The sequence below is a fragment of the Orcinus orca genome, chromosome 10, assembly GCF_937001465.1.
Source record: "Orcinus orca chromosome 10, mOrcOrc1.1, whole genome shotgun sequence".
Classification (NCBI taxonomy): domain Eukaryota; kingdom Metazoa; phylum Chordata; class Mammalia; order Artiodactyla; family Delphinidae; genus Orcinus; species Orcinus orca.
Genome location: NC_064568.1, coordinates 101,687,918 through 102,689,815, shown reverse-complemented (window position 1 = coordinate 102,689,815; position 1,001,898 = coordinate 101,687,918). Strand labels below are relative to the sequence as shown.

General features: G+C 46.5%; 7 protein-coding genes, 9 long non-coding RNA genes, 1 other non-coding gene and 1 pseudogene across 24 annotated transcripts; 5 read left to right on the top strand and 13 right to left on the bottom strand.

Annotated features, from left to right (window-relative positions):
* The first annotated feature begins 23,281 nt into the window (after window positions 1–23,281).
* Window positions 23,282–23,343, top strand: LOC117197129 (U7 small nuclear RNA). Its single transcript, XR_004477656.1, has one exon. It is a non-coding gene; the product is annotated as a U7 small nuclear RNA (small nuclear RNA).
* A 7,266-nt stretch (window positions 23,344–30,609) lies between these two features.
* Window positions 30,610–35,607, bottom strand: LOC117197122 (uncharacterized). Its single transcript, XR_004477635.2, has 3 exons — window positions 34,773–35,607; window positions 34,477–34,534; window positions 30,610–31,786 (listed from the first exon to the last, which is right to left on the bottom strand). It is a non-coding gene; the product is annotated as an uncharacterized LOC117197122 (long non-coding RNA).
* A 4,913-nt stretch (window positions 35,608–40,520) lies between these two features.
* RPP40 (ribonuclease P/MRP subunit p40) lies at window positions 40,521–54,256 on the bottom strand. 3 transcript variants are annotated; one of them, XM_033407979.2, is made up of 9 exons: window positions 54,054–54,256; window positions 51,481–51,775; window positions 48,809–48,953; window positions 47,456–47,524; window positions 46,058–46,153; window positions 44,670–44,795; window positions 42,404–42,602; window positions 42,143–42,277; window positions 40,521–41,064 (listed from the first exon to the last, which is right to left on the bottom strand). In XM_033407979.2, the coding sequence occupies exons 2-9, from the start codon at window positions 51,661–51,663 to the stop codon at window positions 40,866–40,868; spliced, it is 1,152 nt and encodes a 383-aa protein (XP_033263870.1). In that variant the 5' UTR covers window positions 51,664–51,775; window positions 54,054–54,256; the 3' UTR covers window positions 40,521–40,865. The 3 variants fall into 3 exon arrangements, with proteins under 3 accessions (XP_033263870.1, XP_004281111.2, XP_049571539.1); XM_004281063.4 differs by lacking the exon at window positions 54,054–54,256 and having other exon boundaries at window positions 51,481–52,445; XM_049715582.1 differs by lacking the exons at window positions 46,058–46,153; window positions 54,054–54,256 and having other exon boundaries at window positions 51,481–52,445.
* A 9,034-nt stretch (window positions 54,257–63,290) lies between these two features.
* On the bottom strand, window positions 63,291–65,911 carry LOC125965546 (uncharacterized). Its single transcript, XR_007479558.1, has 2 exons — window positions 64,234–65,911; window positions 63,291–63,522 (listed from the first exon to the last, which is right to left on the bottom strand). It is a non-coding gene; the product is annotated as an uncharacterized LOC125965546 (long non-coding RNA).
* Window positions 65,912–72,475: 6,564 nt separating this feature from the next.
* Window positions 72,476–77,183, bottom strand: LOC125965545 (uncharacterized). The gene is made up of 2 exons (XR_007479557.1): window positions 74,468–77,183; window positions 72,476–74,363 (listed from the first exon to the last, which is right to left on the bottom strand). It is a non-coding gene; the product is annotated as an uncharacterized LOC125965545 (long non-coding RNA).
* Window positions 77,184–77,468: 285 nt separating this feature from the next.
* On the bottom strand, window positions 77,469–85,319 carry LOC125965541 (uncharacterized). Its single transcript, XR_007479553.1, has 2 exons — window positions 85,254–85,319; window positions 77,469–83,916 (listed from the first exon to the last, which is right to left on the bottom strand). It is a non-coding gene; the product is annotated as an uncharacterized LOC125965541 (long non-coding RNA).
* On the top strand, window positions 82,967–87,469 carry LOC117197070 (uncharacterized). Its single transcript, XR_007479552.1, has 4 exons — window positions 82,967–83,081; window positions 84,958–85,841; window positions 86,678–86,809; window positions 87,239–87,469. It is a non-coding gene; the product is annotated as an uncharacterized LOC117197070 (long non-coding RNA).
* A 12,573-nt stretch (window positions 87,470–100,042) lies between these two features.
* Window positions 100,043–103,377, top strand: PPP1R3G (protein phosphatase 1 regulatory subunit 3G). Its single transcript, XM_033408029.2, has one exon. The coding sequence runs from the start codon at window positions 100,055–100,057 to the stop codon at window positions 101,120–101,122; it is 1,068 nt and encodes a 355-aa protein (XP_033263920.2). The 5' UTR covers window positions 100,043–100,054; the 3' UTR covers window positions 101,123–103,377.
* An 11,587-nt stretch (window positions 103,378–114,964) lies between these two features.
* Window positions 114,965–120,616, bottom strand: LOC125965547 (uncharacterized). The gene is made up of 2 exons (XR_007479559.1): window positions 118,332–120,616; window positions 114,965–115,189 (listed from the first exon to the last, which is right to left on the bottom strand). It is a non-coding gene; the product is annotated as an uncharacterized LOC125965547 (long non-coding RNA).
* A 481-nt stretch (window positions 120,617–121,097) lies between these two features.
* On the bottom strand, window positions 121,098–240,325 carry LYRM4 (LYR motif containing 4). Of its 2 annotated transcripts, XM_033407986.2 has the most exons (4): window positions 239,896–240,325; window positions 209,089–209,209; window positions 166,750–166,822; window positions 121,098–121,529 (listed from the first exon to the last, which is right to left on the bottom strand). In XM_033407986.2, exons 1-4 carry the CDS (start codon window positions 239,979–239,981, stop codon window positions 121,501–121,503), a joined length of 309 nt encoding a protein of 102 aa, XP_033263877.1. In that variant the 5' UTR covers window positions 239,982–240,325; the 3' UTR covers window positions 121,098–121,500. The 2 variants fall into 2 exon arrangements, with proteins under 2 accessions (XP_033263877.1, XP_004281110.1); XM_004281062.4 differs by lacking the exon at window positions 166,750–166,822 and having other exon boundaries at window positions 239,896–240,123.
* LOC125965544 (uncharacterized) lies at window positions 170,486–205,588 on the bottom strand. Its single transcript, XR_007479556.1, has 2 exons — window positions 196,348–205,588; window positions 170,486–196,315 (listed from the first exon to the last, which is right to left on the bottom strand). It is a non-coding gene; the product is annotated as an uncharacterized LOC125965544 (long non-coding RNA).
* A 13-nt stretch (window positions 240,326–240,338) lies between the features above and the next one.
* Window positions 240,339–636,433, top strand: FARS2 (phenylalanyl-tRNA synthetase 2, mitochondrial). Of its 5 annotated transcripts, XM_049715578.1 has the most exons (8): window positions 240,686–240,731; window positions 257,184–257,269; window positions 321,891–322,534; window positions 350,373–350,532; window positions 363,076–363,207; window positions 458,989–459,149; window positions 497,995–498,146; window positions 631,813–636,433. In XM_049715578.1, exons 3-8 carry the CDS (start codon window positions 321,914–321,916, stop codon window positions 631,949–631,951), a joined length of 1,365 nt encoding a protein of 454 aa, XP_049571535.1. In that variant the 5' UTR covers window positions 240,686–240,731; window positions 257,184–257,269; window positions 321,891–321,913; the 3' UTR covers window positions 631,952–636,433. The 5 variants fall into 5 exon arrangements, with proteins under 5 accessions (XP_049571537.1, XP_049571536.1, XP_049571535.1 ...); XM_049715580.1 differs by lacking the exon at window positions 321,891–322,534 and having other exon boundaries at window positions 240,339–240,731; XM_049715576.1 differs by lacking the exons at window positions 240,686–240,731; window positions 257,184–257,269; window positions 631,813–636,433 and adding an exon at window positions 552,677–555,414.
* LOC125965543 (uncharacterized) lies at window positions 270,986–271,685 on the bottom strand. Its single transcript, XR_007479555.1, has 3 exons — window positions 271,395–271,685; window positions 271,170–271,244; window positions 270,986–271,094 (listed from the first exon to the last, which is right to left on the bottom strand). It is a non-coding gene; the product is annotated as an uncharacterized LOC125965543 (long non-coding RNA).
* Window positions 287,674–290,066, bottom strand: LOC125965540 (39S ribosomal protein L48, mitochondrial-like; annotated as a pseudogene).
* Window positions 325,726–341,525, top strand: LOC125965542 (uncharacterized). The gene is made up of 3 exons (XR_007479554.1): window positions 325,726–330,638; window positions 330,674–339,741; window positions 340,785–341,525. It is a non-coding gene; the product is annotated as an uncharacterized LOC125965542 (long non-coding RNA).
* Window positions 636,434–689,347: 52,914 nt separating the features above from the next.
* Window positions 689,348–747,503, bottom strand: LOC101273053 (peptidyl-prolyl cis-trans isomerase A-like). Its single transcript, XM_049716166.1, has 2 exons — window positions 747,423–747,503; window positions 689,348–689,881 (listed from the first exon to the last, which is right to left on the bottom strand). Exons 1-2 carry the CDS (start codon window positions 747,501–747,503, stop codon window positions 689,348–689,350), a joined length of 615 nt encoding a protein of 204 aa, XP_049572123.1.
* A 19,146-nt stretch (window positions 747,504–766,649) lies between these two features.
* NRN1 (neuritin 1) lies at window positions 766,650–775,347 on the bottom strand. Its single transcript, XM_004281058.2, has 3 exons — window positions 775,089–775,347; window positions 770,834–770,978; window positions 766,650–767,820 (listed from the first exon to the last, which is right to left on the bottom strand). Exons 1-3 carry the CDS (start codon window positions 775,141–775,143, stop codon window positions 767,592–767,594), a joined length of 429 nt encoding a protein of 142 aa, XP_004281106.1. The 5' UTR covers window positions 775,144–775,347; the 3' UTR covers window positions 766,650–767,591.
* Window positions 775,348–850,724: 75,377 nt separating this feature from the next.
* On the bottom strand, window positions 850,725–989,212 carry F13A1 (coagulation factor XIII A chain). Its single transcript, XM_004281057.4, has 15 exons — window positions 989,093–989,212; window positions 987,071–987,218; window positions 975,262–975,450; window positions 947,392–947,643; window positions 929,589–929,707; window positions 927,085–927,192; window positions 912,771–912,945; window positions 909,891–910,029; window positions 893,406–893,509; window positions 891,941–892,029; window positions 884,664–884,817; window positions 877,331–877,618; window positions 871,374–871,534; window positions 858,387–858,523; window positions 850,725–852,491 (listed from the first exon to the last, which is right to left on the bottom strand). Exons 2-15 carry the CDS (start codon window positions 987,198–987,200, stop codon window positions 852,338–852,340), a joined length of 2,199 nt encoding a protein of 732 aa, XP_004281105.1. The 5' UTR covers window positions 987,201–987,218; window positions 989,093–989,212; the 3' UTR covers window positions 850,725–852,337.
* Between the last annotated feature and the right edge of the window lie 12,686 nt (window positions 989,213–1,001,898).

The following is a 1,001,898-nucleotide window of genomic DNA, read 5'->3' as shown; positions in this document are numbered from 1 at the left end:
AAGTGCCTTTAGGCCCTGGAGCAAAGCCCAGAACTTGAGTGACATCGTGACTCTGCGACATTGCATGTACCTGTTTAGCTTTTTTTTTTTTTTTAATTTATCTTATTTATTTTGGGCTGCATTGGGTCTTCATTGCAGTGCGTGGGCCTCTCTCATTGCAGTGGCTTCCCTTGTTGCAGAGCATGGGCTCTAAGCACATGCGCTTCAGTAGTTGTGACACATGGGCTCAGTAGTTGTGGCACACGGGCTTAGTTGCTCCGCAGCCTGTGGGATCTTCCCGGACCAGGGCTTGAACCCGTGTCCCCTGCATTGGCAGGCGGACTCTCAACCACTGCACCACCAGGGAAGCCCACTTGTTCAGCTTTATACGTGAGGAAACAGGCTCAGAGGGGCCAAGGGCCTGCTCATCATCACAGAGCCTGTGAGTGTCTGGGCCCAGGAGCAGCTAATGCTCCCCAGATGCCACCACTCCTCCCCCAGCACCCTGACTCCCCAAAACCAAACTGAGATAGAAACTGGCCATGGGGAGTGCAAAGCGGTGGTTGCCGGACTTTGTTGCGTATTAGAATCATCTGGAGAGCCTGGAACACTCTGGATGCCCACAAAACCATTTAAATCAGCACCTCAGGGCTGAGATTCAAACATCTAGGGTATCTGGCCCAGGACAAGTAGGTTGGCTCTTCTACGCCTGCAGTGCGGATGGGCAGGCGGGTGGCCTGGAGAATCCAGTCCATTCTGCACCCTGTGAGCCCACAGTCCTGTGCATGGAAGTGGTGGGTGGAGGCGGGGGGTGGGGGTTGATTGAGGCTGCCTGGCAGCTCGGGATTTAGGGCTTTTTCAAGCAGAGGCTGGACCTACCACCCTAGAATCTTGATGGTCTACAAACTCTTCTACATCTGGAGGAGCTGGACCAGTCCACCAAGCGATCTCTATGCTAACACACAGAAGTAAACATCCTCAAGGAGGTTAGCCAGGACAGTGGAGTAGAGAGACCCTGAGCTCACCTCTCACAGGCAGGCCTAAAATCAAAACTATTTGCAGAACCACCGTCAATGAAGAAGCCCGGAATCTACCAGAAAATATCTTCTACAACTAAAGATACAAAGAACGAGCGACATGGGTAGGAAGGGCAGAGTCGCAACGTAGCCGAGTCCCATCACCCAGGTGGGCAGCCCACAGACGTGAGAATCACTACAATTGCAGAGATTCTCCCAAAGGATACAGGGTCTGAGCCCCACATCAGACTCCTCACTCTGCGAGTCTGTGGCAGGAACACAAGCCCCCAGGACATTTGGCTTTGAAGGGCAGCAGGGCTCTCAGGAGTCCCAGAGGGCGGGGGGAAATAGACTTCACTCTTTTAACGGACCACACAAAACCTCACGAGGACCCTGGTGACGGCAAGTGACATTTTGGATCTCCCTCCAGCTTACTGGCCTCAGGACCCAGCCCCTCCCCGCCCCCCCCACCAGCCTGTAGGCACCAGGACTGAGGTGTGTCAGGCCACGCGACTAACTGGGTGCACACACAAGCTGCCTTAAGACCCCCGAGCCCACAGCCATCCCTGGACATGGCCCTGCCCCTCCAGAGGGCCCAGGACCCAGCCCCACACACCAGCACACATGCACTACACCACGGACACCCAGGGCCCATCTCGGCCCATCTCTACCCATCAGTGGGTACCAGCCCCAGAATCCCCAGCCCCGCGCACCAGCAAGCCTCAGGACCACCCACCGGCAGGCAGACCCAGCCACAGGACATCCAAAGCCCCTCAACCAGCAGACTCAGCACCCTCACCAGCACCTGTCCTGGGACCAGCTGGGCCCCGGTTCTGCCCACTAGCAAATGAAAATAACAATGATCCAAAAATCTATGGGTCACAGTCTAAGAGGGAAGTTCATAGTAATACCACCTTACATCGGGAAACGAGAAATCTCAAACAACCTAACCTTACACCTAAAGGAACTAGAAAAAGAACAAAGAAAACCCAAAGTTAGCAGAAGGAAAGAAATCATAAAGATCAGAGCAAAAATAAATGAAGTACAGAAAAAAACAATAGAAAAGATCAGTGAAACTAAGAGCTAGTTCTTTGAAAATTCATAAACCTTTAGGCAGACTCATTAAAAAAAAGACAGGGCCCACATCAAGATCAGATATGAAAAAGGAGAAGTTACAACAGAAACCGTAAACCTACACCGTAAAGGGCAGCCCTGCTGCCCTTCAATACAAAGGATAAGAGACTACTACAAACTATAGTGTATACTAGACTATATAGTTATATCCCAATAAAATGGACAACCTTGAGGAAATTGACAAATTCCTAGAAACGTACAACCTCCCAAGACTGAACCAGGAAGAAATAGAAAATATGAACAGACCAATTACCAGTAATGAAACTGAATCAGTAACTTTTAAAAAGCCTCCCAAACAAAAGTCCAGGACCAAATGGCCTCACAGGTGAATTCTTCCACACATTGAAAAACACTTAACACCCATCCTCCTCACACTATTCCAAAACAACTGCAGAGGAACACTTTTGAACTCATTCTGTGAGTCCAGCATCACCTTGATACCAAAACCAGACAAAGATACCACAAAAAAAATTACATGCCAATATCACTGATTAACATACATGCAAAAATCCTAAACAAAATATTAGCAAACCAAATGCAACTACATTAAAAGGATCATACCGGGCTTCCCTGGTGGCGCAGTGGTTGAGAGTCTGCCTGCCGCTGCAGGGGACACGGGTTCGTGCCCCGGTCCGGGAAGATCCCACATGCCGCGGAGCCGCTGGGCCCGTGAGCCATGGCCGCTGGGCCTGCGCGTCCAGAGCCTGTGCTCCACGGCGAGAGGGGCCGCAGCAGTGAGAGGCCCGCGTACCGCACAAAAAAAAAAAAAAAAAAAAAAAAAAAAAAAAAAGGATCATACCATGATCAAGTGGGATTTAAGCCAGGGATGCGAGAATTTTTCGATATCCACAAATTAATCAGTTATGCACCACATTAAGCTAAAGAATAAAAACCATATGATCATCTCAATAGATGCAGAAAAAGCACTTGATACAATTCAACATCCATTTATGATAAAAACTCTCCAGAAAGTGGGTACAGAGGGAACATACCTCAACATAATAAAGGCCATATATGATAAGCCCACAGCTAACATTATATTCAGTGGTAAAATGTTGAAAGCATTTTCTCTAAGATCAGGAACAAGACAAGGATGCCCACTCTTGCCACTTTTATTCAACACAGTATTGGAAGTCCTAGCCACAGCACTCACACAAGAAAGAAAAAGTAAAAGGAATCCAAATTGGAAAGGAAGGAGTTAAATTGTCATTGTTTGCAGATGACATGATACTATACACAGAAAATCCTAAGGACACCACCAGAAAACTACTAGCACTCATCAATGAATTCAGTAAACTTGTAATACAAAATTAATATACAGAAATCTGTTGAATTTCTATACACACTCAGGAAGAGAAATTAAGGAAACAATTCCATGTACAATTGCATCAGGAAAGAATAAAATACCTAGTAATAAACCTACCTAAGGAAGCTAAAGACCTGTACTCAGAAAACTATAAGACACTGATGAAAAAAACTGCAGATGACACAAACGTATGGAAAGATACATCACATTCATGGATTTAAAGCATTAATATCGTTATAATGACCATATTACCCAAGGCAATCTACATATTCAACGCTATCCCTATCAAAATACCAATGGTATTTTTCACAGAACTAGAACAAATAATTTTAAAATTTGTATAGAAACACAAGAGACCCTGAATAGCCCAAACGATCTTGAGAAAGAACAGAATTGGAAGAATTGTATAGACTTAAGCCTATACAGTGCTGTAGTAATCAAAACAGTATGGTACTGGCACAGAAACAGACACCTAGATCAATGGAACAGAACAGAGAGCCCAGAAATAAACCCATGCACTTACAGTCAATTAACCTACGACAAAGGAGACAATATACAGTGGAGAAAAGACAGTCTCTTCGATAACTGGTGCAGGGAAAACTGGACAGCTACACGTAAAAGAATGAAATTAGTACATTTCCTGACACCATATACAAAAATAAACTCAAAATGGATTGAAGACCTAAATGTAAGATCACAAACCATAAAGCTCTTAGAAGAAAACACAGGCAGAACACTGACATAAATCATAGCAATATATTTTTGGATCTGTCTCCTAAGGCAAAGGAAACAAAAGCAAAAGTAAACAAATGGAACGTAAATAAACTTAAAAGCTTTTGCAGAGCAAAGGAAACCACTGACAAAATGAAAAGACAACCTAAAGGAATGAGAGAAATTATTTGTAAATGCTATGATCGATAAAGGGTTAATGTCCAAAATACATAAAAAGTTCATACAACTCAACATCAAAAATATAGACAACTTAGGGCTTCCCTGGTGGTGCAGTGGTTGAGAGTCCGCCTGCTGATGCAGGGGACACGGGTTCGTGCCCCGGTCCAGGAAGATCCCACGTGCCACGGAGTGGCTAGGACCGTGAGCCATGGCCGCTGAGCCTGCTCATCCGGAGCCTGGGCTCCGCAATGGGAGAGGCCACAACAGTGAGAGGCCCGTGTACCACACACACACTATATATATATATATATATATATATATATATATATATATATATGAACAACTTAAAACATAGACAGAAGACCTGAGTAAACATTTTTCCAAAGACATACAGATGACCAACAGGCACATAAGATGCTCAATATTGTTAATCAGAAAAATGCAAATCAAAACCATAATGAGCTATCTCACACCTGTCAGAATGGCTATCATCAAAAAGACCATTAAGGGATTTCCCTGGCAGTCCAGTGGTTAAGACTCCACACTTCCACTGCAGAGGGCACAATCCTTGGATGGGGAACTAAGATCTCACATGCCGCGTGGCACAACCAAAAATAAAAAAAGACTAATAACAAATGTTGGTGAAGATGGGGAGAAAAGGGAACCCTGGTACACTGCTGGTGGGAATGTAAATTGGTACAGCCACCACAGAAAAAAGCATGGAGGGTCCTCAAATAACTAAAAATAGAACCACCATATGATCTAGCAATTCCACTCCTGGGTATAGATCCAAAGAAAATGAAAACACTAACTGGAAAAGACACATGCACTCCAATGTCCACAGCAGTATTGTTTATAATAGCCAAGATATGAAAGCAACTTAAGTGTCCATCAACAGGTGAATGGATAAAGAAGATGTGGTAGCAGCATGTAGTGGAATACTACTCAGCCATAAAAAGAACGAAACTTTGCCATTTGCAACAACTTGGAGGTCATTATGCTTAGTGAAATAAGACAGAAAGACAGATGCTATAGGGCATCACTTATATGTGGAATCTAAAAACTAAAGCAATTAGTTAATATATCAAAAGAAGCAAACTCACACATGTAGAGAACTAGCGGTTACCAGTGGGGAGACGGGCAAGACAGGGGTAGGGGATTAAGAGGCACAAACTATGTATAAAATAAACTACAAGGATATATTGTACAGTGCAGGGAATATAGCCAATATTTTATAATAACTATAAGTGAAGTTATTTAAAGGTTTAAAATTTGTGAATAACTATGTCGTATACATGAAACTTATATAATACTGTAAATCAACTATACCTCAATTTAAAAAATGAAAATAAAATATCACCCCTCAGGGCTTCCCTGGTGGCACCGTGGTTAAGAATCCACCTGCCAATGCAGGGGACACGGGTTCGAGCCCTGGTCCGGCAAGATCCCACATGCCATGAAGCAACTAAGCCCATGCGCCACAACTACTGAGCCTGCGCTCTAGAGCCCATGAGCCACAACTACTGAGCCCACGTGCCTAGAGCCCGTGCTCCACAAGAGAAGCCACTGCTGCTGGGAAAACTGGACAGGTACATGTAAAAGTATGAGATTAGATCACTCCCTAACACCATACACAAAAATAAGCTCAAAATGGATTAAAGACCTAAATGTAAGGCCAGAAACTATCAAACTCTTAGAGGAAAACATAGGCAGAACACTCTATGACATAAATCACAGCAAGATCCTTTCTGACCCACCTCCTAGAGTAATGGAAATAAAAACAAAAATAAACAAATGGGACCTAATGAAACTTCAAAGCTTTTGCACAGCAAAGGAAACCATAAACAAGACCAAAAGACAACCCTCAGAATGGGAGAAAATATTTGCAAATGAAGCAACTGACAAAGGACTAATCTCCAAAATTTACAAGCAGCTCATGCAGCTCAATAACAAAAAAACAAACAACCCGATCCAAAAATGGGCAGAAGACCTAAATAGACATTTCTCCAAAGAAGATATACAGACTGCCAACAAACACATGAAAGAATGCTCAACATCATTAATCATTAGAGAAATGCAAATCAAAAGTACAATGAGATATCATCTCACACCAGTCAGAATGGCCATCATCAAAAAATCTAGAAACAATACATGCTGGAGAGGGTGTGGAGAAAAGGGAACACTCTTGCACTGCCAGTGGGAATGTGAATTGGTACAGCCACTATGGAGAACAGTATGGAGGTTCCTTAAGAAACTACAAATAGAACTACCATATAACCCAGCAATCCCACTACTGGGCATATACCCTGAGAAAACCAAAATTCAAAGAGTCATGTACCAAAATGTTCATTGCAGCTCTATTTACAATAGCCCAGAGATGGAAACAACCTAAGTGCCCATCATCGGATGAATGGATAAAGAAGTTGTGGCACATATATACAATGGAATATTACTCAGCCATAAAAAGAAACGAAATTGAGCTATTTGTAATGAGGTGGATAGACCTAGAGTCTGTCATATACAGAGTGAAGTAAGTCAGAAAGAAAAAGACAAATACCGTATGCTAACACATATATATGGAATTTAAGAAAAAAATGTCATGAAGTACCTAGGGGTAAGGCAGGAATAAAGACGCAGACCTCCTAGAGAACGGACTTGAGGTTATGGGGAGGGAGAAGGGTGAGCTGTGACAGGGCTAGAGAGAGTCATGGACATATACACACAAACAAACGTAGTAAGGTAGATAGCTAGTGGGAAGCAGCCTCATGGCACAGGGATATTGGCTCGGTGCTTTGTGACAGCCTGGAGGGGTGGGATAGGGAGGGTGGGAGACGCAAGAGGGAAGACATATGGGAACATATGTTTATGTATGACTGATTCACTTTGTTATAAAGCAGAAACTAACACACCACTGTAAAGCAATTATACCCCAATAAAGATGTTAAAAAAAAAAAAGAGAAGCCACTGCAATGAGAAGCCCACGCACCGTGACAAAGAGTAGCCCCCACTTGTCACAATTAGAGGAAGACCACATACAGAAACAAAGACCCAACATAGCCAAAAAAAAAAATTAATTTTTAAAAAAATCACCCCTCTATAAAAAAAATAAACAGCTTCACTGCTTGGCAACAGAGGAAGGGCTGACATTCCAGAAACTCCCTGTCCTGCAGGGAACATTATGATGGTGTCCCTGAAGATGCAGACAAATATTTGCTTGGTAAAAACGGCAGTGGATGATTTGAACATTGGTTTAAAAGTTACTTTTTGCTGTGATTGAACGACTAAACTGTTCTAAAAGTTGACTTTATGATCTTAGAGCCATATTATGTCCTTAGGTGACTTTTTTTTTTTTTTAACAAATGCCTGTACTAAACGAAGGCTAAGGTCTAATGAGTTTTAACATTATTTCCCTAAATTTTATGTCATATTCTAAAACTGAACTTAAAAGGATTGAAGTCATACAAACTATGTCCTTCAACCACAATGGAATGAAATTAGATATCAATAACAAATTTAGGAAAGTAAAATATATGAGGACATTAAAAGATTAAATTCCTAAACAAAGAATAAACTTTTACAAGAGAAATTAGAAAATATTCAGAGATAAATGAAAGTGAAAAACATATTCAATAAATTATATAACAAAACACCTGTTAAAAAGAAAAGTAAACAGATATTAAGTCAATAACATTACACCTTAAGAAACTAGAAAAAAGAGCATACGAAACCCATAGGAAGCAGAAGGAAGGAAATGAAAAAAAGATTAGAGCAGAAATAAGTAAAATGGAGAATATAAAAATAGTAAAATCAAGGAAACCAAATGTTAGTTCTTAGAAAAAATTAGACTCATTAAGGAAAAAATACTCAAATTACTAATAGCAGGAGAGAGAGAACAGTACTACCTAACTTACAGAAATAAAAAGAACATAAGGCAGCACTATGAGCAATTGTATGCCAACAAACTAGGTAAGTGACATGAGACGGGCTAATTCCTAGAAAGAAACAAACTACTGAAACTGACTCAAGCGATAAACAACTTGAATACACCCATAACAAGTAAAGAGACTGAGTCAGTAATCAAAAACTTCCCACAAAGAAAAGCCCTGGACCAAATGGCTGCACTCATGAATTCTATCAAACACTTAAGGAGGAATCAGTACCACATTCACAGAAAGACAGACAAAATGAAAAGGCAGAGACCTATGTACCAGAAGAAGGAACAAGATAAAAGCCCAGAAAACCTAATGAAGTGGAGATAGGCAACCTTCCAGAAAAAGAACTCAGAATAATGATAGTGAAGATGAGCCAGGACCTCGGAAAAAGAATGGAGGCAAAGATCAAGAAGTTGCAAGAAATGTTTAACAAAGACCTAGAAGAATTAAAGAACAAACAGACATGAACAATACAATAACTGAAATGGAAACTACACTAGAACGAATCAATAGCAGAATAACTGAGGCAGAAGAACAGATAAGTGACCTGGAAGACAGAATGGTGGAATTTACTGCTGCGGAACAGACTAAAGTAAAAAGAATGAAAAGAAATGAAGACAGACTAAGAGACCTCTAGGACAACATTAAATGCAACAACATTCACATTATAGGGGTCCCAGAAGGAGAAGAGAGAGAGAAAGGACCCGAGAAAATATTTGAAGAGATTATAGCCAAAAACTTCCCTAACATGGGAAAGGAAATAGCCACCCAGGTCCAAGAAGCGCAGAGTCCCATACAGGATAAACCCAAGGAGAAATACGCCGAGACACATAGTAATCAAATTGGCAAAAATTAAAGACAAAGTAAAATTATTGAAAGCAGCAAGGGAAAAACGACAAATAACATACAAGGGAACTCCCATAAGGTTAACAGCTGATTTCTCAGCAGAAACTCTACAAGCCAGAAGGGAGTGGCATGATAATACTTAAAGTGATGAAAGGGAAGAACCTACAACCAAGATTACTCTACCCAGCAAGGATCTCATTGAGATTCGATGGAGAAATCAAAAGCTTCACAGACAAGCAAAAGCTAAGAGAATTCAGCACCACCAAATTCAGCACCACCAAACCAGCTCTACAACAAATTTAAAGGAACTTCTCTAAGTGGGAAACACAAGAGAAGAAAAGGACCTACAAAAACAAACCCAAAACAATTAAGAAAATGGTCATAAGAACATACATATCAATAATTACCTTAAACGTAAATGCATTAAATGCTCCAACCAAAAGACACAGGCTTGCTGAATGGATACAGAAACAAGACCCATCTATATGCTGACTACAAAAGACCCACTTCAGACCTAGGGACACATACAGACTGAAAGTGAGGGGATGGAAAAAGATATTCCATGCAAATGGAAATCAAAAGAAAGCTGGAGTAGCTATACTCATATCAGATAAAAGACTTTCAAATAAAGAATGTTACAAGAGACAAGGAAAGACACTACATAATGATCAAGGGATCAATCCAAGAAGAAGATATAACAATTATAAATATATATGCACCCAACATAGGAGCACCTCAATACATAAAGCAACTGCTAACAGCTATAAAAGAGGAAATTGACAGTAACACAATAATAGTGGGGGACTTTAACACCTCACACCAATGGACAGATCATCCAAAATGAAAATAAATAAGGAAACAGAAGCTTTAAATGACACAATAGACCAGAGATTTAATTGATATTGATAGGACATTCCATCCAAAAACAGCAGATTACACTTTCTTCTCAAGTGCACACGGAACATTCTCCAGGATAGATCACGTCTTGGGTGACAAATCAAGCCTCAGTAACTTTAAGAAAATTGAAATCATATCAAGCATCTTTTCTGACCACAATGCTATGAGATTAGAAATGAATTACAGGGAAAAAAATGTAAAAACCACAAACACATGGAGGCTAAACAACATGTTACTAAATAACCAAGAGATCACTGAAGAAATCAAAGAGGAAATCAAAAAATACCTAGAGACAAATGACAATGAAAACACGATGATCCAAAACCTATGGGATGCAGCAAAAGCAATTCTAAGAAGGAAGTTTATAGCTATACAAGCCTACCTCAAGAAACAAGAAAAATCTCAAGTAAACAATCTAACCTTACACCTAAAGGAACTAGAGAAAGAACAAACAAAACCCAAGGTTAGCAGAAGCAAAGAAATCCTAAAGATCAGAGCAGAAATAAAAGAGAAACAAAGAAAACAATAGCAAAGATCAATAAAACTAAAAGCTGGTTCTTTGAGAAGATAAACAAAATTGATAAACCATTAGTCAGACTCATCAAGAAAAAGAGGGAGAGGACTCAAATCAATAAAATTAGAAATGAAAAAGGAGAAGTTACAACAGACACCACAGAATTTGTATTTGTAGAATTTGTATTTGTAGAATTTGTAGAATTTGTATTTGTAGAATTTGTATTTGTATTTTGTATTTGTAGAATTGCATCCTAAGAGACTACTACAAGCATTTCTATGCCAATAAAATGGACAACCTAAAAGAAATGGACAAATTCTTAAAAGGTATAACCTTCCCAGACTGAACCAGGAAGAAACAAAATATGAACAGACCAATCACAAGTAATGAAATTGAAACTGTGGTTAAAAATCTTCCAACAAACACAAGTCCAGGACCAGATGGCTTCACAGGTGAATTCTATCAAACATTTAGAGAAGAGCTAATACCCATCCTTCTCAAACTCTTCCAAAAAATTGCAGAGGGAGGAACACTCCCAAATTCGTTCTATAAGGCCACCATCACCCTGATACCAAAGCTAGACAAAGATAGTACAAAAAAAGAAAATTACAGACCAATATCACTGATGAATATAGATGCAAAAATCCTCAACAAAATACTAGCAGACAAAATCCAACAACACATTAAAAGGATCATACACCACGATCAAGTGGGATTTATCCCAGGGATGCAAGGATTCTTCAACATACGCAAATCAATGTGATACACCATCTTAACAAATTGAAGAATAAAAACCATATGATCATCTCAACAGATGCAGAAAAAGCTTTTGACAAAATTCAACACCCATTTATGATTAAAAAAACTCTCCAGAAAGTGGGCATAGAGGGAACCTACCTCAACATAATAAAGGCCATATACGACAAACCCACAGCAAACATCATTCTCAATGGTGAAAAACTGAATGCATTTCCTCTAAGATCAGGAACAAGACAAGGATGTCCACTCTCACCACTGTTATTCAACATAGTTTTGGAAGTCCTAGCCATGGCAATCAGAGAAAAAAAAGAAGTAAAAGGAATACAAATTGGAAAAGAAGAAGTAAAATTGTCACTGTCTGCAGATGACATGATACTACACATAGAGAATCCTAAGATGCTACCAGAAAACCACTAGAGCTAATCAATTTGGTAAAGTAGCAAGATACAAAATTAATGCACAGAGATCTCTTGCATTCCTATACACTAATGATGAAAAATCTGATAGAGAAATTATGGAAACACTCCCATTTACCATTGCAACAAAAAGAATAAAATACCTAGGAATAAACCTACCTAGGGAGACAAAAGACCTGTATGCAGAAAACTATAAGACACTGATGAAAGAAATTAAAGATGATACCAACAGATGGAGTGATATACCATGTTCTTGGAGTGGAAGAATCAATATTGTGAAAATGACTATACTACCCAAAGCAATCTACAGATTCAATGCAATTCCTATCAAATTACCAGTGGCATTTTTTACGGGACTAGAACAAATCATCTTAAAATTTGTATGGAGACACAAAAGAACCTGAAGAGCCAAAGCAGTCTTGAGGGACAAAAACAGAGCTGGAGGAATCAGACTCCCTGACTTCAGAGTATACTACAAAGCTACAGTAATCAAGACAATACGGTACTGGCACAAAAACAGAAACATAGATCAATGGAGCAAGATAGAAAGCCCAGAGATAAACCCATGCACCTATGGTCAACTAATCTATGACAAAGGGAGCAAAGATATACAATGGAGAAAAGACAGTCTCTTCAATAAGTGGTGCTGGGATGGGAAAACTGGAGAGCTACATGTAAAAGAATGAAATTAGAACACTCCCTAACACCATACACAAAAATAAACTCAAAATGGATTCGAGACCTAAATGTAAGACCGGACACTATAAAACTCTTAGAGGAAAACATAGGAAGAACACTGTGACATAAATCACAGCAAGATCTTTTTTGATCCACCTCCTAGAGAAATGGAAATAAAAACAAAAATAAACAAATGGGACCTAATGAAACTTCAAAGCTTTTGCACAGCAAAGGAAAACACAAACAAGACGAAAAGACAACCCTCAGAATGGGAGTAAATATTTGCAAACAAATCAACGGATGAAGGATTAATCTCCAAAATATACAAGGAAGCTCATGCAGCTCAATATTAAAGAAACAAACAACCCAATGCAAAAATGGGCAGAAGACCTAAATAGACATTTCTCCAAAGAAGACATACAGATGGCCCAGAGGCACATGAAAACCTACTCAACATCACTAATTATTAGAAAAATGCAAATCAAAACTACAGTGAGGTATCACCTCACACCAGTTAGAATGGGCATCATCAGAAAATCTACCAACAACAAATGCTGGAGAGGATGTGGAGGAAAGGGAACCCTCTTGCACTGTTGGTGGGAATGTAAATTGATACAGCCACAATGGAGCACAGTATGGAGGTTCCTTAAAAAACCGAAAATAGGGCTTCCCTGGTGGCGCAGTGGTTGAGCGTCCGCCTGCCGATGCAGGGGACACGGGTTCATGCCCCAGTCCGGGAAGATCCCACGTGCCACAGAGCGGCTGGGCCCGTGGGCCATGGCCGCTGAGCCTGCGCATCCAGAGCCTGTGCTCCGCAATGGGAGAGGCCACAACAGTGAGAGGCCCACATACTGGAAGAAAAAAAAGAAAAAAAAAAACTAAACTAAAAATAGAATTACCATATGACCCAGCAATCTCACTACTGGGTATATACCCAGAGAAAACCACAATTCAAAAAGACACGTGCACCCCAGTGTTCGTTGCAGCACTATGTACAATAGCCAGGTCATGGAAGCAGCCTAAATGCCCATCGACAGATGAATGGATAAAGAAGATGTGGTACATATAGACAATGGAATATTACTCAGCCATAAAAAGGAACGAAATTGAGTCATTTATTGAGACATGGACAGACCTAAAGACTGTCATACAGAGTGAAGTAAGTCAGAAAGAGAAAAACAAATATCGTACATTAACGTATATATGTGGCATCTAGAAAAATGGTACAGATGAACCGGTTTGCAAGGCAGAGATAGAGACACAGATGTAGAGAACAAACGTATTGACAGCAAGGAGGGAAAGTGGGGTGCGGGGTGGTGGTGGTGGGATGAATTGGGAGATTGGGATTGACATGTATTGTCTAATATGTATGAAATAGATTAAGTAATAAGAACCTGCTATATAAAAAATAAAATTAAAGAAAAAGGAGGAATCAGTTCCTTTGTAAATGCTTCCAAGAAATAGAACACTTTTTAACTTATTCTATGAGGCCAATATTACCCTAATACCAAAATCACACAAAGACATCACAAGAGAAGGAAACTACAAATCAACATTAATATAAGAGCAAAAATTCTCTACAAAATTATCTGGCACCATATAAAAATCACACACCATGACCAAGTGTGATTTATTTCATGAATGCAAGCTCAGTTCAACACACACACACACACACACAAATCAATATACAATACCGATAAAATGAAGGATAGAACTACATGATCATCTCAAATGCAGAAAAAGCACGTGAAAAATCTGACAGTCATCATAATAAAGAACACTCAACAAACAGGGATAGGGACTTCCCTGGTGGCTCAGTGGTTAAGAATCCTCCTTGCCAATGCAGGGGACATGGGTTCGAGCCCTGGTCTGGGAAGATCCCACATGCCGTGGAGCAACTAAGCCTGTGCGCCACAACTACCGAGCCTGCTGCGCTCTAGAGCCCGCGAGCCACAACTACTGAGCCCACGTACCACAACTACTGAAGCCCACTCACTAGAGCCTGTGCTCCAAAACAAGAGAAGCCACCACAATGAGAAGCCCATGCACCACAACAAAGAGTAGCCCCCTGCTCGCTGCAACTAGAGAAAGCCCGCACGCAGCAACGAAGACCCAACGCAGCCTAAAAATAAAATTAAAAAAAAATAACAGGGATAGAAGGGATAACCTTAACTTGATAAAGGGCATCTATGAACAACCCATAGCTAACATCATACTTCACAGTGTGGAAACTTTCACCCGAAAATCAGGAACAAGAGAAAGATGTTTGCTCTTGCCACTTCTATCCAACATTTTATTGAAGGTTCTAGCCAGGACAATTACACAAGAAAAATGGAATATTACTCAGCCAGAAAAAACAATGAGATCTTGCCATTTGTGACAATATGGATAAACCTTGAGAGCATTATGCTAAGTGAGATGAGTCAGAGAAAGACTAACACTGTATGATCTCACTTACATGAGAAGTTCAAAATAAAACAAACCCACCAAGCTCATAGATACAGAAAACAGATGGGTGGTTGCCAGAGATGGGGGTGGGAGGGGTGGGTGAAATGGATGAAGGGAATCAAGAGGTATGAATTTCAGTTATAAAATAAATAAGTCACGGGGATGTGATGTACAGCAACAACTTATAGTTAATGCTGTGTTGTACATCTGTAAGTTGCCAAGAGAGTAGATAAGGTTGCAGGATACAAGATCAATATACAAAAATCAATTGTATCGCTAGCTATTGTATACACCAGCAATAAACAATCTGAAAGTGAAATTAAGAAAACAATTCCATCTACAAAAGTATCAAAAATAATAAAATTATTAGGAATAAATTAACCAAAGAAGTGCAAGACCTGTGCACTGGAAACTACAAAACACTGCTGAAAGAATTAAAGGCGACCTAAATAGACATTCACGTGGAGTGGGAGACTTAACATTGTTAAACTGGCAAAACTAAATTGGTCTACAGATTCAGTGAAATCCCTATCAAAATTCCAACTGCCTTTTTTGCAGAAATGGATGCGCTAGTCCTAAAATTCATATGAAAATGCAAGGGATCCAGGAGAGCCAATTCAATCTTGAAAGTGAAGACAAAGTTGGAGGTCTCACACTTCCCAATTTCAAAACTTACTGCAGGGCTACAGCAATCAAGACAGTGTGGTACTAGCATAAGGAAAGACATATGGATCAATAGAATAAAACAGAGTCCAGAAGTAAACCCTTACATCTATAATCAATTGATTTTCAACAAGGATGCCAAGATCACTCAATGGGGATAGAATAGTCTTTTTCATAAATGATTCTGGGACAACTGGATATCCACATGCAAAAGCATCAATTGGACTCACCATGAACAAAACTCAAAATGGATTAAAAACAAAACTAAATCTAAGACCTACAAATATAAAACTTTCAGAAGACATAGGTATAACTTCTCATGATCTTGGATTAGGCAATAATTTTTTAGGTACGACACTAAAAGCAAAACCAAAGAAAAAGTTGGACTTCGTCAAAAAAAAATTTTTTAACTTTGTACTTCAAATAACACTACCAAGAAAGTGAAAAGGCAACTCACAGAGTAGAGAAAGTTTTTGCAAATTATAAATGTTATATAAGGGTCTAGTGTTCAGATTATATGAAGAACTCTTACAATTCAATGGAAAAGAGACAACACAATTTAAAAATGGGCAAAGGATCTGAATAGACATTTCTCCAAGGATATACAAATGGCCAGTAAGCACATAGAAAAGATATTCAATATATCATTAATCATTAGGGAAATGCGAACCAAAACTTAATGAGGGACTTCCCTGGTGGTCCAGCAGTTAAGACTCCATGCTCCCAGTGCAGGGGGCCCAAGTTTGATCCGTGGTCAGGAAACTAGATCCTGCATGTCGCAACTAAAGATCCTGCATGCTGCAACTAAAGACCCAGCACAGCCAAATAAATAAACATTTTTAAAAAAACCATAATCACATACCACTTCAATATACTAGGATGGCTATAATGGAAAAAATGGAAAATACCCAACATTGATGAAAATGTGGAAAAACTGGAAACCTATACTGCTCGCAGGAATATAAAATGGTGCAGCCACTGTGGAAAAACAGCTTGATAGTGCCACAAAAAAAGTTAAACACAGAGTTACTATATAATCCTGCAATTCCATTCCCAGTTATATAACCAAGAAAACTAAAAACAAATACTCAAATACTTGTACACAAATGTTCTTAGCACCATTATTCATTACAGTCAAAAAGTAGAAACAACTGAGATGTCCATTAACAGATGAACGGATAAACAGAGTACGGTATAGCCAAATAATGGAAAGCTAGTTGGCAATAAAAAGGAATGAAGTATTGATACGCCACAATGTAGCTGAGCCTCAAAAGCATCACGCTAAGTGGAAAAAGCAGACACAAGAGGCCACATACTGCATGACTCTACTTAGATGAGATGCCCGAACAGACAAGTCCATAGAAACAGAAAGGAGATTGGTAGTTGCCAGGGACCGAGGGGGGCGAGAGCAACAGGGGTGACTGCTGGCTAGCACAGGGTTTAACGGGAGTGAAAACGTTCTGAAATTAGTGATCTTTGCACAACCTTATGAATATACTAAAAACCATTGAATATTACACTTTAAAATAGTTAATGTTATGGTATTCGGATTCTCCGTTTTTTATTTTATTTTTATTTATTTTTTGCAGTACGCAGGCCTCTCACTGCTGTGGCCTCTCCCGTTGCGGAACACAGGCTCCGGACGCGCAGGCTCAGCGGCCATGGCTCACGGGCCCAGCCGCTCCGCGGCATGTGGGATCTTCCCGGACCGCGGCACGAACCCGTGTCCCCTGCAGCGGCAGGCGGACTCTCAACCACTGCGCCACCAGGGAAGCCCTCTCCTTTTTAAAATGTACACATCCTCTCAACATAGGGAAAAAGTGGGAAAATATTTAATTGATCCAAAATAATGAAAATGGACAAATAATAAACATAGTTGATGTGGCTTTTAGCTCAAAGTATTAATATGTTAAGTGAAGGGAGACTAAATGCTTGTGTGAAGTCTAGATACATGTACATGCTCTTTACAAACATCTACAACTGAAGAGTTGAAGGTAAAGTGGAAAATACATACTGTGTAAATACTAACCAAAAAACCCCAAAACAACTGGTGTAGCCGCATTAACACCAAAATATCTGTTAAAAAAGCATGTCAGAAAAAAAGCTTTACTTCGGAATGACAGCTGAGTTCTACTAAAAGACAAACCAATTCCAAGTGTGTACCTACTCATCTATCCTCAACATATAAAGCAAAAACTGACGTTGCTACTCCAGAAAACAGACAAGTGCAAGACCATCAAGGGAGATGCTGGCACGTCTCCGCAATGGATAGCATCTGACCTTCTTGCGTCTTCAACGGAGGTGGGATATTCAGTCATGTAACTGGTTTTGTGTTTTATTTTTTCGAGTTTCCAAGTGTGAATACGGAAACTTCTAAATTTCCCACCAATCGCGCCTCTGGGGACTCGCACCCTCCTCTTCCGTGGCAACTGGACCCAACGACTTTTTAAGACAAGTGGAAAACGGCAGAAATGACAGGTTGTCGCTCCTGAGATCAGACTGTGAGATACTGGGACTTGCTCTTTCTGCCTCTCCCTGCTCACTCTGGGGAAGCCTGCTGCCGAGCTGTGGCGGCCCTGAAGAGCCACCCACGAACCAGGGAACTGAGGGTCGTTTAGCACTGGAGCCAGTGAGGAGAGAGACCCTGTTTATTCTCTGCATTTTAACATCACTTTGGGGAATTCCCAGGCGGTCCAGTAGTTAGGACTCGGTGCTTCCACTGCACGGGGCACAGGTTTGATCCCTGATCAGGGAATTAAGATCCCACAAGCCATGCTGCATGGCCAAAAAAACCCCGAAAACAAACAAGAAAAAAAAAACCCAAAAAACCACACATCACTTTATAAGGGACTGGATACATAGATGGTTTTATGCCTGTACAACGGACATTGGTGCAACTCAATATGTTATCAGTGACAGTGATACAGTGTATATTCATAATGAGTGTTTACTACTTATAATAGGAATCATTCAGCCATCTCCAATTATATTAGAATCAACCTATTCCATTTTTCAGATGAGAAAACAGACTTAGGGAGGTTACGTGATTTCCCTAAGGTCACCCCCTAGTAAGGGTTGGAGCAGGTATTTGACAGCAACCAAATCACACCCAGGAGCGTAGCTCTGCCCTGCACTGTTCCCCTGGGCTCCAGACACCCCAGGGTCCTCTGCCCCCACACTGTCCCCTGGGCTCCGCACACCCCAGGGGCCAGGTGCATGTAGCTGGGGAAGGAGCCAGGAGCACCTGCACTTTCACGCCCTCTGCAAACAAGCAGCTGAGAACTAGACTTGATTTTACCTGGAAACAGATGTGAACGTGACGTTGCCTCTTGAATTTCAGAAGCGTTTGTACATGTGTTACTCATATGCCGTTACAGGTGTCCTTGCTCTCAAGAGCTCATGAGCCAGTCAGTTTTTAGATCTTTTGTTACATAAACTTCTGCTACTCACCGTCTTAAACTCAGGAACCAAGCTCATCTGGAATATGCACCCTCCCTCCTGACTCAAGCCTGGCATCTTACTCCCATTACCCAAACCAAGAACCAAGTCGATTTGGGGGGTGAGAGATAGTTACAAATGCACAAGGGAATTCCCCAGCACTCCAGTGGCTAGGACTCCGTGCTTTCACTACCAAGGGCTTTGGTTCAATCCCTGGGCAGGGAACTAAGATCCCACATGCCACGCGGTGCAGCCAAAAAAACCCACAACAAAAGCACAGAACATACAAACTTTTGGTTTTGCTATCACTTGTTATTTCTAGTAGGTGCCACTGAGAAACTTATTTCTCAAATGAATTAGCGTTAAGTGGTTTCAATTTTACAGGTGTGTTTATATGACCTGTTCTTATAAAATACACCTGCTGGTGGAATGCCCCTTTTGTCCCCATCTTGAGAAACGTCACCCAGATTCCCAAAGGGCACCTGCCTGAATATTTGGAAACCCATGCCCTCAGAAATACGAGTACCAGCCTCGTTCCTACTCACGGCTCCAGCGGGTCCTTCCTTAGAACGGCCTCCAGTTTGCTGGGCTAGACGTCCTCATGTTGGGGCATGAGCCACTAGCATACCACGTAACCTTTTCAGATTTCACTGTGAAGCAGACAGTTCACACCTCAGGCCCTTGGTCACCTGGAGTCCACCGCTGGGTGTATGGGGATGGGGGGACCTTTCTAGCATCTTCCTTGGGGGCTCAGCATTCTCCCTCCTTTTGCTCTGGGGGTGAAGCTCAGATGGTTGAGGGCTGCACTGATGAGGCTCTGATCCTGACATGGGGACCCGTCTGCCTACCTCTGAGCCTTTGCCAAAGGCCTGGGCCGGCTGCCTGGTAGCAACTGTTAATCAACAGAAACATGGAGAGCACAGCTCAAATAGACTGGGGCAAACCCCCCACGGCAGCAGGTCAGCCCATCAGGGACCCTCCCAAGCACTCTCCCAGACCCACACAATTTGGGTAAAATGAAAAAAAGTCCGTTGGTTTACACTTTGCTGTAAATTTTTGTTAGGAGCAGTCTGTTAGTTGCGACAGTTACCACTTACTTCCTTTGTCACTAGAAAGCTTTATTACTCTGGAGTTTACAGCACCCTGGAGTGAGAAACTATCATATAAACACAGTTTGGAGAAAAGAAACGACCTGTAATTCTTATTCAGTCGAAGTGTGTGGTTAGCACAGCAGCTCCAGCCCTCAGCTGCCCAGGAACTCAGGTGTGCTTCGTTCCATAGGGTTTTCACTCCCATCCCCCATCTCTCAATTTCCAATTTTCCCAGGAAGGAGGAAAGACCATCCCATTACTTGTGAGGAGGACGGAAATGCTGGTCGTGGGCCCTGCAGATTTTAAAGTTCAAGCCACAGGCTCCGGCAACTGCGTGCGTAGTAGCTGGAGGTGCGCGGGAGACGCGGGATTGTGTCTTTCCTACCATGTACGTCTGGCAAGGCCTCGCCTTAGCTCGGACCCTCCTGGAATCCTAACACATAAAAGCGGTGTCGGCAGGTGTCGGCAATCACACGGAAGCTCCTGAATCAGCCTCTAGGTGTTGGTCTCTTGTGACCAGGACACTTGCAAGAACCTACAGCTCCTGGAAGGGAGAAGGTTTGGGGAGAAAAGCGTGTACCCAAGTGACTGAAGTGTAACTGAACCACTTCAATGCAAACTACCCACACCTGTGTTAGGAGGTTTAACAGCTTCAAGGGGTAATTGACACGCAATAAACGGCACCTCTCAAGTGTACGACTTGATACGTTTTCACACCAGCTTCGGTTTGTTTTTTCTTTTAGATTCCACAAATAAGTGGGATCATACAGTATTCGTCTTTCTCTGACATATTTCCCTTAGCATGTACGCCGGGGACATCATCACCTTAATCAAGTGTGACCGTCCCATCACCGCAAAGTTTCCTCGAGCCTCCTTGTAACCCACCCTCCTGCCCCTCCCCACCCTACCTCTCCCCCAGAAGCCACCGATGCGCTTTTTATCACAAATAAGATTTGCAACCACGTCTCATACCAGTTCCGAGCCCAGCGGGCAAATACGTACTTTCTCTTTGTAGGTTGGGCCTTGCATGGCGTGTTTAAAATTCTCAATTCCCGGAGAGCGACAAAAACAAGAGACAGATGCAGGTGAAAGGCTGGTGCGGGGCCACCTCCCGGGAGTCTCCCCCAGAACAGCCCTACCTACAGGCCAGCCCGACCAGCCTCTGCCCACATGGCGGCAACCCTCCCCTCCTTTCCCGGCAGGCTCCCGGCCGGTTCTGGCACCCAAACAACCAACCGCAGCAAGAGGACGCCGGGAGCCGCCGCTGCAACCTGCCTCTCGCTCCTGCATCACTTAGCTGCTAACAGGACGTCCATTCCCTTCTCCCCTGGAGCTTCAATCCCGTCCGCTCTGCCCCTCCGCTTGCTGGACCTTTTCCTCCATCTGCCCCCGTTACTGCACCAAGTCCGTCTGCCCCGAGGCGCAGCAAGGCAAGACGCTGAGGCGCCCAGGCCTGCAGCAAAGCGAGGATTCACTCACACAGCAGCCGAGCGAGGAGACGGCAAGACAAACCTCAAACGCGCGTCCCGAAAGGCTGGCGGCTGGGGTATTTATGGGATGCGGAATAAAGAAGCCCGGGCGGTAGAGGGCGGGGAGCGTGGGGAAAGGTGATTGGAAAAAGCTGCGGAACCGAGGTTCTGCGCAGGCGTAACTAAGCTACAGGCCTCTGCACGTTCAAGAGGTCATCGAGCGGACACTCGCTCATGCCCACCTGGAGGGCCGGTGGTCCCATCCAGCCTTAACCAGCTGAGCTCAAACTAGACACAGGTGACTCCAAGATTCTGGAAAACTCGGGCCAACATTTTTTTTTTAGGCTACGTGCTGCGTAGAGAACACGCAAGTCTTCAAGCGACCTTTATTAGCAACGGCGGCAGGTGAAATGGGTTTGACTCGTCACCCGCCGTTTCACCCCTTTCCCAGTCCACGCGGCCCGTAGAGCTCCAGGTCAGTGTAAACAGATTCTTCTTCACCCTCAATCTGTTTGCACAAGGATGTCTCTGGCTTGGCTCTGTCCCGAGGACATCACGCCTGTTCCCACCAGCGCCCCACGCTTGCAGGATGCAGGTGGGGCCGGGCTCCCAGGAGTCTCCCCCAGAACAGCCCTACCTGCAGGCCAGCCCGACCAGCCTCTGCCCACATGGCGGCAACCCTCCCCTCCTTTCCCGGCAGGCTCCCGGCCGCGTGGGACTCCTGGCCGGTTCTGGCACCCAAACAACCAACCGCAGCAAGAGGACGCTGGGAACCGCCACTGCAACCTGCCTCTCGCTCCTGCATTACTTAGCTGCCAACAGGACGTCCATTCCCTTCTCCCCCGGAGCTTCAATCCTGTCCGCTCTGCCCCTCCGCTTGCCGGACTTTTCCTCCATCTGCCCCCGTTACTGCACCAAGTCCGTCTGGCCCGAGGCGCAGCAAGGCAAGACGCTGAGGCGCCCAGGCCTGCAGCAAAGCGAGGATTCACTCACACAGCAGCCGAGCGAGGAGACGGCAAGACAAACCTCAAACGCGCGTCCCGAAAGGCTGGCGGCTGGGGTATTTATGGGATGCGGAATAAAGAAGCCCGGGCGGTAGAGGGCGGGGAGCGTGGGGAAAGGTGATTGGAAAAAGCTGCGGAACCGAGGTTCTGCGCAGGCGTAACTAAGCTACAGGCCTCTGCACGTTCAAGAGGTCATCGAGCGGACACTCGCGCATGCCCACCTGGAGGGCCGGTGGTCCCATCCAGCCTTAACCAGCTGAGCTCAAACTAGACACAGGTGACTCCAAGATTCTGGAAAACAACTCAGGCCAACATCTTTTTTTTTAGGCTACGTGCTGCGTGGAGAACACGCAAGTCTTCAAGAGACCTTGATTAGCAACGGCGGCAGGTGAAATGGGTTTGACTCATCACCCGCGGTTTCACCCCTTTCCCAGTCCACGCGGCCCCTGGAGCTCCAGGTCAGCGTAAACAGATTCTTCTCCACCCTCAATCTGTTTGCACAAGGATGTCTCTGGCTTGGCTCTGTCCCAAGGACATCACGACTGTTCCCACCGGCGCCCCACGCTTGCAGGATAGAGGTGGGGCCGGGAACGGGTGCCGCCTGGCTCTCTCCCTGCTGTACCCAGGCCCATCCCCTCCAACGCAGGAAGGCTGTCCAGACGTGTGGTGGCCGTGGAAATGGTCCAGCATATGGTTCGTGCCCGGGTTTGGGCTAATGATGAGGAACATAGTGTTTTCCCGCAAAATAAGAAATTACACCTGTGAAAGGCCGAGTTCGCTTCTGACACAAATAAGCATCAGAGCGTTACAGCTCTTTTAGAAGATGTCAAGCAGGTTTCCTGGTCCACACTGGGAAACCCAAGGGGGAAAAAAAAAAGCATCAGAAAAGTAGGGTTTGACGGCTGTTACCTTCTTAGACGGACAACATTCTGCCTATGGAATGGGTATCTCTCTCAGTAAACCTGCTTTCACTTAGAAAAGAAAAGAAAGAAACAAAGTAGGGCTTAATAGGCATGTGCAGATTTTAAAAACTCCTTAGGAGACAGGTAAGGATTTCTTCAACAGGACACAGAAAAGACTAACCCAAAAGGAAAAGATCAATAAAATTTTTTTCCCCCCAGTTTGACTGAGATATGATTGAGATATAACATTATATAAGCTTATGGTACACAGCGTAATGATTTGATATATGCATGTGTTATGAAATGATCACCACGTTAACATCCGTCACCACAGTTACATTTTTTTTCTTGTGATGAGAATTTTAAAGATCTAGTCTCTTAGCAACTTTCATATATGCAATACAGTATTGTTAACTATAGTCACCATGCTACACATTACATCCCCAGGAGTTATTTATTTTATACTGGAAACATGCACCTTTTGAATCTCTTTACCCCTTTCTCCTCCGCACACACTACCCACCTCCCTCACCTCTAGCAACCACCAATCTGTTCCTTGTAGCTATGAACTTGGCTTTGCTGTTTTGGTTTTTTTTTAGATTCCACGTATAAGAGAGATCATGCAGTATTTGTCTTTCTCCGTCTGACATATTTCACTTAGCATGCCCGCAGGGTCCATCCATGTTGTTACAAATGGCAGGGTTTCCTTCTTTTTATGACTGAATGATATTCCATTGTATGTTTGTTTGTTTATGACATCTTTACACATTAATTCACTGATGACACTTAGGTTGTTTCCATGTCTTGGCTATTGTAAATAATGCTGCAATGAACATGGGGGTGCAGATATCTTTTTCAGTTAGTGTTTTTATTTCCTTAAGATAAATACTGAGAAGTAGAATTGCTAGATGATATGGTAGTTCTATTTAAATTTTTTGAGGAACCTCCATACTGTTCTCCATATTGGCTACACCAATTTACATTCCCACCAGCAGTGCGGGAGGGTTCCCTTTTCTCCACACCCTCTCCAGCACTTGTTATCTCTTGTCTTTTGATAATAGCCATTCTAACAGGTGTGAGGTGATAGTTCATTGTGGTTTTAATTTGCATTTCCTGACAATGAGTGATGTTGAGCACCCTTTCCCCTGTACCTGTTGGAATCTGTATGTTTTCTTTGAAAAAAAATGTCTATTCATATTCTCTGCCCATTTTTTAAATGAATTATTTGTTCTTCTGCTGTTGAGTTGTATGAGTTCCTTATATATATATTTTTTAATTAATTTATTTTTGGCTGTGTTGGGTCTTCATTGCTATTTGCAGGTTTTCTCTGGTTGTGGTGAGCGGGGGCTACTGTGTTGCGGTGTGTGGGCTTCTCTTTGCAGTGGCTTCTCTTGTTGCGGAGCACAGGCTCTAGGCGCACGGGCTTCAGTAGTTGTGGCACGCAGGCTCAGTAGTTGTGGCTCGTGGGGTCTAGAGCGCAGGTTCAGTAGTTGTGGCGCAAGGGCTTAGTTGCTCCCCAGCATGTGGGATCTTCCTGGACCAGGGCTCGAACCCGTGTCCCCTGCATTGGCAGGCAGATTCTTAACCACTGTGCCACCAGGGAAGTCCTCCTTATATATTTTGGATATTAGTCCCCTTATCAGATGTGTGTTTTGCAGATATTTTCTCCCATTCCATAGGTTGCCTTTTCATTGGTTGATCATTTCTTTTGCTGTGCAGAAGCTTTCCAATTGTAAAATTAGGAATTCTTTTCATCCATAAGAGAGTGAAAAGGTGATTCAGAGGAAGAAGCATATTCATAATATATATAAAACAAACAAAGGACTGGTATCCAGGATATGTAAAGGATTCCTACAAATTAATAAGAAAAAGGCTGATAACCCAATTGAAAAAAGGGCATAAGAGACAAACACCTGGAAACGGATGGTGGTGATGGTTACAGCGTAATATGAATATACTAATACCACTGAACTGTACACTTAGCAGTGACAAACTTGATGTTATGTATCTGTTACCACAGTAAAGTAACATAGTCAAGTTAATTAAAGAAAGAGAAGAGCAGGGAATTCACCAAAAAAGAAAGAAATGCAAATGGCCGAGAAACATACAAAAAATGCCCAACCTCACAAGTCATCAGACAAATTTAAACCACAGCCAGAAATCAATGCACACCTACCCGAATGGCTAAAATGAAAAAGACCGTTCATGCCAAGTGTTGGGGAGAATCTGGAGTAACTGAAACGCTCATCCACTGCTGGTGGGAATGTAAAATAGCACCACCACTTTGGAAAACTCTTTGGCAGCATCCAGTGAGGCCGGGCACACCCTCCTACCCAGAAACCCACTCCTGGGCACAGCCCCAACAGGAGTGTGTACGGACTGCCACCAATGATGTGTACTAGGACATCTACAGCAGCGCTCTTTCCAGTAGCCTCAACTGTCCATCGACAGAATGGTGGATGCATACATCATAATATATCTATGAAAGGGATTCTTACAGTAATGGAAACGGATTAACAACAGCTGTGCATAGCTGATGACTCTCACCAGCATAATGTTGAGCAAAAGAAGCCAGAGTCAGAGGAATGCATGTACTGCAGGATTCCATTTACAGGACGTTCAAACCAGGCAACACGAATCTATGGTGTTAGAAGTCAGCAGAGCGATTACCTTAGTGCTCGGAGGTGGGTGCCTGGGGGGAGGGGCTGTGGTAATACTCCATCTCCTGACCTGGGGGCCGGTGATCCAGATATGCTCACTTCGTACAAGACATCAGGCTGTACTCTATCTGGGGCTTTTCTGTATGTACATTACACTTCCACTTTTTTTAAGTTTAATGTAAAAACCTCCTGCTCCTATAGTGCTTCTTACTGATTAAGAAGCACTGTATGTAAAACAAACCCTCGTAATTAGCCTCACTGCTCTTCAGGCACCATATAAAATAATAAAATGCTTTCAGTACACTGGTTCCCAGGTAGTGTTTATACACACACCTTTCAAAGATATACGCTTTCTTCGTGGCTTTAAAACAAACCCAGAGCACTATGGATTCTGGAATACACGGGTAAAGGGAAGGGTCAGTCTCCAAATCCACAAATTCAACAGTGGGTAAAATTGGGAAATACCAAGCAGAGAAAGGGGGGACATGGTTATATTTTCTTTTAAATCTTTACTTTTACTCATGGAATGAAGGTGTTCATCCAGTTAAAGAGATAGCTGTAAAGCTTGCTAGAGACGATAGGAAAGATGCTTTGTACTGTGGGAGGGTTCCTTTAGTAGAGCCAGAACTGACCCCGTACGGACCCCAGTTCTGAGTTTACCCCTAAGGCCAGCCCTGGGCAGGACAAGGGCAGAATTCAGGCCCGGAGGCTGAGACATCTGCTTTTGCTGGGCCAGTTGGCCTGGTGAGATGTCCTGTTCTATTCTGCTCTGTTCTATGCAGCAACTACTTCTTGTCAGGGTCAATGCTAAGCCTTGGGGATCCGAAAATAAATTAGATACGGCTCCTATTCTCAAGGCAGGACGCTACAGCAACAGATTAGAATACAAGGTGATGATACGAACGCTCTGGACAATGCTTCAAATAGCCCTCCAGTTCCTCATCTGTGACCTGGGGGCAAAGACAGTACCCGCCTCCCAGGGTTGTAAGGATGAAATGAGACCAGTCAGTCAGCCAGGCACCCAGCACTGAGGAACTGCTCAGTACACGGCTCTGCTGCATGACTGTAACCAGAGCGCCCAGGATGCGATGGAGGCATCAAGACCCAGTCTGGGGGCTTCCCTGGTGGCACAGTGGTTGAGAGTCCGCCTGCCGATGCAGGGGACACGGGTTCGTGCCCCGGTCCGGGAGGATCCCACATGCCGCGGAGCAGCTGGGCCCGTGAGCCATGGCCGCTGAGCCTGCGCGTCCGGAGCCTGTGCTGCGCAACGGGAGAGGCCGCAACAGTGAGAGGCCTGCGTACCGCAAAAAAAAAAAAAAAAAAAGGATATGACAGAAAAGCAGAAGAGCAGTCGGGACAGACAAGAGAGTCCCAGGACTGTGAGACAGTGCAGGAGGAGCGGGCAGCCCCCAGGGTCCCAGGAGGGGCTGGAGTGTGGAGCTTGGAGCTGAGGCGAAGGGACCTGCAGTGGGGTCTTGGAGGCCCTTGGCACCAAGTTAATGAGCTAGAGTTCCATCCTGTGACAGGGAAACACGGATGGGATTTGTTTTGTTTTGTTTTTGCAGTACGCGGGCCGGAGGGAGGGAGGGAGGGAGGGAGCGAAAGGTCAGGGCCGCAGGGTCACCGTGTGTGGAGCAGGTGGACTGGGTGAGAGCACTCCAGCGGATAGACTCAGGCTCTGAGACAAGGGCCCAGAGGCCCCCAGAAACACAGACCCTGGTCACCCTCACTCCCGCCTCTCACGTGACCAAGAGAAAGGCTGGCGCCTGGGAGGCGCACCACAGGACTCCGTCACTGTGATTTAACAGAAATTTTGATTTTGTGCCTGAAAAGATTATCCTCTCCTTAGCCTCAAGATCTTTTCTAAATTAAAAAAAAAGTTTTCTTTCCGCGTATATGACATTGCCAGAGCCATTAGATTCACTGAGAAGGAAGTAGAAGGGTGGTGGCGGGGGGCTGGGGGAGGAGGGCGTGTGTGCTTTAACGGGGACAGAATTCCAGTTTTGCCAGAAGAAAAAAGTTCTGCACGTGGATGGTGGTGACGTGTGCACAGCAGTGTGAATGTCCCTAAGGCCACTGAACTGTGCACCTGAAATTGGTTAAGATGGAAAGTTTTATGTTGTGTATTTTACCACAATGAAAATAAATAAATATTTTAAAAAGACTTCTATAGAGTTTGTTTTCCTCCTTGACACGCATATTTGAATATCGGGGACAAAATGTCTCCAGCACTCTTGATTAGCAAAATGTTTCTTAAAATGCACGTGGCAGGGACTTGGTAGCACTCCGTCTAGGAGTCGAGAGTGACCTGGCCTTCCTGAACCCTGCAGGGAGGGTGAAGGAGTTTGCAGTCAGTGAAGCGGTTCTTTCCAACAAAAAATTCAGTTCAGCTGCCATTTACTGGGCACCTGTTATTGCCAGGCGTGGGAGGAGGGAGGAGGTTTGTATTATCTGCATTTCTCGTGCTTTGCATTTTCACAAATGGTACCTTGGCCCCTGGGGGGCAGCTGAGTGTCTGGGAGGCTCCACTTTGGGGTGCTGCCCTGATCTCTGATACAGTCAGGCCCTTCTCCCCCATATCCTCACCTCAGAGGTCCCAGTGCCCTTCAAGCCTGAGGACAAAAGGCACGAACCTACTGGTGGCAGCCGCTGGAATTCCAGAAAACTCTGAATGGAAACAGCAGTTGCAAAATGGAATGGCTTTGCACACTGCGGCTGATTCTTCACGGGTGGTCTTGGGTTTGGGCAGGAAAACTCAGAAATCTGCTGCTCGGGGATCCAAAGGGAGCATCAGAAAACAATGGGGAAGCTCTGTCCCACCCCCTGAAGCCTCAGGGCCCTACTTGGCTGTGACCGAGGAAGCTCCGGCCACAGAGCAGCGAAAGCGCCGGCTGGGGTAGCTCTGGCTTCGGCTGAACTTGGCTGACCGGATCCTGGGCCGGACGGATGCTTCTGGCTCTGGGGTCCCGAGGAGTCGAGGCTTCCTCTCAGGCACTCCAGAAACGCCTGCGTTATTTCTCAGGCAGGTCAGCAGACTGTGGTGAGTGCCAGGTCTCCGACGGAGTGGATTTTGGATGCAAACCAAATATTTAAATGGATGTTTTCCCTCTCTGGCTGGGCCCTCACAGCTGGGCCTGTGCCTTGTTTTTACATGAAATTCAGCCTCCTTTAAATATGCATTTCTTTCCTCCCGAAAGTGCCTGAGGCAGGAAGGTAGCTGCTTTGAAAGGCCCCAGAGAAGGGGGGGTGCAGCCCCCGACCCCGTGGCTGAAAGCGAGCTCGTGCAGGAACGATTCTTGTCCTGCCGGCTTCGCTTGGGTCTACGCTGTTGGTCACACAGGCCTTGGGTTCAGGCCAAGTGGCAACTTGCTGTCTCTAGGGAAGGAGGCGGCGGACAAATCAATCCCCTTCTGCCCCTTTGTCAGTTTCCTAGGCTAAAGGACAGCAAGGAGGTGACCACGACCTTCCCCAAGTGCTGGGAAGTCTCCATCGTGGTGAGAATAGAAACTGCTTCCTCTTCAAAAACTGCATCTTGTGAAAGAAACTTTTACCCATAAACCTACCTCAGATATTTCAGGTGTTTCAAGTGGCGCCCCTCCCGCCCTCTGCTTTACCTACAGAGGGTCGAGAAACGTGAAGCTGCTTTCCCCACAACCCGTCCTGGCATCTGGGCCTGCACCGCGAGTGTCTGTTCCAGCCAGTTGCTGCCAACACCATGGACAGGTGGCCGATGGAAGTGCATCCCCGGGCAGGTGTGGATTCGTCCACTTCCCTCCCATGAATCCCAGGAGCCCTATGGCCAAAGCCCAGCCCTGAAAGAGCAGGTGGGACTTCTGGGATGGCGTCCAAGAAGGGCCCAGCGGTCCCCTCGCTCCCGCCATCCCGGCTGCTCCCCTATTGCCCCGCTGAGGACTGGAGACCCCTCCCACGACGGGCCTGGCCAGACGACCCTTCGAGGGGCTCTGATCCAGGAGCTCTGATCCCCAACACGCTCCTTTCTCCCCCATCCTCCTGCCCATTGTGCTTCCCTCGGGAGTGGGAAGCAGAGACCTGCGGCCACTGGGTCTCTGCTTCATTTATTGCCAGGGAAGTGACCCCCATTTTGTTTTTTTTTACCCCATCACACGGGCGTGCGTGATTGCACCGTGAGCTAAGGACCAAGCCCCGCACTCGGCCACTGCCAGGTTCTGTCTCACTGACGCCGAGGCAGGTTCCTGGGAGTCAGGAAGGCAGCGCGATGTGCCTCCGGTCCCGGTGAGGGCGAGGGCCTGGCACCTGCGGCCTCGGATGACAGGTAAAGAGAAGCTCAGTCGATGCACAGACTTGCTGAACCAGGACCCCATTCCTGTCTCCACGCATGGGGTCGCTGGGAACCAAGTGAGCGACGCCTGCAGGTAAACCACTGTGATTTTAATCTCCCTCACTGCAGGCACTGGTCAGAACTCGGTCCTTAGATATCACACGTGGACCTGCACGACGTACAGAAGAAAAGTCCAGGACACTCAGCAGCCCCAAAGCCAGGTCTCTCCAGGCTGGCAGAATTCCACGCTCAACGGGTTCGCCCTTTAAAACCTGAGGGGCTGTGGGAGGGGAAGGACAGCTGTTGTTCAGTGGGTACAGAGTTTCCGTTTTGCAAGACGACGACTTCCTGGAGATGTGCTGCCCAGCAATGTGAACGTAGCTAACGTAACTGAACTGTACACTTGAAAATGGTTAAGAAGGTAGATTTTATGCTGTGTTTTTTTGCCACAATTTTAAATTATTTTTTAAAAATCCGAGGGGCTGCAGCCCAGCTGGTAGACTCGGGGCTGACAGTCACTGCTCCATCTTTCTGTCCTTGTCGGGGGAACCAGAGTTTGCCTCTCTCAGAAATCCATGGCCCGCCGGGTCTGCATCCAGGTTTTGGAATCACATCCTGGTCTTTTGACCGAGAGCAAGTGAACCACACAGTAGGAGCGTTTAAGAATGACCTCCACCGCGTTCCCTGAAACCACTGCTCACCAAGTGACCACCAGGTGCCTCCCCCTCGGCCCCTCTTAGGACTGAGGTCCACGGCTTTGCCGGCCCCCAAGCCTCAGGGTCCTTCCCCACTACGTTAGTCTGCGTGGACCAAAACAAAGCACCACCAGACGGCGTGGCTCAATCCACAGAATTTACGTGCTCACCGTTCTGGAGCCCAGACGTCCAAGATCAAGGTGTCACAGGGCTGGTTTCTCCGAGGCCTCTCTCCTGGGCTTGTAGACGGCTGTCTCCTGTGTCCTCACAGGGTCCTCCCTCTGTGTATGTCAGTCCTAATTTCCCTTTTTAACGAGGATGCCAGTTACACTGGCTTTAGGTCCCACCCACGTGACATCATTTTACCTTAATCACCTCTTTAAAGGCCTAATCTCCAAGCACATGCACCTTCTGAGGTGCAGGTGGTGGTAGTGGAGTTGGTGAGTTAGGACTTCAACATGTGAATTTTGGGAGACGCCGTTCGGCCCATAACGACCACCTCCCTCCAGCGACCTCCTGACACCCCCGACCGTGGCTTCCTTTTCACTGACCTTGAACCCCACGGGACACCTCTGAACTTTAGGAAGACTTCCAGAGGCAACCTGATGGGATTCTGAGGTGCCCATTCCTGACCAGCCCAGGACACCCAGATGAAGGGCACTTACCCAGCACTTCCCTCCCAAATAAAGTTTCAAAAGCCACCAATAACTCTTCTGCTCAGAAGTCTTGGAGGGCCAGGCGTTTCCATCTGGGATGATGAAAGAGTTCGCGGATCAGTGGTGGTGGTCACACAACAGTGCCCGTGTACGTAATGCCCTGAGCTGGATGCCTATCACTGATTAAGCTGGTACATTTTATGCTGCGTATATATATATATATTTTTTGCTGTACGCGGGCCTCTCACTGTTGTGGCCTCTCCCGTTGCAGAGCACAGGCTCCAGACGCGCAGGCTCAGCGGCCATGGCTCACGGGCCCAGCCGCTCCGCGGCATGTGGGATCTTCCCGGACCGGGGCACGAACCCGTGTCCCCAGCATCGGCAGGCGGACTCTCAACAACTGCGCCACCAGGGAAGCCCTATGCTGCGTATATTTTATATGTAGTTGTTCTTTTTTCAAATTTTTTTGGCCGCACTACATGGCATGTGGGATCTTAGTTCCCCGACCAGGGACCGCACCCTCGCCCCCTGCAGTGGAAGCGCAGAGTCTTAACCACTGGACTGCCAGGGAAGTCCCCTTTTATATGTTGTTTTTAAAAACAGTTAGAGATGCAGAAGGGTTAGGACCAGGCCCACGAGTCTAACACATCAGCAAGAAATTAGCCAAAGGCTACAGACATTTGCTGCCACGAGCTTCCTCCTCAACTGCGATTCACTTTTAAAAGATCTTTACTCCTCCCCGCAGCCTTCAGGCGGCCTGTGCTGTTGATTCCTCAGCTCCCCAGTGTGTGTTCAGCACGGGTTGGGGGGGCGGGGGGGGGGACACGACAAGGAGCGCGGCTCTGGGGCCCAGCAGACACTCTGACCAGATCTGCTGAGAACCAGGTGTGCGACCTGGGCCAGGTGACTGCACCTCCTCACCTGTAAAGCAGAGACAATAACACCTCTTGCTAGGGTTCTGTGATTATTACACAAGCTATCAAGTGTGTTAATAAGTTAACTCTCACTAGACTCTCACTAAATTAATAACTGAATTAGCCAACTACTGATCAGTTTAACAGCCTAAACATCACTGCTCAAAATTTCAGAACTTATATGCGAAGGGCTGTAAACGCAACATGAAATGCTAATTGGTGAGCTTTGCTATTAGCCTGAAGGGGAAAGAAGGATGCTTTTCAGGCAAAATAATAATAATAATAATATCCCATCATGCCTGTAGTCCAGCTGTTACTGATGACGCCCACCCCAGTGAACCCCAGCTCTCAGGATCCATGTCCTTGTAAAGATTCCCACATCGACCCAGGGCTTGGCCACGAGACCAACTTTGGCCCATGGGCCGTTAGCAAGTGAAGTTTTCCTAAGCACTTTCACAATGGGGCTTGTCTTCTTGGAACGTTCCTTCTTAAAGCCCAGTCACCTTGCTGTGAGGAAACCCAAGCAGCCACATGAGAGGTTCATGTAGGAGAGAACTGAGGTGTCCAGCTAACAGCGCCAGTTGGCCTCCAGGACCGACAGCCGGCCACGGGAGTGAGCCCATGTTGGACCTTCCAGCCAACTCACCATCAGGGGAGACAAGACCTCCTGGTCAACTGGCAGTGTCATGAGAAATAATAAATTACTGTTGTTATAAGCCACTAGGTTTGGGGGAGATTTGCGACCTCACGATGGATAACTGAAGCAGTTCCTTTGTGTCCTCCCAAATCTCAAACATGAATAAGGGAGTTTGTTTAAAATCTCCAGCTACACAAACGTAATTCGCAACTTTGATTTCCCTGCTTACGTAGCTACCTGGCCTAGGGAAGAGTTCTCTAGCCTTATCAGCAGAATGTGAGTAACACCTGCTATAAGAGTCTTTAGTGGGCCAGACATAGAAAACAAACTATGGTTACCAAAGGGGAAAGGGCGGAGGGATAACTTAGGAGTTTGGGATTAACATATACACACTACTGTATATAAAATAGGTAACCAGCAAGGACCTACGGTAGAGCACAGGGAACTATATTCAATTTTTTGTAATAACCGACAAGGGGAAAGAATCTGAAAAATAGATATATATGTATAACTGAATCACTGCTGTACACCTGAAACTAACACAACATTGTAAATCCACTATACTTCAATTTTTAAAAAAGCCTTTAGCGGGCATTTGCTGATGGAACGCATACAGAATGCTTAGCCTGCCTGAACACACAATTAGTGTTTAGTGAATGTCGGCTATTATTATGAAATCAAATATACCGGCTGGTACTTTTATTCTGAGAACTTCAGAATGGATTCAAAATGAAACAGGGGCAAAGTTTACCAGCTGAGACACAGAGACAAGTTGGGGAAGCTCAGTAGGCATTATATGCCCACAACTTTCCCTCAGGAACAAAGACACTGAGGCCCGTTAGAGGCTAAAAGAAACATGACAAATTCTGGCTGCTTGTGAAGCCGGAAGATTGCCCTACATTCTCTCCAGTCTTATCTGGGTCCCTCACCCGGAAGACTGTCAGGCAGTTTGGCCTAAAAGCCGAGAGACTCACTAAGATTTATAGAACGTGATACCTGGAGGCTGGCAATTGTGATCTGAAATAAGACCCAGATGTGAGCGCTTCATCAGTAAAAGGAAAGGGCTCCAACTTTCCTCATTAGTTGAGGGAAACAAAGAAAGTCTCCAGGAATAGTACCTTTCTCTGTGCCTGTTGTTTTCTCAGAAAGAGCTCACAGATGCTAAGACTGATAGCTCCAATTTCCAGACCCCGAATTTCTGACCATTTATACCTTCTCACTGAGGCCGTACCTGCTAACGGGGCTCAGGTGATGGTGACGGATTTCGACAGCTTCTCGCACTCAGCCAGCTGATACAGATAGTTAAAGAGAAAGAAGGAAATCCCCCAATCACCCCAAGTCCAACCACTTTTCCCCACGAGTCTTCCCCATCCTAAACTAAGGAGAGTAGTTTAGTTTACTACTAACTAACGTCCTAAACTAAGGAGAGTAGCCCCAAGCCCAGGAGGTCCCCTGCAGGCTTTCCTCCCTGGAAGGTCCCAGCTATCTTCAGGGTGCCCATCCAACTCCATCAGCTGTCATAGTCACCATGTCAGCTTGAGCGAAGAGCTGGTCCAGGCAGAGACCGTTGTCCTCCTGAAGTGTCTCTTCCTCAAAAGGAGAAATCTGTCATCAATCTGTTCTGCTCTCACAGCCCCCATTGTCGCCGAGTCCAAGATACGGAGAGACGAGCTGCTGAGGCGAGAAAGAGAGACTTCATCTGGAAAGCCAGCAGACTGAGAAGGTGGTGACCGTGTGCCCCAAAGACCCATCTTCCCTGAGTTAGAACACAGGCTTCTTTTATACTAAAAGGGGACGGAGCAAAGCCAAGCATTTCCTGGCTCCCATCAGCCTCCAGAGGGGGGGTGTTCATTTCTTCCTCCCTGCAGTCCTTCACAGGTGGGCCTGGTCAGGATGTTTCCTGTGAGCTAAACAAAGGTATGTTAGCTTAATGCTCGTGACCTGGGAGGCAGGGTTCCCAGAGATGGGCCATGATGCATAATCTAAGCTTATAGGCAGCAACCCCTTTGGTGATTAACTTGTAGCAAAAGCAACAGAATACGAAGGTTAAAGAAACAGACCCAATATGGAGTCAGATTTGTTCTTCCCTGTTCAGCACCAGTAACCACTGAGTGGAAACCAGGGGCTCCACAAACATGACAACAGATCAAAGTAACTCACGATGGAGTGTGACGTGCCAACTTGACTGCATCATGGGGTGTCCAGATATTATGGCTAAACGTGATTTCTGGGGGTGTCTGGGAAGGGGTTTCTGGATGAGATTAGCATTTGAATCAGCAGACCCAGCAAAGCAGATTAACCTCCTCAGTGTGGGTGGGCCTCCTCCGCTCCTTGAGGGCCTGAACAGAACAAAAAGGCCAAGAAAGGAACAATTCTACTCTCTCTGCCTGACTGCTGACCTAGGACATGTGTCTTCTGCCCTTGGATGGGACTCACACCATTGGCTCTCCTGGTCCCCAGGGCTTCCGACTTGGACGGAACGACACCAGCGGTTCTCCTGGGTCTACGGCTCACGGAGGGCAGCTGTAGCAGGACTTCTTCTCCTCCACCATTGCATGAGCCAATTCATCATGATAAATGCAGATGGTCCCCCCGGGGTTCCACTTAGCATTTTTCAACTTTACAATGGTGTGAAAGTGATACACATTCAGTAGAAACCTTGATCTTTTCCAGGGCTAGCGATGTGCACACGGTAAGATGTTCTCTTGTGATGCTGGGCTGCTCCCAGGCGGCCACGCCACCACCAGGATGAACAACTGATACACTGGCAACCATCCTCTGCCCAGACACTCTGTTTCACTTTCAGTACAGAATTTAATAAATTACATGAGATATTCAACACTGTATTATACAGTAGGCTTTGTGTTAGATAATTTTGCCTGACTGTAGGCTAATGTCAGTGTCCTGAGCATGTTTAAGGTAGGCTAGGCTAAGCTATGATGCTTGGCAGGTCAGGTGTATGAAATGCATCTTCGACTTAAAATAATTTCAAATTGTAATGGGTTTATCAGGATGTAACAGTATCATAAGTCAAGGAAGAGCTGTATTTACAATATCTATTAATATGTATATACACAATATATTATATATAATATACAACATAATTATCTTCATTATATATAATAAATATGCAAATATTTATATTATATAATAAATACTATATATGACTATGTATTCATATATTTAAGATTGATATAAATACTGTGTGTGTGTGTGTGTGTGTGTGTGTGTGTGTGTGTATATATATCTCCTATTAGTTCTGTCTCTGGAGAATCCAGGGAGCTTTGTGGCGAAAATGGCATATGGGTTTCGAGGCCACATACCAGAAGGAGGAAAAGAACTCTAACCTTGGGCAACAGGAAAACAAGACAAATATTTCTTCAATTATAAGAGATGAAAATAATCATCTTCGATCTCTGGTCATTTCTTTAGAAATGTGTGGGTCACACTTGGCTTCCTGCCAAGTCATTTAGTTTGATTTATTAAGATGAATATAGCAGTAACTTTGCACCCAAGGAATAGAACTTTTCCCCTAATCTGGATTCTGAAGAATATGCTTGCAGTGGTCTTTCTGGTCCCCAAGTCCCAGTAAATTACACAAACAGAATTTGAGCACAATCTTAGCTCCTTAAAAGGGAGGGTTCTGGCATAGCTTCTTTGGTCGGTTGCTGTGTTACCGTTTCCCCTGCTTCAAACTTAAGAAAACTGCCTTGGTAATTTGTAGGTCTTTCTTTTTTTCCAGAAACCTCTTGACACTTGTTCCCTAAAGATCTACAAGTCTGTTTTCCTATTCACATAAATTCCTCAACTCAGTCTTCTACAACCCCTCTTGTATACCAGATTTTTATTTTTTAATTTTATATGGAAAATAGTTGAACATGGTATTAACCGGAATATATAGTTTGAATAAAAACTAGTCAAGCCCGGATTACTCCAAAGGATTAACAGCAATAAATCTTATTTCCAACGTCAACTGGCACCTCCTCAATTAAGTCCCTTATTACGAAACTTCTTCGCAGTTGGCAGGCACCCTTACAGATCACAAGGGGGACACACTGAAAAACACCTCCTGACTTCCTACTTGGGCTGGGTTTACATCATGCTGAAGGACAAAGAATGGGGCGGCTGGAGGCTTTTGGTGCTGTGTTGTCAAGTTCCAAGACAGCCCTGGAGGTTACTCTAGGTTCTTTGCAGTTCTACAAAAATTTTAGAATCAGCTTGTCAACTTATGTACACACACAGAAAGTAGCCTGCTGGGACTATATTGAATCTGTATTTTGGAATGACATCTTTTTTTCTTTTTTTTATAAATTTATTTATTTTATTTTACTTTTACTTTTGGCTGTGTTGGGTCTTTGTTGCTGCGCGCAGGCTTTCTCTAGTTGTGGCGAGCGAGGGCTACTCTTCTTTGTGGTGTGCGGGCTTCTCATCGCGATGGCTTCTCTTGTTGCAGAGCATGGGCTCTAGGTGCGTGGGCTTCAGTTGTTGTGGCACACGGGCTCCTTAGTTGTGGCTCGTGAGCTCTAGAGCACAGGCTCAGTAGTTGCGGCACACAGGCTCAAGAGTGCAGGCTCAGTAGTTGTGGTGCATGGGCTTAGTTGCTCTGCGGCATGTGGTTATCTTCCTGGACCAGGGCTCGAACCTGTGTCCCCTGCATTGGCAGGCAGATTCTTAACCCCTGCACCACCAGGGAAGTCCTGAAATGACATCTTAACAATACTGAGTCTTCTGACCCATGAACAAAGTATATACCCCAAGTTATTTAGGTCTTCTTTAATTGATCATAGCAATATTTAACAGTTTTCAGTGTATGTCTTTCACATTTTTTGTCATTTATTCCTAACTACCTAGTATTTTTATGCTATTGTAAATGATTTTTAATTTCACTTTCTAATTGTTCATATAGAAATATAATTGATTTTTGTACACTGCTTTGTATCCTGCAACCTTGATAAACTCACTTATTAGTTCTAATATCTTGTTTATAGATTCCGCTGAATTTTCTACATAGATGATCATGTCATCTGTGAAAAAAGGACAATCTTATTTTTTTCTTTCCTATCTGGATGTTCTGTTTCTTGCCTGACTGCAGTCTAGAATCTCCAGTACAATGATGAACAGATATCCCTGATTTCTTCCTGATGTTAGGGGAAAAGTATTCAGCCCTTCACAATTAAGTCTGATGTTAGCTGTAGGGCTTTTGCAGATGTCTTTTAATCAGATTGGGGAAGTCCCCTTTATTCCCAGTTTGCCAGAGTTTTTAACAGGACTAGATGGTGGATTGTGTTAAATACGTTTCTAGTATTGATTGAAATGATTATGTGAATGTTAAATCAATCCTGCAATCCCAGGATAAATCCCATGGCCATATTACCTTTTTACTATATCGTAGGTTTCAATTTACTAAAACTTTTGCTTAGGTTTTGCACCTATGTTCATGAGGAATGTTTGTTTTGTAGTGTTTTCTTTCCTTGCAATGTGTTTGCCCAGCCAGGATGCCTCGGTAATTTTGCTACCAGGGTAATGCTGACCCCATAGAATGAGTGGCAGTATTTGTGTAGAATTGGTATTATTTCTTCAAATGTTTGGTAAAACTCACGACTGAAGCCATCCCATTGGGGTTATAGGAAGGTTTTACCTGTTTCTTCTTGAGTGAGCTCTGGTAATTTGTGTCTTTCAAGGAATTTGTCAATTTCACCTACATTCTTGAATTTATTGGTATAAAGGTGTTCCTATTATTGTAACATCTGTGGGATCTTCAGTCACGTTACCTCTCCCATTCCTTATATTGGTAATTGGTCTCTTTTTTTTCCCCTCACCAATCTGGCTGGAGATTTATCAATTTTATTGATTCTCCCAAAGAACAAGCTTTTGGATTAATTTTTCTGTTTTATTTCATTGGTTACCACTTTGATCTTTATTATTCCTTTTCTTCTGCTGACTTTGGATTTAATTTGCTCTTCTTTTACTGTTTCTTAAAGTGGAAACTGAGGTCACTGATTTGAGACCTGTTTTCCTTTCTTCCTTTCCTTGCAGCATTTAATGCTGCAAGTTTCCCTCTAAGTACTGCTTTAGCAAGAACCCACAAATTCTAGTTTTTTTTAAAGTCATTTCAAATTACTTTCTAATTTCTCTTTAGATTTGTTCTTTGACTTGTGAGTTATTTTGTTTCCAAATACTTGGGATTTTCAAGGATCTTTCTGTTATTGATTTCTAATTTAATTCCATGTGACCAAATAAATTATTTAGCTTTTGAGAATTCTTATTCTGCAGCTCATTGAAACATTTTTAAAAAATGGTTCTTGATAGGTATTCCAGAAATTTAAGTAGTTTTCAGTTGGTCCTTATCAGCCATATTGCTGGGAGAAAAAAAATTCTTTCAACTTTGTTTTTTACTTTTATTTTTTGGCCACGCTGTGTGGCATGTGGGATCTTAGTTCCCCAACCAGGGATCGAACCCACGTCCCCCTGCGGTGGAAGCACGAGTTCTAACCACTATACCGCCAGGTAAGTCACTTTTTTTTTAAGTATAGTTGATTTATGATGTCATGTCAGTTTCAGGTGTACAGCACAGTGATTCGGTTTTTTTTTTTAATTTATTTAATTTATTTATTTATTTTTGGCTGTGTTGGGTCTTTGTTGCTGTGCGCAGGCTTTCTCTAGTTGCGGTGAGCGGGGGCTACTCTTTGTTGCAGTGCGCGGGCCTCTCATTGCAGTGGCTTCTCTCATTGTGGAGCACGGGCTCTAGGCGCGTGGGCTTCAGTAGTTGCAGCACACGAGCTCAGTAGTTGTGGCTCATGGGCTCTAGAGCACAGGCTCAGTAGTTGTGGCACACGGGCTTAGTTGCTCCGTGGCATGTGGGATCTTCCCAGACCAGGGATCGAACCCGTGTCCTCTGCATTGGCAGGTGGATTCTCAACCACCTGTGCCACCGGGGAAGCCCCAGTGATTCGGTTTTACATATATATATACACACACACACACACACACACATATATATATGTTTTTCAGATTCTTTTCCCTTATAGGTTACTGCAAAATTCAACTTGTTCTTTATGAATATACAGTATCCAAATATCCCTCCTGACCCAGAAGCAGGAGAGTGAGCACACACTCAACACACACTCAGGAACCAGCTGATCTGAGATCAAGTCTTGAATCCACAAGCAGGTGACTTCAGTAGCTTATGTACACTCTGTTCCCTCACAGGACTGATGTGAGAATTAAATGAGGTAATAGATGAACAGCACTAATGCAGGAACTGGCTCTGGTAAGTATGATGTTAAGGATTTCTTGTTATTATGATGTGAGAAACTCACAATCACAGCACACATCTTACCCAGTGGTCCCATAACCCCCAGTCCCTGGCCATCGTGGCCCAAGTTACGACGCAGTAGCCCACGCCCTGGGCTCATAGTGACAGGGAGAAATCAACTATGAGCTTCCACCTGACGGCAAGCCTGTCACAGGATGGGCCCGAGTCCAGGGCAGATGCTAACAGATGCTGATCTGAGAAATGTCCTCATCACCCAAGTCTGAGTGAACACAGTCCTTATACTGCCGAGAAATACGGAAAACGAGCATAAACGTAAACAAACACGACTTTAAACTCTGTGCTTGTCATGGTGGACAGTCATCATTTGCCCCAACAGCCAACTGAAGCCAGTAGTCCCGATTACTAAAAACCACAAAGTTGTATAAATGTTCTCCTCCTTTTCGAAAACCGTGTTCGTTTTCTCTCCAGGAAACAGGGCTGTCTGCAAAGCCTTGAACCGACAACGTCACCCACGGGGCCAACTTTGGTTCATCAAAGTAGCGACTGAAAAAGACAGACACTTCTTAACAAACAGGAAGAGTTAGGAACGGTCCCATATATTTTTTTTTACTTATTCAGGATAAGCGGTATTTCTGATGCTCCCATGAAGCTTTGACCTTAGCTTTCATTTATAAAAATTAGGAGACAGAAATTAAATTCCTGGTGCTATACTGTGAATTCAGTAAAGGCTCACCAACATGCAGCGCACACAACAAACTTCAGCGGTTCCTACCCTTATCGTGGAAGAGCATATAAGATTTAAAGAACAAAAAATTCCCCACCAAGTGTGTAAGAATCGTTTCCCTCCCCTGAACAGTGTTGCTTACGGAGGCTCTGTAAACTGAAACACTGCAGAATAATTTATCGAATTTCTTTTTTAAAATCCATCCAATTTTTAAAACTTCGACCTTCTTACTGAGGAAAATAAAAGTACAAAGCTAATAAATGTGAAAGAGGATGTTGGATATAAAAAGGAAAACCCTCAACACTTACATCTTAGACATTTTTCAAGCGAAGACTCAGAAGGCGTGGTGCTCATTTTCAATACGGGATTTGAGCTTCCTAACATTTTATTTACAGAACACCTCCCACAGTGAAAATCCAGTACTACTCTATACAACCCGTGGCATGTTACCGGTGCCCAGCGATTCACGGATGTTAGAGCCAGGGCAGATTTTGGATATGATTTGGATTCAGAGGTGGTCAGCTCCTTTTCCCACCCATTTCAAAGTGAAGCATTTTGCAGAAATCCAGTATTTAAGACAGATCATAATGTGTTCCATAGAGTACTGCCGTTTTAAGTGATACTGTAACTTCAACTGCACCGAAATGGTCTGGGGGAGCGGAACAAGAACAATGAGCAGTTTGTTCCCAAGAAGCGCAGTAAAGCTCCGCTCTTTTCAAAGGACGAGGACCTGGCAATATCACCAGGGATGATTACGTCATGTGAGATGATAACGTTACTGCACGTGAGCCCAAGCAAGGGAAAAGGGGGACACGCTGTGAGAGGACCCTGGAACCTGGATCATTAGCGGAGACAAGCAAGGCATAAATGGCAAAAAAGGCTGTTCTTTTTTCTCACCACAGCTGTTCCAACAGAAGACGTATCTTCTCTGGAAGGATGAAACCAGTGATTGTACACAGGTAAGCTTTCGCCACCACTGTGCTTGGCTGGGGACAGCAGTAGGTTGATATGAAATTATCAGGCTCATTATTTCTGTAACCAAAAGAGAAAGAAAACGCATCTATATCCACTACACGATCAACTTTCAAAGTACTAAGTCCCTGCTGAAAACGAGAAGCCAGCCCAAGCCCTCCAGGACCCGGGAACCCTCATACGCACAGCTCGGCGTTACTGAAGACGGCGCCCAGCCACTCGAAGAGCTCCTGGGCGCTGCAGGCCGCCTCCGGCTCGCCCCTGAGCTCGCTGCTCCGCAGCACGGGGCACGGCAGATCTGTCACCGTGCTCAGCGCTATTTTTGGCTGCCGCTCCTGAATCCGGTAATTGGAAAAGTATGACATCATCGTTGATCCTTCCGCACCTTCAAACACACCAAATAAGGCCACTTGAATAGTGTAAACAAGTTCAGTGAATCCCTGAGTCCACCCCATTCCCACTGGAGGGTTTCAGGAAGCAGGCAGGATGAAGTAAGGCCAGAGGAGGTTGTACAAAGCTTTACTCAAATTAAAATCATTTAAGTTGCCTTCGCCTCCTTGTGCCAAAGTTCTGTCAACATTCATCTTCTGTCACACTTTTCCTGGAAAATCATAAGGCTTTCAGATTCAAGCCATACTAGTCTCAACATCTGCTCTACTAAGAAACTTCTGACTTAATCAAAGCATTACTTATGTTTAGATAAAATTAGTGAACTCTACAGAGAAAGCAGCATATTTGCACACTCTCGAAGAAGGAAACAGAAGAGGAGCTGAAGACAGAATCTCAGTCCAGCTTGTCTTTAAACCCCAGTAAGATCCAGTGTATCCTGAAGGATCTTCCCTGGAAGACGGAAATAGTGGCCCTCTTGGAGCAGAGGGCAGGCCTGCTTACTGCCCAGTGTATTAGAAATAATGTCTCCCTCCACCTCCTCCCTCCCTCCAGGGCAAAGGTCAGCAGGCTCACCGCCCAATATAAAAGATCGGAATTCCTTAGGCTCCAGGCTCCCCTCCTGTAATGCAACCCCCTGCTTGCACCAGCATCCCCTGCCCACCATGCATCACCCTGCAGGAACCAGGACTTGGTGAACTGGAGCAAACGCTGTGCTCTGCCCACTGCTACTGCTGGGAATCATTAGGTTTTCTGTCTCTGACCCAGGGGCCTCGTGTCTCCTGCCAGAGCGCACGAGAACGTGCTGGCTAACTTCTTAGCTTGCTAAGTGGGTGAAATCTCAGGTGCTTCACAGGTCTTGACAAGCCCTTAAAATACTTCGGAGTCTTAGGAACACAGTGGTCTCCAGAACCCACTGCATAGGAGGCCCTCAGTAAAGACTTCCTACAACTGAGATGTCAGCCCCTCTGCCCTCTGTGTCTGCACCACACACAGAAGAAGCACCCAAGTGTTACAGACCTAGGCCTCACCCAGGCAACCCTGTAGCACCCAGTGACCACGAACTTTCCAGGAGGAGCAGATGGACATATTTCCAAAATGGACCTAGGGGCTTCCCTCTTCTCCAAGAGAGAACTACACCATTGTAATTGTGATGATTTGATTCATTTAATCTTGTTTTGGGCCAAAGATACATACATTTCTAAAAGGAGCGAGGTACATGGTAGTTGTGAGCCGATTAAAATGTTTGGTGAACATGAAACTCTGAACTAAATGTATTATTCTAATCAATTAAAAGGTACAACAAATTTAATCTGACATTTAATGATATGCATGATTACTACCCTGCAATAACGAATAAACAGTTTGTGTCTAGCAGTACAACTGGTGTTATTTTAAAACACTCCAGCCAAGGCTGTTGGAGGGAAGCTGGAGGAGGGAAAGGGAGAAATGGACAAAGGTTAGTTGCCCGAGACCCCACCCTCAGGAGCTCCTGATCGACACACAACCCAAGGAGGTGGAGACAGACGGCTGCATGCCGAGATGATCCCGGACTACGGCTCTCAGGGATGCCAGAGGGGTCAAAGCAGTTTCCTTAACAACGTTTACAGGTTTCCCCCCATCCCAAAGTAGTGTTCCTACAAAACCTTTCATTAAGTCGAAATGGCATAAAGCGAAGAAGCAATTACCTTAGACACATCTTGCTAACAGATGCATGAAATAAACGCTCAAAGACACAGTTCAAAGCTCTGCTGGCTAGAGGCTAAGATGCTGAGTGCAGTTCTGGGGGAGGGAGCTGGGGGTGCCACTCTCGCTGCTGGGGTGCACACTGCCTCTATAGCAGCTCACTGCAAAACACACGCTGAACACTATTTTCACTTTTTGCTTTTGTAAAAAGTAAAGGAGCATAAAGTGAACTTTCAAAAAGCGGGGGACACCTGTATCCATCTACGTGCACAACATCCCTGACCACTGGGGTGAATCACCATTCTCTCCTCACTACTCCCCTTTAATTAACCATTAGATTTCAAAACCACTCCATCGTTACACATTTTATTTTTCATACCTGTTTGATGCCACGCCAAAAGAAAATCAAATTTCAATGGTTTCTTTTCTTTGAAAGCCCAAGATATTCTTTTATACTTCTTAGAGTCCAGTTTAGAGGATAAATCCATCAAATCAATGGAAACAACTTAAAAAAATGGAGAGGAATAAACAGTTCATTCATATACACACAGCTTGCACTGTGCAAAATATGCTAGATTAAAAACATCAGGAGTTTTAGAAGTTTTATGGATTAAAAAAAGTTATTTTGTATTTCTTGCCCTCCCTTTGGGTTCCCAAACCAAAACTCTGCCTCTGATGGACATTTCTGGCATTGACAGATAATTACAACAGGTGTTTTATTTTTTATTTATTTTTAAAATTTATTTATTTTTGGCTGCGTTGGGTCTTTGTTGCTGCACGTGGGCTTTCTCTAGTTGCAGTGAGCGGGGGCTACTCTTCGTTGTGGTGCACGGGCTTCTCACTGCGGTGGCTTCTCTTATTGCAGAGCATGGGCTCTAGGCACGTGGGCTCAGTAGTTGTGGCTCACGGGCTCCAGAGTGCAGGCTCAGTAGTCATGGCACACGGGCTTAGTTGCTCTGCGGCATGTGGGATCTTCCCGGACCAGGGCTCAAGCCTGTGTCCCCTGCACTGGCAGGCAGATTCTTAACCACTGGGCCACCAGGGAAGTCCCACAACAGGTGTTTTAAATTCACATTTTTCGTAGTCAAAGACCAAGGGCAGAGATCAACTCTAACCTAGCTGTGGACGTGGCAGCCGTAACTACTGATGTTCAAGCCAGACCATCAACAGAACTACATCTCTTCACTCATGGGTGAATTTCTACTAGTCATCATAAAACTTGGGAAAATTAAAGGAAATTCTTTACTAAGAGCAAGTTGGAACAGATGCAAACTGGTATATATAGGCTGGTTAAACAACAAGGTCCTACTGTATAGTACAAAGAACTATATTCAATACCCTGTGATAAACCATAATGGAAAAGAATATGGAAAAGAATGTACATATATGTATAACTGAATCATTTTGCTGTACAGCAGTAATTAACACACTGTAAATCAACTATACTTCAATTTAAAAAAAAAAGAACAAGTGGGTTCATCACTTTGAATTTGTGACCCAAAACGTATGTATCTAATGGAACATGTCCAAGTCTGTGATCTTTTCAAGATGCAGCCGACAGCTGAAGACAAACAGATGCACAGCAGTATCTATCTCATCCTATCTGATGCCCACCCGAGAGTCCCCGGAGTAAGGAGTTTTAAAGACAAGAAAAAGCCACACTTCTTCTGAACAAAGAGAACAGAGGCAATTCAAACATTTAAATTCAAATTGTTACAGGAAGACTACTACCTTGTTAGAAACTGACGGAGTGAGCGTAATACTTACTAAACTTCATGGTCTTCCTGCCAGAATACTGAGACGGACGACCTTGAAGTCCAGTTTCTTCATAAGTGTCTTTATCCAGTGATAAAATTAATTTCCCTACAAATCAAATAATTCCCATAAGAGATGTTAAAAATACAATGTGTTCTCTAAGAGAAAGCAAGACAAATTGGGCAGTTAAATACCAGTGCACACAAGGGTCTTATTTATTCATACATGTACCTTATTTATAATACATTATATGTACAAAGACATCATTTATTAGAGTGAAACTAGAAACTATCGAAGTTTTTATTAAAGAAAGAGTAAACAAATTATGGTATACTTCTTCTTTGGAATGTTTTCAAGACATTAAAAAGAGTAAATTAAAACTGTATGTACTAGGCTTCCCTGGTGGTGCAGTGGTTAAGAATCCGCTTGCCAAAGCCCTGGTTCAAGAAGATCCCACATGCTGCGGAGCAACTGGGCCTGCGTGCACCACAACTACTGAGCTTGCGCTCTAGAGCCCGCGAGCCACAACTACTGAAGCCCGCGCGCCTAGAGTCCATGCTCCACAACAAGAGAAGCCACTGCAATGAGAAGCCCGCGCACCGCAACAAAGAGTAGCCCCCGCTCGCCGCAACTAGAGAAAGCCCGCACACAGCAACCAGGACCCAACACAGCCAAAAATAAATAAAATAAAAAAACAACACAAACCCCCCAAAAACTGTATGTACTAATAGGGAAAGATGTCTAGGATATACAGCCTGGGAAAAAAGCAAACTGAGAAACAATGGACTATGACATAATATATATATATTTTTAAAAAAGAACCTGTATGTGTTTATAAATTCATAGAAAATGTCTAGAAGAATGAACACCTACCTGCTAACAAGAGTGCCTGCTGAGGGGCTTCCCCGGTGGCACAGGGGTTAAGAATCCGCCTGCCAATGCAGGGGACACGGGTTCGAGCCCTGGTCCAGGAAGACCCCACGTGCTGCAGAGCAACAAAGCCCATGCGCCACACCTACTGAGCCTGTGCTCTAGAGCCCGTTCACCACAACTACTGAGCCCGCAAGCCACAACTACTGAAGCCCGCATGCCTAGAGCCTGTGCTCCACAACAAGAGAAGCCACAGCAATGAGAAACCCGCGCACCGCAATGAAGAGTAGCCCCCGCTCGCCGCAACTAGAGAAAACCGGCGCGCAGCAACGAAGACCCATGCAGCCAAACATAAATAAATAAATAAAATCGACTCTTTAAAAAAAAAAGAATGCCTGCTGAGAACGGCAGTGAGTTTGGAGGGACGGGGATGAAAGGGGGGACTTTCACTTTACACACATCCGAATGACTTGACTCTTTCTTTTTTACCGTTTGTGTTTCCTCCATAATTAAGAAAGAATTAAAAATGAGTGTGGTTACCGTTTGGTAGCAGGGCCACAGTATTATCCTCGTCAATATTTGTGTTGTACGTTAGTGCATAGCACGCACCTGTAAGAGAAAACCCAGAGGAGAAATTAAGACAAGAAAAAAATCACACCTGCCAGAAGTTAGTGGATTATTTTCACAGGATAACAAACCTTCCGGGTCACTGCTCCAGCTCACTCAGCCAAGCTGGAGGACACGCAAGGCCAAGCACAGCTAGTTCACGCCCCTGCCTAGGGCCTAGCTGTGCACGCTGGCTACCAACGAGCAGAAAATGGACTCAGGATGGAGCACACACCTCCGGGGATGCTGGCAGAGGGGCACAAAGTGGAAAAGCGGGTGAGCGTACACACCTGAAAGGCAGAGCTCCAGATGAAGACTCAACATGTGCCACAAACTTGTGTGAAGTCAAGGAAGCTACTCAATCTCTCTGAGCCTCATTTTTCTCACCTGTAAAATGGGCGTTGCAGGCCTATTTCATAGTGTTGTTGCCAGGGTTAAGTTGGGTCAGCTATGTAGAAGTCCCTGCCATGGCCAGTGTCCACACTGTTACCAAAATAGCTCAGACTTCTTTTTTTTTTTTTTTGACCACACCACACAGCTTGTGGGATCCTAGCTGCCCGAGCAGGGATCGAACCCGGGTCCTCAGCAGTGAAAGCGAGGAATCCTAACCACTGGACCGCCAGGGAATCCCCCAGCATCAAGCTTCAGAACCGAAGAAAGGAATCATGTCTGTGTGACCAAAGACAAGATGTCAGTGGCCCTTGTGCAGTGATGTATATAGTGAGGGTGGATCCCTAAAGACACGCTGAAATCGTTTCAAAGAAGTGGCTCCTAGGATATAACTGGAACAAGCCAATCCAGCCAGCTGACACGGATGGGAATGAGGTGCGCAGGCGAGGCTGAGAGCCACAACGTCTAAGCGGAAGATGCTGAACCCCACTCAGCACCTGACTCTGGGGCCAGCAGCTGTGGCTGCACCAGGAGACCACCCTCTCCAGACAGCTGTCATGGGGGCTGCGGGGAGAACAGCGGTCTGTCTCTGCAGCCACACACCCAATGGCAGCGCATCTGAACACAGCGGTCGAAGATTTTCCTTTCCATTAACCCTCATACGACACACTCCCACACAACACCTGTGGACCAGCGCAATCAGAAACCAGCACCTAATGAGGGCACACACAGTCGGCTGAGCTACTGCGGGACGGAGGGAGGGATGCACACACCTGACCACACAGGCGATCTCCAGCAGTCCTATTCAGAACAAGAGAAGGACCCTGGTATTGCTATGCGATCTCCCTGGACTTCCTCACCTCACCGCGTTCATAGACACTACATGGCTTTCCTTACCTTTCTTGACAAAAGTATTGATGAATTCGTGTGCGATTAACTCATGAAGAGGTAAATCCTTCACAAAGTAATAGGGTCCAGAGTCCATGACCAGGTCCTTCAGCTCTTTTGATAGTATCCCACATTCAGGAATCAGAAAGGAAACCTATTGGAATGTGCAATATAAACAAGTCTTATTCATTGAAGCATTGCTGACTTACAATATGACATTAGTTTCACGTGTACAGCATAGTGATTCAGTATTTTTGCAGATTATACTCCATTATAAGTTTAAACAAGTCTTATTTTCATGTAGATCAACACCCAGGTTTTTAGGGATGATACATCATGAAGGCTGCTAACCATTCCTCCACAGCTTTCAAAAAAACTCTGAAATTAACTTACCAATCTCAGAGTGGGAGATGGGGATCGACATATATACACTATTGATACTATGTATAAAATAGATGACTAATGAGAACCTACTGCACAGCACAGGGAACTCTGCTCTGCTCTGTGGTGACCTAAATGGGAAGGAAATCCAAAAAAGAGGGGCTATATGTATACGTATAGCTGACTCACTTTGCTGTACAGTAGAAACGAACACGATATTGTAAAGCAACTATGCTCCAATAAAAATTTAAAAAATAACAAAACAAAAAAAACTTACTAATCTCAGGAAAAGAGAAATTTGACAACTCAAGTTTTCCATTTCTGTATTCGAGCTTACAGTACAGGAAAGGTGAATGAGCAAAACAATTTTTTCCCCCCCCCGGTACGCGGGCCTCTCACTGTTGTGGCCTCTCCCGCTGCGGAGCACAGGCTCCGGACGCGCAGGCTCAGCGGCCATGGCTCACGGGCCCAGCCGCTCTGCGGCATGTGGGATCCTCCCGGACCGGGGCACGAACCCGTGTCCCCCGCATCGGCAGGCGGACTCTCAACCACTGCGCCACCAAGGAAGCCTGAGCAAAACAATTTTAATGGGAAGCTCTTGCTTGTGGGTTTTTTTAAAATAATTTTTTAAAATTAATTTTATTTATTTTTGGCTGCGTTGGGTCTTCCTTGCTGCACGCGTGCTTTCTCTAGTTGCGGTGAGCGGGGGCTACTCTTTGTTGCCGTGTGTGGCTTCTCATGCGGTGGCTTCTCTTGTTGCAGAGCACGGGCTCTAGGCGTGCAGGCTTCAGTAGTTGTAGCACACGGGCTCAGTAGTTGTGGCTCGCGGGCTCTAGAGCGCAGGCTCAGTAGCTGTGGCGCACGGGCTTAGCTGCTCCGCGGCACGTGGGATCTTCCCGGACCAGGGCTTGAACCTGTGTCCTCTGCACTGGCAGGTGGATTCTTAACCACTGTGCCACCAGGGAAGCCCTTGCTTGTGTTTCATCTTTTACAAATGAGCAATATATTTTATGTCCCGTTCCTATCACTACATTAATTAATTTTTAGGGAAATATAGTACAATTGAATATCCCTAGATCTGTGTATCCTAGTACCAGGCTGGAATCAAAGGAACTGTTCCTTAGGGCATAAGAAATTTAGGGACACCAATTATTAAGAGGTTACATGGAAGCAGAAGTCTGCTGGATGTTTACACTTTACAGATAGAAAAATTCTACAGATGGGACGGGAGAGATAAGGTACACATCCCCGACTGCTGTCTGTGATGAGCTTTCCATCCAAAGCAGAGATAATCAACCTGACAGGTTTCAAACGTCGCCCAGGTGCTCCACACCTTGAAAAATCACTCTCCCGAAGCTGGGACACCAGTTTGTCCCTGAAGGACCAGGGTCACCAGTTGTATCTGAGAAACTAGCCAGTCAGGCCTGAATTGAGATTAGGCTGGTCTATTTAAAGTGGAAAAGGCTTAAAGCATTTTCATTGTAAGGTTTATTCTGAAGCCCTCTCCACTTAAATGGGTTGGTGAAGCCCGCCCAGCATACACTACCTGGGAATTAGGAATATTCTCTTCTACTCTCAGCAGATCCTGGATAAACTGATAATTAACCTCACCGATGCTTCAACCACCACATTCGCGAAAAAGGCGCCCGAGAGGGTGACATTTTCACGGAGCAACAGCGAAAACCGCTCTGAAGTTGCGCATGCGAGCAGGGAAGCCTCGGCGAATTTCTGCAAAAGCTGCCGAAATGGTGCACTCTGGCTGGACAACGCAGAAGGCAGCAGGCAAAGGGGGAGATTTCTCAGGTATCAAACTAGCGCCCATAAGCGGTTCAGAAGGGCAAGCAGCTTCCCGGACTCCGCACGAGGCACTGCAAAGACCCTCCGGCGCGCGGCGGGGGAAGGAAGCCGGGATGGGGAAGGGGCGGGTCCGTCCCGGGCTGCAGGGCACACCCGCCAGGGCCTGGTCCCGGCCTCGCCCCTCCCCGGGACGCACCCCACCCGCAGCGGGGCGGGGCAGGAGTAAGTGGCCAGAGGCGCGGCGAACTCTGTCAGGCGCACGCCAACCTGCTTCTCCCTCCGAAGGCGGAACACCGCCCCGCGCCGGTGCACCTTGGGACTTGTAGTCATGAGGCGGGGCAAACCACAGGCCCGGAGCGGCTAGAGACTACAGTTCCCAGCATGCCCGGCGAGGGCCCCGCCCCCTCCGCGCGCCGAGGGCGGGGGAGCAGAGCGCGGCTTTCCCCAAGCCTCCACCGCCGGCGGGATGGTGTGCGGTCCGCGGGCCCGGGATGTGGACTCACCCTGTAGTTGTGATAGTGCGTCTCCACGAGGTGCCGGTGGCGCGACTTCTCGTGGCCGAAGTTGGACTTTTCGCAGACCAACAAGTGCCGGGGCACCTCTCGCAGCCGACACAGCATGGCCATGATCTTCCCCACGCAGGTCCTGCCAGGGTTCGGCTCGCCCCGCCCCTTCCCCGCGGGCATGCGCAGTGCAGGCACGCCGCACGTGTTGAGGCGGTCCCGGGTAGGGGCGGGGCTAGTGCTGGGAGCGGGCCTAGGCTTCTGGGGGCCTAAGCAGAAGCTCGCTGATGGTTACCTGCAAGATACCCTACCTGAAATTAGTTCTCTTGCCAGAATCCTTCCTCTAGGCCCCAGGTTGCTCCTTCCCAAATTGTTAAGGAAGTTTGTGTCTAAAGGTAACACATAATACCTTTAACAGGGCTCCTTAAGACTCCTTCAGAACCACTTTCAAGATGCTTTTAAAAATATCCTTTTGGAACCGATTAATAATTTCTTGCTATTGGAGGTTATAGTGATAATGCGTTTTTCCATCTAAGTTTTCTGATCAACTCCAAGTGCCGTATACTACATGCTTCTCAAACTGGAGTATGCACAGCCCCAATTCTATGCAGAGAGGACACAAAACAGCAGAATATTTGTAGTACAACCTTATGGAGCATCAGTTTTACTATAAGATTTGGAAGAACAGAACTTAAGTAATTTGGAAGGTATTTACAAATCTAAAACTAAGACAGACTGGAAAGTCCTCTGCCATTAATGTCAGTATCCTGTACCTTAGATGTCATATTATCTCTGTGAATACTCTAAGGAAAACCTGTTTCCATTATTTTAAATAAGAAAAATGATAAGACCTAGTAAGTTAATGGAAAAACTACCGATTTCCTAAATCACAATATGGCACCTAGATATACCTTATAAATATTGTATTAGAATGTAGAATACTTAAAGCATTGCTTCTTTTTTTGTTTTTTTTTTGTTTTTTTTTTGCGGTGCGCGGGCCTCTCACTGTTGTGGCCTCTCCCGTTGCGGAGCACAGGCTCCGGACGCGCAGGTTCAGCGGCCATGGCTCACGGGCCCAGCCGCTCCGCGGCATGTGGGATCTTCCCGGACCGGGGCACAAACCCGTGTCCCCTGCATCAGCAGGCAGACTCTCAACCACTGCGCCACCAGGGAATCCCAAAATATTGTATTAAGTTTTGAAGGCTTGGTGTAAATTCTATACGTATGAACTTCAGCTGGAAAATGTATGGCGAGATAAGTAGCTGCTGTGCATTTTGGGTGTTGAGAACTCAGAGGTGTTCTTACAGGGAAGAGTGACGAGGATATGATCTGCGGGGTGTCCTGTGTTATGAAATAGAAGGCCAAAATCCTATTTATTTCAAAGATGAAAGCTGCAACTTCAAGTCAGTTTGGGGCTGAGGAGTCCTTTCTGCCTCCCTCCCCAGAGTTCTGCGTGTGTAATGTCCCTTGCCGATCACATTCCTCCCCCCCTCCCTCCCCACTGGGTGGTTTCTGTCAGCGGACAAACACGCCTTCGTGTTGTGCATTAAACAAGCAGACCTCCTTTGACCACAGGTCGCTCTGCGTTGCCGCTGTTTCTCTGCTCCATTAGGGCTGCTTCTCCTCACATTCTCTACTGAACCCGTTTCATTCCAGCTTTTCTCCACAATGCTTCACTGAAATGGCTCTGCAGCCCCTCCCCACTGTCTCCACCCTACAACCACTGCCGGTAACCTTCCTCTCTTTCTGGTCCACTGCCAGTCACAGCCTCCCAGCCATCTCGTCCTCCTACAGTCCATCCTCCACTCAGCATCCAGACTGATCTCTGGAAAATGTCAACAACATGATATATGCAAACCCCGCCCCCACTTAAACCCTGTCACTGGCTTCTCGTTGCAGTTGAATAAAAGTTTAGTTAACCTGGCCCCTGCCAACCTCTGCGGCCTCATCTGCCCTTGCTTGTTCATACCATTGTGTCAGCTTTTCTGGTTTCTAGAGCTGAAAGCACTACCAACATCTCTCCTCAGACCCAGGGTGGGGAGAGACGGTGTCAAGTCCAGGGAGGGAGCAGAGGGGTGCAAGCAGAAAGCTTCCAAAGCTCAACCACTGCGTCCCAGCTGCTGCTTGGTGTGGGCCCATTCCCCCTTTCCAGAGATCAGACAGCAAAGGAAGGAGTTGGGGCCCCCAGAGGGTGGAGCCCAATGTCTTCAAATCTGTCCACAACCTTGACCTCCAGAGTTTAGATTTGGAGGGAACAGATTAAAGACAAACTTCTTATTTTGCAATCTGGCCTTGGACCCTAGTGGTCAGACTCTGGTTGCCTCTTTCCTCCTGTCAGATGGGGCACTGAGTGCATTTAAGAACCAATCACAAGCATACCTGATGACAACAATTTCTGTATAACTCAAGAGATCCAACATTAAACAAGGGAAAAGGGAAACCAGTGCCTGTTGGGTGCCTACTGTTTGCCAAGTCACTTGTGACGAACATATCATTGAATCCTGGCATCCTGTCTGCAGTGGGCGTATGTATTAGTTAGCTACTGCTGCATAACAAGCCGCCCCAATACTCACCTAGCTCAGGCTGGGCTCAGCGAGACAATTCTTCTGGTCTCAGCTGGGCTCCTTCATGCATGTGTCGTCAGCTGCAGGTTGATTAGGGGGCTCTGCTTCTGGTGAGGAGCTGGCTGTTGACTGGGCACCTTGGTTCTACTCCCTGAAGTATCTCATCCTCCAGCAGGCTAACATGGGCTTGTTGTCATGGAGACGGCAGGGTTCTGAAAGAAAAAGCAGAAGCATCTAAGACCTTTTAGGCCGAGGTCCCAAGCTGGCCCACTGGCATGCCCACTGCATTCTACTGGCCAGCCCTGATGCAAGGTTTAGAGGGACAGATTCTACCTCTCAGTGGGAGCAGCTGTAAAGTCACATTTCAAAGGGCTTGGATACAGGGAGGGATGAAGAATCATTGCCGTTTGTGCACTCGGTGTAAGGATGCCTTTTCTTGAAAACGAGGTTTCTATAGCTGTTCCAAGCCCAGTAACTTGTCCAAAGCCTCACAGCTACTGAGTGGCTGGGCTGAGACTGGGAATCAAGTCCACCTGTCTTCAGAGCCCACCCACTGCCACTGGACCCACTGCTGATGCAGCCTTCCTAGTCATTCGAGGTTCTGGAGGTGGACACTTCTGCAGTAGGAACAGACTGTGCAGAGATTTCAGTGTCTAGTACTCCTCACCTTTGGGAATAATCCCCTTGAGAGAGTGGTGAAGTGTCTTGGAAAGACTTGGAATAACTTGGGGAAATGGCCAAGGGCTGAGTTGAGGAAATCAGGCCCCAGCAATACCGTTTTCATTACTAATCACAGGAGAAATTTGAAAAATACATAATGCACTCCACGTGTTGGCAAATTCTTCTCATCTTTTTTTGGTACTTGTAGGCTACTTATGATTTTCAACACAGACTAAATCAAACTACCGTGTCTAAAACCACCTCTGACTCTGACAGCAAGTGACACAGAAATAGATCTGCTAAGAAGACATTTCCTCCTGCTGCTGAGTAAGAAGTAGTCCTTTGCTTTTAACAGGGCAAAGCTGTTTTCGGAGATCCCGGAGCACACACGGAAATCACTTGCAGCTAATGCCTCGACAGCCCCGAGTCAGTGGTTCTCACCCCTGGCTGCACAGGACCATCACCTGGGGGGCTTTTAAAATTCCTTAAACCCGAGTGCAACAGACCAATTAAATCAGAATCCCTAGAGTGAGGCCCGGGCATCGGTATTTTTTATGGCTCTCCAGGTGATTACGGGGCCTGGTCAAGGCTGAAGACCATCGCTTTAAACATCTTTGGGTGAACTTGTTCCAAATGGTTCATCAAGTAAAAGCGTTCGCTGCTGGGTCGTGGTCTTCCAGCCTCACCTGCACAGCCTACTTACCACCCTCGGCATCCCTTCTACTAGTTTTATTCCTGATTCAACCCAGTTCTGCAGGTTCTGAGTGCCCACTGTGCACGGGGTGCTGTGCTAAGAGTCGTGGTCCTGATGAGCTGCTCTGGAAAAAGTATCGCATCATAAAAAATAAAAATCACGCCACCTACCAAATGGAGGCAAAAACTGGAAGACTCTAAGGGGTCACCTGAGGGTTAGGACGTGAATACTTTGGAATATTAAAATCCGTCTGATGAGACCATCAGTGAACGTGTCCCGCTTCAAAACAAGACAAAACCCTGCTGTTATTCTGAGACACTGAGTCAGGATTTTTGTGTAAATATGCAGCATTTAAATTTTATTGGCATGTAACATGCATACAGAGACGTATGCAGGAAGCATTCACAGGCACCTCGATGGGTCATTACAGAGTGGACACGCTTGTGTGGCCAAAAGCAACATCAGCTTCGCTCCGGCCTCCCCGACACACCCCGCCATCACTTCTCCCTCCCTCCTCCACGAAGAAACCAACACCTCACCGGCTAACACCGTAGACCAATTTCCGTTTTTGATAAAAGCAGTTTGTTACAGAAAATTTTAAGCATTTACAGAATAGCAAAATGCTATAAGAGACCTGTCACCCAGCTTCAGTGACTCCTAATTATCTGCTATTTCTCTTTCATCAATACCTCAAGCTACTACCCACCCTTCACTTTTTTTTCAATTGTTTTTCTTTTTCATGAGGTAAGAGGTCCATACATTGAAAGGCACAGACATTAACTGTGAGAAATAAATGCACCCATGTATACGTCACCCCTTTCAAGAACAGAATATTTTCATCACCTCCAGAAAATTCCCTCAAGTTCCTTCCCAGGCAATTTTTTTCTCCCCGCACAAGCAAACGCTCTTGTGATTTTTTTTCACCACGGGTTCATTTTGCCTGTCATCCTACAATCACCACGGGTTCATTTTGCCTGTCATCCTACAATAATGCGTCACGGCCAGCTTGTCTCACTCAGCAGTGTGTTTATAGATTCATCCGCAGTGTGTGCCCCTGTAGTTTGCTCCTTTAAGTTCTGAGTTGTATTCTCCTGTGTAAACATATCACCGTTTGTTGATACATTTTTCTATGTATAGATATTTGGGTTACTTGCTGGTTTGGGCGACTCTGGCCCAAGGGTCTATGAGCATGCTTGTACGAACACTTTTTGTATTCCATTTAATTCCTTTACTAGCATTTAAGCGACACCTCTTTGCATTGTTTTACTGGTCGTTCCAGGGGTTACAATATGCATCTTTCACATATTACAATCCACTTAGAACTAATAGTGTACTATTTTCAGACGTGGACATTATAAAAACCTCTCTGTATCCTTTGTGCTACTGTTGACATACATCTTACATCTGCAAGTCATAAACCCCACGATACAATGTTATAACTTTTGCTTTGAACACTCATAGGTCTTTTAAAGAAAATAAGATAAAAAGTTACTAATAAATATTTGGGGGAAATATCTGAGGCCAATATACTGTGTCTCCTTTAAGTTTCCCTCGGAATGTTTGCATTCAGGACCAAATCTCGCCTACGGTCATTATTGTTGGCGTATCTGGTGACGACTGCGCCCTCTGGGTAATAATCCAATGCTGGCTCACATTGTTCCAGTTTGAGCCATTGGGAGCTCTTCCAGGTCAGCTTTTTTTTTGACATTTCCATACTTTTTTTAAAAAAGCAGTTTCTTAGTTTCTGGCATTATTAAGATGCTCCAGGCTCATCTTGTATCTTCCACCTCAGTGCCAGAATTAGCCTTTTCTCCAAGAAACCCTGACTCTTTTTATTGGAAAATGGTACAGTAGTCCCCCGCCCTTAGCTGTGGTTTCGCTTTCAGCAGTTTCAGTTACCCATGGCCAAGCACGGTCCAAAAATATTAAGTGAAAAATTCCAGGAATAAAAAATTCATGTTTTAAACTGGGCACCATTCTGGGTAACGTGATGAAATCTCTCCTGTCCGGCTCCGTTCCGCCTGGGTTCCCCCGCCATGGACATCGTCTGCTCCCGGCACCCAACCATCCACATCATCACGGCTGAGAATCCAGGATCACTGGAAGCAGACGATCCTCCTTCTGACATATGGTCAGAAGGTCAGTAGTCGCCTAATGCTATGTCACAATGCCTACGCCATTCACCTCACTTCATCTCGTCACCCAGACACAAGAAGAAGGGTGAGTACAGTACGATAAGATACATTGAGAGAGAGACCACATCCACATAACATTTTTACAGTATACTGTTATAATTGTTCTATTTTATTATTGGTTATTGCTGTTAATCTCTTACCATGCCTAACTTATACATTAAACTTTGTCATAGGTGTGTAGGTATAGGAAAAAACTCATAACGTATATATAGGGTTCAGTAGTATCTGTGGTTTCAGGTCAGCGAAGAGCTGCACTGCAGTGGTGCAGACTGTGCACTGCAAGCCCTCCAGGCAGGCTTCACAATCCACGTGATCTTTCCTGTGTGTTCTCCTCTCCAACCAACTACACAAACTATGCAGATTTCACATTAAGTAATAGAAAGAAATGGGAAATAACTGCAGCACTAGGACAGTGCCTACCAGATGAAAGGCAGTAAAGAAATGGTAGTTTCTTTTCCTTCTTTGTTTTTCTGCGGTGGGTTAGAAAGGCAGTTTCCCTAGAGAATGTTGACTGAGATGTCGCTCCAGCACAAGGAACCAGGGCTAAGGAGCAGCTACTGGCAGCTGTATTTGTGAGCTGCCTGAGCTGATTTATTATTTTATTTAAAGTTATTTATTTATTTTTGGCTGTGTTGGGTCTTCATTGCTGTCTGCGGGCTTCTCATTGTGGTGGCTTCTCTTGTTGCAGAGCACGGGCTCCAGGCACGTGGGCTTCAGTAGTTGTGGCACTCGGGCTCGGTAGTTGTGGCTCGTGGGCTCTAGAGCGCAGGCTCAGTAGCTGTGGCGCACGGGTTTAGTTGCTCCGCGGCATGTGGGGTCTTCCCGGACCAGGGCTCGAACCCGTGTCCCCTGAGGCGGATTCTTAACCACAGCACCACCAGGGAAGCCCTAATTTATTATTATCACGATTACCTTTTGACAGATCTACTCAGTACTTCGTATGTGTGAAGCCCGTAATAGCAGATCTGGCTACAACGGTGGCTGGCTGCACCATATAGCTGAATTCGTAGACAAGTATTTGGAGTGATTGTCAGGGGCTGGTGTGTAAATCAGTGCCAAGTGTATGTAAGTAGGTCTCCAGGCCCAAATTCTGCCTCGTGAAAACACAGTCCACACCACAATAACCATGTGCTCCCCAGGAGTGACTTGTCAGGGGCTGGTATGTAAATCAGTGCAAGTGTATGTAAGTAGGTCTCCAGGCCCAAATTCTGCCTCGTGACAACACAGTCCACACCACAATAACCACACTCGCTACTCTGAGCATCTGAGGGCACTTGTGTATAGAGACACTCACATCAACAGAGCAAACAGCGTTCTTGGTGGGGCGGGACACACTCGGGGTGTCCATGTGGCCCAGGTTCCAAAACGGAGCGGGGTGACAAGGCTGCTGTCCCTGGAACTCAAAGCTTTAACAAAGGTGGTAAAGAAGGGAGAAAAGGAGGAACCTGCTGTTTCCTCACAGCCTCAGGCCCAGCCGATCTCTAGTCCAGACGGGGTGGAGAAACGGGATTTGCCCTAGATAAGGATCTGCAGGAAGATTTCAAAGCAGCCGTTTGAGCCCTGGAGAGGGAGCCACGGGCGTGAGCCTTCATCTGCTGAGTTGCCAGGACGGCCCTGCGCAGATGTTAGTGATCTGATGGAAGGAAGTGAGAAGTGTTCCTTCTGACAACATGTCAGGGCCCCTGCTCTAGAATCTGCGATCGTTCTGTCCAGAATAAATGTCCTTTCGGTCACCAGCACAGCAACTTGGGCTTCCCCTGGGGCTAAGTGTAAGCCCTGAATCCAGTGAGTTACAGCTCAGAGGGACCGGGCCCGGTAAGCTCCCCACTCATGGTCACGTGAAATAAATAGTGCCGTACTTAGCAATCCTGGACGAAGGTAACCGTCATGTCAAAAAAGCATGTGCATCTTCTAAGTTGTCATAATATTTTGGAAAGCAGCCTTACAGAAATGTATCTATGGGTATTCCCACTGATAGTAAGAAGTCACATTTCCAGTTCCTTCCTGATGCTGAGTATTGTGTGTTTTTTGATCTCTGCCAATCTGATCCTTTAATATGTATGCTTTTATATTTATTTCTTATTAATGATGTTTAAAATCTTTTCATATTTTAATTAGAGTTTTAAATTTCTTTTTTAAAACTGCCTATTCTTGATATTTTTGTATTAGAGTACTGATTGTTCCGTTACTAATGTGTCCATCACATACATTGCGTATATCGGAAATATTTGGTCATGGTGCTTGACAATTAATAATCATTAAACAATTTTTATCACAAAGCATAAATCGTGGCATTTTCTTAAACAAGTGAACATTTTTTTTTCATGGTTAACCTGAAAATGTGTGCAAAATTGTTCTACCTGATACTTGTTTTTTAGAACCTGTTCCTTGAGCTGTAGGAAGATCACTGCACCTTACAGTAAACCACCAGAAATGCTTGTGGTTCCTATTTTTCAGCAACAGAGTGAGCCTTGGGCTCCTGAAGCTTGGAGGGAGGACACAGCTGAACGCAGCCCCTTCCCAGGGAGGCAGGCAGAGCAGCTGGGGTCACGCGAGTCCCCGTGAGTCCCCGCCTGCCGCTGGATGGCAAAGGGGCAACACTCAGCAGACCTGTCACGTGCACTTAGCATCAAGGAGCAAAATTAAGAACGCATCACTCTGGTAATTTCATTAGCCGTAATATTCAAACTGGAAACATATTTGCTTTAAGTACTCTAGAAAGCAGTACGTCAACAATTCCTGTCCCCTTTGATGGAGGGGAAAAAACCCCCCAGATTTTGAGACACCCACCAGAGAGGGTGGCCCAGGTGGCTGAGTAGGAAGACCTTGAACTCACCTCCTCCCACAGACACATCAAAATTACAACTACTTACAGAGCAACTATCTATGAGAATGAGCTGAAGACCAGTAGAAAAGATTTCCCACAACTAAAGACATAAAGAAAGAACCATGGTGAGATGGATAGGAGGAGATGCAATATAGTCAGACACATGCCCCAGTTTTCAGAATTGCAGAGGTTCTCCCACAAGGGAGAATGGGAAGATTTTCAGAATTGAATGGGAAGATTTTCAGAATTGCAGAGGTTCTCCCCAAGGAGAAAGGGGTCCAAGCCTGGGGTTCCTGCTTGGGGAAGATGAGCCCCCAGAACATCTGATTTTGATAACCAGTGGCACTTATGTTCAGGAGAGCCAAAGGGCTGTAGCAAACAGAGACTCCCCTCTTCAAGGGCATGTGCAAAATCTCACACACTCCAAGTCCCAGTGCAGAGGCAGTAATCGGAAAGGAGCCTGGGTCAGACCCACTTACCGATCTTGGACAGCCTCCCCGAGAGGCAGGGGCCAACTGGGACTCCCCTGGGGAGTGAAATGTAGGGTGGTTAGAGTGTGTTTGAACTGCAAAAACACAAACGTGTGGAGTCTGAACATGCTACTAAACAACGAGTGGGTCATTGAAGAAATCAAGAAATACCTGGAGACAAATAAAAATGGAAATACAATGACCCAAAATGTATGGGATGCAGCAAAAGCAGTTCTAAGAAGGAAGTTTATATCACTACAAGCCTACCTCTAGAAACAAGAAAAATGTGCTATAACCAACTTTCCCGTGCAGAGGCAATCATGCATTTGTTTTTGTAAAATAGAGATTACACTCTATGCTTTTATACACCCCTTTTTAAATAACCAGTGTTACTGCAATCACTTCAGAATTCTTTGAAACAATTTCAATGGCTATATAATATTAAATCCAAAGAACATGTCGTATCATAGGAAACAAACTTATGGTTACCAAAGGGGAGAAGGAGAAGGGAGGGGCAAATTAGGAGCATGGGATTAACAGTAACACACTACTATGCATAAAATAAACAACAAGGATTTACTGTAGAGCACAGGGAACTATACCCAATATCTTGTAATAACCTATAATGGAATATAATCTGCAAAAAAAAATCACTCTGCTCTACTCCTGAAACTAACACAATATTGTAAATCAACTGTATTTCAAGAAAAAAATATAAAAACATGTTATACTTTACTTCCCCATATTCACTGGACATTTAGGTCACTTTCCAATTAAATCTATATTTATTTACGCAATTATTTGGTGAACATTTGTCTGACTCACCAGACTGCAAACTCTTGTGTTTGTTTCGTCACTATTACATTCTTATCCTGTAGCAGTACCTGAACTATACCAGGGAGACTATAGAATCTGGTGAACGAAGGTGCCTATGCTTCGATTCTTGGTTCAAATCACCCTCAACCACAAAACATTCCTGATCTACCTCAATTGTACATTGTGGTCTCTCTTCTGAAATTTCCTTGTGGTTCTTTTTCTGGAACTCCCTTGCAGGAAAAAGAGGGAAATGCTGTTTCATGAGCAGTGTTATGTGCTGGGCACCGTGCTGGCCATATTCAAGGAGAAAGTCCATGCCCCCAAAGGGTAGCACCTCAGCCTAGAGGGCATGCTGAAAAACCCTCCACGAGGGGCTTCCCTGGTGGCGCAGTGGTTAAGAATCTGCCTGCCAATGCAGGAGACAACGGGTTCGAGCCCCGGTCCGGGAAGATCCCACATGCTGCAGAGTAACTAAACCCATGCGCCACAACTACTGAGCCTGCGCTCTAGGGCCCGCAAGCCACAACTACTGAGCCCTCATGCCACAACTACTGAGCCCGTGTGCCACAATTACTGAAACCCGTGCACCTAGAGCCCGTGCTCTGCAATACTAGAAGCCACGACAATGAGAAGCCCGTGCACCGCAAAAAAGAATAGCCCCCGCTCGCTGCAACTAGAGAAAGCCCGCGCACAGCAACGAAGACCCAACATAGCCAAAAATAAAAACAAATAAATTAATTTAAAAAAACAAACAAAACCCACCACAAAATCTTCAATCAAGGGACCTTCCAGAACTCTCTGGTGGCCTCACCAAGCAGTCTGACTCTGGACAAAGCTCAGGTCCACCCCGCCTGAGATCTGTCCCCTGTGCCTGGGGACGGTCTGAGAGGACAGAGGCCAAGCACACGGGGCTCAGGGGATTGGCTGTGGTGGCTGAGCCCTGGGCAGGGAGATGTAAGCTGGCATCTCAGGAGTGGATGCCAACGGTCTGACTTTACCGAAGGGGGGGTTAGAAGAACTTTGTGACAGCATCTGCAAAGAGAGGGAAAATGTGAAGGAGGAATGCACTAATGATAAGTCATTAGCTCATTTGGAGAAAGGGAGAAGAAAGCGGGATTCTGAGACTTTCTTGCCTTGTTAACGTACTGTGCTTATTCTCAGAGAGACCTGCCCAGAATAAAAACATCACTCCCCAGCCCTCAAACTGCAAGCCAGAAAGAGAGGTGTGAATCATCACACACCCAGATCAACACAGGCCTTCATTTCCTTCCCCCTTAAATGACATTTTTTTTTTTTTTTGGCCGTGCCATGTGGCTTATGGGATCTTAGTTCCCCGACCAGGGATCCAACCTGGGCCCACAGCAGTGCAAGCACCGAGTCCTAACCACGGGACTGCCAGGGAATTCCCAAATGACACTTTTAAAACTAGTGAATTTCTCAGATTTTTCACCTCACACATGGGAGACACAAGGTTTCAACACTAAGAGTTAATCGAAAATAATGCAAGATTTTACTTCCCTTCACATCGTAAATTTTGAGTAGCTCTATTTTTTTGTGCAATATTGCACATCTTTAAGCAGCTGAGCAAGTATTTAATTACATTTTATTAATGATTTTAGGAAAATGATACAGAACTTCCTAAGGATGAGTGTGTGAAGACTTAGGCGGGAGAAGAAAGGTGGTGGCTGGAGGTTGCAACATCCAACCAGATTTGATTTTAGAGATAGGATAACTTTCAAAATTTAAGCAATTTACACGAAAGACTTCCATATGGATGAAGAATGATTCTGGAGTATACACGAAACGCAGAAGACATCTACCGAATGGAGATGAAGTAGATACAACAAAGGTTAGTACAAACTTTGCTCTCTATACATTTCTCTTTCTGAATGCTGTCACCCACCACCCCCGCACTGTCCTAACCTTGGCTCCTTCAAGGCACCGAGGGATCAATTGTGATAAGAGGGAACGATAAATAAACACAAGAACTCCACCCCAAACCCACCCCACACTCCCACCTCCATTTGCTCACACGGTTACCTCCCTTCTGCTCAAGTCCAAGTCCTCCCCATCCTGAGAGACGTCCCTTAAAGGCGACGTCTACAAACTCAGCAAGAACACATGAAGACTGACTCACAATCCTATGTGATCTGTAAGAACCTTTTTTCATACAGAATCTTAAAAAGACATGAGCATCATGAAAACTGCAAATCACATGACATTGAAATTAATACTGACGTCAGAAGAGTAATTGGGGCAACGATGATTTTGTACAGGTGACCCAAGAACAGATGCTCTATGAAATCAGGAGAAATCTGTTCCTTTTCCTCCCTTTGAAGCCCAAGCGTGGGTCAGATCCTCCAGGAAAGACCTACACTTGCTGATAACCCTGACATTTATAATATGGATGAGAAATGACCCTTAAGTAGCTTTCACTAAAAAATTTAGCTAGTTTTCCTCTGAAAACCACCATTCTTAGAAAGCACAAATTTCTCAAGTGTCGAGGGACCAAAAGATGTACAATTACTTGCCAGTCAGTGTTTCCTATTCCAATCAAGAAGTCCTTTCTCCCAACCAACGTTCCACCTATAAAAATAGTTGTTGACTTTAATAGCCATGCCAGTCTCTGCACTGCCTTAAGAGGTCAGAAGAATGCAAAGAAACGCGAGAAGAAAGGGCAGATGCTTTCCAGCCATCAGGTAGAGCTGGTACTTTGAGAGCTGAAGGGCTTTCAACACCCAGCACACAACAGAGGAGCTGTGGGTAACACTGAAGTTGTCAACCGGTCGCCTTCTTTCACTCTCCATTTGCGGGTCTTCTCATCATTAGTGCTTTGCAGCTACCTCCCTCCAGCCTGCCTCTAGCTGTGCAGATCTTGGGGAGCAGTGCATCTTCAGGGAGAATCAGAACCACGAGACCTGCCACGCAGCATCCCTGCCACTTGGGTGCCGACACGGCCATCCCCAGCGTGTACTCTGAGCGCTTGTTTCTCAAGAGGCTCAGGTGAAAATCTCCCCGGACCACCTGGAAAATTGAAGGCTTTACCCTCTCTAGAGATTCACAGTGGGTATTTGCATCTTCTGAACCAGTTTGACCCTAGGACCTATTTATCACGTGGCACTTATTAATATCCAAGCACCTTGTGTCCTACAGAACATCTATGGAAAGCACTGAGTTCATGCATCTGAAATCTCAGTTAATGTCTATGTTCCGGGCAACTCAGGAAGGCACGTGGAGCTGCTGTGTGCCTCTGCTGGACCCCAGCAGCGCAGAACTTACCTCCACCTACCTTTCCAGGTGAACAGAATACTGTTTTCACCACGCACACAGCTCACTGCTAAATGCACTCCTGACAGGTACATTCTGCTCTGTCAGGGCCGGGTCTCCGAAGGTCCCTGCTATCCCGTCCTTCCTCAGCCAGCTCACTTCCACCCACCCACGCACTCAATCCTCACTTCCTTTAGGAAGCCTCACCTTCCCTCCACTCCCCACAACCTCCCAAACCCCCAGGCCGTGTTCAGGGCCCAGCCTCTACACTCATCTGCACCATTCACCAACTAAAAGTAAAGAGACGCTTCTTTATTACTTGCTGGGTGCTGGGCACGTAACAAATACTTGTGAATGAATCTCCCACTAATTACTGCTCCTGGAGGACAAGCACTGTATCTTATCAGCTTTCTAGCTCTAGCACCATCCAAGCACACAGTAGCTGCCCAATAAATACATTTGTTTAACAAATATTTATCATCCGTATTTACGTACCCAGCTCCTAATATTCCCTCAGGAGTCAAAATATTAACGACTTGGATAAATTAACTTGTACAAAATAGGAAAGGACTGGCCAGGGGAAAGGGGCTCTTCCACTTTAACAAGTGACTTTTAAACAGACAGCTCAGGCCGAAGGCTTATCACTCCGTGTCTGCCCTCCAGCTCGTAAGGAGCAGAGAGGAGCAGGGAGGCTGCCCTGAGCCACCGCCCTCCTGTTAGATCTGGATCAGGCTCCTCCTAATGCTGTGACTCCTGGGGCGCTAGTGCACCCCAGGCCTGCAGGGCACTGTCCTCTGAGCTGAACAGGGCTCCGTCACGCGCAGCGATTCCAGCACTCTGGACAGCTCCATTTTTCTTCCAGGTAGAATTTGTGCTTGGGGCCCTGCCCTGCTTGTGCAGAGAAGGACTCAGGGGACTGCAGACAAGTTAATTCACAAGGAACTCTGAAAAGTGCTGCCCACCGTGGCTGCTTGTCTCATCTCTCCCACGACCGAACTGGCCACTCGAGAGACACAGTGTCACCAACCAGAGGCCACAACCCTGAGCCCGGGAGGCTGTGGAGCCCGAGGTTTAGGGCACAAGCTCACAGGCCGGGGAAGGACTGCGGCTGTGAGTGGGTCGGCTGAGGGCGGGGCTTCATGGGGACGGTGCAGCCCTCCAGCTGGGGTGTCCTGTAGCCCAGGAGCGGACAGGTGGTCGTCACTTCGTCATGCTCAAGCCCATCAGTGCGTCCTGGACCGATTCCCACGTGTAGCCCAGGCACAGCACTGACTCAGTCTGCCGGGTCCTCCAGTAGTCGGGGCGTGTCTCCCTCAATGTTGTGCGTCCGAGAATGTCTATTTCCCCTTTACTTTTTTTTTTTTTTTTTTGCCGTACGCGGGCCTCTCACTGTCGTGGCCTCTCCCGTTGCGGAGCACAGGCTCCGGACGCGCCGGCTCAGCGGCCATGGCTCAGGGGCCCAGCCGCTCGGCGGCATGTGGGATCTTCCCAGACCGGGGCACGAACCCGTGTCCCCTGCATCGGCAGGCGGACTCTCAACCACTGCGTCACCAGGGAAGCCCCTCCCCTTTACTTTTGAAGGACAATTTCACTGGATACAGAATTCTAAGTTGGTGAGTTTTTTCTATTTTGCTTGCATGATTCGTGAGACAGATGGAATTTTACCTTGTCCCACTAGAGGTAAGGTCTTTATTTCCTGTTTTCTTCAAGATTTTCTTTGTCCTTGATTGTTCTGCGGTTAGAATATGTCTTAGTGTAGATCTTTTTGGTATTTGCCTGCACAGTGTTCTCTTAGTTTCCTGAATCTGTGGTTTGGTGTTTATCACTAATTTGCAGAAATTCTCAGCCTTTATTACTTCAAATATTTCCTCTGTTCCTTTCTCTCTTCTCCTTCTGGTATTCCCATTATGTGTATGTTACACCTTTTGTAATTCTCCCACAGTTCGTGGATATTCTGTTCTGTCTCTTTCCTGCTTTTTGTAATAGGGAAGAACAACTCTGACTCCATATTAGACCTGTTTCTTTTACTTTATCCTTTGTGGTTCTATTGCTTTTGCTACAAGTTAATTACTAAAGGGATGTTGCCTATAACTTAAAGTATACAGAATGGCCCATTTCCTGGAACCTGGCCTCCCGTGCCTGACTGTTTAGCTCACAGGAAACATCCTGACCAGGCCCACCTGTGAATGCCTGCAGGAAAGAAGAAATTCCCCGTCTGCTGGCTTTCCAAACAAAGCCACTATTCGTGGTCCCAACACCTCGTCTCTCGATCGATTGGCCTTTCGTGCGGTGAGCAGTGCAAGCTTGGACGCGGTGACATTTTTTTCTCTTTGATTTTCAGTTTGGGACTTTTCTGTTGATGTATCTTCAGGCTGATTCTTTCCTCTGCCATGTCTAGGTGATAATGAACCCATCAAAGGCATTCTTCATTTCTGTTACATTGTTCTTGATTTCTAGCATTTTCTTTTGATTCTTTCTTAGAGTTTCCATCTCTCTGCTTACATTACCCACCTGTTCTCACAAGTGTCCACTATCTCCATTAGAACCCTTAGCTTATTAATCATAGTTATTTTAATTCCTGGTCCAATAATGCCAAATTTTCCACCATATCTGAGTCTGGTTCTGATGCTTGCTCTGTCTCTTCAAGCTGCGTTTTTTGCCATATAGTACACTTTGCAACTTTTTGTTGAAAGATAGACATGATGTCCTGGGTAAAAGTAAATACGCTTTTAGTGAGAAGCTCTGTTTGTACGGCTAGAAGTTAAGCTGTGTTTGCTCTTTGCTGTAGTTGTAGGTGTTAGGGGCTGAAATTTCCTGTGTCCTTGTTTTTGTCTCCCCATCATCTCTGGGGTTTCCTAGAGTCTTTTTCTTAAATGTGGTTTGCAGTTCTTCCTACTATAATCTCCTGTGATTCTACAGGAGCCCTTGGATGTGGTGGTGAGGTGTCCATCAGACCTCACCATGCAGTGAGCCTGTGCCTAGGGCTGTGACCTGCCAGAGTGCTTCTCAGCCGACCACTCCACTCCCCTGTCCCCACTCAGGGGACACAGGAGGGTAGAGGAGGCTGCAGTTGGGCATTTCCCATCCCCCAGGACTCTGAGGCTCTGGTAATTCCCAAGGTGGTTGGGCTCTGGTGAAAGTTTCCTTGAGGAAGGGCTTATGATATGGCTTATATTAAAAAAAAAAAGGTACAAGTGAACTTATTTACAAAACACGAGTCACAGATGTAGAAAACAAACTTTTGGTTACTGGGGGGGAAGTGGGGGTGGGGGAGGGATAAATTGGGAGACTGGGATTGACACATGCACACCACTGTATATAAAATAGATAACTAGGGGCTTCCCTGGTAGCGCAGTGGTTAAGAATCCGCCTGCCAATGCAGGGGACACAGGTTCGAGCCCTGGTCTGGGAAAATCCCACATGCTGCGGAGCAACTAAGCCTGTGTGCCACAACTACTGAGCCTGCGCTCTAGAGCCTGCGAGCCACAACTACTAAGCCCACATGCCACAACTACCGAAGCCCACGCACCTAGAGCCCGTGCTCCGCAACAAGAGAAGCCACCGCAATGAGAAGCCCGCACACTGCAACGAAGAGTAGCCCCTGCTCGCCACAAATAGAGAAAGCCCGTGCGCAGCAATGAAGACCCAACGCAGCCAAAAATAAATAAATAAATTTAAAAAATAAAATAAAAGATAACTAATAAGGACCTACTGTATAGCACAGGGAACTCTTCTCAATATTCTGTAATGATTTATATGGGAAAATAATCTAATAAAGAGTGGATAGGGACTTGCCTGGCGGTCCAGTGGTTAAAACTCCTTGCTTCCACTGCAGGGGGCACAGGTTCGATCCCTGGTCGGGGACCTAAGATCCCGCATGCCGCACGGCACAGCCAAGAAAATGAATAAATTAATTAATTAATTAAAAAAAGAGTGGATATATGTATATGTATAACTGATACACTTGGCGGTAGACCAGAAACTAATGCAACATTGTAAATCAACTATACTCCAATAAAAATTTTAAAAAAAGAACAGAATGCTCTGGACTTATTTCCAAAGGGCTACCCCTCCCCTCCCCTGTGGAAACGTGGAAAGCAGGAGAGAGTTTTTCTCTAACGCTCAGCCTGAACAGCCAGTGGGGCTCCTGGAGGTGGGCTCACAAAAGTGTGGGGCGCCTTACGTAAGGCTGGCCTCTCTTAATTTTTAATTTTCAAGCTTGTGCGCACTGAGCCTCCAGCAACTTGCCAATTAACATTTTCCTTCTCCAGTACTGGCTCTGGTGCTAGCTTCTGCGCTGAGCTACGATTCCTGGTAGTCCCCTGTCCCCAGTTTTGGAGGTAGCGGTTTGCCCTGGACTTCAGTTCTCTGAGGAATCCAAGAAAAGCTATTGATTTTCAGTTTGTTCCACTTTTTTCCTGTTGTGAGGACAAGAGGGACAGGTCAGGCTGGAAACCAGGAGTCTCATTTAGTTTTTTCCCAAGTTTTTTTTCTATGACAAATGCTGCTGCATCCTTACATATGTCTTTTGAGGCACATGGGCCTGCAGTTCTGTTACACCAGGAGTGAAATACCTGGTCCTAGGATATGCTGATTTTCAGATCTACCACACAGTGCCAAACACAGTAGACTCCCCCAGCTGCACTGAGATCCCACTGCTCCCCAACACTTGCTGCTGCCAGTCTTTCTAATCTCAGCTGTTCTAGAGGGTGTGTATAAAATCTCACTGTGATTTTAGTTTGACTTACATGATTTTAAAGGAAGTTGAAGACCATTTGGATAGCTTCTTTTGTAAATTACATGGTCAGGTCTTCTACCCATTTTTCTATTAAATTGTGCCTTCTACTTATTGATTTATAGGAGTTCATTACATATTGTGGACATGAGCCCTTTGTCAGTTTTGTGTTGCCTCTATCTACTCCCACTTGGTGATTGCCTCTTCACTCTCTTAATGATATCTTTTAATAAACAAATTCTTAATTTGAGCGTGATCCAAATTATCAGTCTAGGGGACTTCCCTGGTGGTCTAGTGGGTAAGACTCCATGCTCCCAATGCAGGGGGCCTGGGTTCCATCCCTGGTTGGGGAACTAGATCCTGCATGCATGCCACAATTAAGAATCCGCACGCTGCAACGAAGATCCCGCATGCCGCAACGAAGACCCAGTGCAGCCAAAATAAATAAATATTAAAAAAACAAAAGAAACAAATTATCAATCTCTTCCCATATAGCTGCTGGGTTTTTTTTGTGTGTGTGTGATCTGTTTAAGAATTCTTTCCCTACCTCTAGATCATAAAAAAAATTGATCTTAAGAAAGTTTATTTTCTAACATTCACATTTAAAGCTACATTCTTTCCAGGGACTTCCCTGGCAGTCCAGTGGTTAAGATGCCATACTTCCAATGCAGGGGACGCAGGTTAGATCCCTGGTTGGGGAACTAAGATCCCACAAACTGCATGTTGTGGCCAAAAACCCCCCAACAAACAGCTACATTTTCTGGAATTAATTTTTGTGGATGATATAAGATCGATTTCAAGACTTGCCTTTTTACATGTGGCTATCCAAATGACCCAGCACCTTTATTTTGTTTTAATGTATTTTTATCACTAATCTACAGTACTTCCTTTGTCATATATCATATAGGCACATGTCTGGGTTGGTTTGGGGGCTCTGGTCTTTTCCACAGGTCTATTTTTTATTATTTTTTATTCTTGTTTCATTATTACTGCCCTAATTGCTGTAGTTTTGTATTGCATTTTGCTTCTATGGAGTAGTTTCTCTTATTTAGTTGTTCTTCTTTAACAATGTCTTGGCTTTTTCTGGCCCTTTGCAGCTCATAGAGATTTTAGAATCAGACTGTCAACTTCTGTTTTTAAAACATTGCTGGGATTTTCATTTATTTCGTATAAATTTTTAACTGAATTTTATTTTCACAATGGTCCTTTCCTCTGTTTCTGATTTTTACTATTATAATTTTGACATTTAGTAGGTGATGACAGCAGGATTACAAGCTATCAGAAAGCAGGGACAGTATTTTGTATAATCTTTTAAGTGTTAAACATGTCCTACAAGAAGAAAGTCCTTTCAGATAACGTTTGTAACTGGTCATTACAATAGATTTGCTAGGCTAACCATCCAATCAAGGTTGGTGGGTCAATCTGACATTTTACGGGAATCTCCAAACCCTGGGAGGGAGAGATGGAGCTCCCAATTATTTCCACTGATACAAACGATTTCAGGATTCTCAAACTCCCAGAGGCCTGTAGACATGTTCTCAATGAGCCCAGGTTCCTCAAAAATACTTTTAAATGTCTTATTTTAGATGATAATCTAAACAAATGGAGATATATATACTCTGGATCTTTTAGGTGACCTTTATTTTCATAACCAAGTCATGTAATTTCTATGCCTAAAATTATAACAAGGAAATCCAGAAATCCATATGTAAAGGTTTTGATGTTTCCTTATCAAGAGTCACAGATTCACCAAAATCCTGTGAGCCTCACTTCACCTGGCTGACCTGAGATAACTACTGGATGGGGGCTTCAAGTCTCCCAGTGTTTTCTGTCTCAGTGAGCTGCAGAATCACCTACCAGACTTTAATAGTGGTTGACATTGTCATTATTTTAAATACGAGGGTAGATTACCGCAATATAAGAGTAAAATATGGCTTCCAGTCTCACAAATGTACAAGTATGACAAATATTTTAATTTCTTCATAATAAATGTGTTTCCTGAGACCGCCACAACCGTCTACCAGAGCAGGCGTGAAGCTGCCCACACACTGCACTCGGCCTGTGAGCCCATCAGGGTCCAAGGTTGAGCTGGACACAGGAGTGGCCTCCTGGAGACTCTGCCTGCTGGTTCACTTCCGTGGGGACAGGGGGTCAGATGCCTCTTCTCCCCATGGAGCTGCCCTGTGGCCCAATAGTCCGGGTGCCCACCCTCACTGTGGGGATCACGACCCGTCTACACTGGGAGCAGTTGGGGTGGGAGTGGGGAGGGGCTGTATCTCCTAATTACACGGAGAAGCGTCAGGGGCCAAGGATGGGGGAGACTGGATGAGGAAGCAGAGTAAACAAACTGGGTCACATACAGAAGCAGAGTCGGCGACAGCTCAGAGGTGTGAATCTGCCCACTTTAAACAAAGTGATACCAATGAGTGCAATGTCTGGGCACAGCCCGAGGTTTATAAGCTCTCTCTCTCTTTTAAAATTAATTAATTTATTTTTGGCTGCGTTGGGTCTTCGTTGCTGCGCGCGGGCTGTCTCTAGTTGCAGCGAGCGGGGGCTACTCTTCGTTTTGGTGCGCAGGCTTCTCATCGCGGTGGCTTCTCTTGTTGCAGAGCATGGGCTCTAGAGCGCAGGCTCAGTAGTTGTGGTGCACGGGCTTAGTTGCTCTGCGGCATGTGGGGTCTTCCCGGACCAGGGCTCAAACCTGTGTCCCCTGCACTGGCAGGCGGATTCTTAACCACTGCGCCACCAGGGAAGTCCCTCACATATATATTTTTAAAGCAGCAACTCATTTATTTAGATTAAGGAAAACAAATGAAAATAAGCAGAACGTTGCAGACCCTCTTATTCAGTGTTCAGTGATATCAGACGTCCTTAATGTTCATCCATAAGTAATTCTGATAAAGGACCCACTGGCGGTGCAGTTAGAGGTTGCATATATGAGATCTGTCTGTTAATCCCTGAAGGCTTCACCCAAACATTTAGAGCAGCTCAAAATAAACAAGCCAAGTAGGCAAGTCTTCTCAAAACTGGAGAGGTGATGTGCTCCAGAGACCTGGACCGCAGGGGCTTTGAAAGGACGCTCCTTGGAATGATCACCTAACCTTCCAGGTGTCAGTGCTGCCTCTGTGGCCTCAGAGAGGAGTGTCGCATGCCCACAGGCCTTCTGAGGAAGCAGCCGTGCCTTCCCACCACTCTGGCTCACAGGGGAGGTGCTGGGCCCACGGGCAGCTAACTTATAGGATGACCTCCGTATTAGGAGGTGGACTGGGGCGAGGTGTCTGCCCAGTAGGAAGGAGAGAAGCTATCTGAAGCAATCGCATCCCTTCTTTGTGGGGACCTGAATGTGAGACCTATAGGGACGCTCGGCACTTGCCAGTCTGCAGGAGCATGAAGGAGGCAAGGAGCAGAGGGGCAGCAGTGACAGGTCAGGACGGCCCACGACCAAGCAGAGGCTGCAGGAGCCAAGTCCCCACGACAGCAGCTCCTGGAGCAGCAGACGCCCGCTCACGGGGAGACAGCCAGTCGCTGAGTCCCGGAGGCGCTGTCCAAGGCCAGAGCTGGCTGTGCACAGACAGCCTTCCTTCCTGGCCCCGACAGCTTGGTGAGGCTGTTTCTGTTCCTCCCCTTCCAGCTTCCTTAGCTCACCTGGAAGAGCCTAATTAACACAGGTGTACGTTGAGCCCTCCCTGGCTTCAATATTCCAGAGTTACACTGAGCACAGTAAAAACTCGCTCAGACTGACTGCTCCAAACTTCTACTTATTCCATTTGGATTAAGCTGAAGTTTATTTTGCTCAGCAAAATTTTATTACACAGAGCTCAAACTGAAAAGAGAGGGCAGAGCAATTATTTTAAATATTTCAGAGAACAAGCCATTAATTTAATATGTTAATTTCAAACTATTTTATCTGTTTATTAAAAATTTATGACCCGGGAACTTCAATTAGGTAGAATGAATAGATATTGTTAACCTTTATGCTTTTCTTTTCAATGAATATGTACTGATCCTCTCTATGGGCCAGGCTCTGTGCTAAGAACCAGAGCACAGAAGCGTGGAATCAATCATGTACGGCATGGTAGCGTGTGTTACTTTTAAAAATAAAGTAAAAGTATACCATAAGAAATACCTTTGATTGTTGGTTTTGGCCACCCATCTCTCTCTCTCTCTCTCTCTCTCTCTCTCTCTCTCACACACACACACACACACACACACACACACACACACACACACACACACACACACACACAGAGGTATATAAAGGGCTTCGCCCTGCAGCAGCTTAGACACTGGTGGGGGAGACAAACACGGGCATGACCACCCTGCTGAGATGATGCTGAGACAGAGGTGGACGTGGTGTGTTAACAAGCCCGGGGGAGGAGCATCTCCAGGGTGGGATCCAGAGAGAGCCCCTGGGGATGACTGGAGCTGAGCCTCCAGGGTGAGTCTAGGTGGCCTGGCGGAGAGGAGAGGGCACCAGGCAACCATAAAGAGTTCAGCGGGCCTGGAGCCCACGTGGCAGGAACAGTGAGAAGCACGGTCGGCTCTCAGTACCGCAGTCGTGTTCCGTGAACTTGCTGCCAACCCTGGAGGGTGAAGGCTGGACCTGCTGCTCCTGGGAAGTGTGGAGTCTGGTTCCTGGAGGGTGAAGGCCGGACCTGCTGCTCCTGGGAAGTGTGGAGTCTGGTTCCTGGAGGGTGAAGGCTGGACCTGCTGCTCCTGGGAAGTGTGGAGTCTGGTTCCTGGAGGGTGAAGGCTGGACCTGCTGCTCCTGGGAAGTGTGGCGTCTGGCTCCTGGGAGCCTCTGGTCACATTCTGTCAACCAAGACCTGGGTTGTGTTCTCCAGGCTCGTGCGCCAGGTCTTCAAACAACAAGCCTGGGGCGGCGTGGACCGCCTGCTCCTTCGCCTGGATGACACTCAGCGGGTATTTCCATCCGCAGGTGGAACGTTTCTGCCAGGTCACCTGGAAACATGAGTCAGCCACCCAGCTCCGAAGGGTGTGGCACACAGACGCCCACAGCCGTGTCCCCGTGGCCGTGGACGTCTTCGGCTTTCCTCACGATGATGCTCACGATGATTTTTTTAATCAGTTGTCACCTCACGAATCCACAGATTTAGCCGCCTTTCCACCTTTTCCGTCACTTCATCACGCGCTGCCTTTAGTGCTTTCTGGAGGAGCGTCCTTACAGGAAGCCCCTCTTCCTCTCTGTGGGTGTGCTGTGCTGTTGCCTCACCAGCCCGACCTCACAGCCAACAGCACTGCAGCTCACGCTGATCGAAGCTCACCTCACACACCCATTTTCCCCATAAGGCAGGTCACAGCCTTCCTGCTCTCAGGGGCACTGGACAGGACTTCAGCCCTAGGCCTGGGGGCCATTTAAACAGCAAAATCACCCACAAAAAGCACAAAAATACAAAACACACGGCGCTGGCTAGACAGTAGAGAGGACAGCTGTTCACAGCATGAGCTGTGAGGTCTGAGGAGCCGCCCGAGGGCCATTCTGGTCCGCAGGCCCTGGCGTGGGGCTGGGCATGGGGGGCGAGGGAGGGATTGGGGGTTGAGGACCACCCCCAGGCTCCTGCGCTGGGCAAGAGAGCACGTAGGGCAGGGGGCGCGAGCTCTGGCCTTGGAGCAGAGACATTGAGCGCACGTCCAAGGCACCACTCACTGCCGTGTTGCCTTAGATCTCTCCCTAACTTCTCTGCGCGTCACTGCTTTCACTCTCGTGTATAGCTTCTGTGTGATGGGAGGATAGCACCGCTCGGAGCTGCTCTGAGGGTGAAATGACCGCAGGTGCTTTTCACTTAAATAAGGAAAACAGGCGAAGGGGCCGCATTTGGGGTGGGGGGGACTCCCGCTGGACACGGTAGCTGGACGTGCATGTGGGCATCTGTATGCCACACCCGGTTGGCCGGTGACATGACCCTGAAGCAGAGATGGCAGCGGGCAGTGGTTAGCAGGTAGGTAGCTGCTACCGCCATGAAGACTGGGTAGCTCCAGCATCACAGGTCCAAGCCGACATTTAAGAGGAGCGCCCGACAGAGCCGGAGAAAGAGCAGCAGAAGCAGAAGAGCCAGGGGACGCTGGGCAACGGGAGGCAGGAGGGAAGAGCTCCGGGAGGAAGGGTGCTGAGTCAGGGCTCCGCGCAGGACAGCGCTTTCGAGCCGGGAGGGACCCGCGAGCTCTTGCAGTTGAATCCCCTAATCTATCCTGATGAAGAAATCGAGATCCAGAGAAGTGAAGTGAGTTGCTTGAGGTCACACTGTGGTTTTGTAGCAGGAGACCCTAATTCCTAAGGAATAATAAAATACTTTTCTTTAACAAATATTCTGAATTCAAAATTGTTCCTGTTGGGCTTCCTTGGTGGCGCAGTGGTTAAGCATCCGTCTACCAATGCAGGGGACATGGGTTCGAGCCCTGGTCCAGGAAGATCCCACATGCTGTGGAGCAGCTAAGCCCGTGCGTCACAACTACTGAGCCTGCGCTCTAGACCCTGCGAGCCACAACTACTGAGCCTGCACTCTAGAGCTCATGAGCCACAACTACTGAGCCCGTGTGCCACAACTACTGAAGCCCATGCTCCTAGAGCCCGTGCTCTGCAACAAGAGAAGCCACCGCAATGAGAGGCCCGTGCACCACAATGAAGAGTAGCCCCCGCTCGCCGCAACTAGAGAAAGCACACGCGCAGCAACAAAGACCCAACACAGCCAAAAAAAAAAAAAATTGTTCCTGTTAAGTCACAGTGTACTTTTTCCCAATTTGACAAAATTAGTGAGATGTTATTGACATGAGAACAGCTATTGACCTCTCCATGTACTAAGGAGCCGTATAGTCAACCAAACTGTGCCTCTTAGATCTATTTACAGTGTACATTTAACAAATCACGCTCTAAAAAGTTTAAAAAAAAATTGGAGTCAGGGCTTCCCTGGTGCGCAGTGGTTGAGAGTCCGCCTGCCAATGCAGGGGACACGGGTTCGTGCCCCGGTCTGGGAAGATCCCACATGCCGTGAAGCGGCTGGGCCCATGAGCCATGGCCGCTGAGTCTGCGCGTCCGGAGCCTGTGCTCCGCAACGGGAGAGGCCACAGCAGTGAGAGGCCCGTGTATCACACACACACACACACAAAAAAAATTTAAAGTCATAACTCATGTTAAAAATCAGACAACAGATCCAAAATGGAGTTACTTATGCCAAGCCCCACATCACCAAACAGAGACTTAATCACAGTTGCCCCCTCTCCCAGAAATGGAATTTCGACCAATCAGAAATCACCTGGCCAGCACCACTTAGGTCATCTGCCTGATAGACCCCCGCCATTCCCTAAAGGAAAGTAACCTTACAATTAGCAACCGTACTTTTGGCCTGGTATACTTTCCTGGTTCCCGCTCCCTTCTGCCTTGAAAATCTCATTTTGTGCAGCTCCTCAGAGCTCCTTTCTGTCTGCTGGACTGGATGATGCCCAATCCATGAATCATGGAATAATTCTGTTGAATTGAATTGAATTCTGTTTAATTCTGTTTTTTAACACTCAAACTGTGTTTTTTTTTTTTTTTTTTTTTTTTTTTGTGGCGATACGCAGGCCTCTCACTGTTGTGGCCTCTCCCGTTGCCGAGCCCAGGCTCCGGACGCGCAGGCTCAGCGGCCGTGGCTCACGGGCCCAGCCGCTCCGCGGCATGTGGGATCTTCCCGGACCGGGGCACGAACCCGTGTCCCCTGCATCGGCAGGCGGACTCTCAACCACTGTACCACCAGGGAAGCCCTAAACTGTGTATTTTAATATATGTAAATTATACCTCAATAAAACACAGTTTTAAGACAGAGCAAATGAAAAGTTTAGCTGTTTAAACAAAAAAGTAATTATTTTCTAAGGTGTTTTGTATACAGAGACCCAAGGGATAGAAATACTGAATATCTGGAACTCGGTTCTTCTTGCAGCTTTCAGGAAACCACTTATGCCGCATTCTGGCGTTTGCTTTCCCTCACCGTGAAGCAGGAATCTCATCTTGCTCATGGTTTATAACACACATGAAATTCCTGAATAAAAGTATTAAATACTGATTATTGTCTGGTGAATATTATCTAACCACATTTATAAATAACAGGCAAGTTGGAATAACAAATTATAGCCCATTTGAAAGTATATACAAATTTATGCATGTATCAATATATACCAGTAGGGAGAAAAAGTCACAATTATCAATGAACAAAGAGAGAAAATCTCTTTCATAGAAAATGATTGCGATCGATCAAAATAATAAAAAAATTTTGCAACTGATCTTTTTTCACTTCATTGTTTAATGTCATCTGGGCTCTACCTAACTCATATAAAATTGAACGTGATGTAAATAGTAGGAAACTGTAACAACTGCTGGCTTTTGTCTACAGAATAAGGAGAACCAAATGATGAAATTGTCCTGAAGATATGCCACGTCATTTATTCAAAAGTCACTCTGCTTCAGGAATCCAGGAGTTGCCGTGACGGAGCTTTGCATTTCTAGAGTCCACACAGCTACGAGTCAGGGCTCCTCAGTCTCAGCACTACTGAGACTCAGGGCATCTGGATCATTCTTTGCTGTGGGGCCGTCCTGTGCATTGTATGATGTTTGCAGCACCCCTGGCCTCTACTCGCTAGAAGCCAGTGGCACTCCCTACCCCAACTGGTGACAACCAAAAGCATCTCCAGACATTGCCAAATGGCCCCTAGCGAGGACCGCTCCCACGACAGCGTTTCTGGGCTGGGGGGGCCACAGGTCCATAGACAGCAGTGAGTCTGTGCCCAAACTGGCATCTCCCAATAGGTGGGCAGATGCAGCAGCTCCTCAGTGCTTGGACCCCCTCCCCTTCCCCAGGCAGAAGCGGAGGCACAGGTGGGGCTGTTTGCATGGCACCTGTCAGGAGCTGGGGTCATGGGCAAGTCTGGTCTGTTCAAGGCACTGTCCCTCCTCCCAGGACCCTTGACTCACCTCCCTATGCCCTGCAGCTGGAACAGCCTTTTGTTTGTCCCTCAGCTCCTCAAACTAATTATATAAAAAGTTTTCTCTATGATTAGTTAATATTATAAACATGTTGACATTTTGCTGAACAAACAAAAACCTGATAAAAGATAGCCTATCTTTGAGTTTTCTATTTTCATATGTACAGAACTTGAAAATTAGACTGAATGCACAGAGCAACAAAGGAAGTGATATCACCAAGCCGGAAGGGGTCTCAGGGCTGAGCTTCCAACACAATCACACACATTTCAGTCTCAGTGGCTGCACTTGGGGCGATTGGTGTCACACTGGAAGCGCAGACATGGAGAATCTCTGTCATCACAGCAAGCTGTCAGATGCACTGTCTCAGAGAATACCTAGGTCACGGGCGTTATTTTATTTTATAGCTGAGCCACTAGGTCCTAGAGGATGTATAAAATAATCTACCTAAAGAGAAGCCGTGAGCTCAGGGCAGAACCAACACTGGCGACCAGACCAGTGAAATTCACTCCTGGGCCCTTTCCCGCGTGCCGCCTCACCGTAGGTCCAGACCTGGAATGCCTCATGAGGTTCTGGTCTTGTGGCTTAAAAACTGGGGTCGGTGGGGAAAACAATCCCAAATAGTTAAGAGGATGGACCAACGCTAAAGTTTTACTCCAGTTCAATAACCACATGCCTGTCTGCCTGCCATGTACTAGGAACCCTGTCCCAGTGGGGGACACAGACTGAAAACCACTCAGCATCAGTACCAAGTAGTCAGAACATAGGTAAATGTAAGCACAGGGCCCTGCCTGGGATGGGAGGGGAAGAGTGGTTAGGATGGAGGTGGCATCAGGGCAGAGAAGGTGGGAAGGTGCTCAGGATGGAGGGAGCTGCGTGCCTAAGACACGGAGGACCAGACAGCATGGTGGTCTGGGCTGTTTCCGTGACAGCGCCCACATCTACATCTTAGGACAGATTGCTGCCTCTGTCCGCTGGCCACACCCCCCCGTGGAAGTCCCACCTCAAGGCAGCCCTCCCTGCACAGACGCCCCCTCTCATCCCACGGCTCCCGCTCAATCTGCTTCTCATCTTCTGTACTCGCCCTGCTCAGTGGCACTCCCGTCCACGCAGGCTAACACTTCTGGAGCCTAAGAACCAGACTCCTCTCTCTCTCATGCCTGCGATCCAACCTGTCACTAAATTCTATTCCTTTTCTTTGAGAGCTCTAGAATCAAAAGGGTAGTGGCAGTAATGCCCCTCAGGCAACAGAGGGTATCCCCCCCCCACAGGGAAGTTGCTGGCTCTAATGCCCTATGGGTCAATGGTGGCCTCTGTGTTTTGGGATAAACACCCCAAGGGCATTCCCTTCCTTTTCATATACAATGTGATGCCCAAGGGCAGGTGGGTTCATCAAACTCTCTTTAAGGCCTTAGAGCCTATGTAGTCCTATTCTTCCCATAAAATTAGGTCAGGCTTGTTATTCTTTAGTAAAACATACAGAAGTTTGGCCATAAAAGAGAAATTTGGGATCCAATTAGAGCAATAACCAACTAGCCCAAGAAAACCTCACAGTTGGCACTTAGTTTTGGGAAACTTAGGACATGATGAAGTCTATCTGGACCTTGGTTTAGCCCTTGTTCTGATATCAGATGCCCCAAATATGGAATCTGGTTTTGAAACTGCAGTTTTCCTTGTCGACGTTATGTCCCTTTAAGGCTAAAAGCTTTAGCAAGTGGATGCAGTCTTCCTGTGAGGAGGCTTGAGGAAAGTGAAGCAGCAAATCGTTCCACGTGCTGCAACAAAGCAGAACCTCTGGGGAACTCTGTATCATTCAGATCAACCTTTAGGATTTGCAAAAAGTAAGAAGGGCTCTCAGTAAGATCCTGAGGGATTACTGTCCAGGTGAGTTGTTTTTCTTCCCAAGTGAAGGCAAAAAAGTGTTGGCTAGCTTCCTCAGCTGGGATACTGAAGAAGGCACTGCATAAGCCAGTTACAGTGAAGAATGCCTCCCGGTGGGAATGGACGTTAGTAAGTGTGAGGGTTAGGGACCACAGGGTGTCGAAGGATAACAACGTTGTTTATTGTTCTGAGGGCCTCGACTAGCCTCCACCCTCGGCCCTTAGGTTTTCTCACCAGTAAAATGGGAAAGTTACAGGGACTAATAGAGGGGACACTGAGCCTTGCAGTCTTCCATTATGGGCTGTATGACTTGAAGGGCTTCTTTACTTACAAGTATTGAGTAATTCCAGGAAGAAGTTCTGAGGAATCTATTTGAATCTTGATGGGAGGTGCGCTGTGAATTTTGCCAATATCAGTTTGAGATTTTGCCCACAAGGAGGGTGGTAGCTGATTCAAAGGGGACAAACGATCAGTGTTTCCAGAATCAGCTCTAGCACCAACAGAGATGGAGCAAATAAAAGATGCCAAAGGGTCATTTAATTCACCTGGTTGGCTGCTTGGATGACTGCCGTCAAGTTCTAGAGTTATTTCCCCCTTTTGGAGAAAGAAATTCTGCCATGATACTTCTCTAAGGAATCTGTCTCATAAGTGGGTAGGGGCAGAGGAACTAAGCAGAAGGCGTGTCTATCTCTCAAAGGGCCTAAACAAAAGGGAACAGGTTCAGAGACAGGAACCTTTTGAGGTGCATCACAGATCCCCGCTATTGGAACGGTTTCAGCACTCTGAGGCAGGGGCTGTTTTGTAGTAGTGGGGTTGAGCACTCTGGCTCCAGTGTCAGTTAGGACTGGAAGAGATTCAACCCCAATCTGGAGAACTGTTTCTCCAAGCCAATTAAGAGGGAAGATTGGGAAGAGCCCCTGTAGTTCCTTGGGTCATTCAGAATCAGGAGGATGTTGGAAAGGCACCTTAGAAGGCTGAAGGCGCCTGAAGCACTTACATTTGTAACAGTCTCTTTCCCAATGTCCTGCCTCTTTGCAATAAGAGCAGAAACTAGGAGGGTTTTGGTTTTGTTTAGGGGCCTTTGTTTGCTTCAGTTGAAGATTAAGACTTCTGGCGGCCTTTCTTTGAGGAGACGCATCCAGCATGAGAGAGCTGGTTGGCCAGATTTACTAAATCTGCAGTGGAGGGTTTCCCACTCCATCCTGGTGCTTTTTACTAGAAGGGAAAGGTCCTGTTTCAGCCCATTAAGAAACAGAGTTAAAAGCTACCCAGGTGGAATCAACATCTAAAGAAGACCAGAATTTTCCTTTAAAATAATCTGAAGTTGATTGTAATAGTCATGAACAGATTCATCAGATTTTTGTGTGCAAGCCTGAATTTTGTTCCAGTCAACAGTCTTTGGAAAAGTCCTAGGAATGGCCTGATAAAGTCACTGAGTGATTGTCTGAGTCTGATCATATAAGTAAATGGCCAGGTCTCCCAGTTGTAATTCTAGAGATCTTTCAGGACTCTGCCGATTAGCGGCAAACTGAATGCTGGGCCTGGCTTCCCTGACAAGCATATGAACTAGTTGAGATAAGCTGGAGAATCCAGGTTGCTAGGTTTGAATGACTGTGTGAAATCCCTCAGCAAATGTGTGAGGATCCTTGGTTACTTTAGGAATATCTTTGACTGTGGCTCACAGTTCAGCTTTAGTCCAGGGAGTATAAGAAATTAAGGGTTTCAAAGACATAAACACTTGTTGCACCAGGCAGTGACTCCCATTGAGTATCTCTCAAGATAGGAGACAGCTACAGAAACACCACCTGCATTCAATAAAAATTCAACCTATAACGTTTGTTGGGAATGCCCAGACACGGTAACTCTTTCTGTAATTCATTACAGTTTAGTGTACACGCATTCACACTCCTGCAGTAACTCCGAAGAGTTCCCGTTATTTGAGGATGGGCAAAAAAACCTTTAATATTCTCTGTGTCTAAGTTTCTTCACCAGTAAAATGAGTATTAAAAATCCTGCTTTATTGCGAGAAAAAAAAAGAAATTAAGGGTTTAGCCTCTGAATTCTCAAAAGGCTGAATTTTAAAGGGACAGGTTCTGACCAGTTTAGAGGAAAAGGGAGTGGAAAGAATTTCAGAGAAAAAGGGAAGTTGGGCAAGAGAATTAGTCTGGGGGGAGCTGCGGGTGTAGAGGAGGGGCAGGCGGCAGAGAAGGGCAGAAGGAAGACAGTGCTGGGGGGCCGCGCCTGAGGCAAAGACGCCGAGGAAGAGCCTGCGCTTCAGGAACCACTTTAGCTTTAATCGTCTGTTGGCCTCAGTTAATCTTAACATCTTATTTTGCAGAGAGGCAACTTTAGGCTCCTAACAACATGTGGAAGCCTCAAAATACCAACAGAAGTAGGTGTTCCAGTCAGTCCTGGAAATTTGAAAACTGTGGTTGTCCAATTCAGTTTTAAGAAAAGAAAGTTCGCGGATTTCAGAAGTTCCGCATAACGACTGCTGAGATTCTAAACTGCCTTTGGTCAGGTGAGTCCGTTTAGTTAGAAAAGTGAACGAGGAAGGACCACGATTTTAAAACATAACATCAGACAGATATCAGGAGGCTGTTAGTAGCGCAGAGGAGCACCCTCAAAATATTTGAATAACTGGGATCCCGTTTCTCAGAGGTGATTTTTTGTTTGTTTGGCAGGAGTAAGCGACTTTTCTTTTTTTGGCCGTGTGGCTCGCGGGATCTCAGTTCCCCGACCAGGGGTTGAACCCGGGCTCTCGGCAGTGAGAGCGCCAAATCCTAACCACTAGACCACCAGGGAACTCCCAAGACTAATTTTCAAACAGCCAAAACAGCTCAAACAGCCCACAGGCCTAACACCAGCCAGTTCTAAGCGGACAGTCTGGTCCCAGAGGAGCCTGGGCAAAGGCTCCTCAGCCTGGCTCCCTAGAACAGACCGCGTTCCACGGATCCACCCAAAAGGCAAGCCTATGCCAGTTGGAACAGGAAGTGCCGAATGAGTACGTGCACACAGAACAAGGCCTGGACCAGAAAGGACCAGACTTTAACATCCACCCTGAATAGAACCTGGACAGCTTCCAAACGCAAAGAAGCTGGACTCAGGAGAAAGACGTACCTTCAAATCCAGGGTCGGTGAGAAAAGCAGTGACCACGAGCTCAAGGTGGGCACCGCACCTGTCTGCTCAGCAGCCCGGGAGCTGTCAGGGGTCCCCTCTGGTTCCCGGATGGGTCGCCAAAATGTTGACCTAAAGTGAAAAGACCGCCAGCTATTCCCCAGCAAGGACGGGTTTACTCGGGATCAGCAGAGAATTGCAACTCGAGGTTTCAACTGTGGCGGCCACGTGCAAACCCCTGTGACGCGAGGGAAGGAGCCGCTTTTATAGAGGGTAGAGGATGGTGGGCGGGCTTAGTAAACAGAGCCCCTGTTTCTTATTGGCTGAGTCTTGGCCAGAAAGAAGGGGAATCTTTCTTCTTTCCCCCTTGGGCTCTGCTGTCCACGCAGGGGTGAGACCTCCCCCGGATGGTCTCCCGACTCTATTTAACTGAGGTTTCCATTCATTAATTTTTACCATATGGATACCCCATATTTTGTTTATCCACTGGGCAGCTGGTGGCCATTAGGGTTGTTTCCACTTTTGGGCTACTATGAATAGTGCTGCTTGAACATTGCTGTGCAGGCTTTTGTGTAGACATGAGGTTCCCTTCTCCTGGGTATCCTGTCATCTCTCAGTAAGACTAATGAATAAACTAATACGTTTGCAGTTTTTCCTGCTATCAGGCTTATCCTCGCAATCCACTTTCCAACCTAATACTAGAGTTTTTTAAGCGTGTAAATCTTTTAAGTGTGTAAATCAGATCTTGCTGAGCCTGTATTTAAAACCTTTCAACAACTTTCCACTGTACTGAAAAAAAAGTGCAAAAACCTCCACGTGGCCTACCTCTTCCACCGCCCAGGGTGGGCCAGGGTGCTTGCAAATGCCCATCCGTTTCCCCAACTGGATTTTAGGTAAAGTGAGGCTAGAGGCTGCGGGGCCACTAGCACGAGCAGTTGTCGTCGGGGCTTTCTTGTCCCCGAGCACTTAGATGGGAGGGGCCAGGCTGCCCCACTGCAGACCCCTCTCCTCTCCTGGGGTCCTGCCTGAAAACTCCAGCCCCAAGATCCCAGCCTGTTAGAGCTGAAAGGAGCCTTGGGGAGAGTCCAGTCTGGTGATCTCCAAGCTGTGCCCTGCGGAGCCCCAGGGGAGAGGGGTCAGCCGGGGACAGAGGGCGTGAAGCTCAGTGGACAGGGCTCTGCAGGATGTGTTTCCTGCTAGTTTTTGTTTGAATAAAACCGCTGAAAGAAAAAAGGAATTTGAGAACAAATTGATTGAACCCAACCCTCTTCATTGACAGATGAGGAAACCAAGGCAAAAGAAAACTCAGCTCTCCTCCCAGCCAGAGTGGGGAACCTGCTCTCACCCGTGGGGGGCCGGTGTGTTCCAGTGTCCCTGCTTCCCGAGAAGGACGCCTGGAGCCCTGCCGGACAGTCAGCACACTTCGGAACTCAGAGGCAGCAAAGGGAGCAGTTAAGGACAGACGGACAAATGCTCGAGAGAAAATAAGACGCAAGTTTTCCATCCGCGGTACGAGCAGACGAGGGCTGCCTAGGGCCAGAGGGACAGAAGAGGAACCTCTCACTAAGGACTTACCAGCCCGGCAGCACAGGCAGGAAGTGCTGCCTCCAGCAGCGTGAGCGCAGAGGATGAGCAGAGGCCTGGTCACGTGACCAGGCTCGGAAAGAGCGTTGGGGGAGGGGCGCCAGAAATGAACAACACGGAGAAGGAACGGAAAGGCGGTGCGTGAGGGTAAGCCGAGGCGGGGCTCTGCAGGCTGCAGCGGAGCTGGCGTCCTCCTCCCTCCCCCGCCGCAGCCAGAGAGCAGCAGCTGTTGCGATCCAGCTGCCATTTTTCAAACCAATTAAGGAGCCCTGTTACTGCCCCCGGGAGGGAGTGTGTCTGTGTCTTCTGAGTCAGCAGCTCGGACCGGGGCCTCTGGGGACAAGCTCGCAAGGCCCTAATCGTCCCCTCAGAGTTAAAAATAACAAGTAGCAAGCCACTACTCTTGACTTTACACTGCCGCAGGGGGCGGAGGTCGGGGGTGTCTCTTGCCACAGAGGTTTACCATCCGAGGCGCCAGAGAGCGGCAGCCCGCCGGCAGCACGTTTTTCTTCCCATTCGCGCTCTCCTGCTTCAGGTCCCCGTCCTGAAGTCATCCATCAGCTGTCCCACTTGCCAGAAGTAAGTGACACTGGGCGTGACATTACTGCTTTCCAAAACAAAGAAGCCCAGATCTCTCTGGCTGAGAAAAGTTGCAGAGCCCTGGTTCCCCTGCTTAAACCTGAAACAGTCACTCGGATAAGACCGTTGAGGGGAGGGAAAGCTGTGAAATAAACCATAGACCGTGAGCCGAACAACCCCTTCTGACCGGTCTGCAATCCGGAGACCAAACCGCTGTCTGTTAACTGTTTACTTTTTCTCCAGTTTGTTTGGCATTGCGTAGACGCTCCCTCAGAAAACAGACCCACTTTACCTCCGAGCCTGAGATCAGAATAGGGCGCTTGGGAAGGGAGATGAAATCAGAGCATCTGTGGGCCTTAGGGCCACACCCAGGCTTCTCTCTCTCCCAAAACATGAAAGCCAGGGATGCTTTTTCTGCTTTTCTATAAAAATCGGGCAGCAGCAAAATCATCCCTGGATGTAGCTGATGAAAACACACATCTCAATTCAAGGTAACCCACATAAACGTGGGACCTCAACGTGGCCCAGTCCCGGCATGGTGTCACCTTCCAGGAAATAACAGCCTGACATAAAAGTAGGACCAAAAGCCGTGCAAATCTGGAGAGAAATTTAAAGAGGAAACATTCTTTTTTCTTAAAACCCAGGAAGACATCTATAAAAGATTATATTTCTTCTTTTTTTTTTTCGGTCGTGCCTGCACGCGGGATCTTAGTTCCCGGACCAGGGATGGAACCCGTGCCCCCTGCCGTGGGAGCACGGAGTCCTAACCACTGGACCGCCGGGAAGTCCCAGGAAGTTATATTTCTTCATCTCCCTCTTGCCCCTCAACCCCACAGCCTTCATCACAGCCCCCGGAGACCTTACCTCTGCTTTGCTCGACCACCTGATAGCCAGTCCACAGGGTCCGCCCGCCCCACCTCCTCTCCTCTCTGTCTGCTTACTCCATCAACTCAGCCTTTCTGGATTCTGTAAGTTTCTAACGTTCTTGTCTTAGCACCTGGATTCTGCGCAGAGTTGACCCTAGGGACCAGGAACTGATCTAACCAGGAGGTGGGAGGTGGCAGGAGCCGGAGGAAAGGTCCAGAGGTGAACACAGACGACTGTGCTTTTCCCTTGCCTCATCTTTGTGGGCCTCTGCTGGGAAGGAAAGTGTCCTACCGTGCTTCCCAGAGGTGCTGCCTCAGCCCTCAGCCCCCCTCCGTCCTTCCCCCTCCCGTGGATCAGGATACACTCCTCCCCAACCAGCCTGCTGAAGACACTCCCTGGGGATTCCCAGCATTTCTCTTTGCAAACCAGGAGCAATGATGCTGGTTTAAGGACTTAATTCCTCCCTCCTCTGGGTCACTGTGTCCAGCAAGAGGAAGGAAAGTTCACTCATTTTGTTATCTCTTTCACAGGGGCCTTTGGCCACGAAACAACCCAGGTGGCTACAACCAGAGCCAACATGGGGGCAGCTCCAAACCCTGAAGGTCTGAGAAGGCGGGAAGTGTCCCTGGCTTGTTGTCATGGAAACCACAATAGAGGCTTGCCTCCTGACCAACCCTGGTGCTTCCCCGTGTGCCCCCCCCCATGGCATGGCACGCCCCCTCCTCTCAGGAGCTGTGATTATAAAATATCTTTTTAATAGCCATTGTCTCCTGATCTGTTGGCCTTAGTATAACCCAAATTTTCTATTAATACACTATTTATTTTTTTATTTTTGCGGTACGCGGGCCTCTCACTGCTGTGGCCTCTCCCGTTGCGGAGCACAGGCTCCGGACGCGCAGGCCCAGCGGCCATGGCTCACGGGCCCAGCCGCTCCGTGGCATGTGGGATCCTCCCGGACCGGGGCACGAACCCGCGTCCCCTGCATCGGCAGGCGGACTCTCAACCACTGCGCCACCAGGGAAGCCCTAATACACTATTTTTAAAAACAGCTGGGGAACCTCTCATTCCCCACTACCAACGTCAAGAGGGTGAGGCTCACCTCCTCAGAGCAGGATCCCCAGGTGCTCCCTGGTGCCTGGAGCTGACCTCCACTGGACTTGCTCCAGGAAGGTGGCCGTGGTTCCTTCCTTTCCTTTGTCAGCCTTGGTGAACTTCGACAGTGACAGTCCATCCCATCAGGCCTGTGATGAAATCCAAGGTTGAGGGAGTTCCCGGGTGGCCTAGCGGTTAGGATTCCAGGCTTTCACCGCCGTGGCCCAAGTTCAATCCTTGGTCCGGGAACTGAGATCCTGCAAGCCGTGCAGCGCAGCCCCCTGCCCCCGCCCCACACACACAGAAAAAGAAGAGAGAAAGCCAAGGTTGATTTAATTCTTGGTTCTCAACTCTCCAGCACTGGCCTGACCAAATCACCTCTGATTTTCCACACTTGGCTCTAGTATCGTCCTGGTGGAGGGGACATGTTAGCAGCCGGTCCAGCCTGAATACAGACAGAGTAGTCTCTCCTCCTTATTGACGACTGTCATGAATCCTTTTATAAACTGCTGCTGTTTGGTAACCTGCTTCATCCTCTCTACCGAACAGCCAGGGAAGTGAGAGCTTCCACCGCCTAAGCGGAGGACCTGGTGGCACCCAGTCAGCGACCAGTCTCTAAAGCTGGACCCCATGCTCTGACACAGACAATGCGCTTCTCTGCTTCAGCAACCATCATCCTCCCACCATTTCAGCCGGTGAGGTCTAATCACAGCTCAACGTGCTGGTTGTCTACTGCTATGTGATGAAGCACCTCAGAATTCTGTAGCTTGGATCAAAAGCAGGATCTCAGAGAGAGATCTGCACACCCATGTTCACAGCAGCGTTACTCACAGTAGCCAAAAGGTGGAAACAGCCCTAGTGTCCATCAGTGGATGAATGGATATACAAACTTTGGCATAAACACACGATGGAATATTATTCAGCCTTTAAAAGGAAGGAAATTCTTTTCTTTTAATTTATTTTATTTTTGGCTGCGTTGGGTCTTCATTGCTGCGTGCAGGCTTTTCTCTAGCTGCGGCGAGCGGGCGCTGCTCTTTGTTGCTGTGCGCGGGCTTCTCGTTGCAGTGGCTTCTCTTGCATGCAGAACACGGGCTCTAGGCGCGCGGGCTTCAGTTGTTGCAGCACGCAGGCTCAGTAGTTGTGGCTCGCGGGCTCTAGAGCGCAGGTTCAGTAGTTGTGGCGCACGGGCTTAGCTGCTGTACGGCATGTGGGATCTTCCCGGACCAGGGCTTCAACCCGTGTCCCCTGCATTAGCAGGCGAATTCTTAACCACTGCGCCACCAGGGAAGCCCAAGGAAGGAAATTCTGACATGAGCTACAGCAGGGATGAACCTTGGAGATGTTATGCTGAGTGAAATAAGCCAGTCATAGTATGAGTCACTCACAGGAAGTACATAGAGTCATCAGATTCATAGATGCAGAAAGGGGAGTGGTGGTTGTCAGCGGCTGGGTTGCAGGGGGAATGAGGAATTGTTGTTTAATGAGTGAAGAGTTTCAGTTCGGGAAGAAGAAAAGAGTTCTGGTGGTGATGGTTGCACAACAATGTGAATGTACTTAACGCCACTGAAGTGCACGCTTTAAAAAGGTTAGGATGGTAAATTTAATGTGTCTTATTTTATCACAATTTTTTTTAAACAAAAAAATTTTGACACATCTATATAATGTTATAAACCATTGCTACCTCAATAAAAAATTCTTAAACAAAAAAATAGTAATAAAATTAAAAAGGAAAAAACTGGTGGTTGAAAACCACACTCTGACCACTTCTCATAGTTGTGAAGTTTGGTCAATTTCAGCTCTTATCACGGTAGCACTCCGTATCCTCCAGCCCCCACCCCCCAACCCGGCAAGCAGCTGAGCACAATTTCTGAGAACAGGTTGCATGCAGCTTGCAGGAGCTGGGGTAGGCAAGAAGGACCCTGTGCTCCAATAACAGGGATCTGTGCTATGGTCACTGATTGCTGCTCTGATCACAGAGGTGCAGACACAGAGATGGGCAGCGTTGCTGCAGCCTTCACTGTTTTTGCTACAAACCCTGCAGCCTCCAGCTGAAACGACTTCTAGAGAATTTAAAAGAACTGGTGCTTGTTTTTACGTTCTGGTTTTTTTCCCCTTTGGGAGTCAGACATTAAAGGACTAAAACGTTCAAAAGAAACCACATATACAGAGAAATCTAGAAAATCCCAGCACATACCTTAGGAAGGGTGCAGGCTCAGAAAAGCCCTGGGAAGACCTTAAGTTTATTCCTCTCGTTGATCTCCAGCACAGAGATGCCCTATAACGATAATTAAAAATTTTTTTTTTCACCATTTTAAAAATTGAAGTATAGTTAATTTACAATGCTGTGTTAGTTTCAAGGTTACAGCAAGGTGACTCAGCTATATATATATCTCCTTTTTCAGATTCTTTTCCAGTATAGGTTATTACAAGATATTGAATATAGTTCCCTGTGCTCTACAGTAGATCCTTGTTGTTCATCTATTTTATATACAGTGGCCCACACGCCATTCTGTAACATCATACATTGGCTGTTTGGAAAATACTGATTTACTGAGAAATGCAGATCTTCCAAACATCACCACCTTTCATCAGCCACTATCAAAAATCACATTTGTGGGCTTCCCTGGTGGCGCAGTGGTTAAGAATCTGTCTGCCAATGCAGGGGACACGGGTTCGAGCCCTGGTCCAGGAAGATCCCACACGCTGTGGAGCAATTAAGCCCGTGTGCCACAACAACTGAGCCTGAGCCCTAGAGCCTATGAGCCACAACTACTGAGCCCACATGCCACAACTACTGAAGCCCACGTGCCTAGAGCCCATGCTCCACAAGAGAAGCTGCTGCTATGAGAAGCCCGCGCACCGCAATGAAGAGTAGCCCCCGCTCGCCGCAGCTAGAGAAAGCCTGCGTGCAGCAACGAAGACCCAATACAGCCAAAAATGAATAAATAAAATAAGTAAATTTAAAAAAATCACATTTGTTTCACTGCTGATCTCATCAGAGAAGCCTGCAAGTGCTGGGAAGCTGTCAATCCTGTGGTAGATGCAAGTATTTCAAATTACAATTTTTCCTTCAAAGTTCAGATTTCAGAATCGGCAACACATTCTTTCTGTTGTTTTCCTTGAAGTCAGAGACTCGCTTCAGCGATTTTTAAGAAAATGTCTTCTACGTGCCCAAATGTGAATGTCCGTGGCTTATGTCATTCTTTTAAGAAAAAATGGTGTTTCACGAAAAAAAGCAGCTGGTTCAACTCACAACAATTTCCCAAGCGCTCTTCCTCTGGGCAGTCATCACATGTCAGTAGTAGAAGTGCTCTGTGCGTATTTCCCATTTCGTCACATAGAATATTGAAAGTCAGGTACTAGTGTTGAGATTTAATAAAATTTATAATTTTCACTGGTTTAGCTAGGATATTCTTAAAGGAGGCTGGCACGGTTTTACCCACCACTGCTTTTGCGCAGCGCAGATGTCTGCAAAGTGGAAAAGGCAAGTAATGTCTTAATATTTTGCTACGAAAGTATTTTGACATCACACGTCCTGCTCCAGATGTGCAGTGACACTGCTGCCCAGCCCGGCAGCAACTGAGAGCCTGGCACATGCTTGAACCTAAAGCGGGGGCTCAAGGCCTCCCCAGTCTCCCCCCCACCTCCCCTGTCCATCCTCTGTCCCAACCTTGGGACCAAAGAGGTCCATGGGGGAGACCCAGGGGCTCTAGCTGTCGAGCTCCAAGTTCTCTCACTCTGGATGACACACCTACTCGTCTTCGTTCAGTGGTTTGGGGGACTCACCCCTCTACCTTAGGCTCCAGTGCGGTTACCTCTCCTTTATTATTGTTCCAATTCCCCAAGGTCCATTATGATGGCGGAGGAATTTCAACCATCATAATAATGGAATCATAATTATTAAATATTAATATATAGTATGAAGGCTTAACATTTATGTGAACTAATATGTTAATGCTTGGTTATGGGCATATGGCAGGAATAATCTAACTTTCACGCATTTAATCCAAGAACCCGACATTGTCACAGTGTAAGGGTACACCCTAGGTTTTATATTTCCCTTTGAAAAGGATCCCAGGCCTCCACACTCCCATCTGCTTTGGGCTTGGGCTCATACATTTTGACCCTGGGCCTTCGGTCTTCTGCTATTGACAAGCAGGTGTTTGCCCTACAGTGGTGTTGTCTGTTGGCCCTGACACAGTGGGAGGTCCAAGCTGGGCTCCTGGACGCCAGGGTCAGGAGGGAGCAGAGGAAAGGTAAACACGTGGCAGTTCCTGCAGCAGAAACACGAGGCCAGGCGACACCCCTGGAGACAGGCACACAGGGTCATACACACTGTGCAGCCAGCGCCTCCCGACCTCTCACCCTGCACGGTGCGCAGTCCGCTGTTTACTGTCCTGACTTCACAGAACAGTGACCATCGATCACCGAGGAGTGCAAACTTGGGAGTACAACAGTGTGATCACCCAGAGGAAAATGCACGTCAAGACACCTGCTGGCGTCTCCCGGTGTCACAGGTACGGACGTCGTGTGACCTCTGGGCTTCGTTCTTGGGTGCTGCAGCCCTTTCCAGGCATACGCCCAGGGCCATGTCTGCAACTGTCCGTCTCGAGAGTTTAGGCCTCACGTTATGTAACCACATTGGAAACGGGATCTCGGGACCGAGAGAAGATGTGGGACGGGAGGGTAGGGAAAAGAAATCAACTCAACCAACATGTCTAATGAGTAACTACTACATGCAAAGATTTATATTGCATAGCAGGTATCATTATCAGGGATGATGTATATTTCACATACTCGTGTGTTGTTTGTCTCCGATCCCAACATTAAAATGTGATGGGACTTGTCTGGTGGTGCAGTGGTTAAGAATTCGCCTGCCAATGCAGGGGACACGGGTTCGAGCCCTGGTCCGGGGAGATCCCACATGCCACGGAGCAACTAAGTCCATGCGCCACAACTACTGAGCCTGTGCTCTAGAGCCCGCGAGCCACAACTACCAAGCCCACGCGCCACAACTACTGAAGCCCGCGCACCTAGAGACCATGCTCCACAACAAGAGAAGCCACCGCAATGAGAAGCCCGCGCACCACAAGGAAGAGTAGTTCCAGCTCGCAGCAACTAGAGAAAAGCCCACGTGCACCAACAATGACCCAACGCAGCCAAAAATAAATAAATTTATAAAATGTGAGCTCACGGGAGGCAGAGCCTCGCATTTTGTTGACTGTTGCGTCCCCGGCACCGAGAAGTGTGTGGCACAGAGCAGGCATGCAATAAATACACGGTGAATTAATGAATGAAGACGTTGTGCTAGCAGGAAATAACGGAAAACAATTACTGTGCATCAGCACGGTGGGCTCTGTGCAAAGCATTCTGCAAGGGATTTCCCTCTTTCCTCTGCACGGGCAGTCACCTGGTCCCATTTTACAGATGAGGAGACTGCAGCTCAGAGAGGTCACATAACTTGCAGAAATGATGGTGCTGAGGTTTGAACTCAGCTATTCTGTCTCTTGGGTCTTTAGGTCCGACCAAGCCTCCCATTCTACACTCTGGAAAGTAACAAAGACCAGTTAGACACAGTCCCTGTTCTGCAAGCAAAGATGTGCTAATTGGAGATAAAATTTGGAAACAAGTCAGAACCAGCCAAAGCAGTAAGTGGTAAGAAGCATCCCAGCGAAGCAGGCAATGATGCTATGGGTTTGCAGAAGCGAACGGGGCAGATAGGAAAAGATATTAACTAACAGGATTCTTGTTGAGTGATGGGATTATGAATGGTGATGCTTTCTGTTTCCTACTTTATCTGTATTGCCTAATTTCCCCATAGTGAATAAGTACTGCTTTAGTAATAAGAAAAAAAATATTTATCTTAAGAAATTTTTCCCTTAAAAATTAAAAAATACACGTTCTAAGGCAAGTCTCCGAAGCAAGCTCCCTCCCTGTCATTTCCTTTGCCCTCCCACAAAGCACGCTGTATTACTGTTTTTAAAATAACTTTTCAGGGCTTCCCTGGTGGTGCAGTGGTTGAGAATCCGCCTACCGATGCAGGGGACACGGGTTCGAGCCCTGGTCTGGGAAGATCCCACATGCCACGGAGCAACTAAGCCCGTGCGCTGCAACTACTGAGCCTGTGCTCTAGAGCCCGTGCGCCACAATTACTGAGCCTGCACTCTAGAGCCCGCGAGCCGCAACTGCTGAAGCCCCTGTGCCTAGAGCCCGTGCTCCGCAACAAGAGAAGCCACCGCAATGAGAAGCCCGCGCAGAGCAACGAAGAGTAGCCCCCGCTCGCCGCAACTTGAGAAAGCCTGCGCGCAGCAACGAAGACACAACAGCCAAAAATAAATAAATTAATTAATTAAAATAACTTTTCAAATATACTCTGTGCATGTACAGGCATATGCTCTATATACTTAAAAATTTTTTTTTCAGGACCACATTAAATTAAACCTTAAGCCGGGAGTTCCCTGGTGGTCTAATGGTTAGGATTCAGTGCTATCACGGCTGTGGCCCAGGTTCAATCCCTCCTCGGGGAACTGAGATCCTGCAAGCCACGCAGTGTGGCCAACACAAAACTAAAACCTTAACCCAAGGAGCCAGGATGGGCTGCTGAGGAAGAAAACGTATCTCAGCTTTTGCTTCACCTACCTCCAAGAAACAGGGCCAGGACTCAGGTGAGGCAAGATGGGCACCTGCTTTGGGCACAAAATTTAAGGGGCACCAAAACCTCAGAAATCAAGATAAATAATATTTTAATTCAATATTTAAAAAATCCAAATTAGTGCAAAAAAATCCACGAGAAACAAAACATCTAAATTGTATTTTTGTTTTCTTGGCTGTGCCGTGTGTCTTGTGGAATCTTAGTTCCCTGCCCAGGGATTGAACCCCGGGCCCTCGGCAGTGAGAGTGTGGAGTTCTAACCACTGGACCGCCAGGGAAGTCCCTGAAATTTTAAATAAAAACAGAACTAGGAAAAAAAAAAAAAAAGGGGGCAGATCCCGGTTATATGGAGGCTGGAACATATAATTGTGGACAGGGGAGAAGGGAGGCTTCTTTAAGAAAAAGATTACAAAATCACAAGTAAAAATTAGGTAAGTATGAATATTTAGAATGAGGAAATAAGTAACAACGAAGTATAAATTATTAAAAACCTAACCTATACCACAAACATCACAAAATCCAGAAAACATAATTGTTTAACTGCCTAAAATGCTTCTATCATGTTTTCTCCCTATATTTTTGTAGGAACATTTTGGAAAATCCCCTTCAAGTTTCCTTCATATATCAGCTGTAAAAGTTGTATTATAGGTTTGTGCCCCCGAACACAGGACTCTGATCAACTTTTAAATTTTTTTTAGATTTTTTTTTGATGTGGACCATTTTTAAAGTTTTTATTGAATTTGTTACAATATTGCTTCTGTTTTTTCTTTTTTCTTTTGTTTTTTTTGCGGTACGCGGGCCTCTCACTGTTGTGGCCTCTCCCGTTGCGGAGCACAGGCTCCGGACGCACAGGCCCAGCGACCATGGCTCATGGGCCCAGCCGCTCTGCAGCATGTGGGATCTTCCCGGACCGGGGCACGAACCCGCGTCCCCTGCATCGGCAGGCGGACTCCCAACCACTGCACCACCAGGGAAGCCCCTATTGCTTCTGTTCTATGTTTTAGTTTTATGGCTGCGAGGCGTCTGGGATCTTAGCTCCCCGACCAGGGATTGAACCCGCACCCCCTGCATTGGAAGTCGAAGTCTCAACCACTGGACCGCCAGGGAAGTCCCCAGGGCTCTGATCAATTCTATTTCACATGATAACCATCAAAAAATGTTCCTTTCCCCACGAGCCTCCCCAGAGCATCTCACAACACGGCAGCTGGCTTCTTCAGTGCCAGCAAGAGACCTAATCACAGAAGCGACACCCCATCACTGTTGAGTAGGAAGGCATCTCTAGGCCCTGCCCATGCTAAAGGACAAGGCATCACACCGAACACTGGAGGGCATCAGAACAGGCCACCGCTTTGGCATAAGGATTATTTTGAGCTGAAGAAAATCAAGACACAACGTTGAGAAAATCAAGAAAAAAACCCCTCTCTGCCCTCCCCAAATCTGGCTAAAAGCTGGACGCAATTTCCATTTGCGAAGCTGTCTCCCTCCCTCATACCAGGAGGAAGAGAACTCATAGACTCATTGATTCCAGGCTCTTATCAGCCCAGAGACAGCACCAGACGAATCTACACAACAAACCTTACTAGACAACCCTTATCCTCCATGAGTTTCTCTCATATATTTATCTTCCTGGGTTTGCCACTCCTAAAACTATAAACCCCCTTTCCTTGTCTCTTCTCTACATATATATGGTTGTTTGTGAAGATGGTATTGTCGATGAAAAAAACTATGTTGAGGAAAAAAACGGTTAGTTGATCTAATAAAGAAATGGAAAATTTTATTCAAGCCAAGCTGACGATTTTAATTGGGGAGACAGTCTTTCAGAAAGCTCTGAGGACTGTCAAAGCACAGTCCTATAAGTTTTTGAGACAAAGGGTTATATGTCAAATGATGTATTATTTACAGTTTATACAATCCTGATCTGCATATACAAAGCAAGTAGTGGATTTGTAAGATTGAGAGGCATGGTATCTCCTACGGAGGTCTGGTTACCGCAGGAGCGAAATACACTCTAAGGGGTAGCGAGGAGGCCCACATGAGCAGAGAAAAAAATGGATGTTTAAATATTTCTTATCTTGCCATAAAATATGTATTTTATTTCATTGCATGACTACGTGAACACATCAGAAGGGGCCCGAGAACACTCAAGCTTCTGTAGTTTCATCATAAATCTGCCTCTGAGCGGAAGTCATCATTACTAACTGGGCTGCTCCCGAAAAACGTCCCAAAGGAGGCAAACATTTGGAAATTGCCTTAAAGACCAGGCAAGTTCAGTAAGTGGAGGTGGGGGGCAGGACACTCCAGGCAACGAGGAGAGCACCGGTGCTTTCAAGGGAAGAGCGTCCTCTAGAGTGCTGGTTTAATATGATGGTGAAGATGGTGATGGTGACATTGTGGTTCTGCTGTGGAATGCTTTGCCCAAACCAAAGCTTGGCGAAGCCCAGTGTGTAAACCAGGTAGGATTGCCCTGTCTCAGGCAGGCCTGGGGCCCTGCTGCCTCGGCTCACATCAGCCCAGGGGGTTCCTAGGGGAGCTGTGCAGAAAATGTCATCTGAAGGGGACTAGACAGGAGGATGTGAAAGCAGATGGAGTCACATGCTGTCGGGTGAGGGGTCTGGAGCATACGTAGCAGATGTGCACAGTGGTGTCACAGCAGGCTACGATTCCTCCATCAGGGCTGCGCACAAGACATCTGCACGAGACAAAGAATTCCACGAAAAGCGAGTTTCCCTCCCACCTCTCGCCCCCAGTCCCTTGGTACGGCTCCCCAGAGCCATTCCTCTGTCGACAAGATCTTTCCAGAGATACGCCAGGCATACACAGAGATGTGTTCTGTATATATCAGTTTTTGTCCACATAAAGATCCTTTGTTTTTTTGCTCGTTCATTCTTTTTCCCCCCACCCAAACAAATCAACCAGTTTTGTTCTTTTGGGGGAAGTTGGTGGGAAGGAGAAAACTCAGAACAGGAAAGTTCAAAGAAACTTCCACGTGGCTGGAGGGCAAGCAGACAGGGAGGAAACGGCCAAGCTCTGGCGTTACACCTGGAGCCAGGTCCCGCTCTATCCCCTATGAGTTGAGAGCACATCCTTTGACCTCTGTGAGGCTCCATTTACTCTTTCTTTCAAAATTCTGATAATAATGCCTTCCTGTTCGGACACTGGTCTGCAAGCAGCAGAAAGCCCAGTCACGCTGACTGAACCAGAAGGTTGTATTTATTTATTTATTTTTAAAACCTCACATGGTGGGAGGTCCAAAGACCAAGCTCCTTGGTTCTCAGTGACGGAGGGGCCGTGCCACCCCCCAAGCTGGCGTGTTTGCAAACAGGGGTATGGATTTCTCCGTTGTCGCGATTCCTGGGGCTGCTGGTGGCGCTCTGAGGGTAGGGCTCATGGATGTTTGGGCTCAGACTGTTTGCAGCGGGCGGTCACAACAAAGAACTGTCCTGCTCACAATGCCAGCCGCGCTCACACTGAGAAACCCTAGCGCCTCAAGGACCCTGTGTTTCCCACGCTCAGGAATCGCAACACCTCTGACGGTTGGCAAGGTGGCCTCGACTGTCGTGGGCGCTATAGCACCGTCGCACCCCCTCTTGGCAAAAGGATGGAAGCTTCCCCTTGGACGTCCCACCCTCCCCCCATCTTACTGGCTGGGTCACTTGCTCATTCCCGAACGCCTCCTAGGGTCGGATGAGACAGGAGCTCTTCTGGAGGAGGGGGCCGGCCGCGTGGGGGAGGGGTGGGACACCTGCGAGCAAGGTGGGTACCAGCCCCAGGCCGGCTACAATAGTCAGAGGCTGCCTTAAGGATCTTGGAAGGAGGTGCCGCCTGCGGCCACGCTTGCGCATTCCCCTCCCCTTCCCCCAGGGCCTCTGTAGGGCTGAAAGGTGCCCCCTGCAGCCTTGCTGCTGCCCCCAGTCTCCTCCCTCACAGAGGCTCCCTGGCCTCCCTGACCAGGTCGGATCCCACCTTCTCAGCATCTGCTGCAGGGGCTGACTCTCTCTGCACCCGTGTGGCTTTCTGGTTAACCTTGGTCTCCTCCGATAGATATATGGAGAGGGCCCCGAGGGTGGGACCTCCGACGTTCCCACCAAACAAGAGTGGGACAGGGCTGCGACCACGGCCCGAGGGCCCTGAGAGCCGGGCCTCCTTAAGTAAGTTCGGCTCCCTCCTGTCCCCGCCCTGGAGCAGCTCCAGCCGCAATGAGGTCGGAGCCCAAGAGGCTCACCACAACCTCACAGTCTCTGTGAAGTCCTATTTCATCCTTAAGATAGTTGGCAAATTTTGTACTTCACTCCATAATACGCCAATGTTTACGTTAATGTAAAAACAGTGATCTTCTTTCCCAAATCTTTTTTTTCCCCCCCACACCTCCCGGCTTACCTCCGCAGGGAGAGCGCGGAGTCCTAACCACTGGACCGCCAGGGAGTTGCCATCTTCTTCCCCAAATCTTGATGTTGTTCCAACAGGCAGACAAGCCAGGTGTATCTGGGGCCTCTTGTAAGTCCCCAAGTTGAGATGCCGTCACGGCATTCCACGCCGGGCACGGGCGGGCCCGAAAGATCCCAGCAAGGGGACGTTCTTGCTAGAAATACTTGGGGGCCCATCCCCGGCCTACTGACTCCGAAGCCCTAGGGTAGAGCCCAGCCGTGAGCTCGCACACCCCCGCCAGATGACGCTGACGCGCGCCAGAGTTTGAGAAGCCCCTACTTAGCGGCAGGTGGAATCAGCCCTAGAAACGAAGCAAAGCAAAACCAACAGTGAGAAAACACTTCGGGCAGTCTCCTCCCCCGCCCCCGGGTTCGCGTCCCTGGAAGGCCGGCGGCGAGCGGCGGGCCCCTCTGCTCGGGCACGAGCTCGGAGCGCGGCGGGCGGGACGAGGGGAGGAGCGGGGACGTGCCCCCGGGCCCCGCGCGAATGGCCTCCGGTCGCTCTCGGCTGGCGGCGGCCCCCCTCCCCCCCGGCCCCGCGCGTCCCCGCACCGCCTCCGCCCCACTACTGGTCGGAGTGCCCCCCGCGCCGGGCCGGGCCAGGCCCGCTTCCGAGAGCCCAGAACTTGGGGAGGAAGGAAGAGACCGTCCCCGCAGGCGATTTTCCGCAGTTGTGCGTCTGCCCCGGGGACCTCCTGGGCCGATGCGACCGCCGGGAGGAGACCCTCTGCGACCCTCCAGAGGGCAGGCCCGTCGGGACCCGCGGGGCCAACTTTGCGGACTGGAGGACGACGGAAGCTGAGCGCGAGTTCACCCCGGAGCTCCGGAGGCAGGGCGGGCGCGGGCCCGCTGGGCGGGAGGGGGTGAAAGGGAGGCCCGACTTCCGCGCCGTCCCCCGTCTCCGCGGAGCCCTCGGACCCCGCCCGCCCGGGCCCAGCGGCCGCGCCTCCGGGCGCCGGGCCCTCCCGCGCCGCGGGCAGGCGCATCACCGAGCGGCCGCGTCCGGCCCCGGCCCGGCCCGCATCCTCCTCCCGTTCCGGCCTGAGCACCCCGGCTGAAACCCGGAGCCTGCCGACTGGGACTGCCTTCTCCGCTCGGGCCGGGGCGGGCGCTGCGCGCTCTTTCCACCACCCCAGGCATCAAGTCTCCAGAGAACAAGTCCCGGGGTCAGACGGCGTCATGGAACCCCCGGGGCCGCAGCTGCTAAGTTTGGAGGCGCCGGGACCTGCGCCTTTTGAAGACCCCCCGCCTGCCGAGGAGCCGCCCGCCCCGGGAGTCCTCTGCACCGAGGGTGGCGGGGACGGCGGCGGCACGTCGGCGGCCCCGAGCTCCGACGCCGAGGGCCCGTCCCCGCAGGAAGAGACTGCCCCCTGGGAGCAGGAGGAGCTGCTGGAAAGCCGTCGCCGCCGCCGCTGCGGCGTGCGCTCCTTCTCTCTGCCCGCCGACCCGATCCTGCAGGCGGCCAAGTTCCTGCAGCGGCGGCGGCCGCCTGCCCCGGGGCTGGGCACGGAGGGCGGCGAGAGGGCCGAGGACGCGCCGCACAGCCCGGGCTGCTGCGCCAAGTGCCAGAAGCGGGTGCAGTTCGCGGACGCGCTGGGGCTGAGCCTGGCCAGCGTGAAGCACTTCAGCGTGGCCGAGGAGCCGCAGGTACCGCCCGCCGTGCTCTCTCGCCTGCGCAGCCTCCCGGCGCGCGCCGAGGACCTGGAGCAGCTCCCGGGCGTGCTGGCCGCGGCGGCGGCGGCCGCGCCCCTCCGCGAACAGCCTCCCCGACTGCAGCCTCTCTTCGAGCTCCCCGGGCCGAGCGCCGCAGACGAGCGCCTGCGGCGACAGCGCGTGTGCCTAGAGCGCGTGCAGTGCTCGGCACCCTGGGGCGCGGAGGTGACCGGCTCCGGCCGGGTGCTGGGCTGCCCGGGGCCGCGCGTCGTGGCCGTGCGCTACACCTTCACCGAGTGGCGCTCCTTCCTGGACGTGCCGGCTGAGCTGCGGCCCGAGCCAGGAAAGCCTCCGCCGCCAGAAGCGCCGTCGTGGGGGCCGGGGGAGGCCGAGGAGGAGCCGAGCGCCGAGCGCTTCCACTTCGCGCTGTGCCTGCCCCCGGGCCTGCAGCTCAAGGAGGGGGAGGACGCGGACGCTCCGGACGTCGCCGTCCACTTCGCCGTCTGCTACCGCTGCGCCCAGGGCGAGTACTGGGACAACAACTCGGGGGCCAACTACACGCTGCGCTACGTGCGCCCTGCCGACGCGCGCTGAGTCCGCAGTCCTCGGCACCGCAGCGCTCGCAGGGACGCGGGAAGGGGCCGACGGCGCGCGGAGCCCAGGCAGCCGCGACGCTTTGCGGAGCGTCATCCTCCTGGAGAGAAGAAGCCGCTCCCCGCAAGCTCGCGCCCCAGACAGAACCCGCCAGCAAGCACGGAGCCCTACCCGGCGAAGCGCCCTACCGTCCCGGCCTCTTCCCGTCTCTTTGGCTTCTGGAGTTCTCGCCGCGCGTCGAATGGGAAGAAATCCTCAAGATTCCGAGCAGTGGCTTTCTCCACGAAAAAGACTCCTGACTCCTGAGCGAGGCTGCAAACCCTTGGGATTTGTCTTTAACTGTGGACGTCCCCTCGGGTCTCAGGGAGCGGTCGAAGCATCCCGCCGCCTCGCGCCGAGGGACGGCGTGAACTGCGGGCCCGCGGGAGCCCGCGGCCTGTTTCTCGAGAAAACCAGGTGGGGCCTTGGCCGGGCAGTCCTTTTCTCTTACCTGGGATCTGGGAAATGTTTGCTGACTCGTGCGCTTGCGTACAAATGTCCTTTTGAAAAGTAAAGGTCACGTGCACGTCTGTTACTTGATATTTCAGCTCCCGGAAGTTTGGGAGACCTTGGCAGTCGGGCCGTCTTCTTCAGCGGATGATGCTACACTTTAAAGTGGTCAAACAACAATATTTTCAAATTTCCTTTCTTTCATCCCTCCTGTCTGCTGTGGAAAGGCCCAGATTTCCCATAATGGGCTAGAGTGTTCTTAAAAGTGTTTTGTAGAAGTCGTTCTTTCCCCGGGCAAATTAAGATGCTTGGTGAGTTTGAAATGCCGGCGTAATCGGCAGGCCTTGGCGGTGAGCCGTCAGAGCCGGTCTTTGGCCTCCAGCCGCGATGTGTAGGCAAAGCACATCGTAGCTGCTAGACTCCTGGGCCATTAGCAGTCAGAGACGCCGGACTCTCGGTGGCTGGACTCCAAGCCGGGGAGATGAGGGATGGAAAGGTGGCTTTCTGTCCCTCCTGGAGCCACAGCAGGGAGCAGTGGCTTGAATGATGAAGCATGCCCAGCAAGAAAATCCTGCCCCGAATCCGGTGGGCACCAGCCTGGCTGGCCTCCTTCATTCACTGCTGATGGCTGTGGATGCCAAGATCAGGGCTGGTGAGCCTCCTGAGGACTGGATTTCTTCATACCTTGGTCCTGCCTTGGTAACTTGTCTGTCTTCTGTTTTCATACGTTCGAGCACATGGCTAGTACAATCAGCCCATGGGCCACACCAGCCTTAATCCTGTGCTTGTAGGGCCTGAGAGCTAAGAATGTTTTTTACATTTTTTAAAGATTTGGAAAAATTCAAAAGAAGAATACTATTTTTGTGACACATGAGAATTGTATGAAATTCAAATTTCAGTGTCCATAAATAAAGTTTTATAGGAACACAGCCATGCACATTCATTCACATACTATCCATGATTGCTTTCCTGCTACAAGAGTAGAGTTGAGCAGACGCAACAGAGACCATATGGCAAAGTCTACAATATTTACTATCTGGCTCTTCATAGAAAGTCTGCCAACCCCTGCTCTAGAGAAGTAGTATTTTTTTAAAACTATATGTTGAGAGTCATACTTAATAAATCAGTTAAACTTTTAGTAAAATTTGTCACTTGAAGTAAACCTCCTTTCAGTAAAGGTAAAACTGGTTACATTACTCTCAGGAATCTTGGTTGGTTACAGTAAACACTAAGACACCAAATGTACAGTTATTACTGTACTGGGGAGGGGAATCTACCTGCTTCTTACTTCTAAGAAATAACAGAAAGTCAAGGTAGCTAAAATATAGCACCATCTGAATTCACATCAGGCTACAGAAAACTGCCAGGTATGTCGATGCTTCAAAATGGGATGTGTCTCAAGCTATAGGAATATGTAGATTGAATTCCGGTTTGTAGACATCCTTTTTGACTACAGCAGTGTTTGCCAGGGGTAACTGATCATGGGAAAAAAATTTAAGTACTAATTTCTTAGTGGAAAGCCATCAAGTTAATGAATTACAATTTACTCTTGGAGTAAAGCGGACTAAACAATGGTCACGTGGATGAAACAATACCTAATTCACATGTGCTTATAAAAATCAATAAGCATTTATTAGAATTACATAATTTTTCTGCTACTAAATACAAACGCAATCAAGCCTTTTCATTCTGTGTCTGGTATGGGGTCTGGTATATCACTTCCTTTTTAAAAGCACATTGTTGCATAATAAAAACACCTAAATACATTTTGTATTTTTCTTATGTACTTAGGAATACATTTTAGTTGAAAAGTACTGATAGTGTATATGGCCTATAACACAGTTTGAAATGCTAGTTTATATGGTAGTAATGCACTCTTTTGAATTGTTTTATATTATTTAAAATTAAATTAGGAACACAGTATAATGATCAAAATAGCCTCTTGTCTGGTATCTTTTAAAATGGTAACCCATTAAATCTAGAATAAAATACATAAGGAATGGATTTTTAAGAGGTATTTACAGCAAAAATTTTATTCTTATAAAAACCATTACTGATTTTCAAAAGTATATTTTGGAATTCAAACAATTTTAAGAGTCCTTATTTAATAATGTAAGAACTTCAAACGTGGCTGTTAGGAAAGGAAATCTAGTTTTGCTCTCCCATAAATCTTGGAGAAAAGCTCTTCTAAGGTTCAGAAATTTGTAAAATATTTCCAACAGCCCAGTCTTTCTGCATGTGGTTATAGCCTTTCAAAGTCCTAGAATCGGCAGTCTCCTAAGTGTCAGTTTCATTTTATGAAGAACCAACTTTTTATTGTAGACTTCACTTTGTGAAGAAATGTAGGGACGTTAAAATAGGTCTTTTTGTTTGTTTTTGAAAAGTTTCAAAGGAAGAAGCAATACTGAGGAAGTATTTACGACTGTATTTCCTGAATGGAATGAACACACACACACTTATCTCCAAAGCAAAATTCCCACAATGCAGCTTGGCTTTTTTGTGGTAATATTTATCAACTTGATAAGTGAGAGTCATCCTACTTGAAAATGTAATAGCTTCAACATCTCACCTGGCTCTAGTGATCAAAAACTAAGTTCTGCTTAGCTCAGCTAATGGTCCTGACCTCCACCAGGCAGACTCCAGTTTCTTCTCTATAAGCAAGGGGGTCCGTGGATCACTGGGTCAGGGGATGTTGAATTAAGTAAGTGTCCCAATCTAAACAGTGTCAGAAGAGAATCCCCTGCGGTCCAGTGGTTAGGACTCTGCGCTTTCACTGCTGAGGGCGCGGGTTCAATCCCTGGTGTGGGAACTAAGATCCTGCAAGCTGCGTGGTGTGGAAAAACAAAAAAAAACCCAAACACGTGTCAGAAGCAGTGGCTGGAAATGTGGCCTTCTGTACGGAACAAATGTCCCCCGATAAGCCCCAGGTTTATGAAGCAAGGTGACCAGTCGCTTCCAAGACCTAACTGGGGAGGATGGGACCCCGCTCCAGGGTGTGGGCAGTGGAGCCTGGGAGCTGATCGAGCTCTGGGGCCACCAAGTGTCTCTGTCCAGGCAGCAGGGCCACAGCTCAGGCAGCTCTCCTGAGGCACCAGGGAGTGGGCATTTGTCATCCAGAGCCTGGGCTGTAGGGATGGGAACCTTCTGACAGGTGCGCAGTGCATTTTCCACCTGGCCGCGCCCTCACCTCCCGGGCCCTCCTTCTGCCCTGAGTCGGGGAGGGCTTCCCCGGTGATGCTGTGGGTTTTGGGCCACGCAGAACCTGCTCATTTCGTTTTTGGAGATTTGTGTTGGACCCTTGCTATATCATTTTACGAGTTGTCCCTATTTCTGCTTTCTGGTCCAACGGGTTCTGCACATTTTAGTATGCTAAGTTTTCTCATTCCCCGACTCATTTGCTTGTTTCGTAGGAGCATGTGGCTTGGAGCACTTGGGGAATTGTGGTCTGTGTCATGTGTACTGTGTCAGGAGTGCAAGGAACAGCCTTCAGGAGGAAATGGCAGGCTTTGCCTTCGTGTGACATCATGGAACTGACAGACGTGCCTTTTCGGCTCATGCAATGGACACGGGTTTATAGGTTAAGAGAGGGCACCGTGGCATGTGGTAACTTAACAGGCAGCCCTGGCAAACGGTGAGCTGTTTACTGTCCAGCTTTGCCCGGTCAGTCCCCGTGATGCCAGGCCTGGACGGTCTTCAGGATGGGGGTTGTGTTTTGTACGGTCACAGCGGCAAGGGGCTGGGAGCAGGGCAGAAACTGACAACCTGGGCCCAGCCCCGTGACCCCACCTGTCCTCCTACAGGGCCATCCTGGCCTTACTGTCAATAAGCAGGCCGGTGCCTGGAAACCCCCGGAAGAGGCTGACCCTGGCTTCTCCTCGGGACTAGTGATGGACACTTTCCACTAGGTGACCTGCTGTGTTTCCTTGTTCCCCTCTGGACTCCCTCTGATCGGGGAGGCTGTCAGGATGCAGCCCTAAATGGTCCGTTAACCCTCCAAGGGCTGGTTGCTAGAGAGCTAACACTGTAACTTTCGGTTCATTAGGACCTAAACTCCTTTAAATCTTTTTGGGACACGTTGTATTTGCATCTTGTAGAGTTTAGTTCTTTGGCTTTGCCCTCTGTGAGCAGACACATTTTGGCAAGGAAAGAAGTGAGTGACATTTGGGCTGAATGGAGAGTTTTTGAGATGGCGAAGATCAAGGGCTTGCTTTTAAGACGCGCTAGTGAGATGTGCCTCGTGAATCTGATAGGAGAGCAGAAGTCTATTTAGGTCGTGAGTTCAGAGCCACTTCAACCCGGAAAATCTTCAGATACACAAACACCTCTGGTAAAGCAAAGGCATTTTAGAGACACTTACAGACACTTAAAAACATTAGAGCAGTGTGACTACTCATCCCGTTCATATCGTTGGCACAGCTCAGGTTCTCTGAAACTTGTTGGCTCAAGTCACTGCCCCAGGAGAACCGACAGCACCCTGAAGTATCCCAGAACGGGAAACTCATTCTGAAAATCTGAACTGAATAAAGATTGAAAGCAGGTGGGTTTTGTGAACTAAGCTTGGAACATTTAATCTCCAAGTTGAAAAATTCATGAGCACATCCCACAGAAGGCCTTTCTACAAATAGCTACATGTGTTATGTCAAGGAAGCATCCACTCCAAAAGACAAGAAGTTTATGGTTATGGGAAACTCATGGTCTTTATAGGGGCCCCTGGCAGGGCTCTCTAGTGTTTGTGGGTCCAGCGCCTCTCTGGACAGCTTTGGGTGAAGAACCCGTTATCAGGAGGCTGTTCTGGGGCAGCTGAAGCAGGACCTTGTATACCCCAAGTAGGCGGAAGAGGTTACTATTTCTCGGAGGTTCTGGGGCAGCTGAAGCAGGACCTTGTATACCCCAAGTAGGCGGAAGAGGTTACTCATTCTCGGAGGGAGTTAGGCTTTGCCTAATTTTTACATTATATAAGAGGAAATGTGTGTTTATATTCAGAACCACTTTAAATGGCCTAGAGGATTCCATTTGTATGTCCTTTTCAGTCTGGTTAAGAAGTTGTGTTTTTACGCACAGACTTAAGGCATGTTGTTTATAAAATTATATTTTTCGGCCAGAAAACCCCTAAGCCTGTGTGTTGCCCATGTCGCAGTGAAGTACCGACCCTGCAATCAGTGAGTCTGTTTGTTGTATTAGGATTGGAAATATAAATCGAATTCGGTTTGAAGGTCCCTGGGATATCTAAAAATCGATAGTGTGGATAAGTACAGATATAAATGGATACTAAATTGCAGGCAAGTCCTTAACAATGAAATACACAATATGTTCTTTTGGAAAAAAAAATAGTCCACATTTAGAAAAATCTGTGAGTCCCCTGCTTAGCTCCCAACCTCCCCACCCCCTGACCCCCAAATCTGAACTAGAGGTTGCTTTTGTTACCAGATCCTGAGTGATTTTGGACTTTGCTGTTGACCAGATAGTCATTAAAATGAATTTCTCTATTGGTGTGACTGCCCTGAAAGAGTAGACTTTCTGGCCAAGGAAACACCTTCAAAACGGCTGTAAGGTGTTGAGTTCTGAAGCTGGGGGCGGCCCTGCCCTGCACGGCCCACCAGAAGGGAGCCAGGAGAAGGTGCAGGGGAGGAGGCGCTGCTTTGGGCCTGGGCCTGCCTGCGGCAGCCTCCCCTGCCCCGAGGCCCTGACCTGGGCTGCCGTGAAGGCCAAGGCATAGTATCTTGGGCCTTTGCTTTCGACTCTGCCACATCCAGGTGGTTCAGGAGACCTCACCAGATGAATTTGTTAGAGCCAAGGGTTTCTGAAGCCATCGGCACGGCACCATCCTCTGCGGGTACAGGCACGAGGGGCCCTGGCAGACACCTGTGACATGTTACCTGTAGGTGACAGTGGAGGCTGAGCACCGTCTGGCAGCAAGTTTCAGCTTCTGTGAAGGCCCTCCCTTTGTGAGCGATGGTCTGACTTCTGCGGGTGAGCCCAGAGCCCGGCGTGGTTGAGGTCCACGGCCATTGCAATATCACCAAACACCCACGTCACTCCTCCAGGGTCTGAAAGTGCAATGTAGCTCACCCAGGTCTGTCTGGGATCCCCGAGCTCTCTCAGCGGACTGCCTGTGACAGCTCTGACTCGACAGAGGCTCCCAGCCCTGTGTGGGGTAGGGGCGGATCTCAGGGTCCAAGATGACCATGGCTGTTGGGGGCACAGAGTCTGCCCTCGCAAGCCGGAACCAGGGGGCCCAAGTGGTCCTTTATCAGCCGTGCAGCAGTGGCAAGAGTGGGCACTCTTCCAGACAGGATATTTTAATGCGATTATGTGGAATTTTGTACAGTTCCTTCTAACAACGTGAGAGAAAATAACCTCATTACCCTCCCTTTTGAGATCTGCCTGAGAAATGTGCCCCGTGGAATGTCTGGGGTGAGTAACAGATTTCTGTGAATGTGATTTTTGATACTGTTTATTTAAACTGAGAACTACTGTAGTCCAAACACAGCCCTTGTGTTTCTCCTTGGTTTTTAAAAGGATGATTATATTTTTGTGGTTTGAAAATGTCTTTTCAATTCTAAGGATTTTTTGGGAAATTTTGTTTGCTGCTCTGCTGTATGGTGATATTTCTGTATGTGCTGCACCTAAAAAAATGCTGAACCCAAAGTCCTGATTTGAATAAAGAATGTAAAGCAACTTGGGACTTTGAAAGCTGTCACTGAGTCTGCGGACGTATCTGGTGGTCACACTGGGATGGGGGCGGGGGGGTCGAGGTGGCCACCGGCACCTAGTGGGCAGAGGCTGGGGACGCTGCCAGCACCCTACAAGGCACAGGACGGCCCCCAGCAAAGGGGTCCTGAAATCTCAGCACTGAGCTGGAGAACCCCGAGCTGATAATATTGTCCCAGCTTTGATTTCCTGGTTTTGATAATGTACTAAGGTTACAGAAGACACTATCACTGTGGAAAGCTATGTGAAGTATATAGGGGAATTCTCTGCTTTTTCTGCAAATTCCTGTGAGCTTCAAACCATTTCAAATAAAAAGTTAACAACAACAACGTCCAATTAAACTTTTTTTTAAAAAAGAAAACCTGCCATTGCGAAGCGTGTACAGCGTCGTGAGGCGCTGTGCTAGTGGGGAAGCACGCTTAGCCACCGGGGAGGTGGCCTGACGTGGGACAGATGCACCTGCTCCAGGTGAGCCAGGTGGCAGCGGACACAGCTCGGCCCCGGCTGGCCGTGTGCTCTCAGATACGTCCCTTCCCTAGGGAGCAGGGGTTTTCACGTCTGCCAAATGGGGGCAGTAATTCTTGCCTTACCACATAGCTGTGAGCCTGAAGGGAAGTTATTTGTGGAGTGCCAAGCACACACCTTGTTCTCAGCATCTTCCTCTTTCTCTCTGGCCTCTGCCGGCTGGTTTCTACTGGCTCCGTTCTGAGGATGAAAACCGTCTGACTTCATCTGAACAGAGGAAGAGTGAATGAATCTTCTAACTTGGGGAACAAATTGTAGGGGCTCCCACTGTGCGAACCTGACAGACTGTTCTTGGTACCTGGGCAGACGGCCATTTGTTTCTGCTGTTCACAGGACGGGATGTATATTACATGTATATTACACATATATACATACAATGTACATATGTTCATCTGACTTCTATCTTTGCACTTCCTTGCGACAGCTTCTTCAGAGATTACCCGCCCTGTGTTAAGCAGCTACGTTTGGGGGCCTCCTGTTTGTCGACTGCTGTCTGACATTGTTGAACACCCATTCTCTGTGGCCTGTTTTGGTTCTGTGGCCGCCCACTCCTGCCTCGCCCCCTTCCCCTCAAGCTGCTCCTTTTCAGTCTCTGTTGGGGCTGATTCTCCTGTCACCCTGTCCTCCAAACATTTTTCAACATTCTGTTCTCTTATAAAGAGGCTACGAATTCCACGGGGTGTGTGTGTGTGGGAACTGTGTCTAATTCTTTTTGTGTCCCCGGCAGTGGCCAGCATGCCCTGAGTCAGCTTGTCAGAATCCATTCACTGTCTCTGCAAGTGTCGATGGGGCACTGCCCACGTGGCAGGCACAGCCGTGGCCCTGGGATATGTGGGGATTAAGACATGCGGGGCATGGCCGTCATGAAGCTCACATCCGGGATGGCTGGAGCTTTGTGTGGACAACTCCCAAGCTGCACCTATGCTCACACTTCCACCTTCCTTTCCTCTCCGAGCCCCAGCGAGCTAGCTCCACGCACGTTAAGGAAATGCCATTTCCCCCCGTAACTCTGGCACTCAGCATCCCCGGGGTGGGTGCTGTGAGAATCTCTGTTAGGGGAGGGCTGGGAGGCCACGTGGCCCTGCCTGCTTCCCTCAGGTGGGTCTTCCTCGTGGAGGGTGCGGGTCGTCTTTGGACAAAGGCTGCTGCCTTCTACCGCAGGGAGCTTCTTCTCAGCCTACGGCCTGGTCTGTCTATCCACCCTTTACATCAAACCTGTTTCACGAGCAAATATGTCCAGACATCCAGGGAGTGAGACTGTCACGGTGAAAACCTTTTTGGCGGCATCTACTGAAGCTGACCGTACACATAACCCCCTGATCAGAAACTCCACACTCGGACATCAGCGTGTACACGTGGGCACCAAGAGACACGTGCAGGAGGTTTACAGCAGTGTTGTCTGTAACAGTCAAAAGCAGGAAACATGTGCTACAGCCCTGACCGGCACCTGGAGATCTTCACACAGCGTCTGAGACGGCGTGGATGGCACAGAGGAGGGAGACCCAGGTCCACACACCCAGAGCCCGTTAGTGCAGTGGTGGGCAAACCCGCCGTGTCCTAGCTCCACAGTTATGTCTCCCTCTTGCTGCGGGGGAATGGCTGATTGAGATTTGGTTAGATCCCCCCAGCATGTGGTGCTGTTGGCTGGGAAGATTTCACCCAGTCCTAACAGCCATCAGTCAGGGATGGACGCTGAGGGATTCCTCCCGCCCGCCCCTCACTGCTGCCCACAGTGACCTGCTCGACGGATCCTGGTTGCGTGTGTGAGCTCATCTGTCACCCATCCGTCTGAGGATGGGAGGCCACAGCTAGGGCGTGTGTACTCTCCTGCTGGGAGGGTCTCCTTGGGAAAACGGATTTATTTAACCCATGCTGACTCTCACACTCGGCAGTATTGTTCCCTGTGGCCCACACCAGTAAGAAAGACGACATTCTGTCTCTACTGACCTTGTTTTCCTTGTTTCTTAGATGGCGCAAGACTTGGGTTGGGAGGCTGGGTGCCATTTACAGGGAACCTCAGAGACTCCAACACAACTCTAGGAGATGGGCATTACTCCTATGTTACAGCTGGAGAAGCTGAGCTCGGAGGGGTTGGATAATGTGCCCAGCGAGTAAGAGGCTGGGCTTCTACATCCAGACGACGGACTATTCCTCAGCCATAAAAAAGAATGAAATGGTGCCGTTTGCAGCAACATGGATGGACCTAGAGATGACCGTACTAAGTCAGAGAAAGACAAATGTATGACGTCACTTACATGTGGACTCTAAAAAAATGATACAAATGAACTTATTTACAAAATAGAAACAGACTCACAGAAAACAAACCAAAGGTTACCAAAGGGGAAAGGCGGGGGCGGGGGGGAGGGATAAATTAGGAGTTTGGGATTGACATGTACACACTACTGTATATAAAATAGATAATCAACAAGGACCTACTGTATACTACAGGGAACTCTACTCAATACTCTGTAATAACCTATATGGGAAAAGAATCTGGAAAAGAATTGATATATATATATGCATAACTGAATCACTTTGCTGCACACCTGAAACTAACACAACACTGTACATTAACTATACTCCAATATAAAACAAAAATTCAATAAAGAAAATAGAAAGAGGGGCTGAGTTTGGATTTGAACCCAGGAGACTGTCTGACCCAGACCCACTGTTGCTGCAACTGACACAGACACAGAAGAGACCGTGTCTCCGCAGCTCGGCCACAGCAGAGGGAGGAGGGTGCCCTTGCTCCTCCTTTCCTCCTTGGGCCTCTCAGTGGTGCGGCCCTACACAGCTAGACTTCGTATCTGGACAAGAGGGCAACCTCCCTCTGCCTCCTACCTCGGTCCTGTCATCAGAGTTCCTGTTCCCTGCTTCTTCTGGGGGACTGACACTGGGACCAAGTTCCCTTTTTACTGGGGAAATTACCTACTAAAAAATGTGAACTAACTTCTTGCAGGCCCCATATTTCAATAAAACACAGCATTAGTCAGTGTTCCCAACTGCAAGTTACAGAAACGTCAAGCCATCTTGAGCAAGTGGGGCATTGGTGTGCTGGATCCCGGGCTCTCCTGTGGAATCTAAAGGCGGCTGGGGGGCTTCCCTGGTGGTTGAGAATCCACCTGCTAATGCAGGGGACACAGGTTCGAGCCCTGGTCCGGGAAGATCCGGAAGGAATCTTCCTGGAAGGAAGGCTGCGGAGCAACTAGGCCCGTGCGCCACAACTACTGAGCCTGCGAACCATGACTACTGAGCCCGCGTGCCTAGAGCCTGTGCTCCGCAACAAGAGAAGCCACCGCAATGAGAAGCCCGCGCACCACAACGAAGAGTAGCCCCCGCTCGCTGCAACTAGAGAAAGCCCGTGCACAGCAACGAAGACCTAACGCAGCAAAAAATAAACCAACCAACCAACCAACCAACCAAAAGGCAGCTAGCTGGGCCTCTCCGGGCCTGGAGGCCCATGCGACGCTCCTGGAACCTGGAGGGTCTCTGCCTCACTGTCTCTGCTCTGTATGCTGCCGTCTTCTCTCACTGCAGACTGGATTTCTCCTTGCCTCTGTCTCCAGGAGAGATCGAAGTCTGCTCTGTCCCTCCCAAGTCTGTCACTTGAGTCCCAGCACACAGCTCAGGTAGAAACAGAACTCTCACTCCCAGTGCTGAGTTTCTAAGGGAAAAAATTTGGTCCACTGTGGGTCAGGGGTCCATCCCTGTTCCATGAGCTGTGGCTGGAAGTGGGGGAAGGATCACGATGCAGAATGGTTGCCGGGAGCCCCCGATTCCTGCTGTGAGGGGGCAGGCAGGGCTCTCGTGAGACAGCGGATACCCGTGTCCCCACTGCAAATAAAACACACACACGATGATGTGAAATGTCGACGTACAGCCGTGCAGTGTGTGCGTGTGGACGTGCGTTTGCCTTAAGGGGCTGCAATGCTGCCCTGAATCTCAGCATCGCAGCGAGGGGCAGCCACCCTGCTGGCGTCTCAGGATTGAAGCACTGGAGTTCCTTCACTCCCTTCTTTCTTCTGTCTCCAGTCTCTCATCAAGCCTGTCACTTGGATTCATTCTTTCCCCTGTATCCCGTCCACACCACCACTGTCCTCAGCCAGGCTGCAGCCCCCTCAGATCTACGTTATGGCATCAGTTTCCTGGCCAGCTCTTCACTCACGGGCGTTCTCTGCATTGCCGTCCAGTCAATCTGCTGCAGACACCATTCCCTGCTTAAATGCTCCCTCTCCCACTGAGTAAGGCTCAGACTGCTCAGCCAGAACCTGTGGCTCAGAAGGAAGCAATTTCTCCTTTTGTATCTCACCCCCTCCCCGCTTCCAGCACTACCTGATCTCTGACTCTCCCAGGTAACTTATCCCCTTAGCCATTTACACACATCTTCACTACGGTGCTAAATGTACTGTAATTAAGGGAAGGCTCCACATCTGGTCCATCTCTACATCCCCTAGGGCGTCTGACACAGTTTCTAAATGAACGATAAGGCGGCTACCAGTTACTGCTGGCTTACTCGGTAGCAAACACAGTAGGAGAACTTTACGTGCCTTATGTGTTTACAATCCTGACAGCAACCGTGTACGTCCAGGATGTGACCAGCTCCATTTCATAGATGAGGAAACAGAAGTTTAGAGATGCCATGAGGAAGAGGCAGAGCTGGAGGATGAAGGAAGGGACGACTTTCTGGGGTGTCTGTAGCTCGGGCGACCTTGAGGCCCTGTCCCTACTTTCTCCATAGGAAGTCCATGAGGAACCAGGATTTGCCCCGTCCCAGTGAACACTCACCGGCGTGCTGCCTCCCTTTTTCTTTCCTTTTTTTGGCCTCGCCATGCGGCTTGTGGGATCTCGGTTCCCTGGCCAGGGATTGAACCTGGGCCCTGCAGTGAAAGCACAGAGCCCTAACCACTGGACCGCCAGGGAAGTCCCCCTGCCCGCTAACTGATACGCTCTCCACCCTCCGGCACCGACTCTCCACTCTCCCCCGAGGCTTATTCCAGCCCCAGGATCTCTGTGAGTTCTGTCTGGCCCATATGCTTCTCTCTTGCTCTTGCGGCCTGGCCAGCACTTGGTCGTTTTCTGGTTGTTGTCCACGTGTTGGGCCCCCCAACAATGAAGTCAGATTCTCGGGGGCAGGGACCCCTGGCCCACATGTGCCTCCACCCCAAACTGCTTGCTCTGCCTTGAGTGCATTCAGAGCTTTCTTTTTAAGCCTGTGCCTGTTGGGAAGACATGTGAGGGAACAGTTGTTGCTGGGTGAGCAGGAGCTAGATGTCCCTTTCTTTTTCAGCTGGGTCCAAATTCTGCTTTAGGAATCGCAGAAGCCAGCAGAAGCCAGGGAGAAAAAGTTTTTAGTTCAGAAGAAGCTGGAAACACACTTGTTGGGTCAGACACTGGCCTGGTGGCTGGTGAGGATTCCGAGGGGCCAAGGGCCCCCCTCCCCCCGGCCCCCCAGCCCATCCATGAGTTCCCTGTGCCTTTGCAGAGGGCCAGCTGGCTTCACTGTCCAGTTAATCCCAAATTCATATTCTTATGGACCATGGGCTGGGCTGAATGTTCTGGCCAACCCCAGGCAGCACCAAAGTTCCACATGAAGCTGGGAACGGATCCTGAAGATTTCTTGCTGAATTGTGCCAAAAACTAGCACTCAGGGACTTCCCTGGCGGTCCAGTGGTGGGGACTCAGCGCGTTCACTGCCGGGGCCCGGGTTCGATCCCTGGTCAGGGAACTAAGATCCCGCAAGTCCGGCGGTGTGGCCAAAGGAAAAACAAAAACCAAACCAAACCAAACCCCTAGCTTTCAGATGGTCTCGAGGATGGTTTCTTTCCTTTTGATTAATTGCAAGCTTTTAGAGCTAGAAAGGTCATTAGGGGTCTGGCCAGTGCTGACCCCCTCGAACACAAACGCAACAGCATCCCCAGGTCTCGGGCTGTCCTGCCCAGTGGCTTTTTTTTTTTTCCTCCCACCACCTGCATTCCTCCCATCACACCATATTCCTGTCTTCCAATTTTTTTTTTAAAGAATTGTTTTATTTATTTTTGCAGTCTGAGTTACGGATATATCGTTTCACCTCTTTGAATCAGCTTCTGTTTGTAGAGTCCCATTAGGAAGTGTAAGGCTGTGGGTTTTTTTTTTTTTTTTTTTTTTGCGGTACGCAGGCCTCTCACTGTTGTGGCCTCTCCCGCTGCGGAGCACAGGCTCCAGACGCGCAGGCTCAGCGGCCATGGCTCATGGGCCCAGCCGCTCCGCGGCATGTGGGATCTTCCCGGACCGGGGCACGAACCCGCGTCCCCTGCATCGGCAGGCGGACTCTCAACCACTGCGCCACCAGGGAAGCCCTCAAGGCTGTGTTTTTAAAGTGAAAATACATGTTAAAATTTGGCAAATTAATAAGCCTAAATATGTTGCCTGTTTGAAGTGTGAGTGGAAGAGTCTATGTGGCAAATCTTGATAAGACTCTTAGCGTTAATACTGGAGTCCTTCACCATATAGCCTCTATGTGCCTCGTATACCACACATATGCACCTAAATGAAACACTCCTTTAAAAACTAAGAACCAGTTATACTGTTATTGAACTGTCTCTGTATTCAAGACAGATGAAGCCACGTGAATTCACTTAGTAACTGACGGGAAGTTCTACTGAAATACTTTAACAATGTTTAGCTGACATTTAGGTGATACCCTCTGTAACTTTCTGGCTGATGAGAGGGAAGCGTTTCTATTTTGTACCACTGAACTTCCTTTGAAAGCTCATCACTTTAGTAGGAAAAGGATGCAAGTCATTTGTTTTCCTGCCGAGACTAGACCCCTGCAAGTCCAGCTCCTCTGGAAGGGGCATCCAGCATGTCCAATGACTGACACGGCCCTTGGGTCAGCACCGGGATGTTGAGTCTGAGAACAAGCTCAATTCCAGCTCCACTGGTGTCACCGCTTGCTCATGGTCTAATTTCGAGACAATAAGGCACCGACTTTCTTTGCTGTCGCTCTTACGGTGCAGTGGTCCCTCCAGGTAGAGACACAGACAGATTCATCTCAGAGTTCTCCTCTGGGTTCTCTCTTGAGGGTCTCTGGACTTAAAGCTTTGCCCTTGAGCAAAGGCAAGAGCACCTATCTTACTCCCCAAACAGATTTCAGCACGAGAAGCCGTTTTCATGAACGGTTCCCTGAAGGACTAGTAAGGGCTGCAGACAGACTGGAAAGGGAAAATCCTATTTGTTCTCGGGGTGAGGTGAACCTTTGTCCATAGTGATCCTGGGCAAATGGTCAGAGGAAAAGCACGCTTTCTCCACCAAGTTCCAGCTTTCTTGTAACAAAGCAAACATGAGACGAGCTCCTGGGACGCACGGAGCACGAGTCCTTGTGGACTGTTCCCTTTGTTTGTAAGAATGAGCATCAGCACAGGGTTCCGCCTTTGTCTGCCGACCTCACTAGCTGTGTCCGTGCCTATGACCCAGATGGCGTGGCTGCTTCCCGTGGCTTCTGAGTCACGCAGTGACCACCGTCATGAGGCCACTGCACAATTTAAAAGGCAGAACTTTTAAAATGTTCTCCAAACCGCCCCCGTGGTTGTCTGCAGTCAAGATTTGGTCATCTGGGTTCTGACCATATTTATCAAGGCACTTTGTGTCCATATCGTGGTGGGTTCAGAAGACACCGTCCCAAGCTCAGAGGACATTATCCTCGGTGTAGGAAACGCTTTCTCCTTCTGCCTTCTGAGTGCTTGTCATTTCTTCAGCTGTTGCTACAAGTGTAGCCTGGCCTCAATACCTGAGCAATCCTTTCATCTAGAAAGTGGGCAACAGTTTGCAGGAAGTGCCTCATAAGAAAGCAGCCCCTTCTGTTCTAAAATGTACTTGTGCACTTTCTGTATGTACCTGCTGAGGTTTTACTGTGCCTTTTAGTTTCATTCTTGGAAGCACATTCTCAGAATATGTCGACCAACTTTCCTCAGCCCTTTGTTTTTTTAATCTCGTGTCACCTTTTGCTAAATATGGAAAAATTTCCCCTACTCGTCCTGTTCCCAATGATGATATACGTCTATAGGCTTTAACCTATAGAAGGAGAATATCTGTTCTTCAGAGAGCTAAGGGGAAGTCTCTTTATAACAGTCTTTCAAGCTGCTTTATTCCAGTGGATTTTTTTAAAAAAATAAAACGAATCTACAGAAATGATATTTTCAACATTTGGAGGTAAAAGACACATTTGTAGACGCTAGACTTTCTGTATGAACTTGAAGTTGATTGGACCTAGCAGGAGGAGAAAGCGCAGACAGTGTCCCCTCCTGTTCTGTCTCAGGTGGTGGCCTACGTCTGCTCAGCCACCGTGGCCCCAAACCTGGCGCTCCAGGTGCCCCTTACACCTCACATCCACCCAGTCGGTAGTCCTGTTGACTCTATTTTCTTTTCTTTTTTTCATCCTGTTTTGTTCCTAATGTTCCCCCCAGTGGGGTCCAGTAGTTAGCAAGCCCTTCTGTCTGTAAGACACGTGACGCCTGTGCCCTGAAGATACGCGTGGAAATGGCCCTGCCCAGGAGACCCCCAGTTTGGGCTGAGGTTGCCTGCCTACTCTTCAAAGTTTGCTCTGTGGCCCTGAGTAAGTAATAAATTAAGGTTTTCTACTAGTTCTCTGTATTAGTTTGTCACTGCTTCATAGCAAACCACCCCAAAGCTCAGTGCCTTAGACAGTAGTTGATTATTGACCACAGAGCTAAGGGGTGGCTAAAGCCAGCTCACCTAAGCTAGACTGGCCTGGGGGGCTCTGCAGGGCGTCTCTGCCCCACGTGTCTCCTGCCCGCTGGGAGGAGAGCCCTGGCCGAGGCAAGTTCTTCTCAGGGTGATGCTGACTGTTTCCAACATCACCGGCCTCGGTGAAGTCACCACCATCTCTTGCCTGGATTACAAGTGTTCAGTCTGACCCCCCCATTTCTCCCACCAAAAGCTGGTCGCCCTGCATCCTATTCCCGCTATAGCAATGTGACCTTTTAAAAATACAGACAAGATCCTGCTTAAAAACCCCACTAGCTTCTTGCAGTCCTCGGGTCCCCGCCTCCCGACCCAGCCTCGCCACCAGCCATCCTGGGCTTCCTTTAGTTCCTTGGGTTGCACTGTTTTTCCTGATTCAGGGCTTCGCATGTGCTGCCGCTCCTGCCTGGAGAGCTCCTCTCCCTGCCCTCTGCCCAGCCCACCCGCCTCTCATTTCATCTGAAAGCCCCCTTCCTGGGGAGGCCTCCCCTGACCCTCACTGTCCCCTCCTGCAGCACCTGTTTCCCCATCTGCCGCACTCGGCAGACCCACCGTTTTCTCACGTAACCCTCTTGCGAGGCTGCGGGCTCTGAAGGCAGGGCCGGGGCTTGGTCGCTGGTATGTCCCCGGCTCCTGGCTCCCAGCCAACACTGAACAGATGAGATGAGCGACGGGGGTGGGTGGGAGGGGGCTGGGCCTGCGCATGACCAACTGGAGACGCTGCTCAGGGTCTCAGTTTTCATACCTGTGGGCTTGGGGGTTGAGCTCGCTGAGCTCCAGTGTCTGCTGGTCCGAGGTTTGTCATCTTTGTGGCTCCTTCCAGCCTGTCGCCTTTGCTCCTGGATGTTGGGTGGCACATTTGCTGTGCCCAGGGACTTGAGATGTTGGGTGAGGCTGGGGATGGAGGGACGGAGGTGACAGCTGCTTGGTGGCAGCAGGCAGAGGTAAAGCGAGCTACGCCAGCTCCACCTGGAGAACGAAAGCCATGTGCTTGGTCTCCCAGCATTGAAGCGTTACAGCCAGACCAAGCACGTGTTACCTCTGAAGGTCTAGAAACCAGCACGCTTGGTTCCTGTCTCAGGACAAGTTGGCTTACACTGTGGTATTTCTTATTTTCTCAGCGCTGACGCTGGAAAGCATCCTTAGCTGGGATCCCGCCTCTAGGACAGCCTCACATTCCGGAGGCTGGAGGCGGCAGGGACGGAGGGAGCGTCCTCACCCCAAGGCCTCAGGTGGGGCCTCGTCGAGCAAATGGAGTGCTTTACACAAGCGGCCCTCCCCACAGGGACATCCCCTTGGGTACTCTGAACCGGGGGACACCCAGTGCAAGGTGCTGCCTGCCGTACCTGCACCGCCAAGTTGAGGGATCCGTTTGTGGCTTTTTTTTTTGTCTGGTGCGCGGGCCTCTCACTGTTGTGGCCTCTCCCGTTGCGGAGCACAGGCTCCGGACGCGCAGGCTCAGCGGCCATGGCTCACGGGCCCAGCCGCTCCGCGGCATGTGGGATCCTCCCGGACCGGGGCACGAACCTGTGTCCCCTGCATCGGCAGGCGGACTCTCAACCGCTGCGCCACCAGGGAAGCCCTGGCAGGTGGATTCTTAACCACTGCGCCACCAGGGAAGCCCCCGTTTGTGGCTTTTGTCACAGAATTCTCCTTCATGCCCTTCCAAATTCCAAATGCATAGTTAATTTTATCTGAGCTGCAAAAGTTAGCTCTGTTTATTAAGGCATGTTCAGACCCATCCGTGCGCTTTAATTAACATAAGAGCCACCTGCTGTTGAAGGCCTGCAGGACAGAGTTCCGTTTGCTTGCTCTACTTTCTCTGTGAGTAAAACCTGGGGGGAATCTCCTGTGGAGCTGCTATCCTGCTGGCAATTCCAGCAGAATTTCTGGGGAGAGGTTCAACTCTGGACTTAGGTTTCCAAGTAGCAGCTGCTTTAATTAAGTGTAAATCAGAGGTGACTTCCGCTGGCTGGCACAGTGGTCGGATGTAGTTGTTTCTGAGTGACCACACGCCTGCCTGGTGCAGAAGGGAACGTGCCCCAGAGCCACACCCCCGGCTGAGATGCTGCCCCGTGACAGTCAGCTGAGGGGGGCGCACACTCCCATTCCCTTCACTGTCTCCCTTCATTCTCACACCTCGGTCCTAAGATGTGCAAGGATCTGGGTTTATAGGGGTAACAGATCTGGGACCAACCAAGGGTTGGTCTCACAGGCACACAAGACTTTAACCACGGGTCAAAGCATCCTGAAATCACACGTTATATTGCCAAACAGAATGACTACATGTTTAACCTATTTGGAAGGCACCATCACAACAATATCTACGATCCATAGATAAGGTGGGCACTCACAGTCTTTAACACGGGAGGGAGGACATGGACCCAGGCCACTCGCGCTTGGCTCACATGACTGTGAGAATTAAGATGCAGGGAGCGGTTCAGTGGCAGGTCAGTGATAGTCAAAGCTATTTTAGGACCTGTAACTATTTATATGAGCCTGTTCCAAACCCAAACACGCGAGTAATGAATTCACTCAGTACTGTTTATGGAGGTAAGCCAAGAAATCTCCCAGTGTCCAGGTCCCTCACAAAATTCCCAGGAGTCAAGTAAGTTATTTACTACCTTATTTCCCTGTTTTTAACTGATGTGTTTCCAAGGATAAATGCATACAAATACTGTTTTCACCTGTAACATCCTCAAAGGGCAGTTTCCCAAACTGGCTCAACATTAGAAAGACCAGGAGAGCTTTAAAATGTATTTATAAATCATTGTGCCTCACCTCTCACTTATCAAGTCAGAGTATGAAGCACTGAGAAATTCCTTTTTAAAAACTCTCTGGGGCTTCCCTGGTGGCGCAGTGGTTGAGAGTCCGCCTGCCGATGCAGGGGACACGGGTTCGTGCCCCGGTCCGGGAGGATCCCACATGCCGCGGAGCGGCTGGGCCCGTGAGCCATGGCCGCTGAGCCTGCGCGTCCGGAGCCTGTGCTCCGCAACGGGAGAGGCCACAACAGTGAGAGCCCCGCGTACCTCAAAACAAAACAACTCTCTGTCTCTCCAGGTGATTCTGACTCAGTAAGTGAGCTTTGGGATGCATGTCTCAAACCTCGGTGTACACTGGAGTCTCCTGGGGTGTGTCAGACTGAAGATTCTGATTCAAAAGGTTTGGGGGTGGGGCTTGAGATTCTGCGCTTCCAGCAAGCTCCCCGGTGGGGATGACGTCGCCAATCCTGAGACCACAGTCTGAGCAGCAGGTTGTACGTACCTGTCCCCAGGTGTGCATCCACACACAGACCACCTCTGCTGTTGCACTGGGCCCAGGTCTGAATTGCAGGGCGCACCCTTTACCGTTTCAGCTCTGCCCTACTCCACGCTGCCCCCAAATCTCTACTTGTGCTTGGACTTGCCTTTGCAAAGGGGGGACTCAGCTCAGGGCTGGACCCTCCCTGTTGGTCTCCCCACTGACCGGCCAACCAGCAGGAAACAGAAGGGCATTAACCGTGATGGGCGCGTCCGGTATAGAGGCCTAGGGACCTTCTTTTTATTGTCAAGGACCAAGAAACAAACTCTGGGAATGCTGTATACAAGTGCTGAGGAGCTACAAGGAGGGCTGGGCTGGAGGAGACGCAGTAATACACGGCATTCTCCTGAGGAGCTCCAGCTCTTCACTCTAACACTTGAACCGAGGAGAGAAAGCCGCCCCTTGTCGCTAAGGCTGCAGGAGAACGGGAACCTTGCTCAGTTCATCAGGCAGAGTGAGAAGCTGTTTAAAGCTGATGTGGGAGGCCACTTGTGGTCTGCTGGGAGTGCCCTTGCCAAGCAGGATGGATGCTGAAAGTGGTCCACGGCTGCCGGTGGTGGCTGGTCCCGGCTCCCTAGGTCCTGGGCTTCTCTTGATTCTCAATGATGAGCTTGTCAGTCGAATACATTTGGCCAATGTGTACCTGGAGGCAAAGAGAAGACACAGATCAAGAACCACGGGCTCCGTTAGCCGTGAAACTCAGAAGTGCGTTTCTACATTTAGGTGCAGATGTGCACCGTCACAGGACGTCGTTCTGGAAACGGCACTGTGGGGCGGAGTGCAGTCACCAGCTTCGCTTCTGCTAATTCCCGGCACTGTCCCACCCCACTTCCCGCACTGTGGGAACAGTGGGAGATTCCCACTTGTTCCTGCTCGCCCATGGGATGGTCCCGACTGCGGGCTGTCCTGAGCCAGGTGAGACCCAGCCAGACCTGTGCACAGCAGCTCCTCACCCAACAGGATTTCTGGCCTTTAGGACTGTTTCTTCCGCAAGGATGGACTTTCACTGTAAGGCACTAGTGAGCTCTGTCCACGCTGGGGCAGAGGAAGCACAGCTGTACCCCTGCTCTGCCACTCACCTGTCACGCTGTCCACCTCCTCCCTCTGGTCTCAGCATCCTCACCTGTGGGATGAGGGCTACAGGGCTGCTCCCAGCTGATCTTCACGTCCTTTGCTGCTTCAACAGCCTTTGGACCCTCAACACAGTTGGCACCTACGTGGTACAAGAGCCCTGGGGGCAGCTGGGGAACCTGCCAGGGGACGTCACTGTGGACACAGAGGCGAGGATGCCTGTGCTGCAGCGGTGGAAGGTGTAACGGGCTTCCTGTCACCTCCTGAGGGGCCGGCTCTCTGCCTCCTAACGTGTCTTACAGCCGGCAGCAGCCGTGAGGGAGGCTGTGAAGCCCGCTGTCCCCACCTTGCAGCCTGCCTGGACCACCTGGGTGGTCTGTGCCCAGGGCCTGTGTGAGGTCATGTGCTCATTCAGGTCTGCCTGGGAGCCCCTCAAAGGCAGGGCAGGTGACCCAGGCATGCTGTGGCCCTGGGTCCTGCAGTCCTGCGACCACTGACAAAGGAATGAGAAAAGGAAGCGGAGAGCAGAGGGCTCTGCAGCAGAGACGATGTACGGGCATTTGTTGAATGAAAGCCCCGGCAAGCCCTGGAGGAGGTGTGAAGGGCAGCCCAGCCCCGGCTGGGCCACAGATGAATGGCAGGCACCTCCCGTACTGGGACTGTGCTTGGGTGAGGCTGGAGACCCATCCCTGCCCTCAGGAAGCTCAGAGTCCAGGAGGGAGACAGACAAGGAGGGAGGCAACTGTAACCTGATGGCTGGAACATCAGCAGCCGTCTAGCACTATGAGGTAAGTGGGATATGGGGCCACACGCGGAAGATGAGAGGCAGGAGGGAGGTGCCTGGGTTCTTGATGGCCATGGAGCCATCACACCAGCCAACTTACTGGCTTAATGCCAACTTTTCTTTTACACGAGAGAAAAATAAACCGCCACATTTTTAAAGCTACTGTTATTTGGGTTTCTTGTTATATACAACTAAACCAAACCGTAACTGATGTGAATGTATATTGTGAGTTTTAAGTGTAGACTATATGACTATTGATAAAAAGGTCACTGCAGACAAGAAGGTGTGCTATGCCCTAGGATAAGTGGAAACAATGTTCCTGTCACCTGGGAAGGCACCATTAACAGAGAGTCTGTGAATTTCTAAAGTTTAAAGAAAACCACACTGGGACTTATAAAGGTCTTCTTTTGTCCCACAATATTTGCTTTAGAGTATGTGGCTATTAATATTTTAGCATTTTTTCTGTCTGGTCTTTTAATTCACTTATACATTTAAACTGTATGTGTGTATATATATAAACAGAATATTTAAATTTGTAATCATAACTCGCTTTTCAAAACTTTATATCCTTATGTCATTAAATAGTCTTTGAAAGGCTATCTTTAGTAACTGATATAGTGCCTTGTAGAGATGCATGGTAATTTATGTGATCATTCTCATGTGATGAGCACTTGCAGAGTTTCTGCTTAGTCCTGGGATTACCATTCTCATGTATAAACCTTTCACAGCATCTCCGATTTTCTTTTCTTATAAAAGGTTTCTAGAAGTGGAATTAGTGGGTAAACAGGTACGAATACTTTTATGGTTCCTGATGGATCTTGCAAAACAACTTCCCAAAAGTGTGCATTTGCTCGGCAACTGACACTCCCTTTGTGGACTGTTTGAAGGTTCGGCAGTGTGTTGATCACGTCCCAGAACAAACACGTGTCTTCCCACCCAACTCACTGTGGACACCATGAGCGCCCACGGCCACCGTTTCGATGGCTCTCCTGTGCGGCCCCCCAACAGAGGCCCCACCAGCACAGTCAACGCAGCATTTGTTTCTCATGGTCGGCAATCTAAAGGGTGGAACCTTTGGCGGGTAGGTGCACTCGCAAGAAACACAGCTGTATGAGGTGACCTGGTCCCAGTCAGCTCCACGAAAAGCTCCAGAGAAAGCTGCACTGGGGCGATCCAAAGAGCTCAAGTTTTAGGAAACTTTTAGGTCAAAACAAACCTTCAAATGTAGAGTCCACTTTGACTGAAGTATGAGTTAGATTTTAAAAATTCCACTCAGAAACAACACTTTTATGGCCTTTGGGGGAAAAAACTGAATGAAAACAGATCTTAATGGTTTTAAGAGAGCACGAAGATGAACATGTTTCTATCTGTGCAGGCCCCCTGGTCTGCTATGCACACTCCTCGCATGGCCGGCACCCGCTCGTGATCATGAGCTTCTCACTGGCGCCAGGAGACCTTGGTCCCAATCTGTCTGTCCCTCAGGCTCATGTGGACCCACGCCCACCGTGCAGAAGCCCACCCACCCTTTGAGTCGACCGCTGAAGCTCCCCTGGGTCCCCTCTGCAGAAGGGGCTCTCTCTCTCTCCTGGGAACACTTATTGCAATGTCTGCGCCACCCGGGGGGCACTCACGCGGCCTTGTCCTATCACGACTTGTGTGCCTGTGTCAGCTCCTCGGCATGGAGACTGGCGGAGTGGGAGGAAGCAGGGGCTCGCGCTCCGCTTGGCTCGGCCACCTTCCCAGCAGAGTCCAGGGCAGCGCCAGGCCCGCCGGCCTGCTCAGTAAGGACGTGGTAACTAACAACACCGGGGTCTGGTACCCCTGGTTATAAGGCCCTACGTGTCCACTAGTTCTAAAATCTGGTAAGTGATTGTGACGTGCTTTGGTGGAAGAGCTACTAGTGGAAATACAGAATTGATACAGGCACGTCAATAAACATAGCGACGGGCCGTTTACTGTAACGAGAACGCTCACTCACCATTAACAAAACCACACGATTTAAACGTGGCTCAGCAGGGGTTTAAAGCTGTAATCCAGGGCTACAGGGATGAACCCAGAGCAATAGCAGGAGGGGTAAGGGAAAGACTCAGTCCACACAGGGCGTATTAAAGTCATCTCCACAAGGGCTGTCGAGATGAGGCAATAAACGTTGGTGTAACAGTTCTGTCACACTTATTTGGGCTGTAAACTGTGTCAGCTCACATTGGGGGCGGGTGGGCAGCCTGCAGTGCTAATGACGGAGCAAGTCGCCCCAGCAGCAGGTGAGGGGAAGTGGTCAGGAGGCGAGCAAGTGCGATCACAGCTGCAATCTACAGCCCCTCCAGGACCACGAGCTGACTTCCACCCCACGTCAGACTATCACCACGCACAAATGGGCCATTAGAGCCAATCACACTTTTGCTATAAACTCTGGGAGATGGCATTAGACTTCATTAGAGAAACAGACAGATGACTCAACCGCAAGTAGATGGGATGACTGGATGGCCCTGAAACACGGATGAGCTCTGGGACTCATCAGGCCATGCTGGGGAGGGAGGAGCACGATCCAGGGAATGAAACGTAGTCCAGGGTCTCAGGTCCTCACCGCTTTCTCCTCTGAAGCCAGGAGCGTCTCCCGTGCAACACATCTCAACCTGGCTTAGACTCGGAGCGGCGGGGCTCAGTGTGGGCGTCTGATGCTCACTGCCTATGTCACGGGGCTGTTGTGAGAATCACACGACTGGACTTGAAGAAAAGGTATCGACTGCCCCAGACACTTCCTAGGCCCAAATCTATCAGATGCCTTCATGCTGTTGGGAGGATTAAATAAGAACAGCATGCGGGGGGCTTCCCTGGTGGTCCAGTGGTTAAGAGTCCGCCTGCCAATGCAGGGGACACGGGTTCGAGCCCTGGTCCGGGAAGATCCCACATGCCACGGAGCAACTAAGCCATGATTACTGAGCCTGCGCTCTAGGGCCCGCGAGCCACAACTACTGAGCCCGTGTGCCACAACTACTGAAGCCCGCGCGCCTGGAGCCTGTGCTCCGCAACAAGAGAAGCCACCGCAGTGAGAAGCCCGCACACCGCAAGGAAGAGTAGCCCCCGCTCGACGCAACTAGAGAAAGCCCACGTGCAGCAACGAAGACCCGATACAGCCAAAAAAAAAAAAAAGTATTTGATTCTTTTGCTCTCACGACAAACTTACAAGGACAATATAACACTATCACCATCGATTTAAAGGCTTTTATAGGCAAACTCTACCTTTGGTGTTTAATTTCTGTACTTGGGAGGCCTGTAATTGCTCAAATGGACATGCCCTTCCATTTCGCAGTGGATCACACTGAAAATATAATGAGAAAAGGCAGCAGCAACCGTCACACAAAAAACCCAACACGCCTGGATGCAACCTTAATAGGAAATGTGTGTGGTTTACTACACACCTTAGAAATACAAAACCCAACACGCCTGGATGCAACCTTAATAGGAAATGTGTGTGGTTTTTAGAGAGAAGACTGCACACCTTAGAAATACAAAATAAGTTTGAATAAAATGACACACCATGTTCACGGAGAGACTGAGTCATACAAAAATGTCAGTCTTTTGCCAAATTATATTTAACACAATGATAATAAAAATCCCAACAGGATTTTTTTTGAATTACTTGAGAAAATGAAATGTTTATTTGACTGAATATGAAGTCAAGAATAAAAAAGAACATTTTGAAAAGGAAGACATTAAAGCATTTTGGGGATTCAGTTAAAAGAGAGAAATGAATAGAACAGGAGAGAGTTAGAAAACAGACCCTGTCATCCAGAAGTAGCATTTTGTTCACAAAATCGTACTCATGGGGGTTTGGGGCTTACTGAAGCGGCTGCAGCAACTGGAGCATTCCTTGGAAAGTCTCCTGGTGATTTTCACCTAACTGGTGTATTCTGCTCTACGCTGTGTTTATGCTCATTTTAATATAAAAATGTTTCCCACGTTGTCCAGCAGCTCAGGCTCTTCACGAAGATGCACTGTATCTGTGCTGTGCCTTTGAGTGCCTCCTGACACACCCAGATTGTGAGGCGTGTTTTAATGGTATCACACCTTCCTGGGGTAGCTGCACTTGACCGGGGCTTTGGAAGCCTCCCCCCGCAACCTTTAAGCCACCAAGATAATGAGTCTTTGTCAGCCTGCAGGTTCTGCCGACTGCCTGCCCGTGCCGTGAAGGTGAGCAGGTCGTCCGTCTGTGGCCCCTATACCCGCCTCTGTTTCATAACAACGTCAGACAGCTTTCCACGCTGCCTGCAATTCACACAGTAATTCTCTCCAGTGAGATCCCAGTGCGGAGAGTCACTGTCACAGCCTTAGTCAAGTCACTTGCCCTAACAAACATTTTTCAAATAAACCATTTTTATCATACTTCATGCTTCCTAATAATTTTTAAAGAGCAAAATGAAAGCGATTACTGAACCTTATATATAATTTTTCCCAGTCTTTTCTGTTTAGCAACAAGAGATATTATGAAACCAAAACTTAAGAATATAGGTTGCATGGTCTTCCTCTAAAAATGTGCACATATAGTAACATAACTTTGCTACTTGTAATTTTGCTATGGTCTCGTGCAATGGGAGAACACCTGAAGCACTCAAACTAGATGTGTGAAAATTCAGCCGACAACTAGAGAGGAGGTCCGTTCAAATAACCCAGGGAAGAGTCTCTGTGCTCCCCCCAACCCCCTTCCACTCCGCTCTGTGGGCCTTGAAATTCAGATACTGGCTATGCCTATTGTGGAGGGCGGTGGCGAGCAGCTGACCTCTTGTTTCCTCTGTGATGCTCCTGGCAGAGTGATGAACAAATTCATATCTCTTCCCTAAATCCCATGTTCCGTTTAATAGCTGCTGTGTTTCGCCGTTGCTTGTTGGGACAAGAGAGAACACAGGTGCAGGTGTGTGCACTCTCACTGGCGTGGCCACACGTCCAGTTCACACAGAGGATCCCAGCCTGATGGCTAACGGGGTCTCTTTCGCCTCAAGGGGCCCAGTCTGGATGATGAATTACATGGTTGCCCTCTTATCAACTGTTGTCAGATTTCTGGGCCATTCTGTTGCTTTTCTGCACGGCTGATGTTCAGTTACAAGAAAAAAGCAAGCTATAATGTGATGGCTTCTTTCGTTTTCCAGGCCACGAGAGTAAAGGAAATCAGACCATTTTAACGGGTCTCAGAGGACTGTGGCCGCAAAGGAGCCTGAAGGCAGGGCAGCCGGCAGGGGTCCCCTCTGCAGGAACAGACACGCACGTGAGGCAGCAGGTCCCAACAAGGACGAGGCCCCGAACCGCAGGGCCAGCTTTCCAGGACACACGCGGCCTGGGCCACTCTTGAGTTTCTCAGGAGGGACACGGGGTGATGGTGCAGTCACGTCTCTCTTGCTGCTGACTCGCTCCCCTGAGCGAGCAGGACTGCTGATCTAAGGGCTTCATCATTATTATTCTAAAATTACGGTCAGATTTTTTCCCCCAGTGAGTGAATACGACTCCCAAAACCAAACAAAACCCAGGGTTGGTATTTCCCCGCCAGGTGCACTTTGGGCCCAGCCCTTCCAGAAGGTGGAGCAGAGGCTGTGAGACCAGGTGGGAGAGGAAGCGTCCCCGCAGCCCACAGTGTCGCTCTAAACGCCACACTGTCAGCGAGGGCCGGGGCTGTGTCCTCCGTCCCCCTCCGCACCTGCTCTCTGCAGCTGCCGGGCACTGCTCGAGGTGAAGCAGGAGACGGGTGCTGGCCGTCCCCCTCCACACTCACACTCGCTGGCCACGAGGGGACACCAGAGAGTCTGCTGGCCAGTGGCCTGCAGTCCCCCGGCGTGGGTGGGGAAGCTCTGCAGGCGAAAGCCACTCAGTGGCAGGTCAGCACCAGCAACTCGGTCACCAAGCCCTTCTTGGAAGCGGGCAGAGCCCAGGGCCCGAGCGTCATGTCAGAGTGAAAGCGGCACTTCCCCGGGACGGCGACAACGAGAGCCCCGGCAAGCTGCCAGAGACAAGTCCGTCAGAGGTCGCGCTGCTGCCTGGCTCGGTGCCCCTCAGCCCTGCACGCGGGCCTCAGGCCACCACAGCCAGCGGCCAGGCCAGGACCCTCATGCGCGAAGTGGGGTGCAAACAACAAACAAATGAGGAATCGCAGTCCATGCGTTCTCCTGCAAGCTACTTTTCAAGCTCAGCATCCTTCCGTGTCAGGACGCACAGACCTCCTTCTTTCTTTCGAACAGCTGCCTTGTCTTCCTTTGCTCCCAGCCCCGCTGGGACCTGCTGGGTAATACGCAAGGACACTGGAACAGACGGTGAGCAACGCCCTCACTTTCCCAGGGCTTGGGAGCTTCCTTAAACAACACTGGGGCCGACATACCCCAGCACATCTGATTAACTGGGCTCCCTTCTGTCTTCCTCACTCCGAAGTTAGGTTGAAAGAGCAGCCCAGTGGACACCGAGACAAACACCATCACGAACCAAAGTGCCCGGCAGACTCGCAGAGGGAGCAGTGGGCCCAGATGCTAAGAAGCGATGCCAGGCCGGGCCCCAACCCAGCACACACGCCCCCGTCCATCCCCAGCCCTGAGAAGCCCACGAGCTCCTGGAAGCCCCTGAGGAGCTGGTCCTGGACGGTGGGGACAAGGGCCGCCAACACTGCCGGGCAGTGAAGTCGTGCCCCTGCTCGATGTGACTCAGCCCCGGAGAGCCGCCGTCTTCCACAGGCCCCAACTTGGCAGGGTCGAGGAGACACTTCAGTGTATGTGAAAGGACACTTGGGGATTCTCAGGGATGTCTGGAGGAAGGAGACCCCTCGAAGCACAGGGTCCCTGCTGGCTGGGAGACAGGGCAAGGCTGACTTTCAGCTGGTAAGGGCCACACTTGTGAAAACGCTGAACTACTTCCACACTCGGCACCTGACTGCTGCTCCGACCCCCCCTCTGCCACCCGGTCTCCCCCTTCCAGGAGGCCTGGGCCTCGCGCTGGGGTCCCCGTCTGGCCTGGTGGACTACTTTCCAGATCCAGCTTGGCCAGCTTTCATTCTGATGGGCCAATGCCTGTGCTGCCCTGGTGGGCAAACATCTGACCATCAGCTCTGGGGCCGGGACTCTGGGGTATAGGTTTGGGCTGTTACTGAAAAGGGATGCAGAGTTTTCAGCGACAGGCTACTGACCGTGAGGCCCACGTCTGCTTTCCTCCCAGTATTCCGCAGAGGGGATGTGAAGACAGCTGGACAGAACGGCCAGATTTCGGGCCATCAGGAAGTTATTCTGGATGAGAGAGAAAGGGAAGGCCAGAGCCAGAGCCTGAAATGATGCCACGGGTCTGACGGGACAGTAAGCTGGGCCTTCCCTTTCAGTGCCAGCCCAGGGAGGCGGCCCCTGGGTATCCTCAGTGCTCACAGGGTCAAGGAGAGGGCGGGGGGCTTTCTCTTAACAATCTCACCTCCCAGGCCCTTGTAGGACATGAGGACTCACCGTACACAGCCTTAGCTCTGTCCCTGGAGCCCGGCTACTGAACACACTCTCCAATTAGACACCCAGGAAGCAAAGAATTGATACCAGAGGGACCCTACTGATGCCCAAACGGAAGCATCAACTTCAACGTCAGGACCGTGGGCTGCTGTGCCCACTACTGGTCTCCACTACGTAACCGACAGTACAGACCTTGGAGACCTACTGCGAGGTGGATGCTGTCCCGGTGGATGAAATAACTGGTCCCCGAATAACCTGCTGTGGGCAGCGGCATCAAGAAGCCAACTGCCAGTTTGACTCCACAACAGGGGAAAGAACCAGGCCTCTGAATCACAAGCTGCAGACGCCCGGCCAGCACTCAGCAGTGGCCAGGCCATGCGGCTCTCCTCCCCTGGGCCGGCTTTCACTTGCCCCAGAGCAGGACAGGCTGCAGCAGCGGGCGACATGGTGCACAGGCCAGATTGCCCGGGCGAGCCTGCACAGGGCCACCTCCACCTACCTCCTTCCGTGCCCCCCTGGCTCCCCGGGGAGAAGGAAGCCCAGAGGAGCTTCTCGCCACTGCGGCAGCCTCCTCCCCCCACCTTGGGGAGATGGCCTCGGTGCACACGGCTTTTCTCTGAAGCACACAGACTGTCTCTTAAACGTGCTCACCTTGAACTGCGAAAGGGAAAGTGCGCGGAAATGAATCTTCCTGCCCCAACTTTTTGCCACGGCTGATTTTAAAAAGAGCCTGGGACCGTTCTGTTCTGTTAAGGCACCTGCAATCCAGCAGACGGGCCTTCTTCACTGCCACTGCTTTGGAGAACTTGGACTACGGTCATTTTACTAGGAATAGGACAGCTTCATACTTCTGTGTGTGACACAGTAATAGCTAAACTCTCTCTAGCACTTGATGGTTTACACAGTTGTACGCACTCTATCGGCTCACCTGATTCTTACAAGGTGTGTAGAGCAGGTGGGTGTCGTCCTCTTGTCTCTTTTAGTTAAAGGGATGAGGGTCTACGAGGTAAAGTTACTTTACCCAACATCACAGGGTTCATATGTAGTACTCTGACTTGAAGCAAGTCTCTAAATTCTAATCCTTTCAGTCTCAGTTAATTCTATGAACACATGGTGGTTTATAAACCCAGCATGAAAAGAAATAAAAAAAATCAACCGCAATCCCACCACCCCAAATCAACTTTACTTTTATTGCTGCGTACCAATTTCACCACGTTTACATCTGAAAAGCTGGAAGACACTGTTCACAAATGATCACGTGCACGTACAGTCTGTGTTCCTAACCTAGAACCCTCATGCCACACACGTGTCCCCACGTGTCCACGCAGCCTGCACAACTGTAAACGGCCAACAGCGTGTTTCCATAGCTCTAGGTTCGGTCTCATTTCCAGTAGCTCAGCTGAAAACACGATCAATTCCAGGGTAGGGTTCGTCTACCCGCCCACCCCTTTTCAAGATTTTGGAAAATAGTGTTTTTCCTGGAAGATATATTACTTTAATGAGTTCACATGTTTTTTGCCTTTTTTCTCTTTTCCACTTGTTCCTCCCCCCCTTTACTTACGCATCCAATTGGACTAAAAGTATGACCTCAGAAATGTCCATCTCTCACAGATGGGCTGAGATAACGACCCCACTGAGTAACCAGCACGACTGCAGGAAAGAGCAGCTGGCGGACTTTGTCCTGAGATCAGCGTCCTGGCCTAGGAAGCGCCCCCTGCCCCGTGTCCCAGCCCGGCTCTGACAGCAGGCTCACAGCCTGGCTCAGCAGGCGTTGCGCAAGCCCAGCGAGGTCCCGGCGGGGCTCTCCCACAGGCACAAAGGAGCAGACCTGGGATGTGGCCTCAGGGCTCTGGAGAACCCTGCGGGTGGGCGTGGCCTTCTGCAGGTCCCAGCCCTGGTCCCAGCCACACCCACACCGCGCTGCCTTTATTCCGGATGGGTTTACGCATCTGTCTCAACACAAGGCTGAGAGCTCCTGGAAAGCTGGGGCTGTGTCCTCTTCGTGCCCCTGGCACCTAGCACCTAGCAGTGTGGAGTCAGCTTCCTTACCACCCTCCAGTGAGAGGCTGGGGGCCGGTCCTCATAACGTGGCCCGGGGGATACCTTTTGCGACCCCACCGACGCGGCCCGCGGCGAGGAGGACACAGGGCCTTGCCCCGCCCAGACCCCACCCCCCACCCCGCTCAGCAGCTAGAATCATCCCTCTCTGGTCACATGTGGTTTTTCTGCTCGCTCACACCGAATCCTCACCCCCGCCTCGTGCCTAGGAGCGTGCCTCGGTCAATCCCTGCTGAACAACGAATGATGCCAAGAGGAGGTGCCTGCCCAAGGCGCGGGCCCTGCTGAAGGGAAGCGGGAGGCCAGCACTCTGGGAGGTGGTGCTGACTAGCTAGGTTCCCGGCTCCCACCACAAAACCAGCTGAGTCTGCATTCTCTCTACTGAGAGCACGGAGGGAGGGGCTCGGGGCACCTGGAGATCCAAGTACGCCACGCTCCCCTCCCCTCCCAGCTTCGCCTTCCCGCCCGAGACAGTCATGAGTCTTGGAGGCGAGTGGGGCAGCTGGGGTGTGGCAGGATGAGCTTGTGAGAACCTCCCCCCGAAAAGGACCTGCAGGGGACCATGCAGGGCCTGGAGGCCAGCCCTGGGAACTCTGGTAGGGGTGTGGCCGGACGAGGTCCACCTGGCTGACACTGGCCTCTTGTCAGTGAGCTCTGTCAGTCAAGGAGGGGCTGGAGAACGAGGCTGACGCTCTCTGCTCGCGAGTTGGGATTGCATTAGGGAACCTGGGACGTGAACACAGGCAGCTGCGGCCACCACTACGGCACCAGTCCCTGGGAGGGGGGAACACTTCCCTTCTGTCACGTATGGAACTGCAGCCATGCAGGGTAGGCTAACGACCAGACCTGAAGCCCAGTGAGAGGACACAGGAAAATAACAGAACACCTAAGGGAATCTAGGAGCCAGACGGACGAAACCTGACCCAAATGGCCGCCTATAACATAAAGCTGCTGGGAGAGGCGGAGGACCAGCAGTGCACAGTTCGCGCACTTGGACTCAGGAAGAAACAACTGGGAAGAATGGACTTGCTTATGAAATTTACACATGTAGGGAGACAGGATGTCTTGATGGAAAAACCAGGTATCCTTTTTCAAGTAACAGTAAAAAACGTATGCTTCTAATTATCAGCTTCAGGCTACAGAAGACAATCATTAACGACATGGAAAAGTAGGACAGAATTCCCAAACTAGTAAAAGAGGGGAAAACGGCATGAGTAGCTACTTGATAAAACCAACACAAATAAAGAAGCGAAGAAGAGAAAACCAGTCACGATAAATAACAGAACGAGATGAAAGGAACAAAATCAACTCCATCAGCTGTTACACGAAATGTGAAAGGACTAGCTGGGATTGGCAACAAAACAAGACAAAACTCCTAAAACACAAGCAATAAAGACTGAAAATCGAGGGATGAATAAAGATACACTAGGCATATTCTGGGGAAAAAAACTACCAGTTTATATTAACAGTAGACAAGGTAGAGATGAGTCTAAAAAGCACTAAATTGAATAATGAGCAACATTTACAAAAAAGATGTAGCAGCAGTTTACAAGATGTAAACTTGTATGCTCTAAATAGACAGTAGCTGAGCGTGTAAAGCCAAAACTATTAGAAATGAAAGGAGAAATTCATAAAAATAAGATTCTAGGGGGGAACTCTGATATTCTCCCTCCAAAACAGAGCAAAGCCAGTACATTCAAGCACTTGGCCAAAGAAAATCTTAAAAGAGTTTTCACTTCTCAGGTTAATTTACTTTTTATTAGATTTTTGATTTAGCTGCCAGAGAGGTGCCCATAACTTTCTCTTAAAGCATATCCTTAATATGTAGTCATTAAAAATGACATTGTACTTTGAGAAGATAAACAAAATTGATAAACTATTAGCCAGACTCATCAAGAAAAAAGGGAAAAGACTCAAATCAACAGAATTAGAAATGAAAAAGGAGAACAAATGACACTGCAGAAATACAAACGATCATGAGAGACTACTACAAGCAACTATATGCCAATAGAATGGACAACCTGGAAGAAATGGACAAATTCTTAGAAAAGCACAACCTTCCGAGACTGAACCAGGAAGAAATAGAAATCATAAACACACCAATCACAAGCACTGAAATTGAAACTGTGATTAAAAATCTTCAACAAACAAAAGCCCCGGACCAGAAGGCTTCACAGGCGAATTCTATCAAACATTTACAGAAGAGCCAACACCTATCCTTCTCAAACTCTTCCAAAATATAGCAGAGGGAGGAACACTCCCAAACTCATTCTACAAGGCCACCATCACCCTGATACCAAAACCAGACAAGGATGTCACAAAGAAAGAAAACTACAGGCCAATATCACTGATGAACATAGATGCAAAAATCCTCAACAAAATACTAGCAAACAGAATCCAACAGCACATTAAAAGGATCATACACCATGATCAAGTGGGGTTTATCCCAGGAATGCAAGGATTCTTCAGTATATGTAAATCAATCAACGTGATACACCATATTAACAAATGGAAGGAAAAAAAGACAAGGTTGCCCATTATCACCACTATTATTCAACATAGTTTTGGAATTTTTAGCCACAGCAATCAGAGAAGAAAACGAAATAGAAGGAATCCAAATCAGAAAAGAAGTAAAACTGTCACTGTTTGCAGATGACATGATACCATACATAGAGAATCCTAAAGATGCTACCAGAAAGGTACTAGAGCTAATCAATGAATCTGGTAAAGTAGCAGGATACAAAATCAATGCACAGAAATTTCTTGCATTCCTATACACTACTGATGAAAAACCTGAAAGAGAAATTAAGGAAACACTCCCATTTACCACTGCAACAAAAAGAATAAAATATCTAGGAATAAACCTACCCAAGGGGCTTCCCTGGTGGCACAGTGCTTAAGAATCCACCTGCCAATGCAGGGTACATGGGTTTGAGCCCTGGTCTGGGAAGATCCCACATGCTGCGGAGCAACTAAGCCCGTGCGCCACAACTACTGAGCCTGTGCTCTAGAGCCTACATGCCACAACTACTGAAGCCTGCACACCTAGAGCCCATGCTAGGCAACAAGAGACACCACTGCAATGAGAAGCCCGCATACCGCAACGAAGAGTAGCCCCTACTCACTGCAACTAGAGAAAGCCCGCGTGCAGCAATGAAGAACCAACGCAACCAGAAATAAATAAATAAAAAAATAAATTTATATATATATAAAAAAAACCTACCTAAGGACACAAAAGACCTGTATGCAGAAAACTATAAGACACTGATGAAAGAAATTAAAGATGATACTAATGGATGGAGAGATATACCATGTTCTTGGATTGGAAGAATCAACATTGTGAAAATGACTCTACTACCCAAAGCAATCTACAGATGCAATGCAATCCCTATTAAACTACCAATGGCATTTTTCACAGAACTAGAACAAAAAATTTCACAATTTGTATGGAAACACAAAAGACCCCGAACAGCCAAAGCAATCTTGAGAAAGAAAAAAGGAGCTGCAGCAATCAGGCTCCCTGACTTCAGACTATACTATAAAGCTACAGTAATCAAGACAGTACAGAACTGGCACAAAAACAGAAATATAGATCAATGGAACAGGATAGAAAAGCCCAGAGATAAGCCCACGCACATATGGTCACCTTATCTTTGATAAAGGAGGCAAGAGTATACAATGGAGAAAAGACAGCCTCTTCAATAAGTGGTGCTGGGAAAACTGGACAGCTACATGTAAAAGAATGAAATTAGAACACTCCCCAACACCATACACAAAAATAAACTCAAAATGGATTAAAGACCTAAATGTAAGACCAGACACTATAAAACTCTCAGAGGAAAACATAGGCAGAACGCTCTATGACCTAAGTCACAGCAAGATCCTTTTTGACCCACCTCCTAGAGAAAGGGAAATAAAAACAAAAATAAATAAATGGGACCTAATGAAACCTAAAAGCTTTTGCACAGCAAAGGAAACCATAAACAAGACGAAAAGACAACCCTCAGAATGGGAGAAAATATTTCCAAATGAAGCAACTGACAAAGGATTAATCTCCAAAATATACAAGCAGCTCATGCAGCTCAATATCAAGAAAACAAACAACCCAATCCACAAATGGGCAGAAGACCTAAATAGACATTTCTCCAAAGAAGATATACAGATGGGCAACAAACACATGAAACGATGCTCAACATCACTGATCATTAGAGAAATGCAAATCAAAACTACAATGAGATATCATCTCACACCAGTCAGAATGGCCATCATCAAAAACTCTACAAACAATAAATGCTGGAGAGGGTGTGGAGAAAAGGGAACCCTCTTGCACTGTTGGTGGGAATGTAAATTGATACAGCCACTATGGAGAGCAGTATGGAGGTTCCTTAAAAAACTAAAAATAGAACTACCATATGACACAGCAATCCCATTACTGGGCATATACCCTGAGAAAACCATAATTCAAAAAGCGACATGTACCACAATGTTCACTGCAGCTCTATTTACAATAGTCAGGACATGGAAGCAACCTAAGTGTTTATCGATAGATGAACTCAGCCATAAAAAGAAACGAAATCAAGTTATTTGTAGTGAGGTGGATGGACCTAGAGTCTGTCACACAGAGTGAAGTAAGTCAGAAAGAGAAAAACAAATACCATATGCTAATACATATATATGGAATCTAAAAAAAAAAAAAAGGTTCTAATGAACCTAGGGGCAGGATAGGAATAAAGATGCAGACGTAGAGAATGGACTTGAGGACACGGGGAGGGGGAAGGGTAAGCTGGGATGAAGTGAGAGAGTGGCATGGACATATATACACTACCAAACTGAAAACAGATAGCTAGTGGGAAGCAGCCGCATAGCACAGGGAGATCAGCTCCATGCTTTGTGACCATCTAGAGTGGTGGGGGAGGGAGGGTGGGAGGGAGAGGCAAGAGGGAGGGGATATGGGGATATATGTATACGTATAGGTGATTCATTTTCTTATACAGCAGAAACTAACAACATTGTAAAGCAATGATACTCCAATAAAGTTGTTAAAAAAATAAAAAATCAATAAATGAAAAAAAGCCTTAATTGTGCAGTGTAAGTTCACAACATCTCAGATGTATTTGTACTCTTAAAAAGTATATATCTTTTTCAGAATTCTGCAATGTCAACTTCTCATAACCAGTTCTTATTAAACTCTAAACTAGTAGTCCAGGTTTTCCAGGTTTTAATTGTTTTATTTATTTTCTTTGGTATGTATTAAACTTAAAAGACTTAAACATTCCCTGTAGTAATGTTCTAAGATGTTTTTGAGGGTAACTTAAAATTTTCCATAGTATTAAAAATAGAAAATTGAAAATGTGTTATTATGATAAGAGGTACTGTTAAACACCACGGAAGTGGTTTAATTGGCGTATACATTTCCACTTTAAAAATGACTGTTATAAAAAAATGACATTGTAGAAGAATATTTAATGACCTGGCAAATATAATTTGAGTGGAAAAGAAAAAGCAGGATGCAAATCATAATCGAGAGGCAATCATCACATGCCTTGGCTTCATAACTCTGTCCCGAACTTATACCTTTTTCTTCATGCAGTCCTGGATCCCCAGCTGACAGATCAGGATTCATCATCAGATCGGAAATTCTGACCTGGCTTAACCCCAGGCAAGTTTCTATGACTGTACCCAACTCTCGTGGCTTTGGGACACCCCCCAGAGTGAGGAGAGAAGGCATTTCTCATCCCATTCCTCAACATCCCGCCTCTCTGGGGTTAAGGCTGAGGATCGCCTGCTTTACCTGCTGAGCAATGCGTCTTTCGGAAAGTCACGTTTACTGGGCAGGTACCAGGCTGAGCGGCTTCATTACTTAGTTTCTCACTTAATTTTTACAAACATCCTAACACTACACGATACATACATGTTATGGATGAGTAAAGAGAATCAGAGAAGTTTAGTGACCTGCCTACATCTTCACAGCTGGTACATGAATTATGCAGCGGATTAATCCAATCCAGGTCTTCTGACTCCAAAACCTATGACCTTTTCAAAATATCTCTCTCTCTCTATATTCATAACCATACTTTGCTACTTTATCAGAGCTAAGTAAGCCTATCAAGAGTCAGGGAACGGGGCTTCCCTGGTGGCGCAGCGGTTGAGAGTCCGCCTGCCGATGCAGGGGACACGGGTTCGTGCCCTGGTCCGGTAGGATCCCACATGCCGCGGAGCGGCTGGGCCCGTGAGCCATGGCTGCTGGGCTTGTGCGTCCGGAGCCTGTGCTCCGCAATGCAAGAGGCCACAACAGTGAGAGGCCTGCGTACCGCAAAAAAAAAAAAAAAAAAGAGGGAACGGAAGGGAGGAGACAGCCAGCTCCTGGGCTGGAGATGAACCTAGAAAGGTCATTGGTGAGGGGAATCTGGGTGAGACCAAAATCGATCATCTTTTTACTATAACGCACCTCCTCTGAAAAAGTGTCTCTCTCCTTTCTACTGAATATTTTAAGTAGAAGCCCCATGTTATTCAAACAGAAGAGTCCTCCGGTCACTTAGGCCGGGCTGCAAGAGGCTCAGACAGATGGAGAGAGCTTAACCTGGGGATCTGCTGCACGAGCTCACCTCGGCCACAGTCGTTTCCAGAAAAGGGTGTTCAGGTGTTAACTGATCAACGCTGAGCAGGGAAAGCTACAGGCCATCCACCCCGGGTCCCATGGAGAGCCTCACTTCGTGAAGTTCCATGGGGAGCAACAAGCCACCGGCCAGTGTTTTTGAGGCTATTGAGATTTTGCCAGAAGAGGAAGCTGGCTGAGCAGGGGGACTGGAGCTTCCTGTCCACACAGAGCCCACCTGCACCTGTGCCAAGGCCACTGCCACACCAGCGTGGGGAGCAGTCTGCCAAAGGAAACAGCTTTCTCCCCGACAAGGGCAGGGAGGCAGCCCCTCCCCTCCCCGAGGGGTCGGCGGGGCCTCCTCCTGGGCCTCCTGCCCCAGGGTTCCCGGCGGGGCCATGCACGTGTGGAGGACCCACAGGCACCTGTCCCCAGGCTGTGCTGGCTCCACAGCCCTGGAGGGCCCGCAGGTGGAGACAGAGGCCCTCTTCTCTCCCGTTAAGAGGTGGTCTTTTTGTTCTCAGGTATTCCACAGTTTTATTCTCTGAAATAAGAGATAACACTGGTGTGACTCCACTGTGTGACAGGAGCTGAGGAGACACAGCTCTTCCCCAGAACAGAGAACAGACCAGCCCAAAGGCACACAGCTCTCAGCACTGCCGCCACCCAGGAAGGAGGCCTGAAACCCAGCCTCCGAGGAGGCTTCTGAATCCCGGCTGCCCTCTGGCTGGCATCCCGGGGGCAGCTTCAGAACATGCTGCTGCTTGGTCACACCTCAGAGACTATAGTTTACTTGGTCTGGGGTGTGGCCTTCAGGTCACACTTGGCACACAGTTGTGGTGAAAGACACAACACAAACTTTCCATTTCAACCACTTTAGAGCATCCAGTCCAGTGGCATTAGTGACAGTCATATGCTGCAACAACCATCAGTACCATCTAGTCCCAGGACCTTGTCATCACCCGGAAAGGAGACGTCGGACCATCAGCAAGCCACCCCCCATTCTCCCTCCCCCAGCCCCTGGCAAGCACGAATCTGCTTCATGTCTCTCTGGGTTTCCCTGTCTTGGATTATTTCCTAGAAATGGGACCATACAGCATGTGGCTTTGTGGCAGGCTTCTCTCACTTGGTACAATGTTTTCAAGGCTTAGCTAGGTTACAGCATGATCCGTACTTCACTGATTTTAAGGCTGAATTCCACTGCATGGATATATCGTACTTTGTCTATCCATTCTTCAGCTGAAGGACATTTGGGCTGTTTGTACCTCTGGTTATTGTGAATAGTGCTGCTATGAACATTTGTGTACAAGTTTTTGGAGTGGAATTGCTGGGGGATGAGGTAATTTTATGTTTAACTTACTTAGAAACCGCCGAACTGCTTCCACACATGTCAGAATTTTTTAAACGTCCCCAGGCGAGTCTAACACCCAGCCAGCGTAGTACCCAGTTGGCTAAGATCCAACCATCAATTTTTATACAAGATAAGTGACAAAATAAAGATCAACCAGCAAAATTCAGACATAAGTACTCAGTCCTTCAGCAAATGGATTACAAGGAAAAACAAGAGTGAGGTGGGAAAAAAAAGATATGGGCCAAACCACAGATTAGAAGAAATTTAAGAGACACACCATCCAGAATCTTATTTGGATCCCGAGCCAAACACACAGACACACAAAGTTAAAAAAATTATATTTGTGAGATAATTTGAAAATTTAAACACTGTATATTTGATGATATTGAGAAATTATTATTAATTTGTTCATTATAAAAATGGTATTGTAGTTACGTTTTAAAAAAGAATCTATCTTGGGCTTCCCTGGTGGCGCAGTGGTAGAGTCCGCCTGCCAATGCAGGGGACATGGGTTCGTGCCCCGGTCCGGGAGGATCCCACATGCCGCGGAGCGGCTGGGCCCGTGAGCCATGGCCGCTGAGCCTGCGCGTCCGGAGCCTGTGCTCCGCAACGGGAGAGGTCACAGCAGTGAGAGGCCAGCATACGGCAGGAAAAAAAAAAAAGAAAAAAAGAATCTATCTTTTCAAATAGGTACTAAAATAGTTTCATAAAAAAATATAAATTTTGGGCTTCCCTGGTGGCACAGTGGTTGAGAGTCCGCCTGCCGATGCAGGGGACACGGGTTCGTGCCCTGGTCCGGGAAGATCCCACATGCTGCAGAGCAGCTGGCCCGTGAGCCATGGCCGCTGAGCCTGCGTGTCCGGAGCCTGTGCTCCACAACGGGGGAGGCCACAACAGTGAGAGGCCCGCGTACAGCAAAAAAAAAAAAGAAAAAAAAATATGAATTTTCTCAGATAATGTGGGCGGGCATGGGTGGGCACATAGATAGAACGCCACTGGCCGTGAGTATGTAATCACAAAAGGATGAGACTCATTATACTGTTCTCTCGACTTTGCTATTTGTTCATATTTTTCCATAATAAAAAGTTAAGCAATAAATTGGTATAGGTATCATGAAAATCAGTATGGAGGTTCGAAGAGATTAAAAACAGAACTATCATATGATCTAGCATTCCCATTTCTGGGTATATATGCCCAAAGGAAATAAAACCAGTATCTTGAAGAGATCTCTGCACCCCCATGTTCAATGCAGCATTACTCTTGACAGCCAAGATACAGAAACAACTTACGTGTCTGTCAACAGACGAATGGATAAAGAAAACGTTATGTATATATACATGCATGCATGTGCACGCAAACAGAGACACACACACACACAGGAATATTATTCACCCATAAAAAGAAGAAAATCCCTCCAGTTGTGAAAACATGAATGAACCTGTAGGACATCGGGGTAAGTGAAATGAGACAGACACAAAAGACAAATATTGCATGATCTCACGTGTATGTAGAAATAAAAAGAAAAAAAGTCAGACTCACAGTAAAGAAGAGTACTAGAATGAATGGTGTTTACCAGATGGGGGAGGGGAGGTGGATATTTCTCAAAGGGTACAAACTTTGACGTATCAGATAAGAAAGTTCTGGAGACCCAGGGGTCCCCATCTAATGGTGACTACAGTTCATATCCATGTACTGTATACGTGAAATTTGCTAAGAAAGTAAATCTCAAGTATTCTCACCACACTTACAAAAGGTGACCGTAAGGGGATAGATGTTTTAATCAGCTCAACTGTGATAATCATTCCACAGTGTATATGTGTCATACACTTAAATATACGCAATTTTTATTGCAAATCATACCTCAATAAGGCTAGAAGGGAAAAAAGTTAAAAAACAAACAAGAAGTCCAGCCATTGCAAACTAACATTGACCGAAGACGGAAGCAAACGTTTATTTGTTTAAGAAACCTCATCTCTGCTCACTCCCCTCCGCTGCTGGCTAACTGCCCTCCCTGGGACTGTGACCACAGTGCACATTCCCGCCAGATGTGCTTTCATGGTAATGGAATTAGCTCCCTAGGCGGGGATGCCAAGGGCCTTGTCTCCTCCAAAGACAAGGGTTTTCTTTGAAGTTTTCCTGCTGAATCCATTCAACAAGTCTTCCCGGCTCTAGAATTTGAAACAAACCCAATATGGTTTTTTATGGTGGTAAAATATACACAACGTAAGATTTGCCATTTTAGCCATTTTAAAGCATACAGTTCTGCAGTATTAAGTACACTCACATTTTTGTGCAGCCATCACCACCATCCACCTTAGCGCTCTCATCCTCCCCGACTGAAACTGTCTCCATTAGCACTAGCTTCCCCCTCCCCCAGTCCCTGGTAACCACCATTCTACTTTCTGTCTCTATGAATCTGACACTCTGGACCTATTCATATAAGTGGAGTCATACTGTACTTGCCCCTTTGTGACGGGCTTACTTTACTGAGCATAATGCCTTCAAGGGTCATCCATGTTGTGACCTGTATCAGAATTTCCTTCCTTTTCAAGGGTGAGTAATATTCCATTGCATGTATATACTGCATTTTGTTTATCCAGTCATCTGTCAATGGACACTTGAGTTGCTTCTACCATTTGGCTATTGTGAATAATGCAATGAACACTGTATACAAATATCTGTTTGAGTCCCTGCTTTCAATTCTTTTGGGCATACACCCAGAAGTGGATCATACAGCAATTCTATTCAATACTTTTAAAACCAAGTCAATACTCTAAATAACCTGTCCAGTTTCCTGCTGTCTTTCAGAATGGGCTGGGCTGGGAGTGGAAAAGTGGGCAGGCAGGATAATCTACAGTTCAGATCCTGGGCTTTGTCCTCAGACAGACCTGGTATACAACCTCGCTCTGCCATTCATCAGCTCTGAAACCTTGGGTATACTACCTAAACTTGAATCTTGTTTCCTCACCTATAGCATGGGATAATGCCAATCTTATATAACTTAGATAGTGTTGATAATGTGTTAGTACAGTGCTTGGCACACAGCATTCCACGAACGGCTTCTCTTAACTAGAGCACTTCCGTCTCCATAGCCCCAGGTGGTGGTAGGGAAGGGCACCTGCACCAAGGCGAGGCCCACAGGTTCCAATCACAGCCTCTGCTCATGGCGCGCTGAGCTGCCCTAGGAGTTGACACCGCAGGAAGACTGTTAGACTTTCTTCATTTCTTACTGAGCAGAGCTGTGCATAGAAGAACTCTGCTCTCTTCCTGGCGCCTCCTCGTCTTCTTAACAGCCTTATGGAGATATAGTTTACATACTGTAAAACCTATCCACTTAAAGTGTACAATTGGGCTTCCCTGGTGGCGCAGTGGTTGAGAGTTCACCTGGCGATGCAGGGGACACGGGTTCGTGCCCCAGTCTGGGAAGATCCCACATGCCACGTGAGCCATGGCCACTGAGCCTGCGCGTCCGGAGCCTGTGCTCCGCAACGGGAGAGGCCACAACAGTGAGAGGCCTGCGTACCGCAAAAAAAAAAAAAAAAAAAAGTGTACAATTCAATGGTTTCATACTTGTGTGCCCATCATCACAATCAATTTTCATCACCCCCAAAGGAAGCTCTGTACCTATGAACTGTTACCCACCCCGAGCCGCCCATCCTTCCCAGCCTATGGCAACTCTCATCTACTTTCTGTCTCTGTGGCTTTGCCTACTCTGGTCATTTCATAAAAATGGAACCATACAAAATACATCCTTTTGTGTCTGGCTTCTTTTCCTTAATATAATGTTTTCAAGGGTCATCCACATTGGAGCAGGTATCAGTACTTCATTCCTTATTAGGGCTGAATAATCTTCCATCATGTGGATGGACCATGTTTGGTTTATCCATTCATTAATGGCCACTGCGTTGTTTCCACTTTTTGGCTAGAGTGAACAGGGCTTCTGCGAACATTCTTGTACACTGTTTTGTGTGGACATATGTCTTCATTTCTCTTGAGTCTGTACCTAGGGGTGGAATTCTTGGATTGTACAGCTTCTTCTTTTGAGGACCAGTATAGAACTGTTGCTTCCAGAATCTGTCAGGAGGGTATCAGACCAGCAGAAACCAAACTCCTGGGGTTGGCTCCACTCAGAGAGAGCCTTAAAAAGCTGTTGAAGTTTGTAATCTCACTGCGTTGATACCGAGCATCTTCTTTGAGTCCCTTCTTATAAGAACTCCAGTGTCCTTTAAATATTGACTTTGCTACCTGGCTGGCGAATATATTTCTCTGTATGTCCAACCTGTATTTAAAATCCCTTTCCCTGGATGATGGACATTTTAGTATTCCGCACTTAATGTCCTATTACTCTAATTAAAACTACTTACTATTTTGTTGACCCACTCTCCAAAAAGACAGAATTCCTGCTTTTTTCTAGATAGCTCCAGTCACAAAGCAGAGGCAGAGTTGATAGGCTCTTCCTTGCAAGTTACCTGGGAACCACCAATGAAGTTATCTTCATCAGAATATAGTTTGAGGGGGGATATGGCGCATGTCTCCTGCAGTTCTGCAAATCCCCATTTCTGGTCTGCTTCTCCTTCCAGCATCAACCAAAGAGGCTCTGAGCTCACATGAGCTGCAGAAAAAGTCACGCCTTCTGTCCAGTATCTGACCTCTCCCAACCGTGTTACATATAGTTGACGTGCTGCAAACTCACCTCTGCCCTTGGTCAAAATGTATTGGGCACTGTAGGGCTCTACAACTCACAAAGATAAAAACGACTGTGCTGTCTTCCAGGAGCTGAAAAAGGGTTCCAGACTAACGGTAGAGAGGGGCTCTGAGAGGCTATTATCAAATTAAGTTTCATGATGACAAAAGAAAAAATGTCTGCCAAAGTTTTATATACAGAAAAATGATACTAAGTAGTTTCCCTTAAAGAATTTTGAATAAGTAGCCAATAAGGACAATGAGTGTTCTTATGAGTGATTTCCAGAGTATGTCACAAAAAACCTTACATATTATGACTTTTGAGCATGACATAGGAACCCTAATACATCCCCTGCTCAAAACCCAAGAAAACACAAAGATGCAACAGAAAACAAACCTGGTGACAGAAATGACTTTGGACTTAAGACTGGGGGGTAAGAAAGAGAAAAAAGTAAAAGAAACTGAAGGGTTAGGGTTAATAGAAAGGAAAAGTTCTTTCGGATTTTAAATAGAAGCAAGTGCTAGAGATCTTTAAGAAAAGTTAAAAGGTAAAAATGAGCTTAATCCTTTAGACAGAGAAGTTTTGCTCTCCACAAACACGTTAATACTTTAAAGCCTTAAAAATAAATAGTCTTTCTTAAAATCAGAGGACTTCTAAGTGGTTGCTGCAGATAAATTTAATCCCCACAGAAGCGTCATATTAATGTTCACTGAACACCTACTAAGTTCCAGGCACTTATGCTGGGCACTTTATACACAGAACTGAATGTCACCCTTGTTAACACCCCTAGGAAACAGCTATTAAAGTCTCTGTTGTAGGGGCGAGAAGACAGAGGTCTGGAGAGGGCAGGCAGCCTATTCTAAATGACAGGAGCTGGTGAGTTGAGAGCTGTGACTCGTCCAGGCTCCTAGCCCAAGGCCCCTGGAGAAACAAAGTTCAAACCATCTCATCAGCGCGACTCTATCAACATGGCTAATGCATCACAACTCTGATCAACGATACACTTCAAAGTCAGGCAAGAGAATATCAAGTTCAATTCACAACACAGGCCACACTGTATTTACTGCAGCTGGGGTTAAGCAGATGAGGAGTATTATGTAAAAGTAAATGTTTTATTATAAAACAGTACCTCTTTACTGGTTTTTGAAACTTTTGATGTCATTGTGTTTAATATTATGCAAGATGTTTTTAAAAAATAAAGTTTAACTAAACTTTGACAAATTTTTTTTTTTTTTTTTTTTGCAGTACACGGGCCTCTCACTGTCGTGGCCTCTCCCGTTGCGGAGCACAGGCTCCGGACGCGCAGGCTCAGCAGCCATGGCTCACGGGCCCAGCCGCTCCGCGGCATGTGGGATCCTCCCGGGCCGGGGCACGAACCTGCGTCCCCGGCATCGGCAGGCGGACTCTCAACCACTGTGCCACCAGAGAAGCCCAAGTTTGACAAAATTTTAAAAATTTGTGGAAGAAGGGGAATTTATAAGCACATAATGAGTACATCCAAACTCACAGGGCTTTAGCCTTGAAGGAGACCCACATGCAGGTTTAGTCAAACTAAGCATTTTACTTAGAGCAGAAGTGTTCCAGGCTGTTACAGGTATTTATGGGTTTGTGGCTGACGCCCTTTTCTGCAGCTTGGATTTAGGCTTAGGAATGGCACCTGGTGCCTCAACTGGCTTTGCACCTGTAAGCATGTGAGGCCTGGCATTTCCTTGCTGGTCATTTCTTAGGTTCTTACTCAATAAGAGCCTGTTAAAAAAATCTAACAAGTGTACTTAAAAATAGTTAAAATGGTAAACTTTATTATGTGCATCTTACCAGAGTTCTATTTTGAACTTCCAGTTTTTTTTTTTTTTTGCGGTACGTGGGCCTCTCACTGTTGCGGCCTCTCCCGCTGCAGAGCACAGCCTCCAGACGCGCAGGCTCAGTGGCCATGGCTCACGGGCCCAGCCGCTCCATGGCATGTGGGATCTTCCTGGACCGGGGCACGAACCCGTGTCCCCTGCATTGGCAGGCGGACTCTCAACCACTGCGCCACCAGGGAAGCCCGAACTTTCAGTTTTTTAATCTAGAGTTTTCATGACTGAAAAATCTATACTTTTTTTTTGTTTAATTAATTTATTTTTGGCTGCTTTGGGTCTCCGTTGCTGCGCGCGGGCTTTCTCTAGTTGCAGAGAGAGGGGGCTACTCTTTGTTGCGGTGCGCAGGCTTCTCATTGCGGTGGCTTCTCTTGTTACAGAGCACGGGCTCTAGAGTGCAGGCTCAGTAGTTGTGGCACACGGGCTCAGTAGTTGTGGCTCATGGGCTCTAGAGCGCAGGCTCAGTAGTTGTGGCACGCGGGCCTAGCTGTTCCGCGGCACGTGGAATCTTCCCGGACCAGGGCTCGAACCCGTGTCCCCTGCATTGGCAGGTGGACTCTTAACCACTGCGCCACCAGGGAAGCCCCCAAATCTATACTTTATAAAAAGTAACTGAACATTTGTGGAATTGAAAAGAAGATGGCACTGTCTAGGGCACAGGCCCTTCATGGGAAGGGTGGAGATGGGGATATGGGTGGTGCTGTGACCCCGGGTTCACACAGCTCCGTATTTTCTATGAAAAGGACGATTCTCACTTCTGTTCTACCTACCACCCCATTCTTCTTTCTGCAGGTTATGTTAAAGTGAAAGACAACCTGCTTTTTAGTTTTTCCCTCTAACTTTGAAACATGATTTTTTTCATCCATGACCTAACTTTTCTTTAAGTAGATAATATCAGTAGACAGCATCTTTTTGGGGCTTACAGCCTTGCCCAGATGTGAAGAGCCCAGTATGCTTTAGCGACTCTGCCTCTTAATTTCGGTCTTTGGAACACCGTTGCCTAACAAGAGCACTGTCACCTGCAGTCGTAGCCCCTGAGCTTGCCCACATCACGCTGCGGCGTCCCCAGGCCCGTCGGCACCGCTGTGTCCCTGCCCCACACCCTGAGTCACCAAGTGGCTGCACTCTGGATATCCTCCATCCAGCCCTTTGTGAAACTTCAAGGAGCTGAGATGCTATATGCATTGTCTCAGAGCAGGTGCAACCTCAGTCATGCCACTGCAGGTCCCGAACGGCTCGCGGATGATGCTGAAGGCTCATCTGAGAAGGGCAAGTGACATGTGTCAGTGCTTCAAGACCCAGGGCTGCTCTGAAGATCTTCAGCCTGGTGCTTGGGTTGGCGCACCTCGGTCACTCAGGATACAACAGCTGTTTTGAACTGATGTCAAAAAGTTACCCAGTAATTTTCAGCCATGTCTTATGCAGGTGATGAACTGTCTCCTCTGGGGTAAGGTCTCTCAACCGGGAATCATGTGAGCTCTTGCTGACTTACGGGCCGGTTTCACTGGTGATACTAATAATTCCTATTTCTCTGATGTAATATGTTGGGGACTGTGACAGACAGTGAGAAGCAGACAGCCATGACAACAGGACCCTGTTATTCTGAGGACGACTGAGCACTGAGTCCTCGACCCGGAGATGCAGGCTGGCTTCTGGCCGCCTGGATATGCACAGAGACCCGGCTAAAAGCCAAGTGAAAAAACTGGCTTTATTATCTGTCTGCCCTGTTCTCTCTGTCCCGACAGGATTCTAAAGGTGCCGCTGTTCTCTTCTGCAGTCCTCAGACACACAAGGCATTTTGGTTTTGTGGAGGCAGATGTCACCCTCGGGAAACTCGAGTGCAAGAGGATTACGAAGAGGCTCGGGAGAACTAAAAACAGAGCAAGATTTAACAGCGTAATAAGCCGTTCCACCAGCAGATGGCAACAGAGGACTTTGTGAGCTATTCTGGCAGCCGGTCTGAAACGCGGGAAGGGAGCTTTTAGCGGCTATTGTATAAGTGATTTATGTGTTTGGATTCTGCTCAATGTTATACATGCATTACTGAATAAAACATTCACAGTGTATTTTCCACCAGCAGCTGAGCTCCAGTCCCCAAGGCTCTGAGTCCTAATTCCCAAGGCTCCAAAGAGCCCCTGACATCAAATTGCTTTCCTCCCAGAAAAGCCGTTTCATACCCCAGAAAAAGAAATGCTTGGGTGGGGGGTGAGAGAGGTCTGGGGTGACCACCCCACCGGGATGGCCGACTTCTGTCAGCTTTCCTGGGGGCAACCCGTCCAGGCCCCCCTGTGCTCCCACCGGGTGCCCACATCTCCTCCATCCCTGGCCGCCTGCTGGGCGGGGCGCGGGTGCAGCCTCGGCTCAGGCCGGGAGGAGCGGCTTATTCGTAAGGAATATGTCAAGTACATAAGAAAGAAGAAATCCTCCCACAGGGTATTAAGTGATGGGGTTTCCCTCCCTCTTTCCCAGAGACCCCGCACCCCCGAGGGCTGCCGGGACGTTTGGGGCCGAGCGGCTGCCCTCCCTGCTCTCGTGGTTTCTCGGCCCAGGCTGCCCGCTGCCTCCCGAGGCCCCCGGGGCCGAGGCGCCGTGGGGGGCGTTGCCGGACGGGCCGCGACAGGAGGGCGCGAGCCGCGGAGCTGCCGGCACGGCCGAGGGGTGGCCGGGCCTGGCGGGGCGGCCCGGGCCGGAAGCGCCCATCGTGGAGGGCGTGCGGCGGGGCGGAGGGCGGAGCCGAGGGACTGGCCGAGCCCGGCGGGCAGCACCGCCTGCCGTGTCAGGCGCGAGGCTGGGCCGTCCTGCGGCCTTGCCCGCCGCCCGGCATGCCAGCCGCCGTGCCAGGCAAGCCCTTCCCGCCCCTCCTCAGGCTGCCTCCCCTCTACCTAACGCGCTCAGTTCCCCACGGCTTAGGTGTGCGGCGCCAGGGCGAAGAGTCAGGCTGCCCGCGGCCCCCGAGCTGCGACGGTGAGGGCTTGGGTGACGCAAAGCCGCGCGACCCTCGTCGCTGCGGGGGGAGACGCACACGGGACGTGGCTGCCACGGAGCAGAAGAGTAACGCGTCACCCCTCATTCCTCGCGCACGCTGATGTGACACGGCATCAACGTCAGGAAGGCCCGCAGTGTGTCTGTAACAGACGCGTGCTCCCAGGCCCTCGGCACCGGTGCTGCGGTCCTACTGACTGCCCACCCCGCATCGCTAGCCCAGACTTCTCCCCCGGCCCCCCCCCCCCCCACGAGCAGCACGGTGGCTCCCTCCGTGACCTCCAGGCTCCTCCGTTCCTTCCCGTCCCTGCCGCCTCTCCCGCACCCTCCACGAGCTCGCGGCCTGGACACGATGCCTCCACCAGCAGCGCTCCACAACCGATTAAGCTTTTCATTTACTGCAGCCCCTCGGCACACACACGCCATGCTGTCCCTTGACTGCTTACATTCTCTAATACGCTCTCTGCGCATGCGGTGCTCGTCACCCACGTTCACACCTGCTTCCCGGTGAGACAGCAAGCTGCTGGGGCACCGAGCGTGCCTCGTCACCCGCCTGCCGCCGGCCCGGAAGCCCGAAGCATCCTTCCCTGCAAGGCCCCACTGAACAGTGTCTGGGAAGGACCTGAACCGTGTACGTTTACAAAGTACCTTTAAAATGTACTTCCAACTATAAAATAAAGTGTGAGTTTTGGATTTTTTTCAGAGCTTAAGTTTCATTTTTTTAATCATCTAGAACAGCTCCTTTAACAAAATTTTATTTTTTGACATGCTTGGTACAACAAAACTGTACTTTAAAATTGAAATTTTGTATTAATTATTACACTTTTTTAGGCTGGCAGGATGACACAATAAGATAGACAATCAGGTGAGTAATATTTAGCCAATTTAGCTTTCTGTTGGATGTACAGTCCTGAGTGCTCAGAAACAACTCAGTGAAACTTCATTAATATGCGTGATTTTTCAGGTTTTCAAAAATATAAGAGAAACAGGTACTCATGGGGTGATATTAAGCAATATTATAAGCATATATAAAACGAGGATAACAAAACGAGCACCTAAAGGAAACCATGCTCACAAAAAAAGCACTCGACCGTAAGCTTTCCTACGAGAGGCCCTGCAACCCAAGACTCTCATAAAGAGCATCTTACGGCCACCAGCTCATTAGTTCTCAGAGGTTCTGAGGACACAGGTAGCAGGGATGCTGTGTGGTTCATTATTTCAGACACTGAAATGGAGGTGAGGGAAACGTCAGATGCTTAACCGAGGCCACACAGCGTGTCACAACAGCTCTCTTACATGCTGGGTTTCAAAGTCACAGCTCAAACCACTGGTGGATCCTTATGGCTTTTCTGGACATCCTCCAAGTGTTCCTGGTGGGGGCAGGGAAGAAAGAACCAGAAACTGCACAGTAACCCTCAGCTGCCCGATTTACCTAATCTCTTTGGCTATTGAATACTCTAGGATTAGAAGATGATGCACTAAAGTCGGTGGGAAAAGTAATCTAAAAATCTTGGCATGTCTTACGGGAAACAAAACAGCCCCGAAGTCTTCCATTGCTGTGATCAGGATATCAAAGGGCTTCTTGTATCTTAAAATACGTCTGGGTGAGTGGTCAGAGCTTCAGATAAGCTCCCCCCTGAGCTATGAGTGGAATAGTGAAACTATGAGATAATCGCAAATTTGAAGCCAATGTTCCCCTAAAGTTAAATATGAATATTTGTAAATGTAAATATCAGATAAATCATACACGTGCATGTACATACGTACGTACACAAACGCGCACACACACACACGGTGTATGAGCCATTTCAAGGATATGCCATCCTACTAGCTCATCACAGTACTAAGTTGGTCACTCCAGTAAGTGATTTCCTACGAGTAAAACATCACTTAAAAATATGTCAACACCTCTAGGATGGGTATAAAAAAGCCATCCAACCTTCATGCACAGAAGCCTCCCTGAGCCCTTGCTGACTTTCAGACACTCTTCTCTCAGGCGGAGGAGTAGGACAGGGCACTGAGAGGCAGCTCTGTGCTGTGGCCTGTCTGTCCCAACATGAGTCTGGACAATCCCAGCACGTCAGCAAAAGAATCCAAGCACGCACGCTTTGCGGGTGATGCACACGCTTTGCGGGTGATGTCAGTGGGGGTGGACGTGCCACCACTCCATTCTCCACGTTACTCTCCAAGGCGCTAATGGCAAACGATACAGAGGAATCAACCTCATCTGCCCTCCTTGCAATTCTTTCTTTGAGCCTGATTTTCCCTGATGACAGCACTTCTTTCTCCTCTCTATTTAACCAAGTCTGGGGACCAGCTTTGCCATTTCCTAGTCAGTTGCTGCGTCACCTTGTCTCAGCGGGCTCCTGGGTGAGGTGGAGATAACGATGCTGCCCGCCTCGTACAGAGCGCAGAGGGATGTGAGACCCGGGCACAGTGCCTGGCCGCAGCCGGCACTTAGTAACAGCCAGAAGCAGAGGGATCCCTGCTCTGCGGCCTCTCCTTTGGCCACATGGCCAACAGCGTGGGAGACGCCAAATGCACGCGCGCTCTGTAAACTGGAGAGGACCAGACCCTCACTGGTCCACCTTGACTCCCACACCTCCGGGCTCCCCTCCTCCTTCAGGATCAGGCTCTGACGGCTTCCCGAGTCCCGGGACTTCAGCTGAAGGAATCACGTGCATCTCAGGTTCACCAAAATCCGCGTCCTCGTCCTCGTTGTGTCTCTCAGGATTGCTCCCGATCTTGGTTTGGTTTCCCAGTGACAGGACCCCTGTGAGCAGCCACAGCCATCTTTGCATATCCCCTCCTCTCATTTTGACCTTACATTTGAGCCCCTATCAGCTCCTTCCTGCATTCTTGCTCCCCAGCCAGACCAGAGGGCTCCCCTCCCATCCCCGTCCACAGGGGTGCCCTACAGACATGGCTCGAGGTGACCTCTGCTCACTTAACCTCCTACCCGAATCTGGAGCGGCTCCAAAATGCCTTTTCAATAACTCAGCCTGACCCACCCACCTTTCTAGCCTGGCTCCTTGCTGGAAACATCCTCCCCAGGTCACACGTGCCAATTCCACCCATTTTAAGTCCTTGAGCCAATGACTCCTCTACTAGAAAGTGCTTGCCTTGCCCCCAATAGCATACACGATCTCCTGTTATCAGTTCTAGCATTTTATCAGGAGGCAACATGATTTCATAGGAGAAGCACGGGCTTCGAAAACACAAAACATTGCTTCCAAATCCTGGCACAATATTCTAGCTGCACGACCGCTGATCTCTTATTTATAAAATGGGATAATAACACCTAGCTCACAGGATTATCATGATAATTAAAATAAAATGTACATAATGTACAAAGTGGAGTCCCTAAGGCACGCAGAGAGGCTAACTAAATGTAAGTTTAGTTTCCCTTGTCCTTCTCAACTGCTATTTTTCACTTTTACTTCCTTTCACTTGCGTGGCTGTTTCCCCTCCTTGGCTGGATGGGGGCCCAGGAGGGCAGGGCCTTTGGGTGACTCACTGCTGGAGTCACCACAGCAGCTAGCACAGCCCCTTGGACACAGAGGGTGATACACACGTGCTGAATGAATGAATGGAAGTATGACGATAATATTCTTGCTAACATGAATCACTGGAATCACTGAGTATGAGAACTGGAAAGGACCTTAGAAATAAACCACCAACTCAACTTCATATTATAGATAAGGGCACCATAAGCCAGAGAAGGCAAGTGACTTGCCTGAGGCTGGCACACAAGTCAACACGCACACACTCAGCTCCGAGCTCCATCACCCGCCATGCTGTTCCCTGATCAACGCGACAAGGCTGGGAGGTATGTGATGCCCAAAGTATTTCTTAGGAGAATGTTACCACCCATATAACTTATGCCACTCGGGGAAATATCCATAGGAAATAAACAACTTGTAATCTAGCAACACATCTGTAGTAAGTATCTCAGTGCCTGGCATGACAGACTAGATTAAACAAGGGACCAGAGCTGGCTTTTAATAATCTTTCATCCTTCTAATCTAAACAAAGTACATCCCACTGTGTCTTCTTTGGTAGAAAGAAATACAGAAAGATACAAAAGGAAGATCCTGATAATTCCAAAAGAGAAAACAGAGCTTGCCCCTTAGAAGTAGAACATCCCAGATAAAAATACTTAATTGCAGCAATTATGCCTGAGAACACCCTATACAGGGACACACAGAATGCTCTGACTCTAAATTACTGGCTCTCCTTTAAATTCAGCACAGAAAATTACCTGATATATGTTATCATAAATGATGGGCTACAATTTTTGCCTAAGTCATAGAATAACCTGTGAAAAAAATCCTGTAAATTAGATACTCTAAGTCTTTGAGCCACTAATTTTAATCAATATCAGTCTGGAAGTTTTCAATGGCTTTCTGCTGAACTTCCCCACCCCCATCAAGTAATTATCAGAAATACTCATCTCACTCCATACATTCAATCTTATAAGTTCATAAAATATTAGCCTATTAACATAAAAAATGCAACTGAGCGGAATTAGACGGCAGAGGGAATTTCCTGTAACACCTGCAAACTGGGTCTATGTAAGGAAGAGTTTTAATATATTCTGACACCCCACTCCCAGTCCCCAAGCCCTGGCCTGGATGGGAAAGGAGTTACAAAGTGGGTGACGTAGTAGAGAGAGTGGAGTGGAGGACCTAAGGTCATGCAGCATGTACATGAAACACTGGGAAACAAAACTCCGGTACCTCATTCTACAGATTTAAAAATCTGATTCACAAATTCACAGTAACTAAACCCAACTACATACTAAGTGCCGGTGGAGGGGCATCACAATTCAAGTCCCTTCACCCCAGGTCTGGGAATTTTTACAAATGATGTCACTCTAAGAGGATGGTTGGCAGGAAGAAGAGGGATACAGAAACCCTCTTCTGTTCAAAATCACGGAGCCCCCTGCACTGCCTATTGCTAGACTAATGGCTCAACAATACTAGAGAAACACAGGACAGGTTTTCAGACTCCATCTTCACTAGGCTAATAATTCTCAGCTACCATAACCACAAACAGAAGAAATGATTGATGCTGGTAAATTCTGTCATTTTCCAATAACTGAGTCTACACAGGTGTGTATGCGTGTGTGTGCGCGCGTGTGTGTCTGTGTTGGGGGAACCATGCACCCACATATTTAGTGATCAGACACATTTGTATCAGGATGTCTTGGAACCTACCAGAAAATGGGGATTCTAATACTGGTTCTGCCATTAAGCTTGTCGTGCAGTGTTAGGTCTGTTTTCCCAGCAGCAGCAGGTGAATACAGCCTTTCCCAGCCACTCTGAAGGTTAAAATGATAATGCATGGGGAGCACTTCAAAAAAAAGTAAAACATTAAGCAAAGATCTTTGGTTTGGTGCAGCTCTCAGGTTGTGTGTATTCCAGGCATCACACACGCTCCCCAAGAAACAACTACCAGCTGATTTCTATGGTTAAGAGGAAAGGGCAGAGAGGAAAGTCTTGAGATGTCTTTGGAAGCAGGCTGGGCAGACCGGACATCCTCCAGAGGCGCCCATATAGATTTATAACCTGGTCACTCAACATCAAATTCTTCTATAGGACTGTATCATCCATCTTGTACAGTGTTTGCCAAAACAGGTGGCAAAGGTAAACAATGAATAACCCCTTACCAAACCCCAGATAACAAGGCGCATTGCCACTAGCTCTGTAGAGGCAGGCTGTCCTAGAGGCGCAGCCTCATCTCAAGATGAAAGGCAGCCGTCCACAAGCCGAGGCCCCCAGCCGGTCTCTACAGTGGCCCAAGAGGCCCCGGCAGCAGCGGAGCACCTGGGGGACGTGTTGGGAGCCCAGGTGCCTGCTAAGGGCCAGGCCTGTAAGGGGCCAGGGGCAGGGACTCTGCCCGTAAGGGTGGGGCGTCCAATCTGAAAGGATCCAAGCAATTGTTTGAAACAGAGTCAGCCCACTGGTAGCAGAAAGTATAAGCAGGGAGACAGCAAGGAGATGGGAAAGGGGAATGGTGGGAGCTGCTGCCACATCCTTGCAGGGCTTCCAGTCTCGGTGAGGCAGGATGGGTGACCTGCGGGGGCTCGTGGCCGAGAGGCCTTGTTTCCCTAGGTGTCCTTAGAATAAATCCCATCCCAGATCTGTTCCATGCAACCAAACCTCTGAACCTCTTCCTATCTGTTTCATGCCAACAGAAAGGGCTCAACACAAGGAGACGTTCGGGTCCCCTCGGGGAGAGAAATCGTGACCACCGGAGCTGGCCCTGACTTCCCTGAAGCAGCCTGCAAACCCGTTAGGGTCTCCAATCACAGCAAACATCACAGTATTATTCCAAGACTTTCCCCTATCCTCCCATCCAGACTGATTCCATCTTTTCGAGAGAAAGAAAGAAAGAAAAAAGCACCTCTTCCAGCATTTTGAATTTTGCCTGATGAATAAGAGTAAAGCAATGCTAAGTCCACCTTCTAGAACTTTCCCCTTACACTCAGATAAACGGCACAGAACGGCAGGTTCAGAGGTTTGTGAGCCTTACAAAATAGAGAAAGCGTTCTTCCACCCCTTAAAATCATACGGATATTCGCTCACTTATAAATCGATATTGAATGAAAGCCTACAATACGGAAAAGTATTTTCTCATGAATCATCAAGAATAAACTAGTATGGCAAGAGTTTCCACTTAATGCCTACATTTTATTTTATGACTGATAATTTCACTTAAAAGCAAATGTTTATATGAATAAGGACTAGCTGCCTGCCGAGGACTAAGAGGCAGTACTCTGGTAACCGGTACCTTATTACCAGACTCAGGCTGCCGCTTCCTTCACTTGTGAAGGTAGACACACGGCAACTGTTTCTCGCACGATTAGACGTTCATGGCCAGTTAACACTGCAGAGTTCTTGGTATGAGGCAACTAAGTAGTGTCTGGTGTTTCAAAAAGAATGCTGAGACTGTACACTTACAACAGTCTGCTTTAGCTAAAGAAGGAATCCTGCAGGGTACTGTAAAACAGAAGCAACACAGCAAAATCCCCAGAGGTGGCATTTAGCAGTGAGTTCCGCTTTTCATTTCACCTGGCTCAATAATGAAAACATGAGGGAGGCTCCCGTTTTCTCTAAGATCAACATATTAATCCATTTAAAGACATGCCACAGAAGGCTGTTCCTCCTTTTCTTTAGAAGACAGATTTGGTTCGCTCGTTTAAAACTGAACGTATCTCTCCATCTTAACAGCGCCTGAGCCGGAGGAGGGTACCGGCTGGACTAAATCAAGCCCACGGGAAAGACAGCAGCGAGAGGCCCTGCTGCCGCCATGACTCCTGATTCGACGGAAAGAGGCTGCGGGTCTTTGAAAAGAGGAGCAGCTCTCAACTCCAAGTCAGCAGCAACACAAAGCATGTCCCACTCTGCTTATTACTGGGACAGACTCAGACAGAAGGAAAAAAAAGGAAGAAAAATGAGTCCTAATCCCCCCAAAGGTTTTATTCTTATCTGTTTATCTATCCATCCATCTGCATGTATGCCCACATATGTATTTATGTATGTACGTACTTATATTCATACGTATTTATGTAGATTTAAGATTAATCAATATTTCAAAGTATTTCAAGAAGCATAAGCAAATACGGGCAGAAAAACCTTTGGTAGGTGCTCACAGCCAGTATTAATAACAATATTCTTTTCCAAAGCACTTGCTACAGGTAAGGTGGCCGTATGGAAGGTTCTTTCCTCTGGTATGTGGCATTTGAGGTTACACCCGTCAAGCACAAGTCTATACAGTCACTGTCATTGCCTTTGCTAGGTTGGAAGAGGGTCAAGTCTAGAAGGAGGGAAGATTTCTAGAGGCAACGTGCCCATCAGGTGGGGTGGGAGTTTTTTACAGGTTCACAGTTTTAGTGAGATGTGGGTGGTAAGAAGGCCCCGGCACCTCACTGTGCAGGCAGGTGTAGAACAGGACATGCAGCAATGGGGAGCAGAGGGGTCATCGTGACCCCTGGCGTCGCAGCATGGGAGAGTCACGAAGACCCGGGTCTGGGCCAGGCTGACAGCAGGCGTTTGCACTCGCACTCACGGGTGGAAACCTGAGTAGGAAGGTGGGTCAGTGCGGGGCTGGAGAGGGTGAAGGAGGGGGGCGGGCGGAGGGCCAGGCTGTGGGAATGTGGACGAGGCGATGCGCGCGGAGAAGGGCGGCCACGGCGGGGACCGAGGGTGGTGAACGGGGGAGCCAGGGAAGTGGGGGCAACTCAGACACCAGGACAAGAGAGTTTTCAGGAGAAAGAGGTCAACACATGCTCAAAAGCCGAGAAAGACCATGAGAGATGCGGGACGGAAATTATTTATTATTTTATTATAATTTATTCAGTATTTATAACGAAGAGGTCGCTGGCGACCTTGGTGAGAGGAGCCTTTGAAACAGAACACTTTTAATGGTTCTGCACTGCCACCACCCAAAACCATCTCAAGGCCCCTCTAGGGGAAAGCTGTCATTCCGCCATCGGCAGGCCAACATGCATCAGGCCTTCTCACCTTGACATTCTGCTCAAGAATGTTCCTTAAAATCCATACCTCTCTTTACAGCCACCTCAGATCATACCTCTGCTGTGAAGCCTTACGGGACCCCCCTCAGTCCAAAGTTCTTAATACTCGACGTGGGGCATTTATCGACATGGCCCTGCTCGCCTGGCACGTGTGCCAGGTCTTGGAATCTACTTTTCCTGCCGCTCATCTGCTTCCCCATATCCTCATCTTCCCTGTGGCCTTCTCATTCTAAGCCATCAGCCTTTCCTGGAATCTTGTTTTCTGTTTTTCCTTCTGAAATCCCCTCTTTCCAGTTTAGGGCTGACCTTTCCGATGAAGGAGCCGTCTGCCGACCAGCCATCCAGAAGTGCTCTGTGCTTTCTCTGGTCTCCTTTAGTGCACGGCTATTTCTGGAACTCACAATAGTAAGTGGTACTTTAATTTCAGGTGTGTCCATGTGTGTGTGTAACTTTCCCCCCTTCCCAACCAGATTCTAAGCTCCTGGAGAAGTACAAACTGTAGGAACTGCAATGTCTGACAGAGCTGGGCTCCACTCTCTTGGACTGGGTACCAGACATTTCCTCAGATGAAGGACAAGGCCAGACGCTGGCTTGGTAGGGGCGTGGTTCTTGACCAGGCAGAGGTGTGAAGTGGCATCTGCTTGATGCCCATGAGATACTTTTCTTCCCTTTTCCCTTTCCCTCCTCTGCCTCCACGTCACCTGGGTCATACATTTATAGAGATGAAGATGCTCCCAAAACAAACAGAGCAAGTGATACAGATCAGAAATGGAATCCAGTAATGGTTACATCCTGTATTTACAATACGGAAAGTCACATCTCCCAGGAGACAAATGAAGATATAACGCGACTGGTCTTACCCAACATAGTGAAAATGCTGGGAATCTGCATGGGATAATACACACAGTATGTCTAAAACTAGAAGAAACTGCTCAATTATGGGGTAATCAAAACATTCTAAATTATTGTTTGTGGTATATAAATTTATATCTTTTATTAAAGAATGCCATTTTGATCTAGTGAGTGAAAAGCTATATTAAGAATAAGAATCAGATTAGGGGCTGTAGGTTAAAATTTTATTTCCCATTTTCTTTTGGTTGGCAAAAAAGACAGGTAAAGGAACAGAAGAAATATAAGATATGAAAAAAAACTGTTGGATAAACGATAAATTAGTATGATTTACCTTTAAAAGTTTTCCTTTATTTGCTTTTTCGGTACGCGGGCCTCTCACCGCTGTGGCCTCTCCCGTTACGGAGCACAGGCTCCGGACGCGCAGGCTCAGCGGCCATGGCTCACGGGCCCAGCCGTTCCGCGGCATGTGGGATCCTCCCGGACCGGGGTACGAACCCGCGTCCCCCACATCGGCAGGCGGACTCTCAACCACTGCGCCACCAGGGAAGCCCTCCTTTATTTGCTTTTATTTAGACTTTTCTATGGCATTGTCTTCAAACTGTTGTCTATAACCTTCTCAAAGTACCTTTATGGTCAGTGTTTGGAATAACTTATGGAATTAGTTAAAACAGTGTAATATAAAATATTAAAATACAGTACATCAATGATTTTTGGTTACTGAAGAGGAAAGCAAATAAGATATTAATTACTGAGAAAAGCAGTCACAAAAGGCTGTATGAATTATGTAAAATTTTAGTGATGTATTTTCATTAGAGGATAGTTGTATTCACAACGGGATTTTAAAAATAAAAATGAAAACAGCCACCACCGTCGTGCTTCTCACAGGAAGAAGCTGCAGCAGAGCTGCGTGCTTTCACAACACTGACGCGCTTGATTTACAGTCACGACTCCTTCATCCGCGTGGTGGGCGGCAGGGAAGCAAGGAGGGAGGCCTGCCGGATTCTCAGATGCAGCAGCAACCCAGGCCTTTCTCTTGGGCCAGAGCCTCGCTGCTGAGCTAGCGCAGCTCAGAGGATAATCAGGAAAGGAGGGAAATCCTTCTCTACAGAGTATCAGTTTTACCCCTTCCTGCTAGTCATTCCCAGGGCTCATCCTCCCTGGAGAGGAGCCGTAGAAAGAACAAGGCCCCCTCCCCCAGTAAAGCCAAAACACAGTCAAGGTGTCTCAGGTTAACTGTGCCCTGACTCCTGGCCAGGACAGATCCCAGCCTCGTCTGCACATCAGATCACCCAGGGAGCTTCTGGGCCTCCCGTGGTCCAGGCTGCACCGGACCCCCCTGGGTCAGCAAGTCTGTAGAGCTCTCCATATGATTCTACCTCATCAGTATGAATTAGAACAGAAGGTTTTAACTTGGTCTCCTATCAAGGTCACACCTACTTCATTTACCTAAAACACAAACCATTAAATCTTCAGCTTTAAAAAATGTTCACGCGGAGCACACAGCAGGCCTCCTAACTCCTCTATCCTGCCACTTACGTGTCCTTTCGTTATTTCCCTAAAGATGACATGAGTGACCGGCAGTGGGTCAGGGATAGCTTAGAGACTGGGGAGCAGGGGCGGGGGGAGACAGAGTTGGGGGAGGGAGAGGGAGGGAGAGAGACAGAGAGGGAGGGAGGGAGGGGGAGAGGGGGAGGGGGGAAGAGAGAGAGAGAGAGCGAGAGAGAGGGAGAGAGGGAGAGAGGGAGAGAAGCGGGGTGGGTGAGAGTTGGGGAGCAAGCGGCACGGGGGAACCGGTTTTTTTTTTGCGGTACGCGGGCCTCTCACTGTTGTGGTCTTTCCCGTTGTGGAGCACAGGCTCTGGACGCGCAGGCTCAGCGGCCATGGCTCACGGGCCCAGCCACTCCGTGGCATGTGGGATCCTCTCGGACCGGGGCACGAACCCGTGTCCCCTGCACTGATTGGCAGGCGGACTCTCAACCACTGCGCCACCAGGGAAGCCCAGGGGGGGATCTCTTTGCTCACGTTCATGCTAATGGAAAAGCTAATTTCTCTTTAGGGTTATAAGTAAGTGTGAAACCATCTGGTGTCTCCTGCTGTTGCATCCTTTAGATCCTGCATGTTTACATGTCCATAGCATCAAAACATCATGAGCCTAAAACAGTAATATTTAAAGGACATTGTATGTTAACGTAATCACACACATTATTGATGTTGCATAAGCATACTACTGTAGGCTGTCAGTAGTAGAGAAGTATTTGAATATGTGCATGACACACACATTCTCTTATTAAAAGTAGAACACCACACCCCCGCCCGTGGCGAAAGGGGAATCCTCCCAAGTTAATCGGCCATCTGGATATCACCTTTGTGAAGTGAATGGTCACATTTTTTACCCATTTTTAGGAGTTGGTTTCAGTCTTTTAAAAACTGATTTGTAGGAGTTCTTTATATATCCTGTATGCAAATCTCTTTCCAGATATTTCCTCCCATTTCTCTGCTTTTTTATTCCTTACTATTGCTCTTGACACCGTAATTTTAGTATAGCTCAATTTTTTTTTCTTTTATGGCTCACACTTTTTGTGTCCTAGTTAAGAAATCTTTGCCTATTCCAAAGTAATGCAGCTGTTTTCTTTTGTTTTCCTCTGTTAAAAACAACAGGTCCAAAATGGAGTCGGTTATGCTAAGCCACACACCACCAGACGGAGACTTAGCTATAGTTTCGGTCTCTCCCAGAAACGGAATCTTAAACCAGCCAATCAGGAATCACCCGATCAGCACTCATTAGGTCGCCTGCCCGACAGACCCGTCACCTCTAAAGGGAAGTGACCTTGCCACAACCGAACCACCCTGTGCTCCCTCTTCCCACTGCCTTCTGCCTATAAACGTCTTTCATTCTGCACAGCCCCTTGGAGCTCTTTTCTGTCTGCTACACTGAACGCTGTCTGATTCATGAGTCCTCCAATAAAGGCAATAAAACCTTTAAAATTTACTCAGTTGAATTTTGTTTTTTTAACACCTCTAAACTTGTCTTTCCTTTCCCACTTAAATCTACAATCCATTTCTTTTTCTACAATCCATTTTTACGTATGAATGGGGAAGAGGTCAGGATACTTTCACCCCCAAATGGTTATCCAACAGACCGAACACCACTGATTGAAAAGGCTATCCCTTTCCCAGTGCACTGCAGTTACCTCTTTGCCATAAACCAGGTGACTGTATGTAAGTGGGTCTCTTCCTGGACTCTGTTCTGTTCCACTGATCAGGTAGCCTAGCCACGTACCAATGCCACGCAATCTTAGTTAACAGAGCTTTAGAAGAGGTTTTACATGTGGTAGTGGAAATATGCCAGTTCTTTTTCTTTACGTATGTACTAGCTATCCCTGGTCTTCTGAATTTCCATGAGAATTTTTTAATGAACATCTCAGTTTCTACAAAAAAACCATTGCTAGTAATATGATTGGGACTGCATCACCTCTATACGTGAATTTGGAGAACACCAACACCTTTATAATTTTGGGTATTCCAATCTGTAAACACGAAATATCCCTCCATGTACAAATACATGAGAAGGTACTCATCTTCACGAGTTACTAGAGAAATTAAAATTAAAACTACCATATCCATTAGACTGGTTAAAATGAAAATACACAGAAATACCAAGTATTGCAGAGGATGTGGAACTACCACTGGAACATATATTGTTGAGTGATGGGAATGCAATTGGGTGCATCCACTGTGGAGGCTCGACAGTGCCTTCTAAGGCTGAACATATGCAAACTGATGACCTAGCAATTCCATTCCTAGAATGACATTCACCAACAGACAAGTGCCATAACATTCATAACAGCACTGTGCAAAATAGCCCCAAACTGGGAACTACCCAAATGTCCATCAGTAGGAGAAAGGATAAACAGGGACTTCCTGGGTGGTCCAGGGGTAAAGAATCCGCCTTCCGATGCAGGGGACGTGGGTTCGATCCCTGGTCGGGGAACTTAAGATCCCACATGCCGCAGGGCAACTAAGCCCACATGCCACAAGTACTGAGCCCGCACGCCTCAACTAGAGAGCCCATGTGCCGCAAACTTCAGAACCCACGTGCTCTGGAGCCCGTGCTCCACAACTACAGAGCCATATGCTCTGGAACCCGCGCACCACAACTACAGAGCCCACGCGCCCTGGAGCCCGCACTCCACAACTAGAGAGAGGAAACCCACATGCCATAACTGGAGAGAAGCCTGAGCGCCGCAACGAAGATCCCATGTGCCGCAACTAAGACCCGACGTGGCCAAAAATAAAAAAAATAAAAACTACTGTATTAAAAAAAAATTCTGTCAATGAGTCACTAATCTTTAAAAAAAGAGAAAAAGAAAGGATAAATACATTTGGTGGTGTCTTCACAAATGAAAAAATATACAGCCTGGAGGAGGAACCATCCATAACAGAATACAAGAATATGAAGAGATCTCAAACAATAATGAGCAAGAGTAGCTAGATTCCATTACAGAGTATAAAAGCAGGAAAACCAATCCATGTGAGGAGCCAGGATAGTGGTTATATCCTTGGTGGGATGTGGTGACTGCAAGGAAATATGAGGGGCTTCTGGAGTGCTGGTAATACGCCCGCATTGGTTGCGCTCTGAGCACAGGATGTCTTCAGTTGATAAAAACACACTGAGCTGCACTCTTATGACACTGGACTGTTTATATACATACATATGTTTTAACAAAAATTATTTTAAAAGGAATATATAATTGGAGTTTTTCACTTAAAAACGGATTCACTTTTGAATAATTCCCTCTCCCTTGTTCGCCCCTCCCCACTCCCATGGCATTTATATGACCAACAATCTAAAGGGAGTTCTTTTTTCTTTACACTGAAATATTGTTGACATACAGTATTATGTTAGTTTCAGGTATACTACACAGTGATTTGGCATTTGCATGTATTATGCAGTGATTACCACGGAAAATCTACTAACCATCTGTCACCATACAAAGTTCTTAAAAATTATTCACCATATTTCTTATGCTGTGTATCATATCCCCATGGCTTATTTATTCTATTACTGGAGGTTTGTACCTCTTAATCTCCTTCATCTTAAAAAAAAACTAGAACAAGAAAAGGGAAATGCTCTACAGAAGCTTTCAGATTTGGAAATCAGTTTAAATGCAGTACCTTTGGGCATTTTTATCTTTCTTTTTTACTTTTTTTTTTTTTGGTCGCACCGCACAGCTTGCGAGATCTCAGTTGCCTGACCAGGGATTGAACCCAGGCCACGGTAGTGAAAGCCCAGAATCCTAACCACTAGGCCACCAGGGAACTCCCCGGGCATTTTTATCTTTCGACCAAGCACGTTGAACTCTGTAAGCATCTAATTAGAAGCACTTTCTTTACCTGTATTTTAGATGTGAAAATGGAGAAATAAAAGATATGAGGCACTGGTTTCAATGAGTTTGTCTTAATTTCCCATTCAAATCACCACTTATTATTCCTACCTGTTACAGTGATTTAGCAGTAGCTTTACTATGGACACAAGCGTATGTCTGTGTTTATTTTTCAAAGAAATGTGATATCATGAAAAATGAACGGCATCTTTAAGTATCCCTTTAGCTATCATTTTGCAGATTAGTTATGTTAATATCTGACTGTACTAATTGGTTTTTCTCTACTTTTGTGTCAGTACTAAACTAATCAGTGGATGCAAGTACAGAATTCCAGGACATTCATTTTTACATATGACATCACAAAATTTCCCCAAAACTTAGAATGCTAGCTTGTTTCCTTTTAGTCTCTTATAACCAGAAAATATGCTACTGTGACTGAGGCTCACATTTCTATAATCCACTAAATGAAATTTTAAAATGAAACTGAGAGTTATGGAAAAAGCTGAAACTGCTAACAAAAGCAGTAAGCTGAAAGGCTAGATGGACAGTTTTAGTTTTTTTTCTTTTTAATTGTAAAATTATAATACAATTATAATTCAAGTTTCAATAAAAATAACAGCATTCCTTAGAGTGGAAGAAAATAAATTCTCATACGCTAGAATATCAAGTGCTATGAAAGAGCGACCTGAAGAATATTTCGTTCAGCTTTGGTAATACATTAAAAAAAAAAAGAATTTTAAAGGAATACAACACAACTACCATCACCACACAGAGATTCCTGATGGCGTTGAAAGCTGTCTGTGGAAAAACTTTTTAAACCACATTAAACATTTAAAGGTTTCATTTAAAAGCAAAGAAGTTACCCAAGCTAATCATATCATGATCTAAACAGCGTGGCACTGAGACAAATGATCGTTGTTTAAAGAAGCCATGTCGTGATTTCAAGCCGAACCTATCATGCAGTTACTCCTCATTTTCTTTCATTTCAAGCCGAACCTATCATGCAGTTACTCCTCATTTTCTTTCACAGTGTTCTATTATCTTTGTTGACTTGGGGTGGGGTAGCAAGTGGGGTTTCCTATTTGCCCTCTTTGTTCCAGGATATCTGCCACACAGAAGGGAGAAAAACAAGTTCTCTTACCCCAGAAGTAACCCCTATTAGGATACCCGCTAGAATCACAACCACCAGATGAGACTGGAGCACAGGTAAAGCAAAAGGCTGGTCTGAGTTTCATAGCTTCTTGAATTTCCTCCTCTCTAATCCCTCCGCCCACGCCTCCCCCCGCCCCGCCCCCTTCCCCACACCAAGACACAGAGACAATCAATTACTTAACAGCTGGACGTGTTGGAACTGTCTGGCCTGCAGTAACACACAGATAGCCATCCATGCAAAGTTCCCCTTCACTCTGCGCTCCTTCATAGACCAACCCCCCTGTATTCTGCTCTGCACTTCCTCTTCCCCTATTAATTCCTGTAACACCAATAAGCACACTGTCGTGTATTGGCTCATTTCTCCTTTTCAGCTGGTCTCATCTCCTCTGACCTCCGCAAGACCACCTGCACGGTGTCTGGCACACAGTGGACCTTATCAGAGCACCACTGGTGAATGTGTTACATGCCGAGTTATACATACAACTCATCTGCCTTTCTCTGCTGTCCTGGAAGAGCTTGTCGCACACCAACAAGGCCGAGTCAGATATTCCATAACGGTCTACTCTTCCCTGAGAGGCAGTGCCAGTTTATCTGGGTTATTAGTAGCTGGGCTTTGATCCAGAAATCCATTTCTGGAGAAATACATTGCATTTTATTTTTAGCTGTGAATGGGGCACACAGTTTTTGTTTGCTTTTTAAAAATAGTTGGCTCTCCTGACAAAACACAGCTATGGATAGAAAGTAACAGGTAATTGTATTGTGTTATTGGGAAGAAACAAACAAAAAAACCTCCTTGTGTCAGAGAGCAAGGCAGTGCTCAGAGACTAATGGGGTGACATCAGAGGGAGGAGGACTTGGCTGGAAAGGGCTCCCACTGGCAAGTGTGGGACTGTGTGAGCATCCAGAAGAACGATGACGGCAACAGATCACAACGTTTCCAATAAAAAAGAACCTGAGTCTACAGTGATACTCAAAAAATTAGGGGAGAAGAGGGAGGAGGAGGAGGAAAGAAAAAGTCCTTCTTTCTAGAAGGCCAGCTAGTCAGGAAATCACCTGTGCAACCACTGATGCAGTAATTAGTTCAGGTGGGGTCCTTACCTGTGAAGGCTAAGCCCGTATGGAAAGTTGCTGCAGAACAGGAAACCACTTCTTGGGTCTCAAGTATCACTTCCTAATTTTAAGGAGAAGGGCAGATCTCAGGCAAACGATCAATAGCGACCCTAACAGTGGGACAAACCCACAGCGCGCGTCCCCCGAGGTGGGGACGAGGGAAGCACGCAGCAGCATCGTGCCTGCACTCTTCCTGCTAGAAATGCTTCCCTTGAACCGGAGCAGGAGGGTGAAGTGACAAATCCAGATTGCAGGGCACCATCCAAGACAACTGGCTTGGCCTCTTCAAAACTGAAAGGTCACAAAAGACCAAAAAAAGGTGTGGAGGGGCAAGGGGTGATAGGGCCAGAGCCAGGGGTGGAGCCTGCATTGGATCCTGAGTGGGAGGGGAGGGAGGAGTACGACTGGGTAGTGTGGAGAAACCTGTGTCGGACTGTGTGTCACGTCAATGGGTACCATCATCACCGTATCCTTGGTAAACGTCGTGGGTGTGATGCCGGCACCGCGTGCGTGAAGGAGAACGTGCTTGTTCTTGGGAGGCACATGCTGAAAAATTTAGGGGCAAGGTGTCAAGTGTGCAACTGACGTTCAAATGGGTCAGGAAAAAATATACAAAGTGACAGTAATAGTGACAGAGAAAGAGAGGAGCAGGGCAAGAGGACGTGCAAGTGAGCGAGAGGGAGTGAACATGGCAAATGCTAACACCTGGTCGATCATGATGCAGGTATATGGGTTTCCATTACATTATTTTTTCAAAAATTTTCAGTATTTAAAAAAAATTCAACATAAATGACAAGAAAACCCAAGACCAATGTATTCCTGGCTCTCTGCATCTGTTGTGTGACTTCTGCGGGTTCAGAGGAGGAGGGATGACCGGTGAGAGAGAGGAAGCTCCAAGGCGAAGCAACTCCCGACATGGTGAGAGAAGCTCTGAAGGAGTGGCCAGCCAGGGGGCTGGGGGGGAAGGTACTCAGGGATGATGGACAAATGTGACCACCGTCCAGGGCCGGGGACGGGAGAAGCAGAAAACGACAGCTGGGCAGGCTGAAGGAGCTCCAGTTTAAGGGACTCAATAGCGGTTATGGAGCAGAATTTCAGGAGAGGATTCTCTAGGTCCATCCATGTTGTTGCCAACAGCATCATTTCCTTGTTTTTCATGGCTGAATTATATATATATATATATATATATATGTATATCCATCCACCCACCCCACATTTTCTCACCCGTTCATTTGTCAATGGACACTTACACTGTTTCCACGTCTTGGCTATTGTAAATAATGCTGCAATGAACATGGGGGTGCAGGTACCTTTTCGAGTTAGTGTTTTTGTTTTATTTGGATATATTCCCAGAAGTGGAATTGCTGGATCATATGGTAGTTCTATTTTAATTTTTTGAGGAACCTCCATACTGTTTTCCATAGTGGCTGCACCAATTCACATTCCCACCAACAGTGCACAAGGGTTCCCTTTTCTCCACGTCCTCTCCAGCACTCATCTTGTTTCTTTGATGATGGCCATTCTAATAGGCGTAAGATGATATCTCACTGTCGTTTTGATTTACATTTCCCTAATGATTAGTGATGTTGAGCATCTTTTCACGTACTTGTTGGCCATTTGTCTTCTTTGGAAAAATGTCTATTCAGGTCTTTTGACTATTTGTCTATTCACTTTTAAACTGAATTATTTGCTTTTCTGCTATTGAGCTATATGAGTTCTTTATATATTTTGGATATTAACCCCTTATCAGATGTATGGCTTGCAAATATATTCTCCCATTCTGTAGGCTGTCTTTTCACTTTGTTGATTGTTTCTTTTGCTGTGCAAAACCTTTTTAGTTTGATGTAGTCCCACTTATTTATTATTTTGTTGTTTGTGTTTTAGGTGTCATATCCAGAAGAAAAAAGAAAAAAGACCCACGTCAAGGAGCATTTTTCCTATGCTTATTTCTAAAAGTTTCATGGTTTCAGGTCTTACATTTTTTTTTTTTTTTTTTTGGCGGTACGTGGGCCTCTCACTGTTGTGGCCTCTCCCACTGCGGAGCACAGGCTCTGGACGCGCAGACCCAGTGGCCATGGCTCATGGGCCCAGCCGCTCCGCAGCATGTGGGACCCTCCCGGACTGGGGCACAAACCCATGTCCCCTGCATCGGCAGGTGGACTCTCAACCACTGCGCCACCAGGGAAGCCCAAGGTCTTACATTTTTGTCTAACCCATTTTGAATTAATTTTTGTGAGTGGTGTAAGATAGGGGTTTAGTTTCATTCTTTTACATGTGAATAGTCAATTCTCCCAGTACCATTTATTGAAGAGACTTTTCTCCATTGAGTATTCTTGGTTCCCTTGTCAAATATTAGTCGGCCATATATACCTGAGTTTATTTCTGGGCTCTGGATTCTATTCTGTTGATCTATTTGTTGGTTTTTACATCAGTACTGTACTGTTCTAATTTCTATAGCTTTACAGTATAGCTTGGAACCATAAAGTGTGATGCCTCTATCTTTGTTCTTCTTTCTCAAGATTGCTTTGACTATATAGGGTCTTCTGTGGCTCTATACACATTGCAGGATTATTTTTCCTACGTCTGTAAAAAAATGCCACTGGAATCTTGATAGGGATTGCACTGAATTCATAGATGGCTTTTGGTAGTACTGACACTTTAACAATATTAATTCTTCTAGTCCATGAACATGGGATACCTTTCCACTTATTTGTGTCTTCTCTGATTTCTTTCATCAGTGTCTTGTAGTTTTCAGAGTAGAGATCTTTCACCTTCTTGGTTAATATTATTCCTAAGTATTTTATTGTTTTTTGATGCTATTGTGAATGGGATCATTTCATTTCTTTTTCAGATAACCTGTTCTTAGTGTTTAGAAATGCTACTGATTTTTACATGCTAATTTTTTATCCTGCAACTTTATTTAATTCACTGACTAGATCTAACAGTTCTTTGGTGGAGTCTACAGTATTTTCTATATATAAAATCTGCAAATAGAGACAATTTTATTTCTTCCTTTCCAATTCTGATGCCTCTTTATTTCCTTTTCTTGCCTGAGTGCACTGGCAAGGATTTCTACTACTGTGCTGAAAAGGAGTGGTGAAAGTGGGCATCCTTGTCTTCCTCCTGATCTCAGAGGAAAAGCTTGCAAACCTTCACCATTGAGTATGATGTTAGCTGTGGGCTTATCATATATGGCCTTTATTATATTGAAGTATGTTCCTTCTATGCCTAATTTGTTAAATTTTTATCATGAACAGATGCTGAATTTTGTTAAATGCCTTCTCTGTGTCTCTTATCATGATCATATGATTTTTTCTTTCATTCTATTAATGTGATGTATCACACTGATTGATTTGCATATGGTGAACCATCCCTGCATCCTTGGATTAAATCCCACTTGATCATGGTGAATGATCCTTTTAATGTGCTGCTGAATTTGGTTTGCTAGTATTTTACTGAGAATTTTTGCATTTATATTCATCAGGGATATTAGTCTGTAGTTTTTTATTTTTAATATTTACTTATTTATTTGGCTGCGCCATGAAGTTGTGGCACGTGGATCTTTGTTGCAGCATGTGGGATCCTTTTCACTGACCAGGGATTGAACCTGGGCCCTCTGCATTGGAAGCGCAGAGTCTTAGCCACTGGACCACCAGGGAAGTCTCTGTAGTTTTATTGTCTTATAGTGTCCTCATCTGGCTTTGGTATCAGGGTAATACTGGTCTTATAAAATGAGTTTGGGAGTGTTCTGTCTTCTTCAAATTTTGGGAAGAGTTTGAGAAGGACTGGTGTTAATTCTTCTTTAAATGTTTGGTAAAATTCACCAGAGAAGCCACGTGGTCCTGGGCTTTACTTTGTTGGGAGATGATTTTTTTTTTTTATAACTAAATATTTATTTGACATCTGGATTCAATCTCACATATATTTGCATAAGTAATTAAAAATTATCTCAAGTGATTAAGTGGTCACAATTGCATGTGAGTTCAACTGATACCACTTCCATTCTTCATTTATAATTCTACCCTCATTCTGCTGCATCACCAAAAAGAAGAGAGCTGCGGGTCCTTTCCTTACAGTAACATGGGGGGAAACCTACTTAGAGGTTATCAGTTCCTAGTCCAGGACACAAAAATCGCCATGCCACTGGAACAAGTGCACAAATCTACCTGTGAGGCCCACGCAGCCATGTGGGGACATTGCCAGGACTGCTGCCAGCATCTGTAGCTCCAGGTCGAATGCTACAGGAGAGGCACTCCTGATCCACACAGCGTGAGCTTACGGGCTGCATGAAGGAACTCCTGCCCACTCCCCAAGGGGTTCTGGCGACCCACCAACTATGTGATTACAGGCCTACCTGGAAGCCACAGGTCGGCAGCTGATGTAAAAGGGAACAAGTGAAAACGTGCTACAAACCCAGGCTCTCCCATGTTCTGGGAAAGCAGGCTGAAACTCACGCTGCTCCTGTAGGGAAGAGCATAGTCTGAAGGGCAGCAAGTTCAGAACGCCCAGGAAAAGAAAGAGCGGAGGAGAGAGCATTTGCAGACAACTCTGAGTGGCAGGAGGCCCTGGACCCGTGAGAACAACGATCCCAGCTCTTTGAACTCCTCCAGTCCTTTTGTTTTGTTGCTGGATTCATTCACTGCCCCATCCTGTTTTGCAATGTGAGATGCCCTAAGGAAAGCCTCACTCCCCAAGCACTGAACAACCTGTGATTCTGACATATGGACCCACAGGGCTGCATGTTCTGCTCTGCAGAGTGGGGACCACATCACGTGGCTACACCTGGCCTAAAGGGCTCCCCAACATCTTACAGATATGCTGTTTGTCACTCAGCCATAAAACGGACACCAAAATCATTCTCACGCTCACAGAGTCAAAATGCTGATGTTTGTATTAATTCTAAAGGACATGTTAAAGCACTCGGGGGGTTCAAATTATTCATTCATAGTTCACAAATTGGTTAGTTATCTATGGGTTTTTAAAAAGGGGCTTTTGATGATTTTCAGAAATAATAATTGGACCTCTTCCCCATCTCCTCAGAATATATCAATAAAACAACATGGCATTGTTTCTGTGACCTCCAGGGCTGTAGCACTGTTACGCTTTCCTCCTTGGTGGTAGGAGATTAAAACAATAACCTCCCAGATGATGGAGAGCTGAGCTGCACAGCAGCTCCTTAACTGTCGATAAATCCATTTTCTAATTACACAGGAAGACATGTTTGTCTTTGGCCCTGATTACATTAAAAATACCACCAGAAGCATCATTGCTTTAATGTGCATTACAGAAACATGACTCCCCAAGTGAATCTGATCCATTAATAACATCTCTTTAACTACTGTCTAATGATTTTCAGACATGTAATAGAATATTTTATGGCTGTTTTCAACCATCTGTCCTTCCTTTCAATATGAATTTGCCAGAGACATAATGAAATTTCTTGTGCTCTGTGCCATCACACGCTTATAAATATGATACAGCAATTAGATGTAGCAACGCTGTCACACGCTCTACATGGAGCCATGCTCTGGGCATTGCTCAAGGAACTGGAACCTTCTGTCTCCAAGATCCTCTTAGGCTACTCCTCGAGCTGCCCTAAGTCCCAGCCTGCGTGGCAGCACATGCAGGTACGTACCCAAGATGTGCCGGGCTAATGTGTCACAAGTTTGAATCAGTCACAGAACAAGAACAACTAGCTGCATCACAGGCGCTGCACTTTAGAGAGTTAAATGTGATGTTTATAATTGCAATCCTTTCCTTCAATAATATATCATGCCATATTTTAAGCTTTTTTTAATTTATAAATTTACTCTTCACTGAGTGCTTATTATGGGCTAGTCACCTTCTATGGTTAGTTTTTCTGAGTGCGCGGCTCATGTTTAAATATGTACGCAAAAGAGAAATTCATCTGATGAAGAGGTATATCTTAAAGTAACGAACCAGCTTTCAAGACACAGCAGCCTGCTTCCCGAGTCTCTTTCAACAGGAAGTTGTCCTAGAGGTGGCGGGCAGATCCTGGCAGGCCTGGGTGCTGCAGAGTAGGGAGGCCTGTGAAGTGATATGCGAAGCTACAGACTGAAAGACCTATTCCAAGGTGGGGCCCACGGGGGAAGGCCGGGTGACCACTTCCAGGGTTCTGTAAGAAGAGAACCGTGACCCAGGACACCATCTGGACAAAGCCCCTCCCCCTCACTTCTCTACTGTCAGACCTGAGGTTTTCCAGAAGAGATTCTCTGGAAATATTCTTGATTTCTCTTTCTCTCTCTCTCTCTTTTGTTTTTTAAAGGTAGGACAAAGGAGAAATAAAGAGTGTCCCACAAGCAGCTGCCTGTGTTTAGATCTTACCATGCATCTTTACCGTGAAGAATGAAAGCTCTACCGCATATTGAAAAAAATCATTAAAATTTCACCACCACCAAGAGAAAAACAACTAATATCACCCCTTTCAGGGCATCTAAGGTACTAAGGATAGTGTCACCTTTAAAATCAATTACTGTGGTTAAAATGAGGCATATATCCATCTCTCCCCACTCCTGGCTTCCCCCAGAGGTGATAATGAATAGAACCCGAGAGACTTACACCGCACAGGAAAGTTTTCACGAAGACCTAAGTTACAAAAACGAAAATGAAGAGGATTCAGTGTGCTTCATCCTGTTTGGCCGGTGCCACTAGGACATTTCTTCTTGGTGGGAGGGGGTTAGTTATAAACTCAGCCAATGATTAGTTCAAGGAAGGCTGAAAGAAAAACAAAGCTTTAGCTTGAGATTCCTTAGATCTCTTCTTGGTCTTTCTATTTTCCTATACTTTTAATTTTGTCTTTATAGTAATAATTGGTAATTGTAAGGTCTCAAATACTAAACTGAAGTACATATACATAAATATGTATTTTTCCTGCCTCTATTTCAAACAGATATCATGCTTAGGACAAGTTTAAATTCTAACAAATACTGAGAAGAGCTGAGAATACAAACTACAAGCCAATCCTCCTCCTTAGTTTTATCCAGCTAAGCGTTAAAGGTCCGCTCCTTAGCCAACGGGGCTTACGTATATCACGCATATAATTAATGCACTAGGATGCGGCCATGTACCGCTGACTGCAGATAGAGAAGGATGCCTTCCACGTACTGAGAAAAACCTAGATTCTCAGCTAGAGGATCTGCAACTACTATGCAAAGTTCGTAGTATCTGAAGGAGGGGCATCCCAGAACCCAGTGTGGAGACTTCTGCGTGTCAACACAAATGTGCAATCTTCAATATTGCCTTGTTCCATGAGTCCTGGGCCTTCATGAGAGGGGTTCAGAGCCAGCACAGACAGGAGCACAAGCCTGGACCCTTGGAGGCTCCAGGTCAAAAATCTGATGCAGCCAGTAAATGTGCTTGGTGGGCCACAGCATGTGTTTAAAACAACGTGCACCAACATTTCAAAATCCAGTTTCACATTAAAATGGGAAGATCTGAAAATACAAAGACTTCATTCCTACCTTCAGCTGGAACTAACAGCTGTCCCTTAACACGTACAAGCTTCCCAGACAGCCCCGGGTCCCACCAGGTGAATGTTTTCCATATGCCCCAGCACCCTTCTCTTTCCTGACTGACCCGGTGATTTCAGAGGTAATGAGACGTAGGTGGAGCCCCAAGCCCTCGTCCTTGAACTGGATGGTGGGGAGCAAAGTCTGAGAACATAATTAGAATCCAATCATAATCGAATTATAACATAATTCTTCTGAGGATTCCAGGACGAAGGGCTGTTGCAATTCTAAGGAGAAGGGGCCTGGGGTTGTTTTAAAATACCGCCACCAATTTTGTGACACTCCTACCATTGAGAATTGGTGGTGGTGGGGGGCTATGTCCCCACCCCTTGAATCTGAACTTATGACTGCTTTGACCAGTGGAATCTGGCAGAAGTGAGGCTATGTGAATTTGGAGGCAAGGTTGTGTCCTGTCCTCTGGAGCACCGTCCTCTGCAGTTCTGAGCGCAATGTACGAAGTCTGAGGCTGCCATGATGTCAGGGAGCCTGGCCACGTGTAGCTGTTCTGTTTAAGGGCCATGGCTGGTCCCAGCCTAGGCACCAGACCTGTGAGAAGAAGCCGCCAGGTGACTCCAACTCCAGCCAACTGTGCCATCCCCAGCAGCTTTAGTCTCCCAGTTGAGGCCGACATCATGGATCAGACAAGCCACTTCCACTGCACAGCATCAGAATTCCTGACCCACAGGGGCTGTGAGCATAATCAGAATGGTGGTTGTTGTACATGGTTAAGTGCCGGTGGTAGTGATGGATTGGGAGGACAGGGCCTGTGGAATACTAAGAAAATCTCTGCAATGGCTTCTTTTGTGCTGCAAATGCTACTATCTGTTAGCCTCTGCTGGGTTCTAAGCCTCATCCAAGATTTTCAAATTGAACACTCAGCGGTCTGTCGTCCATTCCTCTCCTCCTCAGGAACCAGTGGGAAGGAGGTTAGCTGGGCAGTTTTCAGTCTCCACTCTAAGCAGTGCAGTTTGGAAATAATTCTTGGCTGCTCTGTGCCTGAGGGCTAAAGCACCAAAGGGCGTTTGCTTATGCTGTGATCTGACGGACTTCCTTTGAAAATGAGGCGTCCATCTTCATCTTGAAAACAAGGATGATGTCAGCTGATCACCTATTTCACAGTGGTTCAAAGGTTTGGTGAATATGAAGCTCAGATTTCTAAGAGTGGGAGAATACGATTTTATCTCCATTGGTACAGAGGCAGAGGGATTATGCCTGAAACCTCCTGTATATTTTCCCAAGCTTCCCATCACATAGTTACATATAAGCAGGGCTGTACAGAGGAATATGCTTCTTTAATGCGGTAAAGGACACATTTCAGTAGCACTCATTTTGTTTAGAGTTGTTGGCTCTTTGAAAATATCTTAAATATCCCCTACTGTGTAAATGCCATAAATGTGTGTAAAACTTGAGAATGGCAACATGAAGGAGAAATATGGAAAAGTGCTAATTTGATGACTGAAGGAGGACCACCGCGATCTCCATTTTTTTGCGCATTTAGAGAGCTGTGCGCTTGACTGGTGTGACCACTACTGAAATGTTAATTTGGGCAGAAAACAAAAATCACAGCTGAGTTTAGAAATTTTTCAACTTTACATTTCTCTGCTAGTGAATATACCTTCTTATGGCTTTCCTTAAATGGCACAGTTGATTATTAAGGAGCTCAGAAAGAAGTTTTCCTAGTAAAGCATGTCCTTGCTTGGAAAAAAATCACCCGACCAGAAAAGCCTTGTCCTGTTCTCCAAGATGATTTCTTTTTAAGTACCAACTGCCTCTTTAAGAGCATGATTCAGTGATACACAAGCGCTCTGGTGCCAACACAATTATCATCCGAGTGAGGGATGCTTGCTTAATTTACCTCTAGGCCCACACTCCTGTGTTGTCTTGCTACGGCATGCTGTTTCCGTCCTACTGTTCTGACTTGAGGAATAGTTTATTAAGTATTTTCTTCAATCATTTTAGCCACAGCTATCAAATATGTCCTTATGGCACCAGGTTATTTAAATGACTAACAAAAATATAAAATCTAACTAGAGCCATAAGATGCTATAACTTATCTTCTTTGATCAGTCTGTGGGGCTAAAGGACAGGTTATCACATGGTAGCAGTGTCTGTTTCCTATTATTGCAAATACGCCAGGTTAAGTGCGTTTGTAGAGAGATGAGAAGTGAAAATCAGGAAATGAAGACAGTTTTCCAGACACACAGTAGACCTCACACCTTCCTTACGACTGTCATTTTAGGAGATGATAAGGCATTCCTGGATGGTATCTTTGTTCGAAATTCTTCTGAGGCCCACTCCTCTCCCGGGGCTCCTGCTAGACCTACACACATCACCACTTTTCACTGTGTAGTTAATTGTTTTTGAGAGAGTCTGTCTTCCCCTAAGATGATCAGCAGCATGACAGCAAGGACTGAAAGTGTCTGTCCATCTTTTATCCCTGGTGTCTAGCAGAACACTTGGCAACAGAAGGTGCTCAATATTTATTGAATAACTCTACATTCTTTTGCATACTGTCTTTGTTGGCAAAGTTTTATCCTTTGAGGGTAGATTTACCTTTTGGAAACAATTAAAAGTGATTCAGAGTCAAGAATGAAGAAAGAGGCCAAGATACCACTCAATTTTCTTATGTGCCTTCAGAAAGTAAAACTGAAGGCGATTCTGAAAAGGAAGCTTACTGGAGTAAACAGGCCCTTCAAGGCAAATAATTTGAAGAGTAACACTTGGATGTAGAACTCTCCTATGGTTCTTAAAAATCATTGCTCGAGATTTCGAAACACAGCTTCTTTGAAAAACCAAGCTTCTAAAAGTAAATTCTTTTTTTTCTGCAGAAGAGTGTGTGTGGAATGAAAAACAAAAATCATTTGTACTGATGCTCCTTAAATGGACATTTAGGGACTGCCCTGGTGGCGCAGTGGTTAAGACTCTGTGCTCCCAATGCAGGGGGCCCGGGTTTGATCCCTGGTCAGGGAACTAGATCCCACATGCATGCCGCCACTAAGAGCTCACATGGCGCAACTAACTAACTATTAAAAAAAAGTGGATCTCTAACACTCTCCGTCTATCAAAACCACACCCCCGCAAAAAAAAAAAGGACATTTAAGTATGGACAGACTTCATAGTTTGGCAATCCATGGTGTTGTAAAGGGACCGGTAGACACTTTGCCTTCCATCCTGGCTTCCTGTCCCACATCCTTGCTGCTTCTCTACATCTCAGTCTGAAGCAAAGCACCAGTCTAGGCAGAGCCAGGAAGGCACAACCCTGTTCTTCTTCCGGCTTGCATCTTCCTGCGGCAGTAATAATGTGCTGGTGTAAGTCATCTTTTCCCTAACGCCCATGGAATGCAGGACTGAAGAAATGCAATGATGGGATGGCATTAACAGACAACCTGGATCAGCTAAGAAAGGAGCAATGCCGGCACACGGCTGGACGTCCCAGGTGCTGAGGGTAAGCGCCACTGGGAATGGGCCGGAAGCGGAGAGCTGGGGGCCCTGTGCAGTATCCTGAACCCGATCAGGGCTGAAGCCTGGCCTCCCTCTACATCCGGCATTCTTCACTGAGTGTGCTATATTTAATTTATTTAAATAATTTATATTTAATCCAAATGAATGAATTCCAAAGCTGATGTATCTAGAATTTCTTTTTTTAAACCTGATGTATAACATATAAAGTACACACATCCTTAGTGAATCAAATTATCTTCTTAACGGCTGAAATTAAGTAATTCCCTTCTCTGATGACTTCCAAAAGGGAAAAGTAAACGAATGAATTCACTTTCAGCATTACTATCGATCATTTCAGAATGAGAAGAAAAACCTAAAACAAATTTAATCCCAACATTAATTTCAGTAAAACCCAAAGAAGGTGAAAATCAGGGACTTCCCTGGTGGTGCCGTGGTTGAAGATCCATCTGCCAACACAGGCGACATGGGTTCAACCCCTGGTCCGGGAAGATCCCACACACCACAGAACAACTAAGCCCGTGCGCCACAACTACTGAGCCTACGCTCTAGAGCCCATGAGCCACAACTACTGAGCCCAAATGCCACAACTACTGAAGCCCGTGCGCCTAGAGACCATGCTCCGCAACAAGAGAAGCCACCGCAATGAGAAGCCCACACACTGCAATGAAGACCCAACGCAGCCAAAATAATGAAGTTGAAAATCAGAAAAAAGGGTTGTTTTTTTTAAAGATCATGTACAGAGGAGATTTTATGTAGTTCCTGTGATATGACAGGGACGGGCACCTCAAAGCAAGCTGCATTCTACATCGGGTAGAAGTGGTCCTGTCAGTGACCTTCAGAGCCTCTTAACTGCCATGGACACTATCTTAGTCCACTGGGCTGCTTTCAGAGAACACCACAGACTGGGTGGCTTCTAACAACAGATAGTTACTTCTCATACTTCTGGAGGCTGGAAGCCTGAGGTCAGGTGCCAGCAGAGTGGGGTTCTGGTGGGGGTCCTCTTCCAGGCTGCATAGTGCGGACCCCTCTCTGTGCCCTTACATGGCAGAGAGCAGAGAGAGGAAGCAAACTCTCTCGGAACCCTTATAAGGGCACTAATCACATTCACGAGGGCTCCACCCTCACAAACTCATCTAATCCTAATTGCCTCCCAAAGACCCCACCTAATATCACTGCATTGGGATTAGGGGTTTCCACATATGAATTTTGGTGGGGACACACACATTCAGTCCATAACAGACACAGGGTACCATTTTAAACTACGATAAAGACAGCCAGTGACCCACTCCAGTGTTGAACAGCACCAAAGGGGCCACAGACATTATCTGTGCTCAGCTAATTCTACTCAGACGTTCTGCTGCAGTCACCTTCTCACTGTTGTGCTCTCCAGGGCTCTGCCTGTCTAATGTGTCCTAAACACCTGTATTTCCACATCTTGCACCATAGCCTCTGCTGCTTATGCTTATGTAACCCCCTTGGAAAAAGAGGCACCAGCACATCCTGTTAGGACACATGTATATAGATAACACATGAAAACTTGACCCTGTCCACAGGGGTTCAGTTCTTCTGAGAGCAGGGCTGTGAGGAATTCTCCCCCTGCCTACAATGCACACACACTTCCCAAAACACACACACCCAAACATCCCCAAACAAGTGGTCAATTGAGAATGTATGAGATTTGCTAGCAATCCTTATGAAAGTCATGGCTTGCTGAGGGAAACCCTTCAACCAACTGAAGATTTAGCTGAAATTTAAATCAATATCTACTTCCCTTCATCCCTTGTCTTTCCTTGGAATGCTGAGTGCAACATAAAATAAAAACACGTGTTGCTGTCACCCAGGAAATGTGGTCAAGACTCTAACAGAGGAGCAGACAGGTTACAGAGGGGTGTGAGTGCATTCCAGGCTCGGGAAACAGGTAGTTTTGGTGATGGAAAGGAGCCCTGGGTCAGCTGGCCCATCATGCCTACTTTACAGCCCCCAAAGGACACTGGCTTTCCCCAAGCTGTGCGTGGGTGCAGCAAAGCTACAAGGAGCAGCTGGGGCCAGAAGCTACGTCTCTGCAGAGTTGTCGAGGATGATGTGACTGCACTGCTGCCTCATGTGCAGAGTTGGCCTGTTCTTAGGATGTAGTGGGATGTCACTCTGACCAGGGCTGTGCAGGGACATCTAAGATCCAGAGCAGGAAAAAGAGAAAAGACTACTAAAGTGATTAAAAGGTGTTAGTTTAAATGAAGGTTTCCTTTTCAAAGTGATTTTCCGAATAGAAGAAAGGATGAGGCTGCTGCCTCTGCCCCAGTCCTCTTTCGCCTGTCTTGGGGGGGCATCAGGCCTTGATCCCAGTGGGGAGGCTGGAAGACCAGCACCCATCGTTTGGTGCCTTTCACTTATATAGTGTCATGGCTTTAGGAGACTTCTTGCGTACGTTAGCTTTTCTGACCCAAAGAGAAAGAGGAGAAGAAATGAATAAAATGGGTGGCGTTAGAACAGTTTTCTCTGGTTATACCTCCCTGCTATAAAGAGTTAACATAAGGTGAGTTCCTTTTAAGGAAGGGAGTTTACTGGCAGCTCAAATTTGCTGTTTGGAAGCAGAATGAAGCATGTATTTGCATTTGTGGACACACACACATACACCCGTACACGGTTATATATTCTTGTAAAGATTTAAAAACGATACATAGATCCTGCTCTTCTTGATTTTTTTCTCACTGAGAATTCAACGCACAACTGAAAAAAAAAGGGGACAAAAACCCCTCAGTAACTCAAAGTCAGGGTCTAAGTTGGTTTTACCTTTACTGTGATAAAACATATGTAAAATTTATCATTTATACATTGAGAATAACTTACTACATTTTTATAAAATTGTGGTTATACATAAAATTTACCATTTAAACTTTATGTGTCCAGTTCAGGGACGTAAAGTGCACTCACACTGTTGTACAACCACCACCTCCATCCTCTCCAGAACTTTCCATCTTCCCAAACTGAAACTCTGCACCTGTTAAACACTAACTCCCCTTCTCCTGGCAACCATCCTTCTACTTCTGTGTCTACAAATTTGACTACTCTGGACACCTCATATAAGTGGAATCATATGAGAGCTGTCCTTTTGTGATTGGCTTATTTCATCTAGACAATGCCTTCAAGGTTCATCCATGTTACAGCACGTGTCAGAATGCCATTCCTTTCCGATGCCAAATAATTTTCCACTGTATAAACCATATTTTGTTTATCCATTTATCCATCAATTGACATGTGTGTTGTTTCCACCTTTTGACTATTGTGAATAATGCTGCTATGAACATGGGGATATATATCTCTTTAAGACTCTGCTTTCAATTCTTTTGGGCATATAACCAGAAACGGAAATGCTGGATCATATGGTAAAGCTATGGTTTTTTTTTTGCCAAGAACCTTGTCTTTTATTTATTTTTTAATTAATTAATTTATGGCTGCGTTGGGCTTTTGTTGTTGCACGTGGGCTTTCTCTAGTTGCGGCGAGCAGGGGGGCTACTCTTCATTGTGGTGTGCAGGCTTCTCATCGCGGTCGCTTCTCTTGCTGCGGAGCACGGGCTCTAGGCGCGCAGGCTTCAGTAGTTGTTACACGTGGGCTCAGTAGTTGTGGCCCACTGGCTTAGTTGTTCCGCGGCATGTGGGATCTTCCCGGACCAGGGCTCGAACCTGTGTCCCCTGCGTTGGCAGGCAGATTCCCAACCACTGCTCCACCAGGGAAGTCCTAGTAATGCTATGTTTAAATTTTTTGAAGAACAGCCATACAAGGTGAATTTTATAATAACTTGCCCCATCATGTGTACAGCCGGCTTTTGGCTATGGCTCTGTGTACCATTAACTTCTCACTGTGCTTAATCACAGGAGATGTGACCATGCCAGATGCAGTCTTATTATGCCAGCCACATAGGCTAATCAGTTTCCTTTACTACCAGCCACACATCACAGGTTTGTAGGTAGAAACAAACAAGCTAAGTCTCACCATAAACCCACAAACGATGATTGAGTAGCGTCTTCCAGGAGATGGTTACCGATGCCTCTGAAGAGTCCGTAGTCCCCGAGGCCCCTGTGGAACCTCTGGATCCTTCTGAAGTTTACAGCACGTGCTCGCTCCACTTCCTCTGTGGCACCGTGTACGGCTGAGCAGGTGTACGCAGTGACAGTGCGACTTCTTCCCAAACTTGAGGCTGCTGTGTACTGATTGCCTTCCATTGCTGCCTTTGGTACCCAGCTCAGTTCCCCAGTCCACTTGCTCCTCTGCCAGCGTTTGTAGGCTTTTCAGCATCTGTGATATCACCCTGGCTTTTCCACATCATCCTCAAATGTAATGACTCACTGTCTCCCTAACATTCCCCACTCTAGCATCTCACTGATGTCTCCAAGCCCCAGACCCTGATTCAGGCTCCATCCTTCTGCTCTTCTCCACCTGTCACCCCTGGGCTTGCTCTTCCTCTTCAACGCAGTCTCCCATTGATTGGTCCCTCCTATTCTCATGGCCCAGCTGCCCTTCCAACTTCAGGGCTGCTCTGCCCAGATGGAGCCTGGTGACCAGTCACCGCAGGGATGCCGGCATGGGTACCCTTGCTTCACCTGACATCCGCTGCTGCATTCTCCTTGCCAAGCCCAGCCTGGGGAAGACGGCACCAACCTCTCTTTCCCTTTCTGCTCCTGAAGTGTGTTATTCGATTTTAGATTTGTCCTCCCTGTTGCACAATTATCCTCATACCCATTCTTTACAAACCCCCTCACGTTCTCTACATCTACTGCAACAAAACCTTCTCAACTTTTCTGTTCTCAAGCAATACATCTTGATCCTATAATCTAAACTTAACACAAAGTTTTGCTCTTCAAATTTTTTGAAAGAATCAGGGCCATGTAAGATGAATGAATTTTCATGCTAAGAAAAACAAAAGTATAAAAGAAATTGTTGATATGTCATTACATAATTATTTTTTTATAGCCCCAAACACAAACCAGGTTGAAAGATGAATAGCAAAGTAGGAAAAAGAAAATACGAGCTTCTTTGACTCCTCCTTCTTTGCCTCAGAATTGTCCTGCACATCTTCTGATCTATTCTATTCTCCCTGCTTCTCCAGCAGTATCTGAGGCTCCTTCAGGAAAACACGCTTTTCCCTGGTTGCTCTAGGACCTTGCTCCATTCAGTTCTTTCTACTCTTTACTGTGTATTTGATGATTTCTTTTGCACTGGTTCCCTCTTCCTAGTCAACAAACATAATAAAATCTTTACATCCTCACAGAAAAACCCAGATGGACCTGTCTTCCTGTTCCCCAGATTCTCAAACAGTTGCTTGTTCCTTCCTGCCCTTTACTACCAATCTTCTCTTCTACATCTGGTGCCTCTGCCTCTGGACCACTAGCTCGCTCTGCCAATTCCGTTCTCTCCCATGAGGCTGACCTTGGAGTTACGAATGGCCTCCCGCCCGCCTCTTCCCAGAAGGCCTCCTGCTGAGCTCTGAGTACCGGACACAGGCGCACAGCACGCCCTGAAACTCCTCTGCATGCCCCTCCTGGTCTCTCGTCTCTGCTTGCTCCCTCTGGGCAACATGGCCCGGGATCAGGCTTTCACCTCTTAGCAGGTGCCTTCCAAACTCAGGCCTCCTGCCCCACGTGGCCTCTGAGCTCTAGGTCTGCATTTTCACCTGTTTGCTGGACATACCTAGAAGATAGGATGCTGGCATCTCCAAGAGAACATTTCTTTCTTCACGTGGGTCCTCTTGGTTCCCTGTTGCTAACAGCATTCCCACTGAACAAAGAAACACAGAAACACGTACACACACAGTCACACTGAAGACACAAGTGAACTTTACCCACAACAGGGCAGCTCAGATTGGTGACCAGTGCTCTGACCGGGCATCAGGTAATGTAAGCTCAGGTATTCCTTTTACTATTAAAACTGAGAAAGGTATTAATTAATGTGACATTCTGAAACCCTAGGATGCTGTGTAGAAATAATGAAGACTTGAGTTAAACCAAAACTGTTGATATTTTAGAACAGGTTTAGGTGTAAATGTAGTAATTGGTTTTGTAATGACGATTTCTGTGTTGTTTTAGCTACTTTTTAAGGTGTTTGGAGAGTTTAAGAGAAGCCACTATATGAGATTAGTAACTGGTTTTTAAATTGGTTGAGGAAATATAATTAAGCTTTTAATCAATGCTTAAATGTTTAGCAAAAGTCCATTTTCAAGTTTCAATGACTGCATGTATAAGATTACTGAAGCGAGCACTAACTCGGAGATGAACTTGTCCATGGCCGTGAGCGCCCGGATATTAAACAGCAACCGACACTTCGGAGGCACGCCGCGCCCGTCTCTTTCGTCCTGACAGTGGTTTGGAGCCGCAGGTCTGCCTAGGACGTCGAGGTGCTCGTAACTACAAGCCGAGCGTGTGTATTTTAGAGATGTGACCCCATTGAAGAATCTCAGTTTAGGTTCTTCTTTCAATTGTGTGTAGAGCACAGTAACCAGTGTGGCCGTGTGACACCTTAAATTACTAGTCAGGTCGCATTTTGCTTGACATCAATGGACCTTCTATACTCTTTAGTTGAAATGCATCAATTTTCAAGGAAGCCATGACCTGAGAGGGGTGAATATTTTATGTTATAGAGAGATTTTTATTGTAAAAAGATTTAGTCTGCACGTATGCTTTATTTTTATAATCTAGCATTTGCCACACACAGTTGTAGAAACTATAATGAAAGCATAAATCTTAGACTTGAAGGGTGAGTGCCTAGGACACGTTAGTTCAGAATTAAAGGCTTCTCTTCCTCTCTTTCTCCCTGGCTTAGTCTCTGCGTGGAAAAAGATGACTCACAGCTGGTGTACCCTGACTTTTAGGAAGGTGTCTAGGAATTGGGTCTCTATCTGGTAATCCAGAGCTTATGGGCTAATGGCTGCAGGAAAGAGAAAATAAAATATGCTGCTGTGTAGCTTCCGCCCTTTCCTGTGACGTACCGATGAGAGGCTCCCTATGCTTTCCACCCCTGCACAGCAATCTCATCTGCCCTTGGGCAGGAATCCTAAACGCTTAACTGCGGGGTCTGCAGCTCTGGGTGGCATGCGTCATTCCTTTTTAACCTTAGTGAAAACAGGCTACACAGGCATATAAGACACAGAACAAATGGTGGCGATTATTATTATTCTTGTTGTTATTATTATTATATTTGGAACCATTATATAGCAAAGAAAGGTTTTGCATCAAAAGGGATCAACATGTACTAATATAATAATCCTAAGAGATCCTGGTTGCTGAAGTTTCTGGAGAATATGCCTAGGCTGAGTAACTGCTAAGCCTGTATAGTCTCCTGTGCCGCGTTGCACATCAGAGCTCACTTCTCTCTCCCTCACAGCCCTCTCTTCCCCCTCAGAGCCGCTAAATTAAGTATGTGGTTAGAAGTGGTCATTTCTCATCTTTTGACTCTGTGGGAAGAAATAAACAGAAGAGGCAGGAAAACAAATCTGGCAACTAAATAAGAAAGGCTGGATCTTGTTTAAAGCTCTGCTTGAGTGGTTAAGAATAATAAGAACCAAAAGTCTTATTTACTTATGTATCAGAAGCTTTTACAGAAGGTACTAAGGGGGTAATCTAGTCCATTTTCTTGTCTCAGACTGGCCTGAAGCGAAGACAAATGCTTTTTCATGTATATTCTTAAATGTCCACATTATTGGTGCTGCGTATTAAGATAAACAAATTCCAAAAACTAAAGCAGGATACAAATGGTGAGTGGCGTGTCAATTCATCATAAAGGGTTCAAAATGATAACTGGAGAGTCTCCCCTCTTTCCTTTTCTCTTTAAAGGAAAGAAAGCTTTATCTTTCCCCTTTAGAAGGCAATAGATATTAACCTGGTGTTCATGCTTCTATTAAGGCTTGATTTCACTCTGTGGAGATGCTGTAAAAACCCTACAAAAACAAAAAGGACTTGCCTATATTTCATAAAGATCAACCTTATTACCATTTTAATAAGCTAATTTAAGCCATCTGGTGTTTGGAAAATGGATCTGGTTCTCTAAAGAAAATAAGATATAAATAACTCTTGAGTTCATGTTTTTTTTTTTTTTTTAAGGAAAAGGAGACCCTTTGGTCATATTCCCTGCATTCTAACACACTCATTCACCCACCAAACCCTGATGGGCATCTGCTGTGGACCAGGCCCTGTTTAAGTTCTCGGGGTAAAGAAACAGCCTTTGCTCCCCAGGTGCTTCCAAAGGGCAATAAACAGAGGGTCAGCGCAGATATCAGCAGAGAAGCAGGGAGCTGCGCAAGTGCCGAAGAAGAACTGCGGTCGTGCCCCAGCTCCAGCTAACCCTCCAGGGGCCCCTCCCTCAGAGCAAAGCCCAAGCGCAGGCTCATCTCCGAAGCCCCCTCTCAGCACGGGGGGCCCTGCCTTCACCGGGCAGCTCCCACCTGCTCCTTGCCTGGTGCTTCTGGGAGCCGTGCCCCTCCTCCCCCTCCTGCCGTGTGTCCCCTCATTACAACAGTCTCCTACAGCAGCCCCTTGAGGCTGAGTCTGTCCGATCACCCCTGGGTTCCTAAGTCCTGGGAAAGCCTGGCACAAAGGGGCTGACTGAGCCACGGAGCAGGCCTGGCGGAGGGAGAGGGCCCGGGCATCCAAAACGGCCGCAAAGGGTGTTTTCCTAGAACACAGGTTGTCTTTCAGATGGTCTAAGCTTCTGGAGACATACCGACATTTATTGGGAAGGGATGGGTTTTGGTTTCGAATAGCTCTGGGTCGAAGTAAAAAATGAATACCAACACACACCTCCTTTGTCAGACATGAGCTAAAGTCCACAGTCTAATACTTGACGCAAAGAGGGCCCTCAAAAAGGCAAAATCTAGTCTAATACGAAATATGCTAGTATCTAGTCTCTGCCCATGAAAACCCAGGGTCCAGCAGGAGACAGAGCCACGTGGAGGCTGGGAGACGGGAAGGGGCCTCCTACGGACCACAGGCTGGTCAGCAGCGGCTGCGACCACAGGCTCCCTTGGTTTCACCGCCTGTGCTCAGGTGGGATGTAACGACTGGAGACACACCTGAGAGGCGCGATCCTCAGGAAGAGTGGGGCCTGTTCCCGAGGGACAGAGGTGGAGAGCCAGAACCACAGGACGGGAGGGGAGGGGGTGGGGATGGACGCCGTGGGGGAGCTCCCGAGGAGCGCCAGTCAGAGTGGTTGGATGCCGCTGAGAGGCCGGGATGCGGGCAGGGAAGGGGCTCCTGGCTGTTAGGAACCTGGGGCTCTGCGTGAGCTGCTCCAGCCCCGCTGGGATCCAGCCTGGCGGGGGGCGGGGGGCAGGTGGAGCCGTGAGAGCGAGGGACCTGCAGAAGGAAGGGGAAGAGCTGGCGGGGAGCAAGGAAGTCAAGGGTATTCTGGAGGTGGGAGGCTGGACGGTCTTAAGGGGAGAGGGAGGGGAGGTTCTAGGAGGTTCAGGGGACGCCTGAAGCAGCAGGGTCGGCAGGGCTCCAGAGGAGGAAACCGGGCCTGAGCCAAAGTGGAACCGGTAACTGCTTCTTTATGAGGTAAAAGGAGGGAGAGAGGGTTTTCTGGCCTGGTAAGTTCCATGAAGACAAAACCGTCTACTTATTCAATAAACGGCACTGGGATAAGGGGTTATCATTTTGGACAAAGTCTGTTCCTATGCCAAGATAAATTCTAAGTGCATCAAGAATTAAACATAGAAGAGCATCTATAAAAGCACCAGAAGAAAATATAAGAGAATTAAAAAAATCTTGGATTGGGACTTCAGCATGATATAAAATTCAAAGGCAATGAAATAGAATGCAACGATACAAAAATTAAAATCTTCTGTATGAAAAACGTGGTAAACAAGGCTAAAAAATAAATGACAAATGAGGGAAATATACGTGTGACAAATACAACAAGAAATAATAAGACAGTGATTAATATAGAAAAGAAAAACACATGGCTAATATACATAAAATATCCCCAGCCTGACCCATAACTAAAGAGATACCATCTTTCACAAACTGGATTGCTAAAAATGAAAATGTTTGATATTCTCAGGGCTGAAGGGTGAGGGCGAGGACAGGGCCGCTGGGATGGTGAGCTGCTCGGCAGCGTGGGGATGCAGGTCTACATTTTCAGCGCTCACACCCCCTGACTTTATCCTAACCAAAGACACAGGTGCCGGGATGTCCACTCCTGCCCTGCTCATGATGGCAAAAAGCTGAGACCAATGTCAGTGTCCACCAGCAGGGGACCAGTTAGTTAAATGACAACATATCCATATTGTGGAATACTATTCAGCTGTTAAAAAAGAAAAACGTGGGCTTCCCTGGTGGCGTAGTGGTTGAGAGTCTGCCTGCCGATGCAGGGGACACGGGTTTGTGCCCTGGTCCGGGAAGATCCCACATGCCACGGAGCGGCTGGGCCCGTGAGCCATGGCTGCTAAGCCTGCGCGTCTGGAGCCTGTGCTCCTCAACGGGAGAGGCCACAGCAGTGAGAGGCCCGCGTACCGCAAAAAAAAAAAAAAAAAAAAAAAAAAAAAGAAAAACGTGTTCTGATATGTGACAATGTATTTTATAAGCTATATTGTGTTAAGTGGGAAAAAAGAGGCTATCAAGGAGTATTTATAGTGTAACATCATCTGTGTTGAATAAAAAAGAGTGCACACATCCATGTCCACAGCCACACACACTCTACCTCTAACTGCACAGGGGATTACTGGAAGGCCACATAGGAATCTTACTGTGGAAAGTGAGCTTCAGAGCCAGGAGAGGAGGGTGAGGAGAACAACTTTCTTTCTGCCTTTAAGTTTTTTATCTTGAGAGTGTATTACCTTGATTAAAAAATGACCAGTAAATCAATGTAAATTTTGGGGAAAAAAAAAAAGACAGAGAACACCCCAAGTTATCTAACTAGTAAATCACAAGGGGCTTCTTGGTTGTGTTTTCTGTTCCCCTTCATCTTAACATATGATACTGAAAATCATTCCAACTGGTGCTTAAGAGCTAGGCTCTGAGTGTGGATCCTGCCCTCCTTACTTGTAAGGGTGACAGCGGGCATGTTAATTAACTGCTCTAAACTGTAGTTTCATAGTGTTGGTTGGAAGGCTAAATGAACCAGTGCACGTAAACATTTAGCATAGAGCTTGGTACAAAATAAGTGCTCAATAAATGTGATTTATTATCATTATTAGAACTCGTTCATTTTACAGTTTTCCAGCGACCTATTACGTGTAATTATCACTTGACTCTCGCTTTTTAGATTATGAAACATTATTACCCCATCTCAATCTCAGCAGCCTCATTTTTACTGGGTTAAATTAAAGAGAAATTAAGTAGGTAGCCTAAGATCACAACCTAGGATTTGAAAGCAGATCTTCTGACTTGAACAGTCCCTCCTCGATCACAGCTGTGTCAGGACCAACAAGCCCCTATATTTTGACATGAATGTACGTTGACTGTAACGCCCTAGGCGTTAGGGACCACAAAACTGTACATTACTCTGTACAGTACCTCGGACAGAGCAAACCAAAGTGCTACTTATAACTCAATTCTGTTGATGATTGCAACTTTCCTTAAAAAGATTTTAAATTTGTCTACAATGGTTAGTGGTGATAGTACAGAGAACTCAAAAAGCACAAAAAAGAAAAAACCCACAAAGGTGCCTAAATCATCTACCTAAGAAATCAATACTTCCTTCATTTAATCTATGAATCTAATCACTGTTGTCCCCCAATCGAGGGATTTTCATCATAGTGCTACTGTGTTCAAGAATTCTTTATACAACAGAAGTTGATCTGACCCAAAGAATGTTTTTTCTGGGCTAGAAAAGTAGACTGATACTGACATCGCCACTTACTAGACAGAAGCAAAGAGCGCCTACATGATGTTTCCAAGGTCCTCTGAGAGTTAACAGCAGCATCAGATTCGAGTTCAGTCTCCGGCTTTCTAATGCGCCTCAGATCCCACACGGAGGGATCACACTCTTCCTTGCTTTAATTTTTTCATAGGATTTTCCTGGAATCGGTTCGGAGTTTATCTTGGAATTATGAAGTATTACACTAAGCACATGGAATAAATAGTAGTGGAGTTGCAGTAAATTCCTGAATTGACTCAAAGTAATTGATTTCCTTGAGTTTTTTTTTTAACAGTTTGGCTCAAACTATGAACGCTCAACATTTTTAAATAGCTGTGACTTTAAATGCTTTCCTCATATATAGATGTATCTTAGCACAATGTAACTCTACTTAGGAAAAGTCCATTTAGAAGAAAATTCATTTGGTATCTATCTGTAGTACTGCCATCCCTGTTCTGAACTATCTTAATGAGCAATCAGCTGAATGTGAAGGCTCTGTAATCTCTGACACTGAAAATTTAATGGAATGTTATTTGTTTAATTAAAATTACCTCACTCCTGCAAATATACACACGTAAACACACACATGCACGTACACACAGTATGATAACTTGACCACTTCTCATGTGACCGAAAACATCGAATTCCAGAAAACATCATTTTAAGTCAGTCATCTTCCTCTGACACCTTTGGAAGCATTCTGGGTCAGACTCTTTTCTGGGACATAATGCAGTAAAAAAAAAACCCCTCTGTGCCATGTCTCAGCTGCTCCAAAATGAGTACTTGGAGGAAATGAAGCAGACAGTGGAAGTTAAAATTCTTATGTCTTAATGGCGAGGCAGAAGGACAGCTGTGGATTTAAGTAACCTCAAAATCCCAATCTTTTCCTCAGTAAAGGCTCCAGAGAATTTACCGGCAAATATGTTCTATCCAAGCTGAAAGAAAGACTAAAAAAAAAATGTCTGGGCTGCAGTTCCCACTGGGGATGTTCCTGGGTTAGGGTCCCAAGAGTAAAATCTAGGGTCCTGTATCACGGTATACTCTAAGGTCTTAAATGGAAAAGATCTATCAGAGCTGTGGCTTGGTCAGTGAGAGGTCCTAAAATCAGTTTTCCTAATTACAGATAAGTTAAATTAGAACGCCTGAATCGATGTGTCTGATCAGGGAGAATTCAAACCCCAAATGCAATTCTAAAAATTGCTGTAACCCTGCCGTCACTGCTGTTTCAGTTACAGGAGCACAAACGTGTGAATCATCCACTGTGAGAGGGGGAGGGCTCACTGTGTGCTGCGGACTGATTCCAGCTCTATTCTTGAAAAATGAAAATCCAAGATGAGATCATAAATATTTTTATCAACAAGTAATGGAAAAGCTCTTAGTAGTCTCACAAGTACTTATTAGAATTAAAACTGTGTTTGAAACTGCAGACTTGAGTAATCAGAGGAAGCCAGAGAGAGCTGCCTGAAGAGTGTGGTCCTGGGTAATTTTCGGATTTCAGTCTTGCAGCCTGAAGCTTCTGAACCTGAGCCCATGGCTTCCTGAGACCCAGACACCTTAAGTAAAACTTCGTCTGTACAGGTGGACACGTTTCTGGGGGAAGGGTGATACCAGATATAAGGCACTGTGTTTAAAACCTGCCTCGTATACCTTAAACACACACATATATTTTAACCCAGTAATTTTAATTTTAGGAATTTGTCTTAAGAAAACCAGTCAGGAATGTACATAAAGATATTTATGAAAAAAAAAGATATTTATGGCCACACTGTCTCTAATAGGAGGGGAAAAAAAAGGAAACCAAATAATTTTCAACATTTGGTAGATAAACAAATCATGGTAAGCTCTACAATAAAATACTGGAAGCCATAAAAAAAATCCTGAGGCAAAAGAGAATTGAGTCACATGGGGAATGTTCACCATACGTTAGGTGAAAAGAAGCTGTAAACCCAGAGTGCAGCTGTGCTCCCCAAGGGTGCTATAAAGGTGAACCTATTGATACAGCTTCATTTCGTTCATGTCCATGGTCCAAGCAGGCTGAATGGCTGCCAGCAGGCAGTTCATGGAAGCAACCTGAAGTCCTTCTGCTATCAGACCGACCCCCCAAGCCTCTAGTGGAAACAGTGGAGCCATGTGACTCTCTGGGTAGAATGTACCTCCAAGATAAAACCCTCAGAGTGGGTTAGTAGGGAGTATTCACAGTCTTGGGCTAAGATCATGAGTTTGTTAAACTGGGAGAATTAAGACAGATTAGTGAGAAATATACCTGACTGTAATTTAGGCTTACTGTCATTAAAAACGGCCCCCGGGCTTCCCTGGTGGCGCAGTGGTTGAGAGTCCGCCTGCTGATGCAGGAGACATGGGTTCGTGCCCCGGTCCGGGAAGATCCCACGTGCCGTGGAGCAGCTGGCCCATGAGCCATGGCCGCTGAGCCTGCGCGTCCAGAGCCTGTGCTCCACAACGGGAGAGGCCACAACGGTGAGAGGCCTGCGTACCGCAAAAAAAAAAAAAAAAAAAAAAGCAAGGAAATTATTATTAAAAAAAAAAACAACAAAAAACGGCCCCCGAGTGATATGCAGAAGCCAACAAGGTTATAAGAGAATTAGAAAAATCACCATTGTGCAACGACTAAGTAAATAAGGCAAGGTGCATTAATGGGTCTGAAAACCACTGGGCATAAGGCTGTTGGGGAACAGTTTACTTATTAATCACAAAGAGAAACGGGATGTTTATAATGGAAATATCTCGCCTCCACTTTAATAAAGGATCAAACTGAGCACAAACCAATAATGGTACCACCGACATTATGGGCGCCTGATGGGGTGGAAAGGGAGGAGGCCTTATTACCCACTCAGGGTTCCTGCCCAAGGGTTTATTCCGATATACTCTGACTGATTCAGACTGGCCAACAGTCTAGACTAAATAGGCCAATATCATGAAAGTTGAAAAAAAAAGGCAGAGGGCCTCTTCTACATTCAAGGAGACTTAAGGGACGTGACTACGGAATGCAACACTTGATCCTTAAACAGATTCTGGATTAGAAACAACTGTGAAAGGTGGGACAGCTGGAGACGTGAAGATGGACTGCGGTATCGGCCAGCACACACTGATGCTCAATTCTGAGGTGTGAAAACGGAACTGTGAGAAGGCAAGAAGCACGTCCTTGTTCTAAGAAGACATCCAACTGACACCTATAGAGGTAGAGTTATGCCTGCAACTTAATGTCAACATTGGTGAAATGAAGGAAAGGGCAAAATATTCATTCTCTTACATAAGCTGCTTAAGTTCAAGTAAGATAATAATTTTTTAAAGGAGAAAACCATCCAGGACTTCCCTGGCAGTCCAGTTGTTAAGACTCCGCGCTTCTAACGCGGGGGATGTGGGTTCTATCCCTGGTGGGGGAACTAAGATCCCACATGCCATGTGGCGCGGCCAAAAAAAAAAAAAAAAAAAGAAAAGGAGAACACCATCCAGAGAAAAACGAGACACTACTTTTCATTTCAGAGAAAACATGCCTGAAAGACGAGTTTTAACGTTAGCCCATAAGCTGTCTTAGGTTCCTCCCAAGGCATCTGAATGGAGCACACATCTAGAAGGGTGCATAATGAACTTCTTCAAAGTGAAATTTGCAAACCTCATCAATGTTGTCAGTAAATATTACAGGTGTTACGAAATTAAAGGAGATTTTTAACATGCAAAGAAGTGTTGATGCCCCCCGCCCCCCGCCAACACTAAGAAACCAGGAAGCCACCTGAGTCAAGATGCACAGGTGATCACGGAAGCCTGAGACGGGCAAAGGTGATGAATGAGTTTATTATAATCCACCTCTTCAGAGACTCAAAGTCAGCCTGTTTCCTTTGCTGAGAGTCTTGGAGTTCGCTTCCCACAAGGCCTGTAAGTGAATGCCATTTAAAGTGCAGTCACTTCCAGCTGAAAAGGACTGGGGTGAGGATGGTGGAGTTGGCTGGGCGCAGGGAGGGGGACCCAAAGGCAGGGTCTGGCCCTTCAGGGGTAACATGCTCAAGTATTCTGGTACAACTTAAGCTTTTTAAATTGTTCACCTCATTAGCAAAGGATGTTTACACATGCAACCTTAGTGTATGTTTATAGTTATTTATAAATCATCAACATGTGCTCCTGTGCTACCAAATTATGCAGTTAAAAATACGTCCAAGAGTAGAGGCACTTTGAAAGATGAGATACAAAATCTGGGCAGAAGCTCTGTACTTCCTGCTTGTACCGCAAAGGCTTGTCCTGCCTAATTCCTGAGATGCACCCGCTCACCATGGTGATCCAGAGGATGGCAGTTCTAAAGCACAGCGGCATTCATGTTGGTGTCTTAATCACTGGGTGCCTTAAATTAACCCTCCTCTGCAGAGGGATGTTAGGGACACTATAAAAACCCACAGTAGGCAGCCCCGCTCATAAGGACCCCAGGCAGCCTCTGCCTGACCTCTTCAGTGCTACCAGGGGAAGGGCTGGGGCTCATCTCTCAGAAGCGGCTCGTTCATGTGCTCATCGGCTGTTTCGTGATTCACAGGGTAACTTCCTTCCTCTCTAATGCAGAATGTAGGCTGCGCAAGGGCGGGGCAGGGACGAGCGCTGTCTTACCGTCACTGTATCCTCGTGTCTAGAACAGTGTCCAGAACAGTGTCTAGTACATACAGAGTGGCAGAAATAACGGACAAACGTTGACTGATTTTTTTAGAGAACTCTTCCGCACGCCTAGTCTGGCTTTATACTGAAACAACAGCAAACCCTTATATCACACTACGTGCCAAGCAGCATCGTAAGCACTTTCCACATGTTAACTCACTGAATCCTCACGACAGCCTTATTAGGCAGGTGCTGCCATCACTGCCATCTTGGCTGAGGAAATTGGGACAAAGAGCGGCCAAGCGACTTGCCCAAGGGCGGCAGCTGGTGAGTGGCTGGGCAGGGATTTGCTGGGAACAGTGTGGCTGCTGAGTCACACCTGTAACTGCTCCACAAAGCCTCGTCTCGCCAGGTCAGAGGACTGGCCTCACCGCTGCCATCCGGATGCACAGACCCGGGGGCTAACCGCCCCCTGCAGGTGACGAGAGGACAGACCTCCAGAGCCTTCCACGTTCATCTCTTTTCCAAGCCAGACATTCTAGAGCCTTCAACTGTGTAACAGATACTGTGGAGTCAGTCCTTCAACACCTGGGTCTCCCTCTCTTTGGGTTTGGTCGAGTTTGTCCCTGTAGGGTCAAGAGTCCAGCCATAGACTCCAACAGCCCTGGGTGTGAGACCTAGCCTCGCAAAGTCACCCTTTGACTTGAGCAAGTTTCCTCTTCTGAAAAATGAGTTGATAACATTTCCTTCTTCGTAGGAATATTCACTATCCTTTGGTCCAGGGCCCTGGCACAGTATATCACCCTCCGGGGAGACACATTAGCATTCATGCGGATGGTGACGCTGCACTTTACGGGAATGTACTGCACTGGCCTGTACATCACTTCCTTCTGTTTTCACTGGAGGGATGTGGCTCTTTAACTTAAGTTTATATGGTGACACACTGACTCAATTCTGTCTCCCGCTGCACAGTTCCTCCTTTCTTACAGGAAAAAAGTCCTCATAAAAACAATTTATAGCACATCAAAATATTGACAGGAACCTTAAGCCCTAATGTCTGAAGATATCTGTAGAGACGATTTATCACAGAAGCTCCACTGTTATAACTTGGCAATTAGGAAATACTGATAAATGCAAACACATTATTGATGTCAATTACAGAAGCACAAGTGGGCTTCCCTGGTGGTGCAGTGGTTGGGAGTCTGCCTGCCGATACAGGGGACGCGGGTTCGTGCCCCGGTCCGGGAAGATCCCACGTGCTGCTGAGCGGCTGGGCCCATGAGCCATGGCCGCTGGGTCTGCGCGTCCGGAGCCTGTGCTCCACAACAGGAGAGGCCACGACAGTGAGAGGCCTGCGTACCGCAAAAAAAAAAAAAAAAAAGCACAAGGCTGCTGAGCCTCCCAAAGTGCTTTGACACAAGCAGTTAGAGCTGAGCCTGTCAATACGCATCGAGGCACCGCAAGTGCCGTGGGAAGTCAGGCTGCCACGACACCAAGGTGCTTCCACGCTAGAAGTGAGGCTATCTCAGCAGATGAGCACCTGCTCAGGAATATCTAACAGAACCTCAAGTGAAGTCCGACGTCAAAAAGGTGCTCACTGGTGACTCACGATGAGGTAGGCGTAGAAGGTACTCAGGAGGAGCTGGGGGCCAAGACGCACTGACGCAGCTCAACGGCCCCGACTGTGCACGTGAGGGGCGCACACCAGGCCAGGACCTGCAGAAACAGTCGGCCTTCAGGGCAGTGCTTTGGAATATATTTTAACATTCCCAGGTATCCCGTTTTGTAGGACTGAGAACAGTCTTGGATTTATTTTCAGGGGATGACATGAACAGCCCAGGTTCCATTCTCCCTGTGAAGGGCAGAGGGAGATTTGAGCCTGAGTCCTGAGAGAATGGAGGTACCGGGAATTTGTGAAGGAAACTTCGTTTAAGAGGAACACAAGGTCACTGGTCATGGTTTGGTTCTGATGGGTTTCATGTGCTGGTAAGACACCTAAGTTCAAGCATCTACTAGACACAGAGGGCAACAGTCTGCAGGAAAAGACAGGACCAAATACAGTTTCGAGGAGGAGGTGTGGTGAACTACCTCTGAGAAGAATACGGACACAAAGAGACTACCTGACCTGGCGATTGGGACACAAAGAGACTAATTGACTCAGCGATATGGACACAAAGAGACTAACTGACTCGGCGATACGGACACAAAGAGACTAACTGACTCGGCGATACGGGGCCTATGCTTTTGAGACAGCAGTTGCATTTCTGAAGGAAAACAGAGTTAAACAAAACCCCCGTCACCTGCTGTGTGAAAGGGCTCTATGAGGCACTAGGAAAGGGCACACACAACCCTCGTCCATCTGGGAAGCAAAGCCTGGGAGGCCACAGGACGGCTGAATGCCAGGGATTCTCACGCAGAGCCTCGAGGGCCCCATGCGCACAGGTCTGGACAGGCATACACGCTCTTCCCTGAGTCACTTCTCTGGCCAGACCTAAGCCCTTTACAGACATCTGCTCACCTCCCTGCGAACGCTTACTGCCGCCAGAGGTAGTACCTGCCTTCCAGATCCCTCCAGCAGTAAAGCTGCACGAGCTCCGAGGGCTCGGGGTCTGCACCTCATCCCTCTGTGTGTGCACCTGACGTGGCAGGGCACGGGGACAGGGGGTCAGGAGTCAGGGGCGGTGGGCGCCTCACAGCCCCTCCTTGACTCTGAGCCTGCCCCGGCAGCATGTGAGCTGAGGCCTCCGTGACCGCACTGCATTGCCTCACAGCACGGTCCTTCAGCTGCATTTTAATAAAATGAATGCTATAAAATTTGATTTAGATATACTCTTGTAGCCTTGGAAACCCCTTTCACTGAGAGTGAGTGAGTGCCCCCAGTTCTTTCTGGTGGATAAACTTTTCCCGGTGTGTGAAAAACATTAATACAGAAACTGCCCCTTGGAATTCAGTCTTCACCGTTCTACCTAAGCCACTGAGAAGCACTTGGGAGGGTCGACCTGCGTGACAGCGAGGCCCACGTGTCGAGAGCAAAGGCTTGGGCGCTGACCACGCTGCGGGGTCGGGGGCAGCTCGGGGCACAGAAGACAACCCGCCTCCCCGGGAAGTCAGAGGCCCTGGCAAAGCCCTGCAGGAAATGCTGAGGAGTTAACACCTGAGTGCTCTGGTGGCCCCGAGGACAACAGGTTTCAGTGGCAGGAGAGGGGAGCAAGGGCGCGGCAGGCCTGCCCTCGGCAGCTGGCGGGCGGGGAAGGAGCTCCCTGGCGGGGCGCTGGGTGTCCTGCGCCGCGCTGGCCCCGCATCCAGCCCCGAGCACCCTGTGCTCAGCCCAACGAGCTCACCGGCTCCTGGTCCTGAAGCCGCGATGTGGCTGCAGTGGGGCAGGCTTCGCAGGGCCCAGAAACCCACGGGGCCACGCCGCTTCCTAGCGGTTCCCTGAACTGCCCAGGAGAGAAAAAAGGACGGGCACTGGCCTGTAGGGAAAAATGGGCTCCGTTTAAAAAGTATTTCCAGTAAGAAAAATACGTAATATTAAGAAAAACGTGGACAGCTATACAGACAGCTGCAAACTTTAAATAACAGCTGAGAGTTACTGAAAAAAGCAAGTGCTGAGTTTGGCCCAGCGGAGACAGAACCTGGATCGAAGCCGCAGGACAACGGATTCTGGCTCTTTTCCCCCGGTCTCCCTTCCTCATCCCACTCCTTCTTGGAAGGTCTGTCGAGTCCCAGTGAAGAAATCTCATTGGTAATGAGGCATCCACGACCTGTCACCTGTGTGAAAGGGCAGCTTCTGTCACAGCTCACAGGTCCCCGGAAGCCGCCGTGATCCATGCAACATCCCTGCCATCACCGGGGGTTAAAAGCTTCTACAAAGTGTAGCCAAGGGCTTGTCTGGAATTGGCCCCGCAGCCGGGGCTGCCAGCAGAGAACCACCGCTGCATAACTCAGCTTACGCCACCAGTCACTCCCCATGCTCAAGGCGACAGGCTGCCTGTGACATCCCGGCAGCCAAGCTTTCCTTTTAAAGTGAATTCAGTAAATGCAGAGGATCAGAGACACGCCTCACCCTTGGTCAAAATCCAACATTCACAAGTATGTTTCTGGGATCTAACAATCATCGTCAATTATTTTCAGAATCAGAAAACGTCAGGCCTGAAAGGGGGCCTCGGAGGCACGGGGCACCCCTCCACACCCGTGGGGAGCTGGCATCGACGATCGCCCGCCAGCTGGCCGGGGCCGGGAGCAGACCCTGGCTGTGCTGGCTCCCTGGCCGGCCGGCGTTCAGTGATGGGTGCGCACTGGGCTCCGACGGCACATCCATGACTCTGCAGGCAGTTCTGGGACGCGCTCGTCTAAGTGAGTGCGATAACTCCATGAAAGAAACCCCCAACCCAACCTCCACAAGGCAGTTAAACTTAGGTTTGTTAAATACAGCAGATTCGTGAAGAGAAGTCTTGTGCTATTAGGATGTTGGAAAGCAGTGCACCCAATCCCTCACCTTTTACAGATGAAGCCTATTGGGTCACAGATCTCTGGTGATGCTAATATCTCGAAGTTGTGACAGACTGTGAAGGGGAGTCCATGGGACTGCAGGTCGGTGGTGTTGTTACAACATTAAGGAGATGAGACTTGGGGCGAGGAAAAGAGAAGTACTTGTTAGGCTGCGTGAAGTGGAAATGCTCGAAGAAAATGAATATATTTAAAATACTGATTTGATTGTGCACCAGCATTACTTAATAAAGCTAAGATTATTACAGTGCCACACCTGAGAGAATTTTTAAAGCCTTTCGATTATTTATAACCAACCATTCTACGAAATGACAACCCTAATTACCAGATTTGGGGAAGAGAGAACGTTTCTGACACAGCATCTGGCTCCGGTATTTCAAACACACAGCAAGTACAAAGCTAACCTTAACTTATGAATGGTATTCCTTGGGCTTCAGCAGACAAACCGAATGATGATAAAGTTTTAAGAGAGATTAAATATCATGAATGAGGATAGAGAGCTACCTAACAAGGGCTAGGATTTAAATTTAGGTGTTTCTCACTCAAAACCTCCAATCATGTCTCTGAATGAAACAACAGTTTTTAGACCGATAGATGTATAATTAGAAAATAAATCTTTCCAACAGCGTAGGTGATACCACCCTTCATACATATGCTTGTAAAACCCATCAAATGCAGATATCCAGTGCTCAGGAAATGAGCACATGTTCTTATGCACATACTGGGCTGGGCGTCATCACCTCCCTGCCACCTCGGAGGACGTGGGACAGAAACACAAATGGACATAAACAGGGGGAGCCCCTCTGTCACCCTTCCTAGAAGATGTGGCATTGTTTCCCCATCAGCTTGGGAGAAGATCTTCTGCATAAGCACGACTGGAATTAACTCTGATGACTTGAACGACAAGCCAGGCAGTAAAGGCATCAAAAGGTTTCCGCTGAAGGGCACTTCAGCGATAGCTTGTCAGGAAAAGTGCAATTGGAGCTGTGACCCTGGATCTATGACCCTGGATCTATGGGGAAATTCTGAGCAAGCACTTCTTAAATAAGGCAGCTGAACTTTACCATTTTCAGACTGTGGTTTTGTACTGTTTTTTCCTTTTGAAGGCAGAGAGGGTGAGAGAGTTTTCTGATAAATGATAAAGGAGACCAGTCCCTAGGAATAAACTATTCACGAGCCTACAGAGGGGAAGCTGCTACCTTCTAATGAGAGCTCTAAAGGGACCATCAGAAAAAGGAACACACATCTTCCCTCCTCCTCTCCTACGTGTTGTTTACCTTCTGTGAAGATAAGGCCACCCAGGGTGACCCCTCTTCTGAGAACTGGCTAAAAAGTGAGAACAGATGCAGGCCCATCCTTCTCCTAACTGTGCATCCTTGGGAGAATTATTCAAACACGCCGAGTCTGAATTTCCTCATCGAGCGCACAAGGATACTAGTATCTTTCTCACAAGGCTGCTGTTAGGCATTCAAAGTGCTTATGTAATACAGGGAGTCCGTGCCCAGAGAGGGCGCGACGAATCGACACTGGTGAGGACCGCCCCCCCCCCCCAATCTATCAAATCATCCCTTTACAGATGGAGGAAACACGGCGAACAAACCACCTGCCCAAGATCACACGGCAAGTTACTATCAGAGCTGAGATGAGCACATTCACCTCTTGCCCCTGAGATCAATGTACTTTCTGCTCCGGAATTGTTAATATCCGCTTCCACTTTAGGTGTTTCAGCAACAAAAAGGCTTTTCGAGGAACTCAAGAGTGAGCAGCTCTGGCAGACTAGACTAGGAGACTCATCTGCTAGACTAGATGGGAGAATGACAGATACCATGATAAAAATTCCCAAATGAAACCCGTGCCAAAGTTTTCTATAAACGGCACTACTATGTGAGCTCTTGTGAACATGAAATATGCAGAACTATTAGTGTACAAAAAAAGGCAGGGGTGATACAGGCTTCCTCTAGATAGGAAGTGGAATCTTGTTCTGTGCGTGTCAACCTTGGAGGAATGAAGCAAATTTGATGGGTGGTCTCCAACTAAGAGACATTTCTTCTAGAAGAATGCCAACTGTGCGAAAATACTCTTGTCCCAGACTTGAGGAAATAAAGGAATTTCCAGAAAAAGCAGAGAGGAAATTAGTTTAAATTCTTGTATGAAGAAGTCTATTTGTAGCTGCAAAGGAACTATATATTGAACAGGCTGAAAAAATAAATGTCATACACAGGCCAAGCTATAAAACTCAACAAACCCTTCTCATTGCCCTGCTTTCTCAAACCTTCTGAGGAGGCTGGGGAATTTTTTATTCATATTGAGAGGATTCATATACCCAAAAGACATAGGGTTCACTTAGGGGGCAATTCTTTCTGGTCGTTGTATATAAATTCATGTTGATTTCCTGAGGATGTTTATCCAGGTCCGAGACGGAGCACAGAAATCTCCTTTGCCTGACGGCTTTAGTACTATTTTTTTAATATGTAGATTGATCCTTGGATCTAATCTTAGCTGGTCTATAGAGGCACAGGGGAAAGCACTGCTGGGATATGCCAGTAAACCTATGCTGTGTTCCATGAAATGAGTGAATAGAGGGTATCCAGAACAGGAAGGGTGGGCTTGGCTCCCAAACAGTCCAAGCCAGAGAGAAGTTCTGTGAGGTCTGGACAGACCTCTGCATTCCACCCCAACTCTGCCTCCGAAAAACTTACAAAACCAATTCATAATTATATGGCATAGAGGGGGTGCTTGATAAACAGGGAAAGAAACTGTGGGCATGGATTGCAAGGCACACAGTGCGTTTGTGTTTCACGTGACTGAGATGGGCCAGGGGGCAGGGTGGAGTCAAATCAAACAGAAAGAGCATTAACGCTGAGGAGGAACTGGGGAGAGCATTCCCATCACTCACGCGTTATTGCTCTTCAAATGCCACTCCATTTTCTCTGAAAGAAAGTGTTCTCCTCAGAGGTATGCTTTAGTACCCGTAACATGGCTTCTACCAGAAAGGAAGGCTAACCGCAGAGCTGCAAGCAACATCAATAAAATAATTCAATCTTTTGACTTTCCTCGTAGCAGAAAGGTTAGACCAAGAGAAGTTTTAGGAATTTACGATGGCATAAATACACGGCTGGCGTACCCCTTTGCTCACCTATAGCCTAAACTCTGGAAAGTTAAGATCTTGGTGAAAAATGGTCAAGGGAAGCTGAGCATAGAGTAATTTACTCTAAAATGTACCAGTATTTCTGCAAATAATCAAGAAGGGGACAGATACTGATGTGAAACGTTGAACCATGGCATTTTAGAACTGGAAGTAGCCTTAGAAACTACAGCATAACCCTTTGATTTTACAGATGAGAAGCTGAAGGCTTGTAGTTCCAGCTCCGAATGACTAAGGTTTCCCAGCCTCAAGTTATCAATCAATGTCTGAGGCATTCAATTTTATTTTTCTCAATTAAGAGAAAAATTGAGGACTGGTTATATAGTTCTTTTTTAGGGGAAGGGAGAATTTTTTTTATTGTGAAAAAAACCCCACAAAAAGTTACCATTTTAACCAATTTTAAGCGTATAGTTCAGTAGTGTTAAGTACGTTCACATTATTGTAAACCAAATCTCTAGAACTTTTTCATCCTGAAAAACTGAAACTGTCCCCATTAAACGCTAACTCCCCTTTCCTGCTCCCCCAGCCCCTGGCAACCAACATCCTACTTTCTACCTCCTTGAATTGACCACTTTAGGGACCTCAGATAAGCGGAATCACACGGTACTGGTCCTTTTGTGCCTAGCTTAGTTCACTGAGCACAGTCCTCAAGGTCCATCCATGTTGTAGCCTGTGTCAGAATTTCCTTCCTTTTAAGGGCTGAATAATATTCCATTGTATGTAAATGCCACATTTTGTTTGTCCATCCGTCAGTGGAAATTTGGGTTGCTTCCACCTCTTGGATATTGTGAATAATGTATAATTCTTTCCATGTATTTTAAATGCCCCTAATGTACGGACTGACTTTCCTCTCCTTCATAAAAACAATTTCCAAGTAAATTTTAGAGATTCCCCTGAACCTACCAAAATGGTACTTAAGCTAAAAGTGTACTTGAAGAGAGATAAAGTGCATTATTACTTTTCCCCACAAGACATACAGATAAAACACTCCTACCTTTTCACAGGCTGTTCTACAGGGTGCCCACTGGGGGCAGGTAAGGCATCCCTTTCACTCAATTCTGACCACCCCATGGGGCACTGGCACAGGCTCTGCGGAGACCCACGTGAGAGAGGCCTGTCACTGTTCAATGGCTTCTCATCTCACGACAGGCGCATTCAGAAAGTGATTGCGGGACGTTCCTCTCGAACGGTCATTTAAAAACTAAACCATAAAGTATCAGATGAAGTAAAAAATATGGTTTCAGAGACTCTCACTTATCACCACCCAAAATGCCAATAAACTGGGCACATTACTTTGCTTTTAGTGATCCACAAAAATAATAAGTGTAAGCTAAACACTGAAAATGCTTCATCTCACATATACACACACTCAGGTTAGCTAAAAGGCTGCTACCCATAATATCGACCCATTTCCTAGTATCTTCGATGGTTGTACATAATGTCTGCTCTGAACTGCTTACAATGGCAGGTTCATAGTTCTGGGTCTGACACAGCCACTATTTGAATTGCTTCATTAAAAAAAACACTAGCTTAAGGATAGCTGATGTGGTATGGAATCCTGTCATCACTAAAGAGCTGCTGGCAAAAATGGTATAACTCCAACACCTTGTTGTTATCCGGAATCAGAAAACATGACATCCAGCTGATCTTCTCAGTGTAAAATTACGTACTACAGTAACAATATATTTCTTCATCCAAATACTTATGTTACACACAACCCTTGTATAGCTGGATACACGTATATACCATCACTGGTAGAGTAAAAACATTATTTGGGTGTAAGTTCAGTGCTCAACTCACTAGCCTACATGAATGAGTGGTTGGGAACCTCTGTTACCCAGGTCTGCTCTCTCAGAGCCCAGAAGAACTGAAGGGTCGCCTTGCCAGGGTACACTCTGATGAACACTGAGAGTATCACACAGCTGTAAATAAACCCAAACTTTGTACAGATACTTTAGTTTTCACCAGGTTTAAAGAAAAAGGGGCTACACATTTAAGATTTAGCTGAAGTCACAATCGTAATTCATGTATTCAAGGAAATCTCATCAGAGTGAAGAAACACAGCCCGGCACCTACTCGGTTCCTGCAGATGCAGAGTTTCCCAGTCCCAACTGTTGCTTCTACTTCTTTTTCTCTCACAGACATGGGCTATTAAGCGAGGTATATAACCGTATTTTGAAATGCTTGGAAAATGTTTTCTCTTTGATAAACACACAACCTCTGTGAGTTACCTGGGGTGGGAACCCCTTCTTCCCCCCACGGTTACGGAGCACCGGAAGCAGCAATTCCAAATAAGCCTGCTTACGATCCTGAGGGGCGTGACCAACTGCGGAGCTACAATAAGTGGGGGTGATTAAGTGATCGTTAGTCCAATAATGTCTTACAGAGGGGAATCAGAAGGAATAGCTCCAGAACAGCAACATGGAAAGAAGGACAAAGATGAAAGCAAGGTCTGGCCGGCTTCCCTGCTTCTCCTTCTGTGTGAAGCACCCAAGGAGCCCTGTCTGCTGTCTCAGGTGCAAAGTCCTCAGTTACTTCTTGCTGCCTAGATTGTGACAGCTGTCTGTCCGGCATCTGGGCATCCTTCCTGGCGCCGGCTGGCACACGCACAAAGGGCCTCTCCCACTTTTCGGATCCCACTTGGGAAGCAGACAGGGAAACTAGGTTTAATGGGGGCTAGTCCAGACCTTGCTTCCAGCAGAGAAAGAACTCACAAGAGCTGCCAGGGTCTAGCTGTCTTTACAGAACCATTTTAAATGGAAATAACGGGAGTTTATAGAAAAGTGGGAGAATGTCTCTGCTAGTTACGGGACAGGATAGGATGCACGCAGCTGGAAAGAGAGAGGACTCTAATTCTCAGGGAAGAGGTGGTCCACGGCGAAGAGAGCACAAGCACATGTCCGGCACCTAGTCCATGGGCCATAATTACGGAGAATGAATGAAAGGAGCCTGACTGGCTCATGCAAGGGAAACGCGACCTGCGCTTCTACTTCTTACAATCAGAGTAATCCTTAGGAGCAGCGTGAAAGGCCAGTAAGAAATGCTGATGCTACTAGAATCCCTCAGGGTTGCCACATGAAGACTAAATATCTCTGCACAGTAAGGATATAAAGGAAGGATGACCTCTGAGGAGAGGCTGGGCTACGATGATGTGGTCCTTAAATATCTGGGGAACAAAACTGGGAGATGACTTAAGAGTATCTCTATCCTTTGGTTTCTACTGACTCAGGAGCTCACATCCTTGAACTTCTGAGTTTGCCCTCAGGAATTAGAGACCTGAGGTCAGGTCTGGCCAGGTGCCCTTAGACAAGGCAGCCAGCTTTCCTGCACCTTGGCTTCTCTACCCCAAGAGAACCAGAAGAAAACCTTTTCTCAGAGACTTCTTTAAAAAATGCAAAATCTTACTGTGCTTACAGTGGTATCATTAGTGTCACGGCTGACTGAAGCGAGACCCACTTTAAAGACTGGACAGCAGGAGGCAGGGACCAGTGTTGAGAGGACGATTTCAGTTTGAGTGCTGCCCTTACGGGTGTGCGTGTCTGGCGCCTGGAAAGGTGGCTGTAGGCTTTCTCATCCACGGAGAATGATGCTGAGATCGACGTGCATCCTGGTGGATGGTCTTTGAGTCCAAGTATCGAGTGGAAAGGGACTTGATGTGAAGGATATTGTAGTTCTTGAGGGTAACGTCTCAAGATCCTCATCAGATTTCCGCTTTCCCTTCACGGATCATTTGCATGAACCATGCAAGGTGATACCACGATTTTGGTGGCACAGACCCCTGGACTGAGGTGTTCGACTCCAGGGGACAAACTTCATAGATTCATTTAGTCCACAAATAATTAAGAGCCAACTCCACACGGGGCTGGTCTAGATCTTCTGATTAACAATAATACAAGCATTTATGACGTGCCAGCATCCTTCTAAGAGCTTCACATATATTAACCTACTTTATCCTCACCGTAACCCACGAAGTTGGGCTTGTTCCCACCTGTGTTTTACGTTAGGCACTGAGAGGTTAAATACCTGGTTCAAGGTCACACTGCGACCAGGAGTCAGGACTGGAACACAGGCAGGCGGGCCCCACAGCCCATCCTCCTGCCTCCTGCGCGGTGGTGACCATGACAGCTGAGACCCCTGTCCTCGTGGAAGAGGAGAAAACAGGGCAACAAGTGATGCTATTTCTGGTGCTGATAAGTGCTGTGAGGAACTCTGAAGCAGGGTAAGGGGGTAGGGGTAAGGGGGCAGGGGGCAGAACCACGTGTGGTCAGGGAAGCCCTCTGTGATGGCGAGCAACCTTAGTAAAACGCCTGAGTGAAAAGGGGGTCCAGCTCTGCGAAGGCCTGGAGAGACTATTCCAGGCGAGGGGACAAAGGCTCCCAGAGGGTTACAGGCTGGGGGTAGGGGTGCCAGGGGCAGCAAGGGGTCATGGAATGGCGCGGGTGAGGGAGACAGGCCGTGGAGGGTCTCTGCCGACTTCACGAGGACTGCAGGCTCGTCGTCGGGGATGAAGCCCCTGGCGGGTTTTGAGCAGGTGGTAACCTGCTCTGATTTTTCACCCTGGCAGCCTGTGGAGAAGAGACCACTGGGGCAGACAGGGAGGTGAGTTAGAAGCTGTCACAGTGGCCAGTGTGAAGAAAATACAGATGCTATTTTAGGCCTTTAGGCCAAGGCCAGCTTCGCCAGCTCAGAGCGAGGGGGCTCGGGGAATCGCCTGCATCTCATAAGCTAACTCGGGTCAACGTGAAGCTCGGGTTCAGGAGCAATCTTGACGTGAAAGGGAAGCACCTGCTGCTCTGCTAGTTAACACAGACGCCCTGGGCCCGGAAGCGGGCCGCGCAGGCTCTGCCCCCCATCCAGGAAGGTGCACGTGGCAGGCTGTCCCGGGGAGGGCCCGACCCGTGGCCCCAGAGCTTGAGTCTGTTTTGTGTGGATCCACTGGGAATGTCTGGTGAGCGCCAGTCTATCCTTTCTTTTTTTTCTTCTTTTCTAAAAGCATTTCATACCAAGTGACACAGACAATTGCATAACTAAAGAAATGGTGGCACGGATTGCTAACAGGTCCCTTTTCTAAGCTCTTTCTACTCGGAGCAACTTTACAGTAAAAGATAAAACCAGCCTGTTTCGGAGGTGCTTGCCAACTTCTGCATGGGGAAGTGCCAAAGAACTGAATCTTCCTGAGTTTATGCAAAATAAGGACGCAGGCTGCTTGTTTTTCCAAGTTCCAGTGCTAAAGCATCCCATAAAATTCAACCACTGATGCATGGAAAATGCCATTGTTCTAGAGTTTTTAAAATGGCAACCCCTTTCTCTGCCTCTATTAACACACATGCAAACGTGCAGACCAGCTTCTTCTTCTGACTATCCTATTATCTTTTCATGCTCTTAGTTAAAGATCATTTCCTAGGCTTGTCTGAATGTGGCCAAGTTATCCTATTGCTAGATAACTGTAGAGCTCAGGGAGAGTTGTCTGAATCTGAAATGTTATTCTAGAAGGGATTGTTCCATTATGTAGGCAACATAACAAGACTATTAATTTTGACATAAAATGAAAACTAGTTTTTAATACTGCTTCTTTATCAAACTGTTTATAGAGTCAAGCATGCAGAAGGGTCAGAGATATAAACATATATCCCGATACACGTCATATATCGTGATAAGACATAATGTCAGCCAAGCTGGCATCTCCTGACAATGCTAAAGAAGCCCTTTCCAACACACTCACAGATCTTAGGAAAATGTAAGGGGTTTCCCTCCACCCCTAAACAAATGCACTGCAAGGAAGAGAGAAAAATGAAGGGAAGCAGAAATGGAGCTTATGGCGTGACTGCTGCTAAATCAGAGAAAAAGAGTGAAAAGGATGATTTTTTAGAGGGTGAGAAAACCAGTCGCCAGCAGGCTGCTTTCGCCGTCGGCTCCCTGGTTAAATTTTGCAGAGAGAAGGACAAGTCACACCACGCAGGAGGCCAGGCTGCTGCAGGTGCTCCATCCACCTCACGAGAAAGAGCAAAGCAAGCACAAGCCAAGGCAGCCGCCAGCACTTCTACAGGAGGAAAATAAAACCCCCGCCGGGTCCTTCTGGGGTCAGTACCTAAGCAGCTGTGCTTCACACCATCCGCACCTGCAGATACACCTTCCACATGCAACAAAATTTAGGTTCATAGCAGTGTCTTCCAGAAAAGGGCAACATTATCTTGAATTATGACTTCAAAGTACTAGGAAAGGACTCCCCTGGTGGCACAGTGGTCAAGAACCCACCTGCCAATGCAGGGGACACGGGTTCGAGCCCTGGTCCGGGAAGATTCCACACACCGCGGAGCCACAACTACTGAGCTCGCGTGCCACAACTATTGAAGCCCATGAGCCTAGAGCCCGTGCTCCGCAACAAGAGAAGCCACCGCAAGGAGAAGCCCGCACACCGCAACGAAGAGCAGCTGCTGCTCACTTCAACCAGAGAAAGCCTGCGTGCAGCAACGAAGACCCAACGCAGCCAAAAATAAATAAATAAGTTTATATATATATATATATATATATATATAAAAACTAGGAAAAGTAGATTACAGTTATACTCTGTGACACATGTCCACGTATCAATGTGTAATATATCTAACGAAGAGACAAAATTTAAAGGTTTCCTATACTTACAGCATCAACGTCTAGTAAACTATGGGAACTCAGCTTCCCAGAAGGATGCATTCCCTGGAAATTCTGCATAGCTGATATTTATGTACTCCTTGATTCAATAATATGACAGGTCATCTTTCTTTGTGCACATGAATAGAAGGAAGAGAGTTTCGGGCTTCCCTGGTGGCGCAGTGGTTAAGAATCCGCCTGCCAGTGCAGGGGACACGGGTTTGAGCCCTGGTCCAGGAAGATCCCACATGCTGCGAAGCAACTAAGCCCACGCACCACAACTACTGAGCCTGCGCTCTAGAGCCCGCGAGCCACAACTACTGAGCCCGAGTGTCACAACCACTGAAGCCCAGGCGCCTAGAGCCTGTGCTCCACAACAAGAGAAGCCACCGCGATGATAAGCCCGCGCACCACAACCAAGAATAGCCCCTTTCTCATCACAACTAGAGAAAGCCCGCGCACAGCAACGAAGACCCAACACAGCCAAAAATAAAAACAAAAAAGAGGAAGAGAGTTTCATGATCCCGTGGTGTGAATCACAAACACCAATCAAGGGCGACATGTCAAAGCTTAAAGCTCTTAACGAAAAACCGTACATCATTGAACCATCTTACCTGTCGACGGATTATTCCAAGGTCTCTTTTGGCTTTATTCATTAGGGCTTGGATTTGTACAGGATCCTTTACATTCTTATTTTCTCTGAAGGCATCTCTTATCCTCCTGATGGCGTAACTTCTAAACGAATTCAGAGAAAAAAGGAAAAGGTGTCAGTGTGTCTGAAACGATGCTTTTAAAAATGAATTCAAAAGTGGTTCCTTAGGAATTAGCTGTCTGCTAGGCCCCTGTGGATAATCACCTCTGCTCTCTGCTCTTGGAACAGGCCCATCCATTACTATCCTGGGATGACTGAGCGAAAAGATTCGGGGAGATGAATCTACTCCAAACGAGTCAGGTGTGAATGGTAAAGTGCTACTGAAACACTCCTTAGATTATTGGCTTTTTACGGTTATTCACAACTGGCCTCCCTCCATTAACATGGATAACTGAACCTTCAATGTGCAGAGACAACACGACAATTGACAGGTGCCACGATGCACTGCATGTGTGTGTACCAAGATGGTGACCGATGCCACGCTTGGGTCAGCTTTCCGGTCTCATCCCACCTTCTCTTGTGAAACAGAACAGGCAAGGATCCATACTGCGACCCTACCACAGTTGAGAGTGGAGATGACACCAAAATGCTCTTCTCCATCTCTAAAGTGCACACACGTGCACACACATAAACTCCCCCAGCCCCGCCCAACATACATCACATGCAGTTCAGGGCAGTGGTTTAAGCGCAAGCCTTGCACATCAGACAGGCTTGGGTTTGAATTCTTTTCCAAGTTCCTTCTGTTTGTGAGAACCTGGGCAACCTTCTTAACATAAGCCCCTGTTTCCTCATCTTACGCCTGTCAAACAGGCCTAATACTGCCTACCTCTCAGGGCTGTTGGGAAGGTTAGGCTTTATAATGTGTGTCTGGAATTTGGTACGAAACCTGTACATAGAAAAACTCAAGAAATAAAAGCTATTCTTTTCTTCTTCCTCTTCTTGTTACACCTTAATGCAATTAGTACCCCCTCTCCTCACGTCAGCCTGTGCTTCACCCTACGCCCTTGGGGTCACACCAGGCTGTCGTGCGGATAATTAGCCAGAGTAGACGACTCAAAGGTCGGTAACCTCTGGACTCCCACACTCAGAGAGTGATGGCCTTAACCCCGACGCCTGCTCAGCCTCACCAGACAGAAACGAGGACCAAGGAGACGCCGCCCAAGTCAGACACACCAGACGCGACTGTCTCTAGTGTTTGTACGATCTCCGGTTGCTCTGCACTTACCTTGAAACACCAGCTAAAGAATCCACGTGAAACCATTAGTTCCATTTAGAAACGAAGAACGGAAAAAGCAGCAGAGCAATGAGGGAAGGGGAATGCAATTTCCTCGGGAGCTGGGGGATGGATACAACTGAACTGGGAAACCTTACTTTGGAGAGGACTAATTTTGTTTTATATAAACTTTCCTAAAGTAAAAGAAAATTAAACATTCAAATATCAAGTCCATTTGCATTTAAAAGCAAGAGAAAATGAAATCTTGTAACGTTAAGAACCACAGGGAGAAGAGTGGACGGTTCAGGAGCCTGCACTTCAGGGTGTGGGCTGCTGCGGAGTCTTTCATCTTAGCCCCATGGGAGCCTTCTGGAGTGCTTGCCGCGGAGCTTCTGGGCGCTCGACATCTATCTCAGGGTCACGAGGATTGGAAGTGGATATACATACATAGATTTATATAGATTTTCCTCATGTACAGCTGCTTATCTAACAAGACTGCAGGCAGCAGCTGGGTGGCTAAAGCAATCTCTGGCACCTTTCGCGCACAACATACTGGTTATTTGTGTCACACAACATCACTGTTCTCCCTCACACCCACACGCTCCTCCAAAACAGTTTCTTTCTGTGGGTGATGGGAATACAGAAGGAACAAAATAGTTTAATTCTAATATTTCGTTCCATATGCAGGCTTGGTTTTACAACAGGAATTTACCTCAGGGAATCATCCAGTGTCTTAATTCTTCTTTTTGGAAAAATACCATGGGCAATAGTGGTCATTACTAAATTCATTCTTCTAAAAGCCAGCAACTAGCCAGAATAGCTAGGAGCAAAGGAGTATGGCTCGGAACGCAACGACCCAAGTTCTTCTAAAGTTTAAGGAAATTAGAAAATAGCTGAAGACACTCAACAATTTGTATCATTTGAGCTCAAAGTCAGCGTTCTAAGTGTGCCTTTGTGTATTCTAGTCTCCCCAAAGTCTATACCTAAAGGAACGAAGCTCTTGATCTTCCAATTAAATGTGTCTGAAGCAAAATCAAAAGCTGTCATTCCAATTCTGGCTGCACCTGTGGAACGAGTGACACGGAAAGGTCCCCTCCCCCCTTTCTTGCTCCCCCCACCCCACGTCTAGAGCACAGGTACCTCCCTTTGCCCCAAGAGAAGACACTGCGCTCGTTCTGGACCATAAAACCACTACTGCATGAACAGTTTTTACTCAGATGATTCTTATTTCAAATGGTCATCATTTTGTGAAGGCAATCACAAATCGGGCTGAGTCTTCCCGTTTTCTAGGAAGGGGCTAACCACCAATTATTTCAATCCTGCCCCGCCCTGGTTTGTATCATTTGCGTTTTTTTCACCGCTGCCAAGGGAACCCATTTATCCTCGAACACATTCTTGCCATCAGTCCCCTGACTGTATCACTAAGCAAGAACATTTCGAAGAAAAACGTGAGATGCTGCCAAAGAGATGGCAGCCAGCAGCTGCTGCACAACGGCCTGCATTGGGGCGACCCTAGCAGGAGCCGGAGGCTTCTTAAATAAGACAAAAAATTAACACATAAAGGGCAACAGAATGGCAACGGCTACCATGAGAAAGTAGACGGCATCCACAGAAACGGCAGGTGGTTCTGCTAACACGTCACTGCTCTGCCTCTACCCTCCGGAAACTCTGCAGTTTCTTAGCGCTACTTTGTGCAGCAGATTCCCACGAGTCTCTTCTTCTCGACCCCCTCTCCCTGCTCCGTGCCAACAGACCTCCAGCGTACACAGGTGCTACTGGCTATCCTTTCCCCACTGCAAGGATCAAATTCCTTTGTGAGATTCTTCCAGCCACTCCAATGTCCCCGGCGCAGGGCAATACGGCCGGCAGGAACGACAGCTCTACAGTGCCTGAGGTCCTGCTTCACCTCTTTCCAGAACCACTGTCAGCCAAATGCAGGCCATAATAATCACAGCCGCCCAGCACCTGGAGGCTCACGTTGGCTTCAGCGGGCAAGAGGTGTCATCTGGCAACCAGCTGATGTAATATCCTCATTTCTGTCATCCTTCGTCACCACCCCACATCCTGGCTTCTCTGCTTATCCATCCTGTAAAAACACCTGTGCCTTCTCCCCTTCCCACAGCCCCAAGCCAAGTATTCCAGTAACAAAACGACTCAACCCTTTCTCTTGGCCTCTTTGGGGCAAACTCCTGCACCTGCCTGGAAGGACGTCCTCCCTCCACTGGCCTTATGGGAGGTGCCCTGCTCCTGAAGACATGCTTCCCTCGCAGCCACTAGGGGGAAGCTGCTTCATCCTGCCTCCAGACACCACGGGGCTGAGAGGAGAGTGCTGCTACGCCCTCGGACCCTACTGCTGCTTCGGATCATCTGTTCACCCTTACACACCTTTGAGGCCATACTGCCTGATGAAACCATGATGTGTGCTTCCGTGACACTGCTGTCTGCTCACTTCTTGAGGTCAAGTCTTAAGATTCATCAAGCCTTAATATCTAAAGGCCACTCAGTGCATACATAGGCCACCAATGTTAGGTAACAAAAATTTTCATAGTACGTAGTAAAGTAAGATCTTTAAAGTCAACTTTTATAGTGAGACAGATGATAGTGTTTGCAAACCGTTACTGAGGTATCTATCTTTGCTCTGCGGATGGAGAGTTCCGCAGCTGGTTAGTCTCTCCTCTTATCCTTTAGGTCTACTAGCTGTTTCTTCCTAGTCTTCCGTGCGGGCTTATCTGACTCTGCTACCTCTTGTATGTTGTATTCTCTAGGGCTCCATATTGGACCTCATTTTAATAACATGTCTTCCAGTAACCGCGTCTATGCCCAAGGTTTCAACTACCATATATGTATATATGCCATTGGTTCTGGACCATAAAACCAATCCATAGAACCTAACTGCCTTTTGGACTTGCCAACAAAAGGCGCCCACTATGCCCACTACAAATTCTCCCACTGAACACTTTGAAAACTGAAGTTATCATCTTCTTTTCCCTTTTCCCCAATGGCCAGTATTTCATTCCTAGGCAGGAGGATCCTCAGACAGCCAATTGTCCAAGTCAGGCATTTGGGTATTCATCTTAAGTTCCTTCCTTTCCCATAATTCCTTACATTTAGACAATCACAAAATCTTACTGTTTCAACTTACAGTCTTCTGCATCATCTTCCACTTCTCCAAACCCTCAGCTCTAATCTTGGTTCAGGCTCTTACCTCAGATTAATGCAAGAGTCTTGGGATTATGGTGTATGTATGCTGTGTATAATAAAATGCATAGTAACAGCTTTAGAGGAGAAGCTCAAGGATCATCTGACGGTCCTAAGTACTCTGGGTAAGGAACAGAGCAGAGAGCTTCCTTCTTATGAACGTTTAAGTTCCCACTGGAATGGCAGCCCCATACAGTATGGACTTTTATCTTCCTTGTGCCTGGCTCAGAGAGAGAGCTTAATAAATATTTACTAAATATACAAACTTATCCAAATATCATATCAAAGAGACCTTCAAGAAAAATACTAATAATCAGTAAGGAAATCACAACAAAGAGTAAGAAACTGATAAAGAAATGGAATGGAAAGGGTTGTAGCACAAAGATTGAATTAACCTCTGAAAGGCAATGATTACAAAATTCACCATGAGAATCCAATGAAGAAGTCTAGAAGGCCTATCATGTAAGCACTGTGGGAGGTGGAGATCAACAAGGTTACTGGCCTCAGGGGCGGCTGGAGGATGAAATCCACACCCGAATCATGAAAGAGGAAATAAGAGCCAGGCAAAGGGAACGCAGAGGGTCTGAGGAGGCTTTCTGGGGCAACGGAACAGTTCTTGACTGTATATTGGTCAAAAGGTTGAGCCTCACACTTAAAGTGGATGCTTTACTGTATGTAAATTATTCTTCAGTAGGTTGACTTCTAAAGAAAATTGAAAGATAAATAGTATAGGAGCTACATTACATTTGCCCACTTTTAAGAAAAGCAAAAAAAGGGGAAAAAAACCCCCACAAAACAAAGACGGCAATGTTAGAGGATAATTATGTACACAGCTGAAGGAAGTAAAAATTAACAGTTATTACAGAAGCCAGAAGAGAGGACAAACTAGGAAATCAAATCTAAAACACAGAAAGATAAGTTGATGAGAAATATGTAAGAAAAAAATAACCTTCAGAAGAGGGCAAAGGTATATAACTTATGAATAATAAGTGTGAACAAAGTGGACTGTGTAGGTAATTAAAGTTCTAATGGAGAAAATATTTCAGAAGTGATTATAAAAAATTGAGACGGTTCATTGAGCCTTAACAACCAGATGACAGTGACAATGCCAAGATATTTACTTTTAAACCTTGAACTCCAAGGTCAGAGGAAAAATATTTTAAGAAAGGATAAAAAAAGAACTTTAAGCAGGTAATACTGAATGCAACAGAGATAAGTATAACCTCAGATTTCTATTTTCAAAATCCACAAAGAAAAGGGCGCTTTCTAGTCATTTCCAGTGCTCTTTTGAGGGTCCAAAGGGACAAATAATACCTATGATTTCTGGCACAGGTACCATGCACAGGGTACTGTGCCCAGAACTGGATACACATTATCTGATTTAATCCGCACAAACTACAACTCAGAGATTAGGAAAAAAAAAAAGGCCAAGATCAAATGTCCAGTAAGTGGCAGAGCTGGATTCTGAACCCAGCTGAACAGAGTCTGGGATTTTCAACTCCAAGCTGTGTCTCCTCCAGGGGCCAATAAACCCCAACTATCCAACCTATGACAAGTACTTGGGATGAGCCAAGTTCTTATTCATTTGCAAAGGCATTAAAGAAAATTGTCTCTGGCATCACAAAGCTTAAAAAGATCATCTTATCTCCCAACACTGCTCCAAATAGTTCAAGTGCCAAGTATGTCTTAGGAAAAGCGGCTGGGCTGCGAGCATTATAAGGGAAAGAGCTAGTGACAAAGGCAGTTAAGTGTAAGTGAAATAACTGAGTTTAATTACTTTAAGAAGGAGGACAATGGCCAACGAGAAGGGTATGGGTAAGGAGGTAAAGTTCCTATTAGAAACTTCCTATTAGAAACCCACTCTGGAGACCAAAGGCTCTCAGTTTTGGGAGCAGCTGTAAATAACACCCATTACATACTTCCCTGTTTACAATTCCCTAACGGTTTTCTATTATCTTCAGAATAAGGGTCCAGTGCATTAGCATGGACGGTATATTCCTGTTCATCAATCCCACCCCACCCAGCACCACTTCCAGAATGAAACACTGCCTGCAGCTTTACGGGAAGACTTGGAGTTTTCTCAGTTCTTCCTGAAGGCAGGCCTGCTGTTTCTCCACATGTGGTGTGTCCTCCTCCAGCCCGATCTCTTGGCTAACTCCTACTCGTCCTTAAAGACCTGACCCAGTTAGAAACAAATATGACAAAAGATTAATATCCTTAGCATGTAAGTAGCGCATATAAATCGAACAGAAGGACAGAAGGACCACAGTAAATAAATGAGTGAGCAGCACGGACCAGTAATTCACGAGAGAGCCCAAAAAGTGACTAAATTTAGAGAGACAGGTGATACAATATATGAATGTTCAGCCTTGGTCATAATCAAAGAAATGTATATTTAAACAAGGTATAATTTTCTGTCCATCAAATTAGCAGAATTTTTTTAAAAAGTAAAGGGCGTGGGACTTCCCTCATGGCACAGTGGTTAAGAATCCGCCTGCCAATGCAGGGGACACGGGTTCGAGCCCTGGTCCGGGAAGATCCCACACACCACGGAGCCACAACTGCTGAGCCCACGTACCACAACTATTGACGTCTGTGAGCCTAGAGCCCGTGCTCCGCAACAAGGGAAGCCACTGCAATGAGAAGCCCGCGCACCGCAACGAAGACCCAACGCAGCCAAAAATAAATTTATATATAAAAACCAAAAAACTAGGAAAAGTAGATTACAGTTATACTCTGTGACACATGTCCACGTATCAATGTGTAATATATCTAACGAAGAGACAAAATTTAAAGAAAGTTTCCTATACTTACAGCATCAACGTCTAGTAAACTATGGGAACTCAGCTTCCCAGAAGGATGCATTCCCTGGAAATTCTGCATAGCTGATATTTACGTACTCCTTGATTCAATAATATGACAGGTCATCTTTGTGCACATGAATAAGACGAAGAGAGTTTTGGGCTTCCCTGGTGGTGCAGTGGTTAAGAATCCGCCTGCCAGTGCAGGGGACACGGGTTCGAGCCCTGGTCCGGGAAGACCCCACATGCCGCAGAGCAACTAAGCCCGTGCACCTCAACTACTGAGCCTGCATTCTAGAGCCCATGAGCTACAACTACTGAGACCGAGTGCCACAACCACTGAAGCCCAGGTGCCTAGAGCCCGTGCTCCACAACAAGAGAAGCCACCGCGATGAGAAGCCCGTGCACTGCAATGAAGAGTAGCCCCCACTCGCCGCAACTAGAGAAAAGCCTGCGCGCAGCAATGAAGACCCAATGCAGCCAAAAAAAAAAAAAAAAAAAAAAAATAATAAAAAAACCTAAAGGGCATGTACAGCCTGATGGTGGGATATGAACTATATCTCCTGTGGGGAAGATAGTATCATACATCATAATGTATAATGATGTTCATTATCTTTTATCCACTAATTCTATTCTTAGTGATCCTACAGAAACAATCTGAAATATGTACAAAGATGTATACAGAAAGATATGCATTACAGAATTGTTTATAAGCATTAAAAATAGAAACAACCTTAAATGTTCATAAATGATGACATCATGCAGCTTTTAAAAGAGATGCTTCAAAAACCTTAAAGCTGCAGATACTAAAGTCGGAGGTATAAAAAGGTGTAAGGAGAATTACCAGTCTCCCTCCCGCTCCAGACCCTGTTCTCTCGAGATGCAATCACAGTTGCCAGGTTCCTGTGTAGCCTCCCAGAGATACTGGGTTCGTATGATACCCGCTATGTGTATACTTCTCTTCATAAGTAGTGGGGTTCTAAACATATGGCGCACCTCTAATTCCTGAATAAAAATGTATCTGAGCAATCATTTCCTGTCAGTACAAATGAGTTGACCCATAAAGGGCTGTGCAGGGTTCCACCATATGCGTGAATTACAGTCCATTTAGTGGGCCCCTTATTAATGGGTATTTAGGTTGTTTCTGATCTTGCTATTACTATAGCATTACGTGCACGTGTGTCTGTGGGAACAATTCGTAGAAATGGAACCGGTAGGGCAAAGGATATGTATATGGTAGATTTGATAAAATATCATCAAAGTTCTCTCTGCAGAGGGACCGGTCCAAGCTTCCACCAGCAACATGTAAGTTGCTGGTTTTCAACACTATTGCCAACACGTGTCATCAAACTTTCTGTTCTTTGCTAACCTAACAGATGAAAAATGGTCTCTTATTTCACTTTTTTTTTTTTTTTTTTTTGCGGTACGCGGGCCTCTCACTGTTGCGGCCTCTCCTGTTGTGGAGCACAGGCTCCGGACGTGCAGGCTCAGCGGCCATGGCTCACGGGCCCAGCTGCTCCGCGGCATGTGGGATCCTCCCGGACCGGGGCACGAACCCCCGTCCCCTGCACTGGCAGGCGGACTCTCACTGCGCCACCAGGGAAGTCCCTCTCATTTCACTTTTAATTACATTTTTCTTGTTATGAGTGCTGCTGACCACCTTTTCACAAGTTTAAAGCCCTCTGTGTCTGTTAATAACCTTGGCCTTTTCTTAACTGAGTGATTTGTCTTTTTGATTGATTTGTAAGACCTATTTAGGAAGGTGTTAAGGAAACTATCCCTTTGGGGTGAGTTGCAATGTTCTCCTTGGACTGTCATTTGACTTTATGTGCGTGTGCTTTGTCACGTAAAAACATTCAGTTCTTACGCAGTAAAGTGTAACACTTTTCATGTTATGACTTCTGGTTATATATATGTACAAAAGTCTTCTCTACTGTGAAATCACAAAAAATATTCACCCATGTATTCTTGAAAATTTTTATGATTTATCTTTTTACGTTTAACTCTTTGATCTTCCTGGAATTAATTTTAGTGGAAGATGTTGAATATGGAATCTAACTTTACCCTCTAATGTTAAGTTTCCTGAAATGAAGGATATAACTTTACATTCGGGATGCTCTCAATTAGGTAAAATATAGGTACAGAAAAACTACAAGGAAACAGCATGTTAACAATAATTAGTTTTGGTTATTGGAATTTATGCTTTCTAAATTATTACAATCATTACTTATGAATTATTTAAAAGTGCCTAATGACATAACAAAATCAGTAATTTACCACAATAAAAGAAAAATTGGCAATAGTGGGCCATGGCCGCTGAGCCCTCCATATCCTCAAGTCCATTCTCTACGTCTGCGTCTTTATTCTTGTCCTGCCCCTAGGTTCTACAGAACCATTTTTTTTTTTTTGGTTCCATACATATGTGTTAGCATACGGTATTTGTTTTTCTCTTTCTGACTTACTTCACTCTGTATGACAGACTCTAGGCCCATCCACCTCACCACAAATAACTCAATTTTGTTTCTTTTCATGGCTGAGTAATATTCCATTGTATATATGTGTCACATCTTCTTTATCCATTCATCTGTCGATGGACACTTATGTTGCTTCCACTTCCTGGCTATTGTACATGGAGCTGCAATGAACATTGTGGTACATGACTCTTTTTGAATTCTGGTTTTCTCAGCGTATATGCCCAGTAGTGGGATTGCTGGGTCGTATGGTAGTTCTATTTTTAGCTTTTTAAGGAACCTCCATACTGTTCTTCACAGTGGCTGTATCAATTTACATTCCCACCAACAGTGCAAGAGGGTTCCCTTTTCTCCACACCCTCTCCAGCATTTACTGTTTGTAGAGTTTTTGATGATGGCCATTCTGACTGGTGTGAGGTGATACCCCATTGTAGTTCTGACTTGCATTTCTCTAATGATTAGTGATGTTGAGCATCCTTTCATGTGTTTGTTGGCCATCTGTATATCTTCTTTGGAGAAATGTCTATTTAGGTCTTCTGCCCATTTGTGGATTGGGTTGTTTGTTTTCTTGATATTGAGCTGCATGAGCTGCTTGTGTATTTTGGAGATTAATCCTTTGTCAGTTGCTTCATTTGCAAATATTTTCTCCCATTCTGAGGGTTGTCTTGTTTATGGTTTCCTTTACTGTGCAAAAGCTTTTAAGTTTCATTAGGTCCCATTTGTTAATTTTTGTTTTTGTTTCCATTACTCTAGGAGGTGGGTCAAAAAGGATCTTGCTGTGATTTATGTCATAGAGTGTTCTGCCTATGTTTTCCTCTAAGAGCTTTATAGTGTCTGGCCTTACATTTAGGTCTTTAATCCATTTTGAGTTTATTTTAGTATATGGTGTTAGGGAGTGTTCTAATTTCATTCTTTTACATGTAGCTGTCCAGTTTTCCCAGCACCACTTTGAAGAGGCTGTCTTTTCTCCACTGTATATTCTTGCCTCCTTTATCAATAATAAGGTGACCGGGGCTTCCCTGGTGGCACAGTGGTTGAGAGTCCGCCTGCCGATGCAGGGGACACGGGTTCGTGCCCCGGTCCGGGAAGATCCCACATGCCTCGGAGCGGCTGGGCCCGTGAGCCATGGCCGCTGGGCCTGCGTGCCCGGAGCCTGTGCTCCGCAACAGGAGAGGCCACAACAGTGAGAGGCCCGCGTATCACACACACACACACACAAATAAGGTGACCATATGTGCGTGGGTTTATCTCTGGGATTTCTATCCTATTCCTTTGATCTATATTTCTGTTTTTGTGCCAATATGAGTTTATTCTTTTATGTTATGGCTTCTGGAGTATACAACAGAAAACAAAATTATAAAAAAAAGAGTGAAGAGGATTGGAAGTTTGAGAAGAGGAATTTAAAACAATTATTTCAGAAACAGAGAGCCTGACCAGACTTCCAGAACTCTCTATGCAATGAGAAGAGCCAGCTGAGGTTGGTAATATCCAGTACCCATTCGCCAAACTGGGTGATTTTTGTCCAGCTGAGTTCAGTTGCCCAGGTGTAGTTATGGAAACGACAGATGTGTGTGTAAGGAATTATGGTAAATTAATGGCCTCTATGTATTAAAATAATAAATATGAAAATTATGTACATATAACAAAAAGTATATTCAAAACACTATGACCTAAAAACCATTTTTATATAACTGCAGATTTTAGGTACAGTTCTATGGGGATTTTTAAAAAGGTAACAGTCTCTTTAAAAAAAAAATCAACAATAAATAAAGGAAAGAAAGAAAAGTTCCACTGTCCTGTAGCAGATGCTCTCCTCAGGCCCTAGAGGAAAAGTTTAGGAGTGTTTCTGTCCAGGCTTCCTTTTTGGTGCATAAAAACATTTAAGATCTTTAACCTACAATTCATCAAAATTAAACTTCTAATTACCACTTGGATCTATCCTCATTGCCACTGACATTTTGCTGCAAACAAGATTTTTCAAAATGTAAACCAATTTATCAAAGTAAAGGCCACCTATAAAACACTGTCTAGCTTTGTGGCAGGGAGGCATACAGATCGAGCAGCGGCGGGGTCCTGGCTTCCCTGTTTCTTGGTTTTAGACACGGCTGTGTAGACAGCACGGGTGCCCCGCAAGCTGGACTCGAAGAGCTCAGACCCACAGTCCCCTCCTCACATGTTCCTGGACCAAAAGAGAAACATGTCCTTCATTTGTGGAGTCCTTCAAACTACTCCTGTGAGGGAAAAAACAAAGATAATGCTCAAGTATTAAGTGTCTTCACATATACATATCCTCTTCTTATGGATCTGGCCATATTTCTTTTAAAAAGGTCACCACGACATAAAAGCTCCATGCGCAGGGATGGGATTTTCTGCTTCTTCCCCTGCGACCCCCTCATCTACCTGAGATGAGCTTGACCTGGTATTAAAAAAGCAAACCCAAGCTTTCATCATGTAGTAAGTGTTAAAAGTTAGACTACAGAATACAGCTTTAAAAATTTTATTTTAAAATTACAGTGTGAACCATGCCAATGTAAGACAGGACCTTTAAATGATTTAAATTTGAGGAGAATAACTATGTATGGTAGAATATTCAATTAATTTTGGATTTTCCACTTTATGGGGGAAAATAAAGCATGAACAATAAAAATTCCTCTTGGTCATTAAACTCAAATGTCTTCATTAAAATTTCCTATCAGCGCTGCTAAAAAGAAGCCAAATAAAATGCGTTTTTGTTTATTTTATCCTTTCCTCCTGCCATTAGCCACCAGCAAGAATAAGTGAGCAACGTATGTTTTCTAGATATAAGGAGGTCTCATGGATAAGACCAACGATGGCAGGCAGACAATGGATGATGTGGCAGATTTGGGGAGCCCTCCAACTGCCTAGAAGTGCTTTCAAGAGCCCAAAGCAGGAGAGAGTCAGATCTGACATGTGGACCCACACTTCCCACCAGGCACTGCGTGAAAATACCAGTATTCCCTCAGGAAGAGCCACAAAGAATATTTACACATTAAAGCAGTGAAGATGCCTGGAAATGTGAGAAAGCAAAGTTAGGCACCTAGATTCCTTCATAGGGCTTCTCCCCCTCCAGTAACACCCATTACATTTTGGGAAATGCTGATCTGGACAAAACTTCTACCCAGGCAGCCCCTTCAAGGTTCAGAGGCTGGAGACTGAAAGGGCCGGTCCCAGGCGTGTGCCAACAGTTCCCACAGGCAAGTCCTGCTCATTCATTAGAGGCTACTTACAGACCCTCCTCTCACAGCAGCTAATGGATCCAGGGCACCTGCCGCAAACCAGGCACAGCTGCACCTGTATCTCCTCTAACCCTCTGGCAACACAGCCTACCAAGTGCATCAGCTGATCTTAGATGTGTGAGGTCCATGAGTCACAGCAGAGATTGTCAATATATTCCCCGCCCCTTCTTCCAAAAGGTCCCCACCATACAGATCCCACAGCCAAGTCCAAAGTCAAATCATGATAATGAAGGGGAGAACATTCCACGCCCTAATATGCCACTTTGGCATTTGGTTATTTTGAGCTGAAGGCAACTGAGAAACAGCAGATGCAGGAAGGGCTCTCTGCCCTTCTCTTTTCTGCCAAAAGCAGGGCATAAATTTCCCATGAGAAAGGTGTCCTCCTGGTACCAGGAAGAAGAGAACATTCTTCCCACCAGATATGGGGAGTTTATGCTGAGATGAGTCTACACAAACCACACTAAAATAACCCTGTCTTCTGTTAGTTTCCCCCATATATTTCCTAGTCAATTTCCAACAATATCCTGTCCTTAGCTGCCCAAATCCCTCGGCTTTGTCTAGTCACTGCTCCACAATTTACCGCCCTTTGTAAAAATGGTATACAAGCCCCTAAGTCTAACTGCTTCTTTGGGGCTGCCACTTTTCTATGAAGCTCCTTCCATGCTATGCAAAAATATTAACATGAAATAAAATTCGTACATGGTCTCTCCTGTTAGTCTTCTGACAGTTTAATTCACAGGCTCCGTGCACAGAGCATAAGCGAGTTGAGTAAGTTTTTCCTCCCCTACAGTGGTCTTATCCTCAGTGCTCAGGACTGCGGGCAGTCCTGGCTTTGAGAAGATGCTGATCCGTGGATGTGCAACCTGGTCTTACCTGAGTGTCCTGTGTCAGGCTGGTATTCTATAGCCCTTTCCTCAGCCTGTCCCTTCACTCCACTGTAACTAACCATCTTACTCTGTATAAAGAAGGGTGGTCAAAATTCTGACTCTAATTTCAAGCCATATTTCTTAAAACAGCCTGTACCATATACAAAATAAAAACTCTCATTATTTAAGAGGACTAAATTTAGGCTGCTTTATATTTGAAATGTTAATTTTGAGGGACTCTTCACCATTATTTAAAAATATTCTTTCTGTTTGTATCGAATATCGCCGAGATGCAGAGAAAAGAAGACTTTTGTGAGATGCACTTACTACTCAAAGGAAGGTCTTGGTCATTCGCTCACACTCATCCATTAGGCCCCAGACTCGACGCGAGGTGCTTAGGATCCAAGTGGAAACCGGCCATGGTTTCACAAAGCTCCCGGGGTTGGGACACGCTATACATCACTGTATCTTATAACGGGACTATATGGGAAGTGCTCTGAGAATAGAGAGGAAGGAGGGAGTAACTCAGCCTGGGGGTCTGGGAAGTCTTTCTAGGGAAGTTGACATCCTTGAAGGATGAAAGGAATTTCACCAGAGTGGAGAGCCATTCTGCAAAGGGAGGCCAAAGACAAATATAGAATTCAAAATCCCTTATTTCTATATGACTGGGAAAACATACGGGAAAGGAAAGAAAAATATGGAAGAAGGAATACAGAGTCTTGGAGGAAGGAGAGAGGGAAAGAGGAAGACTACTTTTTAAAAAGTATGAGGATCTCACCACAGGATGGAATCCTCTGGTAATATGTAGTGATGAGATTAAGGGTGTAGGATAATATTCAAGGTGAAGTTGTGGTTTCAGTATTATAGCTCCCAAGCAGAATTTAGTTCCCACTAATGAGCACATCTGCCTTCTGTGCCATCTCCTGGCCTCTGGCCCCTGTGGCACTCTGTCTGCAGCACTGCTGTCCAGCCCCCTTACCGGGCATCATGCTGCCTGGGATGCTGGGACTTATGGGCACATCTTCCAGGTTCTTTGTCTCACCTGACAGGAGCCCAGACCTTGTCCATCTCTGTGTCCCCACAGGACATACTACGCTTTGCGCACAGTAGGTGCTCTATAACAACCGTTGAATTGAAAAATTTTATTTAGCTAGAATACAAGGAGAGAAACTCCCACAAAAACCTGTGACCCAATGATAACTGTAAGATTTCTATTCCAACAGGAAAAAGAATTCAATTACATTTAGCCAGAAGAATTATATAAACAGACTAAAATGATAGTTATGAATTTTTTTAGTCTAACAAGCAATCTTAGATATTATTTTAATCTTTCACCTACTAACTACATGTTTGTGTCTTTACTATTCATTTAATACACACTATAGCAAATTAGTAATATTAGTTCTGGAAAGAATTTACATATACCTCCAGTTACTGTTATATTTCAACATTTGCTATGTTTGGCATACAGCATTTGAACACAAAATTGATCATCACAATTCTGATCCATTAAACGTGAAATATGTGGAGGTAAGTTACTTTCGAATACTTTAGACAGAAAAATAATCTGGTTGTGTTAGTCTTAAGAACACACTTCAAGGTCCATTCTTTTACCCCTGGGTCCAAGCTTACTCGGTTACAAAGCAGTTTCATCAGAAAAAAATGTGTTTACTAACTGACTGCCACTGAAAATATCTGAAAATATAAAATGTTTTCACTAGTTTTGAGATGACGAATATATATAATATATTGGCTCGGAATGGGAAGAAATGTTATCAGTATGCTAAATGCTAAACTCTTACCTTTCTGGGGGAGACTCTATGTCAACAAAACTATGACCGCCTGAGAAGAACAAAGTGTAGTGAAATCTCTCTCTCTCTCTCTCTCAGCACAGAGGGAAAGCCATTCTACTGAATGCAGATATCAAGCTTTAACAAACAAGAGTGGTCTTAACAGACAATGGCTCTGAGCTCAAGATATTTGGAAAATTAGCTTTAGATAAAATTTTCTGAAATCAGTCTTAATTTTGGGCACATGTTAAGTGGCTCATAGCTCACACTAATTCTATAGAATAAACCAATTTAGTTACACAGGGGTTCATTTTATAACTAATTTACTTGAGTGTCTCACCTGAAAGTTCTTTTGTTTAAACAGATCATCCATCATAATAGCCCCTTAAAAAACTCTCTAAGGTATAGAACTGGAAGGTTTTGAACTGGAGGTGATCTGAGATTCTCAGGGGTCTCTGGTTCTGGTCATGGTAAATCCCTCAATGTAGGGGCAAAGCTTTCTACTTAGCCTAGATCTTACCTGGGAGCATAACTTCACACCCACTGCTATTCAAAATGAATCAAAACTTAGAAATAAATACTATTTATGGAGGATTCACTAAAAGGCAAGCCCTCTACCTATCCCTCTGGGTACTCTACACCAGGCACTTGCAATCTTGGTCTCTTGCAGAACTGCTTTATTCACTGGGGGCTTGTGTCATTAGTCAAGATTATGAGATGCCAGAAGAAACCGCCCTATGGAATTTATGCTAAGAAGGTGGCCTTGCATACAACGAGCCACAAGATAAACTTCTTGGGTTTTAGTACCAGGAAGACTTGCACTTCTAGGCACACGGCTGCTTTTGTATCATGACACTGTGACTCACGTAACTACTCGTGGTCCCCTCTGCCTCCTGGGAAGCTCAGAGCCAGACTGGAGGCGGTACTATGGCTGCCAAATGTTCACACTTCCAAGAACTCAGTTTGCTTGCTAACCTCATTCCAGGTCTCATTTTGGTTTTCTTACCCTTATTTTCCTGATTTCCTCAATTAAGAATAAAATTAAATGCAGATTCTTTTCAGTGTGAGAAAGGATGGGGTTCCAAAATCTCTTATTTATGAATTGAGAATTTGGAACAATAGCGCTAAAAGATGGTAAGGTCCCCAGGCCAGTTCAAATAAATTTAATTTAACCACAATATAGCAAAACAAATGTTGAGAAGCTACTGTCATTCAAGACAAGGTCTGCAGAGCAATTCTATACTCATGCTAAAAAAGAATTTTTTCTTATTAGAGAATTACTATGTAAAGGGGCATTATTGATTATCCAAACTTACATAAGCACAAGATACATAAGTTAAGTCAGCTAACAAATTCACGCCTTTAAATAAGAGAAAGTCCAAAGGCCTTGCAAATAATCCATATTTTATTCTATCAAGTTGACTTGTCCTTTTATCTTTATATAAACAAATAACTAAAGGTAATTTAATTCAGTGAGAGTAGTGAAGTGAATACAGATCTCTGAAGAACAATAAAATGTTAATTTTATGATCCTATTTATTTTGTTAAAGCTTCAATATGATAGGAAGCAGATGCAAATTTTGACTCAGGGTCAATTCTTAATATTTCCAGCAGCAAAAAAACTAATCTATTTGAATACCTGAATTTTACGAGCAAATTTAACATATTTCATGTAGACAAACAATGTCTTAGACATAGTTACTCATAATCCTACACTATGGCTCATATTTACTTGCCTCTCAGTCAGCATTTATTCATCTGAGCTCTACCTAGTCAAAGTTTCTTGACCAATTTGCTTCTAAAGGAAGAAGTCTACTACTGTTAACTCTTTGCGCTACTTTTAAACACAGACGTCAGAGAGTGCTGTGATGAGACTTAGAAAAACATTCTGGCGGCAAATGTGAAGGACGCCTGGTAAGAACCAAGAACAGGAGGCGGAGAGCAGTAGAAGGCTGTTACAAAACCCAACAAAAACTGGTGAGGGCCAGCAAAGACAGTCACTGTGCAGACACGAAGTGTTTCCTGGTAGGAGAAGCACAGGAGATGACCCGCTGGGCAAGACGACCGACTGGCTGTGGTACAGTCAGGAGAACAGGTAAGGTGGCTTCCAGCCTGAGAGCCGAGCATCGCCCAGGAGGGGGCATGCAGGAGGCCCGCTCGCCCGGAGGGCCGGAATGCGGTAGGGAGGCATGCAGGTTTTTAGCTTGGACCCGCTCGGTTTGGCAGCCCAGCCAGGACAGGAAGGAGGCCCTTGGTTTGCAGGCTGAGGAAAGGATGCACAGAGGGGCGGATCATCAGAGCACAGGGGTTGAAGCGGGTGTGAGAGGTCGGGGTGCATGTGAGGGGCCTTCCACCTGGAAGAGAGGGAGACAGACCAGGAGACAGCGGTGCCCTGCATGCCTGACGGGCTGCAGCAAAGGTGGCAATGAGGAGGGGCGAACCGGTAGCGGCAGTAAGCACCTGGGAATTCGAACACCAGGCGCGGAGGCCAGTGGGTGCTGACGGGTGCCGGCTGGGAGCACCGACCCCTGAGGCCCCTGGTTCCTGCTGTCGCTGCTCGCACTGGCTCATGGTCTCCCCCAGACTGGCGAAGGGGCTTGGATTCCTGTGTGGTTATGCATTAGGACTTTGCAGACGTTTACGTTAGGCTGATCCCAGTGAGAAAGATACGATGCTGATTTCACTCACAGAAAGTCATTTTAAAATATAATAGGGAAATTTCTGGGGGAAAAAAGGATGGCTATAAATATGGCTTGGGAAAACGTGGTTCCTCTGTATTCTGATGAAGAGGTAGGAAGGAAAACAAAATGATGTAACCGTCTGGGTCCTAAACACGGTCACCCTGGCCATTCACCAAAATCTTTCCGCCGCTGCCTGTTAATAAGCAGTTACCCACACACAGTGCTCGCGCAGACATTTCTCACGCGCTTACGGTGTGCCGTCACTAAGGAGACAAAGTTGGTTCAAACATGGTCCCCACTCCCCGGGGATGACAGTCTAGTAAATAAGGGGCAAAGTGATGGGGGAGTGATCACAGCAGGATTTATACAAGGTATCTGGAGGACGTGGGAGGGGCCCCCGAGAACAGGAGTCGTCCATTCACCACGTGCTGGTGCCCACACTGGGGCCTGGCTGGGATGCTGGCTGGGGTGACTGTGGTGAGGGAAACACACAGTCCTTGCCCTCCTGGAGCCTGCAGTCCGACTAGCGGGGGAGACATTGCTCAAATAATCACAAAATAACTGCAAAATTACAACCGGTGTAAGTGTCCGATGGAGAGGCCCACGGGCTGCGAGAGCCGACCGGGCTGGGGAGCGTCTTTGCTGGGCCAGGCCAGTGAGCAGGGACAGGTGGCCTCTGTGAACTGGAAGGGGGCCCTGCCAGACAGAGGAACGGCCCGGGGAAGAGGGAGCAGAGCACCTGAGGAGGCCAAGGCAAGGGCTCCCCCCACCCTTGATGGGAAGGTGAGAGGACATAAGGCTAGAGAAATGCAGGCTGTGGTAAGGATTTTATCCCCAAAGAAGTGAGAAGCAACTAAAGATGTTCCTTTCTCTTTCTTTTAATATTTTTAAACAAGGGAGCAGAGTGGGGTTGGGAGGTTTCAGAGAGCTTACCAAGAGCTGGCCTGTTAGCTGAAGTGTGAAGGATGAGTAGGAACTTGCTGTGTGGGGGAGGAAAGCTCAGGCCTCATTACGTGATCACATGAAGGCCTAAAGCTGCGTGGCATCAGGAAACTTGAGAAGTAGACAGGAGGGGAGAAGGCAGGACTCTAGGGGGAGTGCGTGAAGCCGGGAGGGAATTTTACCTGAAGGCCAGAAGAGCCTCTGGGGCGTTTCAAGCAAGGGGAGGAGACTGGCTGCGTGAGAGTGTGCACATTTTGGCCTCAGAGTTTCGGATTCAAGTCTTGACGCTACTCCTTTTAAGGTCTTTAAGTTGGACGAACTATCGTACTTCTTCCCAGAAATCTTCCATCCACCACGTTTAGGCCGTGCTGTCTGGCACCCAGCTCGCTAGGTTAGCGCCTGCGTGTAGAGGCCTCACGGGGAGAAGGAGGGTGCAGAGGGGGCCGCCAGCAGAGGGTGCGCACAGCCATCCCAGGGAGGAGCAGAGGGGCGGGACGGGGAGGAAGCAGGCATGCTGGCAGGTGTGGGTGCTGAGTCACCTCCTGCACCTCTGCGGGGCGTGCAGGAGGCGAGAGCAGGTGAGGCGTCTGGTCTTGGGACAGGGGCCTGGGCTGCAAACAGCCGGGGGAGTCAACACACAGTCGGCGATGGATAACGTTACCGGGAAAGTGTGGAGAGGGAAAAGGGGAAGCACCGAGCCCAGAAACTAAATATCACAGTCTCCGGTGACAGGCGTCCTTCCAACGCGGGGAGGGAGAGGGGCCTGCGCCGGATGCAGGGACTGAACGTCGCAGTCAGGATTCGGGGCCCACACAGGCCAGAGCCTGTGAGCAACGTCCCTGCTTGGAGGCTGCCCGATCGGGGTCTGCTCTCGTTGAGTTATACGCCCACCAGGGCTTTCCTTCCTTTAGGGTTTTAAGTCTGGGATAAAGCATTAGGTTGCCACTAAAAGCTTGTTTACCGCTTCAACCAGGGCTGAAAGCTGTTCTTCCGCAGTCCGGGAAGGAGAGGCACAGAGCACGACTCTGGCATATGGTGAGTGCTCCGGAAGACTTGGTGAATCAATGAATGAGAGACAATTAGACCAGGATACAGGGTCAGTGGCTTTTTCTGGCTCCAGTCTGGCTGCAAGGAACTATTTCCTCGATTAATTTAGCTTTTTGCTCAGTAAAGGGCAAAAAGGGTTTTAAGAGATGCTTCTGCCTATGGAAGTGATTTCTGGTGAAAACAACACTACTCCTAGAGATCAGACGTAGGAGAGGGATAATTATATAGGGAAAATCTTTGCATTTATTCTCAAAACATGGGCAGGCAAAAGAAATGTATGGAGACATTAAATGAATAGTTATGCTACAGAGTAATATTTATAATTATAATGAACTGATCATATAAGTAATTTTGAATAAACTAGACCAAAGGTGGGGTACTAAACCTACTCAAAAAATTACCCCAGGGACAAAAGAATAAATATAAGGCTAACACATGCATTAATGACATCCAATGAAGGTAGCAGCCAACTAGTAAATAAAACAAATAATTACCCTGGGAACAGATACAGTCAACTAATGGGACACAGATGACTGATAAACTGACAATAAACATTAATATATGAAAGCTACATAATTGAAGAAAGGAAAGTGAGATAAGCACATACAGAGTGTCGCAAATTAAGTCAAAACCTAGGGCCAAAGAGACGATTTAGAATTGAGCCTGAATTGTCCAGATGCCGTCCTGGTGCTCAGACGTCTTCCTCACGCCCAGGAGGCGCTGTCCCTGACACGCGATGTTTCATTTGGAACGACTTCTGCTCCCAGTTACATTCTCCTGACCTCAGGTCAGGTCGTTCTCTCTAACCCAAGGCATCCACGCAGTCACTGGGACTGGCGCATTCTCTTCCTCAGCATATCTCAAGCCACCCTCCCCTCCTTTGCAGTCACCTCCTCCTGGCCTCTGTGTCTTCGGTCTCCGTCCGCTTGGGGTGGTCTCGCTAGAAGTGCTCTCTGCAGTCCTGCTTGAGCCCCTGCGCGGCTCTCTGCCCTCCAGGACCAGGCCTGGCACTCGGCACAGTGTCTCTGAGGCCCCAGCAGGGAGGCCGCACTGCTGGGAGCCCCTCACACTCAGCGCCGACTACACCGCCCTCTGCACCCGTCCTCTCGGCTTCTGCCCCCCTTCGCCAGCGAGTCCCTGCAGAGTCTTTACGAGCGAGCCGGGCAAGCCACCATCACTTTTTTAACCTTGGGCCCCCGGGGCGGGCTCCGTCGCCCCTCCTATTTGCTCTGCCAGCTCTCTGCCACCGCGCCTTTGTACAATCCTCAGTGTCTTACTCTAGGCACTGAACCACAAGCCCCGCCTGGGAAAAGATCACGTTCTGTTGTGTCTGTCTCTGAATTTCCGGCAAGGAGCCCAAGGGTCTGGCCCATGGCAGGTACTCAATCAATGTCTGCTGAATGAAGACTGAAACCAGCCTCATCACACGGAGACCACACATCACCAGAGACCACACACTACCGTGACAGGGTTCTCTGGATTGCTAATAAACACCTTGTGCAGAACATGGCTCAACAAGTTTGACTGAGTTCATTAAATGACTGCTGGCTACTACGAATTTAACAGATTCGGCAGTTGATCTACTAGTTTAAGAGATAACTGCATATTAACTAGCTTACTCCTGTCTGCAGAAGGGATCTCGGAGTATCTACTGCATACACCAGACATTCTGCCAGGAAGTTTTGCAACTCTGGCATTCCGGAGGATGTACCCAGACTAAATGCATCAAGGTCACAGAGCTGGGAGCCAGCTGACCTCAAACTTGAACCAAGGTTTCTTGGTTCGAAGGCCAGGAATCTTTCTAAATCAAGATAGTCTTGCTCATGATTCTCATTCATATTGATGAGACTGAAAACAATACTTCAAGCAAATTAGCTCAGGAATCACAATATTAGGGGAAGAAATACCAGGGAAAAGGAAACAAGCAGGAAGCAGTAGCATCAAGCCATATGACTTTCATTTATCCTCGATTTACCCTGAAGGATCATCTCTGTGAGCTGTTTGCCTTTAATCCCTGAGTTAAAAAAACAATTATTCTTTCAAATAGAACCCCAATAATGAGTTGCTATGAAGCCAAACAGATAATCAAAATGTCACGGTGATGTATTATTATGTCTCAACTTTGGCAATTTTAAATCTGCTTCTTAAAACAGGGGTGGTAGAGATCAGCTGAGGAGCCCTATTCCCGGTGTTTCTATTACTAATCCAGACAAAAGCCAGGAGGACCCACCTTAATTTAGCTGACTCTTGCTAAACCTAGATATTCACAGCTTGGTTCATGTAATTTACCTAATTTTATCACTTAATTTGGTTTCTAAAGGTAAGAATTTTCCTAAATTGGTTAGGTACCAGTTAATTGAGAAAATAAATGCTAAGGCTTATACAAAATGAAGTGGGATTCAGTCTGTCAGGAAAGGGGTCACAAAGGAGAAGTAACAGAACCTTAAGTACCTTTCATCCACAACAAAGACTGCACACAGCAATTGACGTGAGGCCTTAAGACGCAGTCAATTTCCTAGAACGCTCATTACATTCTAGCAATTTCCTAAGAGAATGTTTTGTAAGTACACTTTGCATTAAAAAAAAGTATTACCCTACTACAATACAGAATACAGAGACTTTAAGGAAGTTCTATTGACTTATAATTGCATTTTGTGGTCCAACTTTACACCTCACTGTTATATTCTCTACCTTTATTTCCCCTTTGCCCTGATTCTCATTTATTATTTTAAAATTATAACAATTATTTCATGTTATTGCATTTTACTGTATGTATTTTTATAAGTTTTAAAATGCTTTAGGGGCCAGGGTGAAGTATAAATAGAATAAGTGCAATTTGGAAACTCTTATAAACTAAGCTCAATAAATCAGCAATGACATCGATCTAATAATTTTTTAACACTTCCCTCCAAATTTAGGCTGCTGGATATCTCAAATGTATTCTTCTTTAAGTTAACTGTATAATTTTTTCTTACTTTTCAAAACCATCATCATTCAACATGGCAGAACTTAGCAACCATGAGAAAAAAAAATGGGGGGGAGGGGAATTCCAAACATAATTAAAGATACTGAATAATCCATCTTTCAAAAGTCTAAGAAACTGCTTTTCTAGGCACAAGTAAACTGCCTCTCGTTCCTGTGGAAGCAAGGGGTCAGGTAACAGCAGGCGGCCCTAGAGAAACCCACTGGTATAAATTCAGGACATATTCAAGACTTGATTTGCAGAGAACTTGGACAATGTAACAGTAGTCTTCTTCTCTTGTATTCCTCCCCACTTCCTCAGAGCTCTTGCATAGCCGTAAGTTAGAGCTGTTTTCACAGAGAGGTGCGACTTGTCCCACATTTCACGGTGGGCAAAGCTCTTACTCGGCTGCTTATTACAGAATTCTGTGGTTTCTCCGAATCCTCACAATATAAACAGGCATTTCATGACTTAAAAAGAGGGAAAACTTTTTATCGTGGGGGGAAAAGTCCTAATAATCTTGTGTTTGTGAATGCCAAGAAGCAAAATGCAACATCTTATGCTTCCCAGCCTGACAGCTGTCCCAGGTGACAGGTCTGTGAGGCCCTAAATTGAGTCAAGGCATAAAAGGTGACAAAGAACAAGAGGATGGAATTTCTCACACATCAGCAACTTCTGCTTAAAGGCAGGGTTAGTCTGAAAATAAAGCAAAGATTTTCCCGGTGGGGAGGTAGGGGTTACATTTATTAAATGAAGAACATATTTTAGGATTTTAAGTTTCTAAAGGAGAAGAGACGTATAAAGTTAAAACTGAAGTGGAAGTTAGGCCTAGAAGGTTGAAACAATCACTACAATGTCATTTGTATAGTACCTGTGCGATATTGTAATACGCGATGGACAAAACATCATGACCAGCGCCTCTGCCACTACATGTGCAAATCTGCAGTGTCTGGACGTTATTTCAATTTGCATGTTTCCTCTGTGTACAAGGCAGTTTCTTGAGCTGTTCTTGTGTGTCCACGTCCTATGCCCATCAACGACAATCCTGTAACAGCAGGGCCACCCTGTGTTTGTATCTACCCTGGGCCCTAGTGCTGTAATACATATGCTATGGGTTCTCAGGAAATACTAGGCGTAAACTGATTTGCCCATTTGTTCTGGGGTAAAGGAATATTTGGCACTAAGGTCTCCAGTGTAGCTGTCCCATTTTAGAAAGGGAAAGGTGCTTGCTGTTAATACCATTCCCGCTGGGCTGGTACTATTCACCCTAGCATTCTCGATCTATCAGCAGCAGAGGTAGCTGGTGTGAAGAGACCTGCAACAGTGAACAGAGACACATGCCTGGGTCCTGACTTCTTTACAAGTTCACGGTTCCAGGTCCTCAGCTTCCAGTTCAAAAAGGGAACAGACTCCTAAATAGGAGTCATTATTTAGTCCATTCACGAGACTGCAATCGAGGACTTCCATGATGTTGCATTCAGCTGTGCAGCACGCGGTAATTGAGAGCTGACACTCAGCAACAGTTAGTAGTTTTACCAGCCATGAAACCAGGGAGTCTATTTAGCTGCTGCAGCTGTAAGAAGAAACTGTGAAAATAAATAGCTTTGGGTTGATGTTTCTAGAATTTCTGCGGCCGAGACAGAGGATGCATGCCTTGTAGGAGATTTCTACTAAAGAGGGTAGAGTTGTAGAAAAGCAGCGCCCTGGAACTTTCTAGTTCCCGTTCTGTTGATGACCAGCTGTGCGAACTTAGCCCACTGCTCACCTTTTCTATGCCCCACCTTTCTGTCAGATCTTTTTTACTACTAGCCGGTTATTTCACCAGCACGAGCTCACCTGGGATGGTGCGCCAGCTAAGGCTCCACGACTGCCTGCCCCTGGTTCCCACGTGCCCCGTGCATTTCACCTCCCCAGTGTCTTGCCATGCGCACCTGGAGAGTTCTGCACCCGCAACCACGTGCCCTTCCTGCATAGAAGCCAGCTGTTGGCGGATGCAGCAGTCACTCCCGGTGCTTCTCTGTCACCTCCCACTGCAGACGCTAGATGAGCACCTAGTTCCCCAGCCCCTTGCTCAGCTAGTGGTAGAAATGTAACTGAGTTCTGGTCAATAAGATAGAACCAGAAGTCTGCTGGAAAGCTTCCAGGAAAGTCTACCCTTTCCTCATGAAAAGAAAGCCTACTCATGCCCGGTTGGGGTTGCTCTTGTCTGTCTGTCTTGCCTTCAATAAGGATATGATATTTGGAGCTTTAATAGCCATTTGCAACCATCAGGCATAAACATGAGAGGAAACTTGAGACTCAAGACACCTTGACATCATCCAGCTGCTGTATCAGCTGGAGCAGCCTCATACTCTAGACCTTTTCCATGTGAGAAGAGTAACCCCCTACTATTTAAGCACCATGCGAAGGTTTCCTGTTACTTGTAGCCAACAGCATTCCTAATGAGATCTACTTTCAAGGCGGCACACACTTCTAATGCTACTCACCACTCTCTACCCTTAACGGGAGGCTCATTTTGATTTGCAGCTCTCAACACGACGCTTAGTGTGCAGTAAGTATAATAAAGACTCATCCACTTAATGAGGGATGAAGGAGTTCTGACACTCAGTTGGGTGGCAATTGGGCTTTGCTTTTGCCTTTTCTCACATTTTACAATAAAATACATTTTTAATCAGTAGGGGGAAACGGCTGATAAAAATTACCTCAATACAATTTCCTCCTGCTTTTCAACAAGTATTTATAAGCATAGAGTAGGTAGGTATTGTGCTAAGCACCAGGAATGCAGAGATAAGATGGAATTTCTGCCTTCAAGGGACAAATGGCTGAAAGACAAGTAAACCAACAACGCTAATGGTGTGATACGTGTAATAAATATGAGAACACACCACATCCGATTATCTTCCACTTTATCCAGAAACAAGCTGTCAGCACGGCATCCATCACCTCAACTTCCTGTCCTCTTACATTCCAACTTAAATTCACCTCCTGCAGAGTTGCAACTAAGAAGACGCCTGCTGCAACTAAAAGATCCCGCATGCCGCAATGAAGATCCCGTGTGCTGCAACTAAGACCTGGCGCAGCCAAAATAAATACAGAAAAAAAATTCACCTCCTTCTGCGGTGGAGAAGGGAGTGTTCCGCCTTCTGCTGCGAGCCAGCCCGCCACCTGGGCCCGCAGAGGCGCGGCTTGTCACTTCTCCTGTGGTCGTGCTCTAGCAGCCAGCCCCACTCCCGCATGTTAACCAGGCCTCCGGGCGGGGAGGTGGTCTACACTCACTGCTGTCTACTTCCTTCTGGTTCATTTCTTAGTGCCCACACTCTGGCTCTGTCTTAACCACTTCACTGATGCTGTTCTGGAAGAGGTCCCTTCGCTGGGGACACTTCCCTCTTCCTTTACTGGACTTTGCTAAAGCAAGTGGCCTGCCCACAGCACCTTCCCAAACATGCAGCTATTCTGGCTTCCGTGACACTGCTCTCTCTGCTTGCCCTCTCCCCGCTTCTCAGACTCCACAGGGGTCATTCAAGTGTGGCCCAGGGACCACTGGGGTCTTGGAGACCTTTCAGGGGATCCATCCGGAAAACGTATTTTTATCATCCCAAAGAGATATTTGCCTTTTTCAGTCCCATTCTCTTCTAAGTGGACAGAGGAATTTCCCAGAGGCTAGATGACCTGTGATATAGCAACAGGTTTAGGCGGAAACAAATACAAGAATCCACATGTCTTCCATTAAGCCAAACACTAAAGAGATTTGCAAAAATGTCAAACAATGTCACTGTCAGCAGTGGTTTTTTTTGGGGGGGTGGGAAGAAAAAATGGTTATTCTTCATAAAGGTGTTATTTAGGTGAGTATGCAATGGGTTTATTAGTTTACTTAAAAATAGGTGCTTTACGGCTTCCCTGGTGGCGCAGCGGTTGAGAGTCCGCCTGCTGATGCCGGGGACACGGGTTCGTGCCCCGGTCCTGGAAGATCCCACATGCTGAGGAGCGGTTGGGGCCATGAGCCATGGTCGCTGAGCCTGTGCTCCGCAAGGGGAGAGGCCACAACAGTGAGAGGCCCGCGTACCGCAAAAAAAAAAAAAAAGGTGCTTTAAAATGTTTTAGTTTTAACTTCTAATATGAAAAATATTGATAACTATGCCTCACATAAACAAGGCTTTGGGGCCCTCAGTCACATTTAACAATTCAAAAGGATCCTGAGTCCAGTACAGTGAGAACCACGTACTTAGACTGCGTCTTCCTGGCCTCCTTCAGGGGCTCTTCTTCAACCAACACCTCAAATTTTGATGTTCTCTACAACAGCATCTTAAGCGCACTAATTTTCTCACCATAAACTAGGATTTCTCAATCTTGGCATGACTGACACTTGGGGCCAGAAAACTCTTTCTATGGGGGACTGTCCTGAGCTTGGTGGAATCCCTGGCCTTTAACTACTAGAGGCCAGGGGCATCCTTCCACCAAAATTGTGACAACCAAAAATGTCTCCAGACACTGTCAAACAAAACTGGCCCTAGCTGAGAACCACTACCCTAAATACTCTTCCTGGAAATTTTACCAAATATTAAGATTTTAATTCCACGTATGATAAGGATTCTACGTATTTAGTGCCTACTGCGCCAGGCACAACTCTAAGCATTTCATACGTATTCACTCACTTAAACCTCATCCCCTATGAGACAGATAAATCATCTCCATTTTATAGATTAAGAAACTGAAGAGCAGAGAGATGAAGTGACTTGCCCAGGGTCACACAGCAAGTGCGTGGTGATGACAACTCCAGGCCTGACTGCTCCTCTGAGCTTTAGTCTCATGTGAACAACTGCCTCTGCTGGGGACCCCAGCTGACATTCTCTCAAGATGCTCCAAAATGAACTGAAAACTCTTCTCTCCACAAGACCAGGTATTTCTGTATTTCCTAAGTCAGTTAATAGTGCAACTTTCACACTTAACCCCTGTGCCTCAGTTTACCTAGTAACCTACACATCTTTTTAGACTCTGCTTGGATTCTCTTCTTTACTCCTGAATCCAATCATTCATTGAAATCTAACCATTTTACCTTCTAATTATTGATCGAATGTATCTTTTCCTCTCTCTTCCACTATTCCTGCCCCCACTAGGGCCCTAATCTCTCCTCAGCACTGTCCTAATCAACTCGCATTTGGGGTCCTTGTATCTGGCCCTCACAAACATCTTCCACCTTGCTGCCTGAGTGGTCTGGCTAAAAGGCAAGTCTGGCCATGTCACTTTATGGCTTAAAGCTCTTTACCGGCTGCCTGTTAGCTAAGAATAATGTCCAGGTCCCTTATCACGGCCCAGTCTTGCCTTCTGTCACCCCCAAATCACACTTAACTCTCCAGCAGAAATCTATTCTGTGACATCACCGAGCACATCAGAAGATCACACTGCTTCATGCCTTCGATCCAGCGCTATCTTCTGGGAAGCGTCTTGATTCAACACCCTGTGCGTGCCTGTCACGGCACTTGCCACAGTTTGTGACAATGACTCTACAACTGTGTCCCACAGAGGCTCGTAAAAGAGCCACTGGTGGTAGGTGCCTTGCTGAGCCCAGCGCGCTCATCTTCCCATCTCCAGGGGCTGCTATGGCGCTGGGCAAAGTAGTTTTGGGAGTGTTTGGGAGCACCGAAGTGAAAGAATACGTAGTAATAGGACCTGTCTGAATGGGAGTGGGGAATGGAGAAGAAAGAGAATGAGGAAAACCTTCCAAAGGTTACACTGAGATGAATCTCAAAGGAAGCAGAGGAACTCAAGATAGAGGTGATTAGCGGGCATACCAGACAAAGAGAAGAGGGAGGGGGTATCCTTGGAATCCACAAAACACAGCTTAATACAAAAGAAGGACATATTTTGTAACAGTTTATTATCCGAGGAGATAATAGTGGGAAATCTCACGTTTTAGGGCCATGATTTCAGCAAACAGTGTAAAGTGATTACCAGATTCCTTTGGATAATACATTTATTTGTGGATAATAAATTTAACTCAAAGCATAATCTGAACCATTATTTTCTAAATATGTTACCATGTAATTTCTACTTCCTGCCCACAGGTTACAGCCCTGAGTGACTTATCTGCAGTTCTTGTTTATTTTCAGTAAATTTAAACGACAAAATTTGTCTTCCAGACTGTGGTGAAAATGATTGGTTTTTACTTACTTACTCACAAGCGTATTTTGTGGGCTCTTTCAACAGACTTGGTTAAATTGTTGGTAGTAAGTACTTGGTTAATTTTTTGGTTTAAAATTCCACCAGTATACCTGCTGTTTACAAACTTCAGCTTCCAAAGCCAAAGTCATTAAGTGAAACAATGCACTCCCAGAAATGTGTTTTTTTTTTTTTAACTACTGACCAGTTGGATATGACTTCATTGGTGTGACCCAGACGTTCTCAAATTTACAGGATGAGTACCTTTTCTATGCAGGTATCTAAAAATTAGAAAGTCACTGCTTGAGAGGTTTAGTGTCTGATAACCAACACTGCACTGGGTCTACCCATCATAGGGCCTGCCCGCTCATTCACCCAGTGTGAGGGCAGCTACTCAACCAGGTCTGTTCCACAGGTCGCAGACTCTGCTCCTAGGAAACCCAGTCCACAGGCTTGTCAATCATGGAAGGTGAGACCTGGTGTGAAGTGATGAGCTGGCCTTACCATATTCTTGCTTTGGGAATATGGCTCAAACTCAGAGGGTCAGGTAGTTAGGAGAAGACACCCAATCCACAAGTATGCACAGAGAAAATCCATAAGGTACCTACATTCATGATGAGTTATAAGGAAGCAGAAAAGAACGCAGATGCTCTGAAGTAGACAAAAGACATATTAAGAGTAAGGATCAAGGACTCAAGATCAAACATGAGAATGGGGCAGACGTGGAAAAGCTGGGCGGTACATTAAGGACATAAGAGTTTAGATTCTCATTCTCCTGCTGCTAAGATCCTAAAAGCTGGATCCCCATCTGGTGAGGCCAGGATAAACGTTTCAGCTCCTGGAAGCTGGCGAGCCCTTTTTTTGCTTGACCTTAACCTGCGTCTCCTCCTCACAAACCCCGCCCCACCACCGACGCCACAAGTAGAACGGATCCTGGCAACCAAAAAGGCTAATTAAGACACCTCTGAAATGAAAGGAATGGCTAGAGAGAGCCTTCAGCTGTGGACAAGTGCTACTGACGGGTCACTTCCACGGTCAAGTCTTCCGATTCTACGGAAAGTTCTTATAAATGCAACAAACTGGTCCTGGCTTGAAAACCTGAACCTTGGCATCCAGCTTAAAGGCAGAGACACCACTAACCGCGTTCCCGGAGCAGAACCTCCTGGAGCTCCCGGCGCAGAGCGTCCGACCTGGGGACACATCACCAGACGCGAACGTCTTCTCCCGCCCGCGAAGGGCCATCCCCCGGCTGCCCCCCGAGGGTCCGCGGGCCACGCCGGCCGGCAGGGAGCCTCCCCTCTGGGCGCCCAGGCGGCCGCGCGGGGCATGGGCTCCTGTACCCCGGCCGCGCCCGCGCCCGCGCCCGCACCTCTCGGGCCGCTCACCTGTAGTTGTAGGCGGAGAAGTGCTTGCTCTCCCTCAGCATCGCCCGGTACAAATCCAGCACCTGTGCGCGGCTGGAGGCTGCCATCTTGGAACGAAAAAAACCCAGGGGGGGGTCCTCTCCGCCGAGGTCCCGAGTTAAACGCGACTCCCGAAACTTCCGCCGCCGCGGGAAGCGCGAGCGGGACACGCGCGCGGGGCTCGGCGCAGGGAGCGGCCTGCGACCCGGCCCAGGTGAGCTCCGGCCGCGCGTGGCGGCGCAGGCGGGCTTCGGGCAGCTAAGGGGGCGGCGCCGGCGGGAGGTGCTCTCGGCGGCCGCCCCCGCCGCGGCGTACTGTGGGCAGCGGCGGGCGGAGCGGCCGAGGGGCGGCGAGGGCTGGGCGGCGGGTGCGGGGTGTCGGTGCTTCCTCGCGGTGGAGGGCTGGGGTTCGCCGGGGCCGCCGGGTTGCTCCGCGTTGCCAGGTTACCGAGCGCGCGCCCCGCGCCCGCTCTTCCGCCCGGGCTGCCCTCGGCGCCGCCTGAGCTTCGGTGCGGGCTGCGCGGGGCGCCGGTTCCGCAGACGCCTCGGTCGGGGGCTGCATGCGGGACGCTTGTCGCGCGTGGACGGGGCGCGAGCGCTCGGGGGACGCAGGGCGCCGACCTGGGGCTCCCCGGCGCTCCGGCTTCGCTCAGGGCGCCCGCTCAGGGGCCTCCGGCGCGAGGCCCCCTTTCTGGTCAAGATGGCGGCGCCCAGGCGGGCCGCGCCGAGGTGAGCTGGAGCCGGGCCCGGAGAGGGGCGAGCCTGCTACGCCCAGGACTTGGACCCCGGCCTGGTCTCCCGTCTCCCGGGGAGCGGCGGGTGAGTGGGCGCGGCCGCGCGTAGGTCCCTCTCGTGGGGTGGTCAGCTCTCCGTGCGTCCGCACACTTCTTGTCGTCTGATAGTCAGATCTGGGGTGGCCCAGGTTGGAGGCGAGGGTGCTTGATTGGGGAAACCTGAGGGGTTTAAGGACTCTGTTGGGATCGTTTCAGACCCCAGCAAGAAGCTGAGCAAGTTTTCTTCTCTCTTCCCGGCTAAGTTTTCTCCCCTCTCTGAAGACGCCAGGTTTTCTGAATCACCTTGTTACCCGGGGGGATACAGTTGGTGGTTCTGACCGTGGAACGTAGGACCCGGCGCGGGGAAGCCTGAGCTGGTTCTAGTTACTTTGTTTGCAAAGCACTTGTCTTGTCTTTGGAATCTTTGTGTATGTAACCAACAATGGGAAGAGCCAGCGTTTTCTCCTCCAAAACACTGCGAGGGGTAACTTTATACGTAAGAAACAAGTGGGCGTTCACATCCATCTCTTTTCCAACCACTGAGTTTTGGTTGTGTTTCCTTTCTTTAAGTTTGTCTCGTTTTGAAGTGATAACTTGTTCTATGCCAAAGCAACCTCGTATTTTCAGGAACTTTAAGGGCAGGAGACACTTCTCTGACCTTACTGCACTTTAGCGTACTTGTAACCTGGGGTCCTTGCATCCACATGTGCTTGTTATATCTGTTATGTTATCTGTTGTAATGCAGTGGTATTTTTTTTTAAAGGCATGAAAGACAAAATACTTTTATGAAAATCCTTTTACGTTTCCTGTTCGATTTTTGTTAACGTCTCATACATCTATAAGTCTCAAATAAGGCTTTTTACAGAGTAGCCAAACTTCTGTTACTCCTGCAGGGTGATCAGGTCATTGGGCAAATCTTGCTTCAGGTTTATTGAAAGGGTTTTTAATATTTTGAGTTTATCCTTTGGTATTACTCAAAGGACTCAAGACCAAGGGTCTTGTACATTATTATAGAAAAAGATGCAGAACTGTTTTCTCTTAATATGAAACACAGTTGAATGCAGATGATATAAATTAGGTGTGTGGCACCTAGGAAAACAACAGTGTTAACGCAAGTTACAAACAGAGAAAGCTATCAAAGTTAGAAGAAAAAACATGAGAATTATTTTGGCTTGTTTAAAAACAGTTGGGATTGCATTATTTTATTATATTTTGCTTTCATCTAGAAAATGAAGTTGGAATAATTATGATATACAGTTGTTTGTCTAATTATCAAGCAATTTAATCATTAATGTATACAATTAACATATCTAAATGATTTTAACTTTGTTGTGATCAAATAAAACTTTCCAAATAAATATCGAAAGTTTAGTTTGTTTGGGTAGTGTAGGCATCTGTTAGTACAAGGAATAGCTGAGGTTAGAGAAATGGTAGCTTCCCAGTTGATTCTAAGCTAAGTCCTCACAAAAAAATACTTTTATTATTTTACTTGAAATAATTTGCCAGTATGTTGGATATCATTGCCTTAAAAGCCTAATAAAAAATCACATTCCAAAGCTAAATCTCCATTTTTTTATTTCTTCATTGCAGCAATGACTATTTTCAAGAAAAGCTCTATTTGAAGTTGAAAGTGGGATTGGGCCAGAAGCTGAGGATAGACCTTACTCATATGTCCTTTAATATGCATTCTGTTCTGGACAGAGTATTTTCTTATATAACGACTATAAACTAGGCGTAACCCACTTACTACCATTTAGGCCTCAAAATGCAAAAATTTCTTTAATATCCACCTATCCATAGTTATGAAATTCCTATACTTCATTATGTAAAATCATGCATTACCTTATATTAAAATCAGGATTGCTGTTGAGCACTGAATGATTTTTGAAGAGAAATTTCTCCAACCATAACAAGCAGTATAACAGCAATTTATTGTCTTGCAGCTTAAATATTAAAACGATGTGCAAAGGAAATCTTGCATAGGTGAGCGACTTGTGATGTTACGATTTAGAAGTTATTCGACTCCAAATGTGGATCTAAGTCTTTATTACACATAATCGTCATTTGGTTTTATCAGTCCTTCACACTAATAGAATAGGAAGCTGGAAGAGACTTTGTACATCAGCTCCCTCATTTTCAGAGATGAACAGGGAACTGAAGGCCCTTTCCTCATTCCTTCCTTCAGCACTCAGTGAACGCTTCCTAAGAGCCATACATTATACAACATGGTGGCGTTACAGTGTGAACTAGATAAGCAAAGTAACAATTTATTTTTGACAGGTGCTATGATAGGGGTAATATTACGAAATGTTAGGGGAGTACAGAGGAGGGACATTCAACTAGGACTTTGGTCTTAAGGGAAAGCATTCCATCAGAGAAGGTATTTCCACAATGAGTAGTAAGAGCCAGAGGGCGAACATGGAGAATGTGTTGAGTTACAGGTTGTAGTGTACATTCAAAGCAGGGAGGCACGAGGGTGCAGGATCCATTCAGGGAACGTTGTGTGGTGGGGAGAGGGACCATCGATGAGCAGACGTGATTAGCCCTGTACCTGCTTTATTTTTATTATTTTTGAAAATTTTATTTATTTATTTTTAAAATATTTATTTTCTGTGCCGGGTCTTAGTTGTGACATGTGGGATCCTTAGTTGTGGCATGCAAACTCTTAGTTGCAGCATGGATGCGGGATCTAGTTCCCCTACCAGGGATCGAACCCAGGCCCCCTGCATTGGGATCGCAGAGCTTTACCCACTGGACCACCAGGGAAGTCCCTACCTGGCTTATTTTAATGATGTTTTCTCTGTTCTGGGGATAAGTCATTTTTTTTCTTTGATGCACTGGCTAGTTCATACAAGTGAAGTAGAACTTATCATCTGAGCTATTGAAATACAGATTAGGTTTTCAGATGTTGGTAGACTTTTATTTCAAAGCCTATTTTTGAAATCCTCTATTTTAGCAGTGCTGAAATCCTGGTTCTGTACGTCTGCATATTCAACAAGTAGTTGACCAGCTGGTGGTTCAAGTCCCAGTTCTGTGGTTACGTGAGGGCTACACATCAAATACTGATCCTGTCTTCCAAGAGTTAGTAGTTTATTATGTTGAGATATGTTCCCTGTATACGTACTTTGGGGGGTATTTGAATGGATGTTGAATTGTATCAAATGCTTTTTCTGCATCTATTGAGATGATCATGTGGTTTTTGTCTTTTCTTCTGTTGACGTGGTGTAACACATTGATTTGCATATTGTTGAACCATCCTTGTGACCTTGGGGTGAATCCAACTTGGTTGTGGTGTATGATCCATTTTGTGTATTGTTGGATTTGGTTTACTAGTATTTTGTTGAGGAGTTTTGCATCTATATTCATCAAAGATATTGGCCTGTAATTTTTTTTTTTGATAGTGTCTTTGTCTGGTTTTGGTTTTGGGGTGATGGTGGCTTCGTAGAATGACTTTGGGAGTGTTCCCTCCTCTTCAGTCTTGTGGAAGAGTTTGAGAAGGATGGGTATAAGTTCTTCTTTGTATGTGTGGTAGAATTCTCCAGTGAAGCCATTTGGTCCTTTTCTTTGCAGGGAGTTTTTTTTTAATTACGGGTTCTATTTCACTTCTAGTGATCTGTCAATTCAAATTGTCTATTTCTTCTTGATTCAGTTTTGGTGGGCTGTATGTTTCTAGAAACCTGTCTATTTCTTCTAGGTTATAAGATCTCAGTGGACAGATGATAGGACAGCTCTTACCCCCATTAAGGAAAGGGACCTGAGAGGTTAGGTTATTTAGCCAGTTGTACAGGTAGGAATCCGAGGGGGTGGGCACGGGCCTGGGGTGTGTCCTGTCTATAGCTGTAGTACTGGCTGTGACGCTGCACTGCTTCACAGAAGGTCTTCAGAGCCAGCTTCAGGAGTTTGAAGTTTATTAAGTTTTCTTGGATAACATGGGTAAATTTTAGTCATATTTGAATTTTAATTTAGATTCTCACTTATTTTCAAAGCTAACTTCTTTATATAGGAAATATTACAAATATTCAGAGAATCTCAAATGTTGATTTTTATACTAGCTTTCTAGTCTTTTAAGATAAATTTACATTTTTTTCTATTAACATCTCTTGGAAAAGACTTAGTGCCTTTTTTAGGTTGTCTACTCATGTGTATGTGAGAGATTCACATTTTTGTAGAAGCTCTTTTCAAATATACTTAAAGTCTTTTCCTTGAGAATTTTAGAAAGTAACCAGATATTGGAACTCCGTTCTTTGGAGACTAAGTATTGCCTTACTTGTGGGAAACAGCAGTAAAATTGACAACTGAGTTTGTATAAAGTGTATCAGATGTCACTTATAGGAATTTTTTTTTTAAACAAATTAGTTCTTTGCCTTCTGTCTGCCTGTCTGTAAGTTCAAGCTCATCTCTCTCAAAAGCTGCCTTCCCCTCCTACCTGTGTCTAGGAGAGAGACTAGGCTAAGAGGTCAGATGTGTTTTCAACTGAACTTGTGTCCCTTTAGTTGTTCCCAGGTCACAGTAGCTGCTAGATGGAGAACTGGTTTCATTAGCCCACTGGTCCTCTACCCTGGCCTCACAGCACACACCCGAGAACATTTCACAAATACCAGTGTTCTGGTTCCACTCACATCAAGGCAGTCGTAAGCTCTGGGCTGGGAGCCCAGCAGTAATGTCTTTAAAAAGTGTCAGGGGTTTCAGGGCGCCATCAGGATGGAGAACCACTGCCATCGGCCCAAGTCAGACAGCTGACTGGAATACAGAAGGTCCAGCCATGTTTCTGCCCCTGTGCACGTGACCCATTGCCGGTTCTTCACAGAACTGCCCTCATTTAGCAGGACGATGTGAGTACCTTCAGGAAGAACATCTCCCGTCCCCACATCCCGGTGTTCCAGGAACAGCTCAGATGAACGTGGGCCAGGTGTGTGCAAAGTTCTCCTTGTCCGCCGCTTTTACAGGAGGGAGAACCTCGTCTTAAGGGAAAATAAATCCTGTACTTGAACGTTTCCCCCCTTCAGCAGTTTTTAGCATTGATTCTGTCCCTGATCTTGAAATACGAGACAGCTGACCCTCCACCAAGACTTTTCGCTGCCCCATCCAGCCCATCTTCTTGTGACATATGTGCCTTATTCTTTCAAACCCTAACAGTAAATCTATAAATCAAAATCTAATTTTGCATATACAAAGGCCTGAATATATATCTTATCAGAACTGGCCTTAGCAAAACATTCTGTGGAAGATGTGAAGATAATTTCAGGAGAGTCCTTTGAAAAGAGCCAGTATTTCTTCTTATTTTTTGCAAACTAGTATGTTTATCAAATAACATTTTGAATGATGATTTTGAATGAAAAATAACATTTTGTAATTCATTAAGGATGAGATTTTCATATGAAGAAGTACTTGTAATAAAAGTGATTTTGGGGACTTCCCTGGTGGTCTGGTGGTTAAGAATCTGCCTTCTAATGCAGGGGACACGGGTTAGATCCCTGGTCGGGGAACTAAGATCCCACATGCCGCGGGGCAACTAAGCCCTTGCGCTGTAGAATCCGTGTGCTTCAACTACAGAGCCCACGTGCCGCAACAAAAGATCCCACATGCTGCAACTAAGACCTGACAGAGCCACATAAATAAATAAATGTCTTTTTTTTTAAAAAGTGATTTTGTAGAGGAAATTGAAATAATTTTAAAATGATTATCTAAAGGTGTTTATAGCTTCCCTCAGGGTTATGTGCTAGTTGAAGTTCAGATGACACAAGGCATCTTCTGGAGCATAAAGCAAAAAATATATATATATGGGTAGGACGCTAGATGTTTCATGAAATTCAAGGCCGAGTTGAACAACCCTGACAGTTTGAGAACCTGTGGCCTTAGCAGCGGTGGGAATTTGCGAGCTGTCAGCCCAGAGTGGTGGCTCTTGATCCGGGTTGCATGTCAGACTCACTGCTGATGTCAGGACTCCTCCCACAGCTGTCAAGTAAAAACCTCTGAGTAGCTTCCCAGGTCATTCTGATGTTCAGCCATGACTGAGAACCTCTGGCCCCAGTGCTGCCACCAAGATGAGTGACTGGTGAAGGCACAGTCATGCCCATAAGGCTTTTTGGAATCTTGCAAAGCTGGCCTCCTGAAATTTTGGAGGGCAGAGACTTCTTGCTAACTCTTTTTTTCCCCGGCACCTCTGCTAAGTGCATGGTGAATATTTGCAAATCAGTTTCATTTCTTGTAAGGTGTTCCAGAATTCAAGCTGCTCTCTAGATCAAACTGATTTTATTCCCTTAGATGAGCACAGGCCTATGTGCACAAATACTAAAACAAAGGCACATGAAAGACCAAACAGGCTGTGCTCAGGAGGTTTAAAGCAGGGCAGGCAGGCCCAGCGTTATGGGAGTGATGGGCTGGTGGAGGGGAAAGGCTTCCTCATCAGGAATAGGAGACAGGAGATGTCCCTTTGTCCAGGCTCCCCGTGGGCTGGGAGCACCCGGAAGCCTCTCTCTGCCCACCTATTCCTGTCTATACATCAAGCAACACAGGGACAAATACGTGTCATAGTTATACCTTCAAGTAAAATGCCCTGTGCCTCTCAGATGCAGGCTCACTATACTGAATCACCCTCGGAATACCGCGGGGGAAGGAGAAAGCCAGGAGACTGTACTTTGCAATTATACTTTTGAGGAAAAGAGAAATGGGTACCAGTTCCAAATGGGTGGCTGTAGGTACTTTTTATTTTTAGTTACAACAAACATTTTTCTATTTACCAGAAAGATACCAGCTCAGAAGCAAAGAAGATGCAGTAAAACTTGCTAAAGTTAAGGACCACTAACTCCCAGATGCCTTAAACATTTGTTCTTAAAGTCAGATGATTTCCCAGATAACCTCTCTAGGGTGTAAAGGGTGCTAGCAACACCAAAGCTAAAATTTGTTTTTCTGTAATGGCATATTATCAGACATCCCATGTTTAGAAGTGAACGTGTTTAAGATTTGAAAGATATTTATGGACTTTTAAAAATTAAATATTTATATATCGTAATTTACTTGTAATATGGAAGAAAGGCATTTTTCCCTTGCTCAGCGTTACTTAAATATTTTTTTCAGTAAAATCCCAACATCACATTGTCAGTTTCCACCCTTCACTTTAAGGACTGTCCTTGTGCCCAGCCCACTGTGGATCGCTTCACATAGTAAATGAGGGAAGTTGAGCAGAGGGTACTTGTGAGTTGGTATCTTATATCTCTCTCCATTTGGACTAGAAGCCTACTCTTTACAAATATTTTCTCTAAAGTTACACTGTATCTGTAATTAAATTATAACTTCAAATAAGCAACCCTCGATTACTGACCTTTTTCAACGATTGCAGTATGATCCAGAAATGGGTGAAGTAATGAACATAGCCCTGGAAGGTCAGAGGTCAGCCAGGCTCTGCCCCAGGTGTGTGACCTGTGACCAGATTGCTTTTTCCTACTTAACTCCTCTCTTCTGTCCAAATCGGAACTGAAATAGGCTGTGCTGTCCTTACTTCTAGGGACATTTCCAAGATTAAGAACATATTCTCATTACTTGTGCTGTAAGCTGAATGGCTGTGGTCCTCCCCACCCCATTCCCCCATTCCCCAATTCCCCACCAGCTCCGATAAATATGTTGAGATCCTAACCCCCAGTGGGATGTGTTGGGTTGGCCTTTGGGAGTTGGTCAGGTCATAAGGGTGGAGCCCCCAGGATGGGATTAATGTCCTTATAAAAGGGACCGCAGAGAGCTTCCTCACCCCTCACTATGTGAGGACACAGTCTTGAGATCCAGGAAGTGTGCTCTTACCTGGCACCAAATCTGCCAGTGGCTTGATCTTGGACTTCCCAGCCTCCAGAACTGCGAAATAAATATTTGTTGCTTATAAGCCACCAGGTCTGTGGTATTTTTGTTAGAGCAGCTAACCCTAACCCTAACCCTAAGACACGCTGCTTCGGTTTTCTGGAAAAAGAGAGTGTGCAGGGAGGGTGTGGTGGTGGTGTCCTGAGTGAACTAGGTCTGCCAGGTTTGTGGGTTTCAGTGGGTTTTTGTTTGTTTGTTTCCTTTTTTGTGTTACATTCACATGGTATTCTAACATCCGAAGCTTATGCTTTCTGCAAAATGTAGGAAAATGAAGTGTTTTTATAAGATTTCACCCAAAATGTTGATGGCATACTTAGTTACTGAAATATGTTTGGGCAGAAATGTCTCTACCAGTGGATGCCATGGCATGTGTGGACTTAAGGTACCTTCCTTAACACTGTCTTTCATAACTGCCCCACCTCACCGGGGTTTTCTGTTTATTAGCATATGGGCCTTTTCTTCATTAAGACTGAAAAATCAAAACCTGACGTGATAAGTGTGATTTCCACATTTGACTCTTAATTAATTTGGTGCGAGAGTGCAGCCTTTTGTTTTTCAATCCCAGCATTTCAGCTCTTTGCAGCAGTAGAGGTTCTGTTTTTCTGTCCCTGAAGTAAAGAGGGTGGGAAGGGGCTTCCTCGGTGGCTTGGCTCCCGCTGGAGCAGAGGAGGAGGGATGCTGTCTTCAGCTGCCTTGGGTGCACCAGAGGGCTGTGTGCAGAGGCCCGGGCGTGCATCCTGCAGACCTTGTGCAGCCCCTGCACAGGAGCCTGGGCTGTGAGGGGCACGGCCACTCTGGTTGCAAAGGTGACGGGAAGAGGAGAAGCTGGGAGAATGACGAGGTGTGTGAATGGCACAAGTGAGTTGTGGGGCAGAGGCTTCAAAGGCCCGAGTGGGTGTGTTCAGTCTCCCTCGTGCGCTGTGTGTGGGGCAGTGACGGGGCGGTGGTGCCCCGCCGCGTGGCCCCTAGCTGCATTTCCAGGGAGAGGCCATCCACCCAGTGAGCTGTCTGCCCAGCGACTGGGTCTTGCTGTCCGAAGTCGGTGTGAGTGGTTTGCCCCGGCAGGAATACTGACAACCACCCTCAGATGGAAACTGCTCGACCTGTGATGAGAACATCTCCGTGGCCATGTTAGCACGGCCAGTTACAATCCACAGTCACTCAGAAACCTCGCCTAAGCCCCTATTTCCTCTGCTAAGAAGTAACAAAATTAATTGCTTTCTCTGCCTGCCTACTCAGAAGTCAGTCCTTCAAGAAATGAAATGACAGAAAGGCAGGTGATTTAGAGGGAGAAGGGGAACGGCTGAGGATAATATACGGACTGTTGTCTGACTTCCCCATGGGAATAGATTTGGGTGTCAGTTAAATGCTTTGCTTGGTGTTTCAAGTTTAATGAGACAGCTGCAAAATGCATGAAAATCAGTTTCTGGAACATGCTAAGCCCTCCCCACCTGAGCACATGGGTGCGTCCATCCCTCTGTTTGGAAATTTTGTCTCTTTGAATGGCTTACCTTTGTAATGTTGACTTAAACGTTACTTTCTCAGACAGCCCTTCCCTGGCTGCTTATCTTTATCTAAAAATCAGGGCTCCATTCGTATATTGGAGGTTTCTCTTTATCTCCTACTTAAATTCTTAGTTTTACTCACTGCCATGCTCGACAACTAGCCCTGTGCCTGTTACATAGTAGGAGCTCAGCAAACGTTTGTTGAGTGAACGAACAGAAATGCTGTGATGGCTTCAGGAAAAGACACTTAGTACCCTAGAGCAGCTCTGTCCAGCAGACCTTCGGGGATGACTGAAGTGTTTCTACCTGTTTTGTCCAGTGTGGCCGCCACCACCCACGTGAGGCTCTTGAGCACTGGAAACGTGGCTAGTGCAACCGAGGAGCTGGATTTTTATCTATTTAATTAATTTAAATTTAAATAGCCACCTGTGATTAGCTGCTACTATATTAGACACCGCAGATCCAGAGGATGTGATTTTATTAGCTTCTGGCATTGAAAAATATTACCACTGAATACTAACCCATTAAACATAGGTAATTTCTGCAGCTGAAAAGGCCTTCTAAAAGCAGTGACCTGCATTCAGCTCATTTTATGATGCGTAATAGGTGTGTTTTATGGTCTCCTTGAGAAGCAGAAGCTCTTATGTCCTCAGTGACCTTCTGTGATTTCGGATTATCATTGCATTTTCCTTCCATTCTTTATTTTTTAATTTTAATTATTTTGATTGCATTGTATCAGTAGGCTAGAGCCCTCCTGGGCTGTAGTTTGTGGGAGGACTCATCCAGGAACAAGGGCCTGGAGTTGTTTGAGTTCAACCTTCTTTCTGCCTTCTGTGGCTAACCTCAGTCAGCTGGTACTTATGCAACCGTGGCCTTCTGTCTGCATGGCATGGACTTCACCTTGAAGGCCAAGAGCTTTTCAAGTGAAGGTAGGATTATAAAAAGAATTATCAGGATAAACTTGAATAATTACCGCATTATTAGAGCCGCCGTCAGATTTCAACTGCTGATGTTTTCTCTATATTGTCGCGGGTCTTGAAATGAGAAAGAAAAAGAACTGGTAGTCGTATCTTTTACTGTATTAAAAATAAAATGTTTAAATTCATGTTTCATGGTGGATTTTAAAAAGTTGCATTAAATACATATATATAAACATATATATATATAAAATAAGATTTACCGTTAAACCATTTTAAAGTGTGCAGTTCCGTGGCATTAATGCATTCACATTGTGTGTATCCATCACCACCATCCATTCTCTGGAACGTTTTCATCTTCCCAAATTGTCCCCGATGATGAATTTTAAAATGCTTTTCCATGCTTATTGTCCAAACTAATATGGACTCCTGACACCTATGTGTCTACAGGAATCGCCTCTTTTAAAATGACCTTGACCTAACTAATGCATAATTTGCCTTACGTTGGGAAGTGGTAGACGCCTCTTGTCAAGGACCCCAAATCACCCAATTTAGTCCCTGCTCCCAGCCATCACTAACCTTACATGCTCACCCTGAGAAAGATCATTTCTCTCATTTAAAAAAAACAGTAACTCTAGAAAATGACTTTTAAGTGACAGGTAAGATGGACTTTCTTGCATATGTGTTATGTGCTTTGGGATTCCAATCTTTTTACCAGAGTCCATTGAGAAAGGCAAAAAGAATCAGAAACAGTTACTTAGCATTTTTAGTACCTCCTGCCTTAGTATAATATCATTGTGACCACTGGGCACATCTAAACTTACAGATTCAGGATGGCTTTTTAGCCCTTTAATGAGCAATTGGAATCCGGGGAATCTGAAGGGAAGCCTTACCCTCACCAGATGACTTGCTCTTTATTTATTGCTGTGGGTACATCACTGTTCTCAGAAGCCCGAGGAACGAAGCAGAGGGGCAGCTGCAAGGGGAAGACTGACCACTGGTGTGGGTGCTTAGAAGGAAGCAGGTGGGCGTGTCGGGGCCCCCTTGAGAGAGACGTGCAGTTCTGTAGTCATGTCCCGGATGCACGTCAGGGGCAGTGTCCTGAGGGCAAGGCCTTCACGGTGGGTGCTGGGGGCCACAGCCCATCTCAGCCGGTGCACGTGGAGCATTCCTGAGGGAGGAGACCGCCGGGCGCTGGGGCTCAGGGTGAGAGGAAACAGCTGTAGTTCTAGTCCCTGGCAGCAGTTCTGTTCAGCCCAAGTGTGGGGTGTGGTCCCTGGGAATTGGGGTCTGCGGGGGCACTTGGATAGGCCAAGCAGAATTCGGGCCTTTGGAAGCTTAATAAATGTGTGCTTTAGAAGGTAAATCTGGCATTGTACATAAGGTGAATTAGAGGAGGTAATTATTTGAAGTGGAAGGTGTTAAAGGCTGTTTAATTATCCTGGAGGAAGGTACTGAGGGTCTCTAAATTATGTCACTTGTGGCGAGAGTGGAAAGGAGGGCTGAAGTGGCAGCGATGTTGTAAAGACAGAATTCACAGGCCCTACCGATTGGCTGGATGGAGGGAACGAAGGAAAGGGGAAGCCAAGAGTGATCTCAAGTCACTAGGTTGTAATGCTCATCGTATAAAATCGAAAGGTATAAAAGCATGTAATGAATAGTAGCCTCTCAACTGTCTCTGTCTCTCAGCTCCTACCGTGTCTGCACTTCCTTATATACGTGTGTATATGCGTAAACTACATTTATATTCCTGTTGAAAAATGGTAGCTACCATGCACAGCCAATCAACACCTCTTTTTTATCATTTAACAATATATCTTGGAGATATCCTATGTCAATACATGTAGTGCTGCCTTATTCTTAATTTACTTAGCTAGTCCCCGATTAATGGAAATGTATTTCCTGTCTTTGGCTCTTAACAAATTGTTCAGTGAATATCCTTGTTCATGCATCATTTTGCACACATATAAGAAGTATATCTAGGGCTTCCCTGGTGGCGCAGTGGTTGAGAGTCCGCCTGCCGATGCAGGGGACGCGGGTTCATGCCCCGGTCCGGGAGGATCCCACATGCCGCGGAGCGGCTGGGCCCGTGAGCCATGGCCGCTGAGCCTGCGCATCCGGAGCCTGTGCTCCGCAACGGGAGAGGCCGCAACGGGAGAGGCCGCAACCGTGGGAGGCCCACGTACCGCAGGAAAAAAAAAAAAAAAAAAAGAAGTATATCTATAAATTTAATTCACTACAGGTGGGATTGCTGAATTAAATGTGTGTATTTTAAATGTTGATAGATATTGTCAAACTGCCTTCCATAGAAGTTTTACCAGCAATGCCTGTTTCTTAGACCCTCATAATACTGTGATATCAAAGAACATGATCTTCCCCAATCTGTAGATATTTTAAAACCTAATTGTCATTTTAATTTGCATTTCTTTGAGATTGAACATCTTTTCATACCTTCCAGAGGCATTTCTAATTCCATTTGGGGGAACCTTCTGTCACTCGCTGATTCCCATTTCTCTATTCAGAAGTTGGACTTTCATGGAATGCCTATAGTGGTTTCTCAAATCATGATTCTGGACTTTTGGTGGATATATTGGGATCATATTCAGGCAATAGTGATCTATTCCTATCTTATTAAGAGTTTGTCTTAATGAAGAGGGAATGCTCTGTTTTGTCAAGCATCTGGGGGCTGATCATTTGCTTTTTCTCCTTTGATCATGGGGCCAGTTAGGGGACTGGATCTCCTGCCTTGATTTATCCTTGTGCTGTGCATGGTGGCCACGCCCCCCCCCCCCCCCCCCCCCCCGCCGTGGCCTTGGTATAGTGTTCCCTTAGTGGTTTCTGTTTGCCTACATTTTATTTGGGATTCTTGCAGGTAGTTATAAGTATGTATCTCATTCATCACTGAAACAGCGTCTCAAAGTTGGAGAACTTTCTAGTGATTAAGTCACCCATCCCCTCATTTACGGTCTTTAATCCTCTTCAGTTTAGCTGTGGCGTTTCACACCCCAACCAGTGTTTTCAGTCACCTTGAAATGCGGTTCTTCCTTAGCTTCGGTGATGCTCAGAGCTGAGCTCTCTGCTCGCAGATGGAGTCTTTCCGCAGAGGGCCTCCCTCCTTGACCTGCTTCATCCCCGTGTGACATCATCGCCGAGGTGGTTATCACTGAATGTGTCCATCTGCATGTCCCGCCTGCCCCTCAAACAGTGTGTCTAAAATAACCGCATTCTTCTCCCCACCCCGAGTCAGCTTCTCTACTTGATGTGGCAACTTCTGTCTCTATTACCCCTAAAGTTTTCTTAATGATCCCGGCAGCATCATGTATTGAGTACCTGCTGTGTGCCAGGCCCCGAGAAGCCAGGTAGCCAGGAGGGAGGATGGGGACAGGAAGGGCAGGCAGCAAATGCGGATGCCTTTCCAAGCCAGAACGATGTATGCCAGCGCGCTTGAGATTGAACGTGTGCCAGGAGGGGAGGTCGGAGCGTTGGAAGGGTTATTACTTGGTCCTTATATCTCTGCAATAAGAAAAGTTATTTAAAAGCAAAAGTGAGACGTGTGATTTTTGTAATGAAGAGACCAGATTCACTGCATAGACACTTGGATGATTTATAAGTCTTTAAACCCCGGTAGAGGAAAAGTTATTCCTTAATAATATCTTAGACATTCACTTTTATTTAAAGAATCTTGGTAGAAGACGAATTAGAAACTTCAGATACTGTTTTTTCTTCTACCAGAGGGTTTGGTCAAATTATATTCCTGTCATTGGCGTTTTGGAGCTTGAGGACAACAGAACTGTTACAACATGAGTTTTTAGAGCCAATTTTGACCACAGCGAAGTGACTGTGAAGGCTGAAGGTCGAGAGTATGATTGATTGGGTGATTAGAATTCCTTTAAAAACAAATTAGATGTGGCAGGTTTGCCACTGGCGAAAAGTACTGCAAGGAAATGAATCTCATCAGCAGATAAAATTTCTTGGATCATCAAAAAAGGGTTTAATGTTTAAAATATAAATACACACACATACACATGACCTGCATAGGAATTCCAGTTTGAGCTGTTTTTACCATGAGTGTCTAGCCTGGTTTTTCTGTTAAATAATATACAGGCACTAGATTGGGTATGTTTTTAATTTTTAGTTTAGTGGCTGGTACCCTAAATGTTAAATATATTGATCAGTTCAGTTTATCCAGTTTCTGTACTTGTCTTTATATTCGGGGTCTTCTAGGTGATTGGATTTGTGATCAGGCATTTGTGTTTGGGATCCCTGGCTTCGAAGCAGGCCGAGGGGACAGGAGGGGAGCAAGGACCAGTGTTTGGGAAGGGAAGGGAGGAGTGAGGGACAAGCAAGGGCATTCTTTAATGGAGAAGGGTATGTGTGAGAGGGGTGGCGGTGGTTGGTATCTGTTGTCTTGGAGAGAAGGGTGGGGTGGTGGTCCGTGGAGAACTAAGATTTCTCCGGACCTTCATACACTTCACACACCAAGCTCTGCATTTTCGTGTGTATTACATCCTCACAATAACCTTGGCATAGTAGGTATGGAAATTACTTGTAGTTTCAAAGAAAAAAAGGAGAGCAGGTGAGAAGATATCCAAAAAGAACTTCTAAAAGTAAAATAGTGATGGTGATGATGATGATGATGATGATGATGATTGTTAGAAAAGAACATTGCTTCAATGTAGCTGCCCTGGTTTGTTTGTTTGTTTGTTTTTTTTTGCGGTACGCAGGCCTCTCACTGCTGTGGCCTCTCCCGTTGCGGAGCACAGGCTCCGGACGCGCAGGCTCAGCGGCCATGGCTCACGGGCCCAGCCGCTCCGCGGCACGTGGGACCTTCCCGGACCGGGGCACGAACCCATGTCCCCTGCATCGGCAGGCGGACTCTCAACCACTGCGCCACCAGGGAAGCCCTGCCCTGGTGTTTTTATTCTAGTTTTTTGGTGGCGAGAATGTCGAGTCGTAGGTAGGGTCAGAGAGGTTGAAGTTGGCTCTTAAGCTGGGTACATGAGGGCTAGTCGGGTCTCTGCTTTTGTATATGTTTGGAAATTTTCATAATAGAAGGGCTTTTAAATGATGAAGCAAAGAAGGAAAATAGTCTCGATTGTGATAAAAGGTGAAAGAATATTTATGAATAGTAGGGGAACGTTTTTCCTTTCTTCCCCACTGTCAGACTTATATGATAGCATTAGCCTATGAACCTATCTTTGAGGCAAGATTATTAACAAACCATTTAGGAAATAGATGATAAAATCAGTTTTTTTTTTTTTTTTTTTTAGTTGTGGTCTTCTCAGCTTTATGTGTGAAGACTCTGCAGGAACCAGGTGGTCTCTTCATCTTTATCTGATTGCAGTGGAAGTTTTGTCCCAATAATAGAGCATTTATGCTGGAAGGAAGCCCAGGGCTGGAACTGTCTCATTGCAGAAGCTGTACAGCTCCAGGAGGGGGATCAAAATCTAGTCAGTGAGCATCTGTTTCTGCAGAACATGGTAGTGGGGCCTGGAGGGAGCTCTGAAGGTAGGACAATAAGAGAGTAGCTGTAGCTAGTGTTTACGGAGGGCTTCCCTGCCAGTTACTCTAAACACTTCACACATATCCAATCCTTACAGCAACTCTAGGAGGTATAGGGACTAGGCTTTCTTATTTACTTTTATTCTTTTATTGTGGTAAAATATACAAAACATAAAAATTACTATCTGAACCTTTTTAAGTATACAGTTCACTGGCATTAAGTACATTCACATTGTTGGGTAAACCATCACCTGCCTCCATCTCAGAACTTTTTCATTTTCCCAAACTGAAACTCTGTACCCATTAAACACTACTTCCCCATCCGCCTCCCCGCAGCCCCTGGTAACCATCATTCTTTCGGTTTCTATGAGTTTGACTGCTCTAAGTACCTCCTATACGTGAAGTCATAGCATATTTTGTCTTTATATAACTGGCTTATTTCACTTGGTATAGTTATCTTCAAGGTTCATCCATGTTGAAGCCTGTGTCGGAATTTCCTTCCTTTTTAAGGCTGAATAATGTTTCATTGTATGTATGTGCTACATTTTATCCGTTGTTCTGTTGGTGGACACTTGGGCTGCTTCCACCTTTTGGCTATTGTGAGTATGCTGCTGTGAACATGGGTGTGCAAATATCTGTTCCAGTGTCTACTCACAGCTCTTTGGGGCAGAGTCCCAGAAGTGGAATCGCTGGATCTTATGGTAATTCTATGTTAAATATTTTTAGGAACTGCCAGACTGTTTTCTACAGCAGCTGCACCGTTTTGCATTCCCATCAGCTGTGCACGAGGTTCCAGTTTCTGCAGATTGGAGGTAGGTCCTGTTCTTGTTTCAGTGTCACAGAGGAGGGAGAGAGGGGCGGGGAGGTTACATGCACTCACACAGCTCATGTGCAGACCCGAATCTGAGCCCAGCAGTCCGACTCCAGAGCCTCTGATGTAAAGATAAGAGGAGGCACAGAGGCTCGGAGATGTGGTCCAGGGCCCTTCGTGTGGGTTCAGGCCCGGGCCATCTGCCTCTACAGTTCATGTTGGTAAGCATATTAGATTCAGGGCTTGGTGTTTCTTTTTCCTTTTTTTCTTTTTGGCCAAAAGTGCACTTAAAAAAAATCCACATTCTGTAGGAAGATATTACATGTTGAATATCTCTGTATGTCTTTCCCCTGCCTTTCTACATTTACGCTTTAAAATGTTTTGTTATTTAAAATATCTTTCAAGATGTATGCAATATGTTTGATTTTCTTTTTATTTGAGTTCTTGGGTCAAATTTTGCTTTTAAATGCTTTGAATAAATACGAATTGATTCTGCTGGAGTTTTGTATATATCTCTGCTCTGCGTACCTCTGCCAGAAGTTTGCTTTCAAATAAAACGAAAACAAAACTATCTAAGCCGAGCTTAAATGGGGGGAAACCTGGAGAGTATCAATGGTAAACACTGAGGACTTTTAAAAAAAATTCAGATAAAGTGAATTTTCCATCTTTATCAATAGAGGAGCAACAGCAAGAAAATGTGCCCATTTCTTTAATCCTCGTGTGTATTTTGCTAAGAGGGTTTGCATCCTCCCTCACAGAGGGGTCATGAGGGACTTTGCGGCATCCTGCAAAGAGCGTGCTCCCCGGGGGACACTGGCTCAGCTGGGCCCGTGTGTCAGCTCATGTCCCAGCCCGTCTCCGGAGCCCCTCACATTGCTGCCAGGGAGGTGCCCCCTGCAGATACAGACCGAGGGTCTCCTGGACCCTGCTCATCCCGGCAGGCCCTCTGGATGGGCGACCTTGTCTGTGCTGCATTTTAAGGGGAGGGCTGTGTGTGCATGGCCCCGAGCCCCTCCTAAGGTAGAGGGTGAGTGGCTTGTACCATCCACTGTCATAGCTGGGTGTGAGATTTAGACAAAGGTCCCAGCGAATCAAGGGCCCACAGTCATGCTCAGATTGACTCTGCTCTGGACGGTAGGTATCTTTAGAATAATCCCTAATTCTGTGGTCCCCAACTTTGGCTGTGCACTGCAGGCCACCTCCAGAGATTCCCATGTCACTGGCCTGGTGTGTGCCTTGGCCACTGGGATTTTTAAAAAGCTTCACAGGTGATTCTAAATGTATGGTCAAGGTATGGGATCATTGGTCTAATTCCTCTTGAGTACCTTGTTCTTTGGGCTGTAATTAAGATTTTTCTCATCACAAAAGATACAGAAATGCCTTTTCTCAGGGTGTCCTTATTAGCAGGGATTGCTGGAAAATATTCCTCACACACACAGGGACTGTCTTCTGTTTTGATTATTTGTGTTGGAAGATGATTTTCACGTCCTTATGGAGTATGTCTCTCTATGCACGCGACTTAGCGCTGGTGTCTGTAGGGGACGGGTCTCGCTTACTCTGCGGAGACTTGAGTTCAGGAACTTGGAGGAAGGACAGGGATCCGCTCGCCTAGATTTCACTGCCGGCTCCCAGTCACTCTGCGTTCCGAGGGCAGTTTCATTCTGTAAACTGAAGACTGTGATGGGTTCAAGCTGACGCTTCTGTAGTTCCCGAAGTCTTCTCGTCCAGAGCCTCACTGCCCCTGTGCATTGTAACACTCAACGTGGCATTACTTTGGGAAACGTGGCTGTGTGTTTGGCTACACCACGTAGGCCCTCCGAGGGTTCCCCGGTTCAGAGGGATGCTTTGCCTCAGCTCCTCCTGGGCCCTCGGAGTTTCTTTAAAAAGTCAGTGACAGGGCTGGCATCATCCTCCCTGTGTGACTGTGGCTTTAAGATTATTTGGTTGAAAGTTCGTGAAAGTTTAGAGATGAGGTTTGGGGAAACAGGTGTTCTCCCTGCTTTGATTTCATTTTAAAAAGGAATGTTTAGATGTAAAATTTTGAAACTTTGTTGTTGTTTTGTATTCTGTTTTTCTGTGAGAGCTCCATCAGTAGTTGAAGCAGAAGGGGTGGATACGATCCGTGGAGTTGCTTAGAGACCTCACCCAAGGGCAGAAGATGGCTGGCTTACGCCGGGAGCTGAGGACGAGGGCTGCCTTACCCACCCCAGAGCCGCTTCAGATACAGGCAGAGCAGAGAAACGTACACTTGTGTGTGTGTACATGTAGGTCTATGTAGTATAAGCGTGTAAAAATGTTACTCTGTGTTCATACGTAGCTGCTGATTCAGAGTGACGTAAAGGAGATTCTCTTGGAGACATCTGCCAGTGATCTTCCTTTGTTTTTTCAAAGAGAGGCACATTTGGGATTGACGTGCTTTCACATTTAGGTAATTTCATGCTAGCTGTGGGCATTGGATTGGGAAGATAGCTTTCTTCTCCCATTTGTGTAGATTTCTCCCCTTAGTCAATTAACTTGGTGACAGGTGTGTGTGGAGGTGGGCAGTAGGGCGAGGGCCCTGTTGGACAAGGGGACAGATTGCTGAGATCAAAAGCAAGGGCATCTGGTCATTGCTGCTGTCTTGGAAAATGAGGGCTGTGCTCCCCAGGAAGGAGGGACTTCAAGGGACTCTTGGGTCAGTTGGTGTGATTTTTCTAATCTCTACTCTCGTTTGCTTTCCCTGTCTCCTTCCCTCTAACTAGTCCCTGGTTGTTGACCTCCAGGGGCTGATTAGTTTTGTGTGTCACTAAGAAAAGGTGAAGGGTTATAGCAACGGGGCACTCCCTCTTCTGCCTTCACTTAGTTTTCAACATGCTGGATGTTTAAAATGAAAGAGTCAGCAAGGTACCAGCAAATGCTCTTTAAAAATGTAGCCCCTGTTTTGTGTAGGATGTTCTGCCGGCCCCTCCTCCTACCCCCACCCCACCTTCACCCCCCGCCTCGCGGGTTTTCAAAGCCAGCATCATTTCTGAGACAAAAAGTTTAGAAATGGTTCCCTTTGATTAATGATAGGTTGTGTCATCTTCATATAGGAAATGTAGAGGCAAATATTAGAGTAGGGTGGGGAGGGGCTGCTAATACAGCTATAAAACAGCTGTGTTTTTGTAAAGCTAGCAAGTGCTATTCTGGTTTTATTGAGACGGAGATAGATGGTTACAGTGACTTGCCTCCCCTGTGCCAGGCATTCTCTGTTGAGAAAACCAGGATGAGTAAGACATGGTCCCTACCCTCTAAGGACTTACCAGGGAGCTCCCCGCGCCATTTGACTTCTTAGCTATGGACTCTTCCAAGTCATCAGTCACGCCCGTCTCCCTCATTTTCCACCTGCAGGTGCCAAGGCAGTCGTTGTCTCACATCCTGGTGCAATTCCTCTTTGGAGTTCGGTGTTGTCTTTTCACACCTGGTGCTCCAAGCGGGGTCCTACGATGGCAGAGTTTCAGGTCCCCCGCCCCCCATCTGTGTTATAACAGGAACCCCAGGTGACAGAGGACCTGTGCATTCAAAATGTGTTAATATGCAGATTCCATTTGCGTCGGGCTGGGGGTGGCTGAGAGGCTGCATTTCGAATGATCTCCCACGTGATGCTGATGCTGGCCTGTGGACCACACTGGCACCAGAAAGGCTTCACTCTAAGAGCCTGCTTCATCTCCCTTGGTGTCAGAGGCTAGCGGGGATGCTTGCTCATCTGATGACATGGGCTAGCACAGGCAGCTAACCAAGTGATCTGGACGAAGCACTCTCACAGGGAGTCAAAGATGTAAAAAGTGCCTGCTTGCCGTGTGCTGGACATGGCTCCCAGACCCCTGCAGACACAGGGATCCACCTCACAGTCTTATGAGGTAGGCACTGCCATTGTCTCTGTTTCACAGATGGGGCGATTGAGGCACGGAGAGGTTCCATAGCTTGACCCAAGTCACATTTCCTAACAAGTGAACGGCAGGGCTGTGAGCCCAGGCGGTGCGGCCTCAAGCGCCCACGCTGGCGTCAGATCGTGGTGCAGAGAGGACAGCGTCTGGGTTTCGGTGGTGGGCGCTTCCAGAAGGCAAGTGGAGTCCAGGTGTGTGGTCAGCATAGGAGGCTGAGCGGCAGGGTGGGGCTGTGCAGGCCTTGTTAGCAGGCAGGATTAGAGGGGGTGCAGAGGCAGGCGGGGCGCCGGTGGCTGAGGAGCGTGAGGGCACGTGGACTGACGAGCGTTACGTGGCGTCACATGCTGGGGTCCTCACTTCGCTTAATCCTGACAGTGATGTGAGGGCGTAGGTGCACATTTTGTAGAAAAAGAAACTGCGTTTAGAGAGATTAAGAAATTTTCCCAATGTCAGCAGGGAGGAGGGTAACATAATTTGAATTTAAGTCAGTTTTGTCTAATTGCAAAATCTGTTTCTGAGACTTCTTTGTTCCGCTCCCTCCCTGGCAGGGACTCGGAGCAGAAATTGAGACACGGAGAGACCAGAGCTTGGTCACTGACCCTGCAGTATAAAGAGGCCCTCGGCCACAGGGGTGAGGGCAGGAACGCTGGAGCAGGGAAGCAGAGAACCTGCGAGACCCCTCAGTGCTGGCAGTCCAGGCAGGCTGGAGCTCCTAAATCTCCCTGCGCGGGACTGGTCCCCGGCTGGACACAGGGTGAACCTGCAGATGGGGTTAAGTGGCCCCAAGCTGAGATCAGTGTTCATCTGGATGAATGTTTGTTAGGCTGGACCGCTCTTCCTGACCTGCGTCCTCCATCCCCATGTCAGCCCTGGAGAGGCAGCCCTGCCCTCGCCCGGGCGCCCGTTTCTTAGACCCCCAAGTGGCAGCATCAGTGCTGCCGCTTCCTCTGTTTCACCAGAGGCGACAGGTGGTTCCTGCTCTCTCCCCCGATCTTTATGATGATAGCGTTTCTTGGCGCAGACATTCCTCGTTGCTCCAGACGTGAAAATCTGAGCTTACTTGCTTTAAATAAATTATCGAACAGCCCCGTGTGACCTGGTGAACAGATAACTGGTAAACTTAGTTACTTAGTTACTAAACAGATACTTAGTTATCTGGTAAACAGATAACTAAGCTGCCAGCAAGTGTGGTGTGCCCCAGGGAATTCTTGGCCTCGGGATGCTGGTAATGGAGGGAATTGACTGGGGTTAGCAGATGGGCGCTGCTCATACTTCCCTAATCACTGACAGGCACACCACTGCCGGCTGGCTCTCTGTGGAGCTGCTCTGTGCACATGCCCCCGGCCCCCAGGCTGTGGAGGGCCCTGTCCCCTCCCCGCCGCGGAAGGTAGCGGCTGGGCTTTCTGATGTGGTCCTTTGCCTCTTCATCCTCACGGTCAAGGCCTGCGTTCATATTTCCAAAGATTATCTTTAAATGGTAGAAGCGTCAGTGCTGTATCACAAAAAGCTAGGAAACAGAACAGGAGAAAACACCCCCTTCACTGTCCTAAAACAATGATTATCAGTTTTTTCTTCAGTGATTTTTGCATCGTCGTGTCTGTTGTTTTGCGTCTGCATTTCCCCTTACTGCTACATGATCTTCATCATTACCGTTTTAATGGTTGCATTCTCTGTTGTGATTCTATACCATTAAGTAATTAACTCTGTTGTTGATGAGTATCTTGCTCCCAGCTTTTCACAGTTATTAATAACACCACAAGGTATATCTTTGTGCATGTAGCTATTTCCATATTTTGAATTAGTTTCTTGTGATAGAGTCCCTAGTGGTATTACTAGGTCAAAGAGTATGAACAGTTTTATGGCTTCTAAAGCGTATTGCCAGATTGCTTTCCAGAGGAGTAGAACCAATTTACAATGCCATCACAAAGTCATTTGTTTCCCAGATGGCCAGCTAGGATTAGGGATGCAGCCTCTCACAGCAGGAGAGGAGGAGGTGTGTGTGTTTGTAAAACTTGCTGCTTCGTATGTGCACTGATTTAAGCCTCAGTGACACTGTGCATTGTTCCTCTTAGTAGGAATATACTAGATGTCAATGCCAGTATAAGTCATGCGGTTCAGAGTTTAATATAGCAGTGTGGTAGACATGGAGGCAAGCAAGTATATATATTTCCTGTTTCCCTGCAATTTGAAATTTTTAAAAAGTTGGCAAAGGTGAATTAGCAAGGGCTTTCAGCCACTGTGACGAGGGTCTGAGGGGCCCCCGGCTTTTCTGGAGTATCTAATGGTTTGGAGGTGAAGGTGAAAGTCGAGGAGGTTAGGGGGACAGGCGGGAGGAGGGCATTGGAAGTGCCCGGGCACGTGCTCAGGAGCGAGCCTAACCTGGCAGCAAAATTAACCTCACCTGCTAACTACAGTCTTTAGGATGCTGAGTGGAATGCTGTGTTGAGAAGGATTTTGAGGTCCCATCTAGGCTTCGTGGGAAAGGTACTGTGATTAATTAGCAGTTTGTTCTAGATCTTTATCATTGCAATTTTCTTCAATTCTTTATATTTCCCTTTGGATTGTAAACATTAAATGCCTTTAAGTAGAGACTGGACCTTTTGAAGTTGTTCATTTTTATATCCGTCCCCTAAAGTGTCTAGCACATGGTTTTGTATATTAGGATGTAAGTGATGGTTTTGTGCTTGCTAATAGAATGATGAATGAATGAGGGAAATTTATACTCTGTCTTCATGGTTCCAGGAGTTGTACTGAAGCCCTGTGGTCAGGTGACGGGTCCCACGTGTAGAACCTGCAGCAGATGCTCTCAGGGGTAAAGGAAGAGGAAATTTGAGCTGAGAAATTTAGGAAAGGTAATGCTGGAAAAGACCTTTGATTTATATATATATGTACACTTCCCAAGTCACCTGTCGGGACCTCCTTGTTCGACAGACGGAGAAGCTGAGCCCTTAAGGCTGAGTGTCTTCCGCACGGTCCCTCAGAGAGTGGATGGCAGCTGGGAGCTCAGACCTGGACCTTCTGGCTCCTGGCCCAGTGTCCTTTACACTACGCTGTGTGTGGGGAACTTGGGGTGCTTGTTTTGCTACTTCCATGCCCCCATGCCCTCAACCGATGTATATTTGGAGTGTTCTTTGCTATATGTGCACATTTTTTTCTCCCTTATGGCAGCATAGAAATGTATTTGGAGATTGTGACCTCGATGCAACAGTCAGACTGGGGTCCAGGGCGGTAAAAGCCTAGAGATTTGTCTGAGAGCCAAGCGGTAGTGCAGGATCAAGACCCAGTTCCCTACCAAATTACAGCTGCACAGTAGCTCCGAGTTTGAATATAAACGTTTTTTCATTTCAGGGGAAGAATGTTCAGTGTTAGTTGTGGTACATGATTTGAGTGTGTTTTTGCCACAATTGTGATTCTTATAAAACTCTCATTATGGTCCATATGCGCAGAGGAGAGGTTTACGGTCCTCCAGGGAGCATTAACTTTGGAATCTGACAGCAGAAGCCCTGCATGGGCTGTGCTGCTTCCCCTCCAGCGCCCCCTGTCCCCTGCAAGAGGACAGGCACAGTGGTCATTGACATTCTGAAGCTCAGGGCTTTACTAGTGAGAAAGCACTCAGAGCACGAGAATCATCAGCCCACCACCTCCTTGACGCCGTGTGGTGTCCACCCTGGGACTTGAACGGTGTGTGGAAGCTGGAGCCTGCTCAGCCCTTGGCGACTCCAGGCCCCTTGAAAGTGATGTCAACCTCGCAAGCTGCCGTGGTCATAGCTTCTGGGTAATCGGGTTTGGAATTGATGGGTATTTATACTTCAAGAGGGCTTTTCCTATGTTTCTGTAACTTTCCAGTCTAAATGTTTGTCCTTGATGTGACTGGATAGCTCTCTTCTGTGTGGTGCTGGAGTGTTTAAAACCGGCTCAGTGTGTAAACCACTTTCTTCCTGGGAGAGCACAGGATAATCTGCTTAGGCCCACTTGTGGCCTAGCGGAGAGGATGACTTTCCTCCACATCCCCACGAAGCTAGCTCCATCCTGCCTTCTGTGCAGTAGCTGCTAACGTGGCTATTACTCAGTGCAGAGCAGCTGGGAGAGACTGACGGGCCTGCTGATAGCGTTCTGCTGTAACACGCTGAGGTTGGCACCTTTTACTTTGTCCGGTCTTGGCGGGATTAAAGTTGTTTTCAGGATAGGAACTAGAAGCTTATTCTCAAAAATTTAGACAATAAGGAAAAATCGAAAGATGAGAGAAAATTTATTCAAGTTCCCTCCACCTGAATGCAAACCATTCATAACGTTAAAATTTTTTCTTTCATTCTTTTCTCCTGTATAACTTTTTTGTGGTTCTAATTAGACTGTTTATGAAAGTTTTACCTTTTCCTTAACATCTGTATATTTCCTCATTATTATAGAATTACCTTTACAGAAGTTTAGTTTTTCATTGATAGGCCTTTATTGGAATGTGTGCTCGTTCTGTCAGCATTGGGCCAGAGACTCGTCCTTGTCCATCCACGGGACTCTGGCTGCCCCGAGTGTTATTATTTTCAACAGAACAAGGGGTTTTCTCTAACTACAGGGCTTTCTTTCTCTTTTAACTTCTGTGTGTTAAGACGTACACATATGTATGCAACCCTGCTAAATGTTACTAAGGAAAAAAAGACTTACATGGAGTTTTCTTTATTTGTAGATTGTGGTGTTGAACTCAGATCAACTTATTTCTAGCCTGTCCTCTTTAGATATATGAACCTCTTAAGACTGAGACCTTTTCAGCTTTTGACCATGCTGGCTTAGTCAGAGGACCATGTGCCTCTTTTTAAGCATGGGCGCGGAGGGTGAGTGAGAGCCTAAAGGTCTGTAGGTGATGGGCAGCGGGGCTCGTGGTGGGGTCTGGCTGTCAAAAATGAGAGACAGAAGCCAGCCACAGACTGCGTTCTCCCGTAATTGTGATGCGTTTTTTTTTTTTTTTTTGTGGTACGCGGGCCTCTCATTGTTGTGGCCTCTCCCGTTGCGAAGCACAGGCTCCGAACACGCAGGCTCAGCGGCCATGGCTCACGGGCCTAGCTGCTCCGCGGCATGTGGGATCTTCCCAGACCGGGGCATGAACATGTGTCCCCTGCATCAGCAGGCGGACTCTCAACCACTGCGCCACCAGGGAAGCCCTGTGATGCGTTTTTGATCCGTGTTGATGTAATGTATCCATCGTGGCTCCATGTGATTTTCCCGCTGTAGGTTTCTTTGGGGGTGAAAGTGAGTTTAAGGAACTTTGCATGCATCATAGGATCTACTGAATGCTTTTGGGTTGTATGCAGTCCACATATATATTCATCCACAAACTAAATTTAGGCATGTAAAGCTCTTTGACTTCTAATGAGCATTTTAGATGTGTGCAGTGTCTGAAGCTTGTAGATAATTTAGAAACAAGCAAATAACTTGGGACCATCTTCTGGAAGCAACTCAGATTATGAGTGAAGCTGCAATCCTTCCAAGGGTGCCTTTTGAATTTAAAGCACGGCCGTTTCTTTCATAGTATCCATTTACCCAGAAATTAAAGTATAACAATTCCAATAAGTATGTCTTCTGGGCTTTGCTTACTGTTAATCTATACTAAGTCTCATAACCTATATTTGTGGAGTATTTTTTTGTGTTTCAGATGAGCTTTCTGTACATTCTCACTTACGCTTCATAACGGCCCTGGGAAGCAGTGGACTGGGAGATGTCATTACTATCTGAGGACAATGTTGCCAACTCAGAAAAGATGTTAACAGTGGCGCAGAATATTAGAGTGACCCGGCAGAGAGAACCGAGGGGATATTGGCACTTAAAGATCGGGCACGTTTCTGTAGCTGCTGGGAATGTGCTCACTGAGGAGGGTTTTGAAAAGTTGGGTTATTCCCAGGGTGTGCTCCAAGGCGAGGGGCTCTTTCTTCCTGCCCCCTGTTCTGGGCTGTTACTTCTGAAAGAACCACCTCCCAGATTTTCAGGAGCACAGTGCTTACTGTTGATTTATCAATTTTAAAGGGGTCCAACCTGGACTTGAATAAAAAGTTGGGTGCCCAGTGAGTGCTGGAGACCAGTGTTGGGCAGTGAAATCACGGTCCCTTTCCTTAGGAGCTGCTTGGGATGCGTGGTCACCAGGAGGACACGTCCCTGCTCCCAGAGCCTTGGGTTAGGCAGGGGAAACCGAAGGTCAGCAGCAGACCCGGCGCCTGGTCTTTGGTGGTATAACAGGGGAAGGACAAGTTGCCATAGAGCACGAAGGCGTGGCCTCTAACCGAGGTTTGAGGATTCTGGGTGGCGAGTGTGAGCGTGTGTGTGTGTTTGACAGGTGGTGGTGCTGAAGACTGGCTCTCGCCCGCAGACGTTACGGCTCCACGGGTGCGGGGTCTGCTGCAGCACTGGGAATTGTAACGCTTCCCAGATCTCGATGGACAGCAAAATTTGTGAGCCTCCAAGCCTTATAATTATGCGAGGCATGTGGATTTTATCTGTAGAGACGTTTTTGGTATTAACGAGCCACCCCACCGAAGGACTTTGACCAGTAGAGTGACTTGATTAGACCTATAAATTTGGAAGATCTTGCTGCTGGTTTTGGGGAAGATGGATTGGGGAGGCTAAGCCTGGGGGCAGTGAAGCCAGTTAGGGAGCCCCTGTAGATAAAGGTGGCCTGATGGAGGGGGTGGCAGTAGAGATGGAAGGAGGAGGGTGGATCCCAGATGGAAGAGCTCGGTTCAGCAGAGCTTGTGATGGGGGCGGGTGTGGGGCGGAGGAGGGTGACCAGTTGACTGAGGGGGGTGGGACTGGGGAGAGGAGGGATGATGTTGGGGAAGGAGTGGGTTGTTTCCGTGTTCAGTAGGGGTCGCCGGCCCCGCCGGTTTCTCCTTCCAAGAAATAGCTCAGGAAAGTCCCTGGGCTGTTTGCTAAGCTCTGGCTTCGCTTGATAAACTGCCTGTAGTCTGACTTCTCCTCAGGCAGAGTCTCCTTATATCTTGTTTCACCTCACGTTGAGCGGGTACACGTTTTTCTTCTAATGATTAATCATCTTGCATATCTCATTTGCGTAAGGGCCCGATTTCAGGGGCTTCTCCCCACACTTGTGATCAGTGGAGGTCCCGGCGGCACGGGGCTTACCCGTGGCTCAGGGGCATCCGAAGACCCGCAGCTCCCTTCTGTCAAGATTGAGCCATAGTTGGGGAAGAGTATAGATCTGTTACTCCTCCGTTTAGTTGAACGACAAATTTATATTACTTGTATCTGAAAAGTTTTTGGAGACTTTTGAGTCAAATTTCGTATAGTAATCTGGAGTTTTTTGAGAAAGAAAGAAATCTATGTCACAAAAGTTCAGGGACTTCCCTGGTGGCACAGTGGATAAGAATCCACCTGCCAATGCGGGGGACACGGGTTTGAGCCCTGGTCCGGGAAGATCCCACATGCCATGGAGCAGCTAAGCCCGTGCGCCACAGCTGCTGAGCCTGCGAGTCACAACTACTGAAGCCCATGCACCTAGAGCCCGTGCTCCGCAACAAGAGAAGCCACCGCAATGAGAAGCCTGCACACTGCAACGAAGAGTAGCCTCCGCTCTCCGTGACTAGAGAAAGCCCGCGCGCAGCAATGGAGACCCAACGCAGCCACAGAAAAATAAATAAATAAATAAATAAATAAATAAATTAAAACAAAAACAAGAACAAAAATTCAGTTGTGCTTTATTTTAAGAAAACCCAATACAGAGAAGTCTTAAATGACAGAGCAGGCAGATTCTGGGTGGAGATAATTGGCGGTTGATGACGTTGCTTTGTGGATTCTTGGCTTTGTGACTAGATGTGCTTTAGGAATCGTTTGTAATGTAAGGTTTCTATGTTTACATGGCTTGGATTTCAGGAATAAGCTTTTGGAATAAGGAATGGCCTACCTGGCTATTATTTAATCAACTAATATTGTTATGAGAATCTTGGGCAAGCATTATTAAGGATTAAGACCCTTCGCCGCCACGGAATGCTGGATACCGTCAGACAAGGAGAATCTTTCTTTATGAATGTGATGCCTGACCTTTGCCCTTTACTGTAGTTTTTGTATAAAGCTGTCCCATCTATTTCCTTGCACATAGCACCTGCGGAACTGCCTAGTGAAATCTAACCCTGTGTGTGACGTTTTGGTCTGTTGACATAAATATGATTCTAAAGTCATACATTATATGTAATGAAATTCACTATAGATTTACCTAGGTAAATGAATGAGTTTTGAAGCCAAAAATCGTAGAGGGAGATGGGAAATTCACTTGAGTGAGAAGGAGGAACAAAGAGAAATTATCATAATACAATCTGAAAAAAAAACCCACATCTGAAAAATACAAGACCTACACATTAAGTGTTTGCAGTGAAGTAATATCTCTCCCCCATCTTTCAAAGGAAGACTGCCATGCCAGCAATAAAACATATATTTCCCGAAGCATCAGGATCTACTGTTGGCAACATATCATTTTGAAATGAATTTGTTTGCTTTATTTCTAAAGAGTAGACTGGTTTTTAAAGAAAAGGGGAACAGAGGGCAGCAGAATCCCTAATGCTTTTGTGATGGGCTGGTCATATATGCATGTTCAGACGCAAATGACCATACAGGAACCTGCTTCATTTCAGTGAAGTCATTTCCTTCCTGCCACCTTGCGTGGCATCAACAGATGAGTCGTGCGTGAGACATAAAGCAGTGTACCGCTGGTGTTCACTCTGTCGTCTTGTGAGGGCATCATTACGGAGAGGGGTGCTGGTGGCTATCCAGATGCTTAACTGGTAGCCTTAACTGACTGATGGAGCCAGATCCCTGTTGGCTGACATCTGCTTTTAGAAGTTATTTATAAAGAAAAGATCACTGTAATCAAAACAGCCAGAGAGAATTTTAGATGTCAGATGTACTACTCCCAGATTCATCAAGGGCGAGTGGCACTGGAGGAGGGATTAGCTCCTTCTCTAAACACTTGTTTGTGTTGAGTGTGTTTTTCCTGTGTGTAAATAGTACTTTCGAATACATGTTATAAGCAAAACATTTGAAACATACATAGATTCTTGAAGTTTTGAACGTTGTAAAGGAGTCTATAAAACTACCAAAATGACACATTAACAGGCGAAAAAAATTGATAGGACAACATGTAAAGAGCTTGGAAGGCCACACTCCTGTCCTCACAGTAAGAAAACAAGCTCAACAGACTGAAAGTCAGCAGCTCTTCTTAGGTCCATCAGAGAATTGACGTCCCACGGGAAACAGCTGCCCCGAGGAATGGAGAGAGAAGTGGGTACCGAGACTCGCAGTTTACTCGAGGCAGAGGTCCGGGAGCAAAGCGCCCACTCCCCCCAGCCCCCCAGGACTGGTAGGAACAGTTAAACTGTAACGGGTGAATGGCTGGGCGCTTGGCTGGCACAAGCCAGGAGCCCCTCCAGAGTCTCAGAAAAATCCTCTCCTGCTTCTGGCAGTGGGAAGGGAAGAGTAACCAGTTGGAAATATAGCCAGAGCATTCTGTTCTCTCATTTTACCAAAATTAAAACTGCTTTACCAAAGCTTGACAGACTTGGGTTTACCAGAACCTAACTGATTTGGGGGGATGGGATATACCTGATTCCAGTCCCCTGTAGACTTTTGTTCTTACCTAATCGGGGGGAAAGCTTATACTTGGGAAAGTCACAGTCCAGAGGCACAGGCTCAGTGAAAGACTGAGAGCTGAGCATAGCACCGCAGGGGGCTTCCCACGCCCAACACCTTACTACAACCTCAGGCTCCTGGATCAGAACAAGGCGTTACAGCTGAAAAAACTGCAAGGCCCAGACCCTGCTTAAGGGGAAGCCAAAGGCAGTGGGGAAGACGAGACAAGGAGCCCTCAGTCTCTGACACGTGCAGCTACAGCCAACAGTAAACCCAGCCGCTCCAGCCAGAGGAACACAAAACCTAACACTAGAGGCCTGTCTCCCCCAGTGCCTTCTGCACAGTACCCAGCGCGCTCCAGCCAGAGGAACACAGAACCTAACACTAGAGGCCTGTCTCCCCCAGTTCCTTCTGCACAGTACCCAGCCCGCTCCAGCCAGAGGAACACAAAACCTAACACTAGAGGCCTGTCTCCCTCAGTTCCTTCTGCACAGTACCCAGCCCGCTCCAGCCGGAGAAACACAAAACCTAACACTAGAGGCCTGTCTCCCCCAGTGCCTTCTGCACAGTACCCAGCCCGCTCCAGCCAGAGGAACACAGAACCTAACACTAGAGGCCTGTCTCCCCCAGTTCCTTCTGCACAGTACCCAGCCCGCTCCAGCCGGAGAAACACAAAACCTAACACTAGAGGCCTGTCTCCCCCAGTGCCTTCTGCACAGTACCCAGCCCGCTCCAGCCAGAGGAACACAGAACCTAACACTAGAGGCCTGTCTCCCCCAGTTCCTTCTGCACAGTACCCAGCCCGCTCCAGCCGGAGAAACACAAAACCTAACACTAGAGGCCTGTCTCCCCCAGTGCCTTCTGCACAGTACCCAGCCCGCTCCAGCCGGAGGAACACAAAAACCTAACACTAGAGGCCTGTCTCGCCCAGTTCCTTCTGCACAGTACATCCTGGCTGGCTTTCAGCAAAACAATTACAAAGCACACCAAAAGGCAGAACACACTTTGAAGAGGCAAGTGAAGCATCAGAATCAGCGTCAGGTACGGCAGAGATTTTTGAGTTATCGGACTGGGCATTTAAAGTAGAAATGATTTGGGCTCTGATATGCTAAGGGCTCTAATGGAAAAGGTGAACAAAACGCGAGAACAGGTAGGTGTAAGCAGAGAGAGAGAAACTCTGGAAAGAATCAAAAGTCAATGCTAGAAATAAAAAAACCCCCTTACGGAAATGAAGACTGCCTTTTGGCTCATGGGTAGACTGAGCTGGGCCAGGGACACAGTCAGTGAGATCCATCAGCTGAAATTGCTCAGACTGAAAGGCAAAGGGAAAAAAGAATGAAAAATACCCAAACAGAATACCTGTGAACTGTAGGACAACTATAAAAGATGTAATACATGTGTAACGGGAATGCTGAAAGGAAAAGAAAGACAAAGGAAAAGAAGAAATATTTGAAGTAATAATGGCTGAAAAATTCCACCAAATTGGTGGTAGCCATCAAACCACTAATCTAGGAAGCTCAGAGAACATTATGCAGGCAAATTCCAAAACATCTACACTTAGACCTATTGTATTCAAACCGCAGAAAGTCAGAGACAAAGAGAACATCTTGAAGAAGCCAGAGGAAATAAGCACCTTACTTGTAGAGGGACAAGGATAAAGATTCCAGCTGGTTTTTCACAAATCAGTGAAATTATCGGTTAAAAGTGAAGGAGGAATAGACTTCCTCAAGCAAACAAAAATTGAGGGAATTTGTCACCAGCAGATCTGCCTGGCTAGAAGTTGTTAAGAGAAGTTCTTCAGAGAAAAGGAAAATGCTGTAGGTCAGAGACTCTGATGTGCATAAAGAAATGACGAGTGTGAGAGGAGGGATAACTGAAGGGGCTCTCGGTTCCCGCCCCTGATGCTGTCCTCACGCCCAGCACCCGTGTTCCCACCCATGCCGAACAATACAGACACGAAGAACAGTGCGTTGTCGGTTCAGAAAAGGAAGAGACGCTTTCTCAGCCCACAGCTGCAACTGAAACGGACACAGCAAGTTCTCTGGCTCATGGAAGAGAGAAATCTACTCCAAAGACTGTTGGGCAGCACTGCAAATAAGGAATGAATATGATGAAAGCCACCTTCCCCTGGCTTTATGGCTTTATAGGCATCGGTAATGTACCTTATTGTGTCTTACGCCACAGAACATTTTCTTACAGTATCATCCTGCCAGTTACATTGTAGCAACATTTTGAGGCCAATCAGAGCTTCAAAAAAACGAATTGAATATGTTGGGTAGATATTATGAGCTCTTTAAAAGCCAAAAATTATTACAGCTTTTTAAACTAGAAATGAAAAGGCCACTGAAGGATCCTATACGTTTTAACTTTTAATAAGGGAAATATTGATTGCTGTCACCCACAGAAGCAGAAAACCCTTTGTGGTCAGTCCTCCTCCCTTTAAAGAGAAAGAATAAAGGGTTCTTGAGACCAAAAAGTAAGAAAATCGCTGTGGATTATCCCCAGCTGTGACTCGTGCATTTCTTGCTATGACCTCATCAGGAACCACTGTTAAGAAATTTCAGGTTCCTGTGTGAGTCCCTGTCTGGGTCTAGGTTTTTGGTCCTTTAACCCAGGAAGCTGATTGTTGGTGACCTGAGCGACTTGGAACCACAGTTAGCTTCTTTCCTCTTCGGCTCTTTGTCTAATTTGTATGTGATTTTTTCCTCCTCTACTATTTTTTTCTTATTCTTCCTTAACGTTTTTCCTTTTTTCTTCATTCTTTTACTTTTTAATTAACGAGTCCACAGAGCCCCTCCAGCCTGCAGAGGCTATTCCTCAAAGTCCAGAGCATGAGGCCTTGAATCACACCAATATCCTGAAACTGTTCGAGGTGGTAGAGACCCAGGAGACACTCTTCCTGGTCATGGGGTACATCACCGGAGGAGAGATGTTCGACTCCGTGCTGGACCCCGGCCGCCTGGAAGAGAAAGAGGCCTCGGCAGATTCCTCCAGGTGGTGTCCGCTGGGCAGGACTGGTGTGCAGCCACCGGGGGGCGCTGTCCACAGGCCCTGAAGCCTCAGAACCTGCTTTAGGACGTTGACCTGCACAAGAGAGACGGCAGACTGTGGCTTCAGCAGTGCGTTCACCATCATCAGCAGGCTGAATACCTTCTTTTCTCTTTCATTCCAGGTATATTCTTTATTACAGCACACAAACAAACATCTGTTTTCTGTTTTTCTCTTCATTCTCTGTTCATTTTACAGTGTTTCTAATCAGTGATGACAAGGACTGTTTTCCCAATAGAATCAGAGACCCAAGACTTATGTTACTGGGAAAGACCTTAGAGACTCCCCTTGTTTACAGACTCACAGAAGTTACATTCCTGGCCCAAAGCCACAGCTAGCTGGTGAGAGAATTGGGATTCAGCGCTGAGGCCAGCTGAGTGCCTTCCGTGGCATCCCCCTTGTTCTGCCTGGAGCTCCTCCACAGACGTTCTCATGGCCCCTCAGTGGCCACCCGGTCCCTGCCTTTTAAGGGAAGGGATTCAGAGGGCTGCGTGAGCAGGTATTGAGCAGAATATACGACTTGTTTTTCTTGGTGTTCATAGAGAGTGAAAACCTGCTTGATCAATTCCTGACCCTGAACCCCAGTGAGAGGCATGTTAGAGGGAATCATGAGGGACCCATGGATACACGGGGCCCCGAGGAGGGACTGGAACCCCCGACTACTGGAGGACCCGGCAGACTGAGTCAGTGCTGTGCCTGGGCTACACGTGGGAATCGGTCCAGGACGCACTGATGGGCTTGAGCGTGACGAAGTGACGACCACCTGTCCGCTCCTGGGCTACAGGACACCCCAGCTGGAGGGCTGCACCGTCCCCACGAAGCCCCGCCCTCAGCCGACCCACTCACAGCTGCAGTCCTTCCCCGGCCTGTGAGCTTGTGCCCTAAACCTCGGGCTCCACAGCCTCCCGGGCTCAGGGCTGTGGCCTCTGGTTGGTGACACTGTCTCTCGAGTGGCCAGTTCGGTCGTGGGAGAGATGAGACAACCAGCCACGGTGGGCAGCACTTTTCAGAGTTCCTTGTGAATTAACTTGTGTGCAGTCCCCTGAGTCCTTCTCTGCACAAGCAGGGCAGGGCCCCAAGCACAAATTCTACCTGAAAGAAAAATGGAGCTGTCCAGAGTGCTGGAATCGCTGCGCGTGACGGAGCCCTGTTCAGCTCAGGGGACAGTGCCCTGCAGGCCTGGGGTGCACTAGCGCCCCAGGAGTCACAGCATTAGGAGGAGCCTGATCCAGATCTAACAGGAGGACAGTGGCTCAGGGCAGCCTCCCTGCTCCTCTCTGCTCCTTAGAGCTGGAGAGCAGACACGGAGTGATGCCTTCAGCCTGAGCTGTCTGTTTAAAAGTCACTTGTTAAAGTGGAAGAGCCCCTTTCCCCTGGCCAGTCCTTTCCTATTTTGTACAAGTTAATTTATCCAAGTCGTTAATATTTTGACTCCTGAGGGAATATTAGGAGCTGGGTACGTAAATACGGATGATAAATATTTGTTAAACAAATGTATTTATTGGGCAGCTACTGTGTGCTTGGATGGTGCTAGAGCTAGAAAGCTGATAAGATACAGTGCTTGTCCTCCAGGAGCAGTAATTAGTGGGAGATTCATTCACAAGTATTTATTACGTGCCCAGCACCCAGCAAGTAATAAAGAAGCGTCTCTTTACTTTTAGTTGGTGAATGGTGCAGATGAGTGTAGAGGCTGGGCCCTGAACCCGGCCTGGGGGTTTGGGAGGTTGTGGGGAGTGGAGGGAAGGTGAGGCTTCCTAAAGGAAGTGAGGATTGAGTGCGTGGGTGGGTGGAAGTGAGCTGGCTGAGGAAGGACGGGATAGCAGGGACCTTCGGAGACCCGGCCCTGACAGAGCAGAATGTGCATGTCAGGAGTGCATTTAGCAGTGAGCTGTGTGCGTGGTGAAAACAGTATTCTGTTCACCTGGAAAGGTAGGTGGAGGTAAGTTCTGCGCTGCTGGGGTCCAGCAGAGGCACACAGCAGGTCCACGTGCCTTCCTGGGTTGCCCGGAACATAGACATTAACTGAGAAGATTTCAGATGCATGAACTCAGTGCTTTCCATAGATGTTCTGTAGGACACAAGGTGCTTGGATATTAATAAGTGCCACGTGATAAATAGGTCCTAGGGTCCAGTTGGTTCAGAAAAGGCAAGAGATTAGAGTCCACTCTGTGTCCCTTTGTCTGTGCATGTCCCAGCAAACATTTATTTACCAAACAGTGCTTTTCTGTGTCCATGTCATTACCTTTCTCCCCTTTGACACCCCAAACCACTACCCCTGACACCCTCTTTTGTCTTTAGCTGAAGGTGGCATTTAAGCTGAGCGCCTCAGCCATTTTGGTGAGTTACTCAGGTTTCCTGGGTCTCTCCCATGTTACATGTTCTTAAACTTTTTATTTTTTCCTGTTAATCTGTTTCATGTCAATTTAATTCTTAGACCAGCCAGAAGAACCTAGAAGGATAGAGGAAATTTCTTCCTTCCCAACACAGGTATAGTTCAGGTACTGCTATGGAACTAGGATATAATAGTGACCAAAACAAACAAAAGCGTTTACAGTCTGGTGGGTCAGACAGATGTCCATCAAATAATCACGTAAGTAGATATAAATTTAATTGGAAAATGATCTGGTAAAACAATTCATGTTTTAAGGCACGACAAGAAAAATTTAAACAGTTTTTTTTCTCTGCCCATCGTTTGGGCCTCCTCCCTCCCCTCTGGTGTGCCTCGTGCGTCTGCAGTGTGCATTAACCAGACCCCCACCCCAATGGCAGAAATGCCTGCTCAGCCATAAAGATAATTTTTCTTCTCCTGGTGCCAGCCATGTAACTCCTTAGAAGATAACATTCATTTCTCAATCCTGTATGGGGTCACGATGATCCATGCCTTTACTTGGACATATCTTTGGTGAACTTTTTTTTTTTTTTTTTTTTTTTTTTGGCGGTTTGCGGGCCTCTCACTGCTGTGGCCTCTCCCATCGCGGAGCACAGGCTCCGGACGCGCAGGCTCAGCGGTCATGGCTCATGGGCCCAGCCGCTCCGCGGCACGCGGGATCCTCCCGGACCGGGGCATGAACCCGCGTCCCCTGCATCGGCAGGCGGACTCCCAACCACTGCGCCACCAGGGAAGCCCATCTTTGGTGAACTTTATGTTCAATGCAAAGTATCATTTCCCTTAAAGATAACAATTGGTATAGAACAGGCTGGGTCAATTTACCTGGGGATGTACTGGGCTGAACCTAATGGAAGTTCTTAGCTTAAGTACTTATGACCTTATTACTGTTATTAGTTGTATTATTTGTATTCTGCCTATTTTACTAGATTATTGGCTTTGCGTTGTCAAATGGGTGACTTAGTCTCTCATAAAAATAATGATGACTAGGCGACTTCAAACGATTGACTAAGTATGTAGTTCTATAGGATCGATGATTGTAGTACTAGTTAAGTCAATCTAGAGTTGACTTAATGTATAGGTTAGGATGTGCTTAGATTAAACGCAAATACTATACCATTTTATATAAGGGCCTTGAACATCTGGATTTCGATATTCCTGGGGCCCCTGGAACCAGTCCCCAGCACATACTGTGGGACAACTTTATTTACTATGGAGGTACCGATGAAATACTCATAAAGATAGAATAGGGCATACAATTAATTGTTATAAGACGTGAAAATTCTAGAAGTTTTTCCTCCAATCTGTAATATTTTCCCTCTCAAGAAAGGTTTATTTTTCCCCCCTTTAAATTCTGTAATTTTTAAGATCCACTGGGTCATTTAAACTGATACAGTTCTGATGGACAGAATGATGTTGCATACAACCTGTCTTTCATGCCATCTTGCAATTGCCCTGCTTTGCCCAAGAGAGATACCAAGGTTTGGCCTTATGAAGATGGGGCTATTTTTCCATTATGACTTTAGAGTTGCTCCAAAGACCTGCTCCTGCTTTCCTTATACTCCATATTATACAAGTAGCAAGTCATACTTTTCAGTCATATACTTTTAATTATGAGTTTCTGTTATGATATGAATATTTAGGGTGGAAAGCAGCTGTCGTCCAGAATCTCACCTGGGTTTCGGGTTTACTGCCAGCTACCTGGGAGAACAGAGCTGAATGACCAGTTTGGTGAAGGGCTCATTACTGCTGGGCCTTAGGGAAGATCTGGTAGGAAGCTGGCCTCACTGAGGACTTACCGCGCTGCCCCTTGTTCTGCAGTGACAGCAGCTCCTGCTGTACAGTCCTGTAAATGTATTCATAAAAGAGCAAGGATGACGCATATACAGTTTACCTGCTTGAAACTGACCGACATTACCTCTGGGATTTATTCTCTCTACCAATTAATTTATAATCTATTCCACCTTTCTCTTCCCTTACCTGCCAGTCACTGCTCTTTTCAGGGATAATTGCAAGGAAGAAGAGACTGTGATTTTCTATCAGTGTGTTGGTCACCATTTCATTCTGCTATTATGTGAAAATGTGGATCCTCCCACCTCGCAACCATCATTTCTTCCCTTTCTCAGTTCTTGTTCTGTTTCTTGTAAGTTTTTTGAACATGTCGGTGAAGGAACATTTGAATCATTTTGGTGAGATGAATTTCCTTCTGCCAACGTCTGAAGAGCACACTTTCCGGGACCCAAAGCATAGGTATATGAACAACTCTGTACACACAGTGTTGGAGAAAATGTAGCTGTTTACCCTGACACTTCAATGAAATGAACGACAGAGTCCAGCCTTCCCTCTGCCTTTCTGGGCTTGGCTGGCGGCCCCTGGGATGCTGTCCCATTTCTGGGAAGATGTGCACTGAGGTTACGGGTTCGGAGAAAGGAATGTCAACTGGCTGTCCACCGAGAACACATCCCGTTTTCCCTTGTCACTTCCCCGCCTCCTTAGATTGTCATGTTGAGAGACAAGCCGTCTTGCTGCGGGAGGGCGTTTGTTAGCAGCACTGCAAACGTCTGCATCCTTGTATGTTGATGTAGCTCATAGGCGCAGAGCTCGAGAAGTTTGAGCATTTATCAGAAATGGCTTTCACCTTTCTTAGTACTCCTTTTTAGTTTGGTTATTCCTTTTAGGTTAACAAAGAATGTTTCTGTGTTGCTTGGATGCTTCAGAGACACATTAGCATATCAGGTCCTCCTGGACATCTCATCCCCTCGTAAGCTGGCTGAGCTCTGGTGGATGTTTTGAATTTTTCCCCCTCTGTCAAAGGGGAGAGGAATTGCTGACATCTACTTGTGCCCCAGCGCTTGAAGCAACTCTGTTTCCAGCTTTTATATCACCACTAAGGAAATTGTCAGAGTCATGCATTGTTAATTTTGCTCCCTGATGTTAAGTGCACCTGATGGGTCCGCTGAGCACTGCCCCCTCTGCCATCCAGCGGCAGGCGGGGACTCGCAAGACCCCAGCCGCTCTGCCTGCCTCCCCGGACAGGGGCGCTCAGCTGTGACCTCCCTCCAAGCTCCAGCAGGACGAGGGTCACTCAGTTGCTGAAGAGCAGGGGGGCCACGGGCGTTTCTGTTTGCTTATCGTAGGGCACACGACCTTCTTGCAGCTCAAGCAACAGGTTCTGAAAAACTAGTGTCACAACTATTTTGCATACATTTTCAGGTTACCTATGGAAAAAAAATGTCCACTTGTTGAGGAAGGTGCCTCTCACGATTTATGCTTTGTGATAAAATATTTCAAAAATTCCAAAATGTTTTCCTTATTAAGCACCATGAGAAAGATGAAAGGCAGATGACCAAATATTTCTAATTTGTGCAGTATATGTGATGGATGAATTAGTTATAAAACAATCATCGCTCTAGTGGTAAAATGTCAAGAATTGCCAGTTTAAAAAAAGAAGTCCAAGGTTTAATAAACATATGAAGACATTATAAACATCACGAGTAATCCGTGAAGTGCATACATTTTAAAGCATCAGATTGGCGGAGGTGAAAAAACAATCCTCAGTGTCAGGGAGGAACTGGAAGTGTGACTTCTTTCTTATCATAGGTATGCTTTTTTTTTTGCGGTACGCAGGCCTCTCACTGTTGTGGCCTCTCCCATTGCGGAGCACAGGCTCCGGACGCGCAGGCTCAGCGGCCATGGCTCACGGGCCCAGCCGCTCCGCGGCATGTGGGATCCTCCCGGACCGGGGCACGAACCCGTGTCCCCTGCATCGGCAGGCGGACTCTCAACCACTGTGCCACCAGGGAAGCCCAGGTATGCTTTTTTAAGTATTATGACAACTTAGAAGATACACATGCTTTTTTGACATGATGGTTACCTTTGTCCAGGATTGCTAAATATGGCATTATTTATGTCACGTGACCATCAGTGGGGAGCTTACTGGGCCCAGTTCCTCTGAGCTCCAACTCTCTGCATCCAGGGCTTACACTTAGCCCCAGGGGAAGCCCAAGTTGCTGTGCTGGTGACTGAAACGACGTTTATTCTGGACAGAACGATCACAGATTCTAGAGCAGGGGCCCTGACATGTTGTCAGAAGGAACGCTTTTCATTTCCTTCCATCAAATCATGAACATCTGCACGGGGCCGTCCTGGCCAACGGCCTCATAAACAAGTTGATAGAGGGTAACTCTTCTGCAATTGATGTAGACCCGCTGGTACAGTATGTTTAAGTTTCTGTAGGATGCCGATTTCCAAAATCAGTCATGTACTCTGCCTTGTTCAATTTCTCCCAACATTAGAGTGATGTTCCAAAATTATGAACATCTAGAATGAACTCACCTGTGTCTCTAAATTGACTATAATTGCTGTCCTGCCATGGTTGAGGTGCTTGTGAGCTGTTTTTAGTCATAACGTTTGTGATAACAAATACATTTTTTTCTTCCAAATTTCTGGACACCAGCTGGGTGTCCTACAATTAAATTAAATTCTGTACTGACTACCTGGCGTTAGCTCAAACCCTGTAGGTGAAGGGCTAAGTCCCACCAGACTTCCCCTCCTTCAAATGCTTGTCATGATCTGGGTCTCCACCTGTACCTTTCACCAACCAGCTGTATCTTTGGTTTCCATAACCCCCCGTCCTCAGGTTCAACTATTTGCTAGGTTGGCTCACAGAACTCAGAAAGTGCTTTACTCAGTATTACGGGTTTATGATGAAAGATATAACTCAGGAACAGCCAAATGGAAGAGCTGCGTAGGAGAATGTGTGGAAAGGGGGCAGGGTGGGAGAGTGGGACCTCTCCACCCTCCCACCACTGCGATGTGCTCACCACCCGTATGCTCTCCGAACCCCATAACTTAGAGATTATTATGGAGGTTTTATCATGCAGGCATGATTACAACAAGTACAGGGATATTGTGGGTTAGAAAACAAATCAGAAACGTGGCATCAAAGAAATTTCATGTTCATTAACAGACCTCTTTGGATTATGCCTCCAGGCTCCCCCAGAGATATCTTCATTCATTAACTCTGATGGGGTCGTTAGATTTGAATAGTAAGAACATGTGAGCATGTGAACATATATACGTTGTAACTTCTGAAAGACTGTACAGATGTTAGCATTATTAGGTCAATACTGTTCGCTGATAATCTTATTAAAGACTGTCGAATATTTTTGGGACCATCATTTCTAATGAACTCTGAAGTTTTCAGGTATCTACCTCAGTCAGCCATCTTTGGATAAAAGATTTAATTTTCTCTCTTGTATTGTTTACTTGAATTAATCGTGGTGGTCTGCATTTTAATGTCTCCTCTTTCAGAGTGTCTTTATTAGACGGATGCGTTGTAGTCTTAAAGTGCTTTGTACGTAGATACTCAGAATGAGAGGTTAACTGGAGCCCATGTTTCATATCTTCTGGGAGCATTTAAATGGCTCTGCTTTCACCGTGTCCAGCCTGCCCTGCTGAACCTGTATTACTCCTTAGGATTCACTGAGCACAGAAAAGGGCTCAAAAAATAGTGCTGTCCTGGTGGCTGGGATTTCCTCTTATCTGACCCTGAAGGTTAACTTGACGGACGTTCATCTCTATGTTACTTTGGCATCTTAGGACCAGGAGTGGAAGGTCAGATACAAGGACGTATGTAAGGGAGAGCTGGGGGTTAGTTGCCCCACTCCCACGTTGGTTGTTACTGGGTCACAGTAGGGTTGGGTCTAAAGGAAGTGTGAGATCACTATGGACAGAAATGGACCACAAAACAAGGTGTGGGGAATATTCCCTGTGGTCCAGGCGAATATCAGAACATTGGCTGCTTCTCAGGGCGGGTTCTACCCCTGTTCCTGGTCTTAAAGGGGGCGTTACTCTGAACCCATTGTCCACTGTTACCAGTGTAATTTGTGGTCTCAGAACTTGTGTGAGGATGTATGTGTGGTTCAGTGAAAGTCATGTACAATTTCTTCAGACCTTATGTGCCAGCTATTCGGCAAATGACTTTAAATGCATTATTTCATTTAGTTTTCACAGAAACTGTGAAATGGGTATTCTTCACCCCTATTTTTCAGACAAGAAACTAAAGTCCCGAGACGTAACATGATTTGTCAGGCTCCAGGTTAGGTTTGCAAAGTACTGGAGCCAGGAATCAAACCCAGGACTGCGTCACTCTGGTGACCGACGGACCCTGGGCACCTACTGTGTGGAGAGCCCTGGGCAGACACCAGAAATGCACAGAAAACTAAGCTGCCTCCACGTCAAGAAAGGTGACACATTGTCCTCATCAGAATGCTAAGGAGGTGCCAAAGTGACTTAATTAAAAGCACTGCATAAATGCATGACATTATACCAGGTTGGCAGTGGTTTCCTGCCAATATATGAAGTGCTAAGAATCAATGGGAAGAAATATATGGTTATAAAACAGAAATGAGCAGAGCATAGAAAGGCTAATTGAAAGCGTGGAATGTTAGAAAACCTGCAGATTTATTTATGTGAAGTTTGGAAGATGCTGCTCTAGCAGTTTCTGGCTGGTTTTGATGACTGATGATGTACCTGAAGTAGCTGAGCCACGCAGATTAACCAGCAGTGCTTTCTCCAAAAGCATGCTCCCTCAGAGAACCTTACTTTCGTGCACCTGAAGGGCACGCAGCTGTGTTACATTGGGTATAAGATGCCTTAGGGTCAGAGAGGAAACACAAACAAAGGCAGTCTTATGTGGTTTCAACACCATTTATCAGTGTTCTGCCTGTGAGAGCCTGCCTGAGCTCATGGTGATAAAGTGTGAAGGGCAAGGGTGTGTCAGTGTTCACAGGGGAAGATGGTTCCAACTAGGACAAGGGATTAAAACCACAGTGGTTCAGTAATAAGGAATATAGGAGAGCAGATATTAGATTTGCTTTTATTCAGCAAAGTGAATAATTCTGAGTTGACTCAGTTCTCAGGTTTATAGGTTAAATCAAGAATGCTGTACTAACATTGAGTTTCTGATATGATTTTTAAAATTTAATCCAAAATACCTGGGTTTTTTTTGTTGTTGTTGTTTTGGGGTTTTTTTGGTATTAGTAACTTGTAAAATGTACCATTCTGCTCTTTTAATTGTCTAGGCATTTTCTTTCACCAAGTACTTTTTTGTTCTGTTTTGATGGAATTCTGTCAGTGAAATTAAAGAAAACTAAACCATGTGCTTGGGAAGAGTCAATATTTAAGTGATGCTATGTATTTTGATTTTACTTGAAACAGGTGGGAAGGGAGAAGAAAGAAATTTGTGCATAGAACTCACCCATTGTGTGCCAGGCACCCTCTTAGATGCCATGTGTATACATATTGATATATTTATATGTCTATATAATGTTATCTCACTTTGCATAGCGTTTATAACCATTTTGCAGATGACAACATTGTGGTTTCAAGAGATTAAATGACTTGCTGGTTAAGACAGGTTTAGAATTTGAACCCAGGACTTTTTCTTTCAAAGCTCTTGTTTTTGTTGGTGTTTGCTGCTGTCTCCGTTTTGAAAAGACTGAATTGCAGTTATCGGAAGATTACGGAACACAGAGTGGTGAAGTCGTAGTGTTGCTTTCGATCTACTTGTTTTGAGCAACATGATCATATTAAGTAGATGTTTTCAAGAGGGTCCTAGAGTGAGTGTAGAAAATGTGTGAGGAGAGTTCTGCCTTGCTAGGTTCTGAGCGCTTTTTCAAGGATATGATCACCTAGAGTGGAGGAAGCTGCCTTTGTGAATTGCTGGCCTCTGCTTACAATTGAGTTTTAGACATTTTTATCGGCAGCTGTCACTTGTGAAGCTGTGCTGTTGGGCGGCCGTTTCGCTTCACTTGTCTGACTGGCCCCTTGGCATTTTGACCATGCCCAGCGAGCTGTCAGACCAGCAGCACACCACCTAAGTGTCTTTTGTGACTTTGAACTCTGCCTTTGCTCATCTGGTCTGTGCACCATCTGCTGCGTCTTCCCTGATCCTTTCTGGCTCTCTAGACTTTATGCATCCATCACTGCCTATCCGCCCGGGCCCTCACCTCTCCCGTAGACGCGTCCCCCGTCATTCTCCGCGTTGGCTGCTCCTCCTCTCGCACGTCTGTGGGTTCTCTGGCTGTCCTCTAGTTGATCATACGCTCCTTTATAATGTATTTCTCTGTGTCACCGCGAATACTGCGGAGCTCTAGCTTCATGTATTTTAAACTCTTTGATGTCATGGATGGTGATTTGAGCAACAGTATTTTAGGACTTCAAAAAAAAACTCCTTACAAAGTATTTCATGTGACTTCATTTTAGTAACCTCTTTGGCAATACAGGCGTAAAATAGTTTGATCATGCACGGTGTCACAAAGAGTGCAGGGAGCCTGACACTTATACATCGTTGGTGGGACTCCTAACCAGTGCACTCCCGTTGGGGACATCCATTTGGCCCTATCTGTTCAAGTTTAAGATGCATAAACCATTTGACCGTGCAATTCAGCTTTTAGGAGTTGATCCTAAAAATGCTTTTATGTATATGCAAACATGTGAACAAGGGTGTTGTTTATAGATTTATTCATTTTAGCAAGAAATTGGAAAAATTTAAATGTTCAATAGGGAAGTGGCTAAATACATTGTGGGGCTTTCATATGATGGAATACCCTGCACCTTGTAAAAGAATGAAGTAGATCTACGTGCGCTACTGGACATCTATGGAGTATCTTCTGTATAAATTAACTGACAAGAATAAGGTGCAGAACAGATGCTAACATTTGCATAAAAATTAAGTCTGTGGGGTTGGGGGTATATGTGTGTGTATAGATGCATACAGTTGTATAGCATGGAAACTTGCTTATAGGGCGGTCCAGGAGGCAGTAGAAGTTTGTTCTTCACTGCTTACCCTTTCATAACATTTGAGTGTTATTATTATGTATGATTTTTCTATGAAAAACATTAGATTACTTTTTTATTTATAAATTTATTTATTTATTTTTGGGTGCGTTGGGTCTTCGTTTCTGTGCGAGGGCTTTCTCCAGTTACGGCGAGCGGGGGCCACTCTTCATCGCGGTGCGCGGGCCCCTCACTGTCGCGGCCTCTCTTGTTGCGGAGCACAGACTCCAGACACGCAGGCTCAGTAGTTGTGGCTCATGGGCCTGGTTGCTCTGCTGCATGTGGGATCTTCCCAGACTAGGGCTCGAACCCGTGTCCCCTGCATTGACAGGCAGATTCTCAACCACTGTGCCACCAGGGAAGCCCTTAGATTAATTTTTTTAAAGTCTGGTAGTACAGCTTAAAATTGCCAAGTCTATTGACTTAACAGTAGATGAGATAATGTGTATATAGAGCTTAGCATAGTTCCAGATATAATAATGGGTTTTCAGTAAATTAGCATGAGTGGTGGCCATGGCAGAGATGGCGGTGGAGTAGTATGAGGATGTCAGAACTTTACGCCGAAGAACCCCTTGTGACAGAGAACAGCTAATGTTTCATCCCCCCATCTCTGCCTCACCTGGGCATTTGAGTTGTCTTAAAGAGGTGGTCTAAAGTATGAAATAGTGTATAGTTCTGGTGCTTTGGTTTAAAAGATAAAGTTAAAAAATGTTTTTCTTTGTTCTTTTCTGTATTTCCGTGTTTGTTTTTTAACATAAAATAATTGTGTATCTCTTAATATCAGAGAAAAAAATTAAAAACTAATGTATCTCCTCAGGGTAAAAGCAGTTATTCAGTCAAACTTTGCAGTCTTGACAGATGAGCCGTGTCATCTTGTGGTGTGGAACCTTGTCCACTGCCATCTAGCTCCGGCTGTGTATAACCCCTGTTTCCAGAAGAGGCTTTCTCTGTATAAATTAAGGTTAGGATCTGATGTTGCCTTTTGATGATTTCCATCACGATTTAGTGATTTCCGTGAAGTCGTTGGAACGGAAGTCTGCTTCTGAGTCACGTGCCATCTGTTGCCTCTTGACCTGTGGGAACATCAGTCCCCAGCACGTGTGACTGTCAGGTGTGGTTGTCAGGAATTCCTGCTTCCAATTCAGCGTCCTCATCTCGGGTCCTCATCTCGGGTCTTTATTGCTGTCAGTGACTCACACATTTGCAAATTCCTTGTCCATTTCACTTCTGCCCCATCTGATCCTTTGTGAGGACCAAGGCCAGAGAGAGGAACAGGTGCTCTCCTGGAAACCGTGGCCAAGGGTAGTGGGAATAACAAGGAGGGAGAGATCCACGGGTGACCTGCAGGGAGACCACGTGCAGTGCTTTGTGTCCACGTTTCTTCTTCAGAGTGTTGCAGCTTTCTGGTTTGATGGGCTGTATTCATAAGACTATTAATAGATGTGTTTTTAAGCTTTGTGTCCCACAGTTAGGTATTGATGTTATTTTTTTTGACCAGTATTAAAAATCTAGAATTGATTTAATTAAATGCACATATGTCATTCAGATAGAAATGATTTCAAACCCTGCTGCTGCTTTTTTTTTTTTCTGTTCCAATAAACCTTTGTTTGCAAAAACAGGCAATGGGGTTTGGGAACTGGATAGAGGTTTCACAACACTGCAAATGCATTATATACCACTGAATTATTCACTTTAAAATGGTTCGTTTTGTGACATATGAATTTCACCTCAATAAATTATTATTATTATTTTAAAAAAATTATTTATTTATTTTTGGCTGCGTTGGGTCTTCGTTGCTGTGCGCGGGCTCTCTCTAGTTGCTGCGAGCGGGGTCTGCTCTTCTTTGCGGTGCGCGGGCTTATTGCAGTGGCTTCTCTTGTGGCTGAGCATGCGCTCTAGGTGTGTGGGCTTCAGTAGTTGTGGCTCGCGGGCTCTAGAGCACAGGCTCAGTAGTTGTGGCGCACGGGCTTAGTTGCTCCGCAGCATGTGGGAATCTTCCTGGACCAGGGCTCGAACCCATGTCCCCTGCATTGGCAGGTGGATTCTTAACCACTGCGCCACCAGGGAAGCCCCAATAAATTATTTTTAAAAAGCAAATAGGCAGTTGATGGGATTTGGCTCACAAGTAGTAGTTTTCTGACACGTGACCAAGATCAAGCTTTAATTCTTTGCTTAAACTCATTCCAGGCAACCCTAATTTGCAGTTATGTAACATCTACCTGCATACTTATGACAGGTCACTCACTACCCCACAACGTACTTTTTTTTCCACTTATGGACAGACCCTGATCCTATCTGGAGGGTTTTTTCATATACAAAATATCCCTCCCTATGCCTTCTATCCACAGAGGGTTTACTTATGTTATGATTGTCTCCTTCACTAAAGGAACTCCATGCTGGGTTGATTTAAAGGATGAGTTCACTCGGATTGGGAAATACTGGAGGGGAACATGCTTATGTGGTAAAGCACCAGGCAAAGAGAAACTGAATCCCTTAGTTAAAGATACTCGACAGCATGGAGTGACTTCTCTCATACACACACACGTCCATCATCAGCAGATTTTTATTAGATGGAAGATACCTAGGTCTGGCTCAAAGGAACGTGGTGACAATTGGCAAGCACTCCTCCACAGAGCAGAGGAGGCACTCCTGGCTGTGGAGATGGGTACTTACGATATTGAGGGTCAGGGTCTCCTGCTTGACTTTGGCCACCTAGGAAGCTCTTCCCCTTGGCACTCATTATCACCAGTGCTGGCATGAAAGGGTCTGCAGTGCGTTAGTTCAACTTGGCTAACAGTTCTTCCTGTTCTGGCTGGGCTTTGAACCTTCCCTTGAAGTCTTCTTCAGTGTGCTCCCTCACTGACAGTTTGACTCCTTCAGGACGATTGCTTTGGATTATTTCCAAGAAAATCTCTGCAAATGTAGCGCTCAAACCACTGATCTGAACCACTCACGCATGGGTGGTAAGAACTGAATCCAGGAGCATTTTGCTGCCTTGGTTCTGCAACTGCAACACCTCCATGGTTTTGGTGGGCCTCGCATAACTTTCCTCGACTTTAATGGAGAGATGGTTGCAGAGGTTGTGAACATATTGGGCATAACTCTCTGCCAGGGCCATATCATATGCCGTCAGGTGAATGTTTCAAACCCCATATTCATCATCTGTCCCCGAATTAATAGGTCTCACTTCCACTTTCCCCTCTTCTTCTTGGGCTCTTGTGCTTTAACTAGGTGCTTGCATCTTCCAATGCCACGCGTGGGCTGTGACCTGTAGTGCCGACTGGTGCTCAGATGAATGCCACCTGCAGAACAGATGGGATTCTCTCTTGAAGTTCTGAACCTCAAGAGGGAAAAGACTTACTTAAAAATGGTGTCATTCCTCAGACACAGCGCCTTTCCCAGAGCTCCATTCATCCTTCGCTGCTGCGCGGCCTGTAATTGTGCCAGCTGAAGATCGGCCCAAGCAGCCGCGACCCCTGGGCGTCCGGAAGCCAATCCTGCTTCTTCTGAACAGACATTCTTAGGTGAAAGTCAACATGTTCCTGAGCAATTAGAAATTATGATGTAAATCATTTTTCTTTAATATTTTAGCAATGCTTTTAGGTGACATACAATTACATTGGGTGATTCGATGTGTAGAACTGTCATGAATTAGTTTTTCACTATTACTACCAGAGATTTAAGTTTATGGGGAAATTGGGTGACCAGTCATCAAAGCAAATATAATATTTAACAAAGTAGAAGGTAAAAAAATTTAACACTTGGTATGTAAACACAGACTAATTTTTAGTTAGTCTCATTGTCGAATAGTAAGTGGTGGTACTTTTATATACAGTGAGTGTAGTCACCAGAGGTTGCCTAGGCATTTAGCTCCATTCTTTTCATACCTTTGGGACAGGTGTTTTGCCTTTTGCAGAGAAGAGAGAGACAGGAGATTTTATTGTTCGGACTGTGCTGAACTCAGAGGTGCTGTCCCCGCTTGCTGAGTGTCCTTCTAGAGCAGATCTAGAGAAGCAGGGGGCCTGCTGCTTCAGCACAGAGCTCTTGTGAGACTTAATAGGAAAAAATTACAGAGGTGTAAATGTAGTTGAACCATTAATTTTCCACTTTTTTTCCCTATCATGTTTCTTTTTATTGTCACCTAAAAATTGTCACTCACCATCTGCTTCTATAAGAATGAAGTCACTGGCCACTACAGTCGCTGACCTTCATCGCCCCCTGAAAGGAGTTCAGGGTGGAGATCAGGTATGAGGCCCTCTGTGCTCTGGGGAAACTGGCAGAACAGGTATTCAGAGAGTTAGATCTTTCCAGAAGAAGAGTTTATGAGCCCAATTCTTGCATCTCTTCGTATCTAGAAAAGCACTAACATCACTAACGGAGACGTGTGCTCCTCGTGACCAAACTGTGTGCTCAACTGCACGCACCCCCTTCACCAAAATCACACATATCCTGACTTCCCCCCTACCTCTTTGGAGCAGTTCCTCAGAGCTCTCGGAGAGGCTGTCTCCTGGGCTATAGTCCTCATTTTGCCCCAAATGAAACTTAACTCACAGCTCTCACGTTGTGCATTTTTTTTTCAGTCGACTTTATTTATCAGATACTATTTCCTTTGGGATTAAAACAACACAAAAGGTAAGGTTGTTTTGGTAAGAAAGCTCACAGTGGAGGAAAAATATCTTAGTTCTAAATATATCATTCTCAAGATATACTGATAAAATAAGATGCACTTTTTCTCTGAAAGAACAAAGACGTGGCAGTTGATGGTTTTTAAAAGTCTCAGAGACTTTATTTCATACCCGTGTAACTGGAAGCTGGGAGTCTTTTCAAAGTGTTTCTCAAACCAAAGATATTTCTTTGTGTGTATGACATCTCATAAATCTATGGGCAGATAAACTATTTTCAAAAGCCCAGATTTGTTTTTGAAATAAAATATATGCTTGTGTTTCCCAGATCTGTATTTAAAATGATGCGAAGAGCTATTTATATGGTGTCAGATGCGGAAAAACCATCAGCATTTCAAAGAGCTGATATTCTGTACCAGAGCTCAAGTAAACAGGGGCGGACTCTGTCATTCAGTGCAGAAATGTTTCCCAATTGTTTTTTAACCTTTCAAAGTTTTTGATATTTGTAAATATCAAAAGTCTTACATTTTCGTGGGGTCAAATATATTTATCTTTCATTTATTTTATTTACTTGTTTAACAGTCATTCCTAACCACAGATCATTTGAAAAATTACCAATATTTCTTCCGTTTTTTAAAAACAATTCTTTAAAAAAATTCTTTTTTTTTTTGAAAATTCTTCTTAAACATAATAGAACTCTCTACAGTCTATTGTGGCACATGGGATGAAGTGAAGATCAGATCATTTTTATCCCAACTACTTAATCAATTTGTTAACACTATTTCTTATATGTGCTATTTCTATTGATACATTGGTTAATGAGAATATATATTAAGTTTTCAAATATCTCAGAATCTATTTGCTCTGTCAGTTTTTGTGCCAGTTTTCATTATTGTTGTTTTCTTCTTATTTTTCAAAAATTCCTAGCTTCTGTCACTTGTTTAATTTTTCAAATGAACTTGGGGATTATTTTTAAAGTCTTTCTCCTAACCATCCCCCTCCCCCTGTAGAAATTTCTATTGGGAATTACATTAAAATAGTTTGAGTGGAGCTGGCATTATACATTCAGTCTTTCATACATACAAGGCAGATCTCTGTTTATTCTGCTCTTCTTTCCTGGTTCTTTGTAAATTTTGATAATTTGCTTCAAACAGGCCCCTCTCTATATTTGTTATTATAGAAGATGTTTTTCTCCAGATAGATTTATTTCCTGTTGGTCATTGTTGGGATTGAAAAATGCTACTGATTTCTAAAATTTTAAAATTCACTCCCTTCACCAAACTACTATCTGTTCTGATAGTTATCAGTCAGCTCATTTGAGCTTTCTAGATACACAGCTGTGTTGTAGCCAATAATACTATGGTTTCTTCCTTCTAGCAGTCATGCTCCATTGCTTTGTGTCTTATGTTCTTTTATGGGCTAAAATCCTAAAATTAAAAAAAAATGATCGCTTGTAAAGTACCTGTTCTCTGTTGGAAATGATTTTGTAAGTTACCTAGGGACTGCAGGTATTTATTTATTGTGTAGAAAGGTTTTTGGAAATCAACACATTTCCTTGTTTTGAATCAGTGGTATCTGTTCCTATTTTTGGTAGAATAAGTACAACTTTAGGGAAAACTTGTTAAAATAGAAGCCTTGGAAACTTATTTAAAGCAGATTTTTAAATAGATTACTGTATATTCTTTTTATTTTTCTAGGTGAAAGCTTGGTGATACTGGGAAACCGAAATTCAGAGTTAAAAAATAATGATTTCAGTGGTTCTAAACTAAAATCCAGCTTTTATGGGTAACTGTTTTAATAGACATATTGGTAATTTTGTAGCTCAAATTTTGCTTCTGTCAGTAATAGTACTGCCTATAATCAGTAGACTAGATTGTTGATACTGTTGGAAGTAAGGAGTGATCAGTGCTAGTTTTGTAAGGGGTAGAGCACAAACTAGTGATGTAGAGTTTGATGCTGTCTTATCTTTTCTTTTTTTTTTTCAAGGAACTGGCTACCCTGTCTTGATAAATGCTTCTGTAGTAAGCTGTTTGTACACCTAGTGAACAGACCCATGGTTTCCTTCTCTGTATTTGAGTAACTGGAATGTTCTTTTGTTTTTTCTTTTAAATTTTTGGCTGCATGGGGTTTTCATTGCTGTGTGCGGGCTTCCTCTGGTTGCGGTGAGCGGGGGCTACTCTTTGTTGCCGTGCGTGGCTTCTCTTGTTGCGGAGCGCTGGCTCTAGGCGCACGGGCTTCAGTTGTGGCACGCAGGCTCAGTAGTTGTGGCGCATGGGCTTAGTTGCTCTGCGGCATGTGGGATCTTCCCGGACCAGGGCTCGAACCCGTGTCCCCTAAATTGGCAGGTGGATTCTTAACCACTGAGCTGCCAGGGAAGCCCTGGAATGTTCTTCTGATGCCAGTTTTCATGTCATATTTCTGTGATCTTCTTTAAGTTTTCTATCACTTCCCCTTATCGCCTGGACAAGCTTTAGGTATTGTGGTCTTGGTGTCTGCTATTCTTTACATTTTTCCCTCTTAGCTTTGCATGCTGAGTTAATCAGTTTATATCCTATCACTGTCCGGTTGACCGTGAGGCATCACTTTTATACACTTATTATGTCCATCTTTGTCTCACTTGCATTGTATCAGCACTTACAGGTTTCCATCTCCGCTCATTTTTAGAAACAAATATTAGTAAATATGATGCAATATTTAAATAATTGCACAAATAAATGTTGCTTGGAAACATGGAACTGTTGCTTGCTGTGCTTTACTTGATGAAGTAGTGGGATATGTGTGTCCATCAACTGATGCATGGAAGTCTCGGGGAGGCTCAGGAAAGGTGGTTTGAGCATATCCCTTTTCAATGTTGGACAGTGCTGGTTGCCTGAAAGTCATGCTGTAAAGTGCTGGAGTGCCCGTCAAGAATGTCGTGATCTCTGTTAAGCTGAATCTTTTCTGGGTCTCAGTTTTCTCTTCTGCAAGATGACCAAGCTGGTCTTTATGATCTTTAAGGTTCTTTCCAATGTGATACTGTGATTCTACTTGGGCCATTCAGGTCCTTTCACAGAAATTGAGTATTCTTACAGATATAATAAAAGAAAAAATTTAAAAAACCAAGTTTATTTTATTTATCCCTTTTCTTTTCCAGCCCAGTACAGATAAGAAACTGGTAGTTATTACTGTTTATGTTCTGCCTTTCTCTTAACTCAAATAATTGAAGGTAGCTTGCAACAAGGATACAAATTTATGGTAGAATGTAAAAATAAAGAGGACCAAGCAGGGAAATAGAAATTAAAGTGGAAAAGAACCATCTAGAAAGATGGCAGGCCTGTTGACCATGAGGGCCTGCAGGTGCTGAGGGTGTCGGCAGGTAGAGAGAGGCAGGTCGGTCCCGGGGAGCGGGCGAGCTTGTGGGCAGGGTGCTGGTCGTGGACCATGTCTGGAGCCAGTGTCACGGAAGCCACTGTGTTTCAGTTTATCTGTGTCTGCGGTCGTGATTCTGAAAGGCCGCCGCCTCTGCTCCCCGTGGAGAGCCTGGCTGCAGCTGCAGGCACAGACCTCGCTCCCTGTGGGCAGTGCTGGCTCCCCATCCCCTTGTTGCCCCGGGGAGGGCACCGGAGATCCAGGCAGTAAAGGGCGAAGGAGACGTCGCCAGCCTGGAGGGGCAACGACAGGGATTTGTGACATCATGGGGCCTGGAAGGAGAGCCTCCGGGTGGGTGACAAACCTCCTCCTCTGTTCAGGGCGGCCATCTGGCCTTCCCTCGTATCTCGAGTAGCCCGTGGTGCCCTCTGGAACGTGCTCCGCCTCGCTGTCTGCTGGGCAGCAGGGCCCGGCGTCGGCTGCGAGCTGGTGGCATAGGAGGGGCCCGGGTTTCGAGTGACCACTCAGGAGGCCTCCGCGTCTCCCCGCGGCCTCCATCTGTGTCGAGGGACGTGTTGCGCCAACGGGTAGACTCTGCTCAACCTGCCGGAAGCAGTGCAGTGAGGCTGGTCTTGGTCTGACGGTGGAAGTTCATCCATTCTCCAAGTCACTGGAAGCCTGTGGGCTCTGGATTAGACCTGGGCTTCTGACTCTCGCCAGGACTCCTTCTTCCTGTGTAGAGCCTCATCTTCCTTTTCTACAAAATATCCTTCTTGAGTTGTGCTGATGACTAGTCGAGGTGTTATCTGTGCAGGGCCCTGTTAGTGACTCAAGCAGTGATAGTCATCATAATGTCATTGTGATTATTCCTTTTATTATTCATCTGTTCTCCCACCAGACCTTTTGCAAGAGGTGTCAGTAAAACAATAAGCAGCCTTCAGAGATGTTTTTCTTTGATCTGCTGTACAGGTGAAAACTCTTTAAGGCAAGCTGCTATTTTGACATTTGAAGGATATCAGAAAGACCCAGGACTGTGCAGACTGGAAGACTGCTAGTTTCCGGGAGTGTTTGTCAGGGGGCACCTTCCCTCCAGGCAGGGAGGCCTGTTGGCCCCTGTACTCCGGAAGGTCCACGCCCGGGCTCCTTTCAGTAGCAGTGTGCCCGCAGCTTCTCAGACACGCACGTGTAGACGAGGTTCACGTGTTCCTCATTCAGAGCAGGTGACAGAGATTCAGAGAGGAGAGGAATTTCAGCTTAGTGTTTGAATGTTGTGTTTGAGAGGAACAGACAATTAAATGCTGTAAAGAGGCACAGGAAAGTGGCCTGAACTTTAAGAATGTTCCTTTTCCTCCGCTCTCCCACTTCACCCTGAGATTTTCACATTTATATTAATTATCTCCACGGCTCATGAGGTCATATAGTAGAATCTGAATTTGAAATAAACGTCAAAATCAGACCGATCATCTTCACAGGCGGCTATGAAGAAAATGTGCTTCTGTGGCTGAAGCATTTTGTCATATGAAGCTCAGACCTTATTTTTCAAATACCTTGTCACCAAAATAACTAGGACATCACGTTAAAGACTCTGGAGGGTGTTGGGATTGTGGCAGGACGTGGCCACGTGGAAGGGTGCGCCGTGGACTGGCCGCCCCTGGGCTGGTCCGCCTCCTGCTGGCTCTGGGGATGGCCTGTCACCTGTTCACTTCTGTGAGTGTACAGAGGAGGCACCACTGTGCACATTTTACTCAGCCATTCCTGAAAACGGTAATGGTACTTTGTTACTCACTCAGGCTCACGGTGCGTGTGCAGATAAAATTCATTACCACCCCCAGCAATGATTTTCTGTTTGTGTGTGTGTGTGTTTCTTTACATCGTTGGAGTCCTTAGAACTATTTTGCATGAAATGCCAGTTTATAAGATACGTAGAAGTAAATGCTGTGGTACCATTAGGGCCTACACCCCGCTTTCCTGAATTTTCACCCCGAGCCTCTTGCATAGAGCCACAGGATTTGAAAGCTAGACCCATACTCTTGTGTGCACCACTGTATTCTTGATCTAACCCCAGTCTTACTTTTTTCTCACTTTTTCATTTCATTTTGAAAAATTTCAAGCATACAGTACAATTGGAAAAATTTTTACAAGGAATTTCTGAATAGCCATCACCTGGGTTCTTACCATTAACCTGTTAATAACACTCACGTTGCCACATAATCATCTGTCCCTCTGTCCATCCAACAGCACATCTTTTTTGGTGTGATAGATTTCAAAGTAAGTTGCAGACTTTCCTTAGATGCATATAATTAGCACAATCCTCTTTTTAAGGTAAAATTTACATACAGTGAAATGCACAGGTCTTAAGTATACCATTCATTCATTGAGTTCTGACAGATGGATACACCTGTGTAATTCAAACTCCCTATCAAGATGCAAAACACTACGAATGCCCCAAAAAGCTTCCTCATGCTCCTTTCAAAGATTAATTTCCACCTCCACCCTCCAAAGGAAGGCACTGTTTTGAATTTTTTCTACTGTAGACTAGTTTTATCAGTTATACTACTTTACATAAAGGGAAGCATTCAGGATGTTCTCTTTTGTGACTGGTTTCTTTCACTCATCATCATGTTTCTGAGATGCACCCATGTTATTGTGTGTGTAGTAGGGGTGTGTGTGTGTGTGTGTGTGTGTGTGTGTGTGTGTGTGTGTGTAATGGTGTTCCCTTGTAGGAACACACCACTGTTTGTTTATCCATCCTCCTGTTGATGAGCATCTGGGCTCTTTTTGTTTTGGGGCTGCTATGAGTAAAGTTACAATGAATGTTCTCATACAGATCTTTCTGTAGACATTTTCTCTTGGTTAAATACCTAGGGTTCAAATTATTGGATCCGTTGCCAGACATTTTTCTGAAGCGGTTGTATCATTTTACACTCTTTCAGACAAAAGTGTTTGTCTGACCAATGATGTCAAGCGCTTCTACATGTACTTATCAGCCATTTGCATATCTTCTGTGATTGGGACTCCTTGTCTTTTTATTATTGAATTGCAGGCGTTCTTTATATGTCACAGCTGCCGTGTTCATGTTTTACGAATCTTTTCTCCCAGTCTTTGGCTTCCTTTTAATTTTCTTAAAGATGTCTTTTGAAGAACAGAAAATTTTAATTTTCAAATACAATCTTGCCAGTGATTTCTTTCATGATTATTGCTATGTTTTAAGAAACCTGTGTCCACTCCCAAGTTACGAAGATATTCTAATATGTTTTCTTCTAAAAGCTTCACATTTTGGTCAGTAGTTTTTTGATGTATCTTGAGTTAATTTATTTATACACTGTGAGGTGGGGACTCTGCCTTTTGGCCACTCCTCAGCATAATCTGCTTCTGTTTCCCTGGCTGACTGATGTGCACATACACTGATGGCTGCACACTCGTACATTCTATTCTCTCTTTACCCCGCTTCCACAAATATTTGCTGAGTGTTTATTATGTGCTGGGTGCTGGGCTTGTTTTTGGGTATATAGTGTTGAACAAAATATAAATAATCCATGTCACCATGGAGGTGGCAGTCTAGTAAGGATAAATAGACATTAAGCAAATGAACACAAATGCTTTTATATTCAAGTCTAGTGAAGTCCTATTTGTCTTAGAAAGCTCACCTTAAGTCAGTATTTGAAAACCAGACATTGTAAGCCTCCATATCAGCTGGCTAAAGAAAATCATGTGATCATGTCAATTGATATGGAAAAATTATTGCACAAAATCCTGTACTCATTCAAGATAAAACTCTCAGCAAACTAGGGATAGAGGGAAACTTCTTCAATTTAATGAAGGGCATCTGTAAGAATCCTCTGGTTAACGTCATATCTAATGCTAAGAGACGGGATGTTTTCTCCCTAAGATTGGGAACAAGGCCAAGATATCTGCTTTCAGCATTCTTGTTCAATGTTGTATTGGAAGTTCTAGCAACTTCAATAAGGCAAGAACAGGAAATCAAAGCCATATTGGAAAGGAAGAAAGAAAACTATCCCTGTTTGAAGATGATATGATTGTCTGTGCAGAAAATCCCAAAGAATGTATGAAAAACAAAACAAAACAACTCTCCTAAAACTAATAGGTGAGTTCTGCAAGGTCTCAGGATATAATATCAACAAATAAAAATCCATCACATTTCTATATGCTAGCAACAAACGTGTGGGAACCGAAAGTACAGACACAAAACTATTTACCGTCACTCTCAGGAAATAGGACTGTATTTAACAAACCATGTGTAGGAACTTTATGCTGAAGATTATAAAATGCTGATGAAAGAAATCAGAGACCTAAACAAAAGGAGAGAGACGTGCTCACAGGCTGGAAGACTCAACATAGTGAGGTGTCAGTTCTCCCTAAATTGTTCAGTGCAATTACTGTGAAAATGCCAGCAAAGGTGTATTTTTTTCCCACTTAAAGTCATCCCGATAAAGTACTAAAAATTATCAGCCTTATTAAATATCAGTCCTTGAACACTGCCTTTTTAGAAATATACATACGAGTTTTTGTTTTAGAGCAGTTTTAGATTTATAGAAAAATTGGGAAGGTAATCCAAAGAGTTTCCACACCTCTCACATTGTTTTTCCGGTTATTAACATCTTACATTAGTCTGGTGACTTTGTTAAAATTAATGAATCCGTACTGATACATTATTATTAACTGAAGTGCATACTTTCTTCAGACTTCCTTATTTTTACATGATGTCCTTCCTCAGCTCTGGAGTCCCATCCAGGATTCCACTTGACGTTTGGTCATTTCTGTCTTGAGCTGCACAGTGCATTAGGTTTTCCTGGATTGTGATGACTTGGACAGTTTCGTGGAGTACCTGGTGTCAGATATTTTGTAGAATGTCTCTCAGCTGGGATTTGCATGAGGGTTTTCTCATGATGAGACTAGTGTGATGTGTGTTTTGGGGAGGACACCCACAGAGGTAAGGGCCGCCCTCATGCATCATATCGTGGGCGCACTATCAGCTTAGCTGATCACTGTGGCTCTTGGTTTGACCGCCTGGCCGAGGTAGCATGTGTCAGTTTTCTCCACTGTAAAGTGACCCTTCACCCTTTCCCTTGAGAACCATCAAGGGTTTTATACACAAGCGTCTTCCAAGATTTATATGGGGGCTTTCCTTATGGTACTGTGGTTAAGAGTCTGCCTGCCAATGCAGGGGACACGGGTTCGAGCCCTGGGCCAGGAAGATCCCACATGCAGCGGAGCAACTAAGCCCATGCGCCACAACTACTGAGTCTGCACTCTAGGGCCCGTGAGCCACAACTACTGAGCCCGTGTGCCACAACTACTGAAGCCCATGTGCCTAGAGCCCGTGCTCTGTGGCACGAGAAGCCAGCACAATGAGAAGCCCGCGCACTGCAACGAAGAGTAGCCCCTGCTCTAGAGAAAGCCCGCATGCAGCAACGAAGACCCAATGCATCCAAAAATAATAAATACATAAATAAATTTATAAAAAATTAAATAAAACAAAGTTTATATGGAAAGGCACAGGTCCTAGAATAGTTAAATAATTTTGAGAAAGAATAAAATCAGTGGAGCGATTGTTACGAAAGCCTGCAAGAGCTACAGTAAACTAAGGCAGAATGGTATTGGTGGAGGGACAGACACAGAATAGAGAATCTAGGAAAAGCAATTTAATGGAGGAAGGGTAGGCTTTTCAAAAAATGGTGTGGGAACAATTGGACGTCCATTGGCAAAACGGTGAACTTTGGCTTAACTCTCACACCTTATATAAAAATTAACTCAAGATGAATCATGAACTTAAATGTAAAACTATAAATCTTTTAGAAAAAAACATAGGAGAAAATTTTTAGGATGTAGGGCTTGGCAAATAGTTCTTAGACTTGACACCCAAAGCATGATTCATAAGAGAAAAGAATTGATAAGTTGGACCTTCAAATACAGACCTTTACTATGCTAAAGACCCTGTTAAGAGGATGAAAAAGATAAGTTTTGAGACCGGGAAAAAATATTTGCAAACTACGTATTTGAAAAAGGAACAGCATCTAAAATATACAGAATTTTCGAAATTCAACAGTAAAACAAAGAAACAGAAAATAGTGCAATTAGAAAAGGGAAAATAGCATGAATGGACATTTCACCAAGAAGATCTGCACATGGTAAGTAAGCACATGAAAAGATGCTCGCCATCATTACTCATTAGGGAAATGAATATTTAAACCACAAAGAGATATCACTACATACCTATCAAAACGGCTAAAATGAAAAATAGTGACAACCCCAAGTGCTGGTAAGGTTGTAGAGAAACTAGATCCCTCATACATTGTTGTGGGAAGTAAAAGATACAGCAACTCTGGGAACCAGTTTGGCAGTTCCTTATGAAACTAAATATTCAGCCACCATGTGACCTAGCTATGCATTCTTGGGCTGTTTACCCTGGAGAAATGAAAACATATGCTCACATAAGAATTTATACACCAATGTTCATAGTAGAATCCACCAGCCGTCCTTCCAAGGGAGTATGCATGGTCAAACAAACTGTTGCACGTCCACACCATGGTGTAAAGCAAAGACTCTCAGTTTTTTCCTTCCTTCTGATGTAGGGAAAAACCCAGTTCGTCCTTTCTGCGTGCTTGTTTATCCTGTGTGTCTACTTTACTTCACTTCTGACACTTCTGGTCCCCAAATGTGTGAAGGTTTTCCCCACACCAGTAAGTGGTTCTCAGACACCAGCTGGGTGTCCTACAATGTAACTCAATTCTGGCACTGAGTACCCGGAGATAATCCCAGATCCCACCAGTTAAGGGCTCAGTCCCATAACACTAGGACTGCCCCCTCCTTTTTAAGTTAATTTAACTGTAAAGTATTTTATTTCACAAGCCCTTTAGACTTGGGTCCTCAGGCTGTTTCCAAATGGGAATTCTCACTGTTTTTGTTTTGCGCTATTCAGTCATTTAGAGGCAGTACACTTTCACAATCTCTATAAAAAGTCAAGGACACCATGCCTAACAGACTAAATCTCTGGCAATAAAAATTTGAAAACAGCTTTTGTTTTTTTCCACTTGTAAGGTAGATCATCAACTGTCAGGATGTTCTTTGAAGGTAACTTTGATTTCTGGGGGGAAGCCTTAAAAAAAGTAAAGCTCGTCTTTCAGAAGATTAACATTGATCTTTAAAATCTAAAATAAAAATAATGCAAGTATGTAATGCCCACTCTGCTCAGGTACTTGCTTGCCACCGTGCTGGTGCTTTCTTGGTGTGAAGGAAGATGCAGGTGGGGCCATGAGCGGGCACTGGGTGACCTGTGGAGGTCAGGGGGCCTGGTCCCTGCGGAGAGGGCGTCTCTGGACCTCGTTTTCCCCTCTGCCAAATGCTGTGGTTGGGCTAACTCCTCTCGAAGCTCCCTCTGACTTTGGAGTTTTAAGGTTTTCGGAAATATTTAAATACTTCCCTAACTAGCCACAGAGGGCGCCGTCCTTCCTACTGCTGGAGCCGCTGTGAGGGAGTGCAGCCCAGGGAGCCTGGAAGCAGGCTTCTGAGCGCTTCCTCTTTGTGGCTTTGCTTTTCCTTTAAGTGAATTTTTGTAACAACGGTAACAGACATATATTCCAGTCTAAGCAATAGGATATTTTCCACACCTCGGTAAATTAGCATCTGCATCGTATCCAGGGAGTAATTTTCTACCCATGTCATCCTTCTGGTGTGCAGTCCAGGTCTGGGAATAAGAAAAGGCCGTTTCCATCCTTCTGCACTCAGACCAGGCACTTTATTCCTTAGGTCTGCACCCAGCCTTATTTACACTTGGTATTCAGTTCTAATGCGCTGAATTGTTTTGCTTCCGCGCAGCTTACAGCAGAGTGGAAGCCTCAGGTTCACAGAGGGTGGCAGAGCTTTCAGTACTGCTCTTACAGTGGTAGAGGATCTGCTGGCCAGTGGAAATCCAAGAAGGAGGCAAAAACAAATTTAAAAACAACAGAAAACTGTATGATGGCCCAGAATAGCCGTAGCCTTTCCAAAGGATGACCACTGTCATTGAGAAAAGTTTAAATTTTGTTTATCGCCTCTGTTAAATGCTATAGTAACATTTCATGGTATTTCTGTACCGGTGGTTCTCCAGCCTTTCCTGGCATCAGAATCGCCCTGAAGCCTGTCGGCCCCACCCCAAGTCCCTATTACCTGGATCAGGGGTGGGGTCAGAGCCTTACTTCTAACAGCTTCTCTAGTGATGTTGGTGCAGCTGGTCCTGGGACCACACTTTGAGTGCCACTGTCCTACATAAAATCATCTTCAGTGTTGTTTAAAATCATAAGTGTGAATTTCCTATAATTAACTTACATGTAAAGCTCATTGCTTACTACGTAATTATTTCCAAAATATCTTCATTTTGTATCATCCTCCCCATAGCCCCCTCCTAAGGGAACCTAAGGTCATGGGATATTTTTGCTTTCAAATACATAATCCTCTGTGCCATTCCCCCCTATGAGAGTCTGCTCTCAGTTTCTTCAATGCAGAGAAACTCCAAATATTTGTGATTCTTCCATTTTTGAATTCATTTGTTTCTACTTTCATTCTTTCTTATTCTTAATTTTATTTGGTTATCGTTTTACTATTGGAACCCAAAGCTTAGTTTTACTTTTCTTTTAGATTACTAATGAACTTAATGCTCTTTTCCTGAGCATAGGTCATAAATTCCTCTCTGTCACACACACCCTACAAAATTCAAAAGGTTATATGACACTGTATAGTTAAAGAGTTTCTCTCCTACCTCTGTCTCCCAGCCACCCACTTCCCCTCCTTGGCGGCATCGACTGTTAGTAATTTCTTGACATACATGCAGTCTTTATTATTGACCAATTTTGTATTTGTGAATTTGCCTAGTTGCTAGAATTTATTTATAACCTCAAAATCAGCACTCCTGGGGCTTTCATGGTCATTTGAGGACATGCGCAGAACGTCACAAATCAGAGTCTCCTACCCACGTGTTCCCAGCTGAGGTCAGACAAGCGGGTGGTCTGCGTTCTCATTTCAGCTCCTACGTAAATAAGTATCTTTTTTGCCATCTATTTAGTGCCGTGTTTTTTGTGTTTTTGTGCTTTTTGGGGGTGATTTTGCTGTTTCAGTGGCCCGCAGGCCTAGTGCTGAAGCGCTGTCTAGTGTCCCTGAGAGCAGGAAGGCTGTGACATGCCTTGTGGGGAAAATGCGTGTGTGAGATGAACTAGGTTCAGGCGTGAGCTACGGTGCAGTTGGCTGTGAGGTCAGTGTTAATGAATCAGCTGTATATATTACATAAGACGTCTTTAAACAGAAAGACACATAAGCCAAGGTTATGTACTGATTACTCGGCAAAAATGTGAGCAGGGCCTCTCAGGACACTAAGTCTCTCTCCCTGAGGAGCAGTGGTTCAGTGTCCATTGATTCGGTGTTCTCAGGGATGTTCTAGATCAGAACTACTTTGAAAAATGAGAATTGACTGTGTATTATTTTCACTGTTTTCATGACCCAGATATTTTGCAATTTGAATTCAATGCTTTCATGTACTAGCTAATCCTTAAAACTTACAAAACTTACAGAAAAATGCAGAACTGTGTGTTTTACAGGGGATTTTAGCAGAGAGCACAATATAGTCAGGACTGATGGTGGCTGATTAGGGCGGATGGAACCTGGCATGTAGGCCTGAATTTCACTCTTCTGCCATCTCGCCACGATGTTCAGAGTATGACTTAGCAGGCGCACGACAGCCTTCTCTGCATTAAGAATTAAGGAGTGTTGTTTGATTTCCACCCTTGTAAATGACTTGCTGAGTGAACCTCAGTGCTGTGCTTTGACTTTTATCATTAGGTCTGCTGTGGGGAGAGGATCAGGCAGTTGAAATATCACTGTGAGTTATGGAGTAGTGTCTTCTCTTAGTGAAACAGTGATATGGAAATATACAACATGGATATTCCTAGTGGCGTTTACTTGTTTGACTTGGGAAACATTCTTTTTAAGGACAGAAGCATTGTCCCTGTCCTCCAGTAGCTTAAGATCTAACAGCTGGAGCAGCATCCTGATTGGTGGGTGCAGTGAGTGTTTTATGTGCTTTTGGGGAAGAAAGAAGAGATGGGTCAGTTCCGCCTGAGCAGAGTGTGAAGGGTAAGACCTGGTTTCATAGAGGTAAAACATCTCTGGAATTACGGATCATGTCAATGGGAAGATGTGTTTCGGTTTGAAAAGAAATCTCGCGAGGAGCTTCTCAGGACTGTATCTGTTGGAAAAAGCAAAGTTGGCTGGTGTTTATCAGGAAAGGACAAGCAGTGGAAATGGCAGGGGCGGCCTGGGACCGGGTGAGAGGCAGACGGCCTGGGCTTGGACCCTGATGCAGTCTTCAGTTGGCAGGCACAGCACTGGGCACATGAGTTTATGTCTGTCATAGTGCTGTCAAGAGGATTAAATGAAAGAAGAATAAAGAAAAGGCTTCGGAGAGGAGGTGATGTTATGTCACCATTTGTAGGTAGTGTTTCAGGCTATCAGCGTCTACTTAATAATTATGGAGCTACCAACTATACTTCAATAACATGTAAAAATAAATAAATACAGAAACAAACAAACAAATAATTGTGGAGCTAAGGGCTGGCGAAGCCTGTGTGTGCTAGAGAGACTTTCTTCCACTGTAGCCAAGACTCCAGGATTTTATATGCAGCGACTTTATTTGGAGGACCTTAGATAAAATCATTTTATTTAGAATATTTAGGAGAGCAGAATTTTTCACCTGGAGGCTACGTCTTCTATGTAACAGTAATATTTCTAATTACCTAAAATAGTTTTTAATATGCAGTGTAGTGAGTTGGTTTAAAACAAGTTTTAATTTTACTTGCCGTAGCCATTCGGCTTGCTAAGTATTTCTGGGCGAACACTTTAGTCTTTTTCATTAGCTGAGTATTTTTTATTTAAAGACTATTCTGTACACGTACATCAGTAGGGTTATTACACATTATTTTAAATGCTGAATTTAGTGGATAATTAATTTTGCTGTCATTCTCCAAATGTGTAATATGTGGAAGGACTGTAAATACCTTTCATTAGAAACAAAAATAAATGATGACTAGTAGGTTGACCTAAGTTGAGATTAGCCAGCAGTTTTGATGTTTCACTTGACTTTGATGAGATGCTAAAGAGCATTAAGGAAGAGTTTGGTATATTTGTTTTATAGTGTTTGTGTGTATTATTTTTTATATGCATGAGAGGAATTTTTTCCCTGGCATATTTAGGGAAGTATTCATTCATACTAATGGGTATTGGTAACATGAACTTAATTTTAACTCATGATATTTTTCTTAAGTGAAAATTTGTGAAAGAGTGGTTGGGAGTCTAACTACAATTCCAAATATGGTGACATCTTTAGATACTTATTAACCAGCCTTCAAGTTAATTTTGTAGGATCTTTTGTCTGCAGTCATTCCCTCATGCATTTGCTTAATTACAGATTTTAACCTTTTGACTTATGACAGCAAAACTGATTTCTCTTGGAACTGAGTACAGTGATTTGTGTTTTTAAAAACCTTTAAAAAGTTGTGTTTTTCCATTTGTTTCTGTGTCCATCATAAGAGATTTTTCTCTTGAGTACTCCTCCATTCTTGAATAATTAAGAAGTTTCCAGCACGACAGAACACTTTCCAATCTCTCATTCTTGAAAACACGGCATTTATGAGCAGAGAATGGTACTGCTTGTCATTTCTCCACTGAATTACAGTGATGAAAAGACATCTCTTCTGAATGGGAACATGGCCTTGTATATTCACATAATGATCGTCTGTAGAATTGCTTTCCTCACTCCTTTTTTCCCCCTTAGACTTAATTTTTTTTCCCCCTTAGACTTAATTTTAATCAGAGACATTATCTACACAAAAGGTGCCTATTACCGAAGAAGGCTGTGGTGGCAGGAGCTTTCTCGGGGTCTCTGATCGGTTGGCCCTAGCCCTGTCCCTTGTCGGGCCTGCCCTCTGAGCGGGGCTGCCAGGTTCTCGCGTCACTGTGTTGACGAGTGCTGTGCTCATTTATACAGCAGCTGGGCCTTGTCAACCTGTGGAAGCCATGTGCCCCTGGCCGCAAAGTCCAGTGCCAATTTTGTGCTGGTGGCTTTAAGCCATGCCTTAAATACGTTGCTGAAACTGATGGTGGATAAGTAGTCACTGGAGGGAAGAACTGCGTTCGTTTGCGCGAAGTAAGAGCATTTGTGAATGGTAAAGGGCTGCTGGTATTTCTGAGCAGTAGTCCCTCCTGCTTTCTGGAGCTACAGCTTTCTGCCTTGGGGGCTTCCCTTTTGTTACTTACGTGCTCCTGAATCAATCAGAAAAATGCATCTCCGTGGTAAATCTTTAGAGGAAAGAGTTTATGTATACTTTATTCTCTTCAGTGTTAAAGTACCCAAAGTACAAAAGCAAAGTTGTTGGTATCAGTGCCCACAATCATAGCTAGGAATTAGGCACACCAGATGCTGGGAAAAATGATAATTGTGTCCAAATGGACAAAACTCAAGGAAAGAGTATGGGACGCTCTTAGTATCCACTCATTTAGTGTGTTAAAACACTAAAACACTTAGTAACACACATTTAGTGTGTTAAAACATTCTCCTAGGCATTTCATGTTACTGCAAGGTACTGATTTCAAAGCACAGTGTCCATTTGACCCTCTATTGGCTTTTTTCTAGTGGGAGAGATGTATATGTCCACAGATGGTTACCACTAGGTTCATTTGGCACGAAAAGTGTGACTATTTCTATGTTAAACATCTAGGTAATTTATATTGACTTCAACCAAGCCAGCAGGAGATAAGTTTTCCTGGTGCCCAGTTAGTTAAAGTGTTTGTAGAAACAATATCTTCTGTTCTTCTGCACATCCAGACTGGACTCTCGGTGGTCTTATTCATTGTGTATTGCACAAGACCCCTCCCGGAATAACCCCCTAGTTATTCTCCAAGGTAGAGCTAGCCAGGTAATGTGTGGCCTCGTCTCTGAGGACTGGCTTCATGTGCACGTGGCCCTTTTCCTCATGGTTCCGCTCTCCTGAGGACAGGACTCTGGCCGGGCCATCAGGACCGGGCCTGGGCTTGTAAGACCTTTGCCCTATTTGACCAAGTTTCAGCTGCACTCTTGGCTTCTTTAACTCCTTTGGTTTAGGTTATATAAACATTATGTAGCCTAATCTTCTCTGTTTCTCTAAAATGTATAAATATTTTGATATAGATTTTCCTGAATTCAGAGCTGGCTTCTACTAACATAACGTGATATATTTTATTTCGCCACCGTCTTAAATTACATTTCCCTTCTGATTAATGTCACCTATGAGTTAGGAGAGGTGAAAACACTTTAATTGAACCCAGTTACTGTTTTGTCATATAATTAAAATTCCAGAAAGCCTGTTAACGTACCCATATTGATACAGCAGAATTAAAGAAAATGCTATTTATGGAAGGACCCAAAATCCTAGGGTCTCTCCTTAACAGGTAGGTGCCTGAGAAGTGAAACATGGTGTGTGTCCTGGGAAGGAAGCCAAGAGGGGGCAGGAAAGGTGGTTGTGTTCACCCAAAGCCATATCTGAATAAATATTCTGCTCGGCCATGAAAGTTTTTAAAGGGAAGTAATGTCAGTTAATCGTTGAGACGGTGGGTCACAGTCATCACCATCCCCCACTGTCTGCAGGCTTGTGTGCAGGCTTGTTGACTTGTGATTTTTCTTTAGATGCTATTTCGTTCACATAAGTTTGTTCGTGAGATTACTGAAACGGAAGCTAGGGGAGAGATCTCATCATCTGTTAATTAATTATTCTTCATTTCTAGTCCTCTGATCTACGGAAAGAACCAACAGGTTAGGCAAGGTATTGTGTGGTCAAAAGATTTGAAAGGTGTGCTAGGACCTGCGGTGAGTAGAGCATGGGGGTGCCTGATTTAAGGTTAGGGACAGGTCAAAAGGGCCTCTTCCCCGTAGAGAGCTCTTTCCTGCCTAAGGTTGCTTACAGCCTTACTTTTCAACTTCTTGTGAAAAGTAGTATTTTTGACATTTGCCTACTCAACAGCGTGACATCTGTAACGGAGCCTGGTGACCAAGGAATTTTATGTCCCTGAAGAACAAGTATACAGTCATCACACAGTAAAATAAAACTGCTTGCTGTAATTAACGGATTCCCGAAGTTCCAAGACCTGAAAGAACTCAGCCTTGAAATGCTATTTCTGCAGCTGCTAATGCTGGAAATGAGGCTGATAAATCAACACTAGGAAATGCTTGGCGCTGACCTTGGACCACAGTGAGGTTTGACTGTGAACCCGCAGAGAAGACATTGAAGGATTTCGTGTCACTAACGAAGAGACTATCCACATTTCTCTTCTGCTGGAAGTTGATCCGCCAGTGTAGTAAATAAGTTGAATAAAAGCTGAATTTGGTAATGTTGCACCTCTTTGTGCATTCCTTGAATGAAGGCGGAATTGCTGGAATGGTATTAAATTCAGACAAGCGTGAGGAGAGTAGTGATGAGGATGAGGGTGACGTCATGAATGTAGGTGTGATAGTGGGATTTACAGTAAGGAATATATCTGTGGTCTTCTTCCATTGTTCCTAGCACGGAGCTCCTAAAACCCTCCTGACTGTAATCTGTAACGCATAGGGGCATTCTTCTGTTATGATGTCAGTTTTGTTCTCAGTTCCTGAAAAATGTGTCTGTTGTTATTCATAGAACAAGCCCTTTTCTACTACCCCTGAGTTTATGTTAATGAGGGTAGAAACCCATATTAAAGTGTCAGGAGACAAACGAGCCTTTCTTTTTTTTTTTTAAACATCTTTATTGGAGCATAATTGCTTTACAATGGTATGTTAGTTTCAGCTTCACAACAAAATGAATCAGTTATATATACACATATGTTCCCATATCTCTTCCTGCTTGCGTCACCCTCCCTCCCACCCTCCCTATCCCACCCCTCCAGGCGGTCACAAAGCACCAAGCTGATCTCCCTGTGCTATGCGGCTGCTTCCCACTAGCTATCTACCTTACGTTTGGTAGTGTATACATGTCCATGCCTCTTTATTGCTTTGTCACCGTTTACCCTTCCCCCTCCCCATAGCCTCAAGTCCATTCTCTAGTAAGTCTGTGTCTTTATTCCTGTTTCACCCCTAGGTTTTTCATGACATTTTTTTTTCTTAAATTCCATATATATGTGTTAGCATACGGTATTTGTCTCTCTCTTTCTGACTTACTTCACTCTGTATGACAGACTCTAGGTCTATCCACCTCATTACAAATAGCTCAATTTCGTCTCTTTTTATGGCTGAGTAATATTCCATTGTATATATGTGCCACATCTTCTTTATCCATTCATCCGATGATGGACACTTAGGTTGTTTCCATCTCTGGGCTATTGTAAATAGAGCTGCAATGAACATTTTGGTACATGACTCTTTTTGAATTATGGTTTTCTCAGGGTATATGCCCAGTAGTGGGATTGCTGGGTCATATGGTAGTTCTATTTGTAGCTTTTTAAGGAACCTCCATACTGTTCTCCACAGTGGCTGTATCAATTTACATTCCCACCAACAGTGTAAGAGGGTTCCCTTTTCTCCACACCCTCTCCAGCATTTATTGTTTCTAGATTTTTTGATGATGGCCATTCTGACTGGTGTGAGATGATATCTCATTGTAGTTTTGATTTGCATTTCTCTAATGATTAGTGATGTTGAGCATTCTTTCATGTGTTTGTTGGCACTCTGTATATCTTCTTTGGAGAAATGTCTATTTAGGTCTTCTGCCCATTTTTGGATTGGGTTGTTTGTTCTTTTGTTATTAAGCTGCATGAGCTGCTTATAAATTTTGGAGATTAATCCTTTGTCAGTTGCTTCATTTGCAAATATTTTCTCCCATTCTGAGGGTTGTCTTTTGGTCTTCTTTATGGTTTCCTTTGCTGCGCAAAAGCTTTTAAGTTTCATTAGGTCCCATTTGTTTACTTTTGTTTTTATTTCCATTTCTCTAGGAGGTGGGTCAAAAAGGATCTTGCTGTGATTTATGTCATAGAGTGTTCTGCCTATGTTTTCCTCTAAGAGTTTGATAGTTTCTGGCCTTACATTTAGGTCTTTAATCCATTTTGAGCTTATTTTTGTGTATGGTGTTAGGGAGTGATCTAATCTCATACTTTTACATGTAGCTGTCCAGTTTTCCCAGCACCACTTATTGAATAGGCTGTCCTTTCTCCACTGTACATTTCTGCCTCCTTTGTCAAAGATAAGGTGACCATATGTGCGTGGGTTTATCTCTGGGCTTTCTATCCTGTTCCATTGATCTATATTTCTGTTTTTGTGCCAGTACCATACTGTCTTGATTACTGTAGCTTTGTAGTATAGTCTGAAGTCAGGAAGCCTGATTCCTCCAGCTCCATTTTTCGTTCTCAAGATTGCTTTGGCTATTCGGGGTCTTTTGTGTTTCCATACAAATTGTGAGATTTTTTGTTCTAGTTCTGTGAAAAATGCCAGTGGTAGTTTCATAGGGATTGCATTGAATCTGTAGATTGCTTTGGGTAGTAGAGTCATTTTCACAATGTTGATTCTTCCAATCCAAGAACATGGTATATCTCTCCATCTATTTGTATCATTTTTAATTTCTTTCATCAGTGTCTTATAATTTTCTGCATACAGGTCTTTTGTCTCCTTAGGTAGGTTTATTCCTAGGTATTTTATTCTTTTTGTTGCAATGGTAAATGGGAGTGTTTTCTTGATTTCACTTTCAGATTTTTCATCCTTAGTGTATAGGAATGCCAGAGATTTCTGTGCATTAATTTTGTATCCTGCTACTTTACCAAATTCATTGATTAGCTCTAGTAGTTTTCTGGTAGCATCTTTAGGATTCTGTATGTATAGTATCATGTCATCTGCAAACAGTGACAGCTTTACTTCTTCTTTTCCGATTTGGATTCCTTTTATTTCCTTTTCTTCTCTGATTGCTGTGGCTAAAACTTCCAAAACTATGTTGAATAAGAGTGGTGAGAGTGGGCAACCTTGTCTTGTTCCTGATCTTAGTGGAAATGCTTTCAGTTTTTCACCATTGAGGACGATGTTGGCTGTGGGTTTGTCATATATGGCCTTTATTATGTTGAGGAAAGTTCCCTCTATGCCTACTTTCTGCAGGGTTTTTATCATAAATGGGTGTTGAATTTTGTCAAAAGCTTTCTCTGCATCTATTGAGATGATCATATGGTTTTTCTCCTTCAATTTGTTAATATGGTGTATCACGTTGATTGATTTGCGTATATTGAAGAATCCTTGCATTCCTGGAATAAACCCCACTTGATCATGGTGTATGATCCGTTTAATGTGCTGTTGGATTCTGTTTGCTAGTATTTTGTTGAGGATTTTTGCATCTATGTTCATCAGTGATATTGGCCTGTAGTTTTCTTTCTTTGTGACATCCTTGTCTGGTTTTGGTATCAGGGTGATGGTGGCCTCGTAGAATGAGTTGGGGAGTGTTCCTCCCTCTGCTATATTTTGGAAGAGTCTGAGAAGGATAGGTGATAGCTCTTCTCTAAATGTTTGATAGAATTTGCCTGTGGGGCCATCTGATCCTGGGCTTTTGCTTGTTGAAAGATTTTTAATCACAGTTTCAATTTCAGTGCTTGTGATTGGTCTGTTCATGTTTTCTATTTCTTCCTGATTCTGTCTTGGCAGGTTGTGCATTTCTAAGAATTTGTCCATTTCTTCCAGGTTGTCCATTTTATTGGCATAGAGTTGCTTGTAGTAATCTCTCATGATCTTTTGTATTTCTGCAGTGTCAGTTGTTACTTCTCCTTTTTCATTTCTAATTCTATTGATTTGAGTCTTCTCCCTTTTTTTCTTGATGAGTCTGGCTAATGGTTTATCAATTTTGTTTATCCTTTCAAAGAACCAGCTTTTAGTTTTATTGATCTTTGCTATCGTTTCCTTCATTTCTTTTTCATTTATTTCTGATCTGATTTTTATGATTTCTTTCCTCCTGCTAACTTTGGGGTTTTTTTGTTCTTCTTTCTCTAATTGCTTTAGGTGCAAGGTTAGGTTGTTTATTCGAGATGTTTCCTGTTTCTTAAGGTAAGATTGTATTGCTATAAACTTCCCTCTTAGAACTGCTTTTGCTGCATCCCATAGATTTTGAGTCGTCGTGTCTCCATTGTCATTTGTTTCTAGGTATTTTTTGATTTCCCCTTTGATTTCTTCAGTGATCACTTCGTTATTAAGTAGTGTATTGTTTAGCCTCCATGTGTTTGTATTTTTTACAGATCTTCTCCTGTGATTGATATCGAGTCTCATAGCGTTGTGGTCGGAAAAGATACTTGATACAATTTCAATTTTCTTAAATTTACCAAGGCTTGATTTGTGACCCAAGATATGATCTATCCTGGAGTATGTTCCATGAGCACTTGAGAAAAATGTGTATTCTGTTGTTTTTGGATGGAATGTCCTATAAATATCAATTAACTCCATCTCATTTAATGTATCATTTAAAGCTTGTGTTTCCTTATTTATTTTCATTTTGGATGATCTGTCCATTGGTGAAAGTGGGGTGTTGAAGTCCCCTACTATGAATGTGTTACTGTCGATTTCCCCTTTTATGGTTGTCAGTATTTGCCTTATGTATTGAGGTGCACCTATGTTGGGTGCATAAATATTTACAATTGTTATAGCTTCCTCTTGGATCGATCCCTTGATCATTATGTAGTGTCCTTCTTTGTCTCTTCTAATAGTCTTTGTTTTAAAGTCTATTTTGTCTGATATGAGAATTGCTACTCCAGCTTTCTTTTGGTTTCCATTTGCATGAAATACCTTTTTCCATCCCCTTACTTTCAGTCTGTATGTGTCTCTAGGTCTGAAGTGGGTCTCTTGTGGACAGCAAATATATGGGTCTTGTTTCTGTATCCATTCAGCCAATCTGTGTCTTTTGGTGGGAGCATTTAGTCCATTTACATTTAAGGTAATTATCGATATGTGTGTTCCCATTCCCATTTTCTTAATTGTTTTGGGTTTGTTATTGTAGGTCTTTTCCTTCTTTTGTGTTTCTTGCCTAGAGAAGTTCCTTTAGCAGTTGTTGTAGAGCTGGTTTGGTGGTGCTGAACTCTCTCAGCTTTTGCTTGTCTGTAAAGGTTTTAATTTCTCCATCAAATCTGAATGAGATCCTTGCTGGGTAGAGTAATCTTGGTTGCAGGTTTTTCTCCTTCAACACTTTCAATATGTCCTGCCACTCCCTTCTGGCTTGCAGAGTTTCTGCTGAAAGATCAGCTGTTAACCTTATGGGGATTCCTTTGTGTGTTATTTGTTGTTTTTCCCTTGCTGCTTTTAATATGTTTTCTTTGTATTTAATTTTTGACAGTTTGATTAATATGTGTCTTGGCGTATTTCTCCTTGGATTTATCCTGTATGGGACTCTCTGTGCTTCCTGGACTTGATTAACTATTTCCTTTCCCATATTAGGGAAGTTTTCAACTATAATCTCTTCAAATATTTTCTCAGTCCCTTTCTTTTTCTCTTCTTCTTCTGGAACCCCTATAATTCGAATGTTGGTACGTTTAATGTTGTCCCAGAGGTCTCTGAGACTGTCCTCAGTTCTTTTCATTCTTTTTTCTTTATTCTGCTCTGCAGTAGTTATTTCCACTATTTTATCTTCCAGGTCACTTATCCGTTCTTCTGCCTCAGTTATTCTGCTATTGATCCCATCTAGAGTACTTTTAATTTCATTTATTGTGTTGTTCATCGTTGCTTGTTTCATCTTTAGTTCTTCTAGGTCCTTGTTAACTGATTCTTGCATTTTGTCCATTCTATTGTCCATTCTATCTCCAAGATTTCGGATCAACCTTACTATCATTATTCTGAATTCTTTTTCAGGTAGACTGCCTATTTCCTCTCATTTGTTAGGTCTGATGGGTTTTTATCTTGCTCCTTCATTTGTGGTGTGTTTTTCTGTCTTTTCATTTTGCTTATCTTACTGTGTTTGGGGTCTCCTTTTTTGCAGGCTGAAGGTTCGTAGTTCCTGTTGTTTTTTGTGTCTGTCCCCAGTGGCTAAGGTTGGTTCAGTGGGTTGTGTAGGCTTCCTGGTGGAGGGTACTAGTGCCTGTGTTCTGGTGGATGAGGCTAGATCTTGTCTTTCTGGTGGGCAGGTCCACGTCTGGTGGTGTGTTTTGGGGTGTCTGTAGACTTATTATGATTTTGGGCCGCCTCTCTGCTAATGGGTGGGGTTGTGTTCCTGTCTTGCTAGTTGTTTGGCATAGGATGTCCAGCACTGTAGCTTGCTGGTCGTTGAGTGAAGCTGGGTGCTGGCATTGAGATGGAGATCTCTCGGAGATTTTTGCTGTTTGATATTATGTGCAGCTGGGAGGTCTCTTGTGTATCAGTGTCCTGAAGTTGGCTCTCCCACCTCAGAGGCACAGCACTGACTCCTGGCTGCAGCACCAAGCGCCTTTCATCCACAGGGCTCCTTAATTTGGGATGATTCGTTGTCTATTCAGGTATTCCACAGATGCAGGGTATATCAAGTTGATTGTGGAGCTTTAATCCGCTGCTTCTGAGGCTGCTGGGAGAGATTTCCCTTTCTCTTCTTTGTTCTCACAGCTCCCAGGGGCTCAGCTTTGGATTTAGCCCCGCCTGTGCGTGTAGGTCGCCGGAGGGCGTCTGTTCTTTGCTCAGACAGGACGGGGTTAAAGGAGCCGCTGATTCGGAGGCTCTGGCTCACTCAGGCCCGGGGGTAGGGAGGGGCACGGAGTGTGGGGCGGGCCTGCGGCGGCAGAGGCCGGCGAGACGTTGCAGCCTGAGGCGCGCCTGTGCGTTCTCCCGGGGGAGTTGTCCCTGGATCCCCGGACCCTGGCAGTGGCGGGCTGCACAGGCTCCCCGGAAGGGCGTGTGGCTAGTGACCTGTGTTCGCACACAGGCCTCCCGGTGGCGGCAGCAGCGGCCCTAGCGTCTCATGCCTGTCTCTGGGCTCCGCACTTTTAGCCGCGGCTCGCGCCCATCCCCGGAGCTCCCTCAAGCAGCGTTCTTAATCCCCTCTCCTCGTGCACCAGGAAACAAAGAGGGACGTAAAAGTCTCTTGCCTCTTCGGCAGTTCCAGACTTCTCCCCGGACTCTCTCCCGGCCAGCCGCGGTGCACTAACGCCCTGCAGGCTGTGTTCACGCCGCCAACCTCAGTCCTCTCCCGGCGCTCCGACAAAAGCCGGAGCCTCAGCTCCCAGTCCCGCCCGCCCCGGCGGGCGAGCAGAGAAGCCTCTCGGCTGGCGAGTTCCGGTCGGCCTGATCCTCTGCGCTGGAATCTGTCCGCTTTGCCCTCCGCACCCCTGTTGCTGTGCTCTCCTCCGCGGCTCCCAAGCTCCCCCACTCCGCCTCCCGAAGTCTCCATCCGCGAAGGGGCTTCCTAGTGTGTGGACACTTTTCCTCCTTCACAGCTCTCTCCCGCTGGTGCAGGACCCGTCCCTGTCCTTTTGTCTCTGTTTAGTTTTTTCTTTTGCCCTACCCAGGTACGTGGGGGGTTTCTTGCCTTTTGGGAGGTCTGAGGTCTTCTGCCAGCGTTCAGTAGATGCTCTGTAGGAGTTGTTCCACGCGTAGATGTATTTCTGGTGTATCTCCAAACGAGCCTTTCTAAAGGCCATGTGCGGGGTGGGGGGGCGTCATTTGAGAATGATGTTCCAGGCCCATCATCAGATGCCCAGTTTGCGGCTGACGACCACCGCGGTGATAGCCATGCTGTTGTACTTTTCTGAAGTCCTCTTGCAGCCCTGTACAATGAGCTGCGCATGTAGCATAGGTAGTAGCTTAGACTGAACTAAACTTTAGTGACTATTTTCCTTAGAAATAAGAAAGATTTTTCCTTACTAAAAGTGTAACGTTTTAGCTTTAACGTGTATTAAAGATTTCATTAACGGGTATCATTGAGAAACATCTGTTTGGCATAAGAGCCAGTATTATCAATTTCCTAGAAAATCTGAATGTCTTCGGGGAAAAAAGCATTGACTGATTGGCATTGTGCTTCTGACAGTTGATTTATAGCTAGGGAAAGGAATTTGGAAAGGCAAAGAAGTTTTTTATATGCCAAGCATTTCATCTGTGGAAAACGAAGAATGTTGCCCACCGTCCTGTTCTACAAGTATCATGTCATTAGCCACTGCAGTTGCTGACCTGTCCAGTGGTTAAGGCTCCACGCTCCCAGTGCAGGGGGCATGGGTTCGATCTCTGGTCAGGGAAAATTCCACATGCCATGCAGCCAAAAAAAAATTACAATACAGTACACCCTGGAGGGAATTCAGAGTGAAGGTCAGAATGAAGCACTCTGTGTGCCGGGAAAACAGACAATATTTTGGGCCTCTCGGCCCTTAGATAGTTAGAAATATTTCAGGAGAAATTTTTTTTTAATGCTAACCATCATCTGAACCTCAGCAAGTCATAGTATTTATTTATTTATTTTTGGCTGTGTTGGGTCTTGGTTTCAGTGCGAGGGCTTTCTCTAGTTGTGACAAGCGGGGGCCGCTCTTCATCGCGGTGCGCGGGCCTCTCCCGTTGCGGAGCACAGGCTCCAGACGCGCAGGCTCAGTAGTTGTGGCTCACGGGCCTAGTTGCTCCGCGGCATGTGGGATCTTCCCAGACCAGGGCTCGAACCCGTGTCCCCTGCATTAGCAGGCAGATTCTCAACCACTGCGTCACCAGGGAAGCCCCCAGGTGAAATTTTTTATGAACTGTATTCTTGCATCTTCCCTTACTTAGAAAAGCACTTAAAGTTCATTAACTGAAATAATATTCTTTGTGACTAGTGGTAACCTTGTAGCGAGATGTATGCTTGACTGCACGTACCCCTTCACCAAAATTGCGTATATATTGGCTTCTCCCTCTGCTTCTTAGAAGCAGTTTCTCAGAGTCACTTGAGAGAATGTCTCCTGGACCACAGTCCTCAGTAAGTCCTCAGATAAAACTGAAACTCACAGCTCTCACGTTGTGCATTTCCTTCCGAAGTGGACACCTGTGTTGTTAAAAGTAATCTCTTACCTGGTCACTGAATGCAGTTAATTAAACTACAGCAGCGTTACGTTTATATTGGCATTATTCTTTTGTTTGTTTGTTTTTTTGTTATTGCTTTTTAACACCTTTATTGGAGTATAATTGCTTTACAATGGTGTGTTAGTTTCTGCTGTATAACAAAGTGAACCAGCTATACATATACATATATCCCCATATCTCCTCCCTCTTGCGTCTCCTTCCCACCCTCCCTATCCCACCCCTCTAGATGGTCACAAAGCACCGAGCTGATCTCCCTGTGCTATGCGGCTGCTTCCCACTAGCTATCTATTTTACATTTGGTAGTGTATATATGTCCATATATTGGCATTATTCTTGATACAATTATAAGTGGGTTTAAAACAACCTCTTAAAATGGCTAGAACTCAACTCGCCATATTTTTAAATAACTTTTTCTTACAATAATTCAACTATTTCAAAATAACAGGTTTAATAAAAATTGTAATAGATGTCCATTTAGAAAATTTAGAACTATAAAAGTAGAAAATAAGGACCAGGGATTATAGCCATTGAATCTTACATAGTTCTTCCACGGTTTCTAAATATAGTAAGTGTGTATTTATATATATATATATGTGTATATATATATATTTACATAGTTAAGATCATATCATACATTTTTATATTCTATTTATCACTTTGTCAGTATGTAGTTATGTCATTAAAGCTCTTTGCGACCATTATACTTTATGACTAAACAATGTTTTACTGTATGGTTCTACTATAATTTACTTAATATCCCCCTCTCTGGGGAAAGTTTATGTTGTTTGTAATTTTTCTGTATTATAAATCACACTGTAATGAAACTTCTTTGTGTTTCACTTCTGTCTTAATTTGCATTATTTCTTGTGATAATTCCTTGAAGGGTAGTTACCGTGCCAAAGGGTATGAACAGGTTTGAGTCTCTTGCTAGTGCTAGATGGCTGCCCAGAAAGGCTGCACCAGTGACACAGGGAACGGCCTTTTTAGAGACATTTTCTTTGCATTCAGCAGGAACAGAAACACTCTTTGCCCGCTCTTTTTGAGCAAAAGTTAATGGAAATTGGCTGTTTCCCTGCCATCGTTTAGTCCAGTACAGTATATAAGCTGTGTGTTGACTGGGCCCAGCTTCATTTTTCTGGGTAGATGCTGTTTCAGCCCTGTCTCTGCAGATTAATGGGACGCACCTGATCTCTTTTGCGTGGCCGTAACCACATGTGGGTCACATTTGGGTACCATGGCCCTTTCGGTAAGCTAACTGTGCTTTAGAGAAATTACCACTAATTAGTTTCTCCTTTACACACAAGCCTGAGGGAGATTGAAGGAAGGACTGTTTAAACCGCTGCAAAATTCATTCATTCTAACAGACAAAATAACATTTACTTGGTGAATGTTGAGATTGTACAGAATATTTTTCTTTATAAGTCTAAAGCTTTCCTTGGGAGATCGGGGTCATCTATTGAAAGTGCCCTTAACTTCCTTTCTTTTGGTCTCAGAAGTTTTAAGGTATTTTTAATCCATTTTCTCATTGGTAACCTCCTTCATTTTTATATGTTCCATTCATGTAAACCCATTTTAATGTGACTTCTGTCTTCACCCAGCCATTGAAATTGCCCTGTTGATGGTCGTCTTGTCAAATAGTTCTTTACTTTGCCCCCTGCCTAACATCTTTGCTACATTTGATCCTGTTGGCCAATTTCCTTTCCATCCTTTTTTGTTTTCCCACTTTCTCTTCTCCCTTCCTCTTCTGCCTGGTGTCAGGTGTAGTGCTAGCCTCTGAGTGCGCGGTCATTTGGGAAAGAGAGGGGTTGTGTGTCTTCTACTCTCAAGAACCACTTAGTCTAGCAGGAAGACAGACAGTTGGTAATAATACAGCATATTAAGAATTGTATATACAGCGGCACTTGGTTCACAAATAACCTTGGTTTCCTTCTAGAAACTTCCTGTCCTAGGTTCTGTGAGAACCCTTTGGTTCTTTTACTCTTTATATATCCTTCTTAAAGAGGATAATTGCCAAGAGCTCTGTCTTTTGCCCATTTCTGCTGTTACTCTCACTTTCCAATGGGTTCTTATACATGCTTACGACATTAACTCTTACCTCTATACAAACAAATCCCAAGGTCTCCATTGCTAGTACTGAGCTCTTACCTTATTTGCAAACCTCAGACTGGGTCCTAGAAATTGTAAGATGGCTCTGTCACCCGTACTTAACTTCAACACGTCCAAAGTCGTTTCCCTCTCGAACCAAAGACACACATGTGGAAATCATTTGGACAAACAAACAAATAAAATTCATCCCATGTTCTCTGTCTCAGTGGTATTGCTTTCTCTGTTACCTGGTCTCTAGAAGTCTATGGGCCATTTTTAACCTTTAATTCAACTTATCTTGTGTCTTACGTACTAGACAATGAGTTGAGTGCATTATGAACAGGATGCGGTGTAATCCTTTTACTATGAGGTAGGTATTATTTTCTGTATCTATACATGAGAAGCTTGAGGTCCGAAAAACGTCAAATGCTGTGTCCAAGGATATTACACAGAGTGCCCAAGGGGCCGGCCTAGGGTTACAGCGCATGGGTGTCTCTGCTCAGTGTGGCCTTTGCCCGTGATGTTGTACTGACTCTTTTCACGGTCTGTCTCACTATCGCTTCTGTGCCAAAGTTAACACATTTAATATTCACATTTGTACATTTGTTACTTTCAGCGGCTCTATAATCCACATATATTTGTGACCAGAAGGTATTCTTAGTAATGTGGAAGAACTTTTCAGTGAGTTAAGCTAAAACAGGGCTCAGCAAACTTTTTCTGTAAAGGACAAGATAATAAGTATTTTAGGCCTTGAGGGCGGTACAGTCGACTATTCAGCTCTGACTTTGTAGTGGAAAAGCCTCCACAGACAATATGTAAACAAATGGGCATCACTGGGTTCTTCCAAACGTTATTTTCAAAAACAGGGCATGGGCAGTTTTGGCCCGCAGGTCCTGAGTTGAATGGTATTTCATTTCTACCATCTAAGCGAATGTGTTTTCTTTGATTTATTCATGCATGTATTTAAAATGCATTGAGGTATAATCTAAGCTGCTCAGTTAAGGTAGAAGTTAAGATAGGTAATTACAGAGAAGTAATTTGAATGTAACAGTCTTGGGTCTGTTTTGACTGAGAAATAATTGAGTTGCTCAGAGTTCTGAACTTTGTTCGCAGGTAGATGTATGAGTTTTTGCAAGTTACAAGATCTAATTGAGGCCTAGATTCTTTGTAAAATAATAAGAGTAATACTTGCCTCACAGAGTTGTTGGAAGGATGAAATGGAAAACCACTTTCCATAGAGGCAGGACCATGGTCGGCATTATCTTTCTGGGTCTCCTGTATTTTCCAGATGGACTTTCTCACAGAGAAACTTGACAGAGGAAAGAAGAAAGGCATTTACTTTTCAGATGGCAGTGGGAAATCTAGCATAGTCATTATTCTCTCTCTGTAAGAGATGATAATAAAAAAAAACAAATTGTTTTGGGTGGGGAGAAATGACAGATGAGGGCTGAGCAGATAGATTAAAAAGTCTGAAAACAAGGACAAGAAAAGTAAACTTTCCTTAGCAAGCTAGGGGTGTGGTCAGGAGGACCAAGAAAGGACGTGTGGATGGGGCACCTCTGTGGGAGCAGAGCCTGGGGGTGCAGGTGGGCATGGGCATGTGTGGAGCAGAAACAGAAAAAAGGGGGGTCGGCAGCCCATGAATACGGCCTCAGGAGCACCTTCCCTGGAAGAATCCTGAGCTTGGTGACAGCACATGGCTTTGGAAGGGAGAGATGCTTGTTGTGTCTTGCCAAGGGCGCTGAGCTGGGTCGCTGACAACCGACCAGCGTGACTTAGTGCTGAGACGCAGGAGGCGGCACGGGCATATTTAAAATTTATATCCACTGCAGTGACAGGCCGCTGAGCACTGGGGAGGGGGGAGATGGATATCCGCTGAAGTGCAGCCAAAAACACTTTTCGCAACAGCTCTGACAAAATAGTGCCATAAATGAATAAACCCACAGAGTTTCTGGGTCTCTTTGAGAGCTTCTAACGTGACGGCTGTCTCAGACCAAGGGGCTCTCCCCAGGTGTCACGTGTGATTTAACTCGGATCTGGGAGGTCTCGGTTCCATAGGCTGGGTGGGCTGTGCTGTTGGGTACATACCCGCTGTGCTTTGGATGGTCGCGTGGAGCAATGTCATTCCCTCCTAATGCAGTTTATTAGCATGAAGTTAGGTATTTTCTTGGTATGATTGCAGAGTCCTGGAAGTCAGATCACTACCTGGTTTATGCTTTATAGTAGCCCAGTGGGTAAAAATGCCAAGTTTTAGAAGATGTTATTTGGCAGATTTAAGTTCATGGTAAATTTTTTATGAACCTAGGGATTTGACCTCTAAAGATCTTCATGCCTGAGATCCCCGAGTCAATTTAAACTTGCTCGTGGACCAGCAGAGAAGTATCCAGAATCCTTCAGTGTTGTCTTAACACTCCCTGTACCTTAGAGTTTGGGCCGCTATACCTGGATCTTTGTCACCTCATTTTTGATGTGAACAGCCTATGAGTGAGTTCCAGCTGTGAAATCTGGTCCTCTTCTTATTAAATTCTGGGCATTAAAAAGATGATCTGGTCAATACGCTGTGTCCTGGCTGCTCTGCGTCTCTTCCCAAGTGAGTTTAGGCCTGCTCCTGGTTTCCTGTGGGTGCCCAGTAGAAAGTTGCTCTTTTACAAAAGAGACATGTAATTGATGGGATCCTGCAATGGTATTAAGTTTAAGTGACATGACCAGATGTGAGGACAGAAAAGATTTGCATCTATAAAAATAATTTCAGCTGTCCACTGGTATAGTCTATCACTCTGTGTAATATTTCCTTAAGTTTTTCATTTTTATTTTTAAAAAATCACATAAAAATAGCGATTACCTAAATTGGTGTATTTTATTGGAAACATCCAAAAGAAAAGCTTTGCTCATGTCATCCTGTAATATGGTGAACTAATCAGAAGTCACATGTTGTCAGGAGTGAGCAGAGCTTGGTGGTTACGAGGGTGAAATGGGCAGGATGGCGTTTCAGACATTCTCCTTCCATCCTTCAGAGACATGGACGTAATCATGGGCTTCCTTTAAGGAATGAGACCCCCAAAAGTAGTCAGAATAAAAGAAAGTCGTGGGACTTCCCTGGTGGCGCAGTGGTGAAGAATCCACCTGCCAATGCAGGGGACACAGGTTTGAGCCCTGGTCTGGGAAGATCCCACATGCGTGGAGCAACTAAGCCCGCGAGCCACAACTACTGAGCCTGCGCTCTAGAGCCTGCGAGCCACAACTACTGAACCCGCGTACCACAACTACTGAAGCCCGCGCACCGAGAGCCCATGCTCCACAACAAGAGAAGCCACTGCAGTGAGAAGCCCACGCACCGCAACGAAGAGTAGCCCCCGCTCACCGCAACTAGAGCCCGCACGCAGCCAAAAACAAAACAAAAAAAATAAATAAAATAAATTAAAAAAGAAAAAGTCATCACGTTGATAGTTTTATTCAGCGTGTGGGGTCTGGGACATGATGTGACCTGATAAGGGAAATTTTCTTTACACTCATGGATCTAAATGTCAGGGGAGGAGAGCTAGAGATTAGGGATCTAAGCATGACGTCTGTGATTCTCTTGATGTGGAGCAGAGGGTATAAGCCTCTCTGGGCAGATTTCCTTAACTGGCTTTTCTCTCTGAGTGGCGGAGGGGGAGGCAGACATCAGTAGGGTGGTGGGGAGCTGGTGGGAGACAGGGCCCTCCTGCCCCCCCCTTACTTTCTGCAGAGTGAAACATGACGGGTGCTTATGTGTGTGCTCTTTCCAGAACCCGTGAAAGGAGTTGCTGCGATGGTTTGCTGGGCTCTCAGGAGAGCTGCCCAGGTGCGCGTCCACCTGGCGAGGAAGGCCAGCGGGGTCTGCCGAGGCCCTGAGCATCAGGCCTCGGGCGCGAGGCCCGCTGCCCCGGAGCCCGCCACCCGAGGAGCCCTCGGGGCCCCGGGCGGCACGGTGGAGCTGCTGGGCAAGTCCTACCCCCAGGATGGCTACAGCAACCTGTCCCGCAAGGTCCTGTCCAGGGTCGGCAGGAACCTGCACAACCGGCCGCATCACCCGCTGTGGCTGATCAAGGAGAGGGTGAAGCAGCACTTCTACGCGCAGTACGTGGGCCGCTCGGGGACGCCTCTCTTCTCTGTCTACGACGACCTCTCCCCGGTGGTCACCACCTGGCAGAACTTCGACAGCCTGCTCGTCCCGGCCGACCACCCCAGCCGGAAGAAGGGCGACAGCTATTACCTGAACGCGACCCACATGCTGCGCGCGCACACGTCCGCGCACCAGTGGGACCTGCTGCGCGCGGGGCTAGATGCCTTCTTGGTGGTGGGCGACGTGTACCGGCGTGACCAGATCGACGCCCAGCACCACCCTGTGTTCCACCAGCTGGAGGCCGTGCGGCTCTTCTCCCGGCACCAGGTGAGTGCGGCCCCTCTCGGGCTTGGAGGACAGCCTGTGTGGTCTCGTGGAGGCCACTGCGGTTTATGTCAGCCAAGCCCCACGGGGTCCTTGACCGTGTTCTGCACCCGTGCGTTATCCATCCTGGGTGGCGTCCTCTGTGTAGGCGGAGCTCAGTGTTTTCTGGCTGATGTGTTGTGTCAGTAGCCGCAGAAATTGGCAGGCCTTTGTTTCCTTGTGTCAGTCCTTCTCCTTCCAGTCCCAACGTGCCTGTCTCTGGGTTTTCCTTATGAGTGGGTAGTCAGTGGCTCACAGTTACCGCCAGTCCCGGATGACTTGAGATGCAGCCCTGAGACCCGTGGTCTGGTTACCCCACATCTCAGTTAGCGGAGGTTAATTACATGTTCCTGGTGTTAGGCATGAATGAATTTCTTAGGTAGCCTGGGGACTGGTGGTTTAGCGGCTGAGCCTGTAAGCTGTCTTCTTGTCCCGCACTCTGTCCTTACCGTCCCCTGCTTTACACCTGTGGGTGCTTTACATGTTTTCTTTTTGAGACATTTTCATTATTGCTCTTCTTGAAATACGTGTTTGGATGCATAGAGCCTTTTTGATCAGGAAATCTGATATTCCGGCCATTCTCTAAAGCACCCAACTCCTTGCACCTGTTAGCTGACATCCTAATACATTGTGCGCAGCTTTTTTCTTTTTTTTTTGGCAATTTATGAATATTCCTTAAAGCTTGAGTCTATTTCCTAAAAAAGTGCAGTATCACTTGTCTTTCATTAGCATATTTTAAAACCGTCTCCGTTTTTATGTGAGAAACAAATGGAATTAATGAGGCATTACTCCTATAGTACTTCTTCCAAACACGTTCACTGAAACAGGGGGAATAATTGTCACAAAACTCCTTCCCACAAAACACCAGGTTAGTGGGTTGTCGGATATGAGCAGGAACAGTATAGGATCCTCAGGCTGGTGAGTAACCGCCGTGTGTTGTGTTAAATGAGTCGTGTTTTAGGAGAGAGGGCCGTTAGCTTCAGGATGTGCTGCCTTCCTGGGAATTCGTGATAATTCAGAAATAGGTATTAGCTTTACACAAAAGGCCACCCAGGCTTGATCCCAGAGCTGCTTGGATGAGCGCTTTTGCTACTAGGAAAAGCTGACTATTTTCTGTGTTAGGAGTAATAACTATTAACAAGGATACAGATTTATTAGGAAACAAAAGGGAAATGGACAAAGACAGGTTGAAGTCTGGGAAATATGACCAAGTGATGGAATATCACCTACAGCTAATGAGCCAGCGGAGGTGTGACACCAGTGACAGGGTGTCCAGGTCACGGCAGTGGCAGGTGCACAGCCCAGTTTATCTCATTACAAAAATGAGCAAGGATGGTGCTCCCTGGTTGGTAAGCCTGCAAGCCGTGGGAATGGCAGAGGAGAGGAGCTGCGAGACACACACTGGTGTGTTAGTGGTGGAAAAAATCCAGGCTCCCTTAGACGGTGGGAAACAGGGAGCGGGTAGGGAATTAACTTCATCTCATTTCACACTTGTGCGGGGTCTGGTCCAGTTTAGCGGGGAGCAGGCGCTAGTTAGAAAGATTCTGCTTCTAGTTAGAAAGATTACACACACACACATGTACACGTATGTGTCTAAGAATATAGTTTGATAAAGTAATCCCACGTGCCGTGTTTCGTTTACTCCTCGTAATAAAAACTTGTGAGACAGATTATTTCCACTTCAACCACGAGGAATCTGAAGCCCCAGTAGGTTAGCGACTTGCCCAGTATTACCCAGCCAGCTGGTGGCAGAGTCAACCCTGAAGTTCACCTGTTCTACTGTGGTCTGTTGCTTTTCATAGAGGAGCTGCTTGGGACCCAAGCGGGGCTTTAGTTCCAGGAACGGTGTTGGGGAGAGAGGGGTGGAGTTTTGTGGATTCCTGGCCTCAGCTATAGTGTTGGTACTAAGTCTGACCTAATCTTAAATCTCAAAAACATTCGTTTCCTTCTTTCAGTTTATTACCCTATGAATAGGATTTTTCTCAATAGTTTTAATCATGCTACATATGTAATTTACAAAACTATATTGTCATCCTTTAAAGTTTTCCTGTTATTTCATAATCTCGGTAATCATTGTTTTCATCACTACATGGTATATTTCAGCAAGGAGGAAAGTGCATAGAGAGGTATGGGGTAAAGGAACAAGGATAAACACAGAAATGGATGAACTATGACAATGTATATTTTATTTAACTATTAATTGTGAATAAAACCCTTCTGTGTTTCGAGACAAGGTAAGATGTATCAGTATTCACAAATATAAATGTGTTAAATTTACCAATTTAAAGACATACATTATCAGACTGGACATTTTTCAATTAGAGAAACCTGAAGTAGAATCATACCAGAGGTTGAGAGTAAAGGGCAGGAAAATACATATCAAGCAAATACTTACTAAAGGAAAGCTGGTAAAGCAATTATTAATATTAGATAGAATAGAATATATGGAAGAAATATTAACTATGAATAAAGAGGGATAATACATCGACCAGGATGCTTTATGACTTAGGAATTTTAACGTGCCCAACATCATAGCCGTAATATAGAAACCGAAACCGAAGAAATAAAAGTTAAGTTTGACAAATTCATAATCATAGTAGAAGATTTTAAATGACCTCAATCGAAAACCAATGGATTAAGCAGACAAAGTGAGTAAAGTTACAGGAAATCTGAAAAATATGGTTAAGAGGCTTGATTATGTTTATGTTTAAAATGCTGTAACTGTGTGTGTGTGTGTGTGTGTGTGTGTGTGTGTGTGTGTATTTCTGTGTGTTTGGACAGACAGACAGACAGACATATACATAAATCCTGTACCCAAGAGCTGGAGGTATATAGTCACATGGAATAACTTAAAAAAATAAGGGGCTTCCCTAGTGGTTCATTGGTTAATAATCCACATGCCAGTGCAGGAGACACGGGTTTGAGCCCTGGTCCGGGAAGATCCCACATGCCGAGGAGCAACTAAGCCCATGCGCCCCAACTACTGAGCCCGTGTGCCACAACTACTGAAGCCCACATGCCTGGAGCCCGTGCTCCACAACAAGAGAAGCCACCGCAATGAGGAGCCTGTGCACCGCAACAAAGAGTAGCCCCTGCTTGCCGCAACTAGAGGAAGCCTGCGTGCAGCAACGAAGACCCAACGCAGCCAAAAATAAATAAATTTTAAAAAAACATGTTGCCCATGTACTAGTTGACAGTTGAAGTCGTAAACAAATGTCAAAGAATCAGTAACATTAATAGAACCATGCCTGACTACAATGTAGTTGATGTAGAAAGCAGTAAGAAAAGGATAAAGAAGTTTCCATATCCTCAGCCATCTAAAGATTCACAACTATAGATTCATGGGTTAAAGAGAAAGATTAGGATGTATCAAAAGTTACTTATCACTCACCAACAATGAAAATACTCACTTCAAACTGCTCGGGCGTGGGGGGAATAGTCACTTTATTATGTAGGAACTTGGTCGACCCACTTAAGTTGTACCATCACAGTTAACATTAATAAAGCAAAATGGACGGGATGCAGCTAAAAAAAAGTACGGGCCATACATTTCGTTTTAAATATATTATTAAAAAAAATTAAAACCCTGCTAAAAGCAAACAACATTGTTCTCAAAAGTGGGAATTGGGTTGTATAGTTTTTAGTAGTCCCAAGTCTTACAAAACAGACACAGCACCTGGAATAGCAGAACCCCAAACCACAGACAACTCCCCAACACCCTGGCTGACAGCGTCTCGCTAAGCGCTTCACCGCTGGCTGGCAGATCTGCACTGTGTCAGAAACTGAGGCGGTGGGGGAAGCTGGGGGCTGAGAAGAGGAGAACTTCCTTAGGAGTCTCCCAGAGAACAAACTGTGGGAACCAGATTGACTAGAGGGGTTTGACATTAAGTCCTGGTGGTAACACTGTTCACCAGTGGCCACTACCATCACAGAAAGCGGGGCAGCCAGACTTACGTGTCTCCTGATGGAAGAATACAATGCCACCTGTGAAGTCCTGCCCAAAACTTTGGACCTAAATCAGTTCAAATAGCTAGATCCAACAACCAAATTTATAGGAGATACAGAGGACAGAGAAACACAGTAAACTATACCATGTAGATATGATAAGCAAAATCCAGCCTGACGAAATTCTACAGCAGTGTTCCTCAAGATGAGATCTGCATAATGAAATAAGTACAAGAATCAGAAGTAAGTGATTAGAAATGTTTAGACCGTCATAGTCAAGCCTGTTGTCAGAGGACTTCTGTGGATCTGCATGCAGACTGGTCCAGGTGTTCCCAGATGCTCTTGGTGAGCTGCATGTGCTCAGTCTGGGTGGTGGTTTTGTGCAGTAGCACCGTGTATCATTTCGAGACCGATTAGAAATCTAAAACTGTCTCTTTACCGTAGACAGTTTGAGAAGCACTGCTCTATGGGATAAATGATTCAGTTTCTTCAAATAAAAGCAAGGAAAACAAAAGGGGAAAACAGTAGATGCTGCCTATAGGTTAAAAGGACAGATCTCAATCACTCACAATGTGTAGATCCTATCAAGAGAAAACACCTTTCAAGAAAAAAAGATTTGAGACCATTGGAAATTTGAACACCAACTGAATATTTGAATTTAAGGAGTTCTTTATTTTTACTTTTCTAAGGTATAACAATGGTAGTGTATTTTTATACAGTCATTCTCTTTCAGAGATACATATTGAAATACACGTGAGCAAAATGATGTCTGGATTTTCTTCGAAATAATGAGGGGTAGGTGTCTGGGGATGAATGTAAGAGGATTGGTCATGAATTGTCAATTATTGAAGCCGGGTGTTGGATACATGATGAATCCAACATTATCCTTTCTATTTTTGCATGTGTTTGAAATTTTCCTAATAAAAGTTCGAAGAAAAAGACTGAAGGAAAACATTGGGATCAGTCAGTCTGTCAATAAAAAAAAAAAATTTTGCTGAACATGAACTGGGATCCGGGGCTGTAAGAAGGTATCACACAGTCACGAGGAGGTCCCTGGTTTCACAGGGAAGACAACAGTTAAGATTAAAAAAATAACGGGAGGCGGGAGATACTAAACACTAGAGCGTGAGCACAGGTTACATTCAGTAGAAAACTGAAACCGATTAAATCTAGAATTAATAGCCTCTCTTCCATCATTCTGAGATGATTTTACTGTGAGGTTTTATAAAATCTGAAAGACTTGTAGTCTTTCTCAAAAAACAGAAAAAGAGGGACCTATCAAACTCATTTCATGTTAGACTTGTTAATAACAAATTAGATGAAAAAGGTAATATTAGAGGTTTCATCTTTATGAACACAGATTATTCTCATTTCTAATGAACAGGTACAGAATTATTAAATGAAATGTTTGCAAATGTAATTTGTTGGAGTATTGTGTCCTACCACATTATTACTATGCATGTATTACATTGTATGATATTAACTGATACAAGGGGAAAAAGCATGTGATCACCTCAGTAGATGTGGGAAAATCATTTGGTGGCATTTAATGTTTTAGGACGTTAAAAAAGCATTTGATGACATTAATATGATAAAAACTTTTAGCAAGCTAGGAACAGAAGGGAACTTCCTTAACATTATGAATGATATTTGTCAAGCACTCACAGCATACATCATGATTAGTGGTGAATCATTATAAACAGTCCCATCAAATTAGCAACAATTCAGGGTTGCTTGCCATCACTGTGTGGGAGGTTCTAGTTTATGCAGTAAACCAGAAAGAGAAATGAAGATCTAAGCATTGGGAAACATGAGATAAAGCTGCCTCATTTATGGATGACATGATGGGCTACCTAGGAAATTGAATAGGTATCCAGATCAATTATTAGTGCTAATAAGAGAGTTCAGCAGTGCTGTTGGATACAAAGACAATATACAAAAATACATTTCTTATCTACAGGTAATAGCCAGTTAGAAAATAAAATGGAATAAAGATTTTATTCATAACATCAACTAAAACTTCGAAGAATCTAGGTATCATTGTTGCAGAAGATGTTCAAGATACTTGTAGATAAAATTATCAGGTATTATTAAAAGACGTAAAGGAAGAAGAGACAAAGGAAAGGAAGGAGAGACAAAGGAACGATATACCATGTTCCTAGATTCATGAAGATGACAGCTTTCCCCAAATCAATCTATAAATTCATCGTAAATCTAATAAAAATGTCTACTGCGTGTTTTGGAGAAGTTGAAGGACTGATTTTCAAATTTATAGGAAGAGCAAGTTTACAAATAGCCAGAAAAAAATTTAAGAGCACCAGTGTAAGGGGACACGCCTTACCAAGCATCAAGACTCATAATGCTCCAGTTATTAAGATGGTTTTGCATTGGCACAAGTTTAGTCAAATAGAGAACTTTGAAACAGCTCTCCTCATATTTGGGAGTTCGTTTTCATTATAAAATGGAAGTGATGTTAATAAGTGGGGAGATGATGGATTCCACATGAATTGCTCTGAGACAGTTGTCTGTAGAGGAAAGAACACTTGGTCTCTACCTCACACCAAATGCAAAATTCAACTCCGGATGGTTTCACAATCCATTTGTGAAAAGGAAGTCTTCAAAACTTGAGAAGAAAATTCAAGAGATTATTGTTATCACCTTGTGGGTAGAACACAGTCTCTTAAATCGAGAATTCCTAAACAAGAAAAATCCTTAGTGGAAGAAAAATTTTAAAGTTGACTGCGTTAAGGTAAAACTTAACACCTAATAAAAGAATTCTTAAACAAAGTTAAAAGGCAAGCATCAGGCTGGGTGGAGAAATCTGCTATGCATATAACTAACAGAGGATTATTGTTGATCAAATATAAAGGTCTCAGTATGATAAAAAGAATCCAGTAGGAAAAAATCTGAAATACCAAGAGTTGGCCGATATGTGGAGCCGTGAGAATGCTCTGAGGGAGTATAAAACCCACACCTGGAACCCCACTCTCAAGTGTGTAGTTCAGATGCGTCTTGAGTGCTTCTATCAGCAGATAGTGAGAATGTTCATAGCACTATCAGTATGGTATGGTATTCATATATTTGTGAAAATGAATAAATCACAATCAAATATATTAACATGAATGAATATAGAAAGTAGCATTAGGCAAAGAAAGTTTTAAAAGCGTACATTGTATGATTGCATTTATGTAAAGTTTAAGACATGGGCAGAGCTAACCAATATATTATTTTGGTGTTTGTGCATGTGTGGACAAGTTATGGAAAGCAGGGGAATAATTTAAACATTAAGTTTGGTTGTTACCTCTACAAGGAGTGGCAGGGGATTGTGATCAGGTACGGGCATGCAAGGGGCTGCAAGGTTTTTGGTACTATTCTCTTTTCTGAAAATGGATATGGGTGGTGAGCAAACATGTATGTGCTTTTATTACTATTTAAAATGACATACACTTTTTATAAATCGATCGTGTAATTTTTTTTTAAGAAAGAAAAATGGGCAAAGAACATTAACAGCCTGTTGATGGAAGAAGCATGAGATCAGCCAATAAACAAGGATCGGTTTTATCGGTAAATAAGGAAATGCAAATTAAAGCAACCAGATATTCCTACAAACTGATTAGATTAGCAAAATTTAATAATCTTGACAATACCGAGTATCTAGAGGAACCATAAATCTTACACCCTTCGACGGGGAGTGTATGTAGTTGCCACCACTTTGTAGAGTTATTTGGTAGTTTTCCTTTTTTTTTTTTTCTTTCTCAAATTGTGCGCTCTGGGATCTGGCATTTTTCTTCTAGGTGTTACAAATAAAGGACAATGGGCTCTAAGTGTGCATTGAGTGCTTCACAGCAGTTAACATAAATAAACTAGAGGTACCATGTCAACTTGGATGAGGTTTTAATAAAACGTTGAGAGAAGCAAATAAATTATGAGTGATACTAAACTAGGATATCTTCCTAATAGGTATTTCAAAATGTGCCCAACAATACGTGCTCTCACTGTGCCCTTAGTCTGTGCTCCTTCCCTCTCGCTCTCTGTCTGCGTGCACGAGCTCCAGCTCCTCCTCAACACACACACGTGCATGCACACCACAGCCACACAGTTTTTTTGTTACATAAATATGTAGGTACCACACAGTTTTTTTGTTACATAAATTTGTAGGTAGGTGTGAAAAAAGTACATGGGAACGATAAACACCGAAAGCAAGACAGTGATTTCCTGTGAGGTGAAGGCAGGGCGAGTGGTGGTGGCACAGGCGTCATCAGTGTTTGCAAAGGAATCAAGATGTTATGGATTTTTTGGAGCGTAGAAGGATCTCTGAGACTGAAAAGTTTGAGAACCACTGTTCTATAGCTTCGAAACTAAATTTTTGGAAAACATTTATTGAGACATTTATTTTTGCAAAAGATAGCAGATTTCATGTGTTTGCTGGACCCACTGGAGGGAGCCCATATGAATCCTGTACCTATTTAATCTGATTTAAATATATTAATTAAAAAGTACACACCTGGACCAGTGCTCGAAGAAGCTCCGCTTTCCTTTGGTCTCCGGAGATGCCTGTCCTGTCCCGCTGGTGGTGCCCTGTTCAGGGGGCCTGCGAATGCACGGGGTGGGCAGGGGGTGGGCAGGGGGCAGACATTCTGCAGTTTACTCTCCACTCTTGGCTGCAGAGGCTTTGTTTCCTCTGTGTCTCTATCCCTGTTTGATGATTTCCTCTGGGTAGGTGTTATCCAGGGTCTTTCTATTACATACACTTGTGCAAATGATAGTTTATTCATGCTGAGCCTTCCTTTCTGCCTAGTCCCGTCTTCATTATTGTAAAAAAAAATTCTAAATGCTACGTTTCTTCCTCCATTCCTTCCTTTCCCCCTTCTCCCCTCCCCCCTTCTTTCTTTTTTTTTTTTGGTAAATTTATTTATTTATTTTTGTCTGCCTTGAATTTTTTGAAATTTTTACTGGTCTACGAAATACAAAACTTTAGGTCTTAATAACTGAAGATGTGGTGATATTATGGAGACGTTGTAAATATTTTATAATATATGATTCATGAATATTCACACAGAAACAAAGGAGCATATTTTCATAGAAGAGATAAATGAAGTTGTATAGAGAAGTAAGCTTTTTTTTCTTAGTTTTTTTTTTTTTTGGCTGCATTGGGTCTTCGTTGCTGCACGTGGGCTCTCTCTAGCTGCGGTGAGCGGAGGCTACTCTTCGTTGCGGTGCACGGGCTTCTCATTGCGGTGGCTTCTCTTGTTGCGGAGCACAGGCTCTAGGCACGCGGGCTTCAGTAGTTGTGGCACATGGGCTCAGTAGGTGTGGCTCATGAGCTCTAGAGTGCAAGCTCAGTAGTTGTGGCGCACGGGCTTAGTTGCTTCATGGCATGTGGGATCTTCCTGGACCAGGGCTTGAACCCGTGTCCCCTGCGTTGGCAGGCGGATTCTTAACCACTGTGACACCAGGGAAGTCCTGAGAAGTAAGCTTTTGCTATAATTTTGACCACAACGATTGCTATATACTACTTCATCACGATGTCTGTGTGAGGTTCATATCCCATCCCATGCCCCTTTTTATAAGTGATCACTGTTGCTCCCCGTTTCCCCCTGTAGGAGTGCGGGTAAGGGACTTCTCCATAGACTTGTCTGCAATGGCTCAATCCTGGTATAGACATCCTTCATTACAAACAACCCCTTTAGCCTCTATCGTGGTCCATTCTTGTTAGAAAACCACTCTCATTTATCATTAGAAAATTTTATTTTTCTCCCTTTGATACTGTCTCCCACTTTACAGATGGTTCATTAGAACCCTACTGTTCCTGGTCTGCTTTTCCCGGGCTCCCCCAGTGTCAGTCTTGTGGTGATCCAAGCACAGTCTCTTTCTTCTTGCTCTCTACCCCGAATCACTCTTCTGTCCTTCAGTGAATGACAGGTTTTATTCTCCACCATGTGGTGATTGGGTTTCCTTAATGGCCTCATGTGGAGCGGGCTTTATTGAAGGCGTTTTTATTTGGCCTTGATAGATTATAGTCACCATGTTTCCCTAATCTCTTCCTGAAAATCTTTTAGGAAGGACTCCCCCTGTCAGAGACACACTTACACTGAAATGGCTTTTCTGTTTTAAAATTCTTTTTCTCTACCCAAATGTTTACTCTGGCATATCTCTTGACAATGAAGCAAAAGGTGGCTGGTCACAGCCAGGACCCACGATATGTTGGACTTGGGTAACACCCGGTTACTGGGGGGCAGAGGGGGGTTTACAGCGAGCCTGGTCTCTGTTTTCTGTGGCGCAGCGCCTGTGCAGATAATTAGTTCTTGCTTATGACAAGGCCGGGACGCATGGCCTCTCAGCCTGAGGCCCTGACACTGACCCGTGGCTTACTGTCCATGACCTCGGGGAGCTGTCAGCACTTACTGCCTGGAGCTGCTCGTTTGCGTATATCTGATTTCTCCAACTGGCCAGTCAGTGCCTAAAAGGTCGCTCTTTCTTCCCTGTGCCTCGTCCTTTCTCTAACCCAGGGTCCTGCACTGAGTAGCAGTTGGTGAACGTGGTATTCGAATGCCTCCCTCGTTCTGCCGACGTCCGCTCTGCGAAACATGGCAGCTCACAGTGTCAAGTGGGTGGCGGTTCACCCCTCAGCTTTTCACTCTCAGAGCTGTTTCTCCTGCCCCAGGCTTCCCAAGGAGCAGGTGTATCAGTCAGGGCTGGATTGCAAGGCAGTGAGTGCCTGTGACTCGATCAGGGCAAGCTTAATATACAGGATTATTAAGTGTAACACAGAGAATAGGGGGATGCGGGGTTGGCGGGTAAGAAGAGAACTCTAGAGGGCGTGGGACTAGCAGTTACAGGAGCAGCTGACGCCCCCAGCCTGAGGCTGAGCCCCAAGGAAAGAGCTTCCCCCCACCCGACCCCCGCACCCCCGTCTGTGGCTCCCGAGGGGCACCAAGCTGGTAGTGGTTTCATGCTGATGGAATCGCTGGACATCCACCCTCTGGAATTTGCTGGAAATCTGCTTCTGAGGTGCCAGGGGAAGCTGTTTCGGGGGACGTGTCTTGCAGAAAGCACTGTGCTGTGAAACCGCCCAAGAGGGGCAGTCCTGGGGGGCGGCTGCCGCTGCCCGCACCGAAGGGCACAGGCGCGGGGAACCAGCCAGAGGCCGCTCACAGCGTCTCTCCAGCACCTCTGCTGGGCCAGCTCAGCGCTGCGCCAACTGGCAGAGGACGAATATTTAAAGGGCCCAACTCAGTTTTCGCGAGCAGTCGATGCAGGGTTGATCTGTGGCGCAGAGGCAACCGTCAGCTGGCTCCCTTTCCTGAATATCTGGAAGGCTTCAGGGAGACAGGCTGTTATTCCCCCCATCAGTGAGTGGCTAGGGAAGGTCACATTTAAGGAGGCAAAGGCATTTGTCCTTGATGGTAACTCAAGGTTTCTGAATATAATTTAGGTGGTGGGAAGCCCTCTAGTTATTTGTTCTTAGTACATGGAACGTATAAAGGATGGGGGATGGTTTGAAGGATAAAAGCTCATGATTCTGAACCAACACAGCATCTAGAGAAAAACAGATGAGTATCTTCTATCTCAGTCCTCCAGGATCTCAAGAAAATTCTTACCGTGTCTATTCTCCATCCGCTGTTGGAGGCCAAGAGGGCCTCGTTGGGTTTTACTGAGTCCACATAATTACAATAGCAGTGTTTTTTGTACTAGCTCAAGTGTTGTGTGAAAGCAGCAGAAATATTTTCACAGCGATGTTATACTCTTTCAAGGTAGACTTCACACCTTGCTAGAAACCATGTTTCTTGGCTTGGTGCCCATTCCTGTAGCTGTTGTGTGGATGGTGGTGGAATTTCACGTCTTCAGCTTGGTCCGTGCCGGTGGGCGGTGACGGGCTGGAGTGTTCTTCGTCGGCCTCCGACGGGCCAGCAGCCCGTGACGCTCACATCCCGTCGGACTGCGTGTCCAGATCCCTGAGTCTACCCTTGGACGTACAAGGTGACACCTGCTCTTTAGCTGGTACTTTAAATAGCCTCTTTCTGAGGCTTTGCCTAATGCCATGCTCCTGACTCAGCCTGGGGTAGGTCTCTGTGAAGTTGTAAACTTGTTAACATGAATGAATTTGAAAGATAAAGTAGGGTTTTCTTAAACTGGATACATCATCTAAACACCATACTGTTTTTCAGCTTTATAGAGACTTCGTACAGTGTTGTATGTGAATTGGTAGCATTTCATCAGAGCAATGATTTCCAGCATTTTTCTTTTACCGTTTGAGAATCTGCTGAGAGGTTCGGACACCCTCCGCAGATACACACACACTTTGTATGTACGTAGCTTAAGAGGTGCTCTAGGCACCCGGATGAGATGATGAAATTAGATGAGAGTCAAGGAGCCGCTTCAGTCTCCACGTTGCTGATTTCCAGCCTGAGTCTGTAGTAAATTGGAAAAGTCTCTTCTTTATTCTCTCAGCCGCTCTCTCTTCCCACTTCTGCTGCTTCTCTGTAATACTTCTCTTGGGTCACGTTACCGTGCTGGGATTGTGTTTGGTGGTGCATTACATGAACAGCAGACGTTAGGGTTAAGTTAGCCGTAGGAAGGCAGAGGATGCCTCCTAACTTGGGAATGACTGGATGTTAGCTGTCGGGGTGATTCGAGGGTCAGGCTTAAGTCAGGAGTTAAGCGTCACAGGCTGCCTAGAGCTGGAGGCTGGGTTGAGTGTATTTGGGGAAGCCAAAGGAGAGATTTCTGTGTAAGTCTGAGAGTCTCTCTCCTGGGGCAGGGAACATTCCAGATCCAAAAAATGGCAGTAGTTGTTCTATGTTTGGAAAGCTTGCAAGGCAGACAGCTACCTGGCGACTGGACTCAGGTACAGAGTCGAGAGCGTGGATCTTGTGGGGAACAGATCTTACCACACGCCCAAGAGGAGGTGACCCGTGTTAGGGTTTAGTAATTAGTTATATGTGTTATTTCAGGTTCATGACCAAGGCTTAAAACAGGAAGGATTTATACCAGACAAATGGAAAAAATAACTTTCTCACAAAAGGATCTTGAGTGAGAGACTGTTTTTCAAAGGGAATTTGGGCTACCATCTCCAGGGTGATATATCTCTCAATATTTTTAGGACATGGACTCTTAGATGAAGGGAAAGACCCCTCAGTTGAGTTGCCCCAACTCTTTCACCTTTTCAGTGCAAAAAGAACTCTGTGGTAGCAATCTTGTGTCATTTTGTGGGGAATTTGGCATTGGGTCCATGTAGAATACTGTCCATCAGCTTTGGCAGTAGTGGTGTAAATGATTCTTATTTGAACTACAGTGTCTTAAATATAATTTTTTTAAATACAGATTTATTTATTTATTTTGGGCTGCATTGGGTCTTTGTTGCTGCGCACGGGCTTTCTCTAGTTGCGGCAAGCAGGGACTACTCTTAATTGCGGTGCGCGGGCTTCTCGTTGTGGTGGCTTCTCTTGTTGCGGAGCATGGGCCCTAGGTGCATGGGCTTTAGTAGTTGTGGCACATGGGCTCAGTACTTGTGGCTCACGGGCTCTAGAGCACATGGGCTTCAGTAGTTGTGGCATGCGGGCTCAGTAGTTGTGGCTTGTGGGCTGTAGAGCGCAGGCTCAGTAGTTGTAGTGCCTGGGCTTAGTTGCTCCGCGGCATGTGGGATCTTCCCGGACCAGGGCTCAAACCTGTGTTCTCTGCGTTGGCAGGCAGATTCTTAACCACTGTGCCACCAGGGAAGTCCCTTAAATATAATTTTAACATCTAGCTGCTAGGTGTTGATTCCATCACATATGGTGTAGTGTTTATTAAACAACCCACAATAAATTCATCTATAACAATACAACTAATAATAATTTTTGGTTGAAAGGTTCTACCAGCATTCAAAATCTACAACCAACCCACGACACCACTGAAGATCTAGTGATAATTTTCTTCTTGTGAATTGTGGTGATTCCAACTTTTCAAATGTGTTCTAGGGGTTTTTGGTGTTGTCCATTTGTATTAATCAGGATTCTCCAGAGGAACAGAACCAATAGGGTGTGTGTGTGTGTGTGTGTGTGTGTGTGTGTGTGTGTGTGTGTGTGTGTAGAGAGAGAGATGAGATGATTTATACTAAGAGGTTTATTATAAGGAAGTGACTCACTTGCTCATGGAGGCTGAGAAGTCCAGATCAAGGAGAGCCAACGGTAGAGTTTCAGTCTGAATCCAAGTGTGAAGGCAGGAGAAGACTGGTGTCCCAGCCCAAAGACAGTCAGGCAGAGGGAAAGAATTCTTTCTTAGCCTTTCTTCTATTCAGGTCTTCAGCAGATGGGTGAAGCCCACTCACATCGGAAGGGCCTTCTGCTGTACTCAGTCAACTGATTCAAATGTTAATCTCATCTAGAAACGCGCTCATGGAAACATACAGAAATAATGTTCAACCAGATACCTGAGGACCCCGTGGCCCCGATAAGTGGACACAGAATTGCCCATCACAGTCCTGGGCAGCAGACTCTGCAGTGGGCACCCAGTCCCTGGGCAATTCTGATAACGCCTCAGCTTTGTCCTAGAGACGCCACATTTTAGACACTCCTCGTAAACCACTTGGTCAGTTACTAGCAAGTAGCCTTCATTCATACACGACAGTGTGGAAGTGTGGAACTGTGCACTTCTCGCCAATCGGGACTGAGTAAAGGACGTGATGAACTTTTGGCTGGCTGGCTCTTGGAGGCCAGCTGTGGGCCTTGGCATCATTACGGAAAATGTTTCTGGGAGCAGTGCCTGCCACTCTGGAAATGACACCAGCTCCGGGGAGTCCAGTCCTGGCTCTGCACCTCACTGTCTGCAGCCTGAGATGAGTCTTCAGCCACTTGGAGCCTCCGTTTCCTTAGTTGACACAAGGACCACTCCCGAGTGTGGCTGGAGAGCCTGGCTGGTGGCTGATGAGCTAGAGACGCTCAGCAAGTGTCAGAACCGCTCCCCACCCCCCCGCCCCTGCCATAGTTATCTTAAAAATAGATGCCTGGTTAAGTGTACGTCTACCTGTGTATCATCAGCATGAATCAGTGACCTCATGGGTCCTACGTTTTAGGTCTGATCTGTTTTTTTTTTAAGCCACTGCTGTCTTTTCCGTGGACTGGTTAGTAGTGTGTCTTCTGTCATCTTCCTTGAGAGGAGGTGACAGAATTTCGACAGAGCCTCACTTGGTCCTGTTATGCTTCACCCACTGATGTCACAAACGAGCTGTTCAGCCATCTGAAGAGGAAAATGCAGTCTCTTTCTCTGTGTCATCTGTCATCATGGCCTAGGCAGAGGGTGATGAGAGACCACGATTTTAAAGTCGGCAGCAGAATGGGTGAACTTTCCTCCTCTGTTAAATGGCGGTTGTCGTGAGAACCAGTTCGCGCAGGACGCGGTGTTGTCACCACTGTTGGTTTTTGCCTCAACACATCCAGACCTCTAAGCTCTCGTGTGGTTCGCGTGCGGCTTCGTGTAAGTTCCCCGCTTTGAGGTTTCTGATGTGTCCTCTGTATAGACCAGAGCTTGGCAGAGTACGAATCTACATTCTTCTCCCACTGGTACCCCTGGGAGAACCCGTAAGAGAAGAAAAGTGCTGAAAAACACACTCCTCATCATGGGTCGGAGTTAATAAAAGCCAGCCAAACAGCTGGATGTCCAGAACACCCAGGAGGCAGAGGTCACTCGCTGATGGTGCTGACGACATTTCTGCGGGGAGCAGCCTCCCGCGTGCCAGGGAAACGGCCCCGTGGAGGCGTGTAACTTCTTGTCCCCAGGCTCTTCCTGACACTGGCTTCTCGGGAACACGCGTCCTTGAGGAACTGAAGAGCCTCTGTGATATATTCAACCTGAGTTTTCGCTCATGGAGGCTTGAGTGAGGGGAGATTTGGAAAGACCGTGCCGTTCGGCGAGGACCTGTTTGAGTTTGCGCCTGAAGGTCTGGGGTGGGGCTCCTGAGAAGGGTTGGACGGAAATCACTTGGAACTTGAGCTTCGGTCTTTGTAGCACCCTCGGCAGCCAGCGCGCATTCAGCTGCCTGGCAGAAGTAGCTTTTCAACCTCCAGGGTGTTTGTGTAGCATCTTTCGTCACGGAAGTCGACTTCCCCGTCTTCCCATGACCGCCCTGGCACCAGTCTGGCGTCCGGGAGATGAGGGAGCAGCGGGAGAGATGCGTTCTGCTGTCCGTGGAGCACGGCCTCGGCAGGCCCCTCCTCGCTGCTCCGCTCTGCACCTTGATTAACCGGCCTGTGGTGTATCACCAGAAATCCAGGCAAGGGCAAAACTGAGTCAGTATCAGTTAGCTAAAACAGGAACGGACTTCCCACAGAGACCCCAGGATGGAGCTGTACTCAAGGCGGCCCTTTCAAACACAGGTCTTCTCAAATAATGAGCCGTAGAAGATTTCATTTAGGGCCTAGTTGTTTAAAGAAATTAAAAACTGAAATTAGCAGCTGAAATCCACTTGGAGGAGTCTGCTATCCCTTTAATATGTCTGTCTGTTCCTCTCACTGAGACATCCCAGTCCTTCCTCCGAAGTGATTTGAATACTTAATATTTGCCGAAATGCTTTAGTTGGATTTGAATAACGTAATTGAATTTCTCCTGCTGCATTCAGGGTACGTGAAGGCTTGGGAGTTCCTGTGGTAAGATGTGGATGTGCTTATTTTTAGAAGTGATTCTTACTTATTTCTCTGTCTGCGAGCCAAGAATTAATAAGCAGTGGGCCTGCCAGACAGATGAGGCTGTATTCATCAGAGTTCCAGGCTTTATCTGCCACTCTCCAGGTGAATGGCTTGTCTCTGGGGCTCAGAGATGATCTGCCCAGTGACAGGTTTGGGTTGAGCTGAACTGGATATAGATTGGATGCCATGTTTTCTTAGGAACCTCATCGTAAACAGGATTGTTATAAAGTAAGATCCTGACTACGTGCCACTGCTTTGTGGACAGCCTAGGGAGAGAGACAGATGAACTGGAAGGTCTAACCACGCAGTCGGCACTGGGAAAGAGATATGGCCAGGGCACAGAGGAAGGAAATCTTTATCCCTGGGGTAATCGTGGAAGGCTTACCAAAGAATCTTCAAGAGGAATTGGAAGTTATCCCGGCAGGGAAGGGGGCGCCGTGTTCCAGGTAATGGGAGTAGCAGATTTGAAGGCACGGAGACTCAGAGTGTGATGAATCCCTGCAGCGTGTCTAGTGGCGTGGCTGGGGCTTGGAGGAGCGATGGGAGAGGAAGCTGGAGAGAGAGGTATGAACTGTTCTTGAAGGGCCTTCGACGTAAATTTTTGGAGTCTGAGCATTAGTTTAAAAAGAGTGAGGAGTCTTAAGTAATTTTTAAGCATAAGAGGGATGTACTCAGTTTGGCATTTTAGAGAAATCTGCATAGCAGCCTGTGGAATGGAGCAGCGTAGGGCAAGACTGGATTTGAGGAGACTAGATTATGTATAATCATCGAAGAACCAATGCAGGGCAAGCCCACGAAATGGCCCAGGTGCCAGAAAGGAAAGGGTGAACTTGAGGGGTGTGGGGTTTACTGGATTTGGTGGCTGCGTGTGGGGAAGTGAGGGAAAGGGAAAAGCCACTGAAAATTTCTCTTGGGCTGCCTTCTGGGTACCACTCCCAGAGTTAAGGGTCACGGGGGGAGAAGTGTTTTGGAGTGGGGGTCAGGAGAGTTAGTGGACTTTGGGACGTGTTTAGGTGGAGGCTTTGCACACGGACATGTCTGGTGGGCAGGTGCGGGCGTGCGCGTCTGGGATGGAGATGCAGGTTTACGCTCCATCGCGTGTGGGTGCTTCAGCCCCGTTCATCTAGGGCAGTCGGCAGACTAAGGCGTGTACAAGCGGAAAAGGAGGCCCGCGGAATAGAAATGTGTAGTGACGCAGAGGAAGGAAAGGGAGGCTGTTAAGAGGACCAAGGAAGAGTGACCAGCTTAACTGTGAGGGGAAGGGTCGTCGTAGCAAGAGATGGGATGAGAGGGAGTTTCGTTTCTTTTGTGGACTGTTGTGTAAAGAGAAGAACTGACCATGTTTACTCAGGAGAAGGAGCCAGAAGAGAGGTTAGAGGTGCAGGAGACGTGGGAGGATTTCTCAGTGAGAAGTGTGTGGACAGGGTGTCATTGCAGGGGCGTCAGTAGCGCCTAGAGCTGGACGGGAGAGGGTGCACGTTTTGTTTTTGTTTTTTAATTGGAGGTGGGCCTGAAGGACTGCAGCATGGCTGCATGGCAGGTGCATTTAGGTGCGGGAATGGAAGGCTGGAAGTGGGGGTCTTATCTGATGACCTCTCTCTTCTCAGGAAGGAAGAAGGCAAAGCCTTTCCTCTGGTGACGCAGTGTGGGTGTAGGACCTCTGCAGGAGGGAGATGTGTGGCTGAGTGCTTGCTGAAGTTCACTGGAGAGAACAGCACTCCAGGGTTTGCTTCTGGACTCAGCACGTGCCTGTAGAGGCGGTTCTGAATGAACCACGTCATCAAGAAGAAATGCACGAAGCCTCTGCTCTGTTCAGGGCACCACGACAGCGGTCCTGACCCTGGCGGTCCTGCCTGCTCCCCAGAGCCGTCCTGCTGCTCCTGAGCGGGCTAGAAATCGTGCTGGTTGTCTTCCTCTGCAGTGATGGTGTGAAAGGCTGCTCTTTGGGCTTTCGTGTCGTTTAGCATGCTGGCCTCAGTCAGAGGAGTGTACATCCCCTACATTCAATTTTGTAATAAAGTTTTAATTTTAGAAGAGCTCTCGGATTACAGAAAAATTGCAACGTAGGTACAGAGTTCGCGTGTACCCCACACCCAGTCCCCCTGTTGGTGAAGTCTTACATGAGTCTGGTATATTTGTCACAGTGGGTGAATCAATTTTTGAAGAATTACCTATATTTTATTTCTTTATTTCCAAACCTTCTTGCTATGGCCTTTTCAGTTACCTTTGACAGTGGGAGGAACTCTTGTTTACTCATGATTCAGAAACTTGAGTCGAACCAATAATTTGAATGGCCTCCCTCCCTGTGTTTTTGGGATTGTTTTGTCCTAAACCCTGTTTCTTATCTCCTGCAGAAATCATACAATGGATGCAGAAAAGAAAAATGCTGCAGAGGAAAATAAATATCAACTGGAATTTTATCAAGTCAATATGGCCCTGATGTCAGTTATATTATTTAAAAAGTGTTATTACCTAGTAAATGCAGTTTGTTAGACAGAAATCTTTTTTTAAAAATAGTTGCATGGACGATAAATAATGAAAAGACTCTTTTCTTTCGGTGAAAAGGTGGTGTATCATCGCCAGTGATAACAGCCCTTTATCCTCTGTGCCTCTAGATAGCACTGATTTTATGCTGGCCTGTAATTGACAATCTATACAGTTTGAAATAAAAAAGTCTCTTCTGGTTAAAATTATGTGTGTGTTCACTAGCGCCCTCTCTGGCCTCACGTCCCACTCAGCTGAACACAGACCTAGGATCCCCTTCTAGTTCCTGCTGAAGTACAGTTGTAACAGTCATTCAGGAACAACTTGGAGTTTGCTGGGAATTTTGTAAGTAAGAAGGAGGAGAGCATTTGCGTCATGTAATCTGCAGTGAAATCCTCCTGAAAACCTTGTAAATGAGCCCCTCCCTTCTCTCCAAGTCCCTTTTTGTGTTGTCAGCCGGGAGTTGCTGGTCTGAGCCATTCCTCCAGGTAGAACTTAATTCTCCGGCGCTCACGTTCCAGCACCTGGATGTCTCAAAATCCTTCAAAAAGAAATCCTGTTTGTCATGCAGACGGCTCTTGGATTTCGCGGCACCTTTAGGTTTTCACTTCCCAGCCCGGTTATTATCCCGCCAGAAGAACCCCTTACGCTCTCCTCAACTGCCAAAGGATTCTCTTTCCTTGTTACTCGGAGATTATTGTTTTTTATTTTTTTCCCGTCTAATTAAGCTGGTAATCTTTTGAATCGGATCCTTCTAAATAGAGTCATACAGCCAAATCCAACAGTTTTTAAACAGCAGCTTGCAGAAATGCTTCATTCCAAGACAAAGCACATGAGCAGGCCAGAATGTCCTTTGGGGGCTGTTGAGATTTTCATGGTCCTGCTTCTCCATCTCTTCCTCCTCCCCCGGTCCTCCTCCTTCTCCCCTCTTCCTTTTTATTAAAATGCCTGAATCCACTGCTGTCACCTCATTCAGCCTGTGTACTTCACACTTTTTTGTTTGGCTGAATCACCTGTGACACTTTTCCGTGAACATTATCTTGGGTGATCCCTTCACTACTCGTGTTTCCTGCACTTGCATTTGACATTGTGCAGGTAAGGATGCTGTTGTGGTCTGTCTCCTAGGGCTTTAGACGTTTGCTCTCTTACCTCGGGCGAAGATTGACTTAATGAACGTAGAATTAACTAGACTGGTGGTAAAGTAGGGGCTGATTGACTGACCAGCTGGTTAAAATTTCAGATGCTGTTGGAGTGACCTGATTGTATTTGTTCTAATGTTCTAATGCAGAAGTGCTTTGTCACTGGAAAGCATTGTATCTGTTTCTCTTTCACCTTCCTAGATGTTGCCTTGATGCTGCTACCAGCTTCCTGTTCCCGTACTTCCTTAGTTTGTTGAGGTTATTCAGAAAATGAGCCTGGTTCTTTCTCTGTGGCATTGAGCCGGTCCCCCAACCTGCTGCCTGAGCCCAAGCATCTCAGGCAGAAGAGCTGGGATTATTTCATCAGCATTAAGGTCAAGTTAAGATGCAACGAACGTGTGCTCTCGTGCATCCGCAGCCACATAGGGACTCCTTGAATTCAGGTTTTGTTTTGATTATTCTGTGCTCTGTCATCCTTCAGAGTTTTATAAAATGAACAACAGCATCACAGACCCATGTCTTTTCCTTCCAGAGGGTTTTTCTTCTGAACCACTTTTGGGTTTGAGCAGCATTTCTTCCCCTTTCTCACCTGCATTAGGATTATTTCTTTGTCTAGCTCTCAAAGCGGTTATTTTCCTCATTTCGCTTGCTGTTTTCCTTTGGTTCTCTTCCTTCCTTGGATAAGGAGGACAGGGCTGAGAAAACCTGCGTCAAGCACTGGTGTCCTGATAGGGACCCAAGGGTCACCAGCCTCCCTACACCCGATAGTGCCCTTGAGCTCCACGTGGCCTCCACCACGCAGACCCTTCCTGTTACTGGTGCAACACTGTCGTAGCTAACGTTTGTTCTAGTGCAGTCCCCCTCAAGTTACTGTTCACACTGACGCACTGGCACATATGAATGCGTTCGAAAGGCAGACCTAATTTTCATGCTTTGAGGGATTTCTTGGCCCTTGTGCAGTAATATATGGCTTGCCTGGGATAAACCGTCAGTGTTTTGTGGAGGGTGCTGCAGCAGCGTCAGTGTGCGGGGCCAGGCTTCCAGGCTTCTCCTCTCTCCTCATGTTTTCTGTCCAGTTCTTAATCGCATCCATCTGACCATGGATCCTTTTCACACCAAAGCTGAAGAGATGATCATGTATATGCTGTCGTGGAAATAACCACGGAGCCTGGAGGATGGGGTCACAAATCAGAGTTTGGTTTGAATTCAGGCTTCATCACTTGCTGTGCAGCAATGGTCAGTTACTTAACTTCTGTAAGCCTCAAGTTCCCTACCTGAGAAATGGGGAGAGAATAAGGATGGTGAGGATGAAGTGAAGCCCTAGAGTAAGTAAGGGAAGCTCTCAGGAAGGCAGCAATAGCAACTGTTAGCCAATAGTAGTCCAGGCAGCAGCTGCGGTGAAGTCAGTTACAGGGTTGTTGCATCTGCACGGAAACTCGGAGAGAGGCGGCGAGGGAGGGGGAGGGGTTGTTTAGCATTAATATGCAAGGTGGACGATATGGATTAAACGAGTGATCAATGGACAATTCTAAATGGCTGAATAGAAAAATGGCTGCTTTGGGAACCACAGGCCAGCCCTAAATAACTGCTTGAAGTTGTGCTGTCATCCAAGCCCCATTTATACTTGCCCGCTCATAGGATTTTGCATGGATGTGTTATTCTTCTGACCATTTGCCTTTTTATTTGCTTTTAAATGTGTGGTTAAAATCTGGGCCATTTTGAAAAATCCTTTTGGCTTTCTGAATTTTAAATTGAATTGGCTTTTGCAATCTATTTTTATTCTTAAGCCTGATTAGAATTCATTTCCCGCACCTGTTCTTTTCTCATTTGTGAACTACCTGCCCTGGCTTCTGCAAGCTGTTCCAGTGGGGGTGGAATTCGTCTTCTGGGTCGTTGAGGTTTCTGCAAGGACACGTAAGAAAATGTCAGAGAAATAGAAGAAATCCTAGTGGAGAAGCAAATGACACAGCCTAATGTGTGCAGTTAATGGAAATCTAATTTAATTTTATCACCAGCGGATGTCTCTCAAACAGAAAGCTAAGTGAGAGGCAGCCACTTTAAGGGCCCTGGAACCAAGGCTGAGATGAGTGATTTATTCCCAGCGTGGGGACTAATTGGCTAAGTGATCTTAGCTTCTCTGGGTCTTCGCCTCTCTGCAGTTCATTTCCTTATTTGGGGTTGGCTGGGCTGCTCTCTTCAAGTCCCTTCTAGCTCCAATGTTACATTTCCTCTAGAAATAAGAGCTGACTTGTGTACATGGTTTTATTCTCCTGTGCTGTTTTGTGCTGAGGGTGTTATGAATTACTGCTTTTCCTTCTTTCAGAGTTTTCCAAACTTTAGTCTTTAGTATACGTTATGGGTATTTTTTGGTTATACCTATGTATTGTAAATACTGTAGATATTCATTTTTAAAAAGTAGTCTTCAAATGACTGACTTCTTTTACTTAGCATTGTCCTAAGCTGTACTACCTGGGGGAAGATACTTTGAGATGATGTCATCTTTCTCATCATATTTTGCCCCAGTATCTTTATCATCCATTGCGAATTATTGTCTGAAATGATCACTACTCTGGTGTTTGCCAAATGGTTGTTTTCTTTATCCATCATTCCTTTTAAAATTATTTTTTAGAATTTTACTTTAACGAAGATCTTTAATTGAATAAATGTATATGGGAGAAGGTAATCGTTTATATTAGCATGGTTTCATGTGGATATTTCTTTATTTTGTGGGTTAGGGTCCATTACTAAAATTATTTGTTTTGTTGCTCAAATTGACCCAGATTTGGCCATTGGGAGCTCTTCAAGTAGTCTTCAGTGTCCTTTGACATGTTCTCATCACTTTTTGGCCCCAAATGATGTCCCAGGTTCATCTTATATTTTCTCTGGCCCAGCCCTGAAAGTCATTCATTTCTCTAAGGAGCCCTGCTTTTTTTTTTTTTTTAAATAAAAAATGGTATTTAGAAGCCCAGACCTGAGTACAGCTATTGCTATTGGGATGTTACCACTTCTAGATCCCCCTCAAAGGACAGGAGTGGGCAATATATGCACACCTACTTCTGTTTCTATATCTGTATATGTATTTAGAAACATGAATTCATATGGGTGCCTCCAAGTCACTACCACGTGGCTTATTCTAGCCCCTCCCCATTTTCTTTGACAGTGACTGTGAGAAACCTGGTTCCCTTTACCCACAATATATTTAGTTACTTGATCAGTTCTTGAATGAACATAAGGTAGTTTCAGAAAAGTGAACACATACCTCTGCAGAACAAAGTTTACTATCCAGTGTACAATACTTGCTGTGATTATTTTGTCTTTAACCTCAGAATATCCAGTTAAAATGCTGTTTTTCAAATTTGCTTTCTTAATTCTTTTCTTCACCACTCTCTTCCACGCGGCTATTTCATTGTTTAGAGTAGAATTGGCTCTATTGTTGCTGATCGCATTCCATTTTGAGTTTTCACCACATCTGGGTGGATTTTAATTATTTTTTAAAGTTTTTGAGTACATAAGATTTTAATGGGATTCCGCAAGTCAGAACTATACAAAAAGTCTACTTAGAAGAGTGTCACTCCTCTCTTTGCCCCCTTCCCACCACCTCCTCTTTTTACTCCATCCTATTCCCCAGTTCTTTTCATTCTGCAGTCTGCTACCACCCACTTTCTGGTAGGCAGTGAATCTCTTTCGTTTCTGATTCATCATTTCTATGAAGTTTGTTTATTTTTGTTTTATACGAATGAGCAGGTTCATGTGTATTTTATTATTTTCCCTTCTTTCTTACATGAAAAGTACCACAATAAGTTTCGAAAAAGTAGCATATAATATATGATCTTCGCACTTCACTTTTTTCACGTAGCTTAGAATCATTACATATCACTTCGGAGACGTCATCCTCATTTTTTATTAGGTCTCTTAAGTACTCCATTGTATGGGTAGACCATAGTTTATTTAACATCTCTCTTTCGTCTGGACATTTCTTTGTTTCCAGTACTTCGCAATTATAAACAATGCTACAGTGAAAACCTTATTACGTATATATTAATTCTGGAGGTGTATTCAGGGTGAATAGCCAGAAGTAGAAGAACTAGGTCAGGAGGTGAATTTCAAATGTAGTTTTGTTGGATATTGACAAATTTACCTCCAAAAGGGTTCTACCCATTTTCACTTCCGTCAACAGTGTATATGAGAGTACATCTTTTCCCAAGCCTCACCGAAAGAATGTTGTCGTGCTTTTTAATTTCTACCAGTACAACAGTTTAAAAATAATGTCAGTGTTGTTTTAATTTGCATTTCTCTGTTTGAATACATTTTCATAGGTTTAAGGGTCATTTTCATATATATATATATATATATTTTTTTTTTGGTGAATTGTCTGTTCATGTATTTCTCTCATTTTTCTATTGAATTTTTGGCCCTTAAACCAATGAGTTTATTCCATTTTCACTCTCTCTTTTTCCATTTTTTGGTTATATTATTTCTACTTTGTCATGATATATAAGAATTATATTTTAATCTTCCAACTTAATATCTGGCTTTGTTTTAGTCTCAGATCTTCAATTTCATGTATTAATGTGTTATCCATCAGTTTTCTTTTGGGGGGGGTTGAAATTTTCCCAGTTATCTGTTGCTTGAGTAAAGCCCATGCTTTGGTGGATCCTTCAGAAAGAGCTCATTCATGTGAAATTCCCTGTGCTCTTGTATGTTTAAAGCTTTTTCTATAGACTTGGTACTGAAAGGCCAGCGTTGCTGGGTATAAAATTCTTGGTCCATTTTTTTTTTTTTTTTTTTTGAGTTTGAAAATGTGAGGTCAACATACAAAAAAGTATGTTGTTTTTGAAGAGTCTGATGCTGGTCCAGTGGGTTTGCCTTTCTAAGTTGTTTGATCTTTTTGCTTGGAGGTCTTGAGTATTTTTTCTTTTCATCTTTGAAGTCTAATAGTTCTACTAGGATATGTCTTATATTCGGTTCTTCAGGTATCCATTTTACATGGTGCCCGTTATTTCTCCTCTGCTGTTTTGTTTTTCCTCTTTCACTGACTCCAGTTATATAAATATTATTTCTTCTTTGCCTGTCTTCCATTTCCACCATTTTCTCTCTGATTCTTCTTTCTTTATCTCATTGTCCTTTTCTTAGTTGTTTTTCTGCTTTTCTTCAATTCTTCTTGCTAAATCTTTGAGTCCATTATTCCTTGCATATCTTGTAACTTAAACTTAAGTTCTGAGATGATTTTTTTCCTTCTCTTTCTTTCCTCAGTTCACAGTTTTCTGTTTTTCATTCATTTTTGTTCTTAACATTTGCATTTCTGGCCCAAGCAATATTCCCAAATGCTTGTTTGAGCAGATTTAATTTAGTTTGCAAGTATCATCTTACACTTTTCTTCTGCTTCTTGATTTTCTTTTTTGGGGGAAGAAGATTAGATTTTCATCATTTGAGCTGTTTTGAGTGAATTTTTTAATTCTTTGTGATAATTTTCTATAGTTCTGTTGAATTTTTTTTGTTCTTTTTTGTGGGCTGTTGGTTGTTTAGATTTTATAGTTCTCTGGTGCCCTCTTCTGTTAGTGTAGCAAAGTGCAGAGTCTTTAATGGAATCTTTTTGTTTGTTTCAGTGGAAGATGGGGAATAGTTTTGTAAATCCTCTAATTTTTTAGGTTTGTTTTATTTTGTACAACCCTAAATTTTCTCTTTTGCTTCTTTTACTCCTCCCTACCCAATGGCCAAAAAATATCTTACTTTCTTTTGCCCCTTTCTCTTCCATTGCAACCATGCCTTTTGAAAACTGTAGCTTCAAATTGGGCATACATTTAAGTCCCTTTTCTGTAGTCCCTCATCAGATCTGCTAGGATACTCTTAGGATGTTCACACTTATTCCTTCTGGTGGTGATTTTAGATCAACCTAGTTCCTCACTGGTTCCTTTCTTCTCTCTTACCCTCAGTTTTTCTCAACTTGTCCTTAATTACCCCAAACGAAAAAAGCAGGCTGGGAGTATAATAGCACTCTTTCTCTATGGCAGTTAGCTTTGTTTCCTTCCTTCCTTTCTTCCTTCTTCTTTACATACAATTATTTGAAGTTGGGTCACTGTTCTGTTTCCTTCTGAGGGCACGGTGTTTAGTAGTTTGATGTTCTGTTGTTGTTGTTCCAAGTTATTTTTAGAGGAAATATTGAAAGACGTAGACTTTGGCAGCTGCATTGTCTTTAGCTCTCATAGGAATAATTTGAGACCTTGGGAAGTAGAATCTTTTGTGGAAAGATTTGTGTTTGATTCTGCTGAGCACTTAGAGGAACCAGCATTCTGGGGTTGGCTTAGTCCATTTCCACAGCCTGAAGTTCTCTCTGTTACCCAGGTAAGGTGACACCTGGCTGGAAGTCTTTATAAGAAGTAGTCACTTTTGTATTCATTCTTACCATGAGGATACATCCTTCAGAGCACTTATCTAGCATCCCAACTTGGTCAGACACTGTGGGCTTCCAATCTGGCCTCTCTTTTATTGATAAGCTGTCACAAGCAATGTTCAGCGTTCAGTTGAAATTGGGAAAGGCAGAGAGTCTCAGTATTTCTCTCTGGCTTTGTGTCGGGCTTTTTTCTGGCTTTGTGCTTCCTCACAGAGTTTTGTGTAGCAAATCCTCTCTATTTTGTTACTTCTTTGATGCTTTTAAGAATTTTTGTAGTTTTTAGTAGCTTTATCAGGAGATTTGGTTCTAATTATCTAGCCCGTTATTACTCTGAAACAGCAATTGTTTCATTCTTTGATTAAAATAATTTTTGATTTCATGGGACTTTGGGTGGAAAGAATGATAGATTGATTTGGTCAGTTCTCCACGTTGAGTCACTCTCCCAGCAGGTAAAGACCTGCTTTGTTGTTAAAGATGGAACACTTTATTTTAGTGCTTAAGCAGCTTCAGACTGATGACAGCTGTGATTAGTAATGGTGATTGTGATGACAGAGAGGACAGTGTATTAGCCATTGCAATGTGCCAGGTACTCCATGCCCTTCATGCATTCTTTTATTTAATTATCATGAAGTCTCTTAATTTATTATTCCCATCTTTCAAACCATTACCTGAAGCTTAGCTCCCATATCACTTTTTGGAGTTTACTGGATAGCAAATGGCAGAAAGACATTTCAGGCCTTGTCCTGACCTTTGGAATTAACAGGGTAGCAAAGTCCAGCACACTTCCAGTTTAGGAGGGCTTCATAGGACTTCGTTCCTAGACTGTGCTTTCTTACCTAGTCTCAGGTCACACTTTAAGGACAGTGAAAACCCGATTCACTGGTATTTGCACTAGCATGGAGAATAATGTGTCTTGTGAGGAAATGACTGCAAAGAAGTTAGTGCAAAAGGAAAATGGAGAGATGAGCAAAGATCAGAATGGTGTCTTTTAATTTCCTAAAGACTCTCCATTACATGTAGCCTAGTGCTTTGTTCAAAGTTGATACCAAATGAATGTTAACATCAGTATGTTCATTGACTCTTAAGACTTCCTGGGTTTTGTTTCCACATTATGTCTTTTGATACAGACTCTGGTCACGATGCTCTTTTTATTTATTTATATTATTCCTCTTGGTTCACAGTTATTTGCTGGCGTAAAGGATGGAGAAAACCTGCAGCTTTTCGAACAGAGTTCTCGCTCTGCCCATAAACAGGAGACACATACCCTGGAGGCCACGAAGCTTGTAGAGTTTGACCTTAAGCAAACACTTACCAGGCTTATGACACATCTTTTTGGAGATGGTAGGTACTAAATGCCTTTGTCTTTGGGGGCGTAAATATTCAACAGTTACCATCTTCCTGAAATCATTAAGCCTACTGTGTCTAGACTTCTTGCTCTCAGTTGTGGCTTAATGGTTTAGGTCCTTAGTGAGGTAGAACTTATGGATTTCCCGGTTCATTCCATTTGAGGAGCAGAGGAGGGTGTGAAAATGCAATTAGCCGGAGAGAGAAAAATGATCACAGCCTTGCATCAGAATGACAGCGGATCGAGATCTGTATCATCCACGGGGAGGGAGCGAACAGGCTGATTAATGTCGGAGTATTGCTATAGCTCAGCCGCTGCTGAAGGGGTGATTGCGTGTTTGTATCACCTGCTGGGATGCTTCTCAGGGGAGATGCAGGGCGGGGAGGGGAGGTGCCCCAGCCAGGCCCACGTTAGGAACTTGATGGATGAGGGGATGGTGTCACGGGAAGCGTGCTGTGTGCTCTCACAGCGCTCACAATGGGTAGGTGTTCACAGTGCCCTCGGACCTGGCTGTTCTCCCTCACTCCGAAGGGGAGTGCCGTGCTCTTACTTCAGGCATTTCGGAGGGTCATTTAAATGTTTTATCTGGGGTCGGGGTGCTAGATGCTGAAAAATGTCTCGGTAAACCTGTCTGCGTCCCAGCAATCTGGATGTCCTTTAGCGTAGTAATAGCCATAGTAGTGACGATGCCAGCGAGAGAGTAATTAATAGTGTCAAATGCTGCATTAAGCACTTTTACAAGGATTTTTTTGTTCTGACCTGCATCTGTGATGTAGGTGTTATTATAATCTCCATTTTTTTTATTAGAGGAGGGAACCCAGACCCAGAGCAACGAAGTACCACGCGACCACATTGCAGCTCGGGAGTATTTGAGGCCTGGTTTGAGCCCCCTGTCGTTTTGACTTCCGAGCCCATGTTAGACCTTAGCTCTTTTGAAAGGAGAGATACAGATCATTTCAATAATATTCCCAGACTGTGAGGCTTACGGAAGCCGTGATGTTAAAAAGAGGGGGCCTCCCCCGGGTGTTGCCTTCCGACTCTCCCGCCCTCTGACCCCCGTAGCTGGTCGGGCTATACTCTGTTATATTTCAGATACCAAGATCACTTAGAAACTTCACATTCAGTCCTTCTTTAATTAGCTAATGATAGGAACTGCCTCCGCAGGCCTCAGAACTATTCAGCAGCTCTTTTTATACTTGTTTTTATGGTCTGAGCTCTCTCCTCTTTCAAACTGTGAGTGTTGTATTCCTTTGTTCTTGAAAAGCAAAATTAAAAATGAGAGCGCTGTTTCCTTGCGGCAGTCTCTTGTTGTTACAGCTGCTTGGGTGTCAGGGCTTTTTCTCCCTCTCCAAAGCAGTTGATTATTTTCTGCGAACATTTCAATTGCACCAGCATCCTAAGGCTGTTATGAGAGAGGTTATCGGTTTAGAATTGGAAAGAAAGAAAATGCCCTTTAGACAGTTTATATGCTTGTGGAATACACTGACATTTTAAACACTTCTAAATGGTTTCCCCTCTGTCTTGTACCGTGTTTAGCAGATCACTTCTTTCAGAGCAGCTAAGGTGGGGTTTAGGAGTCCTCACACTGTGGTTTCACTTGCTGCCCTTCACGGTTTACGGCCGTCTCTGGCACGGTCCCTTGCTGAGCCCTGGAGTTTCCCTTTAGGAGGCGCCGGCCTCATAGCACAGTTTGGGTGAACGCGTCTGAAAGAGAAGTGGACTGTGTTCCTCTGCTGCCGGCTAGATATGTTGCTGTGGCAAGTCGTGTCTCTTCCATTTAAGAGCAAAACAGGCTAACGGTTGTCTGAGATGCACTCGCAGCTCCTGTCCCAGGACCCTGCTGGTGGAAGTGCAGGTGGCCTCAGCCGTCAGCTCCCTCCGGGGCCGCCGCAGCTGCAGGCAAGCCCCCTTGCCCAAGGACAGTGCCCTTCCCAGAGCTGCCCACAGCCAGAGACTGCTTGTGGGAGGAATATAAAGGCCCCACAGTTTGCCCCCAGCCCCCAGCCCCTGCCCACCTGGCTCCAGCTCCCTCATCCCCGCTCCCCCCCAACCCCGCCCCGTCCCTCTGGCGAGGTTAAGGCTTTGCTGGGCCTGATTGCAGTTGGTTGACTCCCCCCGCTGCAGCTGCCACCCTCTTCCTTCCATAGGTGCCGATTCTCCCCAAATAACTTGCTTGTCAACCCAACCTCCAAAGGGTCTGTATGTGGCCCTTGCGTTGCAGGGCTCTGTATTATGAATGCTATCCTGGTCGGGAGTGAGGTCAGTCGGCAGTGAGGATACTGTGTCTTCCGTACCTTTTCATATTTTTCTCTGTCCACGAATCTCTGTTAATATAAATGAAGTGAAAGTGATTGAGAATGATAACTCGGTTTATGTCTGTTAGTCCTACTTTGTTCCTAAGACTGAGTCAAATTTACAGAGTGTTGAAGCATGTCACTTTAATAATTTTGAAGTGTGCTCTTTTGGGCTGTCTGGTGCTGTCTGATTTGCAGAGGGTTGTCTTACATCTGGAGGTGAAGTAGCAGAGCAGCGGCTGCCTCAGGCCATGTAGAGCTGTCTCTGCTCCTTGGGGCTCGGGTGTCGTCCAGGCCGGCTGCACTTTCAGATGAAAACTGGCTGGCAAGGCCCACCTGTCGGAACCTTGGATCACATGCTCTGAAATGGGGCTACAGAGAGCCTTGCCTTGTGCTGAGTACAGGTACTCAGTGGAAAGAGGACATCATCACTTTAGGACTCGGGTGGAGAGAGACTTAAGACCCACCTTTCCTTAGGAGTCTGCTGAGTGGAGAAAATACTTACTAGCGTTAACCTTTCTGGCCTAAGGACTTGGTACAAGGAAACTGTTTGGGAGAAAGCGTGAGATAGCCACGATTGTATTAGCTGGAATGCTTTTAAGGAGCCTAAGAAAGTTGTGATTCTCTGGTGACTGGGTAGGGCTAAGAAACAGGTTCCATACCCTAGAGAAGTAAGAAGTTGAAATTGTGTGGGGTTTTATGTTAAATGAAATGAAATGATTGGGCCTCGAGGTACAGTGAAAAAAGTACTTAAATTTTTCAAGATACTTTAATCAAGACAACGAATGTGCCAGGACTGTGCCTGTTTCATACTCTTTCTGCCTGTAGGAGGTTGATACACAGGCAACCGGGAGACATTAAGGTCTATGGACGAGGGAGAGTTCCTTCTCTGCTTAGGTTCATAGAAAGCTCCAATTCTTGATACATATATATACTTCATCACATTTGAGAAATTTCAGTAAATTATTTCTTCAGATATTTTCTCTGTTACTCCCTCCCCTTGGGGACTCCAATTACATGTGTATTTGGCCACTTGAAACTTTTCCACAGTTCACCTGTGCTCTGTTCACTTTTCTCTCAGTATTTTTTTTTTTTCCTTCTGGGTTTCATTTTAGACAGTTTTCATTGCTGTATCTTTAAATTCATCAATCCTTCTTTTTTCCTGCAATGTCTAATCTGCTGTGAATTCCATCCAGTGTTCTTTTCACCCCGTTTTCTAGTTTCAGTTAGTGTCTTTTCGTGATCTTTATCTCTACCTAACATGTTCAGTCTTCCCTGCAGCTTTGGGAGTGTACTAAATATCTTTAGCATGCATATTTCAGTGCCTTTTTCAACTAGTTCTGTCATCTGTGTCATTTCTTGGTGAACTGCTATTTCTTTTCCTCTACTTTATGTTTTTTTCTTCTTCTTTGCATGCCTGATCACTTTCTATAGGATGCCCGATATTGTTAGCTTTACCTCGTAACGCGTTGTATATTTCTGTATTCCTAATACTCTCTCTGAGCTTCGTTCTGGGATTACTCAGAAACACTTTGATCCTTCTCATTTCATTTTAAGCCTTGTTAGGCAGGGCCAGTGTAGGGTTTTAGTCCGGGATTAGCTTTTTCCCACAACCAATTTAAGACCCTTCTTAGTGCTGTAACTGAGAACCCATGAACTATGAGGTCTTCCATGCGGCTGTTTGGGAACTGACCCCTTTCTAGTCTTTGTGAGCTCCCAGCGTCATTCCTGCTAATCCTTTTGTGTGGTCTGTTCCCTGGCCTCGGGGAGTTTCTTCAACACACCTGCACTGACATTTTCATTTGTATTCCCGCTTCTGCAGATCTTCAGACCTCTCTCTCTACACCTTTCACCCTGACCTGTGAACTCTCAGGACAGACTGTTTCCTCAACCTGGGAAGACCTCTGGGCTCCTCCTGTGTTTTCCTCTCCCCGGGCAGTGTTAGGGCTCATCTTTCAGGGATCAGTGTCCTTGGTTACCTGATATCCAAGGTCTAGTGTGGCATTGTTTCATATATTCTGTCTTTAAAAAAATTATTTTATTTTTTTTTTAGTTTTTTGAAACTGGGGGCTGGTGTTTTTCTTTTCAAAGAAGAATTTGATCTGGAGATAGATAAAATCCTAAAGATGCATTGTTTAGGTCTGGTTTACGAAAGGATTGCCTTATGATTTTTGTTTTTAGAACAATCAGTGAATTGTGCTTTCATGGGTCTCTCGGGGTAACTGAAATACACTTATTTTAGACTCTCAGGCTGCTTTATAAAGTTAATCTCCTCTGGGGTGACTCCAGCTTTGGTTGTTGGTTGTGTTGGCTGTCTTACTTAGCAATCACGCAGTTGGAATTATGGTCTGCAGGTCATGTTCAGGGGAAGATTTTTTTTGTTTTTCTCCCTTTCTCTGCTTTCCTCCCTCCTGCCCTCCCCGCTTTGCTTATTTCTCCCCTGTGTGGGGGTTTACACTGAGCTCTTCCGACTTTAAATCCAGAACGAGGTTTTGTAGGGACCCGTCAGATGTACTCACCAGCTCTGATTTAGGGACATGACAGGTCCAGCGCCCAGGGCTTGGCTCTCCAAGCTAACAGCTCTTCAGAGCTACAGCCCCAGGCTGTATTTGGTGACGATTTTTGTCACCCTTCTTTCACCAGCATGGAGCCCATTCCGTCCCAGCTTCTGACTGCAAGCTTTTAGCCTCGCTCAGATGCCAAGCCAGCAGCACGTTATCCTGCGGGAGGCAAGCTCCTGGCATCTCTTCCTGATTGTGGACCCCAAGCCCAGCCACACTGTGGTTTATCCCCTCTCCCTGTTTGCTTTTCTGTGCTGGTTCTGGCCAGTGGAGGTATTTCTCTTACCTCTGAACATAGACCATGGCTTTTTGGTTTTCTCCTTTTTCTCCTACCTGTCGTTGTGTGTTAGGAGAACAAGGAGGCCGATGGTGCCTTCTTGGCCTTGGAGGGCGCTTTGCTTGGAAGCCGAGTTAGTGCAGTTTTCATGGTCTGCTCCAGTGGAGGGCAGCATTGGGCTTTGCAGTCTGACACCTGGTTTTGAATTCTGATCTTGGCATTTTCTGTGTAAACTTGGATTAGATATGTAAGCTGTGTCCGTCACAGTTCCTCCATCTGTGAGATGGGAACAGTGGTGCTTATTGTGCAGTGTTTACGGCAGCCTGGCATGAGTGTAAAGGTTAGCTGAAGGAGTATTTAGCATGGCACCAGAGTAAATAAACAGCAGACGTCGATGACCTTAGCATGCACTTGACAAATGTTTCTTTTTCTTCATATTTTTATAAAAACCTGAGAGAGTTTAGATCGTGGTCTGATTTTCAGTGACATTCATTTCAAAAATCACCCATTGAGTATTTAGATTCTTTACACACTTTTCCTTACTGAATTGTCACCAAAACTCTGCGAGATGAATATTATTCTTATTTTGAACGAAGCTGAGGCAGTGAGAGGTTAAGGAAGTTGCTCGAGGTCACTCGGCCTCAGGTGCTGGAGCTGGATCTAGTTACGGGTCTAGGATTGCTCTTGCCGTGCGTGGTGGACCCGCCCACGTCTCTGGGATCAGATGCGGGAGGCAGGCGGAGGGTGAACCTTCTGTCTGCCAGGTTTGTCTGTGGAGCCGTCCTGTGCCAGTGGTCGGGGAGGAAGGTTGAGGACAGAGGGCGCTTGGCTGTGGCTCTCCCCTGGACCAGGTTCTCCCTCAGGCTGTCCCCTCTGCTCCCTGTGTCGCCCCTTACCCCAGTGCCTCGGACCCCACACCCAGATTTAGGATGAGGGAGCATTGAATTGTGCTGCACTCCGTTTCTAACCCCACTGCGAGGTAGAGAAATGCTAATATCATTTTAAGATCCAAGGCCTAAGCAAGAGGCTTCCTGCGTATGGGAGTCTGAAACGACACTTCACCTACTGCTCTTTCCACCAAGCAGAAGACTCATAACAGTGGGACCAATTACACTGTCAGCAACAGTGGGAGAAGTTGCTAGCCTTTTATTTTTCCCCTAGTACTTTGCATCTGTCTCAGCAGAGGGAGTCACTGTGGCTGAAATAGAGCTCACATCTTACCCTGTGTGCTATGGCGTACATGGTCACGTGCGTGCATCCTCTACACGTGGGTGTGCTTCTGTGTACTTGACCGCACAGGACTCTATAGGGTACAGTAGTACAGTATCTTTATTCCAAGCCCAGGATGTCTGGAGGCAAGTGTAAAAGCAGCAGTGATGTAGCTGGTACTGCTGTACTTTTCAAGGTACTGTACTGTAAGATTAAAAATGTTTTATTTTGTGTTTGTTTTTTATGTATTATTTGTGTGAAAAGTATTATAAACCTATTACAGTACAGTACTATACAGCCGATTGTGTTAGTTGGGTACCTAGGGTAACTTTGTTGGACTTAACTAATAAATTGGACTTAATGAACGAACGTGCTCTGGGAACAGAACTGGTTCGGATGTAGGGGACCGTTTTACTGTAACACTGTATTAGTCTGAGGTGTATGACATAATGATTGGATACATGTATATATTGCAAAACGATCACCGCAGTAAGTTTAGTTAACATCAGTCACCTCACATACTTACAATTTTTTCCTGTGATGTCACCGATGCCCTGTTTATACAGGGAAATGTATACTCTTACAGTGTTTCGATTTTGAACGCTGTGAATATATTACTGTTCAAAACAGTTTTTTTTAAGAAAGCTATGAGAACAGAGCAATACTGAGAACTGTGAAAAATTGCCTGTCCGCTGCTTGGTACGTATTCAGTTTAAAGGGCTGTGGGTCTGATTTAAATTGAGCAGGAGCAGAAGAGATGGAATTGTCAGCTGCATTTGACAGTGAGGGCCGGGTAATTTCTAGTTAGGTTGTGCTCACCTCGGATGGTCCCAGTTTTTTACGGATTTCTTTTTAGCCAGAGAGCACCCTCCATCCTTTTTCTCCCCGGCTTCGCTTTCCTTGCTTGGGTGCCTGCCGTGTCCGGTGTAGAAAGCAGGAGAATCAGAGTTCTGCTACATTCGGCTGCTCCTCGGGTTCCAGCACTGAGGAATTAATGCCCAAGAGCAGTTACTAATTGCGTATTTGTATAGCCGGTATGGAAAAGTCTCTGCTTCGGTGGAGGGTAGCCTTGGTAGCATATATAAAGTCACTGGTATGTGCTCTGGTCTGGGCCACCAGCCTTTTCAAATTTAGATTCTGACAGCTCTGCGAGGTGGTTCTGATAGCACAGTCCCATCTTTAAATATAAGGGTAGGGGAAGCAGAGAAAGAGTCCCTTCCTGAGTGGGTAAGTCAGGGAAATGAATTACAGGGTGTGTTTAGACGAGATCGGTGATGAAGGCGGGTGGGGTGACCTGGAATGGCATCTGTTTAATGTGTCTGTGTCCAGTGTTAGGCGCCGCAGTACTGCCTCGGCGGCAGGGCTTGGTGGGAAGAGGCCGGGGCCCTCGCCCCGCCCCCTGCGTCCGGCCCTGATTGGTCTTCCCTGGTACGTGGTGCTGCCGTCCTGTGCCCGTGCCCCTGGTTCCCTACGGCAGGTAGGGCCGGCAGTGTCCTGCCGGAGCTGAGAGAATTCAAGTTCTTGCTAGTCCTTTTCCACTCAGGCTCACATCACTATCCTTTTTTTTTTTTTTGTGGTACGCGGGCCTCTCACTGCTGTGGCCTCTCCCGTTGCGGAGCACAGGCTCCGGACGCGCAGGCTCAGCGGCCATGGCTCACGGGCCCAGCCGCTCCATGGCACGTGGGCCACGGACCGGGGCACGAACCCGTATCCCCTGCATCGGCAGGCGGACTCTCAACCACTGCACCACCAGGGAAGCCCTATGTATTCCTTTTTTATATTCTTTTCCATTACGGTTTATCACAGGATCCTGAGTATAGTTCTCGGTGCTCTGCAGCAGGACCTTGTTGTTTATCCATCCCACATGTAATAGTTTGCATCTGCTGACCCCAGCCACCCCCTCCCCACTGGCAACCACCAGTCTGTTCTCTGTGACACCACCATTCTGAAGGAATGCTCACCAGTCATTTCTGGGGTCCCAGCTGAGGGAATGATCCTAGACTTTGGGCTCTCAGCATCCTCCTTCAGGAGAGAAAGCAGAGCAGGTGCCTGCATCTCCAGAGAGCATCTCTGCCTCTGGGAAAACTGGGGCTTGCTAGGCCCTCTGCTCACAACCACTGGGCAGAGCAGCTGTTGCTGTACAGCGTGGAGATGGGGCAGCTGGGCTCAGAGAGGTTGATTAACCTACCCCCGGTTTCACAGCAAGAAGGGCAGGATAAGACTTGAATCCAGGTTTTTGGTTTATTCTTCTACTTGGCTCTAGCCTAAAAATTAATATATAATTTTTGACAGTTGCTGTAATCTCACAGGGTTCTGAGACAATTTTTAAAAAGCTCTGAACTTCATTTGTAAATATGTTTAAGTAAATTATTACATCCAAACCAAAAAGAAAAAGACAAACACACACATAAAACAGAAAAAAGAAAGAACGAACTTTGGCATTATTTTCCATTAGGTATATAATATATGTACATTTAATGTAATTTAAACTAATCACCAATAAGAATAGTCTAATGAATCCATATGATTTGGACATGTTTACCAAAAATTCCCTCTATTAATGTATAATTCAAAACGCCTAGTTCTGTGCTTCCCTGGTGGCGCAGTGGTTGGGAGTCCGCCTGCCGGTGCGGGGGACGCGGGTTCGTGCCCCGGTCCTGGAGGATCCCACGTGCCGCGGAGCGGCTGGGCCCGTGAGCCATGGCCGCTGGGCCTGCGCGTTCGGAGCCTGTGCTCCGCGGCGGGAGAGGCCGCAGCGGTGAGAGGCCCGCCTACCGCAAAAAAAAAAAAAACAAAACAAAAACGCCTAGTTCTTAGTGGATTTTTTTCACAGACTCCTGATCCTTGATGTGTGAAATAAGCCATACTTAGCATAGTTTTTAGGTGGTTATTCAATATCACATCTTTGATACACGCTGCATGTCAAGATGTTTTTTCAATCTGCTATAATAATCCTTACTATAATTTTGAGGTTATGGGGAGAAAACAAGAAGAAAGTGTATATTTGGGGGTAATATAAAAGTAATTAATAAATGATTCTACCACCAGCTATGAAAAAAATTACTGTTATGTGTCAAAGTAACTAAAATTTAAATTGCTAGAATATGTAAAAGGATATGGTATTTTGATAAAAAATAACACATTAACTAATATAATTTACTTTTAAATAGTGACTATTTATGTTTGAAGTATAGCCATAGGCTTCTCAAAGGTGGGACTTTGTAGCTTTTGCCATTTTCCTGTTTATGTGAAGGAAGACGAATTTAACTGAAGAAATCCTTAAGGTAGTAGAAAAAGGAAGTGAATGGTTTGTGGATTTGGCATTCTTTGCAGGGTCACAGGTTGAAAAAGGATCTGAGCAAAGGATCTGAGGAGGTAAAAGGATCAGAAACTTTCTAGTCGCACTGGACACAGCTTTTGCCAGTCCGTGTTTTCTGGGTTAGTTTCTGTGCTGTTGTCATCAGTGAGTTCTGCCTCTTAGATGCGTAATGTTAATCATCTCACGTGTCCTGAGAGACTTTGGCCAACTTCCCTGCCTTGTCACTCTTTGCTGGGTGCGTTTTTCACTGTGGAGCCGTTACTTTCATTGCTACTGAAAGAGACACACCTGTAGGATGGTTGAGCAAAAGGAAACCTAGGGCTGTGGTGGCGGAGGCCTTCAACCAAAAGAGAGCGAGGTTTGATGCGACCAACATGTGGACATTTTATCTTGAGAATTTAGTCAACATTAAAAAAGTTTTTATCCAAAGTTATAATGTTTTATAGTTTTACAAGTGGTAAAGCCAAAGTCCTTTGATAAAAGAAGGTTCCTAGAGAAGGGCAGAGACCGTCACACCGCTGTTCAGTTCAGTCCTTGTGCTTTGACACCACTGGCACCGACAGCTCGGATGGGTGTGCACGCAGGAAAGGTCGAGTTCAGGCTTAATGAACACTGATAATAGTTACTTGTGGTTATTTTGAGCGTTACTAATGTTTTCAAGTTGCTTTCTCTCTGACTGGGGGGAACCTAAGCTTTCTAGGTGTGAGGTATAAAGAGATAAACTTTACCCAAAGGAATAAAATAAAGAAATAACAGGAAAATTAATTTGTGTAGACCGTACCTAACTTTGTTCCAGGCAATTAGTGGTGTTGAATTATATGAAATCATCATGTTAACCCTGAAAACTCGTCTTGCTTTCGGTAAAATTTGATCCAGGTATAAAAAGCCATGTATAAAGAATTTGTTTTTCCAAATTGTTCTCAGAAGGTGATCTGTGCTCACCTGCCAGGAGTTACAAAAAGAACGAATAACATGGTTTTGTCTGCCCGTCCTCTGCGCTCAGTTATACATCCCAACACTTCACACATTTCTGTTTGCCAGTGGGGTTGTCTCTGGAGCTTTTTCGTACAATATTGGTAGGGGATTATTGGTCCCAAAGATGGAGGAGCACACAGGTGTCCAGGTCCCTTCTTCGCAGAATTCAGTGGCAAGTAGGCAACTGGTCTGCACGTAGGGGCTTCTGTACAGAAATATCGGGGGACTTGCAGACACTGCCCCGACATCTACATTTTTTTCCCGGGTAGAAAAAATGCTGGCGAAATTTCCTCTGTAATGGCAACGAATGAACTGTGGACATGCACAACAACATGAGTCTTAAAATAATCACACCGAGTAAAAGAACCCAGACAGAAGAAGAATACATTCTGTGTGACTGCATTTTCATAAAGTTCTAGTCAGTGCCAGCTCGTCCGTCAGGACAGGGAGGAAGTCAGTGGTTGCCTGGGGAAGGAGGGCTGGTGAGGAGGAGAGGCGGGGCTGATGGGCAGGTGGGGAGTATTACAGAGGGGCATGAGGAAGCTTTGGGGGGTAATGGACATGTTCCTGATATTGATAGTGATGATGTTTCATGGATGTATACGTATGTCAGCACTTATCAACCGTGTGCACTGTATGTACGTGGAGTTTAATATTTGTCTGTTATACCACATGTATAATAAAAGGGGGAAATATTGTCTTACGACTGTAAACAGAAATCAGTTGTCACTTGCCATTGACAGCAAGTATCTAGAAAAATAAATGCAACTGAAACAGAACAATGAAAGAAAAACCTATATTCTCTTATATCATTCTGAGCATAGCAAGGGCTCCTTTGTTTTATAACTCTGTTCGTTTGTGACTTTTGATTCTTGAAATATCTTTCACGATGGGCAGGGAATTATGTTTTAATTGTCAAGAGCAGGAGTTTTGGAGTCGGGCAGCCCCGGGTGTAGCCTGGTCACCTGCTAGCCGTGTGCCTATGGGCAGGGCACACAACCTTCCTAATAGTTTTTCCACCTCTCTATGAAATGGGAATGGTAGAGGCATAGTAAGTGCTCAGTAAACGGAAGCAAGTTTTGTTACTGGTTTTGTTCAGTGCCTGCGCTGTGAGGGCTCTGGGTGTCCTCACAGGGGCAACTGCCTGCTACGTGGCCTCCTATTCTGCCTTCTCTTCTTAGTGACCTCTGCTTTCTGCAGGCTTGACTTGTTTTCAATTCATTAGTCTTTTCCTTTGTTAAATGATAATATTATTGTTTGTAAGTGACATATTTATGATTGCGTATTGAGAAATTCATCCTGGCATTTAGCATGTACTTTTTTGGTTTGTCTTGGATGTGAGTATATTTATCATTCATCTGTAGAAAAAAATGTTTTGACTTTTTAAATTTAGCTGATCTTATTTCATTTAACCTTTTATTAGCTCTTATAAAGTTAATAAAAATTAATATATCTATTTATGGAAATGAAAGTTGATTAGTTTATCCTGAATTAGTCATATTGTTGATATGTAAGTTTGAAGAACAGTAAAAGTATTTTTTCTTTAACTCTGAGAAGATGTCATTTTCACTTATAGAAACTAGCAGAATTACCTGTTTTCCCATTATCTTGACCTAATTTCTTCCTCTGCCCGGTGGTCGCAGGGATTTGGCAGGTGATTGATTTGGTTTTAGAGGGTCCTGGAGCTACACAAAGTGTTTTTCATATTGGAAAAGACATGCCCAGTTTTTCACAAGGTTTAAGATTTATTGCCTCCCCCCAAAGTGTTGCAAATTAATTTGTTTGCTATTTATTTTAGTCAGAATGTAGGAATTGGTGTCATTAGCCGAAGGGCAGCTTTGATCACAGGAAAGGCAAGACTGCCTTTAATGCTCCATGTCTGTTTGTCTTTGGTGTCTTTGCAGGGCTGGACATCAGATGGGTGGACTGCTACTTTCCTTTTACTCATCCTTCCTTCGAGATGGAGATCAACTTCCACGGGGAATGGCTGGAAATTCTTGGCTGTGGGGTGATGGAACAGCGACTGGTAAATTCAGGTAGAAGAGAATCCACGTTTACTCACAGGCTCTCTCTTCCCAGCTGACTTCCTCTACAGGCTCGTTTGCATCCGCGCTCACCTACTCCTGTAGGACTAGCCTCCGTCTTTCTCTCCTTGTATGTTGCCCTCTAGACTTTTCTCTGGCACTCCACTCTGGAAGAACTTCATTCTCGTGGCTAATTTTGCAAAAGCTTCTTGGTTTTGGAGCTCTTCCTTACCAGCGCCCGGCGTTGGTTTGTACTTTGTGATTTCATATTTGTTGATCAGCTGCTTTGTAATTGCCGACAGGTCTTTGATGCGTGTCCCAGGAGAGTGGTTTGTCTTCCAGACTATTTAAGAACAAAGCCAACATATAATCCCTTTTTTTGTTCCTACTGCATTTGGAACCAAATTCAGCAGGTATTTCATAAATATGCTAAAAACACAATATAAAAATACTTAGGCCTGTGATGTTTGGTGGTTTGCCACCCTCAGCGTTGGCAGTGCTCCCTGACTGGGAGGGAGGGAAGAAAATGGGGGCTCTGATGACATTCTCCCCGTTCTGTAAGAACTCGAGAAGGATCTTTCCAGCTCTCCTCTGCAGGACCATTGCTTAACAGTAATGATTATTTCTAGGAATTCCCTCGTGGTCCAGCAGTGAGCACTCCATGCTGCCGAGGGCCCGGGTTCGATCCTTGGTCCAGGAAGTAGGATCCCACAAGCCGTGCAGTGCAGCCAAAAAAAAAAGATTATCTCTAAACTTAATTTCAGAGCTCTGAGGTTTTTTTTTTACGTCACTATCTGAATTTAAATTTAAAAATACTTGTTCAGAGTGTACATCCTCCATGGGAAGCTGGCTGAGACTGGGCGTGTGGGGAGGGGTCACTGCCTGAGCAGCAGGCAGAGGGGACCCCATGAGCCGGCTCCCCACTGCCCCCGCTCCTCCCTCCTGGAGAAGGACATGCGCTCTGTGGTCTGGGAGGGTGGTGGCTCTGATTCAGGGCTGGTCATGGGCCTCCCACCATAGACCGGAGGGGAGCCGTCCCTTCTGGTGACTCAGAGCTGCGATGGACCATGGGTAAGGTCGTGGCCTTAGAGAACGCGGCTGGAGGGAGACGGGAGATGGGGCGGCCGTGAACGCAGGAGCTGGTGCTGCCTGGGCTGGGAGACCTGGGGCCTGGCCTCCCCGCCCCCTCTTCCCCAGGGGCCCGGACCAGCCAGCTCACAGATTCCTCTCCACTCGGCCAAGCAATGCTTGCGGGAGAGCTGGCCCAGCACAGCACCACGTGCTCCTTGGGTGGTTTTCCAGTATTTGAAGGTCTGTCCTGGAGAAGAGCAAGCAGAGGGGTCGCAAACGAGGGCCTGTGAGTAAAAGTTGGGAGGCCTGGGCTTGCGTGTCTGAAGCAGCACGTGTTCTGTCAGTTGACAGCTGTGTGTCTTCAGGCAGGTTGCTTAACCTCGCCAGTCTCGGTTCTCTCATAGTTAAATGAGCACAGCGACACCGCCCTCAAAGTTTCTTTATGAGGGTTAGTGGAGGTGATGCACGTGACGTGCTTAGCACAGGGTCTGGTGCGTAGTAAAATTGTTTCAGTAAAAATTAATCTCTGATGTTATTAAACATTGTTTTCAAATGGTGAGAGCCATTTATTAACAGAGAGCCCCCTTAGTCGAAAATATTTAAACAGAGCCTGTCCTGCACGTCATAGAAACAATTTCTAGCCAGTTGGAACTAGGTTACGTCTTTGATCCTGGTCATTTTAGTATCCATGATTCTGGATTGAGTGAATGATTTTAGAGGAAGAAAGAAAATTGAGAGTGGTAGGAAACAGGAAAATAAAAGAGATGTATATGTATTTTAATAGAAAACACAAAATACTGGGAGCAAATATGTAAGCTTTAATCTCTTCTTGAGTAGGAACTAACTTCAAATACTTCTGTGGTGTTTTGTTTTGTTTGTTTTTTTTCTGTGGTGTTTTTGTTTGTTTTGCTTCGGGGGGAGGGTGAGTCACATATGAGTTGCCGCTTGGAATCGTGCTTCCTTGTATGTTTCCAGTATCCTGGATGGGTTTTTATGAGGTTTATTCACACAGTAATTGGCTGAATACAGTCTCTGAAACAGGTTTCCAAGTCATTATTGCACATTAATGAGACTGCTGTTCTGCAGTTAGATCAGCCATGTCAGGTGATTCTTGGAGGAAATGGCAAAGTGAAAAAAAAAGAAGACACCTAAGATGCAAACGTGTCTGAGAGATTCACCGTGGTGGTGGGATGTGCTTTCGTTTGTTGGGAAATGGTACACATAAAATTTAAGTTAAATACCTTGCAAGAGAGAGAGAGACTAAAGAAAAGGAAGAAGAAATTATTTTATAAAAGAATTTCTATGTGGGCTTTGCTATTTGAAGTTGAAGTTATTATGACAGAGTTCTGCTCCGTGTTCTCAGACTCGAATGTGTTTTGACGTCTGTAGTTAAAATGCTTAGCTTACACTGTGTGCCTGGCAGTCACTAACCACAGACAGCATTTGCAAGTGGAGCTAACTTCCTGTTTTCTGAGTTCCTACGGTGTGGCGGAAGCCTGGCTCCGGGCACTTTATGCCTCTGTTCAGTTTGCCATTCTTGCTGTCTTTCCTCCTGTATTTTTTTTCCCTCCCCTCTCCTCCCCTCCCCTGCCTTTGAAAATAGAACTTCCAAGAAATGCTAAAATTGATGGTTACAACTCTCCATCTTTATGGCCCATCAGAGGTTCAGCTAAATGCTGAAATGACAGCCGAGAGGCTGATGGGGCAGTGATAATAGCAGACGTGTGCCAGCCTCTCACTAAATGCCCTAGAGGCTTTCTTTCATTTAACCTTGACAACAGGGCTCTGGGTGGATGCTGTTACTAACCCCATCTTACAGAGCCTCAGAAAGGTGATCAGGCTCGAATGGCTGGCAGCGTCGCTTGCCCAGATCTTTCCGACAATAATCAACTACTGTGTTCTGCTACCTGAACAGTAAATTGCATGATTTTGAAGTGACTAGAAATTCCTTTCAAATAAATGATTCTGCCTAACGTAGAATGAAGAGCTGGAACCAAATGAAGCAAAAGCAAACAAAACTCTGTTGTGTAGTTATTCGTTACTCCTGCAGAGGGGCTCATCCCCCGTGTATTATCTCTGTGATCGAGTGCATTTAATTAAAAGCATGAGATTAGATTCCTAATTTGAACAGGCAATGAAAACACTTTATTACACATTTAAGTTGACTATGGCGTGTGTGTGTTTTTGTGCACAGAGTAAGATAAGGCTGTTCCGGATAGCTTAGAGAATTTTATTTCTTCTTCTTTAAGTTCTAGTGCCTTCACCATTGCTTTCTTTCTTTTTTTTTAAAAATACATTTATTTATTTATTTTATATTTGGCTGTGTTGGGTCTTCGTTGCTGCACGCGGGCTTTCTCTAGTTGCGGCGAATGGGGGCTACTCTGTTGCAGTGCATGGGCTTCTCATTGTGTGGCTTCCCTTGTTTCAGAGCATGGGCTCTAGGCATGCGGGCTTCAGTACTTGTGGCATACGAGCTCGGTAGTTGTGGCACATGGGCTTAGTTGCTCTGCGGCATGTGGGATCTTCCTGGACCAGGGATCGAACCTGTGTCCCCTGCATTGGCAGGCGGATTCTTAACCACTGCGCCACCAGGGAATTCCCGCCATTGCTTTCTGACTGCTTAGATTTGGTAGTTGTGACCTGGGTGGCGACTGCTGTCATGATGATCTGATTGTTTTTCCCTTGAGGACAGTAGTGAGTCACGTCTCCAAATACGACACACTTCTTTCCCATTGGGCTGACTCAGGCTGCTGTCTCTGCAGGTAGAATACAGAGCAGGAACATCTGAAACCATCACCAGGTGACTACGGGCTGTCATCATGCCTGGAAGGAATTTACCATCTATTGAGCCTCTGTGAAATTTAGAAGATTATACCTGGGCCAGGAAGCAGAAAAGTCTCCACAGTGGAAAATAACTTTAAAAGCGGAATTGCCTTCTTTACCTCTTGATTAAAATTTAAAACTTGACTCTTTGGGGAAAACCTTGTAAATACGTACGTGAACAGTTTCTAGTTTTAAATAATCATTCTTTTGTTCGTTTGTTTGTCAAATATTTCTTGAATTACTTCTAGGGCTATAGAAAAGCAAATAAGCATTGTCCTTGCCTTTGAGACCAGCGCAGTGCACAGAGATGTAAACATGAATGATTAGGGTGCCATGTGGTCCATATTAGTAACAGAGGCACGGTGGGCAGAGTGGGGAGGGGAGGGACTGGGGAGGAGTGTGCCAGGCCCTCGTCCTGGTTGCACTCAGGGTGGAATACTGGTGATACGCACACATGAAGCATGCACCCTAGAAGAAGTTCAGTTCCTGTTTGTAAGGGCTTGTGTACTTTGTCTTTGCTTGGACGCCCAGTTGGTATACCTAATGCTGCTTTTCCTATCTAAGAATAAATCTATTTGCAGTCTGTCCCTCTTTGATAGAAGTCTCTACAGCCTCTACACACACTTATATCGCTCAGTGTTACTGATCTAAGTTGGTGAACTTCCAGATGGCACAGACCAAGACTGTACAAGCACTGTGCTGTATACAAGCAGACATGCCACTCCTACACTTAGCATCTTGTCTGCGTAAGGCACTGTGCTAGACAAAGAGGAAGATACAACAAATGGTAAGATGTGACTTCTCCCTGTAAAACTTGGAGTGAGGCAGGGAAGATGAGGCTGTGTAATTAGAGCGTGAGCTTACGTGCCATTCATGAGATCAGGCTTTGGGATATGCGAAGAGGGAGCTGTGTCCATCAGTTAGACCACTGGAGGTCTAACTGATGGAGCCACTGAATGATCTTGGCACCTCTGTCGAAAATCATGTTTGGGTTTATTTCTGGACTCAATTTTATTCCATTGTTCTACGTTCCTGTCCTCATGTCCACACTGTTTTGATTCCTGTAGCTTTGTAGTAAGTTTTGAAATTGGGAAGTGTTAGTCCAACTTTGTTCTTCCTGTATTCATTCTTTACTCTTGGCCATAACATGCTTAAGTCTCCCTAATTAAAAAATAATTTTTTTCCTTAAAATTTTTCTTCATTGAAATACTTCATGCTGATACTTTATATGCCCGTCTCTGTCTCTGTCTGTCTTCCAGTCTTTTACCATATAGATCAGTCCAGTGTCCCCCACCCAGCTGAAGAGGTAGGACATGATACAGTTGAAGTCCCCTGTGTCCCTCCCTGTTAGTACCTTCCCTTCCCCCCACTCCTATGAGCAATCACTGTTCTGAATTTTGTGTTGTTACCTTGATTTTCATTATAGTTTTTCTATGCATATTGTAAAACAAGCTAACTTTCACCAGCTTTTATGCTTTAACAAATGGAATCATGCTACCCATCCTCTCATGACTTTGGTTTTCCATGCAGTGCTATGAAGTTCATCTCTGTTGTCATTTGTAGAGTTTTCGTTCGTTCATTTTTCACTGTTTAAATTCTACTGGGTGAATATGCTGCAGTTTACTCATCCATTCTTTAATGGACACTTCGCCATTTCCCCCTTTCTTGTTCGCTGCTAACAAATGCTCCTCGTGCACACTTTTGTGCGTCTTGTACGTACAGGAGTGCGAGTGTCTCTGAGGCGTATTTTATTTGGCTGTGGAGTTGCTGCACTTCAGGGCAGCTGCAGCTTTGTTGGTGTCACCAGGCTGTTTCCCAAGGCAGCTGGGCCAGTTCGCTCTGCCTTGAGCCTTTGCATGGACGTTCTTGCTGCCCCACATCCTCTCCGCGGACGCCTGACTTTGGTCCGTCTCTTTGGTGAGTTTAGAGTAGTCTGTTGCTGAGGTTTCGTTTACATTTAGCTGATTGCTGTTGAGGTTGATCACATTTTTTATAAATTTACTTGACGCATGCAGCTTTTCTTTTGCTCATTTTGGGGTAGGGCTCATTTTTCTCTTTGTCTTTCTTTTTTTAAATTAGTTAATTCATTAATTTATTTACTTTTGGCTGAGCTGGATCTCCGTTGCTGCGCGCGGGCTTCCTCTAGTTGCGGCGAGCGGGGGCTACTCTTCGTTGTGGTGCGCAGGCTTCTCATTGCGGTGGCTTCTCTTGCTGTGGAGCACGGGCTCTAGGTGCGCGGGCTTCAGTAGTTGTGGCTCGCGGGCTCTAGAGCTCAGGCTCAGCGGTTGTGGTTCACGGGCTTAGTTGCTCCGCAGCACGTGGGATCTTCCCGGACCAGGTCTCGAAGCTGTGTCCCCTGCCTTGGCAGGCGGATTCGTAACCACTGCGCCACCAGGGAAGCCTATCTCTTTTTTTTTTTTAATTGACTGGTAGGAATTCATCATCTATTTTGAACACTAATCTTTTGTCATTTTTATATATTAAAATCGTATTCTCTAGGTTTGTGGCTTTTCTTCTTTAAGTTGCTCTTTCATGAATGGAATATCTATATTTCTTACTTGAGTAGCTTTAGGTTTCTTTATATAACATCGTTCTCCCAAAAAGTCACTTTGTCAGGGAGTGCGAGTGGGTGTAAGTTGACAAGTTCTGTAAAGATAACCCTTCTGCTTGTCATGCTTGACTCTAGTGGCTCAAATATCTGATGTGATTGCTGTATCATTCATATTTTCAGCGTGGGGATTCTGCATATTTAATGACTTTCAAATGTCTCCCCTCTCTCTCCTAATGTTCTGTTGAGTCTGGTCCCACCCTCTGTGGCAGTTCCTGGGGCTGGGAAGGCAGACTCTGGGATGCTCTTGTTTGACTGGGAAAGGCAACGTGGAGTTTGCGTGGGGACTCAGTTATACTGTTTGCACAGAATTGGATTTGTCTCCTGGTATATTTTGTAGTTCTTTCTGATCCTGCTTAGAAGCCATGCCATCCCCTCCAGTATTTCTGCTACTGTAATAAGAGCAAAGATTTTGGTAACTTGCTTCAAGCTGCGGTACCTGTACATATTTCTGATGTTTTGATAGCTGTACTATGTGTTACGTACTGTCTGTGGCATCATTTCTATACGTGGGAGACTTCTGGAAAGCAGAGATTCTGTCCCGTGTCTTACTTTCATTGTCTAAGGTCTTGATATTTAGCTGATATAAAGCAATTGTCCTTCCCCCATCAATGTGGACTTAACTTTCCATTTTCAACTGTTTTCCTTTTTCCTATCATCTCCTCATTCCTGAAGCAGTAACCCTAGTAATAATAATAATAACAACAACAACAACAATAATACAATCCAAATATTAGCTCTTAGCTTTGACATTTTGAAGCTGTTGAACTAGTTTGTGAGCTTTCGAATAGAAGGTTCAGATTAGAAAGAAATGGACATTTGGCAAGTTTGGATCGTTGCAAATGGTCATGTCTTTCATCAGACTCTGTTACTATTCCCACGCCACCCCCCTCACCCTGTATCCATGCACTTTGCCCGCTGACTGTGAAGCGCTTTGCACTGTGGGAAGAGGACCCCCCTCTCTGCCCTGACCGCTTCGGCTGAAGGGATATTAGCAGACCCCTGACTGTAAAGCACTTTGCACTGTGGGAAGAGGACCCTCCCCTCTGCCCTGACTGCTTTGGCTGAAGGGATATCAGCAGATGAAGGAACAATGGCTCGGAAGTCCTTGGCCGTGCTTTTGCCCTCTTTTGCTTCTGCCTTTGTTATGAGATGAACATGCACAGCCTGCTGGTTCTCGAACAGTAAGAAGCAGGCGGACTGGACCTGAACCAACCCTGGAGCCCTGAGGCCAGCCCAGTCTGGACCAGCTGAAGCCCTGGCCCACAGCTGTGTGCTTGCTGACGTTTGTGGTGGTCTGTCCATCCACTTGTGGCCGTCTTGCATATTCTTCCTCAGCTCACCTGGGGCTCCCGGTGTGCTTAAGCGTCCCTCCTCCAATACCGTTACACGGAATTCACTTATTCCTTCATGCTTTTCCTCACCATCTCCCTTTCTAGCGTAGTGAGAAGGATGATTGAAAAAGAGTTTGACTTTTTCTGCTTCCCTCCCTAGAGAAGCCACTGAAATAGATTCCCAGTATTTTGGTGTGTGTGGTGACTGTTTCCTCAATCAGACAGGGAGTGGGGGTGGGATTTATCTGGGAAGTCCTCCTTGTGGGAGTTTTTGGACATGCTTCTGACATGTGGAAGATCATGTGTGTGTGTGTGTGTGTGTGTGTGTGTGTGTGTGTGTGTGTGTGTGCGCGCAAACATGTTCTCACTATAACCTGTTTAAAGGTTTAGTTCCAGGTGTCTGTCTTTAATCAGTCTCAGGTAGAAAACTCTGGGATCACTAGAATGTAAGCTTCATGAGAACAGGGACTTTTTTGGTTTTTTTTTCTTTTTGCAGTACACGGGCCTCTCACTGTTCTGGCCTCTCCCGTTGCGGAGCACAGGCTCCGGACGCGCAGGCTCAGCGGCCATGGCTCACGGGCCCAGCAGCTCCGCGGCCTGTAGGATCTTCCCGGACCGGGGCACGAACCCGTGTCCCCTGCATCGGCAGGCGGACTCTCAACCACTGCGCCACCAGGGAAGCCCGACTTTTTTGGTTTTGACCACTGTTGTATTCCCAGTTCCTAGAACAATGCCTAGCACACAGTCAGCACTCAATATATATATATTATAAAATGAATGATGAGCACATGAGTGGTGGACCCCCATTTCCTCGTCCCAATGTGTACTATTCTTTCTCCAGGCTCATCTAAACAGTAAATGTGGAGGGAAATACCCTAGTTTCCCAGGCTAACCCTTGGCCTGTCTCTGCTTAGCTGCTCAGTGCAGCTCCTAAGGTAACAGGAAGAAGATCCGGGGGGCCCTCGGAGTGAAGATCTGCCTACAGCCAGGCACTGCAACACACTGTGCTGGAGATCTTGGGCAAGTCCCGAGGGTCTCAGTTTCTTCATCTATAAGATAAGGGTCTTAGATGATATAACATCCAGATTTCCTTTTAGCTCTCGGATCCCATGATTTGGCCTCTTAAACAAGCCAGAGATGTGTAGTATTAATACAGCCCTCAGGGGATTTGGGGTTGTTTTATAGCCCCACATGGAAAATTGCATAGCAGCCTGACTTTGGTATCTATGGTTGGTTAATCAGGTTTCTTCCCCACACCCCTTAAAGAAACTCTCCGAGACTAATAAAAAGATAAAAAAAGATGTTCATATAATTGAATTTTACTTAAACTATTTATGAAACTCTTGCTTCATGGGATCACTGCAGCTTTGAAGGCAGGTAGTGATGTGCTACTCAGTGGTTCAGTTTTATTTTCTCCCTTGCAAAGAGGCAGTTTAGAAGTTTAGGAATTATTTATGGTACCGTGGGGATAAACACAATCTGCTAAGTTATTTTTTTCAAGATTCATTTCTGCATTTTAGGCTGGAAGCAATGTCTTCATGAAACGGCCGTGTTGTTATGTCCGTGGATAAAATGAAATGATGTCATTAGACAAAAGTTAGGCCAGATTTTCAGATTGTGTTTTTTAATGGCAGAGTCCTGGAAATTGAGGGTTTGTGGGCTTTGAAGGCATTAGGAAGGGAAAGCTCTCCAACTCCACTGTTTGATGCGTCCATTTATTAAATCAGCCTTTCGCGTCTCCGTCCATTCCTTCAACAGACGTTTATGAAGTACCTGCCTGGCAGGCACCACGCGAAGTGCTGCAGGTACACAGGTCGTTTCTGCCTTTGAGGGGCTCACGGTCCAGTGTTGGGGACGGCAGGTCATGTGCTGTGTCCGTGAGGCTCTGATGACAGTTGGAGGAGGAGTTGTTGGTTCCTCGAGAGATGGGCAGGGCTTCACCGGGGTCGTAGGGCTTGACCCGAGCGGTGAAGGGGAGCAGGTTTTGTGACGGGTGAAGAGGGGGTCTTTCCTGGCAAAGAGCGTGGCTTGTGCAGGACACACAGAGTGGGAGGCAGCACGGCATGTTCTGGAAAGACCTATGGGTACGAGCTCGGGGAAAACCTGGGAATCAGGTAGAGGAGGCTGCTAAGCTCCTCCGTAGCCATCAGGTCTGGAAGGGCATGGGCGGCAACATAAAGACCTTAAACCTCACCCTTCAGGTAGTAGCACGCGATTGGGAGATTGCATCACTGTTGAGGGTGAGTCGAACAAATGCAAGTTCAAAGGCAGGAGACCAGGTGAGCAGCCTAGACTGAGTGTGACGAGGCCCTGGAGGAGGGAGGGGCCGGGCAGAGTGGGTCTGGGAGCTCCCGCCAGGCTCCGTGCGCCTGGGGCCTCGTCCTCAGCGTCATGAAGGGGGCACGCACTCGGGGGCAGAGGGATCTGGGTGCAGTTCTCCCGGGCTTAGCTGGGGCCCACCGTACGCCCTCCAGAGACCCAGGGGAGTCCACAAGCCCCGCGCCCTCTGTACCTTCAGTTACCTAAGTAACCAGCACAACTCCTTTCTCATCAGGCAAGCTTTTTTTTAAGAGGAGGCGGACCGCCTCCGAAGGTGAAGAAGTACCATTTTATTCCTGTTTCAAAGAGAGCATTTCTGGATGGCGTAGGCTCCCAGCCCTCCGCAGCCTGGGTTCCCTCCTGGGTGAGGTACACGTGGTGAGGATGGCTCTCGCCTGCTCTGGACTGTGGCTCTGGGCCTCCTTGGACGGGCCTCCCCTGGGTCCTCTCTGAGCCCAAGCGTGTCTGCGTCCCGGCGAGGCTGACAAGGGGTCTGCCTCGGTTGTGTGGCTCTCAGGGACCAGACCTGAAAAGGTCTTTGCGCTGCTGCCTTTCTTTGGGCTTGGGACTCTCTCACTGGTTCCCTTAATCAAAGCCGTTCCTCCTTGTCCGTGGCTGGTTGTTTATTTCCCTGCCAGCTGTGGAGGGGCCTGGGCGTTGGAGCTTCTTGTTTGCTGCACTTACCTTCTGTGTCCTATCTTGGCGGTGCCTGGAGTAGCGACGTGGGGAGCAGCTGGGGGGCAGACCAGACTCGCTCCTCTGGTGCTTACTGGCTATGGCTGACCGGCTCCCTTGACCACCGCGGGGAGGATGTGAATGTCCCTACGGAAAGTACCGGGAGCTTTAAGCCAGAAAGGCACACCTTCACTGACAACACATTTACCACTTAACGTCCCTGCATCCCAGCTCCTCATCTATAAAAGGAGAATAATAATGTGCACCTCACTGGTTTGGGATGGAGAATAAATGAATTAATGCATGTAATGTGCTTAGCCGAGGGTCCGGTGCTCAGTAAATGATCAAAAGGTGTTAGATCCTTTCTCCCCTCACTTTAACCCTTCCATCCCTCGGAGAGTGTTAAAGTTGGAAGTGACTTCAGATGTCATTCAGTCTGTGAATCTCCTGAAATTACGTGGCAGGTCTTGCATCTATTTGTGTAGGGGCATTTGGGAGGCGGGGGTTCTGGAAGGAGAGTAATTGTAGTTCTTACCGGACCCTCACGGTGTTCTGTGGCTTGAAAAGGATGCAGACCGCTCATGTAGTCTCATACCCTCGTCTTGCACAGGAGGAGCTGGAATCGTTTGATGAGGCGGTTGCAGGTGTGCCTGGCAGGCATGATCGAGGGCACGGACCCCTCCTGACTGCTAATGCTGTGTCTGCTTTCAGGACCTTATTCAGACAAGGGCAGCTCGTTAGGTGAAGGCGCCTGTTACCCTGGAGGGCAAAACATTCTCACTTGTTTATTGAGGGGAGGGCGAGGGAGGCTGGGAGCATTTGTTGGAAAGATAGGTGCCGGGCAAGTGAAGATGAATAAGGCAGAGCTCCTGCCTCCGAGGAGCTGATGGTCTAATGAGGGGTCCAGTCACACACAGGGCCCAGAACCAGGTAGGTTAACAGGCTGGGGGCACGGGCCTCAGCAGCCGGTGCTGTCGGGGAGGCCGTCCCAGGAGACCGACCCCGCAGAGCTGTTGTCTGACTTTGATGTTGAAGGACGCCTAGGACTCTGCCGGGGCAAGGGAAGGGGTAGGACCTTCTAGGCAGAGGGCGCAGCAGGTCAAAGGGCTTCTGAAAGATGTGGAACGAATGCCTGAGGACAGAATTTCCGTGTGATCGGGGTAGAAGGTGTGGGCGTGGGTCCAGAGGGGCCTGGAGGGTGATGGGCTTTGCTTACAAAGCTAAGGAGCGAGGGCTTCCTACTGTGGTCACCGCAGCCAGCGGGATTTCTCTGGGAGGGTGAGGGATGGAGGGCAGAGAAGACGGCTGTGCATTTACGCTGTGAATCCATTGCTAAGTGACTGATCCGCGGGTATGCGTGTCTGTGTGTGTATGTGTACTCTCCTTTCACTGATTTTGCTTTTGTTGTTTTTTCTTTTTCTTTTTTTGGCCGCGCCACGCGGCTTGTGGGATCTTAATTCCGTGACCAGGCACTGAACCCCGGGCCCTCGGCAGTGAGAGCGCTGAGTCCTAACCACTGGACCACCAGGGAATCCCCAGAACCTTCCAGTTTTTAATGCAAATACAAGTTCCTTTTCTTTCTTCTTAGTAAAAGTGGTATACTCTACTAGATTATTGTACTCTTTTTTTCCTCACTTCAGTGCACTTCTGGAGGCCTTTGTACGTTGGAGAGCATATACTCACTCGTGTTCACAGCTGCCTGGTTGTGCATCACATGTACGAACCATAATGTATTTAATGAGTCCTGAGCTGATAGGCATTTTATGTTGTTTCCAATCTTTTACTATTAACAACAACGTTTCAGTGAATAGCTGTGTACATGTCACATTTCATGTGCAGGTCTCTCTATGGGATTCGTTTCTAAAAGTGGACCTAGGTTGCAGAGTATATACATTTATACCTTGTATAGACACCGTACCTATGAAGAAGCCCTGATGGGGTCAGGCCGCCCGTTGCCATCCCCACCTGTGATGTGTGAGAGCGTTTGCCTCACGCCCTGCCACGTGTGTGTGATCTAGCGTTGGGACCTTTGCTAACCTGACAGACAAAAACTGTATCTAGAAGTCATTTTGAATGTATTTTCTTTTATTATTTTAAAATTATTTTTGTGTTTTTCTTTTAATTTGTATTTTTTGAAAATGTGTTTGAGACATTTTTATGTCCTTTGCTATGAACAACCCTCATATTTTCTGCTCACTTTTTTCCCTGCAGAGATTTTTAAGTAGGGAAACAGTGTGATCAGGTTTAGTTTAGTTTAGTTTTTCTGTAAAAGAATTCCAGAACAGTGAAGAATTGGTGATAGGAAGGCAAGAAAGAAGCTGATAGAATCCAGATGAGAAAATGATGGCCTGAATCTCAGCAGTGGTGATGGAGTGGGAGAAGCGAAGGTGGACCCCAAGGATGCTTCTGGGGTGGAGCAGCTGTATCTGGTGTGTGGATTGGATGGGGGTGAGGGTGAGCCCAGGGAGGTGCTGAGGGTGATGCGAGTTTAGCCTCAATGACTCTGATGCCATTTCCTGAGCTGGAGACAGAGAAGGGGGTGGAAAGTGCAGCCAAGCTTTGGACCTCTTAGGTCTGAAGTGCCTGTAAGACACCAGGTGTAAATACCTAGGAGACAGTTGGACATGTAAGATTGGGAAGTGTAGGAGAGCTTTGTAGGAGATTTTGGAGTCATCAGTGTTGGTAAAAGTCATGAAATTAAGACAGTGTAAGGAAATCATCATAGAGAAAGAAGAGAAAGACCAAGGAATATAAGGTTTCAGAAGAAGAAACATCCCCTGGGTTTCCTTTATTTATTGAATTCACTGTTATTCATTGGCGTAAGAGGAGGGTTTTCGTGTGGTTCAGGTTTCCATTCATTCATTCATCATTCGTTCATTCACTCATTCGGTATTTGCTGAGTACCTGGTACCCAGCAATGATGGAGATGTGAAATCGGACGTGGTCCCTGCCCTCGAGGAGCTGGCAGTCAGCTGGGGTGTGTGCACAGGTCTGTGTGCAGTGACCACGTGGCAGGATGCCCACCCTGCGGAGGGGTATATGGCTGTGCTGGGGGATCAGCAGGGGTGGCATCGAGTTGGCCACGTTGGGTCGGGGAGTCTTCAGAAAAGCCCCCTAATCTGAGGTGGGAAGAGTGAGTGAGAGTCGGGGTGGAAGGGAGCGGGAGTTGGCAGACCTGCTTTGCAAGGGACCAGATGGGAAACGCGGCAGGCTGGGCCGGCCACCTGGTCCCTGTTGCGGTGACTGGACGCTGCCATCGCAGTGTGGGAACAGCCGCAGACAGAGGTAAACAACCCCGTGTGGCCGCATTCCAGTCAAGCTTTATTTAATGGATGCTGGACATTTCGTGTAATTTTCATGTCTCACGCTACGGTATTCTTCCTTCGATACTTCTCAGACATTTAAAAATGTAGCATTCGGGCTTCCCTGGTGGCGCAGTGGTTGAGAGTCCGCCTGCCGATGCAGGGGACGCGGGTTCGTGCCCCAGTCTGGGAAGATCCCACATGCCGCGGAGCGGCTGGGCCCATGAGCCATGGCCGCTGAGCCTGCGCGTCCGGAGCCTGTGCTCCGCAATGGGAGAGGCCACAGCAGTGAGAGGCCCGCGTACCGCAAAAAAAAAAAAAAAGTAGCATTCATCCTTAGCCTGCGAGCCATGCACAAACAGAGAGAGTGGGTCCGGATTTGGCCTGCAGAGCGTAGGGCCAACTCCTGCAGAGGCGAGAGGAAAAGTCTGTTCAGAGGTCAGCACATTGGGTTCCTGGGACGTCCTTTTCCTGAGCTGGTCCCCTTGCATCCGGGATCTCCAGTCCACCCCTACCGTGCAGTCACTACATGGATCTTCTTGTGCAACCTGTTTCATTACTTCTGTGCTTTTGGGGAAACTCTCAGAGATTCTCCGTGATGGTCGCTGAGATCCTCCCCTTGGGGGAAACTCTCAGAGATGCTCCGTGATGGTCGCTGAGATCCTCCCCTTGGGGGAAACTCTCAGAGATGCTCCGTGATGGTCGCTGAGATCCTCCCCTCACTGCTTTGTTTGCCTACCTTCCCTCCAGGAAGGATGTGGGACGAGTTTTGCTCCCCTGGCCGTAACGTCATCTTTTCGATGTGATTGGAGGCGCTGTCAACACTTTCTGGGTCACTGCTCGTTCCTAGATCTGCGTACAGAGTTTACTTTCATTCTGAGCTTTTTGTATATTTTCTAGAAAAGTTACTTTCAGGTTGATTTACATATAAAAGTCCTGTACTTTCATCTCATTTTTATCCTGCCACTTCATGTATAGTGAAATAAATGAAAAAGTCTTCAAATGTTGACTTCTAAGTCTTTATTACCACAGGCAGCTTCATTATGTTTGTGGAAATCCAGTGTGCTTTGAAGGAATTAATCTAGCCTTACTTGCAATCTGTATGTGTTTACATAGAATGAACAAACATTGCATTACGTTTCATGAAAATTCAATTATTCCCGTCTCCAGGAAACATGTTCTGCTTCGTATTTAATTCCCAAGTAAGTCAGTATGATGGTTCTTGAACTATCATAAGAATTTGGGATTTTGAGCACACTGTTTACCTTTATAATCCATGGAGAAATAGCCAGTGGAGACTTTTTATCCCTGGAGCCCTGACCCTGTATTTGTGGCTGTGGACAACATCTGTCTGCATGGTATTGGGCTAATATGAGCTACTATTCCTGCTAGATTTTTCTGAGAATTAAGAGAAGCCAAGTGAAGGATAATGCTGTACCTGATTAATAGTTTTGCCTTGGAATCCACTGTATATAGAATCTATTTGGAATCTGTCTGATGGTTATTCAGCTTCCCAGTTTCTTCCCAAGACTCTAACCTCCTTGAGGGTAGGAACCACAGTTAATTCGTCCTTGTTAGCGGTTGCAGTATTACAGAGTATTGAAGAAATGCTAAGCAGGGTTTTCAGCGGGCGGAGGTGGGTGCGCTGGCACAGGGACAGTTCGACTCCGGCCACGGGCCTGGTTGCTTGGCATTGGCATCCTTGAGGAGCAGGCGTAGGACCGAGAGCTGGGCAGGATCGGGAAGGTAGACCGGGGCCTAGATCAGGAGGCACAGGTGGGAACAGGGACGCTGTGGGTTTCCAAACAAACTGTGCTGAGATCAGGGTGACCGGCCCCAGCTCTCACCCTCAGACACCCCCTGCTCCCAGGAATCCGGAAAGCGCCGCTTGGGCTCTGACCAGCGTTCCTAGCGCCCGGCGTCATCCAGGCTGTGGTTGGTTTCTTGCTCTGCCTGCACACTGTTCCCGAGCTGTTGTTTCTTTATCTCTTTGTCACCGTGCTTCACACATGCCTCGCCGTTAGTAGGTGCCCTGTAGGTATTTATCAGATGCGTGGATGGATGGATGGATTTAGGCACAAACCCTCCACTTCTGGACTGAAAGATAGATTGCGTGGAGCAGAGATGGGAGGCGGTGAGTTGGCTGGAGCATCTCACAGTAGCCTAGGGAGGATGCGAGAGGGTGAATTACATCCACGGCAGTAGAAACTCCAGGGAGGAAATAGATTCTGGAGACTCGAGGAAGCAGAGCTGACAGGCGCCGGCGAGCCACCGAGGAGACGGCTGTTGTGCAGAGTCAAGGAGCCGAGGGAAGGAGAGAAGTAAGACGGGCACCAGATGTGCACCTGGCCATGTCAGCCTCCAGATGTTTTGTGGGGTGATGGGGAAGCAATTCTGTGTAGGTTTGATTGAAAATCAGCTTAGCTAAGGGTTAGCTGCGTTGGTTTGGAAACCTCTATTACTTAAGGCAGAGTAAATTGTGAGGGCACGAAAGCATCCTTTGCTTAATTATTTGATAATTTAGATTTATTCATAACGCAGTTCTACAAAGGCTGGGAGAGAGTGACTTCTGTAGATATAGATATATCTAAATAAAACAAAAATCCGAGGGAGAAAAGGGAAAGGGAAGATAAGCATAGGAAAATGACAAAGCTGGGCTAAGGTTGCAACAAAGAAATACACATTGATCTCATTGCTATAAGGAGGCATAAATTTGGCTCTAGCTGCCTAATGGTGAAAGGAAAGAGGGAAACACAGTTAATCAACACAGCCTATAGTATCTGCAAGACAAAAGCATGCCCATTTTTTTCAGGGAAAGCACAATATTCTTGGCACAGAGAGCTGTGAGAAAATCCCCCGTCATCTGTGAGGCGTGGCGTCTTTAACACAATCGAATTTCATGGTGCTTTTCTTACATCCCTCAGTCTTTCCCTACTAGTGTGATAGGATTTAATTTGCTCTGCTTAACATATAATGAGGTTAATTGTGAAAGATCTCTCTAACTCAAATACACAGATTATTTCCAAATCCCCTTTTCTGTCTCTTACCAGTTGCTCACTTGATGAGTCAGTCCACACTTGCAAGCCCCCATGTGCAGGGCATGTGGCCAGGTGCCCTGGGTGGTACAAGTGTGTAAGAATTCCGTAAGGAGCTCACAGTCCCGGTGGGTGGTCTAGATGTAAACACATGGAAAGTGTGTTCCATGCAGTGGGCTGAGACACTAGAGGGTGTCTGCGAATCCAGCAGATGGACCAGCCATTGTGCGCTGGAGGGACCGAGGGAGGTCTGAGAAGGAATGATTGTTTATGGTAACCTCCATGTTTTTATTATTTCATTTATGCACTGACTTGGAAATTGAGTCATTAGTTGATTTTTTCAATACATTTTGAGTTTTAGTGCAGTCTTTAGAAACATCATGTTCCCCAATTTTTTTTTGGCGTAGAAGTGTGCCTGGTAGTTTAATCAGTACCACGTGGGGTTACTAAGTATGCCCTCCCTTCTGTGGATGCCTGGACATGCTTTTCTGTGTCACTCCTAAATGCTGCGCCAACAATCCTTATGTCCTAGTTTACATTCTTTTATTTCAAGTGGTTTGTACTGTTCTGAAAACATAAACACTTGTCTTTTGAGGGATGATCTTTTAAGGGTCAAGTCTTTGTCATTGTAATCTCCTTATAATCTTTGGATTCTCAGTGCTCAGAGGGTAGAGTTCAAACCCTCAGCTGCATGATACACCTTCCAGGCAGCACCTGCTGGGCTCTGGTCCTGGCCACCCCTCGGGCCCCAGCAAGCCTGTCCCTGTGGCACTTGGCGTTCTTGCCACCCAGGCCTCTAAGTTCTTCCTTGGTGCTCAAGACCCTGCACGTGCCCTTGCTTCTGCTGAGACCAGTCTGGCCCCGCAGAGGACCTTGTAGGACACGCGTGAAGCACCTGCATACCTAGGGGGAGCGTCACCATGGCAACGGACTGATGGTGTTGTGTCTCTGACCCAGCCTCTCCCCAAGACTGTAAGCACCATGAGGACGAGGCCTAGCGTCTCCCAGCCTCTGGCAGTGCCTGGCGTGGAGCTGTTGATCACAAATACTAATTTTGGAGCAGTGGTGTCATTGGGAGGTTCCCATCTCTGGTCTTCTTTGAAAACTGTCTTGGTTATTGCTTATTTGTTATTTCTTACTCTGCAGATGGTTCCCAGGCAGCTTTTGATTTTAAATCTTTGCAGAAGATTCCAAAAAGCCACTCCAAAGATGACACAAGCCTCTATTTGTTGCCTTTCAAAATATATACACTTTTAGTGCCGAGGGAAGATTTTTGAAGCTTGGGTAGGTGCTGGTCTCTGGGGAGCCAGCGGGGAAGGCCAGACTGTAACAGTGGTAGACGAGTAATGTCTGCTGTAGTTTCCTGAGCAGTTTCAAAGCAAAGTATTGGAGGTAATCTCAGAAACTCTAAATAGCGGCGCTGTAACAGCACAGGGAGAGTGTTGCTTTCATTTCACTGGCCTGAAATCAGGGCATTTCTCCTAGCCGGCTCCCTACTGGTTTTTTTTACCTTAATATTCTGTGTCGTGGAGGTTCTAAACATTTTCAAAATAAAATTCTTCGGAGATCTGTAAACTGCTGCTTTCTAATTTCATCGCTCTTAATTATAGGGCGTTGAAAATGCAGAAAACCAGGGGTAACGTGGGACAGCGTCAAGAGCGTCACACCCAGCATCAGGAGACCCCGGGGTAGTTGTGGTTTTCCAACTCACTGATTAGCTCCCTGGCTCCGGGGAAAGCCGTGGACACCTCCAAGCCACCGTTTCCTCATCTGTCAAAGGAAGAGACTAAAGGTGACATTTAAGACTGTTCACAGTCTCAGCTTCGTTTGTTCATTTAACAAATACTTATTACGTGACTGCTACTCTTCTGGGTGCTCGGGACACGGCAGGGCGCAAACAAGTGAGCCTTCCCGCCCTCTGCAGCCCGTGTTCTGGGGGCATTTAAGATCGAGTCAGCACCGGCTTATCACAGTTCTGTGTGGCGAAAGGGCTGTGGCTTGGGAGTGTGGCCTGGAGAGATGGCAGAGCTGGAAAGCTGGCTCCATGCGGCTTTGGCTGGGTCTCCCCCTCCGCACCACCCCCCCAAGCCCAAGGGACGCTTCTCACAGGCCGGAAGGAAGGGCCAGCAGGGAGGACGGGATGGTCCTGAGTCTTCCCGCTGCTGCTTTAAGTTCCACTTGTGACACTGCAAACGCTCAGGGATCCTCCACTCGCTGCTGGACAAACTACAGGTGCCCGCTTTTCCAGCGAGCCCTCGAGCCACCCACCCGTGCCCTTGGCAGTGGCCAGGCGGGCGCAAGCCCCCGTCACCAGGGTGCTGTGCAGTCCTCTCAGCTCACAGCTCCGGGTCTCCGTCTCTGCTGGCCAGTGTCGCCCCCGCCGGGTGGGTGGTGGAGTGGCCACGCCGTCACAGCCTGCTCGACTCCTGTCTCTGGACACTTAGGGACCAGAGACTCTTCCTCCCTCCCTGAAACATCCCCCCACCCAACACCGTCCCTGCTGCACCGTCTGCACCGTCAGGGGCAGGGCTGGCCGACATCTGTAGATCTTCTTCTGTGTCTAACACGTTGCCCTGCACATTCCAGATCCACAGAATTGTTTGTTGAGTGGACTGTTGACTCGTTCTCCTGCGATATTTACCAGAGTTTACCTTCTGGTATCATTTGAGGATTTTTTTTAACCTTCTAGATTTGAGCTCCTTGACAGCAGGGCCTGTGTTTGTTTTATTTATTTCTTTTTTAATCCCTTGAAGCACCTGGTTCCTGGACTTGATGAATATTTAACGACCTGAAATAAACAGAATTGAATTCTTGGATAGCTGAATTTGAGAGGTGGAAATAAGTATTTGGTTTTCATTCCTGTTTCTTTTGGGGGGAAACTGAGTCCAAGAAAACTAAAGAACTCATGAGTCGATGTCTCAGCCAGGGCTGGAAATTGGGGGATGTAGCTCTTCTACTGAAGAGCACGGTGATGTTATTAAAGGCTTCCAAATCTCTCCCTTAATGTAGAAGTGTTTCCTGCCTCTTGCACTCAGATCTGCTCTACAAACCCTGCTTCGCTTGCAGAAAAGCCCGACACTGAACGGGTTTGCTTTGGCAGCAGCGAAGTCCCTGAGTTACGGTGGAGAGAGACGCAGATCCCTCTGCCGTGGCTTCCTCGTGGCTGCCATGTGTCCTCTGCCCATGACCGTCCTGTGCGGGCCGCAGTCAGCTCCAGGCGCAGCTCCTGCATCTGCTCCCATCGCCAATGCCCCTGGCTCTCTTCCCCTTGGCCGTGGTTTAGCCTGACTCAGCCTTCTGCTCCTTGGGTCTGTCTGGGTTTAGTCCTCTGTGATCATTTCGAGTGACGGCTGCCCACAGCTGGAAGGGGGTTTGGGCAGGAACTGCTATGCTGTGTCTACAACACCTGAGGCCATGGAGGCAGGCAGGGAGCTTGGGCGGGCAAAGCTGGCCTTCCTGCACCCCCTGCCCTGTCCCCGGGGCCCTGGAGCCCTGCTCTCTGGGCAGGGCAGAATTCTCTCTGCTTGGCCAGCCAGACCGCAGCCCCCCCGTTGTCTCAAGTGGCACAGGAACTCACGAATGGAGACAGCGGCATGTGATCTGGATCCCCCCCCCCAAATGACTGCTAATAATTGTGAATTACTAACAGCATAAAATCGAGATCTTGTTTTCCACGGAGAGGTGAGGCCCATCAGCCCTGGATGGTTACGTAACCCACCCAGTACACGTGGGCGATAGCGAGGCTACCCCTCCACCCAGAGCCTGCTGGGAAGGACAGCTTCTTCTGCCTAGTCAAGATGTCTGTTGTTTCTTATTCCTAAGAATGGCAGGGAGTAAAGGATTATGTGTTTCCCTTGGTATTTTTCATTTTAAGAATCAACATGGGCAGATTTATAGTGTTCGCAAACATGCTGGTAGCAATTCGATCGCAGGAAGAACGAGATTTCGCTCAGATTTATCTGTTGTGGTGAGAATGGCCATGCCTGTATAAATGGTACAGTTCTACCCTGAAGATAAATTTTTTGTTTGTTTGTTTGTTTTCTTTAGCGGTACGTGGGCCTCTCACTGTTGTGGCCTCTCCCGCTGCGGAGCACAGGCCCGGACGCGCAGGCTCAGTGGCCATGGCTCACGGGCCCAGCCGCTCCGCGGCATGTGGGATCTTCCCAGACCGGGGCACGAACCCGTGTCCCCTGCATCGGCAGGCGGACTGTCAACCACTGCGCCACCAGGGAAGCCCCTACCCTGAAGATAAATTTTAACAGAGACAGTGGTCATGACTTTTATTCTTCTTTTGTTCTCTCAGATGCATTAGATTAAAAATGAAAGGAAGACATATATTAATTTGACTGAATGGAATCTTTGAGCTGGATGTGTTGCTTTGTAAAACTTTTGCATGGACTGCACCACCCATACTGCTTAACAGAACTGCTAGAAACTGGTCCACGAGGACAGCGTGGAGGGAAGTATGAATGCTCTGAGAGTTCCTTAGACCTACTCTACTTCCAAGAACAACACATTAGTTTTCTACATTTCTGGAAACCATGGCTCTTGGATACCTCAGAAGCAAATTTGAATTTAGGCAATCTAGTTAACCTTTAGCTCAAAATGTTGGTATTTTCACAGCTGTTTTTAGATAGAGAAGGTTGCTGGTGGTTGCCTCCAACTTATTTCAGATTCTTTCTCTCTGAAAACCAATGTATGATTTTTTATTTGACCCCCAGGATACTGAAATGTTGCTTTTATATCTGATCTTTTCCTATGACTCTAGCTACAGTTTTATTTGAACTCTTTTCCTCTTTTGTGCTCTTGACTTGCAGTGACCCAGCCACCTTTCCGGACAGGAGAGGGGGCGGGAAGCGCCTGGTGTGTGCTGCCTGCATGGGTGGGCCCAGACTGGGCTGTGCTCAGGGCCTAGGGCCCGGGGCAGGGGGGACATCCATCTGTACCCAGAGGGTCTCGGCCGTGGAATGATGGGAGAATCTGGGCCACTTCCTTTTCTTCTTCCTTTATTCTTTCTTTCTTTTTACTAAAGTTTATTCCCTGCATATCTTAGGAGTCAGATAGTTCTACCAGGTTGAGAACATACCATAGCAAGCCCCATGCCTCTGCCTCCCCGGCCCCTGCATTCCTGTCTTCTCCCCCAGAGGCAGCCAGGTTCCGGACATCCTCTCTGTCTCCAAATAACATGCCCACGTTGCTGCGTCTTGATTTTTTTCCACTTTAAACTTTTTTTTAACTATGCGATATGAAACAAGAGGATTTGGCCACTTCTGCCCCACGCTAATAACCCAAACAGGCACCCTTCCAATCTCCCAGATGTCTCCATAGTTAGCGTGTAACGGGGGATGGATCAGTGCTCTGCATTCGGTTACGGTGACTAGCTCAGTGCCATCCACAGGTGAAACAGGTAGTGAACTGTGATTCTATTCCCTTCTCTCTCCTACCCAGCTTTTTGTGTAGTCTTTTTTGTTTGCTTGCTTTCTATGTACTTTTCATAAATTCAAAACTTCATTCTGAAGATTGTCTGAACCCACTCTCACCTGCATACGTTCACATGCATTAGGTTTTCTACCTGTTTCATCTTTTGGTCTCTCCCAGAGCCTTGGACCCGCTCCGATCCGGGCGGGCTGCTTTCTCCGTGTGCTGCTCTGGAGTGACCTTGCTGTGTCTCTTTACCGTACTCCCGGAAATGTCCTTTGCCTCTCTTTTGTATCGGGTATACTACTTCCTGTGTTTCCCTGTGTGTTATATCATCAGTTGAGTTCAGTTGGAGGAGACAAAAACCACACCAGCTGTTTCAAACAGAGAGGGATTTAAAATAGAGATGAGTACTTGCAAATTACTGGAAGTACTGGAGGAGTGGGCTAGAGGCTGGGCCTCCAGGAATGCCCCGGAACCACACAGCTGCTCTGCTCTGTCAAGGTGCTGAATCTTCTGCCACATTAGGATGGGAAGGAGTCGGGGGACCACCGCTGGGGCTGCTCATTTCAAGAACCTTCTGCGGTAGCTGCAGCCCAAGGGTCAGACCCTGTCACAGCTGCTGTCTCTTGATACCCGTGAAGCTGATGACAGTGGGGCACTGAACACTTGGAGAAACCCCGCTGGGCCCCGTGCCATGCTGAGCGCCCAAGGGTGGCCTCCACCTTCACATCCCAAGTCTTACGTGAGTGCACCTAGTTGGAGGAGTCTAATTAACTCCAAGAACCCAGTTCCCAGGAAGGCCAGGAGGCAGTGTTTGGCTTTCCAGCCTCTGCCCCGCAGGAAGGCGCCCGGAGGTGGGTGTGAATGCTGGTCGTTGCCTCGCCACACACCGCCTCAGCGCTTTGTGCGTGCTACTCTCTTGTTTTGAGGGACCTTATCCCCCCACGCCTTTCTAAGAAAGGGCACCTGGGAAGCAATTTCCTCGAGTCCTCGCGTGTCTGAAAGTCATTTACTCTGTCCCCACATTTGCACGGTAATTTGTCCAGGTGTAACTTCTTTGTGAAAATCTTTTTCTTTTAGAATCTTGAACATTGTCCGACAGATTCCAGTGTTCCTGTTTCGAATTCTGCAGACATTTTAATTCCTGGTCACTTATTTGTGACCATTTTTTCTCCCTGGGACTTAAAAAAATTTTTTTTAGTTTTATTGAGGAGTAATTTATAGAACATAAAATTACCCACTGTAAATATACAATTCAAGAATTGTTTAGTAGATTTATAGTTTTGCAACTATTGCTACAATCCACTTTTAGAACATTTCCATCAGCCCACACATTTTTCGGTGCCCACATGCAGCTTTTCATCAGCCCTGGGGGGTTGGCCCCTGTTCTCATTTCTGTCTCTGTAGATGTGTATTCTCTAGGCGCCTTATGTAAATGGGATGTATACGTGTGTGTCGTCTTTCGTACCTGGCATCTTTCACTCAGCATAATGTTTTGAGGTTCATCCTATTAGTGTGTCTCAGCTGTTTGCTTTTTATTCTTGTTGAGGAGTATTATATACACTTTGTTTATCCATTTGCCAGTTGATGGGCATTTAGATTGTTTTCAGTTTGGGGCTGAGTCATGCTGCTATGCACTTTCAGGTCAAAGTGTTTGTGTGGACACATGATTTCCTTTCTCTTTGATGGTTCCCAGGAGTACAATTGCTGGGTTGTAGGTAAGCTTATGCCAAACTGGTTTCTCAAGTGACTGTACCATTTTACTTCCCCACCAGCGATGTATAAGGTTCTAGTTTTTCTACATCTTCACCAACACTTTGTATTGTTTGTCTTTTTGATTATAGCCATTTCAGTGGGTGTGTAGCGATATCTCATTATAGTTTTAATTTATATTTTTCTCATGAGTAATGACATTTAGCATCTTTTAATGTGCTTAAAACCACTTGTGTATCTTCTCTGGGGAAGTGTTTATTCAGATATTTTGCCCATTTTTAATTGGGTTGTTTGTCTTATTATTTAGTTGCAAAAATCTTTATGTAGTCTGGATATAAGATTTTTTTTTTTTCTTGCGGTACGCAGGCCTCTCACTGTTGTGGCCTCTCCCATTGCGGAGCACAGGCTCCGGACGCGCAGGCCCAGCGGCCATGGCTCACGGGCCCAGCCACTCCGCGGCACGTGGGATCTTCCCGGACCCGGGCACGAACCCGTGTCCCCTGCATCGGCAGGCGGGCTCTCAACCACTGTGCCACCAGGGAAGCCCCTGGATATAAGATCTTTATCATATGATTTGCCTATATTTTCTCCTAGTGTGTGGCTTATCTTTTTAATTACTTAATGGTGTCTTTTGAAGTGGAATAGTTTTTAATTTTGTTGAAACCTGGTTTATCAATTGTTGTTTTCTTTTGTGAATCGTGCTTTGGGTGTTGTATCTAAGAACTCTTCGACTAACCCAAATCATGAAGATTTTTCTCCTATATTTTCTTCTGGAAGTTTTTTGTTTTATTTGTTGCATTTAGGTGTATGATCCATTTTGATTTAAATTTTGTATATGATGTAAGGACATATTCTAAATTCATCTCTTTGAATGTGGCCATTTATTTGTCCCAGATCTGCTTTGGAGAAGACTGTTCCTTCCTCATTGAATTGCCTTGGTGTCTCTGTTAAAAATTTGTCTACAGTAGCACACAGACTTGATCATTGTAGCTTTAGAGCATATTTGAAATGGGGTGGTGTGAGTTCTCAAGTTCTGTTCTTTTTTTCGTAATTCTTTTGGCTATTCTAGCTCCTTTGTATTTCAGTATAAATTTTAGAATTGGCTTGTCAATTGTACAAAAAAAAAGTCTGTTCAGATTTTGATAGTAATTACATTGACTGTAGATCATTTTGAGAAAAATTGCCGTCTTAACGGTATTGTGTTAACGTGGGATGTCTCTCCATTTACTTAGATCAGAGATTGCCGAACCTTTCCTTGAAGGGCCAGGTAGTAAACATTTTATCCTGTGGGTCTCTGTCACACCTCCTTAACTCTGCCATTGTAGTGGAACATGTTATGGTCAGCGAGCAGAGGCTGTGTCCCAGTAACACTTGATTTGCGAAAATGGGAGGCTGGACTGTGGGCCATAGACTGTGGGCCTCTGACCTGATCGTCTTTACCTTCTCTCAGCAGTGTTTTGTAGTTTTCAGTGCACAGTCTTGTATGTATTTTATGAAATTTATTCTAAGTATTTTATGCTTCTTAATGGTATTGTAAATGGAATTGCCTTCTTAATTTCATTTTCAGATTTTACATTGCTAGTAAATAGAAATACGTTTGATTCTTATATGTTGATCTTGTATTCTCTCACCTTGTTGAATTTGTTTATTGGTTCTAGAAGGCTTTTTGGATTCCTGGGACTTTTTAGGAACCTCATTTTGTCCCTGTATTCTGAAACTTCACATGATATACCTTGGCCTGGACCCACTTGATCCATCGTACTGAGCTGACTTTCCTGTCGTCTGTAACAGAACTAACAGAGAAATTCTTTTCTTGAGTTTAGAGGGTTTATTTTGTTGCCTGCCTTTGTAAGGAAAAGTAAAACAGCACAGTTATGTTATTATCTCTCTGCTGAAAATATCATAGGACAAATTTACAATGATAATAGATGTGATAAGACTTTAATAATACAGATTATCCGTAGATTTCATTTCTTGTGCTTGTGGCATAAATACATAAACAATGTTTGCACAGTATGGTTGCTTCTGTGTGTACTTTTTTTTTTTTTTGTGGTACGCGGGCCTCTCACTGCTGTGGCCTCTCCCGTTGCGGAGCACAGGCTCTGGACGCGCAGGCTCAGCGGCCATGGCTCACGGGCCCAGCCGCTCCACGGCATGTGGGATCTTCCCGGACCGGGGCACGAACCCGTGTCCCCTGCATCGGCAGGCGGACTCTCAACCACTGCGCCACCAGGGAAGCCCTGTGTGTACTATTTATGAGCAGATTTGTTTTCAAAAAATGCTGGGTTAAGACACATCACACATGCCATGTTTTGTTACTTCTGTGCACGAAAAATACTTTACTGATTCTGCATGGTGGAATCCCTTCACAGCATGTTTTAGCTCTGGACTGCTTTCATTTTTCTTTTGGTTTCCGTTACTGATTTCCTCCTTCCTTCCCCTCTGCCCAGTAATATCAATTTGGGAAATGCCTTGTTAACGGGGAGGAATAGAAAAGTCTTAAATAAGGTGCTAATGAGACAGTGCAGTCATGTTACTATATTAAGGTGAAGGGGGTTTTGTAAGGCGCCCTAGTGCAGGGAATTCATACCAGGCCTGTGAAGTGGTCAAGATTCAGCCTGTGACCTTAAGCATCGCTTCTGGTTGCTATTCTCCACCTTTCTGTGAAGCCTGTGATAGTGAACCACAGGCTTGGTTTACTTGGTTACGTCTCTTGGAGGCTAATTTTAGCGACCGCTGTTCATTTGTTCCTTCATTAATTTATTAACCAATTTATTAATTTATTCAGCAACACTTACTGAGTACCAGCTGTGTGCTGCTTCCTGGAAATGTAAAGATCTTTAGCACATCCTCTGGCAAGACAGTTCTAACCCCAAGTGTCTCTCAACTCTATTTAAATGCAAAAAAGAGGTGAAAAAAATCCCAATTTTAACGACTTTTTTTTTTGGTAGTTGTGTTAGGATGGAAATTGAACATACATTCTTCGTCTTCAGTGACTGTCAGTTAGTCCTCTGTCATTTGAAAAAGTCGAAGCAATGAGAAGGATTCTGAGAGAATGGATAGAAAGGTGGTTGTTGGGTGTGTGTGTTTGTGTGTGCGTGCGTTTTATTTGTTTATTTCTTTATTTTATGTTAATGGTCATCATTTAAAGTTAACCTGGCCTGGGCAACCTTCCAGTCTTATCTACACATTACAGCTTATTGATAATTTTGCTCATTGACATCTCACCAAAACTAGACCAGCTGAGCATCTTGCTTTGGTAGCAGAGCTATTGTGCTAGCTTCGGAATACACCCGCAGTTGATTTTCTGTTCTTACTTATGACTTTTTAAAGACCCCTGGCACGTCTTCCCATTTGTGTGTTTCATTCCCGTGAACTCTGCACAGATGGGCACACCTGGCTGTCCATCCCCTGGTACCTCCTAAGAGCCGTTTCAGCATCAGTGCTCCTATGAAAACCAGTCCTTCAGCTGTATTTGTTGGAAGTTATTTGACAAGCACTAGGAGATACCTTTTTTCTTTCGTATTGGGAGGTTTTCGGTGTAAACAAGGTTAGCATTTTAATTTTTTCAGTTCCAACTTAAAATGTCACTAAGACCTCTCACAGCCATATCCTTAAAAAAATATTACTGACGCCTTTCAGACTCTTCCCAGGTCTCTAATGCTTCTGAAGTAGAGGAACAAACCTTACCCTATTGTCCACGGAGCTCCTTAACCCTGCAGTGAGTAGCCCTGCAGTAAGGAGCCCTGCAGGCTGTTCCTGCCTCTGGTTTCTGTCCCCTGCATATTCGGAAGCCTCATTTGTTACACGCATCTCCATATGGTCCTTTCCTTTCAAATAATGTGACGGATAATAGCCCCCCGAATGCTTCTCCTCTCCTGGCTCCTGTAACTTGACACAGGCCTTTCCTTCTATCCCCTTCCCCTTTTCCACTTCCTCCCTGTAATTTCTGCTCCTCCTGGAAGAGTTAACCTCAGCCCCTCATTTAACCCCTCATTTGCAAAGTCCTCAAAGATCCTGTATCTGCCTCCCATTTCCATTCCTCTCCCCCACCCCGGCCAGGATGTGGCCTCTCTTTCCGAAAATGCTCTGTGTATCTCTCTTCACTGCCATTGCCATTCTTCAGTGATTTCTGAGTTTCTCTACTATTCCCCAATGAGATTTTGAGCTCCTTCAAGGCAAGAGCTGGGTCTCAGTCGACCCTGTTCCCCCAGGCTTAACTCTGAAAACACCATCAACAAATGTTTGGTGGAGGAAAGTGAGGCCGTGGGTTACATTCCTCCACAGAGGTTTTGCTTATTTCAGTTTCAGATCAACCCAGAGGATGTCAACCTTCATAATGGCCCCAGTGTCCCCCACGCATCCAGCGAGAGCTCTTTCTCAGGCCTGCCTCTTAGCGAGTGACTCTCAAATTTGGGGAGCTTGATGCAAATTCAGGTCTCCCGAGATCCGGCTCTGGCTGTGTGGGGTGTCCAGGGTCTGCGGTCTGAAGCAGTGTCCCGGTGATTCTGGTGCTGGGGGCTGTGGCCATCCTCTGGGAGATGCCGGGTTCGGGAGTGGTTTGTGCTGGCTCCTCTCTGGGTTCCATGCCTCCCGTGAGGACAGGGACACCTAGGCTGTAAGCTGCAGTGGCTTCTTTCTCCACTGACACGGCCTGTGACCGTGTGGCAGTAACAGTAAGAGGCACATAGTCCCCAGTTCATGCAAGAGGTGTGCCCCGGAAAAGCTGAATAAATTAAAGGTTTATGAAAGGAAAGCAGGTAGTGAATTCTTTTATAAGTTGAATAGTCACTCCCTAATTTATTGGTTTTTAAGATGTACATTTTAAAGCATTAGTTTAAATTAAATGAGATGTTTCTGTATGTGGCTTCAGTTTTTTGGCTGTATGAATTTAATAATGATTTTTTTCCCCAGGTGGTCACCTGTTGTTAACCGATCCTTACATGGATAGGTTAAGCTTTAAGTAAAAACGTTTTGCCGCTGTTGAAGAATTGCTTTTGAGGTTCAGAAGCCCTAATTCAGGGGCTGTTTCATTTCTGAGAAGTTCTTCGTGACACTTGCCCTAGCCGCTTCTCATGTAATGCCTGAAACCATTGCTACCCGCTTGTGAACTGGTAACGTTTATCCACGAGGAATTCTCAACTGATGATAAAGTACAGTAGATCTGAAACGTTCCTCACATGTTCTTGGCTGTCTACTTTGTCAGTCACCTTTGCTAGATCCTCTTCCTTTGCCAGCTTTTCAAAGTTTAGGTTTCTGGTATTGACAGGCTGATTTTTGCGTCACATGCTACATCTGGTAGTTGAGCAGTCTAATTTTTTCCAGTAGCTTCCACGTTCCCCTCTGGAGGCATCTAGCAAATCACTCAACCACTTCACAGCCAGATTTTCTCATCATAAAAAAATGAGAGTGAGCATTGCCATCTACATGCTTTTGGAGGCTGTGAATATTCACATGGTGTTCTGGGATCTCCCAGTGAGGTAGAATACCAGAAGAAGAAAGTGTCCCTGTTATATATAAGAGAACTGTCAAATAAATACAGTTTGACCTTTCTCCCTCCTGTCTGCTGAGCTCACACTGCCGGGTTGCCCACTGGTGAGCCCCACTTCACAGCTATGGCGGCTTTTGAGGCCCAGGTGCTCACAGGAAGGGCTGCTCTCCTAGGTTCTGCCTGGCTTGAGAGTGGGCTTCTCTTTGTGGAGTTACCACCCTGCTCCTAGCACGTGCTGTCTGCATCTTCCTCTGGACTGTCACATCCTTGTGTGTGTGTGGGGGGGGGGGGGGGCGTTCTCCTTAGCTCCTTGTTCAGAGGGCAGTGTCTTCATCTTCTATGTACTTCTAGCACCTGGCACCGTTCCTAAAAATACGGGCATGGAAATCCTGAAATGTACAGTCAGTCTTACCTTCATTAATTCTATGAATTTTAACTGTTGGAAGAACTTATCCGTGAACTTAAGCCATGATTTCTCGTGTCTTGTGAGATTAAGAGCAGGGCCATGGGGTCACACCGCTAGGTCCCGGTGTTTGCTCTGTCCTTGCTGTCTGGACGCACTTGGACATGTGGTATAACCTCTCTGAGCCTCGGTTTCCTTATTTGTCAAAATGAGGTTGATAATACTAATGTTTATCTCTTAGCCTTCTTAAAAAGATGAAAGAAGATGATGTATGGAAAACACAATAGTTTCTGGCCCGTAATTACCTCTTGGTAGATGTTAGTTTGAAAGGACATTTTTATTAGTATTATTGTTATTAGTATATTTCTCCAGACTTCTCTGTTTCCTTATCAGTAAAATAAATGGGTTTGCACTAAAAGATTATTTCTAAGATTCCTTATGCTGTCACCATTTTTGTAGTTCCATGATTTTAGATATGCACTTTGATGGTTATATGTGTCCATTGCCTTAACGTTATCAGAAGGGAATAAACCATGTTTCAAAACATATATTTTCTTAATAATGTGATTTACTTCAGAATTCCATTACATAGAATATGCACTGGTGCAATGTTTAGCATCCATTTTCCTTACAGAGAGAGTGAGGCCAGCAGTAAAAACCTACAGTCACCAAACGTCAGAGCTGGAAGGGCCAGAAGGAGTATCTTAACTGTCCCCCGCAGAGTCTGGGGTATGCTCTCAACCCAGGATTTCTGGTGCTATTAAACACATCAAGGTAAACTCTTTTAAGAGCTACAACGTCATGGAAACCCTAGGGTCGGCAACATCAAAGCTGATGCTTTTCTAAGTGGTATTTCTCATCCTGCAATGCATTGCAAAATAAAATTCTTAAGCTGTGAGAGATTGCATATCTTTAGTACCAGAGTTAGCTTAATATTTCAGAGCATGCCAATTACATCTTTTTTCCCTGGCTGCTAATAGGAAAAAAAGAAATTAGCCACATAATGAAAGGAGAATTTGTGTGATGGTAAAGTAACGCTGTATCTTGTAATAACTGAATTCCCTTTCACATTCTCCTCAAGCATTTCATATTTAAAGAGAGAACTATTTAAGGATAATCCATAACATTACAGAAAGAATACTCATTTTATAAAATATAGTTTGACCAGAAATCTTTAAATCTATTTCAAAGGGGGCCATTTCACTCATCAGATGTAATGACATGATTAGAAATGCTAGCGTTTGCTATTGCAGCTTTTTCCTATTATGGATTCCCTGCGTGATCTGTAAACTATCTCATTTCCTCACATTTAGCAAATTATTCACACTTTTGTATGAGTGGGATGCCTGGGATGCTGCAGTCATTTACTGTTCTCAGACAGATTGATTGGAGAATCGTAATGAGATAAGAATGGAGAGACCATTTCATTGCCTTTGCAGGGTAGTGTGTGGGAGATGTCCTTGTGTGTAGTCCACAGCCCTTTCAGAAGGATAAAGTTCAGGATTTCTGTATCTGGAATTTGTATCTGTGGATACAAATGTAGATGTATATTCGACGTGGCATGTCATAACCCCCTTTTCCAGCTATTTGACAGGGAAATTTTGAAAATATGTCTTCCTGACAATCTCAGTTTGCTGGAGTCTAGTCATTTCAAGTCTGATGGGATTTGGGTCCTTGAAAAGAGCCAGAGACTGATGTGAACCCTTCACATGAAGGCCTTGATGGAAACCTGTCTTCAGCCATTGCTGCCTGCACTCTGACCGCTCCTTGGGGGCGCCCGGTGGCAGCCCCACGGTCAGCTGCCCATCTGGGCCCTCGCTCTCCACAGCCTGCGAGGCTCTTTCGTGGCAGAGCTGCGCTCCTGCTGGGTTCCTGCTCTCCATCTCCCCCACTCCGCTGCTCTGCGGCCCTCCTGCCGTCAGCTGAGAGGACCCGGGATGGGGGGGTGATGAATAGCTGATCCCACGACTGGATAGTCAACTGCCCAGGGCTGAGAGAAGCCCTCTCCCCACGCAGCAGGTCGAAGCCCCGCGCTGGCTGTCCGCAGCCCCTGCAGCTGCTCACGCCCACCGTGTGCTGAACACCGGCCCTGGTGTCCTTATTGGAGCGCGTTTCTGTCGGGGACACTGACTCAGTTCAAGGGTAAACTGATGACGTCCCATGAAAAAAATCAAAGGTGATGGAAAAATATGTGGTCTTGGCTTCTAACAAGATAAGGTCTTGGTTTGGAGGAGGAAATATGTAAGCTGGATAGAGCCTTCGTAATTTTGGCTTTTCTTTAAAGGAACTAGATTCCATGATGAACAGCTTGGGTTCCGTCTCCCCAGAATTTGATTCTCCTGTGTCCTTCAACATAGTTTATTGGTTAGCTTGGTGGGTTTAGGATTTCAAGGGCCTGGATTTGAATTCTGGCTTTGTTACTTGTCAGTTGTGTGACAGTATCTGTGACAAGATACTAATTCTCTCTGTGTCTCATTCTCCTAACTCAGGAATGGTAATAATATTGGTACTGACCTTGAAGAGCTATCAAGATTAAAGAATATTGCATGTAGAGCACTTAGAACAGTTTCTGACACAGAAAGAGTTCAACGAATTTTAGACTTTAATATATTTTTATTTAGTGTATTGTTATTATTACTATTATTATTACCAACACCTTTCCAAAGAGAGTTAATTTTTAATAAAGAAACAGAATTTCTTTATATGCTGTCCAGCTTCAGCTCCAAGCTGAACTTGTATTTGCAGTTGTTTAAATGTTATTTAAGGGTCATTATTTACATAATGGAGAAAAGAATAAAAGTCATGTCAAATTGTTTTCTTTTTCATCTGTATAACTTTTTGTTCATGGTGATAACTAATAAGAACATCTAGGCTCTAAAGTGGATTTGTTCATACAGTGTTATGGAGTATGGGTCTGGGTTCAAACTAAACTCGGAAACAAAGTCAGGAACTAATTAGTGCTGTGAATGTTAAAAAAAATTCAGGAAAAACGAGGTTTTCTTTTTCCCCTGACTTTTGTAGAAAACAGATCAGTCAGTGAGATCCTGTCGTTATCCTCCTTTTTCCCCCTCCTTGTCCTGAAAGAATGTGAGCAGAAAGTAAGAGACTGCTTTTTTATCCTTTAATGTTTGTTCCTGATGCAGGGTTGGGCACTCTGAATTTTCCCAGACCTTTCTCACCCTGCTCTGAGTAGATGTAGGTACTGTGAGTCACCTTGATGTGAGATATTCCATTTTTAACAGTCAGCCTATTGTCTGTTTTCTTTCTTCCTGCTCTTACCACTAAATGCCTTCCAAGCCGGGATACTTGTGAGCAATAAGGGAACCCCAGCGTGGGGTTTCAGATAACCCGGAGGCTGACCCAGAAGTAGCAGTAGAGGGCGCTCGGCCTTTCATTTCCCCATAATGGAGCCGCACCGAACATCTCTCGTTTAAGGAGCTAAAAATAAATTGCACATACTAATTAAGTCTTGCCGAGACGTTGTGCAGTGATCCACTGCTAAGTGCCTAAAATAAGTAGATCTTATTTTAATCTTGGGGAAACTAGGTACAAGAGGGAATTTCCTAAGCCTCCATAGGAAGAGTCAGAATTTCAGTAATAACCCAGGAATCCTTCTCTTGCTTTCTGGCCAATATCCCAAATGTTCCTTCATTTAGGAAGAACCACAGGGAGAGCTCGGGAGCTTTAATTTCCTCCTGAGTAGGAAATTTCCCTTTCATGCAAGGTGTATGAGATGTATGCCTCAGATAAATCAGTTACCCACAACGTTATATATACCGCCTATTTTTTTAGTTTATTTTTAAAATTTAATTTAAATTTTATTTTATATTGGCGTATAGTTGATTTACGATGTTGTCTTAGCTTCAGGTGTACAGCAGAGTGCTTCAGTTACACATACACATGTATGTATTCTTTTTCAGATTCTTTCCCCATGTAGGTTATTGCAGAATATTGAGTAGAGTTCCCTGTTATGCCACCTATTTTAAATTGAATCCTTTTTGTAAGATAGTGGCTCTTTACTTTTAACCAACAAAGACCCTTAGAAAAAGGAAAATGAAAACTAAACAGCATTCCTGGATCCCGTGCGGGCAGCTGAGATTCCGTGTGATCTTGCTGGCTCATATCCTGTGGTGATTAGAGCAGGGCTTCAATCAGCGGGAGGATTCCCCAAGGCAGGGTCTGGTCCCACTAGTGCACATGGCCTGCCCCGTCTGACACCAGCGCGGCTTGAGAATTGAGCCCCAGGAAGCTGCAGTGTGCACCGCAGATGAGCACCGGTGGTTGCCATGGAGATCGCTAATACTGCTGAAACTACAAGAAAGGGAACTTGCGGCAGCTCAGGAGCCTGCCTGAAAATGAATGAGAAACAAGCGGAACTTAGAATAGGCCCTCAGCTACTTGTCCCACATGGAGTTTTAATTTCCTCCCCAGCCCCCTCCGCCTTCTTCCTTTTTCAAAGAATAGATTGAAGCCGCGGCTATGTTACAAAGCACACTCGGGCCCCTCTGAGCTTCTTGCAGCCTGACACATCCTTGGAACGGATGTATATTAATGATGCTGCATGACTAATAGGATTGGGGGTGAGGGCTGAGACCAGGCGTGTGCTGGCCCTTCTGGAGCCTGTGTGCCGCTTGTCACTGGGGTTTAGTAGGCACCTTGGGATTTGTCTGCAGCATATGTGCTGCTGTTAATGATTGAAAAATTACCACAACAATTAGTCACGGATCGCTAAAGGCAGGGCCCCCAAATGTGATGGACAATGTGATTAAATCCATGTATGTGACAATTAACTCTCCTGCAGGTTTATCCACCAAGGAGGATGCCCTAGGGGTGAGAGCAGAAGGGAATGAGAAGGGGGAAGAAGGGGGAAACAGAAAGGAGAGAAGAGAATAGCACTGCAGAACGGGCCTGATGCAGCTGCCACTGTGGGTTTTAATCTGATCCTGAATTAATCACAGTTTGATTAATGCTGGTTTATTGCAACTTTCTATTGCCCATTTATTTATATCTCCCACAATTTTATGGAGGCATGACTGATTAAATTCTGCCCATTCCATGTTTTTTAAATTTTAAAATCAGGTCTCTGCATTTAATGTGATGTTCTAGGTGGTCCAAAGTGCTATTATCTTGTAAAAGCTAAGCAGGCACCAGACACAGCGTGTCATGAATCCCCTTATGTCTCACAGCTGAGTAACCCAGAATAAATATTTGTTTGCTCAATATTCTGCCTAAGCAAAAAAAGAAGCCTTGTGATGTCAGTCTGCTTGTTTATTTGGGTGGAAGAAATGAGAATGCACACACACAAACACACATTTTTTGTTAAATGAGAGGAGCACAAATACAAAATTTTGTGCACAAGAAAAAACACTTAACATTTGGATGAAGTATCTGCCAATATATATTCATAGCATTAAAGAGTAATGCCTGCAGCCCACAGACATGTTCATATGTGGGGTTACTTTGAACCAGTATGTAGCTTTCTTTTTTTGTTGTTTTAGTTGTTATTTCTGGTGTTATTCATATCTGTGTACAAAACATTGCGTTTAAATAATGCCAGGGAGGTGGTGAACAAAGCAACCCGAGCAAAGCCTCGCGGTTTGTAGCTCGTGTCTGTTGTACGCATGTGTAAGTTAAGAATATCCCATTCCTCATTCAGGAGAGGGCATCGAAAGCTCTAGGAGACACAAGTTACACACACAGGCATGGTTTTTCTGCTTTCAGTGTTCCTTCGGCTAATTCCATTGCTCGCTTAAAGTGGATTTTGCGGAAGACCCAGTTTTTTAATTTGCAGACTAAAGTGGATTATCTTTGTCACTTGCATTTTAGCCTGATCTACCCAGGCCTGTAAAGACAGAGGATCTGTTTGCGGTGTGGGCAGCAGTGTACAGGAATATCATCAACAAAGCAGAGATCTTACTGGGTTGGTGGCACGGCACAGACGCTGCCCTGTTAGATACCCCTGGAAACTTGCATCCCTAATTGCTGGCATCGCCACTTTTTAGAACAGCAACCAAGAGACCCAGTCTAATTGTGGATGATTTAGGAACCTCAGGATCCCTCCTGGTGCCAAATTTGTGGTCTCCACGTCAGCCTCCTAATAGCTCTTCAGTTCCACCAGGTGCTAATAGCAAGGCAGAAAAACACTTCATTCATGAAATACTCTTCATACTTACCAAACTAAAGTACCTGCACACTTCTTGAGCCATCATCTCATTTCTGTAATCTTATTCCAGAAAACCATGTGCAAGGTAAAAGCTGGCAAGTGGCACTTGAGGAAAACTGGGCGAAGTGATGTGACTGTTTGCAGATGGGAGAAATGACTTCTGCCTGGGTATTGGAAGGTTTTATGGCATTTGTTGCGGTGTCGAGCCGGGTGTGTAGGCTTGAAGAGAAGTATATTCTAGGTATGTGCGAGAGTGTGTTTGTAGTACCGCTTTGGACGTAACAAGAGAACAGAATCTAATTTGAATGCATGATATGGAAACAGTTGTTGCACCCGGATCATGGAGGGCATTAGATGCTTAGCCAAAGGGTTTGTACTTCATATTCTAGTCCATGAATTGAGTCATAATAAGAGTATGAGAAGACATTTCGTGAAGCACGTGTGTTTCAGACCAGGTCATTCTCCTGACCACACTCTGCAAGCTTCTCATGAAGCTGCGGGCAGATCGGCAACTCCTGTCCAGAACCTTCGAGACCCTGCCCATCTGGCCTCTGCCTGTTGCTCTGATTTCCTTGGCCACTCTCTCCTTCCTTCCCTGCACTGTGGTCACACTGGTCTCTGTTTTCTGAACAGGCTGACCTTGTTTGTTTGTTTTTAATATCAATATTTTTTTAGTTGAAGTATAGTTGATTTACAATGTGTTAATTTCTGCTCTAGAGCAAAGTGATTCAGTTATACATATATATACATTCTTTTTTCATATTCTTTTCCTTTATGGCTTATCATAGAATATTGTACATAGTTCCCTGTGCTATACAGTAGGACCTTGTTGTTTATCCATTCTGTATATAAAAGCTTACATCTGCTAACCCCAAACTCCCACTCCATCCCTCCCCTAACCCCCTCCCCCTTGACAACCACCAGTCTGTTCTCTATGTTTGTTATTCTGTTTCATAGATAGGTTCATTTGCTTCATATTTTAGATTCTGCATGTAAGTGATATCACATGGTATTTGCCTTTCTCTTTCTGACTTCCGTCACTTAGTATGGTCATCTCTAGGTCCAACTATGTTGCTGCAAACGGCATTATTTTGTTCTTTTTTATGGCTGAGTAGTATTCCATTGTATACATATGTACCGCATCTTCTTTATCCATTCCTTTGTCAACGGACATTGAGGTTGCGTCCGTGTCTTGGCAGTTGTGAATACTGCTGCTGTGAACGTAGAGGGTGCGTGTGTCTCTACTCTTACTGGTCACCTTGTCTGAAACACTCTTTACCTCGGGCTTTGCAAGCCCACCTCTTTCTCATCATTCAGGCTGCAGCTCTTTCACTGTTCACCTATTTCCCAACCTCCGGTTTCCCTCCCTGCACCCTGACCCTAAGTGGCTTGCTGTATTGGACACTGGCCAGTGCCCCCTCTTTTTGTTCTCTTCCTTGAGTTTGCTCAGGTAGCAAACTACAGCAAAGTTGCAGTATACAAAATCAACATACAAAAATCAGTCATGTTTCTATACACAAACAATGAGCTATTTGAAAAGGAAATGAAGACAATCCCATTAACAATAGCAACAAAAAGTATGAAACACTTAGGAATAACCTTAACTAAAGAAGCAAAAGAGTTGTATACTGAAAATATAAAAAATTGATGAAGAAAATTAAAGAAGATACAGGTAGATGGAAAGACATTCTTTGCTCATGGATTGGAAGAATTAATATTGTGAAAATATCTATATCACTTAAAATTAACTGCAGATTCAGTGCAATCTCCATCAGAATTTCAATGGCATTCTTTTTTTTAAAATTAATTTATTTTATTTTTGGTTGCGTTGCGTCTTCGTTGTTGCACGTGGGCATTCTCTAGTTGTGGCGAGCGGGGGCTACTCTTTGTTGCAGTGCGCGGGCTTTGCATTGCAGTGGCTTCTCTTGTTGCGGAGCACGGGCTCTAGACGTGCAGCCTTCAGCAGTTGTGGCACGTGGGCTCAGTAGTTGTGGCTTGCGGGCTCTAGAGCGCAGGCTCAGTAGTTGTGGTGCACAGGCTTAGTTGCTCTGCAGCACGTGGGATCTTCCCGGACCAGGGCTCGAACCCGTGTCGCCTGCATTGGCAGGCAGATTCTTAACCACAGTGCCACCAGGGAAGCCCCTCAATGGCATTCTTTGCAGAATTAGGAAAAAAAAATCCTAAACTTCAAATGAACCACAAAAGACCCTCCTGAATAGTCACAGCAATCTTGAGCAAGAGGAACAAAGCTGAAGGCATCACACTTCCTGATTTCCAACTTTATGACAAAGCTACAGTTATTAAAACAGTATGGTACTGGTATAAAAACAGACATACAGCCTAGAGTGGAACAGAATAGAGAACCCAGGAATAAATACACACATCTATGGTTGACTGATCTTCAACAAGGATACCGAGAGCACACAGTGTGGAAGGGATAGTCTCTTCAGTAAATGTTGTTGGAGAAGGTGGATATCCATATGCAGAAGGATGAAATTGGATCTTTATCTCACACCATATACAAAAGTCAATTCAAAATGGATTAAAGATATAAACATAAGACCTGAAACTGTTAAACTGTTAGAAGAAAGCATAGGGAAAAAGCTCCTTGGCATTGCTCTGGGCAGTGACTTTTCAGATATGACACCAAAAGCATAGGCAGCGATGGCGAAAACAGACAAGTGGGGCTATATCAAAATAAAAAGCTTCTGTACAGCAAAGGAAGCCATCAGCAAAGTGAAAAGGCAACCTATGGAACTGGCAAAAATAATTTGCAAACCACATATCTGATAAAGGGTTAATATCCAAAGTATAAAAAGTTCATACAACTCAATAGCAAAAAAAACAACAAATAATCTGGTTTTTTAAATGGGCAAAGGACCTGAATAGACATTTCCTTAAAGAAGACATACGATGGCTTCAGCGTCACTAATCCTCAGGGGAATATATATCAAAACCACGGTGAGATCTCACCTCATGCCTGTTAGAATGGCTATTGTTTTAAAAAAATAAAGGAAAAAAAAAGGTAAATGCTGGCAAGGATGCAAAGACAAGGAATCCCTTATACACTGTTGGTGGGAATGTAAATTGGTGCAGCCATTATGGATAAAAGTATGAGGTTCCTCAAAGAATTAAAAATAAAACTACCATATGATCCGGCAATCTTACTTCTGGGTGTGTATCCAAAGGAAATGAAATCAGTGTCTCAGAGAGATCTCTGCATGGCCATGTTTATTGCAGTATTATTCACAGTAGCCAAAATATGGAAACAAATATCTATTGGTGAATGAATTGATAGAGAAAATGTGGTTTACAGTGGAATAGTATTAAAAAGAAAGAAATGCTGATACTTAGGACAACATGGATGAGCCTGGAGGACATCATGCTAAGTGAAATAAGCCGACACAGAAGGACACACGCTGCCCATCTTGACTTATGTGTAGGATTTAAAGGGTCAAACTCATGGAAGCAGAGAATAGAATGGTGGTTATACCAGAGGCTGGGGGAGGGGAAAATGGGGAGATGCTGGTCAAGGGGTACAAAGTTTTAGTTACACAAGATGAATAATAAGTCAGGGGAGGTGATGTACAGCATGGTGACTGTAGTTAACAGTTCTGTGTTGTATACTTGAAATTTGCTAAGTGGGTAGATCATCTTAAGTGTTCTCACCACACACACACATACACACACACACACACACACAACTATGAGGGGTGATGTATATGTTAATTAGCTTAACTGTGGTTATCCTTTCACAATGTATACATGTATCAAAACATCAGGTCATACACATTAAATATATACAATGTTTATTTGTGAATTATAACACTTTAAAGATGGGGGGGAAGGGAAAAAAAAAAGAAAACCATGAAAAAACATGTGTGGAATCTAATTGCAAGAACACCGATTGTTGTGGCAGCAGCAGAGTCTCCAGTACTCTCATTAGTCTGTTCTGTGATCAGATGCCCTCTAGCCTGTTGGTCCATTGGTAGCCTCTTCCTATAGTAGGTAAAATTCGAGAATGTTAGAAATAATTTTCTAGGTGACAATAATATATCTTCCACTTGCGTGGTACTTTTACAGATTATTTTCTCACTTGCCCTCTGATCTTGGCCTGTTTGGGGAATAGGCAGGGAATATCATTCCCATTTTATCAAACAAGAAGCCTAGGGATGGCGTGGCTAAGTGTCCTGATACCTAATAGCCGTTCCTAACCCCTGACTGGAGCTGCTCGTCTGCTAATGCCAGTCTCTGCCACCAACGCCAAGTAGAATAAATGCCCAGAAGCTGCGTGAGGTGGAAGTGTTCCGACCTCTGTGGTTCTCTCAGGTTGACTGAGGGCTCCCAACTTGCAAATGGAAGACAGCCGTCACCGCTGAAACGGTTGGTTTTGGTGGTAGGTAACTTGGGTTCGTCCCAGCTCGGTGCTGGTTGGGCTGTCTTGACCTGCTGTGAGCGACTGTGGATGGCCAGCTGGGGGCAGTTTGATCATGTACTCTTGCTGGCCACGTGGCAGTGCCCCAGGATTGCCCCCATTCTCGGCCCAGGAGAGGGAGCTCAGGCCCTCAGGTGAGTGAGACAGAGTCCCCAGTGCTGGCTGCAAGGGTGGATATTTCTAGAAGCTTCCTGTCTTTTCTTGACTATAAAATATACAAACTGTTGAAACCATCGTGTATTCATGTTTACTTTAATATGTAAAAGCACTTAAGGTTGTCATATAATAAAATGGTGGCTTTTGAGAATTCCATCATGCTTAACCTGTGAATCTGCATTTGCTGGGCGTACTTGGACATGCCCCATACCCACATCAAAGATGTCTGGGCTTCACTTGTGGTACCTAGTGTTTAGTATGCTGCCTACAGAATTGACTAGGTTTGTCTGCTCTTTCTTGGCGGCATAGTTATATTTACTTATTCTATTCAAAATCCGTTATCTTCTACTCCAGGAGATTAATTTCACCACCGGAGAAGCGACATGACAGGATGCGTCTTAGGAGTCTGGACCGGGGATTGTGCTCATGTGTCACCGTTGGGTGGTCTCTCCTTGAAGACACAGGGACAGGGAGGCCTCCAGATACTCATGCAGTTTTGTCTCCCAGCAGGATAAAACCATTTTTATATGTAGCTGTTTATCTTTTAAATTTTATTCACTTTTCTGATTCCCAGCTTCTGCTTTTGCATATATATCTATAAAAGTCATCGCCTCTTGTAGCAGATGCTGTTTCAGCTCAAGTCTTTGCATAATAAAACAATTGTCAAAGCCCTGTGCAGTGACCCAGTTCAGATGGTATTGTTTATATAAAATTCCAGAAAAGTAAAAAAAAAACAAAAACAAAAATCAAAGCATTCTGTTTTGAGCTAATAGCACTGACCACCTTACAACTTAATTTTAAAGGTTAACAAATGTAAAGCAGTTAAGCCAGAACCTCCACAGCTACACCTGAGCCTAGTGACCTCAGGTGGACATCAGCTCACCGTGTGGATGCACCTGTCCTAATGCAGCCCTCTGCTCCCGAGGACCGGGACAGGGGAAGGACAGTTGTGAGGACTGGGGGCCAGTAGTCTGTTCTCTCAGATCGTGTAGCTTCCTCCCCGCTGGAGTGAAAGCAAACATACACTGACAGAAGACGCACACACATGCACACACAGACATAGACACGTGCACACATACACGTGTACACACACACACACACACACACACACACACACACACGCTATGTTGAGTTTTTTTGTCTCTAGCAGGTTAGGCCCCAGCTCCCGCACCTAAAGGAGGGACCAGGCTGAATAAGGGCAAGAAGGAAGGAGGCCTGCAGCTGGGAGACTCCCAGGCAGCTCCCTCTGTTCACAGGAAGGGGGGTGAACTGCCTGGAAGACAAACCACAGGACCAGGGTCACAGCATCTACTGGTGGCTCCAGGGACGGGTCTCCTCCGGGAGAACAGCTCAAGCACATGGTGAAGAGGACATTACCAAGGGCTCATCTTGTAGGCTTTCACTGTTTGAGGCAGGTTTTTAAAAGTTAAGTTCAGGTTTTGCATTTAATTTGTTTTATTTCTTCTGTGTTAACCTCAGGTTTTTAACCCACCAATATGCAAAAATGGAGTATATAACCCATCAGATTATCCTTCCCTGATGTAGAGAGGATGAAGTTCTGGGTGAAAAGGGGATATAGTTATTGACTATTGTTTGCGTTGGGGATGCCTCGTTAGCTGTGACCAGGTCGTCAAGGCCACAGTGCTGCCAGGGCTCAGCCGAAAACTCCTCCCGCTTCCCGCTGACCTTAGTCCCTCCATCTATCTGACAGCAGACAGAGATCATGTAGGATACTGTGCGTCTGGATATCCACAGGCTTTTGGTAAAACATCCCCAGTGGCCCTTGTGAGTAACGTGGAGATTTGTGGGTTGGCAGACAAATAATGCACTTACTTAGATCGGTATTTATTTGGACACATCTGTCCAGGTGTGGATTATCTGATTACTGTTAACCTGCAGGAATGTTCACGGTGGAGCCGTGCTGAGCTCTAGCCTTCAGACTTGCGTTGCTCACAAGTTTTCCCAATGACTTTGATGAAGACGTGTGTATCAGATTTGCAGTTGACACAAGGCTCGGAGCGACAGCTGATATGATTAGTGACTTGGTCTTGAGTCAAGAAAAGCTTGATAATCTAAAATGACGTGCCAAAAATAACAGGGTGAAAAATAGCAAAGATAAATATAAAGCCTTTAAAATAGGTTTAAAAGGTGGATTGCACAGCTCCAGCGTGGGGAGAAGTGGAAGATATAATTTGTCACAAATTCAGTATGAGTTAACTTACGATAAGGCAGTTGGAAAATGTAGATGATGTGATAGAAGCAGAGTGTGCAGTTCCAGAAAAGCATTAACACTGAGAGGCCACGTGGATTATTGTATCGAATCATCTCTGCCTTACCGGGGATATACTAGAACCCAGAGATTACCAAGCGGTATGCCTATTTTTATGAGTTAAGTGAAAATATTTACTTGCAAAGTGAGATACAGAACTTTCAGATAAACTCTTTGACATGGAGAAATAACTACTTCAAAAGACGTCTTGGGAAATTGTTAAAAATCTAGAAAAAGCCCAGCCCTTGTTCTCTCCTTCCCGGCTCTCTGCCACCCTCCCCCCAACCCTGAAATTAGAACCTCTGCTGCCACTTCTACCTAAAACAAAGCTCCCCAACCGGTCTTCTTACTGACTGAAATCTTTATACAGAGGTAACTCTATGGTGAATTTAAGGAGTTTTTTTTTAATAGTTCGTTCTTTAGAATAGACTTCTGCAGCCTCTGTAGAGGACTGAAAAAATGAAAACAGCATTGTATTGCGTGCATGCATGTGCCGGTCTGTTGGTTGACTCCATCTTGCAAAATTAAGAATGAAAGCGCTCTTTAAACAATTCTGTTTTGCAGTTAGCCTGCAGCATGGTGTTTCTTGGCAGCAGGAAAAGGCAGTCAGGCCTTTATGCATGTCTTACACCTCCCTTTCAATTCCATCTCTGTGCCCTGGAAAGGAAAGTGTTCTGGCGCGAGCATCTTCTCATCGTCTCTGTTTGGATCGGGTGCCACCTGCTTCCACAGCCCAGGGGAGCCCTGTGTGCTGCTGCCCGAGAGCCACACGGTGACGTGGCCCCTGTGCCAGGCCTGCCTGCCAATAGGCCGGGGAGGGGGGAGTGTGTGGGGGAGCGCCAAGCTTCAGGAAGCATCCAGCCCCAGGCCCTCTTTATTAGCTGGTTAAGGCCGCCTGTGGTGTTAGGAGGGGGATAAAGGGCTTGGGGCACACCGCAGGCACTTGCAAGCAGGGTGCAAGTTGTAATTATGACCGTGGTTTCTTTTCCTTCTTCCTCTTCCTTGAGTCCCCCTGAGCTCATCACTGTCCGTCTTCAAGATGGGAAGGTGACTCCAACCGTTGCTCGTCAGTAGCCAGGATGTGTACCGATTCGGTTGACTCTTCAAAAGAAAGCAAAACTATGATTCATCTCCTTCCACCAGTTCCACTGTTTTTCAGAATCGCGACCTTGCTTGTTGCATTAGCTGTGCACAGCTTTGCCAGGATTTCCTTTTCCATTTCTCACTAGTTATTTCAGCGTATGCAGTCATCTTTCCCTGCGAATTTGGAGTGTCTGTGTTAGTACACATTGTGACGGAGATGCTTTAGGCGGGGCTGGCGTGGAGGACTCTCTCTCAGAAACACTCCCCTGCTTCCAAATACACTGTCCAGGTCGCCTTCACGGCCCTGCATTTTCCCACCTGGAGGTGTGGCCTCAGTGATGGCTTCTGGCTCCTCTGTTCCAAGTGTAAGAAGAGGAAGGATCCCTGGCCATTCCTGGGAGACTATCCTTGTCAGTTCCTTCCCAGCATGAATGAGGTCATCAGAGGCTTTCTCGAGTAGAGGTCTTGCCAGAGTGAGGAGTGAGCCTCATGAAATGGAGACGGAGGATGCCAAGGAAATCCAGACTGTCTTCCTTAGAACCCTCCATTTCTTTAACTGGTAGATGTGAATTATAGTATCTGTCTCAAAGGATTGCCAACTTAAATCTTTTTTGGAATCAGATGGGAGATAAATATCACATTTTCAAAAATTCTAGGAAATAAAGAGGTTGTTTTCCCCACATTTTTATATTTCTGAAGTCAGCGTTTGTCTTACAACCAGTATCATCTTTCAATTATTTTGGCAGCGTTTCCTAATGGTAAATAAAATCGTGCAGCATCTTACAGTCAGTGGTGTCTCAAGTTGGATGAAATATGGTTTAACTGAGCAGGGCTGTTGGTGGGTTAAATGAAGTAACCTGAGGAGCGTGAAGCTATGCAAAGGCCTGTGGCCTCGGTTGGTACTCGGGGCCCTTTACCTTACGCTTCAGGAGTGCAGGGTGCAAACGTGGGCAGAGACTACACTCCTTCCTCCCTGACTGGCGTCTGCGCGTGCTCGTCTCCTTCTTTTCCTCCTTCCGTCTGATGGGCGTTCAGGTACTGAGCTCCAGTGTGCCTGGCGGTGTGCAGGAAGCAGGATTCCCAGAGGTGAAGGCCAGCAGCGCTCTGAGGGAGTTCGGAGTCTAGCAGAGGGAGAGAGAGTCTGTGAACACACACTTACACGTGACCATGGTTAGTGCTGCAGGTGTGGGGAGCGGGGTTAGCTTCAAGGAGAAAGCCACTCTGGCTGAGTCCTACAGGATGATGAACGGTTAGCCGGGCAAGTTCCCAGATGGCGCTTTTAAGAAACTGCAGTGGGGCACAGAGTGCTCGTCTCATCTGCAGAGAAGCCTGCCTCGGGCAGCTGCCTCACCACGTCTCTGCCCAGCTCTGCTACAGCCCCAGCTGCAGTGGAAAGAGTCGCACAAGCTCAGACTCCCTTCTGCTGCTGGGCTCCCCTTTCCACCTTTTGTCTGGAGACTTCGGCGCCGTAGGTACTCGCCAGGCCCCATCCAAGAGCTCCCTTGAAGTGCAGCCCTCAGCTCAGGGAGGGGGAGCTGGTGTGTTGATGTTCCTGGTCAACAGTTCCCGCGGGGCTTCTGCGTGGTGGCTTTGAGACCCTACTGCTCACAGGAGCCACCTCCTAACATACCTCTTTGTTAGCTGTTCTCCTCTCATCGCTCTCCCTGCATCCTCACTCCGTCTTCCTGGGATCAACTCTCCTAAGCTCCTACCTGTGACAAAGTCCTCGTCTCAGGCTCAGCTTTGAGCAACCCAATCTAATTCACCACTGACACTATTTCTACAGTAATTACCTAAGGCTTGTGTCAAGGAGGTGTAAGCATATGTGGTAAAACTGGCTGACATGGTGGGCCCACGAGGTGGAGGGAAGGATGGGTGGGTCACAGAGGCTGCCCAGCAGAGGCGACCAAGAGCTGACTGGACCGAAGATAAATATACACGTGCATTTCCCAGCCTTAGAGATACACATGGAACATACACCTTCAGTAGGTTTAATGCAAACCATCAAGGCTAGTGAACCCCAGGTGAGAAAGAGGATTTGGAAGTTTATGTTGCCAAGTAAAACTTCCAGGCACGTGAATAAATGACTCAACTGTGAGATGGGCAAAGGGGACTTGTGGAGGGAAGTGTTCAAAAAATAATCACGAGGGAGTTGAATTTGTGGTGCTGTGAAGGGATGAGTCATGGATAGAAATAATTTGGTGATGGTGGTACGGCCCTGGAGGGTAACCAGTCAGGAGTCGGGAGGAAAGCGTGATCTCCCTCATCGTGTATTTGCATTGGTCAGAGTTGTGTGAGTGTAGGGTCTACCAGAACTTCCGGTGCTGACGGAAATGTTCTGTATGCTGTCCAGTGTGGTAGCCGCTGGCCACATGTGGCTGTTGAGCTGAAGTTGCACCTGAACGTAACTGAGAAGCTAGATTTTTATTTTTTTATTTTTTATTTATTTTTTGGTTGCACCACGTGTAGTTCCCCAGCCGGGGATTAAACCTGGACCAGGGCAGTGAAAACGCAGAGTCCTAACCACTGGACCTCCAGGGAAGCCCCAGAACTAGATTTTTAATATTATTTAGCTCTAATTAGCTTAAATTGAAGGAGCCACCTGCAGCTATCGGCTTCCTTATTGGATGGCTCTGTATAGAGCATAAGAAAGGGATACAAAATACTGAAGGGTCGAATGTAACCCACAGGAAAATCGGGGGACAGTCAGCAGGCCCAGGGCAAAAGAGTGTCGTCTGTCACACGCTTGGAGCCCCAGGACCCCTGGAGTGGGGTGAAGGGTGCCAGCGGGAAGACCACTGGCTGGTAGTAGGGGCGGGCGTCCTTAATGCGAGCACGACCTGAGGCCCCGGTAGGAGGGGCAGAGCTGATTAGACTTTGAGGGTCCTCAACTCATGAGAGCCGTGTTCCTGTTGATTTTTAAGACCCCCTGCGAAGAAGCCACCGTATCCTCCAGAGACTCTGCTCATGTTCCAGAAACGGGAAGTGGCCCGGGAAGATGCCTCTCCCGACCGCTCCCTTTGCATCCACCTTCTTGGTGGAAGAACAGAGACGTTTCTCCCGCAGAGGCAGAACACCCGTGGCCTGAGCTGTCCTGCCTGAATCGGTGGAGCTCATGGGTGCTCGTCTTGTGGCATCTTCTGCAGCTTCTTCAGGCATCTTGGTTCGTAAGTCGGTCACTGGACTTGGAGTTACCACGTCTTCCGTGCAACACCGAGTCCCGGTAGGTCTCCGTTTTGTCCTTTACGAGATGGCGCATCCTCGCTCCTGAGCTTGTTTTCAATAGAGCACGAGATAATGAATGCGGAAGCAGTTTGTAGGCGTGAAGCGTTGTTTTGGTGGCTGACTGTACAGGACTTGATTAGGCCGGATCTTGGTCAGCATTTTTGCCTTTGCTCAGGCCCAGATCGCTTAAACACAAGAATGAAAATAGGAAAACACGCACGTGATGCGATTTTTTAATGCCGTCTTCTTACTGTTAAGATTTAAACTGGGGAACTGGTTTGAAATCTCTTTTCCCAGGGACAGCGATTGTGGTCGAGAGAACAGCTCGGGGCCAGGGGCCACTGACTTGTTCTGTAAAGGGTTGTCAGTATTTTAGTGGTTCTGTGGGCCATATGCTGTCTCTGTTGCTTCTTCTTCTTGTCCAAAAACCTGTAAAAAATATAAAGCACATTCTTAGCTCATGGTTATATGGAAGCAGGCCCTAGCCAGATTTCACACCCCCTGCTCCCGAGCTGTTCTGTCCGGCCCAGCATGGTGGCCGCTACCTGCCCAGGGCTGCATATATTTAACCTAACCTAATTAAAGGTGAAATTCAGTTCCCGCTCATGTCAGCCACATCCCAGGTGCCTCGTTGCCACACGTGCCTGGTGGCTGCTGACCTGGGTAGAAGGGCAGAGTATTCCCAGCACACGGGAAGCTCCGTTGGGCAACCCTGTTCTAGAGTTCGGTCGGATCCTAACTTTGCCACTAACTAGCCTGATGGCCCGAGACTAGTTATTTATTCTTTTGAGCCTCTGTTCATGAAACCGTAAAATGGAAATGAGAGCATTGCCCCCCTCGAGGACGCGGTAAAGAGTCAGTGAATCCGAAGTCCTTAGCACGGGGCCTGGCCACACTCAGTGTTCACTGCGAATATTACAGAAGCAGCTGCAGTTCTTTACTGTTAATTTGAATAAAGCTCCACTTCTAAAAATTTTATTTGGAAGAAGTGGTCATCGTCCTTTTTACAGGACATTCGTGAAGTATGAGACTGAGTTTGGTTAATAGTTGCCCCGTGAAGAAGATGTCCTCTGGGCCCTGAACCGCGGTGCCACACAGAGCGGGTGCCTCTTGTCTGTTCATTCCTATGACTTGTTTTCAGCTTAACCTTCTGTTCCGGTTGGTGCTCATCCTACAGTAGTTTTGTGAAAAATCCGTGCTAAATATTTGTTCAGCTCAGTGGTGGGGTAGAGATAAAGGTTAGCTCGCAGAGGACAGTGCCCCTCAATCAGAATTGCAGAGTAAATTATTGTTTTGCTTATGAAGGAGTTCCAGCCGACACTGTATTGATTAGCTCTCCTTCAAGGCTAGTGTATTACTTGTTGCTGAGCAACGAGACTTCTTTCATCCAGTGCCCTGAGCCCAGTGCGATGTCGGGGCCAGCCTGGGGGTCGTGGGCTTCTTCAGCCCGCGTTGCTTCCTGTCCCTCCCCGTGGGCACCTGTCAGCCCCATTTACATCATGTGAATGTGTGAACAGGCTGCTGAGAGCCAGCCCTTTCCATGTAGAGTGATCTGCCTGTGTCCTCACTGGACCGAAAGCATGGTCTTTACCAGCTGATAGCAGCTGGTAATGGTAATACTGTTAGTAATCCCAAATGATTGATTGAGTTGTGTGACTTATAACTCAGTCTTGTGTGTGCGCGCGCTGTATGCATCATACTGTTAGCATCCTCGAAGGGCCCCGTCACTGATAGAAATGAAGCGGCTAGATCTTGGTTGTTTATGTCCAGGGATATTGGTGATTATTTCAGAGAAGTTACAGAGTGAGGTGTGTATACAAAGACGGGCTCAGCTGAAATAACAGTGCTTACATAGAGAAGTTGTTTTGGTTGGTTGTTTTTCAGTATGCACATCGAGGCATCCCATTTCCCCTCTGAGACATGCGGTCCTGCGTGTGTGCCTGAGCTGCTGGGCCACCACACGGACGGATCCCTTTTCATGGGTGGGGGAGGGGTGGGGAGATGGCGGGACGGAGCGGGGCCCCGCCAGGAACTTCCTGGCCTCAGGAGTCAGAGGTGGTGTCTCCGCCTGGGGAGCGTGGGGTGGAGAAGTGTTGACTGCTGATGGATGGGAGCCAGAAAAGGGGCCCTCCGTGCAGGGTGCTGGAGCACTTAGGGACCAGCCCTTAGGTGGGGAGCTGAAGTTTTAGGAACCAAGGAATCTAGATTGACAGGTTCAGGAAGCAAGTTAGACACAGTAACTCAGTGTCTCTAAATCCTGGAACAGAGTTTATAAGGATCAGTCCTTAGTGCCTAGTGGATAAAACAATCAGGGCAGTAGCAGTACCGACCAGCTCTGGAAGCGCCGACAGACACGAGTGCTCGGCAGCCTGTGCTGGTACAAGGCAGAAACACACCGCAGAGACCTTGTTCGGTATTTGCAGCGACCCACCAGGCACTCCTGCTGCGGTTCCCGCCTCCCCGATGCCAGAGGGGAGCCCTGGAGAAGGTGACCGCCCCAAGTCGCTCGTGTCCATCGGGGGGAGCTGGGTTCAGCCCCCGGTGGTCTGGCGCAGGTCCCCACTCTTCCTGGCACGTGCTTCTCTTCCCTCGTCCCCGCACGGACTGTGCCCATGCTCGGCTCACTCTCTGGGCCTCGTCTCCTCGTCTGGACAGTGAGTGGTTTGACTAGACTGTTCTGGCCCCTTTGGTCGTCGCCAGGCTGTGAGCTTTTTAAATCCCAGCATCGTAGGGGACGCTCAGTCCTGTAGGACGAGCCCTGGGAGGGCACGTGCGCTGTCTGTCTGGCACACGATGAGGCTCCGGGAGTAGCGACTGAGTGAACGACACTCTGCTCCTCCGTGGCGGCAGGGCTGCGGGAGCGGCCGCCGGGGCAGTGCCTACTGGAGAACAGTCTCTCCTTGGGCAGCATCTGTCACGCTTTCTTCAAGGCTTTCTTTTCTGCTGGGAAATAGGTGTCAGGGTCAGCTGTGTCCTGGGACAAATGTGTTAGTTCCTGTGCCCCGGAGTCAACCTTTAGCTTTTGTGCTGGGCCCTGACCTTTCCTTTAAGGGTCCCTCTGGATCCTGCCCACACCTCCACTCCATCTTCCCTCAAACAGCAGTGGTTGAAATGCTCAAGCTTCCAGGGTAAAGCCCAGCTGTACGTTTGTGGTGGTGTTTACGAGGCTGTCTGCAGTCAGGCTGTGATTCTGTTCCTCGTAAAGAACCTTTTCACTGGTTCTGTGTATATCAGGCACCCTGGCTTCTACCAGCTAGTCTTTTGGGGCTTGAAGAGTCAGGAGGGTTGAAGTCTACCGTCGCACTGCCTAAATATTTCTTCCGACCTCATGTGCTTACGTTTGGTTCCACGGACAGAGTTACTTACTCTGTAATGATATCTGACAATCACAGTCATCATCACACATCATAAAGTGTCTGTTATCTCCACACTCAGAGAGATGAATGCTTCTGCAGCACAGTGAAGTCCAGCGCCAAAGAAAATGTTTTAGGTGTGTGTTTGTCTGCCGTAGATCCCTGCTGAAAGACAGCAGGTCTAATGGAGCATAAGTGCTTGGTTGTGGGCTGGGATTTGAGGTGCCTCTAGGAGAGCTCATCTTTTTGCAGAGCTTCAGCCATCATCTTAGGAAAAAGCACTGACCCTGGCTTCCCGCTGCAGCCTCTGGCCCTCCTTTTGCATTTTGTGTTTCGCATTTTGTGTGTGGTGAACTTATATCTGAAAAAATAGGTTAGTGGAATAGCTCAGACTCTGAATATCTAAACCCAAACCCATCATTTCTCTTACTCTCCTCAAACACACATACACTCACACCCGTTTATATTCCTGATTCTCTTATTTCTTTTAATGTTTTTATTCGATTCATTCAGTAAATATTTATTGAGCTCTTCCTACATAACAGGTGCTTTTCTAGACACTGGGTATACAGCAGTCAATAAAATAGGACAAAACTCTGCTTTCTGGAGCCTATAGTCTGGTAGGAGTAGACAGTCAACAAGGTGAATGAGTAAACTATATTATCTAGCGTCACAGGATTGTAAATGGTGTTGTGAAAATGAAGCAGGGAAGAAGGGTGGGAAGTTCTGATTAGAGGGGCTGGTGTTTCCATCTAAAATAGGAAAGCCTGCAGATGCCTCCCTGGGAAGGTGACATTTTAATAGTATCATGACCCTCCCAGTAGTCAGATGTGAGTGATCTCTTTTGATCGTCCTTCACCTCCAGTCAGTTGACAGATTTCTGACACGGCTCTGTTCATTTCCTCTTCCGTCAGCTACCATAACTTCTAGTTGAGGCCTTCAGCGTTCTCTCTTACACGGTTGCCTTGGTCTCCAGATAGGCCTACAAGTCACTGGTCCCTTTTCAATTTGATTTTCTCATTAGTCATTGCTGGCATGTAAAAGTGTTTTTGCATTTTGTGTATAGTGAACTTATATCCGAAAAAATAGGTTATGAACTTTTGTACTTTTTAATGGATATCTGTTGTTTTCTTTGAGTTGAGAAGCGTACAATAATGTCATGGACGTAATGATAATACTTTTTATTGAGGTATTATTTACATAAAATGAAACATCCATTTCAAGTGTGCAGTTTGATGAGTTTTGCTAACTATATACAGTCATGTAACCTCTGTGGTCAGGACATAGAGAGTTTCCCCCCTTAAAAAGCTTCCTTATGCCCCTTGAAATTGTCCTCTATCCCCGTGCCAGCCTCAAGCACTCACTGGTATGGTCTCTGTCATGATAGTTTGCCTCTTTTAGAATTTCATCTCATGTCAGTGGGATCAATACATAGACATTTGTGTTTGCTTTCTTTCACTAAGCGTTTGAGATTCATCCATGTTGAACTAATATGATTATTAATTCAATATGTTCTGTTTTTTACAATTGCCAAGTAGTATCCATTCCGTGGAGTGGGTTTATCACAGATTGTCTGTTCACCAGCTGATGAGCACGTGGACTGCTTCCAGTGTGGGCCTCTCATGTATGACGCTGCTGTGAACACCCACGGACACGTCTTTGTGTGGATGTGTGTATACATTTCTCTTGAGTAGATAGGACTGGAAGTGAACCAAGGGTCACTTGGTGACTGTATGTTTAACTTTATGAGATACTGTTGTATTATTTCCCAAAGTGATTGTACCATTTGCGTTCCCACCAACAATGTATGACTGTGGTAGGCAGCCTGCCCCGTGACCCCCAGCAATCCCTGCTTTCTGGGGTTCATGCCTGTGTGTAGTCTCCTCCCATGTTGCATCGGGGTTGGCTTGAGTGTAGAATACAGCAGAAATGAGGGTATGTTACTTCCGAGGTTAGGTTATAAAACACACTTGCATCTGGATTGCCTGGAAGCCACGGTTACAAGCAGCCCTGTGCGGAGACCCACGTGATGAGGAACTGAGGCCTCTTGGCAGGACCCACTTAGAAGCCAGTACCTCCAGCTAACAGCGCCGTGGGTTAGCTTGCAAGCACATATTCTGGCTCAGTGATACCTCCAGATGCCCACAGCCTTGGGGGACACCTTGATTGCAACGTCAAGGGAGACCCAGAGACAGCGCTACTCAGCTAAGCTGCTCTTAGATTCCTAGCCATTGGAAACTGTGAGAGAATTAATGTTTGTTGTTTCAAGGTGCTAGGTTTTGAGATAATTTGTTAACACAGCAATGGGTAACGGTGAGAGTTCTAGTATCTCCACATCCTGAGCAACATTTGGCATTGTCAGTCTTTTTAACTAGGGATTCTAGCAGGTCTAGTGGTGTCTCATTGTGATTTTAATTTGCGTTTCTCTGGTGACTAGTGATGTTGAGCATCAATCATGTTTTTAACGGCCATTTGTGAAGTGTGTATTCCTACTTTCACACACTTTAAAAACAGGTTTGTTTGCCTTTTTTTTAAATTCTGTCCTGCAGATCTGTTGCACTATCTCCACAGGAGTTGAGAATCCTTACCAGTCATGGCCTGTGTAATTGTTGCTGAGCAGAATTAAGTAGGCCTTGCAGTCATGTTGTTTTAGCAGTATTTGCCTGTGCTTAGCCTTAAGTTCTCAATCTCCCTGTCTTTTCCTGGAGTGACATTGAGTTAATAATTGTGCGCTGCTGAAGCTAATTCTCTAGCCACCACTCAAAATCTTTTCCATGTCATTAATCACTTCTCCTTGTCTCTTGCCAGTTACTGAGAGGTGTACTTTTTCCATGTTGCCTAATTCCTTCTCTGCCCTTAGGATTTTTTCTCCTAGCATCTGCTTCATTTCCATACACATGTACAGCATTCATCATTTTATTACCTGGTTCACATCGTATAATCATCAATAATTTTTGTTTCCATCATGATATTACCTTCTTTCTGACGTGTCCAACACTCACTGCTTTTGCACTTTCTAGATGTCGGGAGACTCATATTATTCTTCTAACACCTCAAAATTAGGTGAAAACAACAAGGAATTCTAGTAGAGTGGTCCTCAGTCAGATTAGCAGACTTTTCATAACATGCACCTCATGTGGATATGGTAAAGATTTAATAAGACAGAATAAGTATATCTTGACTTTCTTATCTTAAGAGATGACCTAAAGGTTAGACTCGAAAAAAGTAAAATCTGTTATGCAAACATTAATACAAAATCGCTGTTTACCGCTGGTCTTGTTTAAATGAACATCTCGCAGCTTTAGGTTAAGCACAGATTTTAAATTCTACCAGCAATGGAATCATATCAGCGAATCCTTTTCAAATATCTGCTTTGTGTTAAGCATTGTGCTAGGTCTGGAAGTGCCAAGGGGCGCTTGGCATATTTCCTATGAATTTTAGTTTATTTGCTATTCAGCAGGTATCTATCAAGCCCGTGTTCGGGCGCAGCCTTAGGCAGCACATGTATGAAAGTGAAGAAGCCAGGAATCTTGTCTTCCGGGAGCTGGTGGGGGTCAGGGCGGACATGGCGGCGGGAGGTCCCCACATGGTGATGTAAATGAGCACAGAGGCGGCTTCCAGGAGCGCAGGGCTAGTCCGGCCTGGATCTGCCAGGAAGCTTCCCGATGAGTAGCAGTGGGACGGAATTTTGAAGGGCCGGGAGGAGTTCACCAGGCGGCAAGGACATCCTAGAGGGTCGAGGGCGGCGTGACACACCGAGAAGTAGCGTCTACTGCAGGGTCCGGGCACCCCACCATCCTCGCTGCAGAAGGCGGCGTCTGCTGGGCTCAAAAATGGACAGATGTCACGTCTTTGGATAAAGAGTATCTTTTTCTGGTAGATCCCAGTCTTTTGTATGGACGGTCGTTCAACAGTTAGCTGTGATGTGGGTGTGTCTGTGAGAGCAGGTGAGGTCAGCGTCCTTCTACTCCGCCATCTTGCCTCCAGTCTCCCGAAACGGACAGATTTTAGGGGGACGGGACTGCATCTGATGTTGTCCTGTTTTGCTTTTGTGACTCATTACTCTTTATCTCAGCGCTGACCCACGTTATTTATGTTCACTTTATTAGTGCGTTTGCTGCTGCTTTTTTGGTGATTATTAAATGTTTTGTAATTTATGTCAATGCCTTTGTTATATAATTGGAGACCCAATTAATGTAGCAGAAAGATAATTTGTTCTCACTTGATAAATTCTGTCTTGCTAAACCAGTCTGATGTTTCTCCCTGCAGCCTTTGCTTATGTGATTTGCCAAGTGACTGTAGCAGGGTGGCACTGCATTGGATGCAGCAAGCCACGCTTCTGGCCTGGCCTGTCCTTTAAGGACTTCAGCGTGAAAGTGAGTCCAGTGTTATAGCCTCTAATCCCCGTCAGTGCGCTCTCGGTGCTCCACAGCCACCTACAGATTCCTGTCTTTGGCCTTTTTCTCCTCTGGCCCTGTATTCTGTGTCGCTCTCACCTAGAAATGAGCCACATACTGCATTGTTTAACTATTGGATAGTTGCTTTTTTTTTTTTTTTTTTTGCGGAATGCGGGCCTTTCACTGTTGTGGCCTCTCCTGTTGCTGAGCACAGGCTCCGGACGCGCAGGCTCAGCGGCCATGGCTCACGGGCCCAGCCGCTCCGCATCATGTGGGATCTTCCCGGACCAGGGCACGAACCCACGTCCCCTGCATCGGCAGGCAGACTCTCAACCACTGCGCCACCAGGGAAGCCCTGGATAGTTGCTTTTAATTCTCATTTCCTTCATTTGTTCCTCATCTTTCCAGTGAGATTTTAATATTCTTGAAAGTAGGGGTCATCATATCCCTTGGCACAGTGCTTGGTACAGAGCAGTGTTGAAGAACTACTTTTTTAAATGAAAGAGGGTCTGACAAAACATTGGTAGAATAAATGCCTTTTGTTGTGTGGTCAAGGCTGCGTCGGATTGACCTTTGAGGACCTGGGTAGTCAAGATTATATTCTCCCTGGGCGACCGTATTTCTCCACCAGATCACCAAGCCAGGACTTGCGGGTCTGACCTCTAGCTGGATGGCTAACTAGCTCTGCAACCTTGGATAGGTCGCTAAATGTCTCTCTGTTTCCTCACCTGTAAAATGTGGGCAGTCATATTACTTAATCATAGTGTTGTTTTGAGGATTATGAGAAATAATGCACAAAAGCACTTAAGTTGAGTATCTCTCACATAACATTTAAGAAGTTATTTACAACATATTTGTTATAAAGCACTAAAGATGTAATGATAAATTACTTTAGAAAGTACGAAGTGTTATATAATTATTTTTCTATTATTTGCTTTCATCTTGTCTGTGGCATTAATGGCGCACCCTCTGTATTATTTTAATTTGAAGATGCAGTGGACAGTACCATCTGTAGCAGTGACAGTGTCATTGAGACAGTAGCCGTGGGCAGCAGTGGTTGAAAGTCATGTCCAAAGCCGACCATGGTCCTTTTGGAGACACTTCAATACTCCTGGTATTGCTTTTCTCTAGTTCTACTTTTCTGGGGATGGTTTAAAATTTCACGTATATACTCAAAGTTTTAGTAGTTAGTACTACTCTTTGAGTCAAATTGCCTTTTTTTTTTTTTGGCTGTGCTGTGTGGCATGTGGGATCTCAACCAGGGATCAAACCCGTGCCCCCTGCAGTGGAAGCGTGGAGTCTTAACCACTGGACTGTCAGGGAAGTCCCCAGATTTGGTTTTAAAAAGTAAAATTCTAGAAGAAACTCCCAGTGATCCTGCAGTCCCGCCATTCTCAGGTTTACAAGCCAGGCTCAGGACCTCCAGGCAGCCTGCCCGAGTTGCCCAGCCCCGGGTGGGACCTGCCTGTGTCCTCAGCTCTCCACCCTCCTCTTCTCGTCTGAGCGCCTCTGCAGTTGATGCCCCTGCTGTGCCCCGGTGCCAAGGGCACGTCCTCACCCCTGTGTCCTCCCATTACCAATGGGAGCCAAGTGGAGACGCATCTCTCGTGTTGGGGAGGGCAGCCCCTGGTGGATGGGCAAACCACGGTCAGGTTCATGCCTGCCCCTCCTGACCTCTGCCCACCCCCCGTCCTGCCGACTTCGCATCCCCTCTGCTGTCCCTCTTACAGTCCATCCTTCTTTACTTTCTCAGTGTCCCCTTTGCCATATTGCCTGCCCGAGCTCACGTGTTTGATGAATGGAATTTCAAGCACAGCCTATGCTGAGAGGTTACATTAGTTTCCTTTTTCTCTCCCCTCCCCCTTCCCCCAGAGCTAAAGCGTCCAAGGTATCCTAATGGTCTAAAGTGTCCAAAGAAAACTAGGTGAGGAAAAAGCAACGGAAAAAACTGTTACATGCTTCCTCATAGTTCAGATTAATCTTTTCCTTCTTTTTAATCCTTGTAAGCAGTTGGAAACATGTTGGCCCATTTAAGGGGTAATTGCTCTTCTCTTGGGAACACACTTCCTAAAAGGACTAGCGGAGCGAGGCGGTGCCTTTGGGTGATGAAGGTCGGCGGAGGTGGGGAACTTTGTTGTTTTCCCTCCCTACCTGTCATCGCCTTTGTTTTCTGCCCTCTCAAATAATAAAATCTTTTTCCAGCTATAAAATCTGTGGGGGTCAAAAACGTGACTCAGGTTAAACCCAGGGAGAATTGTAGCCACCTTATATTAGAGTGCACGTTTCCAGCTTTTGATCCAAGGTAGGGTGCCACCTGGAAGATGTAAATTTGTCATCCTTTTCTGCCCGTGTTTCATCTTTTCTTTCCTTTTCTGCATTGTCATAATTCTCTAACTTTATTATATCTTCTCTGTCATTCTCTCTCTTGGTAAACGTTTGTGGTCCCAGTGGAACCAGAAGAAATCGTCCATGGGGTTTTGGTATTTTGCCAACTGTTTTCTATAATTAAAAGTGAATTGGAAATGCAAACACTGCCTCTGTTCTAGCGATGCTTCTGGGGTTTAGTCTAATAGAAACACGAAAGGTGCAAAGAGAGAATCTGTAGGAAGAGAAAATGGAAGCATGCTATTCTGGCTAAAGGCTCCTAATGGAACATAAACCCTTAAGCCTTTGGGTTGTCTATTCCAAATTTGCTCTTTTATTTGGGTCAGAAGACCATCTGTTAAGTTCTATCCACAATTAAACCCATAATATGGAGGTGGCGGTTCATGTCCTCGTGATTGGCTTGATCCACGCTAATTCTTCTCAGGTGAAGTAACCGAGAGCAGAAACTACATAGAACTATGTGGAACCGAGAGAGCTTGCTGTTTAAGTTCTCGCGCTCTAAGCAGAAACGGTAAATAGATTACAACCCATGTATCAGCCCTAATTGACTGGCTTCCCAGAGTACAGGGCTGGGAGGACTGCCGGGACTAGATGTGCAATCCGGTGAAAATACTGCAGCCTGGTTAGCCCCTCTCTGAGCAGCAAACCAGCCCTTGACGTGGATATCACCTTTCCTTAAACTCTCACACTGTTGCATCGCACGCCAGTTAGACTTTAAGCTCTGCAGACACAAGGAACATGTCTTTCTTTTCACCATTGTACCATCACTGCCTAGATCTGAGCCTGGCACATTGTAGACACTCAGTAGTGTTTGATGAATGAATGAAAGAAATGACAATCTTTTAATCATTCAGATTTTGTTCTTTTGACTTTAACTGGCAAGTCCTAAAGTTAGGGACTCGGTCTGCCTCTATATTGTGGTGGGCTGGACGTAGAATTGATTCAGTAGTGAACCCCTGGACGCTGACCTGTGGGAGGAGGGGCCAGGGCACCGGGAAGAAACAACACAAACACATCTGTGACCAACAGCCTCACGGTCACCCTCTAGTAGCCTTTGTAAGTCACAAGAATTGCTAGTCGGTTTTCAGATTAACAGTTGGAAGAGGTGACCTCTAAAATCTTTTCTGACTCTCACGATATATCAGTAATTTCACCTTTTTGATTGCCTGTCTACTTTTAAGTAGATGATGTCTAGCAGCACAGTAGCCTCAAAAGTTCCATAAAGGAGAAGAGAATCCGTTTTCTTGCTTTAATGAAACAACACCTGGAATCCTGTGAAAATGCGAGTGAAGAGGGAGTTTGTCCATTGGACTCCTGTGACCTGTTGGGAAGCTACCAGAATACTTAGCTCTTTCACAGACAGCATGTCCTTTATTTGTTTGTTTAATTTAGCACCATGGTATTTAGCATGAAGACTTCCGTGTTTCTCTCAAGATTGCATCTTTCCCGCAAGAATAAAGGTTTTGTTCTTAAATGTTGGCAAAACATTATTTGGCCTAATGTTCAGTTGCTTCCACTCCCGTCTCCATGTGGGAGAAAACTCGTTTCGTTAAAATCATCAGTGGACCCCCTCACCCCCATCCCCAAAATACTGTGACCTGCTTTTCCACTAGGATTCTCCTACACCAGCAGATTCCTCTGCTGACTTCCTTCTCAAGTCCTTTGGCCGCCCAACACATAACCATCTGTCTCTTTTCCTCCCCCTCTCCGTTTCGGAGGGGGGTGTCACCTTCACTCTGACACTCAGTGTTGGAATGTGCCGCCTGCTTTCCTGGTAGCAGACCAGGGTGCTCAAGTGGGTCATTTGTCACTTGAATGTTTTTAGTTGATGACTTCTGTGTCGGTGTAAAAGTCAGACCTTATGAGATATTCAGCATTCAGAATATTTTGTCAGCAAAGGAAGGAAGAGTTTTGGGAAATTGGTGAATTTGCTTTACCTAGGAGCTGGAGACCTGTGCACAACATACAGCAGGTGGGGCTGTGTTAGTCCGCTCCAACGGCGGTAACAAAGTCCCACAGACGCGGCAGCTTAAACAGCAGAAACGTATCCCCTCACAGTTCTGGAGGCTGGAAGTCCAAGATCAAGGTGTCACAGGGTTGGTTCCATCTGAGGCCTCTCTCCTTGGCTGGGAGATGCCACCTCCTCCCTGTGTCCTCACACGGTCACCCCTCTTTGTGTGTCTGTGTCCTGATCTCTTCTTATAAGGACACAAGTGCTGTTGAATGAGCGTCCAACTCAATGGCCTCATTTTACTTCATTGCCTCTGTAGAGACCCCACCTCTAAACATAGTCACCATCTGAGATCTTGGGGTTAGGACTTCAGCATCTGATGTGGAGGAGGGGTACACAATTCAGCCCATAACGGGGTGAATAAGACCTAATCCCATGTGAACAGAATTCAGTGGAAACATGAGACAGAATAACTCCCTTATAGGTTGGTACAAAGAATTAAGTGAAATTTTGTGTGTGAGGATTTTGAAAACTCCAAATTCCTGCTAATAAGAATGGAGTGTCATTCTCATTGTTATATAACATATGACAGAAACATAGTGATGATTATAATATAAAATGATAATGTTATTTGAAATGGCCAAATCCACATGAGACTTGAAAGCGCTTGAATTTATGATACCTTTTCCCAGAGTCCCAGAGAAAGCCGCGCACGCAGAGGAGGCCGTCGGGATGCTGGCACAGGACGGGCGCTTGGCACCATCATGCCTCTCTGGGTTCTGAGCGTCGGTAAAGGGTGGATCTTTTGCCAGGCCTGTTGAGAATGAAATTCCTTTTTTTTTTTTTTATAAATTTATTTATTTATTTTTGGCTCCGTTGGGTCTTCGTTTCTGTGCGAGGGCTTTCTCCAGTTGCGGCGAGCGGGGGCCACTCTTCATCGTGATGCGCGGGCCTCTCACCGCTGTGGCCTCTCATTGCGGAGCACAGGCTCCAGACGCGCAGGCTCAGTAGTTGTGGCTTGCGGGCCCAGTTGCTCCGCGGCATGTGGGATCGTCCCAGACCGGGCTCGAACCCGTGTCCCCTGCATCGGCAGGCGGACTCTCAACCACTGCGCCACCAGGGAAGCCCGAGAATGAAATTCTTAATGCAAGACAAAGGACAAACTGGACAGTATCTGAAATGATTGACTGTCATGGATTAAATGTCAGAAAAATGAGTGAAAGGAACACTGTGCTCTTTTCTTAAAAGTAGAAACCAACTTTTCACCAAACTTTATTTCCCTCCTTCAGTTATAAGCCTGTTGTAACTGTTACCATGATAAGTAAGGTATTGACATTGAAAATGAATGAACTTTTTAGTTTCCTAAATGTGTTTAAAATGGTTTCCTCGATGTTACTGTGATCCAGAGCTATAAATGGGGGTGGTTTTGTTACCCTTGGTTTCATTTTAAGTAGAATTTTAGAAAACGTCCTCTTTAAAAATATGACCCCTTAATGCATTCTCCTCCACCCCAAGTAAGTAATGCATTAACCTTTCATTGTAATAGGAGCTGGAGCATCTGATGCCGATTAAGGGTTTTACATTATTGTTCATTGTGAATAAACAAATCGTTTTCAGTCCCCTTGCCACAAACTGCTATAACTTAGGGATCTTAGAGCTGATTATACAGCTCTAGAGCCAGTTTTGAGAGGGATAAAAATCTTCCAAATACATCTGCTTTAGCCTCCTGTGCCGGGGACTCCAGGGAGTAAGGGCATCTCTCTGGGGGTGTTTAGGACTTAAATATCTGTTGAGTTAGGCAATTTGAAGCTACTTGTAGTTTCGCTGAATGGAATCTGGGACAAATCTTAAAGGATAAGAAATGATTTGATTTTTTTCGTATTTTAGAGTTCTCTGTTGGAAATACAACCTCCTCTGACAATAAAATAGTTCTGGATTATCTGGGAAGACGTGTTTATTTGGGTGGGAGAGTTTTCAGCATCTTCAGGTACTTCATTTTTTCCCTCTCCTTCTCATCACCAGGCTTTTGGCTATTTCATTTTGTAGTCGCTGCTCAAGAACACCCGCAGGGGAACAGAAATGCCGAGGTGAAACTCAGATCGGCCACGTTAGCTATTGACAGCAAGAAGTCTGACGGGCTTATGTTACTTCTCGTCAGGCTAAGCCCTTGAGACCTTCTGTGTCTTCTCCAGATTTCAGATTGCTGGAGCGGGGACCTGTGCCCCTCTGTGTCCCAAACATGAGCGGGATCTACCCACACCAGCCACTCAGTCCGTGCTGTCTGTGCTGATTGCTGAATGGGGTTTGGGATCCATGCATTTTTTTGCTTGCAGTTTCTGCAAAGAAAAACGTTGAGCTTGTCTCGCCGGCCACAAGCTAACCCCTGCAGCCCTCCTCAGAGCTGCTCCCCGTTGACGACCACCAGCACGCAGCCACTCTGCAGGATGAACCCCTGTCTTTTCGCAGCAGGACAGCAGCGTGAAGACAGGGTTACGATTGCTGAGTTGACTAGAGGGGCTTCTCGATGAAATCGGGGGAACCAGGAGCACGAATGAACCAGGAGGCTGGGAGTGTGGAGGGGGCCGTTGTGTGGCGGCTGCACGCAGCCCTCCACTGGCTGTCCTCCAAAACCCGGTCCTGGGCAGAGTGAAACCCCAAGAAACGTGAGAGGTTGGAGCAAACACCTTTTTTCAGAGTCATGTATCTTGGGAGCAGAAAGAGGTGGAGCGAGTCAGGCCGTGCGGTGCTTCCTGGGGTTTTAGGGAGATGGGGCCACGTCTTTGCTTGATGAGGTTCAGACTGTACCTGGGATCCTTCACGCACGGCTCCTGTGAATCAGGGCAACGTGTGAAAAGGAGAGCGTGATTAAGAATGGAATTAGGGGCTTCCCTGGTGGCGCAGTGGTTGAGAGTCCGCCTGCCGATGCAGGGGACGCGGGTTCGTGCCCCGGTCCAGGAAGATCCCACGTGCCGCGGAGCGGCTGGGCCTGTGAGCCGTGGCCGCTGAGCCTGCGCGTCCGGAGCCTGTGCTCCGCAACGGGAGAGGCCACAACGGTGAGAGGCCCACGTAAAAGAATGGAATTAAAAGGTTGATTTCTAATCACCAAACTACCACCGACTGGATATGGCCTTGTTTTCTCTCTCTGGGCCTCCACTTGCCCATCCACTAGCTGAGGGAGGTAATGGATTAGTAGCAACTGATCGCAGCTCTTAAACTCGATGTATTTAGAAAACGTGCATTCCCCAAGTTCCCCATCGAGATCTCAGCGTTCGCTGCACTTTCAGCTTCAGGATCATTTCTCCCTGTTTGGTCCCCTCTGGCGTGGTGACGTCATTGCACGCAGAAATAGAAAACGGGTACGAAGCCACGTATCCGCTTCTGTGGGCCAGAATATCCTCCCTGAGATCCTGTGTTGCTCTTTTACTCTTAGAGACCAAGTCTGACTCAAATAACTGTCACCACCTACTTAAACTTTGGGTGTAGCCGTGGCCTATGTTTCCTGTTCGTTTGTGTCGGTTTCAGGCTTTCCCTATGGGATGGGTTTCTTCTCTGAGCCTCTCTCCTCCCTCTGCATGAGTGTTGATGAGCGGCGTCCAGAATTATGGCCGAAGCAAATGTCAGTTGTTCCAAAGCTGCGGCAGCACTGCTGGGGCCAGTGTCCTTTGCAAATGTGTTGTTTTATGAAGATGTAATTTTTACATGATTGTTTGCATCAGCACTTTTGCCACTTGACATCGTTTAAAAAGCCTGTTGGGTATGTGAGCCAATTCCCTCTCGTTCGGCTGTGCTGCCCTTTCCCTCCCTCCTCTCCTCCAGGAAACTTTATTTTCTCCAGCCAGGAAGAGTGTGTGGTACAGTGAGAAATTCTGGCCACTCTGGAGATGCATTTTCTTCGGCAGCTTGAGAAAGAGGCTGATGTGGAGGCTGGCAGGGTCCTCACAGAGGTGCTGCTTCTCTCAGGGCTGCTGGCAGCCGCCTGGGATTTTGCCAAAGCAGGTGCAGACTGAGTACGATTTGAGGAGGAAGGTAGCACACCGAAAAGTGTCTCTCCCGGACAACACAGGGGCCATCAAGGCCAGCCCAGCCGGCCAAGAGGGGTGAGGCCAGGCGCTGCGTGGGCGCAGGGGGAGCCTCCCGCGATGAGGCCGGGCTGGTCCTCCCAGCGGCTTCCCCTGGTGGCGTGGCGGGACCAGGTCTGTCTGGCACCAGGTGGAGACCAGGGAAGGTGCCTGCTCCTGTGGTCAAGGGCGCAGACTCTAGACTCAGGCAGGCCTGGGGCTCGCCCTTGTGGAGTCAGGCTGCTTAGGCTGTAAGCCTTAGGATCCCGTTCTGGCTAACTTAAATTTTAGAAAGGGGGGTGGGGTTAGAACGTATTCACAGGACACTGAGTGGTTCATAGATGCAGGGGTGGCCGCGAAAGGGGCGTGACCAGGGTGGCTCTGGGACCTCCATGGCAGTGCCCCTGCAGTGACCTGAAGCAAAGCGTTTTCTGTCCTTGCGGCATTTTAACCAAACGCCTGAGAGAGAGTGATGATGGGTCTTGCCTTGCGCTTTCTCGGGTGGTGGGCCAGCAGGGGGTCCTAGTGATGACCATGTACAGGGTGAGTTCACCCAGGAAAAATGCGCTCCCCCCATCGAAGGAAGGGGTCAGGGTTGTTGGGGACTCAGCCCGCACGGGTGTGGGATGCAGATGAACACTGCCGTGCAGGGTCTCGTGTCACAACATCGGGTAAAACCCCAGGGGCTCGGGGAAGAGTCCCCCAGCTCTGGGCTGAGAAAACTGACAGAGCTAGTCCACCGAAGAAACAGCCCCTGTCTCTGGGGGCGTCAAAAAGCTAACGCCTGTAAAGCTGTTAGCGTGCGCCTCAGGGGTAGCAGGTCCTCCCTGTTTTCAGCTGTTTAATCCCATTTTCTCAGCAGAGCCATTCATGGATGGGGTGACCCAAACACACGTCCGTTTGCTCAGGACGGTTGCAGTTTCCGTCGTCGTGTCTCCGGCTTCTCGATTTTAAAGTGAAGTGCCGTTATTACTGGTTGCATTAAATAAGCCGGGCTGTGGGCTGGCTGGGCCTGTGCCCGTGCTGGCGGCTCAGGCCTGCCGCCCCCAGTGCTGAGTGCGGTTGCGGTGGGCAGGGTGCCCAGCGGCATCTGAATCTGCCCTGCAGCGACCTTCCTCCCTGACCGGCAGCTTCGGGGATGGCACACAGGGGCTCCAGCGTGGTCCCCAGAGCCCCGTCCTGCCTCGGCTGCTTCGCTCCGTCGAGGACACCCACCCGCATCGCGGCTGAGCTCTGCTCCATCGCAGACGGCTGACGGCAGTGGCCCCGGGCCAGGCTGAGCAATGGCAATCTGTGACCGGGAAGTTTGGCTTTAAGACAATAAGCAGTACAGACCCTTCTCAGTGCCTGAAGCTGTATGATGGGAAGCCAGGAAGCATCGGGTGGCCCTGTGGCTCCCACCTGGGACTTGAGAGCCAGCAGACAGACGAGACAGAAAGGAGGAAGTGGATGCAGGCTGAGAGGCAGGAGGATACGTAATTCCCGGGTGGAATTTCTCCTGAGGCTCCCTTCAGGTTCCACCAGTCACCTGAACAGTTTTACAATAAATTAACCTTTTGCTCTGGTAAATTCAAGTTTAATTGCGTCAGTTGCAGCCGGAAGAGCCACATCTCACCCTCTTGAGCTTAAAGCAAATGAAGACACTGAAGCAGGCGGAGGGAGCAGAAGGCCAACTTGATTTCCCCCAAGGCGACGGGGCACCCTGATGTTACCTGTCCGTCCAGCAGGGCCCGTTATCACTTGCTCCCCCTGGCCCCCGCCTTCCTCTCCAGCCCACCTAAGGGCGCCGTGGGGTTGGTATAACAGGCGTCATCTCTCCTCTGGCTGAGGTGGAAGCAGAGGGACAAAGCAGATTCCCAGTGTTTGAGGTCTTTTAGTAGATTAGCTCCGCGTAAATTTCCTACTGGAAATTTCTCTGCAGATGGAAATGCAAGGCCGCTGAAACGAGGGCACCCCGCCACGAGTTTGAACCAAAGCCTGAACCTCAACTCTCAAGATGAGTGGATGCCAGCATTCAGGTGTCGGCTGGCAAGCGAGGGCCTTGGGCAGGGCTGGGCGGACGTCCCGCCGATCCCTGGGCCGGCAGCCCTCTTGGCGGCCCTGCTGTTTTCTGTTTGCGGTTCTGTGAGCGCCCTCCCCATGAGCTTGTTGGGATCAGTGAATAAGCTTCCCTGGCTTGTCGCTAGCACACTCACCACCACCTGAAGATTCCCTGCGTGTGTCCGGCTGCCGAAGAGCGTTTACAGACGGCAGGTGGAATCCTTAACGCTTGTCGGTCACGTGGGTGATGATGCTTTGGACCTGGGAAGGGTCTGCTTTGGGGGACGGTGCAGATTTAGCTCACAGACGTGGTGACGGTGAGAAAAGCCATCTGCTGCAGCGGTTGATCATTTAGGCAGGTGTGAAAGCAGCTAGCTGGAAAGCCTCTCTGAAAGCCAGCGGACAATAAGAGAGCGGGGAGATCCGACTATAACAGTCCATCTTCGGTGTGGCTCGTGGCAATCCAGAGTTTTCCACAGAGAGAGGCCGGAAGGCTAACTGTCTATTTATAGACTGCCCCCTGGTTCCTGGATGTGTGTCTGCTGTCAGTGGCTTTGAGTTTTCAACCCAGGATCACCTTTCTCCAGCTTTGCACATCTGGGTGCACACACACTGCTGTTTGGGGCGTCACATCTTTCTGGAAACCGATTCTCACACACACCTAACCTCTCCAGCCCCTTTCTGCCACCTACCTTCTCTGTGAATACAGTGCTCACAGCCTTTCAAAGACAGGTTTCTGAATTGGGCAGCAAAACATTGATGGCGCCCAACACGTTAGCGGTTGCTTCCCTGTGCCGAGCCCGACCAGCTTTCCCCTTGTTGACTGTGGTCCTGACGGCTAACGTCGACTTACAGACTGGACGCATGACTCAAATGTTTGTGTCCAAGACCCGTTTGGGGTCTGAGGTCTCATCTCCTGCATGTGCTGTACCAATTCATACAAAAAGAAGCTCTTTTCTTTCTTTTCCAAGGACTACTGTTTGGGCTCCTTCTGGCTTGTAATGGCTAAAAATGAGTTTGAAGCGTGTTCCTTTTCATCTCTTCTTCCACCTGTTAATTTTTAGTACTTTCATTTATGTTTAAAAAAGCAGTTAGACGTGAAAGTTCCCAGACAAGAATGAGTAATTGGGCAGCTGAGGTAGAAGCTGGGAGCTGGCGATGGTTTTAAGAGAATAATGATAATAGCTTTCAAGAGAGGCAGAAATGACAACTGGAGCGTACTTTTTAAATTAAGTTCATTGTCCAGTGGCCCAGCTCGGTGGTCGGTGATCCCTGGGATAGCAGGTCGGATGCTGAGTGGTGTCACTGGCCCATCATCATGGCACGTGGAGGGGAGACCAAGGAGATGGCAGAGGAACAAAGCAGGGGAGGAAGTTTTCTAGCCTCTCTTTCTTAGGGTTTTTACAGCAAGGTTTTGTTATTTTCTCGAAAGTACAGTAGCCTCCAGAAGAGTACAGTTATAAACATTGAGCCTGTTAGAGACCAACCATCCAAATGGATGTCAGGCCAGAGCATATGCCCCACTGGGGGACTTTCCTTTTCCTTCCCAAATCCATAGTATCTGGGAAGCATGTGATTAAGAGTTCTGGTTTTTCATATGTAGTTATGGAAGGTCAGCAAGCCACTGGGTTTTGTTGAAGCAGGGCATACTTCTATGTCCTAGAATTAGTTATCTTTTTAGTTTCTCTTATTACCTATCAGTGCAGTGTATGTCCCGTATCCCAGTGGGAACTTCTAAACTCTTTGAGGAGATAAAAGGCCAAAGTGTGAAGTACCTGGAAAACAGTTAAGTATGTGACATAAACTCTGAGCACGGTGTGCGCTGAGATAGGAGAGGTTTTGCCTCGAGGACGTGTAGGTGGGCCGCGTGTTGAGATCGCATATGGTTTTGGAAACCACGTCTCAGGGAGGATCGCCCCCCAGATGGGTTCCTCTGAGCAGAGTGTCTCCTGGTGTCTTTGTCCTGATTTATTTTTTGTCACCAGTGGAATCTGTAAGGTGAGCAGACAGTTCAGACAGAAATCAGCCGGCAGCGAGTGCGTTCTGGACAGCATGAACTGAACAAAAGGGCAGGACTCAGAGTGGCCGATGGGGACTCTGTGGCCCAGGGGAAGATGTGGGGCAGGAAATGGGAGCAACGGGGGACAGGCCGGGCAGAGGAAGGCCCGGAAGCCTGCACGGCAGGGGAGGAAAGCCCAGGGTACGTGAGCACCAGCCAGATGACGCAGAGGAGTGCGGCGTACATCTGACTTGGGGGCCCTGAAAGGTAGAATTAGGAGATTGGCTTTGGGGGCACCTAAGAGCGCGTAAGTCCTTATATGGGTGTGGGCTGGAGAGGATTTGGTCAGCGGGCAGATCCGCCTGGCAGCAACGTGCAGGATGGGTGGGAATGAAGAGGGCTTGAGTTCTGCTGCCATCACCAGAAATGAGGGGCATTGTTATAATTGAGAAATTTAATAATGAGAAATTGGAGGAAGAAATGGCATTAGTGATAAATATGAGGTAGGAAGGAACCAGCTAACGTCTTCTGTAAAGAGCCAGATACTAAATACCGTCAGCTTTGGGGGCCGGTCTCCAGCTGGGCTTTGTCACTACTCCACTCTGCCACTGTCGCCATGAAAGCAGCCCCAGACAATACAAATGAGAGCCAGCGTGGCTAGATTTGGCCCAAGGGCTGCAGTTTGCCAACCAGTGATATAGCAATGAAAACCAAACAAAAACCAATCGATTATAGCCCTAGGGAGTAGAAGTGGACCTTGGTATAGCCTGTTAACCTCCTAAGCAAGACTTCATTTCACGGAACCAGAACTGTTGTGAAAGCTTCCTTCCTGAGATACTAACTGCCCAGCATTGCCCAGTCCTACCTACCTCAACCTTCCTGGGCGTGGGCTCCAGCATGACCGGCTGCTTCAGCTGGGCCTCTGCCTGACCCACGGGCCCCAGCTTACATTATGGAGCTGATGAAAATGTTGCAAGGAAATTTCAGTGAGCTTGTTGGCAAAGCGAGCTGATCGCGGCAGGACAAACTGGTCCTGGCCTTTTACACTTCACAGGCAGCTCAGAACTTGGGGGACAGGCTGGAGGGGGGTGGGGCGGGTGCCAGGGACGTGGGTTCTTAAGGATAAGGTGCGGGGTCCTCGGAACGTCCAGGTGCCTGACTTTCTGGGGAGGAGCTGACGAGTGTGAAAAGGGTGTCAGGAGGGTAATGAGTCACGCTTGGCACCGGGACTGGAGGCAGGGGGACAAAAGGAGGGAAGGCAGAGCATCAGGACCGTCTCCTGGAGTGTGGACGCCTGCCGCAGAGTACTGTGTGTTAGAAAACAGGTTACTGGGGAGAGCGCCATCCACGGCCCAACATCTGCATAGACCAGCACGTGGCATACTTACGTTCCTCTGTGTGTTTACATATACACATGGTTTCTGGTTTCTTTTTCTTTTACTCAAAATACATGCTGTCTCCCAGTTTTGTTTTCTAATGTAACGTGGAGCTCTGTTGGGTGGCGTCGACTGGAAGTTGAGCTTTACATTTTGTGAGGCCTGCCAGGGTCGGGCTGGGAATTACAGAGCTTGTCACGCAGAGAGACGGCAAGGAAGGGCGGAACCCTGCGAGTCTGAGAGGGGGGCAAAGGGTGGGTGGGTTGGTTGGTTGGTTTTTCTCTTTTCTGTTTAAACAAAGATTCTGCCTCATTTCAAAAATTTTTTTTTAAATTTAGTGATTCTCTGGTTATCTCAAGAGTGAAAATGCACTGCTCTGTTTTCAGGGATGGCAGCTCTGGTAGGTGGCCCCCCAGGAGGTCCCACTCGGTCCCTCTGCCTGCGTGACACTGTCCCAGCAGCCTCCTCACGGCGCTAGAGCAGTCTGTCCTCTTGAGACTCGCCAGCGCACTCTCTGAACCCTCCTTTTGCTGCAGTGTAGCCTGCTTTCCCCCTCGTGTTGAAGTTCTCGGAGGCCCCCAGAGCAGTGGGTCCGGGGCCTTGTGCTTTGTGGGCGCGTCTCGGCTGTGGGATGGATGGAGGAGACTGAGCCGCCTGAGCACGGGGCCTGGGGGCTGCTCGTCTCGGTGAGCCCTGTGCCGTGCCGAGGAGCGCGCCCGGACGCCCGTCAGCGCCGGCCAGGTGAGCGAGCAGGTGTGTGCACGGCGGGCGGGGCGGAGCCTGACCTCATGGGCAAGAGTGGGCTCCGCGCTCTGTTCCTGAGTCCTTGTCGGGGGGCACTGCCAGGGCAGCTGAACTCACAGAGATCATGTCCAGGCGAACCGTGAGCTCCTGCCGTCCAGTTGCGGCTGGGCAGACGCCCAGGAGCCCCTCCCTCTGTGCGGGGCTTTTGTACGCACGCGTCTGGGGCTGGAATCTGACGCGAGTTCTCCTGCTGCCTGTCCTCCTCGGGGCTGGTGACAGCGGGAGGGTCTGAGCTGTCCCCGCCCCCTCCCCTGAGCTCCGAGGGGACTGGAGACACAGTAGGCCAGAGGCAAGGAGGTGAAAGTCCACGTGCCCACCCTGCGTGGCTGCACTTGCTGGTCAAAACCAGTAAGTCAGAGGAAGAGTAGAGGGGTGGAAGCAACAGCAAGAAAGAACAGTAAAAGCCAAGATGCAGACTTGTTTTACATTGAGAAGGGACTTGAATCTTGACATTTTCTTGCCGAGGAAAATGAGGAGAATGAAAGCCGTTGTGCTAGTGGGAAAAATCCTATAAATTACATTTAAATAAGAAATATAAATCATAAAGTTACATTAAATCATTTTGATTTCATTATATTGATATTAATAAATTTTAATTTTCAGGTGCATGTGCCTAAAGGCCTCAAGGCTCTTAAACACAAAATAATCAAAAAGCTAATTAATCACAAATGGGCAACTTTCCCAGCAAACTCTAAGAACAGTTACAATTAAGAAATAATACCCTGTCTGCAAAGTAGAATAAAATACACAAATAGACAAGAAACTTAATTACAAGCCATAGAAACCAAAAAGAAAAACGGAGGAGACTCGTTTCCTAGGCCAGGTAATGTCTCCAAATGTATTTGGGGGAAAACGTAAGGGTCATTGTAGAGGCCGGGGCCCTAAATGGGCCTTTTCTCTGTCCTCCTTATTAAACTCATCCTCTTGGGCCTCTTGAGACCATTGAATCTTGACTCGTACATTTTTACATTAAGTATTTCTTCCAGCTTTGAGAGACCTACAAGTCTGGTAAGCATGCCTTTCATTACTCCCAGTGCCTGCTGAGAACCCCATATAGAAGAGGGGCAGGTTCAGGGGCTTGTAAAATGATGCAGGAGACCTCTTTCCATGCGTGCGTGTCCGTTAATCAGGACATTTTGCATATGTTGGTTCAACAAGTTTCAGGTACATCTAAGTGAACGGTCAGGCCCTGCTCTCTTCTGTGAGGATATCTTAAGAGACTCTTACCACATGTTTTGCTGGAATCCAAATATGCTTTACCCCAGACCTTTTTTGGTTTACCCACATGGTAATGCACCCACCACAGACAGTAAGAATGGGGTATTGGTCAGCACTCCTAGTTTCCAGAGTCAGAAACCCAACTAAAGCAGAAAAAGGGATTTCAGTTGCTTACATAAATAGGAGGTCCACGAGTGAACTGGCTTCTGATACGGCTGGATCCAGGTCACGAGGCTAATTAGAGGTAGAGCCAGTACTAGAATTTACTCTGGTCCTCCGACTCCCGGGCAATTCTGTTTCCATTATGTGCTGCTACCTTTACGGCACCTCAATCAATATCAGCTGAATTAAAGCAAAATGAAACAAGAAGGGCATGTCTCCTCCCTGGGGTCTCTAACAGGTTATTCTGATTCTACCTGTCAAGACCTGCCCAGCTCATGTTCCTGAAGGAAACTCACAAAGGCTTTTGGGCTTCCTCACGAAGGAGAAAATCATTGCCCTGTACTTGCTTTATTCCACTCTGTGTCCTCAGCTAAGGCAGGTGATTTGTCCAGCAGTCACGTGTCCCTCCTTTTACGCTACAAACGTTATTTAGCATTTCCTAGGTTACAGGTGCCGTGCTAAGTGTTTGGGATGTAAATGTGCTGAGATCATTGACAGTTGCAGATAAAGGACAATGCAAGCAGGAGGCCCGGTAAGTGTGCAAATAGGATTATCTTCAGATGTTCATTCTTTTCATCAACACATATGTGTTAAGCATATAGGAGGTGCCAGGAACCATGCTAGGTGTCACTGGTGGGCATAATAGAACATATGTGGCAAGCTGCACATAGTTCAGCATGGCACAAGTGTAGGATACTTGGGGAGGAGGTGGGTCCAAGGGCAGTCACCAGTGTCAGATCTCGACACGACGGGGGACCCCAGACAGACTGCACACAAGGGAGCCTCCTGGTGCGATTTCCATCCTCGGAGCTCCAGTTGGAGGTGTGTATGTGGGTTGGAGATGGTGGGGACTCGGGACTGTGGGAATCGTTCCCGAGGGAGAGAATGGATAGCTGTGCTAGGCATTGGTGGTCGGGATGGAGAGAAGCTAGATTCTAGATAGAATCCCCAGGTCAGAATCAGCCAGGCTTAGTGACTCACTGAATGTGGGGAGGGAGGGAACAGGGTCAGGACAGATTCTGAGCATCTGGGTGAACAGTGAGATCATTACTGAGGTTGGAACTCTGGGAAGAGGAGCAGAATTTGGTTCACGTTGTGTTCAGATTACCTAGAGCAGTGCCTGGCACGTAGTAGGGGCATAATGAATACCTGAATATAACAAAAAAGACAATACAGCGTTTTGTGGAAGTATTGGAAGGGAATTTACCCCAGTGCAGAAGGTCATAGAAGGGCTTCCTGAAGAAGTGACATTTATCTTGCGGTGGAAGGTGGAAAGGGGACCAGCCAGGGAAGGGGGTACAACTTCACGTTTGAGTGTGACTCTGAACTCCGTCTAGGGTTCACCTGTGGTTCTGCTCTGGCTGCTGCCTCAACCCCCTTCTACTCCTGGTTTTGCCTCGAGCTTCTTTTCTGGGAGGTTCTTCTGTGTGTCTGGGAGGGCAGCGGGCCGGCCAGGGTGACGAGGATGATGGCGATTGTCATGATACCTCCCATTTATGAAGCAGTTTGGTTGAGCCAGTCTATTTCAGCAGCCGTCCACCAGAACAAATGAACGCTGAGTCCTTGGGGCTCATTGCCATCTGAGTTGTCACTTGGGCCCCAGTCAGGGTTCCTCCAAGTCCCCAGGATGGGGAAGGCTTTATAAACCATTACAAACACTAAGAGTCAGAAGACATGATTCTACGAGGTATATTTTATTTATTTATTCTTTAAATTTATTTATTTATTTTTGGCTGCATTGGGTCTTCGTTGCTGCACGCAGGCTTTCTCTAGTTGTGGTGCGTGGGCTTCTCATCGCAGTGGCTTCTCTCGTTGCAGAGCATGGACTCTAGGCATGCGGGCTTGGTAGTTGTGGCTCGTGGGCTCTAGAGCGCAGGCTCAGTAGTTGTGGCACACAGGCTTAGCTGCTCCGTGGCATGTGGGAGCTTCCCGAACCAGGGCTCAAACCCGTGTCCCCTGCACTGGCAGGTGGACTCCTAACCACTGCACCACCAGGGAAGCACTGAGGTATATTTTAGATTTTAAAAATCTATCTATAGGTCAGATGTGATATTTTATCTCTTCATTTAGTCATCTCTGTTCTCCCATGTTACAGGTGTGAGGATGCTTACAGGAAAACACACAATACAGCAAAATAGGAAACAATAAAAGTTAAAAAAATCAAGGATAGGGAAAATATAAGATAAAGTGGATCTATGAAAGTCCCAGATATGTTTTGATTTTTAGAAAATTCTGTGTATTGCACATTCACAAATACTCAGCCAAACTCTTAAATGAAGCACAAGTAATCTGCCAACCATCTAGTTAAAACAAGTTGTGTGAATTATAATGAAATTCTTTCCAACCAAGTACACATTTTTAATGGAAGGAAATGTACTTCAGAGGAACGTTAAAAATACACAAGTCTGGATCGTCTCAGAGGTGTGGGTAGCCTTGCCTTGCATAGTTAGTTACTCTGTAATAGTATGGGGGAATTACCTAGTTCAGTCCAGTATTTAGAAAGAGTTATCAGCATTTAAAAGTCTAAACGTCTATGAAAGTCTGTTCTAAATGTCCAAAAGTTATTCAGTATGAATTTAAAATTCAGACATTCAGAGTATTCACCCTGCAATTGGCTGAAACTCTCCTGGCTGAAACACAAGGTAATCATGCTTTCAGTTTGCAAAATAACTATGTATTGCTATGAGCAGCTCTGCCTGGTGAAGAGTATTTTCTCTAAAATTGATGCCAACTGTAAACTCTTTCCAAATGTTTCGATACAATCTTACACTGACATCCCTATATGTACAGTCAGGAGATTCAAACTGTACATCATTAATCCTCCCCCAAAGCCTCCTTAAAATTCATGAGAATTTTGCCAATAGGAATTCCTCGTGGAATGAGGTCCCGTGTGGAAAGAAAACCTTAGGTCCTAGCCTCAGACAGTGACCTTGACTGGTATCGCCACTTCACGAGGATATTTACGGCCAGTATTTAGAAAAAGTGCTAAAATCCTGATCCAGCGTTTGGTTTTGGCTGTGTGTTTTCCACATTGACAATTTTATGCCTTTAACCATATTTTACACGTGCTATATCTTACATTTAATGTATAGTTCATTATGTCATTTTACAATAAAATAGTAGCAGGAAATATTTTAAAGTGGGTTCATATTTAGTAATTTAGAGTAATATTAATTACATTTGCCACAGTACTGAATTTCAAGGTACAGGTTCTTAGATCTGTACTTCAGTCTTCTGTCAGTTATTAGTCAGGCTAATTAAGCATGATCTGCCGTCACTGAAGAACAACCTCGAAATCCCCGTAATTCAGCACAGCCAGAGTCTACTTCTTGCTCTTGTCGGGCCCGACCCCTCTGTCTGGTAGCTCGGCATGACCGACCCCTCCCAGCCTGTGACTGCCATCCCCATGCTGGCTCTAGGGTCAGGGGGGAGGCACATGGAGGTGGCACACCTCCTCTTAAATGCCTCACCCCCGAGGGGACATGAGCCACTCCCACACGTTTCCTTGGCTAGAACTGGGCACGTGGCCCCATGGGTCTGTGACCAGAGGGGCAGCGTGAGAAGGGTTTGTTGAGCGGTGTATTCCTGGCCATGCCGTCTTGAAAGGAGTTGACAGCAGTGATAACAAACAGCTAGATTTTCAGTTGTACGGGTTTTCTCTAATGTGAAATGGATTTTAATGACGGATTCTATTTGATTAACGTGAACAGTTGACCACGCAAGTAGAGTGGTGCAGTGGAAAACTCCAGGGACCCAGGTGTGTGGTTACGGTGCTGGTTCTGCATTAGGTAGTTGTGTACATTTGTATTTGCCATTTAAATTATTTCACCTCTTTTCTCTTTACACATAAAATAACTAGATCATACTATGATCCCTTTTAACTTCAAAATTTGAATTTCTTTATTCTACTCACGGTATGCCACAGGTCAATATTTTCATAAGTAGGCTCTGCATTGAAATAGATTGCGTATGTATGAGTATGTCCTATAAAAGGATTGAGTATGTTTGCAGTCTGTCTTTGCATCCTTTTTTGTTAACCAAGAATATAAAATGTTCACCCAGGAACCCAGAATTTTTTTTTTTAATTGGGGTATAGTTGTTTTACAATGTTGTGTTAGTTTCTACTGTACAACAAAGTGGAGTTCCCTGTGCTATACAGCAGGTTCTCAGTAGTTATCTATTTTATACATATTAGTGTATATATGTCAATCCCAATCTCCCCATTCATCCCACCCCCTTTTCCCCCCTTGGTGTCCATATGTTTGTTCCCTACATCTGTGTCTGCATTTCTGCCCTGCAAACCAGTTCATCTGTACCATTTTTCTAGATTCCACGTATATGCATTAATATATGATATTTGTTTTTCTCTTTTTGACTTACTTCACTCTATATGACAGTCTCTAGGTCCATCCACGTCTCTACAGTGACCCAATTTCGTTCCTTTTTATGGCTGAGTAATATTCCATTGTATATATACCACATCTTCTTTATCCATTCATCTGTTGATGGACATTTAGTTTGCTTCCATGATCTGGCTATTGTAAATAGTGCTGCAGTGAACATTGGGGTGCATGTATCTATTTGAATTATGGTTTTCTCTGGGTATATGCCCAGTAGTGGGATTGCTGGGTCATATGGCAGTTCTATTTTTAGTTTTTTAAGGAACCTCCATACTGTTCTCCATAGTGACTGTATCAATTTACATTCCCACCAACAGTGCAAGAGGGTTCCTTTTTCTCCACACCCTCTCCAGTATTTATTGTTTGTAGATATTTTGATGATGGCCGGTGTGAGTTGATACCTCATAGTTTTGGAAGTCCTAGCCATGGCAATCAGAGAATAAAAAGAAATAAAAGGAATACAAATTGGAAAAGAAGAAGTAAAACTGTCATTGTTTGCAGATGACATGATACTATACATAGAAAATCCTAACGATGCCACCAGAAAACTACTAGAGCTAATCAATGCATTTGGTAAAGTTACAGGATATAAAATTAATGCATGGAAATCTCTTGCGTTCCTATACACTAATAACAAAAGATCAGAAAGAGAAATTAAGGAAACAATCCCATTCACCATTGCAAGAAAAAGAATAAAATGCCTAGGAATAAACCTACCTAAGGAGGTAAAAGACCAGTATGCAGAAAACTATAAGACACTGATGAAAGAAATCAAAGATGACACAAACAGATGGAGAGATATACCATGTTCTTGGACTGGAAGAATCAATATTGTGAAAATGACTATACTACCCAAAGCAATCTACAGATTCAGTGCAATCCCTATCAAATTACCAATGGCATTTTTCACAGAACTAGAACAAAAAATTTCACAATTTGTATGGAAATACAAAGGACCCCGAATAGCCAAAGCAATCTTGAGAAAGAAAAACAGAGCTGGAGGAATCAGGCTCACTGACTTCAGACTATACGACAAAGCTACAGTAATCAAGACAATATGGTGCTGGCACAAAAACGGAAATATAGATCAATGGAACAGGATAGAAAGCCCAGAGATAAACTCATGCACCTATGGTCAACTAAGCTATGACCAAGGAGGCAAGGTTATACAGTGGAGAAAAGACAGTCTCTTTAATAAGTGGTACTGGGAAAACTGGACAGCTACATGTACAAGAATGAAATTAGAACACTCCCTAACACTGTACACAAAAATAAACTCAAAATGGATGAAAGACCTAAATGTAAGACTGGACACTATAAAACTCTTAGAGGAAAACATAGGAAGAACACTCTTTGACATAAATCACAGCAAGATGTTTTTTTGACCCACCTTCTAGAGTAAGGAAAACAGAAACAAAAATAAACAAATGGGACCTAATGAAACTTAAAAGCTTTTCCACAGCAAAGGAGGCCATAAACAAGACAAAAAGACAACAGCTCATGCAGTTCAATGTCAAAAAAACAAACAACCCAGTCCAAAAATGGGCAGAAGACCCAAATAGACATTTCTCCAAAGCAGACATACAGATGGCCAAGAGGCACATGAAAAGCTGCTCAACATCACTTATTATTAGAGAAATGCAAATCAGAACCCAGAATTTAAACATACAACTCTGATTTCATTGGTGCCTGTGCTACTCTGAATCATTTTAATTCAACGAAGATTTAATTCTCTGCTACTATGTACAAGCATTTTGCAGGGTGCTTGGGGTATGGAAGAGAGTAAATCTGGTAGGCTTTTGCTCTGGAGGAACTAGTATTCTAGTGTTGGAGACAGACGTGTAGGTAGATGAATTCCGTGTTTGGACGGTGGCTAGCCCAAGCAGTGAATGGAATATGAGTCTGTACTTGGCATAGCTTGGGAGGTAGGAAGGGCTGTCTGAGCCGAATCTCAAAAGATGAATATGAGTAAGTTTGGAAAAAAGAACAAAGGCAGGAAAGAGCATGATATATGGGGAAATGCATCAACCATCTTGTTGGTGCGGGAGCTGCACTGTCCAACATGGTAGCCCCTGGCCACTTGTAGCTGTTGTGCACATGGAATGCAGTTCAGACTGAGATTTGTTTAAGTGTGAAATATATACCAGGTTTCAAATACCTAGTTCAAAAAAAGAATGTAACCAGTCTCATTAATACTTTTAAAAACTATTGATTACTTGGTGAAATGAATATTTTATATATATTCGAATAAGTATACTAATATAATTAATTTCACCTGTTCCTCCCCTTTTTCAGTGTGGCTTCTGGAAAATTTGAAACTACCTGTATGGCCTGTGTTATATTTCTGTTGGATGAGGCTGTCCTAGGGCATAACTTGTGAAGGAAGATGTGGCAGGAGTTGCTGATGCAGAGGGGCAGAATCAGGGGTGTGGAGTCCTGGGTACTGCTCTGTAATCACCTTCACCTTTAACTATTGATATTTAAACTGGAGAACTTTCCAGAGCAGAGTCACGGTCGTGTGTGCATTTTAGTTAGCTCTGGGCCATGTGGATGGTACCGTGCTGGCTCTAGAATGAGGCTGGGATACTAGCCAGATGGCCGTTGCTATATCCAGGGGGCCAGTATGAGGTTGCCTAAGGGCAGAGGCAGTAACAATGGAGGTCGGAGTTGGAGTTTTGGAACAAGGAGTCAGGGGTGACTCTCGGGTTTCTTTCTTGGGTGACTGGTGGGGCATTTGTGTCACAGACTGAGGCTTTCAGCTTTGGAGAAGTAGGCTCTGCGTCGGTGGGGAGAACAGTGAGTTCAGGTTTGGAAATGTTGTTATCACTTGGTTGTGGTGCATTGGAAGGTGTTTGGGTAGGTGAATCAGAGGCTCTGGCAAGGGGTCAGGGCTGGAGAGAGAAGCTTGGGAGTAATCAGGTGATAAAAGAATGGGATTCTGTGTAATTACCTAGGGGAACACAGAGCGGGAAGGACGGGAGGCAGAGTGGTTGCCTGATGAACACCAACACTGAAGGATGGGCCAGAGTGTGGGCCCCTGAATAGGCTGGTGCCTTGACCTTGGACTTCCCAGCTTCCAGACTTGTGAGAAATGAATTTTTATTGTTTATGAACCACCTAGTTTGCGGTACTTTGTTACAGCTCCTGAACCGACTGAGACGTCGGCCCTAGGAGGCCGCTTTTGGCAGGTGGGGCTCTTGTCAGTGTTTGCGAAGGCAACCCTGATAGAACGGTGTCGTAGAAGCCAGAGTGCTGTTAAACCGGATCGTGCTGAGGAGTCAGCAGGGGCTGAGGATTGGAAACGGTGAGTGTAGACTGCGCTTTCAAGAAGCTTGTCCAGAAGGGGAGACGTAAAATATGCTAGAAGCAGCACACGGAACATTTTCAAGGGAGAGCTTTAAACATGCACATTGGTTGAAGGAAGTGGACACTCTGCTGGTGAAGCCTGGACGTGGAAATTAATCCATCTATCCTGTACCCAAGGCCCCATAAGGAGGTGTGTCTAACAGAGGAGCTGCTCTGTATTCCAAGTATCCTTTTTTCCCTACTATAGGACTCTCTGAGCCCAGTCCCCTATGTAGTTTTTTAAAAAAATGAAATAAAATAAGGGTCCCATTGTGTTATCAAATTCAGTTGTCTGGCTGTTGACACCACCACAGTGTTTATTCCACTACGTCTCACTGGGTGGATCTGAGTGTGGTCTTAATGTTGAGCTACATTGAGAGAGTAGATGATTTGTCTATTCATAGTTTTCTTGTGTTGCTTTGAACAAGCAAATGAGATTAGAAGAGCTAATTCAAGCTCAGAAGCTGTAGGTGACCCTAGGTGACTTCCTTAAAATTCAATTTTGCTTCCTGTCAAATAGAGTGACCAAGATTGAGGTCTTCCTGCCAAATAGTCCTGGCCAGTTACCCACAATGCCAGGCTGTTGGCAGTTTTCGGGGGTGGCGGGTGGACGACAGTTCCTCCTGACCAAAGACAGAGGTGCTCCGGGGCGCTGCTGCCCACAAGCGTAAGCAGAACCTGAGGGTCGTAAAGTTAGTTCAGAGAGGGAGCATCGTGCTGCATTGGTGGTGGTGGTGGGGTTTAAGAATGCTTTTATTCAGGTTTGTAAGTCTGAGTGCAGGCACGTCAGAAGAGGCTGTAGTGGCCACTGGTACCCAGAGAGTCACACTTCCCGTCTTGGTTGTGGCTCCTGCTGGGAACACCCACATCCAGTTCAAAGCTGCCCCATTAGAAAAGTAATTATGTCTCTTGCTTTCTTAGATCAAGCTTGCATAGTTACTTCTCTGTATTTGGCAGGGTGTGAAGGACGTGAGCGGTTCTGTCCCTGTCCTTGAAGAGCACATCTTATGCAGATGTAGAGGACGATGTGTGGACACGGGGGGAAGGGGAGGGTGGGATGAACTGGGAGGTTAGGTTTGACATAATTACACTACCATGTGTAAAATTGATAGCTAGTGGGAACCTCCGGTATAGCCCAGGGAGTTCAGCTCGGTGCTCTGTGAGGACCGAGATGGGTGGGATGGGGGGGTGGGTGGGAGGGAGGTCCAAGAGGGAGGGGATAGATGTATACGTATAGCTGATTCACTTCATCGCACAGCAGAAACTAACACAACATTGTAAAGCAGTTGTACTCCAATAAAAAATTTTTAAAGTTATTGTTAAGAAAACTTTTAAGCATTCTACAGAGTCTAGAGAATAATATAGTACTCTGTTCAAAATGCCAGCTCATGAAATAAGACATCACAGATGGGACTGACGCCCCTGGCGGCAGTGTGTGAACTTGCTGTTTGTCCCCCTTCCTGCCAGCATTTTTCATTGTCAGACTGCAGTGTTTGCCAGTATGATGAGTGAAAAATGATGAAGCCATATTTCTCAAATTACCTCGAGTTCCTGAGAATAGATAACATATGGAAGATAAGTTTGCAAAGAAATAGAGCCCCCAAAAGAAATAAAATATTGATTAAAAATTCATGATAGGGATTCCCTGGTGGCGCAATGGTTGAGAGTCAGCCTGCCAATGCAGGGGACACGGGTTTGATCCCTGGTCCGGGAAGATCCCACGTGTCGCGGAGCAAGTAAGCCCATGTGCCACAACTACTGAGCCTGCGCTCTAGAGCCCGCGAGCCACAACTACTGAGCCCGTGTGCCACAACTACTGAATCCTGTGCGCCTAGAGCCCGTGCTCCGCAACAAGAGAAGCCACCTCAGTGAGAAGCCACGCGCTGCAATGAAGAGTAGCCCCCGCTCGCCACAACTAGAGAAAGCCCACGCGCAGCAACGAAGAACCAACACAGCCAAAGATAAATAAATAAATAAAATAAATTTATTTTAAAAAAATTCATGATAGATTTATTAAAACTAAAAATGAGAAAATATTGACAGATATGTATGTTAATGAATCAGAATATATTGAGCCTCCTGATGGGTTTGGATTGGTCCCTGAATGATGGATTTGGCTGCTTCCCTCCAAGGGAGGCAAGGGAGGCTTTTTTTTTTTTTGCGGTACGCGGGCCCCTCACCGCCGTGGCCTCTCCCGTTGCGGAGCGCGCAGGCTCAGCGGCCATGGCTCACGGGCCCAGCCACTCCGCGGCATGTGGGATCTTCCTGGACCGGGGCACGAACCCGCGTCCCCTGCGTCGGCAGGCGGACTCCCAACCACTGAGCCACCAGCGAAGCCCTAGGCTTACTTTTGACAGATGCTATTTAGCAGCAAGAGTGATGGCCATGTACCTGCTTCTTTCCTGATAAAATTACACCAAAGACAAGCTCGGGTTCTTAAAAGCCTTTTTTGTTTAAAAAAAGAACAAAACATACTTTTAGGAGTTCTTAGAAATCCTTTCTTTCCCTTTGTAATTTTTTTTTTTTTTTTGCCATGCCTCGTGGCATGCAGGATCTTAGTTCCCGGACTAGGGTCTCTTGTTCCCTAACCTCTCTGGGTCACCTGTTTTAGTGCTGACTTCCTTAGACATTCAAGGGTTGTTTTTCCTTATGTTTTAGCCAAATTCTTGTTTACTGAACCTTGGCACAGTGTAGGAACACCATTTTCTTAATAACAATTTATAAGTGGTAGGCTCTCTATAAATCTCTTCCAGTTTATATGAAATGTTTATACTGAGCTAGCAGAATTATTTTTATAGGACAAGGAAAAGTGGCATTGATCCTCAGTTTGGTACCAGTCAGAGATTATGCAGATCCCTTTGTCATGTCAGAATGCTAGGGCTGATTAATCATCAGGATAGGCCCAGCCGTGCAGAGCTAACAGAGGACCCCCTGAAATCCCAGTGGCTTAATCCATTGAAAGTGTATCAGTCAGAGAGAGCCACAGTGATAACATCACGGTCCCCATAGCAGAGGACGGGAGAGCTGGAGGGTCTCCAAGGGGGCTGGGGGAGGGGGGGTCTCGCTTTTGCCTGCTTCGGTTCCATTGGCTGGAGCACGGTCACATGACCGCCCGGCTCTGCTGGGAGGGTCCAGGAAGATGAGAATGACGCAGGGATTGGTTTTCACATGGCATTTCCCCACACAGAGATCCTTCTTATGGCCTAGATGTGGCTTGACAGAGTTTATTCATGAAAGACACAGTCTGTGTCATGGTTCCGACTACCAATTTGGTCTGTCTGATGAATACATGATGTTATAGACATTTCGTGTGCTTAGACCCGTGGGATTGTGTTTTTAGCTTTGCCAACTGATACCTTATTTTTATCCAGCTCTATTCCTATGTCCGTTTAAGTTCCCTCCATCTGTTTTATCTCTTAGGTTCCATAGCCAAATGGTTAAAAATGCCTCGGATTCTGGGAAGAAGAACGGAGAAATTGGTCATGTTTAATCCCCATTCTTCTGTTTCCTTGTTCTATTCCCCATCATTTCTATTCAGTTTAATATTAAACGCTACTCTCACTGGGGTCAGGAGTAAAATATTTAAATATTTCAGATATTTACGTGTTACCTAGAGGCATAAGGAGGCAAGAGCAGGGGTGGTGGGTTGGGAAGCACAAAGGAAGAGAACTGAACGAGGCCGTTTGGTAGCGGGCGAGGAGAGGAAGGATAAGCAAACCATTTATAACACTGAAGTCACTGAGCTGGACTCAGTAGATGTAAACTTCTAAAATTGTTTTGTTTTTCACACCACTGCCTCCAGCAAGTTCTGTCTAATCGTTCTTCCTCATCCAGAGTGAGATTTCAAGCAGATCCCATGGCTTTCCTGGTCACTGTCAAGTGCAGTCCAGGCTAATGGCAAAGCTTCCATCTTCCATCCAACTGACAGCTTTCTCCCTCCCTCAGCTCAGAGTAGGGCACAGGGGTGGAAGCTGGAAGGGTGGTGATGGGGGAGGGAGAGCAAGGGGAAAGAGGGCTGGGCACGGAGGGGCGGAGGAGGCGACGGCCAGGGAGGGGCCTCTGTCGCTGCGGAGCTGGGATCTGGCAGTGTGACCAGTGTCCAGATGCTGGCTTTTTTCTCAGGGGCTGCTTGGCGGATCCCTTAGCGATTCACCACTATGGAGACTGAAGGCTTCAGGAATGGGTGACGTCCTACCCAGCTGATGGCTGGGTCTCTGTATTCAGTGGTGTATTTATAGGCTCGTGCTGCTGAGGTCAGCTCATGCACTCCAGGACCTGGGGGTGGGGTGCTTTTCGAGCTTGAGGGCCCACCTGGGCTACAGGAAACTCACAATTCTGTTGTCCAGCACAGACCTGTTTTCCTGCTCAGGACCACAGCCGTTTCCATTCAGTGTTCAGCCTTTAGAGTTTTTCAGGTGTGGGTGAGGGGTAGTCTCTAGGTCCCCCAGACCCAAGGAGACACTTGCCAAGTTCTCTATGTGGTTCCCTAACCCCTGCCCCACTTCCTTGATGGGGGGGGGGTCACTCCCCATTTCCCCTAGAAGGGAGGAAGAGGCAGCGGTAACAGGATGTAACTCTCCCAGGAGCTCATGTCTGCAATAACACAGTGAAATCTCAGCTTCCCTAACAGCATGGAGACGGCAGAGGGGTGGTGAGCAAACTCATCCCACTGTCCCATGGCACGTCCACCATCCACCTCTCTTAGCCTTTGGGACCTCTGCCAACAGCGGGAATATTCCATTTAACATTCTCCTGAAGCAACAAGAGTACCTCCGCGAACATGAGAGGATTTGCTGGCCTCTGACGTGAGCTACCTGCTCGCAGTACAGGGTCCAGGGGAGCGTGATCTTTGCTGCTTTCTGGGTTTGCGTCTCCACAGACCTGGGTGGTGACCGTCACGAGCACCTGCAGAGCCCTTCCTTTGCTCTAGGCCTCTTTTGGGTAATAACTAATAACTCACAGGAGCTTCACGAAGGCTCCACGAGGGGGTTCTGTTGACTGTCCCAACTTTACAGACAGAGAAGTGGAGTCAGAGAGACAGTAAATAAGTAACTGGCCCAGGGTCGCCCGGCTGGTGAGTGGGGCAGCAGGACGGGGCTGGGTGCAGAGTCAGTGCTCCCAACCTGTCTGTTCTTTAGATTAACGGCGGTGATTAGGGAAAAACTTCCACAGGGTCCCATTCTGCTCTGAGGAAGATGCAGCCCCTGTCCGTCTGCAGCGGCTCTCTGAGATCTCCAAGCTCTACTGAAGGCCAGGGGCTGCGTTGGGTAGGGAGGGGCGCATCACCAGGCCCTTGTGGAACACGGAAGGGCCGGCTTCCTTCCTCTCTTGGGCACTCACTCCTGGGGAGTTTCCTAGAAATGGAACACCTGGCCTCTACTCACTGAGAGATTCTTCTCTACCCAGCTTCCACATTCTTCCCAGCAAGCAGAACCCTCCTGCTAAAGAACTGTCTTACCTATTTGCACACAGGCTGCCCTGACCCAGAAAATGAGTCTGTTTCCTGCCCGTCCCTTCCTCTCCATCAGGTTCTGAGAGCCCAGAAATGTCCAGAAAAAGGAAGGGGACAGGGCAAGAGCAGATTCCCCAGGGGAGCTCAGATTTATATTGGGAGAAAAGGCATGAAAATTTCTTCATTCAGGGATCCAATCAATACTATTTATCAAGTTTAAAAGTTCCCCTTTATTCATGGTGCATCTTGGTATAGAAGTAATAGTTGGATGTGACCTGGGTAGGTTAATGGGAAAGGGGTAAAGAGAGAGAGGGGAGAGAAGTGAGGGCGTAGGGCACTGGCATCCCCCTGCCTGGTGAGTGTCGAGGGGCCTCACTTGACCTGTCAGAACTGTAGACAGCCCAGTTAGGAAGGATTTACCAGACTGCCACGATGGGGAGGCAGGGTTTCGCCCTCCACAAGTGTACAGAGCTGCACTTGCCTTTTCTTTTTTTTTTTTTCGAATTGAAAATTTGGGGGATAATAGTAGGTTCATTTGCAGCTATAAGAACAGAGAGATTCTGTGTACCCTTTATCCTGTTTCCCCCAGTGGTAACATTTTGCCAAACTATAGTCCAGCTACACCAGGTTATTGGCGGTGACACAATCCATTGATCTTATGCACATTTCCCAGTTTGACTTGGATTCATTTGTTTGTGTATTTAGTTCTATACAATTTTATCATGTGTAGTTTCACCTATTCACCACCAAAGGCAAGATACAAAATAACTCCATTGCCACAAGGATCCTTCACATTACCCTTTTATAGTCATATTCGCCTTCACCCGGATCTGCTGTCCCTGACCCTTAGCAGTCACCAATCTGTTCTCCATTTATAAAATTCTGTTATTTAAAATGTTATAGCAATGGAATCATATAGTCTATACCCTTTTTGGGGATTGGTATTTTCCACTGGGCATAACTCTCTGTAGATTCATGAAAGTTGCTTCCTCTGTCCCTACAAAGTCCATTTCTTTGTGTTGTATGGGTCAGTGTTCCGTGGCGTGGATGTCCCACTATTTGTGTAGCCGTTCACCCATGGGAGGACATCTGGTACCCTTGCTTTCGACCTCTTGGGTCATAGGCAGATTGGCCTTTCAGTGGTTGTTTTGCTGTATCTCCTTTTTTTTGGGGGTGGGGGTGGGGGTGGATGGAACCATATCCGTAGACTAAAAGCTTCTGGAATGATGTATATTATCATATGTTGATAGAAAAAAAAGTCATTCCGTGTGTTCTTAATACTATTGGGGCTTATTATTGTTACATTCGAATGATTATTACATCCCTGGCTTTCGTACAGTGGGGAGCCGATAGGTGACATCGTGTAATGTTAGCGCCGTGTGCACGGTCCCTTAGAGTGCAAGCAAGCAGTATCCCTTTAGGGTTGTGTTCGGTCCTGAGCCATATTTGTTCAAGGTTGTTGTAAGTAGTGCCCACAGCTGAGCGGGTCAGGCCCTGGACAGTTCCAAGGTGGACATTGGCCCCGGGCCTCCAATCAAGCCCTGATTACTTTGGCTTCGTACGAGAGAGAACACTGTGGGGTGCCAATGAGGGGACAGAGGATGGGGTTACGGTTTGAAAATAAGAAGGGAAGCGTGACTCAAACAGCTTTGCCAAGAAAGTTTTGATTAACTTGTCCTTAAGATATTTGGGAATAGACCGGATCAAGCTGTTTGGCTTTTGCTCAGAAATCTTCTTTTGTGTTTTGATAAATAACTTGGCTTCGGGACTTCCCTGGCGGTCCAGTGGTTAGGACTTGGCGCTCTCACTGAGGGCCCGGGTTCGATCCCTGGTCAGGGAACTAAGATCCCGCAAACCACACAGCGCAACTGAGAGGTCCTAAAGGCTACTGAACTGGGTTCAGGCTAACATTAAAGGCTGATTTTCCTCTGCATGTAGATAGTCGCTAGATAGATGGTCTAAAACAGTGAAGACCATAAACATGTAACTCTGAATTTTAGACTATTGGAGCAAGCTGAGGACGAAAATAGAAGTCTGTGTAAGATACTCCTATTGACTTGTTTTCTGTTTGGAAAGGTCAGAGAACATGTCCACAGCGGTAAAACAACCCAATTAATATCTGTCTACGCAATAGCAGCCAGTGATAATCTCATGCAACTTTTCGTGTATTGACAGGTGGGATTGATGCTCCAGGCGGACAGGTGCAGCACAGAAGGCAAATGTTGGGCAGCGGGCTTTATCCAGCAGTTTCTACCAGCTCTCAGTGGAGGCAAAGTGTTGCTTCTTAGCTGCTTTTCCTCTGAGGGTGGGATACTGCTTGACTATTAGTTTGTTTTAAATGTCATCTTTTAATTATATTTTGGATAATGATGAAGAGAGAAGCACCTCGTTTGGGAGAGCACATCCTAAAAGGCTCGGCAGCTCCTTTATCTGCTGCCGAAAACAACTCCCACTAGGAAAGAGGGTTTCATTAATTGTCATTACTCGGGAATTATGGAATTAGAACAGCTCACGTTTCTTTTATCATTCATATATTTAAGTGACAGTGGCATTACTTACTCTAAATTAAATTCCTTGCATGGTTAAAATATTATAACAGTGTGACAAGAAATAGAGCACTATTAACTTTTACTTTGGAGTCATTTTTCTAACAGATACGAAGGCACACTTTTTCACACTACGAGGCGAGACGCACTATTCCTTGGTTCTGTAACAGAAAGGAATAGATAAGTACATCCAACTTAATACTTCAGGAGTTTTAGGGATGGGTTAATGTGTTTATAAGTCACCTAAGCGGTTTTCATGTCCTCCACACTAAGAAGGAAGAGAGCATTCTTCCACAGTGCTTCCCCTGGCAGCCAGGGGCTGGACCGCGTTACTCTCTCCAGTTGGAGCTGGCCCTATACCTCTGTGTTTCATGGTCAGTGGCACCTGTGGGCAGGACTGTGTTGGCCGCCATTCAAAGGCCTGTCCCCAAGGCCACATCGTTCTTGTCATTTGGGCTCCGGGGGTTACACTTTCCATTTCTGCTCCTTTCTTCCTGAAAGACCTCTCAATCCTAGTTCACTTTTTGCTGTGGCCCAGTTTTGATAACTCTTGTTAATAAGAAACCTTAACGATACATTTGAAGTAGGTAAAAGCGTATCCCGACACTAGTAATTCCGTATAGGGTTTGACAAGTATTCCTCAAATACCTGTTACGGTCGTGGTCACCTTATGAAAATTGGTGTACGAAGAATCCCCATTTAGTTGAAAGTGTTTATAATTAATGACCATGTTAGTGCACTTACAATGTGATTTGGTTAAAAAAAAAAAGTCTCACATACAAATTTTGGGAATATATTGTTACCTGCAGTGCTGTATGCAATTCAGGCAGTTAAAAACAAAATACCACAAACAATCAAACAAAAGCAACTGCTCTCTCAAAAATGGACAATGTCCAAAGCTAGTAAACTGTTAGGAAGGCCAGCTTTTGCTCGCTGCAGACCTTTATTTGCAATGTGCTGCACAATAGTACTTAATTCTCCTGAGTTCTAGGACCTTAGATTGAAATGTGAGGGAAAGGGGTAAAGGATAAAACTACTATATTTTGGCGGCCAGTCAAAAGGAGGTATACGAAGTGGGAGATGAGTTCTCGGTTGATTATACTCAAGTCAATATATTTATTTACTTTTTAATATTTAGTTAGTTAGTTGCGGCACGTGAACTCTTAGTTGCAGCATGTGGGATCTAGTTCCCTGTCAGCCCAGGACCAGAGATCGAACCCGGGCCCCCTCCATTGGGAGTGCGGAGTCTTAGCCACTGGACCGCCAGGGAAGTCCCAAGTCAATATGTTTAGTTTTTAACTCTTAATAAGTGCTAAGCAAGGCATGACCATTGCCTTTACATTTTCAGAAGGGTCTGAATTACCCTGTACTATTGTCAACTTGGTCAACTCAACTCCATTTCATGTTTCTGCCTCCATATGTTTGCTTTTATTTTTCTCCCTTGTTGGAAGGGTACAGATTTTTAGGACATAGATCCCTAAGGGAAGCTGGAGACATTATAAGGAGAATTCTGACTGGATAAGACCACTGGGGATTGTTTCACGTACTGTTGATTAGTATATGCACCAGAAATTGCTGTCTCCTTTATTAAGAAAACCAAAGTCTAGGACCCAGAAAGGAAAGGGGAATGTTCCAAAGGGAGTGTTTTAAGATGGGCCTTAAAGGTTTTATTAGAGAATGTTGATTAGGATGCAGCCCAGCTCAGAACGTAGGAAGGACCACTGTTTTCAAGGCTTGTAGAATCCGATCACAGTCTGTTCTGTCCCATGGAAAGGTTCTTTTCAAAGAGGTCCGCCTTGGATCGTGTGACGGACTTATTGACAGAAGCGTGTGGCACCAGGGATATGTACAACTAGAGAAGTTTCAGGTGGCAGATTGCTCTCAGGGCACAGCTCAGAAAGTCAGTCATCCAGTGACAAGTCTCTGAGGAAACAGTTCAAGGATTGTAGCTGGAAAGCAGGGGATCAAGTACTAAGTCCACGGTGGGAAGAGAAGAAATCAGAATTCATGTAGCTACGCTGGCCTCTCTAGGCCTGCCTGTGGCTGTGCAGTGTCGTGCTGGGATACTTGGGCCTTTTGTCCCTGAGTGGCTGTCGTTGTAACTAACGGTCAAGGGCAGCAGAGGCGTTTGTCCGACACTGCTGCTAAACGCTGGCCCCAAGCTCCCTCTGCAGCTCTGTGTGTGTATTGGTCAGGTGCAGGGTGAAAGGCACGCTTGGAGACATGAAACCCCACCTTCAGAGAAACCTACTGATATATTTAAACAGCTGTGTATGCAAATCATTTTACTAGCTTTCATGGAATAACGACGAAGTCCATCAGGAAACTGGCAATAACAAAACAGAAAGTACACAGACATAAGTGGAACTTTCTGGTGTTTTGAAATACTTTGAACAGAGCCTCCTCTCTAAGCTAATGTTTGAACATGAATCTGGGGGAACATTCACTGGATATATACTTGAAGTGAAAAAGACAACAACAACATAGGTTTGAGTCCCAGTGTCTGTGTGATCTTGCTTAAATGGTATTTACTTTTGAAACATCGCTAATAATAGCAGTCTGACATCCCCCACAGGATCATGGTGAGGATCAAAATCAAGGTAATATAGGTGAAGTGCTTTGTAATTGGTTAAGTTCTATAAAATATGAATGTTAATTGCTAGGTGGTTTCAGTGTTTCTTTTCACAGTTATTTTGGGAAAGTGTCAGTTCATTGAGCCAAAGAATTCCTAGAAATCAGCCCCTATTAACAGGGAAGTACTTACTATAATAAAAAATTTGTTCCAATATGTAATAGTTTAAAATTTTAATTTGACCTTTGGCTTTGCAACAAAACCGTCTATGAGAGGGAACCTCAGGGTGCAGGGTTCGGTCACTAGGGAAGAAAATAAGCTGGAAGGAAGGAAGCTTGGAGCAGAAGCAGCTCAGATCCTAGGCCCCGGGAGCTGCCGCCCAGCATGAAAGAAGCTCGGTGACAGTGACGGAGGCAGGGTGAGGGGACAGAACATTCAGTTTTCCTGTCATTCCTTTCGTTTCTGTTCCAATTCTCTCTTTTCTGAGATGTCTTTTCCGAAATGGTATCTCTCATGTCACCTCATGATGGATACACTCTCTGACAGATAAAAGATTAAAGAAAGTCACTGCCTGTGTTGAAAACTTCATTTTAAGTATGAGATTCTTCCTAATACAACCCATGTAAATGTAGCCAATAAACTAAAAAGTGGAAAAATCTCAAAACCTTGCCTTCCTGCCATTCACTCATTTCCTCACAATGCCTGAGCCCTTGTACATGCTGGACACTGGTCCAGCCCCTCCAGATGTGTCAGAGATGGAAACCAGCCCAGGTCCTGAGCCCGTTGGATCAGATGCTACCGGCAGAGTCTGACAGTAAACAGTAAACAAAATAAATATGAAAAGTTTTGGGGTCTAAGAGGTGATATTCTCTGAAGAAAACAGAGCAGAGTAAGGGGATTAGTGACTGAAAATCTTTCTAAGAAGGTCAGCCTACATACAAAACCAAAATAATGTGAGATAAGAGTCCAGAGATGGGAAAGTTTAAAAACAAGAAGAGGAGAAGGAGGAGGGAAAACCTGAGTGCCTCCCATCCGGAATATTCTGTTTGACTGAGGTGCTTCTTTACAGTCAGTTTTATGCTCCAGAGTCTAGTTTACTGGAACCCTCCAGTACTGGAATGTAGGAAAAACTACTGCCTTAAAACCCTGTCAGCCCAGGAGCACCCGGCAACAAATTACAGCTGAGGATTGCCAAAGACCTGAAAATTAGACCTGTCTGGGATGACAATACCTTTAAGTGTCTAGTTATTTATGGCTCTCTTTCTTCCGTAGAGAAGTGGGAGTGCCGTATAAAAGTATGTGCAAGAGGATAAAGTAAGTAGTTCAGATAATCAGGACAAAGAGGATGTAAGGATAAGAAAATAAAACTGGGACAAGAGTCACACAGCGAAACGTACCGCTGTAGAGGTGACCTTGGAAGGATGGCTCTAAGCGTCCACGGGGCCAAAGTAAGGAGTAGATTAGGATCAGTTACGTAAGTCTCGATATCCTTAAACTGAAAACAATCCAGTTGTTCACGAGAAGGAAGCTTTTCCTGTTCCCATTTTCTTAGATCTGAGACCAGCTTATTTCATGAAGACTCGCAGGAAGACTGAGCGACCTAGTGACCGGCATTCTTGACACGGAGTTCCTGGCACCTTACGAATGTAATAGGCCGGTAGCTCAGTGCAGGGTTTGCAATTCAGAAGAAGCAGATCTAGATGGGACCAAAACAAAGTGTTTCAAAAACAGAATCTGGTACAGCTCAGCGAATAGACGCCCTTTCTTACAGCCCTTCCTGGTAATAGATTGTCACAAGCAGGCTTTTCAGTAAGAATGATTGTGAGAATCAAGGGTTGTGGGCAGCGGCAGGAAGCCGGAGGCCAGCTGTTCCCTGCTCCTCGTGGAGGTCTAGTCCTTGAGCTTCGACACACGAGCTGGTTGGGATTTCAGGTGCTGATGGGATGGCCCCTTGCTGGCCTGCGCCTGGCGTCCTCTCAGGCCTGTCCTTACTGACAGCCACGTGGGACTGAGGCCCCGAGTCCCACACACCATGTGGATTATTGTATATATGTGATCTTCCTAAATTCATGTATTGGTTTCCTGTCAGATACGTTCCCGAGGAATTTTTATGTAAACAGTCATGCCATCTACAAATAAGGACAGTGTTACTCTTTCCTTTCCAATCTATTAAGCTGCTTTTATTTCTTCTTTACCTTTTTTTTCCACTAGCTGGGAACTCAGACAGAAATAGAAATAGCAAGAGTAGACATCCTTCTCTTCAACCCGACCCTGAGGGCAAAGCAACCAGCCTTTCACCATTGAGTATACTATTAGCTGTTGGTTTTTTTATTGTGTCTTTTATTAGATTGAAGAAGTCCCCTGTGTTCCTCATTGGCTGAGAGTTTTTATAATGAATGGATGTTGAATTTTGCCAGTTGCTTTTTCTGCATCTATTGAGATGATCATGTTTTCTTTTTTAAGCAGCTTATTAAATGAATTACACTGATTGGTTCTCATATGCTGAGCTAACGTTGCATTCCTGGGATAAATCCAGTCGTGATACAATGTCCTTTTGTGTATCGCTGGGTTCCATTTGTTAATGTTCTGTTATAGTTTTTTGTTTTTCTCTGTTCATGCTGCACATGGAATCCTCCTGAATCTGCTTCACTCACCTGCCTGCCGCGATGCTAGGATGACGGGGTTCACCTGGGACTGTCCGTTGGAGTACCTCGCGTGGCCTCTGCGTGTGACTGCTGCTCAGAGCTCGGCAGCTGGGTTCTAAGAGAGGGTGTTCTGCAGGGAGATTCCTGGGAGGGAGTGTCTGGAGAGCGGGCATTCCAAGCCACCAGGCACTAGCTGGGTGGCTTTCTCTAACGTAACCTTGGAAGTCACGTAGCATCACTTCCCTCACACCCTGTGGGCTGAAGCAGTCACAGCCCACTGGGATTCAAGGGGAGGATATGCAGGAGCTTGTGGTCGTTTTCTGAAACCCCACGGATAATGACACTGATTTTCCAGGCTTGGAAATGTATTGGCTGTCATAGAAATACAGAGGTCAGTTCAGCTTGTAACCCATGTTCGCTAGTCACGTGATTTTCTTGAAGGTTTGGCACCGCTGTGTCAGGGGAGGAGTGCTTTGTTCTTATAACTTCTCAAAAATAAACAAGAGAAACTACTGTGTTTTATCTAGCCATGAACATTTTTATCTGGAATATTTCTCCTCACACTTGATAGAAAAGGCACATGGTATAAAGTCCCCCCGTCTTCCTCCACTTGCGCAGTTCTCCCCCCGCCCCGCCCCCGAAACAGACAGCTGCTGCTTTCCTTTTATAACCATGACATCCCATAACGGTACTAGTTTTCAAACAACTTTAAAACATGTTTCTGAAACGTCTTTTCAAATAAAAAAATAATAAAGAGAGGTGGAATATTAATGTTGCTTTGTGAGTTAGACTTTTTCCTTAATTATTAACTCTTTTAGATTTTATTATGAAATTTTTAGATAAAACCTACCATCTAGAGCCCAGTATCTGTAATTGAAAGAGCAGTAGATTCAGGGTATTTGAGTTTATTTCACATCCAGCAATTTTTAGTGTCTTAGCTTTTGCTCCTTCCATCCGTTACCCTCCCTTTCTTCCCCATCTTCTGAAACTTTCCTAAAGCAAAACAAGAATAACACAGAAGCCCTAGAAGTAGGCAAGAAAAAGAGCAGCAATCTCGTTTTTCAAATGGGTGAAAAATATGATATGACGACATTCACAGAAAAGGAGAAAAAACGATCCTCAAGCAAATGAAAAGCTTACTTAAGATAAACACAAGATAAAAATGCGCTGTTACCGTCTTTTACTTATCAGATTTTGTTTTTATTTTTTTACGTTACAACCCTCATGTACACCTGTATTAAATAGTAGTGGCATAGTACATGCTCATTTTATCATAGACATTTTTCATAACTTCTTATAGTCTGTCACTTGATCAACATTTATTTGTATAATTATGATTTTTAATGACTACACTAAACTGTACTATAACTTTAAGCCATTCCCTAATTTGGGGCGTTTAGGTTGTTTTCATGTTCTTGCTGTAATAAGTTATACAGCTTTGAATATCTTCCTTCATTTATCTTTCTTCTTCTGTTGAATTATCTCCTTAGGATAAATTCCTAGTGGAATCAGAAGGAGAAAGAGTTTGAGCGTTGTTATGGATCTTTGTATGTGCTGCTGCATTTTCCAAATTGTCACCAGAATAAATAGTGTGACCAGCAGTCACCGAGGGCACTGGGACCACGCCGTGCTCGGCGTGTGGAACCACACCACCAGGCCTGGGCAGTGTCGCTTAAAGAGAAAATTATTCTTTTAGGACACAAAAGCAGTGTATCACACTCCTATTCATTTTTGCATTTTTCATTGCAGCCTTCTCTATGGTTTTCAGGCATCAGTATGACTTACTCGAAAGAGGGTGCCTCACCCTTAGCTGCTCTTCTAGGCAGCCGGCCAGGGGTCAGGGGCTGTGCTCCCTCCTTCGTGACCCCGCTGTCTGTGTTAAGCCCCCCTTCCCCCCTGCCTCGCGTGAGAGGGCATCTTACTCAGGACACACGTGGCTCCGCACTTGCCCGGCCACGTGCTTTTCTCCCTGCGTGTCTTCCCTCCCGCTACTGCCGCATTCTCTCTCTCTGTACCTTTTCCTTTTGAGATCTCATTTTGAATATTTTTATCCATTCATCTTTTAAACAGATCATCCAGCGAGGCTCACCCTTCTTCGTGGCTGCCGTTGTTGTAGTTTATCCTTGTGGTTTCATTTATAAGTGGCAGTGGCGCCGGCCCCTGGCCAGAGGCAGGTCCTCTCTGCCGTGTCTCTCCCGCCTGAAGCTTGCCCGGCCGGTGAAGATGTTCCTTCAGTCTGGAACTTGCCTGCATCTTTCTCTGCATTTGGAGCAGCATTCGTTTTCTGTGTTGGGTAACAGATAACCTCATACTTAGTGGCTAGAGCAGCACGCACTTGTTATGTCACGGCCGCCGTGCGTCAGGAGTCCGGTGCAGAGGGCCTGGTCCCCGCCCAGGGTCTCGACAGGTTGAAATCAGGGTGTCACCAGGCCACGTTCTCCTCTGGAGCTCAGGGTCCTGTCTTCCCTCATTCGGGCTGTCAGGAGAATCCATTTCCTCACGATCGCGGGAGTGAGCTTCCCATCTTCTTGCTGCCGCCAGGGCCTCCCTTGGCTCCCGGAGGCCTCCCTCCAGGTCTGGCCACACCTGGGCCTCCTCTCTTCACGTCAGCTCAGCTCTCCTAAGCCAGCAGGAGACTCTCTGGAGTTTGCTAAGATGGACTTGCATAAAGTAACCTAATCCCAGCAGTGAAACCCTAGGGATTGGGGAGCGGTCCCTAAGGGGTCCCCTCGCAGGGCGTGTGCGTGGGGGTGGGCGTCCTGAGCCATCTCAGCGTCCCCAGCGTCCTGCTCACCCCTCAGAGTCCAGTCGAAATGACGCTGTCTCGTGAGCTCTTCCCTGTGCTGGGCGTTGCTCCCTTGCCCCCTTCGCACAGCAGTTTGTGTCTTCCGTCTCACTCTGCTTCACGTGAATGAACCCGAGACTTCATGTGTTGCCATAGGTCTGAACTACACGCTCACCCTCGGAGGGGCTGGTGCCACGTGTGCATGTCTCCTTGGCGGGCTTGCTCCTTGTGTGTTACTGGGGCAGCTTTTACTGAGAGTCAGAGTGTGTTCTAGTAAACTGAGCGTTCTTGGAGGCTGGACACACACTTCCTGAATATCAGTGGTCCACTGTGGCATGTTTTGAACAGGGACAGAGCCTGTGTTTTCTCTCCTCTCTGTAACCTGAACATAGAGGCTGAATGTTGGAAAAAGGGGGAGCGCAGATTACAGGAAAGTATCTCAGAGGCAGGAACCAGGGCTTAGCCAGCCTGGGATTTAAGCAGAAATGAAAGACAGTATTAGAGAAGTCCGACTCCAGAGTGCCTCGGGGAGGGGAGCGAGGGATGTGGGGAGCACGAAAACTGTGAGATCAGGGTCCCCTTGGGTGTCTCCGCGGCCCCTCCCCCCCCAGCACCCTTCTGGTCGGCACTCACCACGGCCTTATCTGGGTGGGTGTCAGGAGTGGGATGGACCTGTGGACCCTCGTGCTCTTTTTGTTTTTTTTAAACTTTTTATTTTATATTGGAGTATTGCCCTTGTGCTTTTTAACCTGTTGTCTTGTCTTCTTTCTTCTTTGTAGCTGGTGCTGAAGATCAGATCGGTTGGGCCTTTGGCCTTGGGCTGGAGCGGCTGGCCATGGTCCTCTACGACATCCCCGACATCCGCCTCTTCTGGAGTGAGGATGAGCGCTTCCTGAAGCAGTTCTGCGTGCAGGACATCAACCAGAAGGTGAAGTTCCAGGTAACTGACATGAAAGAATCAAGTAGATGATAATTGAGGGGGTTACGTGCCTGAAAATAAAATCATTGTATTTAAAGATAGTGTGACTTTGAAAAGAGGTTTTAAATAGAGATTCATAAACACACAGGAGATCATACACCTCCTGAAATTGTATGCTGAGAAAAGAGGATTTATCAAGCCTGTTAGTCTAAGCAGAGAACAAATTTTGGGCTTTATTAATGGCTATTTTATCATGAAATATCCATCTTTATCACTGATGATACTTTCACAGTTCAGTTTTTTTTGATGCTAATCTAGACACATTGGCTTTCCTGTGGTTAGTGTTTGCAATGTATATTTTTTTCGGCATTTTATTTTCACTTTCTGTCTTTATATTAAAAACGTGTCTCTTGTAAACAGTTGGGTCTTTTTGTAAACCCATATTTAATTGGAGTGTTGAATATATCTTACACTTAACATAATTACATGGGATGTTCTTGGGTTTAATTTTATTATCTTAGTTCTTACTCATTTTCTCTTTCTGTTCTTTATTTCTTTATTTGGAAATTGAGGTTTTGTGGGTGTGTTTCGGATGGCTTTTGTATTATATTTTATTACCCTATTGCTATTTAGTTTCACCATTTTTTGTATTATTTTTAATGGTTATTCTAGATTACAATATGTATAATTAATTCATCACACTTTACTATGAGTAACTATTACAACTTCATGAAACATTTAACAACCTTACAATAGTGTAATTCTATTTATTCTGCCTTTTTTTTGTATTATTATTGTCATATTTTCTTTGTGTATTATAATCCCATAATACGTTGCTCTATTTGCTTCAAATAGCCAATTGTCCTTTAAAGAAATTGAAAACTATATTATTTTATATTTTCCTTGATATTTGCCCCACTGATCACCATTGCTTTCTGCCTATCATGATTTTTCTCTGTGTTCATTTTCTTCAAGTCTGAAGAACTTTGTTTACCATTTCTCGTAGTGCAGCATGAATTTTCCCAGCTTTTGTTTGGAAATGCCTTTGTTTCACCTTTATTTTTTAGGACTATTTTCCATGAATATAGATGTCTAGGTTGCCAATGTTTGTGCATGTTTTTTTTTTTCTTTTTTTTTTTCTCTTAGCTCTTTAAACATGTCATTTCATTGCCTCTATCTTTTCGCTCTGGTTTTTAGCAGGTTGACCTGTGTATGACTTTTCTGTCTGTTATCTTGCTCGGGGTTTCGCTGTCTTAAATTAGTGATTTTCAACCCTCTTTGAAAATTCTCATTTGGTATCTCTTCCAACAATTCTCCTCCTTTCTTTCTCTGCTTTTCAGGTGGTAACTGCATGTATATCAGGCCATTTGCACGTATGCCATAGAACTCTGATGCCCAGGGTTTGACTTTTTTTATTTTTTCACTCTGTGCTTCATTTTGGATAGTTTTTCTTGTCTTAGCTTTGGGTTTACGCATCTTCTCTGTTGTGTCCAGTTAACCATTAAGCCCCTCCAATGAGTTAATCGTTCCAGATATTGTATTCATCAGTTTTGCAGTTTCTACTTGCTTCCTTTTTAGAGTTTTTATGACTCTGATGAAATTCTCCATCTTTTCACCCATTTTGTACATTTCCCCTTAAATTCTTTAGCATATTCGTAGTAGTGATTTTTAAGTCCTTGTCTGTTACTTCCAACCCTTTAGTTCTCTGTTGTTCTCCTTTTAATCTTCTCTTTCTTCTTAGCTATGGGTCACATTTTTCCTGCTTCTTCACTCGTCCTGCTTTTTAAATGGTGGACAGCGCTTTTCCTCGGGAAGCCCTACCCTTTCCCTGGTCAGGCGGCGAAGGTGATGAGCCGGATCCCTTTGTCGTAAGGAGTAGTCGAACTGAATTTCATGTCTCCTCTCCTCTCAGCGGTGAGACCTGGCTGAGCGGTAGAGGTTGGGGTCTGCGTGTGAGGTTATGTGATCTCTCTCTGCTTTCCACCCAGCTGCCAGCTTCCTCCAGCACCGATGCTTGCTGAGCAAAAAGACCAGGAGGGAGACTGGGCTGCAGTGAGGGCTGGCTGTCTCTGCATTTTCCAATCTGCCAAGAGCCAGGCCTGGCTAGGCAACATGTGGCTCATCCCTCCTCATGCCAGCAGAGTTTCTTTACCAACCGCAGCTGCCTTCCGCCTACTCGTGCCCAGCAGTGGAAGCTCTGGAATCTAGGGCTCGTCTCTGTCTGGAATTCTGTTCGTTCAGACTTGCATCCACATCTCTTTCGGTATCTTTTATGACAAAAGATTTCTAAATTTATTGTTTTCTCATGCTTACAGTGGGACCGATGGTTTTTTGTGACTTTTATAGCCTAACTAAAAGTAGAACCTTCTATCATTTGTTTGATGGTCTGGTTTCATTTTTGTTGGCCTTTTTTTAGAAAAAAACAAAAACCTATTTTTAAACTTTTTACTTTTTTTTAACTTAAAATTTTTTTTTTTACTTTTTGCTAAGCTGCTTCTTTTTATTGTAGCACCAGGTCCTTCTTGGTTAATTTGGAAGAAAACACCATCTAAATGATCAAAAGCAGAACCTGGCTGAGGCTCTAAGTTTTTCTCATTCAGTCTTTCATTTATTCAGTCATTTATTAAATTGGCCAACATTGATGGAACACCAACCAGCACCGAATGGAACACTGGGCTCAACACCGCGGTGGGGCAAGCACAGATGAATGACACAGTTGTGACCACAAGCTAGTGGTTAAAGTCAAGTTTTAAGTGGGCTCCCAACTGTCTTCTCTTAGGAGACACAGAGGATCCAGGAGTAGACAATGGGTCTCTTGTATTAAATGTCATTAAAAAAACTTTCCTGCCTTCAAAGTAGAAAGTCGGCGTGTGCATATCTGCACTATTATGTAATTTATAGGGTTCCCTTTGTGTAATGGACTTCATAACTTCTAGTAGGTGGTTAGGATTTGATTGCTGAAAAAGTAGATGTCTGTAAAATGCTTTGTAAGTTATAGATCACAGAGAACTATTTCCTAATTATTCACTTATAATTATTATCTATTGATTATATTCTGTGTTAGTTTCCTATTGCTAATGTGACAACTTACCACAAACCTAGCAGCTTCAAACAATATGTCTTTATGATTTTACAGTCCTGGAGGTCAGAACTTCAAAATTGACCTGACAGGGCTCAGCCTCAGGTGTCAGCAGGGCCGGCTCTGTCTGGAGGCTCCAGGGGAGACCCCTCCTCCTGCATTTGTCAGCTTCTGGGCCCGACCTCATTCCCGGCTCCTGGCTCTGTATCGCTTTACGTTCTTTCCTTTCCTTCCTGTGTGGTCACGTTGCCTCCTCTCTGAATTTTTGTCTCTTCTTACAAGGGCCCTTGTGACAAGATAATCTCCACGTATCAAGATCTTTTCATAATCGTGCCTGTAAAGTTCTTTTTGAGCGTAAGGCAACGTATTCACGGGTTCCAGGGACTAGGATGTGGACTCTCTGGGGGTCGTTATTCAGCCCATCACATGCACCTTTATCTATTCCATTTCCATCATGGCAAACTGCCTGCTTCAGATAGAATAGAGCAGATTTTGTTGTTAGGTGTAAGTAATACAGATAGTATGAAAGTGTTAGTGATTTTTAACTATTTGTGTGGAGTAGTCGTGTTCCTACATATGAGGGGAATAAGGGACTCCTTTTGTCAGTTCATGTTGTTGGCCTGGCTTAAGAAGAACATTTAACATGATTATAAGAAGATGGCGCAGCTGAGACTGAAGGCACAGAGTTAGGCTGATGTAATCGGGCACTGACTGTGAGAGGGTCTCCAGTCAGCCCCGTGGGCTCCAAGGTCAGTCATGGACAGACTCCTGGGAAACTGTCAGAGTTAGTCCTTGCTGTCCCTGGGGTACCAGGCACCAACGGCGAGTGCTCTGCTATACGAGGGCTGGGAGTTTCTTACGGCCACGGCTGGCCATTTTCCCTTATTTTGTGTCTTCCTGCAGTCACGGTCAGTGCACCGTAGTCTGGGCATTAATATGTTTAGTGCCTTATCATACTTGCCATTTGTTGAGTGCTGTGTACAAGCTACTGAACTGGTTTGCCTATATTATAGCTTTCATTCTTCAGAGTCCAATGGGGGTTCTATTAACCCATTTTACAGATGATGAAACTGAGGCTTGGAACCACCAGGGAACTCAACCATAATAACGCTGCTAGTAAGGGACCGAGCTAGGATTTTATCTAAAGCTGACTCCAGGGAGCTCCTAGTACTGAGCTGGTAAACTGTTGTTGCCTAAACGGGGCCCTGTCCTGGAGTCAGTAAGATGAAATGGACAGTTCCTGACTTCAGGCTGTTTCCAATCTAGAGGAGGAGACAGATTTATCAAGAGATAATTATCAAATTATCAAATTATTATTGAAGTACAATGATGGGGCTGCACATAGGTGAATGTAGAATTTTGCGGACGCTGACCAGTGCACGTGGAGGTCAAAATTTTCTTCTTCTTTTTTTTTTAAATCCTATTTTGCTGTTAATTTCTGAATCCTTCCATGTCTCTCCAGAATTGTATTAGGACTTGAGCCTGTGATTATTTGCTAATCTCCAGGGCTTGGAATAGCTCCTAGATCTGGTTTCTCTGTCATTGTCATAAATGTTGTCTGGTAGAGACTTAGTGCAGGATTATGCAGTGTTTCCTCATTCTGTTCCCAAATAAATCCAGCTGGGAGAATCCCATCAGCTTCATTGTGTCGTAGTTAAATTAATGGATCTCAGTTTTTTTCACTATTTCCCAGTGCATTTTTTCCATCTCACCAAAAAAAAGCACGTAAATATTTTTCTTTTGCTGGAAGAAGGATCTTTATCCCAGAAGAAAGTAATAGGAAGAGGTAGAGGAAGAAGCAGGGGAGATGACCAGCCATAGGACCTTTTATACATGCCCTGTAGTCATCGCTGATAGTCAGGTGCAGAGAGAAGCAGTGAGCAGGAGAACGGACCCGTTTGCCGTGGGAACCACCCTGGTGCTTTTATGTACAGCATTCAGAGCAGACCCTGTCACCCCGTGAGCATTTCATCCACGTTAAGCGTTATTCCTGTTGTCACCACCACCGCAGCCACTGTGAGCGCAGCGGCCACTGTCCTCATGATTCCCGGTCCTTGGTGCCCGCGGTTTCCATCTTCAGCTTGCTTTGCCGGCCTTATGATGCGAGGACATTTCACCGACCCGCAGTCTACTGAGTCCTATGGAATGTGGCCCTGTGTTTGTATTGGGGCCTCTGTCATCAGACACCTGTGGATTTATGGCTGCTTTTTATTTTTGTGAAAGCAGGGGGTCTTGTGATACATTTACGTATTTGGAGAATCACTACCCTGAATTTCTTTCTTGTTTAATACACTTTTTTAGAAAACTAAGAGTGAGGGCCTCAGCGTCTTCTTGTAGCATAGACTGGAAGATGGTGCACACGCTCAACATCCGTGTTACAGCTTCTTGGCCATTAACCTGATGGAAATGTAAAAGAACTTCCTATTTATTGACAACACATTAAATCTTTAATCTTGCTAATCATCTATCCAATCTGACAAATCATGTGCAATATATTTTAGGAAAAAGTCTGGCCTTTCTATCTTCGCAACCAGAGGGATAAGTTTATACTGTACAGGATCATTTAAACCAAATACTAATCATTGATGGATCATAAGTTAAAACTTATAGTCTTAGTAATAACTTCATAACGTATGTATATGTATGTCAAACTGTCACCTTAAGATGTATAGTTTTGACTTGTCAGTTATACCTCCATAAAGCTGGGTGGGGGGAGTCATAGTTTTAAAAGGAGATCCTGAGAATAGAGACCAGAGACAAATACAAGTATGAAGGGAGGGATTGCCACAGGGAGAAAGAACGATGTCAATCAAGCAGTGGCCGGGAGGTCAGTGGGTTTTTCCCGGGTGTGGGTATTGGGAGGTACCAGTTACAGGACAGCAGTAGGGATGCTTTTGGCTTGAACCAAGGAAGGCCCGACTGAAGTGGCTTAAATGAGAGGCACAAGAGCAGGAAGCCCTGGATGAAGCTCTGGGTCCTTGAGTGTTTTCCCCTCAGGCTTGAACGACGGGGGCAGGAGCATTAACCATCACCTCATACAACGGGGCCCAGGGGCAGAAAAAGAAACACCCTTCTTTCCTTTTTAAGTGTGAAGAAGTTTTCCAGGAGTCCTCCGCAGACTTTTGTCACATCTCCTCTTTGAGGGAGTTGGAATGGTCTGTGAACTTAGCCTGCTGTACTTATCCTGAGCTCTTAGGGTACGGCTTAACCGTGCCAGATATGGACAAGCAGACCGTACAGGCAGCACCATCTCTTACTGCGGCAGCCGTTGTTATGAAGAGGCAGTCACCTGTGAACTGCGGTGGTGGGGCTGCTGGAAAAGCTCTTCCAGCCTTAAACTTTTACCCTCTGCTGCCTGTTGTCTGGAATCACCGCTCAGAGTTTGCTTCCTTCAGTTTAATGCTTTGATTCCCTGGTCAAATGTGAAGTACTCCCTTTGCATGCACCTGGCTGTGCCTGTTTTCATAGGACGGCTGGATGGGATGTGTGGACAGGGTGTGGCTATGGGATACTTTTTTCTCTGTTTGAAATTGAGTATAGAAATCAGGGTCACCAGGGCACATCCACCTGAGTTATAACTACATTGGCCAAAGGAAAGAAGCCTGGAAGGCTAACCTCAGGGTGACTCAGCCTGGGAATGAGACCCTCAGAGCTATCAAAGGAGGAATAGCAAGCGTTGATCAGAGCCCATTCAAGCGAAACATTTAAGGCTTTTATTGATATTCTGGGGACCGAATAAGGTGAAAACAATGTACCTTAACTAAGTTATTAGTCAAGAAAGGCAAGTATGGCGGTTCTGTATCTCTAATTTGCCTCATCCTGTACGAAAGGAAAAGCAAAACTCTTCACTGTTTCAACTAGGAGTGTGCTCTGCTCCTTTACTCAAAGGATGAGAGGAGCATTTGGGTTCATCTGAAACTTAAAGTCAGCCTGTGTTTAGACAGAAAAATGAGAGTTACTTTGTGATTACATTATCACACGGCTTTTCAACTGCATTTCGGTTGGCGTTTCATGTGTATAATCTTGTGGTCTTGAAAATGAAGAATGGTTCACGTAGGCAGTGATTTATATGGTGGATGGCTTAATTATTCTGTCAGTTGGCTGAGTAATGAATCAACTGTTTTCTTTCCATTTGAGGGAAGAATTTATTTTCTCAAGGGCCTCCCTGTGAGATTTATAAATAACAACTATAGACTGTAATTCACGACCAAGGACAGTGGATTATAAATAGATGACCCTTGTAGAGCCCATTCGGCAGAGTTTGAACTCCCAGTTAATTGCTGGTTGGGAACCAAGTAGCTATTGTATATTTATCTTTATTCATGTTTAAAATGATGAAATCTTCTAAATATACAAACATACATTTACTGATTTGATTTGCTAATAATGTAGAACAGTGTACCCTCCACCCAGCAAATTTGCTGGGATTTACCACAGATTCTTATAAAGAAGAAAAGCATTCGAAATGCAGTTGACACACCTGTGCCTCCCTGATGGACGCCCCCTTCCTCTTTCCTCCCCAGAGGTGCCTTCAGTTTGATGTTGACCGTCCTCATGTTATTACCGCATTTGCATATATCCAAAAACAATTTGTAGGATTGCTTCAAAATGTAATGCATTAAACAGCCACAGTAGGTAAAAAAAAAGAAATTCACTTTGCTGTGACTTTCACCTGAAACTAACACAACATTGTAAATCAACTATACTCCAATATAAAATTAAAAATTAAATTTAAAATTAATTAATTAAAAAATTCAGAGAGATTTAATGAGGAATTTGATGAGCATATTCCAAAATTTATGTGGAAATGCAGAGAGCCAGAAATAGCCAAACAACCAAGTTGAAGGATTTGCTCACTTTGACGTCGAGTCTTTTTTTAAAAGCTACAGTAGTTGTGAGAGTGTGGAGCTGATGCAAGATGGACACAGAGGCCCGGAGAAGGCGGGAGCCCAGAAACACACCTCGGCATTATTTCTGGGCTCATGGCAAGGCCTGCACTATGGAACGGGCTGGAGGAGGAGACTTCTGTGCAAAGGAAGCACAGATAATTGAGTATCCATATGGAAAAAGTGAAACTTGACCCCAGACTCCTAATTATTCAACAGTGAATTCCAGGGGGTTTGCAGATCTAAGTGGAAAAGGCAATTTATCAGCTACTGACTTTGAAAAAGTCATCTTACCATGAATGATTCTTTGATTCTTATTGGAGTAAATTGAATTGGGGAGATTGAACTAAATGAACTATGGTAATACAAAATTAAACCTAATTAAATGTCTGAGCTTGAGAGTTTTGGAATAAGTATTTATTTAAAGTGGTCGCTGTAGGTTTTTTGTAAAGCCTTTTATCACATTAGAGATGTTTCCTTCTATTTCTAGTTTGCTAAGAGTTTTTATCATAAATGACTCTTAAAATTTATCAAACCCTTTCGTATATTTTGAGGTGATCTCATGATTTTTTGGCTTTGTTCTGTTGATGTAGTGACATATAGTGATTGCTTTTTGGATGTTAAAACAATCATCTGTTCCTGAAATAAACAAAACTTGGTTGGGATATATTATCTTTTTTATACATTTCTGGATTTGATTTGTAAAGATTTGTTTAGGATTTAAAAATCTGTGTTCAGGGGTGAGATAGGCCTGGAATTTTCTCTTTCTTATGTCCTTATCAGGTTTTGATGCTAAGATTTGTAATATCCTCATAAAACTAATTTGGAACTATTTTTCTGTTCTCTGGATTTTGAAGATTGATGTTATTTCTTTCTTACGTGTTTGATCATATTTACCAGTGAAGTTGTCTGGGCCTGGAGTTTTCTTTGTGGGAAATTTGAAACCACAGATTAAATTTCTTAGTCGCTATTAGGCTCTTCAGATTGTTTTATTTTGTGTCACTTTGTTAAATTGTATTTTTTTCTAGGAACTTGTCCATTTCATATAACTTTCAAATGTGTTGGCATAAAATTGTCTGTAATATTCTCTTATTATCCTGACATTCAAAAAAAAATCTTTAAAAATTAGTCAATAGTTGAGCACATTTACTAACATTTTATCAAATTTTGTGTTCACCTTTTCTTTTTTTCTCCATACAGAGCCTCCTCTTAGCGTTTACTTTTCTTTTTAATGGCATATATTCTTTGACTGTTTTTCCTGTGAGCCATTACGAGTGGTAAATTCTTGTGGTCTCTGTGTATGTGAAAATGTCTTCATGTTGCCTCATTCTTGGGTGGTAATGTCAGGGAGTCTAAAATTCCAGAAGGGCAGTCGTTCTCCTGTAGGGCGTTGAAGACATTCCTTCTGGCCTTCGTTCCTGAGAAGTCTCACGTGAACCAAAGTGTTACTTCTCTGTAGGTAATGATGCCTTTTCTCTTGGCTAGTGTTTAAGGCTTTCTCTTTACATTTGATGTTCTCCCATTTTACAAAGATGTGTCTTTTTTCTTTTTTTTAAAGTACATCTTTTAATAATCCCCCCATTCATAGGAAGTTTTCCTTTTTTAAAAAAATATTGATTGAGCTTCCCTGGTGACGCAGTGGTTGAGAGTCCGCCTGCCGATGCAGGGGACACGGGTTCATGCCCCAGTCCGGGAAGATCCCACATGCCGCGGAGCGGCTGGGCCTGTGAGCCATGGCCACTGAGCCTGCGCGTCCGGAGCCTGTGCTCCGCAACGGGAGAGGCCACAACAGTGAGAGGCCCACGTACCGGAAAAAAAAAAATTGATTGATTGATTTTTGGCTGCGTCGGGTCTTTAGTTGCGGCATGTAGGATCTTCACTGCAGTACTCAGGATCCTCCGCTGTGGCGTCTGGGCTCCTTGTTGCAGTGCGCAGGCTCCTCTCTAGTTGTGGCACGCAGGCTCAGTAGTTGCAGTGCATGGGCTCTGTGGTTGTGATGCGTGGGCTCCAGAGCTTGTGGGCTCTCTAGTTGTGGCACGTGGGCTCTCTAGTTGTGGCACGTGGGCTCTCTAGTTGCAGCTCGCAGGCTTAGTTGCCCCACGGCATATGGGATCTAGTTCCCCAACCAGGGATCGAACCTGCGTCCCCTGCATTGGAAGGAGGATTCTTAACCACTGGACCACCGGGGAAGTCCCACGAGGAAGCGACTTGGCGTGGATTTATCTTTATTTATCCCCCTTGGTGCCCAAAGGTACCTTCCACTCCAGGAGGGTCTGTGTTGTTATTGAGGAGTGGTTCCCCTCTATCCCCTCCCTCCCCCTTTTCTGCTTCTCCTGAAAAGCTTCTTAGTTATCAGCCATATATCTTAACTATTCTTGGACGGTTTTGATTTCTTTGTCCTCCTGTGCTGGTGAATTTCACAGTAGTTTCTACCAATTCCATAATTTTCTCCGAGTTTTTTTGAACTTAATAACTATTACTTTTCACTTCTAACATCTGTAATTAGTTCCTTTTCTTCTCCACCTTCTTGTTTCATTTCTTTCTGGTTTTGTTTCCTAATTACTTGCTTTTTAAAATGGTTGTTACTACATTTAACTTTCTGAATATCTTCACTATGCTTATTTCAAAATCTTTGACTATTTTATGATGTTAATTTTATCTAAAGCGAGTTCGTATTATGGCTGTTGATTTAGTTGTGTTTCTGCGTATTATAGTCTTTGGCTTTGCAGGCTCCTCTTGAATACATCTTCATTCTTGTCCCCGTTTTTAAAAATCATGACCACTCTGCTCACTGTGCAGCCATCACCACCCTCCATCTCCAGAATGTTCTCATCATCCCAGACTGAAACTCTGCACCCACTAAATAATTGCTCCCCAGCCCCCTGCCCCAGAGGCCCTGGAACCCACCACTTCATTGTGTTTCTCTCTGAATTGACCACTGTGGGGACCTCATCTACTTGCATCTTTTTGTGACACATTTTGTTTGTCCATTCATCTGTTGATGGACGCTTGAGTTGCTCCCACCTTTTTTGGCTATTGTGGAATAATGCTGCTGTGAACATAGGGATAAAAATATCTCTTCAAGACCCTGCTTCCAGTTCTTTTGGGAATTCTCTTCCCCAGAAGTGGCATTGCTGGATCATATAGTAATTCTGTTTTTAACTCTTGATGAACCGTCATCCTGCTTCCCACCATAGCTACACCATGTTTACATTCCCACCAACAGAGCACAAGGGTTCCAATTTCTGTGCATCCTTGCCAAAAGTTATTATTTTCTCTCTTTTTTAATATAGTAGTCATCCTAGTGGGTGTGAAGTTGTATCTATCTCATTGTGGTTTTGATTTGCATTTCCCTAATGATTTGTGATGTTGAACATTTTTTTCATGTGCTTATTGACCATTTGTGTATCGTCTTTGGAGAAATGTCTATTCAAGTCTTTTGCTCATTTTTTAATCAGGCCGTTTGGTTTTTGTTGTTCTTGTTTTTATATATTCTAAAAAGTAAATCATTTGCAGATTTGGCCATTGTCGTGCTAGCAACAAATTACTGGCATTACAGATCACAATTGTCAAGCATCGTGGTTGAAAACTCTTTATATAACACATTGAGGCCATTACTGGCTACAAGGTCACTGGTCTTATTTGCATATGGTTTTCTTGGTCCATTCTTTGTTATCTGTTATTTTTCTAGATACGTCTATGTTTTGAGTGTAGCCTGTGCTCTCACTTTAGGTCTTATATGTTAAGGTTCCTAAGGTTCAGATAGTAGATGGAAGAAGCAGTTGATTCCAGCAGGCTTTGCAAACTCTGCGTATAACTTAGACAGATTGGTCGTATCAGTACCCAGCATCATTTTTGAGTGGGTGTTGGGAAAGAATTGATCTGGGATTCAGAAGCCTTGGCCTTAGACCTATCAGGTAGTCACTAGCTTGTTTTGCCTTGGACCGCTCTCTTGAGTGCCAGGTCACTAAGTCTCTGCACTGGTGACATAAGTCCCCTCGGTCACTCTCGAGATCAGTCCACAGTCTGTGATGCATGAAAGTGAATGGGATTTCCTCATCTCCTCCGCCCACCTCAGACAGCACTGCTGCTCCCGGCATTCGTTTAGACTTAATTTTGCCAGTTGAAAAAAACTTGTTCATGGAAGAGATTATGACTGTTCCTGGGCCCTTATCCCTCAGAGAAGTCCTGCCAGGTAGTTGAAATACCTCAAAACTGAATTTGGATTCTAAGACCAAGAAGAGCAAAAAGCAGGTGGTAGTACAGCCTTAGGGAAGGAGAACCAGACCTTTGTCTTCTAAAATCATTTCCTCTGGAAATGACGTATGTATTAAGTAGCCCATCGTGGCCACCCTTCCTCCTCGCTCCTGGCTGCAGGGATAGGAGAGTGGTCCCCCCGCCCCGCCGCGGTGGCACAGCTGCTGCCCGTCTGTCAAGGTTGTGGCCATTGCAGAGCCTCTCCTGGCTGACGCGTGTTTGTGCTGACGTCAGCCTTTCCCTCTGCCTTTCCCTCTTGCTTCCATCTTGCGTCTGTCTCTATCCTTCCATCTCTCTGTCTCTCGCTATCTTTTTCTTTGTGACATTTTCTCTCTCTGTGTCACTCTTTTCATATGTGGTTCTGATCCAAGTTAGGTTGTCAGCATAGCGAGGGGAAATGATCCTCCCAGGCTGCATGAAATCCACAAAGGGAATTGTTTCCCTGCTGTTCGTGGAGACCCTAGTTGACGTGAACGAAATGTGACAGGATTTTCCCAAACGCGAGAACCTTATCAATTATTCATTCCAAAACCTTTTGAGCATCTGCTCTCGTGCCAGGCACTGTGCCTGACGCTGGGGATGCAGAGAGCGCAGCTCCCCGCCCTCGGGTAGCGCACGTGCTGGTGGGGGGACAGGAACACAGTGAAGGGCTCTGATGAAGGTGAGCCTGGGCCGAGTGGAGGCCTGGAGGCACGACCCAGCCCGTCGGTGCTTCTGCTGAGATTGAGGGGAAATGTGGGCGAGGGCATGCTGAGGATGTGAAGGCTGGGGTTTGAATTTTCTCTCAAAGGCAATTAGCAAGATACCAAATATCATCATCAGGTTTCCATTTTAGATTATCCCTCTTCTGAAAATATGAAGGACGGGTGGGGACCACAAGGCCAGGAGTCCACTCCAGGCCTTGCCTAGGACTGGAAAGAAATGATGGGAGATCGAAGAGGGCGGCAGTGGAGAGACGAGACGGTCGGGTTTGGGCTCGAGACATTTTAGGAGACGGAACTGAAGGGCCCTGGGTCCTGGGAGCAGGGATACAGTGACCATATGGTTTGTCATCTAAGTTGAGATCCGCTCCCTTCGAGGGTTGAAGGGGTCTGTTCATCACTGCGCTCCAGCTACACAAGCAAACTCGTGCTGACCTGGGCCACCTGGGTGTTTACACACCTTAGGTCAAGATAAGCGAGAAAGAGAGTGATCCCCAGGTTTCTGGCTTTGGGGCTGGGTGGATGGGAAACGGGAGAAAACTACAGATCTGGAGAATTTACCTGGGTGGAAGCATCTGAGCTCATAATCTGTTGATGTCGCCTTTGCAAGCTCTGCTTTTCGTCGGTGTCGCCTTTGCCACTGTCTCGTTCGCTTTAATTGGTACAGCCAGGGCCTCAGTGGAGGGTATGGCGGCGGGCGAGGCTGGGTCCAGGTGGCCTCTCAGGCCCAGGCGGAAATGAGAAACTGGAGCAGGGGTGTTTATTGTGCAGGACGAGTCAGGGCTGAGCTCCAACGGGGTGGGGTGGGGGGGCGGATGGCCCAGGGCAGGGAGGGGTGGGCGTCGCTTCCGAGCGAGATGCGGCTGGTGAGTGAACCCAGCGTTGGTGCCAGTGAATTGCTAGAACGAAGACAGCGTGTAAGGGCTAACAAATCAGGTCCGGATGAAGCTTCCTCCAGACCAGAGGTCCACATTAACGAGGGGGTGGGGAAGGAAGAGGGACCACGGGGCCAGACGCACAGTCCTTCTGCGTGTCCGCTCAGCGGGGGGCACTGCTGATGTCACGCGTAAGACACTTCAGGCTCTTGGACCTCGCTTGAGGACGGTTACATATAAATGCAAGTCATCAATGAAGGCTAACATGACATTACTACAAACGAGAGAGAGAGAGAGAGAGAGAGAGAGAGAGAAAATCACAGCTGTTGGAAGGTTTTGGAGATCTCTTCTTCCCAAACATTTCTGTATCTTAAGCAGAAAATATTGTTTTCTTGACCAAGACCGAATAGTGGAAGGAAAAAAAAAGTAAAATCCAATATTCTAGTAAATGCTATCCATATTTGAATATTTGGAAGATCTTCCTAAAGTGTTTATTTTGTTGAAAATGTGAGGAAATGAGAAGAGAAGATGATATCGCAGGTTGGCTTGCACTATTTGTTTAAAACTTCAACAATCTTGAATATTATTATGGTGTGCCCGCTGCATCCTGGGGGAATGATAAAAACCGTAATGCCTCCTTTTTTCACTCTTATGGACTTCAATTTGCATCTTTAGCATTGTATTACCATAACTTTTGCATCTTCTAGAGGTAATTCAGTTGCCCTCTTCCCAGATACTGCAGATTTCTAGTTTTATAGGGTTTTTCCTTTTCACTCAGTTTCCCAATTATCACCTTGTTAGCTGCACACCTGCTTCACAGAAAATTGCACTGTGCCATTTAACCTTTTCAAAGAAAAAAAGAGAATGGAAAACACACCTCGTTAATCGGTTGATTCAACCTCAAAGAAAGCGATGTCTCTGGGTGTGGAGCCTCGATGCGATTGCAAAGACAGTGCCTGATTGTTCAGCAGATTCTAGACCTGGAACAAGAAAGGTGATTGACAGGCCCCTGGAAGCAGGCAGAGCGTCTGCACTGGCCCTGCCGCTGTGCATTTCCAGCTGCACACCAGAGATCACGCCGGTTTCTACGTGTTTCTTTGTGAAAGAAGCACCTCCGTTACCGTGCCACTCTGAAATAATTCACATTTATCCTCTCATCCTGTGATTAGCTTTATTTCCTAGTATAGAAGAAACAAACAGATTCACTGGCTGTTTCATTTTCAGATTTCTCATGAAGATGTAACTTGACACTTAAATGGTTATTCATTTATTATACTTAGGTTCACACAGCCACGTCTATTAAAGGCAAATATGCAGCCATTGGTACGTAAATTGAACTTGGGCACCCAACGAATGAGGTAGAGCCCCAAGCATGACTTACTGACTAATCAGTTTATTGTAATCAGAGGAGGGGCTGTAGGAATGGGTGGGACCCTGCGTGATGGGCCAGCAGCCATAGAGACACAGGTCCGTTTCGTTTTGGCCTGACTTAATTCATGCCTCGTTTGTGACATATGGGCATAATACCTTCATTTCAAAATGACTTAGATGCTTACCTAGCTATTAAATAATAATAGATAATTTAATGGAAAAGATTGCCGGGTCCTGTAGAAACAGAGGTCTCGCAGAAGCACGTGGAGAACCATGGCTGTCACACCAGCAGACAGTGGACAGGAGGCTCCGGGAGACTGTGGTCGGGATGCCCTGAGCGCGGCATTTTCAGAGATGACTTTAAGTCACAAGCCCTCAGGCTCCCACACCCGAATATGCCTAAGAATAGCAGGGCTGAGCTGAGTGGCCCTCAGACGTGTGCTCCCTTGTCGGGATTCTGGGTCTGTGCCACAGCCAACCCCGCTCTAGCCTTTGACAAATGACCTCATTTTATCACTGGGAAAAGCCAAGGCCATCGGCGCGAATCCCTCATCTGCCCTCTTCTCCTCCTCTGATTCTTCTCAGCATCCCTCCATCCATCCCAGGCCTCCCCAGTCGGGACCTGTGGGGATGGGACCCAGAAATCTCTTCTTCCTGTGCTCCTGGTAATTCTCACGTGCCTTGCCCTTGAGACCGTCTAGCCGGTGCTGTTGTAAAAGCCGCCGAAGTGGTCCCCCAACTCTGGTTCTGCCGTTTCCAGCCATCATGCCCGTAGCACGATGTTACTGTCTTGTTTTCATGATTCCAGTAGCTCCCCGCTGCTTCCAGAACGGACTGGGAACTCCTTAGCATGATGTCCAGCTTTCTGTTCACTAACCATCCCTTCCTGTCCTGTCTGCCGCCCCTGCCTCTCTCATGCCCTCTTATTTAAGTCACACGGGACTTCTGTTCTCTGAAGTCCCTTATTTACTGGTTCATTGATTGCACACTCCTTGTCGAGTCTATTGGGACCCAGACTCTGCACTCAGCATTGAGCTTGTGCCCAAGATGGGGTCCCCGTCCTCACTGGGGTTCCAGCCATGCCTCTGCTCCAATGCTCCTCCTAGGAAGGCCCTGCCCCCCCATTTCTCTCGCTGGAAACAGTGGCCAGATTTTACTGAGCTCTCACCAGGGGCCACACAGTGTGCTGCAGCCGGCCCTCCTCTCTGGTGCCCTCGCGCGTGTGTGTGATTTCACGTGATCGCAGCCTCGCGGCATAGGTGCTGTTCTCCGATACCCCTGTTGCAATGGAGGTGTGGAAGCTGAGTCTCAGAGCCGGTCCGGGGGCGCTGCGCCTTCAGAGCCTGCCCTGCTGAGCCCGGAGCCTGTGCTTCTCCTCCCTGTGCATCACACCTGCTCCGTCCTCCTGTCCCCACACCCTCCCTGCCCTCCTCCACTGTAGTGTTCACACTAAACACTATGTATTCAGCAAGCACTGAGCACAGCTTGGGTGCCTTCTCCACACAGGGCGGAATCAGGGCCCTTTCCAGCCTGTCCTGTGGAGGCCCTGTTTTCTCTCTGCCTCTGGACCTGGGAGGCCCTTCCGTGCAGCTGTGCCCCCTCTCCTCTCGGCCGCCCGGGGCTGGCTCTCTCTGTGACACTGGACGGTGTGGGGCCGCTGCAGCCTTCAGGGACGTCTGGTGGCTGACATAAGGGAAGCAGAACGCTTTCAGCTGAACTGTACTCTCTGTCATCTGTGACTACAGGTATTTGCTGACTAAAATCAGGGTGAAATAGGAGGAATGGTCAGCCTGCTACAGAGTGAAGGCTGACAGACTTTTTCCAGGGACCCTTCAACAGCAACATTTGTATTTGAACAGGGAACATACCAAGCGCACGTGCAAAACCACCCATGAAAAGCACAGAAATAAGGGCTTCCCTGGTGGCGCAGTGGTTGAGAGTCCGCCTGCCGATGCAGGGGACACGGGTTCGTGCCCCGGTCCGGGAAGATCCCACATGCCGCGGAGCAGCTGGGCCCGTGAGCCATGGCCGCTGGGCCTGCGCGTCCGGAGCCTGTGCTCCGCGATGGGAGAGGCCACAGCGGTGAGAGGCCCGCGTACCGCAAAAAATAAAAAAATAAAAAAATAAAAATAAATAAAGCACAGAAATAAGAAAAGCGTGGCACTAAATAGACATCGAAAAGGACACTTGTTTACAGTATGATCAGAAATACGAAGGCAGCGGGTTGCCTGATTCAGCCTCAGGTGAGAATGTGAGCATCGGGCAACTCAGGTGTTTTTGCACTTTGCTTATGTCTGCGAATGACCGTGAGGGGATATGGGGATGTATGTATATGTATAGCTGATTCACTGTGTTATACAGCAGAAACTAACACACCATTCATTGTAAAGCAATTATACTCCAATAAAGATGTTAAAAAAAAAAAAAAGAAAATGCCCAAGTATTGATTTTGGGGTACAAATACAGTTTAGGGAGTAGGCAGATTGGCAGATAGGGAATCTGTGAATAATGAGGATTGAATATGTGCATATTGTATCTTTTATGACGTATGTAATGAGGATTGAGTACATAGTGTTTATGTGTGGATATGGCTATGTATATATATACCCCCTCCAAACGTTTGCGATCAGGTAGCACACGTATGCCCTTCCCTCCTAAACGCATTAACCAGGTATTTTCTAAGAAGAGCTTTTTCTCACATAGCCACAATACAGTTAATAATGTCATGAAACTTCACGTTGAGTCAACATCTAATCCGTAGCCCATTTTCAAGTTTTGTCAGCCTTCCCAATAACTTCCCTTATTGCTATTTTATTCTGGGTCCAGAGTCCAGTATGATTTCAAATACTGTGTTTCGTTGTTTCATCTCTTTGGTTTCCCTTAATCCGGAACAATTTCTCAGCCTTTGTTTGTGTTTCTTGACCTTGACATTCTTTGAAAAGTACACGGGAGTCGTATCATAGAATGGGCTTCAGTTTGAACTGTCCCAAGTGTCCTCAGGATTAGATTCAGATTGCGCGTTTTTCAGGGGAAGACCACAGAAGTGATGCTTTGTCCTTTCCAGTGTTCTGCATTGTGTCAGGAGGACCATGTCAGTTTGTGCCCATATGGGTGGTGACAGCTTTGATCACTAGGTTAAGGTAATGCCTGCCGTATTTCTCTACCAGAAGGTTACTTTTGCCCTTTGTAAATAACAGGTAATTTATTGACAGGGTGGCTCTCTGAAGCTCTTGTGTCTCATCAAGATTTTACTCACAGATTTTAGTGTCCATTAGTGAAAGCTGGTGTTTGAATTGACATTATTCTACCAGGAAGAGCTTTCCCTTCTCCCTCACTTGTTTGTTTATATATTTATTCGTTCAGTTGTACACATAAAAAGGACTTATGGCTTATTTTAGGCAATGAGTTGTATTCCATTATTATCATTTTTTTTACTGTGAATCTCTTGTTTCCCCAGATGTGGCTAGTGAGAGACCCTGCAAGCTGCCTCCTAGGCCCTTTTGATGTGTCTCTCTGGTTCTTAGACAACTTTTGTATTACCTGGGCTGATTGGAAGTGTTCTATATCTTGACAGCTGGGTTCTAAGCATGTATACATGTATCAAAGCCCATGGAAATGTACATTTATGATTTGTGCATTCCACGTGTGTAAATTTTACACAAAAAAAGACTAAAAAATATTGAACTCTAGTCACCAGGGTCTTTTTTTTTTAAACAATGGTACGGGTGAGCAATTCTGAGACTATCTTCTATTTATTCTAGCTTGAGCAAAAGAGTAGATAATACTGAGGATTATGGGAGTGAAGTTTCTCACTGTTGAAGAAAAGTTACAGATATGAGAAAAGGAGGGGCAAGAAAGAACCCTGGTTCCTAGATTGGAATTAGAGGAATTGACATAAATTCATGGTTTTTTAGATAGAAAGTATAAATGTGTTTGTGTTTATGAGTGTGTGTGTTTCCCCTACCTCAGCTCTGCCCACTTTGAGGGCCTAGAAACAATGATACGACAGTATCAGTGAGCACACCTGGTGCCCAGGTCTTGGTTTCTAAATACCATTTTCCACTGAGAGGAAGCAGGACTCCTCATAGAAAAGAATGAACCCACCGCCAGAGCAGGAAAACTATAAGATGAGCCTGGTGGAATATGTTGTCGAACTTGATGTGATTCTGTCATATTTTTTTTCCTCTTCACAATCATTTCTGAAGGATAGAATTACATTCACTTTTTCCATTAAACCGCTTACTAAATCTATAGGGAAGTAAGAGAGCAGAGCCTTTGTGAGAGCGTAGACCCAGAAAGCAGGCTGTACTAATATCTAGCCGTACTTCAGAAGAAAAAGATAGATTGTCATTGTATGTGTTGTAGTATCCCCTTGCAGCCTTTCCTGAAATCTGGTAACACTTCCCCTCAATTAGACGAGAAGAAATTATGGGTGGTCCTCTGCTGGCTGCCCGGCACCCTCTTCCTCAGCACGTTTGGTGCTGGTGTCCAAGAGCCCCGCTCCCGACCCCTCTGGCAGCTCTGGCAATGGATGGCCTGTTCCCACTGGACGGGGTCCATCACCCGGGGAGGGCGCTCTGGACTCTGGAGGGATTGTGCTCAAACAACTGCCTCTGCAGCCTCCCCTTCCTCCCCGACCCCACGCCCCGTTTGCCTTTTGCTCCCTGGACAAATGACCACAAAGAAACCTACATGCAAGGGGGGTGGGGGAGCAGTGGACTTCGTTACCTTTTCAGTTAAAAGAGAGATACAAAGATAAACAAAATGCTCGTAAGACAGGACCTCCAGAGCCAGACTGCCTGACTAGGTCCCGACGCTCCTGCTTACAAGATACAAGGTTTCTCTGGGCTTGTTTTCTCACCTGCCAAATGGGAATAATATTAATTCCTACTTAGAGGGTAGTGTTGTCATGAGGGTCAATCAGTTTAAATATGCGTAGTATTCTTAGCACAGTGCCTGACATATCGTAAACGTTAAGTAGATCTTGACTATCATATCAGTAAATGTTAGTGTATTAAATAACGTATTTAAATGAAAATATTAAGTGCTGTGTATAAACCCTGCTCCTCTTGCCATGTTAGGCCTTACTGTATCTGGGTAAGAGTAAATGTACCAAAATTTTATTTTGGATAGCTCTTACTTTTTATTAGAATGGCTTTGCCCACAAAAAGGAAAAATAATGCCATTTTAATGCCTTTTCTCTGAGTTCAGCAGAGGAATCAAGTTGTTTTTCCCCCAGGGCGGTGTTTTTCTTCTACCCATTTGAACATTCTCTCCATCCTGTGTGGAGGGATGGAGGTGGTCTGTGAACGGCACTGTGTGTCTTGTTCGAACACTATTGATTTCTCTACGGTTATTTCTTCTCTGTAAACATACACGTAATCACCATGGCAACACTGTCACTCAAGATGACACAAATAAGACTTATATATACCTGCAAATCTGTTTAAAAATAAAATAGCATTTTAGAAAAATACTACCTTCCCGTTGGGGAAATAGTCCTCATCCTACCTTCCTTTGTCTTTTTTTTTTTTCTTTTTGCCCTTGATTTTATCTGCTTTTTCTTTGCCATAACTTAGTACCTATGGGAAGAAAGGGTGGAGTTCACTTGAAGAAACTGAGGCTCCAGGGTGTTTCTACCACACTGTGGTCCAATTACCAGGAAGGCCACCACCAGAAACGAAGTCGCCCTGTGCTACCAGCTTCGCACACCTAAACCCAGATACCCAAATGGCCAGCAGCATTGTCCGCCATGTGGCGCTCTAGCCAGATGCTCCTTCTTTCTAAACCCCAGTTTCTTTTTCTGTAAAATGGGCATGATGTCCTTCCGACTTGCAATGACAGGAGTAACTTAGACCTTGCGTGAGAAGACACTGAGTGTACAGAGCTGGTACTGGACAGTGCTCTGAGGATGTAAGTTATCACTGTGCTGCTGGAGCCCATCACTCATGCTGTGATAGTTGAGAAAGCTGTTCTTAGGGACAGGACCTCACCCTTTGGGTCGAGGTAGCCCTCTCGCTCCCAAATGGAGTGCTGGTTTCTATCTCTGTTAAAAATTATAGATATATTACATTATCTGCCAAGATGTGCAATTAGCAGAGAACATAGTTTGCCAAAACACACCTTTGTTTAGTATAAAGGATAAACAGAACCGTTGGGAAAGTTGTATACTCATGGGTTCGGGAAAGTTATCCCTCAACGTGCATAAAATAATTAAGTCAAGTATTTGGAATCGCAGCAGCATGGCAGAGTTGATGGGAAGCCAGAAAAGGACATGGGTTTGCAGCCTTCATGTGCTGCTCCGTTCAGAAGGATGGAGAGAGGCTGCTGCCACGACTGGATCTGCAGCATCAATTATGCACCATCCATTTACTGAGCGTCTGGTCCGTGCCCAGCACTGAGATGGCTCCTGCCTCAGGGGCGCCAGCATCGCTGGGGAGAGAAGCGCTTTCCAGAACACGTGCGTGCTCTCTTGACTATGAATGCAAAAGAAGTTAAAACAAAAAAACACAACAAAACAGAAAACAAGAAGAAGGGAGGAAGGCTGTAGTGGGCAGAAAAGTGGAAAGCCTTTATATGGGCTATATTTTGCTTTTTATTTAAAAAGCAGTCATGTGTCTCTCCTGCCAGCACTGCTGCTGGAGCAGCAGCCAGCGTTGTGGTTGAACCGTGTCCCCAGGGCATCACGCAGTCACGGCACAGGTGGGCTCCCAGCCAGGTGCGCACAGTGTTGGGCTCTGTGCTCTGGACCCTCCTCCAGCTGACAGCTGCTTTGTGAAAACTGAGGCTGCATTAACAGCAGTTAATGCCGAGAGGGAGGGCAAAGGGGGCAGGCAGGCTTAGGTGTCCTGCTGTGCACACCGGGGCTGGGAGGTGTCCTGGCTGGAGCCGGGCTCTCATTTCCCAGGACCCTTTACCGTGACCACAGGAAGGTGCCCGCCTGGATTTACTCCTGTAAGTCAGCATGAGGATGCGAGTATCATTACTACAGTGTACTAATGTGCATTAGTACCTTAGGCACTAATGTACCCACAGTGACAATGCTAAGTCCTTTCCATAAATCTTCTGTAATCTTTATGATAACACCATAAAGAAGGTACTGAGAATATCCCCATTTTATAGATGAGGAAACTGAGAATTGTCCTAAGTTATACAGCTGTCAGGTTGAACGTTATGAGATTGCCTTGGGGGGAGGCGGTTAGAACAGTCAGCAATTTCTTGTGTTCAGTCTCATCACCTGTGGCAGGGCCTTGGCTACCAGACAGTTCCGAGCTCGTGCATGTGGACTAATGTAAAACTCTCCACGGCAAGGCAAACTTTTAATCAGACTCCATCCATTGAAGAAAAATGACCTTCACCAAAGTTAAAAAAATTTTTTTCTACTATCCTTTAGCAAAATAGGATGGTCCTTTATGTTAAAATGTGAGGCATGAAATAATGAAGTTTCTGATGTCATTGCTGACACAAGGGCGCTCAACCTTGCTGGTTCTGTGATGTGATATGTTAGTTCTTTTATAAAATTATTTTTTATTTATTTCTGGCTGCCTTGGGTCTTTGTTGCTGTGCGCGGGCTTCTCATTGTGGGCTCTAGGCGTGCGGGCTTCAGTAGCTGTGGCTCGCGGGCTCCGTAGTTGTGTCTCATGGGCTCTAGAGCGCAGGCTCAGTAGTTGTGGCGCACAGGCTTAGTTGCGCCGCGGTGTGTGGGATCTCCCCCGAGCAGGGCTCAAACCCGTGTCCCCTGCGTTGGCAGGCGGATTCTTAACCACTGTGCCACCAGAGAAGCCCTGTTAGTTTATTTTTGATGGCGTGTGTGTTTTCAAGGCAGGGTAACCAGTGAAGCACACTTAGGGACATGTGCAGCATGTGAACGGTGGCTCAGCAAGGCCTAATGGGCTTTAAGAAGTAAATGTGCTGCCCAGTGTGGTGTTTTCCAGCCCTCATACGTTCATCCCTGGACACTCTAAACAAACATCTCACCAACGAATGAGTGTTCCCCGTGCCTGGTACATAATCCCCATGCTCAACAAAAGCCATTGTAAAAACAGAATGGTTCAGCATGCCAAATATATCACTGTTCTTGCTTAGCAATTAGAATCCGTAGAAGGGATGAAGTTAGAATAAAAGGCATTTCTAGCAAGGTTACGTTCCCAGTGAAGTCTCAGACCTCGGGAGAGTCAGTTGGGTCACAGTGTTTATCCAGAGCCCGTGGTGGGTGCCGCTGGATGAGAAGCCCGAGGCAGGCCTTGCCCTAGAAGCATACATGCTTCTGTGTGCCCTCTGGGTGCCTCAGTTTCCCCATCTGTAAAATGTAGACGGCTCTACTTCTAAGGGATTTCATTGTATGACAACTTAAACCCTCCCTCTGAAACACGATGTCAGTTAAATTATTAACAAATCAGACTGTTCAGTATCAGAAACCAGCTCATTCTGTCCTGTATTTACAAATAGACTTGTTTGTTTGTCTGTTTAACAGATCCTTCTGTCATGCTTCCAGGCACTGTGGTAAGCACTTTACATAAAAACGTATTACACAGATATTGTTAATATCCCCATTTTACAGATGAGGAAACCAAGACCTAGAAAGGACACATAATTGGCCCATGGCCACTGGCTCTGGAGCCGGGTCTGAGTGCCGGCATCCTGGTTCCTACCCTGAAGGAGGGCACACGATGACCCCACAGCCCAGCCTGGCCTTCGCACAAGCAGGTGGCTGTTTCCTCTGGGGACGCCTGTGTTGGATGGGTTCTCTTTTGTGTCCCTAAATGCGAGGCCTTTTGAGGAAATTATTGCTTCTGCCTCAGGGTTCAATAGCTCATTCATCCAGTTTGTGGTGGAGCTCAAATGCAGGGAGAGGGGTTTCCCAGGAGGCCTCTCTGTTTCTGTTTTGAAGCAGCGCCAGCTTGGCCTCACCCCCTTGGCTCCCTGAGAGTATAGAGGGGGCCCAGGGGAGGGGGCAGAGAAGCGGTCAGCTCCCTGCTGTCTGGCTGTGGATGCCACGCCGAACCAGAATTCCGGTTTCCGCTTCCTTTACGTTCATAAGCCCATCGTTCGAGCTGTAAGGCAGAAACAGCAGAATTCACCAGACCCTCTGGTGGAATTGGGCATCACCCCCTACCCCCAAACACTCCCACCATCAAAACAAACAAGCAAACAAGCAGCCACCATTTTCCAGCCGCATCTTCAAGTGCTTATTACTCTCTGCAAGGGAATGTCATATATTTTAAAAGAGATTTTCAAGGCCTTTTTGTAATAAGTTTCTCCTTCCTCCCTAGGGGGTGTGTGTGTGTGTGTGTGTGTGTGTGTGTGTGTGTGTGTGTGTGTGTGTGTGTGTGTGTGTATCTCAAGCGTGTCCTTTGGAGAAGGACCATCTTAGGTTCTGCATTGACATGTTTCCTTGATGGTTATTTTATCAGCATTTTTTTTTAACCTTCCATAGATATGTATCTGCCTCTAAGTAGCATTTAATGAAGAGGTGTTTGAAATAAATCTCTGAAAACAAAAGCTACTTTATTCATCATTTGCGTTGAGAGTGGCCAGGGAGGCTCAGTGTAAAATGCATAATTAGAAGCAGAGGACTGTGTGTGTGCGTGTGCCTGAGCGTGGGTAGATATCGATGGTGTTAATAAAATCCTGGTTTCAGTTCCTTCTTCTCTGATCGGAATAAGAATTAGGTTACATGGAAACTAAATGACAAGAGGCAGCAGAAGGAATAAAAATGCATTGTTTTTATTATTGCAATAGCCCTCTTCCAATATTCTTTCTCATTCCAAACCATGGTGCTAGAGATCTTTAGGAATAACTCTGTATAAAAAGAAAGCAGAGTTTTGTGAAGAAAGTAAATATTTACTTTTTTGTAGATTAAAAATAAAAACCACCTGTACTTTTTTTGTTTTTTTAAAAATTTTTTATCATCTTTATTGGAGTATAATTGCTTTACAATGGTGTGTTAGTTTCTGCTTTATAACAAAGTGAATCAGTTATACATATACATATGTCCCCATATCTCTTCCCTCTTGCGTCTCCCTCCCTCCCACCCTCCCTATCCCACCCCTCTAGGTGGTCACAGAGCACCAGCTGATCTCCCTGTGCTATGCGGCTGCTTCCCACTAGCATTTGGTAGTGTATATATGTCCATGCCACTCTCTCACTTCGTCCCAGCTTACCCTTCCCCCTCCCCATATCCTCAAGTCTGTTCTCTAGTAGGTCTGTGTCTTTATTCCCATCTTGCCCCTAGGTTCTTCATGACCATTTTTTTTTTTTTAGATTCCATATATATGTGTTAGCATACGGTATTTGTCTTTCTCTTTCCAGCCAAAAGTCACACAAGAAGTAGACTATCTGAATAGGTCTATATCAATTAAAGCAATTGAATCAAGCATTAATAACCTTCCAAAATAGAAAGCACCAGGGCCAGATGAGTTCACTGGTGAATTCTATCAAACATTTAAGGAGAAATTATACGAATTCTCTACAACCTCTTTCAGAGGATAGAAGCAAAGGGAATACTTCACTCTGTATGACAGACTCTAGGTCCATCCACCTCACTACAAAAAAAACACCTGTATTTTTTTTTTAGGCTGTTGGTCCTCAGGATCGGCTCCTTGATGTACTAAAGCCCTAGTAATCGTAACGAGACTCGGCCGTGTTCGTTATAAGCCTCGTTATAATATCTTCTCTGTAAACCACCACGGTTGAGGAATGGGGTTAATCAAAATGTGTGGTTAACCGGGAGCTGTCTACCTTATAGCGAGAGGACTAATCTTCAAATGACTGAAACAAAATGCATTTAAAAACCTGTAAAAATGCAAGTAAAAGCTGTACCAGACGTCATTAGCGTTCAATCAGGACCTTAGCGTCAGGCAGCAGTTGAGGATGTGCTTCTGTGAAGAAAGTGGGTTAATGTTCTGGCACCTACTTGGTATTCTTTGACTTTTGTCAATTCATTTCACCTCTTTGGCCTTCATTTTCTTCATCTATAAAATGGGAATGCAGTGGTTTCTATTTCACAAAGGCCAGTTGAACTGAATATGTAAAACAGTAAGTGTTAGAATATCCCCACATGTAAGATTATTTTCGACTGTCTTCCTGTTATGGAGGCATTGTAGAGTGGTGGTCAATAGCATTTCAGATAAATAGAGTCAAAACAACAGGATTTATTTTGAGGAGATTTCAGGTGCGTGAGGAAAAGGTGAGTAGATTTCTGTAAATGAAATATTTTCCAAAAGCATAAAGTTTGTAAACATGTACTTGGTTTAGAGAACCTGTACTGCTCAACCCATAATTTTCAGTTTCCACTCCTGTGGCGCCAGATCCTGTCCTCTCTACATCCACACGATCCCTACTGTGCTTCTGGCAAAAGTAGATTTTACGACTAAATCTGGGGACACGGCTTCCGTTACTTGGAGATTGACAAAGCCTGTTAGTGTTTTAGAGGTTCTGAGATGTCTTACTGTAAGAAACCTGAAACTAGCATCTTCCTAACTTATTTGACCATGGAACCCTTTTATTTTTATTTATTTTTGTTTGAGAGTTGGAGTCTAGGCATCCATTTATTGTTTGAATAGGTCTTGATGGCTGTGATCACAGTATTTTTCCTATAGGAATGAATAACTTATTTTTCAGTTTTACCGAGATGTAATTGACATAGAGCATGGTACAAGTTTGAGGTGCACAATGTAATGACTTGACTTTCATATGTTGTGAAATGGTTGCCATGATGAGATTAGTTAACATCCATCGTAGAGATACAAAAAAGAAAAAAATTCTTTTCCTCGTGATGAGAACTTTTAGGATCCACTCTCTTAGTAAATTACGTTGGTTTCTTATCAGAATAATTTGGGATTGTTGGTAGTAAGCAAGAAGCAGTGAGATGGTGAGGATCTACAGTCAGAAGCTAGTGAGGACTTGGCCTCTGAGTTGCCCCTTCAAGCCCCAGCTCCCCACAGATATTTCCGTGGAACCTTCTCAAGAGAGCATGTGTAACATCCCTGAGGTCCAGCACCCCTGCTGCCTCAAGTTCACAGCTCTGCAGGTGGGCTGCCCATGTTCAGGTCTTGGTTATTGTGACCTTGAGCCCATCACTTAACTCTTTGAGCCTCAGTATTTTCATTTTTAAAAGGGGGGCAATAATATTTATCTCATGAGGCTGTTAAGTGAGGTGATGTATGTTTTTAATATGTTCAATGAGGTATGATTGTATGTGAATTATGAGATAACACATTGACAGACATGTGAAACTCTGGTTTTGGAGGTAGTGGGGGCAGAGGGTGGCCTGACAGCACTTACTGGCCTTTTATTCCCCAATTAAGACGACAGCCATCTCTGACAGCACCCTATATTTGAAGTTGACAGAGCTACGCAAAAGCCACAGTGAAGAGGGATGCGTGTGTGACCAGTGTCCTTTTACAGAGTGAAAAACTGTCCTCCTGCAGTGCAGAGGCTAGAGCAGTGGTTCCCGATGCTCTCTGTGCATGGCATCCCCTGGGGAGTTCTGAAAAGAGACGGATGCCTGGTGGTGCCACCAGGGATGCCGATTCTGTTGGTGAGGGGCTCTGGTACCAGCCAGCCGGAGCGAGAGCCCCTGGGCCAGAGCACGGGCTCCACAGGTAATGAGGTCACGGCCTGGGCCGTCCTCTCTGCAGGTTGTACCTGGAGTCACCCTGCACGAGGATGTGCACTGGCTGATGCAGGATAGGCTGGGCGTGCCAGCATTCACTCAGCTGCATCCCCGCCTCTGAGGACATATTCCCAGCAGATAATCTGCTGATCGGGGTGTGGGTACCAGAGGGGACTAACAGCCCCATCACATTCCTCTTTTACCCCTAACACTAAGTATGTAGTAACTGTCCCATTAGATTTTCTCTTAGTCAGTGGAAGTATAGCTTTTGAAAATGGGGGATCAAGAGCTAAAGGAACCGCCCAAGTCACCAAAACTAGTAAGTGGCAGAGCTGGGATGTCCCAGCTGAGCGATCGCCCCATAGGCTTCATCTGAAGATGCAGGAGGTCACCATGCCTGGCACGTGGTGAACCCTAACTCAACGGTAACCACTGTTAGGTTGTTTGTCTGATGAATTTTTTTTAAAAAGCTCACAAAACAGGGCTTCCCTGGTGGCGCAGTGGTTGAGAGTCCGCCTGCTGATGCAGGGGACACGGGTTCGTGCCCCGGTCCGGAAAGATCCCACATGCTGCAGAGTGGCTGGGCCTCGAGCCATGGCTGCTGAGCCTGGGCATCCAGAGCCTGTGCTCTGCAACGGGAGAGGCCACAACAGTGAGAGGTCTGCATACCGCAAAAAAAAAAAAAAAAAAAAGCTGACAAAACAAAAAGAAAGGGATGATTAATCATATCTTACCTTCTATGGTGTTTTGTAATTTATAAGGGCTTTTAATATATATTATCCCATTTAATCTTCATAACAGTTCGGTGATGCCTCCTGTCGCAGAGAGGCATCTAGGAGCCTGGAGCACATAGTGTCGCAGCTCACACAGGGGCAGGGGCTCCTGGGAGACGTGGGGAAGGTGGAGTGGCCGTCGTGCATTCTCCACATTCAGGGGCCCTCACAAGGGGCCCTGGTGGGGAGGTGTGACTTAATGGTGAATCAGAGGTTTGGGGCCACACACACCTGTGTTCAGACCGCACCTCTGCCGTCACTCGTTACTTGTTACGTTTGCGCCCTTGACCGCAACAGCTGCTGCTCCTCTGTTTCCCCATCCACCTTGCCTGGGTGACACGGCCTGTCTGATCCCACTGTGAGGATGGTTGTGTGAACGTGAGAACCTTATGTCATGTACAGGTAACCAGCACATGTGGTGGTTTGGGGAGAAGAGAAGGAATCCCAAAAGTTGCCTTCGTGGCTGAGCCAGTGTGTGGAAATATCCTGTTCACTTTGCGTAAGGGAAATTCATCATTAATGAGCTTGGAATGGTACCTCTTGAGTGACGATTTTGCTTGCTGGTAGCCTCAGTGATCTTGCATAAAGTTTATTGGATGGAACTCCGAAAAGCTTGTTTTTCCAACTCTGAATAGTTCAAATTTTAAACTGGCAGGAAACCCAGGGTCACTTCAAGTGACAGGAGTTGTGATTTGAGTGGAGGTGAGACACACGGCTCGGGTAACCAGTGGGGTGGAACACTTGGGTTGCACTTGGTCCTTGTAGTTTAAATTTTGGGGAGACCCAATCTGAAGAGGAGGGGCTGGTCCCCCTGCCTCACTTGGTTAAACCCAGCACCTCTCCGGTGGACTTGCCCCTCGTGGCGTCCCGGGGACAGTTTTGATGGGGCGACAGTGTGGGGCGCTCATTGCTTTCTTCTGCAGATGTGGAAACTTGGTCCCGGAGAGCTGGCAGTGCGTCCACCAGAGAGAAGCAGACTGGAGCTCTGTGGGCGTCCTGTGGCAGCTTCTAACCCCAGAAATTACTCACTGCCCATCTCTCTCTCCTTGTCAGGTTTGGCCTTTGACCAGACAGACGGCCCAAAACTTCTTAGTATGCACTCCATGTTTTCTTACTTTAATGAGCTTCTCTTACTGAGACTTTCACTTACTGGATGGACAGTGTGACTTCCTCTGGGAACGGGAGGGTAATCTGGTGACCCCATTCAGGCTTTGAGCCATACTTACACAGAGGCTATGTCAGCCCCTCTGCTCCAGGGCAGGGACCGCTTTTCACAGCCGCCTTCCCTCGAGCCTGTGAGCTCTTGGGTGGCCGGGACGGGGTCTGATTAGCCAGAGTGGGCGGCTGGTGAACACTGGCCGTCTTGTTCCCGGGCTCCAATCAGTGTCCCTTCTTCTGCCAGCTGCCACCTGAGTAGGGCATGGGGCCTCTCCATCAGAGCCCCGTGTTCACCTTCCATTTATCGTGAACTGAGGCATTGATCACACCTGGCCTCTGTGAACTGTGTGGTAAACTTCGTTGGACTCATGTGCATTTGGTGCAGAAGAAAATAATGCTTCACGTTTCTCCCTAACGGGAGGAAGTTGAACTCACTGTTTTCGTTACTGAAATAGAATCTAATATTAACAGGTGGAATTTTATTTTAAATAGAGAAAAAACAATTTAAAAAATATGAATGCATAAACTGTGGCCATTGTTTTCCTCTGTGACATAATTCCTCTGGGTAAATGAGTAAACACTGATACCATTTTTTTCTTTAATTTTCTCATTATCTAAAATTTGGAAAATGTTTACTTAGGAAGTATAATAATACAATGGATACCCAAGAAGCTACCGCCCAACTATGATCACCAGTGCTTTGCTTTCCTCTACCCCATGCCATCCCCCTGCTTCCACTCCTTGCCTGGGGCAGCTGCCATGTTTTGTCTTAAAAATTTAGGTGGTCACAGTTAGCTTTCTGTTCCGTATCCATTTCTACCCTATGACTGAGAGTTGATATTAGACTATTTTCTGGAAAAACCAAGTCAGTAGATGTTTTCGGAAGTAATTTGCCCAATGCACCTCCCCTGGGCCCTTCTGTCACCAGACAGGATGGAGAACAAAACTTTAGACACAGACACAGGGTGGGGTCTGCCCCCCCACCCACCCCCAGGGGCTAATTCTTTGGCATTACGGGGTCAGGAAGAAATACGAACACCTGTAGTATCAAGGGATCTGGTTTAAGAGGAGCAGCAGACAGGGGTGTGAGGGGGGAGGACGGGGGAGCAAGGTCGGATCCAGGGGAGCCGCTCTGTAAAAGGCCTAGGGTTTGATGTTTACTCCAGGTTTCAACAAGCTGCTGGGAATCAGCTGTCTTAAGTTCTCCAGGTTAATTTTATTTTTTCTTTTTTTTGCGGTACGCGGGCCTCTCACTGCTGTGGCCTCCCCCGTTGTGGAGCACAGGCTCCGGACGCGCAGGCTCAGCGGCCATGGCTCACGGGCCCAGCTGCTCCGCGGTATGTGGGATCTTCCTGGACCGGGGCACGAACCCACGTCCCCTGCATTGGCAGGCGGACTCCCAACCACTGCGCCACCAGGGAAGCCCCCAGGTTAATTTTTGTCTTGCTCGTTTTCCTCTGAACACTGGAGTAGTCAGAAGGCCAGCTCTGCATGAACCTCGGCAAGTCCAAGTTCCCGGCCCTCACAGCACATCCAGTCCCTGTAAGAATGGGAACTTGCAGGGTGGAGATGACATAAGAGAAAACAGGAACCAGGCACAGCTCAACGAGGCCCTGCTCAGAGCACATACCATTTTTAGGTCAAATTTGGGGCTGGCAGTTAACAGACCTAGTTTCCCATTATGTATTTTTTTCATCTAGAGCCTCTATTCACTTACCGAAGGCATATGGGAGGAAAATATCCATCTCCCAGTAAACATGGTTACCTGGGAAAATTTATAATCGTCAAAGTATATGTGACCTCACTTCAAATACAGTGATGGCATAAGGCTGTGAAGATACAGGCAAGAAATTTAGTGGAAGATGTAAATGACTGTGCAAAACCTCAACAAGTAGTTTACCTCTGAGAGGAAAACGAGAATTCAGAAGTATTGCTGGCTCTGAAAAGGCTCAATCTTTTAACCTGAAAAAAGTGAATTTAAGAAATGATGTCTTTGACATGTTCTGAAGATGAGATAGAGACTAACTGGGAGATAGAAGTTTTCTATTCTAGAGATCCTTCTTTCTTCCACGGTTACATTTACTTATTCGTTTATCATTTTCCTAACAATTTTATTGAGCTGTAATTCACGTACTGTACAATTCACCCACTTAAATTGTGCAATTCACTCATCGTTAGTACATTCACGGAGACGTGCGACCATCTCCACAATCAACTTTAGAACGTTTACGTCACCCCTAAAAGATAGGCTTTAATTTGTAGCATTTGCCTTCTGGGTCAGCCCTCTGCCAGTGCTCTGGGGTAGTGATCTGGGCTGCAGGACCTACCCCTCTGCAGTTATTTAACCAGAGGCGCAGACCAGATTTTACTTGAACAAAGGTTTCTGAGGCTTACTTTTTCCATTGTTTCTTAAGTTAAAGACCGTTATGTTCAGGCAGCGCCCTGAAGCCTTGCTCTACGTCCCTTACGCCCTACAGAGAATGTGGGCCGCGTGCAATGATGGAGTTCTCCCACCTGCCTACCCAGAGTGGCAGAAGCCATCCTTGTTTTTCTCATGTGTGGCATATGATTTGTTTTAAATAAATAACTCTTGAGCTTGAAAGTTAATTTGAGAGGATTCAAATCCTGTTTCTGCTCTTGAGTAGGTCAGTATGTATTTGGGGGCCATGGTACAGAAACATGGACAGTTAATCCAATCCAACGTTGCCGAAAGGGTTGTTCCACGTGATTTCCTTATGGAAATTCTTCGTTTCCTGTGAATCTTCAAATAGAACTGAAATTCTGTCAAAAGATAAAAACAAATATGGGAAACTCCCTTTAAAGTTTGGAAGAATGCTTAGAACTTGGGTCTCGTGTGGTTTCTCGGTGAAGTAACAGAACAGAAGTTTCCTGTGTTTGAGCTGGGCCTCCCTTCATCCAGTGCAGTGTGCTCTTGGCGCTCGGTGAACTAAGTAAGAATCAAAACAAATTGTTGGAACAGAGTGAGAAAATCTGTAAACATCAAGGCAGCGTGAGTTAGAACAACCTGTATTGGTTAAGTACCAAACGTGGCAGCCAAATTCAAGCAGCAGTTTTTTATTACAAAATAAGTAGATGGAATTAAAGTAAGGGCTGTAAGGAGAGTAGTTGGTAGTGCATAGTATTTTTATAGGAAAAGCTGATTTTTAAGTTCATTGAGATAAGAACACAAGCACATAGATGGTAAACAGACTGGAAGTGCTTATGAATCAAGATAATTAATCGAAAAGATAAATGAGTCATTTGCCAAGGAAATGTCATGGAAGGCACCGGAGGTATACATGTTAGATTTGGCCTTATTTACACAGTTTTTAATTGCGCTGGATAGACTTCTTCTGGAAACAGTACTAGAAGCTGAGCTGTTTCCCCTGAGCCCCTTGGGGGTTTTTTTGGGTTTTTTTTGCGGTACGCGGGCCTCTCACTGCTGTGGCCTCTCCCGTTGCGGAGCACAGGCTCCGGACACGCAGGCTCAGCGACCATGGCTCACGGGCCCAGCCGCTCCGCGGCATGTGGGATCCTCCCAGACTGTGGACACGGTGGGAACAGTAAGAGTGAACGTGTCACAGGCGCGCGCTGTGTATTAGTGGGACGACCCACGGAAAGTTCCAGCACGTCCCTGGCCCACCGCACCCATGGGTGGCAGCTGCCAGTGACATAATCACCATAAAAACCAAGGCGCAGGCGTGTGGTCTCAGAGGAGAAGCGTAGCCCGGAGCGGCTGCAGAGTCAGCCTTCGGCCACACTTAGCTGTGGCTAAAAGCTGAGTGGAAGTCACGTTGGTGTTTCCAGAACTCTGTGGAGAGCTTGATGGGGAAGCGGACCCTTCCCTGTTAGAACGACTGTTGAAATCATGTTTAAACCAAAAAAAAGAAAAAATTCTAATAGCTTTGCCTAAAGGGAAGAAGCCAGAGACTGAATAATGGTGGACTCGCACAGAAAACCTGCCCTGTTGGGCAGATAATCTGTATCCCCCCTCAGCAACGTTAGAAAAGAGACGGGCGTTTCAGTTAAGAGGGAGGCGCTGATGTAGAAACAGCTTCCTTGGAGTCAAAGCTCGGGCACACTAGGCTGCGTCACCGACGGCGGTGTAAGGTGACCCTCCTTGGGAATGTCCTGAGCAGGTACAGGACTGGAGCATGTGGACTTTATCATGGATGATAGGAAGGGCACCTGTGACGTCTGCAGCTTAGAAGGTGCATGGAGACATTTGCATCTCACGTATCGGGAGGGGTGAGCCCAGAGCAAGGGGCCAGCTAGGACGGGCACCATTAAACCAAAATCTCACTTTTTCAACTAGCTCCTTCCCCACCCTGGTCACTTCGGTACGCGGGTCTTGGACAGCTGTCAAAATCGCGCATGCATTGAACTGTCCGAATCTGTTTTGGCTAGAAAACCATTAAGGATGTGCCTCATGAGTGTTATTTCATGGCATCTTCACTGCAGTTTGCTCAAGTAGACACCGTCTCCGTTGTATAGGCGAGGAAACCGTGAGGTAGGCTTTCCTCAGACGAGTGAACACACCTGCAAGGCCAAGACCAAGGCCTGACGCTTGGCTCAAAGCTCCAGCAAAGCCACCTTGAGATTCGACAGCTGTTCTTCCACAGACGTGGAGGCGCCAGCTCCGCCTGGCCCTTCCCCCACGCCCAGAAGGGTGCGCGGCCCCAGAGGGGCCTCAGCGGGCCCGTTCTCCCAAGGCCCAGGTGCAGCAAGGCCGGCTCCTCTGAGGGCCTGGGGGGAGGACCCGCTCCCGGCCCCCGCCCCGGCTCTGGCCATGCGGGGCATCCTTGTCCTGCAGACGCGTCGCCCCTGTGTCCAGCTTCCCTGCGTGAGGCCTCCTTGCACGCACGTCTCTGTGCCCGAATTTCCCCTTTTCTAAGGATGCCACCCCAAGTGACCTCATTTTAACTTGAGTGTCTCTGTAAAGACTTTTTCTCCAAGTAAGGTTACATTCTAAGTTATTGGGGGGTCGGGCTCCAGGGTATCTTCTTGGGGGGACACAACTCAATCTGTAACAGGGTAGCTGATAACACCACCAGTGGTGGAATGCCCTGCTGCTGAAGAGCCGGGTCTAGACCGCGCCTGAGAGGTTTCCCACCCCGCAGCTCGTGGGGAGACCAGGAGGCGAGGAGGGTGTGGTCTGTGCAGCCCCTCACGGGCCTCCCAAGCCCTCCGGGGGGATCACAGCGGCTGAGGGGGCTTCAGGCGAGGCTGCAGGCACCACGTCACGCAGCTGGTGAGAGGGACCCCTGTGCCCATCCAGATTGGCCTCACTCTGAGCACGTGACCCTTGAGGCTTGCTGTCCCCGTGGATGCACTAAATTCTTTCGTCAACTGGTTGCTGACATGTTGCTTCTGTTTTGGAGTCACAGGTTAGGTTCCCCGGAGAGCAGATTCTCAGATAGAGGTTAGCCTTCTGGAAGCTTCTAACCAGGTGCTGTCAGGGTCCACGCCTATGGAGGGGGAAGGGAGAGGAGAGCAGGATTAGACAGAGTGGGAGGGGAGGTTGGGCTGTGAGGCATTGACACCAGAGGGCTCGGCCAACCCCTGGGGAGCTCTGAGACGAGGATGGCCCTTCAGCGCTGTCCCAGGGGCAGCAGTAAGGGCTTTCTTAGTCCAGCCCATAAAAAGCAGAGTTTTAAATTTATTGTATAAGTATGACTGCATTTCAAGTAGCTACCACAAGACAAACGATGATGCCTTCATGTGTGCTTTTTACTATCATAAACTATACATCCTTCACATGTATGCATGTAAAGGAGACACACGTACATGTATTTATTATGTTAGGAAAGAATGATTCTGATATTTTTAACTCCCTTAGTACCATAATCTCAATTGTCTGTATTTGAACTCATGACACAATTTTGAATGTGGGTCAAGGACAGGGGGCAGTCCTTATTCTGACTCCTTGGATGACTTTTACTAGGTTTGTGAATCCCAGATGTTCTATGGAAAAATCAGTGTTTGTGAAAGTATGTACTTTTCTGGAACAAGAATTTGAATCTTTCATCATATTCTCAGAGACATCTGTGTCCCTCCCCCATGAAGTTAAGAACCATTGTGTAAGGAAATTTAGAGTCAGGTCGTTGTTGCTTTGTAAACTGCTCTTTACCGTCTCCGAACACACAGCCATGATAGATAAAAAGAGAACGTGAAAAAGTCAGAACCATGCCTTCCCCTATTCCCCCTGAAAATATATTTATCCATGCACAAGAGACAAACACAAAGACAGAGCAGAGAGTGAGGTCGAAGATGCTGCGGGCTGCAGGTTCCTAGGCAGGGGAAACAGTGATTGGCTCTGGTGGGGAGTCAGGATGTGCTGGTCCAGAGCATGATCTCTGCTGGAAAGTAGGGGCAGGCGGTCCCCTCCTCTAGAAGGGGGGCAGCCACCACTGCTGCAAACTACTGCCTGCTGTGACCTCTAGCTCATAGGAGCTTTGAGCCCAGGAAGAGAGTTGGCCTGTTCATCAGGAACTGAGATGAGTCACCGCCATGGCATCATCAGCCCTGTCACCATCGGGCAGGAACCCAGATGCCACCACCAACTAGATCTGGGCCAGGAGCACAAGGGGAGGGAGAGACCACAGAAACCTCTGACCAAGGAGGGGTGGTGAGTGAGAGAACACTGCAGTTATTCCCATCCCAGACGGGCCTGCAGACACACACCCCAAACCACGTGAGGAACTCTGACCTGAGCGTGTCAGCAACCAAACCCACACTCAGAATCTGAGTCACTGGAGAGCAAAGTAGAAGCAAGAGGCGTTCTTTAAAAAAAAATGCCTAATGTCCGCAAAGAGATCAATGGAAGGATAATAACCATAAAAACAAGAAGAAGAAGAACAGGAAATTCTGAATAAGAGGGAAAAACAGGCAAAAATGAAGTGTAAGTAGATATGGAAGAAAACAATTAGAAATATCAGAAATGAGTAATAGATTCCCTGAAATAGAGAAGAAGAAAAAAAAAAAACAGATGAGACTATGAGACTAGACTCAGCTGAAGGGAGAATTAGTAAATAAGAAGCTGTTTCTGAAGAATTTACCCAGAATACAGCACAAATACGTAAAGATTAAAACCCGAAAATCAATCAGGTAAGAGAAATGGAAGACAGATCGAGAAGCCCCACAATATGGAGAATCGCGGCCCTAGAAGAAGAGGACAGAGAAGTCGTGGCTGGAATTTTCCGACTTGGATGAGTACATGAACCCTCTGAGTGGAAGCACACGCTGAGTCCCGGGCAGAATACCCCAAGATAAATGCAGGCCCGGCCTCATCAGAGCTGCCAGGATAAAGGTGAAGCCCTTCCATGCTGCCGGGGAGCAATGACAGATTCCCTGCACAGAAGCAGCTCCGACCGACAGCAGACTTGTCGTCATTGCTAACGGGCACAGAGAAGAATTTTCCAAGCGCTGAGGGGAGACAACGGTAAACCTACAATTTTGTGCTTTGCCGGATGATTCACGAGTGGGGATTTCAGCCGTGTCGGTTCTGAGAGTTTGCTTCCCACATGCTTTCACTGGAAAAAAAACAAACAAACAGAAAACGATGAAAAGATATTCACGTACAAGAAGAGAAGTGAGAGAGAGGACGTTTCAGGAGCTGTGAAAGGCCTCCGGTTCGACCCTGCTTGCAAGTTCGCAAGGAACCAGTCACCATTACTTTGAACTTGTTCCCAGTTGTTAGCTTGAACTAGGTTTGCAGTACAATGGTCTGGGTTTTTCTCCTTGGTTTTATGTATTTACCGTAACATATACCGTGTATTTTTTAACGTCTTGGGGCCTGTACTCTGGCTGACTGCACTATCACGTTGACCGCTGTTCTCGGGTTCCTGACACCAGTGCCCAGTCGGGTCCCTCCTCCCGTGTCTGTCATCGAAGAGGCGATTTCATGCTAATTCTTGGCAACCCCTGCCTCTTATCGAATACCCCTGAATTTCCACGTTCCTTAAGTGGAAAAGGAAAAGCGCTGTGTAACCACCCAGCTGCCACCATCTCGCAATGTTACATTAACCCGCGTGTTATTTATCACAGCAGCTTGACTCCAAGAAGACAGGGTGTTTTTCAGGAGCTGTGGTACTTTGTCAGGAGCACCTGGGTGATAGCTTTATTATGTTCGTTTGAAATGTGTGTTCTGAACCGATGCTTTTGACAACTTTATTGATATTTCAAGTTGAATAATCATTTATGTTTGAGTACTTGGCTCTTCAGAGGTTTTGCCGTTTAAAAAGTTTTATATTTTTCTAATCAGTGATTCACCAGGGGGTTTATGGTGATATCAGGCTTGGTGTAAGTCAATTTATAAACTTGTTCTCCTAACAGATTGGCAGATATTTCCTTAGTTGTATGGATTTCGTAGTTATGTCATGAAACATTTAATAAACATTTTTTATTGTGGTGGTAACTTACATCACAGCTATCTATATATATGTGTGTGTTTGTAATATATATAAATATGTATTTGTGATGTACATGTTTAAGCCATGTAAACAAATGTGGTAACTTCTAAAAATATATGTATCTAATATAATGAACTAGTTAGTGAGCCCTAATAAACTGGAAAAAATGGGATAAAATGGGGGCATGGCTACCTTTGTGTCTATCACATCCTTAGAAGCATAATTTGAAAAATAACCCCCTATATAATTAATAATTAGAAGTACTCCCTTAATAATTAGAAATACTAACAAATAATGACATTACTAATTGAAATATCAATTTTGACAAGCCCTTACTTATTTCTCTATAAAAACGGCTTCCTGAAAGTATCACAGAAGTTAATGAATTGCTTGTTAATTAAATGTGGACTTTTCTCCTCTAGTATTCAAATGAAAAAAAACTGAAATATGATATATTCAAATTGCTTTATACTAAATTGCACATTAATGGCAATGTGAGTATAATATATGGTAGTGTTACACATGAGAGTGATAAGAATCTATAATATTCATAATGGAATTTGCTAATTTTGAATATTGACTTATCTTTTAAGTTCATTTTGTTCCTGAAAATTCAAGCGCTGAAATAATGTCTTGCCAGCATTTTCTAACTAGCCCACGTGAAACTTGCCATGAAAAACTTAAACGTTGTCATCCAACTAACTAATCAATCTCTTTTTTTTTTCTCTCATTTTGTTAGCCTCTCAGCAAATACCCTGCTGTGATCAACGACATCTCATTCTGGTTACCTCGCGAGAATTACACAGAGAACGATTTCTATGACTTAGTCCGAACAATTGGAGGAGACCTGGTGGAAAAAGTTGATCTTATAGACAAGTTTGAACATCCAAAGTAAGTAAGAAACTTTCTGAGTTTATCCTTTTTTATTTACATGTGGCAAATGGCATGTGGAAGTATGTTATAAAATTTTGCTGCAACCTAGTGCATAAGATACAAATGTATTCGGAATTTATAGTGAACATTCAGCATATCAGTGCTTTCTGAAAATCTTTCTAAAATACATTTTTAATCTTTCCTGCCTTAGTAGACAAAGGATATGAAACAGAAGGTTTTAAATAATCTTGGAGCTTTTTGGTATTGTTTTGGGAAGTGATCTCTTACCATATCACATTCCAAGTACCAAGGAAATGAGGCAGAAAGAGCAGTTTGTGGAGAAAAAGCTGTTTTGTTAGTCTCTCACTGAATATTTATTAAGCACTTAGCACACGCCAAGACCTGTATTATGTCCTAGGAGTTTAATGTGAATCTAGAAGTGTGCTCAAGGACTCGGGGAAACGATATCCCATGAGCAAGATATCCCATGAGCTCTTGCGTGTTTCTCTGTTTATACCTAGATGACAGCCTGGCTGGATATAAAATCCTTGGCTCACCCATTTTTTGGTGAGGGTCTTGTAAGTGTTGCTCAGTTGTCTTCTCAAGTTTAACCTGATTTAAAGAAATCTGAGGCCGGGCTTGATAGTTTTCCTCTTCTTCCTAAAAGATTCTTTATCTTTAAAGTTTAATAGCAGGACCCCTCTCGGTGTTGACCTGCCCTCCCTGGGGTGTAAATCCTTGTCTCTCTGTAATCAGATTTGGCTCCACCTGGGTCTTAGGGAATTTTTCTTGAATCATGTCTGTAAGGATCTCTTTCTTCTCACCCCTCCCTTGGGGGTCCAGACATGCGTCCCCGCCCCTCTTTATCTGACTCCTCTGCCTGCTGCTGTTTTCTCTCTAACGTTTTAAAACTCTCTCCCGCCACTTCCTTTTGGGTGCTTCCCCGTCGTTACCCTCTCTGCCCACCTCCCCACCCTGGGCCTTCTGTGGTCTCTTCTTGCCCACACTCCGTTTCCATCTTCAGTTCCTTTGTTTCCCCTCCTTTTCTGAGGTCTTCAAGCTCGCATTTCAATTCTCCCTGTTTTCTTCCTGTCTCTGACCGGGGTCATTTCTGCTTTGTGACTTTTCCTTCTTAAACAAATTGCTTCGTTTGGTTTTTAAAATTCACTGCAAACTATTTGGCCAGAAGTTTCATGTGCTCCAAAGGCAATGTTTTTCTGTGACTTCCCCGTCAGTAGGTTTTCCTGCCATTTTTATCTTTTTTCCGTATTTTGGCTGATGCGTCAGCGGAGTGCGTGTGGTTGCCTTTTTGTCACTCATATTTGAATGCGTTGGATTTTCGGAACCAGCTCTTCGCACAAGGTTCAGGGCTGAGGTGGGGCTGGCGTGGTGGGAGGGGCTAAGGCCGTCACTCAGGACTGCTGTTTTCACAGCTGTAAGGCGTTTTTTTCCCTCCATCGCCAAAAACCAACCTCTCTTTAAATATGGCTCATTCATCTCTTAGGTTCTTCGTGTAGTTCTGCCTCCTGCCCCAAATCTGCACTTGTTACACACAGATTTATCTTTGTTTACCCGTCTTGACCCTTGTTGGTGATGTAGACTTTGCACTTTAAACTGGAACCCTTGGCTTGAAGAAGTATTTATGCTGGTGTTTTCTGAGATCTGCCTATCTGTTCCTTCTCTTCACTTCCTCCCATTTGGCTTCTACTTGGTTTCAGCTGCTTTGGCAGATTTTAAATATATTTTGGAGCTTGCAGATGATATCTGTCTGCTAACTTTACAGAAAATAGACTCTATGGGGTGGCCCGGGGCCCTGGTGCAGTGGAGAACCTGCCCAGCGCCTGTACTGTCTTACTAAGGGGCTAGGATGGCAGTAAGGTTCCTGCGGCAGAGATTCCTAGTTATCTCTCAACATCCCACCCCCCGTTATAAAAATATATAACTTTGATTTTTATCTAACCAACCTAGCCAACTAAAAGTCTACACTTCTGAGCTTCCTCTACAGCAAAGTGTATCTACGTAGCTGAGTTTAGCCAGTGATTTATAAGGAGAAGGTTTTAGTGGCATTTTCAGAAGTTTCCTTAAAATCTGGGTTGAGGCTGTCCTTTACCTTCCTTCTACCTGGATGTGGATGTAACGGCTGGTACCTTGGCAGCCATCCTGGACCATGGTGTGACCTTGGCAGTGGAAGCTGTGTGTGGGGAACAACAGCACAGCAGTTGCCTGGGTCTCTGACACTGGGGAGTCGATTCAGCCTTAGACTTTCACAAGAGAGAGAAGTATCTTGTGTAAGCCACTATTTTTCAGATCTTCGTTATGGACAACCAAAGGTAAACCTTGCTTTTACAGCCCTGAGGAAAAGGACATACTTGAGGAAAACAATACATTATTTAGTAATGGTGGCCCACTGCGTACTGACTCTCAGGAAATATCTAGGGCAGGGGGTGGCAGACTTTTTCTATTGAAGGCCAGATGGTAAATACAAGGGGCAGGCCATAAACAAATTTACCCACTGATTCTTGAGTGCCTGTGTTATAGGAAACGTTGGCTTCACGGGGGGCACAAGGCAAATCCCAGTTCTTACGGAGCCAGATAACATAGGAGAAATGAACTTAGCAATAAAAAGCAGAGGTACAATAAGCTTGGTTAAACCTCATCGAGACCTGCCTGCTCTCTTGCACGTAATTGAGGCTCAGTAACTTTCATCGACTTGAAATCAGAGGCCCGTGTCTAGGGCTGTAGATTCAGAGGGAAGAGGCCACTGGTCTGGGGACAGTTACCCAGGAGCCAGGATAGCGGGCCCTGCGTGTCTGTCTCCTCTCCGACACCTTGTGAGTGACACGTCCCCAGTCCTGACTGTGATTGTGAGCCAGCGCTCTTTAGTGGAAACGTTCAGTTTCTGTAAAAACAACTCTGGGCTGTTAGGCTGTTTTGTTGCCAGGACAGAGTCCCTCATGGTGGCCTCTTCAGGACAGAGGCGATTTATTCAGGATACACCTGAGTCAGGGCTGGAAAGCTACTCAGAACCGAGGCAGGTCTGAGACCAGAGACCTTCTGCATCTGGGCCCCTGGCTCTGTCCCTGTCCTCGCCCCTCCTGGCCAGTGTCTGCGTCCTCCGTCCCCTCCGCCACCCCCCAGCCCAAGTTACACGCACATTCACGTCTCCGCCCCTTGCTGCCTTGGCCAGAGTCTTTTCTGGCCCATCCCCTCCATTGTCCCAGTACCAGTTCTGAGAGGAAGCAGCCTAATTAACCGAGCAAAGCGTCATCCCCCTTGCTGGGCAGAGCCTTTGCACCAGGCTGTTCCTGAGGTCTGGGCAGGCTGCGGAGAAGCCACTGTTGGTTCCAGAGCCCGTTGTTGGTCTAGTCAGGGGCCACCATAAACCGCCCGGCCCCGCTTTCTGGACACGAAGCCAGAGGCCGAGCGTCTTCAGCCAGAAGGGTTCACTGGACGGTTTTCAGGACAAACACGGGAGCACTGCCTGCCTTCTCCCTGTGTGGGACTCGGTCCCGGCTCCTGCCTGCTGGCTCAGTCATGTCTTTTACTCTTCATTTGCTCTTAAACTTCTCAGGCTGTTCCACTTGAGGGACACACCTTGGGGGCTGAGGACACAGTGACTCCCTTCACCCTCCCTCAGGGTTGATATTAGTGGAAGGAGGCTCACCGCCTGATGCCTGGTGGATACTTAATAATCCTCCTTCATTCCTTGGAGGAGCTTTTATTAGCTGACTAGGAATGGCTTATGGCACTGGAAGGGGAGGCGGTGTAGTCTGAGGAAAGAGCTCAGGGTTCAGAGTCAGAAGCCTTGATCCCTGACCCCTCACATCCTAGGTGTCTGGGACTGGGGTTCCCTGAGCCTCAGAGTCCCCACCTGCCAACTTAAGATGAGCACGAATATCGTCTTTAAGTGGTAGCCGCAGACACAAGATGAGCCTATCTATGTGAATGCTTTGAAAATCGCACAAAGTTCTAAAAAAATTGCTAGGTGTTCGAGTATAAATCAGTGACTTTCACGGTCAACCTGTGTTGTTTTTTTTAAAATAAAGAGTGACTTCAGTAGAGCGAGTCAGCTGGGGTTTGGCAGTCAATACAGATGATGGGGCAGCTCTGATACTAGAGGGAAGAGAATGAGACTTCACATAACGCTGTCATCTGAAACGGTGCCTGGTCTTCCTGCAACTGGAGGAGTAAATTTTTAAGCAGAACAAAATAAAAATACTTTGTGCAGTGGCACAGACGCCGGCCAGCAGGGCTCTATGGTCCACAGGACCATTCTCTGGGTTGTATGTTGGGAAAATGCTACGGGCAATGGCAGGTGGACTGACGTCTCTGGTCTGCATCTCTGGTGTTGTTTCTTTAGACAGAGCCGGGTAAGTGCACTTATTGGAACTAAAAGATTGGCCAGCAATGAGAAGCCAACTCCAGTGAATCTTGGGAGAGCTCGTCAGAAATGGCGTCCGCCTTGAAATTGACAGCGTGCGGTACCAAGGAGACGGCATTAGAACTCTCCTGTCTCCTTGCTCTTCCTTCATTGTTATTGCAAGGCTGGTGGCATGAGTATCAGAACTTTGTTGTTGTGGTTCAGACAGCCGGGAAGGCAGTTCTGAGAAGACTATTTTTGGCCTGATGTTTCTTTTTCCCGATCCCGTCCCTACCCTCCTTCCCCAGGCCTTCTTTTTAAAGCAGCCCACGAGGTGTGCGCTTTATTGTGGTCACAGAGCAGCCGTGCTGGCCACCAGCATGAGACGCCTTAAAACCCAATTAGTTCAGTCCCCAAGCTCCCTGTTCGGCCTCGTCCCCCGGGACCTCGCCATTTGCGAAAGGGTTCTTCGGGATCACCCGCAGGCTGCCCGGGTCCCAGAGGAGCAGGTCTGCACAGAGGAGGGAGGGAGGGATGCTGGTGAGGCTGGGCCAGAGGCCAGGCGCCCGGTGAACGCGTCCTCAGTGACCTGCTGTGTCACTGCACACCTCTGTGGAAACTAACCCGGAAGCCACTCTTTCCTCTTGAGCTTGCAGTGAGCAGTTTTCGGGGGGTCCTCTGGCTGTGTCTCCGCGTGGCATCCTGCGTACCTTTTGTAGCGTGGAGACTGCACGCCCTCTTTCCAAGATGCCAGGTGAGAGCACCTCGCGCCCCTTGACGGTGGCCTGTCCGCCCTCACAGTGCTGATCGGAGTGAAGCAAGTGAGGACAAGCCCCGAGGGCAGTGCGCGGGATGGGAGTCTCCGATCTGCTGGCAGACGTGGGACGGGAGCCACCATCTGGGGCAATTATGAGAAAGGCTTTCAGTCATTTTGGGTCTTCAGAGTTTTTAACCCAGTTCGCAGGGTCACTTCTTTCCACGGGCTGCCACGCAAATGTACGCCTGGAGACAGCCATGGGAGTCAGCCCTCCCCCGCCCTCCCTCACCGTCTGTCCCCGTGTCTGGCACCTCATTCTTCACGGCCCACGGAGGCTTGGCCCCGAATGTACTGCAGCCCTGAGTTAGTCGTGTTGTCCTGGCGACCAAGAGACGCATGAACCCAAATACAGCCTGACGCTGTGCGAGCTCAGAATTGTACCTAGTGCCCCCACACAGTTATCCTCATGAGAGATTTGGGGGCCGAGTCTCTACAGGTGGGCCTGCATTTGTAAGGATGTCTCAGGGGCACACAGGTGAGGGCTGTGTGGGAGAGTCTTCAGATCTCTGAGCGGCGGAGGTGCCCTGGTGGACCTGGGCCTCACCTGGCTGGTGTCCTGAGTGAGAATCGAGCCTTTTCTGCCACCAGCGCCTCTGGGCGGGGGCAGCACACAGTCCGGGGCAAGCAGGTGGGGGCGGCACCGCGCAGCCGCCCCAGTGTCTCCTGGGCGACTTATTTTCCTTAACTTGGTCAAGCTGAGACTCAAGCAGCAGCCAGGAGGTGTACCGAAGAGGGCAGGGGGCGGCCACGCATGGGATGAGGGTCCCTCCAGGGGGCAGGACCAGCGATGCGCGCTGGTGGGCCCAGTGGTACCCACCGTCTAGGGTGTCTGTCTTAGGGACTTGGTAGAGGGCCGAGCAGTCAGGAGCACGGGGAGGTGTGAGGCGGGGCAGACAGGCCGTCCCAGAGGAGCCAGGCTTCGGGCAGCCATCCAGCCACGAGCAGAGTGGAGCCCGGCTCAGGCAGTCTCGGAGGGCCGCGGGGGCCACTTTCTGGGGTGCGAGCCCCGGGCGTTGCGGCACGGCCACCAGCAGGGCCGCCTGGATGGTCTGCTGGGAGCTGCTGGCCCAGGGCTGCAGCTGGTCTCCGCATCAGAGTTGGGATCGGGGTCTGAGCCTGAACGAGGCAGAATCTGAGACCCGGTGCTGGGGGGACATGGGGAGCGGTGCAGTTAGAAAACCGAGGAGAGCAGCAGGTCCTTACAGGCGCTTGTTTTGTTTCGTTTTAATAGTCCGTAGCTTCACTGTGGCCTGTTTATTCAAGTGTAGTTAGGGGCCAGGGAGGGTGTTTTCATCGTGGGAATTTGATCGGGGTCTAGTGAGGAAAGAGCAAGGTAGAATGTTCCGTGAGATTTACACGAGGAGAGAAGGGCGCCTCAAGGCAACGTGGTACAAGGAGGGCATCCCCGTCTCAGTGGGGCCGCTCGTGACGGTGAGAGGACGGGTCAGATGCCGAGGACGTGAACGAAGGAACCTCTGTTCCGATGTCACGGTGGTCACCACCCACCTGCTCACACGGGTCTCTGTCTCCAGCAGAGCCCCCTCAGGGTCTTCTGGAAGCCCCAGAGGGCGTGTCGTGTGTGTTCACCAACAACCCTACTCCACTGAACGCGGCCCGACTCTCATCAGGTCCCCAGGGTTTCCGGCCGGGCGTCGCCGGTCCTGCCGCTTCCCCAGCAGGCACACTGTTGAGCTTCGGAGCCCCGTGGCGTCCTGTGTGTTCCAGGCTTGTGCACAGCTGAGTCAGGTCATGCTTGTCACCTCTGTCTGAGCCCCATCTTCCCACCTGCCTCGTAGGGCCCCTCCCGCACGTCCTCCCCTCGGCTTCTCCCTTCAGGTAACACATCAGACAAAGGCTGGGGATTCCAGGTCGGACCTGGCGAAGTCTCATTTACACTAACATCTTTTCCACGCGAGCGCTGTTCGGAAACGAGGACAAAATCAGCAAAATGCCAGTTGCCTTAATGACTCTTCTGTAAGATGTCTCACATGTGTCCTGTTTCTCAGAGGAGACAGAACCTCACAAAGTGTTTGGGTCTGTGTTTGACAGGTGTGGCTACTTTTCTTAGCCTTCACTTGCTCCTGAAAGAGACAGTAGTAAGATGAGGAGAGAGGACACTAGGAATGAAAATTAAGCAGGTGAAATATTTGTACAAGAGATGGCAGCCGTGGTCTAGACATTTACACAAAATTTTACTGGAATAAATAACCACTGAGCCCAGCTTTCATTAAATATGGTAATTTCTCCTAGATCATCCGTCCAGTCATGCACCCGGTATGCAGTTTTTGAAATTCTGTGGTGATGGTAGAATGAGTATTTCTAACACATTCTTCTGTTTTAGCAGTTGCCATATTGCATTGCATTTATCCACTTTTCCACCCTTGCACTGTGAATTAGTGTCAAGCACTGGGTCTTGAACTTTCTACTATCTTTGGGTTTTAGAACATAGCAACCACACTCACTTAAAAGATCTTAGCGAGTGAATGATGAAGAAAAAGAAAGAAAATTCATACATTAGGCCATATTTTCTCAGGATATAACAGACATCCCTTTCCATGTAGACCAAAAAGACACCCCAGTTGGTAACATTTTCTGGTCGAGTGACCGGAATTCTTTCCTATCAGTTATGATGGTTTCTTACAGGAGAGAAAAGTGGGGTGAGGACTGATACGTAGGAACAGGAATTAGGTTTCAATAAGTTGGGTTCTAAGTAAACGGCTGGTTTAAAAATAGTGCAGTTTGGACCAAATGTTCAGATAGAGAAAAGGAAGGAAAGAAAAGGGGGAAAAGGTGTTTTTAAGAAGGTTGGTTGTATCCTATATAAAATATATTTTAAAGCTCTGAGCTCCCAGGATCAGGAAACTGGGGGTGTTGGAAGTATGCAAATTATCCATGGTTACCTAGAAAACCCTTTTCTCATTGGAAGAGGGGAGATCACAAGGCAGGACAGAAGTTCAGGGAATCAAGTTGTAATGTGTTTATATGTATGTTTGTTTGCTACAAGATGATGAGTGAGGAAAATTTCTGAAGGAAGGTTAACGTGAAAGGGAGAAAAAAGCTGTCTGCACAGGGAAGGCAGAGAAGCTTTCGATCTCCTGAAAGTGGTGTTTCCAAGCCAGTATGCACCGAAGCTGTCCCGTCCAGAGTCACAGGAGTCGTGGACCCTGGCATTCTTTTCTGGAAGCAGCTTCCGCCCCCGCGTATGCAGCCTTGATGGGGCAGCTTCCACGCTGGTCCGGTAGGTCTCTGCCCCTCGGCTCAGTTGACTGGTCCAGGGGTGAGCACCTAACAAAGCTGGGCAAATGGGCCTCTTCTCGGTCTTGTTTGGGTGGAAAACCAAAGAGAGCTTTTAAGCTGTAAGTGGTCTTCCTGGGAGCCATCTCTGGCCGTGTTTCCCAAGGTGCGCAGAGAGAGAGGGAAGGAAGTGGCAGAGTAGAGATGGGAGGTGGAGGGAAGATGCTGGCGAGGTGGAGTCCCTCGTCCCACCGTGTGCTGGGGCCCAGCTGCACCGGCCCTTCCCACAGTCCTTCCTCAGACTCCATAAGCCAGCGCACCTCCCCTGTGCCTTAAGCTCTTGGGATGTGGGCTTCCATTCCTGGAGACCAAATGAGTTCCGGTCACTTTGGGCCCTGGAAGAGGGCAAGAAGGCAGAGGAAACAGGCTGAAGCCATCAGCTTCCTTGTCAGAGAACTTAGAGCAGCACGGAGATGAGCTGCAGCTGGCCTCGGTCTCCAAACGTCACTATTCGGTATGAGTTTTAAATGGTTCTTTTCCTCTGAGCTGGAGTGGCTAAAAATTAATGTTCTCTTGGTGTGACGGGCTCCTTCCAGGGGACATGCGTTGCACACTTACCCTGGGGGAGGCACCGTGCTATCTGTGATACGCATCGCCCATAAATACCAAATTGATGTTTAGAAATGAGCTCCTGTCCTCAAGGCGCTCACAGTCTGAAGGGAGGTCGGTGCAGATAGATGTTTGCAGGCAGTGTGCAGTCAGAGGCCCTGGGTGAGCGAGGCACCGCCGTGATTTCAAAGAAGGGCAGCGCCTTACTTTGCCTTAAATGCTCAAGAAACTTTCACAGATCATGGTTCAGCTGAATCTTGAAGGCAAACAGGACTTAGATACGGAAGGGGCCAAGGCCGAGCAGGCAGCTTGCGCAAAGACAGGAAGACAGAGATGGGAGAGGAGTTCACAGTGGCTGGCGTGCAGGCACACGGGGGTGAGGATGAACCGAGGGTTTGTAAGGGGTCAGATCGTAAAGGCCTTGAATTCCCTTATAAAAACGTGGACTTATCTGGTCGAGCTCGTGGGGAGTCACTGAGCTGGTCCAGCTACTTGCAGTTCACAAAGGATTATCTGTCTTTCCTGTGGCCACCGTGTTGGCCAGGGGTGAGGTGGGTCCTAGGAAAAGGAGTAGAAGCACACGTGTGCCGTCTGAGTGAGAGAAGCTGCGTTCTCGCCGAGACGGTGGCAGGAGCTGGCTGGTGGGGGAGATATTTAGGAGTTAGGATCCCCGGGAAAGGTGGGCTGTTGCAGGGAGAGAGCACAGGCCCAGAAGGAAATGCAGCTCCCAGGACCTGGACCCGTGTGACTAAGAGGATGGAGGTTGATGATGCCCTAGGGAGCAGGTGGGGGGAGCAGTCTTTCGGGGAGATTATCTGGTGCCTTTGAGCTTCTGGGCTTCAGGTGGGGCACACAGGAAAGTTGACCTAAGAGCCCCCGAGGGGCGGGCCAGGATTAGAATACATACTCGGGAGTTGGAGCATTGGGCGTGACTGGGACCCCAGAAAGTTCTAGAACAGGAGAAGAGGTGGATGAGAAGAGAGCCCCAGGGAAGGCTTAGGGGATGGGAGAGAGGGAGAGATAGCGAGGGAGGGGCTCAGCAGGGTGACCCGGGACCTCCAGGTGGAGAAGCAGCGGCTGGGGGCGGAGCGTGGTGATGGGGTCCAGCCAGCGGGCGCCAAGGCCACACGGATCGGCCTTTAGAAAGTTCCAGAAAATACTTTGGATAATCATACTTCTTCCCCTTTCCTCCCGTCGTGGCTTCACTTGTATTTATTCCACAGATGTTAGTAATTAGAGAATGCTTGATTTCGTGGATATACCCCGAGGGTTGATGTATTGCAGAGCAAACAAGATGTCCCAACTCTGCCGCCTAGACCTGCCTCTTCGGAGCTGTGTGTCCGGCAGTTTTCACTTGGAGTGATGCTGTAGGGAAGTTTCACTTTTCTGTCCCGTACCTGTTCCTGTTTTCCCTCCCTGTATGGTTCATTTAAAGGATGGACTAGGACAGCTGTAGGGCCTCGTCCAGGCCCTCTGAAAAGCAGGATGTGGTGATTAGAGACCGGCTCCGCACGCAGGGGTGGCCCGCTTAATACAAGCCTCATTAGATTCACTCATGGGGTGTAGCCGATGTAGCAACTCAGGAAAGGATGTGGCCTGAAAATTAGGACCTAAACATGAATAGGATTTAGGATTTAAACGATACTTTGAGCAGCATTTCTTAAAATGGCACATGGAGGAAACACTCCTTAATATCACGTATACTTCCCATTGGTTTTGTCTGGCAGGGGTCTGTTCACCCGCTGCGGGGGCTTGCAGTCCACCTGGGGGACAGAAGTGCAGTACAGTCCAACGCAGGCGCAGTTCTAGAGGTCAGACCTGACCTCCACTCACCTCTCAGCCCAAAAACAGCCTTCCCAAAATGAGAGGAAGCAAGCAAGGAAAGCAGAGTGAGGAACATATTGCGAGGAAAACAGAGACTTGATTATATTTAGAATGTTATTTTTCTGACCTAGATTAAATCAATGGATACCTATACATTGCACTTCTCCGTTTCAGGATTCCGCCTGCAAGAGAACCGATTTAAATATGAATCCCAAATAATGTTATCTCGTGTCTGATGCAGGAATATATCTGGCAATATTAAGCAGATCAAACTCCTGAGAAGCCTGGTCTGATAAGAAGCTATTCTTGGCATTGTTTAAGTAAAGGAGATCAATAGAGATATTCAAGATGGAAAAGTCCTAATAGTTAGTAGGAAACCAAAATTCAAGGTCTCTCCAACCTTCAAAGCAGAGCAAGTGTTTCTCAGGAAACGAACGTGTCTTAGAGATTTCAGCGGGGCCCCCGGACAGTGGTGCCCCCTCCTTCACGCTCCACACCTGGTGTGGACCCCCCTCCCTGCCTGGACATCACCCTGCAGGCAGCTTTACCTGGCCAGTGGCTGGACCAGGTGCAGGTTGAAATTGGACTCTGTAACATATGACCCGATTTACACATCTATATATTGTAATCACACTGTTTAGCTATTTTATTTTATTTTATATATTTTTAAATAATATCAGATTATTCTTTTTTTGTTTGTTTGAGGTGGACCATTTTTAAAGTCTTTATTGAATTTGTTATAATATTGCTTCTGTCTTATGTTTTGGTTTTTTTGCCACAAGGCATATGGGATCTTAGCTCCCCGATCAGGGATCGAACCCGCACCCCCTGCATTGGAAGGCAAAGTCCTAACCACTGGACCGCCAGGGAAGTCCCTGTTTAACTATTTTAAATAATACTTTTACTTAGGTTTCCTGCTTGCAACACAAGGGGGATTGTTTTTTTCTTTTAGCTCATGCTGTAATGTAAAAATGGCAAGGCAGTTGTTGTACTCATAATTGCAAATTTGTTTAATTAAAATTACATTCAGTTGTGCTGACACACTTTTAAGCAACTGTGAAAAATAGCTGTTATGATCTGTTGGTCTGCTGCCTTGAGTGGCTAATAATTTTAGTTAGAAGGAGGTTTTAGTTCTTTATCATCACCAAACTTGAACATTAAAGTTTGAGTGAAACAGTATCAATAATTTTAAACCGTTATATTTGTTTATCAGTTGGGCCTTTGCATTATGTTTTTAAAATCAGTTTCTCACCCTATCCCCCAATAAAGATAAGGGAGTTTTATCTGTTAAGTATCACATGGGAGTGTTCTGTGGAAAAATAGATCCAAACAGTCCACAGCAGATGTAATGGGAGCCTGTCTTCACAAGTGTCACTTGCTCTCCGGAGATTGGGTCGTGGTTTCTGGAGCTCAGTTGATCTGCAATGGCTACACGATGTGGTTTTGTCATATTCTATCTTATTTCTTATAAGTCCTGGGAGGAATGGACTGCATGGTCACTCGGGGCTGGCGGGCCTTCACGGAGCAGTGCACTGGCCCTGGAGGCTGCCCCAGCTTCAGGTCCTGGCTTTGTCACCTGGTGGCTGTGGGACTTTGAGCAAGTTCCTTTCTCTCTCTGAGTTTCTTTGTCTTTACAATGGAATTAAGGTTAGAACCTACCTTAAAGGTTATTTTGCAGGGCCTGGCACCTACATGTACAGAATTAACTACTGTTGGCGGTGGTGATGAGATCCTAGTGGTGAGTTTCTTCTGGGAGAAACTAATTGTAATTGAATGTAAGCACTAACTACACACCCAGAGCAGCAAAGCTTCCAGCTAGAAGGTTTGCGTGTTATGTTTACCATAGTTAAGCTCATACTCAAAAGAGGCGTGCAGCTGCTTGATGGTAATAAACAACAAAGTCGCTTTCTTGAGGTCTAATTGTTTTGGATAGGAAGAGGAGAAAAGAAGGTAGAGGATATTTTGAAAGAAAAAAAGTGTGATGGGGTTTAAGATCTGAGAAGGAATTGTTTTAACACCTTAAGAAAAGGTTGCAATGTACTTTTTTTTTCTGAGCACAATAAATGCTTTAGGCTGTAGGCAGTTTGATATTATTGATAGAGGAAATGGGAAGAAACAACAGAATTGGACTCTGCAGCCAGCACATCTGTTTGCAGGGCGCTGTCTCATGAGACTTCCATTCTGGACAGGCCCTGCATTCTGTGTTTCTCAGGGTTTTGATTCTGGACAGAAGTCTGCCCCGTAGAGTCTTAAATTCCACAGGGATCCTGCACAAGACAGCCGTATTCTGACCTGGAGTTCAGTGAGCAGCTGATTTGATGATATAAGCGATTACCAAATAGTTGCTGTCAGTGTCCATGAAACGGGAGATCAGTCATTTTTAGGAGATGACGCTTTTTGCCATCATCTATTGGTGTTTTAAAATCTATCTCATGGTAAAATAATTTCCAAAGCACATCGACCATTAGATGTCTTTTAAAATAGCATTGTTACACTAATTTACAAAAAGCATTGTGGCCTGAGCACGAGACTTATTCAGGAGCCCCGAGAGCACGGGGCGCGGCCTGCAGAGCCCGTGCACTGCAGGATAAAGTCCTACTTCCTCAAGACATTTCTCTAGCGTCCCTGTGCCATCAGTCGATGGGCTGTCAGTGTTCTCACCCAGCTTCTCTCTCATGTGGACGAGCCACTGGTTCCTCACCTAAAAACTTGGTGTCATAACCCTACCTTAAAAGCAGCATTGTAAAGTCTAAAATGAAATGAAGTTCGTAAAAGTACATCCAAATACTGTTTAAAGCAGAATGATTGAATTTTTAATTTTAACACGTGTCCTGCAGCCTTCTTTGTGGCTGCGGACATATTCCCAGTGCGTGGTGCTCTGTGTGTCGTGTCCTGTCATGGGAGTTATCACATAATGTAACCGGAAGCCATATTGTTCTCAGTCGTTATTTGGAATTTGCATATGAAATGTTAACGATGTTCGTACTTTGCACTTAACTCCTGAAGATTTGCACTCATCTGGGAATCCCATCAGGTGTGTTCAGAATATCTTTGGGGATTTTCAGGAATGAAAAGTAGATTGATTCTTCTCGCTTAGGTAGAGTGAACTGGTTCAGAGTTTATCAGACCGTTTGCATAAATGCCCTGTAGGAAACTCTGAGGTGCCCGGGAAAGGCCACGTTGTCTTGTAAATTGGGGAATCAGACCTACCTTCCTGTCTTCTTTACTAGACATCTGGTTCTCTATTTGCAAATGGTTCAGTGAGAACAGTGCCAGTGAGGCCCTGAGGTGTAGGGCCTTGAGAAGGTGTCTGTGTACTTGCAGATTTCGCTGACTGACAGGCAGGGTCCTCGAGAACCAGCCTGTCACTCACCGTTACCGACGTGGTTGGCGCCCCTACACTGGTGTCTGCAGCTGCGCATTTGCTGCTTCAGGTCTGGGCGTCTGGCCAGAACACGGAGGTCTTCGAAGGCTCGCCTGCTTTCTTCTCCTTGTTCTGAGCAGAGTGCCCAAGGGTCACATACTTCCCTAAGGTAAGGTGTCTCTAATCAACAGTCAACCCTCAAATACTCTGGAGGGTTTTGATAATCCTTTTTTTTTTAAATCATGCTCCATTTTGCTGCTATCTGCTTCACTCTTGGACTAAGTTTTTAAAGGTTGTATCTCCAAGGTAATGTTGAACTTTTTCATGAGTATGTGTCTTTCAAGTCTCTTTTTCCTATAATCCTATGTGGGCAATTTAATTAGGGTGTGTGTGTGTGCACGCGCACGCACGCACACAGACACAGGGACTATGGAGTACCTGTTCTGTATGAGCTACTGTATTATATGCTGGTACAGTGGGAGGACTGAGGCTCAGAGAGTCTAAGTCGCTGGCCTGAGGTCACACAGCTGTTAAGTGGTCATGGCAAGACTTAAAGAAGACACATCAGCTCCCACTTTGCTTCAGATCATGCAGAACCAGCAAATCAAATCTGGGCATTGGCCGTCTCCCACCCCTCCCCCCTCATCGGATGAAACACCTGAATCTTATTTTTCCAGGTCATTGTAATAGACCCGAGGCCTGGCTTGCTCACATAGTAACTAACAACAGAGGTTTCATGCAGAGGCTTCTAACAGCAGAGGCTTCATGACCAGAGCAGCTGGGGACAGGCCACCTCCTCTTCCTGTTGGAAGGGGCACGGTGAGGAGGGCAAACAGCCCTTTCAGAAGATCGTCCTTATTTTCAAAAGCCCATTCTTCTCCCTGGCGCTCTTCATCCCCACAGTGGTGTGTCATCACAGAGTCACGAGCAGGGGGCACACCAGCAGCTCTGTCCCACAGGGGTCTCTGTAACTGAGCTGTCCATTGGATTTTGCATGTCAACAGTCTAAGGACAGCACACTCCCAGGCTCTGTTCCCTTGATGCCAAGGGCAGGGAATGAAACGCAGGACTGATGATACCCAGGGAACTAATACAGAAGATGCTTCGCTATCCGCCGTGGCTATCTGTGGGTCACCATACACACCAAGCCTGGGTTACCAGGTACCAGAGTTCAAATACACAGGCTGCCAGGCAAACACCTCCACGATGCAACTCAAGGATGACTTCTTTAGGGAACCTTTCATGATACCCCTGTCCTCTGAGGAGAGCTGTTTATCTTTGGTGTGCATTGTACCTACGTGTCTGTCACTAACACTGTGTTGCACTTCACGTTTTCATCTCTCTCACTAGACTAGACCCTCGAGGGCTGGGGTCTTGTCTTCTTGGTCTGTCATCCTCGGTGCTTACCATAATGATTGGACATTTAGTAAATATCCATTAAATGAATAAAAGTCCCTTAGCCAAAGTCTTATGCTAATACTATCGATACATGCATACGTATGTGTATAAATGCATATGTGTGGATAAAATGCATATATATAACACATATTTTAGACACCTGCATAGAAAACTATAAATGTAGAACAGTACAGGCTTAAGCTTGAACTCTAATTGAGCCAGGACAATCCATGTGTATGTGCTCCTGAATCATGTAAATCCCTGATACGACTTTCTCTTTCAGTCACTTGTCCATTGTTTAAGCTTTCTGATTATTCGGAGTAAGGACTACTGATGGTTTACTCCAAGATAAAACTTTTATTCTGAAAATAATATTTTCACTTTAAAAACCTTTTGGAATATCTGAGATCATTCTTTCCCCATCTAAAGCAGTAACTGAGGGTTGATGTAATATATCCTGTGTTTGCCCCTGTGTGTGGAATCTAACCTAGCACCTCTGGAAGAAGAATGGAAGAGGGTTTCTTTAAATGTCAAAAAAAAGAAAATAGAACTTCCTTCTGTGCAGCTCTCTCCAGCTTCTGCCTGACCTTGGATGCCTGCTCTCCAGGACGAGATGAGAGAGTAATTTGCGCAGCTGTAAACAACGTAAAAGAAGCCGGCTTTGGGGTACATTGTGCTGTGCGGGTGCTTGTCATTGAGTCCAGCGTGCTGGAGGGCAGCACGGAAGGATGGGGCCCGTGGTAAACTCACCGGACGCATCAAACCCTCCGCAGCCCAGTTCACGTCTTCAGAAGTCTGTCTGTGTCCTCGTGATACTCACTCGACAGCCTTGATGGGCACATCCACCCTGGCTCTGGTGGGGTCTGGCCCTGCAACACAGAGCATCTTGACCTGAGCATGGCTTCATCCCAGAGAGATGGGATCGAAGAAAATGCCATTATGAGCTCAGAACATGAGCTTCAGTAAAAAAAAAAAAAAAAAAAAGTGGCTTTTTAAAGAAATGTTTATTTTAGGCTAATTAAGGAAATAAATAGCCCCACTCTAAGAAAAACTCTTAACTCCCTTATGATCTACCTTCACGCACACAAAAATTTTCTTCCAGGAGGAGGGAGCAAATGTACGTGGGTGAGACAAAGAACCAAAATAATAATCCAGCTTTGATCAAAACCCCTTGTTACAGCATTCCCTCTGAAAATGATTTCTAATCAGTGAGTGCTACCACAGCGCTTACATGTGTTTCACTCTGAGCTGTGATTAGAAACAAGATGTGAGATCAGAGGGGCAGAAAAGGAGGATAAGAAGGAAAAATCTAACCTAGGTGCTGATATGCACAGGCTGTGGGCTATTTCATAAGCATGGAGGCTGCTCCAGGTGGGGATGTCAACATCCGTTCATCCCCTGGCAAACATGTCCCCGCTCTTTGGGGCAGCATCTGTGATGGCCGCAGGATGCCCTGCTACACAAAGGTGAGGCGACCAGCTGGCTCTCGTGAAAGCGTTCGTTCTGGCAGCAGGGAGGCGTTTGGGCCGCTAGACCACCTTCTCGCCCGGTATCCAGGAGGTCGGGGGCCAGCTCGGTACACAGTCTCCAGCCCACGCAGTAGTTGAACCTGGTCTTTATTAGTCCAAGAAGCGACACAGGGGCCTGGGAAAGGGAGTAAAAGACTTGGAACAATTCTACCTGTGAAAGGAAAACGCGAGAAGAGGCGAGGGGCGAGTAGGTGGCGGTGGGGTGATTGAGAAGGCGAGGACCACGCGGTTTCTGTCAAGGAGACAGGAGGTCTGTGGCCCCAAGTGCTTGCAGGCTGAGAACAAGTGCCCAAACTCTTAAGAACATACGAGGAAAGTATGATGAAAACACGTGCACCCGGAGAAGCAGAAGCCTTCTTTATGGTGACAGTCGCCTGCGGGGCCGTGGTGGGCAGGGAAGGTTGTCCCCATTTGTCAGCGAGACAGGAGCCCTCTGCCCACGGTCACAGCACAGCCCCTTCCTTTCGTTGAGAGGGGCCAGTCGTGTATATTGGTTCCTTTTAGCCCTTGTCTCCAATAGCTAGAAGGCTGTCAGCAGGTCCACCCGTGTGATCTTGGTTGTGATCTTGGCTCAGCCACGTGGTTCCCTTGGAAGCGTTCTCGCCTGGCGATGCTCTCCCCAGAGAAAAGCCTGGACGCACCAGGGTTTGATCTTCCCGTTTTAACTCAGCGTCAATGGCTAGCTCACGTGATGACCTGCATTCCTACTCCCAGTAGGTAATAATATCATTTTTAAAATTTTTACCCTCTGAAAAAGGACTGAAAGAAGCTAAAATGAATGACAGGTTTATTTTAGTGATCGTTCTCTGAATATGTTTACAAATGGGAATGGCTACAAACTCAGGTCATCTTAATGAAAATAGACTCGATAAACTCTTAGTTGACTCAGATCTTAGGATTCTGAAGCAGCGATACTTAGGCACAGATCAGCGCTTCACTGAACGTCTTTGCAGTAAAACTGACTGACTTGGATAAGATGTCCTCCCCACCTTCAAAGGTGCTTAACTTCTTCTCAGATTATCCTGCAGACCTTTCACCCATTAATAAATATTAGCAACCACTGAAACTGAATGACAGTCATTCTGCCTCTGGTGTAAAACTGGGTTCTGCCCAGGCTGCCCTTACCTGCTTGCAGGCAGAGTTAAAACAGCCAGAATGGGCTTTTAGCATCCAAGGAGGAATTTGGCCAAGGCTCTGGGCCAGTGCATCTGCTGATAGTTTAGATTTATTTAATTAGAGTCACAAGCAAAGAAAACTGAGCCTTGGGGTCGGTTTGAATATTACCTTGGAGGAGAGCGTAAAGAGATGAACAGACCCCAGGGCGGGAGGAGGGAGTGTGGCCAGCTCCTCCCTTGGTCCCTACATGGTCCCCACAGCCTGGCCGAGCTTTGCAGATTCATCCCCGCAGGACCAGAGTCCCAGCCCAACAGCAGACGTGCCTTTTGTTCAGGGCCACGCGGTGATATTCCTGCTTCATCGTCCTCTGATGTCTCCTCCATGGGTGTGAAACTGCAGCAGAAATGAAGCTGGCGTGGGTGGAGGCTTTCAAGTTGAAGGGGGCCTGAGAACCGGGGGGATTAGGTCCGGTCAGACAGGGCCTTTGTCTTGGCAAATGTGTGTCTGGCACAGGGGGCTGCTTTGAATCAAGCTGGTGCTTCAAAAAATCGGCACGTGTGAAATATTAAAATTAACTGCCCAGCCTCATATGTTTCCGTAGGCTCTAGGATAAATAAACTGCGTGTTGCAACAAAGAACATTTTCCGCACTCTCATTGTTTAGTGCCATGTGGCGATTGATGGTCTCACACTTCATTCAAAGTGAGGCATTTCTACATGTTTTTTACTCACTAGTTAATTGGAATTAGGGTGTTGCAAGGAGGCCATCCTGTTTTCAGGTCCAGCTGTTGTTTTAAATGAAAGCCTCATGGTTTGGTGGGTTGAGATGAGGGTGAGTTTTCGTGTAGAGTAGAGGTGGGGAGACACAGGATGGGAACGGGAAGGTTTTCTTGGGGTTACTTGGTGCCCGTAATTCTGACTCTTAATGGCATTCTTATTCCCACGGCCACTCGCTGTCCTCAGAACGTGTCTCCTGCTGCCCTTCGTATCGAGGCTACAGTGTTACGACGAGAATTAGGCTAGGGAAGGACACGTCTGGGCTGTGGTGGCTCTGCCACTCACCAGCCGTGTGGCCTTGGACAAGCCCCTTAACACCTGAGAGCTCACTTCTTGGCTGTGAAGTGAGGGGTGGGATCATTCTGTGTCCCCATCCACTCCAGCCTTGCCAGGCACCTCTGCTTTAGAAAAGAGGAAGCCTTGTAAGAAGAATGCCCAGTAGGGTTTGGATTATGAATCTGTTTACGAAAACTAGTTCCTCGTAACTGTCTTCAGCAGAGATACCTTGGGAGGAGAGAGGAAACCCCCATGTCTGCATTGCTTGCTGCCAGCGTTTGAGATGCAGGCACAGCACAATGGAAACACGGACCCCAATGTGCTTTAGGTTTGGTTTGGTTTGCTGCGCTCCTCACCCACAGGTAGGAAGGGTACAGCTGTTCTCTGCGGTAAGCTATCTTTTACCAGGGAGGGTCTTTGCCCTCATCCCATTCCAAGCAGGGAGCTTGACTGCCCACCTTCTTCCGCCTCCTCTTTCCTCCTTCCTGGTCGGGACCAACGTCTTCTTATTCATCTTTGTACCCTTAGCAGAGTGTTTGGCACAGAGCAGATCTTCAGGATATATTGGTTGACTGCCTTGGTTCGAAGTAAGCCAAGAAGATGAGAAGGAATACTGCAAATTAAAACTGAAATTTAACATAATCAGCTATGTCCTCAAAGTCAAATGGAATTAACATTACAAGGTAGGAAAGACAGAGCGTGCATCCGTTTACCAGCTGGACCTGCGTGAGTGTTGATTAGAATTATCGGGGAAGTTTCGGTGTTTGATTGATGGCCTCTGATGTCTGTATCACCATGGAAAATATATAACTTATTCTGTCAAACTCATCCAAATCACTGCCTTCTTCATTTGGAAAGTTAGAGAAGCTTGTCCCTTTAATATGTGAGGCGCCGCACGTGAATCCAATAGAATAAGAACAGGTTCAGGTTAAAGCCTGATGCGTCCCTGCGGAGGGGCAGGTGCTGAGATGATGAGAATTAAACGTGGGTAGAACACAAGCACGTGCTCTGACCTCCATGGAATCACCAAGTGCGATCCCACCGCACGTCCCAAACAAGCGCGTGACCCAAACAAACTGCTGGGATCTCCCCCTTTCTGCCACTCCTGCGATTGGCTTGTAACCTGATGGTTAAGAGCTTGAAATCAGGAGCCAGAAAGCCTGGGTTCAAATCACAGCTCTCTGGGGGGAGCCTCCTCCTCCTGGGTGGGTGCTGCCCCAGGGCCTCTCCCTCCCCTCCTGGAGGACGGGCCGTTCACAGGGTGAAGGAGTGGGGGGAGTACGTGTCCTTCCTCGGTTCCTACTTGATGAGCGGTTCCTACTTGATGAGCGCCAAAACTCCTTACCCTCCTTTCTGATGCTTTCTTTCTTAATCTTTGCCTCCACTCTCTCTCTCTCTCTCTCTCTCTCTCTCTCTCTCTCTCTCTGTCTTTTTTTTTTTCTGTCCCTCTACCCTTCAAATAATTCAAATCCTTTAGGTTAGATGTTGGGGTTTTCTTTACCCAACTCTATTTGAGGCATATCATTCAAGTCTGCTACCATTTAAAATTTTTCTTTATGGCATTTTTTTAGTTATGTAAAAATATTCTTTATTAGCATGTTCAGTGTCTAAGCTAACGCTAAGATGCTAGTTTAGGGATGAGAACTTGGAACTGCCCTGCTGTGTCCCCAGGGGGCCCAGGCACTTAGTGGGCACCTGGTCCCTCATTGCCGAGCAATGAATGCTGCATAAAATGACGTCGTCCTGTAGATTCGTGATGTCTGTGGGTTAATAGTCAGGGCTGGGATTCAGGAGCGCCTCATTTTTCCGTCCCAACAGTCTTATCACAAAATGTTTTTAAAAATCACCGAAGCACACCATGTCCCAGTTTGTCAGAGGGTTAATTTCTGTCGTTACGATGGTGCTTGGTAAATCTCCTTGAATTAATGAGTCTTGCAGAGTTCTGGCTGATGTGAAAAGGTATATAGTTAGCATCTGTTTGTTCTCTGCATATATCTCTCATCCTTGCTGTACATCTATTTTAAGGAACATTTCTGTGGGTGCTGTGTTTTTCCTATTGATGTCTTCAGCATAAAAACATAAATAGATCGTTTATCTCCGGTACCCTTCAAGTAGCTTGCATCATTTCACACTTTTACATAACCAAAGTTTCTGTCCCCGGTATACATTGTTTGGGAAATCTGAGTGGTTGGGAACAGCCTTAGGAACCCAGAGGCCAGCTTCCAGGGCCCCCGAGGCTCACTGCGGGGCCGGGAGCTGCGCGCGCTGGCCTCCCGCCTCATTCCTGGTTAACACTGTACAGGACACCCGTGCTCTTCACCCCACCTGGCGCCTGGCCAGAAACCATTTAAAGATAGACATGATTTTTGTTCATTCCCGTATCCTCCACAAAGTATAACATAACTCTCTAAACATAGTTGATGTTTTAATAAATCTTCAGTGAATTTGTGACATAAACATTTCCTTTTTATTAAGGTATAATTGACATATAACATTATATTAGTCTCAGGTGAACAGAATAATGAGTCAGTGTTGGTATGTATTACCAAATGATCACCACAGCAAGAGTAGTTCACATCCGTCATCATACATAGTTACAGTGTTTTCTTGTGCATAAATATTTCTTGAATGTGATAATAGCAGGAAAAATAAAATACGAGCTAGTGTTTATTAACTGTGCACTGCTGGGTATTATAATTAATGTGTAACACACAGTATCTCATTTAAACCGATGGCAACTCAATAAAGTGTATGCTGTGACTATTACCATTTTATAGATGAGAAAGCAAGGCTTGGAGAACTTATGTAACTTGCCCAAAGTCCGCACAGGTAGTAAGTGACAGAGATTTGAACCCCAGCCTGTGTGATTCTAGAGCCTGTGCTCTTACCCACTTGCTATAGAGAAGTGATTGATCTGCTCGGGACCCATAGGGCAAGCTTGTCAAACAGGGTCTAGGGTTGATCAGGAGATAAAGCAATGGCTGTTGGTGCGTGAGACCCAAAAGTGTCCCTCTCTTGCCTTTTTAGTAAAAAGACCCCAGACATTTTCTGAGAAGGAATTTGTTTGATTTCTCAGAAATCTTTTGACCACCAGAGGAGGTGACAGTTGGCATCCTTATGCCTAGGCCAGGGCCCCACTGTTGGGAGCCATTCCCTTCCCTGTCAGCCACCCTTTCAAACTAAGGGCAGAGGGCAGAGCCTGGGCTGTGGGTAGGATTCAGGGAGTGACCGTGGAGGGCGTTCAGGACACGGTGTGGAACGGGGCGTGGCAACAGCAGACACCGAGAGTCGCCGGAACCTCCCGGGGCCGGTAGTTTTTAGGCTGGTGCCGATTTCAGGGGGCAGATCTCCAGCAGTCAGCTCCAGATGGATGAGGCCCCGTGCTCTTAGGGAGAGGCCGTGAGCTGTCCTGGAAAGGGCTGGGCTTCCGGATCAGGCAGATCTGAGATCAGGTTCTGATTTCTTTTCTCACTGGTTTCGTGAACTTCAACAAATTACCCTCTCCTGGTACTTCCGTTACCTTACCCAGGGCATACGGTTAATAGACTTTTGATTACAGATGGTAGATTGAACACAAGCCTTAACCTCAGTTACCTCTCAAGATGCTATAACAGTAACAGTAAAGGGGTTTTGGGTTTGCTTTTTTTTTGAGGTGTAAATTAATCAAGGACCAAGTGAATGGGAGGCTACGTCAGCAACGTAATTTTGGAAGCTGAAAAGCAGATGGTGAAGTGGTAGCTACTTGAAGCAGACCCAGAAGTGCCTAAATCTATGTGGGCAGTGGGGAGAGTCAGGATGGAACCCCACTTAAACTAGAGTGAGCCCCAAAGGTGCAGGGATCAGAAGTACAGTTTCCCCTTGGGGGCCGGGGGTAAAGGTGGAGCTAAAACAGAGCCGTCAGCTGAAAGTGTGCTGAGAGGCAGAACCCCAGGTTTTCCAGTTACTGACAGGCCTTCATCTTGGGAGAAATCTGAAGGTTTATTCCCTGGAGAGGACAAAGCAGAGAACCTCCAGTTTGGGGGATGAAGTGAGCGTTTACTAGCTGGATGTTGAGACCCCTGACTCCTTCCCTGTCTCGCCTCCCTGGACACTGGGCACTGGGGGATCTCACCAACCTGTGGGAAAAGGGCTTAATATACGGGCATCAGGGGTTCCCCAAGAAACGGAGCACGCAGATTACCCTCCAGTGAGCCCCAGCTCTCCACGGCGTGAGCACCCAGGACGCCAGAGGCTCACTCTGAAGTGCGAGCACACGTCCGAGAAATAACCAGGCATTTCCAAAGTAGGACTGAAACCAAACAGGAAATGCAGATGGCAGGAAGCATAGACTGTGGAGGGAGAAGGAGACATGGAAAAAAGAGCTTGCCCTTAACATCCTCAGAGAAGTAAGGGATGAGCGTGCATTTAGTAAGGAAAGCAGAAAAGATTCTCTATACAATGGAATATTCAGAGAGCAAAAAGGAGTGCTTGAAAAGCCGAAAAGTGATCGCAGAAATGTAGAAGTCAGCAGAAGGGCTGAAAACTGAAGCTGAGTTCTTCAAGAAAGAAAAAGAAAATTTTAGAGAAAACATAAGAAAACTAGAGCATGATGCAGGAAATCCAACAACCAAAGAAAGAGAGAGCAAAGAGAGGGGAGGAGCTCCTCAAACAGATAATGAAGGAAAGTCTCTCAGAACCCAAGGTTGTGGGTCTCCACATCGACAGGACTCCCTGAGCACCCAGTGCAGTGAGCAAATGAGAGCCAGGAAGTGACGGCGATGGAGTGACGGGGGTGGGAGTGGGGGGATGGAGTGAGGAGGGGGGCCTGACGGGAGGAGGGGGCGGGGGGGCGGGTCAGAGCGCCTGGGGGCCTGACACAGTGACGGAGGCCCAGAGAACAGCGTGGAAGCCGAGCAAGGGAGAAGGTGAGTCAGGAGCTATCAGGGCTTCACAGGTCCTGGCAGCAGCCCTGGGGGCCAGAAGGGCAGTGCCTTCAAAAGCGTGAACGAAAATAATTTTCAACCTGGAATCCAGAGCTCGGCCACACTGTCCATCAAACCTGAGGGTAGAAGAGCAATACTTTCCGAATCTAGAGGGCAGGCCCACCCGAAATGAGAGGTAAGACAAGGCAGGACCCAGGAAGCAGGAGAAGGTGCACCGGAGGAAGGCCACGGGCATCCCCAGCATGAGGGAGAACGGCCATCCCAAAGCCCCTGCTGGAAGCGGCCTTCCCGAGGGGGGTCCGACAGGCTGGGAGCAGATCAGAAGGGTCCAGGATGTCCTGGGTACCTAGTGACAGTCATCCCCGTTGACATGTACCGAGAACCCACTGTGTGTCAGACACAGCTCTAAGCGTACGTGTAGTAACAGTTGAATCCTGGTAGCATCCCTGTTAGACTGATGGTCATGATTATCTTCCTTGTGCAGATGAGGGAATTGAGGCACTCGATGCTCAAATAATTTGCCAAGTTACAGAGCTCGTTAGTGGCAGGGCCGAGATTTGCGCCCAGGCGGGGTGCACTATAACCCGGCTGTGCGGTCCCTCCCCGCGGGAGCAGAGCATGGGAAGCACACGGTGGCCGAAACAGTGCAGATGGAAAGTCAACGCAGTTATTAAAGGACGGAAAACAAAGTTGACAGGAAAAGAAAAGTGACCACAGTCTGCTCCACGCAGCAGTGTGAGCACTGAACGGTCAGCCCACCGCTCCTGGGCCGGTGGCGATAAAAGCATCTTCTTCACAGATATAGAGATAAATGCTAAAGGAATCAATGGGAGGGTTGAGACAGGTCCCCTCTGGGACGCCGACCGGAGGAGTGGGCTGCGGGCTGCTGTCCCTCAGAACAAGCCTTTACAATTATTTGGTTCTTCAAATATGTGCAGATAAAAACTAAATTTCAGAAAGGAAGACTGTGCAGGATGGTTATAAAATAAAGCACTTTCATCTTCCTAGGAACTCAGTAGATGTTCGTTTTCCTCCCTCCTTTTTGTTTCAAGGCCCCACCTTTTCCTCATATACAGAAGTCAGCGCATGGCTCTATTGACGGACCATTTTCCTCTCAGAATTGCCCAGCTACCCTTCAGTCCTTTCACTGTCTGTCACTGGCATCCAGCAAAGAAAAGTGAGGGCTTCTGTGGACAGAGACCTGTGCTCAGCGCGTGTTAGCATCTGTGGGCCTCATGGGCGCCTGCACTAAGGCACAGAGATGCCCGGACCCAGGGTGCAGCCAGTTCTGTTAGAGAGGCCTCCGGCCTTGATGGGAAGGGCGTTACGAGCATCTCACTGTGTATGAGCAACACGTGTCCAGGGCTTTTCCTGACTGGTGGTGACAGACGAGCTTCCCCCAGACAGTCTGTAAGGAAACGATGGTGTCACAGGTCCTAACAGTTTCTGTTTGGGCCCCTCAAACTAGGGCAAGAGGCCAGCATCTTAAAAGGCAGAGTTTTGGGTTTGTGTGTGTGAAGGAGAGAGAGACAAAATGTGTGTATTTATAAAGCAGGCCATATGCCATTTGTTCAATGCAATATGCATTGTATTTTTATCTCTTTTTACCTCAATGATAAGGAACGCCTGCTAATTAGTAAATCTAGTCATACATCTGTGTATATCCACATATATCTATATTAATATCGAGGTTTATATGTTTATATTTAAAATGCTTCTCACTTCTGACAAAAACTTGGGTATTGGTAAACCTGGATCCTCTTAGTGGAGGGTCACTTCTTAGTTTAAGTAGTTCTTTCTATATGTGGTAATTAGGAGTTTGAAAAAAGGAGTATGTTGATTTGCTATGATCTCCTACTCAGTAATCCAAGTGACCTTTAGATGCAAATCCTATCTCTCCTAAAAAATTAGAGAAAACATGCTTCACTGATTCAAATCTACTGGTATTTATTGAGCACCTACTACGTGGAGGGCTCTGGGTTGGCTGTGGTGGATACGGTGATGGATAAGGTAGGTTCAACCCTTAGCCTCTTACCATTTATTTTAGGGAGGAAACTCATACGAATGAAGTGATAACAACACACATCTGAAAAGAATAGCATCTGAGAGGAATAAACAGCCCCCCCACCGGGGGGGCTCAGAAGGGAAAAGATCTCATTTCGAGGATCAGGGTGAGTTAAGTCTTAGGGAGTTGCCATGTTGTACTTATAAACGAAGCACGTCTCCAGCCTCCTCCCACGCGTTCATTTACTCGTCCCACAAATGCAAGTGTCGACTCTGTGTCGGGACCCTTTGGGCACTGGGGTTGCAGCAGTGAACAAAGCCCCCTTGATGGCGAGAGCAGCCCAGCTGGACCTCCTTCCGTCAGCGATGTTTAGACAAGAGTTGGAACAGGGCAGATTACACCTCCTCTGCTCTGACTCTGACTTGCGTTCCAGAGCGGGTCAGAAGTTCCCTGTGTGATGCACACGTGGCATTAACCTTCAGCAAGGCTGGGCAGTCCTTGCCGGCCTCCAGGTTTGGCTGACATAGATGCTCGTATGTAAATACAGGATCAGTGGCACCCTGGGTTCTCTGATAGCATCTTTGACATCACTGGTGGAGTGAGCGGTGCCATCAGATTACAGAAGCTCCTGGTCTGGCCCTTTGGCCATGGAGCCAGAGTCCGATTTAGGGCTCTCAGGCCTTCAGGAAGAGGCAGGAACAGGCAGATGGTGAACGCCAGGGCTGCCCCTGCCCGGCTGGGTCATAGGAGGGCAGGATCTGCTTCGTTGGGTCGTGACATCCTCTCCTGGACCTCCCTATTGCCATGTCCATGTGTTTCCTCCTGGCAGATCATGGTCAGCCAGCTCTTTCCCAGTCCCTCTCTTCAGCGTTAGCTGATCATTTCAGAGAGATTAAGTCAGCATTTCACAATGCTTTCCTGGAGTTGGTATTCAAAATATTTAGCCTTCAAAGACAGATGCTGTCAGACTTATGTATACTTTGTGAGTAATAGCTTGGACTGCATCAGTTGCCCATAGGGTCGGGGATTAACCAAAGGTTTGTTAAGGGGAACCCTAAGACCAAAAAGCTTTTTAGAGCTGAAATTCTGTGAGGGTGGACCCCAGCCACTGGAGACCAGCAGAAGCTATTACTTCCTGTGCCTCTCGGTGTGGCACCCCCCCCCCACCGTTCTCCACTGTGCCTGAGACCAGTTCGTGGGCACATTTTAGCATCTGTCATTCTAATTATACGCTTTTCTCTCACTGTCTTTCTAGCCAAATTTAGTCTTCCTTAAACCCCACAGAGCTGGAGTTCCGAGTATGTGATGTGAGAAAAGCCTCTTTTACCATTTGAGTAATACTCCTTTTCAACTGGATTTATTTTTTTCACTCACTCGTGTGCCCAGGATCTCACCTTTCACCATGTAGGAGGTGAATTAACTGCTGTAATAAATTACCGCAAATTGAGCAGCTTAATACAGATTTATCACCTCTCCACCGTGGAGGTCAGAAGTCTGAAATCATTTCCCTGGACTACAGATAAGCTGTTGGCAGGGCTGGTTCCTTCTGAGGGTCCAGGGGAGACCACTCACTACCATCCCAGCGTCTAGAGGCCGCCTGCACTCCCCGGCTTCTGGCTTCACATCCCCTGTTGGCTGTGACCCTCCGGCCTTCCTCTCATGATGACCCTCGTGATCACATTGGGCCCACGCAAATGTGCACACCTCCCCATCTCAGGCTCCCTAGCCCCAGTTGCAATTCCCTTTTGCCGTGTAAGGTAATGTATTCACAGGTTCCAGGGATCAGGTGTAGATGCTTTGGGGGGACTATTCTTTCACCTACCACAGAAGCTAATTTTAAAAACTTTTAAATCAGCTGTTTGTTTCTTTTCCCCTCTTCCGTTCCTAAGTAATTATAGGCTAGGTTTTCCAAATGCATAATGTACTTTCAGGTCATAAGTTAAGAGATTTTAGAACACTTCTATTAATTCTTTAAAATAGTTCAGAAACAAATCGGCTCTCTTTGAGTGACTGGAGTTATCACTGTGAAACTTGAACTCCCAAGTGCATTGGACATAATCCTAGGGAGTCAGAACCTAGAAAAACCACTGTCTCCACGATCTTGGAAATCGCCTTTTGTCTCTAAGTAAAACGGAGGGTGAGGAAGGACCGTCCGGTCCTTGGCTGTTCCGACACCGTCACTGCCACCATCGTGTTGTGGACTCTTTCCGTCTCTGGGAGCTCCCGTTCCTGCTCACGGCCTCACTGCCCTTCCCCGTAGAAACCTGGACCCTTGTTCACGTACACGCTCCCTCCTCTGTCTCCAGGCTTCGGTCTGCCGCCCGTCTACAGTCGGACAACGAGCTTGTTGTAAATGAGAGGAAGTCAGCGGGGTAGACGATGTGCTTGAGCTCAAGTGCACGGCCCACTTTCCCTTTCACTCCAATGCTCGCCCACCTTCCAGAGCCTGGACACACCCTAGACCAGCAGCGCCTTTCTCCTTAACCTTGTCCTCCAACACGGCTGCTTTAAGCCCCCGTGCGGTGTGTCCCAGTGAGAATGAGAAACGTGTGACTAGCCAAGACTGCTTGTCTACGTCTTGGTTATCTAGTGGGGGTCACCCGACTGGCTTTTGACAGATACCTTACTATTACATAGGTACATTATAGCTACTGAACTGTTACCTATTTTACATATTATTTTGGAATATATATACATATAATGTACGTATACACGTTATATATGTGTATTTTACAGGCATTGTATATACATATAATAATATATAAAAATATATAGTAATATGTGAAAGCATTGAAAATTCTTTTCAGTTGTTCTCTCCTCATTCTCTTTTCATGGGGTATAGGTTTCTTTAAAAATATAATCAGAAGTGCCCTTTATTGTTGTACAGCTACCAGCTCCCTCTCAGCTTAGAAAACTGATCCCTGGATCTTTTTAGGTGAAAGCCTTTATCTAAAAGAGGCCCAAGAGCTTAGATCCCCCTGACCGAACACAGATGAAGGGTCGCTTGGTGCAGTAAAGGCATATTTCTACTTTACTGCACTGATCAGATTGCCCAGTCAAGCTTGGAAGAGGAAATGACATGGAAGATCAGATGTGGGAAATCATTTAAATATTTGCCCTCCTGATAGAAGATCACTGCAGTCCGCCTAATATGGGACCCAGAGGTTTTCACCATGAAGATGCGAGAAGGTGGCAGCAGTAAAACTGGTCCCGGAGGTGTGTTGTTCTAGAGTCCTCAGTCCTTGTAAATGAGGTTCTGGCTTCAGAAGGGCTTTGGTTTATTAGTACCCCATTGGGATTTACACGCATTTAGCTGCATGATGCCTGTATTGCATTAACGGTTTTTAAAAGCAGAGAATACTGAAAGGGAACACAGTTCATTTTCCAAAACTGATGTTCAGAATTGTAACTTTCAGTTTTCAGTAAAAGTTTACATTATGGCCCCTAGCTTGTAAAGGCCTAGTCTAGTCGTGGTTAAGAGTGTGAGCTTGGAGGCGGGCTGCCTGGGTTCAGATCTGGGCCTCACCGCTTACTAGCTGTGGTGCCTCAGGCAGGTTCCTTAATTTCTCTGTGCCTCAGTTTTCACACCTGTGAAATGGGGAATGACAGTAAGTAGTGCCTTCCTCAGAGTTGTTGTGAAGATTATGTAAGTTAACAACATAGAAGCATTTAGGTTGGTGCCTGGCACAAAATAAACACTCAGTGAACATTGGTGGTTGTTACTGTTACTGTATCCTTCTGGGGTCTGAGGCAGTCATGTAACCGCATTGCAGAAAACTACAGTAGTTTTCTATTTTTATACTTGCTTCTTTGAGAAATACTTATTACACAGCATTTTGTTGTCATAGTCATGATGGCATTTACACTGTATAAACTGGAGGCAAGTTGCCAAGAACTTTCCATTAAAGAACTAAATCAAGATCAAGATAGATACATTATTAGCAAAATATATGACTGGAATTTCTGTCAGAAATTTTAAAGGAGATGAATTTTGGGAGAAATCAAACATTTTCTCCCCTAAGATAAAACCAAGTTATTAGATAATTTTAAATTCATGTCACATTGCATAGTCATGCTTTCCACAGATGCTGATTATAACAATATTTTATATATGCTCATATCTAATTTCAGATTTGGGTTGTTTTTTATTTGAATTACTGCCTCCTGAGCTGCCAGGTTACTTGGCACTGATGTTAACCCCTGTTTTATAATTGTTCCCAATAATGTTTTGCAATGTACCAGGAGACTTCCATGCAAATTGCCCGTATTGGGCTACAGTTTTTCCTTCACCATGACCCTTGTGAGCAATGCCTGATAAGATTAGCAATATGCAAGATTTTTTAAAGTTACACATGATTCGTTGTGATCAGAACACTTGCTTAGGCCCTGGCTCTCCCTGGCTCTTCTCTGCTTGTTTGGATGGTTGATTACAGATTCATCAGATGCTAGAGCCGAGAGGAAGATCTCGTAGATCCTGTTGTCCTACTGTGTCATTTTACTGTTGAGGTAGTAAAGCCCCAGAAGACAGGACTCTTCCAGCTGAGACTAACCCTGTTAGTTCAAGAGCTGTGACTAGACTTTGATTCATCTGGTAACTAAATTAAAGGGGTTGAGAAAATCACTCACATCTACTCAGCACAAAGACAAATAAAAAGGCCTGCCATCCTCGGGGAGCTCACAGTTCAGAGAGGTGACAGTCAGGTAAACAGGTAGTTACAGAACTGTCTTCATTCCCTCCACTGAAGTGCCCCATGTCAGGGTCATACAATTATCTGGTAGATACTGTTTCAGTTCATCAACACAGCGGTAAAGTAGGCAACTTTGTTTTTGATGCCTGTCTTTCCACTTATCCAGTCATTTATTTTTCTATCTATGAGTCATTGATCAGAGAACGCTCACAGGTGCCTGAGCTGTGCTGGACACCAGCCTCACTTCAGTGCCACGTGCCAGGCAATGAAAAGCAGGGTCTTTGCCTTCGAGTAATTTATAGCCCAGTTGAAGGAGACACAGGCATGTACAGAACAAAGAGCAAAGATGTGTCAAAGGAGCTGTGATATAAATAAATACAGCAGGGTACCTCGAACACACCACTTCATTCCTGCTACATCCTCCCAGGGTTTTCACAGATGTTTCATGTGTTAGTTCATGGAACGAACCTTAAAATGTACCTTCTCGGGGATAGTTGCACCTTAGAGTAGGTTGGCAATCCTGCTGTACTTACTGCCTTCTCCCCGCTTCCTCTGGCCTTGTCCTTCCTCTTAGGTTGGGGGCGTGTCTAGAATGGGTGGTTCTGGAGAAGGGCCTGCTGGTAGGCCAGCCCTGTGCTCCAAAACTGAGCAGCCGCCCTCCATCCTGACCCATCTAGAGAGAGAAAAGCCATCCCCCCTCACGCCGACCCTGCCCCAGCTGCCGCCCCGCTGGGCAGTCCCTTCACAAGTAGTTCATTCATTTGTTTGCTGATTCAGCTGAATGCCTGCTGTGCGCACAGGCTGTAGAGGTGACGGGAAGCAGACAGACCCGGCTGATGTTCTCCAACAGCTTCTGGTCTAGACTAGCTGGAGAAACTAGCTTTGATCAAATAATCACACATATAAATGTGAAATGACAGCTGGGAGAAGGGTTAGCAACATGGTGCTTTAAGGACAGTTGAGCACTGGAATCAAGGTCCGGGGGGTGGAGGGAAGAACTTTCAAAGCTAAGGAGCAGCATATGAGCGAAGCTCTGGCAGGAAGAACGGGGGCATCGTGGGCCCCATGGGAAGGCCAGTGTGGCTGGACGGGAGGGGACACGGTAACAAGGCTGAGGAGGTGGTGAGGCCAGACCACGCCGGCTCTCTCACTTTATCCGGGAGCAGCAGGAAGCCCCCAGAGTGTGTTACGTAAGCAAAGCATGTACACAGTTAGACTTGGTTTTCAGAAAGATGTACTTGGCTGCTCTGTGGAGGAAGGGCCCGGGAGGAAGAGGAGGGGCCTCAGGGCCAGGAGAAGGTGATTGCAGTAGCTACACAAGAGGTGAGACCGAGCTTGTGGCCAAGGGGATGAGGGACGTGAACACCCCAAGATTAATAGAAACTGAAATCTCCAGAACCTGCCACTTGATTGAGTCTGAGGTCAGGAGGGACGGTACCGAGTGCCTGATTGTGGAACTTGTGGACGTGGCGTGTTGCCAGGTGTTGGTAAAAGGACAGGACTGGCTGAGGTTGAGGTTGGGCACAACGACCTTGAAGTTTACCTGAGATGCTGAGGTCAGCGTGTTGCACAGGCTTGAACGAGTTTGGAATAGTCTGCATCTCACGGGAGAGGTGGGTCATGGGGTGTCAGCTTGTGAGCAGCCTTCACTTAGCGGGCGTTTGAGGGTTGGAGAGGACTGACCGGAAGTACCAAGCAAGAGGACAAGGGACTCTGGTGACTCTCGAGGAACACAGGCATTTCGTGGCCGGATGAAGGACCAGGACGTGAACGGGACGGTGGGAGAGCTGGGGATGGGAGAGCCCGGCTGTGGGGTTACGGAGGCCAGGGGACATGTGGGTTTCCAGGTAATGAGAGCAGCCAACTCATCACAATGTATCAGAGACAAGTGCTTTATAACGACAGACGAGGAGCCATTGTACTTATAGCTACATGAGTGTCTCGGTGACCTTAGTGAGAGGTGCTCACTTGCGGGGTGTGGGCAGAAGCAAGGGTGGATGACCAGTGTGGGAAAGGTGGAGACAGTGAAGAGAGACAACTGAAGGAGAGGAGAGGGCCGTGTGGTAGGTGGAGGGCTGCAGGGTCAAAATGCAGTGCACGTCAGCGTCTTTGAAAGTCAATGGAAGAGCACCAAACTCAGTATTCTGTAATGACCTGTATGGGAAAAGAATGTGAAGAAGAATGAATATGTGTGTATATATATCTATGTATAACTGAATCACTTTGCTGTACACCTGAAACTAACACAACATTGTAAATCAACTATACTCCAATAAAACTAAAAAAAGAGAGAGAGATGTTCTAGGAAAAAAAAAAAAGAAGAAGAAAAAGAACACCAAGAGTGAACCCAGATGTCGGCCGTGGGCTCCCGGTGGCGATGTGTGGACGTGGGTCCATCGGTTGTAACAAGTCGCCATCTGGCGGGGTGCTGACAGCAGAGGCTGTAGGGCAGAGGGTGTGGGAGACTGTGCCTTCCTCTCAGTTTTGCCATGAACCCAAAACTGCTCTAAGAAATAAAGTCTGTTTTTAAAAATTCAAAAGAAGGATCCAGCAGAGGAGAGGGTGACTCTATGGGAGAGAAGAGCAGCGTTCCTGTGAGAAGCTGGACAGAGGGCGTCGCCGACGGACACAGCTGACGCCAGGCAGGAGAGGAGCCGGGGAGCTGGGTGGGTGTTGGGACCGCAGGCTTCTCAGCTCGGCCCCTGGAGCCTGATGGGGTTCCCGCCTGAGTGCTGCTCTGAGACGTAGATGGGAGGACCTCCCCAAGACGAACAAAGGGGAGCTCAGGTCATGGTGGTTGGAGGACAATGGGGAACATCTGAAACCGTGTGGTGGGTGGAGAGCAGGGCAGCCAAGCTCTCAAAGGCCTATGGGGGGTGGGCGCACGCTGGGGAGTGAGGGGAGACCATCTGAGCGGTGGGCTCCGGGCACAGGTCCTTCCTGGGGGTCCGCAGTGCTGGTACATCCCAGCCTGCTTCTTTCCTCGGGAAACCGTTTACCAAACCAAGCTCTTGAGATGTTAGTATGTCCATCTGGACAAAAAGATATTTTCCATTGAATGGAAAAGGAAAGGGGGAATATTTTTTATTGTTTTGCTTAGATTTTCTCCTTGGGTTTCTCTTTGACATGCATCTAGGCCACTGTAATTTTGGTTGACTTCTTACCATGGGTCTTCCCGCCTCAACATGTTTTTAAATTCAGAACTTTTTTTTTTCAATCTTCTTTTCTTCTCTGTCAGCTCTTTTATTACAGACTATATTTTTCATGTGTTGTGTTGTGTTGTCTCCATCCTTATGATGCGTTGCTTACAATATTATTCCTCCTGTTCTCTGTGCATATTATTACTTTAGTTTTGCAGGGACTTCCCTGTGAATAGCAGAATGTAATTTATGAAATATGACAGTCATTCTCGTAACACTGTGCTGTATGTTAAGTTCACTCAACAGCAGTGTGGGGTAGTTACCCAGACGGCCAGCCTCCAGAGCTTCACGTGGCCTCTCACATCTAGAAGGAGCCTCCTGGGTTCCCCCGCAGGATGGAGCAGAGAGGCAAGTGTTGGCTGCCCACCCCCGTTTCTGGCATTTACCATTTGAACTAACTCAAGGACAAGTGTCTCTAGATTAATTCAAGTGTGTGTAAAGACACACAATTCTACTTCGTTATTAATCAAAGTTATAATTATCTAAGTAAGCGGTGCTAAGTAGTCATTTTTCAGGTCCTTTCGTGAGAAGCTAGCAACGTATAATTGGCGTGTGTAGTGGTCAAGAGGCAGATTCTCGGGTCAGGCTGCCTGGGTTTGAATGAAAGGGACCTGCCCTTTGTTGCCACGTGTGACCTTGGGCAGGTTATAACTTCTATAATACTACTGGTCTCGTGTGATTATTGTAAGGATTAAAAGAATGAATTCACATAAAGCTCTTAGAACGGTGCCTGGCCCAGGATCAGGACTTAGTAAATTCTAGCTGTGATGAGATTATGTCCTCTCCCGCAGTGCAGCCTCGGAAGTCCGGGACCTTCTGCTGCCCTCACTTGTTGGCAGTCTCATTTCGCAAGCACTTAGTTCTCATCACATACAATTCGAAAAGTAGGTTATCGTATAATTTTTCACAATGTCTAAGTTAATACTATCCACAGTAATAAGGCTTTATATGATAGGAATATTGATTTCTCGTCTCTTCTCCCATATATGTAATAAGCTACGCTTACTCCCTTTGCATTCAAAACAACCCTGTCCCCCCCAGGGCACTGTGTGGCTCTCAGATACAGGGAATATCTTCCGCCAGCTTGGTACAGATAAAGACATTCTTTTTCAGCTCTTTTAAACAGAGGAATCAGATGATTGAACTTTTAAGAAAACATTCCTCCCAAGTCTGGTTGGATGGAATGGTTTGCTGTAAAGATCCAGTATTATTCAGAGCTGCTCTGTGCTCCCTTAATTGAAGAGTTTTGACACTGACATTGAAGAGGGATTGCCTTTGGGGCCACCAGCAGACAGCTTTCTTTACCGTCTTGTATTGTTAATGACTCAGAGAATGTTTTCCGATGAGATCAGAAGCAACCCACTAAAGAAAAAGTGGAGGGAACTTGAGAGCTTAGGAGAGCGGAGAGGAGGGATGTGAGAAAAGCTAAAAAAAGACCAAAGTTGGTGCGGCAGGAGGGGTGGGGCTGCCTTTCGTCCCAGCACAGCTGCTCAGAATCTTTTTTCAAGTGGGAAGAGATGACAAGAAATCCTGTCTTTACCAGCCGTGAAGATGTCTTTGAAATGATGCGAGGGAAGCCAGAGACAGACATGGAGTGGAGTTGGACCAGGTCCTGCCCTGCAGCTCTCGAGGAAAGATGCGTCCAGCGCTGCGGTTCGCCACTGGGCCGCCGGCGTGTCTGCAGGAGGCGCAGAGCGTGGACTGTCCGTGTCACCTGGCACCGCATCCTGGGGCCGCCCGGCCATCCCCACCGACGGCTCTGCTCACAGCCCCGCCGCCACCCCTTCTTCAGCCCTCCTCGGCAGTGCAAGCACAGTCTGCACGCAAATTAAGCGGCAGTCTCGGGGCTTAAAGAAAAAGGAAAATTTTTCATTTTAGAAATGAAAAATGTAATGTCTCCTGTGCCAGTTCACTCTGTGTCCCCTGAAATGGTTTCATCTCTATGCTAATTTTATGCTGAAAATAGGAACGCTCCTGCTTAGGAAGAGGAGAGTAAGGGCTGGGAATCAAAGGCTGTCTGAATTTCTGGAGCCAAGTGGACACCCCCCTCGATTCAGTCCCACTTAGAAGATGTCCTCTGGGCCGGCCTGGCCCTCAGGACACCCATCCTTGCACTGGGGGCCGTGCTGGGGGATCCGAGGCCTTCACCTCCCACCCAGGAAGCCGACTCCCCGGCCCTGGGCGTGGACTCGTGCCTGCAGGAGAGTCTGTACATTTCTCCTTGCTCTTACAGCAGAGCCTTCCCTGGTATATCCAGATCCCACAACTGACTTCCCTGGATTTCCTCCACTTCTGTTTTAAATGAATAACTAACTCATAAAAGGCACCATCTCAGAAGTGCAGAGTAACCCGTAATTCCATGCCTGTAAATTCTTTGAACAAGTGGACGTTGTTTTATGCTTAGTTCTAGTCTTATCTGCTTCTCTCGGTAGAACATGGGATGTTGAGGGTGGGAACCTCGCCTCTGTGCCTTAGCGCTGTCGTGGAACCTTCCTCAGCATAGGCCGTTGCTACACGCTTGCTGATCTCTGGAGGCTCCCGTCGGTCTGTCCCCTCGTAGTTCAAGGGCAGCTGGACAAAGAAGAGGTTGGAAGGGTCTCGTTCTCACTGCTCTTCACCTGATTTTCACAGACACCGCTCTATCTGTTGGTCCTGCCCGTTGTCGCCTAGCTCTCTGTGTCCTTCCTGGTCCTGCCCGTTGTCACCTAGCTCTCTGTGTCCTTCCACACGTGAAGATGCTGCCTTTTTGTCCTATTTATGTTGTTCGGCAGAGACAATTCATGACGAAAAGGGAGGATACTTGCTCAGAGTCTTGGGACTAGGACCGACGGGAGAGTTATAAAAGGTTGATTTCAGCTCCATTCAAAGAGCTTCCAGCGACGGAGGTTGTGTGTGACAGAGGGTTTAAGCAGACCCTGCTTAAGAGACTGCGGTCCTGAGGACACTTGCCCCAAGGCTCCGCGGGCCATGGTGCTGACTGGTGGCTAACCTTGGACACCCTCTCAGCCCCGGCAGCTGGCGCCTTGGCTGACAAAGGGAATGGAAGAGATGAGCGGGTGGATCTGGGGCGGTGGTCCCTTCGGCCTTCCCTAGGGGCAGGCTGGGGCTGGCGGCCCACCGTGTTGCCGAGCACGGGACACGGCGAGGAGACAGCACAGAGGATGCTGACTGGGCGGGCTTGCTGGACGGGATGGGGACGCAGCTCGTCTTCAAAGTGGAAAGAATTTCTTAGAGGCTTAGTACTCACACACACCTGAGAGACTTGAAATGAGAAAGTCAAAGAGACAGAGAGGCGTGCGTGTGTTTGGATGGAGTGGGTTCTTTCTACTCGATGATAAGGCTGTAAGTTCTGTGTTTCTATTGTATCCATTTTGCCTGCGCATTAGGGTGTCTGAGCCGGAAACACAGCGCAGGGCAGGCATCTTAGTGACCTGGGAAAGAGAAAAAAGTACATTACAGACGCTTCCTGGAAACAGAAGGGGCTGAAATGCATTTCGCCATTTGGAAAGAGAATGGAAATTGTGCTTCTTTCTTTTAGCTATTTCCTTTGAGGTTCAAGTATATTGTATTGCCTTTTTAAAGCTTTCACAAAACAGACCCTGGCAGAACTCAAATGAGTAAATGACAGGCTAGTCACAAGCCAGCTACCAGGTGACGTCTTAGCCTCCTGTTTTCTTTCTGTGGCAGTTCCCGTCTTCTGAGTGGAAGGAGTTGGTGATACGGCAAAGTGTCAGGGGTGTTTGGGGAGGAGGTGGCTGGAACTGTGGAAGCGTTGGCACTGAAGAAGCCCAGAGTGGGGCAGTGCATCTGGCCCCGTGGTAGGAGGGGGGCATTCACAGCCACAGAAGGCCTGGGGTGCTGTACTTGAAAAGACTCTTGTGTTTATTGATTCACTGAGCTGAACTGACCCGCAAATACTGGGTACCTCCTGTGTGCAGTGCTCTGTGATAGGAATGAGCACCATACAAAGAAGAGTCTAGTAATTCGCTCAGCTGACATTTGTTTCTTACTGAAAAGGAACATAGCTAAGAGCCACCAGTTTTTTTCCAGTTCTCTTGAGAAATAATTGACCTCCATCACTGTCTAAGTTCAAGGAGTACAGCATGACGGTTTGATTTACATATATTGTGAAATGATGACCTCAGTAGGTTCAGCTAACCTCCATCTTCTCATATAGATACAGCAAAAAGAAGAGAAAGAAGAAAAGAATAAAGGGACAAAATGTTCTCCTTGTGATGAGAACTCTTAGGATCTAACCTCTTAACAACTTTCTTATGTATCATAGAGCAGCGTTAGCTATAGTCATCATGTTGTACGTTACATCCCTAGTACTCATTTATCCTGTAACTGGAAATTTGTACCTTTTGACCACCTTCCTCCACTTCCCCTCCCCCACCCCTCACCTGTCATAACCACAAGTCTGATCTCTTTTTCTATGAGTTCGTCTTATTTGTTTGTTTGTTTGGGGGGATTTTTTTGTTTTTGTTCTTAAATTCACATATGAATTAGATCATACAGCATTTGTCTTTCACTGTCTTACTTCACTGAGCATAATGCCTTCAGGGTCCATCCATGTTGTCGCAAATGGCAGGATTTCCTCATTTTTTATGGCTCAATTACACACACACACACACACACACACACACACACACACACACACACACATACATACGGCAACTACTTGTTTATCCATTCATCCATCCATCATCAATCAGTGGACATTTAAGTTATTTCCATGTCTTGACGGTTATAAATAATGCTGCAGTGAACATGGAAGTGCAGATATCTTTTCGAGTTAGTGTTTTCGTTGCTTTTGGATATATTCCCAGAATTGGAATTGCTTGATCATATGTTAGTTCTAATTTTAATTTTTTGAGGATACTGTTTTCCACAGTGGCCATACCAGTTTGTATTCCCATCCACAGTGCACAAGCGTCCCTTTTCTCCACATCCATGCCAGCATTTGTTCTCTGCTGTCTTTTTAATGATGGCCATTCTCATAGGTGTAAGGTGATATTTCATTGTGATATTAATTTGCATTTACTTAATGACTAGTGATGTTGAACAACTTTTCATGTACCTCTTGGCTTTTCTTATATCTTCTTTGGAGAAATGTCTATTCAGATCCTTTGTCCTTTTCTCAATTGGGGTATTTGGGTTTTTGCTATTGAATTGCATAAGTTCTTTATATGTTTTGGATATTAACCCCTTATCAGATACATGGTTTGCAAATATTGTTGTTTGTTATACTGAGCGAGGCACGTTAACGTGCTCAGTTAACAGCGGCTGGTTAAGAGGCCACTGCAGGTCCCAGGATGTAGGCTGAGGTAGAGGAGGCACCATCTGGATGCCCTTGGTGTGACCGTTCCGCACGTGAGGGCAGCCAGCCTGATTGTGCAAGAACAGTATTGAGTTCTGTCCTATATGGTGCCAGGAGCTCCAGGACACTTGCCAGTTGAAAGGGGAGAGAGAAGTTTCATCAATATCTAGTGCACAGTGCAGATTTGCCATTTACCAGGCGCATGCAATGCTAGACACTGGAGATGCAAAGATAGACAAAGAAACAAAATAATTAAAATGTGATTAAGAACATGTCCAACAAAATCAAATTTGGGGGAGAAAAAAGAAGTATGGTTTGACATTACAGATAGCTCCTCAAAAAAAAACCTACCAATACCAATTGTGGAGCCAGTAGCTGAATCCATAGACTTATAGAAAATCTCACAGCCAGATGAGCTCGTAGAACGATCTCTCCAAGTCTGCTGTTTCACAGAAGGGGGAGCAGAGACCCAGGGAGCAGAGGTGAAGAGGCAGGCTATGCTGGTTTACATTTCTCTCTGGCTGCACGCCAGAAAGTGGGCAAAGGCACCTGGACTTTCCTGGGCTGGTGAAGGCTCATGCTTTCTCATCTTAAAATGTTTTTGGCTGCCGGTGACCAACGGTTAGAGCCAGACAAGCACCTCTGGCATTGACGTAGAATTACACCTGTGCTGTGCGAGCTTCTGGAGCTGCTGAGCTTTTCACAGCCCACCTATCCCCTCCCCACCGCTTTATTGTTTATGGCCACCTTCTTTTAATGCCCATCATCAGCGTTTCTGCTCAGCTCTGCTCTTTCAGCAGTCTCTGTGCACTGACAATAAGTCTGAAAAGATGAGAGTTTTTTAAAGTTGGCCTTTCCCCTCAAGGGATGAGATAGGGTTTAGTAGCTTCAGTTATGTTGAATTTTACTTATGAATGGTGATGACTCACATATAATATGAGTTTTATTTTCTGTTTTATATGTATTTTATATGCAGCCACATAGGCAAATATTTAATTTATTTTCAGTCTTGTACTGTTGGACAGCAACCACTAACGTCTAAGATATTGTACGGATTCAGGCATGGGTCTGCCTTTGAGGAAGCTTGGTAGATGCCAGGCACACGGTTAGGATTACCCAGATGCCACCATGACACTGAAACAGCTGGTCGACTGGTCGTTTCAGCCAATCAGAGAAACCAGTGGGAAAAGAATCCCTAAAACTTATTTAAATAAATGAATTGGTTTTTACTGCTTGATTCAGGCAAAACATTTACTCTGTTATTTTTTTATGTAGAAACAGCTGAAACAGAACTGTACGGCTTTGAAGCCAAATTCCAGTTTGAATTCTGGCTCTACCGCTCGGTGCTGTGTACCTTGAGAAAGTTACTTAACTTCTCTGGGGCCCAGTGTTTTCACTTGTAAAAATGGGGATGGTAATACTTATTGCATGGTGTTTTCAAGAGGGTTGTATTTTAATTATAAATATAAGGTACTTAGCGCAGTAGCTGAAAAGTCAAATGTTAATTCCCCTCCTCCCAAGAGAGCGTGATCTCGGATGGATAGATGCAGTCACCCCAGAGGTCTGTATTCGATGTCCATCCACGGTGCTTGCTGTAAGATGAGCCCTGTACGATGGGAAGGTTGCTGGGGACCTGGTCCACTGTATCACCCAGAGCCCCTCTAGAAAACCTTTGTGAGAATTGTCTTAAGAAGTAACTACCAAGAGAAACTCAGTTCCCCTCGAGGTGCAGGTGAATTTAATCTCATGGATTTTGTAAGTCACAGAGCCCGACTTGAAGCTCAGCTGATTCCCTGCAGAGGCCTTCAGGCTGGCGATTTGCATTGCCCTGGTGGCCGATCGCAAAGTGCTGCTCGTGTGAATAGTTTCCCTCCCCATGTTCTGTTAGGAGAGAGGCTTGGATGTGGTTAGATGGCATTGATATCTCAGCCACAACTCGAATCCTCCCCCGCGGGTCACTCCTGCCCATCCCAGCTCCTGGGGCCACGCCAGGCGGGACACGTAGCAGAGGGGCTGCCAGGGTGGCACCTGGCTGAGCAGAGCACCCAGCCCTGCCGTGTGGGGCAGTGGTGGGGAGAGGGGCTGCCACCCTCAGATCCCTTCATGCCCGCTTCCTTGGTTCATGCAAAGGGGACGGGGAAGGAGTGTGCAGACAGAAGTGAGTCTGGCTTGAGAAGTGTGTCGATAACATCCCACCCCTCACATTGATTCTGTAGTTTTAGTCACATTCCAACGTTACTTTATTGTGTACTTTCTTTCGTAAGCCTCTTTAAACCCTTTGTAGAATGAGGCAAGATGTAAAAACACGAAGCTTCAGAGATCCTGTGTCCAAGTTAACTGTAGTGTGTTACTGATATGGGCACCCACCCGCGGGGGAGGATGCCCTGAGCACGTGTGTTCACAGGGCCCTCATGGCCGGGCAGCCGTAGGTGGCCGAGTCATTAGGCGTGTCCCCTCGAATCCCATAGACCAGTGCTGACCTATGGCTTTGTATTTGAAGGCACACCCCTCACTATCAGTGCGGATGCCCGATGCAGGAAATCGTTTGCACCTGGGCTGCTTCCTGTGCCATGTCGAGAGAGCAGAGACCGTGTCTGCTGTTCTTTGTACCTGTGCTGTACGGCTGGGCCCACAGCTGACACAGCGTAAATGCATAGGGCGTGAGGGGCCAGATGAGGATGTTTTAACTGGGGAGATTATTCAGAATAATGAAATGTAGAATACCAGAATATATGAACAGCATTTTGGACAAATTGTTATTCCTTGTAGATACTGTTAGGAACACAAACTCTTCCCCTCACCAAATGCTGAGTGAGCTCCTGCTTTAATGGATAAACTTGGTTTCTGATCAGCGTGCCCGGCACTGAAGCCCAATTACATTTCTAAAAGCACGCTTTTCAGGTGTTTCCGTGCAGCTCGTTCTCTGAGAAAGTTTGCTGTCTGATGTACGTTGTTTAGGATTTACGCTATACAGCAGGCCCTGTCCTGACAGTGTAAAGTTCGACCGGGACCCTCCGCAATGATTACTGATTCTTAATGAAGACCGAAATCAGGTGACTTCACTGCATTTGTATGTGCCTAAAACATTTTTATTTTTCCTGGCCTTGTTGTGCCCACTCAGGACTATACACTCTGCTGTCCATGCCTGACTGTATAAGACGTCTGAACGTTCACCCACTGGAATAAATACCGAGTGTCAGTGAGCTCATTATGCTAAATCCTGAGGTAATTACTTTCTGCCTTAGTTGGGGACTTAAGGCAGCAGAAGCTAAAATTATTCCGTCTCGAGACAAACCCTGAGGAGGCTGTTAGAGTTGAATATAGCTCATTTGCAGCGCGTCTATTACAGTTACATGGAACTAATTTAGGCCTGTTGCTGGCCAGCAGCTGAGGAGGAAGAAGTTTCCGCGTCCCTGAGCTCCGCAGGAAGAAAATCAAGACTCCAGGACGGAGCTTCCAGAACTTGACGGAAGAGCTACTCCCACTCCATCCCTGCTCTTCCTGTCCCCGGAGCTGGACGCGCTCGTGGCGGAGAGCCTTTGGCGAAGGAGCGATTCCGGCCGTGGGTTCACGTGGGGCGGCACAAGGATGGCAGCTCTGCCCAGGGGTTCCGTCCAGTTTGGGTTTGGGTTCAGAGCTTCCCCAGTTGCAGAAAGAACCCCCACGTCCAGGGTCACCATGAGACGGTCTTCTCTGCAGGTTGTTAAGCCCCTCCTTTCATGCCCCCCTCACAGTCACAGGGCCAACTTGGGGGTGGTTTCTTCCCAGCCTTCCAGCCTGGAAGGGGGCGTGCTCTGGAAAACAGTGTAAAAGAAGGGCTTCTTCAAAGAGCCTCACGTGTGTCTACAGCGGATGGTCTGACCGTTTGAGGATGTTCCGTTGGGTGCATGCTGTCAGGAGCAGAGTTGGCCCTGGGGGAGGTCCGCCGGCCTGACAGCTCCTCCAGCAGTGACGCTGAGGGGACCCTCGGGGCGGAAGCCACTCCAGGGTTGAGCGGGGTACTGGGGCGCCGTCAGCCTGTGTCCAGGAACAAGAGTCAGGAATCACTGTAGTTGGCCAGACCCCTGCAGACAGGGAGTACGCCAGGAGAGGGCACAGAATTCTGACCATCACCAGGAAAACACTCCTGCTTTTCCACGGAAATATCACGTGTCTACGCCAGACACACGTGCGCTGTTCTAACGGCTCCCGGGCAGGAGCGCTTGGAAGAAGTCAGGGAAGTGTGAGTGGGTGGACGGTGCGGGGGTCCCGGGGCTACGGCACACCGAGAGGCAGCAGCGCTCCTGCAGCGGAGGGACGAGAGGAAGCAGACAGCGTCGAGGTCCGTGGGGTTGGACACAGGTTCGCTGAGGCCAGGACGGTTTCCTTCACCAAACCCAGGTGCGCAGCCGGCAGGGCAGGCATGCCCACCGTGCCCAGCCGTCCACCCTGGGCACGTCCCAGCCCTTCAATCCCGGGGACTCGGCTTACAAAGGCCCAGCGTCTGACCCTCAAGCTAGTGGTCTTTCCTCTGCACCACAGTTGCTTCCCTTGGGCCCAGACTCTTCTGAAAACTCCCCTTTTCCATTTTAATCAAACAAATTTTCACCATGGCAGTGGTTTGTGAATTTAATGAGCGAGCTGTGACACAAAAAGTAAACTGTATAGGTTATATAATTTCAGGGCCAGGTTGACTTTTCCAGAATTTTGTGTCAAAGTGGAGATTTAGTTTAGGCTGTTAAAATTCAGGAAAAAATAATAAAGCCTTTCTGTGTCTCCATCCTCCCCCTGCTCCCCCACCCCCCACCGCCCCCGGCCTTAAAAATAGCATCTGAAGTCTCATTGTAGCTGAGTCACTGCTTGGTGTGATCAGGGCTAGGCTGCAACTGGACCTGTCAGAATGAGGCCAGAGTGATTCATGATGGAAGCTAAGTTTGGTTGCCACTGACAACAGGTTCCTCTCCGTTCTTTTCCTGGAGTTTGGCCACACCATATTTTGCCTTTGGAGTAGAAACACCTCTTCATAGAGTTAGTAATGGGATGACATGGGCCCTCCTGCTATGACACACAGAACTCCCAACCATTTATTAGGGGGAAGTATGTGTAATCAGCATAACTGAAGACCTGCGGAGAACATAGCTGTCCAGGCAACGTATCTCATCCACCACCGCAGCTTGATACCAACCCAGTCTGCCAGCCGAGCGCCCCAGCAGCTTTTGTGAGCCCCAGACTGTGCATCCCACCGAGGAGAGACAAAAGATTGAGTAGATGCGGTCCCTACCCTGAAGGAACTTGGGGAGACATAAGCCAGTGAAAGCAGCAGCCCGCACTTCCCACGCCAACTCGAATCGCGTGTCTGTTTCCCGCCCACTTCCTGGGGAGCAGGAGCCGCGTCTGGTGCTCACGCACACACCTGGCACGTATTTGAGGGGTCGGTGAGTTCGTGGAACTGGAGTGAGCTGGCACTGCAGCACCTGCTCGCCCCCGTCTGCCGTCAGGACTCGGTCCCCACACCATTCCTTCCTGCCTTCCTGGGGCACACGTTTGGGCCAGGCCACCCTGGTGCACGTGTCTGGGGAATGCAGAGGAGATCCATCTGTATCAGCAAGCGTGCAGTTACTATGGCTTTGTTCTCAGAGTGGGACTTGGGCAGTAAGGAACTCTCTGCTCCGGGCATTTGTGCAGAATTTGGCTAAACTTACATCAGCTGGACTTCTGCCAGCCCTTTGGAAGTGAGGGTCAGAGATGAGAAGCACGGGTACTTTCCAAGAAACAAAACTGCTTCACTGCAATGCTGACGATGCTTGTTCCCGATAAACTCATGTTTATGGGAAACATAGAGCAGAGCTTCTTAGTTAGGGTGCCTTAGTATACAGATGTGCACACAGATATAGGTGTGCCGGCATGAGCTCTTTGGACGTCTAGATATGTCTGGAGTATGGGATGGATTTTATATGTGGATGCAGATGTAGATATCTAGCCTATATAATGTACGTATACATATACATTCCAGAAGAGTACAAGGATATGCAACAAGATGTCAACGGTGCTTCTCTGGATGGTAGGATTATGGCAGCATTTGACTTTTTTATACTTATTTATTTTCATTTAAAAATCATTTATATGTATTAATCATGTAATTAAGTCAACCAAATACTAAGCAAAATGTTGAATTTAGACTTACCAAGGTTTAGTGGTCCAGCCAAAGATTTACGGATATGTTATATTCCAGCACTGACTTGGAAACCATTTGTCCTGAAGATATGTCCTTTTTTGTTGTTGTTAGTTTAAAGATGACTATTTTCAGGCAGTGACTCCTCTTCCAAAAAAAAAAAAAAAGAAAAGAAGAAGAAAGAAAAGAAAAAAAAATAGGAAAGCAGAGGTCACAAATCAGAGAAATTGTTCAATGTTGATAGATTTTATTTTCTTTGCTTCTAAAACTAATACTGGTAACAGCCCAAATTTTCCCCATTTGTGGAACATCCTTAACCTCCTATTAAGGATGTGTTGGATAGAAATATGAAGAGAAAAACCTGTTGGTCAGATGTTAGTTCTAATTGGCCAGACCACAGAGGACACTGACAGTTGACCCTGGAGGGTGTAGACACACGCTAAAGCAGTGGACTGCAAGTTGGGAAATCTTTTTTCCATTCTCATCCTCCACTTACCCAGCAGCCGTAGGCAAGGAATGATGATTTGACAGGTGCATTTTGTGGCGCTGCATTTATAAAACATTTATGGCCACCCAAGTTAGTTTTCTTCACAAGACTTCTGTGAACGCCTCACTTCTTTTTACCTAGGCTCAGATTCTTAACCAGGGGTTAGAGGGCACGATGTGTACTTTTTTCTCAAATTGGAATGCCTTTAACTTAAATGAGATCGATATCCTTAGGGTCTTCTGGGAGAAGTACTATTTTCTCCAGTTTCCAACATTATAAAATACTTCCATATTTGGAACTGTGGCATTTTATACTCAGAGGGATTCTTTAAAAGAGATTGTCTGGTTCAGTTTCTTCATTATTCAAAAGAAAAAGTTGAGACCAACACAGTCAAAGGGAAATGCCCAAAGCCCCAAGAAGTAGTTGGCAGCAGGGCTACAGCCAGGGCCCAGTTCTCTTTTTACTACTTCTAATATGTGCTACTTTTTACCTAAGATTTCCAACTATTATGAGGAACTAAAGCAGTGTTTTCTAACTTGCAATTTTTAGGGGAAAAGCAATGAACAACACAGTGTCTGGTACAATGTAGGTGGTCAATCAATATTTGATGAAGACGGTGTTTAGTAAACTTGCATATATTGACCCGCTGAGTCAATAAAAAACATAGCACATCTGCATATACACACATAGGTAGATGGATGGATGGATGGATGGATAGATGAACAGATTGATGATAGGTACTAGGTAGCAAGTAGCGCCAGCATGTGTGCTCTCTGTCTGCACAAGGATTTAGTTATCATGTGTCCCCAGTCTGCATGGCTCTCTTCAAAGGAAGAAGCTCTGGAGGGGAGTGACAGAGAATTTTAGGAGACAGAGAAAATATACTCCTTTTCACTGAAAACCTAGTAGAAGTGCTTTTGGGTGAGAAAGCCATACACACTTGCATGCAGGTATTTTGGTATCAGTGTAGTATTGTCTACAGTAACTCTTTGTTTAGTCATAAAATATGTTACCTGCCACTCCACAGGTGCCAAATGGTGCCTGAGAGACCTGTTAAATGAGGAGAAATCGTAGAGCAAGCATAGGAAGAACATTACCCCGTAATTATACAGTGCATCTTCGTTTTGGGTTTGTGTTTCCAAGTTCCTCCTGTTTTACTTTGCAAGAGTAACTTAGAAAACCTTGAAAGAAGAACTGTCTTTCAACAAAATAGAGTGAAGAGTTCAGAGGTAAATAAAGTAACGTGGACTAATTCATAAACACCCTACAGAAGGTACTTCGTTTCCATCGTGTCTTCCGGTGGTTAACATGTCCAGCAGGAAGGTAAATTTCTCATTTCCTTTCCCATGTCACAGACTGTGTCTTCTTAATCACCTTTTCCCCGCGTTGAACAGCATCTTGGTCATAATCGTGGCATATGCTACATTGACACCGTGGTGAAATCATTCTTTTTCTCCCACCTAAGGGAAATTTCACTTTTTTATTGAGTGAAGGAGGCATTTAAAGTATAAATTAAAATAAAGATAACAACTATTAAGTCTGGTTAGGTTCATACAGAAAAATAATAAAAGAACTGTCAAAACAGCCTGACTCAAGTTTGCTACAAAAAAAGTTTAATTTAATGCACTGCATCTAAGCAGGCAAGAAGATTCGCCTCACGCTACTCAAAGGTGTATGTCAGCTTTGGTGATCAGGGAGACTCACTTGTGTGGAGCATTAGATGAACAGAGGGTCTCTGTACGTGTCTATTATTGATGATTTATTTGATTTGATTCTTTTTTTCCCTCTCCTCCATTCTCGTATTAGGCCCTTATACCTTCAATTGGATTTTGCATTCGTTAAGTACAAACAACAGCATACATATTAGACTGGATACATATTCAGAAATATGCATTTATATAATCTCCTTTTTAAAAAATTTATTTACTCATTTATTTATTTTTGGCTGCATTGGGTCTTCGTTGCTGTGCGTGGGCTTTCTCTAGTTGCGGCGAGTGGGGGCTACTCTTCGTCGCGGTGCACGGACTTCTCATTGCGGTGGCTTCTCTTGTTGCGGAGCATGGGCTCTAGGCGTGCGGGCTTCGGTAGTTGTGGCTTGTGGCCTCTAGAGCACAGGCTCAGTAGTTGTGGCTCACGGGCTCTAGAGCACAGGCTCAGTAGTTGTGGTGCACGAGCTTTGTGGCTCCGCGGCATGTGGGGTCTTCCCAGACCAGGGATCGAACCCGTGTCCCCTGCATTGGTAGGTGGATTCTTAATCACTGCGCCACCAGGGAAGTCCTAATCTCCCATTTTTAAACCATGAGACTAACAATATATTTTATTGTACATGCCTCTGGTGTCCTAGTCTGGGAGCTGCTTAAATTCTCAATAGCATCCTAAGAAGAGTATCACAGAGAGCAGCGCTATAGCCATGAGGACATTTATAATGTCACGTCAAGGTAGAGTGTAAGTCGTGTGCCTTGTAGTAATAGATTAAATGATTGTAAGTACGGTTTTATGTAGAAAAGGTTCAAAGCAGTTTAAAAATTTTTGTATGGTGCCCTATTTTGAATGTGAAAGTCTCGTTTTGTTTAATCATTTATTAAATGCTCCCAAACTTAATAAACCTGAAGCTTCTGTGCTTTTATTGTATATTAGTAAGGAAAAATCCTTGTAGTCAGTCCTAGATACATGCCCCATCTTGCCTTGGTGATCACAACTCCAGGGTTCCCTCCCTCACTCTTGTATTGTCCCTTGATGTTTGCTGCTTCCTGAAGTCAATAGAGACAGACTTGAGCCACCTTGAGTGTTGTCTCAGTATTTACCGAGTACAGAGAAAATTCCATTTGAGAAAACCGCGGAGTATGGCCATTCCTGGAACAACCAAGAGATGGTTATTACTATTGGAAAGAATCATTTTGCCGTGCTTTACTTTAAGGGTGACCAAAATAGTGTTTTAAAAATCGATCTCAAATTCGGAGGCATTTGTATATTTGAAGTGCTCACATAGCTAAGATTGTTCGTGATTAGTTTCCTGAACTGTTATTCTTTTCATTAAAAATATTGGCGATATATCTTTATACAACTTTTATATAAATTTGTGAATCAAAACAAATTCTTTTTCAAGCCATGTGTCCTTTTTTCTTTTAAGTGGGCGTGGTATAACTGCTGAGAATCAAAGCAGACACAGTTAGAAAGGACCAGTCCATAAGAGAATCGAAAAGCAGGCAGCATTTGCGTTCAGCTTTTCTTCATCCCCTTCTCCTCGCTCCCTTTCAACAAGCTCGCTCTTCCCGCCTTACTCTGCTTCACCCCTTCGCACCTTAATGTCAGGTCAGAATTTGGCAATGAACCAACGTAATGAAATTCTGTTAGCCAGACTTCTCTCACAGCGGGGCATCTAGGATGCTCTGCTCCAAACACTTTCTCATCATCAGAGCCGTAGCACAAAGACATAGGAGCTGCCTTCAATAGCCCACCTGAGAGGGAAGAGGTCCTGCAGGTGCTGGGTACATCCCTGCTGGTGACAGTGGCCTTGGCGAGCTGCTCCGGGACGTGAACCTGGCTTCTGTGAGTAGGACGGTGAGGACTGAGCACCCACCGCAGGCAGAGCCCAGTGAGGGACTGTTGCCAAAGCCGAATTCTTTTCCTGTCACCTGCGTGATTGTGCAACTGTGCGTACGTTTCCAGCGCGTCTAGTTTTGCCTTGCACTGGTTTGAAATGATTGTTTGCAAGTCTTATTTCGCCCACCTGATTGTGGAATTCCCAGGGGCAGGATTGGATCTCACGCCTGGCACGTAGCAGGCACACAGTACATGGGTGCAGAGCGAGTGAGTGAATCATTCTGTCAGCCAGTCAGTTAAGCCTGGCAGCAACGATGAGAGTCTGGATTCCGATGACGACACTGAAGATGGCAGAAGTGGATGGATGTGAATCGCAGGGAGGGAACTAAGAAGAGTGAGAGAGATCCAGGGAGTCAGCGCCTCCCAGGTGGAGGGAGAGCTCATGGGCAGAGGCGGAAACGGGGACTCAACCAGCGAACTGCCGTGAGGGAAGATGACAAATACACCGTCAGACAAGTTGAATGAACGTTGAGAAACTGTGTCAAAAATCTTTTTCTCAGAGAAGCCTCCTCTGAAATGCACCTCCCTTCCAGTCTGTGACATCTCCCCTTAGCGCGCCCGACCCAATTTCCCGAGGTCTGTTTTCAGATGAATCATTTTCTAGCAGGAAAAAAACTCTTTTATAGACCCAGCAGATGTACGTGTTTTATAGAACGTTTCCCTCAATTCCTGAAGGTCACTGTCCTCTGTAGACTTGGGGGCTGAGGACGCAGAACATGGAGGCTGGTGCCTCGCGGGGACGCAGGCCCAGCCCCTCGGCCTCGGCGGCACCCCCTTGCTTACCGTCTGCTCTAAAGTGGGTGCCCTGAGCCACGCCTGGCTGTCCTCTGGGTCACGTCGCCCCGCCCCCGCCACCCTTTGTGACACGAGGGCCGCCTTGTCACCGTTTCCACTGTCTGGGCATCTGGAGCCTTAACCACGTCTGTTCCCAGATCCCTTAGAAACGCAGAAGATGTACGTTGTTGAGGGTGTGTAAGCAAGGGGGAAGCACCGGAGTGTGCTCGCTGGCGTCCGGGAGCCCCGCAGGGGGTGTCGCAAATAATCCGTTGCCAGCCCCTCACTTTTTCACGATGTGCAGTGAGCCCCGTGGTGTCCCAAGGGCATCTCTGAAGCTCCGCCAGACGACAGGATGCCGAGTGCTCCCGAGTCCTCGTCTGTTGTGTCTGCATCGCCGTGAAGCAGGCTGTGGTCTAGTCTCGACCCTGAAGCGCGCCCCACGGACCAGAGGAGTGTCGGACACACATTGATCTGGGGCTGGAAGAGAAAGCTGGGCTCCAGGAACATCCTGCCAGAGGCCTGTCCTTAGGAAACGGTCTCTCAGGTTTTTTTGCTGATGAAGAGACACCTGTCTGCTGCTGACCTTCTTCTGTTGAAGCCAGAAAACAGGCGACAAAGCAGCCTCTTACCTCCTGCTGTTTCCTTCCGGGCTGTGCTTTCTGAGGGGCGACACCCTCTATCCAGAGAGACCATACCTGCAAGATGTTAAAGCTACGACCTCAAAAATGAGTGATCACCGGTCTCAGGAGTATAATTATAAGCAAATGTGCCCTCAGGTCACGAGCCTTCTCTCCCCTTTTTTAGAAAAATCCAAATACAGTATAAGCCCTACTTCCCCGGCGGCCCTGTTGAGTGTCTGCAGATTTCATGGGGTGATTATGTCCTGCTGTCTCCTCTAGCTCCAAACCCTTGTTTCTGGACCCCCTCCATCACTCCTGCTGTCCTGCCCACACTGAAGGCTGTTGGTTCCCCACATTGACCCCTTTCTGTCCCCCAGGATGCCCTAAACAGCGCAGTCGTGTGCAAAAGGTTGGAAATAATGGAAAGGAATCTAAAGCTGAATTTGTGCATCTCAGTTGTGACAGTTTATCAGTGTCACCACGTGAGTCACTCACTGGCCACTCTTGTCTCGTCCCTGGTGTAACACCGGGAAGCAGCGGTCTCTTTAAGGCAACCTGCTCTCGTATCCTGGCTTCCCCTGAAGGCCTTTCTTCCCAAAACGCCCATCTCTTGGGCCTGAGCCAAGGAAACCCCCGCAAATTGCTTCCTTCGTAGGAGCCCCGCACGATCCTTTTACAGTACTTCACTGCGTAGGGCAGCTTCCCTTCCTCTGCTTCAACGTCCCTGTCTCCAGGGCCTTTCTTTTCATAATAAAAAATTTATTCAAGTGTTTTCACAAACTAAAGAGTTATGCTCCCTCTAAAGCTAAATTGTGTCCTCTAACCCAGTGTGGAAATAGCTGCGTCCAGGTGTAAGTGAATAGCCATTGTTGCTTTCTGCTACATAATGAAAATCTGATTTCAGCAAACGTCACTCCGCGGCCACCATTACAGTGTAGCTCGATGCTGAGGCCCGGGGAGGTCTGTCCAAAAGCTGTGTGGTCAGAGCACGAGTGTGTGCTTGGACATCATGCAGATGTAGCAAAGCTGAATTCAGTCCACGGCCTGGAGTGTTCGTGCCCTTCCAACAGGGAGACACTTCCCCAGGAAAACAGGACTGCAGCCCTGATGGTAAGAGTGACCTTGAGTTGGTGCAGCCACTATGGAGAACAGTATGGAGGTTCCTCAGAAAACTAAAAATAGAGCTACCATATGATCCAGCAACCCCTCTCCTGGGCATATATCCCGACAAAACTATAACTCAAAAAGATACATGCACCCCTATGTTCATAGCAGCACTATTCACAATAGCCAAGACGTGGAAACAACCTAAATGTCCCTTGACAGATGAATGGATAAAGAAGATGTGGCACATATATACAATGGAATACTACTCAGCCATAAAAAGAAACGAAATTGAGTTATTTGTAGTGAGGTGGATGGACCTAGAGTCTGTCATACAGAGTGAAGTAAGTCAGAAAGAGAAAAACAAATACCATACGCTAACACATATATGTGGAATCTAAAAAAAAAAAAAAAAAAAAAAAGGTTCTGAAGACCCTAGGGGCAGGACAAGAATAAATGGGCAGACATAGAGAATGGACTTGAGGACACAGGGAGGGGGAAGGGTAAGCTGGGACGAAGTGAGAGAGTGGCATGGACATATATACACTACCAAATGTAAAATAGCTAGCTAGTGGGAAGCAGCTGCATAGCATAGGGAGATCAGCTCGGTGCTTTGTGACCACCTAGAGTGGTGGAATAGGGAGGGTGGGAGGGAGACGCAAGAGGGAGGGGATATGGGGATATATGTATGCATATAGCTGATTCACTTTGTTATACAGCAAAAACTAACACAACATTGTAAGCAATTATACTCCAATAAAGATGTTAAAAAAAAAAAGAAAAAGAACGAAATAATGCCATTTTCAGCAACATGGATGCAACTAGAGATTATCATACTAAGTGAAGCAAGTCAGACAGAGGAAGATAAATACCATATGATATCACTTATATGTGGCATCTAAAACATGGCGCAAATGAACTTATGTACGAAACAGGAACAGACTCACAGACATAGAGAACAGACTTGTGGTTGCCCAGGGGGAGGGGGCTGGGGGAGGGATGGAGTGGGAGTTTGAGATTAGTAGATGCAAAGTCTTACATACAGAATGGATAAACAACAAGGTCCTACCATATAGCACAGGGAACTATATCCAGTCTCCTGGGATAAACCATAATGGAAAAGAATATTAAAAAAGAATATATATATATGTAACTGAGTCACTTTGCTGTGCACCAGAAACTAACAGAATGCTGTAAATCAACTATACTTCAATTTAAAAAAAATAAAGTAGTGGTTCCGAGTTATGCATCATCCTTACAACCGGCTGGTGCAGGCGGTGCCCGCACTGTTCATCCCCAGACGTCTGCATCAGTGATGGGGTGGACCCCGGGCACTGTGAAGTGGGGATCATGGTGACCTGGCCTCCCTGTGCTCCCACACACACCTGAGCTCTGGTTCCCACACACCTGTCCTCACTGCCTTCATCACCCTGGGCAGCAGCCATGGAAGGTGATTTATTGTCCCTTTTGAAGATGCTGCTTTGAGAAAATTCAGCTTGTGCTCATACCACCTAATCCCTGACGTAGTTAGCATATTGGTATATTTCCTTCTAATCTTGCTTCCATGCATTTCTTTTCTTTTGCAAAGTTGCATCTTAAATGTATATACATTTTTTTAACTTTCATAAAGTAATATTACGGTGGTGCAAACAATCAGTGAAAAAAATTCCTTGTTGTAACAGAAAAATGGACAGTTCAATAGAAAACAGTTCACTAAGCAGTTTATCTAAACTTATAGCCAGAAAACAAAATTTCAAAGTTCTGTCTCACCAGGAATCAACGAAACGTAATTTAAAATAATGATTTCATTTTTCATCCACAGTTAAAATAAATTTTTAAAACATGTTGATGTAACCAGCCTGGTGCGGGCTGGATCGAGTGTAGAGCTCCAGGAATGAGTGTGTTCTGCCTTGTGGCTCAAGCTTCAGGAGTCTATACCCTGATCCAGTGATTCTAATCTGTGCCAAGGGATTTAGCCGAGGAGCGTTCAAAGGCTTCTGTATTATTACGTACAAGAGTGAGAATTGGGGAACAACCTAAATGTTATGCATCGAGAAACAAATAAATGATGTTTTACTCATCCCAACAGTCAACTATTTGGCACATATTTAAAACATTTTAAAGAATCGTTATGGACATTGATGACAAGGTTCACCAGCTAGCAGTAGGGTTAGAGGGAAGGGGGAGAGTGTGTGATCTGAGTGTCATTGTATGAACATGGGCAGAAGTGTCCACAGGGGCCGGCGGGCAAATACAGCTGCACCCACGTTATCCTGGGCTTGCAGGACCACAGGCGATTTTTACTTCTGTACATTTTCCCATATTTCCCAGATTATGTTTAGTGAATGCGTGTTTCACTTGTATATAGGAGAGAAAAAGTTGTCTAAAGAGGAAAAAGAAGAAAACTGCCCTCCTTTACAGCATCTTATTAAGCGTTTTAACAATGCAAGATGGGAAAATCCCCGGACATATGGCACGTGCTTCCCCTCTGACTCTGGATGGTCCATCTGCTAAGAAACTGCTGACTGTTTTCTCAAGAGATCAAAGAAAGCAAGCAGGCCCTGGCCGGCGCCTTTATTAAAGTCTTCCCAGCTCACTCACAGCTGTCGCTTTGCCTTCTCCTCTGACTACCCCGCCGGTTGGTGCTTTCTCCTGACGCTGCTTACGTCTGGTCCGTGGTTGAAGTCATCCTTTCATAAATAATTTGTGACGTGGTTTGAGTTTTCCAAGAACAGCCTACAGGGTGCTCTAGTCAACTAGGCCAGTAGTCAGAGCTCAGGCTGCCTGGTGACAGACTGTCGCACAGCTTTGACTGCCCTGGTCGGTGGGGTTGGGTTCTGCTCAAAGGACAGACCCAATACTACCTCGATTTAGAGAAGACCATACACCCTGATGGAATATTACAGTTGTTAGACATCAAAGACTAGGTTGCAACATCAAAAAATGTTATGAAAGACAGAAAACAAATCAATACCTGTTTATGGTTACAACAATGTAAAAATATATACTCCTACTGAAAGGAAATGGGGAGGCGTGGGAAAATGAAAATGATTAATCTGATGGCAGGTATAGGTTTGTTCATTTTTTTTTAATTCTGCAGTGAGCATTTATTGAGCTCTCACCACATGCCAGACACTGTGCTGGGCCCACGTATTTATTTATTTTTAGAAGGTAGTTGTATAATATGTGAAATCCTAGAGAAATATAAGGTAGGGGTGGTGGAATTCCTCTTCGAAGGTGCTACTCTGGGCAGTGTTGACTGTATCTAGAGGAGACCCCTCCATTCTTTCCCAGACGGGACCCACGTGACACTCACTCTGCTGGGCTGTTACCTGTCTGTTTAGAACCAGGTGTGGTTTCTCCCCTTGCAATGCATGTTTCTCTCTCACACGTGCCCTCAGCAGATACTGGGTCCTGCTGTGTGCTGGTTCCTCCAGGTGTGGGCAGTACACAGGGGCCAAGACGATAAGGCTGTGTCCTCACGGGGCTTCCAGGCTGTTGGGAAGGACAGGCACTAACTACGTAAACAGGTTCATCGGCAGTGTGATTTGCAGTAAAGTAGAGCTCCCGAGATGGAGAGGAAGTGGGAGGACCCGCTGAGAAAGCAGGGAAGGGAAGGGACAACCATGGAAGTGTAGGGGAGGGGAGGGACGAGACTGTGCAAAGGCACTGAGGCAGGACCAATCTGGTATGTTTGTGAGACGAATGGGTTCGGAGCAGTGTGCGATGGCCGGGAAATGTCGGGCCATGTGGGACCATTCTAAGTGCGAGGGCAAGCCTGCGGAGCGAGCAGACTTACCACTTCTCCGTAGAGAAGAGGAGGAGAGGCAGGGCCCACTAGAGGCCCTGAGGAAAGGTGAGGGTCACTGGCCTGGGAGGGTGGGCACAGGCATGGGTCAGGGTCCGTTCTGAAGGCGGAGCACACCAGCCGTGCTGATGACGGCTGTGAGGAAACGCCGGGAGCCAAGGGTAGTTCCGGGTGTGGGCTGAGTCACCAGGCGCAGGTGAGGATGTTTTCTGAGGGGGAGAAGGAACAGGTTTTCCTATTTCTTGGTAAAAAGGTGACCTAGATGTGAGCTGCGTGTGCTGGGTCAGGGCGGCAGCTGCCAAAGGGCAGGAAGAGGCTTTCCTGGGACAGTGGGGTGACCTCGGCCTGAGCGCCCGACAGCTGAGCCTAGTCCACAGCTGCTGCAAGGCAGCAGCGTGATCCCAGGCACGTTGTTCTGCTTCCCAGAATCGCAGTTTTCTGTACCTCTGCCCGGCCCGCCTCGTAGAGCTTTGTAAACCACTTACAGTTGAATCCAGATACACGATGGTGCCACCACTGTCCCCTGCCCTCCTGCACGGTGAGCTTTCCCATCTAGAACCATGGCCCGGAGCGTGTGAGAGATGGGTCATCATCAGAGGATCACCCCGATAGCTGTACCACAAAGCCCGCAAAGCCCGTGGCCTCACTGGGCCCGCGCCGGCCCCCGCTGCACACCCACCACGAGCCTCGCCGGGCACTGCTGCTCAGAACCAGTGCCCTACAAGATCCCCTCCGAGAGCAGGACGAGGCATATTCCAATAAATCCCTGGGTCCAGGAGTTCAATTTGCATTTTATTCTCGGAGGATTCCTGCCAGCTGAGGTGCCGGTTTGCTTTCATCGCCACGGCCCTCTAGGGCTAGCAATGCCGAGCTCTGTTTCCAGAGACCTGTCCGTCAGCCTCTCCTGGACTGAACCAACCATAGAAATGAGAAGCCGCAACAGGAAGCCAACTTCTCCCCTCCCAGCACTGCTCGTCGGCAGACTTCTTTCCTTTCTCCCTCTCAAGTGGCATCTTGAAGAGGCCCAGGACCCATCACCTAAGGAGACACGTCGAACACTGGAGAGGTGGAATGGAATTTGAAAGGACAACTGAGGGAGCTGATCTACACCACCAGACGTTTCTCTCGCTAGCAGGAGTCTAACTCTATCATGTCTGTGAAAGGACTCTGTTCCGAGAGCGTTCCTTTGACTCCTGGTCCTTGATTCCAACTTCCAGTCATTCAGATTGCCAGTTCACCAGCCATTCAGGGGAAAATGTGTGTCTTTCCTTATAGCAATTAAATTAAATGGGGCCAGAGATTAATTTTCTTTTATAATTTTTCTTCTTGAAGAAACTCAGAATCCATCACCCAGAACTCCCTGGGATTCAGGGAGGCTCATGACCCTGAGAAGATGCTCACCCAGCAGACATGCGTGTACAGAGGCATAGCCAGCAAGGAGGCAGGTGGACCCACCCCAAAGGCAGCTGAAAGCACAGGGGAAGTGGTCCTGTTGTTTGGGGATAAAATCAATCAATAGTTTCTTCATGTCTGCCAGTTCAGGGAAAGAGTCTTTTTTCCTCATACATATAATTGCTTTTGCACAAAGGATTCATTATTCCTACGCCAGGTAAGGGAGCTGAGATCTCCCGCTCGGTTTCCTACACACTTCTCCCTCTCTATTCCCCAGACCAGAGTATCGAGCCGATTTGGGCCATAGATTCAGTGGCCGTCTTCACACCGTCCTGTCTGACCCTTCCATCCTGCCAGATTGTAACCGCGCAGGTCAACAGGCCTCTTGGCGACATCCTGCAAGCCGCTGCTGTGATGGGGCCGCTTTAATCTCAGGTAGCTGACCTCAATGTGTGAGCAACGTGTAAAGAAAGACACTTCCAGGAGCCCATCAGACTGCTCGACAGATAATAGGAAAACTTAATTTGAGGACCAGGTTTAGACTCTCTGGACTGGGGAGCTCATCTTAGACTCGCCCTGCAGTAAAAAAGTGTCCGAGGTTCCCGCCGCAGGGGCTGGACAGGAGGCCACACCGTCACCTGGACTGGCCTCAACAAGCTGCCCCCAGGACAAGCAAGGTCATGTCCGAAGGCTTCCCGGAAGAGGCTCGTAGCGGGGTCTGTTACTATGCAAGTCTAGTTGCCTTGGCGGTATTTTCCTGGGTTTTGGGTGAGAACATCTTACCATAGCCAGAAGAAGGGCACTGTGATTTATAAGGGGTGTTACTTAGGTGGAAGAGCCTTAGAATACAGCCTCCACAGTGTGACTAAGTAGACAGGCCCCTTTCTGCTCCCTTAGGATTCACATGTAAAATGGTGAAATGACCCCAGGGCTGACTTGACAGGGCCCGGCAGCAGCCCGAGGAGGGCAGGTGGGTGAGGAGGTGCTCGGGCCACCATGGGCGCTCAGGATGTGTCTGTACAAGCCCCGCGGGTGTGCTCTTGCTGGTGAGAATGGTCTTGGCTTCCGTGAACCTTTTATCCTGTTGAAAACTGATCTTAACTCCAGCTCTTAAAATAGCAACTAGCCATCAATGGGCTTCCGCTTTCCTTTTCTAACCATCAAAAATTGTAGCTAAGCTGGGCACTGTGCGGTCGTGTTCAGAATTTACTTGAAAAATAAGATTTTTGAAAACCTTAGAGGGAAGTAAGACATACCTGCAGAAGCTAACAGACTTCAAAAATGTCAAGCTTGATGGTTAGAAGGTTTACTTACTAACCAACGTTAGACAGAGGAATGCTAAATTATTTGTATAATGTACCCCCCCAAAATCTACTGTGATAGATGCCAACGTGAAAATGTGTGTGCACCAATATACTGAATCTGTGCCGTGTGAACATGTGGGACATGACGTGTGTGTGTGGGTATTTTGCATCCCTACCTTGTGTGCTGGTCCAGATGTTCAGAACGTGCCATAAAGACCACATTGGTGGTACCGTCCTCAGGCCCCCCAGCTTGCTGCCGACCATCCCAGGTGTCGAGGTAATTCCAACACTTTATTCCACACTCCCCACTTTTTTGCCACCAGAAGCAAGGGTCCTTATAAACTCAGGTTAATCAGTACTATATTTCCCGTTCCCCATACCCATGTTAGACCCTCTATCAGAGAATTTGTATTTCATCTGTTTTGCAAAATAAATTTAACAACAGTAGTAAGTTATTATGATACTCTTTGGACCCACTAACATCCTGTTAGCTAAGTCTTATACACATCAGTCCAGTCTGCATTTATCTTTCCTGTTCTCAGGATAAATGGTTTTAAGCTTTAACAGCCGCAGAGGCACCTGTCATGTGCTGTCAGCTAGAACTGATGAAAGAGAAAAATGCAGCATCTGAAGAGCGACTTGCAAGATGACGTAAATATTTTATTTTCCTTTCGGAAAGCCCTCACCAGATCTGCCCCTTCACCTCTGATCTCTGAGCAGCCTGATGATTTATGGGGTTCCGTTGTTCGGCTTTTAGATAGGGAGTAGAGGGGGATCACTGCTTCCCAGGTGGGGTGAAGGCGGTTAGCAGGATATTCATGGGCAGCGTGGCTTATCTGTTTGCATCGTTCCTGCAGACGTGCTGCAGTGCTTTGGGGAGTCGTTTATCCTGAGCAGTTACAAGGTAGCCTGTTTTTCAGTGGACCTAGAGTCAGCGTCTAGTTAGTTATCTGTGGCCGTGTTGTTACAAGCTGTGACCTTGTGACTCAGCGCTGACTGTGTTACGCTTGTTTGTGCAGCCGTGTCTCTGTTCCGCAGCGTCGGGGCCGAGTCTGGGAAGATGCACGGTGAGTGGAGTGAGACATCTTCCCTCTGGAGTCTGGCAGGGGCTCCAGCTAGGACTGCTGGGGTTTGGGCCGGAGAACACGTGGCCTCTCCGTGTGGCCCGAGCATCCTCGCCAGTGGCCTCAGATCTGTAAACTCTTTATATGGCGGCTGATGGCTCCAGGGGTGGGTATCCCAGCGAGCATTTGGAAGCTGTACTCTTTGGTGACCCAGCTCCAGAAGTCACATAGCATCACTTCTGCTACCAGGTGTCCGTGAGTGCAGCCATGAAGGCCCATCTACTCTCGAGGAGAGGGCGAGGCCTGCACCTCTCAAAGGGAGGATTGTCGAGGTCACATTGAAGAAAGGTATGTAGGATGGGACTCATCATCACTGCCACATTTGACAGACAGATCATGTGACAATCCCAGTGGAGATTTCTGTAGGAAATGAATGAGTTGGGTTCTCTGCTTAAATCCATCTGAAGATGTGTTTATGGGACTACAACTAACCTTGCAGTTTCTCACAGGCGCTAAGATCAGTGTGTGCCTGGCCTGGTGCCTGAAGGTAGATCTGAGTGCTAAGTTAACAATGGATAACCAATACGAGTGTTTTCCAGATACTTAAAAATTAAGGTTTAACCAGAGAAGCTATTGCCACTCTGAACAGTTACATCATGACCCTTAGAGCAGGCTAGTTTTTTTCCTGACTAATAGTGATGTTATAGGGATCACAGTGTGTGGGAAAAGTAGATTCCTTCATATAAAAATTGCTTAAGATTTGACTCTATACTCTATTAAAGTAAGAAGTTTTTAAAATAATTGAGTTATTTGAAGGAATTTCTATTTTTCTTTTTCTTGACCTATTTAGCCAAGACAAATAAAGTCAGATAAAAGACGGATTCCCTCCATGAGATGCACGTACACGTTTCTTCATATAGTGAAAGAGCTTGTCAGTGTGTGTAGTGCTCACGGATCCTCAGTTAACAGAAGGGACTGGTGAAATGCCAAGTACCTGATTACACTTTTCACTTCTTGTCTCAATTCTGTTCTTTGCTCTGGAACAGTTTCTCCTTTTCATTCCCACAAAAGTTAAGGTAAAGACCTTGTGTTTCCCCCAGAGCTGGGGCCCACGTAGCCACCCCTGGCATTTGTCCTGAGCCTTTTTGGTGAGCTCAGATCCCCAAATGATCAGAAAATCTCATAGAGCCCCAGGTGCTCTAAGAACGGTGCTGAGGATTTATCCTGCTTTGTGAGGAATCACGTGGCATGAACATTTGTACAGTAGCCCAGCAAGCCAGGTCCTGGGCCAGTGGTGGCATGCTGTGACTCCCAGCCCTGTCTGTGCCTCCAGGGGAAGCCAAGGTACCATTTATCGAACACTTCCTATGTGCTGTGTTCTGAATCACAGCTATGTCATTTTATTTGGTCTTCACAGTAATTATTGGAGGTAGCTATTATTTACTATCCTAATTTTACAGGTGACGAAATTGAAATTCTGGGAAGATGAGTAACTTGTAGAAGGTCACACTGTGTGTAAGTGATGGAGCCAGCCTCTGCAACTGCTCTCAGGGGGTTCAGAGTTTAGGTTAGAAGGAGTTCCTCCTTTCTTGAAAAAATAAACCTAAATGGGAAACTCAGAAGTCATAAAGGAAAATAGTGATCAGTTTATCCACATAAAAATTTAAAGCTTCTGCTCAACAAAACATACGCAAAATTTGGATTAAGGCCATAAAGCAAACTATGGGAGTGGGGAGGAAGAATCACCAGGCTGTGACAAAAGACCAGTTTTCTTAATGTGACAAAGAGTTCTTACCAGTCAGTGAGACTGAGAAATACAGACTAAATGTAGGAAAGGGTGCTCAGCCTCGCTCATGATTAGAGAAATACAGATTAATAACTGAGAATTATACTTTATCACCTGTTGAATTGACAGAGATTTTAAAGTTGGTCATACTCCATGCTGTCAAATGTATGGGATGATAGGAGCTTTTGCCTGTGTTATTTGAGGAAATGCATATCAGTACAGTTCTTCTGGAACACGGTTCCATGATATATATCAAAACTGAAAATTCACACACACTCTTTGATCCAGATTTTATTTACCTCACAAATATACTAATATAGGTATTCCAAGATGTGTGTGCCTGTTTATTGCAGTGTTTCATATAATGTCAAAAACTGTTCTTCAGTAGAAGACTGATAAATTATACAGTGTTCATTCTATGGGATACTAGTCATCACTATAAAGGATTACATCCATCAATAAGAAAAGATGACCAAGAGCAGAAGCAAGAAGAGCTACAATCCTGCAGCCTGTGGAACAAAAACCACATTCACAGAAAGGTAGACAAGGTGAAAAGGCAAAGGGCTATGTACCAGATGAAGGAACAAGATAAAACCCCAGAAAAGCAAGTAAATGAAGTGGAGATAGGCAACCTTCCAGAAAAAGAATTCAGAATAATGATAGTGAAGAAGATCCAGGACCTCGGAAAAAGAATGGAGGCAAAGATCGAGAAGATGCAAGAAATGTTTAACAAAGACCTAGAAGAATTAAAGAAGAAACAAACATAGATGAACAATGCAATAACTGAAATGAAAACTACACTAGAAGGAACCAATAGCAGAATAACTAAGGCAGAAGAACAGATAAGTGACCTGGAAGACAGAATGGTGGAATTCACTGCTGTGGAACAGAATAAAGAAAAAAGAATGAAAAGAAATGAAGACAGCCTAAGAGACCTCTGGGACAACATTAAACTCAACAACATTCGCATTATAGGGGTCCCAGAAGGAGAAGAGAGAAAGAAAGGACCCGAGAAAATATTTGAAGATGTTATAGTCGAAAACTTCCCTAACATGGGAAAGGAAATAGCCACCCAAGTCCAGGAAGCGCAGAGAGTCCCATACAGGATAAACCCAAGGAGAAACACACCAAGACACATAGTAATCAAACTGGCAAAAATTAAAGACAAAGAAAAATTATTGAAAGCAGGAAGGGAAAAATGACAAATAACATACAAGGGAACTCCCATAAGGTTAACAGCTGATTTCTCAGCAGAAACTCTACAAGCCAGAAGGGAGTGGCATGATATACTTAAAGTGATGAAAGGGAAGAACCTACAACCAAGATTACTCTACCCATCAAGGATCTCATTCAGATTCGATGGAGAAATGAAAAGCTTTACAGACAAGCAAAAACTAAGAGAATTCAGCACCACCAAACCAGCTGTACAACAAATGCTAAAGGAACTTCTCTAAGTGGGAAACACAAGAGAAGAAAGGACCTACAAAAACAAACCCAAAACAATTAAGAAAATGGTCATAGGAACATACATATCGATAATTACCTTAAACGTGAATGCATTAAATGCTCCAACCAAAAGACACAGGCTTGCTGAATGGATACAGAAACAAGACCCATCTATATGCTGTCTACAAGAGACCCACTTCAGACATAGGGACACATACAGACTGAAAGTGAGGGGATGGAAAAAGATATTCCATCCAAATGGAAATCGAAAGAAAGCGGGAGTAGCAATACTCATATCAGATAAAATAGACTTTAAAATAAAGAATGTTACAAGAGACAAGGAAGGACACTACATAGTGATCAAGGGATCAATCCAAGAAGAAGATATAACAATTATAAATATATATGCACCCAACATAGGAGCACCTCAATACATAAGGCAACTGCTAACAGCTATAAAAGAGGCAATCAACAGTAACACAATAACAGTGGGGAACTTTAACACCTCACTTACACCAATAGACAGATCATCCAAAATGAAAATAAATAAGGAAACAGAAGCTTTAAATGACACAATAGATCAGACAGATTTAATTGATATTTATAGGACATTCCATCCAAAAACAGCAGATTACACTTTCTTCTCAAGTGGGCATGGAACATTCTCCAAGATACATCACATCTTGGGTCACAAATCAAGCCACAGTAAATTGAAGAAAATTGAAATCATATCAAGCATCTTTTCTGACCACAACGCTATGAGATTAGCAATGAATTACAGGGGAAAGAGACGTAAAAAACACAAATACATGGAGGCTAAACAATATGTTACTAAATAACCAAGAGATCATGAAGAAATCAAAGAGGAAATCAAAAACTACCTAGAGACAACTAACAATGAAAACACGATGGTCCAAAACCTACAGGATGCAGCAAAAGCAGTTCTAAGCAGGAAGTTTATAGCTATACAAGCCTACCTCAAGAAACAAGAAAAATCTCAAACAAACAACCTAACCTTACACCTAAAGGAATTAGAGAAAGAAGAACAAACAAAACCCAGAGTTAGCCGAAGGACAGAAATCATAAAGATCAGAGCAGAAATAAATGACGTAGAAACAAAGAAAACAAGAGCAAAGATCAATAAAACTAAAAGTTGCTTCTTTGAGAAGATAAATAAAATTGATAAACCATTAGCCAGACTCATCAAGAAAAAGAGAGAGAGGACTCAAATCAATAAAATTGGAAATGAAAAAGGAGAAGTTACAACAGACACCGCAGAAATACAAAGCATCCTAAGAGACTACTACAAGCAACTCTATGCCAATAAAATGGACGACCTGGAAGAAATGGACAAATTCTTAGAAAGGTATAACCTTCCAAGACTGAAACAGGAAGAAATAGAAAATATGAACAGACCAATCACAAGTAATGAAATTGAAACTGATGAAAAATCTTCCAACAAACAAAAGTCCAGGACCAGATGGCTTCACAGGGGAATTCTATCAAACATTTAGAGAAGAGCTAATACCCATCCTTCTCAAACTCTTCCAAAAAATTGCAGAGGAAGGAACACTCCCAAACTCAATCTGTGAGGCCACCATCACCCTGATATCAAAAACAGACAAAGATAGAACAAAAAAAGAAAATTACAGACAAATATCACTGATGAATATAGATGCAAAAATCCTCAACAAAATACTAGCAAACAGAATCCAACAACACAGTAAAAGGATCATACACCATGATCAAGTGGGATTTATCCCAGGGATGCAAGGATTCTTCACTAGACGTAAATCAATCAATGTGATAAACCATATTAACAAACTGAAGAATAAAAGCCATATGATCATCTCAAAAGATGCAGAAAAAGCTTTTGACAAAATTCAACACCCATTTATGAAAAAAACTCTCCAGAAAGTGGGCACAGAGGGAACCTACCTCAACATAATAAAGGCCATATACGACAGACCCACAGCAAGCATCATTCTCAATGGTGAAAAACTGAAAGCATTTCCTCTAAGATCAGGAACAAGACAAGGATGTCCACTCTCACCACTATTATTCAACATAGTTTTGGAAGTCCTAGCCACGGCAATCAGAGAAGAAAAAGAAATAAAAGGAATACAAACTGGAAAAGAAGAAGTAAAACTGTCACTGTTTGCAGATGACATGATACTATACATAGAGAATCCTAAAGATGCCACCAGAAAACTACTAGAGCTAATCAATGAATTTGGTAAAGTTGCAGGATACAAAATTAATGCACAGAAATCTCTTGCATTCCTATACACTAATGATGAAAAATCGGAAAGAGAAATTAAGCAAACACTCCCATTTACCATTGCAACCAAAAGAATAAAATACCTAGGAATAAACCTACCTAGGGAGACAAAAGACCTGTATGGAGAAAACTAAAAGACACTGATGAAAGAAATTAAAGATGATACCAACAGATGGAGTGATATACCATGTTCTTGGATTGGAAGAATCAATATTGTGAAAATGACTATATCTACCCAAAACAATCTACAGATTCAGTGCAATCCCTGTCAAATTACCAATGGCATTTTTTTCGGAACTAGAACAAAAAAATCTTAGAATTTGTATGGAGACACAAAAGACCCCAAATAGCCAAAGCAGTCTTGAGGGAAAAAATTGGAGCTGGAGGAATCAGACTCCCTGACTTCAGACTATACTACAAAGGTACAGTCATCAAGACAATATGGTACTGGCACAAAAACAGAAACATAGATCAATGGAACAAGATAGAAAGCCCAGAGATAAACCCACACACCTATGGTCAACTAATCTATGACAAAGGAGGCAAGGATATACAATGGAGAAAAGACAGTCTCTTAAATAAGTGGTGCTGGGAAAACTGGACAGCTACATGTAAAAGAATGAAATTAGAACACTCCCTAACACCATACACAAAAATAAACTCAAAATGGATTCGAGACCTAAATGTAAGACCGGACACTATAAAACTCTTAGAGGAAAACATAGGAAGAACACTCTTTGACATAAATCACAGCAAGATCTTTTTCAATCCACCTCCTAGAGAAATGGAAGTAAAAACAAAAATAAACAAATGGGACCTAATGAAACTTCAAAGCTTTTGCACAGCAAAGGAAACCATAAACAAGGCAAAAAGCCCTCAGAATGGGAGAAAATATTTGCAAACAAATCAACGGACAAAGGGTTAATCTCCAAAATATATAAACAGCTCTTGCAGCTCAATATTAAAAAAAACAAACAATCCAATGCAAAAATGGGCAGAAGACCTAAACAGACATTTCTCCAAAGAAGACATACAGATGGCCAAGAAGCACATGAAAAGCTGCTCAACATCACTAGTTATTAGAGAAATGCAAATCAAAATTACAATGAGGTATCACCTCACACCAGTTAGAATGGGCATCATCAGAAAATCTACAAACAACAAATGCTGGAGAGGGTGTGGAGAAAAGGGAACCCTCTTGCACTGTTGGTGGGAATGTAAATTGATACATCCACTGTGGAGAGCAGTATGGAGGTTCCTTAAAAAACTAAAAATAGAACTACTGTATGATCCAGCAATCCCACTACTGGGCATATACCCAGAGAAAACCATAATTCAAAAAGACACATGCACCCCAATGTTCATTGCAGCACTATTTACAATAGCCAGGTCATGGAAGCAACCTAAATGCCCATCGACAGATGAATGGATAAAGAAGGTGTGGTACATATATACAATGGAATATTACTCAGCCATAAAAAGGAACGAAATTGGGTCATTGTAGAGACGTGGATAGATCTAGAGACTGTCATACAGAGTGAAGTAAGTCAGAAAGAGAAAAAACAAATATCGTATATTAACGCATATATGTGGAACCTAGAAAAATAGTACAGATGAACCAGTTTGCAGGGCAGAAATAGAGACACAGATGTAGAGAACAAACGTATGGACACCAAGGGGGGAAAGCGGTGCGGGGGTGGTGGTGGTGGTGGTATGAATTGGGAGATTGGGATTGACATGTATACAGTGATGTGTATAAAATGGATGACTAATAAGAACCTGCTGTATAAAAAAATAAATAAGGGCTTCCCTGGTGGCACAGTGTTTGAGAGTCCGCCTGCTGATGCAGGGGACATGGGTTCGTGCCCTGGTCCAGGAAGATCCCACATGCTGTGGAGTGGCTGGGCCCGTGAGCCATGGCCGCAGAGCCTGTGCGTCCGGAGCCTGTGCTCCGCAACGGGAGGGGCCACAACATTGAGGGGCCCGTGTACAGCAAATAAATAAATAAATAGATCAATCAATAAATAAATAAAATTCAAAAATTAAGGAAAAAAAAGCTGACCACGTTGTACAACATTCTATAGATTATTATCCCATTTTCCGTTTTTATAAACATATAGACTTCTTTTTGCCTAGAAAATATCTAAAAAGATACAAAGGAAATTTTGAACCATTGTTATCTCTGCAACAGGGGACTGGAATTGGGGATATCTTCTATTCTTCAGTTCATACCCCCTGCTGTATAATTTAATTTTTTTACTATGAGCATATATTATTTTTATAATAAAACAATAATTTTAAAACCCCGTGTGGAAGACATGCATTTATTGGGGCTCCATTTGCCAGAAGCAGCCTATATAAGCGGATCATCCTTGTTGACAGAACTTACCCGACCATCGAGAACAGGTATCAATGACTTAATAAACAGAAAAGGTAATAAAAATTTTAGTAAAACCGACTAGAATCTGTTGGCAGATATGTTTCTGCCTAGATGAGTTTTTCAGCCCAGTAGAAATAGGAAAAAATATTTTTTGGGGAAAAACACTTTCTGAGTTGTCATCCACTGTCACGTATTTTAATATCTTCTTTCCTATCTACCAAAGTGACACATTCATTGTCAAAATTTGGAAAATACCAATAAGCTCAAAGAAAAAAATTTAATCTCACATAAGCTTTATTTTTAATGGGCTATAAATTTAGACCCAGATAACAATGACAAGATTATGTCTAAACAAGGAGCTTAACTGAGGACTGATTAGAATGAATTTTGAGATTTTTTTTGGAAACTGTTTTATATGAGAGGTGAAGGAAGCCAACTGATGAGTGGAGAATTGGAGGGTGTTTAAGGGTCTGAGAGAAGAACTAAAAGCATTCTTTGAAAAGTACGGCAATTTCCAGGCAAGATAGGTTCACATTCCCCACGGGAGGGAGTCCTAAAGCAGCACTGCAGAAACTTTGGAGACGAAAAGACATCTAAGTCCATCCTGCAGATGGGAAATTTGAGTCCGTTTATTCATTAATTTAATTTAAAAATATTTATCAAGTACTCAATGAGGTATTCTTTCTACTTCCTGATAACGTCTGAGGCAAGAAGAATATTTTCCTAGGACATTGCTCATTATTCACTTGAGTAATAAATAGGTCTGACTTTCAGTAAACAAAGACAAAGTCATGAGATACAAGGGGAGTTGATGGTTGGCCTTTGAAGCGGTTTCAGGTCATTGTTTTCACGCTGTTCGCACAGGACCTGTTTTACACTCATTTGCAGCCTTCAGGTATCTAATTTCGGGTGGACTTTGGCTGAGTGACACTGGAGGCCTCTGAACTGTCTTTGGCTGCGTGTGAAGTGAGAGGTCGGAGAAGAATCTCAAGCTACATCTCAGCTTAAAAGCAACACTTATTTTTTTTAATTAAAAAAGCATCCGAAAAGGGAACACTCTTGCACTGCTGGTGGGAATGTGAATTGGTACAGCCACTATGGAGAACAGTATGGAGGTTCCTTAAAAAACTACAAATAGAACTACCATATGACCCAGCAATCCCACTACTGGGTATATACCCTGAGAAAACCATAATTCAAAAAGAGTCATGTACCAAAATGTTCATTGCAGCTCATTTACAATAGCCCGGAGATGGAAACAACCTAAGTGTCCATCATCGGATGAATGGATAAAGATGTGGCACATATATACAATGGAATATCACTCAGCAATAAAAAGAAACGAAATTGAGCTATTTGTAATGAGGTGGATAGACCTAGAGTCTGTCGTACAGAGTGAAGTAAGTCAGAAAGAGAAAGACAAATACCATATGCTAACACATATATATGGAACTTAAGGGGAAAAAAATGTCATGAAGAACCTAGGGGTAAGACAGGAATAAAGACACAGACCTACTAGAGAATGGACTTGACGATATGGGGAGGGGGAAGGGTAAGCTGTGGCAAAGCGAGAGAGTGGCATGGACACATATACACTACCAAACGTAAAATAGATAGCTAGTGGGAAGCAGCCGCACAGCACAGGGAGATCAGCTCGGTGCTTTGTGACCACCTAGAGGGGTGGGATAGGGAGGGAGGGAGGGAGGGAGACGCAAGAGGGAAGAGATATGGGAACATATGTATATGTATAACTGATTCACTTTGTTATAAAGCAGAAACTAACACACCATTGTAAAGCAATTATACTCCAATAAAGATGTAAAAAAAAAACCAACCCATACATTTGGAAACATCTCTAAATAGTTCATGGGTCTAAGAAGAAATCATAATGGAAATTAGAAATACTTAGACAATACCAACAGGCACAGGAGAAAAAAAAAAAAAGCATCCGAGGGACTTACCTGGTAACGCAGTGGTTAAGAATCTGCCTGCCAATGCAAGGGACACGGGTTCGAACCTGGGTCCGGGAGGATCCCACATGCCGTGGAGCAACTAAGCTCGTGCGCCACAACTACCGAGCCTGCGCTGTAGAGCCCGCGAGCCACAACTACTGAAGCCCACACGCCTAGAGCCCGTGATCCGCAACAAGAGAAGCCACCGCAGTGAGAAGCCCGCACACCGCAACGGAGAGCAGCCCCCGCTCGCCGCAACTAGAGAAAGACCACACGCAGCAACAAAGACACAACGCTGCCAAAAATAAATTGATTTTTAAAAAATAAATTAAAATGCATCCAATATCGTTTGAATCTTCTTAACAATAGACTTGTGTCATGCTCTTTAGTTAAAACTCTGGATGTAGAAAAGTGGCTTTGGGAGGAGTCTAGATGGAGCAGAGAGCAGAGGGGGAAGCCAGGTAATAATGTCTGGGCCTCTCCCACCGTGATGTGCGGGGGCCAGAGAGGGAAGACAGCACCCGGCCAAGAGCGCTTCTTTCAGAAGCATCTTATTTACAAGGAGCGCTTCCAGGGCTGAGGAAACCCTTCTGAGACGTAGGCCGTGTGAAGGGTCCCCCGAGGTCCCATGGTCATGGGAGTCACTAGGACCAGGGTCCTTAAGCCACAGCCACAGCCTCACTGGAATTTGGGCAGTTCATCAGCGGGCTCGCCCGGCCGCTACGAGCCTCTGATCACCTCTGCTGGGCTCCTGGGACTGGTCCACAGGGAGGGGAGGCTCTCGGTCGGTGCATCAGTCCAGATTACATTGGCCAGGCTAAGTTTGCGGCAACAGACAACCTGAAAATCTCCACTTAACTCAACAGAAGTGTTTCTCATTCCATCCACCTGTCTGCCTGTCCACATCATGGACACACTATCAGTGCAAGAGGGCAGGCACGACAGTCCTGTGCCCCCCGCCCACCCAGTGCCTGGCAGGAGAGGAGAAGAGAGGGGGCAACACAGTCTTTTCCATAAGAAGTCGGAGGCACTGGCATTCCTACCCACACTGTGCTTTTCAGTTACTCAGACCTGGGGGAAGGACCAGATACTGAAGTAGACTCTTCTTTTTTTTTCTTTTTCTTTCTTTTTCTTTTATTTTTCTTTTCTTAGCATGGGATATTACCAACAGCACTTTATTTATTTACTTGTACCCATACAAGTCCCCATTCTTTCTCAAGTTCTTTTCCCATTTAGGTTATTACAGAATATTGAGCCGCGTTCCCTGTGCTATACAGTAGGTCCTTGTTGGTTATCGATTTTATGTATAGTAGTTAAAGTAGACTCATTTCCTGTGGGCTTTGCGTGCCTAGTAGAGTCTTTTACAAGCTCACCCCGAGCAGCAGTCCCTGTGGGTGGCATTGAGTGAGACAGGGTTATTTGTCTTGAGGATCCATTCAGACTTGTCTGACTCCATCTCAGTTGCTTCCTTCCTGGTTCCCTACCTCCTTCCCACCCCTTTAAATCTGCTTATGTTGAGGGGCCTTTGGTTCATCATGGCAAAGCTCAGCCTTGATGACATCACCCCCGCACAGACATTTGCAGTGGTTTCCCATTGTCTCTGGTTTTGCTACGTAAACTAGTCCGCTGGCCAAGCAGCATCACCTGGATCTTGTTAAAACGCATTCCTCAGGCCCCACCCCAGGCCTACTGAACCAGAATCCGCATCTTCCCAAGATTCCGGGAGATTCGTGTGCACGGTGAAGTTTGAAAGGCAGCCAACCATGGCGCTGGTTCTCACATTGGGCAGCACATTCGAATTATCCAGAGAGCTTTAAAAAATTTGCTAATACTCAGTTCCCACGTGTGGAGGGAGGTCTTGCGTGGACTCGTAAAGCTCCCAGGTGACCTTATCGTGCAGCAGAGTTTGAGAACCATTGCTGTGCAGGGACCCAGGTGACATTGACAGCCACCTTTAGTGCCCCACAAACCTTCCCAGGGCCGTTTCCACTCAGCTGTGTCAGACGGACCTCTGATCCCCAAATGCACTCTACGCTTTTAGAGAAAGTGCAGTTTGTGTCTGTTCTCAGAAACTACCCGGCATTCTGTACACAACTGGAGAGGGTGCAGGACACCACGTCTGAACTGCGCTTTGAAGATGCCACGACTGCAAGTCATGGTGATACAAACATCCATTTACTAAATTGTACATTTAAACTATTTTCCCGATTAATGGAATTTAAAACTTGATGCCCCCAGACAACAGTATAAGGATGCTTTCCTATGCTGCCATGGTTCCTTCTTTGTTCTGTTTTTTATTGAACATCATATCTATAGTAGGTGATGAAAAGAATGTGCTTGGTTTCAGTTAGTTACTTTTGGGGGTTATAAATGGAGAGGGATTTTTAAAAATATATGTTGCAGAAGCGGTGGTAATCTGTCATGATTCTCACTGCTCACTGCACTTGTGGTTGGTGACACGTGTTTGAGGGAAACACCTGGCTTTGGAGACAGACTCAAATAAAGCTCCTCGACCCTTTGATGCCTTTGCTAAGGAAGTGAGGTGTCGGACACACAGGGGCCTGCAGGGCCCTCTAACGCCCCGCCTTTGTGCCAGGCAGATTGTTTTCCTTCCCAGATGGCCTCAGAAGAGGATAAACACTTTCCTTCATGCCTTTGCTTAAGCAAGGTATTCATTTTCAACAAGACTTTTATGGGTCCAGCAGGCAGCAGGTGCTTTTTCCCGTGAACATTAAATAAGATTCAAGGCCTGAAAAGCCTGCGGCGAAGGCTGGGAGGCCCCGTGGGATTTGGTGGCCGAGGCAGACAAATGGGCTGCCTGCCTGTGTGGCGCGTCTGCAGGGCGGGGGAGGGGGGGCGCCGGAGGCCTGGGGTTCTCTCATTCATCGGGATGATCTGCCCAGGCCCGCAACGGGACCTGACCGTGAACGTGGAAGCACGCGCGCGCCTCGGGCGGGGCTCCGGAGACCAGACACTGCGCATGCGCACAGCAGCATCTCGGGGCGGGTGCCGAACAGAGGCGTCTGATGTCCTTTTAGAATCCAGCATGACAGGTTCTCTGTCCCAGGCAGTTTTTTTTTTTTAATTTTATTGAAGCAGAGTTGATTTACAATGTTGTGTTAATTTCTGCTGTACTACAAAGCAATTCAGTTATACATATACATACATTCTTCTTCATATTCTCCATTATGGTTTATCGCAGGATATTGACTGTAGCTCCCTGTGCCTTACAGTAGGACCTTGTTGTTTATCCATTCTCTGTGTAATAGTTTGCATCTGCTAATCCCAAACTCCCAATACTTCCCTCCCTCCCCCTCCCCCTTGGCAACCACAAGTCTGTTCTCTATGCACAGACAGTTTTTTAAGTGCTGGTATCAAGAGCTGACAATTCTGGTGCCGGTAGGACTTTGGTTTTTCATTTCCTCTGGATTCATCCCTAAAAGAACAGTAGAAATGAGGAAGAAATAGTCATTAAATGAAATAAATGAAAAGTGGGGAGTGGTTAACTTTGTGTCAACTTTAAGATAATGTGAGTAAATGAAAAGGCTGATTGAAATGCTCAGTGTGTTCTAACAAGAACTTTTTATTAGTCAGTTGTCTTGTGCTTTAATGGGCCACTCATGGCGTGTGGCTGAGTGCAGTGCTCTTCACTACTCATTTTTATTAACACGTACAATAAATATTAAAATAGATCTTGGGAGCAGTAATGTAGGTGGAAAATAGATGGGTGACTTGTCAGATATAAAATACCAGTATGGTATGTGTGTATATGTGTTCTTACCCCATTTCACACTCATACTGGCTATTTTTTTAACTTAGGCCTTTCTCTGACTTCTGTTTTATTACACTATTGTTCTTGATATCCCCCCAAATTAGAAATCTGGTAAAACTTATAAAATGTATCCCAAAATCTGGGACGTGTGAAAGCCAGTGGTATATAACCTTTTTAAGTGTTTAAGAGTCAGCAAATGAACAACACAAAGAAAAACAAAAAACAATTTTCTCCCTGTTGGAAAGTGGGTTTTATGCTTTTTAATTGGGGCACCAGAAAGTGAAATATTTCAAAGTGTTCCTTTAGAAAAGTATATACTCAGTCAGATTTTTGGTAGCATTTTTCTTCGCTGTAGCGGGGGGAATACACTGAACTTTTGGGAGCGGGCAATGACTACAGAGGTAATGATGTCTATTTTGATTAACCTCAGTCAGTTGAAATGTTTTGTGAACTGTATGTTCTGATTAGTTCAATATTTTTATTAATCAGAATTCATACAGAAAATGCTTTTAGTTTCTCCCTGAAATTTAGCTTTAATTTCTGTTTGATAATTGAAATGTTTTCCTAATGGGCTATGATCACAAGTATTCCTAGAACCTGGTGGAAAGGCAATTAACCAATTTAACAAATTAGTGCAGGCCAGTTCTTATTGTAAAACTTTAGAAGGTATATGAGTTCTGGGCTAAAGCTGGACTGTCCCTAAGCCATATTTAGGAAGTTTTCGTTTTATTTGTTTAAAAATAAATGCTCAGCGTGCCGTCTTCTACAAGTGAAATAAGACAGTAAGATAAAGCTTGTCTGAGGATTCTGGCTACTTGGATTTTAGTTAATAAAGATTTGGTGAATTTGTTTTGGCTTTCCCTTCCCTCCAGTGCACTGCTGTGCCCCAAACACTGGAGGCTAAAATAATGAGGGGTGGAGGAAGGAAGGAAAGAAAGAGTGAATTACACCAGAACAAACTATTTTCCCTTAAATTCTCATTTAATAAAATCCAGACAATCGTTAAAAACAAATATAACTGTCAGGTCTTGTGGATTATGTGTTATGGTTCCAAAGAATGATGACCCTGTGGTAACCCCTGGGATAGGAGCCCTTCAAACTGGGTAATGATTCTGAGGGCACAAACTTTTCTGTGATCAAACAACATCAGGTCAGCGTTTTGGTTGTATGCTTATTACTACCTGCCTGGTGCGGAGAGGTCCCTTCTTTCATGTTACTTAGGATCGATACATTGTTTTGTAAAATAAGGGTCATGGACCCCTGGTGGTCCCTAGCGGGGAAACTTGTGAGTCTACTGGCCATTGACAATTTTTTTGTTGTTTTTTGGGTTTTTTTACATCTTTATTGGAGTATAATTGCTTTACAATGGTGTGTTAGTTTCTGCTTTATAACAAAGTGAATCAGTTATACATATACCTATGTTCCCATATCTCTTCTCTCTTACGTCTCCCTCCCTCCCACCCTCCCTATCCCACCCCTCCAGGCGGTCACAAAGCACCGAGCTGATCTCCCTGTGCTATGCGGCTGCTTCCCACTAGCTGGCCGTTGACAATCTCAGAGGAAGGTAAGATACAAGATCAGATCAGAGATTTTTGCAGTTATCCCACTGCATTCTTCGTAATAGTTAGGGTTATAGCAGGTATACATTTTATCATACAGCTTGGGGTGTGAGAAATGGCATCTTCCTTTACTTGTCTAAATTGGATGTAATCCGTCTCATACGCTCTCCCCCCACTCCCCCCCAACCCCCACGGACACATACCAGGTTGGGAGAAAGCCTTGAGAATGTGGGAAGCAACACTCTCCACCTCACCACACTGGCCAGAGCTGTGATACTCTCTGTGTCCACGCCTGGGGGCCCCTTAAAGGCCAACAGGTCCTCTGCTTCTGTACAAAGCTGGGCAGGATGGTCTTTCATCAGGACTCTAGAAGCTTCCGCTCTGGATCTTCAGTCTGCCCTGCATCCCTGATCTCTCCTAGCAAGGTCCCGCCACCCCTAGGAGCTGCTACACGGGCACAGGCTGCTGGCCTCCCCTGCTCCCGGGGTCCTCCACACCTTTAGTGCTTCCCCACGTGGGCCCCGTAACCCGCCTCTCATCCGGCGCCCCCTGGGCCTCCACTCACTGCCTCTCCAGGCAGGTCTGTGTCACCTCCCCTTGGTGGGCTTTAGAAACACAATGCCAGATTCCTGGGGTTGCGGGGATGATCAGAGTTTAAAAAAACTTTTAGCACTGGTCAGATTTTTTTCTTAATAAGTCATGGTAATAAAGGGTATTAAATATATAACGTACGCTGCAGGGACCATCTTGGTTACTTCTCAGCTAACAATCAGTTAAAAGGGTGTCATTATCTGCAGATGTATTTTTGTCTCATTTGCATGTTAATATTTACATGTGCTAAGCTGTCTTTTTCATTAATGGTTGGATCAGTGGTTCAGAATGACTCGTTGAAGTCCAGAAAAAAGGAAAGTCGTATCTAAATTCTAGAACTCAAAGCAGCATGCAGATGGTAATAATGAACAGGTTTCTAATGTGACTGTGGAGTGTCGATCTGCAAGTGTGATGACTTCTCCAAAGCAGCCAAAAAAGAAACATACAACTAGGCGGCATGATCATGAATATCTAAAATTTTGGACTTACTTGCACTGGGGAGCCGTGCAGCTCTAGTTTTGGTCGTTGTCTGTTTTATGGAATCCTGTTAAGTAGTTTCCTGCTCTTACACGGAGGTAATAACAGCACTTACCTCAGAGTTGTTGTGAAGAATAAATGAGTTAGTATATGTGGAATGCTCATGTACACACTTATGTGCTTTTATTATTACAGTTATTATTATTAATATCATTATTGAAGCACAGTGATCTCCATAAGCTTACTGAGTTTTTCCAGAGCAAGCAAAAATAGTAGTACTTTCGGTACAGAAGTGATAAAATTTTGTCATTAAAGGTGGAGAAGTGACCAGAATTATAGCAGTACCACTCACAGTTGCAAGGTGCTGCACAAGTTACAGTCTGGCCAAATAAACCATAAAGTGAATAGCAAATATTACAAAAACCTGAGACTGCCATTTTTCGAAGTCTAAAATGTTAAATATTAGGAAATCCGTATGTTTCAACTTAGCAGTGTGCTCAGAGGAAAAAGCAGAGTGAGCTACTGGCAAAGTCCCTCTGCTAAGTGCTGGAGTGGGAGGCCTCCCAGCCTGGGTGTCACTGGACACTCCCGCGGTCCCCCTCCACACCATGGGGTAGGTGGCTGAGGTCCTGGGTAGCTTCCTGTGGCGTTTATCCCCTCAAGCCCACACCGTGAAGCAGTTTCCATTGTTTAGGTAATGCTTACCCCGGGGCAGGCTGTAGGCTGGAAGGCGTATGTTGGGGTCGCTGCTGAGAGCCCCGCTCCCTGACCAGAAGGGAGGGGCCGCACCCCCCGAGCGCCAGGCCGCTCACTGGCCGGCCCTAGAGGAGGGTCGACCAGATGCTCCCGGCCTCCTGTCTGTTCCTCCTCCCGTTACGCCTCTTCTGTTGACTCTGTTACTAGTTCTTCAGCCTCGAGATGTGCCAGATGTTGGCGGAGGCGAGCAGAGCGGCAGTCAGACAAGCTTCTGAGACTTGGGGGCAGCACCCCCGTCCTTTGTGAAGATCCCGCGGTTCCCACCTCACAGTCGGCAGCGCTCTGTAAAGACCGAGCAGACACAGCTCGGCTTCCTCCCCGGTGCCGTGATGAACCCACATGTTTGGTTTTGTCCTAACGGAGGCCCCTAAGTGCTTGCTCCTTCTCACTCACTTTATCCCGTGTGTGGCCTTGGCCCACTTTCCTCTACTAGGATGATGTCACCCCTTGTCACCGTGTTTGCCGAAAGAAACAGTTGTGCCACGCGGGGTCCCGTGGACCCGGGTCCAGAGTCAGCAGCAGGGCTTACCTGGGGGGTGGCCACGCAGCCTCACTCATAAAAGCCATTTCTCGTGAGCAGATGGGGGAGCAGCCATTGTTCCAATAGTCCATGGTTTTGAAAACAGCGTCAGCATCTGACGATGATGAGGGTTCAGAAGTGAGCTTTGAAACAGGCCAAGCGTCAGAAAGCCCCGCTGCCGGTCCAGCCCGGCCTGCGGCCCGTGACCGTAGAGGAGGCCTAGACGCTTCCAGCCGAGTGAGGGGCAGTTGAGACCCTTCCTTCCAGCCCCACCACAGACTTGCTCGCTCGCCCGGAAGTCTCTGCAGGACAGAAAGGCTCAGCAGGCCTCTTTGGTCCAGTCCGGGGCTTTGCCCAGCACCAGACCCTGCTCATTCGGCCTTGCCAGACCGTCCGTGGAGCACACGGCCCGCCTCCCGTGGCAGGAAGAGAACGAGAGAGAGAGCACGGCCATCTGCTTGGCGGCCCTGCTGTCCGTGGAGCACAACCTCTTGCCCTTCCTCTCACGGAGCCCCCTGCCCTGCCAGGCGCTTTGTGAGGCCCGGGGGTCCCAGGAGGAGTGAAGCCAGCCCCTGCCTCGCCGCCTCACGGCCCAAAGCCGAAGGCAGGCCCTTGGCAGGCAGTGGGGTGCAGGGGTGCCTGCCTGACTGTGGGGAACAGTAGGCCCGGGGGGCGTGGGGAAGGGGCCCTGGCCACGTGCTCCTTACCGCCAGGGCGTTAGGGCTGCCTCACAGGGAGGGCGACGTTCAAATCGGACCTTAAAGAGTGACGGGGATCCACCAGGTAGAGCAGGTGGGGAGGATGCTGTGCTAGAATGAAAACTCACAGGCCTGGAAGCTTCTGGCGTGTTTGCTGCGCGGCGAGCAGTCTGGTGTGGTGGCAGTACGCCCGAGCTGAAGGGCGTTGTACGTGGTCCCCTAAGTCATGAGCAAATATTGTAGCAAATAGCATCGTATTTCTGTTAGAAACTTCCATCCCTTAGATTTGCCCAGGATATATGGGATTTCCTTACGGTTTGCGCCTACGTCTGTATCTGGATGGATTTTGTGCGTGCACCTCAGTTCACTCTCGGTCAGGATGTGAGATCAAGGGGGCCGTGTCAGTGGCCAGCTGTGGTCATTTACCAGTAGGTCCTGCACCGTCAGTTAGCTGCGGCCTGTGCTGTGGCCTCCCAGGTGTGGGAATTCACAGCTCCGACCCCAGGCAGTTGTCCTAAAGGGAATGAGGTGAAAGGGGTGGGGGGCGGGGGGAAGTCACTGCAAGTGCTTCCGTGTCATTCAGCAGAGCTCCGTCGCGTGCCCACTGAACGCAAAACTCCCAGACAGGTGGCTGCTGCTGACAGCCCCTCCCCCGCCTCTGTTCCTCACAAACCCCCTGGGTTTTTTTGTTCTTTTGTTGCGGTACCCGGGCCTCTCACTGCTGTGGCCCCTCCCGTTGCGGAGCACAGGCTCCGGACGCGCAGGCTCAGCGGCCACGGCTCACGGGCCCAGCCGCTCCGCGGCACGTGGGATCCTCCCGGACCAGGGCACGAACCCGCGTCCCCTGCATCGGCAGGCGGACTCTCAACCACTGCGCCACTAGGGAAGCCCAAGCCCCCTGTTTTTAAGACGAGCATGTCAACTAACTCTGAGGCCAGGGGCCTGGCCCGTGAGCTAGCCTTCTTGAGACCCTTCCTAACTGGCCATGCGTGACTGTAAACGAGTCTTGAAAGAAACTCCACGTCTGAAGCCGGAAATTTCAGGGTCCTTTATGGTGACTTCATTCATTAGGAGCCTGCTACTCTTTTATGAGGGTAAACGCTTCCCTTTCTCTCCGTGCCCATTTGCTCTGGGGGGACAGAAGGTGCGGGTGGGGGTGAGGCTGGGGATGCTGGGAGTGGACCCCACGCTCAGGGCGCGTCCGTGGCCTGGCGCTGGGCTCTGAGCAGAGCAGGGAAGGCGGCCGCTCCTCGGCTGTTTTTCTGCCCTGGTTGCAGCCGCCTCGGCCCCCTGCTTGAAGGAGGACCGTGAAGGCAGTAGCATCCGCCGGCTGCGCGTGTCCGTGTGGTTCTGTGTTGCCATCTACAGGGAGAGCTGCCACTCGGGGGTCACCGACATGCAGGACGAGCTGCCTGGAGAAAATTCCCTCCGCAGCACTTCTGATTTACAGTGATTAAAGCACTTCCCACTGAAAAGTGTTCTTTCCTTTGGTGTAAGGTTCCTGGGGTTTTAAAATGTGCTTGCAAATCATTAAAGCCTGCATCACTGTCTTGGGAAGAAGGCTGTGAAGACCTAAGACAATGGAATTGAGAAGGAAATTACAGTTCCTTGTTTATGTTCCATAAGAGTGTGTGCGCGTGTGTCACTCCATGTGAATCCTGGAGACGGAGAGCCCAGGGGGCGTTTCCAGCCACACCATCCCCCCTGCGCCCTCGTTAGCCGAGTGGGCTTTCACACTGTTGGTGAGTCCTCTTCCCACCTTGGCGGGCAGCAGGGACCATCCCGGGAAACCAGTCATTCTCCTGTGGGCTGTTTTCGTGTAAACCCTTGGCCACCACTGGCCATCCAGGGCCCTGTCTCCTGGGAAGGGCAGGTGCACCTGGCAAGGCGGCGTCCCCCGCAGCTTCCTGGGCGTCCTGTCGAACACGCAGGAAGGCATTTTGACTTCCAGGGCCTCCCGGTTTAATCCTATTTGTACTTTACATCTCCAGCAATCTTCTGTGCGACCGTGACAGCTATGCCCGCTCTGTTATTTAGGCCGTGCGGTGCAGTGTGGTCACAGCTGTGTACTTGCTCATCTGGGAGGTGACTCACTGCAGATTACTGACCTTGACAAGACTAGTGTCCCAGGAAAGTCCATCTCAGGCTAAGTGGGACCCTCTGTGTGGTGAACCTCAGAACTTCTGCTTAGGCCAAGACAGAGTAACAGGAACTGAGTTTACCTTCCTGCCTTAGACAACTAAAACTCTAGACAAAATAGATGAAGCTGTGATTTTCAGACACTGGACGTCAGGTAGCACAGCACGGCAATCCCTGTGATGGAGACGGTCAAGACAAGCCCTCTGTTTGCCCAGCTTACTGCCCAGAGAGGGTCCCCGGCTCAGCGCCAGGAGGGGGACCTGAGCCAAGCCCAGGAGTCTCTAAGCCGAGGACATAGAGTCAGGTGTCTGGGAGGCCACAGCGGCTGGAATCCACCAGGCCAGGTAGCAAGGAGGGCAGAGCTGCCCAGAGAGGTGCTCCGGAGATCTCAGAGCAGTTCCCCCCGGTCTTCAGTTGGGTGCCCAGCAGCACATCCATGTGAGGAAACCACCAGCAGCTGAAGAGAGAACCACCAGAAGGGAACAGGCAGAGCAGTGCCTGGGGCAGGGGGGCAGGGAAAGTTCATGTTCCCACCAGCCACAGTAGGAAACCTCGGACACAGCACTCAGAAGGGTGACACCTCAGTGATGGGGAAGACCAGCCCTAGACCAGAGGCCGCCCTGGTACCAACGAACGGAGCTTAACAGCACGGCTGCAGGGCTGCCTGCAGGAATGGCTGGTTCTGGGCCTGGGGTAGGAAATGCATAGAGTGAGCGTAAAGTATGCTGCAGTGCCAGAAAGGAAGGAAGTCCTCAGAAAACAGCCGCAATATGGCGGGGGCAGGGTTGCCGCTGCCGTCATCCTGTCCTGGCTGTAACCCTGGATGGTGGGGAGAGCTCTGCCCGCCTGCCACGTGCTACACAGCTGCCCAGTCACAGGGACCCGCTGCAGGGATGTGCTGAGAAAGCTGTGGTAAAGCGTGCCCACTCCACAGGTACGTATGCCTGGACCTAGTCTTGGACCTGCCCTGAAATGGAGCGTGCAGGTCTGCCTACAGAGCTCTCAGGGCAACACCGTGATACCTCCGTCCAGTAAGCTTTCTGGAAGGAAGAGAGAGAGCTACGTGACAGCATCAGCCAGCTCCCTACCTTATCCTGACCTCCTGTGAGCAACCGCAAACCTTTAGTGGCCGTGGCAGGTTGGATTAGGGTAGAACTGCTGAGTTGTGATTTTGTTTACTCTTTTTCTCTTCCCTTTGCCTGGGAACGGACACGTTTGGATGAGGAAGGAGGCAGGGTATCTGCAGGGTAGGCGAGGGCACACTGTGCTCCCAGAGCAGGCAGCCGTTCGGTTACAAACATCACCATCAGTGTATCTGAACGAAGTAGCAAAGACACAGTTCTGTTTCAAGTTCTAAACCAGAGGACGACGAAGAGATGGTGCAAGTACATTGGAAAAACATTATTCATTTTAGCAAATGTGTAAAATGTGTCAATTCTAGACACCATAACAGTCAAATAAAATGGTTTCTTGGTTCATTCTTTTGTAGGTCACACCCTCTCACCTTGCAAATGGATTGGTCTGGGAAAATTGACATTTAGGAACATAAAGTTAATCACCAGAACGTGTCTGGTGCACGCAGCCACAGACATTTCTGACTGTGTGCGTCTGTGGGGAAGGCCTTCCACGCAAACCTGGGCATTTTCCAAGGTAGAGAGAAAGTTGAATAGCGTTGCTCTTAAGACAGCTTTCGCGGGCACCTTTGCACGTCTGGACAGACCATTGCAGAGCTGGGGGCAGCCCTTCGGCCCCGTGTCCCCAGGGTAAATCATTTGGGCCCAGCTCCTGCCCTGCCGGGTGGCGGTCCCAGAGAGCAGAGTGGAAGAGCCCATCCCCGTCTTGTTCTACAGCGTTTTTCAAAGCCCTGCAATTGAGTCCATATGTTTAAACCTCCCCCTGGCTGATTGCCTTGTGCAGTTGATATGCACAGTACAACAACACAAAAATTTTTGAATCTCTTTTGGAGCAAACTCGGATGGGAGAATATGCTGCCGTTCAGTGTGGGGAGCGTATGTGAGCATAGAAATCCCACTGAGCGTGTGTCTGTCTGTCTGAGCGGTGCTTTCAGAGTGCCATTTATAAAATATTGATCCTAGTTTTACTGGTTTCAGTTCATAGAGAGCCTTCGTGATTGAAAAAGCACTTTGCTAGTTTAGGATGCAGTTGTGATGTGAGAGCAGGAACCAGGGCAGATGACTGTGGCGGTTAAGAGTCCAGAGTTGACGGGAGCAGCGAGATGCAGCCGCCTCTGGGCTGAGCCAGAGGTGATACCAAAGGCACCGCCTGAGAAAGGGGTCGGAAGGATGGTCTGTGGGCCTCTACCCTTTGCTATCCCAGTGTTTGTGGCCATTGGGCGGGGGAGTCAGCCTTCCGGCACGGAGTTGATCGATATGGCTACAGTTGGTTTCCTTACGTCTTTGCTGCTCTTCCTAAATCCTCAGTCCTAGCCTGAGACCAAATAGAAAACTAACTCCTTTAGTCACAGAAAACAGAACCCTTGGACGGACAGTCTCCTTAAGGAGAACCGTAAAAATAAGGATGAAGCCAAGGAAGCATCTGGAAAAGTCGGGAAGACTTCTATGAGCATCTACTAGGTGTCCATCATTACGGTGGTTTCTGAGGGAGATGCTGAGGAAACAGATGCTCCTGAAAGGGATGATATGAAAAAGGAAAAAAAAAGAGTTGAGAATAATAATGGTCACTGTTTATTGAGCATTTTATATATGCCAGACACTGTACCACACGCTTTAAATGTATCACCCTCATTTTTTCCATATAAACCTATATTACCCCCATTTCACATTTAAGGAAACTGAAGTTCAAAGAAGTTAAATATCTTGCCAAGCTCATACAGCTTGTAATTGGCAGAGGCGGGGTTTGACCCTCTGGGAGAGAACCTACACATTTAAAAAGTTTATAACGCATGGTCTGTTATATTTCACCTGTATCCTCACCCACTCCCTGCCCAACTCTGACTCTTTTTTATTAAGCGTACAGTTCAGTGGCTTTTAGCATATTCACAGAGTTGTGAATCTGTCACCACAATTAATTTTAGAATAATTTTACTACCCAAAAACAAACCCAGGAACTCTTAGCCATAACCCTCCAATATTATCTTTCCTCCACCCCCTCCCCAGCACTAGGCAAACAGTGATCTGCTTCTTATTTCTGTAGATTTGCCTATTCTGTACATTTCATATGTATGGAATTGTGTCATATATGGTGTCCTTTATGACTGACTTCTCTTACTTAGCATAATGCTTTCAAGATTCATCCACATTGCAGCATGTATTAGTACTTCATTTTTTTTTATTGAATAATAATAATAATGTTTAGCATCTTTTCATGTGCTTATTTCCCCATTTATTGTTTTGGAGCTAATCCCATTTCATCCATAAATACTCATGTAAGTACCTATAACTGGAAAAAAGAAAAAACACTTTCCAAAAAAGCATAACCACTGTATTTTTATCGCTGCCTGAAAAAAATTATCAAATATGAAGTCACTGTTCAAATTTTCTTGTTTGTTTCATACTTTGTTTTCCCAGTGGTTGGTTGAATCCAGGGCCCAACAAGGCCCACAGCTGTATTTGGTTGGTGTCTCTTCGGTGCCTTTTAATCTGTGTTTCCCCTCTCCCTCTTTTTGGGTCCTTTTTGTTGTTGAAGCAATTGGGTTGTTTGTGCCGTGCAGTTTCCCACATCCTGAGATGCAGCCGATCGCATCCCTGTGGTGTCATTTACCATGTTCTTCTGTCCTCCGTGTTTCCTCTAACTGCTAGTTCAATCTACAGGCTTAGTCAGACTTAAGTTTGACTTTTTACAGAGGAGGCAAGACTGCTTCACAGATGCTGTTCTGTACTTCCATATGCCTCTCCTTTTGTGCCATTAAGATTAAGCAGTAGATTCAGGTGTCATCAGCTTAATACACCTGGGATAACAAACCCCCCCCCCCCCCCCCCCCCCGCCCCGGTCCTAATGGTTTTAGCAGCCGTTGATGAGCTTTGTCTTGATCCGTTACTTATCACCTTCCCGATCACTCTAGTCAGCTGTCTCCTAAGAATGCATCAGAACTTTTCTACCATCCCTATTTCCCTTAATTGCAAAGGCAGGAAGACGAGGATGGATCAGTAATTAAGGGGGCTTTTAAAACTATTAATTGTGTGATCATTTACTCAGCTCTCTGTGCTGGCCTGAGAACCTCCTAAGGGCAGGAACTAGGTTTGTCTTGCTCAACTCTGGGCCCTCGGTGAACAGACCCACCCTCGCCAAGCCTGGCCCGTGGTAGGAGCCTACTGAGTAGATGCTGAGAGCATGAGCGGGTGAATACCTTGTGCTCTTCACTGTACACCCTCTTCTGCAGATGTCCTGTCATCCCGGTGTTGGCCATGTCTTTGCTGATAGGCATGTGGCGACTTACCTGTTTTCAGATGATGCCAGAGTGAACAGTAAATCGGTGAAACAGGCTATAATTGATAGACCGACGAGAGGAGACATTTAGAATATTACAGTCAAGGGTGACCACTCAGAGCACAAGCTACATTCCTTTTCTTTTTAACCAAAACCTTTTTCATCTCGTTGAACCCAAAAACATGTGGTGTTTCTCTGCCTCTCTCGGTGGCCCACTTCTCCTCTCCTAACCGAGTAGCTGATGGAAGTTGAACCTATTCCTGCTCGACCTGTGAAATCCGACTCAGCCCAAAGCCGTGTGGCTACTTTTGGGGATTTGAAAATAAAATGTCTTCATTAAATTCTGGTTTATTAGATTCAGGTTAGAGGTGTTGCAAGGATGGGGAAGTTCTATCTAGAATCTTCCCCTTAACATCGAATCTTTGCTTCTTCTAAACCAGTATGGGTCTCCTCAGTCTTCCCATGGAAGATGGGGGAACATCTCCAATCCACTGGGAGTCTCGCCTCTTGCATCCCCTGCAGGGGACGTTTACATCACAGTCAGGACCTGAGATTCCTCTCCTAGTCTCCACCCCTTCCCTGCGGATTCAGTGATGCTTGTCTGAAGACATAGGCTCCCTGTGGCTGAGGGAAGCACTTAGATGCTAACACGGGCCTTTGAAAGCAGAAGACCCTTTTTGGAAAATGCAGGCCAGGCAGCTGTGAGAGTCCAGTCAGTGCCCTTGGGTGCGGACGTTCTCCAGGCTTCAACACAAAGCAGAGCGTTATGTGGCTTTAGGAGAATTTCTGGGATGTTTGGCCAGCCAAGAGCTGGGGCTGTCCCAGGTTCATCATTGGTGGGACACAGGAAAGAGAGAGTCCCTCTTCTAGGGGAAGACAGCTCCAAGTTCAGGATCTGCAGCAGCATCTAAAAAGTTGTAGTTGCTTCTATGTATTGCAGTCCATTCACAAATAACCCTGTAAAGCACCGTGTGTTGACTTTGACATGAGGCAGCTTCCGAGCGTGGCCTCCTTGCCCGTGAGGGAGACACTCCGTGGACTCACTGTTGTCCACAAAGTTGTCACAGTCACAGTGTCACTTGTCTCCCAGAAGCTTGGGAGTCACTGTTAAAACATGTCACATGCTTTCCTATTAAAACGTGGTGTTCAAATGGTAGTCAGGCTCCCACTCAGCAGGCAGCATAGCTAGACCCCTGCGTTCCTCATGCACCACAGCAAACACAAAGAAACTCCACTGCAGTGCCGGTAATTACGATTAAAGCAGCATGAAGCACATTACAACTAGTTTTAACATCTGTATCTCGATGTGGGCATGAAAGAAAAAGGAAAGGATGGAAAAAATAATAATGTCGGAGACTTTATGCTGATTCTGAGGGAGACTTCTGACTTCAGGGGTTCACGTGTTCTCGATACGGGGTCTTCCTCTCATTGGCGTGACTCTAAAGCCGTGAGCTGTTGTTAAACCTCCACGGAGATGTCTTCAAAGAGAGACGGGAGGGTAGGCAAACGTTAAAGAGAATGTGTCTTTAGTATCATTCAACAACGCTTATCAAGTACCTAGCACGTACTAGCCACTAGAACAGAGATTCTCGAACTTTTTAGTCTCGAGAGCCCTTTTATGTTCTTAAAAATCATCGAGGACCCCAGGGAGCTCTTGTTTACATGGGGTTACATCTACTGGTGTCGACCATGTGAAAATTTTAAATGTGATATTTTAAAGTATTTTATTAATTCATTTAGACATAATCATGAAACCATTGCACATGCACAGAAATAACACGTATTTATGAAAAATAACTAAAAGTTTTAATGAAAAGAATGGCATTGGTTTACATTTTTTCAAATCTCTTTAATGTCTGGCCTAATAGAGAGAGCCGGCCTCTTATATCAGCTTCTGTGTTCAATCTCGTGCTCTAAGTTCTTTTGGTTGAAGTACATGAAGAATTCAGCTTTGCCACAGATATGCTGTAGAAAAAGGGAGACGTGTCTTAATAGCCTTTTGAAAAGATTCTGGGGAGTCTTTGGTATTACACTAAAACTCAACAAGCAGTGGTTTCTTACAAGTTAGTTGCGCTGAGGGATCTGGAACCCCATCAGTGAACTTTTTATTAGTTACATCAAAATCCATTAGTCTGTCTTGCCATTTGAATGGCTGTTTTACCTGCGCGTGGTTTAGTGACACGTGCAGGAGGCAGTTAGAAAATACTGGTTCACTGGGTTGTGCAGCCCTTTCCAATGTCGACACCTTTCATTACCCAAGATCAAAAAAATCACTTCCACTAACATCACCACCAGTCTCCTCAGACATGTCTCAAGTATTGGGAAGAGTTGGCAGATACGAGTTTTCCAAAATTCAGATCTTCACTTGAAAGCTTGAAATTTATCTTTGGCAAAAAAATACTGTCACCTCTTGAAGAGGCAGGTTCACTTCATTCATTTTTTGAGAAAATCTCTGCCATCCTCTGTCTGTCAGTTCTTTCACCTAAACTTGCTGTTCCACGAAGAAAACTGCTAACAACTCAATCACGGAAGTGCTCTTCCTTGAGGCAACCCTTGCACTTCAGGGTGTAGCGGAAGTGCTCTGTGTTTCCTGTTTAGTCACACAGAATGTACACAAGACTTGTGCGCTCAAGGGTAAAGAGTTGACAAAGGTGATGCTTAAGTGAAACTGGAATTTTTTCCCTGCAAGTGTGAGATGGTGAAACATTCCATGAACACTAGAATAGGTTGATGCCACTACTGGGATCCGTGCTGAGGCACCAGGAGTCTTACCTCGCTTGCCTTTGTACCGACAGCTCAAATGTCAACATGGTGGGAGTTGCACATGAAGTCTTATTACAGTGAAATTGGTTTTTTGGGCTTCTGAGCTCTTGAAAGGGTCTTGGGGAGCCCCAGAGGTCTGCACTAGGTACACAGCTTGACCTGTGCAAGACTTTCTTCCTGTGGAGGGGGAAGGCAGATAACAAACCCAAAATGCCGGGGATGCTGTCCCCAAAATAAAGCAGGGCGGTGTGACAGAGGGGTGATCATGAAAGGCTCTCAGAGAAGGTAACTTTCGGCTGAAACTTCAGACAGGTTGAGTGGGACAGGTAGCTCAGCCACCAAGGCAAGAATGTTCTGGAAGCAGAGAGAGGACCAGGGCCACATTGCTAAGCATAGTGAGTGAGGTGGGGTGGAAGGGGTCAGCAAGATAGTCAAGATGTCCCCCTGGATTGGACCTTAGAAAGCAAGGGAAGGAGCAGGATTTTATCCTACATTCAGTGAGGACCCAGAGGCGACTGAGCCCAACAGCAGGGTGATGGCCACCTTGTACTGCCCCAGGAGGTTGTGTCTTCACCCCCGCCCCCTCCTTTCTTCTAAATGACCACAGCTCGATTTGAAATCCTAAGCCCTGGTTGTAAACGTTGTCAACATAAGTGGGAAAACGTCCCACAGGATCACATATAGCGTGATCCTCGTTATAAAAGGAAAAATAGCTTCTAAAACGATTATAGTTTGTGATAAGCTGCCTGAAAAAATAACGTGGGATAACAGACAGAAACTCGGAAGGGTAATGACCTCGGCTGGGGAGTCGGGAGGACTGGTTAGGGGAAGCCTACACGGAGACGTGGGTCCTTGTCAGAGTTCCAGTTCTGACCTTGAGTGGTGGTGTAAAAGAAGAAAGTGGAGAAGAAACACATCTAACACTAACACCTCTTTCATTTCTTCACAAGCCAAAAGGCAGCTGCATCTCGATCTGACCACAGCTGTGCAGATAGGATGGCAGCATCTGGCTAAGAGCAGGGGTCCTGGGCTAAGACTGCTTGGATTCAGATCTTGGCTTTACACACCGCCAACTCTGCACCCTTGGACTCATCGCTACCCTTCCCGGCCTCGGTGTCTTCATCTGTAATGTGGGACGGTAGCAGAATCCCTCTCGTAGACTTGCTGAGAAGGCTTAATAGAGTAATGCCGGAAGTGCACGTTATAAGGTTTCTTGGTCACCTGTGACGGGCGGGTGAAAATTCTCTTTCCTGTAAATTCTCCGTGTTTCTTTCCTTTTTTTCTTTCTTTGTGTAACTGAGGAAAACCAAGAATGAAGCAGGCTCGTTTTTTTGTTTTGTTTGTGAGGAAAAGGTTGTTCAATCTATTCTTAAGAATGTTTGAATTAAATTCACTTCACGCAAGGATGATATTTTTATCTTATTTTTCTTTGAACAAGCAGTAAAAAAAAAAAAGAAAGAAAAAACAGCAACAAAATGAGATCGGGAGGCTCCATGCTTTCTTCCTGAAAAGAGGTTTCAGGGCTTTGGGCCAAAGTGTGTCTTGAAATGAATGTTAGAAGCAGCTGCAGCAGCAGACAGTCCCAGTTGTGAGGGGCCCTGCTGGTGACAGGCACGTTCCCCCAGGACAGCGGGGATGGGTGACCCGGGAGACGGTGCCAGGCCGCTGTGTTCAATTTCAGGGCTCTTCTCCCACCGCATGACCTCAGTTCTCTTATAGACGCTTGGAATCTGCCAGGCCAGGCAGCTTCCAGAAACTTAAACCCTCTCCTAAGGAAGGGGTTGGCGCAGGGGTGTGAGCCATCGGAGACCCAAGGTGGCCGCCAGCGCCACCCCCAGCAGGGGCGCCCCAGAGCCTCCCGGCGGAGGCGATTCCCGGGAGGAGGGTGGTAATCCTGTCACCTTGCACCGTCCGGGAGGCTTCCTGTACAGCAGCGTGGATAGGAATGGAGAGCTGGGCAGAGCTCAGGGGGCTGCAGAGGGGAGGTGATTGGAGAGCGAGAGGCAGGTGAGGAAATAGGCAGCATATGGGATGGACAAGACAGAAGAACTTCAGGGGACTTCTGTGGGTAGTTTCCAAAATGCTGCCGAAGTAGGGCTTAGGTGACTGAAAAAAAGCCCATTTTGCCCCGTGGACCAAGGCCAGGACAGGAAGGGGTTTTTCTGGTTTCACAAGTTTCCAATGAACTTAAAATTTTCTTTAACTTGCTTATAATTTTGTTTTCTATTTTTAAATTAAGGTATATTTACATAGAGTAAAAATCTTCCTTTTGTGGACAGTTCTGCAAGTTTCAACAAGCACAGTCATGCAATCACTACCAGTCATCGTACAGAACGGTCCCACCGTCACCCCCAGTTCCCTTTTCCCTTGTGCCCCCTTAGCTGGCCCTGCCTCTATCCTCAGCCCGTAGCATCTGCTGATTTGCTTTCGAACCATATACCTTTGCCTTTGCCAGAGCATCATATAAACGGAGCCATGTGAAATAACTTTCTGAACCTGATTTCCTCCATTCATTTGATGCCTTTGGGATTCATCCATGTCATTGTGTGTCAGGAGCGTGTTCCTTTTCATTGCTGAGTAGTGTCCCATTGTGTGAATGAACCACACTTTGTCTGCCCGTTTCCCGAGTGAGGGACGTTCAGGTTGTTTCCGATTTTTGTCAGATGTGTATAAAGCTGCTAGACATTCACAGGCAGGTGTTTGTGTGAACAAGTTTGCATTTCACTTGGGTAACTGCTCAAGAGCGTGATTGCTGGTCCTTTGCTAGGTGTGTGTGTAACTTTGTAAGAGTCCGCCGAGCTGTTTTCCAAAGTGGCTGTTCCGGTTACCTTCCCACAACGGTGTGTGCTAGTCCCACGTGGTCAACATCCTCACTAGCACTTGGTATTGTCAGACTTTTTTGTTTGTTGGTGTGTTCGTTGGTTTTGTAGATAGTCTGATAGATGTAGTGATAAATTACTGTGCTTTTAATTTGCATTTTGCTAGTATCAAATGATGTTAAGTATCTTTTCATGTGCTTATCTGTCATCTGTATGTCTTTGGTGAACTGCCTGTTCATATCTTTTGTTCATTTTTTAAATTATTTTCTTTAGATTAAGGTCCAGTTCATCAGTTTTTGTCTTTTAGGGATCCTATGTTTGGTGTTGTATCTAAGAAATCTTTTCCTAATCCAAGATTATAAAGATTTTCTTCCAGACATTCTGTAGTTTTAGTTTGAAATAATTTTTTGTGAATTGAGGTTTCTTCTTTACTGTTTTTGGTTGTGGATATCCAGTTGTTCTAGCACCATGTTGAATAGACTCTCCTTTCACCACTGAGTAAAATGAAGTTTTATTGCATTTTCACCTTTTTCAGAAATCAGCTGACCATGTACGTGTGGGTCTGTTTTGGATTTTCTGTTCTGTTCATTTTATTTATGTGTCTCTCCTTCAATATTACACTGGCTTGATTACTGTTGCTTTATAGTAAATCTTGGAATCAGGTAGTAAGAGCCCTCCAACTTTGTTCTTTTCCAGAATTGTTTTAGCTATCCCTTTGCTTTTCCATTAAAAAAAAAAATGAAATTCAGCTTGTTGATTTCTGCAAAAACTTCTCCTCAGATTTTGATTGGAATTCTGTTGAATCTGTAGGTTAGTCTGGGAAGAATTGACATCAAAATACTATTGAGGGCTTCCATGGTGGCGCAGTGGTTGGGAGTCCGCCTGCCGATGCGGGGGACACGGGTTCGTGCCCCGGTCCGGGAAGATCCCACATGCCGCGGAGCGGCTGGGCCCGTGAGCCATGGCCGCTGAGCCTGCGCGTCCGGAGCCTGTGCTCCGCAACGGGAGAGGCCACGGCAGTGAGAGGCCCGTGTACCGCAAAAATAAAAAAAATTAAAAAAAAAAATACTATTGCGTCTTTCAGTCCATTACCATAGCATATCTTGCCATTTATTTAGATTTTCTTTAATTTATGTCATCAGTGTTGGTACTTTTCAGGCTATGTATTTGGCATTTATTTTCTTAGACTTATTCTTACATATTTCATATTTTTTGATGCTATTGCAAATGCTGTTTTTATTTTTCATTTCCCAATTGTTCATTGCTAGTTTATAGAAAATAATTGATTTTTTAATACTGACCCTGTATTTTGTGACCTTACTAAAGTTTAGTAGCCTTTTTATAGATCCTTTGGGGTTTTCTATGAGGCAAATCATGTCATCTGTGAATAAGAGAATTTTATTTTTTCCTTTCCAATCCATATGCCTTTAATTTCTTTTTTTTCTCTTGCCTTGTTACACTGGTCAGGACCTCTAATATGATGTTTATTATTATTTATTATTAATTTATTCTTTGTGGGTGTATCATATTGGTCCTGTTGGAAAAAGTCATTTATTCATTCATCAAAAATGTACTGAATGTCTGTTAAGTGGCAGGTTGCATACAAGGCACTGTGGGAGATATAAAGAAAAATAGAACATGAAGCCAACCTCTAGGAAACTTAGGATCATGTAGAAAATAGAAGATATTTTCCCAAATGAGAAGGGTCATACCATAACCCCTTGGGGCCGGGTACTAAGTGGGTGAAGCCCCGAGTGGGGTTGAGAAGCAGGCAGGCAGTTTCCCACCCCTGCTCAGAGAGGGCTTCTTAGAACTTAGAGCAATAAATCAGGATGGCCCCTGCTGTGTTCTCCAGGCTGTAGGCTGGGTTACCTGCTAGCCCAGGAGATGGGGTAGGTTTAGTAATAAATAAAGCCGGACTCGGCCTGAGGGGGGTAGAAGTATGCATCTGTTTGTTACGATTCTGGCAAGAAGGATAATTTCTAATGAACTCTACCTAAGAGAAGAAAAGCTGAGCCAGAGCTTTTCCTCTCTTCAAAGCCTCAGAGACCCTAGAAGGAAACCAAAGCAGAAGAATGCCCTCCCAAAACCGCTCCTTCCAGACTTTGAGGGTCAATCAGAAATACGGAGTGGAGGGGAGATGTGAGAAGGGGGCAGTACCAGGACTGATGAGAGCAGAGACAAATGTGCTGTGCACTATGATCGGCTCCTCTCCTGCACGAAGCTCCAATGTCAAGGTGGGAGAAAGACGTCACAGAGCGTTGTTTCTGGAGCTCAGGGCCAGCGGGGGCGGGTGGGGGGATGAGCATATGGGAAGGAAGCTCCTAGAACAGGAAAGTGGGTGAAATCTGGATCTGCAGAAACAGAGGGGAGGACATTCCCGGCCAACGCATGGGGAAGAGAGACCAAGCACTACTGGCCAAAAACAGCAACACTCTGGGCCTCACGCAGGGAATGGAGCAGGCCGAAGGAGGTTCGTGGGGAGAAAGCGACTTTGAAGGGAGGCTGTGCGGGGCCTTAAGTGCCAGCTGACGAGTCGGAACTGAACTTGACAGTCAGTAACTGAACTTGATAATAAGAGATGAGAAAAGAGTTTGAGTGGGGAGAGAAATAAGATCTAAGTTTTGAGGCAGTTGTTATAAACAGTTCTAAGCGTGGCCCGTCCAGCCCAGCTGCCTGCGTTCAGATCCCGGCCATCTCCGGGCCTCAGTTTCCACATCTGTAAAACAGCAACAATAATACCTACGAACTTGTAAACATTGAATGAGTTGATGGTGTGAGGCTCTTGGAGTAGTGCCTGGCGTGTGAAAAAGTGCTAGGGAAGTGTTATCTTGTGTTCCGATTGCCATCGTTGTCATGGTCGTTATTTTAGAAACATTCATGGTTAGGAATGTGGGTGAATTTGAGCAGTTAAGTGACTGTCAGGGTAGGGCAGTGGCCACACCAGCCTGGCAAGGCCTGCTTTTGGAAGGCTGGGCCTGCTTCGCCCCCCCCGCCCCCACCGTGGTACCTGCTCCGAGATCTCACCTCCTCCCACCCTGCAGTTGAAACACAAAGAGAAACTTTGCCTTTTTTTTTTCTTTTTAAAACCTTTTTTCTATTCCCACTTGGGTTACTGTAGGAAAAAAAAGGAGGGAGCCTGAGGGTCCCTGCGCCTCAGAGACCCCCTACTGCAGAACAGCCGTTTTGTTGTTGTTGTTGTTGTTGTTTTTTGCGGTACGCGGGCCTCTCACTGTTGTGGCCTCTCCCGTTGAGGAGCACAGGCTCCGGACGCGCAGGCTCAGCGGCCATGGCTCACGGGCCCAGCCTCTCCGCGGCATGTGGGATCTTCCCGGACTGGGGCACGAACCCGTGTTCCCTACATCGGCAGGCGGACTCTCAACCACTGCGCCACCAGGGAAGCCCCAGAACAGCCATTGTTTTGGCAGAGATCAGAGGCTGCTGATGGCGGTGGGAAAAGAACCAGTTAAAAGAACCAGCAGTTAAAGGAACCAGCCCATGGTCCCCAGAGCCAGGTCTCCGCCGCCCGCTTTAGCCCCAGAGCGCACCACTTTATCTACTCTTGGAAATCCCTTGAGCTGCCAGTGGCTCCTGCACCAGCTCTCAGCAACAGACCACACTCCCCAGGGACTCGGGCCCTCGTAGAGTGAACGTCCTGGGTAACTGGACACGAGATGAACGTGCAGCGTCCTCAAGTCGTCTCAGTGATGGTCTCAGTTAAACAAACAGGACGCACATTCCAGCTCTGCCACCATCATGTGCAAATGGCATGACGTTGGGTAAGACATTTAGCCTCCTTGAGCTCACTTTGACCATCTCGAAAATGGGATTAATAATACCTTTGTCAGTGCGCTGTCGTGGTAGGAAAAGCATGACTCCAGCGCTTGGCACCCAGGAAATTGCTTGTAAACGCAGTGGCTGCCGCAGCTGCCGTGGTAGAGGATAGAGGTTGCGTTCCCCATCATGGGTTTCACTGGAGAGACCATCACTGGGGGGCCAGCTCCCATTATGCCGCCTCTGCGGTCAGACCCCGTCCCTCTGCCTTGAGTTTTCTTTCTCCCCTGGTCCCCTGGAACATTTTGTTTGTACCTGTTTCACAGCACCTGCTGCTTTCACCTTGGTCATGGTGTCACTTATATTCGTCATCACTCTTCAGAGGTAACGGCATGGTGCCGAGTGGCCAGAACAAGGAAAGACCAGGTCAGGGACTTTCTGTCTAAATAAAGACCAGAAAGGCTACCCCGGGGGGTTTCAGGTAATTGTGAAGAAAGCGCACTTGGGGACCGTCTGGAGTCAAAAGGTCCTTCTGGGGATCTTTGGGACTCAGGATGCATCCGAGTCTGTAACAGGCAGAGAGGGGTGTCGTTTGGAGCGAGGAGGGCCTTTCCATGTCTCTCACCTCATCCTTCCTCCGTGGTCCCCGGCTCCACATGGGTGAAGGTGGGCCCATGTCTGTGCAATCAGAACTTGTCTCTTAACACACCGCAGCGCGCAGCCCTCCTCTGAGTTACTCTTACCTCCTTCTATGTGAGACAGTGCCGCCAACACAGTAGGCGCTCAGTAAATATTTAATAAATGGCTGAATTAATTAATTAAGGCCAGATAACGTGGGTCTCTGAAGAATTCACAGATTGAGGTACCACAGGGACCTCATTTTCAGGTGTTTCCCTTCAATGCATTGGGACCACCCAGAAGAGTTCCTGGAGCTTTCTATCCCACCAGGCTCATTGCCCTGTGTCCTCAGCACTTGGAGATGTAATGCAAGGGATGCCCAGAGAGGATGATTTCTAAATGAGCTTCCTGCCTCAAGGCCAAGGTCGATTTGCCTGTGCAGAGAGACCATTGGGTGCATGGAGTGTCAGAGGGGCGGTGCTGTGGGTGAAGGTCTCTCGGAGCTTAGCTTACCGTGGGCGCCTAATGGATGCTGAATAATTGAGAGGCTAAATTGGGAGGTGGGTGAGTGCCGCAGTGATGGGCCGTGATGAACTAAAGCGGTCCTAGAACATTTGCAAATTGGTCATTAATGTTTCATCAACAGTGCCTGCATCCTTTGTTAATTCTGAACGGTAGCAGGAGTTTCCAGTCACAGGGATAGTATCATGAGAAATGTAAATAGAGGAATTATGCCTGGCCTGCAGTTCTACCCAGTAATTTGGGTTTGCTTCAGTAGTCCAGTAGCTGGGCATGGTCTCATTGCTTGCTGATGTGCTGCAGGGGACTTTCACATCGTGACACTTGGAGGGAAATTATGGGGTTTAGAGCATTACAGATTTATTGGGGTTTTTTTTTTGCTTTTTTTCCGTTTTTTTTTTTTTTTTTTTTTTTCTGTACGCGGGCCTCTCACTGCTGTGGCCTCTCCCATTGCGGAGCACAGGCTCCGGACGCGCAGGCTCAGCGGCCATGGCTCACGGGCCCAGCCGCTCCGTGGCATGTGGGATCTTCCCGGACCGGGGCACGAACCCGTGGTCCCTGCATCGGCAGGCGGACTCTCAACCACTGCGCCACCAGGGAAGCCCCTTTTCCGCTATTTTTGAAGCAAGGTTTGCTTAAGCTGAAATTGACTATTTATGATGGGGAGTGGGGCGTGGCTGTATAGAAGAATAATTTTGTTCATCTAGAAAGGATGCCTTCTTCAAAATGGTTTTTGCTGTTGGCAAAGCGGAGACCGTGCTCACGTGATTCTCTCCTGCCGCATGTCCCTGTAGTAAGTGACAGAGAAACACGGTGTGTACTGTGGAGAGCTGTACCTGGCAGCCAGGTGGTTTAAATGAGAAGGCAAGCCCGGAACCTCAGGGCAGCCGAGCCGGGGGAAGGATGCCGAGGCTCAGTTTCGAGTCCTGGAAATGTCCAGCCCGGTCCTGAGCCTCCTGTGATCGGGCTTCCCCAGGAAATAACCAGGTACTTGTCCAACGTGGGCTGTGCTTTCTGGTAACATTTTCCACTCTCTGAGGCTGCTGGCCCTGCATCTGGGGACCCAGCTTTGTAGGAGTTGCTGAGCCTGTTGTGTGGAAGCTGTCCCAGACGCCACCCCACTTGGACTCACCACTCCTCCTTCCATTGACTTCTTGTTGTTGTTGTTGTTGGCTGCGTTGGGTCTTCGTTGCTGTGTGCGGGCTTTTCTCTAGTTGTGGCGAGTGGGGGCTACTCTTCGTTGTGGTGCGCGGGCTTCTCATTGCGGTGGCTTGTCTTGTGGAGCATGAGCTGTAGGTGTGCGGGCTTCAGTAGTTGGGGCACGCGGGCTCAGTAGTTGTGGCTCGCGGGCTCTAGAGCGCAGGCTCAGTAGTTGTGGCGCACAGGCTTAGTTGCTCTGCGGCATGTGGGGTCTTCCCGGAGCAGGGCTCGAACCCGTGTCCCCTGCATTGGCAGGCGGATTCCTAACCACTACACCACCAGGGAAGCCCCTTCCACTGACTTTTGAAGGTGGCGCAAAGGGCCCCTTGTCTGTAGCGCTGGGCAGCATGCTTTTGACAGCACCCGTCCTGCAGCCTGTTGGGAGCCATGCTGCTCGGGAAGCTGGCACTGGCTTGCGATGGCTCTCAGCACCCAAAGTGCCCACTCACGTTGCAGATGGCTATGATTTCCGCTTCTCACAACTTAACCGAAAGGGGCACTTAAGCAAAGCAGGCTTTAGTCCCCGGCGGCATCAATATTCCTTCTGTGGGAAAGAGCCAGGCCCTGTGCAGCCGGTGGTGGACGTGGTCTTGAGTGCGTGTTGACTCAACTTCCTCTCTCGGGAGCCGAAATGAATGGCTTGTGTTGATGAACGAGGTGCCCCCAGAGCCCCGTTAGTCTCGGGCCGCACCCGGTCAGGGCTCTTGTCTGTCCTGGGCGCTCCCAAGGGCAGGGCAGAGGGCCAGGCACCCTGAGCCTATGTGGAGCCCAAGCTCCAGCCCGGCCGGAGGGGTCTCAGAGCCTGGCCTTGGGGCCGGGCCTGGACCTGGCGGAGAGTGCCGCGGAATGAGGAGATTGGAGCAGGGGGTATCTGAGGCAATTCGGGGGAGCAGGCAGGGGGAGGCCCACAGTCCCATCACAGAGAAGCCTTGTTCAGAAGAGGCAACATGCATCCAGCTACTTGTATTTTCAAAGATGACATACGTGCTCATTTTATTTTCCTTTCTGGAAAGTTCTAGGATCCATCACCGTGCTGTGAGCGCCTATAGATTCAGAGTTCCGTTCTTCCCTCTGGAGGGATGGGGTCCGGGTCACTCTCAGGTGCCTCTGCCCTCTCTCTCTTCAGCAGCAGGCTTCCCTGCTTTGTTTTTGTTTTCTGTTTGCTTGGTTTTGAAGCACAGTTTTCCAAGTATAAAATTACACACTATATTCCTTCACTTACCCTCAGAAAACCTGCCCATTTCCCAAGGGGTTGACCTAAAGCACCCTAAGCCGGGCTTCTCCACCCCAGCCCTACTGACGCCTTGGACCAGGTCATTCTTTACTAGTGTGTCCCACCCCACCCTCGGCTCTGGGCCCCAGCTTCAAAGCCATGGCTCCCACGCGGCGAGCGAGGTTTTTAATGAACAGTTTCCCTCTGTCCTGCCCTTGATCTCCTGCACATCCTTCTGTGGGTCACGTTGTGTCAGAGGGCAGAGTGGGGCCGTACTGTGCACTTGGAGCTCAAAGTCCCTTTGCAGTGAAATCCATCGAGGCCCATGGAGCTTTCGGTTTGGGGCGCGCTGTTTGAAGTCTGTCTTCTCAGACATCCTTTCCCATTAAAAATTGAAGATCATAAAAATGGGGCCCCTTGGCCCGTCTCGGGGCCTCGGCGTTCGTTAGCACGGCTGCGGACCTCTCCCTCCTCCATGTCCCAGCGTGATTTATCACGCCACGTGTCCAGGGTCCCGTGTCGTCTGGGCTGCAGCGTGGCCTGGCCGTGCAGATCCTCAGCAGCCCCTGCCTCCCTTCTCCGGCTCTCCTCCCCGGGATCCTGTGACCCCATCGCAGAGTCTGCCCCAGGATCCTGTGTGCCTCAGGGTTCCGGCCCCTCCCACGCTCCGCTGCTCTGGAGCTCTGTACACGCTCTGCGTTGCTTCTTAACGTGCATCCTTCCTCGCCGGACCCGAAGCCTCATAAACAATACAGCTCATTGGTCAGCACCCACCGAGTGCCAGCATCGGGTGCCCTTGAGGGCAAGGACCACCTTGCGTTCAGCCGCCAGGGGCCGTGGGTGTCAGGTGGGTTCGTGCTGGGCCGTGCAAGTGGTGGTACCTGGCACCTGGCACTCAGGTGTCAATGGTCCTTGTCTCCCTCCAGCCCACTGCCCCGAGTTCCAGCATCGAGCGTACTTGTGTTCAGAAAGGCTTCCGAATTAAAATAAAACAAATGAATGAGTGAGTGTTGGGCCCACCAAAAGAGAACTGGAGAAGCTGGGGAGAGGAACACGCGTCCCTGGAGGTGTGGCTGTGAGAGGAGAGTCTGGGAAGAAGAGACTGGGTCCCACGGGGTGGCCATGCCCCCCCCACCAGCCCCATCCCTGGTCCCCAGACGGCCCCTCGTGAGTCTCCTCATTGCTTCGCTCTTTTTGTTTGTCCAGAAATAGGGCCTTTTCATACACTTAACTTTTTTTTTAATCAGGAATATTTCAAAGCCTGTTCCTCCGTTCACTGTCCCTTCAATTCAGGTCACTTCTGCAAACGTTTATCGAGTCCTTCCTTTGTGCCAGAAACTGAGCTCTGAAGATAAGCTGAGATCGAGGCGCTCGTGGCCTCCCTGGCGGGGTGCAGTCTGACAGGACAGACAAGGGATCCATGGGGCAGGGGTGCCAGGCCACCCGCGCTCCACACCCTCTGACAGCAAGACAGGTAGCCTGAAGGTCACGCCTGGATTCCCTTTTCCCAGGGTGAGGTTTTGTGTGATTTTAACTTGTTTGCAGATAATTAACCCTCAGGTCAAAAAATCATACCCTTCTGCCTCTGAGGAGATTGAAATCAGATTTTTGAAGAGAAGCAATTGCTGTGTAGAATTAAAAGCTTCTTGATGAATAATGCTGTCATTACACAGGCAGGAAATTACAGTAGCACTTTCTGCTATGTAATTAAAAAACCAAAAAAGCAAAGATGAATGAAATACCCACCAGTGAAAATGGGATTTGGTTTTCAGCAGAGGAAATTGAAGCTATGTCAGTCACATGGTTTTCATTTTCCAATCTAAGTGAAGTGTGTCCTGACTCACTTCAGATTATAGCAGGGAATTTCATGGCACACTTGCTTTAATCCTTGTAAGACCATGGCTTCCACCCCCTAAAACGGGGGGGGGGGGAATTTTTTACTCTAAAAACATGGGGTTTTTTCCATCTATTGACTTCCTTTCTACAAAGACCCACACAGTGGGCCAAGCAGCCTCTTAGAAGATGATTCAGTCCACATTTATTCCCATAAAGACCCATCACCTGGAACTGTGGACTTTATAAGGGGTGAGTTATATTAAAATGCAGAAAACCCAACTGATAATATTAGTTTTGAAACAAAAGCAAGAAACATATTTCCAGTTTAACCTCCAGGTTTGTTTGTTTGTTTACTACGTGCACCCTTGGACATTTATGACAGAGATGACTACAGAGCCTTAATTACAGACCAGAATGAATTCAACTCATAAATTTCAAGCCATCAGAGCTGCTAGAACCCCCACATTCATTCCAGAGGGAGCGTTATCTGGAACGATGGTTCGTGCAGAAAGGCGAAGCTCTGTACTTGAGTCTGCTGCCACCCAGCTATCACTTGCAATTGGGCAAGGAAGTCTGGGAACAAGGTTCCCAGGTAGGGAAGGGTGGTAGCTCCGTCCAAACAGCAGGCAGATTTGTCAGGAGATGACAGCTTGAGCTGCAGTGTCAGTAAAGCGGGTGGTTTAAGCAGGCGTACCTAATCGTCCGCCTATGTGAGCCCTAGGCATTTATCTTCCTTCCTGTAGGATTTCTCGTCTAAGGAGAGGAGAGCTTATTCGCCCACCTCATGCCCAGCCATTTGGGCGTTTGATTTTTCATTAACTGTAATGAGTAAAATTCATAATGAAGCCTGTGGTACAGGAAGGTTTGTTTATGTTTCTTGTATATGAACCTTGTCAAAACAGGTACCAGGCATTCTAAGGAAGACCTAGGATTTCTGTTAAATTGCTTATTAAAGTGTAAGAGGAGGGGGAAAAAAAAAGAGAGAGAGAGAGAGTGATGGTTAAATACACAGCAAACCAATCCACTGCTCCGGCTTCTGTGAGGTGGAATAACGTACATTCCTGCTCACTCATCTCTTTCCGGTCTCTACAATTCCCATTAGTGCGCGGGGCTGTTTCTTCCCTCCCTCCACGCTAAGCCCGATTATTTAGGGTGAAGACATTGATTTAAACCCACTCCACTTTCACTTTGCCCTGTGAATTAATGGAAGGAAATGAAATCAGACTTCCTAGGTGCCACACATTAGCAAGACAAGCCCACGCGAAGGAAGATCGCACGGTTACTTCTTATAAAGGGAAACAGCAGCCAAAGCCTCGTACACACACTGACCACCCCTCCCCGGGACCCTAAAAAGAGGTGGGGAAGCAAGAAACAGGACTCACTTCGGAGGTAAGACCCTGCAGGAGGGCAGGCAAGCCCCCTTCTGCAGCAGCGTGAGCGACACTGACCTGACCCCTCATCCACAGCTCTCTTATTCTTGGCCTGGCAGTGGCCATGCCGCCCAGTTCCGACCAATAAGAAGAAGCGGAAGTTTCTGGATGCGGTTTCCGGAAGCCTTTTTGCCCAGCCTGCCGCTTTGTCCTTTTACTGCCCTTCTGTCCACAATGCTGACGTGAGGCCTGGAGACGAAGCAGCCATCTTGTAGCCATTAGGGGGTGCGCATGAAGATGGCGGCCTGCTTGCTAAGGACGGTGAAACAGAAAGAAGAAAGGGTCCCGATCCCTCTGGCCTCCCAGACAGCTACTTTGCCTTGCACCTCCAGAAGTTTGTTTATTTGTTTGTTTGTTTTGCGGTATGCGGGCCTCTCACTGTTGTGGCCTCTCCCGTTGCGGAGCACAGGCTCCAGACGCGCAGGCCCAGCGGCCATGGCTCACGGGCCCAGCCGCATGTGGGATCTTCCCGGACCGGGGCACGAACCCGTGTCCCCTGCATCGGCAGGTGGACTCTCAACCACTGCGCCACCAGGGAAGTCCTAGAAATTTTTAATGCCTTGAAGCCAGCTCAGCTTCTCCTGTTGCATGGAGCTGAACCCATCATAACTGACACACAGTGTGGCTCAAAGCTCTGTAGAAATAGAGTATGTTGTTCTGTTGCAAAAAGGCAAAGGAAATGGGATCATAACAGATACGTAAATAGAACAGGATCCTTGAATGTACATTCCTGCAATCTAGAGAGAGGTCAATGAATAAGAAGATACTCAGAAAACGTCCCAGGATGAATGACAGTGCAGTACCTCATTTTTACTTAGAAATAAAGTGACAAGGAGAACAGAATTTTTCCTGTTTATCAGATGCAAAGTTATCTACATGATTATAAGGAGTATTTTTATTGCCAGAAACATCTTAACATTTTTAGAAGCTTGAAGTAATTTTTTTATCATTATTTCTGCAAAATGTTTTTATTAAAGGAAACACCATATGGTAACAGCAAGAAGAGTTAGTTACAAGTCACGAAGCTAGTCACAGATTTCTTTCCAACAGTTAAATTCAAAATACTCATCACAGGCCCTACATTTAGAAAAAAAAATTAGAAGTTTCAAGACTCCTGAAAGTATAAAACTTTCATCAACAAGTTGTGCATTTGTTTTGCTTTTCGTTTTCTGTTTTCATTCTCTAGAATACAAAATAAGGTCTTGTAAGGCCTAGGAGTTCTATTTGAAATATTTAACAACCAGTGCAGCCTGGGCAGTGACAGAGCAGCCGTCAGCCACAGCTGCAGTCGTGGTGGTGCTTAGTGCCAAGTCTCAGGGCGTCAGCCCTTGGGAAGCCTCGGGGGCGGGGGGACATTGTGTGTGCGCTGCTGAAATGTAGTTCCCTCATTCATACCCTACTCGGGGTGAACATCTGCGATCCAGGCAACCTCGAACTGGCAGAATCTAAGGCACCAGGAAGTAGGTTAGGTTGTGTGGCTTCTGTCTCTTCACTGGTTTAGTGTGGCTTTTAAAACACCCTAGTGCCCCAAATTCAGATACGATAAAAGATGGCCTCACCGCACGCCAGCCAAAAAAGAGCAACAAAAAGCAAACAAGAATCCGAACCTCTAGCTCAGTAATTTCCAACGTTGAGGAAGTTAACGCTGTCCTGTTGTTGGAAACATGACTGTACTTTATTTTTTTATTGAAGTCTAGTTGATTTACAATGTTGTGTTAGTTTCAGCTGTGCAGCAAAGTGACGTGTACATACATGTATACATTCTTTTTCATATTCTTTTCCATTATGGTTTATCCCGGGATATTGACTATAGTTCCCTGTGCTATACGGTAGGACCTTGTTGGTTACCCATTCTATATGTAATAGTTTACATCTGCTCATCCCAAACTCCCACACTCCCCCTTCCCCTTGGCAACCACAAGTCTGTTCTCTCTGTCTGTGAGTCTGTTTCTGTTTCGTAGATGAGTTCATTTGTGTCACATTTTAGAGTCCACATGTAAGTGATATCACACGATATTTGTCTTTCTCTGTCTGACTGACTTCACTTGGTATGAGCATCTCTAGGTCCATCCATGTTGCTGCAAATGGCATCCTTTCACTGAGAGATAACGGTACGATGGCTCCCAGAGAAGCCGAGCAGGGGGTGTCGGCGTGCGTGTGCAGACCGGCGTGAGCACTGCTGCCGGCTCCTGCAGCGCGGGGCCGCCGTGAAAACCCCTCCCTTGGGCTCCTCTTCACGGTCACAGGCCTGCCTTCCCCCGCCGCCCGGCCTCTAGCAACCACCCCATCTCTATAATTTTGTCATTTTAAGAATACTATATAAATGGAGTCACTCAGTATGTGACCTTTTGCGATTGGCTTTTCTCACTCGGCATGATGCCCTTGAGATCCACGCGGGAATCAAAAAACAAAACAAAAAACCCAAGAATCCTGACTTCGGGCTCAGCCACTTCCAACTCTGGCAAAGCTGGGACCCAGGCCTGTTGTTTGACAGATTCCCTCCCTGGGGGGCAGTAGTGAAAACCAAAGCACTGGGTTGTTTTTCGTTTTCTTGAAGATTTTTTGATGCGGACCATTTTTTAAAGTCTTTATTGAATTTGTTACGATATTGCTTCTGTTTTATGTTTTTTGGGTTTCTTTGGCTGTGAGGCACGTGGGATCTTAGTTCCCCGACCAGGGATCGAATCCACACCCCCTGCATTGGAAGGCAAAGTCTCAACCACTGGACCGCCAGGGAAGTCCTAGCACTGGGTTGTTTTTTTACCTTGAGAGTAAATTTAATATTGCTTCGGAGGAGGAACTGTGGCCTCGGGCCCCTGGGGTCCCTGAGAACCTGTGTGTAGGAGGTGGGGCCAGCTCAGAGTGAACAAGACAGACGTGTTTCTAGGGCTCGCTGACTACTTCACTCCTCGTGGCAAAATCCTGGAGTATTAGTCAAAAGGAATCTCCCTTCTAGGTCTTCTGTAATCCTTGCTTTGGGCTTTGGGCCCAGGCGGGCAGTGGGTGAGTTCCTACCCAGACGGCGGGTCCAGGCAGGAGGGCTCCCCGGCTGCCACATGTTCACAGCATTTTAGAGCAAAGGCGAGGGAGGTTAGCTGGGTCTAGGCCTCCCGGCTCCCAGCTCTTGGGGCCTCTGATGTCCCTGCTACCCTGCTGTATGCATTCCTTGCATTAGTTTATTTCATCCTCTCAACAGCTATACAGAATAGATACTCTTACCCCATTTTACAGGTGAAGCAGTTGAGGCTTAGAAAAAGTAAATAGCTCCCCCAAGGTCATAGAGCAAACCCAGGACTTGAAGCAAGGTTTCAAGGACCCCAGAGTCCTTGCTCTCCACCACCGAATTATTTCAATCCGGAGTGACGCTCAGGCCAGCCCCCTGCATGCACCTGTGTCTGGTCCAGAGCACGCGCCTGGTGGCAGTAGAAGAAGTCCTGAGGTCCCCCTGAGTCATGGGCTGGGGCCCTTTGAAACCTTTCATCTAAGGCGTGGTGAAATAACATGTGAGGTTTACGCTGTTCCTTCAGAGTAAGGAACCTGTGAGGATTTGGTGGAGGGGCTCTTGGTGTCGGGGACTGCCTGGGTGGTTTTGAGACCCCTGGGACCTTCGAGGCCGTTTTCATCTCTCCCAGTGGGTAAGTAAGCAGTGGAAATTTCTAAGTCTCTGGTAGCAGAAGCCATGTTGTCTGTTGATCGAAATTAAGTGCCAAGTGAGTTGGTCTCTCCTTTTAAAATTAGTGGCGACAATATGAAGCAAAGCGTTAAAGAATTTTTGTGCGTCTCCTTCTCCTCTGTCCCCTACCAGGTGCTTTTTCCTGAAGAAGCACCACTCTTCAGCTGGGTTTAAGCAGCCCCACTGAGGATGTTGACAGCCACGCCTCCCCCGCCCCGTGTTGTCACTGAGCCACAGAGGACCCGCGTTTCCAGATGCTGGTTTCTGGCGTCTCCGCTTACCTGCTCACCTGCAGCTTTGAGAAAGGGCAGCACCGCCCACTTCACCTGGCCAAAGGGGAGCCCCCGTGGCAAACAGATGCCTGATCGGGGCAGTGCCAGGACTGGGACGCCGCCTTCGTCCCTGCTCCAGGATTTGTGTGGCATTGGAGTCCCTGCCTCTGTCTTGTGCAGGCAGGGCCTTTGAGAAAATAAACATCGGGGACTCTGCGCTTGGTGCTCTGTCCTCCTTACCAGGGAGCCTCATTGAGGCAGGATATCCACCACAGCCTGCTGGATCAGTCGCGGGCTGCCGGGCTCCTTCTCCTGCTGCCGCCAGGTCTCCCTCGGGTTCCTTCTTACTCCGCGGAGGACTTAATGCCCAGCAGCCGGGGGTGGAGAGGGGGGGCGTTTCTCCAGGATCTCTGGGGTGAGAACCACCAGTGTTCCTGACGCCGTCCCGCGGTGTCTTCAGGGCCCCGCACGCCCTGCCGCACCTGCCCTTCACCTCCCAGACGGGGCCTCCGTGTTCAGCAGGCTCCCGGGACACCTCCGTGTCTGTTTCTGACCTCAGCCTCGGCCACCATGTTGTTTCTGTGTCCATTTGGCCTTGGGAAGCACAGCCCCAGGTTTCAGCTCTGAGATGAAGGGGTCCAGTGGAGCCGGCCTCTTCCCCGGAGTGCGCTTGGAGCTCCAGATGTGCTGCCTCCCACGTCTCTCCGTTATTTGCTACCAGGATGCTCACGGAGCAGTGGGGCTCGTGGGGAGGCTGCTGGGGCGTCCCTCCCACACACCGAGCTGGGGCACAGCTGTCCACCCTCACAACTTGGCTTTTAATCGTCGCCCGTCTCTGATTTTGTCCCTTCTTCCTGCATTACCACCCTTCCCAGTTCTCTCATCCCTTTGATTCTGAACAGAGTTTCTAACAAAGAACCAAGTCAGGTATTCTAAGGGATGAGTGTGGGGAAACGGATGCCAATTCTCAAAAACCGTAGCAGGTGGTTTTTATTAAGTATATTTTACTTTTTCCCATTACACGCGTAACCCTCTAAGCACGAGGTTCAGTGAGCGCTCTGCTGGCAGAAGCCTTTGGAAGAGTTGGAGGCCTTTTTATTTGTACAAAGTTTCCTCTGGTTTTTTCTCTGCCAGAATTTTCCTTCAGTGGTTTTGGTTTTTTGCGTCGTCTGGCTGGTTGGTTGCTTTTTCTTACCCTCCCGTGACCTTTACCACTTCCCCTTCCCCGCTTGCCTCCCAGTGTCTGCAGAGAAGATGTGTCTGAGGAGGTTGAACATCAGGAACAGGGGTCTGGGAATATCACTCTGAACAAGTAAGCGTCCCTACATCCCAGAAGCAGAAGAGAGCAGTCATAGTCTCTGGAGGAACTCTGGGATACGGAAAGAAGCCGAAGTCCGCAGTCCTGCCCAGAAATGGGTCGTAGAGCCCCTGGGAGAAATTACGCCTGTGCCTAATGGCCAGTGTGGTGCCCACGGGTGTGCGTGTGTTTGTGTGGGTTCGGGGCCAGGGCGTATGTGCGATTATGGGGCAGGAACAGGATATGTGAATAGCGTTATTCATCTATCGTGCCTTGTAGGCCGTATCTAGTTGCCTGAGCTCTGCAGACTCTCCTGGCTGCGATGCAGCCCTCTTGAGAACCTGAGGAAAGTCCTTCAAGGATCCCAATATCTTATTAAATAGCAGTTTACACACCCTTCTGAATCTTCCCCTTTTCTTGTCTCTAAAATTCCCTTTATGGGACAGCCTGAAATTGGTGCCTTTCACCCTTCAAACCGATCTGTCACATTGGAAACCATGGAGACCTCCTTTAGTCCATCCCAACCCTGAGACTGGCACCCACAGCGACAGCCCCTGTGGTGGGGACATTGACCACAAGCTCTGGAGGCCAACAGATAAGGCCAAGATCGTGCATCACTTTTCTTACAGCGGCCGAAAGGCTATGGCTGTTTGTATTGATTTACAGGAGCACTTAATCAATGCTTCTGGTTCTGTTGTCTCTTTGCGACTGTATGAGACAGCTTGAGTATTAGAAGGTGAAAGCCAGGCTCTGTAATAACCTTATGAAAGTTTCATGGGAGCATTTGATCAGTAACAAGCCTCGCTTAGAAGAAAACCATGTTTCTGATGCAGTTGCCGAAGGCTCACACTTACACTGAAGGTGCTTCCATGTTCAGGCGGCTTCGCTGGGATCGTTGCTGGTAGATGCCGTGGTCTGGAGGAGCTGGGAGAGGGGGTGAGTGGAGCCTGGAAAAGCAGAGTCACTGACATCGGGCTGAGTTTACAGTCGGCTGTTTCACTCTGCTTTGAGGAAGAGAAAAGCCAATGTGTTCTATCAGGGAGCGTCTAATAAATGTCTGTTATGTACACAACTACCACAATAACAGTTTCCACTCCTTGAGGGCTGATTCCATGCCAGGAACATTTTATGTACGTGTGCATTTCTCCTCAAGGTACTTCCACCCTTACGGTTCGGGGCACTGACCCCAGCCGACGGCTCTCAGCTCGTGATGGTCTTTCATCTCTTCCACCAGTTCCACCAGCCAGCGCCTGGTACCTCCAGTGTGACAGCGACCAGCTTCAAATGGGCAGTCGCCCACCTGGGGCCCGCAATCTGTGCGGGAAGGTGTGAGGTAGCTGAGGGCTCCTGGACCTTTCCTCACTCATGAGGGACACCCTGAGAGGATGGCTTTCCTGGCCTGTGGACACCAGCCTGGAGCTGAAGGGCATGTGTAAGAGAGCAGGGCTGAGGAAGAGGCAGAGAGACCAGGCCAGAGACCAGAGCAGAGACCAGGCCTCTCTCCTGCCCCACTCTTAACAGAGCAACTCGACCCAGCAAATGTCTGTGTTCTGTGAGCCCATTTGCATTGGGAATTCTGGTACCCACAGCCAGCACTATCCTGGCTGAACCTGTGTGTCAGCAAATTACCATGACAACAGCTCTCTGAGATAGCCGCTCTAAGAGTCTCTGTTTGTAGGTGAGAACAGAGGCTTTGGGGGATTAAATAACTTCACCAGGGCACGTGGCTAGTAAGTGGCAGATCTTGGATGCAAACCCAGTTCTCTCTGAGTCCTAAGCCTGCTCCCCTGCCCAATGGTTCCCGTCCATTCCCATCTCCTGACCAGCTCTCCGCTGGGAAGAAGCACTCCCTTTTCTGGGGGCGGGAGGAAGCCCTGCATTTCTCCGCCTGTGCGTAGGCCGCGCGCTCACTGACTTCTACAGAGATGCACCCGGGAGCTCCAGGCGGTCCTGTGATTTCAGCACAGAAACCTCTAGGTGGGCAGCACATGAAATCACTTTGCCTTTTTATTGCTAAATACAGCACACGTGCAGAAGAGTGCAGAAAACGTAAATGTAAGGTGTAACGAACAGTCGTGAAGAAACTACCCCAGTCAAGGTCTGTCTGGATTTGGTCATTAAACGTTGGTGGCAAAGAGCACAGTCGTGATGATCTCGGTCCTTCTCCCCAGCCTAGTCACTCCGGTAGCTTTATCTGTAGCGTTTGGCACTCTCTAGGAAAAGCAGTGTGTTTATGCCGTGATCTATAACATTTATGCCACAATGAACACCCACAAATAGACCCACAAGATGCTCTCCTAGAAAAGAGCCATTAAAAAGATAAAACCAAGTTCTGAACCAGGGCTGTAGTGATGATGAAGTTATTATTAGCCCTGTTCTACTTTCTGGCTCTTGTGATGCCAGATTCTCAGGGGAAAAAATGGCTTCTCAAGAGATTTCCTGGAAATCCTAAGTTATGGAGTGGGTCCCAGGGTTCTCGGGGCAAGGGGATGACAGCTCCCCACCCATGGCCTCACCCTTCACTCCTTTTCCTTCTGCTGGGAAGGGACGATCCTTTCCTTTGAGAGCCAGGACGCAGTCACATCCGTAGTGGGAGATCTTAAGTATACAGGCTTCATTGTGTGTACCTGTGGTTTAATGGTCTTTGTTATTTTTCAGCAGATATCCTGCCTAGATAAATACCAATTTCTATGTGTGCGTATTTCTTGTAATTGATTCTTTATTAGCTTTTTTCAAAGACAGTGGAATGAAAAGACCTGTTTGAAGAAAGCACAGAAGGTCCATGGCTGCAATAAGAGAATAAATAAATCAATGGGTCTTTTATACCAAAGGGAGCCCGCTGTGACCCTGTGTGGTGGAGTCACAGAGGGGAACCCTGGGAGCGGCTCACCGTTGAAAGGAACCCCAAAGCCTGTGATGTGGAACCAGCCTCCAACTGGCCTGCCAGTAATTAGGAGGCGGATTCATCAGGATGGTGTTTCCAATTCATATTTTAACCCTTATTTGGAGTCTTCAGTTTAAAAAGACAAAAAATATCTTTCAGCCCTGATGACTCCCTTCATTATTTTAATTACTAAGCAATCTATTTGATACCTTACATTCCCAGGCAGCCAGCAGGTAATTATCTGTTTGCACTGCTGAGAGCAGCCTAGAGCTGCGTAGGTTTTCTTCTGGAAGTCAGAGCCCACCCTTGAGAACAAAGACAGTGGTCCTGAGATGGTGCACGGAAGAGGGGACACACACACACACACACACACACACACACACACAGTGGTACAAGACAGTGGTCCTGAGATGGTGCACGGAAGAGGGGACACACACACACACACACACACACACACACACACACACAGTGGTACAAGACAGTGGTCCTGAGATGGTGCACGGAAGAGGGGACACACACACACACACACACACAGTGGTACAAGACAGTGGTCCTGAGATGGTGCACAGAAGAGGGGACACACACACACACACACACACACACACACACAGTGGTATCCGGTTTCTACGTTTGACAGTGCAGGTCCTTGTCTGCTTGCCGTACATTCATGTGCACTTAGAATATAATCCAGACGGTGGCTTTCTGTGCCCCTTGTCATTGAGCTCCAACCACTCAGAGCCCCTCGCCAAGGAGGGTGGCACAGTGCTCTTAGCTTCCGTAAACCAAAGTTCTTTGCAAACAGCACCCACTCAGGCCTGGGGCTTCAGTGAAGTGGTCCAGCCTCCAGGCAGTAGCCAGGTTTGGCTGGTGATGCTGGGCTATGGTCAGGAGGAGGCTGGGCAGAGAGCTGCTGTGGGGAGGGGGCGTGGGGGGCTTCCTTAGGCAGGGCTGGGTCTCGTTCACTCTTGTCCCCTCAGTGCCCAAACCAGTGCACGTCACTTGCTTGTAATCGGCACCAAGGTCTGCTGATGTGTGTTACACCCCTGCTATTTGCCAGGTGAGACTAGCGTGGTGAACAGAAGTATGGAGCAAGCGCTGTCTGCAGACAGCTTATATTCTCGTGGGGAGAGACGGATAATAAAATAAATGAGCATCGTGTGATGTTCTTAGACTGTGATAAGTGCCATGGAGGAAAGGCAAGAGCGTGAGATGGGGTGCCCTGCATTTGAGGGCTGGGGTGTGCAGGGGGCGCCAGCCAGGACAGAGCATGGTAGTGGGAGCAGAGCAAGTGACAGGCACTGGAGGAGATAAAATCAGGTCACACAGGGTCTTGGAGGCCACTGGAAGGGCATTGGCTTTGACTCTGAATGAGGTGGGAAGATCTTAGAAGACCTTGGTCAGGGTTCCACGTGGTGATGTATGTTAACAGCATCGCTTTGGCTACTCCAAGGAGGTAGAGTGGGAGCAGGGAGACCAGTTAGGCGCTCGCGATAATCCAGACAAGAGACGGTGGTGGTTCGGATGGTAGTGATGGAGGTGGTGGGCAATGATCAGATTCTGGAAGCCAGAGCCTGTGGGGTTCGCTCTGGGGTTAGATGTGGGGCATGGAAGTCAGTGACACAATGTCACGTCCGCCATCTTCTTTGGTCAGACAGGCCAGCTGTGGTGTGATGTGGGAGGAGTCACACAAGGGCATCAACACCAGTGGGAGGGATCATTGCGGCCATCTTAGAGGCTGGGTACCACCACGTGGGAGGTGGAATGGGCGCTGGAGAGACAACCACCCGTGTCCCTGCAGCGAGGCTGGGATACTGCACACGTGATTCTGGTCTTGAGAGTTAGGGGACAGTGGCCTACAGTCACCTATCAGCCTTCACTCTGTTACTAAATAATCTTTTCTCATTGATGACAGAATATACTGAGTTCTCAACCCACTGTGGATTCCTCAGATGCCTCTCTTTTTTCAGTTATTGAACTTAGAGATTGATTGTTCTTAAAATCTATACCTAAAGCCTCCATTCTCTCCAATTCTCAGCTCATTCCTTTCTTTAATATTCTATGCTTTATCATCCTGGACCATCTCTGAAGCCCAAGACTTTATCTGAAATGGCTTTAACAAATAGTCTCATTCAAAATCTGCCCACAAGCCAGTTCCACCCCCCCCAAAAAAAAACCTCCCATGAAACCCCTCCCCCCCTCCCCGTCTTCCGGTCTAGTCACCCTGCCGTCTACCCTCCCACCAACAACCCTAGCGTGGGAGCAGGTGTCTGTGCCACCCAGAGCTTGGCCCTCTCCCCCTCAAGTTCGTAGCTGACGAAGGGAGCAAACGACACCTCCCTTTTTGAGCAAGAGAAACAAATAAGTGTGTCTCAGGGGCTCATTTCTAGTGAGAAGGATAGCTTGTTTGGCACAGAAAATGCAGAGAAAATCCTCTTGGGAGCATGAGGGCAGCACAGCCCTCGCGACCACTGTGCTGTGGGAACTTGACCCTTTTCCCCACCAGGAATGGGGAGGGCTGGGCAGGGTCCTGCAGCCCTCACGGCCACAGGCGAGAATCATGGGTGAGAGTAAAACCGAAAACAGAAAGAACGAGCCTCGATTATGGATGTGTGTCTGACAAGGTGCTAAGGTACTGCACGCAGTAGGTCATCTTGTCTTGAGACCATGACTGAGGCTCAGGGGCTGAGTGACTTGTTCCCAGACACTGTCCTGGCTCTGCCAGCCTGGGGCGGTGACCAGGAGTCAGCGCAGCTGCCGCCGGCACTGAGTGCTTGCCCGCGGCTGTTCAGCAGGTGCAAGGCAGGTGCTGCCTGCAGTGAACACCCTGCATCCCGGCGACCCTGCTTCTGACCTTGTGTGTGGTTAGCCTGAAACAGGAACAGATTGGGTTTGTGATGCTCTGAGGAGGACCAAGAAATGGCCTCCCTCTTCACTGAGTTCAGATGTAATTACAAAATAGATACGGAACTCAAGTAAAGATCAGAATACAGTTTGAATATTGATATGGTGAAATGAGGAGGGGCTTTGGCTCAGTTTGGTAGCTACAGTCGTTGGGGCCAGTGTGGTGGGCAGAGGGGCGCCCCGAGAGGGCTGAGCCCCAAAGGCCCCGTTCCTCCGACCTGCCCTCGCTTCAGACTGATCCCTCCTCCAGGGAAGCATCCCAGGCAGGGGCAGCACGTGTGTCTTGAAGACGAGCAGGAAGGTTGTGTGCTCACATGTATGAACAGGGAGCGTTAAGGAGAGTGACGTGGGCGGGGCCATGTATGAACATGGAGCGGTAAGGGGAGTGATGTGGGCGGGGCTGTGTATGAACAGGGAGCAGTAAGGGGAGTGACGTGGGCGGGGCCAGCCCAGCAGGACCTTCATCTTTATCCCAAGAGCCCTTAGCATCGTGAGCGTCTCGTTATCAGATTTGTATGGTTGAAGATCACACGGGCTGCGGTGGGGAGAAGTGGGGGTGGAGGGGAGCAGGGAGACAGGAGACAGGATACAGAGGTACTGGTGAGTGTGGAGGCCAGCGAGGGACCCCAGCCCTCGCCTCTGGCGGTTGGCTCCCTTTTCCGGGACGGTGCTGATGGCCACAGGGGTGGATCCAGCTGCAGTGAGACCGGAGGAGGCTGGGGCTCTACCAGACCCTGGAGAAGACCGACCGACCGACCGACCCTGCTGTGCCTACCCTCAGACCACGTGCAGGCCCCTGTGAAAGGTGTTGTCTCTTCAAGCTTCATTCTCAGTGTGGAAACTTCTTTCTTCTGGCATTTTTACAGTTTATGAAGCAAAAAGGCCATAAAGAGATGTGTCCCCCTCTCAAAGCTGTCACCTAGGTGCAGCTGCCAGGTGGCCTCTCCCCTGCACTGGGGAAAATGTGATTACTGCTGATGAAGGACCAGGAAGCCAGGGCCCACACTTGTATGTGGACTCCCCTAATGCCAGCATAGACAGGGAACAGCTCTTGGGAGGCTGGGTGTTTGGGGCATGTGGGGAGGTTTTGCTGCGGGCCCAGTACTGCTCTCTCCCCCAGCAGGCATCCCACCGGTAAGGAAGTCTGCTCTGCCGTTTGGCAGGCATCTGCTGAGCCGCTGCTGTGGACCAAGCATCGTGCTGGTGCCCAGGGTCCAGCAAGGAACCCTGCCTTCTCAGAAGTTAGCAGGGGCCGGGGGTGGGCACAGACAAGTGACAGACATCACAATTCAGCAGCACAGTGAGGCCAGGGAGAACTTCTCAAGGGGCTAACTTCCAAGCAGAGTCCTGCGGAATGAGTAGGAATCGGGGAAATGGAAGGTTAGGGAGAGGGGGGACGTAGACGGAAGGTCCCCAGAATTTGAAGGCGCTGGAACGTACATCGCGGTGCTGGACTGAGCCTCAGGCGGGAGGAGAAACCAAAGAGAAAAAGGATGGTGTGAGCGCTGGTGGAATTGCGGGTTTGCCGACAGGCAACTGAAGGGGTTTCTTGGTGACTTCTTACTCCTACCTGGAAGGAGGGCAAGATCACTTAAAAGATGACTATTGGGCTTCCCTGGTGGCGCAGTGGTTGAGAATCTGCCTGCCGATGCAGGGGACACAGGTTCATGCCCCGGTCCGGGAAGATCCCATGTGCCGCAGAGCGGCTGGGCACGTGAGCCATGGCCACTGAGCCTGCGCATCCGGAGCCTGTGCTCCGCAACGGGAGAGGCCACAACAGTGAGAGGCCCGCGTACCGCAATAAATAAATAAAAAAGATGACTATTAATAGGCTCTCTTTCAACTTTGCAACTCATCTCTAAGCATCTCTCTTGGTCAACCCATCCTTATAGGATTTCCAAGTCTTTTCTCACCATTTTGTGGATCGCTTAGCAAGGCCCCCTCCAAATCAGCATAGAACTTTCTGCTTCACCCTTTTGTGCTCAGGTGAACTTCATAAACATAATGAGTCAGGTGGGTTTTGAGAGGCTGGGCTGGAATCCTAACACCGTACATACGACGTTGCTTCTGGGGTGGCGCATGCATTCTAGGTACAAGCTCGCTGTCTTATAAATGGTATTTTGGAACATAACTCTCCCTCAGTGATTTTCAACTATTTCGGGAAATCGTGAAGTTGAACCTCCTTGGTGTGTCAGTCTAGAAAGAAAAGCCAGGAGTAGCCAATGTCGTGACTTAGGCCAATAGATTGGACATTCAGTGTCCACTTTTTTAGGCGAATGGCATCTTCCAACCTGGGGATCAGGTGCTGCCATCGTGGGCACTTGGTGGTTGATGAATAATAAAAATGCAGCAATTCCCAGTGTGCAACAGACAGCTTTCTCCTGGTGAGCAAAGCAAACTTAATGATCCATTATGTGAACTGTCCTCAGCAGCACCCGTTCTGGTGAGAAGTCCTTGAAGGGGGGTCAGTTCAACTAATTCCAATCATGGGTCCGCCCGGAGCTTCTAAAGTGGGGTGCCCCCGTCACGCCAAGTCCCGATAACGGGGCAGATGAGTAAATGCTTCCCTCCTGCCTGTCTCTGGCTCCAGGGGTGAGCCTGGCAGAAGCCCGAGCTGGCCTGCAGTACCCAGCTGTGCCCCGGCAGGCCGTGTATACCCCTCCCACACCCTTTTTCCACGGCCCGATTCCACACGGGACCTTGGACTTGCTAGGCACTAAGTGATTGCTCATCTGTGAGAAGCCATTGACATCACGAGAAAGGGGGCTCTGTGAATTCCTTCCATTCAAAATTTATTTCTCCTCCCCCCCAGTTTGTGCCAGAGGACCCCATCAAACGTTTCTGTTTTATGGCCTAACAGTACATTTTTCCCACTTACCATCCTAAAAAAAAGTCTGCCACCAGCTCTGCCCTGGTTTCTCTGTGGGGCACCCTTCTTATGCCCGGAGGTGATTTCATGAAGGGCCGGGCTCGCCCAGTACCTCTGCTGTGCTGTGCTGAGGTCCCAGGACGGAGGGACCCGTGACTTACACGAAACACGTGAGCAGCTTCTCCCCACCCTCCTCCTCTAAGAAGACGTTACAACCAGCACATCAGGCTCCATCTCAGTGGTTTCTACCCCATCCCCATCGAAATCTCTGTGCATTAAAGCTAAATCCTGGGGTGTATTTAATTAAAAGACAAATGGCAAAATAAGGTTGTGGTGGGTGCTTTCTAATTGTGGTCTGTTCGATTTTAATTACTGATCGTAAACTGTGAAAGCTCGTCCCAGGCACTGCTCTGCACACCCCTGTTCTTCTTCATCACAAAGATGTTCTCAGCTGCTGACAGGCTGGGCCTCCTCGCCTGTGCACAGCGGCTTGATCTTGCCCGACAGTGACTCAGCAACTTGCTGAATCCAATTAGCAGCTTTGCAGCAACTTACTCAAGGCGGCTGTAGTAAAGTCTGGCTTCAGACATCTCCAGCAGCCAGGTGTCCCAACCCGTGGTCTGCTTGTCGTCAGCAGTTACCGCCGCCAGAGTGCACCAGAACACGAATCGGGGGTCATGGTGAGTTAGAATCCTGCTTCCCCCAGGGTCCCCGCTTTTCTCTGTCCTTAACCTGTGACTGACATGGGTGCGCTTGGACATTCATGGTCAGAGCAGCCAGAGATCTTAGCGACCATCCAGTCCCCGGGAAGGAACTGAGGCCCAGAGACAGGAGGTGCTTGCTCGGGGTTACCCCGGTATTTAGCGAAAGGCTACACCAGGGGGACCCGAGCCTCTGACACCCCCCGTGTTTCCCCATCCTCTTGGCCCCTGCAGACTCTGCCCCAGCCGGCAGGGCAGGTGAGGTGAGTGAGTTACGCAGCCCCTCTGGCTCTCAGTTTCCTTACCGTCACCATGGAGTGATTACTCTGTAAGAGAGTTTTGAAAAGTACATAAGATGCTTTAATGAAGGTGCCCAAAACAGAGTAGAAACTCAGCACCCAAAAGTCCCTTCCATCTTGATTTGGGGGCAGAGGGAGGGCGGGGGAGAAGGAGAGAGAGAAAAAAACACGTTTGTGTGAAAACATTATGAACCAATCACTCCCACAAACACTGAAAAAAGCAGGTGGCCAGAGGGGCGCTGCTTTGGACACGGGTTTATGTGGCTGGTGACAAGGAGGAAGGGGCCCTCTCCAGCATTGTGCTCAAGGGCCCAGAATTAAACTGGTACCTCTGTCCCAGCTCAGAGCTCTGCCCACATCTGTCAATAGATACCAGATCGCTCTGCAGCTTTTCTGCTTGGACACTTGCCTGTGTTTTGCGAGTTGCTATTTTTCTCGTTGGAGTAGACCTAGGTCTACACCTAGAGGCTGAGTGAATGAGCATATCTTAATGAAGTGTAAAATGATAGGCCATGGCATACAGCCGTCAGTAACCCAGGCATCACCTCCCCGTGTTAACATGCATATAAATTTCATGGCTTTGTCCTATCTGCTGAAAAGGGCACCACAGAGCTGGCTTTTCTCTCTGCTCTGTTTTGAGTTTTCCTGTGCCCAGAGGTAACTGCAGAGAGTGATTTAAAAAAAAACAAAAACAAACGGGAGATATCTTCCAAATCAAGTACAGTCAACACAGTGTTTCAGAGAGAGACTCACCAGCCACTTCCCTATAGTTTTGATACAGGTGGGAGGTCCAGACTGAAGCAGCACCATGGTAGTGCCGACAGGTAGTGCTCAGATGTCCTGCAGGCGGAGGTGTTCATGGGCCAGGGACAGCATGAGGATGAATGGACAGGGCTTAGCAGCCGGCACCGGTACATCACAGTTCATATCAATGCCCTTGTTTGCTTTTTCTTTTTAGGTAAATCTGGGGACATAACCTTTTATTAATCTAAATGTATGCATTGCTCATTAAATTAACAAAGCTTATAATGCTAATACTATTAGAGTAAATCCTGTCTTTTATTGAGTATTCACTTTGTGCCAGTCATGATATTTTAATCTTATTTCATATATCTATAAAGTATGTTTTATTAGCCCTACTTAAAGGTGTCGAAAACTAGGCTCAGAGAGAGTCAGTAACTTGCCAGAATGAGAGCAAGTCTGTGTGACTCCGGAGCTAGGCTCAGTCCTTCTGCTGACTTGCTTCACCGTGTGTTTCCATGAGTAGTCAGGTTCTGTGGGAAGCCTGGGGCTGATGGAAATAACCAAGACAGGAGATCAGCTTTTCTGAGTTAGTTGCTCCAACTTAGGGCATTTGGAACTCATCTAAGATGGAGACTACCCCTGGGAAACCGGGACGTCTGAAACCACAGCTTTCAAACAGCTCTGATGGAGAGTGAACCTGGCTCACTAGGTTGTAATCTAAGCCATCGTATTATTGTTGCTGGCTTCTTACATCCACTTCTTTTTGAGTTCAGTTTTCTTCCTAAACTGTACCATTCACAGGGCTTTCATGGCAGGTGTTGAGTAGTAAACTTTCTCATTTTGTCTCACTTTGTCTGAAAATGTTTTCACTTTGCCATTATTCCAGAATAACAGCTTAGCTGAGTATAACTAATATAGGTTGACATTTGGTTGGTGTTATTCCATCACCTCCTGACCTCTTTGTAGCTATTGAGAAGTCACCTATGTCTTTAATTGTTCCTTTGTTAAGTTCTCTATTTTTCCTCTGTAGTTGTTGTCAGGGTCATCTCTTGGTCTTAGTTTTTCTGCAGTTGCATTATGATGTGCTTAGGGCAGACTTTTATTTTAATCCCATTCAGAACTTATTGTGCTTCCTGAGTCTGAGGACTTCATTAATTCTGGAATTTTCCAGCCATTATGTTTTCAGATATTGTCTCTCTTTGTTCTCTCTCTATTCTTCTTCTGGTACTCATATTCTATCCTTTGTTTCTTACCCTCTCCCATATTTTCATTTCTGTACTTCTCTACTGCATTCTAAACAGTTCCACACATGTGTCTTCCAGTTTATTAATTCTACATTTGGCTGTATCTAATCTGTGGTTTAGCCCTTCCACTCATTTTTAAATTATAACTATATTTTTATTTCTATACATTTTCTATGTTGGTCTTTTTCAGATCTGCTGTTTTTTATTCATAATGTTCTTTCATATCTTTTATGTCTTTTAAGTATTTTTAAATGTTGAAATTAACTTTCAATCATTTTAAACCCTTTCTGGATTGTTCTTATATTAGAAATTCTTGGGGTACTAATCCTGCTGTGTTTTTTATCTAGTGACTGTGGCATATAATGGGTTGTCTCCTCATGTGTTCTGTGTTTTTTGACTGTGAGATTATGTTCATTGGGGCCTTTCCTGAAGTGATCCCATGTGGCCACACTTTTCTCCAGGGCTGTTCTGCATTTTCTTCTGCCAAGTAGTCTAGGTACCCTACGGTTAGCATTATTCCAGGGCCAATTTTGTGTTGATTTCTCAGCTTGCAGATCTGAGGCATTTCTTAGTCTACTGTCACATCAAGGATGCAGCCCTTCAGAGTTCCAGTTTTGTGTGGGAATCTCAGGTCCCACTTCTTGCTTCATGTGGACCAAAGCCTTCATATTCTGTTCTCAGGTGGAGATTAAAATCTGAATTCTATGTTACAATAACTGATACTGCTTCCTACTCTAGGCGGCTGAAGTTCTAGGCACTTACTGTTGCAGGTCTTTTTTTTCTTTATTTTTTGCACCTGGTGATTTCCCCTTGCTTTCATAATCTACTCAGCTATCCACTTTTAAAAGCCAATGTTCCTATATGTTATTTGGCACATCTAAGAGTATGTAGCAGTAGGATCTTTAGTTTATCATATTCTGCCATCATTCTGGAGTCTTCCTGGCTCACTGCTATCTTATTCTAATTGTCATACATGGAACAGATTGTGGTAGAGGAAGAGACAGACTTACTCTTTGATCACCTGTTCTAGCAATCTGTCCAAAGCACACTCTGTGCCCAACTCTTCACTCATTCCTTTGCCCAGTAAAAAAAACTCAGCGCGAAGTAAGGGAGCCGAAAGATGCTGGACCACCACACAAGTAGCTTCTTCAAGGCATGACAGTGTCACATTGGCCCTCAAGCCCACAATTGAAGTGTCTTGTTGATACTTTGCCTTTGAAATTAACTCATGGGCAGTCTTACTGAATCTTTCCTAAGCATTTAAAATGGACAGAATTCAACTTCAGAAAATTGATGATGTTTTTCTCCAGTACACCAGAAATGTAAGTTCGATGGCTTTTTTTTTTCTTTTTTTGAAGTAATACCAAAAAAAGAACACTTTTTTTTTTCATTGAGTTTGAAAATGGACAACCTCAACTCAATAATATTTTGAAGTGGTTTATTGACTTGGGCTTTTACTTTATTAGTACTTTCTCCCAAGTTGCTGACAATGCTTTGCTCACATGACTTCAATTTTTCCTAACTGAAGGACTAGTTAGGAGCAGATAGCATTCCTTTGGTTTTACTGAGACCTGGAGAGGGCAATAGATTTATCCAAGTAACAAAGATAGCCAGACCATCAAAGACGCTGTGCACTTGAACCTATCAACCTCCATGGCCCCAAACAAAATTGGTTTTTCGTGGAAGTACATTTTAGAGCTACTCCCTCAAGTTTCATCAAGGGACTAGCCTTATGAAACCCACGACTGCTTTGAAATAGCAATATAGTTGAGACACTGGCCACTAAGTCAGACAGCATCCCCAGCCTGGGACTAAAAGCATAGCTTTGGAGACAACTGGACACCTAAGTTGGAATGCCACCTCTGTTACCATCTACTTGAGTGACCTGGGAAGATGCTTTTAACCTCTCTGAGCTGTAGTTTTCTCGCCTGCAAAATAGGGGGAATAATTCCCAATACGAGGGGACTGTAATGAGAATTAAATGACAGGTTGCATCCAGGCGTACTAAGTGACCCCAAAATCATAGTCATTGCTCACCTAAAGCTCCCTGTATGAAGCCCCACCTAAACGTTTATCTTAGAATATCACCTTGGGGTGGGTTTCCTTCCCTGAACAGCTATGATCTTTTCTCCGCTCGGGCAGTGAGAACCTTGGAATTGATCAGGCTTCTTTCACTGTGGCTGCGAATTCTAAACCAGATTTATGTCTTTACTCATTCAGCCCACCACCTGCACATCTGTGTTCTGTGTTTTCCAGGTCTGACTTTGCCTTCATCAAGCTAACATTGTCCCTCATTCTGGCTTTTTTCATCCATGTTTTCTATTAATGGCAAGGATGAAATGAAACATTAAAGTGCCTAACACTTTATACATAATAGATCCTTCTTCCCTTTAAAGTATTTTTTTCTTCTTTTGCCCTTTCTTTCTTTATACTTCCTACACTTTCTCTGCCAAGTAATATTTACTAACGCATTAATTTTTCCCTTTTGGGGATAAAGTCCTAGTCACGTTTTGAAAAGCAGCCTGAAATTCATCAGTTACCGTGGTATCCTTGTTGAACAGCAGTCAGCGGTGACTGCAGTGGACATCAGTAGGCCGGCAGAGTATGTCTGGGAGAAAGGGTGAGCAGAGTTTAACGCAAAGGAAGGGAGCGAGGTTCCAGCCTCGGCCCTCACCCACTCACGCCATCTTTCTGGGCCTGTCCCTGCTCTGCAAACAGAGGAGAGGATTGCCCTGTGGTCACAGCCGGTGAGATCACACGGGCACGAGGTTCTGGAAGCCTCATAGCTTTATAATTGTCAGTTTTCTTCTTGCTGCTACTACTACTATTGACAAAGTAGCTTCAACTTTGCGAAGACTGTGTGAGGGCAAGGCCCAGAGCTTTCTTTAATCTTGTCAATATTTGGAATTTAAAAGTTGTTTCCAGGCTTCCCTGGTGGTGCAGTGGTTGCGAGTCCGCCTGCCGATGCAGGGGACACGGGTTCGTGCCCCGGTCCGGGAAGATCCCACATGCCACAGAGCGGCTGGGCCCGTGAGCCATGGCCGCTGAGCCTGCGCGTCCGGAGCCTGTGCTCCGCAACGGGAGAGGCCACAACAGTGAGAGGCCCGCGTACCGCAAAAAAAAAAAAAAAAAAAGTTGTTTCCATACATAAGTCGTACAAGGTTCTAGAACAAGTTTCCATCAGTGTGGTTCATCGTGTTAGCTCCTCAGGGGAATAGGAGTCTGGGATAGTCACGTCCTTCTCCAGATGTGAAAATGAATCCGTTAGGAACGTGGGGTGACTGGGGTGTGACCGTAACGTTCCAGCAGCTTCTGAGTTCAAATAGCACAACGCCCTCCAGATGCTGTGTGCTGAAGGCCATGTGATGCTGTTTCGTCTCAAAAGCTGTTTGGACCCCCCGCTTTTTTTTTCTGCAGGAATTTTTACAGGACCAACAGTAAGCCACGTCGGAAAACATACATCTTATTTTATGGCTGTGCTGCTTCCGGCACGTCTGGAATATTATGCAATTAGATCACTTTTCCTCCTCAATTTTAGCACTAAATATCTGGCCATTTGCAAAAATGAAATCTCTCTTTTATCGTGATAAATTTAAAGGCTCATCTGTAATTACAAAGTGCCTTCAGAACCTACTGACTCTTGGTAACACTGCGAGGAAGTTGTAATCCCCTCTGTAAGGTGGAGAAGCTGAGGCTCAGAGCTGTTAAAGGCTTCTGTTAAGCCACTCGTCCTACGGTGACAAACTCTAGGGGAAGAACCCGGGTTCCCGACCTCCGCAGCCTGTCTGCTCTGTGCCGCACTTGCTGTGTTTATGCTCCATGGGATCAAGGATTTCTCTTTACTTAGAAGAATGTGGTCCCCAAATGAGCTCCAGTCCTATTTTAAGCAAATTTCACTTGGATTTGTTAAGTTTTGAGATGAATTCGTGCAAACCATTGCCTGTCTGAGCTTTGCTGCCTTCTATCATAGAATATGGGGTGGTTTTTATTTTATATTTATTTTTTTGTTTGTTTTTGGGGGGGGCTTGGTTTTAAATCACCCTCCTTGGAGCCTTCGGGATGCTGATAAGCTGCTGGGGGAGGGGCTGCCGTGGGCAGGCGGCCAGGCCGAGTGGGCGGGTTCCTCATGCCCACATCAGCTAAAGCGGCTGTGCTTTGGGCTGTGCTGTAGATGCTGTGTGATTTAGAGGGGACAGATTGGAAAGGTGTCACGTGGCAGAGAGCCTGGGGTTCTGGGTTTTAAAACAAAAAAGTCCTAAACCTTGAGGCCCTCTGGTGACGGTGCTCTTGTGATGACCCTGGGTTGAGCTCAAAGGCTTCATGACATGACAAGCCGAACCGTCTTCTAGGGACTTCCTCGGTGGTCCAGTGGTTGAGACTTTGCCTTCCCGTGCAGGGGGTGCGGGTTTGATCCCTGGTTGGGGAGCTAAGATCCCACGTGCCTCTCAGCCAAAACACCAAAACATAAAACAGAAGCAATATTGTAACAGATTCAATAAAGACTTTAAAAATGGTCCACATCAAGGGGCCTCCCTGGTGGCGCAGTGGTTGAGAATCTGCCTGCCAATGCAGGGGACACAGGTTCGAGCCCTGGTCCGGGAAGATCCCACATGCCGCAGAGCAACTAAGTCCGTGTGCCACAACTACTGAGCTTACTCTCTAGAGCCCGCAAACCACAACTACTGAGCCCGTGTGCTACAACTACTGAAGCCCACGCGCCTAGAGCCCGTGCTCCAAACCAAGAGAAGCCACCGCAATGAGAAGCCCACGCACCGCGACGAAGAGTAGCCCCCGCTCGCCGCAACTAGAGAAAGCCCGCATGCAGCAACGCAGACCCAACGCAGCCAAAAAATAAATAAATAAAATAAATTTTTAAAAATTAAAAAAACATGGTCCACATCAAAAACGTCTAAAAAAAAAAAAAGAACCGTCTTCTAGCCGACACCTAGCGAAGGCAACGATCTGACCAAGATCGTATGGCCCAGAAGAGGAGGACTTGCGATTTGAGCCCAGTTCACAGACACATGCCATTCCCTCTACCCAGAATCCTGCCGGGGGCGGAACCGCTTCCCCCAACCTCCTTTCACCCAGTAAGTCCCTCCCCCTGTGAGGTCAGCTCATGGTACTTGCACAGGAACCTTCTCTGACCCACCATCGAAGTCAGTGGCCCTTTTTTGTGGCCCCATGGCTCCATGTTCCTCTTCTTCAAACACCTTAGTGTAGTTGCAATTCTCATTGCTTGGTAATTCTTTAACACCTGTCTCTTACGCTACACTGTGAGCTTCATGAGGTCAGGTCTGTTTTGTTTGTTTTGCTTTGTTTTGTTTTATTCCATCATTGGGTCCTCAGTACCCAGCAGAATACATGCCATATAGTGCATGTTCATTTCATTTGTTGAATGAATGAATGAATGGAGTAGATGGACAGACAGATGTCTAGCCTCCCAGGCAGTGATATTAAACATTACGTGTGCTGCCCCCGAGATCCCTTCTGACTCTGACCACCAGTGGTCCTGGCGGGGCCGTCATGCTGTTTTGCTGCTGATAGTAAGTTGAGGGGTGGGCAGGGCTGTCCCGGGGGAGAAGGACTGGGGTGAATCCAGGACCAGCGAGGACAGGCCGGAGCCCTTGCCAGCTCACTGTGAGGGGAGCTCCCACTCAGCCTGCTCTGTGAGTCCCGGGTGGGCTGCCCCGGAAGTGGTCCAGCATCAGGCTCTGCAGAGGGAACTCAAGCTTGAACCAGAAAATCTCCGCGGTTCCTGATCCTGGATTCTGTGATTCCGTAAAACATGCTGCTTGGATGAATGGCGTATAATCAAGCTCTCCCTGCTGTATTCCAGCCTAGAGTATCATGGCTAGAGGAAGCTCGTCCTCCCAGCCGAGTCCCAGTTTAGTCCCTCTCTCCTGTAACCTCTCACTCAGTATCTGTCGAGAGATGACGCTATTAGTTAGCCCCGGGGAGTCCCTTCTCAAAAGCATTTGCAAAGTAACCATAAATCATTGGAAATATATATAAATTTCTCTCTACTAATGTGTGCTTCCTTCATAATTAACTAGACACTGAGTCTCTCAAAGTAATTAGCCCACTTTCTCCAAGACTCACTGAAGAAATAAAAGCTATACGACATAGCACACTCCTGGCTAATCCTACTTATGAGTAATGGGGTTGAGGAGAGCTCTGTAGCATACTCCTTGGTTGGGTGGTTCTTCATACCAGACGGGTGACATCGTACATACCCTTATATCTCAGGAACCCTCTGTTGTTTGGGGCTGTGAGATCTCAGGGCCCACCTCTAGGTACAGCAAAACTGCCCAGAGCAAAGGTCCTACCAGCCTTTCACAGGACTCCGTACAGACCTCATCCGGGACCCGGTGGTTTGGGTTGATTGCTGAAGGATGGATTTTCAGTTGAGCCTTCTTAGCCAGGATGATAAGGCCCTCTCCCCGCAGATCATGCGTCCTCTGGATGGCTCTCCATTGGACCACTTATACCTGGAACATACCCTCAGCATCCTTTGTTGAAACAGAAGAGGAAACATGTAATGAACGTCCCTACCAGTACCACGTGTCATTCGCCACCTAGATTACGCTCTTTGCCCTTCACCTGCTGAAATCCTACTCGTCCTCAAGATCGAGATCTAATCTCATCTCCCTGCCAGTCTTTTCTAACCCCTAGGTCGTTTACAATCTGTGCCCTCCATTTAACACGTAGCACTAACAGCATTGTCCTGCTGGCTGTCATTTCATGCATCCATGTCTCAACCCCCAAGCAGATGGTAATCTAGCCTCATCCTTCTTTGTCTTATTTTGCAATACCTCTTCCCCCTCACTCTGCTGCTCTGTTGTACCCAGAACAGCCACCCCATGAATATTTATGTATTGATCAAGCAATGCCTATCCCTGTTCTGTACCTCCTCAGTGTCTGCCTCCACACAGAATAAATCATTGTGGATCAATTGATTGAGATGAAAAGGTAGCACTTCACCTGCCAAACATCTTGTGTTTTGTGACCTGGCTCATCCCCTGAGGTGCCAGTGCGTTCGGGAAGCTGCGGTGCACCAGCACGGAGTTAAAGTTAGCTCTGCTGACTTGGGCTGTGCGGACGCAGCCAGGGAGAAAAGGAAAACCTCTTCCAAATTCCCCACACGGAGGACAAGCACAGAGCTTTGGAAATCTGCAACATGAGACGTTACTTCAGGCTTGTTAGAAATGTAGGAGGATGGCTTGGAAGACAATGGAGAGTTGAAAAGCACTTTTCAAATACGGTAAATGTTGTTAGAGCACGATAAGCAGCGGTCCTAGAAACCATTTGCGTAAAATGCAGGGCAGCCTGGCTGCTAAGTTCATGAAATCAAGAGAGGAGCCGTCTGGGCAGGTGGAAACCAAACACGTTGTTCTCTGGCAATGGTCCTGCCACCGGGCCAAGCAGTGGTCTGCTGGGGTTTTCCACTGTTGCTTTCTGTTTGTTTATCTTTAGTACAAATTCGAGTTCCCAGCTTCCTCTTCTAGTAATAGTCAACTAGGTTGTTCGGGCGAACTCTCCTCCTCCAAAATGAAAAGTTTATTGTGATAAAATATACATAACATAAAATTTACTCTTCTCACCATTCTTAAGTATACAGTTCAGTGGCGTTAAGGACATTCACACTGTTATGCAGCCGTCACCTCCATCCACCTCCAGAACTTTCTCATCTTCCTCAGCTGAAACTCTGTCCCCCTTAAACGCTAACTCTCTGTCCCTGTCCCTCAGACCCTCGCGACCAGCACTCTCCTTTCTGTCTCTATGAATTTGACGACTCCAGGGACCTCATGGAAAAGGAGTTGTTTACTGTTTGGCCTTCCGTGTCTCCTTATTTCACTGACTGTAATGTCTTCAGGGTTCCTTCAGGCTGTTGCATGTATCCTGTTAGGATCCATCTGTACAGATGAGGAAGGTGGAGCTCAGACACCCTGTCCGAGGTCATTCGGGCCTTTCTGTGTGGCCCCCACTGAGTGTCTAGAACCTTGAGCCACATAAGTAATAAGACCAATTGTTAACTGTAGCTTGAACGGTGCCAAACGCTTTACATACACTATTTTCATTCAGTCCATCAAAAACCCTGTGAGTACACGATCTGGATCTTAGAACAAGAACCTGGACCAGCGATTAAGAGCTGGCCCAAGGTCCGAGAGCTGGCAAGCAGCAGGGCTGGCTGGGCTGCACCCCGAGCCTCCCCGCGGGAGCGTCTATTAGAAAACGTCCCCAGCGCAGTTCTTTTCATATGGACGTGCACGTGGGGACCAAGAACACAGGCCCGCCCCCGGGGAGGCAAGGGCACGACCTCCTTCCTCCTGGCTGCCTGGCCTGAGACCCTGCCTCGGAAGAACCGGGAACTTTGCGGGGGTTGATGGGAGTGAAAGGGGTGTTGGGGGACGTGAGGCGCCCCTGAGGACCTGCCAAGTGTTTGACGTGAAAAGGCGCGTCTTGCCTGCAAAGCGCGTGTCTCCTGGGACCTCTTCAGCTGCCAGTGTGCGGGCGGCCCGGGAGCGGGGGGCAGCTCCGGAAGCGGGTTCCTCTCGCCCGGCCCCGCTTTCCCTCCTTCGGGGCCTGGCTTGGAGCTGTCTCTCCCACGGCGCTAACCGTGGGGGGAACCATCTGGTTTGGTTTCTGGTGACTGACGCCAAGGAACAGAAATCCCTGTGGGAAGAGGCTGCAGCCACAGAGGCAGTGAGAGGCGGTGACGTCCACACCACGGACTCGGAGGCTCGGCTCCGAGCGGCCCTCGGGGGCGCCAGGCCTGAGGCCGAGCGTCTGAGCGTGGGAAGCAGACGGCTCGGGGGCGGAGCGTGCGTGATGGGGCAGGGGCGGGAGAAGGCAGTGCATGGGAGGCCAGTTCAGTCCAGAGGGTCTGTGCCAACCCGAGACCCGCCTCCTGCGGGGCCTCTTCCCTGGAGAGTCGGCCTGGCTGTCACCCAGAGACCCCCATGGCGCCTGCGGCGTCCCTGCGCCGCCTGCCCCGAAATCCCTCTGACGGGCACCCCTTCCCTTCCGTCCGCGCGGGCCCTGCAGCCGCTCGGCCCCTCCAGAATCCCCTCTGTCCTCTGCACTGACTCCTGGGATGCAGAGCTGGGGGGGGCGGGCGGTCGCTCGGTCCAGCCCTGTCCCTGGTGAGGTCAGGTGGCCGTCACACGGCCGTGGCTGGGGCCTTCCCTGCATTAAAGCGACGCGGCCTCTGTCCTCGAAAACCCCAGGGCAGTTCATGAGGAGACGGGCACACCGTCATCGGACCTGAGGTCTTATGATCACGATTTCACTTTTTCCTCTTCCCTTTGGCTTCCTTTTTTTAATACGGGGAAGGTAAAGGGGGGAGGTGATTTTCTTAGTTTCTAGAGCACTTGTTTAGATCGTGCCCAATGCTGAGCGGTAATTCACCTCTCTCCCTGACTCCCAGCCTCCCCCCAACTTTCCCAGTCAGGCTCCCCAGCGTGCCCCCTGCCCTCCCCCCGGCATCCTTCCTCTCCCCATCAGCCCTGCAGGTAAAGGAGGTGGGGGACACAGCAGCGGGCCCTGAGCGCCCACCCCGGGCCGCCAGGGTCTCGTCAGCATCTGCTGGCGTGTCAGCGCCAGCCCCGGGAGGCACGTGTCATCCTCACGTCACAAGGGGGGCGCCAAGGGCTCGGTCGCACAGACAGCAGAGGCCAGGGACGGAGTGGAAGTCGGACCCCTGCTGCAAGTCTGGGTTCTTCTCCACCCCTCACACCCCATTTCCCTGGCAACCAGCCCCCTCCCTGATCCCCTTCCCATCACACTGTTCCCCTCACCGGAGCCTCCCAACCGGGCGAAGGGCGTGGCCGGGTGGCCGTCACACGAGCAGGAGCGAGTCGGTGCTCCCACTGCCTGGTCCCCCGAAAACGGCACCTGCCCCAGCACAGCACCGTCCCTGCTGTGGAGTAGCCCCTGTAGGTAGGTCGCGTCAGCAGGGGCTGTGGGCACAGCGACCCATTCTGGGAGGTGCCCAGCGCGCCACCAAGAACGTGAAGGGGCTGCTCTCGTCACCGACGGAAAAGCAGACACTTCCCCTGTCTCGGGAGCAGGTGTTGGCGGCCTCCGGGGAAGGATTGACCTCGCGGTCGGAGCCTGTGTGGTTGCCGGCGTCAACTTGATGTTGGGATGATGGAGGCGGTCCAGCCCTCGCCGGCCCCCTGCCCCACTGTCCCTTCTGTCCAGGGAAGCCCGGTGGCCCCAGTCCCTGCACAGAGTCCATCACTGGCACGCTGTTACCTGCAGAGCGGCAGTGAGCTTAGCAGTACTTCCTTTTCACTGACTTATCATCGACTTACAATGTGATATTAGTTTCAGGTGTACAGCATAGTAATTCAGTATTTTTTGTAGGTCATACTCCATACAAAGTTATTACAAAAATACTGACTATGTTCCCTGTACTGTACATTACATCCTTAGCACTTGTGTATTTTACGCCTAGTAGCATGTACCTCTTAATCCCCCTCGCCTATTCTGCCCCTCCCCTCTGGTCACCACTAGTTTGTTCGCTCTGTGTTCTTTGGGGTGGGGGGTACACCCGGGAGCGGGAGTGCTGGGTCACGTGGTCATTGTGTTTACCTTCGTGGGAGCCACCGGACTGTTCTCCACAGTGGCCACGTATTGTACGTTCCCGCTGGGCTGCTGGTTTCAGATCCAGCCCCACCACTTACTCGCGGTGTGGACGCGGCCCAGTGACTTCTGCTCTCTCTCTCTCTCTCTCTCTCTCTGCTTGTCTCTTCTCTCTCTCTCTCTCTCTCTCTCTCTCTGTTTCCTCATTTGTGTGTCAGGACAGTGATGCTGTCTACCCAGTGTGGGTGTGATGCTTACATGGGTTCGTGGATGTAAAGGGCTTACATACCAGTGCCTGGTATGTACGAGGCGCTGCGTAAATAAACGTCTGCTGCTGGTGCTGTTTCTGAGCCAGCGGGGGCCATGACAGATGAAAGATTGAGAGGCTTTTGGGCTAAAAGAGGCTGCATTGGGAGGATGTAAAAGAATCAGAAAGGCCCTAATCCAGACAGTTGGGGCTGGCCCTCCGGGCATCCCTCCCTCTGGGGAATCCACCTTCTCACCTGTGCCACGCTGAGCTGTGAGACCCTCCAGCTCCGTGGTCTTCACGGATCGACCACTCCTCAGGGGTGAGAGACTCGGTCCTCCGCTCAGACCCGGGGCCAGGTCTGTGGCTTTCGGTTTCCCCGCCAGCGAAAGAAGGACCAAGTAATCCACCATCTGAAAGCTCCAAAAGAAGTTTCTAGCAAACAGACAAAAGGCACTCCTCTCTCTCCCTCTCCCTCTCTCCCTCTCTCTCTCCCTCTCCCTCTCCCTCTCCCTCCCTCTCTCCCTCTCTCTCCCTCTCTCTCTCTCTCTCTCTCTCTCTCTCTCTCTCTCTCTCTCTCCCCCTCTCTCTCTCTCCCCCCCCTCCCTCCCTCCCTCCCTCCCCCTCCAGTGATGTTAGGAAAAGGCAAACCTGGTTGATTTTCAGTTGAGTCTACTGAATTATGGCCAAATATTCTGCCAAATACTGTTTCTCTCAATTTTTAAAATTAATCCATATGTTTATGATTCATTTGCTCCCAACTCATCACAGTGTTTTGTAAAAGCTGTTGGAATCCCAAGAATCCTTATAGGGGCCTTCTTGGAAGCACTTAGAAGCGAAGAGATAAATTTTTTTCCCACTCGTCTTTGGTTGGAAATCTCAACTTGTAGAGGCCGTATTACCAGCTCTTCAGCTGAGAGACAGAGACCTGAGTGAACCACCGAAAAAGTGTAATAACAGTGTCGTGAGGATGCTTTCATCTCACGCCCGTGCAGCGCTTGATGGCGTCCGAGCCCTGTCACCTTGTCTCCGAGGCAGTTGGGAAAAGTCGATGGGGTCAGTGCTGTTACTCTTTCAACGGAGGAGAAACTCAGAGTCAGGACGTGTGTCGTAGCCTGGAAATGAGGAGCCAGTTCTAGGCCCCTGTGAGTCGGGGAGGGGGGCGGGGAGGACGGGCCCCTGCCCAGGCGGGTGGGACAGCGGCCTCGCCTGCAGTAAACCATCCTCCCACCCTTGCTGGGTCGCCAGATCTGTCGCCGCACTTGTTCTAGTAAATGTTTGCATCGTCACCAAACAGCCCCCAGTCCCTCCGCCCTTTTTCTTGCTCAACTAATTTCTCCTCCCCTAGAACCCTCCATCCCTTGGAAACCCGGGATGCTGCCTGGTGATGTCGGGATGGGAGAAGGGCCCTTGCTGTGCACGGGGGCGGGAAGGTGGGTCTCCCGGCTGCCCCGAGAGGCCAGTGCAGCGGGGCACAGCTGGGCTCCACACCTGCGGGGCACACTGTCCCTAAAGGGCCCCGGCAGGGCAGGCCTCGGCCCTCCAGCCCCAGCGCGAGGCCTGCTGGGGAAGCGTCTTGCGGCGCACACAGCCTCTGCGTCGGGTGCCGTGGCCTGGTGTCTCTGGGGGCCTGGGTTCTACAAAAGGCTTTGCCACCAGGAACCAGGAACCACAGCGGCCCGTGATGCCAGCTCACTGCTGTGCCCACGGGGCTCCCTGCTCACCTCACTTAAAAAGCACAGGAAGAGGCCCCGCTTACCGAGCTCCTTCGGTTCTGTGCCGCACACTTGTGTGCTCTGTCTGGTGGTTCTGCTTGGAGCCGTTCTCCGCGGTCGACACGACTGTTATCCACCTTCTATCCTGAGGTCCAGTGCGGGAACCAGCCGGGGTCACCGGGGGAGGACACGGCACCGCTGGGCGTGGACCAGGCGCTGGCTCCGAGGCCTGCCCTGTGGCCGCCGCACCGGCCCGCGGAGGTGGCTGAGGCTCACGTTGGCGGAGGGCTTGGGCCGCCCCGGTGTTTGCGGCTACCCTCGCTGCCTCCTAGCTGACGGCGTCCGCCTCCCTCACTGTTGGAGGCAGGGGTGGGAGAGGGAAGGAGAAGGCCGTGGCTGAACGCGGGACGGGGCCGTGGAACGCCGGCAGGGCAGTGCGACCAGCCTCCTCTAGGCCTGAACGCAGCCTCCCACCCCGGGGTTCGGTGGTTGCGTAAGCATTCGTTCAGCAGCTTTTATGCAGCACCTGCCCTATGCCAGACATCGCCCTGGGCACCAGAGGAGCAAAGTGGAGTAACACGGCCAGGTGCCGTCCCGCAGGGGCGCACAGCGCATGCGATGGAGACCAGCGTCTAGGGGACTCGCTGGGGAGATGCAGAGGCGCAGGCCTGCCCAGCGCCCGGCAGGGCAAGTCTCTTTTCTTTTTTTAATAGAACAGCTTTACTGAGATGTAAGTCACGTGTCATACATCCATTTAAAATATTCAACTCAGGGCTTCCCTGGTGGCGCAGTGGTTGAGAGTCCGCCTGCCGATGCAGGGGACATGGGTTCGTGCCCCGGTCCGGGAAGATCCCACATGCCGCGGAGCGGCTGGGCCCGTGAGCCATGGCCGCTGAGCCTGCGCGTCCGGAGCCTGTGCTCCGCAACAGGAGAGGCCGCAACAGTGAGAGGCCCGCGTACCGCAAAAAAATTAAAAAAAAAAAAAATTTCAACTCAGTGGTTTTCTAACATTCACCACTATCCCATTCCAGACATGCTCACTACCTTCAAAAGAAACCCCATCCTCATTAATAGTCACTCCACTTTCCACCAACCCCTCAGCCCAGGGCAGTTATGATCTGCTTCCTGTCTGTATGGAATTGCCTACTCTGGACGTTTCATATAGTGGAATCATATAATACGTGGTCTTCTGCGTCTGGCGTCTTTCACTGAGTGTAATGTTTTCAAGGTCCATCTGGGTTGTAGCATTAGAACTTCATTTCTTCTTATGGCTGAATAATATTCCGTGTAGTGGTAGATTGTTTATCCAGTCATCATTTGAAGGACGTTGGCATTATTTCCACTGTTTGGCTGTCGAGAAGAACGCTGCTCTGCGCATTCATGCACAAGTCTGTGTGGACAGACGCTCTCATTTCTCTTGAGCGTATGCCTACTGGAGGGACCGCTGGATCACAGGGTGACTGTGCGTCAGGGTCTGAAGAACTGCCGTGCTTAACTCTCAGAGGCTCCTCCGGCTCTTTCCCCAGCGGCTGCACCATTTTACATCCCCGCCAGCCACGCGTGAGGGTTCTTATTTCTCCATATCTTCTCCAACACTTGCTATTTTCTGTCTTTTTGATTGTAGCCGTCTTAGCTAGTGTGAAGTGGCATCTCACTGCGGTTTCGATTTGCATTTTCCCTGCTGGCTAATGACGTTGAGCACCTTTTCATGCGCTTCCAGCCGTTTGCATGTCTTCTTGGGAGAATTCTATTCAGATCCTTTGTGCATTTTTAATCAGACTATGTCTTTTTATTGTTGAGTTGTAGGAGTTCTTTATATATTCTAGATACGAGTCCCCTGTCAGTATAGGATTGGCAAATATTTTCTCCCATTCTGTAAGTTACCTTTTCATTTTCTTAATGGTGTCCTTTGAAGCACAAAAGTTTCTAATTTTGATGAAGCCCAACTCATCCATTTTTCTTTTGTCACCTGTGCTTTTGGTGTCATACCTAAGGAAGCTTTGCCTGGCCCAGCGTCGTGAAGATGGACTCCCGTGTTTTCTTCTAAGACTGTTATAGTTTTAGGTCTTAGTTTAAGTGTGTGACCTATTTTGAGTTAATTTTTGTCTGGTGTGAGGAAAGGGCCAACTTCGTTCTGTCCTGCATGAGGACACAGAGGCGTCCCAGCACCGCTTGTTGAAAAGACGTTTCCCCATCGCATGGCCTTGGGGCGGGAAGAGGTGGAAGCGCTGCCCTGCTTCATCGGGGGACCTCAGGGCAGCACCCAGGGCCCATCCCAGGCGCGGCCACTGAGTAGAGCCACTGGCCGGAGCTGGAAAAGCAATGAGGGCAGGGCGGACGTTTGTTTTCTCCCTTGTCTCGGGCAGGCAGTGGGGTGTCGGGTGGGGCGACAGGGCCGGTGGTGTGGAACCAGGGGTCCCGAGGAGCCCCCTAAGGACCGGCTTCCTCCCCCAGCCACTCAGAGGTACCTTCTTCCCTTACCTGGATCCACAAGGGGACTGAAATGCGAATAGGCCTGTGAGGCACAGTCCTCCCCCTTCCTGGAGGCGGCGAGCAGGGGAAGGTGACCAGCCCGGGCGGAGGAGGAAAGAGAGCAGATCAGGGAGGCTGGGACACCCTGCTCAGCGAGGGGCCTGGCGGCAAAACGGGCGGAGAGGGTGGAGGGAGCCCCACCGAGAGCAAGTCCACGAAGTGTCCCGAGTCCCGGACCCGGGCCCTGTGGCACCTGTGGGGAACGGCGGGCCTCCCAGGGCATACAGAGCGCCCGACCCCACCAGAGGCCCCTGTTCAAGGCTCTAGCTCTCCTGCAGGCCCGGGGCGGCCTCCCGCTGGGCAGCGGGCACGTGGTGCGTGGTGTTGATGTCCCTGGGGCTCTGCCCGGGACCCACTCGTCTGCTCCAGCTTCTCCACCTGCAGCGAGGCAGGCAGGGCTGGCTCCCAGGAAGGGGGCTGGAAAGGAGGAATTTGGTGACTTGAAGGAGAGAAACAGAAGTGCCTGGAGAGGGGAGGGCCAGGCCGGCTGGCCAGGGCCCCGGGGGCTTCCTGATGAGCTGCTGTGTACCCGTGTGTCTCAGCAGCTGCCACGCAGTAGAAGCCTTAGTGCTGTCGGGACCCCATGTTCCAGAATCACCCAGCTGCCCCATGGCAGCCAGGCCAGCAGCCGCCTGGTAGAACCAGGATTAGAGGGACTGTCTGCCCGGCACAGAGATGGCACGATTGTCCTATGCTCCCCACGGCCTGCAGGGGGAGCGCTTGGTCCCTAACCGCTCTGCTTGTCAGGGTCCGCCTCGGAGCCCAGGGCCCCTGCCCAGCTGCTGAATCAGGGCCGGCCCAGGAAATCGATTTGCAAGAAGCTTCCCTCCCAACGGATGCACTCAGTCCAAGGGGACCCAGCGGTCAGCATTCCTGTCACCGGCTCCTCTGTAAGGGACACGCCGGCCGTCAGCAGGGGTGCGCCTCTGTAGCGCCCCGTCGGTGGCCCTGTGTCCTCCTCAGCTTTCACCACTGCTTCTGCAGGAGACACGCCTGCCCCCCACTCACCTGCCTTTCTCTCCTGTTCTCCAGGACACACAGGACCAGCCACTGCTACCGCATCACCTACCGCCACATGGAGCGCACGATGTCGCAGAGAGAGGTCGGGCGCGTCCACCAGGCCGTGCAGGAGGCGGCCGTGCGGCTGCTGGGCGTCGAGGGCAGGTTTTGATGTCGCCACCTCCCCGGCCGCGGCCCTCCCAGGGCCCCGGGTTTGCTGAACCAAAGAGAAAAAGATACTGTTTGTGGGCGGAGGCATCCGTAATCTTGTGATAAAATGGGTCAGTTTCAGGACTTTCAGAAGATAAAGGATTGCTCTTGAGAAGCTGTTGACATAGCATGTGTCTTTTATTTGGGAAAAGTGGGGGGAAGGAGCAATAATACGAGAGTTACCTTCTCTTCCTTTTAGAAATGCTTTGCCCGTTGGCGCGCGGCACAGTTAATTGGTCCCTGGCTTCTGTTAAAGTGTAAACAGCAGACGTGATTTCCTACCTGACAGGCTCTTGCCCCCGTGTAATGAGTGGAGCCACACAGAGGGACACACTCCAGACCGTAGAAGCTTTTCTCAATCGGCTCCCGTTCCTTTCTCCCTCCTTCTGCTCTGCAAAGGGCAGGCGGCAGACAGCGCGCAGATGAAATGCCAGGGATCCCTCAGAGGTGGAGGGAGTCCCATCTCTGAGCGCGCAGGGTTTTACTTCCTTTTCACAAAATGGGGCTTGGAGCCGGGGCTCTGGCCCCAGGATGTGGACAAAGCTGCCTCCGCCCCCCCACACACACCCCCAGAGGAGAGAGCGCGCCCCGGGGCTGGGTGGCACCCTGCACTCCAGGGCCAGGTCCTTGAAGCCCCGGAGAGTTTGTTTCCTGATGGAAGGCCTCTGCTTCCGGAGACGACCTTTATGGAGGAATACGGGGCTTTGATGTTCCCCTTTTGCCATCGCGAGCGCTTTGTGGTCTGCCTGCTTCCCTCCTGGCCAGTTTTCATAATCAGATTCCGTCCCCGGTGTGATGCTGGAGGCTGATGGAGGCCCGTGTGAGCTGGGATAAATATTTGATGAGCGCGGCCATTAGCAGCCCGCGGCGTGAGGGTGGGCAGCTGCTCCAACAGGAAGGAACGGCTGCAATGTCATTTCACCCTCCTACCCAGGCGGACGTGTCCCTTGGATTTTCAAGGGAATCGAGAGCTGCATCCCAGCCTCGCCAAGCTGCTGTCCAGGGTCCTGGGGCCACAGGCGCTGTTCCTGGAGAGGAGGGGTCTAATGCATAGCGTGATTGGGAATCTCTTCTCCAGGAGCATTTGCTAGCAGACCATTCCTGATCCAGCCTGGGGCTGCATTTCCAGAGACCCCTTTTATCCCCAAGACCCCTTAGGCATTCGCGGAAATCCTGGCGTAACACCCAGAAGACGTGGCACTGCCCCTCAGCCCACGCCCTGAGCGCGTATCTGTCAGATGCCGAGCACTGTGCTAGGGCCTGGGGGCAGCGCTGACATTCGGGGGGGCTCGCAGAGGGCTTTGCTGAACGTTCCTCTCGACACTCCATGAGATGTAGTCAACCTTCCCCTAAATTTTCCTGTGAGGCCAGAGGAGTCTCGGGCCCTAACCAGGAGCGCACCCGAGCCTGCTGCCTCCCAACGAAGACCCTGTAGCTAGACGGACTCGGGTGCGTTGCCAGGTCTGCGCCTCCCCCCTGCTCCCGGGACCCGTGTTCTGCGAGCCCCCAGCCGCGCGGGCTCGTGCGACCCCTGCCTCCGCTCTGGGTGTTGGCGCTCGTGCCACAGGTGGGCCCGCCCACCAGGGGGCCGAGGGGACATCCGGCTCTTCACTCTTCTCATGGGACTCCCGCAGGAGAATAAAGAGTGAAGAAGAAAAAAATAGGCCAGATAATGGCACCCCTGAGATGAACAGCACTCTGCAGCTCGGTGACAGACGAGGCCGTATAAATAGAGCGTGGTGGCCAACGCCAGTGCCACCCGCCGGGAGGCGCCCTCCCGTCCTTCGTGAGGCCGGGACAGGAATCTGCCTGCTGCAGAGGCTGCTCAGGTGTAGAACCCGGAACCTAAGAAGCTGCCAGTGACATCTGCTCTGGCGACGGACATCGGGAACCGGCTGGGGAAGGGGTGACCCCCGCACAGTGGCTCTCCCTACCCCACGTCTCAGCGGCCACATGGGGTCCTCTGTCCCCACGTCAGCTGTCCGGTCTCCGTGACGACCGTCATCGCTTGGACGGTGCTCGGCGGCTGCCAGGCAGGCCCTCCGTACGCATCCGCAGGGCACAGTAGAGGGAGGACACGTGACGGCGATGGTGGGGTTGACGGTGGCCGAGCCCCGCCCCCCTGGGTGTCCCGGGCACAGCGCACTGCGTGTGCTCAGCCACCTGAGTCTGGGCCACTGTTCCACGTGCAGTAGATGAGCCAGGAAAAGGTGGACGGGCCCAGCGTGCCCTCCTTCCATCCTCACGACCCCGGTGGTCCCGTTCTTCCCTCCACCCTCCAGGAGTGAGATCAACGTGCTCGGGGAGGTGCCGCAAAGCCAGGGCTGGAGGAGGCCTCTCTGACGTCCAAGCCTGTGCTCTTCACGTTGCCCCCAGCTACGCCCCCTGCACTTGCCCGGGCGCTCGGCCTACGATAGGCAGGGTGGGGATTCACTCTGGGCACCGCAAGGCAAAGGGGCCACCGCCGCGCTGCGGACGTCACCACCAGGACAGTGGCAACACCACTGCCCAGCCCTGGGACCCTCTCCACAAGGTGCTGGGGCGTGTGACATGGGCCCACAGGGCCAGCCGTGGGTTCGGTACCAAAACCGTTGGAAGGTCCTCTATCATCTGACGCTTCGAGTGGTCAATAGAGTTACACTTGCTGCTTCAGGACGGCAGGTCAGATTCAGGGCCACAGTCAGCTGGAAAGGTCAGCTGCTGAGCGACAGGAAAGTCCAGAACTGAACAATCTAAGACCCTGCGAGGGTAGTGCGTGCTCCCAGGAGGCTGCGTCCCAGCTCCCAGGAAGGTGGGGCAGCAGGAGGAAAGTTCTTCTTGCCCTCGGTGACCAGTTACTCGAGATCCTAGTGGCTCTGGTCTCCTAGATGGGCGTCTACAAAAGCCAACAACAGCAACACACACACCCAAAGCCGGTGCCCTGTTCAAAGGCAGGGGCTACAGACACTTGTACAGGCAGGAGACTGCCCGGCGTGGGCCCCTTGTCTGGCCCATTCCCAAGTCTGGGGCTGGTCTGGGGCGGGCGGATCAGGTGCCTCATGGAGCACTGGACCAGCCTAAACCCGGCTCTGCCATGGTGAGTCACTTAGCATCCCTGAGGCTAAACGTTCTCCGCTCTGAGATGGAGGTGATGACCCTCTTCTCTGTCCAGGGACCGAGTGTGGACGGCTCAGCAAGGAGGAAGAAGATTGTGTGTAAAACTCTTAAGCATCTCATTTTAGCCTCACACAGACTCTGAAACTTAACCACAGCACGTCCACCTAGGAGCTAAGAACATGAGGCCAAGGACCAGGCCCAGGGTCCTCCCATGAGCGGGAAACTGACCTAGGATTTAAGGCCCGCTCTCTGTAAGACCAAAGCCCGCGGTCTTCCTGCCGTGCCCTGTGTCTGCCAAGAAACGACACAGATGAGAACACAGTGGCCGTGCCTCGCCCTTTGCAGTCTCAGGTGTGAGATGGGGGGCGCCCTCCACAGCCTTTGCTCCCCAAGTGCAGGCCCGCACGTGCACATGTGTTTGTCTATTCGGACACAAGACTCAAAGAGGGCTTGGCCTGCACGCACTTCCAAAGGACGCGGGGAGACCAGGCCACATTGAGTTAAACAGGAGACTTCAAGGAGGGCATGTGAGGCTGGTTAAACTACAAGAATTGATCCAAGGAGGAAATCAGTTTAACCAGTGGGCTCAACACTAAAGCCGCACGTCCCAGCTGTGTCCCGGCTACACCCTGGGCCGTTGGAGCCCTCGGGCAGGACGGGTGCCCAGGGCTGTGTGCCGACCATGGCCTGCTGGCTGTGTAGTCGCCCTTCTCTCCCAAACAAGAAGGGCTTTCAGGACGCAGGTGTGTGAGACTGGCATTATTACAGAGGAAACTTTGAAATCTATTTTTAATGGCTTCGAATCTATTGAGTGACTCGTTTGAAGTCATCTATATTTTATTACTAATAAGAAACAACTAGGATGCGAAGCAAGTCAATGGAAAAAGGAAAGTCTTTCCGACAGGTGTGCTGGAGCAACTGGGTCCCCGTGTAAATCAACCCCGATGCCACACGCCACACAAAAATTAATTCAAGATGGAGCCTAAATATAGAAGCCCAAACCTTCCTATCAGGCCTAGAGAAGAGAATGTAAAGGACTGTCTTTGTGACCTTGGGTGGAGGCCGTGACTGCCTAGAGAGGACACAGAAAGAGCTAGTAAAGAAAAACAATGATCAACTGGACTTTTTCAAGATTTAAAACATCTGCTCTTTGAAACACGTCATTAAGAAAATGAATAGGGGGACTTCCCAGGCGGCCCAGTGGTTAAGAATCTGCCCTTCCACTGCAGGGGGCACAGGTTCGATCCCTGGCCGGGAGCTAAGATCCTGCATGCCGCGCGGTGTGGCCAGAAAAGAAAAGAAAAAAAGAATAGACAAACCACAGACTGGGAGGAAATATCGTGACACGTATGTTCAACAAAGGATTTATATCCAGAATATGCAAAGAATGCCTACAATTCGATAATAATTTTTTTAAAAATCTTTTGAAAAATGGGGGAAAGTCCTATAATTCAGTAATTTTTAAAAAAAGCTTTTTAAAAAATGAACAAGTACTTCACAAAAAAGAAGATTTATAAATGGCCAATAAGTTGGAAAGATGCTCAACATTATTAGTCATCAGGGCAACGCTTTCAGGACGTTGCAGAGCAGCCGGAACTCATCTGTAGGGGCAAAAAGCACCAGAGGTCGCCTGGGCCTGGGAAGAGATTGATGGAAAGGGGCCCACGGGAATGTTCTCTATCTTGATAGACGTGCAGGTTACGTGGACGGGTGCATTTGTCAAAACTCATCAAACTGTATGCTTTAAAATCTGTGCCTTTCGCTGTGCGTAAACTATACCACAAAGGAAAAGAGACCAATGACACGTGCTGCATCTCACATTTCCACGCATCTCACAGCACCACGGCTCCAAAGTGGAGACAGCAGCTCGGCGCCGAGGGAGCAGACATAGAGATGGGTGTAGAAGGGGCTCGGGGACTCTGCGGGCAAGATTATTCTTGAGTCGACCACACAGCTGGGGCAGGCAGCTCTCTCCAAGGAGAGTGGCCGCACGGGGGAGGAGACAGGGTGCAGCTGCAGGAACAATAATGTGAGATGGCGATTCCAGTCACTCGGGGGTTGTGATGAGGGTTGAATGGATTGAAGAGGGCAACACTCTCAGTTTTTAGCACGATATACTGACCATTACAAGTGAATCCGTATTTTTCTTAAAAACCCACGTTGGGAAAACGTTCTGGAGTTAGAAGGTGGGGATGATTGTTTGACTGTCTGAATACATGAAAATTCACTGAATTGTGTGCTTTGAAAGGGTGAATTTTGTGGGATGATAATTATATCTCAATAAAGCTGTTATAAAAAATGTTAAACATGCATTCACTATATGACCCGGCAACCCCTTCCTAAGGTGTTTCCCAAGTGCTTCATTTGAAGCACAGGATATTACTGAGTTGGGTGAACAAGGAAACCCAGGCAGAGGTGAAGGCAGCTCAGTCTGCCGTCCTCTCCTTCCCAGGGGTTTGGCCACTGAGAGCTGGGCCAGAGTGAGGCCTGGCGTACGTGCGGATGCTGTTAAGCTGGGGTGTTCCTCCATCCGCCTCTCCACGGGCGAGGGGCCGCTGGTACCTGACCTCCTCAGGAAGGCTCAGTGGGGGAGGGGCCGCTGGTACCTGACCTCCTCAGGAAGGCTCAGTGGACCTGCCCCCTGCTCTGTAACGTGTGGTTTCCCCACCAGGAGCACGAGAAATGCAGAGTCCCGGGCCCCTTCCTGGACCTGCTGAATGAGAGCCTGCATTTATCCAGGTCCCAGATGGGGGGGGGTGTGGTGTGTGTGTGTGTGTGTGTGTGTGTGTGTGTGTGTGTGTGTGTGTGTGTGTGTGTGTGTGTGTGTGTGTGTGTGTGTGTGTGTGTGTGTGTGTGTGTGTGTGTGTGTGTGTGTGTGTGTGTGTCACGTCCAGAGATGCTCTGAGCTGGAGCCGTGCGCTCCTTAGCCAGGAGGATTGAGGCTTCGCCAGGCTGCAAACGTCCCCCTTAGATCCTTGGGGCCCTGTTACGATTTGAAGGGTGTCCATCCTTCAAAAGGGACCTTGAAGTCCTACCCCAGCACCTCCAGGGCGAGACCCCATTTAGAGACGGGGTCCATGGAGACGCAATGATTAAGATTCCCACGATGCCTGGTGTCCTTATAAGAAGACAGCCATGTGAAGACAGACCACCAGAAGCTAAGAGAGGCAAGGAGGGACCCCCTACAGGAATCAGAGGGCGCATGGCCTGCCGATGGCTCTGGAAATGTGAGAGAACACTTTCTGTTGTTTTAGGCCACCCGGTCTGTGGGCGCCCTAGGAAGCAAATAGGGATCCCAAGACGGAGCAACCTCTTGTCCTTAGGACTCTGAAAAGACGGCCCCGCACGTGCCCGCGGAGGGAACCCCTAGTAAATGGGGGCTGCCGTGTCTTTGGCTGGAGGGAGGCCTTCAAGCCTCGCCTTCCCAGGAGGCTCGGTCTCTCTCGGCCTCAGTGCACCGGCCAGGCAGCCCCTTGGGCAGAACACCCGGAGGGCAGCGGTGTCCGAACTGGTAGCATGGCCTCAGGGCCCAGAACCCACGGCTGAGACGCAGGGGAGCCTCCCAGCTGGCTCTGAACTGAGGCAAAGCCAGCCAGGCCGGGCCCGGCTGCGCAGAGAGGGCCCGCGGGTGTGGATGCCCTCGACACCAGTGGCCAGAGGGGAGCGGTTCCCAGGTGCTCTCCCCGGTGGAGACAGGCTCCTGGGCCGCCCAGGGATCTGCCCCTCGGGGCAGGAGGAAGTGCAGGGCCCGACCAGCTCTCACTGCAGGGCCCCAGCGCAGGCTGTGCCCCAGGCCCTGCGGGCAGGGCGTCCCAGGCGGAGCTGCGAGGGGCTCTCACTGGGCCCCCAGCCAGGCTCTTCTCCGGTCGCCCAGGCGAGGGCGGTCCAGATGGTCACGGGGGAGTTGGAGGTGGTCCAGATAACGCCTGCAGCCCTTTCTCGTTCGCCCCGCCCTGCGAGGCCTCGGCCTGGGCAAGCAGCCCCTCCCTCCTCTCCTCCCCTCCCCCCTGCCCCTCTGGCCTGGATTAACTCAGACCCAGGTGATGAGAATGAAGCCGCGGCCCCGCCAGAGGGAAGCGCGTTGGGTCTGTCCACAGCCTCACCCCTTGGATGAGGGCTCAGCGCCTGGCGCCTCCCCAGCAAGGGCCGCAGCCAGCGCTCACGTCGCTGTGTGTCACTCACCGCCCGGCCTCCTCGCGGCAGGGCCTCCTCGCGGCACGGGGAGGCTGGCTACCTGAGCTCCTCTGTCCCCACGGGCAGAGCCCGGCTGAGGGAGAGGAAGCAGGGCCGGCCTCCCTGAAGCGGGCCCCGGGGCCGGCCGGCTCTGAGGTCACGCTGCGCTGTCCCAGTCTGGGTGCCCGCACGCAGGTGACCGGCCTCTTCTGTGCCGGCCCCTCCAGCAGGCTCTCGGCAGCGTTCACTGGCTGTTCAACCCAGGCCGGGAGAGAGTCTGTTAACTCTTGGACTGATGCCGTGTGTGGGCCTCAGGACCTGAAAAATACTGTTGAATGGGGTCACTTAAAGCACGTTTTCAAGAAAACACAGGAGGTTTAACAAAATGGTTAAAAACTTGGGTTTTGGAGCCAGGCAGAGGTAAGCTCAAATGTGGGCTCCTCGAGAACACCTCTTGGCCTCGCGGTGCACATCTGCAGGATGGGACAGTCCGTGTTGCAAGGACTACGTGACACCACGTATGGGAAAGCTGCTAGCATGGGGCCTGGTAAGTAGACAGTGAAAGGGAAAAAGGAGATCTGGTTGTGGGTTCAGAGAAGGCCACACTCCCAGCTAAAGGGATTGCGAGGTCTGGGAAGCTTCTGGAAAAATGTGGTGTCACATGGCGCTATCTTGGAAGGTCTGGACTCAAAGGAACCTTAGAGATTGTTTGTCCGGTGGCTCCATTTTAGAGATGAATTGCTGAGGCCCAGAGAAGTAAAATGACTTGTATTAGTTGGATGAAGAACCAATGGAGACTGACTAGACAATTCTCTCATTGTACAACAAGTCTGGAGGAAGCAGGGCTGGTTCCGTGGTCCAGTGTCGTCACTGAGACCCCAGCCTCTTCCTCCTGCTCTGCCAGCTGCAGCAGGTGGGCGATGTCTTCCCCTCATGGCTACAACGTGGCTGCAAGAACACCAGCCAGCATATCTCCACACAGCCTCCAAGAGCAGGAATGGAGAGGGCAAGGGATCTCAGTTTCTCCTCACAAATTTCTTTTTCTCATAGAGAAAATATTTCTCAGCCTTCCCTTCAAGTCTCATTGGCCAGGAGTGGTTCACAGGCCCACACTCCAGCTTTTTTAAGACCTGGGAAAGGAAGTGTCTGTCATTTCCAGCCTCTATTGTAGGAAAAGAGGCTCTACCAAAAAAATAAGGGGGATGGGGATGCTATTTCATAGGCAACCAACAGTGTCTCCCAGACTGGCCCAAAGTCATCCAGCTACTTGCCAGCCAGACCCCTGCAGGGCCCAGGATAGAACACTTGGCTCCAGGCCCAGCGTCGTTTCCAGATGTCTCCTCCTGTATTTTGCTGCCTCCTTGGTAAGCAAGGCCTTTAGAAATGGCGTGCAGTGAAGGGCCCTGTGAAGGGCAGCTAGTCTCTGGCCAGAGGACTAGGGAAGCTGAAGCTTGGAGTCCAAACTGAGCAGAGCGCTTGGAGGCCGGGCTGGGGAAGCATAGGGAGCCGCTCAGCCCGGAACTTCCCCAGGCTTCCTTCCCACTGGGCCCGCCCCTCAAGACCCTTCTGCCTGGACATTTGTCAAAGAGGGTGGCGACATGCATTGGAGGATTAATCAGACGGGGACACTGGTATTCGCGACGCGAGAGCTTTTTGCCCTCAGGAGCTGGCTCTTCACCAGTATGTTTACTCGCTGGCAGGTGCCTGTCCTCGCGTGTTTAAGTCCTTTACAGATGTTAATTTTTTGTGTGTCTGTAAGGATGGTTCTGGAGGTGGCAACGATGCTTTCCAGACAGGTGGACGGACTGGTTCAAAGTCACGTAGGAGCCTGGTGTTCTGGCTCCCTGGGACTTACCACGTTTGTTGGCAGGGACACTGCGTGTCGCCAGAAATCAAAATGCTAAGCTCTCTGTCACTCTTTCAAGCCAAATGTCAAGAAAGCAATTATGGAAGAGCCAAAGGCTTGGAGGCAGGGAAGAGCCAGCCCCACCTGGGGGCTGCACGTGGCTGGGCCCAGGCTTCCAGAAAGCTGGTGGGGATGTGCCGGAAAGGGCAGGAGCCGTGGCTACCTTAGACGCTGAGGAGTGATGTGGCCACAGGTGTGCAAGCAAAGAGCAGAAGAACATACGGCGGCCAGGGGAGCAGGGGGAACTGCCGGGGAGCCCAGCGGCGGGCCCTGTGGAAGCAACGCAGACGGGAGGCTGGAAAGAGAGGAAGCGCCTGGGGCCTGGTGGGACCAGCCGACGATGACGGTGAATGGCGGATTTTTTTTTAATTTATTTTTTTTAATTTTAATTTTTTTAATTTTATTTATTTTTGGCCGTGTTGGGTCTTCGTTGCTGTGCGCGGGCTTTCTCCAGTCGCAGCGAGCGGGGGCTGCTCTTCATTGCAGTGCGTGGGCTTCTCGCTGCGGTGGCTTCTCTTGTTGCAGAGCACAGGCTCTAGGCGCGCGGGCTTCAGTAATTGTGGCTTATGGGCTCAGTAGTTGTGGCACGCAGGCATAGTTGCTCTGCGGCATGTGGAATCTTCCTGGACCAGGACTCAAACCCACGTCCCCGGCATTGGCAGGCGGATTCTTAACCACTGCGCCACCAGTCCATCTCTGGGATGGAGGGACAGCAGCAGAGGGGTCTGGAGGGATGGAGCTGTCCTGGGCCTTCCCCATTTGCAGGATCTCTTGTCTCTGATGATGCTGAGATGCTGGCAGAGGCCAGACTGCACCACAGCCTCCAGAAGAAAGGCATCTCTCGCCTACCCCTGTCGTGGGTCAGAATCACAGGCCAGCACAGAGAGTCGCCCCTTCTTGGGAGGGAGGAGGGGACTGAGGCCCTCACAGCCGTGGTCACTTGCGTGCAGTCCAAAGTGTCAACAGCACATCCCAGACCAGACCCAGAGCGCTGGGTGCCCGGCCAAGGCCGATGCTTTCATGAATTGTTTAACCCCCGAGAAACACATTCATGATGTTTCTCCCCAAGGACCCCATGTTTTAAGAGATTCTCATCTACCAAACAGCTGCATTTACCAAGCAATAATTTATTCATTTTCTCATTTTTAAAATTAATCAAAGATACACGTAACTGCCAGCCAGGGTCTCTGATCAGCAGGACACAACCTTATTACCACCCCGGGCTGATTTAATTCCTGCCCAAAGCAAAGACACTTGACATTTTAGGCAGCCTGAGCAGCCTCGCTGGGGGAACGTGGAGGTTTTCACTTCGCTGTGTGAAATGTTCACAACAGCTTCCAGACCCTTGTCACTGATGCGTGGAGCCTGGGACCCCTATTGGGAATCACTGCATGGTTTCGGCAGGAAATAAGGCACGAAGGGAATCTCACCGTCCCAAAGTCTGGCCACTAAACCGCTGAAGGGTTTGTGGCCTGGATCAAGCCCCTGCCCGCCAGGAGCCTCGGGCAAACCACTCTCTCTCCCCGAGCCTCAGTATTCCCATCCGTAAGATGGGAATGAGATAGTAGTCAGGGTTCTTAGCTGCCCATTTTCTTAAGTACAAAAGAATGTATTAAAAGGATGCTGAGGGAAACAGTCTGGCTGTTCCTCAAAGCGTCAACATAGAACTACCGCATGACCCAGCAATTCCACTCCTGGGACTGGACCCAAAAGAATTGAAACAAAGAATTGAAACAAAAACTTGTGCACGAATCCTCACAACAGCTCTATTCACAGTAGACGAAAGTTGGGAACAACCAAATGTCCATCAACGAGTGAATGGTTACACAAAGTGTGGTCTATACGTACAATGGAATACTATTCAGCCCTAAAAAGGAGTGACGTTCTGACAACACGCTGCAGCAGGGATGAACCTTGACAGCACTATGCTGAGGGGAAGAAGCCGGACACAAAAGGCCACAGAGAGTATGATTCCACCTGTGTGAAATGTCCAGAATGTGCAGGTCCATAGAGACAGGATGCAGATCAGTGGTTGCCAGGCGCTGGGCGTGGAGGGGTGGAAAGTGGTTGCTTAGCAGGTACAGGTTTCCATTTGGGGGGATGAAAAATTCTAGCATTCAAGGACGGTGACGGTTACACAACCTCAAGGAAGAGCTTAATGCCACTGAATTGTGCACTTGACAATGGCGAAGATGGTAAATGCTGTGTTATGTGTATTTTACCACAATAAAAGTAGTGTACAGACAGTGAGATGCAAATATATATGTATGCTGGCTAAGTTGCAGGGTGGCGGGACCTCTGGGAGCCACGCCTGCAGCCTCGCCGTGGGTACACAGACACAGACACGCCAGCCACTGGCCCTGCCCTCCCGGGCTCTCCATCTCCTGCAGCCACTCCGGCCTCAAGTCCCTGGGACTCTGCGCAGATGTGTCTGATGGGGGAGGCTGGGTCACATCCCCGGGGTGCTGCCAGGAAGGCTGAGGCAGCTCAGAATGCCAGCTGTCTACAGCAGAGGACACGTGGAAAGGACCTGGCCGGGGCATGAAATGCTGGTACAGGTCCTTCCTCCTGTGACGCATCCAGAAGGAAACAGGTCACAAAGGAAACACTGCTCTTTAAAGGGCTTCTGGAGCGAGGCCACCTTCCCCTCCCTTACCAGCCCTTCTGAACACACACACACACACACACCCCGCCCAATTCACGCAGCAGAGACAATTGCTCCTTCTCCGTCCCATTCAGGGCTTTCTCCCTTTGGACAAGGTGACAACAGCCGCTGGTCCTTTATCCAGTGGACACCCTCCCTGGCTTTAGTTTTCTGTGATTCACTTTGCAGTTTAACACACGGACCCTATCACTTAGAAGCCAAATGACAGTGAGATGGTGCCCAGGTGGGGCGAGAGCTGTGGGACCCGCTCTGCCCTCCGTGCTGGGAGACAAAACCCCTGTCTGCGTTTGTCCCAACCCGTCCATTCACCCACCTGGTGGGGAAGACGCGGCACCTCCAATCTCTGCTACAGACAAGGCGAGAGGGAAATGAGCAAAACCGATGGATGGGATCAGAGTCGGGTTTTTTTAAAGAAAAAACATTTAGTACAATTTTAAACTTTCAGGAAAGTTGCAAACATAGTACAAGGAACTCCCATATAGCTTTTACTCTGATTGGCCACTCGTTTACGTTTTATCCCATTTACTTATCCACCCCGCCTCTCTCTTCTCTCGACTACTTCATTTTACCTGTAAATAGTCCAGGGTATCTAATCAAACTCAAGCCTGTGCTTAGTCCCCTCATAGCTCCCATCACAAACCACACATATTTATTTGTCGATTTGTCATCCTACTTCCCTCCCGCTAGAATGTCAGCCCCACGAAGGCAGCCGTGTCATTGTCACACACCCACGACCGTGCGGGCACACGAGATAAACGCCTAACCACAATCTGCTAAACTAAGCACAGGCATGAAACAGAGCGACAGGGTCCCCCTTTAGGTTTACGGGCCAGGAAGGTCTCTGCAGGGTTGATATTTAAACCGAGACCCAAAGGTGAGAAGCTGCTGTTGAGTGGAAGACGCTGTGAGCCTGGGCAAAGGCAGAGATGAGGTGATTGGGGACCAACAGATGATCAGCAAGGCTCGTAGTGGAGGGGACGGGGTGGCAGGTGACGGTGAGATGCAGCCGAGGAGGAGGGCGTGCACCAGTCTTCCGTGTGGCCTTGTAGCCAGGTGAAGGGTCGGACTTCAACCTCAGAGAAAGGGACGGCCCTGGAAAGGTTTAAGTGGGTGAGTGCCGCCTTGCGTGGAATGGATTGGAGGGGGGCCCATGTGGGAGTGGGGAGACCAGCTGGAGGAGCCTGCAGTCATGTTGGCTGGAGACCGTGGTGCCTGGGACCAGGGTAGAGAGGGAGGGAGGGAGGGAGGGAGGGAGAAGTGGACAGATTGGACACGGATTGATTGGATGCAAAGAAGAAGGGGAGGGCGGCACCCAGGACGACGGCCCCTGGGTTTCGTGGCTCGGGCAGCTGGGGGCTGGTGGAGAGGCAGCACGGGGTTGTGGACTCTGGGGGGTGTCCAAGAAAAAGCGCACAGAGTGAAACAGGTAAGGAAGGCTTTATTCAGACTATGGCCATAGGCGGGAGAGGGTGAGTTTAACAGGGGCAGCCGGGGATTTATAGCCAGTGGGGAGGGCAGAGTGACGGGGTCAGTGAGTGGAAAGTTACCAAGAGGAACTTGGTTAGGTGTCAAGGGTTGGGGGACTCTTGCTAAAATGGCTTGGCCAGCATCCTGACAGCCTGGGCTCTGCCAGCTAAGGTCAGCAGGCCAAGAAGAAGGTTCAGGAGAACCCGACTAAAGTTTGATCGGGGGGGAGTCCTCGTCACAGGGAGGGCTTGGGGCATCTGTTCTGGCTGAGTCATGTCCAAGACGATATGTCCAGGGTGCAGCTCGGGATGTAAATCTGGAAGCAGAGGCGAGGTCCTGGCTGGATGCACGAATCTGACCATCGCTGAAACGCCGGCCTGGGAGCACCCAGCATCACTGAGCTCTCAGACCTGTGATGGACTCTGACGGATGAGCGCCAGCTGGAACTTCTACATCCTGAGAGCTAAGCTCGCCGATGCCGCAGCCTCCCCCGCCCCCAGGGAGCAGAACTGGCCACTCTCCTCCCGGGACTCAGGGTCCTCAGCGCCTGAAGGCAGGTGGAGGCTTCATAAGGGCCCGGTCCCTTGTAAGGAAAGAGGATTCCCGTGCTCCCCAGTGTTGACTGAAAATACTTCTGCTGTAATGATACCTAAATATATATGATTATCAAACTACATATAAATGCCTCCTGCTTAGAGCTATGATGCAATTATCAACCCACGGTGAAGTGAAGAAGGAAAAGCACAGCCCGTACATCCCCACCCTCAACTGACCCCACTTGGAGAAACACGGGAGAGGTGAGCTCTGACATCCCTTCCAGTCCTAACAAGCGATGACTTTCTGAGCCTACGGTGCTGAGGGAAGGGCCGTGATTATGCAGCAACAGTAGAGAGGCTCAATCAGAGAATGGTTACCTCGAGACCCAGAGGTCACGTGGAAGGTAGCCTCCAATAGACAGATAGGTAATAAAAAATTAGCATTTTACCTAGAGGAACGTAAACGAAATAAGGGTGGCGAGAAGAGCAATGTCAGTGCTCTGGTGAAGAGACGTCTTTTTCCAGATTTGAAAAAGCTCAACTTTTATCTTCCTTGACTCACTTGGCCACATACATAAGAGGTTTTTTTTTTTTTAATTAAAAACTGGTAAGAAACCTTTTCTAAGTTATGATGCTGTTTTATATTTTAAGAAGTTAAGGGTGCTATTCATTTTATTAATTAGAAAAGCAGGGGAAATCATGCTTAAGGCTTCTCACCTAACACCTCAACTAATAGTATTTTGTACATTCCTTCTAGCCCTCTCTTGTGTGTACATATTTTATCTGCTGTGTGTGTGATTTTGTATTCTTTGAAGATGTAAGATTGTGATATGTGTTTTTCTCTATTGCCAGGTAGTGTTAATTATAATTTTGTTGACTCCATTTTTATCCATTTCTTGTATATACTACACGTTGCATAGTCATCCTCCTATGATTTCCTATGCAAGTTGCCGTCCATCTGTCACCCGTATAAAAAACGCTGCTGTGAACATCTTCAGACCCACAGCTTTTTCTGTCTTGTGGATTAGTGCATTGGGCTAGATTCCCAGGTGGGAATTTCTGGGTCGAAGGGTACAATTTTATTTCCAAAATCATTTCTGATGATCTAAACAAAGACGTGAGGATAAAACGGATAAAACGGGGGAAAGGCAGATTTGCAACAGACACCAAGAGCAGATTTAGAAATCCCGAGGGAGAAGCAGGGGCTGTATCAGCAGGCAGAGACGGTCCTGCGAACGCAGGGGTGTTGGCGCTGTCTTTTGCAAGCTTCCTCGCTGCCTCCAGGCAAGGATACTGAGAGCCTGGCCGCAAGAGCAGTTCAGGAATGCACGGATCAGATCCTCCAGGCAGGGAGATGCAGCCGCTCTAAGTCTCCCGTTACCAAGGCGACCTTCACTTTTCCCCTCTTTTCTAGGTTAGTGGTTCTGAATCTGTGCTGGATGGTTGGAGAGAATTAGTTCAAAAAAGGGGAGAAGTAAAGAAAATGGCTTTAAAAGACAATTTAATGGTTAAGCTGAGGAATCGGCACCGAGCACGATGCAGAGAAACCTTCTGGTTCGTTCCTGGTTCTGTGTGATTTCATGGTTTGATCTTTTCTGTGCAGTGAATTTATTTCCTTTTTCCCTTAATAAAACAGAACCACCAGCGTGCTCCACTGCGTCTAATCACATGCAGCCTGTGGAGTGTCAAAGGCCCCTGTCCCAACGGGAAAAGCACGGAGGCATAATAAGATGATGATGACAGCCAGGGAGGAATTAAGAACAAGGCGTCTCGAACTCACACGCCCGATGCTGGCATGACGTGTTGCCGCGGGGATGCACAGGGCCTGGGAGCACGTGGCTCCCGCAGCTGGCAGGAAGCCTGGAAACTTCCAGAGCCCTTCTCCCTGCGCTGGCTTTTCGCAGCCTTAAAAGCCAGCCTGGTGGGTCCCTTCCGGTCCCCGGGTACCCGTGTGCAAGCCAGGCGCCTGGGATGCTGCTGCCTCTTCCCGGGGCGTGTCTGCAATTTGCAGTCACGAGGAGGCACAGCCTGAGCTGCGGCTTTGGGCTCAAGAGACACAGCGGGCAGAATCCACCCCTGCGTGAGGTGTGGCAAGTGTGCCTCGTGGCCCACGGACCGGACGACCTTCCGTGTCACATTTTCCCCAATGCAGTTTCTAACCCTGAGCTTGCGCGCTGGCAGATGGGGCGTGTGACTATGCTGGTCCCCAGGGCTCCGTCCCTCCCAGCCCCCGGGTTTAACACAGCGCTGATGTGCGGGCGTCCATCTGGTCCTCGGGCGTCACACACCCAGGCTGCTGCTGAGAGCAGGTGCCACTGCTCCACTGTCGCACCAGAGGCGGAGAATCCGTGTGCTGCCTGCGGCGCATCGGGCCAGACACCCCCCGCGGCTCTTTCCTTTCTGGGGTTTGTCCTCTCGGAGAGGCAGGACTGTGTTACGACGGCAGAAGTGGCTGGGCACCTCTTTTAAGCCTGCGTGATCATTTATGTTTCTTCAAGGTGCTTAAGTTCCCTTTCCCCAAGTATTTAGGGTTTCCTACAAAATAAAAAAGCCAGAAGGGAGATCCGGTGATGGCAGAGGTAGACCCCACCACATGCTCCCCCGAGGGCATCAAACACAACAGCTGCTGACTTGCTTGAAGTGGGGAGGGGAGCAGAAGAGGCAGATCCTGGAAGACCCCTCCCTCTCCCCTCTCCTCCCTCTCCCCTCCCCTCCCCCTCCCTCCCCTCCCCCTCCCCCTCCCCCCCCTCCCCTCCCCCCAAATAGCACTCTACCAAATGATCTCTTAAAGTCCTTGCATCCTTGTGAAGAAATTGTGCTTCTCATGCAAGTGCCCCATCACCTCTCAGTAAGACGCGACCTGCATCTCTGTCCCAAGTTGATTCTCCAGTATTAACCTCCACCAGCAAGGTGGCACCTGGCTGTGTAGGTGGCATTCTCTCCTGCTGCCCTAGGGGTGGCGAGGTGAGCATGGACACTGGGTGGATTGGAGTTCTCCCAGCAGACGGCCGAGTCTCAGTTAGGGACAGGAGGAGAGGCAGGCCCGCTACCTGGCAATGACCCAGCTGGGGGGGTGGGGTGGCGGGGGCCCATGTGGCAGCTGACATCCTTCTCTGCTCTACAAGGAAAGCAAACATTGGCCGGGGGGCCTGGAGCCGGGAGGAGGGCCTCCCCAGGGGGAGGGGAGGGGGCGGGAGGCGTGGATTGGGCGCCTGCAACAGTCAGGAAGGAGTCGGCTATGCTGCCCACCCGAAGTTACACGAGGCCCTTCAAGGACGGTCCTGGCTTTGCGATCGGCCAGCTGCCACCTGCAGCTGCCTGCAGGCCTCCGTGTTAAAGTTTCCAACTGAATCCAGTAATGTATTAAAAAGAAAAAAAAGACATCATGACCAAGTTGGGCTTCTCCAGGGAATCCAGAGCTGGTTTAACATTAGGAAATCTGTTAAGATGATGGACCACATTGAAAGACGGAAGAAGACCTGTCCTAGAATGCTCATAGTACCGCTTCTTTAGATGTTCGTCAGTAAAACAATGGATTCACGGATTGTGATGTATTCACATAGGGAGTACTATGCAGCCATGAAAAATGCAGGAGACACATGCGTGAATCTCAAAAATGTAATGTCGAATAAGGAAAGCAAATTGCAGAAGAATACATATGCTGAGATTCATTTATAATAAATATAAAACATGGAAATGATCCTATATCCTGTGTAGAGATGCATGTATACGTAGTAACCATGTGAAGCAAAGCATGGCAATTGTAAGGTCTGATTTCACGGTTTACCTGTTCATGGGGAGCTGATACCATGAGAGCTTCAAACATACGGGCAACGGTTTATCTCTTTAATCAGATGGTGGATGCACAGTAGTGTATTGAATTATCCTATAGACATTGTGTACATCTTGAATAGTTCACAGTACAGTCATATAAATTCTGAATTCGCTATGAAATGAAAAAGAGAAACAGGGAAGCAGTAACGGGGACTCCTATCTAGATTAAATTTTGATCTATGAAGACGCATCAGTAAGAATTTGGGGAGAAAGGAAAATGTCATTTGAGGATTCCTGGTGTTGGGCATATATGCATGTACTATAGACTTTAGAAGAAAGGCTTAAGAAGTATATATAGAGAATTGCCATGATCGAGAACCAAGTTTAAAGTTTAAACTGGATATTCAAGTCCAAGGGAGGAAAAGGCAAACCAGGTAACCCCACACAGTCCCTCTAAGGCCACTGTCCCCTGAAGGCGTCCCGGTTGAGCCGGGGGCCCTGGGCTCAGCTTTTCCAAGGCCCTTTGCAGAAGACGGAGGCAGGGGCGTCGACACAGAGAAGGGAAAGAGAGGCGGGGACCTATGGGAGGAGGGTCAGGAAGGTTGAGCCCCAGAGGAAGCTGATGCTAACATGAGGCTGGAGACCCAGACGCCCCTGCCGAGCAGACGGGCGCAGGGAGGCCCAGGCGCCTGCTCACAGAGCCCAGGGGTCACCCTGCTTCCGGGGGGCCAAGGACCAGAGATGTCAACAGGCCTCTGCTGCTGCCCCAAGGGAACTGAGGACCGGTGAGCGGACAGCCGCTTTCAGGAGATTCAGACCTAAAGTGAGGCAGGGATCACAGACCACGTGATAACTGGGGGCCAGGAGGGGCCGTTGTGTTTCCAAAAAAAGGGATTTTCACAAACTTGGTTTCAATTCCCTGTAGAACCCTTCCTCCCTCTTTTCCCTTTCTTCTTGCTTTCTTTCAATAGACACTTTTTTTAAATTGAAGATACAGGGGTTCCCCATATACACCCCAACCCCACAATGCACAGCCTGCTCCACCGTCGGTCTCCCCACCATGCGTGCATCTGTTTCAGTTGATGAACTTACACTGACATGTCATTATCACGCAGAGTCCTGTAGTGTGCACCGGGTTCACTGCTGGTGTTGTACATTCTGCGGCTTTGGACAAATGTATAATGACATGTGTCCCCCATTACAGTCTCATACAGAGTAGATTTGCTGCCCTAAAAATCCTCTGTGCTCTGCCTGTTTATGTCTCCCTCCCCCCAGCCACAGGCAACCGTCAATCCTTTTACTGTCTCTAGCTCTGCCTTTTCCAGAATGTCATACAGTTGGAATCATACAGCGTGTAGCGTTTTCAGGTTGGCTTCTTTCACTCAGTCACATGCGTTAAAGATTCCTCCACGTCTTTTCGTGGCTTGATAGCTCATTTGTTTTTACAGCTGAATAGTATCCCGTTGCCTGGCTGGACCACAGTTCATTTATCCGTTCACCTATTGGAGGACATCTTGGCTGTCTCTAAGTTTGGGCGATTATGAATAAAGATGCTGTTAACGTCTGTGTTCAGGTGTTTGGGTGGACCTACGTTTTCAGCACCGTTGGGTAAACACCTTTCTTCTTCCCCTTCCTCTGTCCTCTTTCCCTCCTTCCTTCCTCCCACCCTCCTTCCTTTTATTAGCATTTCCTGTATCTAGAAAACTGTAGGTACCAACCGTATCCCTCTCATGGCCTTGCATTGTCAGTTGCACTTCAAGCACGTCTTGGTCCCTCAATTATAGATCAAGTGTTATTTTTCTTCCCCTCTCCAGGCCTGGCCTGGTGCAGTCGTGAAATCCTGTTTCAGGATATGTTTAGTGAGTGAAAGAATGGACACCCCTCAGGGGATGACGCTGTCCCCGCTCCCTGAGGTCTTAATGAACAGAACCATGAATGGGACCGACCACCTGCCCTTCCTCCGCCCTCAGGCCTCTTGGAGGGGACCCGGTGTGGCGAGCTAGAGGCTGCGTCTCTCGCCAGGGGTCACCACTGGGGAGTGGCAGCCATGTCACTGGTCAGATCCGCCCGGGGAGGGGCAGGCAGCGCTCCGTGACAAGCCCGGGAGTGGGAATTTCATCCCGCGAGGAAAGCCCCACAGACTCCAGGCCAGGGCACCGCCTTTCAGAAGGACAGAAAGTGAGAAAAAGCCTGGAGGGTGGAGGAGAGCAGCAGGCAGGTGGGGGCCAAGCCTCAGGTGAGTGATGGAGCCCAGAGTCAGGCGGGTGCTGGGGGCGGAGACCTGGGAGAGGACTCAGAGATGTTGCCAGGGGTGGAGTCCACGGGGCTCGGAGGCTATGACGGCCTGTCCTGGCTTGGGTGACTCGCGGCGGGAGGGGTGGCTGGGGGCGGGGAAGGCACGGAGGCCAGTTCTGGACGTTGTAGGGTCTAAGAGCCTATGGGGCGTCTGGGTAGAGTGGTGGCTAGTGTTGTGTGTGGGTCAACTGGACGGAGCCTCAGTGCCCAGATATTTGATCCAACATTATTCTGGTGTGTCTACGAGGGTGTCTCTGGATGAGCTGCCCCTTGAACTGCTAGACTGAGTAAAGCAGACTGCCCGCACCCTGGTATGGGTGGGCCTTGCCGAAGCAGTTGAAGACCTGACGAGCACGAAGCCTTGGCCTCTTGCCTGAGCTGGGACGTGCTCTCCTGCCCGCAGGCCGGAACAGCGGCACCGGCTGTCCTGGGTACCAGCTGCAGACCCTGGGACTGTTCAGTCTCAGCAGCTGTGGTACTGGGTTCAGGCGTGAAGGCTGTGGGAGAGGAAGGATGTTCTGCTTCTGCTACCCGTGAGCCTGAGCCCACAGCCCCCACCTGGATGAGGCTGGTGGCCCTACCTTGGCCGCACAGACCTGAACTCCTCTGCATTTCAGACAGGTAGATGCAGAGACTGATTCTCATTCACTCACTCACCCATTCATTCATTCATCCATTCATCAATTATGATCGTAAAAGAGTCCAGGGAAACGCGTAGGGGCTTTGCCATTTTTGCCACCTCAGGACGTTTTCATAATTTCTAGCTTTTTCCATTCATCTGCTTAAAAAAGATGTTAACACTCACAAGATGACGTATATAAAGTGCCTGGCACACAGCAGATGCCCAGTGAATCGTTCTTGTTAATACTGGTACTTCTGTGCCGCACCTGAGAATACGAAGATGGATTAAGCGCAGCCCCGTTCTCAGAATGCCTACATTCTGTGAAGTGTTACGTTTCTTTCCAGCAGATGTCGTGAGAGCAGGCATGTCTTGGAGGAGGTGCAGTGGCATCTGGCCAGGGGTCCAGCCCTCCCGGAGCTGTCCACCCTCCGTGGGAGCAGAGCACCCAGCCCTGAAAGCACTGGGATGGGGTTGCGTGGGGTGAGCCCTGCCCCAGGGCTGGCTGGCCTTCCCCTTCTCCCTGGTCCACCCACTGGTCAGGCGCCTGAGCCTTCTGGGCTGCGCCTCAGCTCCGCCCCCCGTGGACACCTGGCTTTGCACAAAAGGGCAGGAGAAGAGGGATGAGTCTGGTTCCTGGTCCCACTGAAGCGTGCCTGAAAGCCCATGGATCTGAGACGGAAGGAAATGAAGGCATCGCTGCCTCCCCGACTCTAAAAGAGCAAATGTTTGGGAATGCGGGCGCCAGAACGAAGCTGCCTGCACTGCCGTCCCAGCCCCTGTTCAGCTCAAGTCACACATGTGCTAAGAGGCTTTCAGCTCCAGGCGGCTGGTAGACATCGGCTGACAGATTTGGGATCTGATAAGAGACTGTTGATTTCATCCATGTGTGTGATGTCGGAGATGAATTTTAACAGTTAAAATGGGGAAAGGAGAAAAAGAGCTCTAGACCGTTGCCAGGTTTGCAACACTGGCTGTTTCTTCTAACGGATTTCTTGAAACTGTCGACTCTCCACGTTGGAGGCGCTTGTGTGTAACGGTGGGTTGTTACCATGTGCCGTCTGGGGAAGCCGAAAGGGGTGCATAGAGCAGAAAAGGAGCTGTCCGTGGGCGGGGAGGGTGGCCCTTTGCAACTGAGAGCCCCACCCTCCTCCGGGTCCCTGTCCCTTCCTGCACACACAGTCGGTGCCCTGGGCAGGCCAGGAGCTGTCAAAGCCTGCAGGGCTCTCTCCTGAGGAATACCAAGGGATTCTAGCCCAAGGGGTCTACCCATCGAACCAGGGATTTAAAAATGATTATTAGCTGTCCTCTGCAAAAGCGAGACGCCAAAACCAAAGTTCCCTTTCCCGGGGAACTCTGATGAGACACTTCAAAGTTTATATATTTAAATTTAACATCAAAGGATTGGTTGTCTTGGAAGCCACTCAGACACGCATCGTGCAGCCCCAAAGAATGACTGCATCTGCAGTGCGAATGGTGGACACCGGTGGCCTCGACCACCAACTGCCCTGGGTCTTGACTTCTCTGCAAGTTGCATTTGGTTGAACACAGACCCTGTTCCCCCCACCGGCCAGGGGCAGGTCAGGAAAATAAGGATTCCTTAAATCCAGAAAACTCTATGCAGTTTCAAGGGGTTTCCACCCCACCCCCGACAGAAACTTCTGCCATGCCTGACCTGGGAGGACAGTGGTGAAACACCGGGTGCAGAACTCTAGGTGACGCTGAGCGGGGGTGGCTCCTCTGATGGGCGGTTCTCAGTGTCGTCGGAGACCGGCCGAGGCTTTTCCCGCCAAAGGCACTTGGCCTCCATGCCAGCCAGCCACAGACAGTCCGCTTTTAACTTTTTTTTTTTTTTTTTGGCGGTACGCGGGCCTCTCACCGCTGTGGCCTCTCCCGTTGCGGAGCACAGGCTCCGGACACGCAGGCTCAGCGGCCATGGCTCACGGGCCCAGCCGCTCCGCGACACGTGGGATCTTCCCGGACCGGGGCATGAACCCGTGTCCCCTGCATCGGCAGGCGGACTCCCAACCACTGCGCCACCAGGGAAGCCCAGACAGTCCGCTTTTATCCATACGTACTGGATTAGAGTCTCTAAAAATATGTCACTCCTCTGTTTTAACAATGGAAAGTTCAATACAGTGAATCACATGAGAAGACTCTTGCCCACGTTAAGTTATGCAACTTAAAAATTTTTTTTTATATTTTAAGAAGAGTTTTAGGTTCACAGCAAAGCTAAGGGGAAGGTACAGAGATTTCCCCTATACTCCTGTCCCCACTTATGCTCTGCCCTGCCCCCCACCATCAGTATCCCCAGCTGAGTCGTGCGTTTGTCACGATGGATGGACCTCCACAGACACGTGATCATCACGCAGAGTCCATGGTTTACAGTAAGGCCACTCTTGGTGTCGTACATGCTAGGATTTGGACAAGTGTATAATGACACGTATCCGCCATTACAGTGTCATACAGAGTAGTTTTACGGCCTTAAAAATCCTCTACCTATTCACCCCTCCCTCCCCGCAATTCCCGACAACCACTGATCTTTTTACTGTCTCCATAGTTCCGCCTTTTCCAGAACGTCATACAGCTGTGTGTAGCCTTTTCAGATGGGCTTCTTTCCCTTAGTCATATGCATTGAAGTTTCCTCCGTGCCTTTTCATAGCTTGATAGCTTATTTGTTTTTAGTGCCAAGTAATATTCCATCGGCTGCATGGACCACAGTTTATCCGTTCACCTCCTGGAGGACATCTTGGTTGCTTCCGAGTTTGGCACTTTAGCAATAAAGCGGCTCTAAACCTCCGCGTGCAGGATGTTTCCGTGTGGACCTACGTTTTCAGCTCCTCTGCGTTGCAAATGCCAAGGAGCGCGATTGCTGGAAGTTATGTGATTGTCGTTTGGGAGCATTTAAATGCCCGGTGAGCATTTAAAAACAAATCCCTGTGCCCACCACAGACCCCAGGCCATTGAAATCGGACTCAGGGAGCGTGGAGCTTGAACTGGAGTTAGACCAACCTGTCGGGTGAACATGCCAGGCGCTGAGGTTGAGAATCGCTCATTCACGTGCTGACACCAGATTCTTGAGTTTCCATGGATTTCTGGCCAGCCTCGACATGTAGAAAAAGACGTGCAGACCTGGAGAGCGACAGAGAAAGGGTCAAGAGATCAAGTGTTTGTTAGGTTTTGTGAAACATGTCTGTCAGTGCTCTGCATTTGACCAAAAATCAATTTCACTTTTCTAGAAAATCTCTCATGGTAAGTTAACAGCTGCCCCTTTGCACTCCCTCTGACTGACACCAGGCCCCTGAGCTCTCGTTTTATGGGATTCCGGCATCCCTGGGCACACCGTGGCCACCTCAGACCGTGCCAACCGATCCCAGATCCCAGGGGCAACTGTTCTCCGTGTGACCAACGCAGACTCGCTCTGCCCAGGCAGGGGACAGGGGCCAGCTCCCTGCTCCCGGCAGACACCTCGTACCTGGCCAGCTCCTCTCGGCTGACGGGGCTGTCTGCCCGCGGCGGCGTGGGGACGTCAGGATGGCCGAGGTGGACGGATCCTTAGGGGCTCAGGCCAGTCGCTTACATGCTTGTGTTTAAGCGTGGAATTTCCTTCCAGTCTGCGTAGAAGAGAGAAAAGCTGAGGGACCCTCCTTGGACAGTGGGCTGGAAGTGGAGACTTTCTCCATCATCTGGCGAGACTTAGGGCTCCCCCGGGCCCCAGGATGGCCCTTATTTTCCCTCCCTACTCCCCACCTCCGTCCACCACTGTTTCTCCCCTGCCCTCCCCCTTCCCCACTCCCTCACCCCCTCCCTGGGCTTGTTCTGAAGGACAGATGCCACTCCCTGAAAGGCAGCTCCTGTCAGGTGGCAGAGCTGACCCAAAGGTACATCAGATCTGCCCTGTTTGGGGGGAAACCCGGTCCTTGAAGGTCAGACTCTGTGCCCTGGGGCTCATCCCGGCTTCCGTCTGCTTAGTGAGGTTTGGAGCTGCCCAGTTCAGACCGGAGTGGAAAGCAGGTCAGTCTCTGAGCAAACGAGTGTGCAGCTGGGTCTCCCCATCCAGCGGAGGAGAGGGCAGAGGGGGTCCTGCGTGAGGAGGAGACAGCTTTTGCGCCGCTTCTTCCTGCCCTTTCCCATCTTTCTGCCTTCTCTCCCTTCTCCAGCTCTGCCAGGGAGCCTCCCTGGAGCTGGGAAGTAGGATCCTGCCCGGATGAGCGGAAGTCTGGTTCCCCGCATGGGGACCAGCACGGGGCTTGGAGTGCAGTCCAGAGTAGACACTCAGCATACCAGCCCTGAGCACTGGGGTCTGGAGGGGGTGCGGAGACACTTAGAATAGTGGCAGCAGTTCTGGTACAGGCGTCCTTTCTCCCTGTCCCTGGAGCATCCCTGAAGCGCGTGACGCAGAGTCTTTGAAGCGGTGATTACGAAGCGTTTGGCTCTGACCCAGGAAGACGCGGTAGAGGAACTTTGTGCACGGTTCCCGGAAGCCATCGATGGAAAGTGTGCAGGGACCCGAGGCCAGAAAGGCCCTGGTGCCAACAGGAAGGCGAAGGTCACGAAAATAACGCATCACACGTCCTGCCTAAGGGGAGCTGCCATGAACTCAAGTCTGCAAACGCTGCACTTGCTTCTTCCTGCTGCCTGCAAAGCAAGAGACCTGGAGATGCTTCCCACCAGGGCAGTTAAGATGATCTCGATGCAAGAGCGAGATGTGACCGTGGAGACCAGAGGTCACGGGGGCTCCTTCATAGAGAAGGCGCCTGCCACAGAGAGCTCTGGAACAGGCTGGATTCCGACAACTCCGCAACAAAAATACAAACACTCTCATTAGAAAGTGGGCAGCGCTTCCCCGGTGGCGCAGTGGTTGAGAGTCCGCCTGCCGATGCGGGGGACACGAGTTCGTGCCCCGGTCCGGGAAGATCCCACATGCCGCGGAGCGGCTGGGCCCGTGAGCCATGGCCGCTGAGCCTGCGCGTCCGGAGCCTGTGCTCCGCAACGGGAGAGACCACAGCAGTGAGAGGCCCGCGTACCGCAAAAAAAAAAAAAAAAAAAAAAAAGTGGGCAAAGGACTCAAGTAGACTTACTCCAGAGAAGATACACAGATGGCCAAAAGCACATGAAAAGAGGCTCAACATCCTTAGTCACGGGGGCAACGTGAATTAAACCACAACGAGCCGCCACGTCACACCCGTCAGGATGGCTGCTGCGAAAGAGACAAAAGAACAAGTGTTGGCGAGGATTTGGAAAAATCAGAAGCCTTGGGCCCTGTTGGTGGAAACGTAAAATGGTGCAGCCACTGTGGAAAACAGCATGATGGTTCCTCAAAAAAGGAAGCATAGAATTACCATACGATCCAGCAATTCCACCTCTGGGTGCGCACCCAAAAGGAGTGAAAGAAGGGAAAGGAACAGCTATTTGCAGACCCACGTTCACAGCAGCATTATTCACAGTAGCCAAAAGGTGGAAGCAGCCCCGTGTCCATCCACCGATGATGGATAAACAAGATGCGGTCCATCCATCCGATGGAATATTGTTCAGTCTTAACAAGGAAGGGAATTCTGACACACGCTGCGACGCGAATGAGCCTTAAGGACGTGATGCCGAGTGAAATCAGCCGGTCGCAAGAGGACGGATACTGTCGAATTCTGCTATACGAGGCCCCCCGTCATCAGATTCATAGAGACGGAAGGCAGAACGGTGGTTGCCAGGGGGCCAGAGGGAGGAGAATGCGGGGAGGGGAGGTAGTGTTTAATGGGGACAGAGTTCCAGTCTGGGAAGATGAAAAGGTTCGGGAGATGGATGGTGGCGATGGCTGCAGAAGAATGTGAATGTACTTAATGTCACAGAACTGCACAGTTAAAAACGGTTAAGATGGTAAATTTTATGTCATTGAGTATTTTACTACAATTATGAAAAAAATAAAAAAGATAGGCAGGGAAGGTGGTGAGCAGCGTGGGGAGGGGGTTGAATTTGTGTGCCAGGAACTGGGGCGGGGCAGGAGGCCAGAAGAGGGCTCCATGGGGGTGCGGGAAGAGAGGGTTCTGCCGGGGGTCCTCCCACCAGGGCCGGATGTCGGAGGGAGGGGTCCGGGTTCCTTGGGGCTGGCGTGAGCCCGCCTCGAGAGGGGCCTGGCAGCGTCAGAGGGGCCAGTGTCCCAGCCAATGTCCCCGGGGCAGGAGGGCGGGGCTGCACCCAAGGTCCCTGGCCTTAGCAGCCAAGGACTCGGAGAGGATAACCAGACAGCCCCAGGCATCCGGGGTTTCCGCAGAGAGTCCTGGACCAGCTCCCCACTCAGACTGAGACGGGGGCTGCAAGTTCTGTCAAAGACGATCCCCAGCTCACGGGCAGCTTGGGGACTTTAGGGGCAGGGGACAGTGTCTCTAGGGTAGCCGCTGGCATGACCGAAGGCCTGGGGGGCGTGGGGACTCTGGGACGTGTCTGTAACTGAGGCAGGGTTTGGAGAAGGAGGTCAAGGCCGTAAGAGAAACGCAGTCCCAGTGGCTGTGATGATCCCACGTTCACCCCTTACCAGCCTGACGCGCTCAGGCCCACGGTGGAGACCGGGCAGTGCCGCATCCAGGTGCCCTGCCCTCGGCCCTGGGCCTTTCCGTGCCCGGTCCCGCCGGGCTCTGCTTCCGGTTCCCCGTTCCAATCAGAAGCCCCACCGTTTCCAACCCTCTAGGCCTCGTCTTCCGTCTTCTTCCCTGAACTCTTTCCTGGGACTTCGGGTCGGAATTTGATCTGCCCCGTCTGGACTTCTCTGGCTCTTCCTGTCCTCGGCCCACCAGGCCGTGGCCTCTGGGTCCACCACGTGCATCTGCCTGGCCCCGGGCCCGTGAGGGCAGCGTGGAGAAGGGCAGACGGTGGGGACGGGTGTTCAGGACTGCCTGCGACAAGTGGCTTCACGGGTATCGGCCCCCTGCCCTGCCAGCTGGGGAAGGCTGGAAAGGGGAGGCCTCCCTGACCCAGAGCGAAGGCATCCAGAGAACACGGGCCATCTGCTCAAAGCCCTGGAGGCTGCACGGGAGGGGGCAGGTGGCGAGTGGCAAGGCAGGGTTTATATCCTTGTGGGAGGGAAACAAGTCCAGAGCCCTTGGGGCCTTGGGAGTGTCCCCAGGTCTCCCCCAGGATGGGCTCAGGGTCCAGCTGGGCTGTCCTCTCCCAGCGTGGCTGCCCGCATAGGAGGACCAGGGAGCCGTCCACCCAGCACCGGTGCCTATTCCCCCGAACGACGTCTGCTACTTGAGTCCTGACGTTCTCCCAGGGTGCGCGGGAGCGTAGCCGTGCTCGGCTGGGTCCTGGGGGATGACACTGAGACTGGTCTCTGCACGTAAGGTCGGTGAATCGACCCCAGTGTTTATGACTCCAGCTCAGGACTCCTCCTGCTGCCTCCAGGCAGCGCCCCACAGGGTCCCCGGGCGGGGAGCTGCCTTTCTCCCCGTGCCTGGGAAGGGCCCTCACCGGAGCCATCCCTTCCACGGAGTTCACGCTGCTAAAAAGACATGTGGGTGTTATTTCACCAAGATGAAAACCAGCGCCAGCCGTCACCAACACCGACATCTGAGCACATCCAGGGGACGGACGGCAGGGCTGGGAGGCGGGGTGGGCCTCACCCTCTGTCCAACCCTGCAGGGCAGGTAGAACCTCCCTTAACAGTCACTGAACCTCCGCCAGCTCACTGCAGGGCCCGACCCCGGAGGCTGCGTGCTCCCAGGGCGCCCTCAGGGGGAAAGCAAAGAGGCAGCCGGGCCAGAGCGGACTGACGCCGCGGGGTGAGGCCAGAGGCCCTCAGGGAAGAAGGCAAGGCCCAGCGTGTGGATGCCTGGATCTGAAAACCGGGGCGCAGGAAGGCCACCCTTCTGGGTTTGGGAGGTAGAAAATGTCAAGGCAGGGAAATGGAGACACAGGAGGAGGAGGAGAAACAGAAGCTGCTCTCTGACGGGACACGGGAACTTGGCGAGCAGTGGATCAGGCCCTGCGTGGTCCGGTGATGAAACGCAGCAGCCGAAGGTAATGAAATATTTATGAATGGCGAGAGGATGCCGCGTGCTGCAGTGCAGCACAGGGGAGAGCGAAGTTTCAAGAATACTGTAATAGCAAAACCCTCCATTAATTATCGGAAGCAAAGCTGTAAGGCCAGTTACTATGGCAACGGGGTTCCCAGTGGATTTCGTGCTTTTTTTAAAAAGCTGCTCCCATTTACTGCGGCACATGCATTGGTTTTCCACCAGAGGTTTGAGCTTGTCCTTTGCAGATGATTTCGTCCTGTCCTCACAGTGGCTGGAGCGGAACAGGCAGGCCGGGCCGGGCCAGGGGAGCGAAAGCTTATGCAACTTTGCGCTAAACTCTCCGTAAGGATGGTGATGGGGGAAATGAGCCCTTCGCTTTCGGGCGGGGGCCTGCAGTGGGCAAGGAAGGCGGGCGCAATGCACTGCAGGCCGCTAGCAGGGAGCACGGGCAGTCAGGGGTCTGCTGCAGCACCCGCTCCCCCTGGGTCTTTGCAAGACGGGCTTGCGCCGGGGAGGCGTCCTTGAAGCCCACTGGGCCCTCTGTCCACATGCTGGCTGCAGCCGCAGTGCAATCTAACACTTGCCCCTAAAGCTCCGACGCAGAGAGTCCTGGGGTGGGGACATTTGGGGGACAGTGTGCTCTGGCTCCCGGGGAGCAAGCAGCCCCCGAGAAGAAGCAATGCCGTCTCCTCCGCCTGTGGCCGCGTCTCCTGTATCCCATCTCCACCATTACACACGGCTGCCCTCCCTGCTGAGATGCAGGTTTGATCTGATGCCAGTCTGAAAGCAGTTCTTCCAGGGGAGACAGTCCTGTGATTGCCTGGCCCTGGGTTGCTATCTTGAAACTGTCTGTCCCGGGCCACAGGGTGCCTGGGCCACTCTGGGCGGGGTCAGAGCATCAGCAGGTATTGGTGCTTCCTGCCCCACATGGGGAGCAGCTCTGATAACCCAGCACTGCTCCTTCAGGCGGGAGAGCACGAGCCTCCCCACCTCGGGGCTGCAGCTGGGGGCTGGGGAGCTGGCCCAGCTCTCTGGTGGCCACGTGAGCCTGGTGTGGGTCAGGCGAAATGGCCTTGGCTCAGAGACGGTACACGTCCACGGGGCTATTCAGGCCGTTTCTGCTGCTCCCGGATTGTTTTCCTGCCTCTACGCTGCTTTCTAAGTTGCCAAAGAGACTTATAGGCGCTTGTGAATAAAACTGGGAAGATGCCAGAGGAAGGGTTAGGCCAAAAGAATGCATGTGTGTGTCTCTGCTGGTGGAGTTCTACCTGGAGGGACACCTGCCCTGCGGGAGGCCCACCTCTCTCATGGTGGTACGGGAGAGGGTCCCCGAGTGCCAAGGGGGCCTTGGGGACTTCTTTCCCGGGCCGTCTGCTCCCATTCACACTCATCCTCAGGACTGACCTTCCCATACCCAGGCCACCTACGTGCCTCTCCGGCACGGTGGGGACACAGGGCTCCTTGAACGCCGGCTGTGTGCCACACACGTGCCATGCCCTGTGGCTGTCGCCTCATCCGCTCTGCACGGAGGTCTGTCTCCCTCATTTCAGCTGAGGAAACGGAGGCTCTGAGAGGGAAGGTCACTTCCTAGGCCACGTGGCTCCTCAGAGGCAGAGCTGGGCTCAGAACCCGCTCCCGTCTGACCCCAAAGGCTACGCTTCCAAACGCCTCAGCCGATGGGCTCCTGCTGGGAAGGGCCTGTCCCGTGGCCACCCAGGCCCCAGCACAGGGCCAGCCCCCAGCGGGCTCCCCATAAGGGTCCCAAAGCCGTGGCCTCCAGCCCAGAGGGCCCAAGCCAGGACCTGCGGGGCGCGCAGGGGGAAAACTTCAAAAATCTAGTTGCAGTTCTGTATTCTCCCCCTAGAGTGTTGATCTCTGTGTCTGCTTTGAGATGCTTTCCTTAGCTCAGGAGCACATTTAGAGAATTTATAAATCATATTAGGGTGCATGGCTGAAATTATTTTACCGTTATTGGAAGTGAGCAAGAAGATGGGGCCTGAGGTTGGAGAGAATGACCAGGGTCCCCCCGGGCCACTCAGGGGCCATAGGCAGCCTCTGCCTTCCTCCGTGTCTTTGTCAGCTCCCACAACCCTTCGAGGCACCATTCCACACCAGTCTTCTCAATAGCTCTGTGCCAGTGCACTTCAGAACGCCAGCACGCTCCTCAGTTAAACGGACCGCCACGTGCTGGGCAAAGGGCTGAAAAGGCAGGAGGGAGGCCTGGTCACTCTCGGCGCGCCCTTGCCCAGTGATTCCGGAAAACATCTTTAGCCTTGTTGAGTCTCAGTTTTCTCATCTGTGAAATGGGGGTAGTAAGAATATTTAGAGTTTTAAGACAATTAAATGGAATAATTAATATGAAACCCTCGGCACGGAGCCTGGTCTACACTCAGCACTCAGCATGGTGTCAGCAGCAGTGGAAGTGCGAAACTTATGACGCTGACATTCCCAGGCTCCTGTTAAGATTCTCATTCGTTTGTCACACTAGCCCTGCAAAGCTGACACCACCGTCCCCATTGTCGGTGAAGAAACTGAGGCTTAGAGAGGCTGGGCGACGTCCCCAGGGTGGCAGGGAGCACGGAGCCAGGCCCTTGTCTTCCTGGCCTGTGCTGTCCCTCCACCAGCCACCGGACCCCCGCGCCGCCAGGCCTGTGCTGCTGCTGTGGGTCTCCCCGTGTTATCCTCCTCGAGACCACACAGCCCTGGTGGCGGAGGCCGCGAAGAGCACGGAGTGGGTTCTCCAAATGGGGGCCTCTCCGGCGGCCTCGGTGCCCTTAGGACTCCTTAGGTCACAGAACTCAATCCCTCTTCCTTGCCAACGTGCTGGCGAGGCTGGCGTTAGTGGACCAGGCAGCAAGGAGGGAGGAAACCCTCCTTTCCTCCAGGCGCATTCTTTTTCTGCAAAAGTCAGTCCTCCGAGCTCCCTGCCAGACGTGCTCCCGGAACTCGAGGCGGGGGAAGGCCTGCCTTCTCAGGGTTCCCTTAAATGCGCTTTGATTTGCTGCTCTGGAGGGAAGACCAGCCCTGGGCTGGGGCAGACGGACCGGCCAAGCCCCAGCAGGAGCTCCTCCAGGCTGCAGGGCAGCTCCTGGAGCGGAGGTGCACCTCTGTGCAGGGGCACGTGGCTTCAGGAGCCAGGCTGGCTGAGCGGAGCCACGCCCCGCGCAGCGTCCAGCTGGCTCCGGTGGCCTTCTGCAGGGCTGGCCAGGTGGACCAGGACCCTAAGAGCTTTCTCCCACCCTTTCCCAGCCCTGAGCTCCGATGCGCGGGGTGTAAACCAGGCGGTCACAGCATTCACGTCTGGGTTCACACGTGTATAAAAGCCAACCCAAGAGCTTGGCTGCACCAAAGGCCAAGAAGGGCAACTTAGGAGCCTCCAAGTCAGGGAGGAAGAGAACAGAGCCGTTAACCGCTGTCTGATGGCAAGAGCAGAGACCTTAAAGCTGTGTGACCTTGTCATTTGATTCAACCTCTCTGAGCCTCCACTTCTCACCTGCAAAGTAGGAAAGGTTTTGTTTTGAGACATGAGAAACAGATGCAAAGTTGTTAACTGTTCATTTCTGGTCTCTTTTTCCAAGTGTTACTGCAGTATAATTAACACATAAAGATTGTATCTATTCAGGGTACACAACTTGATGTTTTCATACATGCGTATACTGTGAAATCATCACCACAAGTTAGCTAATTAACATATCCATCACGTCGCGTGTTACCATTTCCTTTTCTTTTTTTCTGGCGGTGAGAACACTGAAGACCTACCCTCTTAGCAAATTTCAAGCACACAACACAGCATTGTTAACCATAGTCATCACGCTGTACTTCGCATTCCCAGAATTTACTCATCTGGCATCACTGAAGCTTCGTTGCCCTTGACAGTCTCCCATTTCCCACTCCCCCCTTCCCCCAACCCCCGGCAACCACCTGGCTCCTCTACTTCTGTGTGTTGGGCTGTTTCAGAGTCCACGGGTGTAAGAGCACCACGCACTCTCCGTGTTCCTGTGTCTCTTTTGTCACCGAGCGTAATGTCCTTCAGGCACATCCATGTTGTCGCAAATGGCAGGGTTTCCCTCTTTTTTAAGGCTGAATAATGTTCCTCGATATCTACAACATATACCACATTTTCTTTATCTGTTCATCCCTCCAAGGACCTTTCAGTTGTTTCCAGATCTCGGCTATCGTGAATAACACGCAGTGACCACACGAGTAGAGCAGCCTCTTCAACACACTGATCTTGTTTCCTTTGGGTACATACGCACAGGTGGGACTGCTGGATCAGACGGTAGCTCTATCTTTAATTTTTTGAGGACCCTCAGACTGTTTTGCATAGTGGCTGTGGTCTCCTGGTCTGTCTTCTCATTCAGGCGAGACCTAGGAGTGGCTGCAGGTGTCCGCAGCCGTGGGACCACGTGGGCATTGCGGGTCCCCTGCCCCAGAGCGCCTCCCTGCCAGGCTCCACGCAGGACCCTCGCCGGACACGAAGTTCCTCGAGTCCAGCAGGCTGGATGGACGGTCCGGCCGCACGATCAAACGTTCAGGCCCCAGAGCCAAGAGACTCTGGGTTCAAACCCTCAGAGCTCGGCTGTGTGACCTTAGGGGACGTGACTGAATCTTGGGGCTTCAGTCCTTCCTCTGTAAACTGGGGCTGCGGCAGTTCCCACACACGGTCACTGAACCGAATGGATGGACTCGAGCTTGGGGACGTGTGTCACGTAAAGAAGGGCTCCACAACCCTCAGCTCTTATTCTAATAACAGTTATTATTTTTATATAGTATTAAAAATATGTATAAAATAGCTACGTTAAATAATAATAATAACAATTGCTCTTTGTAACAGAGCAGAACGCCCTGGGTGGAGCACACCCCAAATATTGTATCTGTTGACAGGACGTTAGCTGGCAGTGGAGCGCAGGGCCTGCAGGAATACAGCCAGGAGGAGAGCCCGTGGCTGGGACAGTGACGGGTTGGTGGTCAGGGCGCGGGGAGACGGGGAAGATGGGGGACCCCTTCTCTAACCTCTGGTTCCGCCTTTGGCAGCCCTGGGCCTTCAGTGGGGCGGGAGGGACACGGCCAGACTTGCCTCTCAATTTGGAGAGAAAGAGGCACCATCATTTTTTCAAGTCAACCCGAGCTGTCAACATCTGTCAGCACATCTGACCCGCTGACCACAGCTTCCCCGGGGAAGGAGCTTGGAAGGCGTGTCCTCTTCCAGACCCTTGTCGTGTAGAGGCCCCCGGGAAACTGGAAACCCCTTCCAGACACCAGCCACATCCCATTGTCAAGGGGGACCACTGGGGAGCCCGCCGGTCCCCCAGCCGCACATGTTCCCATAGCTGCTAAGGCGATTAGCCACTTGCTCTGTGCTCCCAGGAAGACACCCCATCTGTCAGCCAGGGGAGCCCCTCCAGCCTGGTTTCCACGGAGTAAGTTGCCTGTCAGTCATCTGCTGTCTCGAGCCAAACGGAGTCATTTATCTACCCGGGGTGTGCGTTTAAGACAGGAAGTAAGACACAATCTGCAGGTTATAACACTACGCTGGGAGGGGAGGGAGGGGAGGTTAAAGCTGGAGGATGGGGCCGGGGGGTGGCTGGGTGGGAACAGAACCCCCCGAGGTTTCGGCTCCGCAGCGCTTAATGGGAAAATGAGATAGTTCCCCAGCAATTGCTTTTCAGTGACTATGGAAATTAATGCCTCATTCCGGCATCACATCTTTGTGATGGCATCACATCTTTGGTTTGGCATCACATCTTTTGAGAACATTTGCCTCTCAGAGGGAGCAAGAAAAAACTTAAAAAGAGGAGAAAAAAATTAAAAGCTTGAAATGAGCACAGCGTAGCTGCTGAAATGGCTGAGGATGGGGTATGGCGCTGGGGCTGCAGGATGCTGGGCGATGAGTGGTCGCTGGGGTTCCAGCAAGGGCCCGAGCACCAAGGGTCGTGGTGACGGGGACACCAGTCCCGTGGGGGGACACCCCACCCATCTACCCCTGCCCCCCAGCGGTGAGGCGGCCACTCAGTGAGGCCTGCGCGGACGTTCCGCTCTACCATCAGACCCCCGACGTCCGAGCCTCGGCGCGAGGCTGTGGGCCTGAATGTGGCCTCTCACTGGCTTTGCAGCTGCGTCCCACCCAGGCCTCAGTTTCCCCACGTGTGGGTCCACTGTGATGATGGGGCCCGTGGTAATAGTAACAGCTATGATTCTTGAGGACACCGTAGGTGTCAGGCCCAGTCCTGGGACAGGGGGCTCTGTGGCTGGAGGCCCTGGGCCGGGGTTGATACTGGGGATGGCGTCCTGAGCCCCCGGGTGAAGGGCGAGTCTGGTGCCCAAGTTCATTGTGAGAATTCCTCTGAGCTGATTCACGTGCATGGCTTCACTTGAGGTCTGAAAACATTTGTGTTTGTTTCCTAAAACTGGGTTGGACCCTAAGTACCGTCCACATGGACCAACTCCCTCCTAGATCGGCCTTGAACCTCCTCCTCCCGTGGTTCGCTGCCCACCGGGTGGGGTAGAGAGGCCCGTTTTCCTGAGCAGAGGAACAGGCCCTGGCCAACCAGAGCTGTGTGGCCAGCAGGGGTCAAGCACACCCGGGGGAAACCTGTCCCCTCGGGAGCAGGCTGGAGGAGGCTACGTCAGGCGGGGCTTGAGAGGGGTCTCTGGCCCCCGAGGGTCCTGGACTACCAGGCCCTGAGCTCCGTCTCCAGATCTGTGAGTGGGTGAGTCAAGGACAGCCTGGACCAAACCCTGGACCATAGGAAGGGACAGCACCTCAGGGCACGGAGATTGGGAGCAGGCTGTGTGATCCCAAGTTGTCACTTAACCTCTCCGGGCCTTAACTTCTTCTCCTGTACGATAAATCATTAGGGCAAACTCTGAGGAAGGTCGGATACAGATTTTTTCTGGGTTTCTTGTGTGCAGTCAGGACAATGTAAGCCATGAGAACGCCTCGCTCTGCCTCTTCCAAACCCTCCAAAGAGTGGGGATGCTGAAACAGGAAGGCGAGCAGGCGGCCCTCGGGGGTGTCTGCGGTTCACATCCTGGTATGGCGTAAACGCCCTCTCACTCTACACAGTGACGTCTTGGGCTCAGTCATTGTTATTCTGACATGCTAGAACCCACCCCAGCTGCCTCACGGGAGGGTGACGGGCTCGAGCACATGTTGCATCTGCTGGGGCAGCACTTCCTGGGCTTCACCGCCCTCGATCCTCAGACATGGCGTGAGGCTGGCGTCACCGTGGTCCCTACCAGCCGAAGACACTGAGGCTTAGGGGACAGGTGGTGAGTCCGTTCTGCGGAGCTCAGGGCACGAATGTACCAGGATGAGAACATTTGAAAATAGCAACACTCTCCTCCCGGGAGGCACGGTTGCTCTTGTTTAAAAAGTGCTGGAGCTTCAGGTGTGGAAACAGAGGCCAGAGGCGAGGGACCTGGCCAGGGCACCTGGGCGCTCGCTCTGGGATGTAACTGGAGAGGCAGACCGTGAGAGTCTGCAGCCACCATCACTGCCCTGCGCATCGGCTGCGTCCCCAGCCGTCACCCCACAGGCAGGTCCCTGGAAAGTGGGGTCCAGGCCTGGGAAGTCCGGATGGGGCGGAGGCAGAGGAGGAGAAGCTGAGACCTGGGGCAGCCCTCCCTTGGGGGCTGGAGGTTGAGAGGGGGTGGCCTGGGCGGCCAGAGAGCAGGCGAGGCGCTGGGGGGCCGCAGGAAGGGGATGGTGTTGCTGAGACGCAGCCTCAACCTCAGGCATGCCCCTGGGGTCCCCCTTCCTACAGCCTCGCAGGAAGCCCCCAGACCCCAAGGGGCCATCTGCTTCCAGCCCAGCCCGATGTTATGGTTGAAGAGAAACCCATGTTCTGCCCCGAAAAGAATCCTCCTGGTAAAGAAACTCTGGCAAACGGCGAGCATGGCGGCTGAGGGGAGTAGGTCTGTGGCCCTGCTTGGGGCCGACGGCAGGAGAGGAGGGATTGCAGAGGTGCGTCCAGCCGGCTGGCCGTCTGTGACTGTGGGAAGTGGCCACAGAGGCTGCATGGTGGCCGCGCACCGGCCTTTGCCGGCTTGACTGTTCTGCGCGCCAGCCTTCCAGGAGGGGGATGGATTTTCGGTTTCAAGGGATGTAGGAACTACCAGCACGACGCTGCCCTGGGTGTCCGAGTTGCCGGGGAGCCCGAGTTTGCTGCCGCTCCCGAGAAGAACCGTGGCAGCCGGGTGCTGGGGTGCAGCCGGCCCTGACTTGGGGGCGGCTCTGCAGGCCACGACTCTAGAAGTGAGGCCCTCACCGCTCCCTCCCGCGGCCCAAGCAGAAGCCGGCTTTCTGCCTGCCTCTCAGGAGCCACGTGAGCCCTGGGGTCTGCCCTCCTTTAGAGCCAACTCGAAAATCTCTCTAGCCTCCCAAAGGAAAGAGAGGAACGCCAGACACTCCTGAAACGGCCACCTGAACCTACACGAGGCTAGAGGATTCCCTTCAATTCAGAGAAACCAGCCTGGAATTCGGCGTGTGGGGTCATTGAATCTGGAGGCCTGCATCCTCTTTGCACATTTCCCACCTGCAAGGCTGTGTGACCTTGGGGAAGTCACTGAGCTTCTCTGGGCTTATTTCCTCATTGGTAAAAGGAACAACAGATGGTCTCTAAGGTTCTGGCCATCTGAAATGAAACTCTGTGACTCCTGCTGGGATCCTGCAGCAGTTTTTCTTCCAAGGGCGAGGCAGGCGTGAAGTGCAGAAAATGGCCACGGGAAGCCAGCTGACGATCGGAGCCTGGGGACCCCGGGCACAGAGATCATGGGTGTCCATGCTCTCCCGAGACGTGCCAGTTGACTGTTTCCATGACAACGCCAGGGCACTGAGGGGAGGTCAGTGTGCTACCCCTGGGTCTGGACAAGCAAGCCTGGGGGAAATTCTAACGCGAGGCTGAAGAAAAGGCTGTGGGCTGAGCTGAGGGCCTGTGGCTCTTTTCCAGAAGCCGAGCTGTAATCACATCACCAAGTAGCCCTGTGTCTTCCCCAGCACATTACAGAGCGGCTTCATGTCTGCAGAGGTGAGCTGCTGTGATCAGCAGTGGTGGTGAGTTCTGAACAGCCGGGCTGTGATGTCGAGCAGGCAGTCAGGCTGCCTGGGGGGAATCTGGGCGGCCAGCCATCATCTGTAAGCGGGGCAGGCTGACAGCACCTGCAGACCACGCACCCAGAGCAGACGCTCCCCAGGGACCCATCAGGTCCAGCTTCCGCTCTCTGCCTGCCGCAGAGAAGCTGGCAAAGCTCTGGGGCTTCCTGCCTCCCACAGAGAAAGAACAAGCGGGCTCAGAGCAGAGCCTGGTGACACTCGGACCCCACTGGGATCTGGGGAGGGCCTCTAGCAGGTGCATCCCGATAGATTGTCCCCAGACCCTGGGATGGAGGAGGTGACAGCAGAGCTCCCCACTGATGGCGGCTCAGGGATGGCGGGTCACCCAGGTAGTTACTTGCAGAAGGAAGGTAGCCACTCAGGGAAACGAAAATCACAGAGCCAGCCTTCTCTAGGAAATAGCAGGCAGGATGGTGGTGACAAAGGCCAGCTGGATCCTGGGGCCAGCTCATCACACCCCAGGGATACAGCCTTTCGGGGGGTGCTTCTCAGTTTCCTCCTCTGTAAAATGGGCATAGACTAGGGAGTCTGTAGAGGTGAAAGGAGGTGATTCCAGGCACGTAATAAATGCTCGCCTCCTAAAGGACAGGCACCTGGTCTCAGGGCTTTGTTCCATGACGGAGTCAGAGGAACAAAGAATCCTCTGCAGCCCAGCACCGTGTCTGCCGAAGAGTCCCTCTGGTCAGCTGGGCATTGAGGAAGGGGTGGAGGGGAGAGGGAGGAGAATGGAAAACTCAGCTGGAGGACATGCCACGGAGCTGTTAGAGGCTCCTGATCCAATGCCCCCGCACAGAAGTGCTCCCCAAATCCCAGCTCAACTCCCTAACCGGGCAGAAGAGTGAACAAGCGAAGATACGGCCGGAGGAAAAACACCCGCACCAATTGAACGTAGGGGGTGCATTTCACTCGGGATGGCAAGTATGTTTCTAGAAAGTTCCATGTGACATGGAAAATTGATAAATTGAATCATACTCCAAAAAAGGTTTTTACTAAAGTATAATACACACCCTGAAAAGTGCACATATCACAAACCGAACACACCTATGAAGCCCCTCCCCACGGCCCCTCCGGTCACTCACCCCCTGAGGGCAACCACTGTCCTGACTTCTAAGAACACAGGTTATTTTCTGCCAGGTTTTACTTTATTTAGAGGGATTCACAGAGTTTATACTCTTTTGTGTCTGTCTTCTTTGGCTTACCCTTGTGTTTGTAAATTTCATCCGTGTTGTTGCATGTAGCTGTGGGTTCATTCTCATTGCTGTAGAATATTCCATTGTGTGACTATATCACTGCTTATGTCCATTCAACCATTGACTGGCATGTGTATAATGACCAATTTACCGATTTGTTGTAGATGTATTCTACAACAAATAGTGCTGATCGCCACATCCTAATGCATGTGTGTCCGTGCATTTCTGTTGGGTGGAATCTTTGGGTCAGAGGTTATGCCTCTATGCAGTTTTATAAATATTGTCAAACTGATATCTGTAGTTGTACCAATTCCCCCTCTCACTAGCAGTGAGTGGGAGTTCCAGTTTTTCCATATCTCTGTCGACAAACACTTAACTATTCTCTGTGTTTTTCATTTTAGCCATGCTGGTGGGTGTCTGTTGGTATTAAGTTATGGTTTTGATTTGTATTTGCATGATGGCTAAGGAAGTTGAGCATAGTTTTCTATGTCACCAGCCACTTAGAGAAACTTTTAAAGGAAATGCTTTATCAAGCATTTTGTTCATTTTTCTGTTGGGTGGTCCGTTCTATTCTTACTGATTTGTAGGATTGCTACGAAGACCATTCTTTTGAAAACGGGAGAATCCTTTTGTGGTATGAATAGTGTTTGACTCTACGTTTAGGAATCTGAATATTGGGTTTTCTCAGAAGTAAGTCACACAAGTCCTTACAAATTTCAACAGGGAGATAGATCTAAGCCTGGGGAAATTCAGCCTCAAACTTTCCCGTCTACAAAGCCTTCTCCTGAAACAGAAGAAGACAGGTGCTTTTTCCTCCAGTTCATTTCATGCTGGTTTGCCGAGGTGGATGGGCATGGTCGTCCCATAGGGGTTGGAATGAAAAGGACAGTGAGTTGGTGGACAGTGGGGCAACTGAGGTGGGTGTGTAGTCCTGCCATGGGACTTGTTATGTAACCGGGCACATCGACATGCTCAACGAGACCCTGTGGGATGAGAGTTCACCTGACAGGATTGTCAAGGGATGAATATGAGTGGTGGAGGGCTCATGAGTTAGATGGGCAGGTATCTGGAGAACCAGTGTCAGCTCAACCAAGAAAAATACTTTTGCTTAATTTGGGCAAAAATATCTCTGGCAGCCCCCCAGGTGAGCGCAGATGCGCAACTGGGAAGCTTTAAGACTCTGCTACTATATTCCTAGGTGTGAAGGACAAGGACCCGCACTCATCCCAAGTCTACGTTTCAGAGAATGGCCACCAGCTGTGTCCCACCAGCCACCCTGCATGTACAGCAGATCCCGTAGCCTTTGGATACTATTATGAACGGACTTTCCCTTTTCATTTTCACTTTACACAGTGCAATATAGAAATATTTGTCCTTTATTGAATTGAAATGAAGCCCAGGAAAAAGTTCTTGGATTTCATTCATTCAGTAAACTTATACTGAGCACCTACGATATGCCAGGTATCCTGCTAGAAGACAAAGAAATAAATAACAGAAAGTTTTACCCTCAAAAATCTCACAATATTGTGGGGGAAATAAAAAATTAAACAATTAATGTTTAATTGTTGTGAGTGGTGGTGAGACAGAGGTTTGTGGAGTGTTAACAGGGAAGGGGCCCTAACCAGTGGCTGAGGAGGGGGACCAACAGGGGTGAGAAGTCTGGGGAAAGGCTCCCTGGGGTAGCCAATGCCTTTACATCTATTTCTTCCCGTCATCTGTAAAGGGGATCTATTTGTGAAAAGTTAGGTACTCACAAAACCCCACCATGCATTAGAGCAGAAGGAAAAGATTTCCAATTTTCCATCCTATTTAAATACCCCATGCTGTTATACCTAGGGTCCTCATGACTTATTTTAATAAACCCTTTTTCCCATTTTGAACATGAACTCATTGAAAGTTAATTAAAATGATGTAAAATGTGACCTTCTGTGAATTAATCAATGTTAGAAAAAAATGAGCTTATTTTCTTCTCCTTCCTGTTACTCACCTATAAAGCCCAAGAAAACATTCCCCATCCCTTTACAAAGCATTGTCAGGACTCATGCTTCTCAACATCTTTGTCCTGCTTGCAACCGCAGGAACGGGCTGGTGGGTAAGAAATAGGAACTTGAGGATGTGTTGTGCTGTAATTCAGCGGAGACTCCCTCTAACAGGCGGGGGCTAAGACGAGCGGAGAGTAAGAGAAAAGGGGAGGAGTTCATTATAGGCCAGGGTGTGGCGTGTAAGCTAGACTCTATCCCCAAATCCAGCTGAGCTACTGAGTCAGAGGCTGAGGGAGCTAGAAGCTCATAGGTGCTCTTCTGGGTGGAGCGTATGACAAAAGCTCAGCTGAGTCCATGGAGATGAGGTTGGTTGCAAGGGATAGAAACCCTAACTCACCACGATCGGAACAACTAAGTGGTTTATTATCTCACATAATGAGTGGAGACGGACAGCAGCTCCAGCGTTGCTTAATTCACCAGCTCCCCAATGTCTCAACCACACAGGTTATTTCCATCTTTCTACTTTGCCATCCAAAATGTTTTGACTTACCCTCATTGACTGCTCTCCTAATGGACCCAAGAAGACTGCTGTGGTTTTAAGAACAAGGCACAGACTCCAAGCCCCAAAGTTTTATCAGCGAATTTCCTGCTTAGGTGCACTGGCTAAAGTTGCACCCATGCCCAAGCCTAAAGCAACCGTCTGTCAGGGGACAGGAGTCCATCACATTCCGCCCAGGCCATGAGCTCTCAGCCCTGGTTAAGGTGATGGCCTAGATCTCCCCAAAGGACTTGGATGAAGATGAACAAAATCAGATTCGATTTATAAGGAAATGGGTGGTTGGCAGAACAGAAGGCACCTGCGAGGTGTGCACGCTAAACGAGAGGTTCCTGCTTCCTTGGCTTGGAATTGAGGGCGCAGCCTTGGGGATTCAGGGTTTGCCCCTTTGATCATCTCATTTCTTCTTTGCAGCCGCAGGTAGTCATTGGAACCAGAAGAGACAAATGAGCATAGCAGTGTATAATGAGGAGACAACTTTGTCACAGTGAGAGCGCTGGGGACCAGACTGTTTGTGAGCAGCGGGGGAAGCCCTTAGCAAAGTTGTGGAGTGCCCAAAGCTCGGCTTCTGATGGGTGGGGTCTCCCCATTCTGTGTCTTCTCTCCCCACCCCATATCCCACCCAAGGGACCCAGAGTTTCCCTCTTCTCCTCTCTGCCCCATCAACGCCTCCAAGTGGAAAAGCATCGAACATTCACACTAAGCTTCACATGACGATGAGCCCAGAAGAGGGTTTAAAAACAGACTTCCCTGAGGTCCCCAGCATGGTCAAGGATGGGGAAGGTGTCTGGAGAGCAGGAGATGTCTGGAAGCCTCCTCCCCCTGAGCCAGCCCTTCACTCCCGAGAGGCGCATGGAGGGCTCACGGTCCTGACCTTCCACGTGGATGAGCCAGTCACCTGCCAGCCAGGGGCCTTGCTGTCTGCACCTTTGCCCAGCTTCCTCCTCCATTTCCTGCTTCCTCGCTCTCCTCCCAATAAATCACCTTCACACGAGTCCTCATCTCAGAGTCCGCTTCCGGGGGACCACTTGAAATAGCAGATACATTGGAGAATCAGAATTTCAAAAATCCCAGGCCCTGTTGAGTAGCTGAGAGGGGTCTTAGGGTACAGTACCTCCCACCACAGTTTTCACATTCACAAATCAAGATATCACAGGCACAGACTTTGGTGTGAAATAGAACCCCTGAGCCCCGTGGGGACTCAGAGAAGTTCATATCAGCTCATCAGCACACACTTGGGGCTTCAAAGCGTTCCGAGAGCTGGGGCTCAGCCCGCAGGTAGCCGGGTCCTCTGAAAAAGGAATTGGAACCAGCAGAGAGGGTCTCTAGCAATTGAGTTAGACTGTGCTTCTCAGCAGGATATTACGTTGTGAACAGGTAGACTCTAGATGGCAGAAGATGAATTTCCCGAGATCTGCGCTCAGATCACACCACCTGCCACAGCAGAGGTGGTTCAGCTCTGACCACGTACGAAGCCCTTCCTTTCTCTTCTGCCCCGACGTACAGTCTCCTTGGCTCTGATTAGGACTGCCCTTGCTTAAGAGCTTTTGGTTGCCCCCAAATGTGGAGATCTGCTCAGTGATGATCTCAGAGCAGGTACGTACAAGGCTGCACCTCGCGTCACCTGAGGGGCTCCTGTGGCTTTAATCACTGCACTGAGCTTTGCAAAGTGCCACCCAGACCCCCTCAGTCAGGACTTGCTGTCCAGCCGTGGGGAGGCTGCCCAAATCTAATGCCTGAGGGATGTGCGGCCACGAAGATCTGGGCATCACAGCCCAACTGGGAACAGCTCTGAAGAGCCATCGGGCCCCCCTCCTCCCATGGGGTTGACCAAGACCGTCACTGGGATTGGCTCCGTTTCTTTCTCTGCCTGTTTCTCCTTCCTTCCCTTCCTTTACCCAGGCGTTTGACTCCTTAATCAACATTCTGTACAAAAAACTCCATCTCAGAGCCTGGTTTCAAGGGCTGCCAACCCGCAACTGTCACGTTTCTCTCCCTCAACAGCCAGGACCATCCCTGAGAGCACCAGGGTTGGCAAACATGATGGCCACACATGGACTCAAGCCCTCTGGGTCAAGGACACAGAGAAGAGAAAGTCTCAGAAGGTGCATTTGGGGGATGGTGCAGTAGCCACAGCTCCCTCGTTTGGACGCACGCAGCAGGTAAAGAGGCTTTTGTGGTGGGGCAGGGGGTTACAGTCTCTGAGCATCCTTTGCCCAGAGCGTTTCCGTGTCTATTCCGGTCATCCTCCCTGTGTGCGCCATTCCTTCACCCTCACATCCAAACCCTTGGCAAGTTAGAAAGTCCTGCAGATCTGCGATAAAATACATTTTGAATCCATCTATTCCTGTCTCTCTCCTCTGTCTCCACCCCAGCTAAAGCCACAATCGTCCCTTACCTGGGTTATATGCACCTTGCCTCCTTCATTCATTCTCTACACTATAGTCAGAATGCTTTTTGAATAATTATATTTTTCATCTCTAAAAGCTCTCATTGGTTCTTTTCATAATTGCCAGTTCTTGATCATAACCATCTTTTTTCATGTGACGTATAGATACCTTCCCTGTCTCTCTAAAGGCACTAAATACGTGGACTGGAAATTTTCTGTTCTGATGACACTAGTAGCTCAGTTTCCTCGGTTATAAGTTCTTTCTTTTGTTGGATTTGTTGACGCTCTTTTATGGGGTTTTATGGGGTTGGTCATCTTCAGATGATTAATGTGGACAGATTGTGTGAAAATCTCTGCGTTTGCTGCAGCTCAGTAAACTACAGCTTGGTGTTCGGCCGGCCACTGGGGACATGAACGGGAGCTGTTGCCTCAGCCTGCAACGTGGGGAAGGTCGGCACCTGCCACCAGGCGGGGGGCCTCACTGTCCCATCTGCACACGGGGGCTGCCTGTCCTCCAGGGTGCTGTTGGCCACCGAGGGCTCTACCTTGCCGTGCGCCAGCTCTCACTCTGCCAGGTCCTGGCTAGAGGCAGGAGCGCCCCCTCCCAGGAAAGCCCTCGTGCGGCTCAACCTAAGGGCCTCCCTGCATTCTTTCCTTTCACTGCATTGATCACGTGAGTTCATTAAATATTTGTTTGTCTGTGGTCGGCCTCACTCACTAAACCAAGCTCTATGAAGGCAGAGAGCAAGTCTGTTTGGAACATCGGTGGGTACGCAGTTCTCAACACTGCACTTAATACATGTTTATTTCAAGAAATAATTATTGAATAATGTGTTGTTTACACTTCTACATAAGATGCATTTAAATAAAGGATTCTTAGCTAAATGTAGCTTGAAAACAGTGGCAGGAAAGGCACCATATCAAGTGAGGAACAAAGGAGGATCTTTGGTTCTTTTCTTTAGATTCGTGGGGCGGAGGGATGAGCCAGGTTTCCTCTGTACGGGCCCCGCGCCTGGAGGACTGCAGCCCAGACGCTGTCCTAGGCTGACTCGGAACCCTGGCTTCATCTCCCGAGAGCAGGGAGCTCATTTTCCCTCTGAACTCACAGCCTGCTGCCAGCAGAGAGGCGGGGCCTGCAGAAGCGGCTGCAGGACCGTTATGGGCATTGGAGGAAACTCTTCCATTAGTCTCCGGGTCCTGGGGGGCTCAGCAGGTAGGAGGTGGAGAGATGGAGGGAGGGCGGGCTGTGTGCTGCACCACTTTGGACTCCCTGCCAGCGCTGCTGTGCTATCTGCACCCGCCTGCCCACGCCTGGTCACAGTGGCTGCAGTTGGTGAGGGACCGTCCAGAAAAGAGAATGTTATGACCCTTGAGAAGGAGGGGACTTGAGGATCACAGCTACTCTCCCCACCTCCTCTTAAAGGTAAGCGAGCTGGTCCTGAGCAGAGACGACCGCCCCAGGTCACGCAGGCCGGAAGAGCAGCAGCTGGGGACAGAAATGAAAACGTCCCGCTCCCAGGGTGCTGGCCCTGCACCAGCTGCCCTCGCTCCGTTCCCTCCTCTCTCTCCCTTCCCCCGTCGCTGCTCCGTCTGTATCCCGCCTTTTCCGACTGCTTCAGCCACGACCACAGCTGCAGGGACACCCGCCACGCCAGCAACTCCCATGCCCCTGCCACCCCCCACCATGCAACGCGCTTAACCCAGCTGGGCGCTGAGGGGCTTGTGGCCTCTGACCCTGTGGCCATCGCCTGACCGAAGCTCCCTGCGTGTCATCAGGCGGAAGCTGCAGTCTGGAGGCCAGGAGTGGGTTTGGCCGGGACACGCGGCAGACCAGGCTCGCTGAGCCTCTGCCCGGGCACTGGGCGTTAGCAACTCCCAGGGCACCGGCGAGGCTGGCCCTTGTCCCACGAGCCTGATTCTCAGATTCCAGACCTGCTTCCCTGGCACGAGAGCACTGTGGAGGCCCCTGGACTGTGTGTGGGTTCATCTGACAAGCTTAAGGGCTGACTTGTGTCCTGAGCTTCTGCTGCCTGCCCCCCTGGTGCTATACCCCGCCCCCATCGCCTCCAAGGCACAGTTATTACTTCCTTCTTCCACCACTGTACCTGGTATGACTTCTACTCCGATACCCAGCAAGCTGTAGTGCAGTGACCTGCTTAGTCTCTGTCTCCTTGAGGGGAGAACCTGTCTCTAGCACCCAAGGATGCTGGTGCTTCAGGGCCTCTGTCATTGCTGGCTGGCTGGGATCCTGGACACCTGGGTGCAAAGGGGAGGATGGGAGACAGAGCATGGCTCCCCCAGCCCCAAACTTCTCCCCTCCCCCTCCTTTTTCCCCCTCTAGCTGGGACCACGGGTGACCAGGGCAGCTGCTGGTTCCCTGTTATGTCACAGCCCTCAGCTAACCAGAGCCTGGCAAGACCTCGAGGTGGGTGTGAGGGGGCCCTGGAGCGTGCCTGACAAGCTGGATTTCCAGAGTGACCCATCCTGGTAGGAGCATTTTCTAGCGTGTGTCTGTGGAACACTGGGTCCCTGCTGTGCTCTGGGAATAAAAGGTTCTGAGACCATCCAAGTGTGGGAAAGGCTGCTGACTTACAGGCATATCCCTGTTGAAACTTCACAGCACCTTTGGTGTATTAAAAGCTCTGAGTGACGCTACAGTAAGAAATGTCAATTATAAAACTGTGAAACCAAAAGCTAAAAACTAGGGGAGAAGCCCCTCCGCTGACCCGGAAGTGAAGCGGGTGCCTCGGGGGAGAGCCCGGCCTCCCCGGGGCCTGGGCTTCTGTCCTCATAGACAACACTACACTCCGTCCACCCACCTGGGCTCAGGCCGTCAGCCCCTCTCCTCTGTGTTTTGTCTGTGCCCACTTGCAATTTCTAAAAAAACGAAGAAATAGTTTGAGCCCAGACAGAGCTGGCCAATGAAATGCCAAGCTGGAGCATTACAGCATAGGCGAGGACGCCCATTGGCTGGCTGGCCCTGAGGAGATGGCTGCAACTCCCCAGCCCCTCCCCTCATCCCCAGCCTTAAGAGGCTTCCGTGAGGACTCGGGGTGCTGGAAAAGTCGAGATGCCCTTGGCTGTGGGCCCCCTTAGCCTGTCAGCCTGTCCATCCTGCAAGCCTGTGGTGGGGCACCCCTGCCTTCCAGCCTTGGTCTCACATCACCGGATCCTGGGCTGAGACCCGCAGTGCCATACTTCTGTCACAGTGGTGTTTATGCCCAAGCCGGGGCAAGGGTGCTGGGATGTTTTCCTCTTTGAGCAGATTAACCCTTCCTTCAAAGTTAGCCCAGGTCCCCTTTCCACTAAGGAACCCCCTCTGCCTGCCCCCGCTGACATTAATCTCCTCTTAAGCTCTCAGTAACTCATTCGTTGTTGGTACCCATCATTTGGCACTTGTTGCAAATGTTGTATTGTGGTGCAATGCAACACCCATTCCTCCTTTCTACCATTATATAAAACCTGATTTTAGCTGGGCACACATATTCTGCCATAAAGACTACATTCCCAGTTCCCTTAAACTAGCTGTGACTGAGTTCTGGCCAATGGCAAGTTCATGTTCAGCTTCAAGAAAATGTTCCTAAAGGGAGGAGGTGTGCCCTCTAATGTACCTTCCACTCTCTTGATGGCTGGAATGGAGATATGATATCTGGAGCTCAAGCAGCCATCTTGGGCCATGAGGGAGCACACTAGGATTGGGGAATAGTGAGATAGAAGAAGCCTGGTCCCTGATGATTTGGGAAACAGCATATCAGCCCTGGACTGCCTACCTCTGGACATACATTTTTATGTGTTATCAGGTATTTTGGGGGGTATATGATTGTATTAACCAGGGCTCTCCAGAGAAACAGAACTAATAAGGTATGTGTATATCAATAAAGAGAGGTTTATTTTAAAGAATGGGCTCACATGATTGTGGAGGCTGAAAAATCTGAAATCTGCAGACCCAGGGAAGAGCTGACGTTGCAGCTTGAGTCCAAAGCCAGTCTGCAGGCAGAATTCCCTCTTCTTCAGAGGACCTCACTCAGTATTTTCTCTTAAGGCCTTCAACTGATTGGACGAGGCCCCCCACATAATGGAGGATAATATGCTCTACTCAAAGTCTACTGATTTAAATCTTATTTGCATCTAAGAAATACCTTCATAGCAACATCTAAGCTGGTGTTTGACCCCAAAGTGTTTACTATGGCTGTTATGGGCTGAATTATGTCCCCTCCAAATCCTTATGTTGACATCTTAGGCCCCCCTACTTTGGAATATGACTGCATTTGATGATAAGCTCTTTAAAGAGGTGATTAAGTTAAAATGAGCCTGCTAGAGTGCATCCTGATCTGGTCTGACAGATGTCCTTAACAGAAGAGGAGATTAGGACACACAGAGGGACAGCAGGCGTATGGGTGTACAGAGGGATGAGCATGTGAGGACACAGCGAGAAGGCGGCTGTCTGCTCTCCAAGGAGAGAGGCCTCAGGAGAAACCAACCCTGCTGCCACCTTGATCTTGTACTTCCAGCCTCCAGAACTGGGAGGAAATACACTTCTGTTTTTTAAGTCAGCCAATCTGTGGTGTTTTTTATGACAGCCCAAGCATATGAACACACCTGACCTAGCCAAGTTGGCAATAAAATGAACCCTCACGACGGTGCTTCATTTTTATTTATTTATGTTTTTTGCGGTACATGGGCCTCTCACTGTTGTGGCCTCTCCCGTTGCGGAGCACAGGCTCCGGATGCGCAGGCTCAGCGGCCATGGCTCACGGGCCCAGCCACTCCGCGGCACGTGGGATCTTCCTGCACCGGGGCACCTGCGTCCCCTGCAACGGCAGGCGGACTCTCAACGACTGCGCCACCAGGGAAGCCCCTGCGACGGTGCTTCTTTACCATGACTGTGGGGACTTTGGAGGCAGGCACGATTTGTTCATCTCTGGGGGTCAGGCAAGTTCTCATACCGTGCAAGGAGCCTGGGCTCCGGATTCTTCGGTGCTGGGGGCTGATGGACGGTGGTAAGTAGGGGAGTGCCATGGTCAAATGTGGGCTTTGGAGATTCTCTCTGGACCCACTGACAGGTAGAGGAGGGTGAGCCTGCAGTCAGGGAGGTCGGTTTAGAAGCTGGCACAGAAGAACAGAGAGATGCCAAGGGACAGTGCCAAGGGTAAGAGGACAACGTAGTAGCGGACCGACCTGCTAAACCGGGAGGAGGCGGTCTAGGAGGAATTCCACGTGTCCAGGTTGAGAGGCTGGGTGGACGATGACGCCACCAACCAAAGCAAAGCATGCAGGTCACTTTCTCCTTCACGGTGGGCAGGGGTGGGAGCGGGGCAGCAGTTCATCAGGTCTCAGGCATGCTGAGCTCTATATGCCTGGGGGACGTCATGGAGGGCTTGCGGGGGCAGTTTCATGGGCCAGTTCGGAGCTCAAGGGGCAGTCTGGTTGGAAACCCAGATTTCTATGTCTGTTTCTATCCAGCAATTAAATTTCTAGGAGCAGCGAACTTTCCCGCCATACATGCATGTCTCAAAATTTCCCCAACATGCATGGCTCTGTGGTTTTTCTTTCTTTTTTTAAAAATTGTCAATATAATGTAAATTTCAGAAAAGAATCAGGCACTTTGAAGACCCCCCTGCCACCTGAGAAAAGCCCAGTTTCAGAGCAAACATAACTCACATTTTATTGGCTCGGGGTCTTTCTTTCTTTTATTCAGAATCTTTGGCTCTCTCCCACCTAATATCTGGACTACCTTAGTGTTCAAGGGGGCCTGCCCTTGGGCTGCATGGAGAAGTCTGGCTATGCTTCTAAAGGCAGATTTCCCTAGAAAAAGCTTTCTTTCCCCATCTGGAACTTTTTCCCAGGAGCCAACACCCATTCCTGATGAAGGCCTCCCAGTATCCCGCCCGGAACCAGCAAGTAGGGAGAGAGCAAAGTGGGATCAGGTAGTGGCCTGGACCTTTAGAACCTGCATTTGAATGTCTCCTGCTGACTGTGACCCAGGCAAGCCTCTGTCTCTCTCATTACCGAGCACCTGCTCTGTGCCAGGTCCGCGAGCTCTCTGGCGACATCTGGGCCTCACCATCCTCGTTTAACAAAGGAGGTCAATATACCTGCCCTGCAGAGTAATTGTCACACATAAAATGAAATAATAAATGTGGAAGGGCCTCTCACCATGCCTGCCTTGGAGTGGAAAGTCTGTCACTATCAGGGCATTCTGTGTCTGAAAACCTCACCTCTAATTACTCTCTTTTCCTCCCCAGTTAAACACAAAAGTGGCAGCAGCAGCAGCAGCAACAAAATGCAGTCCAAGGTACTTGTTCTAACCACTTCCCACTGGAGGAACGTCGGCCTCCTTGCTTAGTTAGAAACGACAGGCTCCTGGACCTCTTGGGAAGCCCTGAGCTGCTTGATTGGTTGGTTCCCATTGCTGCATCCTGTTCTGAAAGCTTCTCGTTTGGGGAATTCACATGCTAAGGCAATGGTGTATCACCCCCAATCTAGCAGGTGTGACAGTCACCCCCCCTGGCAGGAAATGAAATAGGGAGTTGGGTTAACTCATTGTTACCCAGCAGGGACCTCTAGCCCCCAAAGACTGACGAAGCTGGGGTCTCCCCTACAGGGGAGAGGGCTCCTTGTGGGGAGGCCTTCGTTCCTTCCGGCTTCTCAGGGGAAATGCAGAAATCTCAGGGAAGCACCGTTGGGCCCCGCTGGCCCTGCTCTCGGGACGAGGTTCCTCCTCTGTGTCTGCCATACAACAGAGCAGCCTCCTTAAGGCCCCTCTACCTGCAAACGCCTCTGATGAGGACATTGCTGTCTGGCTGTTTCTTTCTGCAAACACTGATGACATCCTGAGCATCTTTGCTGAGCGAACCTTCGCGAACTAGCTCTGAATTCCTCCTCGTCTTGGTAGAGCCACGTGGGCTCCTTCCTGAGCTGTTTTCCATACAATCCTCAGAATGACAGTGGTGATGATGAAGGTGCTAATGATGTTGTAGAATCTGCAGTAGCTCCATTTATTGCCCTGTTTGGCTTAAGAGTCGGCAGGTCACCAAGGCCGGGCTGGTGCGCCTCGCGCGCACTGTAACGCTTAGTTTCCCCACTATACAGCCCGGTAGGCAGCCACTATCATCAGCCCGCTTTTTTTTTTTTTAATTTAATTTTATTTTTTATACAGCAGGTCCTTATTAGTGATCAGTTTTATACACATCAGTGTATACATGTCAATCCCAATCTCCCAATTCATCCCACCACCACCACTACCACCCGCCGCTTTCCCCCCTTGGTGTCCATACGTTTGCTCTCTACATCTGTGTCTCAGTTTCTGCCCTGCAAACCGGTTCATCTGTACCATTTTTCTAGGTTCCACATATATGCGTTAATATATGATGTTTGTTTTTCTCTTTCTGACTTACTTCACTCTGTATGACAGACTCCAGATCCATCCACATCTCTGCAAATGACCCAATTTCGTTCCTTTTTATGGCTGAGTAATATTCCATTGTATACATGTACTACAGCTTCTTGGGAATGTAAACTGATACAGCCACTATGGAGAACAGTATGGAGGTTCCTTAAAAAACTACAAATAGAACTACCATATGACCCAGCAATCCCACTACTGGGCATATACCCAGAGAAAACCATAACTCAAAAAGGGACAAGTACCACAATGTTCACTGCAGCTCTATGTACAATAGCCAGGTCATGGAAGCAACCTAAGTGTCCATCGACAGCCCCGCTTTTGAAACAAGGATTCAAAGAGGTGAAGAACTCGCCCAAGGCCACACAGCCAGCAGTGGCAGAGCCACTGGTACCCAGGCCTGTCTGCGTGAAGCTGGTGCTTGACTGCACCCCTGGCAGTGGGGCCGTCCTTGCTGGTGGCAGGGCTGCCTGAGCATCCTGGGCTCTGGCGGGAGCGGCCTTCTTCCTGCAGGGCCTCCTTGGGCAGGGGTGGAGGAGGGGTGGCCCGGCTCAGCTCTGCCAGCAGGGGGGACAGAGCAGGGAGGCGGGCTGTCTATTGATTGACTGAAATTGGATTTGTTGACACAAACTGGCAGCATTTCACGGTGATGAAAGGGTTGCCCACCGGCCTCATAACAAGCAGAGATTTCCCTGAGGGCCGCTGGAGCCGCTGGTGTGCTGCTTCGTCAGGAGAAGAAAGCAATTAGGAGGACAGGGGAGGTTATTAGGCCTTATTGCTCCCCTCAGCTCCTGCGTCCGCTGCGTGGGGGAGGCACGGATTTCAGGCTCCCCAGGCTGCGTGCTGAGTCCTGTTCCCGCCGCATCCACTGCACGCCGCCCATCTGGGGACAAAAACCTCGCAGGCGCTGAGTGCAAAGCAGGAGGAGAAGGCACACCCGGATTCAGGTCACCAGAAGAAACCAGCAGGTGAAACCAGCATTTGCCGACTTTAAAGATAACATTGCTGTATTTTAGACACAAATCCATGAATGCACGACACACACATCTCTCTACCTTGCTTTCTCCATCCCTTTTCACGTTTTCTCACCTTAAAAGTATTCAGACTGGTATAGTTTATTATTTATTTATTTATTTATTTTTATTTATTTTTTGGCTGCGTTGGGTCTTCGTTGCTACGCGCGGGCTTCCTCTAGTTGCGACGAGTGGGGGCTGCTCTTCGTTGCGGTGTGCGGGCTTCTTATTGCAGTGGCTTCTCTTGTTGCAGAGCACGAGTTCTAGGTGCGTGGGCTTCAGTAGTTGTGGCACGTGGGCTCAGTAGTTGCGGCCCACGGGCTCTAGAGCGCAGGCTCAGTAGTTGTGGCGCACGGGCTTAGTTGCTCCGCAGCATGTGGGATCTTCCTGGACCAGGGCTTGAACCCGTGTCCCCTGCATTGGCAGGCAGATGCTTAACCACTGCGCCACCAGGGAAGCCCCCAGACTGGTATAGTTTAAAAGACATATTCAGGTAAGATGGTCCAGTATACACGTCTGCAGAGGGACAGGTGAAGGAGACAGACGAGAGGAGGATGTACTTCCGTAGGGGACTCACTGCATTGCGTTAGTGACTGTTACTGGGACCTCAGAGATGCACAGGAGTGTGGGTGAGCAGATTAGGGTGGGTAACGGACTACCAGGAATGATGTCAACTCACATTTGTGTAAATGTTATAGCTAAAAGAGCACTTTCACTGACATGGCTTTATTTTTTATTGTTGTGATTAAATAGACATAATATTTTCCACCTTAACCATTTGAAGCGTGCAGTTCTGTGCCATTAAGTACATTCATGTTGTTCTGCAACCATCACCACCATCCACCCACAGAAATTTGTCATCTTCTCAAACTGAAACTCTGTCCCCATTCGATACTAACTCCTGTTCCCCCTTCCCCAGCCCCTGGCAACCACTGTTCTTTCTGTCTCTACGAACTTGACTGCTCTAGGAAACTCACACAATATTTGTTTTTTATTGACTCGCTTACTTCACTGAGCACAATGTCTTCAAGTTTCATCCACTTTGTAGCGTGTTCCAGAATTTCCAAAGCTGAACCATACACCATTGTCTGCATAGACCATGTTTTGTTTATCCGTTCATCCATCAATGACACCTGGGCTGTTTCCGCCCTTTGGCTATTGTGAAAAATGCTGCTATGAACATGGGTGTATAAATATCAGGTCGAGACTCTGTTTTCACTTTCTTTGGTTGTGGACCCAGAAGAGTACTTGCCGAATTGTACGGTAATTCTATTGTCATTTTTTGAAGAAGTGCGATACCATTTTCCACAGCGGCTGTACCATGTAACATTCCTACCACCAATGCACAAGGGTTCTGATCTCTCCACATCCTTGCCAAAACTTGCTATTTTCTGTCTTTTTTTGATAGTAGCCATCCTAATGTATACAAGTGGTAACTCACTGTGATTTGGATTTGCATTTTCCTAATGATTAGTGATGGTGAGCATCTTTTCATATACTTGCTGGTTATTTTTACATTTTCTTTTGAGAAATGTCTATTCAAGCCCTTTGCCCGTTTTTTGAGTTGTTTGTTTTAGTTATGTTGCTTTATTTTGATTCTTACAATGGCTGGGGCTAGAGTTATGGATAAACCCTGTTTTACAGAGAGGAAAATGAGAGTCACAGATGTTTGGGAACTTGCCTGAGGTTTCCCAGAGGGCAGGTGGGAAGGAAGGCAGGCCTTTGGGCTCTCAGCTCTGTGACTTTCGGAGCCTCTTTCTGGTGGCCTCCGGAACTGCTGACGGGGTTAGAGCCACTCAGGCTGAAAAGGAGTAGCTGCTGGCCACACCTGTGGGGGCTGACAGGTGCCTCATGGGAGGTAAGGAGTAAGCAGGCAGGTGTAGGAGGAGGACGGTCAAAAGCAAGGGATGCACGTCATCTATTGTATCCATGCCTGCATACGCGCAGGCGATCAACAAACATTTGCGAAGTGTTAGGCGCTATTCCAGGCTGAGAAGTCGGAGGTGGACCGGCCACTGCCTTCGTGGCGTTTATATGTTCGAGCCCTCCTCATGTGGCTGCTGGGCCCTCAACATGTGGCTCATCTGCACGAGAAGGGCTGTAAATGCACCAGAACTCAAAACGGAGACCAAAAATGTAAAGGAGCTCATGAATACTTTTCTTCTGTTGGTTATGTGTTGAAATGATAATATTGTGGGTATCTTGGGCTAAATAAAATATATTATTGGAATTGATTTCACCTGCTTCTTTCTGCCTTTTGATGTGTGGCGACTATAAAATGTAAAATGTATGTGACTCGTATTGTATTTCTACCGAACGGCACTGTTCCAGCGAGAGACAGGGACAGTAAGTAAATAAGCACATAGACGGCTACTGCCGGATCAGGAAACGATAAATCGAGCGAGGAGAGTCAAGCAAGCTTGGCGGAGGGCGGGGCTCATGGGAGATGCTCTTCTCGGTGGGTGGTCTCTCTGAGGAGACTGTGGCTGGGCAGAGACCTGGGGGGGGGCGGTGGACAGGGCAGGGGCTGGGGCGGGGCGAGCGTGGGGACAGGGCCGGGGAGGGAGGCTGGCGAGGCAGGTGCACCTGAGCAGCCTGTGGTGCACGCAGATCCACGGCCTTGGTGACTGACAGAGGACCCGGGGATGAGTGAGCACAGGGACAGAGTCCCCATGAGGTGCTGAGCCAGCGAGACTAGGGGGGTGTTAGGGGCTGATGGTTTGGGATGGAGAGAGGACCCGTGATGAGTTCAGAGTTCATGTGTGCTGCCACACATTTGAATAGATACGTGCAGTTCACGTTTGGAGATAAAGGTCTGGAGCTTGGAAGAGACTCTGAGGCTGAAAGTACACGGCATTAGAGGTCACCTTGCAGGACGCCCTTGAATCCATGAGCACAGACATGGTGCAGAGTGGTCGCCAGGGCATGATAACTGGTCAGATCCGGTGTGAGTCCTGGGTCTGCCGCTTCCCACCATCCTGTGCCTCTTCGCCTGTGTATCGACTATAGACGCCACCGACCCTTCTGAGGCTCCTCCCATTTCCTCTCCCTGAATGTGGGCTGACCCTCGGACGGCCGGGCCAGTGCACGCAGAGGAGGTGATGCTCCGCTGGTCCAGGCCCAGCCCTGAGAGGAGTGTGGCAGTACCTGCCTCATCTCTTGGAGCCCCAAGCCCTTTGCAGAGACTCACCTGTCCTGAGGCCGCCATGTTGTGAGGAAGCCCCCCTGCCCCCTCGTGAAGGGGCGGGATGGGGAGACAGAGAGAAATGCCTGAACAGCCCGCAGCCATTCAAGACGCTCCCGCTGAGGCCCTAGACATCAAGGAACGGAGATGAGCTCTCCTTGCTCTGCCTCCTTCAAATTTATGAGCCACGGAACGATGAGATATAAGAATAATAAGTTGGTTTAAACTACTAAGTTTTGCAGTAGTTTATTCAGCAATAGATACGCAGAACAATATATAAAATGGGATAATACTTCTTTTTTATTTGATTTTAGGGAGGATGATAGGAAATTTGAAGCACGGTTTTTGGCTCCGGATAGGTACTACATAAACATTCTTTTTCTTTCCCTCGTACAGCTTATATTTTAAAGTCAAAAATCTATCTTGTCTTAGTTTAGCCTTGCAGAATAGCACAGAAGAAACTGAAGTCCTACTTCATGTCATATATATTCTTTTAAATGTATGGAAATGGCTATCATGAAATCATAGGCTATATTCCCTATACTGGATTGCATATCTCCCCTTGTTTACACTGGTGTCAAGTCACATTTTCCTGGTCACTTCCTAGAATCTGTTGTATCTTAAAATTCCCATTTGGATGTGTTGCTTAGAAGGACCACCGCAGATGTGGTGAGTGCAGCCCTGGGCACGATGAGAACATCCCCCCCTTCACCTGGACACATCACAACCCTGACCCTGCTGGCGGATTGGAGAAACACCTCATGCCTTTAGGATTTTGATTCTGTTAGGCAATGTATTTGCCATCATTCCTAGTTTCAAGACAACACAGATTTGATCAATTATACCATCTCTCTTCTTTTCCAGCTCATTTATAGAAATGTTGGATAAGACTGGGATGGGTAGAACCAATAGAGATCTCACCATGTACTGACACTTGCTCATTCATCGGCCCCGCTAGGCGTGTTTTGTCAAGCAGTTATGTGTGAATCACCCAACACTCAGTCCTCCAGCCCACATTTCCCCCATCTGTTTAGGGGAATATTCAATCTAGCTCCTTAGCATATATTATCTACTTTTGTCCTATTACAATACCTGGTGTCGTTTGCCTACCTGTGTTAGGTGCCACCACAGGCAGGGGCCACGTCCTACTTTTCTTCTGTTGACACCTGTGTTGAATGTGCCAGATGTACCCAGGGAGCCCTTGGATGCCTGAAACTTTCAGTCACACTGCTCAATCGATATGCCTGTTTTCTTTTTTTCTTCTTTTTTCAATAGGTCGTACATGTCTTTATTTTTATTTTTTGTCTTTTTTTATTGAAGTGTACTTGATTCACAATGCTGTGTTAGTTTCAGGTGTACAGCAAAGCAGCAAAGTGATTCAGTTATATATATATATATATATATATATAAAAAACTGAACTATATATATAATTTTTTTTTCTTTTGTGGTACGCGGGCCTCTCACTGTTGTGGCCTCTCCCGCCGTGGAGCACAGGCTCCGGATGCGCATACCCAGCGGCCATGGCCCACGGGCCCAGCCGCTCTGCGGCTCGCGGGACCCTCTCGGACCGGGGCACGAACCCACGTCCCCTGCATCGGCAGGCGGACTCCCAACCACTGCGCCACCAGGGAAGCCCTATATATATAATTTTACATATTTTATATATATGTACAATCTGTTCTTTTTCATAGTCTTTCCCATTATAGGTTATTACAAAATATTGAGTATAGTACAGTAGGCCCTTGTTGGTTATCTATTTTATTTTATTTATTTAATTTTGTTGTTTAGTTTTTATTTCATAATCATAAACTTAACTTTGCAATTCAGCTAAACTTGGAGGGAGATAAAGGCAATGTGGAGCCCAAAGAACTGCAGTGAGAGCACAAAGATGACAGGATATTCCAAGCAGATGGAGGCGAAGGGGTGCCCTCCTGAGAGCTACAGAAGGAACGGTCTGGTGGTTAAGATAAAACACAGTCAAATTTATTAGATTTGTCCACAGTCGGCAATGGTGATCTCCTTGCCATTGGTCTTGCCATTCTTGGACCCAAAGCGCTCCATGGCTTCCACGATATTCACGCCCTCTTTCACCTTGCCCCAAACCACATGCTTGCCCCCCAACCACTCAGTCTTGTCAGCACAGATGAAAAACTGGGAACTGTTTGTGTTGGGGCCAGCATTTGCCGTGGACAAGATGCCAGGACCCGCATGCTTCAGGAGGAAATTCTCATCATCAAATTTCTCCCCATAGATGGACTTACCACCAGTGCCATGATGGAGTGTGAAGTCACCACCCTGGCACAGAAATCCCGGAATTATTCTGTGAAAGCAGGATCCCTTATAACCAAAGCCTTTCTCCCCAGTGCTCAGAGCACGAAAGTTTTCTGCTGTCTTTGGAACTTTGCCTGCAAACAGCTCGAAGGAGACGCGACCCAAGGACTCGCCGTCAATGGCAATGTCGAAGAACACGGTGGGGTTGACCACGGCTGAGCAGTGTGGGAGGCTCCAGGGTAGCGGCGTCTGCAAGGCTGGTTACCTGTTTTATGTCTAGTGGTGTGTGCATGTCAATCCCAAACCCCTAATTTATCCCACCCCCATCTTTCCCCTTTGGTAACCATAAGTCTGTTTTCTATGTCTGTGAGTCTATTTCTGTTTTGTAAATGCGTTCATTTGTATCATTTTTTAGATTCCACCTGTAAGCGATATCATATGATATTTGTCTTTCTCCGTCTGACTTATCTCACTTAGTATGATCATGTCTAGGTCCATCCATGTTGCTGCAAATGGCATTATTTCATTCCTTTTTATGGATGAGTAGTATTCCATTATATATATACACAGATATGCCTATTTTCCTATTTATGCCTGTTCTGCCCCCATAACATATTTTTGCTCATAATTATTTAATATGTAGGGTGTGTGGGGAAAAACCTCAGTTTGATTTAAATTCTTTTTTTTTTTTTACATCTTTATTGGAGCATAATTGCTTTACAGTTGTGTGTTAGTTTCTGCTTTAAAACAAAGTGAATCAGTTATACATATACATATGTTTCCATATCTCTTCCCTCTTGCATCTCCCTCCCTCCCACCCTCCCTATCCCACCCCTCTAGTGGGTCACAAAGCACCGAGCTGATCTCCCTGTGCTATGCAGCTGCTTCCCACTAGCTATCTATTTTACATTTGGTAGTGTATATATGTCCACGCCTCCCTGTCACTTTGTCCCAGCTTACCCTTCCTGCTCCCAGTGTCCTCGAGTCCATTCTCTAGTAGGTCTGTGTCTTTATTCCTGTCTTACCCCTAGGCTCTTCATGACATTTTTTTCCCTTAAATTCCATATATATGTGTTAGCATATGGTATTTGTCTTTCTCTTTCTGACTTACTTCACTCTGTATGACAGACTCTAGGTCCATCCACCTCACTACAAATAACTCAATTTCATTTCTTTTTATGGCTGAGTAATATTCCATTGTATATATGTGCCACATCTTCTTTATCCATTCATCCGATGATGGACACTTAGGTTGCTTCCATCTCCTGGCTATTGTAAATAGAGCTGCAATGAACATTTTGGTACATGACTCTTTTTGAATTATGGTTTTCTCAGGGTATATGCCCAGTGGTGGGATTGCTGGGTCATATGGTAGTTTTATTTGTAGTTTTTTAAGGAACCTCCATACTGTTCTCCATAGTGGCTGTACCAATTCACATTCCCACCAGCAGTGCAAGAGTGTTCCCTTTTCTCCACACCCTCTCCAGCATTTATTGTTTCTAGATTTTTTGTGATGGCCATTCTGACTGGTGTGAGATGATATCTCCTTGTAGTTTTGATTTGCATTTCTCTAATGATTAGTGATGTTGAGCATCCTTTCATGTGTTAGTTGGCAATCTGTATATCTTCTTTGGAGAAATGTCTGTTCAGGTCTTCTGCCCATGTTTGGATTGGGTTGTTTGTTTTTTTGTTATTGAGCTGCATGAGCTGCTTGTAAATTTTGGAGATTAATCCTTTGTCAGTTGCTTCATTTGCAAATATTTTCTCCCATTCTGAGGGTTGTCTTTTGGTCTTTGATTTAAATTCTTGTTTAAAGGAATCCACATTTAACCCAGGTTGAATCCTTAACGGGTGTATTGCAGAGAAGATTACGGCAGGAAGAACAGATTTGCTTTAAGCTTCTCCAGGAGGAAGCTCCCTGTAAAGATGGGAGAGAAGATGCAGCTCCCCAGAGGAAACCTGCCCACTGAGAACGGGTGGAGCTGACCGGGAAACAGCCGGCCAGTGGCCTGGGAGCTCACAGGTGTTCCCTGAGTGCAAGACTTTTGTTTACGTGCTGTTTAGCCGTGAGCGCAGAGACAGTCAAAGCCTATTTCGGAAGGCCAAATTAAGAAGAGATCATTTTCGTGGTTATAAATCTGTATTTGTTAATAGTGCTTTATTTTTATTGGTTGATTTATTTATGACCAATAAGTGGATTTTAAAATGTCTGTTTTGCTCTGATGAAATTGACATTTACTGAGCCAGTATTAAATAGTGGCTGAAACTCTGGAGCAAATTTAACTAGATCGAAATCCCTGCTCCTCCATTCATTACCTTGAGTGGATTATTTTATGTCTTGATGCCTCAATTTCATCATCTGTAAAGTGAGGATACTTGCTTGTGAGGGGCTTGTTGGAAGGATTATATTAGGTAACGCATATAAAATGACCGGAATAATGCCTGGCACATCAGCGTCGTGGTTAAGTGACAAATATTGTTTATTTTAAACACTCAGATGATTTTTCTTGGGGCTCTAAGTAGTCAAATCCTGAACTTCTTCATTCATAAATTGAAATCGCTGCTATGCATCTCCAAGAAATGCACACAGAGACGAATAAATTGGTTAAGGAACAATTAGGGAGAAAAGAAATTTGGAATCCTTTAGACACGCCCCAACCTTCACATAGTAAAAGCAAAGTCACTGAAAGTCATAGAAAGAGTAAGTAGATTTAAGGGCCTGCGTTATTGATGCCAGTAATCTTTTCAAACTTAAAAATATCGCCTGCCATTCAGGTTAAATAAATGGAAGGTTTCTGTGGCCCCGCCCCCTCCCCACCAACTTCTGAAATTTAGATTCAGAGTCTTAGATGGCGCTTCAGGAGCAAAATTTTTGATGAACATGGTGGATCATTTCTAAGCTTCCTCTCCCTCGCCCTCCTTCTTTCCTCTGCTTCTATTCATTCTCTCACTCATTCATCTGTGGTTCCTGACACCTGTATTCCTTTCCTAAATTTATGGAATATAGAAGTCACAAAGTTCAGCCGTTTGTTCACCCTGAACCCTGGCACCAAAGGGGTAGATGTGTGACCTGAACCTGGCCACTGGATGCTCTCAGTGGAGCCTGGAATAGGGCGTAAGAGGGGCCAGGATGCAGGGGTCATTTAGGGTTTATAGCTATGGTGGCAGCCCTAGAGGAAGCAGAGGTGCCCTAATGGGCTGATTCCTGCGACATGACCTTCACAAACTTCCATCAGTCACGTCTACTTTTCAAACCTGGCCGACTAGGCTTCCCCCCATCTCCACAAGTACAGCTGACCCTTGAACAACGCGGGTTTGAAGTGCACGGGTCCACTTAGAGCAGATTTTTTTCCATGGTAAATACCATGGTACAACATGGTCTGAGGCTGGTGGAATCCAAGGATGCGGACCCAGAGATGTGGAGCAACCACGTATACAGAGGGCCAACCATAAACTACAGGTGGGTTTTGGACCGCTTGGAGGGTCGGTGCTCCAATCCCTGAGTTGTTCAAGGCTCAACTGTACTTCACAGGCTTCTGAGAGATCGTTTTTTCTTGTGTTGACCAGTGTCGGTTCTTGTTTGCAACCAAGAATCCTGAGTAGTTGGTCTGTGGCCCGCAGGTAAAGTGAGTACTGCCTGATATATTCTGAACATTATCGATCCCAATTATTGTGCAAATAATTCCTCAGTTTGACCATTACTTAAGACCAGTGATATCACTGCAGTAACGCTACGAGGTCTTTCTAGACCTTCAATATTGTTAAATAGGGAGATAACATGCTTCCTATATAATCTCCTCAAGCCAGTTCTTAATCTTTACATTTTGAAAACATACAGTCCATGACACCCAGTTGTATTTTTGGTCATTCTAAGTAGATGTTATTCACTAATGCCCCATCAGTAGAATGAATGGATAAATTTCGATAAGTACCACGTTAGGTTAAAGAGCATTTTCCTGGAAAAAGAAAAAAAACTACAGAGCTGAGAAATATGACATAGGAAAGTGTACATAATAATAGTAAAATAAACACCCAGCCTAAGAGAGAGAACACCAACAGGGCCTTTGAAGGCATCTTTAAGCTCATTCCTAATAAAGGTCTTCTCTCTCCTCCCCAAAATACACTATATTGAAGTTTAATTAATTTATACTTTTCATTATAGTTTTATCACATACATATGTATCTGCAAATAACAAATTGTTTGTTTTGCCTACTTTTTTGCACACTGTATGTATTCTTTAGTCCCTCAGTCTCTCATTCCATGTCTTACTTCTGAGGTGAATCCATTCTAATGTGTATAGGCGGTTCATTCCTTTTCATGGCTAATATTTCACGGAATAAATATGCTGTCGTATATTTATTTTACTGTTGATGAGTATTTGATGTTGATGGACATCTGTTACTGATGGACATTGCTTTTCAATTTTGCTATTACAGTGCTTCTATGAAGATTTCTGTATATATATTTTGGCATACGTGAAAAATTGCTTCTCTGTGGTATGTTCTTAAGAATGGAAGTGGTGCGTCATAGAGCGTGCATGAGTTTGACCTCAGTAGATAATGTTATGTTTCTGAAATGGTTATAACAATTTACAATTCCATCACCAACTTCTGAGAGAGTTTTAAAATGTTCACCTTAAGGTCCTTTAATCTTTGCCATATTTATTCCTACATACTTTCTATTTTTGATGCTGTTAGAAGTTGACAATTTTTATTTTGTAGTTTTTACTGTTCTTAGATGTGCAGCCTTTTTTTTTTTTTTTTTTTTTTGCGGTATGCGGGCCTCTCACTGCTATGGCCTCTCCCGTTGCGGAGCACAGGCTCTGGACGCGCAGGCTCAGCAGCCATGGCTCACGGGCCCAGCTGCTCTGCGGCATGTGGGATCTTCCCGGACCGGGGCACGAACCTGTGTCCCCCACATCGGCAGGTGGACTCTCAACCACTGCGCCACCAGGGAAGCCCTAGATGTGCAGCCTTTTGCATATTGATTTTATATCCAGAAATTTTACTAAACTCAGATTCATTTGGGTTTTCTGAGGCAGACAATCATATCTGGAATTTTTGCCAACTTTGCTTTTTGCTCTGCAGTCCTTCACCTTTTTATTTCTTTTCTTTTTTGATTGCACAATGTAGAACCTTCAGTAAACTTTTTACTGGAAATGTCAATGGCAAGCCTCCTTGTCTTATTCAATTTTAAAGGAAGTGCTTTTAATATTTCACCATTTAGTATAATGTATGCTATATATTTTTATAGACTAAAAAATCACTTTAAGGAAATTTTCTATTTTTAGAGCAAAAAATAAAATGCTAAGGGTATTTTAAAAAATCATGAACAACCGTTACTCATTAATTTTTAACTTACATCTGCTTTAAAATGTTCAAAAGATTTCTGGATTCTTCCCCTCTTCTTTTGTCCTTGAAGCCTGGAATATTGTTTTCATAATTAGCTAAGTAATGTTCACACTCATGCATGCATGCATTCATTCATTCACTCATCAAAACTTCATTGAATGCCTACAAACCGTGAGGTACCTAGGGCGCATAAAAATCTACTAAGATAAGAAAGTCATCAGAAATTAATAGAGATTTCGCATCAGCACTTCATGATTCCTTCAGGTTTTGGCATTGCTCTTCAGAGCCAAGGAGTCAGCCAAAGAAATAATATTCTAAGTGGCCCTGAGATCATAAAAGATAAAAGGAATTACTGGACTTCCCTGGTAGTGCAGCGGTTAAGAATCCACCTGCCAATGCAGGGGACACGGGTTCAAGCCCTGGTCCGGGGAGATCCCACATGCCACAGAGCAACTAAGCCCGTGCGCCACAACTACTGAGCCTGTGCTCTAGAGCCCGCGAGCCACAACTACTGAGCCTGCGCCCCACAACTACTGAGCCCACATGCCTAGAGCCCGTGCTCTGTTACAAAAGAAGCCACTGCAATGAGAAGCCCGCACACCACAATGAAGAGCAGCCCTCTCTCACCACAACTGGAGAAAGCCTGAGCGCAGCAACGAAGACGCAAGGCAGCCAAATATAAATAAATAAATTTTTTAAGAAAGGGATTACTGCACTGTGGAGACGTCTGTAGCAAACACCAAGGAATTATGAAACCAGGGAGCCAAGACCTTATTCCTAGAGGCACAGCACTTAGATCTAGAAGACACCCAGGCCATCTGGTTCAGCCAAATGGTGCTCTTTGGGACGGCTATCCAGTCATTGCTTGTATAATTCCAGCCAAAGATGGAACGTTCCATAGATCGTCACTGTGTCTGCTGTAATTGTTAGGATGATTCTTCTTAAACTGAGGTGAACGTTCCTTCCTGCTACTCTTTTTCTAATTATCTCACTATGTCCTGTGCATCCACCAAAAAACATCTGCCTCTCTCTGTGCCAGTCCTTGGCCTAGCAGGATCGAGGTGTGATGTCTCCTCGAGACTTCTCCAATCCAGACTAACCACTCCCAGTTTCTTCAACAGCTCGCGTGAGGATTCTTTCCTAAGTGCCCACCATGCTCCCTTTGGACACACTGCATTTGTCACCATCTCCCCCCAAACTTAGTGCCAGAGTCACATGAAATTCTCCAAGAGTGAGCTGGTCATGGCCAATGTCAGGGACGCTGACAACTTCCATCTTCCTCACCTCCACCTGTTCCCCCACCTTTCCCACCTTCATTCTCTGAAGCAATCCTTGCCTTTCCCTTTCAAAACCTGGGCACCTTGGAGAGACACATAGGTGTCCTTAGGCGTAAAGGTGGCCCAGGAGAACATCCATCCGTTTCTCCAGAGGGATATTGGGCTGTGTGACTAGGGACCCCCTCTCCCCGTGCTCAGGACAGTTCTTTATGTGCTAAGACATTAAGAGGTTTCCCTCCACAGTCCCAGGCAAGAAGACACGGTGTGGTACACGAGTACTGTACAAAATAACTCTTTATAAGAAATAGAATAATGAATGTGTGTTTGTTGGGACATTCGCCGTTCCTTGTGAAGTGTAAGCATCAAATAGGCATAGCGTCAAACTGTGGTGCTAGAGTAGCTGTGGGGTCTTGGTGGAACCACCTAAGCTTCTCCCATCCTCAGTTTCCTCTTCGTTCCCCTGGTTTCTTCATCGACTCTAAAGCAGGCGCGACAGTAACCATCACTTGCAAATCAGCCTCCCAGGGAGAGAGGCCCCTGTTGGACCTTTGTAAACTGTGACCTGCTTACTCATGCGAGCATCCTTGTCACAGGGAGTGTGGTTTGGCAGATAGAAAGAGAATATCATCAGAACAACAAAACCCCAACTCAAGTGTGTCCTGCCTCTGGCACTCTTAAATTGCTCCACGCACGTGATCCGCGCAGATCTTTTTAGATGCGGAATGCTCTAGAGGCCATTAAGACTTTCGGAACAACCTGTTGAATGCTGTCGTATGTATCCTGGTTCTTCGTCAGGTGCGCTCACCTTACAGCCTCCCTGGAGCATGTATTTAGTCTCCTATTTGGAAATGGGCTTCATTTTCATGAGTTCCTCCATTAGGTCACTCATCCCCCAGCTCGTGGCCTGTCGTCTTATTCGATGTGGACACTCTGACCAGCCAGGCAGCAGAAGCCCCCCAGAAACCCATGCTCTGAACTGAGGTCCCAGTTCCCGCTGTGATCTCTGGTCCCTGCTGCCTCCTACTATGGGGATCTCTTCCTCAACCCTTTTCAGCTTCCAACAGCTCAAGAAGAATAAAAGGTACAGAGACAGCCAAGGAAGATAGTAATTTACTAACCTGGACGGATCCAGAAAGGGCTATAAAAGGAACATCCTAGCCTTATGAGGGTCATAAATAATGAAGAGAATTTTCCCATGTTTTATGCAAGTATAATTTTGGGTGGTAAACAGTAAGATGATACACGATACCTATGTATGTTTCCTATCTGAAAATGTGTGCAATTAGCATGTGGAAGATTGTAATTATAGCCTGGTTGGGATTTTGTAGGTGCTAAAATTGATTTCTTGGTTGAATTATTTTGCAATAGACGTAAACCACTAGTTGTACACCTAAACGAAATTGAGTGTGAACAGATCGAATCACTTTTATTTTACCTTGGATGAGAATTTATCGATGCAAATAAAACTCCTTAATTAAATGTGGCATGGCCGGGCCTGTAGAGGCCCGCATAAAGGCATTCTGTCACCCAGCTTTAGTGAGGATTTTCATTCTAGAATGATGCCTTGCTATGCTTAGAGAGAACTGTGTATCTATTACGGACTGTCAGGGTAGTGAGCTGTTTGAGTTCAGTACCTCTCTGAATCCCAGATGGACTTTGGGTACATCTTTTTGGGAGAAGTGCTACTGATTTATAGATTATAATTAAATACAACCAAAAGTGAAACTTGCATCACTATTTCTGAAAATAGCCTCTTAATTCATAAGCTTCCAAAGTCTCTCAAGAAGAGAAGAAAGGGGTGAATTGTGGAAACACACTTTTATCCTGATCGATACATGTTAGAGACTTGATCAGAGAGAAATCATTAATATAAGTGCATTCGTTTCCTAGGGCCGCCATAACAAAGTACCACACACCAGCTGGCTTAAAAGACAGAAACTTGGGCTTCCCTGGTGGCGCAGTGGTTGAGAGTCCGCCTGCCGATGCAGGGGACACGGGTTCGTGCCCCGGTCCGGGAAGATCCCACATGCCGCGGAGCGGCTGGGCCCGTGAGCCATGGCCGCTAAGCCTGCGCGTCCGGAGCCTGTGCTCCGCAGAAGGAGAGGTCACGGCAGTGAAAGTCCTGCATACCGCAAAGAAAAAAAAAAAAAAAAAGACAAAAACTTATTGGCTCACACTTCTGGAGGCCAGAAGTCCAAAATCAAGGTGCCAGCAGGCTGTGCTCCTTGTGAAAGCTGGAGGGGACCCTTCCTTGCTTTCTCCAGCTTCCGGTGGCCGTCAGCGTTCTCGGGTGCTCCTGGGCTTGCAGCTGTATAACTTCCATCTCTGCCCCCTTCATCGCGTGGCTTCTCCCTGTGTGTGTCTCTGGCTTCACGTGGGACATGAAGACATCAGGGACCGTGGAGTCGGACGTAGTCTACTCCAGTATATAACCTCATCTTCCCTGACTACCTACAGCCCTGTGTCCACATAAAGTCACACTCTGAGGTACTAGGGGTTCAGACTCCAGCGTGTGTTTTTTGGAGGGGGACACACTTTAACCCTTAATAATAAGAAAAACTTATTGTTGCTCAGTTCTATATATCTTCTCAGGGAGGCAAACGGAAATTTCGTGAACAACTTACTGCAGATAAGAATTGCTTGATACTTATAGTCTCAGCTTCCTTTAATTCTCATTAATCACAGCCCAATCCAGTATAAAAACTATTAACTACCTTGAGGGCTGTGAAAGGATATTGTAAAATGACGGCAATGTCTTACTGTTTCCACTGAGATCAGGACCTGAAGAATGAGGATTCGGCTGCAGTGAGAAAGCATTAAACGAATATCCATTTGGGTCAAAATGGTCCAGCGTCGCCACACTGGGAATCTGCACCAGTCCCCTTCTCTGGGATGTTTTAGCAAAGTTGGAGGGTTCTTCCCTTCCAGAGATGGGTGGAGTGGCGACATTTCTAGAAGAAGGGGTGGGTTGGCCCAGGTTTTCAAACTGTGTTTCACAAAACCTTGAAGTCACAGAAGGCACACGTGTGGTTCTTGAAAGTGTGGCCAGCAGCAGACGTGGTTCATACACGCAAACCCCTTCACTCTGTGGATGAAAAAGGACTTACTCTGTCCTGTGATTCTCCAGTCACTGAGTACGTTTGGGTTCATCAAGCTATTTATTCACAACAAAGGCTTTTTCCTCTCTAGTCTTTGGCTCGTAACTGGGCTCTCTCCCACTGGTGATGCCTTGATGATACTTGTGTTGTCCAAAGAGCCAGGTTCCCCTGTGTGGCTCTAGTGATTTTTTTTCTTATAGTCCAGTGTGTGTGTGTGTGTGTGTGTGTGTGTACGTGCACACAGACAATGTGAGCATATGTTCTCAAAGCACAGGAGAAAGAAAAACGTCTCCTATGTCTTTCTATGTGTGTGTGTGTGTGTGTGTGTGTGTGTGTGTGTGTGTGTGTTCTCAAAGCACAGGAGAAAGATCAACGTCTCCTATGCCTTTCTAAATTTTGATATTCTATGCTTACATTGTCAGCTCTAAAAACCTATATTTAATACTGGCTTATGGAATGAACTGGACCTGCTAAGTCTGAAGTGGTAAAATAGCTCCCCACGCCCCCTTTCACATACCCACACCCAGATTACTCTTCTGCATTATTCTCCTCTGATTTTGGATGGAATCTTGCTTTTCTGGCTCCTGTCAGATATTAATATCTATCGCAGGTGCATCTATCACTTTAGTTTGGGAATCCCTGACAGCAAAGCCTGAGACAGGGCTTGGGAGCAGTTTCTTTAAATGAGAGGTGAAGCAGGAGGTGGGCGTGAGGGCAGGGAGGGTGAGACAGGAAGAACCATGTGTGTCATTGAGATCGCTGCCGTAAGCAGTGGGGATTGATTCTGCTGGGACCTCTGAGACGTCTAGAGGATGCTTCTCGGTGTTGCCCATCTGAGGGATGAGAGGTGGAAGTATTTCTCCGCTCCCTGCTGGTGAGGACAGCCCCTGGTGTGGTAGCACCCTGCACTGCTGGGCTGTGTTGTGCGTGGACTGAAGGGCTCAAAGCTTTTCTGAGAAAGCCCTGGTGCAGAAAGCAGAATGAGCTTGAGTGTGAGTCTGCGTGGAACTATCCCCTGCAGTTGTGGCTGAGATCAGAGGTGGGTAAAGGGAGGAGATGCAGGGGAACCACGGGCATCTTCTGCAGCCCGCCCTTTGCACAGCTGGATCCCCTCATCCCTACGTCAAGTCCACTCTGTTACTGAACCTTCAAGGTGATGGCAGGCTATGCTCTCTCAAAAGTGTACATCCCAAGCTAAAGTTCCAACTTGTGCATCTGGTTCTGAGGCCATGATTAATATTCCCCCATCTCTTTTTCTCTTGCCATTCAGGGGTCTATTGTACAAGTGCTGGGGTGGCTGAGGACAGAGGATGGCTGATATCACTAGCCAGTCCCTCCTGTCGACCTGGCCAGTGAGTGACCGCTCTGTGCTGAACCTTCTCTAGTGACATAAAGCTCCGCACATTTTGTGGCCACTTCCCAAGATCCGTCTTCGTGCTTGTTCCCAGACGTCTTTGTCTCTGATCTTCCAAACCTGTCCCTTCTCTCCCCCGACCAACCAGCCAAGCTATTCACTAACCCAGTAGTCTGTGTACATCCTTATCTTAGGACAGTTCTCGGGCCATACAGAGTGGACCAAAGCGGCACACTGCTCACAGCTCTGCCTGCAGGAAGGTCTCCCCTCACCACTGTCCTTTAGGGTCACCCCTGATAGAGCCATGGTGTTGACAGCAGCCCGCTGTCAGGCAGCACTGACGACTGCAACCAACCCTTCCATGAGCCAGGAACAAGCTGCTTTCCTTCCTTTGCCAATAGATCATAGCAGTCCCACCCCTGCCCCCGTAGTTATAGATGTAAAGCTGCGAGAGGCGTCAGGACAACGGAGGGCGGTGACATGGGGACCTGGGACACCTTGTGCCCTCTGCACTTGCTCAGACGTGACCCTAAACATACCATCTCCATCAGATGCCTGACCGACTTGGTGGATCTGACGATGTCCAACTCATGATGAGCAGTTCCGGTCGTATAATCACTTGATGTTCCATTTTCAACTTGATCTCTATTATCTATTATCACTTCAAGAGCTGGTTTTGAAATGGTGAGTCTTTTCACAATAAACGGTCCCTGAAATGGAGTGGCCGTGACCTTACTCTAGTAACCTAGGCATTCTGCGCTGCAGATCTCCTACCAGCGCTTGTCAACACTCCCTCACAGCATTTTCTCTCCTCTGGATGTCCCTAGCACTGGTGGATTTGATCAATTATACAGCCTCAAGAGCAGGGCGGGTTGCACTGAAACCTAGAATTTCTGTAGAGCCTTCTTGTACTTTGGGCCTCATTCACGACTGGCACTCGAGAAATAGGTCAGAGAAATAATATCAAGTGCAATACAGGCTGTCCCCCCCCCCCCGCCAAATCCAAAGCGTCCTCAAGCCACACACCATTTTATAAGGCAGTAATCATTTAACTTAGACGGCATGCCCCGGACCACCGACCTCTTAGAGGCTTCACCAATATGTCGGGACTTTGAAAGCCTAAAGGGCTGTCATGTTCTGCCCTCTGACACACATGTGTTTTACTCTAGCATCCAAAGCCCTTGTCACTTCCTATTTGCCATTCCGGTTAGCAGAATGCCTGTAATATAGTAGAGCAGCATGACATTCCGGGGATTGTCAAGATGACAGAGAGCAGGAGAACGAGCGTACCCCTGGGCTACGACACTGAACACGCACTTCTATCCTTTGGACGTAGCACAGAGCCGCTTTGGGTTATCTCTCCTGAGAAGGTTTGAAAAGAACGCATTTTCCAGGTGGATAGCCACCACCCGAGTACCAAAGTCTGTGTTGGGCTGTTCTGGTTAAGATACCACATCTCATTCAGCAGCTACGGTTGGGACCACTACTTGGATAAGTTTTCGCTAATCTACCATCATTCACGAAAATCCACCTGATTTTTGCAGAAACCATAACAGATGCATTGAATGGGGGTAGGATGCTGACCTCCAAGCCCGTGCTCGTTAGATTCCTGAGAATAGCACCGTTCTCAGCCGTTCCATCTGGATTTGCTCTCTTATCGGGGGTGGGGCACTTTCTGGAGTTTCCACTTGTTCCTTCCTGTCTTCTTGGTTGGGTTTCTGTCAGCTGCGAAGTCTATACATTGTCATTGTACATCCCAGGACAGAGGAAAGGACCACAAGGTGGATCCTCAGTCCCTCAGAACCACAGAGGGATGAGCCTGGTGTTCTCTGCTGCTTTTCTCTTGAGGTATTTGCCAATTTATTCGCAGCAGAAAAGCCCAGAAGACCAGCAGAAAGCGGCAGGTCTGTGGCTGGGAAGCCACAACGAGATTTCAACAGTCTCACAATACTGGGAAGACAGGACTTTGGGTTCAGGGTCTGCCAATGAGAAAGAATCCTTGAAGTACCCCCAGGCTGGCAGGTGGAACCCCAGTGGTAAGGGCGAGTGAGGAGTGGACCGGCCTCTGAGGCTGAAATTGTGTTCCTGACCAGCTCAACCACAGATGAGATTAAGGTGCTGTGCTCCCATTCTATTTGTGAGAAGCACAAATAAATCCTTTCAGGAAAAAGAGACATCATTCAGAACCTTTACAATGTTTCATGCACAATACTGGCATCTGACCCAAAGAGCAAACATAGGCAATAGAAAAAGACCTGCTGCTAACAGGTATGTGAGTGTATCAGATCCGGATTCTAAATAACTGTGATAAATAATAGAGGAAATAGAGTAAAGTGTGGACAAAATGGCTGGAAATCTGATGAAATGAACCAGCTATTGCTATACACTAAAACGTCACTGAAAAAAAAAAAAGCCAGACACCAAAAGAGTCGTATAATTCCTCTATAGTCATATAAACTAAAAAAACCAAACAAACCCTAATCTATGGTGTTCAAGGCTAGTTACCTTTGGAGGCGAAGGGGGTGGTGATTAGGAGAAGACACAGGTGAGGTTCCGAGATTCTCATTTGGGTGGTGTGTTCGCTTTGTGAGTATTTATCAAGCTGTACCCTGAGAATTTATGCACTTCTCAATAAAAGTTAAACAAAGAGAGAGACAGAGAAGCAGCCGCAGAGGCTGCACGATTGAAGGTAGAAATAATTGGTATGTTGGAAAATAGAGTTTGGATGTCTTATCCCACTTCAATTGCTCCTGGTCTATTTCGAGCCACCATCAGCTCTTGTCTGAGTTAATGCATAGCCTCCGACCTGACCTTCTTGTTCCCACCTCTGTCCCCTGGAGTCTACTTTCAACACAGCCACAGAGGATCCTTTTGAGGCAAAAGTTTATGGTGTCACAGCTCTTCTAAAACCCTCCAGTGGCTTCCCACCTGTCCCCGGATAAAAGCAGAGTCCTTCCCTGCAACATCTAGCCCTGCTCCCTCTGGTCCCATCTCTCACTGCTGTCCCCTGGACCACCCCGGTGCTGCCACACTGGCCTCCTCCCTCCTTGGATGTGCAGGCACACTTCAGGCCTTTGTCCTGGCCCTTCCCCCTGCCTGGCTCACTCTTGCGCATCTAGGCGTGGTCCCTACACTTCTCTGTACACTCTTCCTGGCACTCCTGCCCCCTTACCCTGCTCAGCTTTCTTTCCCTCTCCATAGTTACTGCTTTCTAACATGCTGTAGAATATACTTTTTTCTCATATTCATAACTTATTATCTCTCTCCCCTGCAAGGCAATAAACTTCATGAGGACAGGATTTTTTTGTTGTTGTTCACTGATGTGTCCTACACATAGAACAGTGCCCGACACAAAACAGATGCACAATAAATATTTTAAAATATATTTTGATGATGCAGACGCAATCAGAGAAGCAATCCAAGGATAAACAGGTAACTGCAAAAGAGAACCTGGGCCAGATATTAGATTTTTGTCTCCAAGCTTCTCGTGTTTACAAGCTGTAATTAAAATGTGCATGTTTATATCAATAAATCTATGCATTCTCAATGGTCTGTTTCCACAGTAAACAATCCTGTTCAGTTTAGCATAATTACAAGAGGTTTGGCTCTAGATAGAGCTGAATTTGCATCTTCTGTCCACCGTTCACCGCTCACAGGACCCCGAGGAAGCTGCTGAACCTATCGTGTCTCAGTTTCCTTGTCTGTCAAATGGGAATAATAATGCCTGTCGTGTAGGATTAAATGACATGACATGTGTAAACCCACAGACGCCTCACGCATTCAGAAATGATTTCTCGAGTACCTGTTGTGTTCCAGGTGCTCTCCTCGACGCCGGGGGACGCTTTAATTATTCTTCACTACGTATTTACTGAGGGCCACTCACTGAAGTAGTATAAAACGGTGCAAAGCCCCTGCCCCAGAGCTCTCACTGCAGGGGGCAGAGAGTCATTGAGCATGACACAGTGACACACGTTTGGTAGGTTAGATGGTGACAGGTGCTTTGGAAAAAGTCCAGAGGAGGGAAGGGGACTAGAGAAATGCGTGGGGGTGGGAGGGGCGGATGTCGCCACCTTGCCACCACGGAATCTTGACCTTGGTGACGAGTCACGGCACCTGCCCTCCAGGAGCACATCCTCCAGGACACGTGGGCACAGCGTGGTCCTCCGAGGGTCACGTCTGCCGTGGTGGCGGATGATGCGTTGCTACGGAGGGAGAAGCAGCATCTGAACTCGATGCCCTGCGAGCTCGCGTCACGCTGGCCGGGTCACTCAGTTTACAGTCGGCTGCGCCCGCGCAGGCTCGGGGGAGGGGCCAGGTTCTCGCGTCCTGGACCGGCAGATCTCTTCCAGTGACGGCAGTGACAGAGGTCGGACATTTACAGGATGGGAGAGAATTATCCTCGTGCCGATTTCTAAATCTGCACAGTTTGAGAACTGGGGCAGGCCCAGGTCCAGAGAGGAGAAAACGCTCATTTTGTGACTCATAGAAGGTTTTCTAGAAAAGGAAAGAAATCCATTCTCTCCCCTAATGGATGTGATCGGAAGTTTCTACTAAATATGGCATCAAAGAAACTTAAACCAATTCTCTGTGCTGAGTTTGTGGAGCAGTCTATGGCTCCCATAAGAGAATAAGTGACGATGGAGAGAGAAATATTTACCAAAGCCAAAAGTGGGAGCCATTTACTTAGTCATTAACTGTGAGGCTGGTTAAAATTATGCCGAAGAAACCCATTTCTTAAACACATAAATATCCTCGAGCATATCATTTAAAGGTTTCCATTTTCACTGTTCATTTAAAAGAAGGAAAGGATGAGTTAAATAATCCTGACTCTGTTAAGGTTTTGGTTTAGGGAGACAGGACCATTTCCATAGACAAGGAGACCCTGGGTGAGCAGCTCCCATGCAGCGGAAGTCATAGGGCTTCACATGAGGAGGGGACTTGAATGTTCCTAAGGGGACTTCTCCGGAGAAGCTGTCCTCATTTACTGAAGAGCTGTAAAGAGAACAAACCCTTTATTTAATCTGGAACTTTCTCCTCTCCTCTGCGCCAACCTTCATCCTTCCCTTCTCTTTCTTTAGGATCGATGTCAGCTTCTGCAACCTCCAGGCAGCAGCCCCTGAATATCCCAGCAAATCCTTCCATCTTTCTCCACTCACCTGTAACGCCTGAAGTCTGAGCTACACAACGTCAGTTCCTCATTCTCCCCACGTCCCTGTGCTGCTTCTTCTGGCAGCATAAGAGACAGACCCTCAACAGCAAGGCAGAACCAACAGATGCACCCAGTCATTCTTGATACCATCCTGGGCACCTCATCTGTGTTAAACAATTTGTCAGGAATTGAAAGCTGAGATGTTACTATACTATATTTTGCCACTAAAGCTTTCCCAAGCATCTGTTTCCTCTGAGTTCATGAGGCACAGACCCCCTTCTGCCTGAGATGGCTTCTGGGAAATACAGCAAAGCCTTCTACATCGTTACTGTCTTCTCTCTTTGGAGCTATAACGTCTTTAGTAGCGCTAATTACCATCAGGAAAACAGAGAAAGCCACGAAGTGACCTGGCCGAGGTTTCTGTATTGAGGATGGGAAAGGGCATCACATTTAGATGACTTGCTTTATGTTTCCTAGTTAAAAAGCTATGCATATTCATATTGGGGAAAGTAGAAATTAAAAATCGGCAAAAGGAAAAATAAAAACAATTGCTAATCCCTCTCGAGAGGTAACTAGGGCTCACAGTTTGGCTGACATCCTTCAAGCCTTTTCACATCTGTGTGCACACGTATGTCTTTTCCTTTCCAAGAATGGAATCATTTCGAACCCATTGATTTACAGCACGCCTTCTCACTGAGAAACGTATTCTGAATGTTTTCTCACGTCATTGCGTTTTCTCCCGTACGTGGTTTGGAAAGATGGACTCTTCTTGCTGTCTGTCCTTTCAAACCCTGGACCCAACATGGTGGCAAATCCTGTTGGCTCCCCCTCCGCAGCTGATCCAGAGCTCTGCCGCTGCTTCAACCCGGGTCCGAGGCACTCCCATCTCACGTGTGGAATATTGCCGTAGCTTCCTCACAGACCGCCACTTTCTGAACTTGTTTCTTAGGTCTGTCCCCAACACTCAGCACAGAATGGTCGTTTGAGAACCAGGGTTCATGTTGTTCGTCTGTCCCAAGCCCTCCACAGCGCCCCCTCCACAGAGGAAACAGCAAGGGTCTCACTGTGGTCAGACTCACTGCTCCCCCCCGCCCCACCCTTTCCCTCTCGCTCACTCTACTTCAGTGCAGTGGCTTCCTTGCTATTCCTTGGACGTGCTCCAGCCTTAGGGCCCTTGATTGGCACTTGCTTCTTTCTAGAACATTCTAGAACATTCTCTGCCCCAGCCCCCATCGAACGGCCTCTTCTCAACGAGACCTTTCCTGACTCCCCTCTTTACTATGTTTTCTAGCTCCTCCCCAAGCCCCTCGCCACCACATTCTCCAACTGCCTGCCCTGCTCCATTTTCCCCACGGCCCAATATCACCCCCCCAACATGCCACATACTGTACTTTTATGAAAAGTGTATTGTGTTTGTCGCCTTCCCTTGTCCCCCATATATACATGTGGGCTCCACAAGCCAGGTTTTCTGTGTTTCTCTCACCTCCGGGCAGTGCCTGGCCCAGAGTAGGTACTTGATAAGCATTTGTTGAATGAAGGAAGAGCACGCTGCCTCTGGACAGGTCGTGGGATGTCTGACAGCCTCTATTGCTGGACTCCTGGCTGTATCTAATTTTTCTTTACTATTACGTCTGATGCTGCGATGACCCCCCATCCATAGAAATAAACCATGCTGTTCATACACCACTTACTTCTTTAGAACAAATTCTCAGAATCAGGGATACATTTTTAGGGCTTTCGATACATAGTGCCAATTTAACTTCCACGACGCTTGCCTCAAGGGCCTCTCACGTCAGCAGCTGTATCCCATTTTCCCACACCCACGTCAACTTTGAGAAATACCAGGAAGTTCCACATGTGTGGAAGCCATTTTTTAAAACGGTCGCACTTCACAAAGAATGTGAGGTTGGAGAAGACCTTGAGCCGTGGATAAGTGAGGCCCGTGAGTGAGCAGAAGAGGAAAGAAGAGATTGCAGGCCTGGAATCTTGTTCCGGGAAACGGTGCCGTCCAGGACGGACTTAGGCTAAAGAGCGTAAATAGACAATCCCCTGACTTGCCCCTTGGGGACATAATCATTTTCCCTTCGAACTTTTGGACACGCTCAGACCCCCCTGCCCCCAGCAGGCTCCCCAGGCAAAGCTACTGGGGGTATCTCCTCATTCTCCTGGGGAACTGGGTGGTAAGGAATTTGTCCTCCCACAAGGAGAGCTGACCCTTGTCTCTGGCTCCTGGGAGGTGACCTCCCTGCCTGATAGGAGCATCTTTGTGATTCACGGGGAGCCCCTTGGACCCCACGTGATTGTTTATACTAACGGGGGGACGTACAACCCTCAGTTTGACGTCGGCCCAAACTGCAGAGAAGGGAGCCGGAAGTGGGTTCAGCTGCGTGGGCCATCAGTCATGCGTCCGTAACAGGTGAGCTTCGCTGGTGGGGATTACCTGACACAGACGGTCACACGCTGATGCTGGGAGGGTGGGCTCCTGGGGAGGGTGGAGGCCTCGTGTCTGGGACCCTAACTCTGCCCTGTGTGTGTCTCAGTCATCTGGTTCTAACCCTTTCCCTGGAACAAAATGTAGTTACACGTGAGGATCAAGTTACACGTGAGGATCAAAACGCGAGTCCACTGGTGTCTGTGGCTGACATAGTGTAAATGTCTGTCCTTTGTTTTGTAGAAGTTTTTCTACAGTTTCCCAGGTAATCATTTTATTTTATTTATTTATTTTTTGCGTTACGCGGGCCCCGGCCCTCCCATTGCGGAGCACAGGCTCCGGACGTGCAGGCCCAGCGGCCATGGCTCACGGGCCCAGCCGCTCCGCGGCATGTGGGATCTTCCCGGACCGGGGCACGAACCCGTGTCCCCTGCATCGGCAGGCGGACTCTCAACCACTGCGCCACCACGGAAGCCCCCATTTTACTATTTTTAAATTTTGCGTCATAATGTTTGCCTGGAAGGCTGTGTTTGCTTTTTTCTCTTCTGTCCTTCTCCCGCCTTCCCCTGCAGGCCCACGTTCCTCAGTCCAGACACAGTCTGAAGGCACTGATGGGGCAGGGATGTTGTCTGAATTTGCATTGCCCGCTGAATGTGTCAGTAATTAGAACACTCGTCCTGACAGCCTGGCCACATGTTGTGTTTTCATCTCAGATCTGACTATAGTGTTGTCGGCTAAAGAGACAGCAGACTCCTCTGCCCTCTCACCGCTGCCTTACTGCTATTTGCACAGCCATATCTGTGCCACCCACTGCAGGCAGAGGCCTTCTCTTAGCCACTGTCTTCTCCCAAATAGGACTTTGCACGTCGCTAATGCTGCATATGACGGATAGTACTCGGATTCGCCAATATTCAGTTCTCTTCTATTTTCGGATAACAATCTTCCACACCCTTGAATTCAGTCGTGGCCGGGTGATGAGTTTCAGACCAGGACGTGAGACTGAAGGTGATGTGTATCCCTCCTGAACAAAGGCCCTCCCTCTCCTGCTGTGGGAGACACTGAAGCCCCCCATGGAGATGGCGGTGTTGTGAGATGGAGTAAAGTGACTTTGGAGCAAAGCCTCCCCTCTCCCACCAGCCCATATTGGACATGTAGCATGAGAAGAAATAGCCTTTCAGTGTGCTTGGCCTCTGAGATTTTGGTGGTGTTTGTTATTAGAACCCAGCCTAGCTCATGGGTTGGCAAACTACTGCCCATGGGCTGAATCTGGCCCTCCACCTGTGTTTGTAAATAAAGTTTTATTGGAACACAGGCTTCGCCCATTCATATACACCCATTACATATACATAAAGTTGCTTTCACGCTGCCATGACAGTGGGGAATAGTTCTGACAGGGGCTGCACGGCCTGGAAAGCAGAAAATATTCACTATTTGGCCCTTTAGAGAGAAAGTTCGCTGATGCCTGCCTATCCTAACTGATACATTCAAAGAAAGCTTCTTGAATTATTAACTTGACCATATAAAAGGTGGAAGCTCAAAACCGGTTGTAAAATAGCATCAGATTATCTTGCACGATGATCAGTGCTGCTTTAATTGGCAAGCATTTATCGAATGCCATTATGTGTCAGACTTGGGGAGAGCGCTTTCTCCTTGGGGACCTCTGGGCTCAGGAGTGGGGCTCCCCTCCTTTGTAAGTCTGGGAAGTAAGGACTCAAAGTGGGAAGGAGGCTATGACAAGAGAATAAAAAACCCAAGGACTCTGCATGGGCTGAGGCATTGCTCACCACAATCTCCATTAACATTCATTCATTCATTCATTCATCATACATGTCGTAAGCTGCTGTCATTTACTAAGTCCATGGCTGAATAGAAGGCCCATAGAAATCATTAGGCAATTACACTATAGTGTGATAAGTGTTAGCAGAAGAGCTGTACAGTATGCTGGGAAGGGTCTTCCTGATGTTTACCCCACTCTTGATCTAGCCAAAGTGGTAAGTGGTATAATTCCCTGAGACTGAAGCCAGGCAAAGTCTAAGAATTGCTGATTCACCTGCTGGAATACTTGGGAATTTTATTCCCTCTGAGGTAGGGCCTGAAACAATGTCTTCACACCCAGCCTCACAAGGGAGCAATTCCTACATCATTGCTTCGGGCGGGGCACCACTGCTGAGTCTCATAGCACAAAAGAGCTGCGCCCAAGTGCATCTGCCATTAGCTCTTTTCACCTGACCCTCCCCTAACAGCCCGGAAAGAAGCATCCTACTGATGATGATAGCATGACTGGAACTTGGGTTTTCTGTTTTTTTGCGGGGCTGTGGGGTGGGTCTGGGGTTGGGGGGAAGGGGCTGGGTAAGCCAGAAGGGAGGTAAATGAGAGGAAGATACACACAAGCTAAAACGATAGTAAACTGGACAGTGCAGTCTGCGGTTTTATGGGAAGCTTGCCTTCCCCACAATTCTACCTCGAGCAAATTGATTTGGTACCCAGTTCCAGCATCATCTTATTTCAAGTCCGGTTACCGAGGAAACAGAGGGCACACTGCTGGGACAGTCTGCCTGTGTCCTGTGCCGACCAAGGCTATTAAAGCCCATCAGCTCGGCCTCTGAGAAGCTCTGAACACGGACGGTTTCAACTTCCAGCCAGGTTCTTATTTATTTATTTTACTGCCTCGGCAGCAAAATGAGTTATTGAACCGTTCACTCTATCGATTGGGGCAGATTTCCCCTGCATCCCTCGGATGCCCGAAGCCCTCTGGAGCTGGTGGCAGCCCAGAAGCCGTTTGTGGACGGTGGGTCCTCACCGGGGAGGCCAGGCGGCATCCACCCTCTGACCCCCGGGGCAGGGGCCCAGGCTGAGGCACACACGGCGCCACCTGGCTTACAGAGCCTTTGAACATATGAAGAAAGCTATGCACGGACCTCCTCACAGAAAAACACACGCACACAGGACTTTGCATGTAATTTAATGGAGGAACTAGATTCCCAGGTTACATACTTTTGATCTAAGTTTGTTCTGTTTAGGACTAATTTCTGAGTTTTGAAAACAAGTAAATGCACTTCGGATGTGTCCAAGATTCAACAGTCCAGTGTCCTGGGGACTATCTGACCCAAAGGGAAGACGACACTTCACTGTGTCTCCCGGGAGATCTCACAGTCCATTCGGCCCGCTCTGAAAACCGTGAACTTGACAGAGACCAACCACGGCGTCTCCTGCCTGCTGTCTGGTTTTGTACAGCCTGAGAGCTGAGAATGGTGTTTACATTTTTCAGTGTAAAACGTAAACAACCCTATTAGCCTTTTGGGGGGACCGGTTGCTGGAGGAGTTGAGGAAATTGACTCTTGGCCCCAAAGCCCTTTCTAGCAAGGCCCCCCAGCCTCCCTACACGCTTGGCTGGGAGAGGGGCAGTGATGTCAGAGGCACGGCTTGGCTTCTTCCACTACAATAGCTCTTAGCCCACAGGCTAAGGACCCAGTGTGGACGCTGCGACAACCTCCAAGTACGTCCACCCCAGCCAGGCATTCAGATACCAGGGGAATGGGCACTGGAGGTGGGGGGGGGGTGTCTGTGGACCCAGGGGCCCACTGTGAGCTGGGCCTAGGCCAAGGCTCCAGGTATTATGTTTCTGACTAAGGCAGACAGACATGACATTGCTTGGTGACTGTACAATGTCCAACGGTCCCCAAAATGTTGGCGTATTGGGCTTCCTTCAGTGTGCGGTTATCCACGTAAATGAGCACATGGGTCTTTCGGGAGAAGACTTGGGATATCATTGCCCTTATACTTGCCATGTGCTGCAGGCCTCCCTCCCTCCCTCCCTCCCTCCCTCCTTCCTTCCTTCCTTCCTTCCTCCTGGGGACCCAGACTCTCCTTCAGTCCCTGGGCTCTGGACCCCAAATCTGGATCCAGTCTGGAAACTGAGCAAAACTGGGGCCTCACCCCCGCCTCCAGCCCATCCCTCCTTCATTCCTTTGCTTGCACAGACGGAACGCTCTCCTTACTGGCCGCCCATCTATTTTGCCTCTAGGGCTCTGTCTGCTATTTCCTTAACTCCCTGTGGGTCAGGCCCTCTGTCTGCCCCTCTGACCCGGACACTCACTGGGATAACTGCCTCCACCTGATTCTGCAGGTGGCCTCTGCTGCTTTGGTGTCCTCTTGTCCCCTTTCCTGTCGGCGAGCCCGGCTGTGCAGCAGCGTCTCTGTAGAGGCACCCAGAACCTCCGAGTGCCGCTGGAGCCCTTTTGGAGGGGGCAGGGCGGCCCGGGGCCCCCTGTGGAGCATGCCCTCTGCCCTTACACGGTACGTCCACTTGACCAGGCCCATCCCTCTGCACCACCTGCTGCTGACGTGCCAGCGTTTCTGTCTCACCTGGCGCAGCCGTCACCTTTTCCATCTCCAGAGGCCATCCTGGTAGCATGTCCGCACCATCTCCTAGGGCCTCCCCTGGGTGTTCCACCCTGAATCCCAGCAGAGCGCTCCCAGACCGAGAACACTTCCTTTATCAAGCCTCACATTCTGTACGCTCGCTTCCAGCACCCAAGGCCACCCCTCCCACACGTGGCCGTCCTGCTGCTCCAGCTGGCCGGGCCCTGCAGCTGCCCTGGGCTAGAGCCCGTTTCCTCCTTGTCTTGGCTGGGTTACATTGTGACTTAACCTTTGTTGTACTTGTGGCCAGAGGGGCTGTGGATGGGGTCCCGAAAGGAGCATGTGTCTTACGGGGCGAGGCCTCTGCACCATCTTCAAGCAAGCAGTGGGGAGGAGAGGCTGGTCCTGCAGGCCCTGGGGGTGGGGGGCGGGCAGCAGAATCTGGGCTTTCCCAATTCTCAGCAGCATCAACACAGATGCCCTCATCCCATGTGCCAGGGTCCCATGCTTTCCCGGCACAGCGGGCCTGCCGTGTTTCCTAGTGTAACTTTCCCTGAAACTCTGCTGCCCTGGAGATGGAGTCCTTGCCTTCAGGCTTTCCTGCCCTCCTGTTACAGGAGAAGAGGGCCTATGCTTCCCTCCTGCTTTCAAACCTAGCTTTTTATTTTATTTATTTTTATTTTGCGGTACGCGGGCCTCTCACTTCTGTGGCCTCTCTCGCTGTGGAGCACAGGCTCCGGACGCGCAGGCTCAGCGGCCATGGCTCACAGGCCCAGCGGCTCCGCAGCATGTGGGATCTTCCCGGACCGGGGCATGAACCCGTGTCCCCTGCATTGGCAGGCAGACCCTCAACCACTGCGCCACCAGGGAAGCCCAAACCTAGCTTTTTAAAAAGAAATATTTTAAAATTAATTAATTAATTGTTGGCTGTGTTGGGTCTTTGTTGCTGTGCGTGGGCTTTCTCTAGTTGTGGCGAGCGGGGGCCACTCTTTGCTGCGATGCGCGGGCTTCTCATTGCAGTGGCTTCTCTTGTTGCGGAGCACGGGCTCTAGGATGCGCGGGCTTCAGTAGTTGTGGCACACGGGCTCAGTAGTTGTGGCTCGTGGGCTCTAGAGCGCAGGCTCAGTAATTGTGGTGCGCGGGCTTAGTTGCTCCGCAGCCTGTGGGATCTTCCCGGACCGGGGCTCGAACCCGTGTCCCCTGCATTGGGAGCGGAGTCTTATCTACTGCGCCATCAGGGAATCCCCAAACCTAGCTTTTAATTGCTGATTAACCACTATCAGCTTTTGGTTATTTTCTTCCAGAAGTTAACTCCAGCGGTAACCCCCCAGTTCTGCTGTCCTTATAGCAATGATGCCCTTGTATTTCTCATACGTCTGATGCATCACACCAGCTAATGCATCCCCCACCCCCACCCCCACCGACCGGCCATCCCGTTTCACCACTGGTGAAAGCTATAACAATCTGTGCTGGGGTGCCTGGACTCTACCTGCAACCAGCAACGGGGTTTTTATTGTCAGTCTGGTGGCAGCTGATCCAGCTCCACTGTCACATCTTAATGTCTGCTTTCTTGACCCAGTCCTGATACCAATTGTCACATGTTGGATTCTCTGGGAAGCCAGCTCTGAGGTGGAGTTTATTGTGCAGCATGTTTTTGAGGGAGGGGTCTGGGGACCCCCACTCATGGAAGGGCGAGGAAAGAAGCAGAATTGGGCAGAGGAAGGAGTCAAGTTGTGGTATAGCGCCCACAGGGCTGGAGTCCTTTGTACCCTCCCTCCAGGTGAGAGCCACCCAGAAAGGATGTGTGACCTTTGACACTGGAGGGCTCTCTTGGGGTAGCACTTCCAGCAGCTGGGGAGTACATTGTTCCTGAAGGAGATCTGGGCAGGCCATCCTCTTGTCCACTGCCCCTGGGTCAGATTATCTGACCCCCAATCCCAGCTTGTTTACTGACACCCATGGCCGTGGAGCCATCTCTTAACCTCTCTGATTCTCAAGTTTCTGTAAATTAAAAAAAATATAGTTAAAAAAGAAAAGCATGCTTTTAGAAAAGCATGGACATAGATTGTTTCCCATAGTGGCTGTACCAGTTTATGTTCCCACCAAAAGTGTACAAGGTTTCCTTTTTCTCCACCTCTTCACCAACACTTATTTCTTGTCTTTTTGATAACAGCCATTCTAACCGGGGTGAGGTGATATCTCGTTTTGGTTTTGATTTGTGTTTCCTAGTTAGCGATATTCAGCATCTTTCATGTACCTGTTGGTCCCTGTATGTTGCTGGTGGAAAAATGTCTTTTCAGATCCTCTGTCCATTTAAAACATGAGATTATTTGGTTTTTTGCTATTGAGTTGTATGAATTCTTTATATATTTTGGACATTAACCTCTTATCAGTTACATGATTTGCAAATACTTTTCCCATTAAGTAGGTTTTGCCTCTTTATTTTGTTGATGATTTCTTTTTGCTGTGCAGAAGCCTTTTAGCTTGATGTAGTCCTACATGTTTATTTTTGCTTTTGTTGCCAGATCCAGAAGGTCGTTGCCAAGACGGATATCAACGAGCTTCTTACTGCCTCTATTTTCTTCTATGATTTTATGGTTTCAAGTCTTACATTCAAGTCTTTTAACCACTTTGAGTTAGTTTTTGTATATGGTATAATATAGTGGTTCAGTCTCATTCATTTGCACGTGGCTGTCCAGTTTCCCCAACACCACTCATTGAAGAGACTCTCCTTTCCTCACTGTGTATTCTCGGCTCCTATGTTGTAAATTAATTGACCATACCTGCGTGGGTTTATTTCTGGCCTCTCTATAATATTTGTGTTTTTAAAGAGGGGAATGTTTCACATTTTAAAAAATGAGAGAGAGAGAGAGAGAGAGAGAGAGGAAGAGAGGGAGGGAGGGAGGGAGGGAGGGAGGAAGGAAGGAAGGAAGGAAGGAAGGAAGGAAGGAAGGAAGGGAAGAAGGAAGAAACCAGCTAGGTCCATTGGTTGTTGGCATCTTGATGACCATCCTTGGAAGTCTCTCTACATTATAATTATTCATCTCGGTGACTTTTTACATCTTTGGAAAGGATCAGGGATGCTCACATTTGTGCCACTGCACGGAATAAACTGCGCCTGGAGAATTTGTCTGGCTGGTGGTCCTTGTATTTGCCTGTAACGTGATGTTTCTGTTCTCTGAGGGTCTAACAATGTTACACTTTGTAAACCATGCTTCTTTCTCAGAGACATAAATTAAACTCTCCAACCACACTTGCTTTGTACACATGCTTTTAATAATATTATTCTTTGACTCCAAGTTGAATAGAGAATCCACCAGATTAAGTGTAATGGGTGCCTGATTAAGGATGAGGATTCACTGGTTTTGTGTCATGCAACAATTTGCATCTTTGCCTTAAATATATTAAGTTTAGGAAGCCAGTAACCATATTTTTTTTCATATTCCACCAGCTTTAGAACAGAATGGTGTTCGAGTACAATAAAATTCTCCCTTGCAAAAGCTCACCAATTCCTAATGATGGCAACACTCCAGAAACTGACCTGGCAACACTCCAGAAACAGAACCTCAAGATACAACATCTCTGAGTGTTTATTAACCAGCTGATCTGCAGAAATAAAAGAAACTCTGAGTCCACGAGCTGTTTAGAGTGTTGCTGTGTGTGTGGGTTCTGTGAAATTAGATCACACACTGGTTAGGGGACAGAGGGCAATGGCCATGTGATGAACTGATACCTGTGTTCAGTGTGGTTTGGGGTTAGGCTTTTTTAGTAATTAAAAAACTCAGAAAGCCAGGAAATTACTATAGTATTTACTTACCTTTGCTTTTTAAAAAAAAAAAAAAAAACGCTTCTTTATAAAAAAGTGAATCCCTCTCATAATTCTCCATGTTAAAAGACAGACGAGTCCTAAGTACAATTAAACGCTCTCACCACCATGCTGGACTCTTAAAAAGGCCACTTCATAAATCGTGTTGTGTGTAGGACTGTCACATGCAGCATCTACCCCAGGATGTTTTCACAGTCTCTGGCCCCTTCTGTTTCAGCCTCGTTATAATTTCTCAGAAACCAACTGACAGATAGAGAGAACGGACTCGTGGTTGCCAAGGTGGAGGCAGGTGGGGGAGGGCTGGAGGGGGAGTTTGGGGTTAGTAGATGCAAACTGTTATATACAGGATGGATAAACAACAAGGTCCTACAGTACAGCACAGGGAACTATATTCAATGTCCCGGGATAAACCATAGTGGAAAAGAATATAAAAAAGAATATTCATATATATATATATGTATAAGAGAGTCACTTTGCTGTTCAGCAGAAATTAGCACAACGTTGTAAATAAACTCTACTTCGATAAAAAAATAATTTCTCGGAGAAGAAGTGTCGATGATCTCCGCCCCCGCTGTTACCCTGTGAGAATCGCCTGCCTTGCTTCCTCTCTGTGGAGGCTTCCTTGGCACAAACGACCCTGTTGCTGCAACCAGCTCCCACCTCTGTTACCTCTTCCCAGGAAACGGAACAGGGTGACAGAATGGCAACTGACCTGTGCTGATGGTCATGGGAAAGGAATACGGGGGTTCCTGACTTTGATGGGAAGTTGAACAATCTCTCTGGAGCAGTGGTATTCAAACAGTGCTAATAAGGAGTGAGCCATGCATACATCTGGGGGAAGAGCATTCAGTGCAGGACGAGCAAGTATGAAAGGTGGAAATGGACTTGGTGTTTCTGCGGAACCCAAAAGGCTGTGGGGATTTAGAGGATGGTGAGTAGGCAGGGGTGGGAGCTGATGCTAGAGAGCCCGGCAGGGGTCAGATCAGAGACGGTAAGGAAATTCGAGTTTAAGGAAAATGCTGTGAGAAGAGCAGCGTGTGCGTTAGGGTAGGCATTCAACAGAAGGTAGTTTCTCTTGCCTTGCAGTGTTTTGTTTTTGTTTTGTTTTGGTTTTTTGCCACACCGTGAGTCATGCTGGATCTTAGTTCCCCGACCAGGGATCGAACCCACGGCCCCTGTAGTGGAAACGTGGAGTCTTAACCGCTGGACCGCCAGGGATGTCCCTGTAGTTTTTTAAGAACAATGGGAAGCCATGAGAGGGGAGGGTCATGGCGTAGTTCTGGTGATGGGACAGACTTGGGAAGAGAAATAAGGCGGCTGATCCAGCCAGAGTTCAGCCAGGAGACAGAATTCACACCACTTATTGGAACAGAGAGAGTTTAAAGAAACCTAAAAACAAGAAAAAGTGTCTTTTATATTTCCCCACATTTTCCATTTTGGGGGCTTTCTTTTCCTTTGTGCGGATCCAAGTTTTCATCTGGCATCATTTCTCTTCACCCTGAAAGACTTCCTTTTCTTGTAATGAAACAGTGAAACTTCCTTTGCACTTTTCCTGTAGCGTAGGTCTGCTGGTGGCAGTCTCTCACTTTTTTGTTTGTTTGTCTGAAAAATCTTTACTCTTTATTTTTGAAAAATATGTTCACGAGATATAGAATTCTAGTTTGACAGATTTTCTTTCAGAACTTGAAAAATACCATCCCTCTGTCTTCTGATTTGCACTGTCTCTGACAAAACATCTGTTTTAATTCTTAGCTTTCTTACTCTCTCCATAAAACATGTCTTTTTTCTTTGGCTGCCTTTAAAATTGTCTCTTTTTCACAGTTTTTCTGAATTTTGATTCTGATGTGATTTGGTGTAGTTTTCTTTCTGTTTTCCTGATTGGAGTTTACTGTGCTTCCTGGGTCTATGGGTTCATTGTGGCCATCAGTAGACTCTGAACCGCAAGAAGGCAAAGCTGGTTTCCTTTTCCGTAAAATGAGGGTGAGTAGGTGTCGTACTTACCTGGAAGCATTAACTGACAATGAGATAGCAAAGAGATCCACAGAGAATTAAACAGATAGTTCCCTTCCTGCCTGGAACAGTTTTCTCCATTTGGGTTTGTCAATGGCTGGGATTGGCGGCACACCAAAATTCCAGGGCTGTTATTGGTAGTTTGGGCTTCCTGCAAGGGTCTGTCCTGCATCTTCAGATCAATTTTTATGTCTCCCTCTACTCTGCTTCTATTAAAACATAAAAACTTGTAAGTGTAACCTACACACAGATTGTTTTTATGACACTGAATTTATACAGTTTAGGAAAGATTTTTTTCTGAATTCTCTTGCCATTTTCACTTGACAAAGGGAACACTTTCCTGTTGACTCTTACAAGCAAACTTAGCCATGATTTCGTCTGACAGTCCGGCCACTGATGAGTGGTTAGACGTTCGGCGGAAGATTCGGATTGGAGAGACTAACCACTCCCTTGCAGCATAAACACAGCTCTCAGTCTTGACAAATGTCACCCCACAGGTGCGCATGGAATTCCACAATGTGGCTATGCCGCAATTCCACAATTGGCTATGCCAATGCTCACCCAGTTGCAACTTTTCCGGTAATAAATACAGATTTGGGTAATGTCCCCTGCTACCGTGGAGACCTTGGTACTGCCTCTGTGGGCTGTGAGAACCCCAAAGAGTGAAAACTGCCTGCAAAACGGGTCTAAAACCTAAAACCTAAAACCGCTCGGCACTGGGAGAATCTTATTTACCGAATTTTATAGTCTGAGTTATTATAATGAATAGGTAGTGAACCACCAAGATTCCCCCTTGCGGACTACGGCAGGCAGACCCCAAGGTGCTCCCCGTGATTCCTGCCCATGATGTTCATGCCCTGCCTACATAATCCCCTCCCCTGGAGTGTGGGTGGGCCTTGGGACTTGCTTCTAGCCCCTGGTATAGCAAAAGTCAAGGGATTTTGAGAGATAGTTAGTGTCCCCAAATCAGCTGATTTTGAGTTAATGCAAAGGGTGAGCCTGAGTTAATCAGGTTAATCCCCTTGAAAGAGGCACCAGCCTCTCTGAGCTGAGAGACTCCTTGTGGGCTTCACGAAGAAACTGGCTGTGTGGGAGGGGCCCACGTGGCAGGGAACATGGGCCACTTCTCGGACCTGCAGGCGACCTCTAGGACTGAGGGTGGCCTCCAGCAAAAGCCAGCAAAAATCAGGCCTCCGTCATACAACCACAGGGGAGTGAGTTCTGCCACCAACTTGAATGATGTTGGAAGTGGGCTCTTCCCCAGTGGAGCTCCAGGTGGAAATGCAGCCCCATCAGTACTTTGATTGCAGCCTGTGGGATCCTCACCAGGGCATCCAGTGAATCTGTGTCCAGAGCCCTGAGCCATAGAAACAGTGAGTTAATGAACGTGTGCTGTGTTAAGATGCTAAGTGAGTGGTGATTTGTTACACGGCAACAGATGACCAGCACAAGGCCTGAGGGTCTCATTTCCACAGCCCCTACGGGGGAGGTGGCTGTGTTTTTCTCCAGGAAATGTCCTCAATCAAGGACAGCTACCTCTCCCAAGGCCATGTCCCTCCTCCTCCGGGGCAATCAGGTCCAATGACTGGTCAAGATTGGGCAAGGGGAGATGTGAAAGCACAGCCCGCATGCTTCCAGCCCCGACAGCTCGGAAGGACCATGCCTGGGCTCTCGGTGGTTTGACTGGCGCCTTTAACGTGACTGCCCAGCAGTTCAACTCCTTCCTCTCCCAAATCCTGTTTTCTTTACTCCTCTGCGTGTGCAACCTGAGATCACTCCACAAAATACTTCCTACATGCCGATCTCTTCCTCAGGGGAGGGAACATTCCCAGAGAACGTGATCTAAAACAGTTGTAATTATTTTCTTTAATACATCACTCACTGTCATGTGCTGTCCCCTAAAGTCTGAAAGCTAAAGGAAGAGGCAATTGGGAGAGGAACAGGTGCTGGTGACCTTGTTTTCATTTGCTTATGCTTTATAAACACAGATTTCCCTATTATTTTTCAATATAATCTTTCCTCTAAAAGATTTTTTTTTTTTTTACGAAAAAAATTAGTAAGAAGGCACTGGGATGGTCTCTAGAAACAATTGAGGTTCATTTTTAAACATTTTTTATTTTTGCAGAATGGGACATGGAGGCTGTGTGTGTGTGTGTGTGTGTGTGTGTGTGTGTGACCTGCCCGGCTCATTCACTCAACAGATATTTATCAGGACTGGAGCTGGCCTCCTTGTAGGCCGTGCAGGATGCACAGACAGATGCATAGAGAGTCCCCTCCCCCTCCAGCCACGTGGCTTCCTGATGTGGCATTGCTAGTGGCTGAGCTGGGCTGCTCAGTGAGGCTCTAACCCTGCCGCTGCCCCACCTCTACGAGGGACTTAACTTACGTAGCTCCTGTGATTTCTTTTGGGCTTGCATGTTGCATAGAGTCAACTTGGACCCACCAAATCATTCCTTAAGCTCTGGTGTGTCATTGCATAGATGGAGACAGAAAGAGCTGTGCTCTATATTTGTCTCAGAGTTCTAAGGAGGGGGTTTACTTTGATTCAACAATAATGGTCAGTAACACCCACACAGTGCTTCCCTGTGCGTGGCACTGTTTGAACACTTTGCAAACACTAATTCAGGTAATCCTTCCAACAATCTCAGGTTGCGGTAGCTAACAGTACAGTTATGAGCAAATAAGTGCCCACGAGTGTGTTTGAGTTGCACTAGCTTTCATTTCAGAAAAAGGGTCTGGGCTCATGAACTAATGCTTTGAAAAGACAAGTGAAACTTTATTCAAGTTTTCATGAAACCCCGAGTTTGCTAATACTTCTTTCTCCCTCTGGAAAATAGTCTCTTTTAGGTGTGGATTTTATATAAAATACATGCCTATTGTTTTTTGTTTTTTTGCGGTACGCGGGCCTCTCACCGCTGTGGCCTCTCCCGTTGCGGAGCACAGGCTCCGGATGCGCAGGCTCAGCGGCCATGGCTCACGGGCCCAGCCGCTCCACGGCATGTGGGATCCTCCCAGACCGGGGCACGAACCCGTGTGCCCTGCATCGGCAGGCGGACTCTCAACCACTGCGCCACCAGGGAAGCCCTCGTGCCTATTCTTGACCATCCAGCACCAATTCCCAAAGTTTTAAAATAGCCCAGGCTCATTACCGCCCTTGGCTGTCCCTCCCCTGCCCACCTTCTGATGCTCTCTGTTCCTGGACACGTCTGCAAACGGAAGAAGCGATGAGCAGAAATGCACGTCTGTTAGACGCAGTTACCCGTTGCCGGCTCTGCCAAAGACCAGGTGGAAGAAGGGCTAGAAACTAATGGGACGCGCTGTCAAGGGCCACGCCAGCCGTGTACTCCCCGCCGTGGAGCCCCGGACCTTCCTGCGACATCTCCTGACCCCAAGCTTCTAGGCAACAGGAGGGCATCGCTTCTGTTTTCACTCTATTTCGGGTTGTGAGCTTTCCCTTTACTACCAAAAAGTTCCTGGAAGAACACCAATTTCATTCGGTTTCACGGAGTCATTGAACACATTTGCTCTCCACTGCGTATTTCTAACCCACCATTGTTTCCTGGCCACCTTCTATGGTGTGATGTCACTCTGTTGAATCCTGAAAAAGCATAGGTCCCCATCTCTGCCAATGAGGAATGGTTGGAGAGAAAAAATACACACAAATGGACAAAATGAGAAAAATAAATGCTTTCATTGTATCTTTTCTGATAAATTGTAAAGCACATCTGTACCCCCTTCTGGTCTATTTTATTGAGAACCCCAGTGTCGCAGTTTCCTATGGCCGCTGTAACAAATGACCAGACATGTAGTGGCTCACAACACAAATTTATTATCTTGCAGTTCTGGGGATCAAAATTCCAAAAAGGGTCTTGTGGGGCTGAAATCAAGGTGTTGGCAGGGCTGCCTTCCCCCTGGAGGCTCTAGGAGAGAATCTGCTTTCTTGCCGTTTCTGATTTTAGAGGCTGCTTTGCACTCCTCTGCTCATGGTCTGTCCATCTTCAGAGACAGCACTGGCCAGTTGAGTTTTTCTCACACTGCATCACCAGGACACTGAGTCTTCTGCTTCCTTCTTCCACACGTAAAGGACCTTTGTGATTAAACTGGGCCACCTGGATAATCTGGGATAATCTCCTATATTTTAAAGTCGCTTGATTAGCAAGCTTAATCCCATCTGCAGCCTTAATTCCCCATTTCCCATGTAACATAACAGGTTCTGGACATCTTTGGGGAAGAGGGGCGTTAGTCTACCTATCACACCCAGCATGCATGTTCTTCACAAGGTGATGCCATGTAGACCAAATGTCATGTAGCCCAACAGATAATACAACACTATTACAACAACAAAACAAGAGAAGGAAAATGCAAAGTTTATCCTACCTCATGCTCATTAATTCCAGAAAACAAAGATCCACTTTATGTTTTGGGCGAGGCCATTGTAGACACTGTCATTTGTGATTATTATCGCCTCTAAGTCAGTCAGATGAGTTAGAATTGCTGTCAAAGTGACACAGAAACAAACACTGCTGATTCTGTGTACTGTCAAATGAGCACTCAATGCACTTAATTGCTGAATTATGTGATATAGATGGTGTGTGTTTTGGGAAGAATGACTCTCTCTTCCTTTCCGCCCTTTCTGTTGTTTCATAGTTGCTTGAGATGGGCGAAGCACCCCGAATCTATCCATTCATTTAAAGCCATCAGTTGACTCAGCATATATTCTTTCGTGTCTGACAATCGCCAGGTACAGTGCTAGATGCTGGGGAAATGATGAACGAGACCAAATGTGTTCTTTTTACTCTTAGAAGTTTTAACCTAGGAGGGTCCACGTGGGAACTCCTGTAAGCCTTCTAAGGGAATGAGCAATGCAGACCTTGAAGCATTAGGGGGGTTTAGCGAGGCTGAGAGGGATGAAGAAGACGTTTCAGGAGGAGAGGAGGGGAGCACTGAATCAAGCCATCTGTTCTGATTTCCGGCTCCTTTGCTTGGTTCCCACAACATCACTTTCAAGCCCACAAACTCAAAATCAGGGTGGAAGGGGTGAGGGAGATACATCTTCTGGGCTCACGGGAAGAGAATCTGAAATCTGACTTTAGGAAAAAGAGGACTGTGTTACAGTGAACAAAGGAAAAGCCTTTCGGTGCCAAGGCTGGCAAACGCTGAATGTCAAAGGGCAACTCATGACATTTCATCAGAAAAGGACACGAGGGACACACGTTCCAGAGAGTTGATACAGAACGTTGGAGAGTTCAGTTCAAGAATTGAAAACAGACTCAGAGGAGAAAACAAGGCGCACGTTTCCCCCATAAATGTTACACAGTCTTCTGAACTAAATTCTATAATTTTACTTGAATGGTACATCAGGCTCTGAAGTCCACTGTCTCGTTTTGAATGATTTATTACCAAGTGGTTATATTGGTTTGGAATTTTTATTTTTATTTTTATTTTTTTTTGCACCGTGTGGCTTGTGGGACCTTAGTTCCCTGACCAGGGGATCTAGTGCACTTCTCCAGCCTAGACACCCAGTCTCTGAGCTCTAGACCCATCTGTTTTCTTGCCTACACGAGGTCTCCACCTGGAGGTCTCAGGGCTACCTCAGATGCCACGTGGCCAGTATTAACCAGTGTTATTCCCATCCCCAAACTGGCCCCCCTGCCGTGTTTGCTGACTCAGTGAGTCGCCCTGCTTCCAGGAGGTTCCCTGGGAGGCGACCTGGACTCCTCCATCCCTCTCACCACCTCCCATCCAGTCAGTCGTGAATAGAGCCACAAATTCCAATCACAAAGCCCCCCTGCGCTCCCATGGGGTCACTGCCAGGCCCTCTGCTTGACCTTCCACCTCCACTCGGGCCTCCCGCAGCCCATCCTCAGATTCTAAATGGAAAGATCTTACGTTTCCTCTCATGCGCCTCCCTCTCTCCCTCCTGTATCCACTTCCTGCTGGAAACTTTTTAAGGGCTTCACCTTGCTCTTAGGGTGAAATTCCATATCTCTAAGGAGACTTGTGAGGCCTTGCACAGGTAGAGACAAGCCCTGCCTGTCAGTTCACTTCCCACCTGTCTCTCCTCTGTCGTGGGCACCAGCCTCGCCGTATTTTTAATTTCTTGGAACGCACCTGCGCCCCCCAACTCTGCGTGCTCCCTCAGGACAGCTCCTCCCCCACTGCCTTCTTTGCTCAGCTAGTCCTTGCTTATCCTCAAGACATAATCTTAGAAACTATTTACCGTGTTTCATTGCTTTTAAAAGTTGCGTTCCAGGCTTCCCTGGTGGCGCAGTGGTTGAGAGTCCGCCTGCCGATGCAGGGGACGCAGGTTCGTGCCCCGGTCCGGGAAGATCCCACGTGCCGCAGAGCGGCTGGGCCCGTGAGCCATGGCCGCTGAGCCTGCGCGTCCAGAGCCTGTGCTCCGCAACGGAAGAGGCCACAGCGGTGAGAGGCCCGCGTACCGCAAAAAAAAAAAAAAAAAAAGATGCGTTCCGTGTCGTAACATCTCTGAAATTGGGGTGCCTCACATGGGGGTGCCTTGGCTTCTGCTGGCAGCAGCTGGGACACAGTTGCCCGCTGCCTGTGTGCGTGCGCCCAGCAACAGCGCCAGCATCCGGACTTGCAGAATGGGGCTACAGGCTTGCCGGCAGATGAGGGACACAGTACGAGCACTTTTTTTTTTTTTTTGGTAAATAAAATTTTATGGGAACAGAGGAATGTTCATTTGTTTATGTATTGTTTTGGCTACTTTCACACTAGAATGGCAAAATTGAGTCATTGCGACAGAGACCCTACAACCCACAAAGCCTAAAGTATTTACTATCTGGTCCTTGACAGAAAAAAATTACTGACGCCTGCACTTAGCTTGACACGTGCCTTACTTCCTCTGGGACTAAACTGATTATTCTTCTGAACTCCTGTGGTATTGATTTTCTGATACAGGCATCCAGCTCTTCTAACTCATCATCATGTATTGTTATTGTTTAGGGGATGCTATCTTGCTCCCCGATGAGATTAAAATCTCTTCAAGGGAAGAATTTCTGTGCTACTTTTTTTGTTTCCACCACAGTGTCATGCACTCTTTTAACCCCTAGGAGCTAATAGTTGTGGTGTCGGGTTGGGGAAATGGCGGATCAGATCTGTTTAGCGGCAGCCCCCGAGCGAGAGTCAAAAATACGCCAGGGGTACATGGTTGCATACTTGGCGTAAGGGCGAGTAACAAGAGCTTCTCATTCTCTTACACATTCTTTTAAGAAATATCATGTCACCAACGCTCTTGGTGACACAGAGGATGATAACTCGTGGAGAAGCATAGACATCAGCTCTGGTTGAAGGTGATTCGGAAGAGATGGGCTCTGAAGATGAAGACATGTTAGTAGTTCCTTAAGAATCTGTTTTAGTTATATTTTCTCTCTTAGTTATGCACACTGACATGTAATAAAAATCTATGTCAAATTAAAAATAAAAATTCTAAGCCATAAGAGAGCCTCATGTCCTATTTAATTGGAGGTGTTGCTTTCCTTTCTTAGTGTACGTAGAACAGTGGTGTGTCTTACCGTGGGAGACATCTTAGATGTAATGAAAGGCAGTAGCTCCCACGAGCAGCTTTCACAGACGCCCCACGTGAGGCCAGCCTTTCATATGCTCTCGTGTATTCCTGTACCTCCTTATATCCCTACTAATAACTGTAAAAAACAGCAAATTGTCTAACTAGTCCTTTAAAGTCTGCAAGAGTATAAGCTCCAGATGAGAAAGACTGTACTACGCCTAGGCACTGCTTTTCCCTGGAAGCTAGAAGGTAAAGCCTGCTCGAGAGATCTGTGTTTGCATGACGGGGCGAGTCCGACTAGGACTCTTCTCCCTTCCTTTGGGTGGCCCAGAAATAGACATCTCTCCCCCAGGTGCTTTAGTTACGTCATGTGCGGGACCAGAACTTGGCTCAGCCCCGGGCCGGTGGGGGGCGGGGAGCAAGGCTGTGCCCTGGGGGGCCTTCACCCCCGTGAGAGGTGACTGTACCTCCTGCAGCCCCGGTGCCCCCGCATGCGGGGCACTGGCATCACCTCTCCCTCCCGGGCCCACGGCTCCGGGCTGCCCGCACCTCAGGGCACACTGACAATTTATCTGGAAATGACACAGCTCCTGTCCCTAGAATTTAGGGCCTAAGAGGCAGCGTGAAAATAGGGCAAACACAGATGAAGCCAATGCGCACACACCCCCTAATGAGCACCTTCCCTCCGAACAATCCTCCTAAAAAGAAATGCTGGAAAGACCCATGAGAAACCCACGTTTCTGCAGGTGAGGGGCTGGAAAGGAAGGGAGCGCACGGTTCGGGGGAGGGACCTCCCGCGGGATGGCTTTGGACAAACGCCCCAGCAGTCTCCCTGGAAGCCCGTGCAGGTCCCCAGGCAGGACCCGGGGATGCTCCCAGCCTCTGTCAGCCGTGGGATGCGTCTGAGAAGGGTGGTTTCCCGTGTACCTGAGGCTCTGCTGGGAGTCCTCCCTTCAGGATGGCCCCAAGCAGGCCGGTCTGCCTTCCGCTTTTGCATCTGAGAAGCAGAGAAGTTACTCCTCAGTGCGTCCTGCCAGCTCTTAGTCAGAAAAGGTCCACGGCCAGGGCAGAACATCAGGCACACGTGTGGTGTCCCAGATCCAGGGGAGGGGCCCCTGTAGAGGGGGCCCTGTGTCCTCCCCAAGCTGTCCTGGGCGAGGTGGGCTCATTTTCCTCGCACCTTGGCCCCTGCTCCTCTGAATTAGTCCTGTTTGTGAATCGCCCCCTGACCCATGAGAGCAGCTACTGTAGCCAGAGGACCTCAGTTAGCCAGAGGACCTCAGCCCCTCCCTGCCCCCATAAAGCCATTCCTGAAGTGTGGATTGGGCACCCCTTTTGTCGAAAAACTCATGGGACTTCCCTGGTGGCGCAGTGGATAAGACTCTGCGTTCCCAATGCAGGGGGCCTGGGTCTGATCCCTGGTCAGGGAATGAGATCCCACATGCATGCCGCAACTAAGAGTTCGCATGCCACAACTACGGAGCCCGCCTGCCACAAGCAAGACCTGGCACCACCAAATTAATTAATATTTTTAAAAAAAGAAAAGAAAAGAAAAACTCAGCCCTTTCTGCAAACTCATTTTCTCCTAGATTCTTATTTGGAAAAGCTCAGCTCTCTCCAACTCCCACACCCAGGCTGGGCCCTGAGGCTCCCTTCACACTCGCGAACGCTCAGTCCCCCCGCCCAGCCCCCAGCCTCTGCAAGGGGAATGACGAAACACCGAGACTCACCACCCTCTGATACAGCCTCCCTCACCTCCCCACCATCTCTGAGCCCACTCCTCACAGCCCTCTCTGCGGCGTCCAGATCCTGCCTCACCAAGCCCACGGGAAAGGGGTGCCCAGGGCTCTGGCCTAAAGGTCCTGGGGGTCCTGCCTGGCTTTGTCTCCCTCCAGCTCTCATTCATTGCTGGTGAGGCTGAAAATGAGTCACTAAGTCGTGTTCCTAAATTCACTGGGGACAACACCGGAGCCAATCACAAGTCAGCCAATGCCTTTGTGCATAGGTGCCATGGAATCGTACACCAGGGATGTTTGCCTTACGTAGACGTTCCCTCCATGGTGATCAAAAGTAAACGAAACAAAACTCATAGCTAAAGAACAGCTTTCTTTGGATTAAGAAGACCAGGAGTATATCTGGCATGCTTTACTAAGATATCAGAACAGTTCCCCAAAGCAGCCAGCCCCGCACGGAATTCCTGGTAACTGCTGAAGCACAGGTGCATTTCACTGATGTAACCCTCATCTCCCAGCAGATGACAAGCCCCCGACAGGCTCGCGTATAAACCTGGGGCCACATATTCAGGCTTACAGTCACCTGACAGGTAAGTTGCACGTGATGTTTCTCCACCTCGTTGTAAGCTCCGTGAAAGCAGCCACCACGGGTTAGTCATTTTCAGATCCCCCTCTTCCCAGCCATTCCCCTTTCAGTCTGTGATCAAGTACTAACGATGGATGGATTCTGACATATACAGTTTCAGCAGAAGTTTGTTGAATGAAATTAAGACGAGGACCTTTGGCTTCTCTGATGCTCGTGTTCTTTGAGATCAGGTAAGGAGCAAAGCCAGTGTGAAGGCAGACCCAAGGGCTGTTCTTCGCTGGGGTGTGACTTAAGCAGATCTCTTCCCCAAGCGCCTTTCAGGACTGGTCATGGTGTCATGGCCATTCCAGCAAGGGAACTAGAGTGCTAATTAGGAACCAAGGGAGACCCTTGTAACATGGTCCGAACCCATCCCACATGGTGAGGGACAGAGAAGGGCCGTGGATATGTCATTCCCTCCAGCCCCAGCTCCTGGGGTCATCGCCATGGAGGACGCGGGGCTTCTCACATGCCTCTTCCCCAGACAGTGTGAACTCTGTCACTTGACAAAACTAAGACCTTGGTCCTTGAATGAGCTTCACCCCGTGGCCTGAACCCTGGCGGACAGCTAGGAAAAGTTATGGCCGCACACGCCCTAGTAACATGGCTCGGCAGTAGTTACCCTCCAAGGCGCATGCCTGAGTCCTCGCAGGACTAAACGAAACGCCGCAGACTGGGGGGCTTTCAAGCAACAGGAATTTCTGTCTCACATTTCTGGAGGTTGGAAGTCCGAGATCAGGCTGCCAGCGGGTCTGGTTCTGGTGGGAGCCCTCTTCTGGGTTGCAGACTTCTCTTTGTACCCTCCCTTGGAGGAAAGGGCTAGGGCTCTCTGTGGGGTCTCTTTTATAAGGCACAAATCTCACTCATGAGGGCCACACTCTCATGATTTCAGTCCATCCCAAAGGGCCTCTCTCCTAATACCATCACCTTTAGGGGTTAGGATTTCAACATATGAATTTTGTGGGGACAGAAACATTCATACCTTAGCAGGACTGGCTGTCATTGCTATAGAATCTTTGGCAACTTGATGCTGAAAGTAATAAACATCTTACTTGGAAAAAAGAATCTCAAGTTATTTTCTACCCTGAATTGTTAGATAGCCTTTTAAAGTAAGAGGCAGCTAAATGCTTCCACCAACATCATTGCCCCGTTCTCACAAGAATATGGCTCAAACGATCCTATTTTAAAGAAGACTTATGCTGTAATTATGGGAGTACCTGCCGTCCAACCCCTTTCCCTGCTCCTTTGGCAAGACGCTCAGTTATTGTTTGAGCTCAGTTCAGCTGTGGAATCTTCTAACTGTAGTTTGGACCCTGCAGGGGCAGAGACTTAATAGGGGCTGCCTTTCCCACATCCTGCAAGGATTGCAAAGATCCAGTAAGTCAACATTTACATAATGCTTGGGGATTGGAAGGGTCTATTTGGGCTATAAATGTACCAGGAGAAATCTGTGGTTGTTCGTTCCCAGTGTGGTGGCTCAAAATACACCCCATTTTCTAACTTGATACCTTGTTAAAAGTTAGAAAGTCTCTATCAGGGTGAGAAAGACAACTTTTCCTTGTTCGCTGGGTGGTTTTTAAAAGCCTTAGAGATTCATTCCTCACACAGTGTCAAAGGCACTTACCGCTCACCCACACATGCAGGGAAGCCGGGAGACAGCATATAGAGGAAATGAGAGCCCCCCGGGGTGGCAGGAGGAATTTCCTCTGTTGGCAGAAAGGAGCCCTTCACACACTGCTGGGGGCAAGACAGAGCCACTGCAACCCATCTCTCCACACCCACTCGGTCGGGAAGTCAGACACAGCCCTGGGTTTTCCAATCATTCAAGTTCTCAACAAAAACCTTCCTTCATTCAAAGCACGTACTCGGGCTGATATGAGACAATCGCGGTTACTAATTGTTTGCCATCCAAAACCAAGAAATGAAGCAGTTGTGTAACTAGGCAATTGCGTAGAAGGCCACCTGCCCCAAGCATCCACGCTGGGTTTTGACACATGGGACAGACGAGATGTTCAGGTCACGTCAATGGCACTGATGTCCAGGCATTTGCATTTCCAGCTAACACGGTGAGGTCCTGGCAACCGGTCCCTGAAATCACTGGCCCCATGGTTTACACTCTCCACATGGCTGGTGACCTTTCTCGAAAGCATCGCTGAACTCAGCGTCTCCTGGCAGGCTGAGGAAGACCGCCCAAGACAGCCCCTCCCGCCTCATCAGCTCTTTACCTGTCAGGATTCGTTCCAGTTTCATTGCCCGTAAACTCAACTCGCGACTCCAGGCTCCAGACCTCGATCCTCTCCCTGCCCTCCTGGAGCCGGTATTTGAACTTCGGCTTTTGCTCTTGCATCCTTTTCCTTAGCTGGCCCTTCAGCTCTCAGCATCCCTTGCTACTTGTAAAGGTAGAGGATTCCCTGCTTTAACGTTGACCTCACAGAAAACAGCCTTTGACCTTTGGGTCCCAACCTCCGCCCTCGTGAGCGGAGAAGGTCCATGACCATGTATATACCAGGGTAACAGAGGCAGACCTTCTCCTTCTCTCTCCCTTCTCTCTTCGTGACCCCCGCTTTTAACTCACTACTTAGACTAATAAGAAAATTCACGTGTCTGCAAATACTGAGACCAGATAAACAGGTGTCCTACCATGACCCTGGCAATGAATGCCCCTGAGATTCTAATGTAAGGAATCATTCATTTCCTTTATGCTGGTATTGCGTCCGGCCAAGAGGACAAAACCTGGATTTTGTTAAGCATTCCATACCAATTTACCTTTATGCTGAGGAGAAATTTCATCCCAAAGGGTAATTTATTCAAAAAACTGCAAGTGTCTGGGAAGAAGGACTTCTAGTGCAAGTGCCTTTTAAACCATAACTATGTCGTGTCCTGACATTTATAATGAAGCCTAGAGCCAGAAATAAATTTTTCAGGAGCACGGGTTGTGTCTAAACAGCTAGATTAAGTCTATTCTGCCTAAACTGTGCCTTTGCTTGGGAGGAGTCTGGGGGCTTCCGTGTCGGTGTGGTTCAGGGAGTTTCTGGAACTGCTCCCAGGGTTCCTTTGAGGGACGCAGCAATGGACAGCCGAGACCACATACGCACGTGCGTTCTTTCACAGACAAGGCAGAAGAAAAAGAATTGCTTCCATTTCTAAGCAAGGCCGAATGCTAACCTTTCGCGGTCTGTTTTATTCTCCCTTGAAATTACATCGATTTGGTCTTTCGCTTTGTGATTAAGGGAGAATTTAGTTAGCAGCTGAGGTGTGCAGCTCACATATTTATCGTTGTTCTTGGGTCCACCTTGAGATCCTTGGGTAGAGAGTTGGAATGTTTTGGAAAATTAGTTAAAAGAAGCCTTGAGTTTTAAAGCTTGAAGAAACCACGGAGGGTCACAAAGAGGGATCGTAGGCCCTTCCTTACTTAGTGGGGAATCCTTTAGACATTTTCAGAAGGGAGAATAAAACTCCCTTCTGAAAATGGTGTGAAAAAATTATTATATAATTTTAATTAAATTATTATATAATTTTAATTAAAAATTGTGGTTTTCCAAAGGTCTTCTGAAGAAAACCTGAGACTTGAAGAAGTTGTTTTTTGTAAATTGGAGGCACTGGGGTAGAGAATAATTCTTTAGAGACTTGGGTGTTCTATGCAAAACTGAGATGTAGTGGCCACAGAGAGGGCGGGGGGAGGGGGGTTGGATGATGACCAGGGAGACAGTTTTCAGGTTGAAAAGCGCCACCGAAGGCTTTTATGCTGAAGCAGGAGAGCAGCCTTCTTCTCACCTAGGACGATATATGGGGTGAGCTGCAGAAGAGACGGAGGGGAGACACAGATCAATTTCACTTCTCCTGGCAGAGAGGACGCTGTGCACAGAAATATCACACAGACTAGAGAAAGGCCTTCATTCATACCAAGACGGTACAAGGATGGAAAGCAGGGTGACTACTGCCGTGCCCCCAGGGGCCGAAGCCAGCTCTGGAAATGGAGGCAAAAGGGCCCAACTGGAGGGTGCAAACCTGGCCTGTAGGGGGCAGCATTGTTCAGCCCCAGCCAGGCGTCAGAACTTGTGAAAGCAGCCCGAGTGGCCAAATCTTTCCAAGTTTCAAGAAAAGCCTAGATAAAATAGTTAGCTAGTGGGAAGCAGCCGCATAGCACAGGGAGATCAGCTCGGTGCTCTGTGACCGCCTGGAGGGGTGGGATAGAGAGGGTGGGAGGGAGGGAGACGCAAGAGGGAGGGGATATGGGGATATATGTATATGTATAGCTGATTCACTTTGTTATACAGCAGAAACTAACACACCATTGTAAAGCAATTATACTCCAATATAGATGTTAAAAAAAAAAAGAAAAGCCTAGAGATTGTCATACTGAGTGAAGTAAGTCAGAGAAGGACAAATATCGTATGCTATTGCTTTTAAGTGGAATCTAAAAAAATGGTACAAACAAACTTATTTACAAAACAGAAGTAGAGTCACAGATGTAGAAAACAAACTTGTGGTTATACCAGGGGAGAACGTGGGGGAGGGATAAACTGGGAGGTTGGGACCAACATATGCACACTACTGTATATAAAATAGATAACTAATAAGGACCTGCTGTATAGCACAGGGAACGCTACTCAATACTCTGTAATGACCAATATGGGAAAAGAATCTAAAAAAGAGTGGATATATGTATAACTGATTCACTTTGCTGTACAGCAGAAAGTAACACAACATTGTAAATCAACTATACTCCAATAAAAATTTTAAAAAAGAAATTAAAAAAAAAAGAAAAGCCAGAAAACTGGATTTTTATTTGAAATCTCACCTACTTTAAAAGGTCGGCAACACACCTAAAACCCCCTTAGAACGCTGTTCCAAGAGCCTCTCTGCGATTGACACTTCGCAGTCCTGTATAAAAACCTTTCATTAAGGCAATGGAAGAGGGAACAGTGTTATTAACACAGTAGACGGAAGGAAAAGGCAAATTGCAAGTCAGTGGCAAAGGGTTTTTATGAGAAAACTTCTCTAGAGCCTCAACATTGGAGCCAAGCTCTGAAGCTAATGTGTGTATGTCAGAAGGTTACTAACCTCAAATCTGGAAGTTAAAACCAGAGTTCTATCAAATAATGATTAATAACAGTTGAAGCTGAATATGAAATCACAGCAAGAGGTTAAATATTTATGCTGTTATTTGAATCAGAAGTAATACTCTGGTAGAAATTTCATGAATGGCTGAAATGATGTGTTTTCTGTTGGGTCTCTCTGTGATTTGCAGGTTTAAGCAGTTGGTCCACATGATCATAAGTCAGGTGCCATTGCTCACCTGGGGGCTGCTATTGACATTCTGGACATAACGTCTAGAAAGAAAGAAGAAGCCCTTTTAGGGCAAACCTCGCAACCTCTCACTTAGAACACGATGGGAATTTTCAGTAGTATTGGAGTTGCCACAGTCTGTTGAGTTTGGATTTTGCTTCCTCTCACAGTAATCTTGCTTGAGGTAGTATGTTTATTACCCCCAACTAGCTTCACAGGCTGTAATATACAGTATCCTATTGCATCCTGGTGGGGGATCAGATTTGCGTCCAGCACTATTCATTCCCAGCCACCTGCACCCTCATGCGCAGAGCATACTTCCCTGGCCTTTGGTTTCGGGTGTGGCCTTGCTTTAGTCAATCTTACGTTAAGAGACCTGATGTGATCAAGGGCTGGAAAGCACTTGTGTGACTGGGCGTGTTCTCTTCACTCTGCCATCTCAGGGAGATGCACCGTCTCTAGGTAACTGCTGCCTCTGCAGCCTGGGAGGAACACATACGGAGGCAGACCCAGCCGCGTCCATGGCTGAGGCAATGTGCCCCACGAAGCCCAGCCCAGGTGAGCTGCCCCAGCCAACTCGCAGGTGTGAGAGAACAAATAGATGTTCTTTCAAGAACTGAGTTTGGGCAGTGGTTTGTAGTTTAGCGTTATTCTAGCACTAGCTAATTGATACCATCCTTTTCAGAGTGAATTAGGCTTTTCGTCTTTTAACTGGTCCCTATAATTAGTCTGCTTAGTTGGGGTGTAGGAGTTCCACTCGGGATGTGGGGAGTAGGTATTTTAAGGATTGGGAGAACTGGACAGTACTCAGAGGGTCTAAGTTAAGCAATGGGTGTACTTTTTTCTTCTTCTTTTTTTTTTTTTTTTTTGCGCGGTACACGGGCCTCTCACTGCTGTGGCCTCTCCTGTTGCGGAGCACAGGCTCCGGACGCGCAGGCTCAGCAGCCATGGCTCACAGGCCCAGCCGCTCCGCGGCATGTGGGATCTTCCCAGACCAGGGATCGAACCCACGCCCCCTGCATTGGGAGTGTGGAGTCTTACCTGCTGTGCCACCAGGGAAGTCTCAAGATCTGGCTTTTCAGATCCTCTTTCCCCTCAATTACAGGGTCTCATTTGCATGACTTGGATCAGGGACAGCAACCCTAGTTCATTTAGGCATCTCAGGGGCACGGGGCTGGCACACAGTAGGCTATCAGTAGATGTTTGCCTGATCGATGTTTGTAGAATACCTGAGTTGATTGACTTTCCCTAGAGGAACATTTCACACGTGCTATTTATTACTCCTCTGGACGTCCCTCTTTCAACTCTCTTTGCCTTCGTATTCCCAATCTTCATTCTCTCCTGTTTTTTCTCTTTGAGAGCTTGGCTAGCACTGGTTCCTAGTGGTCCCCCTGTGAACGGCAAGGGGGCTGTTTGTGGAGGTTGTGTAAGAGGGATGCCCCTGCAGTGCTGGTGACCAGACGACGGTGCCCTGTTGCGCCACTCACACGTGCGGTGCAAGCAGATGTCCCCCTCGGATACTGAAGCCTTATTGTGAAGGAGCTCGGAGACCCAAGCAGAGAGCCAGACCCACCCGGAGACAAGAGGAATTAGAGACATAAATTCAGCTGCAGTGGCAAAAGGAAATCTAGGTCCCCTAAAGCAGGTGGCGGTGCCGACCACCTTGCTCCTCCAAGGCTCTCACACACCCCAGGTGGAGAGCTGGGGGTCCAGAGGCGACTCTGTGAGTTTGCCTTACTCCTTAGGAGGAGTGGCCGGCTTGCAGGGGCTCCTTTCCACTGGGCTAACGGAGGATGTGGCACACAGGTGCCCGATGAACATGGGACAGCTACGCACAGGGCAGAGGGTGGGAAGTGTCCTGGAGGGTCAGAGTTCTCGGGCCCAGGCTGCCGGGAAATGCTTCGGGAGGCGTCACTGAGCAGGGGGGGTGGCAGCTCTTGTAGGACACATCTGCCCTCACCTCTCACGGCTTCTGTAGAGGATGCGCTCCTCCGTAAGCAAAGATGGTGCCACTGACCATGTGAGCATGTGAGCTGGTGCTCCTCCTGTGATGAGTCATAAGGAAGCTGCGTAGCTAATTAAACGAACACTGACGGGCTAAGGCGGGAGCTTCTCAGTTCAAGTGTTGTCTCTGTTACTGGCAGCTTTCAGACTTTATGCCCTCATTTAACTTCTCGAAGGATCTCAGTTTCCCCAGCTATGAAAATGAGACTCCGTAAGGTGGCTTACCTTCCATTTCTAACATCGGACAAATGAATTCCTTGGGTGGGACTGGAAGTTGATATCCTATGTTCATGCCTCAGCTCTCCGTTAACTTCCCACTCTTTTGACTTCACTTGTCCTCCCATAAAAATAAATTTTTAATCTAAAAAAAAAAGACCATTTCTAGGTTGATTTACCTTTGACCTTCATCTAGGGCAGCACAAAAACGTTAATCTTGAAGAAGAGGTACTTCTGTTATTTTTTTTCCTTTTCTTTTTTTCCCTGTGACCATATGAAATTGGGGCCACTGGCTGGTTTGACAGGTGTGTCTTGAGGATGTGATACAGTGGAAAATTCACAACATTTCCCTGAATATATTATTCTAGTATTTGAAATGCTTCCCTATTTCGGCCCTATCAGCTTTTTAAATATCATATTTTCTTCACACCCTGCATTCCAGCCACTCCAGAGGATCCACTGGGGTCCTCCCGGCCTCTCACGCCCTTGACTTTCTTATGCTTTTCTTTTAGGTTGAAATGTCTTTTCTTCTATCCCCACCCTGCTCATTTTGTTTTCCCTCCACTTGGGGTTTTTTTTAAAGTACCTTCTCAGATGTCAGTTCCTGGGTAAGCTTTCCTCCACCTGCCCCTGGCCCAGTCCGTCAGGAAGACCCAGGCACATCCTTGCCCGTCCTCCTCCTTTCCTGGTCCACAGTTGTGTGATGTTTAAGCGCATTGCAGTTGCTGCTTCCTGGAGGCCCCTCCCCTTCAGGCAGGGCCTTGCCCCTAGCGAGCACCTTTACAATATCCAGCCAAGTCACTTTGGATTAAAGGGCAAGCGGACACAACAGCTCAGCTTGAAAAAGTGAAGATAAGGGTCAGCGACGGTGGAAGCCCATCCCCCCCAGGTGAGCAGGGCTGGTGCCGTGAGGGTCCCCAAGCCACGCTTGAAGAGGTTTGTCCTCTCGTCCCAGGACCTTGTGTTCTTTCAGTGCATTTTGGAACAGATGGGCGCCTTCCAAACCCCAACGTCGAGAGCTAAGACGGGAGGCAGGGGTTAGGGCAGCAGCTGAGCACAGCAGAGCAGTGAGGGGCGGGATGCGCGAGGGCTACAAGCGCATCCCAGAGACAGTGTCACCGCGTGGCTCGCCAGTGACACGGCCTCCCGGTCACACGGCGGCCTCACACGGCATGTACCTAATGACAGACGTGTGTGTCAAACCAGGACAGACAGCAGCCTGGGGAAGCCTGGGGCAGCTTCAGCAGGTCTGAAGTAAGATATGAAACTCAGCCCCCGGAAGCTGGGTACACCGTCCCACCTCACGTTCTGTTCCTCTAGGAATCAGGCAGGGCCGGTGCCACATGAACCCTGACCGGCATCCCCTCCACCCACCCCAGAGGGGCTGAGAGAGACCGAGACTTTGGGGCTGTGCCCCGCTGGCCCCAAAGAGTATGGAGGGGTCCCCTGGAGCCTGGGGAGGGGTCAGGATGCCGGACACCACATCCTCAAATACCCGGCTGTCTTACCTGGAGCCTCTGGGGGCTGCTACCAGGGCGTGGCGGTGGAGAAGGGACCGTTCTCCTCTGCTGTCACTGTGGCAAAGCCTCCGTGCCTAGGAGGGACACTACTTCTTGGCATCCTCCCTTCATAAGGGTAACTGTTCTTTCTTTTTTTATTGAAGTGTGTGGCTGATGTACAATATTGTGTTAGTTTCAGGAGTAGAATACACATTATTATGTAATCATTCAGCAAATGATTCAGTTATGTATATAGTATTTTTTCAGATTATTTTCCATGATAGATTATTACAGGATATTGAATATAGTTCCCTGTGCTAGACAGTAAATCCTTTTTGGTTATCTATTTTATATATAGTAGTGTGTATCTGTTAATCCCATCCTCCTAATTTATCCCTCTCTCCTCCACCTTTCCCCTTTGGTAGCCATAAGTTAGTTTTGTATGTCTGTGAGTCTGTTTCCGTTCTGTAAATAGATTCATTTGGTTTTAGATTCATTATTGTTTAGATTCCACATGTAAGTGATATGTAATATTTGTCTTCGTCTGACTTACTTCACTTAGTATGATAATCTCTAGAGCCATCCATGTTGCTGCAAATGGCATTATTTCGTTCTTTTTTATGGCTGAGTAATATTCCATCATATATATGTACCACATCTTCTTTATCTGTTCATCTGCTGATGGGCATGTGTTGCTTCTATGTCTTGGCTATTGTGAATAGTGCTGCTATGAACATGTCATTCCTATTAGAACAGCTAAACTTAACAGAGAATGTACTGAATGCCAAGTACTGTACGAAGCCCTTTATAGGATTATCTGATTTAATTCTCCCAACAGTCTTATAGGGTGGGTGCTCTTATTATCTCCATTTGACAGATGAAATGGTTAAGGTTTAAATTAGTTGAGTAACCTGCCGATGTTCACTCAGCTAATAAGACAGGACTGAGGCAGGGACTCAGACCTAACTGTCCTGCACTTTTAGCCTCACTGTACTTTGTCCACCCAAAACCTGGAGAGAAAAACAGGAAGCAGGGCCACAGTGCGGGGTGGGGGGCGTCTAAGTGGGGACAGGTGACACAGGAGCACCTGAGGAAGCCACTTCAGAGACACCTCTTGTTCATCCTCGACCCAGACGGTGAGAAATCAACTGGGAAAACTTCCGGACCCGCTCCCCTAGTGAGTGTTTGGAGATGGGGCTCACGTAAGTAGGGTCCTCTTGCCTGCCACATGGCATGACCCAAACTCAAGGAAGGAACTGTAACCATAGCAACCATGATATACCCATAGACACAAGAGACTTCTGTCTTAAAAAACAACTGCCAGGGTGACTTACCATCGACATGCAGGTCGGGAGTGAAAAGCCAGTGGAGAAATTTGGTGACTGAAATATTGCCCTTCAACCACGCAAGTCTGAAGTTGTAGGCAAAGGGAGACTCAGGGGTCAGACAGTTCAGGTCCCCTTCCAGGAGCCATCAGTGCTGGGGTCAGTAGGTTTGGTATCTGTCAGCATCACTGTTCTCTAAAACCCTTGACGTCTTGCCTTGTCACATCCCGTTGAAACCTACAATTTCCTTCCTCTTGCACTGGCTCACTTGCAATGTTAGTAAGCAACTTAAGAAGTGAATTATACTAATTTTGCTTATCCCTGAAGTGTGAAATTTTAGAAGATGGTGCCAAATGAATGATCATGTATGTTTCTCGTGCCTTTTTTTTTCGTTTGTTCATTCTTAACGACACTTCTCTGCTGTGTAAATTTCTCTAAGCAAAATGAAGGATGAAAACAATTATAAAATTATCCAGAAGTACAGGTTTCAAATGCCGATAAGAAGAAGACAGAGAATTTTATGGATCTGTAAATGCATATTTTTTGTCCAGGTAAATTCGAAGCCAGTTGTTCGTTGTGTAGAGACACCAGCTGGGTTATCAGCTACAACAAATCGGCACAACTTTTGCTGGTGAGATAAGACTGAAACACAGTTATCACTGAAGGTAGGATGGAATCTCATCTTGTGCATGCAGCGGAGTCTAAGGTCAGAGTACGCTGATCGTGAAAATTGAATGGGGTCAAAGCCAGCCTTGAAAATTCTTTAATTATTCCATAAAGAACAGTATCTATGATAGGATAGGATATGTGCAACCTGCATCATACAGCCATTGATGCAAACTCACTGCATAACAAACAACCCCACAATCTCCATGGAAACATGGAAAACAACAGTAAGCATTTAATGATCGCTCCTGTGCCTGTGGGTTTGTTGTAGCATCTCTGCTCCGTGTGCCTCATTCTGGGGCCTGGGATGGAGAGGTCGTACCTGTTTAGAGTACAGTCTTCCCAGCTGAGAGCAGATGCACAAGAGAATGAGCCTGGTCACGTAAGTGCATTTGGAGCCTCTCCTTGTATCAACGTTTGCTAACATCCCATTGACCAAAGACAGTCACGTGGCCAAGCCCCGAATCAAGGGGCAGGGGAGTACAATTCACGCAGCACGAGGCCACGGCCAGACGTGTTTCTCTAGCACCAAGGAGTCAGGCAATAGGACAAACAGTTCAAGTTGGCACAAGTCATTCAGGTAGAGTATTTTTAATTCTATAAAAGACATGGTTCCAGCTCAGTCAATGGAGCAGGTGAAATCTGCGCGTGATGTCATTGCCCCTCGAAGACAACGTGTTTGCTCAGCTTTGGGGTCTGTTTCCTTGTTATACTTGCCCTCTAACGGCCAGAGAAGTGTGGCTGTGAGAAGCAACCCACCAGCTCACCAGCCCACCTTCCCCCCCAGAGGCTCTGAAGATGTCCTTCTCCCTCCTGGCCATCGTTTCTGCTGAACTTTTGGGCTCCCCCTCTACACCCCACCCCCACTCCTTGCTGCCAACCCGATCCTCGGGTCCCATTCCTGCCCTCCCCCTGACTCCCTTGGACCCCATGCTCTGCACCTGCCCAGGTGGGACTTCCGTTTACCCCCAGGCGCTGGACAGCTCCTCCCCTTCCCCCCTCCCCATTCCAAGACTGCCAGAACACTGGACCCAGGGTCACCTGGAAGGGAGGTCACCTGAGACTCAGGGTCACCTGGGAGTGATATTGGACAACACGACCCTTAACAGCTCACTTTTCCCTAAAATGTCCAGTAAGGTGAAAATGGTCGAATAGTCATGATTCATTCAGGAAAAAAGCAGACAGGAAGTATTTTGAGTAGAAACAGATTTAATTCGAAGAAACACATGGTGGTTGAGTAGGGCTGGGGACGTCTGCTCTCAGGAAATCTGGAAGAGCAGGAATCCCAGGGGAGCTGCCACCGGACTCCAGCTGTCTGAAGCACCAGAGCAGGTGGTTCTCCGGAGGGCGTCTCAACGCCACCAGCAGCTGCTGACACCGACTTCAGCTACCTACCCGCAGTGCACCGCTCTTGAGGAGATCGCCCCTCTCCCTAAAACTACAGCAAATCATCTCAGCTGCTTGACAGAAGTGATTTTTTTCCACTTGTCTTTGGAAAACCCTAACCCTGACCCATACTGGGAAAAGAAATTGCAGGCTTTTCTCCGGCGAGGCAGAAATCAACACAGAAGGGGCAGGGATGATGCTGGCTTGACACAGACTGTGCGGAAAATCCAGCTCACCTTCTTCCCATAAACTTCCAAACTGCAACCATCACCCTACCACGCTCCTGCCCAGCCCGATGCAAGGGAAGATGTATTTAGCCTGTTCACTGGAGGGGGAAGACACAGAGTTCCATATGTCACTCCATCCTGACCAAGACAGAAAGTGACATTTAAAAAAGTCATCCGGATCATTATGCTAATTCTAGAACTTGCAAAGCTCTGGTAGACCCATTTATGTATTCATTTATCTAAACTGAAGATTAATATTTATAGTTAAGGGATTGTTTTACTTGGATACTAAATTTTTTAAAAAATGTACTGAGGTTTTACATTATTTCAGCTGAATGCAATAGAATATCGAAGTTTTTATAAGACTCCTCTGTACAGTAAAACCTGAAAAAACTCCTCCTTATGTTCTACCTAAAAGAAGGAGGAAAATTCTTCTGGCATTTATTTCTCTCCTATATGGTTTCTTGCCTTTGTTCACATATTATTTTATACTAAAGAAAGGCTTACATTCTAATCATAAATCCTACTGGAAAATCTTAGCCACCATAAACAATGATTCTCACCCCCATCCTCTTCAGTATTAGAAGAATCTACAAAACATATAGAATATGTTTGGAACAGACAGGAGTTAATTATATATGGCCCCCAGGGAAATTCTTATGAAGTAAAAGTTAAGACATTTGAATTCAAAACCGTTTTGATCCTGGAATGTAACCATTTATTAATTTGTCCATTCATTCAGCAAACACACGTTGAATACTTACCCTGTGCCTGGTGAAGTTGTCTATGGGTCCTACCCTCAGGGTCCCTGTCTGGCAGAGGAGCTCCCAGTTGGGGTACCAAAGTCTCCGAATTGCCATACTTAAATAGCATGTAGCACACAAGCATTCCCCTCTCCAAAATGAGTTAGAGGAAACTCTCTGTGTCACCAAATAGTGCTTAGCTTTCCCCAAAGAATTACCAAAGAGCTCTTTCAAAGTGGTGATGAGATTGTAATTTCCAAAACTGCAGTTACGCTCCAGTTTGTAGAGAAGAAGCGACACTGCCAGCAGGTGGCTCTGGCGAAGCCATGAACGGGATGGCTGGATGCACTTGGTCTTGACCAAAGGCACTTGGGCGCCCCTCCAAGTTGCCCGGCTTTTGGGGGTGGGGAGACCAGGTGACCGGATTCCATATTCTTCAGAGGATGTAAATGCCTGTGTTGTGATGATTCTACTTTTGCAGAAACATCTTACTGAATCGACTGTTTAACAAGAGGTTGACGTTTATAAATATGCCATAGACCGAACTCTGCAAAATATAGATGGGCTCTTGTTTTATAAGAGGATAACGTCATATCCAACAGTGAAGCTGTCATAGAGCCAGAGGACTCTTCAGAGAGCTGCTAGCGTACCACCAGCAGCCGACCAGAGACAACCATAGAAGGTTGGTGCTGCAAGACCCCTTATATTTTAGAGCCCTGTGCCCCGCACTGAGCTGAAGGCTGAGTGGACCCTGGTCCCAGGCTGCCCAGATGATTCTCATCCCTAGGGCACCCCACGACAAGGAGACACACAGTCGGTGCTCAAGATCTTGAGAAGAAACGACTTCCCCATCATCACCCCTTTGCTTATTAACCGTTACCGACTGCGAATCTATTTGAAACATACCAGAAATGGCATTTTACAAATTACAGAGTTAAATGGAAACACTACAATACTATCTATAGGAAGAAACGCTCCAATACACACATTTTAAAGCAAAGCTCAGAGAGAATGTTGCTAATAACTGCAATGTGTAAAGTGGCAGCATTAATATACAAATGAGCCTACAATTTTTTATAATCAAGGGTCTTAACAATACAGTTAATGGTTTGGAGCATAGGGTTCAAGTTAGGTCTAGTTTCAAATATAGTTTCTGTTACACACCAGCTTGGAAACTTGTGCAAGTTACTTCACCTCTCTGAGCCTCAGTTTTTTCATCTATAAAATGGGAGTGTCAAAATGAGAGATAATCTATGTGAAGTACTTAGCCTGGTATTGCCATATACTATGTATTCATTAAATGTTAATCACAATACACATAATGTAGATTAAATAAATTGTCACTTGGGTAACAGACAAAGCCTTAAGAGGTTAGTTCCAGTTATCGTGGCCACGATTCCAGGTGGCATTTCCAGCAGTTTTGACATAGTCCTTGAGGTGTAAGCCCCCTGCCTGCTGGATTTCTCTAGAGGTGCTGGAGTCTGTACTCGAAGTCTAGCATAGGAGCTTCTGGTGGTTCACAAAGTTTAAGTTCATTTACCAACACTATTTTCTATTTCTTTTCTAAAAAAAATAGAGAAATTATGGAGCTTCAATACTTTAGCATGTGGAAAACTCAAGGGAGTAGAGGATATTTCCAGTTATGAGGAAGTATGAGTTAAATAATGTACATTAGAACGATTTTAAGAGTTTGGCCGGTCTAGCCGATGTAACCACGAGTTGGATTTTCCTGTTGGTCTCGGCACCAAGACTCCAAGGCCAGGCTGGCCAGAAATGTCCAGGATGAAACCACGTGAAGCCCGTGGACATGGCTGGTTCTGAGACTCAATTCAAAAAGAGAGACCTCAGCCAGGGGGAGAGGCACCTGTGCATCACAGGTGGGAAGTGGGCAACAGGTCATTATTCTGGGTTAAGAGTTAGTCAAGGGTTAAGTCTGAAACCTGCCTCTGTCCAGCCCCACTTCTTACTGGCTGTGTGACCTTGGGCAAGTCACTTAACCTTGCTAAGCCTCTGTTTTGTTAATGGTAAAGCCAGATGTTCTTAATCACGAGCCTGGCCCAGAGCAAAAGCATAATAAATGTGATCATTATTGTGATGAAGAGAGAACTCAGTGAAGACATTGAGACCTGCAGACAAAAGCCCCAGCAAACCAAGAGGCCACGGGTAGGGCGGGCTCCACACAGCAGGGCTGCGAGGCCTGGATCAGCTCCTATGGGAGAAGGTGAAGACCCACTTCCCTGCTCTCCACATTCCTGCCATTTGCCATCACTCCTGCCTGATTCAGGCTCCTGTCATCTCATACTGGGACCTCAGTGGTCTCCTGGCCTCCTCCAGCCATCCCCATGGCAATCCATCCTCCCTGGTGCTACCAGAAGACATTTCCTATGACCAAGTTGCAAACCCTCTGAAAACACTTTGACAGCAGTTCTAGCAAGATCCTGCCTAGACTCCTTGGCCTGGCCATTGCCTTCCATGACCTGGCAAGGTCCTCCCTCTCCTGTCTCACCTGCACCCATAGCACATGGGCGAGTCTAGGAGCCAGAGAAAGGCAAGCTGTACTCTGCAACTCCCCAGATGATGAGACACTTGCTGGGGGCAGAGAAAGGACATTTACCTAAGCACTTACCTTATATCAGCTCTCACCTGCATGCACAGCAGAGTCACCTGGGGAGTTTCTAAAATATGCCAATGTCCAGGCCACACCCCAGACCGACTATATCAGAGCCTCTGGAGTGGGACCCTGGCATCAGTATCTTTAAGCGCCTCTGGTCATTCCGATCTGCGGCCAAGGTTGTGGACCACAGCTATACACTCACTCTCATGTTTTATTTATTTATTTTTAAATTTATTTTTATTGGAGTATAGTTGATTTGCACTGTTGTGTTAGTTTCTGCTGTACAGCAAAGTGAGTCAGTTATACATATACACATATCCACTCTTTTTTAGATTCTTTTCCCATATAAGTCATTAGGGAATATTGAGTAGAGTTCCCTGTGCTCTACAGTAGGTCCTTATTAGTTATTTATTTTATATATAGTAGTGTGTATATGTCATCATTCTTATCTTTTAAAGGAAGGAGTCTTATCACTTATTTGAAGTCCAAATACGTCAGCCTCAAATTTTAACATCAACCACCTGCTAATCATTGCTTACTTTGGGGAGGAACAGCAATCAATTTCAGGAAGTGGGTGTCAGGGCAGTGAAGATGCGTGATCAATTCAGAAAGTCGGAGGTCAGCCCATCTCCGGCAAGACCTGTGGTTTTATGAAAACCCTCCTGGATGTCAAGGAACGGGAGCCCTCGTGGCCCGGGCAGCTAGGTGGACAGCCTTGTCCCGTCCAGCTTGGCTCAGCAGGACCCTAGAGGGGAGGGAGGAAGTGACTCAGGGCTGCCCTCTTTCCAACAGCCCAACAGGGCTGTAACCTTTTGTGAAAGGACAGGTAAAAATAGCAGCAGGACTTGAGGAAGAGCTCATAATTTTTAGCTTCTGAACCATCCAATTATATAACCGAGGGTAAGCGATCCGAAGAAGGGCAGGTACTAATCATTCGTCATCCTGTACGTATCCTGGGCTGGGCGCTCTATGGGGCTCTTCTCACTCAGTCCTCACCAGGACCCCATGAGGTCGGTGTGTCATCTCCCTTTTATAAACGAGGACCAGTGACTGAGAACATGCAAACAGCAGAGCTGTGACGACTCCTGGCACCTGCACGTGGAAGGCCCGCTGTGCACATTTGCTAGTCAGCTCCTTGCATTGCTTGCCCCCGGTTCAGGCCCAATACAGACACTGAGGCGGGGACTTCTCCAGGGACCACCACACGCCTGGCTGCGTCCTAGCACTCGTGTAACGATGTGGAGAGAGGTGAGAGCAGGGCTTGAAGCAGAAATTCTTACTTCTCAGCCCCTTTGCTGGTTCCTCCTCTTTCTCCAACTTCTTTTTTTTTTTATAAGGAGATTAAAAACAAAAACATTTATTTATTTAGTTTGGCTGTGCCTGGTCTTAGTTGAGGCATGCAGGATCTTCCCTGCGGCATGCTTTATTTGTGGCATGCAGACTCTTAGTTGCGGCATGCGGGATCTAGTTCCCCGACCAGGGATTGAACCTGGGCCCCCTGCACCGGGAGTGCAGAGTCTTACCCACTGGACCACCTGGGAAGTCCCTCTCCCCGACTTCTTAATGTCGGGGTGCACTGGGGCTCAGTCCCCGATCCTCTTCTCCGTCAAGGCATTTTCTTACTTCAAATCCACCCATGTACTAATCCTCCCCATTTTACATCTCCAGCCCAGATCTCTTGAACCCCAGATGTGCTCTGCCCACCCACCGTCTCCCTTGGGCATCTAATAAACCTCTCAGATCCATACGTGGGAAAGCTGAACTTGCAGTCTCTCCTCTAACACCTTCCCCACCTGCAACCTTCCCCATCTCAGCTGATGGCAACTCCATCCTTACAGGTGTTCAGGCTCACGAGTCTGGACTCTACTTTCTTTCACAATCCACATCCAGCCTTCCAAGAAACCCTATTGACTCCGCCATCAGCATATACCCAGAATCTGACAACTTCTTAATATTTCCACTATTAAGTTCAGGGGGCTGGCTGTCCAGGATCAAAGGTGCTGAGAGATCTGGTATCTGGTGAGAGTCCTCTTCCTTGTCTGCTGATGGCCTTCTTCTCCTTGTATGCTCACGTGGCTGAGAGGTAGAAATCATTTTTTTTTTAACATCTTTATTGGAGTATAATTGCTTTACAATGGTGTGTTAGTTTCTGCTTTATAACAAAGTCAATCAGTTATACATATACATATGTTCCCACATCTCCTCCCTCTTGTGTCTCCCTCCCACCCTCCCTATCCCACCCCTCTAGGTGGTCACAGAGCACCGAGCTGATCTCCCTGTGCTATGCAGCTGCTTCCCACTAGCTATCTATTTTACGTTTGGCAGTGTATATATGTCCGTGCCACCCTCTCGCTTTGTCCCAGCTTCCCCTTCCCCCTCCCTGCATCCTCAAGTCCATTCTCTAGTAGGTCTGCCCCTCTTAAACACGTTATTTTCAGTGTCTTCATATATATTGGTGCTGTTATTTAATGTCCTGATAGAACCCTTAATTGCAAAAGCCCCATGAGGACGACAATATACATGTTTTGCTGGTCACTGGATTTCAGGCACTAACACAGTGTACGTAGTGGGGATGTCATAAATATTTGATGAATAAAGGAAAGGAAAAAGGAATAAGGAAGGCAGGTGGGAAGGAAGAAACTAATATTCTCAACCAAGCTCATTTACTATGATGAGTTTTGTGGGACATGGATATAAGGTTTTTTGTTGTTTTTTTTTTGCGGTACGCGGGCCTCTCACCGCTGTGGCCTCTCCCGTTGTGGATCACAGGCTCCGGACGCGCAGGCTCAGCGGCCATGGCTCACGGGCCCAGCCACTCTGCGGCACACGGGATCCTCCCGGACCGGGGCACGAACCCATGTCCTCTGCATTGGCAGGCGGATTCCCAACCACTGCACCACCAGGGAAATCCCTAAATGATGCCTTTTACTTCAAGATGTCCATTTCTGTATGTGGAAACTCCAAGTTTCAGATGTAGATGGTCCCTGGCTTACGGTTGTTCAACTTTATGATGTTGTGAAAGCGGTACGCATTCAGTAGAAACTGAACTTCGAATTTTGAATTTGGATCTTCTCACAGGCTGGCGGTACGTGATGATATACACTCTCGTGATGCTGGGCAGCAGGTGGCAGCTGTGGCTCTCAGTCAGCCCCGCCATCACGTGAGTAAACAGCCCACACATTTACCACCATTCTGTACCCAGACAGCCATTCTCTTTTTTTACTTTCAGGGCAGTAGTCAATAAATTACACAAGGCAGTCAATACTTTATTAAGGAATAGGCTTTGTGTTAAATGATTTTGCCCAACTGCAGGCTAATGTAAGTGTTCTGAGCATGTTTAAAGTAGGTCAGGCTCCAACTGATTCCTGTCTTAAAAGACCTGTTTTGAACTACCTGAGTCCAGACCCCAAACCTATAAATTTCCTTTCCTCACCTCCCCCTACTCAGATTGTCAAGGTCGCGTTCTCCATCACTGCAGCGAGTCTAACAAAGTTAGCTTTGCTAGAGAGCAGGTTTCCGGTCATCTTTTGAGATGCTGACAGTCTACGAGATGAGTATCGCCTGAAACAAGTTTCAGTTTCATATATGTGCATGCGTATGTGTTTACTGGAAGGTGACGTAAATTGTGCTGCAACTGTGGGTTGTGGTGAAAATATTCGAAAGCCATTGGTTTATCGTTGTGTTCTTCTACTAGAATAAATTTTGTCTTCTCTACCTTAAAAAAAAATAAAGTGGGTGAGGCTAAGTTACAATGCTCAGTAGGTTAGGTGTATTAAATGCTTTTTGACTTACAAAATTTTCAGTTTGCGAAGGGTTTATAGGGACATAATCCCATCGTAAGTTGAGGAAGATCTGTATTTGATTTTATCCGTGCCGACTTGGCCATTATTTGGCCTGGTAAAAGCTGTATTCATTTTCTATTGCTCCCATAACAAATCACCACAAACTTCATAAGATCAACAACATACATTTATTATCTCCCAGTTCTGGGAGGCCAGCACGGGTCTCACTGGGCTAAAAGCAACATGTGGGCCAACTGCATTCCTTTCTGGAAGCTCTGGGGGAAAATCCATTTCCTGCTCAGTGGGGTTATTGACAGAGCTCACTCCTTGTGGTTGCAAAACCAGGGTCCCTTTTCCTCGCTGTCTGTCAGCCGAGGGCCGTTCCCTGCTTTTAAGAGTCACTGCTGCCCTTGGCCCATGGCCTCTTCCTTCACCTTCAGACCCTGCAACTGTTGCACTTTGAATCTCTCCTCTCCCTCTTGTCTCTGACAGTAGCTGGGACATTTCTCCACTTGGAAGGATAGTTTTGGGCCCATGTGCATAACCCAGGGTTCTCTCTGTCTCTCTTTCTCAGTCCTTAACCTTATCTGAGAAGTAAGGTACCACGTTCCAGGGATGAGGAGGTAGACGTCGCTGCGGGGCCGTTATTGTCCCTTCTCAAAAGCGTTCATTTGATTCAGGTGTGCTGGGTGTTGAAGAGATTTTCTTTAGAACTTTGAGCTTTTCCGTGAACAGAAAATACCCTCGTGAAGCCTCTAGGCTGACACTTGTGATATTTAAGAGCTTCAGCGCTTGGTTTCTTGGAGAACTCCTTTATGTTTTGGTAAACTCTCAAAGAACATGATTACCCTCCCCCGAGCTTTACGCAGAGCCCCAGTACCACTGTTTTATTCCTCACGCTGCCTTAGCATCATTGACTATAACGGGCCCTGCTTTTCCTCGTGGCGTACGTTGATTTTCTTTCTGTTAGGTCTTCGCGAGAGGGCACAGATGATACATTTTTCCTATTTTTTCCAGAAGGAAAAAGAAGTCTCCGGCAGAGGGAAAGCATTTCCTCCCTAACTTTCTATTTTGTTTCCCTAGACTTTCAAAGTTTTAGACAGTCCTTGCATCTTCCCTTCACGTCATGAATATAACCATAGATTTTAAAAAATATTCAAGAAGGAACATACCCTTTATAGTTTCCCTTTATAGTCACTGAAGTTTTGCACAGTTGATGCCATTCAGCCATTAAGAAACTGAAATAATTGGACTTCAAAACAGCTGAGTTGACAAATACATTGATAATCTGACCAGTTTGGGGTTGTGTAACATCCAGAGGTATTTAAGAGCTGACATTAAAGAAAGGAAAAAAAATCCTGCATGTATCAGTTTAGTTAATTAAAAGACCCTAAACGTCAGTTCCCGTTTCTGGTCATGTATGAAATTTACCCATGGTGTTGTCTCTTTTTTACATTTGAGAACAATTCAACGAAGTTTGCTTTTTTTGAATAGGGAAGCGTCTAAACTATAATATCAAGTGAAAAAGAGACTCCAAAACAACTCATACAATGCCGACCTTTGTGTCATTTCTGGTATGATCAACAAGCGTGGGAGCGTTATCCCATGTAATCAGCATAGCAACACAAGTAACGTGGCTTATACACCATTTGGTTATGTTGTCACTACCTGAATAGTCAATCAGAAGTAAGCACTCTACATAACTTTGGGAAAAAAGTCTTCTTATGGTGCTTCACATGTTGAAATTCCATTGTCAGCTGATGTACAAATAAATATTTATTGTTTCAAGAGTAAAATCCTGCATTACTAATGATTCCTTTGGAAACTCTTAATTTCATGTATGAAAATGATTATTCAAAGGTTTCCAGTTAACCAAGCTGATGTGCCGTGAGCCTGTGAGTGTCTGAGATTCGAGGAGGTGAAAGAGATGAGACAACCAGGTGCAGACACGATCCTGGGTGGATCTGGCTCAGAGAGAAATTGGCTGTGAGAGATATTATGGGGACCATTTAGTTTTCTCATCTGAAGTTGTTGACTTTTTTCTTTGCTGGGACCTCCAAGGTGACTATAATTCCTAATCAGAGACTCGCTAATCATGCAAAGGTTTATCACAGAGAAAAAAAAATAAGGCTAAGTTACTGCCCACAAGAGAGGAATTTGGGAACCACAGTATGGTAACAATGCTTGACACTGATAGATCACTCTGGAAAGAAAGATTATAAAGTCCTAATAGCTCATAAAAATCAGCATGTTCTTCATAGAAAACAACAGGAAAGAGAAGATTGTCACAAGGCTGCTTTTTCTTTTTTTGCCTACTCTAAGACATTTGAATCATCAGATTTCCCGTATTACTAACTTACACCACATGAGGCATTCATCCTATGATGGCAGAGCTCCAAAACGTTCTTAGAAAGTGGTTCAGAAGCGAAGGGAGTAATCGCTTCCTCGGTTCAGGTTTGGAGTTCTGCTAAGAGCCCCATCTCTAGGACTCAGTCTACACTTTCCGTCTGACTCCCCGGGAGAAGATTCTAATGAGCCGGACCAGGAACATGAGTCAGCAAAACCCTTCGACGCACCATGAGTTTAAACGTCCTTTAAAGGGGCTTCCCTGGTAGCACAGTGGTTGAGAATCTGCCTGCCAATGCAGGGGACACGGGTTTGAGCCCTGGTCTGGGAAGATCCCACATGCTGCAGAGCAACTAAGCCCTTGCACCACAACTACTGAGCCTGCGCTGTAGAGCCCGCAGGCCACAACTACTGAGCCCGCATGCCACAACTACTGAAGCCCGTGTGCCTAGAGCCCGTGTTCCACAACAAGAGAAGCCACCGCAATGAAAAGCCCGCACACCGCAATGAAGAGTAGCCCCCGCTCGCCGCAACTAGGGGGAGCCCGGGCACGGTGGCAAAGATACAATGCAGCCAAAAATAAATAAATAAATCTATTTTTTAAAAAGTCCTTTAAAGTAGCATGCATGTTCACTCACTCTTCACTGTGGGACACGGAGATATTGGGCTGTTTGCTCATTCATTCATTCGTCATTCATTTACATGCATTGATTCATGCCCTCAGTAGTCAGTATTAAGTTTCTTCTCTACGCAGAGATCCTAGCCAAGACTGTAAGTATGGAAACATGTATGAGAGATGGGCTCTGCTTACAATAACAACCAAGCAGGTCCCAGCCACCTTAATTCATTAATTCAGCACATGTTGACTGTCTACTTTAGATCAGGCAATGTTCTAGAAGCTTCTATCCTAGCTGGGGTGATTGGTCAGCAATTAAACAACACCTTAAAAGGGGCGTTTCACAAGGAAATGAACAAGGAAAATGAACCTAGTATGAGCCATGTAATTGTGTGATTCCAAGTGGAGCTTAAAATACATTATCTCGTGGAGACATTTTTAGCAGCATGTTAAAGTCAACCTATAAAACCTTTTTAAGCCACCATGCCTGAGTTATTAAACCAAGTTCCCAAATCACCAACCAACTACCAAATGCATCATTGGGTTCTGGCGGAGTTCTTCAGCCTTGGCACTATTGACATTTTAGGCTAGACAGTTCTTTGTTGCGGGGCCTGCCTTGTGCACCATAGGACGTCTAGCGGCATCCTTGGCCTCTGTGCACTAGACCCCAGTAGAACCCCTTCTCCAGATGTGACAATCCAAACTGTCTCCAGACATTGCCAAATGTCTCCTGGGAGCAGAATTGGCCCTGGCTGAGAAGTACTGATCTATGGGGAAAGTGTTCCGAATTTCGGAACCCTAGAAGCGCACATCCTCTCCCTCTCCAACGTCCTTACCCAGAAGTCTCAAGGAGCTTCTTTTCCTCCCCGCTCCCACTTGCCCTTCTCCTGTCTCTGGTCAGGGAACTAGATCCCGCTTGCATGCCTCAACTAACAGCCAACACAGTGAAATGAATGAATGAATGAATGAATAAATAAATAAATATTAAAAAAAAATTCACCCAGGACATTGGGAAGTACAGCCAAGGTGGAACCACCCCTGGGTTGGGGGAGGGGAGCAAGTTGTCAAAGAGGAAGCAACAGCACCCCCCAGAGGCCAGGCCAGTGGTGACAGAAACAATCTCCCAGAGACTCTCAAGGGAGCAGTGAATCTCCCGGAAGTCAGGTAGATGAGATAGATGGGGTCTCCCTCCCATGGAAATTCTCCCTTCTTTGCCAACTCTGAAGGACCAGGGTTTGATTTTACTTAGGAAAGTAGCAGTTTGCTACATGTGTTTATATCATATTACAAAGAAAGAGAGATCTCTCACTGGGATGATATTTGTTAAAAAATAAATGTATGGGGCTTCCCTGGTGGCGCAGTGGTTGAGAGTCCGCCTGCCGATGCAGGGGACACAGGTTCGTGCCCCGGTCCGGGAAGATCCCACATGCCGCGGAGCGGCTGGGCCCGTGAGCCATGGCCGCTGAGCCTGCGCGTCCGGAGCCTGTGCTCCGCAACGGGAGAGGCCACAGCAGTGAGAGGCCCGCGTACCACCAAAAAAAAAAAAAAAAAAGTATGAGGTATTTCTAAGATAGTATGGTTTCCCACGAAGCGAAAATTAATATATAAATACCACCTTACCCTTGACAGGCTCCGTGTTTGTGCAGATGGCATCTGGTCAGGGGCTTTGACCCAGTGCTGGTTTTGGGCTGTGTAGTACCTTCTGGACTCTTCTACTGTAATAAGATATCATTTCTTGGGCTGTTGACCGTGGGGTGCAGTTGGTCAGAAACCCACCTTTGCCCCAGCACCAAGCTCACCCAGGAGGAACCAGCCAGCCCAACACTGCCGAGCAGTTACTCCCTGTGCAGTTCACAGGGAGGGACCCAAGGGGGAGGCCCGGAGGCGAAGCTCAGCCTCTTTAGGAGAGAGAGCTACACAGAGTGTCTGTCTGCCCAATGCCTGGGAAACAGCTTTGCCCTGGGATGTTGAAACTTAGAGGACGCAACAGTGTTGATAAGAATTTATTAAATTGTACAAGTGACAAGTGCTGTAAAAAAAGAAACACACATCCAGACAATGTGATGGTGCCTGTTTGCTAGGGAGGATTTCGAGGGAAGGTGGTTATCACTTGGCGATGGAAGATCAGAGAAGGTATCTGGGAAGAGGTGATATCGAGGTTGAAACGGAATGACAAGAAGGAATATTCTATGCAAAGATTTTGGGGAGAGGCAGAGGAAATCGTGAGTACAAAGGCACGAAGGCTGATAAGCCTGGGGCATCTGGGGCAGAGAAATTGCTGGAAGGAAGTGAGGTCAGAGAATAAGGCAGATGTTGGGCCAAGTAGCGACAGGCATTTTATAGAAACAGCAAATGAAAATCCAAACCCTGACGGGTCCTCGCATCTCTTTGCTTCCCTTCCCTGTAGCAGACATACATCTGTGACTTGGTATTTTTCACCCTGTTTCATAATAATGCACCTGCTCAGAAATCACTATCTGTGGTACTGAGCCAACTCCTTTCTTTTCATGTTGACAGCTTTATTATAAAAAGACCCTAGCGGAAGTGGGACAAAGCCAAAAAAGGCTACTCGGGCGTATGTAAGTGTGAGCTTTGGAGTTACCACCTCCCTGAGTTGGATGTTTGGAGGGAAGGGTGAACGGTTTTGCGTGTCCTTTGAGTGAGCAGAGAATGGCTCCTTCCTGCCGAGGTGCAAGGCTGCAGCAGAGATGGCTGTGTTGTTGTAACTCTGTACTTGTAAAGAAAGAAACACATATTCTTTAAGACAAGCCATTCATCTTGAGGAAGTTTTTTCTGTATTAATTCTTCTTTCCATATGCCTCTATTCATAACTGCGCACAGGCACACGGCCATCCAAAACAGGTTTGTTTTTCTTCTTAGGGTACACCAGCTTTTCTCCTCTGGTCGTGAACAAGGCAAAGGGAAGCCTGACTGGCGTACTGTTTAAATCTGTATGTGGAATGACTATAAAGCAATTAACATTTTTTTTCTATAAATTGCGTGAAAATCAGTCGCTTTCGTTACGGTCAAAGCTAATGGAAAAGAATATAAAAAAGAATGTTTATATATATATATATTTATATATAGTATAACTGAGTCACTTTGCTGTACAGCAGAAACTAACACAACATTGTAAATCAACTATACTTCAATTTTTTAAAAAGCTATGTAATCCTTTATGTTTCCATGTCATTGTTCTCTGTTTGAATACCCCTCCTAGAAGTCAGGAATTGAATCCATTTTGGTTAACCTTGAACAGTGCAACCCACCACACGGGACTGTTCTAAAAGTGCCTGGTGACAGCTCCTGGGAAGAGTGAGACCTGCCCTTCCACCCTGCACGGGCCATTTACATTAGTTCAGAAGAAGCATTGTGCTCCTGGTGTTAGACTCAGGGGGACTCAGATACTGGGGATCTGCTATCTAAAATTATTTGAGAATCCATACATTCCACTACTGCCCCACCCCTTTTAAAACCTAACAAGTAGGGCCAATGTGTAGTCTCCACGAAAGAAACAGCATCTTCAGAAGATAAGAGTGGTTGGTGGGAGTGTCTGGTGCTATTACGTGATGTTCTCTGTTCTCCTCTCCCTTCAGCCTAGAATCTCGCAAGGTATGATGACCCTGTCACTGATTATTTCAAAATGGTACAAATCACCAGCTGTTTAAAAACAAGATAAATCCATGTTGTACATCTGAAACTAACATTGTATGTCAACTACATCACAATTTAAAAGTGAGATAAACCCCCAAAGTATGAAAAAATAAAGTTGTCCTAGTTGCTAGAATGAAATTTCTGAGGCTCCAATCTCTTCCTCCTCTCTGCCTCTCCATCAAAAGGGAAGAACTGAAGTGAGCTTGTTGAAATGGTCAGCTTCAGGTTTTCTCAGGGGCGCAGGCTGCAGGGAAACAGCCGCCTGATTGCAGTGTTCTGCCTGGGGTTTCATCACTGCCCAAGCTCACGGCTCTCCCTTTCACAAGCCCTCCCTCGGTCCTGCTTATTAACCTTCTCCATTTTGGGGTTGGATACTTCCAGACTAAGAAGGCTCTTTCAGTGAGTCCTAGATAATTCAATAACCATGACCTTTCTAATTCTAGAAGAATTAATGGGCTGCATTACAGGAGAGTGGACATTTGGACCAGCCGAGTCTAACGTTGGCCCCATAGCTCAGGGGTTGTGATCTGACAGGCCTTGTCTTTTGTTCCTCTTAACAAAACCTCTTTGAATACTCTGGGCATAGGTACAGGCTGCTGAGTAGCTCCCACATTTTAGGCAAGGTGGTGAAGGCATGAGGGACAGTACAGTGGACTCTCTGAACCAGGCTACCATGCTGGGACCCTGACTCTGCTCGTCACCATGACGTGGCTTCATTCCCCTGGGATGGAATTTGCTCACCTGCAGAACGGATCCCAGTAGGACCGACTTTGTGGAAACGTGTAGCAGGTAAATGAGGTAACAACTGAAAAGCAGTTACAGCTGTGCCTGACCCGTGTTAGCGCTCAGGGCGTTAGCTCTTCTTGTTAGATTTGTTCTTCTACAGTTAATAAAAAGGGCTCTGATGTGGCAGCTCTTCAGAAGAATTTAGAGTTTTGAACCTATTGCTACTGGACTATGCCTTGAAAGATGAATGTGGGAGCATCTGTTCCTCTGACTCTCTCCAATCACAAATATGTTGGATATTTTAGCTTTGAGTAGAGGCTTGTCAAATACATACACCTTTATTTCCGTTTCTCTGTTACTGTTCCCAGAGACAAATAACGTCTATGGGCCCTCAGCTCCTCAGTTGCCCTGTCTTCATCTTTTCTTCCAGGACTGGAAGCTCACAAACTACATTTCCCAGACTCCTTCGCCTACTGCTTCCTGTTAGTTTCTGCCAATGGGAGGCTCGGCAGGAGGTTGGGAGGTGGGAAGAAAAGCACAGCAGCCTCCGTTGTCACAGTGGCCACGGGCTCTCGGTAATGCCATTTTCTCTTCGGCTCCTTCAGACCTAAGCACTGCAGTGGTTTCCTACTGTCCTTGGGTAACATCACTTCTTTTCCACTTCCAGACTTTCTGACACATTTTAGCCGTTCCCTTGTATTAAGTTACCTCTGTCTGAAACACCTGGACTCTTCTTTTTTTCCTGTTGGGACACACTGATATATTCCCAAACTGCCTCACGGTACCTGCTTCCCGGATGACGGCAATCATTGTTTAAAGTACTTAGATACTTGGCAACCCCTTTGAAGTACTTTGCTATTCACTACACGGTAGTTAAATATCAATAGAGGCAGTCCTTTCTTCTTGAGTGTCACAAATAAAACCCATCAAAATTCACGTGGACATATGCACAAACACCGAAGGATAAAATGAAAGAAAATACCAGATGCATTTCATTAGCTATTGCTGCATAACAACACATCCTCAAACAGCAGCTTAACAACAAGAATCTTTTATTATCTTTCACGGTTTCTGTGGGTAAGGGGTTTGAGAGCAGCTCGCTGGGTGGTCCTGGCTCGAGGTCTCCACAAAGCTGCAGTCAGAGATCAGCTGGGGCTGCAGACATCTGAAGTTCCGACTGTGGCTGGAGGACCCACTTCCAAGGGGGCTCACTCACGGGACTGGCAAAGTCAATGCTGGCTGTTGGCAGGAAGATACAGTTCCTTTCAATGTGGGCTTCTCTACGGGGAAGCTTAAGTCGCCTCACGGCATGGCAACTGGCTTCCCCTAAAGAAAATGATGCGAGAGACTGAGGAGGCTGCAACGCCTTATATGACCGAGCTTTGGAGGTCACGCATCATTACTTCATTCATGTTCTGTTGGTCACACGGGGCCAGCCTTGGTTCGTTGTGCAAAATGACTACACACAGGCATGTAGACCAGCAGTCAAGGATCCTTGGAGGTCATCCCAGAGGCTGGTCACCGCATGCACTAGCATAGTCTACACCTGAGGGGATAAGTTCATAGTCCGAGTGAAGAGGAAGCAGGGAGAATTCTCTTCCTCCAACAAGGAAGCAGGAAAGTTATCGATTTCAAGAGTTCCTTGAATGAGAGGGAGGGAATGAAGGGAAGAACATGAGTCTTCCAGGTCTCCCTGTAGCTTGTGAAAGAACACAGCAGCTAATGAAACGTATAGTAAGTTGTTCTGAGAAGCATGAAAAGGATATACCAAGGCGGAGTTGCTTCTTTTCTTTTTCTACCCTCCTGTTTTCGCTATTATTCATTCATTTCCTTTTATACACGTTGCCAAGGGCATGTCTGTTCCTTTGATTCTAACCACTGGATGGACTCCACGGCACGCATCCAACAATTTTGTGCCTCTGCTTTCCCAGGGATAAACTTTCCCAGGCTGCCAGGAAAAAGTTTCTGAGGGAGAAAAAGCATTAGCAAGAAGCAGCCCAGAGATGGGTTGGCATCAGCAATACCTTTCTTTATCCTTCCAAGATTATGATGTACAACTCTATACGTGTGAGGCAAGAGGGGCTGGAAATGTTCTTCACTCCATAAATATCTGTGCCGGGTGCAGTGCTAGGCATTGTGGGAGATGCAAAGGTGATTGTGACACAGTCTCTGACCTCAAGGTACTTCTGGTTTAAAGACAAAACAGATCAGCAGACAAAATTAAGAACAACAAGAGGCAACAAAGGGGCCACCCAATAATTCTGACTAGGGGGTCAGAGAGAGATTCATGAAAGATGGAGCCTGAAGGAGTCTTGAAGAAAGAGTAGGATATCCATAGGTGGAGGGAGGTGATGGATGGAAGTGCAATGTTTTTCAGACTGGAAGAATTAAGTGAGCAAAGGCATGCAGTCGGGGAGGACATTTCATTTCAAGGAGGGGCACAGAGTCCCCTATGGCTGCAGGGCATGGGTGGGGACCCAGAGGGCTCCAGGGGGAGTGGGCAGAGTCTGGCCAGATGAGAAGGGGCCAGATCCTGATGAGTCTTCAGTGCCGTGCAGGCGGCCTGAACCTCTCAGCAATGATTCAGCAATGGAAAAGCAGTGAAGCTTGTTGAGAAGGGAAATGACGTGATCACATCCATGTAGAAAGAGAAGAGACGCTGAGACCAAAATGCATGTTGCTGGCTGGAGAAATGATGCTTATTTAAATTTTCCCCTTGTGGGTCACCTGCAGTTGCTAATTTTTCTACAGTGAGTGTGGATTCTTGGTAAATTTTAAAATAAAACAGATAAAATAATTTTTATATAGTAAAATACAAATGGCGAAAAGGGAGGAGGCCATTGAGGAGGACGCGTCTGTAGTTGGAAGGGGAGAAGCTGGAGGCCAGCGAGGGGGCTGGGGAGTGAGGGGCTGGCGGAGCGGGAAGGAGCGTGCATCTTTCACACGTTCTTCCGACGTACCTGCCGTGGGCTGGGCGTTGTTCCGGGAGCTTGATGGAGAAATGGGTCAGCAGTGGGGGGAGAGTAGGATGGATAAGGGGAGGGGGTTATCTTTTAGGCTTCCAGAGATTTGGGTGTGTTTGTAAGCTGAGGGAAAGGAGCATCTGGAGAATGGAATACAAGATGGCAGAGACAATTTAGTACCTAGGAGGCAAGATCCAATAGCAAATGAGAGGGAATAAGGTCAAAGCACCAAGTGCAACGTGTGTGTGTTGAGTCTGTGTGTATCTCTGTGTGTCTTAGAGAGAATGCATATGAATTAGAGAGGATATGAATTAGAGAGGATATGAATTGGAGACTATGTCATTATGAATATCTGTGTAAGTGGGTATACATGAATACATTTTGGATTTGAATATACATGTATAGCAATTCCTGAAAATAAAGATTTGAGCCTCTCTTTTCTGCTATCTGTAAAAGTGCCAAAGACTATTTCAGAAAGAGGAAAAAAATACACAACACATCCTATAAACAAAGCAACGGAGGAAATGCAGTTGGCCCTCTCATTCTGTTCAAAAGAGCAGGACACAGTGCAAAAAGGAGGGCAGGAGAACAGTTACACAGGAAAATGCACTGGCTCAAGGCTGCTCTGTGAAAGGTAGCAGGTGTGCCTGATACAGACGTGACGGCCCCATGCACTAGGCAGGGAGAACGCCTCCAGGGGCTGGCTGGCACCCAGGTGGGGGCTGTCACAGCTCCGGAGTAGAGTTGACGTTGATGGAGGTGCCTTCCACACACCCGAGATGCTCTCTTCCCCTTCAAGTTTGCCTGTTGTGAAGAATTAGTGTTTGGCCAGTGTTAAATGAACCCCTTTGCTTGGGATTTCCTCTCCTGCCTGAAGGAGGTGCAATTCAGCAGCCTGGGGAGGCAACCAGAGAGCTAGGAGCGTCCCAGAGCCGTTTCTCACAGTCACTCCCCACAGCTCTGAAGCCCCTCAAAGGCAGTGGAAAGATGAGGCAGGCCCAGGGGCAGGAATCTGTCCCCCAGGCTGAAGCCAGCTCTCTGTGCCTGGCCTCGCCCACCAGCTTGCTTGCTTCGTCTTGCTTCATTCTTACTCGAGAAGAGACTCCCACAGTGGTATCTTGGTGTCAACAAAGCAATCTGTGACTAGATTAACCCAGATGGACAAGTGTGTCCTCTTCTCTCCTCTCCTCTTTAGCAGGTTTGGCCTATGTTAAGGACTTTCTCTCCATGTGGAAGGCAGTGCCTGCCTGTGGCCGGCGTGGCTTTGCTTTTTCCTGTGTTTCTCTTACCTCCCTTCCTAGACACCCATAGCAAGCGATTCATTCCAGCAATTCCATAGAGGTTGGACCCACTTCCTTCTGTCCTCTGGGTCACGTACGAAGTTGGAAATACCACCACCATTAAAAAATCAATCCAACACGTGATTTGTCCAGGTGATAAGGTCTGTGGCTAATGTCAGTTGCTGTGATATATCAGGGATTAACCACCGGGTGATACGTTTCATGAATGTCCCATCAAACCATCTATTACTGTAGATGAAGTTCTCATATCTGAGCAGGCGTGCAAGCGACTGGTACAGAACCAAGTAACTCACCTGCGTGTCCATTCAATTACCAGAGGAAAAGGGAGCAAATAGGAGGCTCTTGCAGCTCAAAGGGACACAAAAAGGAGGAGAAGATAATGAGAAAGTTTCTATGCCAGCACATGGTAAGACGTCAACACAACTTTTTGTTTCTTGTCCTTTGAAACTTACCCCCTAATGTCTTCTTTCCTTCACATATACTACTGCCCCCGCCCCAGGCTGAAATAAAGCTGCCATGACCCCTACCTCCACCCCCCAAAACTCAAAGACGGGCCCTGAGCAGTTCTCAGCAAACATACATCCCGTACACCCAGGCTCTCTGGATATCTGTAATATAAAAATTAGGATTTGTATGATTTTTCTGTTTGCAACTGTAACAAACTACCGTAAACTTGGTGGCTTAAACAATGCCGATTTCTTATCTTACGGTTGGTTCTGTAGGTCGGAAGTGTGGCATGGGTTTCGCTGGGCTAACGTCACTGGCCTGCATGCCTTTCTGAAGACTCTGGGGGAGAATCCATTTCCTTGTCTTTTCCACTGTCTAGAGGCTGCTCAGATTCCTTGGCTTGTGGGCACTTCCCTCCATCCTCAAAGTCAGCAAAGGTGGGTGGAGTCCTTCTCACATCCCCTGACCCCGACCTCTTCTGCTTCCCTCCTGACTCTTAATAACCCTCCTGAGAATATTGGGCCCTCAGGGGCAACCCAGGATAACCTCCCTATTCTGAGGTCGGCCCGTTAGCAACCTAACTCCATCTGCAGCCTTAAACTCCCCTTTGCCATGTAACGAACATATTCACAGCTTCCAGGGATTAGGACTCTTTTCGAGGCCATTATTCTACCTATCACAGAACTCATGTTTCTTTGTCATTGCTGTTTTTTTTTTTTTTTACCTCATGCTCTCTATCTCTCTTTTCGCTCAAAATAGTAATAGAAGCAGCAAAGTGAAGTCTTAAAACAGGTTCCTGAAACAGACGCGTGCTCACATTTCAGCTCTGCCTGCTGATTTGGGGCAAATTTCTAACCTTTCTCTAAACCTGTTTCTTACCTGTGAAATAAGGCTAATACGGTAGCCTACAGAAATGGGTGCAAAAATGGGATGATGTTGGCAAAGATTTAGTCTAATGCCTAGCATGTCGTAAGTGCTCAATAAAAGTAAGTTAAATCTTTTAAGAAGCGGGGCAGAGTAAGTGGGGAAGAGACACAAGACAGAGTATAATCCAGGTCTCGGTACCCTGAATCCCCCATCCTCCTGGTTCGCTCCCAGCTGGTCTCATTGGTTGGAAAAGAGATGTTCAGCTGTCATCTTTGTGGACCTCTTCCTTCCTCACTCTCCACTGCCGACAGGCCAGGGATCCAGCCTTGGCACTGGCCCACGGAGCCTCAGGGGGCGTCCCCTATTGGAAGTGGCCGAGTCCCCACGCTACCTGCCCGTGGTCCCTGGCCAAGCCCGGAGGCATGTGCATTATATTAGAGACAAAGTCAGGGGAGTTCCAGGAGTGATTACGCCTGACTTGGCCCTTGTCGCTGCCCCACTGCTTGAGGGAGGGGGACCCAAAGCTTAGCTGGACCTTCCCCAGCAGTTGGGTGGTGGTCTTGGGGGGCCTCTGGTGGTGATCAAGGCAGAGAGGGGCCCAGAGCACCCGATGCAGAGCTGGGAAGTATGGCCTTCCAGAAAGCCGCCAGGTATCTACTGGGCTGACAAACCAAGAAAGTGTTCACGTACAGTGTTGATCAGGATGTGGGGAAATAGGCAATCCACACTCTTTGGGAAAGTAATCCAACGTTTTTTTAAAAAAATTAAAAGCACATATACATTTAAAAAATAACAAATAAACACACATACATACCCTCCTGTCCAGCAATCCAAGTTTGGGGGAATTTAGTCTATCGAAGAAATAAAAATACTAGTACACAATGTTGTTTGAAGAGGAATATTTATTACGACAATATTCGTAGGACATACACACAAAACTTGAAAAGCCTAAACGTCCATCAATGGGTGGAAAATTAAATAAATCGTAGTATGGCTGTCTAAGAAATATTGTGTAACTATTTAAAAGGAGTTATTTGCTTAGCTCTTGATCTTGAAGGATTAGTAGAAGAGAAATATATATCATAATTTTGTAAAACTGAAATAAAGCCCAGTACAGGTGTACGTCAGGCTATGTTTCCATGAGCACAGGGAGAGGTGTGTGAGGACCCACGTGTCTACTACCATTAGTGCAGGCTGGGTTAATGTTCTTCGCTCCACGTATCATTGTATTGCGTGGCGGATTACAATAAATGAATGACTTTTTTGGGTTAAATTCTGAGAGAGGAGTTTACTCTAAATGGCGGGGGTGGGGGGATGGGCTAGGGGTGGGGAGGGAAGCTGTGGAGGAGACTCCAGGAGCAAACCCGTTAGCGGTGAGAAAACCAGGGACCCCAGATTGGGGGTTCGAAGGCAAGGAGAGCCAGGGGCCCGCCCTGGGCTCTGGCGCCAGCTGGAGGTGGGGTAGGGTCTGCAATCACAGAGCCTGTCCAGAGGCTGACTTAATTCAGGGAGATCATCTAGAGCTTCCTGAGAAGGCCGGAGTGGGCCGGAGTGCTGGGTAGCCTGTAGCAAGAGGAAATGAAGCTGCTAGAGTATAAGGGAAAATTGCTCCACAGTATTAAAGGTCATAAATGAGGTGCTCTCCTCTAGGTTATTCTGAAGAATTCAGTGAGACCCATGGGATTAAGCCCGTTTGGAGGCAGGAGGAAACAAGAATAATAATAGCTAACGGCAGGTAAGAGGCATGTAGTGCGAAAGCGCTTCACCCATGTTATCATATTTGACCCAAAGTACAACCCCATGAGGAAGGTATGATCGTGCCCATTTTACAGAGGAGGAAACTGAGGTCTGGAGGGGTTAAGGAAGCCACCCATGGTTATGAGGCTGGTAACAGAAGTCTTCTGGCTCCTGGGTCCTCACTGTAAAGGCATGTCCTTCCAGGGCGAGAATCTGGACAGGAGGTTACACTCCTTGTCTCCACTCCCTTTCGGGGGCTGGAGCCGGGAGGCTGCTCGAGCCTGGCTGGGCAGTGCTGGGCCCAGTTTTCTTCTTTCTTTCTTCTTGGTTCGTTTTAGTTATTTATTTATTTTAAATTTATTTTATTGGAGTATAGTTGATTTACAATGTTGTGTTAGTTTCAGGTGTACAGCAAAGTGATTCAGTTATACATATATATATTCCTTTTTTATATTCTTTTTCATTATGGTTTATCACGGGATATTGAACATAGCCCCCTGTGCTCTACAGTAGAACTTGTAGAGCCATTGTTACCCATTCTCTACATAAAAGCTGACACCTGCTAACCCCGACCTCCCACTCCATCCCTCCCCCAACCCCCTGTCCCTTGGCAACCGCCAGTCTGTTCTCTATGGGCCCAGTTTTTTTATGCCGGTATTTGGGTCTGGGCCCCAGGTTGCCCCCACCTCAATCTCAAGGGAAGGCCCTTGGAAGATGCCGTTCTTCTCCTTGGGGGAAAACCCCAAACTCCTTCATTAGAAAGTTCCCTGATGCCCAGGCCTCCGGAGTGCAGAGCAGCCAACTGCTCAGCGCGTGTCCTCATGGCTCTCCCCACTTTCTTTTCACTCCAGGGGCGAGGGGCAAGGGCAGCAACACTTTGATTTCCTTTGGTAGGTGTTCGGAAGAAAGGAGAGGCAGCGAACCTTCCCTCGGGTCCCGTGGGACAGGGCGGTGGACTGTTCCGGACAGTGGACCTCTCCCTGGGGCCACCCGCGTCCAGCCTGGCACTGCCAGGGCGCAGCCCCTTGTGTGGGGTGGGGAGAGGGAGAGAAGAGTCGAAGGAAGACCTTTCCGGAAGCAGCTCTGCCAGCACTGAGGGAATTTCGGGAAGTGGAAAAGGGGAAAGGCTGCTCTCCGTGTCGTCCATCCGAGTTCCCACGCTTGGGCTCGGCCTGGCCAGCCCCATGGCGCTGCCACCCGTGGGGCCCTCGCCCTCCAGCCTTCAGCCGGAGTGAAAGGATCTCCAGATGCCCAGAAAGAGAATCTACCTGGTGGTCCTTGGGCTGATTCGCTTCCCTGAGGATCCTGAATGAAAACAGGTCCCAGATTCATCTCTATCCTCCACCTCTGTCCACAACGCTGTCGTCTCCAGTCTAAGATGCCTGCTTTCCTCTCTCCCCTCCGCTCGTCCTGCTTCCGGACCGGTTCTCCCCAACTTTCTCCTCCATTTTCCACACCCCCGTCCTTCTTCTTCCCTTGCGTGTCTCCTCCCCCCCATACGTCCAGCTCCCAAGGGCCCTGGAGTTGGGGGGCCGAGCCGGGGGCTCTGGACTTGGCCTCTCTGACATTTTCCTGAGGATAACCAAACATTACACTCCAGTGGAATTCTGTGCCTTGAATCTACTCGGGCAAGGGATGGAGTGGGAGGGCCCTTCCCCGACCCCAGGTCCTCAAGGGCTGGCAGCCTAGCGCGAGTGGGCCACGTGCAAAGCGATGCGCAGAGCTGGAACCACCGGGCCGAGGTCGGGAGGACGATCCCCTCGGTGCCTGATACCAACTCCTCACCGCCCGCACCCCCAAACCCCATCTCAGCGGTGGGACGTGACTCGTGCTCACGTTGGTTACTACCTCCCCGAGCTGGGAGCAGGGCTTACCGCGCTGCTGCTTAAAAACGATAACACCAACTAACATATGGAGATGTCATCATGATTAAACAACAAATTATAGTCGAAGACGGCGCGATAATAATCTAAACAATCACTACAACCAGAAGAAAAGTCCTCTACGCGATGCGGCCGCGTTTCCGGGACTCACGGCCCTGCGTCCCTGGGCTCTCTCTCCAAGAGCACTGGAGGGTGTTCCCCGGCCTACCAAAGGGCGAGGGAGCCCCGACACGGCACCCAGCTCTCTGGAGGGCCCCCCCACGACGATCTGGGACAGGCCGCCCTGGAGGGAGGCCCCACCTAGGAGGCAGCTGGAGCCGCAGCAGGAGGACCAGGTTCCTGGAGACCAGAGCGACCGAGCCCGCGTTCCCAATCCCCGCCCCTCTCCCCTCCCACAGCCTCGCCTCCTTCCAGATCTCGGAGGAGGTCGTTTTCTAGGAGGGAGGACTGCGCTGTGAGGGGAGGGGTGTCCTCCTTGTGTCGCGGGGGTCTCCCCCCACCCACCCCCAAAGCCTGGGGAGAACGCCGCGTGCGTTTTCCTTTGGCGAGCAATGGGCCCAGGGGTGCGCGCTGCTTCGCCCCCAGTTTGCGGAGGTAGAAACACGAATAGGAGAGGGGAGGCTATCGAAGCAAGACTGGCCCGAGTAGACCCTCTTTCTCCTCCTTCCCCCCCATCATTAAATAGATTCGTGTTTATAACAGGCTCAGACATTTTAATTTGAATTCCAGGGGTTGAACTCAGGCTAGAATCGTCCCACTTACACTTAGGCCGAAAATTACATTGAAATGAAACGATCAAAACCAAACTCTATGTACCCAAACAGCCAGCGTTCCGGGGTGGGTGGCCACTCGGCGCAGGCAGCGAGGATTTCCTTTGGTCTGGCCCGAGACTGCAGGGTCGGCGGAGGAGGGGGCGGCTTGGGGGCGGGGGGCAGCGAGGGAAATAGTCCCAGGAGTGGAGGCGAGGTGGCGTGCGTGAACCCGCCGCGCTAATAGATGCTGCCATTAAGAAACCGGGCGGCTTCCAGCGCTCGGGGCGCAGGGACGCATGTGTTGCTGGAATTCAATCCGTGGCGGGAATGCAGATTGGGCTGCGACCTACTGGGTTTGATTTATGAACTGTTACTCTAGCGATTGTTTACACATTGCATTTCAGGGCCCCGTGCACCCTCCAGGAGCGCGTCGCGGGAACCCGCTGCAGCCTTCTCAGCCTCCCTCCCCGCCCCCATCTCCACCCCCAGACCCCTCGGGGCCCCCGCAGCTCCCTCCCACCCTCACCTTGTCCAAGAAATCCGATTTCGCTGTCTTTGAGCCCAAAGACCCACATTCGGGTCTGCTCCGCCCCCCCCCGCTCGCATCCAGCAGCCCCGGACCCCGCGCTCCTCTGCTCGCGTTTATTCGCGAATGTTTACTTCTCTGTAAGGCCATGCGGGCCTGTAAGTAGGAGAGGTGGAAGCAGCTCGACTGCCAGATCGATAGGCCCCGTCTCCTCGCCATTTCAGCTGAGCTGTCTTACTAATTATGAAAGGATTCACCTGATCCCTGCCAGGGACCACAGCATCTGGCCCCTCTGTGAGAGCCCTTAATGGTGGTTCCTCTGCAAGGTGCCTCTGGCCACCGCAGAGGAAGCGGCGTGTCGCCGGGAGGGCGCGGCCTGCGGGGCCGGTCGTTGAGGCTCCGACCCGCGTGGGTGTGCGTGTGCGTTCTCAGCTGCGCGCAAGCCCGGTGTCCCCAGACCTCACCTAGAAAGGATCCTTGCCATTTACTTATTTAAAATATAATCTCCTCTTTCTCTTAAGTAAACACAATTTCAGGGACGTGGCAAGGTGTCCTGGTGGAGGAGGGTCTGCTTGAAGACGGTAGGTTAGCAGGTGGCTTGTGAACAGGTGAACTTATCACCTGGCATCCTGTGTCCCTTCAGGTAACCCCGAGAGCTCGGCCAAGAAAGCAGGCTTGGGGCAGGAAACAGACGACACCCCCATTTCAAACAATAACTTTTATTTTATACTTCTCTATACTTTGTAGCAAATTTTTTTTTTGCTGAATTTAATTTATAATAAACTTTTTAAATTACATCTCTCTTTTTTTTAAAATCAAGGCTCTTTTATGTCAAAATCTTTTTTTAACTATATTTTAGATTAACATTTAACATCCCCCCCCCCCTGTGATCTATACCATTGGATATTCAGGTATTACTGTATGTGTAACAGCTAAAACAAGAGGGAAACTCAAGGCAGTGGACTTGGAAAGGTGCATCAACACGAGCAGGTAAAGCTTAACCTCTCAGTGATTTCAGCAGCGTTTTTTTTCTGGCAGCCTGTACCTCTAACCCGAGGTTTCCTCAACCCCTTTCCTCTCTCCCTCCTAGCCTTAAAACACAAGGCCAACAACCCGTCCTTTCACTTTTCTCGAGGAGAAATGTGCAGTGGAAATGATCAAAACAAGATACTGTGTTAGAAAGACGTGAGTGTGAATTATTCACGAGATGCTTCTCTCTTCAATTCATTCCCCTGGCCTTCTCCTCTCCTCTCTTTCCTATTAGGAGGAGCCCGTAATTTGTCATGTATTAACATGATTAATATAGTAGGCGGCCCAGGGCCGTTCCTGAGATTCTTGTGCCAAAAAATAAAAATTAAAAAAATGGGGTGGGTTTGCCGTTTTCGTATTTCTGTGGGAAGACGGACTGAAGCTGAGGTCCGATGTTGGCTGTGCTTGCTTTGCTCACTGATCGGTAACATTTGGCAAATAAAACACAAAAAAACAAACGAAATCAAAAAGAAAACCAGGATTTCCCACAATCCTATGAGTGCTGTCAGCATCACAGAGAATCACAACGTCCCCAAAGAACGAATGGATCTTCCTCTCGATTTCCGGGAGCATGGCGTGAGTGTGTGTGGGCGCGCGGGGGAAGCCGGCCCCGCGCTCAGAAGGGAAGCCAGGTCGCTAGAGCTGCCAAGAGAGACGCCAGGAGCACGGAGAGCGCCGGAAACAGGGACCCCGCCGCCCCGTTGCCGCTGCCGCAGAGTTCGAATAAGCTGCCTTGGATGTTGAGATTTTTGGATTCTTTTCTCAGTTTATCCCACATATCTTTCGCCCCTTCCTGGCAATCCGTAAGGGCTGTGACCGTGCAGCTGTGGAAATCCTCCCAGTATCTGGCGAGGAACAGAACAAAACAGAAGCGGGTTCACTTTGGGCGCGGGAAGGACCCCGGGCCTGCGCCCGGGGCAAACCTCCCGGCGCCCCCCTCCGACCTCCTCTCCGCCGGCCCGGCGCCGGGCGGGGCCCGGTGGGCGCTCCCGGGACCTCCGCGCAGCCTGGATGCCGCTGACCCAGGTGGAGGCCGCCCCTTCCCTCTCTGGTTCCGCGGCCCGGCAGCCGGGCCGCGCCCGCTGCGCCGCGCTGGCACCTCGGCCTGCGCAAACAGATTGCTGGGCCTCCGCGGGCAAAGCTAGGAAAACAGTGCTAAGCCTCGCAAGCTGCCGCCCATTAATGCCTCCTGGCTTGCAAGCGGGTTGCTTGCTCGGAGCACGGCCCTCCCCTCCGGGCTTCCCGCTTTCTCCTCCGCCCGCCCCTTCTGTCTCCCTCCCTCCCTCTCCACGCCGCCGCGCACTCTCCCCGTGGCCTTCATTCTCCTCCGCTCCTCCTTTTGTCTCCCGCTTTCCCCTTCGCCTTCTTCCCTCTCCCCTTCTTTGTCTTCCTCCTTTTCCCTTCCCTCGGTTTTCCTCTGTTCCGTTCCTCACTTCCCCCTACTCGCTTGCTTCGGTCCTCCGTGGCCCCTCGCCTTGCTCTCCACGCCCCCCCGGCTCTGATTCGCTCCGGAGACTGCGGCCTGCCTCTCCCCTCCACGGGGTCGGTGAGTGTCAGCGCCCGGGCCCCCGGGGCTGGCTTCCTGGCCTCCTCCAGCTTCCTCAAACCCCAGAGCTCCGGCCCTGCCCTTCCCCCTCTCCCGAGGCTTCTTCGTGGCCCTGGACCTCCGCGGCCTTCGGGGTGTATTGCCAGCACCCCCAGGCCCGGGCTCCTGGGCCGGCGCGGTGCCCGCCGCTGCCAGCCTTCGAGGGACCCTACTCCCAGCCCTCCCCTCTCTCCTCTTCCCGGAGCCCCGCGCGGTACTCAGCCACTCGCTCCTCCTGGGCTCGGTTCCGAGCCCCGCCCCACAACCTTCAGCCAACTTGTCCTTTTTTTTTTTTTTTTTTATTGTCCCCCTTTCTTCTGAAAACCCAAAATAGATCTCGAGACTAAATATCATTCCAACCCGTGATCGATTCCTGGGGCGCTGTCTCCTTTCGGGGCTGGGTCGATCAGTGAGCCTCGGTAACTCTGGGCGGGCTCCCACTTCGCCCGGGCCCTTAGCGCCAGGTCACCAGGGAGGGCCCTCCACGAAATGTGGTTGTTATTTTCTCCCCTCTCTCCTTTCTGCTCACTAGCCCGGACTGTAAGCACGATTTATCCTGGTTTCCACTCCCACCCCATCTTCTGGCTGACAGTCAAGTTATAAATGCTTGTTGGACGGCCTTGAGCAATGGCTGTTTTCTAATGACCTCCGTGAGTCTGATTTATGAGGACTGGGGGGCCTGGGGTGCAGGGCTTCCAGGTTCCTCAATGTGTAATAAATACTGAGATTTAGAGAAACCGAGAGGCGGCAGGACAGCTCTCTGCATAATTACACCTCCCAAAGGATGTCTAAATCTCTCCTTTCCTCATGCATGCCCAGATGGGGACAGGGCCTTCCTGGAAGAGAGACATGGTGGAAGATGACAGAATCCAGGTGGCACTGAGAAGAGGTGGGCTTCAGTGCCACCAACAGCGTGGGAGCCTTGACCCAGCTGTGGCTGCCACCTCTGAGAGGGGCCCGCCTCATTTCCATTTTCCAGGACGAAAGTCCTGCTAAAAAATTAAAATAGCTTTGGAATAACCAAGTTCTGGCAAGTGATGGAGGATTTGAGAGCTGATCCGTATTTAGCCTCTTGTCCATCGTTATAGGTACATTTCTTACCTATCATCAGACACTTAGGATTAAAGTAGGTGGGTGTGCATCCCAGACCCAGCCTTTTGTCCCTTTCCTGATAGGAAAGTAGCAGCCACTTAGCCGCTGTGGCTTCTGGTGGCCACCAGGGTATTTAAGACAGTGTAGCAAAATTAAGGATGGTGCAGAAGATGGTCACTCCAACCTATGGGAAACAAGGAACACCTTTTGCCTTGGCTTTATTGGAAGGACCATTATGGGGGTGGGGAGGTTCACAACTATTTTTGAAAAATGAAGTAGCAGTGTGTGTGCATGTGTATTGCAGAAGATGGGAGTATTTCTAAGGTCTGCAGCAGCTAAAATGCAGCTGGTCCACCACAGTAGGGCTCTGCTACCCTCATTTGCCAGTGGGAGCTGTGCTTTCCAGCCAAGCTCTGGAAAAAACGCCACTGGGCCTGTCCATGAACTCCCTCCTGGCCTGGCCTGGGGACACCTTGCAGATGGAGGAGGGAGGGGGGAAGCAAGAAAGGTAACTACTCTAAAGCTCCGAATTGGCTACCAACTCCGCAGAAGTGATCACTGGACATTTGGGACATGCTCCTCTTGGGCAAAGTCATTGGCACAAAACAAAATATTCTTTCAGTCTCTCTCCTAGAAAGAGGAAGAGGGATCTGCACTCCCTTGGTGCTCGCGAATTTTCTTGGCGGGCACCGGAGGGGAGTTTTATTAGAGGAAGTGGACAAAATAGGGGAGTGCCTTTCCTTTTAAGCGAACCTAGTAGAACTACCAAAAACGCCCCTCAAACCAAACCAACCGTTCTTCAGGAAGTGCTCATTCGCGCAGCAGGAAAGGGAGACGAAGACGGCCTCAAAGCGCAGCGAGGAACTGCCAGCTGCTCTCCAAACCCTCGTCCCCGGTTCCAGCGCGTGGATTGCGCGCGCCTCTGTGCGCGCGGGTCAGGCTGCGGAGGGTGGGACTGGGCCCGGCGGAAAGGATCATCCTCTGCCCATCCCAGGCCACAGGGTCCCCTTGGGCGGGGCAGGCCCCGGCAAAGGCCTGAGGGTGGGAGCCAGAAGGTGAGAAGGCGCGGATTCGCACTGGTGCCAAATACAGACCGCCGGCGGGAGGCGGGGCGCCCTCCCACCTCCGCAGCGCCCCACCCCCCCCGAAAGGAAACCTCGAGGGCCAGAGAGAACACTTACGTGCACACGGTCTTGATGTTGGTCTTGTCATCCAGGCCCTGCGGGTAGTTGGCCATGCTGTCGCCCAGCTTGAGCAAACAGTCCGAAAAGCCCTTAAAGACCGCATCGCACTTGCCCGCTGCTCTCACGGCCTGCACCAGGTACGCTGCGGGGAGGAGGGAACACCGGTCAGCAGGACCGCGACCCCGCCCCGCAGCCCGACGGCCCGCCCGCCTGGGCCCGGCGCGCCTCACCCCGTCCAGCGGTGTCCACTAGCGCCCGGGCTCGGGGAGCGCCAGGTCCAAAGGTGAATGAACGGTTTGGCCCGAGAACGAGCGACCCGCACCCAACTGCGCGTCTTCTGCGGATGGCCGGTGCGTGAGCGGTGTGGACAGGGGAGGCGAGGCCCTTCCTATTGTTCTACTCCCTCCCGCATCTGGCTCCATCTCTTTTTCTGTTTCCATCGCCCCCTCTTCTCACCTCCCCCGCCTCTTTTATTTCTCTCTTTCTCCTCACTCCCTCCTTCGTTTCCCAACGTTTCCCAGCGAGCCCGTCAAGGGTCTCCAAGTGAGATCTTCCGTTTCTGAGGTGACGGAGGGGGTCCGAAAGCACAGCGCGGGGGCGAGGAAGGGGCTGGGAGGCGGCAGAGCCGGGGGCCGGGAGCCGAACCGAGCGCCACGTCGGGCGAAGAAGCCTCGGGCTCGGCGGGCACTCAGCAAACACTGCTGAATGAACAAACTAATAAAGTCGCTGGAAGCTACCAGCAGCCACCGACATGGATTGTTTCACTCTAAGACCGACTGTCTACCATGCAGTGTGCGTTCCTAGTGAGGTCCTCGCTCCCCGACCCCGAGAGACTGGGCGAGGGGACGAGTGGTCTGGGGCAGTCGCGGCCCGGCAGAGTCAGGATGTGTCTGAGCTAATGACCCCGGGTCACCTCCGCGGAGGCCAAACCCGTGAGGCCGGCCCCTTGCTTCCTTCCGCCTCTATCCGCGGCTCGGCTCCCCTGGAAAGACCGGCCACCACTCCCGCCAGCGGGAGGTGGGGGGGTGAGACCCTTCCTCGCCAGGCCCCAGCAGTGCGTCTCAGGGCCCAGATGGCTGCCGCCAGGGGCTCTCGGCCTCCAGCTCCGGGCTCTCTCCAGAGGGGACCGGGATCGCAGTCTGGGCGGTGGGAGGAGGTGAAGGAGAAGGGGTGGGGGAGGAAGAAACCCCGGCCGCACCGAGGCCCTCGCTCCTGGTCTCAGGTCGGCCAGACCCCGCGGCTCCAGGCGGCCGGCGCGCTGCCGTGGCCATTTCTCTCCTTCCCAAGGCCCACGAACTGGGCTAAAGATTCCGAGACGAGCGGCCAAAAGCATCCGGGACGCCAGGAGGGCGCGCATGAAGCGCAGATCTGCGCTGCTGGGGCGAGAGGAGGGGAGAGAAGGGGCGAATCTTCTCGGAATGGAATTCGGCCTCCAGTGCCTGGACCCTGAGCGCCGGGCCCTTCCCGGCAGTGTTCAGGGCGCCGCGGCTCGCGTGTGGGTGTCTCCGGGGAGGACCTCACCACCCCAAGCCGCCGGTGCCCAGAGCCGGGCCAGAAGCAGGCGAGCGGGAAGGTGACCGAAGCTGCAGAGGCCTCCGAGAGCGCACCGTTTGCAAATTGCTGCAGGAAGAGCTGGGCGGGACTTGCGCTTTCTAATCCGGAACGGGAAGCTCTGGGGAAGGGACTCGACCTCGGCTCGGGCAGATACGTAAACCGTTATCTATCTCCCGGTCCCCCTACGAAACAGTAAGAGCCCTTGCGACTGCAAGTGTCAGCTAGAACACTGAATAAACGAATCTTTGTTCCAACAGAACGCGGTCCCGATGAATTCAACCCTGCGCGGCGCCCTCTATAATCCGTACCACAGATGCTGCTTTGCAGCGAGGAAACGAAATAAAATACAGTCCATCCTCCCTCCCGCCCTGGCACCCGGCCTCTCCTTACCCCTTACCTCCACCCCCAAGACTCGGTGGTGAAAAAGTTGCCCCTAAGATGCATTGACACTATGTTAAAGGAGAATTGGGGTTCGCCGGGGTGGGGGGCGCGGGAAGCGTTCCTGTCGCGTTATCTTTCCAGGGGCTGCTGGAGGAGAAGACATGTCACAGCGCGCATGTGTGTGTGTGCGCGCGCGTGTAAAATAAGAAGTCGTGAAAATTTCTGTTTTTTTTTTGCAACTGTGACTCCGCGGTCTCTGGCTGGCTGGGGAGGCCGGGGGCTTGCGCGCGGGAAGTGTTTCGCAGGCTCACGCCTCCGGGCAGGGGGCAGCCGGCGCGACCCTGTCCGTCCTTCTTGAACCCTCGTTCAGCGAGGCTCGGGCGAGCGACCCAGGCTACTTCCCCGTTCTCTGCGGTGTCCGCGTCTTGTGCCTTTTCCTTCCGTTCATTCATTCGTTCGACCTCTCATTCATTCCAAACTTCCTCCCGCCTAGCCTTCATTTGCCTTCACCACCCCTCCACCTTCCCGTCCCTGCCCCACCCCCCGCTTTTCTTGCCAAATGTCAGTGATTTGGGACAGTTCCCAGCTGGGAATTAATAAAGATCGAGGCTCTGGTGCGGGAAAGGGCAGACATTCGGGAACAAGTATACTCCATTGCAATTCCACAGCCAACAAATGGTCATTTTCGGGCCGAGGTTACTGTGTTCCAAGCGTATTTCGCATACACAATCGCTGTCTTTTTTTTTTTACCCCATCCATAGTAAGGTTATTTCCTACCGGGAAAGCAGATTACAATCCCTATATCAAAAACAACTGCTGTCTCCTGCTCTCTAAAAATCTGCAGGCTAACTGCAAAAGCCACATCCAGTTATTTCCAAGATTTAAGGGATTTGCTGCAATCAGAAATGTTCTTTATTTATTGCAGCTCTTTGCACTAATGTCAAAGATTCAAAACAGCCAGATTCAAAACAGCAAATCGTTTCTTAGAATTAAAGGCAACGTCAACATCCTGCATCCACACGTTCTAAAGCCCCTACAATGTTCATGCAAAAAAACCAGATACTCAGAATCATGTCAAATGCATACAAAACCCACTGCAAAGAATCCATTTTAATATGCAGATAACTCCAAAGCCTGTTTCCCCCACATTTCTCGTGAAGAAAAATGTTATGCATTTCATCTCTTGCCCCAAACCGATTCCCTAAAGCCCCTCCACCCCCCGCAATACTGCAAGGATTTGTCTGCAAAGAATGCTACAGCCTGAAGTGATAGGCACCAACAATTCCCTCGTCTCCAGAAAACCCGTTTGAAGAGTTTCTATTTTTTCTCTTGTCCGTTCTATTAATAATCTGCTTCACTTTCACTTTTAGGCCACATTAATTAATGCTCTGACCCGCATCAGGGATGGGGGTTTTCTAGCGCTCCCTTCCATAATGCCTTCTTCATTTTGGATGAAAAAATGTGAACTTTTAAACAATGACAGTGTAGCTAGGACTCAAGATTCCTTAACATAAAATGGGGACTATATAAACCCACCCGTAATCAGTCCCAAACAAACAAAAATAACAGGCACCCAACACGACATATTGCAAACACTTCTTAACCCCTTCTTATAGAGAAAATACTGATGCCTATGTGGAAAGGAACAGGCAAATGAGCATAGAAAATTATATCCACATATATTTAGCTGAACTCAAGCTCCTCAATGATAAGCATATTAAAAGATGTACTCTGGGGTTCCCGATCATTCTCAATTTGCCCCCCAGCCCGGTCTGCGTTGCCCGGTATCAATGCTGCAGCTAGGATACTGGGGCTGGGGGAGGGGGGGGGCGGGCGGGAGGATGACAAAGTTCTAAATGCTGCAGTCTGAACCCCAGAATATCTTTGCTTTCTGCACATAAACTTTCCAGTTGTAGCTGCCTAGCCATCTTGTTCCTGCATTCACCTTTTGACCCTTAAAAATAATACCTTGCAGTATCGCCGGGACCAGTGCATTTCCCCAGAGCGCACCAAACCTGGTGAACCCAAGAGAGGGGAGCAAAAACGGACGTGCGCTTTGGAAAAAGGGGGGAAAACCCTCCAGAAAACGCCAGCCGCACACATTTCCTGGCGAACGTTTGGAGTCTCTCCCCCCCCCCCTTTTTTTTTAGGAAAACCAACCCGGGACGCGCGAGTCCCTTGGATCCCATGCTCCCACCCCTGGAGGTTTGCCGCCTTCTCCGCACCCCAGGGCGGCCGCGGGCCAGTCGGTTCCTTTGGGCACCTCGGCCCCGGCCGTCCGCCGTACCTCCGCGAGCCCGGCCCGCCGGCCACTTACCTATTTGCACCGCGAGGATCAGTGAAATATATCTGCCGTTCAACTTAAGTCCCATCCTACGTTTAGTCAAACCATTTGCGACCGCAGACCTTTAAATAGTTAGTTTAGAGAACGCGGGGGGAAGCTGAAAGATAGGCATTGCCAACAAGTTCCAGGAGCGACGGAGACTTTATGCACGGGGAAGGCAGAGGGAGGAGAGAGAGAGAGGGAGCGAGGAAGAGAGAGGGAGAGGGGGAGGTGCTGGGAATGGTTCACTCCATTAGGAGGGGCGGAGGAAGTACAGCCTCACGCCCACGAGCAGGCCTGACGTGGGGGATGACAAGGAATGATTCTTTTTCAAAAAAAATAAAGACACCTTGGTAGAGAATCGCCATTTATAGTCATCAGAAGCTCGAATTAATCAGTTATCTCCAATTAATGTGCGATCCGAACGAATTCTCGCCTCTCGGAGGTGACCATTTCCCCAGCCCCGCGGCCGCCCACCCCCCGCCCCCCTCCTTCTCGCTGTTCCCGGGCCCCCAACCCCGCCCCCTCTCTGCGCAGGACCGGGGCTCCCTCTCCCCGCCCCGCCCGGAGCCGGGGAGTCCTGGCGCGCCCACTCGATTGTTTCAACCTGCTCCCCCTTCCTCCACAGCAACTCGGCGAATCCAGCCTCCTCCCTACGTTGCAGCGGGGTTTAAAGCAGCGAGAGCGGGAGAGGGAAGAACTGCTCAGCCGGCCCCGTTAATTCGACAGGCCCCTGGGCCGCCTGCCCCGCTGCACTGGCCTACTCTCTTCCTCCAACCCTGCAGCTGCACTCGGGGCACAGCCTGGAGCGCGTGAGCACACACACACACTCACGCCCGCGAGCCGAGCGGAGCGCCCCAGACCCTCCCGCACACACGGCACGGGAGCGCGCGCACACGCCCAGGCCCGCGGGGTTTAATCTGCACACGCGGGGGCCCTGAAATATACACCTCGCGTCTTCGGTGACGCCCCCGCGGGCGAGGGGCCGCTTCAGGAGACGCGGCGACACCTGTATTGGGGAGCGGGGAGAGCAGGGAGGAAGGAACCTCTGCAAAGGCGATTTTCGGACACTAGGGATATACTGACTCGCAGAGCTTTCGGAAATTTACGAGACGATCGCTAGTGTGAGGGGTTCCTTCTGATCCTGATGCGCCTCTTGAGGTTATTTGTTGGGCCGCACACACACGCACACACGTACATCACGTACGCACACGCACACCCGCGTCCACACACACCTGCACTGTCTTTTGATGCTCGGGCGCAAACCCTGTGTAGACGCAGCCTTCTCTGCAACCAAGTGCTTCTGCAGCTGCGCCTGTGCCCGTGCGAGGTGCTACCGCGACAGCGTGAGTTAAGGATGAGAGAGGAACAGAGCTATTTTCTTTCTAAACGCGGTTAGGCTTTGGTTTCCTTCCCTTCCTCTGCACCAAAAGAAGCCTAAATCCTAGCTTCTTTAATCAAATGCTAAGGAAGGAGCCGGCCGACTTTGAGCCCGTGAAGAGAAAAAAGAAATGAAAGATGAAAAGGACCCGCTAAATCTCCCAAAATTACAGGAGAAAACAAGATATTAAGTAAGCGGTAGATACGCAGACGGATGAAGGCGATATTGAATCGAATCTGCTTCTCCAGGCACTGTGCCACCTGCGCGCCCATCTCTTTGGAGATGCAGAGACAGAGGGAGGGCGTGAAGGGGGCAAAACAAGGGCGGTGGGACGTGCTGTGGAGGCTGAGGGGATGAAGGGGGGCGCGGGGGCTCTGACTGCGGCCCTTTGTGACGCGGAACGTTTGCACAGGGTGGCCCCTTCCCGCATCCCGCAGGTGCGGTACACCCAGAGCTGGGGGCCCGAGGGCCAGGGTCCGGGGCCTAGGGGCGGGGCTTCGTGGCCCCACCCTGTTGACGTCACCAGGCGGACGGGCTGGGCGGCAGTGGGGGGTAGCCCTTCCAGCGTCCAGGGGCGGTGTGGCAGCCCCGGGTGTTTCCTTTTCCTGCGCTCTGAGGCTCCTGGAGGAGCCGAAAACTTGGGCGGCCAGGGGGCGGGGCGGGGGCAGGTGGCGAGAGGCGGGTGTCTCTTGGACCCGCCCCCGACGCCCTCCAATGGCAAGGCGAGAGGTTGGTCCGAGGGGCGGGGCCTCGGGGAGCCGCGGTAGGCCCCGCCCACAGCCCCGCCCCACCCCTCGGGGCCCCGCGCGTGCTGCCCGCCAGGTTTATCCCTCCTCCGCCCAGAGTTGGGGCGCCGGCTCCGAGCCCAGACCGTTGCAGGGCCCGACGGGGGGCGGTGTAAGGCTTTTTGCCCTTAACGTCCTTGCCTTTCTCCTGCTCACCCACCCGCCCTCCGCACCCGGATCTTACAAGACGTCGTTTTCTGAGAGTGCCCTGGGATTTCCCCATCCCACCCCCTGTCATCCGAACTTGGGGCGTTGGGGGTGTGCAAGCTGGCAGCGCTGAAGGGCTAAATAAAGCAGAGTGAAGCAGAGGGCGGGCGGTTTGCGCGTGCGCACGGCCACCAGCTTCGGGTGGGCCGGTCCTGGGTCCCAGCCCATCCCGCGGGGTGGGGCGCGCCGTCGCTGGAACCCCGCTGGCCTTCCCTCCACTTTCCTCCACTTGCAGCCCAGCCTCCCCTCGCTGGTGAGGGTCGTTTGGAAAGTGAGGAAGTGAGAGAGCAGAGTCAGTACTGTGCATAAACGATATTGGGGTAAATGGTTGAAAGCAGATGCTAACAGTGTTTTTATTTTTTAATTCTTAATTTAAAAAGTACTGATCTTTCTGCCGTCGGGGCTCCAAGAGAGGTTGGTTTTTCCTAATTTCTTTATTAAAGGATAATGAAATCCAGGGTTGCCAACGCATGCTGGCTCTTTGGGAACATTGCGGGCAATATCCACGGTTGAAGGTGGCCGTGGAGAAGGTTTCCTCCTTTCCTTTCTTAACTTGAAATGTCTACTCCACATCATACTTGAGGCGAAAAAGCAGTGGACTGGACAAGAGTGGGGAGACGCAGGTCCTAGGCCTTGTGTCGTCAGTAGTGCGGTGACCTTGGTCTGTCCCCACGCTTCTCTGACTTGCAGTTTGGTAATCTGAAAAAACAGCGGAGATCGGACTACGACCTGATCTCCAAGGCGGTTTTCGCCTTTGGTGTTTTGTGGACTGGAGGTTTTCCAGAATACTGTGGATGTGCAGCCCGAGGAATAAAGTCCATGCAAGGATGCTTGTTACAGGTGCCTTCTTGCAAAAGGCACGTTTCCTTTTGATAAGCAATTTCGTTTAAAGTTAAAGAAACGTATGCAGTTCAGGATTAAAAAAACCAAGAAATTGGTGCTGTTTGGATCTGCATATCAAAATGAGCCAGAGGTACCCCTCCCCCCCGAAGGTAGGTCTGCATAATTAAGGCATAAATGTGCAAAACTCCTGTCCCTAAAACTGCCAGAAAGAGACCACGTCTAATTTGAAGCCTGGTTGGCACCACCTTCCTTTCGCGGTTCAGGTTCCTGCAGCTCCCCCCCCCACCGCACGCCTCCGCCCCCAGCGGCGCATGCAATGTTCCACACACATGCGGACACCAGGTGCGGCTGCGTGTGTTCTTGCACTGGTAACAGGGCAAAGCATTGAGCCAGTCCATTTCCCAACTCTCTCTACCAATCCATCCTAAGTGGACTTTCCAGATGCTACCATTTTAAAAACACCCCTTTGAAATTCTTTGCGAGAGCAGTTGCCAGGTCTACTAGGAAATCCCACCTCTTCCTGGGTCAGAAAAAAACCCACTGCTGTATTAGAATGGATTGCTCTAACGATACATCTCTCTCATAAATTTAGTCTGTCATTTTTTATACCTTCAACTAGAGTCCTTAATCAAAAATATGAATATTAATGTATATAGCTCTTTTATTTAAAATGACGACAACCATACCATATTTAAATAATCATGTGAACCAAGAGGGGGTTAACCTTTTTTCGAGGTATGGTGGTAGAGTCCTAATAAAAACCCACTTTGGGAGGCTTGGGTCTCCCTTTGCCTCTGCTACTTGGTAAGGTGATTTTTCACTCTTTGATCACTGCTTTAAAATTAGTTGAGACGTCTGGGACTTAAATCTATGGCTGGCAGAAGAAACTTGATTTTAATGCAGAAATCTGAATCCTGGGAGCAAATGTTATGTTTGAAATGTATGTGTGTGATTAGCTTTCTATTTAACAATAAATACTTTATTTTTTAAAATTAACATTTTTATTATGAAATAGACGCACAGGACGATGCACAAAACAGAGCTGCACAGCTCACTAATTTACCACAAAGTGAACATCTATGTGGTTCCCCCTCCACACTGAAACAGAACAGACATGACACCTAAAAGCAGTCTGTATTCCTAGATAAGATCCTAAATCAAAAAGTCAGGGAAATCGTTGGGACAGTTAGCAAAATTCGATTGTGGTCTGTGAATGGGACGTTAGTTGGTACTAATGTTGATTTCCCAATTGGAGAGTTGTAGGGTGATCACACAGAAGGTTGTCCTTGTTTGGGGTGGGGACACACTGGAGTACTTAGGGGAGATGAGATGTCATACCTGTAGCTTGTTCCCACAGGGTTCAGAAAAGGAATAGCAGTAATGGGGATAAATAGACAGCAGTGGGACAACACAATAAAATGTTAAATTGGGGAATCTTTGGGTGAAGGACTATGGGAGTTCTTTGTACAGTTCCGGCAATTTTTCTTTATGTTTAAAGTTATTTCAAATGAATTATTTTAAAAAATCTACTCCAGGTTGTTTAAGGACTTAGATAGCGCCCCGCCCAAAAGCTTTAAAAACTAGGTGAAATATATATCAATAGATGAATATTCTTAAACTTTAAATAAGCATAAAAAGCATGAACTGGAAATGATTGACAAATTTGACCATGATAAATGAAAAACTTCTGTTCATAAAGTAACACCTTAAAGGAAAGGAAAGGACAAATTACCAAAATCACCAAAATTGGTATCAAGAACTAAAGAATTCCTGAAACCATTTTTTTTTTTTTTTTTTTTTTTTTTGCGGTACGCCGGCCTCTCACTGTTGTGGCCTCTCCCGTTGCGGAGCACAGGCTCCGGACGCGCAGGCTCAGCGGCCATGGCTCACGGGCCCAGCCGCTCCGCGGCATGTGGGATCTTCCCGGACCAGGGCACGAACCCGTGTCCCCTGCATTGGCAGGCAGACTCGCAACCACTGCGCCACCAGGGAAGGCCTAAACCAATTTTTTAAAGCATGTACACATGCACACACACACACCCTGAAATAAAACTGGGCAAAAGACGTGAAAAGGCATTTCACAGAAGAGAAAGCATGTATGGCTTATTCCAGGAATGTAAGCAAAACTGGCTTAATGTTCAAACCCTCAGTGTCCCCGTGTCTTTCGTATCCTGAGAGCCTCTCCTTTGGGGATGATCTCACCCTGGTCCATGTGATGTTTTCTCACCACCACACTCACACCAAACAGTCATGGTGAGACTACTTCATAAACCAGGTGTGTTCTTCTCAATGAATCTCCTTAGGGAGTAACAGCATGTTGACCCCTTCCACCACTGGGGATGTTAACCTCAATTGCCTGGTTTGTCAGGTGTCTCTTCCTCAACTTCATCATTTCTCCCTGTGTAATTGGTAAGTGTTTTGGAGGGAAGTATTCCGGGATTACACTGATTTCCTAGTCTTTATCATAACTCCGCATGAGGGCCCTAGCATCCCCCGAGCACTCCCAAGTCAACCACCTCTATGATGGTTACCAAATGGTGATTCTCTCTTTTCCTCATTTCTTCTAAATTTGTTACTTGACATTCTACTGTAAGGAAGAGCTTCCTTCTTCCCACCCTTCTTTCCCTTCTCCTTCCCCCTCTTCCCTCCCTTCCTCCCTCCTTCCCTTCTCTCCTGCCTCCCTCCCTCCCTCTCTCTTTTTCTCCCTTTCTCTCTACCTTTCTTTATTTCTTCCTCTTTCTTTCCTTCCTTCCTTCTTTCTCTTTCTTTCTTGCTTCCTTCCTTCCTTTATTCCTTTATATCAGTATCATCTCATGAATTTCTGTTTTATTTAATGTGCTGTAATCCCCTCTCATTCCTATTTTAAGAGTCTCATGCTCTACTGACTGAGCTAGCCAGGTGGCTTAGCCCCTATTTTAATGCTCAAATTGTCCCCTACTTAGCCGGTGGGGGCCCCTTCAAGCCGATTTTTGTGTCCTCTCAGTGTATCCCGATCATTCGTTGAGAGTTCTTCCTAGGTGACACAAAGGGATATTCTGGGCTCGCTTTGTCTTGACCCAGCCCTGGAATCAGTCCTTTCTCCCAAAGCTCTGCTTCTTTGCAGTTTCAAAAGCAAGATCTAGGCCCTGACAGTGCCTGTCGCTGTTCGGGAGCAATCGTTTCTGGGCCTCCTCAGAAGACAGAGCTGGGAACGGGATGTGTGTTCACACGCACGTACATACACAGTCTTAGTTATTTCACCTGCTGCAGGAACTTACTAGCTGTTTTCAGGGAACTTACTAAATTTTGCATCTCTTCCTTATTTTTTTCAATGGAATATAGTTTGATTCCATTATTTTCTTTTACACCTGGAGGAAGAGTTAAAAGTGACATTTATCAAGTAGCTATTTATCCCCAGAGTGAAAGCTTCAGCAGCACATCAGGATCCTGTGTCCACACAAGAAAGAGCAGCCACTTCTCCCAACAGAGCCTATGGGTGTCGTCTTTCCTCTTCTTAAAGTATTCCATGATTTTTAAAAAATAAGTTCAACTGATTCATCTGTTTGAAACTGTCATTTTACCAGATGTATATTTTTCCCACGATACTTTTGAAAAACGTGATTATATTTTCAAGAACGTGTGCTGCTCAAACACTGAGACGGTCCTGATGTGGAGGCCAGGCTGGCCACAGATGTCATCATGTTGTGAATACACTGAGAAGGGAGCTTGGCTGGCAGCATGGCAGCCACTGCACAGACGTCCTCTCTCCCGTTTCCGTCCTTGTGTGAGGCTGGGCTCCAGGACAGTCTTTATGAAAACTTTTTGGATAGACTTCCTTTCCATTTGTGGGTATAAAGAGGGTCCTGGTGATAAACTTCTGGGTGTCAATCCGTCTCGCCCTGACAAAACAGTGAACTCAACCTCACCGGCAGTAAGTTCCTGATGGTCGTGAATCATTTATTAACACAGGATGGAAATGATCACACTGTAGGTCACACTTGGTGTCAGACAGACCAACGTGGGATCTGAGTTCTGGCTTTCTCCCTAAACGTATTTGCTGTGAAAGGATGGTCCAGTTATTTACTCCTTTAGGCTTCAGTTTTCTTACCTTTAAAATGGGCAGAGAGATATTGACCATACGGGAGTTGTTGAGAAGAGAAAGCGTGGTGTTGTATTTAACAAGCTCACTGTGGGGCATGGCCTCGGAAGAGAGGAAACCTTCTCTGCCTCCTGGGCTTCCGTTTTCAGACCGCAGGGGTTCTCACCCTTCTTACTGGGGGCGGGGGGCAATGGAGCAGCACACTCTGGGTCTCTCTGACTCAATTTCCTCCTAGTTCGTCTGTGCCTGTTTCTCTGGAGTCACTTCTCCCAGTGAATCAGGTCACTGTGCTGTTGGTCATGTCTTATGCTGGCAATGGCCTTCGTTTGTTTTCAGGAGCCTCTGAGATTGGTCCACCTCTGGACAGCTTGCTACGTTCGTGAACTTGGAATCTGCTCTGCAGCCTGCTTACCTCTCTCTCCTTCCAGAGACACGTGGGCGTGGCACATTGGTCCCAAGATTGGAGTGGGCAGAGGGAGGCCCACTTAGGCCTCAAGATTAAGCCATCTTCTAGGCTACAGGGACATATGGTACAACACAGGGAATATAGCCAATATTTTCTAAAGACTGTAAGTGGAGTGTAACCGTTAAAAATCACATAAAATTTAAATAAAAAAATAAATTAAAAAAGCCAGAATACATGCAGAAAAGAAGAGGAGATTAAGCCATCTTCTCTACTCGAGTTTTTATTAGAGGTTTGCTGTGAGATGCCAAGTGTTTGCCCAGATGGATGAAGCTCTTCTCTGTTTCTCATCAGTTTGTGTTCATGTGTGTACTCTGTTCAGGACCTTGGGCCAAAGGAGGGGTGAACAGCACCCCAAAACCCTGACACATTGCACATAGTCACTGATGAAAGCATATGTGTAAAACACATAACCCTGGGTGAACCTGGACCCCCAGGTTTTTTGAGGGAGCCTGGAATAAAGAATTTGAAAGAGATTGAAGCAGCCAAATCTGGATTGTAGTTGATGAAGCATTATTTCAAAATGAATAACTCATACTTTAAGAAATAGACTGATGTTAAGCTGAGGTGTGATGATCTCGCTGGGGTTGTAGGTTATGGGTTGAATTTCATCCTTCCAAAAAGATGTGTTGAAGTCCTAACCTTCAGGACCTCAGAATGGGATATTTGGAAGTAGGGTCTTTATAGAGGTAGTCAAGTTAAAATGAGGTCTTCAGGGTTGGCCCTAATCCAATATCACTCATATCCTTATAAGAAGGAGAAATTTAAACACAGAGACCGTCATGTACAGAAAGAAGATGATGAAGACAGCAGCCATTCAACGATGGAGTCAGGATTGGATGTTGCCTCTTTGAACCAAGAAATGCCAAAGATTGCCGGTAAACCACCTGAAGCTAGAACAGTCTCCCTCACAGGTACTTCCTCAGAAGGAACCAACCCCGATGACCCTGGGATCTCAGACTTACAGCTTCCAGAACCTTGAGACAATAAACCTCTGTCTTCTAAGTCACCCAGTTTGCGATACCTGCTTGCGGCAAGCAGCCTTAGCAAACTAATCCGTAGAGCCAGACGTGACACTGCTGGCGGGGGTGGGTCACCCAAGGGAGCGGGATTCCTGGGAGGAATCAGTCTTGGAGAAGGAAGTGAGGTGGGCTTTAGCGTGAGCTGAAGGAAGGGCTTCCTGCCTTCTCTGTGGCCAGAGCTCCACTGGGACATGGGGAAGGCTGAAGTACTTCCACTCGTGGTGGACGTCCACCAGCTACTCTGTCTGCAGGAAGCAGGCGTGAGTGAGGCAGAGCCCAGCACAGTTGTGGGCTGTGGTTGTGGTTGTGTATTGTTTTCTGTGTTGTATTTCCCTTCCGTCACTTCTGATCCTAGGAAAGTCTCGCTAAGAGTTTACAGCTGTATTGTGAGAAGTGATGCCCCACATTCGGGATGAAGGATTCAAGAGGTGAACAGAAGGCACCAGAAGAGGCACAAGTGCTGTCCTGGGGCCCCCACAGGCCCCTGGATGGTGTTTGAACAGGGGAATTTGAGGGGAATGTCCCATTGGAGGTGGCCCTTTGGGAAATGCTTAGAAATATCTGGGCGAATTTTGAGAGAGTGGATAATTGGGTAATTCACAGCAATAAATCTCACCACATTTAAAGTGTATATAACTGAGACATAAATAAATGAGGGCATACCTTTACTCAAATGATGTCTAAGGAGGATGCTTCCAGGCTTAAAATTCTATTATTTTAATTAAACAAAACTGCCACTGAGCAGTGACTAGCTGTCACAAGCCACGTGCTTGCTTCTGCAGGTGAAGGAAAGTTGCCTTCGGACCCTCAGGCAAGGCCGTGGTAGCCTATCTAGGGCCACTGCTCAGAAGCAGGAACATACTGGCAGCTGTAAGGAGTGACAGCTGGCTGCATATGCAGAAGGCACAATTTTCGCATCTGAAAAACCCGTGGGGGCTGGTGGTTGTGGGGAGCTGGGTGATTTCTAAGATTCTTTCCAGCACAGTAATTCCATGATTCTGGGAGGACAGAAGAACTAGTGGGTGTCAGACCAACAATCTGAGGCTATTCAGTTTGAGGACAAACCACCCTACACATTAAGAGCCCCAAAGAGTACGAAGTATTAACGCCCATGAGTAAACTAAGAGAGCCTTTACAGAGCATCTTCCATAATACAGGTGCAATCTAGGTGTATCGGGGGAGCAAAATGGACCTGGTTTCCAACCTCATGCGTCTTAGGATCTAGAAAGACACAGGTAAAAAAACTGATGAATAATTACAAACTGTGAAAGGAGCTCACACTTCCTCATGGTGTGAGAAAGAAGAGCTATAACAGACAGAATCTCTTTACATTGAGTAATTGTATCAGTGTCTTAGAGCTGCTATAACAAATGACCACAGACATGGTGGCTTAAAAGAACAGAAGTCTATTGTCTCACAGTTCTGGAAGCTGGAGACTTAAAATCAAGGAGTCACAGGGCCATGCTCCTTCTAAAGTTTTTCGAGAGGGTCCTTCCCCTCTAAAGGTTTTACAGAAGGGTCCTCTGCTAGCTTCTGGTGGTTGCTGGCGCTGCTGGAATTCCTTGGCTGGTAGCTACCTCCAATCTCTGCCTCTGTCTTCACGTGGTCATGTTCCCTCTGTGTCTTCAAATGTTTCTCTCGTTATAAAGATACCAGTCATTAGATTTAGCACCCACCCTAATACAGCATGACCTCATCTTATCTTGGTTACACCTGCAAAGGCCCTATTTCCACATTCACAGGTATCTGGGTTAGGACTTGACCATGCCCTTTTGAGGGACACCACAGCAATCATGGAGGTTTTCTCTGAGCAGTTGATATTTAGGTTGAGACCTGAAAGAGAAAAAGCAACAGCTGGGCAAAGAGCAAAGAAATAATAAAACTTGAGGTGGGAAGGAACTTGCATGTGTGAGTCTCAAAGAACCCAGCCAGTGAAGGTGGGGTATAGTGAGGGGACAGCAGCGGTACCAGATGAGTTTGGGGCCAAGCAATCCACCTTAAGGAATTTGGATTTTATTCTAAAAGCCCTGGGAAGCCCTGGCAAGCCATTGGAGAGTTTCAAAGGAGGGTAGGGTCACATGAGGGCGGAAACGTGACCTGGTCTGGACAGGACAAAGAAGAGCTCTGTGGGTCATGGAGTGAATGGGACCAGGAAGAGGCGGGGAGTCTGTGCAGGAAGCTATCGAGGTGGCAGGTGAGAAAGGATGGAAAGAAATGGGTGGATTCTTGAGACATTAAGAGACCGAATCAACAGGACTGATCTGGGTCGATTGATTCCTAATATAGGTCTTGGTCTAGAGACACAAAGTAAATTTTTAGGGACTTGCACGTAGCTTAACTCAGCTCATCAATTTAACTTATAAAAATTAAGTAGTATCCACATCAGAGCTTGAGTCCAATGCCTTTTACTAGGTGTTGACAAAAGATGGCCCTCAGGTCACATTTGACCTGAGATAATTTTTGCGTACTCTACGCGGCATTTGAATAACAGGGAGAGATCGCATAACAATCTAGAGTGCCAGTTGCTCTTGGCAAGTCAGGAAAGCTGGCAGCAACGGGACCCGCAGCCTTTCTTGGCCCAGCGAGCTGGAATTGAGCACAGCTTTCCCCTCTAGACAGACAATGGGCTCTCCGGTCATCCCAGCCTGCGACTGTGTTTTGCTGTATCTCCAACGTACTTCTCTTATTTAACTTCACCTCCCTGGCCCCTGTGGGGCTCGAGTTTGCTCCTCTAATTAGAGTAAACAGAATGGTTTCGTTTTGTGCGGCACCTCTGCATATGTCCCTGCATATATGAGCTTGCGTGACAGTGGGTGGGTGGGTGCTGGAGCACGTGGGATTCAGGCTCCTGTCTTCCTCTCTAGAGACTTTATAAACTTGAACCAGAAGGAGTATGACAATGCCAGAAAGTGGTCTGACTGATCCCATGTAAGGATTCAAGTATTAAATTCAATAGAGCTTTTGCTTCTTTTCCAAATTTTAGTTCTTCCCCCTGGAATTATCTGGCATCGGTCATGACAGCCTTTCAAATCACAAAGGACAGTAGTTTATGCACATCATATTCTGTTTAAGAAAGCAGGCAGGGCTTCCCTGGTGGCGCAGTGGTTGAGAGTCCGCCTGCCGATGCAGGGGACACGGGTTCGTGCCCCGGTCCGGGAAGATCCCACATGCCGCGGAGCGGCTGGGCCTGTGAGCCGTGGCCGCTGAGCCTGCGCGTCCGGAGCCTGTGCTCCGCAACGGGAGAGGCCACAGCAGTGGGAGGCCCGCGTACCGCAAAAAAAAAAAAAAAAAAAGCAGGCAAATTTTGAGGGGATTTTCACAAACATGATGAAATCCTAAAAAGGAAAGCTTGTATTCGACTCCAGTTTTCAAGGAGATTAATCTTCTTAGAATACGGCAGTTCCTAGGATTGTTAGAAAGAAAGCGTTTCAGTAATTATAAGCGCCTTGGAAAATTGATTTGGGTGTTTCCCCCATGAACTGATTTCTAAATTGTGAAACCACAAGGGACTGCAAATTGCATACAACTTCAGCTATGGGAACAAATGTTTTCTTAGCAAAGAAATATGTCTAAAGCTAACGTGAGGTAATCTCTTAGCCAGTCTTTTAGAGGCATGCTGCCTGCATAGCTAAGTGGGCTTTTGTTCCCAGGCACGTGGCTAAAAGGAAATTCTTGTTTCTGCTCATGAAGAAGTAACTACCATCTCCAGGAGAGTCACAGAAAGGAAATGACTGTTTCCACTTACATGTTCTCCAAACAACAATAAAATGTTTATTAGCAGCAGAATAAAAGGACATATTATACTTTAGATTCCTAGAACTTTACTGAGCTTTATTCCCTGTACCCTTTGGCCTAATCGTCTAGTGTCTTGTCACAAAACAGGATAAAATGTACCGGAAACTTGTGACAGATTGTTCCCAGTTAGAATCTGCCTTGAATCTGCCTGAAGTTGAGATGACATCTACAGTCTCCATTAAATGATGGCAATGATGGCGTTGTAATGGAAAAGTAGGAAAGTGGTTTTATTAATGTATGTGTTTCAGTTTTGGTTAGAAGCAGAACTCCTTAATAACATTTGTGTTGGAAAATAGGGTCTGTCTTATTGGAGTCCCTTATGTTTCTCAAAAATTAAAGTGGAGAGAAGATGGGGATGGTGTGCGATTTGACCAGCAGTTTGTCCAAGTTTCTGTCATTCTTTGGAACCCAATGAATTGTTGACGATTCTTTCTTCAGCCTGAATTGGTTATAAGGAAACGTTTTTCCTCCTGCCCTCCCTCCCTCCCTCCCTCCCTTCCTTCCTCCCCTCCCCCTTCTTTCCTTTAATATAATGCTTGAGTTTTTTTTGTTTGTTTGTTTGTTTTGCGGTACGCGGGCCTCTCACCTCTGTGGCCTCTCCCGTTGCGGAGCAACAGGCTCCGGACGCGCAGGCTCAGCGGCCATGGCTCACGGGCCCAGCCGCTCCGCGGCACGTAGAATCCTCCCGGACTGGGGCACGAACCCGCGTCCCCTGCATCGGCAGGCGGACTCCCAACCACTGCGCCACCAGGGAAGCCCTGCTTGAGTTTTATTATATTAAATACATGCATAGATGAATGAATAAATATCAGCTATCAGGAAAAACAGTTGTATCCTAGATATACGTCTTAAGCAATACGTCCGGAAATTGGATAGCCAAGAAGTGATTTATGATGGAGCTGACCAGTCAGTGAAAGTGCCGCCTCGGGTTAGGCAGGTGAGAGAACATTCTTGTACTCGTCAGCGGGAAGTCAATATTCATTTGACATTTAAATCAATAGACCCACTTTGGATGGCTATAAGCTCCCTTTCGTGCCTGTGGCATTCCTGTCTGAGTCCGGGCATTTACCCCAGCACAATTCACTGGTCTTTCCCAACCTTCACCGCCCCGTCTGCACCCTGGAGGACCCAAAGAGGTGATTTTGCAGCACCTGTACCCCCGCTGCCAGAACGCTGCTTGCACCCCAGGCGAGCTGCTAAGGCAGTGTGCAGTGTGGATTTTCCGCTCTCTTGGGCACTACATCACATTGAATTTAACTGAATAAGAGACAGCATCCATTTTCCCTTGGACCCTGCCCACTGGTTACAGAATGGCATTTGAAATTCTTTACTGAAGCCGACTAGTATAATGTCAAGAGCTGCAGATTGGGGGTGGAGGGAGGAAAGTGGTGGTGCGTGCAATGAGCATTTTTCTTTTTCAAAGCTGAAGCCAAGTAGTGTTTACCCCGACTTGGCATGTAGGTGTACAGATGTGTTGGACTCTTCGGTGATGTTTTGGGATGTTGAGGAAGCCTGGTAAATGAGACTCAGGTTCACTCTAGTCTCCATTAATCAAAAGTAGAAACGTCTGCCTGCTTGCCTGAGAGTATCGACATCAGACTCTTGCGCCAGTACTGAGTATTTGCTCAGAGACCATTACAAAATAATTGAAACATGGGTGCACATCCCCCAGTCTAAAGACCACATGTATTTATTGTGCTTTTTTTTTTTTTTTTGTATCTCCCACACTGCCCAGCATTGTGAGGTGCAGAAGAATGATGCTCTTTTCTTTTCTCTTTTGGTGATAAAAAGACTGATGTTTACATTTTTTTTACTCTTTTCTGAACACTGGAAAAAATGAACAATTAACATGAGAAAGGATGTAATTTAGGTGATATAAAATGTTTAATTCAGAAAAGAGAAAGTTCACGATAGGCCCTTGTAGTTGGAAAGGCTTTTTCTTCTCCAGACATTTTCTCCTCTCTCTTGCCACTCGCTGGATAAGATACTCATCCTTTGGGCTTCTAAGATGGGCACATCTCATCCCTCTATTTGCCACATTTTATTTTATTTTATTTTTATTTTATTTTTATTTTTGCGGTACGTGGGCCTCTCACTGTTGTGGCCTCTCCCGTTGCGGAGCACAGGCTCCGGACGTGCAGGCTCAGCGGCCATGGCTCATGGGCCCAGCCGCTCCGCAGCACGTGGGATCCTCCCGGACTGGGGCACGAACCCGTGTCCCCAGCATCGGCAGGTGGACCCTCAACCACTGCGCCACCAGGGAAGCCCTGCCACATTTTATAATGATTATAAATAGGGTGACTGGACATCCCGGTTTTCCCAGCACAGTCCTCATTTATGTCTGTTATTCTAGAATAATTATAAGTGGCTCCCCCTTGTACCTCCCAGAGTCCCAGTTTAGATTATAAATATAACACAAATATAAACTGAGGACCACATAGCCCTGGCTTTTTTAATACTGTTGCAGTCAAATAAGCACAATCTAGTAATTAAAAGTCATTAAAAATGTTTCCTGTGTCTCGGGAAGAACATGAAAGATGATCTAAGTTATCATCTACAGCGGCGTTCTTCAGAAATCTGTCTCCTCTCTTTCCTAAATGCCCCTGGTAGCAGTGGCTGCTCTAAAGCCTTTCAAACAAAACACCCCTACCTTTCCCAACACCGACCCACACCTTTTATTTTGTCTTTCTGGCTTCTCTCTCCCTTTCTCTGTCTATGCGGGTTCTCTTTTTCTATCCATTCTCTTAACTCTGTCTCATAAAGCCCCGGAAGGTAACTGGGCAAAGGTAGAACTCTCTTTCGGGGGTGAGGTAGGGAAAGATTCTGAATTGGCCAAAGTTGTCTTGAGTGGGCTGGAAGTGAGAGGAGGGAAGGCTGAGGAGTCTCACTGGTGACTAAACGTTGCCTCTGTCACAAGTTATCTGAGAGCCAGTCTGAGTTTTGCATCCTAGTGGGCAGCACAGTGTTGGCAAAAGGAGCTACTCGAAATGTGAGTGAATTAAAGTAAATCAAGGAGGACTTTTACCTGGCTTTGAAGGAGGAACAATATCTGTGTGGGTGTAGAGGCAATAGGAGGAATTCCAGGGAAATAAGAATTAAGGTGTATGAAGTTGTGGGTTAATGTGTGTGTGGTGGGATGTGAAGAGACTGGAGAGATGGAATTGGGGACTCTCAGAGGGGAAAAGTGAGGAAGTCCACTGGCTTCCAAAAGTGGAGACAGCCGAGGAAGAGCTCTGGAAGTCTGGGAGAGAGCTGTGCAGTAGAGAACCAAGGTAGGTTCACAAAGTAGGGAATGACATAGTGGCAGTCATAGTTCAGATTAATCTGCCAACTGTGTTTGGGGCAGTTACTATGCTTGGCCCATTGGACTGCAGTGTGATGGATAAAGAGCATATAGCACATAGAAGGAACTCAATAAATGATGGCTAACATCATCACCCCCATCACCAACATCATCACCCCCATCACCAACATCATCACCACCGTCACCAACATCATCACCACCATCACCAACATCATCAACCCCATCACCAACATCATCACCCCCATCGCCAACATCATCACCAACATCACCAACATCATCAACCCCATCACCAACATCATCACCCCCATCGCCAACATCATCACCACCATCACCAACATCATCACCCCCGTCACCAACATCATCACCACCATCACCAACATCATCACCCCCATCACCAACATCATCACCACCGTCACCAACATCATCACCCCCATCACCATTATCACCACCATCACCAACATCATCACCTCCATCACCAACATCATCACCCCCATCACCAACATCATCATCCCCATCACCAACATCATCACCACCATCACCAACATCATCAACCCCATCACCAACATCATCACCCCCATCGCCAACATCATCACCACCATCACCAACATCATCACCACCGGCACCAACATCATCACCACCGTCACCAACATCATCAACCCCATCACCAACATCATCACCCCCATCGCCAACATCATCACCAACATCATCACCATCATCACCAACATCATCACCTCCATCACCAACATCATCACCCCCATCACCATTATCACCACCGTCACCAACATCATCACCCCCATCACCATTATCACCACCGTCACCAACATCATCACCCCCGTCACCAACATCATCACCACCATCACCAACATCATCACCACCATCATTTTGATTATTGGGAAAGTCTTGAGGCAGAGAGATAAACTGGTGGGTTGTTTAAGGGAGGTATTGTGGAAAGAAATAGAGAGGCTTCTCTGGGAAGAAAGGAGAATCCATACATCAGAAGGGCTGTGTGGTAGAAGAGGGAGGAGACACCTTTCTTAGAGCTCCTTGGGTGAAGTTAGGATGAGAGGAGGGAAGCTTATTTAGGCTCAGCATTAATGAACTTTCTCATACTCAACATGCCAGCCATTCAACAGATTGTTCCACGGAGAAGGGAGCTCCCTGTTGTTGGAAGAGCCAAGCAGAATCTGGATGATCATCTGCCAGGGATGTTACAGATGCTTTAATAAACATGTGGAAGAGAGGAGTTATTTCCTCTGAGATTCCTTCCACCTGAAAGATGCAAGGATTTGTAGACCTTTAGATTGTGAGCCAAGTTGGTAGCAGATAAAATGGCACAAAAAGGTCATGGTCTACACCAGTGATTCTCAGTTGTGGGTGATTTTGCCCCCAGGGGACACTTGGCAGTGTCTGGAGACATGTTTGGTTGTCAGAACTCAGGGGAGGGTGCTATCGGCATCTAGTGAGTAGAGGTCCAGGATGCTGTTAAACGCGTTGCAATGCACAGGACAGCCCCTACCCCCAAGAAAGGGTTATCTGGCCCCAAATGTTCATATTGGTGAGGTTGGAGAACACTGGCCTGTAGTTTCACAAGTCCATTGACTTCTTCTGTTGAAGAGTGAAGAGAGTTGCTGGGTGGATAAATGTTGACTCGCATTCACCAGGGAGTATTTTCCTAAGCAGTGAGCCAGAAACACTGCCGAAAATGTCCTTTCAGTTGTGGGTTTCACACACATCTTAAAGGTTCTTCTTTTTTCTTCAAAGCTTCTTTGAAGTCAGTGAAACTGTTTAAGAAATGCAGTAGGACAAACTCACTGTTCGAACTTGTTTGAAACCTAATTCTGGCTGCCATCCAGGAGGCTCTATGGAGTGCAGGCTTGTATTCATCATACTTCCTGGAGGGCAAATGACTTCCTTGAAGGCTGAAGATGAATAAAGAAGGTTCAGGTTTCACAGATTTTTCTTGGTAACCTGGCCATTTCCTCATTTTGTACATGGCTCACGAATAGTTATGATGACCGTAGGTCCAGATTTGCCTGAAACACTCATGGTTTGCCCATAATGTACTGGGGTGATTGTTAATAGTACTTCCTTTTATCAACAAAAGTGTCCTGGCTTAGGCAATAAATTATATGGCCACCTTAATATTAATTGACCAATGGGTATTTTAATGATACATTCACACCATTTTAAATAATATGCATTACTTAACGTTTGCACTATCAGTTTAAAAATAACTCCCCAATAATAATTTGATTCATCACCATCATCACAATAGCTAATTTGAATAACTTGTCCAAAATAGAGATGACCTCTCTCCTTCAAGCCCCTTGTCAGTCCATTTCCTCTTGTGATCCACAACCCACATTTACGACTTGCTTGTGCAGACCGTGGAGATTAAATCTGTGACCACAGAAAAAAGTAAGTAACTTGCGAAGGGCCTTTTGACCTTGCTCTGACCATTGCTCAACCCAGAAACACATTTCTATAAGACAAACAGCCCTTCTCTAACCAGTTATGCAAATTCTTTCTAAATCACAACCAATTCTGTATTAATTTTTACATCCCCTTTTGTCTTTTCTATCCACTTCTCAACTCCATTTCCTAAACCAATGCCCTTTCTTCAACTTTGATTCCCAAAGAGCTGATTTTGAAACACGGTTTAATTGGTTTCCCGAAAGCATGTAAAAATGATAGATCTGATTAGGCAAATCCGTATTTTACAAATGCAATGTATACAGTCTCACCATAGAATACTTTAAACAGAGTATGACTTCTGTTCCACGAAGCTTTCTGGCCATATAGACCACAAACTACTTTCTATTTGTCTAGATTGTACTTTTCCTGCATTGTTTTGTCCTATATTGTACTCTCCTCAGCTCTTTGGGGAAGGGAAATGTTTGTTCAGCAGGTGCTATGTATGGTAAATTGCTGAATGCATTTATGCTGTTGTATAAATAATGAACATTTCTGCATTCACAGATACTTTGATAGTCACAGTGATAATATGTCTCCCTTATTTTAGCAAAAAAAAAAAAAAAAAAGGATGTAAGAAGTTTACCTTGCTTCAGCAGATAAGACATATCAGGCTGGCACATGACCTTATTTTTCTTCTTCAAAACTGGAGTGAGGCGGTCCATGAGATTGCTCATAAAATATGCCAGTTGCTTAGAATGCAAAAACCATGATATTCACTGTGCTCAGTCTTAGAATTCATCTCATTTTCCCTTCCCAGTTGACTCCCCCAGTTTGGGATTCATAGGTTAAATCATCAGGAGATTCTTTTCCTACTCCTTCTCTCTGCCCTCCCAGCTTAACAGGTGATAGCACACATGTAGTCAGAAGCAGGGACTTGGGGATCCATCAGGAATTAGAAAATCCGACCTATCACTTACCAGCTGTGTGACCTTGGGCAAGTCAACTAATCTCTGTGGGTCTCATTTGTCTCATACGCTTTAGGGGTATAAAAAAGGCTCATCTGATAGGGTCATTGTGGCAATTGATATGAGTGTGTGTATATCTCAAGCACCTGCAACAGAGTAACACATAGAATAAGGTAGCAATTCTTCTTTGTAGGTGCTCCCATATCCCTACCATTACACGTCCCGCAAGTCAACTGTCATCATCTGTTCAAATACCTGTCCTCGTCACAAGATAGTGAGCAACTTAAGGGCGGGGGCAAGGCTTATTCATCTATATAGCCCCAAAGTCTAGCTTAGCAAATTTTAAGCATTCAGTACCTATTTTCTGAATCAATAAACCAGTAGAAGAATTTGACAGTTTTCAAGGGTGGTAATTTATTGTTACCCTCTCTCCCTACGTTCAAAAGAATTCCCTCCGAAAGTTCCAAACTGTGAAGTGTTCAGGCTCTCCCATGATTTTGAGTACAGTGTTTGATTTGGCTTTGGGGATAACTGTCCCTCTATCCCCACAGCACCAGGGGTAGTCACAGGCTGCCCCTCTGGAGTAGATACTGTTGGCGCTCTGCCCATGTCATCTTTACTGGGCAGGTGCCTCCAACTCCTGTTGTCTGCTAACAGCACATGGCGGCAGCCCTTTTTGGAGATTTCTCCTCCACTAACAGGAGCCCCTTGCCCACAGATGTAGGGAGATTCTGTCCATCCTCCCTGCCAGGTAGCCTGCTGCTGCCAATGACTAACTGATACAGGCTTTATAGCCAGTGCAGCCATAAATAACTAAATAATTTATTAAAAAAAAAAAAAGAAACTGAGGACTGGGAAATGGAGTGGCCAAAACTGCAGTTCACCCTTGATTAACGGGGTTTGAACAGCGAGGGTGCAGGTCAACTTACACACAGATTTTTAAAATAGTAACTACTGTGGTACCACGTGATCCACTGTTGGTGGAATCTGTAGATGCTGAGCTGCGGACACCAGGCCCTCCTATAAGGTTTACGCAGACTTTTGACCGCGTGGGAGTCGGTGCTTCTAATCTCATCATGGTTCAAAGGTGGCTGTATCAATTTAAATTCCCACCAACAGTGCAAGAGGGTTCCTTTTTCTCTGCACCCTCTCCGGCATTTATTATTTGTGGATTTTTTGATGATGGCCATTCTGACCAGTGCCAGTTTATGGCAAAGGATCAAAATGAGTTTCTTATGAATGTTTAATAATTCTTGACATTTGACAAAGGAAAAGATTATTAACAAAAAGTAGTCTTAAAAGCATAAGTCTAGAATGCCAGAATGTTCTAATTGCATCACTGACAGAAGTACAGGTTAACTTATTTGTGGAAAACTAGCTGTTTTCCAGAACACTTGGACTAGAACATTCTTGTAAGATAGGGAAAGAGATGACAGAACTGATTTTCCAAAGACTATATTCAAGTCTAGCAAAACTAAACTGAGTGTACTTTCCCTCTGACAATATCAAGATTTTGTAGTGCTTCAAGTTGGAAATTATGAATATCTGTTAACTTAGCATTAGAGATATGCAGCAAAAAATCTAATAATAGAGATTGTTCATTTATTACAACAGAGAGTTTGGAGTCAATGCATAAGCTGAGTTGACCTGATTTGCATGTTGGTCAGTAGGTTTCCAGAAATGGGTCCTGTGACCACACACAGCATCTTCACCCACAGAAAGGTCCATGTGGGTGGTGCTGGAAATGATATTAAAGACCGTTTATTCTAACTCACCTATGTTATTTTGGAGATGAAGAAACTGAGAAATGGAATTCCCTGGTGGTGCAGTGGTTAAGAATCTGCCTGCCAATGCAGGGGACACAGGTTCGAGCCCTGGTCTGGGAAGATCCCACATACCGCGGAGCAACTAAGCCCGTGTGCCACAACTACTGAGCCTGTGCTCTAGAGCCCACGAGCCACAACTACTGAGGCCACGTGGCACAACTACTGAAGCCTGCACGCCTAGAGCCTGTGCTCTGCAACAAGATAGGCCACCGCAGTGAGAAGCCCACGCTCAGCAACGAAGAGCCAGTGCAGCCATAAACAAATAAATAAATTTATTTAAAAAAAAAAAAAGGAAACTGAGGACTGGGAAATGGAGTGGCCAAAACTGCAGTTCACCCTTGATTAACGGGGTTTGAACAGCGAGGGTGCAGGTCAACTTACACACAGATTTTTAAAGTAGTAAATACCGTGGTACCACATGGTCCACTGTTGGTAGACTCTGTGGATGCTGAGCTGCGGACACCAGGGCCTCCTATAAGGTTTACGCAGATTTTTGACCGCATGGGAGTCGGTGCTTCTAACCTCATCATGGTTCAAAGGTCAACTGGATACATGTGAAAAAACACGTAAGAGCTCCTTTCACCGTGCTCTCAAGCTGGAAAGGCTGCAGCAGCTCTTGCTGTGTCGTCCTGCACGGGTCGGGCTAAGAAAGAGCCAGGGTGGGCAGCAGTGTAGGAGGGCTGCGAAGGGCATGTTTTCTCCCACCCTCTGCGGTTTAAGGAAACACTTGTCTTTGTATCGTTGTGGCCAAAGAGGTGAGAGGGGAAGGGAATTGTGATTTAATCTGCTAGTAGTGAGGTACCTCCACCTGCACCCTTGTACCCTGGGCTGGTTCGGGATATTCTAGCATCCCCTGTGGCTGACGGGGGTCCACAAGGCCCAGACCCGGCTGAAAGTAACCTGGAGCAGAGGGAGAGATTTGTGTATTGGGTCACGAACACCTCTGGGAGGGTGTGTGGATGTTACATTTCCCCCTCCTTTCAGTCTCAGGGGAGCCCATCATGTTTCAGAGGTAAGGAAATGTGGGGGAGGTCCAGCATTTGGGTCTTTAAGGGTCCATGTGCAAGAAGACTGGATATCTTGAGTGGACCCAAATGGACATCCAAACAGACTGAAGACTTGAAGATGTGGGGACAAAAGCCGGGTGGGATTCACGGGACCCTGTGGGCGGACCCTGAGCACAGCACGGGTGCTGGAGCATCGCCGCACCAAGTCATAGGCCAGCAGGTGCTGCTCGGAGCGGATCACGCGCGGCCCACACCAATGACAACTGATGCTGGAGCGTTCAGAGCACTCGGAGATCGTTCAACGAGCTGAGTCAGGCAAGGGGCTGAAGACGGAGGAAGTTACGAATGAAGGCCATTGCGATTCTGCGTGCAGACTGAATCCTAAACTGGGGGTTCCCTTGTTTGCCTTTGCTATCGGAGAGCAGCTGATCGAAGTCCATCTATCAGGAGATTTGAGATACTGCAGAAGGCTGTTCAGACAAGCAACACATGTGTCAAAAGGGAGGTAAAAGGAAGGGCAAAGAGTAACCAATAAATAAATAACCCCCAAGCAAACAAAGAAACAAACAAAACCCCTCACCATCACCGCTGGAGATGGCCTCATTTTTAAAAACAACGAACACAAAAGCCCCAAAACAAAATATACTCTCCCTGTGCCATTGTCTCTCAGGAGTTATAAGCAGCTGAAGGAGGTGGAAAATAGATTGCATTAGTAACAAAACAATCGTCCATGACAGTTTCAGGCGGAATGGAATATTAGTTGAGAAATGATACAGACAGCTGTGAGAAAACACAATGCGTGAAGTCCTATGTTTCTTTCATAAAGTTATTTTTAATACTAGCAGGCAGAGACATTTTTTAAATGACTCTGTGCCCTTCCTAAGCTCTGAAGTCATGTTACTTAAGATTTATGGTTATTGGCAATCAGGACAGTCACTGTCAACACTGTAGGTATTTGGACAGGTGGAAGGTGGTATCAGAATCTGGAGCATGACACGTCAACGGTGCCTTTTCCATGTGTCTACAGGGAGCTGCTCCATCACCAGGTCCATTACTAAGGTCAGATCAAGGGCCCCTCTCTGGGCACGACCCTCCTGTCTCTCTGAGTAATGACCCAATGTGTATTCTTTCTGAGGATCTTTGAAGTAGATGCTTAGATGCAGCATGTTGGCATTATGACTGTATTTTGACGGAGGGAAAGGAGCTGTAGAATTTTGGCGTTCCATCACTGAAACAGGTACTAAGGTCAAGGTGCCAAATGTATAGCTGACCTCTGTTTGCTAGACGAGCAGCAGTTCTAAATCCCTCTTCCTCTCTTACTTGTGCACCCACGATGGTGGTATCACACATTGCCATGCATATTTCTGGATTTTGATGAATCCCTACAGAATGTTGCAGAGAAGTAAGGCAAATAACATTACATTTTTATGGCATTCATAAAATATATAGTATAAGCATGTAAATAATGAATTAGCCTTTTCGAGATCTCAAAACTTGTCCTTTTACAAAGAAAATATTGCTCATCTAATTTTTTTTTTTTTTTTTTTGCGGTATGCGGGCCTCTCACTGTTGTGGTCTCTCCCGTTGCGGAGCACAGGCTCCGGACGCGCAGGCTCAGCGGCCATGGCTCACGGGCCCAGCCGCTCTGCAGCATGTGGGATCCTCCCGGACCGGGGCACAAACTCGTGTCCCCTGCATCGGCAGGCGAACTCTCAACCACTGCGCCACCAGGGAAGCCCTGCTCATCTAATTTTGAAAAAAAAAATGATTGAATTTCTGAAAAGAGGCTTCATGTTTCCAGAGTGTCACTCCATAAGTAATTTTAACAAACTAGAAAGTATGTGCTATTGAAGAATAAGAACAAAAAAAAGTTATTTCATGCAAAAATTACAGGAGGATTTATTAATTTTCAAAATACTCTTATTATAATATTATTTATTTGTCTACCTTTGATCGTGAAGTAACAGTTGGCACGTGACTGACCAGCATGTTCATAGCATCCTTCTCACTCATGCGCCCTGAAGGTACGGACGTACCTATGTTTCTTTACCTCCTCTTTAGGTCAACAGAAAAATCAAACACAATCAACTATAAAACTGCAACTCAGAAGCGCTACAAAAATGCATAATCCCTAAATATATTTTTATATTGGACTTAAATGTTTTGTTGTTTTTATTATAAAACACAGTACATGTTTATTGCATAATCTAAAGACAAAGTATATAATGAAGAAAGACGACTTCGCCCCTACATAAACGCAGCCTACAAATAAAACACGATGAACAGTTAGGAGATATATACACTTTAACTCTATCTATCTATCTATCTATCTATCGATCTATCTATCTATCTATCGATCTATTGCTCTATCATCTATCATCTATCCGTCTATCATCTATCTATCTATCTATCTATCTATCATGTCTAAATCTTCTTTTTTTTCAATGGGATCATACTGTAACCTGCTTTTAAAACTTAACAACACAGCATGATAGTCTCCATGTCAGTACATACAGAGCTACTACATTCTTTTCATCACCAGTAAGTGGAGTAGTTGGAGAGGAGGCCACCGAGGCAGGCAGGGGCCAGCTAGCGCAGGGCCTGGTAGTACATCTGGATTTTATTATAAGAGCAATGAGAGCCATTGGAGGAATTTAGTAAGAGACACAAGATCAAATCTACATTCCTAAAGCCCATGGTGGCTGCAGTGTGAAGAATGGGTGGACAGAGGATGAGAACAAATTTAGGGAATGAACAGGGCTCCGGTTGTTTCCACAACGGGGATGATGGTGCCTTAGACCCGGTGTTACCAATCTGCTGATTTGAAAGGCAAAAATACCTGTCATTTGACTTTGAATTTCTCGAAGGCTTCAAGCATTGTTTGGGTTATTTTTTTGGAAAGTAAATTGTTTATACATTTTGCTTGTTTTGTTTTGTTTTTTCTATTCTGGTGTTTATTTTTTCCCTTCTTTAGTTTACAGAGCGTTATATTTATTAAGGAGTTTAACTCTTTGTCATCTAGATGACATTTTCTCCTCTGTCATTTGTCTATTCAATTTGTTTATAATATCTGTTATGAAAATTTTTTTCATTGTATTTATTTCTCTGACTTTTGAAATGAGAAGTACATTCACATAATTCAAAAATTAAAAATAAATAAAACAAAGTTGTGCAGGGAAAAATCTTTTTCCCACCCCTGTGCACCCCCATTCAGTGCCTTTACTGCCCAACTGTGACAGATACTACTATTATTAGTGACTTATGTATTTTTCCAGAGTTTATTTTTGTGTATAGAAACAAATACATATATAGATAATATAGATGTCGACTTTTCCTTCTTTTATACACAGAAGGTATAAAATGGTACCCATCATTCTGTACCTTTTTTAAAAAAAATTAATAGTACATTTTGGAGTTCTTTCCATATCAGTACATAGAGACCTTAAAGGTGTAGAGTGTCTTGATAAGAAGAGCTTTCCATCTTTTAAAATTATAAACATAATTTCTCATATTTCTTATATTTTGATAGTTTTAATTTTTACATTTATATATTTAACATCTGGAAATTATTATCATGAGGATTGACTTTAACATTCTTTCTTTCTCAAAAGGAGATCCAATTGTCCCAACACTGCTTATTGAATAATCCATCCTTTTCCCACTGATTTGAAATGCCATCTTTACCCTACGATAAATTCTTATAAATGACTGTGTCTGTTTCCAAAATCTCTATTCTATTTCACTGATTGATTTGTCCGGGCCAGAACAGCACTGCACTGCTCTAATTTCTCCAATACTGCAATGTATTTTGTTAACTGGTAAGGCAAATATCCTCTCGTCTTAATTCTTTTCTAAAATTTTCTCATTCTTTTCTTTTCTTTCTTTTATAGGTGAACTTTATAACTAATCAGTCCAGTTCAAAAAATCTTGTTAAATATTGATTGGAGTTGTATTAAATTTATAGGTATATTTGTAGAAAAATCTTTAAATGTTGACTTTCCATTTGGAGAATAAAATGTCTCTTTATTGATTGAGCCTTCTATGTTTTTCCTTTATAGGTCTTTTCTACTTCTTAAGTTAATTTCTAGTTACTTTATATATTCTTTGTTGCTATTAAGATGGCTGACTCCCTTTCTCATAATATTACCCAACTGATTATTTGTCTCTGATTTTTATAAATTTATTTATTTTTATTATAGCCTTTAATATAGAAAATTCCAAACATACACAGAACTAAAGGCAACATGTAATAAATCTTTGTGTTGCTATCACCCAGTCCCAACAGGCATCATCCCACAGCCAATCCCATTCCATCTGTATCACGTGCACAGTCCCCAGCAACTTCAGGTTATTTTGAAGCAATTACCAGATATCTCATTTCATTATACATTTCTAAAGGATACAGTCTCCTTTCTAATAAAAGAGTATAACTACAATACCATTAGCATGCCTAAATAATACTAACAACAGTCTCTTAATATCATTAAATGTCCAGTGTTTACATTTCCCCATTGTCTTTATTTTATTTATTTATAAAATAAATTTATTTATTTATTTATGGCTGTGTTGGGTCTTTTTTGCTGCGCACGGGCTTTCTCTAGTTGTGGCGAGCAGGGGCTACTCTTCGTTGTGGTGCACAGACTTCTCTCATTGTCGTGGCTTCTCTTGTTGCGGAGCACTGGCTCTAGGCGCGCAGTCTTCAGTAGTTGTGGCATGCGGGCTCAGTAGTTGTGGCGCATGGGCTTAGTTGCTCTGCAGCATGTGGGATCTTCCCAGACCAGGGCTTGAACCCATGTCCCCTGCATTGGCAGGTGGATTCCCAACCACTGCGCCACCAGGGAAGCCCCCCATTGTCTTTATTTTTAAAGTTTATTGGAATCAGGCTATAACATATTCCAACACGTTGTAATTATCTGATATGTCACATATGTCTTTTAATCTACAGGTTCACCCCACCTCTTTGTTTGTTGTAGTTGCTGACAAATTTGCTCTCTTCTTCTGTCGAGTTCCCCACATTTGGATTTTTTCTGTGTGAATCCCGTGGTGCCTGTATTCCTTCCAGTCCCCTCATCAAGGCCTCTCAACTCACTTCGGTTGATTGTGGCTCATTCTCCTGTGGATTTCCAGGAAAGGATCATGGGAACACGTTCCTGAGTTCTTGAATGTCCACAACAGCTTCTCTGCAGACCTCATGTTTGAATGTCAGTTTGATTGATGTGAAATTCTTGGCAATTGTGGGGTTCTTCTGTTCTGAGACTGACAGACACCCTGTTATCCCCCTCTGCGTCCTTCTGCACAGTGGCTGATACCGCATGGATCTTGTGGCCCTATTTGTCCCCCCCTCGCTCCTCCTGTTTGAGGTTGTTGGGAATATCGTATCGTCTACTTTTGTTGTCGATGTTATCTGTGGCTTATTGGTTATATGATTCTAGTTTCTCTTTTTTATGATGGGAGGGGGTATTCAGGGAGATTAAAAAAGCTCTATAATTACCTCAACTCAACAACTTACCAAAAAGTATGGCTTTAAAAAGTTTTTCTAGTCAGCCCTTCTGATTTTTTTAGGTGGAAAATCATACCATCTGCTTTTTATTCCCAAGAGTTTGTTCTTGTTCTCATACTTTTCCTCTGCTGATTTTGTTTTGTCTTCCCAAACTTCTCAAGTCTCACTGAGGGTTCAATCTAGAATATTTTAGAAGTTCTGTCCATTACTGCTTTAATTCGGTTTTGGTGGGAGCAAATTGTTTTGATGTCTCAGATATTTTATGTTTGTACTTTTAAGATTATCATCTAGGTTGGTAAGTTTTGGGAGGTGGTGTAGTCTCTATCAGTAGTTATGTGGACGACTGTCTGGCTTCCTGATGGGCTTCTTTCCCTTCCATGTGCCCAGCAGTGGCAGGCAGCTTTTGGAGGCCACGGTCTGAGTCTCCCTCAGATGTGGGGCTGTGAGAGCAGCTCCAGAGCTATTTCCTTTGGGATGTACCAGCAAGGAACAGGCTGGTGGAAGATGCCCTGATGGATGAGATAGGTAATTAGAGGACCTCACTTGGAAGTATTATTGGTGGCATTTACAGTGGTTGCTTACCATTGGTGATACTCAGTTTTGACTTAATAGTTATTTCTCCAACATCACCCTTCTCTCTCTCTCTCTCTCGAACAATTCAGAGGGAATATGAATGGGAGTAATGGCATTAGGGTTACACACACACACACACACACACACACACACGCACATACAAATGGTAATTTATAAATGTGGCCAATGTAAAAGGCAAATTACTTAAAAATCCAAGTACTTTAATAATTAAATGGGACAAATTGTTGTGATGCACTTCAGAATTGACAAGCCAGGTGTCTCAAAATCATAGCATCTTGCATGAAAATAAATGATTTCATAAACATAGTGCACTTCCCATAACACACTTTATGTGTTGCGTCATACTGACATAAATGCCATCAGTTAAAGAACCTGTGAGATTCTTCCATTGAACCTGGGTCTAGTCAACATTAGGTAAAAGTTATAAGAGGTATACCTTATAAGCGATTTATTTAACAACTCATTAGTTGGTTTACTTTGAGTTTGATCAGATACGATTCATCACTAAGTCCTCTATATTCATGCTATGCATACAAAGCTGAACTGTGAGGAAATATCTTTATGACTTTTGTGGTGAGGACACTTTCAAGGACAGAGCTCATTTTAAATGAATATGTTACAATTCATGATAATGAAGTTTACTCACTATTGAATTAGGAGAGCCCGAGTGAGGGCTACTGGCAGTGAAAATTCTCTCAGCTTTAACTTGGTGTTATAGCCTAGAACTATGATCCACATTATTTAGAGTATTTAGATGCCATGGTAGAAATGGGATCTAAAAATATCTTAGTAGATGTCCTCAAAGCAAAGTAGGAATTATCTCATAGGCAAAGATGGAGGAGGGGAACGTTCCTGTGTTCCCTCTAGATAAAAGGATTTTCAAGTGGCACACGAGAAGGACACATTTTGACCATTATCTCTTTCTCCGGAAAGGCTGATGAAATGAGGACATTTTATTCGCCCTTAAACGAGACAGCAAGCCAAGTGTCGTTAAAGATGGCTCTGCTCCTGAATCATTAAAGGGCAGTAGAGGAGCGGCAATGAAATATGCCGTTTTTTGACATTCCGTAACATTGCCCTTCGCTGCAGCTGCCAACAGTGAGCAGCTGCTTCTCACATCCCCTGCCATTTCCTAGCTTCGCTGAAAGAGGTCAGCTCTGTTTTCTCATTACGATCTTTCTACCAGCTGGACATCTGGATTCATAGTCCTTGTGTATCCTAATTCAATATTTTCTTTACTTCGTAAATGACATGGTGGACAGATTGGGCAACCTATGGTAAGAAACATTTTTAGTTTGGCCCCGTGACTCAGCCCTAGCAATTTAACTCAAGAAATCAGCCCATGTGATACAAGCATCACTGTACTTTTCCATTGAGCTAAGACAGAGGAGGTCTCTGTAGGACACGAAGAGAGAAGGGAGACGAGGAGACAGAGGTCAGCTGTTTGTTCCTGCTTCCTCCAGTTTGCAGACATTTGACAAAAGTAATGCACCTGAAGATGAAGAATGAATAGAGGGCCCTCCTTCTTTCAGTCACAGCAAAATCTGACGTTCTAGAGTTAGAAGATTTCACTCAGAGGGGTTTTCTAACCCCACCCAGGCAACTTGGTAAACATAAGTAAATACATCTGAGACTGGAAATTCCCATTTAGATATTTGGGTTCAGTAACAGGAATATAATATCCAACAGGACATCAGATGCCCTCACAAAATGAATCCTGAGGTGTTGGCCTGGGGTCTGCTTGGACCATAGTGGCCCAAGGCCAAGTTCTAGGACCACTCTGGAGAAGAGGCTTCTTCTGGGGTAGGTGTGAGGGATTCTAGGCCACAGGAAGGTCTAGAAGGAGACTCGGGGATGCACATTCAGGGCGGCCCCAGACTCTACTGTTGGAAAGGCCTTTATGCTCCCAGCTGTTGCTTTCTTCCCTCTGGAAGGTGTCTGGGATTCTACCTCTAGAGAGTCATCCTCTTAGCTTAGCTAATACCTCATGAAGCTGTCATGACTTACACATGAATGAGTTAGATTTTCCTCCTGAAAGATGCTTTTGTGGGGAGGGGGATTAGGGGTCAGGATGGAGAAGTCCTAGATTCAGATGAAGGTGGGAGGTTAGGGCTGGGGGGGAGGCATGGTGAAGAGGAAGGGGTTGGGCACCATGAAATGGGAAAAGGGTACTGAATATGGGTAAGTCCAATGCTGCAGGTAAACTGCGTTGTTAACAGTTTGCTTATGAGTAGCCTTGGTGAGAATCCAAAATGAGACTCTCCTGAAAAATTGTGTAAGGAATTGTGATGATTCGTGACCCACACGTGGTTCTAAGGGATGTGGGGTGCAAAGAGATCGCCGCACATCTCGGATATTCCGGAATGATTCAACATCTTAATTTTTCTGGCTTGATGTCTCTGTCACCACTGAAACAGCTCAGAAACACTGCTGTTTTAGTTTCTGAATATGTTCTAAACCCCTGGTCCTCCAGGTGCGGTCTGTGGACCTGAAGCATAGGCATCACCTAGAAGATTGTTGGAAATACAGACTCTCAGGTCCCACTCCAGACCTCGTGTATGCAAATTAACAAGATCCCCTGGTTTCTAGAGCACCTCTTATAATTGGCTGCACAAATATTCTTTGTCAGAACAGGACCAAGTGACCTTTGTAGAGAGATGCAGAGACAGTTGTAATTTCTCATTACCAGAGCTGAACTCCCCCTTGACATGGCCCTGAGTGGGATCTGACTAATGTGGTTCGTTTAGGCCACATCTGGTCTCATTGGCAAAAAGGATTAAGAGCTTCAAAGGGGAAACAACATCACAATACGTCTGCTACGGAGACTCTTTAGTCCTTGGATAAAGATATTTCATTCTAAATCCCGGAGCAAAGCCAAACACTTGTTTTCATTTGTGATTTTTTTGTTCATGAGCAGAAAAATGAATGGGCCCATGTGGCAGCTGGAAGGTCCTATGTACTATTCCAGCCCAAGAATGACTCACAGCCCCTGTTTCCTAGCTAGAAGAAATAGGAACTGACTTTCTCATTGGCTCCCTTGATGATATTGATAATATTAGGTGAGTACTATTAGAGCCCCGAGACTGTATTTTGTAGAAACTCTGATTTAATGTGAAACACAGAACCTTTTCATAAACATATAAGGAATTCTTTGTACTTAAGAAATCACACACCTTGTAGCTTTAAGATGATGTAGTAACTAAATCCGTCTTGTCATTTATCATTGAAGAAGGAAAAAAAAACCGGTTGATCAAATAAGTCACATTGTGGTCAATGTCATCAACAGTACCTTGAAAGATTCCATCCTGCCTTTCAAGAGGCTACTGTTTTTTAAATTGAGGAAATACCTAGGAGAGCTTTTCTTTGTGAAGAAAAGAACTTAGTGCATCTGGGTTTTGTCTCCAAGTAGCTGGACTTGTGGTGTTTAGATTCTAAAGGGGGTGAAGCTCTTAAGATGAAGACTTTCTCCCCAAGAGGAGGAAGACACGAGTCAAGGGACTTTATCACCCGAGCCAGGACACCCTATGGTTAGAGTGGCCATCCGTCTGGGTTGTCCCGGACAGCCCAGTTTATGTCTGCTATCCCGAAGTAATAATTACTAGGCCCGTCTCTTCCTTTCGCCCAGCTTGGTTTGGACCTTAGATTTTAGATTTATAAAATTTCATAGGTTATAAAAGTTCTGTGTGGTCATTTATACATGGTTTATAAGATGGTCACTATTACGACCCATGTGGTCCTTCATGAGTTGGTCCCGCCTACCATTCCAATTTCCCGGAACTACTCGCTTCTCAGAATATGACATGTTTTATCCTCTGCGGCCTTGTGTGGGGCTCTTCTCTCTGCTGAAGGGAATTTATTTTCCCCACAATCTGCTCGGTCAATTCCGCTTTCTTCCAGGCTCTTCTCATGTTAACTCTCAGTGAAGGCTCGCTTAGAAACCTCCATTCTTTGGTGCTTTCCCAGTACTTTGGTGCACTTGTGGAGTATGTATGGAATGTGTCCTCAAGCCCAGAGTGCCAATCAATACAAGTTTGTGCAAGGGAGAGAGGGAAGGAGGGAGGAAGAAGGAAAGAAAGAAGGAAGGAAGGAAGGACAGAAGGGAGGAAGGAAGGAATTAAACAGGTATTGAGGACACGGGGAGGGGAGAGGGGAAGCTGGGACAAAGTGAGAGAGTGGCATGAACTTATATACACTACCAAATGTAAAATAGCTAGCTAGTGGGAAGCAGCCACATAGCACAGGGAGATCAGCTTGGTGCTTTGTGACCACCTAGAGGGGTGGGATAGGGAAGGTGGGAGGGAGACGCAAGAGGGAGGAGATATGGGGATATATGTATATGTATAGCTGATTCACTTTGTTATACAGCAGAAGGTAACACAACATTGTAAAGCAGTTATACTCCAATAAAGATGTTAAAATAAAAAAATAGGTATTGCCATTGTAGAGTCAATAGCTGCTAAAAACAAAAGCTGAATTTTGGGGGTAACTTTTATATGAGACTGTGAGATTTCTCTCTAGTTCTATGCCCATATTTATTTTCCCCTTGTCTTTCCCTCATTGTTGGTTGCTATAAACCTCCAAGGAAAACCTGAAATGTCTCGTGCACTTTTTAAGAGACAGAATAGGTGGAGAGAAGCAATGAGATTGCTTCTACTGCAGTGCTGCAGGAAGAGGACTCTGGCCAGAAAGAATAGGTGGAGACAGTTTTAAGAAGGGAGCAGAAAACCCGGTTCCTGAAGCTGGTGCATAAAATACAAAGCACAGCAGGGGGCTAGTCTGGAACTAAGAAGGGTGTCAGGTGTCTAGTTATAAGGTTGAATCTCAAAGTAATCGCTACATTTATTACAATACTATTTATGTAAGGACAAAGATGAATACAAGGGAGTTCTTATTACAGGAGGATCTCATTAAAAGATGGACGCTCATAAAGAGAAGGTCTTAAGATGTCAGTGCATTTGGCAAAATATACATTTCTTCACCTCCTCAAGCAGTGTTTCTAACACGTGTTCCAAGGACTACCTGTACCAGAGTCACCTGGGCTGCTTGCTAAAATGCAGATTCTTGGACCTTTCTCCAAACTCACAGAACTAGCGTTTCCGGGGGCAGCTGTGGATACAAAATTTCCACAGGTCCACGAGGAGATCCCTGTATTTATGGTAGGTTGAGAAGCACATGAAGGGAGCAGTTCATGGCCTCTCCTCACCATTTTGACCTTGGACAGAAGTGAGCTTCTTAGAGGAATAAACACTTTCGTGTGATGGTTGAAGCGGAGCTAAAATAGCCCATGTGGCTGCCTGAAACTCCCTGGGAAACCTGGGCGGGGGTGGGGGTGGGGTAAGCCATGGTTCTTCTTTTGGGACCAGTCCACGAAGTCCTTCTCCATGTTACTACTAGGACTGGCTAAGGGGCTCTAGAAAATTCCTCTCCCATGTTTCTTTGCAGCAGAGGTTGAAAGCTATCGGCCCGATATCTTCTTTTTAAATTTCCTTCACCAAGGAAACAGGCATCAGATTTTCCAGCTAACTTATTTGGGCTAGGTTGTGAACTTCCATAACAAGCTCTGTCCAGCTTCTGAAAATCTGTGGAGGGTTAACTACGTGTATCTTTGCACTCAGTAGCCAGGAGATGAGATTCAGGTCAGGACATGGGTTTCCTCTGGAGAAGGAAACATTGCCACAGTGAAGACTCTTACAGCACAATAGTAGACCCAATATTTTAAGAATCCCTCTGCTTTCCAGCTGTCGGTCTATGTTGCATACATGTTAAATTGTAGTGTGTGGAGTTGTTGAAACTGTTCTTATTTTAAAATAATCTTTTCTATTATTTTTAGTCATTGCCCACAATCTCCTAAATTCATTATTATTCCCAATTTTCAAAAATCCATATAAGAGGTTTGAATCCATGTAAGAAAGCAGACGTGTCTTTCCATGTGGTCTCTGCACTACTCAAGAACAAATTATTCAAAATGATGATTTCTGTATTATTTAAGTTGTCTGTTAAATGTTGCTTTTAAACCAGTACTTCTCAATTTGCCTAATGCCTGGAATTGTCCAGCATTTTTAACATGGATATTGTGATTGAACCCACATCTCTCTGGTTCTTAAAATTACATCTGATTAGTTCAAATAGCACATACGAAAGAAAGTCTGTATTTGGTTTGGGACTTAGAGAGTCGGGATAATTTGCTTAGATGGCTCAAATAAATTAATCAGTCAGATTTCCCCTTACTTTGTGCTGTGCACTGTCCTCCATGGTAACACAAGTGCACCTTAAGAGTAAACTTGAATAGCCTTTTTGAACATGAGGGATCGAACACAAGGCATAGTAAGGAAGCATCATTGAGACAAACAGCACGTGTAAGGGCGTTTTGCTTGTCGCTAGTATAAGCCAGGGAGGAATCACCAGACACGACGAATCACTACCATTAGGGTTTATATTCTGGTGTTGGCAGTCACTTAAAGGAAAGGTAAATTAACTATCTCAACGGAGAGGTTAGTCAAGTTGAATTCGCTCCAGCAGAGGGCACTGCATCTCTGTCCTTATGCATATACATTTAAATGACTATTATATACTATGAAATATGCCCTATATTACAGCAGTGTAAGACTGCTGTCTTACATAGAGCATATATGTGTATTTAACATTCCTTTAAGAACTTCTATTTCCCCAAAGGCTGAGAGGTTTCTTATGTATGAAAACATGGCCTGTAAATGAAACGTACATGGTAAAGCATTTAAATGAAAAGCAGGTACTGCATTGCTGTATATTCACCCATCCATATTAACGCATTTCTGGAGTAAGAAAAGTAGGGATTTTTCTTTTTCTTTTCTTTTTAGCATCACTTTTGGCTTTTAAGATAAGGTATGACTGCATTTTTAGGTTAATTTCTTGAAAACGACTTTACAGCTAAAACGCCAGAATAAATACTGATTTTAAGGTTTACTTTTGGCTCGTGCCTGACCGTAAAGCACCGACCTGGTGTCAGCCAGGACCGTCAGCTTAGGCAAAGGGCGCGGAGGGCCGTGGCTGCAGCGCTACCCGGGCCCTTTGCGTGGTGCGGTGCAGGTGCTCGAGCAGGTGCTGGTTAAGCCCCGAAAAACATCACAGGGAGAAGCTGCGGTGAGAACACTTCCCGCCCCTGCTCCCACTTCCTCCTTTCCAATCATTCACGTTCAAACGCGCCGGCTGCCAAGCAATTTGAAGCAACAAGAGTATTAAACACAGCCAAGCAGTTTCTTAGAGTTGAGAACTCGGGCTTTTAAACGCAGAGCAACGAAGCTTTGCAATGCAGGGCTCATTTAGCTGCAGCGACGACGGAAGGGAAAGATCCTTTCTCTCCAATTAACCTGGAACACACATTGCTCGCCTCATGGTAAACATCAGGGTTTCTAGGGAATAGGATTTGATTGTTGAAGTCTTCTGAATTTCAGCCCCACTGGAAAATGAATGTGTCTTCCTCTGTCTTTATTAAAGGAGAGCTTGCCCTTGAATTGTTCTGAAAGAATTCACAAATTCCTGTTAGAGAATCCGCTGCTGCAAAGAGGGCTATAAATTGTGACACTTTCCTAAAGTGTAACAACATACAGGAAAATGTTGGATGTCAGCGGTCTCGATAATATATTTAGAAATATTTTGTTTCTAAAGTTTTAGTGACCAGAGTGCACTGGGGAAGGCCTGGAAGAAAGAGGAGAGATGCAGGCTGGACTCCACGAGATTCTAGATATTCCAGAAAGTCTGCAGAAGGCTAATTTCCTTCCTGGAAAACTGCTAACTTTTTAAAGACACATTCTCCCTCATTTCTTCTTACTTTATAAGGAATAAAGTTTCAATTTCTTACTAATACATTTTTTCTTCCAGTTTTATTGAGATGTAATTGACATACAGCTCTCTGTAGGTTTAAGGTGCACAGCATAATGATTTGACTTACATACATCATGAAGTAATTACTGTGATGTGTTTAGTGAACAATCATCTTATGTAGATAGAAAATAAAAGAAAAAGAAAAACAATTTTTTTCTTGTGATGAGAACTCTTAGGATTTAGTCTTAACAACTTTCATATCTAACATCCAGCAGTGTTAATTGTATTAGTCGCATTGTACATCACATCCCTAGTAATTATTTATCTTATAACTGGAAGTTTGTGCCTTTTGACCACCTTCGTCCAATTCACCCTTCCCCCACCCTCCGGTAACCACAAATCTGATCTCTTTTTCTATGAGTTTGCTTGTTTGGGTTTTTTTTTGAAGTTTAATTGATTAAACCTATAGCACTATGTTAGTTCCTGGTGTACAACATAGTGATTTGCTATTTCTATACATTACAAAATGATCACCATGACAAATCTAGTTACCATCTGTCACCGTACAAAGATGTTACATTATTAGTGACTGTTTTCTCCAAGCTGTACATTTTATCCTGTGACTCATTTATTTTGTAAGCTACTGGTATAGTTTTAGCAGCTAATGCCATTAATATCCACTTAAATACAGAGGCTCTCGGCAAATAGATATTTGCTAAATGAGTGGACTCTGGTAACGCAGGACTAAAGAAATCAGATCGTTTCCCACCGCTGTGGCTTTGCTGAGGCTGTTTCTCCTGCGTTAAACGACCTCTCCCCTTGTCTGTGCCAAGTTTAATCCTATTTATCTTTCCACCCCATACTTATAAGAGGTTATTTTAAAAAAACAACAATCTAGTTTTGGCAAGGGTGTGTGTGGTGAAAAGGGCAGCCTGTCCACTACTGGATAGGATGTAACTGGTTTTACCTTTCTGACAAACAGTCAGTATGAGCCAGGAATTTCCCTTCAATAGATTAGTTGTACCAAGAAGCATGGGCAAAGATTTTTGGACCAGTGAATTAATTGAAATATTAATTTTATAATGGGTCTTGGCTGGGTTACATCTAGACTAGGAAATGAATGGAGCTTGAACTAGGTAGGCAAGCCCTGTCCTGACATCTATTTAGCATCTGATGAAACGGAAACTGAGACGTTGTCTGAAGGAGCAGTGCAGATGGAATTAAAGAAAATCATTATGAAAAATTTCAAACACACACAGAAGTAGAGTAATTAATAGCGTAAACTTCCGTATACCTATCGCCCAGATTTAACAACTATCCAAATGTTGCAACATTTGTGCCTATTCCTTGATTTTCTTTGCTGAAATATCTTCAAGCAAATCCCATTTAGCACGCCATTTCATCCCTATGCACTTCAGCGTGCACCTCTCAAAAATATTAACTTTCTTATATTCCTAATGCTACCATCGTCCCTAACAAAATTAATATTTTCTTGGTGACATTCGATACTCAGCTCATAACCAAGAAAAAAATTATTTGGGAGCGAGAGGTCAGGATCCAAACAAGGTCCATCCATCGCCTTTGGCTGTTAGGGGATGGAAGTATTAAGAGTATTTTCATTCGCGGTTCAGATATATACAGGCTTCTCAGCTAAGCAAGACAGGTGTAGGGTAATGGAAGAGAGATTGAAGGGGAGGAGAGTGAAGCCACTGGAAAACAGAACGTTTTCCAGCTGTTTCACAGGAGACTCTGGAGGTGTGGCACCAGTAAGACCTAGACAGTCAGTGGAGGAAGTCTGGCAATGACTGATGTGGGGCACTCACAAGTGGCGGCGGGCAGAGCTCAGAGAGGGCAGGGCCCAGGAAGCGGGTGAGGCCAGGGGTGGGGCTTGTCTGTCCTGGAAAGTCTTTATTTTTTCTTCACTTTTGAAGGATAGTTTCACAAGATACATAAGTCTATGTTGATGGGTTTTTCTTTTTTATTTCAGCGTTTTAAATGTTTCACTTCACTTTCTTCCTTTTTAATATTTAATTTATTTATTACATTTTAATTTTTTTAAATTAAAGTATAGTTGACTTACAATGTTGTGTTAGTTTCAAGCTCTTTATATGTTAGACTGGCAAGGCCAGTGAGTTTGACATGGCAGAGTCTGGGGCAGTTGAGACCCGTGGAAGCAGGATATAGGATATTTTTATAGACCCCCCTATAAAAATGTGGACATTGATATGGATAAAGCGGGGATTATTTTGAATGTTGAACAGGTTTAGGAAGAGTTTAAAATTATTGTCTTTGTGATCATCAATTGCAAAAAACATTTAATAAATGCTAAGTTGGGATATAAAAAGCAATCAAGAATGTTCCTTGTCTTCAGTGGGCTTTAAGTCTAGATGAGGAGACAACACTTATGCATAGGAAAAAAAATAACAACAGAAGATATATCTATGTGTCTGATTTGTCTATGTGTCTAATAATACAGGGATACTGAGGAAGGATTTAAGCTTCAGAATTCTCCCTTGAGACAGGGATTTTAATACCAAGTTTATAAGACTATCAGGATAAAGGCGCATTTTGGCAAGTAGCAACAAAAGGCTTCTTAGGCATTCTACATCTTTATAAAGGTTAGACTTTTCCCTCCATTGTAAGTGGGGCAGTCAATATTTATAAAAGGTTGAAAATCATGCATAAACTTAATGTAGATCATACACACTCAAATAAAATTTCTTCTGCACTGACTGAGAAAAGTTTGACTAAAGTACAAATGTAAATTTAAAGTTGAGGTTCTGCTCTATAGCTTTAAATGAACCAAATCACAAAAAACATTTCTGAAATATTTTAGTTTGTGGATTAAAGTCTGAGTATTCTTAAATCACTTGTAAAATTGTCTTGTGCTCATCTAGAAACAATCCATTCTATCTAGTAATTTAAAACACTAGTTTTACACAGTAGCTTAGTAAGTTCTTTTTTTAAAGATACAGAGTTTTTCTTAAAAAGATTATGATTTCCTTTGGTGAGGGTCTCTTGGTGGTAAACTCTCCCAGTTTTTTTATTTGAAAAATGTCTTTATACACTCTCATTCTTGAAAGAGAGTTTCACTGGGTGTATACCTCCAGGTTTATACTCTGAATTTTAGGTTGGCTCACTCAAGGTATTATTCCACTCTGTTCTGTCATCCATTAGTATAACTATCTTTCCTTCTAAGTAAACTCTCTTTCTCTCTGGCTGCTTCTAAGATCTCCTCTTTGTCTTTGGTGTTTTGTATCTTCATGACAATGTACTTAGGCGTTTGTTCCTTTTTATGTACCTTGCTTGATATCATTGAATTATTCTAGATCTGAGGCTTGGAGTCTCTCAATAGTTCTGGAAAATTCTGTTATAATCTCTTTGAATATTGCTTTTCCAAGTGATATTACTCTTTTATCTCTTCTGGAATTTCATTTGGATATAAAATAGGTCTTATCATTTTATCCTCCATGTTTCTTAAGCTCCATATTATATTTTTCATCTCTTAGTCTCCTTCGAGTGCATTCTGGAAGTGGTTCTTTGGACTTCTCCATTTTAGTAGTTTTATTTTCAATCTTGTCTATACTCTTGTTTAAGTCATCCTGGAGTTTTATATTCCAAATGGTTCTATTGCATATTTTTCAAGTCTTTGGTTTTTCTTTTAGTTCTTTAAAAGCATTGTAATTGACATATTATATTTGTTTCAGGTGTATGACATAATAAATATTTCTTTTTATTGAGTTATAATTAACATACACTATTATATTAGCTTCAGGTGTACAACATAGTGGTTTGATGTTTTTGTACATTATGAAATGATCGCCACAATAAGACCGGTTACCATCTGTCACCACACAAAGTTGTTACAAGATTATTGACCATATTCTTTATGTGTACATTGTATCCTCATGACTTATTTATTTTATAGCTATGAGTTTGTATCTCTTAATCCCCTTCACCTATTTTGTCTGCCCTACCCCTACCCCCAGCAACCACTAGTGTGTTATCTGTATTTACAAGCCTGTTTCTATTTTGTTTTGTTTGTTTTTGTTTTTAGATTCCACATGTAAGTGAAATCATACAGTATTTGTTTTTCTCTGTCTGACATTTCACTTAGCATAATACCCTTCAGGTCCATTCATGTTGCTGCAGATGGCAAGATTTCATTCTTTTTTATGGCTGAGTAATATTCAATTGTGTATATATACCACTTCTTCTTTATCCATTCATCTATCAGTGGACACTTAGATTGCTTCCATAGCTTGACTATTGTCAATAGTGCTGCTATGAACATAGGGGGTTACACATATTTTTTCAAATTAGTGGATAAATACTCAGAACTGGAATTGCTGGATAATATGGTAGTTCTAAATTTAGGTTTTTGAAGACCCTCCATACTGTTTTCCACAGTGGCTGTACTAATTTTCATTCCAACCAGCAGCGCATGAGGATTCCTTTTTCTCCACATCCTCGCTGACACTTGTTTCTTGTCTTTTTGATAGTAACCGTGTGGACTGTTGTGAGGTGTTATTTCATTGTGGTCTTGATCTGTGTTTCCCTGATGATCAGTGATACTGAGCTAACTTTTCATGTGATTGTTGGCCACCTGTATGTCTTTTATGGAAAACTGTCTCTTCAGGTCCTCTGCCCATTTTATAGTTGGGTTGTTTTTTGGATATTGAGTTGTGTGAATTCTTTATATGTTTTGAATATCCACCCCTTGTCAGATATATCATTTGCAAATATCTTCTCCCATTCAGTAGTCTGCCTTTCATTTCGTTGATGGTTTCCTTCACTGTGCGAAAGCTCTTTAGTTTGATGAGGTTCCGTTTGTTTATTTTTGCTTTTGTTGCCCTTGCCTGATGACACACCCCCCAAAATCGCTAAGACTAATGTCAGAGAGGTTACTGCTTATGCTTCCTTCCAGGAATTTTATGGTTTCAGGTCTTACATTTAACCCATCAATCTATTTTTATTTTGGATATGGTGTAAGAAAGTGGTCCAGTTTCATCCTTTTGCACATAGCTGTGCAGTATTCCCAACACCATTTATTGAAGAGACTGCCTTTTCCCCATTGTATATTCATGCTTCCTTTGCCATAAATTAATTGACTATATAAGCATTATATTCTCTGTTCTGTTTCATTGATCTAAGTGTTTGTTTTTGTGCTGTACCATACTCTTTTGATTACTATAGCTTTGTAGTTTACTTTCAAGTCTGGGAGCATGATACCTCCAGCTTTACTCTTCTTTTTCAAGATTGCTTTGGCCAGTCAAGGTCTTTTGTGGTTCCATACAAATTTTAGAATTTTTTTTCTAGTTCTGTGAAAAATGCCACTGGTATTTTGATAAGGATTGCATTGAATCTGTAGATTGCTTTGCAGTATGGACATTTTAATGCTATTGATCCTTCCAATTCATGAGCATGGTATATCTTTCCATTTATTTGTGTCATCTTCAATTTCTTTCCTCAGTGTCTTATCATTTTCAGAGTACACTTCCTTGGTTAAATTTATTCCTAGATTCAAGTCTTTTGGTTGTTTTAAGGTTGTATTTTCTTTACTCATATTTTTGAATCTCAGTTTTATTTTTTGTTCCATATTAATTTTATATTCAGAAGTATTAGTGGTTCTGACTTTATTGTTCCTTTTTTTCCTGCTGGCTCTCACTCATAGTACTTATCTCCATGTGTACTTTTGAAGAAGACTTTGAGCTATGAATTCATTTCCTTCAACTTTTATCTTTGGAAATACTTTGAGACTCACATTGAAGTTCCGTTTCTTCACAGAGGGTTTGCATTATTTCTGCTAGTTTCCTGAAGCACTAATTATCTTAGATTACAGTAAATTAAATTATGCATTTGAGGCTTTTTTTGTTTGCACGTGGTGTGAACTTGGTCTCCAAATTTGCGTAAGAATCAACTTGTTGTTACAAATTCTTAAGGCAAGTTATTTGCCTTTTATTTAGTACAAGAGTTAAGTGAGGAACGTTTCCAACTAAAGGTTTATTTCCTCTTCACCCTTACGGAAAAGCTCTACACTTCTGGGGGTCTCAGCTTTATGTAGGTATTTTCTATTTGATTCCTACTTTGGTTGAACCCTAAATTTTATTGCCTGTTTCCCATGATCCATGTGGCTCTCACTGTGGAGGCCCAAGATCACTAGAGTTTGAAAGTCAACCTCAGGGAAAAGCCAGTTTGGATGCCTTTTAATCTAAACTTTTTGCTTTCATGCTGACTTTTTTCCTTTGTAAATTCTTTGCTTTTTTTTTTTGTTTTTGTTTGTTTTCTTTTTTTTTCTTTCTTTCTTCCCTTTTTTTTTTTGGCTAGTTCAGCATGAATTTAATATCTTTTATATTTTACTGAGGTCTCATATTATTTACCTTTACATAGCCTTATTATAAACCATTTGGCAGTGTCTATCAAAATAGAAGTTCATATGTCCTTTGAACTAGCAATTCTATTTCCAGAAACTTCTTTGGCAAAGTACTCACATGTATAAAAATATATGCATATCTTTTTGTTCACTGCAGCATTATTTGAAACAGTGAAAAGTAAAGTGTTCATTAATGACTACTCCATGCTATGGAGTAATGCTAAGCAATCATTAAAAAGAATGAGTAGAACTGCTTAGGATGATCTCCAAGATTTATAGATAGATGGAAAAAGCAAAGAAAAAAGAACTCCTTAACTCTTCAAAGCACCTTCTAATTTTCAAATTTTATTTTTGATGTCTCAAAACATTCATAATAGAAGCAGTAGTAGCAACATTATATGCCAAAAAATAATAAAAAATAATAATTTGCTCTGCTGAATGCCTTTCATCTCTAGATTTCAAAGAGCATATATTATCATACCATTGAAGCATTAACAGACTAAACATTTATTATACGCATAAAAGATAAGATAATTTAAAATTTTCAAAATAGAATATTGACATTATAAAGGGCTTTTTGAAGCAAAAGCAATCAAATCTTTTAGAATTTTTTGATGGGTAGATAATTTCATCCACTACAATATTTTCCTTTATAATACCCAGAGACCATATACCTTTTACAAAGGACTTTAATTTTGCCGAGCACTATGGGTAACTTTTAAGTGACTAGAATAGAATTATTTCTTCTGCTAGACATTTTAAGATTATTAATATAGTGAAGTACTGATACCGTATTTTACCTACTAGGAGGAAATGATATTTTAGTTAGATAAATGACACTGTGGAAGGAGACAAACAACCTCTGTTCTCTAGGCAATTGTCGTATAACTAAAGCCAGTCATCACAAAGTACATAGGAAACTTTATGAAGCAGTTTGATTCAAAAAAGAAAGAAATGGAAAAAGATGCAGTAATCTTGATTAATCATCCTTGAATAGATGAAACTACATATTTTAACCAGACACCTAGAACTTTTGATAATAATTTTTAAAAAGCCCACTGGATTTCTACTACCATGGGGGAGAAGCTGTAACACTTTTGGAATGAATATAAATTTGAACCAATTTGTCCTTCAGTGAAAGCTGTACTTTAACAATCTGCTTCTTCACTGTGTCATGAGACACACTATTAACTTGCAATGTGTAGAATCTTACTGAAAGCAAAGCTTATATCTGCATAGTACTCAGTTCTCAAGAGTGAGAGCCACGCTATTAGAAAGAGTTAAGAAACTCTCAACCTAACATAAAATAGGATGATAAGATAATAAAATCTGTGACATTTTTTATGAGTAATTTGTGTAGAATAATACTGACACATACATCAGGATATGCTAATGATGCAGTCCATATTCAAAGTTTACTTTTACAGCTTCTCGAGTCTCTTGCTTTTCAAACCATTTGGATTTTCCCCTTCTTCCTTTTCTAGGCTCTGAAACAGCTTATATAGTTTGGGAATTTAATTTCTTAAACATTTGAGAAATGTAATTGTAAAACATTCTAAACCTGGAGTGTTTTGAGGAGATACTTCATTTTCCCAGATATTTCCAAAGTTATAATCTGTGCTGGCTTCAACTTCTTCTTGAGTCATTATGGCAGCTTTCAGTTTTGCATAAAGTGGTCTACCTTGTTGCGATTTTAATTTTTTTAAGCAAAAGTTATACATTGTGCTCTATTATACTTTTAAACTCTCTTCTATCCCTCTGTTCTGTGTTTACTTGTTTATAATTTTGTGTTTTTTAACAGTTTCACAGAATTTTTATTTAAATATAAGGGATAGGACATATATCTGGAAAGACAGAAACCCAAACATTCATAGCAAGTATCCCTGGGTTGTTGGATTATAAGTGATTTCTTCTTTATTAATATTTTCAATGCATTGTGAATGCATCAATTTTTAAATAAAGGAAAATGTAATTTTTTAATGTCTTCATTTTATTCACACACTTTAGTGGTTGTTTCTCTGGGTGTAGAATTTTCCCTTGGTCCTTTGAACTTATTATTTCATTGACTTCAGGCTTCCATTTTTCCAGTTGAAAAGTCTGTTGACAGTCTGTTGTTTCTTTGTAGGTAACTTTCTCTGGTTGCTTTAAAATTTTCCTCTTTGATTTCAGTCCTACGCAATTTCACTAGAATGTTTCTATATGTGAGTTGATGTTTATTTATCCTGCGTGAGACTCAGAATTTCTTCTATCTGAAGCTTATCGTTCTTCAATCCTGGTAAAGTTCTAACATTTTTACATTGTATGTCCCATTTTATTTATTCTTTTCTTCTAGAATTTCTGTTAGACACACCATATCTTCTTGTTTTATTCTCCATGTCTATTAACTTTGCCATCATGCCTTCCATCTTTTTATCTCCTTTTGTTGCTTTCTGAGTAATTAAAAAAATGTTATCCATTTCATTAACTTTCTCTTCATAATGGTCATAATTATTATTTAACATATACAAAGAGTTGTTTATTAAATGGCTAAATCCTTAAATTCTAGAAGTTGAATTGGTACCTTTGCAAATCTACTTGTTTATTTCTCAGCTGTTTCATGTCTTTTATTATTTTGAACATACTTAATTTGTATTCGTTCTTTGGTCATCTGTTATCTTACATTCTTGAGAATTCTAAACCGTCTATGTCTACTGACTCTTGCCCATGGTGAATTATTTCCTCAACAGTTTTGTAATTTTTATGCAGATTCATTTTGTTTGGACTTTTCCCCTGTGGAGCACCTTGTGGTCTGGGGTATGGATGTGCCCTTCCAGAGTGATGTGGGTTTGGCTCTGACACAACCCTAGGGGTATCAGCAACCCAAGATGAATTTCATGTTATTATTTCTTGGTTTTGCCTGAGGTTCTGACTACAAGAGCAGCGAAATTGGAATCTCAAACTTGTATGATGTTCAAGGTTGGGTTTTAGAAATCTCAGAAGAGACCTATTTTTTCCACTCAGAACCCATTAGGTGCAAACGAACTTTATCTTCCTGTTCTAATTCACCCTTTAACTGAGGATACAACCCTTCAAAAGTTCTAATTCAGGGGAAAAAAAGTTGAATTCGATAGTTAGGGGTGGTATGCAAGAGCAAAGATAAGTAAATGGGAAACATGGGGTTAAAAATAACCTATCTCCACCACAATAACAATACTAACACGACTTGGTGGCAGGATATGGCTGTCTGCTATCATTGCATATGATGTGAATGTCTCTATGGAAATTCAAGAAACTCTACAGGTAAACTGTGGGAACTAATAAAAACACTTGGTAAAGTTGTTAGATATTGATCTATATACAGAAATCAATAGCATTCTTCAACAGTAGCACCAGTGATTGACAATGTGATTGTAAGAAAGACAACATTTACAATATTATCCCAAATTGTAAGACTATATCAGGAATACAGCTACAAAAAATATGACGCCTTCATGGAGAAAATTAAAAACATTTACTGTAAGACATAAAGGAAGATGTAAATAAATGTCAAAACATACCACCTTCCTGGATGAGAAGATAGTGTTGCAGGGGTTTTAATTCTTCCCAAACAATTTATAAATTCAATGCAATTCCAATAAAAATCTCACTCATCAACAATAAAATTCTCATAAAATTATTCATGGAACTCAGTACGCTTTTCCTAAAAGTCACGTGGAAAAGCAAAGAGTCAAAAACAGTAAAAGTTTTTTTTGAAAAGCAGTGACATCAGTGGTAAAAGTACAAAAGCAGAAGCAATAGAAGCTGAAAAAGGAGAAGGGAGGTACGAGACAGACAAAGACGTTATATAACTATAATAATTAAAATGGACAGTAACGTAAGGGAGGGGGGAGTAAGTAAAAAAGTAAGTGAACCAGGTGTTTGGAGAATTATATTACTGGGGAGGCGGTTCAGGAAATCTAAGGTGCAAAATATTTATGATGATCATAAAATAGGCATCTTCCAATTTCCCATGGTTTACATGGAACTGAGGCTAAGACTGAGTATTCTGGACTGCTAAAGAATATTACTGGCTTCACTAACTCCCAATAAAAACAAGCAAAATAGAACCTACTTCACAGGTTTGTGTCTGTCTTTTATGATCTTTATGGTCAGGTCCTTTATGGAGAGGGGACAAGAACCCAACTCGAATTTGCTGCAGCAAAGGTAGTAAGTTTGGCTCACAGAACTGGGGAGTCCAGGGGTGATAACAGTCAACCCGTGCAGGGCCAGGCACTGGTATGAGGGCTTCACTTCCATCCACCCATTTAAGCCTCACAACAACCCTAGTGAGATGGGTTCTGTGATCACTCTCACCTTACAGGTGAGCAAAGAGACGCAGAGAGGTAAACAGAGCACCGAGAGATAAATAAGTTGTGTCTCCTTGTCCATGGCCAATAAAGGACTTGGGAAACAGAATTCTAATATAGATTTCTAACATATTTGTTCAGGGGTGTGCAGTGTAAACTCCAGTTCCACGTCTCCTCTGAAACCTTCGGGGTCTGAATTGTTCACTAACACTTTGGAATGTTTGGTTTATTTGGGGAAACCCCAAAGAAGGGCTAAACTCTTAATCTAGTTTGATGTGGAGCAAACATAGAGACAGCATGTGTGGAAGAAAGAACCCAGGGGTAAAGGACAAAATGGCCTCTGGGTCATACTAAATTGTTTGGAGATAGCTCTGTGACTAGGGAGCCTTCCGTAAGTTTCTGTGCAGAGGCTAATACAACGAAAACAGGGTTATGGGCATTTCAGGTGATATGCCCAGGAAATAAAAGGTGGAAAACTTGGAGGCAGAGAGAGCAGTTAGAACACTGTGTGCTGCCTCAGTGTGACTCTAGGTAAAGTTAGACTAACTCAGAAGCATAGGGTTGTGGCCATAAAAAAAGCAAGAAGACGTGGATGAGGAAGGCATTATCATAGACAAATCAATGGCACCTGGTGATGGAGTGCATGTTTGGGGAAAGAGAGTGGGCAAAGTTTTTGCTGCACTACGCTGCTTGTGGGATCTTAGTTCCTTGATCAGGGATTGAACCCGGGCCCTTGGCAGTGAGAACGAGGAGTCCTAACCACTGGACCACCAGGGAGGAAAGTGGGCAAAATTAAAGTTAACTCTGAAATTTTAGCTTGGGCGATTGAGGGAATGATGTCCTTGGAAAGAAAAGAAAAATTACAATAAATAACAGGTGTTAGGGGGAAAAAAACCAGAATTCAATTTTAGACAAGATGAATTCAAGGTGATGGATAAGAAACAGCATCAGTTAGGGTTCTTGGAAGCAACCCAAATCAACTCCGACTTAAGTGGCAAAAGACATTTTCAGAGTGAGTTTGCAGAGTCTTCAGGAGAATCTGCAGAACCAGGCTTAGGCTACTCACCCTGAAACAATGCCCCAAATCTTGAGGTCCCCCCGGCACTGCCTCTGAGCCCGGGCACTGCAGGATGCCCTGTGTTTCGGCTGACACTGGATTCTGCTTTCCTTAGCCTCTTGGCCACTGCGTCAGTCACCTGTGCTGCCTGGCTTCTCAGCCCCTGCTTCCCTACACCACGACCTCCTGATTCAAGGGCAGCTGGGAGACTGAGCACCTGTTGTTTTCAGCTTTTCGAGTGGGGTGCAGCCTCTGTCCCCCACCGAAGCTTATTACGTCTTGCAAGTCTACCAAAGTAGGAAAGGGGTCGTATGCCAAGGGGCCAAAAGAACGTTCAGGTACAAGTCCCTGTGAGGGGTTCAGACACTTTGGACTGGAGCTCAGGGGAGAGGCTGGGGTTAGCGATACAGTTCTGGGTTGTTCCCAAAGTAGAGGGTCTCGGGCATGATTTAGAGAGAAGACAGAGCTGAAATTGGGAGAAAATGGCATTTAGGTGGCTGGGGGAGTGAAAAAATGGGGTATGACAAGTCGGAAGATTCAACAAGAGAGGAGAGAGCTTCCGTGGTGTAGAGTGTGGTGAGTAAGTGTGGGACAAGGTCATGAGCCCCGGGAAAATATCAAAATTTCTAAAGAGGTCAGAGTTGGCCATCCCAGCCATTCAAGACAGTTACAGGGGAGGAGCGAGTGGGTGGTAATGAAGGAAGACAGGAGGTGTGGTCAACTCTTTCATAAGCATTATAGAGTACACACTGCACAATTGCAGGCAATGTGATTTGTGCTGTGAAATTACTCACATGCTCCATTACAGGCCCCTTATGGAGAGCCCGGCTCTGGAGTGCTGTTCAGCAATTAGCTTTATGCATTTTCCTGAATATTTAATGTTTTTTGGCCGGGGCCTGGGCAGTGAGGGGGCAACCTCTATCAATATTTGAAATCTCTGGTTAAGTATAGAAGTTCTGCATGAGTTTCTGCTGATGTCTGCGTGACTGTAGGTCACGATCATGACTCTTTCGAGACTGGTTTACAGGGGAGACCCTGGACGTGCAGACGGACAGGTGAACTTCTTCAGGATCCACAGAACCGGGTCAAGAAACTAGTTCTCCTGAAATTCTGGTTGAGTCAGAAATTGCATTTGAACTTGATATTAGGCCATTAGCTGTGCTCTCTGGGATGGGCCAGAAAGGGGGTGAGGTCTTTGGAACAGATTTAACTCCCCCAGGGGTTTTCTGTGCCACAGGAGTGTAGGGTGTGTCTGGGTCTGGGGTTCCGCTGGGGCGTGAGGGGCAGGATGCGGCAGAGAGTCCTCGGGCCAGGGGCGCTCAGCTCCCAGTTGGGGACCATGATGTGACTTCATTACCTACAAGTTGCTGCATCCTCTGCGGTAAAAATTCAGTCCACGGCCTCATTAAAATGTGGTCAGAAGAGACCACCGCTTCATGGTCAGTGCAGATCCCCCAGACGGATGGGTTGTCAGTTGGTGTCTGTCTTGTCAGAGGACCTCAGACGGCCCAGGGTAAACTCTAAGAAGTGTTAAAGGGAGGTGAGCTGGTGGGGTCAGGGCTGTCAGAGAAGTGGGGAGAGGCGAGGGGCGGGGCTGGCAGGTTGTGTGACAGCAGTGATCTGAGTGAGCGAGCTGTCTTGAAGGCTTATTTGTTGCAGTTTTGTGAAGTGAGCCTTTCCAGATGGATTTGAACAGATCATGTGAACAGCTGATGGCCACCGGACCCTCTCACGTCAACGTGATCTTTCTTTTAAAATTCTAAACTCTAGTCCTGTCTCTCTGTTTCATATAGATCTTATGGGTTTCCATGAAAGCTGTCACGTATTTTATCACCTAAAGGGGAACTTCATCAACTGGGAAGCACCGTATAAATGTTAGTTATTTGCGTGTGTAGCACAAAAGGATGTCGATGTAGAGTAGTCTCAGTTTCTGAGATCTCACAGGCCTAGAGGCCAACCAAGCCCATGTTTCAAAGTGAGGGCTGAGAAGTCCATCCTGTCACCCGCCACTCACCTTCCAGGCTGCAGGACTGGAAGCTAAGGATATAAGGAAAGAGGTGAGAGATTAGCAAGCAGGGTCCTTCAGAGTTGCTGCAAGGCTGTGGCATCTCCCTTCCCCGAAGCTACGTGAGAGAAGCTTCCGCAGGAGCCAGGAGAAGCTGACTTTTGTCCCCTGGAGTGTGTAGGATGCAGACTGATGACTAGTCCTACCTGTGAAGGTGAAAGGCGTGCTGGTTTCCACTTGCCTAGCAAGGGAATGAGGAAAGAAGACTAGCTTGGACGTGAACATCACTCCCAGAGATGGTGGACCAAAGATGCATGCTTTGCCTGGGGACTAATAGTGGATGGTGCCGGTCTAGGGGTAGCACAGGGGTCCCATCCAAGAGAATTGCCTGCAAAAGAGGAGGGTACTGGCAGATACCAGAGGCCAGGTGAAAAATCACAAGTTTCCAGGTAGCGCTCATATGAAGGAGGTTAAATTTGGAGGATGCCCATGGCGGGTGCCCCATCGCGTCTATCCCAGTGGGCTAAGACCTCTCTAACTCCTCGCCTCTCCTCCCTCCGCATCCCTTCCCACTCCCTGCCATGGAACAGTTTGGTGCCTAGGGGAGGAGGGACAGAAAAACCTGGCTGGCAAATAAAGAGACAGGTGACATGCCCACCCTCCCTTACCTGCTTCACCTTTGAAGTACGACAGAGCTGGAGGGAAGCGGAAGGTAGAGTACAGTGTTACGGGATTTTGACTTTGACCTAGATACTAGAATTGCTGAAATGAGACTGTTCCTGTAAGTAACATGGACCCAAGTCTTTTTGTTATCTGAGAGGGCCTGGAGAGAGGATGAGTCCTGCAGGATGTTTCATCCAGGGGCCAGGAACACACGAGCCCACAGTTAAATTTGAGCTGCCTTTAACGGCACAGTGAGAGGGAAGAATAAAGTTTTCTGCTTGGACCCTATAAAAGTGCCACTAGTTCAAAGAAGTGATTGCAACAGACTCCTCGAGGGCAGGGAATATGTCAGAGACTCCTTTTTATCCTTGCACTGCTAAGAATGGATAGTTCTTGAGCGGTAGATCTCCTTGTTGAAAGCTGGGGCTTTGCCTAAAGCTTGTAGAGGGCGCACCAGAATTGCCTGCAGGGCTCAGCAGAACACAGCTTGCTGGGCTCCACACCCAGAGCTGCTGATTCTGTTGGTTTGTTGAGATTTGGGGGAAGGAGCCTTTTCTAATGGACATGTTCCCAGGTGAGGCTGACACTGCTGGTCAGGGGACCACACTTTGAAAGTACTAAAGGAAATAGATCAGCGAAGGCGGGGCTCTTTGTCAATGAGCTTATCCATTCATTGGTTCATAAATTAACTCAGCAAGTATTTACTGAGGGCCTGTCGTGTGCTCTGTGCAGGTGCCTGTTGGGCCTGGGACCATCTAGTTACCTAACTTGTTCGATGAAGCTGCAGCCTTCCCACCAGGCAGGAGGAACGAGCAACCTCAGCTCAGAAACATCCTCTCCCACTCACATCAGTCTCACGCGATGGTTTCGGTTTCCTTGCTTGGCCTAGTTCTGGTTGGAATCAAAGCCCTGCTTCATATTTAATAGAGGCTTTTGTTCTCCCTTCACACAATATATTGATTCTTATAATTGGGCCTTTTTGCTTTTTCCCAAACTACATTACCCACATTGACAGCTAGCTTGAAATGCCATTATAAAACCATACGGGTCTTAGTGGAAGAGAAAGAAAGGAAATGAACCTCTCAGAGCTCCAGCTCTTCCAGTAAGGCGCTCCGTGGATGGGGAGGTCGGCAGCGTTTGCTTTTCCGCCTCTCACTGGCTGCAGGTCCCCCAGAGTTTTCTAGCCGGCAGGCCAACTGCTTATCCAGCCCTGCCCTGCACACCAGGAACGTTAGAATGTGGTGGGGGAGAGGGTCCCCTATGTTCTTACTCCCTCTTTGCTAATGAGACCTCCATCCTGTGAGTCTGTGCGCACATCTGCACACAGGGCCCTTAGCTTATTGCACTGGAAAGAGGGCTGCACAGCCCTGGAGAGATTCCCAGGTTAGCAAAGCAGCCCTCCTTTCAGTGGCTAGCGTTCCTGGACTCGTTATGTAGCATTTTGGGCTTACTTAGCCAAGGACGTGTTTGTCATTCCAATGCTCCCAAGTTGTGGTTTTGACCTTTTCATTAGTATCAAGGAGATTTTGAACGTAGGGAACGACTTTTATTTGAGGGTTTTCCCCCCTCATCGTTTACTACTTACAGACAAGGGCAGTGAGGAGAGAGGAGAAAGCATCAAAACCAAGAGAAGTTCTTCAGAAGAACAGTGCCTCACAAATCTAGACTGGGTGACAGGACCTTTGCTTTCCAGGTCCTGACACAACACTGGACACAGTTAGGGCCTGTATGTGTGCTTTGGTAGAACTCAATTCAGCCTATTTTTACCGAAGATCTGCCAAGGGTAAGCCGTCATGACGCGCACTGGGTGGGGCAGCAAAATGGAAACGCAATCATTAAAAAGTCATAATCTTTGCCCTCTCGTTGCTCAAAGAAGTTACTGATGGTTACATTTATGTGTCAGCCTGGCTGGGCCATGGTGCCTGCGTGTGTGGCCAGACATTATTCCTGATGTTTCCGTGAAGGTGTTTTTCGGATGAGATTAACATTGAAATTGGTGGACTTTGAGTAAAGCAGATTGCCCTCCTCAATGTGGGTGGGCCTCACCCAATCAGTTGAATGCCTGACTAGAACCAAACACTGATCTACTGGCCTACCCTGCAGATTCTGGACTTTCTAACACCCATAACCATGTGAGCCAATTCTTTAAAAAAGAAAGAAATGTGGGCTCCCCTGGTGGCGCAGTGGTTGAGAGTCTGCCTGCCGATGCAGGGGACACGAGTTCATGCCCCGGTCCGGGAAGATCCCACATGCCACGGAGCAGCTGGGCCCGTGAGCCATGGCCGCTGAGCCTGCGCATCCGGAGCCTGTGCTCCACAGCGGGAGAGGCCACAGCAGTGAGACGCCCGCGTACCGCAAAAAACAACAAAACAAAAAAAAAAGAAAGAAATGTATTTATCTCCTATTGGTTCTGTTTCTCTGGAGAACTCTAATACAGAGATTTGCACAAAAACACCAAGTAGATTGCATCATTGGGTGTATAGTGTAAGGAAAGTTATATGGGACTTGTTGAGAAGGGCCCTGAGGTATAGGTATAAGGTCCACACATGATGTGAATGGGAAGAGGATCTGCAGCAGAGAGCTCAACCTAAGCAAAGTGCAGACTCTCTTCCGGGAATGGCAGAGTCTAGTTGCCTGGAGGACCCGACATGAAGGGGGTTGGTGGGAGATGAAGGTGCAAGTGTAACTGAGGCAAATTGTAGAGAAGGTTAAGGAATTTAGATTTTATTCTGTATGTAGTAAGCATGTAAAAAAGAAAGAGGGCACATATTTCTACTTGGGAAGAGCATTCTGGTAGTATATGGTGAGATTTGTATCAAAAGGAAGGAAGAGACAATTTAAGAGGAATTGGAAATTGTGTGTAACAGACATAGCCTATTTATTTAAGGAAGCAGGGGAGTAGAAGATAGGAAGGCTAGAATGTGTAAGACCAGCTTACTCAGAAGTAGAGAGAAAGGAGCAGCAGAAAAGGAGGCAGACATGCTGGAGAGTGAAGTTTTTTAGGAGGCTTTAAGGAAGTTTTGTGTTTCAGGGTCAGGGACAGTTTCATCTTCTGGACTTGGTGCAGAGACCCTGTTAAGGTTTCGTAGTTCCTCTTTGAAGATGAGTTCATCCTGGGCTGTTTTCTCAGGAATAGAATGGATTTGACCAGATCTAACTCCAGCAATGCTGATGCTGTATTATCAAAACCATGCACTTATTTGTGCATGCATGCGTGTGTGTGTGTATGTGTACGTGTGCCTTCTGCGTCTCCAGAAGAGCCAACAGGCACTGTGGGGTGGAAATTTTGACCTTCTGGTTCTTCCATAGCAGTTTCTTCCACCAAGCACAGGTAGACGGTGCCAGAATGTCCTGGCACACTTCCTGGTACCTGGTAGGTGTTTGGCAATATCTGGTGAACAAATAAACATGTGTGAATGGGGCTCAGAGCCAATCAGAGGATTCAGAAGTTACTCTGAGTGTTGTGTTTTCAAATGTTGAAAGATAAGTACACACACATTTGTATGCACAGATACACACACACACACACACACACTTGCGCTCATTTGCTGTCTGCCATTTTGTATGCCTAGGATGACACAACCACAAGCCATTGAGACAAGGGACACGGCTCTGGTTCTTGAGAGAGAGAGAGGGTGGGGACATGTCTCAAGAGCATAGAAAGGAATGAGGCTTACTGTTGTCCACACCAGAGGTTCTCCATCTTGGCTACACGTTGGAATCATCCCAGGAGTCTTTAAAGTGCTGATGCCTAGGTTCTGATGTCTTTGGAATGGGGTATGGGCTGAGACTCAGGATTTTAAAAGCCCCCTAGTGGACTCCAATGTGTAGCCCTAATTGAGAAACATTGCTTTAGAACCCTGCCATCCAGTTTGGTAGCTGGACACGTGACTATGGAACACTTGATATGTGACTGGTTGGAACTGAAATGTGCTCTAAGTGTAAAATACACACCAAATTTTGAAGAGTTTGAAGACAGTATGAAAACAAGACTGTAAAATCATGTCTCGTTAATAATTTTCATATTGGTGGAGGCAGGCAGAATAATGCTTCCTGGCAAAATGTCCATGTCTTAGTCCCCAGAACCTGTGACGATGTTACGTTGCACGGCAAAGGGATTAAGGTTGCACGCGAACTGACTGTTAAATAAGGAGATTATCCTGGATTATCTGGGTGGACCTGATGCAATCTCAAACGTCCTAGTTGTGGAAGAGAAGGCAGAAGAGTCCACCTCAGAGTGATTTGATGTGAGAAGCTCAACCAGCCATCGCTGGCTTTGAAGATGGAGGAAGGAGGTCACAAGCCCAGGAATGCGGGCAACCTCTAGAAGGTTGGGAAAGGGAAGGAAATGTGTTTCCCCTAGAGCCTCCGGAAGAAATGCAGTCTGGCTAACACCTTGCTTTTAGTCCACTGAGACCCATTTTGGACTTCTGATTTCCAGACAGCCAATCTGTCTTGTTTTAATCCACTAAGTTTGTGGTAATTTTTTATAGCTGCATTAGGAAAGTTGTGACTTACATACTGAAACACTAGTAATGTTTTGGATTGGGTTGAATAAGAAATATCAGTAAAATTATTTTTACCTGTTTCTTTTTGCTAGTATTTAATGTGGCTACTAGAAAATTTACAATCACACATGTGGCTTGCGTTACATTTCTATTGGATGGTACTGCTCCAGACTCTCTCAACCTTTGGATGGTAAGGTAGTATGACTTCTTCTATCTACCTTCAGGATGACACTAGTCACCATGGGAAGAACAGTGACTTCTAGGAGGATTTCTGGGCTGACTGAAAAGTTTATACTCTTGGCCCCTTCTAGCTTGTTGGTGAAAGGAGAAATTGTGTCTCATGCCTGGACTGTCCAATGAATTAATGGTCAGAGGCAATTCTGAGTGACAGCTTTCCAAGTTTACAGAGACTATGAAACCGGCCCAATCAAATAAATTATTAGAGTTTTTTAGAGAAGTAAACATGGGTTAGTATACCTCTTCAGTGTCGGAATACAATTCTCAACAACTGTGCAACTACTGCAGGACAGTAGTGTGGACCTGATCTGTAAACCCACCAAGACCATCACAGGCCAAACCCTTGGGTGACAACTTTGCTTTCTGTAACAACCGTGTGTTTGGTTACAAACAATAAATTTTATGTTTCGATGATTAGGATGGTTGCTTTTGCTTTTAGCAAACACATGAAAAGTCAACCTACAGTGTCTGGAAGGGGAGAGAATAGGAGTAAAATCAGAGTAAAATCAAGGCTTAATTCCTGAACACACTTTCTTGGCAAGAGAAAGGCAAGGGGGAGGAATAGAGACTTAAGAGGTCATGACAAGGTAGAACGGCAGCCCTTGCTGCATTGGGGCATACGGGTCCCTCCTCGCTCTCCAGCACTCCAGCGAATACTTTGAAAGAAAAAATGAGGAGAGGTTGACACATGGAGGCAAAGAGCCTCAAAATTTTCTTTTGTCATGAAATAACGGTTTCTTCCAAACATGCAAACCTAGAGTGTTGCAGAGATTGTAATAAATGTTGAACTTGCAAAATTAATATTAAAGATCCTGGATTTGAAGTACTGGGGATGTTTGAAGAGCCTGATCACAACACTTGGAGCCATTGTGTGAGTCAAAGGACTTTTGTTCTAGCGGGGAAAATGCCTAAAACAATCCCCAACAGTATGTAAGGTTCATAGCACGAATGACCGCCCCCCTGGGCGTGAGGAGCTTGCATGGTGGACACCAACTCTGTAAGGTTAGCCCTTGGTGGTTGCTCAAAATGACTGCTATCCATCCAGGAAACAAGCAACTTCCGATTTCAGCATTTTCCCCCTCAAATCCTGATTGTGCCACGTGAAACCGTGAAGCAGAACGAAAGCGTTTTCTGCATCTTCTCCACGGCCCCAGTCCAGTATCTAACACGCTTCATGCTACTTTATTTTTCTGGCCAATCCCTATAATCCAGTTACAATCGATTTTTGAGCTGCCCTTGGTGTGGGTGCCCTGCCTCAAGCACGTGCAGTGACAGACGTGGACTCTGTGGGTAATAAAAGCAAGGTTATTGGGACTATCTTTTTAGAACCTCTTCTAATGAGCAGTCACTACACTAGTTGCAGGAAACATTGTGATGATCTTACAGCCCTAAAGACATTGCTCCACTGTGGGTAAAGTAACCTATGATAAACGAACGGTTTCTCTCCTAGAGACTTCTGTCCACGTTTCTCCTTGTTCATTTGGTATAAAATCACAGTGATGGACCTACAAGGGTATCTGCCGTGCTTTAATTTCCCAAACTTCAAGACGCCATCCAAACACAAAGGCTTTCACAGGCATAATGTTGATCTTGACTACCTTCCAGCAGTTTTATATCTTCCTTTCCTTGTAGCTAATGGATCAATGCTGCTCACAAAGCCAGTTTTTCTAGGGTCAGCTTCCTAATGGGATCAAGTCGTAGGATTTCCTTTCATCCTTCTACACCCTTCTGGGAACGTCTCCCCCATTTTATAACTCACCTTCCTGACTCCCTTTGGTCCTTTTTAGGAAACTTTTCTTTCCTTCTGAATTCTTAGATCCACAGGAGGCCAGCAGGAGCCCCACCAAGTCACCAAATGATTCTTTCACCTCAATGTCAGTCGTGTCGAAAAACAAAAGTGCTGTTGTTTAGGTGAATGTGTGACGTTTGGCTAAAAAGAGAGAAAAATAAAGGTAAGAGAATAATTCTTCATATTTTCTTTCTCTGCTTATCATTCTCATTTTTGTATGACATTGCCAAGGAACAAGATAGACTTGCTTTGATTTTCTTTAGTTGTTTCCCTCCTCTGACAATTTCTTAACTTACATGTATAAACTTAAGGGCCAGAGGCTGAAACAATGAAATCTCCAGTCAAACCAGGCAGTCTTATTGCAATTGATGAGATGGCTTTGGTCTTCCTGCGTCTCCCTGGACCACTTTCAATCATTGTCAACAGAGCAGCAGGAAAGAGTCTTAAAAATGAAGCCAGGTCATGTGACTTCTCTACTTAAAACCGTCCAACGGCTTTACTATAGACTGAATGTTTGTGGTCCCCCAAATTCATACGATGAAATCCTAACCCCCAATGTGATGGTATCTGGGAGATCATTAGGTCACAAGGGTGAAGCCCTCAAGAATGGTATTAGTGCCTCATCAATAAAGGCCCTGGAGAGCTCCCTTGCCCCTTACACCATGTGAAGACCCAATGAGAAGTCTGAGACCTGGAATAGACCCCTCACCCAACCATGCTGACACCCTGATCATGGACTTCCAGCCTCCAGAACTGTGAGCAATAAACTTCTGTTGTTCATGAGCTACCTGTTCTATGGTGTTTTGTTACAGCAGCCCAAATGCGCTAAGACAGGCTTTCTACTTCAGGATAAAGCAAAGTCCCTGGAATGGCTCTAAGGCCCTATGTGATCAGGTCCTGAGTCACATTTTGACCTCAGCTTCCAGACTCTCACTAACTCTGCTCCAGCCCCCTGATTCCCTTGCTGTTCTTTGTGCAGATAATGTCCCACATCAAAATTTTGTTCTTGATGTTCCCTCTGGTTGGAAGGAATTTACCCAAGGGATGTTCTTGGTTTCATGTATTTGTTCAATGTCATCTCTTCATTGGGGCCTTTCTTAGTTATTCCACTGGAAATTGTAACGTCCACCTCACCATTGGGATCTGACCCTCCCTCTCCCCGTTCTCTGCTTTGTCATTCTCCTTAGCACTTACCTCCAACATAATGTCTATCTTATTTAATTAAATTGTTCATTACCTGTCTCACTCATCCAGAATGTACACTGTGTGAGGGCAGAGACTTTGTCTGTTTTGATTCCCGCTGTGTGCCCAGCACCTAGAACAGCGCCTGGCATGTATAAGGTGCTCATTCAATGCACTGAATGAGGGGCTGTATCACATCACCCAACGGGGGGATAGAAATAAATGAACTTCTAACTGCGAGATAGAAATAAGTGAATTGCTTCCTCAGCTGTGCTCTGCTGTGACAAATGATTTGTGGCTATGACTACAGCATTTGTGGAAGTTGACCTTGGTAATTAGTGGATAAAACTGATTTGTCATTAATAGATTGAAAGTCACCAATGAGAGTAAAAAGGGTCACAGAGTAAGAAAGAAAATCAAAGCATCTTACTAACCATCACTAATCAGATGTAATACCAAAGCAGCTCATCAAACCACAGGAAATAAGAGAAGAAGAACGTCAGCTAAAATACACTGCCGTTTAGATGTCTTTCTGTGTGCGTTTTCCCCAGCGTTATTGAGGTATACTTGACATATAACACCATGTAAGTTTAAGGTGTACAACAGTGATGATCTGATACATGTGTATATTGCAAATGTTTACCAAAATAAGGTTAGTTACCATCTTCTTCACCTCACGTAATTACCATTTTGTTGTGTGGTGGTGGTGAGAACATTTACGATCTACTCTCTTAGCAAACTTGAAGTGTACAATACAGTATTATTAACTACAGTTCCCATGCTGTACCTTAGATCTCCAGAACATTACTGTTCTTGATGATATTAAAAACTGGGCTGTTTTCTTCATTTCTTTTCAGATGGCTCATTGATAGTGTAAAGAAACACAATTATATTTTGTATGTTGATTTTGTGTCCTACAACTTTACTAAATTCATTTATTATTCTGACAGGTTTTTTTTTGGTGTGTGTGTGGGAGGGAGTCTTTAAGACTTTCTATATGTAAATCATATCATCTGCAAACAGAAAATATTTAGTTCTTACTTTCCAATTTGGATGCCTTTTGTTTCTTTTTCTTGCCTAATTGCTCTGACTAGGTCTTCCCGTATTTCACTGAATAGGAGTGGCGATAGTAGGCACCTTCGTCTTGTTCCTGATATCAGAGGGAAGCTTTCAGTCTTTCATCATTGAGTATGATGTTAGCTGTGGGCTTGCTATAAATCACCTTTATCTGTTGAGGTATGTTCCTTCTACATCCACTTTGTTGAGCGTTTTTAACATGAAAGGATGTTGAATTCTGTCAAATGCTTTTTCTGCATCTGTGATGATCATTTGATTTTTATCGTTCATTCTATCAATGTGATGTATTACATTTATTGATTTGCATACATTGAACTATCCTTGCATCCTAGGCATAAAACCTACTTAATTATGGTGTATAATCCTTTTCATGTGCTGTTGAATTCAGTTTGCTAGTAGTCTGTTGAGAAGTTTTGCATCTATATTCACCAGGGATATTGGCCTGTAATTTTTTTCTTGTGGTATCCTTATTTGATGTTGGTAACAGATTAATGCTAGCCTTGTTAAATGAGTTTAGGAGTTCTTCCTCCTCTTCAATTTTTTGGAAGAGTTTGGGGAGGATTGGTGTTGATTTTCCTTAAATGTTTTGTAGAATTAACCATTGAAGCCATCTAGTCCTGGAATTTTCTTTGTTGGGAGGTTTTTGATTACTGGTTCAATCTCCTTACTGGTTATTGGTCTGTTCAGATTTTCTATTACTTCTTGATTCACTCTTGTAGAGTGTGTGTTTCTAGGAATTTATCCATTTCTTCTAGGTTGTCCAATTTGTTGGCATATAATTGTGTAGAGTGGTTTTTTATGATCCTTTGTATTTCTGTGATATCAGTTGTAATGTCTCTTCTTTCATTTATAATTTTATTTGAGTCCTCTCTCTCTTTTTTTTTTTTTTTGCAGTATGCGGACCTCTCACTGCTGCGGCCTCTCCCACTGCAGAGCACAGGCTCCGGACGCGCAGGCCCAGCAGCCGTGGCTCACGGGCCCAGCCGCTCCGCGGCACGTGGGATCCTCGCAGACCGGGCACGAACCCGTGTCCCCCGCATTGGCAGGCGGACCCCCAACCGCTACGCCACCAGGTAAGCCCTCTCTTTTTTTTTTTCTTGGTAAGCCTAGCTAAAGGTTTCTCAATTTTATTTATCTTTTTAAAAATTCAACTATTAGTTTTGTTTATCTTTTCTGTTGTTTTTCTATCTTTATTTTATTTATTTCTGCTCTGATCTTTGTTATCTCCTTCTTCCTGTTAACTTTGGGCCTAGTTTGTTCTTTTTTCTAGTTCCTTGGGGTGTAATGTTAAGTTGTTTATTTGAAATCTTTCTTTTTCTTTTTCTTTTAAATTGAAGTATAGTTGGTTTACAATATTATATTCGTTCTTTTTTCTTAATGTAGGCATTTATTACTATTAGAACTGCTTCTGGTCCATCTCATAAGTTTTGGTATTTTCATTTGTTTCAAGATATTTTTTCACTTCTGTCAAATTAAATTTCTTATTCGATCCACTGGTTGTTCAGGGCTGTGTTGTTTAAGTTGCACATATTTATGAATTTTCCAGTTTTCCACCTGTTATTAATTTCTAATTTCATACTATTGTGGTCAGAAAAAATACTTGGTATGATTTTATTCTTTCAAAATTTGCTAGGACTTGTTTTGTGAGCTAACCTATAATCTATCCTGGAGAATGACCTGTGTGCACTTGAGAAGAATGTGTACTCTGCTGCTCTTGGATGAAATGTTCTATATAGATCTGTTAGGTCCATTTGGTCTAAAGCATAGTTCAAATCCAATGCTTCTTTTGATTTTCTGGATGATCTGTCCATTGTTGAAAGTGGAGTCCCCCTGCTGTTATCTGTTAGTATCTGCTTAATGTATTTAGGTGCTCTGATGTTGGGTGCATGTATATTTATATCTGTTATATCCTCTTGATGAATTGATCATCTTATCATTATGTAATAACCTTCTTTGTCTTTTGTTAGCATTTTAGACTTAAAGTCTATTTTGTCTGATATAAGTATTGCTATCACTGCTCTCTTTTGACTTCCATTTGTGTGAAATATTTTTTCCATCCACTCATTTGAGCCTATGTTTGTCCTTAATGTTAAAGTGAGTGTCTTGTAGGCAGAACATAGTTGAGTCTTGATCGTTGTTGCTGTTGTTGTTTTAATGCATTCAGCTGCTCTACGCTTTTTGATTGGATAATTTAATCCAACTTAAAGTAATTATTGATAGGTAAGGACCTTCTAATGCCATCTTATCGGTAATTTTCCACATTTTTGCTGCTAGTATGTAGAAGACTATATCTCATCACCTTGTTAAGTTTACTTATTAGATCTAGTAGTTTTTATGCAGATTCCTTGGGATTTTGTAGATAGAAGTCATGTCATCTGTGAATAAAGACATTTTTACTTCTTCAGTCTGATACCCTGTTCCACAAAGTTTTCACACCTCAGTAGCTTTGAATTTAATCTCTGTACCCTTAGCTCAGCAAGACTGTTCTGTTTGATTTGGTCTCAACATTCTTGCACTAAAATCTGAAAAGGACTTCCAAGCAGAAAGCTGGAGAGATAACAGGGCTCATTTTGTTGTTTCCCTTCTCCTAAGGATCACAGTTCTGCACTTCCTAATATTCAACATCTTGAAACACTTGTTTATTAAATTTTGTCCAGAGGAAAATCTAGCCTGGTACCACTATTCCACCGTGGCCAGAAGTTGAAGTCTTACTATTGCTTTAAAAAAGAACCTGGAGTCCTATATCTCACCATTCACAATAGCTTCCTTGTTGACAGATCACATGTGTTGTTCCGTGGAAAATTATAATTCTCCAGAACTTGTTTCAGTTTATTTAATAAATTCACAGACAGATGGCTTGCCATTAGCAAAAACGTTAAAGTTCATTCACAGCATATCACATCAGAACGTGCATCCAGGATAATCCCCAGATAATCAGCATTTGCCACATTTACTGTAGATTCTACAATAACAGGGTAGTTTTACGAATTAATTTTGTACACATTTCTCCATTATTTCAATTAATTCTTTGTGAAATATTTTGGATAAATTAGTCCTTTTGTTTTCTTTTACTTACATCTTTCCAAGTGGTCATGAAAAGTGCGTAAAATTTGGCAATTGCCTTGACAATTCTAATTGTATTTCTACTGTTTGAAGAAAGCTATTTTTCACCTTGACATGTGTAAAAGTAAACCTCTTTATGGAAAAAAGTGTAGTAACTACAAACTCTTATAGCACTTCTACATAATGTTGTTTCTTATCTGTTTCTTTAATATATTCATTCTTTACGTTTAAATTTCATTTAAATGTAATCCAGACAAACAGAACCTTGTACTTGGTGGAATCTTTATGACTTTTGAGAGATTTAAATATAGTTTTCCAGTCTGAAAATCAGTCTGATCTAAGTAATTTTTTTTTAACATCTTTATTGGAGTATAATTGCTTTACAATGGTGTGTTAGTTTCTGCTTTGTAACAAAGTGAATCAGCTATTGATCTAAGTAATTTTTGTTTTGCTGAAAACAGTTCACCAACAAAATGAATAAAACAATGACAAAACAATAACAAAAGTTTTAGTTTTGTAATAGGCTACTCCAGATCTCAGAATAGTTTGAAATGTTAACTTTTACTACTAAAATATATTTTTGAGAAAAACATTTAAAAATTCCTTGTTTATTCTTAAACTCTCTGTTAACATTTTTGGGATACGTGATCTTAAAAATCAAATCATCTTTTACTAAAGAGAGTCTAATTAAGTTATAACATGTTATTTGGAAAGATCACAGTACAAGTTGAAATCAACAAATTTATCACATGAAGCTGCTACTGACTTTGATACATGCTCTGCTGACTAAAATTGTCTGTATTATTAACCATTACTATCATTCACTTTATGATTTTTATTTATCTTTATTTGAAAATTTTTGTTTCCTGGCTGGGAGTGTACTGGTTCTCATAATATTTTTTATTTCTTCTCGTTATTTTTATTATCTATATTTTATTGGCTAACCTGATTCTTTTGCTTATGTTCCTGATCTTAACTATTATAGGTTTTGGTTTCCATTACAATAACATAAGAGAGATTTTTGACAGTTTTTTCTTTTGGCATAATTTCCAACTTAAAGAAAAGTTGAAAGTACAATGCAAAAACTGTTCCCCTCACCCCACCCCAGCCATTTTAGTGTCACTAGTTGACATGATATCCCATCACTGGACTGAACAACTCTGAGTACATTTCCTTCAAACAAAGGCATTCATCTACGTAACTACAACAGAACCATAAATATCAGAAAATTAATACTGCTATATTATTACTATTCTTCCTTCCAGTCATGTTTGAATTTTAGGATGATCTAGAATTTAGAAAATATCTCAAAATTTCTCTGGTAGTAATGCATGAACAGGAGCGATTTGAATGCATTTTAAAATTACTGCTATGTTATACCTAGTTGCATAACTGTGTAGTCAAATCACTATTACGGCATACCTTTGACTTATTGGTGTGTATGTGTAAGAGTTTGTCACTGGAATACTTGTTTCTTCAACTTACTTCATTGCATCAGTGGGAATTTTCATAATATTTCATCCGTAACTACCAGAATTTATTAGGATTAGGTGACTCAAGTCTGCTAAGATGTGACCTGATACTTGGGATGCATAAAACAGGTGAGTCCACAGCTGACATAATTGTTTGTGTGTGATAAACTCAAGAATTTAAAAAATCCTATTTTATAGTATTCCCATAAAAACAGACATAGAGTGTTTAAAATTATATATGCTGTATTATTTAGTGCATAGCTGACAGAAGAGTTCTTTCATTTTGATTTGCTACTGATAAGACCTGAATCCTTAGTTTATCAATTTACACAAACTAGCTTCCAGCTCTCTACATCTTAAACCTTCTTTCTCCCACATACTTGCAGGGAGGAGTACCCTAAGTCACATTCACACCAAGGTAGATTTCTGTTCCCTGCACCTTTGTGGGTAAGAGATGGCAGTATTCCTAGAGGTTGTTCTTACACTGAGACAAGTAGGAATGACTTCACTACACACAAGGGCACAATGAACCACGTAAGTGTGTCCAACTGAATACAAAGTGGATTTATTCCCAATTCACCCTTCCCTTATTTTGGATCCCCAAAATGCCAGTGGATATCCAAATGCCCCCTGACTCAGAGGGAAGTGTGACAAAGGGAAACCTGCTAATTCAACTGATGATGGTTAAAATATCTTCCTTTTGCAAATTTTACAAGTATTTATGAGCATGTGAAAATGGTGCCAGGACCCCTCCAGGGTTTAGGAATGCTGTTGTGCAAATGAGTGTCCGTGAAGCACAAGCTTTGTTACCTTCCTGGTTAATCTGCTCAGGGGAGTTTGCAGAGGGGTCTCTATTCTGCGCACACATTTGGAACCTTGGAGTACCTTCATCCTTCACCTTGGATTTCCTGGGCCCTGTCATTGTGTGACGCTATGAGAATCTGACCTTAAATAGTTTTTATTCTCAGAAAGTCCAAGGCATTTGGGAGGAATACAGAGAAAAATTAAGAACTAAAAAGTTTTTTAGTTTGGTGTAGAAAAAGAGTTTAAATGGTCTTTTTCGTGTGGACTATGAACCTCTCCAATAAGTGAAGATGAAATTAAATTCAACTGACATTTAATTGAGAACTTACTACGTGGAATGCATTATACGATGATGTGGACAACACAGAAGTTAGACAAATCATGTGAATTAACGAATCTTACCTAGATGGCCTTACAAAATGGTTAATTACACCTGGCTTAGGTGACTCAGTAAAAAAGATAATTTATTTTGAAAATCGGGAGGTATAATTTTGCACTAGTAAGCCTTAGCGTGTAGTGGCTATCTCCTTGAGATGAATACTTACCAAAGAGAAGATAACGAATTAGCTTTTTAAGACTAAAATGATTCTGCATTCCAATAACTAACTAGTAATGAAATCATCACTCTTGGTGTATAGAGTGGACTACCTAGACCACCAAGAGATAATCAAAAAAAGTATATCTTTACCATTTAACTTTGAAATAGCTTTTCACTCACCTTTTTCATGTCTTTTCTTTCTCTTCATATATGAGACAGAATTAAATGTAATAGAATCAAAGGGAAATTATCATAAAAGTCAATGAAATTAGGTCCTGCTGAGAGTGACTGCATCTTTAGAGAGAAAGACTACTGTCTTTACCTTCATCTTTATCTTAATCCCCAATCTAGAATCATTTTGGTGAGCTCTGAAGTTGACACTGGTTTTGTGCTCAGCACTGCCCACAGTTGAAGTTGGCTCCATTTAAGGGTCAGCCAGAGCGAGGCCATGCATCTACTTTCATCGCGCTTTCCTAGAATTTCAAACTCTAATATTTTTCATATGCACACGTAAATGAGCCAGAGGAGAGAGGGGATGCACAGGGGAAGCAAAGATGCTGAGAACCCCCTCCCCCCGAGGGCCAGGGGAAGGGGAGGGGAGAGAGCCGCTGTGACCCTGGGATGGAATCTGTGCAAAGAGGGCCCTGAGTTGTGGTGGATCAGTTCCTGGGCCGCGCAGCCTCCGCCCCCCCCCCCCCCCCCCCCCCGCTTTCTTAGGACTTATCGCCAATGCATTTACTATCAGCAGATCAGAACTGGTCTTCTGAGACATAAGACATTTCCTTTTTTCATAGCGTCATTTCTTTTAATTCATATTTCTCTGAGGGCGTAGTTCTCATACACTTAAAGCCCTCAGGATTTGGAAATAATCAACATCTATATTTCATTCTAAACGGGACAGCTGTATACCTGGAATGACAGGCTTTTTCTTTCCCAGAAAATTACTTCAGGGGCGGCAAAGAGACGGACACAAGAATGGAGTTTGAACATGGCTCTTTTTGTTCCAGGGCTGGTGTGTTTCCTGTGCTCTGTTGAGCTGAAGGACCCAGAAAGTGGTAATTGCATCCTTAGCCCTAGTGCCTTGTTCTTTACAGAGCAGGCCATCCCAATTTTCTGTGACCTTTAGTCAGGTTATAGACCCTGGGGACCGAACCACTTCAGACAAAGAGCCCAGCTCAGCTCCGCACCATAGGAGACTCTTTACTGCCCCCTGGTGGATGAAGGAAGAGATACACGGTTCCCAAGGACGAAGGCCGAAGACCCAACAAATTGGTTAATTCTTCCCAGGGTGGAGGTGGGGCCGGTGGGAGGCGGAACGATATTGGCTGGATGTGGAGCTGGGAGGTTAGAGGTTAACTGGGTCCCTCCCTTATTCAAACGCTCCCTATTTTGTGGTGTCCTCCGTTGGGCCCAGGTCCTTCATGGTTGCGTTCACTCTGGCCTTCCACTTTGGCCCAGCCTTCCTGTCCAGGGGTCCCTAGCCCTTCCCATGTGAAAGGAGTCCCTCTCCCAGCTAACTCTGATGGGGGATGGGCCTCGACCTTGTCACACATTTTCCAGCTCTCTTGTTCCTGACAGCGTTTCCTTCCGGAGCTGTCTTCTCACTCCTAGGCATCTCACAGCTTACCCACCTTCTTGATGGTGGTTGGCTAGCAATGACTCAATGAGTTTTCCAATGAATTTGTGTCTCCATATATACGCAGTGTTTCTTGAACATTTGACCTCTTCCGACCTGCTAATATAATTAACAGTCAGTTTTGGAGCCAGGTTTATTATTAGCTGCCCAGCCCTTAACACATCTTTGCTTCCAGACCTTTACCTGCTTTTATAATACCCCATGGTTGTTAATTGAAAGGCAACTGTCATTAAAAACTGGGCCTCGGGTGCTGTGGAAAACGCCTGGGAATCTACCTAATAAGTTGGAAGGCTCTGTCTTTTTGTTACTTTTACCATCTTTCATTACTAGCAGTCCAAGAGCGTATTGTCTTTATCTGATAAAAAGAGTTGGCCAGAAGGGTGTATTGATGAGGCCCAAGTTATGGGTTAAGAGAGAGGTAAGGATATTTTCATCTACGGACACACTGCAAATACAATCCATGATAACCACCTGGGCCACAGAAAGGACTGGATTACACAGTGAGCGTAGATGGGGAATTCCCTGGCGGTCCAGTGGTTAAGACCCTGTGCTCCTACTGCAGAGCGTAGATGGGGAAATGGTAGGTTTTCTGCCAAACACAGATCTTATAATAATAAATATTTAGACTTGGAAGTGACTTTAGAAATCAACTTATCCATTCTCTTGTCTAGTTTAGAACCTCATGAAACTATTCCCAGCAGATGGGCTGGCAGCCCAGCCTCCACTTGGGGACCGGGTTGGGGATTCACTACCCTGAGTGGTTGTTTGGTCCATGATGGGAAATTGTATTTGTGGGAAGGTCAGCACATAGTGCCTAGTTTTGAGATAGAAAATGAAAGCTCAGCTTTTCTCCCTTCTGTAACCTTAATCTCCAAATTCCCTCAACCCAGCCTCATTCTGAACCGCAGCAACAGAAGGGGCTCTAGGCTGACTGATGTCTTCTGCAGAGTTGTTTAAAACCACTTTGGCAGTAAGATGAGGAGGGAAAAGGCTATTTCTGACTCTTTAATTATTGTCTTGAGGGTGCTTGTGCATGGGAAAATGGGAGGTACATTTCTGGGAAAACTTGGTCAGGATAATTCAGGTTAGAATGCTTCAGGACCTTCCATTCCCAGGGAGGAGCAGACAGACAATGGGCTATGTTCAAACGAGCTGTGTTCAACGGCCGAGTTCTAACCCCTGTTCCCTTTGATATTATTTTGGCTTTAAAGCTGAGGTCAACTCTAGAAGGCGGAATGGTTAAGAAGGAAATGAACTACTGGAGACACAACATCACTTTAGGATTTTAGCAGCATGAAAAATACTTGAATGGGAGTAACCGAGATGACAGGGCAGCCTGAATTGTGAGTGCCAGGGAGAGTAACCCTCCCTCCCTACTCTATTGGGTGGCCACTGTGATCATTCATTCATTCAGCAATGCCTATTGACAGATTATTCAGCACGAGGTACACAGTGATGTATGCACCAGAGCCACAGGGCTCTTTTTACAAGAGGAAAAGTGGAGAGCTGCCTAAATGGGATCTATTTTAATCGTTTGAAACTGTTAGTCATTTTTGGCAAAGGAAATCATCGTGATGGGTCAGCCAGATACTACAACTTCTTTCAACATTTGGTAGGAATTGTCAGGGAAGTCATGCCAAGGCACAACAGAGATGGAAAGAGACAACCTACTTTAAGCTTAAGGGTTATTCATTCCCCACGTGTTAACATATGGTTTGCCATACAATCGCTACTGTATTTGTTGGCTTTTGCGTACGATGACGTGAACCCCAATTGAGGTGGTACGAATTTTAACTGTGAAGGGTGTCGGTTTTCCAGGTTCTTTTCTAAGCTGTGTCTGTAATGTGATATTGAAGTGAAAATAGCAATTCCTCTGTCTCTGGCATCCAGGTTTTGCCTTCTTAGCTGGAGAAGGAGATGAGCAAGCAGGTCCAAGATGCTCATTTAGGGGAATTCCCTGGCGGTCCAGTGGTTAAGACTCTGTGCTTCTACTGCAGGGAGTGTGGGTTCAATCCCTGGTTGGGGAACTAAGATCCCCCATGCCACATGGTGTGGCCAAAAAATTTTTTAAATTAAATTTTAAAAAAAGATGCTCATTTGGGTCTGATCAAATGGTGGTCTGTCAAGAAGTAAATCCTGAAGCTTGATGTCTTCTGTTAAGCAGGAAAAAGCCCGAAGAAACTGAATTAGAACTCAAGAAGTATTCATGGACAGCTTCTTAGGCCAAAGAAGGACAGCACAAAACTAAAAAATCTTGTGTAGCCAGACACTGTGACTTCACTTGGCAGTTCTAAGAATAGTTTTTTTTTACATAAATTTTACTAAGGCATAACTAAGATTAGCCCCAATGATCCCTGCCTCCTAATATTCATCTCTGTGTGATTCCTTCCCCTTGACCTTGGGCTGGATCCAGTGACTCACGTTTCATGGATGTGACAAAAATGACGGGGTGTCACTCCTGAGGTTAAAAAGATTTTGGTTTCTGTCTTGTTCTCTTGCTTTCTCATTATGGTGGAAGCCAGATGTCAGGTTGTGAGCTGCCCTATGGAGAGGCCGGCAGGACAAGGAACTAGGAGAGGCCTCAGTCAACAGCCAGTGAGAAACTGAGGCCCTCAGGCCAGCATCTGTGAGGAGCCCACAGATGAGCTCAAAGGCAGAGCCTCTCAGTTGAGCCTTCAGATGAGACCTCAGCCCTGGCTCACTTTGACTACAGCCAATCTTGAACCAGAGCAACCAGCTAAGCCATGCCTGGATTGCTGAAGTTGTTGGTTATTTCGAATGCTATGAACATTTTGGAACACTCATCTTTTGCTGAATATATGCATCATGTTTCTGTTGGATATATATCTGGGAGTGGCATTACTGGGTCACAGCATGTATTCAGATTCAGTAGACACTGGCAAACAGCTTTCCAAAGGCGTTGTACCAATTCACACTCTAGCCAGCAGTGCCCAAGGCCAAGCTTTTATCTCACTGTTTCGGCAGGACTCTGCCACTTCTCAATTCAGCATGGGACCAAGTAGGCCGTGGGATTTTAATGGCATATTTTATTGGTAATAATACTAATAAGAATAATAATAACAGCAAAGGTAACCTTTTGCATACCTAATTATCTGATGTTTTAATTTTCAAAAAGCGACACACAGACAGGACTTCATTATGTATTATTGCTTTATGTGTATCAAGCACTAATAGGACAAAACATTAAGCGCTACTGAGAATACGTAGATACCATGGTTGTCCTTAAATTAGATTTCTTAGGAGATAACCAGGATTAAAGGAAAGAAATGGTTGAAGTGGAACACTTTTATATTATGTTTTCAATATTTAGGTTATTTAGGTGAGATCTGGCTTTGTTTTTTAGCTTAGATTTCCCAGATAACGGCTTCATTTTCTGCTTAACATTGCTGGTGAGGAGATCACTGAAGCCTATTGTGTTTCATCATAGACAGTGTTTTTCTTGTATTACACCTAGTTTTCAATTTTATGTCATAGCAACACTTCGTTGATCTATATGAGTTTTTAGCATTGTATACTCGATAACGCTAGTTGGGATATTATCGAAGATACCTAGCTTTTCTTTTAATGATCTGCATGAAAAACAGATTTCTTTATTAGAGTCATATTTTTTGAATTCATGGTTATAGCCAAGAAAAAGAATAAGACTCATGAGCTCGGCCTTGTGTCCATAATAAAAGCAGCACAGAGAAAATCAATTGGCAGCAGCGGGCAAATACCGTGGGCACTCGAGCCTGGGCAGGCCTGGTTTGAGTATGGAAACACTTGGTGGGAGTGTGAGCTTGTCACTTAAAAATCCCTGGAAGATACAGATGTCCAAATCTGAAATATGGGTAATGTTAGCCATAAGAAACTAGCCCCGGAAACAGTAAAGGAGAAGCAAAGGATAAAATGTCATTACGAGTAGGAGAATAAAGATGTCATTATGGTAGGAAAATATTCAAAATCCATATTAAATGCCATGGTTCATAATATAAGGACATGTTCTTATAAGTTGAGGAAACTTTTCTGGGGGAAGGTATAGACTGTCAAAGCGGATGCCCTCGGCTTTCTGAGGAAGTGGCGGTGTCTGGGCTGGTGAGCGTGGCAAGGATGTCCAGTGCATCCTGCCACAGACGTGGAGGACTTGCCTGAATATGGCTCTTCTGTGGGTTTTGGATGGTGCTTTTTTCTTCTGAGTATAGGGAGTACATCGTTTATTGACCCTGTGTTCCCCCACTACTCCTGACTCGTAGGACAACAGGTACAGAACTGCAAGGGATCATCCCCAGCTCCGTGGATGGGGCAACTCATTATGACCACTGGTGAGTACTCAGGACACGTTTCTAGAGGGCAAGACTGGTCTAGGGCCACTGCCATCAACTGTGGCAGGAGAGTGACATTTCCTATGTTCATGGCTAATTTCCAACAAATCTTTATTAGGCTGTTAGGCTGCTTACCTGTAGCAGTGGCCATAAAATTTGGGTTTAGGTACAGCTAACATAAAAATAACTTAATTTCATTTTGTTTCACATAGTTAGAGGTAAATCAGAGTTGACCTGTGGGTAAATCAAGGCATTTTAAGACGTTCAGGGAGAAACAATGGCATGTAGGTTTGTGACCAGACTCGTGAACTGTCCCCTGGTACTTCACTGGAAAGCTGGGTTGGTGGGGTGTTAGGGGAACTGACATCTCTTCGAGGTTCTCAATGGAATAGTCCTATTTCCTAAGTTTTTGTGAAAGAGCAATGCCATCCTTCATTGTTGTGTCTTCTCTCTCATCTTCAAGTTATCCCTAGTGGTATCTAACCAAATATTGATGGAGATGTGGGTGAGGAAAGGCCTAGAAAATCATAACTTCAAAGTCAAAGTCACTTGCATTGCAGTAAGATATAACCAGAGCACTTAGCCCAGAGGTCTCAGAAAGGAGACCAACTTACTGATTAATGTTCTTCCTGCTTGGAGGAGATGCTCAGTGTTTTGAACTTTATCTTTCCTATCCAAAAAATATAGAGATATAGAGACATAAAGTTTGTTGTTAACTTTAATCTCCACACATTTGAAGAGCTCTAACATGTGTCCTCCCAAGTCTAATAGCTTAAATATTGCCAGTTCCTTTAATTCTTCCTTTTAAGCTATGATGGCTTTGTTATCATGTCTGGCACCTTGGAGAGGCAGCTGGAAAGCTGAGCCCAGCTAGGATGGTTGACCAGAGCATCTCCATGTGGCTTCTCCAGTATGGCCGACTCAAAGAAGCTGAACTTTCACAGAGAAGCTCAGGACGTCCATGGAGAGGATTTCAAGAGACAAGAAGTGAAAGCCACCCGTCTCCCTGGGTCTGAGAACTGACAGAGTTGTTTCTACCACATTCCATCGGTCAAAGTGACAGGAGGGTCAACCTAGTTCAAGGGGAGGGCAGCAAAGGTGGATCCCATCTCTCAGTGGAAGGAGTGACAATGATCTTATGGTTATTTATATTCTACCGTCATAAAATAACAAATTCTGATTGTAATTTTCTTCGTGCTATACTTCCCCATAGCCTAAACTTGCTCAAACCAGAAAGAAGAGAAAAGAGCGCCCTTTTGTGTTACAGGTACTTGCTTTTACTAATAGGAAGTAGTCATTAGGACCCGTTATGTTTGAATTAGTTTCAGGGTGGTGAAACATTGCTTAGATAATTACTGAAGTCCTAGAACCACGATTAGTGTGAAAATTAACGGGAGTTCATGAATTGTATTAGCAGCAAACTTATCAAGCATTCTTTTAAAAATGTCCATTGTCTCTGAAGCTAGAAGATGTTCCCAAACTCCTGGCAATTGAGGTGAACAAAATTTCCTAGTAACTTTTCTTGCTGCAACTGAGGTGCTTTTTCCCCCCTTCTCATTTATTTATGTGTTTGTTTTTATAGAGTGATTTCTGACAGACACATTCAAGAAGATGTTGATGTGGTTTTCTTGTTTTCATTCCTCCGTAGAGGCTTATGGGGGTAAAAGTGAGTCGAACTGAGCTGAGGTGCTGAGAGCAGAGGGAAGCTTGTCCCGAGGGGAAGGAGCTTCTCTGGAAGCAGTGGGCTCTCGTGGGTACAGCTTTGCCTTTAGGACAGAGGTGAGCATGGCCCTACGGGGCAAGATCCTGGGCCTCTAGCAGTCCCCGCCCCTGGTAGTGGGGATGCTCAAATTTTAGCGTCTAGGAACTTGCCTGTCACACACTTGGATCCACTTGTGAGATGCATGGCTCCCCTGACACACTTCCTCTCCCACTGTATCCACTTGGGCCCTAGTACACCTCATTTCCCGTCCCTGAACCCAAACGTAGCCACGCCCCGTCGTCTACCCTCCTTCCTGACCTGAATGGGTATTCTACCCCATACTCGCTTGTCCCTCCTGGGCCCACTGTAGTTTTTAGCTCTGAATCCAGTTTTTTCTTTTTCTTTCTTTTTTTTTTTTTTGCGGTACGCGGGCCTCTCACCGCCGTGGCCTCTCCCGTTGCGGAGCACAGGCTCCGGACGCGCAGGCTCAGCGGCCATGGCTCACGGGCCCAGCCGCTCCGCGGCATGTGGGATCTTCCTGGACCGGGGCACGAACCCGCGTCCCCTGCATCGGCAGGTGGACTCTCAACCACTGCGCCACCAGGGAAGCCGTGGACCCAGTTTTTGATCAGCAACTTCTTCTAGCCTTTCTCCACAACACAGCCTACAAGGAACAAAGTCTAGTTCCTGGAAGTGCTCCAACTCTGACTCATACCTGCACTTCTGTGGCTAAAATCTCTGTAGCTACCTTCTAATGAATGATCCCATGAGTCATTAGGATGTGAATACAAAGAGTGCTGCCTCTCCTTGCTGGATACTCACCATCCCCCCAGACCAAGGTAACTGCAGTTCCCAGGAAGGGTCGTCCTCTTTCCCTCATCTAGGCTGTTACCTGAGCTCTTCTCCGTGTAATGTTCTCCAACTTACCTCTTTTCCTTTCGATTTTTCAAGATGCAACTTAAATCTTTTCTCCGTTATTCTTGGAGGTACTAGGGGATGTTTCTCAGGCATCTTTTTCTCTTTATTCCCGTGGTACTCTAGATATATACCTCCATTAACATACCTATCCCCATCTAATTACAGATTGATAAATATATACTTTATACATATTTCATCTATTTCTCTCTCTGGCTTCCCATCTGGCGCTGTGAACTCTCTCTGGGTAGGGACCATGGGCTTTTTATCTCTGAATCTCTAGCATGATGCTTACTGTTCAATAAATACTTGTTGAATTCATGCTTGCGTACAATAGTTAATGAGTGATGGATGGTTAAATGGATGGTTGGAATAAAGGATGGACAGGTGGTTGGAATGCTGGCAAGCTGGATGGTGGGAGGATGGCTGGAGGTAGAAAAGATGAATAAATGGATGACTGGGTGCACTATTTTAGAATAACATTGGAAGGATGTTCATCGATGATAACTTTACACCTGGAACTTTGTGACTTTTGATTGCCAGTGAGTGTAGCACAAACTCCTTTTCATCTCATGTTCCTATTACAAATTTGTGCATTTTTTATTTGTTATTATACTGCAACTCTTCAAAGAGTTTTGAGTTGGTTTTAATTCAGTATTCTTAAAACTCCGGGAGATAAAATGAGATTTAAAGAGCGTACAGTAAAGCAGAGGCTGATTTCACTGCCTGCTCCCACCCCAGCCTGGTTTGCCTCCATGCCTGGCTTCCTAGGCCTTTTTAGCTTCTCATCAACAGGTTGGAAATAATAATATTTACTTTTTTAAAGGGTTGGTACAGTAAAATTATTTGAAACACAACCATATTCATACAATCTCTCTCATTTCTCTCTTTCTCACTCAACCATCTCTCTCTTTATCTATCTATCTATCTACAGTTTTGCATGTGTTGTTGTTAAGGCTTTTGCTTGATATACTCCCAGAAGAACCTTGTGAAAATAAAAGTATTGTTACCCCTCTTTAGTCATCGAAGTTATAAACACAAATAAGGATTCATTAAAAGAATAGAGGACTGGGCTTCCCTGGTGGCGCAGTGGTTGAGAGTCCGCCTGCCGATGCAGGGGACACGGGTTCGTGCCCTGGTCCGGGAAGATCCCACATGCCGCGGAGCGGCTGGGCCCGTGAGCCATGGCCGCTGAGCCTGCGCGTCCGGAGCCTGTGCTCCGCAACGGGAGAGGCCACAATGGTGAGAGGCCCGCGTACTGCAAAAAAAAAAAAAAAAAAAGAATGAGGACTATAACAGGCAAAAACTAGAATTTAGAGTCTCTGCTGCCATCTGAGATACACTGCTTGTTACCAGTGCTAAAATATGATTTTTAGAGCCACAGCATTATTACACAGTGTAGAGTCCCAGTTGTCAAAGGGGATGGGCTGGATCTAAGGTAGGTATGGCGAACAGGTTTTATTTTGAGTGCCAACACTCCTTATCAGTTGGTAATAGCTGCTTGGAGTACTGTGTGCAGAAGGATCCTGAGGCCCTATCTAAGATGCAATTGTTCAGTGATGTCTGCCACGAATATAGGACCTCTGGTACATATCTGTCATATATTTCCCATCTCTGTTCTAAGACCACAAAAGGTGTCTGTTATGATAGGTATTCCTGCTGGCTTGTCCACTGAGTCACCATAATGATTCATGGGATTATTCATGAAAAAGTATCTACAGAGATTTTGCAGTTTCTGGAAACTGATTTTTGAACCACACTTGCTCCTTTGGTGCATGAGGTTAATAAAATATAGAGAGAGCAGCGAGGAAAGCTAACTGTAACATCATTACCCATTCGAGTCCTTTTCTCTAAAGGAGAGAAGCTTGTTTCACTCTCCAGGGTGGGTTATCTACTGCTAAAGAAGGGTGGTTTCTTGAGCAGCTGTGGTTAGTAACATGTTGTATTGAAAAATAAAAGTGTTCACTTCTGTGCAGATGCAAATACAATCAGAACTTTATTTTAAGCTTTGATTACATTCTAGTTAATAAGAATATACTCTATTAAGCCAGTTTAACAGTCCAGCTAAATGCATTTCAGTTTAGAATCGAGTATTGGAAGGCTTGGCAAATGCTGGAAGATTACTTAGTACGGTTAGGTATGATGTACCTATAGAGGGGACCAGCTGACCCTCATGGATTCCTGGTGTTGAAGGAACAGTCTCAAAGGCTTAGAAATGTGCTTGCAGAGACCAGAGAATTTCATTGGGACGTTTCCCCAGCTTCCTTCTCATTGTTCATCTTTTCTTTTCTATCTTTCTTTTCTTCTTTTTTTGCTAAAAATCACAGTCTACTGACCTAAATCACATTCTAGGCATATCAATGGGTAATTCTGACAATAAATCAGCCTTGCAAATAAATATCAGATAGCCTTGTCTGTTGGAACCTCGGAGCCTAATACAAATGATGTCAGCATCCTCTGTCATTGGGGGTGTGGTAGCGCTGGTAGTTTGCAGGGCGGAGTCCATATTACCTTGTAGCACCTGAGTGCCGAGCTGAGGTCTCAACACGGGTGATGTGAAGGACGAGAGAATTAGTGGCTGCCCATCCTTCCACGTGTCTGGTCACTAAATCTGCCAGCTTCTCCAACTTGTTGGGTTCATTCCATCTCTGAGACTGTACCTGGACCTGTGTCATTGTGCAAAGGAGATGCTTCCAGAGAGACAGGTGAAGTATAATTACTAATTAAAGAGACTAATTGCTCACCCTTACTGTCCCAAGTCGGCCTTGTTACTTTCTAGTACTACAGCCCCCGAAGGGTTAAAGTTAGGGCTAATGTTTCCTGCTGATCAGGCCACAGCGTGACAGCTCCTATAAAATGCACTATCAAACTACATTATTTAATAGTTCTGAGTATTGCACCTGCTTTCTTATCTCCTCTTGGATGATTAAGTTTTCCACAAATGCAATTTGTTAATGTGGGGCCACATCTTCTCACAAGGTGAATCTGTGAAACTTGGCAGGCTCTAGCTTTGCTGCAGGTGCAAGATGAACGACCTTTCCCTGGCTGTGCCGAGAAGAAAAACGATGCTGCGCTCAATTCCTGGGGAAAATATTCCGACACAGAGGATGAAACTGATCCCAAGAAAGGGGAATAGAATTCTAGGGCCCAAATCATGTGCTGGCCTCCTGTCTGGGGGGTACATTACCCTGAAAAGGCTGAGCGGCGCCTGAGCAGCCCTGTTTTACGTGAGGCCAGGTATTAAGCCAATCCCCTTCCTAAGGGAAGTCCTCTGGCACTTGGAGCTGCAGCCATCTGAGATGAGAAATGATCACTCTTATGACCTATGAGAGCTTAATGAGGGCTTAATTTAAGCTAATGCTCAGAATCCGTTGGAAGATGGAGCGTTTAAAAACTAACTTCCACATTGAACAGCCACGCTGAAAAGTGTGTCTTCAAAATACGTGGCATCACCACTCTGGGGCTCTACCAGTCCTGTCCGGGTCTTCACAGCTAAGTTAAAGCAAGAGCTGACTATTTTTGCATTAGAATTTCCTTAGCCAAGACTACAAGAGGCCGAGTGCTCGGACCCATCTCAGGCCCCTGTGCCTCTACATAGGCGGTCGTCTCTGAATCTGCAGGTCCAGCTCGCCGTACACGTGTCTCAAGGAGTCACTGGTCATGCTGGCCATCAGCTTGCGAGGGCCAGAAACCCAAGGCCGACACACCTCCTCCCATTTCACAGTGGAGTTGGGCCGGATTTCCCTGAAAGGATGGAAGAGACGGGAAAGGTTTTATGCTCCAGAGAGGCAGCCCCAGTTTCCCACCTTGACCAGGAAGCAGCGAGGCCCCTGCCTGAGTCACTCTTTCTTTCTTTTGGTTGATGGTGGTTGGAAGACGGAAGGGCCAGGGTGGCTGATTTCCAGTGGCCGCCCGAATGAGGCCCCTAGATGAGGCTCGAGCAAAGACAGCCCCGTGGGTCCTGGTTCCTCCCACACGGTTGCATCCGCTGGCCTTCTGGTGGACGTGGTCCATGCAGTGTGTGGTAGAGCTGAGCTGAGCACCCGGCCAGCCATGAGTCAGCTGAACTTCAGCTTATCCCCAGGCTTCTACAGTAGCCTTGAGGACATGACCGATCTCCCTTGGTTCATCTGTGGGCTAAAGTACCCTCCTGGCATCAGACTTCTCTCTGAACCCCCAGCTGCCTTTACTGAGGTCCTGACGCTCTAACTGGTTCTGGTCAACCCTCTCGGGATAGACCTGTTCCCAGGCCCAGGATCTGGAACACCACCCAGCATGCTCTGTAATTCAAAATCCTGTTTCAACCAATTGATTTCGGTCCCTTGCCCACATACCTTGCTGCTACGCGTTTGTTGCTGATGCCCTAATCCATCCTGTTGGTGGGGCCTTCAATGGTCCTGCCTTTCCTCATCCCCTGCGGCCATGCTCTGAGGTCTTCCTAAGCGTCATGGCCAAGCCCAGCCCAATAGATGACGAAGTCAATCAGGGTGGGGCATTTAGGCTTCTCTGGAGTATTTCACATATCCCGCCCCCGCCACTCCCGATGTGATATAAGCTCAGGAGGAGATTACGTGCAGGTTTTATACGTATGATAGTCCCCTGAGGTGGACACTATTCGACAAATTTTCTAGTTAAGAAAAATGAAGGGATTAAACACAGGAGGTAACGTTTCCATGGTCACACAGGTGTTAATGGGCAAAGGCAAGATTTGGACGCAAGTTTATCTGTTTCCAAAGCACATGCTCCTTCTACTTCTCTATACTAGGTTTCATCCTGTATCCTCCAATGAAATGCCTTTTCCGACCGCTCTGCTTGCTTTTGCATATGTCTGATTTCTCAAACAAGACAGATGCCCTTTTGTTCAGTATTGAGAGCTTCCTGCAGGTCTTGTTATTGGAGGATTCCTGGTCTCCGCTCTCTGACTCAGGCCAGGCATGCGCTGGGCAGCTTTGCGTATAACCCTTGGCCTGCACTTTTCTGGGAAAGCATCAGGGATTTGAATGGAGACCGCCATGCATGTCTTAAGAAGAGAGAAAAGGGATCAGACTCTTTTTATGGGTTATTGGGGCACAGCATGTCAGAACTGGAAAGGACTTAGAAATCACTTCATCCGACTGTCCCATTTTACAGACGAGGACTCTGAGGTCCTAAGGAGCCTGTGGAATCTTCCACAGTCACAGATCCTGATGGCCCAGACCCTGGAAGAACAGAGACACACACTGGGGACACAAAGAGGGTGCTCAGAAATGAAGAACGTGTTGTGCAGAGGAATTTGGTGGGTAGATCCTTAGACCCCTGAGCGAGGGCCCAGGGGATGGGAGGCCACTTCCTACGAGCTCCATGGGGTGGCCTGGGAACCAAAGGAGCCGACGGCAGCACTGTGGCTTTGAACTGGAGCGGTGGTGGGAGGGTGGCACAGACGGGGACTGTCGGTGAGTCTAGAGTGGTTCAAAGGCCTCAGCTACAAGAGCCCCCATTTGCCCTTGGAGGTCAGGGCCATGCAGCATCACTTTAGACAGAGCCAGAGCGAAGGAGAAATATGGGGCCATCCACCTGTGCTTGACCTACTGTACATGAAGTTAGAGTCCCATGATATCCTCAAAGATCACTAAAACAACATGAATTTTACCTGGCTGCAGGTGTACATCCTCTGGGATGAAAAGGGGAAAGGCTTCAAATCTTAGAAATCTAGCCGCTAAATAAGAAATCCCTTTACTCTTGTATCTGTGGCCAGTGAATTGGGAAATGCCTCTAAGGCCAGGGGACTCCTCTCTCTAGGGCTGCCCCAGGCACTGGTTCTGAGAGTCTCAACATCTCAATTAATTTGTCATTAGCTCTTAATTTTTGTTCTTTAGAAATGAGGCTATATAAATTATCTTATTCAGTTATAGAAAAGCCAAATTATGTGACAAGCGCACACCCAGGGCCTACATATGGCAGTATTTTTCCAACTCAGTAAATTACTTTTATGATTCAAGGTTTGGAAAACGCTGAGCTCACTGCGGGTTTCCTCACCTGTAAAAGGTCTCTATGAAATATTGAGAGGGGTGTGGAGAGGGTGGGTGAGTTAGTATTTGTGCTGCGCTTAGAACCGCGGCAAGATGTGGTTAAATATCACGTATTAGACATACGCTGCTGCTGCTGCTTTGCTATTATTATTGTCACCATCACCTTCGTGGTCATCATTTTCTGCCTGAACTCCCTGCAACGTAATTTAGGAAAGTTCTTCTGGCTTGTATGCAGAGAAACAATTCTCTCTTAATTTAAATAATCTTTTCAGTATGAATATAGGTTTTTAGATATTTATTTCTCAGTAGCTGTGCTGTTTTTACCCTGATCCATTCATTCTTTCTTCCCTGGTTTCCCCAAGTGACCCATCCAGAACATTTTGCAAAGGAGTTGTCCCACTTAAGGATATGGCCTGTGGCCTAGAGTGCAGGCAACTCCCTCAGACAGAAACTGTAAACCCTGAGCTTTACTTCATTATTTGGTCTAACTCATTAACGCGTCCCCGTAATGATATCCGTCCATGTATCTATGCCCACTCGTGAGCACCACTGAAGATACTCATACATGAAGAGACACATGCATGCCTAAGTATGCATTTACCTACAGAAAAATGCATGCACAAAGAAAGGAAAAAATCATTTCCCCATCTTGCTAAGGGAAGTATAAAAAATAAATAAATAAAATTCAAAAACAAAAGTAGAGTAATACTGGAAGAATCCTATATTCCCAGGGATAGACGTTGTGATAAATGTTTCTCAGTAATGCGCTGAGCAATCGGGATGCGCCGGCCATTCATCATCTTGCGCACAGGCAGGCGTCGGGGATTATTACCGCAATAAACTGCAACTATCAATGGTTTGTCCTCCACGTGTCTAGCCCTCTGTCCTATTTGAGAGACTCAAACTTTAAAACAAAATCACAAAGTCGGAGAACTTTTCTCTTAAAATAACTTACGGAACCTCATTATTTTTTAAAGAGAAAAAGGAATCTGGAAGATGAATTGTTTGATGTTGCAGAAGTATCAAGTGCAGAAGCTGGACAGCTGCCGGTCTGTGGGAGTAGCACCTCCGAGCACCTGCGGAAGGCGTGGGGAGGTCGGGGGGGAGGGCAGGAAGGTAAATCATTTTGGGGAGGAGTTGACTGTGTCCCGACTGAGGAGTGGACGTGGTACCGCCTATTCCTCGTTCAATCCCCTGCTCGCTGGCTCCCGCCTTCCAGACCCTCTGCTTGGAGCTCCAGACCCCCTAACGCCTAGGGCCCTCGGGTGGGCAGGTGGGGTGGAGACTCCCTTGACTATTCAAGGCGTGGATCTGAGAAAGGAATACAGTCTTGTGAAGGGTTCTGGTTCTACAGAATTGCACTTCTTAAGGGTCCAAGTTGTCACATTGATCTGCCGCTCTTTGATCAGGTCTTGGCAGTATAGGGTACACCGCAGCGTTTCAACCATCCAAAAAGATGGTTGTGGGTGCTGGCTGGCTCAGGTCCGGGCTGTGAAGGTGTGAGGAGGAATCAGGAGGAAACAGAGAAACCAGTGGTCTCTCCGAAGTCCCAAGCCCACCCTAGGTCATAAGTATTTTCTTTGTCAAGTTATTTCCAATTTTTGACGGTCTCTGAGAAATAAAGCTTCCCTCGCTTTGGAGAGATCCACCCTCTGGATCTGGATCCCCATAAGAGACTGAGGACCTGGCTCTCTGTCTGTTACTGATCTGCCATAGACCTATGCGCTGAAGGTGATTACCGATAGAGCCAACGGCGGAGTGCGGGCGGGACATTTGCTTTGTGTCCACCGTGTAGGGACTGGCCTCTTCCATCCTTTCCCCAGTTCACCCCATTTTGTCCTACCCCAATGTCAGATATTAACAGTAAGAAATGCACCTGGACAGTCAATCCTCTTTGAGCCCTGTGTCTCCTAAATGGTGGGTCATTGCACTGCGCTAGGACTCATCTTTCTTCTAATACACAGATTATCTCCTTCCTTGCATTGGTTTGGGATCAAGGTGGAATTCTTGCACAGCCAAGGTGTCAAAATGGCCGGAGGTTGTGGTACCCTCAGATGAGGCTTTTTGGAGAAGGAAAACTTGGCTACAGCAGGGGGCTGTTTTAAAGAAGAAATGTGTTTCACTTTGCCTGAGCGATACTTGCATCTGATTCGAGTGGGAAGGTGTGAGAATGGATGAGTGAGACTGTCGTTTCTGATGAAAGCAGGGCTAGCTCTACTGACCTCTCCCTCTAGCTGGGGTTGATTTCTAATTTAATTTTTTTTTTCTTGCAGCTTTCCTATTAGCACAGGAATGTTGTTATGTTTTGTGCTTTTGCATTTTTAAAAAAAGCACTCAAATTATTTTCTCTGTTGTTTATTGCATCCTCCAGCATCAGGTACCTCTTAAATGATGGGATGCAGAAGCTGTGAGCACTGTAGTTTCAAACAAATGCAGCGAGCCCCTAGTGCACACATTGTCTTTAAAGGTGCTTCAGAAAGGGTGAAAGAGGCCTCGCATTTGTCTCACAGACTCCGAGCGGGGTAGCTCCCATAAAGGGCATTGGGGAAATTCCTAACATATCTGGGTCAAAAGGCAGTTTCCAAATCCCTGCACCTCCTTTTTTATACCTTAGAAGGTCACCCCACAGGAAATATACTAGATTGATTGATGCTGACAGGGACTTCTTTGTGGTAGAAATGAAAGTAATAAAGCTCAAAGATTGGGATGCATTCTGGGTGTCACACTTTAAGAGGAGTACTGACCAGTTGGAGGATGTGGGAAACCACGTTAGGGATGAGGGGAATGAAGTCAGTGTAGGAACAGAGAAGACGCAAGGAAGACTGGACAGCTGTTTGCAAACATTTGCAAGCCAGTAGATGGAAGACAAATGTGCCTTACTCTGTACACAGGTCCAGATGACGGGGTTTGGATCATCGGTGGGATTGAAAGGTGGAATTGTTTTCTAACGACTAGAAGTACCTGAACACGGAATGGGCTGTCTTGTTGGGTGACACTCTTTGTCAGTAGAAGTCACAGAAGCTGAGAACTGTAGGGCACAATCTAATGGCGTGAAGTGTGGAAGAAGCAGAGTTTCATTCGTGTTACTACGGAGCGCAGGGCGGTCGTTGGTCCCTTGAATAGGGAACCAAGTCTAGAACGCTCTAGGCTCACCTTTGTTTTACTGAAAGCAACAGTTCTAGAGAGTGGGTTGGTAAGATCTTGGAGGTGGGGTTGGAAAGAAAGGACTCAAGAAAAGGGACATCTTTCAGCGTGATACCTCCGTAAATACGAGAAGAATGAGTACACGAGGAAGGAGTATGGCAAAATTCTTGAACTTCGGGTTCTGCAGTCAGCCAGCCACGTCTGGATGTTGACTTACTTCTATAAAATGCACAACTTGGGACAAACCAGTCAACCTGTCAAAGCCTCAAATTCCTCCACCACCAAAGCGAGCTAATTACAGTGCTCACCCCATTGAGGTGGTTTTAAGGATTGAATGATGGAAGTGTTGGTCACAGCAACACTGCGCTTTTGGAGGTAGCAGCTTCTCAGACATGTTTGCTGGGGATTGGATGTGAGTTTGGAAAACATGGAGAGAGACAGAACTTCCTACAACCCCACCTCACCTCCCCACTTTCCCAGCACTCACTGGAACATCTTCCTTTTGGGTTTCGTCACTCCAGGACCATCCAGGTAAATCCAAATATTTTTCAGAGTTTCTTTTAAAGGATTGGTGAACTCAACGGTCACAACCATGTCAGAACCGACTACCTGAGCGCCATGGACCTAAGAAGTGAATTGGGAGAGAGAGAAGCTCCTTAGCAGCACATAAAGCCTGTTATGCTCCCCTGTATCTTTAACCCTCTTTACTTTTTCTTGTGTTTTACAGCATGGCCACTTTTTGGCAAGGGAACCAGTGCGATGAGGCTATCGCTTTGACTGGGGGATACCTATCGAGAAAAAGATGGGACAATTGCTAATTAGAATCGCACTCGTTTCCCCATTATAAAAACCACCCTAATTAGAATTGAGGTGAACAGCCGTGGCCCCCAGCCGTGGCTTTCAGCAGGAGGTGGAAGTGCATCTGGTGTAGCAGCGTTTTCCGTGGTGAGGGCAGCCAGGCGAACTCTGCTCCTGGAAGGGGTTCAAGTTTCCTGCCGGGACAGGAGGCATCCCTGAGTTCAAGACGAAGAAAACACTCCACGGGGCCTGCGCCTTCTTACTTGGAGGCACTCTAGAAGGAAATATGTCCGAGGAGGGAGGCCTCACCGTTGAACTTGAAGGAGAGGAATCTGGACACTAAAATAGGCAAAAGGGACTTTTCCTCTGCAGCCACAGCATCTGCGTCCAGGAGGCTGTAAGGCTTTTTGTGGTGAGTTTATCCACCACAAGTGTCAGAAGTATTGGGTATTTGGCCAAGTGGCCAGAGTTCAAGGACAGCTCCGACGCTTACTAGCAGTGGGGCCTTGGGTGACTTTTCCAACCTTTCTGAGACTCAGTTTTCTTGTCTCTGAAACAGGACCGGCGTTCCTATGGGGTAATCTATGTAGAATGCTATTATTATTGTTGTTATTATTATTAGTTCTTATGCTGTGTTCACGATGTACCACACACTTGGGACTATATGCTTTCCCAACACCAACACGACGTGCTGGAAAGTGACCAGGGGGCTATAGTATTTGTTTGTTCGTCTAGGGGCTTTGTATGCCAAATGGATGGGTCTGTATAAGCTCTAAATAACTTGGGAATGAGATAATATCAGTAGTTCTTCCATCACAGGAAAGGAGTAGGTTGAGTTAACACATACAAAGCAGCCAACACAATGCATGGCGCATTGACAAAGGCTCAATACATTATAGCTCATACTTTTTTGGATTAGCAATACTTGGGGTAGTGTGCTTTATTCACCTTATTCTAGCCCACTTTCAACTCCAGTATCTAGCTGGTGTCCAGTACATATTTGTTATATTAGGTTGACTGCTTACAAATGAAATTTATTGGTTGGTTGAGTTTTCTATACATCAACCCAGGCACTATACTGCCTTATTTTTTAAGCGGTCTATAACACAGGAAAAATCATGTGGAAATGAGCCTTTCTCATGAATAGAGGGAAAGAGGAAGGCCATTGCCCAGAGAAGAAGATTCTCGCTCATTGGCTCTAGCATTAAGAATTAGAACCTTATGGCTTTACTCTTTTTTTTTTTTACCATCTTTATTGGAGTATAATTGCTTTACAATGGTGTGTTTCTGCTGTATAACAAAGTGAATCAGCTATACGTATACATATATCCCCATATCTCCTCCCTCTTGCGTCTCCCTCCCACTCTCCCTATCCCACCCCTCTAGGTGGTCACAAAGCACCGAGCTGATCTCCCTGTGCTATGCGGCTGCTTCCCACTAGCTATCTATTTTACATTTGATAGTATATATATGTTCATGCCACTCTTGCACTTTGTCCCAGCTTACCCTGCCCCCTCCCCGTGTCCTCAAGTCCATTCTCTACGTCTGTGTCTTTATTCCTGTCCTGCCCCTGGGTTCTTCAGAACCTTTTTTTTTTTTTTAGATTCTGTATATATGCATTAGCGTACAGCATTTGTTTTTCTCTTCCTGACTTACTTCACTCTGTATGACAGTCTATAGGTCCATCCATCTCACGGTAAATAACTCAATTTAATTTCTTTTTATGGCTGAGTAATATTCCATTGTATATATGTGCCACATCTTCTTTATCCATTCATCTGTTGATGGGCACTTAAGTTGCTTCCATGTCCTGGCCATTGTAAATAGTGGCTTTACTCTTTAAGACATGTTGATGACTAAATTTATGTCTATGGGATTTAAAAAATCTATATGAAAATTGCAACCAATTTTCCATGGTCATTACATTCAAGTCTCCACCCGCTAAAGTGGGATGGGTGGAGGGCTGGGAAGAGGAGTCGGGGTGGAGCAGACACTGATTATGGTGGTGACAACCGCGGGTGTCACCTACAAAGCATGGATTGCGTGCCAAGCAATGTGTCTCAGTGGTCCTCAACCTACATGCACAGCAGAATGTAAGGTTGGTTGAATTTGTGGATACTCAACCTGTGGATATGGGTTTCGGTATCTGCAGGGGTCCTGGAACCAATCCCCATGGATACCGAGGGATGACTGTATAAAAGTGCATTATTAGAATACTTTACATAGAATCTTTGGTTTAATTCTCAAGTGCATCCAACATATTTTTCCTAAGTTGAAAAAAATTTCAGAACACTTTTTGGTTTCTAAAAATACAGGATAAAGATAACATTTACAAAAGCTGTCTAAATTGGAGAAAGTGGGACTGCTTTAGAGACACTATTGGTGAAAGTGTTTGCTATGATCACTTTGATTTTGGGGGAAAAATATTTTGGAGTCATCTGCTTTCTTCGTGGTATGCTACTGAGATTACGGGGACAACCCCTTAAAAATCTGATAATAGCTACTTCCTCCCATGGACAAACACACAGTGACAAATACAAGATACATACACTTTGCAGGTAGTTTTAGGGGGTTCACTACAGACCCAGGATGTCTATCTATGGCCCTCAAGGGGCTGATGGGCTCCAAGTTAAGGATCCTTTACATCCTGGCAGGCTACCTCTACAGGAAGATTCTTCTGCTGTGGAAAGCAAAGTGGACCCTTCCAGGTGACTGATGGCAGAAATAAGGGGAATTTAGTATTTGAAAGGCTGGCCCAGGGTTTAGGCCTTCAGAGATAGGCTTTAGATCTGAATATGATTAGAAGATGAAGCCTCCTCAGATAATTTCACGTGTCATGCCTAATCCGTTTGCTTCCGGATATGACCTCTGTTATTAGCTGCTGGCACGGGTATATAAATACTTCTCAGCCTTCCCTGATACCGGAGCCTGAAGGAGGGGCCCTTCTCGGGTCGTAGAGTGTTTCTTTTGCAATTAACAAAGGCTCGTGTCCCTTTTCTGACACTGGTTTCCTGCACCCGGATTTAAACGTCCTTTACCTGACTGCTGAGATAATAACGAAACAGAAACGCAAAGCAAACCAGATCTAAAGCCTGCCCAACACTCAGCACCACTGTCTTCTCTTAGGCAATTGAAGTGGAGGTATTTCCTCCCGCTTTCAAGGAAAATGGAGCACCATACATGGTATTTTCATATGATGTGTTGATTTAAGTGGTGTACAATTTGCAGTGTGTGTTCACTATAGAGAAGACCAGCCATTACCCGGACCAGAGAAAAGGATGAAGCATACGTCATACTCAGTGACAGCAAATACTTTTGCACCTTGATTTTTTTCAATATTCCATTTCAAATAGTTCTGTTTTTTTTATACCGACATAAAATATGATGCATTTTCAAGTTAAACACCCTTCACCGATATTGACATACTGAGTTCTTGTCTTTTATGCTGTTTCATAATGATCAGTATTCTGTTTCTTTGATAAACAAGAAAACACACACACACACACACACACACACACACACACACACACTTTTGGGAGGAAATTACTTTTTAGGAAATCACAAGCTCTCTTCCATGGAGTATATGCTTTATAATATGCGTAATAACTGTATTCAAAATCAAAACTGAAATGAAGGAAAAAGTTTGAGAAAGAATGAACCTAGTTGTCAATGTAATTCACATGATTTATTAGTTCATGTCACAGCTCTTACTTCAAGTGCTGTCAATCATGGATTCCATGAATTAGTGGAAAATGATTTTTCCCCTCCTCTCCACCCTACGGTCACTGCTGGTAACAAGAAGTTGCTTGTTTGCAAACCACTTCACCAGCACCGGCACCACAGTTGCTTCTCACTAGCCCACTTAGGTTAGCCTTGACTAAATAATGCAATTTTTTTTTTTACGACGGTCAGGTTTTATGACAGTCAGGCAATGTTCTAAGTCTGCACCGTCCAATGTGGTAGCCACCAGCCACAAGGGGCTATTTAAATTTAACTGAATTAAAATGAAATTAAATTAAAGTTCAGTTCCTTAGTTGTCCTAGCCACAGTTCAAGCACTCAGCATCTACATGTGTCTAGTGGCTATCATATTGGAAGGTGCAGTTTTAGGGCATTCCCGTCCTTACAGAAAGTTCTACTGGACGATGCTGCTAAGTGATTTTCTTATATTAACTCATTTAATCCTCACGACCCTATAAGGTAGACGCTATGAGAATTCATTTTACAGATGAGGAAAGTGAGGCACAAAGAAGTGAAGTGACCTGTTCAAGTTCACACAGCAAGTAGGGGAAGCGAGACTTGGATGCAGACAGCCTGGCGCCAGAGTCACTGCTTAACCACCTGCTGCCCTGACTCTGGTAAGTAATAACAATAATAGCAACTCACATTACTTTTAGTGTTTACTTAGGCATCCTTTCACTTACATTGTCTTGTTTGATTCTCTATGGACTTGGCAGTGGACATTAACATTATCCCCATTCTATTGATGTGAAACTAAAACTTAGAAGACAAACAAAATCCCCAGGTTACAGAGCCTGTAAGTTGGCAGGACCCAGATATGAATCTAGGTCTTTCTGACTGCAAAGCCTTCATCTTTAAGCACTACATACACTGTCATCTCTGACAGCAGAGAGGCAAAAATAGTAACCTTTTCTGCCGAAAATAGTTTCTTTATTTCCTGAAACCCACTGAAGAATCATTTGCAGTATTACCTTTCGCCATCACTAAGCTACCAGTTGAGCACAGTGATTACAACTCGATTCTGAACTAAATTTGAAAACATATATATTACTACTCAACTCCTTCTTTTTGACTTTATGGGGAAAGAGGCAGATTTCTATCCCAGGGTAAAATGTGACAAGGTAGACCTGAGGCCTTGATACACTGTATTACTTGATGATTATAGGATGTGCTATTTGGGGTAAAGATAGAGACATCATTTAAAAAAAAAGAGCTCAAGCACACTGTGATCATATGACGAGGTAGATGAGATTTGTTGTTCTTGTTGTTTTACTTTGCTTCCATGTGAACAGGGATGCACAGAGAGCGTGTTTTAGGAACCCCAGTTACCAGTGGTTTTCGTTTTCATTCTCAAATGCAGTTTGTTCCACAGCTGTGCTGAGAGGGAGGGGGAAATGCTCCCCTTCCAGTGGAGGCCTCGCTCACAGAGAGTCTGGGACGTGCTCTCCTGGCCAATGGAGTAACCCACTGCCTGATCCTCTGGGACCAACAGAGGATGGAGAGAGAGTCAGCTATCCGAGCATGTAAAGCCATGGCTGGTGGTACCCTGCCTGGGACCCTCCCCAGGTCCGTGGACTTCACCTGCTCAGAGCGCCTCATGGTGGGACCTCACAGACAGACTTTGATTTTCTCCACAGATGGCTTACGGCAGCACTGAGGGCACCGCTGTGGTGGTCGGGACGAAGACAGGGACCATGGTTGGGGGACGCTGAGGGGAAAGCATGCTGGACACAGGGTCTGAAGACCAGGGACCACTGCTGTGTGTCCTCGGGCCGATCACTTTAACTCTCTGGGCCTCGGTTTCTTATGAGGTTCTTGGGAAGATTCAATGTGACATCGTACGTGAAGTGACCTGGCAGGGTACCTGCAACATCGCAATTATTGACCCTAAATGCCATGGAGGTTTGGAGGGAGACAGTGCTGCCAGGGTGACCAGGAGGACTTCCTCAGCCTCAAGTTCCCCTGTGGGGAGTGATGTGGATTCCGGTTCTCAGGCGCCAGAGCCGAGAAGCACAGAGGAGAGAAACTGGCGGCCTCCACGGACACTTTCTAAAGAGATGTGGAGAAGCCCACGCCCCGTGCCCTGCTCCAGCCTCCCACTGAAGGGCTGTGGACACGGCAGGGGTGCGTCCTGGTGACTGGAACACGTGTCAGAGTCACGGAGAACCCACGGGAGGCCCGGACGGAGAAACATGCTCGGTGGGAAACATGGCAGGAGAAACGGTTTAGGGGTTGGGGTTCGGGATAATTAGAACACAGAGTTTTGTTCATTTTCTGCCTTGATGGAAAGCTGCAGATACTTAGGCTCTCACAGGATGAAGTGAAACTGCAGTTAAGTCTCACCACGTACCTGGTGGCTGTCAAGCATTTGGGGACACTCGCTATTCCTCAGGTGGTTCCCCAGTTTTAACCTGTCCTCCGGTTAAAAAGTAAAACAACACATGAACTGGGATGTTGGAGGAGCAGGGCCCAGGCATCCGCCACAGCATCCCTGCCGGCTTTGCTCTTCTCTGGTTAACATTGGGGCTGCCGCGGGCACGGGCAGAAGAGGGACGAAGAGGGACACTCGACCTCAGGTGAGTGGTGGGCTCCGGATAGAACACAGCAGCACAGTGCTGGTTATGAAAAGCCAAGACGGTGTCTTGATTCCGAAGCGATCTGGGCGTGGAGCCGGCGCCGGTGCATCTGTGCTAGTTAGGGAAGGGAGCCCCTTTTCCAGTGGACGCAGCGTCCTGCCAGGCTGCGTGGCTTGGTGAGTGGCGAGTGGGCTCGATTTGGTCCCTTCATTATCCACTGTGTGGGCACAGCTCCCACAAGTGTCGGATCCGGTCTGGAGTGGAGACACCCAGAGGAAGCCACCACCCGGGGGGCAGCAGGGACCTTCCCCACGTGACCTGCCTTCTCCTCACTGCTGCAGGTCCAGAGTGCCGGGAGGACATTCCGCTGGTTGATGTCTAGGAATTACCCCCTTTCCTAGGCCCTGGCTACACTGCCCGGTACAAGAGGAGCGCCCCAAGCTGTGAGGCCGTGGTGGTCGACATGTGAGAATAGAGCAGCTGTGTCCTTGGAGCTGACCGGGGGAGGTCCCTGCTGAAAGCAAAATTAGCAGCCTTTCCCCATTTCAAAGAAAAAGTCAATAAAAATATTTTCAATATTGAGTTATCCTCTGATAATCTTTAAAGCATTGGCTACAATTTATTTACAGAGTGGTCACCAAATAACTCTTTGTTGAATGATTAAATAAGTGAGTGAGTGACTAAACATCGGGATGGAGAAATACCGAAAAATTCTTTTGGCCAACAGAACAGATAAGTAATGAGCAAACGCATGTTGAAATCATGTTAATGCCACTCCAGGACAGCTCCTGCACTTGTGCGGACTGTGTACAACCTGGGGGTGGCGGAAGCAGGGAGGCGCGTTAAAATGCGTGTGAAAAAAATCTCGGAAACGGTCAACTGTTCTTATTTTAAATGTTTAAAAGATTTTTTTTTTTTAAATCTAGGGGCACCTGTTGGTTTATAGTTTGTTCATGGCTATAACTTTTTAAAATCACATACATAGAAAGTGGTTTTATTTTCTTCCTAGCAAAATCGTTCCTCACTCATAGGAGAGAATGAGTTCTATTGGTGTCTCATGACGTTCTGAAAAGGCTACAGGACTGTCCTACACGATCATACTAAAGATGCGGTGGGACCTGAGCACTTTTAAATGCCACTGGGAGTTGTTTTCCCAGATACTGAAAGGAGGTCATGGGGGAACACGTGACCACCTCTCCTCTGTCCCCCAAGTCTCCTCCAGGCTCTTCGGGACCGGTCCCCTCTCAGGCTCCCATAGGGAACAAGGCACGTGCTCAACGCCCAGGGGTCGGTTTCAAGGCCACCAGGTGAGCATTGGCCAGAGGGCGGCTCCTGCCCTGAGCAAGTGTCAGGGGCTTGACTACAGAACCCCCGGCACAGAGAGGACTGGGCGGGCAGGGAGCGAACACCAACCAGCAGCCACCGGTCCTGGCAGGGGCTAAGCATTCTCAGAAACGGCCCAGATTCAGTCCTTAACCACTTTGGGTTTTATATATGATTGCAGTTAACATTGGGACTAGTATTATGAGTGTGTTATTTTGCAAAAAGGGACAGGGAAGTTCAGAGAGAGAGGATGTGTGCGTGAGAGAGAGAGAGGAGAAAGAAGGAGGATGAGAGGAAGCAGGAAAGGGAGAAAAGGTCTGGAGACTTGGTGGTGGCTATGCCGCGTGATGGAAGCTGACAGAAGCTGGTCTTCATCACGTACTTACTGTGATCAAGGTACCATGTTAAGCTCTTTATAAAGATTATTTCTATTATCCCTCCCAGCAAACCAACAAGGTCAGCAGTATTCCTGGACCCATTCTACATCTGAGATGTTGACGAATTAGCCCAGAGCAGCCCAGGTAGAATTAGGAACCTGGGATGTCCGGGTCCAGCCATCCAAGCCCCTGTGCTGGGGGGCTTCTCTACAGAAGGGGCTGTAAGGGTTCCCCCCACCCCGGCGTTCCTGCTCTAGTTGACTTGGGTGAGGACGTGAAAACTGTGAAAGCTTCACTGCTCCCCGAGACTGGGAGGAACCCATCGGCACTCTGCCCCCATGTCACACACCACGACTCCTGCAAACCAGCCTCTAGACGGCAGACCAGCTGAATTCCCTCTGTTGCCCCCGTCTCCTCCCCCAAATAACTGTTCCTTAAACATCAAAATGCTGAAGAATCTTTTCCTGACTTAAAGCCTCTTAACAACAATCAACACGTGGGAAGGCAGAGACAAATTCTATGCCTGATTTTAATAAAATATGCTTTTCTCATCAAAATATTTTGATAGCCTGAGAAAAGAGATGTGTGCTCATTAAAGTTTAATGACTGTCTCTCCCTGCCGTTTTGCATATGAGGATCACACACTGTGACTCACGCGTGGTGGGTGCCGGGATGAGTCAACCGGGAGCGCAGTTTAACCCAGTTCCGATATCTGTGCTCACGGGGACGAATGCAGTGCAAGACTGGGTCCTTAGGATGTAAGGACGTGTCCACTGGCCTAACTGCTTTGGTGGACGGTCATGTGGATCCAGACAGGCGGGCCCCATCGTGGTCCAGGTTGGTGTCTATTTGCTCTAGAAAGGGAGCTGGGTAAGAAAAGCTGCAAACTAGCTCTCAGGCAGCTCCAGCCCCCAGGCTGAGCTGGGTCTCCCAGAAGACAGTGCTTTGGGCAAAGGCTTTGAAGAGAAGGGAGAAAGCAAGAGGTACCGACTCTTGGGAGGTCGGAGTTGACAATGATGCTACATTCATGTTCTAGAACCTCCACGGAAGCCCCCCTGTTCTCAGATCACTTAGGAAGCTCTCATCCAAACCTTTTAGCCTCCCTTCAAAGTGGCCCCAGCTGCCTTGCTTGGTCTCTCTTCACTAGTCACCTGCTTCCTGCCTGCACTCCCGCTGTGGCGGCTTCCAGCTGCTCCCCACACTGCCCTTGCTTATGGTTTTTTTTTCCTAGCATCTGGAGTGGTCTCTCCATCCATCTCTACCGGCTGTTATCCACTCACCAAGGGTCATCTACGGTTCTACAGCCTTAATCGTTGACACCCCACTCCACTCCAACTCCTGTGATCTCTCCTCCCTGGAAACACCAGGCTGTTCGGTAAATGCAGTCGCCATCTTCTATTCTGGTGAAAGTTCCAGTGTGAGAGCAACGTAGCCGAGCCTTTACCTGTACTAGCTTCCGAATCAGTAAGATCTGGGTTAGAAGCTTCCTTCCCTCCCTTATCAGGCAGGTGATCACAGGCAAGTGGCTTGTGAACAGTAACAAGGACAAAACCAACAACCAACGCACACTCGGCGTTGACCGTGAGCTAGGCATTAGGTACCCATTATTTCGTTTTATACTCACAACAGCTCTATGAAGTAAGACTTGCCATCGTCTCTGTTAAACAGCTGAGAGAACAGGAGCTAAGAGACAGTAAGTGATGCGTCCAGGGTTACACAGCTAGTGTGTTGAGGAAACAGGCTTTGAGTTCAGATAGTTTGGTCCCAGAGCCTGTGTTTTGACCACCATGCTACAGGGCACTGCCTTCTCTGGGCCTCTCAGATTTCTCATCTGTAAAATGGGTACAATACTGCCCACCTCGTAGGGTGGAAATGAGGATTAAATAAGATAGTACAGGAGAAGCATAATAGCATAGACCTCAGTACTCATAGCTACTGTCATTGTCAGCACTGTGTGCCGGTCTCACTCCCTCCCACTCCTGCCTCGGAGTGGGGGGATCCTCCTTCCTGACCCTTGTCTCTCACACCTTCTCATCCTGTACCTTCATCATAGTGACCTTGGGAGGTTCTGTAAGCTGTGGGCCAGTTCCAGGCTCAGAGAGATGGACCAAGTGTTCTAGCGTTTTCTTAGAACCTGGGGACATGTGTCCCTCGTGGTCTGGACCTCTGAGCCACCATGCTTTTGTACTTTTCAATGCATTTAGCTTCCTCTCCAACTCCTGTTTATGCAGTTTATTTGACTCCTGCCCTGAGGTCTCCTGGGTAACATTTGTTTCAATGTCTGTTTCTTTTCTCCTCCCTTCCCCGCTCCTCCTTTTGTCTGTGTCCTCTCCCCCCGCAGTCGCTTTCAGGATACCTGCCGTCTGGATACCCGCGGTCCGTACCCAACGCCTCCAGTAGACTAACTAGCATCCTGGTCGCCAGTCCATTAGCCAGTTTCTGGAATTGGAACCTCTCACAGCTCAGGGACACCTGGCTTTCAGAGTATGAGGGACTTTACCCAGGAACACCTCTTCCGCGGCTGGGATTTAGTCTATCCTTGGGGCTAATGCAGTTCATGAGGTTAGCGGTTAAGCGACCGCTTCTGTGAGGACGCGCCTGCCTGCTTTCCTGAGCACTCCTGGGCCAATTTCCATCTCTCTCCTGCTGGAGTCCCAGTCAAATGACCCTACCCTCTAAATGCATTACCTCTAAGAACTGCCTTTTTGACACCCTTATGGAAATTGAAAAACAACACAAAACAAGGCAAAAAACCCACACAACTCTTTGTAAAGTAAAGTACACCCTCCCCGTCCAGGTCACTTGAGCCGCAGGAGAAGGGATTTGGGTTCTGCCCGTGGGGAGTTAAACTGCTCTCTGAGTAAACTCGGAAGATGACTAGTCAATAATCCTTCAGTTAATGAGGTCTAAAAGATGAAAGTTATCAGTTTCCTGTATTCATCCAGTTTATTACCAGCGGTGCAATTAAATTCTATTTTATGCTGGGGTTGGATCACTTCCCAGCTGGGGAGAGCTCTCTCCTGAGCCCTTCGCAGGGACAAGCTGTCAGTTCATAATTAGGTGAGTGTGTGGGCCTCGCCTCCGGTGGGAAAGGTTCAGAGGCTGAGCTCCTGAAGCAGCGGGAAAGGAGGCCTCCCCCAGCCTCCGGGAGAGGCCTGCGGGGCACCGCACGTGTCCCAGGAGAGCCCGCCACGAGGGCAGCCGCCACGTGGCGGGTGGGCAGGCCACCCCGGTCACAGCACCAGCGCCTTATGCCCAGGGGAGAGGCAGCTCCTCTGCAGGAACCCCAGCACCACTTCTCTGTTCTGCATTCTTCCCTGTTCTGCCTGCAGACCTGCACCCCTCACTTTTATGCTGTCTCTTAAGGCCTCTTGTGTAGGTGGTGCTGTGATGGGCCTGTAGCAGGTGACCTGGGTGACCAAGGAGGCGTGAAGATTCAAGCCTTCCTAGAAAAGGAGGGCCTGGGGTTCTCTTCCTCCGGGGCCCTACATGTCGGCCTGCAGGGGACTCATCGTACAGTAGCCCTCAAGGGCCGTCCACACAGCGCTGGACCCAGGGGGAAGGCTGCCATTTTGAATGCTACACAACGTTATTAGCTTTCCAAGTGATTCTCAGCAAACGATTCAGAAGAGACACAAGGCCTACCGCTCCCTGCCCGCCCGTTGCCAACAGCCCACCTCTAGAGGCTCTAACATTTTGATTTTCCCACCACGTTAGAGGGATGCACCTTCAGCTCTGTGCTAATCACTCAATCACTTGGAAAGGTCTCCAAGCCCTGGATAAGGCTGACAGGAGATGTCACACCCCAAGAACCCTGATGGACGCCTGGGTTTCTGCTCCCTGGGCAGGAGGTGTCTCGGGAATGTGGCTACGGACGCTGCCAGTGATCCTGAGAGGTGGGAGCAAATAGGCTGCCATATTTGCCTTGCCCTTTCACCCATGCTCACCTCTCCACTGCCAAGTGCCTTTGAGACATTTGGACAGAGAGGGCGGCTAATGGAGAGACAACGTGAAAACTACGAGTAGCCAAACGGACAAAAAAGGCCCTCTGGTGATAGAGGTCAGAGCAATGGCTGTCTCGGTGACGGAGGAGAGAGTGATGGACTGCAAAAGGCGTGAGGGAGATTTCTGGGGTGTTGGATGTTATACATCCTCTGTGTCTGCATCTGGCTGGTGGTTGCCAGGTGTAGACACACATGACAAGTCATGATCATCACACTGACGTTTCGGTTTGTGCATTCTACTGTATACAGTGATAGCTTCATGGAAAACGGTACAGTCCTAAAGGCAGGTGGGAGGGATCCAGGAGGCTTCTGTCTGATGCCATGCCTGACCTACTTTATTCTGGAGACAGTGAGCTCCAAGTATCTGTATCCTTTACACATCTCTATCTTCCTCCACAAGCGTGTTTATACCCCCAGGTTATATTTATATCTGCAGCCACGTCTATATATTTAAATCTGGAGAGGAGAGAAGAGTGTTATATGTGCACGTCAGTGTATAGGGTGGTTTACTTCTTTCAAAGAACAGGAGGATCCTAGTTCCTTTTTTTTTTTGGAGCAGAACACACTTTCTCATACACACACACACACACACACACACATATTCATAAACACTAACAACCTTGCCTTTCTCCCTCATCTGAGATGCTGAAACTGACCTTGATGATGACCTTGGGGATTGTCAGCACAATGGACTTCTGCTTAGCCAGAACATCCTTGGTCTCATTGACACGGGCTGTGACAAAGAAGTGCAGGAACGCCTGCTCCAGCAGCTCGCCCATGTACTCGCCCGCTTGAATCAGCACCTCCTCTTTCTTGACTGACGGCAGGAAAAAAAACATGGCGGTGTCAGGACCTGGGGTAGGAGCTGCTTCACTCTTCCCTGAGGGCCCCATCTTCGCCACACTAGCACAGTCTCCACCAGGAACACACACAGGTGAGGGCAAGTGGAACACAGAGCCCATCAGGGACAAGAAGCTCTCCGGCTTCTGGGGTAAAGAATGTGCTGGAAATTTCACATTCAGTAAAGCCTTCCTAGAGAAAACGTGTCAAATTTCCCAACAGTGTTTTTGCTGTTGTAAAATGCAACGTGACAAAGAGGTTTAAAATCAAGGACCAAGGGGTGTTAGCTGCGGCTGCTTGGATTTAGGCAGAAACAGTCCCAAGGTGACAGGTGTGGGGCAGCGATGTCCACGGCCACCGTGCCGCGGGCCCTCCTGCGATGAGACAGTCACGCAGGCCGCGGGCCACGCTCGAGCAAAGCTGTCACCGGCCTAAAGCGTTTCCTTGACCCGTCGCCCCACGCCCTCCGCAGCTGGCACTGCGCCAATCCGACCTGATTTTTCTATTTAAGAGAAAGAAGCAGCGAAACCGGTTGTCACCGTAGGCATGCGGCTCTCTCCCACCCCTTCTGCTGTTTGCAACTTAAAAGACCTCTGTGATCTCAAGGCACCGACAAGGGGAGCATGTAGGTGCCGGGGACGAGCCAGTGAGGATGACGGGTGGAGGGGGGGCATGTCCTGGCCCCCCTCTGCTCACCCTCCGGGCTGAGGACGGGAATCCTGTCTTGCGGCTCTGACCGCAGCCGTGAGGTTCTGTTTGGCTGTGCTGCCCAATTTCTCTCACTCTCATTTCCCAGAGCCCAGGATTCTTAAGGGCAAAGGGCAGTTCTCCTGCCGGCCGAGCCCGCGCCTGGGCAGAGCCAGGGGCCTCCATCCCCCTGCATGGAACCGAATGTCTTCACCATGGCTTCCCTGCTCAATGTCTGCCTTTGGCCAAAGATTCCTCCCTCCGGTGGAAGTTATTGAAGGAAACAATTCCCAAGGTTGATAGTTTCAAGCGTAGAGGGTGGCTCGTTTTAGCCCTCCCTCACGAGCGGCCGTCCAGGACCCAGGACGGAAGACCCTGTGGGGTGAACTCCAGGGCACAGGGAGGCCTCCTGCCTTTTGGGCTCCCGGACGACGGTGCATCAGGCCGTGCCTACCATCTGCCTCAAGGTCTCTGCATGGATGAGTAGGTGCTGTGACCACCCAGTCTTGGCTTTACCTCACAATCACTTAGGGACATTTAAAAACCTGCCCTGTTGGATCCCACCCCAGGCCAATTCAATCAGAATCTTGGTGGCTGGAGCCCAGGCTTTGTTTTAAAATTCTGCAGATGACTCTTACGTGCAGCGGGGCTGAGAAGTAGTGCTCAACAACTAGGGGGACCCGCCCTTCCCGCCGCCAGATCAGCCCGGTAAGAGCTGCCACCGGTTCTCTAACCCCACCCACACTTAGGGAATCAGGATCTGTATTTGAATATGATGCTCAGATGGTACATATTCAAGTTTGAGGGGCTCCCAGAGATAGGAGGTTGTAGCAGGAGATGCGGCGGTGTTAGGGTAGAATTGGGTGAACTTAGGACGGTCTCTGTTTTGAAACGGAAAGTCTTGCACCCCAGAATGCACCCAATTCCTGGCAAAATGGAAAGAATGGTCATCCTAGACCAGTGGTTGTCAACGGGGTGCAATTTTGCCCCCCAGGGGTGTTTAGTAACGTCTGGAGATGCTTTTGGTTGTCACAGCTGGAGGCTGTTACTGGCACCTGTCGGGTAGAGGCCAAGGATGCAGCTAAACATCCCACAACACATGGGACAGGCCCCGTAACAACTGTCCAGTCTGAGAGTTCGTGGTGCCCAGGCTGAGAGACGGCCACGGGCTATGCAGAGTTATTAGAATGTACTGGTCCACCCTAGACAAGCAGTCAGCAACTCAGCCTACTGCCTAGGGCAATCCCATTCCACTTAGAGCTGGCCTTTGGAATCGAAGACCTTGTCTTGACCTTGACCCTCGAATTCTGCCTTTTTGGGTGACCTACTCATGTCGCCTCCTTTGGGACTGAGCCTGGACCTTGCCTCCTCCATGGCTCCCCGAGCAGTGAATTGTCCAGAAGATTAAGGCTCTGTCCCTCAGTTGGAGACAACCTCAGACGAGCACATGGGGGCTGTTTTCACTTCGCCAGATGGAGCGGCAAAGTGAGAGGCCTTGAAGAACACGCATTTTGCCTCTAGCTGTCTCCGGTAATAATAATAATAAAAAAAGGACATCCTCTGGCTATTTCTAGAGGGCCGTGTTTGACCACTGGGCTGTTTAGGTTGGCGAGATGTGCTTGACATCGTTACAGAGGCTCTCGCTGCCTTGATATCAGCCTCGGGACTCTTCATTCTCTGAGGTAGAACATCCTCTAAATCTTGGCACTAAAGAAACTGGGCTGTGTTTCTGAGCCCAAGGGAACAGGGCTCCTGAAATAGCACATTATGTAAATGCTGTGTTTTGCCACCACACAAGAAATTGTTCTAGATAAAGTTTATTAAACGTGGCAAGAAGAAGAGATTTTCATTCTCTGAGTGGTGGAGCTGGGACCATGCCAACACCATTTACGGTGTCTGGGGAAAGCCGGGGGGGTGGGTCACAGACAGGAGCTGCTTCATCTCTTTTCCAAAGAGCAAAGAAAACTAAATATAGCCAAGTGGAAACGATAGCACCTTTGAAGGTATGGGAGGTTTAAGTTATTCAGATCTTCCCAGCTGATTCTAGCCTACACATTCCCTTTCATCATCAATGTGGAAAATACGCTTCCCGTTCTACTTGGAAAACTTTCTTTGCGACGGACTCTCCTAGGATTGTACCCTGACCTGCTTGGTCGATGTCTAGAATCCTGTGGCTTTTTGCCATATATTGCAATTGATTTTAGGTTGCAATATGCAATTTATCGCATGCCGTTAGTGCCACCTACATGCAGGGGAAAGCAAGAAACAGTCTTCAACTCCCTTCAGGTTATTGAGGACAAGCCTTGGGGTGGGCTGAGTGCATGGGAGCTGTGTTGATACTGAGTCAGGCTTCGGTATCGCTAGATCGATGGCTGAGATGGCTCATGTGTCATGCCGTTCTAGCCCGCTACCTCCCGTAAGCTCATGCTTTTATTGGATCATGGAGAGAAGGGGAAGGAGATTGCGGGATGGGACTCTAGTGCGGTGGGAAAAGGATGGCATATCGTTCCTTGCCCAGGGGAGTGAGGGGCAGCTGGACCCCAGGCAACAGGGCACAAGTAAGGGGCGGGCCTACTTAGGGCCCGAGAATGCACGGAGCTGGCTCACCACACCTGCCTGAATAGGATGTGGCCTCTGGCACCTGCTTTGCCTCTAATTACTATGTGTGGCCTTGAACACGTCAACTCACCTTTCTGGTCTCATTTTCCCAAAGTGTAAACACGTTGGAAGTTAGCATTTATGAGGAGCCTACTTGCGGGAAGCCTTCCGCATATATTATCTCATTTAGTTTCCTCCACAGCCCCCTTCTCTCACGCCACCCATCCAACCTGTCAACCAATCCCGAGGGCTCTACCTTCAGAAAACACCCGGATCTGGTAGCTGTCACCACCTCCCTCACCTTCACCACCATCTCTCACGGGACTATTGCAACAGCGTCCTAACTAGTCTCTAAGCTTCAATTCCACATCGCCTATAGTCTGTTCTCAGCACAGCAGCCGAGTGATCTTTCAGAACCCAAGTTAGACCAGGGCACACTTCTGCTCAACACCGTCTATGGCTCTGCAGCTCACTCGGAATCACAGCCAAACTCTTTACAAGGGCCTCCAGGTCTTTACCTGGTCTATATGCACTAGCCTCCCCTGGATGCCTTTGCTCCTGACCCTGGTCTCCTTGCTGCTCACTGAACACATCACATGAGCTCTGGCCTCAGGGCCTTTGCACTTACTTTTTTTTTTCCTGGCTGGAAAGCTCACTCCTTCCCTTCTGTCAGATTTCTGTTAAATGTCACCCTATCAGAGGGGCTTTCCTTGACCACACCCCCCACCCCCGGCACTCCGTCTTCCTTGTCTTGCTTTGTGTTTTCCTATTCTATGCAGAACCATATATATTCACTTGTTTGATTGTTTATTGTGGAGTCCCCATCTTCCCCCCAGGAGACCATCAAGAAGCAACTCATTGCTGTGTCACCAGCACAAAATAATACCTGGACTTGTAGGCATTAAATAAAGCTGTGTGTGTGTAGCGGGGGTGAACCAACAACCCAGTGATGTGGGTAGTATTGTTCCCACGTGCAGATGAGCTCAGATTACTTAAGTAACTTGCCTAGGGACACACAGCTAGTAGGTGACACAGTCACAGCTAAAATCCAGATTTGTCTAATTCCAAGGTTCAGGTCCTCTAAATCCACTGAGTCTGTCTGTCCTAAGCAGCTGTGATGACTGTTTTTTCTCCTGAGTCCTTTATACTGACTACGTGTTTCTGTAAGAATTACCTTTCTTCCAAGTGCTAGACCTTCCAGTTTCCAAAACCAATACCGTGGTGATTTCTGAATTGGTGGCTAGTCTGCTGAATCGAGGGGGATTTGCTTCCTTCAAGATTGAGTAGGTTTCTTGAAATTAGGACTTTTTAGGACTAGTTTCTCATTTTTCTGGGAATATCCTTCTGAAGCCTCCCAAAGGTACTTCCTGAGACTCGGGACAGACACCGAATCCAGGAAGCTTGAAAACAAGTGGGACGTGTGGTTTGGCCACCCCAGGCGGGATCATAGTCTTGCCTGCCTCTGTGTTTAAAAAATTATTATTCATATACTTTTTTTCCATTTCTTTTCCTGACTCACCTGTCAGGTCAATGGATCTGGTGCCCTGCCATGTTGACCCTTTCAACATGTTCTGTTTTCTAACTCCGTGTGCTCTGCCTGGAGACCAGGTTCTTCTGGTTGGCTCATTTGGCCAATTGAGTGACCAGCTGTTGTGCACACTAAACACTGGTACCCAAGGGAATGAGACAGGTCGAAATTGCAGTCCCCAGCGCAAGCTGCGGCTTTGTCAATCCCAGTCCTACTTAAACTAGTCTGGAGTTTTCATAGTGAAGAAGACGCTTTGGAAGGCCATGTATGCAAGGGAGGTGAGGGATCGAGGTGCGGGAGAGGCCCCCGGGAGATGGCCGGGAGAGCAGAGCCTCCAGAGCTTCCTGGACAACACATCCCGAGGCTCGAGTTTCCTCTCCCAAGGATGGGCTCTCCTGACCCTGTACATCAGACAGCCCACCCTGCGGAGCTTAGATCTCCCTACCCCCTAAATGGTAAAGCCAAACACACCATTCCTGCTGGGCGGCCCCCCAAAGCTGTCCCTAAGTTGGGAGAGAGGTACCGCCAGCAGGCCTGCTTTCTGAGACACAAGCTTCACCAACTCTCCTGTTCACACCAGTCCCCCTGGGATCTTGTTAGAATGCATGGGTCTGGGGTGGGGCCTGAGAGTCTGCATTTCTGACCAGCGCCCAGTAGGTGCTGATGCTTCAGATCCTTGGCCCACCCTGTAAGTAGCAAGAGGTTCAGTGACATTTAATGTTCACGACTCATGGGGCTCTAAGCTTTGAAAATTTCAATGCTCACTTCTGTGCACAAGTCACGGAGATGAAAGTGGGGGCCTTTCTAGGAAGAGTGGGTCCCGCCCTGTGGTTCATATGCTCCTGAGCTCTGGGCCAGGGCTTTAACTTCGACAGGAAGCTATTAGGGAACATCAGCAGAGAGCCAGACAAGGAAGCAGGTGACACATCCAGGAGAGAACAGCCTCCCTCGTTAACTTACAGGATAAGGGCTCCAGTGTCACATCAAATGTCTTGTTCTTGAATTCTGCCTTGGCGACCCCGGTGTAGAAGGTGATATTGCCTGAGAGATAGGCTGTGACGGTGTAGTGGGCGGGGCCATTGTTACGGAAGGTGATGGTGACCTTGAAGTCTCTTCCCAGCACGACGTTCTCCACTTCAAAATTCATGTGGACATCAGACCTCGATTTGACGACGCCCTCTGTGTTGAGGGGCTTTTTAGCCCCATACATCAGGGCAGTTTCTAGGGCCAACCTCTCTTCTTCTTGACCTAGGAAAGGTGCAGAGATAAGGCCAACGTAAGCCACCCGAGAGAAAGTCACCTTAATGAACAGTGTGCTGTGGGCACTACTTGCAGGGCTTGCCGGGCTGCCTCTGTGAGCCACAGGCTTCCCTCTGGGGCAGGTGTCATCATCATCCCATGTTATACATTCTGCAAAATCAAGTTCCCAGAGAGTTAGGACCTGCCCGGCTGCCGGGTTCGGCCTATCTGAACAGGGGTTACTACAGAGCATACTCCAAGGGTTGTTTTTCCAGGGTCACTGTTTCAGGGCTCAGCAGATAGAACCGACAAAACCTAACTCTTCTCAAACTGTGGGATTACTTGGCTTCCCTCCCAATGTCCTAGCCACGTAGCCGGAAGAGTTGCATCTTGCCTTGCACCTTCTACAATGTGAGTTTTCTCCCATTCATGGGTCTGCCCGGCAAGACCTGTCTTCCTCATGTCTCTTTCCACTCGGACCTGTCCCACTTGGCTTGGGAAAGCTAGTCATGCAGATGGCTAGCAAAAGAAGAATCACTTTGAAATAAAAATGCTGGTTTTTATATTTCCATTAACTTTTAAGATGTTGCCTCTTACTTAACTAATAGCAAACTGCAACGAAAATGAAGAGGTTAGTTAATAGTGCTAACAAGCATCACTGAGAGCTAACTATGTGATGGGTGTCATGGGAAGCGTATATTGCGCTCTGTCTCATCTAGTCCTCAGAAGGACTCTGCAAGGCAGGGACCATTACTACCATCGGTTTCCTTGTGTGTAACATAAGGACGCATACGTGGTAGGGTTGGTAAGTGGTTTACAGGTAGGACATGCATAAGGATTGGCAACTACTGGGACTTTGCAAAGACAGAGAAAATGCCAGCACGTGTTGTGAACAAACGAATGTGTATTTCTGCATGTGCGTTAACAATTTCTCTGATTGTCAAGACTGCGAGAATGTGCCAGAAACAACTGGTCCAGGACAAGCATTGGCTAGAGCACATGTTTCACAGCCGACAAGAGGGAGATAATACTAAAGGGAAGGAGTGGCTGTGATAGGGAAAGCATAGTGAGATATTTTAGCGGAGAGCATCTGGCAAATAGGTCCCAAAGGAAGAGAGCATTAATGATCATGGCTTTGGACGGGCACCAAACATGCATTTAGGCGAAATGTGGGAGGTGAACGCCAGCAGTGGGAACATGGTCATGGTCAGAGAGGAGCCTCGTGGGGAGAGGATGAGCTGGCCGAGTGGAGGAGGGGCGGTGGAAGCTTCTGGGCTCTAGGAGGGACTTCACAGCGGGTCGTAGGTGGAGGAACCTCTAGCTTCCTTCTGGGGACCAGCCTGTCCCTCTGAGCAGGAGCTGTCAGCGAGGCAGGCGAGGGTTTCCAGGAAGCACAGGCCCAGGTAAGAGGCAGAATTCCCAGCTCGCCGGAATCCCCGCTCTCTGCAGTTGTGGTCTGAGCTCTGATGTCTCACATAACGCAGGGCCATGAATTTGGGGCCGAGAGAATGATCTAAAGCCAGATCGCATTTTCTGAGGCTCCTCTGTGGCTCCAGGACCAAGGTCAAAACCACCCTTCCATTAACTGGGTGTCATGAGAGTCCCCTTTATGTCTGATGAAGCCTCTTCTCATTGCTCAGGTCTTAGCTCAAATGTCACCTTCTCAGAGTGTCCCCCCCACTTCCGTTACTCTGGTCCTCTCATCTCTCACTAACACTACCTGGTTTTCTTTCCTTTTCCCAGTACTCGTCGCTGTGGGACATTACTTCCCCCAGGAGAAAGTAAGCTCTGTGTCCCCAGGACCTGGGACCCAGCCTGGCACAGAGGCTCTGGAGGGCTGGGGTTTGGAGAAGCACTTTGCCTTCCTGTAGGGACACAACTTTCATCTTTATAACAGATATGAAAGAGTCCGGTTTAGGACATCTGCTGTTCGGTTAAGCTCACCTGTGCAAGTGCCACCTGAGCTACCATTCCTTCGATCATCTAATGCTAGTTGTGCCCCTGTGATGTCCAGGCACCATGCCAGGCTCAGATGAGAAGCGCAGCCCTTCCCACCCGGGTCTAAGGGCACTAGTGCAGAGGGATCACCACACGCGTATCCGTCACTGATGCTGGGTCAAGCGTTTGTGTGTGGTGCAGGGAACACGGGGCAGAGCTTTGACACCACCCGGGGGCAGGGGAGGCTTCTCAGAGGGTTTTTCCTTCCAGAGCGAGAGCAAAGGCATGGAGGCAGGTGGGAGCCTGGCTTGGTGGAGGAACTGTCACAGCTCACCTAGCTGCTGATTTTCATGCCTGTGGGTATGGCGAGGAAGAGCTGCGAGGGGCCCAAAAGGCAACTAGCAGAGGCTTGGCGAGCTCTGGCTGGAATACCCTGCAGGCAACGGAAGCGAGTGAGGGCTTTTAAGCAATGTGGCAACATGTTGAGATTGATGTCATTAAATATGTCACTTTGGAGGCAATGACTTAAACAGAGGGAAAGAGGGTGAGGAGGGGAAGGTGGAATTGGGAAGCTATAGCAGTTATCCAGGAGAAAAATCATCAGAGTCCAAGCCAATAGTAGGAGCATGGTAGTAATAATAGAGTTACCAGCAAGAGTGGAAACTAACTTTTGTTGGCCATTTACTACATATCAGGGACTATGTTAGGGGGCTTCCACACCCAGCACCATTTGATTCTCAGGGAGGGGCCGTGGAGATGGAGGGGAGGAGATAACTGTGAACTATTCCAAAGGGGACTTTTAGAGGATTTGCTGCTTGACTTATTCTCAACGTGCTAAGTTTGGGTGGATCATGGTTTTCTTTCCAGGGAGCACGGGAGAAATAGATCTGGGGTGGGGAGGGAGTGATAGAAGGTGGCATTTGAGAAGGTTCAGTTTTGGGTTCCTATGGGACATTTAGATGAATGTGGGGCTTAAAAGTGAAGTCTAGTCTGGAGACAGACTTGGGAGAATCAGTATGTGTGTGCATGTTAACACCAGCTACTGGGTAGGAACAAAGCCTAGAAGGAAGAAACATTCTGAGGGGGGCAAAGAAAGGGGAGCTCTGAGTTGCAGAAGAAGATGGAAAAATGAGTCAGGTAGGTTGGGATGGAACCAGGAGAAAGCTGTATCATAGGAACAAAGAGAAGAGAGAACGTCAAAGCAACCTAAGTGTCCAATCAACAGATGAATGGAAAAGGAAGGTGTGGTATGTACACACAATGGAATATTATGCAGCCATAAAAAAGAATGAACATGTTGCCATTTGCAGCACCATGGATGGATTTGGAGGACATTACGCTAAGGCAAATATGTCAGACAGAGAAAGACAAATACTGTCTGATATCACTCATATGTGGAATCTAAAAAGCTAGTGAATAGAACAAAAAAGAAGTACACACACAGATATAGAGAGCAAACTAGTGCCTACCATTGGGAAGGTGTGGGAGGGACAATAGGAGGGTAGAGGATTAAGAGGTACAAACTATTAGGTATAAAATAAACTACAAGGATATATTGTACAACATGGGGAATATAGCCAATATTTTATAGTAACTATCAATGGAGTATAACCTTGAAAAATTACGAATCACTATATTGTACACCTGTAACTTATATAATATTGTACAGCAGCTATACTTGAATAAAAAATAAATTAAAAAAAATTAAAAAACAATTTTAATTAAAAAAAGAAGAGAGAATGTCAAGAATTGTGAGTGAGCAAATAGCATCAAAAAATGCAGGAGGTTTTAGGCAAGCGGAAATCTGCAAAATGTTTATTCTACATGGCGATCAGATGTCTTGGCAACCTTGAGGAGAAGGGCTTCAAGGGTGAGCAGGTGGCAGACCTCAGGGCACAGTGGATGAGACATGAAAGGAAAAGGAAAAGGATGTTGGGTGCGGGCAGCCGCGCAGGCAAAGAGAAGAAAGGATGGACCATGTTTGCAGGGGACTTTATTGTTGAAAAAGAGTTTTGTAAATTTTCTTAACACAGGTGACATGGTCATGGGAAGGAGCTAATAGAGAAGGAGAGATGAAAATACAAGTGACAGAAGGTATAACTGTTGGAGCAAAGAGGAAACGGGACCCGGACACCATCACAGAAGAAGACTTCGCCGCAGGAGAAGTTCTAAGAATTCTAGTTTTCCAAATTTTATAGTTTCTTCATCTTATATTTTAAAGAACGGTATAAACTTGACATTAAGCTTTAGCTCATCGAAGTGAAAAATGATCTTTCCACAGTCTAGTTAATTAAAATAGTAAGTACCTAAATCTGGTCATATTTTTTTCTCTGTTTTCACTCCCACCACAGGCTAGTGGCCACACTCAGCATTTGTAGAGAAATTATATAAGAGATTCAATAACGAGGACCAGGGTGGCAAATGCACAGGCCCAGATGCTGGCAGTCTCTCCTAGATGCCCCTGGGGTACATGGGTAACCACTCACCCTTTCCCACCGCATACACAGGAGCGGCGTCAGCTCCCTTCTTAAACGGCACTCACTCCATCATTCCCAATGTTAGAATATGAAACCCACATGCCATCCTTGATTAAGAAGCTAACGGTCCACCTGGAATCAGACGCCAGCCCAGGAGCAGGATGGGATGCCTCTTAAACTATCTATGCGGACTTTAGGGGCTCTTCTGCTTGGACAAGCCCCCCACACTTTCCACTCCTCTGAGCCTTGCCTTCTTGCCAGACCTTGCAGGTCTGGACCTCAGCTGTCTTCCCCATTCAGAGCTGGCACATTTTACTTGTTTTAATCTGGGATTCTCCCTTGGCCAAGCTCCTGACTCCTCTTTCATGGACTGACGTCTGACCCTGATTTGGTCTTCACCACCACCTCTGTGGCTGACCACGCAGGGCACCTTGCTGAGCAGTTTAAACAAGATAGCTGGTCACTTGGACGGCTTCCTAGAGGACGGCTCAGCTCTTGTTCTAGACACTGTCTGCTCAGGACTCCTCCACACTGGGAGAGTTTATCCACAATCCCTGTCCTGCTGCCTTTTCCTGGAGAACTCGTTCCCTGGGGAAAGAGTCATCCCTGTGTTTCCCTGTTTGTCCTTCAGACTCAGGGAGCCCGCAGCTAAGGTCCTCCAGGATCCCTGAGCATCTGTCCAACCACCCCTGTCCTACGCATCCAACACACAGCTTCCCGCCCGTCTCTCTAGCTATTATAGATGGGAAAGCAGGGCTGTGTGTGTCTCCATCCCGACAGTGTTTGGAGTCTGGAGGGTGGTTAACAGCAAGTAGTTGAAAGGATGAATGAATAAATGCGTGGATGTTACAGCCGGTTCCTTTCATTCCTATATGGAATCCTTTTTCCTTTCCAAATCTTTTTGCCTGTCACTCTATCACAAGAGGGCACGGGTCATTTGTTTTGTTTTATTGTGCTTTTTAAAAAAAAATAAATTTAGTTATTTATTTATTTTATTTTTGTCTGCGTTGGGTCCTCGCTGTGGTGCGCAGGTTTCTCATTGTGGTGGCTTCTCCCATTGCGAAGCACGGGCTCTAGGCGTGTGGGCTTCAGTAGTTGTGGCACACAGGCTCTAGAGCACAGGCTCAGTAGCTGTGGCACACGGGCCCAGTTGCTCCACGGCATGTGGGATCCTCCCGGACCAGGGCTCGAACCCGTGTCCCCTGCATTGGCAGGCGGATTCTTAACCACTGCACCACCAGGGAAGCCCTCGCTTATGTTTTTAAAAACTCTCTTTTTAGAAAAAAGCCCAAAAGAAAAAAGAATCTTTTGTATCGAGGTTGTGCAGTGGATGAAAACCAACAGAAGAGAAGAGCTATCTATTTCAGGAATACAGCAAAAATTCATGGGTTCAGATGGCACAAATCCTGAATTTCTCAATTCAGCAAACATTCTCTTTATAGTGCAAATTGCTTTTGTAAATAAGAGCAGGGAGACAGAGGATCTAAAATATTTAAAACAAATTCTGCACTCAGCATTTCAGGAACACTGATGAATATTTAGGTATATGCAAATGACCCTTCATTTTTATCCATTAACTAAAATGGCCTTTGCCATTCCTAAGAAGCTCTGTTGGTGAATCACTTGTAACATATATTCCACGTCCCCGTGAAGACACCCAAGGTCCTCCACCTCCTGTCCGCCACTGACCTTGGGGAGACTTGACTCCAGCCTCTGGGCACTTAATGAGCTTAATGCTTTAGTAATGTCTGCAGGACCCTAAACACACCGGCTGATTCACACCCCATGGCCTTGTCATATTCTCATCTCCTGGAAACCCTGGTCCAGCTTCCTTAACTGTGGTCTGGGACTTCTCTTATCGGGCTTTGTTTTCCTGAATCTCCTGGTTGGACTGACTGCCCCTCTTCTTTGTTTTCAAAGCCCTCAGCAGAATGAACCTATCACTTGCCCAGAAACTGGGTTCTACTCACCGTGGGGCTCCCAGCACCAAACACAACTCCAGGCGTAGAGCAGGCACTCAGTACGATGGAGACGGGACTGAACTCAACAGCTCCATTTCAAACATTCCACACACGAAGAGTTAACAAAAACCACCTTAACATTATTTTATGATTGAAACGGGCCTCCATTCTAATTGGCCTGAATTAGTGAGACTGCAGTGTCCTATTAATGTTGTATCATCTACCTCAGGGGATTTCCACGATATGTCAAGGGAGCAATGCATGTGAAAATCGTTTTCAAGGTACTAAATAAATGTGAACAGGTATTTAAATTTCATTATTGAACTAAAAGTACATTAGTTATGTAATGTTTTCTAATAGGATTATTTGCAATTAAGATTCTTTCATATTTTTATGAACAAGAACACATTCTATATTCTGTTAAAATAGACGTGACTTTAAAGCATTTATTTCAAAAGCCATGTGAAGCAGAATTCTGCTCAAAGCAAACAAACAAGTAAAACTACAATGACACGAGAAATTGTGGGTGTGATATGTATTCATTCCAGTTCTAACTTCCAAATGCTGCAAATGGCCACGCCTTCTCTGGAACATGTCTTCGTGGTGACAGTGACTGTAACTACGAAAGTGCCGAGCAGACTTGGGCAGAGCAATCTTCATTCGATTGCAGTAACTTACCTTCTTGGAATTTGTAGGTGTCAGTAATGTCCTTTATGCCATCTCCTCCAACTTGCTTGGTCACGATTAATTTCCCAATGTGGGTGGTATCAAGGGTTTCAACCACATGAGTGCCATCTTTCTTAGCTGTAATGTAAACAAGATCACTGTTGACCTAAAAACAGGAGAGGAGACCATTAGCCAGCATCCAATGTTCCTGTCACCAAAATCTCTAACTCTCAATAGTGTAGCCATGTAGGGTCCCTGGAGACAGCATTATTCATTGTGCTAAGTCATTTAAGTGCCAACCATTTCTTTCTTTCCTTTCTCTTGCTGGCAAATCCTACCTCCTAAGGCAAAGCAGAAAGTACCCTGTTACTCTCCTCAGACTTCTTTAAGCTGACAGTGATGGCGTGACCTACTTCCAGGAAGAAGAGAAAGTCTGCTGGGTGGCTCCTGGGAGATTTTTCTCCAGGTAGATGCATAGGTCCAAATCCATCAAGATGTATACATTAAATGTATGCATTTTAAATATCAATTTTACCCCATTAAAGCTTAAAATAATTAAAGCAAGTAAATGGAGAGAAGAAAGGCTGTGATAGGCAGAGGGACTGGCCGCTTCAAAGGTTCTGAGGAAGGTATTTGAGAGACGCACTGGATCAGCTGCAGGGAATACGGGCTCTGATCTTGGGTGTGTACTTTTAGAAAGTTACCTTGTCCTCTCTGAACCTCCGTTCCTGCTTCTATAAAATGAAAATAATTACACTTGTTCTGCCAGTTTCATAGGAACACCTTGGGACTGAGTGAGATAGAATCTATGTGAGCATGATTCTTACAGAGGTTTGTAAACATCAAAATTGAGTAAAAATGTAATGATCATTACTAGGTAATGGGAAAACTTGATGATAGATCCCTAGCTTTTAAAGATGAGGTTTAAGAGAGCAACTTTTCTCTGCTTTCTCACAAAATGTTCTGAATTTACGTGAAGTCTGATCTCTGTTAAGGAGAAAGGAAGTAGTCAATATTTATTGACCCATAATGTTTCAGGGATTTAAATGATTTAATTTAAACCCCACAGCGACAATCCTGTGAGGTAGGTACTATTATCCCTCTTTTATAGGCGAGGCACCAAGAGTCAGAGTCAGCAGAGTGTTTGTGGTCACATGGCTGGGAGGTGGTGGAGAAGAAGTACAAACGTGGGCAGGGGCATGCCCATTGCACATGCCCTGACCTTCGCCCTGGGTGGTCATAGCACATGTCCTGACCTTCACCCTGGGTGGTCATAGCACATGCTCTGACCTTCACCCTGGGTGGTCATAGTACATGCCCTGACCCTCACCCTGGGTGGTCATAGCACACGCCCTAACCCTCACCCTGGGTGGTCATAGCACATGCCCTGACCCTCACCCTGGGTGGTCATAGCGCATGCCCTGACCCTCACCCTGGGTGGTCATAGCGCATGCCCTGACCCTCACCCGGGGTGGTCATAGCACATGCCCTGACCCTCACCCTGGGTGGTCATAGCGCATGCCCTGACCCTCACCCTGGGTGGTCATAGCACATGCCCTGACCCTCACCCTGGGTGGTCATAGCACATGCCCTGACCCTCACCCGGGGTGGCCATAGCACATGCCCTGGCCCTCACCCGGGGTGGCCATAGCCCCTGCGCTGCCCCTCACCCGGGGTGGCCCGTGCGTGTGCCCGGGAGCTCCGCAGCTCACTGCCTCTCCCGCGTCACCCCACAGGGCCATGGCACCACGTGGTAGGGAGGCACTTCCAGGCCCGGGGCCTGGGTGGTTCGATGCTGCCTCAGGTTTCTGAGGGGTGATGGTGTTGGCCCTGTTCCTCAGCAGAGTATCCAGGGCTCGGTGGCGAAAGGCACGTGCTGTGAAAGGCTGCAATGCGAAACCAGGAATCAGGACAAGAGAGGACAGAGCAGACACCTCAAGGATATTTCTCATTTTGGAGAAAAAAGTTCAAGGAAACTTTAAATGAGCTTCCTGAGAATTTCAGCCGTCCCTCTGGCGGAGACCATGCAGGCATGGACTGCTCCCTCCTCACTTGCGAACTATACCCACAATGATGATAAATGTCCTCTTAATAAACAACTCTTAAAGCAGCTTTCAGTTTTCCAGGGAGACAAGGCTAAATATGAAAGTGGATGAATCCTCGTCTCCCCTTGAGCATAGCTTAGGAAATTTATGTAGGCTAAAATCTCAGGCCAGCCCACTACACTGTCCCTTGTGAGGAAAGGAAAGGAGAAACACACACATAAAATGGCTTTTGCATATGTGTGTTGGGCGTGAGGGTTTAGGGAAAAGATCCTTTCCAAGTGACATCCGCAAGCTTTCTTTTCGGTTGCAGCCGCTAGTGTGGCGGTTCTCCGTCCTGACTGCACATTAGAATCACCGAGGGGCTTAGAAAGTGTATGTAAGACCAGCTGGATCTCTACGGTAGAACAGCCATAAGGGGAAGAAATATTGGACCTAGGCTCCGTGACTTTGGGCAAGTTACTGAATATCTCTGAGCCTGGGTTTGATTATACCTCCCTTGCAAGGCTGGCAAGTAGATAAGCAACACCTGTGAAAGTCCTGTGTTTAATTTCTTTTGAGTGGAAAGGAGTCTTCGGGACCATCTGGTCTTACCCATACGTTTGAAAGGGCTCTGGTCACGCAGAACCTGGGCAACCCAATGTGAAATACGGCTATTCTCAGCCCCACCACCCCTTGCTTCTTGGCGAGACACAGGCACTTCCAAAGTGGGGTGGACAGTAGGAGGAGAGCTTTCCTACCAGGAGGAACAGAATGTGTAAAGACTCTGATACGAGAGCGTGTTTGGATGTTTCAGGGCCCCTGGGGCTCAGCAAAGGTGAGCTGGGTCCTCAGGCTAGAGAGGGGCCTCTCTGCAAACTTCTGCTTGTTGCCCAAGGTATGTGAACGTGTGTCCACTGCCGGCAGAAGCTACACTTCTCACCTCTCAGGATGGAAGCTCTGGTTTTCAGGACCCAGGACAGTGTCTGCTCTCTTCATCTGTTCCCAAGGGGAAGTAACTGCCCTGCAGGCTGTGCTGAGAAGGGGGTGCTCCTTCCAGGGCTTCTGAAGGAACGCAGTGGATGCCCACCTGGTCCTGGAGCCCTCCTGGCACAACTGCCAGACGTCGAGCCCGTGCTTGCCACTCCTTCAGCCCGCGGACGCTGGCTACGCGGCCACATTCCCGTGTGCGCCCCCTGCTGCTGCGTACGTGGGCCTCATCTCCCACCAGGACTGCCGGCACTTGAGGGTGCCACGTGACCCCCGTCTCTATGGGATACTGTTCTCAGCAGTGTACTATGCACACGCTTTCGCTTGCTCTATTCATTCATGTATTTACTGGTGGCTGCCGTGTGCCGGACCCTGCTTTCAGCGATGAGAAGCCAACAGAGCCCACCTGCGTGGAACTTACATTCTAGCAGGGAGAGCAATAATAACACTGAGTCAGAGTAGAAGGACAGAAACAACAGGGCAGGTGGTGACGTTTCGGGTGCGAGGTGGTGTGAGTGAAGGTCTCTTCGAGGAGGTGAGCTGAACAGAGATCTGGACGCAGGGAGGGAACAGGACATGCGTAGTGGGGGAGGAGCTGTCATAGCCAAAGGAACAGTATGTGTAAAGACTCTGACAAAATAGCAAGGTCAGTGTGGCTGGAAGGAAATGAGCAAAGGGATGGGGGTGGAGGGGAAGCCAGGGTCCATATCGCACAGAACCTTGTAATGATTTATGCCTCAGTGTATTGTAAAAGTGATGGGAATCCGTTAGAGGGTTTGGGGCAGGGGAGTGACACGTTTCTATTTACATTATGAAGGATACTTCTGGCTGGTTTGTGGAGAAGAAACAGGAAAGGGGCAAGCGAGGAGGAAGCAGATGATTTAGGGGCTGACGTCCCAGATCTCAGTGCTGTTCAGAGCTCAGAGGGTAATGATAGAGATCACTGGCGTGGTTGGATCTGTGATCTTATTGGAAGGTATTATATCTCCGTTAAGATGCCTGAGGAAGGTTAAGAAGAGAAGCCAAGATGATTTCAAGTTTTCATAGGTTATTTGAACAAATGGGTGAATTATTTTAGATCGGACTAGGGGATGCCAAAAAACGGGCTGCATCTCATAAGTGGAAGCAAAATAAACAAGCTTGAATTGAGAACGAAGAATCTGCAGAGAAGCCGTTGCACAGTTAGCGTACAGGGAACTGCTGGCCCGGAGCAAGGGAAGGTGTGGCCTCTGGAGCAATGGGGTGGTGACTGCGGCCCCGAGGAGCCTGTCACTGCTGCCGTGAAAATTAGCTCCGGGCCAGGGAGGGAAAATGGGTGCGTGCATGTGCATTTGTGTGTGAGTTTGAGTGGGATGGCGTGAGGGGGTCAACAGACACAACTAGAAGAAGCTAAGGCAGAAGAGAAGCAGCAGCTCCTGAATGCTTAGCGAACGTGGGAATTGCGTGGGAATTGGGAAAGTCGCCCCGACACTGAGAACCGTTCTGCTCTCTTTAGGAGCTCCAGGTCCCCAGGAGTCAGGGAGGACGGGCCGAACAGCCTCCAGAACCAAGAAACTCACCGCAGGGTTGAGGGCATGAGAAGGGAGGCGGGTAGAGAAGTAAGCTTTGATCCCTGGAAGAAATCTAGAAATGGGAAGCGTAGATTTCCAAAACGGAGGAGAAGAGGAGAAGGGCAGAGGTAGGATGCTTTTCGTGCTTTCACTAAAAAAGGCCTGAGAAAACCAAAGGAAGTCAATGAACATGATGCTTGATCTGGCCCGGAAATGAGTAAGGAGTGACCAAGAAAGTCAGTCTGCCGAGAGGCAAGAAAAGGCACGTTCCGGCTGACGTGGCTGAGGTCAGGGAGAGGCAAGCTTAGGCAGCAGGGAGGCGAGAAAGGGAGGGAAGATGCTGTCTAGAACCTGAGTCACAAAGACTCTCATTAAAGTGAAATCCGACGCGCCCCATGGACTCCTACTTTAGAACCCTTGAGAAAAGGGTCCTCACGCACTTTTCAGCAGTTGGAGCATCTCTTATAAATGGCTCAGCACTGAAGCTCAGCGCGTGCCAAAGCAGCAATCCTACACGCTGTCAGCCAAGTCTGCAGTGGGTGAGAGAGGAGTAATTATAACCTGAGAGTCCCGACGACATTCACAACACCACGATCTATATTTAATAACAGCTCTTGGGCAATTCGCTCTTGGAGGGAGGCTGTTCCTCTCCCCTTCGCAGCAACAAAGCTTAATGAAAATACAAAAACAAGGCTTGGCGAGTTTTAGAGTGATTTCCCATCAAGAAGTGCTCATAGCATCAGAAATGATCAGACGGCAGCTGGGGAGGATTGGATAAATCTTTAAATCTCAAAATGAAGTCGAGAGGGTGAAATTCCAAATACGGTCTGCCTGTTCTCCCAAGGCTTCTAGAAACTGTAATGGTGGGCACAGTAGAAGAGACACTGTTCCTTTCGTGTAATTCACATTTCCGCTTTTGCTTATTTCCGAAACATTTCCCAGGCCTGCCCCCTCCTGCCCCCTCCTTCCCCGCCTGTCGCCGTTTGTCTGGTTTGGGCGTGGAGTAACATCCCAGCCTTCCCGTGTCCCCCGCACCCCCGAGGCCTTCCCTTCAAGGCTGTGCTGCACAGGTTCCCGTCCCTTCCCCGTGGGAAGCCTCTCGTTTACAGGACGAGGTGCCCGTTTCTCAGGACAGAAGGTCCCTTGTCTAGTTCCCTCAGCTGTCGTCATTTGACGCCTCCCATGAGCCTGTATAGTTTTCAATTGTCTGCACGTACCATTTGGAGGCTCAAGTTTTCTCCTCTGTGTAAAATTCTTTCCTTCCTCTGGCTTCTTTCTTACGCTCTTTGTCTGAATAATCACTAATCATCCCTCCAGACATGCTTCAGGCTCTGCTCCCTCCAGGTAGCATCTCTGGCCCTCCTTCCACGGGCTCCTGTAATGCTCCACTCATCGTACCGTGGCTATCACGTAGCTGTCCTTGTGTCTGTTCCCAGACCACTCTCCCTAGACAGGGGCTTGTGGCCTTTGCTGTCCCGTCTCAGTTCCTAGCTCATATATCTCAATTAACTTTAACGCGAGTCATTTATCACCTACATTGCTGTCTGACATTTAGTTCCACAGCATCCCTTGCGTTATTGTTATTTAAACGTTGCTGTGTTTACGGTACCACCATCTCCATCAAGAATCCAGTTACTTAAGGACATAGGCTTCTGAATTCCCACAGTGTCTGGCACGTAGTGGGACTAGACATTTACTCATTCTAGAATAGTAGCAGAAAGGGGTGTTTACTGGCATGAGCTCAGGTGCCTCCCTGGCTTTAAATCTTAGCACTACTCTTTGTTGGTTAGATGATTGCGGGAAGGTTATTTAACCACTCTTTGCCTCATGTTTCTCTTCTGTAAAATGGGAAGAATTATAACACCCATTTTAAAGGGTTGCTAAGAGCATCCGATGGTAGGCAAAGTGATTACGTAGCAGTAGGCGTTATTTCATTGCGTTCATTCGTGAAATTATACTCTAGGTCAGTCCTGCCTCTCAGCCTCTCATACATCTCTGTTCCTCACCCCTACCTTCAGCAGCCTGCTGGCCTTCTCCTTCACCTGATGTCTCTTACATTTGATTTGACTTTCTGAGCTCTCTTTGGAGCACCCTTGAACTGCCCTCTCTGCTTCCGACCTCCATCCAGTTCTTGTAGAATTTCAGACCCTTTCCCAAACCGTCCCTATCCACCCTTTAGTGTGCAGTGTTCTAGACCCTCTTCTCCCCTCCGTATTCTAGCAGCTGTACTCTCTGTCTCCACTGTTGGAGGATGGCCTGGAATGGCAGGAAATGGACTGGAGTTCCCAGACTAAGACCGTAGTTGGGGTGTGTTCAGGTGTTGTCCCATGTGCACTGTTGGGCTAGTCTCAGGGTGAAGAAGTACATTCTGCCATTTCAATTCACGGACCGTCTCCACCAATTTTTTGTTGAGTGATTCATTTAGTCACTTAATTTCTTGGGAGCAGTTGATACCTACTTCAGGGGTCCAGAGAACTAAGCTAAGGTTAGTAAAGCAATTGCTTTCCGGCAGAAAAATCTCAAAACATCAAGGAGAGAAAAATGTTTAAGTAAGAACTGCATTTAGCATGCAGTGCCTGGGGGTTGGAATGATGTCTAGTTAACTTTGTAAACATGAAGCATACACTATGTACCTGGGAAATTTAGAAGTAACAGCCCAGTACCTTATTTTTTGATGTGTTAAGAGGTTGGGAAGGAAAGCAGTTCTTTTCCTCAGCTTTCCACTTACCTCTGCAAAAACGAAGGGTGCGTCAAACTGGAAGCAAACATTGCCGTGCTTAATGGCTTGAACAGAGGCCGGGCCGCACCGATACATCCCTGTATCACACAGAGGAGGGGCAGCATGAGTTTGCCATCTTCAGTTCTGTCCAGATACAGAGCTGATCTGGATCATAGCCCTGAGGTGACTCTGTAGAGACAAATGTTCCTCTACTTCATCACCGAGGTAGCCCCAGTGCTTTCCATGGCCGCAGCGGGCCATGGACTCACGTGTGTAATCGAGAGGGAATCGTTGGAAATGACTCTGCAAACCAAAATTTGAAGCCACGAAAAGAATATAGGGCAACGCTATTTCTGCATCTACTCTTCCAACTACAAACAGACTCAAGTGTGTTGGTGCCCAGCCGCTGGCTTACACAGGGCTTATCCTTTCATAACTCGTATCTGGAATGTTGGAAACAGTGATCCATCCTCAGTGTTTGTGTTGTTGTTTTCACTTTTGTTTTTTGTGTTTGGACGTTATGGACACATGTCAAGTTTAACTGGAGAATCTGGACATTAGCCACACACATGGACCACGTGCACTCAGGAAGTCAGTAGGTCCACGCTGACTTTCACAAAGTCCTTTGAATTTTAACCAGCTATCTCTTGTTAATAAGAGATTAGCTGCCGTTAGTCACCCAGCTATCTCGTCATGATATATAATCCGGAACACCAGAAAGTGTTGAAATTTTTCTCTTAGAATCCAGTATTGTACTGGCGTTCCCTTATGAGTATGTAATGAACGTTTTTGTGTATATATATATGCACACATCGATATCTTATATCAACACCTGGGGAGAGAAAAGTCGTGTCCTAGACCACTGATTTTTATCATCATGCTAAAGAGAAATGGGGCCTCACGATGTGTGTGATTTTATAAAAATTTGGTGGGAGAGGGGGGTCATAGCTGCCACTACTTAGCACACACGTTAGAAGATACGTACCTACATACTCAAGTTTTGAAAGAAATCACACAACCTAAAAAGAAATCAGCGTCTGGAGAAACAACAAGTTAAAGGATGATCTGTAATTATTTTTTTGAGTTCTTTATTTTCACCACTGCCATCTATCTTACCACTGTTTATCAGGCAGGGCTGAAGTCTGTTTTATAGCCTAGCAAAAGTGCTTACCCAGATACATTTTCTCTTGTCTTCAAAACTGCTTATCAAAGCAAGAATCTATGAGGTTATATATGTTAAGTTTTATGCTTTTTTCCCCCCCTAGAAGTTACAAAATAATCAGAGTGAAGACGACCAGTGAAATGCAGTTAAACCTGGCTGGCAGGTAGTCAACCCTGTACATGCGCCCAGGAAGCACACTTCTGATGCTGTTCCCACTGGGAGGGAGTGTTTCCCACACATCAAATGCAATCATAAAAGCAAAATAAAGATGGGCAGTACATCCATTTCCCTGAGGGGGGATGCGGTTTTTACCGTCGCTGTTTTCCTGCGGGGTGCTGTCCACGACTTGCCAACCTCCAAATCCAATGGGAAGATCAGGCCTCGTCATCCAGGCTTCGTTCCAGCAGTGGTAGTTCCTTAAAAAACACCACCCCAGTGAGATTAAACTTCCCATCACATTCAATGCTTCAGGAAATCAAAAAGTGACCAAAAATCCTGTGACTATGCTACCTATAAATTATCAGAATGGCTTAAGCTAGCTGGAAGCTTCCCAGAGATACACTGGGGCTCTAGACTTAAGTTTTCTGTGCACGTCCTTTTCCACCGGCACCCCTGGGACGGCACTCATATGGCTGGACATTGCTCTCTCCCCCACTAATATCAGCTTCAAGGCCACCCAGAGATATTCTAATCAATGCCTTAAACAATTTTGATCTTAACCCTTGTCTACTGCCTAATGAAACAGAATTTACTATGGGCTCAAGGGATATGGCAGGGAAGAAAAGGTAATGAAAACTGAGATACATATTATCTTTGAATTCCTTTTATATTTATATGTACATTAGATTTATAAAAAGCATATCCCTTTGTAACGATTAAGCAACAATGCTTTTGTTTACGGGCTTGGACTATTGCCATAGAAACTGTAATGTTAACTCCTGACTGTAGCTGTCTGTAATTTGTGGCAAATTTCCATCTGGTGTCCAACAAGAAGGAAAGGTTGTCAGGGTAAGTGTCTCTTTACACTTTATCAAAGGTGGGTGACCCATGAGCTGAAGGCCAGGCAAAACTTTTCAGACTTAGCAAGTGACCCTTGAAACAAGAGCATGGGATAAAAATATCATCATAGGGCTTCCCTGGTGGCGCAGTAGTTGAGAGTCCCCCTGCCGATGCAGGGGATATGGGTTCGTGTCCCGGTCCGGGAAGATCCCACATGCCGCGGAGCGGCTGGGCCCGTGAGCCATGGCCGCTAAGCCTGCGCATCCGGAGCCTGTGCTCCACAACGGGAGGGGCCACAACAGGGAGAGGCCGGCGTACAGCAAAAAAGAAAAAAAAAAAATCATCACGAATTGTATTATTATGTCCTTGGAAAGACCTCAAATTATATGACATTACAGAAACAAATGGGAGCACATTAACCTGTCGGCATTACAGAAAATATTTATATAGTAATAACAATTTAATGGTGGCATGAGGTAGTTACAGCAGTCTTTATAGCACTGGTGAATTTCAGATCCAGCTACCATCCACCCATACCTCAGTGTCCTTCACTGTCAGTAACTCGTGCATGTGCCCGTCTCTCTCTGAGTTCAGCTCACCTTTGATTGGCTCAGTTCAGAGGTATTCACTTATCTATGGGCCCATCATGCACCAGGCACCATGCTGGACACCCAGTCATGATCAAGTCATAGGTTCTTGCCCATAAAGAGCCCCACGACTGAGGAGGAATGATGACCACAGAAACCAATTGTTAAAACATTTCATAGGTTTGCTGTGAGGCTTAAACAAGCTAATACACGTACAGCACTTAGAACGGGGTCTGGCATATGACAAGCGCTCAAACATGGTAACTCTCCGACGTTTAAAAATAATTGAAGTGATGCATGCTACAGGGGAAATTCATTTGGGGTACAATCGGGTCTCAGTGGGGAAGCCCTTGGGGCAGGAGGGGAGGCACCACAGCAGAAGTGGTATTTGAGCTGAGTCCCCCAAAATAAAAGGGAGTTCAGCAGATTAACAAAAGAACTAAGAACAAAGCGGTGGAGACAAGAAATAGCCAACATGGTGTGTTTGGTGACCTGTATGCTGTTGTGGCGGGTGAGTAGCATGTCTGCATACTTGTGTGCATGCGAGAAGAGGATTGGCAGGTGAAAATGGGCAGTACGTCACAAGACCGTCAGGTACGCATAGCGCAACTGTAGGCCAGGCACTGTTCTAAAATCTTATGTACGTGAATACGTATGATGTTCCCAGCACTCTACGAGAAAGGTATTGTTATTATTATCCCCCACTTACAAGGGAGGAAACGGAAGCACAGAGAGGTTAAGAATCTTGCCTGAGGTTGCACAGTGTGTTAGTGATAGAGCTCCAGGATCCATGCTTTTAAACACTGAGCTATGTTGTTGGTGAGGATGAGATTGTGAGATCCTTTTATCCCAAGTTAAATATTTTGGTTTTATCCTTGGGCCAGTTAAATTTGCAGATCTGTATTTGTGGAAGCTGGGCGAGGACCAGAGACTGAGCTGAGCTTCCTCTCGTCACCGTGGAGAAGGAGAGGAGCTGTCAGAAGGGAACTGTGAGTGTTGAGGAAGCTTTTGAGTTTCCAGGGAGTGTGATCGTTCCATTCACCAAGACCGCATGAAGGAAGAAGAGAAGGTTTGTGTTGGGGACCAGTGTTGGGTGGGTGACATGTTCATTTGGGACATGATGAACTCAAGTGCCCGTGAGAAACTCAAAGGATGAAACCCAAGAGGCATTTTTATATACACACGTGACACTCGGAATTTGACGTAGGAAGCCACTGGCGTCTTTATTGCTGATGGAGGAGAGTGGTGAGTGCAAACGCCAGATGCAGAGGGAACTGGAGGGGAGAAATGCGGAGTGGATTTCTCCCCCAAGGGTGACCTAGGTTGTGAATGCAAGAAGAGACGATAGGGCAGTGGCTAGAAAATAATGCAATGCGGGAAGATTGTTTTGATTATTTTTACGTTCGGAGAGATTGTCATGTCTATGGAGGAAGAACCAGTAGAGTGGGAGTGAGATAAAGATAGGATAAAGGGAGAGATGGAATAAAAAAAAGCCCAAATACCAAGGATGCAGGAGGATGAGGTGGAGAGCAGTGCCATGGACAAGTGTGGGGAGCGAGGCATTGTCTGCAGGGGACGGGGGTGCAGATGTAGGTCAGGGTCAAGGTGTGAGGTGTCGGGGCACGAGCATGAGGCTGGCTCCCACCTGAGAGCCTCTATCTTTGCTCTGAAGCTGGAAGGAAGGTCACGGTGATCAGGTAATAAGCAATGCCAGCCCCCCTTAAGAACGGTAAACGTTGCACCATCAGGCAGATCCAGAAAGAACAGCAGTGAGACACTTGCAATCCCACATGGCCACAGTCACGCTTCCTACACAGCCTGCGACGTTTAGCAACCCTGGCTTTCACCAGCACCGCCCTAGGGTAAGAGGCCCCAGAACCTCCTTATTTAAATTCAAGTATCCTGGGCCAGGTGAGCCTTGAACAAGATAAATAAGCTTTGCATTTCAGATCTCAGGTAAAGACATTGCTTTGAGGATTTTATTTCCTTTCAAATGACCAGGAGATGGGGAGAGGTTTCTTCTCTCTGTACTCACGGTCTCTTCCACTTTCACCTAAGACTGAGACCTTATTTGTGTGTTTGGGGTGGAAGAGTTTAATAAGAGGGTCAGGAACTTGTAGCAGTGGGTGAAGTGAACAGAACTTATGCTCTGGAGGGGTTGGGCCTTAGTCAACGGGTGGAAGGCCAGTAGCTGGGCTCCCAGATTGCCACGAGCAGAGGAAGACGTTGCAACTTCTGAAGAAATGGGGCTTTTTCCATCATGCCATTCTCTCTGCTCAGGAATGGCCAGGGGAAATGCGTCCTGGGCCACCCATGCCACGAGGGTCCCCTTTTGGCTGGATGTTCAGTATTTCTGGGTATACACGCCTGCCTTTTGCATCTCAAGTTCCCCTATGAAAGGGGTTAACATTTACAGACATTGCTGAATTCCGTTTACCTACTATCCAGGCTGGGAAAATATATATGCTTCTTGGAAAGTTTTTTTTTTTTTATTTTAAAGCTTTTTAACCTAGATCTGTATCTAGATAAATGTATCTTGCTGTTTCATCATATGCACTTGCAAAGTGTGTGGATTCATTTTGTGACCTCCGCCTGCCTGTTCACCATCGCATTCCCAGAACTAGAACTGGCCCATAGGAGGTGCTCACAAAGTATTGGTTGCTTGAAAGTTAAGGATATCTCCTAGCAAGGCAGGCAGGCATAATTAAATCTTTGTGTGTTTGTTTCTAAGATTCACGGTTTTGTATTTTCTCAGAGCCTTCATTTGAAGCCCGACTTCCCACCATACCATCAAAATATGCAGTGTCCTTTTAAAGTTAAAAAGATTATCAACCTTCAATGTGATCTAGTATCTTTGTTGCCTCTTTCTAAAGAAAAAGGGTAGAAATAAAAATAAAGCCCCCATCTCGTCGAAAGTTATTTAATCAAATTGAAAATAACTTCTTTGGGGAGATGATGGAGGTAACAAGTGAGCATCACATCTTTACTATGTTACTTCCTGTATGTTTCCTGCAGCGGCAACTAGTGATTTCTAGAACTCCTTTCAAGGATGTAGGAATTTGGCAGTATCGGAGCAAAAGACGCAGAGAATCTTCACCAAAAGCAGAGCCTCGCTAGCAAAGCAGTACCATGCGCTGCTGGAGGACCCTGGAAGGGATGTGGCAGCATTGGTTTAGTTTATCCTTTGATGTGGTAAACTCCTTTCCTTAAAATTACACACATGCAAAGATAAGAATGTGAAACGTTCATCCTTGCATAATTTTTAAGAAGGAAAATCACAAACTGTTCAGTATGTGATTAACTATTTTAAATCACAAAATAAAATACTATTCAGCCATAAAAATCAGATCTGTATTTATTAGGTAGGAAAAATAACCATGGCATATCAATTTTTTAAAATCACGCTACAGAACACCAGGTACAGTGTTCATTGTGTATGTATATATGTGTGGAAGGCAGAACGTGAAACGATCCTCACACTTGTATAAATCCCTCCCTTTGAATGTGGGTGAAGTCTATGAATAGGATGGGATGTCGCTCCTGTGATTACATTTTTACATGGCAAAGAGGATTTTGCAGACGTAATTAAGGTAAGTAAGCTGTTGATTTTGAGCTAATTAAAAAGGAGATTATCATGTGGGCCTGACTTAATCACGTGAGCCTTTAAATCTGGGAGGTCTGGGACATAGCAAGCTAGAGATTTGAAGCAGCAAAGACATTCTCCTGCTGGCTTCGAAGAAGATGGAAGCTTCCATGAGTTCTACAGCTGCAAGGAACTGAACTTTTCCAAGAACCTGAATGAGCTTGGAAGAGAGCCCTGAGCATCAGAGGGGACCACAGTCCAGGCTAACACTTTGATTGCCACCATTTGAGACCCTAAGCAGAGGACCCAGTTAACCTGGGCCCAAACCCTTCGCCCACAGAGACTGTTGGATAATAACTTTGTGTTGTTTTAAGCTGTCAAGGTTTTGGAAATTTGTTATGCAGCAATAAAAAAATGAATACAATATGCAAAGGGACCCATTAAAGAATCTTTAGCAAAATGTTGTAAATGTTCTGAGTAGCTGGAAAATGGATGACTCTTATTTTTATACTTTTCTCTGCAATGTTTGAAAATTTTATAATAAATATATACTAGTCCCCCTCACCCCCCCAAAAAAACAATTAGCAGGACTCTTTTTTATTAAAGAAGGAAGAGCACAGTTCTAACAACTGGCTAAGGTCACATCCAGGGTGACAAGTGCCCATGGGAGGGTGCAGAGTGGACAGAAAACACAGCTGAGACCACGATGGGCTTCGGGGCTCTGTGTGCTGTATGTTCAAAGAAAATAGAGTGGATAATTTAAGCAAGGAGTCCTTTACTGCCTTTAACTTGGCTAACTGCTTAAACATTCCACAGGGTCATCTCATCTGCAATCTGTGCAGAAAGGTTTTCTTCCCTAAAAGGGAAGAAAGAGACGTGGGACTGTAATTTTGTTTCTGCAGCGTTATTAGGGCTCAAGGGAGAGCACAAATAAGCTTGAGAGAAAGCGGGGGCAGAGGTGTCTTGGACCAACTTCAAGTGTAAACCAAGTCTTTGAATTCTTTTATTTTACAAATGGCAGGGGGTAGAAGAAAGACCCTGGTCTGTCTTGCAAACTATTTGTGTTTGTCGCAGATGGGCACAGCCCTACGTCTCTGGCCCTGTTGTTATACTCCTGACACAGGCAATGATACTGGTGACAAAAACGGCAGCATGCCCTGGACTTGTTAAACTCTGGTCACTCCAGTAACGAAGGGGGGTGGGGTGGGAAAGAAGTAGAGCCAAGTTGGTGGACTCTGACGCTTGCCTAGTAAGACATTCCAAAGTGGAAATAAAAGCGTGGACCAAGAAAAACCTTGCCAGTTGGGAAAGGTAATGAAGCAAGACAACAGAAAGGAATTATTCAGAGGAAGGGAAGTATGCTGGAGGAATCTTTTATGGAGCTGGGGGCTGGGAGAACCACGCTAGTGCAGAATGCCGCTGTTCATTGTTGGAGTGCTGAAACCAGGAAGGGGCATTTGGAGTTCCTCTGGGGTCTTCTCCACTGAAGGCAAAAGTCCAATCAGGCGGAGACCAAGCCAGTGCCCCCTGTAGGAACCAATCACCCATCAAGAAAAAAAAGAAAGTAATGAAGGTGTTTGTTTTTGCTTATAATATGCAGGGAAGGGATCCTATGATGTTCATTAAGAAGTCACAGTTTAGGGCTTCCCTGGTGGTGCAGTGGTTAATAATCTGCCTGCCAATGCAGGGGACACGGGTTCGAGCCCTTGTCCAGGAAGATCCCACATGCTGTGGAGCAACTAAGTCCGTGCACAACAACTACTGAGCCTGCGCTCTAGAACCCGCAAGCCACAACTACTGACCCTGCGTGCCACAACTACTGAAGCCCGTGTGCCTACAGCCCATGCTCCACAACAAGAGAAGCCGCTGCAATGAGAAGCCCGCGCACCGCAACGAAGAGTAGCCCCCGCTCGCCGCAACTAGAGAAAGCCCGCGCACAGCAACCAAGACCCAACGCAGCCAAAAATAAATAAATAAAATAAATAAATTTATTAAAAAAAAAAAAGAAGTCACAGTTTAAGCACAGTCTGATGTAGCACGAAAGACCCAGTTAAGGGGCTGAAGATAGCATATGTGAGAGACCAAAATGGAACCTTCAAAATGTTCAGGAAGTAGATGACACCCATCCACATGAGCCACGTTTGACACCACTACTTAGCAGAAGACCTTGTGTAATTCTGCTGAGTCCCCCTTGCTGGATTTACTTTGAAAATAGCACCCTGAACCCCTTTACCTCTCCCTCTTGCATAGCAAATTATCAATTGATATTCCTGCTGAAAATTAAGAAAAGATTGGATTTTGAGAATGACTCTAAGGTATAAAAAGCTTTCTATAATAAATTCTGGCCAAGCTTATCCATAATTATTGAAAGGAGTTTTAAAAAATAGAGCCAACTATCTTAGTAGGTACCAAAATTACTGCTTTGCATTATAAAGCTGTTTATGAGTATACTATTCTAAAAACTCTTATTTATATGACATTTTTCTAGAGGTCTTATTAATCATCAAAAGAAATTAAATTGCATTCAGTATAGCTTAGGTGGTACATATTTTATTAGCTTTTAATTATTTGAGAACTGGTAACTTTTGATCAGTATATATGATGACTCTCTTAAGCAGAATTTATGATTAACCAAAACACGACATTTTTGTTGTTATGAAAAATGCCTTAGTACTTTCTATGTGGTTTATTAGACGGCTCCCACTTTCTTTTTCATTCTAATTTCCTGAGAGGTATTTGTAATGACCTCTGATTTTATTTACCTCCCAAACTCCCTCTTCGTTCACTCTTAAGTGGAACTCGCGTAGAATAGGAACTGCAGGCACTCTTTGGAGATATTGTAGCCGCAGGACTAGGGTAGATATATGAAAGGAATGGGAGGAGAGTCTAGTGCAGTGATTTTCAACCTTCAAAAATTAATGTCCCTTCCTAGTTTTAAAACAAATATTTTGTAACACCTCTATATTATACTGAAATGAAGTCCACAGATTTCTATACACAATTTCTAAAAGATAATATTATGCCCTATAATGTATAGAAGAAATGAAGAAATAAAAATACATAAAATAATATGTATTTCAGATATATGTTAGGAAGATGGTATTAGATACCAAACTATTCCTACAAAATGTAAACCCTTCAAGGGGTGTGGTAGGCCCCCAATTTGGTACCACTTGTAGGGTGGTTAAAAGTGTGTTCTGGAGAAACACTCCCAGAATGACAGAGTAAGGGCCTCCAAAAATCTGCTCCTTCATAAAAATAATGAGGATACTAACAAACATGATCAAAACCAACTTTTCCAGAACTCTGGAAATGAACCAAAGATTTGCAACAATATAAGGAGGATTTATTCAACAAGAACAAAAGAATCTCAGAACTGTGAGCTTTGTGACATTTTAATTTGCCTTATTTCCACCCCTCTCTCCCTAGCTCCATGGTAGTCTTGAAAATGAACAGCCTTACAACTATGGTAGCCATAAAAACTTGCAGCCTAGCAAATAACAAAGAGGAGAAAATGGGCTTGGAACTCCCTAAAATTCAATAAAAGAATTGTCACTATTAACCTGTCTGGCAGCCCTCTGAAAAGTTCTGTTCCCAGGGCTTATTTTTATTTGATCTGATTCAGAGCTTACTATGTGCAAATAGCCCTACCTATAGGATGTTTTTCAAAACCAATTAGAAGCAACTGTTTAACATTATAGGTACCTGAAGAGGTGATACCAACTGGGGATAATAAAAGGCTGTCCCAAAAAATTTAACAGGAGGGACTGAAATTTCCTTAGGGGACTTTGAAGACTTCTGACATACTCCTGAGAGTCTAGACGGCCACACAGATGTGCAGGTCTGTAAGCATGCCCAGGAAAGCCCCAACAAGGTCCTAAACTCTCACCTCTGGCTGAACTTCCGACTCTGAGCAAGCAGGAAGTGAAGGCTACAGCAGAATTGTGTACTTCCTGCTGGAACACTGAAGACAATTAGCTGTCCACTGAGTTTACCCAGCAGAGACTTCAGTGGCCATGCATGATGAATACAGACCTTAAAGAATTAGTCCAGGAAAGTCACTAAACACACAAACAAGAGCAAGAACAACAACAAAACATCAACAACAAATTCTGGAGATCAGGATATCCTGTTTGCAGAGTTAACACATTATATTATTTAAAATGTCCAGGTTTTAACAAAAATTACAAGACACAAAGAAACAGAGAAGTATGGCCCATACACAGTGAAAAAAAGAACTAGTCAAGGGAAACTGTCACTAAGGAAGCCAAGACACTGGGCTTACTAGAAAAAGATTTTAATACAGCCATTATAAGCATATTCAAAGAACTAAAGGGAACCATGGCAGCAATGTCTAACTAAATAGAGAATATCAATGAAGAGATAGAAATTATGGAAAGGAATCAAACAGAAATTCTGGAGCTGAAAAGTATAATAACTGGAATAAAAATTTCAAAAAAATCACTAGAGGGTCTCAAAAGCAGATTTGATCAGGTAGAAAGAATAAAGAATCAGTGAACTTGAAATAAGTCAACTGAAATGATCTAATCTGAATAACAGAAGAAAAATATGAAGAAAAATGAACAGAGCCCCAAGGCATGTGGACCATACTCATAATGAAACTCCCTGAAGGAAGGGAAAGAGAGAAAGAATCAGAAAGAATATTTGAAAACATAATAGCTGAAAACTTTCCAAATTTGATGACAGATATTAATATACACATCCTAGAAGTTAAAAGACCCAAAGAGGATAAACTCAAAGGGATATACACCTAAAATCCTCATAGTCAAACTGTCCGAAGCTGAAGATAAAGGGACAATCTTGAAGACAGCACACAAAAAAAGTGATTTGTTATGTACAAGGGATTATCAATAGAATTAAAAATGACTTCCTATCAGAAGCCATGGAAGCTAGAAGGCTGGTGACCATGGTTAAGTTACTGTGCCTCAGTTTCTTCACTTATAAGTGAGGACAATAATAGTAGTACCTTAACAGGTTGTTAAAATGATTAAATGAATTAATACATGTCACCCACTTAGCTTAGGGCCTGGCACAAAGAAAGTATTCCATAAGCATGAGCTATTTTGATTCTTGGAGGTGGCAAATAACTTTTTCAATCCTTCCTTCAAGACTCTGGTGCGGATTCATGGCATATATTCTTAGTTCTCTAATGACAGCTCTCGTGATCTATCTCCAGGTGATTTTCTCAAAAACTATTTGGCTGACAGTAATGTAGTTAACTAGATAATTTATTTGAAAAGAAATATCTTTGGTAGCTGTTCAGAATTGGTAATTTGGATACATCACAGGATAAGTTTATAAACTCGTAAGCATCTTAAACAGTTTGGCCTATATTCAGAATATTTCTTCTTTTTTTTTTACTTGGAATTCATTTTTGGATAATTCTTTTCATACACCATGATTAAAAGTTAGGGTAATATAACAATATGAAAGTTCAACTAGTTGGAACGTACTTTGTACAATGTACAAAGTGGATCAGTCTGAATTTCAAAAATGCACCTATGATGTGCAAACCAGCATGCCAAGTGTGCAGACTGCAATTAGAATGAGGATTGGTGGGACTGGGTTAAACCCAGGGCCGGCTCCCAGGTGTGAAAGCTGCTTAACTTCTGCTATAAAAGTTGCTTTAAAAGAGCTTTGTTTATAGATTCAATGCTACCCATTGCAGCAGAGTTTTCTGCATTTGGAGTGAAAAACACAACAAAACAATAACAACTGTACTCTTTCTGAAAAGTACTGAAGGAAGTTGGGATTTTTTTTTTAATTTTTTTTTAAGAATCAGGTACATTGAGGCCAGCCAAAGAGTTACAGCAACTTTCTGTGGCTTGTTTGATTTCTGTGTCTTTTCTTCCTGGAGAGCTGACATGAAGACGGTTTGCAAAGCAGCACCTACATGTGGGTGAGTGGATCACAGCCTGGTCCTGTGAAGGCAGGCAGATCTTCACTCAGAGCACATGACAGAACCCGCTAACTGTGGGAGGAAAGGCCTGGCTGGAAGAACAGTGACATTTATTTAAAAAATAATAATTTTGGAGCTGAAGGTGACCCTATACCTCATGAAATCCAAAGCCATATGAGAAAATTAAGACTCAGAGAAATCAAGCAACTTGCCCAAAGTCACTCAGCTAGTCAGTGGAAGAGCTAATCATATTGCCGTGAGCCATGGAGAGAGAGGGAGGGAAAGAAATTGTAAGAATAGTTTGACTTGATTTGGTGTTTTTCCGTGAGATCCTAAGGAAAAACGAAATAAAACTGTAATTTCTTTCCACTTGGATCACTGACTATTTCTTAGATTGTCCCAACTTTGAGCTGAAACTGATAAATACAAATTTGCTAGTTCACAATTCTTTTAAAACATTAAATTGAGAAAGCCAGTTTAATCAAATTTACTTCATTTGAAATGAAAAGGCAATAAAGGAAAGAAAGACTCTTGTTAATTGTTTTAGCATTCATCATCTTTCCAATTATCTTTAATATCATATGAGATGCTTAAAACTCTGAGTTCGGCAATTTTCTACATCTGCCGACTGGCCAATCGGCTGGCCTCTGAGAAGCAGAAGGGTCAGCTTATGGGCCTTGGTGTGCACACAGGTGCACAGCCCCTTCTCTTCACATCCTGAGGGCACGAGTAGCACATGTTTCTACCCACCCACCCCACTTGGAACTCCATCGTCCAGGGGTGAAGACCTTCCTCTGGGAACGTGAGCGGGATGGAAAGGGGCGCATGAAGGAGAGGCCTAGAAGATGGACCAGAAGGGGGCAGGGTCTAGGAAGCTGTTGGCGCCAAGAAGGACTCTGAAACATTGTTGACTGTCAGACCCTCTAAAACTAAGAGTGAGGGGTGGGTTTGTCTTAAAGGAGGCAGAACCTGGGATTGGACAGAGGGTAGGGAAGCAGGAGAGGTGGTGATAGATGGTAATAGTGACCCACCCCCATCCCCATCCCCAAAGAGTATTGACTCCATCTGCCTCTTGTGAATGTACAGCCTTGGGGGGCATTAGCCCTTCCAGGAAGAGGACAAAGTGCTAGATGTTCTTGAGGTCGTACAAGAAGGAGTACTAGGGGCTGGATCTTGAGAGAGTGAGTTTCAATATTCAACAACTGTAGTCATAATAAATGAGGGATAACTCTGCATGAAATTCCATTCCTTCCTGCCTGGTCCTTGAAACAGACTGACCTCTGGTTGTCTCATCTCAGCCCCTTAGACTTATACCCCTGAGTTTTATCTGTGGTCCAAGGTCGTTTCCTGGGCATTCCATCTTTGAACAGCACAGCCAGAAGATTGCAGGGGGTTAACGGCTTTGAGTCCACGGCCGCTCTCCATGTGAACAGCCTTCCCCCTGCTCCCCTGGGTTTAGGACGGAAGCCCCTTCCCCTCATCTCCGTGACTACTGGCTCACCTTATAGCCCACCTTATATTTTTATAGGGTGTACTGTATGTGGTCGTTTCACTCATGAACACTGGATGGAGCTCCTCAAGGGCAGAGACCTACTTAATTTCCTTCTGAATCTTTAGCATCTGGTATTTGGAAGTATTAGTGTATAATAGTGTTTGTTGAATGAATTAAATGATAATTATCTGTTAAATAAGCATTTAACATTTTTTCCAACCAATTCCATTTATCAAGTCCTTGCTCTTTGCCTTGCACCCTGTTGGCAAAACAAAAGTAAAATACATCAGACAAGGCTTCTCCCATGGGGGTTGCATACTGGTGGAGGGAGGTCAAGAGGTGGACACAGATCTTCCACCCAGAATCATCAGATCTGGCTACATGCTCTCCAGCAGTAGGACACAGGATAACACTTTCATTTAGAAGGAGAGGAGCCTTTTCCTGAAATACCTTTCATGACCCTAATAAGCACCACCATCCCTTTCTTTTAAAATTGTTCCCATTTCCAGTGTGACCGTCGTATGATGAGGTGACCAAGCTGAGTTCTATCAGGAGGTGGATGAAGGGTCACTTTACTCCTGCCCATCGTGAGCCCCATATCCCTGTTCACGGTTTAGGCTGCAGCCGGACATTGCACAGGCATCTTCATTAAACTGTCCACCGTGATTCACGGATGCCATCCCCCAGAGGTTACACATAATTCCAAACCCATTGGCACGCTGGGGACAGGAGGCTTACATTGCTCCTTCCAGGGTATGTTACCTTGTGTTGGCCCTCCTGGAATTTCAGGTGGGAACCCGAGGTGCAATTCCGCTGCCCAGCTGTGCCCTTCTAAGGTTCCTCGGGCCCTCCCTCTCCTGAATCGCTAAGAAGCCCACTCTTCCCTCTGTCGGGGTCAATAGCATGTCCACTCTGGGCAAAATTGCTGCCCCTGGCAAGGTGAGGCTCTCTGGGAGAGGAAATACATGTGGGGACCTAAGGTGGCAGACCAGGAAGCAGGCCTGTAAGCAGTCGGCGCTGGATGGTCTGCGGTGGTAAAGGGAAAGGGTGAGAGCGCCGGGTGAAATCCAGACTTCACCCCCCTCGGCTCTGGGTCACACTGAGCGCAGCACACCTTCGCATGCATCCTTGAGCTCTCCCTCTGAACCCTCGTGCTGCCTTATTTCTGCTTTGGGGCCACGGAACCCAGCTGAGCTGTGGAAAAGAGGATGCCGTGGGTCACCAAGACCCAACTGGACAAATTAATTTACCACATCCTGTACCATCAGGACCTCAGTGTCGAAGAGATGGTGGAGACGCAAGAGCGAGAACCAGGAAATCATTCTCGTGGCTTCCTTTGGAAAGAGGGGGGCAGGGGCCACGTACAACCAAGAGTTTGTCTGAGTGGAGCCTGCGGAGGGAAGTGAGGCTGGGGGGCTTGGGTGAGGCCGGTGGCTCCTGAGACCCCCGCTGGGAAATTTGTCTGGCCACGTGTTGCCAGCCATGCTGCACTGGCCCCTGGGTGGTCAGCTGATGCCGACCGAACCCTCCCTGCCCCGCCTCAGCCTCTGCTGCCCCCAGCCCCACCCCTGCTCGCCAACCCTGCAGCTCAGGTAGCCCCCATTTCTTACCAGTGGTCATTACTAATCTCATCAGCAGGGGCCAACTGGGCACTCCCTCTGGGCCTAGCACTGTGGGAAGCACTTTAAATTGCCTCGTTACATTACCATTTAAATGGTAACTACTAAGTTTACCCTCATTCTACAGATGAGGAAGCTCAGAGAGGTAAAGCCGTTTTCTCAAGGTCACACAGCCAGCCACTGCCCAAGCCAGAGCTTGACGTGAGGGGCAGCTGTGGTGACCATAAACTGGTGGACGTGTCCAGGGACAGCCTCCACCAGCCCCCTCAATCAGGGAGGGGCTTAGGAATACTTTTGGTTTTCTGGAACCTCTGTAACTTCTAGGGTTCACTGGTGTTCGCACTGAGGAGGCAAGGTTTCTGCTTTTGTTTTTAAAATGCCCCAAAGTGACAGAAATAGCAGAGTCATCTTAGGACACTGGGCACCCCTCTTCTTCCGACTGCTTCAAGGTGCTTAGGTTGATGGCAACATATTGCCTCCAAGAAATTCCAGCTGTGTGACTAGTAATGAACACAATAAGGGCAGCTAACAGTCATTAGGCACCTGTTATGCTCGGAAATTTTGTCATCTCCACTTTAGAGGACGAAAGAGAGGCACAGAGAGGTTGTGCCTTGCCCAAGGTCACACAGCTGCTTGGTGCATGCCCCAGACCCGACGGAGCCCTTTAATCCCTGTGCTCCACGGTCTGGCGTGTCCCATTCAGTTAGTCAGACCGTCAGCCACCCTCTGTGAGCCAAGCAAAGGGAAGACGAGAAGCCTGGGGCAGTGGTGGCTGTGAGGAGCAGGGCCCCGGACCAGGGAACATGGTCCCAGGGTGATGGGATATGTGGGGAAGACAACGAATGGACAAGGGTGATAGAAACAGGGCAAGGAATTCGGAGCAGAGAGCTGACGGAGGAAAGGGTTACCGAGAACAAGGTCTTGTCCGCTTCACACTTCTGTAGCAGTTTGGTGAGGGGCAGCCTCACGAGGTTATTTGCTGGGGTGCCCGTGGGGATTTATGGTGGGAGGCCTTCAGATCAAGGCATCGGGAGGAATAATTTTGAGCGGCAGCTGGCTTCAAGGGCACTGCGTGAGTGAGTGTGTGAGTGTGTGTGTGTGTGCAGGGCGGCGGGGTGTGTAAAGAAGTGGTGAGCAGTGCAGGATGCCAAATAATCCTTATTTTGCCATTTGGGGCTGTCACAGCAGGCTTAGGGGGTGGCTATGTGCGTCTGTTTTTGTCGTTCCACGTACACGCAGGGCTGCGGTGCTGTAATTCCAAGGGCTTAAATGGTGCTTCGACGTGCCTTTCAGTTTACAGGGGTGAGGCGTTGTCTTGCCTATAGCCGCTAGCTAGTCATTGCTCAGCTCTTTCCCTTCAGATGAACTGCAGCGTGTTTTCTTCACAGTAGCGCTTTGCTACTAGTTCAGCGCTTTCCTTCTCTCCCATTCTCGAATGAGCGTTCACCGGCACCGCTGAGTGAGTACCCTGCCCCTACAAGTGTGCGCCATTCCTGTAACATGGGGCAGTTGAGACACTTCTAACTTTTAATTTCTCTTTAAATGAGCTTATAACTTCCTACCATCCCCATCTGGATGCTTTTACAACCGCCAGTGTTTTAGCTTTACTGCTTCTGAAGAACCACTCTAGGAGACACATTTTTAGTTCCACTGAGCCAAATTCCACTGAGCTCAACGCCTGGCAATTTCCCTCCCATAGAGACCTTTGTAAATATCCTTTACGTGTGGATTCTCGGGACTTTTTTCCCCCTCTTTTGGACAAGAATAAAACAAGAATATTGTTTTGGACTGAGTGGGTCCCAATGGAAAAAAGAAATTTCTTTGGAATCCTAAACTCCCTGCAGCCAGCTTGTGGTATAGCTGTTCAGGGCAGTGAAAAAACTGTGTGCTTGGTGTTTGGTAATAATTTCAGTTTTATTTCCACTTCTATCTCTGAACGAAAGATGAGGTCACAGATCGGGGGAACCACATCTTTACCTTCAAAGAGCAATCCTATATTGCAAAGGCCAAAAAAAAAAAAAAAAAAGGGTTGTGGTTTAGGGTCAGATGCTCTTGGGTTTTATTCTTAGCTTACCAGATGTATGACCTTGAGAAAATTATTTTAACCTCTCTGTGCCTCAGTTTCCTCATCTGTAAATGGAATATTAATAAGCACCCACCTGATAAAACTTAAAAAGCTTAGATAAGATCATGCTCACGCAGAGACTGGTACACAGTAAGTGCTCAGTAAACGTTGGCTATCTTACTCTTAGAGTAGAGAATGCTTGGCTCCGGTGTCTCTGCCATTCACCATAATAGTCATACACTAAGGTAGAGAGGAACTAGTGTAGGCTCTGGCCACTAAAACCATGGCCTTTTCCAGTGGTTGCTGTCGTAATGGGATGATCGATCGCCATTATACGAAGCCCAAACTGCCTGTTCAGTAACATTTCTCATTCATTAGCTAAAAACAATCTCTGACAATCAGACTTTTCTGCCTATGGTATCGAATACTCCTTAAAATAGAACAGAAAGAAACATTAGACCGACTCTGTCTCCTGGTAAATGTATGTCACTTCGACTTGATATCAGCAAATGCCCTTGTAAATCAAACTCACCACACTGAATCCTTGGTGAGTTTGGAGTTCACATTCCCATCTTCTTCCAGGAAGATGTCCAACTGCAAATTGGCATTGTTATCATGGGCTGAGAAATAGTTGGTAACGACTCTCGCCGGTATCCCGAGGCATCGCAAAACTGCAGGAAAGAAAGATGGACCACAACTAAGCACATCACCGAGATCTGATACATACAGAGTGAACAATCCCCTCTCAGAAGGGACCTTCTTCTTTACCAACATGGACATGTTGTTCTCAAACGTCCCGCACTGAGGAAGGGGGCCTGTTGTCAAGGATCAGGGCTGCAGAGAGAAGCCTCACTGCCTGATCGTACAAACGGCAGTTGGCACCAACCGAAGCCAGTGGGAATGGGATCCCAGGAACAGGCTTCCCGTTGTTTAGCTGCTAATCATACGATCATCAAAGGAGGATTATTTTAGTCCAGCTCATGGACTAAAATTTCTGAAAATAAAATTTAAAAACCTCAGCTAATAGGAAGTTAGGAATTTACCAAGCAGACCCTAGGTGCGGTTTGCTTTCCGGCTGGAACGTGCTCTTGTGACACTTGGTGGAGGGTGACAGCACAGATTCATTTTAATCATTAGATAATAAATTACCTGGTTGCATCTCTTGCCGTATATGCACCTATCGATTAAACTTAATCCAAATGCCTTCCCTGGCTGCCAGGACGCCAGACCTCAGGGCTCATTGAAAATAATTCAGCTGACACTTTTAAGATTAATGAGTTGCCTTCCCTTTTTTTTTTCCTCTCAGAATTGTTTAGCATTTTTAACCAAAGACCATCCACCTCCTTCAACAGAACAACCTTGGAAGTCCAAACTTGAATCTGGTAGAGACTCAAGGGTCCTCATTAAATGACTGAATCTTGTTTTAAATTAATTTTTATTGGAGTGTAGTTGGTTTACAATGAGGTGTTAGTTTCTGCTGTGTAGCAAAGTGAATCAGTTATACAGATACATGTATCCACTCTTTTCTAGATTCTTTTCCCACACAGGTCATTACAGAGTACTGAGCAGAGTTCCCTGTGCTCTACAGCTGGTCCGTATCAGATATCTATTGTATATATATAGTGGCGCGTATATGTCAATGACTTAATCTTAACACCCCAAACGTCACCGATGGCAGCCACCACCCGCCTCTCACCTCCATCTTCCTCTATGATTTACAGCCCCTACACTTGCTACAGTTTTACCAAAGAAATGATTGGCGCTCTAGTTCTATTCCTAGCTTAACACTAATTCACGTGATCACAGAATCTGCCGAACTCATAATTTTAAGATTGGTGAAGTTTGACATGGGGACACCAGTGCCTCCTTCCCTCCAAATTTCCTTTTCAGGTTTATCCTCACGGTGACATCACACGTTGGGCCTCTGCCTTTTCTTATCACCAAAGCCGGTGTTCAGGAAGAGATTCGAGGACCCTTTTATACAAAAGGCATACATGAATGGAAGGTGTTTACTATTTTATCTGGTTCTAAACCTAAAGGAATTACACCGGGAGAGTGAAACTGCAGACATCAGGAGGACATGGGGAGTCCTTTCTCTTTTCCTGGGATCATTTCATAAGAGAGGCTGCCTCTACTGAGCACCTGTACTTAGACTTGACTTGGGAACCATGAGGGAGGGGGGCCTACCTCCAACTGGTAGGCCTTCGTGAAGTTCAGGCTTCCATGTGGAGCTTGAAAGACCAGCCCTTCTAGGACACTGACACGTTGGCTACAATGCCGTTCATTGCTCCCAGGAAATATATATTCCTTTAGCCCTTGGGTATACGCAAATGGCTAAGAAAATAATCTTATCCAGTTTGACGCCATGGAGGAACAAAACACACAACCCAAACTCATGATTTCTTTCCACTTGGATCTCTGACTAATTCTTAGACGGTCAGAACTTTGAGCTGAAACTGACAGGCTTCATAATCATTTATAAAAAAATGGTCTCATCCTGGCTTCCAGCCTCCAGAACATGCTAACTGGGTAAAACAGTCTTTATTAATGAGCCAGCAGGAAGGACACTTTGACTTGCGCTTAATGTTTTGTTTTGTTTTTACAGGGCTGTAGAAATGGCGTGTTAATGAAAATCATTACCAATGATGAAGACATACTGAAATAAATGTTTTTTAAAAATACCCACTGAATTAACAATAACATTGTCTGGGCCGGGACAGACAAATGCCATATTGAAAAATGATGCATGAGGCTGAAGAGAACAATTCTGTTCCCATATGTTTTCCTCTATGGATTGGATATTGGGTGGATTAAAAGCAAAAGGGGAAGCTGGGGAGTGCAGATCGTTCATTAAGTTCCGGTATCTGATTGCTCAGGGGCATTGAGACTCATACAAGAATGAAGATGAACCCACCTGCCACAGTCCCTTCCATAGCTGGAGTAAAAACTAAGCGGGTATGTTTAGAAAATTCTCAGTGATAAACAGTAAGCAAATAAGCATATTTACAAAACTGCTCAATAACAAGCGGTACATAGCTTATTATTTATTATTTTAAATTTTGCTAATTGAGCCTTTTAAAATGTGGGGATTACTAAGAAATAAAACGGCATAGCCTTTCCCTCACATCCTTACGTGGCCCCGGAGACGCTCCATTTCTCTGGGTATTGAACGATGGATTATGTAGGAAATAGTCCATCATTCTTTCTATAAAGCTTCGGCAGTCAAAGAGAAACTAGGACCATATTTGGCCAAGTACAATTTAATTATGTATTGGCTGCGTCCCAGAATAGCCACCCACAAATTCTATAGGTGCAACAGAGCTTGCTAGGTTGCTTTGCCAGGTTATAGATAAGATGTCTTAAGGTGAAATTTCCTTTGCATTAAAAATATATTACTCAACTGGATACTTACATGTGTTAAAGACACCAGCAAAAACCCAGCACTGACCATAGCGGACTGGATTCTCAGAACTCCTGTATTCCAACAGGATGTCAACACTTCCAGTCCAGGCTGATGGGGGGATGCCATAAGCATAGACATTGTCCCAGCATCCAGCGATGACGCCTTCATCATCCTTGGCATTAATCTAAATGAGACCATGAGAGGTGAGAAGGGGTCAAGGTCATTTAGAAGAGTCCTCTCCAGACTCTGACACTGGGCAAGCTAAGGTTTCCAGTGCCTTCTGTATTCCTGCATGATGAAAACAGTTCCACTTCTGTTCAGTTCACTGTTATTTGTCAGGGAAAGTGATGTGATGATGGGAGTGTGAGGGGAAACCAAATAACCAAGACTCCCTGTTATATAGCGTATGATCGTCGTAAGGTGGTGTTGAAAAGCAGGCAGGAAGAGTTGTCATGTTTTCTCACGTGCTTGGGAGAAGATACACACAGGACCCTTGGTCTGGTTGGAATAGAGCTGGAGAATGTGTGAGGAAGAGAGGAAGAAGACCTGCAAAAGAAGACAGCTCAGGTAGGGATCTTTGTCTCGAAAGAAGGAGAGTTAAAAGCTGACAAATGACAGAAGATGTTAGAGTGGGGGCCCAGAGTCTCATGGTCTAACGAGTTTTGACTTTGAGGATGAGTGGCAGACTCTAATAAATTGAAAAAGTAAGCAGATGCTGTCATAGGAACCATTAAGAATTAATAAGAAATTAGATTCCCATGGGTGCCTTGCAGAGTCTGTTTTTTAAGAAGTTGCATTACAGAAGTATTTTCTTTATGACTGCTTAAGGTGATTAAAGTTGCATAATTTTGTTATAATACATAAAGGGCCTGGGGTATTATAATACATAAAGGGCCTGGGGTATTATAGTTTAAATATAGAGGGGACTTAAGCAAAGAATGGCAATCGAATATTTGGGAAAACCTGGCTACACGTTCAGACCACAGTCATTTGGTAGCAGCAGACCTGAAGCGCAGGAATCTTTCGTGTTTAGACAATAAAACGGGGCAGGAATAAACAGTTTCAAGGCACCCTGTCAGTTTCTTGGGGGTCACTGCTGAGTCTTACTTCTCTTGCTGTAGCTTTCATTATGTTTAATTACAGTCAGAATTTCTAGGTGGGGAGCATTGGGAGTTCTTCCAAAAACTGATGGTACTTTAACAATGTTTATACGTTGACATGACAATGGTTTATAGACTTGCTCTTCAACATGTGGTCTGTGGACCAGCGGCAGTGGAATGCCCGGGAACTGGCTGGAAATGCAGAATCTCAGGCACCTCCCCAGACCCACCAAATCAGAGCCCGCCTTTGAACAAAATCCCCAGGTGATTTTTGTGCACATTAGTTTGAGAAGCATAGGTTCAGACTACACTGAAAAGACATTAGTAAGCAAGGTAGAACATATGATTGAAGCAGGTGTGTTTGGATTATGACAACCATAGAAGAGATATTAAAATATGGTGATTTTTCTATGTGTTCATGGCCTTGCTAATTAACAGCCCACCCCCGGCACTTGCCCAGACCCCTCTCTTAGGCTTGCTGAGTTTAGTTTTTATAAAAGTCTATCCTCCCCAGTGGGTCGTGAGTACATTGAGAACAGAGATGAAAATCGATGCCTTTCTGACTTCTAACAAGTATTGGCAAAGAGCAGGTGCTCAATAGCTGTTGAATAATCCGTTGTGTATTCAACAAGCATATAGGCATTGCACATCTGAGTAAGAGTAAGATCTTCTCTGTGAAAAGAGATGGTCTAAAACTCATCAAGCAGAAGTAAATGTTACCAATATTAATACAGAAAGATGTACAGGGAGAGTTGGGTCCCAACAGAAGGAGTAATCAGTTTTATTAGATTGGAGGGTGTGGTGACGGCTGTGGGCTGGATAGGGAAAATGACATGAAAGCTAGGTCTGGAGGGGCTGAGGTCCAGAAAAGGTTATCTACATGGTAGAGAGAATTTGAATAATTGCTTTGTGTCATGAAGAAATATGGCAACTTCAGGGACCTACTGCAAGTATCATGTAAGTAGGCAATATTGGACGAAGTAGAAACTACTAGAAGAAAACACTTAAGATGTGCAAGCAACTTCTATTTTTCCCCTTTGACTCTGTCCAGTTAGGTGAAAGGGAAGGTAACTACCCAGTTAATTTGTTTAATGTAGAAAAAAATTAATCCGTTAGAGATTACTGAAGGACCCCATTCAACTAATTGCAAACTCCTTCCTTTGAGGTTAACTTTGACTTTATCCTGTAACTCCATGAAATGACTGGAGTGCAGCAGGGTTTAGACAACAATTTTGGTTCTATTCATGATCAATAATTCTCCTTGCAGTTGAATTGATTATTTACATCTACATCTATTATAGTGACGCCTGAAGAGTGCCTTGGTAGGCTATGATGTGGTTTGGTATTTGTGAGTAGGTAGGTTCAGCTTTAACTCACATTACCAGAGTCTTATCCTTATCATTGAGAAATAGGGTAGAGCAATGAATCTCAGAGGTGAAAGTTCCTAAATTATGGTTCTGATGACTGATTTTCAAACAGACAGCCATTAATTAAAAGTGTTATTTATAGCATACAGCTGAACCCAATCAGCCTAAGGGAAGAGTAAGGAAAAAAAGAGCTCTCTCCTCTACAGACCTTTTAATTCTTAATGCTGAGCTGTTCCGCTGTTGCTAGATAAATCACAACTCTCAGTTATTAGCATTTAGCCAGATTAGCTACTGTTTTCTAATTAGAATATTGATTTCTGGGGAGCCCAGATTCGGAAAGAGGTAAGTCTTTAGTGACAGATGTAAACGGTTAAAGTAATAGCCCCCTCCCTAGACAACAAGATATGTTTGGGGGACACTTCAAGGGCATGCTGGTCCCTTGTCAGTCCACAGCTGACTGTGAGCACCCTATCATGAACTCTGAGTTGAACCAGTGACAGAATGAAATGTCTCCGTCTTGCATCACTGGTGGTCAACAAGAAAATATGAACCCAGGACTTTGGACAGGGAGCATTATTCAACTTCATTAAGGTTTCACTAAACTGTCCTCTCATAATACCTACAATATTGGACAAAATTTAAAACCAGCCCCTTTGAAAGTCACTGTCAGCCACCACAGTGGCATAACGTAATTCAATAAACTTCAAAACCTGGTCCACGAAAAGGGGAGGATTTTGGAGTGCGGCAGAGGGGCAGCTTGGCTCAGCCCTAACCCTGACCACCAGGGCTTCAGAAGCCCTACTGTCAAGTCACCAAAATCCTGAGGTTGCTCATTTGTATTTCCAAATCTGGAAAGAAACAAACTGGATTAAAATGCTGATCTTTTCCTTGTTCTGACCAGAATCTTGGAAATGACTGCTGTGGAGAAGTGGGTGAAAAAGGGTCTGCATCCCTTAAAAGGTAGAGATTCTGGGACTACAGAGGAGAAATGATACAAAGCCTGTGAGTTATCTCCATGTGGGAAGGAGATCTACCTCCAATTAGGTAGAGTAGATTCTAGAATGAGAAATTTAACAGAATCCTAAAAGAAAGAGCAGAGCCCAAGGATTTTAACAGAGTTTGCCATCTCGTCAGCTAAACTCCCTCCTCTGCTTCAGTCTGTCTCAGGGTACAAAAGAGTAGAATGAAATACATTGGCCTCAAACTGTAGTTCAGAGGTTAAATCAAACTCATCTTGGATTGGAGAGTCAAGATTTTATCTACAGTATATTACAGCAAATAGGACACCTGAAGAAGAGTTATGCAGGTATGAGCATGAATAAAAAGAAAAGCAAAGAGGAAAGAGAGAGAATGGAAAAACTATACATAGAAGAAAACAAAATTAAAGAACATAAAGGAGTTTCTCACAACCTCCTAGGAGATCACAGACCTAAAGGAACACACTGGGCACCAACTCACATCATCATGCAACTAAAGATAAATTATAAACTCTAAGAAACAGAATAGATAATGTTCAAAATAAAATTAACGACATAGAGGAAAAGCTTGAGGTGAAGAAAATGCTAATGAAAAAGATAAAGAGATGAAGTTATTAGAGAGAAGCTAAAAGTTATGGAAGACAAGGATGATACAACATAAGGATAATTAGTATCCTTGAAATAGAGAACCCAACAAATAAAACAGAAGATATATTCATGACATAACATAAGAAAATTTTACCTAATTGAGGAAAAATTTAATCTATACATTGGAAGAGCAATCTGAGCTCCAGGGTAATGCAGAACGCTCGTTACCTAGGAACTTTAATTAATTAATCTAGTTGAACTTAAGCTTAAAGAAATCATTGTTCAGTTCTACAGACAGAAAATGCAAATTAACAATAAGGGGGAAATGGGGCTGTCTTTAGACTTCTCCAGAGCAACTAGTTGATATCATCCACATTTGCATCGTCCTGAGAGGAGGGTGGACCCAAGAATATTATGCACAGCTAAGCTGTTCTGTGAGCATAAGGACAACCAGCACACATTTTCAAAAATGGAGGATCTCAGAGAACACAGGACCCATCACAACCCAACCACTTGAAAAGTGATATCAAGGTAATTAAGGGATGAATCCAGCACAGATCCCAGTAACAGAGACTCTGTGGTAAAGATCGGGGGGTGAGAAAAACCCACATACGTGCAAAAATCTTTGGGAATCATAGTAACAGAATGAATATGAATTTTAAAACTTGATAATGTAAAAACAATGATAATCCTAAGAAAAACTTAGACCTGAGGGAGGAAAGAGGAAAGGAAGAATGGAAGTGCTGTTTTAATGTGTTCATCTCTCTTAGTTAACCAACACTACCTAAAACATAATTTAAAACATATAATTACTTTACTTTGTACAAGAGTGTTCCTAACAGCTTTATTCAGAAGAGGCCCAAACTGGAAACATCTCAGATGTCCATCAGCAGGTGAACAGGTAGACAAACTGGGATATAGAATACGATAAAATACTGCTTTTGCCAGTGCAAAGGAACACGTGCAAGAATTGATTGAGTAGAAGAAGTCAGCCCCAAATAGTACATACCGTATGAATCCAGTTATGTGAGATTTAAGAAAAGGCAAATCAGGCTTCCCTGGTGGCACAGTGGTTAAGAATCCGCCTGCCAATGCAGGGGACGCGGGTTCGTGCCCCGGTCCGGGAAGATCCCACATGTCGCGGAGCAACTAAGCCCGTGCGCCACAACTACTGAGCCCGTGTGCCACAACTACTGAAGCCCGCGTGCCTAGAGCCCACGCTCCACAACAAGAGAAGCCACTGCAATGAGACGGCCGCGCACCGCAATGAAGAGTAGTCCCCGCTCGCTGCAACTAGAGAAAGCCCACGCGCAGCAACGAAGACCCAACGCAGCCACAAAAAAAAAGTCAAATTTATTGTATGGAATCAGAATAGTGGTTGCTTGCTTCTGGGGATGTGGAATGATTACAAGAGAGCACGAGGGAAATTTCTGGGCTGATGGTAATGTTTATATTTTGGTTACATTGGGGTAGTGATTACCCCAATCAAAACTCATTGAATGTTACATTTGATACCCATACATTTCACTGTACGTAAATTTTACTTCACAAAAAACACATAAAAACCACAGGAACTAACCCTAACCTATACTGCGAAGCGTATAACCACTGTCTGCAAATGTGCTCTGCTGTATAGACTTGACACAGGCTCTGACAGGAGTTGGTAATTAGCTTCATTTCTTATGAAAATCTTTATAACTAGAGATTATTAACCTTGTCTCCGTTGGTAACTGAGGATTCTTATTTGGCTCAAACATATTTTACTAATTGACAGTTGTGAAAGAAATAACAAAAGGTGGACCGAGAGAGAGAGAGAGAGAGAGAGAGAGAGAGAGAGAGAGAGAGAGAGAGAGGTACTGAGATCTTAAGCTTTCCAAGCGCTGTCTGCTGTTTTTCATTGCTATTCCGCTGCTGTGTGGGGCAGGGCTGGTGTATAGAATGGACCTCCAAAAATATCTGAATGAACGACTGGATGGATGAATAGATGAATGGAAAAGGGAAAGAGCAGAACAAGGAGAGGAAAGGAAAAGGGTGCCAAGGGAGAGGAGAGGGGAAGGAGAAAGGGCAAGAAGGGAGGCAAAGTGCCCTGAGATCGCATATCCTAAAGGGCGGTGCTGGCTTTGCTGCATTTCTATTTATCCATCCTGGGGATGTCTGACCCAGGAGACCAGAGCAGCCCTGACTGCACAGCTTGGAAGGAGTGCTGAGAAGCAGCCCCGTGTTTCAGAAATAGCCAATGTGATTACAAAATAGATGTAGCCCTGAAACCTCATTCCGGGAAGCAATTCAGGGAAAGCAGACATTTAGATTGACTGTGATTATCACATTCGAGAGATGGCTTGTAATAAATGTCTGTTTTTCTCCCAATATATGGGGAGCACAGGCATAAGAAATGTAACCTTAATAATTGAGAAGCCGAGCTGTTTGCCCACAAATGGAAACTTCATTACATTGCTAGTTTTTAACCACAAGAGAAAAAAATGATGTCTGAACAATTCATTTGTCTCCTGAACCCCTCCACCCCAACTTAAAGGAGAAGGATTGAATGAGACAGGGCTTGTAAAAGGCATTACTTTTGTACCCAAGGAGGTCATGTGATATGGAGAGAGGACAGGCAGAGGACAAATACAGGGGACATGTAACATCGTGTGTGGAACAGTGGGGTCAGGCAACCTGAGATCCATTTCCAGTTTGACCGGTGACCTTGGATAAGTCATTTAACTTCCTGATACTTCCGTCTCTTCACCTGCACATTGGTTATTTATGAAACGGATACGGTTTCTCAAAATTGGCTATGAAAACAATTTCCGTTAGGTAAATTCTATTTTCCTACAGGCTTCCAATATATTTGTCGATTGTTAAAAATTCTTTGATAAACAGAAATGAAAATCCCTGGTGCATGAGGTGACCTTATGGCATTATGTTTAGTTTGAAAGATACTAGAGATGGTCCTGACTCTGTACCTCCCATTCATCACTGGATTCCCTTAGCCATTCCTAAACCTTAGGAAGGTCTCCCGTGCTTGTGGGTACCTTGACTCCAACTTTAAGATTAAAAAAAACTTATTAGAATTAGTATTTTACCCTGTTGAACTACAATCAACGTTTTTCGTTCATCCTAACCGGTAGATTCTCCAAAGTTGCCACCCGTGGGAGCTCTTGATTGAGACTGGAAAGGTTATCAAGAGCAACAGAGACCTCTAGCTTTTTCTCCTCTACCAGAGTGAGGAATGTCATTCTTGACATTCTTGGGCATGAATCGTGGAGAGAGAAAATAACAATTTAAGATAAGAAAGCAGATAGGGTCAGAGCTCCAGGATCTCTGGATGGGGGCTGAAATCCACGAAGGAACGTACATCTGGCAAATGGTCGCCAGCCTGGAAATTTTAACTCTTAGGCATCTGCAAAATTATGCAGGCGTGTGAGTCATTTTGCCCCTTTTCCAAAACACCAATGGAAGTCATATCTTTACCTTCAGAGGGGGCATCGGGTCACACTGAGTGCTTGTACCACTCCCATTAGAAGTTCTGTTTGGCCGTTAGATAAATCTCTGACGCAAGAATGGGGAAACAAAAGTATTATTACGTAAATATGCTTTTTCGATAGAGGAAATTTTTCCAAAAACAAGTTCCATAAGGGGAAACGCGAAGAAGCTCCTCGGTGGGGAAATGGTTGGGGACGATGGCTCTCAAGCACCTGAGTCCTCAGGTTTCTCCAGGACAATTCACCCCAAGAAAGGGGGTTTTAGCTGCTTATAAAACAAGGGAGCAGTTATATAGTGCTTTAACATTTGTATTTATTTTTTTTAAATAAAAGTTTTAGGGAGCTATGCGTTGGCTGGTCTGTAAGATCAGGGACTAGACTTCATGTATTTATTTCTGATTCTAAAGTTCATTTGGGGTAGCTGGGTGGAATTTCTAACCCAAGTGAATGTGTAAGTGTAGTCTGAAGGGTTGAAATAGTTCGTTGCTGAATGTGAAGCTTTCTACGAGATGACCAAGTAAACAACTGGGGAAAAATAAAAACGCCGTTCTGGAGTAGCTTCCTGTGAAGCTGCTTAGCAAAATATCAAAGGAGTGATGTCATGACTGTCTTTTCATGCATGGAAGAAAAGAAAAAAAAAACAGTCTAAATACTGGGACAAGAAGAAGGGGAAGAAAGATGGACAAAGCGAAAAGTAGCTTTATTTTCAGTTTATCTGTGAGATCATGTATGCTCGGGGATCAGAAGCTCTGAAGTCCACTCTGCCTGCAAGGTCTACAGTCATTCGTCTTGTGTTGGGCCCTAGGGAACTCCAGGACCTATACTTCCACTTGTGGTCAGTTTGATTTACTAGCTGGAGTGCAAGATTTCCTTTTTATAACACTAAAGAGTACACCGAACATGACTGGTTAAAAAAAAGTTCAATCTTGAGTTAGTTCCCAAAAGGCACAGTTAGAATAGGGTATTAATGGGGATTAATGCTGGCATCGTGTTTCCATGTTAGCAAAAGAGCAGGGTTAAAAATAAATGTGTACACCTCAAGGGAAGCAGGAAAGCCCAGGCTGGCGGCGGTGTAAAGACCGGTATTTAAAAATATGTCACTAGTATATTGATATTTTTTCTTCTCTCCCTCCTTCCAAAATTTCCCCCAAAATGTCACTTTTTTAAAAAATTGTAGTTGAAACAAATAAGTCCCCAGAGGGGCAAGTTTCCCCTGACTACATGTTCCTGCAGTGCTTTTGGTGATGGCTGTTTGGGTATAATTTCCACCAAGGAAAAAGGGTTTCCGTGAATGGTAGCATGGCTTATTATTGCTTTGGACCCTTGTCAGTTATTCTTCCACCTTTTCATCCAATATCCCAACATTTGTTAGGTCACTGCTTTGTCCTGGGAAACCTCTGAGGAAAGCTTGAGAGGTTTGCTTTCTCCTACAACCCTATGCTTATTACATCAGAGGCTTTGCCATACTGTGTTGAAAGGTTCTACTTACAAGTCTGTCTTCTCTGTTAGACTATAAGCTCTCTGAAGGCAGAAACTATGTTTGTTTGTCTGTTTTTACAACTGTACCTAGACTGGAGATTCTCAATAAATACTTGTTGAATGAATGAGTTACTACTGAGTGTTTTACTACCATGAGCATCATTACAGCAATTACTACCATCACTGTCACCAATACCACCATCAAACCATATCTGGTACGTAGTCTTCTTTGGGAACTCTTTCCCCAGGGACCCAATGCCTCTGGCTATTTAGAATTCTCTGATTTATGCCTTTCTTCACTCATTCCCCTATTTCAAAATTCACCTGTTCTGGAACCCATTCTCTTGGGTCCTTCTTTTCTAGGAGCTAGCTACCAGTGACCAGTGACCTTGGATAAGTCATTTAACTTCCTGATCCTTCTGTCTCTTCATCCGTACATTGGTTATTTATGAAATGGATATAGTTTCTCAAAATTGGCTACGAAAACAACTTCCATTAGGTAAATTCTATCTTCCTACTGGCTTCCAATTTATTTGTCAATTGTTAAAAATTCTCCAATAAACAGAAATGAAAATCCCTGGTGAATGACGGATTAACATGAGGTACGAATTGTGTCATTGGTGCTTGTGTGTTGGTGGTGGCCGTCTAAGGTCTAATATGACCTGAGAGCAAGGACAATATCTAGTTCCAGCTCAACCACGTATTTTTGTGTGACCTTGAGTGACATCGTTTCCAAGGGCCTCCACCCCTTTACCTAGAACACCCCTGGAGAGTCTTCCACATCTCATGTACTGGTTCTGTGTGCATTTCGACACAGATCTCCTATTAGTAAGTCTCAACCCAAAGGAGGGAACCTGCACCGAGGTGGGATGCTAGGGCTTCCACAGTGAATAAACAAGCAGTATCCACAGGGCCAGCGGCCACGGCAGGGCCAGCATGGGAGAACTTCTCTGCCCAGAGTTGCTGCCACACCCAATCAGTCACGAGGCAGAAGCAGGTAGGGACCAGTTACCACCCAGCAGTAAAGGCAGGCTACTGTCACCGTCTCTCCTTTCCCCAGGACCCTGCTGTTCCCGTCACGGGGCATAGCACACCTGTCTTGAGAGTGTGACCGGGGCTCAGAGTCCATGTCTGGTTACTTCACTGTAATTCAGGGTCCGTGATGGAATGCTTTACTAGTGCTCTGTGAGCAAAGTAAGTTTTCAGATGGCACAAAGCATCCTTCTAAAGTTTTCCTGGCACATGTCCTAGCAATTGTCCTGGTGAGGACTGTCACATAAGGCACGAGGTGGAAAGCAAACAGTAATCAAGTAGTTTAAAGGAGGAAGTATAACTGTTGATACTATGTATAAAATAGATAACTCCTGAGAACCCACTGTATAGCACAGGGGACTCTACTTGATGCTCTGTGGTGACCTAAACGGGAAGGAAATCCAAAAAAGAGGGGACATGTGTATACGTATAACTGATTCACTTTGCAGGACAGCAGAAACTAACACAACATTGTTGTTTTTATTGAAGTATCAGGAAGTTAAACGATTTATTCAAGGTCACAAGGTCACTGGTCACAAAGCAACTGTACGCCAATAAAAATCAAATAAATAAATAAAATTTTAAAAATGAAAAAAAAGGAGGACGTATAGCTTTGGGCAAGGTTTTTCTTTTTTCTAATCTCAAAAAATTTTTTTCTCTCTTAAATCAATCTGCAGTGTAGCTTCGGTAAAATGTACCACTCACTATTTAGAAAAACCTAACTAGAAGTTCGCTTACGTGAGGTTATAGCATCTCAGAACCAATCCCCAGGCAATGAGCTTTATAGGAGTTTTAGACTTTCCTGTAAAACTCTTAACAGGAGTTTTAGACTTTCCTTCCCCTGGGAAAACCCAATAGCCCAAGGCTGTCCAGATTGTCATAAACTTTCCTGATTTTCACATCAAAGTGAAGTAACAGCAACTCAAAAGAACTAAATATTGCATTTATAAAGGGAAAAAATAGAAGAAAGAAGAACATTGTTTTGAAGGAGAAAAGGGAATTCTTGCTGCCACCGGGAATAACAAGTGTGATTTGAGTACAGAGACAAAATTTCATTTTAAAGATAAAGGAGGCCCCGAGAGGCTGAGTGATTGGCCCTGCGTCACATAGGAAATTCGCGGAAGAGTCAGAACCCAGAGGTCTGATGTGACCTGGACCCGGGCCTTCCCGCAGGATGCTCCTCCACTTTCTCTTCAGCAGAAGAAGGAAAGCCAGCAGGCTTCGAATAAGGTAAGAAAAGAGATCTTCCACGCAGGCAAGAAGAGAGGGTTACGTTCATCGCACAGGCAGGGAAGCTGAGCCTTGGAGGGGTTTGGTGCTGTGGCCCTCACTGGGGGGGATTTCGACCCAGAGGGACATTTGGAAATATCTAAAGACATTCTTGGTTGTCGCAACTCCTGGCATTTCTTGGGCAGAAGCCGTGGATACTGCTAAATATCCTGTCGTGTGTAGGATACCCCCATAGCAAAGAACGGCCCAAGGTTGTAAACACTAGACGACAAAGATTTTTATCTGGGGACGGTAAAGCCAGATTCAGATCATCATCGTCATCACCCTCATCAGAAAGTTAGATAAGTCAGATGATAACCTGAGTTATTATCTGTGCTTCGTACAGCACCGAGCACCCAGCTACTTTCCGCAAATTCCTGGCCAGTCTTCAGTGCCAGACTTTGCCGTGACCACAGGAAGCAAATGTGTCTTTGGGGCCCCAGTCACCTGCTCTTGCCTCCTGTCCCCTCTCCACCCGCTGCAGGTGCCCAGCCAGGACCAGGCTTCTCATCCCACTCCTTCGTGGCAGTAACTGAGCCCGGAAATCTCTGCCTTCCATCACTGTCACCTTGGCATGAACTGCAGTCAGTGTGCTACCCCTCCCAGAGAATTTGCATGGCGCGGTGTATCCTGTTCCAGTATTTGTATCCTAAGAAAGGAATTTCCTGCCTCAGTGACCAGGCTGGAGAGATGATGGAGAGCTTTTAAAATGACCATGCAGCTCCCTCTGTGCCCCCTAGAAAACACCCATAGGCCTATCTGCTCGGACCCAGGGCTCTGGCTAGACTCAAGCAACTTCAGAACATTTTCTTTCTGGGCTCCCTAAATACATCTTCTCATATTTTAAAGCAAATCTTTATTGAGAAATTTGAGGGGTTTCTGTTTTGTTTTTTTCTTTCAGTCTTTGCTTAACTTCCCTCAGCAATTTCGTGATAGAGTTCCAGGATTTGTGAACAGGAGAGGAACTCCCTGAGTGACCAGAAAACAACTGACTTTTTGGGAAAGTTACATATTTTTTATTGATTTTTGGAGGGTCAATATTTTATTTTCTAAAATCATTATAACTGAATAGATTTTGGAAAGATTCACAGAGCTCTTCTAAGGACTAAAAGACATAAGAGATATAAAAAGATTTTGAAAACTCTCAGACGTATATTTTGTGTATGTAAATGATGGTGCTGGTGGAAATAGAGATATTGCCCAGGGTGGGCCTCTCCCCTAACACCCAAGGCCCCTCCCTCAAAACATAAAACCAAACCGAACCCCCGAAATTGATTCTGTCCAGTTCTAAATCTTGTGAGTTATAGATTTGCAAAATCAGAACTTCATAGGATTTTATGATTAATACGATCTCAAGGCAATTTCCATTAGGATTCTCTGCTTAATTCAAGGCTTAACAGCTTCCATCTGGCCAGATGCCACCATAGTGTTGGGTTAGCTGCTTCCTGTTTGCGTCCCTCTTGCTTTGGCTTGTGTTAGGTAGTGATTTCTAGACTCGTAAATATACCCACAACATGTGAGTAAGCTCGGGTTGACGAGCATGTCATTTCAGAGTGCCTAAGAAGGAACTAATTTCTATCTAACCACTGCGACAACTGCTTCCCGTCCCACTGCAAACCTGTCATGATGACTTTACAGGAGAAAAGGGAGAATTTTGTCCATGAAACAGGAAACACAGTGACTGACTGCAGGTCTAATGCATGTTGTAATAAATAGCTATTATAAAGGAATTCCCAAATTCTTCAGAATCCATTGTCTTTTCACTTGCATAGTTTACGTTGCATACATAAACTAACAACAGAAAACAAAACTGCCTTTAGATATTAGTTTTTACCTTCTCTTTTTAAGCTCCACTCTTCTTAAATTTACACATAGCCTAGTTGCTAATAAAACAATCTTTGTTCTTAAGAGCTAACCATAAATTACATTTCATATCATTCTCAGTCTAATATCTTTATATAAACAATATTTGATTTTGATTTTATGTAACTTAAACCAAACCCAAAGACAGCATTCTTTCAGATGGATTGTTTTTTTAAATAACACTTAAGGAAACTGGTAACAAAAAGGAGTATTTGTTGCTCAGTCTTTGATGGTATGAAATAGCACCTAGCTTGATGTTTTTTTCGGGAATAATGTGCTCGTCAATCAGATTTGATTCGCTTTCACGCACCAAGGGCAGGATCTGTGTGTGTGGCACGTTGGTACAGTCCAGGGCTGCACAGGACCCGGTCCGCATGTCAGTACAGTCCAGGACCTAGGCAACACAATTAATTCACCGCCCAGACCTGACCCCTAACCTTCCCACTCATGAGAATTGTATCTCCTCTCTCAGGAAGCCGTTCCGTTGCAGGGTCTGTGCATTCCCCGATATGTTTCAGGATGTCCTGCAGAGACCAGCAAGGAAGGTAGAAAATGTCTAGCTTTGGAGTCAGCAGACCTGGGTTCTAGCTGAGGCTTTGTCACTGACAAACTGTCATCACACTGTTTCCTAACTTGTAAAATGGCGTGGGTAATGCCACCCCCTCCCCACTTATCTCATGTGAGTACTGTGAAGAATCAATGTCCATTTCATAAACTATAAAGCCCAGTGGTGAGGTATCATTGAAATAGAAGCTAGGATTAGTCATTTATTTCTTTACTCTTACTATGGGTGTGAAAATGTAGAAAATTTCCATCTTGCGGGTTTTTTTTTTTTGATGCTCTTTGATGTTTGTTTGTTGATTGATTGATTCTAGTTGCTGACACTTTGTCATGGTCACTCTCAGCCCCTAGGCAAAGATTCTTAAGAATAAGTGATCTATATTGTCCACGTCATCTATCAGCATGTGTCTGAAGCCAAAGCAACACACAGTACTGATGTAAGAATTTTGTTTTACGGCACATGACAAGTTCAGGGAATTACAGACTCTTCCAAATAAAAGTTTATTATGTGCAAGTCACCATTTCAACAGCACTTAATGAGCTGACATCTATACTGAGGCAAATGACATGCGTAATCGATTTTAGTAATCAGTGGTTGTTCTTACCATGGCAGATCCAACACGACTGACTTTGATGGGATTCCCTCTGCCAGAAAGGTCCATATTTGCTCTGTCCATCACATACAGGCAAGCGTCGAGGATGCCATCCTCAAACTATTTGGAGAAAAAAAATTAGAAACTCTTTAATGTCCCCTCTGAAAACAAGATATTCTCTGTTGAAAAATAAAATGAAACCGCAACCTCATGTTTAGAAATGTGTATTTCCTAGATGGTAATCACTCATAATCTTTAGCATGAAATATCAAGGTGGAAGGAAGGAGACACCCTCTTTTATTTTTTAGTAATTAAGAACTTAAATACTAGCTAGAAATACAAACAGAACTACTAGCGAGCTGATGTACTCAAGGGTCAAGAACTGACCTGAAGTTCTTCGGAAGATTGTAGGGTTAATTTAGAGGATCTCCCCAACATATTGGCTCCAGCGACAAGGCAAGGGAATGAACCATTTACCAAAGTCAGGCCAAAGTCTCCAGCCCTCAAAAGTAACATGAGTCCTTGTGCATATCGACAGTAAATGGCTCTCAAGTACTTCTCAGGAAGGCATTTCAGGTCTGCACTGGAAACAGTAGGAGACCTCACATAGTGAATGTCTGTCTAAGGTTTCCTCTCGTCTGAGATAAGGTGGACTCCAGGGTCAAAGAGAGGGCAGGAAGGCTTAGAGAAAGGAGATCATATTATCAAGGGAACCATCAGGTAGTCAGTTCAATTTCCTTAGAAAGAACTCCTAGCCACATACAATGCCCAAATTTTCCAAACAAGGAACAAAGACAAAATAGTAAAAAAAAAAAAAAAAAAAAGGCAAAAGTGGAAAATTACACTTATACCGTACCTCATTGTACAGAATATTTCCCTGAATACAGAAGCCTTGTATATTATCCACCCAAGGGCTTAGGACAGAAATCACAATTTTAATGGCTAATTTCCATGTAATTCCTCATTAAAATCCAGTTAGAATAGCAACTCTGCGTGTATCCTAAACTGATGTGATAGATGCAGAAATGGGTAATTGCACTAGCTCTCCAGGTGAATAAGAACTCATTACTCTGATTCTTATTAGGCAGCATCTTTCAGCTGTGTCTGTGGGGCATGACAGCCATGAGCTGGAAAGGTAAAGACATAGAGAACTACACTACAAACTACTGGCTTGGCTGTAGTTTTAATGGACTCCAAATGACAGTAGAGACAGGCAGTGGCTGTGCTCAAGGGCATCTATCCAAAGGCAGGCTGTCTGGGGAGTCCACGATCATGCTTGGAATCCTTTCGCAGTCCTTGCTACCCACCTAGATGACTTCTTCCCTTGTTAGCTCTCTCTCTATTGCCACACTGGGGGCATAAATAGAATCACGCCTAAAGGTTAGGAATTAGGGACCCAAGGCGAGAGCACCAGACAATAAGCAATGGTCACGGGTTGTATGTCACTCAGGAAGCGGAGGACTTGGAACCAGGGAGCCAGGCAGGGACCCCAAAACAGGGGAAGAGCATGTAGATCATTAGCCCGGCAGGACGTCAGAAATGCAGGCGGGCAAACCTGAACACTGAGAAGGAGCAAAAGGCATAAAGCTGGGTGGACAAGACAAGAGCCAATGATCACAGCCCAGTGGTCAGGCTCGAGCAGGGCTGAGCACGGCAGGGAGAGCCCATATGGAAGTTTAAACAAGGATCTCACGCCAAGAAAGTATCCTGTGACCTGGTGAGGCCAGGTTCTGGGAAATCTGCCCCTGGATACCCAGGACGATGGTGCACAATCGCAACCATTTCAGCCAAAACTCTGAGAAATGACACATTCGCCTGCCCTCACGTTGCTAATGGAAAGTCGTTTCTGAATCACAGGACATGAGTCTGTTTATGGAAATACGGTAAAAATATTCATTTGCTCCATTATTAAAGATGCCAAGCTGAAATAGCTTGAACCACTGAATATCTCAGATGAAATACCATTTGCTACCTTATAACCGGACAGTACTTTGAGGCTGCAGCTGATAAAATGTCTCAAGGTGAAAGCCCAGTGGGGCCTCCTTTGACTAAATGGTAGCATTCTTTTCTAATTAGCATATCTAATCCTAACCCTTAAAAAAAGGGATTTCTTTGAGTTGGGCACTTGCCTTCCTGCACCCTTTGCATTATTATCAAAACACTTTTCCTTATAAGAAAAGAAAAACATGGGTTCATTCCAGGTTGGAGAGCAGAGTCTAAGCTCGTGAGATTTCACTGTACTGAGTTTGCAAAGCATTGCTCACTGGAATGTCATATATCCACACAATCTCCCATCTCTGTAACATTGTAATAACCGAAAATATGTGATTTCAGCTGATGAATTATGCAGGTGCCTTTCTAAGTCTCTACTCCCAGGCCCATCTTGGAGTCTCAGATCCTGAAAAGCAGGAAATTGTGCTTGTCTAATATCGACAGAGAGCACCCTGCAGTGATACATGGGGCTAAAAATATTAAGTAAAAATGTCCTTGACAATGACAAATTTTAAGTGGCTCACCTGACCATAGCTCCAGCTTCTACTCTTGATGTCATTGAAGTCTCCATAAAAAATAACCCCGATGTCATTCAGGACATACTCTTCTCTTTCTTTTTCATTATCCAGGTATACAGCATCCTCTGCATTGAAATGTAAACATAATGACTATTACCAAACCAGAAGGTTTTCATATACTTGCAAGTTTGTTTTGGTCCTAAGTTGCTAAGTGGGAAAAAAACTAAATGGGAAAAAAGTCTTTTGTTTCACTAAAGGTAGCTCATTTCACAACGTGTAATTTTAGCAACGGTGAACATAATTAGTGGCCTAGATCAGTCTGTAAATGATGACATTTGTCAGCAAAATGCTTCCATAAGTTCCAAGTAGCACAATTAAATTGACAAGTCCCAGTAAACATTTCAGGATTCTGTTGCATCAGTGGTTTCAGAATCAGAATTTTATAATGCAGATAAAAGTCTGTAACACAGATCAAAAAATAATTTCCAAAGTATTAATGTTAATAGAATTCCAAATGATTTTAAAACAAGTCTGGGGCATATTAGGAGGCTGGAGTACCATCTGTCATGCCTGGTTAGTGGCCCATAGGGACGGGAGGAGAGAGGCTGGGCTTTGTCTCCTTTCAAGGAAAAATCCTTGTGCATGTGTTGGTAAGCGTGTGTCCAATCAGCCTCCCTGGTCATCTTCCTCCATTGCAAGGACTTTTCTTCCCTGTGGCTATAATCTCAGGAAAACCTCGCTGCCCATCTGCCCGCTCAGTAATCAGCTGGTACTTATTCCCAGGCCAGGTGTGAAGGCAGCAAAAGCATCTTTAACACAGGCAGGACCATACAGGCTCTAAGTTATACTCAGGTCAATTTGCAGGCTTGGAAATGTTCAATTTTGGTTCCGATCGGGGACATCGTTCATCCCATTTCTCTGGCCCTACTTGCCGTCCTAGTACCTTCTCAGGGATCGTTCCTCCTCATTCCCTGATGAGGTTTTTACCATCCCTCTGGAGTAGTGGTTGTCAACCCTGGCTACACATTAGAATCATCCGGGTAGCTTTACAAACTCTTGATTCCAGCCGAACTCTAGATCGACGGCATCAGAATCTCTGGGAGTAAGGCTGAGATCCAGGCATCAGGGTCTTTACATTAATTAATTAACTAATTAATTAATTTTAAGCTCCCCAGCGATTCTGATATGCAGCCGGAGTTGAGAACAGATGCCCTAGCCCCTTGCTGCTCAAAGAACGGTGGAAAGACCAGCCGCATACAGCACCACCTGGGACCTTGTGAGAAATGCAGAATCTCAGGGCCCAGTTCTGACCTACCGAAGCAGAATTTGCATGTTAACAAGCTTCCCGGGATTTGTGTGTACATTAACGTTTGCCAGGTGCTGCCCCATCCAACCAGCTTGGATCCCCCTTTGGGCTGTGTTACAGCTTTGACAGAACCCTTCGGCGACTCTGCGGTCTCGTCTGCTCTCCGGTACTTTCTTGTAACTTCCTTTCCAATCTTTGCCTCTTGCCTACCATTAGCCTGGTTTCATGCAACAGTAAATACAGACACGCATACACACATCTACATATTTACTAGTGTCCAATAAAGTACACACATTGAAAGTGTATAATTTCACGACCAAAATAATAAACATGTCCGTCACCCCAAAAGCCTCCTTGTACCGCCGTGTAATTCCTCCCTCCCAGTCCTCTCCCTGATGTCCCAGCCCGGCCAGGGAAGCATTCATCTGCTTTCTATCACTGTAAGTTCATGTGCGTTTTCCACAAGTTTATATAAAAAGAACTGTACAGTGTGCACACGTTTGGGGGGCTCGCTTCTTTTATTCAGGCTCTTTCTCTTGAGACTCACTCGTGTCGCTGTGTGCGTCAACAGCTTCTTCACCCTAAAGCCATTTTATCTCTCTAGAAGAATCAGAGTTACAGGACAGACGTGCCGCAGCCTCCCCCCAGCCCTCGCCAACGTGAACTTTGATGCTTCAGACTTTTGGCCTTGCTGGGTTCCGTGGTTTTGCCAGCAATCTCTATACAGTCATGTGACTCCTCAACTGAAATGACAGCTTCATTTCCAAGTGGAACAAAGCAGAGGTAACATATAAGGAAGTGACAACAGAAATAGCGAGGTCGATAGTTCGGAGTAAAATCCTAAAAGAATACATTTATTTTAAAATAAAATCATCTCAGAATATGTATAAAAGGACATTGACCGTTTACATGCACCCCTTTTACAGCCCGCCCCCAGATGATGCTATCAAAATGGCCTGAAAAGGAAAGGCTACTTTTAAAAAATTCCTCTATAGTAGTGGTTTAACTGTTGTAAGTATTGTAATAATAAACATCTTAGCCAAGTGCGTTTCAAATGCCCGTTATTGAGATAAAACTCCTCTTAAGGCCACTGAGGTCTAGAAGTGACATTTAGGAATGTTTCAAGATGTTTTCCTTATAATATGAGATGTTTATGGACTTGCCCTATAAGATATTAGACTGTATTATAAGCTACTATAATTTAAACAATTGGTATAAAATTAGATTAATGGGTCAAAATAGGTAGCCTAGAAATAGATGTTACAATATGCGTCTGTCTCTATGAAATAAATTTATGATGAAAGAAATGTTATAAATCAAAGAGGGTGACTGGAGTGTCCATTAATTCAGCTGAGAAAATTGGCTGCTTGGGAAAAGTAAATTTTTTGTACCCCAGAATAAACTGAACATTAATTTAGAATCTGAATTTAAAAATACAAAGCATAAAAAAATTCCAGAGTAAAATAACTGTGAATAGTTACTTGGTCTCCAAGTGAGAAAGTTTTATCAAGACAAAGATAAAAGAAAAAAATCAAAAAGGAAATGATCACTGCATTTTATTTGATATAAATGTAAAACTTGAATTTCAGATATAATAAAATATAAAGTCTACAACAAACTAGAGAGATATTTGCAACAATAGAAAATGTTAGTAAATTTTCCTTACATGTAAAGAACTCCAATAAATTGATAAGAAAATCATGAAGTGTATAAAAGAAAGCCAGTAAAGGGAAAACCAGTTCACAGATGAGGAAACGTGAACAGAAAATAATTTAAAACAACTTGAATTAAGTAGTAATTCAAGAACTGCAAAGAAATTATATGTATATATTCATTTGTCTATGTATTTTATTTTATGATACTCAGTACCAGCTACTGTGTGATGAATTGCCAATCTACTGATGGGATTGTGACTGCTACAATATTTTAAAAAGCAACTTGGCAATTGTATCATCAGCCTTGAAGATATTCATGATCTTTGATCCAGAGCAATGAATCTATCTTCCATTTGGTACTGTAACTCCTGCTACTACAGACCAACAGCTGAACTGACTGTAAGAATGAAAGCTTTGGGCTTCCCTGGTGGCGCAGTGGTTGAAAGTCCGCCTGCTGATGCAGGGGACATGGGTTCGTGCCCCGGTCCGGGAGGATCCCACATGCCGCGGAGCAGCTGGGCCTGTGAGCCGTGGCCGCTGAGCCTGTGTGTCCGGAGCCTGTGCTCCGCAACGGGAGAGGCCACAACAGTGAGAGGCCCGTGTACCGCAAAAAAAAAAAAAAAAAAAAAAAAAAAGAATGAAAGCGTTAAAGGGCTAGAGTACAAAATGAAGTTTTCCTTCAAAATCTTCATTAAATGGCTCTAAGAAGATTGACTCATCTTTGAAGAGCATCACATAGGGTGAGACTCACATGATTGCTGACCCTCCCCAGTTCCCACCTGTTTCTGTAAGTTAGTGTGCTTAACTTCCTCTCTTAATCTATTATATATGAGATCTTTTCTTTGTCTGAGTCAAGAGAAAGAAAAACTTATCGAATAAATAAATTTAATAAATAAAAGATATTAAATAATTCTTTAAACAGTGTAATTTATTCATTTATAGTGTGCCAGGATAAATTAAAAGAACTTCCATCTTAAAATGCTGTGTGAAGTCTATTGTGTAAATGGAGGTATTTTGTAAAATAACCTTAAAACTGTAAATTGACATGTTTGGTCAAGTTTAATTTGTTTTGTTTTCTTTTCCTTTTTTCATTTGAAAACTACTTTAGCAATAATTCCATGATTACCACATTCTGCCATTAAGAGATGTTTGTTAGTACCCTAACACTGCAGAAATCTTAATGAGTATGAACTCATTCTATCCATCCTTGTCAGTTAAGGTATTTGTTTCTTGACAAGTAAACCCTTTGATACTTTCAGCCTCAGAAATCAGTCTCAAAGCTATTTCCGAGTATAGTTTGTGTGAAATAAAAATGTTTAGCTTTGGTGATAATTTTTCCAAGCTGACGTCCCTTGGGCAAGATACCTTTTTAGTGCTTTTATTTGGTTAGACTACACTTTTTCTGAAATATTTTTGTAACACGTAACTTTTTTTTGTACTTTTGCCATTTGAAAATGTTGTGGTGTAACTGGTCTGTAATCAACTTGCAAATTGAAAACTACCGTTGGCTTTGTAAGTCAAAAAATAGGTGATTTTGTCCTTGTATATTGTCATTCCATCTGCAGAAATCCTATTGATCTTATAGCTACTACTGGTTTCTTCACAGTTCACAAATGAAGAGTAAGAACTTCAGTGAATGCGACTATTAATCCTGTTGGGAGGTGAATCTCATTTCACCAGAATTAATTTCTGTTTTTGCACTAAAACGATGATGCAGGGTGAGGACACATCACTCTGAAATTGGAAGACGTCCCCACGGAAGGCTCCAAAGTGGCCTGCTCAGCTGAGTTCCAGGTTACTACTCATTATTTTGTTCACCCATTGGGGAATTCGATTATTTTATGTGTTGGGAGACGGCCATTCTAACTATTGTGGACTACCTCTGCTTGGGGAAGATATAACAAGAAAATAAGAATGTACACGAAGGGCGAGGCTGGCTACTTCTTCCCATACATACTTCCCAGAAGTTGTGCTTTCACTCATATGACTGACAAATAGATTTTTGGATTCCCTATGATTTTTCACCAACAAATATTATTATTAACAGATTTTCCTATTTCCACTAGTTCTTGCAATAGTTTGTAGTGTTTCAATCAGAACATACTGTAATAATCAAAAACTTAATTCCATTATAAAAAAATATTGAATAAAAGGCTTTTCAAAAAAAAATAAGTTGAAAGCATCATAACAATTCATGATGCATTTTCTCTTTAGAAATCACATTTTTGGGCTTCACTGGTGGTGCAGTGGTTAAGAATCCACCTAGCAGTGCAGGGGACACGGGTTCAAGACCTGGTGTGGGAAGATCCCACATGCCGCGGAGCAACTAAGCCCGCGGGCCACAACTACTAAACCCGTGCTCTAGAGCCTGTGTGCCACAACTACTGAAGCACGCACGCCTAGAGCCCGTGCTCCACAACAAGAGAAGCCACCACAATTAGAAGCCTGCACACCGCAATGAAGAGTAGCCCCCGCTCGCCGCAACTAAAGAAAGCCTGCACACAGCAACAAAGACCCAACGCAGCGAAAAGTAGAAAAAAAAAAAAGAGAAATCACATTTTTTAGTTCTGTCCACTGAAAAGAACTAGAAAAAACAACCAATGCAATGGCAACAGCAAGTACCCTTGAGCCCAGATTGTGATCTCTAAGTACCATTCCTCTCCACCCACCCCCCATTAAAAGGTACCTGGGCTCCTTAAGAAAAAGCAGGTCTGGGTCAGGAAATGTACGAGACTGGCCTGACATACTTCTTCCTACCAGAAAACAAGGAGGTTTTTAAAGATTCTAGGACTCATGACGAAGGAATCATAAATCAACTTGAAGGAGCTCCCAATGGCCAAGAATGGGACAATTCAAATAGCAAAAATAATAGTCACTGCAAAGTATTAGAACATGTGAAATACTTCAATATTTGTAGTTTCATAGTGATTTTAAAAATTCATTGGTCACCTTTATAGGGTGCTGAGAATCAACTCCTTATTTAAAAAACTTAGAAATAGGAAAAGAGCCATGCATTTAGACTTTATTCTATGACTGCTACCTCAAGGCACCAAAATAATAGATGCTAATAAATGCAGAAAGAATGGTAGAGGAGACCAGCACCATTTTGCAGTCCCTAATGAAATAATGGATCTAGGCTAAAATCATTTGTTAAAAGGCTAATGGGGAACTTCATAATGGATGGATGAGACTGGTAAAACCTGACCCTACTGATAAATCTGAACATCACAAAGAGGGACAAACAGACATTATGAGTCTCCTGATGGGACGAAAGCCCCAGGAAGCACACAGCATACGACTTAAGAAGTATATAGTTCTTAAGTGCGCTCTCTGCCCCCCTCCAAAGAAAACAGAAAATAATTCACTTATAGATGAATCTGATTGAGTCTCTAGATAGAACTAACTGCTTAACAGAAAATACAGGGGTTAGAGAAACACTACACCCATGCCAGCATTTGTTCTCTCTTGTCTTTTATTTTTTTTTAAACATCTTTATTGGAGTATAATTGCTTTACAGTAGTGTGTTAGTTTCTGCTTTATAACAAAGTGAATCAGCTATACTTATACATATATCCTCATATATCCTCCCTCTTGCGTCTCCCTCCCACCCTCCCTATCCCACCCCTCTAGGTGGTCACAAAGCACCAAGCTGATCTCCCTGTGCTACGCTGCTGCTTCCCACTAGCTATTTTACATTTGGTAATGTATATATGACCATGTCACTCTCTCACTTCGTCCCAGCTTACCCTTCCCCCGTGTCTTTTTGATGATGGCCATTCTAACAACAGTGAGGTAATATCTCATTGTGGTTTTAATTTGCATTTCCCTAATGACTAGTGAGGTTGAGCATCTTTTAATGTACCCGTTGGCTTTTCATGTATCTTCTTTGGAGAAATGTCTATTCAGGTTCTTTGCCCATTTAAAAAAAACTTTTCTTGCTATTGTGTTGGAAATACCATATTTTGCCTAGCATATTGGCGTATAGTAAAACACATGGTAACACCTGGTGCCAATGAAAGTTTAAAGAAATGGATACGCTCGTGTGCTGTGGCTGTATTATAAACTACTGCATCCTTTAAAAAAATTTGGCAGTATCTATGCAAATCTAAGATGTGGATTTACTTTGACCAAGCAAAGGTATTTCTAGGTATCTATTCTACAGAAATACATTTGTATGAAGGTGTGTGAAACATTCATTGTAGCACGGTATACTACAGTGAAAATGAGAGGAAATCTAAATATTTGTAAATAAAAGACCAAATCAATTATGGTACAACCATACCAAGCAGTCACTAAAAAGAATATGCTTGTACGGATATAGAAAACTCTCCAAGGTATATTGTGCAAGAAAGTATAGAGAAACGCGCATAACACAATCCCACCTGTGGTTAATAAAATCCAAACTCTATAGATGTACATATGGACATTAATATGTAAAATTATAGCAAAATATCTGGAATGAAATACACAGTTGAAGTTTGTTTTCTCTGGAGATGCTCTAGGATTGGAGCGTAGGTGTAAGGGAAAGTCCACTCTTTACCATTTATAAACATACATATGTGTATATTTGAAAGGGCAATGTATTCAACTAATTGTCAATTAAAAATTAAAACCATTCAAAAATACATTAAGTGAATGGAAGTACACCAAAATGGTAATTGTGATTTGTAGATCTCTGCGTTCTTTTTATGCTTTCATTATTTTTTATTTCTACAATAAGACTTTCATCATGAGAAAAAAGTTATTTTTTAAAGTGTGGTTGCGTTTACATGAAACCACCTATTTAAGAAGAGGTTAACAAGTTTAACTTTGTTGCATTAATTTTTCTTCAAGAACAAGATGGTGTGTTCTTTTTTTATTATCAATGTCTTTATTAAATATCTTTATACAATGATAACTTCCCCCCTTCTTTAAGTCTCCCTGTACTCTTTTCTTCCCAGCACAGGTTGGATTAAGCCTTGTTTTGTAGTGTCCTACGGATGCCGCAGTGACATTCACTCCACTATATGGAAATTGTTCCGTGATTTAATTATTTCTTGAACAAGTATGTGTTTAGTATTTACTCCATGTCAGAAACTTTCTAAGTGTGGTACAAAAACAAACTCTTTAAAACTCATAACATCTCTAAGAGGAAGGCATAATATTTTTCCCCATTTTGGAGATGAGGAAACTGAGGAAGAGAGAAGTGTCCATCCCAAGGTCATAGTGCAGGTAAGAGGTGAAGCCAGGATTTGAATACTAAGCTGTCCCCCAAGTAGACTATGACTCTGAGTCCAAGGGATCGGGGCACGGTCTCCCCAGCGTCCAGCACATTGTGCCTGGGAACGTGGCACAGTAAACGCCAACCGCAAGAACGAGAGATGGGGATGGATGTCTGAGCTTTGAGAGTAAGAGAGAAGTCCAAGAAAAATGAAGGATTTATTTTTGGGCTTTGGGTTATTAGTGATGGGAAGTCATAAATTTAGGTGGCAAACCATGAATAGGAAGGAGTTCTGCAGCTCGAGCCCAGACCATCCTTTTCCTTGCAGCGGCTGAATTAAACCTTACCTCAAACTCGGCGGGCGTAATCATGAATCCACAGCAGAGGGCAAGGAAAACAAATGGGGAGGCTTGAATTTAATTTTAAATTTATTTATGATTTTAAAAGAAGATTGAGGGTGGAAAGAAGAGCTTTCGTTCCTCTGTTTTTATTCAGATCTGTCACTTTAAAATATAGTCCAAAGCTAGGGTTAAAAAAAAAAAATTACATCCCCATGGAAACGCCAAAAAACTCTCTTTGTTTGATATGCTGACAAAAAACAGGAAAACTTAATCATTTGCCTCTTGAGATTTTTGGTGTTTTTTTTTTGGTGTTGTTTTTGTTTGTTTTAAAAATTCTTTTGTTAGAGAGGTGTGGTGAGGTTTTTCTAGATCTGGGGGGGCACGGAGGGCACTATTATACTATGAAAAGGAAAAATGAGCTGACATGTCACTGTTCTAGTGGCCCAACAATCTGAACTGTTATTGATAGAAAGCAGAGGGGTGTGTGTGTGTGTGCTCGTATGTAAGGGTGGGGACTACACTTCTCAGTTGCGTGAGAGCTGATAGGAGAAGCTAGGTCTAGAGAGCTCATAGAGTTGGAATGGCAGCACCATGGACCCGTCGACATCCTCTTGATCCCATGAGACCTCTGGCAAACCACCGTCACCACAATAAAACTCACAAGAAAACATGGCACCATTGGTGATTATGCAATAATACCTCCATCTACCTTACCCAGCACCTCTGCCACCAGAACAGACCTTCAACATGCCTTGTGAATAACCACTCTTCCCGGGTGACTTACAGGAGGCAAGTAGTAAAGAAGAACGGCCTCATTTATTTTACGATTCCTCTGGTGGGGCAGTCCAAAAAAGAAAACTGGGGGCTGAGAAATGCCGGGACTCACTTCTACGGCTGATTTCTGGCACCCTTGGAAATTACAATTTGCGCCTCCCCCCTCAGAGAAAGTAAGAATTTATAACAAACCTGTAAAAATGAATGCTGACCATATTGATTTTAATATCTGTACAACCTCTTAGGGAGAAGGAGGGCTATTCATCACCACGTGGGTAGAAAATTTCCCTTTGCTTATTTACATGCTATTTTAAAGTTAAAGCAAGTGCCATTTCTAAGGTCATTAAGTTCAGGCCTGGCAAAGGGATCAAAGACAATTGCAGAGCTAGGGATGCTATCGTATACTCGATCTCTGAAGAGACTGCCGAAGAGCTTAAATCAGAGTTTGGTTCTGCTTCTGATCCTTTGGAAGAAATAACGGCTTGGCCTCTTCAAGAAGGCAAAATGTCTCACGTTTTTAGTGAAGGGAGAAATTCTGAACGAGGGATCAGGAATAACCTTTCCTTGCCTCCCCTTTATGTAAAAGCTGAGTGTCACTAAAGAAAGAGGCAGGACGTGCTGGGTGAGTGTAATCGGTCTTCGAGGGGGTGCCTTCATCTGGGGAGCAAGTGTGACTCCAGATCAGAGTCGTCGTGATATGTTTTTCCATCTCAAAGTAAATCAGACGGGGTGGTGACCCCAGCAGGCTGTGTGCGCTGTAGGCACGTGAGTCCCACCCGCGGGAATCGGGAAACACCGCAGTGTATTAGGGACTGGCATTTCCAGAGTCTGCGCTTTTTTCCTGGAAGGGTCCAGAGCCACTGTCTTCCTAAAACGGGTTAAGTCAGCCTCTCTAGAGGCCTGCCTTTGTACCTGTGAACTCTGGAATGGAACGAGCCCATGAAACCCAGGCAAGCGATTCCTCAACAGTCGGGTCTATGCGTGTTCCCGGCAAACACGCCGCATTACATTACAGCTCAGGCCAGCTTGGGAAGTTTATTTGATTTGTGTTATTTTTCCAGTTTTGCTGGGTAAGGAATTTTCAGTGTACTTAAATATCTTCAGAAGACAGACTATTATTCATGAAGCAATTCTACAAAGAAAATATCTGATATTCTTTACTTAGCACATTTCCTCAAAGGGAGCCTGTGCCCTTGCTGGGATGCTTAATTTCTCTCTCTCTCTCTCTCTCTTTTTTTTTTTTTTGCAAAGGAAACTTGTTTGATCTTTTAGCTATCAACCTGGTTTTATTTTTATTTATTTATTTACTTTTAATGGCAGGCTTTCCCAGGGTTCATTAGAACATCATAGAAGCATCTACCCCTTGTTTGTCTCATGACACAATACAGGGTACCCATGGTTCTGGTTCTGAAAATGAAAGAGCTTACCCTGACCAAATCAGGGTAACCAGGTTTTAGCCCCAGCTTGTTTCCTGATTTTTCTGTGTGACCTTGAAAATTTTATGTAATACCACAGGGTCTGTTTTTTACTCTTGAAATATGAGGTTAATAATCCTCTCCCTGCCTCTTACGGTGCTGGTTATCAATTCAATCCAGCAAACATTCATGAGTATTAACTCTGGGCCTGGCACCGTGTTAGGCTGAATGAGAAAAGGATCCTGCTTTCTGAAACACAGAATGCAGGAAGATACCTGCTTTGAGCATCATTTGAAGATATAAAAAAAAAACCCACCCACCTAAGGAATTATGAACGACATGAATCAGCAGATGAATTCTGGAACAGACCTTCCAAACCTGCTCCTTCCAGAAACAGCTTTGGACCTTGAATCTGGGGTCATCTATATGTCACTGAAAATAACATTCACTGTGAGCTCTCTGGGCTTCCTTCTGATTGCAGTGTCACACTGAATAATGCTCACTCGGTACAAGAAGTAAGAATGAGACTCTAATGTGTTAGACACTTGCAAGAAGGATATATGCTATTTCATTAAACAGAAGGTTAGAATAAATAAACGCTTAAAAATTTCACATAAGCTTTATTAAAAATTCAGTTAACCAACTACCTGACTGCTGTTGTATGCAAGCATTATTCTAGGGGCTGGAGAGGGTACAAAGATAATCTGCTGACCCGTCTCTCCCTACTCCCCAGTGAGGCCAGTGCTCTGCTACTATTACATGTTCTTGTTGTGTCATGACTTCTTTTGCAACTGTTATAATTCATGTTTATTAGTAGCTCATTTGTGAAACCTTTGCCAGAGGCTCTTTGAGGGCAAAGACTGTCTTTCTCACTACCATATTCGAGTGCCTACTTCAGCATTGATCCTTAATATGTGTGAATGAATAAATAACATCGCTGTACTACCCATGGGTAATTATGTTGTCATGAGCGTTGGGGGAGATATACTATTAATATTTGTGGATTGATGGATGAATGGCTCTAGCCTGAGGGTGTAAATTCTGTTCCGGGCTCAAGGGTTTCCAAGAGAAAGGGGTGTTGTTCATTGTTACCCCAGGAATACCAGGCCTGGTACATTACTCCGTTCTGTACTGAAGGGTCTAAAAGACCATGTATAATTACAAAGCACATAGTATAAGAACGAATGTTATAATAAAATACAAGTTGGTCATATGTTTTTCCTATTAAAAGCTTCCAGATATTGGAAATTTATTGATTTCTTTACACTAAATTTAATAGATTTCTTTGTTTAAAGGAAAATGCAAAAATCACATTGAATGAAAAGTTAGAAATACCACATGCTAATTTAGTGTCAGGTGCTGAAAGAGAGAGAAATCTACACACGTACCCACAACACATGTCCCCCATGCATCATGTATGACTTTGACTTTTTCCAAGATGGTAAGTTGTGAGATTACATTCACAACTTATCTGTGATGATAAGTGCAGTGAACCTAAAAAGCATTTACTTGGAATTATTAAATCAATGCAGCAAACATTTATTAAACATGAAGTATGTACAAGGCACTGTGCTAGGTGCTAGGATGAAGACTGGATTTAAGGGAAAATCAGTGATGGGGAATGAGGTGGAAAACAAGTGATTAAGAAAAGCCGAACCCCTTGAAAATGACTGGTGCCCTACCAAACAGAGCCATCAAATACTGACCTGAGTACTGAGCACAGGATGGGACACTGAAATCTTTCAGAACACACTCTCTGGCACTAATGCTAGACTACCAATCTGGAACAGTTTGAACTTAAATAGGGAAATACATTCAACCATTTAGAGTTCCCAAGTGGTCAGAAAAATAAGATGACTTCACAATAAACACCCAGCTCACTCCTGCTGCCTTTGTGGGTACAGTTTTCTCTCCAACACCCAGAGAAGGGCTCTTTCCTGGAACGGACCTGAAGCCTGGTGAGCACAATTAAATTAAAAAGCTAACCAATAATTCTCCGGACGTCCACCGCTGCCCTCAGTAACGTGGTACAGCTATTGATCCCCACTAATGATTGAGTGATTAAGGAGGATAAATTGCCTATGAATACAAAGCAAGCTGAAGGGCTCCCAGCAACAGAGCTGATCATTCTTTATCAATCAGTGCTGTACTTGCCTGTGTAATTTCAGCGCAGTGTCCTAAGACACCTTGGACATCACTTCCATGTCAAGAGTGTGGTGTTTTCAGCATCTTTGCTCACCTGGCTTTATTTTGACAGCTTCTGATTTCCTCTTTTGTTATCTTTTCTCCTTGGGCAATGGCCTCTCTTCTTATGTACTTTCTAGTTGCCAGATCATATCTCTAGGAGTCCATTGTTACGAATTAGCACGTGCAAGCGCGAAACTGGTTGATTGTCAGGCTACAGCGTATTTGGTTGTGTGTGGGGTTCATCATACGGATACCCTGGTTGGATTATGCTTTGATTTCTAGGCCGGGAAAACCACAGCATGAGAGAAATGAAGAGATGACCTCTTTCCCCCATTCCATTCACATCCCCGGGAGAGCTCAGTGAGCATTAACATAAAAATGTAAAAAGGTATTAACTTAAAGGCTGGTGCCAGAATTTTTCTGGAGGGAATAGCTTTGGAAAAGTGTGTAGAAGCACAAATGTGTAGTCTGACTGTTGGAGAAGCCCAAAGAACGAAATCAAAAGGCTTGCTGAAGTGTTCTGCATGAGAGAATAAGAGAATTTGCTCCTGAGAGAGGATGAGAGAGCAGAGTTTGGAGGACAAGGAAAAACAAAAGGGGAGAGAGAAGAGGCAGTAAAAGCTGGAGAGAGCCTGGAATTAGGGTTAGGGGGGAGCCAGTGGAATTTTAAGAAGAGTGAACACAGTCTCCTGTGTTTTGTAATAATTATCTTGTGATTATTATGTAAACCAGTGGTCCTGTGAGTGTGGTCCCTGACCAGCAGCATGAGCATCCCCTGGAAACTGGTTAGAAATACAAGTTCTCAGGCCCCACCAGACCTCATCAACATGAGAAGGCTGCACAGAAACCTGTGTTTTAACAAGCCCTCCAGGTGATTCTGATGTGGTCTGAGTTGGAGAACCACGGCACGGTTGGGGTCTGTGTACCCGCGAGTTCCTCATCTGCGGATTCAACCAACCGCAGATTGTGTACTATGTTTACCATCGCTGTTGGTTGAATCCGTGGCACACAAGGAATACGAAGGGCAAATACAGGACTTGAGCATCCGTGGATCTGGGGTATCTGTGGCTGTCCCCGAACCAATCCCCAGGGATTCCGAGAGACGACTGTAAACCTTTCTTCCTCTCACCGCCCCACACCGAGTGGCAATTAATGTCTAGACATTCATAGATGTCTTGGGTAACTGTTCATGATGTTTCTGAGGCAGCACAGGTGTCAGCACTGAGAGATATAGGATTCCTACACGTAGAGATGGCCACAACAATATCCCCAAGAAATTTGCAGAAATGTTTGGACTTTCACAGGCCAAGGAATTAAGGGGTTGTGGCAGTTTTCTCTGGGTTCTGGGGACCGGGGCAGACCCATCTGCCATGTTCATGTAGTAAGCCTGCTTCCCACCTCCCAACTCTTATGTCTCCTCCAACAAGCTTCCAATACTCCCTCCTTGCCTCTTGTTCTCAACAGATGATTGTGCTTTACATTTTACTGAGAAACACAGAATCACAGGAGGGAACAACCTCGTCCTCCTTCCACTGAGTCTAGAAAACCTGCACCTTCACCCGTATCCTACTCTGCTCCTGTCACCGTGGGGGATGGATAGTCCCACCTATCAAGGGCTTTTCATCTGTTCCCTAGATCCCACCCACTCAAGGATTTCTCTAAGTCAGTGACTCTCAACCGTGTCTTCAAGAATCATCTACAGAGCTTTTTATAAGCCCTGGATCCCAAGCTGCAGAATGTTTGGGTGGGGAGACCGCGGCGTCAGTGGCCAAGCCCCCAGGTGATTCCAGGGGGCAGAGAAGGCTGTGAACCACCACCCTCCCTCTGGGCTGTAAACTCTTTCTCCTGGTTGGTCTCCAGCACCAGAAAATTATGTCCACTCTGTCCTGTCTTTAAAAATTCTCCTTTGACCTTCGTATCACCATCTGTGTTTCACAGAAGGTCTTCTTGAAGGAGATGATAATACCTGTGCCTCCACTTTCTCACCTCCCATTACATTGTAGCCCGTGCCCATCTCTCTGGTTTCTGTCCCCATCACACCAGTAAAACAATCTTTCTAATTTTCCCAATGACTTCTGTATTTTCACAGTGTATGGCCACTTTCTTTTCTTATCCTACTCAACTAATAAGCAGCATTCCAAAGAGCTAAAGCCTGTCTCGTTGAATCAGTTGGTGTTCTGACTCTGTGACACCACGTTCTTCTGATTCCCTCTTACCCCACTGGCTACTTTTTGTCAATCTCCCTGTCCTTTGTTTAGACTAGAATTGTTGATTATATTAAATCCATCCTGTTCTTCCTTTAAACTTGCCGCTGGCTCCTGCTGGAGGTCATATTTATATCTCTAGCTCAGCTATATCTCCTCTGAGCTCTAGACTCACCTATTCAAGTGCCTACTAGAACTCTCTGGTTTTATTCTCACCTTCCGCTGATCAGCAATGCCCCTCTGCTCCTTTTCTGTAATGCAGCATCTAGTGGCAGCACCATGTCATCTCTAGATCTATGTCACTCTTTCGGAGCAGAGGTACCTGGAAGCTGCTCACCATGGCTACAATGGAACACCAAGGCAATGATCAGGTAGTTGAAGGTTATTAGACCATCAACCTCCTGAATGGTCCTCCTGTAAAGTCAATAGGTCAGGCAACATGACTAACCCTTTTCACCTCTAGAAGAGAGGCCACATAAGTGCAAATGCATGTAGACATGTGTCCCATCTTACACAGATGATGTAATCCAGAAAAGCTGTTAATAAACCAAAGTTTGGGCAGATCATATCATTCTTTAAATACCTTAGGGTGTTGGATAGTTATATGAAGTTGTATGATTTTCTTTCTCTAATGCAAATAAAATCAGTAACAAATTCTTGGTTTACCTATTTTATAAGTATGGCTTTTTAAAATACAATTTTCTTATATTAGGCCACCACCTACGTATTCCACCATCTCAGCCCCCCTTGCTGATTCCTACTCTGTTATACCCCTAAATGTTAGGGTTCTTTAGGGCTTGATAGGACATCCTCTTTCCTTCTTTATCTTTATTTTCTCCAAAGTTGCCGATAAGTCCCAAATTCACATCTCTGATTCTCATCTTACATATCAGGATATCTCCGGTCATTTCTGGTTGAGTGTCTACAGTTATCTCCAAGTAAACATTTTCAAAACCTTAGTTTGTCTCTACCCCCTCACTCCCCTCAGTCTTCTCCATTATCCACTCATTTGCAGTTGTATCTGGTTGACAAGGTTACTATAAACAGATCCCTGTACCTTTGAACTGCACATGGCCCAGTTAGCAGCTCCTGTCACCATCAACCTTGAACGTTTGTCTCATAGATAAGGATTATTGGGTATAGGATGATGGAGGTGGTGAGTGGGGAGTATAGAATTAGCTCAGTGCCATCTATTGGAATAGACAGTTCAAAGAAAAGGTCAGTAGGATCCAGGTTTATGTTATACAGAGTAGAAAACATTGTTGTTCACTTATTATCTATATGTAAGTTCGGATCAAGCCTGATTTAAGTGCAACTCTCACGTTCAAAGTCAGCACTAATATAGACCCATTTTGGAAGATATTGGAGAGCAATGCATATGGAATAAGATGATGTGAGAAGCCTTTGGTCCCATCAGCTTTTATATGTTTCATTACCTTATTTCTTAAGATCTAAATGTGACTCTCTTCCCTCAATTTTGCTACAACATTGCATCTGCCTCTGGAACTTAAAATCAGCCTCATGCCAAGTATGGAAGCAGGGGGCAGACAAGGAAGAGCAGAGATGCGGATAGGGAAAAGTACTGTGTGTGACTGAGTTTTTAAATTGGATTGGTAGAGAAATCCTTGGACTTGACTGAGTTTATTTGACTATAACCAGATTTAACTTCTGCAGCAGCCAGAAGGGAAGGCTCAAAATAGCAGTAGAGATTAAGTTGTATTATATTAAAATAAAGTTACATGTTTGCATCTCCAGAGTTACGGTTTATGAAGTGTGCACGCACTATGCGTATAAACAAATTTGTAGAATCTGTTAGACATTCAGGCTTTCTCTTCTTGAATTAAGGAGATAGAGAAATTAGTTCCACTACAGACAGGGTCAACTTTATTCTATTTTTCTGAAGCCAGATTATGGATCCTAAGAGTTTTTTTAAAAAATTGAAGTATAGTCGCTCTACGATATAAGTTACAGCTGTACATATATAATACAGTGCTTCACAATTTTTGAAGGTTATACTCCATTTATAGTTATTATAAAATACTGGCTATGTTCCTCCTGTTGTACAATATATCCTTGCCGCTTATTTTATACCTCATTGTTTGTACCTCTTAATTCCCTACCGCTATATCGCCCCTCCCTCTTCCTTCTCCCCACTGGTAACCGTTAGTTTGTTCTCTGGAAGTCTGCTTCATTTTGTCATATTCACTAGTTTGCACTTTTTAGATTCCACATATAAATGGTATCATACGGTGTTTGTCTTTCTCTGTCTCATTTCGCTTAGCATAATGCCTTCCAAGTCCATCCACATTGCTGCAAGTGGCAAAATTTTGTTCTTTGTTATGGCTGAGACTAGATATATAGATATATACACCACATCTTCTGGATCCTAATAGTTTTGAAAGTCAAGTTAAAGAAACCCTTTTCGTTTACAGAGCAATAACATACACAGAGGGGATACCATCAACATATAGCTCCACAGTTAACTAATGGTGCAGCTTTAGGCAATCTTCAATTGTTTCCTGCAATAAATCTATAGCAGCATTAACTTCAGGTTATGTCCTCATATACGGTGAGGACAAATTTTGTATCTTTTTCTATCTTTAAAACATGGAAAGTGTATGTAGGAAAGGGACGTCTTGTAGAATAATTTTGCCATCATCCAAAAAGAGACGCATTAGAAATATAGGAACTATTTTTGTAATAAGAAAATAAATCCCTGGCCCTTACCTTCACACCAAGGATTGAAGAGAATGTACGTGTCTGTTTCTGGGTTTCGGCTGGTGCGGATTACACCATAGGGGGTCCAGACAGCAACATACATGCGGAACTTCCCCACAATGCAGTCTGGAGAAGACTGGATGGACAGCCGGACAGACCTGTCCTCTCTCGTGATAACTTTGGCTCCCCACTTGCCACTCTGCAGCTCGGAGACCACAGAGACTGGGATGTAGGTTCCCTTGTTCTCCTGAGGGTAGCGACCTATGAGAAGAAAGAAGAAGTATAGTGTTAAGGAGATTTCACAAGCCATTTTTGTTCTCACTCTGTCACCTTTATAGCGAAAGGTGGGAAATAATTCATTAGACTTGAAATCCTGAAACTTGGGTTGGAATTTCACTTTGGCCACCAACTTGCTGCCTGATGGTGGACAATTTTTGTAACTTCTTTGAAGGTCAGAATTGTCCTGTCTAGATTTTAAAAAAAGAATAACAGTGCTTACAGAGTTTTTTGTTGGTTGATCAATGAATTCAAATAAGATGTGGAGATACTAACCTTGGATGCAGAAACAAAAACAGAGCTTATAGGGTAATGTGAAGTCATCAGTACCTGAAATTCTGCCCTCTAAAAATGTAGAATTGCTTTTTTAGGGGTGTAAGGCAAATGTTTTTGTTTATTCTGAATACAATTTTACTATTTGTTATACTACCTATAATAGAGCTACATTTATAAGTTGTCCATATGTCATTATTTTCGTGCTTAACTGAAACGTATTTATTGCCAACATCATTAGTAATTTAGGCTTATGTCATGGGCAAGAATTCAGGCTCCGGAGGCAGATTGTCTAGGTTTGAATCTTGGCTATGCTACTTCCTTACCTTTGTAACCTCTGGCAAATTACTTGACCTTTACAGATCTCTATTTTCCTCTCTTTTTCTCTATCAATAAATGAGAATAATAATACTACACAATTGTTATAAAGCAGAAACTAACACACCATTGTAACGCAATTATACTCCAGTAAAGATGTTAAAAAAAACTAGTACACAGTGATGAAATAAAATAATACACGTAAGACGCTTTGCACATAATTTCTCATGCATAACAAATTTTTAGCTATTATTTCAACAGGAAATTAAACAGCAGGGTATTTTACCGTATGTCCAGGCTCATCATACTTTATGTATAAGCTATCTCAGGGTAAATCTTATTTCTCTTTATTGCTGCCATTTTGGGCCAAATTCTTATTTCATGAGGTTGACCCCAAAACTAAAGTTTACCACTGGGTTCCTGGAAAATCAAAGTCTTCACTGCGAAAGTCAAACCTCACAGCATTCTTTAACTCTTTGGCTTACAGTTCAATTTATAGTTTGGTTTACAGAATAGTCAAATAGATAGATATTTTAAACTGGAGCAAATCTTTCATTTACGAACGTTTCCCAAATGTATTAGACATTCAGTTCTTCTTGACTTGAAGAAAATTACAAATCAGACTAATACGTCTAAATTATTTTGATTGTAAGCAGAAGAAGCTTTAAAACGTATTCACTTCAATTGCTTAACATAAACCATGTAGAGAATTCTGCATGAAAACAAATAAAAACAATGATTCTTTTTGGCCTCTCCAGTGACTGAGGTCTTTAAAGGATTCTTTGGTGGGCATATTGTTGAAGATAGAGCGTTCGAAGGAGGTAGTTCCAGAAGCTGCCACTGTGTAATTCTGTGAGATACTTATTCTTAATGAAAATAAATGTATACAGCGCAAGCCAGGGAGAAAGATTAGAACCCCAGTGCTTTGCTATTGTTAGGGGTGTCAGTTTATCAACACTCAGAATGAATATTATCATAAATCCAATAAAGCCTTGAAAATGTTTCTCTGCCAAGGTATGACAGTGTGTCTAGGTGGTGTTCTTGGGAATACGTGGGGCTCAGCTTCCCGGAGCCCGGACATAAATCCACCTGCAAGAACTGTTTGTTCCAAAGGCACCGCCATCCCCATACCTCCAGTATATATGCTCCTCTTTGTACACATTCAGACGGGGGGATGAGTTTACCCTTTTCTCTGGAGGCATTGTTGCTCTCCGGGGCCTCCATCAGTGCTGAAGTGTAGACATCAAAGCAATCTCGCCAGCTAAAGGGACCATAGTTCATTTATTACAGTGACTCCTGGCAGCTGTTGCCACTAAATACTGACTCGCATTTAGAATCCACAGTATTAAATACGACACAAGTTTGGTAAAAGTAAACTTTTGGAGATAAAATGTGTGATAATGACAGACTTATGAGATTTAAAGAAAAAGGATGAAAGGAATTTTAAAATGAACTACATAAGCAGGTTCCTTTAGGAATACCAAAGAATTAGGAGAGTGTATCCAAAGCTATGTGCTATGAGACTCCGCTTCACCTTTGTACTAACATCTGCTATTGTCAGGAGTATCGAAATAACCAAGACAATTGCTAGTTTCCATTATTACACTTCCTGTTATGATTTCAAAGACATATTACATTTTATGTATCAAATTCAAGTTATACATAAAAAAGTAAAGAAAAAGGAGAACTATGGTTTTTTTCATGCTGGCTTTGAACCCAGTCACAACTTAATCTAAAGTCTAGTTTGTTTGAAACTTTTTCCTTCCTGCAACGATATTGCCTACTGTGTGCTGGGCATTATTCTAAGTGCTAAAGACAGAACAGCAAACAAAACAGACTCCTGTGCTCATAGAGCTTATAGTCTATGGAAAAAGCCAAGCCCGTGCTATTTATGATACGCATGTATTGTTTTACTCCTTATAAAAAACTGTGAGAGGGAAATCATTATCAACATCCTAATTTGACAAATCAGGAAACTAACACACAAGATCATTAAGCAATTTGTCCAGGGTGATACAACTAGTAACCAGTGGGCTGAGATTTGAACCCGTCAGTCTGGCTTAAGAGCCTGGGAGTTTCACTTCTAAGCTCTACGGCAGTTGTGTGTGCAGACAATGCTTTGGTGTTGGTGAGAATTGTGATGAAATTCTGACTCTGCAATTAACACTTGGTGCTACCTAGGGCACGTTTCTTAATTGTCTGAAGTTCCATTTCCTTGTCTCTTTGCAGTCTTGGAAATGGGAAGAAAATAGCTTCTGTAATAGAATGAAAGCTCTATGCCTGGCACGCAGTAGAAGTTGACTCACAAGACATTTATTGTTTGTGTTTTAAACATAACAGCTACTGGAAAGGAAAGCTAGAAGGAAGAAGGGGTGATCTCCCCCCACCCCACTGCCTTCTCTGGTTCTAAACCTGAAGAAAGTGGGTGTCCCAGGGAAAGCAGGTTACTTTTCTTGAGGGAAGTATCGTGGCCAAGGAGAAAGCAATAAGCTGGCTCTGACACTTACTGTGTGATCCTGGCAAAGTATTCATCCTCTCTCAACTAAAACTTCACGTATTCTGTAAAATGGGGATAATATGGTCATAGTTTGTGATGGGGAGGACAGCTTAATAAACGGTAGTCATTGTTATTTCCCCCTTTTCTCAGGCTTTCTGATTCCCCTAATTCGTCCTTTCTCTGTTCCAGGAGCGGGAAGACAGGATGGGTTCACTAATAGCCAACCTAAAGAACCCAAATCTACTTACAAAGGAAAGTTTATTCAAGATTCAAATATACTGAGCTGACTAATATTTCCATCTAGAAAACTTGCACAGCCTCTGCTCCCCCCATCCACTCCCTCCACCAAAGTGATGGCATTCAGTATTAACCAAAAAACCTTAATAATTCCAGAATTATCACAGAATTATCTAAAACCTGCCCTTCACTAAAAAAATCTGGTTTTCTGAATCACTATGGTCACTGTCATCTCCATTCATGACTTACGTAGGAGGCAAACTTTATGGTCCATGGGCCAAATGTAGCTTGTTGCATGTTTGTGTAAATAAAGTTTTATTGGAACACACTCATTCATTTGTGTATTACTGTGCTACAATAGCAGAGTTGAGTAGCTGTGACAGAGGCGATATGGTCTGCAATGCCTACAAGATTCACTATCTGGCCCTTACAGTAAAAGTTTGCCAACCTCTGCCTTAGAGAGTTTTATATTTTATTTCTTTAAGGGGTGATTGATTATAGACACTCGGTGTCTAAGACTTGGGCCTAAGAAGAAAATACCATCACCTAGTTTTTTCTTCAAAGAGAAATATGTTACTAAACTAATAACAAACATCTTCACTGCTATGGGGTCAACATTTAGTTTCCTTAAAACCTCCTAGTTAAATCCCTCACAGTCTCAGAGGGTATTGAAGACGTAGGAAATGGGTTGTAACTTTTTACTGATTTCACTAGACACTGCTAAAATGTTCACGTTTATTACTGTAAAAGTTGTTTAGCGTTGCCAAGGCAGTTCACAGAGAGATGGAAATAAAGCACAACAGGAATGGAGGTTTATTTCCCCCGGTCCCTGTGAGGGAATGGTTACAGGTGGGAAACTGGGGTTCTGTGAGGTTATCACATGCAAGACATCCGTATAAGTGGGCAGAGGCAGACACAGGGCATGGACTGAAACCTCTGCGCTGGAAAGCCCGTTCTCCTTTCCCTGCATCATGCTGCCCCTGTGGGGACGGTGGGAGGATGCTGGAGGGATTACAAAGAGGAGGAAGCCAAGAGAAGACTAAAGCTGCAAGATTTGACGGGATAGGAGGCAGAAGGACAGTTAGGACCGCAGTGGTGGATACGACATGTGTGAGGCGGGAGTGTGAATCCCAGGGCTTAATCACTGGTGGTGAGCAAGAAAACCTGGCAGACAGGGCCTTCCAAAGAGGGTCTCTGGGGCTTCCCTGGTGGCGCAGTGGTTGAGAGTCCGCCTGCCGATGCAGGGGACACGGGTTCGTGCTCCGGTCCTGGAAGATCCCACATGCTGCGGAGCGGCTGGGCCCGTGAGCCATGGCCGCTGAGCCTGCACGTCCGGAGCCTGTGCTCCGCAACGGGAGAGGCCACAACAGTGAGAAGCCCGTGTACCACAAAAAAAAAAAGAACAAAGAGGGTCTCTGGGCTGCGAGGGACATGAGTTGGGAAGGTTTTTAAGGTGATGTCAGTGACAAAAGGGAGAAGGGAGAAGGAGAAGGACACCACTTATTCGGTCAGGCTGTGTGGCACAAGACCAGCCTATGGAGGCAAATCAGGAACATTCCAAAGGGCCAAAAAAGAACCCAGATTCTCAGGCCTTTTCATATACACCGTATGGAAAAGCTGATTATTAATGTGAGACCTGATGTGTCAATAGTACTTCAGGGTCTTGTCAGCTGCTCCGTAACACCATGTTTAATTCTGAATGTAATGATTTCAATGACAGCTCTGGGGAAGAATTTTCCAGGATCGAACTGATTTCGATGAGTGAGGAAGTTGTGACAGAGTAGTATTTCATTTCGCTAAATAGCCCTCTCCCCTCGGGGGGCAGCACGTTTAAGAGCCCTCGATCAGCCTACACTCCGGAACACCCATCCCTCAACATCCAGGACGGCCCAACAGCTACCCTTGGCCGAATCTGGATGTGAACTTCGGCCTTCCAGAGGTGACCACCATGCGCACGTTCGCTGAAAGGGAATAATGGCTGCACAGACGTTTGTTTTGCTTTTTTCCAAAATTGTGTAACTTTCGTGTTAAAAAAACTCTGAGCAAGAAGAATAGAAGCAGGAAATATAATATCCCAGAAAGGATTCTCATTTTGTTTTTAATAATGTAGTCTTTGAAATTGGACTACTTGCTAACCATGAAAAAATATAGTTACTGGGCAATCATCCACAACTCAAGTGGCCATAGTCTCTGTTCCACCTACGCTATACTTAATGATGATACTTTCGGTCATGAGAGTCTTAATTAATCACCAGGAAACCCCAGACAAAACTTTTCCTCCTTATTAACTTAGATATCTATTTTTCTTATTAACGGAACTGAAGATATTGTTCTATTGCTCTATAGCCCCATAGGATACCACAATGCCTTGTAGGTGCCAGTAAATGTCAATGGACTGAACTGAGACTTTTGCAGATGCCGAGTCCCATTAAGAACCTCACCCAGACTTTAGAAGCCCTGGAATGAGAGCCTGTGGTAACCAGCTGTCAATTCCAAGCACCCTTCACAAGAGACAAAAATTTCTGGTTCTAAACTTTCTCCTTCAAGGGGTACTTTTCATTCATATATAAATACATTTCAAGCTGAGCTCTGACTCCACCTAACTGCAGACTTTCTTGAATAGTGAATTCTTATAAGAGGATTGTCTCTAAGGAACTCATGAATATATCATGTCTCCAGCTGGGAAGGTAAATTTCATGATGTTAATTCATTTTTCCATTTGATTCATTTGTTTTTCCCAAGACACACCTTTCATGTTCAAAATAATCAATCTGTTTCCAGATGGGCCCTGGAAGTATTACAGTGACAGCATGATGCATGGGGCAGGACTGGAAGTGTGAATACAGCCGCCTTGTCAAGGGAAACAAACCTTGTTTTAACTGTCTTAGAATGGAATGGGAGTGCACAGGGACCGGGATGGACTCAGTCTCTGGATAACTTTTAGGAACACCAGGTTACCAACTACGAAAACAAAACAGCACCACCAAAAAAGAAACTATCAAAAAAGGCACAAAAATCTTAGATGGTAACAACTAAGAGGAAAGCAACATAAACGTTCAAAAGCGAATCATTTCATTACGGAACTCAGGAACCTACGCCTTCTATCTAATACCTTGCCAGTGGGATGTATATATAAAGTTTACTTATCTATATTTATTTATTTGGATGTTTTCTAAAGGAAGAAAACTTCCTGGAAATGTTTATTCTAGCAAACCAGAGAAGGAAGGGAAAGCTTCTTGAGGACAGGGACTGACTTTTGTTTAACCTTGTACATCTGGTGCCTTGCATCATCTTGGAACATAGTAGGCTCAATAAATATTTGGTAGCTTGATGATAGCTATATTCTTTTTTTTTTTTTGCAGTACGCGGGCCTCTCACCGCTGTGGCCTCTCCTGTTACGGAGCACAGGCTCCGGACGCGCAGGCTCAGCGGCCAGGGCTCACGGGCCCAGCCGCTCCACGGCATGTGAGATCCTCCCGGACCGGGGCACGAACCCGCGTCCCCTGCATCGGCAGGCGGACTCTCAACCACTGCACCACCAGGGAAGTCCGATAGCTATATTCTTTAAGGTGTCTTGTCTACCTTATGTCACTTTCAACACTTCCTAAGTCTCTTAAAATATTTTTGGGGGTAAGGTGTAATTCTGTGAAATATATATGAAACCAGCACTGTGCAAGGTTCTTTGAATGATTCAGGAAAGATAATAAGGCCATGCCTGCAGAGGACGGTCGGCATTGTGAAGTGCATATGCCTCCGATGACCGACCACGGTAATAATCTGGACATGAGGAGACAAGGGCCTGGCCCAGGGTGTTGCCAACAGCACAGAGAGGAAGAAAAGGACATGGGATAAAATTCAGAGGACACGCCAACAACATGGAGATAAGATAATTTCTTCCTCGGCGAAATAAGACCTCACGGCTCCTTCAACAAAACTGACCACACTTCGAACATGCCTCCAGCATGCCGAAACACAAGTCATCGCAGCTGGTTGGTGCAGTGGAAACCCAGAGAAGGAAGCAACTAAAGGTGCTACAAAGTGAGAGAGGATCCCTCTGAGAAGGTGGCTTTGGGATATAATCTTAAAAGTGGACAAGGCAGGAAGGAGCCTTCCTAGCGGAGGGAAGAAGGAAAGCACGCATCGTGATGCCGTTGCACAGTGTCAAAGGTCCCTTTGGTCCTCACCCTGCCTGTGGTAGGAGAAGCAGCTGATCTGGGCAGGGTGAGGACCAAAGGGACCTTTGACACTGTGCAACGGCATCTAGGCTGTGTCCTAGGAAGGACGGGAGAGGGGACAGGAGAAGCTTTACTTGGCCTGATGAGATTTGTTCTTCAGGAAGATCGCTCCGGCTGCAGGAAGGAGAATGGTTTGCTAGGGGACAGGGGTGGAGGTTCGAGGGTTGCCGGAGTACTCGGCTGTGGCATGACGTCATCCCTAGAGTGATACTGGCTGGCTCTGGAGGGAAGATGAGTGCCGGGACGCAGAAGAAATACAGGCTTGGTCAGGGATGAGATGCTCGTTCTCAGTGAGGAGGGTGGAGTCAAAGGTGACCCCAGGTTTTTTTCATTCTTCACCAAAGAGTTTTTGAGTGCCTACTAGGTGCTAGACACTGTAGATATTGGGCCACAGCCACAAGAAAAACAGCCATCTCCTCGAACCCTGCGACTCACGACCAGCCTGCAAGCCGAGTGGAGCCTGCTTCTTCGTAAGGCATCTGCTCCAAAAGCAGGGCCTGGTGTGATTAACTGCTACACAGATTTGCTCAAGGAAGCTAGTTTTCTGGGAATTCCCTTAACCCCATGTGTGTGTGTTGACGCTGGAGAGAAGACAGAATATTTTTATCTTTAAGAAAAAATAATCAACATAAAATCTCTACGATTTAGATGAAGTTGGTTATAGAACGTAACATTGCACTGAAGATTGGTTCATACGGTTGATCCAATTCCTAAGGAACAGGAGAAACAGAAGTCGGAGAAGGTGGAGTTGAGGTCCAGGCTGTCCACTGGGGAGTAATAACTACTCTTTGTGCTTATTTACTGAGCCTGTCGGCGGCCTGGCCGCTCTCAGACCCAAGGCCCACACCTCCCAAGACCCTCTTCTGGGTTCCCAGGAAGCCCCCTTCCCAGGCTGCATTGCCCTCTGGGTTGCCCTCTGAGTAGGTTTGGCCAGTGAGGGGCTCTGGAGGCAGATGGGGAGATGCTGCATTTTGTGTCCCCGTCTCTCTCTGCTTCTTGGGGGGCTGAGTCTCCTCCATGGCTCCCAGCTCTCAGCAGTGGCTGCTGGGTCTGGTAAGACCTCCCCCTCCTCCACGTGCCCCAGGTCCACAGTTTTCTGCTGATACTAACTCCTGAGTTGCCTCACTGTGCCACCCGTTTGGCTTCTTAGCTGTTCTCTCACCAGTGTAATCAATTCCTTTGATTAAACTTCTGTTGCTTATAAAACCTAGAGAAGTGTCCACTTTATGCTCTGGGCCCTGAGCCTGCAATGTGTCAGATCTTGTCCTAATACTTTATATTGGCTTTAGGAGTTACGTCCATTTAGTATCTGGGGAAACTGGGGCTCGGAGAACTTAAGTAACTAGCTCTGGGTTACACAGCTATCAAGTTGCAGAACCATGATTTGAACTTCCAGGTCTGTTTGTTCAGTCCAGCACTCATGTCTGGGGAAGGTAATCAACCTCTCTTAGTCTATTTTCCATCTGTAAACCAGACATTAAAAAAGGTGAGCACTGAAATAATAATGTGTGAAGCACATGTCATGAACTGAACAAATTATTATTTTTATGGCGTCTAACGGTTACGACAGCAAATAAAACTCCTTAGACCTATTTTATTTTTATTTTTGAGCATGAATTAAAATGGGGCTGCTGATGTGGCGTGGTGCAGGGATTTACTCAGCATTTACTGAGCACCATTTAAGCGCCAGGCACTGTTCTAAGTACTGAAAATATAGCGATGTCTACACGGGTTCATGGAGCATACAGTCTAGTGGGGGTAAACAGACAATAGACAAATAAATACATACAACATCAAACGAAGATAAATGCTATAAAAACATAAACAAAGCAGCTAAAGGGGACAGAGAGTGATAGGGTGGGGTGCTGATTTGGAGAGAGTGGCCAGAGCAGGACACTCTGGTAAGGTGACATTGAGCAGAGGTGGAAGAGCAGGGAGGAGATGAGCTGTGCAGACACCGAGAGGGGAGCATGCAAGTGCGTGCAAAGGTCCTGAGGACGGTGTTCTCGGCAGGCGCCAGGAGTCTGATGTGTCTGGAGCAGAGAGAACGCTGGAGAGAGCCGTGGGAGATGGGGTGAGAGAGCCAGAGGATCAAGCAGGGCCTTGTAGGCTGTTGTCAGGATTTGGGAATTTATTCTTCTTGAGAAAAGAAATCAGTAGAAAACAGATATGGTCTACCTTAAGTCCTTCTAAAAAATCACTCTGGTTGCCATGTAGGCTGTGGGAGAGTAATCGAGATTGCTATGAAGATCTCCTGACTCCCCATGGTATGCCCACATTGCTTTTTTGATCATGAAAATCCTTCCAATAGAGGACAAACTAGAGATACGGCTAGAATATTTCTATCCCTGGAAAGAAATACATTTGCTTAAATGTGTTACTCTGTGATGTGAAACCTGATTACCATACCTTTCCTAAAAGCTGGTTTTCACAGCTGGGAGAGACCTGGACATTGAGGTAGGGAAGTGGTGTGAAACATGTGGCCACTTGAAGTACAAAGTTTACCTACACCACAGTTTTTTTCTAGGGAAATCTGTAGCCCTTCCCTGGCATGAGTCTGAATGAGGTTCTGTTGTTCTAACAGTCCATCGAGGTTTATATCCTCTAGGATCTAGTGATATTGGGGAGAGAGGATGCTGGTTTCACAATGTCTAGTTTATTGTACTTTGATGGACTTCATGATTATGAACCAAATTGCATACTGGCCTTTTGTCCCTCCTCACTCCAACTGTTATGAAACAATTTCAAATGACGAAGGATGTTTACACATTTCTCGGGATTCTGCCATCCACAAGCTGGGCCCTGGAAGCCCAAGGAAGGTTTGGAGTGGGTGGGAAACACACTTTGGACTGAAAGTAGGGATCACTGACCAGATGCATGGCAGCTAGCAGCTTTGGTGCCTATCTGTTTCTCAATCAGCTTCAGGAAGCGTGTCATAAGGAATTCTCTTATAGGAACTGAATCTCCTCAACAAATGGCAATTCTGTGGAGTTAAATTCTATTTGTTTGTGTTGTACCCATCATGTAAGCAGCCCGAGGCTAGCGGGTCTTATGAGATTTAAGACGTGTCATTAGCTAACAAAGATAAGGTCAAAAGTTTAGCTGAATGTTTTCCAAGCAAAACAGACCTCTGATGAAATTTTCACTAAGACAGTCAATGCTTGTTAATAATTTAATGGCAACAATAATGGGGAAAAGAACAAATCATTGGTAATTATAATAAAATATTTCTCTGTCTTTGGAATGCAAATATATGAATGCAATACATAGCAGCAACTGTTAAATGAGTTCACATCACCAGAGAGGAGGCCACATCACATCACTGAGGCCACTTGGAAAAGTTTCCAACTGGCAAGATTTAGGACAATTTGAACATCAAATGAATTAAAGATAGTGACAGATTTAAGTAACCTATTTAATTAAAAGAGGAAATCATGAATTCATGTTGATAGCAACCATTCAATCAGTAAAAATTTGATGATAAATAGAATAATTTCATAGTCTGAAGGTACTTGCTTGTAAAGCACTGAGTAATTACAATGGGAACAAAGAGTAACTTGCAGTGGAGAATCCCGACAGACACCACTGTGTTGGATTCTGTGATGTGCTGCCCAGAGACTCCTTCAGGAAGGACAGATTTATCCATAGCTGCTGGGATTGATGGCATAAAATGGTCCTTGGTGGGTCAGCCCTCTTTGGGAGTTACCAAAGCTGAAGAAAACTGCCTCGTCCAAGGTTGTACCTCATTTAGGAGCAGTTCACATCCAATGGATGATCAACATGGGTGTACAAAGGTCGAGTTCAGGTGCCCCCATAACAAGAGAGCTCTGAAGAGCCGTCCCATCTCCATAGTTCCTTGTGGGGTCAGCTGTGGCCTTTGCAGGTACTACTTGAAGCACAACTTCTCTTTCTGCCCAATTCTGCTTCCACAGAGGTTAATCCCAAGAGCATTCCATAATCAACTTCTTGTATGCTAATTTCAAAGTCTACTTCCTAGAGAACCCAACTTCTATAGACTGAATATGTGTATTACCCCCAAAATTCATATGTCATAGATGCAAAGGCTTCACTTAAACATATACTAGAACATTATGCTAAACAAGGCTTCAGAGTAGCTCATAGAAACACTAGTATTACAGCCCTTTAAACAGTTCGCTAAAAGCTCCACATAACTGACAGTGGGGCCTTTGAGAGGTGTCTAGGCCGTGGGGTGGAGCCCTCATGAATGGGAACTGTGTCTCTATAAAGGAGACCCCAGAGAGATCCCTCACCCTTTCTGCCATGTGAGTACACAGTGAGAAGACAGCCATCTGTGGACCCGTAATTAGGTCCTCACCACACACTAAATCTGTCAGCACCTTGATTTTGGACTTCCCAGCCTCCAGAACTGTGAGAAATAAATGTTTATTTATAAGCACCCAGTCTACGTTATTTGTTAGCAGCCAGAACAGATTAAGACATTGACCTATAACTCTGCCTTAATCAAGTAATCAAAATTAATTAAGGGGATCTAAAAAAAGTTACGTGCAACCGGGTAGGATTCACCGAGAAGAACTCAGCACCACTTCTGTGATATTACTGCCATAGATATATAACCTGATTGTAATCACGAGGAAACATCAGACAAAAAAACCCAAACTGGGAGGTATTGTACAAAATCACTGCCTTATAATCTGCAAACGTGTCAAGTAACAAAAGTCAAAGAAAGACGACAAAAGTGTTCCAAATTGAAGAAAACTAGAGACGAGACATGACAACAAAATGCAACATGTGATTTTGGACTGGATCCCCTTGCTATAAAGGATATTATTGGGACAACTGGTGCCACTCAAATGGGGTCTGAAGATTAGATGATCATAATGTATCAATTATAATTTCCTGATTTTGGTGGTTATACAGGAGAATGTCTTTGCTCACAGGAAATACACACTGAAGTATTTAAAATATTCAGTGATGATGGGACATAGGGTTGACAGCTCTCTAGTGGTTCAGGAAGAAAAACAGAAGTTCTTTGTACCACTCGTAAATTTTCTGTAAAGTGGAGTTTGTTTCAAATTTTTTTTTTAAAGTTTTAAACAACAAACAACAACATGGGTAACCATTGTTTGTACAATTATCTTGTATATCCATGTTCTCCTTTTTAAAATGTTTTTATTTTTTGGCTTTAAAAATTTTTTTTATTTTATATTGGAGCATAGTTTTCTCCTTTTTCTTTTCTTTTTTTTAAAAAAAAATCCATCAGTGATGTAGGTCTTTAAGTTTCTTAAGATGAGCAGTACTTTTTGAACTTCTTCTCTTTGGAACACCTATATCGACTCTTCAAGAATACGTGGTGAAGGGAGCCTCCGAGCTGCCCCACATGAGGCAACATCCTATCTCTCTAGGCTCATCCTTCAAGAAGCATCAGCTCTAAGAGAATATGGGACTGATGAGGAGGAAAATGTCAAGGAGGAGCTCAACTCCTTGCATAGTAATGGAAACGGGATCCAAGGCTGAAGAAATCAATATGGGGGCCGCTACTTAGTAGAGCATTGAAGCAGGGATGGCTGAGCTCCCACAAGGTCAGGTTCACTGTGCCATGCGAATCTAGGGGAAATGAGGCAGAAAGCAAAAGGAGAGTGCGTTCTAACCTCTGAAGATGATTACCTTGTACTTGTGCCCTAAATTATCTGTGAGTTTTTCCTTGAAATTTTATCATGATGGTTATAAACACAAGTACTGTCTTTGTGAATCATATTTATTTTTAAAATTTGGCTAACAATCCACTCAAGTGTCTTTGACATGTTTAAAGCAATTTGTTTCACAAATATGCAAGTTAGAAAAGATCGAGACGATGGAAAGGAAGTAATGGAGACAGTGTGTCATTTTCTATCACTTGGAAATATGTTGCACAAATAAAAAAAAGTTGTTTGATGGAAAATGTCACCCTAGCTGTCTCCACGGCTTCATTTCCATCATTTTAGTCAGAAAAACACTGTCTTTGTCTAGTTAATTGCTTCAGAATACCAAGGGCTCTTGTCTACCCTGTGCACTAATTTTCCAGTGAAAATAGCATATACGTCAACCTGACTTTGAGATGTTGGACCTCTAACGTGGCTTGTCCCTGTGGGAGCCAGTTATGGGGCTGAGAGGGAAAGATATTTTGTCTTTTTATTTTCCCAGTCAAGGAAACAGGACTTGAAATAGCATTAGTTCTTGCAAGTCCAAATGGAAAGCATGACACCTTCATTGGAAGAGTTGATAACATTGTGCTGACGACTGCTTTCCAAAAAAATCCAGCACGTGTGTTTCTCCCCAGGTCACACCATAGTGAGAAGTGCTGCACACACTTCATTTAGCTGCTGGACTCCTGGACATCTCAGGCCCCAAAGATACTCATTCTATGATGTCTGTTTTAGTCTGCGGGGGCTGTTATGTAAAATACCACTTACTGGGTGGTTTAAATAACAGACGTTCATTTCTCACAGTTCTGGAGGCTGGGAAATCCAAGATCAAGTTTTCTTGCTGTGTTCTCACGTGGTGGGGGAGAGAGAGAGCTCTGGTCTCTCTTCCTCCTCTTAAAAGTATACAAATTCCATCATGGGGCCATACCCTCATGACCTCGTCTAAACCTAATTATTCCCCAAAGGTGCCACGTCCAAACACCGACACTTGTGAATTTGGGAACCAAAACATTCAATCCATAGCAACGTCTCATCCCTCTTCTCCATCCCCTCTCCCTTACTAAAGGCCTTTCAGTTGTCCTGCCCAGACTATACCTTAACCCATCCCCTCATACCTGGTCTCTTCCCTCAAGGAGGAATCAGTGGAATTCAGATCCTGATTACTAGCTGGTCCTAATATTCCTGACCTGGTGCTGGACCTGGGATCTTAAAAAGTCTTGGAAGGATACAGGGTCCACTGAATGGGAACTGAAGACAGGAACCCATCCCCCTCTCCAAGCTGATGCAACGAATGGAATTCAGCTATGGTAATTTATTCATTTGAGATGTTAGGGAATTCTTTTCATAGTGAGTAAATATAGAGGTGAGAGGAAGTACAATGTCTTACCAGATATTAAAATTTAAGCAAGAGTGGATTTGTTAGACACTTGCCATTAGCTGTTAGCTAAGACCAGTTCCCTGGATGAGTTGTCAAAGGCTTTTTTATGGGGTGCAGTGTGGAGATGTTTGGTGCCATAAGCCCAGAGGAAGTCCCAGCATAAGTGTTTCTGAGCCACTCAGTGGGTGATGCAAAATTCTTGATATATTTGGCAGACACTGCCTCAGTTCCCCCATATGCATAAGGTAGATTATAATTGTGACTACCTTCTATGTCTAAACTGCTCACACTGAGAATGATCACATGCCTGGTTTCCATGCTGGTCAAGCCACCCTGATGGGACGCTGGCCTATTTGTTCCCCTATTTGTTCCAAGTTGCTTTCAGTGCCCACCCTGTCAAGTCGCAGTCTTCTCCCAGGTGATCTGATTGAACATCCAGCTAATTCAAGGCTGCCACCCCTATCCAGAACCCTGAAGGGTTAGAGTATTGTAGCAATATCCTGCACAGCCCCCAAACCAGAGATCAGGAGAGAGGCTTAGCTCTTGTCTGCTGGAGGGCAAAGGTGGTCACCTTGCTCAGTCCCCTCGGGTAGCTTGCATCTCTTTGCTCCTGCAGCGAGGAGATGTAGAGGTGCCCATACTGTGCCCCTGATGGCTCGCTGGGGCCCGCTTCCAGCTCTGTGCCGGCTTCTTCTTCCCTTGCCTTGCCTCATCTTGGATGGCTGTTTCTGCTTGACCTCACCTATGCTAGATGAGCTCACTGTCCCCAGTCTGCACTTCCAAAGCTAGATCAACGCTACACCCCACTCAGTCCAATGATCTTGGTTACTCTTCTTCTCTTGAAATGGATTTTCTGTGCCCTGTTTGGACACTGATCCCAACTGTTAGCATCATGAGATTGCTCCCTGTTCCCCTGTATGTTCCTCTAGCTGTCTAGTAGCTTCCTCTCACCTCAGCTCTGATTTGACAATCTTATCCAAGGTTGCCCAGCTTATGCTTCTTTTCCTAGCATCCCATCTAGTTAGTCACCTTCCCTCTCAAAAGTGTCCTGGTTTGGAGGACAAACTATAGGCTTAGCCATGGATCTCCATCAGACCCTGGTCTGGCCTTGGGCGAAAGTATATTTGATCCCTCTGTTGGGCATGGGTAGTTCCCAGATCTATAAAATGAGTGGGCAGAGTGATGGCTAAGATTCCTTCCAGCACCCTAACATTTCTGTTCTGTGATTCTGTGAAATATACCATGCTTTGGATTGCTTCACCTTTAACAATGAGCAGATGCATATTGTTAAATGCACAAACATTTAGAGAGGCGTGATTTTCAGAGCAGCCAGTCCTAACTGGATGCTGGACAGTTACTCCCGGGCACTTCTCCTCTTTGGCTCTCAGTTTTTGCCTTGAATATAAACACAACCCTCAGCATCTTCATTCAACTCATGGTACCCTCCTCTCCTGCATCTCTCTATGTCTGACTCCCCAGGGTTTTCGTCTTTTCTCTCAAAACTTGTTCTTGGACTATGCATCTCACCTCTTTAGGATACCACCCTCTGCAGAGTGTCGGAGAGTTATTCTTCAAAGCCAAGCTGTGCAAATTTACAAACAGGGGTCAGTTGGGTAGTATTATCTACCCTCATGGAGCATTTTCGTTCTGTTAGGGGAGCTTCAGATGTTATGTGTTAATTCAGAGAAGTGACTACAATGGAGGAATTCAACACGCTGTTGCTGGAATACCTCTCACGTCTCATCATAGAGACACTTGCCTCTCTACCTGGCTATAGACTTGGCAGGCGGCAATCTGATGTTCATCAACATATGGCTGGTGAACATAATGTGTGAATGAATGAATGAGATTAAAAATTTGTTTTTATTACAACCCATCTTATTATCAGTCTACACATTACTGCCCTGAAGCCTTTGCTTTTTAAGTATATTTGGTTTCACAAAGTGTGAGAATCTGTTCATCTCCAGGTTAGCAGGAAAGCAGGGATAATAGATCTCTTCTCTCCACTTTCCCCACAGGCATTTCTGATGAATAGATAAAGGGGGTGGATATCATTCAAGTCTCTCTTGATCTGTCACGAGCACAGAGACCTACACCATTTATCGAGCCCCCTTTAAACTGTTCTTGAAAACTAATGGTGACTTAATTGCATTTGATCACGTTAATGAGATTCTGATCTTTGACAAAAGATAGTTTTTTAGGGCTCGTGTTTTAATCTGACATGACGAAATGGATGGTTTAGGAAGCGTGACGATTTTGCTGCGTGGAGAATCCAGATGCCACCCCGACACACGCAGAGAACCTGAGCTCTGAATCCTAGTCAGTGAAGACGCGTTCTATAAAAGGTGGGTGCATTCTTTATGGGATGGCCAGAGTAGGTCTCCCACACCACAGCAATTTCCATAAAACTCCAGGAGCCTCAAGAATGAGTGGTGCCCAAACCCCAAACGCAGCTGTGAGATTTGATTCAGTTAAGGATCCCTTTGTCATTAGAAATATGTGTACATCGGCAGAACAATAAGCTCTTGGACTTCCAAGAAGGCCTTCCTCCCAGCCTGGAGGGTGCACACTTCCTATCCCTGTTGTGAAATTCCCAGTTCCTCGGGATCCATCTCAAGGACTACTTGCCTTGTCCCGAGACCTTAGCTTTCAACTCTAACCTAGGTCCCTCCTGACTGCCCAGCATAGTGACTACCCGCCTCTAGTACACATTTCTAGTAGGTAATTGTATCTGTTCAGCACTTGATTATATACTGTATAGTGATATTCGTTAACTGTTTGTGGACTTCTTCTCACTCCAACTATAGTAAGCTCTTTAAAGACATGAATAATGTTTTAAATCCCCCATCTCACATAGTGCCAGACACAGCAGAGGTTTCTGCATCAGAAATTCACTGGACCAGAGATGAGATGAGATGTTATAAAGGCACTGTAACAGAAGTGGAAAGGAGGTAGAGAGGAACCTGAAGAAGCCACAGCAAGACTCCCCGAAGCACATCCAACAGTACAGCAAAGGAACCTCTAAATGCCTAAGCTGGGCTTCAGCCGGAGATGCGACAAAACATTTACAGCATCCAGCCCAGCTCCCTGAAGCCTGAGGAAACACCTACAGGCAGATACAAAAATGGCTGTACCTACCTCCTGACGGTAATTTGCATTATTCTCCTAACTAAATGAGAAATATCAAAATGTTCATCCATGGGACTGTGTGTATGTATGTATGAGAGAGAGAACAAGAGCAGGAGAGAAACAGACAGAAACGGAAGTAAGAGAAATTATAAGAAAGGGTAGAAAAGATCAGAAGGGCTGAGATAATGAGAAGAAAGGAAAGGTGGAAAGGATAGTAAAAGAGAGGTACAGTGATTTATAGCCTGTCTTATGGTCATCTAATACCTGTCTGGTTTGGTCGTCTAATACCTGTCTGGTTTGGCTGCTGTTATAGTAATGTTTTATGAAAGTTATACTTCCTTAAGGAACACTATAAACATTTAGCTTTCCTATACAGTTGCAATATTCCAAATAAGCCTGGTAACTGGGTGATCTTATTAGCAAGCAGCTATCACTAAGGAGTTCCAAGAGCTTTCCAGTTGTTCCCTAGTCGGTTCTTACAACGTGCTCGCGGAGTAACGAGAGGGCACAGATTATGAATAATTTGTCCACTTTCATCCTTTCTTCAGTGGGTTTTAATTTCAATCAGTTGCTCTCTCTTTTCACGGACTGGAGACTTAAGACCAAGGGATAACAGTGGACACATTCATTTTCATTAAATGTTTTTTTCACCCACCTCTGTCACCCCCAACTTCACAAACTGCAAGAACTTAGAATTTATGTGGAAAAGCCAGAGGATGCCCACACGCTATAATCCCTGAGTTCAGATCACGAGTGCTGGGAGAGTACAGTTTCAGTTATGCGATGCTAGTTAGCCAAGGTTATGAATTCTAATAAGTGAAAGAGGTTAATGTGAGACACAAGTATGGAGATAGAACAGAGAGAGGAGCTAGGGTGAAGGCAAACTCGGGGAATAAGAAAGAGAGGGAGAAAGGAGGGCGGAAGTCAGGAATCTGTGAGCTTTCTCATTCCAACATCCATTGTCCTTTATCTGTGCTCCCCAGAGCACACTACGTGTGATGAGACACACTGACAATTCCGGTACCCTCAGGATACTGAGCTTTGCTGAGAAACTCAAGCTCTGTAGGATGGGATTGGGTCACGAGGCAGGGAAAGGGGGCTCCCTGTAGGTCTCTGGCACTAGAATGTGCCTGGCAATCCCTCCTACTTTGAGACTAAACAGCCTCTGTCACTTCAGCTAGAACTGCGGGCAAATAATTCTGGGCAGAACTTGGTCTGTGGTTTGCCAGGGTTCCTATTTGACTAATTGAGCTGTCAGCATGGATACTGCAGACACGGGAGAGTTTTGTTTGGAGGTTCAGTGGTTGTTATCTTTTCTTGCTGCCAGGAGAGAAAAGACAAGAGAGCAGTGGTCTCCTCTTGGCCTTTTGGACACCCTTTTCTTATTTAGTAATAGTCCTTCCCTGGAGAGCCTCCCCCAAGCCCGCTGGTGCTAAGGTCCTTAGCGGCTATAACCCTAAAGGGGAGAGAGGGCAGTCTTCTTCCATTGCCCTCCCTTCAGACCCAGGATGGGGTGGGGAGTTACAGAGGGCATATTAGTCATGGAGAGCTTGATCCCACAGAAAGCTGCTCGAAGAGTCTGGCTAGGCTGGGACCTCAGCAAATGTCTTCATTTACGGGGGGAACAGTCAGGAAGATCAGAGCAGAACAAATGAATTAATCCACCAAACAATGTAACTAGGATTCATTCTATGCTTTTACTTGACAATGTATTTGTTCTCTTTTAAAGGGCCAAGGTGGACAGGCCACTGGGCTAAGATTCTGATGGTCTGTGGGGAGGCAAGGACAGGCGACCTCCCCTCCACTGCACCATCCTGGGTGAATTATTCACTCTCTGTGAATTTTGTTTTCCAGATTTTCAATGAGGTTTATTCCAACCTCCCACTTCCCAGTTTTGTTGTGAGAATGAAAATGTGCTTTCATGTATGTTATCTCCTATAATCCATGAATAGCTGTTGGAAGTATTATAATCCCTTTTTTGTTCAGGTGAGAAAACAGTCACTGAGGGGGTTAAGTGAGACCACCACTGTTCTAAGTGGTGGAACTAGAATGCTGACTGGGGTCTTCCTGACTCCAAATCATCCCCCCTCCACTGCACTACCTCCCAGCCCTTTTATCAAATGAGCTGTCATCCCTGAAATGACTCCAAAGAGCCAGCCACTACAGCATACTGTGCTTCCTCAGACCAAAGTGCATTACTTTACTATAGGTGAGTCTTATTTGACTATGCAAAGAAAAACACCACCAATTTTACTACAGGAAAAATCATTCATAATGATGCTTACACAATTACCTTGTCATCTATTAGTAAGATTTCAAGTCTCTTACTTATGTCCCCAACAATAATCTCAGACTTCCAGTTTATCTTCCTTACCCTGCCACAGTAATCTAAAAATTAAAAACTTAGATCTTTTAAATCTCTGCTTAAAACTCTTCCATAGAGGCTCCTGGCTACTTATAGAATAACATCTAAACTCCTTATCTAGGTGTACAAGATTGTCAATATGCTTCCAAGTTTTCTTTCTCCACTGACATTTCCCATTTTTTTCCCCTTGCACTGGGTCAACCTCTACTCATCCTTTGATACCCAGCTCAAATAGCATTTGCCGGGGGTCTCTACCAACTAGCCGCATGGTCAATCTCTCTCTCCAAGGTGCTTTCCAGGTGTTTTGTCCAAGAGGCTGGCATTGAACTCAACCTCCAGTGTTCAGACTATCCTCTCCAGACTCTTTGAGGGCAAAGGATAAACATATCTTACTACTTTAATACCAATGCAGTGCTTTGCACATGCAAGGTTGTCAATAAAAGCTCAGTAAACACATTCAAAAGGAAAGTAAACTGGCTTCATGGTAAAAGAAGCCAAATAAAAATCTGGAAAATAAATATATAAATATAAAAAAGGAAAGTAATCATTTTTGAAAAGTTACTGAATATAAATGCCAAATTGATAGAGTTATTTTAATGTTGGCACAAAAAGCGTCAAAAAGAAAAAAACAGATATTATGCTAAGTTACCATAGCACATTGACTACAAATGCATGCAAATTCCATCATCCACTCTTCTCAGTGTTCTGCAGAATAAAGGTAATTTGCAACTGTAGTTTGGCATTTCCTAGAGTGAGTTCTGCCTTTTCCTAAAGGGTATCATAACAATAAAATAGGGTGGAGTAGTGTTTGCAGTCAAACCATTTTGGGACAGTTAGGCTAAAGAAGATTCTTTTTTTGACTTTGTACCCCCTCAGAGCCTTTAATATACTAATGTGTGTTGGAGCTCTCCACGGAGAGGCAGGAAACACAGCATGACCCAAATACATTTGACCACAGAACTTTTTTTTTTCAAGGAACATCACACATGACAGGTGTTCATAGAGAGCACACTCTGGGTAACACTGTCCTAGATTCTTAGATGCCATTATCAGTCACTTCATAGAAGCACTTAAGAATGAACACGCTGATCGTCGCTGCACAAACACACAGCAGCAAAAATCTGAAATGACATTCTATATCAGTGTTGCTTCAGAATCATGAAACAGGTAGCCCATTTTCATCAAAATCCTGCATAAAATAGTGGAAAGAGCATAGGCTAGGAAATTTCTCTACATCTTTCGAGCTGTATGACTTGGGGCAAGACATTTGTCAGCAGAGACACTGTGCTGTGTCCGTGACAGCCAGGGATGGTGATTTTGCCTGGACTTTCTGAAACATAAGTCCACAGGGGTGCTTAGTTTTTAAGGATTTGGGTGATGCTCTCAGATATGAGAGATGGTCCTTTTCCTCCCTAAGCTCCTGGAGCACCTGCTCACCTCCTAGGTCTTTGATAAAGTTGAGGTCATCAGGCATGATAATCAGTTTCCTACCTCTCCACCTGATGTACTAACACGCACCCTACCTCTTTTCCAACACCCTTAGAAGATAAAGTCTTCTTCTGCTGTGTCTTCCCCTCATCCAAGCCACTTGACGCTATGCTTCTATTTTTTCCAGCATTCTCCTGAATCTTCAGGATTCTTCCTCCACTGGCTTCTTCCCTTCTGCCTACATACAAGTTCAAGTACCTCCAGTCCTAAAACAGACACCCAAGACAAAATACCCCTCTTCTTACTCACATTCTTCTCCAGATATCATCTAAATTTTCTTCTCTTCCAAAAAGATTAAACAATTTCCTCTTTAAACACCTAATTCTCTTGGGTTTAGTGGCACTGCACTTCCCTGATGGCCCCTCTACTCATCTGATCACGTGGTCTTTGTCTCGTCCAGGGGTGTCAGCTCCTGGACTGACTCCCTAAAAGTTGATTTTCCCCAAGATTTAAAGCCTCCGTCCACTTCTCACTTGATTTATGTTTTCTGAATGATCTTGCCCATCTATGTATGTATGATACCCAAATTTCCATATATCCAACCCAAACCTCTTCCCTAAGCTTCAGATTGATATATAGGATCATCTATTGGACATATTTGCCTGGAAGTCCCTCAAGTTCTTCAAACACAGAGGATCAAATAGAACCTCATTTATATCACTACTGTTTCATTGGCAGAGGTCCTATGTGCTGTGATTAGGAGAGAATGCCTGGGCTCGAATTACAGCCCTAGCACTTTCCAGACGTGACCTTGGGTAAGTTCCTTAATCACTGCGAAGATGGAGATAACTACAGTCCAATGCCCAGAGGGGTGCGTGAAGAGTTAAATGGGCAGCATGTGGCACCTCTGCTCAGTACCCTGTGCCAGCAGGTGAGTTGTCAATGGGAGCCACTAGTGTCATTATCACTTCCCACACTCAGTCTTTCTCTCCTGAATTCCCTCCATTCCTTATCTCATCTGGGAGTGCTGGCAGCACACAAGCCAGCAACCTGGGAGCTGTGGTGACTCTCCTCCCAGTAACTCCATGAAGACTACCAGTCACAAGTCCAGTAGAGTTTTCTCTCCTAAACGTTTCTCAAATTCCACCTCTCCTCTCCATCTCTACAACCACTGCCTGAATCCAGGCTCTCACCCTCTCTCCTTTGAGCACCTTCTCTCCAGTCTCAAACCCTCTAAATAAGAATCCTTCATGTCACTCCCATCCTGAATACACAGCAGTCTGACACCCCAGCTGGCTTTAGATAAACACTACTCAAGAAATAGGTGAAATAGAAATATTGAAGTCTTGAGGCCATTTCCGTGTCTTAATGGGGTTAATAATGCAGAATATATGCAGTTGCTGTGGTCCTATTAATGCTTGGGCATGTGATGACTGTACCCATGAATGACCTCCATCATTGTGCTCAGAAAAGCCTGCACTTTTGGACTCCCAGGTTTGCACAGCTGGAAGGGACTTCCAGCACACACCACTGGGTGTCTACCAGCATCCATGCTTAGCTCCCCTTGTCCCTCTCTGAGGAGACTGGAAAAACGAACTACTTTCACAGCTCCTCTTACACGTAAGGGTAACAAATGAGACATCAATAGTTTGCTGGGGCTTCTGGGAAAACTTTGCTCTTCTGATGAGAGGGGCAGGTTTTGCAGATACCATCCTTCCCCTCTTCTTTCTGAGGTACCCAGAAATATGAACCTGGCACTGTGGGAGCCATTGAGGGACTGAGGAAAAAGGTCAAGAGAATGTCTGAGGTGCTGGCCTCAACATCCCTGTGCTCCCGTAATGGGACTCCAGGGAGGAAGGAACTTGCCCAAGAACGCTGCAGCCACTCTGGAGAGCTCACTGGGTAGGGGACGTCTGTTGTTTTGATGGGGGGAGAGCTGGTAAGGAAGATAGCTGCAAATTCTTTCCTTGGAATGACTGCCTCAAAGAAGTATCACACAAGTAGGGAGCCCATGCTAAAGTAACAGCAAATTAACACCACAAGCTGTTCTAGGTTTTCACAGCCCCAGCTACGGGTTAAGGAAACCTGTAATTAACGCTCTGCCCCATGCCTTCCATGATTTGTCACGGCTGCAGGCTCAGGGGTGGAAAGAGAGAAAAGGCCCCACAGATGACCAGGCACATTTTCTAGTCACACCCACCTCCTCAAGTTCATTAACACCTCCCACATAACTCACAGAGATAGCGGTGCACGGCCAGCAACTAATGAACGCAGTTATCAAAGCGCTGAGAGCGTCTGCAGCACAAGCTAGTGAGGCCCTGGCAGAGGAAAGCCAGTAGCTCCCTGTTCACATTCTCTGCTCCGAGAACCCAGTGTACGATGGTTAAATCTGGGACCACCCGAGAGGCCATTTACTTGAATATTTAAAAAGAAAGAAGCTTGATTTGAAGGCAGAATCACATATAAATAAGTCCCATGACCCTAGGTTCTGAGGACAGCCACAGAAGAAAACTCCAGGGTATTAAGACACCCCAGCTCATCTTATATAAAGTCACAGGGAAAGACAAAAGAACAATAACAAAGAAATGCAGACTGGAAGCAAATAAGTGTGGTTATTTTCTCCATATTTTTAATACGACGATAGGTCTCTCTATTCAATAGTTACATTCTTTAAAAGTAGTGCGTAAATTGGTCTTTGTTGATAAATCTAACCGTGTTATAAACACCCTATAATAAATATTTGAAGAGACTTTTATGTGTCCTTTATTTTTTTACAAAGTATTCTCTTTTCTGTTTTTTAAATCACTTTTTCACATTCTAGGTTTCTTGAAACTGAGGTACACCCACATATCCAAACATTTGCACTGAATTTCATTTCCAGTTCACATTCGACAGTTACCTCTTCTCACTAGAGCAAGTACATTTTTTAAAGATTAAAGTAGAGTCGATCTACAATATTGTGTTAGTTTCAGGTGTACAGCATAGTGATTCAGTATTTTTGCAGATTATACTCCATTAAATGTTATTACATGATAATGGGTATAATTCCCTCTGCTATACAGTAGGACCGTGTTTGCTTATCTATTTTATATATAGTAATTTGTATCTGTTAATCCCATACCCCTGGTTTGTCTCTTCCCCCTTCTTTCTCCCCTTTGGTAACCACAAGTTTTTTTCTATGTCTGTGAGTCTGTTTCTGTTTTGTATATACATTCATTTGTATTATTTTTTAGATTCTACATATAAAATGATATCATACAGTATTTGTCTTTCTCTGTCTGATTTATTTCATTAGCATAATATTCTCTAGGTCCACCCATGTAGCTGCAAATGGTAGTATTTCATTGTTTTATGGCTAATATTCCATTGTTTGTATATACCACATCTTCTTAAACCAATCATCTGTTGATGGGCATTTGGGTTGCTTCCATGTCTTAGCTATTGTAAACAGTCCTGCTATGAGCACTAGGGTGTGTTTATCTTTTCTAATTAGTGCTTTGGGGTTCTTTAAAGATATATACTCAGGAGTGGAATTGCTGGATCACATGGTAGTTCTATTTTTAGGTTTTTTTTTTTTTTTTTTTTTTTTAAGGAAACTCCGTACTATTTTCCATAGTGGCTATACCAATTTACACTCTCACCAACAGTGTAGGAGGGTCCCCTTTTCTCCACATCCTCTTCAACATTTGTTATTTGTAGATGTTTGCTGTTAGCCATTCTGACAGGTGTGAGATAATGCCTCACTTTGGTTTTGATCTGCATATCTCTAATAACTAGGGGTGTTGAGCATCTTTTCATGTACCTGTTGGCAGTCTGTATATCTTCTTTGGAAAAATGGCTATTCAAGTCTTCTGCCATTTTTGATTGGATTGTGGGGTTTTTTTTTTTGACATTGAGTTTTATGAGATATGCTGTTTTTAAAATACATAGATTTTTTATCTCAAAGGCAAATTTGCTATGCTTCCCCTCCCCCACCTTTTGGTTAAAGGAACAAAAGTAGTACTATGTCTTTTTATAAAAAGAGAAGACTTTAAATGCTTACTGTAGTGGATTCTGTGGTCTGCCACCCAGACCTTTTGTGTTTAGGACAGAGGCATCCTTGCCCCGATGCTGGGAACGCTGGTGGCTCACAGCTCTCATTGAACTGCTCTCATGGGTTTGCCATGGAGACCCAACTACACCAATTTTTCCCTCCCTGGGGGTAGCTTGTAGCCAATGACCATCAATGCTAGAGTATAAATGACCCATGCCCTTGCCCCAAGACTGACAACTCTAAAGATACAATCCAGCTCTAGAGCTCACCATGGGATCCACTGAAACATTTGTTCATTGGAGTTCAACCCCACTCTCTGCCCAACACTGATCCCTTCACTCCCACACTGATGTTGACCCTAAGAGTGCTCCCCAGTAAACTCATTCCACACAAATCTCCTTCTCAGAGTTTGTTTCCTGGAAACCCAATCTAAGACATTCATCTTATTCTTCCTAAGACTTTCATTATTCTAGTTATTTTATGAATGGGTGTGGGAGAAGATCTGAGACCTCAGCCAAGTCCAGTTCAGGGACAAAGCTTCCCTGTCCTCTTCTCACTACCCGAAATATTTGGCTATAAAGGTGAAGGTAAAAATTCCCATTAAGTTGGAACAAAACTACAGGTATTTACTGAAATGCATGGAGTGATCCTTTTACTAAAAATGTGTCAAGCACATTTTAATCATATCTAGTCCAAACAAGCATGCACACACATATATACAAAAGAAAGAGAAATGAACTTAGGGAAAGAAATAAAAATAAATTTTCATCATATTTTAAAATATTGTTTAAAAAATTATCTGTGGATTCTTCTCTCACCTGAAGTACCCATTATTAAAAAATATTAACAATAAGAGTCTCCTCCCTAAATTAAATTGGAGTTATTTCACTTTGCCTAACACACAGGAACAGTAATTTCGTTTTCCCTTTTCTTTTCGCACAACTGGGATAACAAACAATTCTGTGTAGAACCCAAGCACTGCACTGATGTTGTTTATTCTGACTCTCAGGGATCTCTTTTCTCCTCTCCCCCTTCTATTCTGTCTTCAACCAATTTTCCCACATTTATATATAAATTTGCATTGTAAATTCAAGTAAGCACAAACCATGTTCCTCAAGTGATCGGTGGCCATAGCTTTTTTTTCCCAAGGAGGTATTTTTAGTTTTAATTTTATTACATTTAATTTCTTTATATTTATTCCCACAGGTCAATGATTTTACATAGATGCCTCCATATAATCATATCATGGTCACTTTTTTTTCTCCCTTTCTTGCTTGGCTCCCTTTCCTTTTGCTTCTCTTGCCTTTATTTTGGCAGTATCTCCAACATGGAACCCGTATCAACACCAGTGTGTGTGCTTCATATTCTTTTCTGAACTCACGGTATTGATCTATGCACATGTACATTTACACACACATGTATAGAAGGTCTTATGTACACCCTTCTACATTTTGTTTTCTCACTCACTACCTCTCTTAAAGTCATCTGGCATGGGTCAAATTCACAACCCATTATGTGACTATATCACAGTATTTTCAACCATTCCACTAAAGAGAGTTCTTTACTTTTAGGGTTTTATTTGTCACCATACACAGTGCTGCAGTAAATAATACCCACTTTTTAAAAGTGGATTTTAAGATTTTAGATATCATTGGTATAGATTTTTAAGACTGGAATTGCTAGGTCAAAGCTCATATGTATTTCTAATATAACAGATATACCAAATTGCTTTCTAAAAACCTTATTAAATTACACATATATCAGCCCTGTATACTTTTCTCTACATACACATTAACATTTTATGCCAATTGTATTCATTTTTATTTATACCAGATTTTTGCCTGATTAGGCAAATAATATGTTGATGTTTGGCATTATATCAGACCCATCTTAGAGTATAGAGTGGTCCAGGGGTTGGATGTAATCCCAGCTCCAGCCAACTGTTAAAGCATGATTCCAGGAAATAACGCAACTATACCTTACCCTTCCTCCATTATGACCCATGGTATCATGACTGTCATGAATAGGGCTTGCACAAGGCACTCACCAATGACATATTCCACCCTGAAGAGGTCCCTTCTAGGGTTATAGGGACGATTGAAGTCGATCTGGATGTAGAAAGACTGTCCTCTACGTACAATCAGCTTGTTGTTGCTGTATTTGTCGGTGTGGTGGTCCACTTTGTTGCTGTCCCATCTCTCCTTGAACAGGTGAACACCCGTAACGTTAAGGTAGTCTATACACAAAGAAAACAATCAAGAGAAACCATTCAGTAACTTTGGTTTAAACACAAACTCGAAAAACAAGACTATTTTTCCTGAAGACGCAAGGTAGTAAGGTTTATTAGATAAAATGCTATACAGGGGGCTGGTAGATTTGGGAGCCAGTCTCTTGTGACATCCTTGTTTTCAAAGGAGATTTTTTAAAAAGCATTTTCCCCTTCTGATCTCATCTCAGACCACACGGCACTCACTTTGGGATAATAAAGCTGTGTTGATAATGCCTATCAATAGGTCTAGATACAGAGGAACTAGCACCTGAGTTCAAGGCTTCACTTCCGAGTCTCACGTTGGTTTACGTTATGTCAGGTGCTTCCCATGATGACTACAGCCTCCACACGTTGGGATAAGCAGGGGATGCCACTTCAATTTTCTTAGCTTTAAAAAGGGAGGAATCAAATCTGCCAAAGCCTGCAAGGGATGTTCTAAGGACAAAGTTGATCATCAGTCCAAAATTCTCCTCTTACTTCAGGAAAGGTCAACCCACAGCCCCCTTCTTTAATTCTAAAAGTAGATCTTGTCCTTCAAAGGCAGGAAACAGAGGGAACAGGCATGGAGGAAGGATACCAGCATTCCTATGAGGTAGGTAGGATTGTTTCCACTTTGCACAGGCTGAAACAAGACTCAATTTCCCTGGCTACTAAACAGCCAATCTGGAAGCAAACCCTGGTGTGACGCCGAACTCTACAGGCTTTTCCTCTGATTTTTGGAATCGGGAGTGTAAGTGTCAGTTATATATTTACCTGAGACACGATAGCGCTGATAAAAGTTAGATCTCCTGTTGCTTTTTTCCCATTCCCTCTGCAAATGATCACTGAATGTGAAGGTAACTCTACCCGTCTACAGTTTAGAAGATCTAGTCTAAAGACAGATTTCTGTGTATGCATTTGGAGTTCTAAAGGGGCACTGGAGAGAGAATGCTGGGCGAGGTGGCGGGTGTGCACTGGCCTCTTGCCTTCCCTCCCTTTTCCTGACCTTGACGGTTGCATGGTTTGTCCTCATGGCTGTGAACTCAGTGTACATAGGGAGCTGGGGCTTCACCCTGAAAGGGCTCAGTGATTTCCTCTGCTTTTACACAGGAATCCTGTGCAGGACCCCTGGTGCTCTCTGGCCTCATTTTTTCTCATAGGCAAAATGGAGAAATTGGGTTCATTAAGGTACTCTATAGGTCTAAAGTCTAGGAGTCCCTGCAACACCCTTGATGAATTCAAAGTCCAGGTAATCCTGAGTTTGAATCTCAGGTCTCATAATTACTTAGGTAAAGGATGTTGCCTCTCAGAAGCTGAGTTTTCTCACCTTTAAAATGAAGATACTAATATCTTGAGAATTTCTGCAAAGATTCAATGACCTAACAGCGCAATGGGTCTGGCTCTGTGCCTGGTGCGTAGTGGGACCAGAGGCTTCCTTCGAGCTTGCTGACTATGAACTGCCATGGCGCCACTTCTTACATGGTGCTCAGTGGACTATCCTGACGGCAACATTGTGGCCAACAGAAAGTGCTAGATGCAATTTTACTTTTGCTTCATCTCAGAACCCTGTCGTACATGGTCCCCCGAAGGGCAGTTTCCTTCCATTACGCTGTGATGTGAAGAGCTTTATTTCTATAGCTCTCTCTTCCAAGCTGCCTTCCTCCTAAGTTCTCTGGTCTTATTAAGGTCACACTCCCCAGTGCTAAACCAGCTTCAGAAAGAGCTGGAGAATCATAAACGTCCCAACTGAGAAGAGCCTTAGTAATCAACTCATCTGGCCCTCTTTCTTAGCACCATGACTTTTAATAATGTTTTGTTTTATTTTTTAAAAATGTCTAAAAACCTAACTCCTCAGAAAAGGGTTTAATCAGCTCTCCATTCATCAGCACCAATGGAAGGAATATACTGATACTGCACTGTCACAGAATCTCAGAGGGCAAAGGGACTTTCTGGACCATCTGGTAGACCTGCTATGTATTGCACGAAACATCTCCATGAAAATCCTAATACTTAGGCTTTTAGCCTCCATCTGAACAGGGAACCCACTATCTTATAAAGCAAACAGGCCATTTTTAAACCACCCAATTATTTGAAAAATCCTTATAAGATGAACTGGCATCTTTTTCCCTGTAATTTTTCTAACCATAGATCCTGGTTCCAACTTCTGCGTAAATATAGAATAAGTTCTATTCATTTCATCTGGCACTCTTTTGGTATATGAAGACTATTGTTAGGGTTTCTCTGAGTAAAACATTCTCCACATCTTCAACTGTTCTTTAAGAAATTATTTCCAGAACTTCTACCCATTACTGTGTTCTGAAATATACATATTCCATTTTACGTATTTCTCTCTTATAGCGTTTTTCCTAGAATTAAGTACATTACTCTGGTTATGGTTTTTCCAATGAAAACCAATGAGACCACTGAATCTTTCAAAATAAATAGTATATTTCTATGATTTCAATCCAAGATACCATTAGTGTTTTGAATACTCTTTTTTTTTTTTTTTGCAGTACGTGGGCCTCTCACTGTTGGGGCCTCTCCCGTTGCGGAGCACAGGCTCTGGATGCGCAGACTCAGCGGCCATGGCTCACGGGCCCAGCCACTCCGCGGCATGTGGGATCTTCCCGGACCGGGGCACGAACCCGTGTCCCCTGCATCGGCAGGCGGACTCTCAACCACTGCGCCACCAGGGAAGCCCTGGATACTCTTATTGTTGATTTACATTAAGCATCTGATGAAGCAAAATGCTTAAAAATACATTCTGATGTCACTTCTACCAGTAGTGGATTAAAACTCAGTCCAGACCACTATAAGTCATTTTCTTACGTTGTTATTCAGCCATTTCTATCAATGCAACTGTTTTTTTCTTTTTAGCTCAGTTTTAAGGCCTTACATGTATTCACATTAAATTTCGTCCTGTTGTATTTGGTTAATTGCTCTGAATTCTTAAGATAACTTTAGACCCTAAGTATATATTCACTATATTAACATCCTCCCCAATTTCCTGTCCTCCAGGAATTTCATAAGTGTGCTATTTTATGTTGCCATTCAAGACATGGATATAGATGTTGATTAGGGCACCACCAAATAAATGCAACTTAAGTAAATGCACAGTGGTAGATACTGAAGAGTGAACAGGTAATTATGATATAGTGTCATGAACACCCTGACAAAGGAAGTATAGGAGTCTGAGTAGGGGAGGGTTTCTGGCTAGGAGCCCCTAACACAGATTGGGGGGGGTGATTAAGGAAGCTTTCTGGAGGAAGTGAGGTATAAGCAGGGGTCAGGAAGCTGAGCAAGTTTTCCAGGTAAAAAGAGAGGTGGGGAAGAGGGGAGGATGAGTGAAGACTGAGGAGAGAGAGTGCGTGGTTTACTTTAAAAGCTGAAAGGTGATTGGTTGCCCAGAGCATAGCAGTGGGACCACAGTGGAAAGGAAGGCAGGAGCTGCTCCTGCAGGCCTTGCAGACCGTGTTAAGGAACGTGGACTCTAATTGCATTAGGGATCCAGTGAAGAATCTGAAAGAGCAAACGGACATGGTTAGATTTGTGCCTGTGCAAACGTAAACTGCTTCTTCCAGTGACAGAGGGGAAAACGGATTGGGCGGGGGCAGTGCTGGAATTCCAGGTGAGGGGTGGGGAGCGTCCAGTCTGCCTGTAGGGAGTGAATGAATGCCCTGGTCCTGGCGCACTGCCAGGGTCTGCCTCAGCTCTTCCCACCCCACCCCTGTGATGACGTGCCCCTAAAAACCAGCATATTAGCTCTATGTCTTGGCTGCCCCAGCAGGTCTGCCCACACGGAAAGATAAAACTGGAGAGAGTCAAGTCTTTCTTTGGCATCTGGTTCTCATTGGTTCCAGTTCTCGCTGCAAATGAAAACCCTGGCTTTCCAGTTCCACGCTCCAGTCTAGCAAATCTGGTTAATGTCTAGTGAGTCTGGTTAAGTCAGTCCATCCTGGGAATTCCCTGGCGGTCCAGTGGTTAGGACTCTGCGCTCTCCCTGTGAGGGCCCGGGTTCAATCCTTGGCCTTGGTCGGGGAACTAAGATCCCACAAGACTCACAGCGCATCCAAAAAGAACAAGAAAAAATCAGTCTGTCCTTGCGGTGGTGTCGTGCAGAGTGTATAGATGGGTATTGGAAGAATAAGAGTTCCATAGTTAAACAAGTTTGGGAAGTGCTGGTTTGACCAAAGTTAATCAGGATTCTTGCAGAATTTATGGCAGACTGTCACACGCTGATGTACACTGCAAACCTCCTACAGGCGCAATGCTTTCCAAAGCTAAACGACCATGGGAACTATTTTTTTGTGGAGGATTTTTCAGAATATGTTTTGGGAGATGCTTCACTGTTTACTAATTGTGCAACCTCAGAAAAGTTATTTAATCTCTCTGAGTCTAGTTTTCTTATTTTTAGAAAGGCAATGAAATACCTCAAAGGGTTGGTGTAGGCATTACACGGAAAAAAAATGTATGTAAAATGCTTTAGCATGGTGTCTGGCACCTAGTAGATTCTCAAAATGATTATTATTATATTGTTATTGCCAGAAGTAGAATAGCATAGTGGGTAAGAGTATGGATTCTGGAGCCAGACTACCCGGACCCAGATTCGAATTTTGATACTTACTATCTTTGTGACTTTGGACAAGTTACATAAACTTGTGCCTCAATTTCCTCATCTGCAAAGTGGTGGGATTAAATAAGAAACTGCTACATTGCCTGTCTTCTCAGCAGACAGGCCTGCTTTTCTCTTCCTGAATATCTAAAGGTGGATGGAGTCATTTTCTCCTCTCAATTGCCAGAATACATTTTTCTTTTAAAAAAAAGTCTATTATCATTAGTCACTTAGCATTATCTTAATATAAATGATTTTATCTAGGAGACTGTAAGCCCCTTGAGGACCAGACCATGTCTTAATCACCTTGTTACTGAGCCTGGGGCAATGTGCAAAGATGCCATAGCAAATATGCCACTTTTCACTTTAAACGCATTTAATAATATCTGGAAATTTGGAGCTAGGAGTTAGTTAGTCATTTTAAAATAGGTTATTCCATTTATCACAGTATTAACCATACAAGTCCTTTAAATGACGTTTACCAGACAATTTCATTCTCAAAAGATGCCAGTTTCAGGACTGTGTTTATATACTGTTGAAGATAGTGTATGGAGTCTTATAACACAAAGCCTCCAGACCAGCAGTTTTGTTTCAGATTGGAATAAAATGAAAATTTCACAGTTCACTTAGACCACTTATAACAAAGGGTAAGCAAAAGTGCTACTGAATTCCTTTGAGTATATAAAACCTAAGCCCCCTCCCCGCCCCAACGCCCCGATCATTACGCGGGCCTCTCACCGCTGTGGCCTCTCCCGCTGCGGAGCACAGGCTCCGGACGCGCAGGCTTAGCAGCCACGGCTCACGGGCTCAGCCGCTCCGCGGCATGTGGGATCCTCCCGGACCGGGGCACGAACCCGTGTCCCCTGCATCGGCAGGCGGACTCTCAACCACTGCGCCACCAGGGAAGCCCCATAGTGTTTATATTGGGTTTATATTGGGTAACATCTTAGGGAAAAATCCGAACGAACTTTTTTGCCACCCCAACCAGATTTTTCATGGTGAGGACAAATATATATATACTAAATATATATTAATATATATTAAGAGTTTGTTTTAAAATAATGTAGTCTACATTACTGTGCATTTGACAACGTTTAATTCAAAACATGGAATTTTTTAAAATGTTATCTCTTCTAAGTGCCCTTTACCTTTTCTATTGCAATATCACGCTAAGTCAATGCCTTCAGGAAGAAAGAAAAAAATCATAGGAAATCACAGTGGTACCCTACATAGGGAGAAGCTAAGTCAATGAGAAGTAAAAATTTCCTAAATAAGCTCTTAAAAATTCATATTAAAATAATTTAATCTAAGAGAAACATTTCATTTAAAAAATAAAACTTGAGGGTGGGAGGAATTGGGAGATTGGGATTGACACATATACACTATCAATATTATGTATAAAATAGATAACTAATGAGAACCTAGTTAATAGCACAGGAAACTCTACTTAATGCACTGTGGTGACCTAAATAGGAAGGAAATCCAAAAGAGAGGACATATATATATATATATATATATATATATATATATATATAATATATATGTATAGCTGATTAATTTTGCTGTACAGCCGAAGCTAACACAACATTGTAAAGCAACTATACTTCAATAAAAATTAATTTAAAAAAAGAATAAAACTTGATTAAGCTATGGAAGATTAAAAGCTACACTGAGAGGTGGCAAGTTTAAAGAAACAATGTTCTAGACTGTAGCCAAATGTGTAAGACATACAGAAGGGTAGTAGGATAGGCAGGGGCGTTATTGTTTGGACGGAGAAGAAAATGGCAGCCACGTTGCCCTCTCTCCAATGTAATCTCCCAGTAGGTCTGTGGAGTTACTAAGGGTTACCCCAAGTCTTGGGGGATGAGGCGAGGTCCCCAACACCACTGAATAAATACCTTTTCGTCCATTGTTCATGGAGAGTCACCCACAGATCAAGTCAAGTATTTGGTTCTTGATATATTATATCAAGATGTAATATATCAATATATCAATACTATATATTATAGTACCCGATAATCTTAAGGACTCTATACAGATGGTGTCATAAGATATGATCATAGGCATAAAAATATCATAGTTCTTTTTCTTGTCCATTGCTCCTTCCCATGTAGCAGGCACTCAGTAAACATTTATTAAGCTGGAATATTGATTTTTGCTTCGTTCATTGGCTTAACAAGACGTAGTTTAGGTTGAAAGAGCCTTCTCATCACCTAGGCTCCATTCGCCACAAACAGGAAAGGAATTTGCTTCTCCCTGTCCAAGCCCAGTTCCTCGCAGAACAGAACAGAACAGAGCAGCTCATTGCTAAGCTACCTTTTTTTTTTTTTTTTTTGGTTTTGAGAGAGATATTGTAGATGGAAACTTGCCAGCTTGCTCTTTCAAAGTGACAGCTTTCAGAAGTCTCCCTAACGCAATTTAGCTTAATTCCAAAACATCAGAAAATGGACTGCTAAAGAAAAAATCTCTCCTCATGAGCCAGCTGCCTCCCTGTCTTCCTACCCTTCCCCTAATATGAAAAAAGTGGATTATTTTCACCTTAGCTGGTAAAGATATTCTTCAGAGAATGATTATACCTGTCACAGATGGAACCTTTAAATAAGTTAAATGTTTAGGTTCATATCCTAGGAATTCCCTAGTGAACGGAGATCTCTATGCAATCTTTGGTAATATTATTACCGAACTATAGGTGTAAATACTGTCCACGAGGAGGTAGGTCTGTTTATTGTGAAAACAACAGGGTGAAGTTTCCTTTCTCATATTCCTTTTGGACACCCAGAGTTTTAAACTTTCATTAATTTGAATCCTTAAAAACATTTTCTTAAACAGCTTATTGTTTTCAACTGTTGCTATTAAAATATCCTGTACTGTGTATAAGAAATGCTCAGCGGAAGCTAGAAAGAGAGAAATGAGTCTAACACCTTCTCCAGGGACTAAAATCCCTCTATATTTCTATTTCTCTATTGGTCTATTTCTCCTCTAGCCGGAAGTATCTCAACAGCCTCCAAATGTGTCTCCTTCTCTCCATTTTCTCCTCACTATTATTTTTATAAACATAATTCTGATTCTGTCATTTGCTATTTAGAATCCTTTGCAGGAGGAAAGGTAAGGTCTGCAGGACCATATCTGCAGGAGGAAAGGTAAGGTCTTCAAGGTCTTCAAGGTCTGTTAAGGTCTTCAAGGTCTTCAAGGCCTGTTAGGATGTGATCCCTGCTTACTTTTCTCAGGCTCATCTCCCCTCTCTTGTCCTCACTACTTGACATACACTGTGCTCTCTGCTAGAAATGCCCTTCCAGGCACTTGTCTGCCTGGGGCACGCCTACCTATCGTCTAAGACCTAACTCAGGTGTCCTGTATTTACGAAACCTTCCTCGCCCTCTTTCCCACTCCACCGACACCACTGGTCATTCCTTTTCTTTGTTTGTTTCATCTACTAGGTGGACAGTTGCTTGAGGCCAGGTATTGACTTGTTCATTTTTGTGTCCCCAGAGAAAGACTGGGATCGTTCCCGACACAATCATTAAACATTTTCCCACACATCAAGTGGAAAGTGTGAACTGGTTCTATACAACATCGTTTCTTAATCATACATTGACGGCCTTTTTTATTCTTTCAATAACCTCGAATCCAGAGAGGTTTACTCTGCACAAAGGCGAGATGGATGACTAACTAGTCAGTTAGTTGATTTCGTTCTGACGTGGAGTCATGGGAGGGAGGAGACGATCAGAAAGGCACAGACCCCATTACCCTGAAAAATACTAGATCCCACTTGCATTTGATGTTTTTTATAGATCTAGCTTGCTTTCCAGTTTGAATTCAAATTGCATTAGACCTGCCAAATGAGTATTATAATTACTACTGCAAATTGATCACCTACTATTAATAACACAGAGTCAAACCAGCCCAAGAATATAAGGTTATCTTCCGGAACATCTCCTGCTAAAATAACCTTCGAGACCAGGAAGGCTCTAGAGAGATTTTCAGAAACACCAAATGAGCATGCAAAACATTAGAGATGGATGCAAATCCAAACAATCTGAGGGGATTTTCAGATATTTTTCTCGGCTACAATTGAGTTCAAAGGGGGCATTAAGGATCCCTAAAAACACAGGAGGACATCAAACACCTCCATGGACTGGCTGGTCCCATCTCCGGGTTCCACCGTCACCTCAAATATCTCAGTGTTTCTTAAATCTCATGCTGCCACATGGGAGGAACCTTATGTACGTTTGTACATTTTGAAATACAGGCAAAAATAATTCTTAACCAAATGGTCACTGAAGTTGTGAATTAAAGGTATTACGCACACTCAATATATATTATATACATCGATTGCCACAAGACTGTTCAAAGCGAAAAACCTGGCATTTTCCCTCTCTTGCCTCTCTGCCCTTCTCGGTCAATTTCACAAGAGTCGCATACTAACGGGACACTTTGGAAAGCTTCCATGTAACAAATGCGGAGAGTTTGTCTTAGGGCTTTGTTATCCTGGAGGCAGTCATCCTCAGGCAAGATCACGGAGGTACAAGCCCTCCACTAGTGGCCACTGAGGAAACTGCAAGAAGACGGCACTTAAACCCACGTGATTAGGTCTTAGCAGGGACTTGGGGACAACTTGAAAGACTTAGTCCCAGGACACCCACTTTTAGTACAATTAAACAGAGATTTGAAATGTGAAGGATAACTGGGAAATGGACCTCCTTGATCAAGACAGTGTTCTTTTTCTTCTGTTCTACTCAGCGGGGCCTTACTGCTATACTTCCTGGGTTCAGAGGTCCTATCTTCAGAGCATGTAGCACTTAGCTCATCTGTATGAGAACTACGAAACGGATGCGTGTTTAAGAAGCCTGGAACCTGTTAATAATAATAAGGTTACAATGACTCTAGGGCTGATGAGTCATTAATTTCTCAAGGGATTGATTTTTCACTGGACACACATTCCTATGCCAGGGCCTGTATTAAGTACCCCAGAATGTCACTTGGATTGTGGACACATACGACTGCCAAGCAAATAATGACTGATCTTTCAAAATAATTCAGTTCAAACCAACTCCCCACCTCTGCCTCCAAAAAATAAGTAACCAAAAAACCAGTATCCCAGATTTTTAAAAAGTGTCCTACCTGCTCAAGTTCTTTGGCAGTTTTCTTACTGGCAACATTTTGGTTCATTTTAATTCTATGGGGGCTGCAGGCTTGCACATATCCCCCTTAGAATCAAGGTTCCCTTGGGTGGGTTCCTGACCTTGCAGAGGTATGATAAACTGCACATTCTGGATCAATGAGCATGCATTGGTTGGGTATTCTCACAGCCACCGGTCATTCGATCCTCACGGCAACTGTGGAGTAGGTATTGCTCCCATTTTGCTGATGGGGAAACTGAGGCTCAGAACACTTACATGACTTTCTGGGGGTCCCAGGGTGAGCAAATGGCAGATGTGGGACAGGACCCTGGGTCTCTTGAGTCCTGGACCAGGGGACACTTTGCTACACCTCACTGCCTCAGTGGTGCCTCTCATTTCTCCTGTGCCCCTTTCTCTTTCTGCTCCCCCCCCCACTTCTTCCAGCACTTTGCCCCCCTCTCCTGGGTCCCAGAGTCTTCTCTGCTAGAGGGGAATTTTGCTAGAAAACTGAATACACCAAGATAACTTGCTTGGTAATTTGACATCTGTACACTTTCCAATTTTATTTGCATTTAAAAAGAAGGAAGGAAGGAAGGAAGGAAGGAAGGAAGGGAGGGAGGGAGGGAGGAAGACTCCTAGACTGAGAAGTGAAGGAGTGAACACCAAGTGCTTACATTGGTTTCCATTTCCCAGCCTATAACATGGGGATTTAGATGAGTTGACTAGCAAGTCCTTTAAAACTCATTTCTGTGGTTCTAATGGTGGCGTTTTAGAGAGTGCAGCAGCTAGTAGGGACAGAGCTCAGAACTCCAAGTTCACACCTTGTCTTGGCCCCTCGACTCAACCGAAGATGCCCTTCAGTTCCGTGAGCCCCCTGCTCCCAGTTTGGATGGTACCCCACGGGTGGTACTGGATATCTCTCTGTCTTCACAATTGGATATCACACCGTCCAGACATGATACTAACACAATCAAACTTGCCCACCAGACCCAGGCTGTTCTCTGACTTTCTGGGTTTGTTCGTAATCAACATTGTCCTTTCCCTTTGCTTTCAACCTCTGGTCTCTTTCGGACAAGGCAGATTAACCACACACCATAGGGTGATCGTGGGCACCTACCCCTACAAGTGGGCGTTTACCCCCCAGTGAAAGCACACAGAGCCCCTCAGGAGCAAAAGTGGGTTTGGGTGCATGTGTGCAACTGACAAAATGTGCTCCCGCTGGATGCCGTTCAGGGACGTGAGTCTGAATGTCCCTGCCATGGCCCAAGGGAGCGGTGTCTGTGTCACCAAGCCACTGCTGGTAACTGGGTCCCGTCACAGCTGACAGGGCTGAGTGGAGGTCAGCGGCTGGCGGCTGCTCCCAGAGCAGGTCCCTCCGGATGGGCGGAGACAAGAGCAGGGGAAGCAGCTCGCCTCACCTGCCCCCCAGCCTGCTCTGGAGAGAAGCAGAGGGCTTCCATCTCCATTACCGTCAGGGTCCAGCATCTCTCACCAGCTCCGAGACTCACAGCGATGGATGCGGGGACGGGGCAGGAAGGAGGTGTGAGCTAGACAATCACAAAAGCCACAGTGTTTTGGAAGTGGAAACTTGCAGCTAGAGAACATTCTTAAAAATAAAACAGTAGGGCTGGAAGAGGACTCCGCTAATGCCCTTGTTTTGCAGAGGTGACTTCCTTGAGATTACAAAGCCATTAAGTGGCAGAACTGGGACAAGAATCCTGGCCTTTTACCACTCAAAAGAGGGTTTGGGAGGCCCTTTCTTTAAAGCCAGAGACTGGTCGTGGACCAGTGTTTGTGGGAGCTCGGTGGAGACAGAGGGTGCCGAGCCAGCACCCGCAGGGAACGCCGGCCGTGGCGGCCCAGGAGGTGACTGTACCTTGCAGGTTGAAGCCCCGGGGCACCAGCCCATGAAGCTCCATGGTGGGGGGATCATTCTCTGATGCGTTGGAGGTGTTGGGGGGGATGGCTCTCCTGCCTCCAAAGGTGGCCCCCGAGGACTCCGACATTCTCAGCCTCACAGGCTCCTTGGGGAGAGAAAAGGAGGCACGGATAGGAAGGTGAAGCCAGTTGCATTTGTGATAAGGACTCAAAAACAGGGAGACACATCTGTCTGTGACGACTCTAGAGCAACACATTTTGAGTTTCGCATAAATGAACCCTGAGATGTGGCAGGAAGGATGAGTCTAATGATGGAGTACAGTTCCCCAAGGATCTCGGGGAGATTTCGTGTTTGTCAAAACATATGGAAAGCAGAAGAAAGAGGGCTTATTTGAAGAAATGAAAAACGTAAAAGATTTTGGAAAGCAGGGTCTTTTTCTCATTTCCCCTAAAGGCAATCTCTTGAAAGAAACGTTTGCAATCCTATGCAGGTACCTCTGCCCATTTTATATAGACTTATGGGGCCGACGTCACTATAAGAATAAACTCATACACCCATGTCCAGATCAGTGACATCCTCTCAAGCATTCACGTCTGCAAGTTAATTCAGCCAATATTTATCGAGCCCCCCCATGCGTTCTGGGCACTTGGGGTACATCGGAAAACAAAACAGGAGAATGCTTGAATTGAAAGCTTCCAGTCTAGGCGGGGTACGGATGAGCCCACCAAGACTCTTAAGTGAACTCGCTCGGTAGGGTGTGAGAAGGTGGTTGCTGCCTTGGAGTCAGGACCACAGGAGGCGGGACAAGGGAGGGGAGATTTGGGGTAGGTGAGGCAGAGGCCACTGCAATATTAAATAGGGCTGTAAATAGCCCGCTCGCTAAACTTACTGGGTCAGCTAACACTGCCCTTGCTCCACGCCTGCTTCCCCTTCCTTTGGAGCTTGTGTGGACAAACAACCCGTTTAATCACCACACCTCCCCGTCGGGGTCTTGTTGACCAACAGACCAGATGAAGGGAGACCTTGTTTCTGGCCCCAATGAAGCTTTCCCCTTGATCACCTGGATTACCCAGTCACGACTCTGTTTCTTCGGCTGTTTTCCGCACCCTCAGAAGATGAGAAGTAGCCCTTAAAGAGGCGAGGGGAGTAGACTGTCCCAGAAATGTGTGGAGCAAAAATGGAGCACAGCTGGAGCCCCTTGCTAAGGCACTGGGGCTTGGAAGCAGACAGTAGCGTTTGGAAGTGTAAAGTCTGGGTGGGTATCCAGAAATACCTGCGGCCAGATTTACAGGCTCTGGCGGGTTAAGGAGTGGGGGGAGGGGAGAGAGAAGGGTTAAGGATAGAGAGAAGGCAGGAAAAAGCCTTCCTCTGGTGGGGAGTGGCTGGGGTGGGCTGCAGGGCTGCTAGCGGAGGGGAATGTTTGGACAGAGCAGTGCGGTGGCCCACTGGGAGAGAGAACCATTAAAGCAGAGACTGGGGCGCCCCAGGTGCTGCCCGGGTGCAGGCCAGGCTGGGTGAGCGCAGGTGGGCAGAAGCGCCCCCTTCTTGTCAGGTCTGGGCTGGGGCAGGTGCTCCAGTTCGGCTGCCTGCGGCTGGGGGGATGGGGTGCCAGCGATGGAGAGCGGAGCTGGACTACTCGCAGTGCCGGCCAAGCAGGTGTTCTTACCTGGCCCTGCCTGCCCCCCTCTGCAACCTCTACATCCTCTCTCCATAGTCCGCTCCCCTGAAGAAAGGGGTGGGGCTGTCCTTTGGGGGAGCACCCCAGGTGCCCCTTGGTGGCCCTTTTCAGGCAGCAGCGCCTTTAGGGAAGCTTCGTGGGATGCCTGAGAGAAGGCCTGCTCGGAAGTGGGGCTGGGTAGATGCGGAGTAAGGGGCGAAACGGAACTGGACCGCTGGGGCTGCTTCCGATACCCGCTCCCCCGCACTCCGGGCACCAACTGACGGATCGGCCCGGAAACCCAGGGGCAGGAGGTGGACGCAGGGCTGCGAGATGCCCCGGCAGAAGGGGCGGCTGCTTACCTGCGGTCCCCTCCCGACGTGTCCCAGCGCAGGCTGGCTCTGGGCGTCTCTGGAGTACTCCCTCCAAAGGACACAGGCTAAACGACAGGAAACTTAGCTCTTAAATAACTTCCTAAGGACCCCCCCCCCCGCTTCCTCCCCCCATCCCGCAGCGTTTTCTCCTCCCCCTTCTCGAAGGCTGGCGAAGCAGCAGCGTCTCTGGGACTTGCTGGTCACCCAGCCATGCTGCTGTTATTCCGGCATGACCCCCCCCCCGGCCCCCCTTTCTCCCAGTTTCCAACCTGGTGGCTGGGAGCCCCAGGCAGAGTGCCCTGCAGTGCCCGGCAGACTCCGCCCCCTTCCCCTCTCCCACTTTGGTCAGAAGGCTGGGAAGGAGGGGTCTTCCTGCACAAGGGAACGTTTTCGCCCTCCAGGATTCTGAGGGCGGCTGGTGCGGCTTGGCAGGAGGGAGGGTCTGCCCTCCTACAGACAAGTAACGGACAGCTGTGACCATGCACAGCAAGGAACGTGTCCTTGTTGGGTAAATAAAGCTGAGGGGCATGGGCTACATTCCTGAACCATCCACAGAGCCTCGCCACCATCTAACCACAAGATTTCCTGCCCGGGGTGGAGGTGGGGGGATGCCCAGCTGGAGGGAAGATGAGTAAATACCTTTCAGAGTGTTACAAAAATTAGAAAATGACTTTTTTTTTTTCTGAAAACCATTTTGGTTTCTTTTCAAATAATAGAAGAAAAAGAAAAGAAAAATTTCCTTCTAAAATTTTCCATACTTTCTTTTCCTCTGAGTCTTTATATCTCTATAGACTCCTATTTCCAGTCGTGGCTATCTCTAACCTTCTTTACTGTCTCCGTATTTCTGACCCTGTCACTTGATCTAATTTACTAGGGAAAAAAACGATGCCACTGTTTAAGAATTCTCTCAGTTTTTTGCTACCAAATCTATGCACTCGCCTGCAAACTTACCCATCTTTTCCCTGTTTCTTCTTATTACTACAGTAGAAAGGTTCCCACCTTGTCCATGGCCAAGTGTGCTGTGTCCCCCCTTTGCCTGTGTTCCCTGTCACCTTCTTCAGGGCCTTGCTGTGCGGCTTCTCCACTCTCCCTCCTGTACCTTCAGGCTCCCTGTCTCTAGCAGTTCCCTCCCATCAGCATGTATTCAACTTCAAGTCTCTTTAGTATTTTAAGAAACCCTTGCACATCCCCCAGCTATCGTTCCTTCTCTCCCCTCTTCGTTGCAAGCTTCTGCCCCCATCATTCTATGGAACCTGTAGTTCAGGGTCATCCATGGCCGTTGCTAGATCCAAAGGACAGGATCCAGTTCCCATCTACTTAACCTTTGGAGGCGCTGAACTCTGTTGCCCACCCTCGCCTTGAAGGTCTTTCCCCCGGGCCTCTGAGAGATGCGCTCTCTGGAGTTCCTCCATGTGCTACACAGGCTCCCTTGATAATTTCAGCAACCGCCATGATTTCAGTTTCCATCCTGACTTCTCCCACATCTAGGTCTTTAGTCATAATCTTTCCAGAGCTTCAGAGTCCCCTCTCTAACTGCCTACCAGCCATCGTCACTTGGCATGTCCCAATGATAACTTGCTCATCATGTCTAAGATGAGATATACAATCTTCCCTAAAATCCTGGACCAGGAGTGTCCTGGATTCCTAGCTACCCTTGCCCACGTGGTCAGCCCTACACCCTCCAGATCAGGTTACACAGTTGCCAGGTCCCCCTGGGATTCCTGGCTGTGTTGTGCCTTTGGGACAGGCTTGCTACCCTCAAAACCACTACCACAGTGACCCTTTTGGCCTGAGACTCACTGATTATTGGGCGAACATGCATACGTGCTGGTTAACTTTCTAACTCTACCAAACCACCAGCCGAGGAGAGTCAAGCACACCATGGCTTTCTCTTGCCCAACAAATAGTGTCAGTAAGAGAGTGTCCGAGGGCACCACGCCGTAGCATGGGTGGTTGAAGCCCACCCACATTACAGACCCTTTGCCCACAGTCCTGGGTCTTAGAAATCAGCACAAAGTTTTCTGACCCTATGGTGAGCCTTTGCTGGACGAGAAAATGTGACCTCTGCAGGGGCAGCTGGGTGCATAGACTCAGGTCTAAGATGTCTTGTCTCTGAACATCATTTGCTTGGCATGGAGGTGGCACAGGGTATGTATTTAAGGAATGTAGCAGCTGGTGTTCAGCTAGGAAAACAAAAATGACTTGAGGTATTTTTAAAAGAGGGAATTTAACGCAGAAGATTGGTTACACAGGTGATGGAAAAGACAAGGTGACAAGTAGGGGCAGATGAGGCAGCAAGAGCAGGGAGGACGTGGCATCAACACGGCATGCGGGCTGGGGTTGCGTGGCCGAGACTGGAACCGCCAGAGCTCCACCCTTTCCCAGAAACACTGTCTGGGCTCCCGTAGGAGGAAGGACCCCTCTAGCTCGTTTCTTTCTTCTCCGTCCTCACTCCCTCCACTGTCTCCCACTTGCCGCAGTCAGTTACAGTCAGTCAACGAAGGCGTCAGGGAAACACAACCTGCAGAGATGGCGTCACCATGCCTGTGATGGGGGGAAGGGCCCCAAGACCACCCGAGGTTCAATGAATCACAAGGTGGACCGCCAGCCTGTCATCCTCACCGCTATGATTTAGGACAGCAAGAAGGTACAAAGCAAAATCAGCAAAGGGAAAAAGCACATGGGGCAGAGGCCAAAGGAAGCCGGGTACAAAGTCACAACGGTCCTCACCCGCGGGAGTCGCACAGCCCACGCTTGGCTCCCAGCTACACACTGTGACGACACGTGTGAAATGGCGTCACCAGGGAGACCATCAGAGACCCAGAGCCCAGGAGTTTTATTGGAGCTGCTCACAGAGGCCCCCTCTGCCTGGCACGGACGAGTCTGCAGGCTCCCAGGAGGAAGCAGGCGCTCGACATAAACCACCCCGACTGTACAACGTAGGCACCTCGAGCCATGCCTCTAGGTCGAGCAGTGGTGGGACGTCTCCTCAAATCGGAGGCCCCCTCGCGAGCAGGCCTCTCTAAGGAGGGTGGGCAGGGCTCCGGCGGGGACGCCTTTCTTCACAGCCTCCTCACGCCCACCCAGGCAGATTGGAGCAGAGACAAGGTGGCCTCAGAGCAAACAGTTCCAGGATTGGCACATCAAGCCGTGGACCTTTCATCCCAGTACGGCCAGTGCCTCTCGCTCCCTTCCCAGCATTGCTGTAGGGCCACAACCATGGCCTGGAGAGAGGAAACTCCAGTGGGAAAGTCACTGGGAAAATGGAGCTCTTCCCGCCACGTCCCCTGGCCTCACGGGCTCGAGATGGGACCTCTGGGGAGACGTGCATCCTCTCGGTGCATAAGCCCTGACACCTCTTCCCATTTCTCTGCAACCAAAGGGGTCACGATCCCAATATCCTGTTGATAAACCTTGAAGAAAGCTCCAATTTGTACCTCGTTGTCTCCTCCAGGGGCAGGGCAGGAAGGCCTGAACACATCACCTAGGGATCCTGGCTCCTGTCAGAAACATGTAGCAGCCTTTGGGAGTTGTAGGTAAACAGGAGGTGCGGGGTGGAGGGATTCCAAGTTCCCTTAATTTGACTCTTTGACTCTGCGTTCTCACTTATATGATATGGACACTCTTCTCTCCAAATAAACTACCATCTTTCTCCTACTTGGCAATACCCAGGACGCGGACTATTTGCTCAGGGGATGACTTTTCCAGCAGACTCTATTTGATTTACATGCAAAACTTCACATCCCAAACAAACAAACAAAAATCTCAGTCACGTCTGGACCCTACTGGTTTTTTCCAGCTGCAACAGGATCTGGATTTTGTTGGTTATAGATGCAGTGGCAGAGGGAGGTGAGTGGATATAAATAACAATGAGCCTTCAAAGATGCCAAACCTCTCAACCTCTCCCTGTCTTGGGGGAGACTTTTTCCTCCAGTGCCCTTGAGCCTTAGGAGTTGGGGGAAAACTTTCCACTCCGGAAGGAGGTGGGGCTGGGGGGGGAGGATGAGATTCAGGCTGAGCGAGAAGTTTACAATCTCGCTGTAGCCACAGCTGTGAACAGTTGGAGAGGGAGTGGCCCTCTGTCTCCCTTCACACCTTTCTCAGAGCCTCAGGGGAGCCTTCACAACGTCTGACCACGGTATTTGAAGCCCCAAGAAGGAATTTACAAAGCACCATCCCAGCCGCTGCCACAACAGAGCTTGGCTTCTGAGAAAGGACCCTTCCTCTGACAGAGCTCCTTTCCGCCTTCTTTTAGGAGAGACGGAATCCGCGCCAGTGCGCCAGTGACAGCTCTAGAGGGCAGAAGCTTCTCCTGCTTCGGCTTTCCTGGGCGTGGTTCCCTCCGGCCAGCGCTTTGCGTCACCCTTAATCTACCATCCCGGGGAGCAGTGGGTTGCAGGGCTGTCTCCCCGTGGCTGCGCCCTCCAGGAGGACACGCGGAGGAAAGCTGTCTCCTCCTTAGGCGTGAGAGTGAACTAATGCAATTGTGTGCTCATCACTCACATGAACACCTCTGTCTTTATTATCATTGTTATTTGTAATTGTGGCAAAATACACGTAACGTAAAATTTACCATCTTAATTATTTTTCAGCGTACAATTCAGCGGTGGCCAGTATATCACATTGTTGTGCAACCAATCTACAGAATTTCTTCATCTTGCAAAACTGAAACTCTATACCCGGCAAACAACTGATCTGAGTGTGTGTGTGTTTGTGTGCGTAAGGGTATTTGTGAAAATGTGCCTGTATGTGTGTGCCTGTCTGTGTGAGTGTGTGATGTGAGTGTGTGTCCAGGGGCAACGGGAGGACTGCAGAACCACCCAGAAGATGCTTCAGCCCTGCACTGGCTTCCTAGCGCCTCCAGAGTTCTGACTGGACTGGTTTAAAGACACTCCAAGACTTCTTAAATTTAAAAGACTATATAAAATATGAGAAAAGTCAACTAGAACTGGGTCTCTTACAGATGAAGTCTTCCAGGTTTGGAGGCAGGAGATCTTCTAGTCAAACGTTGATGACTTAAAGATATCAAGAGTGGAGAGGGCTTAGGAAGCTATAAGCAGCTCCACCAGCCCAGACACAGGGCAAAGCCTGCTCGGTTTGTTCAATTCCATTCCTTACTCTGGTGGTGCACAGACTCCATGACCACAGAAGCAAATAAGAGATCCCACATCTACCTTTCCCACGTATCTTGCTTTTTGGGCTAAAAAGCATTCCGTGCTAATAAAGCATTGTGAAAAAACAGCAAATAAAATGGTAACATAGCAATGCACGTGAACATAATGATCAACAGAAGTTAAACATAACAGTAATTCCATAAATTTATAACAAAGGTGTTCATTGAAAGGACAGCAGCACTTGAAAACCACATCTAGCACCAGATAACAGGGACGCAGTGCAAACAACGCTTGCTTCATTAGAATTGCCAGAATGCCAGCTGTGTGTGTGTGCGTGTGTGCACGTTCGTGTGCACACATGTGTGTGCAGATGTGGGCTCCAGTCCAATAGGAACTCTGCAGGTCCCAAGGGTAATATGACAACTGAGGTTAGAATCTAGGCTTCCTCACCTGCTACCTGTGTGACCTTGGGCCAGTTACTTGATGTCTCTGCACCTCAGTTCCCTCACCTGTAGAGCGGCAATCGTGAGCGTGTCTACCTCACAGGTTCTGAAGATCAAAGAAGAGGACACATCCAAAACACCGTGTGCAACCCCAGCACAGCGCTAACACTGAATATTGCCGGTAACAGCAGGTGTGAACTAAACAACCTCACGCATGAGTATTTTAACTTTTTCTAAAAGTTGATATTACCTTTACTTCCTCATTATCAGGGAAGAGAACAGTTAACTTGCTAATAATTTAGGATGCTTTGGTGTGTGGGGGAATCAGCGGCAGTGCTTTTACTTCTCAGTCCAGTAGGTCTTCAGGAGTTACGTCTGCAATTCACTCTTGTCAACGGGGGATTCCATTTATAACTGGCCGATTGCAGTTGTGTATGTGAGAATATGTACGGGTGTCTTTCTAACGAAGCAAATGAAAACCCTGGCAACACAAGGAAGCTGGCAGGGGAGTGGGTCAGAGAAGGATTTTAGATGAAGTATGACAAGCGAATGGACCAGCTTTTGTGTGGTTGCCCGCTGTCTTTGGAAGCCCGCATCCGAGCAGGTCAAAGGGCAGACCTGCCTGGGCATCTCACCAAACTCCTCTAATGAGGCCTGAGGATGCCAGCTCCAATGCGGTGCCCCAGTTTACGGCACTCACTTGTCCAAGGGCCCTGCTGCTGCCTGTTGTAGATGTCGACGATGTCACACAACATCTTGCTGGCCAGCCGAAGCGCTAGAGCCAGGCCTGCAGGACTCTTCTAAAGCGGAGCAGAGCAGAGACAAACTAAACTTGGAAACAGGAGGAAGAGCTTCCAGTGAGGTCAGGCCGGAAATGGAGAGGACCTGATGTTCTGCAGGGTCATCGCAGCAGCAGAACTTCTGGATAAGCTCTATGAATTTCTAAAGCGAGCCAAAGACCGTTGCATAATCGCACGTGTGGGCACCAAGATACAACTGAGGAATGGAACAAGTTCTCGTTTCTTTGATGCTCACTCAGCAGTTTCTGCAGTGAGGTTTGCAGACGACTGTGCCAAGTCCTTCCTGTGAATGTGTTTCTTTTTGGTGCATTTTTCCTATCACAAAGGTAACTAGGAATTGTTCAAGTAGCATCTGAAATACTAGCTGTACCACATGGGCGTGATCCACCAGAAACACTTGGTGTCCATGAACGTTGGTGAATCTATTCAGCGCCTGAGTCACTGCTACCAACCTCTTCTCTCCGCACTTTCACTGATTTCAACCATATACACTTGGAAAGTTCAGGCAAGATCTCATTGTGAGAGGGAGATAGTGCTACAGGAAAAGAAAACTTAAGTATGTCATAGATGAATACAACCAAGTTAATTAAATCATCTTGAGACTAACATGGCATGGCTTCTTTTAGTCTCTAGTCCCATGAGAGTACCAATTTAATTTCCCATAGTGCTAAGTTCTCTCTCTCTCTCTTTCTCTCTCTCTCTATACATAATAAATTATATAAATAATTTATTAGCACTACATTTATTTTAATTTTCATACGGATATAATTATTTTACTATGCAGGAATTCTGTGTTATATATGTATGTATACTTACAAATATATAAAATGTATACTCTATGTATACATAAAGCATATATACATATTTATGTATGTGTATAATGGCTGTCATAGGGCTGAACAGCCTAGAAAGATACAGAAATCAGAAGCATTTTATTTTGATTTTTAATATTTGGCTTCAAAATACTTTCATTGAAAAACGCAGTTGTATCCTCTATTACTCCTTAAATTGGGATTGATTATAGAGAACCCAGTTGCGATCTATCGTGCCCTATTAATACCTCGTGGCTGCCTGGTAACTTATACCACGTGAAGCTCTTTCATGATGGCCATTTAATTCTCTAAACAGCCCTCTGCAGCATCTCTGTTCACAAATAAGGAAACTGAGGCCTGAAGACACAAAGGGACTTGTTCATACAGCCAGTCAGTTACACATCTGGGACTTGAACTGAGGTTCACACAGTGGCCGCATCAATTTACACTCCCACCAAGAGTGCAAGAGGGTTCCTTCTTCTCCACACCCTCTCCAGCATTTATTGTTTGTAGACTTGAACTGAAGTTTGTTGCAGAAATCAAATTCAATGTCTCAGCTAAAATACACTCTCACCAAGCCATCATCTCTCCCTGACTCAAAATTTCCCTTCAACCCTACATGTTCTAAGGTCCCTCTAGAGTGGGGCTCCTGGAAGATGCCAGTTGCCTCCATCCATCCTCTGAGTGGTGACAGGCAAACAGGCACCTGCTCAGGGCTTTTTAAGCGTACTGAGTAGGAGACGGTGAGGGATGTGGCCAAACCGTACCTGGTGGAGGCCATCCGCACAGGCTCCGGACGTGCAGGCTCAGCGGCCATGGCTCACGGGCCCAGCCGCTCTGCGGCATGTGGGATCTTCTGGGACCGGGGCACGAACCTGCGTCCCCTGCATCGGCAGGCGGACTCTCAACCACTGCGCCACCAGGGAAGCCCGCCGGTGTTTTTCTTATTGGACCTCCATATGGGCGAGGGATTCTGCTAGGTGCTGCAGGGGATTCCTTGGGGAGCAAGAGAGAGATTGTCTTTTCCCTCAAGGGCTCACAGTCAGCCCCTAAGCTCACCAGTGAAGGGAAAGAGCAACGTTTATCCCGAGTCCTGGACCCTTCAGCCCTGATCCTCCCACCCCCGAGAGCTCCTTCCCATGGCTCGGCCTCATGGAATTTTGCTATTCCTGCTCATCACCTGCACCCCCCTGGTTACCCAGAGCAAGTTAGAGCAACCGGTTATTCTGAGTGTGCCGGCCAACCTCCTATCCTCATTCCAACCTCACTTCCCATCTCTTCGTGTCTAACCTGAAAATGCCTTTCAGCACAGGCAGGAAGTATGACAGAAGAATGTTCCGGTCTAACAAATGATAGTGGAAAATGCTCTTTGCTGCGGGGCCTTGGCGATCCAAGCACACCGCACGTGTTCGCCAGCTGCAGTTTCGATGGTTTCTGTTTTACCCGGCATTAATTTTTTATGAAATCTCTCCAGGGCCCAGGGGACCCATCATTGGCTTTTAGCTCTTTATTCTGCACTGGCGTGGCTAATTGCTGAGATGGTTCCAGGATAAGACTCGCATTTCAGGCAGCTCTGATGTATTTACCAGCCTTCTCGTCTGCAGGCCGCCTTACATCTTTGTGCGGAATTTTAATGTTTTTCCTTCAGAGGGGAGCTGAAGGAATTATTGGGCTATTAATATAGTCGCCTTGTTTAGATCAGTTTTTCACATCGGTGGCATAACGTACAGAATATTGCCAATAACAAACGTCAGATTCTGTTCAATGACTTCAGTGTGATTCTTAAGAAGAGCACGAAAGCTGTGCAGCAGAGGCATGGCGTGTTTCACATGACGTCTGCTCTGGGAAGGAAGCAAGCTAATGTGGGCAGGTGTGACCTGAAGTCTGTTGGACCCAAGGGACCTCTTCCATGAGCGCAGCTCTGATTTTGCATCAGATGGTGTCTGGGTGCTTTCATGCAGCTAGTGGCTCTCACAGCCTGTCCCTGGACCCTCTTTGCTGCCCCCATTACCAAAGCACCCCATGGACCATTCAGAAAACACCGTGATGTAAAAAAGAAAGGGTTTGAGGAGTCGCTGAGTGCCAAGGGTCTACACGCAAGACCAGTGCTACGATCTCTTTCTCTAATTTTGGATGTCCTTTTCCTTACCAACTTCATATGCTTTCTGAAAAATAAGGAAAAAAAAAAAAAAAAAAACCCTTGGTCATCTGGCCTTCTTTCCTTAAAGTGAAGCCAATAGAGGCATAACAAGGATCTGCCTGTGCAGCTAATTTTCTTCTAACGGTGACTGTGGCTGCATACTCTGTGCAGCCCTCCTGCAAGGTTGCCCTGAAAGAGAATTTCACAGCCTTGACTTCTCCAATTGGTTTCAACTGCTTACAGAGTCCAGATTTTGCGTAAGCGGCTGTGTTTGGCAAGAAAGACTTCATTTTGGGCAGTTTTGCCTTTATGGCACTAATGCCAGTTTCCTGACAGCATCCCGGGGAGAGTGGACCTTGGGTTTGTCTGGGAGATATCCCCCCTCTCTGGTGGTGACAGCTCGAAGGTTATGAGTCTTCATTCCCTTGAGTGTCTGGCTTTTGACCCAGCCTCTGGTGAGGACCCGCCCCCTCCACGGTCATTAGCCTCCTTTCTTCTGCAAGCACCTCCCATCTGCTGGGCAGCCTGGGCACTAATGTTAAGTCCGAATTTGCTAGCATTTAACTCACTCATCACAGACCATAAAAGCCTCTGCTTCTTGAAGTCTCTCAAGTGTGTGAAGGCAGGATGTGTGGGGAGGAGACGCCTCTGAATGTGTGTTTTACGGCGTGTTCTCAGGGCAAGGGGGTATTGTTCAGCCGCATTTGTTCCGTCCTTGAAGACAAAAGGCAGTGCTTCTAGCTGAAGCTTTGGCTCATTCAGAAGGAAGCAATCAATTCAGTTCTGCAAGTATTCATTGAACACTTCCGATGACCTAAGAACAGCGCCAGAAGGTGCAGGGCAGTGCCTCTCAAACTGCAGTGTGCAGGAGTTGCCCAGAGAGCCTCTGATTAGACAGGTGTGGGGCAGGGTCCAATCAGTTTGCATTTCTCAAAAGTTCCAAGTGGCTTCTGCTGCTATCTGTGGACCTACTTTGAGCAGCGTTGCTGTAAAAGACCCTTTAATGAATGTGTAGGAAGGACATTCAAACACATTCAAATCAGAGAGTAAGAAAACCAATAGTATAGAACCAAATAATCCAAGTCCCCAGATGCACTCCAGAGATGGAGAATGCCCAGGGCTTTCAGAAGCTGATGAGCGTAACGTGGGACCAAAGTCGCCTCTAGTCTGGGGTAGCGTCTTGGAGGTGGCAGGGTTTTGAGAAAAGGGCATGTTATGGATGGGTGGAGAAGAGAGGGGAAGGCTTTCCAGGAGAGGAGGCTAACGGTGCTAATGAATGATAAGAAAGGTGATGATGTATGGGGAGTTTGCTTGGAGAGCAGATGAGGTTAGTTTTGCAGAGTTCATAGTTTCTGTGGAAATAAATGAAGACCGACCAAACGAGAACAGGAAAAGGCCGTTTACTCTGAGCTTGCCATAGCGAAGGAGTCAGCCACCGTCACTTGGCAGAGACTCAAAGGCAGACAGCGGAGTGAGACAGCTGTAGAGCGGAATACAGGGAGGCTTCCGGTGCGCCCTGATGGGGGCTGCTGGCATGGGGGGCTGTGGACAGTCAGCCAGAGGCACAGCATCCTAGGTGATTTGTTAGGAATGCGTGCTTGTTTTCTCTGTTTAGCCCTAAGCTGGAAGAGGGACAAACATGAGAGAAGCCGCCTTAGAGTCTTGAGCATTTGGAGCTGATCGTCACAGAAGTCCTTGCTTGGCTTTCCGGATTGCTACCCAAGATAGCAGTCAGGCTCCCTGCGCGTCTGACTTCCAGCCACTGGCTTCCTGGGCTGGTTACTGTAGATAAGGGTTGGTTTCCTTGCTGCTTGCGGCTGGCTGTGGGTCAGGGCTCTATTTTTATGCATGGTCTGGCCATCGTCTGTATATTCCGTCTCTCATTTCTGTTTTAGAGACTATAGGGTTTTGTCCTGATGTCATCCTTCCCTTCATTCTGTTTTCTGTTCCTATTTGGCGAATGTGGGCCTATATCCTCAATCCGCTTGGCTGGTGGATTTCCGGTGCCCCTTTCCTTTTGTTCTGAGTTCTCAGGAGCCCCTTCTATGTTCTGTTTACTCTATAATCCCTCAGTTTGATTGCCCCTGAGTAAAGCCCAATTCTTGGGCTGCATTGCTACTCATAGGGCGAAAGCTATGGCTTGTCTCACTGCAGAGATGCCAGGGCTGCTCAGGTGGCGTCAAGGACTAAGGGTCACAGTCTCCCCTTGACCTCATGGGAAAGGACAGTCGAATGCTCTCCGCAGAAGCTCCCACGTCTCCAGACAGAGAGGAGTAGTGCGGATTCCTGTTGGATGGATGCAGCCACAGGCCCCGATACCTCTGCTGCGGGCAAAGGGGAAGCCTGCAGGTGGGGTCCTGTGTTGCCCAAGCCAACATCCGACAGTCCTGCGGGTCCCAAGCAAGAGCGAGGTCACCTGTTTTCCCAGCACCCACAGCAGTGCTCCCCAGGCATCACACTGCGCGAATGCCCCTCTGCTCTCACCATCTGTCAGTAGATGCTTTGGGCTGCCAGTTTGTATCTTGCAGCAAAAATGTCCTTCCTTCAGGTTTCTTGACTAGCTCTTTGACGACGGTACATAACATTGTAGCCACCTCCCTGCTTCCGCAGGCAGCTCCACCGTCTTTATTTGTCCCATTTCCCTTTGCTTTCGGAAACGCCCCTTGACGTGGCTCTGGGCTGTGTCCAGTGGGCTGCGAGCTCCTAATTAAATTCTGTAAGTGAAGCTCGTGTGTGGGTGCATCTTTCTTTTTTTTTTCCCTCTCAATTGCTTATTTGCAGCACTTAAACTCATTTTCATGGAAAATTTCAGCAGGTAAATCCGTCGGATATTAGATTAGTCCAGTAAAAGAAAAATGGCCCTAGGCACTCAATATAAAATACCTTAGCGTTTAGAAAATGCATAGCAAAGATTTATTATTTACTATAAACACAGATATTATCAAAATAAATAATACATCTGGAAACTAGGACTTTTCAGCTTTCACTGCAGATGTGTTCAGTATGTTTGGACATACGTATTTTTTCCTGGGAAAAAATATTTTTGCGTTTGTTGCACAAGAGGTGAAAAGTGAAGGTATAGAAATAATGATTCTGTTATATATAATGAAATAGAGATTCCTATCTATCTCTCAATGCCCATTTTGCCTTTCTTCTGCAGTGATTGAACCTCCAATTTTTAATCTGAAGAATCCTATTTCCCAACTTATCTAGTAGCTGGTTACAGCCAGGAGACTGAACCCTGGACCACGAGAAATAAATGGAGATGTGTGTGAAATTTTTTGTGTGAGTCCTTAAAGGTGGAATGTGCCCTTTCTTGCTCTAGTTTCCTTCTTGCTGGATGGAATGTGAACGTGATGGCTGGAGTGAAAGCAGCCTCGTGAATCACAATGTGGAAGCCTTAAAGATGGTGAAAGAAGCAGCAAATTAGGAAGAGCCTGAGCTCCTGTGGCTCCTATTCCAGACCTGGACCGCCTAAGTAGACA

What these genes read in the sequence shown, in the direction of transcription:
- RPP40 (XM_033407979.2), bottom strand. Translation starts at nt 51,663, where the DNA reads ATGCCCGCGGGGAAGGGGCGGGGCGAGCCGAACCCTGGCAGGACCTGC. An exon ending in TGTGGCCCTGCTACCAAACG is followed by an intron (nt 46,154 to 47,455) that starts GTAACCACACTC and finishes TTTGATTTGTAG; the next exon opens with GGAAATTAATTTTATCACTG. An exon ending in CTTCTGTTGGAACAGCTGTG is followed by an intron (nt 41,065 to 42,142) that starts GTGAGAAAAAAG and finishes TGTCTTTTTCAG; the next exon opens with TCGCTACTTTGATGAACCAA.
- F13A1 (XM_004281057.4), bottom strand. Translation starts at nt 987,200, where the DNA reads ATGTCGGAGTCCTCGGGGGCCACCTTTGGAGGCAGGAGAGCCATCCCC. An exon ending in CACCCTTCGTTTTTGCAGAG is followed by an intron (nt 884,818 to 891,940) that starts GTAAGTGGAAAG and finishes TCCTGTTTTTAG; the next exon opens with GTCAACAGTGATCTTGTTTA. An exon ending in CACCTACAAATTCCAAGAAG is followed by an intron (nt 877,619 to 884,663) that starts GTAAGTTACTGC and finishes CACCTTTCCTAG; the next exon opens with GTCAAGAAGAAGAGAGGTTG.
- LOC101273053 (XM_049716166.1), bottom strand. Translation starts at nt 747,503, where the DNA reads ATGGCGGGGCTGACTGAGAGCCACAGCTGCCACCTGCTGCCCAGCATC. An exon ending in TCATCACGTACCGCCAGCCT is followed by an intron (nt 689,882 to 747,422) that starts GTGAGAAGATCC and finishes CCAGCCTTGCAG; the next exon opens with ACGCCGCTACCCTGGAGCCT.
- FARS2 (XM_049715578.1), top strand. Translation starts at nt 321,914, where the DNA reads ATGGTTTGCTGGGCTCTCAGGAGAGCTGCCCAGGTGCGCGTCCACCTG. An exon ending in ACAGCGACTGGTAAATTCAG is followed by an intron (nt 363,208 to 458,988) that starts GTAGAAGAGAAT and finishes TCTTCTTTGTAG; the next exon opens with CTGGTGCTGAAGATCAGATC. An exon ending in ACCAGAAGGTGAAGTTCCAG is followed by an intron (nt 459,150 to 497,994) that starts GTAACTGACATG and finishes TCATTTTGTTAG; the next exon opens with CCTCTCAGCAAATACCCTGC.
- LYRM4 (XM_033407986.2), bottom strand. Translation starts at nt 239,981, where the DNA reads ATGGCAGCCTCCAGCCGCGCACAGGTGCTGGATTTGTACCGGGCGATG. An exon ending in TTCTCCGCCTACAACTACAG is followed by an intron (nt 209,210 to 239,895) that starts GTGAGCGGCCCG and finishes GAATTCGTTTAG; the next exon opens with AAGTTACGCCATCAGGAGGA. An exon ending in TACGGGCTTAGCCTTCACAG is followed by an intron (nt 121,530 to 166,749) that starts GTAAGGACCCCA and finishes CTTTGCCTCCAG; the next exon opens with GTACACATTGGCCAAATGTA.
- NRN1 (XM_004281058.2), bottom strand. Translation starts at nt 775,143, where the DNA reads ATGGGACTTAAGTTGAACGGCAGATATATTTCACTGATCCTCGCGGTG. An exon ending in GATCCTCGCGGTGCAAATAG is followed by an intron (nt 770,979 to 775,088) that starts GTAAGTGGCCGG and finishes TCCTCCCCGCAG; the next exon opens with CGTACCTGGTGCAGGCCGTG. An exon ending in AACATCAAGACCGTGTGCAC is followed by an intron (nt 767,821 to 770,833) that starts GTAAGTGTTCTC and finishes GTTCCTCGCCAG; the next exon opens with ATACTGGGAGGATTTCCACA.
- PPP1R3G (XM_033408029.2), top strand. Translation starts at nt 100,055, where the DNA reads ATGGAACCCCCGGGGCCGCAGCTGCTAAGTTTGGAGGCGCCGGGACCT.